General features: G+C 43.5%; 2 protein-coding genes and 1 long non-coding RNA gene across 4 annotated transcripts in view; 1 reads left to right on the top strand and 2 right to left on the bottom strand.

Moving 5' to 3' along the window:
* Positions 1-67129: 67129 nt before the first annotated feature.
* Positions 67130-137445, bottom strand: LOC309562541. Its single transcript, XR_014225638.1, has 3 exons — positions 137250-137445; positions 91755-91840; positions 67130-67373 (listed from the first exon to the last, which is right to left on the bottom strand). It is a non-coding gene; the product is annotated as an uncharacterized lncRNA (long non-coding RNA).
* A 258648-nt stretch (positions 137446-396093) lies between these two features.
* PLCE1 (phospholipase C epsilon 1) lies at positions 396094-1073471 on the top strand. 2 transcript variants are annotated; one of them, XM_082268058.1, is made up of 33 exons: positions 396094-397543; positions 590423-590684; positions 689050-689366; positions 822255-822400; positions 824076-824334; positions 851802-852010; positions 886770-887442; positions 890462-890644; positions 898745-898862; positions 904281-904443; positions 906372-906494; positions 920265-920401; positions 930899-931137; positions 937937-937998; positions 938085-938250; positions 943797-943904; positions 949717-949833; positions 949918-950076; positions 957404-957533; positions 957981-958022; positions 965073-965197; positions 970072-970189; positions 986540-986671; positions 993136-993426; positions 1002718-1002881; positions 1005366-1005627; positions 1005840-1005958; positions 1025805-1025933; positions 1038473-1038679; positions 1041246-1041413; positions 1045520-1045738; positions 1046280-1046492; positions 1072842-1073471. In XM_082268058.1, the coding sequence occupies exons 1-32, from the start codon at positions 396419-396421 to the stop codon at positions 1046457-1046459; spliced, it is 6852 nt and encodes a 2283-aa protein (XP_082124184.1). In that variant the 5' UTR covers positions 396094-396418; the 3' UTR covers positions 1046460-1046492; positions 1072842-1073471. The 2 variants fall into 2 exon arrangements, with proteins under 2 accessions (XP_082124184.1, XP_082124185.1); XM_082268059.1 differs by lacking the exon at positions 957981-958022.
* A 3980-nt stretch (positions 1073472-1077451) lies between these two features.
* NOC3L (NOC3 like DNA replication regulator) overlaps positions 1077452-1153433 on the bottom strand; it is a gene marked incomplete at its 3' end in the record, with an annotated part of 176208 nt that continues 100226 nt past the window's right edge. The window contains 7 exon segments of the mRNA XM_082268896.1: positions 1077452-1077525; positions 1077528-1077624; positions 1091266-1091350; positions 1092914-1093011; positions 1112469-1112597; positions 1132002-1132183; positions 1148570-1148641. Coding sequence (XP_082125022.1) covers positions 1077452-1077525; positions 1077528-1077624; positions 1091266-1091350; positions 1092914-1093011; positions 1112469-1112597; positions 1132002-1132183; positions 1148570-1148641 — 737 coding nt within the window.

Raw genomic sequence — 1153433 nt, 5'->3', positions numbered from 1 at the left:
CCGCGAAAGAGGAGACCGCAGCCGCAATCTCCTCCGCAGCAATAGGTTCTCAAGCGTCACCACCAGGATATCTTGCAAGTAAGAATCCAAATCCTCCCAAGAGTAGGTGGCTCTAGAAGAGTACAAAGACCTAAAGAAATCCAGAAAGGCTCCAGCGATCTCTGTACCCTCTGTGCATAAACGGCGCTGGTCATCATACACACCAGAAATGGCCGTGACCGGATGCTCAGAGTGAGAGAGATATGCCAATATCTTACTGTTTTTATCACCATATTCAAACACCCTTTGCCTCTGGTAGAGCAATTTTTTCTGAGTCTAGCACTATCCCTCCACAAGGAATAATTAGAGGAGGAGGGGTTTGTGATGTATTCCATTTCAGCTGCAGTCGCCTTCGATTGGAGAGACTCCACCCGCCATGCTCTATCCTCCCTAAGTTGTTTAATCACATCGGTGTAATGTTCCGGTACCTTTGGTACCCTAAATTACTCTTTTCACAAGTGTATGCGCCCCACCATTCTCTTTTGAAAAGGTGCGCATACACCTTTAAGACTGAAGCTGTCATCACTCAGCGCCGGACTAGATGGCTATTTAAATCGCCGGTTCTCACTCACATGTGTTCGTTCAAACACCCTTACCTGGATGCTAACTTGGCTTGAAGCTTTCGTGCTTGAAAGCATACCTCGCTGACGGAACCTCGCTGCGCTGATCCCTGCATCCCGCTTCCGGATCATCCGCTCCTCCTGAACCAACCTTCGGCTGTATTGCTATTAGTGCTAAGTACCCCGCAGGGGAACCCTCTATAAACTTATACTAAGCTTACACTATCTAGCTCTGCATAGTAAAGACTATTTATCACATCTGCATATCTAGATTGCTAGCTCTTAAGACTACTGCTACTTATTCCTGCACTGGGTTGATCTCTCTTGTATGTCCACCTGCTACTCTGTCATCTGCTACCATACATGATTGCTAAACCTACCTGCATCCATCTGCTACTGTCTTACCTTCAAGTGTCTGTCACCTACCACCTCCACTCAACCTGTCTCTTAAATCTTCATCACTGTGTTACTACATACATAAAGTCACTCTAGGAACCAGCTTGTTGAGTGTGTGTATTTACTAGCTGAATTAAGACCTTCCACACATGATGAGTCATTGAGGTTGGGAATGGTATCTCAGCATCTCTCTTACATGACTACTGAAGTGGAATATTTCTGCAGCTGAAAATCCACACCATACATGAAACGCAGGAGCATTACAGATTGAACGAACCCACAAATGGATTCAGCAGAAATAACCACTCAGGTGACACAATTAAAACAGCAAGTAACTGCATTAATACACGCACTTGCTGAATTAAAAGAAGACAATCAGGCTCTGTCGCAGCAGGTAATTAGACTGACACAACTTACCTCTGCTCAGTCCCCTGAATTTCGCGAATTTAAAAATGCATGTGAGTTACTTTTTTTGCTAAAACCTCGTACCTACCTTACTGATCACATTAAGGTTTGTACTATTATTTCTTACCTAACAGGCGATCCTTGAGCCTGGGCAGACTCTCTTTTTGAGAAAAACGACCAGCTTCTCAACTCCTATGCCTTGTTCCTAGCAGAACTCACTAGCCTATATGATGACCCCAATAGGCAGAGTACTGCCGATCTTCAATTAAGATCCTTGAAACAAGGAAGGAGGCCTGTAGAAGACTTTGTCGCGGAATTCAAGAGATGGACCCTTGATTCAGAATGGAATGATGCATCTCTGAAAACCCAATTTAGGCTTGGCCTATCAGAAGCCGTTAAGGACGAGCTCGCCCGAGCGGATCTACCAAAAACCCTGGATGCATTAATACAACTCAGTATTACCATAGATAGAAGACTACGAGAAAGAAAGGCTGAGAAAATGGGAATGCCATTATCCGTTTCCTCTCAGATTCCGGCCGTTAACCCTGTTCCTATGGAGGTAGGAACCATACGCCCACCGCTATCAACTATGGAAAAAGCCAAAAGACGATATGAAAATCTCTGCTTGTACTGTGCATCCCCGGATCACAAGATAAATGTCTGTCCCCTAGTCAACAAAAAGAAGCGTGAGTGTTCACATGTCCTCCTAGGGGGATTGACAACTTCATTCACTAACCCTTACATTTTTGTTTGTTTGACATTACAGTGGGACCAGAACAGGATTACTACTAAGGCCATGATTGACACAGGATCTTGTGGAAATTATATTGATATATGTTTTGCTGCTTCAAATAAAATTCCTATTATTTCTAAACTTAAACCTGTCTCAGTAAGTCTTATTACCGGTGTTCCGTTATCCTCTGGTCCGATCACCGATCAGACACAAGCACTTCTAGTCACTATTAACGAGTCTCATAGGGAGACTACTACCTTCGATTTAATACCTTCACCCCACTTTCCCATTGTGTTGGGACTTCCCTGGTTACACACACACCAACCAACCATAGATTGGAAGGAACGGTCCTTGGCCTTCCTCTCTTGCTATTGCGAGGATACGTGTAACCTCCCGTCTTCCGGGAAGATTCTGTCTATGGTGACAGATGAGATTGCACCACTATGTTATCAGGATCTTTCTGAGGTTTTTCTTGAGAAAAATGCTCAAGCATTACCTCCTCATCGAGACTATGATTGTAGCATTGATCTACTCCCAAATAGCAAACTGCCGTTCGGTCATGTTTATCCTCTTTCACAGGATGAACTTTCCCATCTCAAAACCTATTTGGATGAGAATTTGGAAAAAGGTTTTATTAGACCTTCCACTTCTTCCACAGCAGCATGACTCTTTTTTGTTCGCAATAAGGACTCAAGTCTCAGACCTATCATCGACTACAGGAAATTGAATGCCATCACAATAAAAGATCGCTATCCTCTATTGCTTATCCCTGAGCTCATTGAGCAGGTGCGTGGAGCTACCTATTTTTCAAAATTGGACCTGAAAGGAGCATACAATCTCATTCGAATCCGTGATGGACACGAGTGGAAGACTGCATTCAGAACCAGATGCGGATTGTTCGAATATCTTGTGATGCCATTTGGGCTATGTAACGCCCCTGCAGTTTTCCAACGATTTATAAACGATATTTTTAAAGACTTACTAGATGTCTGTGTTGTGGTATATCTGGACGATGTACTTATATATTCACGATCCCTGTCTGAACACATAAGACATGTAAGACTTGTACTATCGAGATTGCTTGCACATAACCTTTATGTGAAACTGAAGAAATGCTTGTTTCATAAAGACGAGGTACTCTTTCTAGGCTACATCATATCCAAAACAGGAATCGAGATGGACATGAGTAAAATATCCTGCATTCAGGATTGGCCTACACCAACCACACGCAAGGCGCTACAGCGATTCCTGGGATTTTCAAATTTCTACAGGAAGTTCATTAAAAACTTTTCTGCTATTGTGAGACCCCCTCACACAGCTCACTAGCATAAAAAAAACATTCAAATGGTCAGAAGAAGCCAATAAAGCTTTTAACTTGTTAAAGACAAGGTTTACTTCCGCTCCCATATTACGCCATCCAGACCCATCCCTCCAATACATTCTGGAGGTAGATGCGTCAAACATGGCAGTAGGAGCAATACTCTCCCAACGACCAACCCACACTTCACCACTTCATCCAGTCACCTTTTTTTCTAAATCCCTAAGCAGTCCCGAGATAAATTACCCCGTGGGTGAAAAGGAACTGCTTGCTATAAAATTGGCTCTGGAGAATTGGCGACATTTACTCGAAGGCACCCAATTACCAATAATTATATACACGGACCATAAAAACCTCCAATATCTTCAGACTAGCAAAACTCTCTCGCACCGACAGGTACGATGGTCACTATTCTTTCTAAGGTTTAACTTCCTAGTGACTTACACACCTGCAGATAAGAACAAAAAGGCGGATGCACTATCACGACTAACTGAAGAAAACTACTTTGAAATCCCTTCCGTTCCTATAATACCTCACAAACGCATTATTGGAGTTGTCCGTTCCTTGAAGGAAGAGGTTTTGCATGGTATAAGTTTGGATTCACCCCCACCACAACTAAATACTGATGCAGAAGGCTTCCTCTACTACAACGACAAACTTTACATACCACCTACCCTACGCACCAAGATCTTGGAATTATCTCATGATGTGCCTATGGCAGGACATATGGGTATGACAAAGACTCTTAATTTGATTTCCCGGCAATTCTGGTGGCCTGACATGAAAACATCTATACAAAAATTCGTCTCTTCATGCAATGTCTGTGCCAGGTCCAAAATTGACACTACGAGACCATCCGGTCTACTATGCAGTCTACCAATACCCCAAACTCCATGGGAAGTTTTGTCCTTGGACTTCATCGTAGAATTGCCTCTTTCCAAAGGATTTAATACCATCTTGGTGTCAGTGGACCATCTGACAAAGATGGCACATTTCATTGCTATTCGCAGACTACCTTCGTCCAAACAAACGACAGAACTCCTGATGAAACATGTCTTTAGATTACATGGTATCCCAAAAACTCTTCTGTCTGACCGTGGATCCCAATTTATTTCTAAGTTCTGGCAAGAACTATGTCACATACTACGGATCGAGCGGAAGCTCACTTCTCCTTACCATCCGCAGACCAACGGACAGACTGAAAGAGTCAACCAATGCATCGAGCAGTATTTACGTTGTTACACTTCTTACCAACAGGATGATTGGGTGGATCTTCTCCCTCTGGCAGAATTTGCCTACAACAACGCAACCCACAGTACAACCAAGCAGAGTCCGTTCTACTTGAACTATGGGTTTCATCCCTCTATTCTTCCACCACGCATCCTTCCTTCAAACAACCCAGTAGCCTCAGACTATCTTACCCAAATAAAGGATTCTCTGGGTTTATTAAATACTACCATTGCACACGCTCACAGTCAACAAAAGAAGTACTATGATCTTCGCAGAAGACCTTCTCCACAGTACACTATCGGGGACCTCGTTTGGCTCTCAACAAAAAATTTAAGACTGAAGATCCCTAGCAAAAAGCTTGGACCTCTGTTCTTGGGACCTTTCCCAATCAAAAAACTTATTGGAAAAGCTGCAGTACAGCTTACATTGCCAATAGACCTAAAAATCCATCCCATTTTCCATGTGTCGCTACTGAAGCCCCATGTTTCGGACCAAGGAATAAGGCCTAATATTCCACCTCCGCCTCCTGTACAAGTTGAAGGTGGAGAAGAATACGAGATAAAAGAGATTCTGGATTCTCGTATCTACAGAAGAAGACTTCAGTACTTGGTTAGATGGAAGAACTATGGGCCCCAAGACGACACCTGGCTAAACACCTCTGAAATACATGCCCCTAGATTAATCCGCAATTTTCATGCGAGATACCCAGACAAACCAGCTCCAGAGGCCTTCAGGAGCCGGCCTTAAGGGGGGGGTATTGTAATGTTCCGGTACCTTTGGTACCCTAAATTACTCTTTTCACAAGTGTATGCGCCCCACCATTCTCTTTTGGAAAGGTGCGCATACACCTTTAAGACTGAAGCTGTCATCACTCAGCGCCGGACTAGATGGCTATTTAAATCGCCGGTTCTCACTCACATGTGTTCGTTCAAACACCCTTACCTGGATGCTAACTTGGCTTGAAGCTTTCGTGCTTGCAAGCATACCTCGCTGACGGAACCTCGCTGCGCTGATCCCTGCATCCCGCTTCCGGATCATCCGCTCCTCCTGAACCAACCTTCGGCTGTATTGCTATTAGTGCTAAGTACCCCGCAGGGGAACCCTCTATAAACTTATACTAAGCTTACACTATCTAGCTCTGCATAGTAAAGACTATTTATCACATCTGCATATCTAGATTGCTAGCTCTTAAGACTACTGCTACTTATTCCTGCACTGGGTTGATCTCTCTTGTATGTCCACCTGTTACTCTGTCATCTGCTACCATACATGATTGCTAAACCTACCTGCATCCATCTGCTACTGTCTTACCTTCAAGTGTCTGTCACCTACCACCTCCACTCAACCTGTCTCTTAAATCTTCATCACTGTGTTACTACATACATAAAGTCACTCTAGGAACCAGCTTGTTGAGTGTGTGTATTTACTAGCTGAATTAAGACCTTCCACACATGATGAGTCATTGAGGTTGGGAATGGTATCTCAGCATCTCTCTTACATGACTACTGAAGTGGAATATTTCTGCAGCTGAAAATCCACACCATACATGAAACGCAGGAGCGTTACAACCGGCCACCGTGCCCCACATGGTAGCCTTAAAGGCATCCCATACAATAGCACCGGAGGCCGTCTCCTGATTGACCAGCCAGAAATGGGTCATCTCCTTTGCGGTAATGTTAAAGAAAATTTCCTCATTGAGCCACTGAGGGCAAAGGCGCCACAAGTTATAACCAACTGAGGAGGAAAGGCTAAGCTTAATCAGCATCGGAGAATGATCCGAGATGGCCCTGGGCAAGTAGGAGACAGACATTAATCTCGGGAGCAAATCAGGAGAGGCAAAACACATATCAATCCGGGAAAGCGTTTTATAGGAGGTAGAGTAGCAAGAGTACTCCCTACCAGTCGAGTTCCTCCACCTCCAGCAGTCCACCAGTTGGTATTTTTCCACCGAGGCCGCTAGAGAGGATGAAGCAGAGACATCCCCCGGATATCTATCCAGGGCGGGTGACATCACAGCATTAAAATCCCCCGCAATTAGTAGGGGGCCCTCTGCCACCTGCAGGAGTTGAGCCATCACCTTGTCCCAAAAGGCCAGAGTGAATGGAGGTGGGACATAAAGAGACAAAAAGGTATACACCACATTATCAATCTGCAGCAGAACAATGACATAGCGCCTATAGACATCAGTAACAACATGTTTCACCGAGCATTTAAGTGACCGATTAACCAGAATAGACACCCCCCTGGCATAATTAGAAAACATGGAATGGAAGCCATGCGCCACAAACGCCCTCCTCAGGGCCAGAACTTTGGACCCAGTCAAATGTGTCTCTTGCAAAAATATCACCTGGGGCTTATATTTGTTCAAGTAATTAAACACGAGGGCTCTTTTCACTTTGTCATTGAGGCCCCTGACATTCCAGGACAATACAGTTAAGGTGTCCATAGCCATAATAGTAGAAATACCAACACCAGTCCGACAAACTCTCCCAGGGACTGTCCAGCAGGAGGCAGTGCAGCAGTTGTAATTATAGATAGCACCATACAGTAGATATAAGGCATAGTAAGTACCTGTGAAGGGTGTGAAACAGTCCCCAACCAAAAAACAAAACCCCCCTCCCTGCCCGTAGCCCCAACCTGCCCGAGCTTGAACCCCAAACAAAACCAAGTGAGTAAAGGAAGTGGATAAACTGGCATAAGGGGTGTTCCTAGAAGGCCACCAAACACTCAAGCCATAGTAGTGTTGCCATCCAGGGTAGATGAACAGGAGAAGATATCCAACGGTCAATCGACACGGACCTCAGCACGAAGTCAGTATCCCCAGTAAGTTAACAGATCCACAATCCAGGGAAAAGAATAAAAAAAACACATGCTGCCCTCGGATTCCCTCACGCTCTGCCCAAGAAGTCCAGCCACTGATCAGCCTCCACAGGATCCAAAAAGAATTGCGTCTTGCCCCTACACACCACACGCAGTTTAGCAGGATATAACATGCTATATGGCAGCTGCCTTTCCCAGAGATGCCTCTTGATATGAACAAACGCAGCTCTCTGCTTTTGGGTGACCGCTGAGAAATCCGGGAAAATAGTAATGAATGCATTATTAAAGCGGAGGTCCGGCGACTCCATGGCCTTCCTCAATGGAGTAATGGAGGATTCCGTGCCAGTAAGGGCCTAGGCCTGGCTCCTGGGGCCAGGGCCTTAAACGGGACCCTATGAGCCCTTTCAATAGCAAAGAGTGGGGAAAAAGTATCAGGCCCCAGTTCCTGCTTCAGCCATATTTCCACAAATGCTTCAGGATTCCTACCCTCCGCACCTTCAGGGAAACCCAGAAAGCGGAGATTGTTGCGGCGCAGGCGGTCCTCCATGTCCCCTAACTTTGCCACCTAAGCTTTCTGCTCCGCCTGAATGTCTGTAATGGCCGCAGGGAGAGGGAAAACATCATCCTCCACTGCGCTAATGCGCTGTTCAGCAGTGGTAACCCGTTGCCGGACTTTATGGACGTCATCCTTAAGTAGGAAGAGGTCAACCCTGAGGGCGTCTATGTGAGAGGCAAGGGAAGTTTGGCAAGTCTTAATGGCATCCATAATTTGGGTCAAGGTAGGTTCTGATACCTGTGAGGTGCGGGGATCCTCAGGCTCCGATCCATTCTGGGCTGCTGGTGAAAGCGCCGGCCACTCCGCACTGTCCCCCAGCCAGGATGTCTGTGAGGCGCCAGAGAGCGTGCTGCTCGGGGAAGAGGATCCGGCGCCATCTTGGGCCTGCGCCGAGGGACCCGGATCGCGATCCGTGGGGGACACCGGGCTGTCTCTACCGTACTTCGTAAATAGGAGGTAAGTCAGACCCCGGATGGCTAAGGATTCTGTAACGGATCAATGTGCGGCAGCGGAGCTAGGAGAAAACGCTCCTCACATCCCGGAAGTCAGCCACGCCCCCCCCCCCAAATCTTTTTTTTAATCAGAAAATAGAACCCCTGCGGATTTTCACCAAGATTAACAGCATCTTTAGACACTTCATTTGGTGAAAGACAGCCCTCCGTATAAAAGCAAAAGTATTGCAATATCCCAAGGATGCTGGGGTCTTTGGATCTTATATTGAGAGTTAACAGCAAATCTTATATTGAGAGTTAACAGATTCCAAATGCAAATAGCACACTTGAAATGAACTCCGGACCTTTTATCTGCTCCTTGTAAATGGGATAATGAGGGAATAACACACACCTAGCCATGGAACAGCTGAGCAGCCTAATAAACTGTTGTAATTCCTACACATTTCACCTGATTTGGATGTAAATACCCTCAAATTAAAGCTGAAAGTCTGCAGTTAAAGCACATCTTGTTTGTTTCATTTCAAATCCATTGTGGTGGTGTATAGAGCCAAAAAGATTGGAATTGTGTCGATGTCCCAATATTTATAGACCTGACCTGTATATATATATATATATATATATACCGTGGGGATTGAAACTTTGGGCACCCCAGGTAAAAATTTGTATTAATGTGCATAAAGAAGCCAAGGAGAGATGGAAAAATCTCCAAAAGGCATCAAATTACAGATTAGACATTCTTATAATATGTCAACAAAAGTTAGATTTTATTTCCATCATTTACACTTTCAAAATAGCAGAAAACAAAAAAAATGGCGTCTGCAAAAGTTTGGGCACCCTGCAGAGTTAATATCTTGTACTGCCCCCTTTGCAAGTATCACAGCTTGTAAACGCTTTTTGTAGCCAGCCAAGAGTCTTTCAATTCTTGTTTGAGGTATCTGCTCATTCTTCCTTACAAAAGACTTCCAGTTCTTTGCGATTTCTGGGCTGTCTTTCACGCACTGCTCTTTTAAGGTCTATCCATAGATTTTCAATTATGTTGAGGTCAGGAGATTGTGAAGGCCATGGCAAAACCTTTAATTTACGCCTCTTGATGTAATCCCCCGTGGATTTTGAGGTGTGTTTAGGATCATTATCCATTTGTAGAAGCCATCCTCTCTTTAACTTCAGCTTTTTCACAGATAGTATCAAGTTACCATCCAAAATTTGCTGAAATTTTATTGAATCCATTTTTTCCTTCTACTCGTGAGATGTTCCCTATGCCACTGGCTGCAATACAACCCCAAAGCATGATTGATCCATCCCCATGCTTAACAGTTGGACAGAGGTTCTTTTCATTAAATTCTGTGCCCCTTCTTCTCCAAACGTACCGTTGCTCATTCCGACCAAAAAGTTCAATTTTAACATCGGTCCACAGAACTTGTTTCCAAAATGCATCAGGCTTGTCTATATGTTCATGCAAAGTTCAAACGTGGATTTTTTTTGGTGAGGACGTAGAAGAGGTTTTCTTCTGATGACTCTTCCATGAAGACCATATTTGTACAAGTATCTCTTTATAGTGGAATAGTGTACCACAACTCCAGTGTCTGCCAGATCTTTCTGAAGGGATCGTGCAGTCAAACGTGGGTTTTGAATTGTTTTTCTCACAATCCTGCGAGCTGTTCTGTCTGATATTTTTCTTGGTCTTCCTGATCTTGCTTTAACTTCCACTGTTCCTGATGACTGCCATTTCTTAATTACATTCCGAACAGAGGATATTGACATCTGAAAACGCTTTGCTATCTTCTTATAGCCTTCTCCAGCTTTGTGAGTGTCAACTATTTTCAGTTTTCTTGGCAACTGCTTAGAAGATGCCATGGTGCTGATTGTTGGGGCAAGGTCAGATGAGTCTGGGCATTTAAAACCTTTGAGATTGACATCACCTGGTCTTCCCAGACGATGATTGAGAACAATCCATGACACTGGCAGGTCTCAACCTTGCAAAGGGGGCAGTGCATGCTATAAATTCTGCAGGGTGCGCAAACTTTTGCAGACGCCATTTTTTTGTTTGCTGTAATTTTGAAAGTGTCAATGATGAAAATAATATCTAACTTTTGTTGACATATTATAAGAATGTCTAATCTGTAATTTGATGCCTTTTGGAGTTTTTTCCATCTTTCCTTGGCTTCTTTATGCACATTAATACAAATTTTTACCTTTGGTGCCCAAACTTTCGATCCGCACTGTATATATATATATATATCTATATATATATTTTTTTTTACACAAAATTGTCATATTAACAAGTTATTTCTCACACGCAGCATATGCCTACTTCCATTTTGGAAAGCAAACACCCTAACATATATTTTATGAGGAATTATGAGTCTTTTGAACATATCGTTTTTTTCTACATTTTTTTCCACAAGTTTTGGAAAACGTGGAAAGAAAATGAAAACTTTTTTTTTTTTTATTTTTACACAAATTTGTCCATTTTTACAATATTTCTAACACATAGCATATACATAGTAAACATTACACCCCAAAATACATTCTGCTACTCCTCCTGAGTATGGCAATACCACATGTGTGGGACTTTTACACAGCCTGGCCACATACAGAAGCCCAACATTCAAGTAGCACCTCTAGGTGTTCTAGGAGCATAAATTACACATCTAATTTCATGACGACCTATCACATTTTTGAAGGCCCTGAAGCACCAAGACAATGGAAACGCCCACAAAATGACCCCATTTTGGAAAGCAAACACCCCAACATATATTCTATGAGGAATTATGAGTCTTTTGATCGTGTCATCTTTTTCCACAAGTTTTTGGAAAATGTGGAAAGAAAATTAAAACTTTTTTTTTTTACACGAAGATGTCAATTTATACAATATTTCTAACACATAGCATGTACATAGCAAAAATTACACCCCAAAATACATTCTGCTACTCCTCCTGAGTATGGTGTTACCACATGTGTGAGACTTTTGCACAGCCTGACCATATACAGAGGCCCAACATCCAAGTAGTCACCTTCAGATGTTCTAGGTGCATGAATTATACATCTAATTTCCTGACAACCGATTGCATTTATGAAGGCCGTTCACATTTCTAACACATAGCATGTACATACCAATTACACCCCAAAATACATTCTGTTGAGCAAAGGGTAAACAAAAGATTACCTGTGATTTTAATAGTGCAGTGGTCCACAGAGGAGAGCATCCAGGTAGCAGGAAGGGATGGTGTCAGCGACAGCAAAGGCAATTGTCCAGGCAGCAGGCAGGAATACTGTCCATAGTCAGTACAGGCAGCAGGCAGCGATATGGTCAGCACAGCCAAAGTATTGGTCCAGAAAGAAGGAAGGACCATCAAGCTTAGGGCCTCTGTCAGGAAAAAATGGGGACAGGGGTAGAGGCCACCCAAAATTCTTTGAAGTCTCTGGACTCCAGACCCTTTTCTGGGAACACATAAAACAGAAAACTGGGTTGGGAGAGAGATTGGGGACAATGTTAACTAGTGTGTCTTCTAACTCTTCCTCTGCTGCACACATGACATTTCTTTTGGTGTCTTCTTCCTGGGGGGATGTTGTAGGGAAAATGTTGCTCATAAATTCAACTAACACAATCAGAGTGAATGCTTCCTGGAGCCGGTCCTTGCTGGTAAATTAGGGCAGTGGCAATGTCTTCAAAATATTTGAGGTAAGTGCTGGGTTGGTTTTCTGGTGACTTTTGATAGCAGACATACAAATTAAACATGGCCATATGAAAGAGATGAGTTAAAACGTTTTTATACCAATAACGGGACTTTCGGGTTTATAAATGTGGTTGTAGCATCTGGTCATTTAAATCCACTCCCCCCATAAACTGATTATATTTGTGGACACATTAAGGATTTACAATGGGGCAACGTCTTCAGTGAATCTCCACTAAGGTGTCCTTGTGGATGGTGGACATGATGTAAACATCTTTCTTTTCCCTCCACTTCATGGCCAACACTTCCTCATTCCTCAGAAATGCCAATTCCCCCCGTTGTAGCCTTTTTGTTACTAAATTTTGAGGGAAGCCCTTCCTATTTTTTCTAGAGGTACCACCGGCCAGGGTTTTTTCATGGTACAGGTGATGAAAAAGGGGCAAGCTGGTGTAGTTATTGTCCACATATATATGTATAGGAGGTATGGCAGGTCCCAGAAAATGTTCCCACTGGTTCCGATATACAGTGCCTTGCGAAAGTATTCGGCCCCCTTGAACTTTGCGACCTTTTGCCACATTTCAGGCTTCAAACATAAAGATATAAAACTGTAATTTTTTGTGAAGAATCAACAACAAGTGGGACACAATCATGAAGTGGAACGAAATGTATTGGATATTTCAAACTTTTTTAACAAAAAAAAACTGAAAAATTGGGCGTGCAAAATTATTCAGCCCCCTTAAGTTAATACTTTGTAGCGCCACCTTTTGCTGCGATTACACCTGTAAGTCGCTTGGGGTATGTCTCTATCAGTTTTGCACATCGAGAGACTGAAAATTTTGCGAATTCCTCCTTGCAAAACAGCTTGAGCTCAGTGAGGTTGGATGGAAAGCGTTTGTGAACAGCAGTTTTCAGTTCTTTTCACAGATTCTCGATTGGATTCAGGTCTGGACTTTGACTTGGCCATTCTAACACCTGGATATGTTTATTTGTGAACCATTCCATTGTAGATTTTGCTTTATGTTTTGGATCATTGTCTTGTTGGAAGACAAATCTCTTTCCCAGTCTCAGGTCTTTTGCAGACTCTATCAGGTTTTCTTCCAGAATGGTCCTGTATTTGGCTCCATCCATCTTCCTATAAATTTTAACCATCTTCCCTGTCCCTGCTGAAGAAAAGCAGGCTCAAACCATGATGCTGCCACCACCATGTTTGACAGTGGGGATGGTGTGTTCAGAGTAATGAGCTGTGTTGCTTTTACGCCAAACATAACGTTTTGCATTGTTGCCAAAAAGTTTGATTTTGGTTTCATCTGACCAGAGCACCTTCTTCCACATGTTTGGTGTGTCTCCCAGGTGGCTTGTGGCAAACTTTAAACAACACTTTTTATGGATATCTTTAAGAAATGGCTTTCTTCTTGCCACTCTTCCATAAAGGCCAGATTTGTGCAGTATACGATTGTTGTCCTATGGACAGAGTCTCCCACCTCAGCTGTATATCTCTGCAATTCATCCAGAGTGATCATGTGCCTCTTGGCTGCATCTCTGATCAGGTCTTCGTAGATTTGCAGTGGTCTGATACTCCTTCCATTTCAATATTATCGCTTGCACAGTGCTCCTTGGGATGTTTAAAGCTTGGGAAATCTTTTTGTATCCAAATCCGGCTTTAAACTTCTCCACAACAGTATCTCGGACCTGCCTGGTGTGTTCCTTGTTCTTCATGATGCTCTCTGCGCTTTAAACGGACCTCTGAGACTATCACAGTGCAGGTGCATTTATACGAAGACTTGATTACACACAGGTGGATTCTATTTATCATCATTAGTCGTTTGGGTCAACATTGGATCATTCAGAGATCCTCACTGAACTTCTGGAGAGAGTTTGCTGCACTGAAAGTAAAGGGGATGAATAATTTTGCACGCCCAATTTTTCAGTTTTTTTATTTGTTAACAAAGTTTGAAATATCCAATAAATTTCGTTCCACTTCATGATTGTGTCCCACTTGTTTTTGATTCTTCACAAAAAATTACAGTTTTATATCTTTATGTTTGAAGCCTGAAATGTGACAAAAGGTCGCAAAGTTCAAGGGGGCCGAATACTTTCGCAAGGCACTGTGTATGTTGGGCGCTCAGGGGGCTGGAGCTGGGAGTCTTTGCCTTCATACACCTGGAAGACATGTACATATCCAGTGGCTCTATCGCAAAGTTTATTCAGTTTCAACCCATACCTGGTCCTCTTACTGGGAATATACTGCTTGAAGTGCAGCCCGCCAGTAGAGTGAATAAGGGAATTAGGGGGCATATTTTATACAATTTATTGTGGTTGGGATGATCTTGGGGAGGGCACTGCGAGTTTTCATTAAAATGTAGGAAGCGCAAAATTATGTCATAGTTTGTCCTGGACATGACAGCAGAATAAATCGGCATGTGGTGAATGGGTTTGGTGGACCAGTAGGCATGCACATCATTTTTCTTTGTAAGCCCCATATTAAATGTAAGGCCCCAAAACAATTTGAATTAGTCTAGTGTGAGACAACGCCAATGGAACATATGGGCGTAAGACGCATTGGGGTTGGAGGCAATACATTTCTCTGCAAAGAGATTTGTTTGGCCCACCATATACTGCAGCAAATATTGTGGCAAAAACAAATATAAATAATCTAATAGCAAAAAATGTGTAGTGTTGGGCTGCACCCCTGGCTGTGTGGTGAAAGGGGGAATATAGCTGACCCTGAGCTGGCAGGTAGCCATAAGAGGTTTCCCAGGGCATAGAGAAGGTAGGTTTGGGCCCAAATTCTTCGGGTTTGGTTTGTTATTCCATTGCTGGTACTGGACTCCTCCTCCTGGGTTCTATCTTAGTTTGTGTTGGTGCCATTGGGGTGTATGGCACTGCTTGTGGTAGGCAGGACTTCTGATCTTGTTGTTCTCCTTATTCTTTTAGGAAGGACTGTTTCCACATCTTATTCAGTCTCTGATCCACTACTCTCTACTGGCTCGAATTCCGAACCAGAATCAGATGATGAGAGCTCCCCGCTGCTCTCATTATTTAACATAGTAAGGGTTGATAATGCCTCCTCAGATGTAAAAAATCATTTGAACACGATGGCGGTACTGATTGCCTGTTGGACAGGTCACTGATGGGGTACTGATGGCGGGCCTGTGTAACAGGTCACTGATGGCAGTACTAATGGCGGTATTGAATGCCTGTGTGACAGGTCACTGATGGCGGTACTGATGGCAGGCCTGTGTGAAAGGTCTCTGATGGCGGTGCTGTGTGACAGGTCACTGATGGCAGTACTGAAGGCCTGTGTGACAAGTCACTGATGGCAGGCCTGTGTGACAGGTCACTGATGGCAGTACAGATGGGGGTACTGAAGGCCTGTGTGACAGGTCACTGATGGCGGTACAGATGGGGGTACTGAAGATCTGTGTGACAGGTCACTGATGACTGTTCTGATGGCAGGACTGGAGGCCTGTGTGACAGGTCACTGATGGCAGTACTGATGGCAGCCTGTGTGACAGATCCAGATGGACTGTGTAACAGATGGCCTGTTTGACAGATCCAGATAGGTTGTATGACAGATGGGCTGTGTGACAGATTCATACCATTCCAGATGGGCTATGTGACAGATCCAGATGTGCTATGTGACAGATCCAGACAGATCCAGATGGGTGTGACAGATCCAGACAGATCCAGATGTGCTGTGACAGATCCAGATGGGTTGTTTGACAGATCCCTGTTTACAAGTTCTCTTTATGGGGTGCCGTGTGGTGCACGGTAAGGTGTAAAAATATAGCAGAATAGCAGCAACTCACAAGTCCTAGCTGGTAATAGCTTTTCTGTTTACATTTGTGACCAGCTGTGATTGGACATAGCTGATCACCTGGTATATAGTCAATTTCATTGACTCTTTACCCTGATCGGGAATCCGCTGTGTCCGAGGGACACGCGTCATCCCTGATCGCGCAGTGCATTAGCGGCACATCCTGCTGGACATCATATAACGCCCAGTCAGGATAATTTAACTACTTTGCGGCCGCCATTCTGTTATATTGCTAGCCGGAAGGTGTTAAATAGGCATGCCTGATGTTAATTGCCATTGACATTTTAGGCATAAATACAGCCTAATCAGGGTTGATAATATGTGTACTGTAATGACATTATTTAATCTATTGGCTGTATCTATCTGTATCTATCGGATTCATGGTATAGAGGGTCTTTAAATTTCTTAGGTATAACTTTTACAGTAGCCTCACCTATAGAATCTGGGAGCCAGCCCCCAGAGATGGTCTCATTAAAAGTGCTAAGAAGGGCTGGGAGCAACACTTCACTGTATTTTTTGTAAATCTCTGTCAGGAGACCATCTAACCCTGGAGCGTTAGAATTAGGGAAACTGGCTACTGCAGTTTCTAGTTTATGTAGATTAAGTGGAGCATTAAGAATTTCCCAGTCCGTCAATGAGAGAACCGGAAAACTAATAGTATCTAAGTAGGCAGACAGCTCATTTGAGGTGTAGTCAACCCTGGAGGTATATGGATCCTGATAGTAAAACTGAAACATTGATGCAATAGAGCTCGCCTGGGTGTTTATTTCTCACTCTCCTTTCTTAAGTGCTGAAACATGAGTATGATTAGATTGGGACCTCACTACCTGGGCCAACAACCTACCAGTTTCCTCCCCCTCAGGCCAAATCAGCCTCCTCTGAAAAAATTGTTTGTTCCTGGCTCTGACCTCCAGCAGCTCATTTAACCTTCTCTGAGTGGATAGCCATTCAAGTTGGTTGTCTAGAGTAGGGTCTAGAATATAATTGTCTTCTGCCGTAGCGGTCCCCACCTTTGCGAGCTCCAGTTCCCTATGAGAAGCAGTTTTGATGGCACTCATTTTTTGAATTAGCAAGCCCCGAAGGAAGGCCTTATAGGTATCCCATACCACCCCAGTGAAGTAGAACACACATTTAAAAAAAAAACCTCAGTGAATGAGGGCACTAGATCTTCCTTGGGGAAGAGATCCAGCCGAAAGGGATTCAATCACCATGGATTATTGATTTATGTGATTTAGAGTAGCATGTGTAGGCACAGTCATCAGGATGTAAAAATCTCCACATATCCTGCAGCCCCAGCTCCCCACAAAGTCTTCCTAATGGAGAAAGACTTTCAGTAGATTGAGGTCTAGGAGCTTGGCACCTATCACAGCCCAGATCCCTAATGTTATTAAAGTCCCCAAGCACCAAATGTGGTGCTATAGGAGAGACCCTGCAAAGGAAATAAGCTGATGAAGCACATATGCATTATAAGGGGGAGGTACAGTATATACACAGCACCAAGTATCAGTTCAAGATCTTAAGCCCCGTACACACGTACCGATCGTCGGCCGAACGATCGGCTGTCTTTTGTCCAGGGCTGTCGTGTCTGTTGAAAACTGCAAAAGACTGCACACGAATTTTGTCGGCCAACAACAGCCGACTGCAGAAGTGATGTCATGTGATGGTTAACTTTCCTTGTCTTTTTTCTTTTCTGAGCATGCCCAGTCTTGCAAATCTGCTGTCTGTCGGCCGAATTCTGTACTGACTGGCGAACAATCGGCCGTTCTGGTGTTGGCCAACAAAAATTTTAATGCTTGCACGACAGATTCTTTTCGGCCGAAAGTGCGCTGTCGGAAGCATCATACTAACAAGCCTACAATCGGCCGATCGGTCGTCGGCCGAATCTTTACGGCCGACATTCGGTACGTGTGTATGGGCCTTTAGAGCTTACAATGCAGGAAGACATATTTGCCATTCTCATCCACCAAGGTCCTACTGCAGGAAAACATGACACTCGTATAGACTAGAATAGAAACCAACACACCCATACATACACATTTCCTCCCCCTTATACCCCTTCTTCATGGATACCAAACGACCTCACAATATATGTTATAACCAATAGATTGACCATCCAGCCCTGTGCCTCTTTAGGGGACTCAAAAAATTGCTCCCGGCCATCCTGGACCACTCAAAGGCAAACAAGGTAAAGCATGGGTAAAGCATATAATATTTTAACCCCAAATGTTGCAACCATTTCTTAACTGTCTGAAAAATTTGCCCTGTGTTTCTGGACCTCAGGCAAAAAATCAGGAAAGCACATCATTTTAAATCCATTCAGTGCCCTTGCCCTCCTCAAAACAATCTTCTTGTCTCTATAGTTCAAAAGGCGAATAAGAAAGGGCCGTGGAGTATTTCCAGGAAGTAGGGGCCAAGTGGGAACCCTATGGGGACGCTCTACTGAAAACAATGAGGAGAAATGTTCCTTGCCAAATATGTTCATATCACTCATAAGCACATCACTCCGTTACAGTAAACCCCCCTCCATTGCGGGGGTTACGTTCCGGACCCAGCCGCGAAAAGTGAAATTCCGCGAAATAGAAAAACCCTATTAAAATGCATTGTAGGCATGTTTTTTTACTGTCACTGTACGTGTAGAAGCATTTTAAGGTCTTTAAACACACTTTTAAAACAATAGAAACTCATTTAAACACATAAAAGATACTTAGAGACAGAGCAAGAGCTATGAAAAACACAAAAATCTTTCATTTTTAATGATTTATATAGTAAAATAACATTACAAAAAAAACCGCGAATTACCGGGACCGCAAAAACTGAACCGCGATGTAGCGGGGGATTACTGTATATGGTTTTTATTAAGAGTTCTGATATCACTATTTTTTTGGCACTGGAGTCACCTTATATTTAACACTTTCAAGGATACCACTGTCACCTGTGTCCTTTCTAGCACTGCAAGTCACTTTATTTTTATAGCTCAGCGAATTTATTGTACCTAGTTTGAGTGTTTTTTCATACTTGCCTACTGGTACCTACCTTACCGGATCAGCGCAGCTTCATTAATCTACTATTCTTACCTCTTGTTGCTCTGGTTCTAAATAGGAGCTAAGTGATCTAGTGGAGCTTTCCTGTTGGGCAGCCATATCCCGAGCCTTCTCTGCCCTCGTGGGGGCTCTCTGTTGGGGGGCCACTGCACCAGCACCCTCTAGCTTGGCGGGGTCTGTTATGGCTGCAGCAGCTCCAGCTCCCTCCTTTCTCCGTGTCATCTCAGTGGAGCCGGCCGCCAACCACAGGCGCTCAGCGGCTTCAGAAAATCAGCCCCCCCAGCTTTCCAAAGGAGGGGAGTCCAAGGCGCTGCGACAGCAGCGAGGAGATGTGATGGTGGAGAGGCAGACGGCCAGACAGGCAGCAATAGAGGATCCGACAAGGGCCGGACAGGGGCCAGACAAATGAGCAGGTACAGGAGGCTGGTTGGCTGGATGTCACCCAGATATCCGTGACAGCAGACAGGCAATGATTAAAGGATCGTTCTGGGGTGGATGCCGGAGCTCAGCTGTCAACACACAAGCACGCACATGCCGCTTCCTTGTCACACTAAGTCTTGATTTGACTTGGATTTTTCTTCTATTCAGTTTGTTAATTGAAAAAATAAACTATTAACATTTCTATTTCTGAAAGTATTCTTAATTTACAGCATTTTTTTCACACCTCCCTAAAACGTTTGCACTGTATGTGCTATGGTCACGTAAAAAAACACATCTGTCCTTCTGCAGTGTCATTCATTGTGAATGGCACACCAACTCAATATACAGTAGAGACCAGTACAGCACAGTACTGTGCACCTACCTTGCATTTTCATGGCCTAGTAGGCTCCTTGGCCCAGGCGAGAGCAACCAGAACTCTATTAGGCCTCCTTTTGTTCTAAACACGGAAGGCCATTATTTTGAAGTGGAAATCACCAGTGGGACTATCTCTAGATTATTGGAGGTTTTTGGTTAATTCGGTGACCCCTTTATACAAAATTACATATCTTTCTCGGGGTTGTCCAAAGAAATGTAACAAAGTGTGGGACCTCTGGGTTAATTCCACTGACACCAAAGACTCTTATGTTAGGTCATGATTCTTTTTGTGTTTGTTGTTTTCTCTTCCTTAGTGAGTGTTACCCTGTTGCCCTATTCATCCTTATATAGACTCTGCTGAGACCATAGTGATATTTTGATTCGGATGAGCCACTTATTGTGTTGGGTACCCATCGGTTCTTCAGGGACCTCTGTGATTGTGCAATTCACTCCCTAACCCATTTATCCATTGTCATGATCACCAACAGTGTGGAATTGTTTCATTTTTTTTTTTTGCTATCTGTTACCAAAAGTTAATATTTTAGTGTAACTGCTTTCTTTTCTATTGTTATTGTTTTTCTGGCCTGGGAATGCCCTATAGGCATTGTTTGGTAACATATTTCATTAGTCTATGTTTCAATAAAGAGAAGTTTAAAAAAGTAGTGCAGTGCGAAAAGCAAAAAATTGCCTGGTCATGAAGGGGGTAAAACCTTCCAGAGGGCAAGTGGTTAATTGGTCTACTGAATTGTGTTCGCAAAGGACTGCATAGGTATAAATAGGTCCTTAAACTACACACCCAGAATAAATAGTTGTTTGTGTTCACCTTGCTTTAAGATCTATAAGAGGTGTGCTCTGTATATTTCTACCTTCTGCACCGAAGACTATTGCATTTCGCAACTAAACTGTATCTGAGCACTACAAATTAGAAAGGCTATTAAAATATTTTTTGATATTCAAAGTAAACTCACCCACCCATCCATGTCTCTATGCTTTATTTTCTTGAGAAATCACTTAGAAAAACATCCCCCTAGCATTTCTAGCTGCCGCCATCTTAAGTGAGGGCAGATCATCTATGTTGCATTTGCTTCCTGGAATTCATCTGCCCTCAGGAATATAGGCTGGAGAGTGTGCAAAGCTGAGAAAGCCCCTCCTCCCCTTCTCCAGATGAAAGAAAACAAATGCCCACAAAGACTCCTGGGATGTATGACATCACTTTAGCCTAGGTGAGAAACCAGGAAGCAACGGAAGAAATGTAAAAAAAAAAATGTTTAAAACAAGTAAACATAATATATCTTCCTATCTCCAGTATTTATTAATGCTAGCAAAATAAGAGCTTAAAAAATCGTTTATGTTGATTGAGAGAATTTAGTTACACTTAAACAAAGATAAATGTACCCATATAGATACTATTTTTTGAACTCCCTAAGCCTAGCTCACATTTTTAGAAAATCATACGAAAATTCGTATACATACGAATTTCGTATACATACGAAACACATACGTATTCAGAATGGTCATTCGTTTTTCTATTCGTTAGTATGCTGCTTGCGATAACCAATGTTGACTGTTCAAATTAAAATTTCCAAAGGGACATGTTGGTAATTTTTTCCTGCTAGTTAACAAAACAAATAATTTAGTTTAATTAGTGCAGTATTTGTCCTTAAAAAAATTTAATTAGCAAGACCATGAATGATCGGAAACAAAGTACGGCCTGGAAGAAAATGGAAACAAAAATAACTTTTGTAAACAGAAAATAATTATTGTATATAGGATAATTAAAGATTTTTTTAAGGAGATATCAACTGAAATTTCTCTGCTAGTGATAAGTGAATGGCAGGATACTGTTTACCATTCATTATCTCTTGGACCATAAATAAAGGGTTGTGATTAATAGTTATTGTTGTTGTTATTATTCTTATTATTACTATTACAATAATTGTTATCACTACTAGTTTCTATTTTACTCATTATTAATATTATTGTTATCGTGAATAATTTCTTTAATTATCTTTTTACGGAATTACATTTTCTATATAATATATAAATGTAAGTAGATTTTAATTAATTTATTTGCTAATAATTATAATACCCCTTATTGTCATTGTAATTATTATTAGTAGTATTAACAGCATTCATACATTGAAGCAATGAAATTAAAAGACCAAATAATCTTTTATTGAACACATTTTACCCAAAATGTTGTTATATCTGAGCACATAACCAAGAAACATATAACAGTTTCAAATACTGCTGTGGTGTTACAAAAGGTTTTCTTTAGAAGATTGTCATAGGGGGTTACATATCATTCTGTCAATCCACTACCCCTTGCCAAAAAAATAGTTCATAAAGGTAAAGTGGTCCCAAAGGCTGAAGGTTTTTTTGTAAAGTCTTGTGTTTCTTTTTTTTTCTAAAATAACAAACATGTTATACTTACCTCCTCTATGCAATTGATTTTGCACAAAGTGGCCTCTTTTTCCTGATTGGCTGACTGACTTTAATTGACAGCAATGGGAGCCAATCACTGCTGTCTTAGCCAATGAGGAGGGGAGTCCCGGGCAGCTGAGAAACTCCTGCAACAACGTTGGATAAAGATGGGCTCAGGTAAGTATTAGGGGAGCTGAGGGGGGCTGCTGCACATAGAAAGCATTTTTATCTTAATGCATAGAATGCACACAGAACATGGAAATGCAATTATTTTAGTAAATACAAACTGCTAAATATCTTTTCTCATCAGCAGTATATAGCAGTCTTGTGACTTCAGTGTCTGGTTAAAGCTTGTAGGAGTTTTCATTCTGCTCTGACTGCCTTTTAAGGCTGTAAGACCCCTGACCCTCTGTCTGGACAGTGCTGATTGGCCCTGTGCCGATCACAAGCACTCTCACAAGAAAAAAAAAAACTCTCTAGAAATACACACCAAACTGAGCATGTGCAGCTTGTCCTTAAGGCTCTGTTCTATCAGGAGATGGATTGGGGACAGTGGAAGAAGGGGAGTATTAGAGAAGACAGGATCAAACAACCTTTTTGCACAATGCGCAGGCTAAACCCTTTCGATTCCACAAGAAGTATAACAAGCATGCTTTACTGCATTTACAGACTGATTTTACTGTTGTGGGTTTAGTAACACTTTCATGCATTCTCTGCATTAAAGTAAAAAACCTTTGAGTCAGCTTGGGAGCGTGCAGGGGCGTTTTATGAAATCAGTGGGCCTGTGTGCAAGATCATAAGTTAGACCTCATTGCTTAATAAAAAAAAAAAAAAAAAAAGAAAATGTACACTGTGGCAAAGAGTAGGCATGCTTTTCTTTGTGACTGGGGAGTTGCTAGGATTGTAAAGATCTGGGGCTTGTTTTGGCACTTCAAGCGGGGTACTAATGCCGCACGCTACACGTGCTGTTGCAAATGGTGAGTGCGGCCAAATTGGGTTGCCAGTTAGAGGGGCTTAAAAAGGGGCATGGTTAACTAAAACAAAAGCCTTCCTGTACCCATAAATTCAGTATGTTTGCATTTCTATGCCACAAGCAAGAGTCTCACAGACATGCATAAACCTCAACACAATAATTAAAAAAATAAAACTCTCTCATTACATATGATTTTGTATACACTGAAATAGTCAAAAAGCCAACATTTTATCTGAGCCTACCTTAAAGAAGACCTTTGTTAAAATAGTCAAGGATTGCTTTAGACAATTAACACTTTGGTGAGAAGTATAGAATGTACAATATAGTGTAAATAGTGCAGCAGTGAGAATATCTGCACAGTCCTTCCCCCCATCCTCAGTCTTGATAGTCCACCCCATCCTCAGTCTGCTCAGTCCCCCATCCCCAGTCTTCACAGTCCCTCCTATCCTCAGTCCTCGCCTCCATCCCTGGTTTGTAAAGTCCCCCCATCTTCAGGGTTCACAGTCCCCCCACATCCTCAATCTTCACAGTTCCCCCACCATCCTTAGGCTTCCTAGTACCCCCCCATTCTCATGCTTCACAGGCCCAACATCCTGACTTCACAACCTCCCCATCCTCGGGTCTCACAACCTTCCCATCTTCAGGCTTCAGAGGCCTCCTATCCTCAGGCTTCACAGCCCCCCCCCCACATCCTCAGTCTTCACAGTGCTTCCACATCCTCAGACTCCACAGCTCCCCCCACCCACTTCCTCAGTCTCACAATCCCCCCATCCTCAAGCTTCACAGTCCCCCCCATCCACAGTCTTTCTAGTCCCCATTTTCAGTCTTTCCTGCCCCCCCCCACCATCCTCTTCCCAGCCCCTCCTCCAGCTCATCTGCACAGTCCTACCCTCCCCCTAAGTGTACAGACTTTACCAGTGTCAGGCAGATTTCTCACAGGCATAGGTGATTTCTTCCTTCTGGGCTTCAGTGAATTGCATCAGCCCCCCTCCAGAAGTACTACATGCCCCCAGACAGACACTCTCAGTTCCTACAAGAGAATCTGTGTGTGACTGAGAATTGAGTCACACAAATTCTCTATGCCAGGAGCCGAAGAGAGAGGGAAGTGGCAGGAGTGCAGCACCTCAAGCTTGTCTCGTCCATGGGTGCACAGTGGGTGAGAGCAAGGTGGGCCACATCCCCCTTGGGGCCCCTGTGAACTGCACAGTTTGCACTTATGGATGATGTGCCACTGGGAGCATATCTGCATTACTGGTCCAAAGCAAGTGCTTGCTACTGGGGGCACTCGGTGTGGGAGGGAAGCTAGAAGCGCTAGCGGGGGACAAGAGAAAAGGAGAATCTAAGCAAAAATTCTCTTCTACAGAGCAGGTAAGTATAACATTATTGTTATTTTAAAACAAAGGTTTGTATTCACTTTAAGTCTGCTTTGCTAAGCATTTTGGGTTGGCAACCTGGGATGGCAAATGTCAATGGGCATCAGCCCCTTAATGGGAGTATGACCTACCCTAGCATTGCTGAAAGTTTATCAGGCTTCTTCTCAAATGGCAAGCAAAGCTGAGATGTACTGGAACTGCTTGGCCACTTCCTTCCACTCCTCAGGGTTGGTCGGAAATTGAAAGGAAATAGAAGTTGGAGCGGATTCTTACCATAGTCCTTCACCCATCCCCCCCCCCCCGCTTAAAGGAAGGTGGGTTCTGCACATCGAGAGGGAAGATGGGCCTCCTGATGATGTGTTGCTAGGCCTGCCATCTCACCACTTTTCTGAATTAAATACTATGCCTCCTGGGATATGTGACCTGCATATCCCAGGAGACACAACGAGAACTGTGCACATCATTTGCCTAGGTGAGTGGCATGCATGAGTGGGCAGGCCAGAAAAAAAAAAAGATAGCGCTTTTCATGTACATGACAGAGGACGGGTGGAGAGGAGGGAGCTTTATTAGGAGGGCGAAGATCTGCTTTAAGTCTATTCATACTGTAATAGAACAGACATAGAAGTAAGTATTAGTTTGTTTTGTGTGTTTCCGTGCTATGGATGTAAATAATATATGTAGCTGCTGCCCCCGCTAAGACTAACTACCGTGATAGTGTCCGATAAATGAAGATGAAAGGGAGAGTGGGTATTGGTGCTGCTCTGTACTACCTCAGATTGTTAAACTGAATTTACAATAAATCATGTCTAAATAGATGAATATGTAATACAACATATCTAATTGGTTGAACATAAACCTATGCAAATACCAAAACTGCATATATTGTATAAATAGGGAAATAAGTGCAAACACAAGAAATTTTGGGCAAAAAAAGCAAGTGCCTCGTGAAAGAAGTCAATATTGCTAAAATTGCCAGTACCAAATAAAATCAATTAGTCTAAGCAAGTGCCCAGTGAAAATGTCAACATTAATATAAATGCAAACTCATAGTGTAATCAGTTGTGCCTAAAAAAGTATACATTTTAAGATATAAAGTGACCAATAACATATAAAGTGGGCAGTACTATCAAACACATATTCTTCCACAAAAAATTATATGTATAGTCCACTGCTCCACCCTTCATATTGTGACAGGAAGTCAGGTAAATCTGTGGATGTTGTCACAGACGGGAGATACATTTCTGCTTTGTTTAGACAATTCACCAATTACTATAGGGTGTCGGCTGCAGAGGTAGCCAGGAAGGTGTAAGGACGTTGAAAAGACTTCAGCTGTTCAGGATGAGGCAATTAAGGCCTCTATAAGTTATCCAGAGGATGATTACTGATCGCTGCCTCCTGAAGTGATGTGCGCTGAGGAGAGCAGTCAGTTGAAGACTTCTCAAGGTGAGGTCATGGATTTTTTCTGTGTGAAGAAAAACAAATGGACATTTTCTGTGTGAAGAGAAAATAAATGGACTATTGATTGTCTGCTGTATGATCAGCAGTGTCTGCCCAGCAGTAGGTTGGGACAGACTCCCTAGGTAGGTTCCTGTGTGTGAAGGTAGACGCCCACAGTGGCCAGGGTTTATTTTATTTTATGTTTGTTTTTGAATTATGCTGTTTTTGATGCTTGCACTTGTGTGAAGAAATTTGCAAGAATAAACCATAGACTGTTGTTTTCAACTACTCCTCGGCTATTTCTCTGTGTAACGAACCCCCCCAAGGGGTCATCCACACCCGCCACCGAGCTAATCCCTCACAATATGTAAGTATAGTAGATCCTTATCTGAGGGCAGGGGCTGGTGATGTTGCAGGATAGAATATCTCAGAAGCATGCACATTGCACGGTGTCTCAAACACGTGCCCCCCTCCTGTTGTCCAAAATAAAAGCTTTATTTTATGGTATCACGCTATGGAACTTGTCTCTTGACATTTGCATGTACATTTGCAACCGGTGTGGAGAGTAAGACACAAGGAGGAATACCCTGGGGGTGGCCCTGGTTGTCTCTATACAACCAGGTGGAATTGTGGAGGCTGGATACCCCCTTGAGGGGAGATATCTCTGGTGAATGAGGCAACAGGAGGGTTGGCACATATGGAGACACCGGGCAGGAAAGTTGTAGAAACAGCTGGCAGTAAAGTTAAATAAAGGTTACTGCGAGCCCCTCTGTTTTATCAAACCATCCTACACTGTGTAAATGCTGACGTAAGAGGTGGATCTCTGCCCCTCCAACCATAGCCCTTAGATCAGTGGAGGAGAGCGGCCAGAGGTCACTTGACCAGCCAGAGGTAATTCGACCGGCCAGAAAAGATCTGAGATAAGGTATTTAGAGGTATCGTTTTACACAAACATTTACGCTGTGTAGGATGGCTTGATAGAACAGACAAACTCCTAGTGTGAAATGTTGTTTTGACTTTACACCCACTTTACGTACATAGCATGCAACAATTTCTAACCATAGGCAAACTAACATAGGATTTTATGGGTACCACACAAAGAAATACAATAACAAATTGATCAACTTTTTAAACATTCTGTAAAAATTATATTAACAATAGGCTTATAGAGGTCCCCAAACAGCCCCGTATAGCGTTTTTAAATGAGCCAGTTTAGTACATACCCGGCTCTGAGCAACGACTAATATATTGGCGTCAAAGCCTACTGTAGCCTTTTCCTGAAAGACCTTTGTGTGGGTAGCAGGTGCCTTGCATCTCCCGCGCCATGCCAAGCTGACCGAGGCTCTCGCTAAGGGAGAAAGAGTCTGTCAGTGCCTGTGGGGGTCCCCCCCCCCCCTACTTCTCCTCATAAGACACTGACTCTGTGTTGTTCTGCTCCCTCCCACTGCATCCTCATTGGCAGGAAGAAGGGAGCCACTCAGCAGCAATGTACAAAGCATTCTGGGTCATGTGGTCTTCACCTGCAATGGCTCTATAAACTTATGTTATGACAGAACTACATTTACCAGAGTTCTCTGGAAAGAGGAGGAAAAGAGGCATCCATCTTAGCTGGAAGGAGATCAGTCCACATGAGGCAAGGGAAGAGACTGAATGCAGGAACAGGAGAGAGCTGCAATCTTTGCAGTCAACCCACCACTGTGTTTCAGACGCCTGGCCTGATTAAAGGGGAATCCTGGGTGCCTGTCCAGACGTACCTGCATCAGCTGAGTAAATTGCTCCAGGGTGAGGTGACCAGTTGGGTCACCTGAAGAGACTGTCTGTTCCTGAACGCTTGCTTGGGGTTTCACTGCAGGATTGGAGAGAGGGCACCTGCCCAAATCCCTCTTAAGATAGAACTCTGAACTGATGCCGTTATTCTACAACATTTGATCACAGGGAACCTGTATTGCTGATACATTCTGCTCAACAGTAATAGTGCTTGCCTGATTTAAATGAAGATCCCTCACACAATTCAAGCTCTTCTATTTATAAAGTCTTCTCTGAATGTACTCGGACCTTAATCAAAGAAGATCAGCAAGTGCACCACCTTGGGACTCTAGTTACTCTATGTATGGGTTAATTCAGTGCACTGGATAGGGTACTGGGTTCAGGTTGGTTATTTGGGGACTGTGATGCTGTAGTGAAGGGGGAAGAGTACTGACTTTGGAATAAGGTCATTCCTCTGCCCTCCTCCTGCCTGAACTCATTTAGCCCATTCTGAGTGGTTTATTATTCACTATTTAAAGTTGTTTGCTTATGTGAGTTTATCTCTGCTCTTGGGGTGTTTCACATAAAGGATTCCTCCGAGAGCAGACGGAGTTGATTTGAAGTAGTGATCGACCGATATTGGCCGATATTTTCGGACATTTAAAAAAAAAAATGTATTTTTATTTATTTTTTCACAGGTACTCTGGTGGAGGCATCTGGGGGTCTAAAAGACCCCAGCCTCTCCTCTGCACTTAAAAGCATTCAAAATGCCAGGTTTGTCTGTTTTGAATGCTCAATTTTTTTTTAATTTGCTGCCGAGTACCCAGAAGTGATGTCATGACATCACTTCCGGGTTTTTTACATGGAGCCGCATTCGGCTCTGATTGGGTCTTCTCTTCGGTGGCCATGCATATAGGATGCCTGGGTCTCCCAGTGGGACGGGAGACCCGGGCGAGCCGCGGAAGGCAGCGGGAGGGGGGAGACGTACCCTCCCGCTCCTTGTAATGACAGCCGAGCGGCTTCTCAGCCGCATTGGTTGTCATTACAAGACAGCCGACCATCGGCTATGGGCGCCGGTACCGGGGTGATGCCTCTAGCTGCAAGCATCACTCCGGTACAAGCACTTTCCCCAAATATCAGCAATATCGGTAACCTCAGGGGCTGATTCCGATATATCGGGGAAAGTGCATATCGGCCCCTGATATATCGGCATTGCCAATAATCAGTCGATCCCTAATTTGAAGCGTATTTGATAACTTTTATTTTTCTTAAAAAATACTTTTCCATATTGTGTTGCTATCATTCTTCTCTTTATAACTAATTTTTTTCCTCTTTAAGGGAGTTTAGTAAAAGTAATTTTTGTGTTCATTACAACCTGTTTCTATTTTCTTTTTTTGCTACACTCACATTTTTCCAGGTCTGCCAGAGGGGTTGAGTCTGTTCTTGGGGTTGAAAAGGCAGAGTGAGGTACCACTACACGTGTATGTCCCTATATATAGATGAAAGGTATCATATATTATGCTCAACTAACACATTTCCACTGTGGTTACTGACACTACTAAGCATTTGAAGCTGACTATGTACATGTGAATCTGTAGAGGATTTGACCGAGTTAAGTTCATCCCCTGGGAACTTTATTACTTCTTTTTCTCTCTGGGTTTCTATCTCTCTATTTTCCATTCCCCTTTGCTCTTTTTATTCCATTATTTTCTATCCTCGGTGATGTTCCTTATATATGAGATTTCTCCCCTTTTGATTTGTTAAAGTTGGAAATCGTGACACTCTTCTTGCGTGAACTTAGAATAGTGAGATGATTAGTTCTGTTCTAATACCCTCAATGCCAGTTGTGTAGAAATATTCCGTGATATCTCGTCCCACCTACGCATTGGACAGAAATAGTTCGAGGCTATTCAGTTTTTTTCTTTTTTTTTGTTACTTGTTTAAGACATGGAGATGTGTATGGAGATGTATATGGAGATGGAGATTCACTGTATTTGAAAGCCTGCGCCAAGGCTCTGGCTGTTATAACAGTTACGGTGATTTCTTTCTGTCTGACTCTAACTTTTTCAATAAAAATGATTGAAAGTAAAAATAGGCCTATAGTGCAGGACAACAAAGTCAAATAGATATAGTGTACTAGGTTTGGCATGTAGCAGATTACCACACAGACATTATGTAGCGATAGTACAGCAAAAAATAAAACATATTGCCCCCGATATAATCCATCATTGAATCCAATGCATGAAGTATCTTATATGCATTTCAAGGGATAAAGCCTGCTTCTTCAGGAAGAAATCACTGTCGGTTATCTGCTGTACATGCTGAATATATTTAAGAGCATGTATTGCATTGACAAATGCATCTTGTTTAACTGGACCCCTTAATGGTCTTCATCTGATTGCCAAAGAGACAGGATACACCCAGAGTAATTTGTTTGATTCTCCAGCAAAAGAGGGGAAAAAATAAAAAGGAGGCAAAACACCAAATGATAAAGTCCTCCCCAACAATTGTCTATTGTTCCTGACTCAGTATATTCCTGATTACAATATATTTTGTAATAAAGAGCGTCCATTATGATCCATACTAGCCTGAGAGGCAAAAACTGCATTTTTGCTGCGACACTTTCCAAGTGCACTGTCTATTTGCCTTTAGTCAATCTACCTGAATGTGTTCAAGGCTTTACACTTGTACTTGACTGTTACATTAAAGTGATTGCAAAGTCTTGTGGTTTTTTTTTTCTATTAAATAATAAATATGGTATACTTACCTCCTCGTTGCACTTGGTTTTTCACAGAGTGGCTTGGATCCTCCTCTTCTCGGGTCTCCCTTCGGCTCTCCTGGCCCTTCCCTCCTGTTGGGTGCCCCCACAGCAAACAGCTTGCTATGGGGGAACCCGAGCTGAGCTGCAGCTCCGTGTGTCCATTCAGACACAGAACTGCCGTTCGGCCCTCTCTCCCCCTAATTGGCTATCTGACTTTGATTGACAGCAGCGGGAGCCAATTGGCTCCACTGCTGTGTCTCAGCCAATCAGGAGAGAGAGTCCCAGATGACCGAGGGACTCGTGGACATAGCTGGAGAGGGATGGGCACAGGTAAGTATTAGGGGGTGCTGGGGCAGCTGCTACACACAGAAGGCTTTTTATCGTTATGCATAGAATGCATTAGGATAAAAAAAAACCTTCTGCCTTTACAACTCCTTTAGTGAAAAAACAAAGCAAGTGATTTTTATACAGCTGTTGCCTGTATTAGATTTCATTGGGTTAATGTCAAATGGGCAACTTTATTTAAATTTTGATTAGTGGAGCTCTTCCTTAAAGCAGAACTTCAGACAAAAAACTGAATTGACAGTTTAAATGCATGCACCTGAATTTATTTATCTGTGAAAAGATTCAAAAGGTAATTTACTGTACTTGAAGAAAATGCACTTAACATGAAAAAAAGAATATGCAGCCACCAACATTCTAGGACTGGTAAGCTTCAAAATATTACATTTTTGTTCTTGGGCTTAAATATTCCTTAACTACTGCATTGTTTTAAACATCAGTTGCTGAAAACATTTCTTGTGGTTAGTGCCAAAAAAGGAAGTGATTTTTTTTTTTTTTTTAACAATGACCATGATTTTGCCATTAGGATATGGCCTTGTTAAAAGCTGTATGTATGTTAAATAGGGCTATCTCTATTTATTATTATTATTAAACCTGGTCAGGTTTCCAAGGATTTCTGGTAGTACTTGCCTCTGCTGGGGGGCAGGGAGATAAAAGGAGGAAGCCATCTTGAGACTGGGTTGCTCCATGTGTGGGAACTGGATCAGGAGATTGCTGCACCATGTAACAAATTACTTTCCCTTTGTGTTTGCCCTTGGCGCGAACCCAGTCAGGGTTCCAGAATGTGGACTCATGGACTTTTACAATTGCTCTGTGGATTTCAAGAACTCTCTCTCTATAGTTAAAAGATATGACTACCTCAATGAGCAGGGGCACCAGTAGGCACTAGCTATCACGTGTGAAAGGAATGTGATATTTGTGAAGAAGCTAACTGTAACACTTATATTTAAACAACTTTAGTAAAGATAACTTTGCTGTTATCTTATCTTTGCCTGGTCTGAAGTCACTTGAGGATACATACCTAAAGGCATGTATGCAAAGGTTAACATACAGTATGTTTACAGCAGGGGACAAGATGATACAAGAGAAGATGCAGTACCAGTGTCTGAATGAATGGCCAAGTTAACCAGAGAAGTCTATATTACCATTTCCAATGACTAGTATCAGTGTCTATGTGCATATAGCAGCTAGCCGGTCAGGAGACTAGCTGGCTGTGATTTGGCATAGGTGAAAGATGGCCCCGGTACTGAAGGAACTCGTATGCTTGGGTTCCTTCCCTAGCAGTTGGCACCCCAGTTTGGGTCTGACTTGTGGTACAGGTTATCCTAAGGGCCCAGCCTGGATGTCACAGAAGATGGAGAGAGGCCTCTGGGAAATAGAAAGTGAGGGCTCTGTACAGGGTTGAGCTTCCTGGGGATTCAAATTTAATCACAAGTGGGGTAAAGAGTTAAACATAGAGATCAGTGTTACTGAGATGAGGTGACGGGTAACTGGGTTGGTGGTGTCACACGGCAACAGCTCAGAAATGCTGCATGGAGAGCGAGAGCAGTGGCATGGGAATCAATATCTGTCATATACAGTGCATAAAGCTAAAATAACTGCACCATGGAATCAAAGAATTCAACTACTGTCTGCATGGAAAAGTGTCGCTCATTATGGAAAGCTCTGCCTTAATGCCATGCCCATGTTTGAGGATAGGCCTTTGGCAGCTTGCTAGGGCATGAGTGCACATTCCTCCTCATCTGCCCCTGGGCACCGCCCACACACAAGTAGAAGTTTTGTTCAACAATTTTTATTTAAGTACTTTGTAAGACGTTCGTTTTTCTAATTATTAGTGGGGTTAAACTGACATTTATTTGAGACTGCAGTAACAAGAAAATTCAAAGGAGTAGGATGTAAAATTTTTCTTAAGTGTACAAATTTTTAATAGTGTATGTAGAATAGTGTATGTAGTTTTCATTCAGTAAAGTAATTTCAAACCAAAGTCAAATGTTAATTGCAAAGGAAATCTTTAACTACTTTCAAACGACATTCAAAACTTTTGAGAATTTTTCTATCATTTTTAGTTCAAAGTTCTACTAGTGTATACCCAACTTATTCTGACTCTGATTCATGACCTTAAGCTGGCTACACATTATACATATTTCTTGTACAATTTTCCTTTAGATTTACCAAAACCATATAATATGAGGTCAAACCTAAACACTTTCAAATTGTATGCAATCAGGCAGGCCCTTGCACTACATAGCTGAAGGTAAATCTAAGGCTCCGTTCACATGTAGGCGTTTTGGGGCGTTTTTGGGGCGTTTTTCTGCTCTAGGATCAGCTCTCAAAACGCCCAACAAGACAAATCCTATTCATTTCAATGGCCCCTGTTCACATCTGAGCGTTTTGAAGCTGTATACAAAACGCCCAACGCTCAAAAAAGTACATGAGCTTCTTTTTGGGCAGATTACAGGCGTTTTCCATTGATCTCTATTGAATCTAAAAACGCCTGCACAAAAATCGCGGTAAAAATCGCGGTAAAATCGCGGTAAAAATCGCCGCAAAAATCACGGTAAAATCGCGGTAAAAAAACGCTACGCTCAGGTGTGAATGTAGCCTAAAGGAAATTGAACAAAAAAAAATTGCATAATGTATAGCCAGCCTAAATCCAACTGAAGCTAATGTTGTATGCCATCTGGAACTATGGTTGACCCTATTAGGTGTCAGAGGTAAGTGTTTTAAGTGTTTTTATTACACTTAAAAGGAACAAAAAAGAAAAGGGTATGCCCCAGAATCCAGAAGAGAGACATTTCAAACAGCAAGTAGAAATACATATTGAATTTTCTCTTGAAGTGGACATTCACCCTCAGATATAAGTTCTCTCCTCTTCCCCACCTCTACTCAAAGAGCACACTTATTTTTTTGTTTACCTTTTTTAATAAAGAGAATAAAGACGCGCCCCATACACGTCATTCGCCTAAATAAATGACGTGCCTTATGCTTGCTGTGTCTTCTGGGATATGCACATAACATACTCCAGGAGCCATAGAGAAGGGGGTGGGGGAAGTAGCATGTCATTGTGAGGCCCCGCGGCTGAATCAGGAAGAGCCCAATGACATCATACAAGAAGATGTTGGCACAGGCCCAAGCAGGGGCAGAATTATGTGAGGACTCTGTAGGACAAAGCTTGATCCACTGAGTATCTGAAATGTTTAGAACCTGCAACAAGGTATGCAGGGGTTTGAAAAAAAATGGTTGAGGGGGTGGAGATCTGCTTTAAGTAGAACGTGCGGAAGTCATTGTCATCATAGTCTGTAAATGCCATGCACTAAAATAATTTGAGTCTTTGTCCTACCGCTAAATGAGTGGTTTTTGATATTTGTGTTAGACAGACAAGATATGTGTTTTGGTCTATTTGTCTTCGTTTTGGATAATATGTATGGTCATTTTCAAGATAAGTGTGTAATAATAATTATGTAATTTAAATTACAATGCTATACCAGCAACACATGAAAGAAAACACTTTTGAGTATTGGAATTTTCTTAGACTTCTCCTCCCGTTAGATTTCTTCCTATGTATCCACTGGAAGCAGAGCTACTGTATATACTGTATACCAGAGTCACCTGAATGCAAATTTCAGGGAAGTCCTTAAAAAGGAGCTTCAGTCTCGCCCAAAAAATGTGTATAGTACAAATACTGTAGCTGCTTACTTTTAATACACAGACACTTACCTGTCCAGGAATCCAGCGCTATCCTCACCCAAACTGATTCTTTAATTGGTTTTAGGTCCTGGCACCGGCATCTTAATTAGCCGGCTTCCCACTGTGTTTTATGAATGTTCCTGCAGTCTTCTGGGACCTGTAACGTGTCCCAGAAGGCTGTGGAGAAGGAGGGGGGTTGAACTTCCGCTTGGATCAGCGCAGTGATTTGACTGGAAGGGGGCGCGAGTAATTGTCAAAACCAGGTACCTGCTTATCCCCTCCCCCCCCCAAAAAAAAAGTGCCAATTGCTGAAGACAGGGGGGGGGGGATGCAAACAGGCCAAATTTCCCCCTTTCAGTGAAGTTCTGCTTTAAATATATTTTCTGTTTTACATATAGATTTATCTTATTCTTTTTTAAAGTGGACCAGAAATCAGAGTGATGATTTGTTTTGTTATAGGGCACATCTAGAACTGTTAATTGTGCCTAATCAGTATCCTAAAAATGTACCTCTATGTCTTTAAAGAGGAACTACACCACATCTGAGCACCATAAAACAGAAATGCAAATTAATTAATGTTTAATATTTAAAGCAAACTCACCCATTCATCTGTGTATCCATACTCTCATTGGCTAAGCAATGCAAAAACACACTCTAGAATTTATAGGTATGGCCATTTTGAGTAGGGGCGAATGATTCAGGCAGCATTTACTCCCTGCAATGCATCTGCCCTTAGCTCAGGCATGCAGGTAGAAAGGTAAGTACATAGATTTTTATCTCCAAAGTTTGGTACAATGAATGCCCTCTTACATTAAGAACACCAGACATACGAATAATTTATTATCTAATTACCAACCTAGAGAAGGCTTGTGGTTAGTCACAGCCGATATAACATCATTGTAAATGATTATACCTCATGATTTAGGCTTTTCGTCAGTGGCATAATATTTGGATCAGAAGTTGGAACTCCCTAAATGTCAGGGGGATTTTATAATTGAACTTTTTAAATTTGCGGCAATGCACAGTTCTTTCTGGTTTGAGAATACATTTATCTGCCACAATAAGGGAGTTGCCTGGGGGCTAAAAATGTCCTCAGTCTGGCAAATCTTTGATTTTTTTTCATTATCATGTTGATAACATGCTAATGTGGCTGAATTTTGCTCTGAGCCGCAAAATAGTTTACAGTGGTGCTATTCCTTTTTAAATGTGAAATTATATGCTATATGGCTAATATTCATGCCATATTTAATTTTAACCACTAGATGACACCTCATCCATGGTTTAATGGCCCTACAAGCTATTTTATTGGGCCTTCCAGTCCTCTTAGATCCCGCAATGTTTGTTTAACAAATTATCCTTGGACAGGACCCACACGGCCCATTTATCTGTGGACCCTGGAATTGGCCTTGATATTGGGTGCAGTCAGTCTATGTTTTTGCTTTGAGTCGCATGACTATTAAAATTAGGTGCCTGTCATGTTGAGGCTGGTTTTATTTCCTCAATAATTGCTTACCAGTCTTGAGTAGAAGAGACCGAGATTGAGGCTTGGTTATTGTTTAGAATGGCTAAGCCTGCAGCTCAGATTGAGACTTGGTCACATACTGTGTACATATACAGCGATGGCGCAGCATAGCGCTCGTGCCCCGGACAACATCACCTGTGATAAAATGCGTAGGGCGGAGCGACATGCTAATGTTATTGCGTGTCTCTGTTCCTGAAAGTGTGGGTTATATGCTGTATGTCGGCTGGCAAGGATTTCTTTTAAGGTGTATTTGCATTATATGGATGTAAGTGCTATTTTATACTTTTAATAAAGCTACTTAAAGGTTTTACAGTATGTGGAGCATTTATTCCATGTTTTTGGGTATGAACCTCTGGGGATGTTACAGAGACAATAACCACCACTCTAACATCTATCTCCAAAGGGACCCTATAGGAATATTGCTGAGAGACCCTGGCGGGATTGTTTGGCCACATGTTCTGTTGACCTTTCCTTATAGAAGGTCCTGCGAAGTTGGTAAGCCTCAGTTTTTTCACATTGAGATGGTGGTGTCACGGCCCAAATTCCACAATAATGATAGATGTTCAATATGCACATGGAATCCCTTGATTACATATGAAGAGGACTAATTTTCTCTCACCATAATCACACTTAGACTTTATTTGGAATGTTTATTTTTTGAGCACACTACATTTTTTAAGCACCTTGTTTATGATGGTCATTTCACTTTTATCCTTTAAATATATTCTTTCATTGTTTTTGGAGCGCAACTCTTTTCTATGCTAATCTGAGTCCCACTGTGCCAATATCTCACAGTACAGTTGCTTTTTTTATCACTTTAGGATATTATTTAAGTAAATTTTTGATTAATTAACTATTTTAAGCGCAGTTTCTTCTGTTTAATTATAAAAGGCAGGAAGGTGTGCCTAGCTGAGAAAAATCAACCTCCCTTCCTGGGATATATGACTTTATTTGTCAAGGCCTGGAAACCGAGAAGTAATTAGAGAAAAAAAAAAAAAGGCAAGATACAAGTAAATATGATATATCTAAAAGGTGCGTATATAAACTCAGGCCCATATATGCACTAGCAGCGCTAATACGCCCTTGCTTCCAAGAGCGGCGAATATATCAATAATTCAAATGAATGAATATAAAAGGTATGATCTTAATCAATCAGCATAATGTCCTGTTGGCTAGTCAGCATGCAACCAATGGTAATACAAGTCTCTTTTTCCAAGGCAATGCATGTTCTCTCCGTGTCTTCTTCCCCTTGCTCTGCTTTGTGTCCTGGCTGCCCCGGCAGGATGGTGTGGATGGAGCACAGTTCTCTGGAGTAACACGGACAGCCTGACAAGCTCTGCAGCGCTCTGAGGGGCAGCCAGGACACAAAGCAGAGCAAGGGGAAGAAGACACGGAGAGAACATGGGTTTCCTGTAAAAAGACACTATGGAAGAACTACAGCGCTGACCCTTGTTGACAAGCTAATGCCAGGACCTAGAGGTGGATCGCAATTGGATAGTGGAGGATCACTTGATTTGTTCTAAGTGCTTGATCTTTACAACAAGGGTACGTTTTTGATACCTAGGGGGAGCCCGGCGGTGTGGTGAAGGCTCTTGGTGGCATTTTTTGGTGAATTGAAGAAGATCTGTCTTGGGTCTACCCCGCACTATTTCAATTTTCCCATTGCCTTGGAAAAAGAGACTTGTATTACCATTGGTTGCATGCTGACTAGCCAACAGGACATTATGCTGATTGATTAAGATCATACCTTTTTATATTCATTCATTTGAATTATTGATATATTCGGCGCTCTTGGAAGCAAGGGCGTATTAGCGCTGCTAGTGCATATATGGGCCTGTGTTTATATACGCACCTTTTAGATATTATTTGATGGTATAGCAGCAGCTTTTTCAGAATATTATATATTGTTATCCATCTTTTTGCTCATCCACAAGTGGTGAGTTGCTATTTGTTTGCGATTGCATAGGACATAAGCGCTGAGTGGATGGGACAGGACTCTGGTCCTGATTTTACTCCTGTATTTTTTGGTAAATATGATATACTTTCCAATTTATTCCCTAATGCTAGCAGCATACAGATTAAAAATAGTCAATTTTGCTGGAGATTAAAGTTCCGCTTTACATAGTTACATAGTTGGTGAGGTTGAAAAAAGACACCAATCCATCCAGTTCAACCTATGATGTGTGTGTGTGTTTACGTCAAAAGTACATTGTATACCCCTGTATAATCTGGTTATTAAGGTGCCCGCCCAATAGTTTTTTTAAACTATCAATGCTCCCCGCTTATACCACTGCTTGTGGAAGAGAATTCCACATCCTTACCGCTCTGACAGTAAAGAACTCTACTCTCTTAAGGTTAAACTGCTTCTCTTCTAATTTTAGTGAATGGCCATGTGTCTTTTTAAATTCCCTTTCGCTGAATAGTTTGTTCCCTATGTTAGGGTCGCCAGTACGGTATTTATACATTGATATCATATCCCCTCTAATGTGTCTCCTCTCCAGAGAGAATAAGTTCAATGCTTGAAGTCTTTCCTCATAGCTGAAGTCCTCCAGTACCTTTATTAGCTTTGTTTTCCTTCTCTGGACTCTCTCCAGTTCCAGCACATTCTTCCTGAGTACTGGTGCCCAGAACAAGACAGCATACTCCAGATGCGGCTGGACCAAAGTCTTGTAGAGTGGGAGAATAATCGTTTTATCTCTGGAGTAAATCCCATTTTTATTACATGCCAGTGATCTGTTGGCTTTGCTTGCAGTAGCTTGGCATTGCATGCTATTGCTAAGCTTGTCCTCTACTAGGACCCCCGGGTCTTTTTCAATCCTAGATTCCCCAGAGGTTCTCCCCCTAGTGAGTAACTTGTGTTCCTATTTTTGGCACTCAAATGTATTACCTTATGGAAAAATGCAACCAAACGGAAATATTTGGTTGCAGTCTGTTACTGGTTTTTGAATCAATTTAATTATACTGTAGCATGTTTTCCAGGCCTGTGGCCTGATGTGGGTCTGCCATCAGTACCGGTTACCCCTCCAGCCCATGAGAGCTGCAACCCTGGGTGTGAGCACTGAGACAATGACAACTCTTTGTTTTGTTGTTTTATTGTATTTAATGGGATGGGAGAAGGGAATGAGTGGGATACTCCTTTAGGCTTAACTAAATAAATTATGGGACTTTGCTGGCAAAAAATGCCTGTTAGCACTGTCTTGGCGCCAGCCGACGCTAGCCAATGCTTCCTGATGCTTGAACACTGTGTATCACTGGAAACTGTGCTGAATTCTTGACTTTAGTCCCGAAGATCCAGGACTGTAGAACTACTTGACTTGTAACACTGCTATAGCTCAAAGTCACTGAATGGCTCCCTCCAGCACTGCACTGACTGAGAAAGCTCCTTATAAGTTCCTGTACTGCTGCAACTCTCAACTGGCACTTCAGGGCCCAAACCGCAGGCGTCCCCTTTACACTTTTAGCACTTCAGGGTTCACTGACTATATTTCCCCTCTGTCACTTCAGGGTCCTCAACCTAGGTACCCCCTTTCACCATTAGCTGGCAATGGATCCCCGAACCTCTTCCGGAGTGGTCCCCTCTTCCTTCAGGCAGACCCCCAGGGGCAATCCTCAGTACTCACGACCTGTGTAGGCTTTCCTGGGACTGGACCCCTCTGACTCTCCGCAGGTTCTCGGCACACTGGATGCCCTCAGCTTAGCTTAGCCCGAGATCCTCCTCCTCAGACAGGAGGAGAGACAGCCGTTCTCTCCCTCCTGGGACTCTGCTCCCGCCAAACACCTTGTGTCATGCGCCACCCCCTAACTTATACCCACTCCCAGAATCCTTTGCAGCACAATCTGCCTTCTAGGGTAGTTACAAGCCTGGATGTGTCCCCTGATTGGGTTTCCTCCACCGCCCTATGAGAAGCCTCTCACAGGAGCCAGTGGGGAGACTCCCCCTTCAGCAGGCGCACCTGGAAACCATGACACCCTGACTACTAAATCACGGCCCTGCTGTTAAGCAGACAAGGCCCACTATACCTTTACCTAGCACCTACCTGTAGGGTGCTACACTCACCCCACACCAAATGAGTCAGGTCCCACTGACTCTGAGGCAGCCGCCTCCTATCAAAACTCTGCCAAAAATCAGGAGTATCCCACAAACCTGGAGAAGGGGGAAAAGGGAAAAACGATTTAATACAAATAAATTAGCGTGAAAAAATATATCTTTACAATCTGCTGTACATGTATGATACACAGTTTAAGGTGCATGAAAACTGATGCACCCCCCACCAAATAAACTCACTTGGTGGGGAACAACAAGAAAAATACATTATAACATCCTGACTGTCTAACTCTAAGGTGGTCCCACCTGTACAAAGTCAATCTCTCTCAATTAGTCAATCTCTTCACATCACATAGAAATCACATCACATATCTAACTAGCTGAACAGCTGAATGGAAAGACCCTCCTTAAAAAAAAATACAAGGGAAACCTTTCCACTCCCTTCCTGACTGCCTCTGCCAACCAATGTCTTGATGCAACGGGGTCCTCCTTTAACTTGGAAGAGCTGATCCCCTCACACTAGCTATCTAGACGGGGTCCTCTTTCTTAAAGTGAAGAACAGCGCCCTCTGTTGTCCCTCCAAGTACTTCATTGAGGAACAGGGCAGGTCACAGTCTCTCATGACCTACAGTCCTGCTGAGTCAGGGAAACATCACAGGCGTCCAGCAGGGCACCCACACCAAAGTTCCTGGACACTCTCGAACTTTGTAGCAACATCTTTATCTGTACAGACGGGGATGAAGTCCCACACAGCCATTTGTAATCCACAGAAGGTCCTGGCCCAAAGACCCAAGGGACCTAGCACACAAATAACTTTCCAAAAGCCCCAGACCTGATGGTCCCCAAGGCATGACATCACAACACTTGACTTTGCAAAAAGTACCCTGGCCCGATGGCCCAAGGGGTCGGATTGAACTTTCAACATGTTACATTTGGATTCAGCATCATGTCATTTCACAAAAAAGGTTTCCTTGGTCAGTTGTGGTAGCCATCTGGCCACACATATTGTTTCTTGTTTTTTAGCTGCTCCTCAAACTCCTCCTGCTTTTAATGAAAGCTGACATACTCAGATGTAATACTCCGGGTGGAGCACTTGGACATACTCCCCTTGTTCATAGTTTACCCAGATGGACCAAGCATGTCTTGACCCGTCCGGGCGACTGACTTCCACTCTGTCTATGTAAATGAAAGGTCCTTAGTACCACTAAACTTTAACTTTAGTAAATTGTTCCTTTGACCCTTCCTCTGGAGAGTCCCGGTACAGCTTTGGGACAAAGAGGTATGTGGCAAACATCGCCACTTACAGAGTATTCTGTCAGGAATGATTGTCCAACTGTATTATGTGTGTATTGTATGTGCAAACGTAACCCGTGCAGAACCTGTAGGATTTTGTATTGTGTTAGCTGCTGGCTCATGAATGTGTATTGGAAACCCCTGCTGTCCCTCTGTGGAGACCCCGTGTGGCAAACACAGCCACTGGATATTGTCCTATTGTTTGTCTGGCAGAGTAAGGTATTATGGGATGTTCAGTTTTGTGTGTGGAATGTCTCGAAGAGGGAGGGGTTTTGGCTGAGTGTAATCCCTGTGTTTTTCAATAAACAAGGCAGTCTAGTGTTGACCTTCAAGCCATGTGTCTGCTGGTTATTATAGGGTTGTTAATATTATACGCTACCAGGATTATTGTATGCTCTGCCTGACTACCAGTGGAGATATCGTGGATCGTACGGCTACTCCGCTACAATTGGTGGCAAGCGACGGGATCTTTATCCACACAGCAAAGCAGCGTTCGGCAGTATTCATGCAAACAAAGAGAAAAGAAACCATTCAGATGAAACCGGAGTTCCGCAGTACGTAAAACTACACGAAAGGCTGGTGAATGGGAACGGATTATACACGGCTAAAGCGGCAGACATTGAAAGCATTGCTGGAGGCAAGAGGCAAGATAGCCAGCAACAAAACCAAGGCGACGCTGATCGAAGAACTCATGGAAGAAGACAGAGCAGCCATGGATGCAAGGCCAGAGGCAGAACGCAGCGAATTTGACAAGGAACTACAGAGCAGACTGGCCTACTACCCAGAGCCCCACTCAAGAGAAATACTGGACCGGCTGATGGCGGACGTACAGGAATACCTGGTGGTCAAACACCAAGCAAGTCAGCGACCCGGGGAGAGAGCTCCAACGCCTGTCCACATTACCCAGGGTAAACCCTAAATACCGTACCAGGCATTTAAAAACTTCACGGACACGGAGGGAGAAATAGATGGGTATTTGCAAGACTTCGAGAGGCTGTGCCAGTTACATAACATTGACCCAGAGGATCAGGTACAGATATTGGCTGGGAAATTGGCTGGCCGGGCGGCCGATGCGTATCGGGCAGTCCCTAATGCCGACATCCGGGACTACCAGAAAGTTAAGCAGGCGATTTTGACCAGGTATGCCATCACCTCCGAGGCATACCGACTCCAATTCCGGGATCTTAAAAAGCAGGACCAAGATTCCCACACTGAGTTTGCCCATCGTTTGCACAGGGCGGCCACCGGATGGTTAGATGCAACACAAGCCACTTCACGAGAGGATGTTTTGCAATTATTATTGTTGGTGCAGTTTTTCCGGAGACTACCTCAAGAAATGCAGCTCTGGGTAAGGGACCGTAAACCTTGCACCCTTCCAGAGGCTGCTAAATTAGCAGATGAGCACCAAGACACTAAACGGGAACAACGACCACCGCCTAGGGTAGTTGCCCAGCAACCCTATCACCGACCAGCAGTTACCGAACCAGCACACCCACGTTCAGGAGGAGGTAACAGTCAGTACCCCAGGTACCAACCAGGAGCCCATACCCGGTGCCATCTCTGCAACCAAATGGGGCACATACAGAAAGACTGTCCCCGAAATCGGCCTCGTCAGCCCTGGCCGAATCAGGGCTACGCACCAGCACCTCGAGCCGCTGTACACTGTTACCAAGCAGCCGCTGCATTACAACCCCCCACAGCAATCCAAATGGAGGAACCCCTGGGCACCCTACACGAGGTTAACCCCATCCAAGCGGCATCGGACAATCGACAAAACCACCGGCAAGCTGTTCACCTGGAGGGGAGACAACTAGAAGGGTTACGTGACTCTGGGGCTACCATCACATTGGTCCGGAATCACCTTATTGCATCCAGACAACTCACTGGGGATTCTGTAGCTGTGCGAGTAGCTGGGGGAGCCATTTTCAAAGTTCCCACTGCGAAAGTACACCTGAATTGGGGAGCTGGGTCAGGGAATGTGGAGGTGGGCATGATGCAGGATTTACCCGCAGACGTTATTTTGGGCAACAACCTGGGGGAGCTGACTTCAGCTTTTGTTCCCCAATCTACCATCCACGAAGCTTATTCGGTTGTTACCCAGCAGCAGGCTCGCACCACAGGACCACTACTACCACAGACGGGGCGAAACTCCTCCAAACACCAGACACCCAGATACCCGTCCTGCAGTGGGGTACAGTGCCACAGGTGCAAGCAGTTTGGGCACTATCGACGAGACTGTACCCATAGCAGGAACCAAGCTGCATGGATCCGACCAGGGTCACCCCCTTCAGCACGGACAACGGTCCCCTACTATCCCACAGAGGTTTCCCCAGTTGTACCCAGGTTCAAACACACAGAGGAGCAATGGGGTACCCTTCATGAAGCTAACCCGGTGCAAGCCTCCACGGAGAACCAACAGCATCATCTACAATCGGTCCAGTTAAATGGAATGCCCGCTCAAGGTCTCCGAGACACGGGAGCCACTCTCACCTTGGTCAAGCGACACCTGGTTCCAGATGCCGCCCAAACCGGAGGCTCAGCAGTGGTACGGATGGCAGGGGGAGCAGTACACCGACTACCCACTGCGAGGGTCCACTTGAATTGGGGTGCCGGGGCAGGTCTGATTGATGTGGGGCTGATATGGGAGCTCCCCACCGACATCTTACTGGGGAACGATCTAGGCCAGTTGCCCTCAGCGATCCTGCCAGTCCAGAGCCCCGGCCCATATCCCGGAGACCTAATGGCCTTCTGAGGTCCAGACGCTTCAATGTTTGGATTAAGAACAGTACTGAGCCCGGTTGTTGCACTGGAGTTTGGTGTTACAACCTTATGACTTTACTAGTCACTACCGCCCCGGAAAACAGAATGGCCATGCTGACGGGTTATCGCAACAAACTGAATTGGAAAAATGATCTGTGAGTACTCCCCGGACATCCCCAAGCCGATCCGTTGGGATCAGACTGTGTATGCCGGCTTGGTTCTGGGGGAGCATTGTGGCAAACATCGCCACTTACAGAGTATTCTGTCAGGAATGATTGTCCAACTGTATTATGTGTGTATTGTATGTGCAAACGTAACCCGTGCAGCACCTGTAGGATTTTGTATTGTGTTAGCTGCTGGCTCATGAATGTGTATTGGAAACCCCTGCTGTCCCTCTGTGCAAACACAGCCACTGGATATTGTCCTATTGTTTGTCTGGCAGAGTAAGGTATTATGGGATGTTCAGTTTTGTGTGTGGAATGTCTCGAAGAGGGAGGGGTTTTGGCTGAGTGTAATCCCTGTGTTTTTCAATAAACAAGGCAGTCTAGTGTTGACCTTCAAGCCATGTGTCTGCTGGTTATTATAGGGTTGTTAATATTATACGCTGCCAGGATTATTGTATGCTCTGCCTGACTACCAGTGGAGATATCGTGGATCGTACGGCTACTCCGCTACATGGTAGTCCCAGATAGTTTTATCGCACCACCAGTCTCTGAACTTTTCTAGTAGGAGCATGACTTTCCTGGGAGCATAAGGGTAGTCGTAGCCATACTCCAATGCCACCTTCTTTTGCATCCACGGCTGCATCCTAGATAACCTGGGGAGTGTTCTCCGGTTACCTCTCCCTGGTGGAGAAAATGGGGTGTATACTTTTTGAATCATCTCTTCATAGGCTGTGTTCTGGTCCCTGGTCCTAGCAATATTCCCCGGTGGGGTGAGGTCTGGGACCCTTGTGAGATAGGCATCACAGAACCCCAATTTCTGGGCCAGTTTCCCTCTTGCAATAGCCTCCTTAGCTTCCTGGTCTAGGGGTACAACAACTTCGGGACCTGGGTAGCTGCTTCCAGTCTCTGATCCCCATTTCCACTCGGTTTCCTCAATGGATCCCCAGTCATCCATACCTTCTTCCACGGATCCGTATTTCATGTAGAAGGATGGGGAATCCATTCTAACAGGGCATTTCTCACCCTCACTGCTGGTGCTGGAAGAAGACACCTGGGCAACTTCTGTCCTGACAGGCTGGGGAATACTTATAGGGGCGGATTCCATTATGGCCTTGACCGGCCATACCTCTGGCCAGGTTCCTACTGTTTGGGTGGACACGGATCCCCTCCCTATGGAGCTCTGCGACCGAACTCCCTTCCCGCAGACTGTAGGCCCACTGACTGCAGGCAGGGCCTCCATCTGCATCATCAGCCTGAATATGCCTCTTCCTGCTCCGCAGAGGAACTTCGACTTGTTCCCCGTCACTTCCTGAGTGAGGCCTTCTCCCACATAAGCTTCTTGGGATGGCCCTCGCTCTTCTCTGCCCTGAGCAGCAAATCACCACATTTCCCACATTGAACCCACGCCTGCACCCTCAGAGTAACAGTGGCACACTAGGGACATACCACTCCAGGCCGCCCAGATGACGTCTGTATGATGAAACGTGTAAGGCGGAGTTCTCGTGCGGCAACGTCACTTCCGTTTTTGAAGAGTTGAGCCGTGGAACGCGGAAGCAACCCAGTATATCGCACTGAATGTAATCAGCCTAAATTTTGAGCACCTAGATCGTGTGAACGTCTCCTGGAGGCCCACCTGAGCCCGTTTACTTCAGGCATAGAGTACCCCCCAGATTGCTCATTCCCCTTTTTTTGGAGATCACTAAACAGCAACAGCCAAAAAAAACCTGTATATAGGTGTTGCGAAGGGTGAGTGCAATACTTAGTGGGCATCACGGGTATAGGCACTAGACTCGCCAGCATCACTTACTAATTTAGCTTTTTGAACTTTTTCACTTGCACTATTCTTATCACCCTTAAAAGGGACGGATCTATTTATTTATTTTGAAATGTCATTTTTTTCTTATGCACATTGTCACTTTACAAAAAATGAGATGATAATTAACTGATTATTAATCACATTGGTATATTTATTTTCCTCACTGAATTAATCACCACTAGCACTGCGTAAGATAATACATTTTTATTACACTCTGTGCACCTTTGCTTTATTTATAGTGCATACAACAATAATTTTTGGGCACTGAGCACTTCTAAGCCTAATCAACGTTTTTTTCTGGCACATGCACTTTAATTACCACCAGCATACTATTTATTTATTTATTTAATTGCATGTTTGATCATTTTTATTATGATGGAGATATATTTTTAGAAATATTTTTGCACTATATATTCTTTTCCCATCTCTATTCTCCTCATAAACAGGTAGCGACTTTACCAACCTCTTTCCTTCTTTTTTCAATACCACTCCAAGGAACTCCTGACCTCCTCCGATGCATAACGTGAGTCCGCCGCCTGGCACCAGCCAGATACCGGTATCCCAAACTAACGGGGGATCGGGCAGGTGGATCTGCTCTCGGCTCTGCTCCGCAGGGTTTTCGCCCATTGTGGCAGCAATAGCGGGAACACTCTTCACTCCTCTCGTGAACAACATGCCTCCTTCTTCTACACGTGTCTCCTGCACGGCCGCGCCCGGAGGAGGGGGATATAAATAGGGTCCCCTGGATCACTCCTGATTGGCCAGATGCTCCCGCTATCTCCAACCTTTCGCCATATTGGGCGTTTACTCCTCCCACTGGGGAGTCCTGCACGTGGGGCGCTTTCCTGCGCTGTACTGTAACTCTTCCCCCGCCATGCTTCCTTGCTGCAAACCCTGGGGAAGTAGCTGCTAAGTGGATCATGTCACTTGCTAGACATGCATTCGCCCATCTCAATTGCACTAGGGCCACAACTGCACTTTTCTTCACTAAAGCCAGCCGTCCCTCCTTGCTTGGCAAGAGTAGCATCCCGCTGTCGGTCGCACGGCCGATACTTCCCTTCCTCCCCACACACGTGCAATCCATATCTTCCATACTGGCTCCGGGACTAGCCCCACTGCCCTTCTCAGCATGGCCAACTATGATCCCCACAGTATGTGTGCAATATCCTTCCACATAACGTGCACCACTACCAGGCCCCTGGCACCTCTCTTCCCGTGCCCCTGGCCTCCTTGTTCACGTCCACACTGGGACCTCCGGCATCCTCTTCTTTGTCCTCCCCAGGACTCCCGATGCCACCATCACTGCCCTCCCTGGGATTTCTTACTGTTAAGCAGTTGCAACATGCATACATCCGGACATATTTGCCTCCTGCTCTCCATTTCCTGATAGCAGAATACATTTCCCAGTCCATTTTAAAAGTCTTAATCACTTTACAACTTTTACTGGAACACTTCTGTTGCCACAAGCATCCCTCCATGTGGGCTTCCATCTTCAACCCGCTCCCCCTGTCTCTCGGCCGTTGCAGTCTCACACCCGGCCTGGCATTTAAATAGCAATTCCGGACACAAAAATTAACTTTTTGAACTTTTTCTTTTGCTGTTGCCAGGGGCAACTGGCCCAGTAACCAATGGCAAAATCCCAGATGAGCCCCCAAATGTAGCAGGTTTTCCAGGCCTGTGGCCTGATGTGGGTCTGCCATTGTGGCAGCAATAGCGGGAACACTCTTCACTCCTCTTGTGAACAACATGCCTCCTTCTCCTACACATGTCTCCCGCACGGCCCTGCCCGGAGAAGGGGGATATAAATAGGGTCCCCTGGATCACTCCTGATTGGCCAGATGCTCCCGCTATCTCCACCCTTTCGCCATATTGTGCGGTTACTCCTCCCACTGGGCAGTCCTGCACGTGGCGCGCTTTCCTGCACGGTACTGTAACTCTTCCCCCACCATGCTTCCTTGCTGCAAACCCTGGGGAAGTAGCTGCTAAGCGGATCATGTCACTTGCTAGACATGCATTCGCCCATCTCAATTGCACTAGGGCCACAACTGCACTTTTCTTCACTAAAGCCAGCCGTCCCTCCTTGCTCGGCAAGAGTAGTATCCCGCTGTAGGTCGCACGGCCGATACCTCCCTTCCTCCCCACACACGTGCAATCCATATCTTCCATACTGGCTCCGGGACTAGCCCCAATGCCTTTCTCAGCATGGCTGACTACGATCCCCACAGTATGTGTGCAGTAACTATAGAGAATGAATGTCCCGCTGTCAAATGCACGGTCAACAACCTTCCACATAGCGTGCACCACCACCAGGCCCCTGGCACCTCTCTTCTCGTGCCCCTGGCTTTCTTGTTCACTGTCCACACTGGGACCTCCGGCATCCTCTTCTTTGTCCTCCCCAGGACTCCCGATGCCACCATCACAGCCTTCCCTGGGACTTCTTACTGTTAAGCAGTTGCAACATTCATACATCCGGACATATTTGCCTCCTGCTCTCCATTTCCTGATAGCAGAATACATTTCCCAGTCCATTTTACAACTTTTACTGGAACACTTCTGTTGCCACAAGCATCCCTCCACGTGGGCTTCCATCTTCAACCCCCCCCCCCCGTCTCCCGGCCGTTGCAGTCTCACACCCGGCCTGGCATTTAAATAGCAATTCCGGACACAAAAATTGACTTTTTGGACTTTTTCTTTTGGCCCAGTAACCAATGGCAAAATCCCGGATGAGCCCCCAAATGTAGCAGGTTTTCCAGGCCTGTGGCCTGATGTGGGTCTGCCATCTGTACTGGTTACCCCTCCAGCCCATTGGAGCTGCGACCCTGCTTGTGAGCACTGAGACATTGACAACTCCGGAAAAATGTTTGTTTTGTTGTTTTATTGTATTTAATGGGATGGGAGAAGGGAATGAGGTGGATACTCCTTTAGGCTCAACTAAATACAATTATGGGACTTTTCTGGCAAAAATGCCTGTTAGCGCTGTCTTGGCACCAGCCGACGCTAGTCAACACTTCCTGACGCTTGAACACTGTGTATCACACCTGGAAACCACGACACCCTGACTACTAAATCACGGCCCTGCTGTTAAGCAGACAAGGCCCACTATACCTTTACCTAGCACCTACCTGTAGGGTGCTACACTACCAAAACATATATAAACACAAACCAATAACCAAACTTATACATCACCAACAGGGTTAGGTTTTAAGTGACACTATACTCTGGTTTTAAAATACATTCTATTCAAGTATGTATCCATTAATTTAAAAAAGTATCTTTAATGCTCTCCACCTATTCCAAAACTTCATTTTTTCCTGCCTACGTTCGTTGTCCATGGTCCCACCGTACGTAGGAACATAGTTACTCTCTCTTTCTCGCTCCCGAGATGGACTAAGAACTATGGCCTGTGGGATTTGAAATGTGCATAGAGCAGCAGTTGCATGACTGCAACTACCGTGCACTACCCATTCCAAACATATGGAAGTGAGGGGGGAATGGAGAGGTTAGGAGAGCTCACAGTGGACATTACAAGGAGGCAGGTAAACACTGAAAGAAACTATTTTTTTTTAAAAAAAAATCAATTAGAAGGCCATTAGGTAAAGGATGTGCATGGAATATTTTTGGAGAATAAGACTATTGTTTAGTGTCACTTTAGAGGGAAGGTCCATACCTTTGCCCGCACAGGTGTTCTGTGCATCCCTGTGTGGGCAGTTCTGCCTTTAATATCACCTTAGAGAGAACCCTGGCTGAAGGCTTTTAGGTTTACCCTACTGGAGACAACTGAAGTGTAGGCAGTCCAAAAGCTTTGACCAGGAGAGGCAGCATTCAGGCAACAGGCAAAGGAACTGTTTTTTTTTGTTTTTTTTAACATTAACATATATTTTGTTAGAAAATTGTAAATGTAAAATACACTGTTAGCCCAAGAGGTTAATCCCTGTATGATGGAAGCTCAAAGTTTCCACAAAAAAAAAAAAAAAAAAAATCTTGCGTAAAAGGGACATAATTTATTATTTATGTATTTTCAGTATTCATAAAGCACCAACATATCACACAGCGCTTTACAGAATACATCTAAGATCTATTCACATCAGTCACTGGAGTCAAAAATAATTGCTTTACAATCAGTCTCCACTAGTGAATCATTAAAATACCTGTCACTATTTCTTGATAAAAAAAAAAAAATCTTACACATAAGGAATATTATTCAGTTTAGGAAACTAAAGGGCAGCTATGAAAATGAAAAGTAATGAGCATTCCGAATAAGTTAGATTTAAAGTAATACAAATGGATACTGTAAATTAGGGAAAGTGTATAAACAGTGTCCAAATATTTGAATGTCGCATTGTCAACTGTTGTTTCAATGATCAGAAAGTGACAGCTGCAAATTGTAGAATAAAGTTTCAGAGAGATTAGGGGTAATTCTGAAAGAGCTAAAAGTCCTATGAGTCCTGAAACTAGAGTAAAGCCCCGTACACACGTACCGATCGTCGGCCGAACGATCGGCCGTCTTTTGTCCAGGGCTGTCGTGTTTGTTGAAAACTGCAAAAGACTGCACACAAATTTTGTCGGCCAACAACAGCCGACTGCAGAAGTGATGTCATGTCATGGTTAACTTTCCATGTGTTTTTTCTTCTCTGAGCATGCCCAGTCTTGCTAATCGGCTGTTTGTCGGCCAAATTCTGTACTGACTGGCGAACAATCGGCCGTTCTGGTGTTGGCCAACAAAAATTTTAATGCCTGCACACCCGATTCTGTTCTGCCGAAAATGCGCTGTCGGCTGTCGGAAGCATCATACTAACAAGCCTACAATCGGCCGATCGGTCGTGGGCCGAATATTTACGGCCGACAATCGATACGTGTGTACAGGGCTTAAAGGAGCACCAGTTAGCCATATCAAAAGATCGGTGTAACACTATGCGGGAAGATGGCAGAAAAGAAGCCATTACTTCAAATTACTGATGTAAAAACACCTAAGGAGCATTTTTAAAAGATATTCATATGAAGTTATCCAGTGATAGTGTATGCACTTTCTTTTTGTGTGAATGGGGCAAAAAAAACCAAATGTTATTAAGCTATATCCTGTAATGGTCGAATGATTATTATTTAAGTACTGCATTTGGCCTCTAGATGACGCAAAGGATTGATTTACTAAAACTGGAGAGTGCAAAATCTGGTGCAGCTGTGCATGGAAGCCAATAAGCTTCTCACTTCAGCTTGTTCAATTAAGTTTTGACAAGAAATCCTGGCAGCAGATTGGTTTCCAGGCAGAGCCAGATTTTGCACTCACCAGTTTTAGTAAATTAACAACAAAGTATCATAGGATCATCTAGGGGCCAAATCCAGTTATATCTATTTTAAATCAACAAAAAACATTTAACCAGCAGAGGAAATAGCCTAATAACATTTTTTTTTTTTTGCACCGTTCACACAGAACGCACATTCACACATTCACTTTCTGCTTTGTTGTTCAAATTTTTTATAATTGCACTTCCTAGAGTTTACCAAAACCATAATAGTGACTCCCGCAGAATGAGATTAGAGAAGAGGCGGTTTAACCTTAAGCTACGTAGGGGGTTTTTCACTGTCAGGGCGGTAAGAATGTGTAACTCTCTTCCACAATTGGTGGTATCAGCAGGGAGTATCAATACTTTTAAAAGACTCTTGGACGTGCATCTCAAAGAACACAATATTCAGGGATATGGGAAATGAATATCGTCACTGACACACACACACCTACACTATTTGAATTGGATGGACTGTTGTCTTTATTCAACCTTAACTACTATGTAACTATGTAACTTAGTTGGGATGTGGTAAAATATTCTGTTTCTTCCCTTACTATAGTTTAGTCGTAATCTAACACAGCCCATACCTCAAAAAAGCTCTATACATACAGCAACCTTTCTATGTGATTGCTTCTCTTCATTTCAGTTCAAACCTTTAGGCTGCTTTCACACTGAGGAAGCGCTTTTGCGTTAAAAAAAAGCACCAGAAAAGATCAAGAAATTCCCTTTAAATTCAATGTATGTTTTCGGATTGGGGCACTGCACTTCCGTTGAGGTGAAAAAATTCTTGCTTGCCGCATTTTTGGAACATGTTTTGGGGAATTAAAAAGAAATCACACCAAAAATGTACCTCCCCATTGAAATCAATGGAAAAACGCCTTCAATGCATTTTCCGTGCAGTTTTTGAGTCACATGCCCTTTAAAAAATGCACTGCAAACTCTGCAAAAAAGCATGTGCAATGTTTATACAGTAAATCAGTGTGAACGATGAAGAATATAGGGAAATACTGCAAGAAAATTAAATATATCAGCCTTCCAAAAACTGAATTGTGAGTAAAAGTTCATCTTTCAGCTGGGCAATGATCCCAAACAGTAATGCAAGTTCTCAGTGGAAATATATATATTCTGGAAAAACCAGGGAGAGTAAGCAGATAGAATCCCTAAAGCCCTGAGCCTAATCCTGGAGTACTCCCTGTTCTCTATGTACTGTAATGTAATGTCTATGATTAAGCAGAAGTATGTGTAAAAACATGTTGGAGATTCCAGCTGTTTGCCTCCCTGTTTTTTATGGAATGAAGATATGTGCACTGATAACTTGGAGTGCAGTCAGCCTGGTATTTGTCTTGTCCACATGTCTCAGTGTCAGGCTTGACTCACATGGGGGGTTTTGATCCGTGCCCCGTGCAGGGTCATGTTTACCCACATGGAATTGCACATGTGTCCTGCACATTCCCATGCGAGCAGTCCCATTTATGTCTATTGGGACACAGCTACATGGACACAGCCACTGCTCCCAATATGACATCTGTGTAAGTGCAGGTGTGTGTGGGTATGTGTCCTCAAACTCACCCTGGGCCATGCTCCCACACGGATGCCACAGAGTTTTATGGCTGTGTCTGTGCAGTTGCTGCATCCCAATAGACAGCCATGGGACTGCCCGCATGTGGAGGCACACAACACCTGTGCAACCCTGTCCTGGTAAAACACTGCCCTACTCAGGGCACAGATCAAAATGACCTGTGTTTATGAGGCCTTAGTAACTAGCTGTGTTTCAACTGTAGCACTCACCCCCCGCAGGGGCTGCTGAATAGATACCTGGGGTTCTTTCCCCAGTAATTGCCCCACAGGTAGGCACACAGTCACCGTCACTCCTTTGGCACAATGGACAGTCTAAGGGTATGCTTTTCTGATGCTATATTGCAGAACCTAACCACTTGCGCCCCGCCCACCGTACATTTACTGCGGCACTCTGCCACTGCTGGGCAAAGCGATGTAGCCCTATGTCACTCGCTCAGGAGACTGTAGGGGGGCGAGCGCGCGCTCCCGCCCAACTCATTACCTGGGGAGCCAGCGCGTGTGACCAGCGGCTCCGATGGCCGCCAGCCACTCGCGATCTCCTGCAGCAGAGAGAGAAGGACAGACGGCTGATGTAAACACAGGCATCTGTCATTCTCCCTGAAGTGATCACAGAGGCTATGTGATCCTGCTATATAGGATCGCATGTCTCTGTGATTACTTCACCAGACATGCCCCTCCACAGTTAGAATCACGCCCCTAGGGATACATTTAACCCCTTGATCACCAGTACAGTTACCCCTTCCCTGCCAGTGTCATTTTTACAATAACAGTGCATATTTTTAGCACTGATTACTGTAGTAATGTCACTGGTACCCCCAAAAGTGTAAAAAATGTCAGTTAGGGGTCCGATCTGTCCGCCGCAATGTCGCAGTCCCGCAAAAAAAATCGCAGATCGCCGCCATTACTAGTAAAAAAAAAACAATAAAAATGACATAAATCTTTCCCGTAGTTAGTAAAGGCAATAACTTTTGCACAAACCAATCAAAATTCGCTTAGGCTGGCCATACACTATACAATTTTCTTATTCAATTTCCTTTAGATTTACCTTAAACTATGTAGTGCAAGGGCCTGCCTGATTGCATATAAATTGAAAGTGTTTAGGTTTGACCTCATATTATATGGTTTTGGTAAATCTAAAGGGAAGTTGAACAAGAAAATTGTATAGTGTATGGCCAGCCTTACTAAGATTTTTTTTTATCAAAAATATGTAGCAGAAAACAAATTGGCCTAAAATGTCAAAAATTTTTGATTTTTACATTTTTTTTGAGAATTTCATATAAAAAATTTGAAAAATATTGTTATTTTTTCAAAATTGTCGCTCTTTTTTTATTTATAGCACAAAAAATAAAAATTGCACAGGTGATAAAATAGAAAAAGAAAGCTCCGTTTGTGGGAAAAAAGGACGTAAATTTTGTTTGGGTACAGCGTCACTTGACCACGCAATTGTCCGTTAAAATCATGCAGTGCCGATTCGCAAAATAGGGCCTGGTCATTGAGCAGCCAAATCCTTTGGGGCTAAAGTGGTTAAACTTGGATAGTTTCAGGGCAACAGTGGTATACTCCAGTAACTTTTAGTAGTGAACTTGAGGACACTAAACTTCCTCTTAATAAAGTGAGCAGGGGTCCTTGCTGGCAGCAAATATTGGACCAAGCATTTTAGGAACACTTTAGTAATGAATTCCCTTTAGGAAGAACTGATTTCAAGATATTTAGCAGAGCAATAGTGTGAACAAAGAGTCTTTGCTTGCAACAAATAGTGAACTGGGCTTTTCAAGACATAATCTTACCTTTATGCAAAACTGACTCTACCACTAGAGGAAAGGCAGTAACATACAACCTTAAGAATCTCTCACACCAGCCTGTTTTCACTAATGTTCTTGGATAGTTGTTTGCCTCCTTCCGATATCTTCAAGACACTTTTCCAGTAATACCAGACTTGACCCCCTGTCACGTACCTGGTGGAAGAGCCTGACGCGGTGAGGAAGGCCTCTCTTACACCTCTAACTCAGGGCCCCAGACAGGTAACGCATGAGTGCAGAGTGGCACGAGTGCCTATTGGTCTTGCTAGCAGCAGGACTGGATGGACTCTCAGGAACAAGCAGGGGAAGACTGTCAGTAGACTGCAGCGGAGCAAGACTGCCAGATGGACACTAGTGAGCAGCTGACAGAAGCAGGCTGAGACTGTTAGTAAACCACAGTGGAGCATGAGTCCCGGATGGACACGGGTGTAATATCGACAGAGGTTCGTAGCAGGCAGAAGCAGAGTCAGACGAATCAGGTCATACACAGGTAGATGGATCGGGTACAGGTGCATAGATAGGAGAAATGTCAGGATGCAGGCCGAGCCAGTAACAGATCAGTGGAGCAGCAGCAAGGGGAACAGGTAGAAGCGTGGTCAGAGGGAAGCCGGGATCAATGCAGGCAGAGTTTAGGAGTAGTCAAGACAAGCTGGGTCAATAATAGTAGAAAGATGCAGATTTACAGGTTGTGGGTATGCACAGGAACACTGTAGACAAGACAGCAATGAAGCATAGCACAGGCTTAGTTTAAATAGCCTGCTTGGCACCAACACAAGAAATAGATGCACGTGTGATCAACAGATGTACACGCATGCGCACTAATATGCACGCATGCACAAGCACATTTACAATTCCTACTAGCCTGAACAGGAATATGAATTGGCCTATGCCTATACACAAGACGCCATCTAGAAGAGCCACTCTATCTACTGGAATGTCCTTCCGGACACCCCCCAGACGAAAGGTCCTTCAATCATCTTTAGCAAATTTTCAGTAGAATAGGCCTCCAGCTAGCTTAACTGGGACCTCAATGAACTGCAGACACATGGCAGACTTGCCCATGGGACAAACAGCCCAATCCCATGCAATAAATAAACAAACTCCAAAAAAAACAGTGCTTTCTGTTTTATTGAAAATATAGCAAACAGTCTTTAAAAACAGTTACGCAATTAAAAAATATGTCACTTTAAGAGAAAGAGCCATCTATCCAATCAGCTTCAATATGTATCTGACCAGCCACAAACTAGTATACTTTCAAGGATTGCCAGCTGGAAGGTGTCAGTAACTGCAGAGTTCGTCCGCTGGAAGGCACTGGCAACAGCAGAGACCTGCAGCCAGAAAGGTGCTAGTGATATGACAATGTCCGTGAAGCTCTGCCTCTGACATGTTAGTCCAACAAGGACTTCCTCAGCTGTGAAAGTGTTCTTAAGTGCTGTTGACTAGATTTTCAATAAAACAGAGAGCACTTTTTTTGGCATTTGTATATTTATTGCATGTACGCTGGGAGTTGTGTTAGGATCTCTCCGGTTAACCCCTGATGTGCTGGTTCGATATGATGCCTGTATATGAAGTTGGAACACTGCCTGGGGCTTCAATAATGCACTATTAGACCTCCTATAACATTAGAGGTCTACAGAGGAGGTGAGCTTTTGGGCTGCCATTTGGTGGATGAACTGGCATGTTTTGGTTTGGGCATAATAATTTCTGTGAGAATATTTGAATGGATATGTATTTATGTGATTTGATTACAGTAATTTTATCTAAAATATTTACTTTATTCGTTGAATAGCACTGCACAATTTTTTGATTATACTGCAGTGATAACCCCTTGTATTTTTGCCAGTGACCACAATATAATCCCCAGCATTGGTGTCTGCGGATACAATAATTAAGGAAAAAAGATAGGGACTTTAAAAGAGGTGCATGAGAACAACTGGCCTTAAGTAAACCATACTGTTCTCACGCAACTCATTTAAAGTCCCAATCTTTTTTCCTTAATTTCCATCACAGGGATGGAGACGCAGAGTCATACCCGGCTTGTGTCTCATTCAAAGTCCCAAAACTGCCCATACTTAACATACAATCAGGGATGGAGGTGCATGCTCCTCAGCCGGTCATTCTTAGTTTCAACCCTGTGGCTATCACATAGCCATTGGATTGTATTTACTTGTGATTTTGCTATATACATTGAAGGCCAGTCATGGATGGGGGCAGGTTGGGGGAGCTTGGGCTATCTCCATGCCCACCTGTCCCTCATCTATTCATTAGCTAGCATGTGCTCCCACTGTGGAGACACTTATAAATTAGTAGTTTTAGGACTGCAAGTAATACAGGGTGCCGTGAAGGGGCCTTGCAGCTTACACATGCATTTGCAAATGTGTTAACTAAACCCCTGTTTTTAACCCATATTGTTAGACAGGTTGATTCCGTTTGTTAGCAGACTGGTCGGTGAGTATGGTTTACTTAAGGCTGGTTGTTCTCACGCACCTCATTTAAAGTCGCAATCTTTTTTCCTTAATTTCCATCACAGGGATGGAGACGCAGAGTCATACCCGGCTTGTGTCTCATTCAAAGCCCCAAAACTGCCCATACTTAACATGCGGATACAATAATAACCACCAGCAATGGCATCAGTGGGTGCAATAGAAAACCCCACCATTGGTGTCAGTGGACTCAGTAAACTCCTTCCGCCCTCCCTCCCAGCACTGGTGTCAGTGACCGCAATATTAACCCCCCACACTGGTGTCAGTGACTTCAATAATAACCCCCAGCACTGGTATTAGCTGCTGCAATAGTACCCCTAGCATTAGTGTTATAAACTGCAATAATGACTCCAGCATTGGTCAGTGACCGCAACAATAAGCCTCAACACTCATGTCAGTGGCAGTACTAATTCCTACTCCCAAATTGGTGGTCATTGGCAAAGTTGTCAATGACCTTCTTCACTGGTTCTTAGTAGCAGTGCTATTTAATCCCCCTGACATTTATGGTCAGTGTATTGTTTTTTAATCCCACTTGGTTACCAATGGCAGTGTTTTTTTTACACACACACACACACACTCAGATTGGTGGGCAAAGCAATTTTTTTTAAACCTCCCTTACATTGGTGGCTAGTGGCAGTGATTTTTTAACCTCCGCTGGGGTTTTACTCTTTCTATAATAGTGATCCAAACAGCATACTTAAATTTTTTAAGCACAAGACAATGTAGAAAAAAACAATTTTCTGTTTCAGCACTTCCAAGTAAAAGTAATCCAGAGAGCAAAATGTCAGTGCTAGATACGTCATTCTGCAAAATGAGATAACTGGTCAACACCATGAATACTTTAACAGTGCATGATGGGTTAGGAGGATCAACACCTTGACTCACTAACTCTTTTTTTTGAAAATAGGTGAATCTGAAAATTAAACAGAGCCTACCCAAGCTTCTGTATCAATAAAGAGTAGGCAATGCATTGATCAGTTTTGCTATTAGTTGCTCATCCTCCTGGGGTTGGTGTAGGATGCAATCTTTCTACCACTTTGTCCTCCTACTCAAAATGGCACATGCACTAAGCTCAGGATTGCCATAGTGAATACTGGACTTGAAAGGAAGAGAGAGAATGACTGGGCTTTTGAAGTGTATTTTTTTAATTTGGGGAAATGGAGGATCTTGGAGTCTAGAGATATGATGTAGTATTATGGTTCACACTAGGTTATGGACTGCATGTGAGCATTGAATTTGACCTGCATAAGAGCTACTTGGTAAGTGACAGCACAAGTGAAGGGTGTAGCATCATTTCTTCAGGCAGGGTATCACTAGTTCTTCTCACTGCTAACATCTGACAACTAAAATCTGGCTGTGTGTATGGACTGGAATCATCAAAAAAAGACCTTCTCTACTGAAGACATCTTTGCAGGAATAGTGTGATGACATAAGTACCCTTGACTGCCATCTCTCATGCTCATTAAGGGCTTTCACAAATGTTTTGCACAGAGAGGCTTTCAGTGACCATCAGCCATCGAAGACGTTACAAGAAGCTTTTCCAAGAAGAAGAATCCTTTCCAAGAATAATCCTACTATGTATTTTCACCAGGATGCCTACAGTATTTATCTCTGCTGAAAGTGGAAGCTGAAAAAAATGACTCAAATTTTTAGGAGTAGTCACTAAAGTATGTAAAGTAAAATGCCTCTGCATGTCGAGTGAAAATGGGTCTTCTAATGGTCTCTTGAGGGCAGCCATCAGAAGCTTTTTTATCTGAGCTTTTGCGGAGTGAATTGCCTGAGTTTTGCACTGCTTTTCTTAGGTTGTAAATACATGCAGCATGATAATAGTTAAATAACACTGTGAATTTTGTTCATCATTGATTCTATCAAACAGATAATAGGAGCCTATGATGTGAGAGTTGAGAGTGTGACTCTTGCTGTTCTGATTGACGGAAATGCATTGTCAGTTGTCATCATCCCAGACGTCAAGTACAAGCTGCTGATGAGGTGAATTTGTAACTGCAGTCGCACATGTGCAGCATTAATGATAAGCACCACATGCCCTCTACTAAGTGCCCTTCAGCAACAATCCTAAAAGTCTCCATCTTTATATGCGTGAGAAAAGCCAAACTATAGGCACATGAACTCTATAGTTTAACCTTTTTGTTTAGATGATGATACAGTACTTCTAGACATACAAAGACATGCAATTCTTGCTGTGCATGTAATAATAGTGTCTGCTACAAACAGCAATTGAAAGCCTTTTCTCTTTCAGTAAAAACAATACTGGAAGTGAAGTCCAACTCCTCAGACTGGAGATGTTCATTATCTGCTATTTTGGCCCAGACTACTTGACACGTGCAGGCTTTTTGTGGCTGAAAAACCCAAAACAGACTTTGTCATATAAAGTAAAGCCAATAATCATAACTAGAAGCAGTTTTACAATTTTGTGCTCATTTTTTGGAGACCCTTTTTTATTCTTGCTGGCATTACAAGTAAAACTCCAGCCAAAACTTTTTTGGTTCCTATCAGGTTTGTACTGCTGCCTGTACCTCATTTCAAAGATCTGCCCACACTATTGTTCTAATGACAAATGCCTCCATGGGGCAAAGGGGACACCTGTTCCAGTGTCAACTGTCAAAATGAGAATTCCCTTCATTTTGAGGACTTTACCACTTAGGAAATGAAAGGAGACCTCCTTTCCTTGTCTCAGTCTTAGTTGTGTTGTACAGGGAATAATACAGGTTCAACCCTGAAAATAAGGGGAAGAAACACAAGCGCCACTCTGAGTGCAGTAACTTGAGATTTATTTGCTAAAATCAATGGAACAAAGGGTACTCACAATATGGATAAAATAAAGGGCTCACGATAATCATTCCGGTCGGATCAGGATGAAGAAGGAGCGCATGCTCCAAGAATGCGTCGCCGGTGCCCTGACGTCATCACGCTACCGGAAGTGACGACGGTGTGGCTTCTGTGTGTCCCCGGAACCAGGAAGAGCGACTAGCTACCGCTCACAGCTTGGCAATCGTCACCGCTCGAGCCATCCCGATCCGGCCGGAATGATTATCATGAGCCCTTTATTTTATCCATATTGTGAGTACCCTTTGTTCCATTGATTTTAGCAAATAAATCTCAAGTTACTGCACTCAGAGTGGCGCTTGTGTTTCTTCCCCATTTGGCTCCAAGCATTCTTCTAACTTGTCACTTAAGCTGCCTCAAGAGTGTCCCTTGGGATTTTTTACGGACTCCCCTTTTTATGGACCTTTTATGGACTTTTCATAATTGGATTTATATATGGACTTATCTATTATTTCTTTAATTTACTAACAACCTTCTTGGTCATTGTGTATAGTGCTACTTGTGAATCCCTCGGTGAAACTTCATTACCCATTGTGCGCCAGCTGTTTTTGTTTTTTAACCCTGAAAATAAGAATATCTTTAAAAAGTTAATGTATTTCAGTAATTCAATTCAAAAAGTAAAACTCATATATTATATAAATTTATTACACACAAAGTGACATAGTGCAATTGTATCAAATAAAGTATTGAGACAAACCATTTACCACTGAAAGGGGTCATTTTTTCAATGATCAGCTTTGATTTATTCATGTAAAAGCTTTATCCCAAAAGAAAGAAAACTGTTGCTGTAACTGCGTGTGTAATTTCAGTGTGAGCCTAAGTTCGGCTTCAATTTATTAGTGTATCTAAATCTGCTAGTAGCTCTAAAACCTCCCTCCCCGTAGGCTGACAATGCTGGTGTCCAAAGGTGCCCCTGTGCTCCTTTTTCCAGAGTGGGGGAACTCTAATACAGGAGGTGTGTTACTGGCCAGATCACCAAGCGAAAACAAAGGGGAAAAAGCCTAAAAAAAGAAAATGAATGCAGCCACATCTAATAATTGGTAAGCTGCAATATACTACACTTTTAGTTTCAGGCTTTGAGTTGAAATTGTATACACTAGATTGTTCATTTTTATTTACTATATTTTTTTTACGAAAGCGGAATCACCCTTTACGATAAATGCAGGTAGTGACGACTTGTCCTAATATATGGACCTTTGTACAACAGATAACTTAGGATTTAAAGGATCACAAATGGCACTCAATATTGATGAACTTAACTCCTGAACAAGAAATCGCCATTTCTGAATTAAAAAATAATTCAGAGATTGTGATAAAACCCTTTGACAAAGGGGGCAATATTGTCATCATGACACATTTGCAATATCAGGCTATGTGCCTAAAGGTACTCAATAATGGGGAGTGGTACACTCCTATTACGGCTACCTTGATTGAAAAATTTACAGATGAACTTTGATCTTTGGTGGTTGGCGCCTTCCTTGAGGGTTTGAGAAACAAAGATACATTAGATTTTTTGAACAACAGATTTCCGAGATTGCCAACCTTTTACTGTTTACCTAAGGTCCATAAGAACCTTAATGATCCTCCAGGCAGGCCAATTGTCTTGGGGATCGGTTCTTCAACTGAGAACGCCAGTAGGTACATAGACTCGTTCTTACTTCCACATGTACTGCGGTTACCATTGTATATTAAGGACACCTCTGATTTCTTGAGACATCTCGAGGGGATTCATGTTCCTCCGGACGCCCTGCTCGTGACAGTAGATATCGAGGCACTTTACTCAAGTATCCCTCAGGGTTCCCAGCAGGGCGTCCGGATGACTGAATCCTTCTTGAAGGAACAAGACAGGCATACATGGCCCCTTATGACATTTGTGACACAACTATTACATTTCATACTTACCAGAAATTACTTCACATTTAATGATCAAATCTATCTTCAAGCCCAGGGGGTAGCTATGGGCCCTTGCTGCACACCATCTTATGCAAATTTATACTTAGGTGGCTGGAAAAGGTTTTCGGACGAAAGGATGGAGAAGTGGTTATCTCAGATATTATGTTGGTACAGGTATATTGATGACCTGTTCATCATTTGGACAGGAAGCTTACAAGAATTACATGTATGCTTAATAAGTCTAAATGCCAATGACATAAATTTGAAGTTTACACATTCCATCCATACTCAGTCAGTCTCCTTCCTAGACCTTGAGGTCAAAATACAAACAGATGGCACTATTGCCACCAACCTTTACAGAAAACCTAGTGCGGGTAACTCCATATTGTGTGCAGCAAGTGCCCACCCTGCCCCCTTGGTCAGAAGTATACCATATGCTCAGTACCTCAGGCTGCATAGAAACTGCTCTTCAGAGTTGGATTTCAAGGTCCAAGCAGATAAGTTACGGACCAGACTTCTGGAGCGAGGATATACACGCTCAACTTTAAGGAAAGCCTTTAACAGAGCCCACAATCATACCAGGGCTTCTCTACTCTATAAGAAACCAAATCTCAAAACAATGAACACAGTCAGAGTTATTACACAATATTCTGGGAATGAAAGAGATCTACGCAACCTTTTACAAAAACATGGGCATCTTTTAACAAGTGATCACACACTTAGGAAATACATCAGGGAAACACCGGAAATAACGTTCAGAAGAGCGACATCTTTATGTGATCAACTAACAGCTAGTTATTACACTTCTGAATATACCATCAACAATCAACCTAGAGGCACATTTAAATGTGAAGCTTGTTCACGCTTCCCTTGGGTGAGACAAGCCAAGGGTATACGTCTACCCAATGGGGAATGGCATGATTCAAAACATTTTGCAAACTGCACAACACAGGGTGTCATCTATTTGATGACTTGCCGCTGTGGAGCCATTTATGTAGGTAAGACAATCAGACAGTTTGGCCAAAGGATTGGTGACCACCTATATTATGCTGGAGGGGGAAAAATACTTACCAGTGTAACTAGACACATCGGGTTACACCATCAATATGACAACACTGTTGGATCTTTTTTTGTTTTGGAAGTAATTCCCCAAGACCCATGTGGAGGTGACTGGGATAGACGTATCCTACAAAAAGAGGCATTGTGGATTGAACAAACCGTGGGTAAATAGATAAATGAATAAAAATAAATGAAAAATATATAAAACAGCACTCTTAAAGTCCCAAACAGTCCAATTTTAAGGTGGCATATGCTGAGACAAATATTAAGGATCTACATTCTGTTATAGACACGTCTTACTGAAATCATTCCATGTTGCTTGGTGTGCAAACCCGCGTCTTCATTCACTGCTGACCAGCTATCAACCTTTCTGGACATTTCTTAAGGTACGGCAAATAATGCATCTGCCACACCTAAAAAACACAACTTGATCCAAAACGGTCCATCTGGGGGAGATCGAGTAATAGAAGCAAGTCTGGCCCAGGGAAGATTCTAAATCTATAAGTGGATCAAAGAAGCATCCCACTCCATACCGGACTGAAGTCTTTTTGACCAACATGCAGTATTGCTACAGGTCCTGGCAGTCTGGTAAGTGGCAGTATCCATAGGGAATGGATCCACACAAGATTGCACTTTATTTTGGCACGGATTGGCACTGATCTGCATAATATGGAGCACAAAAGCACATTGCACTTTCACTGGCTACTTGCTTAAAATTGGACTGTTTGGGACTTTAAGAGTGCTGTTTTATATATTTTTTATTCATTTATCTATTTACCCACGGTTTGGTTTTATGCATATACACTTATGAATTATGAAGAATTATTTTGCACTTTATTTGCTAATTAGCACTGTTGTTGCACCTTAATGAGATTCATTTATTTGAGGTTGTTGGTGCAATATTAGATTGCATATAAGCTGTACATAATTTGCACATTCTTTGCACTTTACCCACCCATTTTGTAATTTGCACACTAATTTTGCACTTTATTTAGTATACCTGTTTTGCGCTGTGTACCATTTTATTGATCTTCACGAAATCACTAGATTTTTGAGCAGTGGCATTTTAGGTTATTTTTTCAATCCATAGCGCAGGAACCACTTTACTTTTTCATTGTGGATTGAATGCCTCAATGCCACTTCCCCCCAGGCATAAATGAAATGCTCACATATAAACACTTCTTATGAATTCCTATGTCTTCCCTGATTCTGTTAAGAGGATATTAGATCCCTTTGTTCAAATATCAAATTAGATGGTGAGGCGTTTTCCCTTCATGGTCTTCCAATATATAGTTGAGTTTTTTAGAGGGTTTCTCTTCAGGGGCCCGTGTTTTTGATGTTGCAACAGATGTGATGCGATACAGGATTGGATTAACAGGGGTATGTACGGATACTTCTCTATCCAATACTACATGAATCGTTACATTTTTTCTTTTTATTGTTTAAATTTTTTGTTGTATAATATATCATTATGTCGTTGTGAATTTGTATGCATGTATTGTCTTGTATTGTCTAGCTTTGATGATGCTGGATTTGTTTTACTAATTTTAATGTTAATGTTGCGGGCATTTGCGCCCCTGCAGTTCCCAGCTTCTCCACTAGAGGAAGGACCCAGCCGATCCAGCCCCATTGGCTGATGTGCGCTGTCTGAAGGGGTGGCGGCGGATGTGGGGAGTGTCTTCTTCGCTTCCTTCCGCCGCCTCCCCTGGCCCATCTGGTTCCGGAGACAATCTCTCTGTGATCCGGATGATGTCCATTGCGTTTGCGCGGGATTCGCACGTGCGCTCTCAGACAGCGGGTCCGGCTCGCCAATTCCGTGCTCTGGGATTGGCTGCGGTCCTGATTGTGACGCCTTATTGGACACCACCCACTCGGTGGCAAACACAGGCGGCCAGGACGGCGTGGTGTCTCCAGACAAGGTCATTCACAGAGATGTAAGTTATGGAAATCACTTTAGGGAGTCCTTTCTGTGATAAAGATATTTCTTTTCATCAAATCGGCACTTATCCACCCCCTCTTTATGATCTTATTTATTTCACAGTCTAAGCTTTGGATGAACCAAGACACCTAATGACCCCCATTATTAGCTGACACATCATGGGACTATAACATTCTCTACACAGCGATCATTCAGGAATCTATGTTGGCTCAGTTCCCTTCCATACCTCGATCCTGGAGACTGCACCTGACCTGCTGTTGTTTCCCATCCATTTATCTGATACTTGTCCTGAACTTTTCAGGGTAGGAATTATCTATACTTGTTTGGAAGTATTTGCCTATCCATGCTATCATAGATGTTTAAATCTACTTCCTCACCCTAGGAACCAAAACTGTCAACACGGCTAAGCTCAGAAATGGATGTTGGTTTTAATAAGCGATTCTGAGTATCAGTTCATATACTGATCCTGGGATTCATTATACATATTCTGCCCACTTCCAAACGCTAATACAGGTGGGATTGTATTTATATATATTATTCACTTATTATGTTTTTTCCCTTTTTCTCCCTATTTTTTCATCTTTACATAACTGAGTGGCGGTTCCCCCCTAGGCGACACCACATCCGATATGATGTGGTTGGGCTGCCCCTCCTTTCCTATTACGATCTGGTGGTGGTGGCACTGTGTGGGCATCGCACTGTCGGCAACAAATTTGGAATGGACGCTGAAATGTTTAAATACATATATATTCTGTTATTGATTTTTTGTTTGGTGTTGTTTATTCATTGCAGTTTATGTTTAAAATAGGAACTTCTGAAGAAGCGGTTGAGAACCGTGAAACATGTCAATTCTCTGGGTGGACATGGACCGCTTATCTACAGAAAACAAAGAATATCTGGACTACTGCTCATTAGTCCATGGTCCACCTTTATATTAATGTATTGTTATTGATGCTTTTGATGCACAACCTATATATGGCATATGTATTATGGATGATACTCATAGAATCTTTTGTTGATTGAATGTTCCTCTTTTTGAATAAAATTTATATTTTTTAACCAATATAATATCTATATGCTTTTGTTGTAAGTCTAATTTTTATGGCACAATTAAAATCCTTTGCCCCTCCTTTTCCTTCCATGGAACTCAGCGGTGCATTCATGATGGCCTAGTTAGCAGAAGTGTCATTTTGGCATCTTTCACCCTTGGCTCATTGGCCCCTTTCATGCCTACCCCGCTGAATACTTCAGGGATCATTTTTTATCTCTATCTTGATGAAGGTGCCCATATTATCTCTCTACTACATAGCCCGGTGCATCAGTAATTTCATACCACTGACAGGAGTCATTTTTTCAATGATCAACTTTGATTTATTCATGTAAAACCTTTATCCCAAAAGAAAAAAAAACTGTTGCTGTAACTGCTTGTGTAATTGCAGTGTGAGCCTGAGTTCGGCTTCAATTTATTAGTGTATCTAAATCTGCTAGTAGCTCTAAAACCTCCCTCCCCGTAGACTGACAATGCTGGTGTCCAAAAGTGCCCCCGTGCTTCTTTTTCCACAGTGGGGGAACTCTAATACAGGAGGTGTGTTACTGGCCACATCACCAGACGAAAACAAAGGGGAAAAAGCCTAAAACAAGAAAACGAATGCAGCCACAACATCTAATAATTGGTAAGCTGCAATATACTACATTTTTAGTTTCAAACTTTGTGTAGAAATTGTATATACTAGATTGTTCATTTTTATTTACTATATATTTTTTTTTTCACGAAAGTGCAATCACCCTTTATGATAAATGCAGGTACTGACAGCAGTTGCATTTTAAATAATAATTAGATTTAGATATAGCTGTAATTATTTAGTTTTTCTCTTACATCTGTCTGGAGTTCAGTATTACAGCACCCCTGTGAGGGTCAAGCCACAAATGAGCGGAATGCTTGATTTGTTGCAGACTTAACTTTATACTGTATGTTTAATGCCAGGTTTATACATTCGGATCAAGAGTCAACTTTCTGGATTGTGTAGCTGCAATAGAAGAAAACACTGGTCTCCCTTTAACCAAAGAAAAACAAGCAATATCTTCATAATTATTTTCTGAACAGCAGAGAAATATTTGCGGTTAATAGGTGTTTCAGCACAGGAATGCAAAGTGTTTACCCAAGGTACAGAGATTATTGTCGCCCTTTCATTTGCAGAGGTCAGCGCTGCTTTTTACAGATTTGCAGCTGGTGATGTCACTATGCCCATCTGTAGTGAATAGGTTACACTTCATTCCACAGATGAAAGAGACTCAGTTTGTGCTCATTCATCATCTCCTACAATGATAGAAAACAGAAAAACAGCACATTGAACTGAATAAAGCCTGCATGATGTCATTCTCAAAGTACAGGCATCGGTATTCTTTTTTTTTTTTATATGGAAAAAAATGAACTTCTACTTGGGATTTTCATTCAAGCTGATAAACTGTAGCGTTTCCTCGTCTTCTGTTAAACAGCTAAACGTAGAGACACAAAGCTCAAATATAGAGGTGGCATTACAAAGCTGCATCTTTTTATACCAATAATTCATTTTGATTTATTACTCTTAAAGCTTTGAACCAATTAAAGTGGAGTTCCACCCAAAAGTACTCCTGACCCCCTGACATGGCACATTTGGCATGTCATTTTTTTTTTGGGGGGGGGGGGAGCGGGTACCTAGTTTTGACAGTAAGTTATCCCCTCCCCCTCCCTCCCTGCAACCATCTGGGACACGTCAGAAATCCCAGAAGATTGCCCGGCCATTCAGGATGCACAGCGCAACACGCGCATGTGCAGTGCACACCCGGCTGTGAAGCCGCAATCTGTGACAGCCGGCTGCCTACACTAGTGATGCAGGCACCCGCGAGAAGAGAGTGAGAGGATCGAGGCTTTGGGCGGCCACATCGCTGGATCCTGGTACAGGTGAGTGTGTGTTTATTAAAAATCAGCAGCTACTTTAATAAACACAGAAAGGGTTGGAACTCTGCTTCAATTGCTACTCTTTTCTTCTAATTATTCAAAGTTTTTTTTTTGCCTCACATTGGCATCATCAACTGGTCCCCGCTGGGGTCCCTCTAAACCTCTTGAGATCCAACAAAGGCTCAGAGTGGGTCCTCTAACTAGCATTTTTTTCTCCCCCTGTTCACACATACTGGGCAACAGAGATTTAAGAAGTGGAATGTTGCATGACTGTCCTGATAGAGCTGCAGCATGAAGAACAAATATTCAGGATTTTGGGATCTAGTACCCATTTTAGGTAGCTTGCATCTTCATGTGACTTGGTTCTCTCCTAAGAACAAGGGCTAGTTGTAAAATTGCAAGCCTGCATACTACCAATACCATAAAGATACCATTACATAAGCCACTGCAATATAATATGTAAAAGTGCCTGCTTCTACCTGCAGCAGCCTCCAAAAGCATCCTGCCATGGTAGAGTCATATTCATTTGACACTCAAGTGCCAAAACTTGCCATTTCCTTCCTACTGTCACAGTTGTACATGTACATTTATCCGGCGTCGGGTTTTACCTCCTGTTCGTGCTGCTCAGGCTCCTGCCAATACCCCCTGAACCTAGGCGTTATTAAAGCCTTTGCACCTCGGGCTTAATGTTCGAACAATGTGTCTCCATGCTGAAGCTGCCCCTCCTGTTCCTCTGGCTTTTGCTGTTTCTGGGTATTCCCTTATTATGTATGTTGCTTGATCCTGTCTTTGTTCTCAGTGTTCCCTCTGGCTGTGCAGTTATAGTCCATTTTGGTTTCTGTTAGTCGATCCCTTTATTTCCTGCTGCTACATGTGTCTCCCATGTCCTTCCAGCGTGCTATTTGGTTGCACTGTTCCCGCATTGGTGCTATAGAGCCACAACCTGGGGGCTGCCTTGCAGCACAACATCCACACCTACAGTGGCTGTGATGAAGACTAGGTGGCTCCTTAGACACAGCAACTCTGACCTACCTCCATATGTGTGCGGTCACACTGCTCCTTAAGCTGTGAGGATCTGTCCCAGGTACACCTGGTAAGTTGCCCATTGGTCCGCTAGCTCTTGAGTTACAGTCCCAGGTGGTCTTACCCTCTGATCATGACAGCTACATGAAAGTTTTAGAGCTTTGCTGGACAGAACGGCCTGAGTTTCAGCCCTGACAGGGTCTCTACTTTTATTTAAAAAAAAAAAAATGTCTCTATGTAAGGGCCCTTTCATACAACATTTGTTGAGCTGGGCTGTTCAAGGCAGGCCCAAAGCAATAATAAGCTGAAATCCATTGTTTCCAATAGGCTGACTTCGCACCAATGCATTGCATAGGTGTGAACTGGGTAAAAATGTAAGATGTTGCAATTAAGCACAGCATAATGCGCTGCATTGTGTTAAGTAGCATCACAGTGTACTGCAATGCGCATTCGGGAAAGAAAAATAATATATTTTGATTCTGAGTGTAAAAAAAAGGCACACCCATGCAAAGTGTAAAAAAAAAATGCATGTCATTGCAATGGAATCCATGAAAAAAATGCATGTTAATGCATGTCAACTGAAATGCATTTCTGCGTCAACGATGTCACTGCAGACCTCTTGAGTTTTGAAGCAACTAGCATGTGGATTCAATTAACTTGATTCATCCTGCGTACTAAGTGGAAGGGTCTGCCTACAGCCGTCACAAGCACTGTTCAGTATTGTCAAGAACAACTCTGAAAAATGCAGATGACAATTCTAGGCAAATTCTTTTTTGTACAGTATAAACATTTTATTTGTTATTTCTGTAGCATATTAAGACAATACACATTGTTATGCAGGAAAAAAAGCATTCCTATATAACTATTACATGTGAGCTTCTATACTGATATCTCCTTCCCCCCACCCCTTCCCCCCCAAAAAAAAAAAACAATAATTTCCCCTCCTTCCTTTCCATTCTAACCTTATTCTCAATCATACTCTTTCTCTCTTGTACATCATAGTTCCCATCCTTGATGCTGACCTAAGCTATCACCAATATTAGTCTCCTACACCCAGCATTTTCACATAGTCCTCAGTTTTTTAAAACTCCAGCCAGTCTCCCCATACATCTAGATATTTTGCGCGGGAGTCCTCCACTGTAGACATCAATTCCTCCATGGACCTTACTTAATCCACCCTTATGACCCAGTCCCTCATACTCGGGGCTTCTAGCGAAGCCAAAATACCGGTATCAAACTTTTAGCTGCGTTCAATAAGTGAGGCACAAGCGCATTCTTATAAACAGTCGCCTTTTTCTCTGTGTTGTGAAACAGGCAACTCCAAGGTAAGGCTTGGATACCATCTCCTGTTATCTGGTGGATTGACCTAATCAGTTCCACCACCTTTGACTCAAGTTCTCGGCTCCCCGCTCACCACTATCACTTGTAAACACAGAAGCCTGGTTTCTGTGTTTACAAGTGATAGCTTGTCTCCCAACAGCTCCCATAGATCTGATCTCCTGAGCAGATCCTACTGAGTGCAGGAAGAGGACAAGGGAGACGCAGGTGCCCAGGGTGCAGTGTAGTCATGGGCGAGAGGAGAGAATTGCATGGTAGACTGATACTCTGATCTCCATCTTTCCCTGGTGCCATTATGCAGACACCCCTGCAAATGAGAGAGGTGGAACCACCTACAGTGTGTGTGGGTGTGTGGGGGGCAGTGTTGGAAGTAACTGCGTTTAAGTAAACGGCGTTACTTAACGCAGTTACTTTTCAGGGTAACGAGTAATCTATCAGATTACTCGTTCACTCCCTGTAACGCCGTTGCCGCTACTTCCGGCTGCATTACCGCAATTACATCTACCGCCACCAGATGGCAGTAGATGTAATTGTATTCCCCCTCTCCTCTATGACCGCTGTCCGCGGTACTGGAGAGAGAAGAGGAGGAGACTCATCGAGTGAGTCACGTCACGCGGCGCCAGGACGGGACTCGGAGTGGGACAGTCACAGCCTCATGCTCACACAACAGCAGCAGAACAGCGCGCCAGGAGGACAGGGGAGAGGGCATAGAGTCCGGCGATCCGACCCAGCCATTGCCGCCCACAGTGAGTGCCAGTCTGCCAGTGCCTGCCACCACACACTAGTAGTAGACACAGTGTCAGTATATAACTTGTGTTGTGTGACTACTGACTTTAGCAGCAGAACAGCGCGCCAGGAGGACAGGGGAGAGCCCAGCCATTGCCGCCCACAGTGCCAGTCTTCTGCCAGTGCCACCCACCACACTAGGCACTGCAGTATGTAACTTGTGTGACTGACTAGTGACTACTGACTTACTTAATTTTTGCCTGGCAAAATATAATATAAATATTCTAACAAGTCAACCAGTGGCAGTTACTTTACTTACAGTTACAATTACTAAACAATATAGTCCAGGCCAGGAGGACACTCCACCACCAGTCCACCACCACCACCAGCCAGGCAGCCGCCCACCACCAGTGTGCCGCCCACGTCACCACCAGTGTGCCAAGCGCCCACGCCACCACCAGTGTGCCACGCCACCACCAGCCAGGCAGCCACCCACCACCAGTGTGCCACACCCACGTCACCACAAGTGTGCCATGCCCACGTCACCACCAGTCCAGTGTGCCACGCCACCACCAGTGTGCCACGTCACCACCAGTGTGCCAAGCGCCCACGCCACCACCAGCCAGGCAGCCAACCACCACCAGTGTGCCACACCCACGTCACCACCAGTGTGCCACGCCCACGTCACCACCAGTCCAGTGTGCCACGCCACCACCAGTGTGCCACGTCACCACCAGTGTGCCAAGCGCCCACGCCACCACCAGCCAGGCAGCCAACCACCACCAGTGTGCCACACCCACGTCACCACCAGTGTTGCAAGCAACCACGCCACCACCAGTGTGCCACTCCACCACCAGCCAGGCAGCCGCAGAACGTAATTGCATTATAGAATATTAAAAAAAAAGTCACAGTTACTTTGCTGAGTAACTAATTACTTTTTCAATGTGGTAACTGAGTCAGTAACACCAGCAACACTGGTGGGGGGGGGGGGTTACTAGAGCAGGCTGGGTGCTTTATCTTTATAGGGCAACAAAAGTAGGACATGTGCAAGATGGCAGAGCTTTTTAGGGGGGGGCGGAAAATGGAGCAGTGGAGGGGGAGGGGGATTGTGTGTTGAGGTCAGAGCTAAAGAGGGGTGAAATTGAGATGTGGATGGGGAATGCAGAGGTAAGCGCTGTGGAAGGGGGCTGAATCATGCACTCTGTGTGTAACAACCCTGAACTCTGCACTCATGATTGAGTTCCTGCACCTATTCTCTGAGAAAAAAAGCCCTGGACCTAATAATCCCTTCCCCAAAAACATGTATCTTTGGACACTCCCACCACAAATGGGCAAAAGTTCTGGGGAATCCCACATCCCCACCAACAAGTTGGGAATAACTCTGCACGAACTAACCTCTGAGCCCTCTGCGGGGTGAGATACCATCTGGCAAGAAGCTTGTAACGCATCTCTGTTGTCCTTAAATCAACTGATGAACAAGCTAATCTCAAAACGTTCTTTCTTTCTTCCTCATCCCAAAGGGGTCCTAATTCCTGTTCCCATTTCCCTAGGTAAGGTGGGTATGGAAGGTATGTTTCCCCATTTCTATGTGAATTCTGTACACATGCTGTGCATATCACTCCTGTTGCCATGTTGGAAGCAACATTTGATTTTTTTTAGCAGTTGTAGATCATTGTAGCTGGCTGCCAGATAAAATGGAAAGGTTGTTTTAATAACTTTAAAATTGAAAATGGCTTTTGTGGCAATAATATAGTGCATGTAATATATTTTTTAACAAAACTGGAGTTACCCTTTATGTCAATGTAAATAAAGATAATTCAGATGCATTGGTATGTGTTACTGCACATCCTACATTGTTTTATTCTTATTGAATAAGTCTGTATGAATGCCTATGATGTACATAACACTTTTGGGACTGCTCACTTAAACTGCCTGGCATTGCACACGATTAGATGACAAAGCACATTGTGCAAGTCACCATGAATACCTGTCCTGGCAGCACAGAAGAGTTAAGGAGCCTGGCTGAGATTTATGTCTACTGAAACGTGCCTGGAGTGTAAATCTGCTATTGATTAGCAAAGAAACATGATAGTTTCTATTAAAACTAGTTTAAAGAGGCAGCATTAAATGTGATCTACCTCTGAGGAATAATGTCATAATGTAACAAACATAGTGCAGCTAGAAAAAGCGAATTGAATCTGTAAATGTCATCAGTGCAGGAAATGTGAGAAGATGATGTACTGGTAAGTCAAGCATGAAATATGAGTAAAAAATGAAAAATAAATAAGAATAACTGGTTAGACGATGGAAAAGAAAAATACATAATAAGATATGGGATGGAAAGAATTTAGAGTAATAGCCTTGGAATCTATATAAAATTATAAGGTGGTAGAATTCTGCCCAAGGTATTTAATGTCCAGGGAGATATTTTATTAAAATAAATTAAATGAGTAAATATAAAAAATAGAAGTCTTGCACATGGGGGTCTTTCTTAAGGGGAACATTTCTCATTTTATATTTACTTTTTTTAATAATGATGTTAAAATTATTCCTAGAATTTGTTTTCAAAAAAATGTTTTTTTTTCTCAAAGCATTTAAACTAATATACAAATTTCATAATATAAGAGACAGTATAGGTTACTGGCCTTATCTTCCCCCCATCCTCTTACCAAATGTACTTCCAATTCTGCTGCTGTAACAGGTAGAGGGATTGGCTGAATCATTTCCTATCTTACCCTAATTTTCTTTTCCTGAGGAACTTCATGGTAGCATACGTATGGGTTAACCCTGCCTCCTCTCCTACCCTTTAGGACCCCACTCCCATAAATCTTTGCTCTGAACCAACAGCCACGCTCCGTAACTAGTCACCTCAAGACAAAGGGAGGGGACTCCTGCTGCCATGGAGTCCATCAGGAATGGAAAATGACGGTAAGTATTTGATGTACACATCCGGATAGGAAAATGCTGAGCAAAAAAAAGTTTAATTAACACCATCAACCGACAGGATCTGTAAACCGAAATTAACTGAAGACAAAGAGACCAGCCTCAACACAGTAGTGAGCCATAAACGTGTTGATTGGAGACGTCGAGACACTTCTGGTCGAGTGTGCGCTCACCCCCTCCGGTGGTTCCAAAACCTTTGCTATATAGGCCCACTGAATAGACTGGACCATCCACGCAGCAATGGGTCTAGATGTGCAGTAGAAAAGAACAAACATGTATTCGGATTGACGAAAGGGAGCCCTGGCTTTCAGGTATTGCCTCAAGGTTTCTCCCACATCTAGCTGATGGATGTCAGAATCATCAGTTGACCTGAAGGTCGGTAGAACAATCTCCTGATTCTCGTGAAAGATGAAAGTAACCTTAGGGTTTGATCCTCCTAGGGATTAGAACCACTTGGTCAGGGAAAAAGGTTAGAAATGGTTATTTCCATCCCAGGGCTTGGAGTTAAGAGATCCTCTTCACCGATGTGACGGCCACTAGAAGGCAGTCTTGAGGGAAGGCTTCTTAACAGAGAGCTGCTTTTCCGGCTCCAGCCTGAGACCTGAAAGGAAGTCGAGGATGAGTGGGAGGCGCCACTTGGGGAATCTTGGTTTCCTCTGGGGCCTGAGTCTCACTGCTCTTTTGAAGAACTGACAGACAAGAGGATGGCTAGCCAACAAAACTCCTGTAAAGGCTGGTATGGCTGATACCTGTACTCAGAGAGAGCTAACTGACAAGGCCAAATCTAAACCAATTGTAGGAAACTCAGGATATCCTGGACTCAACGGTGCAGTAAGAACTGGCCCTGGTGGATGTATGCTCCTTAAATGTAGCCCAAATTCTCTCGTAGACTTTGTTAGTGCTTTTTCTTCTGGCATTTAATAGTGTAGAGATGACACTCTCAGAGCAGCCTAGGGTCTCCAGCTTTCCCCTCTCAAGAACCAGACCCTCAACTGCAGGTGAGCTGGACAGTTTTTGAGCTGGCAGCCCCCTGAGTCAAAAGGTCCTGCCTGAGATGCAGAGGAACCGGATCCCGGGAACTGAGCTGCATTAAGAGGGGAAACAAAGGCCTGTTTGGCCAAGAGGGGATTATCGCCACTAACTCCACCTCTTCTGTCCTGAGTCTCCTCAGAAATTGAAAGATGACCGGCACTGGAGGAAACGCATAGGCCCTGCGAAACCTCCACTGATCCAAAAGGGCATCTATCCCGCAGGTCTGGGTATCTCGGAATCTCAAGTAGTATTTCTCCAGTTTGTTGTTGAAAGACTCCCAGGGTCAGGACCCACTGAAATACCTCCGCACGGAGAGCCTACTCGTTGTCCAGTCGAACACTGGACAGGAAATCCGCTTGAATGTTCTGGACTCCGGGGACATAGACTGCGGATATGCTGGATAGATTCCTCCGAGCCCAGATCATAATTGGCTCCACTTATCGTAGAAGGGATCGGCTGCGGGTACCCCCCGCTTTCTTATTTCGGCCACTGCAGTTAGGTGACGAAAGGCTTGTAATGCGCAAAACGCTGCCTGGAACATCAGAATATTTGAGACTATCCCTTGAGAAGGGAAGTCCCATCTTCCCAGTGAGCGCCCCAACCCGCATTGCTGGTGTCTGTCCTTATGGTGACCCGGGGGGGGGGGGGGTGGAGAGACAGCTGAGCAGATTCTTTTGTTGTAACCACCAAGGAAGGCTCTCCCTCATGGATGGAGTTATGTAGATATGTTGGTCTTTGCTCCCCGACTTCAAATGCTGGAGGAACCCCCTCTGGAAGGTCCAAATTCTCCACTGCACCCATTTCACTATGGTTGTCTTGGTTACTATGGTGCCGATAATCCTCAAATACTGTAAGGCTTGGAGATGAGAGGAAGAAAGCGCTGGCCGAATTCTGTCCCGGATCACAGGAATTTTCTCCAAGGGCTGAGAGATTGTGACCTTTATCGTGTTGAATTTGGCCCCCCGAGGAACAAAAGGGTCTGCATGGGCACCAAGTGTTTCTTCTCCAAGTCAAACAGCCATCCGAACTTCTGTAGCGTGGAGATTACTTGATCTCTGTGTTTCAGTAGCTGTTCCCTGTCTGGAGACAGCACCAGAATATCGTCAAGATAATGATGCAGATGAATACCGCTGGTTCTTATCATGGCAATGACAGCCAATAAGAGTTTTGAAAATACACACAGAGATGTCGAAAGCCCGAACTGGAGACAGGTAAACTGTAGATGTGTCTGACCTATGGCAAATCGGAGAAACTTTTGGAAATCTTCTGCCACAGGAATATGGAAGTAGGCGTCCTTTAAATCTATGGACACAAGCCAGTCGCCTATCTGGACCGACTGCTGGATTGTGGATAGTGTTTTCATTTTCAACCTTTCCTTCTTGATGGAGAGGTTCAGATAAGTGAGATCTATGATGGGTCTCCACATGCCATTCTTCTTCTGAACCATGAAGAGGGACGAGTAAACCCCTTGGCCTCTCTCATTGTCTGAAACAAGGATGACAGCGCCCTGTGCTAGCAGAGAGTCTACCCAAGATAGGAGCGTTTGCCTCTTTCCTTCTGAATGCAGTAGGGTGGTGGACATGAACCTGATCCTGGGGGGACTGCTGAACATCCAAGCGTGACCCGAGGAGTTCGTTTTGACAATCCAAATAGTCCTGGATTGAGGCCGCCCAGACATGCCAAAAGAGGAGGAGGCATGCACCCACCTTACATGCCTGAGTGGGCCTAATCTCAAAAAGACTTAATGGCCTTCCGGCCGGCAGCTGAACCGCCCTTAGAAGACTTCTGGAATTCTGACTGGCTTATCTTATAGTTTCCTCCAAATTCACGGCCAGGCCTGTAGCTACATGGATCCCTAGCATGATCTGGATTTTGCTTCCTAATTCATCTTCTGGTCCTGGGGGAGAAAACCTGACTTACCCCCTCGTAGCCCGGGCTATGGCATTGTCCAATTTATTGTCAATGAGCGAGGGGCCCTCAAAGGGGATTCTACACCACACCTGGATGCAGGATCGGCTAACCACGGGCGTAGCCACAAGGCATGTTTAGCAGTGACAAAGGAAAGCATAACCCGAGCCACCAGGCGGATAATGTCAATGGAGGCCTCCTCCAGAAAAGCCAACACCAGCTTCAGCTCCTGAATGGCTAAACCACTTGGCAATTCTTCAGAGACACATTTCAGGGACTCATCAACACTATCCGTCCAAACCTCCATTGCTTTACACAAAGCAGCAAGGGCCAGAGCCAGCTTGCAGGCTATATCTGCCGTTTAGGATCAGTATCGATCTGCCTTTCCAGACTGTCCTTGAAGGACACTGTGTCTTCCAGTGGAACGGTAACCTACTTCACCAACCTTGTCACAGCTGCATCCACTAGAGGAGCGGACTCCAAGTGTTTAACCCCATCAGCCTTGAAAGGATATAGTTTCGCCATTTTAGACAACATGGAGTTCTTCTTCTCCACTTTGCCCAATTCATCCATGATGATTTATTCCAGTTCCCCTAGGAACGGAAAATTCAGGTATTCTGTATTCAGCTGCTTGAAGAATTTCCTCTGCTTAGGTGGGGGAATACCTCCGGTTCCTCCTAGTTCAGAGCTTCTCTGAATGCCCTTACCAAGGGGGAAACTAGGGAAAAATCAAAGCCCACTCAGGGATCCTCTACTTCTGATTCGCTATCAGAAATTGCGACCGAAGGGTATCTCGGCAGTGACGCTTCCAGCGTGTCCTGGCATTGAATGTCCCCGGATGGGAGCATGTGGGCCCAAAGAGGGGGGGGGAGGGGGGGCTGCATGTGTAGCTAGTGCCTTTTTCCTTCAGGGATTCTTTAAGAACTTGTCTGACCAGGGACTCAATTTGCTGGTCTTTACTGCCTCTTTCGTCTGCAACCTTGGCAAATCAGGGCTCACAGAAGGATTTTCCTTCTGGGACCTGGGAACCACATCCCCAGCAGGCCCCTCTGCCTGAGCGACCAGGATGATGAGAGGATCTGGGTGAAGGACCTGAGTCTCTACTGTGGCGCCTTGATCTGGAAGGTGACTTGTGGCACCCAGACCTGGAAAAGGAATGTCGGTGCTGCGATTTTGGAGGGTCTCCTTCCTTGTGTGCGCTGCGTTGAGGATCCTACCTAGAAGGGCTGAAAAGGAGAGAAAGAGAAAGGATTCAATACAAGAACACGCCATTGCCCCCCACTCCCGCAACACCTATATGTACCTGCTGTGAGAGGGCTGGCCTAAGGGAGGCAGTGACGTGTCCATAATAAGAGATACAGAGCCTGGGGGGAAGACTGCAAGGCAAACAGACCTCAGGTCACCAGGAGGAGGGAGAGAGAAGAGAAAAAAAAAAAGATATTTAGGCAACAAGGAGAGTGTACTTCATCCACCTCCACCACCACAGCTAGGTGTAAAGGTAAGTCGCCGCACGGCCCGCGAGCATTCATGAGGACTGAATAGCTCTGCATTTTTTTTTTATTCCCCCCTTCCTCTCAGAAGCAAAAGCACCAGGGAAGAAGGGGAAAAAGAGAAAACAAACAAACAAAAAGGAAGGTATCACACAGTGTAAACAAAAACTGCTGCCATAGAGAGAATCTTACCACCTCTGCCACAATCGCACCTGGACTCCACAATGCACAGATCTGGGGCAACGAAAGGCCGCATGGTATTAGCTGGGCACTTTTCTAAAATGCCGCTGCCTGCCAGGGGGCTAGGCCAGCTCTTCAAGGTGCTTCTTCCATTGCCCACCCCATTCCCCACTAATAGTCAGGTCTTATTGGAGTATCGCGACCTGTCTCCATATTCATCGGTTGTCACTTGCCAGGCCTTGATTGTGGGTGTCTAAACAGGCAGGAACTCCAAACATCTTGGTCCTTCGGAGGAGGACAAAAAAGGAACGTGCCGCTGGATCAGAGCAAAGATTTTCGGGAGTGGGGTCCTATATTGTAGGAGAGGAGGCGGGGTGACCCCATATGTATGCTGCCATGGAGTCTGTCAGGAAAACTTTTTTTCATTTTGGATAGAGTAAGGGGGTTATAACCCCTGTCAGGTTTTTTTTTTATCTGTGTCCCATTGAGGGGATTTACCTTCACTTCCTGTCTCTTAACCAAAACAGGAAATGAGAGGTAATCCCTGCAAATTTAGTGAATCTCCTGGGTCCTCCCAGGTCTCCAAAACAACTGACTGCATTGGACAATTTCTCTTTATTTATTTTTCTAGGGACAACCCAAAATTTGGAATTTTCTTTTACTTTCACTTTCAACGATAATGGTAGAATTTGAGAGGCTGAAAATCCCTAATGGAGGCACAATAAAAACGGTTAAAAGTTTTGCTTTTAGTCAACTTTAAAGTGGTTGTAACCCTAAAAAAAGATATCCTGTTCCCTTATAGCAGGTTAGACAGCACAGTGCTTGTAAGGGTATTTACAGACTTTGTTTTTAGCAAACACTTACACTGTGCATTATGACTGCATAAAAAAGAGGAGCTGGCAGTGACACTTTTTTAAAGATTACAAACACTTTAACTTGAACTTTACAGATGCAGAGTAGAATTAACAATGCAAAAAGGGTGAAAATGTCAAAAGGGTGTGCAATAGTACAGAACAATGATAACATTTGTTATGAAGCTGTACAAACAGGTGCTCTAGAGAACAATGTCTTTGCCAATTAACGGAGACACTACGTGACAGTACAGTGGTAGCATCCTTTACAGTGAAGTCCAGGATAGTCCTGGGTACACAGGTGAACAGCTAGAAGGATCTCTGGGTTGGCACCACATGAGAGCGGCTGAAGGAGTCCCAGGAATGCTGCTGTCAGTTGTACCTTTTGTTGTTGTATGGACTATTTTACCTAATAAAGGTGTTTGCATTGGAGTGCGGCCATCCAGATTCTTCTATTTCTACAGTTTGCATGCAGAGCCAGCACCCTCATTGAATGGTAGAGGTGCGATTGAAGGACTGACACCTGGAGTGCTTATCACTCTTAGTCTCAGGAATGGTACCACAGGAAGGCGGCTGGAAACTAAGAGCTTCCCTGCAGTGGCTGGGTCTTCTGTAGATGCTGTGTGCTATTGGGCTTCTACCTGGCTGCCTGCACACTGGGACTACACCTGCCTTCAAATCCCATGCTCAGCTTCATCTGCCTCATCAGGTGTGGTCTCTCTGAGCTGCAGAGATCAGGAAACATTGTCTAGAAGTCTAGGGCTTGTGGGAACACAAGCAATTGTGGCATCCAACCATAGTAAGCCAAGGGGCACTCCACTACACTATTCTGTTTTCCTTACTCTACCAGTGGTGTTTTTGCTTCTTAGGCCAGCCATAGATGAACGGAATCTTGGCAGGTTCAGGGACCAGCTGAAAATCAATACAGGGTACAACCAGCCTGTCAGATTTTTAGCATGCGATTTTTGGTAGTGGCTATAGTTGCTAGCAGTAATCAGTGTGTTCTTCTGACAGGGATGGTTTCCTGCACCCCCCCCCCCTCACTGGGTGAGCACGATTCCCCCATCAACATTGACTGTGTTGATGAGGTAATCAAGTGATTTTCTTTCCTGAAACCTGTGGTTTCAGGAAAGAAAATAGCATAATCTATGGATTGCTTTATTATTTTTTAGTAAAACATTAACAACATAACCATCCTACCACTAAGCCCAAATGTACCATAGCCATCCGCCATGAAAATGCCATGAAAATCGGTTAAAATCCATGATTCTTGTATAATGAATCTGAACCAACATTGTTCTAATATTGTTTTGAATTGTGTGTTTCAATCAAGTGCTCTATAAAAACCTATTGAATCAGAAATAGACAACTACCACTTTTATAGAGGTGAATGGGGTGGATCCTCCAACTCCTCCACAAAAATTGTGGAATGCAAATAATGAACATGGATTTCCCAAATGTAATTTTCAATAGATAAAAAAAATAGTTGGGTGGAGGAGCTGTAGAAATGGACAAAGGTCTAGTTTTCGACCTTTTTCCCCCCTGGGCCAACTGTCTTGTGCCATTCCCTTCTTACCTTACCAGGGCTTAGGGGCAACTAATGTGGTAGCAGTTTGGTTCTAAGTTTACAGCTGCAGAGCTGGAAAATGGGTACATAGTTGTATTGTTCTATGGAGTAATGTTCTATGGGTACATAGAACATTACTCCAAAGATAAAAATGTACAGGCTGTTCAGGTGGCGGCAAAAAAAGATTTTGTGTTTTCAATTATTTATAGTAGATAAAGGGTTCAATCTGACTGGTAATTATAGCTGAAAGAATTGTTTCTTCATGCTAAAATAGATAAGGCACATTGTTTTTTCAAGAAAGCTTAGAGTCTATTGAGTTCAATAAGAAAGAAAAACACCTTGCATCCTTAGAACTCTAAACCCGCAGTTGAAGCAAAAGGCAACAAACCCTGATACAGCATGATGTTTGCCCTAACAGGGAAAATCTTCCTGATTCACAAAGGCAATTGAATATTCCCTGAGTAAACATTGTACTGTGTTTTTTTTTTTTTGTTAATAAATTATAATAGCAGTTTATATTTTGATCATTTTTAAACAGATACTGCCTTTCTCTGTTTTTTTTTTTTTAACACACAGCTAAGTGGGGGATCTGCCTTTATTATTATCTCAGTGTTATAATATTAAAAGCAGCTAATTCTGCATCTTTTAGGCATCCAAAAGTCGTGTAATATATCTCACCAAAAATGAAACTCTAATTCCAAGAGATGCTCATAATTTGTTTTTAAAGTAACTCTGTCAGACCTTTCCCCCACCAAAATCTCTCTGGTGCTCCAAAGTCTCAGAGATCTCATGAATCTCAGAAATTATCAGAGACATATGGAAGGTCTTAAAAACACTACAAGGAACCTCATGGGAAGACTTGGTTTCATTGGCACTGATTCACATTTTTGGATTTTTGCCTGTTTACGGAGTGATGGGATTTTTTTTTTCTCTTGCTTGACACCCATTAATGCTTCACATACTGCTTGTTGATAATTATCCATTAATTGATCAAATAGGTCCGAACACAGAGTCCTCCATCCTTTGCTCTATCCACCCTTCCCAATGTTCTTCCTACCTCCCCATCCTCCTCCTTCTTCCCTCTCCCCTTTCTCTCCTCTTCCTTTGCCTTTTTCCCCCCTCTCCCTTTAAATTATTTTCCATGCACCCTCCTCCTTCCAAACCATCCCGCTATCCCCCTCCTCACCCCCTTTCACCACACCCTATCTCCACACAAGTTCCTCCAGGAATCCTTAAGATAAATAATTTGAACACACTTCCTCCTGTACTGTTTTCAATAACCCTTCAGTCACCTAATGAGGAAATCATTCATCCTTTGAGTGCAGATGTGTTGACTAAATGGATCTGTTCTATTAAGGCTGCTTTCTCACTGAGGAGGATTTCAAGTGCTTTTGCGTTAAATAAAAAGAGCCTGAAAAGTAAAAAAAAAAATAAAGATTCCAAATCAATAAATGTGTACACATTGGGGCGGTGTGCTTCCATTGCAGTGAAAAAAATCCTGCTTGCAGCATTTTTGGACCATGTTTGGGGAGTTAAAAAAAAAAAAAAAACACACCAAAAACACACCTTCCTATTGAAAACAATGGAAAATTTGCTAAAAATCTGACACACTAAATCGCGGCAAAAATGTACCCGTGATGCGTTTTTGGTGCGGGTTTTAAGTCACGTGTCCTTTAAAAACCGCACCGCAAACATGGTAAAACTCACGGTAAAATGACGACAAAATCGTGACAAAAAGGCATGTGCATTTTTGCAATTTCTTTTAGTGGATCAGTGTGAACGTAGTCCAATGCCTGGTAAACACAATGAGATTATTGGACTAATGGTCGTCCGTTCTTTTTTTTACATGCTAGTCTACTAAAATTATGAAAATTCTCATACAATAGAATAAAAGTTTGGAAGTGATGTAGTGTGTTGTAATGTATTTGTATTATATTTTTGAATGACAACTGTACTGATTAAACGAAAATCGTATGATCCGGGATCGTACGAGAAAAATTTTTGTGTTCGTCCCTTCAGATAATTTTGCATGAATTGTCGTGATCAGGTCTCCAAAGCCGTGTACTAATGATGAGATTATTGTACGATCGCTGTATTTTTCATACGATTTTCTGATTGTGTGTACGGTCCAGAAGTCTGAATAACATACTGTTTTAACACCTGACTAGGGATGATCGAATGGTTCGGGTCCACCATCGGTAAGGCCCGAACATTGAATGTTCGAGGTTCGGCCGAATTTAGAACTTTTTGCCCAAAAAGTTCGGAATTCGGCAACCAGAACCGACCATAATGCAATGGTTCAGGAAATGGGCTTTAAAAGCCCGTGATTGGACCAGAACCATTAGCAAAAGCCAATTGAGGGGGCAGAAGAATGCTAGGAATGTGATTGGAGTGACTAGGGGGTCCCTAGACCAATCATTAGTGAATACGCCCCCCAGTATATAAGATAGCCCCCGCCAAATTCCTAGTATTGTTATACTGGACATGGAAGAGAGTGGAAGCAGTTCTGTTAATTTTACTTTAAAAGTGTCATTTAGCATTTATTAGTATGAGGAAAGGGATATCTAGTGTAGTTAGAGTGCTCCTTTACACTTTAGTTAGCTTCAAAAATTTAGTTTCTGTAGGGAAAGTATGAAGTGTCAGGGTGACCGTAATGTAGTGTAGGGTTAACTGACAGTGACTGCTATGGCAAGGTGACCAAACCCTTCCATAGCAGGGTGACCGCAATAGAGAAAAGCTATTTTCTCTTAGCTGACTTTCGTTTCTGTAATATGGCTTCGCCACCGCCAGCATTTTTGGCTGCAGGCGTTGCTAGTGCTTTTTTGAGCACATGTTTGGAGTCAGACATGACATCTGAACATGTGTATAGGGGGTATATATACACACCCATGTCTGTATATATACACCTGCACATATATAGGTGTGAAAGGAGCAGAAAAAACTACTTGCGCTAATGAAATAATTAACACCAATATATTTCTGCTCCTATCACACCTATATAAGTATGTGTGTATATACACCACTATACACAAGTTCAGATGTTTTGCCTGCCTCCAAAGAACCCAAAAAAATGCCCAAAAAACGCTAGCATAAAAAAAAAAAAAACGCCCAGGTGTGTTGTTGCATTTTTTTGGGGTTTTTGGAGGCAGGCAAAACATCTGAACTTGTGTATAGTGTACCTGTGAAGTTTCAGCTCTGTAGCATGTCCAGAACCAGAAAAAAAGATAATTTTTCATTAGAGCAGGGAACTTGGGACCCCACTTTTACACTTATATGATTTTTTTGGGGGGTTCTGGACATGCTACAGAGCTGAAACTTCACAGGTACACCTTTTAGACCCCCCAGACACTAAATCACACAAAAAAAGTTCTTAAAAATTGTCATTTTTGATAGATTTTTGATAGAGAGCCAATTATTGAAAAAATAAAAAAATTTAAAAAAATGAAAAAATGTCTTTGGATTTAGTATCTGGGGGGTCTAAAAAGTGTACTTGTGAAGTTTCAGCTCTGTAGCATGTCCAGAACCATAAAAAAGAAGATTGTTTGTATTTGTGCAATTATAGATCTGGAATATGGCTTCTCGCTTTTCACACCTTGCCGGTTTAATAGCAGGCATTTTTTTTGGGCAATTTTGGGTTCTTTTGAGGCAGGAAAAACATCTGAACTTGTGTATAGTGCTATATATACCACTACACACAAGTTCAGATGTTTTGCCTGCCTCCAAAGAACCCAAAAAACTGCCCAAAAAAAACGCTAGCGCCCAAAAAAAAACGCCCAGGTGTGTTGTTGCAGGTATTTTTGGGGAGTTTTTGGAGGCAGGCAAAACATCTGAACTTGTGTATACAGTACCACTATACACAAGTTCAGATGTTTTTCCTGACTCCAAAGAACCCAAAAAAATGCCCAAAAAAAAAACGCCTGCTATTAAACCGGCAAGGTGTGAAAAGCGAGAAGCCATATTCCAGATCTATAATTGCACAAATACAAATGATCTTCTTTTTTTATGGTTCTGGACATGCTACAGAGCTGAAACTTCACAGGTACACTTTTTAGACCCCCCAGATACTAAATCCAAAGAAATTTTTATTTATTTATTTTTTTTTCAATAATTGGCTCTCTATCAAAAATCTATCAAAAATGACAATTTTTAACCACTTAAGCCCCGGAGGATTTGGCTGCTAAACGACCAGAGGGCATTTTGCGATTCGGCACTGCGTGACTTTAACGGACAATTGCGCGGTCGTGCGACGCTGTACCGAAACGAATTTGGCGTCCTTTTTTTCCCACAAACAGAGCTTTCTTTTGGTGGTATTTGATCACCTGTGCGATTTTTTGATCACGCGCTATAAACAAAAAAAGAGCGTAAATTTTGCAAAAATAGCAATATTTTTCCCTTTTTTTTATATGAAATTCCCCCAAAAAAAAATGTAAAAATCAAAATTTTTTAATATTTTCGGCCAATTTGTTTTATGCTACCTATGTTTGGTAAAAAAAATCGCAAAAAGCGTATTTTGATTGGTTTGCGCAAAAGTTATTGCGTTTACTAACAAAGGGAAAGATTTTTGTCATTTTTGTTGTTTTTTTTTTTAACGCGTAATGGCGGCGATCTGCGATTTTTTTTGCGGTACTGCGACATTGCGGCGGACAGATCGGACCCTTGACTGACATTTTTGACACTTTTGGGGTTACCAGTGACATTTCTACAGTAATCAGTGCTATACATATGCACTGTTACTGTAAAAATGCACTGGTAGTGAAGGGGTTAACTTTATTTGAGAGGGAGGGGCTGTGTGTGTCCCTAGGGGCGTGATTCTAACTGTGATTGGCTGTGGCTTCAACTGTATGAGGAGTGATCAATGGATCTACATAGTAGATCCATGTGATCAGCTCTCATACAGAGAGGAGAATGACAGGCAGCTTGTTTACACAAGCTGCCTGACTATCTCCCTCTCCCCCGCCGATCGCAGAGTGGCCGGCGGCGATCGGGTCCGCCGGTCACGCGCGCGGGGGGGTCCGTGACCACGCGGGAGCGTGAGCGCGCCTCCGGCGGCGCGCGCTCGCTCCCTAAACCCTCACAGGCGAGCGACGTAGACCTACGTCACTTTGCCTGTGAGGGGCTGACCGCCCACGTAGATAGTCGTGCAGCGGTCGGCAAGTGGTTAAGAACTTTTTTTTTGTGTGATTTTGTGTCTTAGGGGTCTAAAAGGTGTACCTGTGAAGTTTCAGCTCTGTAGCATGTGCAGAACCCCCCAAAAAAAATCATATAGGTGTAAAAGTGGGGTCCCAAGTTCCCTGCTCTAATGAAAAATTATCTTTTTTTATGGTTCTGGACATGCTACAGAGCTGAAACTTTACAGGTACACGTTTTAGACCCCCAGATACTAAATCCAGTCAAAATTAGAAAATCTCTTTTTTTTTTTTTTTTAATTTTTTCAATAATTGGCTTTTTTATCAAAAATGACAATTTTTAAGAACTTTTTTTGTGTGATTAATAGTCCCTGGGGCATGACCCAGAACCCTAGCACTTTTTAGGGGCATTTATTTGGTTTTAGGGCTTTAAAATTGTGTTTTTTGATTACCGAAGTTCAGGTCCATTGATTTCAATGGGGTTCTGAAATCCGGGCCGAACTTTCGGGTAGTTCGGATTTTCTGGCCGAACCGAACTTTTCAAAAGTTCGATCATCCCTGACTAGTATTTTCTCATGAATCCTTTATTCATGTGTACTCAGGATAACTTTTTGCCCATGTTTTTAAATTAATAGAGCAATGTAGAAATGTAGAAACGATACATAAAATGAATCTCAGTAATAGTGGAGACAGGAATATACCGTAAGTCCGTGCAATGCCCGCGGTGAAACGGTGTCACACACTTTCTGGTTTGGAAGACAGGTGCTCTTTGTGTTCTCACATCCACCCCCAAGTGAAATGGCCCCTCACCTTAAACCTACTTGTAACCAGCATGTAACTCCAGCAATCAGGAAACAATCCTCCCCTCTGGGTGGAAGGTTGATTGGGTCAGCTTCACTCTTGCACTCCACAACTTAAAGGTCTCACATAGATCCCAAGTAGGCTTGAACCAGCAGATCCCCTCATAGCCATGAAAAAGGGAATAAGACACCGGGCAAACCCATAGCGTGATACTGACATATACTTTATTAAACATGCAAAATAAAGACAGCCTCTTACTTGTTAAAAAGATAAAACAGCAGCAATAATCCGGTAATGCCGGCGGGTCCTGCAGGTACCTCGCTGGACTTCCAGACAGCAGTGGGCGACGTCTGATAGCTCCCCCTTCCCCCCGGACGCGTGTTGTCCCCCAATGGGTGGAGACTTCTTCAGCGGTTTGTGAAGGCTATAGCATGACATCGCCCCTTAAGTATAACGCACTGTCCACTGATTGGACAGGCTGTACAAATCCTCGGATACGCTGGCCTCAGTTGCCTAGAAACCAGACGCCGCCGCTCTTGTGCAGGGCGGAAGCATGGATGTCCAGTGACAAGAGACCGCCCCTTTGCCGCTCCCCGATAGGGCGAGCGGTCCGGGTCATCTGATAGGCTGATCTCCGTCGTTATGGCACCGTCGCACGCCGCCGCTCTCCCCAGAGCGGAAGCGCAATTACCTAATGCCGGGAGACCGCCCCTTTGCCTATCCCTCATTGGCCAAAAGGAGTACAGACCGGACTAGGTAAACAAAAACTTGGTGATCATGGCTACATCACCATTGTAAACCCGTGACTGGCAAGGAATATAAAATGGTAATCTTATACTCGGAATCTGCTCCTAAATCAGAGAAAAGAACTAAACTCATATAATACAAGAATTTATAATAATATTTTGGAAACTATTAAGAGTATAAATATATTTTTATAATATTTTATAATAAGAGTATACCCATGTTTCTTGCTTGTTTTCTCCTCATAAATCCTTCTCTGTGTCAATAATTTTTAAAATTCTAAATGTGGAATAAAAAAAAAATAGTTACCATCTCACTTGAAATGCTAGTGGTGTAGAGTTGGAGCTTTCCCACTCCTTCACATTCCAATTGGATTATCTCTTTGATGGCCAGATTTCTTGGCCTATAGGAATGAGCGTAAAGCAGGACAAAGTGGTCACGCTCCATCTCTACAGGGAAGTACCAGAGTGTTGCTTGTTTACCTTCAGCATCTTTCTTCATTTTTAAGTCATTTAAAAGCTCTTTGCAGACTTTTGGGTAAAAAAAAAAGAAAAAAATAGTCTATAGGCTGCCACATTGCTAGGAAGTAATATTCGTCAGATTTAGAAAATTTAAGAAAGTTTATTGTGTTTTAATTTTTTTTTTTCTAAACAAACTGAAATTGCAAAAAGGTATATACACCTGCTTCTACTATGGAGGCTCCCAGAAATCTACAAGAGTTAATAAACATATATTTAAAAAAATAAATATGCTTACAAGAGTTAGGACTGCAGATAATGAGGTGCCTTTGATGATGGTGCTTGCAGCTTTTGCATGTATTTGCAAATGCGTGCTAACTAAACCCCTGTTTTTAACGCAGACTGTTAGACAGAATATTTTGGTTGGTTGCAGACTAGCTGGCGAATTGAGCTGGGAATTTTCTTTGGTTTTGTTTTGAATGCGTTTCTCTTCTATGTGCTCCTTGCCGTAAAGGCCTGTTATAGTTGGGGACAGTGGCCAGTTGTTTGTTACTGATGTAATATTTGCTGCCATCAGGGCATAGATAAGGGGGGGGGGTTCAGGGGGGTCCAAACCCGCCCCAGAGCATCAGTCAATTTCACTGCAGCTAGGCTAGTGTAGCCGCGCTGCCACTGGGAAGTCCACCTGACTCATCCATGAGGCTGACAGGCAGGGCCCGGCTGGAACGCTGGATACCAGATGAAAATACATTTGTTCCCGATGTGCCCGCATTGTAAAACAAGATGTCGATACTTGGGAAGTCCCGTATAATGTCAGGGGGGAGGGAGGAAGGCACTTCTCATGAGCTTCAGCTAGCTATTGGCTGAGAAGGCAGCAGGGGGCATTGCTGCTATCTCCTCAGCCAATAGGTACACAAAGTGCATTGTCCTTTCCTTCAAATTCATCCTGCGGCCTTCCTGTCTTGGTGTGGGAAGAAGCAACTCGAATGTGAGGAGATGCATGAACAGAAGCTGCAGAACTGCATGCAATGAATGAACTTCTTGCAGTGATCGAGGTGAGGGAGGAGAAAAGTTACTTTCACTTTCTCCTGCTACGTCGGCATATTTTACCCCCAGCTTTAATTCCCTTCCCTCTGTGTACTACATGGCTCCACACATTACTTTCTGCTCTCCACATACATAAATCTGCACTGAACAAGTCCTGCAGCCTCCAGTCTCAGATGTGGGCATTACACACTAGGAGTCTACACACTGACTGTCTGCCTGACCCCGTTTCCACCCAAGCCTACTTCCAACTGTTCTGCAGCCTAATACATTCTTTGCAGTCCTTTAAGAATACTTTTTTTTTCTTCCAGCCAACAGGCTAGTATAGTACTAGAATGGGACACAGGCTGCAGTGTTTGCTATACTGTTACTACTTTTGGCAGGAGTATTAATTCTTTACAGTGCAAACACTGTATGCAACCATGAATGGTACAGCCACAGCACCTGTGATCATCATTATCATGCTGATGATCACACTGTACAACCTATATACAGTACAGTCACATGATGTACTGTACAGTGTGGTCAACAGCATGATAATGATGATCACAGGTGCTGTGGTTGTATCGTTCATGGCTGCAGACAGTATTGCACTGTATATTTTTGCTCAGGGCTTTTTTTTAGCAGAAATATGGCACACTGGGACCCTGCACTCTGTTCGTAGCTCATCCTGGACCCTGCACTCTGTGCATAGTACACCCTGGACCCCGCACTCTGTGCGTAGCACATCCTGGATACTGCAATCTGTGTGTAGCACACCCTGAATTTTGCACTCTGCATGTAGTACACCCTGAACTCTGTATTTAGCTTTCTCCTGCACTCTGCACACTGTATGTAGCGCACTCCTGAACTCAACTCTCCTTGCGCAACTCCTTCCTGAACTGTGCACACGGTACATAGCTCACTCCTGAACTCGGCATTAATTACGTAACTCATTCCTGAACCCTGCACTCTGTACATAACACACAGTAACCCTGAACCCTGCAGAAAACACAATTAAAGAAAATACTTAGCAATCGTAAGAGTGTGTGTATACATATGTACTATATATATTCTGCGTGTGTGTGTGTTTATATACACAACCATGTGTGTTTGAGCTTTGGGGGTGCACACTCTAATGCAATAGGCTGTGCACACCTATGGTTACTAGGCTGGACATCTGCACTCCAGTAACTACCTCTAATATAATAAAAGTTTAATCACAATGAAAGTAGGGGAAAAAAAAGTTGATAAGTTTCATGCTGAACTAACGTTTACTCATAACGCAATGTGTTATGGATGCATTATGAGTAAGCGTTAGTTCAGCATAAAATGTATCTGCAGTTTTTCCCCTACTTTCATTGTGATTGCTAGGTCAGTGGCCAAGGTGCAGTAAAACTGGGGCTTAGCCGCAGTCTGTACTGGGCCCCATGATTTCTAATGGTGGCCCTGCTGATAGAACAGTGAAGAAAATAGCTCATTCACTGCATCGACTGCTTGATTTGGCCCCACACAGTGGCAAAGAGACAGTGCAGGGGGAGGTATTTTGGGAAAGTAGAACTTATTGGTGGGACCCACGAGCAGGAGCATGAAGAGAGAGCCAGCAGGGACTGGGCAGAAAGCGGCCTGCAGAACAAGAGAAGATGGGTGGAGACAGAGGACTGCAGCAGAGAGTGCTGTGTACAAAATTAGATGAGACATGAGATGTGCAAGCCAGGGCTGAGAGTATCTGTGCAGGGAAAACCATCTCGAAAAAATGGGAAAGCCTGGGGACACACGGAGGCAAAGCAGCTCTCTCTGTACTTGGTTAGGACACCCCAATTATCCAGAAGCTCAGCCATAAATACAAAAAAGAGCCCCTCTATAAACAGCCTTGCAGACTGACCTCTTTAGAAACCAGACATTGAAGCCATGTTTACTATTTGCTTCACTAACAGACGTGCCTGCTGGGGGCACTGTATATACTGTATATATACACACCACAATTTCTCACAGCATGGCAGGGGTGCTAATTATTGTTCTCTGGGTACTCAAGGCTGAACCCCCCCCCCCCCAGGAAAAAAAATTATCTATGGCCCCGGCTGCCATTGTGCTATGTGCTGCATGTCCAGTGTGCCCCTGGATGGAAGAAGCCCCCTGAAATTGGTGGGATTATGTGGGCCCAAAAAGTACAAAATGAGTAGCGAAACATAAATGTAAAAAATAGTATTACAAATTCTATTGTTACAACAAATGTAAAAGAATTAAAAAAACTGGTTGGTGTAGCTGCTAAAACCCCAACAGGGCATAAAAACCAGATACAGAGAATTCCATATACATTGTTGGCCTCATAATTGATGAGACATGACCACTACATACGCAGGACCCCAAAGCGTTTCAGAATGAATAATTCCTTCTTCAGGGAGTTAGTAGCCGTTAGGTAAGTATCTATTGTATAAACAAAAGAACATATAAGTGCAACAGGTACATAGAAAATAAATCCAAGAAAACCACAAATACAGAGAAGAGAGCTTATCCTCTCCATATATATGCATAATACTATGCACTTACATGTCCCTATAAGGCGAAGACATCTAAACAACAGCCAAGTAGAATAAAAACCAGCAGTGACATCCATCACAGCAGCAGGAAGGCAGCTAGTACAAAATGGCAAAAGAAAGAGGGAAATTGAGCACAGCTAAAGGCAGTATGATACATGTAACTATTACATATAAAATAAAAATGTAAGGAGCCTGCATGTTCTGTCCCATATCTAATACTGGGGAGTAACATACAAAGTATCATGGCAGGTGCATAAAAAAGTGTATCCAAAAGGTATATAAATGTAGAAAAAGGAATAATAACCGCGCTAAAGGAACAGGTAAATTGGGACAGCAGCAACTTCAAGTGTGACCACACCCTAATAGATATTGTATATATAAGTCGCGCTAAATATATTAGATGGAGATGTGAAGTCCATAAAAAGTCCAAAAATTTATTGTTGATAAATTCCAGGATCAAGCTCCCTTAAGGGTATGTTGTTACCAGATGAAGGTAAGGAAAAGGCAGTCTCGCTGCGTGGAAACTTGTCACCTTGACAGTAGATCCAGGCCTCTATGATCGGTCAACTCAGTGGATGTTGGATCATGAAAAGCAAAGATACCGCAATAGCGTAAAACCCAACATACAATTTTAATTGTGACTATCACCACAGGTGTGGGTGAATAAGGGTTGTGTTGTGAAATAACCTCCACCAAAATGGAAATGAAATATGTTAAGTGGAAACTAAACCATGCAAAAAATAAGGGAATTTAAGATAAATACCCCTTACCAGATAGGTTAAGGGTTAACACCTTAAATGATTGAAATATATCTCGGCTGGAGTCGCCTCTTACCAAACAGAAAAGTAATGACACAGTGAAGAAAACGCTGAAAAGAAATAATCGTGCTAAATCACCACCAGCTGGATTCGCCTCTTACCCTGGATAGATAAAGGTTAGCCAAAGTGTGCTATACAAAGTCATTTGGACTGATCTGGTGTTCAGTTACTGTACATCTCTGGTCGGATTCCCTGGATATTCGTATACCATACAGGCTTGGATCACATGCAATTTGGGGTCGGTCTTTGGCCACTTGGTTTACCCTACAGGCTTGATTCAATTTCCATGTGGTAAGAGGCAACTCTCACAGGTGTGATATTGCGGGCTCCTGAGTGGTTCACTGGATTTGTATAGCACACTTTGGCTAACCTTTATCTATCCAGGGTAAGGGGCTGAGACCGAAAAAGCCCGTGGTGTACGTGCCCCTGGGGTGGCAGCCCAGGGGTGCCTCAATTTCACTGGTGAGGGGCAGCTCACCTGAGTTTTTGTGGCACCTTGGTCACTGCACCATCACACTTTTTCAAGCACCTGCCTCTTGGGGTGGGCCTTTTGGCCAACACCAGAGGAATTTTTTATTCCTGGCCGGGGGGCCTGCCAAGGTCTTGCACTTTGGCACTACCCTGCACTTCTCCACTTCCCTTTTCCCCACTGTGTTTTTTCTTTGTTGTGTGTCACGTTTGTCCCTTTTGGTTGAGCACTTTGCACGACTTTGATGGCGTAGGTCCTCGGGCCTGCCCTGTAAGTCTTGCGAGGGGGTGGATATGGCCTTTTGGCTTAGTTCGTCCTCTCCCATGGGGTCTCCCTTCGGGCTGTTTCGGCAGTCCCCCTGAAGAATGGGGTCTGCCCGGCTTCAGCTGGGTGGACCAAAGTGAGTACCTCAGTCCCTGTCAGGAGCTTCGCGCCCCGGGGGATCAGGGTCAGGGCCCTTCCTCTTCGGAGGAGGGCCATGTGTACGCCTTGTGCACTTTTTGTGTGTCCACGTTTGCGTGTGTGCACTTTTTTATGCACCGGGTGTTAAGTCTTTTGAGTGTGTTTCACACACCACGTGCTTTAAAAAAAAAAAAAAAGCGGTTTTAAAGGGACAGTACCCTTTTATTGCATTGTTATTTTCACCTTGGGCAATGGAATCTAAGGACAGCAAATTCCCTCCAGCCCTGGTGGGGGACCCCAGTCCTGCTGTGGCTCCTGTTATGCCTGATTTGGCCGCTGTAATGGCGTCTTTAGTGTCCAAAATGGAGGTGCTGATGGCTGAACGTGTTGCTAGGAAGAGGCCCAGATTGTCTCTCTCCTCTGATTCAGATGGTGATATGGCTGCTGCGGTGGGCGTGCCCTTTTCAGGGTCTCGCTCATCCTTAGACCCGCTGAGGGGGAGGCGGAGGTGGAGGGGGTTGATGTTTCTCCCCCGGGGTCGCCTGAAGAACGCGCGACCATGGATGAGTTGATTGTTTCTGTAAAAGAAAAACTTCATTTGGAGGATGAGCCCAGTCCTCCGGGCATTGTGTCCTCTTTTGGTACACACAGGACCGCAAGGTTTTTCCCTGCCCCGCTGAGTTTCATTACACTGTAAATGAACTGTGGCGCACATTAAAACGTCCATTCATGGTACCTAGTGGGTTTAAGTTACTTTATCCCTTTGCACCGGCTACGGAATCGCGATGGTGTGTGCCTCCACAGGTGGATCACACTGTGGCAGTATTGAACAAGGCTACCTTGATTCCTACTGAGGAGACCCCGGTTTTTCGGGATCCCATGGACGGGAGGTTGGAGTCTCTGGCCCGCCATTCCTACACGGTGGCGGGTTCCTTGCTCAAACCTGTTTTTGCGTCCGTTCTGGTGGCTCAGGCGGTGGCTGATTGGACTAAGGTGCTTAGGAGCAACCTCGTGTCTGATTCCGTCCCACCTGCCAGGCTGGCTATGGGGGATCAAATTCACCAAGGAGTTATGTATTTGTGCGATGTGGCCTTAAATGAGGCCCCTTTGGTAGCACGTCTATCTAGTGTCGCGGTGCTTAACCGTCTACTGATCTGGCTGAAGAGCTGGTCAGCTGACCAGACATCACGGTAAACTGTTTCTGATTTTCCCTATGCTGGTTCTCGCCTTTTTGGCGAGGCGTTGGATACCTTGGTAAAGGGCGTCACGGGGGGCAAGAGCACCATGCTGCCTCAGAACCCGAAGAACAAGTCCTTTCGTGGCAAGCGGGGTTCCGCCTCTCGACCCAACCAGGGGTCCTTTCGTGCCTTTCGGTATCAAACCAAGGGCAAGCCCTTCAAGGGCCAAGGTAGCCAGAAGAAGCCCTGGACAGGCAAACAGAAGTCCGGCAGTCCTGGTGCGGAGCGTCAATCCGCCTCTGCCTGAAGGGGCGCCCTCACCCGTTTCAGGGGTGGGGGGACGTTTGCGCGGTTTCCTCCAACCTTGGCTGCTCCGAATTCCGGACAGGTGGGTTCAGGAAATCATTCGATCAGGGTACAAGATCGAATTCCTTTCCCGGCCGGCGGACAGATTTTTTCTCTCAAATCTTCATTTGACCCCAGGGCGCCTGCAGGACCTGCATCAAGCGGTGCAGGACCTCCTTGCCCAGGGGGTGATTGTCCCGGTGCCTCATCGGGATAGGTTTCGGGGGTTTTATTCCAATCTGTTCACTGTGCCCAGAAAGGAGGGCAAGGTGCGTCCTATTCTGGACCTGAAAGCACTGAACCGCTTTGTGCGCGTTCGAAAGTTCCGTATGGAATCTCTCCGTTCGGTGGTGGCCTCCCTGAGTCTGGGGGAATTCCTGGCCTCTATAGACCTGAAGGATGCGTACCTACACATCCCCATTTTCGAGGGTCACCAGAGGTATCTCCGGTTCGCAATAGCGGAGGACCACTATCAGTTTGTGGCGTTACCTTTCGGTCTCGCCTCGGCTCCAAAGGTCTTTACCAAAGTGTTGGCGCCTGTTCTGGGCCTGCTACGGGCACAAGGCACTGCGGTCTTGGGATATCTGGACGATCTACTGTTAAGATCGAGTGTCAGCCAGGACCTATTGCGTGATCTGTCCACCATGGTATAGACGCTTCAGGAGTTCGGATGGACCATCAACGTACAGAAGTTGACATTGTGTCCTTCGGTTCGTCTTCCCTATCTGGGAATGGTTCTGGACTCTGCTCAAGCAAAGGTGTTTTTGCCGTGGGGACAAAGCGTTTTGCTAAGTTCCACACACGGTCTCTTCAAGCGGAGATCCTGGCCAGGTGGGACAGACTACCTCAGTCCTTGGGTCTGAGTGTCTCATTGAGTTGCCGGACCAGAATGGATCTTCTGTGGTGGCTCCAGTCCCCGGCTGTGTCAGAAGGAAAATCCTTCCGTCCGTTGCTGTGGACGGTGATTACCACGGATGCCAGCCTGTCGGGCTGGGGTGGAGTCCTGGGCACCCTGTCTGCCCAGGGCACTTGGTCGGGGGAGGAATCCTCCCTCCCGATCAACATATTGGAATTGAGAGCGATCAAACTCTGTCTCTTCCAGTGGTCGGATCGACTTCGGGGCCGTCCGGTTCGGGTACAGATGGACAATGCTTACATCAACCACCAAGGGGGCACCAGGAGTGCCTGGGCGGCCCGGGAGGTGACCGACATTCTGTCTCATGTCCCGGCAATCTCAGCTGTTCACATTCCGGGTGGGGAGAATTGGCAGGCCAACTATCTGAGCCGCCAGACCCTGGACCAGGGAATGGTCCTTACACCCGGAGGTCTTCCAAAGGCTTTGTGCGCAGTGGGGATCCCCGGACGTGGATCTGTTCGCGTCTCGGCTAAACCACAAGGTGGAAAGGTTCGGGCAGACGCCTCGGATGTGTTGGTGGCCCCTTGGCATCAGTATCGTCTGATGTATGCCTTTCCTCCGATTCAGTTGTTGTCCAGGTTTCTGCGCAGGTTAGCCTCGGAACCGCACCTGGTGATTCTGGTGGCGCCGGACTGGCCACGCCGGTCCTGGTACGCTGACATTGTTCACCTGGCAGTGGCGCCTCCTTGGCGGCGGCCAATGCGGGAAGATCTACTGTCTCAGGGACCGATCTTCCATCCTGCTTTACAGTCGCTGGCTTTAACGGCCTGGCTGTTGAGACCCAGGTCCTGAGAGACAGGGGTCTCTCCCCTGAGGTCTTTCCTACCCTGATCAAGGCTAGGAAAACCTCCTCTGGTAAAATTTATTTTCGTACCTGGAAAGCTTATTTCGACTGGTGTGAGTCCAGGGGGTTCTCCCCTCGCTCATACTCGGTGTCGAGAGTGTTGGCTTTCCTCCAGTCGGGGGTGGACCAGCACCTGGCGCTGGCCACAATAAAGGGCCAGGTGTCTGCACTGGCTATTCTTTTCCAACGCCCTGTGGCGTCTCATTCCTTAATTCGCACCTTCATTCAAGGTGTGCGATATTTGGCTCCTCCCAGGAGGGACCCTTTACCTCCATGGGACTTGAACTTGGTTCTGTCCGTGTTACAGCGTTCTCCCTTTGAGAACATCCGGGAGATATCGTTGCCTCTGCTGTCTAAGAAGGTTGCCTTTTTAGTGGCGATCACTTCGGCTCGCAGAGTATCGGAGCTGGCGGCGCTGTCTTGCCGATCTCCTTACTTTGTAATTCACAAGGATAAGGTGGTCTTGCCGCCACACCCGTCTTTTCTTCCTAAGGTGGTCTCTGAGTTCCACCTTAATGAGGACATTGTCCTGCCTTCGCTTTGTACGAAGCCTAAGCATCCCAAGGAGGTTGCATTGCATTCATTGGATGTTGTCAGGGCAATCAGGGTTTACCTGTCATCCACGGAATCCTTTCGGAAGACGGATTCCCTCTTTGTCCTTCCTGAGGGACCTCGGAAGGGCATGGCTGGGTCTGCAGTGACCATTGCCAAATGGATCAGACAGACCATTGAACAGGCCTAGGCTTTGAAGGAACGGGTTCCACCCTTCCCTGTTAAGGCGCACTCTACCAGATCTTTGAGTGCGTCCTGGGCCTACTGGCATCGTGCCTCGGTGGCCCAGGTGTGCAAGGCTGCGACTTGGTCGTCGGTGCACACCTTTTCCAAATTCTATGAGGTAGATGTTCTGGCATCAGCTGATGCCTCCTTTGGCCGCAAAGTTCTCAGTGCGGCAGTGTCATGAGGGACCCTTGTTTTGTGGTGGGTCCCTGACTGTTGGGGTTGTTTATCCCCTGGGTTATTTGCTTTCCTGGGCTGTTGCTCCTGTTGAGCCTTTTTTCTGTTGCCCAGAAGGTTCTCTTACTGTGCGTATAAGGTTCCTTTCTCTGATGTGGGTACTGCGTTGCCTTTTCTACGGTTGTGTCTCCCACCCCTCATGTCTACACGGCTTTGGGACATCCCAATAGTGATGACTTAGAGGTGGCTGCGACTGTTGGAGGACGTAAGAGAAAACAGAATTTTTGTAAAATCTTACCTGTAAAATTCCTTTCTCTGAGTCCTCCGACAGTCGCCGCCCCCGCCCCTCTTTTGGGGTTTTTTCTTGTACACTTACTGCTATGCTACCAAACTGAGTTGGGAGTGTTCACTGCAGGGGGTATTGACCAGTGGGACAGCCCCTATGGGTGTGTATATGCAAATGTCTTTGTTATTTTGACTAAGTCTTATGCCTAGCTACTCCTGCGGAGTGGAAGTCAATACCCAATAGTGATGACTTAGAGGTGGCGGCGACTGTCGGAGGACTCAGAGAAAGGAATTTTACAGGTAAGATTTTACAAACATTCCATTTTTTTCAGCAAAAGTACAGTTTTCCTTTAACCGGCCCTGCATGAAACAGTAATACTAATAAGTATACACTCTAACATTTTTCTGTCTGTTTTCTTTGTCATTTCTATGCTAAGTATAGCCTGGTTAGCTGCAAGGTGCGATGATCTCTGATATTCCTGACATGCTCCAATATTCAACTGTGGAGAGAAGAATAGGGGGATTCAGGGAGTAATCCTGCAATAAATAAATCAGCTTGAGAAATAAAATACACATTCCTTTATTTTTCTGAGATGACATGCTCCAGCATGGAGCCACCTGGGGGAGTTTTATATTGGCAATCCATCCACCTGGGATTTATAAACTGAAATACTTTTTTTTTTCTGCAAGCTAATAAACTATCTGATACTGTTTAGAAGCATGCTGTGTTGTCACAGGATCAAAATCTTTTGATATTAACTGCACTCGGGTGTTCTTCAAAAAACAAGTGACCTTTCATTTGAGAAAATCATTACAGTATTAAGAAATCATTTCCATCTGCCCTGTCTACAACTGGAAAGCAATTCCATTTCATCAAGCGGAAGCAACTTCCAGGTAAAAGTATGGCAGTTTACATCAAGGAACAGTGGAGCTTGTTAGATAGCTATTTTGGAAACAAGTTACAGTGTGCGAAAGGATAAAAAAAAAAAAAAACGCACAATGCCTGTAAACATCCCATTTTCTGACAAAAACACGTATGGATTAAAATTGAAGTCCAGCCAGAAGTTTACTTTCTGGTAGAGTTAGTAGGGATAGAGCCTCTTTTTGTGTTCCTGTGCCCCTATTGAAGAGATTACCTCATACTTCCTGTTCCAGAAAAGAAAGTGATTGTAAATGTAAAATGTTACATGCAATATTGCTAAGGGGTCCTGGCAGTCTGGTTAGTGGAAGTATCCACGGGGAGTGGACCCCCTCACCATTGCACCTTATCGTTTTGGCACGGATTGTCACCAGTTTTTACAATAAAGAGCACTTAAGCACATTGCACCTTCACTGGCTACTTGCTTAAGGACTTTTTTGGGACTTTTATGGAACTTTATTTATTTATTTATTCATATTTAAATTATTTATGCACCATTGTATGGTATATTGATTTGCCTTCTATCACGCACATGTATTTGCATTTGATTTCACAGCACTGTATGATTCACATTAGGATGAATTATTTAATTTATTAATTTACTATTAATTTATTTATTTGCAATATTGCACAGTTTTCACCCACCTACACAAGAATTTTGGCACCAGTCACTTTATATATTCTGATTTGCGCTGTGTGTCCTTTTTTGTAATTTTTTAATTACTTTTGAACAGCAGAATTTTGGATTGAGGGTAAACATCATACATCCATAGCGCAGTATTAGTACATATTTTTAATATGCTGTAGTTGCTGTTGCTGCATCCAAAGTTCTGTAAGGCATTCCTTCTAGGGATTATATGATTAGGATATGGACTCCACTGAATAAAAATGCTTAGACTCCACCTAAAGCATCAAGAGATATACACCATGTCTAGGTCTTAAAGGCATTATAAACCTTCATACCTACAACTTTAGTTTTTTACCTACATAAGATGTGCATTGATCATGTAGTTTTTTGGGTGTTATTTTTTGCTCTGTACACACAGTCTATAGTAGTGTAGATCTTCACATTCCTGTGTCAGCATTTTCTGTTTTTGTTAAAATATGAGGCGTATGGAATGGCACTGTACAGATTAAGTTATGACCTCTGTCTGAAGTACGATAACTGACACTTCCTGTGAAGAAACTATATATCCCATAGTCCCTGTGTAAGGGATACCAAATGCAGGTATCAAGCGGCAGGGGTGACCAGATCTGTGTAGGTTCACCTAGGAAACTGAAACCAGACTGTATGATTAGAATGAAGTATATTAATGCACTCAACACCAATCCAACACCAAAAGACCACAAGCAAAGTAAAAGTGAAAAATAAACGTGACAGTGAAGCAAAAGCAAACCAACAATCTAACTGTATACACTATATATAAGTGGAGGGAACCTGACATACAAGGCATGAGCAGTGGAGGGACTTGGAACAAAGAGAGCAGAGATGGGGCAACTGTGCCACCAGCACACAGTCAATAGCATTACACTATGCGCATGCACACTGGGCATGTATTCTAATATGCACAAATGAAATCTACCTTATGTGAGTATCTTTGGCTACAATAAACCAGAGGTTTGAAATAGTGCTATGCTGTGTGTTTTTTCCTTCTAATTTCACGGTCCCCATTTAATGTTTAGAGATTGACATTGAAGCAAATTTCCTAGAAGCTCTGAATAAAGTCCCATGTGGTTCCTGTATTCTACCTGTGTGTGTTGAAAGTGCTTGATGACTTCCATTAATAAGGGGTGAGACCAAATGGTAAGGAGTCTGACTATCTGTTTGTGGTGGTGAATGATTTTTCACTCGGTGTGCTGACACTAGTTTTAAGAAGATGCATTTCTTTGGAGTGTGATGCATAATGCACAGGATGTGATGGGAACTGATTTATTTATTTTTGATATTATTATCATTATTATTATGATACAGAATTTATACAGAGCCAACAGTTTGTGCAGCCCTTTACAATATAAAGGGAGGCAATATAGCAACAATAAAATTCAATACAAGAGGGTTAAGAGGGCCCTGATAGGGAGGGGCTGGTGAAACAAAAGGTAATAACTATGAAGGGATGAACTGATGGGAGAAAAAGAAGATTCAGTTATTAGCTAAAGGCAGGGTAGGCTTTCTGAAGAGATGAGTTTTCAGGGACTGCCCAAAAGTGGACAGAGTAGAAGATAGGCTGACAGATTAAGATAGGGAGTTTCAGAGGATGGGAGAGGCTCTGGAGAAGTCCTGGAGACGAGCATGAGAGGAGGGGACATGTGAGCTAGAGAGCAAGAAGTCCTGGGAGGAGCAGAGAGGACGGTTTGGGTGATATTTAAAGACAGGATTGGTGATGTAGCTTGGGGCAGAGTTGTAAATGGCTTTGTATGTTTTTGATAATGTTCTGAATTTTATTCATTGGGCAATAGGAAGCCAGTGGAGAGATTGGCAGAGAGGGGTGGCGGACACTAAACAGTTGGTAAGGTGGAGGAGTCTGGCAGCAGCATTCATGATAGATAGAAGATTGGATAGCCTGTGAAGAGAGGCCAATAAGGAGGGAGTTACAATAGTGAAGGTGAGAAATAACAAGTGAGTAGATAAGTTGCTTAGTGGTTTCAATGGTTAAAAAGGGGCATATTTTGGAGATGCTTCAGAGGTTAATTCTACAAGATTTGGACAGTGAGGGCTGAAAGGACAGGTCAGAGTACAGGATTACACCTAGCAAGCTGGCATGAGGGAATGGTCTGATAGTTGCAGTGGCGTATCGTGGGGGGTGCAGGGGGGACCTGCCGCACCAGGCGCAACATCTGGGGGGGCATCTCGCAGCTCTCTCTGCCCCTGGCTCACTCTCACTGGTGGCTGTGCGGCCGAATCCAATCCAGCCAGAGCCGGCATCGCCCACTGTGGAGCGGTGGGGGGGGGGGGGAGACAGGCCAGGCGTGCGGTGTGGAGAGGGACTATCTGGGGGAGGGACTAACCCATGCAGCGGCCGCCCAGCGCAGCGCGGGAGAGAACCACCAGGCCAGGCAGCCGCAGCAGCAGAAGAACCCGGCAGGTGAGAGGCCAGAGAGCCAGTGGTGACAGTGGTGCTGCAGCCTGCAGGAGGAAAACCTAGCCTGTGATCGGGAGTCGGGACACAGGTGAAAAAAAGGTAGGACTGGAGTAGTACTGGCTGTACTAGTCTAGTGACTGACTGTCTGACTGACTGTGTGAGAACACTGAGAAGACTATGTAAAGGGGATCTATTTTATGAGGAACCTGGCCTGCTGTAAGGGGGGAGATCTAAATGGGGGATGGGACCTCACCTCACCCTTGCCTGCTGTAAGGGGGGATCTATATGGGGGACATGATCCCCCATATAGATCCCCCCTTACAGTAGGCCAGGGTGAAGTGAGGTCCCCCATATAGATCCCTCCTACAGCAGGCCAGGGTGAGGTTAGGTCACTCTGGGGTCCCCCATATAGATCCCCCCTAGAGCAGGCCAGGGTCCGGACCTCACCTCACCCTGTCCTGCTGTAAGGGGGGAGATCTATATGGGGGACGGGACCTCACCTCACCCTGTCCTGCTGTAAGGGGGAGATCTATATGGGGGGTGGGACCTCACCTCACCCTGGCCTGCTGTAAGGGGGATCTATATTGGGGACTTGGGATCTATATGGGGGACCTCACCCTGGTCTGCTGTAAGGGGGGATCTATATGGGGGACCTCGGACCTCACCTCACCCTGGCCTGCTGTAAAGGGGGATCTATATGGGAGACGGGACCTCACCTCACCCTGGCCTGCTGTAAGGGGGGGAGATCTATATGGGGGATGGGGGCCTACTGTAAAGGGGGTGATCTATATGGGGGACGGGACCTCACCTCACCCTGGCCTGCTGTAAGGGGGATCTATATGGGAGACCTCACCTCACCCTTGCCTGCTGTAAGGGGGGATCTATATGGGGGACCTCACCCTGGCCTTCTGTAAGGGGGGATCTATATGAGGGACCTCACTTCACCCTGGCCTGCTGTAAAGGAGGATCTATGGGGGACCTGACCTGGCCTGCTCTAAAGAGGGATCTATAGGGACCCTGCTCTAAAGGGGATCTATGCCATAGATCCCTCCTTTAGAGCAGGATCCTCATAGATCCCCTTTAGAGCAGGCCAGGGTCCCCATAGATCCCCTTTAGAGCAGGCCAGGGTCCCCATAGATCCCCCTTTAGAGCAGGGTCCCCATAGATTCCCCACTTTAGAGAAATGTCCCCATAGATTATATGGGGACCATTCTCTAAAGGAGGATCTATGGGGACCCTGCTCTAAAAGGTGATCTATGGGGACCCTTCTCTAAAGGAGGTTCTATGGGGGACCCTGCTCTAGAGGGGGATCTATGGGGACCCTGGCCTGCTCTATAGGGGGGTCTATGGGGGACCCTGCTCTAAAGGTGGATCTTTGGGGACCCTGCTTTAAAGGGGGATCTATGGGGACCCTGCTCTAAATGGGATCTATGGTATACATTGATAATTGTTTATTCATATATATATATATATATATATATATATATACACACACACGCTCATGTGTTTGAGGTGCACACCCTAATGCCATAGGCTGCGCACGCCTATGCACTCTGTCTGACTCTGACATAACAGTTCGCTCAGTCAGTTTAGCAGCGAGTGAGCAGAGTCAGCAGCCTGGCGCTGTCACAGATTTCGCAAAAATTTCACTATTGTTACACGGATCCTCCTCCTAGCCAATCAGGAAGCGGGATCCTCATTGGCACGCTGGTCATTCTGCATTGAAAGGGGGCACGCTGGACACTTAGCAGGGCATAGGCAGGATCACTAAACTCATCACATGCATTCGACATGTAGGTGCATGTAGATGCATTTTACTTTAATTACATCGGTATTTTCATAACAAACAATACATGTGCTTAGGGGGTAAGGATTTCTTTAACTAATCCAGTGGAAGAGACTTAAGGGCTAAAATCCCGCGGGTAAGGGGGCGCAAATTACTTGCCTTGCCCCGGGTGCTGACAACCCACGCTACGCCACTGGATAGTTGTATTTTTGATCTTGATGGAAAAGTCAGGGGAGGGGACATGGGCAGGAGGGAATATTAGGAGCTCAGTTTTAGAAAAATTTAGTTTGAGGAAGCGGTGTGAAATCCACGTTGATAAGTCAGTAAGTAAGTTAGTAATGCAAGAGGAGACTGAAGGAGCGAGGTGGAGTAGAGAGATAGATTATGAATTTATCACTAATGTATAATTGTGTGTGATGTTCAAAGGGTTAATGGTATAATCAATATACTGTTTATTTTTCTGCACTTAAAGGGATAGCATTTCACATGAATGGTGTATACAGTGGTGATCGAAAGTTTGGGCACCCCAGGTAAAAATTTGTATTAATGTGCATAAAGAAGCCAAGAAAAGATGGAAAAATCTCCAAAAGGCATCAATTTACAGATTAGACATTCTTAAAATATGTCAAAAAAAGTTAGATTTTATTTCCATCACTGACACTTTCAAAATTACAGAAAACAAAAAAAATGGTGTCTGCAAAAGTTTGGGCACTCTTCAGAATTTATGCACTGCCCCCTTTGCAAGGCTGAGACTTGCCAGTGTTATGGATTGTTCTCAATCATCGTCTGGGAAGACCAGGTGATGTCAATCTTAAAGGTTTTCAATGCCCAGACTCATCTGACCTTGCCCCAACAATCAGCACCATGGGATCTTCTAAGCAGTTGAAACTAGAAAATTGAAACTGAAAATAGTTGATGCTCACAAAGCTGGAGAAGGCTATAAGAAAATAGCAAAGCGTTTTCAGATGTCAATATCCTCTGTTCAGAATATAATTAAGAAATGGCAGACATCAGGAACAGTGGAAGTTAAAGCAAGATCTGGAAGACCAAGAAAAATATCAGACAGAACAGCTCGCAGGATTGTGAGAAAAACAATTCAAAACCCACGTTTGACTGCACGATCCCTCCAGAAAGATCTGGCAGACACTGGAGTTGTGGTACACTATTCCACTTTAAAGAAATACATGTACAAATATGGTCTTCATGGAAGAGACGTAAGAAGAAAATGTCTTCTACGTCCTCACCACAAAAATCAGCGTTTGAACTTTGCAAATGAACATATAGACAAGCCTGATGCATTTTGGAAACAAGTTCTGTGGACCGATGAGGTTAAAATTTAACTTTTTGGCCGGAATGAGCAAAGGTACGTTTGGAGAAAAAGGGGCGCACAATTTAATGAAAAGAACCTCTGTCCAACTGTTAAGCATGGGAGTGGATCAATCATGCTTTGGGGTTGTATTGCAGCCAGTGGCACAGGGAACATCTCACGAGTAGAAGGAAAAATGGATTCAATAAAATTTCAACAAATTTTGGATGGTAACTTGATGCCATCTGTGGAAAAGCTGAAGTTAAGGAGAGGATGGCTTCTACAAATGGATAATGATCCTAAACACACCTCGAAATCCACAGGGATTACATCAAGAGGCGTAAACTGAAGCTTTTGCCATGGCCTTAACAATCTCCTGACCTCAACATAATTGAAAATCTATGGATAGACCTTAAAAGAGCAGTGCGTGACAGACAGCCCAGAAATCTCAAAGATCTGGAAGACTTTTGTAAAGAAGAATGGGCAAAGATACCTCAAACAAGAATTGAAAGACTCTTGGCTGGCTACAAAAAGCGTTTACAAGCTGTGATACTTGCCAAAGGGGGCAGTACAAGATATTAACTCTGCAGGGTGCCCAAACTTTTGCAGACACCTGTAATTTGATGCCTTTTGGAGATTTGTCCATCTTTCCTTGGCTTCTTTATGCACATTAATACAAATTTTTACCGGGGGTGCCCAAGCTTTCGATCACCACTGTAAATCCTGGCATGAGTCCTGACACCCTGGGTCTCTCAGGCTGGTGGTCTGCAGGGGAGAGCTACACAGTAATCAGGTCTGACACAGGTGGAAGCAGGCAAAGCAATTAATAAAGAGATCACCATGCAGTGTTTCATCACACAAAGGAAATGGTGAAGCATGGATTGTGCACCCTGTGACCTGGAAAATGAGAAGTTGCCTGTCCCTTTGGAGTACAGAGACAAACAAACTGAATTAGTACATGGACATAGGGGAAATGATCAACCATGACATCACAAACTGCAACTACAACATGTGAGCCCATCTTTACAAGGTAAGGCAAACAAACATTACAGGGAATATAACTACAGCGATATCTAATTAAAACAGCAAAAACATTGTAAAACGCTTTAAATGTCACTGCCAGTTCTACTGTTCTACATATTTGCTCATTACATACAAAGGCTCTGCTTTCCACTTTGCTACACAATGATGTATATTTACCAAAAAAGTGTGAACACTGCATAGGTGACCAAGAAGGGTGTTGGAGGATCACATGCTTCAGTTCAGTTATGTATCTGCCCAAGTGGAAATATTTTTTTGGAGCTGAAGAAAAACAAAAAGTGACAGAGCTGTGTCTTTGTTAGATTAACTGCAGTGTATTGGTCAAGGACAGTCCCCACTGAGCCGGAACCCAGGGTCAGTGAGTAAGCTGTGAGACAACATGGAGCAGTATCCTTTACAAGGTAATGGGACCCCACGCTATGATGTGTGTTTTTTTAGCTGACTGCACTAAGACTGCCCTGGAAAGGGTTAATCTAATATTGCTGTTACCAATTATGTGTAGCGCTAATTTCAAAAGTGCACAAAGTGATCCAATCCAAATATTTATTTTTTTGCGCCACCACCTGGAGAGATTTTGGGGGTGATACTACCATGTATTCCATTACCTGTTCACTGAGGCATTGCGCTGCCAGTAATATTACATTACATTTCTTTCACTGCACACCATTGTGGGTTGTAGCCGCAGCAGTCCAATTTATTAATTTTAGACTTTATTTATTTATTTATATTGTTCAGTGTTATTTCCTGGTGCAAGTGTTTTTTTACCATCAAATCAGAGGAGACCCAAGAATTCATCACACAGCAAGCCCTACTGGGACAGCGCTACATTTGGGGCCATCTTCCGGGATTTACCTCTGAGTTACAGCAGTGGTTGCTCCCAGCAACGACTTGATATATACCCAAAAACGCCATGTCTTCTCAAGGAAAGTGCTGGAGTGTCAGTGAAGAAAGGATGTGCTGTACTGTGGAAGAAAGTAATGTCTGCTTTACAGTGATCAGTGCAAGTGTGCTTTCAAGTTATGGTCGAGGAAGCAGTGACACGGGACACGGATCGGCACGTCGAGGTTGTATCGGTACATGTGCTGTATAAGGAAATGTCTGCCGTGGAATTGGCAACAGCAGGACAATTTTCAACAGCGGTTGGCTTATGGCTTATGAAAGAGAGAGTGCAACCTGAGCTCAAGTCAAGATAGAAGAGGCAGATGTATGTGTATCTGTGGCGGGGAGCACAATCTGCATTGCAGTACCATTTGTGCAGGCTGAGCAGCGTTATGGTGGCAGTGAGGGGGTTACTGCACCGTGCGGGAGAGAGACCGCGCCAAAGAAATCTGCAAAGCTGGAGGAGCCACCAAGTAGTCGCCAATACGAATGGAAGAAGAGAGCTGAGACGTCACTTCTGCCATCTGGTGTAGCTGAGGAGCAGACATGTGTGGAGGAGCAAGATGGCGGATGCTGGAGTGAGCCGGAGCACAGGGGCTATCCCACGTGTTGGCAAGGAACCTGCAGAGCAGACTGAATCACAGAATCTGACCCTGTTGGACACAGGGGCTCGATTGATGCCCAAGGGATATCTGGCACTGTGCAGCAGAGGGGACACACAGCATCTTGAACTGGTATGTGGCAGATGCCTGAATGTGTCTGTTCGACTGCGAGCGTGGGGCCAGTGTGGGCACTGCAGTGATATGTTGCTGAAGTTGGAGCAGAGTTGTTGCTAGCCCATAAGATTATATGTAAACTGGGAGGTTGGAACCACCTCTGAATTACTGACACCAGTAGTGGCTATTCCTTTTGGGAGAGGACAGGGTGTGCCAAGAACACCATTGGGGTGGGGACCAGTGGTGCAGACCTGCACAACCATCTGCCAAACCAGAGAGACTCACATTTCAGAGGTGCAATGCACACAAGTTGTAAGGGGTGAAACAGCGGTCACAGGGTGCATTGGTTGCGGTCACAGCAACAAAAAGTCCAGCTCTTAAAGAGGCAGAGGGGCGTCAATGGGCTCAGAAGTTGAAGTCCTCCAGTTCGTCCAATGAGGGGGAGGCAGGGGCCATTGACGTGGGGTTTCCCATCTTTGAGTATTGTGACGGTACTCGCCGTCACTGAGACTTAAAAAACTATGTGACAGATAAATTGATGGTTTGGACTGCTTCAGTTGATCAGACTTGTAACAGATGCATGCCATCAGCTCAAACACCTGTCTTCCATGGATTGTAAATCATGTTGATTTGTTCATCTATTGTTTACTGTGGGTTCTCAGTATTTACACTATAATATGTGTATTTGTATCTTGTTTTACTTTTGGTGCCGGCAGTCTGGGCTTCCAGGCTGACTTAAGTACGCTGAGCTAATTAGCATGTGTATGATAACCTTGTCTAGATGGGATTAGCCATGAGTCAGCTGTACCTCGTTATCTATTCATTATGTGATGCTTTTATGTAAATATTCAGGTCATTGTTCATGTAGTGACTGTCATGCTTCTCAAGTGTATAAAAGTCTACTGCTTGTTTTAATAAAAGAGTTAGTTGCTTTCAGAGACATACAAGCTGAGTTCAGGCTAGTTTTTGTATGGGGGGCGGCTGGAATATCTCTATATGTCCAGACTGGAGGAAGCCTTATACTGACAGAAGACCACAAGCACGGTGTGGGTCGACGGTTCCGTCACATTGGTGGCAAGCGGTGGGATGCTTCCTGCAGTCTGGGACATCCAAACCTCCACTGGGATCCAAGGTCTGGGGAGTGGAAGAGGAGATGTACAGATATCAGCCGCCATGGAAGAGGAATTCGGAAAGAGGTTGCGAGAGATGCGGATACAGCACAGGGGGCCAGTGTCAGAGAAGGTCCTGCTAAGATGGCATGATGTGATCCGCTGGGAACTCTGGAAAGAAGCGCTAGCTCGTGAGCAGTGACACCAGGGAAAAATCCTCCCCTCCTTCCAGGAAAGGTACTGGTCGCAGTACGAAGTGCGAATGGTGTTTTTGGGGAGACAACCGCATAAGGAATGGAAAGCTGAGTTAAGCAGGCTGGTCCAGGCAGAGATGCGGTTGGATGAGAGCTACAGAGCCCTCCGCTGGTATGTAACCCAAGTGTGCCCATGGACAGCAGATGACAGCCCAACGGAAGGTTTTTGCTACGGCGGCCTGGGGCTGTTATTAGAGAGGCTGTCTGAGGACCCTGACTTTGGGAGCGATTTGGAGTGGCGTTTAGAGGAAATCTTGGAATACAGAGAACAGATGCTGAATGTCTTGGAAGTGCACTGGGCACTGGAAGAGTTGGAATTTCTGGCCAATCAGGAATGGGACCTGGAGATCGCCTACAGACGGCTGCTAGACTCTGCTCAGCACTGGGCCTGGGCTCCCCTTGCCTGGGAATACCCAGAAGTACCAGCTGACAGTCCAGAAATCCTGACTGAAGAGTCGGCAATGTGGCACAGTAATAGTGTGCTTTGCACACCTGCACCCACGGTTTTGGATGCGGAGGTCTTATGGCGGATGCAGCAAGTGCTGACTCACCTTGACCAACCTGTTTCTGCACAGGACGAGCTTGGATGGAGGAATGCATCTGATCAGCTGTTGGATAAAGGTATGGGAGAAGAGGAAGCCATCTTCATTCCCCAAACACAGATCACAGATTTAATTAACTTTCCATCAGAGGATGATATGGAAGATAATTCACCCGCCAAAGTGTTGCCACTGGGCCCAAGTGCCACCAGCCCCTGCCCTGGACTTTCAGCAATTCCAGAAACTGGGGATTTAATAGACTTTTCTGCTGAGGAGGAACCTCCCAGTGAGCCTGCAGCGGAAGAGCGGGCATCCGGGCACAGCTTGGCTGACCTCTGCCTGCAACAATTGGTGACCCAGCAAGATGTGTGCAAGGCCACTGACTTTTCAGTGTATGTTCCTGCAGAAAAGCTGGCATCAGGGCCTAACATTACTGAGCTCTGCCCAACACCAACAGCAGCTTCAGCCTCCCAGAGAGAAGAGGCAGCTGACCTTTCTGCTACACCACTGACAGGGACACGGGATTTCAGGCCAGCAGCATCTGTGGAGTTACAAGAAACTTCTACAGCAGAAGCGCTGACAACTGGACAGAGGGTCCAAGACCTCTGCCCCACACCTGCAGCAGTCCCGGAGGCCCAGGGTGGCCCAGCAGCAGATCAGGATCCAGGAGGAGAAGAGACAAGAGGTTGCCGGAGCAGATTACATGGAGACCCCAGCAGAAGTGCTGGCAACAGAGCAGAGTGCGGCTGGCCTCTGCCCTCAATGTACAAAAGATGGAGTTTCTGTGATAGTGGATGGGACTGCGGTCTCCACCTCTATATCCCAGGGATGCTGGGCAGTCGGCCCAGGTCCCCAACAGCATGAGGGAGTGAGTCCAGCCACCCTGTCTTCTCTCCAGCAGCTGAAAGGACTCCAGGGAGAAGGGCCAGTCCACGCTTCTTCCCTACAGCGGGTATGTTCTGCGAGAGAGGCAGAGGTTGGCTGGGTGAGTAATGCTCCCTTTGGGACAATTTGCTTGGGGTACTGTGTGGGTATAGACAGTGGGGGGCTGGAACTACAGACTACCTTCAAAGTCAACCCATTTGGGGTCCCCTCCTGTGTTAGTCTCCTTCCAGAAGCAGAGAGATGTGACGGTAGTCACTTTGGTTGGGGGGCCCTTGGAACACAGCTTACCTTAGAGAGGTTGGGAAATACCTCTTTCAACCCCCTAGGCACTTCTTATGTCTAAATCACCCTGTGTCTTTTAGGAACACAGGGTGACCAAAAAGCCCAGTCTGGCCTGCCCAAACCAGACTTCCACAGACTGATTGGCTACGAGAGCTCCATGCTCCTTGCCAGGACAAACTTACAAGCTATGTGGAACTTTGTCAAGGAAGCTGCCCTGATGGATTGACTCTTTGGGACTTGTTACCCGACGAACTCAGGCACAGACCAGTTGGGGGTCTGGTACCTGGTTCGTCAACCTTTGGGGGGAAGATATGTGACGGTACTCGCCGTCACTGAGGCTTAAAAAACTATGTGACAGATAAATTGATGGTTTGGACTGCTTCAGTTGATCAGACTTGTAACAGATGCATGCCATCAGCTCAAACACCTGTCTTCCATGGATTGTAAATCATGTTGATTTGTTCATCTATTGTTTACTGTGGGTTCTCAGTATTTACACTATAATATGTGTATTTGTATCTTGTTTTACTTTTGGTGCCGGCAGTCTGGGCTTCCAGGCTGACTTAAGTACACTGAGCTAATTAGCATGTGAATGATAACCTTGTCTAGATGGGATTAGCCATGAGTCAGCTGTACCTCGTTATCTATTCATTATGTGATGCTTTTATGTAAATATTCAGGTCATTGTTCATGTAGTGACTGTCATGCTTCTCAAGTGTATAAAAGTCTACTGCTTGTTTTAATAAAAGAGTTAGTTGCTTTCAGAGACATACAAGCTAAGTTCAGGCTAGTTTTTGTATGGGGGGGCGGCTGGAATATCTCTATATGTCCAGACTGGAGGAAGCCTTATACTGACGGAAGACCACAAGCACGGTGTGGGTCGACGGTTCCGTCACAAGTATCAATATGGATCCCTGAAAGATGGAATCGATGACTGGGGATCAGAAGTAGAGGCTGTGTGGGACTGGGGAACTGCAGGTAGAAGAAGTCCTGCAAGTTCCAGTTCACACAGTGAAGAAACTAAAGTAGCTTTTGTTCAGATGAGGTGTGCAAGGAATCTTGGGTTTTGTGAGGCATATGCCACAAGGGTCCCAGAACTATCCCCACCCTGCACCTATGATCCAGCACAGAACGATGCTTACTCCAAACTGATCGCATAAGTGGAGACCCCTTACGCTCCACCTGGGAGAGGAGACAGGCAGAAACTTCCCAGGTTCTCTTGGTTTCAGGGACTTGTCCAAAGGAAGGTGGCCATGGAATATGGATATGATTATCCATATGCACCCCGGGAGATAATGGAGGAAATTGAGATCAAGAGGGGGTCTTGGTGTGAGGAAGCTATTTGGGACTTTCTTTTTGTCCCCAAGCCACATTGGAACCTGTCTAGGCCTCAGCTGAATGACACCTTTCTATCCATCAAGGAGAACTGGAATCTGGGGCAGTCGATATACACTGATCGTGTGAAGGTCAACCGCCCAGATGGAAAAGGCCAAGCCTGGGCCATCAGTATCCTGAGTCCTGAAAGCAAGATCTTCTGCAGACCTTATCCTGACCACTACTCCTGAGATATCAAGTTAAAGATAAAAAAACTGTGCTATAAAAAACAATCCAGAGCAGCAACTCAAATATGAGATAGATACAAATAAAACAATATAAACAAGTGAAATTTTGCTGTGCTAAAAATCGATTCTCAAAAAGTTATTATGTGCAACAATGACATTGACTGTAGAAAAAACTTTAAACAAAATTGTGATAAATAAAAAAAAACAAAATATAGTCCGTTCAGACTCATAATTAAACACCATTGCAAATACATGAAGGAATAATGTCCAACGCAATATTCAAATTGAATCTTCCCTTTGACAATGTGTCCTTCCACCACCAAATGTGGCATCCTCCACCAAGACAGGGTGGCCTGTTTACGAGAGATATAGACCTCAACAGATCAACAGCGCTTTGGGCTTTACCCAGTCAAGGCCTCGTGTCTTCAGAAGAGATAATAGACTGGTAGACTCTCCTATATATATCTCCGACCAATGGTCTAACTTCACAGCCTCTCAAAAGGTGACGCTCCCTATAGAATGCAATAAAAAATTTGCCATAGTGTAAAAACGTTCCATGTTTTATTAGTAGATAAAAAAGAATGTACTTACAACAACCAGGTATGTATCCACATTGTTGCCATATGGAGTTTAGGCGTAATTTCCCTTACCGTGTTGTGAGGATGAGGAGTTATGCATAAATCTCCTATAATAATTGTAAATAGATGGATGTAAATATTTATTTTTCAAGATATTGAGTATTGATTTCAAATGGATAAGTATGTTTTAAATGCATGCCTGGGAAACCTAGGAGGGGTCTGCTATTTACACTGATAAACAAACGGTAGTACAGCCCGTAATTATGTTCCTTTTCCCCAGACATTACGGGGCCAGAAAATAATTGATAATCTTCCATGACAGGTCATTCCTTTATATAGCCCTCTATTTCAAAGACTGTGTCTTTAGATATGTAATGAAGTTGGTTGGCTGTCCAAGGATGGACAATTTGGCCCAGGAGATGACCTAACATGATTAATCCCCACCCAGAGAGGAGGGCTATCGAGAGGCTGAGTTATGCTAAATATAGGGTACACCAATCAGAATGGCTCTGAGCAAGGCGAGATGGGTCTATATTAATATAGCTGAGGAGAGAAATCACTCTCTGGCAAGCAGACTAGGATGAAGATACTGGGGATGGTAAATATAGACTATACCTCTCACACTTAGAATGTATACATGCTTTTTCTCTTTAGTGTTTGAATACACACTGCAGGCACCATGCCTGAAGTGAAAAGGTAACTTAACTCCATGCTCAATACGTACATGGTAATGTAAATAGGGCTATTGTGGGTAATTTGTTAAAAACCTTGAAAGCCAGGAGATGTGTACTAACAATGTGTTGTAAATACTGTTTAGTGTGTAATTTGTATATATGTATATATATATTATGTAACCCATTCAATAAATGTGTATTGCTGATTGAACTACCTCTTTTGTGTAAAGAGCTCTCTGCATCTAGATGTGTATAGGTGCATGCTACGAAAATAATTGGGGTGTATGCACAGGTACACAGAACAAAAGGCAACACACATAAATACCATAACTGGCCAGCTGTAGCAATTCACCCATCCTTCCGAGCAGGCCCGGATTGGCCAATCGGGAGAACCGGGAGAATTCCCGGTGGGCTGGTCGGGTTGAGGGCCGGTGACACCCGTGTTCTAAAATTTAGAACACAGCTGACAGAGAGGAGGCAGGACTGGTTGCTTAGCAGAGAGGAGGCGGCACGGATAGAATACATCCTCGGGTCTGAGAGGAGGCGGGGCTGAGGCGGGACAAACTGCTTAGCTGGGAGGAGACGGGACGGAGGTAGAGAAAAAATGTAATCAGCAAGCTCTGCATTATTACAATTATGCTCGACCTCCGTCCCGCCTCCTCCTAGCTAAGCAGTTCGTCCCGCCTCCGCCCCGCCTCCTCTCAGACCCGAGGATGTCTTCTCTCCCTCCCACCTCCTCCCAGCTAAGCACTTCGTCCCTCCTCCGCCCGCCTCCTGTCTCAGCTAAGTAATCTGTCCCGCCTCCTCTGCCAGCAGTGACCTAATGACGCCGGGGGGGGGGCGCCATTTTTAAATCGAAAGAAAAAAACTGCAGTGGCCCAGCAGTGGCGCTCGCCTCTCATCACGGCCAGGTAAGACCCCTTCACAGCCTCTGACCATCTCTCCCTGTACCATGCCCACAGCCTCTGACCATCTCTCCCTGTACCATGCCCACAGCCTCTAACCATCTCCCCCTGTACCATGCCCACAGCCTCTGACCATCTCTCCCTGTACCATGCCCACAGCCTCTGACCATCTCTCCCTGTACCATGCCCACAGCCTCTAACCATCTCCCCCTGTACCATGCCCACAGCCTCTGACCATCTCTCCCTGTACCATGCCCACAGCCTCTAACCATCTCCCCTTGTACCATGCCCACACCCTTTAACCATCTCCCCTTGTACCATGCCCACAGCCTCTGACCATCTCCCCTTGTACCATGCCCACAGCCTCTGACCATCTCTCCTTGTACCATGCCCACAGCCTCTAACCATCTCCCCTTGTACCATGCCCACAGCCTCTGACCATCTCCCCTTGTACCATGCCCACAGCCTCTAACCATCTCCCCTTGTACCATGCCCACAGCCTCTGACCATCTCCCCTTGTACCATGCCCACGGCCTCTGACCATCTCTCCTTGTACCATGCCCACAGCCTCTGACCATCTCTCCTTGTACCATGCCCACAGCCTCTGACCATCTCTCCTTGTACCATGCCCACAGCCTCTGACCATCTCCCCTTGTACCATGCCCACAGCCTCTAACCATCTCCCCTTGTACCATGCCCACAGCCTCTGACCATCTCCCCTTGTACCATGCCCACAGCCTCTGACCATCTCTCCTTGTACCATGCCCACAGCCTCTGACCATCTCTCCTTGTACCATGCCCACAGCCTCTGACCATCTCTCCTTGTACCATGCCCACAGCCTCTGACCATCTCCCCTTGTACCATGCCCACAGCCTCTAACCATCTCCCCTTGTACCATGCCCACAGCCTCTAACCATCTCCCCTTGTACCATGCCCACAGCCTCTGACCATCTCCCCTTGTACCATGCCCACAGCCTCTGACCATCTCCCCTTGTACCATGCCCACAGCCTCTGACCATCTCTCCTTGTACCATGCCCACAGCCTCTGACCATCTCTCCTTGTACCATGCCCACAGCCTCTGACCATCTCTCCTTGTACCATGCCCACAGCCTCTGACCATCTCCCCTTGTACCATGCCCACAGCCTCTGACCATCTCTCCTTGTACCATGCCCACAGCCTCTGACCATCTCTCCTTGTACCATGCCCACAGCCTCTGACCATCTCTCCTTGTACCATGCCCACAGCCTCTGACCATCTCTCCCTGTACCATGCCCACAGCCTCTAACCATCTCTCCCTGTACCATGTCCACAGCCTCTGACCATCTCCCCTTGTACCATGCCCACAGCCTCTGACCATCTCCCCTTGTACCGTGCCCACAGTCTATGACCATCTCTCCCTGTACCATGCCCACAGCCTCTGACCATCTCCCCTTGTACCATGTCCACAGCCTCTGACCATCTCCCCTTGTACCATGCCCACAGCCTCTGACCATCTCCCCTTGTACCGTGCCCACAGCCTCTGACCATCTCTCCCTGTACCATGCCCACAGCCTCTGACCATCTCCCCTTGTACCATGTCCACAGCCTCTAACCATCTCCCCTTGTACCGTGCCCACAGCCTCTGACCATCTCTCCCTGTACCATGCCCACAGCCTCTGACCATCTCTCCCTGTACCATGCCCACAGCCTCTGACCATCTCTCCCTGTACCATGCCCACAGCCTCTGACCATCTCTCCCTGTACCATGCCCACAGCCTCTGACCATCTCTCCCTGTACCATGCCCACAGCCTCTGACCATCTCTCCCTGTACCATGCCCACAGCCTCTAACCATCTCTCCCTGTACCATGCCCACAGCCTCTGACCATCTCTCCCTGTACCATGCCCACAGCCTCTAACCATCTCTCCCTGTACCATGCCCACAGCCTCTGACCATCTCCCCTTGTACCATGCCCACAGCCTCTAACCATCTCCCCTTGTACCTCTGACCATCTCTCCCTGTACCGTGCCCGCAGCCTCTGACCATCTCCCCTTGTACCATGCCCACAGCCTTTGACCATCTCCCCTTGTACCATGCCCACAGCCTCTAACCATCTCCCCTGTACCATGCCCACAGCCTCTAACCATCTCCCCTTGTACAGTGCCCACAGCCTCTAACCATCTCTCCCTGTACCATGCTCACAGCCTCTAACCATCTCTCCCTGTACCATGTCCACAGCCTCTAACCATCTCCCCCTGTACCCCATAGACATGCATTATGTCCGTATATCATCCGCAAACGGATAGGATGATATGCAGACATACGGACCGGATGACACAAGTGTCATCCGTGTCCGAAAAAAAAAAAAAAAAAGTGCCACAGCGGACAAAAAAACCGGAGCGGCCGTGTGAAAGAGGCCTTATGCCCCGTACACACGTGCAGATTATCTGCAGACTTACCAAAACCATATAATATGAGGTCAAACCTAAACACTTTCAATTTGTATGCAATCCGGCAGGCCCTTGCACTACATAGAAAAGGTAAGTCTGCAGACAAAAGTCTGCAGATAATCTGCACGTGTGTACGGGGCATTAGGCTACTGAATTTGCACTGAATTGTAAATATTTTTTGAAAAATACAATGAATTACAAGGCTGTAGAGAATAGAGAACAGTGCACCTTTGCAAACTTATATTCTGAGGTTTTAATTACATTATTTTAATATAGTCATTCATGAACTAAAGTGGGCCGGTCTAAGTCATGAAACTCCAGGGCTGAAAATGAGTCCCACTCCGGCCCTGCTTCCGAGAACTCTAAGCGAAGTGAGGTTAGCGTGTCGATGAAACCGGCGTGTTTCATCACAAATGGCTTCGTCCTGGGGCACGTTTTTTTTAATGTTTGGATGCTGAAATAATGTTTGGATACTGAATGTTGTTGTAAGCTCTTTCTAATGTTACTAATATGTTCATTGAGTCTAACCTGTAGGGGGCGTTTAGCCCTGCCCACAGGGTTATTTGTACTATAGTTAGTCAGACAGATTTTTGTTTGACAGCGGGTGCATTGATATAATGCACCTGGTGGAATCCCCGGTGTAAATTTGTACATTTTGTACAGCAGATGTTTATATTTTTTCATGTAAATTATTGCATTCACTGGCCATATATGGGGTATGACCCATGGCCCTGTACATATGTTATTTTCCCTTTTTACCCCTTTGCAGGTTTGTAGGATACACCTTGTAAATTTTTGTACAGGTATTTTTGTAGGAGCGGATACCCATAACCAGTGAGGGCATGGCTTAGATTGGCAGGGTGTAGATGTAGCACCCTCCTAGGTAGTTGCTAGAAGAGAGAGTATAGTTTTGGGTCTTACTGCTTACCAGAGAGATTGCCAGGAAAATATTATATTGCTCTCTGCCTACCAGAGAACAGGATCTGTTAGTGAGGTCTGCTCATGGTTCTCAGGTGCAGCTCAGCTTGTCTGAAATGTTTCACACTGGTCCAATAGGGAGGCATATTGGACAATAAGAGGAAACCTGATAAATGAGTGCACGGGCATTACAGCCCTGGTGATTGGCAGAGAAAAGTACATCGATGCATGATGGGATACTGTATAAATGCCAAGTGCACATGTGCTCGGGGTCTTTTAGCTGGAGAGAGGGGTTGCCGCTCCTCTGTGGAAGTGGCCATGTGGCTTCAGGTGATCATCCCGAGGACCTGGGAACCAGAAAAAAGCCAAACCCAGAGGTCCTGCAGAACTGACTGGAAGGGAGACACTGGAAATGTTCTGATCTGTGTCATTAGACCTGTCCTGTGAGGGCCACCCCTTCTGCTAGAAGATTCAGTGAACGGGTGTTAGTCAAGGGGATGCTAGTGAGTGTTCTGAAGATAACGTAGTTGCAGTAAGTCTGCTGCTATAGAGAGCAAGAGGACTTAATTCTTCCATATAAGTGGCAGTATAGTCAAAACAGTGTGTCTGCTTCCACAAATAAGCTGGTGAGGCCAAGTGAGAGTTGTCCTAATGTCCTTATCTACTGTGAATAGTTCAAGTTGGAGTATCCCAATATTCCCTTCTCCCATCCAAGTTCCACAATACATATAAAAACCAAGTACCCTGCCTATTTAATCACCTTTTGCACATCACTGCTGCTGATCTATTTCTGTCTCATTTCAGCCACTACAGCTAACCACTTCTCCCAACTCCGTCATATGATGGCCTGGACTTTGAGTGGAGATATCTGAATGATGCCTGCAGCTGCAGGCATCATTCAGCTACAGTATCTTTTTTTTCTGCCAGCGATTCCCTGCAAAATAAAAACAATCATAGTGGCTCTTCAGCCGCTAGATTGTGTTTACAGGTGGCAGGAGGGGATGTCCCCCTTCTAGTGCCCTTCGGTGCTTATACCAGCTCGACCATGTGATCGATGAGCCGGAGGATGAATCGGACAGCTAACCACTTCCCACCCAACTCCGTCATATGATGGCCTGGACTTTGAGTGGAGATATCTGAATGATGCCTGCAGCTGCAGGCATCATTCAGATACAGTATCTTTTTTTTCTGCCATCGATTCCCTGCAAAATAAAAACAATCATAGTGGCTCTTCAGCCGCTAGATTGTGTTTACAGGTGGCAGGAGGGGATGTCCCCCTCCTAGTGCCCTTCGGTGCTTATACCAGCTCGACCATGTGATCAATGAGCCGGAGGATGAATCGGCCAGCAGTGGCGGTTTACCATAGGGCTAACCGAGGATCAGATGTCCCCAGCCATCTCTATGACCTTCAGAGACCGGGTGTGACGTTATGACGTCACTTCCGGCCTAGGCAGATGTAAACACTGCTGTGTTTTAAGCTGGAAAAGCTGAGATCTTTTTTTTTATCTCCAGATTTTTACCCTAGAGAAGAGATGGGGGCCCCAGATCTCTCTGTAAAGAGCACCTGTCATGCACTATTTCTATTACAAGGGATGTTTACATTCCTTGTAATAGGAGTAAAAGTGATCAGAAAAAAAAATTTAAAGGAAAAGTGTAAAAATAAAATAAATAATGAAAAATACATTTTTCCCCGCATGCTTACGCGCAGAAGCGAACGCATACGTACATCATGCCGCATGTGTAAACGGCATTCAAAACACACATGTGAGGTATCGCCACAAATGTTAGAGCCAGAGCAACAATTCTAGCCCAAGACTTCCTCTGTAGCTCTAAACAGGTAAGCTGTAAACATTTTTAAACCGTCGCCTATAGAGATTTATAGAGAATGTGTGCGCAATTTTAAAGCATGACATGTTAGGTATTTATTTACTCTGCATAACATCATCTTTCACAATATATAAAATAAAATTGGGCTAACTTTAGTGTTTTTTCATGAGTTTTCCCCAAAAAACTTGTTTGAAAAATTGCTGCCCAAATATGTGACATAAAAAGTTGCAACGACCACCATTTTCTCTGCTAAAAAAAACATGTACAGGTATGTCTCAAAAAATGAGAATATCATTAAAAAGTTAATTTATTTCAGTAATTCAACTTAAAAAGTAAAATACATACATTTTATATAGATGCGTTACACACAGAGTGATATATTTCAAGCATTTCTTTCTTTTAATTTTGATGATTATAGCTTACAGCTAGTGAAAACCCAAAATTCAGTATCTCAGAAAATTAGAATATTACATAAGACCAATAAAAGAAAAGGATTTTTAATATAGAATTGTTGACTTACTGAAAGTATGTCCATGTACAGTATAGTATGCACTCAATACTTGGTCTGGGCTCCTTTTGCATGAAGTGATGAAAACTGCGTTTTGGCATGAAGGCGATTACCTCACTGCTGAGGTGTTATGGAAGTCCAGGTTGCTTTAATAGTGGCTTTCAGCTTGTCTGCATTGTTGGGTCTGGTATCTTTCATCTTCCTCTTGACAATACCCCACATATTTTCTATGGGGTGTAGGTCAGGCAAGTTTGCTGGCCAATCAAGCACAGTGATACTATGATCATGAAACCAGGTATTGGTACTTTTGTCAGTGTGGGCAGGTGCAAAGTCCTGCTGGAAAAAGAAATCAGCATCTTCATAAAGCTAGTCAGCAGATTCATTGTTAAATTCTATATGATGTCAGTCCCCAACTTCTTGGCTTCCAGGAAGGAGGGGTCTAAAGGAACATGAGGATCTCGCAGGCTAGATTCATCCCCTCGGCCTATGAGAGAGGACATGTGGGATTTCCCCCCTTGGCTGTCAGTTACTATTAACACTGCATGAGCTAGATTGCAATATATACTTACACTCCCCTCCTCCTGGCGTGCGTCTTTGCAGGTCTTGTTGGACCATATTTGAGGAGATGTCTCTTCTTTCTCCCTGGCAATGGGATAGCCATCATTGACTGTTTTTAAATTTACTTGGCTGATGTATGTAACTTTTATCTGCTGACATCATTGATCCATTCTACTACTGTATACACCCCTGAGGAAAGGATAATTTCTGAATCGCGTTGGGTATCCTCCTTGTATGCTATGCCACAGGTATCTGCATCTTGGAAGCCTCAATATGCAGAATTGTATCCATTGTTGGGACTTGCTTTATATTGGCTTTACTTTAAACCAGCATTTAACTGCCTTTTAATGATTTTGTAAATAACATGTATACTTGAGACTTTTATATACTTTTCCTGCATGGCAATGTAAACCCTATTTTGATGTGTAAGTCTACTATATGCCTTTAAAGTTCCACTAGGGGGTTGTCCTTCTTGTACACCAGATAGTGGGTCCTCTCCTCACTTCCTCCTCTGTTGATAAAACTTCCCTAGCTGGGAGGACTCAAAAGAACTCTCAGAATAAAGGAAAGAATCTCCAATAGTGCAGTATAATGGTTAAAATGCATAAGAGAATACCAGTCAAGTATAAGGAAATGCGCTCACATTTTACTCTGTTTAAAACAAGAAATATGATATAACAGGTTAACAGTGTCTCACAGCATCCAGATCAAGTAATAATACAGGCTGGTATTCTCTTATGCATTTTAACCACAAGGGTTCTGTGGAGTCATCCCAAATGGAAAAGTTCTATCATCAGAGGAGGAAGTGATCAGAGGACCCACTATCTGGTGTACAGGATTGATTACCATTATGCTGTGTTGGCTTGTCCTGAGATGGGCGAGTATTTCACCTGGTGATGGAGCACTCTTGTTACATGGTGAAGCACATATTGAAATATGAAGATGCATTAGAGCACTTTATGTGTGGACTGTTGGGACTTTATTTATTTACCTAATATGTGTTTATTTTTTTTCTCAATGTATCAGTGTTTATAGTAATTTTATAGCACGGGAGTATATTGTTATCCATTATTTATGGAAGTCACTTTTCTTTTGTTTTTTCAATTGATTGAATTATTGATTGTTCACTATTGGGCAGCGCTATCACAACCTTTTTCTTTAAAAAAATAAACTTACTGTAGGAAATTTTAGGATTATAGAGAGAAACTTCAATTTAGCTTTAAGGTGTTAGGCCTCCCTGGCATATTATGAAAAGGCTTTGTGCCTTCAAAGTTTGAAATGATTTCCATTACAGTTTGCTATTAAACGTGTTACTAAAGCTGCATTTGCTTTTTTGATCCATAAAAGTAAACTCTTTAATAATTAATTTTAAAGCTAACATGGTAAAAAAAAAAAAATGTAAATTTTAATCAAAAAGGGGCTGTGCATTATGAGACAACATCAATCCATTTAAGCAATTAGAGTACTTCAAATGAGTTTATTCTTGACACAACGTGAAGCCAAAAAAACACACTAAAGGCACAACATGGTATCTTTAGGGGTAACGATAAAGTAATTAAGTTATTAAAGAGGGAAACATAATTATTAAAAACATAAGCGATAAAAAAGAAAAGCAAACTAAAAATAATCTCCACATAACAATATTCTGATTATTTGGGATGGTTCTGCTGACAGAATTTCTACTTTATAGCTTCAACAATCCTATTAATATCTCATCCATATTTTATACCTCAATAACAAACAAAATGGCCCCTGTCCCCACCTATAACGGGCCTTCACAGCAAGGAGCACATGGAAGGCCAACGCATTTAAGACAAAACCAATAAAAGTTCCCAGATCAACTCACCAATCAGTTTTTTTACCAACCAAATTAACCTGTCTAACAGTAAGCGTTAAAAACAGGGGTTTAGTTAGCACACATTTGCAAACGCATGCGTAAGCTGCAGAGCCAGTTCACGGCACCCTGTATTACCTGCAGTCCTAACTCCTGTAAATTTATGAGAGTCTCCACAGTGAGAGCACATGCATTCTAATGGATAGGTAGGGGGCAGGTGGGCCTGGAGGTGGCCCAACCCTCCTCAAAGGCACAGGGGCACAATGGACGCCCAGCACACAGCACAATGGCAGCAAAGGCGTCCAGTGTGTCCCCTCACCAGTATATAATATTTTATACCTGATTGTATTTTTTTGGGCTTGGAATGATTCACTGATGATGAAGGTTCCACTCTATTAAAAAATAATTTAAAATCCTGGAAGGAAAATTATGTTTGCATGCAAAGTAATCATCTACCCTGTACCTATGGAGAAGCTACATTGCTTTTCACAGTAGGACAGGAGGTCTTCTAGAACTGAACAACACACTCCTGCGCTAGAGTCAGCTCATTGTATAGTGTTACAGGTGCCTGGATAATCCTATAGATGCCTTGCTGCCCTCTAGGACTGGGATCATCCTGATAGTGCTGTGAGAATAGAAAAAGAAAAGAGGGTGCACTGGTCTAGTGCATCATTCAACAGATTTATTAAAAGATATGAAAAAAATCATAAAGATGTCTACTCACAAACCTAAGTTAAAAGCATGCTCGTCGGGCCATTTGTGTGGCTATCTCTCACCGATTGCTCGAATTACCAAACTTGGGATCCTGGATGAGACCCCTCAGGCTGATGCATTTAGAAGAACTGGCCTTCTTCTTCTTTTTTCATTATATTCCTGCACACACCCGCCCTCCCCATGCCAGTAGACTGTGCTAGTTTAGATGCTGGTGCTTCTTATGACGAGCATCCTCCATCAGATTTGTGGCATGAGGAAGAAAGGGGATGTGTCTGACTAGATCTGGTACATTATGAAGTGCACTGGGCAACGTAGGCAAAGTCCAATCTAGGGGGGTGCTGGGGTGGACTGTGCCCCCAGATTTTGGTCTTGCCCCCCCCCCCCAGGACCAGTAGCATTAGTAGTGCAGACTAAATAATGAGGCACTGAAGCCCAACCCAACCACTGTGGTGCACATAGACACAAGGATAACATGAAAGTGTGTTACTACTTTGCACACCCAGATCAGACAGGCTAGATCTGTCCATGAACTAAACAGTCATATTTAGACACTTCTCAACTGCTATAATAGGAAAGTGGGAATTATGAAAAAAGAGGTTGTTCATGCAGTGCTTATCTTCCTATATAGTTATTTTGTTGACTTTAGTAGGGATTTTCATCACAGAAACACTGCTATGATGATACTCAAGGTGCCCTCGTAACATGATAGTGAGGAATCTAGGACAGTCCATCTTTGGTTTTCCTTCTAAACCAACAGATTTACCCATTTCTGAGAAAAAAAAAAACATTTAAGTCATGCCGTGAATGATAGTTGTCACAATTGCCAGTTCACTTAAGTTAGCCTTCAATCAAACTGTTAAACGAACAAATGGCTGATGAAATGGCAACTGCAAATCAAACAGAGTCTAAGATGGCTGCCTTCTTGGATGTAAAGGACTGTTATCCTCACCAGGGCCACACCATGGAACTAGCAGATACAAACACTACTAAACATTGGAGCCCATTATGGGTGTGCTTAGTTGTTTCGTTCTGGTATAACACTCTCCTTCTGGCTGTTTACATTATTTCATGGTTTTATATTAAATGTTTTCTCTTGATCTTTTCATTTGGTAATATTAATAAATAGTTGAAACATCTTTTGATGTCTGTGTCCTGCCTTGATTCTATTTTTTTTTTTTTTTTTGCTGATGTAGTTCTCAAAGTTGCACTCAAGACAAACAGGTTAAAAAATATATCCTTATAGTTTTACTTGTCAAAAGATTTGCAGCCATGTTTTTCAACATGGCTGTTGCAATAGATTTAATGGGAAATACAAACTTTTTTTTTTTAATGCAAAAGGTTGAAAATCTCAGAAATGAAGATATACAGTACCTCCATAAATAAAGTAACATGAGAGAGATACAGTACCTTGTGGGAATTTGAGTGCAGGTGGAAGCTGAACAATTGACCTCCTAGGATCAGGAGCGGAAAAGGGAAGATGGGGAGAAGAGGAGGATTGGGGATGGGAGGAATAGCAAGGATTTAGCTCCATAACAGTTTAGCTGCAATTTGCCATGATAGGAAATATTCAGAGTGATTGTGAGAAGACATGGGGAGTGGAAGTGGTATTGTGAACCTGTTGTTTGGATGTTAAGGTACAAAAAAGGGGATGAAAAAAAGAGAAGAATGACAGTTGAAAGGGAAAGTGATTCGGCAAGTGGGGAAGAAGAAAACGACTAACAAGAGTGGCACAGGTGCCCCCCATCCCATGATGGGTTACTTATGAGCACCTTCTTTTCAGGCCTGTATATGGCATAGGTGTTGATAACATGGATAGCGCAGATAGAGGCACCTGGGATTAACCTCTGTGAATCTAGATTGATGGAGAAAAGAAAACTAAAAGCTGGAATAAGTACCTTGAGCACTATTTGACCTTATTATTTTAAAGAGGCCGCACATTTCCGGTGAGTGCATAGTGTGTGTTTTTGGCTCACAAGGTGAGAGTTTATGTGCGTTTACAGTGGAGGATTGAAAGAAAAACATTTTTGTAAAAGACACAGTTGTTCAATAAGGCAGGTGGAAATATTGGATGTGATAACTGTACTGGTGCTTTTTCACTTTGTTTTGGGACTTCTTATTATTTTGTCATCAGGAGAGTATGATTGTTAGTTCTGCCTGTTACATGTGTCCGGGGTGTGATTCATTAAGTCTGAGGGAGTGTCCCCACTGTATCCAATATGGGAGCCTGTTGGGCAGTGGAGGAAACCTAGCCAATGACACACAAGCTTTTGTGCAGTCCCAGTGGGAGGGCACAACAGCAGTGCATCCTGAGATTTGACATAAAAGCCAAGGGCACATCAGACGGAGGGTGATGGCTGTCTCTCCTCCTGTCAGCAAGGAAAGTGGCCACAGGCAGTTGGCCTTATGAGCCAGGGTGTGGTGCTGAGCCAAGAGGTCCAGGATACTGACAGGGGAGTTGAAGGCAGAGCTACCTGAGGAAAAACAGTGTCTGTGAGTACCAGGGAGCCTGCCAGGGGTCTGTCCAGGAAGGGAAACACTCCAGTAGGGTCAGAGGACAAGGGCTAGCACACACAGTCAGTGAGAAAGGGGGTGCCAAGTAGGACCCTGAAGAGTAATTCACAGAATAGTTCACCCTTCATATCTTCACTTCAGTGGCAAGGTGAAGCAGCAGCCTTGTCACACTCAATCCAGTGAGAAGTCCTCAAAATATGTGCAAAGTTGTCAAGTTGGAGTATGCCACTCATCCCTTCTATCCAACTTCCTAAATAAATAAAAAAAATCAAATCCCCTGGACTGTTCATTGACTGAGCCGAGTGTTAAAGCGCCAAGATTTAACAGACTGTTGCTATGGGTAACCCAGGGGAATCCAATCTAAGCAGCTCCCATGGGGGCAGTGCTATATATCTATATAAAAATATATAAATGTATAGGTTTTTTCACACTATGGTTGGTATAAATTATAGCGCGTCCCTTTGTTTTTTACTTTACTTTAGTACAATGTAAAGTAGTGAGTGTACAGCTTGTATAACAGTGTAAATTTGCTGTCCTCTCAAAATAACTCAACACACAGGCATTATGTCTAAACCCCTGGCAACAAAAGTGAGAACACCTCTATATGAAAATGTCCAAATGGGGCTCCATTGGCCATTTTCCCTCCCCGGTGTCATGTTACTCGTTAGTGCTTCAAGGTCTCGGGTGTGAATGGGGAGCAGGTGTGTTATATTTGGTGGTATCGCTCTCACTCTCTCATATTGGTCACTGAAAGTTCAACATGGCGACTCATGGCAAAGAACTCTCTGAGGATCTGAATAAAAGAATTGTTGCTCTAAATAAAGATGGCCTAGGCTATAAGAAGATTCCCAAGACCCTGAATATGAGCTGAATCTGAGCTCGGTAGTCCCTGTAGAAATATGTGTGTGTGGACAGCCCTTTAGCATGTATTCCAGGCTAAATCAACCTAGAGGAGTTCAAGAAGGGAGGAGGGGAATAAGGCGGACTGCAGTTTATTCCAAAAAAATATACTTTATTAGTAACAAAATTCAAAAACAACATCAAAATAGCAGACTATGGGGAGTGGGGAGCAGGTGTGTTATATTTGGAGGTATCGCTCTCACTCTCTCATATTGGTCACTGAAAGTTCAACATGGTACTTCATGGCAAAGAACTCTCTGAGGATCTGAATAGAAGAATTGTTGCTCAAGATAAAGATGGCCTAGGCTATAAGAAGATTGCCAAGACCCTGAATCTGAGCTGCAGCATGGTGGCCAAGACCATAAAGCGGTTTAAAAGGCCTCGCCATGGTCGACCAAAGAATTCGAGTGCATGTGCTCAGAGTCATAGCCAGAGGTTGTCTTTGGGAAATAGACATATGAGTGCTGCCAGCATTGCTGCAAAGTTTGAAGGGGTGGGTGGGTCAGCCTGTCAAGGCTCAGACCATACACCGCACACTGCATCAAATTGGCCTTCATGGCTGTCGTCCAAGAAGGAATCCTCTTATAAAGATGATGCACAAGAAAGCCCACAAACAGTTTGCTGAAGACAAGCAGACTAAGGACATGGATTACTGGAACCATGTCCTGGGGTCTAATGAGACCAAGATAAACTTATTTGGTTCAGATGGTGTCAAGCGTGTGTGGTGGTAACCAGGTGATAAGTACAAAGACAAGTGTGTCTTGTCTACAGTCAAGCAAGGTGGTGGGAGTGTCATGGTCTGGGGCTGCATGAGTGCTGCCGGCCCTGGGGAGCTACAGTTCATTAAGGGAAACATGAATGCCAACATGTACTGTGACATACTAAGGCAGAGCATGATCCCCTCCCTTCTGAGACTGGGCCGCAGGACAGTATTCCAACATGATAATGACTCCAAACATACCTCCAAGACGACGACTGCCTTGCTAAAGAAGCTGAGGGTAAAGGTGATGGACTGGCCAAGCATGTCTCCAGACCTAAACCCTATTGAGCATCTGTGGGGCATCCTCAAATGGAAGGTGGAGGAGCGTAAGGTCTCTAACATCCACCAGCTCCGTGATATCGTCATTGAGGAGTGGAAGAGGACTACAGTGGCAACCCGTGATGCTCTGGTGAACCTCATGCCCAAGAGGGTTAACACAGTGCTAAAAAAATATGGTGGCCACACAAAATATTGACACTTTTGGCCCAATTTGGACATTTTCTCTTAGGGGTGTACTCACTTTAGTTGCCAACTGTTTCGACATTAATGACTGTGTATTGAGTTATTTTGAGGGAACAGCAAATTTACACAGTTATACAAGCTGTACTCTCACTATTTACATTGTAGCAAAGTGTCATTTCTTGTCAAATGAAAAGATATCATAAAATATTTACAAAAATGTGAGGGGTGTACTCACTTTTGTAAGATACTGTATATGGGCACAGCAGTAGCTATATGTCTACAATAGCATCTTTATGGGCACAATAGCATCTTTACGCTTTTGTGCCCACATAGCTTTTACTGTTCTTTATTATGCCCACTGACCTTAAAGCGGAGTTCCGGGCATGAAAACGTTTTTTCAATAAACATACCCCCGGGACAGTCAGGGCTAGTACATTCCACAATGGCTAGCCTCTGATCTGTCCCGGTTCGCACTTACCTGCAAGAAGAAATACTCACTTATAAAATTTCTTCTCCAGCGTTGCCATCTCTGTTGTGGGCAGCTGAAGCCAGCGCGATCCTCTTCTGCGTCCTCTTCCGTGTCTTCTTCTCCCAGAATGCGCCTGCACCGGCCCCTCTCGTCACTTCCGGTGCGGCGCATTCCTCCACAGCTTGTGGGCATGCCCAGAAGCTGTTTAGCAGGGAATGCGGCGTCGCCCCGGAAGTGACGAGCGGGGCCGGTGCCGTCGCATTGATTCCTGGGAGCGATGACGTTCAGCTCCCAGGAATCATCGCAAGACAGGAAGTGACGGCGGAGCCGTGGCACAGAGGGAGGAAGTGGAGAATAGGTGAGTATTTTCTATCTACAATTACAAGGTGAGTAAAAAAAAAAAATATACCTAACTATCCAATTCCTTTTCAGGTGAAGAAGATCCAGCGGATGGGCACAAAATCGATTAGGTCAATTTTGTGCCCGGAACTCCGCTTTAATTTCTTCCAGCCGCTGTGGACCTAGCTACCAAGAATGAGAGGCAGAATGCTATTGGTATCACTCTGCCTGACATTGCAGCTAGAACTATAGGCGAGGCATTGACTCGTGAGGCAAGCTGATGCCTCCGCGACCACCTGCTCCCTCCTGCCCTGTTGCTCTCCTTCCGTGGCCAGCTGCCGCCTTTATCCACGCTCAGTGACAGCAGATCTTCAAGCCCAGGACCGATCTACTAGTCACCTGGATGCGATCGACTGATATATTGTGGCCCATGGGCTGTGGACCAGGGCTGTAGACAGACCTCAAAGCCACACCCTTAAGGGGTAAATTACAAAAATTATATAGGCGTTCCGGAGCCCGTAGCACAAAACTATGGCTAGAAACCACTCCAAAAAAAATATCTACTTTGTAGGGCTGCCACGAAAGTTCAAATATATAAAAGAAAAAAGGATGAAATGAGAGGAAGACTGATGTCTGACTGGTGTTGTTGGTATTCCAACTTCTTTAGAGAAAACCCCCCTTTCTCCCATTTGATCCTGTGGTGGTACTACCTATATCTCTCTATGTTGGATGTACCTTTGCTTTTATACCTGGAATTAAATATTTACAACTTGAAGCTTCATTAGAGTGAGGTGACTTATATGTTTCTCCCTTCTATGGTCATCTGCTTAATGGGCTCCTAGCAATATGGATGACATTCAAGCTATACATACAGTATATGGTCCCGGTGGTCCCTATAGAAATGTGTGTTTGGACATTTTTGTACCAATTATTACAGGTTAAATCCACCTGGAGACCTGAGGATACTGTGCAAATTATATATATATATATATATATATATATATATATATATATTTATATATATGTGTGCTTTCTCGGTAGTCCCTGTAGAAATATGTGTGTGTGGACAGCCCTTTAGCATGTATTACAGGCTAAGTCAACCTAGAGGAGTTCTAGAAGGGAGGAGGGGAATAAGGCAGACTGCAGTTTATCCCAAAAAAATATACTTTATTAGTAACAAAATTCAGAATCAAAAACAACATCAAAATAGCAGACTACATGTAAAGAATTAAAAAATAGGACAACGTTGCTACTAAAAACACACACCCGGGGTTCACCAACACACCGTATGTACACAGTGAGCAATTAAGCATGTCATTGTATAGAAATAAGGCTAGAGATCAGGTAGTCAGGGCCAGACTGGGAATAAAATTCAGCCTTGGTATTAATTTCATACCAGCCCCATAGCATTATTATATCAGCTTAACAGCATAACGTCATTATTTTTTTATTCATAAAAGGGAAAACTATGCATTTTAAAGCACATTTGAACAGTATTTTATATATATATATATATATATATATATATATATATATATATATATATATATATATGTGTATTATATATAAATAAGACATATATGAAGACACATAGAGCTTTATATAAATAAGAGCAAATTCTGGTTAAAAGAGGAAAAAGTGCGGACATGGTACAGGACCCCTGTTCTAAGACATATGTCACATGTGTGCTGTTGCAGGTAATTAATTCTTTAATTTTTTATTATTTGCCTGTGGTTGTGGATCTAAAAGAATCTCTATTTCTGCTCATCTGTTGGCTGGTTCTGCATGGTAGGTATTTTTTACATTTAAAGAATCCCTTTAGGTGGAAAACATCCTAATTTATTTTGGAGAGTACAGTGTGTTATGGACAAGTTTGTTTCTTACGGTGGGAGCGCTCCTGTGAATAAAAGAGGATTGTTATGGGAGAATTGTTTTCAATATTTTGTCTGATTTTAGAATTGCCCAATGTTTCCTCACGACTTTTTCTATTGTTTTATATTGTCTGTTGAAGCCTGTGAGGAAATCCATTTTCAATATTTTTGTTCTCCCTTTTCTTCTTCATAGTCAGCATGGTTTCTCTATTTATGTTTTTTACCTCATTCCTGAGTGCTTCAAGTTTTTTTTTTGTATCCTTTCTCTATAAATCTGTGGATTAGCACTTTGGATTGATTTTCATAATACCTTTGGTCACTCGTGTTTCTGTATATTCTCATGAATTGCCCCTTAGGCGTATTTCCTATCCATTTGGGGTGGTGGTAGCTTTTTGTGGGTATATACCCATTACGATCTGTTGTTTTAAATAGGTTTTAGTGTTTACTTTTCCATTCTCTTTATAGATTTGTAGATTAAGGTAATCTATACCTGGTTTGCTCCAATTCCCTGAAAAGGAAATTCCGTATATGTTCTGATTTCTTTCATCAAAGAATTCTTGTACCGATTCTTCCGTGCCTTTTCAGATTATTATGATATTATCAATGTATCTTCGGTAAAATTTTAGGCTCAGTCTTTCTATGCTGTAAACTTTTTCTTCCTCCCACCTATTCATAAATATATTTGCCACACTTGGCACATATTTAGCTCCCATTTCCACTTCTTTCATTTGTATGTAATATCCGACCTTTCACCAAAAGTAGTTGTTACTCATAGCCATCTCCTGGCCCTCCAGTATGTAATTTATTTGTTCTTGTTTCATATCAGTATGTTTCTGTAGTGCCCTTTCCACACTGCTTAGACCATCATTTTGTATATTTGTATACAATGAATTGACATCTATTGTGACCAGGAGTTCTCCCTCCTACTCTATAAGATGTTTAAATTCTGAGATCAGTTGCCTGCTATCTTTTGAATATGATCTTCCCTCTGAGACCAGTGGTTGTAGGTACTGGTCTAGGTATTCCCCTAATCTTGAGAAAAGGGAATCTATCCCACTGATAGTGGTTTTACCAAGTGTTTTTTCCTGGTTTTTGTGGACTTTCATGACATAATAAATTACAGGTGTTTTTACTGCCTCAGGTGTGAAAAATCTGGCCTCTTTTCTATTAAGGATTCCTCTATCCTTCCCTTTCTTTAAATATGTTTTCAGATTCCTTTTTATATTCACTTTTTGGATTTGTTGTAAGTTTTTTGCATGTGCCCTTCATTTTCAACAAATTTCCCATTCCCAATTCATAGTCCTTTTTGTTCAGGATCACCAGATTTCCTCCATTTTCTGCTAGACGGATGACCACTTCTTTCTTCTTTTCTATAATTTTAATTGTTTTCCAGATATTGCCTTCTCTAGTTTTTTGCAGTTTGAGTTTCTTGAGGTCTTCCTCCACCATCTTTTTGAAAACCTCTAGGCTATCATTATTCAGGGTTTTTGGATTAACTGTGGAGTTATTTCCTTAGTGATGTATGTTTAAATTGCATTCTTTTAGATCTTACTTGTTCTCCCTTTTTCAGTATGAAGATTTTTTTGACATTCAATTTTCTTATAAATTTTTGTAAATCTATATAAACTTTGAATTTATCCAATTCTTTGCATAACGCATATTTTAGTCCTAAGTCTATTGAGGGCCTGGCGATGGCTAGGAGTATCCAATACTTTTGGTGCAAGGGCGAATATTAGGTACAAACAAAAGGAGTGTCAATAGGAGCTAAATATGCGCCAATCGCTGTGAATATATTTATGAATAGGTGGGAGGAAGAACACGTTTACAGCACAGAAAGACAGAACCTACAATTTTACCGAAGATACATTGATATCATAATAATCTGGAAAGGCACAGAAGAATCTCTACAAGAATTATTTGATGAAATTAATCAGACTATATAGGGGAAATTCCTTTTCTGGGAAATGGAGCAACCGAAGTATAGATTACCATCTACAAAACTATAAAGAGAACGGAAAATGAAATGCTAGAACCTATTTGAAACAAACAGATCGTAATGGGTATATACCCACGAAAAGTTGCCACCACCCCAAATGGATAGGAAATACACCCAAGGGGCAATTCATGAGAATATACAGAAACGGCAGTGACCAAAGGGATTATGAAAACCAATCCAAAGTGCTAATGCACAGATTTGTGGAGAAAGGATACAAAAAAGAAAAACTTGAAGCACTCAGGAATGAAGTAAAAAAAAGATAAATAGAGAAACTATGCTGACTACAGAGAAGAAAAAGGAGAATAACAATATGGAAATGGGCTTCCTCATGGGCTTCAACAGATAATATAAAACAATAGAGAAAGTTGTGAAGGAAACACTGGCCAAATCTAAAATCGGACAGAAAATTGAAAACAATTCTCCCACAACAACCCTCTTATATTTACAGGAGAGCTCCCACCCTAAGAAACACACTCATCCATAACACACTGGACCCTTCAAAGCGAATTAGGATGTTTTCCAACCTAAAGGGATTCTTTAAATGTTAAAAATGCCTACCATGCAGAACCAGCCAACAGACAAACAAGAAGAGAGAGTCTTTTAGATCTACAACCACAGGCAAAGAAAACAAAATTAAAGAATTTAATATCTGCAACAGCATACATGTGACATATGTCTTAGAATGTCCATGTCGGCTAAAATACATTTGGAGGACCAACAGGCCACTATATTTTAGAATCTGGGAGCACTTTAATACCATCAGAAAAGGATTCATGAAGCATAGACATTTCACGTATCAAGACATTTCAGGGAATCCCATCAGAAAGATCCATCAGTCATGACCTTCTATGGAATAGATAAAATCAGAGTACATTGGAGAGGGGATAACAAAAAAAGAAAATTTCACAGAATGAGATGGATAACCTTACTAAATACTTTCCGACTGAAGGCATGAATATAGATATACATTTAAAACTGCTTCATTACAAATTAAAAAAAAAAAATGTCTTTTGTTATATTGCCAACCCCCCAATATATATTAAAAACATAATACAATAAATTAAATTGAGCTAGCGAAATAACATCCAACTTTGAGGAGATAGAGAATCCTGTTCGCCCCTTTTTTCCAATTTTTTTCTCCATAGTTTTTTTCAAAAATTTCTCATTTTCAATAAATCTGAGGGTAAAGGTGATGGACTGGCCAAGCATGTCTCCAGACCTAAATTCTATTGAGCATCTGTGGGGCATCCTTAAATGGAAGGTGGAGGAGTGCAAGGTCTCTAACATCCCCCATCCTTTGGTAAACTCCATGCCCAAGAGGGTTAAGGCAGTGCTGGAAAACAATGGTGACAACACAAAATTGTTGACACTTTGGGTCCAATATGGACATTTTTACTTAGGGGTGTACCTTTGTTGCCAGCGGCTTAGACAATAATGGCTGTGTGTTGAGTTATTTTGAGGGGACAGCAAATTTACGCTGTTATACAAGCTGTACATGCACTACTTTACATTGTAGCAAAGTGTAATTTCTTCAGTGTTGTCAGATGAAAAGTTATAATAAAATATTTACAAAAATGTGAGGGGTGTACTCACTTTTGTGAGATATAGTACATAGTTAGTCTGGTTGAAAAAAGACACAAATCAATCTAGTTCAACCAATAAAAGGGAAAAAAACATTTTTTTTTTACAATCCTATATACACAATCCCATACCCAAAAACCACCCAGCAAAGCTTCATCCAATTGGCTCCAGCAGGGAAAAAAATTCCTTTCTGATCCCCCAAGAGGTATTCAGATATTCCCTGGATCAAAATCAGTTTGCCAGTGAACACTATTGATTGTCCTTTATTTTATTGAGCTCAAAATCTGGAAAACCATTGGGGATTGATAGCCTAACTGAGTGCCTTTCCTTCATTGATTGCATCCATCTAGTTGATCTGTATATAGAGTGTTTTATGCAATTTTGACCTTAGTAGTAGGGGACAAATTGCCATGTGAAAGCACATCTTTGGGGCATTCGGTGGAGGATTGCTCGCACCTATTTACAGCACATTCTTATATTGCTTTTTAACACTGGCTCACGTTTGGACTTTTGTGTTTTTTGGATTCTGAGCACATCACTGTATGTTCTTTATTATTTTAATATTGTTAATAGTTACTATTTTCATGCACTTTGTAATATTGACACTTACAGTAGGTACATTTTTATTTGGCACCATGAACACTTTGTTCATGGATTTTGAACATATCACTACTCACTACATTGTTTGTACACTGCTATTATTGTCAGTGTCATGTAGAGTTATTTATATTTATTTTATATTATTGTTGTGTTTGTTCATTTGATAGTATTAATTTTACTTTGTATTACCTGTATACTGTACCTGTATACGTTTATATTTATTTTGATTTTGTAGCATCAGTGTGCTAGCAGCTACTTGTATTTCCACAGTTATTTTGAAAGAGTACCACCACTATTCCTACGTGATCATTATATCTTTGCTGTTTATACTCAATATGTTTATTATGAGCAGGTTTATACACATATAAATATTTTAGGATGTATTTACATATTTTCTCACCAAAAAGGATAATTTTGAGTGGAATTTTGTTTTTAATATGTATACCTTAGTTTTTAAACTGTGTTTTGTGTCTTTATAATTTTATAATAAAATATGTTTGTTAAGAAGTTGGTTGCAAAAGATATATATATATATATATATATATATATATATATATATATATATATATATATATATATATGCTGTATATCTTTTTTTCTTTGTTTTTCATATATTTGAACTTCAACAGCAGCCCTACAAAATAAGTATTATTATAGGGGTGATTTTGAGAATTCTAGTCAGTATTTTGTCAATGAAAGAAGCATCAGCACATCTTTTCATCCTGTTAAATTGCCTTGGCTATGTTTTTTAGGAACTGCAGTAGTTAAAGCGTTACTAAACCTACAACAGAAAAATCAGTCTGTATATGTAGGAAAGCATGCTTCTTTTACTCACTGCACAAGCTTAGTTTGGTGTGTATTGCTAGAGAGTTTTTTTTTTTTTCTTGGGAGAGTGCATGTGATCAGCACAGAGTCAATCAGCACTGTCCAGACAGAGGGTCAGGGGTCCTGCAGCCTCACAGGAGAATCACAAGAGAATCAAAATTCCTCCTACAAGCTTTAACATGACATTGATAGAAGGCAAAAAATGCTATCAACTGCTGATGAGAAAAGGTATTTAGGAGTTTATATTAACTAAAATAATTGCATTTCCATGTTCTGTGTACTGTGGGAGACCACATAAAGTGAATGCAGGGTCCGGGGTTTAGTCAAACTTTAAAGATAATTAGACATTTGAATTGCCAAAATACAGTAAAGGCTAAATAGCACTGTATTCATGTCTTGTGGCCTTTCCAGCACTTGAAAAGTAAATTTGACAGGTGCATGAAAATGGTATCTCAAATAAAGGGAGAACTAAGCCAGAGGGAAGTGAAGATATTGTCCAATGATTGGTATTTTGAAACCGAAGGAGCCACTTAGGAATATATTAGGATGAATTTAGTCTATATGCTCTAGCTAGACCATGTTTGTAAAGAGGGTTCCGTGCGATCAATGGAGTTGATTTAACAAAGACAAAAAGCCTGTTTACTTTGCAAAGGAATTTTCCCCAGAGCTTAGCGAATGTGGTGAAATTTCACTTTGCAAAGAATACTAAGCTACTGTATGTGCAAGTAATAAAAAAATACAGCATTTTTGCTTGCCTTAGGTTAGATGATAAAAGTCAGTAGGGTTTCACTTCATTCAATAAACTCTGAGGAAAGTTACCTTGCAAAGTTAGCAGCTTATTTGCCTTAAGCAAATCAACCCTGTTTTGTTCACCGTTCTTTCCATATGCATAACATCATTGTGGATTCTCATTCCAAGATGGAAGTTCTGGTGACATCTAACATCTGGAAATAGACATACAGACTGCTGAATGACAAAATCAGTTTTGGTAAGCTTTTTGGTGCTCCTTAACATAGATAACAACACTATTCTATGGGTTCCCGGGATCACTATGTGCTGCAACCTGCTGTATGCCACCTTCTCGGCCATTATTTTAATTTTTTTATGAACTGCCTTCAATATAACAATCTGCTGGTACAATAATTTCCCATTACAACTTTCTGTGTTACACTGCTGAGATGATCTATTTTACTTTTTTTTTGTAATCTGGTTAAATTACTGTCACACCACTGAACAGAGTAAGTCAGAACTTTAAATCTGCATATGTATTTTAGTTCTGTACTGAAGCCAGTGAATTAGCATGATAGACAGGCAAGTAAGATTTTAAGAAGTCGGTTAGTAATGGCTGCCTCCATATTTCTCTCAGTACAAATTTTTCTCTCACAGTAGTCATTCAAAAAAGATTGCAATACAAGATGCATAACATAGTCATTAGAGGGGAATATTTACAGATCTTTTTTTTTAATAAAAAAAAAATCACACATTAAGCTGATACAAAATAGAAATCTTCTAAAGCTGTATTCAGAAAAATGTACCAATAACAGCCTGAAAAAAAAGTACTTTCTGAAAATAGTTTGCCGTTAACAGTAAAATAGTTCATGATACAATTCTTTCCTATCTGCTGCTTTGCTAGAAGTGGTGCTCAATTCTCATAATGTTATTTTCATGTCATACCCTATGCAGGCACTTGTTATCCATCTGCATAAAGTGCAGCACAACCTTGCCGACGTTGGATTAAAATGTACAGAGAGAAAAGGATGGAAAGCCCAAGGTGGAACTTTGTTCTGTACAGGGTTGATAGAACTGCAATCCTATTAATGCAAAAGTCAGAACTCTTCAAGAAATACATCAGAGCAGCAGCCATTCATTGCTGAAAGGCAACCTAAACATCTCCACAAGTTACTGCACGAAAATCAATGTGGAAAAGGAAAGAGATGTATGACAACACTTTCAGGGATGCCAAGAAACTGTTGCCCTCTGACAGCATCTTGGCACATTACAGTCTAAACAAACCACTCAATCTTACATTTGATATATTTCCCTTATACAATAAGTGCTGTTTAGAGCAACACATTTAATGGAAGGTTAAGAAGCTCAAACTGTATACCATTCAAGTGCTTATTATTCAAGGACTGTGCATGCCATGAAAAAGAATTAAACCCAAATGTTTGGACTACTTAAATAGAAGAAAGGCCAGTACTATAATGGATCATATGGCATTATTTAGATTGTTCAGATGCAATTGGCTGGCTTCCCAAATATTCTCATTACACATGAATGGATGAACTCATTACACACAAGTGAACAGGCTCATTTTAAATGTTGATGAATGAAAACATAAGTGCTTTCGTAAAAGGGAATCAGTGATACTTGTCTTAAAGAGAACCTGTGAGTACTAAATTATCAGAGCCACCCTTGATGATTTTAATGTGACTTTCTTGCTTTCAAAAAAAAAAAAAAAATGATCAAAGCAGTACCTGTAAAAATAAACAGATAATACCTCCTTGTCCCATTGCCTGTGCCGCCAATTTTTACTGTGCTGCAAAGCTGCCGGAAGAGTGTTTTACATGCTTGATCCCTTTGTGCTCTGTGGTTTCTTCCACTAATCCCTACACCACTACAGAATACAGTAATGACAAAAAAGCTGGTGGCTGGAACCACATTGCTCATTGTGGGAGCAGGTATACGACACAACCAGAAGTGTGTCAGATGTAGAAAATTAATTGTCAGTGAAAGAGAACGAAAGCAGCAGAACAGGTACATATAAAATAGTGTACTTTTACAGGAACTGCTTTGTTTCAGTTTCAGAATCACTTTATAGGTGCAGGCTGATGATTTCCAACCCGTCGGTTATTTGCCAAGATCAGGGATCCTCAAACTACGGCCCTCCAGCTGTTGCGGAACTACACATCCCATGAGGCATTGTAAAACTCCGACATTCACAGGCATGACTAGGCATGATGGGATTTGTAGTTCCTGAATAACTGGAGGGCCATAGTTTGATGACCCCTGGCCTGGATGCAAAATGAAATTTCACATTTTCCAGGCTTTACAGCTGAATCTTTCTTCTAGATCAGCGACTCACTAGGTACTGAATCCAGCATCTAGGTGACATAACTAGAAGCTACACCTTTAAAACATGTTAAAGCAGTAGTAAACAAATAAAAAACATGGGCCCTGAGTGGTTTAAAACAGAAGTCCACCTAATAGGGGAAGTTCCGCTTTAACCACTTTAAGACTGGAAGAATTTGCCCCCTTAATGACCAGGCCACCTTTTTAAACTTGGCATTGCGTGATTTAACTGACAATTGCGCCGTTGTGCGACGCTGTACCCAAACAAAATTTACATCCTTTTTTTCCCACAAATAAAGCTTTCTTTTGGTGGTATTTGATCACCTCTGCGATTTTTATTTTTTGCGCTATACACAAAAAAAAAAAGAGCGACAATTCTGAAAAAAAAAATCAATTTTTTCACATTCACATTCAAATTGCAATAAGCATATTTTGTTTGGTTTGCGCAAAATTTATTGCGTCTACTAACTACGGGAAAGATTTATGTCATTATTGTTGATTTTTTTTTTTTACTAGTAATGGCGGAGATTCGCGTTTTTTTGTGGGACTGCGACATTGCGGAGGAGATATCGGACACCTAACTGACATTTTTGACACTTTTGGGGGTACCAGTGACATTACCACAGTAATCAGTGCTATAAAATATGCACTGTTACTGTAATAATGCTATTGGCAGGGAAGGGGTTAACCCTGTGGGTGATCAAGGGGTTAAATGTGAGCCTAGGGGAGTGATTCTAATTGTGGGGGGGAGTGGCTTCTGAAATGAACATAGAGGCATGTGATCCTATATAGAAGGTTCACATGGGCTCTATGATCATTCCAGGGAGAAGAACAGTCGGCTGTGTTTACAACAGCTGACCGTCCCTCTCTCTCAGCGGGGAACGATAGCGGGTGTCAGGCGGCAATCGGAGCCACCTGCCCGCTGCATCGGCTTCCCCGCTGACGAGCCTCCTGTGAGCAAGCGCCGTAAAGTTAAGGCCTTCCCCTCCTCTTTCCAGAATGGCAATTTTGGGGAGGGGGGGCAGGTACCAGATTTTGACAGGTACCCATTCCCACTTCTGCTCCCACTGCCTAGGCCAGTGGTTCTCAACTCCGGTCCTCGGGACCCACCAACAGGCCAGGTTTGCAAGATAACTAAATTACATCACAGGTGATCTCATTTGCTGCTCAGTGATTGCAGTATTGTAGTCTGCATCCCCCAAGGTAATACTTAAAATCTGGCCTGTTAGTGGGTCCCGAGGACCGGAATTGAGAACCACTGGCCTAGGCGATCAGACCTGAAGTTCTCCTCCCCCCTCCCTCCTCACAATTACAATCTGGGACAATTCACAATCTGCAGCACGGCTCGCGCATGTGCTGTGGGCACCCGGCTGTGATGCCAAAATCTGTCGGCATTGGGAATCTGAAGGCTAGTGAAGAACTAGCCAGGCTGATGACATCACTGGATTGTGGGACAGGTGAGTGGCTGTTTATTAAAGGCAGCAACTACAGTTTTTGTAGCTACTGACATTTACTTTTTACACAGGAGACTTAAGCTCCACTTGAAGGCATAATGTGCTAGTATGCACCACATACTAGCACATTATGTCATACGTATCTTACAACGAAGCCCTCTAGCGGCGTGCTGTCACCGCTGACAGGGCTTCCATCTTCAACCTTTCTTCTGGGTTTACAGACTGCGGTAGCTTGAATGGCTGACCCGTGATGACATCACTCCTGCGTGGGGGGTCATGGCCACAGCACAGAGCTCTGAAGGGATGGCATTAGTATGCCCTTCAGAGCTTATGCGCTGGTGAAGGCTGCATCCTGTGTGACTATCTCCTAAATACTGCAGGTTTAAGAAGCATTCACTGTACCTACAGGTAAGCCTTATTATAAGCCTACCTGCAGGTACAAGTTCAAAAGCGGAGTTTACTACCGCTTGAACAAATGTCATATCCCAGATTTTTATCATGACAGGTTGACTTTGAAGTAATAGCTTTTCATTCTTTATACTTTCCTTGTTAGTTGATCTATCACATATACCATAGCCCTGTTTTTTCTAGTGGGAAATACTCGCATCTAATTGTCATGCCTATAAAAATCTCTTCTCCATTTGTTAACCTATTCCTGAATTTTTTATGTTGCATAATGATTGTTAAAAAAAATATATACAGCAATAAATCCTTTGTGCACCCGAAAAAAATACAGCAGTAAAGGATTGTATATTATGTCGTGAGTACCTATTCATTAGTGACCCGTTTAAGCTAAAACTCCCATTATGCTTTGCACTTGTTGAATGTTGAAGGACACACGGGGGTTGCGAAATAAGTTTTTCATGTGGGCAGAGAATTACTTTTTTACTGGCGAGTCAGAAGAGGGCAGCGCCTTGGGAGATGGAAATGTTTCTTATGTTACTTTTTCACAAACTGGCAACAGCATATACGTTTGGATGTTTCAATCTGGTTTAATGGCTTTCAATAACAGAATAACAGCTTGCAAATTCTAAAAATTTTTTTTTTTTTTTTTTCCACTGCTCTGGTTTGCCTGTTTTAAGACTGCTCAGAAACAACAAGGAGAGTCTTTACCATTTCTGTGTGGCATGTAGCATTTCTGTGGGATGCAGTTCAACAAAATGTTTTCTGCAGGTTTTCAGTAAACGCAAATCTAGGGGTCTACCTACTGTATAAAGGATTTGCTGTCTAATTTGCACAGCAAACATTTGCTGCACATTTTCCCATCTATATGTTATAGAATTCACCCATTATTTTCAAATATTATTCATCCATGTTATTTAACTAGATTCACATATCAAAAGTTGGATACAACATAATAGAAAGATGCCAATAAAAACAAGATTCACCCATCAGCAGCTGCATACAGCAAAATAGAAAGATTAGTATAGCAAATAAGATTCCCTCATCCTTCTTGAAAATGGTGGCCACATAGGTGAATCTTAGTTGTCACTAAAATCTTTCTGTTATGTTGTATGTGACTGCTAATGGGTGAATCTTGTTACATGCCATTATTGAATCCCTTTTTGAAAATGATCAACAAATAGGTAAATAATCCAATATTGATGGATGAATTATGTAAAACACAGACAAATTAAAGCGGAAGTTCAGCCTAATACCTTAAATTCTCCCCTGCAATCATTAATGTGAGCTGAGTTCAGCCTTATGTGTCAAAATGAGCAAACCTCAGTTTTTCTACCTTTATTTTGCAGTATTCAGTGCTGTCACATGACTTCAATCCCTCTTCCTGCTGAGTCTAAGAGCAGAAAGCGGGTGTGGTTACAAAAAAGAGGGGATTTCTGTGCTAAAAATAATATTGTGATACGTGGAAATTACTAGAATATATACAGCTGCAAGAAAAAGTATGTGAACCGATTGGAATGATATGGATTTCTGCACAAATTGGTCATAAAATGTGATCTGATCATCATCTAAGTCACAACAATAGACAATCACAGTCTGCTTCAACTAATAACACACAAAGAATGAAATGTTGCCATGTTTTTTTGAACACACCATGTAAACATTCACAGTGCAGGTGGAAAAAGTATGTGAACCCCTAGACTAATGACATCTCCAAGAGCTAATTGGAGTGAGATGTCAGCCAACTGGAGTCCAACCAATGAGATGAGATTGGAGGTGTTGGTTACAGCTGCCCTGCCCTATAAAAAACACACACCAGTTCTGGATTTGCTTTTCACAAGAAGCATTGTCTGATGTGAATGATGCCTCGCACAAAAGAGCTCTCAGAAGACCTACGATTAAGAATTGTTGACTTGCATAAAGCTGGAAAGGGTTATAAAAGTATCTCCAAAAGCCTTGCTGTTCATCAGTCCACAGTAAGACAAATTGTCTATAAATGGAGAAAGTTCAGCACTGCTGCTACTCTCCCTAGGTGTGGCCGTCCTGTAAAGATGACTGCAAGAGCACAGCGCAGACTGCTCAATGAGGTGAAGAAGAATCCTAGAGTGTCAGCTAAAGACTTACAAAAGTCACTGGCAAATGCTAACATCCCTGTTAGCGAATCTACAATAAGTAAAACCCTAAACAAGAATGGATTTCATGGGAGGATACCACAGAGGAAGCCACTGCTGTCCAAACAAAACATTTTTGCACGTTTACAGTTTGCACGAGAGCACCTGGATGTTCCACAGCAGTACTGGCAAAATATTCTGTGGACAGATGAAACCAAAGTTGAGTTGTTTGGAAGAAAAAGGTGAAAAAGAGGCACAGCACACCAACATCAAAACCTCATCCCAACTGTGAAGTATGGTGGTGGGGGCATCATGGTTTGGGGCTGCTTTGCTGCGTCAGGGCCTGGACGGATTGCCATCATCGAAGGAAAAATTAATTCCCAAGACATTTTGCAGGAGAACTTAAGGCCATCTGTCTACCAGCTGAAGCTCAACAGAAGATGAGTGTTGCAACAGGACAATGACCCAAAGCATGTAAGTAAATCAACAACAGAATGGCTTAAACAGAAGAAAAGACGCCTTCTGAAGTGGCCCAGTCAGAGTCCTGACCTCAACCAGATTGAGATACTGTGGCATGAACTCAAGAAAGCGATTCACACCAGACATCCCAAGAATATTGCTGAACTGAAACAGTTCTGTAAAGAGGAATGGTCAATAATTAGTGCAGGCATCTTTTCAAAGTCGCTGATTTTCAAAGTGGCATAGATGGGAACGGGTGCCATTGAAATCAGTGGGCTGTGACTTGTCAAGCGACTTTATGTGTCCGAAGCCACATGACACTAGTGGAAACGGGGCTAAAAACTCACTACTCACATGTAATGAGCAATAGAAGTTGATCTGTATCCTTCTAAGCTTTCAAAAATGTTCCTTTGTACCTTATTTCTTTTATATATTGCGCCATTCACGTGACCCTCCTCTCTCTCTCTCTCTCTCTCTCTCTCTCAGGAGAAGCTGCTAGCCTAAACGAGGCTATGAAGATAGGAGATTATGTTCTGTGAAGGATGGAAGGGATGGGGGCAGGGCTCGGCAGGTCTAGGCATGCCTGTCTAAGAAAGACCGACAACCTTTTCAGGAAGTGAAAGACAGCTTAGCAAATTCAGATAAAGGGAGAAGCTGATTGTCCAGCTTAGATATGACTTTCTAAGCTACACAAGAAGCTAGCAAGAAAATGAATAATATCAAAGATGAAGGTATTTAACATACTTTTTACTCTGAAAAATGTCATTTTTGACTGGAGTATCCCTTTAACCACTTAAGCCCCGGAAGATTTTACCCCCATTCCGACCAGGGTTTTTTTTGCGATTCGGCACTGCGTGACTTTAACGGACAATTGCGCGGTCGTGCGACGCTGTACCTAAACGAATTTGACGTCCTTTTTTTCCCACAAACAGAGCTTTCTTTTGGTGGTATTTGATCATCTGTGCGATTTCTTGATCATGCGCTATAAACAAAAAAATGCGTCAATTTTGCAAAAATAACAATATATTTCAAATTTTTTTATATGAAATTCCCCCAAAAAAATGTAAAAATCAAAATTTTTTAACATTTTTGGCCAATTTGTTTTATGTTACATATGTTTGGTAAAAAAAATCGCAAAAAGCGTATTTTGATTGGTTTGCGCAAAAGTTATCGCGTTTACTAACAAAGGGAAAGATTTTTGTCATTTTTGTTGTTTTTTTATTAACGCGTAATGGCGGCGATCTGCGATTTTTTTTGCGGTACTGCAACATTGAGGCAGACAGATCAGACCCTTGACTGACATTTTTGACACTTTTGGGGTTACCAGTGACATTTCTACAGTAATCAGTGCTATACATATGCACTGTTACTGTAAAATTACACTGGCAGTGAAGGGGTTAACTTTTTTTGAGAGGGAGGGGCTATGTGTGTCCCTAGGGGCGTGATTCTAACTGTGATTGGCTGTGGCTTGAGATGTATGAACAGTGAACACCAGTTCTACATAGTAGAACCGTATGATCACCATTCATACACCGGGGAGAATGACAGGCGGCTTGTTTACATTAGCCGCCTGCCTTTCTCACTCTCCACCGACGATCGCGAGGGGGGGGGGTCCGTGACCACTCGGGAGCGGGAGCGCGTGTCTGTCTCCTCTCCGTCTCCCTGGTGCTAAATGGTATGCTTTTGAATTGAATCATATATCAGTTTTCCTTATCACACAATGTTCCTCCTTGTAGAGAGCATGTTACTATAAAATACATGCCAGGATGCAGTCCTTTAGCCAACACTAAAACTTTGAACAAATTCAGCAGAACTTCCATGGAATCAAAAAGAAGATACTTATTATTTAAAGTCCTCTCTTGCAGCGATTTCTCCAGATGGTCTTCCACTCATGAGGTATATCTTTGGTGTAGCACAAGCATTATGCCCATCAAGGGAGTCAGTAGTAGGAAAATGCCCAGAGCCTTACTGGTTTTGCCAGCATCTCGGCTGCTTTAGATGCCCCTTACTAATCTGTTCAAACTGTTCTGTTACATACCTTATTGAACTCATTTGCCCAGAGTACTTTTCTTTTTCCAAATGCTACACTACAAAGTACCACCTGGTTTCTTTTCGATCCTACACTCCTTGATCCTATGATATGTGTGCAATCTGAAAGACCCCAGGTTCTTCCGTACTGTCCTTACCCAATTAAAACACAATGGGGGTCGGGCACTACCAAGACCAGCAAAAGTATTACTTGGCTGTGTTATTGAATAGCCTATCTGACTGGAAACATTACTAAATTATAGGTTCAACTGGCTCATTAATTAAGTGGTGCCACTTTATCCACTTTACCTTGGATGCCTAGATAGTTCCAGGATCTTTGGGAGCTCGCCTCACCCCCTTACCATTTCTACTCTCACAGTCTGGGATTATATTCATACAAAATATGGCTGGTCATATGACTCCCCACTAATGACTAATACCCTTAGTAGGCCATACCTTCTTTGCATCTGGAGTTGTTGACCCACAATTCCACACCTGGCTCTTACACCACCCTCCTCTGCTTCAGCATGTTGTGAATAAACATGAGACAGTGCCCTTATCTACTCTTACTGCACCCTCATCAACCCCCTTTATGGATCATTGACAATACACTCAGCTGTCCAGGTTCATCAAAGCTCTCCCTAAGCCTTTGCATACCTTTTTTCAACCCAGAGGAGAGCTTTTTTTTTTTCGACTACGCAGCCTCCAAAGAAAACCTTTTCACAATTTTACAAATTACTTCTTTCTCTAGTCTGTGGCATTCCCCAAATATTTGGAAGCTTGGAAGCGTGATCTTCAGTGTACATTATCTGATAACCAACACTCCACCATACTGCAAATGACTCATACCTCCTCTATCTTATCCAAGGCAGCAGAAGTCAACTTTAATCTCCTTTCATGGTGGCATTGCACACCTGCCCCCCTTCATATAATATTTCTTGAAGTATCAAACACCTGTTGGAGGGGATGTGGGGCAGTTGCCACCCACACTCGCATATGGTGGGAATAAGCCCCTTCTGGTCTGAAATCATACATTGGATAGAAGTCATTCAAGGGTCTGCTGCCCCTAACAGACCATGGACTGTACTCTTTCATTGTACAAGTGAACCAATATAAACGCTCTATCACACCTCATCTTCTATACGCAGCAAAATCCCTTATCCCGCTATACTGGAAACAGTCTGCCTTCCCACAATGGCTTTGTGTTGTTGACCACATATATTATATGGAAGAACTTACCTGTGAATCTCGCAATATGACCACTAAATCACACAAAATAGGGGCCTGTTTGCTTATACTTACTCTTCTGTCTATTCGGAGGTCATGTACTATATAAAGTTGATTGATACAGTTTCATTACCTTTTTTTTTTTCTACTCTGGTAATGCAGGACATATTTTTTGTTATTTGTGTTTTTTGTTATTGAGAAATGTGTGTACCAAGACCAAGCTCTTTTCCTGCCCTACTCCCCTTCCCTCTTCTTGTTCCCTAGGTTCCATTCCTTTTCATAATGTTGGTGTCCACCTTATCTAATCGGGTGTTTGTATGTGTCATCTGTCCTTTTTATATAGTTGTCTATTGTTAGAGTTCTAATGCCCATCTGTTTCCCTTCCTGGGCGTACTGTTTTGTAACTTTTCTTATTGTTACCTCAGTAAAAATGTATTAAACAAAAACAATATCCACATTTCCTTTTCCTTAAGGCTCCGTTCACATGTAGGCGTTTTGGGGCGTTTTTGGGGAGTTTTTCTGCTCTAGGATCAGCTCTCAAAACGCCCAACAAGACAAATCCTATTCATTTCAATGGCCTCTGTTCACATCTGAGCGTTTTGTTGCTGTTAGCAAAACGCCCAACGCTCAAAAAAGTACATGAGCTTCTTTTTGGGCAGATTACAGGCGTTTTCCATTGGTCTCTATTCAATCTAAAAACGCCTGCACAAAAAACGCCTGTAAAAACGCCTAAAAAACGCCTGTAATTAGCAACGCCAAGATGTGAACGTAGCCTAAAGGATAAGTCCAGGTAAAACCTTATTGACACTACACTTGCTCTGTTTCACATTCTAAACCTAATTTATCGGAACCCTGTAAACAAAAATATCACTGTACTTACCTTTTCTACAGCCGATCCAGTCCAGACCCATGCTGAGCTGTCAGCAGCGGTTTCAGCGTGGAGGCGGTTGCAGGAGAGGCCCTTGACAACGGAAGCCCTATAGTAAGTCTATGGGTGTTGTCACTTCCCATTCATTTCACAGCCGTTTTTGGTCCTTTTCTGCACAGAGTTTCTGTCGCTGGAGACCGGACCGGATCGGGTGCAGAAAAGGTAAGTACAGCGATTTTTGCTTTACAGGGTTAGATAGATTAGGTTTAGAATGTGATACAGAGCAGTTAGTTAGGTTTTGCCTGGACTTATGCTTTAAATATAAACACTTATAATAACTAATCATATTCATTTCTAAAAAATGTATACATATCTTTCCTCCCCATCCTATTTAAATATTGGTATTTAAATATTACTAATATAAATGTATTCATTTTATTGTAAGCCCTTATAAAATCTCAAAAGAAAAAAAAGAAAGACATAAAGACAGTAGAAAAGTCAGACCCTGTATCACTAAAAAACAGGAGGCATATTTTGTTTTACCAACCTAACCAAACTTACTAATTAGAGGAGTTCCTAAAATGATCTATTACAATATATAAGATTAAGAGGGTTCACCTTAAGCAAAAGACCTCATATCTATCATGTGGTTATGCAGACAATTTCTTATGCTATCCACCTTCCCTTCAGACATGTGTCTTATTCTCCTTAAAGGAATTTTTAGCTTTCATGATAGCTTTCTTGTATCCTTTTTTAAAAACCTCTAAAAATGTAAAATTTAAGAATACAAGTTTGTACTGTTATTATATGTTTTCACACAATAACTCACTTTGAAAAAATGTCCTGACTTTGCTGAAATTTCTTCTACTTATTAGGTAGGAAATTTTGGCTCGGCACAACATAATGTATTTTCTTTCATCTATTCTGCTAGTCGTAGATCTATCATCCCACACAGACCTGTAATGAATTACTGGGAATGACTAATAAGGTTTTAGAGAAGCTGTCATGAGTGATGAGGTTGGATAAGGTAACATGCTCTGGCATCTGAGGCTACTGATAATAATACCATATTATGACCCCACTGTGATTTACATATTATTAAGATTCTGTCATTTAGAAAAAGTAATGTTAGGCAATGAGAGTGTTGCTTCCGATTAGAGAGTCTTCAAACAAGACCTTTAAGATGAGCTAGTGGGGTTGATTTACTAAAACTGGAGAGTGCAAAATCTTGTGCAGCTGTGCAAAACCAATCAGCTTCTAACTTAAGCTTGTTTATTAGGCTTTGACATGTGGTTAAATTAATGGGAATGGGTATCAGGTGTATACCTTTTGAACTGTTTGGTTTATGTGAAAAGATCCAGCAATTACTCAAGTCACCCCTTATGCCTGCCAGCTATTTGTACAGGTGGTTTTCTTCTATAGCCTTGACTGCTAGAATCAAGCAAAGGCATAGCAGCAATCTTTTAAGAGTGGCTGTACATTCTTGCAATGGCTGGCATGTATTCACGTCTGTTTTCCTTCCAACATTACAGCTGTGGCAGTTGTCAAGGGCACTTGGTAGGGTCCTTCAAACTTTGGTCCCAAGGATACTTTCACATGTTCTTTCACCAGGACCCAATCACCTGGCTGTAAGTCATGTGTTCCAGTTACTTGATCTGGAACTGGAATAGAATCAAAAACAAGCTTGTGCGTCATATTTAGTTGCTTGTGCAATCTTGTGCAGTCTAAAGTGGAAAATACAATCCTGTCTTAGGTAGGCCCCCAAACAAAATCTCATGAGAACTCAAATTCTCTGTCTTATAGGTAGGGTTAGTCCTGATGCTGTAAAGAATAGTTCTGGCCACTGTTTCTTTACTGACCCTTCCTCTCTTTCCTGCATTAGTTTAGCTAGCCTGTTATTATTAATCCCATTGTATTTTTCTACCTTTCCTGACCTCTGAGGATAAGGGGTATGAAAGGCCTGCTCAATTCCCAAGTCTTTGCATATAATTTGCATGACCTGTCCAATAAGATGTGTTCATCGGTCGCTCTCTATGGTTTCAGGGACTCCAAAACAGCATATAACTTCAGAAAGGAGCTGTTGTCTTGGCATTTGCTTTAGTTACTGGCCAGACTTCCACCCATCCTGAAAACATGTCTACACACACCAAAGCATATTGGTATTGGCCTGATTTAGGTAATTGGATGTAGTCAATCTGAAGTCTTCGAAAAGGGAATAGTGGCTTGACCTTGAAAAGTGTCTTTGTGTCACTCTAGTTTGCTTTCATGGTTTATTTTTAGCACAAATTATGCATCCCTCAACAAAGTATTGACATGCATTTCTGGAGTATTGAATAAACCATCCAGCCTTCTTAATCATGCTCTCCATTGCTGTAGAGCTTACATGACCTGGGCCATGGGCTAATTGCATGATAATTTTCTCTGTTTGGGGTGGGACACATATTCCATTTTCCTTGCACAAGAGTCCATCCTGGAATTTCCTTGCTCCATCTCTTTCCATGATTTCATACCAGTTATCGGGTGCAGATTCTTGCAGTTTCCTGATTAGTTCTTTCGTCTTCTGTATTCATTCTCTACTTTCCTCCAATCTTTTACAAGCTTCTTTTTCATTTGAAAAATCAGTGGCTAGGGTCATAATTTTCTCCATTTGTGTTTCAGCGGTCTTCCTGATATTATAATCAGTCAACTGTTTTTTTTTTCTTCCATGGTTTGTCCACCACTAAGTGCCTTGACCTTCAGGATAGCAACTTCCATTGTCTCACATATGACACCATCCCAATGAATTCCCTGAGTTGCTTGTGGTTTTTCGGCTTAGGCATTTTAATTATTGTCCATTTTCATTCAATGTCAATGTGCTTGGTTCCAGGGCCTAGACAGTGACCGAGGAATTTCACATGAGGTCGACACCATTGTACCTTTTCCTTTGACACCCTACAATTCTGTATACTGAGATATTTCATCAGAGAAAGAGAGTCTTGTTCATAATGTTGTTTTATGTCTGCCCATCAATGTAAACTTTAATCACTGTGCCTTTATGGGCTGGTTGCCATTGGTTCAGGATTGTCATCATAGCCTTTGAGAATTCACTTGGGGAGGAAACCATTTCTTGTGGAATGCTTGTCCAGGTGTACATTTCTCCCTCAAACTGGAAAGCAAAGAGTTTCTGGCTTTCTTCATCCAGGGGGACACTAAAGAAAGCACTGGCTAAGTCTATTGTACACCCTTGTTCCTGTAGGTATATCATTGAGCAAAGTACTAGTATTTGAGACAACAGGAGTGTCTTCCTCGATGATCTGATTTATACCCCTTAAATCATGTACCATTCAATATACTAGCTTCTCTACCTTTTTGACCATTTTCTTTATAGGAAACAATGGCGTTTGTGCTCTACTCTCTGTTTTGTTTTGTTTTTTATAATATCTGCTTCAAATAGTTCTTTTATTTGTATTTGTATACTGGTGAGTTGATCTACTGATAGTGGGTATTGTGGTATGTGTGGGATTTGGGCTCCTGCTTTTATTTTAACTTTTACTGGAGGGACTTTTAGAAGCCCCACATCATACTTTCCATTGGACCAGAGAGTATTGAGTATTTGGGCAACAATTTCAGGTGGAATATTGCCTTCAATCTCTTCCTCTAGTTCAATTGCTGTCAATCCACATATAATTTCCTCATCTAATTTTCCAACATGTACTTCTACTCCATTGGGTGTGTACTGTATGCAGGCTTGTAAGGGATTCAGTAAGTCTCTTCCCAGTAGAATACATGGTACAGTGTCAGAGACAAGCAGCTTATGAAACATATTGTGATTTCCAATCCCTATTTCTATGGGGGGCGTTTCCTTGAGGTGTGGACTTTCCTCCCACTCCAATTGCTAGTGGCCCAGATGTAAGGGGGATGTTTTTTGGTAGGCAGGGCTTTTGAATTATAGTCTGGGCAGAATCCAGAATCAACTAAGCATGAAATTTCCTAGTCTGCTATTTGTGGAAAGCGTAATGTTACAAAAGCATCCTTACCATCTGTCTCAGAAGTGCACAAGTTAACCTCTGTCCTCTCAGATAATTTGTAATGCTTTGCTAGTCATTCATCACCTTCCCCCCTCCTTCTTCTGCTTACGTTTATGAGGCAGTCTGCACCTTCTAGCAAGATGCCCAATCCTACCACAATTAAAGCACTTCCTGGTTTCTCTTTGAAAATTTTTAGCTCCTTGAGCCTGATCATGGGCTACAAAAGCATGAAACCTCTTCTCTTTCCTCTCTTCTTCTTGGACCTCAATACTGCTGCACACTTCCCTCAGCAAAGCCCATTCATATCCCTTACACTCTGGTTTTGCTGCCATTCATTGTTTCTTTGTTGATTCCTTAAGTCCCATCAAAACAGAATTCTTACAACCTATGGCAGTAATGTTAGTATGATCGGTTACATCTATCCCCACTGTTTCTGCAATGGTCTTGACACATTCAAAATAATAATAAACATCTTCAGTCTTTTCCTGTCTCACATCTAGCAAGCCACCGGATTTGTTCTGCGAGGGCCACTCATTTGTAATTTTACAACTTTCTGTCCACTTTCTCTCTAACTCTCCTGTTGTCATATCTTCAGCTCGAAATGGGAAGTTTCCCTTGCCTGTAGGGCATATTGTGACATTAGCATCGTTATCTGCACTTTTCTGTGTGACCTTGTTTATAACAGTGGATCCAAGGACTATTCCCAGCAATTGAGTTATGTCTGCCCAACATAAATCCTGAGTTTCTTTTAATTTGTTAATTTCCTGCATAAGACAGCTTTGTCTTTTGAGGGATGTGGGATATCCTTTGTAAGTGCATGCATTTCCCATGGGGAAAAGGGCTGGTAACTGGTACTTGTTGCAACTATCGGTTGACCATCTAGTCCTTGTTTTGTATTGGCAATTACACGAACAGGAAATGCATTCAATTTTAAGCCAAGTACAGCTTAATTTTCTTCCTGGGCAGCTATACTCTCTAAGTCTCGTATAACTTCCCTGTATGGAGGTTCTTGGTGTGCCTGATAACTTGGAGGATAAGGAAGATGTGGACCTGGGTGAAAGGGTGCTGTAGGAGACATGGATATCGAAGGGTGTACTCGGGATGACTTTTTGAATGAAAGAGGATCTTTATCTAATTTTGGCTATCATCACTTTCCTCATCCTCGCTAGCCCCATTCTCTGCTTTAACTGTCTCATTCTCTGCTTTTTTCTTTTTATTTTTGCCTCTTTTACTACTGCCTATACCTTACATTTAAAAAAATGGTGTTAAGCATCACCAATCCCGCGCAGTGGGCTGTAGTGTAAATAAGTGATATATACTTTGAAAACAAATAAATGATAATTATTGAAAACAAATAAATTATAATTATATACATTTTGGGAGCTCCAACGTGAACGTCAAAACGTGACAAATGACAAAATTATATAGTAAAATATAATAGTTGCGCTCAACCAAAATATAAATTGTGATTAAATTGTGAATAATAAACAAATGTGCAATAACAAAATAGGTAAATGGATGGGTTTACACTAGCCCAATTTGTGTTGGTTAATAATAATATATTGATAATAATCCACCAGCATAAACTCAAATCAAATACAGTGACAAATTGATTTGTGTATTTTCAGTCCCAGCAAAACCACATCAGACAGTCCAAAATGAAAAATGCAGGCAGGAAAATCCTATATATGTGCTTCTTCTGATAGTATAGCCTCCACCAAAACCAGGGTCACCCAGTGATACAGGCTGCTTACCAGATGGGGTGGACCCCTAAGTTATAAAATGTCAGAGAAGCCTTTGATCATGAATAAATACCAGGATCAGATGGCTTTCCTCAAAAATCATCCAGCCAAATAATCAATGGACCACCATTAGATATATACTTTTCAAATAGTTCCAATCAATCATGTAAAGATGAGAAAGCTCCAAAGTGAAGTATATTGAAACAGGGAATGTTTATTAATATAATAAAATTTACAAACATCTTCTTGTAGCAGAGCGTGCAGATACAAACATAAATGCCGAACGCCGGGTGAACGCGCTTCCGCATTCCACTATGCGTTCCACCCGGAAGTGGGGTGATGCGATCAGACGTCCCGACGCATTTCGTCAGCACGCAGCTGACATTCTCAAGGGTCATTTATACCTTACATTGTCCAACGATAATTGTAACTTATCAACTCTCTGACAGGTTTTGTTCACCTATCTTTCCATTTCTTAAACATTTAGATAACACTTGCATTGCCTTGTCTAAATCTTTCTTACTGGGCCCATCAGTGATATGTGTTAGAAAACTCTTAACAGGTTCATAACTAGGAAAAATTCCATCACGTTGCATACTTTCAAAAATCCAAAATTGTACACATTTAATTCCCTTGTCCAACTCTGCCAGTTTGCCATGATAATTAACATACACAGAGATCCAAGTTGCTACATCATAAACTCCTTCTTTTGGGATTGGAACTGGTCTGTTTTTAGTCCAACCTATAATAGTCTTGGTGTCATTCCTTTACTACTGTCTGTATCTCATCAATACGTATGTATATAAGTATATGTATGACTATTTGCACTTTTTCTAAAGCCGAATGTCAGTATTGAAGTTATGTGGTGCTGGCTAAGAATACTATGTCAGGTATTGGCTATATGATCCGCCGATGATCCAGATTTGGATTGTGTGGTCTGTATGTGCGTGCAGATCTAGATCCGAGTGGTGAAAGCGGTGACGCCTGTTGAGGGCGGAAGTGCAGTATACACGATGAGCCTTGAGAAAAGGGCGGAAGTGGGAGGGAGACGACCTTCCCATGTGATCGGCTAATCACCGTCTCCACCCATTACCATGCATGTAAATAGAGGTGATTACGTTACGTGGCCACGCCCTCGGTAGAAGTCACTTGCTGACGAAACGCGTCAGGGCGTGGTCACGTAATCACGCAAGAAGCCCTCGTCACACGCTGATCCCTCGAGGCTCGTAGCCAGGTACCGGGCTGCGGGCGCACAGGACGGGCGATAGCGGTAGGACTGTCGGCTCTCATGCTGTCATGTTGATATGATTTCTTGTTTTTGTAAGTGCAACTGTTGAAGGGTGATTGTTTGGGAATAAAGGCGTACATATTTTATACTGGATTACGCTATGTTGCTTTATTACTATTCCCTATGCAAACGGTCCATATGCTGGTGAGATGTTTCCATCTGCTATCTGGCGGCGGTCCCTTTCAAACTTAATACGGAGGTTGAAGGAGAGTAAGGCGATCCCACTGGCTGATTTGTTTGGCACATATGCAGATTTGATCTGGTAAGTGTTCCCACTTAAGGTTGCACACAGCGGTGTGGTGAAGGTCTTTTTGGGCTCTCTGCAAGGATACACCTATTTCAGCAAACTTCCTTTTGGGACTACATGTCTGGACTTTCCTTTCATTCATTGATTGAGATTATGTATTGATTCATGTTCACTCATGGACCACAGCGCTGCTAGTGTGTGAAGGAGTCTCTGAGCCCTCGGGCTGTTTGGATCTTTTGTGCACCATATTGATGTTTATCCACTATTATAGCAGCAGCTTGATTTTATTTTTATTTTATTTATTTGAATTTTAGGACCTTTTAGCGCCGGGTGAGCAAAGTCATATTGTTGGTTCTTGGGTTTCATTCTTTGCTCCCTTTGTGTACTGTCTGTATCTATTCGTCATTTCATTTCTGCCAAAGGATTCAATTTACTTTTATAATTTTTTACCTCTCTCGTCATTGAGAGGTCTATGTGATTTCCTGCTGTCCCATGTCTAGAGTCCTCCCCTTTGAGTCTCTACTACAATTTGGGTTGTCACCAAAATTGCCTCTCTGGGCCACACACAGTAGCCATCAAATGGCACTTTATCACACTTGCCACACAGGCTTACACATGCCACACAGGCTCTTTATACCACTACAGTCCTCTGGTCTCACAAATCTAATGACACCCCAACCATAAAAACAGAACATTAACAATTAACCAATAGGTTTTATTATTTCTGCAACAAGTAAAGTAGAGGAGTTATTTGGGTCAGACTGCGTAGCATTAACAATATTCTGGCTTACATTCATTATACAGTATCTCACCATCTCATCAACAGCATAAGACTCCTCCAGCCAGCAGAGCATAGTTCGTGCCAATCCTCAAGATCCAACTCCACTTGCAGGCCCTGTTCCCATTTTAGCATATACAGCTATTGGAAAAAGCTGACAATAGCATAGAGTAAATTTATCAAACCATGCTGTTTATCACATGATCTACATACATTTTTAAAAGTGGTCTGGCTAGTGATATCCCTAGTTGTTGTATTGACTGTAAAAAATTAATGCATCTATCATTATACACAGTTGTGTATAATGAAAGACTTCCATGTCAAGGAGTTGATGCCTCTACCGTAATAATTGGAGCAAAAGAACCTCCCCCCCCCCCCACACAGAAGTCCGCTATGCACTGAAATCCCTTATTCTTCCACCATTTGAAGGACACAGGGCTGAGACCCGGGGTGAACAACAGGTTAGACAAGATAGGAGCTAGGGGGCTATGGGCTGAATGAAGATGAAGGGATTTATTGAGTCTGTCCCATAGGCCTAATAAAAAGGAGAGGGTGGGCAGAGAAGAGTCAGTCTTGCTTTTACGGTAACGACATCAGGTGGCTAGGAGGCTTGTGAGTTTTCTATGGACATCCAGGGCATCAAAAATTAAATAAAAGCGAGTCAGTTTGGCCAGTTGTGCAGCTTGGAAGTATTTTCGAAGATCTGGGACCCCTAGGCCACCTCTCGTTTTAGGGGTGAAGAGTGTCTATCTATTCACCCTGGATCTCTTGTCCCTCAAAATGATGATGTCAAGTAAATACCCAAATAAGGTAAAGCATCTTCCTTTTATGTAAATTCTATGTTTCCTTTCATGTCCTCTAAAGTCCGACTACTCAAAGACAAATTCTTGGCCTAGGATTTTAATTGATTAATAATTGGGCCCGAAATATCAGAAGAACGCTGAAGAGTGACAAGCAGATTGGGAATAATCATCAGGATATCATCAGCAAATAATGCACATTTATGTTCTTGATCCCTGCGCTGGATGCCTCTGATATCTGGGTTTGTCCGTATTTTTATGGCCAAGGGCTCAATGGCTAAGATAAAAAGAATGGGGGATAATGAGCACCCCTGACGCGTCCCTCGGTATATACTAAAGCGTGGGATTTATATCCTTTCACTGTTAGAGATGCCATGGGGTTTTCATAAAGTATTTGCAAAATCATCAAGAAATTTGGACCAAAACTATATGCACACAGAGTAAAAAATAGGTATGCCCAGGAGAGAGAATCAAATGTTTCTTGTAAATCTAATGCAAGTTTTTTATTTTTTATTTTTTTTTTAATACCTATACTTACATATATAGTATAGTGACATCATGGGTCCTTTCTATTCCCAGAGGCGTGGGTGGGGGGCTTCCTCCTGGACTGGGCAGCACTTATGTATAAACATGTATTAAGGGCTTTGCTCTGTTTCAGCTTATTGGCTGAGGGTTAGATGATCAGGATAAAGTCTCACCGCTACCAAAAAATATTTTGTGCTTAAGCTTGCAGGCCAGCCACGTGCCGAAACTCAGGCACTTGCCCTCGCTCCACATTGCAATTCAGTTCAAGAAAACAGGCCCCATGATGCCTTAGAAATCCAATTGTTTTTTTTGAGCAAGTAAGTAGCTTCCAGTACATAATGCAAGGCATCCCCATCTAGCTATACCTGGCTGAAGGGCTTACAGTGGTTGTAAAGGTAGAAGGTTTTTTATCCTAATGCATTCTATGCATTAGGATAAAAAGCCTTCTGTGTGCAGCAGTCCCCCTCAGCCCATCTAATACTTACCTGAGGTCCATCAAGATCCAGTGATGTTACAGTAATGAGGAGAGAAAGGGGCCGGGTCCAGGGCGAAGCTTTGTGTCTGAATGGAGGGCACTCAACAGGCAGGAGGGGCCAGGAGCACCAATGAGGTACCTGGGCAGAGGAGGATCTGTGTTGCTCTGTGCAAAACCAACTGCACAAAGCAGGTAAGTATAACATGTTTGTTATTTTTAAAGTGATTGTAAAGCCAGTCTCTCCAATCCCCTCTGTCAGATAATGCTATATTCCCCAGTGTGTGTGATTATTTTTTTAAAAAGCCCCTGTGTACCCTTTTCCATAACGCAGATTGGTGCTCACATGACCGCCCAGCTCTCTTCTCTCCCAGTCTGACAGCTACACTGAGAGGGGCCAAGAACTCCAGCTTACTTCAGTGGGAAGCAGGAGAGGAGAAAAGAACTGGGTGGTCATGTGAGCACGGACTGGTGCTATGGAATAAGGTACACGGCGGCTTTTTTTTTAACAAATCACACACACTGGCATTCAGGACCTTTTATTTTTTTTAGGGTTACAAACACTTTAACTAAAAAAAAAAACAAGACTTTAGAATTACTTTAACCCTTTCCTGACAGATACATCATCAGGCTAATAAAACATATGAAATCTAATTTACTCAATTACACAAATCATATTGATCAGTCTCCAGAAGTATCAATTAATTTATAAACAAATGGCATATGACTCCATGATTTCATGGCAAGAAATTACTACATATCACGCATTTTTCCACTGTTCCACATCTCTCACACATTGTGTGTATATTAGTAGGTACTGGCATCCCCACTTTCAATTTTCTAGATTTTTCCACTGTGATTTGGAATTAAATATAATTTTTCGGTAGGAAAGTATAAAAAAGTTATCTGTACTGAATTTCTACACGCATAAACCCATTTTATCACCTGTATACAAATTTGCAAAAAGTAAAGACTAAAATACAAGGGTATGGGAGAAGGTCTGTGATGTCATTCTCATGTCACTTGCATTCCACACACACACACACACACACACACACACATACATAGCCTACAATATCTATTGCTTGTTGATGACAGTAAGCAATAGAACACTCTATAGATCACTATAAAATGCAGGTGACTCCCCTCTTCCCACACTTAATATCTATTGCTTGCTGACTACAAGCTCTTGTCCTTTACCTTAACACACACACACTCTGCCTCCAATATCTATTGCTTGCTGGTGACAGCAAGCAATAGATCACTATAAAATGCATATGTGCATGGTGCATCATCTAACCGGATGCAGTGACCTTAAACCACCCCCCTAATCAGCTACAAATATAAAAATTAAAATCAGTAAGAAGAATGAAACGTACCCCCCGCAACTCTTTATCTCCTATTGTCCCAATGAACACATTGTTAATGTTTGCATTTATTGGAAGAGGCTCAAATGCACATTCAAGGTTTCTAAGATAAACAGGCTCCTTATCTAAGTGCTCATCTTTGATAATTTAAGAAAGCAGATTATTTTTATCCATGTGAATCATGATATAATGTTGAAAAGGAGTAATAAAGCTTTAGTAAATTGAAAGGGGAACTTTGACTTTGGGCTTTACCACTCCACTGTGTCATATAAAATCACATTTATCTGGTATCCTCAAGAGGCTTTGATGATTACATTTTGTAATAAATGTCTGGGGTTGAGCTAATTAAGTTAAAGTAGCATTAGGAGAAATTTCTAGGAAATGAATTCATAAAATAAAAATAAAAGCTTTGGAATAGCTACCACATTAGATCTGTCTCTTCTTAAGAAAAAAAAAAAAAAAAATTAACCACTTATGAACCGCCCGCCGCAGTTTTACGCCGCTACTATAGCTGCCATAACCCAGGTATTTTTTACAGGGCAGGCGGTGCTCTTTCACATAAAAGTCCTCCCGCGCTTCCCGGTCCTTTCCCCTCGTAGGTAGGAAGTCGAGTTAGGGCAAGCTGGTCCCCATTCGACTCTATGGCCTTGGAGGACCAGAGCGATGTCATACATCATACTTTCTCCCAACGGCCTTAAAGAGACCATTTTTTTCAGGTTTTTCTTTTTTTTTTTTGCTTTTTAGTGTAGATGTGAGATCTGAGGGTTTTTTTTACCCCAGAGCTCACATTAAAGAGGACCTTTCCTGCTTATTTCTTTTACAAGGGATGTTTTTAAGGGTTTTTTGTAAAGGGACATTGTAAAAACAAAAAGTAAAAGGTAAAATAAATAAAAATTTTTTTTTTAAAGCACCCTGTCCCTCCAAGCTCACAAGCAGAAGCAAATGCATACGCAAGTCGCGCCCACATATGTTCACAGTGTTCAAATCACACATGTGAGTTATCCCTGCGATCGTTAGAGCGAAAGCAATGATTCTTGCCCTTAACCTCCTCTGTAACTCTAAACTGCTAACCTGTAGACATTTTTAAATTGTCGGCTATGGAGATTTTTAAGTACCAAAATTTGTCGCCATTCCACGAGTGTGTGCAATTTTGAAGCATGAGATGTTGGGTATCTATTTACTTGGCGTAACAATATCTTTCGCATTAGAAGACAAAAATTGGGCTAGCTTTATTTTTCTTATTTTCAAATTCAAAAAAGTGTATTTTTTTCCCAAAAAATTGCATTTGTAAGACAGCTGCACAAATACGGTGTGACATAAAGTATTGCAACATTTTTTTCTCTAGGGTCTCTGCTAAAAATATATATATATATATATATATATATACTAGATATTCAGCCCATTAAATTAACGGGCGCTAGATATATGTGGTCAAACATTTGTAAAAACAGACTTGTTCCAGTAAGGTGTGCTTTGCTACTAAAGTCAGTTTGCTTATAAATTTCCCTTTAATAGTGTGTCTATGTTCTGCGTTTTTTTTTTTTTTTTTTTTACAGTAATGCACTTACAGTGGTAGATTTCAATCAGGCAATGTCCCTTTAACAGCGTTTCTACAGTCGCAGATTTGCTTTGCTGATTGTGACAGGTTTTTTCCTCTGTTTAAATGATCCTTTTCCTGATAGCAACAGCTTTTTTCCTTTAAAAATTAATCATGGCTCTATTCGCTTTTTTCACCACAATAATTACAGTCAAAGGGTTTGCCAAGTATAAGTTTCCTCATGCAATTCCAAGTATAAGTTTCCTCATACAATGTCCTTTTAATATCTTTAAGTCTCTCCCTCATCAGCCTCCTTGTCCGACCTGTCAAGCACTGTGCACTGCGTCCCTGTCGCTCTAGCAATCTAGCAATTCAATGTAGTGTCCCCATCTGAGTGCCTTCTTATATCAGTGTCCCCATCGGAGTGCTCCCTTACATTAGTGTCCCCATCGGAGTGCCTCCTTACATCAGTGTCCCCATCGGAGTGCCTCCTTACATCAGTGTCCCCATCGGAATGCCTCCAAACATCAGTGTCCCCATCGGAGTGCCTCCTTACATCAGTGTCCCCATTGGAGTGCTCCCTTACATCAGTGTCCCCATCCGAGTGCCTTCTTACATAAGTGTCCCCATCGGAGTGCCCCCTACATTAGTGTCCCCATCAGAGTGCCTCCTTACATCAGTGTCCCCATCGGAGTGCCTCCTTACATCAGTGTCCCCACTGAAGAGTGCTCCCTTACATCAGTGTCCCCACTGGAGAGTGCTCCCTTACATCAGTGTCCCCATCGGAGTGCTCCCTTACATCAGTGTCCCCATCGGAGTGCTCCCTTACATCACTGTCCCCATCGGAGTGCTCCCTTACATCAGTGTCCCCATCGGAGTGCCTCCTTACATCAGTGTCCCCATTGGAGTGCTCCCTTACATCAGTGTCCCCATCGGAGTGCCTCCTTACATCAGTGTCCCCATCGGAGTGCCTCCTTACATCAGTGTCCCCATCGGAGTGCTCCCTTACATTAGTGTCCCTTTATGTGTCCGGGTCAGAGTTCCCCTGTATGAGCCCCGGTTAAAGTGCCCCTGGTCAGAGTCCCCCTTTAATAATGCGTCAGAGTCCCCCTTAATGATGCGGTCAGAGTCCCCCTTAATAATGCGGTCAGAGTCCCCCTTAATAATGTGGTCAGAGTCCCCCTTAATAATGCCGTCAGAGTCCCCTTTAATAATGCCATCAGAGTCCCCCTTAATATTGCCTTTAGAGTCCCCCTTAATATTGCCCTCAGAGTCCCCCTTAATATTGTAGTCAGAGTCCCCCTTAATATTACAGTCAGAGTCCCCCTTAATATTGCAGTCCAAGTCCCCCTTAATATTGCAGTCTGAGTCCCCCTTAATAATGCCATCAGAGTCCCCTTTTAATGTGCCCCGATAAGAGCTGTGTTTGTGTTCTCTAATCAGACAATATTCCCATATATATATATATATATATATATATATATATATATATATATATATATATATATATATATACACAGTGGGTACGGAAAGTATTCAGACCCCCTTAAATTTTTCACTCTTTGTTATATTGCAGCCATTTGCTAAAATCATTTAAGTTCATTCTTCTTCCTCATGCATGTACACATAGCACCCCATACTGACAGAAAAACACAGAATTGTTGACATTGTTGCAGATTTATTAAAAAAGAAAAACTGAAATATCACATGGTCCTAAGTATTCAGACCCTTTGCTGTGACACTCATATATTTAACTCAGGTGCTTTCCATTTCTTCTGATCATCCTTGAGATGGTTCTACACCTTCATTTGAGTCCAGCTGTGTTTGATTATACTGATTGGACTTGATTAGGAAAGCCACACACCTGTCTATATAAGACCTTCCAGATCACAATGCATGTCAGAGCAAATCAGAATCATGAGGTCAAAGGAACTGCCTGAAGAGCTCAGAGACAGAATTGTGGCAAGGCACAGATCTGGCCAAGGTTACAAAAAGATTTCTGCTGCACTTAAGGTTCCTAAGAGCACAGTGGCCTCCATAATCCTCAAATGGAAGACGTTTGGGATGACCAGAACCCTTCCTAGAGCTGGCCGTCCGGCCAAACTGAGCTATCGGGGGAGAAGAGCCTTGGTGAGAGAGGTAAAGAAGAACCCAAAGATCACTGTGGCTGAGCTCCAGAGATGCAGTCAGGAGATGGGAGAAAGTTGTAGAAAGTCAACCATCACTGCAGCCCTCCACCAGTCGGGGCTTTATGGCAGAGTGGCCCGACGGAAGCCTCTCCTCAGTGTAAGACACATGAAAGCCCGCATGGAGTTTGCTAAAAAACACCTGAAGGACTCCAAGATGGTGAGAAATAAGATTCTCTGGTCTGATGAGACCAAAATAGAACTTTTTGGCCTTAATTCTAAGCGGTATGTGTGGAGAAAACCAGGCACTGCTCATCACCTGTCCAATACAGTCCCAACAGTGAAGCATGGTGGTGGCAGCATCATGCTGTGGGGGTGTTTTTCAGCTGCAGGGACAGGACAACTGGTTGCAATCGAGGGAAAGATGAATGCGGCCAAGTACAGGGATATCCTGGACAAAAACCTTCTCCAGAGTGCTCTGGACCTCAGACTGGGCCGAAGGTTAACCTTCCAACAAGACAATGACCCTAAGCACACAGCTAAAATAACGAAGGAGTGGCTTCACAACAACTCCGTGACTGTTCTTGAATGGCCCAGCCAGAGCCCTGACTTAAACCCAATTGAGCATCTCTGGAGAGACCTAAAAATGGCTGTCCACCAACGTTTACCATCCAACCTGACAGAACTGGAGAGGATCTGCAAGGAGGAATGGCAGAGGATCCCCAAATCCAGGTGTGAAAGACTTGTTGCGTCTTTTCCAAAAAGACTCCTGGCTGTATTAGATCAAAAGGGGGCTTCTACTAAATACTGAGCTTCTTGGCCTTTTGGCTAAGATCAAGTGTAGTATCTGTTCTTATCAGTGTTGGAATGGAACCTGAAGGTTAGTATCGGTGGTGGCCGAAGTTAACCGGGGCGCTCTGGGCGTAACTGGAGGACCGGAGTAGGCCAAACCAGAGAAAGCCGGATGGTTCCAATGCCTTCCTGATTTGAATGGGTCCGCCCCTACCAGTTTGAAGGGAGCGAGAAAACTGGATCTGCGGCCAGTTAGTACTGCTCCTGGATGTGATTGGTAAGGAACGGCGGTGGCGGTGGGGGAGCCTTTCCTCCTGGGTTGAATCTGGCCTTGCAAAAGGCTTGTCCCCAGTTGAAGGCAGGTTCTCCCTAAGCTGTCCAAAGTTCTGATGCCTCCTGGTAGGATAGGGCTACACTCGGTCTGGCCTTTGGGCCGGGGTAGAGAAAGCCCGTAGTGTATGTGCCCCTGGGGTGGCAGCCCAGGGGTGCCTTAATTCTCACTGGTGAGGGGCAGCTCGCCTTGAGTTTTTCGGCACCATGGTCACTGCACCTACGCACACTTTTTTAAGCACCTGCCTCTTGGGCAAGGCCTTTTGGCTTCGACCAGAGGAATTTTTATTCCGGCCGGAAGGCCTGCCTTTGTTTTTCACTTAGGCACTAATTCACCTCTCCACTTCCCCTCCCCCACCTTTTTGTTTGTGTGTGCCTTTTCTTTGTAGTTTGTCACTTTTCTATCACCTTTTTTCACTTGCACGACTTGTAGGGTGTGGGTCCTCGGGCCCTACCTTGAGTCTTGGGAGGGGGTGGATATGGCCTTTTGGCTTGGTCTGCCCTCTCTCATGGGATCTCCCTTCGGGGGAGCCCCACTTAGTACTCGGTGGGGGCTGTTTCGGCAGTCCCCCTGAAGAACGGGGTCAGTCTGGTTTCGGCCAGACAGACCATGAGTACCTTAAATCCCTGTCAGGAGTCTTGCGCCCCGGGGGATCGAGGTTCGGGTCCTACCTCTTCGGAGGGAAGACCATTTGTTTGCACACCCTGTGCACTTTTTGTGTTCCTCACGTTTGTGTGTGTGCACTTTTTTATGCACCGGGTGAAGTCTTTTGAGTGTGTTTCACACGCTACGGGCTTAAAAAAAAAAAAAAAAAAGGAATTCTGCCCTAACTGACTGAAGTAGGACGGGGCGAAGTCTCTGGGCTCCCAATGGCTATCCGTGGGGCACATGCGCAGTAGTGCAATCCCACGGACACTGGACGCAGAGACACGTGGATTTTATTATTATAGATAATATTTGGGGGTTCTAAGTAATTTTCTAGCAAAAAAATACTGATTTTAACTTGTAAACAAGTGTCAGAAATAGGCCTGGTCCGCCGGTCTCCTGCTGGAGAGGGAGAAAGGCAGGCGGCTGATGTAAACAAAGCCGCCTGTCATTCTCCCTGATGTAAGAACAGAGATCATACGATCCATATCTCTGTGGTTACATCACAAGCCACGCCCCTTTACAGTTAGAATCACGCCCCTAGGGACACACTTAACCCCTTGATCACTAATAAAGTTAACCCCTTCCCTGCCAGTGTCATTTTTACAGTAACAGTGCATATGTATAGCACTGATTACTCTAGTAATTCCACTGGTACCCCCAAAAGTGTCAAAAATGTTAATCAGGGGTCCGATCTGTCCGCCGCAATGTCACAGTCCCGCAAAAAAAATCGCAGATCATCGCCATTACTAGTTAAAAAAAAAAACAATAAAAATGACATAAATCTTTCCCTTAGTTAGTAAACGCAATAACTTTTTGCGCAAACCAAAAAAATACGCTTATTGCTATTTTTTTACCGAAAATTTGTAACAGTCATTTTTGGTGTTTTTTTTTTTTAACGAGTAATGGCGGCGATCTGCGATTTTTTTTGCGGGACTGCGACATTGCGATGGACAGATCGGACCCTTGACTGACATTTTTGACACTTTTGGGGGTACCAGTGACATTACTGCAGTAATCAGTGCTATAAATATGCACTGTTACTGTAAAAATGACACTGGCAGGGAAGAGGTTAATTTTATTGGAGAGGGAGGGGTTAATGTATGCCTAGTGCTTACTAACGTGTGTGGGGGGAGGTGACTGAGTGACACAGGGACAGATCGCATGTTCAGCTATGCTGAACCCTGCAATCTGTCACTGTCTGTCACTTAGGAGATCCACCCGATTTGTTTACACAAGCGGGCGGATCTCCAAACTCGATTCCCCGACGATCGGGGAAGAGCAGCGGCGATCACAAGGGGAGGAGTCCAGCGACGTAGGTCTACGTCGCTGGACGGGAACTAACCACTTTGCCGCAGTAGAGCTCGATTGAGCGGTCGGCAAGCGGTTAATACACTACAGAGGTCTAAGCTTCCTTGGTTTTTACCGCAATAACCTTTAACCAGTTGCCGACCGCCCCATAGTAAATATACTCCTGCAGGGAAGCCGCTGTGGGCAGAATCATGTATATATATATATATATAGATATATATATATATATCTATATATATCTATATATAGATATATATATATATATCTATATATATATATATATATATATATAGATATATATATATATATCTATATATATATATATAGATATATATATATATATCTATATATATGATTCTGCACTTCCGGGTAGGGGTTGCACCGCTTTTTCTGTGATTAGCCAGAGTAGAAGCCGATCAGCGGGTGCCGGCCAGTGGATGACCACAGACACCTGTTGATCAGCAAGGAGAAAGACAGGATGGATCTCTGCCTATGTAAACAAAGAAGGGCTCTGTCCTGTCAGCTGGGATGTGCAGGATTTTGTTTCCCTACAAAGCAGGGTAAAATCAGGCACATTCCTTAGTAAAGGCAGCACACTGTACACACAATAACTCTGGTTAAGCACACATTTGATTGCTTTAGATGTTTAACCCCTTTCCTGCCAGTGTTATTAGTACAGTGACAGTGAATATTTTTAGCACTGATTGCTGTATTAGTGTCATTGGTTCCCACAGTGACAAAAGTGTCAGTTAGTGTCACATTGTACACCGCAATATCACAGTCCCACTATAAGTAGCTGATCGCTGCCATTACTAGTAAAAAATAAATAAATAATTAAATAAAAATTCCAGTATATATACCATAGTTTCACCATAGTTATACTATATACCATAGTTTGTAGACGCTCTAACTTTTGCACAAATCAATCAATATATGACCAGTGGGATTCTTTTTACCAAAAATATGTAGCAGAATACATACTGGCCTAAATTTATGAAGAAATTCAATTTTTTTATTTTATTTTTTTTTTTATTTTGGACATGTTTTATAGCAGAAAGTAAAACATATTGGATTTTTTTTCAAAATTGTCTTTCTTTTTTTGTTTATAAGCACAAAAAAAAAAAAAAAAAGCCCAGTGGTGATCAAATAGGAAGCTCTATTTGTGGAAAAAAATGACATAAATTTAGTTTTTCTACAGCGTTACATGACTGCGCAATTGTCAGTTAAAATAATGCAGTACTGTATAGCAAAAAATGACCTGGTCATCAAGGGTGGGTTAATCCTTTGGAGGTCAAGTGATTAACAGACACCAAGCAAAACGGGGGGGTAGTGAAAGCACCCTAAGACTGGCTTCAGTCACACAGTACTGAAGGAAAACCTGCAATGGCTGCAGCACTGATCAGTGTATTCTGACAGGGGATGGAGTCCTCGCTGTCAGAATACTATAGCATAGCAAGGGAGATTCCTGTATTCACACCGCTTGCATGGATGAGGGAATCTGTAAGGTTCTTTTCATTCAGCCTGCTGGTTGAAGGAAAAAATAACTCTCAGTGTGTACCCAGCTTTAGCCTGTGACTGTCAAGACATTATCTAGTTCATGTGGTGATTGTAAGGGAACAAGTATTTTGCAGACTTGTGAAATGCTTTTGGTAAGTAATAAACACTGACAATTCCGAAAAATAGGGAATCGTTTTTAGTTATAGCACAGCTTTGGTAGAAAAACAAAACTTCTGACACAAACGTTGGTATTATTTTGCAGTCTGACTACATCTGAAAAGTAAAAAAGCAATGTATTTTTTATTTCTTCTAAATAAAAACACTGGGTCTGCGCAGGGAAAAAAGTATAATAATTCACTGCTGCTCGCTGTGAGAATACTTGGTGTGAGTGATAAAAACTTAGACTTAGAAAAGCAACATTGATATTTGAGAACTAGATCTTTACAATTACAATTGGGTGAAATCATGATTTTTATCCTAGCAGAAAACCATTATATTTGTATCACTTAAAAACTATAATGTTTTCAGCTATCAACACTTTAGGAGTAAAACATATGTGTTGTGAATTTTATCCCTTGTGTTGGAAAAAGTGCAAAAAAGAGAATACTGTGCAACTCCAGGAAAAAACAGTCAATACGAGTAATTTTCAGGTGACAGACAAAAAAACTTTTTTTTTTTTTTTTTTGCTTGATTGGGATTATAAATATTCGCAATACAGCACATAGTCTTCCACCTTCACCTACAAGGAACACAAGTGTTTGATACAGGAGGACTTTAAATTACAAAAAACAATTACTAAAATATTAGTATTAGCCTTAACATGTTAATGTAATTTCAAAAGCCATTTATTGTCAATCATTTTAAATCTGCAACTTTAAGTAAAATAATACCTGATCCTGCCATCAAGGTTCTCGTGTAGATGCCATCTTTTATATTGTGACAACACTACGTTCCTGTCTCCCAATTATTCTCTCACATTCTCAAAGCTCCTAGCTCTGCCCCCTGTTCTGTGGGTGGGGGTTGCGTATTTTGGCATCTTCGCCCTGGGCACTATATTACCTTGTCCCGATACTGATTGGATTTCAATTCTTTCAATCATGGATGCTCAACATCTATTGCGAGCATTACTTAAGACAGCCTACATGCAAGTACAGTCTGCCTACCAATGCCCAGTCCCATTCCTCCCATTATATTTTAATAACTCCTCCCAGCACACCAATTGTATTAGGCCTGAGGGCTTTTAGGATGATTTCCCAGGCAGGGTGCTGTTAAATTTCTAGGAAGCTATTTACAGCACCTTGTCAGCCCCTCTTACCATCCATGATCCACCTGCATTGCAGAGAGAAGGACAGAGACCCAGTGATGACATTGCTGAGTCTAAAATAAGCCATGTAATGAAAATGGAATGGTTTAATTTAGTTAGCATGATGATGAAGGTGGAGGGAGGAACCAGGAAGGCAAAATATAAGCAGATTAAACTTCAATTTAGCAATAAGAATGGTATTTGTGTTAAAGTGTTAGTAAACCCTGGAGCCTGCATGCACTATATCTTGTCTTCCACAGTACACAGAACATGGAAATGCAATCTCATCAGCAGTTAGAGCAGTCTTGTGACTTATATCTGTGCATGGTTAAAGCTTGTAGGAGGAATTTTCATTCTCCCCTGATTGTCCTATGAGGCTGCAGGACCCCTGACCCTCTGTGCGGACAGTGCTAATTGGCCCTGTGCTGATCACATGCACCCTCTCCCCCCCCCCCACCCCCAAAAAAAAAATAAAAACTCTCTAGCAATACACACCAAGCTGAGCATGAGAAGCTTGTCCCCTAGCCTCTGTTCTATCAGGAGATGGTTTGGGAACAGTGGAAGTAGGGGAGGATCAGAGGAGATGGGATAAAACTGCCTTTTTTACACAATTCAGAAGATTAACCCCTTAGGTTCCACAGTAAGTATAACAAGAATGCTTTACTGCATATACAGACTGATTTTACTGTTGTGGGTTTTATAACGCTTTAAGTGTAGCACTGCCCTCTAGAGGACTGCTGGTGATTGACACTTTTGGATTCCCCTGGGTTACCCGCAGCAACTGCATGCAGAATTATTACCACTTTACGTTCTTGGCTCAGTCAATAATCAGTCTAGGGGTAGATGTTTTTGTTGTTTTTATTTTATATTGGGATGGGAGAAGGGATAAGTGAGATACTCCAGCCTTGAACTATTCACAAATTCTGAGGACTCTGACTTGAGTTCAGACTTCATCCTGCCACTTGGATGAAGCTGAAGTAAATGTTCCTGTTTGTATTTCTCTTCAGGGTACTCCCCCAGTATCCTCTTTCTCTGTACTAGCCGACACCCGTCCACTGACTGCTCTACCTGGAGTGGTCCCCTTCCTGGGCAGAACCCTGGGTAAGATCCTCTGTACTCACGATACTGCTTTCCAGATTCTCGCAGTGCCCCAACTCCTCAGTCAGCTCTCCTGGACCTCTGGGTTCAGCTCCACACTGTAGGTTCACCAGGCCGACTGGCTGTGACCATCACCAACTGCTGCAGAAGAGGAGGCAGCCACCACCCTCCTTCTGGGACTTTTCTTCCCGCCAAAGACCTGTACCTAACGTGCCTCTTGCTTTTTATATCCTGCCCCACAATGCACCGAGACAAACAGTCTGTGCCAATCCCACGGGCTGTATCAAAAGCCTGTGTGTCATTGGCCAGGTTTCCTCCACTATCCAATGTGCCTCCCCATTGGACACAGTGAGGACACTCCCTCAGACCAGATGAATCACACACTGGCCACCCTGAGCAGACCTAACTCACAGATCCTGCTCCCTGATAAGCAGAGTGCAATATAGAATTTACCTGCTGCTCCTGTGATAGGCAGACAGAGCCAAAACTATACTCACTCTCTAGCACCTACCTAGGAGGGTGCTACATAAGCAAAAACATATATGATCTAAAATAACTGTCACCGCTGAATTTCTACTCACCATTCTATCTGCAGCACAGCTCCACAATAGATTCACGAAGCTTGTGTGTCCTGCTATTGTAATGTAATGTAGGCAAATGTCACACTGGGAGATTTTGTAAATTCTTTTAAGCCTAACTGGCAGGAAATTACTTTACTGTTGCCAAAATATTTAATAGAAACATAAGTTCCATATGACTGGCAACAGATTCCCCATGTATAATTATCTGTTTGGTTTGTTAATCGTTTCCTACAGAGTCTTACTATACAAAGAACAATCTCTGTATATGACAACAGATTCATAATTTCTTTCTAAAGTTGTGACATGAACAAATCTCCTTTTTCTCTCGTGCTTACTTCTTGTTTCCTAGGCAACAACCGACTGTTCTATTTAGTGGGAGGTGTTTCATTTTCTCATTTTCTAAGTTCTTTTTTTAGCTGTTCTCCTCAAACTTTAGGTGGCCAAAATAAAGCAATGAATATTCATCATATAATGATGTTATTCTTCAGCAAGAAAAACACAAATTCTGGGAAAAAGTTCAGATACCACTTGTAGTAAAAAGTATGTAAAGGTGTTACTAAACCCAGGAGCCTGCATTCACTATATTTGGTCTCCCACAGTACGCATAACATGGAAATGCAATTATTTTAGTAAATATAAGACTGCTAAATACCTTTTCTCATCGGCAGTATATAGCAGTCTTGTGACTTCTATCAGTGTCTGGATAAAACTTGTAGGAGGGGGGTTTTATCTACTTCAGTCTACTCTGACTGTCCTATGAGGCTGCAGGACCCCTGCCCCTCTGTCTTGACAGTGCTGATTGGCTCTGTGCTGATCACATGCACCCCAAAACTTCTCTAGCAATACACACCAAAGTGTAGATTGACTCCAAAGGTTCTGTACTATCAGGAGAAGGATTAGGGACAGTGGAAGAAGTGGAGGATCAGAGAAGACAGGATCAAACAGCCTTTTTACACAATGCGAAGGAAAAACCCCTTAGGTTCCACAGTGAGTATAACAAGCATGCTTTACTGCATATACAGAGCGATTTTAAATTCATGTAAGTGTATAAATGGTGATATATCTTTGCAGGCTCAACGCAGGCTCAACACAAGGACACTAAGAAAACAATTGTTTTCTGTGTGCCCTTGTCACACCAATGCAAGAACATTGCATAAAAAGGCAGAAAGCCTGAATATTTATGCAACACAAAGAAAAAAAATTACAACACATGGCAAGGCATCTCCAATGAGTTAAATGTAGCGTTTTTTTCATAACTTCAAAGTTAAAAAACAGAAAACCATGTAAAGACTGGCATGATATGGGCCCACTCATGTAAACAGGTTCTAAATTCTCTTTTTAAAATCTGGACATTATTGCTAAAGAATATGGTGTAACTAAACTTTTGTATGGAATCTGTAAAATCAACTTCACAGCAGCAGATCTAATGATGTAGCTGTCTAACATGGCCAAACTAAAAAAAAAAAAAACTCTTCTCAGTTGTGTTAGCTTTGAGTCTATGGCAGGGGTCTCCAAACCTTCTAAACAAAGGGCCAGTTTACTGCCCTTTAGACCTTCTGGGGGTCAGACTGTGGTCAATGGGAGTAGAAAATAGAATTAAGAATAATAGAATAATGGCCCATTGATGGCCTCGGTGAGAAGAAAAATGTCCCATCTTTGGTGTTAGTGGAGGAATAGTTCCTCATCCTTGCTGTCAGTTGGAGAAATAGTGTCCCAAGGGCCGGATAAAGGTAAGAAAGGGCCACATCCAGCCCCCGGGTCGTAGTTTGGAGATCACTGAATGATGGCATCAATGTAGAAAAGGCAAATAAGCTGTTCATTTCCCCAGAACTTAGTGAATAAGGTGAAGCTCTGTGCAAGCAAAATTGCTTTTTTTCCTCATTTTCTTTGCACTTTATTTGGTATTTTTTGACCACATTCATTAAGCTAAGGGAAAATTCCTGTGGAAAATGAGCAGCCTATTTGCCTTTAGTAAATCCACCCCTATGACTAGAACTGTCAAACTACTCATTGAAAAACAAATCTTTTGATCGTATACATGCAGCAAAATTCAATAAGAAAGAATAAAAGAGTTCTCCAAGTCTTCCTAAGTTAATTATTTTGATTTGATTGCTAACAATTGATTTTTAATTATTGATATTTTAAAGATACAATGATGGTAATAAATGGAGCTTAACATCAAATATTTGGCTGGTGACACAGTGGTCTTACCCTCATCGCTAAGCTGGTGACTTTAAAACCATGGACTGTACCTCTATATAACCCCAGCAAAATTATCAAATGAAGAGCAGGGCAGACAGACATTTATTTAATACAACATGCGCTGTCCGGCGAGCAGGCTGCATCATATGGACTTTTCTATAATTGCATATTTTTGAATTTTATAAATTTTATTGTGATTGCTTTTTATGCCTTTGCTTTACACACTATATTGATTTCTGATTTAGCGCTGCACATCTATTGTTTGTATTTATCACAAGGGTTTGTATAGTCACCTTGCGTGCCAGCTGCTAAAGTTATTGGTGCACTTACTATACACACTGTTACTACAACCATTAAATATGAAGGAGACTGTCAAATTAAAAAAAAAAAAAAAAACACTATAACAGTGTAAATTTGCGCTCCCCTCAAAATAACTCAACACACAGCTATTATCATCTAAACCACTGGCAACATAGGTGAGTATGCCCCTAAGTGAAAATTTCCCAATGAGCCATTTTCCTCCCTGGTGTCATGTGACTCGTTAGTGTTACAAGGTGTTACAAGGTCTCAGGTGTGAATGGGGAGCAGGTGTGTTAGATTTGGTGTTTTCGCTCTCACTCTCTCATATTGGTCACTGGAAGTTCAACATGGCACCTCATGGCAAAGAACTCTCTGAGAATCTGAAAAAAGGAATTGTTGCTTTACATAAAGATGGCCTAGGCTGCAAGAAGATTGCCAAGACCCTGAACCAGGACAGGTTCCACTCAGAACAGGCCTCGCAATGGTCGACTAAAGAAGTCGAGTGCACGGGCTCAGCGTTATATCAAGAGGTTGTCTTTGGGAAATAGACGTATGAGTGCTGCCAGGAGTGCTACAGAGGTTGAAGGGGTGGGGGGTCAGCCTGTCAGTGCTCAGACACACACTGCATCAAATTGGTCTGCATGGCTGTTGTCCCAGAAGGAAGCCTCTTCTAAAGATGATGCAAAAGAAAGTCCACAAACAGTTTGCAGAAGACAAGCAGACTAAGGACATGGGTTACTGGAACCATGTCCTGTGGTCTGATGAGACCAAGATAAACTTATTTGGTTCAGATGGTGTCAAGAGACTGGGCCACAAGGCAGTATTCCAACATAATAACGACCCCAAACACACCTCCAAGAAGACCACTGCCTTGCTAAAGAAGCTGAGGGTAAAGGTAATGGACTGGCCAAGCATGCCTCCAGTCCTAAACCCTATTGAGCATCTGTGGGGCATCCTCAAACGGAAGGTGGAGGAGCGCAAGGTCTCTAACATCTACCAGCTCCATGATTTTGTCATGGAGGAGTGGAAGAGGACTCCAGTGGCAACCTGTGAAGCTCTGGTGAACTCCATGCCCAAGAGGGTTAAGGCAGCGCTGAAAAATAATGGTGGCCAAACAAAATATTGACACTTTGGGCCCAATTTGGACATTTCCACTTAGGGGTGTACTCACTTTTGTTTCCAGCGGTTTAGACATTAATGGCTGTATGTTGAGTACTTTTAAGGGGACAGCAAATTCACACTGTTATACAAGCTGTACACTCACTACTTTACATTGTAGCAAAGTGTCATTTCTTCAGTGTTGTCACATGAAAAGATGTAATAAAATATTTATAAAAAATGTGAGGGGTGTACTCACTTTTGTGAGATACTGTGTATATGTATATATAGGGGATTTAAGTGTCTTTGAATGTGGCATGGTTGCTGGTGCCAGATGGGTGGGTCTTAGTATTTTAAAAGCTGCTTTGCTATTTGGATTTTTTTGCACAACCATCTCTAGGGTTTACAGAAAAAAGAGAAAATATCCAATGACTTGTTGATGTCAGAGATCAGAGGAGAGTGATAAAAACGCAACAGTAACTCAAATAACCACTCGTTACAACCAATGCAGAATACTAGCTTTGAACACACAACGCATCGAACCTGGAGGCAGATGGGCTACAGAAGGAGAAGACCACACTGGGTGCCACTCTTGTCAGCTAAGAACAGGAAACTGAGGCTACAATTCACACAGGCTCACCAAAATTGGACCATAGAAGATTGGAAAAACGTTGCCTGGTCTGATGAGTCTTCATTTCAGCTGCGACATTCAGATGGTAGGGTCAGAATTTGACACAAACCACATGAAAGCATGAATCTATCATGCCATGTATCAACGGTTCAGGCTGGTGGTGGTGGTGTAACGGTGTGGGGAATATTTTCTTGGCATAAGTTGGGCCCTTTTGTACGGTGAGGGCAGGAGGAGTAGTAATTGGTTGTGTCTGAGGGTGTCATGTGCCTAGTCTGTTTGGCAAGCTGGTTGACCTTGCAGTTTAGTAAAAGTGATGTATTTTGTTTTTTCAATTATTAATAAAAAGAGTTTAAAAAGAGCAGAAACTTTTTGAAGAACCCTCGTATATGTTAATCAATAGAACGTTTGGGTCAATAGAAAGTACAGGTCAAGACAAGGCTACCATATATTTTCACTTTTATATTTCTTTGAATGGATAACATTCCTCACATTGTCAATGGTATTTATTAAAAAGAAGAAAGACCAGCTCTGAATTTTTCACAGGTAATTATGGTTTCCAGGTTCATATTCCTTATTTAATAAATGGTACTGCGGAAACATCTAATCAGGTTCTGTTGAGCACTTCTCATTAAGGTCTCTTGAACACAGGCTAATAGATAATAAATGATTCTTTAACAGATGTATCTTCTCATCTCTACGCTAAGCACAAACTGTAATGCACAAATAACACAGGTCACAGGAGCAGGACATTTCATCAGCTTCTCTGTCTAAAGAAATGTCTGTAGGAAATGTTCATATAAACCTGTGTTCAAGGGCCCTTAGTATTGGCCAAAATAATTATTCTGTTGTTATAGTCCAGGTTCAAGACTTGTTTTGCTGATTATTGATAACCCATGATCAAAAGCAAAAAATTTGTAATGGCTCCTTTCCAATGAGCTTTCTAGTACGGTTCGGTTCGGTACGGTACTCTATTTATGCCGTTTCCATTATGAATGGTACCCGAATTCCGAACCGTACCGTACCACTTTTTGGTACCCTTTCGTTGGGGTACCAAGCACATTATTACCGCACCAGCAGGGTGGAGCTACACTCTGCAGAACTTTGATTGGTTGACAGAGAATCGTTTATCACAGCTTTCCTGCTACACCACGCCTATCATGAAAGGGTACTATTGGCAGTGGAAACGCAATGTGTACCGCTCCGAACCGTACCATACTGAACCGAACCGTACCGTACCACTCAGTAGAAACGAGATGTTCTGGATTGTTACTATTAAGTAAAATGGGATTGGCTTGGATTTTGTGGAATTATTGTTCTAGTGACACTTCTTTGGAAATTAGGCTTGACGGGTAAGAAAGAATTAAACAATGGCTACAATTAATCTTTTTTTTTTAGAGCCGTGTATTTAAAAAAAAAAGTTTTTGTTGCAAAATAAATGCATTTTCCAGCAAAGCACACCTTCCATGTAAAATGCATGTAAGCATACCTAAAATGCATTACACTGCAACTGCAACACATGTACCCTACAATTATTTTTTTTTTTTTTAATCTGAACCTATTAAAGATGTGTTCATGACAATGTCAAGTTTTATGCCTTATGTTGTCACTTTAAAGCATTGGTAATAAAAATAGAGGGCCTCAAGTGTGACTAATCAGGACAGTCACACAAAAAGTTTGTTTTGTAAAATTGATGGCAGCCCGGGTCTACAGTAAGTAGTTTGGGTGATGCTTGCCATCATTCAACCTGAAAGATGAGCAGCGCTAGACCTTGGAACAGTAAGTTCCAAGAGGCAGCATCAGGGATAAGGCAAGCTTTACCTTTTTTTACTTTTAAAAGTGCAAGGTTGCGTATAAATATACCAGTTGCAGCAGCTGCGTTTCCCGCATAGATTCCTTGTGTAGGTTTTGCATAATAATTGTTGTATTTTATTGTTAGACATATGGTAGTAATAAACTGGGAAAAGGGGGGGGGGGCAAAAATATCAACATTTGCATATTTTCAAAACTGCTTGTGTTGGTATCTATTTAACCACTTAAGCCCCAGCCCTATTTCGGACAATTTTTGTTCACAAGTTAAAACCAGTATTCTTTCCTAGAAAACTACTTAGAACCCCCAAACATTATATATATATATATATATATATATATATATTTTTTTTTTTTTTTTTAGCAAAGACTCTGGAGAATAAAATGTCGAAAATTGCAATATTTTTTGCCACGCGGTATTTGCGCAGCAGTCTTTAAAATGCCATTTTTTTGGAAAAATTTAGAAAAATCACATTTCACTGCATTTAAAAAATAATAAACAGTAAAGTTAGCCCATTTTTTTTTGTATATTGTGAAAGATGATGTCACGCCAAGTAAATAGATACCCAACATGTTACGGTTTAAAATTGCGCCCCCCTGTGGGATGGCGACAAACTATGGTCAATAGAGATCTCAATAGGCGACGCTTTAAATTTATTTAACGGTTACCAGAGTGTAGCTCTTTTTTTTAATTATTGCCCACGCTCTGGCGATCGCGGCGATACCTCACATGTGTGATTTGAACAGCGATTTTATTCACGGCTCGACTTCCGTATACGTTTTTTTTTGTGCGCGAGCTAACGGTGACTGGGGCGGCTAAATTTTTTTTTTCCCCCCATTTATTTTATTTATTTTTTTAACTTTATTACAGTTTTAAAAAAAAATCTGATCACTTTTATTGCTGTCACAAGCAATGTAAACATCCCTTGTGACAGCAATATGCAGTGACAGGTACTGTTTATGGAGGGATCGAGGGTCTAAAAGACCCTAGACCCCTCCACTACACTTCCCTGTATGCAAAACGCCGAAAACGGCGTTTTTGCATACAGCCGTTTTTCAAATTTGTCGCCTTTTGCAGCACAGTAACCCGGAAGTGACGTCATGGACGCCGCCTCCGGGTTACGTCATCGGAGACCCGATCAAAGCTGTTTCCGGCATTGATCGGGACTCCATCCAGCCGGCGGACGTGCCGGCTGGGTGCTCAGGGCTCCCGGTGGGACGGGACCCCCGTTAAAAGCCACGGAAGGCGGCGGGAGGGGGGGCGTCCCCTCCCGCTCACCCGGGTAACGATCGAGCGGCTCCCGAGCCGCATCGGTCACTACCGACGGAAAGCCAACCGTCGGCTCTAAACCACGGTACCAGGATGATGCCTCTAGCTAGAGGCATCATCCCGGTACACTACAGCAAAGTTTACCGACGTAGATCTACGTTAGTATGTGGTAAGTGGTTACATTTATTAAGCTGCTACGTTGGATCTTTTTTTATTCTGTAAAATATCTCAAATAACAATTTATACCAAATCATGGCCAAAAGCATTGAAAATGGCATCGCATTTTTTAAAAATGTATTTTAAAACTGTGCCTGTATTTTACATTTTTTTTTCAGCTCTGTTTTCTGGAGATAAACAGACCTATTTACACCTGGTGTGAGGATCCAGATCTTAACCTGGAACCTCTGTTGTTTCTGACTGTGTTTCTTCTCACTGTGTTACCTGAGATGCTGGACAGCACCTTGTCTGATTTCTTGGACAACCTTGCTTTATGTCTTGTTTTTGCTAAATCTTGAAACCTTTGCTCCTCCCATGAACTTCCTGATTTAACCCACAACAGTAAAATCAGTCTGTATATGCAGTAAAGCATACATGTTATACTCACTGTGGAATCTAAGGGGTTAATCCTGTGCATTGTGTAAAAAGGCTGTTTGATCATGTCTTTTCTGATCCTCCCCTTCTTCCACAGTCTTCAATCAACCCCCTGATAGTACAGAGCTTTGAGGGCACTCTGCTCATGCTCATTTTGGTGTGTATTGCTAGAAAGGGTGAATGTGAACAGCACAGGGCCAATCAGTACTGTCCAGACAGAGGGTTAGGGGTCATGCAGCCTCATAGGACAGTCAGAGGAGAATGAAAACTCCTCCTACAAGTTTTAAACAGTGCTCGGCCAGACACTGATAGAAGTCACAAAGCTGCTATCTACTGCTGATAAAAAAAGTTATTGAGCAGTTTATATTTACTAAAATAATTGCATTTCTATGTTCTATGTACTTTGGGAGACCAGATATAATGAATGCAAGGCCCTGGGTTCAGTAACGCTTTAAGCCATGTCTCTGCAATTCCTGTTTGCCAGATTATTGTGCTCCTCTCCATCCAATATTTTGCTCCTTTGACATCCTTATCTTCACAACTATTTGTTATCAATAGCTTGTTTCTCTACTACACTTCCACTTGATCCTAACCTGCAAACACTTGTTACTGGCCTTAGCTTCTTTATTGACTATGCTTCTGCTTGATCCCTACCTGCTCCATTTGCTACTGCTGAAATTGACAAACTCACATATTTTATGGATTATGGCACATGAAATATACTTGGTTAAAAAAAATTAATTTTATTTTACAAACATGGTAGACCTAATTTACCCCTTTCTGAAGAAATACCTTCATTTATTTTGCAATGCTTATTACTTTTTCCCTAGAGTATAACCTTACTTCCTGTTTTCCTTCCTTCAATTCAAGTGTTCAATTTGCTTTTTTTTTTTTTTTCATATTATAGAACTAGATGCATCTGATGCACAGGTGACATCTACAGGAAACATTGCTTAGTGCAGCCGGCTCTAAGAAATGAAAGAAATACATTTATGCTCTGTCTTTTTCAGCTTTCCTTGTTCAAGCCTATTCAGCGCTGTATGTTTTGGAGATGTAGAGAACAAACCTAAAGGGGTGGATTCTCTTGTACTTGTTGTCCAACAGCCTTAGTAGTGGTGGCAGAGGATGTGAGAACACAGAGGGTCATTGCTGCAGGTAGCATTGGCTGTCAGATGTGAGGGATGTGATTGTAGACCACTGGGTAAGGGTCAAATACAGGAACTTGGCAGCACCTGATTATAAGGCAAGAGAATAGTCAGGACACAAGTGAGAAGAAATAAAATAACCCTGTGGGTATTAGGACTTTGAAGGCAGCCACTGTTCATCCCAAAAGGAAATAATCAGTACCTCAAATGTAAAAAACATACAAAATGTATTTTGACAACATGATAGAAATGTTCATTAAAACCATAGCATTAATGATATGCATGAAGGTGCTATACAGCATACTCCTTTAGCAAGAGAACCCATAAGTTGCCCGATGTGTGCCAGGGTCTGGTGTCTGTAAATCATAGAAACGAATGACCTCCCGTGTCCGGGCCAATATGGATTCTAGTATGTAGGTACCAATGGATCGCTACGTGTTTCGCTATGCAGTTTCCTCAGGAGATCCTTTTGGTGCTAGGAGACATTAGCAAAATTATCATGAAGTTTGTGGTACAGAAAATTATTCTTCACAACAACAATATGCTATACTTCATTATTAATTCAATATATAACAAATATACCATTCAAAAAGATATAATTCATTCCAAATTTAACTTAATAGTACTGATATATCTGCCCCAGGTTCAAAGGGAGTACACAAGGCACCAAAACCAGAACAAGATGGGGCTGAAAGAGAAAGGGGTGAGGGCACCCGCAGAACACATCAAGGGAGCATACACACATGGTTCAACAGCCATATTAAAGGAGATTCACCCAGGGGCCATATGGATCTAACCATGCACAAATAGCATGGGTACATATAACCATACATCAATATGTAATTGTATTTTTCTCCCAGCATGGGTCTACCTCCAAGTACAATGGGGGACTTGACTATGCCCATATTTCGTAATTAGACTTTGAGATTACAGGAGAAACATATTGTTTATCTACAGATAAACAATAATGACATCCATTGTTATATTTATTATTATATAAACTCATAAAACCAAGCATTGACTCACTTTGGATGATAACCATGGAGCACCCAATGTCTTCTCAATTTTGGTATATAGGATAATGATGATAACAGGATTTTTCCTGTATTAGAAATGTCCACTTATATAAGGGTTTCCTTAAAAGTATAGAGAGTTAGAAGATAAACACGAGTCCCCAAATATACAAATAATTGGAATAATAAGTCCCCATTTATCTAGTATGTAAACTGACCTTCCTTTTCTGGAGCAACGGCTCCTCCAAATGCTGATCCAGCCTGTGGGAATCTCTCCCCCATATATATACATGGGGAGAAAATGGCCATCCAAGGGTGTCTTCGCCCCCACGCCTGCCATGCTGCATCTGTCAGGGCGGAGGCGTGGGCAAGTATGTCTCAGGGCATGCAGGGCATGACAAAAGGCCGCGCATGTGCGGAAATAGTGGGGCGGAAAACCACCCCTGACGTAACTTCCGGTAGGATCAGCCGATCCCCGGAGTTGTGCGTGCATAGTTGCGTACACATCCCACCAGCCTAATCACAAGCAGGGGTCCCAGGGGTGCAATATCAACCCTGCCCTGCCAAGAACCACACTCCACCCCTCCATATATGCACCAGGACACACATCAATCCATACAACCCTAAAATAATGCCACCCAAAAAAAAAAAAAGGGAGAAGGAGGAATATGATAGAAAAAAAAATTTGATTGAAATGGAAATGACACCACTAATGGATCAATAGTAGGGGTGACAGTGGATAAACAGTGAACAATAAACAGTGAATGTAGACATAAGTGTGTAATTAATACAGAAAATAAGTGAAAGATGTGCAGAAATGTGCGTGTGTAAGAAAAACAAAAACAACAATATCTAGAATCAATCCACACAGAGGGGGGGGGGGGGGTAGGTGGTCCTCATACCCTATGGCTGAAAAAAAATGTAAAAATATAAAAAAGAACATTAACACCCGGTGTTGTCCCTGTCAATGACCCACAACCCCCCCCCCCCCCCACATACATCCTCCCCGATTCTCCACCAAGTCCTGAAGTGTCCTATAATCCACTCTCCTGTCTGAAGCAAGGGCCATACCAGCAACCTCAAATATGGTATATTGGAATTTGCTCCTCTAATAAATTACAATATAACAATTAAATGTATATTAGCATACTTTACAGCAAAGCAGACAGCACAGAACTAGACATCAAAACAAGCACACCCATTAGTGCAACATAGAAAAAGCTGTGGCCTAGTGGGGGTGTATCTCTCTGTAACCCCACTCCTCCTCTTAAATCCAAGAGAGCCTGACTTAAAGGTTTTGGCACCCATGGATTCCAAGGGGAAGGTTAAACATAGAATATCCTATATGATATTATAAATTCTAGATCTAGCTATTCTAGAAAAGGTTTATAACTAACACATTTATTTAACCCCGGGGCTCTGGTGGCTTGTAAGGTAACTATCCATTTGGTTTCCAATTTCAAGAGCTGAGGGTCAATATTTCCCCCCTCTCTTTTCTGATGCAGGGACATGTTCAATGCGAAAAATGTCATGACTGATAGGTCAAAATTACAGTAGAGTCCCACGTGTCTGCTAATGGCTGATTCAAGTTTTCAATTTCTAAGCAGATACACGTTGTCCCCAATTCTCTTCCAAAAGGGTCTACGAGTTTTTCCAATGTAAAATGTATTGCATTTACATGTCATGATTTAAACTACCAATGCCAATTGTTTGCCAATTTACACAGGACAAAGAGGGTCCATGTGATGCCATTAGGTAGGGTAATGTGTCTATCTGATTTTACCCATAATTCACAAAATTCACATTTACTGCATTGGAAGGTGCCCCTATTGTTGGACTTAGCATTCAGTGCAGTAGGGTTTTTAGGGAGATTACTTCTCTTTTTATACGTGACTGTGGGTTTTTTACTGACATTTTTGGCCACAATGGTATCCTCGGTGAGGAGATGCCAGTGTTGTGTCAAAATATTACGTATATGTGAATGTTGTTTGAATATTTTGTGATCAATCTTGTATGTTGAGAATGAGTATCATGTCTCTTTAAATGTATCAAGACCTGTCTATCTTTTTGTCTCGCTCTGTTAAAAGATTTCTTAAGACATGTCTTTGTATAGCATCCTTCTAACAGTCTTAGTTTTAATTCCCTCACCAGTGTCAAAAAATCTTCCTCTCTGGTGCAATTTTTCCCCAACCTGAGATATTGTCAGTATGGGATACTCTGCACTAAAGGTTTGGGATGGGCACTTGTGGCGTGTAGAATTGTGTTGGCTGATGATGGTTTCCTATATAAATTGGAGACACATCCTTGTTCATCCACTCCTATCTGCACATCCAAGAACATAACCCTTTCCTGAATATATTCCATGGTAAATTTAAGATTATATGTATTGATTCCAATGGAGTTAATGAAGGCATTCAGTTCCGTCTCGGTGCCATGGTTATCATCCAAAGTGAGTCCATGCTTGGTTGTATGAGTTCATATAATAATAAATATAACAATAGATGTCATTAATGTTTATCTGTAGACACTCCTGTAATCTCATAGTCTAATTACAAAATATGGGCATAGTCAATTTCCCCATTGTACCTGGAGGTAGACCCATGCTGGGAGAAAAATACAATTACATATATATATATATATATATATATATATATATATATATATATATACTGTATATATATATATATATTTACCCATACTATTTGTGTGTGGTTGGATCCCAATGGCCCCTGGGTCCTTTAATATGGCTGTTGAACCATGTGTGTATGCTCCCTTGATGTGTTCTGCGGGTGCCCTCCCCCCTTTCTCTCTGAGCCCCATCTTGTTCTGGTTTTGGTGCCTTGTGTACTCCCTTTGAACCTGGGGCAGATATATCAGTACTCAGTAAAATTTGGAATGAGTTATATATTTTTGAATGGTACATTTGTTATATATTGAATTATTAATGAAGTATAGCATATTGTTTTTATGAAGTTTAATTTTCTGTACCACAAACTTTATGATAATTGTGCTATGTCTCCTAGCACCAATAGGATCTCCTAAGGAAGCTGCATAGTGAAATGGTACCTACATACTAGAATCCATCTTGGCTCGGACACGGGAGGTCGTTAGTTTCTGTGATTCACAGACACCAGACCCTGGCACACGTCGGGCAACCTATGGGATCTCTTGCTATAGGAGTATGCTGTATAGCACACTTATGCTATGGTTTTAATGAACATTTCTATCATGTTGTCAAAATAAATTTTGTTTGTTTTTTACATTTGAGTACTGATTATTTCCTTTTGGGATTAACAGTGACTGCCTTCAAAGTCCTAATACCCACAAGGGTTTTTTTCTCTTTCTTCCGATTTGTATCAATTGGATGTGGTGCCACAATATACAGGCTCATGTCTCAATTTTGTATATAGTCAGGACACAAGCCAGAGGTCAATAACAGCTGGTCTTTAAGATACCAAATCAGAAGGCAGGGACAGCATCAGGATACAGGCCAAGGTCAGAAACAAGCAGGTAGTGAGTACAGGAACCTAAGACAGAGACAGTGTCAGGATACAAGGGAGGTCAGTTAATAACCAGGCAAATAGGTATCAAAACAGAAGTCAGAAAGCAGAGACCAAAATACAAGCCAAGGTCACAATGGTTAGACAAGGATCCAAAGACAGGTCAAAGGCAAGCAGGGTTGTACATAGGAAGCAGGCCAGCTCATAGACTTATACGGAACTAGCTGAAGATGTAACGTAAACCCATGCACACTCTGCTTAGTGGGCATTATAATACATGCATGCATGATCTCTAATGCAAGGCCAGCAGTGATCCTATACACAGGACCAGGCACAGCTGGGCATTACAGTTTTGTAGTTAACATATTTATTAAAAATTTTATTTGTATGTAAATGTGTACTTTCCAGAGATAGTAAGGGTGCTGTTGAATGGGTTTAAAGATCCGAGACAACATTGCTTCACTGACTTTGACAGCTTTCAGTAGCAGCCCGCAGACCTATGTTAATATCTATGGTAAATGCAGGGGACAACAAAGCAAGGTTTGTTTGCATGGCTCAATGAATACAATTGCAATTTTGGTCCCCTGATGTGTGAACTGTGCTAACATGCGTTGTACTCTGCAGTAACCTCTGTTTATTGTAGCCATGAACAGATGTCTGCAGACAACCGCTGACAGCTGTCACAGTGTGTGCAAGACATTGAGACTGATGATCCCCAAAGGGCACCCTAAAGCTGTTAGGAGGACAGGTTGAAGTGGAGAAGTTGCTGATAAATCTGATAGAGGCCTGTTTTTAATTTCTAAACGGGTTTAGGTGCATAGAAAGGCCACAATGATCCATGCCAACATGGTATGATTTATCTTTCTTATTGGTCATTTGCAAGGATTAAACTATAAGCAGTTATAATTTTTGTAATAGAAAATAAACTTCATTTTGTAGGAGAAGAGTGATTATGTGCAAAAGGTATTTGATGACTGTCTGAAAAGGGTACCTATCTCGGTAACAACTGTAAAAGATGGAGTTTCCTCTAATTTTTGGAAGGTTTCCACTTGCATTCTGTTGTGTCTTTTAGAACAGGAAATAAGGAGAAATCCCCACAGCGGGGACACAGACAACCTTCTCTATCCAAGACTAGAACAAAATAGTGACTGTATTCCTATTGTAAGCAACTTTTAATTAATACAGAGCTGAATAATTAGCCCAGCCCTTCTCCTTTCTCAGTTTAGGGCAGCTATGGCTAATGGTTCAGGACAGCCTTTTTATACGGTGAGAAAAATGCTCCTTACATTGGTAGTCAGTAGGAAGAATGCTGCCTTACAGACAGCTAAAAAGGTAATTGGTGCCATGGTGCTGGCTTTGCTAAGTGGAGTAAGCCCTGCAACTGTGCAGTCATGATCAAAGGGAGGCAGTCAGCCATAGCTCAAGGATTCCCTAGCCCTGGTGTTCCACAAAACCTTGATTGGGAATAGATGGTCTAGGGCCATTTTTGTCTGATGCCTGGTAACGTACCATTACGTTATTGGTCTATGGATCTACGAGTAAAGAACAAAATAGCCAGAGTCGACCCATTTAAAAAGCATTGGGAGAACATTCAACCTTCATTTAGATAGTATGCCAAGTGAAGATCAAACCCAGGACCCTAGTGATAGAAGGCAAAAATGTTAACCACTCAGCTGCTGTGCCAATCCTACTGATTATTCCTCTATCCTGCAAATATGTCTCTCTTCAGACTATCTTAGGAATAAGGTAGCTGTGGCAGTTGTCTTAGGCTGTATAGGTTCCAAGACCCTGTCAGAGACTTCCTCCACTCATTTTACATTAATGTTAGGTGCTGGAATTATGCACTTTTTAAAATAAGTATTATACATTTACTGACACCAGATGCTGGTTATACCCTTCTTTTTACTAGCATCAGAGGTTGGCAAGAACATCTAATTTCCAAGTCTGCCTTAGGCGCCACATTTTGCTGAGTCTGCCCTGTCCCCTTATGTCCACTCAGGATACTGGTATGTGATCGGTTGTCAGCTTCTGGCAATTTATATTTATCATTATGCTTGCATTATTACAGTGCTTTTATAGATTCAACCATTTCAGTTCAGAGCCATTTAATTACTGACAAAATGTATAACTCATGCAATTATAATAACCTTGACATTGAGCTCTGCATTATTTCCTGTGAAGCTAGAACTGAAAAGGTTATTAAAAATATTGAACTGTTAGTCAATGCATAATTGACCACTATTTCACTTAAGAAAAGTGTGGATTTTTTTACCCCTTCTTTAAGGGGGACTGTAAGTCAGGGGGCTATAGCCTGCACTTCCCGACCACCTGCCACCTATTTACTGCGGCAAGGTGGCTCTCCTGCACGAACCGACGTAGACCTACGTCGGTCGCACGCGGGAAGCTAGGGACCGAGCGGCACGCTCCCACCAGCTTTCAGCAGCGAGGAAGCAGATGCAGCGGGCAGGTGGCTCCGATTGCCGCCTGACACCCGTGATCACTCCCCGCTAAGAGAGAAGGAACGGTGGGCTGTTGTAAACACAGCGACCGTTCTTCTCCCTGAAAATGAGTACAGAGCTCATGTGATCCTTCTATATAGGATCACATGTCTCTATGGTCATTTCACAAGCCATGCCCCCCCCCCCACAGTTAGAATCACTCCCCTAGGCTTACATTGAACCCATTGATCACCCATAGGGTTAACCCCTTCCCTGCCAGTGTCATTATTACAGTAACAGTGCATTTTTTTAGCACTGATTACTGTAGTAATGTCACTGGTACCCCCAAAAGTGTCAAAAATGTCAGTTAGGGGTCTGATCTGTCCGCCGCAATGTCGCAGTCCCACAAAAAATCACAGATCGCTGCCATTACTACTAAAAAAAAAAAAAACAATTTAAAATGACATATGACATATTAGTGCTATCCCGTAGTTAGTAAACGCGATAACGTTTGTGCAAACCAATGAAAATGCGCTTATTGCGATTTTTTTTTTTTTTACCAAAAATATGTAGCAGAAAACAAATTGGCCTAAAATGTTAAAACATTTTGATTTTTAAATTTTTATTTTTTTTGAGAATGTCATATAGCAGAATGTGAAAAATATTGTTTTTTTTTTCAAAATTGTCGCTTATAGCACAAAAAATAAAAATCGCACAGGTGATCAAATACCACCAAAAGAAAGCTCTATTTGTGGGAAAAAAAGGACAAAAATGTCAGTTAGGGGTCCAATCTGGCTGCCGCAATGCCGCAGTCCCGCTAAAAATCGCAGATCACCGCCATTACTAGTAAAAAAAAAAAATCAATAAAAATGACATAAATCTTTTCCGTAATTAGTAGACGCGATAACTTTTGTGCAATTGCGATTTTTTTTACCAAAAAATATGTAGCAGAAAACAAATTGGCCTAAAATGTGAAAAAAATTTGGTTTTCATTTTTTTTTTTATTGGGGAATGTTATATAGCAGAAAATTAAAAATATATATATTTTTTTCAGAATTGTCGCTATTTTTATGTTTATAGCGCAAAAAATAAAAATCGCAGGGGTGATCAAATACCACCAAAAGAAAGCTCTATTTGTGGATAAAAAAGGACATCAATTTTATTTGGGTACAGCGTCGCACGACTGCGCAATTGTCTTTTATAGTAAAGCAGTGCCGAATCGTAAAATAGGGCCTGGTCATTAAGGGGGCAAATCCTTCCGGTCTTAAAGTGGTTAAATAAAGTAGAGGATTATTAAAATCCCTATCAGGTTACAAGTGTTCCCATGGGAAGATTTTCCTTTACCTCTTTCCCTGGTAGCTACTTAAAAGGAAAGTACAGGCAAAGCTTGTTTGGCTGTAATTCTCCTGTGAATCACAGGAGTGCAGTACGTTCTGCACTCCTGTGACCCATTTTCAGCAGACAGCGGGCTGAACCCTGCTGATGTCACAGAGCTGATGTCACAGAGCTGGTCCAGGCTCAGAAAAGATTGTAACCATATGGCCTGGATCTGCCTACATGCCTGGACCGTCGCCCTGCTCAGCCTCTCAGGGAGCCGCTAAGAGCCTGAGCCGGCTGCTCCCGCCCCTTCCACAGCCCAGTGCTCCGGTGAGCACTGGAGGGGCAGAGCAGGCAGTCACCAGCTCTCTTCTCAGGGAGCTCTGAGAACCTAAAAATCTGTGGTGTTTAATCACTCAGTTCTCAGTGTTAGAGTCGGACGGATTCTGCATCCACCTAGGTAAGTATGATTCTGCGATTAAAAAAAGAAATATTATACTTCTCTTTTTCTTTGGAAAATACCGCATTCCGCCACTAGATGGGGAAAGGATAGAAATTTGCCAAATGTGGTATTTTCAATTTGAAATCAATAAAACACATTGACCAGAACAGGAAATAGCCTAATAACATTAATTTCTGATTCCTATTCTCACAGAATGAATGTACATGCATTTTCATAGGATGAATTGCTATGCATTTTTTTTATATATTTTTTTTAATTTTAATTTTTATAAATAGTGTATGAAGGAAAACAGGGATTTTCCTAACTGCCCCTTTGGTTAGAATTGTGGCCCAAACTATTTTTTTTTTAGCAACCAGGATTGATCTTTATTGAGAAATTGGCATGGTGCAATAACATCAATTTGCATGTCAATGTAAAGCAAGATAGTGAGGCAGTAACAAAGGAACAAAATCCACTTTGAGTTCAAAACAGGTAGCTTACACAGGTTCAAAAACAAAAAAAAAAAGCACGCTGGATACTACAAAAACATGTGTATAATAAAAAGCTGCTGACCCAATACACCAATACAAGGCATACAAACAAATAAATACAAAATGTTCAGCATTCAAAAATGTGAAGAAAAACGGAAATAAAATATTAGTGCTATACAGTGCAAAAAGGAAAAGTTCATGCAGGAAATCCAAATTAACAATTTTATGCGTGAACAAAAAATTGTGTGTAAAGTCCTGTACATAGGCAAAAATCTAAGTGGCTGGTGATTAGTATTGTAGAGGTATATCACAGAAAAGAAAAGGCTCCTAAGATCCCATGCTGAGTGCCGCTAAGTTGAATCACCCTGGTGAATGCAAAGTGTAGGCTTACCAGATATCAATGACCCTCATTAAAGAGAAGTCACACGGCTTTGATGAATATATGATGGCTCCACAGGATCTCCAATCTCCTCACTGGCAAAGCGATGTATGTCACAACATATTACAGCATGACTGGGCAATAAAGCTGAATTACAGGTATTAAAGCCATCGGATAGATGGAATAAGGCCAAAGAGAATAAGCATTTCAAGGGTTCAGTGGTCAAATATCCCAAAAAGATGAATATAATCATCCATATATGTGGGCCACAAAAACAGACGAAGACTGGAGTCTTCAAATCAAAGTACACAGGTAACCAACAAGAAATGTAAAACATAATGAATAAGGGAGACCCTCACAGTAGACAATTTACCAGAAATATTAGGTTGGCCCAGCCAGGAACTGTGATAGAAAAATACTCATTGCGTAGTCCAAGGCTGCCAAACCTTATCATATTTCCTAGGGCATCCCCTGTTGATATACGTCAATTTTTACATAGGTATCACAGCATTAATGGAAGATTTCCATTAGGCCAGGCCCAAATAAATTGACATGGTTTTATAAAAACACTGTGGGGGTTAATAAAAATGTCTAAAACAAACTTTGCCTCAAGTGGAGTTCAACCAATCAGTTTTTAAATTTTCATTTTCTAAGCTCTGTGGAAAAACTGAAAGATAGGAGCTAATTAGTTGTTATGGGCAGTGGCACCAATTGAGACAGAACACTTTTTATTAATGTCCCCCAATGTCTTTCAGCTCGTAGAAAAGTTGTCAGAAGACTCCATGAGGGAAATTAAGAAAATGTTTCTGAGACAAATTCTATATCAACTGGTGCCATTGCTTATAACTTCTACCTTTCATGTGTTCCACAAAGCTTAGAAAATCCAATTCCTTCAATGGCATCAGGCCCTTATTAAGCCCTGTGGGCCAGGAAACAGCTGCATGTCCTGTGCCTGGTGTAGTTTTACTTGAAGGACAACTGTGGAATATAAGAAACCCAAACAGTGATTTTCAGGAGATCCCTGAAGTTTAAGCAGTATATCCCAAATAAATAAATATAACACCCTGGGAACAGACAATATGACAATTGTTTTTAATTATTGGGTTTCCATAAGCCCTAGCTTTGCCTTAGGTCCCTTTCGCATTTGTGCAACTTGTCCTGCGACTTGGGACTGCAACGTTGCATGACAAGTCGTACTCCATGACTTCCCATGAGTACCGTTCATATCTGTGGGACTTAAAAGTTGTCCCTGCACTACTTTAGACCTCAAGATTACACAGGCATTTCTTCAAGTCCAGTAAAAATCGCATCAAGATTGCGGCGAAGTCAAGTGACTTTTAGGTTGCACAAGCGTGAAAGGGGCCTCTAATTGCCATCAGATCCTGTGTGTAAAGCCACCAAAAAAAACAAATAGACAACCACAGCTTACCGCAGACAAGCAATGAGAAGAACCAAGTTTAAACATTCCAACCTCCCACCCTAGGACACCCCTGCTACCCCATCAAACCAAACTTTCCCCCACACTGTATAGAAAGAATCCTTGAAGGTGTTCAGATTGCCCTTAGTTACATAGTTACATAGTTAGTGAGGTTGAAAAAAGACAACAGTCCATCCAGTTCAACCTATGATGTGTGTGTGTTTGCTTTTAACCGTACATTGTATACCCCTGTATGTTGTGGTCTCTAAGGTGACCATCTAACAGTTTTTTGAAACTATCAATGCTCCCTGCTGATACGACTGCTTGTGGAAGAGAATTCCACATCCTTACCGCTCTTACATTGAAGAACTTCTTACGCATTTTAAGGTTAAACCGCCTTTCCTCTAGTTTTAGTGAGTGGCCACGCGTCTTATTGTATTCCCTTACTCTGAATAGTTTGTTCCTTATGCCAGGGTCGCCAGTACAGTATTTGTACATTGATATCATATCCCCCCTCAATCTTCTCTTCTCCAGAGAGAATAGGTTCAGTGCTTGCTTGTAGCCTTTCCTCATAGCTGATGTCCTCCATTCCCCTAATTATTTTTGTTGCCCTTCTCTGGACTCTTTCCAATTCCAGCACATCCTTCCTGAGGACCGGTGCCCAGAACTGGACAGCATACTCCAGATGTGGCCGGACCAGAGTCTTGTAGAGAGGGAGAATAATCTCTTTATTTCTGGAGTGAATCCCCTTTTTTATACATCCCAGTATTCTGTTGGCTTTACTTGCAGCGGCTTGGCATTGCATGCCACTGCCAAGCCTGTTGTCTACCAGTACCCCCAAGTCTTTTTCCATCTTAGACTCACCCAGAGGTTCCCCCCCTAGTGAGTAGCTTGCTTTCTGGTTTTTGGCCCCCAAGTGCATTAATTTACATTTTTCAACATTAAACCTCATCTGCCATGTAGTTGCCCACCCCGTTATTTTGTTCAGGTCTGCTTGTAAGGTTTCCACATCCTGCATAGAAGATATTGGCATGCCTAGTTTAGTATCATCTGCAAATACCGAGATTGTACTAGATATCCCCTCCTCTAGATCATTTATGAATAAATTAAACAGGATTGGTCCCAGGACCGAACCCTGGGGGACCCCACTTTCCACACCCGCCCAATCCGAGTACTCCCCATTAATCATCACCCTCTGGACTCTCCCCTGGAGCCAGTTCTCTATCCAGGTACTCACCTTATGGTCCATACCTACCTTCCTTAGTTTGTACAGTAAGCGTTTGTGGGGAACGGTGTCAAAGGCCTTTGCAAAGTCCAGATACACCACATCCACCAGCTTACCTTTATCTAGGTGGCAGCTCACTTCATCATAGAAGGTTAATAGATTGGTTTGGCAAGAATGATTTTTCATAAATCCATGCTGATTGCTACTAATAATACAGTTTTCATTACTAAAGTCTTGTATATGGTCCCTTAATATCCCCTCCAAAATCTTGCAGACTACAGATGTTAGGCTGACCGGCCTATAGTTCCCCGAGATACACCTCGGCCCCTTTTTAAATATTGGTACCACGTTGGCTTTTTTCCAATCAGCTGGCACCATACCCATCTGTAAACTATCCTTAAAGATCAAGAATAAGGGTCTGGCAATCACCTGGCTGAGCTCTTTAAGAACCCTCAGGTGCAAGCCATCCGGTCACGGTGATTTATTTATGTTAAGTTTCTCTAGTTTAGTTCTAAGTCTATCTTCTGTTAGCCATGGCGGCACTTCCTGAGGTGTGTTGTTTAGTTCGGCCTTACAAGCTAGGTTCGTGTAGCCCCCCGATTCTTTTGTGAAGACTGAAGAGAAGAAATGATTTAACACTTCCGCCTTTTCTTTGTCCTCAGTGGTCATATTACCTTTGTCATCTTTTATGGGGCCAATGTTTTCTGGCCTCACTTTCTTACTGTTTATATACTTAAAGAACTTCTTGGGGTTCTTTTTACTCTCCTCCGCTATATGTCTCTCGTGTTCTATTTTAGCCGCCCTGATTTCATCTTTACATTTCTTATTACACTCTTTGTAATGCTTAAATGCTGCCAATGACCCCTCAGTCTTGTATTTTTTGAAGACAAGAGGGAAGACAGCGCAGCGCCTTCTAAGTGCAGCAAGACATTTATTGAAGTATGTGCAGCAGTATTACACTCACATTTAGTCGGTGAATAAGATGCAGTTTGTCAAGTAATGTTGATCATCAGGAGCATCACTGGAGCAGGTCCTGGTGGTGGAGGCAGTGGATCCCGGTGAGAGCGGCAGGGGGTTCCTCCGTGTGTACAGGGATGGCCTCGGTGGTGTCCGTGGGCTCCTCGTCAACTGGTGGAACGCTGGCACTCGTGGGTCCTGGGATCCTGGAGTCACTCCTGGCGGTGATGCGGGATGCTACGGCGACGCGTTATCGTAGCATCCCGCATCACCCCTCTGCTTCCTATAACTGTAATTAATACTGAAACTTATTGACCTATGGTCACTGTTTCCTAAGTTGTCTCGTATTTCTATATCCGTGATCAGGTCTGAATTGTTGGTAATCAGTAGGTCAAGTACCGCATCTTTTCTCGTCGGTGCATTCACCATCTGACCCATGAAATTGTCCTGCAAAACATTTAGGAACTGCCTAGCCTTGGCTGAGTGTGCGGTTCCTTCTGCCCAGTCTATATCTGGATAATTAAAGTCCCCCATTATAATGACGTTTCCCGTCCTTGCTGCCAATCCTATCTGTAAAATGAGGTCCGCCTCCCCCTCCTCCCTCAGGTTGGGGGGCCTATAGCATACACCTAATATTACCCTCCCCACCGTGCCTTCCCTTTGAAGCTCTGGTCTACACATTATTTATTAATTCAGCCCTGAATCTGTCTTTATATTTTGTATAGAAAGAATTGCATCACACAAGGCAGTCTCTCTGTTACATGTTAGTCTAACAGTAAGGACCCACTAGCAGGAATTTTTAATGCAGGCAATCTTCCTGAAAGACAGTCTCGCCAACACCATGGCCACTCTCTTCTACCCTATCTTATCAAATTCACAATGCATTGATTTATTTTCCATGATTTTTATATTTTATCTGACAGAAATTATGCATACACACTTCTGTTAAGCTGGCCATATACTGTTAGATTTAGCAATTTATTCCATCCATACTATAAAGGGCCGATGGACAAATCTCCCGCTGTGCCTATTAGTGCAGGTAGCTGTCAGAATATTCAGAACATTCTGATAGGATGCAGCAGCTTTTGGGCCAAAAATATTGTCTTTCATCTCAGATTTTTTGATTGAAGGATGTCAGGAGGGAGGGGAAAGACAGGGCCACCCAGGTAACAAATTTTGACCAGTTCATTAGGAACCGTCCAAATTTTTCTTAGTGTATAGCCAGCTTTATTCACTAAAAAGACACTGTAACACATAGGTGTGTGCAGGGGGTGTGTCGGTTGTGCCTGGGAACACCCTAATCACTTTGTGCAGTGCCTCTCCCCCATGTTGCCTCCCATGCCCCACAGTTCTGCTGGCTTCCCTCCCCTCCTCTCCCCCCCAGCTGCTGCAGGGGATGTCTCAAGATGTCTCAAGTTATCTTTTCTTACTGAACACAGTAAACACACTCACTCACTGTGTTTATTTATAACTGACACATATTAAACCGTGTTAAAATTACTAATTGAGCCCAATTTGGACATGTTCATTTAGAGGTTTACTCATTTTTGTTGCCAGCGGTTTAAACATTAATGGCTGTCTGTTGAGTTCTTTTGAGGGGACAGCAAATTTACACTGTCATACAAGCTGTACACTCAATGCTTTACATTGTAGCAAAGTGTAATTTCTTCAGTGTTGTCACATGAAAAGATATAATAAAATATTTACAAAAATGTGAGGGGTGTACTTACTTTTGTAAGATACTGTATCTCCACATCAAGAAAGACCATATGCTGTTGGTCATGTTTCCATGGCAACACTATGTTTTTATCATTACGATTTATCCTGCCCATGAAGGAGAAGAGGCTATCCTCTCCCCCCGTCCATATCATGAACAGGTCATCAATGAACCTATTATAACACCAGTTCCACTGGTCTATTGAGAAATACAACCTGAGACTCCTAATCAGCCACAAATAAACTGGCCACACTGGGAGCAAATCTAGCTCCCATGGCTACTCCGATTGTTTGTAGGAAATATATATTGTCGTACCAGAAATAATTGTGAAGGAGTCCAAACTCAAGGCATTCCAACAAATATTTCCAATGTTTCCTACCCAGAGAGGAACTATCTAATGCCCATTTTACAGATTTTTTTTGCTTCAGAGTGTTCTATAATGATAGATAAGAAGCTAACATCTGCTGTTACCAAATATTAGGGAGAGTCATCCAAGGAGATACTGTCCAATATTTGTAATAAATGTTTTGTATCCTTAAGATACGCTGGAGGTGATACAACCAAGGGTTGTAAAAAATTATCCAAGTATTGACCCAGCCTGGAAGACAGAGAGTCAACCCCGTTGAAAAACGTTTTTTCGGAGGGTTGTTAATACCCTTACAGATTTTGGGTAAAAAATATATGCAATAAGGTATTTAGTAGTAGATATTTACAATTATGTAGCGGAGAGATGGAGAGATCTCCCGCTTTTGGTATAGAGTGTTATTAAGGGTAATGTATATACAAAAAAATTGAGTGTTTTTATATGAGGTTTTTTAGTATTTGAGATTATTATTATAATTGTGTACTTATACGTTTGTAAGATGTAAAGTTTTAGAATGTATCTGAGCGCTCACCCCGGTGGCCAGGAATGAGTTAAATTGTTGTTAGCCCAGTGGGGAATGTGGGGAAACGAGTGATCTTTGCAGTGGGTAGGGAAAACATCACAGCTACAATTGAATGCCTCCTTCCATAGTCTACAGTAAGTGGGCTGGACTTTGTGACTCTAGGCTGCCGTTGTGAAGCTCAGGAGGTTACCATGACAATGTTTAGCATATCATTGTCCCCTCAACATAACTCAACACACAGCCATTAATGTCTAAGCCACTGGCAACAAAAGTGAGTACACCCCTAAGTGAAATGTCCAAATTGGGCCCAAAGTGTCAATATTTTTTGTGGCCACAACTATTTTCCAGCACTACCTTAACCTTCTTGCCCATGGATTTCACCAGAGCTTTGCAGGTTGCCACTGGAGTCCTCTTACACTCCTCCATGACGACATCACAGGGCTGGTGGATGTTAGAGACCTTGCCCGTTTGAGGATGCCCCACAGATGCTCAATAGGGTTTAGGTCTGGAGACATGCTTGGCCAGTTCATCACCTTTACCCTCAGTTTCTTTAGCAAAGCAGTGGTCGTCTTGGATGTGTGTTTGGGGTCGTTATCATATTGGAATACTGCCCTGTGGCCCAGTCTCTAAAGGGAGGGAATCATGGTCTGCTTCAGTATGTCACAGTACATGTTGGAAATCATGGTTCCCTCAATGAACTGTAGCTTCCCAGTGGCGGCAGCACTCATGCAGCCTCAGTCCATGACACTCCCACCACCATGCTTGACTGTAGGCAAGACACACTGGTGTTTGTACTCCTCACCTGGATGCCGTCACACACGCTTGACACCATCTGAACCAAATACGTTTATCTTGGTCTCATCAGACCACAGGACATGGTTCCAGTAATCCATGTCCTTAGTCTGCTTGTCTTCTGCAAACTGTTTTTGGACTTTCTTGTGCATCATCTTTAGAAGAGGCTTCCTTCTGGAATGACAACCATGCAGACCAATTTGATGCAGTGTGCAGCGTATGGTCTGAGCACTGAAAGGCTGACCCCATCACCCCTTCAACCTCTGCAGCAATGCTGGCAGCACTCATATGTCTATTTTCCAAAGACAACCTCTGGATATGACGCTGAGCACGTGCACTCAACTTCTTTGGTTGACCATGGCGAGGCCTGTTTTGTGGAACCTATCCTGTTAAATTGCTGTAGGGTCTTGGTCACCGTGCTGCAGCTCAGTTTCAGGGATTAGGCAATCTTCTTATAGCCCAGGCCATTTTTATGTAGAGCAACAATTCTTTTTTTCAGATCCTCAGAGAGTTCTTTGCCTTGAGGTGCCATGTTAAACTTCCAGTGACCAGTATAAGAGAGTGAGAGCGATAACACCAAATTTAACACACCTGCTCCCCATTCACACCTTAGACCTTCTAACACACATGACACCGGGGAGGGAAAATGACTAATTGAGCCCAATTTGGACATGTTCATTTAGGGGTGTACTCATTTTTGTTGCCAGCAGTTTAGACATTAATGGCTGTCTGTTGAGTTATTTTGAGGGGACAGCAAATTTACACTGTTATACAAGCTGTACACTCACTACTTTACATTGTAGCAAAATGTCATTTCTTCAGTGTTGTCACATGAAAAGATATAATAAAATATTTACAAAAAATGTGAGGGGTGTACTCACTTTTGTGAGATGCTGTAAATATTGAGGGAAGAGATATTTATGCCAGAAATTATTGTAAACCTACAGATAGAAATGCCTATATTGCGATGGACAGCTGCCATCACAAAAATTGGCTTCTTAAAATACCAAGGGACAGTATATAACATTAAGGAGGAACTGCACTACTGAGAGAGAATATAGAGAAAAAGCATCTTCATTTGAAAAGAAATTCATACAGAAAGAATATGAGAGTTTTGTTTATTAAAAAGGAGATAGAAACAGTAAGAAATATAGAAAGAAATTAGTTATTGGTAACAAAAAAAAGGGAGGAGGTCAAACAAAAGAAGGGGATGAGTTTAGGATTTTATTAGGTTACCCCATCTCACAAGCTTTTATACACATACTAGGACACTAGGACCAATTTTGAGCCAGTAAACCTACTAGCATGTAATTGTAATGCGGGGGAAACCCTGGAGAAAGCCCTCACAAGTACAGAAAGAACATGCAAACTAAATGCAGGCAGTGCTGTGGCTGGGTGTCAGGGACATTCCGGCAATAGGCAGATGCGCATGCGGGTGTGCAGGAATGCTTGCGTGCTTACAAAGTTTCACCAAATGCGAACGCCTATGCACATGCCTGTGCATTAGCCGTTTTAGCATTGGCGCCTAAATGTCATATATAAGAGCAGCAGCTGCACTTGTGCAGTGCTGTCTGATCTGCAGCTTTTCCTGAGTTCTGTTCCTGTGCCTGTATTTGATTCCTGTATTGACCCGGCATGTCTGACCACGTTTGCTTATCTCCAGTCCTGAACCCGGCTTGCCTAGATTCTGCCAAACCTGCTTTTCTGCCTGATATCCGGCTGCCAACCTTTGCCTGTACCCTGACTATTTTCTGCCTGCTGCTTATACCATATCTCATTATCTGTTACCGATCCGGCTTATCTGACCCTGCTCCAGTCTTTTGCCTATCCTGCTCTATCCAATGCCTGGTGACACTGTCCTGCATTCGCTGTGCATCCACACCGCTGTACTTGCTTCTACCTGCTGCTCAGCAATTCAATCCTGTCCAGTGACTCATTGGGTACTCATCTTGGCTGCCAATGGAAGACCAGCGCAAGCACTGTTACCCCACTGTGCTCTCGCATCCACTGTTGAAACTCCAGTGGCGCTTGAGCCAGGGCTGTACGAGAGGTTTCCCTCTGCATGTCAGGCTCTGCTACAAGGTATGTGACACTGGGATTCAAACCAATGTCCCAAGTCCTGCAAGACAAAAGTGCTAAACGCTAAGCCACTGTGCTGACATTTTGAGAAGGGAAAGTGTGTAGCTGAGTGCCCCCTTGTCCATCTTGCTTAGCAGCTGTCTCAGGGTCCTTTAACTCTGCTCCCCAGAATTCCATCATCACTCTGACCTTGGACATGCCTAAGGGATATACATTCCACCTCTTCCCATACTCAGGCACTCCAAGAGACAAATTCTGATGGGACAGAAGTGACTAGGCGTGAGTTTTGTCACCAGGGGGTAGATTTACAAAAGCTGGTGCACTCAGAATCTGGTGCAGCTGTGCATGGTAGCTTCTAACCTCAGCTTGTTCAATTAAAAGAGAAATGTGGGAAAGGGTTTTTTCCAGAATCATACTTACCTAGGTTCTATGCTGCATCTGTCCCTTGCTGGCTCTAAGACTAATAATGGAGCGTTCAAACATGGCCAATTGCTTGGTTCTCATAGCTCCCTGATCAGAGAGATAGTGGCTGTCAGTCACTGGCTGTCTGGTCTGGTCTGCTCTGCCCCCCCCCCCCCCACACGCTCACTGGAGCGCTGAGCTGTGGAGGGGGGTGGGAGCAGCCGGCTCAGGCTCTCAGCAGCCCGCTGAGAGACTGAGCCTGATGCTGGTCTAGGCATGTGGGCAGAACCCCACCACATGGCCGCAATCCGTCCCCAGCCTGGACCAGCTCTGTGGCATCAGCTAACAGCAGGCTTCAGCCCACTGTCTGCTGAAAATGGGTCACAGGAATGCAGAACGAACTGCACTCCTGTGATCCACAGGAGAAGTACACCAAACAAGCTGCAAGCTGATTGGCTTCTATGCAGATGTGAGCCTGATTTTACACTCTCCAGCTATAGTAAATAAACGCCCAGATGTCTGGTCCTCCAATACAAATCTCAGCATGTAGGCAGCCAGATGACAGCAGAATAGCACTCAGCTGTCATGGAAGACCCAGTCACAATGGAGTTTTCTGTGCCTCTGAGCTCTGGAATACTGTGTTTACAATGGGGTGCCACAGCTCCTATGGAGGTATTCCTGCATGTCCACTCCTAGAATACTTCAGTCTGTTGTCTTGTGCCTGGGATGCCTGCAACACCTACATGGGTTGCCAGTCCAACCTTACTCTGGGGCAGAGAGAGAGTGATGTTGCTGTTTCCAGGAACCAACTGCATTTGTATCCAAATATACTGTACTGTACTGTTCCTATAGTAATCTGTACTATGCCACCCAGCACCCTTGGTTTGAAACTACTGATAAGCAGCCCCTGTTATTATAATAGTTACATTGCCTTTTATTTTTTTGTTTTGTGCTTATTACATACCCCTATACAATTTTGCTCGCAATGTCAATTTATCCTGCATTCATTTTGTAAACATACCTCAAAATAACCAGTGTATAGTAGATAAATAAAACAACCTTGCAATTCATAATTCTGTAATTGCTGGGTTACTAGGACATCACAAAGAATAAGGAATAAACCAAAATCAGGAAATCAAATTTACCTTAAAGATTAGGTCAGACAGAGACTGGCAAACTGAAAAGTTATTTTGTATTTTAAAAGTATTTGCAGATAGATTTTCAATATCCACTGAAGCTTCTATGTTTTACATGGTTAATTTACACCACAAATGTGCCCTCCAAACCCCCCACAGAAGCATCTGGAGTCCCTAGTAGGCTGTACCCAACCAAAAACCAGGAAAACCACTATTACTGGACTACTATGGACATTCAACAATAGATAATACAAAAACAAAAAATATATATAAGACCAGCCATGTCCCTTCAAAGAACATTTAAACCTATCCTCATTAAAACTTTCCTCTCATCAGAAATATCTCAATTTTAAACACTCCCAACAGTGGTACCTGAAAATTTGTTTTTAAGCGTTTATTAGACATTGTGTTACCAATGTTTGGTTTTAATGAAGATAAGTGCACCTGTATGATTTTTATTTTTGTACAATAAATGTTCTTGAAGGGACATCACAGGTGTTATAATTTTGTCTTTGTATTTTCTATTTGATTTGAATATGTATGGTTGTCCAGTAATAATAGTTTTTCTTGTTTTTTACGTGGTTACATGTGTTCTTTTTCCTATGCCATTTTTGTACATCCCTCCCTGAAATTATAATTGGGCATATGTATTCTGTACATATAGACTGCTGTGCTTAAAATGTCAGGACTATTTTAGTGCTGTCCTGCACATCTTTTCCAAGCATCCTAACCACTATAATCAACATCCTTGCACACACGCCACTTAGTTTATCTACCTTACCTTGCAAAGAAATTGCCATATCTTGAAGTTATTGTAGAAAATATAAACTTCAATTCTATCTGCTCTTTCATATCTATGATCAGCTACTAGAAGGAAACAGCCATCAAAATAATGGAACATGTAACTTCTGAATAATATTATTTTCAGGTCTAATCTCATGCATTTCACATCTAAATTACAGATTTCTGTGCAGAAGCACATTTACAATTACCTTGAAGGATTCTTATCTATCTCCAGCAATAATACGGAGGGATAAATGCATTAACAAGTCTAGACACAAGATGGCAGCATAGTAAACATCTTATGCTAGGTTAAACTCTACTTACATCAAGAGACAAAAATGCAATTTTCTTTCTATAGCTATTTTATTATTTTTTGTGCAAATCAATGAATGGTCTGCATTGCCAAATCGTGTTTTACTAGTTGCTCCGCAAATTGGCCTGTAGCCATCATGCCTGTATGTATTTGTCGCATTTTGGAAGTTTGAACAGTTCCTACAGTCCTAGACTAAAATTTCAAGCACCAGCTGCTGCATTAGGTAGTCAGGTAAGGTTTATAAACATCTATCCAACAAGAAAAAAAATGAACAGTATGAGCTTTGTAGATTAAATATAAAAAATGGGGGTATACTGTATATTGTAAGAATCAAATGAATTTGAAGATACGTTCAAATGTAGCGCTTTGACATAAAAGTATAAACATTTTAAAAATTCACATCCAAAGTGCTATGTCCACAAGTGTTCAGTTCATGGATCTCTAACACTGTGTTTAAGCACTGCATGCCATGATAATCAGCCATTTCTTTGTCCAGAAAGAATTCTCTCCTTTACCACACCCAAAGTGTAGAGTGCTCCGCCGCCTCCCAAAAACAGCCACTCATTGCAGCATCATGCCTTTCTGATAACAGAAAGGCTTATAGCACTTGAAACCAAAATGATTCCTGCTGTCCCTTTAGACAATCTTGTATTAAGATGTCCTTCTGGTTCTCCACAAGGATCAGCCATTAGTAACATCCATAGAGAATAAAGAAATGCTCCAATGGTGTAGTACTATAGAACAAGTAATTTATTAAGCAAAAAAGCCACTCACAAAGACTCAAATAACAGCGTCTGCGAAACAAAAGCTCCCAATAGTGTCTCCTCACCACGCCAGCCCAATCCCAAAGTCATTTCTCGTAACTGCTAAGCCCCATTGCCACACGTTTCGCAATTTTAGAATTTATCAAGGGGATGGCTGAGCAGTGCTGACTCCTGAAAAAGATCCCCTTTCCCCACAGCGAGTTAACCCTTCTTCACCAAAACAGACCAGCCACATGAATAACAAGGAAGAGGGCATCCATATAAAAGGCAATACAATGAAACCATTTACTTTAAAATAAAAAACAAATAAAACAAAGTACATTTAGGTGACACATAATATATAAGCACATGTCTGGTAAATTGTAGACTAAACTCTTACTGTAGCCAATTCCAGATATTAAAGACCCCCATTACGCTCATCAGTGCCTATGTAACATTTAATAGACAAAATTTGCTACAGTAAATTGAATATAATATGTATAATAGATGCTAAAACCGTTAAAACATACAATAAAGGATAAAATATAAATAAAACAGGAATCCCCCAGAATCTTCTCAAATAAATTGAAATAACCAGTAAATGTTGATCTTATGTGCCCCAGTGGATCAATAATTACTAATGAAGCAGTTTAGATCTACTTCAATATTAAAAGCTTGCTATGGTGGGCACTTGGTGGAAGGGAGAAGCCAGGAGCACCGGTGGGGGGCCTGAAGACAGGAGGATTGGGTCTGCTCTGTGCAAAGCCATTGCACAGAAAAGGGAAGTATTAGATGTTTGTTATTAAAAAAAATGGTTTTACAATCACTTTAATGGTCTCCCTACTCCATTGATAACCAATCTAATGTTATATTCAGTCCAGACATTAATTCATGAAAACTCTCCTCAGTATCCTCCCAAATAAACAAAAGTTCATCAATAAATCTACAGTTATCTTCTTTTCTGATTTAACACACATGTATCCTCCCACTCAAACATAAATACATTTGCTAAACTGGGCACAAACTTTGCACTCATAGCAACTCCAGCCTTCTGAATATAGAACTCCCATTGATACCAAAAATAACTATGATTGAGACAAAAATCCAATGCTTTTCTTAGAAATACTTTTTGAGCTGTGGGAATATCGTCTCTACTGCTTAATCGGGGTTCCAATCGGGTAAGGAACCTCTCTAAAAGAGAGACTAAATGGATATACACTATGAAATCTTTGAGTCCTAGTGGATTTAATATTGAAGTAGATCTAAACTGCTTTATTGGTGATTATTGACTCATTGGGGCATATAAGGTCGACATTCACTGGTTCTTTCAATTTATTCAAAAAGATTCTCAAAGATTCATGTTTTATTTATATTTTGCTCTTTATTTTTATTTATATTTTATTTCGATTTTTTTAGCATCTATTATAATTAATATATTCATTTTACTATAGCCTGTTTTGTGTATCAAAATTTACACCTGTTAGGCACTAGTGTGGGTAATGAGAGACTTTCAACACTGTGTATGTGTTAATAATTGTGCCATTTTGGAGAACCATTTGTTTATCCATGAATTTCTGGATTGTTAGATTGTATGGTGGGGGGTCTTTCATATTTGGAATTGGCTATGGTGAGAGTTTAGCCTCCTATTTACCAGGCAAGTATTGTAATAAGTAAGCTGAAAAAGAAGAGAAAACTGAATCATCCAGCAAGATTAAAGTCTTTAGACAACAATTTTATAACTATCATTCACTAGCAACACTAATTATGAGGCCCAGGGGAAAAACAGCAGTATAACTTTGCAAAGATTTATCTACAACAGGAACAGGTCAGCTCTGAAGATGGGAAACCAGGGTTCGAGTCCTGCAGGAACGCATGGGAACGACGCTCCTGTACTTTTTCCACAGCAGGAACAGAATCCTGGCGCCACCTTCTGCTCTGGGATGGCGGGTCCGTAAGCCCAGATTTCTGGTTCCCGACCCGCCATCAACGAGCATCAGTGTGAAGGAACTGAGCTGGCACTAGAGGAAGCGGAGCTGATGCTTCCTGTATAGCCCCGACTCCTGTCACAAGCTGAGTGATACCAAATGTACTCTGCCTGTGACAGGGCACAGGAGAGATACAGGAAGCAGTGGCTCTGCTCTCTACTGCAGATGCCATACCTGCCAGCAGTACCCACCAACAGTAGTCACCAGCAGTACCACCCAGTAGTACCCACCAACAGTACCCACCAGCAGTACCCACCAGCAGTACCAGCCAGCAGTATCCATCAACAGTACCTGCCAGCAGTACAAGCCAGCAGTACCTGCTAGCAAGTCCCACCAGCAATATCTGCCAGCAGTACCCACCAGCAGTACCAGTCAGCAGTACAAGCCAGCAGTACCCACCAGCAGTACCCACTAGCAGTAGCCACCAGCAGTAGCCACCAGCAGTACCAGCCAATAGTACCCGTCAGCAGCATCAGCCAGCAGTACCAGCTAACAGTACCTGCCAGCAGTACCCACCAGCAGTACCAGCCAGCAGTACCAGTCAGCAGCACCAGTCAGCAATTCCCACCAGCAGTATCAGCCAGCAGTACCCACCAGCAGTACCTGCCAACAGTACCCACCAACAGTACCCCCCAGTAGTACAAGCCAGCAGTACCCACCAACAGTACCTGCCAGCAGTACCAGCTAGCAGTACCCACCAGCAGTATCCATCAGCAGTACCAGCCAGTAGTACCCACCAGCAGTACCCACCAGCAGTACCAGATAACACTACCTGCCAACAGTACCCACCACCAGTACCTCGCAGCAGTACCCACTAGCAGCCCCAGCCAGCAGTACCCACCAGCAGTACCTGCCAGAAGTACCAGCCAGTAGTACCAGCCAGCAGTTCCCCCACCAGCTGAACCAGCCAGCAGTACCCACCAGCAGTATCCACCAGTAGTACCAGCCAGCAGTACCAATCAGTAGTAGATTGGAGGCCCATAGACTAGAGTGGGCTGTGGCTTTGCCTGCCCTGCATATGTGGACATGGACCTGTCGTCTTCCCACTCTGCTCATTGTGGCCCGCGAATGGTTACCAAGTCGCTAAAGTAGCCCTCGCTCCTCAAAAGCTATATATATATATATATATATATATATATATATATATATATATATACACACACTTTTTTTATTTTTGAGGTGGGGGATCCTAGGTGAGTTCCCACACTTTTTTTTTCCTAGGACTTGACCCCTGTGGGAAACTGTAACAATGTTGTCTGTGTATAGCAGAAGTTCTCAACTGGGGGTATCCATGCTCTTTGGGTGTATGGTAACCAAGTGATGAAGACATGGGAGAGCATCGCTAAATTTTTTTCTTTTCAATCAAACAGGATTTCCTGAATTTTTTAACCCAACAGCAACAGCGAAGTGAAGAAAACTACTTGATGTGTCAGATGAAATCTGAGTCCCATTTTACCTTTGATGAGAATAGGACTGGGAACTATTGGCCTGGATAGGTAACAAGTCCAACTAAACTTTTTATGGTAGGGACAGACATTTTTTTAGGGTTTAAAAAAAAAGGCGTTTCATGTAAAGTGAGTAATTTTGCCTAAATGATAGGCGGCAGGCATGGTGGAAGGTGTGTGTCTAATAGATGTGCTTTATAATTACACATATTTTCACATCTTGCAGTATGTTCTTTTTGCAGCTTGTGGAATTTGGTCACATGACATCCCAGAGCCTCGGAGGAAGTTGGTGCTGGTAGACATCCCTCTGAAAGAACACTTAGAGCACAGCTCTACATTGGGAGCAAGTAGCTGTAAAATACCCAGCACATGTAACTGATTGTATTTCCTGCTTCAATCAATGTCTGAATGATAGAGGACACCAGCCCAATATATCTTATTTATACTGGCAGGGGGCACATACCCTTTTACCCAATGAGGCAGTCATTCTCTGACCCTGACATCATTTGTATTTGCAAAAAAAACAACAGTAAAAATCTTACTAATTTTTTAGCTTGTGAATTTGTAATTTGACATTTTTTGAAAGCATAAGGTTCCTTCTGGAACTGGCAGTGATCTTTAGACTAGCCATTCTCATCCAGGATTCTGTGAAACCCTAGGGTTCCTCCAGATGCTGCTAGGGGTTGCATGAGCAGTGGCTAAATTACCTGGGACCTTCAAAAAAAATTTAATGGTTCCTCTGGGGTAAAAAAAAAAGTAGAGATAGATTGGGATAGACAGTTTTACAAAAGAGGTATAGGGACATATTAGGCAACCCATGGAGTTCTAAAGAAACAAGGTTAAGAATCTGTGCTAAACCGGATCAGAAAAAGACAAATTAGAAAACATTTTTATCAGCATGTTAACCTTACCAAAGCTCTAGCTTTATCTAATGGTGTAATTGTAGCCTTTTGTTCAGAAAGAATGTAGGACTGTCCATCATGCAGTTTTAATGGCCAGCTATACAGTGCTTATTGGGTTTCACTGAAATTGGCTATTTTGTTGCAACAAGTTTAATTGAGATAGAGCAACTGTTAGGCAGACCAACCTTTCCAGCAAAGCCCAACATTGTCAGACTGACAGCCCGAACCTGCTTGTTATACTAGAAGTGATGTATTTTATCTCACTATAGCAGTTTTAAAAGATACATGAGGTTGACCTGCTCCAAGCAGGTGTAATAGGTATGAAACATGGAATACTAAGATTTTAAGATTTAGTAAAAGAATATAGCTGGGAGCAAATATGAAGATGAGAATGCAGGGGAGGAAACCTCCAGATAGCAGTTCTCATACATAACATTACTTGACTGAGCAATAACCTTGGAGCTTCAGGTATAATGTAATGAAACAGAGAAGCAGAGAACATGGAATCTGCCTACAGAGAACAGAAAGTGCCTACAAATTCATCAGAAAACAGTTTTGTTGTTTTAGAAGTTTGAAAATACACTCGGTATTACTCCAGAATGGTACATAGATCAACCTTGAATAATCCAAGCTTGTATTATCATAACAAAAATATATGATTTATCTTTCCTCTTTTGTTTTCCACAGGGCCGCCCAGGGCACACGGTGGGCTTTATTAGTGCATGCATTTTGTAAAAATCCGTTGGAGGATTATCAGATGCACCTTAGGGAACGCATATAAAGATTACATAAAAGCAGACTACATAAAGCCACACTGCTTTTACTTAAACTTGAAGGCAGGATTTCTTGAACGGTGCATTAAATACACAAAATAGAAAGTTTTTCTCCTGCTGTAAAATTATCATTGAAGGTGCCAATAATTATTACCCTTTTGCAAACTTTGTGAGAATGTTGCCTGCTGTGCAGTGGTAAAATCATTATTATTATGAGGAAATGGTTGCTAAGAGGTAACTAAGCTTGGCTGAAATGATGTTAGTGGTTCCTATAGGAACGTCATCAAAGTGTAACTCCAAACTAATGCCAAGACAAAAAAAAAAAATACACACATTTAAAAAAAAGAGGATGAGGCCCCTATACAGTGCCTTGCGAAAGTATTCGGCCCCCTTGAACTTTGCGACCTTTTGCCACATTTCAGGCTTCAAACATAAAGATATAAAACTGTAATTTTTTTGTGAAGAATCAACAACAAGTGGGACACAATCATGAAGTGGAACGAAATTTATTGGATATTTCAAACTTTTTTAACAAATAAAAAAAAATTGGGTGTGCAAAATTATTCAGCCCCCTTAAGTTAATACTTTGTAGCGCCACCTTTTGCTGCGATTCAGTTTTCAGTTCTTTCCACAGATTCTCGATTGGATTCAGGTCTGGACTTTGACTTGGCCATTCTAACACCTGGATATGTTTATTTGTGAACCATTTCATTATAGATTTTGCTTTATGTTTTGGATCATTGTCTTGTTGGAAGACAAATCTCTGTCCCAGTCTCAGGTCTTTTGCAGACTCCATCAGGTTTTCTTCCAGAATGGTCCTGTATTTGGCTCCATCCATCTTCCCATCAATTTTAACCATCTTCCCTGTCCCTGCTGAAGAAAAGCAGGCCCAAACCATGATGCTGCCATCACCATGTTTGACAGTGGGGATGGTGTGTTCAGGGTGATGAGCTGTGTTGCTTTTACGCCAAACATAACGTTTTGCATTGTTGCCAAAAAGTTAGATTTTGGTTTCATCTGACCAGAGCACCTTCTTTCACATGTTTGGTGCGTTTCCCAGGTGGCTCGTGGCAAACTTTAAACAACACTTTTAATGGATATCTTTAAGAAATGGCTTTCTTCTTGCCACTCTTCCATAAAGGCCAGATTTGTGCATTATACGACTGATTGTTGTCCTATGGACAGAGTCTCCCACCTCAGCTGTAGATCTCTGCAGTTCATCCAGAGTGATCATGGGCCTCTTTGCTGCATCTCTGATCAGTCTTCTCCTTGTTTGAGCTGAAAGTTTAGAGGGACGGCCAGGTCTTCGTAGATTTGCAGTGGTCTGATACTCCTTCCATTTCAATATTCTCGTTTGCACAGTGCTCCTTGGGATGTTTAAAGCTTGGGAAATCTTTTTGTATCCAAATCCGGCTTTAAACTTCTCCACAACAGTATCTTGGACCTGCCTGGTGTGTTCCTTGTTCTTCATGATGCTCTCTACGCTTTAAACGGACCTCTGAGACTATCACAGTGCAGGTGCATTTATACGAAGACTTTATTACACACAGATGGATTCTATTTATCATCATTAGTCATTTAGGTCAACATTGGATCATTCAGAGATCCTCACTGAACTTCTGGAGAGAGTTTGCTGCACTGAAAGTAAAGGGGCTGAATAATTTTGCACGCCCAATTTTTCAGTTTTTTATTTGTTAACAAAGTTTGAAATATCCAATAAATTTCGTTCCACTTCATGATTGTGTCCCCCTTGTAGTTGATTCTTCACAAAAAATTACAGTTTTATATCTTTATGTTTGAAAAAGTTCGCAAAGTTCAAGGGGGCCGAATACTTTCGCAAGGCACTGTATACACTGATTTATGAAATGCTGTACTATTAATTTGCATGCTGTGCATGGTAATGCGTTGCATTTAAAAAGGGTTATGTCCACTGAAGGCAAAACCCTCTCTATTTATTCTGGTGACAATTATCACTGAAAGTGAAAGTGGAAGAAAATCACAAATTTTGAGTTGTCACCAGTTATTAAAATAAAGGGGAAATCTTCCAATGGGGACACAGGGTTCTAGTGACTAGCAGTGATTTCTCTCACTTTGGAAGAATTTCTCCTCACTTCCTGTTGTTAATGGGGAACAAATCTGCCAAACAGGTGTAGCAATATTTCCAGGTCTTGGGCCTGAGGTGGGTCTGCCATTAGTACCGGTAACACTTCCAACACATTTAGGTTGTGAAACCAGGTGTGAGAATCGAGACAATGACCATTCCGGCATCTTTGGTTTGTTTTGTTGTGATTGTATTTAGGGGATGGGAGGAGGGAATGAGTGGGCTAATCCTCTGGCTCAACTGGGTACACTTTGGGACACTTGAAGAACAATGCTTGTTGGCGCTGCCTTGACGTCAGCTGAATGTCGACCATCGCTTTCTGACACCTATAGATGCTGTAGTACTGAAAATGTGCTGGAATCTCGACTTTAATTCAGAAGATCCAGGACTGTAAAACACTTGACTCCTGACACTGCTTTGGCTCAAAAGTCACTGAACAGCTCCCTCCAGCCCTGCACTGGCTGAGGTAGCTCTGTGTAGATAATTTTGCTGCTGCAACTCTTAACTTGTACACTTCCCACTGTACACTTACTCTTCAGGGCCCAAACTACAGGCGCCCCCTTTCACACTTCAGGGTCCTCTACCTAGGTACCCCATCTAATACTTCAGGGTCCTCTGACTAGGCACCCCCTTTAACCACTAGCTGACTCCTGGATACCTAGAACCTTCTCTGGAGTGGTCCCCTCTGACACTAGGCAGACCCCAGGGGCAGTCCACAGTACTCACGACCTTTGTAGGCTTTCCTGGAACTGGACCCGTCTCTCTCTCTGCTGGTTCTCGGCACACCGGATCCCCTCTGTAGCTCAACTTCACACTCTTTGGATTCCCAGGCCGCTTCCTCTGACAGGTGGAGAGACAGCCAGACTCTCCCTCCTGGGACTCTGCTTCCCACCAAAGACGCTAAATCATGCATTCCCTTCAAACTTATACCCACTCCCAGAATCCTCTGTGGCAGAATCTGCCTGCTGGGGTAGATACAGGCCTGACTGAGCCACTGATTGGGTTTCCTCCACTGCCCTATGAGAATCCTCTCACAGAGCCAGTGGGGAGACTCCCCACTCAGTAACCTCACCTGGGAGACATGACAGTCCAGCTGAAATCATGGCCCTGCTGTTAAGCAGCCAAGGCCCACTATACTTTACCTAGCACCTACCTGTAGGGTGTTACACAGGACAAACAGGATGGCAAAAAAAAAAAAAAGAAAACCTGACAGAGTTAGGCTCCTTTCACACGAACGATCCAATCAGATCCACCTGTCAGTTTTTTAGGCGGATCTGATCGAATCCTCCATGCATCCCTATGGGGCAGCGGATGTCAACGGAGACATGTCCGCTGACACCCGCTGCCATCCGTATCCGATCCTGTCTGTGAAATCCAGACGAATGGAAACCCTATTTTCCATCCGTCCAGGGAATCGGATCGGATGGGATGGGATGAGAGTAGACAGGCGGTCCGCTCTCATCCGATTCCCCCATAGAGAGCAGCGGGGCTCTGACACCTCCCTATCCGCACACAGTGCGGAGACGGAGCTGTCATCCGTCTGCTCAGCGGGGATCGGTGGATCGATCCCTGCTGAGCAGAGAACGGAGCTCATTGGAAGGCGGATCATGTGAAAGGACCCTTCGTGTATCCAAAATAAAAAAAAATAAAAAGTTTTGCCTGTAATTCAACCTTAAGGTTAAGTGAACTACCAGTAAATAGGATGCCTCAAAGAAGCACACCTTAAAGTGGCAATTAACCTTTGAAATCTGAAACCCACATTTTACATTACTACAAAATAGAAACCCATGAATTATCATTGTGCCTAGTTAATATTCTGGCCATACTCCTGTTTCCCCCAGTCTGCATGTGATTCTCCTGGCTACTCTCAGCTGCGCCAGGTGATCCATGGTGTTGCTCTGCCCCCCTCCCCCCCTTTATTTTCATTGACAGCAAAAGTGAAACGTAACCATTGGAGCACAGTGAACTCATTTTCATGTTCAAGAAACCAGTGTTGAGATAATTTGAGCTTTGTGACCTGGTGCATTATCCTGCTGGAAGGAGCCATCGGAATATGGGTACACTGTAGCCATAAAGGGATAGACATGCTCAGCAACAATACTCAGGTAGGCCGTGGCATTTAAATGATGCTCAATTAGTGCTAAGGCGCCCAAATTGTGGCAAGAAAATATCCCGCACACCATTACACCGCCACCACCAGCCTTAACCATTGATACAAGGCAGGATGATCCAAGCTTTCATGTTGTTTAGAAATTCTGACCCTACCATCTGAGTGTTGCAGTTGAAATCGAGACTCGTCAGACCAGGCAACTTTTTTCCCATCTTCTATTGCCCAATTTTGGTATTACTGCGTAAACTTGCACAAATACTAGGGGTTATTACTGCGTAAACTGGCACAAATACTAGGGGTTATTACTGCATAAACTGGCACCCATACTAGGGGCTTTAATTGTATAAACTGGCACCAATACTAGGTGTTATTACTGCGTAAACTGGCACCATTACTAGGGGGGTATTACTGCATAAACTGGCACAAATACTAGGGGCTATTACTGCATAAACTGGCACCAATACTAGGGGCTATTACTGCATAAACTGGCACCAATACTAGGGGTTATTACTGCGTAAACTGGCACCAATACTAGGTGTTATTACTGTGTAAACTGGCACCAATACTAGGAGCTATTACTGTGTAAACTGACACCAATACTAGGGGTTATTATTGTGTAAACTGGCACCAATGTTAGGGGCTATTACTGCATAAACTGGCACCAATACTAGGGGCTAATACTGCGTAAACTTGCGTCAATTCTAGGGGCTATTACTGCATAAAATGGCACCAATACTAGGGGCTATTACTGCGTAAACTGACTGTTTGCTGAAATTGCTTTGAGCTATAAAGAAAAACTTTTAAGAGTTTTCCTTTTTCTCAGGTCTGAAGCAATACCTGGGGAAGAAAGGAAAACTCTTGGAAGTTTGTCTTTTGAGTGTTGGGTTAGTACAATATAAAAGGTATCATTGCATACTGCAATACTCTCGTATTTTGTAACCTTATCTATATTTATACTTATTTAATTTTTTTCAGTGGTATGATATAGTGGTGAACATTATGAGTGCCCCCCCCCCCCCAGTTTTGACTGCGGTATCTCATGTGCCCCCCTGCCCCCCCCCCTATAAATTGTTTCTAAAGTCGCCACTGCTCCTCTGACAATAGCAAGGTATTTTCGTCCACACAATTGCTGCTCTATTGATATATCTTCTTTTTTGGACCATTCTCTGTAAACCCTAGAGATGGCTGTGCATGAAAAACACAATAGATCAGACCAGCCTGTCTGACAACAACAACCATGCCACATTTAAAGTCACTTAAATATCCTTTCTTCCCCATTTTGATGCTCGGTTTGAACTTCAGCAAGTCGTCTTCACCATGTCTAGATGCCGCAATGCATTGAGTTGCTGCCTTTGATTAGCTGATTAGCAATTTGTGTTACCAAACAATTTAACAGGTGTACCTAATAAAGTGACCAGTGAGTCTAGAGCATTGTACGATGATGTCACTCTTTCTCTCTCTGGAACTACAACTTTTAAGGGAACCTGGACTGTGCTGTTTTAACCAATTTCATACTATTCATACACTGCCTGGCCAAAAAAATGTTGCCACAAAAAAAAAAAGGTCACACACTCTAATATTTAGATGGTTTTGATTACGGCACGCATTCGCTGTGGCATTGTTTCGATAAGCTTCTGCAATGTCACAAGGTTTATTTTCGTCCAGTGTTGCATTAATTTCTCACCAAGATCTTATATTAATGGTGGGAGAGTCAGACCACTGCGCAAAGCCTTCTCCAGCACATGCCAAAGATTCTCAATAGGGTTAAGTTCTGGACTCTGTGGTGGCCAATCCATGTGGGAAAATGATGTCTCATGCTCCCTGAACCACTCTTTAACAATTTGAGCCCGATGAATCCTGGCATTGTCATCTTGGAATATGCCGTGCCATTAGGGAAGAAAAAATCCATTGATGGAAAGACCTGGTCATTCAGTATATTCAGGTAGTCAGCTGACCTCATTCTTTGGGCACATGCATTAATTATCCAATAGGATAGTTACTGCATGCTTAGTTTAGTTAGTTGCTTAGTTAATTCCAGGTGGTGACTTTTTGGCCAGACAGTGTAGCATTCACTCTCTTCTGACTCCCAGCTCTCATAGATTCTCTTCCAAATTATTACTCTCTCTCTTTTTTGGTCTTCCTGTTAAAGATTTGAATCAAATCGTCTTTTGGAATTATTGTTTCAATCATTGTCACAATTTCCAGCCAGCTAAGATTCTGGGTTTTTACATTTGTTACTATAGCAGAATGGTAATAGCTCTTGCATAGTTACCGTATTTATCGGCGTATATCACGCACCTCAATTTTAGGATGGAAATTTTAGGAAAAAAGCTTAAATTGGAAATAAAACAGCTTTGAACTGCGAACTTTTTTTTTTTTTTTAATCAAATGCAGCCTCACCAGTGCCCATGAATGCAGCCTCATCAGCGCAGTGTCTAGCAATGCAGCCTCGCCAGTGCAGTGTCCTGTATTGCCTCGCCAGCGCCATTGCACAGAGCGGGGCGGGCCAGGCTGAGGAGAAGGGAGGACGAGCAGCCGCTGTAATCTGAAGTCCCAGCGCCTATGATAGACGTCACACGTCCTGGTATTGAGCCACTGTGCTATCTTTCCTATGACAGCGACCGCTCGTCCTTCCTTCTTCTCGGCCCGGCCCGCCCCCCTCTGACTCTCAGCGCTGCCTGGCCTTTTTTTTTTTTAATATATCAGTGTAAATACAGTATTCGTTTTACTCTTTCTACAATTGCAACAATTAGTCTGCTGGCTATACTGTTTCTTTCTTAAAGGATAACTTGAAGTTGCCCATTAAATGTTTCCTCCCATCCCCCTCAGCATAAGCCATACAACCAAATACTGCATATCAGCCCGCTCTGGAGACCTTTAGTGTGTTGCCCTACCTAACACTTTAAAGCATTTGCACGAAAAAGTCCCAGTCATGTTCTGAACCTATTTTACATGTGTGCTGCTAGTCCTAATTATGCCCTACTTGTCTGGATGGCAGAAGCTGCCATGAGTATGGCCCAAGCCATAGCAATGAATACAGCAAGCAGCTCATATGTGCGGTAGGTGCAGGATGCATGGAACAGGGCTGCACAATAAAGTTTGGGCTAAAGGTAAGTATTCAATTGTTTGGCTTACCTTTGTATGGAGTAATCTTTAAAAGACAATTTTTCTAAAAGTAAGGTCGTCTTTTAAGGTCTCGTTCATACCAGCCCAGTCTGCCACAATGTTTTAAAATGTGCACTCGCTAAACCGTGTTTCGCTTGGCATTACAGTACTTTGCTTTAGGACAGCCCAATGGATTACCTAACACTCCACAAAAGAACAAAATTACTGCATGCAATGTTTTTAGCAGTGCAGTTCAGTGTCTCGTTATTTAGAGAAGCCAGGAAAACAATGCAAACCAGAGGAAACTGTCGAGAGGAACAGGGCACAATGTTACACATATTTTGGACTTGTCCCAAAATAAGAGGATTTTGGGAGGAAACCAGAAGAATAATGCAGACATTTACGGAGGTAGAGATCCCATTGGACCCTGCATTCTTTTTGTTACAACTATCAACAATATAAACTAAAAAATACAAAAATTAAATTATAAGTCACTTAACAAATGCAGCAAGAATATTACCCTTTAGGGTGGAAAAAGAATATTCCACTCTCTATAAGGGATTGGATAGAGAAAGTGGAGGAAATAAACAAGATGGAAGACTTGACTTTAACAGCATATTATAATAGAGAGAAATATAGGAAGATATGGGAAGGATGGAATGCATTTGTCCTCTCTGAGGAGGGGAAGGCTCTCAGGGAATAAAGTAGCAGTAAAGTTCGAGAATATCAGTGAAGTTTGAAAGGAAGGCCATTGGTTTTGAGAAGAGGGGGGGGGAGGTAGGAGGGTTGGGGGTTGTTTTTTTTTTCTCTTCTCCCTCGGTAGAGGGGGGAAGTATATGGGGCGAGGGGAAGGGAAAGGAGGGGAAGTGAAAAGGGGAAAAAAGAAGTGAGGAGGATGGAATGGGATGATTATAAAAAAAAAAAAAAAAGACACTCCCTAAAGAAAGGGAGACATTATGTTGCCTCAGTTAGGAAGTAGAAGGGGGAAGGAAATATTTCTCCTCTTAATATGTATTTTTATTTGTGTAATAGTTTTCCTGACTGATATAATGTGAAATGTAAACCCATTTTGCCTCTAATAAAAATTAAATTTGAAAAAAGAAAAAGGTGTTGTGCACAGATATAATCTTTAAATGGTGGTGCTTAAATAAATCAGATTGCCAGAGTTTTTATACAATTAATAATCCATTAGAAACCAAAAAATAAATAAAAGTCCATATAATCTTCTAAATTCAAACAAAACAGTTTTTCACAGTGCTTCAGTGTTAAAGACACATGGTGATGTCCCAATAAACAATCCTGTATCCTCTAATACACCTCTGTACTGCGTGAGTCCTGGTGCTCTTCAGTGTATAACCACCTCTAGGTGTGCATACCGTTCACCTTATTCCTGAAAATAATACGCTTTTGTATTATTTCCAGCATGATTGCTCCTCTTTTTGCACTTTTTGGAACATAAATATAAGTGTAGCCATGACCGGACTACCATGTTTGAGTATGCAGAGTTATCTTTATTATGTGATTGTTATTTTGCAGAGACTGGAAGAGTGGCATTGTGGAAACTGTAGTCTTTGTCAGGGTGGTGATCATATGTCTGGATTACTAAAGTAACTACCTTCACAGAAAGCAAAGGGGGAGTGAAGCATCTTGGGAGGAGCTATAAAACTATGTGGCTAACAGGTTGGAACTCTCTTGCTTCTGGGACCCATCGTGCGCACATCTGTCTGTTAAGTGGTGTGTGAAGCAGCAGATTGCAGCCTACTGCACGTGCCTGACCCACTCGCAGACTCAGCCTCAATGGAATGGATGCCTATCTCTACACTGCAGACATTTTTGCAGTATCGCTGAAAGAGTGGATGTCAGCCGGTTACCCTGAAGCAGCAGAGCACAGCCAGCTTCTGGAGCGGAGAGTGTGGAAGACTGCATCGCCTGTTCCCCAGGGCCCTCACAGACGGACATCAGGAATTGGTGAGAGGGTGCCTGTCCTTGGTCCAGATTGCAAGTATCATACTTTTGCACTACACTGAACACAGACATTGAAGCAGATATCTGATTCTTTAGGATTACAATCTATCATCCTGACTCCCTTATTATATCAAGCCACATTGGAAATTACTTTTACATGAGCTCCAACTGCCGGTGAAGCTCTGGGGTGCTCTTCTGCGAGAAATATTTCCTTCCTGGGACCTTCCATAGTGTTGTTCCAATGGCCACAAATTTTCGAAAGGCCTCTGAGTCCACCAGTTTATATGGCAGTAGTTGGCAGGCTATCAGTTCCGACAAGCTGGCGGTCAACCGTTGGGCAAGAGGGTTATCCGACGTCTTAATTTTTTTACGCTCGAACATTTGGGCCATGGAAGCCTACCTTTTTCTAGAAAAACGTGAGGACGGCATGATGGAAGGTGGAGTGGAGGACATTTGTGAGGAGAGAGGAGAAGGAGAAGAGGCTGGACGGTGAGAGCCTGGAGTGTGGCTTTGCGGGTTCTCACGGCGTTGCTCCCACTGGGCTTGGTGATGGGAGTTCAGGTACCTTCTTAGGCCCCTTTCATACAGGTGAACCGTTCAGATCCGCCTTCTCCGTTTTTTTGGTGGATCTGAACGGTCCCCCCATGCATGTCTATGGGGCATCGGATGTCAGCGGAGACATCTGATCCATCAAATCTGGACAGATGGAAACCCTATTTTCCATCCGTCCAGCGGATCATCCCTAGGTGAGTGTTGGGCTTACCGTGATTTATGCGTTGACTGCAAAGGCTCCAGCATCAGGTAACGCATAGACCGACAGGTGTCCAACTACATCAGGTTAACGGCCGATGTGGAAGTGATGAACCCCTGGACTACTGGGTGGGCAGGCTTGACCTCTGGCCAGAGCTTGCACAATTTGCAATGGAACTGTTGGCTTGCCCTCATCCAGTGTCCTGTCCGAAAGTACGTTCAGCGCAGCAGGGGGGATCCTGACCGATAAGCTCACTCGCCTAGCTCATGACAGTGTTGACTACCTCGCATTTCTAAAAATGAATGAGGCATGGATCCCGGAGGAATTCAACACATGTGACCAGTAGACCATGTTTGATTCAAATTCCTCATGACAGGCCACAAATATCTGCCACCACCCATAACAATTCATGGTCCCTGTCTTAGGTAAATACAGCGGTATAAAAGGCCTTTTATGTCCGTTGAATGCCTAATTGCTACAGTCTGTCCCAGCTCCACACAGCAACCTCTCCCTAGACTGACAAAAGACTTTTCTGGACCTATTATCTAGTGACATGTGTCACTATACAGTCTGTCCCTGCTCCACACAGCAACCTCCAGCCACAGAATACAATGCCTGTGGGCTGATTTTTGGGGCCTGTACTGGCCAACACTTACTTCTGTATCCTGTGAATGCTTAATGTACCTCCAGCCACAGAATACAAAGTTCTTTGCTGTCAGGTGAACGCCTGTTGGCTAATTTTTTGGGGCCTGTACTGGCCGACACTTACTTCTGTATCCTGTCAATGCCTAATGTACCTCAAGTTACAGAATACAAAGTTCTTTGCTGTCAGGTGAATGCCTGTGGGCTAATTTTTGGGGCCTGTAATGGCCGACACTTACTTCTGTATCCTGTGAATGCCTAATGTACCTCCAGCCACAGAATACAAAGTTCTTTGCTGTCAGGTGAACGCCTGTTGGCTAAATTTTGGGGCCTGTACTGGCCGACACTTACTTCTTTATCCTGTGAATGCCTAATTTTTCAGACTGGCATTGAAAATCAATGGGTCTGTAAACATTCTGCTAAATTGTGGAACCGATACGGACCCATTTTACAGACGTTTGAATGGACCCTATATGTATTTGACATGTATTTACCGGCTGCTGTCAGTTCTGGCTGATTTAGAAAAAAAAGTAAAAATTTGGGCTGAAAAAAAACAAAAATGTTTTATGGCAACTTTTCCAATAGCAATACTTCTGGTATGTCAGTGTCCATGTTGTGGGACTATGTGTGCACAGCTAGTAAGTATTTTGTGGCTGCAAATATGACCTGGAGGTTTTTAATGTTCGCCTTCCATTAAAGTGAATGGGGTCCGCCATGAACTTGCGGTTTGCAAACATTTGAGAAAGTTTGCGGATCACGTTCGCGAACCGTCCCATCTCGTCCGATGTTCGTCCATCACTAGTTATTTGTCCTACTCTTTTTACAATTGCAACGGTTAGTCTGCTGGATATATTGTTTCTTTCTTAAAGAATAACTTGAAGTTGCCCTTTAAAGGTTCCCCATCTCCCTCAGCATAAGCCAATTTACGCAGGCTCACTATGAAGCCAACTACTTTGATTCAGAAGATGGAGAATACAGTGACAGGAAGGATATGCACAATACAGTTCTCCCCCCAGTACAGATCTATCACACAGTATAGATCTACCCCCCCAGTGTAGATTTTTTCCCCAGTACATATTCCCCCCCAACAGTACACGCACTAGAAGTAGCACCCATAGCACCTGGCATCTAAAGGAGGAAGGAACGGCCTTTAATATTATTTTAAAGTTGAACAAAATGCATATGAACCAACACTTCAACCCACTAAGCTTTTACTGCAATGCAATATAAAAAAGTTTTTTTTCCATGGCCTTTGGAGACAAACTTTGTATATCCCCTAATGAATTCACGTGACCGCGATGACGCATGTAGGGTGAGTCAGGTGACACTGCTGTACACAGGAGTGATGTGTGAATCTTTGTATCCTGCTGTCCATTACAAGAGCTGTGTGTTTTTTAAACTTAAACGTAAGTTACTACCTTTAAATAAATACCTACTTAGAAGGTACTACACCATGAGGACCCCTTTTTTTGCATGAATATTTATATGGAGGAAAAAGCGCGGTTCTAAAGGGCCACACACCCCACTAAAGAAAGGGTATCTGGATATACAGTGGAACAAATGAGGAGGAGGAGGAGCACGCAAGAGGAGCCCACTGTGCATACCTCAGCATATAGGGGAAGGCGAAAATTGACCTAGTAAGAGAGGTCAAACATAGAGGTAAATGCATTCATTGAGAGGCGATGGGGATCACTGCAGCACCAGCACTTTTCTGATTACGGATTATTATGTACTCACTTATGAATTGTATATAGATGTTGTACTCTTACACTGCAATATTGTGATTTTGTATTTTTTCACATTACACATTGTATTTCATATTTATTTGCACTGTTTTAGAGCATAGCTAGGAACCAGGGTTTGAATAAATGATATCGATTTATATTTGTGTATTCACCAATATTATTAATAATGGACACTGAGGAGGAAAGTTTCAGACTTCGGTTGCACTTGTTTTTGGTAATAATATTGATTCACTTATAAATTGCATACACATGTTGCATTTTAAAGAGTTTATTTTTTTTATGCGATTACATTGCAATATTGTGATTTTGCGATCATACCATTCAGTTGCGATTTTATTTATTTATTTTTTCAGTACATATTTGTGTTTCAAATTTATGATCACTGTATTCAAGTTTACCTAGGAACCAGTGTTTGATTTTATGATATCGATGTTTTATATATGACCCACTTACTATTTGCCAAGGACACTAAGGAGGAAGACTTTTAGACTTTATTTGCACCTTAAAACACAATTATTTTACTGACACTACTAAGGGCATTAGCACAACAACACACACTCTCAATATTTGATTCAATTACAATTGATTTTGTATGCGGCCACCCATCACAAGACAAGCCATATATTATTACCTATAAGGTATCACGGAATATCCCATACTTTCTGTCTGAACATGTATTATGCAAGGCCTCTTTCTCTTTGCCTTTTCTTCCATACCTCTCCATTCTCAATGTTACAGAAAGTGGTGCCAATGTCATAACAAAAGTGCCACTGAAGCATTGTACTGTATGTTGTTGATGATGTTGGGCATCAACCGTGATTGGGTCCATGACTTTCTGGGCTCACAGGTAATGGGTTAAATGATGCTTCCAATTTTTTCAAAGCTGGAGGAGAACAAGTGTTGGATCATGGTTTAGTGAGTCTTTGGTGGACAGGACCCAAGAGATGGGTTAGTGCTGGAGGCAGAGATACTTTTTTTTTTAAGAAAGTACTAGAATATAGTAATATTAATACTTTTAGTCAATAACCCTGAACAAATAGATAAGACATTACTTTTCTTTGGTTTCTTTGATCAGTATGTTTGTTCTAGGTCTGGGCAACTAGCATTTTTAAAAGGTGTTTAGCAATGGCAGCCCCCAAAGCCCTTTAAAGTTTTATATTAATCCCCAAGTCTGTGAAGCAGCCTCTGTCTATGGCTTTTTCTTCTGCACAGCTCTTTGGCTTTAAAGAAAAAAAAAACATTTGTGAGTTGTATATTAATTTATGGGTTACAAGCAACACAGTGAATTTGTCATTTACTTGTCCTGTCAGCAGTTTTCATCCTGAATATTTCAAATTTATGGTAATGATTTTATATTATACAGGTATTAAGGACAAATGAGTCTTACACAATGACAGCTGTGAAAGCAATTAAATGTCCTTATCAGCTCCTCCTTATCAAACATTCATCATTTGTTTGTAGCTGTCATGTGTCCTGATCATGTGGAAATAAATACCCACACTGAAATCAATTTAAAAAAAGTGCTGATTCTGCAAAGAGGTTTAAATTGTTGAAGGGTCTACAGAAATGCCCAACAAGGGCAAAAGCATGATTTATACCGTGCCATTTCATCAAAATGGCATATCCTTTTTTGCATTGTATGTATATAAGATGACATGGACATAGGCCTGGCAAAACTGCCAGCTTTTAATTGGTAGGGACTATCCTATTCTCCAGACCTGTAAATGCATGTTTGTTTAAAAGTGGACAGATCCAAATGGGGTTCGGGCATACCCAGAGTGAAGTTTAGCATGTTGCATTTTTTATTTAAAAATGCATGTTTATCAATGGTATACTTTGCAGTTCTGATGAGCTTGGGTTTGGGCTTTGGTTCACTCTGCAAGTTAGTTGACATTGCTAGGTCTAAGAGCTGCACCCTGTAGTAGATGTAAATAACAGTATTGCTGCTCTAAAAACATGAGATAAAATTAACATCAAAAGCAGAAAGCAGCCACACAAATCCGGAATAATATACAGATCCAAAGAAGATAATGTAAATAATGCGGCGCTAGTCCTATATGAAAAGTCCCAAATTAACTGGACAAAGCAGTCCTTCAGTGTCCACTCCAAATGGAAGAAAATGTGGGAAACCGCAGCCCGGAGAACCGCCACCAAGCACACTAATCACACCGCCTCTTACCAAATGAAAGTGACCTCCATTACAGAGATCCGATATGGCCAAATGTGTATGGGGCAAAGAGCAATCCTCCTTCCAATGATACAGGGCTCACAGGTTCAACCGTATAAAGGATATAAAATAGAAAGCGAGACACTCTCATAGCGTAGACTGCATAAAGCTTTTATTTGCACGCATGGTTAAGAACACTTACAATATAATGGAATATAAAGGTCACTTTCATTTGGTAAGAGGCGGTGTGATTAGTGTGCTTGGTGGCGGTTCTCCGGACCTGCGGTTTCCCACATTTTCTTCCGTTTGGAGAGGACACTGAAGGACTGCTTTGTTCAGTTAATTTGGGACTTTTCATATAGGACTAGCGCCGCATTATTTACATTATCTGCAGTAGATGTACACAAAGAAATGGGGATGCTCATGACATAACTGAGCTAATATGGGTACATGGCCATATTAGGCCAATGTCATTGGCTCATCTCTGGATCAGGGCTGCATGATATTCATTTGTATCCTGTAACCTTACCCAAGTTGTTGTTCACGACTTGCTTTTGGACTCTCACAGGTCTACCCTTGCCTCAGATTCTTGCTACACTGGTAATCAACTGTTTCTTGATCTTGCCCCTCCTGCTTACTGTATACTTTACTTACTGTAATGTACTGGCTTCTGGCCATGTGTTTGTTTGCATGTTCCTGACATTCACTAAAACTTTAAAACTTAAAAATCTACTTAAATAAATGGCAAAAATCGTCAACATTACAGAATAATTCCTATTGAATGTGACTATTACTAATAGCAAATGCCTCCAGTTTGGTACCTTGTTAATCACTTTTTAGCTATGCCATACATTTGCTTTGAGAGTTTCCAGCTACTTTCTCTGGTCTACATTCCTTTGCCATTAGTGTAGCACTTGCAGCCTTCACGCCACCTAGTTCATATGGTTCCTGAGCCTCCAGTAGAGACTCCTGTCACTTTAATGTGCTCACTCGACCTGTCATCCTATCCTATCCAATGATGCTTGCACTATAGCCACCCTTATCATCTCATTCTTTATCAGATACATAGCACTTCTATACATGTGGTTGGAATGCAGCACCATATAATTATTTAATAAATATTTATCTAAAAACCTACCTGTTCTAGTATATCTCCTAATAATTCCCATTCAGTGAAACCAGAAGCTTTGGCAGCACCTAAAAGATAAAAGCACCGTTGTTCACAAACTGTCTGCAGGGGTTTGATTTTTCAATATAATCTCCCTATATTTCTTCCCTGTGAAATCAGGACTGGTGTTGCTAAATAATATCTAAAATAACTGGCACTTAGGTCATTATCTTCTTCAAGTCTGTCTCTAGCAATAAAGTAGGCCTGAGTCATTCTGCATATAACTAAGTTTTTCTTGTAGATATATATACATACAGTATCTCACAAAAGTTACATAGTTACATAGTTACATAGTAGGTGAGGTTGAATAAAGACAATAGTCCATCCAGTTCAACCTGTGTAGGTGTGTGTGGCTGTAATCATCTCACATACCCCTGAATGTTCTGATCCTTGAGATGTAAGTCTAAGAGTCTTTTGAAAGCCACCATACTACCCGCAGAAACCACCTCTTGTGGTAGAGAATTCCACAATCTTGTAGCCCTAACAGTAAAGAACCCCCCACGTTGCCTGAGGTTAAAACGCTTCTCCTCTAATCGCATTGTATGCCCTCGAGTCCTCATGCAATCCCTTCGAATGAACAGCTTTTTTTCTAAGCTGGGATCCCCATTAAGATATTTATAAATTGCTATCATGTCCCCCCTCAGACGTCTCTTCTCCAGGGAGAATAAATCGAGCGATTGTAGACGCTCTTCATAGTCAAGGTCCTCCAATCCCCTAATTAGTTTAGTTGCCCTTCTCTGGACTCTCTCCAGCTCCAACACATCCCTCCTGAGGACTGGCGACCAGAACTGGACAGAATACTCCAGATGCGGTCGGACCAGAGTTTTATAAAGTGGAAGGATTATAGTCTTATCTCTGGAATACATCCCTTTCTTTATGCATGCTAATATTCTGCTGGCTTTGGCAGCTGCCGCTTGACATTGCATGCTGTTGCCTAATCTATCATCAACCAAGACTCCCAGATCCTTCTCCATTTTTGATTCCCCCAAGGGTTCCCCTCCTAACGTGTATTGTGCTTTTATGTTTTTAGTCCCCAAGTGCAAAACCTTACACTTCTCCACGTTAAACCTCATTTGCCATGTCGTTGCCCACTCTGTAATTTTGTCCAGGTCATTCTGTAGGATATCTGCTTCATGCTGTGCAGTTATTGCTCTGGCCAATTTTGTGTCATCTGCAAAAACTGATATCGAACTACTGATCCCGACCTCAATGTTGTTTATGAATAAATTGAACAAGGTTGGTCCCAGGACTGAGCCCTGGGGCACCCCGCTTACTACCTCAGACCAGTCTGAGTATGCGCTGTTTATTACCACTCTTTGGACACGCCCTTTAAGCCAATTCTGTATCCAAGAGCAAACCCTGCTGTCGATACCTGCAGACCTTATTTTATAAATTAAGCGCTTGTGGGGAACTGTATCAAACGCCTTAGCGAAATCCAGGTACACCACATCCACTGGTCTCCCCCTATCTAGCTCACAGCTCACCTCCTCGTAGAATGTTAATAGATTGGTTTGACAAGAACGCCCATTTGTAAACCCGTGCTGATTACTGCTGATGATGTTGTTGTCTTTAGCAAACTCTACGATATAGTCCCTTATCATCCCCTCCAGAAGTTTACATACTATTGATGTCAAACTGACAGGCCTATAATTTCCCAGGATATGCCTCTGGCCCTTTTTGAATATCGGAATCACGTTAGCTTTCTTCCAATCCCCTGGTACATCTCCTGTCCTAATACTGTCAGCAAAGATCAGGAACAGTGGTCTGGATATAACCTTACTGAGTTCCTTGAGTACTCTCGGATGTACGCCATCCGGGCCTGGTGATATGTTTGTGTTGAGTTTATCCAGCCTTTCCCTGATTTCACCCTCTGTTAGCCATAGTGGCAAGTCCTGTGTATTACTACTAACCAAACAGTCATGGTCAGTGTACCCCTCCGTTTCCTGTGTAAAGACTGACGAGAAAAAAGCATTCAGCACAGTTGCTTTTTCAGTGTCCTCTGTAACCATCCTCCCATCATTGTTAATTATGTGTGCAATATGCTCTGCCCTAGTTTTTTTGCTGTTGATATATTTAAAGAATTTCTTTGGGTTTTTTTTACTATCCTCCGCTATTTGTCTCTCAAAGTTGATTTTAGCCATCTTGATTTCCTGTTTACTTTTCTTATTTGCCTCCTTGTATTGCTCGAAAGTCGATACTGTGCCCTCTGATTTATACTTCTTGAAGGCCAATTTTTTTCCCCTAATAAGTTTTTTGACGCTATGGTTTAACCAGCCAGGTTTGGCTTTGTCTCTTCTAAATTTATTTCCCATAGGAATGCACTGCAAGATGCCTTTGCCCAATATGTTCCTAAAGCATTCCCATTTTTCCTCTGTGGTCAGGGATCCCAGGGTTTGGTCCCAGTTTACCCTTTCCATCAATGAGTACAATTTTGGAAAGTTTGCCCTTCTGAAGTTTAGGGTTCTTATGTTCCCCACTTGCCTTGTTATATTGTTATTTATACTAAATGTGATCATCCTGTGATCGCTAGAGCCCAGGTTGTCCTGGACTCCTACCTGCGAGATTAGGTCTGGGTCATTAGTGATCAATAGATCCAGGACTGCATTTTCTCTAGTCGGAGAATCCACCAACTGTGACGTGTAATTATCCAGTAAGGTTTCCGTGAATAGGCGGGCCTTCTGTGAGTGTGTAGTCCCCTCGTCCCAGTCAATGTTGGGATAATTGAAGTCCCCCAATATGACGACTGATCCCAATTTTGCCACTTTACTCATTAGTGCTAAGAATTCCAGCTCTACCTCCTCCCCTTGGTTAGGTGGCCTATAGCAAACCCCCACAATTACTTTCCCCTTTTCTCCTTCCCTATGGAGTTCAACCCACACAGATTCTAAATCCATGCTCATCCCATCCGTAATGTCACTCCTTTCTATCACCTTTATATTGTTCTTGACATAGAGACATACCCCTCCCCCTCTTTTTCCTACCCTGTCCTTCCGGTACACCGAATACCCTTGGATATTGGCCAGCCAGTCATGTGAGGGGTCGAACCAAGTCTCTGTTATTCCCACAAGGTCTATGTCCTCCTCATGTACCAATATTTCCAACTCATCCATTTTATTAGCTAGGCTCCTGGCATTAGCATATACCCCTCTTAGTTTTACGGAAGTTAAGCGCAATTGGCGGTTATGTTTACCCCTCACATTTTTGCTAATATTTTATTATATTTTGTCATGTGACAACACTGAAGAAATGACACTTTGCTACAATGTAAAGTAGTGAGTGTACAGTTTGTATAACAGTGTAATTTTGCTGTCCCCTCAAAATAACTCAACACACAGCCATTAATGTCTAAATTGCTGGCAACAAAAGTGAACCCCTAAGTTAAAATGTCCAAATTGGACCCAATTAGCCATTTTCCCCTCCCCAGTGTCATGTGACTTGTTAGTGTTACAAGGTCTCAGGTGTGAATGGGGAGCAGGTGTGTTAAATTTGGTGTTATCGCTCTTACTCTCTCATACTGGTCACTGGAAGTTCAACATGGCACCTCATGATAAAGAACTCTCTGAAGATCTGAAAAAAAGAATTGTTGCTCTACATAAAAATGGAGTAGGCTATAAGAAGATTGCCAAGTCCCTGAAACTGAGCTGCGGCATGGTGGCCAAGACCATACAGCAGTTTAACAGGATAGGTTCCACTCAGAATAGGCCTCGCCATGGTCGACCAAAGAAGTTGACTGCACATACTCAGCGTCATATCCAGAGGTTTTCTTTGGAAAATAGATGTACAAGTGCTACCAGCATTGCTACAGAGTTTGAAGGGGTGGGGGATCAGCATGTCAGTGCTCAGACCATACGCCACACACTGCATCAAATTGGTCTGCATGGCTGTCGTCCCAGAAGCAAGCTTCTTCTAAAGATGATGCACAAGAAAGCCTACAAACCGTTTTCTGAAGACAAGCAGACTAAGGACATGGATTACTGGAACCATGTCCTTTGGTCTGATGAGACCAAGATAAACTTATTTGGTTCAGATGGTGTCAAGCGTGTTTGGTGGCAGCCAGGTGAGGAGTACAACAGTCAAGCAGGGTGGTGGGAGTGTAATGGATTGGGCTGCATGAGTGCTGCCAGCACTGGGGAGCTATAGTTCATTGAGGGAACCATGAATGCCAGAATGCCAACATGCGCTGTGACATACTAAAGCAGAGCATGATCCCCTCCCATTTAGAGACTGGGCCACAGGGCAGTATTCTAACTTGATAACGACCTCAAACACACCTCCAAGATGACCACTGCCTTGCTAAAGTAGCTGAGGGTAAACGTGATGGACTGGCCAAGCATGTCTCCAGACCTAAACCCTAATGAGCATCTGTGCGGCATCCTCAAATGGAAGGTGGAGGAGCGCAAGGTCTCTAACATCCACCAGCTCTGTGATGTCGTCATAGAGGAGTGGAAGAGGACTCCAGTGGCAATCTGTGAAGCTCTGGTGAACTCCATGCCCAAGAGGGTTAAGGCAGTACTGGAAATTAATGGTGGCCCCACTAAATATTAACACTTTGGGCCCAGTTTGGACATTTTAACTTAGGGGTGTACTCACTTTTGTTTCCACCGGTTTAGACATGAATGCCTATGTGTTGAGTTATTTTGAGGGGACAGTAAGTGTACACTGTTATACAAGCTGTACACTCACTACTTTACAATGTAGCAAAGTGTAATTTCTTCAGTGTTGTCACATGAAAAGATATAATAAAATATTTACAAAAACATGAGGGGTGTACTCAATTTCGTGAGATACTGTATATATAAACACTCTAGCACTTTCTATAGGGAAAACAGACAACTGCCTCTGTAATTTTCACTAGTCATCAGGGTGTCCAAACACAACCCTTTCTTCTAGCTCCGGGGATTGTGAGAAGATTCCTTGGTTGAAAGCATTTAATTCTCAAGCCTTTATTGATCTAAACATGCTTGGACACTGTATGCCTGAAAATAATCAAAAGCATTTAGTTCTCAGCTGGACAGACAACATGGCACATGTGTCCCGTGTCTGATACCTTTTAAATGCCAAGTACAAAAAGACAGCAAACCATTAAGCCTCTGTGGTCCTATTGTCAGGTTGACTTCTTGCAAAAAATGTAAAGCCTCATGTGTATGATGTAGCTTGACAAAGCGATAACGGAGTCCTCCTATACAGCTTGCTATTTATAGTTTTAGCTTTTATAGTTATCACTAAATTAAGAGCTCAGGTCTTATTTTTTTTCTGTGCAACTGTTTTTTCAGGTTTACCCTTTCTTCTAACACAAAACATGCCTGGATTGTATTACCTTTTGGTTTGACTTTTTTTTTTTTTTTTTGTAATTCCTTTGTTTGTGTACCGAAATTTGCACAGTACAACCAAGGCAGGCATAAGCATAAAGGGGTAGAAAGATAACCAGAATTCAGTTTGATGGGTAGACATTAGGGTCCAATTAGCAAAAATATACATACAAAAGAACAAAAGTAAAACAAATGTCAAATCAGTGAGCAGCCAACATGTCTTGGAAAACAAGCAAACTTTAAATCTGTTGTCAGCCGACAAGACAGATATCCCATCTAGAGGCGACAGAAAACACCTCCAACTCATGGGAAAAAAAGACATCCATATATAGTGAGGAATGATAAAAAATCCTGGGGTCACATAAAGAGCCCCAGGGGCCAGGAAAATATCTTCAGAGATGAATCACCAAAAGATCAAATGTACAAGTAGGATTTGGTTTGACTTTTTAACACTTCTCTGGGTTTTATCAGAATAGCAGTGATGAAATTGTTATTCCCCCTTTTGTTAGGTGTAATCACCATGATTCTTTTATAAATGGAACATTGGATCATCACATATGGTGCTTGATTAGTGTGTTTATTGCCATCCTAAGACCTGTAGCATAATTAAAGCAGTAATTAATACTCTACCTACTGTGCACTGTCATCTATATACATACTTGATATAAGAAGGGGATCTACTTCTGGTAGAATTCTGAGGAACATCAGAAATATAGGAAGCCATGGCAGTTCGATATCTAGAACTAGATGCCATTCATGCTATCAACATATTTTCTTTTATCTTTTAAATGCACCCCCTGACACAGATGGCTTTTAAGATATGTTTACAACTGGTAAACCATTACAATACTTTTCTATAGTATCCTCAGTATCTCTTTTAAATTCATCAAATGTGAAGGTGAAAGCTCTTTTCCATATCTGGTTATCATACTGTAGCATGTTAAAATCAAACTCAAAATACTCACTTAGCTAGCTGCTAGGTTAAGGTAATCAAAAATTACGATGCTTACAAATGCAACATTTTCCATTTTCTCAGATATGCTTTTTCTCTACATTTATTTTGATATTAAATGCCATTTTGGAGCACCAGCAAAAATGATTTCTTTAACAGTATTACCCAAGCAATATTATGAAATTTCAGTGGAGCCATATAAAACAGTCAAGTAGATTCACTGAGAAATGGCATGAACATTTTTAAATCTTAAATGTTATGAATTCTGACTTTCACTGCCGTTTTTGTGAAAAAAGTGCAGTTTAATTAACTGGCTGGAGACCTGGAAAACTCTGAATAAAACTACAAGTGAATATGTTCCCATATTCAATCGCACCTAATCAGCTATTCAGGACACTGTAAAAACAATATGACTTGGAAGCAGGCCTGAAGGTATTATCCCAGCAGCTTCTGGGAGGCTTTCAAAACATTGTACAGTAAACGAGATAATGTGTTTCGCAGAAAAGACGAACGAGACTTGAATCAAAGAACAACCTTTGCAATAAACTGGACTAAACTGACTTCATGGAACAGTAATGTATGTGGCTTGTAGCAATTCCAACCAAGAGGTCATAACTGTTTCGCAGGAAATTTCAGCACTCTGCATGTCAGAATTCTTTCAAATAAATATTTTCTAATAATACTAAGATTCACAACATAACAAATGCACTGAAGTATGAAAGGTACTGTAGTTAGAAAATTCAATAAGAGCTCCGATAACCCAAGCCTGGAGCTTGTGAAGAGCACAACTGTGAGCGTGTTCACTAAATGTTGACAGATCTGTGTGTTCAACATGGGTCCCACCCCTCTGACCCTGAGGAAGTGGCCACTCACCCTGCCACATGTTTCTGTCTATAACACAGCATCAACCCCCCTTCATAAAAGGTTTCCTCTACATGCAGCTAAGTAACTGTGTCAGGACTTGGATCACCTGCTGGTGACACTATGGTTCCCCAAACCTAAGGGCGCAGTTTCAGTGGCCACCAACTGGTGTCACCCAGTAGAAAGCAGATCCCAGTAATTAGGCTCCACCTGAAGCTGGCTGCTGGGAAGGTATATAATCCCTCCCTTGACTTTTCATCAGTACTTCAGTGTTTTGCCTGGTTTCTATGTCCCTGCTTGCTGATTATCCTCAACCCTGTCTTATCCTGTATCTTGTTACCCATCTCTTATCCCCTTGTTCCCAGTCCTAGTAATGCCACTGTTATGTCAGCTTCCCTCCATTTGTATATAATGTATTATACAGTGCCTTGCAAAAGTATTCGGCCCCCTTGAACTTTGTGACCTTTTGCCACTTTTTAGGCTTCAAACATAAAGATATAAAACTGTAATTTTTTGTGAAGAATCAACAACAAGTGGGACACAATCATGAAGTGGAACGAAATTTATTGGATATTTCAAACTTTTTTAACAAATAAAAACTGAAAAATTGGGCGTGCAAAATTATTCAGCCGCTTTACTTTCAGTGCAGCAAACTCTCTCCAGAAGTTCAGTGAGGATCTCTGAATGATCCAATGTTGATAAATAGAATCCACCTGTGTGTAATCAAGTCTCTGTATAAATACACCTGCACTGTGATAGTCTCAGAGGTCCGTTTAAAGCGCAGAGAGCATCATGAAGAACAAGGAACACACCAGGCAGGTCCGAAAAACTGTTGTGGAGAAGTTTAAAGCCAGATTTGGATACAAAAAGATTTCCCAAGCTTTAAATATCCCAAGGAGCACTGTGCAAGCGATAATATTGAAATGGAAGGAGTATCAGACCACTGCAAATCTACGAAGACCTGGCCATCCCTCTAAACTTTCAGCTCATACAAGGAGAAGACTGATCAGAGATGCAGCCAAGAGGCCCATGATCACTCTGGATGAACTGCAGAGATGTACAGCTGAGGTGGGAGACTCTGTCCATAGGACAACAATCGTATACTGCACAAATCTGGCCTTTATGGAAGAGTGGCAAGAAGAAAGGCATTTCTTAAAGATATCCATAAAAAGTGTTGGTTAAAGTTTGCCACAAGCCACCTGGGAGACACACCAAACATGTGGAAGAAGGTGCTCTGGTCAGTTGAAACCAAAATCAAACTTCATGGCAACAATGCAAAACGTTATGTTTGGCGTAAAAGCAACACAGCTCATCACCCTGAACACACCATCCCCACTGTCAAACATGGTGGTGGCAGCATCATGGTTTGGGACTGCTTTTCTTCAGCAGGGACAGGGAAGATGGTTAAAATTGATGGGAAGATGGATGGAGCCAAATACAGGACCCTTCTGGAAGAAAACCTGATGGAGTCTGCAAAAGACCTGAGACTGGGACGGAGATTTGTCTTCCAACAAGACAATGATCCAAAACATAAAGCAAAATCTACAATGGAATGGTTCACAAATAAACATATCCAGGTGTTAGAATGGCCAAGTCAAAGTCCAGACCTGAATCCAATCGAGAATCTGTGGAAAGAACTGAAAACTGCAGGTTCACAAACGCTCTCCATCCAACCTCACTGAGCTCGAGCTGTTTTGCAAGGAGGAATGGGCAAAAATTCCAGTCTCTCGATGTGCAAAACTGATACATACGTATGAGACATACCCCAAGTGACTTACAGCTGTAATCGCAGCAAAAGATGGTGCAACAAAGTATTAAATTAAGGGGGCTGAATAATTTTGCACGCCCAATTTTTCAGTTTTTTATTTGTTAAAAAAGTTTGAAATATCCAATAAATTTCGTTCCACTTCATAATTGTGTCCCACTTGCTGTTGATTCTTCACAAAAAATTACAGTTTTATATCTTTATGTTTGAAGCCTAAAAAGGGGGCCGAATACTTTTGCAAGGCACTGTAGTTAGGTTGTTGGTTTGGTTTTGCTTCATTGTCGCATTTATTTTTTTCACTTTTGCTTTGTTTATGAGCTGTTGGTGTCGGATTGGTGTTGTGTACATTAATAAACTTAATTTTAATCATACACAGTCTGATTCCAGTTTCCTAGGTACGGCTACACTGAACTGCATACCTGCAATTGGTATCCCTTACAAAATGCCTTCCCTCCTCTCTCCTTTTTTCTGTTTGTTTCTGGTGTTGCTTTTCCCCTTATCCTTTTCGCTTTATTTCTTCAATTTCCCCTCCTTTAGTTGGTTTTCTAGTACATTATTTTCATATCAGTTGCATGTTTCTCACATGCACATATGGATTGGTTCCTTATATTTCTTCATGTTTGACATTCGTATGGTATTTCTGGTATTTATTTATGTTCTTTTGCAAATTGCACTGTACACCCTATGACACTATGCACTTTTTGAATCCATGTTCGTTGCTGCTTTATCAATACAAATGGTTCCTGGACCCAAAATATTATTCCCTTAATGAAAGTGTGTACAGTACCAGATTACCAAATAGGCAGAGTAGGCACCGGCCTATGACAAAGGATAAACGTTATATTGGTTTGATCTTAAAATAAATTACAACGAAGCTGTCTTAAATTGTTTACAAAAGATAGAAAAAATTGATCAATTTAAAGGAACAACAAACTTTACATTAAAGACTCCATAGAGATAAACCAGTGTTAAACACTTACTAACCTGCCATATATACATATACTGTGGTGGGGCGGCATGTGCCGGCACAATCACATACATGTATATCATGTGCCTGATACTGCCCCCACCCCACCTTCGCAACTGTGGATTCCACAGTGGATTGTGGATCCCAGGACTCGGGACCCGATGATCACATGATCACAATGTCAACAAAGCTGTTATGAATTAATTCATTAATTCATGATCTTTATTGTAACAGCAAACCAAGGGTATAAAAAAGCAATCCTTGATCACCCCCAGAGTAGTACAGTGTTACTATGGTGAGATTGAACTACTCTGATGAAAGTACGTAAAAAAAAGTAAAAAAAATGTAAAAAATAAAAATGGAGTTAAATACTATTATTATTTTTTTTAACATACTGTCACCAGGCAGTGTCTCTGATCACCGCCACATCAGTCATATGATGATTCTGTACTGCACTGGTGACAGTATGTAAAAAAAATTGTGAAAAAATAAAACGTTTATTAAATTTTTTCATTTTCAAGCAAAATTGTGAAAAAAATGACAACTTTAAAAAACTCTACTTTCCAAAAATGGTTAATTGGGGGGAATTTGTACTGTCCTAGCATTATAGGACCTCAAGAAATGAGAGGCTGTCAGTTCATCAGAATTGATCAATTTTCAAATATATACATTAGGGATGCAGTAATACAATTTTTTCTTACAACGAATACGAGTACCGATACTTTTTTTTTAGTACTCACCGATATCAATCACCAATACCTACCCCAACTGTTTTGTTTACACTTCAGCTATCAACAATGGTACAAAGCATTGAAAAGTTATTTACAAATAAAATAAAAGTATATATATATTTTTTTTTTTTACATTTTGAGCTTTTTTCAATGTAAAGCATGTAAATATATATTAAAGGTGTCAAATAATTAACAAGCAAAGCAAAAAAAAAAAAAGTTTTGATTATTAATAGTTTATAAAATAGAAGTGAACAAAAAAACATCAGCAGGAAAATAATAATTCAATGGAGGAGAATATCTAGAAATTAAGGGTTGTTAAGGGGTTAAACAGATGCACATTTAATAAAAAACACACTGACAGGCTGCTTTAACCACTTAAGGACCAGAGGATTTGGCTGCTCAATGATCAGGCCCTATTTTGCGATTCGGCACTGCGTTACTTTAACGGACAATTGCGTGGTCGTGCGGCGCTGTACCCAAACGAAATTGACGTCCTTTTTTTCCCACAAATAGAGCTTTCTTTTGGTGGTATTTCTGCGATTTTTATTTGTTGCGCTATAAACAAAAAAAGAGCAACAATTTTGAAAAAATTACAATATTTTTCACATTCTTTTATATGAAATTCTAAAAAAAAAAAAAATTTAAAAATCAAATATTTTATTAACATTTTAGGCCAATTTGTTTTCTGCTACATATTTTTGGTAAAAAAAAATCGCAATAAGCGTATTTTGATTGGTTTGCGCAAGTTATTGTGTTTACTAACTACGGGAATTGTTAAATTGTTATTGTTTTTTTTTTTTTTACTAGTAATGGCAGCGATCTGCGATTTTTTTTTTTGTGGGACTGCAACATTGCGGCGGACAGATTGGACCCCTAACTGACATTTTTGACACTTTTGGGGGTACCAGTGACATTACTACATTAATCAGTGCTAAAAATATGCACTGTTACTGTAAAAATGACACTGGCAGGGAAAGGGTTAACATTACTGATGATCAGTGGGTTAAGTGTATCCCTAGGGGCATGATTCTAACTGTCAGGGGGCGTGGCTTGTGAAGTAATCACAGAGACATGCGATCCTACATAGCAGGATCACATAGCCTCTGTGATTACTTCAGGGAGAATGACAGATGGCTGTGTTTACATCAGGAACGTGCCGCCGTCAGCGTGCGCTCGCCCCCTAGAGTCTCCTGAGCGAGCAACGTAACATAACGTCGCTTTGCCAGTGAGCGGCTGCTTGCCGCAGTAAAACTGCGGTGGGCGGTCATTATGTGTGTCATGGATTTGCAATAGTGTTTGGCAGCTTACCTGTTCCTTCATGTCTATATTAGAGGTCAGACTTCACTTCTGGTTCCTTTTTATCACCTCTTCTTCCTGTTCCTGCTCCACCCAGGTCATCACAGGAAGTCTATATTAACCAGTGCACTGCAGGTCTGCTTTGCTGTTCAACAGTGTTTGTTTCCTGTTTGCCGTGTGCTTGACCTACCTTTCTGTGTACCGACTTTGGCTTGTCTCTGACTATTCCTGTTTGCCGGTTACCCTGACCTTTGGCCTGTCCCTTTGTTACCGTCGTCTGCCTGTTACCCCAACCTCGGCTTACCCATCACCATTCTGTGTGTCCTGAGTGGCTGCTTCCCTTCTCTCCCTACGGAGTGTGATCCGGGGGACCCCAGGGGCCGCGAACTGGGCCCAGCTGCAGCCAAATCCATCCTCACCACTAGAGGCTCTGGTAAACACCAGCTGGGTCTTAGATTCCGCGCCCTGGGGAATCTTGGGCTCACGTTCCGGTCCATCCACAGCAGTCTGCTATCGGGTTCACTACCTTGCACTGCACCCCTGCCTCCAACAGGGTGCAGTCGTCAACTGGCCACAGGTGACCTGACAATGTGGTTAAACTGACTTCATCTGCAGATCAAAATGCATCCCTTTGATCTGTAGATGAAGAAACAGAAAGATACAAAAGAAACAATGTTTATTTTTATCTTAATGTTTCAGGGGCTAATCAATGTCATTGATATAGATTTCCCTGCATTTTTTTTTTTTTTTGACAGCTCCAATTACCAGACTTCTTTAACACTTCAGCTATCAACAGAGGAACCACAATGACAGCTGAATAAATCATCAGTTGTTAATGACACGGTGGCCCCGCTGCTTATAGTGATTATAACAATCACCTTGAGAAACAACCCATTCAGTTTAAAATAGAAATAAAAGGCAAAACATTTTTGTATCAATGTAAAAAACATTAGAAATATCTTTTTTCCCTTTTTTATAAGTTATCGCATTCCCTGTGTTCTCAGCTGCATAAGAGCTTGGGGGGAGAAGCAGCAGCACACTGAGCTTTCCAGTGAATGGTTGTGCAGCAGGGGCGTATCAGGACAAGCCTGATCATTGGAGGAGAGCCCACTGAGTTCCCAGCATAGCTAGAGAACTGACCATGGTGTGCTCTCCTTAGTGTGGTCAGTTTTTAATAGGAAAGCCAGAGGACTAGCAGGGACACCAGGGATTTCACAGAATGCAAGAAATACAAAGAGAAGAGGATACTTTATCATACAAGTACATGCTACAGCAGCCACATATCAGGAATATGAAGTGTTGGGGTAACAAATGCTTTAACAACCGATAATTGCCAGGTTTTTTTTTTTTTTTTTTTTTTTTTACATTTCAGCTTACAGTGGGGAAATTGTGCTAATAGCTGAAAGATCCAAGCCTGAAAGTATCCATTTCAGGTATCAGTGCAACCCTAATATACATCATAATTTGTAGACGTTATAACTTTCACACAAACCAATTATTATACACTTATTGGGATTTTTTTAGCAGTGGCATGTAGCAGAATACATTTAGGTCTAAATGTATTTGTTTTATGACAGAAAGTAGAACATTTCAGAGTTTTTTTCTAACTTTTTGGTATTTGTTTGTTTATATCGCAAAAAAAAAAAAAAAAAACAGTGGTGTTTAAATACCCCAAAAGAAAGCTCTATTTGTATAAAAAAAAAATTGATAAAAATGTAATTTCAGTACAGTAATACATGACTGTGCAATGCCAGTTAAAGTAATGCAGTGCTGAATAGAAAAAAATGCCCTGGTCATGAAGGGGTAAAACCTTCCAGAGATCAAGTGGTAATGTAATGTACCCAATAACAACTTAAAGTATATAAACCATGGACATCAAATTCACAATACAGTTTGTCTCTTAGAAGCTCATCTTCTTTCAGCTGCCAGTTTCTAATGAACTTTGGTGCAACCTACATACGTGTAATGTAGAGTATATCTAGCAGCTAATGTGCACAATAATAAGTTCTATGTTCTACCACTAGAGTGCACCAGAAACCTGCAAGGGGGGTTCCCAAAGGTTTCGAATACCTAGGGGCCTCCACAGAGTTTATTCCTGAGTGTGTATTAATATCACTACTTTATCTCTATGTAGTTTGTAGTGATATTGCTAACCAATAAAAATTGGAAAATTAAATATAAAGACTCTTGTGTCAATAAAGACCACTGTTTTGGAAGGTTTTAGTACCTTCTGAGTTGACACACCCTCCCAATTTTTACCTGTGTTAGTTATTTGTTTATATCTTGCTATTTCACCTACACCTATTTCACCTACACCTACCAACTGAACACCTTCAACAAAGGCACCATGTGAACCATGAAACAACAAGTAAGTGGGTCAGTCACTTGCCTGCCATGTAAACCTTGTACTTAACCAGAAGACCCATCTGGAGATGAAGCCTTGTTGCATACATTTGTTTGGGAGCATTGACTGACATCTCCCTACCTTTTTTTTTCAAGAAAGAGATTCAGTATAGTAACCCCTGATGAACCTTATTTGTGCATCTATCAGGGGCCAATGAACAGCTCATATGCTAGAAGAGTGTATATAAGCAATCATATTTGGGTTCTGCAGCACTGTCAGTCTAAATAATGTAGGGCAAAACATATGTTGTGATAATTGGTGATTCTGCCTTGCGATCCTCTTAATTTCCAATGACACCCTAATCACAGCGCGATTTTGCCACGATTGTCGACCAACAACTTGCGCAAACAGGATCCCGGGTCAAGAGCGACAGGCGCGATCAAAAACATCTAGATGTGAATGAAGCTAGAGTGTTAAAGCAGAAAAGACAGTACTTAGGAAAAAGAACTAGATGAAGCCTTTTTTTCTTTACGTAAAATGGTCCAGCACAAAAATTCAAGGCAAAAATCACTTGTGTCACCATTCTAATATCTGTAGAAAGCATTGGACAAATCTGGTCTGAAAAAGATTGTTATATTTTCTTAATGCGGAGGTAAACTGCTGCATCTTTTTTTTTTCTCACCTGCAAGGCAAAGGCATAATGTGCTAGTATGCATCACTAAAGACAGCGTCCATCTCTACCCGGTCTTCCTTCTGGTTTCGCGGCTCCAGCTCTGCGACTGGCCCGAGCGGGAGCTGTCAGTCATGGCACACTGCTCTGAAGAACCGGCACGGGTGGCCATTCCTTCAGAGCGCATGTGCCAGTGACGTGACTGGCTGCTAGCTCAGTAAATATCTCCTAAACGGTGCATGTTTAGGAGATATTTACACTACCTATAGGTAAGACTTAATATAGGCATACCTATAGGTAAAACTTAAAGATGGAAGTTTACTTCCTCTTTAACAGAGATGCCAAATGTGTATTAGTCAGTGCTTTTAATATAATATTATTTACACAAATTAGTAGCCAAACGAGTGCAGTTGGTGTTAAGACCTGTAGCCTGTTTCCTAATTGTAGAAAATGTTTACATATCTTACGAAACATCAAGCTTTACTACAGTAAAAAAAACTGTATAGAACACCAAGGACATGAACTATGATACAAATACATCCCCTTTAGTACATCAGCAAAAAAAAATAGTAGTAATTCTGAAGATTGGCCAAGTGTGAATGCCTTATTTTATTAAATTATCAGAAAGGCCGTGGATGAATATTTAAAGGTAATAAAGTCTAAGAAATTACACACTTCATGTTACATACAGTAAAAGCTAGCAACAAAATATTGTATATTCAGCTTTTTGAAATAATTTTAAGTGTGTTCAATTATACTCCAGAATACTACACATATATAATGCATTTTCAAGTATGTTCAAGAGTACTTTGACCAGTCTGGCAGTCTTGTAAAGATGTGTAGGTTAGAGTCTATTAAGAAGAAAAAAACACAATGAAAGAAGCTCATAAATGGTTGTCAGTAAAAACACAGAAGAATCAAATATTTAAATGCTTGCTTACAATGTCAGTGGAGGTTCTGACTTATTTATCTAGGTCATGGTATATTTCAACTGGACCTACTTTGTAATTTTAAATGCATTTTGTAACTTATCCAATCCACTTCTTTGGTTCCAATGAGTGCCAGGAAAAATATCCCAGTATTTATACCCACACAGATTGAACCAACACCTTCATCCAGTCCTCATGGAAAAGCAGGGTGTTATTGTCCAAGCTCAACTGGGAGGTGTGTAAATTATGGAACCACTCTGTTGTAGTTCTATAATCCCATCCTCTGTGTCAGGAAGGCTTCATAGACATTAATCATTTGATTTACATGGTTGAATGTGTGAATTGTTGTCAAAACACTGGAGAAGAGATGTTAAAATGGCATTCAGGGACAGGCTACTTTTGTTACTAACCTGCTGAGGGCTCTGACTCCTTATCTGGTGGAACAGGTTATTTGTGGAGGAGATACTAACCTTACCCTTGACTTAAGTTTAGACAAATCCAAGCCATCGCATGCTATTCTGAAGAGACCCCCGAAATCTGGTCTGTGTGTAGCTAAGCTGTTAAATACTCTTAATTTGAGTGCTGCATGGTGCAAATGTAATTCTTCTGTTCATGATTACACCTTTTATTTTGCCCCCTATGCGACCTATTCCCACGTTGATTACATTTTCGTCTCAAGTGCCCTGATTCCCAGTATTGGTAAAGCTGTTGTCAAAGCCGTGGCATGGTTGAACCATTCACTGGTGTCTGTTTATCCTCGCGTCTCTCTCGGTCCCCTCTTAGATGTTTCAGTAGAGGCTCAATGAGTGAACAGACTATGTCTCCCCTGTGTAAGTTCGGGCTGCACATAAGACGACCAGCCATGGTAAGACCATCCAGACATCCTCTCAATGTAATAAAGCTTGGCAAGAACGTATTCATACTCTCGATCGCAAATTGCAGTTATTGCTCCGAGTTAACCAACAGTGACCATCTCCCTCTGTCCTCCGACAGATAGATTAGACGAGGTTGGAGCCGAATTTGGAGCTGACTACACAAGCTGAAAAAAGTGTAGGTTGGGCCTCCACCCGTTTCCATTTGTACAAAGATAGAATCTCGCTCATAATTGGAACCCATAAATGCACAACAGAATCGTACCTAAACTGGTTTGTCCAGACAGTTCAAAATCCTCGTAAGGTGTTAGAGATCTTCAGCAGTTATTACTCAACCTTATACAAAGCTCCGGAAAGGGGAGGAAGCTCAATTTTGTGAAACTTACCTGGGACATCTTCCCCGCCCTAAGCTTTCCAATGCACGTAGGTCAAAAATGGAGGCCACTGTTACTCCCCAGGAAGTTTTGCTAGCGTTAAAAACTACAAAGGTAGGCTCTGCGCCAAGTCCGTATGGCTTTCCAGCCCTCTATTATCACAAGCTTCAAGATTTGCTAGTTCCCCATATGGTTTGTTTCTTTAATGCTTTTCGGGATGGTGCTCCACTGGATCCCCCTTCACATATGGCCCACATATCAATGGTGCCAAAACCTCCTAAAGACCCTAGTGAGGTGGGAAACTATCGTCCTATCTCCCTTATAGACAATGGCGTCAAGCTATTCCATAAAGTACTAGCTAATCGTTTTATCCCATTTTATGTGCATAGGGACCAGTTGGGCTTCATCCCTGGTAGGCAAGGGTTGGACCTAATGGGAAGAGCCATCAATCTTATCTCCCTAATGCAGACTAATTGGGCAGAAGGCACTTCCCAAGAAAGGTTATTATTATCGTTAGACTTGCAGAAAGCCTTCGATTTGGTCTCCTGGACCTTTGTTTAAGGTTTTAGATGCTTGTGTATTTGGGCCACGAGTCTTGGGTACTTTAAATTCACACCCACAGACGAAGGCTAGGTTGGCAGGATATTATTCAGAATCAGATCCCATCACAAATTGTTAGGGTACTCGCCAGGGGTGGCCTTTTTCCCCTCTACTCTTTGCTATTGCGATAGAGACACTAGCAGTTTCCCTCCGGGATAATCCAGATATAAAAGGGGTGCGGATATAAAAGCGTGCTTTTTTGAGGACTACATTATTTTGTTTGTTACTTCTACCCTCACTTCTCTTCCTGTTTTGATGAGGACGCTTAGAGAATTTGGGGCGATTTCCGGATTCAAGGTCAATGAGACTAAGTCTTTGGCTCCTAATATTACTATCTCTGAACATTACTTTCGCGTATCCATGAAGCTTTCCAGCTCCAGTGACAAGATGGAGCTTTACCATAACTGGGGATCTCCCTCACCGCATCTTACTCTTACCCTTCTTTCGTTGTTTAAATGAGCTCCTCTGAAGTTGATTATTACATGACTTCTCGTGGATAGGGAAAATCTCTGTGGTAAAAATGACCCTGCTGCCCAAACTGCTTTAACTGTTTCGCTCTCTACCAGTCTCCCTTAACAGGTTGGATTTAGCACAACTCCAATCAAAAATTATTGAATTTATTTGGGGACCTAAGAGTCGTAGACTACCCTGCGTCACCCTTTATGCACCCAAATTCAAAAGGAGGTTAGGGGTACTGGACCTTTTTACATATTACCGCAGCGCAACTTATTGAACTATTAGTGGTATACTCCTGACGGGAACACCCTGGCTGGGTGTCTATAAAAAGACTAGCCATCCCATCCCACACTATCGATTTTCTCCTTTGGCATGCTTCTAAAAGTAGGCCCCCCCCCATCTTGGCACTTATGCTGTCACACTCCTTTGTGCTCTAGGACCACATTCGTAACAATTCAGAGTTGGTGTCTGAGTACGCTCCTCTAGATCACTTATTTCATAACCTTGCCTTCCCTCTGGGTATGGAAATCAGAGCCTTTACATGGTGGACAGATAAAGGCCTCTACCACGTAGGACATTTTTTTACACACAGGGGACCTTTTACTCACATTGCCTCCCTCTGAACAATTTCGGTTTTTCAAGATTGCTCACTATTTGTCAACCCTTCGTATGTCCCCAGACCCTCCCTCCTTAACAGTGTACGAACAATGGTGTACTAAAAATTTGGGTTCTAGGGGTGGCATTTCCATGGCTTATCAGACTTTACTTGCCTCTTCCCTTAAACATCTGTACATGCTGGCATGGGAGAGAAATTCTGACCTTTTGATAGAGCCTGAGACCCGATATTCCAGGCTGCAGGCCTCTTTTAGTAGTATACTAAATGTCTCTCTGATTGAGATGAGTATTAAAGTGTTCATGTGGTGGTATTTGGTCCCTTCTTGCCTAACCAGGATGAACATGTCAGCTTCTGCAGATTGCTTTAGAGGATGCTCCCTACGGGGCACTATGCCCCATGTATGGTGGGAATGCCCACGTATTAGGACCTACTGGGGTAGGTTTTTTCTATGATTCGCAAAATAACTGGAATTGCAGTAGCTCAACATCCTTCTATAGCTCTGCTGAATGATCTTCTGGAAGGCATACCACGCCCTGTGAAAAGATTGATGCACTTTATGTTGCTAGTGGCTAGGATCACTTTAGTAGGCGTGTGGAAATCACCCACTGTCTTTATTTATCACATGAAGCATAAAGTGTCCTGGATCATTATACAGGAGAAGGTCTCTAGCACAATAAATGATAAACAGGCCCATTTTAAACAAAGATGGGAACCACTGGCGAAATATGTGCAGGTACCTCTTGCTCCCACACTTTGATAAATATGAAGTCTGATGACGTCTTTGAGTCCTAGGTCTCCTCTTTCTTCTTTCCTCTTTCCTTTTCCATTTTGTTTCCTATCTTTTATTTCCCCCTTTTTATTCTCTTCTGGGTAATCTCTCCCTGCAGCTCGTTCTCGAGCTAGGTTCTTTTTGAATTCTTTAAAGATTATTAGCTATACTGGGGCTATTTTTGTATACTGATGGCTGAATATTTTCTTTATTAAGATTTATATGCAATAAGAATCGTTATGGGCTGATGGGCTCCTATGGATTCCTGCATTAACTCCTTACCCTTTAAATATGCTATCATTGATAACTGCTTGTTTTCGGTTTATGTTGACTGAACCATACTGCACTTTTACTTGTATTAAACTGTAATGTTTATACTTTTATTTTGAAAACAGAATAAAAAGATTGAATCCGAAAACTGATCAACCCTGATGTACTGACGGCTCTTGAGTCCCCGAAAATGCTAGGACAGTACAAATACCACCTAAATGACCCCTTTTTGGAAAGAAGACTGTCCAAAGCATTTAGTAGGAGGCATGGTGAGTTTTTTGAAGTTGTCATTTTTTTTTCACAATTTTTTGGAAAATTAAGAAATGAAAAAATATTTTTATCACAATTTTTTTTTTTTTTTACATATTGTCACCAGTACAATACAGCATTATCATAAAACATGTATGGCAATGATCAGAAAACTGACTGGTGACAGTATGTAAAAAAAAAAAAAAATCATTTCTTTAACATTTATTTTTTTTACGTACAGTGGCCACAGCAATACAGTGTTACCATTGTGACACTGTACTACTCTGGGGAGGTGATCAGGATTTCTTTTTACACACTATGATTGCTTATATTAGTGAATATTACTGTTATAAGCAACCATTTTTTATAAATGACATCTATTCATCCAGTGTGTACTATTGTGAAGCTGTGATTGGCCACAGCTATCACATGGTAGAGATGCACTGTGATTGGCCCTGTCTGTATCATGTAATCACTGTGACCAATCACAGAAATCAACACAATCCTACACAATGGATGGCTAAGAAAGGAAGCCATTCACTGTGTACAATTGCCATGTGATCTGCTGTGATTGGTCACATTGATCATATGATACGAGCAGAAGCCTGGTACATCGATCTGTCATCCGCTGTGCCCACTGGGTGACAGATCGCCCCGCAGTGAGGCCTATGGGGTGTGCGCAAGGTGTGATCCTACACAATGGATGGCTATGAAAGGAAGCCATTCACTGTGTACAATTGCCATGTGATCTGCTGTGATTGGTCACATTGATTATATGATGTTTTGCTTGCGTTTCTAGCAAGGGTTACTTTGCGGTACAACCAAGGAAACTTAGACCTTTGTGGTGTATAAATGTGCTTTTACTATGCAAAAAACAATCTGTACATACAAAACTATTACAATATTTAGGAGCATAATACAAGACTAGCAGATACAGATAAAGATAAAGCAAATATACTTAACTAAAAGAAGATTGCAGCCATGGAGTCCTGTTTGCTTTCAAGCACATGGCACAGAGAAAAGTCAGCAGTCATCGCTTCATGGATGTTTCGTTTGAGACTGAAGACTTTCTTGCAGCTTTGGCCAGAAGTATTTAGAATATACCATCCCCCCAAACCAACACCCTTTTTCATGAGGACAAAAGGGCTGTTTATCCTATGTACAGTGACTTTGAAAGGGGGGGGGGGGGAAGGTTAGGCTTGGCCAAACTGCCTTCCAAATCTTCAAGAAAGGTATGACCTTATTAGTGAGCCACTGTTAAATATGCAATTTCCACAACATATGATACGAGCAGAAGCCTGGTACACCGATCTGTCATCCGCTGTGTCCACTGGGTGACAGATCGCCCCGCAGCATGGCCTATGGGGTGTGCGCAAGGTGTGTTCCTGTGATGACATCATATGACATCCACTCCAGAAAGAAGCACTTCCGCTCAGCCATCATATTACCATAGACTGGGCAGAAATCAGATAAAGGCTGTGAAATAAAGCTATTCATTAAATTATATGTAAAACCCATTCCTAAAATCTTAGATAAACTTTAATATGTTAATGCAACTTCAAAAGAATTTTTTAATGATTTTCAATTTGCAGCTCTCATAAAAAAAGTGTTTCTGGCATCAAGGTCCACGTTCAGGCATTTCCAATGGAGACTACAAGTGGCCATGGCAAAACATAATATGCAGGCATGCTTCACTGTTGTCAGCCCTGGAAACACAGAATTCTATTTTCTCTAAATGCAGCTAATCTGAATGCAACTAGGTGCATGTACTATGAGTCTAGGTTCACATCGATGCAGGCTGCTCTTGATGTGGTTTTCCAGCTCATTTTGTGGTGCATTTTGAGTTTTTAATCCCTTGTTTTTTATGTATTTTTGCAAGCACTTTTAATGCATTTTATGTTTTGTTTTATGTTTTTTTCCCCTTTAAAAAAAAACTGTATTTAGCTAGTTGCTAAGGAGCAGGCTGGAAAGCCGGCCGCTGCACCTTTAATAACTGATGAGTCATCGGCTGTCAGCAGGGTTCCCCGCTGATAGCTGAATGTAAAAAAAAATAATTCCGGCAAAACAATTTGTGAAAAAAATGGCATGGGCCCCCCCCCAAACCATTCCAGGCCCTTTGGGTCTGGTATAAATTTGGAGTGGAACCCCACACCAAAATTTTAAAAACAATGGCATGGGGTCCCCCCCCCGAAATCCATACCAGACCCTTATGCAAGCCTGCAGCCCAGCAGGTCAGGAAAGGGAGGGGACGAGCGAGCAAACGCCCCCTCCTGAACTATACCAGACCACATGCCCTTAACATGGGGGGGAGCTTTGGGGTGGGAGGGGCTCTGCCCTTCCTGCCCCAAAGCACCTTGTCCCCATGTAATGCTATAACATAAATATCTACATTTTTTTTTTTTTCAAATATAAATTTTATTCAGGAATTTTCAGAGCAGAAAAAAAAAAAAAAAAAAAAATACATACATTTGCATTCCAAGTGAAATTTACATCTCTTTTTAATACTTGATTTAATCTTCATCTTCCATTTTTTACCTCTTATATTCCTTCTCTTTTCTTCCCCCCTCCCTTCTCTTTTCCCTCCCTACCCTCCCTCCTCCCCAAAAAAAAAAAAAAAAAAATTAAAAATTTTCTTGCCCTCTTATCCACATCGAACGATCGGAGCCATCAACTCATTCCTCCAGACTATTTTTATCCTATTATGAGTTGCTTCCCTTCTTCAGAGACTATAAACTGGTCCCATGCATTCCATACTTTCTTGTGTTTTCCCTGTCTATTCTGAGAGGTTGCAATCAACTCTTCCATTCTCCTTGTTTCCTCTACTCTGTTTACCCATTCTCTTATCAGGGGGGGTTGTACTTTTTTCCAATTACTCGGGATACATGCCTTAGCTGCATTTACCAGATATGGGACAATCGAGTTTTCATATCTCTTTATCGGGATATCCGAAAGATGCAGCAAAAAAAAGGCTGGTTTTTCTTCTATTCTACTTTCTGTAAATTTCTGGATTATATCTTTTACTCTTCCCCAAAAGGGTTTTACTTCTGTACAGGTCCAGAGGATATGGATCAGCGTACCTATTTCTTTTTTACATCTCCAGCATTCACTGGATTCTCTTGCATACCAATTCTGTAATTTCTCGGGTGTGATATACCATCTCGTTATGTACTTGTAGTTCATCTCTTGAGTCTTAGTACATCTCGCTGGTTTAAAAGCTAATCTTATTATCCTCTGTATCTGTACATCTGTAAGTTTACACTCCAAGTCTCTCTCCCATTTTCCCACCCACGGGGGTTTAAACTCTTCCTCTGGATTTATCAGCAAATTGTAAGAGATTGACAATGTATGTGATAAGTTTCCTGGTTCTATACAGTACTTTTCAAATTTTGTTAATGCTCTACTATACCTTTCTGAATTCTGTATTGAATCCAGGAAATGATGTATTTGCACTGCTTGCCAAAAGGGCAAGCCATATGGACCATTTCTCTCCAAGAGTTCACTAATTGAAGGCCAATTATTTTGTATGAGGAACGATGAAGCTTGTTCCTGTTTCTTTACTCTCGATGATATGAACCTTCTGGCATCTAAACCCGGAGATAACTGCGGATTCCCTAATATTGGGAATAGAGGTGATTCTTTCTTTGTTAATTTACTATATATGTTTGGGCGCGAACATATTCATAGTGTATTTCCTATTATTGGATGATGTTTCAATTCCTTGGGTAACCACTGAAAGACCCATATCGCCCTCTTTAAGTCTATCTCTGTTTGAGACTGTTCAATTTGTATCCACAGTTTACTTTCCGAGTGATGCCACCAATCCAATATCCTACTCACATGGGCTGCATGATAATAAGCTCTTATATCCGGTAAGGCTAAGCCTCCGTTTTTTTTTTGGTAGAGTTAAAGTTCTATGTGCTATGCGGGGTCTTTTGTGGGCCCATATATATTTCACGAAAATAGAATGCATTGCCTTAAAAAAAACACTCGGTATCTTAACCGGGAGTGCCCGGACCAAATACAGAAATTTTGGCAACACTATCATTTTCAATAAATTACATTTACCGAACCAAGAATGTAGTCCACCGTGCCATTGTTTAAGTAATTTCCTAGTCAGTGCCAATAGAGGTAGGAAGTTCAGATCAAAAACCTGTATTAACTTCGCTGGTATATAGGTCCCCAGGTATTTCACTGCATCATCTTTCCATCTGAAGCCAAAACTAGTTTTCAACAAATTCACTTGGGCCGTGGATAGTCCCACGCCCATTGCCTCTGATTTTCCATAATTGATTTTTAAGTAAGACATGGCATTAAATATTTTAAATTCTTGTAATAGATTTGGCAGTGAGATACCTGGTTTGGTCAGTGAAAATAACAAATCATCTGCATAAGCAGCTACTTTATACTGCTTCTCTTTTACCTCTATACCTTCAATATCCTGGTTCAATCTAATTCTGCACAGGAAAGGTTCCACCGTCAGGGCGAACAAAAGGGGTGACAGGGGGCAACCCTGTCTAGTACCATTCCTTATTGGGAATGCTTCAGACAATAGACCATTGGCCTTCACCCTAGCTATTGGCTCCGTATATACCCTAATGATCTTCTCTAACATATTTTTTCCCAATCCAATATGTCTGAGTACGGAAAACAGAAACGGCCATCCCACCCTATCAAATGCCTTCTCTGCGTCCGTACTCAGGACTACATAAGGGTTCTTTTTTTCTTTTGCTATTTGCATCAAGTTAAGGATTCTCATGGTGTTGTCTTTTGCCTAGATGACATAAAACCTACTTGATCCAGATGTATTAGGTTTGGGAGGAATTCTGCCAATCTATTTGCTAGAATTTTAGTCAGTATTTTTAGATCTACATTTAATAGGGAAATTGGTCTATAGCTGCCACATGCAGCTGGGTCTTTACCCTCTTTTAGTATCAGTGAGATATGGGCTGTAAGTGTATCTCTCGTCAATTTCCCTTCCGAGCCTGTTGCATTATATAGCTTTACCATGTACGGTCCCAAGATTTGGAACAATAACGGGTAATATTGTACCGTTAGGCCATCTGGGCCAGGAGCTTTCCCAGGTTTCATTACTTTAACTGCCTGTTTTATTTCTTCTAAAGTAATCTCCGCCTCCAAACATTCTCGATCCTCCTCCGAGAGTCTAGGTAGCTGTGATTGAACTAAATATTGATCCATATCTTGCTGTTGGGGAGGTGTCTCCTGTAAATTATATAAAGAAGTATAATAAGTCTCAAATTCTTTTAGTATTTGTGTTGGTAGAGTTTTTTTGACTCCTTCTCTTGAGATAATATATGGTATATACGATCTCATCCTCTGTTCTCGGACAGTTCTAGCTAATACTTTTCCGCATTTATTACCCGCCTCATAATTTAACTTACGGCACTTTTGTAAGGCAGCTTTTGCTCTATATTGCAACAGGTCTGTTATCTGTTTCCTGACTAACTTCAACTCAATCAAGGTTACATCTATCGGTCTTTGTTTATGTTCTGTCTCTAGCTCCCTAAGTTTTCCTAGAAGTTGTGACAGTTGCTCATTTCTTTCTTTTTTGATACGTGCTCCATGTTTTATAAGTAATCCTCTCACCACTACCTTATGCGTCTCCCATAATATTCCCACCTTACAATCCGGTTGCTTGTTTATTTCAAAAAAGCTTTTCATTTCTGTCTCCACTTCCCTTAATATCTCTTCTCTTTGTCATAGACTTTCATTTAGCCTCCAAAAGCTCCTCCCCTGTGCAGAATTTGTTGTTAATTTATACGATAGAGATATAGGTGCATGGTCTGACCATGTAATACTGCCTATATTTGTATTTTGAACTGATTGTAATTGGGCATGCGGTACAACAAAAAAATCAATTCTAGAGTAGTTCTTATGCGGTGTAGAAAAAAATGTGTATTCTCTCTCAGAGGGATGTTGTAGCCGCCATACATCTATAAGTTGAGCATTATATAGGGTTTTTAAGATCTTTTTATTCCTTCCTGCTGGGAGAGTTGAAGTCCCTATTGATGTATCCACCACCGGAGTTAGCGGACAATTAAAATCTCCCCCCATGATTAACTGTCCCTCTGAGAAAGTCATAAGTTTCTCTATTACCCTAGAAATAAATCTGTCTTGCCTATTATTAGGTGCATACATTGTTGCTATTGTTATTTGTATTTCTCCTATTTTCCCCTTAACAAACAGAAATCTTCCTTCCGGATCCTGTATATTGTCCTGAAAAGTCCATGGGACAGAGTTTGCAATAAGTATGGAAACGCCTCTGGCTTTTGCTTGTGTATAAGTAGAATGGTATACATATGGGAAATTTCTGTTTTTAAGGAAAGGTAGTTTATCTGTCCTGAAGTGTGTTTCCTGTATCAGCGCTATGCTAGTATGTAGCTGCTTCAGGTCAGATAACAACATGTGTCTTTTTTCTGGGACATTTAGTCCCTTGACATTATAAGAGACCACCTTTACATCTTCCATCATTCGTTTGTGGACAAGAGGGCAAAAGAGAACAAAACCCCCCCCCCCCCTCTTCCCCTTCCTACGGGTTCGAGAGGGCCGGTCCCTACGAGAGATCGGTCCTCCCCCCCGCAGTTGCGGATAATAAAAAACTTATCCTTATTTCACACGGCCACTCTCGTGCCACTTGTGTGACTATTGGTAGAGTCGTGCCCCGAAGTGATTCACTGTGGATTCTCCCCCACTTCCTCCCGCCACTTTTTATGAACATATTTTCACTACGCCTTATTCTAAGGTCTACCAGGGTTTCTCTCTTTCCCTTCATGGGCTACAGCTTCCCTTAATAGACAGTCATGTTCACATTTCCTTCCTCCCACAATTGCCAAAAAAGACATCAAAATACTAGGTAATAACCCAGAGGGTTGGTGGGGGGGGGATGCGGGGGGTGTATCTCCCCTGCCCACACTCCCCCATCTATCCCCTTCCCCACCAGCTCAAACCCTACTCATCAGAATTTAAACATCACAACATCTCTATATTCAATCCTCCCCTTATTCCCCTTCTCATTCTCCTTCTTCTCCCCTTTTTTCTCCCCTAGTGGGGGGAGGGGAGGTTCCTGGCCTCTAAGTCCCTTCTTATTCTACCAAGTTTAATTATAAGTTAACCTTTATATACTTCATAGGTACAAAAAGAATTAATAAATAACAGATAATAACATCCATAATAAATTTCCCAAACTGTGTAAAAAAAAAAAAAAAAAAAAAAAAACCCACCCTTAAATTGGTGACAAGAGGAATTACTTCCATCATAGATTTCAAAAAAAAAAAAAAAAAAACCCAAAAAACAACCCCTCCCCTCTCTTAGAATTAGTGACAAGAGGAATTACTTCCATCGCAAAATTCAAAACTGTGTCAAAAAAAAAAAAAAAAAAAAAAACCCCTCCCCTCTCTTAAAGTTAGTGACAAGAGGAATTACTTCCATTGTAGATTTCAAAACTGTGTCAAAAAAGAAAAAAAAAAAAGGGGGGGGAGAAAGGTATATATCAAGCCACGCCGAAATGGCGATAGATAACCCACAATTCCCATAGGGGGATCTCACTACAATCTCTCAATAGTTAGTTCTTCTTTAACTCATCTCTTCTCTTGGTGATGTCTCTAATCTTTTCTCGCGTTGTTGGTGGTATACCGATGGAATTTCATTGGGCAGTCGGTTCAGCCAATTCGCTATTTGAATGGGGTCTGTCTCAATGAACAGGAAAAATGCCTTTCTATCTTGGTATGTCCTAAGAATAAAAAATTGTCAGTTCCTGCGGTATGTTACGGAGAATGGGTATCCCCATCTGTATGTGCATCCTGCTTTTCTTGCCAGGTCTAAAAATGGTTTCAGGAGAGCTCTTCTCCTCAATGTACCTCTGGCGATGTCTGCATATATCTTGACTGATACACCTTCCACCTTTATATCCTGAGTTTCCCATGCCATCCTTAGGATAGCCTCTTTATGCACATAATGAAATAGCCTGCAGATCACATCTCTCGGTCTTTTCTCATCCTTACTTCTAGGGCCAAGGGTTATATGTATTCTTTCTATCTCCAGCTGTTCCGGATATTTATCCTTCATAATTTGCTTAAAGATCTCTTCTGCAACTTCTGTTAGCTTTTCCTTCCCTACTGTTTCAGGTATACCACGTATACGTAGATTGTTACGTCTATTTCTGTTTTCTATTTCCTCCAGCTGTAATTGTGTCAGCTCATCTATCTCTCTCTGTATGTCTCTTGTTGATTCTAATGATGTTACCCTTTTTTCCACACTTTTTCTAGCTGTTGTTTCTTCCGCTAAACATGTTGTGATATTTCGTATGTCTTTCCTTATCTCCTGTATTTCTCTTTGATGTGCCTCTTCTATTTTACTGATCATCTGTTCTATGTCCAATTTGGTTGGGAGAGCCTGTAGCATAGCTTTAAGCTCATCATTGTGGGATATACTCTGTGCATGCATACAAGGTGAATCGTTCTCCCTTTGTCCTGTCTCCGGGCTTTCGAGATAATTTTCTGATATTAGGGAGGTGGTCAAGGAACTAGGCGCATCTCCTGACTCTGGGCTTGTTACTGCACTGTTTCCACATCTTGCCATTTTTACTTCTCTTGGTGTTATATGGTTATTAGAGAAGTATCTGTCTATTTCTCCTTCTGGTCTACCTGCCTTAGGTTTTGTCCCATTTTTCTTTCCTTTACGTTTTTTAGTTAACGTCATCTTTCTCCAACCAAGTTTTTAATAACACCTCTAGAGTATTCTCTCAAGTTAATCAGAAATACAGTCCTTTTTCCTCTTATATGATTTATAATAGATTGCCAATACCACCTCCTCCACCCCTTGTTTAGCAGTTACTGATATAGCAGTCAATAATCACAAGACATATAATGGAGGTAGGCAGCAGCACGGAAAGAAAAATATGTCATCTCACCCACATTTATGTCTAATTCCTTTCAGCAAAGTTACTGTCCTCTTCCAAAAAGATTGTAAATATAGAGGGATACCTGGATAAGTAAATTAACAAGGTCTCTCCGAAGGATTACCTCATCTGCTTCTCTTAGGTAGCCTGTGAATCACCAGCTTCTTACTACGTCCAGGTATCGCACTCTACCAAGTATACTGGGTACCTTGTCTGATAGAACTTCGATTTCCAGCCCTGGTATTCAGTCTCTATCTCCTTCCATTCCACTCTCTGCCCCCTGCAGTCGGCAATCCAGTCTGTATGTTCCTATGGTATGTCACTCTTCAGAGTTGCCGCTGCCTCGGGGCTACCAAGCAGGTTGAGCCGTCCTCCGATATCCTGCTTCTCCTCTGAAGCCCGGTCGCTTCCTTCCCTTACCCGCACCGCAGGCTCCCTGGAGTTCCGTGGCTGTATCTCGGCCCGCCAGTTCCGCTGTCCCTCCACGTCCTCCCGGCGTCTCTACAGGACCCTGAAAGGGGAGACGTCCCGACAGGGGAGTCCGAGGTAAAGGACCGCCGTTGCCTCCGGACCGCCAAACAAAGTGAACGGTCCGACGGATACACTTTTCCTCTTCTAGAGCCTGGCCGCTTCCTCTCCTACACCCGTAGCGCGGGTTCACGGTGGGTCGGTGGCTGGTTCTCGGCTTGCTATCCGTCCTCTCGGCGTCTCTAAGCACTCCGGCGGGAGATGTGTTCAGCGGGGAGTCTCACCGCTCACGCTCACATGATCACTTCCGGGCACGCCTCAAATATCTACATTTTTACATCCAGCTGCCAGCTTCCTAATAGAAATTATTTTTCTACTAGAAATAACTTCTAGCTACATGTACATGTAACTTTTTCCTTTGCTCAAAGTCAGAATTTACATTCGATTTGCAGGGCATTAGGCGGTAAGCTGTTATTCTGCTCTAGGAGGAAATATGATTACCTCCAATCAGGGTTTGTCTTTTTGCACCAGGAGTTTTTTTTCTTATTCTGCTTAGACGTTGTCAATGTCTTTGTCAAAGTGACTCCTTTTAAAGATATTCACGCCTATATTTTTGCACTTTTTTTTGTGCATTTCTTATTTCTTATGCATATAACTAATGATAGTAACAAAAAAAAAGCTTTTGGAGCTCTCAAACACCTTATTCAAGTATTATTACAAATGAAATATGAAGAAGAACCTTGAGTGATCAGAAAGCTTGTATTTTTTAAATATGTTTAGAAAGACACTAAAAGGTATAATTTTGACAAATGCTTTGCCTTCTTTTGCTCTGTATTTATTCCTGGCTAACACAGTACATCATCTTTTATGCTTGCTTTCACTCCCTTTAAAACCCTGCAAGGCAGAATCCAGCATGAATACCAATTCTAGTTTACATTTTATATTGCTGTGATAGTTTTGTTTAAGCAGTAACACTCTTTGTCTAACAGCATAGTATGTGGTAGATACATGTGAAATGTTATGTAAGACATAGATTTAGAAAACCAGGGTGCTTCTCCCAGCTCAAGGTAGCTGACAAATGAAGCAGAAGCAATAAAAAGGTGTGAAATTTCACACCAATGGGAAATCATACCCAATCAATGCTATAAAGAAACTCAGTACTATGTGTGATCTTCAAACAAATGTGTTAATTGTTAAAACCTTTTCCACAAAGTTTCCTAAAGGTGATTATTTTGCATGGAAAGTAAAAAAGGCCAACAGATACAAAAACTTCTGTTCTAAAATTCGATTTGACTGTGAAGAAAAATATACGTGCTATAAGAAATATCATAAAACAGTACTAACGGCAGCATAACAAAGTAAGACCATTATTATTTTGCCAGCTGCCCTTGTTCAATACTGAAATTGGTGATCACTTCTGTCAATAAAATTGATGAAAAGAGCACTACATTGTTCACACATTTTAATGCTTTGTTAAAAAACAATACTTTACTATAAATCACAAATTGTTAAGAGAAAAAAAAAAATCACATGATTAAAAGCTCCAAAGGAACTTAGTTTAGGTTTTACATGACTATGTTATTTCCATTATTGATTATCATTTTGTCTGGTTTTCAGAAGTATACTTACATCATCTATGCTACATCATCATACTATACTTACATCATCATGGGTTGAAGCTAATGAGATGAGTTGTACACTCACTATACATACTTGACTCTACTCTGCACAATGGAGTCACGCTAATCTTGCTGTAACAGAGTGTTATGTAATTAATAATATAAACTGAGTGAGCCATCCAACAGGTAAGTCAGAAGTCCTTAAAAAAAGTTATTACATGGGGACAGATATGGGAATAAGGTGTGTAGGGATCTTGTTGCTAGAGTATCCAAGAGAAGTTATAAGTCAGTGCTTTGTTAGGAACATTGGCCAATACCCCAAACAGAATTTTTTTGGGTAACCTCTACCTATTTTTTGTGGTTTTGTTTTATTTTTTGTCTAATAGTTTATTGCATTTCTCTAACCTACTCTTTCATGTCCTGTGTCAACTGTTGGGTTTATTGGGCCCTCCTAGACTTTTCATAGTTGATCTGGCCTACATCTGCCCCAAACCATTCACGGACCTAATAGTGGCGACTGAATAACAGACATACACTCTGCCAATTTTCTTTTGCAAAGTTTATTTACTCAATGTCCATGAGAGAAAGGGTTTAGTAGTATCTTTGCCTCTGTCACAGGTTAATGTAGAACTAGGTAGGCCAGACAGACATCTACCTTGAAATATCTTCAGCCCCTCTCACAGGCTATTTGTGGACCTTTAATCCAAGACTGTCAATCTATAACTATGGATTTGTAAGCTTAGACAGTCAAAGAACTGAGCTGAACACCTCCCTGTATTAATTGGTCCTAGCATAGGCCAATTTTTAATACTTGGGTCTTGGCTCTGGAAAATGTAACCTTACTAGGCATTAGGCTTAGGGGGCTAAGAATCTCTGGATTCTTCTCCCCTTCCCTAGGCAGAAGGCCTACAATATTGTATCTTCTCACTCAATCCACTGGAGAACAATCCCCAGTAGCAAACAAAAGCAAATAATGTTCTGGGCTTAGGGAAAACCAAGAAAACCTAGACAACAAAAACAATAGGAGCTCAGATTAGCTAAAGCCTAGATGCCAACACCAAATTTAGACTGGGGACGCTCTGGCTAATAGTAGGGTCTCGTCACCTGTCTGTGTTCATTTACCCCCTTGTGCTGGTCTGGGGTTTCAATTCCGTAATTCCTCCACTGTACGATCTGATGAATATCTTCCTTTACTACAGTATATCATATTTAATTGCCTGCCTGTTTTTAGGGTAGCTCATGACTTCCATGTGTTCACTTAACTTTTTCCAAAGTGGATTATATAAACATTGTGGAAGGGTGACCAGACTTTCTAACGCCCCTTTCACACAGGCGAACCATTCAGATCCGCCTGTCAGTTTTTTTGGCGGAACTGAACGGTCACCCCATGTATCTCTCTGGGGCATCGGATGTCAGCGGAGACATGTCCGCTGACATCCGATCCGTCAAATCTGGACGGATGGAAACCCTATTTTCCATCTGTCCAGCGGATCGGAATGGATGAGAACGGACAGACGGTCCGTTCACATCCAATTCCCCCCTAGAGATGCATTAGGACCTGACAGCTCTGTCTCTGCACACAGCGCGGAGACACAGCTGTCATCCTCCTGCTCAGCGGGGGATCGGCGGATCGATCCCCCACTGAGAAAAAACGGAGTCCGTCTGACGGACTCCAAGTGTGAAGGGGCCCTTAGAAGCAAGAACACTAATGGCACAGATGTGTACTGGCTTCATTTGAGAGCCAGAGGTAGATCTCAGAGCCCCATCCACCTGAGGAGGTCAGTGTGTAAAGGGAGCCGTGGGAGGTGCTACTATGCATCATGCTGTCCAGGTTGGGGCAGACCAAGGCCCGAGTCTGAGAGAGAGTCCAGGAGGGACAGAGCAGCTAGGGAGCTGTGAGGAAAGACGCAGAGCTGAGATATACAGTAGTGTCTGTGCACAAACACTGGGACATGTTTGGCGGTCAGAAGGACCACTGGGGTAATAATCAGGGCAGAAAAGCTGTCACAAGAGAGTCAGGAGGCTGAATGTTATGCTTTTTGCATTGATTGTGAGAACCCCCTGCGTGAGAAGACATACAGTACCTGTATGAACTTTGACTTTCTTTTATATAAAAGTGGTCAGGAAAGCCCTTAAAACTATACCTGGAGTGGAGTAAACTCACTGTTTTGGCACTACCATTGAGCTAAGAAACCTTGATGTGTCACACCATGAAGAAAAATATATTTACCTTTATAGGGAGACACTGGGTGCCATGTTTTATGCAGATTTTTTTTTTCACTTTTCTGAATCCTAGATCTGTTTGACCCATTTGGACGTATTCATCTTCTAGGTTTGGGGTCTTCGTAATTGGTTGCCCAAGTGTGAGTTATTTCATCCCAGCACCATGCTAAATTTATGCTTATGTAGCTCCATGTACAAACTAAAGCAGTCTGCAGAGGATTTACATAGAATGACTCTGCAATAAAAAAGAAAAAACGTTTCCCCTAGAAAATTTTTGCATAAAGTTCCACATTAAAAATCAGTTAGGTTTTACCACAGATAGGGTTGGTATTTTTCTAATACTGTTGTGGGATTTTGTTAAGGGACTATTTAGAAATAATCACTGCTTCCTGGGGCCAAAAGTGAGAATAGTTCTCCTTTTTGTAAAGGTGACTCAAATTCACCAGACTCCGCACATTAGCTGCCAAGCCCCATGTGTTTTTCCGCATATGCGTCATATTCTTTGTTGCTGGCTGCAGATCACATGTTACAGATCAGCTTATTCTAAAGTAATTCGGGTTATCTTGAGGCGTCAGCTTATAATTAAATTTAGGAATGCAATTTAAAAAGAGGTTTCAGAGATAAGTAACAGAAAAAGAGATATGACCTCGGATAAATTTGACTACAATTATTAAGCCTTTTATTTTGTTATTTACAAATTACACTTAAAATGCATGGAAAGGTCTGTTTGCATATTTTCAGTGACATTATGTTACTAATGTGTTTTTATATAGTCTCTGTGTTTCCTTTACAACCTCATTCACACAGGGCTTACTAAAACATACACCTATGGAGGGCCATGTTTACCCGCACAGGGATTCACAGGTGTTCTGTGCATCCCCTTGCAGGAAGTCCTGTTGATGTCAATTGGGACATAATGGCTGCACGGATACAGCTGCTGCTCCCAATTTAACATCCGTGTGGCTGCCCTTGTTGGCAGCACCGCTGCTCTTCCTACCAAACCCTCTAACTGTGTTGTCCTGCTCTACTGGTTACCTTGGCTCTCCTAGCCTTTAGTTGTAGCGCCCTGCTGCACAGCCCAATCCTGGCCTCTGGATAGGGCTTCACCTGACACCTCGATAGGAGCCCACCTGATTCCTGGAATGAGACCTCCTGTTTCCTGGGTGGGGCACCTTTGACCCCTGGGTGAGACCCTCTGTCTCTTGACTCCTGGCTGGTGTACCTCTGACCCCTGGGTGAGACCTCCTGTCTCTTGGCTGGAGTACTTCTGACCCCTGGGTGAGACCCTCTGTCTCTTGACTCCTGGCTGGGGTACCTCTGACCCCTGGGTGAGACCTCCTGTCTCTTGGCTGGAGTACTTCTGACCCCTGGGTGAGACCCTCTGTCTCTTGACTCCTGGCTGGGGTACCTCTGACCCATTGGGTGAGCCACACTGTCTCCTGACTCCTGGCTCCTGGCTGGGGCACCTCTGACCACTAGATGCAATCTCCTGTATCTTGGCTGCTGTCTGGGGCTACTCTGACCCCTGGGTGAGACCTTCTGTCTTCCACACTGGGAGCTGTCTCCAAACTGGGAATTCTAAGCTATTCAGCTTCTGCTATAACCAACCAAATGCAAAGTAAGCCTGAGTCTTTTTTTTTTGGCTATGAGATGTTTAAAGGTTAAGTTCACCTTCTGAACATGTTACACCCATATTTAGGGTATAACTTGCAACATGTTCAGAAACCTCCCCCTGCACACCCAACACCCTCCTCCACCTGCTGTCACATTTTAAAATTGCCACAGCTGTGTGGGGCTCTGCCTGCATAGCCGTGTCATTTTATTTCATTGCGACTTGCATTTTTACTTCTGTTAAGTGAAGTTGCAAGCCACAGAAAACTGCACTGATTGAGGCGATTTCAAAGCCACACTGGTGTGAACCAGGGCTTAAAGGTGAAATTAGGCGTTATTCTGTGCTTTTTTTTTGTACTTGTCTGTCAGAAAGGAACTTGCATTGGGTGTGTTTAAAAATTGTTCTTCTGTATCACAAGCAGAGATTTTTTTTTAATCACCAGATTACTGATTAAAAGGGAGTTGGTATACTACACCCAGCCTTGCTGAAATGGGACCTTGTGCTTAAACCACTTGGCACCCGCGCTATAGCCGAACGACGGCTACAGCGTGAGCTTAAGAAGCGGGGAGGGTGTATATAGACGTCCCCCCATTCTGGTGCAGCCTGCAGGCCCCCTGCAGAGCGCGGGCGGCACGCTCTATGATCGCCGAGTCCTTGGGACTCGTTTGTTCACAGATCGGGTTAAAGGCCAATCACAGTAAACAGAAGCCATAAACCGACTTCTGTTAGAGGGACATCCATCCCACACAGTGCACATAAGACCCCTACTGACGAAGTCATGATGTGCAAGCATATTTCGCCACGAGTATAGCGGGCGGAGACTCCGACCACGAGCGGCGACTACACAGCACGGCTCCTCACAGCTCATTTGAAACTGCCTGTATGGTCCGCACAAGCCTGATTGTGCTTTGTATGTGAGTGATTTTTTTTTTAAAGGGTTATGTAGCAGTGAACACTTAGATCTATTGCATTTTTTTCCATGTCTTACCTGCATACTGAGCCAAAGAGAATATCAGTCCAGCAAGTGGTATCTATTGATCCGGATTCACCTATATTGAGGATTCATTGCCTCTTTATTATCTTATTGAGGTGAGAGGCCATCTAGTGGCTAGTCGGTTATTGATTTGTTGAATGCACTGTATGGACACTATTTATATGCACTTTTAAGATATATGTTGTATATTTTATATATCTTAATAAGCACATTGTCACTTTATTGTTTACGAAGCACCTTTATGATTATTTTATATAGCGCTGTATTTTTTACATCTTTTACCAGTGCACATAAGTGCCCATCAGTACTACTAATCAGTGCCCACCAGTGCCACCTATTAGTGCCCATCAATGCTGCCAATCAGGGCCCTTTGGTGCCTCATCAGTGTCACTTATCAGTGCTGCCTATCAGTGCCATCTATTAGTGTCCATCAGTGCCACCTATCAGTGCCCATCAGTACCACCTATCAGTACAACCTATCAGTACCACCTCTTTGTGCACCTGTCAGTGCCCATTAGTGCCACCTATCAGTGCAGCCTCATCAGTGCCTCCTGATTAGTGCCCACCAGTGCCTCCTCATCAGTGCACATCAGTTCCACCTATCAGTGACCATCAGTGCCGCCTCATCAGTGCCTATCAGTGCTGCCTCATCAGTGCAAGGAGAAAAAGTACCTGTTTGCAAAAAATTTTAACAAATAATGGAAAACTTTTTTTGTTTTTCCAAAATTTTTGGCCTTTTTTTGTTTGTTTAGCAAAAATTTTAAAACCCAGTGGTGATTATAAACCACCAAAAGAAAGTTCTATTTATGTGAAAAAAAAGTGCCGCACCATGCAATTGTCATTCAAAGTGTGACAGAGCTGAAAGATGAAAATTGGCCTGCGCAGGAAGTAGAGGGGCTGGCAAGAAAATAAGTTATTTCACACAAAGGAAACAATACAAAGAGAACAGGATACTTTATAGTAGTACATGGTACAGCAGGCACATATCAGGAAAATTATATTTTTAAATGTAAAAAATAATTAAAGTTACATCTGGGCAGGTGTGTTGGACTGTAACCAATCTTTAAATTTATTTAATATCTTGTGAAATTATATTATTTATTTATTATGGATACTTATACAGCACAATTCAATTTACACAACACTTTCATGTACAGTATATTATACATGCACATCAGTTTTTGCCCTCAAGGAGCTTACAATCTAAGGGTCCTAACTCATAGAGCCAATTTAGACAGGAGCCAATTAATCCACCAACGTGTGCTTGGAGTGTGGGAGGAAAATGGAGTACCCAGAGGAAACCCCCATAGGCACAGGGAAAACATGCAAATTCCATGCAGGTAGTTCTGTGGTTGGGATTTGAACTGACAACTGTAGCGCTGCTAGGTAGAGGTTCTAATCACTTAGCCACTGTGCTGTCAACATTTAATGCATACATTTGTGTACTGTGAATGGACATGAGGGAGAGAAGGTGGATAAACAGCAACTCTCTGTATCGCTCTTTGCGGAGATAACTTTTTCACAACTAAGTATTAATAAAGGTATGATTGTGCCTGGAATTCTGCTTTAATGAATATTTAAAGCCAAAACATTTTTTTTATGTTAGATAGAGCATTGGAGGGTTAAAACTAGGTTGTTTTTTTTTTTTTTTTTGCCATATGTACAGTATCCCACAAAAGTGAGTACACCCCTCACATTTTTGCAAATATTTTATTATATCTTTTCATGTGACAACACTGAAGAAATTACACTTTGCTACAATGTAAAGTAGTGAGTGTACAGCTTGTATAACAGTGTAAATTTGCTGTCCCCTAAAAATAAACTAACCACACAGCCATTAATGTCTAAACTGCTAACAACAAAAGTGTAATGTACCTGATCTGAGGCCGAGATGCAGAGAGGGCTCCCCTTTGCGACTGAGTGCGGCACACCCCTGGGGTTGAGACAGAGGGTGTAGTGCCCACAGAAGCACTGGTTGCCGGCAGGGTCCCTGATGGTAGGCAGGCGGTCTCTAGCAGAGTGTTGGGCAGGAATACACAGGACAGTCCAAGGAGGAATCAGGAACAACCAGGCAGTAGGTGTAAGACCGGCTGGGGGTCAAACACAGGGCTCGGCAGGAAGCAGCAACAGGTGCAAGCCAAAGGTATAGAAGGAAGTCCAGGAGCAGACAAGTCCATGGGAAAGCCGAGATCAGGTACTGGAGGGCAGGTAGACAGGAAGCAAGTCCGTGGGCCAAGCCGAAATCAGATAACAGGAGAGCCAAACTGGAGCAGGGATGGTCAGATGAAGCCAAGGGTCAAAGCCAGGAGAGAGAGCAGACAGGTCAGGAACAAGTTGGGTCAAACTGGAATCCAGGAAATAGCAAACACTCAGGACACAGGAGGAGCTGAAGACAATCCAGCAATCTGATGGGCTGAGCAGAGTCCTTTTATAGGCCAGTGAATGAGTCTATTTACAATTTGGGCAATGTTGGGACTTTAGGTGAGACACTGGCGAGCACTGCTCAGCGTCTCCATCCCTGTGTATAACAAAACTTAAGAGAAAAAGGGGATTATAGAAGTGTGTGTGTGTGGAAACCAACCGGCCCTTAGTTTGCTATCCTTACCCACCAGTCTGCTAACAAACCAAATGTACCTGTCTAAAATAATAGGTCAAAAACAGGGGTGTAGTTAACACACATTTGCAAACGCATGTATAAGCTGCAGGCCACATCACGACACCCTGTGTATCCTGCAGTCCTAACACTTCCTTACACTACTTGGTCTGAGTGTCTCCTGAGTGTCTCCAACATGGAAGTACATGAATGCTGATGGATGGATGGATGGGAAACAGCTGAGCATGGAGATGGCCCAATCCTCCCCCAACCTGCTCCCATCCATGACTGGTATTGAAAAACTAGCCATGTGATGGCCATAGGGTGCAAACTAAAAATTGACCAGCTGGAAAACACACACCCCCATCCCAGTAGTAAAGACAAATTGGGAATTTATATGAGACACCAGCCTGTAAAGCAAGCTTCTCCATCCCTGTTAACATATACAATTTGGGCAATGTTGGGACTTTAGATGAGACACTGGCGAGCACTGCTCAGCATCTCCATCCCTGTGTATAACAAAACTTAAGAGAAAAAGGGGATTATAGAAGGTGTGTGTGTGGAAACCAACCGGCCCTTCGTTTGCTATACTTACCCACCAGTCTGCTAACACACCAAATGTACCTGTCTAACATAATAGGTTAAAAACAGGGGATTCCACACACACACACCTTCTATAATCCCCTTTTTCTCTTCAGTTTAGTGAAGGAGTCTATGTCTTGAGTCCATTGTGTCCATTGGAAGTACTGGCGGAGTTGCCAGTTGCAGCACAGCCATTTCTCTGACAAAAAGTGAGAAATGTCCAATTAGCCATTTTCCCTCCCCGGTGTCATGTGACTCGTTAGTGTTACAGGGTCTCAGGTGTGAATGGAGAGCAGGTGTGTTAAATTTGGTGTTATCGCTCTCACTCTCTCATACTGGTCACTGGAAGTTCAACATGGCACCTCATGGCAAAGAACTTTCTGAGGATCTGAAAAAAAGAATTGTAGCTCTACATAAAGATGGCCTAGGCCATAAGAAGATTGCCAAGACCCTGAAACTAAGATGCAGCACGGTGGCCAAGGCCATGTATCGGTTTACCAGGACAGGTAGGTTCCACTCAGAACAGGCCTCGCCATGGTCGACCAAAGAAGTTGAGTGCATGAGCTCAGCATCATATCCAGAGGTTGTCTTTGGGAACTAGAGGTATGAGTGCTGCCAGCATTGCTGCAGAGGTTGAAGGGTGGAGGGTGGGGGGGGGATCAGCCTGTCAGTGCTCAGGCCATACGCCGCACACTGCATCAAATTGGTCTGCATGGCTGTCATCCCAGAAGGAAGCCTCTTCTAAAGATAATGCACAAGAAAATCGGAGTCAGAGATAAACCAATATTGTTCAGATGATGTCGAGCGCTTGTGGCGGCAACCAGGTGAGAAGTACAAAGACAGGTGTGTCTTGCCTACAGTCAAGCATGGTGGTGGGAGTGTCATGGGGCTGCATGAGTGCTGCCGGCACTGGGGAACTGCAGTTCATTGAGGGAACCATGAATGCCAACATGTACTGTGACAAACTGAAGCAGAGAATGATCCCCCTTCCTTTGGATACTGGGCCGCAGGGCAGTATTACAACACAATAACTACCCCAAACACACCTCCAAGATGACCACTGCCTTGTTAAAGAAGCTGAAGGTAAAGGTGATGGACTGGCCAAGCATGTGAAAATAGGGGTGGGGGGAGGGGGGCTCTGTAATAAAAAGGGTTGCAGTTCCTAAAATTTGTACTTGATATTTATGTTCAACCCCTTGAATTTAAGCTGAAAGTCTGCACTTCAAATTCATTTGGATTGTTTCATTTTATTCTGGTGGCATACAGAGCCAAAAGTATAAAAATGTTGCCTGTGTCCAAATATACATGAACCTAACTGTATATGTGCTAAAAAAGTAGGTTGGGTGGCTACATTCCTACGTACAATGGGACCGGACCATGGAGAATGAGCCCCCCTCTAACAGTATGTTGGATCACAGCAGCAAAGAAAAAAATAAAAAAGGTACTTTTGTGTAAAGAATACATACTTGAATAGATTTTTTTGGAAACCAGAAATTAGTGTCACTTTTTTAATTTATTTTGATTGTAGTGTAGCTTTCAAGTTAAAAGCCTTTTGTTTTGTGACAAGCTTGCCCGTGGCCATAGCAAGGTGGCCAGAGACCGGGCCCCTATCCACTGTCCTGGCTGTACCGCTTCACCCCTCACTCCCATGGGTTTCCAGACACTGGCCCTCTGCTTTTCAGGCTGGACAGCCCGGTTGACACTGGCAATACCTCTGGTACTCTCTCCAAGACTGACTGTGATTTTTAGCCAAATTCACACCGACACTGAGATGAAGTTTACCCCTCTTTCCTAGAGTAATTTAAACTATAATGTAAATATAAAGATCCAGGACCCCCGCATGGTTCTTTGCACAAACACATAAAAGGTAGGTAATCTAGGCCTTGTTGGAGGCTGCTCACTGCTGGTTTAATAGTTGATTCATCCTGCACTCCCTGCAGCTTCTCTCCTCCTCATCTCCACATCGATCTTCCCAAATGGGGGGGGGGGGGACCAAAGGGCAATCCAAACCCAGAGGCCTCACTGCAGCTCTGAAATCCATAGCTTGGCTTTCTCTATCTCTACTCTAGGGTTCCATGTAGGGGCTCTGAAGGACCCCCTGTCCTCCCCCTGCAAAGGGGAGAGCAGGAGCACAGCAGCTTGCTCCTGTTTCTTCACCTTCCTCTCTCTCGTAACTTCCCTCCCCTCACTAGCCATTATAATAGCTCCCAGCCTTCTCCCAGGGGGAGGAGGAACATTAAAGGGGACCTACTCACCCCAACCTGCCTAAGATAATTATTTATTTAGATAATGTTTATTTAAAAGGGTAAAAGGGCTCTGGTTTCATCCCACACTCTGAAGACATGCTTGTAGGTTAATTGGCTCCCATCTAAATTGCAAATCCCTAGTAGTATGTATGACTGTTATGCATGTTATGTCATGGTAAGAATGAGTTAGGGACCTTAGATTGTAAGCTCTTTGAGGGCAGGGAATGATGTAAATGTATATCATATATATAAAGCACTGCGTACATTGACAGTGCTATATAAGTACCTGTAATAAAAAAAATAAATATACAGAAAAACAAACCTGCCCACCCACCTTACCTTGGCACGTGTTTATTTCTAATGCTAAATCTGACCAGGCATTCCTCCTTTTCAATTTTCCACAAAAAGGGGCTGTTTTAAAAAACAAAGTTTAGGTTTAGTCATAATTTATTAATGAGCTGTATACCATAGGGCTCAGTTCACACTGGGGCAACTTGTCAGGTGACCTAGTCACACTCCATTCAGTGCAATAGAACCATTCTAATCGCTCCGTCACTCCGACTTAGAAAAAGGTTTCTGCACTACTTGGGGTGACTTTGGAGCAGCTTGTATTGACTTCTATTAACCACTTAAGCCCCGGAAGATTTTACCCCCTTCCTGACTAGGCCCTATTTTGCGATTCGGCACTGCGTGACTTTAATGGACAATTGCGTGGTCGTGCAAAGCTGTACCTAAACTAATTTGACGTCCTTTTTTCCCCACAAACAGAGCTTTCTTTTGGTGGTATTTGATCACCTGTGCGATTTTTTGATCATGCGCTATAAACAAAAAAAGAGCGACAATTTTGCAAAAATAACAATATTTTTGCACATTTTTTTATATGAAATTCCCCCAAAAAAAATTTAAAAATCAAAATTTTTTAACATTTTTGGCCAATTTGTTTTCTGCTACATATGTTTCGTAAAAAAAATCGCAATAAGCGTATTTTGATTGGTTTTCGCAAAAGTTATTGCATTTGCTAACTAAGGGAAAGATTTTTGTAATTTTTTTTTTTCTTTTAACGAGTAATGGCGGCTATCTGCGATTTTTTTTTGCGGGACTGCGACATTGTGGCGGACAGATCGGACCCTTGACTGACATTTTTGACACTTTTGGGGGTACCAGTGACATTACTACAGTAATCAGTCCTATACATATGCACTGTTATTGTAAAAATTACACTGGCAGGGAAGGGGTTAACTTTATTGGAGATTGAGGGGTTAAGTGTGTCCCTAGGCGCATGCTTCTAACTGTAAAGGGATGTGGCTTGTGGTGTAACAACAGAGAAATACGATCCTGCATAGAAGGACCGTATGATCTCTGCACTTACACAGGGGAGAATGACAGGCGGCTTTGTTTACATTAGCCACCTGCCTTTCTCCCTCTGTAACAGATGATCGCGAGTGACCGGCGGACATCGGGTCCGCCGGGCACACGCGCGGGGGTGTCCGTGAACGAGCGGGGGCGGTAGCGCGCCTCCGGCGGCGTGCGCTCGCCCTCTATTGGCTCACAGGCGAGTGACGTACCCATACGTCACTTTGCCTGCACGGGGCTGACCGCCGCAGTATATGTACTTGCGGTGGTCGGCAAGTGATTAAAGAAGTAGTATGCAAACCCTGCTGAAGACGCGCTGTACCAGGCGACTTTGAAGCCGCCCAGTGTGAACCAAGTGTAAGGGCTATATGCTCTAAACATTTAGCATGAACAAAATATAATTATAAATAAAAAAATGTTATTTGGGGCGACTGAGCATTAATCATGTACTTCCTTTCAGCATTCACAGCAGAAGTGTTTGTACTGTACTGATCCACAGCTGCTGCTTTCCGGTCATACAGATGGATGTTTTTGGATGAAGATGATTTTGGCAGGAACACTACAGGATGATTTAAGGTTTATTTTTGTATATACTTATTTAAATATATTAGGAGGCTTGCTGTTTGCACTTTTGGTTTAAAATTCTCACCCACACCCTTTTACTATTTATTCCTTAATATTAAAAAGTAAAATATAAATATGAAAACTTGTTATATCAGCCAAAATTTTGCATGATTACTATACTAATAACATTTTGACATCTTAATTTTCTTATCTGGAGATCTATTAGAAAGACACCCAGGGTCAGCCTGTCCAATGCAAATTTTTGAATTAGGGATCCTGGTGGCTTGAACGATTTACTGATGTCCCAGGACTTTCAAAGAATCCAGTGATCAAATATGCTGGCCACTGCACCCCCCGCCAGTCATGGACTCTCACTGCACTTATTGCAGCAAGTGTAATCTAATTTCTATCACAGATGCACATTAAGGCTAACTGCATTCATAAAGCATGTGCTTTAACTAGCCTTGCCCATGCACACTGAAAAAAAAATCAATTGTCATTGCTTACCATTCTGGCCAGGACTGATGTATATACCCATCACTGCCTGGAGTGACCCTAGTATGTTTCCATCTTCATTTGCTATGTGTGAAGCATCTGTCATCTCTTCATGGGAGATGGGTTACTAATTTATATTGATGAAGAGTCTGTACTCTGTAGATCAAATGCATGTGTTTAACATAACGTAAGCAATGCTATGTTATCCCTAAATGTAAGTCTTGCCATTTGATTGGTTTTCAGTATGTCGGATTAAAGCAGTATTTAATGCAAAAACAAAAAGTGTACTGCAGTTTACCAATCCCTAAATGTCGTATCTACGTTGGTTTTCTTTTTAAAGCTTTATTTCTTTATTTTCTTTCACAATATTTTGATTGAATAAAGTCAAAATCATAAAACAGTGAATAGACGCCAAGGCCAGTGGCGGGCGGCAATTTGAAGAAGGTTACATACATACCACAGACAAGTAGGCCTCTTATATAGCATATCTTATAGCCTTATTCCTTTATTTTCACCTGGTGATTCAGCCAGTAACATACTTCTTAGGGTAGTGATGGCGAACCTTGGCACCCCAGATGTTAGGTTCGCCATCACTGTCTTATGCCCAGTACACACGATCCGAAAATTGGACGACGTTCCGTCCGTTTTTGTTTGGTTGCTAGGAACTCTCAATTATATTCGCAAATGGGAGAGGTTACTTACGATACGAATTTTCTCGGACGATGATTTAAAAGCTTCCGGTATGCGTAACCATGCTGTAGTGTGTGAGGGGAAATGATGTCTACTGCTCATGCGCTGTCTACTGCTCACCATTTTTTTCGGACGAACAACATACTGATAATACGATTATCGTACGATGTGTTATAATACGATCAAAATTTTTATGCTTGCACGACCGGATATATCGGGCGAACTGTCGTGATCGCCTCTCGTAAGCTGTGTACTAACGATCAGATTATCGTCGGATCTTTTCACAATCGTTATTTATCGTCCGATTTTCAGATCGTGTGTATGGGCCATTAGGATGTCTCAACTGTGGATGGAGGGGAAACAGAGACACCCTTGAATAGTAGCATCTATCTAGGTGTAGCGACTTATAAGAAAAAAAAACAATAAAAGACAAAAAAAAATGCACTCACTAGATAAAGTGGATTAAGGCTTGTTATAAACCCATATAGACCTCCATAGGATCACTGTGAGGCTGCAGAGCTCTGCAGGAGTGACGCTTTGAAGCAGAGTTCTTGATGGAAGTACAGCTGTCAGGCTTCAGGCTGGAACGTAAGCATCAGCAGCTTCCAATAGTAGAAACATGGCTGCGGCTCCAAACAGCACCTCTTTTGGCTGGGTGATGACAGGAAGTGGAAGGGATGTGGCTACATTTTTCAGGGCAGTCAGGAACACCCCTTTATCAAACCATAGGAAGCTGCATCCACTTCAACCTGTGTTCTTACCACTCTCCTGGCCCTCCAATGTGCCCCATTAAGTGAAGGCTGGATTCCAGTCAGCGCAATAGCTTATTCCTTTTCTTTGGTATAAATCCCAATGTGCCATAGTGATAAATTCTTCACCAAAAGGCAAACAATGGCCACTCACCTTGTGATTTAGACCTTTAAATTATAAAAAGGTAATATAGTGTGTGTTTCCCTTTAGGCAGAGATCAGTTCTGAGCACTTGGCTAAATGTTGTCAGCTTTTCCTCCAAATGGCCCTAGGAATAATATATTTATATACAGCCCATAAAAAGATACAAGGAAATGAGGAAATAGTGCTCTCCATGTAAAAATATAATGCACTTTATTAGGATGATAAAAACACATGCATAACAAAAACTAGACCATGAAGCTAAACATCAATATTCGGAGGTAGTTGTCTCCAGCGGTTCACCAATCTCTGTGGAGTCTCGCTGGCAGTTCTCGTACACAGACAGGTTAGGCTGCAGCTTGTATACAGGGAATCCTTGGCTCTTGTTGTGTTCCTCGGTAGGCTCCACCCCATGCATTACGTTTATACTGACTTCTTCAAAGGGTCTCTATTAAGTGATGGGAAATTCAAAATATTAGAGTTGTCACCAGAACACAAGGTAAGGGAATATTTTAATAGGGACACCAGTTCTGATCTTGATTGGCACCGCACTTTGATTGTGCTTTATGGTCTATCTCACAATGCAAGTCTGAAAACAATGCACTCAATACATTGCTAATACCTTACCCCAACTGTTGTTGCACTGAGCCACTAGGACCCCATGAAAACTGGGCATTTAGCCCCCGGCCATAGGTCTCTGGCATTAAGCTAACAGTGGAGGGCACAGAGGTCCCATCCAGCCCCGGCATAAGAAGCCTGTAAAGCCTCGTACACATGCACCGATTGTTGGCCGACCGATCGGCCGTCTTTTGTCCAGTGTTGTTGTGTTGGTTGAAATGTGCTCTAGACTGCACGCAAATTTTGTCGGCCAACAACAACCAACTGCAGAAGTGATGTCATGTTCTGGTCTACTTTCCGTGTGTTTTTTCTTCTCTGAGCATGCCCAGTCTTGCTCATCTGACTTTTGTCGGCCGAAATCTGTACTGACTGATGAACAATCGGCCGTTCTGGTGACAGCCAACAAAAATTTTATAGCATGCACACCAGATTTTGTTCGGCCGAAAAGTCGCAGTCGGTTGTCGGAAGCATCATACTAACAAGCCGACAATCGGCTGATCGGATGTTGGCTGAAAATTTACGGCCAACAATCGGTGCGTGTGTACGGGGCTTAAATCTCTATGAGAGGCTGACATCTCAAGGCTGGATGGTGCACCTAGCAGCATAAATGTTTAGGGCAGTATGCAGCCAGGGAGTCCAGATTGAAAGAAGTTTACCTTATGAATATTTATCCCTGGGCGCATACTGCCCTAAATTTAGTACCTTTAGGTGCACTCTTCAGCCCTATCAAGCAGCAGCTGCCAGCCACTCATAGAGTTTGACAGGCTGCTGGCAGTGTTCTGGATGAGACACCTGTGCCTCCCACCAACGGCTAAAAGCCAAAGACCCATTCACAAGGGCTAAGTGACCAGTGTGCATGGAATGGCTAATCCTAATCTGAAAATCTCTATAATTAATACAATAAAATATGGAAGAGTAGGGATGCAAAAATGTGTGATTTATTAAAATTTACTTTGGATTAATACAATAAAAACTCAACATAAGTTCTCACTAAAAATACAATAAACCTTTCCTTTAACATTGCATATTGGAGTCTACAGTGCAGAAGTCTCCATGGAAAGTCTGCAGCATACACTGCACACATCATGCAGGGAACAGTATTTCTCCCAGTAGATAATAGCTGGCAGCAGTACACAGTACAGAGGTTGTGTGCTCCACTTATGAATTGACTCATTGTTTGTCAGGACTTCTTGCATTTTTCCTGGACAGCGTGAATCAGAGTGTAAAACAGCCACCTTGTATGTTCTGCCACTTTGGCTTTCAGCAAAGGAGTTAAAAAAATAACAGTCTAAGAGCACACACTGAGCCTGTTAGAAGGGAGAAGGCTCACAGCTTTATGGACTGACATCATCCAAATTAAATTTTATTATTATTTCTTAATATTTGCTGCTGCTGTTCTCATTATATGTGTATTTAATCGCTTATGCCATGCTAATAGGAATGCAATTATATAATTATATATGAAGGATTAAATGTTATTGGCTGAAGTTAAGGCTTATTCAGCTTCTTCTAGGGCGCAGCTATTTATTTAATAAGGTACAAAACTAGTCAAAACTTTTTTTTTTTTATTTTGAATAGATTGAGGGAAGGATCAAAAACTTTCCAAGGTTAATATATTGCAGTGCTCCTTTTGGGAAGATTTTCCCTCGCTTCCTGTGATGGCGACCACTGTCTCTGGGAAAAAAAGTGAATGGAATCTGTCTAACAAGACGGGTAAAAAAAATCTGCAGGGGCCCAATATTCTACAAGGGTAAAAACATTTGATGATTGCGCCCAACTTTTCTATTAGATTCAGATAGAGTGCAGAAGGATTAGAACCCATGTTCATTTTTGTATTGCTGTCTGCATTCCTACTGGGTAAATTCACCCCTCTATTTGTACTGATGACCACTGTCATTGAAACAAAAAGTAAGGGTAAATCCCAAAGTTTAGTGTTGTCATAAAAACAAGAAGTAAAAGCAATCTTCCTGTAGGGACAAATGTTCTGGTGATAAGTATTATAGAGAATGGAACCCCCCCCTTGCTTAGGAAGGATTTGATCCCAAATAGCAAAGATAACTTGCCACAAATTTGTGGCAGTGTTGAATTGTAAGTCTGGTAATTGACTGCACATTTTCAATGACAAGTTGTACACTTGCAGAGCACTTGAAGCACAAGTCTCTAGCAAGAGCAAAGTTGCAGTGGTGAGTCTACAGCAAGAGCTTTGCAAGTCTACAGCCTGAAAATTCAGCCACAGTGACCCCTGTGGTGGGATGACTATAGCACAACATAACTGAACAAGAACTCGCAGCAGATTTGCAGAATGTTTGCAAAGAATGTTGATCTGGAGTCATGCAATGTGGACTTGCTCAATTGTGCAACAAACTTGTGAAGCCAGGCAAGTCTAGCAATAGCTTAGCAAGTCATTTTCAAACTTGCAGCACAATTGCTTCCTATCTGGGATCTCCCTTTCTGATGTGATTTCATGGTATAAAGTGAAATCTCCCAGCAAGATGCAGACAATGAAAAAAAAAAAGCCTGTTATAGGTCGACTCTTATCCCTTCCCTGCTTATATCAAAAACTTTAAAAACTGGCAATATATACTGTACACTTTCATGTCATTTACACAAGGATATATTAAATCATGTTTTGGTTGTTTGGCAATGTACAATAAAGTGTAACTATGCACAAAATAAAAAAATACATATATATTGGTGTCTGTCAGTAACATTAACGTAACAGTTTTCGTTTTTACCAGTATAACTTTGACAAAGTTTTATACTTGTTGAACCCCCCAGTAAGTCTGTTAACATTTTCAACTAGCAGACAAAACAGTCCAGGCAAAAGTGGCTGTTAAGCCTCGTACACACGCAGCGATTGTTGGCCGTGAATTTTCGGCCAACGTCCGATCGGCCGATTGTCGGCTTGTTAGTATGATGATTCCGACAACCCACTGCGACTTTTCGGGCGAACAAAATCTGGTGTGCATGCTATAAAATTTTTGTTGGCCGTCACCACAACGGCCGATTTTTCGTCAGTCAGTACAGATTTCGGCAGACAAACATCAGATGAGCAAGACTGGGCTTGCTCAGAGAAGAAAAAACACACGGAAAGTTAACCAGCACATGACATCACTTCTGAAGTTGGTTGTTGTTGGCCGAGAAAATTCGTGTGCAGTCTAGAGCACATTTCAACCAACACAACAACACTGAACAAAAGACGGCTGATCGGTCGGCCAACAATCTATGCGTGTGTACGAGGCTTTAGAGACACCATCCAACACTACCCTATCCACAGATTGACAATGCTGCTGTCCAAGAGTGGCTATGTTGTTCCTCCATAGATACAGGAGGAGTTGAATGTGTTACTGGCCAGATTACTAGGAGAAAATAAAGAACAAAAAGTCTATAAAAGAAAACTAATGCAGCCACCACGTCTAAGGATTGGCAGGCTGCAATAACATTTTTTTGTTTTTGGGTTTAGATAGCTTTAAGATCACAGCCAGTGGAGGTCTGAATATGCTGCTACCATCAGATTCCCAATATTGTTGCTGTAAATAGATTCTGTTGAATTCTGTTGATTTTGTATTGTCAATTAACAAATCTTACTTACATTAGTTGCAGTAATTTCATAAAGATTAATAAGATATGGACAGGACTTGGCCTGACGTATGCTATGATTCTGACAGAAGGTTATAAGGAATAAGGTGCAGAGGGGACATCTATGACTTCCAACCCATTCCCTTTTCACCCCCTGTGACAGTATTGAGCTAAGGACCAGTGTTGTCACAAGGAGGGATTCACATGTTTCTCCATACTGGGAAATAATGGGTATCTTCTCTGCTATCTGTGGCTTGACAGACTAGTAGGACAACAAAAAAAAAAATAAGTACTGTATATGCTGCTAGGAAAAGGGGATTTAAATCAAACCTGTTGCTTTTCCTTTGTATGATTTTTCATATTTTTTTGAAAAAAACAAATACTTGCCCTAATGATCTCTTCCCTATGAATAGCATTGGCAACAAGTCAGCTTTTCTTGGCTAGTCTAATAAAATACTTACTGACACAGTTGCAACCCTAGTTCTAGGTCAGTGATGTATTGAAGCAAGTGGGTCAGTATGAAGTACAGTGGCGGCTGGTGCTCAAAATTTTTGGGGGGGTGCAAACAGAAAAATGTAATAGGCATTGCTTTGCGGCAAAAAACGCTGTAAAAAATTGCGTGACTTTGAGGTCGCAAAAGTGTGAAAGGGGCCTTCAGTAATTAAGGTATAGTGTGCCCCCTTTCAATGCAGAGAGACCAGCGTGCCCCCTTTCAATGCACAGTGACCAGCGTGCCCCCTTTCAATGCACAGTGACCAGCGTGCCCCCTTTCAATGCACAGTGACAAGCGTGCCCCCTTTCAATGCACAGTGACCAGCGTGCCCCCTTCAAAACACTGACCAGCGTGCCCCCTTCAATGCAGAGACCGGCATACATGCCCCCTTCAATGCAGAGACCAGCGTACATGCCCCCTTCAATGTAGTGACCAGCGTACATACCCCCTTCAATGTAGTGACCAGCATACATGCCCCCTTCAATGTAGTGACCAGCGTACATGCCCCCTTCAATTTAGTGGCCAGAATACATGCCCCCTTCAATGTAGTGAACAGCGTACATGCCCCCTTCAATGTAGTGACCAGCGTACATGCCCCCTTCAATGTAGTGACCACTGAACATGCCCCCTTCAATGTAGTGACTAGCATACATGCCCCCTTCAATGTAGTGTCCAGCGTACATGCCCCCTTGAATGCAGTGACCAGCGTACATGCCCCCTTCAATGCAGTGACCAGCGTACATGCCCCCTTCAATGCAGTGACCAGCATACATGCCCCCTTCAATGTAGTGACCAGCATACATGCACCCTTCAATGTAGTGACCAGCATACATGCCCCCTTCAATGTAGTGACCAGCGTACATGCCCCCTTCAATGTAGTGACCAGCGTACATGCCCCCTTCAATGCAGTGACCAGCGTACATGCCCCCTTCAATGCAGTGACCAGCGTACATGCCCCCTTCAATGCAGTGAGCAGCGTACATGCCCCCTTCAATGTAGTGACCAGCATACATGCCCCCTTCAATGTAGTGACCAGCGTACATGCCCCCTTCAATGTAGTGACCAGCGTACATGCCCCCTTCAATGCAGTGACCAGCATACATGCCCCCTTCAATGCAGTGACCAGCATACATGCCCCCTTAAATGTAGCGACCAGCATACATGCCCCCTTCAATGCAGAGACCAGCGTGCGTGCCCCCTTCAATCCAGTGCACTTACCTGGATCATCTCAGCAGCAGCGGCGGCGGCGCGGCTTCTCCTCAGTCCCCCGGCGCGTCTCCTTGGGTCCACCCACTCCCGCCTCCTCCTCGGCCAATGGCATGGGGTTTGCCTTGTGACCAATCAGGAATCAGGTATTTGACCCGCTCCCTGATTGGCCGGGAGGAGGATCCGTGTGACAATAGCAAATTTTCATTCGCTATTGTCACACAATGGGTGGAGTCGGGGCACACTACTCTGTGCCCCGGGCCCACCCTTTGCATCGCCCTATTAGAGCCTCTGGCTCTAATCAGGTGATGCAAAAAAAAAAAGCCCCATTGAACTCCATGCGTCCGGCATGCAGATTAGGGGCCTGACGCATGGATGGGGGGGCGGTGCCCCTGCGCCCCCAACACACCGACCGCCACTGAGAAGTAGCTGGCAAGTATCAAGTAGCTGGCAATGCTTGTCCCCATGTTTGTCTCATACCAGGCTTTTTTTCAAGTACATTGTCAAATGTCTATTATTTTACACAAAACAATAATGTGTATTAAATCACAGTGCAATTACATTAAAATCCAATGCGTTTCAGGGGGCAAAACAATACCACTTCATTAAGGCTTAAAAAACTAAATAAGGACTTTGTTTGACTCAAAGAAATAAGTAACCAAGCAGATCTGTAATAATTCCGACGTAAAGCCCTCTAATAGACAATTGCTGCACCATTATATTCAGTATGCGTTAAAACATTCAATAATTTAAATGATAATGTTTGCAATGGCTTGTACATAGATTAGTCACAAGTTGTTATGTGTATGGTCACCATTTAGTGCATATTAAAATGGGTGTATTAAAGTACTCCAATATATGCTAAAAGTGTAAAAAATGTGAATGATTATTTGTGTTTATGCGCTCTTGCATTTGAATGGCTTAATAGAGATAAGCGTGTAAACTCATTCTATTAGCTAAAATATTAATTTATTGTAGCCACTAGACTGAATTCACAGCCGTGCATGTACGTTTATATGCGTTTATGTGCATATGCATGTGAATTATGCCAGTTAGCTCCTCTCTGAACACAGGCTTGAGGCCTTTTAAAGCCTTTGAACATTGCTCTAAAATATGAATCTAATTGTCACAAAATTCTTGAAGGGCCATACACACTATAAGATTTTCTGAAGACTTTTTCCTTCAGATTTACCTTTTCTATGTAGTGCAAGGGCCTGCCAGATTGCATACAAATTGAAAGTGTTTAGGTTTGACCTCATATTATATGGTTTTGGTAAGTCTAAAGGAAAAAGTCTTCAGAAAATCTTATAGTGTGTATGGCCCTTTAGGGCCCTTTCACACATGCTGTCCGTTTGTCCGTTTTTCATCCATCCGTTGACGGATGAAAAACGGACATCAATGTATCTCTATGTAAAAACGGATGACAACGGATGATCATCAGTTAACATCCGTTTTCATCCGCTTCCGTCAATGTCCGTTTTTTTGAACGTATGAATGCTCTATTTTTCATCCGTCAAAAAAACGGATCGGACGAAAAACGGATGACAACAGATGAAAAACAGATAACTGGACGAAAAACGGATGAAGAACGGATAACAACTGACGAAAAACGGATGACAGCTGATGAAAAACGGATGAAAAATGGATGAAAAACAGATAACAACTGACGAAAAACGGATGATAACTGATGAAAAACGAATGAAAAACGGATGATAACTGATGAAAAACGGATGAAAAATGGATGAAAAATGGATGGAAAACTGATACATTTTGACGTGACTGAACTGAACGGACCGTATGTGTGAAAGGGGCCTTAGACACACTGGGGTCGATTTACTAAAAATCAGAGAGTGCAAAATCTGGTGCAGCTGTGCATGGTAGCCAATCAGCTTCTAACTTGAGCTTATTAAAAAAAAAAAAAAAAAAAAAAAACAGAAGCTAATTGATGTCTATGCAGAGCTGCACCAGATTTTGCAATCAGTCAATCAATCAATCCCACTGGCTGAAACAGAGCTGCATTCAGAGGTACAGTAATCCCCCGCTCCATCGCGGTTCAGTTTTTGCGGTCCCGGTAATTCGCGGTTTTTTTTGTAATGTTATTTTACTATATAAATCATTAAAAATGAAATATTTTTGTGTTTTTCATAGCTCTTGCTCTGTCTCTTAGTATCTTTTATGTGTTTAAATTAGTTTCTATTGTTTTAAAAGTGTGTTTAAAGACCTTAAAATGCTTTTACACGTACAGTGACAGTAAAAAAACATGCCTACAATGCATTTTAATAGGGTTTTTCTATTTCGCGGAATTTCACTTTTCGCGGCTGGGTCCGGAACGTAACCCCCGCAATGGAGGGGGGTTTACTGTATAACAAAAAAGACAGCAATATGCTTCTAACAGCAGCATTTTTTCTGCCTGTTTGCATAAGACCTTATTCTTTATTGAATTAGACTGCAACCATGGAATGTGATAAGAGGCTAAAGGTCATCATGAAACCTGCACAAGGAGATATTTATTTTGGGGAAGGAAACCAGTATGCAGGCAGTTCATCTGTAAGAACTTATTAAGGATCTGTCTGGCTGCACATCAATAAAAATGATCCTAAAATTCTGGATGTAGGTGTCCTTTATGAGTGGCTTGGTTGCACTTTAACAAAGATTGATTCAGTCTACAGAACAGATGTTTCCATTGAATGCTGTCAGCATTGGGAGTGACAAGGACATGAAAACTTATGGCACTTTTCCACTGCAAGTACCGGCTAGTACCGGCTCGGCTCTACTCGGCCCTGCTTGGCCCGGTTTGCTTTTCCACTGCGGTACCGCATGGTATAGTGTCGGAACGGTTCGGTACGGTACGGTATAGGTTTGCTTTTCCACTAAAGTAGTACTAAAGTTAAGTGGGTGGGATAACAACGGGGTGGGTGTGATTCTCTGACCAATCAGTGGCTAGTAGTGACTGCATGCAAAGGATTGTGGGGTATGGTACCAGTTTGGTACCTGTTGGAACCACAATCGAGTAGGTACTGTTTTTTCAGAGCCGTACCGTACCGTACCATTCGGTTCCATGCAGTGGAAAAGCAAACCTATACCGTACCGTACCGAACCGTTCCGACCCTATACCATGCGGTACCGCAGTGGAAAAGCACAAAAGCGTGCCGAACCGGTACGGTTCCATGCAGTGGAAAAGCGCCATTATATAAACATCAATTCCCATAATTATTTGCATTATTGTCTCAAAAGTTCCTCCAGTAACATTTTCATGCAGAATATTCCTTGTAAATGACAGGCTTACTGTTGTCTCCAGGACAAGAAACAAATACATACTATCCATGCTATGAGTTAGTAATAAAGAAATGGTTGGCTTTCTGTTTTCTGAACTTCTAGATAGCTACTAATAATATAAATCAATACTGGATTCTTTTACAATGTAAAAACTTCCAACGCAATCATTTTTGTCAGGGTCTCTGAACTCTCATCATTGAGTTCCCCCACCTGGTAATGTTTTCAGGATTTCCTTATTCATATACAGCTGAACTCATCTATTTGAGCAGCTCTATATCCCATCACTTCCTGTAGTGGAACATTGTAAAGGAACAGTATACTTTTTTTTGTTAGCTTTTTCCATTATAAATGCTTACACAGCTGAAACAAACTATGTATACTTCACACATTACAAGTTGCCTAGATTACCTTCACAGCCCATGCAAATACACTAAATTCATATTTTTCAACTTAAATTTTGGCTGTGCAGAATTTTCTACTTTAAAAACGTCTTAGATAACAATACTAAATAAATAATTATAATAATAATAATAAAAAATTTAACCTAATTATATTAACATACTGATAAACTTATAGTGCTTTCTGTTTTTTTTTTTTTTTTTGTACTGTGATTTCTACTGATTTTGTGGTTACAGTATACTTTTATTAAGGAGACATTTACTTGTAAAATATTTCCATATATGTTTGGGTACTTGAAAAAAAATTCTCATTTGCTTATCCCTAGATTTTGCCCTTCCCCACTGGATCAAAGCAAAAAAAAAAAAAAAACAACTTTTGGCTTGCAGGTTATTGATCGTTGCCTGTGGAGAATAGTGCTGAAAGCAATACAAATGCAGCAGAAATGTAAGCACTGCGTGGAATATATATCAGATATTTTCCAAATGTCTGGATGAACGAGATCAAATTATATTAATAAAAATAATGTATAACCATAGGGACACTAGTTTTCTGCTATGGTCAGATTCCAATATTATTAATGGTAAATTCTAGGTAGGCAAAAATAAAAAAGGAAAAAAAGTGATACATTCATTAACAAAAATGTATATCTATATCTATATATATATAGATATATACACATACGACATGTATATGCAACCAGTCAAATTGTTTTGTCATCAGCCTCTTGTAACCCCCTTTACAGTAGTCCTTAAACTGAAGGAGGTTGGGAAATACTCCAAGCCAATCAGGCTGTGTTGAATGCACATATGTTGACTAGGAACATGCCAAATGTAGGATAGAGGTCAGCGATTGTCGCAACAGTCTGCTGCTGCTCCATCAATCTACAGTCGCATGCTGGAGACAGTGAGCTGACCTTGTTTTATTGCCTAACTGCAATAGGGAAAACCTAAGTAACTTATCTGGCTCTACATGGATGTATAAATCTCAGGACCTAAAAGTGGTATTCAACCAAAACCCAAAAATGTTATAAATAGCAGCATTGTCCGTCTGGGGGAGGGGAGTGTTACATGGACTAGCAGATTTAAAACAGTAACAAACTGAAGCCAAACTTTAGATAATACTGTAAAAATCCGTTAGGATTCATTCACACATTTGTTTGACTCCAAAGTTGGGCCGACTTTGGAGTGCAACTCTGACGCTACTTTGAATGGGTGCAACTTGTATACGACTTTGGCTTTCACCAGTGATAATGGACAACTGTTGCATTGTATAGCATTCAGGTACAAAATTCATGCAACTTTTAAGGGTTAACATTAAAATCTATGTCTATGAAGTCTAACCAAAGTATTGCATGAACTACTTTGAAGTTGCTGCAACTTTAAGCCGCACATACTGTATAGGATGGTTATCATTGGAAATCATGGGGAACAACTTATTATGCGACTTTGATGCTCAAAGTCACATGACAAGTAGCACAAGTGTGAATGGAGCCTTGCAGCAAACAGTTTCTTTCCTTTTTGGATAAAGGTTTTACATAAGTAAACAAAAGCAAATCATTTCAAGCACCCCTGCCAGTGTTAAATGGTCTGTCCTATCCCTGTAACTGCAAGAGGGCTTTTCAACAGACTTACTGGCTGGATCGCCAGGTGAAAATAGAAGAAAGAAAGCTTAAAGAACAAAAAGTGTGTCTGGACATCCACACCCCAATGCAAATATTTATTGAAAAGAGAATAAAATGCCACAGCATACAGAGGTACGGATCAAAGACAGTTGACGCGTTTCACACTACTAACAGTGCCTAATTATAGCTATATCAAATATATTTGTTCGATTAGGCCTGCACATTGAGGTTGCACCTGTGCTGTTACTGTGAGGATTTTGAAGGCATTTCCACCTGGAGAGATATGTTGTTTTTAAAGAAAGATTAAAGTGGAGCTCCAGGTCCCCCACCCTCTGAAAAAAAAAAAAAAAGTCAGTAGCTACAAATATTGTAGCTACTAACTTTTAGTATAAGGACACTTACCTGCCCCCTGGATTTCTAAATCCACTTTGGGTGCAGGCTTCAGCATCTGAGGTAAGGAAAACAGGAAGTGAAGTTTTGTGGTTTCACAGCCTGTTTCCTAATACGCATGCGTGAGACGCACTTCGCCTTATGAATAGTCATGTAGTCTTCTGGGACCTGCAATGTGTCCCAGACTGCAGGGGAAGGGGCCAAACTTCGGGCTGAGTTCGCCATGGGGATCTGAGCCAGAAGTGGGAGTGGGTACCTGTCAAACCTACGTACCTGCTCACCCCCCCCCCCCCCCCAAAGAGTGCCAAATGTGGCAGTGGAGTAGAGAGTGCAAATAAGCGGAGCTTTCTAATTTGGGTGGAGCTCCACTTTAAAATAGGAAACAAATACAGTGATTATGTCTACGGATTGGTAAACTGCAATAAAAAATAAAACAATTTTTGCTTTTGGGTTTAATACTGTGTAGCGCCCTACAGGTAAGTGCTAGGTAAATGTATATTGGGCCTTGTCTGCCTAACAGCAGGGCTGGGATTTATTTATCTAGGGTGTCAGGGCTTCCAGATGTGCCTGCTGAGGGGAGAAGTCTCCCCACTGGCTCCTGTGAGAGGCTTCTCATAGGGCAGTGTGGGAAGCCCAATCAGGGGACACATCCCAGCTTGTAACTACCCCAGAAGGCAGATTAGGCTGCAAAGGATTCTGGGAGTGGGTATAAGTTTGGGGGGGAAGTGTGTGGCACGGTGTCTTTGGCGGAAGCAGAGTCACAGGAAGGAGAGTGTGGCTGTCTCTCCTCCTGTCTGAGGAAGGTGGATGTCTCGGGGTGTCGCCTGAGTGTCCAGAGAGAGTGCTGAATTGAGCTGAGGGGGATCCGGTGTGCCGAGAGCCTGCGGAGGGCGAGAGAGGGATCCAGTCCCAGGAAAGCCTACACAGGTCGTGAGTACTGAGGATTGCCCCTGAGGGGGTCTGCCTGAAGTTAGAGGGGACCACTCCGGAAGAGGTTCTGGGATCCAGTGTCAGCTAGCTGTAAAGGGGGTACCTAGGTTGAGGACCCTGAAGCTACAGAGGGTACCTAGTCAGTGGACCCTGAAGAGTTTGAGGTCAAAGGGGGCACCTGCAGTTTGGGCCCTGAATTGTATAGTTACAGAGACAGCTATACAGAGTTCTACTACATACTACCTCAAGCTGTCCCAGGCGTGGGGAAAGTATTCAGTGACTTGCACAGTACAACAGTGTCAGGAGTTCTACAGTTCTCAGTCTTGGATCTTCTGGACTATAAGTTGAGGATTCAGCACTTCTTCTGTTCTACAGAGTGTTCTTAGTGTCAGTGAGCGTTGGCTGGCGCTGGCTGGCGTCAAGAAGCGCCAGCGGGCATTTCAGAAGTAAAGTCCAAATTGTAATTAGTTCAAGCCTCAAGGAGTATCCCAATTATTCCCTTCTCCCATCCCCTTTATTCCAATAAAAACCACAAACAAAGATGCCGGAGTTGTCGCTGCTTCAGTTGTCACACCCAGGGTCACAGCTCACATGGGCTGGAGAGATTACCGGTACTAATGGCAGACCCACATCAGGCCACAGGCCTGGAAACCTTGCTACAACTGCTTAAAGTTCTACTTTAATAAAAGTGTATTTGAGAAGCCCTAAATACATCAAACACTTCAAATATGATTTATAAACCTCCATGTATGCAAACCATTTGCCATACACAGACTAATATTTGAAATCAAGGAAACTCAAGCAGAGGTCATAAGCTACATGGTGATGAGAAGCCATTCCAAATATTAACGGAGTTCACTAATAAATAAACAGATTTTTCTAAATGCTGCAAAATATCTTCCCTGGTTCCTTCTTTCCTTTTTTCAACCTGCCTATAACATTTTTTTTTAAATAAAACCTTTCATTTTCATTACATACTTGTTTTTAGACCCAGTGACATTATCCTGTGTTTCTGTGCTTTTTTACCCTATTCAGATGACAGGTTGGTGAAAGGGGCCAGCAGGGTGCTGCAGCTTCCTGAAAACATCACAGCGCCCTGCCTCAGCACTCTTCTCTCAAGAGCCCTAATTTCTGCGGCAAGCAGTAGGCTGGTTCTTGGGTGAAGTTTTGCAAATATCAAAATGCCTTGATGGGTGGATGTCAGTCTGGAAGTTCCTATGTGGGTCGCATTTGCATGCAGAATGCCCTAGGTAACACTCACATGTGATGTTAAACTGATTGTAAGGGATTTTTTTTTTTAAATAAAAACCATCGCTGTATTTATCTGCTCTGTGCAATGGATTTGCACAGAGCAACCCTGAACTAGTGATCGTCCGATATCGTTTTTTGTTCATCGGATATCGGTATCGGCCGATATTTTTGGACATGTAAAAAACATTTTTTTTTTCTAAAGGCACTCCTTGTGGAGGGATCTGGGGGTCTAAAAGATGCCAAACCCCTCCTCGGCACTGAAAAGCATTTAAAACGCCAATTTGGCTGTTTTGAATGCTGTCAGTTTTTTTAATTTGGCGCCAAGTACTTGGAAGTGATGTCATGACATCACTTCCGGGTTTTTACATGGAGACAGGTGCATGCGCACTTGCGGCAGGGATACCGGCTTTCACAAGGACACATCTTCATGCTACACCGGGTCTTCTCTTTGACGGCGGCAGTGGAGGTAGTGGGACCTGTGGGACGAGAGACCCGGGTGAGCCGTGGAAGGCGGCGGGAGGGGGAGGACTTCCCCTTCCGCTACCTTGTAATGACAGCCGAGCGGCTTCTCGGCTATGGACACCGGTACCAGGGTTATGCCTCTAGCTGCAGGCATTACCCCAGGACATGCACTTTCCCTAAATATCGGCAATATCGGTAACCTCAGGGGGCGATTCCGATATATCCGGGAAAGTGCATATCGGCTCCCGATATATTGGTATTCAAGAAGGAATATACAGTGTTCATGGTATATATAGTAACTTAAATGGGTCAGGGCCCATAGCTCAAGGAAGGAAATGGGAAGAAAGAAGAAAGAGGTATCCCAGAATGGGAAGAAAAATGATAGAGGTTAAAATGAGAACTAAGTTGAGGGCTAGTTGGAAATTTTTAAATGGGACCGTACCATAGATTATAGATCAACACATAAACGTTTGTTAAAAGTATCTATCAAAATGTATTAATACAGAAAAAACATTTTTTTTTAAAAACGTGAAAAAGACATGACAAATATCACACAATTATACATAGCATCATCACCTGCAGGCACTCTTGCGAGGTGGACATGAAACAAGATTTATCTACCACTCGGTCTGGAACAATCTGGGTTCAAACAAGGGAATATTGTGGTACATACTCTTATAACCAGTACATACTCTTATAACCAGTTGTATGAGTTGTATAAGTTTGAGGAATGATATATATGCTTCCCCTTTGGGAATCTTTTCTACACCCTTTCTCTGCAATTGGAAGTAATAGTGACTATTTTCCCATTGGCCGGGGTTATACCAATTTGAGGCATAACTAGAGAACTGATCAAAATCTTCATGCTACTCATACCAAGTGCCATATCAGGATATTACCATAGTACTAGGAGAGCTAAGACAATATCCTTACGCTACACAGTATACACCCCTGAAGAAGCAGTCTGTATAACCGCAAAACATGTCGGGTTAATCTCCGGTTTAATATCGGATTTTTTTGGAATATGTTACCTCTATGATACTATGTATAATTGTGTGATATTTGTCATGTCTTTTTCATGTTGTTTTTAAAAAACATTCTTTTTTCTGTATTAATAAATTTTGATAGATACTTTTAACTAATGTTTATGTGTTGATCTATAATCTATGGTACGGTACCATTTAAAAATCCCTACTAGCCCTCAACCTAGTTCTCATTTTCACCTCTATAATTTTTCTTCCCATTCTGGTATACCTCTTTCTTCTTTCTTCCCATTTCCTTCCTTGAGCTATGGACCCTGACACCTAGAGCCCATACCCTCCCTTTTCAGTCATTTTGGGTATTTCCCAACACTAATGATATATCGGTGTTGCTGATAATCAGTCTATCTCTACCCTGAACCTTCTCTTCTTGGGTCCTCCACTGGTGCTCCTGGCTCCTCCACGGGAAGCTGCTTCCCATGGGGGGCACTCATGCTCACTCCCGAGCACCGCTGCTGCATCCATTCACACAATCAGCAGGACTCGACCCTGCGACCAATGTCTCCCGGAGCCCCAGCAAAACCAGTGAGACAAGGAAGTGAGTGGAGATAAGAGATGCAAACGTGCACAGCACTAGATCAAATGAGGGCTCAGGTAAGTAAAAGGGGCGGGGGTGAGGGGCTGCAGAATTAAAAAAAAACTGTGAAACTTGTAAGACAATGGCATAATGTGCTAGTATGCATTGCATACTAGCACATTATGACATACTTACCTAACGAAGCCCTTCAAGTGGCGCACAATCACCGTTGAGAGGGCTGACATCATCCCCCCAGCCTTTTTTCCGTGTTTGCAGGCTCCACCGCTGTGAGTGGCCAGAGCTGCAAAGACGTCACTCCCGCACATGTGTTTGGGAGCCCTCAGTTTCCAGCAAATTGTTCTCAAGGTCCGGCATGGTATGCCAGACCTTCAGAGCGCATGCACTGAAGACGTCAGTGGCTGCATGCAGGGTGAATATCTCCTAAACCATGCATGTTTAGGAGATATTTATTTTACCTACAGGTAAGCCTTATTATAGGCTTACCTGTAGGTAAAAATAACAAAGCAGTCTTTACCACCGCTTTAAGCCTCTATGATTGAAAGAAATGAACTCCAATAAAATAAAGAGGCAGGCCAGGGACATGCTGGGGGAAAAGGACTAGATACTGGATTGTCTCCAGGCAGGAAATTAGGCAGGCTCCATTTGACTTGCTGCATCTTCTTATGCACACTGTGAGAAGCTCAGAGTGTGCAGTGAAATTAGTGTAAGCAATTTCAGTACAAGAAAGGAGGATGTACAACCGTGCAAGACAGCAGGCAATGGAGTTCAGATTTATGCCACTTCTGTTCATCAAATGAATGGTCTTAAAGGTCCTAGTGTCACATCTTTCAATTAAGGAGAGGTACATCTTTTACCACCTGATAGACATTTTAATGTGTATGACCAGCCTATTTACTGGATGGACACTGGACAAAGCCAAGGCAAACAGTACAATCTAGCTACTGGCGGAGCAACCCAGGAAAAATAGGGAACGCCCTTCCCCAGGAACTGACAAATTTCAAAAACTTCTAGATGTCCGCCTTGATGAGCATAATAGCACAATATACAGGTATATGAATACTTTTAGTAAACATAGTACTTGTTTACTTTACAAGGGAAGCTTTACTTTGGGTGGGCATTTTCTCTAAAGCTTAGTGAATGAGGTGACACTCTGCTGGCTTCCATCACCCAATCATGTTCAAGCAAAGGTCCTTTTTTATTTTCTTGCACATGATTGGGTATTTTTTGCAAAGCGACATTTCATGGGCAAACTCCCGTGCAAAGTCCAACTTCTTTTTTAAAGCAAAAAGCCTATTAGTAAATCAACCAAAATCTCTACATCTTTGCAGGCTGCAGTGAGAAGCTTTGACAAAGGGACCTGTGAAGTGCCCTTGACTTATGTGGTGGGTTACGAGGCTCATTACACTGCTTCATCTGTTGTTATTGGAGCATACTTGGAAATAATAAATCTTTTCAGTGTGGTGTGCACGTAATTATTTTGCTGGCGCCCTCCTCCTTCGCAGTGCTGGATTTCTGCACTGTTTAGCCTTCTCCCCCAAGATGTAATTATCTGCACCACTGTCCACATGGCTTGGCTCTCTGTGATCACTAGTGAGTGCTCTGGTAGCAGGGTTAGCTCAGACATTCCAATGTTGTGAGACAGCACTGTCAGGGTTGGTCACCCAGCCCAGCAATTACAGAGGCAGCAACACACTATCCCCAGCTACACTGATCTCTCATTCACAGCACACGGCGGAGTATTATGGCTTCTGACCAACACTCTCCATTGCAGAAATGTGAGGATGCCTCCACCCCAAAATTACACTGCACACACAGGCAAGGTTCTCTGTGCGGCCCCAGGGTAAGAGACACTTGTGCCTATATTGCAGAATAATCTGTCCTTATAAATGGCCTTGACCAGGATCAACTGCACAATCAGTTTTATATTGACAGCTCAGATCTGCTATGTAAAATGCCTACAAATAATTTAAGAGGTTTTTCAGTGTGTACAAAACTCCATCAAACTTAGATTTTGGTACTTGGGTTGAGAGCCTTTTTATTATCAAGCCAGTTTGCTTTGGCATTGAAAGCTTTTACTGAAAAATGCCAAGATAAGCTAAAGAGCGGCAATAGGACCGATCTAATTGCATGCTTGTTATGTAACTTGGCTGAATGAATCTACAGTACAAAATTATTGTGTAGTGCAGAATTCCCAGAGGTAGCAACAAGTTATGTTTACTATACATCCAAGTAGAAGCCAATTGTGAACTTGTCATTTTAAAGATGAAAACTTATTTTACATGTGAGATTGTGTCTCCAAGGTTATACAAGCCCTGTGTTGCCTAAGGGCGCCTTCACATATACTGCAGTGACCTGCACTGGATGAACACAGGACAGAGATAGAGCACATAGAATACTAGTGTGATGTGCAGTGCGGAAAAGTGCAGATCTGATAGTTATTAAAAAATAAACAGTGCCCTGCATTGTAAAATGCAAGTACTAAAAATAAATGGCAACACGTCCTCCCTGCGCTAAATAAATATCTAACACTTCACACTTCAAAAAACTGCTGCTGCTGTTCATCACTCAGTTACTCAAAAATAAATAGCAATAACTCAGCGCAAAAAACAGTGCAATAAACAAATAAGTGCAATATATATATATATATGTGTGTGTGTGTGTTGCTAAGAATGACCACTGGGAGGGGCAAACTGCGTAAACGTAGATTCCGGCCCTTCAGCAACGTCACTTCCAGGTCAGTGGAACGCATGACGAAGTGTAGTGACACGCACGCCGATGTTGTTCGCATCGCTACCGAGTTTAACTGCCTTCAGGATCTCCACCAGTATGATTTTGCAACTGATATATTGTGAGTGTAATTCCTCTTATATACTAAATAAAGCTTGAACGTATTACACTATTGGGCTTTTTCTGTCTTCCATTTCGAGTGTTGGACAATAGGAGAATCCGGGAAGTCATATCCCTTATACTTACCAGCCAAAGCTTTCTAGACCCCTATGCAGTATTGCCAAGGGGTCCACATTGTCTGGTAAGTGAATTCACTGTGGGGGGTGTGAAACACAGCTTGGCACGGGCTGTTACTTGTTCATGGTTTTGAATATTTTTTTAACTGATTTTTACAATTGTATTTTCTTTTTATATAGATATATGGGAAAATGGACTCTATATTAGTATTTATTTACGGGTTGTTTATTTATATTTATTTTTGTCACCCATGGTGTGCTTGATAGGATATATGTGTTAGCAACATAAATATATTACACTTATATTGCGCTGTTTTTTACGGGCCTGGGGTCCTGGGTCTCGCCAGCCCCTTCAGCTTCCTTCCTGCTCCCTCCCTCCCTCCTTTCCTCCTTCCCTCTTTTACTTTTTCCTCTTCACCCTGTGATTCCAGCTCCTTTCCTCTCACTCTCCCGCCTGTGCATGTCTGCACTTTCTCCCCACGACTGGGGTCTTCTGTAGCTTCTATCGCTACCAGTGCCGGGACAAGGTCATCCAGCGCCCGGGGCAAGGATGCCAAACTGCGCCCCCCTTCCCTTAGGGTTAGGGTCAAGGCGCCCCCCCATTCCCTGCAATAAACCATTGCGCCCAGGGCAACCTCCCCTTCTGCCCATCCCTTGTCCCGGCCCTGACCCCTACTACTTGTTCATTCCCTGACTGACTCCCTGGTTTGGAGTTATTGTTTCCTGTTCCTGCTCTGTACAGGAGCCGTCCGTCTGTACTACCCTGGTACCTGACACCCATACGTTTTCTATAATTGAGGTTGTTTACTTGTTACTCAATCTGACAATCTTTGCAACATTTGATATATCTGCTACTTCGCACTCCCAGGAGGGGACTGATCCCACCTTTCTGTTCCATTTGGCTGTACCTATTTCACCGCTACTGTATCCTTTGGTGGAGCGCTATTTATGGCGCTGTTGTCAGATTGTACTGTTTCATTTTTACCTGATGTGCCTTAACTCTGTTTGTATTGCAACCTCTTACTAAATAAAGAAATTGAAAAAAAAATGCAAGTACTGTTCTTCAGGGCCAGGGCAATGGGTGGGCAGGAGGAGCGGCTGCCCTGGGCGCAATGGTTTATTGCAGGAATGTTGGCGTCTTGTCCCTAAGGGAAGGGGGTGCAGTTTGGCATCTTTGCCCTGGGCACTGGATGGCACGTCTAATCAGGAATCTGGCAACCTGAACCAAGAAGAGACGGTCATATCCCAAGGACTGAAAAGAGGGAAAGGGTGGCACAGGACACGGCACACAGCAATCAAGGGGCAGCTCATAATGAATCAACGCTGGATTTACTGGTCATGTAAGTATGTGACTTATGGATAACCCAGCAAACCATGTAAGAGGGTTTTTTAAAATATATATCAGTGGGGTGAAGTTCCTCTTTAAGCTTCATTCACACCAGATGTGGTGGGACTGCATTGGATGTCTATTCCAGCTAAGTCCCATTGCATGACAAGGAAAAATGCCCTGTCTCCCGTGTGCCTGATTCACTCCACTGCGTTGTGGTGGTGTGCGGGTGAGATACCTTGAAAAAGAGTAGTGTATGCACTTCTCTTTTTTTCAGCACAGTGTGTGGAACTAGCTTGCATTGTGCAACAGCCAATTTAACTTTATCAAATGTCTGTGTGACATGTCAATAAAGTTTATTAAGAAAAAAAAAAAGGGGCGGTGAAATGCAGGGTGGTGATTCTCACCAGACCACACCAGCTGCTGTCTTATAAAGCGCTGAGTGGTGTAAATGGACCATTAAAGTGATTGTGATCGATCACCTTGTAAAACAATCCATTCCGTTTTATAGATATAAAAATACATTATAAATACCTTTTTGTTTCCCCTTTTTTACAAATGATCACAGATCCTCTGTTCTCAGCTGCATAAGAGCTTGGGAGTAGGAGAAGCAGGAGCACACTGAGCTTCCCAGTGAATGGCTGTGCAGCAGGCGCATGTGAGGACAAGTCTGATCATTGGAGGAGAGCAGGCTGAGATCCCAGCATAGCTAGAGAACTGAACATGCTGTGCTCTCCTGCTTAGTGTGGTAATTTTTTTTTTTTTAGGAAAGCAGAGGGACTGGCAGAAAAACCAGGGATTCAACATAAAGGAAGCAATACAAAGAGAACAGGATACTTTCCCCATACAAGTGCATGGTACAGCAGCCACATATCAGGAATATGAAGCGTTGGGATAACAAACAATTTAATGTTCCTTTTTTGGTTTATGCATAAAAAAGGAGGGACTGGCCAAATTTTGTTCCATGTATGGGCACTGTGGTTGCACAGAAGTAATTCTACTGATCAACTTCTGTACAACCTCCATGTCAAACTTTTCCTGCTCGATCAGCACTGAAGACTATAGCCTGCAACGCTAATCAGTGTATTCTGATGGCGGAAACTCTCCCCTCTGTCACAATACAATGGCTCGGGGGGGGGGGGGGAGTACTCTATCTACTTCGAATCTCTAGATGGTTGAATCGGGTCAGTTTTTTTTTGGCTGAATTGGTGGAAGGAAAGAAAAACTCATCCACCTATGGCCTACCATATACTACAGTAATCTTTCATCCAACTTTCATTCAACCTCTAATTGTCTGCTTTTGTAATATGCAATTTTGCAATTTAAAGTAAAACAGAGGTAAAAATAGCACTTTGGGCTTAACCGAATCGTTTTTTTAGTCATTAATTCTTTGCAGTCTACATAACTGGAGGTGTGACAGGGATGTGTCCTTCGACTACATAGTTTGTGGTGAAAGGCGTCCCTCTTTCTCATCTCAGGTTGTCATGTATGTTTGTTTGATAGCGTGTTAGAGCAGCCTTTTTCAACCAGGGTGCCCAGCCACCATGGTGTGCCTTAATGTTCCTTCAGGGGTGCCTTGGCAAAATGCCTAAAAATTGCCCAAAAATTGTACATGAGCCAGCGTGTGGATGAAGTTACTCTAAGTTACCGGTTTGCATCATCAGTTGATAAGGAGGATGTCAGTCACCTGTATAGCATCCTTGTCCCCTGCCCCTCTCCATCAGCGTTGGCGTCACATTAGCTGAGTGATGGAGAAAAACTGGGGAGAACAAACATTGGTATACTAGTCAGTACCAGTTTGCATAAGTATATTTGCTTTGGAAGAATAAATCACCTCTAAAGTTGAGTGTCCTACTTGGACTTGTGGCTATTGCTGCATTATGTAAAACTATTAGAAAAGCTTTTACATTTTAGAATGGGGCGCCTCTAGACTGTCCATAATTTTTAAAGGGTGCCTTGAGATTGTCCAAAGTTTTTAAAGGGTGCCTTGACTGAAAAAAGGTTGAGAAACACTGTGTTAGAGGATATAATGTGTTACAATGTAAGACAAAAATGGAAAAAAATTGTGTTTTATTACATGTAAAATAGGTGGATTAGGAGTGTGCATCTCACCTAATGTAAGTGCTAGACTACATGGGCAATTTAAATATTTCTGCAGAACCATTGAACCTCTTATTGCTAATACTTGTTTATATTATATTGATTGCAGTGTGCTGCAAATAAAGTGATTACTGACAAGTGGTTGATCTGTTAGGCAGAACGATATGAAAATCCTCTTCGTTGTTTAGTCCTAACAGTTCTGCAGTATGTAGGAAACTAGAGGAAAGAAAATTGTTAGTTCATCAATAAATGATGTTTGCCTCCATATTCAGATCTGTAGTAGGAAATTTACAGTTGCATTTCTGTTTGCTGTTCTTTTACTGTGATAAAATATCACTTTTATTTAGTTGTTTTTGTGTGAATTATATGATTTGATATGTGGAATGTATGTATGTATGTGTGAGAGGTAAAAAGGGAGTTGCATGGACACACCCTGCTTGTACTGGACTTTGATAGCATCACATGAGACAAGGACAAACTTCATAAAACTCTGACTTTTATTTACAATATGATAAAATTCAAGAAATTGTAAAGTACATGAACAGTATAAAAACATCAAACAATATGCTTAGATATGATACATTTCACAGTCTAACACCTTCTAAGATACTTATTTGACGTAGAAATAAGCTTAAGGTGTACAAGTTGTTCAATCCTCCAAGGGTCAACGTGTTTCGCTAATTGCGTAGCTTCTTCAAGACCCATAGGTTAGATATTAACCTAGGTTAGGTACAAAACGCGTTGACCCTTGGAAAATTTAACAACTTGTACACCTTAAGCTTATTTCTACATCAAATATGTATCTTAGAAGGGGTTAGATGGTCAAATATATCATATCTAAGCATATTATTTGATATTTTATACTGTTCATGTACTTTACAATTTATTGAATTTGAAAATGTTGTAAATAAAAGTCAGAATTTTATGAAATTTGTCCTTGTCTCATGTGATGCCATTAAAGTCCAGTACAACGAGGGTGTGTCCCTGCAACCCCCTTCCTTCCTAATAGAATTTTGGATGTGGCATGGGTAGAGGGCTTCCTTTGTAATGGAAATTGGGTGGAGAGTGAATATCTGTCTATAAAATACTGACACAATCCCCTGAAAATTGAGTAAGTCTAAGAATAAACCAAGTTTGACAGGGCAAATACCAGCAGATAAGGAAAATGTGGGTTTTAATGTGCCGAAAATATGAAAGAAAAACAGATCATAAAAAAATATACAAATTTTGTTGGAAACAAAGTAATGGAATCAACACATAAAAGTACAGCATATCAGTGGTGTATCACATACCTTAACACATCCTACAATGCGGTGGATCGACACATTTCGCCCACAACCTGGGCTTCTTCAGGATCAAGATGTGTTATAGAATTTTCAAAAATAAACACCCTGAATAAAAGCAAAACAATATCTCAAACACCATGCATGATTGGTCTAGGCAGGAAAGAGGGATGTGAAATACCCTAATGAGAGTCTTTACCCTTGAAGGCATAAATGCAGTCATATATTAAGCACAGATAAACCCAGACATCAAAAACATATGTTTTTAAGCGCCACCTGGACCCAAGGTCCGTATCCAGTAAAGAAAATAAATCCCGTGTCAGAAGACAATCACACCTCCATTCGCCCCTGCAGCAACAAACTGGCCCAATCCTTAGGATCGGGACTTGGGACTGTCTATAGGCTAATTCTGACCTAAGCGCAAGTACTGTATATATTGTCAATATAAATAACAAGCGGTGCTAAACCTAATAGTGCAATCATGAATAATGGTATGGTAAATAATGTGCCTTAAAAACAGCTAAACATGCAGTGAAAAAATTATGAGCAAAAAATATAATTGAAAAAAATCAATCATATTAAAGTGATATAAGGAAATAGGTGCAAAATCCAGTGTTAGGTGAACATAAAGTCCTTTCATGGAAAAAGTCCTTTTAAATATTAAACAAGAGTGTCCATAAAGTGCAAAAAAGTGTATAAGTAATGTTGATTGATGAAATTCACCACCAAGCACCAAAACTTAGCATACGCTTCTTACCTGAAAGCATGGACAATAAATTATAATGGTCATAAAAGCACAAAATAATGCAGCATCCGAGATAGGTGGTGGCTGCTTAGCAGCATCTTCAAATGGATCGGTAATAAAAAAAATGAACAAGCATAGTGAAGCCTGCTAACATTTAAGTCCTTTTATTTACAATATATAAGAAGTACCTTCCATGAGTTGTAAACAGGCACAAACAAGTTAAAAACCAGAAGACTGTCAGCTCATGAGAAAGGAACGCCATGAGTAACGGTTAAGCAAGTGTGATGTCCTCAGTAACAGCCAAATCCCAACGCGTTTCATCATTAGTGACGTCATCCCAGGGCAGGCCGAACGTCAGATGATATATTGTGGTTTCTTTCATATTTTTAAGAACAACATTATTATAAAAAAAAGAACTTTGGATTAGTCCCTCTCATCCTACACATCAAAATTATACCGTATATTCCCTATAGAACTTAAAAACAGTCAGTTCAAAATCCATTCTTATTGTCCTTTACATGAGAGAGCTTTGCTCCATTCAGCAAGGAACCTAAGAGCAGATCCCCCAAAGAATCAGAGCAGAATGGGAAGGCTGGTACTTTTGTGACATCTGTGCCCATGCAGTTTTTGGTCTGCATTTTGACAGAGGACTGTGGTGGACCCTTGTTGATATATGGGCTGCCGGTAATAAACCAGGTCGCCTCACAGGTCGCCCTAGTGTGAACCGGGACTTAACCACCAAATGAAAGCCCAATTTGTCCTGGAAAAAACAAACAAACAAACAAACAAGATATAATCAACCTGGATGCACAAAGTAGTTGTGATGATATGTATGGATTCACTAATACATGTCAAAGTTGCAAAATTGGGCTTAGGCATTAAAGTGGTTGTAAACCCACTCTTATAATTTTTACCTATAGATAAGCCTTTAATAACTTGCACCGTTTAGGAGATATTTACATTTCATGCAGCCGATGTCATCATCGGCACATGCACTCTGAAGGAACGGCCACCCGTGCCGTTCCTTCAGAGCCCTGTCCTGTGGACGGCAGTTCCCGCGCCCATACGTGGGAGTGATGTCATCGCGCTTCCAGCCAATCAGGTGGCTGGAGGACGCAGACCAGAAAGCAAGATGGCCGAACATGTCGGGCGTGTCACCGGTGAGCGGGTGGCATTGCGTGGGCTTCGTTCTAAGGTAAGTATTTCATAATGAGCTAGTATGCCTTTGTCTGCTTTGGGGGGGGGGGGGGTTTACAACCTCTTAAAGATTTGTTTTACCCTTAGGCACGAAGGGGTTAAACTGACCATATACTGATCGAAATTTGACTTGTTCAGTAGGGACTGGCCAAAGTTCAATCAGTTTGTTTCATTCACTGCTTGACAGAAGTCGATCGTTTAATTGAGTACGGTGGAAGGGAAATATTGGAAACTCCTGTTGTGTGTTTGGAATAGGAAGTAAAGGAAGACAAAAAGCAAAAAAAAAAAAAAACTATCAAAGCTTTCAACCATCTTATAATCTATATAAAACTTAAAAGAAAAAACTTTGGACTGTAGATACTTGCGAAGATATACTTATTAAAAATGTATTAGTTTCCCTTTATAACAGAAGCCGCATCAGTCAAACATCAACCTTGGGTCTCACTCTATGTGCTTATGTACTGTAGTCGCACCTATTTGATATTGTACTGCCATGCGGACAGAAACAGCACATCACTTGAGTATGAAGGGTGGAAAGTTTCCCCAAAGTTCAGGCCAGCCTCTAGAGTTTCTTTGGCTTTGATGAAAATACTGTCTGTGCTTCTGCTGCTTTTCACATTACAGAGAAGACTTATGTACAGAATATTTGAGTAGTGACTGGGGGAAAGTGCTGTTAAGTCTAGTTTCGGTATTTTCAAATCAAAAGATAAAGATGACAAACATTCCCAATTACTGAGTACAAGGTCAAGGTTATGTAAGCAATCAGTGGCACATCATCTTGTTGTTGTAAGCAGTTTGTTGACCCTATGGCTATCAAATGTACTTTGGTACTCTACCATGTGGATGTAATAAAGCTGCACACTGACTTTGGAGGGGCGTTGAACAGGCATGTAAGATCTGACCATCCTGAGAGCAAAATATGTTTGTAGAGCACTCCAGAAACATGCTGACATTGCTGGTGTATGTCAGTTTAGAGGGGAGGGAGGAGCACACGGAGTATGACAGCATGGCTTATCTAGAGGAGAGCAGTAACAATCAGAACAAGGCATATGATTATATATCCCCGGTATGGGGACCATGTCATCAAGCAAATAACTAGGTCAGCCCCGAGAATTTCGAAAAAATGATCTGTCAATGCTCCTATATATCTGTTTATAAACAAGTTTGTATGTATATGCATCAATGTAATGTCACATATGCTCTCTACAATAGTTTTTATTTATTTCTGTCATTTTTCTGTCAATAGTTTTTATTTAGTTATTTCTGTCAATACGCATGGTTGCAGCATATTAATAATTTGATAAAGGGGGCCTCTGCATTCTAGAAATGATGGTGAATGTATCTATGCTTTATATAAGTAAGGAAGATAATAATTTCTGGATAACTGGCCTACTTTATAGAGCACTAAGGGTTCATCAAAGACTTAGCGAATGGGGGGGGGGGGGGGGCAGCAAAAACGACTACTACCCCCCTCCTTAAACTGTAAAGGCAGATGGATGTAGCATAGCTTTGCTTTATGGCTGTGGGAAAAAATGATCCTTCCTATTGGGTTTGGCAAATAGGTCTTTCCTATTTAAAGTGGAGTTCCACCCTAAAATGATACTTACCTCCATCTTCTCGCTCCGGGTCACCTGAAAAATAAATGGATAATCGCATTTTTTTTTTTACTTACCTCGTAGAGAAGAAAATACTTACCTTACTTCCTTCTTCCTCCCCCTCGGTGGCCACGGCCCATCGTCACTTCCTGGCTTTGCAATGATTCCTGGGAGCTGAACGCCATCGCTCCCAGGAATCATTGCGCCTGCACCGGCCCCGACGTCAGTTCCGGGGCGCGCGCGTCATTCCCTTCTAAACAGCTTCTGGGCATGCCCAGAAGCTGTGGAGGGATGACGCGCGCGCACCGGAAGTGATGGCGGGGCCGGTGCAGTGCATCGTGGGACCGAAGAAGAAGGAAGAGGACGCCGAAGAGGATCGCGCTGGCTTCAAGCTGCCCACACCTGAGATGGCAGTGCTGGACAATACCTTTTGGGACAAATACTTACCTTGAAAAAGTAAGTGCAACCCGGGACAGATCAGAGGCTAGCCATTGTGGAATGTACTAGCCCTGACTGTACCGGGGGTATTTTTATTAAAAATAAGTATTCCAGGGTGGAACTCCGCTTTAAGCAAATAGGTCTTTGTTAAAATTGCTCTGCAACCACGTGTAATTAGGACCCACTGTATCATGGCGCACAGAGACAGACAAAGTGCCTGTCTCTGTACATAGTGTAGCACATGGGTGCTCAAACTGTGGCCCTCTAGCTGTTGCAGAACTACAAGTCCCTTCATGCCTCTGCCGTTGGGAGTCATGCTTGTTTAAAGCGGAGTTCCACCCAAAAGTGGAACTTCCGCTCTTTTAATTCCCCCCCCTCCGGTGCCACATTTGGCACCTTTTAGGGGGGAGGGGGAAAGGATACCTGTTTTTGACAGGTAACCTTCCCCAGTTCCGGGAGACGGCGCCTCGGCGCTCTCACTCAGAGGTTTGTCCCACTCCTCCTTCCCCCGCCGCCGAGCCAATCCGAATGAGCAGCGCTTCGTGCATGCGCAGTAGGGACCCACTTGTGAAGCTGCAAGGCTCCCTTACCAGCAATAGTGGCAGCAGCACCCGACAGCCGATGGAAACATCGGCTGCGGTGCCGACATCGCTGGACTACAGGACAGGTAAGTGTCCTAATATTAACAGTCAGCAGCTACAGTATATGTAGCTGCTAACTTTGAATTTTTGGAGGGGGTGGAGGGGGAGTCGGAACTCCGCTTTAACTATCAGCTTTGCAATGCCTCGTGGGACTTTTAGTTCCTCAAAATCTGGAGGACCACAGGTTGAACACCCCTGGTGTAGCAGGTGGCGAATTTGCTACCTTCCCCTCTCCCCACCTTTCACTGGTTGTTAAGGATGCTGTTAACTATATAGCTGGCAGTCTCCTAGCAACCAGTGATGCTGACAGTGGGTGGAGCTTGTGGGGAAGCTGAGCCACTAGTTTCCATCACGTCCGCTCTCTCCATCCATCCCCATCAGGCTCCGCCCATTTAGCTTTATAAATCCTCAGTCGATCTTCTGTCTGACAGCTGCAGTGTCAGGAGGAAGCTCAGCTTCACTGAGGATGGAGTATTTTTATAGACCTTCCATTCTCAGTGTGCCTCTGCATGCAAACCTATAAGGAAGTGACGAGGTCACATGACGAAATGCGTCAAAGGCGGCATTCATGATCTCATCACACCCTGGAAGTCCAGTAGTGGCCATTTTACATGCTGTTTCCATAGAAGTTTATCCTTAGGGGGGAACTTAGTTTATATATTTAAAGAGGCATTTTATCTTGTGTTTTGGAGATTTCAATGCACTTGCTTTGTGAGTAGTTTTTATTCTTTGGGTTTAACAAAGTATTGGGTGGTTATATACTATACCATGAGCGTTTTCATGCTTTCTCCCACTTGCTATATGGGCTGAACCCTGAGTTCCAGGATGGATTGATGATCTGCCAGACTCTGTGTGGAAGAATACCTCATGATTAATACCCAGCGTCTGGGAAAGTGTGAGAGACCTTACCTTCGTGATGGTCTATTTGGGAGGTAGGAGGCTGCAGTGATAGGTGGTGGAGCATTTTTCATTTGTAAATCAAGTGGATCACATATGAATGATATACATATGAACATCATAGATTGAACATTATCAAACACATTGTTTTATTTTTATATGGACTTTTTATTGATTATTGGATATATTGGTATTTTTCCTTTTGAATTATTCAATTAACATTTATTAACATTGTTGCGCTGCAGTTTGGATGTTTTATACTTTGAGGTGTGGGAACACACTACAGCTGCTGGAGGCAACACATATACACTAGTTTATATATAAGTATATTTTCTTTATACACATGGTTTTGGCAAGCATGGAGGTTTCTCTTTCTATTTAATTCTACTGCTGTATATGATGTGATTTGTCCTTGTCAGGTAAGTTTAATGGGAGGTGTAATTGTGGATCAGGGAGATGTATGGTCATCTCAGGTAAGTCTATGTGGAATGACTGTGGATCAGGGAAACGTCCTCTCAGGAAAGTGTATACAGTATGGATTAATTTTCGGATCAGGGAGAAGTCCTCCCAGGTAAGTGTATGTGGATCAGGGGTAAGTCCTCCCAGGTAGGTGTATGTGGATCAGGGGTAAGTCCTCCCAGGTAGGTGTATGTGGATCAGGGGTAAGTCCTCCCAGGTAAGTGTATGTGGATCAGGGGTAAGTCCTCCCAGGTAAGTGTATGTGGATCAGGGGTAAGTCCTCCCAGGTAGGTGTATGTGGATCAGGGGTAAGTCCTCCCAGGTAAGTGTATGTGGATCAGGGGTAAGTCCTCCCAGGTAGGTGTATGTGGATCAGGGGTAAGTCCTCCAAGGTAAGTGTATGTGGTTCAGGGGTAAGTCCTCCCAGGTAGGTGTATGTGGATCAGGGGTAAGTCCTCTCAGGTAAGTGTATGTGGATCAGGGGTAAGTCCTCCCAGGTAGGTGTATGTGGATCAGGGGTAAGTCCTCTCAGGTAAGTGTATGTGGATCAGGGGTAAGTCCTCCCAGGTAAGTGTATGTGGATCAGGGGTAAGTCCTCCCAGGTAAGTGTATGTGGATCAGGGGTAAGCCCTCCCAGGTAAGTGTATGTGGTTCAGGGGTAAGTCCTCCCAGGTAGGTGTATGTGGATCAGGGGTAAGCCCTCCCAGGTAAGTGTATGTGGTTCAGGGGTAAGTCCTCCCAGGTAGGTGTATGTGGATCAGGGGTAAGTCCTCTCAGGTAAGTATCTGTGGAATGTGAATGTGTGGATTGCTGTGTGAAGATCTGTAGCAGGGCGGCTCTGTGCTGTGAGGGGGGAGAAGCGCGCCAGCCAGCTCAGTGCAGACACCCAGCCCCGGGCTCTCCCCCTCTGCCGGCCGAGCACGTGACCTGTCCGGAGTGCGGGCGGCGCGGAGCCGGTGCATAGAGCCTGCCGTGTGAGCTGAGGGGACACCGACCGACCGACCGACCGACCGCTGGGTGAGTGCAGAGCCGAGGGAATTTCTCATCCCCCCATGTCTCTTTATTATCCGGGCTGAGTGTACTTTTCTTGTAGCCGGACACTCACTATCTCACCAGAGTGAGACTTCTTATGCTTCGCTGTCCAGGGACAGGGCTGCGGGGTGAGGACCTCCGTCTGGTCCCATCCAGGCAGAATGACTGCATTGTCCTCCTGGGCTCACTTGTGAAATGTTACTTTCAGCTAATTTCAGCCTAAAAAGAAAGTTGTATGAAGGTGGGGTGCCCTCAGTAGCCTGGGTTTTTGAACTTTGTGTAATTAAAAGATGCTAAAACATGGTTACCCTGCTTTGGGAATGACCAGCATGAGGACTGGCAGAGGAGTAGAGGCTGGTGATGGTCAGATTTGGACCCCTTATATGAGATAAGGCTTTCTGATGGTAATCTCTTGCACTGCACATATATATATATATACTGGGTGGGGGAACCCACTGGAAGAATTGCCGATCACCATGTCCACCACAGGGACCCCCTTCCACACAGGGTACCCCTCCCAAACAGGGTCCCCCACCCATACTCCCTCTCACACATGGACCCCCTCCTGCACCCCTCTTCCACACAGGGTCCCTCTCGTACCCTCCTCCCACACAAGGACTCCTTCCTGCACCCCTCTTCCACACAGGGACCCCCTCCTGCACCATCCTCTCACACATGGTTCCCCTCCTATACTCCCCTCTCACACATGGACTCCCTTCTGTACCCTCTTTCCACACAGGGTTCCCCTCCCATACCCCCTCCCACACAAGGACCCCCTCCCATACCCCCTCCCCCTCCAGGTACCCCTCCCACACAGGGTCCCCCACTCGTTATACCCTACCACACAGGGTCCCCCGCCCGTACCCCGTTTCACACAGGGTCCCCCACCCATACCCCCCCTCTCACACATGGACCCCCTCCTGCACCTCTCTTGTACCCTCCTCTAACACAGGGACTCCCTCCAACACAGAGACCCCTTCCTGCACCCCTCTTCCACACAGGGACCCCCCCTCCTTCACCACCCTCTCACACAGGGTTCCCCTCCCATACTCCCCTCTCACACATGGACTCCCTTCTGTATCCCCCTCCCACACAGGGTTTCTCTCCCATACCCCCTCCCACACAAGGACCCCCCCACACAGGGACCCCCTCCTGCACCCCCCCTCCCACACATAGTCCATCTCAGGCACAAAAGGACTCTCTCCCATAACTCCCTCTTGCACCCCCCTCCCACACAGGGTCCCCCTCCTGCAGCCCCCCTCCCACACAGGGCCCCCCTCCAGGTATCCCTCCTACACAGGCTTCCCCACTCGTTATGCTCTTCCACACAGGGTCCCCTCCCGTACCCCCTTTCACACAGGGTCCCCCACCCATACCCCCCTCACACATGGACCCCCTCCTGCACCCCTCTTCCACACAGGGTCCCTCTCTTGTACCCTCCTCCCACACAGAGACTCTCTCCAACACAGGGATCCCTTCCTGCACCCCTCTTCCACACAGGGACCCATTCTTGCACCCCCTCCTGCACCACCCTTTCACACAGGGTTCCCCTCCCATACTCCCCTCTTACACATGGACTCCCTTCTGTACTCCCCTCCCACACAGGCTTCCCCTCCCACATAGGGTCCCCCTCCCACACAGGGTCCCCCTCCGGCACAAAAGGACTCTCTCCCATAACCCCCTCTTGCACCCTTCCTCCCACACAGGGTACCCCTCCCTTACCCTCCTCCCGCACAGGGTCCCCCTCCTGTGCCCCCTCCCACACAGGGTCCCCCTTCCGTAGCTCTTCCCACATAGGGTCCCCCTTCTGTTCAACCCTCCCACACAGGGTCCCCCTCCTGTACCCCCCCTCCCACACAGGGTCCCCCTCCCGTACCCCCCTCCCACACAGAGACCCCCTCCTGAACCCCCCCTCCCACACTGGGAGCTTGCACCAAATTCAGGTACACAATTTTGGCGCACACTGAGCCACTTTTAGGACATGTGAGACATTTTCTCAAAAATCTGCGCTAATCCTTATAAATTCCAGGGACAGTGTGGGTTTTTTTTTCTTTGGAGAGGACTCTGCCCCACATCTTAAAACTTCAGAATTTTTTAGTGTAACCTGCAAACTCTGTTCTAAAAAAAAAATGTTTTTAGGTATGTTCTTAGCTCCAAAAGTGACCTTCTATTGCTCTTCACCGCCTTTTTTAATGCTGTGATCCAACTTCCTGTCAGAGAGTGGCTACGTTTGTTCTCCATGGTCTCACTGTATGTAGGAATGTAGCCACCCTATATTGCTCGCTCTCAAGGTGGACTGTGGGATTTGTAGTATTCATAGAGCAGTGCACATGATTGAGGCTATCGTGCACTGCTTGTTCTAAACAAACAGTGGTGAGAGGGAAAAGGTCCAAAAACACACAGAGAACATTGCAAGGAGGCAGAAAAAAAAACACAATAAGAAACAATTGCATGAAAAATAGAGTAAAGGGTAATTAGAGGATGCACATGGATTCTTTTTGGAGAATAGGGATATTGTTTGGTATCACAACCACAGCAAAACACAACTAACAAAGCTCTTTGACCAAAAATATATATAGTATCATGTTCTATAAAAGTCACTTTTCATTTAGAACTTTTCTGGCCTGCCTCTATTACATCCCCCCACATACACTAAAGCCCTCCATAGATGGATCGAATTTCTGCTGGTTCAGCAGGGACTAGCCAAGATTCAAATAATCTATAGGCAGTCTAATTGTACCGAAGACTTGCGTACTACCAACTTGTCAGATTTTTTTATTTGCGATTACTGTCAGTGGCTGTAGCCGCTAGCAATAATCACTGTGTTCTGGCGGTCAGGAGTTCTACCCACCAGCAGAACACAATAGTACTGCAGGAGGGATTCCCCCCATCAATGCTGAATGTGTTGATGGGGGAATAGAATCATCTTTGGCTTGCCTTAACCTATTTGTGTATATTTTTAGAGTTAGCCCTTGTTCACACTTTGTAGCTAGGTGATTCAGAGTTTGTTTTTTTTTCTGTACATTTGTATGTGCAACTTGTGGTATAGGAGCAGAATTGCACATTTTTGTCACCAAGGAAGCCCAAATACTTTTTAATGCTTCTTGCAACAAAAAAGCTCTGGTGCAAACGGGTCCATTGAGAATAAGGGTGCAGTGGCACCTGTGAATACACGCTTCCTACTATTAGATACATGAACGCCAGTGGGAGTTTCCAACAATTAGCTGCAAGAGGCAGCCCCACTGAAAGCCATGGGAGGGTGCAAGCTTCTGTGCAGCAACCACATGTGAGTAATTGGCCCTGGATGTAGACTAATGCCTCGTACACATGCAACGATTATCGGCCGACCGATCGTCCGACTTTTGTCCAGAGTGGTGTTTTGTTGGTTGGAATGTGCCTAGACTGCACACAAATTTTCTCGGCCAACAAAAATCTACTTCATAAGTGATGTCATGTGCTGGTTAACTTTCCGTGTGTTTTTTCTTCTCTGAGCATGCCCAGTCTTGCTCATCTGATTTTTGTCTGACGAAATCTGTACTGACTGACGGAAAATTGGCCGTTGTGTTGACGGCCAACAAAAATTTTATAGCCTGCACACCAAATTTTTTTCGCCCAAAAAGTCGGAGTCGGTTGTCGGAAGCATCATACTAACAAGCCGAAAATCGGCCGATCGGACGTTGGCCGAAAATTAATGGCCAATAATCGATGCGTGTGTACTAGACATATGCCGGTTTTCGGTAATTCGATATATCGCGGTATTGCATAGCCACGGTATTGTTATTGTGGCATTTTTAAAATACCGAGTTTCTCTGCTCCTGGGTCTGACTTGTGAATTGATACATTTCAGTGAGCTGGATGACTCATTCACTCACACAGCTCTCCCAGTAACTATAAACAAAAATGTTTACATTTGTATCTTGTACAAGTTTAAGTTTAACCTCTTAGACCCGGTTCACACTGATGCGAGTGCCGGGTTCGCATGTAATGTCGGAGCGCACTGCTCCGACATTACATGCGATCAGCTGTGCGGTGCGAGTTTAGCCATACAGTTTGTATGGCTAAATTCGCATCGCACCCGGTGCAAACACGCACAGGAGGCATTTTTGCAGCCGCATCAGGATCGGATCGCACAGCGGTTCACACTTGTGCGATCCCATCCTGTGCGAACTGCACGATCGCACTGCGATATGCGATCAAACTGGGGGTGTCGTTAAGATTACATTGACACCCCCAGCGTATCGCATATGGCAGTGTGAACTGCCGGGGGTGCGTGTGCGATGCGGGAAAAGGCTGCGAATTCGCAGCCTTCCCGCATCGCAATAGTGTGACCCGGCTCTTAAAGACTGGACCTTTCTCTGACACTTGTTGCTTGCAAGTTAAAATCAGTTTTTTTTTTGCTAGAAAAGTACTTAGAACCCCAAACATTTTATATATATTTTTTAGCAGAGACCCTACAGAAAAAAAATGGCGATTGTTGTAATATTTTATGTCACACTGTATTTGCGCAGCAGTCTTTCAAACGCAATTAATAGACTTTAATGAATAAAAAAAAAAAAAAAAACGTAACAGTAAAGTTATCCCAATTTCTTTTTTTGTTACACAGAGAATCGTGATCTTTATTCCAAGCTAAAAAATCGTGATTCTCATTTTGGCCAGAATCGTGCAGCTCTAATATATATATATATATATATATATACACACACACACACACGCATAGCAGCCCACATTACATTATTATATAGCCATCAAGCAGTGTCTGGCCAACCTGGTGATGACTGGTCCTGGTGCTCTGATCCGATGGCCTGGTCTTTAAAGGGGCAAATCCTTGCGATCCAGAAGTGGTTAAACCTGCAGGAGGACCGGTGTTTTTATCTATTAATGACTTTACTATTGCTTTAGGCCTGGTTCACATGTATGCGGGTTGGCGGTTCACATGTATGCGGGTTGGCGGTTCACATGTATGCGGGTTGGCGGCCCACATTTGCACAGGCATAGCAGACCATTGATTTGAATGGGCTGCTATGCCCTCATTTTCCGCAGAAAAAAGGTGCATGCAGCATTTTTTTAAAATTCAGTGGCCTTGAAATCCATCCTGCTTTTGCACCATGCGACTAACCTGCAGTTCCTGCTCTGGCAAGCTTTCTGCATTTTTTGTATACGTGGGCACGGCATTTAAAAACAGTTTGCGTGTGCAGCAAAGGCAGGCAAGTCGCATGGTGCAAAAGATGGATGGATTTCATGGCCACTGCATTTTTTTTAAATTCTGCATGCACCTTTTTTCAGCTGAAAACGCAGGCATAGCAGCTCAAGCCCATTCAAATCAATGGGCTGCTATGCCTGTGCAAATGTGGGCCGCCAACCCGCATACATGTGAACCGCCAACCCGCATACATGTGAACCAGGCCTAAAGCGATAGTAAAGTAATTTATAAACAACACCTCCTTCAGGTTTAACCACTTCTTGACCACAAGGATTTGCCCTCTTAATGACCAGGCCATCGGATCGGAGCCGAGCGACAGGACCAGTTATCACCAGTTAGGCCAGACACTGCTTGATGACCTATTTTAGGCCTGGTTCACAGAGTCTGTACTGACTGACTATATAATAATGTGCATAATAATGTGCATAAGTGAACCAAAGCCCCTAAATTCAGCAATGAAATTGAAGTGAGGTGGAAATTTAATAATTTAAATTTAATAATAGAATACCGTGATAATACCGTATACCGTGGCAAAACCTTAATCAATTAATCGCAGCATGAAAATCTGATACCGTCACAAGCCTAGTGTGTACGAGGCATAAGCATTGTCACTATATTTGAATCTGAATCAGGCTGACATTAAAGTGTTACTTAACCCCCTATATTTAAAAAAAAAAAAAAATGACTACAACAGCTAAGATCTGCACTTGCAGTGTTTGATGTTTGCCTAATGTTTTCCACTTGTCATCTTTCTGCATTTTCAGAAAGAAATTTCCCTATCCTCTTTCTCTATTTTTAGGGAGGCTGAGTTGACTTACAGGGTTCCTTGGAGCCCCACTATGACTGGTCTTCTGCTGGAATTCCAGCCTAACGTGGTCTTCTGCCTAATTCCAGCCTAAATGCTCTGTGGGCACTGGGCGAACACACACACACAGGCAGCTCGAAACCCAATAAACGTCGTACTCCCCGATCCTCCACCAGGGATTGAATGGCAGGTGGAGAGAACGGCTACAATTTTTTACGCTGTGACGTTGGCAACATCAGATGCTTTCTAAAGCATCTGATTTGTATTTAAATTAGACAGCTAGAAGTCTGCTAACCAATCCTGGGATGAATAGCTGATTTGTGACAAAGCACTGAAATAATTCAGGTTGGTTCTCCTAAGGGCTTGTTTTTAGACTTGTGCTTGGGGGGGGGGGGGGGGGGGGCATTAAAAGCATGCAGTTGAGCTGCATTTTTAGCACTGTTTCCCCTTAAGCTGCAAAGGCAACGAACAGGGGATTTTACATGCCACAGTTAAGATGATTTGCTTCACAACGTGACCAAAACGATCGCTTATGAATGTTACCCATTCAAGTGAATAGGGAAGCTACGCATTTGCAGCGTTTTGGTGCAGCAATTATGGGGGAAAACCAGTGCCGAGGAGGTGTCACATCACCACCTCCCCACCTGTTAAACACCTCTGAAAAGTGATCCAAACCCAGCCTCAGTGGTTTAGACACAAGTCTAAAGGTAGCCTTACCATGCACTTTGTGGATGAATTGCTCCACAGTACATGCAGCTTCAGTGGTCAGGGCTTCTTTTAAAGCTCATTTACAGATTATGTACAATATGCAAATACTTGTTGATATCCTGACCTCACAATTACAGGTGGCTATTGAAGCTCACAGGAGGGGATGATGTCAGAGCACTTTTACTTGAAATTCCAATGCGGGGAAAAAAAGTGTTGCACTGGGATTCAGCTCCTGGAATTAGTGCCTAAAGCAGCATTAAACCCCAAAACCTAAATGTATTAAATTGCAGCTCAGCAGCAACTCTTAGATGTGGTGGCTGCATTCATTTTCCTTTTTTAGGCATTTTACTTTATTTTCACCTGAGGATCCAGACAGTACGTTTGTTTTTTCTCAGCTTTCTTTAACAGACTAAAGCCCCGTACACACGTACCGATTGTCGGCCGAAAATGTTCGGCCGCCGAACGATCGGCCGATTTTCGGCTTGTTAGTATGATGCTTCCGACAGCCGACAGCGCACTTTCGGCTGAACAGAATCTGTCGTGCAAGCATTAAAATTTTTGTATGCCGACACCAGAACGGCCGATTGTTCGCCAGCCAGTACAGAATTCGGCCGACAGACAGCAGATTTGCAAGACTGGGCATGCTCAGAAAAGAAAAAACACAGGGAAAGTTAACCATCACATGACATCACTTCTGCAGTCGGCGGACAAAATTTGTATGCAGTCTTTTGCACTTTTCAGCGGACAGGACAGCCCGGGGACAAAAGACGGCCGATCGGTCGGCCGACGATCGGTACGTGTGTACGGGGCTTTAGCTGTCCAGATAAATTAGCAGTTTACAGTTGAGATAAACCACTGAATGCTGACAGGGGTGGTTACATTGGTCATCTTTTTGTATATTAGTGAAAAACATTTATCCCAAAAGGAAAAAAAAAATGGTTTGCTGTTACTGCCTAATAAGTGTCAGCTGGAGTTCAGCTTCAATGGGGTAATCAAGCCCATCTAGATCTGTTAGGCTGGCCATACACTATACAATTTTCTTATTCAATTTCCTTTAGATTTACCTTAAACTATGTAGTGCATGGGCCTGCCTGACTGCATACAAATTGAAAGTGTTTAGGTTTGACCCTATATTACATGGTTTTGGTAAATCTAAAGGAAAGTTGAACAAGAAAATTGTATAGTGTATGGCCAGCCTTAGTCTGACTTGATCCAGACTGACAGTGCTGCTCTCAAAAGGTGCCTGGTTTACTACTTCATCCAGAATGCAGAAAAAAAAATTTATGCAGCCAACAGAATTGGTAAGCTGCAGTATATAAAAGCAGGGCTCCACCCAAATGGGAATGCTCTGCTTATCTGACCCCCCCCCCCCTCTGCTGCCACATTTGGCACCTTTCGGGGGGAGCGGGTAGTGGTGAGCCATTCACAAAGTGCAACGCAATGGGAAACCAGCTGTGAATCTGGAAAAGCTTAATTGCCGGTGTCCTTTAGCCGAGATGGCGATGCAGCACCTGAGAAAATTTCCTCGGTTGAAGACTCTGCTGGATTCGTGGACAGGTAGGTGTCCTAATATTAAGGCTCCATTCACACCTGGGCGTTTTTGAGTGTTTTTCAGCTCCAAAATGCTCAAAAAAAAAACGTTCCAAAACGCCCAACAAAAAAAAACCCCATTCATTTAAATGGCCCCTGTTCACATATGAGCGTTTTGCAAAACGCCTGTAGCTGAAAAAAGTACATGAGCTTCTTTTTGGGCTGATTACCAGCGTTTTTGATAGATGTCAATGCCTGCCTCCAAAAACGCCTGAAAAAAACGCCTGAAAATCGTGGTAAAAAAACGCGGTAAAACGCTACGCTCAAGTGTGAATGCAGCCTAAGGCCGGAGGCGTGCTCCCGCGCGGTCACGACCCCCCCCCCCCGCGCGGGAGCACGCCTCCGGCGGCGTGCGCTCGCTCCCTAGACCCTCACAGGCTATCGACGTAGTACTACGTCGCTTTGCCTGTGAGGGGCTGACCGCAAATAGTTGTGCGGCGGTCGGCAAGTTGTTAAAGTGGTATCCATGTTTAATTGGTTAAAGTACAGTATATCCTAAGCCCAAACTTTTTTTAGTTTTGCGTCTCAGGAGGTGATTACAATACTGACATTTCTTTCTTTTTCCCATGGGATAGATTCTCCTTCACTTGCTGTCTTGAGACACAGCAGGTAGTTGGAGAAAATCTCCCCATAATATGGTAAATCCTATTGTGCACTCCCTAGTGGAAGATCTCCCTTCTATTACTGTTCACATGACAACTCAAAATTTTACATTTACCCTCACTTAGTGCCGGTGTAACGTTAGAAAACCATACCTCGTTAGAATTCCAAACCCTCGTCACTTCCTGTCCGAAACAGCTGAGCAGCGTAGGAGTGCGCATGCTCAGAGCCCCGGATACATCATTGAACAGCAGAGAAGTTGACAAGTGCGCATGCTCGGAGGGAATGAAATTATTACGGTAGTGTAAGTAATGTTACACTTGCGGCGGTTACATCAAACAGGTCGGCTGCAAAATGAGTCATCTCCGCTCCTATCCCTGTCACTTCCCTGATGTCGGCTAATAAATATAAAAGCTTTTATATTTATTAGCCGAGATTAGGGGAGTGACAGGGATAGGAGCGGAGATGACTCATATTGCAGAGGAGCTGTTTTAATGTAACCGCGGCAAGTGAAATGTTAAACACACTACTGTGAGAAATCCATACCCTCCGTAGGTGCACCGGAAGTGACGAGGGTATGGTTTTCTCACGGGTATGGTTTTTTCACGGAACACCGGTTCACACATATGCGATGTGAGACATCACATGCGATCCACACCGCAGTGCTATGCAAATCACATTCACAAATCAGATTGCATGGCTGAATTCGCATCGCTTTCAGACCAAAGTCGCGCAGGACCCTTTTTTGGTTTGCACCAGAATCGGGTCGCATGGGTGTTTACACCGATGGGATCCGATTCCTGTCTGAACTGACAGTTCGCACTGCGATATGCAGACTAATTTGGGGGTGTCGTTAACTTTGTATTGACACTCCAAGCGGTTTGCATATGGCAGTGTGAACTGCCTGCGAGTCTGGTGCATTGCGGCATTGTTTTTGCAGGGCTCCCGCATCGCATCAATGTGAACCAGCAGTTACAGTCCCAGTCGCAAGGGTAACCAGGATGACTAGAGAGGGTGAATGTCCCCAATAGGGACACTCGGGAATAAAAACCTAACAAAGGTTTAACTACCACACTCTATCCAAAAATGGGATTTTGGGAAACCTTGTTCTGAGAGAAAAAAAAATGTAGGCTGCCACTACCATCCTTAAAAAAAAGCCAGTTGTCTGGTTTTTATGGTAATACCCCCAACAGTTTTTGGGTCATTGCCCTAGAATAATTTTGTACATGAGTTTTTCTGACTTCACTTGCTGCATAATTGCTTGGAGTCCATGACTTAACGGTTTAAGCTATTGGGCAACTGTATGTGTCTTTTTGTTTTGATATTCCTTTAACATAAAAAAAAAAAGATCAAAGAGGGAGATCTGCAGAATCTGGAATTGTTGCTGGGAATCCTCTATGCATACACATAAGATTCAGCCTCTGCTACAAGAGCTTCAAAGATGAGGAGGGACAATGGGTCTGATTTATGAAGTCTTGATTCAGAATGCAGCTGTTCTATTTAGCAACCAATTCTGGCAACTTTTTACTTGGTTCTGTTTCTTTGCTCCAGTTTTTACAGATTGTCACCAAATGACATTCGTTTTCTAGGCCAAAGCTGCTACATATAGTCAGAGTGATTTTGTTGCTGCTTTTCTTTCTAAAATATAGAACATACAGTAGCATTGTATGTCTCTAAGCTTCTAAAATAGCTTCTTATTTAGGCTGGCCATACATGGATCGAAGATCAGCAGGGACCGATTTAATTTTGATCCATGTGTGGGCAGGCTGGTTGTGCACAACTCCATCTATAGCTGGTGGTGCTAATGGACAGATAATTTCCCAACAGGCTGGTTGTACAGAAGTAGATCTATCGCCGCCGCTGATGAGTGTATTCTGACGACACTGTCAGGGATTCCCATCTACATCAAGTGTGTGGATGGGAAAAACTAGTCATTTTCTTTCGTTCAGCCAGTGGGTTGAACAAAAGAACATGACTTGTGTAATGTGTATGGCCAGCCTTATTTGTCTTCAGCAATTTAATAATTTGCCAATTTTCTATGTAATACATTTCTTCAGTGATTGTTATATTGCAGAGCCCTTGTCTTATATATTCCTATGAATATATACAATGTAACTGCATTTCTTTGTCAGCATTGACATTGTTACTTTATGTACATTTCAATACTGATAAAAACTCTTTTGGATTAAAAAAAAAATGTACCATATTGCTTTCTGTGGTCCTGTAAGATTTTCTGTTCCAAATGTCTTGTGTATACTGCACAGGAGCCACTGTGGCGGTTCATTAAAACTGATTTATTATCAAAAACATCTGTTTATTTTTATTTTTTTTTTGTTTGTTGTTGTTAAGTAGTGTGTTTTTGTCTTTTAACAAGCATTTTAGGGCAGAAGTCAATGTTGTGAACACTTTCATTTTTAGGCTACATTCACACCTGAGCGTAGCGTTTTTCGCGCGTTTTTTTACCGCGATTTTAGCGGCGTTTTTTTACCGCGATTTTACCGCGATTTTTACCGCGATTTTTGTGCAGGCGTTTTTAGATTGAATAGAGATCAATGGAAAACGCCTGTAATCTGCCCAAAAAGAAGCTCATGTACTTTTTTGAGCGTTGGGCGTTTTGTATACAGCGTCAAAACGCTCAGATGTGAACAGGGGCCATTGAAATGAATAGGAATTGTCTTGTTGGGCGTTTTGAGAGCTGATCCTAGAGCAGAAAAACGCCCCAAAAACGCCCCAAAACGCCTAGATGTGAACGGAGCCTTAGGCCACAATGTACACTGGGCGTTTTGCCATCTCTCCTAGACACCTTTCCTCCTGGCAGCAGCAGCATTTTTTGTAAACAAAAATAAAGTGATGCGTGTAACGCCTTTAGGCTCCGTTCACATGTGAGCGTATGGATCACGGGCAGAACCGCCGCGGTTCCGCCCGCGATCCGGAGATTTATTGCAAATCGCGGGACGCCTAGCATTGCCCGTTGATTTGCAATAGCCCCCCAAACGCCGAGCGATGTTGCCGCGATTTCCGCCTGCCGAATCGCGGCAACATCGCGCAAACAAAATCGCGGGACGCAATACGCTCCAAAGAAGCTCTTGTACTTCTTTGGAGCGTATTGCGTCCCGCGATTTTGTTTGCGCGATGTTGCCGCGATTCGGCAGGCGGAAATCGCGGCAACATCGCTCGGCGTTTGGGGGGCTATTGCAAATCAACGGGCAACGCTAGGCGTCCTGCGATTTGCAATAAATCTCCGGATCGCGGGCGGAACCGCGGCGGTTCTGCCCGCAATCCATACGCTCACATGTGAACGGAGCCTTAGGGCCAGTTCATACCATAGAAACGCATTCCAGATGCTTTTCTGGATGTGTGCGTTCCAGTGCGTTTTTGATGCGTCCAGTGCATTTCGCCCCTCCTTTTTTCCCTAATCTTAAATAAGGACATGTGTGTTCCAGTGCATTTAGGTGTTTTCCGGTATGTTTTTGATGCATTTTACCACATTCCAGTACAGTCCAGTGCAGAAAAAACGCAGCATGTTCTACCTTTTTTTTTTTTGGAACTGAAACATATTGGAACTGACTGCACTGGTATAAACTATGCTATTAAAAACCATATAACCTACTATTCATGCTTTTTTGATGCAGAAAGAAAATGCACTGGATTGCATGTGGTGTGAACTGGCCCTTAGGCACGTCAAGCGGTTAGGAGGAATTTATTTAATTGGCCAGAATAATAATTTATTCTGGCCGTTGAAATTAATTAACACTGCTAAACACGCCTAGCGTCTAGACATGTTACAGGTGTCAAGCATTTTTTTCTGCCCACATGACACTGCTCCTGGATGCACTGGCTGTAATTTTTTTTGTCTCCCTCTAAACGCCCCTGCCTCTAAGCTCCTGTAAACCCCTATAAGTGCGTGGACACATGGACTAACATGCAGGGGCATTTACATTTTAAAGCGGAGTTCCGGGCACAAAAACAAACTTTTTTTTTTGTGCCCATACGCTTGGTCTCCCTCACCTGAAAAGGAATTGGATAGTTAGGCATTTTTTTTTTTTTTTCACTCACCTTGTAATTGGAGATTGAATATACTCACCTATTCTCTACTTCCTCCCTCGGTGCCGCGGCTCCGACGTCACTTCCTGTCTTGCAATGATTCCTGGGAGCTGAACGTCATCGCTCCCAGGAATCAATGCGACGGCACCGGCCCTGCTCGTCACTTCCGGGGCGACGCCGCATTCCCCGCTAAACAGCTTCTGGGCATGCCCAGAAGCTGTGGAGGAATGCGGCAGCGCACTGGAAGTGATGAGAGGGGCCGGTGCAGGTGCATTCTGGGACAAGAAGACGCGGAACAGGATGCCGAAGAGGATCGCGCTGGCTTCAGCTGCCCACAACAGAGATGGCAACGCTGGAGAAGAAGTTTTAAAAGTGAGTATTTCTTCTAAAATGTAAGTGCGAACTGGGACAGATCAGAGGCTAGCCATTGTGGAATGTACTAGCCCTGACTGACCCGGGGGTATGTTTGTTGAAAATTGGTTTCTGTGCCCGGAACTCCGCTTTAAAGGAGGAAAATCTAGAAAAAAAAGTCTTCTCCCCGGGATTCGGGGGGCGGAGCTTTGGCGGATCAATTCTTCTGCCCATTAATCACGGGCATCAAATCAAGTAGGAGCGGGGCGGAGCAGAGCACGGACAGCACACAGTAAACATTGGCCAGAGGAGGCGGAACGTATGGAGCAGGAGGGGCAGACGTGCGGACATTTTAGGGCAGCATAGATTGATACAATGCCCGGGAGATAGGCACAGAAGCGGCCCAATTGTGCCCACACTGCCCAACAAGGAGTGAGACTGCCCGGGGAGACATGAGGAGGCACAGCCCGCACTGATGGAAATGTAAGCTCAGCAGAGCATTGACATGGTGCCCGGGCAGCACGTGGTTAGACTGTCGGGAGGGGGGGACAAGGAGGGAGAGGGGAAAAAAAAGCATAAAAAGAGGACTGCGAGCAAGCACCACACAAAGTTAGGGGCAGTTTTAATGCAGGCAAAATGTGTATTTGTCATATAAGACGCACCAACTTTTCCCCCCCAGTTTTGGGGAAGAAAAAGTGCGTCTTATACTGCGAAAAATACAGTATAGGCAGAAAAAAGAAACGCTAAGAACAGTATTAAATAGTCCACTGTGCATGAAGCCTTATTTTTGTGCTAATTCTTTCAGGTTACTATAATTGGTTGAACAAGCTCAGCAGGTATATTATCACATGCATAGCTATATGAATGGATATCCCATGGCTGTAATTTTGTGATATTCTGTCATATTTTTCTGGCAGATACCCATTTGATATGGACATTGTGTATAAATGTATCCACTTTGGTTGCCTTTTTGTGCCGTTTACTGATTCTAGTTTCATCATGCATTTGAGCATTAGTGTAACATATTAGACTTGCTGTCTGACAGAAAACTTGTACAGTTGTTTTTGTCTTCTCCTTAGGTCACTTAAACTGGCCGTACGTGCATCTAAATTCTTGCCAATCCAAGCTGAATTGGCCAACATTTGCTCTGTGGGTGGCCCTGTCGGCAACACCAAGATAGACAGAAGACAATTTTTCTTTGAACTTTTGTCAAAACTGCTTGGTGGTAAAATTGTTGGCTGAACGGAGGCTGCATCCAATTAGAAGTTATGACTGTTCAGCACTGCTGGCTGTCAGAAAGCAATAGCCTGCAGTGGGAGATTCGTCCATCTGTGTTGTTAGCATGGATGGAGTAATCTGTTAAGCTGGCAATACATGACTCAGCCTTTTTTGTTCAGCCAGCAGGCTGCTAGTTGCTCTGGTCCATGTTCACCTTCCTGATGCTGTCGCCGCACCATACACTCCCAGAGTATACACACATGTAGCGGAAGTGACTGCTGATGATGTCTTTCTGAGTCACTTGCTGATTTCCCAGTGCATCCTGAGATATCTCTTGGGAGAAGGTGCCTACCAAAACTAGGTATCTCCCGAAAAAAGAAAAAATGCCCCCGAGTGTTAGAGGAGGCGGGGGAGGAAGAGGACATAAAGCAGAACTTTTAGGGTGTCCTACATCCCAGGAGTGTTTTTGCATATTTTTTATTCTTTTATCTGCAGAAGTGGTGGGGTTTTTTTTTAGCTTAGCACACCCTCCTGTCTGTATGCCTGAACTAAGGGCTGATGGAATCCAGGCGGTAAATGCTACATGAATCATCTGCCCTTAAGACAGCCGCAGCTAATCATGTTAGGAAGGTGTTTTCAATGAGATTTTTCACCAAAATAAAGCATGAAGACGTGGATGGGTGGATGAGTTTGCATTGAAAAGCTCTTTCAATTTGTGGTGCTCAGATACAGTTAGTTCTGCTTCAATTGTACCAACTTTTTTTTTTTTTTGTAAATGTGTAGAATTTACAATGGGTGATGTGACTAACTGGTCTGGTATTGTAGCAGTGATAGCTTCTAGCTGCTCACAGCAGTTTGTAGAAATTGCTGACAGTCAGTACTGTGAGTACGTACATTAAGGCATAGTTATAGACAGAAAGGGAGTTGTCTGATGTATTTTATGAACTCTAAAAAACATAGGTACGCAGATAGTGGCATTCTTCTATCTATTTTCCAGATTTATTGTTCTTATTCTGGTAATGCTAATGACTAACTTAAATGGGATGCACACTAAATGCAGCCATTCTAAGCTAGTGTTCATGTCAGGATGTACAGAATGGCACGACCTTTTCCTTTCTGAAAGCATCATAATTTAGGTGTGTGATCGGTGAGATTTATGTGTTGTGTGTATTTGCAAGTATGTGATGTTAACCTATTTGACCATCTTAAATTGAATCTATAGGTCTTTTTTATTTGTTATATTTTTAGTAAAATGTAAAAATATATTTTAGTCATAGAGATAGGCCCCGTTCACACTGGGGCGATCCGACTTCCCGGGGCGACCTCCGAGGTCGCGGTGCGAGCAGCGCGCCGCGACATTGGAGAGGCCGGCACGGACTTCGTAACATTGAAGTCTATGACGGTCGCTCCGGGTCGCCCCAAAGAAGCTCCGGACCCTTTTTCTAAGTCGGAGCGACTTGTGTCGCTCCTATTAGAACGGGTCCGCAGCTTCCCTATGGAAGGCGACCTACGGCGACCTGTGAGGCGACCAGGTCGCCTCACAGGTCGCCCCAGTGTGAACGGGGACTAAAAGACACAAGCTGGATATTTGTAGACTTTGGGTTATGAATATTAAGTAGCATTATACCCAAAAACAAAAATATATTGTATTTCAGCTCACCAGATGGGGTGGCTGCATTTTTTTTTGTCTTTTTCCATATTCAATTTCCTTTTAACATACCAAAGTAGTAGTTAGAGGGTTGAGATAAACCATTTATGACTGACAGGTGCGTACAATGGTCATCTTTTATTCATTCATGTAAAAATCCTTATCCCAAAAAGGGAAAATAAAACTTTTACTGTAACTGCTTATAAAGTTTTAGTTGGCGTTCAACTTCAATTTGGTAGCCAAATCCATATAGTCTAGCCCAAGGCAGCCCATAGATGAGTCAGTTTTTTTACATTCAACAAACAGGTTAAATGCAAAAAAGGACCTGATTGGAATCCTCCCTGCTGAGCTATTGTATTCTGACAGCAAGTAGACTTCCCCCACTGTCAGAATACACAGATCAGCATCACTGGCTATAGCCTTCAACTCTGATCAAGTGGTTAAAATCCGACAAGGTGACTGTACAGAAGTAAATCGGCAGATGAACTGCTGTTCAACCACAGTGCTCATACATGTATCAAAATGTGTCCGTTTCCTGCGGAACTGGTCGAATTTGGATCCATGTATGGCAAGCCTACCAGTACCCTCCCCCCCAGACTGACAATGCTGCTGTGCAAAGGTGTCTGCTTTACTACTTCATACAGAATAAAAACCCTGTAAGACAGGAAGTGTGTTACTCGCTGGATCACCAGGTGAACAAAAAAGGCCTAAAAAAGAAAACTAATGAACCCACCATGTCTAAGGATTGGAAAACTGCAATATATTACATTTTTGTTTGGGGGTTTACTACGGCTTTGTCTCCTACTTGCTATAGGGCTACAGTAACAGTCCAATATCAGGATGAACTGGTCTTACCTTTCCACATTGTTGGTCCCTGTATAGGTCTAGACTTCACCTGTCAGTGAGCAACTGGTCCATGGACCAGGGCCCTGAACCTTTATAGCAGCTAACTACTATGTATATTTAGGGATGGAGGTGTGTCACTGGCAGTACCAAACCTGTTTTAATATTATTTATATCATGTACAAAGGTAAAATTGTCATTTGTAAAACATAAACATGTATGCACAAACCACTCCCCTATGGGGAGGAGGTATTTTTCCTGTAATGTGCTACTAGATAGCATTCCTCTATGATCACAAAAATCTGCGAGCCGGAGAAAACATTTGTTTGTCCACCACTCAAACGTGGCGGGATGAAGACCCAGAGGGAACGTTGAATTGCCCAGCAAAGGGGCCATTGGGGCATGGGGAGATTGAAATCTGTGTCTTTTGGCCAATCTGTCCCATAGTCCCAAAGAAAATGACAACATCAGGCATAGTATACCCAGTCTGTCTATGGCTTTCATCCACATCAGGTGACTAATTAGAGTAGAGGGGAGGTGGGAGGATTCCAGCTGTATCCATACCGAGTTAACTAGCTGGAAATTGAAGAGGATCAATCACGCCAGTTGTGCTGCATAATAATATTTACTCAAACCTGGGACCCCCAGACCTCCCCTCTGTTTAGGGGTAAATAGCTTACGCCTGTTCACTCTAGTTCTCTTGTCCTCCCCAAATGAATTTCAGAACCTTCTGCTGAAAAATGCGCAAATCAGGCATGTTAATTATTATCAGTAAGGTACAAAATAAGTATAGAATTCTAGGTAGAATGTTCACCTTTACAGAGCTCAGCCTACCAAATCATGAGGGGGGGGGGGGGGGGTTAGACGGCCATCTGGTGAGGTCCTCTTATAATTTATTATATAGGGGGGGGATAGTTTTTATGATATAAGGAATCTATAGAGGGGGTGAGAAGAATGCCCATCTGTGCATACATCTCCCATTTGCAGTCGCCTGCCATTTGAAGGGGACATTTTGTTGGAGAGAGTTTACTGTGCCGTTGTCTAAAATTAAGTTTAGTGCCTGAAACTGTGTGGTTTCAGTCCAGATATTGTAGCAAATATCTATTTATTTTTTACACACACTTTTTTTTTTTTTCCTCTCTGCAAGGAAAGAGAAAGATTCATTGTATCTTTCCTCTCTATTCACAGAAACACAGGGACAGGCTTCATAGTGACTGATCGGGAGTTCCAGATCCTGATCATTAGGGCTGCGGAATATCGAAAGATCGATGCATCGCGATTCGACCCTTCGCGATTCTGCATCGATGCGGGTTGCCGGCATAATCGATTAGGAAATGACGTAATCAGCCGCGGCCACGCCCTATCGCGCAAGGGAGAAAAAATCACAAAATCGGCAGCTGATTGGTGGGTTAGTGGCGGGAGATTAATAAAAAGGCTCCGCCCCCTCCCCTTCCGTCTCTTTGACCCGGGCCGAGGCGCAGCAAGACATCCCCCGCGTGTATCGGTGTCCCACCTGCGGCCTTGCAGCCAAGAAGCCAGCCAGCCAAGCCACAAGCCAGTCCACACTCCACACACAGGAGCCCCAAGTGCGTCCCCATCGCAGCCAGCCAGCGCCGCCAGCCTCACCGTAGCCGACCGTCCCAGGCCCAGCCGCCACGCCACTGCCAGTGACGCCAGCCGCCCGCCACAGAGCCCAGAGAGCAGCACAGCACCTGTCCTCCTCTGCAATGCAGTGCACAACAACCCACACAGTCACACAGCAGGTATGTAGTCCGAACAAATAATTGTGTAATCATTCACGGGGGTCTTGTTTGTATCTCTGGGGGCCTGGGACAGGGGACGGTCGGTTGGGGCCCGGGGGTACTGTTCTGCTGTGGCAGTCTGACAGCCAGGGGGGCTCTCTCTGAGTGTCAGTGGGGGCCTGGGGGTCTCTGTCAGTGTCAGCTGTGGGGGTCTGGGCAAGGGGGGGACTCACTCTCAGTGTTTGTCAGTGCTGTGGGGGATTGGGGAAGGTGTGGGACAGTGGGACATCTAGGTCTCTGTCAGTGTCAGCTGTGGGGGTCTGGGCAAGGGGGGGACTCACTCTGTGTTTGTCAGTGCTGTGGGGGATTGGGGAAGGTGTGGGACATCCAGGTCTCTGTCAGTGTGTCAGGCTGTCAGCTCAGCTGTGGGGGGAGGGGGGTCTCTGTCAGTGTCACTGTCACAGGCAGCTGTGGGGTAAGGGGGGGGGGGGCCGGGGGTTTTGGCTCAGTGCATGCATAAGAGGGAGTCTGACAGACAGACAGACAGTCATATTTTATGAAAGATGTTGCTTGGTTGACTTGTTGCGGCTTAGTTTACAAGTGGTATTTTTTTTTTTTTAAACACTGACAGAGTTTGGCAACTTACGTCATCCGTCTCCGTCACATACGTGGTAGTATGGTAATGGCAGAAAGAGAAAAAGATTGAGAGATAAAAAATGCACCTAGCGTTTTAAGAGCAAACATCTGGGCACATTTCGGATTTTACGAACACACAGGGAAGCGTGAGTTGGACAAGACACACGCCGTATGTAAAGCCTGTCACACAAAAATTAAATACCTAGGGAATACTATGAACTTGAGAAACCATGTTAGCCGTTTTCACTCTGAGTTAGTAACACCTGTCGCCACCAGCAGTGCCACCACTGCCAAGGAAAGACTGCTAGACCCAGATCAGCCAAGAATTGATGCCATACTGTCAACTTATCCTTCCAACTCAGAAAAAGGGAAGAAAGTAACCAAAGCTGTGGCAGCTTTCATCGCCAAGGACCTACGGCCTTACTCAGTTGTGGACAACGCTGGGTTTCGCTACCTTGTGAAGACGCTAGAGCCACGTTATAAGATCCCATCTTGCAGTCACTTTACAGAAAACGTTATACCTGCACTCTACCACGACACCAAAGCTCAGGTACTTGCGTCAATGAACCAAGCCAGTCGAGTCGCAATAACGTGTGATTCATGGACTTCAGTCACAACGGAGTCCTATGTTACAATAACAGCACATTACGTTACTAAGGACTGGCAGGTCTTGTCACATGTGTTGCAAACAAGAGCCATTTATGAGTCTCACACAGGTGCTCATCTGGCAGAGCTACTGTCTCATGTCGTGGAAGAATGGCAGCTGTCTGATAAATCTGTAGTGCTTGTGACCGACAATGCGGTGAACATGATAGTTGCAGCTCAAGTTGGTAAATTTCCTCATGTTAAATGTTTTGCCCATACACTCAATCTTGCATGTCAGCGGGCACTGAAAGGGGCCACGCTCTCCAGGCTTCTCGCCAGAGTGCGACGAATATCCACATTCTTCCATCGCAGCACTAGAGCAAGCCATTGTCTAAAAGAGAAACAGAAATGTCTGGGCCTGAAGAATCATAAGCTAATAACTGATGTGCCAACAAGATGGAACAGCGCATATGACATGGTCGAGAGGTTCTTAGAACAACAACCTGCAGTTTGTGCCACCTTGCTGTCTCCAGAAGTCAGAAAAGTAGAGTCTGATCTCTGCACTATAAATGAAACAGATGTGACAAATGCAGAGGACGCTGTGAGTGCATTAAAGCCAATGAAGGATGCAACCTTGCTGATGTCAGAAGAGCGCAACCCAACAGTGTCTCTCATTGCCCCTCTAAATGCACAACTGCTCCAGAGCATGACAGACACCATGTAAGACACAGCCATGACCCAAGAGATCAAGAATGCCATCAAAACGGATCCCCTGAAGAGGTACAGCAGTGAGGCAGAGAAGAAGATCCTTCATACAGCCTCTGCACTGGATCCTCACTTTAAAGGACTGCCTTTTATTCTCACAGAGGAGGAGAGATCGGAGATATACAGAGGAGTGACTGAGGAGGCTGCATCTTTGGAGGTAATTAGAATTTCATCATGTTTCCTCCCAGACAGCTAGAAGCTCAGCTACATTGTGTTGTGTAATAACATGCCCTGATTCACTGATGCGGTGTGGGAAGTGGAACTGTATGGTATGGATTACCGTGCAGTTTCTCACACCTCATCAATGAATCACACTCTTAGTCAGTTCAGCTCTTCTTATACTATTATCTTTTGTTCAAACACACAGATTACATCTAATAGAAGGACAAATGTGGATGAAGTGCCTAGGGAAAAAGCAACTGTGGAAGAAGAAACACCCATTGAGGACAGCCATTCTCCTCCCAAAAAAAAGGCCACAACATCGCTGCTCATGACTTTGCTGGGGCAGTCTTTCACTGATGGAACCTAAGACCCCCCCTATGCCAAGGCAGAAGATGAAATGGAAAAATATTGTAAAGCCCCACCTCTGCCTCTCACTGAGGACCCTTTGAAATGGTGGCGTGAGCATGAGGTCATATTCCCCCTCCTCTCTCAGCTGTCAAAGCAATACTTGTGTATCCCCAGACAAAAAAATGATAGAGAAAGATGGGGCTTTACAGGCCAGTGGGAGTAGAAGGATCAGACGCAAAACCAGTTTATAAAACCAAAAAACATTTTATTAGTGTATAAAGGATAAAAAGGCATGGACTACCATGCATGCTAAGTGCACGCAGACTGACATACAATGATAAAATCAAACAATAGAGTCACTAGCAACATGGAAATACATCCCATGAGGGAAATATAACCAAAAAAGCCTGTGTAGGATGGAGGGTAGGTCTCAAGCTGGATTCGGTCAATGTAGGTCCCCAGCAAGCCAACGCGTTTCGCTCAAGGCTTCCTCAGGGCCTGAGAGACCATAACAGACCGGTATTTCCTGATTGATAGTGACTCATAGTAGACGACAGGGTTGTAGTGACAACAGATGCTGCTTAGAAATCACTGCTTCTGTATTCACGGTATAATTTCTCTGTAATTGACGTAGGTAAACTTATTGCGCTGGATCCTCTATTTTAGACCCCCCATGTACCACAGAGGCAAGGCTTCTAGTTTCCACTGACGGTAGTCTCCTAAAGGATCACACCCAACCGGGCCCTCTCTCTGGTATATTCACAATTATATATATATTCACCATTCAGTGTGATGGGTCTATTATTTTATAGGAGTAGCTTAAACAGGGCGGTCACGGGAGGTAACATATTCCAGACCTAGAAATCCTGGGTGGTAACAGCAGATGACCTATCTTCAGTACAGAGAAGGCTCCAGGCAGGAAAGGGGTACATATATGTTGATATTTTGATAGAGGGGACAATAGGTCCCGGGCTCCACAAGCCCTCCGTGGTTATAGTTCGCTAGTTGGTTTTATAAATTGGTTTTGCGTCTGATCCTTCTACTCCCACTGGCCTGTAAAGCCCCATCTTTCTCTATCATTTTTTTGTCTGGTTTCCTCATAGGGGTAAGGGCCTAAACTACACGGAAATATTTGTATAAACTTGTGTATCCCCAGGTACAAGTGTATCTGCAGAGCGGGTTTTCTCTACTGCAGGAGATGTTATAACAGCGAAAAGAAGCAGTCTGAAACCTGAGCATGTGGATCATCTAGTGTTCTTACAGAAAAACCTACATGTTCCCAAATGCTAAGCACTGAAATAATTACTAATTCATGTTTTTAATGAATTAGTAATTACTAATTCAGTCTGCCGCCAGTCACCAGTCAGTCACACCACCAGTCTTGTTTTATAGCTTTATAGCACTGATCGTTTGTTTTTGAAGATTGTCCTGTCCAATGTGTCCATTTCCAATCCATAATCCGTTCCGTTGCTTCACACTAAAAGTGTCTAGGCAAGGCAAGTAGGCAGGGGTTCATTTAACCCTCAACCAAATAAATAATATTAAAGTGTATTTTCTTCTAGACAACTGACTGACACCAAGCCAGCCACGGTGCAGCATTATAGGAAGGAAAATCATTGAGAGAAATAACTTGTACATTTGAAGCTTAACCTCGAGTAAATCTTATCTTATTGGATCCCAAATAAATACACCAATTGTGGATTCTTGTGTAATATACTATATTTGTGAGTTTGTGAATGTGACCCCCATAGGATTTCCTCAAGGTTAAGCTTCAGTTTACAATTTATTCTCTCAAGGATTTTCCTTCCTCTAATGGTGGCTTGTTGGCTAGCTTGTCTTCAGTTACAGATGTAATCGACATGGTAGAGTGCTGCTCAGTGCAGTGCAGGTAAAGTTATCTTTCTGTAACGTGACTGACTTACTGACTGTCGTGACAACTCAAGAGCTTATAACGCAGCTCTAGCATTAACTCAACACACGCGCACACACACAGTGTTGATGCTGAGGCTGCGTATAAGCTTTTGAGTTGTCACGAGTCACGACACACACACACACACTGTGTTTAGTTGACTGGCAATGGCAGAGGCAAACACAATCGCAGTGAACCTGGAACATTTTATATTTTTTACAGCTTTTCTGGCACTGGAGAAATGGAGAATGGCTTGTTTTCAAAATTGGTCCATTCACATAAGTGAATTGATATTTAAGCTTAAGCTTATATTTGTATAACTCCCCTCTAGCAGCCATCAACTCACTTCACTTGAGTTGACTGGCAGTTGGAGGGGGAAACAAACATCACGGTGAACATGGAAGTTATGCAGCAGTGCACTATTGCCAGGTTCACCCTTGATGTTTGCTACTAGTCAGGAAGTGCTCTGTTTTGTAGAGGACAGGTTATGGCACACACCTGGAATTTATTGCAACGCGTGTCTGTCTGCTGGTGTCTGTTGTACTCTGTAGCAATAGCAAGTGTAGGGGGTTCCCTCAACCAAACAAATACTAAAGGTAAAAGTGTATCTAGACAACTGAAGGCAAGCCGGCAGCCACGGTACAGGAAAGGACATCCTTGAAAGATTAAATCAATCATACATTGAAGCGTAAAACCTTGATTAAATCTTTACTGGATCACAAATACACACAAACCTGACCTAACCTATATGCCTTGAGTTGTACCAGTGTGCCAATGCCAAACCTTTCTTCGGTTCTCATGATTCTGATGCAGACTGTTGTGTGTTTTTTTGTGATCCCATGAAGATTTACTCAAGGTTTAAGCTTCAGTTGGTGATTTACTCTGTCAAGGGTTTTCCTTCCTCTAATGGTGGCTTTGGCTTGGCTTCAGTTGGGTTTAATCGTGGTAGAGACAGAGACTGTCTGCAGGACAGGTAACGTTTTCTGTAAAGTAAGTGACATAAAAGTGACATAAGTGAATTGATAAGCTTAAAGCTTATATTTGTAACTCCCCTCTAGCAGCCATCAACTCACTTGAGTTGACTTGCAGTTGCAGAGGGAAGCAAACATCACGGTGAACATGGAAGTTATGCAGCAGTGCACTATTGCCAGGTTCACCCTTGATGTTTGCTACTAGTCAGGAAGTGCTCTGTTTTGTAGAGGACAGGTTATGGCACACCTGGAATTTATTGCAATGCATATTCACATAAAAGGATTTATATATAATATTTTGTGGGAATTTATGATGACCATTTTCACAAGAATATTAGCTTGGCTGGCTGGCTTCTTCTATCTTGGCTTGCCTTTAAAGTACAACTATAGGCAAAACTTTATCCAAAATCAAAAAAGTTTTGCCTTTAGTTGTATTTTAAATGGTGGTAGACCTGCTGGCTTATATTAATATTTTCTTTTATGAAGCAGTAAACTGCACTGCTACAGTTTTTTACTAATTTTACTGTTACTTCTAGTAAAATACTAGTGTTGTTGTCTGTCTCTGCTATGCTGTTTGCATTTTCAGACAGGGTCCAGGAAAGTGTCCTTTGAAGCAAATGAAAATAAAAAGAATTCTTTTATTTGTGACTGCTTGATTGTTTGTTTTTTTGGATAAAGTTTTGAAAACCATTGGGCAGTGGGCTGGGCATGGGCATTGGGCAGTAATTGTGATGCATCACGGAATCGAATCGTATCGAATCGCGACCCTAATAATCGTAATCGCATCGAATCGTGAGGTAAGTGAAGATGCGCAGCCCTACTGATCATTAGTATGGTGCCCGGGGCTCTCGGTGAGACCCCAGTCTCTATGCTGGGAGTGTGCTCTGTGGCGCGCTCCCAGCACAATGGGAGATACACATATATGCGGTCCCAGTGCAGTGGGGCGTCATATATGTTATCCTGGCAGGAAGGGGTTAAAGAGGATCAGGGCTGCCATTGGGGGGGTACAGCCCATACAGATGTAGGGGCTCTGGTCCCGAGGGGCACAGAAATTAGTGTCCCCCCCGGGAAACCCAAGGTTCCATCCACCTCCCCCTCCTTTGATGGCGGTCTGTCCTCCTGACTATCCCTGGTCTCAGTGTGCAGTGACAGGCGGCTTGGAAGGTGCGGCTGTCCTGGGAGGAGGGGATCCCCGCTCTGCTTCGTCCCCTCCAGCATGCCTGAGCTTCTTACACAAATCCCTTCTCCCACCCCTCTCTCTCTGCCCCTGTGCTGCTGCCTCTATGAAGAGGATGTGGGGACGGGAAGATTAAACAAACTGACCATCCAAGTGAATGAGCACTGTAACCAGACTCTGCCCTCCCTCTCTCTCTATCTTTACATGCCCCCCTCTCTCTCTGTATCCCTTCCTGCCCTCCTTTCTTTCTCTGCCCCCCTTCTCTCTCTCCCTGCCCTCTCTCTCTCTCGCTGCCCCCCTCTCTCTTTCCCTCTGCCCCCTCCCTTTATATACTTAAAGTGGTATTAAACTCCAAAGAACATTTTTATTATATTGGAGCTTACCCATTCTTAGACGTGGTGGACGCATTAGTTTTCTTTCTTTTTTTCACCTGCTGATCCTGCTAGTAAGTCTCTTGTTTTTCAAAAGAATGAGCTGTCTTGCAGATGTAGCAGTTAGAGGGTTGGGACAAACCATTTAACACTAGCAGAGGTGCTTACGATGATCAGCTTCTATTTATTTATGTAAAACCTTTATCCCAAAAGAAAAAAAAAATGTTTTCTGTAACTGATTATAAAGTGTGAGCCGGAGTTTGGCTACAATTATTTTTTGACAATAAAAGTACATGTAGTTCACATCAGATATCAATTCAGCATACCAGTATTGTAGTTCACATCACAGGAATGCTTTAGGCACCCTTTAGGCCCCTTTCTCACTTGTGCGACTTGTCTTGCAACTTGGGACTGCAAAGTTGCATGACAAGTTGCACCCCATGATTTCCAATGAGTACCGTTCCTATCTGTCCAACTTCAAATTGCAGGGACTTCAAAGTAGTCCCTGGATTACTTTGGTCTGATTTTGATGCGGTTACACTTCAAGTCACTTCAAGGCTGTATCTAGGGTGTAGGCTGTATCAAGGCTGTGCACAACCAGGACACTAGGGCCACCATAAAGCAGGTAGACAAGCATTTAACATTTGGAAAGAAAGGGCATGCACATTTCAGCCATAGCATTATCAGCTAAATTAAACATATCAATTTTTGAGATGTATTTCACAACAATAACCTGTCCATTACTAAATCAGCTGGGGCCAAACCAGGAGAAGCCAACCAACTACCCATACCTTCTCAAATGCTGATATATCCGCTTTTCTAACCTCTTTGCTGTCCATCTGTGCAAGCCACATTTGAGGCGAAGAGGGGAGTACTGGAAGTTCAATTAAGTAAAATGAGCCTGTGAGCCTAAAACAATGCTCTGGATGCGGCCTCTCTAACCACTTGCCGACAAGCCGCTGTCCGTTTCCATCAGATGCCATCCAATCTGATTCACCGGAAGGATGGAAAATAGAACAACCATCTGTCTGTTTTTAGAGAACAGGGTCGGAGGGCGGCAGGTTGCTACTCCATAGAGGAGAATGAATCAGGTCCGCCTGAAAAACTGACAGGTGGACCTGATCAGACAGCCTGTGTGAAAGTGGCCTTTGGCTGTCTGGCTGTGACATGGTAGGGCAGGGCAGGGAGATGATGAAAAATAAAAATTAAAAAAAAAAATGTGAAAAAAAATAAACACACTCCCTTTCCACTTAAAGAGGAAGTAAACCCTCCTCAGGAAGTTGTACCTATAGGTAAGCCTATATTAAGGCTTACCTATAGGTACTGTAAATATCTCCTAAACATGCACCGTTTAGGAGATATTTACCTTTAATGCAGCCAGTGACGTCACTGGCGCATGCGCTCTGAAGGAACGGCAGATCGTGCCGTTCCTTCAGAGCCCCGTGCCGTGACCGTCGGCTCCCGCGCGCGTGCGCGGGACTGACGTCACCGCGGCTCCGGCCAATCAGATGGCCGGATGCCGCGATCCCGGAAGACGGGCGACTATACATGTCGCCCGTCATACAGGTAAGCGGACGGCACGGCGGGGGCTCGTTCTAAGGTAAGTATTTCATAATGAGCTACTATGCGATGCATACTAGCTCATTATGTGTTTCTCTTTCAGGATGTAAAGAAGAGAAAAAATTTTTTTCTCGGTTTACAACCTCTTTAACTTTTAAGCAAAGGGCGCCAGATAAAGCCTGCAAAAACTTCTGTCTCTTATCCTCTTGGGAAGGAGATGAGCGGGTATTGAGAACAGGCTGGGGAAACAGCGCCGTTAGTGACTACTTGTCAAACTCCCGGCCACCACAAGAGGGCGCCAGTTCCCCATTGGAAGCGTCTCACTGAAGAAGGCCGAAAAGCCACGACCTCAATTATCGGACTGCGCGGTAGTCCGCGCACTCACGGGGGGGGGGTCTGGGGGGCGCAAAGGGACAGGACACCTCCTGCAGTGCACCCCAGGCGCCAGGTCACAATGCGACCTGGCACCCGGGGTTTGTCGAGCCCTGACCTAGGGTCACACACACTTAACCCTTTGATCGCCCCTGGTGTTAACCCCTTCCCTACTAGTGTCAGTACAGTAACAGTGCATATTTCTCTTACGTCCTCCGACAGTCGCCGCCGCCTCTAAGTCATCACTATTGGGTATTGACTTCCGCTCCGCAGGAGTAGCTAGGCATAAGACTTAGTCAAAAAGAACAAAGGCATTTGCATATACACACCCCTGGGGGCTGTCCCACTAGGTCAATACCCCCCTGCAGTGACCACTCCCAACTCAGTTTCTTTCTGCCTAGCCTCAGGAGTAGTTAGGCTTCCCTGTGCTGGGGCTACAGTCTCAGCCTATCTAATCTTTTTTCTTTGACTTTCTTTAAAAATGTCAGTTTTTTCTTACTTTACTAGCTGTTTTGTCAGCTTAGTTTTTAGTAGACTCTTCGGAAGAAGATGGATTCATGCGGTGCTGGCATTCGGACTGACCGCCCTGGTTCTCCAGGGCAGAGGGTCAGATGGACCCCCAGCCCGCCATCGAGTGTTCAGCCGTGGTTCGCCCTGGCATTATGAACGACCCATCCCTGCTCGCAGCAGGGATGCAGCCGTGAGGTGGCTACCTCACTGGACACATCTGCGATGCTGCAGTGTAATGTCCCTGGCTAACGACATTCCCTGTCAGATGAGGACAGCGGCTTTCCATTCTGAGAGGCTCCCCACGCCGTCTGGTACAGATAATTACTTCTGTGTGGGGCGGCAGTCCTGTGTTGCTGTGTGTTCCCCATGTCTGTGCCTCTGTGGCCCCCTGATGCGATCCCTGCGGGGATCGCTTGTACATGCGCTGCGGGCTGTGTGCTTTTGGGGGCCCCCTTCTCCTGTGTCACTTCGGTGTTTTGTGGGGGTACAGACTGTGTGTGTGGCGACCGCAGCGGGGTAAAACCGCGCGGTCCGCCATTTTAGGTATGGGCAAGCATGTTTGGCTTCACTATGGGCATTACTACATGCTGTTTTGGCGCCATCCGACGCCATCTTGCGTTGGCAGAACGATCGTTCCGACCGCATGTTCGGCGGCCATTTTGCCGGAGCCTTCCATTCAGTCCTATGGAGCAGCTTAGGAGTTTGCAGCTTATAATTCAGCCTTTTCTGATTTCCTCTGAGGCAGCGACATCGGTGGTAACACTCTGCGGGGCTCTGCAGACTATCTCTCTCACCCCTCTGTATTGTCATTTCTGGCTCCGTTTTTTCCTCTCCTGTTTGGGGGTCTTTTGTCACTGTACCTGTAGCGGTGGGCTGCGCACTCCGCATCGGTTTTAAAGGGGCAGTACCAAATTTATTGCACTGTTGTTTCATCTTGTGCAATGGATTCTCAGGACAGCAAAATTCCCCCCAGCTTTGGTGAGGGGCCCCGGTTCTCCTGTGGCCCCTCTAAAACCTGATTTGGCCGCTGTAGTGGCGACCTTGGTGTCCAATATGGAGGTGCTGATGGCTGAACGTGCTGCTAGGAAGAGGCCCAGATTGTCTCTCTCCTCTGATTCAGATGGTGATATGGCTGCTGCGGCGAGCGTGCCCTTTTCAGGGTCTCGCTCATCCTTAGACCCGCTGGGGTCTGAGGGGGAGGCGGAGGTGGAGGGAGATGATACTTCCTCCCCGGGGTCGCCTGCAGAGCACGCGACCATGGATGAATTGATTGTTTCTGTAAAGGAAACACTACATTTGGAGGATGAGCCCAGTCCTCTGGCCATTGTGTCCTCGTTTGGGACACACAGGACCCGCATGTCGGCGCAGGTTTTTCCCTGTCCCGCTGAGTTTCATTACACTGTTAATGAACTGTGGCGCACCTTAAAATGTCCATTCCTGGTACCTAGTCGGTTCAAATTGCTTTATCCTTTTGAGCCGGCTACGGAATCACGATGGTGTGTGCCTCCGCAGGTGGATCACACTGTGGCCATATTAAACAAGGCTACCTTGGTTCCTTCAGAGGATACCCCGGTTTTTCGGGATCCCACGGACCGGCGGTTGGAGTCTCGTTGCTCAAACCCATTTTCGCATCCGTTTTGGTGGCTCAGGCGGTGGCTGATTGGACTAAGGTGCTTAGGAGCAACCTCGTGTCTGATGCTGTTCCACCTGCCCGGCTGGATATGGTGGATCAAATTCACCAAGGAATCATGTATTTGTGTGATGCGGCCTTAAATGAGGCCCCTTTGGCAGCCCGCCTATATAGTGTCTCATGGCAGCCCGCCTATATAGTGTCTCAGTGCTTAACCGTCGACTGATCTGGCTGAAGAGCTGGTCGGCTGACCAGTCCTCGCGGAAAACAGTTGCTGATTTTCCCTATGCTGGTTCTCGCCTTTTTGGCGACGCGTTGGATACCCTAGTAAAAGGCGTCACAGGGGGCAAGAGCACTTTGCTGCCCCAGAACCCGAAGAACATGTCCTTTCGTGGCAAGCGGGTTCTGCGTCTCGATCCACTCAGGGGTCCTTTCGTGCCTTTCGAAACCAATCGAAGGGCAAGCCCTTCAAGGGCCAGGGTAACCAGAAGAAGCCCTGGGCGGGCAAGCAGAAGTCATGCAATGCCGGCTCGGCGGGTCAATCCGCCTCCGCCTGAAGGGGCGCCCTCACCCAATTCCGGGGTGGAGGGACGTTTGCGCGGTTTCCTCCAACCTTGGCTGCTCCGGATTTTCGGACAGGTGGGTTCAGGAAATCGTTCGATCAGGGTACAAGATCGAATTCCTATCCCGGCCAGGGAACAGATTTTTTGCCTCAAATCTTCATTTGCCTCCTGGGCGTCTGCAGGACCTGCACCAAGCGGTGCAGGACCTTCTTACTCAGGGGGTGATTGTCCCGGTACCTCATCGGAACAGGTTTCGAGGATTTTATTCAAATCTGTTTACTGTGCCCAGGAAGGAGGGCAAAGTACGTCCTATTCTGGACCTGAAAGCGCGAAAGTTCCGTATGGAGTCTCTCTGATCGGTGGTGGCCTCCCTAAATCCAGGGGAATTCCTGGCCTCGATAGATCTGAAGGATGCGTATCTGCACATCCCCATTTTCGAGGGTCACCAGAGGTACCTTCGGTTTGCTATCGCAGAGAACCACTATCAGTTTGTGGCGTTACCTTTCGGTCTCGCTTCGGCTCCAAGGGTTTTTACCAAGGTGCTGGCGCCGGTTCTGGGCCTGTTGAGGGCACAGGGCATTGCGGTCTTGGGGTACCTAGACAATCTTCTTCTGAAATCGAGTGTCAGCCAGAACTTACTGCGCGATCTGTCCACCACGGTGCAGACGCTACAGAAGTTCGGATGGACAATCAACGTTCAGAAATCGACGTCTCCATCGGTTCGCCTTCCCTATCTGGGAATGATTCTGGACTCTGCTCTGGCAAAGGTGTTCTTGCCGGAGGACAAGCTCCGGACCTTGCAGGCCGAGGTCAAGTCCCTCAGGGACAATCCATCCTAGTCACTCAGGACCTGTATGCGGGGCCTGGGATTGATGGTTTCGGCCTTCAAGGCGATACCCTTTCACACGCGGGCTCTCCAGGCGGAGATCCTGGCCAGGTGGGACAGACTTCCTCAGTCCCTGGATCTGAGTGTCTCATTGAGTCGTCAGACCAGATTGGCTCTTCTGTGGTGGCTCCAGTCCCCGGCGGTGTCGGAGGGCAAGTCCTTCCTTCCGTTTTTGTGGATGGTGATTACCACGGATGCCAGCCTGTCGGGCTGGGGTGGAGTCCTGGGCAACCTGTCTGCCCAGGGCACTTGGTCGGGGGAGGAGTCCTCCCTCCCGATAAATGTGCTGGAATTGAGAGCGATAAAACTCTGTCTCTTCCAGTGGTCGGACCGACTTTGGGGCTGTCCTGTTTGGGTACAGACGGACAATGCTACCGCGATGGCTTACATCAACCACCAAGGGGGCACCAGGAGTGCCCGGGCGGCCCGAGAGGTGACCGACATTTTGTCTTGGGCCGAAACTCATGTCCCGGCGATTTCAGCAGTTCACATTCCGGGTGTGGAGAATTGGCAGGCCAACTATCTGAGCCGTCAGACTCTGGACCAGGGAGAATGGTCCCTACACCCTGAGGTCTTCCAAATGCTGTGTGCGAAGTGGGGATCCCCGGACGTGGATCTGTTCGCATCTAGTCTAAACCACAAGGTGGAAAGGTTTGTGGCAAGAATGCGCGATCCTCTGGCAGACGCCTCGGATGCGTTAGTGGCCCCTTGGCATCAGTATCGTCTGATGTATGCCTTTCCTCCCGATTCAGTTGCTGTCCAGGTTCCTCCACAGGTTGGCCTCGGAACCGCACCTGGTGATTCTGGTGGCGCCTGACTGGCCACGCCGGTCCTGGTACGCCAACGTTGTTCACCTGGCAGTGGCGCCTCCGTGGCGGCTGCCAATGCGGGAAGATCTCCTGTCACAGGGTCCGATCTTCCATCCTGCTTTACAGTCGCTGGCTTTAACGGCCTGGCTGTTGAGACCCAGGTCTTAAGGGATAGGGGTCTCTCCCCTGAGGTCATCACTACCCTTGTATAGGCTAGGAAAACCTCTTCTGGTAAGATCTATTACCGTACCTGGAAGGCTTATTTCGCCTGGTGTGAGTCCACTCGGTGTCGAGAGTGCTGGCCTTCCTCCAGTCTGGGGTAGACCAGCGCCTGGCTCTGGCCACAATCAAGGGCCAGGTGTCCGCACTGGCTATTCTTTTCAATGCCCTGTGGCGTCTCATTCCTTGGTTCGCACCTTCATTCAAGGTGTGCGACATTTGGCTCCTCCCAGGAAGGAGCCCTTGCCTCCATGGGACTTGAACTTGGTTCTGTCCGTGTTACAGCATGCTCCGTTTGAAAACATACGGAAGATATCGTTGCCTCTGCTGTCCAAGAAGGTTGCCTTTTTGGTGGCAATCACTTCGGCTCGCAGAGTGTCAGAACTGGCGGCGTTGTCTTGCTGTTCCCGTACTTGGTGATTCACGAGGATAAGGTGGTCTTGCGTCCACGCCCCTCCTTTCTTCCTAAGGTGATCTCTGAGTTCCACCTTAATGAGGACATTGTCCTGCCTTCGCTTTGTACGAAGCTTAAGCATCCTAAGGAGATTGCTCTGCATTCCTTGGATGTTGTCAGGGCGATCAGGGTTTATCTGTCATCTATGGAATCCTTTCGGAAGACGGATTCCCTCTTTGTCCTTCCTGAGGGACGTAGGAAGGGCATGGCTGCGTCCGCAGCGACTATTGCCAAATGGATCAGACAGACCATTGAACAGGCTTATGCCTTGAAGGAACGGGTTCCACCCTTCCCTGTTAAGGCGCACTCTACCAGATCTGTGAGTGCGTCCTGGGCCTATTGACATCGTGCCTCGGTGGCCCAGGTGTGCAAAGCTGCAACTTGGTCGTCGGTGCACACTTTTTCAAAATTCTACAAGGTAGATGTTCTGGCATCAGCTGATGCCTCCTTTGGCCGCAAAGTTCTCAGTGTGGCAGTGCCATAAAGGACCCTTGTTTTTTTATGGGTCTCTGGCTGTTGGTATTTGCTTTCCTTGGCTGTTGCTCCTGTTGAGCATTGTTTTCTGTTGCCCAGAAGGTTCTCTTACTGTACGTGTAAGGTTCCTTTCTTTGATGTGGGTACTGCGTTGCCTTTTCTAAGGTTGCGTCTCCCACCGCTCATGTCTACACTGCTTTGGGACAACCCAATAGTGATGACTTGGAGGCAGCGGCGACTGTCGGAGGATGTAAGAGAAAGTGGAATTTTTGTAAAATCTTACCTGTAAAATTCCTTTCTCTGAGTCCTCCGACAGTCGCCCCCCCCTCGCCCCTCTTTTGGGGTTGTTGTCTTATTACCTACTGCTATGCTACCAAACTGAGTTGGGAGTGGTCACTGCAGGGGGGTATTGACCTAGTGGGACAGCCCCCATGGGTGTGTATATGCAAATGCCTTTGTTCTTTTTGACTAAGTCTTATGCCTAGCTACTCCTGCGGAGCGGAAGTCAATACCCAAAAGTGATGACTTAGAGGCGGCGGCGACTGTCGGAGGACTCAGAGAAAGGAATTTTACAGGTAAGATTTTTCAAAAATTCTGTTTTTTAGCACTACTGTAGTAATGTCACTGGGCCCCTCAAAAGTGTCAGATAGGTGTCCGATCTGTCCACCATAATGTCGCAGTTCCACTAAAAATCGCTGATCACCGCCATTACTAGTAAAAAATAAATAAAATAAAAATGATATAAATCTATTCCCAAGTTTGTAGACGCGATAAAAATAGTGCAAAAAACACCAAAGCAATTGCGCACAGGATAAAGGTCAAGATAGAAAATTGATAAATACGTGAATTAATTGGTGAAATTAAAAGGTAAAATTAATAAATTGTAAATATATGTGATTTCATGAAAATATACAAAAGTACAACTTAAAACATGCTGAGCAGCTTGTCTAAACAGCAAATGTGCTTTAAATAATAAAAATAGAAGGGAGACCGCGCTCAAACTATAAGCATATAAATCAAATCGATCGGAAAAAAGTCAGTGTTAAACATATGAATAATAAGTCGAATGTGAATAATATGTGTCTGTGTCCAAAAAAAAAAAAGGTTCCCTTGTGTCTCGTTTCCACTAGCAAGTGTGCTAAGTTTGCAATTTCTCCACAGCCACTATTCATTCATAATTGTGGGAATGTGCTCTCCTCCACCAGCACCACATGCACAGCCCACTTACCAGATACCCTTGAGATATAGCACTAAATTGTAAATCCCCCAATAGTCCACTCAATTTCAGGCAAGGACCAGGACCCGATCATATGCAGGGAAAGGATGAAGAGAAGTTTTAGTTCATTACAACCAGCCGGAGAATTCGGATCCGAAACGCTGTTCCGTGTTCCAACTGCGCTCCAAGGATCGGAAGTGACGTACCCGCGTGCTCTAGATTTGACGCGTTTCATCAGTAAGAACGTCTGACGTCGTCAGGAGTCACCTGGTCAGCTACATCAGTTCCTTATTTATATGCACATTGAAATAGCGGCTTATCCAATCCAGTTCCTTTAGCTTACCAAAGGGATTCAATGAGCAAATACCACAGCCGTGATGGGTTCACTGCTATAATTAGTATCACACAAAAATAATAATAATGCCATCTAGTGGTCATTAAGCATATCGCCAGTAAACTGGATTGGATTGAAAGTTTAAATAACATTATAGTTGCAAAAATACCATAAATGCCAAAAAACTTTAACTTTTGCGCAAATCAATATACACTTTTTGGAATTTTTTTTCTACCAAAAATATGTAGCAGAATACATATTGGCCTAAATTGATGAAAAAATTAGACTTTTCATTTTTTTTTTTTTTTTTTTATTGGCTGTGTTTTATAGCAGAAAGTAAAAAAAAGGTTTTTTTTTTTTTCAGAATTCTCTCTTTTTTTGTTTATAGCATAAAAAATAAAAATCGCAGAGGTGATCAAATAGCAGAAAGCTGTATTTGTGAGAGAAAAGGAAATCACTTTTATTTGGTACAGCATTGCACGACCACGCAATTGTCGGTTAAAATAACGCAGTGCCGTATCGCAAAAAATGGCCTGGTCATTAAGGAGTAAAACATTTTGTTCCAGGAGTGATTAACATACCTACTGTGCCTTACAAAAGTATTCACCCCCTTGGCATTTTTCATGTTTTGTTGCCTCACAACCTGGAATTAACATAGATTGTTTGAGGATTTGCATCATTTAATTTACAGAACATGCCCACAACTTTGAAGGGTTTTTTTTTTTTTTATTGTGAAGCAAACCACAAATAGGACAAAATAAAAAAAAAAAGTCAATGTGTACAACTATTCACCTGCATAAGGTCAATACTTTGTAGAGCCACCTTTTGCAGCAATCACAACTCCAAGTCGCTTTGGATAAGTCTCTATGAGCTTGCCACATCTTACCATGGGGATTTTTGCCCATTCCTCCTTGCGCTTGTGAACAGCACTCTTTAAGTCTGACCACAGATTTTCTATTTGATTAAGATCTGGGCTTTGACTAGGCCATTCCAACACATTTACATGTTTCCCCTTAAACCATTCAAGTGTTGCTTTAGCAGTGTGTTTGGGGTCATTGTCCTGCTGGAAGGTGAACCTCCGTCCTAGCCTCAAATCACGCACAGAGTGCTACAGGTTTTGCTCAAGAATATCCCTGTATTTAGCACCATCCATCTTCCCCTCAACTCTGACCAGTTTCCCAGTCCTGGCTGCTGAAAAACATCTCCACAGCATGATACTGCCACCACCATGTTTTACTGTGGGGATGGTGTTCTTTGGGTGATGTGATGTGTTGGGTTTGTGCCAGACATAGCGTTTTCTTTGATGGCTGAAAAGTTTAATTTTAGTCTCACCAGATCAGAGCACTTTCCTCCATACATTTTGGGAGTCTCCCACATGCCTTTTTGCAAACTCAAAACATGCCATTTTGTTTTTTGCTGAAAGCAATGGCTTTCTTCTGGCCACTCTGCAATAAAGCCCAACTCTATGGAGCGTACGGCTTATTGTTGTCCTATGTACAGATACTTCAGTCTCTGCTGTGGAACTCTGCAGCTCATCCAGGGTTACCTTAGGTGTCTGTGCTGCCTCTCTGATTATTGCCCTCCTTACCCGGTCTGTGAGTTTTGGTGGGCGTCCGTCACCTTGGCAGGTTTGCTGTTGTGCCATGTTCTTTCTATTTGGTTATAATAGATTTGATGGTGCTCCTGGAGATCATTTGGTTATTTTTTTTTATAACCTAACCCTGACTTCTACTTCTCAACAACATTGTCCCTTACTTGTTTGGAGAGTTTCTTGGTCTTCATGGCAGTGTTTGGTTAGTGGTGCCCCTTGCTTAGATGTTGCATCCTCTCGGGCCTTTCAAAAAAGGTGTGTATATGTAATGACAGATCATGTGACACTTAGATTGCACACAGGTGGACATCATTTCACTAATTATGTGACTTCTGAAGGTAATTGTTAGCAGCAGAGCTTTTTATGGGCTTCATAACAAAGGGGGTGAATACATACGCACATGCCAATTTTCTGTTTTCTAAAAAAATAGTTTTATGTATACATTTTTTTCATTTCACTTCACAACTTATATTATTGTGTCCTGATCCATCACATAAAGAAAAAACAGAGCGCGCATGCCCACTTGAAAAAAGAGCGCGCATGCCCACTAAGAGCCGTGCGTGAGCTCTGAAACGCGTCGTGTCATCCACTGGCCCCAGTGACATCACGCAGCGTGCTTCGTTCCAGCGAGGTCCTACGGTGATTATCCCTAGCCGGAACTCGGAAGACGGAGGATCCCCAGCGCGGTGTCCGCCCGCCTATCTGATCGGGAATTGGAGTCTCACCTTACAGGACCGCTGTGATTGATACCATCTTCGGCACATCACTGGCACCTACAAGCCTTTCTACATCTAGTGAGTTGTTAACTGTTTTTTTGTGATTTATTCTACAATAAACTGCTGCACTTAGAGGCGCTCTGTTTTTTCTTTGTGTATATGTATCCACAGCATTGGCTTCATCTGTGTTTCGGAGCTAGCCCTTAAGCAGCAACTTCCACTTATTGACATTTACTATTTCCCCTATTGGACTTGGATCTCTATAGGACTTTTATGGACTTTCACATAACAATATATGTTGATATTCGGTCTTGACTCCTTATATTATAGCCATAGTCCATTTGTATTGTCTCAATTTTTTATCCTCTTCCAATATGCATGTTTTAGTATTGCCACTATCCCACCGAACCTAAACCAGAGCGCTTGTTCTCCTTTCTTGTGATCCATCACATAAGATTCAGATTAACAAAACATTGAATTTAAGGCTGTAATGTAACAAAATAGGTAAAAAGTCAAGGGGGTGAATACTTTTGCAAGGCACTGTATCTGGTATTACAGCATCAAGCAAAGCTAGTATACAGTGTTTAGGAACCATGTCCATGGAGATCTGAAATGCAGAGTTCACAGTAGTAACCACAGCATTCCAGTGGCTACAATTTTAGTGTACCTAAATCGGCTAGTACATCTAACACGCAACTACTTCCAGGTAGATCACACCCTGTATTTTAAGGACAAATTGGGCCTTCATCTGGTGGCAAATGGTAATGGATATCTCCTGATTTTTGTTTTATTATGAAATGAAGCTGTATATTTTTATGGCTTTACCATGACTCAGCACCAAAAAACCTGCAAAAAAAATTCTCATACTCCTGATGATCCCACATATGTGTGCATTATTCGTTCTTTGTATCGGTAGTAGTGCCAAGAATACTGCACATTTTTTTTTTCCCTACCTAAACACACTGACTCTTTCACTGACACTAAATCTAAAACCTTTATTTTCTTACTTAAAACACACTAACCCTAACCCTGCTATTACCAGACACTGAGACCCAGTTCACACTGACATTAGAAACTGGGGTATGAGGTAAGGTTTTTTTCCCCCAGTAAAGCAGCCTGTAATGGACAGCTGACTTTGGTTCAAGTTAGTGTCAGCGTTCATTATTTTTGCAAGTGTGAACTTAGTCTCAGCCTAACACTGCCACTATTTTACACTAGGAATGATGTCAACTAACACACTGCCACTAACTGCAATGCTACTAACTGCGTTTTTGACTGCATTCCAGCTGCATAGACAGTCCAAAATCCAGATTATCCTAAGGGCATAGTTCACACCATTACAGTGCATTTTCCCACACCGCAAATTAACAAAAACGCACAAAAGCAACAAAACACAACGCAGTGCAAATAAAAGCCCTGCAATCTTCTGGGACACATCACAGGACCCAGAAGATTGCCCGGCCATTCAAGATACGCACGCGGCTGTGAAGCCAAAAGCTGTCACAGCCAGGTGCCCACACTAGTGATGCCAGGGAGAGCCCAGGGAGAGAACCAAGACTTTCGGGCGGCTGGATTGTGGGACAGGTGAGTGAGTGTGTATTTATTAAAAGTCAGCAGCTACACTTTTTGTAGCTGCTGACTTTTAATAAACACAGAAACGGCTGGAACTCCGCTTTAAAGCCCACTTCCTGGACGCAGTGACAGTGGGTGAAACAGTAAATGAGGAAAATCTCCCAATGGGGGTCACAGACAGAAATAAACATAAGTTGTCATTTCCAATTTATCAAAATACTAAAAAAAGATGACTTCAATGCGTTCTGGTTCCCTAGACAATTCTTTTGTGGTTTAAACTACAAAGATAAAATAAAAGTCGGAGGATAGGTAAACGTATTAAATAAAGTTCACAGAAAGCAATGTAAAGAATGTATCCCAAGTAAAAAATTATTGGATGTGAAGATAAATGAAAAATAATTTCTCGAGCTTTATCATGAATAGTGAATTGGGTGAGACTTTCTAGACTACCAGAACTCACAGTGATTTACTGTAGGCAAATAATGTTCAATTTGAAAGGGAAGTTGCACTTTACAAGGGAATTTGCCCCAGAGCTTTGTAAATATAGCGAAGCTGTGCTGACTTCTATCATCTCATCACGTGTAAGCAAAAATGCATTTTCTCTTACGTCCTCCGACAGTCGCCGCCTCCTCTAAGTCATCACAATTGGGTATTGTCCACCTGTCCGTAGGACCAGCTAGGCATATAGACTTAGTCAAAAGACAAAAAGCATTAGCATATACACACCCACGGGGGCTGTCCCATCTGGTCAATACCCCCCCTGCATCACCACTCCCAACTCAGTTTTAATCTGTCTAGCATCAGGACTAGTTAGGCTTTCCTTGTGCTGGGGCTTTAGTCTCAGCCTTCCTGATCTTTTTATTTGATTTTCTTTGAAAATGTCAGTTTTTTTCTCTCACTTTACTAGCTGTTTATTTTGTCAGCTTTAGTGTTAGTTTATTCTTCAGATGAAGATGGATCATGCGGTGCTGGGATTCGGACTGGCCGCCCTGGTTCTCCAGGGCACTGAGGGTCAGATGGACCCCCAGCCCGCCATCGAGCGTTCAGCTATGGTTCGCCCTGGCACTAAGAACGACCCATCCCTGTTCGATGCAGGGATGCAGCCGTGAGGTGGCTACCTCACAGGACTCGTCTGCGGTGCTGCAGCGTCATGTCCCTGGCTCACGGCACTCCCTGTCAGATGAGGACAGAGGTTTATCCGTGCATAGAGGCTCCCCCACGCCATCGGGTACAGGTAAGTACTTTTCTGTTTGGGGCCTCTGTCTGGGGTGGCAGTCTGTGTTGCTGTGTGTCCCCATGTCTGTGCCTGTGTGACTCCCTGTGCGATCCCTGCGGGGTTCGTTTTTGTACAGATATGTCTGTATGCTGGGGGTCCCTGTCCCTGTGTCACCTTAGGTGCATGTTTGGGGGTACAGCCGTGTTTCTGGTGCGGCGACCGATGCGGACAAAAATTTGCGCGGTCCACCATGTTTTTTGCTATGCACACTGTGTGGCCCCTCTGGGGCGAGTATACCGCTCGTTTTTGGCGCCATCCGCCGCCATTTTAGGGGCAGGAGAACGATCGGTTCGGCCGCATGTCGGCGGCCATTTTAGTGAAGCCTCCTATGCTTCCCTATGGGGCAGCCATTTTCCCTGAGGTCTGGCTTGTAGCCAGCCCCTCCCAACAGCATTTCCTTTCTCTCTGCGACAGCACAGGTAGCAACGATCTGCGGGCTCTGCAGTGTATCCCTCTCAGTCTTCTTCTGCATGCTGCTTCTGGCTCAGTTTTTCTTTCTCCTTTGGGGGTCTTCATTGCTGTGACAGTAGCGGTGGGCTGCGCACTCCGCAGCGCTATTTAAGAGGACAGTACACTAATTTTTTGCACGGTAATTTTTTACTGTATTGAGCCATGGGTTCTCAGGAAAGCAAGTTTCCTCCAGCTTTGGTGGGGGGCCCCAGTTCTCCTGTGGCCCCGCTGCGACCTGATCTGGCTGCTGTAGTTGCGACTTTAGTGGCAAATATGGAAATGCTGATGTCTGAACGGGCTGCGAGAAAACGGCCCAGGCTGTCTCTCTCTTCTGATTCAGATGGGGATATGGCTGCTGCTGCGAGCGTGCCCTTTTCAGGGTCCCGCTCATCCCTGGACCCCCCGGGGTCTGAGGGGGAGGCTGAGATTGAGGGTGTTGACACATCCTCCCCAGGGTCCCCTGATGAACGGGCGGCCATGGATGAGTTAATTGTTTTCTGTAAAAGAAACTTTGCGTTTAGAGGATGAGCCCGATCCTCCGGGCATTGTGTCCTCTTTTGGGACGCACAGAACCCGCAAGTCTGCGCAGGTTTTTCCCTGCCCAGCTGCTTTTCATTACACTGTTAATGAAATATGGCGCACGTTACAACGTCCGTTCGTGGTGCCTAGTCGGTTCAAATTGCTTTGTCCTTTTGCGCCGGCTATGGACTCGCGATGGTGTGTGCCTCCACAGGTAGATCACACTGTGGCCGTGCTGAACAAGGCTACCTTGGTTCCTACTGAGGATACTCCGGTTTTCCGGGATCCCACGGAACGGCGGTTGGAGTCTCTAGCCCGCCATTCCTATACGGTGGCGGGTTCGTTGCTCAAACCTGTTTTCGCGTCCGTTATGGTGGCTCAGGCGGTAGCTGATTGGATCAAGGTGCGTCGTAGCAACCTGGTGTCTGATGACGTGCCGCATGCCCGACTGGAAATGGTGGATCAGATCCACCATGGAGTCATGTATCTGTGTGATGCAGCCTTAAATGAGGACCCCTTGGTGGCTCGCCTCTCAAATGTCGCGGTGCTTAACCGGCGACTGATATGGCTGAAGAGCTGGTCGGCCGACCAGTCCTCACGGTAAACTGTTGCTGATTTTCCCTATGTTGGCTCTCGTCTTTTTGGCGAGGCGTTGAAATACCCTGGTAAAAGGTGTCACGGGGGGCAAGAGCACTATGCTGCCCCAGAACCCGAAGAACGAGTCCTTCCGAGGCAAGCGGGGTTCTGCGCCTAGGTCTAATCAGGGGTCCTTTCGTGCCTTTCGGAACCAATCCAAGGGCAAGCCTTTCAAGGCCCAGGGCAACCAGAAGAAGCCCTGGGCGGGTAAGCAGAAGGCCGGCAATGCCGGCTCGGCAGGACACTCCGCCTCCGCCTGAAGGGGCGCCCTCACCCCTTTCTGGGGTGGGGGGACGTTTGCGCAGTTTCCTCCAAACCTTGGCTGCTCCGGATATCGGACAGGTGGGTCCAGGAAATCGTTCGATCAGGATACATGATCGAATTCCTTTCAAGGCCGGCAGACAGATTCTTTCCCTCCAATCTCCATCTGCTTCCGGGGCGTCTGCAGGATTTGCATCGGGCGGTGCAGGACCTGCTTGCTCAGGGAGTGGTTGTCCCGGTGCCTCATCAGGACAGGTTTCGGGGTTTTTATTTGAATCTGTTCACTGTGCCCAGGAAGGAGGGCAAAGTGCGTCCTATTCTGGACCTGAAAGCACTGAACCGCTTCGTGCGTGTTCGAAGGTTTCGAATGGAGTCTCTCCGTTCGGTTGTGGCCTCCTTGAGGCCGGGAGAATTCCTGGCTTCGATAGATCTGAAGGATGCGTACCTGCACGTCCCCATTTTCGAGGGTCATCAGCGGTACCTTCGGTTTGCTATTGCAGAGGACCACTACCAGTTTGTGGCGTTACCTTTCGGTCTCGCTTCGGCGCCAAGGGTGTTTACCAAGGTGTTGGCACCGGTCCTGGGCCTGCTACGGGCCCAGGGCATTGCGGTCCTGGGGTACCTGGAAGATCTGCTTCTGAGATCGAGAGCCAGCCAGGACCTTGTGCGCGATCTGTCCATCACAGTACAGACGCTCCAGGAGTTCGGATGGACCATCAACGTTCGGAAATCTGCGTTGTCTCCGTCGCTTCGCCTTCCCTATCTGGGAATGGTTCTGGACTCTGCTCAGGCAAAGGTGTTCTTGCCAGAGGACAAGCTCCGGACTTTGCAGGACGAACTCAGGTCCCGCAGGGACAATCCGTCCTCGTCACTCAGGACCTGCCTGCATGCGGGGCCTGGGGTTGATGGTGTCGGCCTTCGAGGCGATTCCCTTTGCCCAGTTCCACACGCGGGCTCTCCAGACGGAGATCCTGGCCAGGTGGGACAGACTTCCTCAGTCCTTGGATCTGGATGTCTCCTTGAGTCGCCAGACCAGATTGGCTCTTCTGTGGTGGATCCAGTCCTCGGCGGTGGCGGAAGGCAAGTCCTTCCGCCCTGTGGTGTGGACAGTGGTTACCACGGACGCCAGCCTGTCGGGCTGGGGTGGAGTCCTGGGCAACCTATCTGCCCAGGGCACTTGGTCGGAGGAGGAATCCTCCCTCCCGATAAATGTACTGGAACTAAGAGCGATACATTCCGGGTGTGAAAAATTGGCAGGCCGACTATCTGAGCCGCCAGACCCTGGACCAGGGGGAATGGTCCCTTCACTCGGAGGTCTTTCAGATGCTGTGTGCGAATTGGGGATCCCCAGATGTGGATCTGTTCGCATCCCGGCTTAACCTGAAAGGTGGAAAGCTTTGTGGCAAGACCGCGCGATCCGTTGGCGGACGCCTCGGATGCGTTGGTGGCCCCTTGGCATCAGTATCGTCTGCTGTGCGCCTTTCCTCCGATTCAGTTGCTATCCCGGTTCCTTCGCAGATTGGCCTCGGAACCGCACATGGTGATTCTGGTGGCACCGGACTGGCCTCGCCGGTCCTGGTACTCCGACGTTGTTCGCCTGGCAGTGGCACCTTCGTGGCGCCTGCCTCTGCGGGAAGATCTCCTGTCTCAAGGTCCGATCTTCCATCCTGCTTTACAGTCGCTGGCTTTAACGGCCTGGCTGTTGGGACCCAGGTCTTGAAGGACAAGGGTCTATCCTCTGAGGTTATCCCTACCTTGATCAAGGCTAGGAAATCTTCCTCTGGTAAGATCTATTACCGTACCTGGAAGGCCTACTTCACCTGGTGTGAGTCCAGGGGGTTTTCCCCTCGTTCTTACTCGGTGTCGAGAATCTTGGCTTTCCTCCAGTCTGGAGTGGATCAGCGCCTGGCGCTGGCCACAATAAGGGTCCAGGTGTCAGCACTGGCGGTCCTTTTCCAACGCCCTGTGGCGTCTCATTCCTTGGTGCGCACATTCATTCAAGGTGTGCGACATTTGGCTCCTCCCAGAAGGAAGCCTTTACCTCCATGGGACCTGAACTTGGTCCTGTCCGCGTTGCAGTGGGCTCCCTTTGAATATATCAGGGAGATATCGTTGCCTCTGCTGTCGAAGAAAGTTGCTTTTCTTGTGGCGATCACTTCGGCTCGCAGAGTGTCGGAGCTGGCGGCGTTGTCTTGCCGCTCCCCTTACTTGATAATTCACAGGGATAAGGTGGTTTTTGCGACCACCCCCATCCTTCCTTCTCAAGGTGATCTCGGATTATCACCTTAATGAGGACATTGTCCTGCCTTCGCTTTGTTCGAAGCCAATACATCCAAAGGAGATTGCCTTGCATTCCTTGGCTGTTGTCAGAGCGATCAGGGTTTACCTGTCGTCTACGGAGTCCTTTCGGAAGACGGATTCCCTCTTTGTCCTTCCTGAGGGACCTCGGAAGGGCATGGCTGCGTCCGCAGCGACTATTGCCAAATGGATCAGACAGACCATTGAACAGGCTTATGCCACGTTTTCCAAGTTCTACAAAGTAGACGTTCTGGCATCAGCTGATGCTTCTTTTGGCCGCAAAGTTCTCAGTGTGGCTGTGCCATGATTGACCCTTGAGTTTTTTTCTCTGGGTCCCTGGCTGTTGGCATTTGCTTTCCTGGGCTGTTGCTCCTGTTGAGCATGTTTTTTTCTCTGTTGCCCAGTTGGTTCTTACAGTGAATGTAAGATTCCTTTCTCTGATGTGGGTACTGCGTTGCCTTTTCTACGGTTGCGTCTCCCACCCCTCATGTTTATACTGCTTTGGGACATCCCAATTGTGATGACTTAGAGGAGGCGGCGACTGTCGGAGGACGTAAGAGAAAACGGAATTTTTGTAAAATCTTACCTGTAAAATTCCTTTCTCTGAGTCCTCCGACAGTCGCCGCCCCCGCCCCTCTTTTGTGGGATTCTTATTACCTACTGCTATGCTACCAAACTGAGTTGGGAGTGGTGATGCAGGGGGGGTATTGACCAGATGGGACAGCCCCCGTGGGTGTGTATATGCTAATGCTTTTTGTCTTTTGACTAAGTCTATATGCCTAGCTGGTCCTACGGACAGGTGGACAATACCCAATTGTGATGACTTAGAGGAGGCGGCGACTGTCGGAGGACTCCGAGAAAGGAATTTTACAGGTAAGATTTTACAAAAATTCTGTTTTTTTTTCTTTTATACTACTTGCATGTGACTGGGTATTCCTTGCACAGTGAAATTTCACCATATTCACAATGGCTCTGTTCATGGCAATTCAGGTGCAATGAAGTGTGTACACTATTTAATGTTACGCTTATGGCGGGGCATTTATTATTATTATATTTTTTTTTTTAATGGGCTGTCCCGTGCATGGTCCTTTTTAAAAATTGCAACTCACCAAAACGCATGGTACTCTGTGCGCATGTGTGGGTTACTATTAATAATGAATGGCACTACCGCACACCTGCAGAAGGCCTGTGTACTGTGGGAATGCACATGATTTTTGGAATGGAACTTTTTTTAAAGGCTAAATTCACCTTTCATCAAAAAATATTAAATGCAAATTGTTTGTGCTTTTACTATTTTTTGTTTTAAGAGCCTTTAAAAGCATTGCACCAGCAATCAGCAGATCACTGGAGCCATGCAGCTTTCATGCAGACTCAGGGTAAGCTGTATGCCTGTACATCACAGCTTTACACTGGCAGTAAGAATCAATGAACTACCACAGTGCTCAACAAAGCCATGGTAGCTCATTGAGAACAACAAGCCAACAGTCGCAAATGGGGTACTTGTAGTCCATTGATTTACAGGGATTAGTAAATCCATGACAGCCGTTTGACCGCGCTCTCTTTGAATTGTGGCAGTGAGTGCGGGGAGAGGATAGGATCCCTGGCTTGCTGCCTCAAGGGGGGATGGGGGAGAGGGTTCTGATGCTAAATATATTACATGTTACACCCTAAATATGGGCGTAACATGTTCAGAAAGGTGAATTTACCGTTTAATCCTAAAGCACTGTTTATATAATTGTGTGTTTTTTCTTTAACTAGTTGCAGACTCTGGGCATACTAGACACGTCCAGTTTGTCTGCCCTGCTCCCGGGATCATTCCCTGTCCCAGTACCTGGCAATTCAGCTCTGTTTAATCACAGCTGCATTGCTGCATACACAGGGAAGGTTGGCAGCAGGAGCTGTAAAAAAAAAAGCAGTCTGGCAAAGTTTTTCAACAACATTGCTCAGACAGGAATATAGAAAGTTACATTGAAACATTGTATCAATTGTAACTTTCTATTTTTTTTATCTACAGATCAAAGGGATGAACTTTGATCTGCAGATGAAGCAAGTTAAAGCAACCTTGACAAGTAAAAAAAACATTTTTTTTTTTCTAATTAAATATTCCTGTGTGTTTACAAACCCCTTAGTTTACTCTAACCAGCACTAATTAACTCCATATTCTCCTTCTCCATTCAATTGTAATTTATTTATTTTATTAACTAATAGTTACATTTTTTTTTCTGTTTTTGTTTGCTTTCTCTATTAATATTTTTACACTTTTACATATATTTACACATGTCACACTGAAAAAAGGGCAAATCTTGAAAAAACCCACTGTAATTCATTTGTAAATAACTTTGCAATGCTTTGTACCAAAATCATAATTTTAGTGTTGTTTTAAACAGGACAAATTACAGAATAAAATGCACACTTTTTATGTGCAGTAACGCTATTTATGTTTACACTAACACTGCTCCAAAAAAAACCCCAAAAACCTTGTGTTTAGTTTTATTACATATAAGTAGTGATGGGCCGAACACTCCCCTGTTCAGTTTGCTCCATAACACCAAGTTATTGCCCAAAAAAAGTGTATGGGGGTCCGGGTACTGCCCTGGGGGACATGTACTAATGCAAACATTTTTTTTTTTAAAACAATAATTTTTAAAGGAGCAGTGATTTTAACCACTTGCCGACCGCCGCACGACTATCTACGTCGGCGGTCAGCCCCTCACAGGCAAAGTGACGTAGGTCTACGTCGCTTGCTTGTGAGGGTCTAGGGAGCGAGCGCGCCCCCGCGTGGTCACGGACCCCCCCGCGTGTGTGACCGGCGGACCCGATGTCCGCCGGCCACTCTGCGATCGGCGGGGGAGAGGGAGAAAGTCAGGCGGCTTGTGTAAACAAGCCACCTGTCATTCTCCTCGGTGTAAAAACACTGATCACACGGATCTACTATGTAGATCCGTTGATCAGTGTCCTTACAGCTCAAGCCACAGCCAATCACAGTAGAAATCACGCCCCTAGGGACACATACAGCCCCTCCCTCTCAAATAAAGTTAACCCCTTCACTACCAGTGTATTTTTACAGTAACAGTTCATATGTATAGCACTGATTACTGCAGTAATGTCACTGGTAACCCCAAAAGTGTCAAAAATGTCAGTCAAGGGTCCGATCTGTCCGCCACAATGTCGCAGTACCGCAAAAAAAATCGCAGATCGCCGCCATTACGCGTTAAAAAAAAAAAAACAACAAAAATGACAAAAATCTTTCCCTTTGTTAGTAAACGCGATAACTTTTACGCAAACCAATCAAAATACGCTTTTTGCGATTTTTTTTTTTTTACCAAACATAGGTAGCATAAAACAAATTGGCCGAAAATGTTAAAAAATTTTGATTTTTACATTTTTTGGGGGGAATTTCATATAAAAAAAAGTGAAAAATATTGCTATTTTTGCAAAATGTACGCTCTTTTTTTGTTTATAGCGCATGATCAAAAAATCGCACAGGTGATCAAATACCACCAAAAGAAAGCTCTGTTTGTGGGAAAAAAAGGACGCCAAATTTGTTTAGGTACAGCGTCGCACGACCGCGCAATTGTCCGTTAAAGTAACGCAGTGCCGAATCGCAAAATACCCCCTGGTCAGGAAGGGGGTAAAATCTTCCGGGGCTTAAGTGGTTAATGATGCTTAAAGTGAAACAATAAAAGTGAAAAATTCCTTTCAATATCATGCCAGGGGGGTCCCCTTGATGTGCCTATAAAGTGCCACATTTGTGGGATGTATGTAGCCTGCTGCAGCAGTACTGACATTTCTAAAGGAAAAAATGTACGGTAATTTAAACTTGCTTGCGGCTGTAATGTATTGTCGGCTCCCGGCAATACAGATAAAAAAACATGAAAAAAAACGGCATTGGGTCTGGTATTGATTTGGATCTGGTACGCCAAATTTAAAAAAAAAACACAAAAAAAACGTTTAGGTGCAAGGCACAGCAAGGAGCCCTGCTGTTAAAAATTACACACAAAATTGAAATTGCATGTACTTGTCATACAGGTGCAGAAAAATTTGGCCTTGGGTGTTGGTGGTGCCTGAACAATGCAACCCTTTGCAGTTACTCTTGCTGGGCGCAGGAAGGGGCCCTGCTGTTAACCACTTAAGCCCCGGAAGATTTTACCCCCTTCCTGACTAGGGCCTATTTTGCGATTCGGCACTGCGTGACTTTAACAGACAATTGCGCGGTTGTGCAACGCTGTACCCAAACGAATTTGACGTCCTTTTTTTCCCACAAACAGAACTTTCTTTTGGTGGTATTTGATCACCTGTGCGATTTCTTTGATCATGCGCTATAAACAAAAAAAGAGCGTCAATTTTGCAAAAATAACAATATTTTTCACATTTTTTTTATATGAAATTCCCCCAAAAAAATGTAAAAATCAAATTTTTTTAACATTTTCGGCCAATTTGTTTTATGCTACATATGTTTGGTAAAAAAAATCGCATAAAGTCTATTTTGATTGGTTTGCGCAAAAGTTATCGCGTTTACTAACAAAGGGAAAGATTTTTGTAATTTTTGTTGTTTTTTTTTTTTTTTTAACGCGTAATGGTGGCGATCTGCGATTTTTTTTTTTTTTTGCGGTACTGCGACATTGGGGCGGACAGATCGGACCCTTGACTGACATTTTTGACACTTTTGGGGTTACCAGTGACATTTCTACAGTAATCAGTGCTATACATATGCACTGTTACTGTAAAATTACACTGGCAGTGAAGGGGTTAACTTTTTTGAGACGGAGGGGCTATGTGTGTCCCTAGGGGCGTGATTCTAACTTTGATTGGATGTGGCTAGTGGTGTATGAACAGTGATCAACGGTCCTACATAGTAGAACTGTATGATCATCATTCATACACAGGGGAGAATGACAGGCGGCTTGTTTACATTAGCCGCCTGACTTTCTCCCTCTGCACCGACGATCGCCGAGTGACCGGCGGACATCGGGTCCGCCGGTCACACGCGCGGGGGGGGGGGTTGGGGTCTGTGACCACGCGGGAGCGTGCGCTCGCTCCCTAGACCCTCACAGGCTAGCGACGTAGTACTAGGTCGCTCTGCCTGTGAGGGGCTGACCGCTGCAGTAAATAGTCGTGCGGCGGTCGGCAAGTGGTTAAAAATGACATACAGAATTGAAATTGCATGTACTTGTCATACAATTGCAGAAAAATTGGGCCTTGGGTTCTGGTGGTGCCGGAACAATGCATCCCCTTGCAGTTACTCTTGCTGGGTGCAGGAACAGGCCCTGCTGTTCAAAATTCCATACAAAATTCAAATTGCATATATTTGTCATACAGGTGCAGAAAAATTGGGCCTTGGGTGTTGGTGGTGCCTGAACACCGCAACCGATTGCGGTTACTCTTGCTGGGCGCAGGAAGGGGGCCCTGATGTTCAAAATTCCATACAAAATTTAAATCACATGTACTCGTCATACAGGTGCAGAAAAATTGGGCCTTGGGTGTTGGTGGTGCCTGAACGACGCAACCCCTAGCAGTTACTCTTGCTGAGCGCAGGAACGGGCCCTGCTGTTAAAAATGCGATACAAAATTTAAATCGCATGTACTTGTCATACAGCTTCAATTTGAAAGGAGGCCTCCGCAGGTGCTTCTGTTTTCTTATTCTGCCTCATCTGTCTACTCCACCCTCTCCTCTTTTGCTGAATTTTCCTCTGAACCAGCAGTGCTCCCTAGGTGTTCAAAGGGCTACGCAAGCAGTCAGGCTAAAAGATGCTATACAGTGCTTCAGTTGGACTGTCTAGGGCAGTGCTCCCCAACCTTTTTATCGCCGCGGACCGGTCAACGTTTGATAATTTTTCCGTGGCCCGCTGAGGGGGGGGGGGGGGGGGGCATCAATGCAGAGTGACCAGCGTGCCCCCATCAATGCAGAATGCCACAGCGTGCCCCCATCAATGCAGAATGCCACAGCGTGCCCCCATCAATGCACAGTGACCACAGCATGTCCCCAATCAATGCATAGTGCCACAGCATGCCCCCAATCAATGCGGAGTGCCACAGCATGCCCCCAATCAATGCGGAGTGCCACAGCATGCCCCCAATCAATGCGGAGTGCCACAGCATGCCCCCAATCAATGCGGAGTGCCACAGCATGCCCCCAATCAATGCTGAGTGCCACAGCATGCCCCCAATCAATGCTGAGTGCCACAGCATGCCCCCAATCAATGCAGAGTGCCCGCAGCATGCCCCCAATCAATGCAGAGTGCCCGCAGCATGCCCCCAATCAATGCAGAGTGCCCGCAGCATGCCCCCAATCAATGCAGAGTGCCCGCAGCATGCCCCCAATCAATGCAGAGTGCCCGCAGCATGCCCCCAATCAATGCAGAGTGCCCGCAGCATGCCCCCAATCAATGCAGAGTGCCCGCAGCATGCCCCCAATCAATGCAGAGTGCCCGCAGCATGCCCCCAATCAATGCACAGTGACCACAGCATGCCCCCAATCAATGCACAGTGACCACAGCATGCCCCCAATCAATGCACAGTGCCACAGCATGCCCCCAATCAATGCACAGTGACCACAGCATGCCCCCAATCAATGCAGAGTGCCGCAGCATGCCCCCAATCAATGCACAGTGACCAGTGCACTTGCCTGATTTGCATCGGCGGCTTCTCCTATGTCTCCCCGCGTCTCCTCGAGTCTTTCCACCTCCTCCTTGGCCAATGGCATGGGTTCGCCTTTCGGCCAATCAGGAAACGAGTCTCGGACCCGCTTCCTGATTGGCCAGGAGGAGGATACGTGTGACAATAGCGAATATTCATTCGCTATTGTCACACAAATGGGTGGGCTCAGGGCGCACTGCTCTGTGCCTCGGGTCCACCCTTATCTGAAAAAAATGTTTTTTTTCTAAAATGGAAATAATGTAATGTTTTTTGGGCGGACCGGTACCGTTTGATCCATGGGGGTTTGGGAACACTGGTCTAGGGGACAGGAGCCACACTGGGCCAAAGATTCTGTCAGCTCTGCAGGGGCAGGCTGAGAGGTGGTTGATGCCACGGCAGCTTGAGCCAGGAATGGTTGTATGTGACAAAGGCACCAACCTTCTCTCCGCTCTCCGACAGGGACACTTGACACATGTTCCATGCTTGGCACATGTCCTGAATCTGGTGGTGAAGTGTTTCTTAAAGCGGAGTTCCACCCAAAAGTGGAACTTCCGCTTTAGGGAGTCCTGACCCCCCGACATGCCACATTTGGCATGTCATTTTTTGGGGGGGGGGGAGCGGGTACCTAGTTTTGACAGGTACCCGCTCCCACTTCCGCTCGGAGCGCCGCGGCGCCCTGAGCGGAAGTTCTCCTCTCCCCCTCCCTCCCTGCAATCTTCTGGGACACGTCAGAGGTCCCAGAAGATTGCCGGCCAATCATGGCGCGCAGCGCGACTCGCGCATGCGCAGTGGGTACCCGGCTGTGAAGCCGCAAACTGTAACAGCCGGGTGCCCACAGCAGTGATGCCGAGGGAGAGGATCGAGGCTTCCGGCGGCCGCATCGCTGGACCGTTGGACAGGTGAGTAAATGGCTGGAACTCCGCTTTAAACAGGTACCCGGGCTTACAAGATCTTCTGAGGCAGGCCAGCAAAGTCTGTGGCCATTTCCACCGGTCATTCAATGCCAGTGCTCGGCTATCCGACATTCAACGGTAATTCAACCTGCCCACTAACCACCTAATTTGTGACATGCCCACCAGGTGGAACTTAACATTGGCAATGCTGCAGTGGCTGCACATTCAGCAGAGGGCCATCAATGAGTACCTGTCTGAGGATGGCACAAGGACAGGCTCAGGGGAGCTTGGCTTCTTTTTGCCACACCAATGGCTGCTGATAAAGGATGCATGCACTGTCCTGTCACCATTTGAGGAGGCCACAAGGATGGTGAGCTGCGATGATGCATGCATCAGTGACACCATCCCTCTAGTCTTCCTACTGGAGCACACACTTCGTGGAATCATGGACAGGCCACTTGAGACAGAACAGCGGGAGGAAGAGGAGGCCTTCCTTTCCTCACAAGGCTCCCTTTATGCAGATATCATCCCAGGCCTGTGGGTTCAATTGGTGGTTTCCTAAAATGTATAAATAGTAAATGGAGTTAAAAACTCTACCCCCCACTTTCTTCTCTCAGATTAACCAAAAACTGACCAACGACAGTCAATTTGCAGAATGCTCTCAAACAGCTCATGTACCAGGCAGTAGTTGTGCAAGTATTTTTACAAGATAGGTGCTTTTACTTAAATATCGTCACTGTACCAAAGCCCAGCATGGATATTCATCCTATTCTCAACCTAAAATCCCTTAACAAATACCTTCAAATTCTAATATTTCGCTAAGGTCAATTATTTCCTCAGAGACAGGGGGAATACCTGGCATATGTAGACATCCAAGATGCCTATCTGCATATTCTCATTTATCAGCCTAATAATCGCTTTCTTAACCTTGCAGTGGCAGACAGCCATTAGCAGTTTTTTCGCACTGCCCTTCAGCCTATCTTCTCCTGCCGAAATATTCACAAAGGTCCTAGCACCTCTTCCTGGGAATCCAGGTTACAGGTTATCTAGACCAGTGGTTCTCAAATCCGGTCCTCGGGACCCACCAACAGGCCAGGTTTGCAATATAACTAAATTACATCACAGGTGATCTCATTTGCTGCTCAGTGATTGCAGTATTCTAGTCTGCATCTTCTCAAGGTAATACTTAAAATCTGGCCTGTTGGTGGGTCCCGAGGACCGGATTTGAGAACCACTGATCTAGACAACTATTCACCTGAAGGACTCATCTGTCTTACAGCTGTCTGCAAACATCCACAGGACTATTCAGATGCTTTCAGACCTTCGGTTGTGTAATCCACTCCCAAAATTCTGCTCACTAACTAACTCACCTTCTATTCGCAAAAAATACTTGGGTCTGGTTCTGGACACATCTCAAGCAATGTTTTTCCTACCAAAAAAGGAAATTCTTTCTCCCAGAGCCCACACTCGAGATTTGAGATCAAGGAGAGCTCTCACATTGAGATTCTCAATGAGAGTTCCTGGCCTCATGGTAGCCTCCTTTGGCTGTACTATTTGCCTAACTTAATCTGAGACCTCTCCAACACCACAGCTTGTGGTAACAAACATGCTCCTTTTCTTGACCTACCAATGCTTCTGTTCAGCCAAGCAAGGAATTCCCTAACTTGGTGGATCTCCAGCCCAGCTTTAAGGAGGTAGTAAACTCTAAAAAACATTTTTTATAATGGCATCCTGCAGGTTCTAGCTTGCCACTCTCCAGCCATTTCAATGGCCAGGCTGCAATGACCTCAGTCTTGTTTATGGGAGCACCATCATGGCACAGCGCTCTTTGCAATCACGGCTCGCTCTGTGCTCTGAATGCAGAGCTTACTGAACAAGAGCCAGTGATGTAATTTGCTGGAGCTGAAGTGAATGTCTACTAAACAGTGCAGTTTAGGAGGTATTCAAGGTATCTACAGATAAGCTTACCTGTAGGGCACAGGTTAAAATCCAAGTTTAATACCATTTAACCGCTTGCGGCGGTCAGCCCCGTGCAGGCAAAGTGACGTATGGGTACGTCACTCGCCTGCGAGCCAATAGGGGGTGAACGTGGGCCGCCGGAGGCGCGCTTCCGCCCCCGCTCGCTCACTGTGATTCCCGCGCGTGTGACCGGCGGACCCGATGTCCGCTGGTCACTCGTGATCGTCCGTTACAGAGGGAGAAAGGCAGGCGGCTAATGTAAACAAAGCCGCCTGTCATTCTCCCTTGTGTAACAGCAGAGATCATACGGTCCTGCTATGTAGGATCGTAGATCTCTGCTGTTACATGAAAAGCCACATCCCTGCACTTTAAGAATCACGCCCCTAGGGACACACTTAACCCCTCCTTCTCCAATAAAGTTAACCCCTTCCCTGCCAGTGTCATTTTTACAGTAACAGTGCATATGTATAGCACTGATTACTGTAGTAATGTCACTGGTACCCCCAAAAGTGTCAAAAATGTCAGTCAAGGGTCCGAACTGTCCGCCGCAATGTCGCAGTCCCGCAAAAAAAATCGCAGATCACCGCCATTACTCGTTAAAAAAAAAAACAATAAATATGACAAAAATCTTTCCCTTAGTTAGTAAACGCAATAACTTTTGCGCAAACCAATCAAAATACGCTTATTGCGATTTTTTTTTTTTTTTTACCAAACATATGTAGCAGAAAACAAATTGGCCTAAAATGTTAAAAAATTTTGATTTTTACATTTTTTTGGGGGAATTTCATATAACAAAATGTGAAAAATATTATCTTTGCAAAATTGTCGCTCTTTTTTTGTTTAGAGCGCATGATCAAAAAATCGCACAGGTGATCAAATACCACCAAAAGAAAGCTCTGTTTGTGGGAAAAAAAAGGACGTCAATTTCATTTGGGTACAGTGTCGCACGACCGCGCAATTGTCCATTAAAGTCACGCAGTGCCGAATTGCAAAATACCCCCTGGTCAGGAAGGGGGTAAAATCTACCGGGGCTTAAGTGGTTAAGGGCTGGGAAGAGCTTTAGTTCCTTATCACTGGAAAGTGATAACAGATGCTAGTCTCTCAGGCTGTGTTCCCTTCAGTCCCTCTTGGTCCAGAGAACATGGTCGCCTGTAGAATCCAAGCACCCAATCAACATCCTGGAGCCCAAAACAATATGGATGGTCCTGTAGCACTGGACCCCACTTCTGCAAGAACACTCAATGAGGGTGCAGGCAGACAGTGCTACAGCTGTAGCCTACATTAAAGGAGATGTACAGCCAAAGCTCGTTTATCTGTACATCTCCTATGGATCACAGGAGTGCAGTTCGTTCTGCACTCCTGTGATCCATTTTCAGCAGAGAGCAGGCTGAAGTCTGCTCTCTGCTGACGTCACAGATGTCGGTCCAGGCACCACGTCGTCATGACCACGGAGTCTGGATCTGCCAGGTGCCTGGATTGACACTCGGCTCAGCCTCTCGGCTCCCTGCCCCTCTACAGCCCAGCACCCCAATGAACAAGGAGAGGGCAGATGCGCTAAAATTCACTGGTGTCACAAATCAGGAAAAGGTGTGACACTATAATGAGTGTCCCCCATATACCTGTGATGTGTTTCCAAAATTGATGTGCACTCCAGGGTGTATAGTATTTACTGTACACCCGTTTAAGTGCACATCAATTTTGGAAACACATCACAGGTATATGGGGGGCACTCATTATAGTGTCACACCTTTTCCTGATTTGTGACACCAGTGAATTTTAGCGCACCTTCTTTTCTACACATTTTTATCACCATTTGGTTCGAAGGTTGCAGCTATTCACATTACTGATCCTGCGCACTTATTTAATTTTATACACAAGGAGAGAGCAGAGCCTGACTGACAGGCAGCAGCTCTCTGCTCTGGGAGCTGTCAGAACCGAGTGATCAGTGGTGCTTGCTTGCTTGGTTCTTAGTGTAGAGGCGCCGGGGGACAGATGCAGCATCGGACCAATTCTACATTTACCTAGGTAAGTATGAATTGGGGGAAAAAGCCAAACCCCATACTTCTCTTTTAACCACTTTACCACCGCCCACAGTAATATTACTGCGGCAGAGTGGCTCGTTATCGTCTGACGACGTAGTACTACGTCGTCAGACACTCCCCCTTCTGGGCGGCGCTTGCACGCCGCCGGAGGCTCGTTACCGCTGTTTTCAGTCACAGCGGGAGTCGGGCCAGGGGAGGAGCAGCGGCGATCGCCGCCGCTCTTCCCCCGATCGTCGGGGATCTAGTGTGGAGATCCGCCCGCCTGTGTAAACACAAGCGGGCGGATCTCCATAGTGACAGGGAGTGACAGATCGGACTGTTCAGCATAGCTGGACATCCGATCTGTCCATGACTCACTCAGTCCCCTCCCCCCACACACGTCAGTAAGCACCAGGCATACATTAACCCCCTCCCTCTCCAATAAAATTAACCCCTTCCCTGCCAGTGTAATTTTTACAGTAACAGTGCATATATATAGCACTGATTACTGCAGGAATGTCACTGGTACCCCCAAAAGTGTCAAAAATGTCAGTCAAGGGTCCGATCTGTCCGCCGCAATGTCGCAGTCCCGCAAAAAAAATCGCAGATCGCCGCCATTACGCGTTAAAAAAAAAAAACACCAAAAATGACAGAAATAGGTAGCAGAAAACAAATTGGCCAAAAATTTTTAAAAAAATTGGTTTTTACATTTTTTTGGGGGGGAATTTCATATAAAAAAATGTTAAAAATATTGTTATTTTTTCAAAATAAACGCTCTTTTTTTGTTTATAGCACAAAAAGTAAAAATCACACAGGTGATCAAATACCACCAAAAGAAAGCTCTGTTTGTGGGAAAAAAAGGACGTAAATTTTGTTTGGGTACGGCGTCGCACGACCGCGCAATTGTCAGTTAAAGTCGCACAGCGCTGAATCGCAAAAAGTGGCCTGGACGGAAGACAGCAAAATCCTCCGGTGGTAAAGTGGTTAACCATCAAGGGGATATCAGGAGTCATGCAGCTTTGAAGGAAGACAGCCAGATAATCTCATGGACAGAAATGCACTGTCTAGCTTTCTCTGCAGTCCACATCCCAGTAGTGGGCAATGAGGCAGCAGACTACCTCAGCTTTCACCGCCTGGATCAAGGGGAATGGGCCCTTCACTAAGAACATTTTCAGTCTGATATGTCAGAAATGAAGGTTTGCGGACGTAGACATCCTAGCCTACAGATTCAATAACAAACTACCTCTTTTTGGCTAGGACCAAGGATCCTTTAGCGCTAGCTTTGGATGCCCTATGCTAATCTATGCCTTTGCCCCAGTGCAAATTATGCCTTGGTTTGTCTTGACATGCTCAGATTTGTAGCAGATGACCTTGGGCCTCTTTCCAAACATGCCACATCTGCTGTCTCAGGGCCTTCTATTCCATCCTGCTTCTCAGTCTGACTGTTGAAGCCCAGGCTCTCAAAAATAGAGGGGGCTCTATATTTGGTATTACCACCTTGTTTTAAGCAAGAAAAGCCACCTGCAGAAAGATCTACTATCGCATTCTACTTTGCCTGTTGTAAACACAGGTAATTAAATCCCAGAATGTGCAGGGTTTTTCTTGCTTAAAGCAAGGTGGATAATTAACAACACAGGGGTGCGTTCCCCAATACACTTAAAGGAGTTGTAAAGGCAGAAGGTTACCTTTTTAGCTTAATGCTTTTATGCATTAAGCTAAAAAGCCTTCTGTGTGTAGTAGCCACCCCAGCACCCCCTAATACCTAACTGAGCCCCATCTTTGTCCAGCAATGTCCACAAGTCCCTCTCCCTTCAGATTGGCTCCCGCTGCTGTCAATCAAAGTCCTTTAGCCAATCAGGAGAGAGAGGGGGTGGGGCCAAATGGCAGCTCAGCTCCGATGCCCCAAAAGCAACCTAGCTCAAAATACTGTATGCTGGTTATATTTAGATCACACTCCCTATATCACTAAATATACTAGACCACGACAGGGGCCTGTCCAGATGTAGAGTGAGCAGGACGTGTGCTGCGAGAGCTCGGGAGAATCCTGTGCCATCCTTGCTCATCATCCTTATTACAGCTGTGGGTTTTGCTTCCCTGGGGGCTAATCCCTCTTTGGACATCCCTGGGCCCGTTTTGGCATGCCGGCCAAACACAAATCCTCTACTGCAGCCATGAAGAAGAAACCGGATCCCCCAACGCCATCTTGGAGCGGCTCCGCACGCTGCTGGACAATATGGAGATGTCTGCGGCTCGCTCCGCTTCCCAGTCCTCCTCTCCTTCGGTTCAGACAAGTGACACCGCTATGATCCTGTCTGCGATTGAGCATAGTAAGACCTCCCTCCTGGCTCGCATAGACCACCTGGAGGAATAATGTTAGGGTGCTGAGCCTTCTGGAGGGGGCTGAAGGGGATCATCCTGCAGAGTTTGCTGAGACATTCTTTAAGACTCTGCTTAACATTGCTGATGTCTCCCCAACGTATGTGGTGGAGAGGGCTCATAGGTTCCCCACAGGCCGCGGAGTGCCAGGGGCCCTTCCTAGGCCGTTTCTGGTGAGGTTCCTGAATTACAGGGATAGGGACCGTATCCTTAGTGAAGCCTGCAAGCACCCTACCCTCCCATATGACAACACACGCATTTCTAATGCATCTCTACCCTGACTTCTCTGCAGAGTTGCAAAAGAAGAGGAGAACCTTCACAGATGTCCGACGCAGGCTCAGGGAACGTGAAATTAAATATTCCATGCTCTATCCTAGCCCGTCTCCGGTGCAACAAAGGGGCTCTGTGAAATTTTTTGACACGCCAGAAGACGCGGATGCCTGGATCCTTAATCTGCCCTAACTCTTATCTCCTTGCTCCTGCTCACGGGTCTGTTTACAGCTTGCTGCCAGCACCGGCCAAAATGATGGCACTCTCTTGGCATCCCCCCCAAAAAAAATAAACCTGCAAAAATCCAATAAAAGAAAATAAATTCACCAGAGAAACGAAAAAAGGAAAAAATATATGCTGCGTAGGTCAAGAAAAACTGTAAAAAAAATAGAGTAGAAGAATGAAAAAAAAAAATAAATCTATCCTCTTTGAAATGTTTGCTAGATACTTGGGATGTTCCCCAAATCTTCTGGATGGGTCGTATCCACGCCATCAAAATTTCCTTCCTTCCCAAAATGCTATACTCAATGAGGGTTCTTCCTATCCCTGTTCCCCCTCATAGCTTTCGTATCTTGCAGTGCTGTATCTTGAAATTTTTCTGGGGAATAACTAGACCACAGCCTAATATATCCCTTTTGTACACCCCGAAAGTCAGGAGGGTTGGGAGTCCCCAATATTGCCCACTATTATAAAGCTTCCCAGATCGCTCCCATTGTCCAATTACATGCGGGTAATTCAGCACCCCTGTGCACTCTTATAGATGTCTTGGATGTCGACCCAATCCCTCTTTCTTCCGTACCATGGATCCCAAGAATAGAGCCCCTTCAAAAGCCAGGGTCCATAGTCGGTAGGCAAGAGGCTACCCTGCAGTCCCCTCCAAAAGTCCCTGTCCTGTTTGGGTCTGTCGCATGCTGGAAAAACAGCTTCAATCTAAGGAGACCCCACTTCGCAACTTACAAGATTTGCTACTGATGGCTTGGTGTCAGATACCACAGCATACCTTCAGTTATAGCGGAGTCCATGCTCCAATGGATCATGGCTGTTTTAGTGGCAAAAGGGGGTCATATTTTTATGGTTGATCGGTGGTATATACATACATAAGCTCTGTGACAGCGCTGCCCAATGTCCCTTTCTGCATGCATTATGACAGCACATGTTTTTATGCATCTAGGGGACTATGGGAGGTCCACTGTATCAGTGAACAGGGATACACGCAGAACCATGTTGGCTGCCATCGCACTGACTTGTAGGACCCCTTCATTTTCATTGCATTAATATGCAAAATCCCTCTTGGTGCCACTGCACAGACACGCACAATGCCACTCACTGCCACTGCACTGGCACATGCTTTGGCACCCATCTCCCTTGCAGCAGTGACATTTGCAACAAAACCCCAGAAGCACTTCATAGGAAACCGTGTGACTTTTGCTGGGACTAGGCTACCTCAGAAGCAGTGTTGCACTGTTTTTTTGTTTTTATTTTAAATGAAAAATGTGATTTGCTTATGTTTACATGTACATGTTGATTCATTTTTCAGCATGAATTGTAGTGATCGGTACAATTAAAATTAAAGTATTCCTGATCAAATTTGTTTTCACATTTGGTTGTTATGGTAACTAAAATGACAGAAAAGCAGGTATTTTTGGTGCAAGGAAATGGTTTAAAGATTTACTTACTGAAGGTATAAACAAGGTTTCTTCACATGCCAAAATATTATGCATCGTTAATGCTTACAGAAGAAAGTAATATTGGAGGCGCTAAAACTCTAGGAGAGAATAGTTGTCAGTTTGCTGCATTTTTTCTAATTTGTTAAAACCTTTATTATTTAAAACTTTAAAACAGATCTGCCAACATATTGAACTGACAGAGCACATATTTTCTGAAAGGCCTTTGTATATTCTGTCTCTTGCCATTGTATATGGTAAAGCTTGCCTTTTTACCTATTGTAACCTCTGTAATCCTTTACTAGTCAATGTATGATGTACAGTAAAAAAGGTCTCAAATGTACTTGTTTAGTTGATTACTCATATAATGTTAAATTTAACTTCCAATGTGTCAGCATTTTGGCTTGCACACATAACAGGTGGTTTTTGCTCTTTTTCTATATCTTCAGTAAGTTTTTTTGTAGTTTAACCCCTTGGCGCTGGCTCCCATAAGCCATGCTCTAGTGCAGGGCGGGGCTTATGGCCATGTGACTGCCGTTATTAGCTGTCATGGCGGCTACATGATCCAAAAACTCCTGATCGCAAGCAGCATTTGGAAGCTTTCCATTAGCCACTGGTCACTGCAGAGAGTGCGCAGGACCCACGCTATCGGTGCACCTCTGTTGGCACTATCGCATGCAAATATGCGGCCGCTCTGTGCCAAATCCCAGCTACCCAAAGGCTGCATACTTGCATGCGCTTGGCACCAACAAGGTAAGGTCGTTGCAAATGTAGCAGGTTTTCTTTTTTACCCTAATACATTATTTGCGTTAAGAAAAAAAAAAATTCTGTGCATTCTTGGTGTTTCTACCTTAGGACAAGAAGTTTATTACTGGCAGAATTATGACAGAAATAAAAATCTGAAATTGGAAAACAAATACAGCCACCAAATTTAAGGACTGGTAAGATGAAATATATTTTGTTTCTTATACTGGTCCTTTAAAGCGAGCCTGCACCAGCAGATTATACCCACCTTTTGTACTCCTGCTAAATTGGAGAGGACCTCTATGTAAGCTTCAAGTCAGTCCAAGTTGAAGCTTAAATTTGTTGTAAAGTGTGCATAATTAATGGAATCACCTCTGTTATAGCAAGCTATGTTGCACAGTGTATGTGTTTGTTTGAAATGAATTAGTTAAATAATTTATTTCAGAATGCCGCTGTACAGTCACGTGACCTCCCACTGCTCTCCATCTCCTATCGGAGGACTGCAGTGGGATGGGCTGAGATTCCCCTCTGATGTCAGCCAGAAAGAGAGGAGGAGAGCGGCAGGAGCTCATGTGACTGCACAGCGGTGCTCTGAAATAAGGTGTTTAGCTGCATAATTTTAAGAAGTGTTGCAGTGATTTGTCTGAGGTGGGGGATGCTGGACAGGTTTGTCTCCTGGACCACGGATCCCCAGGCATTTGCAATGAATACTTAAGTGACTCTTTGGAATCAGTTTTCCATGATCTTTGCCTTTCTTCCACTTTAGCTTCTGCCTCATCTGTTGTGATACAGGATAAACATGGAGAGCATTCCATAGTTATTATTGCACTTGCTTGGCCAAGAAGAAGGTTTTTTGCAGACATCATAAATCTCTTGGCAGAAGAGCCGTGGTTTCTTCCAAGGCAACTAGACTTGCTTTCACAGGGTCTAATCTTACATCCTGTATTTATTGTCGCTGGCTTTGACAGCATGGCTGTTGTAGCCCCAGGCTTGAGTGTTAGGGGTGTTTAATTCTGTAATTCCTAGACTTCTCTGGGCAAGAAGGTCATCCTCTAGCAAGGTGTACCATTGTATATGGAAGGCTTATTTCACTTGGTGTGAGGCTCATCTCCGACGGTATGTGGTCGCACGCATTTTGCTTTTTTTGTCTTGTGCGGGGATGCTTCTGGTCTTAAGTACCATCAGGGGCAGATCTCAGCTTTGATGATTTTGTTTCAGATAGGGCTGTAACTAACGATTATGTTCATAATCGATTAGTTGGCCGATTATTGTTTCGATTAATCGACTAATCGGATAAAAACTTAAAAAAAAAAAAAAAAAGGTTGGTGTATAATTTAGTTAATAATTTTGAATATATGCAGTGGTAAATATAAATATCCAGCTACATAGTTGGATATTTAATCCATTCTGAGACAGATACATGTATTTTTAGAGGTTTAAATGTGGTACATATCTGACTCAGAGATCAATATTTTTAAAAGACCTAAAACACGGTTTTGCTAATTTTCTGAATGGATTGGTATACAATATTCATGATAGACTCCCTTATTAATTAATTAATTGATAAAAGCTCCCTGTGCCTGTCACTTATGCTGGCCATACACAAACTAATTTTTTTTAGAAAATTTTTAAAAACATTCATCCAATTTTTCTAACCATTAGTGGGGTCTATTCGGTGTTCCTTGTCAACCACACTGAAAGGTAAATTTGAAGGAGCAGAACAGAAAATTTCTCGATCAAATGAATCTTCAAATAGTGTATGTGGTTTTTGCTCAGAATTTATATTCATTTTAAAATTCAATGTTAAAAGCAAGTGACATTTTCACACAACACTCGCCCATTCAATGAATATACAAATAATTTTTGTACAAATATAGATGCAAATATTTTTGTCCAAAAATCCAATACATGTATGGGCAGCTTTAGTAGCAGCAGCATGCTTTTTTTTTATCACCCGTCATGATGGGGTTGAAAAAAAATAAAAAATAGCCCTTTATAGTAAAAAAAATAGCAGATATCGCTACTGTAATATAATTATAATTGCTACTGTGAAACCGTGAAAGCATTATATCGTGTATCATGTGTAGACATATGCCGGTTTTTGGTAATTCGATATATCGCGGTATTGCATACCCACAGTATTGTTATTGTGGCATTTTTAAAATACCGAGTTTCTCTGCTCCTCAGTCTGACTTGTGAATTGATACATTTGGATGACTCATTCCTCACTCAGCAGTTCACTCACTCAATAGAAAACAGCTCTGGTAATATGATCCTAGAGTGAGAGACTTAGCTCCTCCCTGTAACCAATCAGACAGCTCCCACTCAGCACACACCCACATGCTTCCTTCCCGGGCTCAGAGAGACAGAGTGCCTGCCTTCTACAAGTGTCTGCAAGTACTTTTACCATACACTGTCACTAGATAGACAGATAGATGGAGAGATAGATATACAGATAGATGGAGAGATAGATATACAGATAGATATACAGATAGATGGAGATATAGATGGAGATAGAGATATAGATAGATAGAAATACATACACGGGCATAGCAGCATATATATATATATATATAGATGCACAGGCATAGCAACCCACATTACATTATTATATAGCCATCAAGCAGTGTCTGGCCTACCTGGTGATGACTGGTCCTGGCGCTCCGATCCGATGGCCTGGTCATTAAGGGGGCAAATCCTTGTGGCCCAGAAGTGGTTAAACCTGCAGGAGGAGCGGTGTTTTTATTTGTAAATTACTTTACTATTGCTTTAGGCCTGGTTCACATGTATGCAAGTTAGCGGTTCACATGTATGTGGGTTGGCAGTTCACATGTATGCGGGTTAGCGGTTCACATGTATGTGGGTTGGCGGCCCATATTTGCACAGGGATAGCAGCCCATTGATTTGAATGGGGTTGGGCTGCTATGCCTGCGTTTTCAGCTGAAAAAAGCCGCATGCAGAATTTTAAAAAATGCAGTGGCGGTGAACCCCATCCTGCTTTTGCACCATGCGACTTACTTGCAGTTCCTGCACACGCAAACTGTTTTTAAATGCTGGGCCCATGTATTTAAAAACGCAGAAAGCTTGCCAGAGCAGGAACTGCAGGTAAGTCGCATGGTGCAGAAGTAGGATGGATTTAAAGGCCACTGCATTTTTTTAAAATGCTGCATGCACCTTTTTTCTGCGTAAAATGAGGGCATAGCAGCCCATTCAAATCAATGGGCTGCTATGCCTGTGCAAATGTGGGCCGCCAACCCGCATACATGTGAACCGCCAACCCGCATACATGTGAACTAGGCCTAAAGCATGTGAAAAGTAATTTACAAATAAAAACACCGCTCCTCCTGCAGGTTTAACCACTTCTGGGCCGCAAGGATTTAGCCCCCAATGACCAGGCCATCGGATCAGAGCACCAGGACCAGTCATCACCAGGTAGGCCAGACACTGCTTGATGGCTTATTTTAGGCCTGGTTCACAGAGTCTGTACTGACTGACTATATAATTATGTGCAAAAGTGAACCAAAGTCCCTAAATTCAGCAATGAAATTGAAGTGAGGTAGAAATTTAATAATTTAAGTTTAATAATTGAATACCGTGATAATGCCGTATACAGTGACAAAACCCTAATCAATTAATCGCAGCATGGAAATCTGATATCGTCACATGCCTAATCATGTGTATATATACGAAAAAAAATATGCCCAGAAATCGGATATACAGGATATTTTAACTGGGAGACAGACATGAAGCTATATGAAGGGTGGAGGGGGGAAAATAACATTTTTATATTAGAGTAGTACTAAAAGCTGAGACTTTTTTTTTCATGGATATAATAATTTTAAATATAATGCACAATACTATTAAACTTTTACTTTAAATGTAATTGTAATGCCTTATATCACCTCTAGTCTATCGGCCTCCAACTTCTCTGGGTTCAGATGCTCATCTTCCCAGCACAGAGCGCTTATAGTGATTTTTAACATTGGATTTTTTATTTTTAACAACAATCTTGTCATACTTATCCTCTCTGTGTAATGATTTTGCACAGAGCAGCACTGATTCTCCTCTTCTGTCCCCCCCCCCCACGGGAACTTCTGGCCCCTCCTCCCTTCAAAGTGCCCCTATAGGAAGCAGCAAAGTATAGTACTGTATAGAGTGTCCCTATAGCAAGGTAAAAGAACCTCTGACTTTAGAATCAATTGGTTCCTACTCTTGCCCAGGACTACATGTACCCATGAGGCATTGCTCCTCACACATTCACAAGTTCTCTGCCATCTACATACATGTATGGATGGTGTACTGAGCTGTATGTGCGTTTCACTGTTGTTTCTGATATGTAAACAAATAATGCATTCTGTATGCAGGACAACTAATCGGCTGACCGATTAATCGATTACGAAAATAGTTAACAACTATTTTCATAATCGATTAGATGTCGATTGTCGATTAATCGATTATTTGTTTCAGCCCTAGTTTCAGACACCTATCACATCTCATTTATAAACATCTTTGTGTAGGGTGTACACAGATTGATTCATCTGTGTACTCCCTTTGTCGCCGCTGTACCTTAATTGGGTATGGTCAGTTTTACATACGTCTCTGTTTCAGCATACCGATATATTCCCTTTCCCCTTTCCACTCCTTATATTCAAGGGTGTCTTTTTGAATGCCATTACTTCAGCTTATAGGGTCTCAGAGTTGGCTGCAGTTTCCTGCAAGGAGCTTTTCTTGGTGTTGAGGACTCCTTCCATCTGAATCAGGACTTTGCATTGCTATCTCTTTTGTCCCAATTCTTTTTTTTTTTTTTTTAATCTTTTTATTAAAGTTTTAACAAAAACAACTCAACAAGACACAACCAGGACAAACAAGGTGTGAGAAGTCCACGTCAAGGAGGGTACGTAGCAATAACATTCAATAGCGTGCTGCCCAGGCAGGATCGGGTCCAGCAGAAAGAGCTAGCATTGTAACACAGAAACATAACATGCAACTAGGAACTTCAACAGTTTAGAGCGCATCACCAGCAAGGGGCATACAAAGCAGCACAATTAACTTGGGGGTTGTGATCCAGTGAGACCGTGAGTCAGGGGCCCAGTAGCTGTTAGTTCAACAAAGCAGAGGAAGAATCCTCAAGCCAGCGCGTCCACACCCTATCGTGCTTCCTGGGGCAACCTCTATGACAGTAAGTATCTCGGTATAGCGGGATAGCCGCGTCCACCAGGCCCCTCCACTGTAGAAGTGTGGGGGGAGCCCGCTGGCGCCAATGAAGGGCTATATTTTTCCTAGCATAAAAGAGCAAAAGGCCCAGTAAAGTGCGATCTGCCACCCTAGGGACGATGTCATCCAGGAGACCCAATAGACCCAGTCTGGGAGACGGGATCACCGAGACCTGCAGGACAGCGGAAGACACCTCGAACAACCTGGACCAGTATGACGAGCTCGGGACACGTCCAAAAGATGTGAATAAATTCTCCCGGAACTTGTCCGCAGAGCCAACACTCCGGGGAGTGAGAGGCATGGATCTTATGCATACGGTGCGGGGTGAGGTAAGCCCTGTGGACAGTCTTGTATTGGACCAGCCGGTCCCTGAGGGAGACTAGAATAGCGAAGGGAGACTCCCAGATATGCAACCAGTCCACCGAGTCCAGGTCCGGGACATCTCGGGCCCAACGAGCGTGGAGGCCAGAGAGCTACGGAGACGAGACACGGAGGAGATGGGCATGTAGCACCGACATAGCTCGCTCGGAGCAATCGTGACGCAACACTCGCTCCAGATCAGACTGTACCAACTGGGAGCCCGGGCCAGGGAATTGAGCTCCAAAGGCGTGGGATATTTGTAAATAATGAAAAAATAGGAGGATGGGAGGTTGTGATCAGAGGCCAATTGTGCAAAGGAGGGAAGGGAGAGGTCAACAGTGAGATCCGAAATCCTTTTAATGTTGCGTTTAGTCCAAAGGACTGGGTCAGGTAAATTAAAAAGTGGCAGGGATGGGTTAATCCATAGAGTAGCATTGGGGGAGACCGCGGAGCTCGGATATGCCTCCCAACGACAGCCCCTGCCGCCAGGCGCGGAGTGTCGTCTTCATGGAGGTAGTAAGGTCGTAAGGAGCCCGGGGACCTCTAAACAGCAAATGAGTCAGGGCCTCCACCGATCCCAGCACCGCGGCCTCCACCACAACAGCAGAATTGGACGCCTCTGGGGCCAACCACCACACCGCAGTAACCAGTTGTGATACCAGAAAAAATTTGTGGCAGTCAGGAAACGCCAGTCCCCCCTGAGACAGGGGGCGCATAAGCGTGGCAAACTTGCACCGAGGGGGACTAGCACCCCAAAGAAAGGCACCCCGAGGTTTTGTCCCAATTCTAAGCATCCTAATAAGATGTGCCCTATGATGAACTCCAAAGAAAGGATTTTACAGGTAACCAAAAATCCAGTCTGTGCCTAAACATAGATTGAAATTCCAACAGTTCAGCAGGGACCAGCCAAATTTCTATCCATATAAGGGCTGGGAGGTTGTACAGAAGTCAATATACAGGTGGACTTCTGTACAACTGCCCTGTCAGATTTTGAACTGCACGATTAGCCCTGCAGGCTAGAGCCTGCATTGCTGATCAATGTATTCTGATGGCAGGGAAATCTTGCAGCTGTCAGAATACTATGACACAGCGGGGAAGATTCCCCCATCTACATTGAGTGTGTGGATGGGGGGAATTGAGTCCGTTTTTTTTTTTTTTTGTTCAACCTACTGGTCGAACATAGGAATGACCCATCTATGGGCTGCTTTATGGGTGTTCCCTTAGGAGATTATGATGCTGTGGATTTATAGTGGTCATAGAAGTTGGGCAAAGCTGAGGATTCTGCCCATGTCACAACTAGAGGCCCTAGACTAGACTAGAGCACAACTAGAGCACACGCTTACCTGCAAATGAAGCCTGCGTCGCCCCTGCTGGAGGCCGTATTCATCTTCACCCATCTTCCTTCAGGGTCTGCGGACTCTGGCTGTACTACTGGCCAGAACCACATGACGTCACTCCCACGCATGAGAGCTGGAACCACTGGCCATAGCACAGGGCTCTGAAGAAATGGCACGGGCGGCTGTTCCTTCAGAGCACATGCACCGATTATGTCATCGGCTGAATGCAATGTAAATATCTCCTAAACAGTGCGAGATTAGGTGATATTTACAGTACCTATAGGTAAGCCTTATAATAGTTTTCAGTTAGCTCCTTTTGCCAGTGGGAGTTTGTAATTCACAGTATTTGTTTCCCATTCTTGAGGCATATGGATTAAAAAGGAGACTATTGCACTTGAGAAACAAGATGTAGCTGACCTGGCAAGTACATTAGGCTGAAATTATGTTTCCTTTTTTCAGTATTCTCATCCAAGATGCACAAAAAACAGAAGGTTTCAGAAAATGAGTTTTGTCAGTGAGGGCAGAAGCACCTTATTAAGTTCTTATTTTAGCCATTGCTGTAGCTTTGATCTCATCATACAAATGCTTGTACAAATAGATGTGATGTCTGTGAAATACTTTTTGAATGATAAGATTTTGAACATCTGCTGTTCCTGAAAAAATAATATTCAATCAAATGATTCTGTTTTTGTTTCGGTTGTGTTTTTTTTTTTAATATTAATGTGTGATATTATTTTCATAATAAAAACAATAATTTGTTATAATTATTAGCCATGCTAAAGTGTTGCTATGCACAGTTGCAATGGCTTCTCATAATATCCTCTTAAAGCAGAACTCCAGACAAACAGTTACTTTAAATACACAGTTGAAATATGTAAACTGTATTCTACTAGAGGATTTATAATTCTGTTTAGACCCTTTTGGGATTCATACATGCTGCTAAACTGTAAAGTCATAAAGGTGACACTTTACTCTGTTAGATCTGAGAGATACAATAGTGTTTTCTTCCCGCCCACAGCCTCCTGATTGGACAGTGAGTGAGTCAAAGTAATTTGGTAGCTCTTGTTAATTTACTAGTATTATCCTTCCCTCTCCCAGCCTCAATCCTGCTATGCAGGGTAACAGGGTGCTAATATGGCAAATTAAGTTACTTATATTAGTATGTAAAAATGCAATTTATTGTTTTAAAGGATTAGGCACCTGCGTTCAGTGTTAATTTTGTTAACGAAAATATTTTCGTTGACTAAATTAACATTATTTTAGTCAATTAAACTATGACTAAAACCAAGACAAAAACTAAAATGCCATTTTAGTCAAGACTATGACTAAAACTACATTAAAATTTAATGTCAAAATTGATACTGCACCACCACATAAGAATAAGTAGGGAGCATCTACTAAGCTGCTGAAAGAAAACAAAATTAGGAAAAAGGATTTTCTTATTTTTTTTTCTTAATATTCAGTGTTGGTTATATACAATATTTAGGTAAATAGTGCAATGGCATTTCAGACAGTAGAGTTTACAGTGCTTTTCATTTTTTATATAATTTAAGTTGCACTTCTGTTTGTCAGATAGCAATATTTTTGTTTGTTTATGAAACATGGTTTTATTTATAAAGACAGTATATATCACAACAGCTAAATGTGTGTCTCTAGTGCATGTTCAAACCCTAATACCATAACTAAATACCATGTTATTAGATTTTTACTCCAGGAGTATATAATGAGTTTGGCAATTCTAGAGAAATGCTTAAATTACAATTTAACTAAACCCGTTAGATTTTAGTCAACTATAATGTACTGGAGATTTTAGTTGACTAAAATACGACAAAAACAAAGCAGATGACTAAAATACGACTAAAACTAAAATGGCATTTTAGTCAAAAGCCTATGACTAAAACTAAATTTGAAATTTGATGTAAAAATAACACTGCCTGCGTTAAGGCTGACTGCAGTTTTTGAAGCACTTTTGTGTTAAAAAGAAACGTGCAAGAAAAGCTCAAGAAAATCGCATCCCTTTTAAATCATTGTATGTCTTCACATTGATCTGTTGCACTTCTATTGCATTGTTAAAAATCCTGCTTTCCGTATTTTTTGTTTATATTTGGTCAGTTAAAAAAAAGTGCACGATAAAATGCACCTCTCCATTGAAATGTATTAGAAACGTGGCAAAAATGCATCAAAAATGTTTTTTGAGTCACATGACCTGTGAAAACCATACCGTAGTCACGGCAAAAACACATATGCATTTTTACCGTGTTTTTTTTTGCAACAGATCAGTGTGAAATTATTCTTTTAATTACGCTTTTTTAGCTCCGCCTGGAATTCGGATGTAAATGACTTTTTTTGGATAATCAGGGTGAATAGTAAATGAATCTTATTTTATCAGCTCATACTATAATGACTAGACAGCAGTCTGAAGCTCTCTGGCCTGGAAATGATAGACGCAATTGATGCAGTGTGGAAAGAAAATGGTTTTATGATAAAACTTGTTATGATAACAATTAGTCACAGTTTTACTTGTGGAAATTTAACTTTTCCCCATCCAAAAACGGAAATAACTGCCTGAGCCATGGAGCTGCAGAATGAGACAGAACCTCTTTTCCTCCTTGTGTTGTTTTTGGCACTCAGAAGGGTGATCAGAGGAGTCTCTTCCTCTTTCCTCTAGGCAGTGTCTGGGTTTAAATTTGCTGCAGCTGCAAAGGTGTTTTCATGTACACCTTGTGGTAATGTTTTTTTTTCACAGGGCTTCTGCTAGTCAAAGTAGATGTGAACCCTAATTGACATTAACTTTGTTACAGTACTGTGAATCATGAACAATTGCTAATACTCTATCTTTTTTATAATTTGCTGAATCTCTGTTCTGCTCATCTCCTGTAGTCTCTTATTATCCACTTCCTGTCTACATGCATGCATTCCATTGATGGCTGCATGGCACATCTCTGGGCGAGTTTCCATGAATTGACAACTGTGAACCATGCCTGCCTTATGTGTGTTGAAACGGCTTTTTGTAGTCTCCATCAAAAGCCTCTATAACAGGCTGACATTGCAGGAGAACAATTGGGAGACAGAGGCATAGCTTTTGTACCCTGTAACAGCAAGTACTTGGACAAGGGTGTTCATGACAGGATTGCAAAGTGTTATTTTATTGAAAGCTGCGGATATAAATGATTGAAAATGACTTTTGAAATTACATTAACATGTTACATTTTACATGAGAATTTTGTTAGTGGGTTCACATATACTTTAAAGCATTATTAACCCCAAAACCAAAAATGTAATACATAGGCGTAACTAGAACCTTCAGGGCCCCGGGGCAAGAAACCATGAAGGGCCCCCGAACCCCTGGCCGGGGCCCTTCCCTTCAAGCTTGGGACTCTTCCCACTGATCCTGGGGCCCTTTACTCCCGTTGCGGGGCCCTTTCACAAGTTCTGCAGTGGGCCCCCTTCCTTCCATCTTGGGGCCTCCCCACGGTAGTAGTATGTCGGGCTGGTCGCAATTGTGACCTTTGTGATCCTGGAAGTTCACCCACTGGTGTCAGTAGTTTTTATTTTTTGGTATTTTAATTGTATTATTTTTTATCATTTTATGTTATTGTTTTACAATGTCACTGACTATGACTCTGTCCATTCAGAAAAGGAAGGAGCTGGTAAATTACATATTTACTGACCCCTTCCTGGTTCTCTATTGTGACTCATACCCTGCAGCAGCCGGCAGGAGAGGGGAGGGAGGAAGTTGGCAGCACAGTGGGGGGGGGTTACCAGGGGAGCACACAGGGCCCCAGAGACAGCAGAACACAAGTGAACTAGATGGGAGGAGCGGCGGGAGCAGCACACAGAGAAATCAATCTCCTCCAATTTCTTCCTGCAGCTATAGGAGGAAAAAGGAGGACAGTGATTTCTCTACATCCTGCCCCTGCCGCCCCTCCTACAGGGCCCTCTGGAGCATGGGGCCTGGTTGCAATTGTGACCCCTGCAACCCCTAATGTAATATATTGCAGCTTACCAATTGTCATTAGTGGTGGCTGCATTCATTTTTTATTTTTAGGCTTTTCCCCTCTGCTTTTACCTGGTGATGTGGCCAGTAACACACCACATGTATTAGAGTGCCCCCACTTTGGATGAATTAGCCCCGGGCACCTTTGGACACTATTGTTAATCTGGGGGGAGGGGAGTGTTAGATGCACTAGCAGGTTTAAATATGCTAACAAATTAAAGCTGAACTCCAGCTTACGCTTTATAAACCATTACAGCAAAAATTTTTTTTCCTTTTAGGAAAAAGCTTTTACATAAATAAAAACTAATCATTGTAAGCACCACTGTCAGTGGTAAATGGTTTGTCTCGACCCTGTAACTGCTACATCAGCGGGACAGCTTATTCTTTTAAAAAATGTAATTTAATTTCATTGAAATTTAATTTCAGCATGTTCACCGGTTAAACGGCTTCTTCTCTTTTCATAAATTGCTGCCACTTCACTAAAAACACGCTCACTTGGTACTGAGGAAGGAGGAGCAGAAGGGTATCTTCTAGCATGGGAAGCAAGTCTTTTGTAGCATGCCTCATTTTCTTTCCACCACTGCAGAGGATCACTTCTTCTTTCAATTACTGGTTCCTTCAAATAGAGATGAAGTTCATCATCCAGGCTCATTATTGCCGACTCTGATGAATCCTCTGCATGAGGCCCCAATAAAATGCTGAACATTGCATCCATTTGACCATGAGGAGTTTTCTCTTCTGTCCATTGTCTTTTGGGACATTTTTCTCCTGCATCCTGCTCTTCCACATCAGAAACCTTCTCTTCTTGTCCTTGACTTTCTTTTCCTCAGGAGGAACCTCCTGCACCTTCTGTTGAATATCTTCTGTCATCCATTGCTTTGCCTTGGCCAATACATCATCAGAAGAGAAAGGATGGTTCTTGTATCGAGGATCCAAAAGACACGCAAGCACAACAGTTTTATTCTCTTCATGCTTCTCAAACCTTTTGGTGAGGCTATCCCTCATGGCCTGCCTACATGCGTGTGTTGGGTCCTTCATTCTGTTGAAGAAGCATCTTCAGGACTCTCACACATGGGATCACAGAGTAAACAGATAAGTCGTAATGACTCACCTCCAGTGTCACTTCCTCAATGGGTACGAGCGTCTCTATAATGTTGGCTACTATGTCACACTGGATCTGCAGTAGGGCAAAGATGTTCTCCAAGTACATATTCACCAGAATATATAGTGAGAGCTCGCTTCTGCTCCAGAATCCTTTGTAACATGTGTAGCGTTGAGTTCAATCGTGTTGGAACAGCCTGCATCAGGTTGTTTTTGGGTAGGCCAAGGTCTTCCTGAATGAACCTCAGTCGCTGCTTGGCAAGAACAGAATGGGGGAAATGGCCTTCGCACTTCTTCAGCATGGTGATAATGTCCAGCAAAGCTTTCTGGTTTGACAGACCATCATTTACCACCATTTTGTCATGGTCTTACCTTCTTGCTGTTCTCCTTCGTTTGACATGTGCTGGCGGCCATCTTGGTTTCTGGGTTTCTTGTAGCCTCCCACCCTGCGGCTCCTCCTTCCCACTGGGAGGAGCTGGATGCCTAGCTCATATATATAGGAGGTCTGTGGCTTCAGTTCCCTGCTTGGTCCTCCTGTGTTCACATGCTTCTAAGACTGCTGCTGCTTCTGGTTCCTGTTCCTGGCTTCGTCTGACTACCCTGCTGGTTCCTGATCCTGGCTTCGTCTGACTACCCTGCTGGTTCCTGATCCCGGATTCGTCTGACTACCCTCCTGGTTCCTGACCCCTGGCCTCGCAAAGACTCTGTATCGGTTTCGCCATCCGTTTGGACTTTTGCTTTATAGCTTGTTTTTCAATAAAGCTTTCTTATTTTCACTTATCTGTTGTTGTACGTCTGGTTCATGGTTCCGTGACATTAGGACCAAGCCATGAATTCTGACGGTACAGGGCCATCCTCGCTACCCACGCTGGTTGCCAGACTTGATCAGCAGGATCACCTGTTGGGTCGGTTCGCCGTGGCGTTGCAAACCCTGCTTGAACGCACGGTACCACAGGCCATGAATTCTAACGGTACAGGGACATCCTCACTACCCACGCTGGTTGCCAGACTTGATCAGCAGGATCACCTGTTGGGTCAGTTCGCCGTGGCGTTGCAAACCCTGCTTGAACGCACGGCTCATTTCGCTCCCGTTGCCGATGGGTCAGTTGTCGCTCCTGGGCCCGCTCCTACTGCCGCTCCGGTTGTTGCGCCAGAGTCTACCCCGACACCTGTTGTTGCGCCTGCGGTGTTTCGGGGTATGTCCGGTTCTGCCCCCCTTCCACAGCGCTTTGGGGGAGAGCCAACTCAGTGCCGAGGTTTCCTTAACCAGGTGGGCATTTATTTCGAGTTGCTGCCACATGCCTTTCCTACTTAGAGATCAAAGGTGGGCTTCTTAATCTCGCTGCTCTCGGACAAGGCCTTGGTCTGGGCCAGCCCTTTATGGGAGAACAACAATCCGGTGGTTGCCGAGTTTTCCGGTTTTGTTGCTTCTCTTCGGAAGGTATTCGATGTGCCGGCTCGTGCTGCCTCTGCTGCGAAGCTCCTTATGTCCATCAGACAGGGTTCACGATCCGTAGCTGAATACGCCATTGAGTTTCGTACCCTGGCAGCAGAGGTGGGCTGGAATAATGAGGCTCTGGTCGCTGCTTTCTCTCATGGTCTCTCGGATGCCTTGAAGGATGAGGTTGCAGCTAAGGACCTACCAGTGGAGCTCGAGTCTCTTATTTCTTTCCTGATTTTGATTGACACCAGACTCAGGGAGAGACCTTCCTTTAAGGAGAGTCTGCGGAGGCCTCCTAACAGATTGGCGCCTACCTTTGCTGTCCCACCCGTGCCTCCCTCTCCTCCCATGCCTCCTGGGGATGACTTGTCTGGGGGTGAACCCATGCAGCTGGGGTTTGCTCGCCTGTCCGAGGGGGAGAGGGTACTCCGGAGACGCGAGGGCCGATGCATGTACTGTGGTCTCGGTGGGCATTTTTGGTTGGCATGTCCGAACCGTCCGGGAAACGCTCGCACCTGAGATCCTGTCGGGGGCAGATCTTGGGTGGAGTCTCCTCGTCCCCGGTTTCCCGTGTTGACAAACCACTGATCACTGTTGTCCTCTCCTGGGTCGGGGGCTCGGTGACGACCCAGGCGTTGGTGGACTCTGGTGCTGGTGGTTTGTTCATTGATAGTGTGTTCGCTGCCGCCAATTCCATTCCTCTGCAGGCTCGAGGTTCTCCTCTGGCTCTTGAGGCGATAGACGGCAGACCCCTTCTGCCGCCACACGTGACTCATGAGACCCTTCCAGTGGGGTTAGCCATTGGTGCCGTCCACAGAGAGTCGGTCTGCTTCCAGGTTATTTCGTCTCCACACTACTCGGTGGTCTTGGGGTACCCCTGGCTCCAGAATCATAATCCGATTTTCGATTGGAGATCGGCCGAGATCCTCTCGTGGTCACCGCAGTGTGGGGCTAGTTGCATCCATGGGCCTGTCAAGTTGCTGTGTACTTCCTCGGACTCTCTGTTGCCCCCTGAATACGAGGAGTACCAGGATGTATTCGATAAGGTGCGTGCGGTTGCCCTACCTCCGCACCGCCCATACGATTGTGCCATCGAGTTACAATCTGGTGCCGTTCCTCCTCGTGGCAAAGTCTATCCACTGTCGGTAGCGGAGAATGAGGCCATGGAGGAGTACGTGAGGGAGGCGCTTCCACGCGGACACATTCGCAAATCCTCGTCCCCGGCAGGGGCTGGATTTTTCTTTGTGAAAAAGAAGGGCGGTGAGTTGAGGCCTTGCATCGATTACAGGGGTCTCAATCACATCACGATCAAGAACGCTTACCCGATACCCTTGATTTCCGAGCTGTTCGATCGCCTTAAAGGGGCCACGGTCTTTACCAAACTCGACCTGAGGGCGGCATATAACCTCGTAAGGATCAAGGCGGGCGATGAGTGGAAGACCGCGTTTAACACCAGGACCGGTCATTATGAATCCTTGGTTATGCCCTTTGGGCTGTGCAATGCGCCCGCAGTCTTTCAGGAATTCATCAACGATGTTTTCCGTGACCTGTTGCAGCAGTGTGTGGTGGTCTATTTGGATGACATCTTGGTATATTCTGAGTCCATGGAGACCCACATTCTGGATGTCAAACGAGTGTTGCAACGGTTACGAGAGAACAAGCTGTTCGGTAAGCTTGAGAAATGCGAATTTCACCGATCCCAGGTAACCTTCTTAGGTTACATAATTTCCGCTGAGGGGTTCTCCATGGATCCTGAGAAGGTTTCGGCTGTCTTACAGTGGCCCCAGCCCAGTGGTCTTCGCTCCCTGCAGCGCTTTTTGGGCTTCGCCAATTATTATCGGAAGTTCATCAGGGACTTTTCCATGCTAGCCAAGCCTCTCACGGATCTGACCAGGAAGGGCAGTAATTCCCAGGTCTGGCCGCCCGAGGCCATCCGAGCTTTTGAGGCTCTAAAGTCCGCCTTTGTGTCGGCTCCGATTCTGTCGCATCCCAACCCTGGGTTGCCCTTTGTCCTCGAGGTGGACGCCTCTGAGACGGGAGTAGGCGCCCTTCTGTCTCAGCGTAGAACACCAGAGGGTCCTCTGCTTCCTTGTGGGTTTTACTCCCGGAAACTGTCTTCCGCGGAGTGCAACTACCAGATTGGTGACAGGGAGTTATTGGCCATCGTGCAGGCTCTTAAAGAATGGAGGCACTTGCTCGAGGGTTCGGTGGTTCCGGTCCTCATCCTGACGGACCACAAGAATCTGACCTACCTCTCTGAGGCCAAGAGATTGACACCACGTCAGGCCAGATGGGCTCTGTTCTTGTCACGTTTTAATTACGTGGTCTCCTACCTACCCGGTTCCAAGAACATCAGGGCGGATGCCTTATCACGGCAGTACTCCGACCTGTCCAGGGAGGAGTCGATTCCGACTTCGGTCATACCTCCGAATCAGATCCTGGCCGCCATTCGCACCAGCCTGACCTCTCCCCTGGGTGAGCAGATTTTGGCGGCTCAATCTGGTGGTCCCTCTGGGAGACCCAACGGCAGATGTTTTGTGCCTGAGGAGTTGCGCACTCGGTTGTTGCGAACCTACCATAACTCCAAGACCGCGGGACATCCTGGAAAGAATCAGCTGTCCTGGGCTGTTTCACGTCTGTTCTGGTGGCCTTCCCTACGTTCCGACATCGCCGCATATGTAGCGGCATGCTCCGTTTGTGCCCAGAGTAAGTCCCCTCGGCACCTTCCGTTGGGCCTTCTGCAACCCTTAGCCACCGGGGAGCGCCCATGGTCACACCTGGGGATGGATTTCATTGTGGACCTCCCTGCATCCCGAGGCCATACGGTCATTCTCATGATTGTGGATCGGTTTTCCAAAATGTGCCACTGTGTTCCTCTCAAGAAGTTACCCTCTGCACAGGAGTTGGCCACGATTTTTGCCAGGGAGGTCTTCCGGTTGCACGGTTTGCCCAAGGAGATTGTGTCGGATCGGGGGAGTCAGTTTGTGTCCAGGTTCTGGTGCGCCTTTTGCTCCCAGTTGGGGATTCATCTCTCCTTCTCCTCGGCCTACCACCCTCAGTCCAATGGGGCCGCAGAACGATCCAATCAGGCCTTGGAGCAATTCCTTCGTTGCTATGTCTCCGATCACCAAGACAATTGGGTTGACCTCCTGCCTTGGGCTGAGTTTGCCAGGAACACGGCGGTGAACTCTTCCTCTGGGACGTCTCCCTTCATGGCCAACTATGGGTTCCAACCTGCTGTGTTACCGGAGGTATTCTCTCCCCAGGATATTCCGGCTGTGGAGGATCACCTTTCCGTCCTACGTGCTTCTTGGGTACAGATCCAGAAGTCCCTTGAGGTCTCTGCGCAGCGCCTGAGACTCCAGGCTGATCGCAGACGAGCGCCTGCTCCTTCCTACCAGGCCGGAGACCGTGTATGGTTGTCCACCCGCAACCTCAACCTTCGAGTGCCCACTCCCAAGCTGGCGCCTCGCTTTGTTGGTCCCTTCCGAGTGCTTCGCAGGGTAAACCCGGTAGCCTATGCCCTTGCGCTTCCTCCTGGCATGCGGATCTCCAACGTGTTTCATGTCTCCCTGTTGAAGCCACTGGTGTGTAATCATTTCACTTCCTCGGTTCCTCGGCCTCGTCCGGTCCGAGTGGGCAATCGTGAGGAGTATGAGGTGAGCAATATCCTGGACTCACGCCTGGTCCGCGGTCGGGTGCAGTTTTTGGTTCATTGGCGTGGTTATGGTCCAGAGGAGCGTTCCTGGGTTCCCTCCGCAGATGTCCATGCTCCTGCCTTGCTCCGAGCCTTCCACGCACGCTTCCCTCAGAAACCGTTCTTTACTCCGCGGAGGAGGGGCCCTTGAGGGGGAGGTACTGTCATGGTCTTACCTTCTTGCTGTTCTCCTTCGTTTGACATGTGCTGGCGGCCATCTTGGTTTCTGGGTTTCTTGTAGCCTCCCACCCTGCGGCTCCTCCTTCCCACTGGGAGGAGCTGGATGCCTAGCTCATATATATAGGAGGTCTGTGGCTTCAGTTCCCTGCTTGAAGGGGAAGAAGTATCAATAAAGAAAAGAGTACGGCTCCAGAAACCATAAAAATATTTAACCTATCCTCACATATCCTGTCTCAATCAGAAACTTCATTACTTCACAGAGGTCTCAATTTTGCCCCATCGGCCACCCCCAACCCATTCACGTTATTCAAAGACCTTAATAGTTTTATCCGTTTACTTACCTTAAGACGGCATTTCCAAATTCAAGCCAATAAAAATAGTCCTGTCCAATCACTTTCAACCAATTTAGAGACGGAACCGGAGCCTTCATTTGATCCGATAGGTCTCAAACTCCTAGAGGAACTATATGTTAGTGATGATGACGAAGATCTCATCTATTTCACTCAGCACCCTTCCACGTCCCCACCAATAGAACACACTAATTTTCGGTCAAAATCCTCTTTTAACCCTGTACGTTCTAAAGGTCCGTATGTACAGACTTTCTACCAGGTGGTGTTCTCTGAGATCAAAAAGATGTGTAGTCAGAATAAGTTAGAAAATAATAACTCCAATTTGAATCGTGGTGAGAGGCAGGCCCTTATTGAGTTGTACAAAAACCACAACCTGATCATCAAAAATGCAGACAAAGGAGGGGGTATAGTTATCCAAGATCGAGAGGACTACCTTAGGGAAGCCCATCGCCTTTTGGCAGATACTGCTACATACCGCAAACTCCCTATAGACCCCCAACCTAGTTATATTAGTGAGGCAGCAGGGCTTCTAAAACCAGCTAAGGAAGCAGGAATTATTAATAAATCAGAATACTCCTTTTTCAATAGAGATTTCTTTTCCACGCCTTATTTCTATCATATCCCAAAAGTACATAAGAATCCGGAGAACCCACCAGGTAGGCCAATAGTTGCGGCCATGGATAGTATTACAAACCCTTTTTCTCAGTATGTGGATCAATTTTTACAACCCCTGGCCCAAAATCTAGTATCCTACATCCGAGATGGAGTCCACCTTTTGGAACTACTTTCACCATACAAATGGGAACCCACTTATCTATGGGCGTCCTTGGATGTAGAATCTTTATATACTTCCATCCCCCACTCCATAGGGCTTGAAGCAGTGGCCTGTGCCCTCACGAATCATCCCACCATCAATCCCTCACAAGCTGAGTTTGTGGTGGAGGCAACCAGATTTTGCCTCACCCACAATTATTTCCTTTTTGAGGATGACTACTACCTGCAAGTCAATGGCACAGCTATGGGGGCAAATTTTGCCCCCAGCTATGCGAATCTGACCATGGGCATGTGGGAGGACAATTATGTCTGGACTAACAATCCTTATACCTCCCATATTGTCTTTTATGGGAGGTATATAGATGACATAATTGTAATCTGGGATGGCACGGCCACTTTGCTTTCAGAGTTTGTCAGTCACTGCAATTCAAATGATTATAGTCTATCATTTACGTCAGTCCATCACTCTGTTGAGTTGGCTTTTCTGGATCTCCTTCTCTATCATCACGAGGGCAAAATAGAAGCAAAGAATTATACTAAACCTACAGCAGGCAATTCTTTTTTGCACTTTAAGAGTTGCCACCACCCCAGGTGGATCAATAATATTCCCAAGAGCCAATTCTGCAGACTTCGCAGAAATTGTACCAATGATGCAGACTACGAGGAGCAAAGTATTATGCTAAAAAGGAAATTTACAGATAAGGCCTTCCCAGAACCTATGTTAAATCTTGCCCAAGACGCATACAAGACCGGTTATGTACGACATGAAAGTAAGACTCCTAACACCGAGATTGGTATACCGAGATTTATCACTCAATTTCACACTAAATTTAAAAAGATGGAACAGGTTCTAGTGAAACATTGGCCAATTCTATTGGAGGATCCCCATCTTAAGGATAATTTGCCATCGAAACCTAGGGTAACTTATCGAAAGGCTAGAAATATTAAGAGTATGGTTGCTCCCAGTAAATTGAGGAAACCACCCACACCCTCTCAAGCACGACTGTGCCTCATCCCGCTCATGGGCATGTATCAATGCCGAAAAGCATTATGCCTAACATGCAAGCATGTAACTCATGGGCAAAAAAGTTTTGAGGTTAAGAACAAAACATATCCCATCACTAAATTCTACAACTGTTCCACGGACTATGTCATCTATTGTTTGACATGTCCTTGTGGACAGTTTTATGTGGGAAGAACCATTCGTCCCCTGAGGAAGAGATTTGGGGAACATCGCAGATTTGTAGAAGGAGGGGAGGACAAACATAGTGTTCCACGTCACTTCCTGTTGTCTCATGATCAATCATCCCTTGGCTTGAGAGTATGGATCATAGAGTCCATACCTGCCACCTTTGCACCAGCCGAGCGATTCAAGCGTCTGTGCCAAAGGGAGGCGTATTGGATCTACACCCTGGATACGCTAGTGCCGGGTGGCTTGAATGAGGAGATTGAAACTAATTCCCTCATATAGTCTGCCTTGAATAGTTTTTTGATTTTCCTTGCTGATATCCCCCTTTTTAATTTTCCTTGCTGACATCCCTATTATAGACTACTATAAGAGAAAGTATATATGTATATATATTTTTTATGTAGCTTTTTATAGCTGTTTTTAGAATATTCTTTAAAATTTTTAGTATAATATATATATATATATATATATATATATTTATATGTATATATATATATTTTTATTCATCTATTATCCATGGGGTTTTTATGCACAATTTCATGCACAGTTTATGTACATGAAGATTATTTTGAGCATATATATTAACGCTATATATTATTTCTATTTTTATTATCATTATTTTTATTTTTATTTTTATCTTTATTTTCATCATTATTATTTTTATTTTTATTTTCATTTTCATTTTCATTTTTTATTTTCATCCTTTCTTTTTCTTTTTCTTTTCTTTTTCATTTATCTTTTTATTTTCTTCTTTATTAGCATTGATTCATTATTTTTGATTATAACAACTTCCACTAGTTTTTTTTTTTATTATATTTTTTTTATGGTCCACGACATTGTTCACTGCAAGCATGTTGTGCTGTATTGTATTGTATTTTAATGTTGTACTTTGACAGCTGTAACCACTGCTAAAACATTTCTATTACCATTCTGTATATACAAAAAGCATTCTAGCCATGTTCAGATGCTGTCACACGTATCATAATGGAAAAACCCGCCGTAATATTTGAACTCCAGGTGGACACTAGGACCCGGCAGATCCTGGCTCCCTCTCTACTTAAGCCCATATCCAAGATGGCGCGCTATCGGCCTGAAGAAGGAGCGCATGCTCCGAGAACGCGTCGCCGGCGCCATGACGTAACCACGCTTGCGGAAGTGACGACGCAAGGTCTTCTGAGTGTCCCCGGGACGAGGAAGTGCGGTAGCTACCGCTACAGCCTGTCTACCTGTCACCGCTCGAGCCATCCTGATTCATACCGGAGTGTGTTTATGAGCTGTTCTTAATCATCCCCTTTGTGAGTACCCCCCTATATAGGGGTTTATTCCAATTAAAGTTTCAAGTTACTGCACTTAGAGTGGCGCCTGTGTTTTCTTCCAGTTGACTCCAAGCGTATCTTCTACTTGTCACTAGAGCTGCCTCAGAAGTGCACCTTGAGCTTTTCATAGACTTTTTATGGACCTTTCTATGGACATTGCCAAATATGGATTTTTATTTTTATTTTCCAATCTGCCCTTTCCATTGATTGTCACCTATTGTTATTTAACTGGTTAGTTGTATGTCCGGTGACATTGGTATAGCCCCTGGTGATATATATTCCTCGTTGTGCGCCAGTTATTTATTTTTGGTTAGTTCCCTGCTTGGTCCTCCTGTGTTCACATGCTTCTAAGACTGCTGCTGCTTCTGGTTCCTGATCCTGGCTTCGTCTGACTACCCTGCTGGTTCCTGATCCTGGCTTCGTCTGACTACCCTGCTGGTTCCTGATCCTGGCTTCGTCTGACTACCTTGCTGGTTCCTGATCCCGGCTTCGTCTGACTACCCTCCTGGTTCCTGACCCCTGGCCTCGCAAAGACTCTGTATCGGTTTCGCCATCCGTTTGGACTTTTGCTTTATAGCTTGTTTTTCAATAAAGCTTTCTTATTTTCACTATTTTCTGTTGTTGTACGTCTGGTTCATGGTTCCGTGACACATTTGGAGGATGTGTGCCATGCAACTGAGCTCTGACACTTCAGCAAGTCTCATACCTTTAACTATGTTCGCTCCACTGTCTCGCAGCACAAGCATCACTCAGTCTTTGCTGATTCCCATTTCTTCTAGCATGCCTAGAAACTTTTTTTAATGTACCCCCCAGTGTAGGATCCTTGCATCACTTTTGTATTCAACACCAAATGCCTTCTTGTCCATCTGCTGGCATGTAAGACTCATTAGTGATTCTGTTTGTCCTGACCAGCAGTCCATCGTGAATGAGAGTGGGTTGCCAGCATTCTCTGGTTGCAGCATAGTCTTTACTTTGTCAACGACCTTTTGGTGAATCTTTTGCAGCATTTCAGTTCGATAAAACTTGTCACTCTTCAGTGTGTACCTTGGCTCAACTATGGACATCAACCGCTTAAATCCAGAGTCAGACACTATTGTAAATGGCTGGTTATCAGTCACCGTCATCTCTGTGATTACTCTGTCTAGCAGTTGGGATCTTCCATCAGATTTTGGCCAACTGTTTTTTTTTCAGAAACATATATGTTATTGTTTCCTGGGATAGGGATGATTCACCTTGTGATTCATTGTGTTTTTTCTGTGCTGCATTATATAATTCAAGATGATGAACTCTTAGATGGGCCCAAAGATTAGACGTATTTTTTGTTTTTTGCAGTTATTGATCCCGTGCTCACATTGTTTTTGCAAGTGTTGCACAGTGCTGTTGATTTTCCAGGAGATGGAGAAAAGAAATACTCCAAGACCACACTTTAAATTTTTCTATCTCCATCCATCTATATCGAAAGAAGATAGAGTCAGACGCTAATATAAGTTTACACAAAATGGCTGGCTGGCACCCTGTGGTGGGTGGCTGGCTGTCTGGCTGGCATCCTGTGGTGGGTGTCTGGCTGGCACCTTGTGGTGGGTGGGTGGCTGGCTGGTACCCTTTGGTGGGTGGCTGGCTGGCACCCTGTGGTGGGTGGCTGGCTGGCACCCTGTGGTGGGTGGCTGCCTGGCTTGCACCCTGTGGTGGGTGGGTGGCTGGCTGGCACCCTGTGGTGGGTGGGTGGCTAGCTTGCACCCTGTGGTGGGTGGCTGTCTGGCACCCTGTGGTGGGTGGCTGTCTGGCTGACACCCTGTGGTGGGTGGCTGGGTTACTGGCACCCTGTGGTGGGTGGCTGGCACCCTGTGGTGGCTGGCTGGCACTCTGTGGTGGGTGGCTGTCTAGCTGGCACCCTGTAGTGGTTGGGTGGCTGGCTGGCACCAGGTGGGTGGGTGGCACCCTGGCTGGCTGGTACCCTTTTGTGGCTGGCTGGCACATTTTGGCTGTCATCAACCTTTGGTGGCTGGCTGGTACCCTTTGGTGGCTGGCTGACTGGCAGGCAGGCACCCTTTTGTGGCTGGCACCCTGTGTGGTGGCTGGCCTGGCACGTACAGGCCCAGGGCCTGTGGCTGGCTAGCTGGTATAGTCAGGACTCAGGCAGGGCCTTTGGCTGGCTGGCTGGTACACGCTACACAGGGGATTGTGTGGGACTGGGTTGCTGGCTGGCACCGAGCAGCTGTGGGTGGTGAATGTAAAATAGTGTTGCGCAAAATAAAAACCTATTAAAAGAGAATATAAAAATGGGGATATTGCTGCGCTAAAATGTAAAGATAAAAACATACATGAATAAAAAGTCAACAGACCAAATGAAAGCAGCCAGCACCTGATCTAGAATCAGAAATACCAGATCTAAATAGCAATATAGAATGGGATTGGTGCAGCGCTAACACAATTGAATCCACAGTCCATACAAATGTTCAAATGGATCAAATACAAAAGTGCAGTAAACTAAAGTTCATCAGAGAGTGCTCCAATAAAGAAGGGAAACTGTCCACCACTTCAAACTTGGAAAAAGCCCCGAGTGCAGGAACCGCCACCAAGATAATAAATGGCCTCTTACCAAATTGCAATGACCCCCATTACAAGGATCAAAGACAGCCTGTGTGATCAAATCAGTGCCCAGATCGACATGTATCGATTCCCAGTGTTCCCTCAGCAGCTCCGACCGGAACAAGTGAACATAAGGAAAAGAGGGACAACTCCAATAGTGAAGTACGTTCACAGGTTTATTCAGTAAAAGCAGAGTGGCAACTCACGTTTGCATGAAGAAATCACAGCATGTCTCGGAGCTATACTCTCAGAACCTTTGTTTCCAACCAATAAAATGGCCGCCGTGTCTCCTTGCTGGCCTCAGCACGACGAACCGCAGGCTCCTCCTCCGACCGGTTTCATCAACACGTGACTTCGTCAGGGGGTGTGGCCTATGGCAGAACGTCTTTCCTTATATGCTGGGTGAGACAGGGCGGAACTCGCTGGGTCCAATCCGGAGCCAGCAGGAAGTGGTCATCCCAAACCATCAACAGGAAGGAGACCAACGACCCGGAACAGGATGTGTGACCTTTGAATGTCAACATCCGGAGCTAAACCCGGGATTGGAGACCGCAAACAGCGATAAACCGATCAAATATTAACATGATTGCACAAGAGATATATGTGCCTTATATTTCAAAGGACTTCTAGTGCATATTTGATCTTAAGAAAGAAACCTTATTTAAAAGAGCTTCAAAACGGGGGAAACCTATAGGTAACCAGGGGAACAGTGCTCTACTCTAGCCGTGCTAGACTTTGCAGGGAAACACCGCCATCTAGCGGCCAGAAACAAAAATTCCCGAGAGTGCTCCATTACATAACTTACATTGACATGAAGGGAAAATTATAAATGTAACTAAAAATGTGAACTAAATATGATACACAATATGACAGTTTAATAGCATCACAAAAAATATAGAATAAAAACATTTAAAACTATCCCACAAATAAAAACAAAATAAAATTATGATAACCAACAGTGCAGAACATACTGAAAACCCCTTCATCAGGCATTATTGATAAAGGAATTAATATCCCAATCAATATTTAACCCGTGAGGGGCGTAGGTCTTCAACCGATAAATCCAGCTGGTCTCTAGTTGTGAGACACCTCTGGTACGGTTACTACCCCTCCAACTGCCTGAAAATTTATCAATGCCTAAAAAGACAGTGCCTTTGGGGTCATTCCCATGACATTCATCATAGTGTCTAGAGACACTATGTTTTGGGAATGCCTTCAGTATATTCGCCACATGTTCCTGCAACCGCACGTGTAACTTTCGTATCGTCCTACCCACATATTCACGGCCACAAGGGCAACGTAGTAGGTAGACAACGTGCCGTGTGGAACATGTGATGAACGGCTTGATTTTAACATTACGTTGTGTGGCATTGGAAAAGAACGTCTCAACCCTCCTAGACCTACAAGCATTAACCTTGCAGATGGCACAACCTCTACATGGATAAAAACCACCCCTCTCCTGAAAAAAAGAGATGGTCTTAGGTGGATCCACAATGTTGGGGGCCACTCTAAGCCTCAGCGGAGGCACACCCCTAAAAATGACTTTAGGAGCTTCAGGTAGTACAGGGCCCAGGAGGCTGTCGTTCTTTAGGATGTGCCAATGCTTCCTGATCAATTTTTTAACAGAGAAATGCTGAACGGAGTATGATGAAAAAAAGGCAAACTGAAAATCATCATTACTCTCACGTTCTCGTGGTACCAACAGGTCAGCCCTATTATGGGAATCTGCCTGCATAAGGGCTTTTTCAAGATCCTGTTCTTTATACCCCTTCTCCAAAAACTTGGACTTCAAGGAGCTAGCCTCCCGCAGGAAGTCCGCTCTATTGGAACAGTTCCTCTTGAGTCTGAGGAACTGACTGACAGGAACGGATCTAAGCCACGACACATGGTGGCAACTAGATGTGTCAATAAATCCGTTCCTGTCAGTCTCCTTGAAGAAAGTAGAGGTTTCAAGGGAACTACCAACCACTTTAATTTTAAGATCTAGAAAATGAATTTCAGATCTACTGCATTCGTGCACCAATCTAATTCCTCTGTCATTGTCATTCAGTGCAGAGATGAATGATTCAAGGGACTCAGAGTCACCATCCCATAGGAGGAGGATGTCATCGATGTACCTCCGCCAGAGAACTATCTCTGGTCTCGGAACGTCACCGATGACATCCTCCTCCCAAAAGAGAATATATGAGTGATAAAATATGTGAATGAAATATTATATACTGGGTCCTATTTAAAATCAGATAAATCTCTGTGCTCAAATGAATAAAATAAATACCTATAATTCCTCAAAAGTGTTCAATAAATTTTTCATAAAACCAAAGTCCTTATTCAAACGTGGCAGTGAATAAATAGTGAATCATAAAACAATGTAATAATGATAATAAATGTACAATGTCACCAGTAAAATTATTTGTGCAAATGGTAAGCAATATACCATTGATAGTACAATATCACCAATAAAAATATGTGCAAATAGCAAATAATATCATAAGCGAATATATATAAATAAATTAGTAGTGTCCAATAAATTCCGTGATATAAAGTGCCACTAAACAGTCCACTATATGTGCTCAAGCCACCAGGTATGTGGCTGTGCTCCCGAAAACCAAGTGAGTGACCAGGGTGTCACAGCTGTTTCCTAATTGTGCACCGCCTTGTGATTGGGCGCTCACCTTGTGTATAAAGTAAATGCGCTCAAATGCTGAATGCTTGACGACTCCAGATGATCTATTCCCATAGATTAGCCAATCTCCTCTTTAGCAATCTCGTATCGGCAGTGGCGTAGCGTGGGGGGTGCAGGGGGGGCCGGCCGCACTGGGCGCAACATCTGGGGGGGCGCATTCAGTGTCACTCTGTCTGTCTGACTCTGACATACACAGCTCACACACTGTCTGCGGCTGCCTCCATCTTTAGGCTGGGAGATGTCCAGCACGGCCGACCTATGGCTGAAAATGGCGGGTCGGGGAGGGGCTGGACTGTGCCTCAGCTGTCCATTGTTGTAGGGTGGGGTGGCGTTGCAAGCCAAGCCCCGCCTATGCCGCCTCTCTTCACTGCTCAGTCAGTTTAGCAGCACGTGAGTCAGCAGCCTGGCGCTGTCACAGAGTGGGTTTTTTTTTTAATCACCTGATTAGAGCCAGAGGCTCTAATAGGCTTCAAAAAAGGGTGGACCCGGGGCGCCCCGAGCCCACCCATTGTGTGACAATAGCGAATGAAAATTTGCTATTGTCACACGGATTCTCCTCCTGGCCAATCAGGAAGCAGGTCAGAGACCCGCTCCCTAATTGGCCGAAAGGCGAACGCATGCCATTAGCTGAAGAGGAGGCGGGAGGACTCGAGGAGATGCAAGGAACTGAGGAGAAGCCACCGCTGCAGGTAAGTCTCTCTGCATTGAAGGGAGCACACTGGTCTGTCTGCATTGAAAGGGGGCATCATGATCTCTCTGCATTGAAGGGGGTCACACTGGTCATTCTGCATTGAAAGGGGGCACGCTGGTCTCTCTGCATTGAAAGGGGACACGCTGGTCATTCTGCATTGAAAGGGGGAACGCTGGTCTCTCTGCATTAAAAGGGGGCACGCTGGTCATTCTGCATTGAAAGGGGGCACACTGGTCTCTCTGCATTGAAAGGGGGCACACTGGTCTCTCTGCATTGAAAGGGGGCACACTGGTCTCTCTGCATTGAAAGGGGGCATGCTGGTCATTCTGCATTGAAAGGGGGCACGCTGGTCTCTCTGTATTGAAAGGGGGCACGCTGGTCTCTCTGCATTGAATGGGGGCACGCTGGTCATTCTGCATTGAAAGGGGGCACGCTGGTCTCTCTGCATTGAAAGGGGGCACGCTGGTCTCTCTGCATTGAAAGGGGGCACGCTGGTCATTCTGCATTGAAAGGGGGCACGCTGTTCATTCTGCATTGAAAGGGGGCACGCTGGTTATTCTACATTGAAAGGGGGCACGCTGGTCTCTCTGCATTGAATGGGGGCACGCTGGTCTCTCTGCATTGAATGGGGGCACGCTGGTCATTCTGCATTGAAAGGGGGCACGCTGATCATTATGCATTGAAAGGGGGCACGCTGATCATTCTGCATTGAAAGGGGGCACGCTGGTTATTCTACATTGAAAGGGGGCACGCTGGTCTCTCTGCATTGAATGGGATCACGCTGGTCTCTCTGCATTGAATGGGGGCATGCTGGTCATTCTGCATTGAAAGGGGGTACGCTGGTCTCTCTGCATTGAAAGGGGGCACGCTGGTCATTCTGCATTGAAAGGGGGCACACTGGTCTCTCTGCATTGAAAGGGGGCACACTGGTCTCTCTGCATTGAAAGGGGGCACGCTGGTCATTCTGCATTGAAAGGGGGCACGCTGGTCATTCTGCATTGAAAGGGGGCACGCTGGTCTCTCTGCATTGAAAGGGGGCACGCTGGTCTCTCTGCATTGAATGGGGGCACGCTGGTCATTCTGCTTTGAAAGGGGACACGCTGGTCTCTCTGCATTGAAAGGGGGCACGCTGGTCTCTCTGCATTGAAAGGGGGCACGCTGGTCATTCTGCATTGAATGGGGGCACGCTGGTCATTCTGCATTGAAAGGGGGCAGGCTGGTCTCTCTGCATTGAAAGGGGGACGCTGGTCATTCTGCATTGAAAGGGGGAACGCTGGTCATTCTGCATTGAAAGGGGGCACGCTGGTCATTCTGCATTGAAAGGGGGCACGCTGGTCATTCTGCATTGAAAGGGGGCACGCTGGTCTCTCTGCATTGAAAGGGGGCATGCTGGTCATTCTGCATTGAAAGAGGGCACGCTGCTCATTCTGCATTGAAAGGGGGCACGCTGATCATTCTGCATTGAAAGGGGGCGCGCTGGTCATTCTACATTGAAAGGGGGCACGCTGGTCATTCTGCATTGAAAGGGGGTACGCTGGTCTCTCTGCATTGAAAGGGGGCATGCTGGTCATTCTGCATTGAAAGGGGGCACACTGGTCTCTCTGCATTGAAAGGGGGCACACTGGTCTCTCTGCATTGAAAGGGGGCACGCTGGTCATTCTACATTGAAAGGGGGCACGCTGGTCTCTCTGCATTGAATGGGGGCATGCTGGTCTCTCTGCATTGAATGGGGGCATGCTGGTCTCTCTGCATTGAATGGGGGCACGCTGGTCATTCTGCATTGAAAGGGGGCAGGCTGGTCTCTCTGCATTGAAAGGGGGACGCTGGTCATTCTGCATTGAAAGGGGGAACGCTGGTCATTCTGCATTGAAAGGGGGCACGCTGGTCATTCTGCATTGAAAGGGGGCACGCTGGTCATTCTGCATTGAAAGGGGGCACGCTGGTCTCTCTGCATTGAAAGGGGGCATGCTGGTCATTCTGCATTGAAAGGGGGCACGCTGCTCATTCTGCATTGAAAGGGGGCACGCTGATCATTCTGCATTGAAAGGGGGCACGCTGGTCATTCTACATTGAAAGGGGGCACGCTGGTCTCTCTGCATTGAATGGGGGCACGCTGGTCTCTCTGCATTGAATGGGGGCACGCTGGTCATTCTGCAATGAAAGGGGGTACGCTGGTCTCCCTGCATTGAAAGGGGGCGCGCTGGTCCTTCTGCATGGAAAGGGGCACGCTGGTCATTCAAACTTGTATTTAAATGCATTTTACTTTAATTACATCAGTATTTTCATAACAAACAATACATGTGCTTAGGGGGTAAGGGTTTCTTTAACTAACCTAGTGGAAGAGACTCGAGTGCTAAAATCCCGCGGGTTAGGGGGCGCAAATTACTTGCCTTGCCCCGGGTGCTGACAACCCACGCTACGCCACTGCGTATCGGATGTAATTGGGTATAAATGCTAGATATCCGGCAGATCCCGGTAATCTTATCCCCTTAGATAAACCATTTATCCTCACAGTGATCCGTATAAATTGAATAGAAAAAGCTCACAATAGTGCTAATATCATTTTAAAACCTTCTTTATTCCATTAAAAAAGCGGTTATACACTCGCATTTAACGGTGCATCCATGCACCTTTAGATAGCCCTTTAGATGATAATCCTCTTTACAATGCCGTTGTGGTATAGTGGGAGACGCCGCAGCTTAGCCCTTATCCCCTGCAGTGCTTATCGCTAACAGCCCGACAGTCTCACAACCAAGTTCCGTGAAGCGATCCGTCGGTCCTTGCCCCTCCCCCACGGAGCGCTTCACGGAACTTGGTTGTGAGACTGTCGGGCTGTTAGCGATATCCACTGCAGGGGATAAGGGCTCAACTGCGGCGTCTCCCACTATACCACAATGGCATTGTAAAGAGGATTATCATCTAAAGGGCTATCTAAAGGTGCATGGATGCACCGTTAAATGTGAGTGTATCACCACTTTTTTAATGGAATAAAGAAGGTTTTAAAATGATATAAGCACTATTGTGAGCTTTTTCTATTCCATGTATACGGATCACTGTGAGGATAAATGGTTTATCTAAGTGGATAAGATTACCGGGATCTGCCGGATATCTAGCATTTATACCCAATTACATCTGATACGAGATTGCTAAAGAGGAGATTGGCTAATCTATGGGAATAGATCATCTGGAGTCATCAGGCATTAAGCATTTGAGCGTATTTACTTTATACACAAGGTGAGCGCCCAATCACAAAGGGATGCACAATTAGGAAACAGCTGTGACACCCTGGTCACTCACTTGGTTTTCGGGAGCACAGCCACATACCTGGTGGCTTGAGCACATATAGTGGACTGTTTATTGGCACTTTATATTACGGAATTTATTGCACACTACTAATTTATTTATATATATTCGCTTATGATATTATTTGCTATTTGCACATATTTTTATTGGTGATATTGTACTATCAATGGTATATTGCTTACCATTTGCACAAATATTTTTACTGGTGACATTGTACATTTATTATCATTATTACATTGTTTTATGATTCACTATTTACTCACTGCCACGTTTGAATAAGGACTTTGGTTTTATGAAAAATTTATTGAACACTTTGAGGAATTATAGGTATTTATTTTATTCATTTGAGCACAGAGATTTATCTGATTTTAAATAGGACCCAGTATATAATATTTCATTCACATATTTTATCACTAATATATTCTCTTTTAATAGGTTTTTATTTTGCGCAACACTATTTTACATTTAATAGCTCAATTGCACCTGTTTATGAGAAGTGAAGTGTCTGCAGCATTTTAAAAAATCTACCACAAAAAAAGTTGCTCGTAGGAATTCTTATAATTTTAATAGCTGTGGGTGGTGGGTGGCCGCGGCGGCTGTGTTACGGAACGGAAAAGATACAGACCGTGTGTCAGACTGTTGGCCACTGCACTCACTACTAGATGTAGAAGAACTCTGTCTCGACTCCAGACCGGCCGCCTTTGCCGCATGCAGACTCCTGTGTGGCCGCGGTGGGTAAAAGACACTGTAGGCAGAGGGAGGTAGCCTAAGAGCTCTCCAGTGCGTGGAGGCGCATGGCGCAACATACGTGATAACGTCACAAAATATCGGTAAATCCAAAGGCCGATAGTCCGATACAGATATTTCGGGGAAAGTGCATATCGGCCCCCGATATATTGGTGTTGCCGATAATCGGTCGATCTCTAGTCCCCCCCCCCCCCCATGTTTGACACTGCTTTGGGACATCCCACATAGTCAAGAAGATGAGGAGCTGTGTCGGTCAATGAATGAAAGAGAAAATGGGATTTTTGACTTACCGTAAAATCCATTTCTCTGATGTTCATTGACGGACACAGCACCCACCTCTCTATGGAGTTGGGTTTTTTCTTCTGACACCACTTGTATCAAAACTGAGTACCTAAAGCAGAGAGTGGGAGTATACCCTGGGACTGCCACATGGGCGTAGTCAAGTTCTTTTCTGCCTAGTGTCCTATTCCTGTAGGGAATAACCCACATAGTCAAGAAGATAAGGAGCTGTGTCCGTTAATGAACATCAGAGAAATGGATTTTACAGTAAGTCAAAAATCACATTTTCATTTATTCCCATTAAGTACTACATATAACCCTGTAGACAGAATGTCTTGTTATGCTATGCTGCTTATACTAGTACTTTTTTTCCAAAATGTTTAACATTTCAATTATAAAAAGAGTAGACATTTAACCCTTACTATGTGATGTTGCATGAATATATATTGTGTTAAATTTCACTGTAGCCAATCTCTGTTGGTAGAAGGATGACTAATACATGAGTCAATCTTTACTCTACTTTGCTTTCTCAAAGTGCTTATTTGCTTTCAGTGCTTCTGTATTTATTTTGGTGCAAGAAGGGGGTTGAGATATTGTACAATGTGTCCTGTTTGCAGCCACAAATTAGCATGATTCAAAGCATATCAATGTTGTAATAATATGCCTTTTTGTAAGAGTGCTGAATATAGAATAATTTATTCATGTTCTGCTTATTGTTATCAAGGCAGTTTGTAATTTAATGTATACATTGCCGTTTTAAACAGTATACCAAATAGAGGCAGATGAATGACTAATAATACATCCAATTTGATCTAAAGCTCTTTACCACAAGCACTGTTAGACCCTAAAACATTCAGACATTGTTTAAATTAAACCTATGCTGAGAAAATGTGTAAGCTGCCATTGTAACTTTTACCAGGTAAGTGAATCGGAGAGTTTTGAAGTCAAAGTCAACCAGATGTTATACGTACCTGCTCTGTGCAACGTTACCACTTCTTTGGTTGTCCCCCGCTGGCATTGCTTGCACCACCTGTCTTGCGAGTGCCCCTATAGCATGCCTTGTGCTATGGGTGCTCCCGTGAAAGTGTGCTGGGCTGAGCGCATCTATAAACACAAAAGCACCCCATTTATTGCTGTATTTGGTGTTTATATTTATTGCTGTGTTTATGTCATAGTTACCTAGTTAATTTGGTTGAAAAAAGTCCATCCAGTTCAACCAACAGAAAAAACTCCAAATAAACTATCCTATACCCGCAGTTGAACCAGAGGAGGAATGTTGCACATCATGTTGTTTTTGTAATCCCTTGCTGTTGCCACCTTTGGACCCTTTAAATACTGTAGGTGCTAACACTGGGAGGCTGTGTGGTGGCCCAGAACCTCGGAGCCAAAAATACATATATGTCTGGTGGCTAGGCATTAAGGCCCATCACCCCTGCTGCCGCAAATATGCGTTACAGCAGCGGGAAGAGGTTTTCTTGTAGTTTTGAGTCTGGTGCTCTCTGTGCTGATCCACATACATGGTTATGCTGCTGTGCAGGATACTAGCATGTTGTGTCCCAACACTTTCATACTTGGGGTTGAAGATACTTTCTTCATCCTCAAATAAAAACTCTTGTGTCTGAGCAGTCAAATTTCTAAGCACCAACACTGTAATGTGGAAGGAAGGAATTTGAGTCAGTATGTGGCTTGTTCACTTTTTTTCTTTTTGGTCTCAATATATGAGGGATGTGGTGTTAATGGTTGGCCATGGTACCTCGCTGCACATCATCTAAAACTTTTTGTTTGAGTCAGTATGTATTTTCTTCACACTCAGTTGCTGAATAGAGCGGCTGGGTAGTAAGAGAAGGTGAGCTAGTGCTACTGGTGTGTGTTCAGGATTACCGTGAACCTGTTGCTTTGCTATGCATTTTTAGAGGAGGTTGATCTTATACTTTAATTTCATCCAGTCAAAAATGACTCTATGTGGTTGATGTTTTATTAATAGCTGGGAGCTGTATTGAGCTATTTGTCTGGCATGCATCAAATTCTGCCTTTACTCCTAAAACTAGAGCTCAGTATATCAAATTGTCTAACACTAAAAGTTTATTTGGTAATTTTATACAACAGTGCAAAATCTATGTGTTACTATATATGAAGAAAACTGGTGACCAGAATCCAATGAAATCTAGATCTGTTTTGAAATGTTTTTTTTTTTTTTTGTCTTTTCATGAGTTCATAGAGAAGCCTACAGTTTACAGGCAGAGTGACAATACGGGCACAAAAATAATGATCTTAAAAAGATCACATGAAGGATGTGTTATTCACTAGGGTGGCATAGGTATAGTGCTTTTGCATTTGAGTTTTAAAGGGGATTTCCAATTTCAACAAAAATCTGGAAATCCCCTTTCATGCCCAATTAATGAGCCTGAATAGAGATCCCCTCCTCCCCAGATAATTAGTTTGGTTGTTCATTGTTGCTCCGCAGCCTCTCAGCCTTATAGTGAGTATATCTGAAGCTTTGCCTTTGGATATATATTTCTCTGCTTGCAACTGTTCTGTTATTTTATCCCGATGGAGTGAAATGTGAGCACTGCCAATGGTATTGGCCACTCTGACATATAGGGTATTTAGAAGAAAATGCTTAACCATAGTTTGGCCCTATGTTTGAGAATATAAAATTTTGGAGTTCTTATTTATTCCCCAAACCTTCTTTTACAAATCAATTACATGGCAGCCATCATTTTTAATGCCTCCTCCACCACAAAGCAGCCACATATATAGTTGCCTTACCTCTATATCCCAATAGTTAAATGTATAGTTTTGTTCAACCCACTCCCCTCCCATAGTAGCCACATATAAAGCTGTCACCCCACTCATAATCTCTAGTATCAACATATGTGGTATAGTGTTTAAAGTGACTGTTAATAAAATCAAAGTGGAAATAAGAGGTCGTTCTGTAAAGATAGTAAATACAAACCTTTCCGATGGCCTGTGCTGCTGAATACCGATGTAATGCTAAGAAATAATTGCCTAAAGACACTTCAGAAATCTGCATTTTTAGATGTGTGGATCTTCTAGTCCACCAATGAGCTCAGTGCTTCTTTCTGCTAACCCCTATGTCACTTTTGTGTCCTGAGTGATGTAGGATTGGTAGAAGGAATCATTCAGCACAGTGGGGAACCAGAAAAGACAATGCTCTCAAAATTGTTGGTTTTTGACGAGATTTCAGAAGATGATTTCCTCTCAATACAGTGGCATTGATATGGCCAACAGAAGAGGTAAATATTTGCAATCTTTTTTTTGGTTACACTTTGATTTTACCTACAGAGCTACATTACTTTTTTTTTCACTTTGTTACTTTAGTCGTTAACTCCATGCCTGGTCACAATAAGGAAGAGAGTTTATTTATTAAAAACGTCCCCTTTCAGACCTACCTGTGTCAGGCGAGAGACCTACAAACCTGTCTACACTGTTGGGAAGCTGACCTGGCTGTCTCTGAGCTTTGTTTAATTTGACAGAAAAGTCATTATCCCTGGTTTAATGTAGTAGGTTACCCAGCTGTCAAGATCTGTGTGAGGGGGAACGTAGGGGAAGGTTGTTCTGTCACCTGTTATCTGTCATCTGTCCTTTTTGTAAATTATTTTTTTAAGAGAACAAGTAGCAAGATTCTGGGCCACATTTTTCATTTTTTGTCAGGTAGGGGGTTTGTTTTAAGACAGGGTAAGTAGGAAGGGTGAGTGGAATGTATAGGGAAGGGTATTCTGGGGCATTAGGGTAGGCACTGGAGAAAAGGGAATGGAAAATGGTGGAAGGTGTGGGGAGGCAGTTGTGTGGGAAAAACACCTGGGGACTTTTGTTTTTGCTTTTGGTGACTAATGCCCCATACACACGTGCAGATTATCTGCAGACTTTTGTCTGCAGACGTACCTTTTTTATGTAGTGCAAGGGCCTGCCGGATTGCATACAAATTGAAAGTGTTTAGGTTTGACCTCATATTATATGGTTTTGGTAAGTCTGCAGACAAAAGTCTGCAGATAATCTGCACGTGTGTATGGGGCATTAGATTTGTCCGGTTGTGAATTTAGGTTAAGACCTCATGCACACTGCATCTATCAAATGCCTGTTTTACAGGAGTTTTACTTTTTTTTTTTTTTCCTGCCCTTAAATGCCCCTGTATTTTAGCCTATGTAATAGTATGTATCCATGCACAGATGTTTGCAAGCATTTAGGGGTACCGCCCCTCGTTTAGGGGAAGAAATCTGAATGCACCAAAATCTCATTCAAAAGAGGAGCTTTTGGACAGAAAAAAAGCTTGACCTGTGTAAATACGCCTAAATGATAGGCACATTTGGTGCTTGAGCATTCATTCAATTTAATGGGCAGAATAAATTAGTATGGTGGCGAATAAATGAATGAACACCCAAATTCTTGATGTGTCTAAACACGTTTGAAAAACATGCCCTTAGGCACATTTTTGTGGGTTGATTTAGTAAAGCTGGAGAGTGCAAAATCTGGTGTAGCTCTGCATATCAACCAATCAGCTTCCAGGATTTTGTCAAAGCAAGTTAAGCACTGATTGGCTACCATCAGGGGAGGGCTGGCAGCCTTAGGCCTGAGGGCAAGTCCAGTCAGGTGTCCCATTGAGCCACTGAATCAGCTCACCATCCATGCCCACTTGGTTTTACATGATACAATGTGATAACATAATTTAATGTTAATAGCAACAAAGGAGCTTTAACAAAAATAATGCATCAATGCAGGCTAGCCCATGCCGATCAATGCAGCCTCACCAGTGCCCATCAGTTCAGGCTCACCAGTGCAGATTCCTTTCAATCTTCCACCATGTGAACACACTCCTTCAAAAATACAAAGTGCAAATTCTTCTGAATAGCAGTGATGGGGACACCTTCCGTGCTGGGAAAGATGGCAGAAATGCACACTCACCGGATGTTGTTGACCCCTCTTACCATATGGCAAGTAGAGGTCCAGATAAGCCTGTAAGATCTCCTTGATCTAAATGGGATGCTTTGTGTATCCTCCCTGAGGGTCCTTTCCATACACTGGCTGCTTTTAGACACGTATCTCAGGAACCAAGGACATAAAAAAAGATATTCTCCTCATGGTGTAGTATTTACAATTTTGGCAGTTATTATAGAATAAACAGGCTTACAAATGGACTTGCAAGCTTAAAAAGAACTCCCGTGCAGCTTCCCACACTGCACAGGGGAGTTGCGCCGCACCTGGAAGAGCCTAAATCAGCATGCGTTCCAGGCTGAAGCGCATAAACGTAACGACGTGCGTGTCAGCTTGACGCGTTTCATCATAGAACTGATGTCATCGGAAGCTGGCCAAATTTCAGTCCATGTGTAGTTACTGCGTTGAACAGAAGTCAATCCAACAATTGATATTTGTTCAACCGTTCTGTCGGATAAAAGCCACTCGATCAGTCGCTGCAGCTCTGATCTTGGTATTTAGATAGTGGAGGATTCTTTCCGCTGTCAGAATACAATAGCACAGCAAAGATGATTCCTGCATCCACCTCTAAAGTGTGGATAAGGTAATCGGTTCAGTGTTTTTTGTTCAGACTGCTAGCTAAACGAAAAAATCTGAACTGCATATATGGCCAGCTTTATAATACAGGAAACAATAAAAGTTCATTCCTATGTGTATTTATACGTTTCTGATGGTTGCTTTTGCTACTTTATTTTAATTGCATGCAAAAGCAAAAAGCAAGCAATGTATTTATGATGTTTTGTGAACTCTATCACAGTATCATATTTGAAATATACTGCTCATGAAAAGTTCACATTTTTTGTCTGACTGTACATTGCTCAAAGACCGAACATCACTTACACAATAGACTGGAAAATATATCACATACAAAGGCTTGTATTTCTCAAAATTATTTGCAAAAGTAGTGTCACATTATTATTCCTCATTCACACGGGCAGAACAAATGCTGCTGTTAGAGGTGTCTGCTATTTTTTATGCCCCTGAAAGCAGTTATAGGTTATCTAATTTGAATATCCACATTGTGTTGATTACAGGCGTATTTTAGAGCAGCATTCAGGAGCATAAACAAAATGAGCTAAGCCTTTGTTCAGAGAGCAGTTTTCCAGCATAATTTACGTCCGGACGCACGTAAACATGTTTTAAGCGCACATAAACACACCTAAACATGGGCATATGCCCTTTAATTTATTCTAATGGAAAAAATAAATGAATATTCCAGCAAGTAGAATGTGTTTTCAAACGCGCATGTACGCTCTTAAATGCGCAAAAAAACACAACACAAGAGGCCTTTTTTTTTCTGCCAAGTCCTTTTTTTTCTGCCAAAAAAACATTCTGTGTGCATGAGACCTTACAATAACCCTGAATGTATCAGCCCAGATAATTAAAGGTACCATTACAGTAATATGAATTAACACAATCTATTGTAGGCACCTGCCTACAAGTTTTACCTTCCCATACGCTAACTAAAGTCAAAACTATTTATTTATTTTTTTAAATTTTGGATATAGTGGAGAGATTATTTCTGCAGTCTGTGCCCGCTAGGGAAATTCTCCCTTTCTACTTGTCCTGTTTACCATTCTGATGTAAAAGTAAAATAAAATCCCAAATTTCCGGTTTACAGCAGAACAGTAATAGAGGGGAAATCCTCCAATTGGGACACTTGTTTGGGTGACCCCCCCCCCCCCCATCATTTTGGAGGAATTTTCTCGTAATTCCTGCTTTGGCTATGGGGCAGGAAGTAAAGGGAAATTATGGGACACAGATGGCAAAACATTTACATTATGCATATTAATACAACATTTTGAAGATGATTACCTTTGTGTTGATCCCTGTTAAATACAATACTTGTCTTATCAGAGTAGTAAGCTAGGCAGCATTTTATTTTTTTGTTTTTAATTACCGTAATATTTACTTATTGTTTTTATTTGTGTTTGCAGAAATGTTGTATTGTGGAGAATTTTTCAGCCCTGGACACTCCTGGAATGAAACTAGATTTCATGTGTTTGTTATCAGAAATGAATCCACTAAGCTGTGTTCATGCATCTCTGGAGTAAACAGCTGGATGGAAATACCCTTAAAAATGCATGATTTGTGACAAAGAGAATCTGATTCAAGACAAAGGAAAAGCAATTCACATCTGCTGCAAAACAAAATAAATGTTTTCATGGTATTGATATTTTTATTGAAAGAATATGAGCTTGCAATAAGGCACAGTGCATTGTGTACCTGATCTGTGGTTGCAGAAAGCTGAAGTCCTGAGAGTTAGTATGACCTCCGAGGATATTGCAGTCTCTCTTGTTTTACCATCAGGAGAGGCGAATGTGATACCTTCTCAGTCAACTGGAGATGAAAATTCTAAGAATAGTTTGGATACTAGCGTTATAAAAAGACATAGCATGGAGACTGTGCCAGGCTTAACAAAGTTAAAAGGGCATAGAGCTCAGAATTCTGTGACCAAGCCTTTTTTAATAGAAAGCAAAGGTGAAAGCGGAAAAAACCTTAACGACAAAGGTATTGCACAAGGGAACCTCTGCACCTCCCATGCCAGTGATTATTTCAATAGCAAACTGTTTGAGCGAGCCTACAAGTCCAGTCTAGGTTTTAATCAGTTCTGCAAGTCGTACAATCCTCTTAAACAGAACAATGTTTGTACAGACTCCCAGATTCCTGCTGTGCTGACAGAAATTAATTTTAAAGCAGACACATCATCTGTGGAAGGGCAGGCATTAAAGGGTCACTTAATAGTGAATGATCACTGCACAGATGCTGCCACTCACATTCCAACATTACACAAAAGTAATTCCAATCAGAAGAGTGGTTTATATTCCAGTTCCACAAATAACCAGTGTATTTTGAGCAGCCATTTACAGACATTGAGGAGAAATTGCTGCAATAGTTGTATACCCTGCTCTTGCAGTTTTGAGAGTTGTGGAAGTAGCCATGAACACATTGGTCACCCTGTGAATTACCAATCAAATTTGTGCCCAGAGACAATGCCAGAATTTCTGGTAGACAATGCAGATGGACAGAAGTTACCCTGTATTCTTTCATCACAGCCATTTCAAATTCAAGACTCTGATGAACAATACGAAGAGGAAATAGAAAATGATTTCTCAAGGATCCGAAAAGATCGTTCAACGCTGCTGATCAGAAGGTTTTGTAAAAATTACAAAGAAGTGAAAAAGTCTGTCTATACAGGAACCAGTGCAGTTTTTAAGTCTTTGCCTTCTGGCCATATTGGAACCAAAGCATTTAGCTTTGTCAAGAGAAATCAAGCAAACACAAAAGAACTGAGCTTTTTTTGGCTAACAGCTAAAAGCTTGACTTTTGCCCAAGGTTCTGAGAGAAGAGACCAATTTATTTCCTTTTTGGAGACAATGACTGCCTGTCAGGTAAGTGTCCTGTGGTTTTGTTGTGTGTGTGTGTGTGTATGTGTGTATATATATATATATATATATATATATATATATATATATATTATGTGAGGGATTAGCTCGGTAGCGGGTGTGGATAACCCCTTTTGGGGGGGTTCGTCACACAGGGAGATAGCCGAGGAGTGGTTGAAAACAACAGTTTATGGTTTATTCGTCCAATTTCTTCAAAACAGTGCATGCAGCAAAAACATCAAAATAAAACAAAACACAAAATAAATCCTGGCCACTGTGGGCGTCTACCTTCTCACACACCGGAACCTATCTAAGGAGTCTTCCCAACCTACTCTTTGGGCAGACCCTGCTGGTTCTACAGCAGACACTCAAATGTCCATTTGTGTTTTCTTTACACAGAAAAAAATTCAACACCTCACCTTTAGAAGTCTCTCATCTGACTGCTCTCCCCAGCTTACACAGCCTCAGGAGACAGCAATCAATAGACTCCCTTTGGACAAGTTATAGAGATCCTAATTGCCTCATTCTGAACAGCTGAAAGTGTTCTCAACTTCCGTACACCTTCCTGCCTACCTCTGCAGCCGACACCTGATAGCAATTAGTGAATTGTCTAAACCAAGCAGAAATATATCTCCCGTCAGTGACAACACCCATAGATTTTCCTGACTTCCTGTCACATACCCCCCCCTCTTGTTTCAACCCTAGGGTTGGGACACAGGTTGACAGGCACGCATGTGCACGGGACAAACCATCTGCATTCCCCATTTGAACACCGGGGCGATGCGTTACCACAAAACTAAATTCCTGAAGGGCCAGAAACCACCTATTTATTCTCCTATTGGTCTCCTTGTTCTGTGCCATCCACTTCAATGGGGCGTGATCCGTCACCAGTTCAAACTGTCTACCCAGGAGGTAGTATCGGAGAGAATCCAAGGCCCATTTCACCGCCAAACACTCTTTCTCAATGGTGGCATAATTCTCTTCATGGGCCTTCAACTTTCGGCTGAGGTACATAACAGGGTGTTCTTCCCCATTGATAATCTGGGACAGTACAGCTCCTAAACCCACATTTGATGCATCTGTCTGGACCACAAAGTCTCGTGAAAAATCAGGCGACTTTAAAACTGGCTGGCTACATAAGGCCTGTTTTAAAGCCTGAAAAGCTGTTTCTGCCTCGGGAGTCCATTTGATCATGACAGACTCCTTCCCTTTGGTCAGATTGGTCAGGGAGGCAGCCTGTGAGGCAAAATGGGGAATAAAACGGCGATAATAACCTGCAATCCCCAAAAATGCACGAACCTGTTTCTTGCTGGTGGGACGTGGCCAATCCTTAATAGCTTCAACTTTGTTTATTTGGGGCTTGATTAGACCTCTACCAATGGTATACCCCAGATACTTCGCCTCTTCTAGCCCAATGGTACATTTTTTTGGATTGGCTGTAAACCCAGCTTTCCAGATGGAATCCAACACAGCCTGAACTTTTGGTAAGTGTGAGTCCCAATCCTCACTGTGAATGACCACGTCATCGAGGTATGCAGCAGCATAGGCTAGATGAGGCCGAAGGGTCTTATCCATGGTGCGTTGGAATGTGGCAGGAGCATTCTGTAACCCAAAAGGCATCCTCCGATATTGGAAAGATCCGTCTGGAGTTACAAATGCTGTTTTTTCCCTGGCCGACCCCGAGAGAGGAATTTGCCAATAACCCTTGGTAAGGTCTAACGTGGTCATGTACCGGGCAGTGCCTAGGCGATCAATTAGTTCATCTATGCGGGGCATAGGATAGGTGTCAAACTTAGTGATTTTATTCAGGCGGCGAAAATCATTACAAAACCGCCAACTTCCATCTGGTTTGGGCACTAAGACAATGGGACTGGACCAATCACTATTTGACTCTTCTATCACCCCCAACTCAAGCATTTTTTTTACTTCCTGGCGAATGGCATCTCGCCGGGCTTCTGGAATTCTATAAGGCTTTAACTTGACCTTATCCCCTGGGGTGGTGATAATGTCATGTTTAACTCCCGAGACCCAACCTGGCAGGTCTGAAAACTTCTCCCTATTACGGAGCACAAATTCTTTAACCTCCTGTTTCTGAAGTTTGGACAGAGTCTCTGCTATCCCAACTTCAGGGACAGCCAGGTGAACTGGAGCAGAAACTCGGGTAGTCTCAGCGACCAAGGACTCTCTATCCTTCCATGGTTTTAACAAGTTCACGTGATAGAGCTGCTCAGGTTTTCGTCTTCCTGGTTGGCTAATTTTATAATTCACCATCCCTATTTTCTCCAATACTTCATAGGGCCCCTGCCATTTGGCTAGGAATTTACTTTCGACCGTGGGGACCAACACCAACACCCTATCACCAGGTGCAAAAGAACGGACCTGGGCCCCACGATTGTAAATCCTTTGTTGAGCCAACTGGGCTTGGGCTAAATGTGCCTTCACAATCGGCATCACTTGGGCAATTCTATCTTGCATTTGGGCAACATGCTCAATCATACTTCGATGAGGGGAACTCTCACTCTCCCATGTTTCCCTGGCAATGTCAAGTAGGCCCCGGGGGTGCCTCCCATACAGCAACTCAAACGGAGAGAACCCTGTGGATGATTGGGGAACCTCTCTTATGGCAAACATCAGATAAGGGAGCAGATAATCCCAATTCTTTCCGTCTTTATCCACCACCTTCCTCAACATTTGTTTTAACGTTTTATTAAACCTCTCCACTAACCCATCTGTTTGAGGGTGATATACTGAGGTACGTAACTGGGTCACTTTCAGGAGTTTACAAAGTTCTCTTGTCACCCTGGACATAAACGGGGTGCCCTGGTCAGTTAGGATTTCCTTAGGTAGACCCACCCGGGTGACAACTTGAAATAACTCCTTGGCTATGGTTTTAGCAGAGGTATTTCGGAGAGGAATCGCTTCTGGGTAACGGGTGGCATAATCCATTATCACCAAGATGTGCTGGTGCCCTCTTGTGGACTTCAGTAAGGGCCCAACCAAATCCATGGCGATCCTCTCAAAAGGAACCTCGATAATGGGCAGGGGTACCAAAGGACTACGGAAATGGGGCATGGGTGCATTAATCTGACACACTGGACAGGAAGAGCAGTACAATTCCACTTCCTTAGTGATCCCAGGCCAATAAAACCTCTGGGTGATTCTCTCCCGGGTTTTTTCTGCTCCCAAATGTCCCCCAAGAATGTGCCCATGGGCCAGTTCCAAAACCATCTTGCGGTACGGTTTAGGCACTACCAGTTGCTCAACAGTGTCCTCTATCCTCTGTGACACTCGATATAAGAGGTCCCTCTCAATAATGAAGTAAGGGAGGGCAATCCTCTCGTCAGGGTTAACTAGCTCCCCATCTATCTTCACTACATTCTCCCGGGCTCTTAGCAATGTGGGGTCCCTCAATTGCTCAGTGATAAAATTTTCTCGGTGCACTTTAAGGTCATCCAACCCTAACGGCCGCTGTTCCTCTTCTGAGGTAGCAGGCTCCTCCCTAGGGACTGGTGTTTCCCCGGCTAAGACTGAGCACGGAAACTCAGGATAATCCTCACAGTTAGAGGATTCTGGAGTAGATGGTTCAGGCTCAGAAGAACCACCTACTGGGGAATCTGGGCAATCCCAGAGTTCCCAGAATTTTGGGAAATCCCTTCCCACAATGGCGTCATGTGGCAGTTTGGGAACTAAACCCACTTGGTGACACAAGTTACCGAGGGAGGTTTCAAAGGAAACTGTAGTCACCGGATATTCTCGAGTGTCCCCATGTACACAAACTACCGCCATTTTCCTAGGATGTACGTTTTTTTTCACCACTAGATCACTTCTCACTAAGGTAACCAGGCTACCTGAATCCAACAATACCACAACATCTTTACCATCTAAACACATTCTATATAAAGGTTTCTCATTCCCCTTTACTGCAGTGTATGTGGTTGCAAAAAAGGACTGTCGTCTCTCTGTCAGAAAGTCACAATGCATGGGTTCATCATCCACTGGGCAAACCGCTGGGCAAACTGCTGCTACATGTCCCTCTTCCCGGCAACGGTAACAAATCAACCTTCCAGTCCTCTCCTGTGGGATGGGTCTTCCAGGTCGCTCTCGCCAAACATTAGTAGTAGTCCTACTAACACCTCGAGTTGCTCTTTGGATCCTCTCTCCACCCCCATCCCCTGACGCAGTCTTACTTATAGGTGGGGAGGGTCTGGTCTTGGGGTGAAAAGTCTGTGCATTTCTGGAAAAAGAGGTCAAATTCTCAGTTGTTAGGTACCTTTCGACCAGGTCTACTAATTTGTCTGCGGTTTCCGGACCACCATGGCTTACCCATTTCTGCAGGGTGTTAGGAAGAGACCTAAGAAATTTGTCCATGACTACTCGCTCCAAAATTTCTGGTCCGGACAGAATTTCTGGCTGCAGCCATTTCTTAGCCAAATGGATGAGGTCATACATCTGCGACCGGGGTGGTTTCTTCAGCTGATAACTCCAATTGTGGACCCGCTGAGCACGGACATCCAAGGTTACCCCAAAACGTGCCAATATTTCCACTTTTAATCGATCATAGTTTTTTGCATCTGCAAGTTCCAAGTCAAAATATGCCTTTTGGGCTTCTCCAGCTAATAGGGGGGCCACTAGTCCAGCCCACTGTTCTTTAGGCCAACTCTCTTTCTCCGCTGTTCTTTCAAACGTGGTCAGAAACATCTCAGGGTCCTCATCTGTAGTCATCTTTGGCAAAAAGTGGTTTACCCGAAAAGTCGGTATGTTACTGGCCTGACTCCCAACCTCGGTCTGCTGTCTCTGAAGCTGTTTCACAATGGCCTCCATTTGCTGCTGGTGTCTCTGTTCCACGCCTTCAATGGCCTCTCGGTGAGCTTGTTGTTGAGCTGCAAAGCTCCGCTGAAAATCCGCATTTGCCTGCTGTTGAGCTGCATTTGCCTGCTGTTGGGCTGCATTCGATATAATCAGTTGTTTCAGTATTTCCTCCATTTTTTGGGGTTTACTTTAACTGCCCGCATCCTCCACCATATGTGAGGGATTAGCTCGGTAGCGGGTGTGGATAACCCCTTTTGGGGGGGTTCGTCACACAGGGAGATAGCCGAGGAGTGGTTGAAAACAACAGTTTATGGTTTATTCGTCCAATTTCTTCAAAACAGTGCATGCAGCAAAAACATCAAAATAAAACAAAACACAAAATAAATCCTGGCCACTGTGGGCGTCTACCTTCTCACACACCGGAACCTATCTAAGGAGTCTTCCCAACCTACTCTTTGGGCAGACCCTGCTGGTTCTACAGCAGACACTCAAATGTCCATTTGTGTTTTCTTTACACAGAAAAAAATTCAACACCTCACCTTTAGAAGTCTCTCATCTGACTGCTCTCCCCAGCTTACACAGCCTCAGGAGACAGCAATCAATAGACTCCCTTTGGACAAGTTATAGAGATCCTAATTGCCTCATTCTGAACAGCTGAAAGTGTTCTCAACTTCCGTACACCTTCCTGCCTACCTCTGCAGCCGACACCTGATAGCAATTAGTGAATTGTCTAAACCAAGCAGAAATATATCTCCCGTCAGTGACAACACCCATAGATTTTCCTGACTTCCTGTCACAATATATATATATATATATATATATATAATCGTACATATAGACAGAATATTGTACTGTTTCATTTAAAGCTTGTATTGGATGATCATGCTTGGCTTACCATGGGGGACAAGATTAGTATGTTTGAATAATCTGTTAATAAATCTATGTGCGGGGGTCAGCAACCCATAGATTGCAATCTACCAGTAGAACGCGGACAGGTGACGGGTAAATCGCCGTCTGGGCTTGCTGAGCCGCCATCTCAGAGCATCAGACAGACAGAGTGCAATGCAGAGGGACTACTTGTAAAGTGGGAGTTGTAGTAGGGAGCAAGAACCACATGCCTCCTCTGTAGTGCTGGCTCCTGTCCCATGCAGAGTGATACCAAGTGCACTCCACCTCTTATCCCGGCTAGCAGTCTCCAGAGTGCTGCCAGCAGCAGGAAAGGGAGATCTCCAGGTCAGTGTGAAGCAATACACTGGGCATAATAGTATAGGGCTGCTTTCACACTGATGTCCTGCAGTTTACCCACACCACAGCTGCAGTGTACCTGCAGCTTTCCTGCGGGTTAGCTGTGCTTAGCCATAGACTTCATTTATATCCTGCGGGTGTGATGCACTTTCTGAATGCAGGAGTTTTGGTGCATAAAGTGCAGAAAACCACACCTGTAGGATATAATAGAAGTCTATGGCAAAGCACCACTAACCTAGGTAAGTTGTAGATGCACTGCAGTGCAGGTAAACTGCAGAATATCAGTGTGGAAGCAGCCCTATATGGGGCTTAGAACAGTAAGGGTTCATATACATTTGTAGTTTAGGGGGGAAGTAAAATACCATGGTTAAGACCTGTTTTTACCACCCATGTCCCAACCGCACCCCCTTTAGCTGCAGTGGTCAGGGGTGTACACATGTTGCAGCCACAGCACGAGTTATATGTCCTGTGACTGTTGGTGGGTGTAGCACCTGCTAAGCATGACCCATTCAAGTGAATGAGGCCGCTCCGCAAATTCCCATGCAGCCTTGTACAGTACAGCAAACAAGGGGTTAAAGCAAGCAGCATTGTGTTGCTTTCTCACCACCTGTTTAACCCCCTTGGACCCCACAGAGGCCTGCAGTTGCAAGGCGCTTGCAAGTGGTCCCATTTACTTAAATGGGTCACGATTGGCAGGCAGTAGCATCCACAAAAAGCAGCAGGGGGTTTAATTCCTGCTGCGGCATGTATACACCTTTGGCTGTTGCCTCAGCAGCTAAAGGGGGGTGGGGATTAGGGATTGTTAAAATGGCAACTCAAGAGCAGGGTTTTACCACCATCCAACTTTGTGTGAAGGTGCCCTAAGGGTGCCGCTGCCACATTCAACTAAGGGCTCATTCACAAGTGCAGCAGACACTGCTGCTCCTCTGGAAAGCAATCCCAGTGTGACAGGTGGTGAGGAGGCAATATGTTGCAACCCCCCACCTGATTTAAACCCATATTTGCCATGCAATGCACGAGATTGAGACATGATAGTATGGCATTTAAAGGTTTGAATCAGGTGTGAGGAGGCAACACTGTGAACCATGGTCTTTGACTTCTCTCATGTTGTTGTTCAGGTAGATCTCCACCTCTTTAAGGTTGCCTACCCCTGATCTATGTGCATTACAAGGAAAAGCAAGCTGAATTAAAACTTGAGAAACTCTACTTTCACTACTGCTTGCAGGAGGGATGAGTTACAGATTTCAAAAATAATTGCAATTATTGCATACGGTTATCAGCTGTTTTATGGGTTATTTGGACCAACAGTGCATGAAAAAAATGATAAAGTGATTACCAAGTTTGATAATTTTTTAAACAGCAATGACTTTTAAACCAAAAAAAACATTTGTGAGTAGCAGTAAAAAACTTCCCTAGGGTAGATAATAATCACATTTTGGGAAATACAGTGTCTGTGGGGGCAATGTTTTCTTTATCACTTTAGGTAGATATCATAAGTTGATATTGATGATAAAGTTAGCTACAGCAATGATTGGCATAAATATCAGTGAACAGTAGGATGCAGACGGTGAGGTTGTATTACTAAGGGCAAACAAACTTCATTTTGCAATGGCATTTTCCCCAGAGCTTGGTTTAATAAGGTGAAGTTCTGCTGACTTCTCTAATCCAATCACGTGCAAGCAAAAATAATGCTTTTGTTTTGTTTTTGTTTTTTTTTCCTTGGGTGTTCTTTGCAAAAATAAATTTCCCCACATTCAGTGCCGGTTCACACTTGTGCGATTTTACTGCGAATGCGATGCGTTATGAAAAGTCTAGATTCGCATGTATTCCCAAAATACATTGTATTCGCGACGGTCGTTCACATCCATGCGTTGCGATTCAGATGCGAATATAATGCGATGATGAAAAGGGTCTTGTGCGAGTTTACAGCGTTGTGTTGCGAATTTAGTCTCCATAGACATCAATGTAAATCGGTCTGGACTCGCATTATCAGTTCAGATATGTGCGAATTATTATGTGCGAATTCTTATTTTTTGTTTTCCCCTCAGCTCCACCCCTCCTGAGCTTAATTAACATAATCAACGCAATCAAATTTTCATTACAATCGCGCTGGTACTATTGAAAAACACAAGGTAAACTCGCACTGCAAATTCGCATGGCAATCACATCCGTTCGCAATCGCACAAGTGTGAACCGGCACTCACTGAGCTCTGGGGAGAAGTCCATTGCTCACTACAGGTTCCCTTGTAAAGTGTTTTTACATATTTACTTTAGTATTTTTGGATCTGTTTAGGCTATAGAGCAGAGAAGGCAACATACGGATTCACAAGACACAAAAAATCTGGTACCAGCTTATCTCGGAGCAAATAATAGCAATCAGACAGGTTTTTCTACCCTATCTATCCCTTTAAATTGGCCAAACACAAGATTTCCTAACAATCATTTTGTACAAACATTTGTACAAAAATGTTTAAGTACATTTGAATGTTGTTAAAAATGTTGTCTTCTAGCATGCGATTTTTAACCACTTAAGCCCCGGAAGATTTTACCCCCTTCCTGACCAGACCCCTTTTTTCAACTTGGCACTTCGTGAATTTAACTGACAATTGCGCGGTCATGCAATGCTGTACCCAAACAAAATTTACGTCCTTTTTTTCCCACAAACAGAGCTTTCTTTTGGTGGTATTTGATTACCTCTACGCTTTTTATTTTTTGCGCTATTAAAAAAAAAGAGTGAAAATTTTGCGAAAAAATTACATTTTCAACTTTGTCTTTTTAAAAATATCCAATATACTCAATTTATGTCATATTTCAAAATGTATTTAGCTACATGTCTTTGACAAAAAAATTTCAATGAGCGTATTTTTATTGGTTTGCGCAAAAGTTATAGCGTCTACAAACTATGGTGTAAATACTGAAATTTACGCAGCTTTAATTTCTGACTGCCTATCTCATTTCATGAAGTGCTAAAATGGCAGGGCAGTACAAACCCCCCCCCCAAACTACCACTTTTTGGAAAGTAGACCTCCTAAGGAATGTTCTGAGAGGCATGTTGAGCTCATTGAATATTTCATTTTTTTGTCACAGGTGTTTGAAAAAGGACTAAAAAAAAATGTTTTTCGTTTTTACACAAAGTTGTCATTGAAATGATATATTGCTCACACATGCCATGGGTATATGTGTAATTACATCCCAAAATATATTCTGCTGCTTCTCCTGAGTACAGGGATACCACATATGTGAGACTTTTTGGGAGCCTAGCAGTGTACGGGAGCCTGAAAACAAATCACCACCATCAAAATTTCAAAGGGCGTACATTTTTCATTGCATTTTCTCACTACCTATAACGGTTTAAGAGGCCCTGAAATGTTAAGATATCACAACCCCCCCCAAATTACCCCATTTTGGAAAGTAGACACCCCAAGCTGTTAGCTGAGAGGCATGGTGAGTCCATGGAATATTTTATATTTTGCCACAAGTTTTGGGAAAATTACAATTTTTTTTTTATTTTTTTTTTTACACAACGTTGTCACTAAAAGATAAATTTCTCACACATGACACGGGTATATGTGAAATTACACCCCAAAATACATTCTGCCGCTTCTCCTGAGTATGGGGATACCCCATGTGTGAGACTTTTTGGGAGCATAGCTGTGTACGGGACCCCGAAAATCAATCACCATCTTCAGGTTTTCTAATGGCGTAAATTTTTGATTTTACTCCTCACTACCCATCACAGTTTCAGAGGCCCTGAAATTTCAAGATAGCACAAACCCCCCCCCCCCAAATGACCCCATTTTGGAAAGTGGACACCCCAAGCTATTTGCTGAGAGGCATGGTGAGTCCATGGAATATTTTATATTTTGCCATAAGTTTCGGGAAAATTACATTTCTCTTACGTCCTCCGACAGTCGCCGCCACTTCATATTCATCACTAATGGGGTTATTGACCTTTGCTCCGCAGGAGTAGCTAGGCAACAAAATAGTTAATATCAAAGCTTTTAGCATATCCCACCCCTAGGGGGTGGTCCCCTCAGTCAATACCTCCCTGCTTCCTGCATTCCCAACTCAGTTTCTAATGCCTAGCTTAGGAGTAGGCTGGCTGTTCCTGTGCTGGGGCTCTCAGCCTCAGCTTCTTTTCTCTTTTTGATTTTATTTGGAGTTTTTTTTCTCTTTCTTTTACTTAGCTGTCTATTTTCAGCATTAGTTAGCTTCTTCTGATGAAGATGATCGTGCAGGGCTGGGTCTCGGACTGGCCACCCTGGATCCCAGGGCTCAGGGCCTTCCCAGCCTGCCATCGAGCGTTCAGCACAGGTTTCCCTGGCACATTGAACGACCCATCCCTGTTCGCTGCAGGGATGCTATCTGTGAGGTGGCTACCTCACTGGACGCCATTGCGGTTTCGCACCGCAGTTCATTGCATCACAGCTGCGACACTCCCTGTCCTCAGTACAGCGGTTTGGTCGCTGGAGCAGGCTCCCCACGCCATCCGGACTGGTAAGTGTATCTCTATGTGGGGACCTGTCTATTGGGTGTCAGTCTGGGACTGTGTGACCCTGCATGTCTCTGTGGCTGCTGAGCTCCCTGTCAGTTCCTTTGTGGAATTACTGCCTGTGTGTGGGCTGTGAGGGGGGGGGGGCTCTCCTGCTCTGCTGAGTGCATACATGAAGCAGTCTGGTTTTGGACATGCTGTGCGGCGATCGCTGCGGCGATCCGCCATTTTTTTGCGGCAGAATGATGGCGGCCGGTCCTGTGTGGTAAGGCGCAGCGTTTTGGTGCGGCGATCGATCAGGCCACATGTCGGCGCCATTTTCGATTTGCCTATGAAGTCCTCAGCCGGGCGGCCATGTTTGTGTAGCCTTACATAGGCTTTACAGGGGCGGTCAGTCATTGCATCACTTCCTTTTGCTCTGGGACAGCGATCGGTGGCAGCAGCCTGTGTGATCTCTCCAGGTTTTTACCTTTCCATTTTCCTGTATTCCTTGCCTAGTGTTCTTATCCCTGTGGGGGTCGGTGTATTCAGTGGGTGCGGTGGGCTACGCTCGCCGCGATCTTAAAGGGGCAGTACTCCTTTTTTCCTAATACTACTGGGGCATGGATTCTCAGGATTGCAAGTTTCCTCCCGCCTTGGTGGGGGGCCAAGGGGCTGCTGCTTCCACCGAGGGGGCTGATCTGGCTACTATTGTGGCAAATTTGGCTGCTCAGGTGCAGATGCTGGTGGCTGATCAATCCACAAAACGGCCCAGAGTGTCTATTTCCTCTGATTCAGAGGGCGATGGGGCTGCTATGGCTGGAGTGCCCTTCTCAGGGTCTCACTCATCTCTAGACCTTGTGGGGTCTGAGGGGGAGGCTGAGGTGGAAGGGGTTGATAATTCTCCCCCTGGCTCGTCTGAAGAGCTTGCACTCATGGATGAGTTGGTTGCTTCTATCAAGCAAAAGCTGCATTTGCAGGATGAACCGTGTCCTCCTGTTTTGATGTCCTCTTATGGGACGCAAAGGAAACGCAAAACATCGCAGGTTTTTCCTTGCTCTACGGAATTTCAGTGCGCGGTTGATGAGCAATGGCGCAATTTAAAAAAGCCTTTTGCTGTGCCGAGTAGGTTCAAGCTGCGTTATCCATTTACACCCGCCACTGATGAGCGCTGGTGTGTGCCGGCTCAGGTGGATCATGCAGTGGCGATTTTAAATAAATCCACTGCGATCCCTGCTGAGGATACCCCGGTGTTCCGGGACCCTACGGACAGGAGATTGGAGTCTCTGGCCCGTCATTCTTATACGGTTGCTGGCTCTATGCTGAAGCCGATTTTTGCTTCCATTATGGCAGCCCAGGCTATTGCGGATTGGAGGCAGGTGCTCAGGCGCACCCTGGTGGCTGACTCTGCCCCGCCGACAACTTTGGCTATGGTGGATCAGATTCATCAGGGTGTCATGTATTTGTGTGATGCGGACTTAGATTTGGTCCCTTTGGCTGCGCGTCTTTCAAGTGTGGCGGTATTGAACCGTTGCCTGATATGGCTGAAATGTTGGTCTGTTGACCAATCTTCTCACAAGACTTTAGCTAATTTGCCCTACGCGGCTTTTTGGCGAATCTTTGGATACTCTGATAAAGGGTATTTCTGGGGGTAAGAGCACTCTCTTGCCCCAGACTCACAAGAATAAGTTTGTTCGTGGTAAGAAGAATGCCTCGTTTAGACCCTCTCAGGGGTCCTTTCGTGCCTTACGGTCGCACTATAAGGGCAAGCCCTTCAAGGGCCAAGGCTCCCAGAAGAAGCCGTGGACGGATAAGCAGAAGTCCGGCCAGTCCGGGTCCGCTGCCCATAACAATACGGCCTGAAGGGATGCCCTCACCCAGTTCTGGGGTGGGGGGACGTTTGCTCGGTTTTCTTCAACCCTGGCTGGACCGCATTCGGGACAGGTGGGTTCAGGAAATCGTTCCATCTGGTTACAAGATCGAGTTTCTCTCTCGGCCGGCCGGCAGATTTTTCCCCTCAAACCTTCAGCTGACTCTGGAGCGCTTGCGGGATCTGCACCTGGCGGTGCGGGACCTGCGGGCCCAGGGAGTGGTTGTTCCGGTGCCTCATCGGGACAGATTTTGGGGGTTCTATTCCAATCTGTTCACTGTGCCCAGAAAGGAGGGCAAGGTACGTCTGATTCTGGACTTGAAAGCTCTGAACCACTTTGTGCGGGTTCGCAAGTTTCACATGGAATCCCTGCGCTCGGTGGTGGCTGCCCTGGTTCCGGGGGAATTCATGGCCTCCATCGATTTGAAGGATGCGTATCTTCACATTCCAATTTTCGAGGGTCACCAGAGGTACCTTCGATTCGCCATTGCGGAGGATCACTACCAATTTGTGGCGTTTCGGTCTCGCTTCGGCTCCGCGGGTTTTCACCAAGGTGCTTGCGCCGGTCCTGGCTTTACTGAGAGCCCAGGGCATCTCTGTCTTGGGGTATCTGGACGATATCTTGATTCGGTCTGCGACCAGTCAGGGCCTGGTGAACGACCTGTCCATCACGATGCAGACTTTGCAGGAGTTCGGTTGGACGATAAATTTCCCAAAGTCAACGTTGTGTACGTCCGTTCGTCTTCCCTACCTGGGAATGATACTGGACTCTGTTCAAGCGAAGGTCTTCCTGCCGGAAGACAAGCTCCGGACACTTTAGGACGAGGTCAGGTCCCTCAGGAACAATCAGTGCTCGTCCCTCCGGACGTGTATGAGGTGTCTGGGATTGATGGTCTCGGCTTTCAAAGGCGATTCCCTTCGCCCAGTTTCACACACGGGATCTTCAGGCGGAGGTCCTGGCCAAGTGGGACGGGCGTCCGCAATCTCTGGATCTGCGGATTTCGTTGAGCCGCCTCTCCCGAAGGGGTCTTTTGTGGTGGCTCCAGTCCCCGGCGGTGTCGGGGGGCAAGTCTTATCGTCCTTTGTCATGGACGGTGATCACCACGGATGCCAGCCTGTCGGGCTGGGGTGGTGTCCTGGGCGTTCTGTCCGCCCAGGGAACTTGGTCGGGGGAGGAATCATCCCTTCCGATCAACATTCTGGAATTGCGAGCAATACATCTCTGCCTTCTGCGTTGGACGGACAGGCTTCAAGGCTGTCCGGTTCGGGTGCAGACGGACAATGCCACAGCGGTGGCCTACATCAACCACCAAGGGGGCACCAGGAGTGCCCGCGCGGCTCGGGAAGTGGCCAACATTCTGTCTTGGGCCGAGACGCACGTCCCGGCGATAACGGCGGTTCACATTCCGGGAGTGTAGAACTGGCAGGCGGATTATCTGAGTCGCCAGACCCTGGACCAGGGAGAATGGTCCCTTCACCCGGATGTCTTTCAGATGCTGTGCGCGAAGTGGGGGTCCCCAGATGTGGACCTGTTCGCGTCTCGTCTAAACCACAAGGTGGAAAGGTTCGTAGCAAGGATGCGCGATCCTCGGGCAGACGCCTGAGACGCGTTAGTGACGTCCTGGAGACAGTATCGTCTGATGTATGCCTTTCCGCCGATTCAGCTGCTGTCCAGGTTCCTTCGCAGGTTGGCCTCGGAACCGCGCACGGTGATTCTGGTGGCACCGGACTGGCCTCGCCGGTCTTGGTACGCAGACCTCGTGAATCTGGCGGTCGACGCTCTGTGGCGTCTGCCTCTTCGAGAAGATCTCCTGTCTCAAGGACCGATCTTCCATCCTGCTTTACAGTCGCTGGCTTTAACGGCCTGGCTGTTGAAAGCCAGGTCCTGAAGGATAGGGGTCTCTCCCCTGAGGTCATTCCCACTTTGATCAAGGCTAGAAAAGCCTCTTTGGGGAAGATTTACTACCGTACTTGGAAGGCGTATTTTGCCTGGTGTGAGTCCAGGGGGTATTCCCCTCGCTCGTACTCGGTATCGAGAGTGTTGGCTTTCCTCCAAACTGGAGTGGACCAGCGTTTGGCGTTGGCCACGATTAAGGGTCAGATTTCTGCGCTGGCCGTTCTTTTTCAATGCCCTGTGGCGTCTAATTCTTTGGTTAGCACCTTTGTTCAAGGGGTGCGTCACTTGGCTCCTCCTCGGAGGAATCCTTTACCTCCATGGGACTTGAACCTTGTTCTGTCCGTATTGCAACATGCTCCCTTTGAGAAGCTCAGGGAGATCTCGTTGTCTCTCTTGTCTAAGAAGGTTGCCTTTTTGGTGGCAATCACTTCGGCTCGCAGGGTATCGGAGCTGGCGGCCTTGTCCTGCAGCTCTCCCTACTTGGTGATTCACCTGGATAAGGTGGTCTTACGACCTAACCCTTCTTTTCTTCCGAAGAGGATCTCGGAATTTCACCTCAATGAGGACATTGTCTTGCCTTCGCTTTGCGTGAAACCTAAGCATCCACGGGAGGTGGCTTTGCATTCCTTGGATGTTGTTAGGGCGATCAGGGTTTACCTGTCATCGACAAAATCCTTTCGCAAGTCGGATTCTCTTTTTGTTCTTCCAGAGGGTCCTCGGAAGGGCATGGCAGCGTCAGCTGCGACCATCGCCAAATGGATCAGACAGACCATTGTGCAGGCCTATGCTTTGAAGGGGAAGGTTCCCCCTTTCCCTGTGAAGGCGCACTCTACCAGGTCTCTGAGTACGTCTTGGGCCTATCATCATCAGGCTTCTGTGGCCCAGGTGTGTAAGGCGGCGACTTGGTCGTCAGTTCACACCTTCTCAAAATTCTACAAGGTGGATGTTCAGGCATCGGCGGATGCTTCCTTTGGCCAAAAGGTTCTTAGTGCGGCAGTGCCTTAGGGCCCCTTGTTTTGGGTCCTTGGCTGTTGGGATGTCTTTATCCCTAGGTTACTTTTTTTCCTGGGTTGTTGCTCCTGTTGAGCACGTTTTTTTCCTGTTGCCCAGTTGGTTCTCTTACCTTGGTAAGGTTCTTTTCTCTGATGTGGGTACTGCGTTGCTTTAGGCGCGGCTGCTTTTTTTCCCACCCCTCATGTCATGTCTACACTGCTATGGGATGTCCCCATTAGTGATGAATATGAAGTGGCGGCGACTGTCGGAGGACGTAAGAGAAAACTGAATTTTTGTAAGATCTTACCTGTAAAATTCCTTTCTCTGAGTCCTCCGACAGTCGCTGCCCCCGCCCCTCTTTTGGGGTTTGTTTATGTACTCTACTGCTATGCTACTGAAACTGAGTTGGGAATGCAGGAAGCAGGGAGGTATTGACTGAGGGGACCACCCCCTAGGGGTGGGATATGCTAAAAGCTTTGATATTAACTATTTTGTTGCCTAGCTACTCCTGCAGAGCAAAGGTCAATAACCCCAATAGTGATGAATATGAAGTGGCGGCGACTGTCCGAGGACTCAGAGAAAGGAATTTTACAGGTAAGATCTTACAAAAATTCCGTTATTTTTTTTATATTTTTTTTAACACAAAGTTGTCACTAAATGATAAATTGCTCACACATGCCATGGGTATATGTGGAATGACACCCCAAAATACATTCTACTGCTTCCCCTGAGTACAGGGATACCCCATGTGTGTGACTTTTTGGGAGCCTAGCTGTGTACAGGACCGTGAAAACCAATCAACACTCTCAGGTTTTCTAATGGCGTAAATTATCCATGTCACCTCTGCACTACCTGTCTCAGTTTTGGAGGCCCTAAAATTCCAAGATGGCACAAAACCCCCCCAAATGACCCCATTTTGGAAAGTAGACACCCCAAGCTATTTGCTGAGAGGCATGGTGAGTCCATGGAATATTCTATATTTTGCCACAAGTTACGGGAAATATATATATAATGTATATTTTTTTTTACACAAAGTTGTCAGTAAATGATATATTGCTCACACATGCCATGGGTATATGTGAAATGACACCCCAAAATACATTCTGCTGCTTCTCCAGAGTACAGGGATACCACAGGACCCCGAAAACGAATCCCTACTTTCAGGCTTTCCAAGGGCGTAAATTGTTGATTTCACTCCTGACTACCTATCACAATTTTGGAGGCCATGAAATGCCAAGACAGCACAAACCCCCCCCCCCTCTCTGAAAGTAGAGACCCTAAGCTATTTGCAGAGAGGCATGTTGAGTGTTTTGCAGATCTCACTTTTTGTCACAAAGTTTTGGAATTTGAAAAAAGAGGAAAGAAAATGCATTTTCCTGTTTTTTTTTTTCATTTTCCAAAAAAAATGAGAGCTGCAAAATACTTACCATGCCTCTCAGCAAATGGATTGGAGTGTCTACTTTGCAAAATGGGGTCATTTGGGGGGGGGGGGGGTTTGTGCTTGGCATTTCATGGACTTCAAAAGTGTGATAGGTAGTAAGGAGTGAGATCAACAATTTATGCCCTTAGAAAGCCAGAAGGTGCGGATTGGTTTTCCGGGTCCTGTACGCGGCTAGACTGCCAAAAAGTCTCACACATGGGTTATCCCTGTACTCAGGAGAAGCAGCAAAATGTATTTTGGGGTGTCATTTCAAATATACCCATGGCATCTGTGAGCATTATATCATTTACTGACAACTTTGTGTAAAAAAAAAAATAATAATTTTCCCGAAACTTGTGGCAAAATATAAAATATTCCATGGACTCACCATGCCTCTCAGCAAATAGCTTAGAGTGTCTTCTTTGCAAAATTGGGTCATTTTGGGGGGGTTTTGTGCTATCTTAAAATTTCAGGGCCTCTGAAACTATGACAGGTAGTGCAGTGGTAAAATCAGCAATTTACACCATTAGAAAACCTGAAGATGGGGATTGGTTTTCGGGGTCGCGTACACAGCTAGGGTCCCAAAAAGTCTCACACATTTGGTATCCCTGTACTCAGGAGAAGCAACAGAATGTATTTTGGGGTGTCATTTCACATATTTCCATGGCAAAAAAAACAAAAAAAAAAACAAATTGTCATCTTCCCGAAACTTATGGCAAAATATAAAATACTCTATGGACTCAATATGCCTATCAGCAAATAGCTTTGGGTGTCTACTTTTTAAAAAGGGGTAATTTGGGGAGTGTTTGAACTGTCCCGGCATTATATGCTCAATCTTATCCACACATCACCCACTCCTCTAACCACTTGAAAACCAAGCCTTTTCTGTGACTTTTTGTTTACATGAAAAAATATATTTTTTTTACTAGAAAATTACTTTGAACCCCCAAACATTATATATTTCTTTAAAGCAGAGGCCCTTTAGAATAAAATGGTGGATGTTGCAAATTTTTTTGTCACACGGTATTTGCGCACAGATTTTCCAAACGCAATTTCTGCAAAAAAAATACATTTTTTTAAAATTATTGCACAAATACACTATATAATTCCAATTTTTTTGGTAAAATTTAAAAGATGATCTTATGCCGAGTACATAGATACCAAACATGACATGCTTTAAAAATTGCGCACGCCTGTGCAGCGGCAACAAACTACGTACATTTTTAAAAGCCTTTAAAAGGGCCCTTTCACACGGGCGCTCCGTATGTCCGCAAATCATCCTATTTTTTTGCGGATGATTTGCGGACATAATGTAAGTCTATGGCATTGCGGATGTCAGCGGAATACCATCCGCTGACATCCGATTTTCTTCCTGTCAGTTCTGTTCTGTTTTTTTGAACTGAACAAAACCCTATTTTTTTTCCGTTCAAAAAACGGAAAGGAAGGAAAATCAGATGTCAGCGGTGTCATCCGCTGACATCCGCAAACCCCCATAGACTTACATTATGTCCGCATTTCATCCGCAAACGGATGGGATGATATGCGGGCATACGGAGCAGATGACAGAAATGTCATCCGCTCCGTGGAAAAAAAAAAAAAAAAAGGACCGCAGCGGAGCTCTCACATGGAGCGGCCGTGTGAAAGAGCCCAAAGTCTTTACAGGTTACCACTTTAGACTTACAGAGGAGGTCTACTGCAAGAATTATTGCACTCAACCTGGCGTTCGCGGCGATACCTCACATGCATGCTGCAATTGCGGTTTACATATGACACTAGACCAACGCTTGCGTGCGCCATTGCGCGCAAGCACGGGGGGACAGGGGGGGCTTGGTTTTTTTATTTTTTTTTTATTTTGCTTTTTTATGTTATTTTGACACCTTTCCTTTCATTTTTTTTTTTAATCATTTTTATCACAGTGAATTTAAATATCCCCTATGATAGCAATCTGTAGTGACAGGTACTCTTTTTTTTTTTTTTTTTTTTTAAATTGGGGTCTTTTAGACTCTAGATTTCTCCTCTGACCTTAACGCATCTGACCACACCAAAATTGGTGTGATAAAATACTTTCCCAATTTCCCAATGGCCCTGTTTATTTCTGGCAGAACAGAAGTCATGAAATGCTCGTAGCTTCCGGTATCTTAGGCCATAGAGATGATTGGAGCTATTCTCATTTCCAATTAGCTCTATGGTTAGATAATTGAACCACCGGCTGCACTCTCGGTTTAACCGTTGGGACAGGAGAGCCCGAGAAAAACCACGGAAGGCGGCGGTGGGGGGCAGTGTCCCCTCCCACTGCATGTAAAAGCAGTCTAGCGGCCAATTATCCGCTAGGATTGCTTTTACATGTAAGCCGACCGCTGGCTGTAAAAAACGATACCAAAATGATGCCTAAATCTGCAGGCATCGTTCTGGTATAACCACTCAAAGTCCAGCAACGTACCAGTACATTGCTGGTCCTTGTTTGGCATATAGTGTAGGTTTTTTTTTTTTTTCATGCAGCCTGCGGGCTGAACGAAAAAAAAGAGAACCTATCAGAAATCAGCACAGGAATATTGTGTAGTATTACCCATCACTAACCGCCCAAACATCCACCCACTTAATTTAATTAAGGGTATACACGACACTATTCCACGTATACCTAAATAGTATTTTAACTGCAGTGCTGAAATCAGAAAATTACCACAGCTGCTGCCAGCAAAGGTATCCATATATTGTGAGCGCAAACGCTGTTTGTGTCAGAATATATAAAATCAATGTGGCAGCCGACGAGTACCTGCAAGAGAAACGGGTTCACAAAAGAATGAAAAACAAACAAAGTGCAGTAAAAGTACAGTAGGAAGAGTAGAAGAACATAAAAAATGACTGACACAACAACTGTTTTTGGATTCTTTTCTTTTTTTCGAACTGTTTTTTTCTTTGAACTGCGATTTTCCAGCTTGGGTCTCTCAAAATGTCGATAGCCATCGAACATCTTTTGAGACTGTGTTTGTGTGCCCTACACTTAGTCGTGCTGTACCCTACACTAAAACTCCACTAGTGTATGGTAGCGCTCGAAACATTCCCCGATGCAGAGACCAGGTTGGTCAGGACATCTGGGACAATAAAAGCGGGTGTCACGCCTAAATCCGCGCCTGCTACAGACACGATATCTTCTTTGGGGGTGTCTTTGGATAAGGGTACGCGGGAGGTCACGTGGAAAATGTCTCTCATGCAGCCGGCTCACTGCATCTGGAAAGGGAAGTTGGGCAGGCATGCCTCCTGGGTACAGGTAGGCAAGGATGATCTCTTCCTGGATCCAGTTCGTCCTGACGCCCTGTATAGGACAAAGGCGTTCAGCATAGCCAATTGGAATAAATAAACATACACTTTTTTGTACCAGCGTCTGGCTTTACGGGCAGCTAAATACGGCGCCAAAAGCTGGTCGTTAAGGTCCACCCCTCCCATATTAAGGTTATATTCGTGGACACAGAGGGGTTTCTCCATAACGCCAGTTGCCGTAGGAATTTGGATCGTCGTGTCTGCGTGAAGAGAGGACAGAACATAAACATCCCGTGTATCCCTCCACTACACCGCAAGCAATTTGTCTGTTTTCAAGCAGGCTCTCACCCCCCGACTAAGACGGGAATTTACAAGCCATTGGGGGAAGCCCCGGCGATTAGGTCGCACGGTGCCACATGCGCCAATTTGTAATTCGAGCAGGTGATTAAATAGTGGCACGCTTGTGTAGAAGTTGTCCATGTACAAATGGTACCCCTTTCCGGATAAGGGTGACACCAAGTCCCAAACTATCTTGCCGTTTCTCCCTATGTAGTCTGGGCAGTTCAGGGGCTCCACAGTGCTATCTTTTCCCTCATAGACCCGGAAACTAACTGTATAGCCTGTGTCCCTGTCACACAGTTTATACAGCTTGACCCCGTACTTGGCATGCTTGCTGGGGAGGTACTGTTTCATAGCAAGGCGGCCAGTAAATTTAATCAGGGACTCGTCAATGCAGACAACTTGTTCGGGGGTGATCAAGGCTGCAAACCGCTGATTGAAGTGGTCTATGAGGGGCCGAATTTTGTGGAGCCGATCATATGCAGGGTCTCCCCGAGGACGACAGATTTAATTGTCGCTGAAATGCAAAAATCGCAGAATTTGCTCGTATCTCGCCCTGGACATGGAGGAAGAGTACATGCGCATATGGTGAAGTGGGCTAGTGGACCAATATAGCCGCAATTCACTCTGTTTGGTTATGCCCATGTTCAGGGAAAGGCCCAGAAAGATTTTAAAATCGGAAACCGTTATTGATTTCCATCCGAATGGTCTGACAAGGGACGAATTTGGGTTGGCGGCGATAAATTGTTGTGTGTATAAATTTGATTGATCCACAATAGATCTGAAAAGATCTTCCGTGAAGAACAGCTTATAAAAGTTCAGGGGCGTAAAACCAGCTGTCTCCACGTGGATTCCAGGTTGGGCAGTGAATGGGGGAAGTACTGGCGCTGTAGAATCGGTGGGTTGCCAATTGGGATATGCCAGCGCATCAGGGAGGGCACTATGGGCTCTACGGGCCTGTCTTCGAATACGCGGTGGCTGCAGGCCACTACTCGTGCTAGCCACAGCACCAGCTTCAACTGCACTTATGGGAGTCGCCACGTCACCAAGTGTTACTGCAGTGCTGGTTGTACTAGGTCCAGGGTGTACTAGGCCGCTGGTGCTTGCCAGGTCACCAGAAGGATGAGCGGCCGTAGTAACGACACTCTGCTCCATACGAGCACCCTGCGATTCCTGCATCTCAACAACTCCAGAATGGGGTCAGGTACGCCTGGGTCTAACAGGGACCCATCCGTCGTCGGAGCTATCTATCAGGGAGCCGCTGCTGTCATCAGGTTCGTATACTGACACTAATTCTGCCAGTGTAGCTTCCCCATCACTATCATCTGACACGGCCAGTATACTATAAGCCTCTTCACCACTGTACAAACGTTTGGACATTTTGGTAACTAAATTTACCTGTACAGTAGTGTTGACTCACAGGTAATAAAAGCACCTGGTTGTCAAGGACAATTTCAAGCTCTACCAAAAAAAAACTGCTAATGCTAGCAGGGATCAGGCCTGACTCTGCTAACACAGCGGTTTTGTGTGTTGTGTTTTTTTGTAAGTGACAGTAATCTATTGATTACTACACTTGCCTGAGTGGGGTGGGCTGAGCAGAGGGGTTAAACGCAGGCGCTGGCAGGAATCAGTGCTGACCGTGCAAACACCGCTTTTTGGGAACCCTAAACTATGGGGACGCTAGTATAGTTCTGATCAGATCAGATATTGATCTGTTCAAACACTATACTAGTAATGGAAGTGTATGTGTGCATGTGTATGTGTGTGCGTGTGTGCGTGTGGTAATCAAACTAACTCGCTAGCGCAAACTCAAATCACAATCGCACTAATGCAAAATACAGTAAAAACAGTATATTACATGTGTATTAGTGTGCAATGTGACAGGGGGAAGGGGTTAACTGGATGTGATCGGGGGGGATCAGGGGGTTAAATCTTTATTGGGAGGGGGTGGTGGGTATCCTGAGGATAAAAGGAAAGGCGGCAAGCGCTAAACCTGGTCACAAGTCACGCTTATACGGGTATATAGAAAATGCTATATACTGTATACAATGTGTGTTGTGCCAGGGGGTGTAGGGGTGATGAGGGGGGATCAGGGGGTTAAATCTTTATTGGGGGGTGGCGGGGACCCTAAACCTCCTTGGGACAGAAACTAACTTGCTAGCGCTAATTCAGGGCACAAACGCACTAATACAAAATACAGAAAAAACAGTATATTACGTTTGTATTAGTGTGCAATGTGACAGGGGGGAAGGGGTTAACTGTGGGTGATCGAGGGGGGATCAGGGGGTTAAATCTTTATTGGGGGGGTGGCGGGTATTTTAATTGAAAAGGAGGGCCGCAAGCGCTACACCTGGTCACAAATCACACTTATACAGGTATATAGGAAAATGTTATATACTGTATACAGTGTGTGTTGTGACAGGGGGTGTAGGGGGGATCAGGGGGTTAAATCTTTATTGGGGGTGGCGGGGACCCTAAACCTCCTAGGGACAGAAACGAACTTGCTAGCGCTAATTCAGATCACAATCACACTAATACAAAACACAGAAAAACAGTATATTACGTTTGTATTAGTGTTCAATGTGACAGGGGGGAAGGGGTTAACTGGGGGTGATCAGGGGGGGTCAGGGGGTTAAATCTTTATGGGGGGGGTGGCGGGTATTTTAAGTGAAAAGGGGGGGTTCGCAAGCGCTACACCTGGTCACAAATCACACTTATACAGGTATATAGGAAAATGCTATATGCTGTATACAGTGTCTGTTGTGACAGGGGGTGTAGGGGTTAATTTGGGGGGGGCGATCTGGGGTTAAATGTGCCTATCTAAGTGTAAAAGTGTGTGCTTGGTGCAGTACTTACGGTTAGATGTGCTCTCCTCTGGAGATGAATCCAAAAAGGATCTTGGGAGAGGAGGGCACATCTTTTCTGAGCCTGTGTTTACATTTCACAGGCTCAGCATGGATTCTGATTGGGCAGGACCAATATACAGGTCCAGGCCAAAAATCATTGGCCTGGACCTGATGACTGATCGGTTCTGAACCCAATCAAGCCATCTGTGTTGGGGGGGCGCGCGGGAGCGCGCACAGGACCAGCGGGAAGTAGCGACGTAGTACTACGTCACTTTGCCTGGCCGGGGCTGACCGCCGCAGTAAATAGTCGTGCGGCGGTCGGCAAGTGGTTAAGTGAATTTACTTTCCTGAGCGAAAACCACATTCTCTGTTTCAAATTAGTTCCACGCTGTGCCTTCGCATTTTCCCATCACTGCGATCTAAAGCAAACGTCGATAATGATTCAAAAAATCGAATGACTAGTTCTGAAACAAATGTTTTTGAACAAAATTCTTCTAGTGTATAGCCAGCTAAAGAATGGTTGTTGGTTATGCAGGGCTTCTGGAAAGTGCCCATGGGCAACAGATTGCAGTCTGATCTGGCCTGTTTCAAAGTGATTCTAAAGCCTAAAGCCTAAACATTTTTACCTAATGTGTTCCCTGAATTAAGGTAACATTATTACTCCCCCCCTAACCTCCCTTATACTTACCTGAGTCCTCACTCAATGATTCAGTGCTGTGCCTGTCTGCAGGGGCTCACTTCTCTCACTTCGCAGTCTCAAAGGCTTTGCTTTGCAAATCTTGTGACGAGAGAGAAAGGGGGTGGGACCAAGCCGCACTGTCTGTGCCTATGGAGGCAGGCAGTGTGGCTCAGGAGTGAGCCCACAGATGTGCCCCCATAGCAAGCGGTTTGCTATGGAGGCTTACCAAAAAGAGGAGGGGTCAGGAACGCTAGTGGGGAACCCAAAAAGAGGAGGTTTGGGGCCGCTCTGGGCGATTTCTTTGCACAAAGCAGGTAAGTGTAAACCTGTTTGGTTTGATTAAAAAATTACTTTACAATCCCAATCTTACTAGACACAATTGAAAGGCAATACACTGTTCGAAGTTTGGCCAATTCCTCTGAATTGGGCTGACATTCTAACAGTGGGTGGTTTTGCAACCTGTAAAAAAGTTCATAACTCAATCCACTCCATCGTAATTACTTACATACAGTTGTGTTCAAAATTATTCAACCCCCCCACTGAAATTGATTGTTTTGGCCAGTTTGACATTGATTTTGATCATTCAGTTATCCTGCTTACAATTAAATCAAAGAGGCACGTGTAGGTCAGACAAATATAACATAACATTTATAATGAAATAACCACAAATGTCTTTTCTGTGCTCACATCATTATCAGTTTTATTCAACCCCCAAGTGACATTCAATCTTAGTACAACATCCTTTTACAGTTATAACCCCTTTTAAACGTGAAGCATAGCTTGACACAAGTGTCTTGCAGCGATCTACGGGTATCTTTGCCCATTCGTCATGGGCAAAAGCCTCGAGTTCAGTCACATTCTTAGGCTTGTGCACTGCAACTGCTTTCTTTAAGTCCCACCAGAGGTTCTCAATCGGATTTTAGTCTGGTGACTGTGATGGCCACTCCAAAATTTTCCAGCCTTTAATCTGCAACCATGCTCTAGTGGACTTGGAGGTATGCTTGGGATCATTGTCCTGTTGAAAGGTCCAACGTCTCCCAAGGCTCAGGTTTGTGAAGGACTGCATCACATTGTCATCCAATATCTCCTGGTACTGAAGAGAATTCATGGTACCTTGCACACGCTGAAGCTTCCCTGTACCTGCAGAAGCAAAACAGCCCCAAAGCATGATTGTCCCCCGCCATGCTTCACAGTAGGCAAAGTGTTCTTTTCTTCATAGGCCTCCTCCAAACATAGCGTTGATCCATGGGCCCAAACAGTTCTAATTTTGTTTCATCAGTCCACAGAACACTATCCCAAAACTTCTGTGGTTTGTCCACATGACTTTTGGCATACTGCAGTCGACTCTTCTTATTCTTTGGAGACAGCAAGGGGGTGCGCCTGGGAGTTCTGGCATGGAGGCCTTCATTACGCAGTGTGCGCCATATTGTCTGAGCTGAAACTTCAGTACCCACATCTGACAAATCTTTTCGCAGTTCCTCAGCAGTCACACTGGGACTTTTATCCACTCTACACTTCAGGTAGCGCACAGCAGTCAAAGTCAGCATCTTCTTTCTGCCACGACCAGGTAGCGTTTCAACAGTGCCCTTTGCCTTGAATTTGCGAATGATGCTTCCTATGGTGTCTCTTGGTATGTTTAACATCTTTGCAATCTTCTTATAGCCATTGCCCTTCCTGTGAAGAGTAATCACCTCTTCTCTTGTCTTCCTGGACCATTCTCTTGACTTTACCATGTTTGTAACCACACCAGTAAATGTCTAGAAGGAGCTGAGTATCTCAGTCATTTTAAAGCTGCCTAATTGGTGCTTATTAGGCTTTATTGCTGCTCCCTGACATCCACAGGTGTTTTCAATACCTGATTGAAAACACTTCAATGAACCTCTGTTCTTCAGAGTGGTAGTCTTTAAGGGGTTGAGCAATTGTGTCAATGAAGAATTCACAAAAGAAACATTTACTACTGTATTACAAAACCAATCAATGTCATTTTAGTTGCATATGGTTCTTTAAGAAGTCCTTGTAGGATTTCATTCTGAATACAATTACAAATGTACACTAAAATCCCTAAAACCCTTTACAGCATTGGGGGTTGAATAATTTTGAACACAACTGTATATTTTCATTGAGGCAAACTGCCATATCTGTCAGGACAAAGAAGGTGTCAGCAGTTTCATGTTTTTTTTCAGCAATTTTTTTCCCTTTATTATACATGCATGTGAGATGTACAGTGAATATAAAAGGTCTATACACCCCCAGTAAATGTCAGGTTTCTGTAAAGTAAAAAAATGAGACAAAGATAAATAATTTCAGACCTTTTTCCAACTTTTAATGTGACCTATAAACTGTACAACATAGTTGAACAACAAACTGAAATCTTTTAGGTGGAGGGAAGTAAAAATAAAAAAACTAAAATAATATGGTTGCATAAGTGTGCACACCCTCCTATAACTGGGGATGTAGCTGTGGTCAGAATTAAGCAATCACATACATACTCATGTTGAATAAGAGTCAGTACACACCTGCCATTATTTAAAGGGCCTCTGAATAAGCCCAAATAAAGTTCAGCTGTTCTAGTAGGTCTTTCCTGACATTTTCATAGTTGCATCCTACAGCAAAAGCCATGGTCCGCAGAGAGCGTACAAAGCATCAGAGGGATCTCATTGTTGAAAGGTATCAGTCATCAGGAGAAGAGTACAACATTTCCAAGGCAATAGATTTACCATGGAACACAGTGAAGACAGTTTTCATCAAGTGGAGAAAATATGGCACAACAGTGACATTACCAAAAACTGGACGTTCCTCCAAAATTGATGAAAAGACAAGAAGAAAACTGGTCAGGGAGGCTGCCAAGAGGCATACAGCAACATTAAAGGAGCTGCAGGAATATCTGGCAAGTACTGGCTGTGTGGTACATGTGACAACAATCTCCCGTATTCTTCATATGTCTGGGCTATGGGGTAGAGTGGCAAGGCGGAAGCCTTTTCTTACGAAGCCAAGCCTGGCAAAAAACACATCTGAAGTCTCCCAAAAGCATGTGGAAAAATGTTTTATGGTCTGATGAAAGCAAGGTTGAACTTTTTGGCCATAATTCCAAAAGCTATTTTTGGCGCAAGAACAACACCGCTCATCCCCAAAAGAAAGCCATACCCACAGTGAAGCATGGTGGTGGCAGCATCATACTTTGGGGCTGTTTTTCTTCAGCTGGAACAGGGGCCTTAGTCAAGGTAGAGGGAATTCTGAACAGTTCCACATACCAGTCCATATTGGCACAAAACTTTCAGGCTTCGGCTAGAAAGCTGAACATGAAGAGGAATTTCATCTTTTAGCATGACAGCGACCCAAAGGAATGGCTTCACCAGAAGAAGATTAAAGTTTTAGAATGGCCCAGCCAGAGCCCTGACCTGAATCCGATTGAAAATCTGTGGGGTGATCTGAATAGGGCTGCGCACAGGAGATTGTAAACTGACAGATTTGGAGTGTTTTTGCAAAGAAGAGTGGGCAAATATTGCCAAGTCAAGATGTGCCATGCTGATAGACTCATACCCTAAAAGACTGAGTGCTGTAATAAAATCAAAAGGTGCTTCAACAAAGTATTAGTTTAAGGGTGTGCACACTTATGCAACCATATTATTTTAGGTTTTTTTTTACTTCTCTCCATCTAAACTATTTTAGTTTGTTATTCAACTGAGTTGTACAGTTTATATGTCACATGACAGGTGGAAAAAGATCTAGAATGATTTATCTTTGTTTCATTCTTTACATCACAGAAACCTGACATTTAACAGGAGTGTGTAGACGGATGGATGAAAAATGAGAGACAAAATGCTCATGTGATAGGACCCTTAGGTGTACAGCATGTATTGGTATTTACACACACAGGTGGGGCAAATTTAACATCCATATTACAGTGAAGCATGTTAATAGAAAAAGTGCAAGTAACAGCATTAAAGTGGTTCTAAAAGCAGAAGATTTGTGTCTTAATTCATTCTAACCTTCTGTGTTCAGCAGCCCCCCTCAACCCCCTCAGCTCCATCTCGATCAATCGATGTTCCATGAAAGCCTTCGCTGTCCAGGATTCTCCCTCCTCATTGGCTGAGACAGCAGCGAGCGCCAATGAGGAGAGAGAGAGGGGGTGGGACTAAGCCACGGCTTAGTGTCTGAATGGCTGCTTGCTGTGGGAACACTTGGCAGATGGGAGGGGCCAGAAGCACCAATGAGGGACTTGAAATGATGAGGATCTGGGCTGCTTTGTAAAAACCCACTGCACAGAGCAGTTAAGTATAACATGTTTGTTATTTTTAAACAAAAAAAAAAAAAAGACTTTAACCACTTAAGCCCCGGAAGATTTTACCCCCATTCCGACCAGGGGGTATTTTGCGATTCGGCACTGCGTGAATTTAACGCACAATTGCGCGGTCGTGCGACGCTGTACCTAAACGAATTTGACGTCCTTTTTTTCCCACAAACAGAGCTTTCTTTTGGTGGTATTTGATCACCTGTGCGATTTTTTGATCACGCGCTATAAACAAAAAAAGAGCGTCAATTTTGCAAAAATAGCAATATTTTTCACATTTTTTTATATGAAATTCCCCCAAAAAAAAATGTAAAAATCAAAATTTTTAAAAATTTTCAGCCAATTTGTTTTATGCTACCTATGTTTGGTAAAAAAAATCGCAAAAAGCGTATTTTGATTGGTTTGCGCAAAAGTTATCGCGTTTACTAACAAAGGGAAAGATTTTTGTAATTTTTGTTGTTTTTTTTTTTAACGCGTAATGGCGGCGATCTGCGATTTTTTTTTTGCGGTACTGCGACATTGCGGCGGACAGATCGGACCCTTGACTGACATTTTTGACACTTTTGGGGTTACCAGTGACATTTCTACAGTAATCAGTGCTATACATATGCACTGTTACTGTAAAAATACACTGGTAGTGAAGGGGTTAACTTTATTTGGAAGGGAGGGGCTGTGTGTGTCCCTAGGGGCGTGGTTTCTACTGTGATTGGCTGTGGCTCTAGCTGTAAGGACACTGATCAACGGATCTACATACCAGATCCGTTTTATCAGTGTCTTTGCAGCGAGGAGAATGACAGGCAGTTTGTTTACACAAGCTGCCTGACATTCTCCCTCTCCCCCGCCGATCGCCGAGTGACCGGCGGACATCGGGTCCGCTGGTCACACGCGCGGGGGGGTCCGTGACCACGCGGGAGCGGGAGCGCGCCCCCGGGGGCGCGCGCTCGCTCCCTAGACCCTCACAAGCAAGCAACGTAGCCCTACGTTAGTTTGCCTGTGAGGGGCTGACCGCCGACGTAGATAGTCGTGCGGCGGTCGGCAAGTGGTTAATATAATTTTAAGCTGACAAACCAGGCAATGGAGAATATAATCTGCAGGAACATGCCTATGTGTTGATACAAAGAGGAGCAGACTACGGGAGCTAGTACTGCAGAAGTAGGATTTTCACTTTAGCATGTTAAAGTAAATTCAAAAGTTTTTTTAACCCTTTTCTTTCTGCTAAAGCTGAACACTAGGCAAAAAGCTAAATACATGGAAGTTTTTTTCCCTGCCAAAAGACTTGTTTTTCTGTTTATCCGCTTTTGTGATTTGCACAGCTCTGCCATACAGCACAACTTTCTCTGTCAGTGCAGGAAACCTGATTTTTCTTTACAAACTCCCTTCCCACCTTCATCTAATATCTAGAAAGTGAAAGGAGAAGTAGCAGAAGGATTACTGTACCTCCTCTCTTCCTCACTTTGCTCTTTTCTTCTGTTAGCTTGCTCGTTTCACTCCTCCATTTGAGCTCAGCTCAACAGGGACTGTCAATTTAATTGCTTGCATTAAAAAATAAACTGCATTGAAAGTGATATTAAGGGTTCACATTTTATTTTTCTAAAATAAACTTGCACAGAGCAGTCCCAAGCCTCCTCTTCTTGGGTTCCCTCGCCGGTCTTTTTGGCTCCTTCCCTCTTCGAATAGCCATCCTAGCAAGCTACTGTTTAGGGGGATACTCGTGCAGGCTCAATCCCAAGCCAGACTGTGTGCGGCTATTGACACACTCCTCACTGGATTTGATTGACAGCAGTGGGAGCTAATGGCTCTTGCTGCTCTTACACAGTCCAGTGAGAAGGGAGAGAGAGAGCACCGCTCTCGTGTACAGGTGCTGGATCGAGATCAGGCTCAGATAAGTATTAAGGGGGGCAGGTGCAGCTGAAAGGTTTTTTACCTTAATGCAGAAAATGCATTTAGGTAAAAAAAAGAAATCTTAGAACATAGCTGCATCAATTTGTGTTTTTCTCTTTCTTTCACTGACGGACACAGCTCCATGTCTTCTAGACCCTTGGGCTTATGCTGCTCCCTCTTCAGGAGTAGGACTAGGCGGAAACTATTTTGGCTACGCCCCTGAGGCAGTCCCAGGGTGTATACCATCACTTCCTGCTATAGGACTTCAGTTTTTTCTGCCTAGTTAGGAGTAAGGACCTGGCTCCCTGCTGGGATCTGCAGTCCTGGCATTTCTTTTCTTTTTTAAATGGAATTTTTTTTCTTTCTGTTTGTTATTTTCTGTTCCTGTGTAAACTACAATCAACCTGTTCCTATGTGAACTACAATCAACAGCTGGACTGGGCGACACACTGGATATCCTAGATTCTTAAGCCCCGTACACACGTACCGATTGTCGGCCGTAAATATTTGGCCGACGACCAATCGGCCGATTGTAGGCTTGTTAGTATGATGCTTCCGACAGCCGACAGCGCATTTTCGGCCGAACAGAATCTGTCGTGCAGGCATTAAAATTTTTGTTGGCCGACACCAGAACGGCCGATTGTTCGCCAGTCAGTACAGATTTTGGCCGACAGACAGCAGATTAGCAAGACTGGGCATGCTCAGAAAAGAATAAAGACAAGGAAAGTTAACCATCACATGACATCACTTCTGCAGTCGGCTGTTGTTGGCCGACAAAATTCGTGTGCAGTCTTTTGCAGTTTTCAACAGACAGGACAGCCCTGGACAAAAGACGGCCGATCGTTCTGCCGACGATCAGTACGTGTGTACGGGGCTTTATGGTCTTCCCAGTCTGGCCTGCAAGCGCAACCCAACTGGACAGGGGCTGGCCAGCGAGCGAAACTCCTCGCAAAGTCGCATAGCCCTGGTCAAAACAGCAGTCGCGATCAAAGTCGCAGCGTAACTCTGACTGCAGAACCCCCATTCCAAGAGGGTGCGGTGGATAGCTGGGATTGGTACCCGCCTAATGCCAAGGTGTGGTGAGTATTGTCTTTTCTCTGGGAATTGCTGGGGTGGTTGTGGGCCCTCCCTGGGGATGGTAGCCCCCCCCCCTGTGTCTTTCTTCCCCTCACGTTCCCCCCTCCCCCCCAGCGAGGTTTCCTCGCATTGGTCGTCCTCACCTCTCCCCTCCCCTAGTCCCCTTTCCGGGTGCTCAGGCAGTTTTTTGGGGTGGGGGGTGCCTGCATTCTTTGTATTGTGGGGGGAGGGTCCCTGGGGGGCTCTCCCCTAGTGGACTATTATTTCCCTTGGGTCCAATGGTGTCCCAGGGTCCACGTGTCACCGCCATTTTGCCGTGTATGGTTTTCCCTGTCTTCAGCGGCCATGTTTGTGTAGTCCGGTGGCCATGTTTTTGGTTTCCCTGGTTTTCCTTGTGTAATTGATAACGGCGGCCATTTCTTGTAATCGGGTGTGGTGACGTGCAGCGGGGGCCTCTAGTGTCAGTGTTGGCGCTTCCTCTTTTATTGCAATTTGGCAGGCTGTTTGGCACTCTCCAGCTGGGGTGGTGTGTCTCTGTGGGTATACAATCTTTCCTCTGCTATATAAAGCGCTGCAAGTGCACTGCTACTTGTGGTGCTCCAAACGGCGTTTGAAAAAAAATAAAAAAAACGTTTTATGGTTTTGTGCACAGTGCGGCTCCGATTTAACCATGGAGCCCCTGGAACACGTATCGCCACCTGACCCACTCCTTGAAGCTGCTGGACTCTCTGGGTCTCAGTCTTCCCTGCCGGCCATGACGGCAGCCCTGCAGTCACTTGTGTCAAAGGTTGATATGGCCCTGCAAAGGCGGCCTAGCAAGAAGCGCCCCCCGCCTTCACCTGTATCCTCTGCCTCCTCAGAGTCTGAGGTGGATTTGACCACCGCAAATGCGAGTTAGCCCACTGAGTTTGTGTCCACGCACCCTGAGTGCTCTAACAGTGAGGATGAATCCTCCTCCTCTGCAGTCGCACATGAAAAAGCGCTGATGGAGGCATTCATTGTGTCAGTGCGGGAAACTTTAAAGTTGGAGGACTCAGCTGATGCTTTTTGTGCAGGCTCAAAAATTTCAGATGGAATCCATACACACGGTAGTGGCTTTCCTTCATCAGGGGTATTTTATGGCTTCTATTGATCTCAAGGACGCTTACCTTAATATTACAATATATGTCAGGCACCAGCATTTTCTTCGTTTTCAAGTGGACGAGGAGCATTATCAATTCATGGCATTACCCTTTGGTCTCGCTTCAGCTTCTCGGGTGTTCAAAATGGTCTTGGCCCTGGTGTTGGCCTTGCTTAGGCAGAAGAGGATCGCGATACTAGGTTACCTGGTTGATCTGCTTCTGCGTGCAGAGTCTTTTTCAGCTCTAGAAGTCGACTTGGACAATACTGTGCGAACACTATAGGAGTTCGGCTGGACACTGAATTTTCAAAAATAAGCTTTGACTGTGTCCACCAAGCTGGACTACTTGGGTCTGATGCTGGATTCAGCGTCGGCCTGGGTGTTTCTTCCACAGGTGAAACTTATGAAGTTGCAGGATTCGACTCCTGTTGTCCAACCGTTGGTCATCGCTCAGGACTTGAACGCAAGTGCTAGGTAGGTCTCTAATATGTTGACTTCGTTCCCCGGCGCTTCGCTTGAGAAAATCCTTTCTTCCCCTGTATTTGACAGTGATTTTCATGGATGCCAGTCTGTTCAGATTGAGAGGTGTCTTGGGAGTATAGTCGGCTCAGGGTGTTTGGACTCGAGAGTCTGCCAATCAACCAACATACTGGAGATTTGGGCGATCAGACTTTGTCTGTCTCAGTGGACCGATCGTCTGCAGGGATGCCCAGTGAGGATATACAATTGGACAATGCTACGGCGGTGGCATATGTCAATCATCAAGGGGGCACACGATGTGCCCTGGCCTCCTGGGAAGTAGCCGGCATTCTGAAGTGGCCGGAACTATATGTGCACATTCCGGGGGTAGAGAATTGGCAAGCGGATTATCTCAGTCGGCAGACGTTGGATCAGGGAGAATGGTTTCTTCACCCGGAGGTGTTTCATCAGCTGTGTCTCTGGTGGGGGACCCCAGATGTGGATCTGTTGGCCTCCCGTCTCAGCAGGAAGGTGCAGAGGTCCGTGTCAAGGTATTGGGATCCTCTGACTGACGCCGCAGATACCCTGGTGGCCCCTTGGGGTCAATATCGTCTGATTTACGCTTTTCCTCCAATACAACTTCTGTCGAGACTGCTACGCAGAATCGAGGTAGAAGACATTCCAATTATTCTGGTGGGACCAGACTGGTCTCACTGTTCTTGGTACGCAGGCCTGGCAAGGCTGGTAGCAGACGTCCCTCGGAGACATCCTCTCAGGGAAGATCGGTCTCCGGGACCAATCTTCCATCCTTCTTTACAGTCGCTGGCTTTAACGGCTTGGCTATTGAAAGCCAAGTGCTGAAGAACAGAGGGCTGTCAGAGTCAGGGATTCCTACTCTGTTAAAAGCTAGGAAATCTACTTCCAGGAAGGTTTATTATCAAGTTTGGAAGGCGTATATTACTTGGTGTGAGTCTCTGGGGGTTTCCCTCTGTTCCTCCTCTGTGTCCCGCCTGTTTAGAGTTTCTACAACTAGGTGTAGATCAGCGTTTGGCTCTGGGCACCATCAAGGGCCAAATTTCTGATTTGGCCATATTTTTCCAAAAGGCCGTTGGAGCCGAAGTCCTTGATTCACACTTTTGTGCAGGGAGTTCGCCATCTGGCTCCTCTGGTGCGATCCCTGGTACCTCCGTGGGATCTCAATTTGGTACTGTCTGTACTTCTTTTGAAAATATTTGTGAATTTCCTTTGCTCACTCTGTCACAGACGTAGGTCGTCTGTACCCACATTCACAAAGTTTTATGAGGTGGATGTACTTGCATGTTCCGATGATGCTCTTGGCCGCAAAATGTTGCAGGCTGCAGTTGCAGAGGCTCCCGCCTCTTAAGGGTGAAGTTTCTTTCTGGTGGTGAACTTCAGTTGTTCCTGGTTGAGCTCCTGTTTTTACCTGGTTGGCTATGTTTAGCCTTGTTGGGAATTAGATGTATTGCTGTGTTTTACCACCCCTCATGATGATACTGTTTTGGGACATCCCAAGGGTCTAGAAGACATGGAGCTGTGTCCGTCAGTGAACGAAAGAGAAAACTGGATTTTTGTCTTACCGTAAAATCCTTTTCTCTGAGGTTCACTGACGGACACAGCACCCGCCACTCTGTTGGGTTAAGTTATGTATTCTTCTGACACTGCTTGTTACAAACTAAAGTCCTACAGCAGGAAGTGATGGTATACCCCCTGGGACTACCTCAGGGGCCTAGCCAAAATTGTTTCCACCTAGTCTTACTCCTGAAAAGAGAGCAGCGTAAGCCCAAGGGTCTAGAAGACATGGAGCTGTGTCCGTCAGTGAACCTCAGAGTAAAGGAATTTTACAGTAAGACAAAAATCCATTTTTATTTTAATCTGCATAAAGTTCAGCTTTAAAAAATAACTGCTAATACTCTTGTGAATGTCCTTGTTCATACGCTTGTTACATGGTGACAATCCTTTTTCCATAACTGCACGTTGTTCTCATGCATTGTCATCCCATGTCATGCTGTCCCAATAGGGAAAAGAAGTGGTTCTGCCGACACACATTACGCAGTCATGTTCCACTGTGGTCACCATTAGGAGACCCTCCCTGAGAATGATGCTAGCGTGCATGCAGACAGGAAGTAATCATAAAGAGACTTTGGAAAATCGGTTGGCTAATATGCTATAGAATATATATAAAAAAAAAAAGTAATTGGGTGCCGATGGGTTGGCGATGCCAATCACTACTCTATCGTGACCGCCCATTTTGCCGCCCCTTGTCTACTAACCCTCACGATTTGCTGTAGTTACAGGTCATGCTTTGTTACCGAGCTTTGTTTACACTACTTCGCATTATTCTGAGTGTCACACGTTGTTCCTTACTTGCATTATTCAATAAAATACTTGAAACAGAAAAAAAAAGTAAAAACTGTATTTTCTTAAAAAAAACATGTCACTTGTTTATGAATTTCAGAAATTTAGCAAACAAAATAATATCACTACAAATCTTGCTGGGCATACAGTTTTGTTTTTTTATATCTTTATTACTGTGCGTTTTCTCCCAGTAGTTTGCGAATACGCACTCACTGCAAGTAGCATTGCTTTTACTAATTCCCTGTATCCTGGATTCTCAATCTTGATACAATATGGTGTGGCAAGAAACACGCTGAAAGTTATTCATCTTGAAGATTCTAGCAGTGAGGTTAGCTGGCTATGGATCATTGAATGAAATTATGCCTTCAGTTAACATGTAGAATTATGCCAAAGTGTTACATCAGACTGCTATTGCTGTAAGTTTTCTCATTACTTTGAGCTTGTGTTGAATGATTCTGTATTGTTTTCATTTATATTTCCCACTATTTGGAAATGTTACAAGTCACGTTATTTAATACTGCACATCATTATTTCTGATGTGTTCCATTTCGCTGATATTTTTCAGTGCATATTTCTGTTGTAAGGATAGAATTGTATTGTAAAATGGCTTTGATATTTCTCACATGACGTCTGTGTTTAGTAACACTGAATTATTAAAACTGTCTAAGCTTTCAGTTGTGTAAAGTAAGATTACTTTCTGATTAGCAGCAGAGACCATAAATAATTTACTGAGAAACCTGTACTAAATTTATGCGCGTCATGTAAAGGTTGGCATGGTGTGCGTTTATGTTTTTGTGAACTCTGATATTGTGTGTAGTGTATTTTTTTAAAACAAAATTTGTTTTAAAGTGTTCCAGTGTTTCAAACATACACTATATTACTAAAAGTATTGGGGCTGCCTTTATACGCACATGAACTTTAATGGCATCCCATTCTTAGTCTGTAGGGTTCAATATTGAGTTTGCCCACCCTTTACAGCTATAACAGCTTTGACTCTTCTGGGAAGGCTGTCCACAAGGTTTAGGAGTGTGTCTATGGGAATATTTGACCATTCTTCCAGAAAAATATTTGTAAGGTCAGGCACTGATATTGGATGAGAAGGCCTGGCTTGCAGTCTCCGCTCTAATTCATTCCAAGGCTGTTCTATCGGGTTGAGGCCAGTTATCTGTGCAGGCCAGTCAAGTTCCTCCACACCAAACTCCCTCATCCATGTCTTTATGAACCTTGCTTTGTGCACTGGTGTGCAGTCATGTTGGAACAGGAAGGGGCCATCCCCAAACTGTTCCTACAAAGTTGGGAGCATGAAATTGTCCAAAATGTCTTGGTATGAAAAACAAAGCAAGAAATAGTGGAAGCCTCTATAATTCTCTTTAAGCTGAACTCTGGGCAGATATAATAGGTACAGATAATGCAGCTCTGCAATCATGTAATATGCCATTTGCTTGATTTTTTTAATGCAAGCAATGTAGGTGCCTGAATCTGACTTGCTGTCAGCTCCTTGCAGTCTGCTGTACAGAGCCAAAAGAAGGGAAGGGAGACACAAGGAACCAATCAGGTTCTGGAACAGGTGCTGATGGTTGGAGAAAGCAAAGTGACAGAGACTTAGGGCTCTTTCACACGGGCGATCTGATCAGATCCGCCTGTCAGTTTTTTAGGCAGATCTGATCGGATCCTCCATGCAGCTCTATGGGGCAGCGGATGTCAGCGGAGACACCTCCGCTGACACCCGCTGCCATCCGTATCCGATCCTGTCCGTGAAATCTGGACGGATGGAAACCCTATTTCTCTTACGTCCTCCGACAGTCGCCGCCTCTTCATATTCGTCACATATGGGTATTAGACTTTGCTCCGAAGGAGTAGCTAGGCAACAGAATATGTTAACAATAAAGCTTTAACATATCCCACCCTCAAGGGGTGGTCCCCTCAGTCAATACCCTCCTACTTCCTGCAACCATATCTCAGTTTTAATGTCTAGCTTGTCAGGAGTGGCTGGCTCTCTCTGTGCTGGGACTTTCTGTCCCAGACTCTTTCTTCTTTTTAATATTTTGTTTGAGTTTTTCTCTCTACCTTTTATTAGCTGTTATTTTGTCAGCGTTAGTTAGTTCTTCGGACGAAGAGGATCATGCGGACTGGGTCTCGGGCTGATCCCCCTGGTCGCAGGTCGTGGGTCAGTGGCTTCCCAGTCTGCCATCGAGCGTTCAGCCAGGTAACGCTCCTGGCATAGTGAACGACCCATCCCTGTTCGGTGCAGGGATGATTGGTGAGGTGGCTACCTCACTGGACGCTGTGCGGTTTCTTAACCCCCATTTTTGTGCGTCTTGAATTGCGACTCTCCCTGCCTCATGTGCAGCGGCTTGTTCGCCTGTGCGGGTCCCCCACGCCATGTGAGGTAAGTGTATTTATGTGGGGACCTGTCTGTCTGGGGGGGTGTCAGTCTGGGACTGTGTAACCTGCCTCTATTCACACTGCTTGTCTCCCTATCTCTCGGCTGCATGCTGTGGGCTGCAAGGGGGGGGGGGAGCTGTATGACACTGTGTGTGTCAGGCTGGGCAGTGTGAGAGCTGTGTGCTGTGGGGCATGTTTTTTCTTGGCATGTTTGGGCATATACAGCGATCGCTGCGGCGATCTAACATGTATCCTTATATTGGATTGTAATGTGTGTTTTAATGCACTGTGGAGCGGCGTTTTCGGCGCCAAACGACGCCATTTTGCCTGCACCCGCTCCGGCCGCATGGTTTACATGCATGGCGGCCATTTTCTTGTAGCCTCCATAGGCTTACATAGAGCGCCCTGGCAGCATCACTTCCTCTTTCCAGGAACACCGATCGAGGCAGCAGCAGCGGCGAGGGTCTCCTCAGGTTTTATCCTTCTGTTCTTGATATCCATTGCCTGTGTTCAGTTTGCATATTCCCTGTGGGGGTCTCATTGTGCTTGAGTGTGGTGCGGTGGGCTGCGCTTGCCGCGCTTGCTAAAAAGGGGCAGTTAACCCTTGGTTGTCTGGCGTTACAGGGGCAATGGATTCTCAGGAGGGCAAATTTCCTACAGTATTGGTGGAAAGCCAGGGGACCGCTGTTTCCCCCCCAGGGGGGGATTTAGCCACTATTGTGGCTGGCCTTGCTGCTCAGGTGCAAATGCTGGTGGCTGCTCAATCTACTAAACGGCCCAGAGTTGCTCTGTCCTCTGATTCTGAGGGTGAAGGTGATGGGGCTGTTCTGGCAGGGACCTCCTTATCGGGGTCCCGCTCCTCTCTTGATCTAGTGGGGTCTGAGGTGGAGGCTGAAGTTGAGGGGGTCGATAATTCTCCCCCTGGCTCGCCTGAAGAGCTTGCAATCATGGATGAGTTGATTGCTTCCATTAAGCAAACGCTGCGTTTGCAGGACGAAGTGTGTCCCCCCGCTGCCTTGGCGGCTTATGGGACGCAGAGAAAACGCAGGACGCCGCAGGTTTTTCCCTGCAATGCTGATTTTCAGCGCGCTGTTAAGGATCAATGGCGCGATCTGCGCAAACCTTTTGCGGTACCAAGTAAATTCAAGCTGCGTTATCCTTTTTCGCCTGCCACTGATGAACGGTGGTGTGTGCCTCCACCAGTGGATCATGCAATTGCGGTTTTGAACAAAGCCACTGCGATTCCTGCAGAGGGTTCCCCTGTTTTCCGTGATGCCACGGATAGGAGACTGGAGTCTCTTGCCCGTCATACTTATTCTGTTACGGGTTCTATGCTTAAGGCTCTGTTTGCTTCTCTCATGGCGGCCCAGGCGATCGCAAGTTGGACGCAGATGCTTAGGCGCGTCCTAGTGGCCGATTCGGCCTCGGCGGCGACCCTGGATATGGTGGATCAGATCCACCAGGGTGTCATGTATCTGTGTGATGCGGACCTGGACTTGATTCCGTTGGCTGCACGTGTGCACAGCGTGGCGGTGTTGTCTCGCCGCCTGGTTTGGTTAAAATGTTGGTCGGTGGACCAATCTTCACGTAAGACCTTAGCCAATCTGCCTTATGATGGGTCTCGCCTTTTTGGGGAGTCCCTGGATGTGTTGATTAAGGGGATCACCGGGGGTAAGAGCACTCTCTTGCCCCATTTCCCCAAGGCTAAGGGGGCTTCTGGGAAGAAGCATGCAAATTTTCGGCCCCCTCAGGGGTCCTTTCGTGCCTTTCGGCCGCACTACAAGGGCAAACCGTTCAAAGGTCAAGGCTCTCAGAAGAAGCCCTGGTCTGGGAAACAGAAGTCCGGCCAATCCGGACCTGCAGCCCATAACAGTTCGGCCTGAAGGGGCGCCCTCACCCAGTTTTGGGGTGGGGGAACGCTTGCTCGGTTTTCTTCAGCCCTGGTTGGCCCGCGTGCGGGACAGATGGGTTCTGGAAATCGTTCGATCTGGTTACAAGATCGAGTTTCTCTCTCGGCCGGAGAGCAGATTTTTTCCCTCAAATCTTCAACTGTCTCCAGAGCGCCTGCGGGACCTGCACCTGGCGGTGCGGGACCTGAGGGCTCGGGGAGTGGTGGTCCCGGTGCCTCATCGGGACAGGTTTCGGGGGTTTTATTCCAATCTGTTCACCGTGCCCAGAAAGGAGGGCAAGGTTCGTCCGATTCTGGACTTGAAGGCTCTGAACCGCTCTGTGCGGGTTCGCAAGTTCCGCATGGAATCCCTGCGGTCGGTGGTGGCTGCCCTGGTTCCGGGGGAATTCATGGCCTCCATCGATTTGAAGGATGCGTACCTTCACATCCCCATATTCGAGGGTCATCAGAGGTACCTTCGATTTGCCATTGCGGAGGATCACTACCAGTTCGTGGCGTTGCCCTTTGGTCTCGCCTCGGCTCCGCGGGTCTTCACCAAGGTGCTTGCACCAGTTCTGGCATTATTGAGGGCCCAGGGCATTTCTGTCCTGGGGTATCTGGACGACATTCTGGTTCGGTCTGCGACCAGACAGGGTCTGGAGGAGGACCTGTCTGTCACAATGCAAACTCTGCAGGAGTTTGGTTGGACGATAAATTTTCCAAAGTCGACACTGAGTCCGTCGGTTCGTCTCCCCTATCTGGGAATGATACTGGACTCGGTGCAGGCGAAGGTCTTCCTGCCGGAAGACAAACTCAGGACTCTCCGGGAGGAAGTCAGGTCCCTCAGGGACGTTCCGAACTCGTCTCTGCGGACGTGTATGAGATGTCTGGGATTGATGGTCTCGGCCTTCGAGGCGATTCCTTTCGCACAGTTTCACACGCGGGGTCTCCAAGCGGAGATCCTGTCCAGGTGGGACGGGCGACCTCAATCTCTGGATCTTCAAATCTCGTTGAGTCTTCGCACCAGGGAAAACCTTCTGTGGTGGCTCCAGTTCCCGTTGGTGTCCGGGGGCAAGTCGTTTCGTCCGATCTCGTGGACGGTGATCACCACGGATGCCAGCCTGTCGGGCTGGGGTGGAGTTCTGGGCGTTCTGTCCGCTCAGGGGACTTGGTCGGAGGGGGAGTCTTCCCTTCCGATCAACATTCTGGAATTGCGTGCGATAAGGCTCTGTCTTCATCGCTGGACGGACCGGCTGCAGGGTTGCCCGGTTCGGGTGCAGACGGACAATGCCACGGCGGTGGCCTACATCAACCACCAAGGGGGCACCAGGAGTGCCCGAGCGGCTCGAGAAGTGGCCGACATTCTGTCTTGGGCCGAGACTCATGTCCCGGCGATAACGGCGGTTCACATTCCGGGAGTGGAAAACTGGCAGGCGGACTATCTGAGTCGCCAGACCCTGGATCAGGGGGAATGGTCTCTCCATCCGGCTGTCTTCCAGACGTTGTGCGCGAAGTGGGGTCTTCCAGAAGTGGACCTGTTCGCGTCTCGCCTCAACAACAAGGTGAAGAGGTTCGTGGCAAGGACGCGCGACCCTCGGGCAGACGCGTCGGACGCGTTAGTGGCCCCGTGGCATCAGTACAGGCTGATGTACGCGTTTCCACCGATTCAGTTGCTGTCCAGGTTCCTTCGCGGGTTACACTCGGAACGCAAGACGGTGATTCTTGTGGCACCGGACTGGCCTCGCCGGTCCTGGTACGCAGACCTCGTGAATCTGGCGGTCGACGCCCCGTGGCGTCTGCCTCTTCGAGACGATCTACTGTCTCAAGGACCGATATACCATCCTGCTTTACAGTCGCTGGCTTTGACGGCCTGGCTGTTGAAACCGAGGTCCTGAAGGAGAGGGGTCTCTCTCCGGAGGTCGTTCATACTTTAATCAACGCGAGGAAGTCTTCCTCGGGGAAGGTTTATTACCGTACTTGGAAGGCCTATTTTGCCTGGTGTGAGTCCAGGGGGTTCTCACCCCGCACGTACTCGGTGTCCCGTGTGCTGTCTTTCCTTCAAACGGGTGTTGATCAGCGTTTGGCGCTGGCTACGATAAAGGGTCAGGTGTCTGCTCTGGCCGTTCTGTTTCAACGTCCCGTGGCTTCCAATCCTTTGGTTGGCACCTTTGTTCAGGGTGTGCGGCATCTGGTTCCCCCGAGGCGGGATCCTCTGCCCCCTTGGGACTTGAATCTCGTTCTCTCTGTGTTACAACGTGCTCCTTTTGAACAGATCAGGGAGATCTCGTTGTCTATGTTGTCCAAAAAGGTCGCCTTTTTGGTGGCGATCACTTCGGCTCGCAGAGTGTCGGAACTGGCGGCTTTGTCCTGCAAGTCTCCGTGCCTGGTTATTCATTTGGATAAGGTGGTCTTGCGACCTAATCCTTCTTTTCTGCCGAAACGAATTTCGGAATTCCATCTTAATGAGGATATTGTCTTGCCTTCGTTGTGCACGAAGCCTAAACATCCAAAGGAGGTGAGATTGCACTCTCTGGATGTTGTTCGGGCGATAAGGGTTTACCTTAAATCGACTGAGTCTTTTCGAAAGACGGACTCCTTGTTTGTTCTTCCAGAGGGTCCTCGGAAGGGCATGGCGGCTTCGGCCTCTACCATCGCCAAATGGATCAGGCAGACCATTGAACAAGCCTATGCTTTGCAGGGGAAGGTTCCCCCTGTGCCTGTGAAGGCGCACTCTACTAGATCTCTGAGTACGTCTTGGGCCTGTCGTCATGGGGCTTCTGTAGCCCAGGTGTGTAAGGCGGCGACTTGGTTGACCGTGCACACTTTCACAAAATTCTACAAAGTAGATGTTCAGGCATCGGCGGATGCTTCCTTTGGCCGCAAGGTTCTTAGTGCGGCTGTTCCCTAGGGTCCCTTGTTGGGGACTCCTGGCTGTTGGGATAAGTTTTGTATCCCCTGGTTTTTTTGTCTTTTCCTGGGTTGTTGCTCCTGTTGAGCACTTATTTTTGCTGTTGCCCAGCTGGTTTCCTTCCTTTGGTAAGGTTCCTTTCTTTGATGTGGAGACTGCGTTGCCTTTCGGCGCGGATGCGTTTCCCACCCCTCATGTTTGCACTGCTTTGGGACGTCCCCATATGTGACGAATATGAAGAGGCGGCGACTGTCGGAGGACGTAAGAGAAAACGGAATTTTTGTAAAATCTTACCTGTAAAATTCCTTTCTCTGAGTCCTCCGACAGTCGCCGCCCCCGCCCCTCTTTTGGGGTTTGATTGTATACTCTACTGCTATTCCACTAAAACTGAGATATGGTTGCAGGAAGTAGGAGGGTATTGACTGAGGGGACCACCCCTTGAGGGTGGGATATGTTAAAGCTTTATTGTTAACATATTCTGTTGCCTAGCTACTCCTTCGGAGCAAAGTCTAATACCCATATGTGACGAATATGAAGAGGCGGCGACTGTCGGAGGACTCAGAGAAAGGAATTTTACAGGTAAGATTTTACAAAAATTCCGTTTTTTCCATCCGTTCAGGGATCGGATCGGATGAGAGCGGACAGGCGGTCCGCTCTCATCCGATCCCCCATAGAGAGCAGCGGGAGCTGTGACATCTCCCTCTCCGCACTGCAAGTGGAGGCGGAGCTGTCATCCACCGGCTCAGCGGGGATGGGCGGATCGATCCCCGTTGAGCAGCATGGATCCGCCTACGGAGGCGGACCATGTGAAAGAGCCCTTAGGGGGAGATTTACTAAACTGGACAGTGCAAAATCTGATGCAGCTCTGCATAGAAACCAATTCGCCAAAGCTTAATTGAACAAGCTGAAGTTAGAAGCTAAAATACAACAATCCTGAGAGCCACTAATAATTAAAAAAAGGTCATAGCAGCTGGTATTGCTCACAATCTCATAGATGTGCTAAATAAATAAACAAAGATAACGAATACCGCGCTAACAGGCCCACTGTGAAAACTTAAATAGTGTAAAAAAAGTTGAAAATCTAAACCAATAAAAGTCATCTGTCAAACATTGCATTTGTGTATACTAACAATTAAAACAATCACATAAGCGTGAATAATTATATAAAGTGAAAAACAACCAAACAAAAAAAAGTCCATGTACAAATGTGAATGCTGGATCACAGATTGAATAAACAGCCTGTTAGTGCCACACATAGTGCTCCAGACTCCCAATTGGTGTAGATAACTACAAACAGGTGCTTCACTCCTCACTGGTGATCAGGTGCCCTCCCCCTCCTCCCGGAATAATCTCACCTGAAGTAGTGTGAGCTCTACAATAAAGTGGGATCAATAAAAGCCTTTTTGCCTCCCTGAGCTGCGAACAATATGGCTCCGACCTCCTTGCAGCTTTCGGCTCAGAGATATGTAAATGTAACCATATTGCTACACTTTAGAGGCTCCTCTCTTCTTTTTTATACATGACGCTACTTGTATATCAAGTCAAAATTTATTTTAAAAATGTGCTTGTCTTGCAAAGCATTCTCAAACCAAGTTACTCGCAAACCAAAGTTTTACTGTACATATAGGAAACCACTATAGTGCTTATATCCTCCAAAAATGATTTTAATAGGTAAAATACAGGTTACTCACACTTTTCCGGTGCTTCCAGCACATAACACGGCATAAAAAATATACTGCATACTCTGTGTTTTAGAACGCCACTCTCTTCACACAAGTCTTGCACAACAATCCGGCTACCAGCTCCATGCTAGTGTACAGATGTCGTCACCGTCCTCGCCCTTCCCCTACGCGTGTCGACACAGGGTCACGTGTCTTCTTCAGGGGGATTTCTATTTGACGTGTGAGCTAATGACAAGTATATATTGTGGTGGGTGCCATTTTCATGTAGTTCACAATCTGCGCCATTTTGTCATTGTCTATCGGCAAACATATGCAAGCATTGCAGATGTCAGCATTGCTACTATAACAGATTGATAATACTGTCTAATGGCAATAGTAGAACCATGTATCGGCTTATTTGGACCTTAGCCAATACATCTTAGAATAGAAACCACTATGCTTTAACTACATCCCACCTTCCCACCATCAATTTGACAGCGAAACAGTGCGGCTATTTTTCTGGGATGTCGTCATATGATGGCGCACCGGAACAACCTCTCTCGTGCGCCCGCGGGGGCACACAGAGCGCCGATCGTGGCCACGCCGTGTTGCTAGGACACGGCCCGATCCCAATCTTGGTAAAGAGCCAATGACTTTGCGCTTTACACATGTGAACGGCTGTGTCCAATCACAGCCGGTCACATGTAAATGAGGTAGTGCCGTTTATCGGCTCTCCTCGCCTCACACAGTCAGAGTGTGTGGGGAGGAGAGCCTATCAGCGGCTCCTCCCTAAAGGGGAACACAGAAAAGGTAATAAGGGCACTGATCATTAGTGCCCTGATTACATAAAAGCTCAAAAAGTGCCCGCCATCAGTGCCCAAAGTGTTGCTAGTCAGTGCCTGCTCATCTGTGCTGCCCATCAGTGCCACCTATCAGTGCCGATAAGTGCGGCATATTAGTACCTCCTCATCAGTGCCCAAAATGTGCCGCCTATCAGTGCACATCAGTGAAGGAGAAAAATTACTTAATTTCAAAATTTACTGACAAAAAATAAGAAAAACTTTTTTTTTTAACCAAAATTTTCTGTCTTTTTTTAGTAAGAAATAAAAAACCCAGCAGTGATTAAATACCACCAAAAGAAAGCTCTATTTGTGTGAAGAAAATTATAAAAATTTAATTTGAGTACAGTGTAGCATGACCGCGCAATTGTCATTCAAAGTGTGACAGTGCTGAAAGCTAAAAATTGGCTTGGGCAGGAAGGGGGTGAAAGTGTATTGAAGTGGTTTAAGTAATAACATTATTTTAAACAGGCAGTGCGTATAGGCTTGTATGTATCCTCGAATTTATCGAGAACATGGTAACAATACAATTAAAATAAAAAAAATAATAACATAAAAATGGAGAGACAAAGGTCCACTGTCCCAATAAACACAGTATTGCAATAGACCCTGAAAACCCATCGGCTTTTGTGGTAGGATTTTTGGTGGTGCTTTATGTCCTCTTATTGTCCATTGATGGTGGGGCAATTTAGACATTTGAGGATATTGGGGTATGTTTTAGGTTTTCAGGGTCTATTGCCATATACTGTGTTTAATGGGGCCCTGGACCTTTGTCTCTCCATTTTTATGTTATTATTTTCTAATCTTTTTTAATTTTAATTGTATTATTACTGTGTTCTAGGTGACCACAGATACACACAAACCTATACACACTTCCATGTTTAAAATACATTTATTATTACTTTGAAGCATAGTGGATTCTATTCTAAGATGTATTGGCTAAGGTCCAAATAAGCCGATACATGGTTCTCCTATTGCAATTAGACAGTATTATCAATCTGTTATATTAGCAATGCTGATGTCTGCAATGCTTGCTTATATTTGCCGATAGAGAATGGCAAAATGGCGCCGATTATGAACTACATAAAAATGGCACCCACCGCTATATATATATATATACACACACACTTGTCATTAGCCCGTCTGTCCAAGAGAAATCCCGCTGAGGAAGACACGTGACCCTGTGTCGACACGCGTAGGATAGGGGCCAGTATGATGACATCTGTACACTAGCTTGGAGCTGGTAGCCGGATTGTTGTGCAAGGCTTGTGTGAACAGAGTGGCATTCTAAAATACTGAGTATATATTTTTTATGCTTGTCAGAGTCTGGTGCCCTGGAAGCACTAGAAAAGTGAGTAACCTGTATTTTACCTGCATTTTTGGAGGATATAAACACTATAGTGGTTTATTTTTTTATACACTAAACATCATGGGCAATCTCTGAGAGGAAAGCTGCACGGAGGTCAGAGCCATATTGTTTGCAGCCCAGGGAGGCAAAAAGGCTTTTATTGATCTCACTTTATTGTAGAGATCACACTACTTCAGGTGAGATTATTCCGGGAGGAGGGGGGGGGGCACCTGATCACCAGTGAGGAATGGAGCACCCATTTGTGTTTATCTACACCAGTAGGGAGCCTGGAGCACTGTGTGTGGCACTAACAGCTTGAGAGGCTGTTTTTTTAAATCTTTGATCCGCATTCACATTTGTGCATGGACTTTTATTTGTTTTTCACTTTATATAATTATTCACGGTTATGTGATTGTTTGTTTTAATCATTAGTATAAACATATGCAATGTTAGACAGATGAAAATTTTTATTAGTTTGGATTTTCAGCTTTTTTACACTATTTAATTTTTACAGTGGGCTTCTTAGCGCGGATTTAGTTATCTTTGTGAAGTTAGAAGCTCATCGGCTGCCATCCACAGCTGCACCAGATTGTAAATGGTCCAGATTTAGTAGATCTCCCCCTATAAGCTCATCAGTAAGTTGCTTCTCTTGTCACTGAGCAGTCACAGAGTGAAGAGGGTGAGACCTGTAAATACAGTGCCTTGAAAAAGTATCCATATCCCTCGAAATTTTCTACACTTTGTCATGTTACAACCAAATACGTAAATTTATTTTATTGGGACTTTATTTGATAGACCAACACAAAGTGGCACATAATTGTGAAGTGGAAGGAAAATGACAAATGGTTTTCAATTTTTTTTACAAATATCTGAAAAGTGTGGTGTCCATTTGTATTCAGCCCCCTTTAGGCCCTTTTCACACTTGTGCGACCTTAAAGTCACGCAATTTTGTTGCAACTTTTTGCTGCGATTTTGACCGGACTTGAAGCAATGCAGAGGTCTATGGACCTGAGGTCTATGGACCTTAAAACGCATCAAAGTTGCTGCAACTTGAAGTCACACAGATATGTACGGTACTCATTGGAAATCATGGACTACGACTTGTCATGTGACTTTCCAGTTCCAAGTCGCAGGACAAGTCGCACAAGTGTGAAAGGGGCCTTAATCTGATACCCCTAACTAAAATCTAGTGGAACCGATTGCCTTCAGAAGTAACCCAGTTAGTAAATAGAGTCCACCTGTGTGTAATATAATCCCTGTATAAATACAGCTGTTCTGTAAAGCCTTCAGAGATTTGTTAGAGAACCTTAGTGATCAAACAGCATCATGAAGGCCAAGGAACACACCAGGCAGATCAGCTGTAATGTTGTGGAGAAGATTAAAGCAAGGTTAGGTTATAAAAAAAATATCCCAAGCTTTGAACATCTCACGTAGCACTGTTCAATCCATCATCCGAAAATGGAAAGAGTATGGCACAACTGCAAACCTACCCAGGCATGGCCGCCCACCTAAACTGACAGGCTGGGCAAGGAGAGCAATAAACAGAAAAGCAGCCAAGAGGCCCATGTTAGCTCTGGAGAAGCTGCAAAGATCCACAACTCAGGTGGGAGAATCTGTTCACAGGACAACTATTAGTCGTGCACTCCACAAATCTGGCCTTTATGGAAGAGTGGCAGGAAGAAAGCCATTGTTCAATTGTTCAAAGAAAGACTCGAGTGGTAGTGTTTGACCATCCACCTGGGCATACATTTTAAACATCTTACTGTGGAAACATAGCGCCACTTACTCTTATGGTTTTGATGAGTATAGAAATTGATCTTCATCCACTCCCTATACCTGGAGTCGGTCTCGCAGCCCAGGGTTGGGGCTCTCTGATCTGTCTGTCCGCACCTGTGCAATTTGTCTATCTGTACCAGAGGGGAATATGTGTGTACTACTTGGATGCTCCTGAGATAACCTGGTTTTCACACTGATCTTTTTCTTACCATGCGCCCTGAACCCTTGAAGAAGCCGAAAGGCGAAATGCGTTGGATTGAGTCATCCTCCCTGTTCGGATGCGTGTTTCATTATAGCATTGATATGGATATGATATTAATATATGCATGTATGGTATACACATAGGGAAAGGACCTCTATCTTCAGGGGTGCACTGGTTGGAGCATTATGTGTGGATAACATTTCTTGATTGTATTAAGATTACATTCCCCAATTTGTCTTTTTTAATATTTTATTTGTAATAAAAATTATTTTTATCCCTATATCTGTATTGGTATTGATTCTGAGAGGGGGTTTACAGCACTTATGAAGTCCCACTTTCAGACTTGTTTTTTTGCAGTTTACATACGGATGTGGTGCTGATATTTTTGGCCAGGCTCATGTTCTTATATTTTACCTCTCTTAACCATTTCTGGACCGTAAGATTTTACCCCCTTAATGACCAGGTCATTTTTTGCGATAGGGCACTGCGTTACTTTAACTGACAATTGTGCGGCAGTGCGACGCTGTACCCAAATAAAACCGTTGTCCTTTTTTTACCTCAAATAGAGCTTTTTTTGGTTGTACAGTAAAACTTTGGTTTGCGAGTAACTTGGTTTGAGAACGCTTTGCAAGACAAGCACATTTTTAAAATAAATTTTGACTTGATATACAAGTAGCGTCATGTATAAAAAAGAAGAGAGGAGCCTCTAAAGTGTAGCAATATGGTTACTTTTAATGAAGGTTCAATATTTAGCAACTCACATGGTTGATGATTAAAACAGGCACATCTAAGTATGAAGGCCTCTGGGGTAAAGCTGTCCACATAGACCATCCTCCGCACCGCCGTCTTCATCATCCCTTCCCCGCTGCACTCCACGAGTGATTCAAAGCCTCACTTTCAGATCACTCTACTGCAGGCTTTTCTTCCTGGTCACGATTGCAGACTGACAGTGGTGAGAGCCGGTGGTTCAGAAGATGGTCTATGTGGACAGCTTTACCCCGGATGCCTGCATACTTAGATGTGCCTATTTTAATCATCAACCATGTGAGTTGCTAAATGTTGTACCTTCATTTAATGTAACCATATCGCTACACTTAGAGGCGCCTCTCATCTCTCTTATATTCTGTAGCTCTGCTGGATTTTGCTTCTAATCCCCTTGGGAAGGCTGCATATTGTGGATGGACATTTTATGGTTACACAACCTATCACATTGCTATAATCTTTGTATATAGACTATAAACTGAAGGATTTTTGGAACGAATCATCTGAGTTTCCATTATTTCTCATGGGGAAATTCTCTTTCATATAAGAGTGCTTTGGATTACAAGCATGTTTCCAGAACGAATTATGCTTGCAATCCAAGGTTTTACTGTATTTGATCACCTCTGCGATTTTTATTTTTGCGCTATAAACAAAAAAAGAGCGACAATTCTGAAAAAAAAAAAAATAATAAATAATATTTTTTACTTTCTGCTATATAACATTCCCAATAAAAAAAAAAAAAAAAACAAAATCAAAATTTCTCATCATTTTACACCAATATGTATTCTGCTACATATTTCTGGTAAAAAAAAATCCCAATAAGTGTATATTGATTGGTTTGTGCAAAAGTTATCACGTCTACAACACTAGGGGTAAGATTTATGTCATTTTTATTTTTTACTAGTAATGGCGGCGATCAGAGATTTTTAGCGGGATTGCGGCAGACAGAACGGACACCTAACTGACATTTGACACTTTTAATACAGTAATCGGTGCTAAAAGTATGCACTGTTACTGTACTAATGACACTGGCATGGAAGGGGTTAACACCAGGGGTGATCAAAGGGTTAAATGTGTCCCTAGGGGGTGCTTTCTAACTGTGTGTGAGATGGGCTTACTGCATTAGCACAGAGACCTGTGTTCCTAAATAAGAGGCACACAGGATCCCTGTGTTCATTACTGACAGAACAGCGGTCTGCTATGTTAACAGCGGCAGACCGGTGTTCTGTCTCCATGGGGAGCGATCGCAGGTGCCCAGTGGGCATCACGTCCGCTACACCCGCTAAATGGCTCCCCCTGTGACCAATCAGCATGTGTGCATGCCCCCACTATTGGTCTTGTGAAGCGACGTACTAGTACGTCATTTCGTGGGACAGAGCTGACCTGCCACAGTAAAACTACGGCAGCTGGCCGGCAAGCGGTTGAATGTATTTTATTCAATTCGATTTCAGCATTAGATACAAGTTTAACACATTTGATAAACAAAAATAACTAATACCGCCAATCCATCTATCAAACATTACATATGTATATAATATCAATTAAAACAATCATTTAACCATGAATATTTATACTGGGGGGAAAAAAAACAAACAAATCAAATAAAAGTCCATGCACAAATGTGAATGCTGGGTCAAAGGTTGGAAAAAAACAGCCTCTCAAGCTGTTACGTGCCACACACACTGCTTCTGACTTCCAATTGGTGTTGATAAAAACAAACAGGTGCTCTACTCCTCACTGGTGATCAGGTGCTCCCCCCTCCAGGAATATCTCACCTGAAGTGGTGTGATCTCTACAATGAAGTGGGATCTATTTAGGCCTTTTTGCCTCCCTGGGATGTGAACAATATGGCTCCAATCTCCTTGCAGCTTTCCTCTCAAACATAGCCTATGATGTTTAGTATATAAAAAGGAAACCGTTATAGTGCTTAAATCCTCCAAAAGCAATTTTATTGAGGTAAAATACAGGTTACTCACTTTTTTACTGGGGCTTCCAGCGTACCAGATTCTAACAGGCATAAAAATGCTCCATGTTTTAGAATGCCACTCTCTCCATACAAGCCTCACACAACAATCCGGCTACCAGCTCCACGCTAGTATATAAGCACTATAGCTGTTTCCTTTTTATATACTGAATACCATGGGCTATATTTGAGAGGAAAGCTGCAAGGAGGTCCGAGCCATATTGTTCACATCCCAGGGAGGCTAAAAGGCTTATATTGATCCCATTTCATTGTAGAGATCACGCCACTTCAGGTTAGATATTCCTGGAGGGGGGAGCACCTGATCACCAGTTAGGAGTGGAGCACCTGTTTGTTTTTATCAACACAAATTTGGAGTCAGAAGCACTGTGTGGCACTGTAACAGCTTGAGAGGCTGTTTTTTTTTTTCAATCTTTGATCCAGCATTCACATTTGTGCATGGACTTTTATTTGAAATGTCAGTTTTTCACCCAGTATAAAAATTCACGGTTATGTGATTGTTTTAATTGATATTATATTAATATCCAATGTTTGATAGATGAATATAAGTTTGGATTTTTAACGCTTTTTACACAATTTAATTTTCACAGTGGGCTTTTAGCGTGGTATTAGTTATTTTTGTTTATCAATTTAGGACAGCTATGAGATTGTGAGCAATAACAGCTGCTTAGACTTTTTCTAATTTTAGTGGCTTGCAGGATTGTTGTATTTCAGGTTTAACATATTTATATGTATTTATTATAGGATTGGCTTGTTATTTTGTTAACCTATTCTGTCCTATTTACCTACTTAATGGAATGCAGTTCTAATATAGTTTTGAGCCTTTGGTAGTCCTCCATATTGATTTCTTTTTTTTTTTTTTGTTACAACTTTTTTTTTCAGCTATATTTGTCATTTATAGTAAAATACAAATCTTGCATTCATTTTATTGACCAAAGCTTGGCTATAGTCTATAATTACTAGATTGCTACTAGAAATGGCAGTTTGAATATCATTATCGGGTTTTCCTTGAGTTCTGTAGTTCAGCACTAGCTGGGTCAGAAAAAAAATGTAATTTTATGTCCAGGGATTCAGAAAATGCTGTAAGAATAGGTAGTTCTTTCATCTACTGTTATTATTGATGGGTGATCAACCTGCCCTAAAGCCAAACTCCAGGCAAAAAAACACCACCTATCTCTACCTCCCAAATTCTCTAGCTGATCTCTGGAATGTAAAAAGAAAAACCTAAATACTTTTTTTACTTACCTAAACCCACCATTGCACGATTTTCAAGTCCCAATTCTCTACTCTTCTTCTGTTTTCTTCCAAGGGAAGGGGGTGGGTGGGTGAAGGGAAGGAAGTCTTTAGGTGTCCACATCCCTGCATGCTTGAGAAGAGGCATGACGTCATTACAAGGGGACTGAGATGGGGAAGAGTAACCTTCACATATGGATTGGCGGTCCCTGCAGCAGTGATCTGCGCTGGTGAGGGATAGGGAGAGCAGACTTAAGTGAGTATATCTTTCTTCACAGGGGATGAGGAAATGTTCATTTTTGTCTAGAGTTTGGCTTTAAGGTCAAACTCTTGAAAGGATTGTTTTAAACTCAAATAACCAATGGTCTTCCCTGACTTTGTCTGTAAAATGCAGAAAATATATCAAAATGTACTAAGGTGTTTGGGTAATCACAGAGATGACCTGTCAGTGAATTGGTGCCAAGCCAAATATAGAAAGAGAGGCAGCTGGTTCATGATATCATCTGTTGACTCATACGTGAAGTGAGGTCTACTGTAAACCAGTGCATGGCTCCCTCTCCTGAGAGGAAGCCATTGTCACCAGCAGGAGATAGGGGCCAGCACCTGCAGCTCAGCATCATAAAAAAAGTATACTGCAGTCTTATTCACATTCCTTATACTATTAGTGCAATGAACTCCACTTTGGCTAAAACTTTAATATATATTATTGCTAAACACACTTTTTTTGTTCTTTTAAAGGGAATATATATATTTTAACTGAATCTACTGATCTGCTGTCTCTTTGAAGGCACTTCTTGTCTGTATACAGTGATGGCAGCATGGTGGTTTCCTGATGGTGATACCAGTAGAATACACATGCACAATGTGTGTGTTGAAATGGCCATAGTCTCCATTGGAAGCCCATGTGACAGAATGACAGTGTAAGGCATAATTAAGAGACAGGGACAAAGTGTTGTCACCCTACATCAAGAAGTGACTGAACAAAGATCTTCATAGCAGAATCAAAAGATATTATTTTATATTTCAACTTGTTTCTATTTTACGGCCATGCTGTTCAGTCATTATAGGTCAGCCATGACAGTCTTGCAGAACAGTTACACATTGCCGCAGTGATTACCCCTTCCCTCCTCCTCTAATTCATGGAATGCATAGGTTTTACACTTCAAAAGAACTGTTATCTCAACTCGGAGACATCAGAAACCAGTATTTAGGCCTGTGCAGAGCTGTAAACCACTAATTGAGCCCCGCCTGGATGTTTGTTTCTGCTGTCCAGGCCTATCGTAAAACTATGACCAAATCCATTAAGGATACCCAGAACTAATGGGGATTGTAAAAGACAATCAGAGAGCTCTGCCCGATTCAAAACGTAACAAATCCACACACAGTTTATAAACTCAGACAGAAACATGACACAATAAGTATATATTTGGATGAGAAATGTCATACTGAATATATTAAGGTCATACATGACCACACTAGCACATATAGAAGGGAAGATAGTTGTCAGATATTCCCTTGGTGACAGGTTTATTTGAGCTACTCTGGATTTAGTATCCCTGGATGTGAAATTAAATGTTAAACAATAATCCATTTCAAGAAAGCAACCGGTACATATTCGAAGATATGAATAGTGGTATAAAACTGTCTATAAGGGAGGGATCTGATATTGTCCTAACCCCAGGACAGCCTATGGCTGCTAGGTTTTATTGGTCAGGGGCATCTGTCAACACCTCTTTGATCCCAGAGAAAAAGGGAGATCCCTAACCAGTTGGAATTTCTCCTTTACCATCAAACCAGGAAGGAACATCTCTCAAGTTTGAGAACCGATAACACCTAGCTTATCAACTGAACTCTGATCGCACCCAGGACATTGACTGCAAGTATTCTTCCTCCACAATCCTACCATATTTTTCTTTTGCTAAATTATGTCTCTATTTCTCTTACGTCCTCTGACAGTCGCCGCCCACTCATACAGTCTGCATTTCTGGGTATTGGTCTTATACACAGAGTAAGCTAGGCATAAGATTTTGTTAGAAAACATTCACAAAACCTTTGTATAGACACACCTACAGGGGGCTGTCCCTCTGGTCCAATACCCCCAGCTAGCAGCATTCCCAAATCAGTTTGTCTTTGCCTAGCATAGGAGTAGGCTGGATTTTCCCTGGCTGGGGCTGCAGTCTCATCCTTTTTACTTCTTATTATTTTTTCTCTCTGAGAAAGTGATTTTTCTTTACAATAATAGCTTTTTATTTGTTCCTGCGATTAGTTAGTCGGACTTCGGAAGACTACAGCGTTTGGGGGCTGGGAATCGCACTGGTTATCCTAGGGCCTTATGGAATCCCAGCCTGCCATTGAGCGTTAGCAGGCTATGCGTACGCCCAGGCCTCGCAAACGACCATGTCCCTGTCCTCAGGGATGAGCCTGCGAAGTGGCTATTTTGCTTGGATGTCTCAACTGCGGTACGTCTGGTGTTGCTAGCGTCCTTTTCGGCTGACGGCACCACCACCCAGAGTGGGAGGCTTCCTGTCACAGAGCGGTACCCACATTTCGCTGGACCGGTGAGTACCATGCTACCCCTCTGTCTATGGCATTGTCTGTCAGGGTGTGTATGTGGGCCCTCTGTTTATGGGGATGGCAGTGCACATGGATCTGTAATATCCCCCTCATGTCTGTCAGTAGGGTCCCTGTGTGTCCCTTCCCGGTCCCTGTAGGGGCGGTGTGGCGGTTCTACCGCTGTGTGGGGGGTTGCGGGGGTCCCTGAGGTGCTTCGGCAATGTTTTGGGGGTGTAGACATGGTGTGTGGGGGCCGCAATCGGTGCAAAACCGCTGGGCCGCCATTTTAGGTGTGGGCAGGTTGTTTGGCCTTTTTGTGAGGGCAGCAGCCATTTTCTGCAATTCTGTTGGCGCCCTTCGGCGCCATATTTAGTGTGGGCACTATGTTCTTTATATGAACAACGGCCATTTTCCCAGAGCCTTCTCCATAGACTTGTATTGGCAACCATTTTCTTGTGGCTCAGAACTGTGTTCTGCCTCTAGTGGCGTGAGGTCACTTCCTTCTTCTCACATGCAGATCGAGCTGACAGCGTGTGGCAAGGTATAGGCACACTTTTAGGGGATTTTATGGTGTTTCCTGGGCTGCATTCCTGCTGGCATTCATTTTTTTGCAGTTTTTAGTAGCACAGGCTTAGTTCCTCATTGCAGTGCATTTGCGGTGGGAACCGCTGTAATCGCTGATTTAAAGGGCCAGCGCCATGTAAATTCTGAAGTGCTATGATGGAGTCCCAGGATAGCAAATTCCCCCCTGCTCTGGTGGACGGTTCAGGTACCCCTGAATCCTCTGCTATAGTCTCACTTACTGCTGCGCTTGCGACTTTAGCGTCAAAAGTGGATTTGTTAATGTCTGACCGGGCTTCTAGGAAAAGGCCCAGGCTTACTCATTCTTCTGATTCAGAGCCAGATATGGTTGCCACGGACAGTGTACCCCCTGAGGGGTCTCAGTCCTCTCGGTCGGATGTGGAGGAGGATTCCACCTCCGGTTCAGCAAGAGAACGCGCTGCAATGTCTGCGCTTATTGGCTCTATGAAAGACACGCTAAATTTAGATGATGAGCCCCACCTGTCGGGTAAGCGGTCTTCCTTTGGGACCCGCAAAGCCCAGAAGTCGGGTCAGGTTTTTCCCTGCCCCGCTGAGTTTCACGATACCGTGAATGACCACTGGCGCAATTTAAAGCGCAATTTTGTGGTGCCCAAGCGATTTCAGTACCGTTATCCCTTTGCGGCTCTGGTGGATTTGCGGTGGACTTTGGCTCCTAAGGTGGACCACACTGTGTCCAGGTTAAATAAAGCCACTTTAATGCCGCGGAGGATTCTCCGGTGTTTAAAGACCCGGTGGAGAGGCGGGTGGAAACTTTTACCCGCCACATCTACATGGTAGCGGGTTCCTTAATGAAACCCGTGTTCGCTTCTGTAATGGTCTCTCAGGCTGTCGTGGAGTGGGCCAAGGTGCTTAAACGCACCCTTATTGCTGACTCCGCCCCTCCTGCTACTCTGGAGATGGTGGATTAAATTATTCAGGCTGTTTTATACCTGTGTGACGCGGCCTTGGATGAGGCCCCTTTAGTCTCACGCCTTCCTGCAGTTGCAGCAACGATTCGTCGCATCCTTTGGTTGAAAAGCTGGTCGGCCCTTATGCAGGGAGTCGTCTTTTTGGGGACTCTCTGGATGAACTGGTGAAGGGGGTCACTGGGGATAAGAGCATGCTGCTGCCCCAGGTGTCCAGGGGAATATCCTTCTGCGGTAAGCGGGGCCCTTCATTTAAACCTAACCAGAGGTCCTTTCCTGCCTTTAAGGCACAAGACAAGGGTAAGTCCTTCAAGGCCTCTGGTGGCCAGAAGAAGCCTTGGGCGGGCAAGCCTAAAGCTGCCCACACGGCCGCCCAAAATGTCTGCACTGTTTTCCCGAACCTTGGCTGGCCAAGATTCAGGACAGGTGGGTTCAAGAACTCATTCAGTCAGGGTACAAGATCGAGTTTCGATCACGCCCAGCAGACAGATTCTTTCCCTCAAATCTTCATTTGACCCCAGATCGTTTCTGAGATCTCCATCGGGCGGTTCAAGATCTCCTCGCCCAGGGGGTGTTTGTCCCGGTGCCACATCGGGACAGGTTTCGGGGTTTTTACTCAAATCTGTTCACAGTGCCCAGAAAAGAGGGCAAGGTGCGTCCAATTCTGGACTTAAAGTTTCTGAACCGCTTTGTGTTGGTCCAGAAATTCCAGATGGAGTCCCTCGGGTCGGTGGTGGCATCCCTGAGTCCAGGGGATTTCCTGGCTTCCATCAACCTCAAGGATGCGTATCTACACAACCCTATATACGAGGGTCATCAGAGGTACCTCTGATTCGCAATTGCAGAGGAGCACTATCAGTTCGTGGCATTGCCTTTCGGCCTCGCTTCGGCTCCAAGGGTTTTTTACCACAGTGTTGGCTCCTGTTCTTGCCTTGTTGCGGGTACAGGAGGTTGCCATCCTGGGGTACCTGGATGATCTCCTTTTAAGGTCGAGTTCCAGTGCCACTCTGTTGCGCAATCTGTCAACCACGGTTCAGACGCTCCAGGAGTTCGGGTGGACCATCAATTTTCAGAAGTCGACATTGTCCCCTTCTGTTCGTCTCCCTTACCTGGGGATAATTCTGGACTCCGCCCAGGCGACGGTCTTTCTTCCAGAGGGGACAACGAGTTCTCTTCGCTCCGAACCTGCATGCGGTCCCTGGGTTTGATGGTGTCGGCTTTCGAGGCGGTACCATTTCCACAGTTCCACACACGATCTCTGAAAGCCGAGATTCTGACCAGGTGGGACAGGCATCCTCACTCCTTGGAAGGAGGATCTCTTTGAGCCCCCAAGTCAGATCAGATCTTCTGTGGTGGCTCCAGTCCCCGGCTCTAAAGGAAGGAAAATCCTTTCGACCATTGCTATGGACTGTGGTAACCACGGACGCCAGCCTGTCGGGCTGGGGTGGCGTTCTGGGCAATTTTTTGCCCAGGACACTTGTTTGGATGGGGAGTCCTCCCTTCCGATAAATTTCTTGGAACTGCCAGCAATCAGGCTCTGTTTGCTCCGTTGGTCGGAACGTCTTCAGGGCCGCCCTGTGCGTGTGCAGACGGACAACGCAACTGCGGTGGCTTACATCAATCACCAAGGGGGCACCAGGAGTGCCCGGGCGGCCAAGGAAGTGGCCGAGATTCTGTCTTGGGCCGAGACACAGGTCCCGGCGATTTCGGCAGTTCACATTCCAGGTGTGGAGAACTGGCAGGCGGACTAGCTGAGTCGCCAGACCCTGGACCTTGGGGAATGGTCCCTACACCTGGAGGTGTTTCAGATGCTGTGTGCGCTAGTGGGGATCCCCGGATGTGGATCTGTTCGCGTCTCGGCTAAACAACAAGGTGGTAAGGTTCGCTTCTGGCGGACGCCTCGGATGCGTTGGTAGTGCCTTGGAATCAGTATCGCCTGATTTATGCCTTTCCCCCGATTCAGTTGTTGTCCAGTTTCCTTCACAGGTTAGTCTTTGACCTGAGGTTGGTGATTCTAGTGGCCCCAGACTAGCCGCGCCGGTCTTGGTACGCAGACATCATGCAACTGGTCCTCGAGCCTCCCTGGCGGCTCCCACTATGAGACGATCTTCTGTCTTAGGGGCCGATCTTCCATCCTGCTTTACAGTCGCTGGCTTTGACGGTGTGGCTGTTGAAAGCCAGGTCTTGAGAGACAGGGGTCTCTCGTCGGCGGTCATTCCTACCTTACTCAAGGCTAGGAAGGCCTCGTCAGGTAAGATTTATTATCGTACCTGGAAGGCTTATTTTGCCTGGTGTGGATCCCAGGGGTTCCATCCCCGCTCCTTTTCAGTGGCGAGGGTGTTGGCTTTCCTGCAAACTGGTGTGGAGCAGTGTCTGGCGCTGACCACTATTAAGGGCCAGTTATCTGCGCTGGCCATTCTTTTTCAATGCCCTCTGGCGTTGAATTCCTTGATCCGCACTTTCATTCAAGGGGTGCATCATCTGGCTCCCCCTAGGAGGGCACCCTTGTCTCCTTGGGACCTGAATTTGGTTTTGTCCGTTTTGCAACGTCCTCCCTTTGAGAACATCCGGGAGATTCTTCTGCTGGTGCTGTCACGGAAAGTTGCCTTTCTGGTGGCGATCACATCTGCTCGCAGAGTGTCGGAGTTGGCGGCTCTGTCGTGCCGCTCTCCCTATCTGGTTGTTCATAGGGACAAAGTGGTCTTGCGACCTCATCAGTCCTTTTTTCCAAAAGTGGTTTCGGATTTCCATCTCAACGAGGACATTGTCTTGCCTTCGCTTTGTGCGAAGCCTAAGCATCCTAAGGAGTTTGCCTTGCATTCCTTGGATGTGGTGAGGGCGATCAGGGTTTACCTGTCGTCTACTGAATCCTTCAAAAAGTCGGATTCTCTTTTTGTCCTTCCTGAGGGACCTCGGAAAGGTACGGCTGCGTCTGCGGCTACCATTTCCAAATGGATCAGACAGACGATTGTACAGGCCTATTCAATTAGGGATCAAGTTCCACCTTTCCCTGTCACGGCGCACTCTACCAGAGCGGTTAGTGGGTCTTGGGCCTTCCGCCAACAGGCGTCGGTGTCCCAGGTGTGCAAAGCGGCGACCTGGTCTTCCTGGCATACCTTTACTAAATTTTACAAACTTGATGTTCTGGCCTCGGCAGATGCCTCTTTTGGCCGCAAAGTTCTGAGTGCGGCAGTGCCTTAGGGGAGACATGGCGGTTTTTAGCCTGTCTCCTCCTATTGGGGCTTTTCCCCCTTGGTTATTTTGCTTTCCTGGGTTTGTTCACTCCTGTTGAGCTTTCCTGTTACCCAGTGTTTACCTTTCTGGTTCAGAAAAGGTTCTTTTCTCTGACCTGGGTGCTGCGTTGCCTTTTTGAGGGTTACGTTTCCCACCCCTCACATTTACACTGCTTTGGGACGTCCCAGAAGTGCAGACTGTATGAGTGGGCGGCGACTGTTAGGACGTAACCGAAAATATAATTTTTTGTAAGAACTTACCGTAAAATTATTTTCTCTGAGTCCTCTGACAGTCACCGCCCCCCCCCCACCCCTCTTTTGGGGTTCATGGATCTCTATACTGCTTGCTACCAAACTGATTTGGGAATGCTGCTAGCTGGGGGTATTGGACCAGAGGGACAGCCCCCTGTAGGTGTGTCTATACAAAGGTTTTGTGAATGTTTTCTAACAAAATCTTATGCCTAGCTTACTCCTGTGGATAAGACCAATACCCAGAAGTGCAGACTGTATGAGTGGGTGGCAACTGTCAGAGGACTCAGAGAAAAGAATTTTACGGTAAGTTCTTACAAAAAATTCTATTTTCTTTAATTACCTTTTTTTCTGTAAATATTTTATTTGCACCAACCTTGACCTTTTCATTATTAAAACCTTATTTTGAAAAGTATTAACCTTGTCCCTAAACCCCTAATGCAAGCTAAAAAGCAACCTGTCTCTTGAAGAGTGCTACTGTATAGAATAAATCCTATGAACAAACCTGTCTGTGGTGACAGTGTGTGTTACAGACGATTATTCTAAAACCATAATTGGTATTGCTAGAATTATGAGCTTCCTTCTGCTCGTACCAAATGTAGGTGGTGGCACTTAAGGGTTAATTGCTTAATTAGCCCAGTGACAATCGCTCTTAGCCTGCTGGCACCTAGATTGTGGTCCCGCGATCTGGAAAATCTGTGTGCAGGGTGCAGCTGAGAGTGGCATTGTTACGCAAGTGACAGCGTGGTGTAAGATTGGCTGGTCCTTTTTCACGAGTTAGTGAGGAGGGCAGGGATCTGACACCCGCATCCGTCACAACATCTAGTGGCAAAAGCCCTACTACAGTGCCTTGCGAATTTATTCGGCCCCCTTGAACTTTGCGACCTTTTGCCACATTTCAGGCTTCAAACATAAAGATATAAAACTGTAATTTTTTGTGAAGAATCAACAAGTGGGACACAGTCATGAAGTGGAACGAAATTTATTGGATATTTCAAACTTTTTTAACAAAGAAAAAACTGAAAAATTGGGCGTGCAAAATTATTCAGCCCCTTTACTTTCAGTGCAGCAAACTCTATCCAGAAGTTTAGTGAGGATCTCTGAATGATCCAATGTTGACCTAAATGACTAATGATGATAAATAGAATCCACCTGTGTGTAATTAAGTCTCCATATAAATGCACCTGCACTGTGATAGTCTCAGAGGTCCGTTTAAAGAGCATCATGAAGATCAAGGAACACACCAGGCAGGTCCGAGATACTGTTGTGGAGAAGTTTAAAGCCGGATTTGGATACAAAAAGATTTCCCAAGCTTTAATTATCCCAAGGAGCACTGTGCAAGCGATAATATTGAAATGGAAGGAGTATGAGACCACTGCAAATCTACGAAGACCTGGCTGTCCCTCTAAACTTTCAGCTCATACAAGGAGAAGACTGATCAGAGATGCAGCCAAGAGGCCCATGATCACTCTGGATAAACTGCAGAGATCTACAGCTGAGGTGGGAGACTCTGTCCATAGGACAACAATCAGTCGTATACTGCACAAATCTGGCCTTTATGGAAGAGTGGCAAGAAGAAAGCCATTTCTTAAAGCTATCCATAAAAAGTGTTGTTTAAAGTTTGCCACAAGCCGCCTGGGAGACACACCAAACATGTGGAAGAAGGTGCTCTGGTCAGATGAAACCAAAATCGAACATTTTGGCAACAATGCAAAACGTTATGTTTGGCGTAAAAGCAACACAGCTCATCACCCTGAACACACCATCCCCACTGTCAAACATGGTGGTGGCAGCATCATGGTTTGGGCCTGATTTTCTTCAGCAGGGACAGGGAAGATGGTTAAAATTGATGGGAAGATGGATGGAGCCAAATACAGGACCATTCTGGAAAAAAACCTAATGGGAGTCTGCAAAAGACCTGAGACTCTCCATCCAACCTCATTGAGCTCGAGCTGTTTTGCAAGGAGGAATGGGCAAACATTTCAGTCTCTCAATGTGCAAAACTGATAGAGACATACCCCAAGCGACAAAAGGTGGCGCTACAAATTATTAACTTAAGGGGGCTAAATAATTTTGCACGCCCAATTTTTCCGTTTTTTTATTTGTTAAAAAAGTTTGAAATATCCAATAAATTTCGTTCCACTTCATGATTGTGTCCCACTTGTTGTTGATTCTTCACAAAAAATTACAGTTTTATATCTCTGTTTGAAGCCTGAAATGTGGCAAAAGGTCGCAAAGTTCAAGGGGGCCGAATACTTTCGCAAGGCACTGTATATGGAAAAAAACAAACAGTCAAAAAGAACAGAATGACCATTGAATCCACCCAATCTGCTGCATAATAATAAACACTATGCAATATTTTGCTTCCACCCTGTTTAACTCTAACATATTTTCCCACATAAATATGTATATCTACTTAAAATCAGTATTAAGAAAGTATATTACTGCACATTCCTTATTATGCCCAACTAGCATATACTGTATGTCAAATCATCCTTGCCTAAAAGACCAACGGCACAAAAAATAAAAAGTATGAAAGTAAAAAAAAAACAAAAACACAAGTGTCAGCAACAAACTTCTGGTCAACCATCTAACCCCAGTAGATTGCATATTGGCAAAAAATATATTTTTTTACTGCAAACATATCTTGATCTTTGTGTAACAAATATTAGTTCAAAAATAATTGTGCAATTTATAAATGAACTTAAAATGTATTAAAACATGTATTTATTTTTCATACTGTCACCAGTCAGTATCCCTAATCACTTCCACACCAGTCATATGATGACACTGTACTGCATTGGTGACAGTATGTAAAAAATAAAACTGTGGAAAAAAATATATTTAAATTTTTATTTTCCCAAGAAACTCCAAAAATACTGCTATGCCTCTTACTAAATCCATTGGACTGCCTACTTTAAAAAAAAGGTTTTATTTGGGGGGTATTTTTACTGTCCTGACATTTTAGAGCCTCAAGAAATGACATAGGTCATCAGCACATCAGGACTGATCAATTTTCAATACAGTATAAACACCATAGTTTGTAGGCTATATCATTTTCTCACAGACTAAATATTATACACTGATTCGTTTTTATTTTTGCTAAAGGAATGTAGCAGACTACATTTTGGCCTAAATATATGAAAAAAGATTTACATTTTATTACAGAAAAACATATATATATATATATATATATATATATATATATATATATATATATATATATATATTTATTTTATTTTCCCTAATTGTTCATTTATATAGCAAAAAAAAAAACAGTGGTGAAAAGAAAGTTATTTTTGTGTGAAAAAAAATGTATAGATTTAATTTGTGTGTTGTGTTGCATGATGGAGAAATTGCCAGTCAAGTAACACAGTGCTGAATAACAAAAAATGCCCTGGTCATGAAGGGAGTAAAACCTTTCATAAGTCAAGTGGTTAAAAGCATTATAATGTTAGACCACATCACAAAAAACCCAGGGAAGCCTATTGACGCATTTCATGCCTCCGGGGCGCTTAATCAAAACAAATTTCAACCATACAATATGAATGTCTATATAGACAAGCAATTAAAGTGTTACTAAACCCACTAAATTCACTATATCTGGTCTCCCACAGTACACAGAACATGGAAATGCAATTATTTTAGTGAACATAAACTACTAAACACCTTTTCTCATTAGCATTATATAGCAGTCTTGAGACTTCTATCAGTGTCTTGTTCTAGCTTGTAGGAAGAGTTTTCATTCTTTTTTTTTTTTTTTCAAAAAGTAAACAAATTTATTGAGAAAAAACAAAATACAGTGCTAAACATTGTACATACAGTAGCAAGTGCGTACATAACAAAAGAAAATTCTTTTCCTTCTCCTTTGTTAACAACCAATATTGTACAGAAAGTAAGGCAGTACAATGTGCAAATAACATTCCATAAAGCAATCAAATAAGCAACCCACTGTCCAATCCTGAATTAAGTGCTAGCGGGCAATCGAGAACACTCCACCGCCCACCATACAACGTAACGTAAGATTGAGAAGTACCCCCCCAGGAAGCAGGAAAAAAAGGACTTGTAAACAGTACTGTGGGAGGCACTTAGGGACCCTAACTGGGCAGGAGTACCTTTAGAAAGATTGGCACCAAGTGAAATCATTGAAGTAGAAGGGGGAAACAAGGTAGGGAGGAGGAAGAAAAGGGAAGAGGAAAAAAAGAAAAGGGGGGGGGGGGAGAGCCTCACCGAGCAGTAGCTTTCAAACATTCTTGAGGTGTGAACCAACTTAACCCATTAGAAGCCTGTGCATGACTAGTTGTGGGGGAGCCAGGGCCGGATCATCCAACCAGGGCTGCCACAGCGACAGGAATTTCTTATGTGCTTTTCTGTGTTGATAGGTCAGTTTTTCTCTAATAAGAGAGCTGTTAACCTGTGCAATCCATTGCTGCACTGTCGGGACTCTGGAGGAAATCCAGTACCTGGCAATTAACTTACGAGCCATATAAAGTAGCCTAAGAACAGCTACGTGTGCATTAGGAGTCAGGGATTCAATCTCCAGGGCCCCAAGAAGACAGATCAAAGGATCCCGCAATAGCTGAAAATTATATACTTTGGATATCGTTTCTATAACCGTAGACCAATATCTAAAGAGTTTGGGGCAGCGCCACAGCATGTGCATCAGTGTACCCAGTTCCCGATCACACTTTGGACAGAGAGGGGTAGGTCTGTGACCCCCATCTATGAAGCTTAACAGGTGTTCTATACGCCCTATGGAACAGCATGAGGTGCGAGATCTTGTGAGAGGCCGAGACCGAGACTAAGGGAATGGAGGCCAGACATAGCTCCCACGTTTCACCGTCAATGGGACCAAGGTCCTCCTCCCACGCCGTTCTGGCAGGGAGGGTGGCCAGGTCTTGAAACGAGCCTAACAGAGCGGCATACAGCTCAGATGTCATGCCCTTCTTGTCGGAGGCCCGGAGTACCTCCCCCAGAAATCTGTGGGTGGTAAGCCGTAGGGGAGAAAACCTGGCCTGAGCCAAGAGCGCATGTCGGAGTTGCAAATACCTGAAAAAATGCTGTCTAGGTACCCCGAACTCCTCCTCCAGGTCCCGGGAAGATTTAAGAACCTGCGTCCTATACAATTGTGTCATAAGACGGGCAAGTTCTCTATAGTTCCGGTTGTCCCAGATCGGGGTCTCCGGTAGGAAGCCCTCAACCCGAAACATTTCCTTCACACATCGCCACACTAAACGGAGCAGGGTCACCGTCGGCAAATTGGCCGGCAGATGCGCAAATCCCGCCTCCAGATGGACAAGAACCGGGGTGTCAGAGTCCAGAGGAGTCAAGAGGGCCCCAATGGAATCCTGTGGGTCCACAATCCCCCAGCCGCCCATGTGCTGGACCTGGGAGGCCAGGAAATACACCCGGGGGTTGGGGACTGCCAAACCTCCACCGTCCTTAGCCATCTGGAGAGTAGCAAGTTTAATCCTGGCCACTTTCTTACACCAAATAAGTTCCCGAAACTGTGACTCGATTCTGAGAAACCACCTTCTAGGTATCCATATGGGGGTATTGTGGAATACATATAGCAGCTGGGGAGCCCAAACCATCTTGATAAGATTGACACGGCCAGCAACAGATAGCGGCAATTTGCACCAGCTCGTGCATTTAGACCGAATTTTCTGCAGCAAAGGTACCAAGTTCAATTCCAAATAGTCAGTCGGGTCGGGGGACACATCAATACCCAGGTATTTAAACCTATCCACCACCCGAACCGCGGCTGCCCTGGCAGGGAGAGGAGCAGAAAGAGGATCTAAGGGTAGCAGGACCGACTTATCCCAGTTTATAGAAAAGCCCGAGAGGGAACCAAAGTAGTCAATGAGGGACATAACGGCATCTAAAGAGGCCTGGGTGTCGCCTAGGTATAACAAAGTGTCATCCGCATACAAAGAAACAATGTCCTCACGAGCACCACGTCTGAACCCCACTATCTCGGAGGAGGCCCGGATCCGCTCCGCCAAGGGCTCCAGAGCCATTGCAAACAGGAGAGGAGACAGCGGGCAACCCTGACGGGTACCCCTATGGAGACAGAAGGGCTCAGACAGCTCCCCGTTAAACCGCAGCCTAGCTGTAGGACCCGAATAGAGCAATTGCACCCAGTTAAAGAATGATTCCCCAACTCCAAAACGGCGAAGTACTTCCCAGAGGTAGGACCACTCGACACTGTCAAAAGCTTTAGCTGCGTCTAAAGAAAAGATAGCTCTATTACCCGGGTTGTCGATGGGTATCTGCAAGTTAAGGATAGACGATGGAGGTTGAGAGCCGTAGAGCGAGCAGGGATAAAGCCAGATTGGTCCTGATGAATGAGTTTGTGGACAACCTGGGACAAATGCGTTGCCAGGACTTTAGCCAGGATCTTAATATCAGCAGTAAGCAAAGATATAGGGCGGTAGGAGTCAGGCAGGGCAGGGTCTTTGTCAGGTTTCAGTATAAGGACCACAACAGCCTCGGACATAGATGGAGGTAGCCTACGCTCTCGCAGGGCCGAATTCTAGACCCGAAGCAGACGGGGCACCAACTGTTCTGCATACCTAACATAGACCTCCGTAGGGATACCATCGGCTCCCGGAGACTTGCCATTCTGTGAAGATTTCAAGGCAGTATAGATTTCAGCCTCCGTCAGGGGGGCGCTGAGCACAGCCGCGTCCGAGGCCGAGAGGACAGGAAGATCACAACCCTCCAGGAAATGCGTAATCTCCCGGGGGGTGGCAGTAATCTTAGAAGAGTAGAGATCAACATAGAAATCTCTCAGCACTCTCCCCACATCAGACGCAGCGTGCCAACGGACCCCCTGAGGGTCGGAAATAATAGGAATAAACGTCGTCTGTTGTGCTCGTATTGTCATAGCCAACATATGTCCAGTAGATTCACCCTCCTCAAAGTATCTCTGCTGCAGGAAGAAACGTTCGTTTTCCACTCTCTGGAGCGAGACCGTACCCGCCGTCGAGACGGGAGGGCCAGGCGAACCCAGAGCGGGGAATGGTCGGAGACCAGACGCGGCTCATAGCCCGCAGCCACCACCAGTGGCAGCAGGCGGTCATTGCCCAGCCCCATATCCAGGCGGGAGAGGCCGGAGTGGGAAGCAGAGAAACAGGAGTACTGTTGGGCCTCCAGATGACCCATTCGCCATACATCTGTTAAGCTGAGCTCCCCCACCAACCGCGCAAAGGGCGTAGGCCCCCGGGTCAGCACAGGAGCAGCGGTGCTCGGCACAAACCTGTCAAGGGAAACATCTAACACAGTATTAAAATCACCCAGAATTAACAGTGGTACCTCCGGCAGCCCAGCCACCCTCTCCATGACCAGCCGAAAGACTCCCACCGAGTAAGGGGGGGGACATAGACCGCAGCAATGGCACAGGTCAGACCCGCCACCTGACACAGCAGGACCACAAAGCGCCCCTCAGGGTCAATGACACATTGCATGCAGGTAAACTGGACTCCCCGTCTAATAAGTATACTAACCCCCCTAGAATAGTTAGAAAAGACCGAATGATATTGGTGACTAAACAAACTGGGGGCCAAGGTCGGCTGAGTAGGCCCAGCCATATGAGTCTCCTGGAGACATATGATGTCAGCTTGCAGTCTCTTCACACATCTAAACACAGCAGTTTTCTTGACAGGGTTACTGAAACCCCTGATATTCCAAGTGAGCACACAAACGGTATCAGCCATTAGGAGAGCAGAGCATGAGTTCCATAGGGCAAGGAGGGAAGCCGCCCACAGTCCAAGTCCGAGCACATGAGCGAACCAGTGTGAAAAGCAACATCAGGGTCCACGAGAGTGGCACAGCCCAGCGAGGGCAGACATGAGAACCAGTCCACGGGTCAGCAGAGGCAAAGCACAGCAGCGAAGAAGTCCACACACAGGCAGTAAGGAAAAGTTCCCAGGAGCAGCTTTCGGTGAGGTCAGGATGCAGGATATAGAGGAAAGTAATGGCTCTTGAAAGATGGAAGGAAATCACAGGAAGGGGGGTGGGGGGGAGACATCAGGGTGCGTCCAACCAGGACTACTAGGGGGAATCCATGGAGGGATCACAGCTGGCACAGTGATCTCCTCATGAGCAGCACGAAGTGCAAGTTCCAGACACATCACTATAGATAGAACAGGGTAGCAACCGCCTAATAAGGAGACCAAAACATCTTCCAGACTTCAAGTGTCCCAGGTAAACAAAAAAAAAAAAGGAAAAACCCAAACCAAAGTGATGTGCAGCCGTCCAGGAACGTTAGTCTTCAGGGTCACGGGGATCCTCGTCTCGGGGAGGGGGGGCGCTCTCAAGGCCCTGCCATTGGCGTCCAGCCATTGTGCCGCAACCGTGGGTTTATCAAAGAACAGGACCTCTTCACCAGCAACAACCCGGAGCTTGGATGGGTAGAGCATTGCATTTTGTAGGTTCAAGTCTCTGAGTCGTCTCTTAACATCGCCAAACTTGGCTCTCTGTTTCTGTACCTCCGCAGAATAGTCTGGAAACAAAGAGATCTTTGCATTGTCGACCACCAACTTCCCCTGCATGCCTCTAGCCTTAGTGAGAATGATGTCTCTATCCTTGTAGTTCAGAAGTTTAAAGATAAAGGTGCGAGGGGGGGCCCCTGGAGGAAGGGGGCGCATGGGCACTCTATGGGCCCGTTCCACGGAGAACATTGGAGTGAAGGATTCCTGGCCAAATGTGGCAGTGAGCCAGTGCTCGATAAAGTTAACAGGATTCTTACCCTCCGCTCTTTCGGGGATGCCAATGGCCCGAATGTTACTCCTTCTCATCCTGTTTTCCAAGTCATCCAAACGAGCAGCCTGTTGTGCAGCTAACTGGGAAGTGTGCTTCACCTCCCTCTGCAGGGGGACCATGTCGTCCCCCAGAGAGCTCACCCTCACCTCCACAGCCGATGTTCTCTCCCTGAGCTTCTGCATGTCGTGCCTGATAAAGGATATCTCAGCTTTCACTCCCCTGAGCTCTGCAGTCAGAGCAGTAATAGAAGTATTGCATGTATTAACAGCAGACATAACATCCCTAAGAGTGGGCTCAGGGTCAGGAGAAGGGGTGGAGTGCAGCCCAGCCCGGTCCGTGCAGGCCGGATCCCGGTCCTGGAGCTGTCCTGAGAGGTCCCCCAGCGGCACTGTATCATCCGCCTCAGTCGGAGGAGAGGGAGATGTACTGGGCGACAGTCCGGAGGATACAGGGGGGTCCCTGGGAGCCGGCTTGGCGAATAATTTCTGAGCTGCCTCCATGTACTTCTCCTTCTGGGAGGCATCTTGGGCCTGCGCCCCCGCGGCGGATTTTCCTGCTTTCGCCGCCTTGGACATCGCGGAGGGGGAAGAGAGGACTCACCGAGGCAGCAGCAGCGTCCAGGGAGGCTCCGGAGTTGATCGGGAGCTGAAGAACCGGCAGGTAAGTCAAGAATCAGGATATTTGAGCGGAGTCTCGGCGGAGCTAGCGGTGCCTGCGACCGTTCACATCAGCAGCTTGGCCACGCCCCCAAGACTTTTCATTCTACTCTGACTGTCCTATGCGGCTTCTGGAAATGTCCAATAACATACCTATTTATTATATCAACCCAAAAGAAAAACTACAAATATCACATCCCTACAATTGGGAAAATAAAATGTGCAGATCAAGCAGGTCAACTATCTCAGCTAACAAAGATAAAGCCTGCATTGACAAGTTAAAACATTTGCAGTGCTGCAGTGCTTGGTGATGTGACCAACGTGGATGTCAGACCCCTGCACTTCTCACCAACTCGTGACAAAGGACTGCCAATCACATACTGTGCTGTTTACATAACAATGTCACTCTCAGCCTCACCGGGCACAAAGATTTTCCAGCTCGCGGGACCACAATCTAAGTGCCAACCGAGAGAGCGATTGTCACTGGGTTAAGCTAACTAAGCATTTAACCATTTAAACTGTCACCACCACCTTTTTACCGAGAAGGAAACTCACAATCTTAGTAATCTTAATAATGAAAAGGTCAAAATGGAGCAACTAAAAGTATTTACAAAACAAAAAGTATTAGCAAGAAACAATAAGAGCCCATTCACATTAGCACGACTTGTCAGGCGACTTGGTCGCGTTCCATTCATTAGCACAGGACCCGTTCTAATAGGAGCGACACAAGTCACTCCAACTTAGAAAAAGGGTCCTGTACTACTTTGGGGCGACCTCGGAGTGACTTGCATAGACTTCCATTATGTGAAGTCTCTGCAAGTCGCGCCAAAGTCGCGGTGCACAGCGGTGCACGCGACTTCACAGGTCGCCCCCCAAAGTCGTGTTGCGCTAGTCTGAATGGGCTCTTTGACAACAATGCAACAGAGAAGAAATAAAAGAGTTGAAAATGAAAAATACTTGCAAGTCCTGTTGCAGCAGATTTCAGTCAATGAGCAAGATGTTAAATTGTCTCTCATAACTTGACAGGTCTTCAGTTGCTTGATGGTACACGAGATGATGTCAAAATGTTTTAACATTCCCCTTTTCTCTGGTATCAAAGGGGTGTTGACAGAGACCATCTGACCAATTAAGCGTCTAAGGAGCAGCCATGGGGGGGGGGGGTGAGTTTATGACTGTATCATGGCTCTGTCTTGCATGCAGTTTTATACCATTATCAATATCTTAAAATATGTACAGGTGGTATTCTGGAAACTGGTAGATTATTGTTCAGCATTCGATTTTATGTCCAGTGATGCCAAACACAGAGTATATCAGATGGGCCTGTCACCCAGGAGGTAGGAGATTATCACCCCTTCTGTATGCTCTAGCTTAGTCATGAATGACCTAGATTTGTTTGGTATGATATTCCCCATTTAAATATATACTTTACAGTAATGTGTAGGGATGCACCGAAATGAAAATTCTGGACCGAAACCGAAAATGCAGGATGCCCTTGGCCAAAAACCGAAAATGACTTTTTCCCCAAAAATGTTTTAAAATAGATAGAAGAGGGGCATACACCAAAAACAGGCAGCGACGTACACCTGTCGCTGCCACCCTGTCACAGTATATGTACTGTGATGGGTTGGCAAGAAGTTAATTTAATTACCAATGGTATTTGTATTATGCAGCATGAGGGGGTTAATGTATTGCCACTGCTGGTCACTCATCTATTAGTGACCGACCAGTGGCAGTTAATTAACCCCTTTGTGCTGCATTAGTGCAACCAGTATCAGTGTTAATTAACACTGGTTGCACTGATACTGGTTGCACTAATGCAGCACAAAGGGGTTAATTAACTGCCACTGGTCGGTCACTAATGCATCAGTGACCAGCAGTGACAATACATTAACCCCTCATGCTGCATAATACCAATGGTAAGCTCGCCTCAGCTCCCCCCCCCCCCCCCACTGCCTCAGCATCCCTCCCCATCCCAACGATTCAATCTCCTTACTGTCACTCTGCTGAGTGCTCCTCCGGTGTCCTTCATTCAAAAGAAGCGCCTCTGGCCGGCGGCCCGCCTCCCGGTGATGTCACTACTACTACGTTATGTGTATGAATGAAGTGACACACCGGGCGGGAGGGCGGGCAAGCGGCCGCTAATAGATATAACTATGTGAGCCTTCACTTCACTGTTAGCGGGACTGTGTGTGAATATACTGACCTGACACCGGGCGGGGGGAGCGGTCGCTAGTAGCTGTATCTATGTGAGCTTCACCTCCCTGTCAGCGGAGATACATGCCTGACAGGGAAGTGAAGGCTCACATAGTTACAGCTATTAGCGGCCGCTCCCCCTGCCCTCCCGTCCGGTGTCAGGTCAGTTCATTCACACACAGTCCCGCTGACAGTTAAGTGAAGGCTCACATAGTTATATCTATTAGCGGCCGCTCCCCCCGCCCTCCCGCCCGGCATGACACTTCGTTCATGAACAGATCGTAGTAGTAGGGACGTCATTGAGAGGCGGGCTGCCGGCCAGAGGCGGGACTTTTAAAACCTGCGCTGCTCCCTCCTCCTTCCTCACGGCGGCCATTCATTTCGGCATTGTTAACCCATTATCGTCCGAAAGGGGATAGGCTCATTTTCGGCCGATAATTTCGCTGCATCCATATTAATGTGTTATGGTCCTGTCTTATTTTATAAATTAAGGTTGGATTCTGTTAAATTGTGAATTGGGCAGAGGTCTCCGAAAGGGTTGCTTCAAGCCTGACTGTTTTTTTACGATATCCATTAGTTTTGTATTCCTAATGGATTTGATTGCCCTACAAACCATGAGTGACAGAACTGAAGGATTTTGTTATATTTTTATGATAGGTCACTTTCAATCCCTTAAGGAAAGTGATAAGCTGTATGAGTTAATTGCTAGCAGACACTGCCATATTCCCGACCTCAGAGGAGATAACAGGTTCTTTGAAATGTGAGCTAAAAGGCTATGGATGTGCATGCCTAGGTATTTGCTGCTGCAATGTGTAACTGTTCTATAAAACCTTCATGGCCGACCTATGTTTCTTGGACAGCAGGGCCGTCAGATACCGTTTTTTCACGTGCCCAGCACGTGATATCAATAAATGAGCCACAGCCAGCGAAAATATAGCGCTAGCAGTTAGCGCAGTGCTTTATAACATGAGGGCAGACAGTATAGTTACAATACAATTCAATATAGGAAGAATCAGAGGGCCATGCTCTTTCAACTCAAAAACCTGCACATAAGGGACCAACACTCAGACACCTGATACATAATAATACACGATATCTACCACACAAAATTACACAAATAATGGTAGATCTAATCCCATATAAATATATAAATAAATATATATCTTTATTGTTTTGCAGTAGGAACCAAGGTAATAAGTTCATTTATCCAAAATGTCTCATTTTAGAGATCTCCCTGGTTAGTCTACCACCCCTGCAATGTCTAACTATTCTGTGCACTGTATAAAATGTAAGGCTTTAGGGATCCCTTTTACAAAAGTGTCTAAGATGTAAAGATAGACTATGTGCTTTAAAACCTTTGGAAATGTTGTTATGTTCACTCTACCTCACCTTTGATTTCTGAGTGGTACTACCCACGTATTGTTTGCAACATGGGCATTCTAACAAATAAGTGACATGAGTAGTGTCACAGGAGATGATTTTATCTCATATTCGCCTTCATGAGATTTTGACACAAACCTATAGTGCTTCCTCCTCTGTTGCGAATTGTTCAAACAGGCTTGGCATCTGCTCTATCCAGTCTGCTCTATCCAGAATGATAATTCTTCTACTCAGTGGATTATTTTGGTGTGTTTTGGTTAGACAGATTCAACATTTGGAGAAATTCTGTGCTCATTGGTATACAACATTACAAATTTCCTGCATGTGTAATTGGCTCACTGCTTTTCTACCAAGGAATTTCAATTTTAAATTTCAGGCAACTTCGCAGTAGGAGTCTCTGTTTTGGGGAGAAAGGGCTCATGCACACAGGGCTTAAAGAGGAAGTAAACACTGCCTCTTTTTTTTTTTTTGGTGACCTGTAAAGTAAAAGCATAATGTGCTAGTATGCATCGCTTACTAGCATATAATGTGAAACTTACCTGCAAACGAAACCCTCATTGTCCCCGCTGAAGGCCACATCCATCTTCACCCGTCTTCTTTTCGGGTCTTTGTGACTGGCCTGAGCCGCATGATGTGACCGCCACGGATGCGTGCGGTAGCTGCCGGTCACGGCACAGGGCTCTAAAGAAATGGCATAGGCGGCAGTTCCTCCAGAGCGCATGCGCCAATGAAGTCATCAGGCACAGTATACAGTAAACATCTCCTAAATGGCGCATGTTTAGGAGATATTTACAGTACCTATAGGTAAGCCTTATCATAGGCTTGACTATAGTGTACACACATTTGAGGGAAGTTTACTTCCTCTTTAAACAATGACTATTTTACAGGTGTTTGATTTTTTTCTTTCAGCCTGATAAGCACCTCTGTTAGCCTTTGTGTCCATGCTCCCATAGTTGTTTACAGGCATATTAGAAGAGGAGCGTTTACAAGCTGAAAAAAAAACCCATCACCAGCGCGTTCAGGAGAGGAACTTTTGGGCAGAAAACACACTTGATGTGCCTAAATGCTAGACACATTTAACGCTCCAGTTGCCAGAATAAATTAAGCTGCTTTTTCCTGCCAGGAGTAAAAGGCAAGAAATTCAAACGCCTACTGTGTATAAGCCCAGACTCTTTAGGTTTTCTTTTCTAAAGGAATAGTAATACTGCAGCTTTTCCCATTACACACTTAGACTGCACCACTGACCCTCTCATTCAGAATGTAAAGAAAAAGGGGTTTGAATAAGCCCCTTTTTCTAGATGGGATAGTGACAGGCTAGGTAGCTGTAAGAATCCATCTTAAGAGGGTTTTTTAGTGAAGGTAGTTGTTGCTAGGCAGAATAAGTAAGGGAGCCCACGTTTGGTCAGAATAAGCCCCAATCTGAATGGGGCTTATTCTGTAGCTAGGGAGATTAGGCAGATAACTAGTTTTTTCCTGTTTTTCCCGCCTTCAGAGCCTGCCCGTGGGATATTTAAGGGGGCTCAGGACAAGAAGATTCCACTCACCTCAAGAAGGACTTCGCGTCAAGATCCCAGCTTTTGTTCCCCTCCCTCCCTCGCCTTTGTTTGTCGCGGCCAGTTTATACTTGTTGGGTCACCTTTGCGTAGTGCAAAGGGGGACGATGTGTTGATATTGTTTATTTGTTTCAAGAGATGAATATGTGATGGATAATTTTTGGTGGTTATATAATTTTATTGGTTAACCTGGATCGTAGTGGTCGGGTTAATTTTATGTTTACTGAATGTTAATTTATTATACAAGTATTAAAACGGCCGCGGCCTTTTAAATTCCAGATTGGTGTACAGTGTCATTATTTTAGGATAAGTTGCTAAGTATTAGAATAAGTCCTGTCTGCTATCCCATTCATTTTTCAAACAGACATGGTGAAACAACCATCTCTTCAGAATGGAGAAAAGTAAAAATCTGCAAAAATGCTTTGTTAAAAAACTTGCAGTTTACAGTTAACCTGTGAAGGGGATTATTTACTTGTTTTTCAGGTTGCATAATTTTTAATATCCTGTTTTCTCTAACATGCTATTTGTCGTTCATGTGGTATATTTTGGTTATGACAAGTGTAACAGAAAAAAAATAAAAAATTGCCACAATTCGTGTTTTCTATCATTTCTGTTAAATAAAAGAGGGAATTAAAGCTGAACTCCAGGCAGATATAAAAGGAACAAATGAATATAACTATGTATTTAAAAATATGTTCTTAAAATGTAACTAAAGGCAAAACCTTTTTTTTTTTATAGAGTAAGATAAGGGAAGGTTTTAGCCCCCTGTCAGCCTTTTTTTTTTTTTGTCTGTGACCCATTGGGGAAATCTCCCTTTACTTCCTGTCCTATAAATAAAATGGGCAATAAGGGGAAATCCCTCCAAGGTAAGGGTATTTTTTGGTGTGCCATCAGAGTCATCAGAACTAGTGTCCCTTTTGGAAGATTTATTTTTTGTTAATGTTCTGATGTCAACCAAAAATGTGCGATTTTCTTTTACTTTCACTTTCGATGATAATGGTAAACAGGACATATAGAGAGGGTGAATCTCCCTACTGGAGGTACATATACCAATAAAAACTGACAGGTGTTTTGCCTTTAGATACACTTTAACCACTTTTGGACTTTCGCAATGTACTGCCCAAACAGGCACAGCGACATACTAACTGGTACTATGTTTTGGGTGTGCCTCCAACACCCGCTTTGATTGTACACTGCGGGAGTTTGTCAGCAGGTCCTAACCAAGGACTCATGGCCGAGACCCGCTGATCGGCTGTGTTCTATCACAGCCCAGAGCCTTGAGTTGACAACAACACAGAGCTCTGTACAGCGGGAACAATCTCTCTGTTCTCCTTGCAGGGATAAGAAACAAAGAAATCTTTAGTAAAAAGCAGCACACAATAAAACAAATTAACACTTCTTAGGCACACATTTAACCCTTTGATTACCCCAGATGTTAAACCCTTCCCAGCTAGTGTCATTAGCACAGTGACAGTATACATTATCACTGATCACTGTATTAGTGTCACTGGTGATGTTAGTGTCAGATTGCCCGCTGTACTATCACAGTCCCACTATAAGTCGATCACCGTTATTAGGTCTCATGCACACTAGAAGTTTTTACAGCTGCTGTTTTTGGCGTGAGACGTTTTTTTTCTACAGACAGTAAACTCCCCATCATGTTATCCTGTGTGCCTATGCACACATAGGGCTGTTATCAGCAGTTTTTGGCAGGGGCGTTTTCTGGCTGGAAAAAACCCCAGAACTAGTGGGTTATGAGAGGAGTTTTTTCAGCTGTAAAAACGCTCTAACTCTAATAAAAGCTGAAAAACTAAAAAAAAAAAAAAAAAACCTCCAAAAAAATGCGGAAAAACGTGGCTAAAAGCGTTTATCAGCGTTTTTGAGCCATAAGCTTTTGTGGAAATATAGTTTTGCTAAAAAACGCTACAGCTGAAAATAGCAAAAGAAACGGCAAAAAAAGCTGAAACACTCCTACAGCTACAGCTTTCTGCTGGCGTTTTGATAAGGTCCAGTGTGCATGAGGCCTTAGTAGTTTAAAAATAAATAAGTAAAAATTCCAGTATACTATATATACCATTGTTTGTATATGCTATAACATTCATGCAAACCAATATATAATTATTGGGATTTTTTTGTTTACCTTTTTTGTTTACCAAGGACATGTAGCAGAATACATTTAGCAATTTGATTGTTTTGGGTTTTTTTTATTTGATTTTTTTTTATATCAGAAAGTAGAAAATATTGTTTTTTTTTTTTTTCAAAATTTGCAGACTTTATATATTAAAAACAAAACCCAGCAGTTATTAGATACCACCAAAAGAAGGCTTTATATGTGCAAAAACAATTATATACAGTTTGTTTGGGTACACCCCCTTGCATGACTGCGCAATACTAAAAAATAATAAAAAAGATAAAACTGTCCAGAGCTCAAGTAGTTAAATGTGTTTTTTTTTTTTTTTGTTTTTTTTTTTTTTAATATGCAAGCTGTTTTAATGCCCTAAAATATAACTAAACAGAAGAACAAAAATGTAACATATTGTAGCTTACCAGTCCTTAGATATGGTGGCTGCATTCGTTTTCTTTCTTTTTTTTTTCAATTTAAGAACATTTTCAGCAAGTGAGATGAACTGGAAGCAAAAACAATTGTATTTTTGTATATATACTACTAATTCCATAACCTCCCATGTATTGGAAATAAACAAGGCAGATGAATCTGAAATTAAGCCTGGGTGGCAGCCCTGGTTCCCTCCATAGATACAGTGGTGTGAGCGCAGCCACTCAGGGACAGGAAGTGTGTTATTTACAGGTGAAACAAGTGAAAATGAAGGAATAAAACTAATGCAACCACCAATTCTAAAGAATGGTAAGCTGCAATTTGTTACATGGTTGGTTTTGGTGTTGGATATGCTGTCATTTTGTTTGTTATCCTCTTGCAGCCCCTGTACAGCAGACCTCAGGGAGGGGGAGGGAGAAGCAGCCCAAAAAGCCAATTAGGTGGATTGAAGTATAGAGAGTATGATGATAAAAGTAGATTACAAAAGTGAAACAGAGATGAGCTCATCAGTGCTTTCTTCTTTTGCTGTCTATCATATGGTAGGAAAAATAACCTATAAGCAAAAGTCTCCTCCCCTTCTGACAGGACAGTGCTCTGTGTCACAGCTTTGTAAATCTCAGGCCTGGCTAGACAGAAATACAGATTATTTTAGCTGGTAAAACTGCTCTGGTATATACAGTACATTGAATCTATATATGTTGATGTTTGCCTACAGTTCTCTGTTAATTTGTCTATTTTTTTTCTTGATTTTTGAATACTAGAAGTCTTTTGCTTGTTTAGTAAATGCTGTTGCACATGAGTCCTAATAAAAAAAATGTATTGTAATGACCCTGTTCATACAACTGTTATGTATTAGTGACATCTAGTGGTATGGTTGTGTGTGGTCCTGTCTTTCTGTTATGCTTTTTCAAAGCGTAACTTCAAGAATATATGTATTATATGTATAAACAGATAAAACTAGTATTCATGAACTGTATGTGCTTTGGTGGTGTACTGATCTGAAGTAAAGGTTACCCAACCAAGCTACAGTAAAAACTCAACCGAGCCTGTGCTCAATGAACCTCTTTTCAATCAAATATTTTTGTGAGAAATTGTCATGACCTCCCCCTTGAGATTGCTTCCCTGTGAGAATCTGTTCATTATGGTGCTGCACTAGTTACAGCAGAACAGCAATACTGTATAGTTAAATACTGCCTACCCCAATCTTTTCATAAAAATATCAAAAGGTATGAAGTATTTTACCTTTCAGGCTCCATTCACACTACCGCGACTTGTCAGGCGACTTGTCAGCCTGACAAGTCGCGGTCCCTCGCGGTCCATGCAGTGCTACAGGACCCGTTCTAATAGGAGCGACACAAGTCGCTCCGACTTAGAAAAAAGGTACTGTACTACTTCGGGGCGACCTCAGAGCGACTTGCATAGACATTCATTATATGAAGTCCGTGCAAGTCGCGCCAAAGTCGTGGTGCACGGGACTTCACAGGTCGCCCCCGAAGTCGTGCAGAAGTCGTGCCGCTGCAGTGTGAATGCTGTCTTATACCAAAACTGCTGTGGTAGTTTAGCACATGACCAGGTCTATAATGTTTTCTGCTAATTAGCCTACTCTGCTGATATCACATGCCCAAATGCCTAGGCACTCATCATAATAGTCAGCTGCCCTGAGATCATGGAGAAGAGGTTTTTGGTGCATAAGTAAAATGTCACTTTTGCAGAAATATTGACAAAAATTTAACAAGCAAGACATATTTTGTTATTAGAAAATAGACTTTCTGTTGTAGCCAGCTAAGATTTTAAAATACTGCCAGGAAATTCAAATATCACTTTATATCTAGAAATCTGATGTCAATGACAGTATGCTCTAGGTATGCACTATATAAGTGTATTTAATAGCAAAACCAGTGATCATTTATGTGATCTCTCAATTTTTGAGGAATAATTTGTCTGTTTTTATGTCGCCAATTGTTTTAAAGCTTTCATATGCTTTTTTTTTTTTTTTATATATGTTTATTGAAACCAAGACAGAAACATAGAATACAATCCTTGAAAACTAACAAGGTAGAAGTCCATAAACGACAATTAGGTAAACACATTAACACATTTCAATCATAGTTATATTGCAAATGAAGAAGAGTAGCAAGCAGGGTGTTTACATAACAGACATAACAAGTAGCGGTCTTGTGCTTTGTTTTAACAACTCTGTCTTACAAGGTACGTTCTCATTAACTGTATAAGAATATGGTTTTGTACAGAAATATCTTTTTTCCAGACTCCAAAAACCACCTTTGATGCTTGCCATGTCTCATTCATCAAAATCCTGAATAATAGCACCAGTCCAGTTTCTTTCAGAACTACATTATCAGCTCTTGATAATTGTATTAAAGGGGAGGGGGAGGAAAAAAAGGGGGGAAAGGGGAAACAAATTAGGAAAAATGGGGAAAAACGTCGGGAGTCAGCCGAACCCCCAAATAGGGAAGCGCCCGCGAACACCACTGAAAGGGGAATGAAACCCGCAAAGCCTCTACAGTCACGACCTCCAGGTTAATATTCAAAGCTTCTGACTTGAGTTGATTGACCCTGAGGCCAGACACCCCTTCAAATCGCGATAAGAGCGCAAACAGGTTGGGCAAGGTGGTGAAGGGATCCGTGATAAACAGCAATAAATCATCGGCAAACAATCCACACTTATGATGCCGACCAGAACTTTCCACCCCATGGATATTAGGATCAGATCTGATAGCTATCGCCAACATCTCAATAGCAACAACAAAGAGAAGAGGCGATAGAGGGCAGCCTTGCCTGGTTCCCCTCGCTATCTTCAACGGACCCGAAACACCACCATGCCCAACTATATTAGCCGACGGACCAGAATACAACGCCTCCAAAACAGGGAGAAAAGACGGACCACAATTCCACCACGAAAGGACCCGAAAAAGAAATGTCCAGGATAAAGAGTCAAAGGCCTTAGGGGGGGCCCCCGTCCCAACTGGATCGCAACACCGTGATCAAATCCACCGCTCGTCTAAACTGGTCCGCCGCCTGTCTCCCGGGCACAAAACCCACCCGATCAATATGAATATATTGTGCCAAAAAAGTATTAAACCTATTAGCATAAATTTTCGTTAAAAACTTAAGATCAGTATTGATCAGGGAGATGGGCCTATAATTAGTCACGTCAGTATGATCCTTGCCCGGTTTAGGTATAAGACAGATATTCGCTCTGTTGGCTTCCGCGTCGAGAGGCGTTCCCTCTCGCAATGCTTGGAAAAAGGTAAGTAAGTGCGGGGCCAAGTGGGCTGCAAATTTTTTATAATAAGCGGCCGAAAAGCCGTCCGGGCCTGGGGTCTTAGAGGGCTTCGCCTGCTTAATCACCTGCAAGACCTCCGCCACCGTAACGTCCCCTTCCAGGAGCTCCCTGTGGGAATCCGAGAGGGAGGGAAGGCGGACATCCTGCAGGAAGTCATCTACAGCTTCCACTGTCACATTTCTCTGAGCAATTTCCAACAAAGAGGAATAGTACTTATGGAATATAGACATGATCGTCTGAGGATTTTGGGTGAGCGTACCGTTCGCCCTCCGCAACTTGGGGGGGCGCCACCCGATGCAAGCGGGGAGTCAGCTTACGAGCCAGCATCGTCCCCGGTTTATCCTTTAAAGTATAAAACCGAACCGAACCGCATCAATCTAGTCTCTAAGGTCCAAGTGTGGATGTTGTTTGTGGACATCATGTATTTATTAATATATAAAAATGGCAGTTGACATCATTGTACAAATACAATACAACAGCAGTAAACAGACATAAAAGGTGTATATATATATATATATATATATATATATATAAAATCTAATAAAACCATACACAATGTTTAAGGACAATGAGAGAGGGTTTTCCAAGTGATAATGATGAAGCTGAATGAAGAAGAAGTATATGCATGATACAGCTTGTAAATAGATTGTTTTGCCTCGTAAGCTCGACGCGTTTTGTGAAATACATTTTCACTTCCTCAGGAGCAGGCATGATCATAATATCTAAAAAATATATACATAGATCATATTGCATCCAATGAAGGGATACATTTTATAATTATTGCGTAAGAGAAATAACTTGAAATAACACATGAATATTAACTGTCAATGAGGTTGTAAAATCGCCCGGAAACAAGTCCAAGGTGGGAACTGAGACAGCGTAGTCCCCGCACAGGGTCAAAGCGCAAGGTCCAAATGTCTAATAGAGATATAAGTAGAAGGTCTTAAAGGGCTCAGCTTGGTAGTCGCATAAAGCTGTACAAAAAATATATTCTCTATCAAGCCGGTAGTATATATGAGAAGATCCTAAAGTTATATTAGTAAAGTGAGTGATTATTTACATCATCATTTGTAAACTGGCCACATATTTCATATAAAGTCCCAAACATTTTCTGAACACCATGTGTTCTACATTTTAAGCTCTTGATAATTATTTGAATGCTAGCAGTCAGTGGTCTCTTTTCTCAGATAATAGGTGTGCTTAAGCTAGCCATAAACGTATCAAATTTTCAATTGATCGACTTCAGTAAAGCCAGCCTGTCTAATTTTTTTCACATGATCACTGCTGCTGGCTATAGCCACAAGCAGTGATCATTGTATTCTGATGGCTGGGAAACCTCCCACTGTCAGAATACAATAGCTTCAAGGGAGGGATTCCCCCATCAAAACTGAATGTGTTGATAGGTGAATCAAGCAATTATTTTTTTCTTTCTTTCAACCCACTGTTAAAGGAGGAAAATTGGTTTATAGGTGGCCTGCCATAGACTCAAACTCTTAAAAAAATCAGACCACTGATATTATCAATGTTGCTATTTGGTAAAGGACAGAATAAGTTCTCTTTTCTGAATGTCAGATGTGATTGCTAGCAGGATTTTTTTAAGACTTGAACTTTTTCATTACTCAATTCGGCTTTCAAGTTTGAGAAATTATTATTTTCTAATTCCCTTATCCCATGTATAACCCCCCCCCCCCCAAACCCCACTTCCTAATCCCCTAAACTATCCTAGGCGGCTTCTTAAACTGCATTAAATACATTCTGGCTGGCAAAATCTTGTGCAGGACTGCATGAAACAGGGCTCATACATATGAGCTGCATAATCTTGACTCCCAACTAGCCGTTAGACAGAGTAAACTTTTGAACCTTAAAGCCTAGTACACACTATTCATTTTTTTTTCGTTCAACCCTGCGGGCTAAATGAAAAAAAAAAAAAAAAAAAACTGAGGAGTTCAGGAGCAGCCGTTGTAATAACTATACGATGTTAAAACAGCGATCTCCCCTGTTGCGCTATTGTGTTCTGATGGGGGATGGACCCTCCGCCAGAACACGCCAGTCGGTGCTTTCAGCCATTGGCTAAGAGCGCTGATTGGATGCCAGTCGGCAGACCTTTTTTGGTCATGCCCCTTCGACAGAAGCCGGCCAAACAGCCAGCATCTTTCGGTCCAGCTGCTTTACACACGGGCAGACTGTGTGCCTGTCTCTATTGAAGCGGCTGATGCAGCCCGATAAACAGCCTGTGTGTACAGCCCTTAAACCACAAAGAGGATACAGTTCACTAAAACAAAGAAACAGCAAATGCACTGAGGCTCATGTCATAAAAGCATTATATTGATTGTACAGGACACAGGACTTGTATGCTTTAGCCAGCCAAAGATGGAGTAAATTTCCATCCTGCAACCACTTGGATACAGTCAGCTTGCCCATACATGGTTCGAATCTTAGCATGTCCCTGCTTAACTTGCTGAGATTAGACCCTTCTATGACCGAGTTTAGACCATAGATTATATGCAGCTACCTTTAAGTGATTGAAAACTGGCATTGGTAAAAAAACTCGCTAGGACTGCCCTCAGACCACACAAATTTCTATAAAGAGTAATAACTACTTACTGCTCTTGGCTATCTATCCGTTTTCCTGGATCAGTTATCCTTGGGGTGTGGGGCTAGGCTGTAGTGTTTGCTTTGAATACTGGATCCTGCGTCAGAGGCTTACCTTGGCTCACAGTGAATTGTGTGCAATTGAGGATCAGGTCCATGGTTTCTTCTGGATCCCAGACCCTAAAGACCCTTTCTGAGATATGCTCACTCAGTCATTATTTTCATCTCTTTTCCAGGCATAGTCTCAAGAGAATAAGGCAACTGCATAACACCTCCTGGATGATGCCTTACTGTCTGCTTTGTCCACCAAAAAGTACACAGCATGTTGCTGCTCTCCTGCTCCATCTTTTCCAAACATGCAAAGCCCCATTCATTCTGCGCTCCATAACTGTGAGTGCCCAACTGGAGATCTCCTCACACGTGAGTGAAGGATCTTCTCACCTGGCAGTGGCAGATCACAAGCACAGGGAAGCTGGGGAAAAAACATGCATTTTGGAGACAGCCTACAGCAGCCCTCAAATTTTCTACTCGCATTTTGCGAGTGGAAAATTATTTAGGGCGAGCGTGGGGCTGCTCCGACCGGGTGCCGCTCAGGGGAAGAGGATGGACGGGATTACTATAGAGCAGGGATCGTGCCCGTCAATGCACTTACCAGTGCAGGGGAAGAGAGAGGAGAGGAAATCTGGCCGGATAATCACAAAGCACGATCGTTCCGCTGTAAAAGCTTTAATTGTAATTGCCAGGCGCTCGCCGACACACACAGTCCCGCCTCCTAGCCCGGCTTCTTTGATAGACAGAACACCTGGCCAACCGGGACGTGTGACGTCTATCAAAGGAGTCGGGCTAGGAGGCGGGACTGTGTGTGTCTGCGAGCGCCCTGAACTGGTAAGTGCATTGACGGGCACAAGTGAAGCTGCATTACTGAGCCCAATTAAAGCTGCATTGATGGCACAGTTAAAGCTGCATTGATGGCATAGTTAAAGCTGCATTGATGGGCACAGGGGAGGCTGCCTTGATGGGCGCTTGTGAGCCTGCATTGATTGGCACTGGTAAGGCTGCATTGATGGGCACTGGTGAGGCTGCATTGATGGGCACTGGTGAGGCTGCACTGATGAGCACTGGTGAGGTTTCACTGATGGGCACTGATCAGGCCGTACAGATAAGCTTCATTGATGCTGCTGCACTGATGGGCACTGGTAGGCTGCATTGATGGGCACTGATAATGTTGTTGTTAATAGTTATTTTTATAACTTCTGCAATAATGCAAAAACATTTAACAGTGTCATTCTATGAGATAATTTATCAAGGCGTGTTTAGGGATTAGGGGCGGGGCAGGGTAGGAGTTGGGTGGGGCAACTGGTGGCGAGTAACACTTAAGGCCTGGCTAGTAGCTCAGGACTTAAAATTTTGAGCCCTGGCCTACAGGACACTCTAACCACCTCTTAGGGTGATAACTCTTCCTTTCTCCTAGAGTGATATCCTATTATGACACTGCTCCCATGTGCACTAAGAGATTGGCAAATACTTCTCTTACATTCATTGAAGGACACAGCCTGACAATATTATTGACTGTAGGGTTATAGCGCCACCTTCAGGAGTATGACACTAGGCTGAAAAAAAATTAGAGGCAGTCCTTACTGGAGGATAAACCCCAACCTGCTATAGGCATCTCAGGATTTAGCCTAAAGTCTAGGAGTGAGGACCTAAGCTCCCTGCTGGAAATCTTAGTCCCCTTTTTTCTGCAGGGAGCTCATTTTCTTTTTTCCTTCAAGATCTTTAACCAACAGCTGAGCTGGGAAAAAGATCCAGTAGTCACCCCAGTTCAGCTTATGAGTACCTGCTGTTCCTTACAGGGTGCACATATGACCAATCGATTTGCCTGGTTTATCACAGTATACCCCCAGGTGGACAGCACCCTTGTTTAGAGTAAGGGGTGTCCTATCAGGGAAGGTACCCCTGTCTTCTTCAGGATGAGTGGACCTACCCTCCTCTTCTTCCATATCTTCTAGGGTGGCTAGGTAAGGTGCCCCCCTGCTGCACTTCTGCCCGCATGTGGCACTGGAGCTGGGGGTGGCTGTGTTTTAGTCCACCTCCTGTTCTTGGCTGGGCGGGTTTGTGGGGGTGGATGCTAGCAAGATGACATAGTGCCCATGTCTTCCCACCTTTGCAGCATGGATCAGTTACTGGGGGTGGAGGGGTCTCTGTCGGCTGTGGTGTGCGCTCCTCTGATGTTGTCAGAAAGTGCTGGTATCCTGTGAAAACAGGCGTTGACCATAAATTTGTGGACATGCACAGATAACACCAGGCGCAAATGTGATATAAAAATATGATTTGTTAAGGACAATGCCAGTAACACAACACTATAAATACACATCCAAGATACCAAAACCACATGAACCTAAATCAGTGAAATCTAATGAGTGAGAGTGAATATAATAAACTACCTAAACCAACTAGCTAAGCTAACTTGATACAGATGTCAAGGTAGGGCTAAGTGGAGTAGTCAGTATCGGAACCAGGGTCATACACGGAAGCTGCAGGGAACAAGCCAGGACAGGGAAAGGGAACACTAGAGCAAGAACAAGCAAGCTGACTAAGGAACAGGGTGGCAAGTCATTAGGCACGCAGCAGAACACCAAGGCAAGATGGAGTAGTAGAGGAGGGACCTAAATATGATCTCAGGTGATCACTAATTGCTAGGAACGTCTGGCTGCTGTGAGATACCCTCTGGTGGATACTGGAAGTACGATCTGCAAACCTCTTTAGAACACACAGCCTCACCTTATAGCACCCAAGTGAAAAGTAGTTTTTTTTCCCCCCTTGAGATTAGCTTAAAAAAAAATTAATATGAAAACTATTATTGTTGACCTCCTCCTGAAAATGCTATCTGCCTAGCTGCCATCCTAATGGTTTGAATACTTTTTGAGTCACTGACCTGAAACAAGCATCTCGGAAAATATTAGAACCAGAGACAGCCAAGGAACAAGTGCTTCTAGAAAGAAGTCAGCTATGGCAATCTCCATATTTCTCTCAGTACAGCTTTCCTTTAAAACCCAGTTGTTAGAGGGTAAATATATGGTAGGCAAAAAAAATATACAATTCAGGAAGTAAAAAATCAACATTTACTTCTCACATTGAAGTAAGAAAAGCTGTTAGGAAAATTGGAAGTGGGAAAATATGGCTCGGAAATGCTTATGAAAAAGCATAGTAAATAATTAATTTTTTGTATGATTCAGAGGCTTCTCTCTTAATAGATATATTTTTACATATACAATATATATATATATATACATCCCAGGACAACAATGGGTTAAGCTGCCTTTGGGTGATTGGACAATTGCAAATTGATGCTGTACATACAGCCTAGTTTAACTCTTCCCACCCCCAGAATGTCTTCAGTTTTTTGCCGTTCTCTTTAAGTGACCTCTTAAAGAATCTTGTTCTTTTTTTGTTTGTCATGTGATTTCTTCTAGCATATCTATCTGGTATATTGACAGTGTGGCATCTCTCAGCAGCTTTTCCGATCACTTGACTTGCATTGTGTTGAGTTTGCAGCAGGGTGCTATACAGGTCCGTGGCTGTAGTTTATTTGGTGATGGAACCCTGTCCCTAAAGTGGGTCTGTTAGGGGTCATCTGGAGCGCTTCCTGCAACCGTTTTAGTTCATTAAATGGAGAAGATTACCACGCTAATAATTGTGCAAAAGCTGCTAGCACCACAATTGACAATTATTGTGTAAAGTAAAAAGAGTTTATAAAATGCTGTGCTAGATAGACCTTAATAAACGCGATCATACATATATGCATAAGTCATGATCCAAATTAAAGCTAACTGAAAATGGAAACAAAAGTGAATATCCTAAAAACTTAATGTGAAAAAAGTTCAAAACATAAAATTCCACAGCGGGCCACCAATGATATACCCATAAAGATTCAAAGTTCACAAGGGGGCTTGAAATGATGATCCAAAGACAAATGACAGCCATCAGCATGACAATCCTATCACCATGGATAATGACGATACCCTTACAAGAAAGGGTGGACCCAAATACCTTACGGTAGTGAGTCACACAAGCAGGGTTAACCACTTCCTTACCGAGTCATGTAAAATGACGTCGGCAAGGTGGTTGTCTAGATCCGGGCCGCCGTCATATGACGTCGGCCCGTTCTAGCTGCTACTGCGCGCCCCCGGCGGCGCGCAGCGGCGCGATCAGGGATGAGGCTCGTCCCTCGGACATAGCCCATCACTGATCAAGGTAAACAGCCAATAGAAATTGGCTGTTTACCACGTGATCGGCTGTGTCAATCACAGCCGATCACATGAGCGGCTCCAGCACGAGCCGCTCGTTCTCTCTGCAATGCGCGCCCCCGGGGGCGCGCAGAGCAGCGATCGGGGACGAGGCTCGTCCCTCGGACAGAGTCGATCCCCGATCTAGGTAAAGAGCCAATGAAATTGGCTCTTTACCACGTGACCGGCTGTGTCCAATCACAGCCGGTCACAAATGTCAACAGAGAACACGGTAACTAGCTGTCACCGTGTTCTCCTCCTCACACACTGATCCTGTGTGAGGAGGAGATTGTGGTAACAGCTAGTTACCAACTACAGTGCACCCCAACCACACTGATTGCCCCCCCCCAATAAAGAGCACCTGTCACTAGCCCATCAAAGTACCCGAGTACCTGTCATCAGGTACTCAGATGACAGGTACTCGGGTACTCTGATGGGCTGGTGACAGGTATTCGGGTACTCTGATGACAGGTACTCGGGTACTCTGATGACGGATACTCTGATGACAGGTACTCGGGTACTCTGATGACGGGTACTCGGGTACTCTGATGACGGGTACTCGGGTACTCTGATGACAGGTACTCGGGTACTCTGATGACAGGTACTCGGGTACTCTGATGACAGGTACTCGGGTACTCTGATGACAGGTACTCGAGTACTCTGATGACGGGTACTCGGGTACTCTGATGACGGGTACTCGGGTACTCTGACAGGTACTCGGGTACTCTGATGACAGGTACTCGGGTACTCTGATGACGGGTACTCGGGTACTCTGATGACGGGTACTCGGGTACTCTGATGACAGGTACTCGGGTACTCTGATGACAGGTACTCGGGTACTTTGAGTACCTGTCAACGGAGTACCCGTCATCAGAGTACCTGAGTACCTGTCACCTACCCATCAGAGTACCCGAGTACCTTCCACCTGCTCATCAGAGTACCTGACGCCTGAAGTACCCAAGTACTTGCCGCCTGCTCATCAGTACCCATCACTACTCATCAGTACCTATCACGTATCAGTACTGATCATCAGTACCCATCAGTACAGTATCACCTATCACCTATCAGTCAGTGAGTACTACTCATCAGTACCTATCACCTGCCTGTCACCTGCCCATCAGAGTACCCGAGTACCTGTCACCTGCCTATCGGAGTACCCGAGTACCTGCCACCTGCTCATCAGTACCAGAGTACCTGTCACCTGCCCAACAAAGTACCCGAGTACCTGTCACCCTTCATACAGCCACCATGTCCAAGTCCAAAAAGGCTTATATACGTCGTCCGTTTAAACCTAAATACCGGTGTTATGGTAGCAGATAGCTGCCATAACCCTGGTATTTTTTTAAACGGTGGACGGTTGGCTTTCCGATAAGGGTGGTCCCAGCGGCGGATTCGCCGTGGGATCACCCTTCCGGGATGGCGGAAGAGGCCCCCCCCCCCTCCCGACGCGTTCCGGTCCTTTTCCCCGCTTACCGGACCCGCCGGCAGCGGGGAAAACGATCCGGTCCCGAATCCTCACAGACAGGATGTCGAGTGAGGGCAAGCTTGCCCTCACTTGACTCTATGGTCTTGGAGGACCGGAGCTACGGAAAATGTTGTTGCCTAGCAACCAGTTTAAAGGTCCATTTTTTTTTTTTTTCATTTTATATTATAATTATTATTTTTTTTTTTTTTTTTCTATCTTTTAGTGTACTTGTGAGATCTGAGGACTTTTTGACCCCAGATCTCACAAAAAAGAGGTCCTGTCGTGCCTATTTCTATTACGAGGAATATTTACATTTCTTTTAATAGAAATAAAAATGATCAATTTTTTTTTTTTTTTTTAAACGGTGTAAAAATAAAAAATAATAAATAAAATAAATAGTAAAAAAAAAAAAAAAATTAAAGCGCCCTGTCCCCGTTAGCTCGCGCGCAGAAGCGAATGCATACAGAAACCCCGCCCACATATGTAAACGGTGTTCAAACCACACATGTGAGGTATCGCCGCGATCGTTAGAGCAAGGGGAATAATTTGAGCCCTAGACCTCCTCTGTAACTCAAAGATGGCAACCTGTAGAAATTTTTAAATTGTCGCCTATGGGGATTTTTAAGTACCAAAGTTTGTCACCATTCCGTGAGCGTGCGCAATTTTGAAACATGACATGTTGGGTATCTATTTACTCGGCGTAACATTATCTTTCACATTATGGAAAAAAATTGGGCTAACTTTACTGGTTTCTTATTTTTTAATTAAAAAAAGTGAATTTTTTCCAAAAAAACTGCGTTTGGAAGACCGCTACGCAAATACGGTGTGATAAAAAATAGTGCAATAATCTCCATTTTATTCCCTAGGGTCTCTGCTAAAAAAAATATATATAATGTTTGGGGGTTCTAAGCAGTTTTCTAGCAAAACAACTGATTTTAGCTTGTAAACACCAAATGTCAAAAATAGGCCTAGGCAAGTGGCTAGGATGCATGATGATGCTCCTTGGATGTTCGGCCCCTCTATATGGCTAGGCTGTGAAAAAGTCTCACACATGTGGTATTGCCATACTCAGGAGGAGTGGCAGAATGTATTTTGGGGTGTCATTTTTGCTGTGTACATGCTATGTGTTAGGAATATCCTATAAATTGACAACTTTGTGTAAAAAAAAAAAGTTTTCATTTTTTTCCCACATTTTCCAAAAACCTGTGGAAAAAAATGATATGTTCAAACGACCCACAATGCCTCATAGAATATACGTTGGAGTGTTTGCTTTCCAAAATGGGGTCATTTTGTCGACTTTTCCATTGTATTGGTGCTCTAGGGCCTTGAAAAGTGTGATAGGTAGTAAGAAAGTTTTATGTGTATTTATGCTCCTAGAACGCCTGAATGTGCTTCTTGGACGTGGAGTCTCTTTTTGTGGCCAGGCTGTGTAAAAGTCTCACACATGTGGTATCGCCATACTCGGAAGGAGTAGCAGAATGTATTTTTGGGTGTAATTTTTGCTGTGTACATGCTATGTGTTAGAAATAGCTTATAAATTGACAACTTTGTGGGAAAAAAAAGAAAAAAAAATTTTTTTCTTCATTTTCCCAAGAATTGTGGGAAAAAATTACAACTTCAAAAAACTCACCATGCCTCTTACTAAATACCTTGGACTGTCTACTTTACAAAAAGGGGTCATTTGGTCGGTATTTGTACTGTCCTGACATTTCAGGGCCTCAAGAAAGGAGATAGGCAGTCAGTACATCTGGTGTGATCAATTTTCAGTAATTGGTACCATAGCTTCTAGACTCAATAACTTTCACACAGACTAAATAATATACACTAATTTGGGTTAATTTTACCAGAGACATGTAGCAGTATACATTTTGGCCCAAATGTATGAAGAAAAATTTATTTTTTGCAAAATTTCATAATTGAAACTAAAAAAAAGTGTTTTTTTTTCAAAATTTTTGCTCTTTTTTTGCATATATCACGAAAAAAAAAAACCCCAGTTGTGATCAAATACCACCAAAAGAAAGCTCTATTTGTGTGAAAAAAATGATAAAAATTTTGTTTGGTTATAGTGTAGCATGACTGAGCAATTGTCATTCAAAGTGTGAGAGTGCTGAAAGCTGAAAATTGGTCTGGGCAGGAAGGGTGTCTAACTGCTCTGTATGGAAGCGGTTAAATAGACATCAACCAGGGAAGCCAAATCACTTAGGTGTCTCTGATGGATAGATCTCCCAATTCCCCACAGCTCTGGTGTAGATGGACTCCAACATGGAGGCTTCATGATCATTGGCTTTAATGGTTTGTCTGTTAAGGCCCAGATCTTGAGGACAAAATCCTGTTGGATTTGGTCATCCCTGCGCTTCTGGTTTTGAAGAAGCACAATGTCTGGTTGAAACACGTCACCTTCCTGCCTGTCTGTGTCCTTGTCCTGGTGGTAGTCCTGTACACTCTCAATAAACCTGTTGGATGGGAATTGGGGTGCAGTCAATTACTTTTTTGTTTATCTTCTCTAATTGTTTGATCAATTACTTTTTCTTCCACTGATTAAAAGCCAGCAATACAAAGGCTGAAAGAAAAAAAATCCAGAAGATTCCCTTATCCGCTGTGGCTATTATATTCTCACTAGACATTAAGCTTGTTAAATTAACGGGCGCTAGAACATATGTGGTCAAACATTTGTAAAAACAGACTTGTTCCAGTACAAAAAAAGGTGGACAACCATGCAGTTGATTTCTATCTTATCGTATTTATTCTTTAGAAATGTTAAAGAAGAATAATGTGAAAAATTTCACTTTTCTAATTTTTTTTTTTTTTGATGTAGTAAACAAAAACAATTAAGGTATGGTAAATGTTGCTTAAGTGCAAACCTTTTCAAACAATTGTAAATATACAAAATCAGTAGAGTTTTTTTTTTTTTTTATATTTGTTCTTGTTTTTTTGGGGGGGTATTTTGAATTTTTATAAAATTTCTTTATAGACAACATTACTTGTGCAGTAAGTCCACGTGAGCGCGTGCCCGCGCGCACCCGCCGCTTCAACAGTTTCGCCCCGCCGCTGTTCTATCAAATTTCCCTACCCCATCAGATTTTCCTACCTACATAATTTCCGGTTGAGATCAGCTGTGGATTCGTCATGCAGCAGCTTGTAGCGGCGTCACACATGCTATTGGGCATGCGCAGAATAGGTAGGGAATTATGATAGCATCATAAGGGGTGAGACAAAACTCCTAGTGTGCATGCGCACCAACGTGTCGGGCAGCGGGATCTCTTATAGCAAACATCCATCCAATCTCCATGGCACACGCTGACCCGACACTGCACCGACCCGACAATCCGATCTCCATGCCCCACACTGCGCCGACCCGACAGTGGGCGTGCACGTGTGGGTAGGGAATAGGATTGTCGGATTGGCGCAGTGTGTGCCATGGAGATCGGATGTATATTTGTTATAAGAGATGCCGCAGCCCGATCCGTTGGTGCGCATGCGCAGGCTCATGCGCAGTAGGACTTGTGCCTCACCTCTTACGATGTTATCAAAATTCCCTACCTATTCTGCGCATGCGCAGTAAGACGTGACGTGGCTACAGCTGGTGCATGACGAACCTGCACCGGAAATGATGTAGGTAGGGAAATCTGATGGGGTAGGGTTTTCTGACAGAACACCGCCCGAAGACTCTGCGCTCCAAGTCCCAACAGCTGTCCGTGGGGCATATGCGCAGTAGCGCAATCCCACGGACACAAGGACTGGATGCAGAGACACTTGTACTTTATATGTATAGATACAGAGGTCAGACGTATATAGCCAAGGGGAGTCAGGAAGAACAATACTTGATTCTTTGAGCATGCAAGTAAGAGAATTGCGCTAACCCAGCACATAAAAAAAAAAGCTAATGTTAAAAAATGTACTATAGGGGGGTCGCAGTTCCTCTTTAAGGAATATCTATTTGGTCCTAAAGTAAAGCCTAACCATAACAAATTAATAGCAGTAAGGTTAAAAAAAAACCACTCCAGTAAAGTTACCATCCCCCCCTTCACCAGTTACCCGCTGTCCTTGTTACTGATGCTGGGTTCCTCATGCTGCACCCGAACTTCCTGGTTGTAAGATGAGACAGTGTGTCTTGCTGAGGTTGCCTGTTTGAATGGATGCACACAGCCCCGGTCAGGAGCATACATAGGTTTCCTCAGCAGATGTTTAGCTAAAGGAGACCCCTGCAAAGAGTGGGGGGAACAGCCCAGAGGAAAATAAGGCACACTTTAAAGGAAGCAGACGTTACAAATGATTTAAGCCTGGACTTCCTCAACTGAACTGCAAAAATAAATAAATAGGGTTTAGTATCACTTTAGTCACCAGCAGAGTGCTGTGGACCATGGCATGTGTACAACCTGAAGTTGCATTTCCGTGTTTAGGTGTGTGATTGGGGGTGGAAAAACCACAGCTCAGCTGTCAGCTTTTTCCGCCCCTGGCTGCCCATGTGAATGAGACCTTAGACATTTTCTGTAAAATCTGCAAATGTAAATCTCTATTTTTATCCTCTTGTACATGACCTTTCTGGTGATGGATGGATGCTGGGATTGCTGTCTGCATGGCCGAGCTAAACAAAGTGCATTCTTTAGGAAGCCTGTCGCACGTAGTTCCGCTGGCTGCCTGTAGATGGTGATAGTGAGCTCCGTTTATACGTGTGCAGGTATAAGCCGTTATCTGTAATACACAATGACATTGTATAGTTCGGTGCTGTTCAGTCACATTCACATTCCCTCTATATATCGTGAGGGAGGAGCCTGTTCCTGGAACCAATTAAAGAGCTGAGGGAAGGTCGTTCCTAGAACTAATAGAAGGCGGGGCTGTGTGGAGTCATTTGAATACAATACCCACAATGCAGCAGTAACTCGAACAGTATCTCTTACATATAGATAGTTATAGATGATCGGTGTGTATGAAATGTGTACACGTGTTATTTATAACATGAGATGTTTATATCACCAGTAAGATGGAAAATAGATGGATAGAAAAGCGTTTGTGTGCGACTCCCCCTGAGCTGAGTGCGATGTTCCTGTGAGAGGTTGCTCAGTGTTCCCATCTATTGGTAGTTTTGCGCAGTGGCAGTATCATAGCCAATGAGGTTTATCCGAGGCACAATGACGGCTTGCAATATAGCCGCCACTCTGTGCTCCAAGTCCCAACGGCTGTCCGTGGGGCACATGCGCAGTAGCGCAATCCCATGGACACAGGGACTGGACGCTGAGACACTTGGACTTTATTATTATAGATAGGCGGCACCTTGGCTTAAATGTTGGGTGGTGGGTGCAGTTACAGTTGGAATGATTGCTTAAATTTCCCTCTATTAGGCTGGTGTTGGAAGTGTCTGGCAGTGGCTGTTAGTCCTCTCTTTCGCAGCCAGCTGGGTAGGGGTGATAAAAACAAACAGTGGAGCTACAGTTTACCTGCACACCTAAGATTGACAAACAAGCATAGGGGGCTATGCACATGTTACGGATGCAGTGCAAATCTAACAGGGCATGTTGAGTTGACAGGTGGCACTACCTGTCAAACTCAGCCATCCAAGTTCATGGAGCCTCATCCGAACCACGAGCCAAACATTTAGCTCATGGCACATTCATCTAATTTAAAATAGCCTTTTGGCAAGAAACAAAAACAGACATTCAGCAAAAGGCAAGATTGTCTCCTCAACATGTGACAGTGGCTGGTTTGTCGCACCCTAAAAAGTTATTCACTGCAAATCCTTCTTCAGTAAATGAGCTAGTGTGAATCTTGCCATACTCCTATCTTCAGTGACACAAAACTGAATGCATGACTTAGTCAAGCATGTGTTTATGTGACAATGAGTTATTTTATTTATATGGAAAATACTCCAGCAGCAGTCATTAAGCTTTATCAGTCTTTACAGCCTTTACAGGAACTTTATATTCCATTGCTGTAGCACCAACCAGGTTAACTTAATATTGAGTAATGTTTAAAAGTGTCTGTCTACTTTATTATCGCTCTCATATACAGAATTATTATGTTTATACTTACAGTATTTGGAAGAGGTAATGCTTTGGTGTCTGAGCTATGGCAAGGAATATAATTATTCTATACTTTGGAAACTGGCAAATATTTTTAAAATCTGTTTATAACCTCAAATGTACAGACTTCCCAGGAAAACTGGAAAATACTTGACCATTGTCATGAATACTGAGATAATTTTAACCACTTGCCGACCGCCGCAAGTACATATACTGCGGCAGTCAGCCCCTCACAGGCAAAGTGACATATGGGTACGCCACTAGCCTGTGAGGCTCTGGGGAGCGAGCGCCGCCGGAGGCGCACTCCCGCGCGGTCACGGACCCCCCCGCGCATGTGACCGGCGGACCCGATGTCCGCTGGTCACTCGCGATCGTCGGGGGTAGAGGGAGAAAGGCAGGCGGCTGATGTAAACAAGCATTCTCCCCTGTGTAAGAAAAGTTCTACTATGTAGGACCGTTGATCACTGTTCCTACAGCTCAAGCCACAGCCAATCACAGTTAGAATCACGCCCCTAGGGACACACACCACCCCTCCCTCTCAAAAAAAAGTTAACCCCTTCACTACCAGTGTCATTTTACCATAACAGTGCATATGTATAGCACTGATTACTGTAGAAATGTCACTGGTAACCCCAAAAGTGTCAAAAATGTCAGTCATGGGTCCGATCTGTCCGCCCCAATGTCGCAGTCCCGCAAAAAAAATCGCAGATTGCCGCCATTACGCGTTAAAAAAAACAACAAAAATTACAAAAATCTTTCCCTTTGTTAGTAAAAGCAATAACTTTTGCACAAACCAATCAAAATACGCTTTTTGCGATTTTTTTTTTTTTTTTTACCAAACATATGTAGCATAAAACAAATTGGCCAAAAATGTTAAAAAATTTTGATTTTTACATTTTTTTTTTTTGGGAATTTCATATAAAATAATTTGAAAAATATTGTTATTTTTGCAAAATTTACGCTCTTTTTTTGTTTATAGCGCATGATCAAAAAATCGCACAGGTGATCAAATACCACCAAAAGAAAGCTCTGTTTGTGGGAAAAAAAGGACGTCAAATTTGTTTAGGTACAGCGTCGCATGACTGCGCAATTATTGTCCATTAAAGTCACGCAGTGCCGAATCGTAAAATACCCCCTGGTCAGGAAGGGGGTAAAATCTTCCGGGGCTTATGTACAAATAGACAATGTACATTGACGATTTGTTTTCAATATATTTATTTTTTAAACTATATATATATATATAACACATTATTGAAAAAAAAATAATCTTTATTACTAAATATTATGAAGTGACAAAAATCCAGGGCATTTTAAACTTTACTAACTTTTTAAAATATAATGTATTGTTATACTGTATATGTACTAGTTTTTGGCATATTTTGTGTGTCTCTGCAGCTGCAGTGTAATGTGTTTTCAGGATGAGTCCTCCTGACCGTGGCGATATCATTATATGTAACCTTTATATTAATATACTGTACATTTTCAGTAAGACATGTGAAAGTAGAACAGTAGGGGGAGTTGTAGCACTAAGATATTGCATTTTAAGAAATTAACTATGCTGTATTTTTCACCTAGTCTTAATATTATTTAGCCTTATGGACACAAGTAATTGATAGCAAGTGTAAAACAAACACAACCTTTGTAAAATGATTGGTGAGCAGGATGGTAACACTATAAAACATAAAGAAAGTATAAAAAAGGAAGAATTGCCATCAGTTTTTTTTCCCTAGTTGCTGTATCTTGAGTGGTTTTAGTAGTTTGAAAAAAAATAATGGTTTTGTACAAAAATAAATCTTTTAGAATGTTTACCTTTGTGTGTGTGTATACAGGTGCATCTTATAAATTAGAATATCATCAAAAAGTTAATTTATTTCAGTAATTCAATTAAAAAAAGTGAAACTTTATATAGAGACGTTACAGAGTGATATATTTCAATAATTTATTTCTTTTATTTTGATGATTATGGCTTACAGGTAGTGAAAACCCCAAATTCAGTATTTTAGAAAATATAATACATAAGACCAAAAATAAAAAAAAAATGAAAAGGATTTCTCTTTCTTTCATTGACGAACACAGCTTCTGGCATTCTTAATCGTTGGGTTATACTGCCCCCTACAGAAGCACTAGGCAGAAAAAATTCTGTCTACACACATGGTCCCAGGTGGTATACTCCCTCTCTCTGCTATAGCCACTCTGCTTAGTCAGGAGTAAGGACCTAGTTCCTTGCTGGAATCTTCGAGTCTGACAATTTTTTCCTTTTTAAATGGAATTGTTTCCTATCTTTGGTATTTTGTTCCTGTGAGAATCTGCAATCAACTGTTGGACTGGGCTATTTTTTTCAAAATCCAGAGGTTCCCCCCCGTTTGGCCAGGTAGGTCGGCCGCCACAAAGCCCCACTGGATGGGGGCTAGCCTGCGAGTTAAATGTCTTGCGAGGGTGCATACGACCTGGCCTCGGCCTGAGTCGCAGCGTTCCTCCTTGCCGACAACCCCCCATTCTAATGGAGAGGTGATCTGTCCTGTTTCCATGGTATGGTAAGTAGCTGTCCCTCTTCTTCCCCTTGAGGGTTTTGGGGTGGATGTGGGCTCCTCCCTGGGATGGTGGGACCCCTGGGTTCCCCTCCTTCCCCCCAGCCCCTCTAAATTTTGGTGGTCACTGTGGGTCTGCCGGCCCCCCCTTCCCTGCCCCCTCCCTGGGTGAGGTTATGAGTTGGCTTTTTCCCACATGCTCTTAGGGGGGGCGTGTTGGGGTTGCTGCTGGCCGGGTTTTCTCCTGGTGCGCAATGGGTGATTGAGCATGGTTCCCTGCCACACTGGGGTAACTATGGCAGGGATGTCCTCTGGGCTCCCTGCTGCAGTTGTTGGGCTGGGCTGGGGGAGTGGATGGCTTTGCACCCGCGCCCGGATCGGCCAAAAATTTGAGCCATGGCTTTGCGGCCTACTGGTCGGTAAATGTTTTTACACTTATCCGTGGGTCCCCCTGGTGACTAATGGTAAGGGTGATTCCTCCACGTCTGCAACCGCGCACGAAAAGGCGCTGGTGGACGCACTGATTGTATTTGTGCGTGAGCCTCTAAGGATGGGGACGCAGCTGCGATTGCGACAGGGGTGCAGGTTCCCTTTGGCACTCAACCACCCAGAGCAGCTAAAGGTATTCCCCTTTCTCCTCCTAATTTGACAGAATTGTTGCGAAAGTGTGAAGACGACCGAAGCGTCTCCTTGGGGTTCCTAACTTTGCTAGGCAATACCCCTATGAAGAGTCCCTTTTCAAAAAGTGGTCTGTTCCACTGTGGAGGGGACTGGGATACATGTAAGGAGGACCTGGGATGCAGGGGGGGGGGGCCTGTGAATGGGGACTGGGATACATGGAAGGAGGGCCTAGGTTGCAGGGGGTGAGGGACTGTGGAAGAGCCTGGGATACATGGAAGGAGGGCCTGGGATGCAGGGGGGGGGCTGTGGAGGGGACTGGGATACATAGGAGGGCCTGGGATGTGGGGGTGAATGGGATACATGGAAGGAGGGTCTGGAATGCAGGGGCGGGGGGGGCTGTGGAGGAGAATGGGATACATTGCATGAGGGCCTGGGATGCAGGGGAGGGAGTGCAGAGGGGACTGGGATACAAGGAGGGGGCTGTGGAGGTAACTGAGATACACAGAAGGAGGGGCTGGAATACAAGCAGGGGGGTTGTAAACGGGACTGGGATACAAGGAGTGGGACTTTGCAGGATTCTGGGGTGCAAGTAAGGGGGGGGCTGTAAAAGGAGCTGGGGTACAAGTAAAGGGGGATTGTAAAGGGGACTGGGGTACAAGAGGGGCTGTGAAGGGGACTAAGGTGCAAAGAAAGGGGGATGTGAAGGGGACTTGGATGCAAAGAAGGGGGGCTGAGGACACCGATGTAAAGGTTCTGTAATGAAGGGGGAAAGAGGACATTGGTGTAAAGGGGGCTGAGATGTAAATTAGAGGACTTGGATGCAAGGAGGTCTGTGATGTAAAGTAGGCACTGTATTGTTAAGGGGCTGTTGTATTGCGCAGGTGTGGGTCTGCTGACCACGACTAAAAAAATAGATGGAGAGGCGCCACACAAATCTCCACTGTATACATGAGCAGGACAAGAGGGTGGGGTCAGGGGTGGATCCAGGGGCAGCAAAATGAGGTTTCATCTAGGGTGTCAAAAATTCTTGCACCAGCCCTGCCCTGATTGGCTTGTAGCCAAGGCAGCCGTATATTCAACAAACTGTGATGAATTATGTGCTCGGACACCTTTCTATAAGAATCAGCATTACCTTTTTCAACAATTTAAGTTCTAGTAGTTCTTCTGTTAGATCAGACAACAGGGCCATTATTCTCTCCCCATGTGCATCAATGACCCCTGGTTGTCCATGGCCCTGTTGCCGGTATGACAGTTTTCCTTCTTTGGACCACCTTTGGTAGGTCCCTGCCTAAGGCTTTTTTTCCCCAGAGAATAGGTGCATGTGTGTATGTGACAGTGAGTTACTTTATTTATATGGAAATATTGCATCAAATGGTGGATGTGGCCGAATTGCATGCAGTGGGAGGATCCTAAAGGGGTTTTAAATAGCAGGCATGCATTACGTACAAAGTGCAGAGTTCAGAAGTGTGCTCCATGCAGAGTGCAGAGTTCAGGGATGCATTACCACAAGGTGCATAGGTCAGAGATGTGCAGAGTTTAGGAATGCATTTACTTACAGATTGCAGAGTTAAGGGAAGCATTATGTAAAGAGTTCAGAGCTTAAGACTGCAGAGTTCAGGGATGACCTAAGTTCACTAATTAAAGTAGAACTATAGGCAAGTTGTTTTTTGTTTTTTTTTCAACTTGGATAAAGTAAGGGAGGGTTAACCCTTGTCAGGTTTTTTTTTTGCCATCTGTGTTACATTGTGGAGATTTACCTTAACCTCCTGTCCCATAGCCAAACAGGAAGTGAGTAAACATACCTGCAAATTAGGGGAAATCTTTGGGGACCCCCAGGTCACCTGAACTAGTGTCCCCATTGGAAGATTTTCCCTCTATTACTTTCCTGGGGACAACCCAAATTTTGGGGTTTTCTTTTATTTTCGCTTTTAATGATAATGGAAAACAGGAGAAATAGAGAGGGTGAAACTCCTTAATGGAGGCACAGACAGCAATAAAAACTGGCAAGCGTTCTAATTCCTCTCCACTCTATTCAAAATTTAAAAAAAAGTTTTGCCTTTAGTTATATTTTAAGTTTGTTCGTTGCAAAATCTAAAACAACTAACTTATAATTACTACACAAAATTAAACCTTTAGCTATAGAGACATTTATTAAAGAAAATTATGCAATTAAAAGACAATTTTAAATGTGTAGTTAAAATGTATAGTATTCTGTTTATGCATTGTATTTATCACCCATTTGTTTTCTTTTCGATCAGGAAAATATGAAGCATTGAAAATGGCAAGTGTGTGGTTGGTTTCAGAAATCCACTTTACTATTATGTGGTGTAAATGACCTGTATTGTAAATAGATTAACAGCATATCATATAACAAACAGCTGCATGTGTTTGTTGCCCCTCACATTTAGTCTTCTGCTAGTAGTGCCCTAGAAGATTACCTATTTTGTTTTTCTATATTCTGGAGCTGTCAACAAGTGCAAAACTGTATTTGTGAGCTTTATTTTTAGAGAGTAGAGAGCAGAAACACAGTAATATGAAAGAGCACATCAATGTCAAACTGATGATATGTAGTAGGCAGGCTATGTTTTTGGACCAAGGTACAGACTGTGTAGCAGTCTGTTTCAGCCTTTAAACCAGGATTCTTTGTTCTCCAGATTCCTGAGCCACCACTCTTCCCCTTTCCACGCCCTTCATGTAAGGGTACACCCTACCTGCTCCATTCTGAATTTCTTTTTTATACAGTGGGTATAGAAAAGAATCACCCCCCTTTAAAATAATCATGTTTTGTTGCATTTCAGCCTGAAATGAAGACAGACACATTTTTTGTTTTCTCCAACAGTATTTACTTTGCAACTTATAACATCAAAATGAAAAATATAACACCAACATGTCAGAAAAAAAGTCAAAAATTAAAAAACAGAATTGCTGAGTTGGAAAAATGATCACGCCACTCAGGTGTAACGAATCCCCTTCTCAATGGCACACAAAGCCATTTGACTTTCCACTGTGATCAGCTGATTAGCCCAATCATTTTGATTAGCCCAATAAAATACCTTTCCTGGAGCATTTCAGTCTCTGGTAGTGCAACTGAAGCAAACATTTAACTATGGGTGGCATGGCACTGTCAAAAGATCTGCAGGATAACGTTTTGGAGAGGCACAAGTCAGGAGATGGATACATAAAAATGTCAAAAGCTTTATCAATGCACAGTAAAGTCTATGATTAAGAAGTGGAAGGTATTTGGTACAACACAGACCCTCCCTGGATCAGAACGTCAGTCCAAACTGGATGAAAGAGCCAGGAAGAAACTCCTCAGAGAGGCTACCAAAAGACCTACAGCAACTCTGAAGCAGTTGCAGGAATTTATGACAAAGAATGCTCCTTGTGTGCATGTGACAACAATATCACAAATTCTCCACAAATGTGGCTTGTATGGGAGGGTTGCAAGGAAAAAGCCACTCCTCAAGAAAGACCACATGCAGTCACGACTGAGCTTTGCCAAAATTCACCTTGAAGATTCTGAGGCCACATGGAAAAAAGGAGTTATGGTCAGATGAGACTTAAATGTAATTATTTAGCCTCAATACCAATGATATATCTGGTGGAATACTAATACAGCTTACCTTACAAATAACACAATTTCTACAGTAAAGCATGGAGGTGGTAATATCCTGTTATGGGGATGTTTTTCTGCAGCAGGGACTGAAGCACTTGTCAGGATAGAAGGAAAAATGGATGGGGCAAAATACTATCAAATTCCTGTGGAAAATATGCTACCCTCTTCCAGAAAGTTGTCAATGGGAAGAAAGTTTACCTTCCAACATAATGACCCAAAACACACAGCCAAAATGACCACACAGTGGTTGAAGGAGAAAAAGGTGAATGTCCTTGCATGGCTTAGTCAGAGCCCAGACCTAAATCCTATTAAAAATCTGTAGAATAATCTGAAGACTGCAGTCCACAAACGGTCACCATCAAATTTAACTGAACTTGAGCAGTTCTGCAAAGAAGAGTGGGCAAATATTGCAAAGTCTAAATGTGCAAGGTTAGTAGAGACATATCCCAGCAAACTAAAGGCTGTAATTAAAGCAAAAGGTGGTTCAACAAAATACTGACATAAGGGAGTGATCCTTTTTCCAACTCAATGATTCTGTTTTTGATTTTTTTTTTCTTTTTTGACATGTTGGTGTTACATTTTTCACTTGGATGTTATAAGTTGCACTGAGTAAATACTGCTGGATGAAACAAAAACTGTATCTGTTTTTATTTTAGGCTGCAAAGCAACAAAATATGATCTTACTCTATCTTTTAGTCAGGAAATAAATCAGAAATGACTCCTGAACGCAGACAGGAGACAGAGAGAAATCACACTCAGTGCTTTGGATTGAGACAAGTACTCAGTATAGAAGGGTATATTATGTCCATATTTCATATCAGAGGTTTACAACCACTTTAATACAAATAGTTAAAAAGTAAAATGAAAATGACAAAAAACAATTATAGATTACCCTTTAATGTAGTCACGTATTTAGGGCAAAAAAGACATAAGGCCACTCATCAGATGTGGATTGTGCTGCTGTCTGCAGTCCTGTGTGGGAGATGGCTGGACTTGGCTGAACTTGCGATGCACCAAACAGTGTAGAGAACAACATGTAGATCAGGATTAAGAGTGACAAGGAAAGAATTTGTAGAAATAACGTTATTGGTTCAGTGGTGGCAGCCACAAATTTTGATTTCCACTCTGCACGACATTGAAGCTATCTCTGAAGAAATAGATTACGGACTGCTGGAAGAAGATATCACCTTCTTAAACTTGGCTTTGCCCAGGGGGATTTTTAGACAAGTGTTTTTGGTAAGCTAAAGAGCAATCCCTGTTTTTCTTTTCTTCTGTGCTCTCAATCTATATCTGCGGACATGTTGCACATTACACAGTCAAAGGCATACTGCAGTGCAGAGTTTGTGAATTTGCAAAAAAGGCTGTTTACTCTTCTGATAACAGCTACCCTATAGCACAGGAAAGAAAAGGGCATAGGTAAAGATGATATATTTGCAAAGGTAACTGTTGCCCTGGGTATGTTAAAAGTAAGTCCTACTCAAAATTGAAAATTAGGGGTTAATTTACTCAAACTGGAGAGTGCAAAATTTGGTGCAGCTATGCATGATAGCCAATCACCTTATAACTTCAGCTTGTTCAGTGAAGCTTTGACAAAAAAAAAAAACCTGGAAGCTAATTGGTTTCTATTCAGAGCTGCACTAGATTTTGCACTGCCCACTTTTAGTAAATCAACCTCTGCATGTCTATCAATTTTTTTTTCTTGGTTTTAGAGAGAACATGGAAGGGTTAGAATACCTGTCAGTTTTTTTCTGCTATCTGGAGCTTTGCTAAAGTGATTTATTGTCACTTTGTGGTCTGGGTGGTCTGTGTGGTGACACAGACAAAAAAAAAATACTTTTCTTGAGTAGAATAAGGGAAAAGCTATTCCTGTATGTGTTGCTGTTTCAGGTTTTCCTTCACTTCTTGGCTCGTGAAACTTTTATTAGCATGAAAGGAAGCGAGGGCAAATCTCTCTAACCGAGCCCCCGATAGCAGTGAAAACCCAACAGTGGTTCTAATCCTTTGATCCACAAACTAGTAAAAGATTTTGGGCTTGACATACACTTTGAGGCCTAAATCCATGTTTACTTTAACTTTAAATAGTTTATTTGGGCCAAGGTGACCCTAATGAACATTTTCCTTTAAAAATTGATGTGCCTGCAGGCAACGCTTTATAAACTGAACGTAACACCTGCTATATCCGCTTGCCCTCTGGAAGATTTACCCCCCTTCATGTTCAGGCCATGTTTTGCGACATGGCACTGCGTTACTTTAACTGACAATTGCATGGCCGTGTCACGCTGTACCCAAACAAAATGTATGTCATTCTTTCCCACAAATAGAGCTTTCTTTTGTTGGTATTTGATTATCACTGCGGTTAAGACTGACAATTTAAAAATATATATATATATATATTTTTTAATACTTTCTGCTGTAAAACCTATCCAATAATAAAAATCTTCATCAATTTAGGCGAATATGTATTCTGCTACACATTTTTTGGTAAAAAAAAAATACCAATAAGCGTATATTGATTGGTTTGCGCAAAAGTTATAGCGTCTACAAATTATGGGATATTTTTATTACATTTTTTTTTCATTTTTTTTTTACTAGTAATGGTGGCGATCAATGACTTAAAGTGGGACTTTGATATTGCAGTGGGCAGTCGGGACACTAACTGACAGTGACAACAATACAGTGATCAGTGCTAAAAATATGCACTGTCACTGTACTATTGACACTGGCTGGGAAAGGGTGAAACAGCAGGGGCAATCAAAGGGTTAACTGTGTGCCTAGCCAGTGTTTTCTAACTCTGTGGGAGGTGCTTTTACTAGGGCAAGGCATTGATTCATGTTCCTGCTTTGCAGAGCGGCAATCTGCCTTGTTTACATAGGCAGATCGCTGTTCTGCCTGTGTACCAAACAATCAGCGGGAGCCAGCGGACATCATGTCCACAGGACCCACTGATCGGCTTCCGCTGTATAGAAACACAGCATAGCGAGCCGCTGGCAGTGCACACTCGATACCGGGAAGTGCAGGATCACAAACATATGCATGATCCTGTGCAGCGTGCCCACCCTGTAGCAGTAAAACTGCCATAGAGTGGTCGGCAAGTGGATATACAATATACAGCGCTGTGTTCCAGGAGCGGTACAGAGACTTACTGTATAGTGCCGGAATAAAATCAGCCATTCACATGAAGTCTTGTATTGTTTTCAACAAATGCATGTCTTCCCTTGATTGCTGTAATTGCTGAGCTGAAGTTTGTGACATCATCTGCCCGCCTCTCCACCTCATGCAATCAAAGATAGCCTTGTATTTGTTGATAAAGATGCAAGGTTTCATAGATTGGCCAAAACAAACTTTGCGGTTATGTGAAGGAAGAAAATAAAGGTATTGACATATTGTTTTGTGTTTAATTATGTGCAGCGCTTTGGAGGATGGCAGCATTTAAAAGGTGAATTTTCAATAGCCTGAACTTTTACTTAATGATTTTTATGCTGTCTTTTTTGTAGTGCACTTGTCCTTCCTACGGTTGATATTTTGGGAGCCACTTGTGCTTACCCTTATGTAGTGCAGGACAGATATTTGCAAAAACACCTCCTGTATAAGAAAATTAGTTCTAAGATGTTTCTCATATTCACCAACTAAATATAAAACTGCCATGAACATTCAAATGTGATTGGTGATCTAGAAATAGGAGAGGAAATTCACACAGGTTTCTAGAAGTAAGCTCCCAGTGACTGGAATTTGGCCATGGTGGATTTTAGCACATTTGCAGCATTTCTGGATTTCATTAGTAGCTCATTGACTGGTTACACTTGTTACCTGAAATGTATCTCTAAAAAAGCGAATGTTTTTTTAAAGTACACCTGTTCTTTAACTTTCCAAAAAGACAACCCACTATTATGTGTTTTAAGAGAGCAGGATTCTTCAATGGACCCATTTTCCTCCTTTGGTCAGGTAAATAAAGATCACTGTCATGGGTCAGGGGATGCCATGTGTGCCTAAAGTGATTTATGTGAATATTTGTGAGGAGGAAGTTCTATGTTTATTATACCAAAGAATATTAAAAGGAGAGAAATAACAAGAAAACAACATTTTTTTGTAAAATGCAAAGGGATAAAGGGTTGACCAACAATAATATTGTTGCAAGGCCAAGATGCCATTAAAATGATTGATTATATGAAAATAGGGGACTAGTTTAGGATCTTAAATGAATGTAACTGTTCCATGTTATGCTTCTTCTGTATTGGCCGTTACCTGCCACATGAATGCAGTGGAATGCATCTATAGCTGCCAGATCAGTACTTTTTGTTTTCTCCAGGAGCACCCTGAGAGTCCTCAAATTCCACACATAGAAATGCTATCTAGAGTTCTAACCTACCCCTCGTGCCTCACATGCCATGAGAATTGTTTTAGCCATCCATTACATTTGGGGCTTGTTCAGATCGGCCCTGGTTTCAAAAGGCTATTCCAAGTGCTTTTCCACTGGAGGATGGGCAGGCATGGCCCAAGCATTGCTTGCCAGGGTACACAGGACAAGACTAATGTCCCAGTAGGTACTAAAGCTGTTTCATAGCTGTTTCATAAATGTATCTTTCTCTTACGTCCTCCGACAGTCGCCACCCCTTCATATCTTCACCAATGGGTAATTGACCTTTGCTCCGCAGGAGTAGCTAGGCAACAAGATTTGTTAATATCAAAGCTTTTAGCATATCACACCCCTAGGGGGCGGTCCCCTCAGTCAATACCTCCCTGCTTCCAGCATTCTCAACTCAGTTTTCAATTGCCTAGCTTAGGAGTAGCTGGCTGTTCCTGTGCTGGGGCTTTCAGTCTCAGCCTTCTATCCTTTTTTTGATTTTATTTCAAGTATTTGTCTCTTTCTTTTACTTAGCTGTTTTTTTCTCAGCATTGGTTTAGTTTTCTTCGGATGAAGATGATCATGCGGAGCTGGGTCTCGGACTGGCCACCCTGGATCCCAGGGCTGAGAGCCAAGGGTTTCCCCAGCCTGCCATCGAGCATTCAGCTCAGGTTTCCCTGGCATATTGAACGACCCATCCCTGTTCGCTGCAGGGATGCTGCCTGTGAGGTGGCTACCTCACAGGACGCCATTTGCGGTTTCGCACCGCAGTCCACTGCGTCCTGGCTGCGACACTCCCTGTCCTCAGTACAGTGGTTTGGTCGCTAGGGAAGGCTCCCCACGCCATCCGGAATGGTAAGTAAATTTCTATGTGGGGACCTGTCTGTTTGGGTGTCAGTCTGTGACTGTGTGACCCGCATGGCTGAGCTGCCTGTCAGATTCCTGTGTTAGCATGCCTTTCTGTGGGCTGGGGGGGGGGGGGCTCTCCCGCTCTGCTGTGTGAGATGTATGGGGCAGACTGGGCTCAGACATGCTGTACGGCGACCGCTGATGCGGCCCGCCATTTTTTTCGGCAAACTGTGGTGACCGGCCCTGTGTGGTACAGCGCGGGGTTTTGGCGCCAAACGCCGCCATTTTGGCGGCAATCGCTCCTGCAAGCACATGTCGGCGCCATTTTCTTATTGCCTAGATCCCCTCAGCCGAGCGGCCATGTTTGTAAAGCCTTCATAGGCTATATAGGGCGGTCAGTCATTGCATCACTTCCTTTTTCACTGGAACAGCGATCGGTGGCAGCAGCTGTGTGCTCTCTCCAGGTTTTTACCTTCCTTATCCTGTATTTCCTTGCTCAGTGCTCCTTATCCCTGCGGGGGTTGATACATACAGTAGTGTGCGGTGGGCTGCGCTCGCCGCGGTCTTAAAGGGGCAGTCCTTTATTTCAGTTGATACTGGGGCATGGATTCTCAGGATTGCAAGTTTCCTCCCACCCTGGTGGGGGGCCAAGGGGCTGCTGCATCCCCCGAGGGGGCTGATCTGGCTGCTGTTGTAGCGAACTTGGCTTCTCAGGTGCAGATGCTAATGGCTGATCGATCCGCAAAACGGCCCAGGTTATCTATTTCCTCTGATTCAGAGGGCGATGGGGCTGCTATGGCTGGAGTGCCCTTCTCAGGGTCTCGTTCATCTCTGGACCTTGTGGGGTCTGAGGGGGAGGTTGAGGTAGAAGGAGTTGATACTTCTCCCCCTGGCTCGCCTGAAGAGCTTGCACTCATGGATGAGTTGATTACTTCTATCAAGGAAACACTGCATCTGCAGGATGAACCGTGTCCTCCTGCTTTGATGTCCTCTTATGGGACGAAAAGGAAACGCAAATCAGCGCAGGTTTTTCCCTGCCCTGCGGAATTTCAGCGCGCTGTTGATGAGCAATGGCGCAATTTGAAGAAGCCCTTTACTGTGCCAAGTAAGTTCAAGCTGCGTTATCCATTTACACCCGCCACTGATGAGCGTTGGTGTGTGCCGCCTCAGGTGGATCACGCGGTGGCAGTTTTGAATAAATCTACTGCGATACCTGCTGAGGATACCCCGGTGTTCCGGGACCCTACGGACAGGAGATTGGAGTCTCTGGCCCGTCATGCTTATACGGTTTCTGGTTCTATGCTGAAGCCTATTTTTGCTTCCATTATGGCAGCCCAAGCTATTGCGGATTGGACGCAGGTGCTCAGGCGCACCCTGGTGGCTGACTCTGCTCCGCCGACAACATTGGCTATGGTAGATCAAATTCATCAGGGTGTCATGTATTTGTGCGATGCGGACTTGGATTTAGTCCCTTTGGCTGCACGCCTCTCCAGTGTAGCGGTGTTGAACCGTCGCCTGATATGGCTGAAATGTTGGTCGGTTGACCAATCCTCTCGCAAGACCCTAGCTAATCTTCCCTACGCGGGATCTCGCCTTTTTGGCGAGTCTTTGGATACTCTGATAAAGGGAATTTCCGGGGGTAAGAGCACTCTCTTACCCCACACTCACAAGAATAAGTTTGTTCGCGGTAAGAAGAATACCTCGTTTAGGCCCTCTCAGGGGTCCTTTCGTGCCTTTCGGTCGCAATACAAGGGCAAGCCCTTCAAGGGCCAAGGCTCCCAGAAGAAGCCGTGGGCAGGTAAGCAGAAGTCCGGCCAGTCCGGGTCCGCTGCCCATGCCAATTCGGCCTGAAGGGGCGCCTTCATCCGATTCTGGGGTGGGGGGACGTTTGCTCGGTTTTCTTCAACCCTGGCTGGCCCGCATTCGGGACAGGTGGGTTCAGGAAATCGTTCGATCTGGATACAAGATTGAGTTTCTCTCTCGGCCCGCGAGCAGCTTTTTTCCCTCAAATCTTCAGCTGTCTCCGGAGCGTTTGCAGGATCTGCACCTGGCGGTGCGGGACCTGCGGGCCCAGGGAGTGGTGGTTCCGGTGCCTCATCGGGACAGATTTCGGGGGTTCTACTCCAATCCCATTTTCGAGGGTCACCGGAGGTACCTTCGATTCGCCATTGTGGAGGATCATTACCAATTCGTGGCGTTACCCTTCGGTCTCGCTTCGGCTCCGCGGGTTTTCACCAAGGTGCTTGCGCCGGTCCTGGCTTTGAGAGCCCAGGGCGTCTCTGTCTTGGGATATCTGGACGATATCTTGCTTCGGTCTGCGACCAGTCAGGGCCTGGTGAACGACCTGTCCACCACGATGCAGACTCTGCAGGAGTTTGGTTGGACGAAAAATTTTCCAAAATCAACGTTGTGTCCATCTGTTCGTCTTCCCTACCTGGGGATGATCCTGGACTCTGCTCAAGCGAAGGTCTTCCTGCCGGAAGACAAGCTCCGGACACTTCAAGACGAGGTCAGGTCCCTCAGGGACACTCAGTGCTCGTCCCTCCGGACATGTATGAGATGTCTAGGTCTAATGGTCTCGGCTTTCGAGGCGATTCCCTTCGCCCAGTTTCACACGTGGGGTCTTCAGGCGGAGATCCTGGCCAAGTGGGACGGGCGTCCGCAATCTCTGGAGGAGGAATCCTCCCTTCCGATCAACATTCTGGAATTGAGGGCAGTAAAACTTTGCCTTCTGCATTGGTCGGAACGGCTTCAGGGCCGTCCGGTTCGGGTTCAGACGGACAATGACACAGCGAGGGCCTACATCATCCATCAAGGGGGCACCAGGAGTGCCCGTGCTGCTCGGGAAGTAAACGGCATTCTGTCGTGGGCCGAGACGCACGTCCCAGCGATAACGGCTGTGCACATTCCGGGGGTGGAGAACTGGCAGGCAGACTATCTGAGTCGCCAGACCCTGGACCAGGGGGAGTGGTCCCTTCACCCGGATGTCTTCCAGAAGTTGTGCGCGAAGTGGGGTCTTCCGGATGTGGACCTGTTCGTGTCTCGTCTGAACAACAAGGTGGAAAGGTTCGTGGCAAGGACGCGCGATCCTCAGGCAGACGCCTCAGACGCGTTAGTGGCGCCCTGGCATCAGTATCGTCTGATGTATGCCTTTCCACCGATTCAGCTGCTGTCCAGGCTGCTTCGCAGATTGGCCTCGGAACCGCACGCGGTGATTCTGGTGGCACCGGACTGGCCTCGCCGGTCTTGGTACGCAGACCTCGTAAATCTGGCAGTCGACGCTCCGTGGCGCCTGCCGCTTCGGGAAGACCTTCTGTCTCAAGGGCCGATATTCCATCCTGCTTTACAGTCGCTGGCTTTAACGGCCTGGCTGTTAAAAGCCAGGTCCTGAAGGATAGGGGTCTCTCCCCTGAGGTCATTCCCACTTTGATCAAGGCTAGAAAAGCCTCTTCGGGAAAAATTTACTACCGTACTTGGAAAGCGTACTTTGCCTGGTGTGAGTCCAGGGGGTATTCCCCTCGCTCATACTAGGTGTCGAGAGTGTTGACTTTCCTCCAAACTGGAGTGGACCAGCGTTTGGCGCTGGCCACAATTAAGGGTCAGATTTCTGCGCTGGCCGTTCTTTTTCAACGCCCTGTGGCATCTAATTTATTGGTTAGCACCTTTGTTCAGGGGGTGCGACATTTGGCCCCTCCTAGGAGGGAACCTTTGCCTCCATGGGACTTGAACTTGGTTCTGCCCGTGTTACAACAGGCTCCCTTTGAAAAGATCAGGGAGATCTCGTTGTCTCTGTTGTCCAAAAAGGTTGCCTTTTTGGTGGCAATCACTTCGGCTCGCAGGGTGTCGGAGCTGGCGGCTTTGTCCTACAGCTCTCCCTACCTGGTGATTCACAAGGATAAGGTGGTCTTGCGACCTAACCCATCTTTTCTTACGAAAAGGATCTCGGAGTTTCACCTGAATGGGGACATTGTCTTGCCTTCGCTTTGCACGAAGCCTAAGCATCCGAAGGAGGTGGCTTTGCATGCCTTGGATGTTGTTCGGGCGATCAGGGTTTACCTGTCATCGACTAAGTCCTTTCGCAAGTCGGATTCCCTATTCGTTCTTCCAGAGGGACCTCGGAAGGGCATGGCGGCGTCGGCTGCTACCATCGCCACATGGATCAGACAGACGATTGTGCAAGCCTATGCTTTGAGGGGGAAGGTTCCTCCTTTCCCTGTGAAGGCGCACTCTACCAGATCTCTGAGTACGTCTTGGGCCTTTCGTCATCAGGCTTCTGTGGCCCAGGTGTGTAAGGCGGCGACTTGGTCGTCCGTTCACACCTTCTCCAAATTTTACAAGGTGGATGTTCAGGCATCGGCAGATGCTTCCTTTGGCCGTAAAGTTCTTAGTGCGGCAGTGCCTTAGGGTCCCTTGTTTGGGCCCTTGGCTGTTGGGGTGTTTTTACCCCTGGGTTACTTGTTCTTCCTGGGTTGTTGCTCCTGTTGAGCATGTTTTCCTGTTGCCAGGTTGGTTCTCTTACCTTGGTAAGGTTCCTTTCTCTGATGTGGGTACTGCGTTGCTTTATGCGCGGCTGCGTTTTTTTCCCACCCCTCATGTCTACACTGCTCTGGGACGTCCCATTGGTGAAGATTATGAAGGGGCGGCGACTGTCGGAGGACGTAAGAGAAAACTGAATTTTTGTAAAATCTTACCGTAAAATTCCTTTCTCTGAGTCCTCCGACAGTCGCCGCCCCCACCCCTCTTTTGGGGTTTGTTTATGTACTCTACTGCTATGCTACCAAAACTGAGTTGAGAATGCTGGAAGCAGGGAGGTATTGACTGAGGTGACCGCCCCCTAGGGGTGTGATATGCTAAAAGCTTTGATATTAACAAATCTTGTTGCCTAGCTACTCCTGCGGAGCAAAGGTCAATTACCCATTGGTGAAGATTATGAAGGGGCGGCGACTGTCGGAGGACTCAGAGAAAGGAATTTTACGGTAAGATTTTATAAAAATTCAGTTTTCCAATACCAGGACCTGTAAATGCACTGACATTATCATGGTAAATAGTAGGGTGGTGCTTAGAAACCAACTTAACATTTTGGGCAGACATTGAGAGCCTATGTACAGCTTGGGTCTGAAATCCAGGAGCTGTAGTTATGTGCCTGTCTGACAGTATTCTTTTTTTTTTTTTTCATTTATTTTAGCCAGACTGTTAGATCTCACAGGTCCATTTATAAATCGCCACAAGTTCAGTTTAGGAAGGCTGTCATTTGCCTTCTTATCTTAATGCCTGAAATTAAATTTTTCACTTCCACAAAGTTGAGGGTGGGAAATATTTAGACCTGGGCAAGAATGGAGTCCTCAATGCAGAATGAGAGATATATTCTGTAGAATAGTTGGTTAAGCATTAGACAACATGGATAACTACAGGGACAGAAATATCTAAGGGACAAATCTTCAGAGCCAAGGACAAGTCCTGGGTGTAGGGAATGATTTCCAGTATTATTTACCTCGCTTTGTCCTAGCGGTTTGTTTTAGCGTTCAATTGTGTAATAGTTGTAGTTAGTCCAAGATCAAAACTGCATAGAGATATTCTATATATGTGTCATGTTTGTTTTTACAAACTGATACGTCTGTCTGCATATCTTGTTTCCATTTTATTACTTTTCAATTAAAAGTGATTTTACTCTCCCTTTACAGCACCTCCCTCCTGCAGTCATCCATATGTCTTTGCTGATATTCCCAGTTTAGTGATGCCTGACATCACTTTTATTTTTCTAATGTAAACTTAACTTACAGCACTAATTTGTGCTGACTGAAAATGACAAATGCCAGATAAGTTTAAGAGTCTTTTTTCTTTTATCAAGCAGGATTTTTTTCCTTTCTTCTGGCTAGCTGAAGAGAAGAAGTTTCACATAAACTTAAGAGGTGAGGCAGCGTGATGTGAAATTCAGCAGAGGGATTCTGACTTGGCTTGAGACATCATTTCTTTTGTGTTCTTAATGCCTTTGTGGGAGAACGAAACTATGATCTATGCTGGAAACCCTTGAGACCCTGTACAGATTGTGTACTGTATGTAAACGGATTGATTTGTGAGGAATCAGCACGGAAACAATAAAGGTACATTAATCTCTAGCCGGGCTAGATGCAGTGGTAGTTTGGGAAGTGTTACTACACTGCATACAGATAGAAAAATCTCAGCTTTCAGCTGGTTAGAGCGTTAATGTAGTTCTTCTACATCTGTGGAATGATTTTGTTTTCAGTTTGTATTGTGCCTGAGTTTTCTGGTCTATTGTCTCTTTGGGTATTTTCTTTGGAGTACAGTCCTCTATATTATTTATGTATGTGCTGACACTCTACATGACATTGTGTGCATGTCCACCACTGTGCTTTTTGTGCAGTCATCTGTACTTTTAAGTAATCCTGATTGTGTTTACAAATAGCAAAATGTTTGTAGGTAAAATGTTTTGTAAACATTGCAGTGCTGGTAATGAACATTAATGAATGGAAGATAGCATTGTTTAGGAGCTCAGGCATTTAGGTCTTGCTTTGTCTAACCCAAACCAGATACTATGTAACCAATGGAAGTTTAAACCTATACTTAGAGAAGTTGATGCAAAGTGTCAGTGTTCGCATATAATCTGATTATTTACTGTCATCTAGTCCTGGTACTCTCTCTGAGTTATCTTGTTTGTGTTGAAGACCACGCTGGACTGACTGGATCAGTCACTCGTCATGGGTGGCTGATTGTGTGGGTAAGGAAATGTCCCTCCAGTAGGTTGTGCTCAATGGTGGATACTGGAGGTGAACCCTCTAAGGGCCTGGGCTGCTGCCTTTCTGGTATGGTCTTAAGGGTGATTCTACATGTAGACTTAGAAAAATAGGAAAGAAAGCACACCCAATGTCCAAAACAATGCAAGGTTGATGGTAAACTAAGAGGCATTTATTGGGAAAAGTGTCAGGTCTATCAAACCAATGGGTTTCGGGGGAAAAAAAGGCTTTCCCTTCTTCAGAGCTATCGAACAAGAATGAAAAATATAATGAAATTAGATCAATAGGAAAAAGAACATAATACTGGATGTATTATGAAGGCAAAAATACAAACAGGTAATACTAAGATGATAAATGTTATATAAGATAATATATGTTCTATATAGTATGATCACTATAAAAAAAATAATCACAAAAAAATATAAAACAATATGGTAAAGGTAATAGTAATTATTGAGCCAAGAAAAGTCTGCGTTAGAGATGTGTACAAATTTAGGCAAAAAAACTCTGCCTTAGAAATCTGTGTACAAATAATCACATTAAGCCCCCGTTCACACAGGGGCGACCTGTCAGGCGTAGGTCGCCTGGCATAGAGAAGCTGTGGACCCGTTCTAATAGGAGCAACACAAGTCGCTCCGACTTAGAAAAAGGGTCCAGAGCTTCTTTGGGGCGACCTGCATTGACTTCAATGTTATGAAGTCCGTGCCGGCCGCTCCGAGGTCGCGGTGCGAGCTGCACGCCGCGACCTGTGAGGTCGCCCCGGGAAGTCGGATCGACCCAGTGTGAACGGGGCCTAAAAATGATCACAAAAATAAATAAGTAAATGAAAATACTGTCAATAAAACTCTGCGTTAAAATTGTGTACTAAATAATCATAATAAAGATGATAATAATGATACTGACAATAATAATTGTGATCATCCAGCCAGAAACAACTGGGAAATGTGTACAGATTGAGCAAATAGGTTAGGTCCTAATGGGTATATATAATTGTGTAAATATATATATCTGTGACGGATATTTGTTTGTACTCAAATTTTTTTAATTTTTAAAACCTTGTTGCTATAAAAATATACCCAGCAAAGGAACACCTGTAAAAGAAGACAGTGTTCAGAGTTCAGTGGCTCGTGAAGCAGGAAAGGTAATAACTGAAGTCTTGAACAGCTATATCTTTGCTGAGTCTGTTTTGTATTGCAACAGGGTCACTTTAAATGCACTTGGTTGGTTGAAATGATAACCCCTTGTCGCCACTGTCCCCTAGTCCTTTAAGAGGATCTAAATGTCAAATGAGGTTTTTCCGATCATGCGTCCACAGTGATTGGCTGTCACATCGGTCACGTGATCGGAATCTCCCAAACACAGGTATGCATTAGGAGCTTCTCATGACAGCTCAGTTACTTTGCTGAGAGTGCACTGTCAGCACAAAAAAAGCTGTACCTATAGATGCATATATTCGGCTGCTCGGTGTAAAGCAAACCTGCCCAGCAGCTGCATACATGCGTGTGGCCAACGGGAGCAGGCTAAAGCTGAGCACAAGACAAACCACTAAACACACAGTTAAACGTCATGTATGTGGCCTTCTTTCAAATGGACAAAAGGATTTGTAATCCTGTTATCAGGGCACACCTGTCAGAAAGCATTGCCAGGTTCTGGACCTCCCTGAATACTACATTGCAGCTAAACAAAACCTTTTTTTTTTGGGCTTCTATAGATATGTGGGTGGCATTTTGGTTTATAATGCATTATTACAATACAGTGCAATGGTACATGCCATTCATTCATTTTGAAAGGCACTAATTCAGTGCACCTCCAATGCACCAAAGTTGCAATGAATGGTAACACATACAGTATACTGTGCACTGGGTTGCATTGTATCTGGGGAAAAAAGGTGCAAGTCAGACTCCGTTGCTTAGGCACCACAGTACAGTGCATAGATTTAAATGGGCCCACATACAAAAACAGGTGCTCACTGATGACCTACATCTCATTATGCTGGTTGCATGACTGTTGGGCTGGCCCTCTGGCATCACTACTGTCTTAGCCACTAAACCGTAATAAATATGCATATCAGTAAAATCAGAGTAAGGTCAAACATCTTAACTGCATACTTAGTATTTTACTCATTTTAAAAGCTTGGTCTAAAACCCACCCTTTGCTTGTGACTGGACAGTGAAGGGGCAGCAGTGCACCTATAACTTCATTCTTCTACTCCTCCTTCAGGCATGCTAATACTGTTATGCTCTGAATCCTAACAGAACATGAATGCTGACCCTCTCCCACATATAGTCTGAGTCCTGCTGTTCAAGGACAGGGGCTTAAATCAAGAATAATTCAGGGACCTATGCTAACTAGGGCTGTGCATCTTCACTTACCTCACGATTCGATGCGATTACGATTATTAGGGTCGCGATTCGATACGATTCGATTCCGCGATGCATCACGATTACTGCCCAATGCCCATGCCCAGCCCACTGCCCAATGGTTTTCAAAACATCAAAAAAAACAAACAATCAAGCAGTCACAAATAAAAGAATCCTTTTTATTTTCATTTGCTTCAAAGGACACTTTCCTGGACCCTGTCATGGCCTGCAAGCCCTGCATACTTTAGTGCACTTGCACTGCAAACATATAGGAAGGTCTAAAAATGCAAACAGCATAGCAGAGACAGACAACAACACTAGTATTTTACTAGAAGTAACAGTAAAATTTGTAAAAAAAACTGTAGTAGTGCAGTTTACTGCTTCATAAAAGAAAATATTAATATAAGCCAGGCCTACCACCATTTAAAGTACAACTAAAGGCAAAAATTTTTGGATTTTGGATAAAGTTTGGCCTATAGTTGTACTTTAAGGCAAGCCAAGATAGAAGAAGCCAGCCAGCCAGCCAGCCAGCCAAGCTAATATTCTTGTGAAAATGGTCATCATAAATTCCCACAAAACATTATATATAAATCCTTTTATGTGAATATGCATTGCAATAAATTCCAGGTGTGCCATAACCTGTCCTCTACAAAACAGAGCACTTCCTGACTAGTAGCAAACATCAAGGGTGAACCTGGCAATAGTGCACTGCTGCATAACTTCCATGTTCACCGTGATGTTTGTTTCCCTCTGCAACTGCCAGTCAACTCAAGTGAGTTGATGGATTGGCTGCTAGAGGGGAGTTATACAAATATAAGCTTAAGCTTAAATAATTATCAATTCACTTATGTGAATGGACCATTTTTGAAAACAAGCCATTCTCCATCTCTCCAGTGCCAGAAAAGCTGTAAAAAATATAAAATGTTCCAGGTTCACTGCGATTGTGTTTGCCCCTGCCATTGCCAGTCAACTAAACACAGTGTGTGTGTGTGTCATGACTCGTGACAACTCAAAAGCTTATACGCAGCCTCAGCATCAACTCAACACACACACACACTATGTGTGTGTGTGTGTTGAGTTAATGCTAGAGCTGCGTTATAAGCCCTTGAGTTGTCACGACAGTCAGTCAGTCACGTTACAGAAAGAAAACTTTACCTGCACTGCACTGAGCAGCACTCTACCATGTCGATTACATCTGTAACTGAAGCCAAGCTAGCCAACAAGCCACCATTAGAGGAAGGAAAATCCTTGAGAGAATAAATTGTAAACTGAAGCTTAACCTTGAGGAAATCCTATGGGGGTCACATTCACAAACTCACAAATATAGTATATTACACAAGAAGCCTGTGACAGTGACACTGACAGAGACCCCCCTCCCCCCACAGCTGAGCTGACTGCAGCCTGACACACTGACAGAGACCTGGGTGGATGTCCCACACCTTCCCCAATCCCCCACAGCACTGACAAACACTGAGAGTGAGTGAGTCCCCCCCCCCTGCCCTGACCCCCACACTGACAGAGACCTGGAAGTCCCACACCTTCCCCAATCCCCCACAGCACTGACAAACACTGAGAGTGAGTCCCCCCCCCTTGCCCAGACCCCCACACTGACAGAGACCTGGATGTCCCCTACACCTTCCCCAATCCCCCACAGCACTGACAAACACTGAGTGAGTCCCCCCCTTGCCCAGACCCCCATAGCTGACTGACACTGACAGAGACCCCCAGGCCCCCACTGACACTGACCCCCCTGGCTGCCAGACTGCCACAGCAGAACAGTACCCCGGGCCCCGACCGACCGTCCCCTGTCCCAGGCCCCCCCCCCATCACAGACATCCCCCAGAGATACAGACGAGAGACCCCCATGAATGATTACACAATTATTTGCTCGGACATACCTGCTGTGTGACTGTGTGGGTTGTTCTGCACTGCATTGCAGAGGAGGACAGGTGCTGTGCTGCTCTCTGGGCTCTGTGGCAGGCGGCTGGCATCACTGGAAGTGGCGTGGCGGCTGGGCCTCCAGGGCCTGTCGGCTACGGTGAGGTGAGGTGAGGCTGGCGGCGCTGGCTGGCTGCGATGGGGACGCACTTGGGGCTCCTCGCTCCTGTGTGTGGACTCACTGGACTGGCTTCTGGCTTGGATGGCTGGCTGGCTGGCTTCTTGGCTGCAAGGCCGCAGGTGGGACGCCGATACACGCGGGGGATGTCTTGCTGCGCCTCGGCCCGGGTCAAAGAGACGGACGGGGAGGGGCGGAGCCTTTTTATTAAGCTCCCGCCAGTGGCCGCCACTAACCCACCAATCAGCTGCCGATCTTGCGATCTTGTGATTTTTTTTTTCCCTTGCACGATAGGGTGTGGCCGCGGCTGATGACGTCATTTCGTATAATCGATTATGCCGGCAGCCCGCATCGATGCAGAATCGCGAAGGGTCGAATCGCGATGCATCGATCTTTCGATTATATTCCCCAGCCCTAATGCTAACCATATGTAAAAATGCATTTAATAAATATATATCTGGACTAAATTGTGTTTTAATTCTTGACTTGAAACCCAGAACCACTGGTTTCATGCAATGTGCTGAAAATGGCAAACTAGCCTGACACAACTCTATGCAGTTAAGAATACGTGCCTCTGTAATAACATTGAATAGTACCTATGCTAAGCCAGTAAGTCTCAATCATTGTGTGCTTTGTGCTGAGCTGAATTTCTAACTGAAAAAATTAACATAGAGCTGTTGCCTAGGGCAGCTCATCAGAGTTAATCTTTTTCAGGTAAAATAATACCGAGATGAAGAGGATCCAGGCTGCTCTGTGCAAAACCACTACACAGAGCATGTAAATATAACATGTTGGGTATTTAGGAAAAAAAACAAGGCTTTAGTATTACTTTAAATAACAATAAAAATTGAGATTTATAAACACCATGTGTGAAAATTATGAAATATAATGGTGACTTTATGTAGTTTTACATACAGGATGTAATCATAATTTATACATTGTTAGTGTAGTATAAGAAAACTCCCAGAGAAAAATAAGTCTCATGGAAGAATGACTTTTTTTATTTTTCCCTTGGGGAATGAGGCGAGTTTAGTTCAAGTTTTTCTTTTGGTCAAATGCCAGATGGTCTAAATTAGAAAGTAACAAATAAACTACATTTTAGTGAAATGGAAAAAGATACGATTGGCATACAATAAGGAGAACTAATCTGCATATTAATAATCTTAATTTTCTGTTCTTGACTTAAATTATTATAACAGTGAATCATATCTCTTAGAAAATACTTGATATTTCATTATTTACTTGAATTTTCTTCCTGTCAGAGCAGAAGTGTCGGGCTGAGTGCTAGGCTATCCTGTCTTCTCTCTCAGCTCAGTGCAGATAAACATTCAGAAAACTGTTATATAATAAAGGTGCTGTTAGGATTTCATGAAAGAAAAGAAAGGCTTTGCTATTGACCGCTTTACCCTCCTCCAGCAACCCAGAGATTGTTTCAGTTGTCATCTCTGACCTCAGATATGAGACAGATAAGCCTCCTTGGGGCTGTTCAGGTCAACACCGTGCTACAATTTCTGTTTTTTCTGACAGGAAAAGAAAAATGAACAACACACACAGCTGTTGCTTATGTGGGACTGTGCTATTAGGCCCGGTTCACACTGCTGAGACATACACTCTGACTTTGGAAGCACGTTGCATGACGTGTATAGATCAGTGGTTCCCTATGAGAGCCGTCTTAACTGGTCCAATTCAAGTCGGTCTGGCTTTGAAAAAGGCTCCTGCACTACTTTGATCCAACTTTGGTCTGACTTCAGTCCACTCAGTATCATTGAAGTCGGATCAAGGTCGGATCATCATCCTAACTGATCCGACTTTAGCATACGTCTTGTGCTCTGAGGATCTTGAAGAGAAACCCCACGCCAAAATTAAAAAAAAAAAATGTCATGGCCCCCCCCCCATATCATATCAGACGCTTTGGGTCTGCTATGAATCTTCAGGGGAACCCCCACCACGAAGCACCTTGCCCCATGTTGATTTGGGACAAGGGCCTCTTCCCGACAACTCTGGGTGGTGGTTGTGGGGATCTGCGGGCAGGAGGCTTATCGGAATCTGGAAGCCCCTTGTAACAAGGGGAAACAAAGATCCTGCCCCCCCATGTGAATTAGTATGGGGTAAATTGTACCCCTACTCATTCACCCAAAAAAGTGTCAAAAATAAATAAAAACAGATTTTTGACAAAGGCCTTCATTAAAGTAGCTCTTACGTGTCTTCTTACTCCAGTGATGTCTTCTCCCTCTGGCTCTCCCTTTGCTGTCTTCTTCCTCTAGTTCTTCCTCTGGTAGTTCTCCCTCCACTGTCTTCTTTCTCTTCTGGCTGTTCTCCCTCCTGTGATGTGCTCTCCTGACGCTAGCTCCCGCTGTTGTGTTGGCTCCTGCTGTCTTATATAGCCATGGGGTGTGGCCACCCGGTGATGTCACTTGGAGACCCCGTCCCTTATGACATCACTGCCTGGGGCATGATCGGCCGGTGATATCACAAAAGGGCAGGATCTTCAGATGATGTCCCTGGATGGCCACCCTTCATGGTTATATAAGCAATGGCCGTCAGCGGTAGCCGACACAACAGTGGAAGCTAGCAATCGGGAGAAGAAATCACCAGAGGGAAACCGACAGAGATAGAAGACAGCGGAGGGAAAAGAACTGGAGAAAGAAGACCGCAAATGGAGAAGAACCAGAGGAAGAACCAGAAGAAAAGACAGCGAAAAGGAAAAGAACCGGAGGTAGAAAACATCACTGGAGAAAGAAGACACGTTGACCACGTTGTAAAGACTACTTTAATGAAGGACTTTGTCAAAATCCTGTGTACTGTTTTTATTTAATTTTGACCCTTTTTTTGTCTGAAGGAATAGGGGCACAATGTACCCCATACTCATTTACATGGGGGGATCGGGATCTCTGGGCCCCCTTGTTAAAGGGGACTTCCAGAATCTGATAAGCCCCCTGACTGCAGACCCCCCTACAACCACCACCCAGGGTTGTAACGAAGAGGCCCTTGCCCCCATCAACATGGGGGCAAGGTGCTTTGGGGTGAGGGGCACAGGGCCCCCCCACCCCAAAACAACCAGCACCCCATGTTGAGAGGATGGGGCTTGGTATGATCCAGGGGGTGCTTGCACATCCTCCCTTTCCTAACCTGCAGGCTGCATGCTCAGGTAAATGTCTGGTATGGATTTGGGGGGGCCATGCTATTTTCTTTTTGGCACTTGGTTTACCCTTCAAGATCCATACCATGGAGATATAGGCTAACATAGATGTGCTTTTACAGACTGAATAAAAACTGTCAAACACCTGTAAAAGGCCTTATAACTATGTAAGATCAGGGATCCTACAACTTTGTGTAAAATATACGTAATATTCCTCCTGGTTTAGTCTGTTTTCATTTTGGTTTTTGCATAGCTGCTGGAACAAATCCTGCCACTGTACATTGATCAGGTCCTCAACCATTTTAGAATGTGCCACATTGTATAAACATCCCAGGGAACTTCACTTATATTTTCAAAATGTTTATACACCTATAAGCTATCCCCTACTATATTGGTGTACACTTGTTTCAGGCCTAGATATCAACCTAAAGTCCAAAACTAGGGAAGAGCTAGAACCTTTTGATTGCTTTTGGTATTCCTCACTGGGGAGATTTTCTTTCATTCTCTATCCTGGTAGAATAGGAAGTAGGCAAAAGGACAGCTGCATTTAAAACTTAATTTAGATTCTGCAGTTTTCCCACTCTATTGAAAAGGGGGAGTTAGCTAATAGCCAAAATTCTGCTTTGCAAATAGGAGCCTGTCAAAGCAGCTCTTACTTAAGTGATCATTCACATATGAGCGAGATGGGAGCATCACGTTTTTCATGTTGTGATTTTGGACTGACACCATTCACTTGAATGGGCTGCTTTTTGCTCCAAAAATATGCCGAAGTAGCGTCTGTACCCTTCTTTTGGGCCGCTTTGGTGCTTTTTTGTCGTGCAACAAAAAGCCTGTTTTTTTAGATTATTGGGATGAAATTCAGAACGAATGCCACCCAAAAGCATTTCGGCACATTGTAGCACATTCTGGAATCTCAGGCAGAATCAATTCTGCTACATTCATATGTGAACGGAGTTTAAAAATTGTTAGCAAGTTACAATGTTGTAGCACCTTTCACTGCAGATGGCAGGCTGATTGATTTGATTCTTAAAGGATATGCAATAGGCTGTTTGCTATCTTTTGCAACATTTGAATGTGAACATTCTTTTTCATGTTTGCTCATTTTGCACAACATATAGGGAAAATATTATTTCTCTTACGTCCTCCGACAGTCGCCGCCTCTTCATATTCGTCACTAATGGGGTTATTGACCTTTGCTCCGTAGGAGTGCTAGGCAACAGAATATATTAATATCAAAGCTTTTAGCATATCCCACCCCCAGGGGGTGGTCCCCTCAGTCAATACCTCCTTGCTTCCTGCATACCAACTCAGTTTCATATGCCTAGCTCAGGAGTGTAGGCTGTTCCTGTGCTGGGGCTCTTAGTCTCAGCCACTTTTCTCTTTTTTTTTATTTTATTTGAAGTTTTTTCTCTTTCTTTTACTTAGCTGTTTATTTCCAGCGTTAGTTCTTCTGATGAAGATGATCGTGCGGAGCTGGGTCTCAGTCTGGCCACCCTGGATCCCAGGGCTCAGGGCCAGGGGCTTCCCAGCCTGCCATCGAGCGTTCAGCTTAGGTTTTGCCCTGGCACATTGAACGACCCATCCCTGTTCGCTGCAGGGATGCTATCGGTGAGGTGGCTACCTCACTGGACGCCATTGCGGTTTCGCACCGCAACTCCACTGCGTCATGCTTGCGACACTCCCTGTCCTCAGTACTGCGGTTTGGTCGCTGGAGCAGGCTCCCCACGCCATCCGGACTGGTAAGTGTATCTCTATGTGGGGACCTGTCTTTTTTGGGTGTCAGTCTGGGACTGTGTGACCCTGCGTGTCTGTGTGGCTGCTGTGCTCCCTGTCAGCTCCTGTGTGCACTTGCTGACTGTGTGTGTGGGCTGTGAGGGGGGGGCTCTCCCGCTCTGCTGGGTGCCATATGAAGCAGCAGGATTTTAGACATGCTGTGCGGCGATCCGCCATTTTTCTGGGGCAAAAATTATGGTGGCAGGTCCTGTGAGGTACTGCAGACGTTTTTGGTGCCAAACGCCGCCATTTTGGGCGGCGATCGATCCCACATGTCAGCGCCATGTTCTCTTTGCCCAGGGTTTTGTCCTCAGCCGAGCGGCCATGTTTGTGTAGCCTTACAGAGGCTTCATAGGGGCGGTCAGTCTTGCATCACTTCCTTTTCCTCTGGTACAGCGATCGGTGCAGCAACCTGTGTGAGCTCTCCAGGTTATATATCTCCTTTTTTTCCTTGCCCAGTTTCTTATCCCTGTGGGGGTCAGTGTGTTCAGTGGGTGCGGTGGGCAGCGCTCGCCGCGATCTTAAAGGGGCAGTACCCTTTATTAATTAATTTGCTGGGGCATGGACTCTCAGGATTGCAAGTTTCCTCCCACCTTGGTGGGGGGCCAAGGGGCTGCTGCTTCCTCCGAGGGGGCTGATCTGGCCACTATTGTGGCAAACTTAGCTGCTCAGGTGCAGATGCTGGTGGCTGATCGATCCACAAAACGGCCCAGGGTGTCTATTTCCTCTGATTCAGAGGGCGATGGGGCAGCTATGGCTGGAGTGCCCTTCTCAGGGTCTCACTCATCCCTAGACCTTGTGGGGTCTGACGGGGAGGCTGAGGTGGAAGGGGTTGATAATTCTCCCCCTGGCTCGTCTGAAGAGCTTGCACTCATGGATGAGTTGGTTGCTTCTATCAAGCAAACGCTGCATTTGCAGGATGAACCATGTCCTCCTGCTTTGATGTCCTCTTATGGGACGCAGAGTAAACGCAAAACTTCGCAGGTTTTTCCTTGCTCTACGGAATTTCAGCGCGCGGTTGATGAGCAATGGCGCAATATAAAGAAGCCTTTTGCTGTGCCGAGTAGGTTCAAGCTGCGTTATCCCTTTACAACGGCTACTGATGAGCGCTGGTGTGTACCGCCTCAGGTGGCTCACGCGGTGGCGATTTTGAATAAATCAACTGCGATCCCTGCTGAGGATACCCCGGTGTTTTGGGACCCGACGGACAGGAGATTGGAATCTCTGGCCTGTCATGCTTATACGGTTGCTGGCTCTATGCTTAAGCCTATTTTTGCTTCCATAATGGCAGCCCAGGCTATTGCGGATTGGACGCAGGTGCTCAAGCGCACTCTGGTGGCTGACTCTGCCCCGCCGACAACTTTGGCTATGGTGGATCAGATTCATCAGGGTGTCATGTATTTGTGTGATGCGGACTTGGATTTAGTCCCTTTGGCGGCGCGCCTTTCTAGTGTGGCGGTCTTGAACCGACGCCTGATATGGTTGAAATGTTGGTCGGTTGACCAATCTTCTCGCAAGACTCTGGCGAATTTGCCCTATGCGGGATCTCGCCTTTTTGGCGAATCTTTGGATACTCTGATAAAGGGTATTTCTGGGGGTAAGAGCACTCTCTTGCCCCAATCTCACAAGAATAAGTTTGTTCGTGGTAAGAAGAATGCTTCATTTAGGCCCTCTCAGGGGTCCTTTCGTGCCTTTCGGTCGCACTATAAGGGCAAGCCCTTCAAAGGCCAAGGCTCCCAGAAGATGCCGTGGGCGGGTAAGCAGAAGTCCGGCCAGTCCGGATCTGCTGCCCATAACAATGCGGCCTGAAGGGGCGCCCTCACCCGTTTCTGGGCTGGGGGGACGTTTGCTCGGTTTTCTTCAACCCTGGCTGGACCGCATTCGGGACAGGTGGGTTCAGGAAATCGTTCGATCTGGATACAAGATCGAGTTTCTCTCTCGGCCGGCGGGCAGATTTTTCCCCTCCAACCTTCAGCTGACTCCGGAGCGCTTGCAGGATCTGCACCTGGCGGTGCGGGACCTGCGGGCCCAGGGAGTGGTGGTTCCGGTGCCTCATCGGGACAGATTTCGGGGGTTCTATTCCAATCTGTTCACTGTGCCCAGAAAGGAGGGCAAAGTACGTCCGATTCTGGACTTAAAAGCTCTGAACCGCTTTGTGCGGGTTCGCAAGTTCCGCATGGAATCCCTACGCTCGGTGGTGGCTGCCCTGGTTCCGGGGGAATTCATGGCCTCCATCGACTTGAAGGATGCGTACCTACACATCCCCATTTTCGAGGGTCACCAGAGGTACCTTCGATTTGCCATTGCGGAGGATCATTATCAATTCGTGGCGTTACCCTTCGGTCTCGCTTCGGCTCCGCGGGTTTTTCACCAAGGTGCTCGCGCCGGTTCTGGCCTTACTGAGAGCCCAGGGCATCTCTGTCTTGGGGTATCTGGACGATATCCTGATTCGGTCCGCGACCAGTCAGGGTCTGGTGAACGACCTGTCCATCACGATGCAGACTCTGCAGGAATTCGGCTGGACGATCAATTTTCCAAAATTGACGTTGTGTCCGTCGGTTCGTCTTCCCTACCTGGGGATGATTCTGGACTCTGTTCAGGCGAAGGTCTTCCTGCCGGAAGACAAGCTTCGGACACTTCAATGCGAAGTCAGATCCCTCAGGGACAATCAGTGCTCATCCCTCCGGACGTGTATGAGGTGTCTGGGATTGATGGTTTCGGCCTTCGAGGCGATTCCCTTCGCCCAGTTTCACACACGGGAGCTTCAGGCGGAGGTTCTGGCCGTGTGGGACGGGCGTCCGCAATCTCTGGATCTGCGGATTTCGTTGAACCGCCACACCCGAAGGGGTCTTTTGTGGTGGCTCCAGTCCCCGGCGGTGTCGGGGGGCAAGTCTTTTTGTCCCTTGTCATGGACGGTGATCACCACGGATGCCAGCCTGTCGGGCTGGGGTGGTGTTCTGGGCGTTTTGTCCGCCCAGGGTACTTGGTCGGAGGAGGAATCCTCCCTTCCGATCAACATTCTGGACTTGCGAGCGATAAATCTCTGCCTTCTGCGTTGGACGGACAGGCTTCAGGGCCGTCCAGTTCGGGTGCAGATGGACAATGCCACAGCAGTGGCCTACATCAACCATCAAGGGGGCACCAGGAGTGCCCGGGCGGCTCGGGAAGTAGCCGACATTCTGTCTTGGGCCGAGACGCACGTCCCGGCGATTTCTGCAGTTCACATTCTGGGGGTGGAAAACTGGCAGGCGGATTATCTGAGCCGCCAGACCCTGGACCAGGGGGAATGGTCCCTTCACCCGGATGTCTTCCAGATGTTGTGCGCGAAGTGGGGGTCCCCAGATGTGGACCTGTTCGCGTTTCTCATCTAAACCACAAGGTGGAAAGGTTCGTGGCAAGGACGCGCGATCCTCGGGCAGACGCCTCGGACGCGTTAGTGACGTCCTGGCATCAGTATCGCCTGATGTATGCCTTTCCACCGATTCAGCTGCTGTCCAGGTTCCTTCGCAGGTTGGCCTCGGAACCGAAAACGGTGATTCTGGTGGCACCGGACTGGCCTCGCCGGTCTTGGTACGCAGACCTCGTGAATCTGGCGGTCGACGCTCTGTGGCGTCTGCCACTTCGAGAAGATCTCCTGTCTCAAGGACCGATATTCCATCCTGCTTTACAGTCGCTGGCTTTAACGGCCTGGCTGTTGAAAGCCAGGTCCTGAAGGATAGGGGTCTCTCCCCTGAGGTCATTCCCACTTTGATCAAGGCCAGGAAGGCCTCTTCAGGGAAGATTTACTACCGTACTTGGAAGGCGTATTTTGCCTGGTGTGAGTCCAGGGGGTTTTCCCCTCGCTCATACTCGGTATCGAGAGTGTTGGCTTTCCTTCAAACGGGCGTGGACCAGCGTTTGGCGTTGGCCACGATTAACCGGTTGCCGACCGCCGCACGACTATATACTGCGGCGGTCAGCCCCGGCCAGGCAGAGTGACGTATCGGTACGTCACTCGCCTGTCACTGACTTGCGAGCCTATCGCGGGCGGGCGCGCGCCCGCCGAGGCGCGCGCCCGCCGCGGCTCGTTCACAGGCAAGTCAGTGCGTGTGACCGGCGGACTCGATGTCCGCCAGTCACACTGCGATCGCTCCTGTGAAGGGAGAAAGACAGAGCGGCTTGTGTAAACAAGCTGCCTGTCAGTTCTCCCTGTGTAAAAGTGAAGATCTGTCTGTTCTACTATGTAGAACGGTTGATCTTTGCTTTTACACCAATAGGAATGTCCCTACACAGTTAGAATCACGCCCCTAGGACACACTTAACCCCTCCCTGTCCAATAAAGTTAACCCCTTCCCTGCCAGTGTCATTTTTGCAGTAACAGTGCATATGTATAGCACTGATTACTGCAGTAATGTCACTGGTAACCCCAAAAGTGTCAAAAATGTCAGTCAAGGGTCCGATCTGTCCGCCGCAATGTCGCAGTACCGAAAAAAAATCGCAGATCGCCGCCATTACGCGTTAAAAAAAAAACACCAAAAATGACAGAAATCTTTCCCTTTGTTAGTAAACGCGATAACTTTTGCGCAAACCAATCAAAATACGCTTTTTGCGATTTTTTTTTACCAAACATAGGTAGCATAAAACAAATTGGCCGAAAAATGTTAAAAAATTTTGATTTTTACTTTTTTTTTTTGGGGGAATTTCATATAAAAAAATGTGAAAAATATTGTTATTTTTGCAAAATTTACGCTCTTTTTTTGTTTATAGCGCGTGATCAAAAAATCGCACAGGTGATCAAATACCACCAAAAGAAAGCTCTGTTTGTGGGAAAAAAAGGACGTCAAATTCGTTTAGGTACAGCGTCGCACGACCGCGCAATTGTCCATTAAAGTCACGCAGTAAAAAATCGCAAAAAAACCCCTGGTCCTTTAGCAGCCAAATCCTCCGGGGCTTAAGTGGTTAAGGGTCAGATTTCTGCGCTGGCCGTTCTTTTTCAACGTCCTGTGGCGTCTAACTCTTTGGTTAGCACCTTTGTTCAAGGGGTGCGATATTTGGTCCCTCCTAGGAGGGAGCCTTTGCCTCCATGGGATTTGAACCTTGTTCTGTCCGTGTTGTAACATGCTCCTTTTGAAAATATCAGGGAGATTTCGTTGTCTTTGTTGTCCAAGAAGGTTGCCTTCTTAGTAGCGATCACTTCGGCTCGCAGGGTGTCGGAGCTGGCGACCTTGTCCTGTAAGTCTCCGTATTTGGTGATTCACTTGGATAAGGTGGTCTTGCGACCTAACCCATCTTTTCTTCCAAAAAGAATTTCTGATTTTCACCTCAATGAGGACATTGTCTTGCCTTCGCTTTGCGCGAAGCCTAAGCATCCGAAGGAGGTGGCTTTACATTCCTTGGATGTTGTTAGGGCGATCAGGGTTTACCTGTCATCGACAAAATCCTTTCGCAAGTCGGATTCTCTCTTTGTCCTTCCTGAGGGACCTCGGAAGGGCATGGCGGCGTCGGCTTCTACCATCGCCGAATGGATCAGACAGACCATTGAGCAGGCCTATGCTTTGAGGGGGAAGGTTCCTCCCGTGCCTGTGAAGGCGCACTCTACCAGATCTCTGAGTAAGTCTTGGGCCTGTCATCATCGGGCTTCTGTGGCCCAGGTGTGTATGGCGGCGACTTGGACATCCGTTCACACCTTCTCCAAATTTTACAAAGTGGATGTTCAGGCATCAGCAGATGCTTCTTTTGGCCGTAAAGTCCTTAGTGCGGCGGTGCCTTAGGGTCCCTTATTTGGGCCCTTGGCTGTTGGGGTGTTTTTACCCCTAGGTTACTTGTTTTTTCCTGGGTTGTTGCTCCTGTTGAGCACGTTTTTTCCTGTTGCCCAGTTGGTTCTCTTACTTTGGTAAGGTTCCTTTCTCTGATGTGGGTATTGCGTTGCTTTAGGCGCGGCTGCTTTTTTCCCACCCCTCATGTCTACACTGCTTTGGGACGTCCCCATTAGTGACGAATATGAAGAGGCGGCGACTGTCGGAGGACGTAAGAGAAAAAGGAATTTTTGTAAAATCTTACCTGTAAAATTCCTTTCTCTGAGTCCTCCGACAGTCGCCGCCCTCGCCCCTCTTTTGGGGTTTGTTTGTATACTCTACTGCTATTCTACTGAAACTGAGTTGGTATGCAGGAAGCAAGGAGGTATTGACTGAGGGGACCACCCCCTGGGGGTGGGATATGCTAAAAGCTTTGATATTAATATATTCTGTTGCCTAGCACTCCTACGGAGCAAAGGTCAATAACCCCATTAATGACAAATATGAAGAGGCGGCGACTGTCGGAGGACTCAGAGAAAGGAATTTTACAGGTAAGATTTTACAAAAATTCCGTTATTTATAAATGCAATTCATTCAAAAATAATTTATCAGGGAAATTATGTTAGTGTTATACGTGAGGCAAATAAAAATAGGTCTAAAAAGAACTTGCAATTTATAGCTAGGCTAACTCGAATTTTGATCCATGTGTGGCCACTGTAGATGAACAGAAGTCAACCAGCCGCCCTGTTGGATAAAAGACGATCAGTGGCTCTGATCCAGCGCTGATCTGTGTATTCTGACAGCATGGGAGTCTCCCTACTGTTAGAATTCATTCGCGCATTGGAGAGAATTCCCCCATCTACCTTGAATGTGCGGATGAGGTAATCTGTTCAGTTTCCTTTTTTATAATGAAAAAAATGAAACCACGTTTGACCAGCTTAATTTTTTTTTCCTATTTTTTCATAATTCTAAGAAAAGAATACATACAAAAAAAAATACATATACGCTTTGATACATATACACTTTGGTACAATAAATATTGCAAAGTTATTGGCAGATGAATTATAACTTTAGCCAAAAAAAAATCACTAGTCCCGAAGTGGTTAAATATAGATTTGGTAAACACATGATTGCTGTAGGAGACTACCCATGTTTACTTCTCTCACACAGCACATGAACAATCTGACCTTTCTGTCATCGCTTTGCGTATGCAATATTTTATAAGACGAAAATATGCAGTATGCTTTGGGCTGTCATTACAGTAGATAAAACATTTAAAAAAGTGAGTTCAGTAAAAATGTGTAAGCTCTTGTCTGCCTTTTAAAATATCAAGCAAGTTCAGGTCTAATGGAGTGTTAGAATGCCCTATTGCAATTTTTCAGCCACTCAACCACTCTTAGAAGTGTTTGTTCTCCGTTCAGAATCCAGGGACATGATTACCTTTGTCTGCATGACAAATATTTAAAAATGCAATTCATTTTAAAATAATTTATCAGGGAAATTATGTTAGTGTCATACCTGAAGCAAATAAAAATAGGTCTAAAAAGAACATTTATATTTGTCAACTTTTATCAGATGTTTTTTGCATTAAAATCAATAGTGCTGTAATAAAATGTATGTAAATGCGCCTTATGATGCTGGTTGACATGCAATGCAAAATGGGTTGAAACTCTCTTTAATATGCTTCTGTAAATGGGCTCTCAACAAAAAAAAAGATGATATAAAAGACAGGATTAGGCTACGTGGAGTTTGAGATACTTTGAAAACCTAGCATTCCTGTTCTCTTCCACCTCTTCTCTGTATTATTAGATCATGCCTGGTCAAAACCTGCATGCCTTGCCTTTCTTCTGCTGTGAATCAGCTGTGCTTCATCCCTTTAGCCACCAACTAGGCTTTGATGTACCAAGTTTAGGTGTGTTCATAAGTTAAGGTGCCCTTGGCAGATTTTTTATCCCTTCACAAATGGGGTTGATTTACTAAAGTGAAATAGGCTGTTCATTTTGCAAGGGAATTTTCAATTAGCTTAGTGAATGTGGTAAGAATTTACTTTGCAGATAAAACCCAATCATGTGCAATCAAAAAACAAACTTTGTTTTTGCTCGTACGTGTTTAGAAGATGAAAGTCAGCAGAGCTTTACCTCATTCACTTCAATCACTAAGCAAAGGAAGTATTCCCTTGCAAAGTGAACATTCCCTTGAACATCCTACTTGCCTTTGGTAAATTAACCCTATACATCTTCCCCAATAGGGCATAACAATCAGAACTTTTAATGGAAGTTTAATATTTATTTAAAAAAAATGGAAAAACCTCCAATATATTTAAACCGCAAAAAAAAAAAAAAAATTAGACCAAACACATTTCTTTTATTTTTAATGTGATTTAAACTTACAACAGAACTCTCTCAATCAACAATGACTATTTTCAATCCTTATGCTGCTAGCATTAGTAAATAAATAGTAAAGTATATTGTATTTACTTGTTTTAAACTTTTTTTTTTTTTAATTTCATCTATTACTTCCTGGTTTCAATGCCTAGACAACATATCTACCAGCAGTCTTCAGGAGGGGAGGAGGGGTTTTCTTGCTATTTTTATTTATTTTTTTAAATTCTTTTATTCAGCAAAGGTCAGGCAAGTTACACTGCCTGTCAGAATACCAAAATCTACAATAAAAAAAAAAAACAAAGCCAAAACTGAGCATCATCAAATAGTGCAGTGCTGGAGAGAATCCAAAAACAATCACTAATAATATGTCCAATAAGATGAAATACAATGGAAAACATTAATATATGGTCCACAACAGTTATTCTAAAAACTAGATTGAGTGATGCTATGGGGGGGGGGGGTTCAGAGAGGAAAAAGGGGGAGTCAAGAATGGATAATGAGAGACAAAAGAGAAGGATGGACCTGCAGGGGAGGGACCAAGTTGTCTCCTGAGAGACGAGGAGGGGTTGGGAAAGCAGAGAGGAAAAGAGGGCTAAGGCGAGTGTGAGGTTAGGTGGAAGAAGAGGATGAAGGAAAAAGAGAAACCGGAGGGAAACCTGGGAGGGAAGCTGGGGGTTGTGGGGAATCACAGAGAGGCAGACAGCTCATTGAAATAGGCATATAGGCATCAGTGTATACAAAATAATGCCGGGGTCTCCAGGTTTCGGTGAACAATTCCTCCTTGTTACACAGCGTGAGGTCTTCCATGTGTCAGAGTTTATTTACTTTTGCATACCACAGAGCTTTCGTCGCCAGGATAACATCTCTCCAACAGAGGGGAATACAGGCCTTAGCAGCATTTAGAAGTGGAATAGTAAGGGAAGCTTTGCATTCTTTGACCAGTCTCTCTGTTAAGTGCAGCAGGAAAGCCGCCGGGTTATCATGCAGTAGTTAATTGTTTAATGGTATCGCTTGCCAAAATTGCTGGACTTTCAGACAGCTCCAGAAAATGAGGAGCATAGAGTCACCCTCTGCGCCGCAGCACCAACATGAGCTAGGGACTTTGGAAGAGATACAGTGGAGCATGGTGGGGACCTTGTACCATGTTCTTTCTTTACTTAGCTATGAGTTATAAGCCTAAATCAGATTCCCATTTGGTGAAGGACGGCACAAAGATTTCCTGGGTGGATCAAGTAAGCATAAATCCAAGAGAGGGAATGACGTACAGGATCCCCCTTATGACACAAGGTCTTGAATCCTGAGAAACGCCTGGAGAGAGAGAACGCGGGCGAAGAAAGCAGTGCAGATTAAGCACCCCCCGGAAGTGTAAGGGAGAGTCGGCCTGACAGGTAAGGTCTGTAGATATTCAGGCACCCTCCGAGGTTAGAAAGTCCATCAGGCGGGTGAAGCCTTGGGTTTCCAGGCGATGGAATTGCGTATTGTGAAGATCCAGTGTAAATTCAGAGTTCCCCAAAATGGGGATTATAGGTGAGGGTTGTGGAGATACTAAGGAGTTGCAGGATGTTTCCGTGAAACCTGGAGAGTGCAGCGGAGAGTAGTATGTGCACTAAGATCCTTGGGCAGAGGAGAGGCAATCTATAGGAGAGGTTTTAGTTAAGCACACCCTCCTGCCTGCATGCCTGGGCTAAGGGCAGAGGGATTCCAGGAGGTAAATGCTACATGAATAATTTGCCCTTACTCAAGATGGCCACGGCCAGAAATACTAGGGGGTGATTTCTTAGCAAAATAAAACAAGGAGACATGGATGGATGGGTGAGTTTGAATAGTAAAAACGAATTAAACAGCGTTTTTGGTTTGTGGTGCTTGGATGCAGTGTAGTTTCACTTAACCCACTTTAGGTCCGCCCTATAGCAGTTTTACTGCTACAGGGTGGCACCTGTACGTGGGATCCACATGCTCAATAGGGTTTAGGTCAGGAGACATGCTTGGCCAGTCCATCAGCTTTACCCTCACCTTCTTTAGCAAAGCAGTGGTCATCTTGAAGGTGTGTTTGGGGTCGTTATTATGTTGGAATACTGCCTTGCGGCCCAGTCTCTGAAGGGAGGGGATCATGCTCTGCTTCTGTATGTCACAGTACATGTTGACATTCATTGTTGCCTCAATGAACTGTAGATCCCCAGTGCCGGCAGCACTCATGCAGCCCCAGACCTTGACACTACCACACCATGCTTGACTGTAAGTAAGACACACTTGTCTTTGTACTCCTCACCTGGTTGCCACCACACACGCTTGACACCATCTGAACCAAATACATTTTTTTTTATCTCATCAGACCACAGGACATGATTCCAGTAATTCATGTCCTTAGTCTGCTTGTCTTTAGCAAACTGTTTGCAGGCTTTCTTGTGCATCATCTTTAGAAGAGGCTTCCTTCTGGGATGACAGCCATGCAGACCAATTTGATGTAATGTGCGGCGTATGGTCTAAGCACTGACAGGCTGACCCCCCACACCTTCAACCTCTGCAGCAATGCTGGCAGCACTTGTACATTTATTTCCCAAAGACAACCTCTGGATATGAAGCTGAGCACGTGCACTCAACTTCTTTGGTCGACCATGGCGAGGCCTGTTCTGAGTGGAATCTGTCCTGTTAAACCGCTGTATGGTCTTGGCCACTGTGCTGCAGCTCAGTTTTAGGGTCTTGGCAATCTTCTTATAGCCTAGGCCATCTTTATGTAGAGCAACAATTCTTTTTTTAAGATCCTCAGAGAGTTATTTGCCATGTTTAACTTCCAGTGACCAGTATGAGTGAGTTAGAGTGATAACATCCAATTTAACAAACCTGCTCCCCATTCACACATGAGACGGCATAACACTAACGAGTCACATGACACCTGGGAGGGAAAATAGCTAATTGGGCCCAATTTGGACATTTTTACTTCGGGGTGTACTCCCTTTTTTTCCAGTGGTTTAGACATTAATGGCTGTGTGTTGAGTTATTTTGAGGGGACAGCAAATTTACTCTGTTATACAAGCTGTACACTCACTACTTTTTGGCAAAGTGTCATTTCTTCAGTGTTGTCACATGAAAGGATATAATAAAATATTTACTAAAATGTGAGGGGTGTACTCACTTTTGGGAGATACTGTATAAACGTGATTAAACACTTCCAGGTAGGGGGTGCACATACGCCCTGTCGGCGGCTTGCTTCTGTTGTGATTACACACAGCGGAAGCCGTTTGGTGAGTGCAGGGTACCCTGATGTCCTCTGGCACCTGCCAATCATCAGGCAGAAAGACAGAACTGCAATTTGCCTATGGCAGATCGCTGTTCTGACAGGAGGGAAGGGAATGGAGTTTGTGTCCCTGCAAAGTACAGAATCAATTCCCAGCCGGTGTCATTAGTACAGTGACAGTGCATATTCTTAGCACTGATCACTGTATTTGTGTCAGTGTTCCCCAAAAAAGTGTCAGAGTCAGAATGTCTGCCGCAATATCGCAGTCCCACTACAAGTTGCTTATCACCGCCAGTACTAGTAAAAAAATTAAATACAATACTTTGCGCAAATTTTGCGCAAACTGATCAATATTCAGTACGTTTGTTGGGATTTTTTTTTTTAACCAAAAATATGTAGCAGAATACATATTGGCCTAAATGTATGAAGAATTTTTTTTTGTTTTAAATTTATTGGATGTGCTTAAGGCTCCATTCTCACCTGAGCGTATAATTTTTAGGCGTCATATTGGGCTTTTTTCAGACTTTTTTGGACTTTTTTGAAGCATTTTTTTTTGGCTTTTTTCAGGCGTTTTTTGGGGCTTTTTCCAGGCGTTTTTTTCTGGCTTTTTTCGCAGGTGTTTGGAGGCAGACATTGATATCTAACAAAATTATTAATCTGCCAATAAAGAAGCTCATGTACTTTTTTTAGCTTCAGGCCTTTTGCTTCTGGTGATAAAATGTTCAGATGTGAACAGGGGCCATTGAAATGAATGGGATTTGGCTTGTTGGGTGTTTTGAGAGTTCAGAGACGAGCGTTTTACGAGCTGAAATATGATAAGGTGTGAACAGGGCTTTATAGCAGAAAGTAAAGAATATTGTTTTTTATTTTCAAAATTATCAGTCTTTTTTGTTTACAGCGCAAAAAATGAAAAACATAGAGATGATCAAATACCACCCAAATAAATCTCTTTTTTGTGGGACAAAAGGAACATCAGTTTTATTGGGGTACAGTGTTGCTTCATCATGCAATTGTCAGTTAAAGTAACGCAGTGCCGTATTGCAAAAAATGGTCTGGTCATCAAGTGGGGTAAATCTTCCAGAGGTCAAGTGGTTAAAAGAGATTTTATAGTCACAGTTTACACTTTCATTTTATAACATCAGCATTGTTATAACAATACAAACAAAAGTTATTTTTGACAATCCAATGTAAACTAACGTGAAAATCTCACTTTTTGTTGTGAATGTTGCCTTTCTGCTGACCAGATATTTCCTCAACTTCCTGGATTCCCAGCATGCGTTGAAGCATCTCTTCTGCTGTTTACTTTCAATTTCTAAGGACTACATATCCCATTGTACCTTGCGGTCTGTAAGCAGTGATTCCTAACCTGACTCCATAGTTCAGAAGGCAGGCTCTGTGAAATGTGTGACACAGTAATGCCTACTACAGGGCATAGTGAATACTTGTCACAAACTTCAAGATCACTCAGACTAATAGGAGTAGGCTAGAAATAAACAGGATACAATGTGGAAATTAATATATGACGTAACATTTTGACCATAGATCTACTTTAACTATTGGGTATCACAGAATATTACAAATAATGAACATTTCATAGAAGTAAAGGAACGCAATAAAATGGTCCTGTTCAAAAGTTTGCATAACAGTTTCTAATATTGTGTATCACCCCATTTAGAATCAGTGTTGGCTCACCCAATCTTCTTGGCAAAAAAGCCTCCAGGTCCTATTGGGATGTCTAACATGAGAACTGCATGTTTGAGCTATCCTCAAAGTGGCTAAATAATGCTGAGTTCCGAAGATTGTTGGCAGCTCCAGGACCTTTATTTTCATCTTATTTAGTCATTTATCTCAACTTAAATTTATGTTTCAGGTCATTGTCATGTTGGAATGTCCAAGTGTGCCCCATATGCAGCTTCTGTGCTTCTCATATAATTTCCGATATGCTGCATTGATCTTGACATTAATTTTGACTACATTTCCTGTGCTGCAGTAGCTCACATTCCCCGAAACAGCACGACCTTTATTCTTCATAAGCCTTGTTTGACTCTTTGTCAAACATATATGAAGAGGATGTATTTTCTTCTAGAAATGGTAGTTTCTTGGCTCTCTCTGGCTTCTGTAATTTCTTGTAAACAAATAAAGTAAGGCTCTACTGCTATTTTTGCAAAAAAATAAACTTGATATAGTGCGAAACAAAAAAATATTTCTAAGTGTATGATATTAAACCCATTCCACAACAAACTTTCATTTAAATGTGCAATCAAAATGTATAGTGTGCGCCACAATTATTATATAGCATATAAAATTATACACCAAAAAATGTATGTTAACCACTTGACGACTGCCCGCCGCAGATTAACTGCGACAGGCAGCTGCTCCTGGGCAAACCGACGTAGTATTACGTCGCTCGTTCTCAGGAGGCTAGGGGGCGAGGGCGCGCCGCCGGGGGTGCGCTCCCGCCCCCGCTCGTCAGGCGGGGAGACAGTGCGTGTGTCAGGCGGCTCCGATTGCCGCCTGACACCGGCGATCGCTCCCCACTGACAGAGAACGACGGACGGCTGATGTAAACACAGCCGTCTGTCCTCCCTCGGATGATCACAGAGGCTATGTGATCCTGCTATATAGGATCGCATGTCTCTGTGATCATCTCACAAGCCCAACCCCCCCCACAGTTAGAATCACTCCCCTAGGCTTACATTTAACCCCTTGATCACCAATCGTATCAACCCCTTCCATGCCGAGAGCATTATTACAGTAATAGTGCATATTTTTAGCACTGATTACTGTAGTAATGTCAGTGGTACCCCCAAAAATGTCAGGGGTCCGATTTGTCCATCGCAGTCCCGCAAAAAAATCGCGGATCTCCGCCATTACTAGTAGAAAAATAAAAAAAAAACAATACAAATGACATAAATCTTTCCCGTAGTTAGTAGAAGCAATAACTTTTGCGCAAACCAATCAAAATACGCTTATTGCGATTTTTTTTTTTTTTTTTACTAAAAATATATAGCAGAAAACAAATTGGCCTAAAATGTTAAAAAATTTAGATTTTCAAATTTTTTTTTGGGGGGGATGTTATATAACAGAATGGGAAAAATATTGTTTTTTTTTTTTTTTTTTTCAAAATTGTAGCTTTTTTTTGTTTATAGCGCAAAAAAAAAATAAATAAATCGCACAGGTGACCAAATACCACAAAAAAAAAGATCTATTTGTGGGAAAAAAGGATGTCAATTTTATTTGGGTAAAGCGTCGCATGACCACGCAATTGTCAGTTAAAGTAATGCAGTGTGGAATCGCAAAATAGGGCCTGATCGTTGAGCAGGAAAATCTTCTGGTCTTAACGTTCTTAGTGGTATTCCCGAGTGTGGCTCCGGGTTTCAGAGCCAAAAGCGGTAACCCCGAGCCACACTCGGGGTACCGCCAGAAGCATCGCTGGATCCTGTAAGCAGGGTTACTTACCTTGTCACCGGGATCCAGCGATGTGTCTAGCGGCGGTTCTTCCTCCTGATCCTCTCTGTGCCCCGGCTTCCATCTCCTGCGACGTGACGTTCGCAGGGGGGTGGACCCAGCAGCAAATTCAAATGTAAAACACACCAAACACACTGATACAGTTCAAAATCAAAAATTAGTTTGCCCCTCACTGCAGTTTTACTGTACTTTTTATGTATATATATATATATATATATATATATATATATATAGTGTGCCTTGCGAAAGTATTCGGCCCCCTTGAACTTTTCAACTTTTTGCCACATTTCAGGCTTCAAACATAAAGATATAAAACTGTAATTTTTTGTGAAGAATCAACAACAAGTGGGACACAATCATGAAGTGGAACAAAATTTATTGGATATTTCAAACTTTAACAAATAAAAAACTGAAAAATTGGGCGTGCAAAATTATTCAGCCCCTTTACTTTCAGTGCAGCAAACTCTCTCCAGAAGTTAAGTGAGGATCTCTGAATGATCCAATGTTGACCTAAATGACTAATGATGATAAATAGAATCCACCTGTGTGTAATCAAGTCTCCGTATAAATGCACCTGCACTGTGATAGTCTCAGAGGTCCGTTTAAAGCACAGAGAGCATCATGAAGAACAAGGAACACACCAGGCAGGTCCGAGATACTGTTGTGGAGAAGTTTAAAGCTGGATTTGGATACAAAAAGATTTCCCAAGCTTTAAACATCCCAAGGAGCACTGTGCAAGCGATAATATTGAAATGGAAGGAGTATCAGACCACTGCAAATCTAAGAAGACCAGGCCATCCTTCTAAATTTTCAGCTCATACAAGGAGAAGACTGATCAGAGATGCAGCCAAGAGGCCCATGATCACTCTGGATGAACTGCAGAGATCTACAGCTGAGGTGGGAGACTCTGTCCATAGGACAAAAATCAGTCGTATAATGCACAAATCTGACCTTTATGGAAGAGTGGCAAGAAGAAAGCCATTTCTTAAAGATATCCATAAAAAGTGTTGTTTAAAGTTTGCCACAAGCCACCTGGGAGACACACCAAACATGTGGAAGAAGGTGCTCTGGTCAGATGAAACCAAATCGAACTTTTTGGCAAGAATGCAAAACGTTATGTTTGGCGTAAAAGCAACACAGCTCATCACCCTGAACACACCATCCCTACTGTCAAACATGGTGGTGGCAGCATCATGGTTTGGGCCTGCTTTTCTTCAGCAGGGACAGGGAAGATGGTTAAAATTGATGGGAAGATGGATGGAGCCAAATACAGGACCATTCTGGGAGAAAACCTGATGGAGTCTGCAAAAGACCTGAGACTGGGACGGAGATGTGTCTTCCAACAAGACAATGATCTAAAACATAAAGCAAAATCTACAATGGAATGTTTCACAAATAAACATATCCAGGTGTTAGAATGGCCAAGTCAAAGTCTAGACCTGAATCCAATCGAGAATCTGTGGAAAGAACTGAAAACTGCTGTTCACAAACGCTCTCCATCCAACCTCACTGAGCTCGATCTGTTTTGCAAGGAGGAATGGGCAAAAATTTCAGTCTCTCGATGAGCAAAACTGATAGAGACATACCCCAAGCGACTTACAGCTGTAATCGCAGCAAAAGGTGGCGCTACAAAGTATTACCTTAAGGGGGCTGAATAATTTTGCACACCCAATTTTTCAGTTTTTTATTTGTTAAAAAAGTTTGAAATATCCAATAAATTTCGTTCCACTTCATGATTATGTCCCACTTGTTGTTGATTCTTCACAACAAATTACAGTTTTATATCTTTGTTTGAAGCCTGAAATGTGGCAAAAGGTCCAAAAGTTCAAGGGGGCCGAATACTTTCGCGAGGCACTGTATATACATGTGTGTGTATATATATATATATTAGGGATGCCTATCCCATTTCGGCCGAAAATGGGTTAAAAATGCCGAAATTAATGGCCGCCGCGAGGAAGGAGGAGGGCGCATCGCAGGTTTGAAAAGTCCCGCCTCTGGCCGGCCGCCCGCCTCTCAATGATGTCCCTACTACTACAATCTGTCCATGAATGAACTAACAGACCGGGCGGGAGGGCGGGCGAGCGGCCGCTAATAGCTGTAAGTATGTGAGAGCTTCACTTCACTTCCCTGTCAGCGGACGATGTGCATGAATGAACTGAACTGACACACCGGGCGGGGGGAGCGGCCGCTAATAACTGTAACTATGTGAGAGCTTCACTTCCCTATCAGGCGGGTATCTCCTCTGACAGGGAAGTGAAGGCTCACATAGTTATAGTTATTAGCGGCCGCTCCCCCCGCCCTCCTGCCCGGTGTATCAGTTCAGTTCATTCATGCACATCGTCCGCTGACAGGGAAGTGAAGTGAAGCTCTCACATACTTGCAGCTATTAGCGGCCGCTTGCCCGCCCGCCCTCCCGCCCGGTGTGTTAGTTCATTCATGGACAGATCGTAGTAGTGACATCACCGGGAGGTGGGCCGCCGGCCAGAGGCGCGTCTTTTGAATGAAGGACACCGGAGGAGCACAGTGAGTAGGAGAGGACCCTGAGGCGGGGGGGAGGGTGTACTGACGAGAGGGACGCTGAGGCAGGGGGGAGGGGGGAGCTGAGGCAGATTACCAATGGTATTAGTATTAATTATGCAGCATGAGGGGGTTCAGGTATTGTCACTGCTGGTCACTGATGCATTAGTGTCCAACCAGTGGCAGTTAACCGCTTTGCGCTGCATTAGTGCAACCAGTATCAGTGCAACCAGTGTTAATTAACACTGATACTGGTTTCACTAATGCAGCACAAAGGGGTTAATTAACTGCCACTGGTCGGTCACTAATGCATCAGTGACCAGCAGTGACAATACATTAACCCCCTCAGGCTGCATAATACTAATACCATTGGTAATTAAATTAACCACTTGCCAACCCATCACAGTACATATACTGTGACAGGGTGGCAGCGACAGGTGTACGTCGCTGCCTGTTTTTGGTGTATGCCCCTCTTCTATCTATTTTAAAATTATTTGGGGGAAAAAGTCATTTTCAGTTTCGGTTTTCGGCCAAGAGTATCCTGCATTTTCGGTTTCGGTTTTGGTGCATCCCTAATGCAGACAGGTACGCAAGTACACTGATCGGCTTCAGAAAGGTACTCGGGTACTCTGATGAGCTTCAGAGAGGTACTTGGGTATTCTAATGGGCTAGAGACAGGTACTCAGGAAATCTGATGGGGTGCAGATAGGTACTCGGGCACTCTGGGCTGGAGACAGGTACTCAGGTACTCTGATGACAGGTACTCCGATGACAGGTACTCTGGTACTCAGGTCCTCCGATGACAGGTACTCTGGTACTCAGGTCCTCCGATGACAGGTACTCAAAGTACCCGAGTACCTGTCATCAGAGTACCCGAGTACATGTCACCAGCCCATCAGAGTACCCAAGTACCTGTCACCAGCCCATCAGAGTACCCGAATACCTGTCATCAGAGTACCTGATGGGCTGGTGACAGTTACTCGGGTACTCTGATGACAGGTACCTCAGGTACTCTGATGACAGATACTCGGGTACTCCGATGACAGGTACTCAAAGTACCCGAGTACCTGTCATCAAAGTACCCGAGTACTTGTCATCAGAGTACCCGAGGTACCTGTCAGAGTACCCGAGTACCTGTCACCAGCCCAACAGAGTACCCGAATACCTGTCACCAGTCCATCAGAGTACCCGAGTACCTGTCATCAGAGTACCTGATGGGCTGGTGACAGGTTCTCGGGTACTCTGATGGGCTGGTGACATGTACTTTGATGGGCTAGTGACAGGTACTTTGATGGGCTAGTGACAGGTCCTCTTTATTGGGGGGGCAATCAGTGTGTTTTGGGGTGCACTATGATCGGTAACTAGCTGTTACCACAATCTCCTCCTCACACAGGATCAGTGTGTGAGGAGGAGAACACGGTAACAGCTAGTTTTCTAGTGTTCTCCAGTGACGTGGTAAAAAGCCAATTTCATTGACGCTTTACCTGGATCGGGATTGGGCTCTGTCCGAGGGACGAGCCTCGTCCTCGATCTCCGCGCTGCGCGCCCCCGGGGTTAATAGCCATTCAAACTCTGTTGTGTCAACTTGTGTGCATGTTATCAGGCCAAAAACACCAGGGTATGTAAACTTTTGATCAGGGTCATTTGGGTAGTTTCTGTTGTCATTATGATTTTAAAAAGAGTAAACACAATTGATTGATAAATGTTCCCGAAAAAATGGCCAAGAAATCATGTTCTGCCAGGGTATTAACTTATGAGCACAACTGTAAGCATTGACAATAAAACCTAGAAGCTGATTTGTTACTATGCACAGCTGCACCAGATTCTGTGTGCACCAGTTTTAGAAAATGTGCACCATGGTATGTTTGAGTTGGGGGGGCTGAGAACAAGTTTGAAAATCACTTCTTAATTTTGCATTTGCTGCATTTTTTTTTATCATGCATTTACGTAAGGATCTTCACACAGCACCCAAATGGCAACTCACATTGCAAAAACATAAGTCTCCTTGCATTTTGTTTGATTATGTCTGTTATGCTACGGTTTTAGGAAACCCGTTCATCTGATTTGTAAGGAACTATGCAAGGCAATGTGCAAAAGTGCTGCCTGTGGAATTTTTGACCAACTTGCTCCAATTTAATGCAAGGTTTGACATATATTTTCTATAGAAAGTACAATTTTCTTGTCTCTCCTAAAGGCTTAAACACGGTGAATAAAAAGTCATCTGCTGAGATGACAAAGCTGTGAAAACATTATGAATAAAGGGTATATCATTTACAGAACATATTTTTTTACACCATGCAAAAGGCATATATAAATAAAATAGAGCACAATAGAATCAGGAGCAAAGTTCAAGTGGTTCTAAAGGCTTAAGGTTTTTTTTACCTTCATGCATTCTATGCATGAAGGTTAAAAAACTTTTTGTGTGCAGCACCTAAACCCCACCCCCCACCTCTCAGCCCCTGCCCCAATACTTACCTGCGTCCGATCTCGATTCGGCGATGGGCATGAGTGCAGCTGCTCTCCCAGCTCTCTACCTCCTCATTGGACCAGTGACCATTGTCTCCCACTGCTGTTAATCAGTGAGGAGGGACTGAGCTCAGGAGTGACCATGCACTAGTGCCCCCATAGCAAGTGGCTTGCTATGAGGCACTCAGAAGGGGCAGGGGACCCCAGGAGAGGAGGATCAGGGCTGATATGTGCAAAACCATTGCACAGAGCAGGTAAGTATAACGTGTTTTTTTTTTTTGTTTTTTTTTTTTAAAGTTACCTTTTAATATCACTTTCCCTAAATGAATTAAAAACCAAGCCGAGTTTAAGCTTTTCAAAAACCAGTGAAAAAAAAATCATATTTGACGTCAATGGCTTGAAACATTGAAAGGAGATTTTAAAAAATTACCTTTAGAGCTTTTCTAGGTATCAATTTGCACATTCTCACTTAGAAACACAAATCCAATATTTGTTCATTGTACCTTGTTATCTGTAAGACAGTCACAGCTTGGTTCCTGCCATGATTGGGGAAAAGGGGAAGATTTGGCTCTGTCTGCTAGGAACTAGTCAGAAAAGACAATCAAGCACATCAGAGCTAAATTAACTGAATTCTGGTCAGGCAGCATATTACATATGCATGTAATATTTACAGATAAGTGTCAAAATCCATTGCTACTGCATTTGTGATGACTGTATGACTTGCAGAACAAAATGACTACAAGAAGGTGTTAAAGACTACATTCACATATAGCAGTTATATAGCTTATTTCTATTCAGGTTTACTCTGTTGGTGCTTGGTATTTTGTACGTGCATATCTCTGTAAAAAAAAAAAAAATGCTTCTGGTCTAATGCTGAATTTTTCAACCTCTTCATCTTGAACCTGTAACTGTTTGTCATTGCAAAAAAAATGCAGCTAAACCACACATTTTTACCACTCCCTCAGCCACAAGTGTAATGGACTTATACATAAGACTAAGCCCCCCATTCTGACATAAGTGTTTTTCTGCTCATTTCCCGATGCCTTACCAAACCTGACTATACAGAATCTCATTCTTTCTAATTGTACTGGTTCTCACTTGTACACTTGTTGTCCTACACTCTAAGCTAAAAAAAAGTACAGTACATAAGCCTTTTTGTTGGAGCATTTTTTAACCCATAAACTTCAATAGGATTGCCTGTTAACATGGGGTATGCACATTTTTGCACCTGTAGAATTCCTTTCCTCCTATAGAACAGCTGTCCTCCCCTTGCCCAACCCAGAAAACAATCTCCTGAGGTTTGATACATGCCTATAATACACCTGAAAAACACAAAAAGAAAAAAAAAACTGCTTCAGAATCATCTGGAATACACTCTACTCAGGTGTGAGTTACATAGTTGGTAAGGATAGTTAAAGACATCAGAATTAGGATGTGAGCTGGCCTGTATCGTAGCTGTGGGCACTGGATCCTGTGTGGGCAGGTTGGAACGTGGTGCATTGCAGTGAGTGAATCCCCATCAGGAGTGTGAGGACCTGGATAGGATTTTGTGTAATACATCCTGTACTTTGCTGATAGGAAGATGTGTTGCAATAAGTAGGGTTTTTGCACTTTATCTGTTGCCCAGGGCCCTGTTGCTCTAGTCCCTTCTGGGGGTTTACTATGGAGCATAGGTGTGATGGACGCAGGTATCAGATCCTTGTCCTTCTCACTAACTCGTGACAAAGGACCAGCCAATCTCACACCATGCTGTCACTTACGTAACAATACCACTCTCAGCTGCACCCTGCACAAAGGTTTTCTAGTTCACGGGACCACAATCTAGGTGCCAGCAGGCTGAGAGCGATTGTCACTGGGCTAATTAAGCAATTAACCCTCTAACTGCCACCACCTCCATTTGGTCAGAGCGGGAGGAAGCTCGTAATTTTAGAAATACCAATTATGATTTTAGAATAATCGTCTGTAACACAATCTATCACCACAGACCGGTATGTTCATAGGATTTATCCTATATAGTAGCACTCTTCAAGAGACAGGTTCTTTGTTAGCTTGCATTGAGAGCTTTGGGACAAGGTTAACACTTTTCAAAATAAAGTTTTAATAATGAAAAGGTCAAAGTTGGTGCAAAAAAAATATTTACAGAAAAAAGGTGTTTCAAAGAAATAGAGACATAATTCAGCAATGGAAAAGGAAGATAGAATTGAGGTGGAAGAATACTTGCAGTCAATGTCCTGGGTATTATCAGAATTCAGTAGATGAGCCAGGTGTGATCGGTTCTCAAACTTGATAGATGTTCTTGCTTTGTTGTTATCATGGGAACTGTCCACTCGTTAGGGGGTCTCCCTTTTTCTCTGGGATCAAAGGGGCGTTGACAGATGTATCTGACCAAAAAAACAGAGTGACCATGGGCTGTTCTGAGTTCTGAAAATATCAGGTCGTTCCTCTTTGGACAGTTTTATACCACTATTCATATCCTCCAATATGTATCGGTTACATTCTTTAAACTCATAGTTTATCGTTCAGCATGTAATTTTACATCCAGGGATACTAAACATGGGATTTCAGAAAAACTTGCCACCCAGGGAATATCTGACAGCTATCTTCCCTCCTGTATGTGCTAGTGTGGTCATGTATGACATCTATTCGTTAAGTATAACATTTCTCATCCAAATATATACTGATTGTTAATGTGTCATGTCCCTGTCTGAGTTTATGAATTGTGTGAGTATTTGTTAAGTTTTGAATTGGGCAGGGCTCTATGATTGTTTTTTATGATCCCCATTAGTTCTGGTTATCCTTAATGGAATTGGTCAAAGTTTTGGAAGAGCCTAGATGGAAGAAACCGATATCCTGCCAGGACTCAATTAGCGGTTTACAGCTCTCCACAGGCCTAAGTGCTGGGTTTGAAGTCTCTGAGTTGAGATAACGGCTCCTTTGAAGTGTAAAACCTATGCATTACATGAATTAAAGGAAGTGGGGAGGGTGATAATATTGCTGCGTGTATAACTGTTCTGCATGACTGTCATGGCTGACTTATAGTGACTGAACAACATGGCCGGTTGCTACATCTTTTCATGTGTCCAGTACGGGATATCATTACAATAGGCTGTGGCAGTTTAAAAACTATGTTGCAGCTATGGATTGGGAGCACCTGTACCTTCTGTCAAATCTTTTGTATTTGGCTCCCTTGTCTTTTCAAACTGTGGTTCCTGGGTTCCTGACCAGGGACACCATTGTGCCTTCTTTCTGGAGTTTACTGAGCTTGCATGTGCCGTTTATCTTTCTCAGCATGCATCAGCATGTTGAAGCCCAGATACTGAGAGACCGAAGCATTTCAGCTTTGTTCATGCCCACATTTCGGAAAGCTAGGAGGTTGAGTTCTCACAAAGTCTACCATTGCACCTAAAAAGCTTACTTTACATGGTGCAAGGCTAGGAAGTACTCCCTGGGATAAATCCTGTCCATCCGCTGGTCTAGTGTGGATGTGTGTGGATGTGTGTTTGGCATTGAGAACAATCAAAAGGCAAATCTCAGCCCTGGCTATCCTTTTATAGACCACTTCACCTCCCTTCCTGACCAGACCATTTATTGCGATACCATACTGCGTTTCTTTAACTGACAGTTTCTGCTCCAAAACACATCCATTAAAAAAATGTAAAAAATTAAATTTCTTCATCAATTTAGGCCAATATGTATTCTGATACATATTTTTGGTAAAAAAAAAAAAATCCAACAAGCAGTATTGCGGTGGACAAATCGGACACCTGACACTTTTGACACTTTTTTGGGGACCAATGACATTATTACAGTGATAAGTGCTAAAAATATGCACTGTCACTTTACTAATGACACTGGCAGGGAAGAGGTTAACATCAGGGGCGATCAAAGGGTTAACTGTGTGCCTAGCTAATCTTTCATTTTGGGAGGGGGTGGGGGTGATTTAACTAGTGGAAAACAAGGATCGGTTTTTCTGGATCCATGTCTTCTGTATTGACTGACAATCTGCCTTGTTTACTTAGGCAGACTGGCATTCTGTCAGTGTACTAAACAATAAGCGGGTGCCAGCGGACATCGGTTTCACGTGTCCCGCTGATCAGCTTCCATGGTGTAAAATCTCAGCGGAAGCGAGCCGCCGGCTGTGTGCACTCGCGTCCAAAACCCAGAAGTGCAGCGCCGCTGCCCTGTAGAAGTAAATCTGCTATGGGGCAGTCGGCAAGTGGTTAAAGATCTTTCTCTCCTATCCAACTTCACTTGCAAGGTGACCTTCCTTGTTGCGGTCACCTCTATGACACAGGTCACTGTGTTCACTGCTGCCTTTCCTAGTGTTGCATAGAAATAAGGGTGTCCTGAGTTTTATTGCAAGCTCCATAGACACACACAGCTTGGCCCTGCCCCCTCTCCCTTCTTACAGGATTTGGCTGACAGCAGCAGTAGCCAATGGCGCCCAATGCCCTCAATTAAGCCAGTGAATGCAGGAAGAGTGTGGATGCTGACAGGGACAGCGCTGGATCAAGACTGGTGTTAGATACTGTAAGAGGCCTTACAATTTGGGAATGGTTGATTTAAACCACTGAAATATTAACCCTTTCGCAGCCAGGTCCGTATGGCGTATGGACCTTCAGAACTGGTTCCAGCTGGCCTTTCCTTCTTCTGCTATAAGCTTATAGTCACTTTAGTGACCATGAACTTATAGCAAAAATGTTCAGCAGACTCTACAGTGCAACTGAGGCTGCAGAGAAATGGACTGTCTTCAATGCATCCCTATGCAGGCAGTCCCATTGATGTCATTTGGAATGTAGAAACTGCACAAAACAGCGGTTGCTCACAATTTTACATCCATGTTTGGTCCGGGTGCACTTCCTTGAGCTCCCATGCTCATGCACCCACATGGATGGCAGATTGAGAGCAGCAGCTATGCCTGTGCAGCCGTTGCATCCCAATTAACATGAATTGGACTGCCTCATGTGAACGCGGCTTTAGTAGCAATTTAGCAGGAATTTTGTAAGTTATGTTGTGTTTGTGTCTGCTAATAATTCTTTTGAGGTATATTAAGTGAAAACATTTGCCTAAAAAAATCAGTAGTTTTTTTTTTTTTTATTCTATATGTCATGTGCTTTCAGAAAATATGTGATTTAGGGGGTCTTTTACAAATTATGAAATCTGTAAGTGAAAATGATAACCTCAGATTTTTTAGTAAATTGTTTTTATTTACAGTTTAGCACACTTTCAGTTGTCAACATTTCACAAAATGTACAAATATTTGTTATTTATTAACTCAATACGGTTTTAGCTTTTATATTTAGTAGGAAATGAGTAGGAATGTTGCCATTTATGTATCCAGTAATAATGATTTTAGTGTATTTTTTGTGAAAATAGAGAATTGATAAACATTTGCACAACTGTTGCAGGGGCCAAAGAAAAAAAAAAATCTGTAGCACAATTGTTATTCTACAGGTCATGTGCTTTCAGAAAATATATGTTTTTTGGGGGGGCCCTTTTACAAACTCTGAAAGTTTAAGTGAAAAACGGTAACCTGCAGATAGATTTTAAGAAATTTATTCTACAGTTTTGCATACCTTCAGTTTTCACCATTTCTCAAAATGGCGCAATCTTAAATGTACAAATATTGGTTATTTATTATTTCAATACAGTTCTTGCTTTTGTGAGTTTTGCCATGTATGTATCCACTAATAATGATTTTAGTGTATTTCTAGCGAAAAAAATGAACTGATAAATGGTTGCACAGATATCACAGGGTCAAAAAAAAAAAAAATCAGGAGTATCTTCTTTGTTTTTTTTCTACTGGGCATGTGCTTTCAGAAAATGTATGGTTTGGGGGATATTTTACAAACTCAAGGGAAAAATAAAAAACAATGGAAAAAAAATTCAAAAATTGTCTGGCCACCTGAGTTTAAAATGGAGTTCCACCCAAAGGTGGAAGTTCCGCTTTTAGCACTCCTTACCACTTTTATGCCACATTTGGTATGTCATTTTTTTGGGGGGGAGCAGGTACCTAGTTTTGACAGGTGCCTGTTCCCACTTCCACTCGGGTCACTTATGCAACTCGAGCGGAAGTTCTCCTTTTCCTCTTCCTCCCTGCAGTCTTCTGCAACAATTCACAGGTCCCAGAAGATTGCCCGGCCATTTAGGAGGCGCAGAGCGACTCGCACCCGGCTGTTTACTGTATGCACAAGAGTTAACAAATGCCCTTATGTCAAGATATTAAATTAAAGTGGTTGTAATGGCAATTTTTAAAACATTATAATAAACATGTTATACTTACTTGCTCTGTGCAACGGTATTGCCAAAAGCAGTCTCATTCCTCCTCTCCTGGGGTTCTCCGGTGCTGTCTTTTCTTACTCCTCTGCGTGTGCCCCCCTTGCAAGCTCCATAGACACACACAGCTTGGCCCTGCCCCCCTCTCCCTTCTTACAGGATTTGGCTGACAGCAGCAGTAGCCAATGGCGCCCAATGCCCTCAATTAAGCCAGTGAATGCAGGAAGACTGTGGATGCTGACAGGGACAGCGCTGGATCAAGACTGGTGTTAGATACTGTAAGTGTTAATGGAGATCCCATAGTAAATGGTAAAATATTTTTTACCTTAATGCAGGGCATGCATTAAAGGCTAATAAAGTACAGCTTTCCTATGTACCAATATACCATTAATGTACCTCTGTTTCAGAAAAATATTTCCCTATATTTTATGGTAGGCCTCATTTCAGCCTTCAATTTCTTCTATACAAAACTCCTCCATGACTTCCAGGTTTACGTCCTCAGGACAGGGAAATCGTTAGAAGAGTGAGCAAGTTTTTCAGCAGCCGATCTCATTAAAACATTCCTTGCACCTGCCCTTCTCCTCCAGGGGATTGCTCTCGCCCACCTCTGTATTTACACAGAGGAGAGGGAAAATAAGTGACCCAGCTTCTTAAAGGGGAAGATGCGGTGTTTGACCTATTCTATTTTATATGTCTCATAAAGAAGGTGAGCATGTGGTATTTATGGTGGTGATCGTTACACGAGTAGAAGTTTACGTATTGAAAAGAAGTGGAGTTGTGGAGCACAAAAATAACACACAAGAGCCTGCATTATAGGAAAAAAAAGGATTTTTTTATTTTATCTATTTTTTAAGTTTGTATATTTGTTTATTATATTTGTTTATTTATGTAATCTTTTGAGTTGGTGCTATACTATTTTGGCTTATAAACTGTAAAAGAGACCAACCCCAATGGGCCATAGAGGCAATACCAGAATGGGAAACAAAATAAGCATGAGCCAGCTCACACCACAAAAAAAGGAAAAACAAAGCCAAAACATTCCTTGCTCTATAAGCGATAACTCTGCCCGTACACAGCCGGACCCAAAAACGGAAGCCTAAACAAAAACTGTGGAGAGTCATAGCTGGAAGAGCTTGCACGGAGAGAGCTGGAGGTGGGGAAAACCGGTAACCAAAGACCTACGTGACATTGATGAAAGGAATTGGGAACACTGGAAAAGTACAATGCAGCACACAAAGAGATGGTTTTTCTAATAGCAACCTATAAATCCATGGCAGAAGAGCTCTGGCTGTCAAGAAGTCAGTTTCAAGGATCTTTGTAAGCATTCATATGCTGTGGTACCCAACAGTATGGTATGAAGCATAAGCGGTGACAGCTAAAAACAGGAGAAACAAACAATGTTTTGTAGGGAACCAGGGGATAATGATACTTGTTATACGTTGGTATGCATCAGCATGGGAGAGTCACAAGAAAAAGAGGGTGGGTGAGAATTGATATTATTGAGTGTCAAGCTAGGCTGCAGCAGTGTCTGGAGTGTCGGTAAAGCAGACCGTGTCTCCATCTTGGGGCCTTAACTTGCTGGAGTACAATAAGCTGTACTTTAGGCTTTTGTCCCTCAGGCACTTCTGTAAAGGATTGTTGGTGCTGCTGAATCTCTGGAGAGTAGTCAGGGAAAAGAGAGATTTTAGCATTTTCAAAGGAGAGATCCTGGTGGTTTCTGGCAACAGCAAGCCAGCATGTCACAATCTCTGTAATTAAGCAGCCTTAAGAGAATTGGTTGTGGGGGCACTCCAGGAAACGAGGAAGTAGGAGGGACTCAAAATGCCTGTTCCACCATAAATATGGGTGGTTGAACAGATAGTCAAAACAGTTTCTGCAAATTCTGCTGGCCCAGACCTTCCAACATGATATGCCACAATCATAATGATAAATTCTGTAATCGATGCCAATGATGAGGCACTATTCCTCCCACTGACACCACTGATAAGGCACTGTTCCTCCCATTTACACCAATAATGGGACACTATTCCTACAACTGACACCAGTGATGGGGCACTATTCCTCCAACTAACACAAATGATGGGGCACTATTCCTCCAACTGACACCAATAATGGGGCACTGTTCCTCCAACTGACACCAATGATGGGGCACTGTTCCTCCTACTGACACCAATTATGAGGCACTATTCCTCTAACTGACACCAATGATGGGGCGCTCTTCCTCCTTCTGACACCAACAATGGGGCACTATTCCTTTCCCTAATACATCTTTTACATATATTAGGGGGAGGAATTATTTATATTGTTTTCTCCCACTGCCAGGACAATTTCTGCTCCCCCTGGCCACAGTCCGGCCCCCTAAAGTCTGAAGGACACTAAACTTGCCCTTTGTTTAGAAAGTTTGGAGACCCCTGGTCTAATGATTAGAAAATTAAAACAAAGGTTCTTAAAATAAAAGCACTTCAAAAGAACTTCTACAAGTATGTGGCCAGCTTGAGACGATGGCTGAAAACTGCCATTTTGTGAAATCAGCCACATGCAGACATAGAGCTGTCACTGAAATGATGCTCTGCTTTAAGGGCAGGTTCACACCAGATGCAGTCCAGTGGTTTTTTAACAACTTCAATACCGAGCACATTCATTCCTTTTCTGCCCAGGCTATTTTTCAGCTTTCAGCGCTGTCACAAATTAAAATTGTGCAGTCATGTAACACTGTACCCATATGACATTTTTATTATTTTTATTTTCACACAAATAGAGCTTTCTTTTGGTGGTATTTTATCACCAATGGGTGTTTTATTTTTTGCTAAATACGTGGAAAAAGACAGAAAATTTGGAAAAGAAAAATGCGCTTTTCTTTGTTTCTTTTTTAAAATTTTGCAAATGATCTTTTTTCGTAAATGTAGGCCAACATGTATTCTACTACATTTCACTGGTGAAAATAACCCAAATCAGTGTTTATTATTTAAACTGTAGAACCGTTTTAGAGTCTCATTTCTTGAGGCCCAAAAATGTCCAGACAGTACAACTATCCCCCAAATGACCCCTTCTTGGAAATTAGACAGTCCAAGGTATTTAGGAAGAGGCATGGCAAGTTTTTTGAATTTGTTATTTTTTGTCATAATTTTTTGGAAAATAAAGAAATTTAAAAATGTATTTTTTTCACAATGTATTTATTTTATTTTTACATACTGTCATCAGTGCAGTACAAGGTTATCATATAACTGGTGGCAGTGTTCAAGGACATTGACTGGTAAAAGTATGTTAAAAAAAAGCCCTGTGACTAGAGCAATACAGAGTTGCCATGGTAACATTGTGCTACTCTGGGGAAGTGATTATGATTTTTTTTAACATATTATGATTTCTTATACCAGTAAATTTCAGCAGTACAATCAACCATTTTTAATGAATGAAACTGATTCATTCAGTATGTATTGTTGTGATTTTCTGTGATTGGACACAGCTAATCACATGGTACAGATGGACTGTGATTGTCTGTACCATGTGAACACTGTGACCAATCACAGCTAGCAATACAATTGAATACAATAAATGGCATGAAAGGAAGTCATTCATTGTTTTATTGCCATTGTCATGTAATCTGCTGTGACACAGTACAGTGATGAGTAATTGGCCGTGTCCAGCCGGATGTCATATGGCGTCCACCCAGAACAACGAAAGTCCCTCCTGGCTGTCGTTTTACAATAGGCCGGGCGGGAAGTGGTTAATCTGCATCAAAAGTTATTTCACAGTGTTTTCCATGCCTCCAACCCTAGTTCACACCAGTGCAGTAAAAAAAAAAAAAAAATAGAATATGCTGCATTTTTTCTGTATTGAACGCATGAACAGCTTCTCATTAGCTGATGATGGGGAGAGAGGTTGATAATATGAGCTCACACACAGCTAAGTATTGCCAGCAGTGACATCTCCTCCAATCTGCACATGTTACAGTAATCTCCAGCTTTGTTTACATTTTTATGCAATAATGACTTTGTTCCAACTGGCACTTCTTTTTAATTACCTAATGAGTGCACATATAATAAATTGCTGATCTTGGTAAAATGTAATGTTTGCTAAGAAGTAACTGTGCAGTATCCTGCTGTCTGCCAACATAACAGGAAGGGCAAGAGCACAGACAGGAATTGACACTTCCAGTGGTTAGATTCCTATTTAAGTTAATCTTGCCATACACAAGTACAATTTAGTTAGGATTTTTTAGTTTTATAAAAGTGAATTCAATTTTCTAATCATTGGTGGGGTTAAAACTGCGTTTATTTTTGACTATAGCGACAGGAAAATTCAAAGGAGCAGGATGGAAAATTCTTTATCAAACAATGAATTTCTAATTATATATGTGGTTCTCGTTCAGGAAATTACATTTATTCCAAAATCAAATGGTAAAAGCAAAAACAATTTGGAAGTACTTTGGAACAAACTTGTCAAATCTTTAAATGTACTGAGAATTTTTATATGAATATATAGTTGCATAGTTAGTCAGGTTGAAAAAAGACACAAGTCCATCTGGTTCAACCAAAAAAAAAACCAAAAAACAGTATTGAAAACCCAAACATACAATCCCCTATACACAATCCTATACCCGTTGTTGATCCAGAGGAAGGTGAAAATAAACCCCAGCAAAGCATGATCCAATTTGCTACAGCAGGGGAAAAAAATTCCTTCTTGATCCCCCGAGAGGCAATCGAATATTCCCTGGATCAACTTTACCTAAAAAAAATGTTAATACCCATTTATATTATGTGCACCTAGGAAAGAATCCAGACCTTTTTTAAAGCAATCTAGTGAGCTAGCCAGAACCACCTCTGGAGGGAGTCTACAGTATTCCACATTTTCACAGCTCTTACGGGGAAGAAACCTTTCCGTATTTGGAGACCAAATCTGTTGTCCTCTAGAAGTAAAGAGTGCCCCCTTGTCCTCTGTGTTGACCTTATAGTGAACAACTCAACTTCAAGTTCACTATATAAGGTAAAGAAGAGGGGTAATAATATACCCCACAATTTCTGCGCTTGCAACTAAAATGTGTAAATGTGAAATGGTGATTAAATTTCAAAAATATATTACGATACCATGAAATTATATAAAACCCGCATGCACCATAGACACTAATACAGTATGTACCAAAGCAGGCTCTGAAAGGAATAATGATATAAATAGTCCTTATTATAGATAACAGTTATTAGTGTCCATGAAGATCAGTCTATGCTGGGTGTAATAGTACACAATGCAGGGATGTAAATCCAAGGTAGGAGCCCAAACAACAAATCCAAGTAGAGTAGTGCTTGAAATGGAAAGAGGCGAGGGACCACCGCTGTGCTCGGGGGGGGGGGGGGGGGGGGTGTCAGAAAAACTCACCAGAAAGGTTGGATTTCCTCCTACCTAACGGAAGGGGGATCATTCAGGCTTAGAGAAAGCTTATTCCTTCTCCCAGTGCATTCGCGGTGCTGCTGGTCCTCCCGCGGTTCCTGATTATGGGTTCTCCTATGTATCCCTGTATATAGACTCTGTGGATATCCGATATCAAAAAATAGGAAGCCAGAAAGGTTGGATCCCCTCCTACCTTATGGCAGGGGAATCATTCAGGCTTAGAGAAAGCTTATTCCTCCTCCCAGTGCATTTGCGGTGCTGCTGGTCCTCCCGCAGTTCCTGATTATGGGTTCTCCTATGTATCCCTTTATATGGACTCCGTGGATATATAGGAGAACCCATACGCCACCCCCCGATCACAGCGGTGGTCCCTCGCCTCTTTCCATTTCAAGCACTACTCTACTTGGATTTGTTGTTTGGGCTCCTACCTTGGATTTACATCCCTGCATTGTGTACTATTACATCTAGCATAGACTGATCTTTATGGACACTAATAGCTGTTATCTATAATAAGGACTATTTATATCATCATTCCTTTCAGAACCTGCTTTGGTACATACTGTATTCGTCTCTATGGTGCATGCGGGTTTTATATAATTTCATGGTATTGTTATATATTTTTGAAATTGAATCACTATTTCACATTTACACATTTTAGTTGCAAGCGCAGAAAACGTGGGGTATATTATTACCCCTATTTTTTTACCTTATATTCTATCTCCGTGGCAGGAGGAGTTTTTTGCGGCTGCACATCTTTTTTACATATTTTGCACATTTATAGTTGTTTATTATTTATAAATTCCTATAGAAATTTTGTGGTGCACATATTTAATAATTTTTTATTTTTGAGGTGACCCATAGGCGCAGGTGTACAAACCCCCTTTTTTCAAGTTCACTATATGGTCCCCTTATGTATTTATACATGTTGATCATATCCCCCCTTAATCTACTCTTCTCAACAGAGAATAAATTCAGTTCCTCTAATCTTTTCTCATAGCTGAGGTCCTCCATGCCTCTTATCAGTTTGGTTGCCCTTCTCTGCACTTTCTCCAGTTCCCCGATATCCTTTTTAAGAACTGGTGCCCAAAACTGAACTGCATATTCCAGATGAGGTCTTACTAATGATTTGTACAGGGGCAAAATTATATCTCTCTCTCCGGAGTCCATGCCTCTGTTAATACAAGAAAGGACTTTGCTTGCTTTGGAAACCACAGCTTTGCATTGCATGCTATTATTAAGCTTAGGATCTACCAGAACACCCAGATCCTTCTCCGCTATGGATTCCCCCACTTCTACTCCACCTAGTATGTATGATGCATGCATATTCTTAGCCCCCAAGTGCATAACATTCCATTCATCAACATTAAACCTCATTTGCCACATAGTTGCCCAATAAAACAGTGCACTGAGGTCAGCTTGTAAGTTGGAGACATCCTGTAAAGAAGTTATTCCACTGCAAAGCTTGGTGTCATCTGCAAACACTGAAATGCTACTTTTAATCCCAGACCCTATATCATTTATAAAGATATTAAAAAGTTAGGGTCCCAACACTTAACCTTGGGGTACACCACTGATAACTTTAGACCATTCAGAGTAAGAATCATTAACCACTACTCTCTGAATTCTATCTATTAGCCAATTTTCTATCCAATTACAAACTGATCTTTCCAAGCCATTAGACTTTACCTTACACATTAGCCGTGTGTGGGGAACTGTGTCAAACGCTTTTGAAAAATCCAAGTATACTATGTCCACAGCCACCCCTCTGTCCAAGGTTTTACTTACCTCCTCATATAGAGGGATCCAACAAGAGAACAACAATGTTTAGAAAGTGGTGAAACTTGCAGGTGCTTATCCTTCGCTGCTTCAAGATTTTCGTTTAAAAATGGGGTCTAGTGACAGTTTCTTGAAATAACCACAAAAGCTTTGGTCATGTGACTTCTGAATAACCACTTGCTGGTTATTCACACACGTTAAAATCAGCATTTTTACTTAGAACCTCTTATCATTTTGGGGGGATTCAATAAAGCTGCTGTGCCATTTTTCTGGCATTAGCCCATCTTGGTAATGTATTGCGCCAAATTTATGAAGCATCTGAAACGCTTTTTTGGTTCTGTCAGCAACTCGTGCATCAAATTCAGATAGTTCTTATTTGCTCAACTTCTACATTGTGGCACAACGCCTGACCAAATTCAAAACAAAATACTGACAGTTTGTAGCTATTTAAGATCAATTCCGTACGGTTTTGGCATACGGAGAGGGAAACTGGCACAAAAAAGATTTTGTGAAAGGGTCTAGCGTGCATTTTAAAAGTGGCGCAGAATGCAGTAAATTTAAATACAAGTTGTAGACATGAATTTGGCGCATGCTGCACCACTTTTAGAATGTAAGAGGGACACTTTCACAACATCTTCGCCAGTCTTTAGAAATTCCAGGCTATATATTTTCTAAAGGCAGAGACTGCAGAATAAAATGGTGGCTTTTGGAATTTTTTATGGCACATCCCGCAAACGCAGAGTTGCAGGAAAACATACACTCAAATGAGTTGGCCGACTACTGCTTCTACGGTCCTCAATGTTGCCAGATTAGTGGTGTCCTCAATGCTGAAAACTACAGGCAGATACTTTTCCATCATGCCATACCATCAAGGAGGCGTGTGATTGGCCGCAAATTTATTTTACAGCAGGACAACGACCCCAAACATGCAGCCATAGTCATTAAGAACTATCTTCAGCATAAAGAAGAACAGGGAGTCCTGGAAGTGATGGTTTGGCCCCCACAAAGCCATGATCTCAAAATCATCAAGTCTGTTTGGGATTGCAGAAGGATTTGAGGCAGCGTACATCCACAGACAATCTGTGGTTAGTTCACCAAGATGTTTAGAGCAACCTACCTGCCAAGTTCCTTCAAAAACTGTGTGCAAGTGTACCTAAAAAAATTGATGCTGTTTGGCAGGCAAAGGGTGGTCACACCAAATATTGACTTGATTTGGATTTCTCTTCTGTTCATTTACTTTCCATTTTATTAATTGATAAATATAAAATATTAACATTTCTATTTCTGAAAGCATTCTTAAAGCAGTGGTAAAATCTTGAATAAAACAAAAAACAAACCTCTGAAAGTTAATGTGATAACATGCCTTGTTGCACAGCATAATAGCACATTGTGAAAGGCTTACCCTCAAACTAAGCCCTCCAGCAGGGTGCTAACACTGCTGCTGGGGCTTCCATCTTCACCCGGTCTTCTTTCGAGGTCCACGGGGTCTTGGTGCTTGAATGACTGAGCCGTGATAATGTCACGCCCTTGCATGCGCACGGGGGCCACGATCACAGCACAGTGCTCTGAAGGGATGGCACATTCAGCATGCCCTCACTTTAAAACCCATTGCACGGGGGGGGGGGATGGTTTGCTGGGAACCTGGATGGACACGCAGTGAACTAGCTCCCGCTTCCACTTGGCTCTAAGCAACTACTACTGCGCATCCAGCCACACTGACCACCTGTCTCTCACCCGTGCAGCATCCCCGCAGGCTGTGGACCATGACCCGCAAGCGTAAAGATGCCTCCAAGCCGCAGAAACTTATGGCCGCCTTCTCACAGAGGCTGCTGGCATCCAGCCAAGATGGCGCCGGTGCCTCTCCATGAGCGCCCGCTGCTTCTCCGAGTACCTCCTCCAGCAACAACTCTCCTCACCGCAGCGACGGATCAGGCAAGTCTCCCCCCGCATATAATTCTACCCTCATGTCCAGGAGTCCGGCTAAGACAAGATTCAGGCTGGCAGACAATTATGAGAGAGGGGTAGGGAGCCCAGGCGGCAGAGCAGAGGAGGATACCAGAGACCTCCCAGACTCCATTGAGGAGTTCCCTACCACCAACAGGCCAGTTGTTGACACGGTCCTGAAAGAAATGCTAGTGTCACTCCGCAGCTCCCTCCAGGCTGACATGACCTCACACATGCATAAAATTGGTAATGACTTACAAGCTGTCACAGGGAGGGTGGACCATGTAGAAGAAAAAAATGGGAGAATTTGACACCAGTATAAACGACCTGATAGATGCACATGAGAAACAGGAGGAAGACATGGAGTGGGTCAAGGCAAAACTGGCGCATATAGAAGATCGCTCACGGAGGAACAATTTGAAAATTTCTCATAATCTGCTGATCTTGACCTCATAATAGACCGCATGCACCGCCTGCCCAAACCCACCTTCCTGCCTGACAATGTTCCCCGTGATGTGATCCTACGGTTGCATTTCTTTTCTTATTAAAGATCACATTATGTAACTTTCTCGTAATCTTCCGCAACTTGATCCCCAATTTGCTGGACTGCAACTCTGCAGATATATCGCAGCATACCCTGCAGAAAAGGCATAGTTTGAATACAATTACCAAACACCTCCGCAACCACGACATCACCTACCCGTCTAGACGACTGGTGATCACACATGAGGGTCGCACGTATGTCATAGACTGCATGGAAAAGGGTCTAGACCTCCTCAGGGATTGGAGGATCCTTCCTGCTTCTCCTGCTGTCAACCCTAGTGCTACTTCCCCGCGTCACCTGGACCTGATGTGGCAAGTGGTCATGGCCAAGAACTCTCGCAAACACATGTGATGGCTGCCTGTCATTCTTTTTCTCAAAAATTAGCCTCTGGAAGTGGAGATTCCTCGTGACTTACTTTTTCCTCCCCCACCCCCCCCAACCTGAGCAGCGCTTAGCTGCACTGTAATTTTTTTTGTATGCCTTTCCATCCCTGATGATGGACTATGTTGCTTTGCTGTTTTCTTGTTCCCACATTGTTTTCTCCCTTTTACCCTCCCTCCTGCAGTCACGATGATCGAGAGACCTCCTCCAAGCCGCACATGTATCGTATGAATACACAGAAAAAGAAAAAAGCTGCTAAATGGCCATATAAATCTATATGTAAAAAGAACATCTTCATCCCAATCAAATGAATAAATGTTTCAAAGGCTATCCCTGAAGCGGATGCAAAAATGCCCGACTCTAGTGATGGAAGACACCAATGCCACCCTATATTTAGCAGGCCATCACAGCCGTGACACGGGGAGCCAGAGAAATAAAGAGAAGAGGGGGGGGGCGCAAGGCGGGATTTTGATGGTGTTTACCACAATTTGTAAAAAAAGACAATGTATGTAAAAAAAGAAGAGTTTATTTTATTACATCAAAAGACAACATTAATTTAAAATGTGCAAGAAGACAGAATGGGTACATTCAAACATATAAATGCATTATGGTAGGTAGGACATGGAAAAGTGGAAGCTTTTTCAAAAAAAACCAGAGCATCCGGTACATTGATAACAGGAAAACTCCATGTCCATCCACAGAACTTTACATGTTTCGCGGTATTGGAACCGCTTCTTCAGAAGTATTTTTGTATAAACAGGTACATATGCTATAATTACAATGAGACAAAATGACAGCATCAGTGACATAGTACATGTACATAAATGATCAAAAAACAGCTCTTTGGTTGCGTCCCAAAAGCAAACACCGGTGCGTTTCCCCCCATGCCTAGCCCAAGAAAGAGTGGGCACAGATGGAAATTGATTGGTATTAGACCCACAACCACATCAAAGGTCTCCCGGGCAGGTGCTGTGGCATGCAAAACCAAGACTAACCCGAAAATGAAGACAGTGGAATCAATTGTTTTACTGAGGGATAAAGAGTAGATAGACAAGACGCACCTGATGACGTCAGCTCTGACGAAACGCGTCATGCGCGATTACGTCACTTCCGCCCTACTGCAACGCAGATCCGGCCGCTGAACCGCACAGCGTCCCGGAAGCGGCCACTAACGAGGAACTCGCGGCCCCTACTGCTTGGATGCCTATTGTTTTTACTAGTTATGTGAGTACCTGACTTATTTCTGATCTAATAAAGCACTTTATATTACGGTACATCACTATATCGGCACTTCTTTCTTTTATTACCATCGTACACATCCAAGAGGAGTCTTCTACTACCCGGTCAAAAGTGGGGGTATCCCCTCCCCCCGTCCTTCCATAGGAGCTATACAGACTACACTGCAACAAGGTCCATTACCCCTGTAGGGGTACTTACCTCCCGTGAGTGCGGGAGGAATAAGAGGGGTGCACCTGCGTGTCTTTGCCCACCACCCACCCCACTCCCTAAAAGAGCACTACAAACACTTTATTTTCACTTGAACATTTATTGGTGATCAACTTTATATATTTTAGTCACGGATTCACTCAACAAGTTATCAATTGTTGGACTGTTTTTATTTGGTTCACTGCACGAGCACTTTTTAAAATTGTTTGTATTTAATATTGTGAATGCACTATGTTTATATATTTGCAGCTCATACTATAAGAATCACTGTTTTTATTTATATTTATAATTTGGATTTCAATCAATATTATATATATTTTTTTGCACATTGCACTTTACCACTTCAGAGACACTCTCACTAATATATTTATTTAATTTGATACTTCTAAGACATTTTATTAACTAGCACCTTTGCACGCAAATCAACCGCATTTACTGTAATTTTATACCACCAGGCAGCGCCACTTTACCTCACCATACCTACATGCAGTCTAAAAATGACAGCGGGGGAGATACCCCATATCAGATTGCCATGGTATGTTCCATAACATTGCAGACCTAGAGAAGGGAAATTCATATTGAAATATATCACATTGATATTTTATGAAATTGATGGAAAATTACATATGACCAATATGATTATACCAAGATGTGGTCCTTTATGAGGAAAGCACAGTCAGCCAAAGTGTGCGGTCAACAGGCTTTATGGTCTGAGATATAAGACCTCTTGATCTGGCCCATAACAAATATAATCACCAGAGAAATCCCCAGTGTATATGTATTGGCTTGTATCTGGGTCAGAGGTGTTCAAAAAGCCAAGGAACTAAAATAATGGTAAAAGATAATAGATATTGGAGTAATACGGCTTGAGTGTAAATACCATCAAGAAAGAATTCTTATAGTAAAGATAAAGGAAGGAGTTCAATACCTTATGCCTTGACCGCAAAGCAACATGGCTGACTGGGACCATTAACACGCTGGGATAGCGTCTTAAATTTGCGTCACAATCCGGGCATCATCCAATCCAAAGGGACCAGAAGTGACGCACCGGATCCGCTGTCAAAGTGCGCACTCGCGGAGGGCTCACGCGCACTGCAGACCGGAAGCCGCAAGGAGTGGAGCTCCACAGCCTGATCTGCCAAGGGAGGCGGGGATCGCAGGCTGAACTTGTCCGCCGGGGACCCTGTCCCCCCCTCCTGACAGCGCACCCGCCGATAGGACCGCAGCACGATCGTGGGACACGCAAAAGAGAGAGCGCAACTAGGGATACTGCCAAATGGGAGAGCAAACCAAAGGCTGCAAATGACAAAGAACAAATTACAATACATTGCATATGGCGTACAAAAAAACACACAAGAGCAATACAATATATTACAAAAACAGCCACTAATCGGGTGTATGTAATAGACAGAGAGTACCGTAAATTTGAACATTTCAATTGTGCTTCCTCTCCTCACTCCGCACATACCCAAAAAAACTGCAGAAACGGCTCAAAAGGTAGTATACGCACAAAAGCATCTGCCATGGACAAACGGGTAAAAGGACAAAAGAATATATTAGAAAGTCAGGAACCCAAAAGTCACACAGGCGAGCAAAGTGAATTGCTGAATGGACATCAAGAGGCCCCCCAGGGTCATTGGGAATAAAATCACTAATATTAAAGAAAATACTTATACGTCAACATCTCACTGATCCCCGGAGGGGAAGTGGCATTAAGGCGCTCAATCCATAATGTCTATTTTTGTAGGATTCGTCTATCCCAGTCACCACCACGGGGGTCCTGGGGGACGACTTCCAGCACAAAAAAAGACACAACTTCATTTTTATATCTATGATGTAAACCAATATGTCTGGTGACACTGGTCACAGTCTTACCACCTCCCGCACAATTTAGGTGGTCGCCTATGCGTTGGCCAAATTGTCTGATAGTTTTGCCAACGTAAAAGGCCTTGCAACGGCAAGTCATGAGATATATAACTCCACGTGTCGTGCAATCTGCAAAGGATTTACAATTATGCCATTCTCCATTTGGCAAACATATACCCTTAGCTTCCTTAACCCAAGGGCAACGTGTACAAGATCCACATCTAAAAGTGCCTCTTGGGGTTCTCAAAGTGGAAGGTTCTTCCATGTAATGACTTTTAATAAATTGGTCTCTTAGAGAAGGAGCCCGTCTAAACGTAATTTGAGGGATATCTTGAATATACTTTCTAAGTGTAGGGTCACTAGTTAATAAGTGCCAGTGTTTTTTAAGGAGATGGCGTAAAGCCCCTTCATTACCGGAGAATTGTGTAATAAGCCTGACCATGTCGGGAGGTGTTGAATACACAGCGAGGTAACCCTGCTGATGAACCACAGACCTGCCGCTGTTCCTCTTTGTAATTCGGGGCACTTCACACCATTTAGCGTACACTACCTGTTTCGCCATGGGGATTAAATTTTTATCTCTGAACACTAAGGGGCTGAATCATCCAGCTAAATGAAGAGCGCTCTGCCAAGAAGCTGTATCCCATAAATGCAATGTACTTTTTGTTCAGGAGACACACTTTTCTGCAGCAAGTCCCCCCCCGAAGCACCCATCCTAGCTTCCCATATGCGTTTTTCGCCAGTGCTAATGCTAAAAATAGAGGGGTTATGACTAGGGATGATCGAACTTTTGAAAAGTTCGGTTCGACCAGAACACCCGAATTTCGGAAAAGTTTGGTTCGGATTCCAGAACCCCATTGAAATCAATGGGACCCGAACTTCTGGAATCAAAAAACACCATTTTGAAGCCCTAAAACCCAATAAATGCCCCTAAAAAGTGCCTAGGGTTCTGGGTCATGCCCCAGGGACTATTAATCACACAAAAAAAAGTTCTTAAAAATTGTCGTTTTTGATAGAGAGCCAATTATTGAAAAAATTAAAAAAAAAAAAAAGAGAGATTTTTTTGGATTTAGTGTCTGGTGGGTCTAAAAGGTGTACCTGTGAAGTTTCAGCTCTGTAGCATGTCCAGAACCAGAATTATAGCATACCAAACCTTCAAAAATGACTTTTTTGCTTAACCGCACCTTTCTTTTGCTCCTAATCAACGGCACAGCCAATGTGTATGATGGGGACATAATGCAGTGCATTGGGAACAAGATTCGAGTTTTTTTTGGAAAAGGGTGCTGTCTCTTTAAATGTGCATATAATTAACGGGTGTATTTCCACAATGGGGCTATTATTACCAAATGTTTTCAAGAAGTCCAAAGATGTATGGAATTGCACTTTATTTCATGTAAAATGGTGTTTGGTGCACTTTAACTTGAATTCTCACAAGAAACAGACATATATGCACGGATACATTTAGGGTTAGGGGTAGGGGCCACAATGTAGTGCAGAGTGAACAAGATTAGAGATGTTTTGGATGAATACTGTTGTCTCTTGACTTTGAATAGAAGTAAAGGATGCTTAAAAATTGGGCCTTTGGTGGTGCGGACGATGCCTTGACACCATATCCCTATGAAAGTGCTGGTAATGAAGGCAATAATTGCCTTTGTAAGGAAAAAAATTACAATGATATGCATCTGTGTGACAGGTGCGCAAAAATTGTTGTTTGGGTGTTGGTGGAGCCATACCACTGTAAGCCCAAAGAGCTGGTGTTGAAGAAGGCGTAAAAATTATGAAGGTGTGCACATGTGGAACAGGTGCGCAAACATGGTAGTTTTGGTGTTGGCGGAGCCTCCCCACCATAACCCCAAAGAGCTGGCTTTGAAGGAGGCCCAAAAATTGTAAAGGTGTGCACCTGTGGAACAGGTTCGCAAACATGGTAGTTTTTGTTTAGCATAGCCTCCCCACCTTAACCCCAAAGAGCTGGTGTTGAAGGAGGCCCAAGAATTGTAAAGGTGTGCACCTGTGGAAGAGGTTCGCAAACATGGTAGTTTTTGTTTAGCATAGCCTCCCCACCTTAACCCCAAAGAGCTGGTGTTGAAGGAGGCCCAAAAATTGTAAAGGTGTGCACCTGTGGAACAGGTGCGCAAACATGCTAGTTTTTGTTTTAGCATAGCCTCCCTACCTTAACCCCAAAGAGCTGGTGTTGAAGGAGGCCCAAAAATTGTAAAGGTGTGCACCTGTGGAACAGGTGCTCAAACATGCTAGTTTTTGTTTTAGCATAGCCTCCCCACCTTAACCCCAAAGAGCTGGTGTTGAAGGAGGCCCAAAAATTGTAAAGGTGTGCACCTGTGGAACAGGTGCGCAAACATGCTAGTTTTTGTTGTAACCAAAGTGAGGTTCTGTGAACGTAAAGAGAATGAGAGGAGGATTTGAGGGTGGCACCATGGTCCAGGCTAAAACTGAGGCTCAGCTGCCACATCACAACGATAGCCTGGTCTACAAGGTCTGCATCAGGTGCATCAAAGCTTGATATCCACGACTGATTCATTTTAATGAATGTCAAACGGTCGACTGAGTCGGTGGAGAGTCTCGTTCGATGGTCTGTGACGAATCCTCCTGCTGCGCTGAATGCCCGTTCCAATAGGACACTGGAAGCAGGGCAGGCCAACAACTCCATGGCATGGATATATAAAAAGACTGCGCTACCCTGGTAATTTTCTGTGACAGTAAAAAATAAAATATAAATGTGCAAGTGCAATCTTGTAAACAATGCTCATGTAATGCCTATTTGCTAAATGTTCAAATAATAAAGCAATAAATCAATAAATAATTACTGTGGGATACCGTGATGACTCTAAAAGTGCACGTGCTTGAGTAATAAATAAATAAACTATATGAAATTGCTTTCCATACATAAATGTACCACACAAAAATTAAAATATATAATAAATATGGGTGAAAGTCCAGTAAAAATAAGTCCATAAAGTGAAATACAAAATGGTATGTGCAAAAACGTGCTCAAAAACTCTCGGTGTGGGGATAAAGTGCTGCGTGCCGGTGATCCTTGGGCTCTTAGTCAGCAGCTGGACCGCACGCCGAGATTCCGACTTTCGGGTTCGGCGCGAGTTAGCGGGCACAGCCAGCGTCCTATGTGTTACCCCAGCTGCGAGGCACCATAGGAGCTCTAAGAGCGGCTTCAATATTACATTGACCCTGCAGTCATTTTTGGGTCGAACTTGTTTTTTTGCTGTGTCACCTACGTTTCTATCTGGAGTGTTTTTACCACATTTGGAGTGTTTTTAAAGTCTGCAGTACCGATCGGGGGTTTTTATGGATTTGTTCTTTGGATGTTGTATATGAAGATTGATGTGATTTTATGAAGTTGAAGTTTAATAAAAGGAAAAACCTTTTTACACTATGAGGAGCTTCTACCTTCTTTCTTCCATGCTGAATGCTCATCCATATCCATAAGGAGATCGTCCACCCACCTATCCATACACAGGAGCAGCAGACAAAGCGTTTCCGATTCCTTTTGGCGTACGCCATTGGAATCCACACCTTCTGGTAAGTGTGCTACCTTACCCCTGGGCACAGAGTGTGAGAACCCAAGGATCACCGGCACGCAGCACCGAGAGTTTTTGAGCACGTTTTTGCACATACCATTTTGTATTTCACTTTATGGACTTATTTTTACTGGACTTTCACCCATATTTATTATATATTTTAATTTTTGTGTGGTACATTTATATATGGAAAGCAATTTCATATAGTTTATTTATTTATTTATTACTCAAGCACGTGCACTTTTAGAGTCATCATGGTATCCCACAGTAATTATTTATTGATTATTTATTGCTTTATTATTTGAACATTCAGCAAATAGGCATTACATGAGCATTGTTTACAAGATTGCACTTGCACATTTATATTTTATTTTTTACTGTCACAGAAAATTACCAGGGTAGCGCAGTCTTTTTATATATCCATTACTTACCCATGAGATCACTATTATAGTAGTGTTCTTGAATTACTTGCTGCTTCCCAATATACTTTATCAAAATTCCTAGGCGCGAGTACATCACCGTTCTTCAACTCCATGGCATACTGGGCCAGTTCTGGCCAGTGGTCTAATCTTAAGACCCAGTATGCCAGTGGATTGGCATCGTCACATGAAAAGCCCTCTGTATCACTTTGTGCCCTCACGTAATCGTCCACCATGTGATGCAGACGCTGTCGATGCGATGTGGCAGCTGAGAGGCCTGGGCGGTGAGGACTAAAAAAAGACCGAAAGGCATCCGTCAACCGCACACCTTCTCCAACGCTCCTCTCGTGACCACCAGTAGAATCCATGGTAGGTTGTCCCCGCCCCTGCACCCTACGGGAGTCGGGGAACGTGTTCACCAGAATCCTCTTGAGACTGTCCTCAAGGGATTTGATCCTGTGGACTCTCTGGGTGGATGGGAAAAGCTCTGAGACTTTAGACTTGTACCGGGGGTCAAGTAGGGTGGCCAACCAATAGTGGTTAGTCTCTTTAATGGCCTTGATTCTGGGGTCCTTTCGCAGGCTCTGAAGCATGATGTTTCCCATGCGTCGCAAATTAGCGAAGGCCTGAGAAGCTGACTCCTCGGGGTCACTCATAACGACATTATCTTCAGCGGGCTCCTCCTCCTCCCAGCCACGCACTACTCCAAAGTGTCCCGAGGGAGTCAAACTAGGCCTTGCAGATTGCCGCATGTCTTCCTCCTCCTCCTCCTCCTCCTCCTCAAACCCTGCAAAAGTTCCCGCAGAATCGTCGTCCTCCTCTTCCTCTTCCACCCCTGGATCCTGCTCGGGCCTCTGGGAGCTAGGCATAATGGGGTCAGGATTCTCAGGGTAAAGGGGGCCTTGAGAGGCAAGGAAGTCCTCCTCTTCCTCCTGCTGCTCTGCCTCCAGTGCCCTGTCCATAATGCCACGCAGAGTGTGCTCCAACAAAAACAGTACCGGTAGGGTGTCACTGATGCATGCGCTGTCCCGGCTGACCATCCTTGTGGCCTCCTCAAATGGCGAGAGGACAGCGCATGCATCCTTAATCAAAAGCCACTGCCGTGGTGAAAAGAAGCCCAGGCGCGCAGAGCCAGTGCTGGTGCCGTACTCGCATAGGTATTCATTGAGGGCCCTCTGCTGCGTGTACAGGCGCTGCAGCATAGCCAAGGTGGAGTTCCAGCGGGTGGGCATGTCACAGATGAGGCGGTGTACCGGCAGATGAAACTCGCGCTGCACTTCGGCCAAACGTGCAGTGGCACTGTACGACCGCCTGAAGTGACTGCACACCCTTCTTGCCATCCTTAGCACATCCTGCATTCCCGGGTACGAGTTCAAAAACCGCTGTACCACGAGATTCAGGACATGCGCCAGGCATGGCACATGGGTTAACTTTCCCTGACGAAGGGCGGCCAGGAGGTTTGACCCATTATCAGTAACCACCATCCCTGGCTGCAGCTGGCGTGGTGTCAACCACCTCTGGGCCTGTGCCTGCAGAGCCCCAAGAATCTGAGGGGCAGTGTGCTGCCTGTCCCCTAGACACACAAGCTGCAGCACTGCGTGACTCCTTTTGGCCTGAGACATAGAATAGCCCTTTGAACGTTTACGTGGTACCTCATCATGTTCAAAGGACCATTCTGCAGAGGAGGGCATGGAGGAGGTAGAGGAGGAGGAGCAGGAGGGGGTAGAATTGATCGATCTACCCGGATCAGCGACACCACCAGCTGTTTGCAGACGTGGGGGCAACACTGGCTGCAGCACCGAGCCCTGGCTACAATCCCTTCCGCTGGCAAGCAGTGTCACCCAGTGAGCAGTGACAGAAATGTACCGTCCCTGCCCATGTTTGCTTGACCAAGTGTCAGCCGTCAAGTGTATCTTACGGCTGACTGACTTGGCCAGGGACGACACTACATTGCCTTCCACATGTTGGTATAGGGATGGCAGGGCCTTACGGGAAAAGTAATGCCGACTTGGCACCTGCCACTGTGGAACTGCACATTTTGCGAAGTCACGGAAGGGAGCAGAGCCAGTAGTTTAGCCAAACTACTGTTTAGACGCTGGGCATGTGGGTGGCGGGGAATATACAGTTTTTTTCATTCCAGCATGTGTGGAATCGAAATTTGGCGTCTAGATGTTACAGCTGGTGGTGTGCTGGAGGTAGATGCGACACTGCCTGCTATATCATCATCCCTGTCAGTGGAGGCTGCCAACAGGTGACGAGTGACTATAGCAGGGCCAGGAACAGACTGATGTGCAGGTGGAGCAGGTGGAGCATGAGGAGGAGCGCGAGGAGGACTAGGAGGCCGACTGACCAATCTTTGGCCCTTTTGTGGGTTCTTTAAATGCTCCTGCCAACGGGCCGAGTGGTGGGTTGTCAAATGCCTGTTTAGGCAGCTTGTACCCAGGTGGTTGACATTTCTGCCACGTTTTATACCCTTCTTACAAATCTTGCAGATCGCAACTGTTTTGTCTGCATGGGATGTCTCAAAAAAGTCCCAGCAAGATGAGGTGTGTATAGTGGCCCGGGAGACAACAGGTGCAGCCTTAGATGGAGCGGACCGTCTGCTCTCCCCTCATGCTTACTCTGCCTCCTCCTCAACCTCAGACCCAACATCTGACTCCATCAAAGACTGAGCATCAGGCCTGGCCTGGGAGACAACAGGTGTGGCCTTAGATGGAGCGGGCCGTCTACTCTCCCCTCTTGTTTGCTCTGCCTCCTCCTCAACCTCAGACCCAACATCTGACTCCATCAAAGACTGAGCATCAGGCCTGGCCCGGGAGACAACAGGTGCGGCCTTAGATGGAGTGGGCCGTCTGCTCTCCTTTCTTGCTTGCTCTGCCTCCTCCTCAACCTCAGACCCAACCTCAGACCCAACATCTGACTCCATCAAAGACTGAGCATCAGGCCTGGCCCGGGAGACAACAGGTGCGGCCTTAGATGGAGCGGGCCGTCTGCTCTCCCCTCTTGTTTGCTCTGCCTCCTCCTCAAACTCAGACCCAACATCAGACTCCATAAAGGACTGAGCATCAGGCTGGATTAGATGGCCGACACTGTGGTCAAACAGCTCAGCTGACTCCTCTGTCATGTCTGAAGTTGGGTCTAAGGGAGGACGTGAGGTGGACATGGACTCATCTGTATTTGTTCTGCCAACTGCAGAAGACTGACCACTTTTCTCTGCCTGGGTCACTGTAGTTGCAGATGATGCCGATGATGAGGGTTTGGTCATATAGTCCACCACCTCCTGTACATACTGTGGACGTATAGCTTGGCCACTGCCGGAGAACAATCCAAATGGTGGCCTGGCTGAGGACTGACCACCACGTCCACCCCTGCCTCTAGACACCCTAGAAGCTGTGCCCCTTTCCGCAGCAGGGCCACGTATGCCTTTTCTTGGTCTACCAGGCATATTTGTCCCTGAGGCGTTGGCAACTGTGTGCGGTGAAAAACGCACACTGCTATGCGACCCACAGTTGTCGCTGGATACAGCACAGCAGATGTGTCACGCACAGTAGCAAAGCCTTTTGCACAGTGGACCTAACGCTTTGAACAACAGGCGTTAAGTTGTCACTGATGCGTTGGCAACTGTGTGCGGTGAAAAATGCACACTGCTATGCGACCCACAGTTGTCGCTGGATACAGCACAGCAGATGCGTGTCACGCACAGTTGCAAAGGCTTTTGCACAGTGGACCTAACGCTTTGAACAACAGGCGTTAGGTTGTCACTGATGCGTTGTCAACTGTGTGTGGTGAAAAACGCACACTGCTATGCGACCCACAGTTGTTGCTGGATACAGCACAGCAGATGCGTGTCACGCACAGTTGCAAAGGCTTTTGCACAGTGGACCTAACGCTTTAAACAACAGGCATTAGGTTGTCACTGATGCGTTGTCAACTGTGTGCGGTGAAAAACGCACACTGCTATGCGACCCACAGTTGTCGCTGGATACAGCACAGCAGATGCGTGTCACGCACAGTTGCAAAGCCTTTTGCACAGTGGACCTAACGCTTTGAACAACAGGCGTTAGGTTGTCACTGATGCGTTGGCAACTGTGTGCGGTGAAAAACGCACACTGCTATGCGACCCACAGTTGTCGCTGGATACAGCACAGCAGATGCGTGTCACGCACAGTTGCAAAGGCTTTTGTACAGTGCACCTAACGCTTTGAACAACAGGCGTTAAGTTGTCACTGTATTTTGCTGCCTAGCAAGCACGTACACCTGCTGTGATACAGCAGCACTGTGCCACGTGCTCTCTAAACAGAACCCTCACACTTTCCCTACAGAAACTAAATTTTTAAATATAACTAATGTAGTACAAAGTTCCCTAACTACACTTGATATCCCTTTCCACTAAATAGAAAGCTCCATACAGCAGAAGACTGACACTGTCCCTTAAGTTTTTTTTTTTTTTTGTAACTCTAAGAACCAGCACAATCGCTGTATCTAACTACACTGGCTGTAAGCTAAATACAATTCTGCTATATGGAGCTTTAGAACCACTCGATATGTAGGAAATGTAGTGTAGCAAAGCAGGAGTCAGAGAACTGCTTCAACTCTCTTCAACAGGATCTGGATAACTGTGCTAGGGGTTAGGCGGGGCCATCTTATATAGTGTGGGGCGTATTCACTCCTGATTGGCCTCTGGTCCCCGTAGTCACTCCAATCACGTTCCTAGGAGACTCCTGCCCCCTCATTGGCTTTTGCAGACGTTTCTGGGCCAATCACAGGCTTTTAAAGACCAGTTCCTGTCCCAGTGCATTTTGGGCGGTTCTGGTGGCCGAAATACCGAACTTTTGCCGCAAAAAGTTCGGTATTCGGCCGAATATCGAACATCCAATGTTCTGGTCGAACCGATGGTCGACCCGAACCGTTCGATCATCCCTAGTTATGACGGCCATTAGGGATACTGTCTCCTTCAAACTCATTAAGAAAATTGGGGACCCAAGGGGACAATATCTCGTTCTGATCTGTGAGCTGAATTCGATTCTGTACACCTTAGTTAGCGCATATGCCCCTAACTCTCACCAGCTCCACTTCTTCAATAAATTAGAGAGAGAATAGAAGGGCTCACATTTACTCACATTTACTCTCAGGAGACTTCAACCTCATGCCAGACTTTAAGATGGACTCTACCTCCACAAGTAGAAGCCTCCGGATTTGAAACCGCTTATTATGCAGTATGGTCTTTTCGATGCCTGGAGGTGTCTGAACGCCAGTGCCCATGATTATAGTTTTTTTTCAGCCCCCCCATGGTTGTTCTAGTAGAATTGACCTATTTTTGCTAGATCATGCCTTATTGATGAGGGTCTCATCCTCTGGGATTGGCGATATTGCATGGTCTGACCATGCTCCGGTCTCGCTGGTCCTGGAGGACCCGCTCTCTGCCAACACTGCATGTGTCTGGAGACTGAATGCCAGGCTCCTTCAAAACCATGTTCTACGGAAGTCGAGGATTCCCTCCACAATTATTTTACTGATAACGCTTCCTCTGCTGGCGATCCTTTTCTCCTGTGGAATGCGCACAATGCCGTCATCAGAGGAACCTTTATCAAATTAGGAGCCAGGGAGAGGAGGCAGCGCACAAAAGGTATAGATGATATCATCTCACAAATCCATATCCTCGAGACCCGAAACAAAACTCTCCCCACGCCCTCTTTGACAAAGAACTTGTCAGGCATGAACTTCGTTCTCTCCTCCTGGATGGGTTTGAGTACACATCCAGGAGACTTAAAATGACCCAGTATGCCTTAGGTAATAGGGCAGGGAAATTACTGGCTAGGCGCCCGAAGGGGGCGAGACAAAAGATGAGGCCTCCGTACCTCATTCACCCCGATACCAAACAAAAGGTTTTTCACCCACAGGCCATAGCCAATGCTTTTGGAGATTATTACCGTTCTTTGTATAATCTGAACGAGGACGCCAATACTGTCCAATCGGCCCCTGAATCTATTTCTACTTTCCTCACCAACCTCCAAATACCCAAACTAACTAACTAACTAAACCCTTTCCGTTCTCAATGCCTCCTCACGGCTGCGGAGGTAACTAAGGTGATTAATGCCCTGCCCTCAAACAAATCTCCAGGACCGGATGGCTATCTGGGGAATATTATCACCACTTCAATAATACCCTAACGCCCCATTTAGTGAAGCTTTACAATGTTGCAGCTGCCTCCTCGACCTTCCCCTCAGAAATGCTCAGGGCCACGGTGGTGACATTCCCCAAACCTGGGAAAGAACCAACGGTGCCTCAAAACTATCGCCCCATCTCATTATTACATTATGACCTTAAAGTATACGCAAAATCGATCGCTGTGAGAGTGGGAGAAATGGCGCCCTACCTAATACAACCTGACCAATCAGGCTTTATTAAGTCACGCCAAACCTCGGATGCGACCCGCAGAATGATAAATATCCTACATATTGCTAAACAGTCCAAAACGCCTTCTCTGCTCCTCATTTTGGATGCAGAGAGGGCGTTTGATAGGATCAATTGGTCCTACCTGGCCCACACCCTGTCTGCCTTTGGCTTTCAGGGCCCCATACATTCTGCGATCATGGCGCTCTATACATCCCCCTCGGCACAAGTCTTCACCGCAGGGGTGCTGTCAGACCCGTTTCCCATATCTAATGGTACAAGGCAAGGGTGTCCTCTCTCGTCGCTCATCTTTGATTTTCTCATGGAACCTTTTGCTATTTATGTCCGTTCTCATCCTGACATCGCAGGCCTTTCTATCCAGGGTCTCTCGCGCATGATAAGTCTGTTTGCGGACGAAGTAATACTCATACTCACCGATGGGGAAAGATCTCTTCCTGCAGTTCATGCCGCCCTTTCGTTTAATGGTGTGTCTTACTATAAGGTGAATGATACTAAATCAAACATAATGCCTCTGGGTGTTCCCTCGCCTGTGCGGCATATACTACAAGCGTCCTTTCCTTACCACTGGAAAGATGAGGGTGTGCAATACCTAGATATTACTCTGACCCCCTCAGAACTTATATCTGCCCAACTATGTCCCATTTTCAGCTACCATGAACTCCACACTCCAAAGCATGGCGAAAACGGAGCTCACCTGGTCAGGTAGGATGGCGTAATTTAAGATGATGCTTCTCCCTCAGCTACCTTATCTATTTCGCACTTTACTAATCCATGTCCCTACCCTTTTCTTTCGTAAAGCCCAGTCGCTCCTTTATACCTACCTTTGGCAGGGAAAGAAAGCAAGATGCACTTTCAGCAAGCTTCTCCTGCATAGAAGGGCAGGGGGGTGGGACACGTCCTCTTAAGGGATTACTATACAGCTGCCCTCTTAGCTCAAACGAGAGCCTGCATGCGTACGGAGCTGGACAACCATTGGGTGCAACTAGAGACCGCGCAGATACCGGGAGGGAATCTTAAGACTTTTCTCCTGGCATCAAAATATCTTGTCCATTCTCCATCTTACCTACTTCCGACAATGTTGGCCACAACTGCGGCTTGGAAAGTCCTGGAACCGCATAAAGGGGACCCCCAAACGCCCTTTCCTCTCTCCATTGATGCTCTAACTATCATTATCCCTGACCTCAACTTATCCTCTTGGAAACATAAGGGCATCCTACTCCTTAATGATCTCACAGTTGGACCAACGATGAAAACATTTCGATCCCGCCCCTGGGAGCACTACCAATATCTACAAATTTGCCACTTTCTACAGTCCGTTTTAATATAGCACATTGACGGTTCCCTGGCAGGTTGCTCAATACTTTACCTCTCCTTCCCCTAAAACTAAAGGTATATCCCTATTTTATAATCTTCTTAACTATAGGACCACCTTCACTAAATCTGCCCCTTACGTCCAATGGGAACCGGACTTTGGGAAGTCCTTTCTAGCCTCAGAGTGACAGAGGGCCCTCTCCACCACATTTAATGCCACCAGATGCTCGAATCTTTGGGAAATTACCCATAAACTGAACCGCAGATGGTATCTAACACCGACGAGAATATCGAGATTCGCCCCACGGCAGTCCCCTCTTTGCTGGAGAAGATGTGGGCACGCTGGCTCATTGGTCCATATGCTGTGGGACTGCCCAAAATTCACCTCGTACTGGAAAGACGTATCCACACTTATTAATCAAATATTGGGACCCCCTTTCCCACTCTCTTCAGCTATGGCATTATGCTCCCTAGGAATAGAGAAAGTACATCATCGCTTTAGGACGGTTCTAGTCCACATCTTGTTGGCAGCCCGCTTAACAATCCTGCGCCATTGGAAAGAAATTGACCCTCCTAGGTTAAGCAAAACTGTTCAGATCATTCACACGCATGCTTCCTATGAGCTAATGTTTGCCTCCTCCGCGAACAGACTTAATTCGTGTGCCAAACTTTGGGAACCCTGGACCTCTTGGTACACCTGTAAATAGTCGTGACTGTGTACTCCCCTTATCTCCCCTCCTTCTCCCCCCTCTGTTCGCAGCGACAGTTCAAAGTCGGCGACCTCATGTGAATCTATACATGGCTTAGATGTATGTTGTGGGGGTGCCTGTATGGGCCATAAGCAGCAAGAGGCAAAGAGGTTGATTTAATTAAAAACAAATAGGCTGTTCTGTGAATGTGATGAAAATTCACTTTGCAAAATATACCCAATCACATACAAGGGTACTTTTGCTTGCACATGATTGGATGATGTCAGCAGAGCTTTGTCTCACTTTCTAATCTAAGGGAAAATTCTCTGAGATTGAACAACCTATTTGCTTTTAATAAATAAGCCCCTGATTATTTTCCTTTCTTTCTGCAGAAAAGTTGCTTGCACATCCTTGCTTAACCACTTCTGGACCGACCACCGTGTATTTATGTCGCTACTTTGACATTAAATACCGAAGTTATGGCAGCAGAGAGTTGCCATAACACTGGTATTTTTCACATAAAAGTGGTCCCAGCGGTGGATTCGCCTCGGGATCATTTTTATTGGCAGCAGGAGAGGTGCCCATGCTGGTTTTCCCTGCTTACCGGAGCCGTCTGTAGTGGAGAAAATTGTCCGGTCCTCTGAGGTGCTGGGCAGGAAGTCGAGTGAGGGCAAGATGGCCCCCACTCAACTCTATGGCCTTGGAGAACTTGAGTGACGTCGGATGTCGCTTCAGCCCAACGGCCTTAAAGAGCAGCCTTTTTTTTTTCTTTTTTGTATTGCTTTTAGGTGTAGATGTGTGAGATCTGAGGTCTTTTTTAACCCGGATCTCACATTAAAGAGGACCAGTCCTGCTTATTCCTATTACAAGGGATGTTTACATTCCTTGTAAAAGAAATAAAGGTGAAAAAAAATAATCTTTAGTGGACAGACACCGCTCCTAATATCCATAACTATTGGGTTATACTGCCCCCTACAGGGGTAGGACACTAGGCAGAAAATAATTCGGGCTACACCCATGAGCAGTCACAGGGGGGAGTCCCTCTCTCTGCTATAGCCACTATTTTTTTTATTCTGCCTAGTCAGGAGTAAGGACCTAGTTCCTTGCTGGGATCTTTGGTCCTGGCAATTTTTTCTTTTTAGATAGAAATTTTGTTCTCCTGGATTTTTCCTGTAAGATCTACAATGAACTGCCGTACTGGGCGATGGGCTGGATAAACTAGATCCAGTGGTCACCCCAGTCTGGCTAGCAAGCACATGCAGACCTCAGCTCCGCGCTAGGTTTGCCTGGACATAGCCCCACTGGACAGGGGCTGGCCTGCGAGTTAAACACCTGGTCCCGAGTCGCAGCATTCTTCCTGACCGGCAGCCCCTTCATTTTGATGGAGAGGGGTTCTGTCTGGAGTGATGCCTGCCTGGTTCCTGGTATGGTGAGTAGGTGTCCCCCCTCTTCCTCTGGAGGCTTTTGGGGTGGAGGTGGGCCCCTCCTTGGGACAATGGGACCCCCGAGTTCCCCTCCTTCTTGCAGGCACCCACCCCTTGCCAAGTCCCTCATCCTGCCCCCCCACCACGCTGGGGCCGTTTGGGTGGTCTGGCTACTTTCCTGGGAGGGGGCAAGGCGCTAACTGGCGATGGGGGCCGGGGGGGGGGGGGTTGCGCCGCCTGTGACCGAAAGATCGACTGTGCGGGGGGGAAGTTTTACCTGGTGGGGGCTCCTGCCAGGGCCTTGCGTCCTGCCTGGATCTGTCCTTGAGACCTGGTCTCCCTCCTGGGTTCCTGTAAGCCTCATGATGCCGTGCAGGGCCATCATTATCTTATAGCCTGTGTTTCTTTACACGGTGGCCATGTTTACGTAGTCTGGTGGCCATTTTGTTATGGTTTGCTATTGAAAATAGCTGTGGCCATGAGAGTGGAGCCCTGTGGGTGGCGTTTTCGGTGATGGGAGCCCCTCCTCATCCCCTGGCGCTGACTCCTGGACTATTTTACTTCCTGATTGCCGCACGTGTAATGCAGATTCCCCTGGTGGCTGCAGCTGCCTGTTTCTGTGGGTGGTGAGTCTTGTGGGGTCCTCTCCCTCTCTTGGTGCTTTGTGCCTGGTGACCGGTTGGTCCTGCCAGCGCGGTAGGAGTTGTCCCTTGCTGCGGCAGACGTGGGTCACCCTGCTGGGTCTGCAACCATGCGCCTTGAATCCTCTGATAGTTAGGATGATTCCTCCACGTCTGCGACCGTGCACAATAAGGCACTGGTGGATGCACTGATTGTATCTTTGCATGAGACCATGAAGATGGAGGACACAGCCTAAGTTGTGACAGAGGCGCAGGTGCCCTTTGGCACTTACAAGCCATCCAAAGTGGCAAAGTTGTTTCCTTTCCCCACCTATTGTGACAGAATTGTTGCTAAAGAATGGGCTAAGCTCCTGCACCGTGACCCTCGAGGGGGAACAGCTCCCCCATCTTTGCCGTGCTGGCGGACCAGCTGGTTCAGGGGCTGCAGTTTACCTGTGATACCTCTTTGGAGGCGGCTCCTCTGATGGCTCCCCACTCTGTTTTGGCAGTGGTCCTTTGGTGTGCCTTTTGGCTCAAGTGCTGGTCTGCAGATCAGACTTCAAAAAAGATTTTGTCTGATCTTCCTTTTCAAGGAGAGCGCTTGTTTGGAGCTACCTCATTAAAGGTCTCACAGGCTACTAAGGGCAAGGAACCTCATTGTAGACATGCCTTCCTTCTCAGCTCATAAGAAATTATTTCGTACCTCAGGGTCGACTGACAAGGACTCAAAGCCTTTCAGGGCCTCTTCTAGATGATCCAAACTAACCTAGTCTGGCAAGCCAGGATCGGGCTTCTCCAGACCCGTAGACAAGGCTCCTTCTGCATGAAGGTGCTCCCTCACCCGTATCAGGGGTGGGGGGACATCTTCGCTGGTTTCCGGACCCGTGGACTTCCCAGGTGAAAGACAAGTGGGTCCACAAAGCCATTAGGTCTGGCTACAAGATTGAGTCTCGCTCTTGTCCCCCTGCAAGGTTTTTTTCCTTCCAACTTATAGGGCCTGTTTGAGGCGGTACAAGACCTGTTCCTTCAAGGGGTGATTGTCCCGATTCCGACCTCTGAACTTTTTCAGGGTTTTTTACTCAATTCTGTTCGCAGTTCCCAGGAAGGAAGACAAAGTGTGTCAAATCCTGGACCTCAAGGCGCTAAACTGCTTTGTGCGGGTACAGAAGTTCAGAATGGAGTCCATTCGAACTGTGGTGGCATCCCTGCATCAGGGGGATTTCCTCGCCTCTAACGATATCCAGGATGCCTACCTTCACATTCCAATACATGGCAGTCACCAGTGTTTTCTTCACTTTGCTGTGGGAGGGGAGCATAATCAGTTTGTGGCGTTACCCTTTGGTCTCACATCTGCTCTTCGGGTTTTCACAAAAGTGTTAGCCCTGGTGCTAGCTTTGCTACGCCAACAGGGAATCGTGGTACTGGGCTACTTGGACTATCTCCTTCTGCGAGCGGAGTCTCCCTCTGCTCTGGTGGGGAACCTGGAGATCACAATAGGAACTCTGTGGGAGTTCGGCTGGATTCTGAATTTTCAGAAGTCTGCTGTGGTTCCGTCCACAAAGCTAGACTATCTGGGCCTGACTCTGGACTTGGCCTTTGCCAGAGTGCTCCTTCCTCTAGACAAACTCCAGAAATTCCTGTCTGAAATTCGCCTCCTGCTGTCCAACAAATGGTCATCCCTCCGGACTTGCATGCGTGTGCTGGGCCTGATGGTGTCTACCTTTGGGGCGGTTCCATTTGCACAGTTCAATATGCGGTCCCTGCAACAGAAACTTGGCTCAACAGAAAGGTGCAGCGTTTTTGGGGCTCGGTCAAGGGATCTTCTGGTGCATGTCACAGACGCGCTGGTGACCCTGTGGGGTCAGTATAGTCTGATTTACGCCTTCCCTCCTCTCAAACTTGTGCCTAGACTTCTACGCAGGATTGAGACAGAAGGGATTCCAGTCATCTTAGTGGCTCCGGACTGGCCTTTCCAGGCTTGGTATGCCGATCTGTTGCGGCTGGTCGCCGACGTTCTTGGCAGCTTCCTCTCAGGGAGGATCTGCTGTCCCAAGGAATGATCTTCTATCCTGCTTGATAGTGGCTGGCTTTGACTGTTGAACCCCAGGTGCTGAAGGATAGGGGTTTTTCTGAGTCAGTGATTCCTACACTGTTGAAAGCTAGGAAATCTACCTCTAGGAAGATCTACTATCGTACGTGGAAGACGTACATTGCGTGGTGGGAGTCTCTTGGGGTTCTTCCTTGCTCCTTCTCGGTGGCTCAGATCTTGACGTTCCTTTAATGGGGGGTTGAACAGAAATTGGCCTTGAGTATCATCAAGGGCCAGGTGTCTGCTTTGGCGGTCTTCTTCCAATGACCTTTGGCCACACACTCCCTTGTGTGTACCTTTCTTCAGGGTGTCCGACATTTAGTTCCTCCAGTGCGGGCTCTGTTGCCGCCCTGGGATCTTAAAGCGGAGTTCTGGCCTCAGAAATGGTTTGTAGATAAAAATACCCCCGGGACAGTCAGGGCTTGTGCATTCCAGAATGGATAGCCTCTGAACTGTCCCAGGTCGCACTTACATTTTAAAATAAATATTTACCTTGAAAATTTCTTGTCCAGCGCTGCCATCTTAGGTGTGGGCAGCTGAAGCCAGGGCGTCCTCTTCCAGGGTAGGTGCGTCATCCCTGCACAGCTTCTGGGCATGCCCAGAAGCTGTTTAGCAGGGAATGACGCGCCTGCACCGGGACTGACGAGCGGGGCCGGTGCAGGTGCATTGACTCCTGGGACGTTCAGCTCCCGTAGAGGGAGGAAGTACAAGGAAGGTAAGTATACTTTCTTCAAAAACAAGGTAAGTAAAAAAAATAAAAAAATCGGCACTATCCATTTGTTTTTTAGGGGATTTAAAGCAAGCGGATGGCCCAAAGGTGTTTTTGAGGCAGGAACTCCGCTTTAATTTGGTGCTTTCAGCTCTATAGAAGCCCCCCTTTGCAAATATTTGGGAGATTCCACTGCTTACGCTCTCCCAGAAGGTGACCTTTTTAGTGGCTATCACCTCTTCGTGCAGGGTGTTGTAACTGGTGGCATTCTCCTGTCGTTCACCTTATCTGGTAAGGGATAAGGTGGTTCTTCGCCCATGTCCGTCGTTCCTTCCAAAGGTTGTCTCTAATTTTCATTTGAATGAAGACATTGTGTTGCTGTCCCTGTGTCCCAGGCCTAAACATCCAAAGGATATTGCCTTGCATGCCTTTGATTTGGTCCGGGCAATTAGGGTGTACCTGGCAGCTACCGAGTCTTTCAGGAAGTCAGACTCACTCTTTGTGCTCACGGATAGACCTCAAAAAGGGTTGTCCGCTTCCTCTACGACCATTTCCAGATGGATCAGACAGACGGTGGTTCAGGCCTATTCTATCAGGGGTCAGGTTCCTCCTTTCCCTGTCGAGGCGCACTCTACTAGGGCACTTAGTGCCTCCTTGGCTTTCCGCCATCAAGCGTCAATGAGGTAGGTTTGCAAGGCGACCACATGGTCGTCGGTGCACAGTTTTACAAAGTTTTATAAAGTGGATGTGTTAGCATCTGCGGATGCTTCTTTTGGCCACAGGGTTTGGCTGCTTTTTAAGAGGACCTGATCCTATTTGAGGGTGTGTTCTTTTTTTCAGGTGGGCTCCAGTTGTTTGGTTGAGCTCCTGTTGCCTGGTTGGCTAATGTTTAGCCTTGGGAATTTTTTTTGTTGTTCCCACCCCTCATGTTTAACACTGCTTTTGGATGTCAATGGTTATGGATATCAGGAGCTGTGTCCGTCAATGAACGAAAGAGAAAATGGGATTTTTGACTTACTGTAAAACCTATTTCTCTGATGTTCATTGACGCACCCGCCCCTCTGTGGAGTTATAATTCTGACACTGCTTCTAACAAAACTGTGTGGCTATAGCCGAGAGAGGGAGTATACCCATTGGGACTGCCCATGGGTGTAGCCAGAATTCTTTTTTGCCTAGTGTCCTTCTCCTGTAGGGAGCAGTATAACCCAATGGTTATGGATATCAGGAGCTGTGTCCGTCAATGAACATCAGAGAAATGGATTTTATGGTAAGTCAAAATCCCATTTTTTAAAGGGACAGTGTAAAAATAAAATAAATAAGAAAAAAAAATGTAAAGCACCCTGTCCCTCCGAGCTCACGTGCAGAAGCGAACGCATAGGCAAATCGAGCCCTCGTATGTAAACGGTGTTCAAACCACACATGTGAGGTATACTTGTGCTCGTTAGAGCAAGAGGATTAATTCTAGCACCAGTCCTTCTCTGTAATTCTAAACAGGTAACCTGTAAAATTTTTAAAGCGTCGCCTATGGAGATTTTTAAGTACCAATGTTTGTCACTATTCCACGAGCATTTGCAATTTTGAAGCATGACAAAAAAATGGGCTAACTTTACTGTTTTCTTATTTGTTTATTCAAAAAAGTGTATTTAAAAAAAAAACATTGTGTTTGTAAGACCCCGTTCACACTGGGGCGACGCTACTTGCCGGGACGACCTCACAGGTCACGGTGCGCAGTTCGCACCTCGACCTCGGAGCGGCCGGCACGGACTTCATAACATTGAAGTCAATGCAGGTCGCTCCGGGTCGCCCCAAAGAAGCTCCGGACCCTTTTTCTAAGTCGGAGCGACTTGTGTCGCTCCTATTAGAACGAGTCCACAGCTTCTCTATGGCAGGCGACCTACGGCGACCTGTCAGGCGACCAGGTCGCCTGACAGGTCGCCCCAGTGTGAACGGGGTCTTAGACTGCTGCGCAAATACAGTGTGATAAAGTATTGCAACAATCTCCATTTTATTCTGTAGGGTCTCTGCTAAAAAAAAATATATAAGGTTTGGGGGTTCTCAGTAATTTTACAGCAAAAAATACTGATTTTACCTTGTAAACAACAAATGTCAGAAACAGGCATGGTTCAGTTTTGTCTGGCAGTCACTTGGATTGTGAAGTTTTCATTTGCCTTTGTTTTAAATGGGAGATAGCTGTTGATATTTTTGTGAATAAATCCTCTGTGTGTAAAGGAAGAATGGTCTTTCAAGTATTTTAAGCCACCAACCTGAGTCTTTTCAACGCATGTTCTTTTCGCTGTTCTGATGTTGCATTTTACTGGTCTCAACAGCTGAATATTTTGTGGTTGGAGATGTCTGTGATATCTGTTTTCAAAACCATTACAGACAGACGAGTCTGATATTTCCACATTTAAAGTACAGCTATAAACACCTTCCTAAATCTTATGAAAAAAATTCAATTTAAAAATAATCATTCATCTTGGTCTCTCTAAGCATTCCAAGTATTCACCCTGTCATGAGCTTATCAATGGCTGGAATCTTTGTTCAGGACACTGTGAACTTACATGTACTTGGAAAATGTTATTAATCTGGTGTTTATAAACATTTTAATGTACAGTATTATTCTTTTTTGCTAGATTGTATATGGAAATATACATTCTCCCCCCGGTCGGCCAATATAAAGGTTATTGTTTTTTTTTTTTTTTATTTAACATTTTCATCAACAGAAGTGCTAAAAAGTAAAAGTTCATCTAAAATTGATAGTTCAGACAGACCCCTTTTTTAGTGTCACTTCATATGTACAGTGCCTTGAGAAAGTATTCGGCCCCCTTGAACTTTGCGACCTTTTGCCACATTTCAGGCTTCAAAAATAAAGATATAAAACTGTAATTTTTTTGTGAAGAATCAACAACAAGTGGGACACAATCATGAAGTGGAACGAAATTTATTGGATATTTCAAACTTTTTAAACAAATAAAAAAACTGAAAAATTGGGCATGCAGAATTATTCAGCCCCCTTGTAGCGCCACCTTTTGATGCAATTACAGCTGTGAGTCGCTTGGGGTATGTCTCTATTAGTTTTGCACATCGAGAGACTGAAATTTTTGCCCATTCCTCCTTGCAAAACAGCTCGAGCTCAGTGAGGTTGGATGGAGAGCGTTTGTGAACAGCAGTTTTCAGTTCTTTCCACAGATTCTCAATTGGATTCAGGTCTGGACTTTGACTTGGCCATTCTAGCACCTGGATATGTTTATTTGTGAACCATTCCATTGTAGATTTTGCTTTATGTTTTGGATCATTGTCTTGTTGGAAGACAAATCTCTGTGCCAGTTTCAGGTCTTTTCTTCCAGAATGGTCCTGTGTTTGGCTCCATCCATCTTCCCATCAATTTTAACCATCTTCCCTGTCCCTGCTGAAGAAAAGCAGGCCCAAACCATGATGCTGCCACCACCATGTTTGACAGTGGGGATGGTGTGTTTAGGGTGATGAGCTGTGTTGCTTTTACGCCAAACATAACTTTTTGCATTGTTGCCAAAAAGTTTGATTTTGGTTTCATCTGACCAGAGCACCTTCTTCCACGTTTGGTGTGTCTCCCAGGTGGCTTGTGGCAAACTTTAAACGACACTTTTTATGGATTTCTTTAAGAAATGGCTTTCTTCTTGCCACTCTTCCATAACGGCCAGATTTGTGCAGTATACGACTGATTGTTGTCCTATGGACAGAATCTCGCACCTCAGCTGTAGATCTCTGCAGTTCATCCAGAGTGATCATGGGCCTCTTGGCTGCATCTCTGATCAGTCTTCTCCTTGTATGAGCTGAAAGTTTAGAGGGACGGCCAGGTCTTCGTAGATTTGCAGTGGTCTGATACTCCTTCCATTTCAATATTATCGCTTGCACAGTGCTCCTTGGGATGTTTAAAGCTTGGGAAATCTTTTTGTATCCAAATCCGGCTTTAAACTTCTCCACAACAGTATCTCGGACCTGCCTGGTGTGTTCCTTGTTCTTCATGATGCTCTCTGCGCTTTAAACGGACCTCTGAGACTATCACAGTGCAGGTGCATTTATACGGAGACTTGATTACACACAGGTGGATTCTATTTATCATCATTAGTCATTTAGGTCAACATTGGATCATTCAGAGATCCTCACTGAACTTCTGGAGAGAGTTTGCTGCACTGAAAGTAAAGGGGCTGAATAATTTTGCACGCCCAATTTTTCAGTTTTTTATTTGTTAACAAAGTTTGAAATATCCAATAAATTTCGTTCCACTTCATGATTGTGTCCCACTTGTTGATTCTTCACAAAAAATTACAGTTTTATATCTTTACGTTTGAAGCCTGAAATGTGGCAAAAGGTCGCTAAGTTCAAGGGGGCCGAATACTTTCGCAAGGCACTGTATTTACATAGCAGCACTAGATTTGAAAATCTTAAAGCAGTATTAAACACAAAAGCAAACATTTATTATAATGCAGTTTACCAATTATTAGATGGCTGCATTAATATTTTTTCTTAGGCTTTCTTTTTTCTATTTTCATCTGGTGATCTAGCCAGTAAGTCTGGTATTTTTCAAAAGAACAAGCAGTCTTGCAGATGTAGCAGTTTCAGGGAAGAGACAAACCATTTACCACTGATAGGAGTGCTTACAGCGATCAACTCTATTTTTTTTATCTAAAACCTTTAACCCAAAAGGAGAAAAAAAAAGCTCTATGTTGTAACTGCTTATGAGGTATTATCTGGAGTTTGGCTTTGGTTTGTTAGTGTATTTTAAGCTGCCAGTACATCTAACACTCCCCTCACCCCAGACTGACAATGCTGCTGTCCACATGTTCCCCCCGTGCTCATTCAGAACTGGGGCACTCTAATTCAGAAGGTGTTCTACTGGCCAGATCACCAGGTGAAAACAGAGGGACAAATTCAGCCAGCCACCGCCATTACTAGTATAAAAAAAATAATAATTCCAGTATATATTGAATAGTTTGTAGGCGCTTTAACTTTTGTGCAGACCAATAAATATTCTATTATTGGGATTTTTTTTTTTTTTTTACCAAAAATATGTAGCAGACTTCATATTGGCCTTATTATTATTCAATTTATCATTCATTATGAAGAAATTCGATTTTTTTTATTTTTTTATTGAATAGGTTTTATAGCAGAAAGTAAAAAATATTGATTTTTTTTATTCTAAATTGTCAGTCTTTTTTTGTTTATATTAATAATAAATAAAAAACGCATTGGTGACCAAATACCACCAAAAGAAAGATCTATTTGTGGGAAAAAAACAATATAAATCATTTTAAAACTCTACACACAGAAGATTTTTATTACCCTTATTTGCAATACAGCTAAACCCTAGGTATAATTTTGTTATATATGTAGCACCCTACAAGGTAGGTGCTAGGCAAAGTATAGTGGGCCTTGGCTGCCTAACAGCAGGGCCATGATTTTCAGCTGGGCTGTCATGCCTCCCAGGTGTTGCTATTGAGACTGGGGAGTCTCCCCACTGACTCCATAAGAAGGATTCTCATTAGGCAGTGGAGGAACCCAATCAGTGGCACATTCAGGCCTGTATCTACCCCAGAAAGGCAGATTCTGCCGCACAGGATTCTGGGAGTGGGTATAAGTTTGAGGGGAGCAGATGATGCAGCATCTTTGGCGGGAAGCAGAGTCCTAGGAGGTAGAGTACGGCTGTCTCTCCTCCTGTCAGCAGGATTGGGTGTCCCGGGCGGCTTTCCTGAGGTGACAGAAAGCTGAGCTGCAGAGGGGATCCGGTGTGCTGAGGACCAGCAGAGTTGAGGGGGTTTAGTTCCAGGAAAGCATTCTCAGTTAGTGAGTACTGTAACTGCCCCTGGGGGTCTGCCTAGCTGAGAGGAGACCACTCCGGTGAAGGTCCAAGGGATCCAGAAGCAAGCTAGCGGTAAAGGGGGTACCAGTCTTGACCCTGGAGTGTAGAGGGGGTGCGTAGTGAGAGGACCCTGAATTGTAGAGGGGGTGCCTAGTGAAAGGACCCTGAAGTGTAAAGGGGGTGCCAGCGGTTGGGCCCTGAAGAGCTAAAGTGTACAGTGTGCAGTGTACAGAGTTAAGAGTTTCAGCAGCACAAGCAGTTACAAAGAGCTACCTCAGTCAGTGAAGGGCTGGTGGGAGTTGTTTGCAGGACTTTTGAGCTAACCAGAGTGTCAAGAGTCAAGTCTCACTACAGTCCAGGATCTTATGAAGTCAACCAAAGTGTTAAGGTCAATATCTAGCACAGTTCAGCAAAACAGTATATTTCAAGCGCCAGTAAGCGTTGGTCGGCATCCAGCTGGGTTCAAGACAGCATTAACAGGCATTTTTCCGCAAAGTGTCCTAATTGTACCTAGTTGAACCAGAGGAGTATCCCACTCATTCCCTGGAACAGTACAAAGGAACAATGTCTCATAGTACTCACAAAACCTCAGAGGAGCCTGCAGATGTAGGTGGGTCTGCAGGATGTTTGCAACAGAGGTGGGGAAAATGTCAATATTCATTGAAAGTCTGATCTTGACTTTGGACTCTCCTTGTATTAGGTTGCTTTAAAGTAAACCTATACTGTCACAAACGACAAATGCCAATAAGTATAGAACGATAAAATATGTAAGCGGGTTACCTTTAATGAAAACATCAAAATGATCAGCAGATCCAGGGAACAAAAACTACAATGTATGTGTAAATCTCAACTAATCTTGTACTGTAAATAACATGAGTTTTATCTCCTAAATATCCTTACTAGATAGTGATGTTGCCCATCACAATGAAGGATCGGTTTGGGGTCTTTGGGGAAGGGGGTGGAGCCAAACTTGTTTTCATGTCAGCTTTAGTATATTAGAATTGCAGACCTATAGCCAGAAATATTAAAGTGGTTGTAAACCTCAGACCTGAAATATAGACAAAGCATATCCCTCTGAAGTGTGTACTTGTCTCAACCCAGAGCACTAAGTGTCATTTCTGTCCACTGCCTCATTCCTCTGCTATCTGTATGAGCCACTTCTGATATGTTTTACTCACACCAAGTGCAAAATGGTGACAGTGGAGGGATCTCCAGATTGGCAGCCTCAGCTCTGTTCCTGTGTGCTGTTTGAAAAGGGGCTAACCAGCTCTCAGAGCCACTCAGTGTAACTTTTGCTCTCCGCCCTCTGTATTTCAGAGCAGAGATATCCTGTGTAACGTCTATGCTTGAATGGGTGTAAGGGACAGATGGCTATAGACAGACAGATACCGCCTATGTTGGAGGATTCGTTTCATCTGTGTATCACCTCATACCGGTCACTTCACTAGGTATATCATATGTAAGGGTTTACAATCACTTTAAGTTCTGTGTATGCATTCTGATTAATGTAACACTTGGAAGTATGTTTTACCTCCCAGTTGTAGCTGAATTAGGGGACTTGTTCAGTACTCTTGTGTTATACCTCACAAAGTGATGACAGTACTTCTGCAAATGCCCTTGTTTATTTTATACTCCGGAAATCCATGACACAAACATGTAAATCCTACTGTCTGTGCAGTAGCTTTAATGTTCTTGGCTGTGTGTACACATACAGTATTTACCAGCCCCTTACTTCAGACTCTCACCTTATAAATTTACAGTATGAGTGATCATTGGAGGAGAGACTGTGGAAATGCTTCTCCTGTCTGCAGCAGGCTGAGAGAATGATATTTCCCAGACACATTTACTTGCACTCTTTTTTTAAAGTTTGTAGTCGTACAGTGTGACTTGTTAGAAAATACCGTAAAATGATAAGAGTGACTGCTTACCACTCTCTACCTTATCAATTAGAAGTGCGCCGAACCGAAAAATGCAGGATGCACTTGGCAGAAAATCGAAAATTACAGTTTTTAAAAATATATATATATTTTTACATATAATTGTATTATATTCGACTTTTTAATTCATATCATGCATTTAAATGAATATGAATGTATGTTTGGCCGTTATTGGTCCGTTGCACTTCCATTGTGGTGTTAAAAATCCTGCTTGGTGCATCTTTGGTCAGTTAAAAAAATGCACCTCCCTTTTTTCGGTGCCATTATTACCTCTTTTTTCTCTCTTATCGGCAAAATGCAGATAACAGCATTTTAGGCTGCCCACATTTTTGTGCATTTCTTTTTATCATATGAGCTTGAAACACTTGGGGCCCATTAATATTGCATGCTGTGGTAAAGTGCAAGCTATCACAATTTGTAGTAATGCACGTTTTGTTAGTTGGTTTGCCTTGCTGCCATAAATTGGACAGCAAAGGACTACATTATATTGTGAGGGTCTATTGTGAGGGTCTGCATTAACAATACGTTTGGGAGCTCATTCAGGTAAATGAGCCACTTTTACACAACACTCACTAACTTTCATCATAATGTGCATTAAAAGCACTGCAACAGATCACTTCATGTACAGTAGTTACAATTTCAATTACCAATATGTTTTGCGTTTAAATATTTAAAAAAAATAAATTAAAAAAGTATTATAGGAACAAACCTTTGTTCTGTAGAGAAGAACAGTGCAACTGTGCAAGAGTAAGACAACAGTAACTGGACATCGTTTCAGTAGTCTGTTGAAAAAGTAAATATTTTGAAGTGACTACCAAAAAAGGTAGTTTATATTTATTTATATAATGCCACACTCAAACACTGACTGTAAATTTTAAAGAATAAATAATTCAGTGCAAGAACAGTCTCCTATGAAAAGGAACAGAATTGGAAAATGTTCTACAACGAACAGATATTCTGGCGACAGTCTTGAAGACACTTTACACATGTTAGATTAACACCATTATTTCATGTATAATCCGTCCAAGGAAACACTGTCTCCTTTTTTGTCAACAAGGCATTTTTTCCTGTAGCTGTTAAAAGAAACACTAATTTACTGTAGACATCAAGTCTTGCTTCTTTCGCCACATCTCACTTTTTCTGAATGCTTTTTCTCAAATGTATGTCATTGTTAGTCTGAAAGTTGTAAGCTAGTTATTTTAAATTGTTTAGGAACATTTTATTTATAAATCACTAACTATATTGATCTTTTTAATGTGTGTATAAATGATGTTTTTTTTTTTTTTTGTCTAAAAATGTCCATCTATTTTGTTTGCTCCCTTCACCAGGGCTGCAATATGTGCAAAAAAATATTACTTGTAAGGAAAATAGATATTAAATACACTTGCCTTTCCCCTGCTTCCAGCCGTGGCACTTAGGTACAGGTGGTAAGTACCTTAGGTCTTGTATGAAGGCACTTCTTCACTGTGCTGTAGCTTTGCCTTATGAAATTTGGGCTGCTCAGCATTCTGTGGGATCTTGTCGGAAGCAGCTTGTTGTTACCCCCTGCAGTATGGAAGCTGGAGGAAAGCTAAGTATATTAATTGATATTCCTGACATTTCTTTACTAACTCTGCCTTCTGAAACTCCTCCCAGCACCTCTGTAGTTCAGAAGCCAGGCTCTGTGAAATGTGTCACACAGTACCTACTCACAAGTGAATATGTACTGTATAATTGAACTCAAGGTAGCAAATGTATAGGAGACTTCAAGATTATTAGGAGTAGGCTAGAATAAACTGAAATACAATGTGGAAATGTATATATGATTATACATTTTGAGCATAGATGGGCTTTTAACTGGACTATTTTTTTGTAATTTTTTTATTGTTTTATGCATAGCACAAAAACAAAACACAAGTAACAAAATGTCAAACGTAATGTGTGACACGTAACTCAACAGTACCAAAATACAGTTGAAAACAATCCAAAATCCCCCTCCGTCCAGGCTCACCACCTTGCAGGCAACTCGACCTTCCCAAATGTAAGGAGTAACAAAGTCTAATCATATGCAGAAGGAATTGCAATCCCTGAAGTATTAAGGCATATAATCACATATTTTTATACAAATTATGCAGCAGTCTGGCTTAAAGCAGACCCCAAGGTTAAGAAAAAGGCTCCAGAGAAAGGTGTACCCATATCCTCCACCATCCAGAAAAGGGGTGATGCCTTAGCATTAATGCCATGATAACTTTATGCGACAGAAACAGGACTAACCAGATCTTCCAGATGTTTTCAGTCTTCCTAGGGCAACCCCTGCTCAGGTGCATGGCTATTTAGAACGGAATCAATTTATTCACAAGCCCCTTGCAGTAAGACAGGGAGGGTGTCATGGGTTTTTTCCAATAGAGGATTAGCACTTTGTGAGCATAAAATCGTATCAGGCTAAGCAAAGAGCGCTGAGCCCTAGTAGACACCAGGCCCACCACTTTACCAAGTAGGCAAATTGCCACAGTCATAGGCATAGGCAAAGAGGTGATCTCCACTATGAAGCTCACCACAGCAAACCAGTACTCCTGAACCACAGAACAATGCCAAAGATGGGACCAAAGTTTGCCAGAGAATGTGAGCAGCGCCAACACTCTGCTGATGCCTCGGGGTACATCCTAGATAGCTTTGAGGGAGTATAATATATCCTATGTAGGAATTTAAAGTAAATTAATTGGTGCCTTGCTGATACTAAGTGAGTGAAAGGGATTCTCAATATATTATCCCAGTCTTCCATTCTGAAGTCCAGAACCTCCTCAAATCATTGTTCTCTACACCTGGTTACCAAGGGGGGAGGGACAGGGAAAAGTTCTTTAAACAATTCTGATAATGGCTTTTTCATGGACTCATCCAGTAGGACATTTTCCAAACTTGAGGACTTAATTTCCACTCTCGTGGAGCCAAATTGGTATATAAATGCATGTCACAATTGGAGGTAGCGGAAGAGAGAAGGTTCAGGAAGGTTAAACCTCTGTTTTAGGTCTGCAAACTGACATAATTTGCCCCCTCTGGTTTAACTGGACTGTATATAAAGAAAATTTAAGGGAGATAAAATAACCTAGTGTATATAATGTATAAAAATAGTTCATTTAGAAAATTCAGTAAAAAATTGTTCACAAACAAAATGTGAGGGTACAATTGTGGAAAAAGAGATTTAACCTTTCCCTACATTTTTTTTTTTTTTTTTTTTTTTGGAACGGTTAGAGCTGTTAAAATGTTTTACTGTGAACTGGAGGTTCCTGCAGTCCTAGTAGATTTTTTTTTTTAGGGAAAAAAAAAGATTGGATGTGTTTTAAAAAACATAACATACATTACTGCTAAGATTGGTAGAATATTTGAGCCAGGGTGTTTCTGATTGTCTTTGAGGATCATGAAGGGACTTTTTGTTTCACAGTAAGCGCAAATTGGATGACATAGAGGGCTTTTTTGCCATCCCTTGGATGAACTGTGGCTTTGGGTTTCTAACAATTTAAAATAGTATGGCTTTCTGAAAAAAAAAAAAATATATATACTCACCTAGGTGGATGCAGCATCGATCCAATGCTGCGTCAGTCCCCCGCCTGCTCTGCATTGAGAACTGAATGATCAAATACTGCTGATTGCTCAGTTCTCCCCTCCGCTCTGAGCAGAGAGCCATGACTGTCAGTCTCCGGCTCTCTGCTATCCCCTCCAGTGCTCACTGAAGTGCTGGGTTGTGTAGGGGTGGGAGGGGCTGGCTAAGGCTCTCAGCAGATCGCTGAGAGGCTAAGCCAGGTGCCAATCCAGGCTTCTGGGTCTATCCTGACCATATGGTTGTGATCTTTTTAGAGCCTGGACCAACTCTGTGATGTCACAACTAACTCCACTCCTGTGACCATAGGAGAAGAATAGCCAAAAAAATCTTTGGCTATACTTCTCCTTTAACCGGTTGCCGACCGCCGCATGACTATATACTGCGGAGGTCAGCCCCGGCCAGGCAGAGCTATGTACCGATACGTCACTTGCCTGTCACTTCCTTGTGAGCCAATAGCGAGCGAGCGCGCGCTCGCGGAGTCGCGCGCCCGCCGCGGCTCGTTCACAGGGAAGTTAGTGCATGTGACCGGCGGACCCGATGTCCGCCGGTCGCTCGCCGATCGTCGGTACAGAGGGAGAAAGTCAGGTGGCTGATGTAAACAAGTCGCCTGTCATTCTCCCCTGTGTAGAAACAGTGTTCAGACGGTTCTACTATGTAGGACCGTTGATCACTGTTCCTACACTAGTAGCCACAGCCAATCACAGTAGAAAGCACACCCCTAGGGACACACTTAACCCCTCCCTCCCCAATAAAGTTAACCCCTTCCCTGCCAGTGTCATTTTGCAGTAACAGTGCATATGTATAGCACTGATTACTGCAGTAATGTCACTGGTAACCCCAAAAGTGTCAAAAATGTCAGTCAAGGGTCCGATCTGTCCGCCGCAATGTCGCAGTACCGCAAAAAAAATCGCAGATCGCCGACATTACGCGTTAAAAAAAAACACCAAAAATGACAGAAATCTTTCCCTTAGTAAACGCAATAACTTTTGCGCAAACCAATCAAAATACGCTTTTTGCGATTTTTTTTTTTTTTTACCAAACATATGTAGCAGAAAATGAATTGGCCAAAAATGTTAAAAAATTTAGATTTTTACATTTTTTTGGGGGGGAATTTCATATAAAAAAATGTGAAAAATATTGTTGTTTTTGCAAAATTTACGCTCTTTTTTTGTTTATAGCGCAAAAAGTAAAAATCGCACAGGTGATCAAATACCACCAAAAGAAAGCTCTTTGTGGGAAAAAAAGGACGTCAAATTCGTTTAGGTACAGCATTGCTCGACTGCGCAATTGTCCGTTAAAATCACGCAGTAAAAAATCGCAAAAAAAAAACCCTGGTCGGAATGGGGGTAAAATCTTCCGGGGCTTAAGTGGTTAAGGGTATGTAATTTTGTATTTTTTTTTTGTTTTTGTTTTATACAAAGGGATAAAGAGGGCATTAGAATGGTATGGTATGAGCAGCACTTTATTGAGCTGCAAGGTGGCCTGTGTTAGATACCTCATATGGTGGCAGATTTGCAGATGAGGTCATATAGTCATGGCTGTACAGCATGGTGCAAAGCTATACGCTGCTTATTTCACTCATTGGCATAAAGTAAACGCCCAGCTGTTTTTAAGCTGGTTATTCTGGCATGTAGGTCTTACTCAAACAACTTGTTCAAGAACCGCTCCCAGAGGCTGCCGAGCCCAGTAAAAATTATGCATAACTTATGAATTGGTGTATCTGTATGTATCTGTCTATGTACATTTGTCCACAAATCTAGTAACCCATGTATTTATAATTTACAGTGACTTTAAACACGCATTGCTGTTTACTTTCCGAGAGCAAAAAAACATAAAGTACATAGCGTCAAACAAGGTTTAGGCATTTACTAAATTCAGTACTGATTTTGTTGTTGGAAAAATGTACTTTGCTTATATATAAAAAACAAATATTTTATCAGGGTACATTCTACACTGTAAAGTGACGCAGCACATGAATACACATGCAACAACAATCCAATCACACAAATAAATTGCATTCACTCAGCTGTTTGTTGCCTAATGTGCAGCACAGAGCAAGGCGTTCCCTGGTCCATCACGTCATGTATGACACCACTTTACCTGATAAACACTTAGGTACCACTGAAATACCTAGTGGCACAATGTCTAACGTGCAGTGCCTGAGTTGGGACTCCTGCCCTGCATGTCCTACATAGTACTGCTACAAAACAAAACTGTATTCAGTAATGATTTTCTACTAGTTTAGGAGATATTCAGGTTTCTGATATCTGTAATAGCTCAACAGTGTTCTCCAGTTCAGTGTTTAGAGGGTGTATGGGGCACTTGTGGTGGGTCTTAGAAATGTATAATGTGTGTAACTTGGAAAAAGGATCAAGGTTTGCATTTGTAGAAAAAAACACTGTGAGAAAAAAAATGGCATCAGATTACTAATGTAATATAATATTTTATTTTACAGGCAAATAGTAAATAATATTTTTTTCTTTTACAGAATTGCAGCTTCTCCAATGGAGACGATGACAGTGATGACCTTTCTGTGTGCCTGCTTGAAAAACATTTGATCTCTCTGCTTGCCAATGTCACTGATCTGCCTGTGAAACAAAATGACTGTTCTGGATTTTTTGCAACTTTGCATAGAACAACCATATCTCAGTTCATAAGTGGGGCGCTGCTGGAAGCAACTGCATTGTTAGGTGCAAGAAGCGGTCTTCCCAGTTTAAACTGTGGCTCCATTGGGAGAACAATGCTAAAAGGTAACTGTGAAATTTTTTTGTAAAACAAAATTGTAAAAAGAAAAAAAAAAGGTAAAAGTAAAAAGTTTACTATACCTGGTTAAAGCTGAACTCCAGGAATGATCTGTGTTATATGCTTACATTGGTCAGCTTGGCACAATATAGGTATGCCCATCTCCTACCTGACGGTCACTGGGGAAGTTGGAAATGACTGTAGTAGTCAAGGCTACTACGCTTATAGCTGCAATCTTCTCGGTCCTGCTCAGGTTCTGTGCAAGCGGTTCCCCCTCTGCATAAAGGTTTTCCCTCACTTGACACTGTCATTTGTCACTTGTCAATGTCATTTGACATTTTATAGAGTTTCTTGTATTTTTTTTTAAATGCATACAAGTCATTCTCTGTTTGGATGTGGAGGCAAGGTGACCACACTGCTCTCACTATGCAGAAAACATCTTTGGTGCTGAGCTTGCTGCTGTTGTTTGTTTGTTTTTTTTTGTTGCTATAAAATCATTCGTCATACTGTGATAAATTGTGAACGGAGAGGTCCTACTACATGACTCGGCACACCTATTCTTCTTCCCAGGAACTGCTTTGTGTCCATTACAATGCGGTCATCTAAGTTGCATATGTTTAGCCTGCCTCCTCCTAAACTTTTCTGACAGAGGGTAATCATTAATTAGAGATAGGATGCGGGTTCACAATATCTCTTCTGGTCTTTAAGTTCCCTGGGCATACTGGGAAGATAGGGATGCTCAGAAATAGAACATGTCCTTTATTCATTTTTTGGCACTGATGAGGAGAAACTTGATTGCACATTTGGTATTTACACAGAAACAGTCTAGTGCTAAGTGGTGCTATTATTTATCCAATGGATTGTAAATATACTAAAAGGGGAACTTGAAGTCAGCAGTAGGGTGTTTTCTCGGGCTCCTATACATGGAACCACCTGGAGAGGTGGAACTTGGAAACCTTACTAAAACAACATGGAGATCTCTTGTGGAGTTAATATATGACTACAGTATTTAATGGGGTTACAATTCTAGACTTGCATATATTTGTACCAAGTTACATTTATTCTCTTAGGGTGACCTCTGTGCCCTGAGTTGGTGTTGTTTTAACATCATTGGTCTTGCAGTCGGAGGGCAGGACAGCAACTGGGGATTGACAGTTATTATACTGATAGGAGCCAGAACAAATTACAGTTGTGCCTGTTACCTGGCCAGGTAGGTAGGAAACCTAATAGGGTAGTGTATGTGTTCAGTGTTGGCCATAGAAGCACCCCAAAGTGGCAGTGCCCAAGGAACCCATCCCCAAAGGTATGTCTCTCCTTCCACGCTTGTTAAAAATAAATAAATGGAGTTGGGATCACCAAACCCAACAGCAAGCTCAATTTATTATGTCAGGAGACATTATTCACTTCCCAGCTATGACACTTGGGTCATTTTCTCTTTTCCAAAAGTCCAAAACATTTTCTGGCATCCCATTAGGACAAAGGTTTGTCCATGCTTTCCTGCGTTTGCACATTTTGTATTTTTAGCTCTGAATTTGGTTAGTATTGTCTTAAGCAAAACATTTCATTTGCATCTGTAGTAAACCAGCAAATGATCTTGTAGTTAAAATGGTTTCTGTGGATTTGTAATCCCTATTTCTCTTACGTCTCCGACAGTCGCCGCCTCCTCTAAGTCATCACAATTGGGTATTGTCCTCCTATCCGTAGGAATAGCTAGGCATATAGACTTAGTCAAAAGACAAAAGGCATTAGCATGTACACACCCACGGGGGCTGTCCCATCTGGTCAATACCCCCCTGCATCACCACTCCCAACTCAGTTTTAGTTTGCCTAGCTTTCAGGAATAGTCAGGCTCCCTTGTGCTGGGGCTTCAGTCTCAGCCTTCCTATATCTTTCATTTGATTTTCTTTGAAAAATGTCAGTTTTTTTCTCTCACTTTACTAGCTGTTTATTTTGTCAGCTTTAGTGTTTATTCTTCGGATGAAGATGGATCATGCGGTGCTGGGATTCGGACTGGCCGCCCTGGTTCTCCAGGGCACAGAGGGTCAGATGGACCCCCAGCCCGCCATCGAGCGTTCAGCTATGTTTCGCCCTGGCATTAAGAACGACCCATCCCTGTTCGCTGCAGGGATGCAGCCGTGAGATGGCTACCTCACAGGACTCGTCTGCGCTGCTGCAGCGTCATATCCCTGGCTCACGGCACTCCCTGTCAGGAGAGGACAGAGGTTTATCCGTGCATAGAGGCTCCCCCACGCCATCGGGTACAGGTAAGTACTTTTCTGTGTGGGGCCTCTGTCTGGGGTGGCGGTCTGTGCTGCTGTGTGTCCCCATGTCTGTGCCTGTGTGACTCCCTGTGCGATCCCTGCGGGGTTCGTTTTTGTACAAATTTGTATGCATAAAAGGAGCAAGAAAGAAAAAATAATTCCTTATCCCACCCACTCAGCGCTTATGTGTATGCAATACTCCCAGGATATATCTAGCAATTCCGCAAGATGTATGTTCTCATCTGCCTGTATTACCAATAAAGCAGCCGCTATACTCAGATCATAACAAAAAAAAAAGGTGCGTATAAGAGCCTCAGCCCACATAAACACTAGCAGCGCTAAAGACAGCCTCTGACGAGGTTGAGGGTATATGGCAAAATCAAATCAGCCTATCAGAACAGTGAGTTGTTATAAAGCCATAAAGTTCATAAGTCCATGATAATCTCAGGGTGAAGTCACACGAAAGATTGGGTGCATAGAAAAATCGTTGTGTAGTGAAAACACAAGACTTCTTTGCTGATCACTCTGCTACCACCATATCCTTCACCTCACCGCTGTGCTCCCCCCCTGAGAGTGAACACGTACCCTTAACGCTAGGGTGTAGCGCTTTATTCAACAGATAATCCTCCACTTCCGGATGGCGATCCCCTCAGGGTTCCACTCCAACTAGTAGGGATATGGACAGCACCTCCTCCTCTCCTCTCACATAAAGGGGGAACAATAAGGACCAATAACAATAAGGACCCATAGCGTAATATGTACGAACAAGGCTTTATTGAAAAGTTAAAATCACACTTAAAATCACACTCACATGGAATCGGATGTAGTTAGGCACAACAACATATCCAAGGCACAGAACCCGGTCCTCCTGCTGCTAACGTTGTCCCCACTGAGTCGCACGTTACGGGTGATCCAGCCACCCGATCGCGATGTTACCCGGACTCAATTGACTCAATGAGGCCCTCAGTAGAAGTCCAGTGCCGACGAAACACGTCAGGGCGTGAGCACGCGGCCATTCTGTTTACACCAAGGACATCCCAGAGGATCCCCAGCCATAACGCCAATTGAGTCCGGGTAACATCGTGATCGGGTGGCTGGATCACCCGTAACGTGCGGCTCAGTGGGGACAACGTTAGCAGCGGGAGGACCGGGTTCTGTGCCTTGGATATGTTGTTGTGCCTAACTACATCCGATTCCATGTGAGTGTGATTTTAACTTTTCAATAAAGCCTTGTTCGTACAAATTTGTATGTTTTTTACTGGGGGTCCCTGTCCCTGTGTCACCTTAGGTGCATGTTGGGGGTACAGACGTGAGTGTTGTGCGGCGACCGCTGCGGGGGTATGTTCGCGCGGTCCGCCATGTTTTTTACTGCGCATGGATATGGCCCCTCTGGGGCAAGTATATAGATCGTTTTGGCGCCCTCCGCCGCCATTTTGTGGGCTGTAGAACGATCGGTTCGGCCGCATGTCGGCGGCCATCTTAGTGTAGCCTCCAATGCATTTCCTATGGACAACCATTTTCCCTGAGGACTGGCTTATAGCCAGCCCCTTCCAGCAGCATTTCCTTTTCCTCTCAGGCAGCAAAGGACACAGGTAGCAATGATCTGCGGGCTCTGCACTGCATCTCTCTGTCTTCCTCTGTATACTGCTTCTGGCTCAGTTTTTCTTCTCCTTTTGGGGGTCTTCATAGCTGTGACAGTAGCGGTGGGCTGCGCACTCCGCAGCGCTATTTAAGGGGACAGTACATCGTTTTTTGCACTGTAATTTTTTCTTGTCTTGAGCCATGGATTCTCAGGAAAGCAAGTTTCCTCCAGCTTTAGTGGAGGGCCCCAGTTCTCCTGTGGCTCCGCTGCGACCTGATTTGGCTGCTGCAGTTGCGACTTTAGTGGCAAATATGGAAATGCTGATGTCTGAACGGGCCGCGAGAAAACGGCCCAGGCTGTCTCTCTCTTCTGATTCAGATGGGGATGTGGCTGCTGCTGCAAGCGTGCCCTTTTTCAGGGTCCTATCCTTGGACCCCCTGGGGTCTGAGGGGGAGGCGGAAATTGAGGGTGTTGACACATCCTCCCCAGGGTCACCTGAAGAACGGGCGACCATGGATGAGTTGATTGTTTCTGTAAAAGAAACCTTGCATTTAGAGGATGAGCCCAATCCTCCGGGCGTTGTGTCTTCATTTGGGACGCACAGGGCCTGCAAGTCTGCGCAGGTTTTTCCCTGCCCAGCTGAATTTCATTACACTGTTAATGAAATGTGGCACACGTTGAAACGTCCATTCGTGGTGCCTAGTCGGTTCAAATTGCTTTATCCTTTTGCGCCGGCTACAGAATCGCGATGGTGTGTGCCTCCACAGGTAGATCACACTGTGGCCGTACTGAACAAGGCTACCTTGGTTCCTACTGAGGATACTCCGGTTTTCCGGGATCCCACAGACCGGCGGTTGGAGTCTCTAGCCCGCCATTCCTATACGGTGGCGGGTTCGTTGCTCAAACCCGTTTTCGCGTCCGTTATGGTGGCTCAGGCGGTAGCTGATTGGATCAAGGTGCTTAGAAGCAACCTAGTGTCTGATGACGTGCCGCCTGCCCGACTGGAAATGGTGGACCAGATCCACCAAGGAGTCATGTATTTGTGTGATGCAGCCTTAAATGAGGCCCCCTTGGTGGCGCGCCTCTCGAGTGTCGCGGTGCTTAACCGGCGACTGATATGGCTGAAGAGCTGGTCGGCCGACCAGTCCTCACGGAAAACAGTTGCTGATTTTCCCTATGCTGGCTCTCGCCTTTTTGGCGAGGCGTTGGATACCCTGGTGAAAGGCGTCACGGGGGGCAAGAGCACTATGCTACCCCCGAACCCGAAGAACAAGTCTTTCTGAGGCAAGCGGGGTTCTGCGCCTAGGTCTAATCAGGGGTCCTTTCGTGCCTTTCGGAACCAATCCAAGGGCAAGCCCTTCAAGGCCCAGAGCAACCAGAAGAAGCCCTGGGTGGGGAAGCAGAAGACCGGCAACGCCGGCTCGGCCGGACAATCCGCCTCTGCCTGAAGGGGCGCCCTCACCCATTTCAGGGGTGGGGGGACGTTTGCGCGGTTTCCTTCAACCTTGGCTGCTCCGGTTATCGGACAGGTGGGTCCAGGAAATCGTTCGATCAGGTTACAAGATCGAATTCCTTTCCAGGCCAGCGGACAGATTCTTTCCCTCCAATCTTCATCTGCTTCCGGGGCGTCTGCAGGATTTGCATCAGGCGGTGCAGGACCTGCTTGCTCAGGGAGTGATTGTCCCAGTGCCTCACCGGGACAGGTTTCGGGGGTTTTATTCGAATCTGTTCACTGTGCCCAGGAAGGAGGGCAAAGTGCGTCCTATTCTGGACCTGAAAGCGCTGAACCGCTTCGTGCGTGTTCGAAAGTTTCAAATGGAGTCTCTCCGTTCGGTTGTGGCCTCCTTGAGTCCGGGAGAATTCCTGGCTTCGATAGATCTGAAGGATGCGTACCTGCACATCCCCATTTTCGAGGGTCATCAGTGGTACCTTCGGTTTGCTATCGCAGAGGACCACTACCAGTTTGTGGTGTTACCTTTCGGTCTCGCTTCGGCTCCAAGGGTCTTCACCAAGGTGTTGGCACCGGTCCTGGGCCTGCTACGGGCCCAGGGCATTGCGGTTCTGGGGTACCTGGACGATCTGCTTCTGAGATCGAGGGCAAGCCAGGACCTTGTGCGCGACCTGTCCATCACGGTACAGACGCTCCAGGAGTTCGGATGGACCATCAACGTTCAGAAATCAGCGTTGTCTCCGTCGCTTCGCCTTCCCTATCTGGGTATGGTTCTGGACTCTGCTCAGGCAAAGGTTTTCTTGCCGGAGGACAAGCTCCGGACTTTGCGGGGCGAACTCAGGTCCCTCGGGAACAATCCGTCTTCGTCACTCAGGACCTGCATGCGGGGCCTGGGGTTGATGGTGTCGGCCTTCGAGGCGATTCCCTTTGCCCAGTTCCACACGCGGGCTCTCCAGACGGAGATCCTGGCCAGGTGGGACAGACTTCCTCAGTCCTTGGATCTGGATGTCTCCTTGAGTCGCCAGACCAGATTGGCTCTTCTGTGGTGGATCCAGTCCCCGGCGGTGGCGGAAGGCAAGTCCTTCCGCCCGGTGGTGTGGACAGTGGTTACCACGGACGCCAGCCTGTCGGGCTGGGGTGGAGTCCTGGGCAACCTGTCTGCCCAGGGCACTTGGTCGGAGGAGGAATCCTCCCTCCCGATAAATGTGCTGGAACTAAGAGCAATAAAACTGTCTCTTCCAGTGGTCGGACCGTCTCCAGGGCCTGCCTGTTCGTGTACAGACGGACAATGCTACCGCGGTGGCTTACATCAATCACCAAGGGGGCACCAGGAGTGTTCGAGCGGCCCGGGAGGTGACCGACATTCTGTCTTGGGCCGAGACTCATGTCCCGGCGATCTCGGCAGTTCACATTCCGGGTGTGGAAAATTGGCAGGCCGACTATCTGAGCCGCCAGACCCTGGACCAGGGGGAATGGTCCCTGCACCCGGAGGTCTTTCAGATGCTGTGTGCGAAGTGGGGATCCCCAGATGTGGATCTGTTCGCATCCCGGCTAAACCGGAAGGTGGAAAGATTCGTGGCAAGAACGCGCGATCCGTTGGCGGACGCCTCGGATGCGTTGGTGGCCCCTTGGCATCAGTATCGTCTGATGTACGCCTTTCCTCCGATTCAGTTACTATCCTGGTTCCTTCGCAGATTGGCCTCGGAACCGCACATGGTGATTCTGGTGGCACCGGACTGGCCTCGCCGGTCCTGGTACGCCGACGTTGTTCACCTGGCAGTGGCACCTTCGTGCCGCCTGCCTCCGCGGGAAGATCTTCTGTCTCAAGGTCCGATCTTTCACCCTGCTTTAGGGTCGCTGGCTTTAACGGCCTGGCTGTTGAGACCCAGGTCTTGAAGGACAAGGGTCTATCTCCTGAGGTTATTCCTACCCTGATCAAGGCTAGGAAATCTTCCTCTGGTAAGATCTATTACCGTACCTGGAAGGCCTACTTCACCTGGTGTGAGTCCAGGGGGTTTTCCCCGCGTTCTTACTCGGTGTCGAGGATCTTGGCTTTCCTCCAGTCTGGAGTGGATCAGCGCCTGGCGCTGGCCACAATAAAGGGCCAGGTGTCAGCACTGGCGGTCCTTTTCCAACGCCCTGTGGCGTCTCATTCCTTGGTGCGCACCTTCATTCAAGGTGTGCGACATTTGGCTCCTCCCAGAAAGGAGCCTTTACCTCCATGGGACTTGAATTTGGTCCTGTCCGCTTTGCATCGTGCTCCCTTCGAGAATATCAGGGAGATATCGTTGCCTCTGCTGTCGAAAATGGTTGCTTTTCTTGTGGCGATCACTTCGGCTCGCTGAGTGTCGGAGCTGGCGGCGTTGTCTTGCCGCTCCCCTTACTTGATAATTCACAGGGATAAGGTGGTTTTGCGACCACCCCCTTCCTTCCTTCCCAAGGTGATCTCTGATATCACCTTAATGAGGACATTGTCCTGCCTTCGCTTTGTACGAAGCCTAAACATCCAAAGGAGATTGCCTTGCATTCCTTGGATGTTGTTAGGGTGATCAGGGTTTACCTGAAGTCTACGGAATCCTTTCGGAAGACGGATGCCCTCTTTGTCTTTCCTGAGGGTCCTCGGAAGGGCATGGCGTATTGCCAAATGGATCAGACAGACCATTGAGCAGGCTTACTCCTTGAAGGAACGGGTACCGCCCTTCCCTGTTAAGGCGCACTCTACCAGGTCTTTGAGTACTTCCTGGGCCTATTGGCATCGGGCCTCGGTGGCCCAGGTGTGCAAGGCGGCGACTTGGTCGTCGGTGCACACCTTTTCCAAGTTCTACAAAGTAGACGTTCTGGCATCAGCTGATGCTTCTTTTGGCCGCAAAGTTCTCAGTGCGGCTGTGCCATGATGGACCCTTGATTTTTTCTCTGGGTCCCTGGCTGTTGGCATTTGCTTTCCTGGGCTGTTGCTCCTGTTGAGCTTTGTTTTTTTGCTGTTGCCCAGTTGGTTCTTACAGTGCATGTAAGATTCCTTTCTCTGATGTGGGTACTGCGTTGCCTTTTCTACGGTTGCGTCTCCCACCCCTCATGTCTATACTGCTTTGGGACATCCCAATTGTGATGACTTAGAGGAGGCGGCGACTGTCGGAGGACGTAATTTTTGTAAAATCTTACCTGTAAAATTCGTTTCTCTGAGTCCTCCGACAGTCGCCGCCCCGCCCCTCTTTTTGGGGTTCTTATTACCTACTGCTATGCTACCAAACTGAGTTGGGAGTGGTGATGCAGGGGGGTATTGACCAGATGGGACAGCCCCCGTGGGTGTGTACATGCTAATGCCTTTTGTCTTTTGACTAAGTCTATATGCCTAGCTATTCCTACGGATAGGTGAACAATACCCAATAGTGATGACTTAGAGGAGGCGGCGACTGTCGGAGGACTCAGAGAAAGGAATTTTACAGGTAAGATTTTACAAAAATTCAGTTTTTTATTTTTTTGCTGTGGAAGGAATAGGAAATTAGACCTTCTGTGAGGGTTTTTTTTGTATCTGTGTCCCTTTTTCTGAGCCAGGGCTTTCTTTTTCAAGGACAGGTGAAAGGTGAGAGTGAAATGGTTTAGTCTGGAACAGTTAGCAAATAAAATCTGTAGAACAGAGTGCACATGATATTGTTGACAGTCCACATCTTGACACAGCCGGACTGGAAAAGAAGGTCCGGGCAAAAAAATTGGCGACAGAATTTTTAAAATGGTATTAGGTCTGCTGTGGTTGCTTGTTTAGCAACTAAACAAACTTTCAGAATTCACAGCAGCTTCCAAGGATTGATAGTGTTTTTTTTGTGTTCTATATTTAATGTTATTGTACATCTGTCATGACTGATATTGCTACCTTAGTTTGAATCCATCAAATTGCTGCATTAAACAATGACTAAGGCTCAATTAAAAAAAAAAAAATGTTCTGCGCTTGCGGTGCCATTCATTGTTAATTGTACCCCAAATGTGGTAAAACAGACATGCAATTTTGGCATGGAAAAAAAAAACGTGCAGTTAAAAACTGTGTGACACCTGAAGCCCAAAAGGTTTATGAACCACTTTGCCATACGTTGGGCAGCCAATTGGATTGAATGGGCTGCCCAATGCACATAGTGGGACAATGCACAAAAACGTGCCTATGTTTGGCATGTTTTTGCGTGCACAATGCGCAAATGACATCTTTTATGTATATTACATACTGTATATAAAAGAAAAAAGCTGTGCTTACCCTACCAACCTACAAAATCTAATACAATACACATGTAAAAGTGCATAAATCCTCCTTGCAGTCCACAAATGAATGCTATAAACAATCAAAATTAAAGTGCCGTAGTGCTGAGAAAAGAGCCAAAATATACAGTACCTAATACTATAACAGTCCAAATTAAAGTGCTAGTGTGACGAATATAAGTGCAAGAAACTCTTGTGCAATTTTTCTTAAAGAACTATGTGCTGTGTGCTCCATGCAACTTCACTTCAATCTCCACTCCAAGTGTCCACCTATGGGGTGCAAACTCAGCAGAAGTTATTGACCCCCTAAGCTTATACCCAGGGAGGTCAATGAGAGCTTAAAAAACAGCCCGCTGTGTGTTACACGATCAACCACGCTGGGTGTTATATCTTCATGATGATTCCCAAATCTGAATCATACAGAGAGGAAACCAAGAGAGAGATCTCATAGGGTAATACTGTTTAATTTTAAAATAACTGAAAATATAAAATATTACACTCACGATGTGCGGTGTCCGTCTCCGCACCTGGAATATTCTGCCAATGTTCTGTACATAGACGCCACCATTCCAACACGCATAGGACCTGGCATGTGTTCCAATAGGTGGAAGTGGCATAATCCGGAAGTCCTGCCCCTACACGTATCGTCACATCCGGGACGTCATCAGGAGACATATTGCATTAATCCTGATTTTACCTACACCATTGCTGGGTATTTTTTTAATCTTATACTGTATATTCATCTGTACATTTTTTTTCCTTTCTTTTTTCGTTAATATAACAGTAATATGGATTATTTTTATGTTGTATCCATGATGTAATGTTTAGTTAGGTCTTATTAAGGACAGTATATTTGCTTTGCGTTATCTAAAGCAATTTACAAAGATGTTTTGTTGTGTGTTCCAAATGTTGTATTAGCATAGTTTCCAAGATAAGCTTTGATAATCCTGTTCTGTAGGTCACATTTTACGGATTTGTCTGAAGGTTTTGGAAGGTTGAAGTGTTTAGTAAACCAGTAAACTAGTGAATGTACAAAAATTGCAATCTAAACCTGTATTGATGCTCTGATTCTGAATTGGTACACGTACTCAAAATGATCTGAGCAGCCTATTCTGTCAGTGTGTATGAGTTCCAAATACCCAAGTCACTTCTAAATAGTAAGACATTTTCATCAAGCACAGAAGAAACATCAAGGTAGATGTGTAAAGATGCAAGTCCCTACCTTTGATATAAAGACTTGCACAAAGTGTCATAAGACAATTTACGCATGTCATGTCCCTGTGAAGGGCTTTCATAACAGAACCACTGTCTTTTGACACATTGAAAATGTTGTTTCCTATTATGCAGTCAGGGCAATTCTGAGACCTGCCCCTTTTATTTTTATAGAGTTATATAGTTAGTTGGATGAAATACAGTATACTGCCTGGTCCTGACATTTATATAACACAATTGAAGATTGCTTGCCTTTCTCCTATTTATATAAATGCTCTAGAAATGTTATTGTGAGCCTTCTCAGTTAACCTACATAATAACCTGACTCTGTCCTGGATTCAGAGGCTATGTGTGTATTTGTCTAAATAATAATAATGTCTAAAGACTTTCTAAATACAGTGCCTTAAAAAGTATTCATATCTGTTGAAATTTTCCACATTGTGTCATGTTACAACCAAAAACGTAAATTTATTTTATTGGGATTTTATGTGATAGACCAATACAAATTGTGAAGTGGAAATAAAATGATAAATGGTTTTCCAAATAGTTTTTTACAAATAAATATCTGAAAAGTGTGGCATGCATTTATATTCAGCCCCCTTTACTCTGATACCCCAAACTAAAATCTAGTGCTGTGTTTCTCAACCTTTTTACCATCTAGTGTGATTAGCGAGCTGTGATATAACAACAACTATTTTAAGAAATAGCATTAAATAATAGAAATAAATATAAAAAAATTACCTATTTTATGTGAAACGTGAGCTGTTTTTCTTCTGAACAGATGCTCAATTCTGGGTTTAACTTGAGATAAACTGTGTACAGGGGCACAGCAGGACATAGCACAGGAGGTCAGGACACAATACAGGGGGACAGCAAGACACATTATTGAGCACACCAAGGCACATTACAGGGAAGACACAGTAGAGCACAGCAGGGCACATTACAGGAGGGGGGGGGGCACAGTAGAGCGCAACAGGGCACATTATGGGGCACACAGCAGAACATGGGGCACATCATAAGGCACACATAGCAGAACATGAGGCACTCAACAGGTCATAGGGCACACAGCAGAACATGGCACAGCATGCGGCACACCATGGGGTACATCATGAGGTAAACCGCAGAACATGGGGCACACAGCAGGGCATAGCACGAGGCACACAGCAGGGCATGGGGTGAACAGCATGGTACAGGACACACAGCATGGTACACAACATGGTACAGGGCACATAACATGGTACAGGACACACAGCCTGAAACAGGATGCACAGCAGGAAACGGGGTGCACAGCATGAAACAGGGCACACAGCATGGTACAGGGTGCACAGCACAGCATAGCCAACAACATGGTACAGGGCGCAGCAGGGCACATAGGGTACAGGGCACACAACGTGGTACAGGGCACAGAGCAATTATATGGGCACACAACAGGGTGCACAACATGGTACAGGGCAACTAGCAGGGTAGAGGGCACACAACATGGTGCAGGGCACATAGGGTACAGGGCACACAATATGATACAGGACACACAACATTATACAGGGCACACAGCATGGTACTGGGCACACAACATTGTACAGGGCACACAACATGGTACAGGCCACAGCAGGGCACATAGCAGGGCACAGGGCACACAACATGGTAGTGCAGGGCACATAGCATGGTACAGGGCACAGAGCATTTTGCACAACATGGTGCAGGGCACACAGCTTGGTACAGGGCACATAGCAGGATACAGGGCACATAGCAGGATACAGGGCACATCGCATGGTACAGGGAACACAGCAGGGTTCACAACATGGTACATAGCACAGCAGGGCATACAATATAGTACAGGGCAGACAAAATAAAACAGGACACACAGCCTAGTATAGGGCACACAACAAGGTACAGGGCACACAGCATGGTACAGGGCGGTACCGGCCACACAACATGTTACAGGGCACACAACATGAAACAGGCCACACAGAATGGTACAGGGCACACAACATGGTATAGGGTAGTTCAGGACACATAGCATGGTGCAAGGCACACAGCATGGTACAGGACGGTGCAGGGTATGGGGCACACAACATGGTGCAAAGCATGGGGCACACAACATGGTACATGGTGGTGCAGGGCATAGGGCACACAGCAAGGCATGGGGCACACAACAGGGTACAGGGCGGTGTAGGGCATGGGGCACACCGGGTACAGGGTGGCACTGGGCACACAGCAGGGTTCCGGGGTGGTGCAGGGCAGGGGGAACAGAGCAGGTTACAGCAGTTTCTTTAAATGCAGAGTATCACGGCAAGCGTCTGTAATAAGACCTCTCTCTTGGCGTGATCCTTCCTGCCGGCCCCTCCTTTCCTCCCTACCACCCTAGGTGCTTGTATGTGACATTGGGTGGACGGTAGGAAAGGAGGGGTCCTTTTCCTACCGTCGTATTTTTTTTGACGCTAGCGGTTTTTTGGCATTTTTTTGGGTTCTTTTGAGGCAGGCAAAACATCTGAACTTGTGTATAGTGGTATATATACACACATACATATATTTATATACACACCTAGACATATATAGGTGTGATAGTAGCAGAAATATATTACTGTAAATGATTTCATTAGCGCAAGCATTTATTTCTGCTACTATCACACCTATATATGTCTAGGGGTATATATTCAGACATATATGTCTATATATACCCCCTATACACATGTTCAGATGTCATGTCTGACATCAAACATGTCCTCAAAAAAGCACTGGCAGTGGCAGCCCCTGCAGCATAAAAAATGCTTGGCTGGTGAGAAGCCATATGGGTGTGCCGAAGCAATTCAGAGAAATGATCATTTCTCTATAGCGGTCACCCTGCTATGGAAGGGTTTTGTCACCCTGCCATAGCAGTCACTGCCAGTTAACCCTACACTACACTACGGTCCCCTTACACTTAACACTTTCCCTACAGAAACTAAATTTTTGAAGCTAACTTAAGTGTAAAGGAGCACTCTAACTACACTAGATATCCCTTTCCTCACACTAAAAATAGCTAAATGACACTTTTAAAGTAAAATTAACAGAACTGCTTCCACTCTCTTCCATGTCCAGTATGACAATGCTAGGAATATGGCGGGGCGATCTTATATACTGGGGGGCGTATTCACTAATGATTGGTCTAGGGACCCCCTAGACACTCCAATCACATTCCTAGCATTCTCCTGCCCCCTCAATTGGCTTTTGCTAATGGTTCTGGTCCAATCACGGGCTTTTAAAGCCAATTTCCTGAAGCATTGCATTTTGGGCGGTTCTGGTTGCCGAATTCCAAACTTTTTGGGCAAAAAGTTCTAAATTTGGCCAAACCTCGAACACCCAATGTTCGGGCCGAACCGATGGTCGACCCGAACCGTTCGATCATCCCTACTCCTCACTACCCTATTTAACCTTGGCAATGTGCCCCCTACATTTGCAGTTGAACGGGCACACAGAGTCCCTCCTGCACCTCCTATTCCGGGTGCCCCTCCGCGACCCTTCCCCTTTCGCTTCCTAAACTTCAGAGACAGGGACCGGATTCTTGCTGCAGATCGGGCGACTCCAGAGATGATGTACGAAAATACAAAACTCCTCATATTCCCTGATTATTCGCAGGAGGTCCAGCAGCGCTGGAGATCCTACACAGATGTCCACTGGAGACTGAGAGAAAAAGGCATCAGGTTCAGCCTGTTGTACCCGAGCAGGCTGCAGATCATGGTTGGCGAACGTACCCGCTTCTTTGACACCCCTGAAGCAGATTCTATATGGCTGGATACGCGCTGACACTGTGCTTGACGTCTCACCTTATCCGTGGCCCAGCCTCTGCTATGATGCCTTTTCTCAGATAAGTGACAGTCCTGAGGGTCTCCTTCCTCTCTCCATCTCTTCTCCCTATCTCCGCTTACTGGGATTCCACCTATTTGACCTCCTGCCCGTGCCTTGGTTGTGCTTTTTCATATAGGTTCCTGTTTTTGGGCTTTGGCCACTACTCCCACCATCTCCCTTTCTTTCCTTTTACACTGTGGTATTTTTTTTTACAATTACCCCATGCTTGCTCTGATCTGTGCGGCAAGGCTCCAGCCGCTACAAGAACTTACCCCTCACCTAAACTGTCAGAGACTTAGCAGGTGTATGCAGTCAAGGTTTCCCACGCCTTTTTTTTTTTGGATTTACCTTGGCCGCAAACCCCCCCCCCCCCCCCACAAAGCACTGATCTAACCAGTGTTTACCGGGACTTAGTTTTTCACTATCCCTGGTTGTTATTTTCTTTGTTATGGGTATTAGGCCTTGGGTCTTGCCATTCCTAGTTCTTTTGGATGGCCAGGCTCAAGGGCAGGGTGTGCACTTCGGTGATCAATGGGTACTGTATTTATTGTTCTTGCTTTTGTTTTTTGTTTTGATGCATGCCTCTATTTATCAATATTATATTTTACAGAGTTTGACTCCTCTGAGATGCCGCTCCGACCTCCTAATCGCCTGCCTTTGCCTCCCCTCATTAAATATAAATTATGGCTACACGTGATGCTCCACCCCTCACGATCCTCTCATGGAATGTTTGTGGGTTAAATTCTAAATTTAAAAGAGAATTACTCTTTTGATATTTGAAATCTGAATCCCCCAATTTAATTATCCTTCAGGAGACGCAACTCATGGGGAGCAAACTTTTGGCGCTGAAAAAAACCGTGGATACAAAAAGCCTTTCATGCCACATATTCCACGTATGCAAGGGGGGTCTCGGTGTTGATTCACAAGATGCTGCCCTGTACAGTTGCTGAGATTTACACGGATCCCCAAGGTAAATACGTTATTCTAGTTCTCAACCTTTGGACCGTGAAGTATGTTGTAGTAGCCTTGTATATTCCTCCACCCTTCTCCTCTTCGTTATTATATTCGATTTTGGAGAAGGTTGCCCCTTATTGCCCGGCAAAGCTGTTGTTTATTGGTGATTTTAATGCCACCTGATCTAGATAGGCCTACCCCTCCAAAATACCACTCCTCTGATCTATCTGACTGAGCCTTATCAGCGGGACTGACTGAAATATGGCAAAGGGTGACATCCCTCTACTAGAGCCTAGTCATGTTACTCCAGTCATGTTACTAGCTTTTTTTTTTTTTTTGAGAGTTCTTGCAAGGCACTCTGGGAAGAGGAAGGGGCAGTCTTCAGTCTCCTGGACACAGAATCAGAGCTGTTTCTTCATGTGTCTCTTCTAAAACTCCACCATCTGTGTAACAGCATATCTGATGTACTGCACCATGAGAGTCTCCTTTTTGTCCCACCCATGTTTGTCACCTGATCCGAGCTACACTATAAGGGCTTGATGCTGGATTACCCACTGTGTAACAGAGGAGCTGAGGATCGTGTGTACTGAGTGGAGATATTGCCTATGTGACCCCCTATAATTAAGGGGTCATATATTTCCGGTAAGGAGTACCTTACTAGATCACTGGGTGAAGTGTGGAGGTGAAGGTTAATCTGCACTAACATCAAGTCTCTGCTAATTTGTGTGACACCAAAGAGATGTGGACTGTTTGATGCTGCATATGGACTGTTTGCACTTTACAATGTTGAGCACAGATTGATTGATTTTTTAGATTGTCACCTATCATGAATTTTTAATTTTTGAATTAAGGTTTAATTATCTGCACAAGCACTTTTATGTTTGAGCGCGACACTACCCTCCTTTTAAACAAATGTTACTCCACCTCATATAAAACAGCCTGGAGGCAATTTACCTACCTATTGGACTATCGGACCATAGCCCCCTGGCGATTAAACTTACTTCTTCTGCCATCCGGAACGCGTCGTTGTGGCGCCTTGGTCCCCAATGGGTTACTCACCCCCGATTTAACATCCAAAATCCCTTCTCTACTGACTGAATATTGAGAGCACAACGCTGGTTCTTCCTCTTCAGACATACTATGGGATGCCTTTAAGACTTACACGAGGGGTCAATACATTTCTTCCATTGCGGCGGTCAAGCAGAATCTTCCGGACACCACACGTTCCCTGCAGTGATCAACCACACAACAGACGGAAAACTACAATGCTGACCCTACCCCACTGAACTTTGATTTGTTAGTTCAGAGAGAACTTAGCTGAGGTTATTAGGCTTGAAGTATATAATACAAAACAATGTTTCTCTTACGTCCTCTGACAGTCGCAGCCCGTTCAGATGTTCTTCACTATTGTGTAATGCGCTCTCTCTGCAGGAGCAGGCTAGGTAGTGAAAATTTGACAAAAAAAAGAGTTAAACAAAGACACACCTCTAGGGGGCTGTCCCTCTCGACATTACCCTCAGTCATTCAGTGCTGCTCTTCAGTTTCTTGCTGCCTAGTGTTAGGAGTAGGACTAGGTTTCCCAGCTGGGACTCCTGTCTGTTTTTATTTTCCTCACTCACTATCGCTAGTTAGTCAGGGGTATCCTCCTGGAGAACTACAAGCAACAGCCGGGCTGGGCCACGCACTGGATAATCTAGATCCCTATGGTGTCCCAGCCTGACCAACGAGCATGCGCAGGCCTCACCATGACGGGACCCTTGTTGATGGGGAGGAGGCTGCAGAGAGCTTTCTTCTCCGGGACGTCTCAACGGGAATGCCCTGTGTTGCAGCGTCCCCCCTTGGCTGACAGCACCCCCACTCAGTGTGGGAGGTGGTCCGTATCGGAGCCCGCGGTCCATGGTATGGTGAGTGATGCTACCCCCCATGTCCTAGGACAGTTACCTGAGGGGGAGTTTTATGGGCCCACTCCTTGGGGATGTCAGAACATGTTGTCTCTTTAGTGTCCCCCCTGGCCGGTTTGGACGGTCCCTACCTCTATGCCCCCTTTGGGGGGGCGCTCTGCGGTAAACGCTGCATGTGGGGGGTATTGTTACCTTGTCCTTGGGGTCTTCCTGGTAGATTCCTGCAGTGGCCTGGTCCTGGGTTCCTGACAAATTGGCGCCGTTTGTTTCGGCTGCCATTTTCGGCCATCTTGGATGTGGGCAGCTGCCTAGTAAGCCTGCCTAGTAAGGGCGGCGGCCATTTTCCCTGTGCTTTTTTCCCCATTGACTTGTATTGGCATCCAATTTTTGTGTGGCTCAGGGCACTGTCGGCCTCTAGTGGATGATGTCACTTCCTTCATCCATCTTCAGTTACTGCAGGGTTGAGAGTTTTTCACTTTCATATGTCTCTGTCATTTGGGGGTTTTTAATGCATTTTGGGTGTCTTTTTCCTAAAATTCACTGCTCCCTCAGTTAATCTATCAATGTAAAGGGGAACTCCAGTGACAGTTGCGGGACGAACTTGCCGATTTAAAGGACCAGTGTCCCTTTTTTTTGTATTACTGCCAAAATGAGTCCTAGGTTAACCCTTCCCCCGCTGATCTATTTTTTGCACTTCCGGAACATGCGGAGCACCTTTCCCCAGCACCTCTATCTGCAGCCATTGCTACAAATGTTGTCACAGTGTACGGGTCAGTACCGGCCAGTGCCCTCTCAGTTATCTTCTTCAGACCCTGATGTGGTTGCCATGGACTGCGTCCCCCTGAGGGGTTCCAGTCTGCACACTTAGTAGGGGAGGTGGAAGGGTCCTCCTCCGCCACAGCGTGGGAACGCTCTATGGTTGCTTATTCGCTCTGTCAGAAAAATGTTCACAATTTTAAATTTCAATTTTGCATGATGAGCCCAGTCAGGTTAGCGGGTTTCCTTCGGGTCCCGCACAGCCCAGAAGTCAGGTCAGGTTTTCCCCTGTCCTGAGGAGTTTCAGAACATTGTGAACGTACAGTGGCGCCGCGTTAAGCTCAAGCTAAGTGGTTTTTCAACGCCGCTATCCTTTTGCAGACGCTGTCACCTGGGGAGCACCACACTGTTTCCGGATTAAATAACTCCACGGTGGTGCCCATGGAGGACTCCCCAGTGTTTAATGACCAGATCATTATTGGCCAGATCACCAGGTGAAGTATAATAAAGTTTGTGGTTTATTACCACTTTAAAAAAATGTTGTGGGTGCATTTTGTAAACATGGAAAATCTGTAGATGGTTAAACAGTAAAATATATTTGCTGGTCATCACACCAGATGAGTCTAGGTGTCTAATGTTCACTACTTGCAACCAAGAACTAAAATTATGCTCATTACCCCAGTTTCCTTATTATCAGAGTATTTCCCTGTCTGAATACTTGCCTTTTAAGTTCTTGTCTAGACTTTCTCTAAACTATTTCTTCTACAGTTCAGTGATGGCCCAAAATTCATAGCTGCCCTTTCATTTTTTTTCCTTTATCCAGTGGAATTTCTGGTAAAGCTTTTAAATTTGATACAACAGACTTGTGTAGCTTGATCACTAGTTATGTGCAGATTCTAGATAAATAAACATAATCAAACTTCCACCACCACTTTTTTTCTGCTTTGTCGTGGAAAAGTGTGGCAATAGGGTACAGGGGGAACTGTTTTGTAAAGAAGTGCAGGTGATGGGAAGATCCCATAAAACATCCAATGCCTTCATTCTACTTATTTCCGGCTGCTGCAGATTGGCATTGACTATTTATAAAGCAACAAAGTTCCCATGTTGCTCGATATTGATGTAGTTAAATTGCATGACAATTTTTAGACCCCCTTGAAAATGTACATGCAGTGGAAATGACTGTATCACCAGTTAATAGTTCTGAATGGTCATTTATACATTGAGACATGTTTAATAATATTTTTAGTTGTATTTACCTAAAGTTTTATAAGTACTGTGGTATAAGTAAGCACATTTTTGGTTCATTTACTGAAAAGAGAGTTTTGGATACTTGAAAAATTCTACTCAATATGAACACATGCAAAAAAGTAATTCCTGAGTTAGGTTATTTTTTAAGATTCATTTATTTTTCTATTCAAATACTAGAGGACCTAATGGGATCCTTCCAGGAATTGGTGTTGCCTTCCTATTGGCTTTATCAAACCCTGTGGGGGTTTCCTCCCCCTCCTCTAAGCCCCCCTTAATATTATTATTATTTGTGTATTTCTATCTTTTTTTTTTTTTCTGCCCCTCCTCTCCCTTTCTGATCTCTCTCCACTCGTGTATATTGTTCTGTTTTATCTCCATTCTAATATGTTGCCATGTTTGGCCTGGGACATGCTCTTTATCTGTGACAATCCAATGTTACTATCTAGCCCTTGCTATGTTATTTCTTTTTTCTACTTGTATAACGTGCTCAAGTTTCTAGTTTGTATCCTGATAAATTTTGGAATGCGATTTGCTTTCCTATTTCATGCAATTGATCGTTGGCTTATTTGTGCTGTTTGTACCTATGATATGTACTGCCTGCATATGCCGAAACAGATATATAAGCGCTACTTTTACATGTTCTTACTCCATTGGTACATTACAATGTTTGTCTAAGGTGTATGTTTATTAAACTGAGAAGTTTTCTCTCAGTTCAGTTCTCGGAAGTTCTCAGAGAACAATTCTCTCCTCTGCAACCTGTTTTGAATCTGAGAACTTCTGTTCTTAGAGGGAGAACAGAGGATAAGTTTTTCCTCTGAAAATGGCAGAGATCCAAGTAAAAGGGGGTGGGCTGCATGTAATCTTTAAAAATGGGTGTACCTGCTCGCTGCTATGTTGTGCTATTGAGTGCTATAAGACTAGACTTACGAAGCAGATCGCTTACTCCTATACACACTCTCTAAATGTGTATCAATGCGCAAAGTTATGTTCAAAACTGGTGCCACGCTCCCAAATTTTAATGTGCTAGTATCCCTTTAAATCTGTTAACGATTATAATTTGCTATGTTACTGCATAGCAATTTTCAGAATTAGCATATCGTATCAAACCATATATAACATTAACAAAAACAAAACAAACAATGCATCAGTCCATAAAGTGCTCTTTGGCAAGAATTAGCTTGCATATGCTCAATCTTTCATAAAAAACAGGCTTGTGTTCACATATCCAAACTAATCAAATATCCATGGTCTGTATGCGCTTTTGTCCCTCTCTGGGAATCTGTTTTATGCGGTTTAACTCCGTTGGTGAAAATCTTGAGTTTAGAATCCTTTTTATACACTTATCTCTATACGCCCAAATCATAAAGAGAGAAAAGCTGTACATAGTGCTTTATCTTTTAAAACAACTGATTTATTAAACACTAAATATAAAAACACTCACATTTTCCCAGTGCTTAGAATGCACCAAACTGTAAAAAGCATTCAGTCCTCACAGTGCAGGTATAAGACAATCAGACAGTATTACCACGGTTTTCTCACAATGCGCGCCTCAGCGTGTCGACATATTGGCCCCTCCCCAAAGGTCTGTACCTTTATCAGAGAAATAGCCCGAAAGCATAATGTTTCCACCTTTTTGCGCTTGACTGTAGGAATGGTGTTCTTCAGGTCAAAATCAACATTTCTCTTTCGTTCACTGACAGACACAGCTTCAAGTTTTCAAACCATTGGGCTTTATGCTGTCTCTCTTTTGGAGTAAGACTAGGCGGAAACCTTTTTGGTTATGCCCCTAGGGCAGTCCCAGAGGGAATACCATCACTTCCTCCTGTAGGACTCCAGTTTTTTCTGCCTAGTCAGGAGTAAGGACCGGGCTCTCTGCTGGGATCTGCGGTCTTGGCATTTTTTCCTATTTTAATGGAATTTTTTTACTTTTTCTTTTATTATTTTTGTTCCTGTGTGAGCTACAATCAACTGTTCCTTTGTGAACTACAATCAACGGCGGGACTGGGCGACGCACTGGATATTCTAGATTCTTTTGGCCTTCCCAGTCTGGCCTGCGAGCGCGACCCAACTATTAGCTCCACGCTAGGTTGGCTGCAACATAGCCCCACTGGACTGGGGCTGGCCAGCGAGATCGCATAGCCCTGGTCACGACATCAGTCACGACACGACATCAGTCACCATTTTCTTGTAGTTTGATGCAGTGCTGAGGCTGTGGGGGCAACTAGTGTCAGGTCAGCGTTTTCTCTTCCTCTTTCCAGCAGTGTGGCAGACCGTTTTGGCTCTCTCCAGCTCGGGTGGGCGAGTCTCTGGGGGTACTCCTTCCTCTGCTGTATACAGTGTCGCAGGTGCCCTGATTTTTATGGTGCCCCAGCGGTGCACAGAGGGGAGGGGCCTCCTGTTTTTTTTTTTATGTTTTCTGAGCAGCATGGTTCCGATTAACCCTTTAGGGTCATGGAGCCCATGGAGCGCGTTTCACCACCCAATCCACTCCTGAAAGCTGCGGGACCCTCTGGGTCTGTCTGCCCTGGCACCCATGACGGCAGCCCTGCGGTCGCTAGTAGACAAAGTAGATAAGGCCCTGCAAAGGAGGCCAGGCAATAAGCACCCCCCGCCTTCACCTGTATCCTCTGCTTCCCCAGAATCTGAGGTGGATTTGGCCGCTGCAGATAGGAGTCAGCCCACTGGATCTGCGTCCACGCATGCAGAGTGCTCGAATAGTAAGGATGAGTCCTCTTCCTCTGCAGCCACGCATGAAAAAGTGCTGGTGGAGGCTCTCATTGTGTCAATGCTGGAAACTTTCAAAATTGAATTGCCCTTGGCCAGCAGGGTTTCGGGGACGGCGGTGATCCTTCGCCGCATGATCTGGTTGAAGTACTGGTTGGCTGACCAGGCTTCTAAAAAGGTGCTGACTGATGTTCCTTTTTTAGGTGACCATTTGTTCTGTGTCTCTATGGAAGAGATTATTAAGGACCTTACGGGAGGCAAGAGTACATTACTTCCACAGACAGCCAAGGGCAAGGAACCTAGCTGTAAGCGGGTCCCTTCTTTTCGGCTCACAAGCGGCCCTTTTGTCCATCTGGATCGCAGGAAAAGGGCTCGAGATCCACCCGTAACTTTGGGGGAGGCTCCAAGAGTCCCTGGAATGGTAAGTCCAAAGCGAGCACTTCTGATTCCGTGGACAAGCCTTCCCCAGCTTGAAGGGGTGCCCTCACCTGCGTCTTATGTGGGGGGACGTATTCGTTTCTTTCCGGATCCGTGGTCCTTGCTCATTCAGGAAAAATGGGTCCATGAACTTATTCGGTTACAAGATTGAGTCGGTCCTTGCCTCCGGCAATGTTCTTTTCTTCCAACTTGCGCCTGTCTCCAGAGCAGCTACAGGGTCTCTATGGAGCAGTGCAGAACCTGTTAGCACAAAGAGTTACTGTGCTGGTTCCAGAGTCGGAATGTTTCCAAGGTTTTTATTCAAATATGTTTACCATTCCCAGGAAGAAAGGCAAGGTTCGTCCGATCTTGGATCTCAAGGCTCTGAACCACTTTGTGCGGGTTCAGAAATTTCGGATGGAGTCCATCCGCACAGTAGTAGCTTTAATTTCACCAAGGAGATCTGCTGGCTTCCATTGATCTCAAGGACGCTTACCTTCATTTTCCAATATATGTAGAGCATCAGCGTTTTCTTCGTTTTGCCGTGGGCGAGAAGCATTTTCAATTTGGGGCATGACCTTTTGGTCTCGCCTCAGCTTTTCGGTTGTTCACAAAGGTATTGGCTCCAGTGTTGGCCTTGTTACGGCAGATGGAGATTGCAGTACTAGGTTACCTGCACGTTCTGCTTCTGCATGCAGAGTCTTCCCTCGGCTCTAGAAGCTGACTTGGATGTTATGGTGCGAACTCTGCAGGAGTTAGTGTGGACACTGAATTTTCAGAAATCGACATTGTCTCCTTCCACAAAGCTGGACTACTTGGGTCTGCTGCTGGACTCGTTGTCAGCCCAGATGTTTCTTCCTCAGACAAAACTTCTGTAATTACAGGATGTTGTTCGGCTCCTGCTGTCCAACCATCGATCATAACTCAGGACTTGCATGCAAGTGCTGGGTCTGATGGTCTCCACCTTCGAGGTGGTTCCGTTTGTGCAGTTTCACACCAGACCCTTGCAAAGGGAGATTCTGATCAAATGGAAAAAGGATCCACTGTCATTGGAAAATCTGATCCTGTTCAGTCGGGGTTCGAGGGAGTCTCTCATATGGTGGCTCTGCTCCCCGGCCCTACGTCTGGGAAAATCTTTTCTTACCCTGTATTGGATTTTAATCACCATGGATGCCAGTGTCCGGATGGGGAGGTGTCTTGGGAGTGTGTTCGGGCCAAGGTGTCTGGACTCGGGAGGAGTTCAGGCTGCTGATCAACATCCTGGAAATTCAGACGATCAGACTTTGTCTGTCTCTACAGGGACACCCTGTGCAAATACAATCGGACAATGCTACGGCTGTGGAATATGTCAATTATCAAGGGGGCACAAAAAGTGCCCTGGCGGCCCAGGAAGTGGCCGGCATCTTGAGGTGGGCAGAACGATATGTTCCAGGCCCTCTCTGCTGTGCACAATTTGGGGGTAATTCATCAACTGTGCCTTCGGTGGGGGGCCACCAATGTGGACCTGTTGGCTTCCCGCTTCAACAGGAAGGTGCAGAGGTTCGTGTCAATGTCTCAGGATCCTCTGGAAGATGCCGTAGGTCCCTTGGGATCAGTATCGTTTGATTTACGTCTTTTCTCCAATACAACTTCTGTCAAGACTGCTATGCAGAATTGAGGTAGAAGGAATTCCAGTCATTCTGGCGGCACCAGACTGGCCTCGCCGGTCTTGGTACACAGGCTTGGTAAGGCTGGTAGCAGACGCCCCCTGGAAACTTCCTCGCAGGAAAGATCTTCTCTCTCAGGTTCATGTTCTCTGCTCCTCATCTCAGCTACATAAACCGGTACACACGAGAGATCAGCCATGATCTTGAGGATCTCTGCTTTTCTCTGTTGCATAAACAGACACTGTATTGTCATATTTGAAAAATGTAAAACAGATTAAACTGAATATTAGATGTCCTCACAGTGAGCTAGTAACGGAATATAATTAAGTGTCTGTAATATATACATTTGTTTAACCACTTCCCGCCTGCCATATAGCGGAATGACGGCTGCAAAGTGGTTAAGTTATCCTGACTGAGCATCATATGACTTCCAGCAGGATAAGCCGCGCCTGCAAGGGCATGCAGAGTGGCGATTGGTGGTCCAGTGTGTCGCTCTGACACACCGCATCTCCAATCTCGGCAAAAAGCCTTTGATGTAGGCTCTTTACCATGTGATCAGCTGTGTCCAATCACAGCTGGTCACTTCATAACCAGGAAGTGCCATTTATCGGCTTTCCTCAATTCGTGCTGACAAGGCGTGAGTAGAGGAGAGCCAATCGGCGGTTCTCCTGACAAGGGGGGGGGGGAGGCTGCGCTGATTAATTACCGCTGCAGACCCATCAAGGATGCCCACTAGAGCCGACCAGGGATGCCAACCCATGCTCATCAGAAATGCCAAATAGTGCTCTTCAAAGATGCCAATAAGTGCCTATTAAGGATGCCAATCAGTGCCCATTAGTGATGCCTGTCAGTGCCTCCTCATCATTGCTGTCTATCAGTGCCATTTGTCAGTGCTGCCCCATCAGTGCTGCCTATAAGTGCCCCATTAGTGTCACCTATCAATGCCGCCTATGGGTGCCCATCAATGCTGCATATCAGTGCCACCTATCAGTGCACATCAGTGCTGCATATTAGTGCCGCCTATCAGTGCTGCACGTTAGTGCCTCATAATCAGTGCCGCCTCAGTGCTCGTCAGTGCAGGAGAAAACTTATATACTAAATTGTATAACCTAAAAGAAGAAAACCTTTTTTTTTTTTTTTTTCGGTCTTTTTTTTTTTTTTTTTTTTTATTTGTTTAGCAAAAAAGAAAAAACTCAGTGGTGATCAAATACCACCAAGAGAAACCTCTATTATAACAATTTTGTTTGGGTGCAGTGTTGTAAGACCACGCAATTGTCATTCAAAATGCGACCGCACTAAAAGCTGAATATTGGCCTGGGCACAAAGGGGGTAAAAGTGCCCTGTATCGAAGTGGTTAATTTATTCTAAATATGGGATCTTTCATTGGTGGCTTTATATTTAGTAGCTTCTGAGCTTTTAACCCGATCTTAGCTTTAGCGTATAGTGCGTTATTGAACTAGAGCAAATTTGAAGAATGAGAGCTCATATTTCTTGACCTAATTGGCTGCATGCTATTTCCAGATTGATTACTCTCTAGAGCCACAGTTAGGATGACAGACCTGCACCTTTAACATAACTTTAGCTCCGGAAGGTTTTACCCCCTTAATGACCAGGCCATTTTTTGCGATTCGGCACTGCGTTACTTTAACTAAAAATTCGAAAAGAAAGGGTTCCCCTAATTGGGACTTTTAAGGCACATTAACAATAGAAGATTGAAATATTGTAAAGATAGTGACTTAAATAAATTTTATTAGATACAAACGAAAATAGATATAAAAACAAGTGCAAGCATAGATTTGTACAGAAAGACCATAACTCATAACACTATAACTGAAAACCCGACATGCTTCAAAGCGAATTAGTTGCTCCTTGTTCAGGGGTGATACAGCAGCGGCACTCTAATAATATAAAGATGGATATATGAAAACCATGAGTTATACAATCTGCATGTTACTCAGTGATTTTGCAGTTTATATAGTGTAAAAAACATATAGCATGAGTACTTACAGAGTTAAGTCAGAACTGGATTTTCAATGCAAGCACGGAATTAAAAACATCTGACTGGTGTGGGTCCACTCAGCGGCATATATGGCAGTATAGATTAAATTTTAAGCAGATAGCTGTAACCCCATGGAATGCAGTTAGGGAGGTGCCACACAACAATCTGGACATCTGAAGTCCTAAAAGGGAGGAGCCAGGAGCAATCACAAATGATGTGGTTGTGATGACCAGGGATACTGCCGATCTGTGGGGATAGGCAAATATCCATAGTTAAAAGCAGGTTCTGTCCCAGTTGGAAAATGAATGAAAAAGGCTATGGATCATTTTAGATGTACATAGATAAAGCCTCTAATAGAGGTCAGATATGAAAAATAAGTGGGTTCAGCACCTATACTATAAGTATACTCCACATACCTTGAAATGGCCGATGGAAGATATGTGTCCTCTCCACACAGCAACCAGCAAACAAATGTGCTGGCTGTGTGTGAGGAGGAACACACTAAATATGGTTTGCCATCAATGTGATTCAAGGCAGCTGGCGTCCAGGAAGGGCTTCCTGGAGCGCCGGTGCCGGGACCGCCCACCAATCACGTACATAGCACGACGTAGCATGACGTGGTGTGGGCGGGACCGGCATCTGCGTTCCACCGGCACGGTGTGTGGAATCGGAAGTGCGGGTGCACTCCGGTTTCCAATTGGTGGACGCTGAGCCAATGGGGAAACAGCGTGGATGGAGACAACCAAGGAGACACATTGCATAGCGCAATATGTGTCTCACCGTGCCGGGATGGACAGATAGCGGGGGCAACAGACTGCACTGACGGCCAGTCAAGGATGTAACCTCGGTGGCAGCAATGGGGCGTAAAAATAAAAATATCTAAATATGAGTTATCAGAAGCAGAACTCTCTGTACTACAAAAAGGTCTAAATTTCTGTCCAACATCTAACATGAACAAATTTGAAAATATTAAGGATCTCCATTTGTTTGCTCGCAAATTTAATTTCAAACACATTTACCACAAAGATAATAAAAAAACAGACAAACCCGATCCAATTTTGGACACCCTAATCTCTCTTCTCGAAGAGAACAAGGATCTCATTGATCGAGTGGACCTCACTTCTCTATTGGCTGGCATCCCCTCTGATCCTGTAGAGCACAAGACAGCAGATACTGACCTTCGCAAAAAATCAGACGCCTACCCTCCAATCCAAAATGCAAATATCAATGCATTTTTGAAAGTTGTATCCAAGGACATTGAAAAGTTGAACTCACGTACTACCTTCCAATCAAATATCTCCCAAGTACAAAGAGAGGCCATTAACAAATTAGCCACCAATAAATCCATTACCATCAAGCAGGCAGATAAAGGTGGGAACATTGTTATAATGGACAACACCCAGTATATACGAATGTGTACTAACATCTTAAAAAATGCCAACTGGTATAGGCGGATAACACCAGATATAGTCACCAAATATAATTTGGAGTTCTATCAACTGGTTGACACTGCCTATTTAAACAATGTTTTTTCCAAAGAGACCTGGGAATTCATTCGTATAAAATTCCCTATAACTCCAACATTCTACGGGCTCCCTAAGGTGCATAAAAGCACGAGTGATCCACCTGGAAGACCTATCATTTCAGGTCGCGGTTCAATTACAGATAATGCGAGCAAACTTGTGGACGCATACCTTCAACCTTTAGTCCACAGGCTGCCCTCGTTTACTAAAGACACGATCCAGTTTTTAAACAAAATTGAGAACATGTGGGTTCCCCCCACAGCCTCCTTGGTCACTATTGATGTTGAGGCTCTTTATAGCTCAATACCCCATTCCAGGGGTATTGCAGCTATTAAACATTCTATATCTTGTCACGGCTCACTTGATGCTTATGCGGAGTTTATTTTAGATCTTCTCCATCACATCCTTACCCACAATGTGTTCACGTTCAACGGCTCCCACTACCTCCAGGTGCAGGGGTAGCGATGGGCACTTGTTGTGCCCCATCCTACGCCAATCTGTACCTGGGGGAGTGGGAGCAATCATTGTTGAATGATGACACATTAGTGGCATATACCAACCATATAAACTTTTGGACGAGATACATCGATGATGTATTCCTAATTTGGGATGGCCCCCTAGAGGCACTTGAAGCATTCCTGGCTCGAATAAACAAGAATGACTTTAATCTTTCATTCACCATGAATGCCAACCCCAATCACATCACCTTCTTGGATGTTGAAATTATACGAAGTGGGAGTAATACTCTCCATAGCAATCTCTACCGTAAGCCCACTGCAGGAAACACCATCCTGCATGGATCAAGTTTCCATCCAACATCTCTACTTCGGTCCATCCCTATTAGCCAATACCTCAGGCTCAGACGCAACTGCTCTGACTTACAGTCATTTCGTGCGGCAGCAGACGAGCTTCAAAAGCGACTACTACGTAGAGGCTATTCTAAGAAGTCCTTGAAACAAGCCTTTCAACGAGCCCTACTCAGTGATAGGACAAAACTTCTGGCTCCATCAGTAGCCACAATTTCTGACAACAGTGACAAACTTAGAACTGTTATGTCTTTCATGCAACAACATCATAAGGTAAGACAGATTGTGTCCAGGCACTGGCATCTGTTGGTTTCAGATCCAGTGCTTGGCCAATATCTGTGTGAGTCACCTAATTTCACTTTCAGGAGAGCCCCTGCTTTAAAAAAAAAAATAGTCCATAGTGAATTCATTGATAGTTCCCTACCTTCCTGCTGCAAATACAAGGGGACTTTCATGTGTGGTAGCTGCAAGTACTGCGGCTACATGTTCACCCAAAAGAACCCGGTATTGCCCAATGGAACCATCCATAAAGCTAAACATTTTGCCAATTGTCGAACCATTGGTGTAGTCTACCTTCTCTTATGTAGCTGCAGATGTTTCTACATTGGCAAAACAAAACAGGAATTTTGGCAACGGGCCTACCGCCATATCCTAAGTATGAGGAAATCTGATCCAGACCTCCCTCTTGGGAGACATGTAGCCGCAGTACATGCTGGCAAAATGCCCAGGATCAAATTTTTGATCCTGGATCGCATACACCCGGGCTCAAGAGGAGGAGACTGGAACAAAGTTCTCCTCCAACTTGAGCTTAGGTGGATTTTCCTCCTCAAGGCCACCGAACCCCCAGGTTTAAATGGGACTATATCATTTAAGCCTTTTCTTGAGGGATTTACCTCTGGGGGGATGGAAACATAGACGCAAGTCGCAGTTTGATCCATCATCCCCCTTAGTTACGTACTCCAAAAAGAGTCTTTTGCTTTTCATTATGTCCTTTTCTCTGATTTCATGCTGTCCATCTATCTATGGCTTACCCACATGGTTATGTTATTTCCATATATCTGCAATTGATGTATCTGCATTATGTATATTATTGCCTATTTGAATTATTACATTCCACTCTGTCTCCCCTTCCCCTTTTCATTGACCAGTGTCATTGTTCTCTATATTCACAGTGATTGTAATTAACCTCTATCTGATTGGCTGATCCCCCAGCGGCATATGGCTGTGTTTCAAATCTTGCATTTCAGATCCCTTTTTGATTTCTTTAATAATATAAATGCTAGAATCTATTTTTATTTTTACGCCCCATTGCTGCCACCGAGGTTACATCCTTGACTGGCCGTCAGTGCAGTCTGTTGCCCCCGCTATCTGTCCATCCCGGCACGGTGAGACACATATTGCGCTATGCAATGTGTCTCCTTGGTTGTCTCCACCCACGCTGTTTCCCCATTGGCTCAGCGTCCACCAATTGGAAACCGGAGTGCACCCGCACTTCCGGTTCCACACACCGTGCCGGTGGAACGCAGATGCCGGTCCCGCCCACACCACGTCATGCTACGTCGTGCTATGTACGTGATTGGTGGGCGGCACCGGCGCTCCAGGAAGCCCTTCCTGGACGCCAGCTGCCTTCAATCACATTGATGGCAAACCATATTTAGTGTGTTCCTCCTCACACACAGCCAGCGCATTTGTTTGCTGGTTGCTGTGTGGAGAGGACACAAATCTTCCATCGGCCATTTCAAGGTATGTGGAGTATACTTATAGTATAGGTGCTGAACCCACTTATTTTTCATATCTGACCTCTATTAGAGGCTTTATCTATGTACATCTAAAATGATCCATAGCCTTTTTCATTCATTTTCCAACTGGGACAGAACCTGCTTTTAACTATGGATATTTGCCTATCCCCACAGATCGGCAGTATCCCTGGTCATCACAACCACATAATTTGTGATTGCTCCTGGCTCCTCCCTTTTAGGACTTCAGATGTCCAGATTGTTGTGTGGCACCTCCCTAACTGCATTCCATGGGGTTACAGCTATCTGCTTAAAATTTAATCTATACTGCCATATATGCCGCTGAGTGGACCCACACCAGTCAGATGTTTTTAATTCCGTGCTTGCATTGAAAATCCAGTTCTGACTTAACTCTGTAAGTACTCATGCTATATGTTTTTTACACTATATAAACTGCAAAATCACTGTGTAACATGCAGATTGTATAACTCATGGTTTTCATATATCCATCTTTATATTATTAGAGTACCGCTGCTGTATCACCCCTGAAGAAGGAGCAACTAATTTGCTTCGAAACATGTCAGGTTTTCAGTTATAGCGTTATGAGTTATGGTCTTTCTGTACAAATCTATGCTTGCACTTGTTTTTATATCTATTTTCGTTTGTATCTAATAAAATTTATTTAAGTCACTATCTTTACAATATTTCAATCTTCTATTGTTCATGTGCCTTAAAAGTCCCAATTAGGGGAACCCCTTCTTTTCGCATTTTCACTAGGGATGTGGCACAATCTAACCTAGATCTTAGCACCCTTTACTTTAACTAAAAATTGCGCGGTTGTGCGACGCTGTACCCAAATACAATTGATGTCCTTTTTTACCACAAATAGAGCTTTCTTTTGTCCGTATTTGATCACAGCTGCTGTTTTTAGATTTTGCGCTATAAACAAAAAAAGAGCGACAATTTTGAAAAAACGCCATATTTTTTACTTTCTGCTAAAAAACATTCCCAATAAAAAAATTTAAACATCTTATTTTTTTTTTTTATATCAGTTTATGCCAATTTGTATTCTACTACATATTTTTGGTAAAAAATAATCCCACAAAGCATATTTTAATTGGTTTGCACAAAAGTTCTAGCGTTTACAAACTATGGGATAGGTTTTTGGAATTTTTATTTATTTTTTTTTGTTTTTATTAGTAATGGAGGCGATCAGCATTTTTTAGTGAGACTGCGACATTGCGGCGGACAGATCGGGCCCCTAACTGACGTTTTTGACACTTTTTGGGTACCAGTGACATTAATACTGTAATCAGTGCTAAATATTAGGCACTGTTACTGTATAAATTACACTGGCAGTGAAGGGGTTAACACTGGGGGTGATCAAAGGGGTTAATGTGTGCCTAAATATGCTTGCTGTGTGGGGGAAGGGCTCTGTGACAGGCACAGAGAGATCGGGGTTTCAGCTTAGCTGAAACTCCTGATCTCTCCCTGCCTGTCTGACAGAAGACTCGCCTGCTTTGCTTACATAAGCAGACGGGTATTCTTTCAGTTTATCTGATGATCGTGGGAGACCAAAGGCAATCGCCGCTGCTCCTCCCTCAGCCCACCTCCAGCTGTGTCTAACGAGACCTCGTGCGGGAGAATCACGTAGTACTATGAGATTTTTGCGCAGCCGAGCCGCCCTGCCGCAGTAATACTACGGTGGGTGGTCGGCAAGAGGTTAAAACAAGTGAACGCTGGTAACTACCTTATTTCTATACTTAAAGGGGTTATATGGGTAAAAAGTCTCTACATTAAGGTAAAAAAAAAAAAAAAACACATTTAAAATGCTGCTCCCCTTCCAGCCCCCCCTTAAACACTGAGCCCGATCTTGATCCAGTACGGTGCCTGTTTACAGCAGCTCCTCTCTCTCTCTCTCTTTTCACAGGAGACTGGGCAGCTGGAGGCATTGGCTTCTGCTGCAGTCAATCAAAGCCTGTAAGAAGGGAGTGGGGGGGCAGGGTCGACCTGCGTTATCTGTGCCTATAGACACAAGCAGCCCGGCTTTGGATCTAACCTGTAGATGTAGACAAAGAATAAACAGCGCCAGCGGAGGACCACAGAAGCAGTGTTAATTTCGTCGACTAAAACCGACTAAAACGTTTTCGTCGACTAACACAATTCAGATGACTAAAATACGACTAAAACTAAAATGGCATTTTAGTCTTAAGACTAAAATACGACTAAAACTAAAATGGCATTTTAGTCAAAAGACTATAACTAAAACTAAATCGAAATTTGCTGCCAAAAATTAACACTGGTGCATGCTCAAAGCATAAATAATAACATATTAGATTTTTCACTCCAGGACCAGCAGTAGTATATAATGAGTTTGGAAATTGTAGAGAAATGCTTAAATAATGCATTACAAATTACAATTGAACTACACCCATTTGATTATAGATGACTAAAATGAGTTTTAGTCGACTAAAATGTAGGGCGTTTTAGTCGACTAAAATATACTGGAGTTTTAGTCGACTAAATACGACTAAAACTAAAACACTTGCAGAAGATTAAAATAGGACTAAAACTAAAATGCCATTTTAGTCCTAAGACTAAGACTAAAACTAAATTGAAATTTGCTGCCAAAATTAACACTGCACAGAAGAGGAGGTTCAAGGCCCCTCTGTGCAAAACCATTGTACATAGCAGGTTAGCGTGACATGTTTGCTATTTAAAAAAAAAATGAAAATTTACAATCACTTTAACTGCTTCCCACCTGGCCAATGTACATAAACTGCCAGGAAGATGCTGTTAAGATCTTACCTTGTCTTTCTGTTGACAGCCATCTTGGACATGTATATATATATATATATACAGTGGTTACGGAAAGTATTCAGACCCCCTTAAATTTTTCACTCTTTGTTATATTGCAGCCATTTGCTAAAATCATTTAAGTTCATTCTTCTTCCTCATGAATGTACACATAGCACCCCATACTGACAGAAAAACACAGAATTGTTGACATTGTTGCAGATTTATTAAAAAAGAAAAACTGAAATATCACATGGTCCTAAGTATTCAGACCCTTTGCTGTGACACTTATATATTTAACTCAGGTGCTTTCCATTTCTTCTGATCATCCTTGAGATGGTTCCACACCTTCATTTGAGTCCAGCTGTGTTTGATTATACTGATTGGACTTGATTAGGAAAGCCACACACCTGTCTATATAAGACCTTCCAGATCACAATGCATGTCAGAGCAAATGAGAATCATGAGGTCAAAGGAACTGCCTGAAGAGCTCAGAGACAGAATTGTGGCAAGGCACAGATCTGGCCAAGGTTATAAAAAGATTTCTGCTGCACTTAAGGTTCCTAAGAACACAGTGGCCTCCATAATCCTCAAATGGAAGATGTTTGGGATGACCAGAACCCTTCCTAGAGCTGGCCGTCCGGCCAAACTGAGCTATCGGGGGAGAAGAGCCTTGGTGAGAGAGGTAAAGAAGAACCCAAAGATCACTGTGGCTGAGCTCCAGAGATGCAGTCAGGAGATGGGAGAAAGTTGTAGAAAGTCAACCATCACTGCAGCCCTCCACCAGTCGGGGCTTTATGGCAGAGTGGCCCGACGGAAGCCTCTCCTCAGTGTAAGACACATGAAAGCCTGCATGGAGTTTGCTAAAAAACACCTGAAGGACTCCAAGATGGTGAGAAATAAGATTCTCTGGTCTGATGAGACCAAAATAGAACTTTTTGGCCTTAATTCTAAGCGGTATGTGTGGAGAAAACCAGGCACTGCTCATCACCTGTCCAATACAGTCCCAACAGTGAAGCATGGTGGTGGCAGCATCATGCTGTGGGGGTGTTTTTCAGCTGCAGGGACAGGACGACTGGTTGCAATCGAAGGAAAGATGAATGCGGCCAAGTACAGGGATATCCTGGACAAAAACCTTCTCCAGAGTGCTCTGGACCTCAGACTGGGCCGAAGGTTTACCTTCCAACAAGACAATGACCCTAAGCACACAGCTAAAATAACGAAGGAGTGGCTTCACAACAACTCCGTGACTGTTCTTGAATGGCCCAGCCAGAGCCCTGACTTAAACCCAATTGAGCATCTCTGGAGAGACCTAAAAATGGCTGTCCACCAACATTTACCATCCAACCTGACAGAACTGGAGAGGATCTGCAAGGAGGAATGGCAGAGGATCCCCAAATCCAGGTGTGAAAGACTTGTTGCATCTTTCCCCAAAAGACTCCTGGCTGTATTAGATCAAAAGGGGGTTTCTACTAAATACTGAGCAAAGGGTCTGAATACTTAGGACCATGTGATATTTCAGTTTTTCTTTTTTAATAAATCTGCAACAATGTCAACAATTCTGTGTTTTTCTGTCAGTATGGGGTGCTATGTGTACATTCATGAGGAAGAAGAATGAACTTACATGATTTTAGCAAATGGCTGCAATATAACAAAGAGTGAAAAATTTAAGGGGGTCTGAATACTTTCCGTACCCACTGTATATATATGATGACACGGCATCGGCAGACTACCCGCCTCTGGACTCGACCCGGCTTGGATGACTACCCTCTTCTAGAATTAATCCCGGCTTTGATTACTACCTGCTTCTGGACTTGACATTGGATGTTCCTGATTTCGCTCCTCACACTTGCTGTGCATTTATTATTGTTGCTGTAATAAACTGCTTTATTGTACTTGCATATTCATGTTGTCTGGTTTCCTGGCATCCTGACAGGTGCACAATCATCCTGGAGAGATGTACAGGTATGTCCCCTCATTCGTGAGCCTAGTCATCCTGTGACCACGGATCACGGTGCTCGGTACTGGTCTGCTGTTTCTGGCACAGGTACCATGTGATCACATCTTACCAGTCAGGATCACAAGTAACAAGGGTTGCTTACTATTGTGATCACTGTGATTGGTCACAGTGAACACTTGGTACACGGCCAATTATAGCAGCCCTGTCCCATGTGATAGCTGTAGGCAATCACAATAGTACACTATGAGTCATGAATGGAAGCCATTTATCACAGTTAAAACAATTGCTTTTACAGTGATCAGTGATCAGCACTGTACAAGCAATCATAGTGCAACAAAAAAAATCCTGATCACCATCGCAGAGTGGTACAATGTCACTGGTGACAGTATGTACAAAAAGAAAAATTGCAAAAACCCTTTTGTTCTTCCTTTCTTTAGCCTCCTGTACTTCATGGTCAGGGAACATGGTATCCCTAGAGTCAGCCACATACCAGTTGGCTAGGCTTGCTTGGCTTATAGGAATTGGGACTGCTATAGGTGACACTACATTAATCTATATTCCCTATTCACTCATATAGAGACGACCATTACAGTACAATGCTTTTGAAACGATCGGTTGCTTTGTGTGATACACAAGATACAATGTCTTGTACATAATCAGTCCAGGCACTGAAAAATTCTCACATGTGGTATCGCCATACTCAGAAGCAGTAGCAGAATGTGTTTGGGGTATCTAATTCTAAGTAGGCCCATGCTGTACGTGAGAAACATCCTATTAAATTGACAACTTTGTGTAAAAAATATTTTTTATTTTAATTCCACATTTTCCAAAAATCTGGCAAAAAAATGAAGTCTTCAAAAGACTCACATGCCTCTTAGAAAATTCCTTGGGGAGTTTGATTTCCAAAATCTGGTCATTTTATGGGTATTTCCAAAAAATGTGATAGGTAGACAGGAAATTAGATGAAATTGTATGCCCTTAGAAAGCCTGAAGGTGCTACTGGGATTATGGGCTCCTCTGTGTGGGTAGATGGTAATGAAGTCTCATACATGCGGTATCCCCATGCTTGGGAGGAGTAGCAGAATTTGTTTGGGGGTGAAAATCTAAGTATATCGATGTGTGTTAGAAATATCTTATTTATTGACAGCTTAGTGTAAAATAAATACACTTTCTATTTTCTTTCCTGTATTTTCCAAAATCTTGTGGCAAAAAAATTACAATTTCAAAAGACTCTTTATGCCTGTTTGAAAAATACCTTTGAGTGTTTCCTTTCCAAAATGGGGTAATGTAAAAACATTTTTTTATTTAATTTCTTCATTTTCTAATTGTGGGAAAAAAATGGCTAGGCTAGTGGGCTAGGCTTGCTTGGCTTATAGGAATTGGGACTGCTACGGGTGACACAACAACTTAAAAAAACTTGCCATGCCTCTTACTGAATACATTGGACTGTCTACTTTCCAAAAACGGGTCATTTGGGGGGTATTTGCACTGTCCTTGCACTTTAGGGCCTCACAAAATGAGATAGGCAGTGAGTACATCAGTATTGATCAATTTATATATATATATATATATATATATATATATATATACCACCATAGTTTGTAGACTAAACTCTCACACAGTATAAATAATATATACTGATTTGGGTTATTTTTAACCAAAGAAATGTAGCAGATATTTCAGCCTAAATTAATGAAGAAAGATCATTTATTTGCAAAATTTTATAACAGAAACTAAGAAAAACTTTTTTTTTTTTTTTTCAAAAGTTTCAGTGTTGTTTTCACTTATATGGCAAAAAATGAAAACCCAGTGGTGATTAAATACCACCAAAAGAAAGATCTATCTGCCCCCCCCCAAAAAAAAAATGTCATTAGGGTACAGTGTTGCATGACTCAGTAATTGTCATTCAAAGTGTGACAGCGCTGGAAATTTAGAAATGGCCTTGGCAGTGAGGGGGTGAAAGTGACAGTTGGCTAAAGTAGTTAAAGCGAAACTCCAGGAATTATCTTTTCCTGCAAAGTTGTAAAAACCAGTGTCTGGCCCAGGTCTTAAAGGACATAGGTGTCTCTGAGTCTGTCATTCCTACTAAGCTAAAAGCAAGAAAAAACACTTCAAGAAAATCTACTATCATACCTGGAATTCCTCATTTGCCTGGTGTGAACACAGGCACTTCGATCCCTGGCCTAGACTTCTGGTCTTCGTACAATCAGGACTTGACCAGAGCTGGTCCTTTAGCACTTTAAGGCTCCATGTACATGGGACGTTGTTAAAAGTCCCTTTGAATGCTGGAATTTTTAGGACGTTTGAAACGTCCGTTCAGTCGCGTTTGTACCCGCGTTTAGCGGGCGTTTAGCAGCGTTTGCGGGCGTTTGCGTTTAGAAGCGTTCCTAGAGGTCAAAAAAATTATTCCCCTTTAAAATGGAAAAACGCGAACGCTAAACGCGGGTCGTCGCGTTCGGACGCGTTCAGACGCGTTTGTGCGTTTGAAACGCCAGGAAACACGCGTTCAAACGCAAATAATTGCGTTCTAAAAACAGTCCCTGAACGCAACTGCCTGCAAATGACTGTAAACGACCTGGTGTACATGGACAGATAAGATAAAATGTAGATGGGTTCAGGGGCTTCTGAAAAAAACGTCCAACTGCTCCTAAACGGCCATTTCCAGTGTCCCGTGTACATGGAGCCTTAAAGGAAAGGCTTTTTTCAAAAACCTCTGGCCTCGCTCTTCTTGTCAAAATCATTATTCAAGTTCTGTATTGGATATGGACCCCCTTACAGTATCCTGTGCTTCCTTGGAACCTCAATAAGGTTCTTTCTGCACTGCACAACCCCCTGAAGGTGTACCCAGTCAGGGTTCAGCCAGATAATGCCATGGTGGTTGACTACATCAACAATCAAGGTGGCCCCAGAAGTTTGGTTGCCTTGAAGGAAGCTAAATTGAACAGAAACTCACTGTCTAGCATTCTCTGTGGTCCACATCCCAGTAGTGGACAACTGGAAAGCAAATTATCTTAGCTCACATTACCTAGATCAAAGGGAAATGGGCCCTTCATCTAGATGTCTTCAATCTGATCTGCCAAAAATGGGGAATTCCAGACGTAGACACCCCAGTCTCCAGAGTCAACAACAAACTGCGTCTGTCTGTTTCCAGAAGCAGGGGTCCTTCAGCTCTAGCTTCAGATGCCTTGATAATCCCCTGTTCTCAGTTCAGGCTAATTTACAACTTCTATTCAGTGTAAATCCTACCTTGTCTGCTCAAGAAAATAGAGTGAGAGAGGAAAGCGGTGATTCTTATTGCACTAAATTGGCCCAGAAGATCTTAGTACACAGACATACTCAAACTTTTACCAGGCAACCCCTGGCCTCTTCCCAACAGACTTGATCTGCTATCTCAAGGCACTCTATTCTGGTTTCTCAGTCTCGGCTTTAACAGCATAGCTGTTGAAACTCAAATGTTAAAGGATAAAATGTATTTTAGTTACTGTGAATCCTACCTTGCTAAAAGCAAGTAATGTCTCTTCCAGGCACCTGGAATTTTCTTTTTCCCTGGTGTGAACATAGGCTCTTGAGTCCCAGATTCTTCTCTGTACCTTGCTTTTGGCTGCAGTGGCTGTAGTGTTGTTTCAGTGGCTCTGTAAATGTGGGTCTTTTCTACCCTTGTTGTTGGCCCTTTGACACAGTTCTGTTTGCCTATTTGTTCCCCACCCTTCATTGCCTATGGACATAGTATGGTGTATGGATATTCTGCCTGTGTCCTGTATCATTAGGATTAGAGGATTTTTGACCTAACTGTAAATTATCTTAGAGTACAGTACAGGACACAGACCATCCTTCCTTCCTTGGTTTACTCTCCATTGCTTGTTTCAAAATTGAGTAATCACAGAGTGGGGTAGGGCTATAGGGAAGGCATCCATGGGGCTTGTCCTCTAAAGTTTTGCCAGTGTCCAGTCACCTTACAGTAGACTGGATCTGGTATGTATAAATATTCGGTTTGTGCCCTGCACTGTACTCCAAGATATGGAATTACCATGCAAGGCAAAATTCCCCTTTTTGACTTGCCTGTAAACTCCATAGCTTGGAGTACAGTACAGGGCACCGGTCCCTTCTTTTCCTGGGTTACCCTGCATTGGTTACTACTAAACGGAGGATTCATGGAGTGTGGCAGGGTTAATGGGGGGGGGGGAGGTGCTGGTGCAAGGGAGCTTGTCCTCAAAAGATTGCCAGTGTACAGTCACCAGGTGCTATAACCCAGGGTTTATGGATACACACCAATGTCTTGTCCTGTACTGTACTGCAAAATATGGAATTTACAAGTAAGTTGAAATTCACTACAGCTAGACTCCTGTATGACAGTTTAAACAAGTCTCAAATCCAGTTATTATAGGATGCTTAGGCCTCTCAAAGTAAAAAAATAACCTGCCTTCACCTTCCCTGATTGAGCCAAATCCTCCATTTGTTTCTCACAAGCTCATCATCCCAGACACTGTATCTTACAGTTGAAGGGTAGACAGCAGAGGCAGAGAAGAAAGCAGCAGGCAGTACTAAATGTCCCCAGGTGCTGAGAGACCAGATATGTTTTTCATCTATATATAGAGTAAGCAGGCACACCCTACATGAATGTGGCAGCTTTGATTTGAATTTAGGAGCAGTGCCTCATATTTGCAACCCCCTCATATGAAGCTACATTAATTAGACTTCACTGGGAGGATCAACAGGTATTTGTGGGACTTTGTATGGGTGTAAAATGAAGCTGTAAGCGCAGATGCACATCTTTTTGTAGTGGAATGCCATAGTACTACTTTAAAGGCTAAGTTTACCTTTTGTGACATGGTACACGCCACACCCATAGTTCAAGTGTAACATGCTCCAGACCTGCCCCCTGCACCCCCTAAATGATCACCCCCGCCGCCCCCCCAACCCCGTCACCCAACCCCGTGATAGTGGGTGGGGACCTCCCCCTGCACCTGCTTTCACATTTTGAAAATAGAGTGGCCATGCAGGGCTCCGCCCACAAGTCCGCATTCTTCATTGACAGCTATCTGTGAATGAGAGAGCTACAAGAACCATCATACATTGCAGCTGACGTCTTGTGGTACTCGACAGACTGTGAGGCGCAGATGATCGCTCTCATAGTTCATTTACAAGTCCTGCAGCTTGTGAACAGTTGGTACTGAAAGTTGCAGGGCTTGTCTGCAGGATCCTGACATTGCACCCCTGATCTACTGATCACAGACTTTGCAGACTCCTAAAGGGAAAAAATAATAAATGCTAATTGTTTTTATAGATGTAGCACTGCCCATGGGAGCTGCTTAAATTGGATTCCCCTGGGTTACCCATAGCAACAGACGATTGAACTTATAGCTTTAAGTCCTCGGCTCAGTCAATAAACGGTCCAGAGGATTTGTTTTTTTGTATCTTATTTTGAAACTGGCATGGGAGAAGGGATGAGTGTGATACTCCAACTAGCATTTATGCACAACTTGAGGACATCTATCTGTGGTGTGTGCGGCAAGGCCGCTGCTTCACTTTGCCACTGAGGGGAAGATTTTAAATGATGAACAGTACTTTTAAGTTTCTCTTCAGGGTCTATCTTGGCACCCCCTTTCCGACCCACTGTGTGTGCTGGCCTTTATCCACTGACTCTCCCTGGAGTGGTCCCCTTCGTGGGCAGAACCCTGGCAAGCTCCCTGGTACTCACGGACACTGGTTTTCGCAGGAATCTCTGCCACTGCTCCACTGTCAGTTTCCACAGGACCTTACAGCTCAGCCCCACATGCATGGTCCACTAGGCTGACTGCCTGCGACCACTTCCTTTCCGACAGGACGAAAGACAGCCATCACCCTCCTCCTGGGACTCTGCTTCCTGCCAAAGACGCCCTGTCACATGTGTCCTTGGATTTTATGAACAATCCTAGGATGCACTGCGGTTGTGCCCTCCCACTGGGACTGTTTGGATATATTGGATATAGTGGGGACACTCCCTCAGACCAAGTGAATCACACCTGGACACATGTAACAGCCAAAACTAGAAATCCTTCTCCCTGATAAGCAGAAGAGCACACAAATGCCTTTACCTAGCACCTGACTAGGAGGGTGCTACATAATAAAAATGGAAGAATCCTGGGCTGTGTGTTTATAAAAACTAGGTTTGAGGCAGCTGACACATAAGGAGTATACAGTACACAACTTACAACCAAAATAATAAACAAAAGTGAGCGCCTGATGAAAATAAAACTAAATGCAAGCATTAAAATATTGTTAACACAAACAAAAAATGTGTTCATAGACTACAACGACAGTCCATATTTATTGTGTGGAAGAGCCAGTTCCTATATGCGATCAATGGTCTAGGATAAGATTACCAATCCAACGAGCAGGTAGTTATGCAGTGGTATCCAGACAGAGGTACCGCCACCAATGGAAAGAATGCAAACTCACCAGATCAAGCGGCTGCTATTACAGCATTGAACAGGCCTCAAAACACATATGGAAGTCCCTCTGGAAATCACACAGTGGATGATGTCCTCAATCATTCAAATTGGGATCTTACTGAGAACAAAAGCTCGCCCAGAGGTATTTTCATAGTGTAGCAAGGTTTATTCCATAGGTAAAATACACAACAAATGCAAAATGGCATTGACGTCCCGCTGCTGAGCAATTCCGGGTCGCCAGCAGCAACATATGTGAGTTTTATGTTTTTGCACTTGTGTATCTTACCTATGGAATAAACCATGCTACACTATGAAAATACCTCTAGACTCTGTTAGACTCTGTGTGAGCTTTTTTTTCTCAGTGAGATCCCAATTCGAATGATTGGTGACATCATCCACTGTGCGATTTCCAGCATGGACTTCCATATGTGTTTTGAGGCTTGTTCACTGCTGTAATGGCAGCCGCTTGATCCGGTGAGTTTTCAAAATTCTAAAGATAAAAATTATAAAAAAAACTCTCTTTTTCTACACTAAACATGCAAAAAAAGGAGAAACAAATAGCCTTTTCTGTACAAATTTTTGTTATTTATAAATGTATTAATTTTATTAGTGCAACTGTTCCTTATACACGATTAATTAAAAGGCACTGCAGATGAACCTTATAGTTCTGTCAGTGGAGCCTTCAGCCTGCCTGTGCTCACTGTGTCAGAGCTAACTAAGTAATCACATGATTGGGAACCACTCTGGTTTTTGACTGTCATAGTGGACCCCAGTTACAACTGACAGCTGGATGCAAGAGCCAGCAACTACAGCAAGTGTCATATCCTGGCTCTCAAAGGGAAAAACATGCCAGAATATGTTAAAGCGGAGTTCCACCCTAAATTTACACTTAACCTCCATCTTCTCGCTCCGGGTCACCTGAAAAACAAATGGATAATCGCAATTTTTTTTTTCCTAACTTGTAGAGAAAATATACTTACCTTACTTCCTTCTTCCTCCCCTCGGCGGCCACGGCGATTCGTCACTTCCTGGCTTTTGCAATGATTCCTGGGAGCTGAACGTCATCGCTCCCAGGAATCATTGCGCCTGCACCGGCCCGACGTCACTTCCGGGGCGCGCGCAACATTCCCTTCTAAACAGCTTCTGGGCATGCCGGAAGTGACGTCGGGGTCGGGGCAGTGCATCGTGGGACCGAAGAAGAAGGAAGAGGACGCGGAAGAGGATCGCGCTGGCTTCAAGCTGCCCACACCTGAGATGGCAGCGCTGGACAAGACATTTTCAAGGTAAGTATTTCTCCCAAAAGGTAAGTGCAACCCGGGACAGATCAGAGGCTAGCCATTGTGGAATGTGCTAGCCCTGACTGTCCCGGGTATATTTTTATTAAAAAATGTATAACCAGGGTGGAACTCCGCTTTAATATACAGATTGATGGGGGGAAGGACTTAAATATGTTTCTTTGTGGAAAAATTGGTGCCATTCCTAATATTTTTAAGATTGAGCCTTTTTTCATGCTTTTTCTTTGCTTCAAATTCTGCTCTTTTTATGTACTGTATTTCATAGATAAGAGCTGTACAGTGATTACATATATTTTCAAATACATAGGCTGCTCTGCATGCTTATCCAGTCTATTTAGAGCAGCAGTCATTAAATGGAGGCCCACGGCCTGAACAGGGACCCGAGAACCGCTCCTGTCTGGACCGTCAGGTCCAGTGTACAGTGCCACATCCCCATTTTGCCGCTCAGCAGTCATAGGTTGCTGGGACCGTGGGCATCCCTGCAACCAATGACTCTATGTGTGCACCCCGCCCCCTGCTGCTTACTATCTCATGGCTCACGGCTCTCACTAGGCTGGCCGACCACAAGGTATGATGTGATATGCGCGCCCCGCCCCATTCAGCAAGACTCCTGGCACAGCTCTCGCCCCCTGCAGCTTGTTACCTCTACTGGCTCCCGCTCCCTGCCTGCCTACCTCAAGGTATGTGGGGTGCGATACAGTATATACAGGGCCCACGATGCTGGGCACATTTGCATTTGCTCATAAGGAGCACACTGATGGGCACATTTTTTTTTGTAAGGTTCACTCTGATGGACACAACAAAATGTGTCCATCATCGTACCCCTTAAAGCGGAGTTCCGGGCACAAAAACGATATTTTTTTTTGTGCCCCTCCGCTAGGTATGCCTCACCTGAAAAGGAATTGGATAGTTATTTTTTTTTTTTTTGTTTACTTACCTTGCAATTGAAGATCGAAGATACTCACCTCAGAGTACTTCCTCCCTCGGAGCCGCGGCTCACCCCGTCACTTCCTGCCTCGCTATGATTCCTGGGAGCTGAACGTCACAGCTCCCAGAAATCAATGCGCCGCACCGGCCCCGCTCGTCATTTCCGGGCGCCGCGCCGGAAGTGACGAGAGGGGCCGGTGCGGCGCATTCTGGGACAAAAAGACGCGGAAGAAGACACAGAAGAGGACCGCGCGGCGGCTTCAGCTGCCCACAAGAGAGATGGAAACGCTGCGGAAGAAATTTTCTAAGTAAGTTTTTCTTCTAAAAGGTAAGTGCGAACCGGGACAGATCAGAGGCTAGCCATTGTGGAATGTGCTAGCCCTGACTGTCCCGGGGGTATGTTTATTAAAAAATTACAACTCCGCTTTAACATAAAATAAGGGACATTCTGATGGGCACTTTTTATGTTAAGGGGCACTTTGATGGGCATATTTTATTTTAAGGTTCACGGTGATGGGCACATCAGAGTGCCCCTTAATTTAAAATGTGCCCATCAGCATGCCCTTTAACATAAAATGTGCCCATCAGCATGCCCCTTATTTTATGGTAGGGGGCACACTGATGGACACATCAAAATGTGCCCATCAGCATGCCCCTTAACATAAAATAAGGGGCATGCTTATGGGCCCATTTTATGTTAAGGGGGCACACTGATGAGCACATGTTAGTGAGGGTATGCTGATGGGGACGCTTGATATGTAAAGGAGCACTCTGATGGGCACACCTGATGTGATGGTAACACCTGATGTAAGGTGGCACTGTGATGGGGACACATGATGTAAGAGGGCACTCTAATGGGGACAAATGATGTAAGGGGGCACACTGATGGGAGACACCAGATGTAAGGGGGGCCTGCTTATGAAGAAACCTGATGTAAGTGGGCACTCTCATGGGATTACCTGATGTAGGGGGCACTCTGATGGGGACACGTGATATAAGGGGGTACCCTGGCGGCGGCAACCGATTTATGGGGGTTTATGGGGGTCGTCTGATGGGGGCAACCAATGTCATGAATTAGGGGCACCTGATGTAAGGGGCAGCACTATTGAGAACATTTACATTTTACAGTAGTATTACCAGTCTGTGGATGAAACAGTAGGAAAATCGCCCGAGAGCGCAGGTTGTGCCAAAAAAAGGAAAAGATGCATACAATTTTTTATGGCACAGACTTATGACTCAGACCTCGGCCAGAATTTTTTTTTTTTTTTTAGTGACTGCAATTTTAATTCAATTGCCCTGATTTAGAGAAATTTGTCATCCTCGGGTCATCACATCCATTGTCTAGAAATTCTCTACCCAATTTTCCAAATAATGTAATCATAATATTTGCTTTCACTGTATTTTGGAGGTAAATGGTTTCAGTCTCGGTTCACACTAGTGTGATGCGGGAACCAGCGTGATTCCTGTGTGGGTTCCCGCATCCCATCCCACTCGCAGACAGTTCACACTGCCCTCTGAGAACCACTGCAGGTGTCAATGTATAGTTAATGACACCCCCAAATCGGTACGCAGATCGCAGTGCAAACTGGGAAACTGGACAGTAATCGGATTGCATGTGTGTAAACACCCATGTGATCTGATTCCAGTGCAGACCAAAAAAAAGGATCCTGCCCTTTTTTGTTGTGAATGCAATGCATTTCAGCCATATGGTTTCTCTGGCTGAATTCTCATCGCACAGACATCACATGTGATCTGCACAGCAATGCGTCCAGCTCCAAAAACATTTCACTTTCAGCTTTTACCTACAAGGCTGCCACCACGCAGTATCTTTCCCTCTCTCTCACTCACTCTCTCTCCCTGCAGGTTGTGTCTCCCCTAATGCAAGAAGTTGGTTACTCTCATAAAAGATAACACAGCAGTAGCATGAGGGTGACAGCATCTCAGGGACAGTTTTTTTTTTTTTTTTTTATAGCTAAATTTGTTTTCCCAGTGCTTCTTTAGCAATGTATTATGTCACATAATTTCTTTTTCACGCTAGCCTGATGGGTTAAACAAGTAGGGGGTGATACTACATTACATAGATGTTCTCCTTATGTTGGCATCACACCATCCAATCTTTCAAACTGGTTCACCTGACTTGAGCATCTGTTGAAGGAATCGGGCTGTGTAATATTACCTTAAAGTGTTTCCAAACAGGCAAGTGACATTTTGTAAGTTCTGTCTGTGAGCAGTTGCTGTTTGTTGCTTTGTGTATCTGTGTGTGTCATATCCATTCATATTCTTTACACAGAAGATTGCGGTGAGTCACAGTGACACAGATACAGAGAACAGGCAGAAGCCCTGCCGTCTGTCCTCCTTTCTAAGATATCTGTTTGTGGCCAGCCTCATTTATTTTGAAAAAATTATATTGATGTGTGAGTAGGAAATGATGCTAAAATTAGATTTTATGAGATTATAAAATTAGTGTAACTTTTAGTGCCATATCAGTGAACACACCTTGGGTACCCATTAATGTCTTTTAAAATCATAGTACATAAAACACAAAGGGGCATTGTTAGTTAAGGTTGTGAAGATTTTTACCATGAGTCAGAAAACTCAGTGCTCGATAGATGACAATTGATGATAAATTCATGTTTTTGAGCACAAACCCCCTAATACAGCCAAAAGATGACCTTAAACAGAGTAATGTAATTGAATGTATTTGATAATGTTAGGGTAAGTATTTGCAGACAGCTATCTGTTGCACATTTCAGGTGTTTTCCACTTCAGATTTAGAATAGATTCTTGCTAGAAAATCCGCTATAGCTACTGTACTGCTGGAAAGAACTACAAAGGTGCCCACTGAAATATAAAACATGGAATTATCTTAAAGAGTATCTATGGTGGAAATGTAAAATTATATATTCATTTCCACATTGTATTTCAATTATTTCTAGCCTACTGCTATTACTGTGAATGATCTAAGTTTTTAAACTTACTTTGTGAAGATCTCATACCATTTACTTGGAAATTCTGTGATGCATTCACTATGCCTTGTTGATAGGCGTTGCTGTGTCACAGAATTAACAGAGCCTGCCTTCTGAACTACAAAGGTGCTGGAGGGGGGGGGGGGTAATATTCAGTACAGGAATCACTGCTTAGAGGCAGCAAGTTACATGGTATATAAAAACCTTAGAAACTAACGGTAAATGGCAGAGGGGAAGCTACAAAGCATGTAGGGAATGCAGGAAATTGTGGAAAGAGATGGCCAGCAGACAGGCAGTACTCACACCATGAAAGGAGATTTTTCAAGTACAAGTATATTGCAGCAGTCTCAAATCCATGGCCCAGGGGCCAGATGTGGCCCTTTGTCTGCCTTTATCTGGCCCTCAGGGTTCCAATCCTCCCATTGACACTAACAGTGGGGCTCTATCTGTCCCCCTAATGAAAAAGATTGGGCATCGTTTACCACCACAAATGCCAGGACAATTTCCACTCCCACTGGCCGCAGCCTGGCCCCCTCTAAAACCTGAACACAGTAAATTTATTCTTTGTTTAAAAAGTTTGGAGACCCCTGGTATATTGGATTGTCAGTATAAGTATTGTTTGAATACCTATTACAGTGCTCGTGATATAAAGTATAAGTGTGTGCTGTGACCATAGATCTCCTAATATGTTGTAAATATTTTTTTTTCTACAAGCCTTAACTGCTTGCCGACCCCCGCAAGTAGATATACTGCGGCGGTCAGCCCCTCACAGGCAAAGTGACGTATATATACGTCACTAGCCTGTGAGGCTCTGGGGAGCGAGCGCGCGCCGAAGCGCTTCCGCGCGGTCACGGACCCCCCCGCGCGTGTGACCGGCGGACCCGATGTCCGCCGCTCACTCTGCGATCGTCGGGGGAGAGGGAGAAAGGCAGGCAGCTTGTGTAAACAAGCTGCCTGTCATTCTCCCCTGTGTAGAAACACTGATCATACGGTTCTACTATGTAGGACCGTTGATCAGTGTTCCTACAGCTCAAGCCACAGCCAATCACAGTTAGAATCACGCCCCTAGGGACACACACAGCCCCTCCCTCTCAAATAAAGTTAACCCCTTCACTGCCAGTGTAATTTTACACATATCTACATATATATATAGCACTTATAACTGTAGAAATGTCACTGGTAACCCCAAAAGTGTCAAAAATGTCAGTCAAGGGTGCGATCTGTCCGCCCCAATGTCGCAGTACCGCAAAAAAATAGCAGATCGCCGCCATTACGCGTTAAAAAAAAAACAACAAAAATGGCAAAAATCTTTCCCTTTGTTAGTGAACGCGATAACTTTTGCGCAAACCAATCAAAATACACTGTTTGCAATTTTTTTTACCAAACATATGTAGCAGAAAACAAATTTTACTTTTTTTTGGGGAATTTCATATAAAAAAATTTGAAAAATATTGTTATTTTTGCAAAATTGACGCTCTTTTTTTGTTTATAGTGCGTGATCAAAAAATCGCACAGGTGATAAAATACCACCAAAAGAAAGCTCTGTTTGTGGGAAAAAAAGGACGTCAAATTCGTTTAGGTACAGCGTCGCACGACCGCGCAATTGTCCGTTAAAGTCACAGTGCCGAATCGCAAAATACCCCCTGGTCTTTTAGCAGCCAAATCCTCTAGGGATTAAGTGGTTAAACAAATGAGGCTTTTAATAGTATAATTTCTTAGTTTATTTCATTTTGATTAGAACATAAAACATGGTGGGTTTGGTAACATATGGGTGTTTAGGTATAAGTTTATCTGCATATTTAGGCATGTGTTACCTTCTTTCTCTTAGTTCAAAAAGTATTGTGTGACACAGTTAACATCAGTACTGACATTGAGTACATTCTCCAGCAGTGACAGTTGTATTCCAAGTATAAAGTGATGACATCACTATTTGCCACAACTATGGATTTTCTTTACATGAACCTTTATATCTGGTTGATGAAAGTGGTATTGTGACCCGATTACTGTATGAGATACTTTTTTTTTTTATGTGCGTATACTGCTTTTGTTTGCATAAAGAGATGACATCTAAGTCTCCCAGGGTAATTTTTCTCAAAGTATGGAGAGTACGTTGCTATTTTAGGATCAGCCATCTGTGTTGCTTGAGTTGTTTCTTGGATGTGTTCTCTAAGTTTGTTACAGCATGTATTTTGACGGTTGTTTCAGAGCACAACTAACCTAAATTCACTGACCTTCCCCTGAATGTATTAACAATATGTGTTTTCATTTTCTTAGCAGTCACCACCTTGTGATTGCAGCAGAATTTGGCATCTTGCGTCAATGTTTGTGATTACAGTGTTGCATTTATATTAGGTAGTACCCATTGAAACTTTTCAGACACTGTATACAAATATTAAGAGCACTTATTACATAACCACTTGAAATCATATGTACCTTATGTTAATGTTGTAGAAATGCTACACTGTGGGGTTGCATATAGGTTTTTCACTTTGCAAAGGGATTTTTACATTTGCATGGGACTTTTTCCTTCGCTTAGTAAATGTGGTGCAAAGAATACCCAATGGTGTGCAAGTGAAAAGATATAATTATTGTTTGCCTATGACTGGATGATCAATGTCAGCGGCGTTCACCTTGTTCACTAAGTTACAGGAAAATTCCTGTGCACAGCAAACAGCCGATTTGCCTTTAGGAAACCACCCCCTATATCTGTGGGCTACCTATCTAAAGCCCATAAATTGCAAGTAATATCATTGCTCACAAGCGTCTTTTGGTTGGTACAGCATGCTTGTTCGTTAACTGTAGGTTCAATTTTACCACCAGTGATTTCACATGTACCCCAACATTAATGTATATATCCCCCCCAAAAAAAAGGTTACTTATTGATCCTTTACATTTATTTAACCCTTAAAGCTGAACTCCATGTAAACTAAAACTCCACTCCTTCAATAGGGTTGAGCCCACACTGCAAGGGGTAACTGGGTTAATATTTAGGTCTTGGGGATTTGGAAAAGCAGTTTTTACTTACCAGATCCTCTGTTTCTGCAGGCTCCACAGCATTGCTAGACCAGTCCCTGCAGCCCCTTCTCTCCTGCACTCTGGCAGTCTCGGGTCCTCTGATGGCATCAAGACTGATGCAGGGTCCCGTTCACTTTTGAGTAGCATGCACCTTTTTTGAAGCTGACAGAGATTGATAAAATAACAAACATGTCATACTTACCTGCTCTGTGCATTGGTTTTCTGCAGAGCAGCCCCGATCCTCCTCTTCTTGGGTCCCCCGCCGGCACTCCTGGCACCTGCACGTCGGCAAGTGCCCCCATAGAAAGCCGGTTTCTATGGGGGCACTCCTGTGGACTTTCTTGTTAGCTGCTCTGTCTGCATCTGTTGACACAGTGCTGCTCAGCCCTACTCCCTCATCATGATTTGATGATTTTATTGATGATTTAAATCTGTCCTGTTAGGAAAGAGAGTGAACGGAGAGAGCCGCAGTGGGTTTGATAATGTATCTATTTTTTATTTTTTTTTATTTATAGCATAGTATGAATACAATGTAGTCACTGAAAAAATAAATAATTTTAAAATCTCTATAGTAATATATATATATATATACATATATATCAAAAATGATAATGTAAAACCCTCTTCGAGATTTACAAAATTGTTAAACTTCTGTGTTTATTTAAATACAAAATCCTATTGCCTTCCGTCTGGAAGGGTCTAAGTGTCTGTGCAGTGTTGATGCTGCACTTCCTCCTCTGAATCACAGAACTGACTTTTATTGGGGGAGGTGGGTAATTCGACCTTGTCACTAGCGAGCCAAATGCATTTCTTCTTCTGGCTTACACAAAGCATGCTAGTTATGCATTTGGCCATAGTTTGCAGCCTTAATCTGAGCAGCTGCTGCCTGACAGTAAGCGTGGACAAGTGCAGTGTGCTATCATTTGGAGACTTTCAAATTGCAGTACCTGTTCACCCAGGATTTTAGAGAGATATGATTGTTCAGTGGAAAGTTCACTAACAGGTAAGACATAGCATCTTATTTTTTTCCTTTCTGCTAAACCTAGAATATGTTAAGGATTTTCTTATATTCAACAATTTTGTTTAATATGTTGATCCTACTTAAGCTGACACTTTGAACATTGCATACAGTATTCATTGCTTCATTTTTTACTACTACTGGTATTTTAAATGTCTGTGCTGCTTTATAGTTTTAACTGTATAAGGAAAAGAAAGTTGTTAATGTATACATGCACGTGTATGTGCTTTTATGACCATTGCGTTCAGATTGTGTAAGTGCAGATATTAGGTACAATTCTTTTCTGTACTAAAACATTGTTTTAAACGTAATCTTGTCCTTGTGCAGCATACGTTTACACTTTCCTAGGCAGATTTAGGAAAGCTGAACCAAAGATAAGTAGAGCTAGAGTAACCTTTCAGAATATTGTTTTTTGATTTTTTCTGAGATTGTGAATGCTCAGCCTACTTGGTAAAGTGTAGTATACAGTTATATATATATATATATATATATATATATATATATATATCAGAATCACAATGTGTGTGTTAGTATAGGAAAATCTGAAATCCATTAGTAATTGGCATGATGCTGTATGTAATATCAAGGAAAGCAGTGTTTCAGCTATAATCACTACAAAGTCATTTCTATGTATGTATTGATTGTATTTCAATTCTTCCAAAAACTGAAACACCTATATGTGTTTTTTTGCTTATAGATAAGCATTGCAGGTTTCATTTAGGTTGGTAAATGTTGAAATGCGTGTCTGGAAATGAAAAATATCGGTTTCATTTTGTGACCTTCTGTATCTCATAACGTTGGAGATAAAGCAGTTCATGAAAAAAAAATAGACACCTGCTTATAGCATCACAGCTTCAATAGATGTTTGAACTTATACTTTTTGTGTTTGTTTTCCTATGTGTTTACTAAACATTATTGTTTTGTAGAAAAACGGGTAATGACAGCTTGAGCAATTAACATTTTTTCTTGCAATCTTATTGTTTATGGTTCGCAGTGGTACAGCTCAAGTAGATAGCTTTATCATTCAGCTTTCAGCGAAGCCAGACTGTACAGTGCCTTTCAGAGACAATGCTTATTATGATTGTTTATGAAGTGCCAACATTTTTCATGGATTCCATCACAGCTTTGGCCTCACACATGCTGTTGTATTATTTTTGGAGCTTAGAAAAGATGCTCAAAAATTGCATGAACACTTCATAGCATGCTGCTTACTAACTTAATCCAGGTGTCCTCATGAATTTAATTTATACCTGGAAGGGCCATTTTCTGTTTGTAACTCAGTGAGCACGCTGATTGCTGATTTACTTGTGCCAGTAACATATGAATAGATCACTCATTGTCTTCCTTATAAAATACAATGTTGTCTTTTTGAATTGAGCCATGAGCTTGGTCTAGTAGAATCACTGAAATTCTGAAGATTTTTTTTTCTAGATTAGAGTACGCATTTATTTTTATGTGGCTCTTTGAGCTATTGATTTATTTTTCCATAAGTTTATTTCAACTGTTACAAAATGGTGGATTTCTTTTGGCAAAAAAGGATGGTGTTCAATACATGACCTAAGTTTAAACTTTGGAGTTGATATGCTAAAGGCAAATAGGCTGCACCTGCACTACAGGAGTACTATTACTTATCCAATCCTCTGCTCCTGCAGGCTCCTCTGCACTTCTAGACCAGTCCCTGCAGTCTTTTCTCCCCTATGCTTCAGCAGATCCTCTGTCATCAAGGCCAATGCAGGGACCATAAGAACAATCCGCCGGAGCATGGGGGAGCCCCTTCTGCTGGGGGGGGGGGGGGTATTTAGGATCAGGTAGGTAAAATTGCTTTTAAGTCCCCTAGATAGAAATGAGCAGTTAACCCTTACAGTGGGGGTACAGCCCTACTTCGATTGCTTGGAGTTGTGCTTTCAAAGATGTGATAGCGGTAATGTTTAAGAGGAGAACAATTTGTGCATACAGTATATCCTGTATTATAATTTAGAAGGCTATAGTACCTTTGTGGAAATTAGGTATTAGGCTTGAATCACAGCTGTGTCTAGTTTGTTGTACTGAATCAAACTGCACAAAGAATACAGAAAGCAGGACCTTTTAATTTTAACACACTAGCAGTGTACATAAAAAAAACACGTGAGAAAAGGACCCAGTCATTTATGGTATATAAATCTGCAATCCATTCAGTGCTGCCCCCTGGCAGCTGATGTAGGCTTAGCATAATTTGGCCTTCACGAAAGCTCCTGAAGGCGGAGATAGGCCAGAGTCCCTAATGATCCTGGTTTACTTTGCTGCAAACGGTCACCAGGGTGCAGCCCTCAGGATCGCCTCATCAAGGGGTTAGCATTAGGTAGATATTGTGCACTAGGCAGCAAGAAGGAGAATATTCAGGTCCAGGCAAGGCAGGCAGCAAATAAGAGAGTATTCGGGTCCAAGCAGGGGTCAAAGGCAGGTGGAAATCAAGAGAGTAGCTGGGTCAGTCCAAGTCAGCAGTGGTCAGGTATTCTCACAGGTACGGTATCTAACAAAAGTAAGTACACCACTCAAATTTTTGTAAATATTTTATTATACCTTTTCATGTGACAACACTGAAAAAACATGGCACCTCATGGCAAAGAACTGGGGATCTCAAAATAAAATATTGTTGCTCTACATAAAGATGACCTAGTCTATAAGAAGATTGCCAAGACCCTGAAACTGAGCTTCAGCACGGTGGCCAAGACCATATTGCGGTTTAACAGGACAGGTTCCACTCAGAACAGGCCTCGCCATGGTCGACCAAAGAAGTTGAATGCACGTGTTCAGCATCATATCTAGTGGTTGTCTTTGGGAAATAGATGTATGAGTGCTGCCAGCATTGCTGCAGAGGTTGAAGGGGTTGGGGATCAGCCTTTCAGTGCTCAGACCATACACTGCATCAAATTGGTCTGCATGGCTGTCATCCCAGAAGGAAGCATCTTCTAAAGATAATGCACAAGAAAGCCTGCAAACAGTTTGCTGAAGACAAGCAGACTAAGGACATGGATTACTGGAACCATGTCCTGTGGTCTGATGGGACCAAGATAAACTTATTTGGTGCAGATTGTGTCAAGCGTGTGTGTCGTGGCAACCAGGTGAGGAGTGAAAAGGCAAGTTTGTCCTGCCTACAGTCAAGCATCGTGATCTGGGGCTGCATGAGTGCTGCCGACACTGGGGAGCTACAGTTCCTTGAGGGAACCATGAATGCCAACGTGTAATGTGACATACTGAAAGCTAAATAATGGTGCTGCATCTTTTTTTGGGATTATGGTGTAGCCAGTCTATAATTGTTTTGTATATTTCTGTAAGCATTCTACTAGGGCTTGCATAACATGCTTTCTGCCTAATGGTCTCCAGTTCATTCTTAAGATGGAAAATATGCCAGTGGTAACCAGTTAACTCCTAACTGAACTCTCATCTTTGCAGAGCCATGCCAGCAGTGGAGAGCAATCTTTCTGGCTGGGTTTTCAAACAGTATTGAAGACCTAGTAAACTCCTCTTTGTGGGGTATAAAAATCTTTCCAGCTTGATTCTCTCCTTTATTCTTTCTCATAGACCCTGCAATTATTTGTCGACTGAATGGGGCTGGCACAGGTCACTGATGTGCTGGGCTTTTTCTTTAAATGCTATCAAACATATAAATATATAGTTCTGCAAAAAGTGATAAGGATCATTGGACTGCTAACATGCATTGCTGTAGGAAACATTAGCACAGTGCAGTCCACCAATTTACCCTAATCTATTTTATGTGTAATCCCAGAGAGCACCTCAATGTCACAGGGAGTGTATTTTCTGAAGCCTGTCGTGCGTAATGTCCTTTTTCTCTGATTCATCAGAATCCATGTCAGGCTTCTAGGATATGTTGAATCTGGTTGGTAGCGGTTGGTGAGAGAAGCCACTAAGGTGGACTGGTTGATTAATTCACTGGCTGAAACACAGGTTCACAGGTTGAAAAACAACAATGCTGAGAAGGCAGGCTTCTTTCTGTTCATATTTCTATTGGGTTTATTTTACTTTTTAACTTAAATGTGTCTGTGTTATTGTATAAGGCCACATTAAATCATTTTCAGTGTAATGTTTTGTGAGAAGAAAATTAGGCATATACAGTGCATTGCGAAAGTATTCGGCCCCCTTGAACTTTTCGACCTTTTGCCACATTTTAGGCTTCAAACATAAAGATATAAAACTGTAATTTTTTATTTTTTTTGAAGAATCAACAACAAGTGGGACACAATCATGAAGTGGAAAGAAATGTATTGGATATTTTAAACTTTGTTAACAAATAAAAAACTGAAAAATTGGGCGTGCAAAATTATTCAGCCCCTTTACTTTCAGTGCAGCAAACTCTCTCCAGAAGTTCAGTGAGGATCTCTGAATCATCCAATGTTGACCTGAATGACTAATGATGATAAATAGAATCCACCTGTGTGTAATCCAGTCTCCGTATAAATGCACCTGCACTGTGATAGTCTGTGATAGGTCCGTTTAAAGTGCAGAGAGCATCATGAAGAACAAGGAACACACCAGGCAGGTCCGAGATACTGTTGGGGAGAAGTTTAAAGCCGGATTTGGATACAAAAAGATTTCCCAAGCTTTAAACATCCCAAGGAGCACTGTACAAGCGATAATATTAAAATGGAAGGAGTATCAGACCACTGCAAATCTACAAAGACCTGGCCGTCCCTCTAAACTTTCAGCTCATTCAAGGAGAAGACTGATCAGAGATGCAGCCAAGAGGCCCATGATCACTCTGGATGAATTGCAGAGATCTACAGCTGAGGTGGGAGACTCTGTCCATAGGACAACAATCAGTCGTATACTGCACAAATCTGGCCTTTATGGAAGAGTGGCAAGAAGAAAGCCATTTCTTAAAGATATCCAAAAAAGGGTCGTTTAAAGTTTGCCACAAGCCACCTGGGAGACACACCAAACATGTGGAAGAAGGGGCTCTGGTCAGATAAAACCAAAATCAAAATTTTTGGCAACAATGCAAAACGTTATGTTTGGCGTAAAAGCAACACAGCTCATCACCCTGAACACACCATCCCCACTGTCAAACATGGTGGTGGCAGCATCATGGTTTGGGCCTGCTTTTCTTCAGCAGGGACAGGGAAGATGGTTAAAATTGATGAGAAGATGGATGGAGCCAAATACAGGACCATTCTGGAAGAAAACCTGATGGAGTCTGCAAAAGACCTGAGACTGGGACGGAGATTTGTCTTCCAACGAGACAATGATCCAAAACGTAAAGCAAAATCTACAATGGAATCTTTCACAAATAAACATATCCAGGTGTTAGAATGGCCAAGTCAAAGTCCAGACCTGAATCCAATCGAGAATCTGTGTAAAGAACTGAAAACTGCTGTTCACAAATGCTCTCCATCCAACCTCACTGAGCTCAAGCTGTTTTGCAAGGAGGAATGGGCAAAAATTTCAGTCTCTCAATGTGCAAAACTGATAGAAACATACCCCAAGCGACTTAAAGCTGTAATTGCAGCAAAAGGTGGCGCTACAAAGTATTAACTTAAGGGGGCTGAATAATTTTGCACGCCCAATTTTTCAGTTTTTTATTTGTTAAAAAAGTTTGAAATATCCAATAAATTTAGTTCCACTTCATGATTGTGTCCCACTTGTTGTTGATTCTTCAAAAAAAATTACAGTTTTATATCTTTATGTTTGAAGCCTGAAATGTGGCAAAAGGTCGAAAAGTTCAAGGGGGCCGAATACTTTCGCAATGCACTGTATAATTGTGTCGTCTTTCCACATATTCACAGTATGAGTGGAGACCTTTAGTACTTTTCTTGTGGATAGTAAGCTAAATTATTGTTTACAGTATGCCAAGCCACAGTCATTATACCTTTTCCACTGCAATAACTATTTGACAGTTAACCATGCTTTTGTCTTTTAAAATATTTGAAATGCCCAGCTGTGGTTTATTTAAATATGTTTAGCAAAAACAAAGATTTGCCTGAATAGTTTGGCTTTTGCTACTGGGTATTTCTCAGATATGGAAAATCAACAAGGGTGTATGCCAAAATGCAAAGTGCCAAAACTATTTATGTAATTATGCTGTAAAAGATTATTCAGGGGAAAAGCCTTTTTTTTTTTTTTTTTTTGTTCAATTGATTATCCGCCACGAACAAAGCTCTCCCTTTGGTATAGTGGTACCAATACACCAGCACACTACACCAGCGACCCTGTTGCTATAAAATAAATTTATACAATTTAAGCTAGCCATTCATGGATTAAAGTATGGCCGGTTAAGAAGGGAGCACCCGCAAGTCGATCCATGTAAGGTCAGTCTGATTGTACAACCAGCCTGTCTGATTTTTCTACATAAAATTACTGCCAGTGGCTATAGCGCCCCATGCCCAACCTCCCCCCCCCCCCACAGCTAACAGAGTACATGTCCCTGGGACTTGCTTTCCTCACCGACAACTACAGTTGTGTTCAAAATTATTCAACCCCCACTGAAATTGATTGTTTTGGCCAGTTTGACATTGATTTTGATCATTCAGTCATCCTGCTTACAATTAAATCAAAGAGGCACGTGTAGGTCACACAAATATAACATAACATTTATAATGAAATAACCACAAATGTCTTTTCTGTGCTCACATCATTATCAGTTTTATTCAACCCCCAAGTGACATTCAATCTTAGTACTTAGTACAACATCCTTTTACACCAGAGGTTCTCAATCGGATTTAAGTCTGGTGACTGTGATGGCCACTCCAAAATGTTCCAGCCTTTAATCTGCAACCATGTGGACTTGGAGGTATGCTTGGGATCATTGTCCTGTTGAAAGGTCCAACGTCTCCCTAGCCTCAGGTTTGTGATGGACTGCATCACATTGTCATCCAATATCTCCTGGTACTGAAGAGAATTCATGGTACCTTGCACACACTGAAGCTTCCCTGTACCTGCAGAAGCAAAACAGCCCCAAAGCATGATTGATCCCCCGCCATGCTTCACAGTAGGCAAGATGTTCTTTTCTTCATAGGCCTTGTTCTTCCTCCTCCAAACATAGCGTTGATCCATGGGCCCAAACAGTTCTAATTTTGTTTCATCAGTCCACAGAACACTATCCCAAAACGTCTGTGGTTTGTCCACATGACTTTTGGCATACTGCAAACGACTCTTCTTATTCTTTGGAGACAGCAAGGGGGTGCGCCTGGGAGTTCTGGCATGGAGGCATTCATTACGCAGTGTGCGCCGTATTGTCTGAGCAGAAACTTCAGTACCCACATCTGACAAATCTTTTCTCAGTTCCTCAGCAGTCACATGGGGACTTTTCTCCACTACGCTTCAGGTAGCGCACAGCAGTCAAAGTCAGCATCTTCTTTCTGCCACGACCAGGTAGCGTTTCAACAGTGCCCTTTGCCTTGAATTTGTGAATGATGCTTCCTATGGTGTCTCTTGGTATGTTTAACATCTTTGCAATCTTCTTATAGCCATTGCCCTTCCTGTGAAGAGTAATCACCTCTTCTCTTGTCTTCCTGGACCATTCTCTTGACTTCACCATGTTTGTAACCACACCAGTAAATGTCTAGAAGGAGCTGAGTATCACAGTCATTTTAAAGCTGCCTAATTGGTGCTTATTAGGCTTTATTGCTGCTCCCTCACATCCACAGGTGTTTTCACTACCTGATTGAAAACACTTCAATGAACCTCTGTTCTTCAGAGTGGTAGTCTTTAAGGGGTTGAATAATTGTGTCAATGAAGAATTCACAAAATAAACATTTACTACTGTATTACAAAACCAATTGATGTCATTTTAGTTGCATATGGTTCTTTAAGAAGTCCTTGTAGGATTTCATTCTGAATACAATTACAAATGTACACTAAATTCCCTAAAACACTTTACAGCATTGGGGGTTGAATAATTTTGAACACAACTGTAGCTGTTTGCTGTCACAAGCAGCTCTTCCGATGGATGGCTTCCATTCAATGTGACATGGTTGCAGATATGTTCTTTGATTTTATATTGCAGTGAGTTTGCATTTGGCATTTTAATTGAAAAACCCATTGATGCTGCACTTAGCTGGCGCCCCTGTGTTTCTTTTGTGATTTCAGAAATTTGATCCTGTCCCAGGTAGAGCTGCCTACTGAAGTACAACACTCTTCCTTTGGGATTTTTCTGAACTCCTTCTAAACATTTTATGAACCACCTATGCTATACAAGTGTATATTCCAATTTATCTGGGGGGGGGGGGGGGGGGTAGAGGCTAACTCATGTGGATGGTGCATTAGCATTTGTTTGCGCCAATTGTTGTTTGTCAGTGTGTATCTGTCTGCCCATATGAGGTACAAGCAGATACACTGACATGTTTTCAGGAGTCCTGTATTGCACCCGGAATCTGCTGATTCAGGATGTAATGCTTTACAGGCGCCAAGTAAAAAAATAAAAATAATAAATGCACATTTTTGTTTACCTGCAAAAAAAAATGCATTTATCATTATTTTTTTTAAAAAGGTGCTATACCCCTCCCAATATTTGTATTATACACATATATATATATATACATATAAGTGGCTGTTAATGAATCATCACATGCTCATTCCCTTACCTTTCTCCCTTTCTTTTTATACCATATATTGTGTGTATTCCTTTTCTGTTTTTTTTTTCTGATTTTTTTGTTCTTTTATTTCCTGTATGTTAAAATTAATACACTCAAACTAGGAAAATATATATATATAATTCCAGATAAATTGTAAGCCACTTCATTATATTTAATTCCTAATTTACTATATGTCCTTTTCTGCTATGGAGGAAGAGGCCACATTTTACAGAGCTATTGTTTACTCTCAATTTGGAAATGCAAGTTTGAAGAACATCCAATTCAGCAAATGCAGTATTTGCAAAGCATTTAACAAGTTTTGTGCAGCTGTCTTAAAGCCTTTAAAATAGTTTTTGTCTGAGAGTACAGAACAGAGATCCTAATTAGAGGATTGACTATGGCTATAAACTAGCTTGAAACAAGCTTTTATCCAGTTTTGGAATAAAAAAAATGTTTTTTTTTTTTTTTTAAAGTTAGATACAATCACCATTAAGATCTGTATTCAACACTCCTCAATTATTTCTGGTTGAAGCATTCATGACTAACAAATTAGTGCGAAAAAAAATATTAATTGCTTTGCTGTTGCTCAAAAAACCGCTTTACAGCAGACTCAGATTAATGCACTAAAATTTAACAATACTTTTGTATGTACGAAACAAGTTTTTATCAAGTTTCAGAATAGAAAAGGAGTTTGATTGAAGCTACTGTCACTCCCATTAAAATCTGCATTCAACAGTTCTAAATTAGCGCTGAAGGGTTTTTTTTATTGGCTTTAAGGGCTCATGCACAAGCAACCTAAAACTCCACTGCTACAGACATTGAGGGTTTTTTCTTCATCCAGTAAAACCACCTTTCTCTAGCGCTCATCGACAGACGTAGTCCTCGGTGATACACCACCTTCGGGTTATGTTACCTCCGCAGGAGCAGGACTAGACAGGAAATTAAAAAGCTCTGGCCACACCCTAGGGGCAGTCCCAGAGGGTATATCCTCTCTCTCTCTGCCTCAGCAAATCAGTTATTTTCTGTCTAGTTAGGAGTAAGGACCTAGATACCTTGCTGGGATCTTAGGTCCTGGCAAGAATTTTTTTCTTAAAGGATTTTTAGACAGCTTTTTTTCTCCAGTGTTCCTGTGAGATCTTCAAGCAAGAAAGCTGAACTGGGCGACGGGCTGGATGTTGAGATCCGGTGGTCACCCCAGTTCAGCCTACGAGCGCGTGCAGGCCATAGCTCCGCGCTGGGTCGGCCGCGACAAAGTCCCATTAAAAGGACTGAACCCGCGAGTTAAACGTCTCGCTGAAACGCCAAAGACCATGAGTCACGGCGTTCGTATCGGTCGACAGCCCTCCCGCCCCGGTGGAGAGGGGTACTGTCAGGAGTTGGTGCCCGCCTGGTTCCGGTATGGTGAGTAGTATGTTCCCCCTTTTTCCCTGACGGGTTTTGTGGTGAACGCGGGCCCCTCTCTGTATGGTAAGAAAGAGTCCTTTCTATCCTATAACATGTCACAGATCCTCCTACTTTGAGTGTGATTTTTTGTGTACAAAAAGCCAGGAGGCTTGGTTTGGGAGCTAACAATCTATTGTATACATGTTTAAAAAGATGTAATCTGTGGCATTCTGGGAATCTTATGGGTTAAGTATAAGCTACCTACCAGTCAGAAGCCACGGACATGTAGACTGCCTTCCAAATCAGATCTCCAGCTATTAGCAGGCCTCCCGAACGGCCATGCGGTCCGCCAGGGCCGATACCGCCAACCACGCCATATCCCCAGACAGTGTTGTGTGCCCTGCAGCACACCGCCATTCAGCAGGCCGCCGCCATTTTTTCTTGCAGGATCGCACGAGCCGCCATTTTGGCGTAGCCTCGTGTCTCCAGCATGGGGGCGGCCATGTTTGAGGTGATCCTACACCTCGTGGAGCTTGGGGGAGGCGCCGGAAGGCGTGCAGAGGGGCGGAGCCGCCTCCTTTCTTCCTGGGCAGCCAGCCAAAAGACTTCCTGTTTGTCAAGACAGCGCTGTAAGCTGTTGCAGTTTAACTCTGAGCATCAAGTGGTGAGCCTGGGGGTCTATCTCTCTCTCTCTTGATCGATAGCTAGCAGGTAACACTAAGGGGCTTTTTGTGGCGCTGGGGGTCAGAAAAAAAAAAAAAAGTTTTTTTCTTTACTTTTGAATTATATTATCCAGGAAGTAACTGGAGTTATCATGGACCCTGCCACACATATTCCCCACCTGTTTCCCTCGAGGGGGCCTCGGGACCCGCCGGTGCACAGAGTATAGAGTCATTTACAGCAATTTTGGAGTCTATGGTGGCTCGGGTGGAGGCGGCCTGTCAGGGACGGGGGTCAAGGAAGCGACCCCCGCCTACCCCTATACTATCTGACACCTCTGACTCAGATTCAGAGATGGTCACGGCAGTTGCAGGTTCCTCTGCAAGGGCTGCTATCCCAGGTAAAGCCCCCTCAGAAAGTGAGGAGGACGCTTCTTCTCTTGCTATTATTCAGGAAGAAGCATTGGTGGACGCACTAGTTGTGGCAGTGCAAGAAACCTTAAAACTTGAGGCTTTACCGGCAGAGGCAACTGAAACAGAGATGCCTTTTGGTACTAATAAGCCCATCAAGACGGCGAAGGCTTTTCCTGTACCTAAATGTTTTGGTAATCAGATTAAAGGAGAATGGGAGCATTCTACTCGTACCTTTACTATTTCCAAGCGTATTGCTAGACGCTATCCGTTTGAGGAATCCATCATTAAGAAATGGACGGTACCACCAATCGTGGATCCGCCTATTTCCAGGCTGAATAAAGCCACGGTTATTCCAGTGGAGGACACTTCGTCCTTTAAGGATCCGGTGGATCGAAAGATAGAAGCAGAGTCCCGCACTATCTTTTCTCTGATAGGGTCAGCATTTAGACCAGTAATCGTTATTGGTCTAGTTTCCCAGACACTTACGGAATGGGCGAAAATGGTACGCCAAGATCTTAGGGGAAAAGATATTCCCCAGGAGACATCTGATTTGATGGAACAGATCATACTAGGGCTACGGTTTATCTGTGACGCAGCCTTGGACACTACTCCCCTATTAGGGCATGCATCTAAGTTAGCAGTGATCCTCAGACGTGTGCTGTGGTTAAAATGCTGGTCAGCTGACCTAGGTTCCAAAAAGACCTTGACCAATCTCCCTTTTCAAGGGAATCGTCTATTTGGGGCCAACCTAGATGAAATCATTAAGGATGCCACTGGGGGCAAGAGCACTTTTTTGCCACAGGCTGCAAAAGCTAAGGGACCTCGCAACAAGCGAGGACCTTTCTTTACCTTTTTCTAAGATTAGTCCCGATACCTCACAGGAATCGGATCTGGTTGACCAGATAGGCCAAGTAGCCTCTAGTCGGGTGACTTCGGTCCCTGAGGTTCAACCAGAAAAGATCACCTTTCCTGATAACTATCAGGTATCTGATAAATGTGTGGCAACAGAAAACGACCAGACTTTCTCGGATGGTCGGGGCCAGATAGCTCTAGGGACGCCTGGTTCAGATCCAATCAGCGCCAGTGGTCCTAGAAATTCTAGGCTGGCCTCCTCAAGCCGGCCTGGCCGACTTGGACATGTTAGTCGCAGACGTTCCGTGGGAACTTCGTCTCAGGGAGTGGCTGTGGTCTCAAGGACCAATTTACCTTCGTGCTTTACAGTCGCTGGTTTTAATGGCCTGGCCATTGAGACCCAAGTACTGAAGGACAGAGGTTTGTCTACTTCAGTCATTCCTACCCTTATTAGAGCTAGGAAAGCAACTTCCAGCAAAGTCTATTATCACACATGGAAGACTTATATTGCGTGGTGCGAATCTTTAGGATTTCCTCCACGTACCTATTCGGTAACTCGAATATTGGCCTTTTTGCAACAAGGGGTTGAGCAGAAGCTAGCCTTGAGCACCATCAAGGGTCAAGTTTCAGCATTAGCAATCTTCTTTCAGAAGCCTTTAGCTACCAAATCCTTGGTGCGGAATTTCATCCAAGGGGTGCGGCACCTGGCTCCTCCAGTCCGCGCGCCCTTACCGCCCTGGGATCTTAATTTGGTTTTGTCGGTTCTACAGAAACCTCCCTTTGAAAACATCAGGGAGATTCCCTTGCTTACTTTATCCCAGAAGGTGGCCTTCTTGGTGGCTATTACTTCTGCTCGCAGGGTGTCAGAACTGGCTGCATTATCATGCCAGTCACCATACCTAGTGATTCATAGGGATAAGGTAGTACTTCATCCTAAACCATCTTTTCTTCCCAAGGTGGTTTCAGATTTTCATCTGAATGAAGATATTGTACTACCTTCCTTGTGTCCTCAGCCCAAGCATCATCGGGAACATGCGTTGCATTCCTTAGATGTGGTTCGGGCAATCAGGGTATACCTGAAAGCTACGGAATCATTCCGTAAGACGGATTCATTTTTTGTGATCACGGATGGCCCCAGAAAGGGTTTGCCTGCATCTGCCGCGACCATTGCCAAATGGATTAGACAAACGGTGGTACAGGCTTATTCTATTAAGGGTCAGAGTCCTCCGTTCCCTGTTAGGGCGCACTCCACTCGAGCGCTCAGTACTTCCTGGGCCTTTCGCCATCAGGCGTCAGTGGTCCAGGTATGTAAGGCGGCCACCTGGTCGTCGGTACATACCTTCACAAAATTCTATAAAATTGATGTGACGGCATCGGCGGATGCCTCATTTGGCCGCAAGGTTTTGCAGGCCGCAATTTGAGGAGACCGGTGGTCTACCTCGAGGGTTTTTTTCTGTTTGAAAATTTTTTTGTTGAGTCTCATCATTAAGGATGAGCATTGTAAACTTCTAGTTGGCACCGGTTGGGCCTTCTAGATTGGGATTTGATTTCCATTTTCCCACCCCTCAGTTGTGATACTGCTCTGGGACGTCCCGAAGGTGGTGTATCACCGAGGACTACGTCTGTCGATGAGCGCTAGAGAAAAATGGATTTTTGTAAAATCTTACCGTAAAATCCTTTTCTCTTAGCTCATCGACAGACGTAGTCCCCGCCCCTCTGTTTTGGAGTTGGGTTGGGTTAAATTCTCTAAGCACTGCTTTTTCACATAACTGATTTGCTGAGGCAGAGAGAGAGAGGATATACCCTCTGGGACTGCCCCTAGGGTGTGGCCAGAGCTTTTTAATTTCCTGTCTAGTCCTGCTCCTGCGGAGGTAACATAACCCGAAGGTGGTGTATCACCGAGGACTACGTCTGTCGATGAGCTAAGAGAAAAGGATTTTACGGTAAGATTTTACAAAAATCCATTTTTATGTAAGTCTATGTATCCACACAGGCAAATTAGAAGAGGAGCGTTTACAAGCAAAAAAAAAAACAAAACACCAAAGCGTGTTCAGAAGTTTAGCCAAAAAGCAGAAAGAATGCCTAAAAGTATGACTAAATGTGTCCTAAATGCACAAACCTTTGTGTTTGAGAATTAATGCATTTCAGGGGGCAGAATAAATTATTATCTGGCCAATATAATTTATTAACACTGAAAAGCTAGATATGCCTAAATGTGTGTGCAACACTTGGCTTTTAGTGTGTTTTGTTAGCAGCATTTTCCTGCCAGGGATTCTAGCATTCAGAGGGGCTTTTAGGCCCCATTCACACCTAGTGATTTGGAATTGCGGGCAGAATTGGCGCGTTTCTGCCCGTGATTCCAAAATCGCCTGGCAATCGATGCAAAATGTGCAACTTGCATTCATTCTAAATGGCACACTAAATGTGCTGTGATTATGCCGTGCTTGTTGGTGCAACAGAATCATGCTGCAATCATGGAAAAATGCAAGCTTAACCTCCTCTTACCCGGCCACTGCATACAAACGGCCGGGTGGGAGTTTCCTCCTTCTGAGTGGATGTTCCTGAATTTCCTTCAGAAGGAGGGAGATTGTGCAGCCGCATGCCCGCACAGCTGCATGCTCCCGGTGTGCCTGTGTCCCCAGGACACAGCGCAACACCGCTTAGCAGGAGGGGTCTGTGATTGCTCCTCCTGATCACATGATGGCTGTGTCCGTGATCATCTGGCGCACATCATCTGCCAGTAATCATGTGCCACACCTGTCTGTAATTATCTGCCACATCTGTCCATGATCATCTGGCGCACATGACCTGCCAGTGAACATCTGCCACACCTGTCTTTAGTCATCTGCCACGTCTGTCCGTGATCACCTGCTGCACATCATATGCCACATCTGTCCATGATCATCTGCCACATCTGTCCATTATCATCTGCCACATCTGTCTATGATCATCTGCCACATCTGTCTATGATCATCTGCCACATCTGTCTATGATCTGCCACATCTGTCCATGATCTACTGGCGCACATCATCTTCCACCCCTATCTGTAATCATCTGCCACCCCTGTCTGTAATCATCTGCCACCCCTGTCTGTAATCATCTGCCACATCTGTCTGTAATCATCTGCCACATCTGTCTGTGGTCATCTGACGCACATCTTTTGCCACATATGCCAGTGATCATCTGCCACACCTCTTTGTAATCATCTGCCACATCTGTCTGTGATCTTCTGGCGCACATCTGCCACATCTGTTCGTGATCATTTGCTACATCTGTCTATGATCATCTGCCACATGCGTCCATGATCTGCTACATCTGTCCCAGTCAACGTCTGCCACATCCCAGTGATCAACATTTGTCTCAGGGCCTTCAAAAATGTGATAGGTACTCAGGAAATGAAATTTCACCTGACAGTGCTACTTGAATGTTGGGCCTCTCTGTGGCCAGGCTGTGGAAGTCTCACACATGTGGTAATGGTGGGGGGGGAGTACCTTGCTTCAAGGGTGGTAGATGTGTCGTAGAGTAAGCTCTTAAATATTCAATAAATATATGCTGATAAATAATGTTTTGGTGGGTGTTGTGGTCCTGTGCTCTTCCTGTGTGTAGAGCGTCTGCTGAGGCTGTGTAGTCGGTGTTTCAGGCAGTGTCTCCGGCTGTAGGAAGGAAGGGAGAGCTGTCTGTACACTTCCCATATCTGGAAGGAGAGAAGGGGCAGAGGAATAGTCGGAGAGGCCCGGACGCAGCACTTTTGGACGGCTGGAGAGGGCAGATATGAGGGAGAGGAAAGGTGATACCGGTGTACAAGGATCTGAGGTACCCCTGGAGCACTTTTTTTTCTATTGTTGATCAATCTATTCTGATACATTATATGAAAGTGGAATGATGACACCATAAGTTATTTTTTGGCACTTGGAAGAATCGCTATTATTGGCACTAAGGCTAATAGATATTATTGGTACTATTGCACAATCCCACAATATTCTGAATTATAAGCACCTTTTTATTTATTTATAAGGGACATTTTTGCACTTTATATTTATTGAGGATATAGGATTTGTCACATATAAATCACGGTACACATTATAATTTTAATCAAGTTGCGCACATCATTTATTGATATATATATATATATATATATATATATATATATATATACACTTTTACAGTCTAAATCTTATTAATTGAGTGTTATTTATTTTTATATTAGTACATTATCAGCATATATTCATTGAACATTTTAGAGCTTACATTATTTATCAGCATATATTTATTGGATATTTAAGAGCTTACTCTACGACACATCTACCACCCTTAAAGCGTGGTACTCCCCCACCATTGCTTAACTAAACTGTTGTAGGTACCAGTTATTGTACGAGCAGCATCAGGGGTAGAAAAACACAGAGCGTTCCCACGACAGCGCAAGAATACATTTTTTCAAAATAGACTCACACATGTGGTATCGCCATACTCAGTATCAGAATGTATTTTGAGGTGTAATTCTTGCTGTGTGCTTGCTATGTTGGAAATAAATTATAAATTGACAACTTTGTGTAAAAAAAAAAAAAAGATACGTTTTCATTTTCTTTCCACATTTTCCAAAAACTTGTAGAAAAAATGACATGTTCAAAAGACTCATTATGCCTCATAGAATATACATTGGGGTGTTAAAATTGGGTCATTTTGTGGGTAATTCCATAGTCCTGGTGCTCCAGTGCCTTCAAAAATGTGATAGGTAATGAAATGTGTAATTTATGCCTTTAGAACACCTGACCGTGCTACTTGGATGTTGGGCCTCCGTATGTGGCTGGGCTGTGGAAAAGTCTCATGTGGTATTACCATACTCAGGAGGAGTATCAGAATATATTTTGGGGTGTAATTGCAAGTTTTTCTATGCCTTCTGTAAAAAATAACTTTGGTAATATGACAATTTTGTGGGTGGGGGGAGTCTTTATTACCCAAACTATTGTGATCAAAAAATTGCAACTTAAAAAAACTCACTATGCTTCTTACTAAATACCTTGGGGTATTTGTACTGTCCTGACATCTTAGGGCCTCAAGAAATGAGATAGGTAGTCAGTACATCCGGATTGATACATTTTCAATGATACGTAGCCTAGCTTTTAGATGCTATAACTTTCACACAAACCTATTATCATACACTCATCAGGATTTTTTTTTACCAAAGACATGTAGCAGGATACATTCTGGTCTAAATCTATGACAAAATTAGGTTTTATTGGATTTCTTTTGAAACAGAAAGTAGAAAATATTGTTTTTTTTTCCCAAAATATTTGCTCTTTTTTCGCTTATATCCCCGAAAAAAAAAAAACAGTGGCGAATAAATGCCACAAAAAACACCTCTAAGTGTGTGAATAAAATTATAAAAATTTGATTTAAGTACAGTTTACCATGACTAATGAGTAATTGTCATTCAAAGTGCGAGAGCACTGAAAGCTGAAAATTGGTCTGGGAAGGAAGGGGGTGAAAGTCCCCAGTATTGAGGTGGTTAAAAATCGTGTAAAGCTCAAAAAGGAGCAGGAACTTTTTTTGAGTGACAAACGTGCACATGGAATCGCATGTGTGTGAGTTCCCGCTACGAGAAGTGTGAATGGGAATTTACAAACTCCTGTGTGCATGAGGCCTAACAAATTGCTTAAAACTCATAGAGGGAATTTACTAAAACTTGAGCAGACAGAATCTAGAGCAGCTGTGCATAGTATCCAATCTACTTCCTGCCTCAGCTTGTTCAGTTAAACTTTAAAAATGTAATCTAAAAGCTGATTGATTGCTATGCACTTCTACTCCAGATCCTGGCTGCTCCAAGTTTGGTAAATTCTCCTCATTAAAGAATATGTAAACCCAACATTTTATATTCCAGACATGTGCTTGCTGTACTTCTGAAAATGTCGCTATATTTACTCCTGCACTGTGCGCTCAACATGTCTCAACATGGTGCCAATCTCCTTTCTTGACATATTACTGCGTGTGGATAATGTGCTCCTCGCTGCTCTCAAAAGACTGGGGACGTCCAATATGACTTCAAAGCGGAGTTCCGGCCACAAAATCGACATAATCGATTTTGTGGCCATCCGCTTGCTTTTCCTCACCTGAAAAGGAAATGGTTATTTACGATTTTTTTTGTTTTACTTGTTATTGTAGAAAAATATACTCACCTTTCTTCCACTTCCTCCCTCGGCGGCCGCGGCCCGCGCCGTCACTTCCGGTTTGCAATGATTCCTGGGAGCTTAACGTCATCGCTCCCAGGAATCAATGCGCCTGCACCGGCCCCTCTCGTCACTTCCGGTGCAGAGGCTAGTCATTGTGGAATGTACTAGCCCTGACTGTCCCGGGGGGATTTTCATTGAAAACATTTTTTTGTGGCCGGAACTGCACTTTAAGTATAGGAAACAAAGGAGCAGGGGCCTAGCGCATTATCCTTAAAACATGTTTTATTAAATGGTATAAAACAGAGGTAAATGTACTCCCAAACCAATGCTTGCATCATAGCTCGTAGACACATCGACGAACGCGTTTCAAGGTTATCCTCTTCTTCAGAGCCTGATAAGAGAAGGACACCCCTGGACTGACTGCCTAGAGCACTTTCGACACCTGCTTGCTGTACCATGTACTGGTATTGAAAAATATCCTGTTCTCTTTGTATTTCTTCCTTTGTGTGAAATATCTGGCGTTCCTGCCAGTCCCTTTGCTTTCCTAAAATTGACCACACTAGGCATAAGAGCACAACTTCAGCCTGCTCACTTCCAAAAAAGGTATTTATAATATTTTATATACAGTATCTCACAAAAGTGAGTACACCCCTCGCTTTTTTGTAAAAATAATTTTATTATATCTTGACGACACTGAAGAAAAGACACTTTGCTACAATGTAAAGTTGTGAGTGTAAAGCTTGTATAACAGTGTAAATTTACTGTCCCCACAAAATAAATCAACACACAGCCATTAATGTCTAAACCGCATTATTGGGCATTTTTTCTTTTTTTTAATTAATAGTGCAAAAAAAAAAAAAATAAATAAATAATAATTTAAAAAAAATAAATAAATTTAAAGCGCTCCGTCCCTCCGTGCTCCTGCGCAAATGCGAACGCATATGCAAGTCACACCCGCCCGCATATGTAAACGGTGTTCAAACCACACTTGTGAGGTATCACTGCGATCGAGAGCAATAATTCTAGCACAAGACCTCCTCTGTAACTCTAAATAGGTAACCGTTAAAATTTTTTAAAGCATCACCTATGGAGATTTTTTTAAGTACTGAAGTTTGTCGCCATTCCATGAGTGTGCGCAGTTTTAAAACATGACATGTTAGGTATCTATTGTAACATCATCTTTCACATTATACAAAAAAGTTGGGCTAACTTTACTGTTTTGTTTTTTTTTTTCTTGAAAGTCTATTTCTTCCCAAAAAATTGCATTTGAAAGACCGCTGCACAAATACAGTGTGACATAAAATATTGTAACAGTCGCCATTTATTGTCTAGGATCTCTGCCTAAAAAGTATATATAATGTTTAGGGGTTCCGAGTAATTTTCTAGCAAAAAATACTGATTTTAACTTGTAAGCAGCATGTGTCAGAAAAAGGCTTAGTCTCCAAGGGGTTAAGTAGAAACCGTGTAAAGCAGCTGATCCGACAGGAGGCGACTGTTCGGCCAGCTTCTGTCAAAGGGGCATGAACGAAAAAAGGTCTGCCGATCGGCATTCAATCAGCGCTGTCAGCCAATTGCTGTGTGTTCTGGTGAGGGGGCATCCCCCGGTCAGAACACAATAGTTAAAGGGGAAGATCGCTTTACTAACATGTGAATACAGTGGCTCCTCCCGAGCTCAGATACAGCCCCTCCTAACTGTCATCAGGGGAAAACAAAAGTTTCTCTACAGGGTGATCTGCTGAAATCTGTTGCACTCCATGGACATCCCAATTAGACAATGAACATCAAATTCCTTAACCACTTGCCGCCCGCCCACCGTCAAATGCGGGCAGAATCACAGTGATTCTGCCCTGATCCGCTACGCCCACATGTGAACGTAGCCTAAAGTGCACCTGTCACCAGAGACTGCCATCAGTACCGCTGTACACCATCGCCTGTCACCTGTCACCCATCGGTGACCATCGCCCGTCACCTGTCACCCCATCAGTCATCGTCACCTGTCACCCAATCAATCATCGTCACCTGTCACCCCATCAGTGATCGTCACTTGTCAGCCCATCAATCATTGTCACTTGTCACCCCATGAGTGATCGTCATCTGTCACCCCATCAATCATTGTCACCTGGCTGTCACCCCATCAGTGATCGTCATTTGTCACCCCATCAATCATCGTCATCTGTCACCCCATCAATCATCGTCATCTGTCACCCCATCAATCGTCACCTGTCACCCCATCAATCATCGTCACCTGTCACCCCATCAGTCATTGTCATCTGTCACCCCATCAGTCATCGTCACCTGTCACCCCCATCAGTCATCGTCATCTGTCACCCCATCAGTCATCGTCACCTGTCACCCCACCACTCATCGTCATCTGTCAACCCATCAGTCATCGTGATCTGTCACCCCATCAGTGACCGTCACCTGCCACCTATCAGTCACCTGCCACCCATCAGTGATCATCTGCAGTCAACTGTCACCCGTCGCAACGCCCTTCAGGTCCTCTCCATGACTGATGAGAGCACCGGGGAGCTCTCATCAGTATCCGAATCAAATCCCGAATCCGATTCGGAATTTGAAATCGCTAATAGTAGCGGATCGGAGATGGACTCGGACTATTCCTCTACACTTTCTTTTATACAATGTATTTTGGGGTGCAATTTTTGCTATATACATGCAACAACTTACCGACCGCCTAACGACTATATACGTCGGCCATTAAAAGCTAAATACTGGGGTTATGGCAGCAGATAGCTGCCATAACCCCAGTATTTTTTTAAACGGCGAGCGGTCGGCTTTCAGATAAGGGTGGTCCCAGTGGCGGATTCGCCGCGAAATTACCCTTACGGTGCAGGGGAAGAGGTGCCCCCACCTCCCGCCGCGTCCCAGACGTTTTCCCAGCTTGCCGGACCCGCTGGCAGCGGGGAAAGCTATCCGGTCCCGAATCCTCAGAGACAGGAAGTTGAGTGAGGGCAAGATGGCCACTTTTTTTTTTTTTTTCATTTTCAACAATTTTTTTTTTTTTTCCCTTTTTTAGTGTAGTGAGGTGTGAGGTCTTTTTGACCCCAGATCTCACAATAAAGAGGACCTGTCATGCCTATTTGTATTACAAGGGATGTTTACATTCCTTGTAATAGGAATAAAAATTATCAAAACATTTTTTTTTTAAAACTGTGTAAAAATAAAAAAATAATAAATAAAATAAATAGGAAAAAGAAAAAATTAAAGTGCCCTGTTCCCGTTAGCTCGTGCGCAGAAGCGAACGCATATGCAAGTCCCGCCCATATATGTAAACGGTGTTCAAACCACACATGTGAGGTATCGCCGCGATCGTTAGAGCGAGAGCAATAATTTGAGCCCTAGACCTCCTCTGTAACTCTAAGCTGGTAACCTGTAGAAATTTTTAAATTGTTGCCTATGACGATTTTTAGGTACCAATGTTTGGCGCCATTCTGTGAGTGTGTGCGCAATTTTGAAGCAGGACATGTTGGGTATCTAATTACTCGGCGTTACATTATCTTTCACATTATGGAAAAAAATTGGGATAAATTTACTGTTTTCTTATTTTTTAATTAAAAAAAGTGAATTTTTTTCAAAAAAATTGCATTTGGAAGACTGCTGCGCAGATATGGTGTGATAAAAATATTGCAACGATCTTCATTTTATTCTCTAGGGTCTCTGCTAAAAAAATATATATAATGTTTGGGAGTTCTAAGTAGTTTTCTAGCAAAAAAAAATATTTTAGCTTGTAAACACCAAGTGTCAAAAATAGGCCCAGTCTTAAAGTGGATAAATGGACAACTTTGTGTAAAGTGCTACTTGGATGTTAGGCCTCTGTATGTGGCTAGGCTGTGTAAAAGTGTTACACATGTGGTATCGCCATACTCAGGAGGAATAGCAGAATGTATTTTGGGGTGCAATTTTTGCTATGTACATGCTATGTGTTGGAAATATTTCATAAATGGACAACTTTGTGTAAAAAAAAAAAAAATGCATTTTCATTTTCTTTCCACAGTTTCCAAAAACTTGTGGAAAAAATGACACGTTCAAAAGACTCATTATGCCTCAAAAATTATACGTTGGGGTGTTTGCTTTCCAAAATGGGGTCATTTTCCATTGTCCTGGTGCTCCAGGGCCTTCAAAAGTGTGATAGGTTGTCAGGAAATTATATGTGTAATTTATGCTCCTAGAATGCCGGACGGTGCTACTTGGATGTTAGGCCTCTGTATATGGCCAGGCTGTGAAAAAGTCTCACACATGTGCTATCGCCATACTCAGGAGGAGTAGTAGAATGTGTTTTGGGGTGTAGTTGCAAGTATACATATGCTGTGTGAGAGAAATAACCTGTTAATACGTCAATTTGTAAAAAAAATCAAAAAAAAATCTTCATTTTGCAAAGAATTGTGGGAAAAAATTACAACTTCAAAAAACTCACCATGCCCCTTATTTAATACATTGGAATGTCTACTTTCCAAAAAGGGGTCATTTGGGGGGTATTTGTACTTTCCTGACTTTTTAGTGTCTCAAGAAATGAGACCTTCAGTACATCAGGTGTGATCAAGTAAGGTCAATTTTCAATGATTAGCGCCATAACTTGTGGACTCTAGAACTTTCACAAAGACCAAATAATATACACTTATTTGGGTTATTTTTACCAAAGATAAGTAGCAGTATAAATTTTGGCCAAAATTTGTGAAGAAAAATGACTAATTTGCAAAATTTTATGACAGAAACAAAGAAAAATGTGTTTTTTTCACAATATTTTCAGTCTTTTTTTATTTATAGCACAAAAAGTAAAAAACCCAGTAGTGATTAAATACCATCAAAAGAAAGCTCTATTTGTGTGAAAAAAAGGACACAAATTTTTTATGGGTACAGTGTTGCTTGACTGAGTAATTGTCATTCAAAGTGTGAGAGCGCTGAAAGCTGAAAATCCGTCTGGGCAGGAAGGGGTGAAAGTGCACTGTAGGCAAGTGGTTAAAGTGGTTGTAAAGATAAAGGTTTTTTATTAAGGTAAAAAAAAAATTTACGTGCAGCTCCCCCCGGCCCCCCTAAACACTCACCTGAGCCAAATCCCAGTCCAGCACTCAGTACGTCTACAGCAGCTTTCTTCCCTCTCCCCTGTCTTACAGGCTTGGCTGAGGGCAGCATGAGCCATTAGCTCCTGCTCCTGTCAGTCAAAACCTGTGAGTCGGGGCCAAGCCACTCTGTGTGTCTGAATAGATACAGGAAGTTCACACAGCCTGCATAGCAAGTATGACATGGTTATTATTTTAATGAAAAAAGGGAGGCTTTACAGTTCCTTTAAGGTAAACATCCTGAGGAAGAGATGAATCAAATCAGGTTATGTTGTGCTTTAACCCCCCCCCCCCCCCATGCCTCCTTTCATCATTAAAGCATTATTAGGTGCTTAGACAAAAGCGGATTTGGAGTAAAACATTATCAGATTGTTCTATAGCTTCATGTAGGCTAATGAAGAATGAAATAGAAGCAAATATTATAAACACTCCTATTTCAGCTGTAGACTATACAATGCTGTTTATTTTTAGAAAGTTACACTTTCTGTGATGCATAATTCATGATAAAGCCACAGTTTAAAAAAAAAAAAAATGTACTCCTTTTTATTATTGGTCTCTGTGTATAGTGCCAGAAGAATTTAGTTATATATTTTTTCTGTGATGTAACCAGTTCTAATAGTCACATAGACTGTGTTTACAATAACAAAGTACAACGTTCAGATTCTCAACAAGAAAAAAAAAATGCAAGTTTTTATTTTTTTATTGTGGCTAGATTTTGAAAGCCAGAAAAGCAATCTCTTGATTCTAATCAGTTGTGTTTTGTTTACTAACCTGCAATAAAACATTAAAGCTGGTACCTGATTCGTTGCTATGCCCGACAAATTATTGTCTATTTTACAGCCTTTTTAAGCTGGCCACATTTTGGTGCACTTGAAAAACTACTACGATTCACAAAGAAACAAATTATTTTTTGCAACACTTTAAAGAGTAGCTCTACTTTTTATTCAGAAAAAGAAAACATTCCCCTCTGGGTGATCTATGTTCATTGCAAAGATTTTAACACCTTTTGTTTTTCTGAAGAAAAAGCTGATTGTGTGTGTCCATGTGCAAAAGGAATGTTAATGGGGGTGAATTTATAATTATCAGCTTTCAGTGTTCGAATGAGGAAAGTGACAGGGTCTGCCTCCCTTTAAACATGATTTTTCTTTGTTAGTATCTAAACAAAATTTTAATTTTTGTTGCATGGGATGCCCAATGTCTGACTTGTATCTTAGGCCCCTTTCACACAGGAGTCCATAGCGCACTCTGTTTTTGTCAGCGGGGGGGGCGATCCAGGGGAGGGCTGGCAGCCTTAGGCCTGGGGGGCAAGTCTCGTCAAGTGGCCCGTTGAACCACCGAATCAGCTCACCATCCATGCCCATCTGGTTTTTATAGCAGGTATTGATGTTGTTATGAAACAAGACCAATATGACCCCGATCTCGTTAAAGAGCCGATGCCGCAGCTCATTGCACATGTGATTGGCTGTGTCCAATCACAGTGGATCATGTGTAAAATGTGGAGAGCCAGATCAGTGGCATCTCCTCGCAGGGGAGACCTGTACAGATAATCAGAGCACAGCATTACAGTGCAGCCTCAGCAATGCCCAGCAAGTGACGCCAATCAGTGCTACCTTTCAGTGCTTGCTCATCAGTGCAGCCCATCATTGCATCAGTGCCACCTATTAGTGCCCCATATTAGTGTCTCCACATCAGTGCCACCTAGAAAAATGTTTTAACCACTTCTGGAGCGGACGATTTTCCCCCTTAATGACCAGGCCATTTTTTGTGATTCGGCACTGCGTTATTTTAATGGACAATTGCGCGGTCGTGCGATGCTGTAACCAAATAAAATTGATATCCTTTTTTTTCCTCACAAATAGAGCTTTCTTTTGGTGGTATATGATCACCTGTGCGATTTTTTTTTTTTTGTGCTATAAACAAAAATAGTGACAATTCTGAAAAAAACAATATTTTTCACATTCTGCTATATAACATTCACAATAATAATAAAAAAAATTAAAAATCAAACTTTTTTATAATTTTAGGCCAATTTGTATTCTGCTACATATTTTTGGTAAAAAATAAATCCCAATAAGTGTATATTGATTGGTTTGCGCAAAAGGTATCGTGTCTACAAACTAGGGGAAAGATTTATGTCATGTTTATTCTTTACTAGTATTGGCAATTTGGCAGCGATAAGCGATTTTTTGCAGGACTGCAACATTGCGGCGGACAGATCGGACACCTAACTGACATTGTAGACACGATAACTTTTGCGCAAACCAATCAAAATACGCTTATTGGGATTTATTATTTACCAAAAATATGTAGCAGAATACAAATTGGCCTAAAATTATGAAAAAGTTTGATTTTTAATTTTTTTTTAATTATTATTGTGAAAGTTATATAGCAAAAAGTGAAAAATGTTTTTTTTTTTTTTTTTCAGAATTGTCGCTCTTTTGTTTGTTTATAGTGCAAAAAAATAAAAATCGCAGAGGTGATCAAATACCACCAACAGAAAGCTCTGTTTGTGGGGAAAAAGGACATCAATTGTATTTGGGTACAGTGTTGCCCCAACCGCGCAATTGTCAGTTAAAATAACGCAGTGCCGAATCGCAAAAAATGGCTTGGTCATTAAGGGGGGGAATCCTTCCGGTCCAGAAGTGGTTTTAAAGGACATACAGCGAGGACCGTACATCCAGTGGAGATCTAAATACTGGGCTCCATACATAAAAGTGAAAAGGAAAAAACAGCACATGTCCCATAGTAATCAGAGTGTCCATTGTAGAAGTCCAGGAGAATGAAGGCCATGTTAGACCAGCAATCCTCTACAACTCACCAGTAACAAACCACTTACCTTTTCCTATGGAGTGGCTCCCTCACTTGATCAGTGAAATGTCGCTCTTTGCTTCCAAGTAAGTGAGTGAACTTCTACAGCATTTACACCCAGCAAAGGAGCACTTCTATAAGTGGTTTGTCTTGGGATTTGTCATTAGTAGCAGAAACACTCATTTGACATGGGGCTAAAGAGGAGCAGGAAAGTCTGACTGGTTTCTATGGCCAACAAGAACAGTTCTTTGTGAGCTGGGTACTAAGACTTAAGAAACACCACTCAAAGCCAGGAAAACAACTCTCAGTTGCAGACTGCCTAACACAAACTCATCCAAAAGCATGCATATGCAGGATTAGAAAAGCACTGTGCACTCCCGACTAGACAACTTTAAACTTACCCGCCCACACTCGAGACAGCCCGTGTGATGTGAAGAGAATGTGTGGGCGGGCACAGGAAGAGAGGGGCGGGAGGAGGCAGAGCAGATCTGTTCTCTCATTTCTACAGAGGAGGGGGGGAGGGCTTTGCTCCGTATGAATGGAACACAAACACTCTCAGTCCTGTGTGACAGGTACAGCTAACATCCCTGTCACAGGACATATCGCCGGCTCGCAGCTGCAGTGGAAGATAGAGACATTCTTTCACTGCTCCTCCACTCTGTAACCCTGCCAGAGCCGCCCGAGCAGCAGCACTCGGTCAGCTCCGGCACATGCACAGTCCTGAGCTGCCTGTACAGCGGCCCATTTTACAGGGAATCAGAGCGGCCTGGGGGGAAATTGCCACTTTGCCCCCTGGCCCAGCCCGCCCCTGGGGCGATCCCACGTTGAGCAGGCGGATGGCAGCTCTGTCTCTGCTCTGTGTGCAGAGACAGAGCTGTCAGGTCCCTGCTGTTCTCTATGGGTGAATCAGATGAGAACGGACCGTCTGTCCATTCTCATCCGATCCGATTTGCTGGACGGATGGAAAATAGGGTTGTTTGTTGTTATATGGTATATCATGTTTGTTACTTTTTTATTACTTGTTACATAAAGAGCAACTAGGTACTGCAAGGCATTACAGAGCAGTTTTGATGATGCCTCGGTTATAATGACAAGGTTTGCCAGAAGACATTTTGAAAAATTAGACTATAGTGGTTCCTCATATGATATACCTGTATGTGCAAGTAATGAGACACAGATAACCATTGTACAAAAAGTCATGACAAAGTAATTAAAAGACATTGGCATGTTGCCTTTCCTAATTTCTACAAACAGCTGGATCTTTACAGCTATTTGTTGTGTTAAAAAAAAAAAAACCCCACTAAAACAGAGGCTCTAGCCACTAAACATTCTGCAATGTACCCTACTTTATTTAACCCTTACTCCTAGAAAGATAAAGCACTAAATTATCTGGGGATAAAGCGGACACCTACCTATAATACTTTGTATAAAGGAAACTTTCTCAGTCTTTATAACTACAATAATAAACTGTTGTCCCATTGGAAATCAATTCCTATCTCTTTCTTTGGCCACATTGCGACCATTAAAATGTCTGTCTTGCTATCTCTACAAAACCTTACCAATCCGACTCCTCGCTTTAGGACTCTCCAAAACAATTTGCTTAACCGCTTAAGGACCTTAGCACGTACATGTACTGTGGCAGGGTGGCCCTTAAGCGCAAAATCACGTACTTGTATGTGATTCAGATCCTCGGGTCTGGGGCATGCGTGCGTGCTGCCCAGAGCCCCGCTCCCGCTGTAAAACAAAGCAGACCGCCGTTCTGTGAGGGAGAAAAATGGAGATCTTGTGTTTCTGCTAAGCAGAAACACTGATCCCTGTTTTCCTCCAGTCACAGCATTCCCCACACAGTTAGAAAGCACTCCCTAGGAGCACACTAAACCCTTTGATCGCCCCTGATGTTAACCCCTTCCCTGCCAGTGTCATTTATATAGTGACAGTGCATTTTTTTTAGCATTGATCACTGTATTGGTATCACTGGTCCCCAAAAAGTGTAAATTAGTGTCAGATTTATCTGCCGCAATGTTGCAGTCCTGCTAAAAATCACTGATCACCACCATTACTAGTAAATAATATTTAAAAAGTCCTTATATCTATCCCATAGTTTTTAGATGCTATAACTTTTACGCAAAGCAATCATTATATGCTTATTGGGATTTGTTTTTACCAATAACATGTAGCAGAGAACATATTGGCTTAAATTGATAAAGAAATAATATTTTTTACATTTTTTTATTGGATGTGTTTTATAGCAGAAAGTAAAAAATATTGTTTTTTTTTTTTTTTTTTTTTTTTTTTTTTCAAAAGTGTCTCTCTTTTGTTGTTTATAGAGCAAAAATAAAAACCACAGAGGTGATCAAATACCACCAAACGAAACTTCTATTTTCCAGTTAAAGCAATGCAGTGCCATATAGCAAAAAGTGGCCTGGTCAGGAAGGGGGTAAAACCTTCCAGAGCAGAAGTGGTTAAAGTGGAACTTTACCTATAACAACTTGCTTCTTGCTGGAGGCTGCCATTTTGCTGAAGCCCAGAGCCCCCAAACAGCAGTAACTTATGAAGTGGAATCAAACCGATTGATTTAATGGTTTTAAAAAACATGTTACATTCCTGAATTGCAAGGATTGCTAACACTTGCTTGTGTCCTCAAACTGTCAAACCATTAAATGGCTGGTGTCATAACTGATCAGCACCATGGCAGTTGCAGTTTAACCACTTCCCACAAACTGATGTACCTGTACATTGGCTTGAAGAAGTGGTTGTACCAAGGTGATGTCTGCAGCTAGAGGCATCACCCCAGTACTGTTTTTTAGAGCCGGCAGTTGGCTTTCTTGTGATAACAACCGATGTGGCTCAGGGGAGTGTGCGCAATTTTAAACTGTAACATGTTAGGTATCTATTTACTCAACGTGACATCATCTTTCACAATATACCAAAAAAAATGGGCTAACTATTCTGTTTATTTTTTTTTTAATTCAGTGAAGTGTATTTTTTCCAAAAATATTGCATTTGAAAGACCGCTGCGTAAATACCCTGTGACATAAAATATTGTAACAACCGCCATATTATTCTCCAGAGTCTTTGCTAAAAATATATATATATATATATATATATATATATATATATATATATATATATATATATATATAATGTTTGGGGGTTCTAAGTAATTTTCTAGCAAAAAATACTGATTTTTAACTTGTAAACAATGTGTCCGAAATAGGCTTGGTCCTTAAGTGGTTAAACAGAATCAGCATCCTTGGCTGTAAAGGATAGAAGGGTTTAATTCTGCTTTAAGGCTGTCAGCAGGACATAAAAGGTTCCTGACTGTGTGCTCATTTACACTACCATCTTAGAGGCTGCATGTTTGTTTTAATGTATGTATTATAGCTTTGATTATTTTCATCCCCTAATAGGAACTTACATCCTGGGATGGTGGAATTGCCTGTAGGGTGGTGAACCTGGTTGGGGAGGAAATGGGAGTTTTGGGGGGGGGGGGGATTTTGAAGTTTTTATGTTTTTGCATACTCCGCTCTGCGTGGTGAGGTGTTTTTGTTTTGTGTTGCATTAAACAATCAAACCATAACAAAAAGAAATTGACAAAAAAAAAGGCTGTCAGCAGATTGACTTCTACAAATTCAGCAGTGCCTAAAATGGGAGAGCAACTAAGCATGTGCCGAGCAGGGTGAAACAGTGTATTACTGGATTTTAACCAGTACAGGCACCTATATATACCTGGATAGCCTCTTGAGCAAACAGTGAATCTCACACAAATTTAAGGCCCTCTTCCCCACGCCCTCCCCATCTTTCCCTAAGCATTCATATATACTAAAGTGGAAACAAATATTAGGGAAGCAGTTACCCTTAGAGACCTGGCAAATTATATAGTCTCAAGCTGTCAAAAGCTCAATATGCATCTTACATGCACCTTAGGTTCATAACTACATGCATGAGCGAGTTTGGGGTAGAGGGACTTGACTGGCCTGCACAGAGTCATGACCTCAACCCAATAGAAATGTTTGGGAGGAATTAGTGTGGAGACTGGGAGCCAGGCCTTCTTGTCCACATCATTGCCTGATCTCACAAATGTGCTTCTGGAAGAATGGTCAAACATTCCCATAAACACACTTCTAAACCTTGCGGACAGCTTTCCCAGAAGAGTTGAAGCTGTTATAGCTGCAAAGGGCGGGCCAACTCAATATTGATCCCTGCGGACTAAGACTGGGATTCCATTAAAGTTCATGTGCGTGTAAAGGCAGACAGCCCAATACTTTTGGTAATATAGTGTATATACCATAGTTTGTGGACCGTACACACGATAAGAAGATTGGAAGAAAAATGTCATATGACGAACGATTGGCCAATTATCTGATCATTGGTATAGTGGCGATCCCGACTTTTCAGGCTACAAAACCTGAAAGTGCAGGCTAGAATTTTTTTTTTTTTTGTAAGTAAACACAATATCCGATTTTCATTTAATTAGTAAAGTTTTCATCGTAAGAGCAAGACTATACGTGCTCGGAAACGAGAAAATACATTACAAAACAATTCAACACTTTACATCACTCCCAAAGTTGTGTTCTGTCCTACAAGAATTTTCGTAAGTTGAGTAACCCTTTTCTTTCGATATGAGACTAGCAAGCAAAAAAGAATGGACTATTATTGGTCCGATAATTTTATTGTGTGTACCAGGCCTAACTTACACACAGACTAAATAATATACACTGGTTTGGGTTATTTTCATCAGAAAAAATGTAGCAGAATACATTTTGACATACATTTATGAAGAAAGAAAATGTATTTGCGAAAAATAAAAAATCCAGTGGTGATTAAATACCACCAAAAGAAAGCTCTATTACATTGTTGCATGACCACGCAATTGTCATTCAAAGTGTGACAGCGCTGAAAGCTGAAAATTGGTCTGGGCAGGAAGGGGGTGAAAGTGCCCAGTATTGAAGTGATTAAAAATTAATTAGCATTTTTGGTTTGTGGTGTTTATATGCAGTGTAGTTTAGCTACAGAAAAATATTGAAGAAGATGAAAACACTATAATAGATCATCCAAGACTGCTGGTTTGTTGCAGAAGATTGTCAGAGCCTGCAGAAACGTTATAGTAGTAGTTGCAGACAGAGGACATATTACAAAACTCCTAAAGCTCAAAATCAGTACTTCCTTCAGTCATTTTAAAATGCTGCAGCCAAGTGCTTTTTCACACCATGTCTGTTGAGCTGCATTTTGCTGCACACCTCTACACATGTATGGTGTGAACAGGGAACATACAACCCCAATTCCAAAAAAAGATGGGCACAGGGCAACAAAAAGCTGGCAAAGTAAGGGGTACTAACAAGAAAAAGCTGGAAGAACCTTTTGCAACTAATTAGGTTAATTGGCAACAGGTCAGTAACATGATTGGGTATAAAAAGAGAATCTTAGAGAGTCAGAGTGTCTCGGAAGTAAAGACGGGCAGAGATTCACCAATCTAAGAAAAGCTCTTATTTAAAAATTGTCGAACGGGGAGTGTGGCCTGGTCAGCTCACCCAGTACAGCTCTGTCGGGGACCCAGACCCGCCATAGGAGACAGCCGACACTTTCTCTCCTGCGACTGATGGCTTTCCTCGATCCATCCTGTCCTGCTGAGGGACGGCACCACCTGGAAAATTTTCTATACATCACGTCACTTCAGCCTTTTAAGTCTGGCTTTTTGTGAGTTGCCATTATTTGTCTTTTAGATTCTTATTAAAGCAGTCTGCACTTAGAGCGCTTTTCTGTTGTTCTCTCAGGACATTGACAGACCAAGAGATGTCATCTGTAAACTCCAAAGATACTCCGTGAAGGAGGCAATCATGCAAGCAGTGCGAAGCAAACCCTCAATGACTTTAATGGGGCTCAGCTCTCCTTATTTTACGATTTATTGCTGCGTACTCTTATGCAACGTCGAGCTGTACGCCCTCTTCTTGAGGGCCTGCACAGGGTGGATGTCAACTACAGCTGGGGTTTTCCTTTTTGCCTGACAGCTACCCAGAACGTGAAGACTGCTGTCCTTTGCAGCAAAGATGACCTGTGGCACTTTGAGGAAACATTGGACCTCCTTCCGACTGATTTTCCGGATTGGACGCCCTGAGAGATGGCACCAGGCTCCCTTCAGGTCTTGCTGCAAGAATCGACATGATATTCGCAACCTAAGTTCAGCATCCTCTCCACCCCCGACCATTCACCAGACTGCAAGTTGTATGAGTTTCTTGCTTGTGTCAGACTGGTATGAGGGCAGGGGCCACCAAGTCGTTTCCCTCGGATATTGCCTTATCCCCTATCTTGTTTAAGACTCATCTTACTTTTCAATCTAGGGCTTCATCAGGGACTTCCTGCCACCTTGTTATTTTGACCATCTCAACATTTATTTTTAACTTTCTGCTGTTATGTTATGGACACACAAGGTATGGATAAGCATGGTGGACACTGCTCTATCTGTTTATTGCTGCCATACTTGCATTTAATATGTTTTGCTTTTGTAATTTTGCCCGGGGTATAAGTGCTTTATTCATGCTCTCAGTCACTTCCCTCCATTTGGTAGGTCCCCTGGAGAGAGACTTTCTGATCTGAACAGTTGCAGATGGGACGATGGCCCTGGGATGCGATATTTCTTTCCCCCCGGGACCGCCCTCCCCTTAGTGGGTTTGTTCTTCCAACGGAGATACTATGTTCTTTTTCATTTTTTTCTAGGTTTATATGTCATATATGTTTGTTCCTTCTTTCAATTTTTTGGGTGCATACATGGGTACTGTTTTGTGTAGGGGTGAGGCCCCTTTAAGGCAGCCTCCCTTCGAAGCTGTAGGGTGCATTGGATACCTCATCGGGTAAAACCTTCTTATCTTTTAGGGCTCTTAAACACGTTAGGTAACTACTACGTGCCCTACACCTAATGGACAGCTGGGGTGTAAGGCATATTAGAGACAAGTATTACAGCTACTATTCCAAAACCTTTGACACCTATTCCCGCCTAGATGTATTGCTGGTTGGCCAATTTTATATAAACAATGTCTTCTGGTATAGATAATTATATTCTGTCTCCAAGACTGCAACTCTTACCCTTGGCCCTACTATTCTGTGTGGACACCATGGAGAATGCGATTGGGTAAATCCCCAGAGTGGTCTTACTTTCTGTACATATACACAGAATTATATGGCTTAGAGCTTGATTGGCTGACCCTGCACAGGAAATGTGCCTTTTACGCATGCCCTTTGAAGATGAGCTCCTGTTTGGGAAATCAATTGAGAAATACAATGAAGCAATTATGGAGGATTCCTGCCTCACTATCCACAGTCATAACTCTGTATTAAATTGTCATCTGTATGATCTGTTCATCCCCCTCATCATGTATTGCAGGTCCATCATTTTGTGGTAGACTCTTCACCCTTTGCTCCAGTTTAGTAAAATTAACCTTCGGTATAAGTTGTAAAAATATTAATACCCCCTACACGTACAGGCTATGCAAACTTGCCACACCTTTAGGTTGTTTTACAATATATACTGTATATATACTATACTATCCCCCTACTTTCATTTAAAGAAAGTGAATGAGATTATTATATTGTGGTGTCCAGTAAGAGAAATAAGCTGAAAGGAATTCTAGTAAGCATGGTGGTATTGGCTGAAATTCAGAGTGCTGTGTGTGAGGCCACAGCTGGATGCCTTTTTTGGAATTTCATATCTATGAAATACTGCACACATTTAAGATCCCTTGCAGTTAGTTGTCAGGGGAACAGTGATTAATCCATGTGCACTGCTAATTGTTATAGCCAGTTTGCTACAATTTTTCACACAGACTTCTGTACGAATATTCAAATTTTGTTTGTGTTGTGATTTCGAAAAGGGATCTCATTGCTGAATCATGAAGCCTTGCTACACTTTTTCACAATAGCCTAACTCCTTTTAAGCATAAATATATTTTGGATCAAGTGTAAAATGTAAACGCTCTCTGCATTTCTCACCGCCCAGCTGCTTTCGTTCCACCAGACATGGTGAACGAAAGGCATCATTTGTTTAATTTAATCTATAAAGGAAACTTCATGCCTGCAAGCTCCAGTTGCTAGTGCAATCATGGGCAAACAGACCCATGTTAATTTAGGTAATAGTACCAAATCACATTTAAATGAATGAATGGGAAAAAAATGTTTTCTGAATTAGTCTTAGCATGGCTGTTTACATTCTCTATTGTCATTTTTTCTTAATATTTGTAAATCCAAATAAATATACACCAACACACTTTTTCATAACAAAATTCAAATTTTCTCCATGCTTTTCATTGAGCCTGGTAACATGGAAATGTACCTTGTTAGCATGCAATGCATACATTTGGTTATTGTTCCAAAGCTATCAAGAGCTTGAACAAGTAATATTAATAATGATCATAAACCATTGGTTATCACTCCCACCCAGAGGCAAGAGGGGGGATGTAAAAAACACACAGTCTTCCCCGCTGGCTCCTCTTCATGGAGTGCTATGGCTCTATATATTCCTATAGGTTCGATATTTTCCACAGGAAAGCAGCGGGGTGTGTGTGCAGGAAGAAAAGGAGTTGGGTATATTGCTGGATGAAAGATTATGCAGCACTGAGCAGAGTAACACTTGAAGATTGCTGTAAAGGGGAAAAAGTTAAGTATTTAATACAGCAAATCAAATCTATAGTGACAATCAGCGCTACCTCAACTCAACTATCTCAAAATAAGTGAAATAAATGTATACAAAATATATATCAAATAGGTCTTCAAAAACTGTTGCTAGCTGAACACTCAGTGATCTCACAACACCAAAAATCAATAAACTATACCTACTTAGTGCAGCGCAACTAAATGTGCATATAATGAATCATTATGAAAATTAACCACTTGCCTATAGGGCACTTAATCCCCCTTGCTGCCTAGGCCAATTTTCAGCTTTCAGCGCTGTCGCACTTTGAATGACAATTGCGCGGTCATGCAAAACTGTACCCAAATTACATTTTTATCATTTTTCTCAAACAAATAGAGCTTCCTTTTGGTGGTATTTAATCAGTACTGGGGTTTTTATTTTTTGCTGAACAAATAAAAAAAGACAGAAAATTTTGAAAAAAAAACAAAACTGTTTTTATAGTTTGTTATATAATTTTGCAAACAGGTAATTTTTCTTCATTGATGTGCGCTGGTGAGGCGGCACTGATGGGCCCTGATAGGAACTGGTAGTCTGCACTGATGGGCACTCATAGGCTGCACTGTTGGGCACTGATAGGCTGCACTGGTGGCCACTGATAGGCAACACTGATGGGTGGCACTGATGGGCGGCACTGAAGGGCACTGGTAGGTGACGCTGAAGGGCACAAATAGGCGGCACTCATGGGCACTGATCTGCACTAAAAGGTGGCACTTATGGCCAATGATAGCACTGGTAGGTGACACTTATGGGGCACTGATAGGTGGCACTGGTGAGCACTGGTAGGTGGCGCTGGTGGCCACTGGTAGGTGGCACTAGCGGGCACTGGCAGATGGCACTGGTAGGTGGCACTGGTGAGCAATGGTAGGTGGCACTGGTGGGTGACACTTGTGAGCACTGGTAGGTGGCACTGGAGGCACAAAAATTACCTTTACTCTTCGGGACCGATGTCCCTCTGACTGCAGTTGGCAATCGTTTTTTTTTCTCCTCACACTGACAGTGTAAGGAAAAAAACAGCTGATCGCCAGCTGATGTTTACTTTACATGATCAGCTGTCATTGGCTGACAGCTGATTACGTGGTAAGGGAGCATTACTGCCCCCTTACTCCAATCTGTGATCAGGCAAGTCTCATGGACTCGCTGATCGCAGAGCAAGCCAGGCGCGCTCCGCAGGGAGCGTGCAGGCCGCTCATGCATGGGAGGATGTCAGTATATGCCCTCTCAGCAATTTAGGTCCTCTCTGTAGCCGTCTTTCAGCTATATTGCGGGTGGCAACTACCGTAGTTAAACATACATATGATATATCATTCTATCAAACAGTGGTTGACAACAAAATATCTGAAGATATTATTCCTTCCCCCTTTAAAGCCTGTGCTCCCAACACCAGGTGAAAAACCTGCTCATCTCAAAAAAGAAAAATCAGGCCTGTTTGTCAAAAAATCAATCTGCTCCTTTCTCTTGGATCCTGGTATACTCTCACCCTTGTTTTCAAATCAGACCATGTGAAACAAAGAGGCAGATACATAGTGCTTTCCCGTTTCAATTTTTATTAAAACCCTCACTAAAATACCTACTTCCTCAGTATGTCTTGATAATGCCCAATGAGAGGGCGCTATGTGTCTAGGAGGGAGGAGCTGAGTCTGTGACCTCACACTACCACCACTATGTATGAGGAGAGTGGTAAGCCAGCTGATGTGATATCTTTGCAAGCTCTTTTTACTTTTTATCCTGTTCGTGTATTTTAGTGGTGGTTTTATTAAAAATTGAAATGGGAAAGCACTATGTATCTGTCTCTTTGTTTCACACACTCTGGTTGGAGATCAAGGGTGAAAGTATACCAGGATCCAAGAGGAAGGAGAGATGTTTACCCCAGAAGCAGAGTGATTTGTGACAAACTGGCCTGATTGTTTTTTTTTAAGGTGAGCAGGTTTTTCACCTGGTGTTGAGAACACATGCAGTAAAGGAGGAAGAAATAATCACAGGTGAGCACTGTTGGTGGAAGACGTTATTTAATTGAACATTATTATTTTGCGTTTATAGGACTGTCTTCAGATATTTTGTATTCAACCACTATTTGATGGAATGATATATTATATGTATGTTTAATTGTCATAAGGATTCACTATATGCACATTTAGTTGCACTGCGCAAGTTAGGCTTCTTTTACACGGTACGCCTCCATAGACGGATCCATGGTGCTCAGCAGGGGATCGATACACAGATCCCCGCTGAGCAGGCAGGTGACAGCTCCCTCTCCTCTCTGTGTGCGGAGAGGGAGGTGTCAGAGCCCCATGCATCTCTATGGGGGAATCGGATGAGAGCGGACCGCCTGTCTGCTCTCATCCAATCCCATCCGAACCGATCCCCTGGACTGATGTAAAATAGGGTTTCCATTCATCCGGATTTCACGGATAGGATAGGATGCGGATGGCAGCGGGTGTCAGCGGAGATGCTAACATCCGCTGCCCCATAGGGATATATGGGGGATCCGATCAGATGCGCCTAAAAAACTGACAGGCAGATCTGATCATGTCGCTCGTGTGAAAGGACCCTTAGGTGTAGCTTTTTTAATACAGCAGGCTACCCTCAGAGGAGTGTGGGATTTATTAAAGGGCAAGCTCACTAAATGTAAACTTATCCTTTAAAGTAGAACTAAACCATTAAAAAAGAATCTCTATGGGCTTATTTAAAAAACAAGACAAAAAAAGGGCGTGGGTCACTTTGGCAACGCCCGATGCCACGCTGCAGACTCCAACCAGCTCAGGTACCGAGCGGTCGGCGTTCGTTTGAGCAGCGTAGGACCAACGGTTTTTATCTGCAACGCTTTTATTGTCCTGAAACTTTGTGAGTAGCATTTCATTGGGAAGGGGGAATTCTTTTATTGTGTGATTTGCATTAATAAAATACAGAATTACGCTTCTATGTCTACTTACATGCTACTACTATTATGAGTGACCTATGACTGGAGACACTGGAGTTGTACTGCAGCCGTTACTCTTTTGAGGTGGATGAACATATATCCTGTTCTATAGGCGCAGATTGATCATACTTGTGGTGAGTGTCCTGTCTGACGGGTGGCTGCACTGGTTAATGGTGGAGGCACACGGGTGTATAAGAGGACTCTTTATTTTCCATTGTGGATTTGAAGGACTTATATCTTGAATATTTATGTCCATCTGGTGGTTATTATCGGACTATTCGTTTACTTTTACATTAGTGCATGCTATACCAATCCCGTGCTCACCTTTCTTTGTCACTTATTATTTCTAATATGTCATATATATTTTTATATTGATAACTTAGCGCTGCTAGTGTCACTGATACTTTACTGGTAAATTGAATCAGTCACACCCTTTTTGTTATTAATTTATATTTACAGTATAGAGCACAGTGGGTGTGTTTACACTTGCATTGGGCACCATTAGCTTTGAACTCTTAAAGCCAGTAGAGAGAAAAATATGTGAAAAAGAGAAAAAATAAAAAAAATAAAAAGCTCAGAGGAGAGTCACATGACCCATACGTCATACAATCAGCTTTCCTCTCTCTCTGTGGTCTCTCTCATTGCAGAGCTTTGGTATCAATTCCTGCTACTGCAAAACCCTCAAGTGGGAACTCAGGCAGCAGTAAACATCTGAAAGAGGTTTAGACCTACACCCTGGAATGCTTGAAGAATTTATGCTTAAGTTATCATATAATCACAGATGTTACTGTCTCGTGACAATTAGTGCCTTACTGACAAAAAAAAACACTCTTATTGGACAATGATTAGCAGGTAGGTAGGACTCAACATCAGGAGTTGGGACTTAGGTCTAAAGTTGAGGAGGGCAAGGTTAGAAAGAAATCTCAGTGTCAATTCAGAATTTTATGACACATTACCCCAGGCAAGTTAATGTGTGTTATTTAGATTGCCATTTTGAAAATCACAAGGTTTTAATGGACCTGCAGCACACCCTATTGATCATAAAGCACACATCATTACGACTTTATATGTGTTCTGGTACTCTAGCTAGTGCATTGGGTTGCCAATGAAAATACAGTGCTTTGCGAAAGTATTCGACCCCCTTGAACTTTGCGACCTTTTGCCACATTTCAGGTTTTGCCAGGTTTGCCACAAGCCACCTGGGAGACACACCAAACATGTGGAAGAAGGTGTCTGGTCAGATGAAACCAAACCAAAATCAAACTTTTTGGCAACAATGCAAAACGTTATGTTTGGCGTAAAAGCAACACAGCTCATCACACTGAATACACCATCCCCACTGTCAAAGATGGTGGTGGCAACATCATGGTTTGGGCCTGCTTTTCTTCAGCAGGGACAGGGAAGATGGTTAAAATTGATGGGAAGCTGGCTGGAGCCAAATACAGGACCATCCTGGAAGAAAACCTGATGGGAGTCTGCAAAAGACCTGAGACTGGGACAGAGATTTGTCTTCGAACAAGGCAATGATCCAAAACATAAAGCAAAATCTACAATGGAATCTTTCACAAATAAACATATCCAGGTGTTAGAATGGCCAAGTCAAAGTCCAGACCTGAATCCAATCGAGAATCTGTGGAAACAACTGAAAACTGCTGTTCACAAACGCTCTCCATCCAACCTCACTGAGCTCGAGCTGTTTTGCAAGGAGGAATGGGCAAAAATTTCAGTCTCTCGATGTGCAAAACTGATAGAGACATACTCCAAGCGACTTACAGCTGTAATCGCAGAAAAATGTGGCGCTACAAAGTATTAACTTAGGGGGGCTGAATAATTTTGCACGCCCAATTTTTCAGTTTTTTATTTAACAAAGTTTGAAATATCCAATAAATTTCGTTCCTCTTCATAAATGTGTCCCACTTGTTCATTCTTCACAAAAAATTACAGTTTTATATCTTTACGTTTGAAGCCTGAAATGTGGCAAAAGTTCACAAAGTTCAAGGGGGCCGAATACTTTTGCAAGGCATTGTAAATGGTTCTACAATGCACCAACATATGTTTAATGTGTTACAGTACATCGTGGTTGACTTGAATAAGGCCTAACAGGGCACTGAAGAGTTTGTTCTGATTATGAGCAGCGGTTTTTGTTTTTTGGATTTTAAAGTTGACAGACCCACTTTAACTTCAATAAAGCTGCTTGACACCATTTGTAAATGGTTGTTCAATGTGATAGTTCTCATTTAAAAGGCAAGATAATGAATGCTCATGTGTGATAGTTGTCCCTTATCAGTAACTTTTTTTCATACTGTATTAATTTGTTTTTTTTACTTTTGTTGTCTCACACACTAAAACAGTTAGGTTGGTTTGTCATGTTTCAAAGCTTGCTCTTAGGTTTAATTACATATTATTTTTTTTTCTTAATTAGAAAAGTAATATTTTAAAATTCAAAGGGCAGAGGAAATTGAATTAAGCCTACTGGTTGGGTTGTTATGGGATTTGTTTATTTCATACCATAGTGACACAAAAGCAGCTTTACTGGTAAGCTTCAGCTTATATGGATTTGAATGTAATATTTAAAAGATCTCCTGTTTTGCTTAATTAACATCTACAGCCTTATTAATGAGCAAGATTTTTGTACTAACAATTAACTCTTGGTGCTGTTCTGTGTTTTAATCTGCTATTGCTTGGAGAGTTCAGCTTCCTCTGACTACTCCGGGGACACAAGTAAATGAATATGTTCACAGCTTTTGGCTCACAATTATCAGTAGCTTAGATGGCACATTTAAAAATATTTAAAGCATTGTTGTGTTCAGAAGTTTTGCTGCCTTGTCTGATTTTTGCTTTTGCGGTTACAGTATATTTTTTGTAGGTAGACTACTAACAGATTTGCAAAGTACTTTATTTGTACCTCCTGCATTGCATTCAAGGACACGAATGAGAGTCCAACAAACTAAACCAAATACTGGCAAGTTTTCATTGCTCCATTTCCCGGGTTTGCTTTCCCCTTCCATGGATCTCCTGCAGCTGACAAATGAAATTTCCACCTGGGAGGGCTACTCTTGTATTGCCTATGGCACTTGAGTGGAGTTGGAAACCTAAGTGAAGCAATCTCATCAATGGAGTCCATGTAGTGTCTGCCATACATGGCTTGAGTTTAGTCTGTGGGATGCCTTGTCAGCACCACCCAGTTCAACAGACATCCGTAGATGTCGGAGTACAATAGGTGGAAGAGAAGTTTTTTTCATCCACACTGTTTAGCGTAGATAGAGAAATCTATGCATATTTGCTTATCCAAAGATATAAAAACCTGGCAGATTCTGCACGCTGCCCTATGTAGCATAAAGTTTTATTCAGTTGATGCTGGTTGGCTGTGTTACATAAATAATATAAAATATATTTTCATAATTAAAAGGTATTAAACACATATTAAACCAACACTTCCGGGATCACACGCAGGTGGTAGCAGCTGGAAGGGGCAAATCTGATCCTGGAAGGGTTGCTTGTCAGGCTATGCCAGGACAGGGGCTGAGTGGTACTGAGTGTATGAGGGTGATGGGGCAGAGGAACTAAGGAGGAAGGAGAGACCGATAATCCTTGGATCTGGGACCAGTTTACAGTCAGTGTGCGCTTTAAACACCGGTGGGGAGAGCTTTCTGGTGAGTGCAGTAAAAAAGGGGAAGCACGAGTGGAGACACCGGCACACCGCATGATTTTGTGGAAATGTGCATGGATGTTGAAGCACTTTACTTAGCACTATATCATGGACTCATATTTTTAGCACTTGTCATCACTTTTCTGTTAAAATATTTGTTTATGAAATCATTATACTGCTGGGATTAAATCTATACCAAAGTACTATTTTGGATTTATATTTTGCACTTCTTTTGCACTTGTTTTTTAATTTATTATATTGTTGGAATTATGTTTACACTGAATAATATTGTTATACTGTATGAATACTTTTTTTTAATGTCACATCTTTAGGGAATACCATTGCACATACAGTGGGTACGGAAAGTATTCAGACCCCCTTAAATTTTTCACTCTTTGTTATATTGCAGCCATTTGCTAAAATCATTTAAGTTCATTCTTCTTCCTCATGAATGTACACATAGCTCCCCATATTGACGGAAAAACACAGAATTGTTGACATTGTTGCAGATTTATTAAAAAAAAAAACTGAAATATCACATGGTCCTAAGTATTCAGACCCTTTGCTCAGTATTTAGTAGAAGCCCCCTTTTGATCTAATACAGCCAGGAGTCTTTTTGGAAAAGGGGCAACAAGTCTTTCACACCTGGATTTGGGGATCCTCTGCCATTCCTCCTTGCAGATCCTCTCCAGTTCTGTCAGGTTGGATGGTAAACGTTGGTGGACAGCCATTTTTAGGTCTCTCCAGAGATGCTCAATTGGGTTTAAGTCAGGGCTCTGGCTGGGCCATTCAAGAACAGTCACGGAGTTGTTGTGAAGCAACTCCTTCGTTATTTTAGCTGTGTGCTTAGGGTCATTGTCTTGTTGGAAGGTAAACCTTCGGCCCAGTCTGAGGTCCAGAGCACTCTGGAGAAGGTTTTTGTCCAGGATATCCCTGTACTTGGCCGCATTCATCTTTCCCTCGATTGCAACCAGTCGTCCTGTCCCTGCAGCTGAAAAACACCCCCACAGCATGATGCTGCCACCACCATGCTTCACTGTTGGGACTGTATTGGACAGGTGATGAGCAGTGCCTGGTTTTCTCCACACATACCGCTTAGAATTAAGGCCAAAAAGTTCTATTTTGGTCTCATCAGACCAGAGAATCTTATTTCTCACCATCTTGAAGTCCTTCAGGTGTTTTTTAGCAAATTCCATGCGGGCTTTCATGTGTCTTACACTGAGGAGAGGCTTCCGTCGGGCCACTCTGCCATAAAGCCCCGACTGGTGGAGGGCTGCAGTGATGGTTGACTTTCTACAACTTTCTCCCATCTCCTGACTGCATCTCCGGAGCTCAGCCACAGTGATCTTTGGGTTCTTCTTTACCTCTCTCACCAAGGTTCTTCTCCCCCGATAGCTCAGTTTGGCCGGACGGCCAGCTCTAGGAAGGTTTCTGGTCGTCCCAAACGTCTTCCATTTGAGGATTATGGAGGCCACTGTGCTCTTAGGAACCTTAAGTGCAGCAGAAATCTTTTTGTAACCTTGGCCAGATCTGTGCCTTGCCACAATTCTGTCTCTGAGCTCTTCAGGCAGTTCCTTTGACCTCATGATTCTCATTTGCTCTGACATGCATTGTGATCTGGAAGGTCTTATATAGACAGGTGTGTGGCTTTCCTAATCAAGTCCAATCAGTATAATCAAACACAGCTGGACTCAAATGAAGGTGTAGAACCATCACAAGGATGATCAGAAGAAATGGAAAGCACCTGAGTTAAATATATGAGTATCACAGCAAAGGGTCTGAATACTTAGGACCATGTGATATTTCAGTTTTTCTTTTTTAATAAATCTGCAACAATGTCAACAATTCTGTGTTTTTCTGTCAGTATGGGGTGCTATGTGTACATTCATGAGGAAGAAGAATGAACTTAAATGATTTTAGCAAATGGCTGCAATATAAAAAAGAGTGAAAAATTTAAGGGTGTCTGAATACTTTCCGTACCCACTGTATATAAATTATAACCTGTGATTCGAGCTATTAATTGGTAAATATTGCACTTGCCACTTTTTTGTGTACTTAGCACTTTAAATTGGGTGCCTTTATAGAGGTACAAACAAGCACCCTCAGATTATTTAACACATCTTTAATTAATTATGTTCACTTTAACCCCAGAAGTAACAGGCTTCTATCTAATAAAGCAGTGCCACAGCCACTTTCTATCCCCCTATTCAATTGTGATAGTTGTTCAAGTGGAGGCAGCAGCTTTGAGTATATATATATGTATATTTCATCTAATCTAATCTATTTTAATTAACCATAGCATGGAACTACTTTTCTTTATTGTATTAAACACATACTGTAACACTTGTTGCAAGATGGAGATTGCATAGTAATGTAAACTTGTATTGTTTGCAATACTAGCCAAGGGAGGCCTATAGAAATGAGCTTTATTGCTTGTCTATTAATTTTTATGTAATACTCTAGATCAGGGGTACTGAATTAAAATTCATGGAGGTCCGCTTAGTAAAATCTTCTTCTAGCGGAGGTCCGAATCATGTTTGTGATTTGATTCAGATCCTTTACATTACAGCACCCTCTCCTAGGCGGTCCCATCTCTGCAGCTGGGGAATGCAGGTGAAACTGCACATGTTCCCGGCCCGCAGAGGAACACGCCACACTTCAGCACAGCTTGGTACTGCGCAATTTAAAAAAAGGGTCAGGGACTTGTTTTCCTGCATTTCACATGGGTAGTGCAGCCCATTAAAATGAATGGGCTGACCTACCTGTGACACTGAGCCCCATATTACAATCCCATCCTTACATCTATTCCACATTGTCCACTGCACATCACAGTTCCCTTCCCTTCACCAAGATCCCCTTTGTGTTATCATACCGCCTTAACATCAACACCCTTCTTATCCCCTCATTACAGAACCCCACTCCCCTACATTACTATCCTCAGCCCCTCATCACAGTAATCAGCTCCCCCACATTGTCCTCAGTTCCCCATTACAGTATTCACCCCCCCCCCCGACATTAGAGTACTCAGCCTTAACCCCCATTCCCCCCACATCAGAGTCCTCAGCCCCCACACATATCAGCGTCCTCAGCCCCCACACATAGAGTCCTCAGCCCCCCACACATAGAGTCCTCAGCCCCCCACACATATCAGAGTCCTCAGCCCCCAACATAGACTCCTCAGCCCCCACACATAGAGTCCTCAGCCCCCCACACATATCAGAGTCCTCAGCCCCACACACATATCAGAGTCCTGAGCCCCCACACACATATATCAGAGTCCTCAGCCCCCACACACATATCAGAGCCCTCAGCCCCCAAACACATATATCAGAGTCCTCAGCCCCCAAACACATATATCAGAGTCCTCAGCCCCCCACACATATCAGAGTCCTCAGCCCCACACACATATATCAGAGTCCACAGCCCCCCACACACATATATCAGAGTCCTCAGCCCCCACACACATATATCAGAGTCCTCAGCCCCCACACACATATATCAGAGTCCACAGCCCCCACACACATATATCAGAGTCCACAGCCCCCCACACACACATATCAGAGTCCTCAGCCCCACACACATATATCAGAGTCCACAGCCCCCCACACATATCAGAGTCCTCAGCCCCACACACATATCAGAGTCCTCAGCCCCACACACATATATCAGAGTCCACAGCCCCCCACACACATATATCAGAGTCCTGAGCCCCCACACACATATATCAGAGTCCTCAGCCCCCACACACATATATCAGAGTCCACAGCCCCCACACACATATATCAGAGTCCACAGCCCCCCACACACACATATCAGAGTCCTCAGCCCCACACACATATCAGAGTCCTCAGCCCCACACACATATCAGAGTCCTCAGCCCCACACACATATATCAGAGTCCTCAGCCCCCACACACATATATCAGAGTCCTCAGCCCCCACACACACATATCAGAGTCCTCAGCCCCCACACACATATATCAGAGTCCTCAGCCCCCACACACATATATCAGAGTCCACAGCCCCCCACACATATATCAGAGTCCACAGCCCCACACACACATATCAGAGTCCACAGCCCCACACACACATATCAGAGTCCTCAGCCCCACACACATATCAGAGTCCTCCGCCCCACACACATATCAGAGTCCTCAGCCCCACACACATATATCAGAGTCCTCAGCCCCACACACATATCAGAGTCCTCAGCCCCACACACATATCAGAGTCCTCAGCCCCCACACACATATCAGAGTCCTCAGCCCCCACACACATATATCAGAGTCCACAGCCCCCCACACACATATATCAGAGTCCTCAGCCCCCACACACATATATCAGAGTCCACAGCCCCCCACACATATATCAGAGTCCTCAGCCCCCACACACATATCAGAGTCCTCAGCCCCCACACACATATCAGAGTCCTCAGCCCCACACACATATCAGAGTCCTCAGCCCCACACACATATCAGAGTCCTCAGCCCCCACACACATATATCAGAGTCCTCAGCCCCCACACACATATCAGAGTCCTCAGCCCCCACACACATATATCAGAGTCCTCAGCCCCCACACACATATATCAGAGTCCTCAGCCCCCACACACATATATCAGAGTCCACAGCCCCCACACACATATATCAGAGTCCACAGCCCCCACACACATATATCAGAGTCCACAGCCCCCACACACATATATCAGAGTCCACAGCCCCCACACACATATATCAGAGTCCACAGCCCCCACACACATATATCAGAGTCCTCAGCCCCCACACACATATATCAGAGTCCTCAGCCCCCACACACATATATCAGAGTCCTCAGCCCCCACACACATATCAGAGTCCTCAGCCCCACACACATATCAGAGTCCTCAGCCCCACACACATATCAGAGTCCTCAGCCCCACACACATATATCAGAGTCCTCAGCCCACACACATATATCAGAGTCCTCAGCCCCCACACACATATATCAGAGTCCTCAGCCCCCACACACACATATCAGAGTCCTCAGCCCCCACACACATATATCAGAGTCCTCAGCCCCCACACACATATCAGAGTCCTCAGCCCCACACACATATATCAGAGTCCTCAGCCCCCACACACATATCAGAGTCCTCAGCCCCACACACATATCAGAGTCCTCAGCCCCACACACATATATCAGAGTCCTCAGCCCCCACACACACATATCAGAGTCCTCAGCCCCCACACACATATATCAGAGTCCTCAGCCCCCACACACATATATATCAGAGTCCACAGCCCTCGCACACATTAGAGTACATAGCCCCCCCACACATTAGAGTACATAGCCCCCATACACATTAGAGTACATAGCCCCCATACACATTAGAGTACATAGCCCCCATACACATTAGAGTACTCTTCTTTGCTGTACTCAGTGTCTCTCCCCCTTCCTACATTATGTCTCCCCTACCTTACACAGCCAGGAGAACTCGAGGCATAGCAGGTCTGGAGGAAGGAAGCTGCAAGATGGTGATTGGTTGCTTAGACTGCCATTCATCTTGGCAACCAATCACTGGCTGTTTACCTCGGGCAGTTCCCGCCCTCCCTTCAGAGCTGTCCTGCCTCACGCTGTCGGCTCTGCAAAGAAATCATCACAGCTGAAAGGAGAGCAGGCTGATAAATGGCGAGACAGCTGCGGTCCGGGAGGGGGAAGGAGGGGGGCCGGAAACGGACCGCGGGCCGCCATTTAGTGATGCCTGCTCTAGATAAAATGTGGTCACATACAGTTTGGGTCCTAAATTTTATTTAGGGCTGTAAATCTACCTAATGACCAGGGCCATGTTTCTGTATAGCCAAGTGGGGTGGCAAGGCTGACAGGGATTGCACACCGCATTAAAAATCATAATGCTGACTGTTAATGCATTCTGGTGTAAAATAATTGGTGTTCTTCCTGCCTTTGCAGTCCAGCTAGGTCCTCAGTGATGCTGTCTCTGCAAAGTTTGTGTTTTTGTTGGTATACGGTGCACTTTACAGTTTACACACTCTGGGCCTGTAGACCCAGGTAGAAACTGGTAGAATGATAGGTGACAGTGTGAACTACTTTTCTAGTAACTAGATGTTCTGACTTTGTGTGGGCGATTTGTCTTTTTCTGCCTCTTTACCCCCGATCTTGTATTCCTTGTTGACTTAGATTTTTAATCTTGTTAGTTGCATACTTAAATTAACTAGTCACCTGGGGTAGGAGGCAGACAAAAGAAATCTGTAGGTCTATGGGGTCCGAAAGTATACATTGAACCATGCTAATGATGTTCTTGTCTTGGCTTGTGATATACAGAAACAATTTGTATTCATTTACCAAATCCCTGAGCCATGTTGATTTAAATTATTATATTGGTTAATATGTTATATTCTGCATAATCACTGTGTTTAATAATGTTATAATGCTGCTTGCTAAAATCCACTGTTGCCGACATGTTGAAAGAAGTCATATCACATCTAAATGTTGTCTTTTTTTTTTTTTTTTTAGATCGCCAGCCGTGCTCAGCAATGGCAGCATCAAACTCTCAGACAGCTAGTGCTGCTGGACTGAGTAAAGAATTGGTGGAACTGCAACACCTTATTCAGTTTCCGGAAGAGATTGCAACTATTCTTACTGATCAAGAACAGGAGATTTATCGCAAAGTTTTGCCCATTGATTACCTTTATTTCTTAACAAAAGATCTTGGCAATTTTGAATGTGAGACCAGTTTTCCTGATATAAAAACATCTCTGTCTGCATCGCTGTTGAAACTGAAAAATAGGGAACACAATACTGTAGAAGAACTAGTAGCAAGGTTTAATGAGGCAAGTGAAATTATCTCTATTTTCATAATTCAGTTTTTGGCTTCATTATTTAGCCTTAAAATGTACATAACAATTGATTGGTGTGTCTTTTAAAATTAACAAGGATTTTTTTGAACTTCAGCTGTGCGCATTTGTGTCTACGTATGTATATGCTGGTTTAATACTGTAATTTAAAAAACAATCATTAATTATATGTTTAAATATATATATATTTATAAGCACACAAAGCTGTATGTCAGCTTCCAGAAATTCCCTACACAGTAGGGCTCATTCAGGCAGAGGAAAGGCCAGAACTTGAGAACTTTGGGCAGTGCTCAGTAATGTAAATCTCCAACATTGGGAGCTTCGTGGCAGGAAAATAGATGGAGGTGAGCACGGTGATGACCTTATCAGTGTGATGACCTTATCAGTATGATGACGTTGCTTTGATGTCTAGTCCTCGGGCTGGGGATTAGCCATTTGACTAAATTGTACTTCATAACTGCAATGTAGGTAATTGAACAAAATATGCTGTATAACAGGTGCCAGGATCACAAGAGGAAAATAAGGCCAAGTGTACATAGACCTTTTGAGTTTGCTTTTTTGCTTATGCATCAGCTTGTGGTACATTTTAATGTATGTGGAATGAAGCATTTACATTGTATTTTACAGAACAGTGTAAACTTAAACTGACCTCAAAAACCAAAGTAGACTAACCTTTAAAATAATTTGAAAGGCAAAAGTTAGCAAATAGTATGTGTATTTTAACTGTGCAGTTAGATTTTCTTTCCCCTGTGATTAGCTATATAAATCTCAGAAAAGTGAGCACCTAATAGCAGATCAAGACTAGATCAAAGCCTATCATGTATCAAAGGATAGATGTACTTTAGTGCAGTTATCATTTAAATTCTATTCCCTTGCATCCAACTCAATCCATATTTCTCTTCCGTTCATTGACGGACACAGCTCCTGATTCTTCTTAACCATTGGGTTATACTGCCCCCTACAGGAGTAGGAAACTAGGCAGGAAAAATCTTGACTACGTCCCAGGGGGTATACACTCAGCTATAGGCACCCTTTTTTTTTTTTTTTTTCTGCCTAGTCAGGAGTAAGGACCAAGAGATCTTGCTGGGATCTCTGGTCCTGGCAATTTTTTTCCTTTTAAATAGATTTTTTCTTATCTTTGCTATTTTGTTCCTGTGAGAATCTACTGTCAACTGCCAGACTGGGCGACGGACTGGATAATCTAGATCTGCGGATGCTTGTTTTGGCCACAAGTTTTTGCAGACTGCTGTTTAGAGAACCTGGTCCTCTTTGAGGGTGTATTTTTTTTTTCAGATGCGCTCCTGTTGTTTTGGTTGAGCTCCATATTACCTGCTTGGCTATGGCTAGCCATGGGAATTTTTTTCTGCTGTTTTCCCACCCCTCATGTTTAACACTGCTTTGGGACGTCCCAATGGTTAAGAAGAATCAGGAGCTGTGTCCGTCAATGAACAAAAGAGAAAATGGGATTTTTGACCGTAAAATCCATTCCTCTGATGTTCATTGACGGACACAGCACCCACCCCTCTGTGGAGTTGGCTTTCTTCTGACACTGCTTGTACTGAGTGCCTTTAGCTGAGTTTGGGTATATACCCTCTGAGACTGCCCATAGGCGTAGTCAAGATTTTTCCTGCCTAGTTTCCTACTCCTGTAAGGGGCAGTATACCCCAATGGTTAAGAAGAATCAGGAGCTGTGTCTGTCAATGAACATCAGAGAAATTAATTTTATGGTAAGTCAAAAATCCCATTACTTATGTAGCCTTCCTGGGAGTTGCATGGCTTTGTTCATGAAAAGTCTGCCAGTTGGACTTCTTTCCCTGCTATAATTACTGTTTAAAGACATATCTGTTGGAATGAATAACAGTTGGCATTTCAAATGGAATGAATAGAGATTCAAATTTTGGCATAACACAATATTTCAAAAATGTGTGACAATGGCAAAACACTCCTCTCTACTAATTTTTCAGTCCCAAATGCATTGGAAAATGATAATACAGTTTTAACCTGGGTGCCATTTTACTGATGGTAGAGAGAAAGAGAAATAGAGCAGAGAGTGTTACAGAGAGTTAGCTATCTGTGTTTCCAGGCTGTGTTCATGGGTCCTATCATAAATACATAGTTAATCTGGTTAAAAAAAGACACAGGTCATGTAGTTCAATCATGCACAAAATCGATGAAGCAATCATCCCTTGATCTCTTGCTGGTTAACCTTGAGATACATGCATTTACCTCACTTACAAGAAAAAAGGTGTGGCATGGTATTTTTCTTCTGTGGGAGGTAAAAAGTACACATCCTGCTGAGGGGCGTGTGAATTTGCCCCATACACAAAAAAATTTACTAGAAGAAAGAAAGCAGACACAACAACAAGAATTGTATGTGTGTGTTTTTTTTTTTTTTTTTGGAGGGGAAATAAACAAATTTCCAAAAAGGGACAAAAACCTTTGGAAATACATTTCCCAAAAAGGGCAAAAAAAATTAGGCCATTTAAAAAATAAAGTGGGATGTGAGATGACTCACATTTACAGATGGACCTCAAAGCAGCTGTGGCCAGCCAGGGAGAGCACGCATCCATACACTGCAGAATAAAAAGGAAATTACTCTGGGAACTTCCTGTACAGACAGGATTTTTCTGGATTCTAATAAATGTTCATATCATATTGTTGCAGTGTCCAGTAAGGTACATTAACACTCGTAAACACCAGGCGCACCTAAACGCTGATAGCCACATTTAGGTGCATTAATGTGTTTTTACTGCTGAACCACTCCTCTCCTAAATGGCCCTGAGGGGGGGGGGGGGGGTTCTGCCTTTAAATGCCTGTAAATGCCTATGTGTGCATTACCACATAGGCTAACATTATGGGGCATTTAGAGGCAGAAAAACAAAAAAACGAAATGTCCCTAATAGTACCATTTAGAACAACCAGTGTGCATGGGCCCTAAATGTAGCCCTGTCCCCTTAAATGTAGCCCTGTCCCCTTGAGGACTGCTGGATAATACACTCTCTGTTCCCCCTGGTTTACTGTTAGCAACACTGGCATTCACAGATTAATACTTTACTTCTTGGCTCAGTCAATGGGGGTATGTAGTTATTTTTGGTGTTTTATTTTAAATAGGGATAAGAGAAGGGAAGAGTGGGATATTCCAAATTAAACTATTCATAAATAAATTTGGGTTAAGTCTTTTTACAGATGACTCAGTTGGGTAGATTATCTTCAGGATGCCTGCTTAGTATCCACTTTCACTCCGCAGACTGACACCCATCCTCTGACTATCCTACACCAGGATGGCCCCTCTCAGGTCAGACCCCTAGACACGATCCCCTGTACTCACGATACTTTTTTTTCGAGGGTCTTCAGTGTCTCTACTCCTCCAGTCAGTTCTCCTGGACGTCTGGGTTCAGATCCTTTCCTCTGGTCTCCAAGCCGACTGCCTGTGACCACGTAACACTGCTACAGAGAAGGAGGCAGCTGCTACCCTCCCTCCAGGACTCTGCTCATTAGCCAAAGACCCCGCAGCACATGTGAGCTTGGCTTTTATACAGTATCCCATAGTGCACCGAGACTGCCAGTCTCCACACCCCCCCCCCCCCCTGCTTTTAGAACTGAGGAGAAATCCTTTCCTTATGTTTTCAGAAAGATCTACAGAAGAAATGACTGCAGACACACAGCTACAACTTATGTAGGAGGGTTTTTTTTTAATTTCTTTGTATCACCTAATGCTAGTCACTTCACTGGGTACATGTGAGGGGTTATAACCACTTGAACCTTGCTCATGTGAGAGTGACCAATTTGGTAGGATGAGGTTTGGGGGTATTCGGCCTGGAGTAGTGGGTATGGGATTGACGCTCCGGGGTCCTAGACTACAACACTGACCTTAATAATATTGCATTATATTGGTACTAGACAAAGAATGCTGTTTGCTTTGTCGAAACCACCTAATTCAGTGCAAAATACCATATATCTAATCAGGCCATTTTAAATCTGTGATTGATTTTGAGAAACCATTGATTCTAAAATTATTTTTACAAGAGTTATTTTCTTGTCCTTAGCCCTCTTGTAGATTTCTCACATTTTTTTTTAAAGAGGTTCCAAAGTCAAAATGTTTGGAACCTTAAACAATTGAAGACCACGGCTTTTTCTGACATTTGTTGCGTACAAGTAAAATCAGTATTTTTTGCTAGAAAATTACATACAGTATTCCCAATAAGTGTATATTGATTGGTTTGGGCAAAAGTTATAGCATCTGCAAACTATGGGATATTTAATATTTTTTTACTAGTAATGGCGATCAGCGACTTATAGCGGGACTGCAATATTGTGGTGGACAAATCGGACACCTAACTGACACTTTTGACGCTTTTTAGAAGACCAGTGACATTAGTACAGTGATCAGTTCTAAAAATAGGCAATGTCACTGTACTAATGGCACTGGCAGGGAAGGGGTTAATAGGGGCGATAAAAGGGCTAACTGTGTGCCTAGCTAATCTTTTAGTGTAGGGGGGGGGTGTGCTTTCACTAGTAGAAGACATGAATCAGTGTTTCTAGTTTACAGAAACAATCACACACACACACACATATATACAGTGCCTTGCGAAAGTATTCGGCCCCCTTGAACTTTTCATAGTTACATAGTAGGTGAGGTTGAATAAAGACAATAGTCCATCCAGTTCAACCTGTGTAGGTGTGTGTGGCTGTAATCATCTCACATAGCCATGAATGTCCTGATCCTTGAGATGTACGTCTAAGAGTCTTTTGAAAGCCACCATACTTCCCGCAGAAACCACCTCTTGTGGTAGAGAATTCCACAATCTTGTAGCCCTAACAGTAAAGAACCCCCCACGTTGCCTGAGGTTAAAACGCTTCTCCTCTAATCACATTGTATGCCCTCTTGTCCTCATGCAATCCCTTCGACTGAACAGCTTTTTTTCTAAGCTGAGATCCCCTTTGAGATATTTATAAATTGCTATCATGTCCCCCCTCAGGCGTCTCTTCTCCAGGGAGAATAAATCGAGCGATTGCAGACGCTCTTCATAATTAAGGTCCTCCAATCCCCTAATCAGTTTAGTTGCCCTTCTCTGGACTCTCTCCAGCTCCAACACATCCCTCCTGAGGACTGGCGACCAGAACTGGACAGAATACTCCAGATGCGGTCGGACCAGAGTTTTATAAAGTGGAAGGATTATAGTTTTATCTCTGGAATACATCCCTTTCTTTATGCATGCTAATATTCTGCTGGCTTTGGCAGCTGCTGCTTGACATTGCATGCTGTTGCCTAATCTATCATCAACCAAGACTCCCAGATCCTTCTCCATTTTTGATTCCCCCAAGGGTTCCCCTCCTAACGTGTATTGTGTTTTTATGTTTTTAGTCCCCAAGTGCAAAACCTTACACTTCTCCACATTAAACCTCATTTGCCATGTCGTTGCCCACTCCATTATTTTGTCCAGGTCATTCTGTAGGTTATCTGCTTCATGCTGTGCAGTTATTGCCCTGGCCAATTTTGTGTCATCTGCAAAAACTGATAACGAACTACTGATCCCGACATCAATGCTGTTTATGAATAAATTGAACAAGGTTGGTCCCAGGACTGAGCCCTGGGGCACCCCGCTTGCTACCTCAGACCAGTCTGAGTATGCGCTGTTTATTACCACCCTTTGGACACGCCCTTTTAGCCAGTTCCGTATCCAACAGCAAACCCTGCTGTCGATACCTGCAGACCTTATTTTATAAATTAAGCGCTTGTGGGGAACTGTATCAAACGCCTTAGCGAAATCCAAGTACACCACATCTACTGGTCTGCCCCTATCTAGCTCACAGCTCACCTCCTCGTAGAATGTTAGGAGATCGGTTTGACAAGAACGCCCATTTGTGAACCCGTGCTAATTACTGCTGATGATGTTGTTGTCTTTAGCAAACTCAACGATATAGTCCCTTATCATCCCCTCCAGAAGTTTACATACTATTGATGTCAAACTGACAGGCCTATAATTTCCCGGGATATGCCTCTGCCCCTTTTTGAATATCGGAATCACGTTAGCTTTCCTCCAATCCCCTGGTACATTTCCTGTCCTAATATTGTCAGCAAAGATCAGGAACAGTGGTCTAGATATAACCTTACTGAGTTCCTTGAGTACTCTCGGATGTACGCCATCCGAGCCTGGTGATTTGTTTGTGTTAAGTTTATCCAGCCTTTCCCTGATTTCACCCTCTGTTAGCCATAGTGGCAAGTCCTGTGTATTACAACTAACCATACAGTCATGGTCAGTGTACCCCTCCATTTCCTGTGTAAAGACTGACGAGAAAAAAGCATTCAACACGGTTGCTTTTTCAGTGTCCTCTGTAACCATCCTCCCATCATCGTTAATTATGTGTGCAATATGCTCAGCCCTAGTTTTTTTGCTGTTGATATATTTAAAGAATTTCTTTTGTTTTTTTTTTACTATCCTCCGCTATTTGTCTCTCAAAGTTGATTTTAGCCATCTTGATTTCATGTTTACTTTTCTTATTTGCCTCCTTGTATTGCTCGAAAGCCGATACTGTGCCCTCTGATTTATATTTCTTGAAGGCCAATTTTTTTCCCCTAATACGTTTTTTAACGCTACAGTTTAGCCAGCCAGGTTTGGCTTTGTCTCTTCTAAATGTATTTCCCATAGGAATGCACTGCAAGATGCATTTGCTTAATATGTTCCTAAAGCATTCCCATTTTTCCTCTGTGGTCAGTGATCCCAAGGTTTGGTCCCAGTTTACCCTTTCCATCAATGAGTACAATTTTGGAAAGTTTGCCCTTCTGAAGTTTAGGGTTCTTATGTTCCCCACTTGCTTTGTTATATTGTTATTTACATTAAATGTGATCATCCTGTGATCGCTACAGCCAAGGTAGTCCTGGACTCCTACCTCCGAGATTATGTCTGGGTCATTAGTGATCAATAGATCCAGGACTGCGTTTTCTCTAGTCGGAGAGTCCACCAACTGTGACATGTAATTATCCTGTAATTTTCGACCTTTTGCCACATTTCAGGCTTCAAACATAAAGATATAAAACTGTACTTTTTTGTGAAGAATCAACAAGTGGGACACAATCATGAAGTGGAACGAAATTTATTGGATATTTCAAACTTTGTTACCAAATAAAAAACTGAAAAATTGGGCGTGCAAAATTATTCAGCCCCTTTACTTTCAGTGCAGCAAACTCTCTCCAGAAGTTCAGTGAGGATCTCTGAATGATCCAATGTTGACCTAAATGACTAATAATGATAAATAGAATCCACCTGTGTGTAATCAAGTCTCCGTATAAATGCATCTGCACTGTGATAGTCTCAGAGGTCCGTTTAAAGCGCAGAGAGCATCATGAAGATCAAGGAACACTCCAGGCAGGTCCAAGATACTGTTGTGGAGAAGTTTAAAGCCAGATTTGGATACAAAAAGATTTCCCAAGCTTTAAACATCCCAAGGAGCACCGTGCAAGCGATAATATTGAAATGGAAGGAGTATCAGACCACTGCAAATCTACGAAGACCTGGTTGTCCCTCTAAACTTTCAGCTCATACAAGGAGAAGACTGATCAGAGATGCAGCCAAGAGGCCCATGATCACTCTGGATGAACTGCAGAGATCTACAGCTGAGGTGGGAGACTCTGTCCATAGGACAACAATCAGTCGTATACTGCACAAATCTGGCCTTTATGGAAGAGTGGCAAGAAGAAAGCCATTTCTTAAAGATATCCATAAAAAGTGTCGAGGAAAGTTTGCCACAAGCCACCTGGGAGACACACCAAACATGTGGAAGAAGGTGCTCTGGTCAGATGAAACCAAAATCGAACTTTTTGGCAACAATGCAAAACGTTATGTTTGGTGTAAAAGCAACACAGCTCATCACACTGAACACACCATCCCTACTGTCAAACATGGTGGTGGCAGCATCATGGTTTGGGCCTGCTTTTCTTCAGCAGGGACAGGGAAGATGGTTAAAATTGATGGGAAGATGGCTGGAGCCAAATGCAGGACCATCCTGGAAGAAAACCCGATGGGAGTCTGCAAAAGACCTGAGACTGGGACGGAGATTTGTCTTCGAACAAGACAATGATCCAAAACATAAACCAAAATCTACAATGGAATGGTTCACAAATAAACATATCCAGGTGTTAGAATGGCCAAGTCAAAGTCCAGACCTGAATCCAATCGGGAATCTGTGGAAAGAACTGAAAACTGCTGTTCACAAACGCTCTCCATCCAACCTCACTGAGTTCGAGCTGTTTTGCAAGGAGGAATGGGCAAAAATTTCAGTCTCTCGATGTGCAAAACTGATAGAGACATACCCCAAGCGACTTACAGCTGTAATCGCAGCAAAAGGTGGCGCTACAAAGTATTAACTTAACCACTTGCCGACCGCCGCACGACTATCTACGTCGGCGGTCAGCCCCTCACAGGCAAAGTGACGTAGGGCTACGTCACTAGCTTGTGAGGGTCTAGGGAGCGAGCGCGCGCCCCCGCTCCCGAGTGGTCACGGACCCCCCCGCGCGTGTGACCGGCGGACCCGATGTCCGCCGGCCACTCTGCGATCGGCGGGGGAGAGGGAGAATGTCAGGCAGCTTGTGTAAACAAGCTGCCTGTCATTCTCCTCGCTGTATGAGAGCTGATCATCTGGATCTACTATGTAGATCCGTTGATCAGTCTGCATACAGCTGAAGCCCCAGCCAATCACAGTTAGAATCACGCCCCTAGGGACACACACAGCCCCTCCCTCTCAAATAAAGTTAACCCCTTCACTACCAGTGTATTTTTACAGTAACAGTGCATATATATAGCACTGATTACTGTAGAAATGTCACTGGTAACCCCAAAAGTGTCAAAAATGTCAGTCAAGGGTCCGATCTGTCCGCCGCAATGTCGCAGTACCGCAAAAAAAATCGCAGATCGCCGCCATTACGCGTTAAAAAAAAAAACAACAAAAATGACAAAAATCTTTCCCTTAGTTAGTAAACACAATAACTTTTGCGCAAACCAATCAAAATACGCTTTTTGCGATTTTTTTTACCAAACATATGTAGCATAAAACAAATTGGCCGAAAATTTTAAAAAATTTTGATTTTTACATTTTTTTTGGGGGAATTTCATATAAAAAAAAGGGAAAAATATTGCTATTTTTGCAAAATGGACGCTCTTTTTTTGTTTATAGCGCGTGATCAAAAAATCGCACAGGTGATCAAATACCGCCAAAAGAAAGCTCTGTTTGTGGGAAAAAAAGGACGCCAAATTCCTTTAGGTACAGCGTCGCACGACCGCGTAATTCTCCGTTAAAGTCACGCAGTGCCGAATCGCAAAATACCCCCTGGTCGGAATGGGGGTAAAATCTTCCGGGGCTTAAGTGGTTAAGGGGGCTGAATAATTTTGCACGCCCAATTTTTTAGTTTTTTATTTGTTAAAAAATTACAGTTTTATATCTTTGTTTGAAGCCTGAAATGTGGCAAAAGGTCGAAAAGTTCAAGGGGGCCGAATACTTTCGCAAGGCAATGTGTGTGTGTGTATATATATATATATATATATATATATATATATATATATGTATATACATATATATATATACTCTATGTAATTCTGCACAGCGCAGCAGCCCTGTAGCAGTAAATCTGCTATGGGGCGTTCAGCAAGTGGTTAAAGTGGCAATAAAGTAAAGATTTATTATATTGCAGCTTACCAATTCTTAGATATGTTGGCTACATTCATTTTCATTTTTAGGCTTTCTTTCTTTTTTCATCTGGCGATCCTTCTGGTGATCCAACCAGCATGTCTGTTTTTTCTCAAAAGCACAATCTCTCTAGCAGAATGTATCAGATTTCATGGATGAGACTGACCATTTAACACCGACATGGGTGCTTAAATGATCAGGCTTTTGTTCATTCATGTAAAACCTTTATCCTAAAAGGCAAAAACTGTTTGCTGTTAGTGATAATGTGAGCTGGAGTTTAGTTACAATTGGTATCTAAATCCGCTAATACATTTAGCACTACCTCCGCCCCCATCTGAAAATGCTGCTGTCTGCAATGCCTCCTGTGCTCATTCATCAAGAGTGGAATCACTCTAATACAGGATGTGGTTATTGTTCAGATCACCGGGTGAAAATAGAGGGGGGAAAAGCCAATGAAAGAAAACTGATGCAGCCATCACATTTAATGATTGGTACACTGCAATATAATACATTTTGGGTTTTGGGTTTCCTACCGCTTTAAGAGTAAGGGGTCTTTTCCAAACTAAATATTTTGTAGTTTTGGTAAAATGTACCTGGCAGGTTTGGCAGTTATTAACATAATTTAAAACTTCAGTATGAGGTGGAAGGCTACACCCTTTTGATAAATTCTAAATAAATAAATGACTTGACTGTAAACAGCAGAGTGGCTTATGTATAGTTTGCTCTATACAGATGGTAATGATTTTTAAATTTAGTAAACATTTTAAAGTTTCAGCAGGACATCTTATAATGCAGGGGAATTGCGAAAGTGCATACTTTTCCTTTTGTTTCTGTAAAATTGAGTTGCCTCCTAGGTGGCATTTTTAAATGCAGCCTTTACAATTTGCTGACCTGAGTAGCTAGAGAAGTTCTTCCTTGAAGGTTACAAGAACACTATCCCTCATAAAAAGACAAGCTGCCAGTAAGGACCATACAAGGTTCTAGATGTTTAAAAAGGGTGGCTGAAACTGTTAGATAAAGTAGGATTTTGTTGTTGTTTGACTCCTCAGTGGTTGCCTGTAAAAGGTGAAAAAAGGAAGATAATTATTATGTGTTTACTTAGCTAGTTAGCTTTCTCCATACTATGCAGCCAATTAAAATGGTGCTGACTTTGATGGAAAAAAAATGGTGCTGTCAATGTGATAAAATTTTTTGTCTATGGCACTACATTTTGTTAGAATCTTATTTCTTATACCAATGTAGAAACAACCTTTTTTTAAAAAAAAAAACTATTTTATTTTAACAGGAAGCAGAAAGCTAAAACCTGTTCTCTTATGCAGGGTATTGCCAAGGTAGAGGACTTTATTAGTTTCTGTGTGGTCTTCACCAAACTCCCACCAGTTAGAGCTGTGCATAATTTGGTTATAATGTAATCATCGAGAGATGAGAACAGATGCTCGCCACCTGTGTATTATGTGTGCTGGTTAGCATAAACTTATGACTTCATAATATATAATGTTTGTACAGTGAGTGCAAGTTATAATTATATAACTAAGCATATATAGGGTCTAATATTTCTTGAAAAATAATCTGTATTAGAAGACATTATACGATATTAAAACTCTTAAAAAATCTGATGCAGTCTTATCTTTAGTATGCTGTCCAGTTCTGGTCGCTATTCCTTAGAAAAGATGTGCTTGAGCTGGAGAAAGTCCAGAGAAGGGCAACAAAGCTAATAAGGCGGCAGGAGGTACTCGGTTTTGAGAAACAACTACAAACAATAAACATATTCTTCCTAGAGCAGAGACGCATAAGAGGAGATGTGATCGCAATATACAAATATCTACTGTAAATGGTAAAAAAATATGATAAACAAAGGTACAAATATCAATAAAACACAGTACTGAGATTTAATTATTATTAATGTAACAATTTATGTCCCCAAGTGCTGAATTTCTTGAGATCAATTAGAGTTTCCCTCTGGGAGATTGTCCTGCAGAGATTGCTTCCCCACCAATGCAGATAATACGTTTCCATTCCAATCAATTGTAGGGAAGAGGGATTTTTATTCTGATGTAAAAGGTAGTGTTTTGATTATGTCCCTAAATCCCTTCCCAATATTGGCAAGATTCAGTGCCTGTGTGGTACACCCAACATACTGGAAACCACACTGGCACTGAGGAAGGGTAAACAACACCACGAGTGGAGCAAGTAATACGTTTCTGCATTCCATACTCCTTTAGATGTAGTACTAGAGGAAAAAGATGTGTTGCAAATAGTTTTACAACTTTTGCACACATTACATCTCTTGTAAAGGAAAAGTCCTTTTAAAATTGCTAAACATGGTTAAGCTAGGACGTTTGTCCACCAAATTAGGAGCAATCGCATTCCTATGTGTATGTGATTTTTTGGAAAATTACACTGGGATGCTCAGGAAGAGCTGGTCCCAAACTTATATTGATTTTTTTAAAACATTCCTTCGTTTTTCCAACACCTTTTTAACCCAATGATACTGACTAGAAAAAGTGTTCAGAAAAGACTATTCATGCCTATTAGATTCTAAACTGGTTATAACCCTAGAAGTTGTCAGAGAATTTTGTTCGATGTTAGCAACAGTATGAATGTCTTGTTTCAACAAGTGCTCCTGGTACCTTTTCTGAAGAAATCTTTCTTTCAGGGTACTCGTCTGAGCTACAAAGTCTTATATTTTGAAAAAATTCCGCCCAATTTGTTGGAACTGTTCCTTGGGGATAGCCTTTAGCCAAGAAGGGTGGTGACAACTTCCCACCGGGATAAATCAATTTTGATTGGTGGCCTTAAAAAAAGTTCTGATGAGGAGTCGATCATGTTTCCTAAAGATAACTAAATCAATTCATTAAAAAAAATTTAATACCTTCCACATCGCCTTTACACAGGAAGAAGGCATCATCTCTATAGCACCTCCAGACTATCAGGTCCTGAGAAAATTCTTACATAGTCTCCTCCCCCCACACCATAAATAAATTGACGAGATTAGGAGAAAATTTAGCTTCCATGGCAACACCTGTATGTTGTAAGTAGTAATTACCTCCATAGTAAAAATAATAAGGCTCCTTAGCAAATCGTAACAGTTTCAACATTAACCCTTTCTGATCAGAGGATATAAACTCGTTGGAACTGAAAAAATGATTAGCAGCTTCAAAGTCTTTACAGTGGGGAATGATCAAGCAAAGGGAGGAGACATCAGCCATGACTAATAACATTTCACCTGCAATACGCAACTCATTTAACCGCTTCTGGACCGGCCGCCGCCTTTTTACTGCGTCAGTGCGGCCCTCCTGCGCGAACCAAAGTAGACCTACATCGGTCGCGCGCAAGCAGCTAGGGGGCGAGCGTGTGCCAGCCCCCACTCAGCAGCAGGGAAGCCGATGCACAGGGTAGGCGGCTCCGATTGCTGCCTGACACCCGCGATCGCTCCCCGCTGAGAGATAGACACAGCAGGCTGTTCTTCTCCCTGGAATGATCATAGAGTACCCGTGATCCTTCTATATAGGATCACAGGTCTCTATGATCATTTCACAAGCCACACACCCCCACAGTAAGAATCACTCCCCTAGGCTCACATATAACCCCTTGATCACCCACAATGTTAACCCCTTCCCTGCCAGTGTAATTATTACAGTAAGTGCATATTTTTAGCACTGGTTACTGTAGTAATGTCACTGGTCCCCCCAAAAGTGTAAAATATGTCAGTTAGGGGTCCGATCTGTCCGCCGCAATGTCGCAGTCCCGCTAAACATCGCAGATTGCCACCATTACTAGTAAAAAAAAAAAACATAAAAATGACATAAATCGTTCCCATAGTTAGGAGACGCGATAACTTTTACACAAACCAATCAAAATATGTAGCAGAAAACAAATTGGCCTAAAATGTAAAAAAAAATCAGATTTTTACATTTTTTTTTTTGAGAATGTTATATAGCAGAATGTGAAAAATAATATATATTTTTTCAGAATTGTCGCTCTCTTTTTGTTTATAGTGCAAAAAATAAAAATCCCAAAGGTGATCAAATACCACCAAAAGAAAGCTCTATTTGTGGGGAAAAAAAGGACATCAATATGTTTATTTGTAAATTTATTTGGGTACAGCGTCACACGACAGCGCACTTGTCCGTTAAAGTAACTCAGTGCCAAATCGTAAAATATGGCCTGGTCATTAAGGGGGAACATATTCCGGTCCAGAAGTGGTTAACTCATTTATAAAATGCATTGTGCCTTTAAGGAAAACAGTGGTTTGATTCACTTGCATCTACAGTTGTGTTCAAAATGATTCAATCCCCCACTGAAATTGATTGTTTTGGCCAGTTTGACATTGATTTTGATCATTCAGTCATCCTGCTTACAATTAAATCAAAGAGGCACGTGTAGGTCAGACAAATATAATATAACATTTATAATGAAATAACCACAAATGTCTTTTCTGTGCTCACATCATTATCAGTTTTATTCAACCCCCAAGTGATATTCAATCTTAGTACTTAGTACAACATCCTTTTACAGTTATAACCGCTTTTAAACGTGAAGCATAGCTTGACACAAGTGTCTTGCAGCGATCTATGGGTATCTTCGCCCATTCGTCATGGGCAAAAGCCTCCAGATCAGTCACATTCTTAGGCTTGTGCACTGCAACTGCTTTCTTTAAGTCCCACCAGAGGTTCTCAATCGGATTTAAGTCTGATGACTGTGATGGCCACTCCAAAATGTTCCAGCCTTTAATCTGCAACCATGCTCTAGTGGACTTGGAGGTATGCTTGGGATCATTGTCCTGTTGAAAGGTCCAATGTCTCCCAAGCCTCAGGTTTGTGACAGACTGCATCACATTGTCATCCAATATCTCCTGGTACTGAAGAGAATTCATGGTACCTTGCACACGCTGAAGCTTCCCTGTACCTGCAGAAGCAAAACAGCCCCAAAGCATGATTGACCCCGCCATGCTTCACAGTAGGCAAGGTGTTCTTTTCTTCATAGGCCTTGTTCTTCCTCCTCCAAACATAGCGTTGATCCATGGGCCCAAACAGTTCTAATTTTGTTTCATCAGTCCACAGAACACTATCCCAAAACTTCTGTGGTTTGTCCACATGACTTTTGGCATACTGCAGTCGACTCTTCTTATTCTTTGGAGACAGCAAAGGGGTGCGCCTGGGAGTTCTGGCATGGAGGCCTTCATTACGCAGTGTGCGCCGTATTGTCTGAGCAGAAACTTCAGTACCCACATCTGACAAATCTTTTCTCAGTTCCTCAGCAGTCACACGGGGACTTTTCTCCACTCTACGCTTCAGGTAGCGCACAGCAGTCGAAGTCAGCATCTTCTTTCTGCCACGACCAGGTAGCGTTTCAACAGTGCCCTTTGCCTTGAATTTGCGAATGATGCTTCCTATTGTATCTCTTGGTATGTTTAACATCTTTGCAATCTTCTTATAGCCATTGCCCTTCCTGTGAAGAGTAATCACCTCTTCTCTTGTCTTCCTGGACCATTCTCTTGACTTCACCATGTTTGTAACCACACCAGTAAATGTCTAGAAGGAGCTGAGTATCACAGTCATTTTAAAGCTGCCTAATTGGTGCTTATTAGGCTTTATTGCTGCTCCCTGACATCCACAGGTGTTTTCAATACCTGATTGAAAACATTTCAATGAACCTCTGTTCTTCAGAGTGGTAGTCTTTAAGGGGTTGAATAATTGTGTCAATGAAGAATTCACAAAATAAACATTTACTACTGTATTTCAAAACTAATTGATGTAATTTTAGTTGCATATGGTTCTTTAAGAAGTCCTTGTAGGATTTCATTCTGAATACAATTACAAATGTACACTAAATTCCCTAAAACCCTTTACAGCATTGGGGGTTGAATAATTTTGAACACAACTGTATAACACTTACTATAAGCTGTTCCTGTGGCTTATTAAGATTCCTATGTACTTTTTGTATTTAGTACTGTACAGTATCTCACAAAAGTGAGTAATTTTTATAAATATTTTATTATACCTTTTCATGTGACAACACTTAAGAAATAACACTTTGCTACAATGTAAAGTAGTGAGTGTACAGCTTGTATAACAGTGTAAATTTGCTGTCCCCTCAAAATAACTCAACACACAGCCATTACTTTTAAACAGCTGGCAACAAAAGTGAGTACACCCCTAAGTGAAAATGTCAAAATTTAGCCCAATTAGCCATTTTACCTCCTCGGTGTCATGTGACTCGTTAGTGTTACAAAGTCTCAGGTTTGAATGAGGAGCAGGTGTGTCAAATTTGGTGTTATCGCTCTCACTCTCTCATACTGGTCACTGGAAGTTCAACATGGCACCTCCTATCAAAGAACTCTCTGAGGATCTGAAAAAAAGAATTGTTGCTCTACATAAAGATGGCATAGGCTACAAGAAGATTACCAAGACCCTGAAACTGAGCTGCAGCATGGTGGCCAAGACCATACAGTGGTTTAACAGGACAGGTTCCACTCAGAACAGGCCTCACCATGGTCGACCAAAGAAGTTGAGTGCACGTGCTCAGCATCATATCCAGAGGTTGTCTTTGGAAAATAGACATATGAGTGCTACCAGCATTGCTGCAGAGGTTGAAGGGTGGGGGGGGGGGGGGGGTCAGCCTGTCAGTGCTCAGACCATGCATGGTCTCTAAGTAAGGTCTCTAGTAAGGTCTCTAACCTCCACCAGCTCCGTGATGTCGTCATGGAGGGGTGGAAAAGGACTCCAGTGGCAATCTGTGAAGCTCTGATGAACTCCATGCCCAAGAGGGCTAAAGGCGGTGCTGGAAAATAATGGTGGCCACACAAAATATTGACACTTTGGGCCCAATTTGGACGTTTTCACTTAGGGGTGTACTCACTTTTGTTGCCAGCGGTTTAGACATTAATGGCTGTGTGTTGAGGTATTTTGAGGGTACAGCAAATTTACTCTGTTATACAAGCTTTACACTAGCTATTTTACACTGTAGCAAAGTGTCATTTCTTCAGTGTTGTCACATGAAAAGGTATAATAAAATATTTACAAAAATGTGAGGGGTGTACTCACTTTTGTAAGATACTGTACCTTAAATATATTGAAGACATTGTCACTGCCCTGATTTACCAGCAAGGACCCGCCCCAGGAAGCATTCGCTCTGATTGTGTGAGTCGACTTCATGAGCAGCATTTTCCCTATAACATTCCCCCCACAGAATCCGGAATAAGACGCCAAAAGAAATGTTGTGTGTGCAGCAGAGGAGGAGTTAGAAGAGACATCATTGTCCCCAATGTCCCTCCAAACCTGGCCTATGCATGGAAGAATGCTTCAGAATTTCACACACACATCCAAAAGGTATTAGTTCCCCTTTTTAACAGACTGACATTTACCCGTTTCAAATACCTGTGCGGATCATTTGCCTGCTACCACGTTTCTACCTTCCATGTTAACTGACCCTGGCCTGTTTACCGACGATGCATTTGCATGTTGTTTTAACCGGTTGCCGTCCGCCACAAGTACATATACTGCAGCGGTCAGCCCCTGCCAGGCAAAGTGACGTATATATACGTCACTAGCCTGTCATTTGCTTGTGAGCCAATAGCGGGCGAGTGCGCGCCCGCCCCGGCTCGTTCCCCGGGAAGTCCGTGCGTGTGACCGGCGGACCCGATGTCCGCAGGTCACTCGCGATCGTCCGCCGTGAAGGGAGAAAGGCAGGCGGCTGATGTAAACAAGCCGCCTGTCATTCTCCCCTGTGTATGAATAGTGATCATACGGTTCTACTATGTAGGACCGTTGATCACTGTTCCTACACTAGTAGCCATGTCCAATCACAGTAAGAAGCATGCCCCTAGGGACACACTTAACCCCTCCTTCCCCAATAAAGTTAACCCCTTCCCTGCCAGTGTCATTTTGCAGTAACAGTGCATATGTATTGCACTGATTACTGCAGTAATGTCACTGGTAACCCCAAAAGTGTCAAAAATGTCAGTCAAGGGTCAATGACATAAATCTTTCCCATAGTTAGTAAACGCAATACCTTTTGCGCAAGCCAATCAAAATACGCTTCTTGCAATTTTTTTTTTTTTTACCAAACATATGTAGCAGAAAACAAATTGGCCAAAAATGTTAAAAAATTTAGATTTTTACATTTTTTTGGGGAATTTCATATAAAAAAATTTGAAAAATATTGTTATTTTTGCAAAATTGACGCTCTTTTTTTTGTTTATAGCGCAAAAAGTAAAAATCGCACAGGTGATCAAATACCACCAAACGAAAGCTCTGTTTGTGGGAAAAAAAGGGCGTCAAATTTGTTTAGGTACAGCGTCGCACGACCGCACAATTGTCCATTAAAGTCACGCTGTACCGAATCGCAAAAACGGCCCTGGTCAGGAAGGGGGGTAAAGTCTTCCGGGGCTTAAGTGGTTAAACCACGTTTCTGACTTCCATGTGCACTGACCTCAGCTTTTTAATCTACCACGTTTTTGCCTGCCACTTGAACTGATCTTTTGCCCTTCTACTTTGATAGACAGGGCTCTCACTTATGTGAGGGACTTCAGAAAAGTGTTCTGAGTAGAGAAAATCAGTTTTTGGTTTTCTGTGTTCCCAGAACCAGGTCTGGAGTCCTGGAGGCTTCAAAGAGATTTGTATGGGAGAAGCCTCTACCCCTGTCCCCATTCTTTCCTGACAGAGGCCTTAAGCTTGATGGTCCTTCCTGCTGACTGGACCAATACTTTACCTGACCATATTGCTGCCTGTAATGTCACAAGACTTTATGGACCACATCTCTGCCTGCTACCTGGACCAATGCTTTGGCTGTGCTGATAGTATCTCTGCCTGCTGCCTGTACTGACTATGGACAGTATTCCTGCCTGCTGCCTGGACAAATGCTTTTGCTGTCATTGACCACATTCCTTCCTGCAACCTTGATGCTCTCCTCTGTGGACCACTGCACAACTAAAACCACAGGAAATCTTTTGTTTAACCTTTGCTCAGCAGAATGTATTTTCTGGTGTAATTGGGATGTACATGCTACATATGTTTTTATTTTCCTTCCACTAGGGATGCACCGAAATTTCGGCCACCGAAATTTTCTGCCGAAAATGGGTTAAAAATGCCGAAATTAATGGCCCGCCGTGAGGAAGGAGGAGGGCGCAGCGCAGGTTTGAAAAGTCCCGCCTCTGGCTGGCCGCCTCTCAATGATGTCCCTACTACGATCTGTGCATGAATGAACTTACCCACCAGGCGGGAGGGCAGGAGGGCGGGCGAACGGCCGCTAATAGCTATAACTAAGTAAGCGCTTCACTTCCCTGTCATGCGGGTATCTCCTCTGACAGGGAAGTGAAGCGCTCACATAGCTATTAACAGCCGCTCGCCCGCCCTCCCGCCCGGTGTGTCAGTTCATTCATGCACAGATCATAGTAGTAGTGACATCACAGGGAGGCGGGCCTTGAAGGACACCTGAGGAGCAGAGTGACAGTAAGGAGATTGCATCCTTGGGACGGGGAGGGACGCTCAGGCATTAAATATGGAGATAATCCATAAATAAAAATGGGGATTTAGTCCCACCATATGGCCATATCGTGCTCAAGCCCACCACTGCGTCAAAGTACCCCATTATCAGTGGGTCCTACACTATCCATAAAAAAGGGGTGAATCCAGCCTCTCCAACCCTTGGAGACAACACTCCTTGCTGGGATGGATGTGCTAATGCACTACAAAGGACTCCTCCTATATCTACTTGATGGTGGACTCTGATAGAGTACAGGTGTGTGTGGGGGGATGCTCAACCTCAGAAGTCTGGTCAGACCGAATACATAATCCCCTCATGCTGCATAATACAAATACCATTGGTAATTAAATTAACCTCTTGCCAACCCGTCACAGTACATACACTGTGACAGGGTGGCAGCAACAGGTGTACGTCGCTGCCTGTTTTTGGTGTATGCCTCTCTTCTATCTATTTTAAAATTATTTGGGGGAAAAAGTCATTTTCAGTTTCGGTTTTCGGCCAAGGACATCCTGCATTTTCGGTTTCAGCCCAGAATTTTAATTTCGGTGCATCCCTACTTTCCACGTTTTCCAAAAACTTGTGTGAAAAAATGACTTGTTCAAAAGACTCACAATGCCTCTTAGAATATACGTTGGGGTGTTTGCTTTCCAAAATGGGGTCATTTTGTGGGTGTTTCCATTGTCCTGGTGCTCCAGGTTCTTCAAAAATGCCATAGGTTGTCAGGAAATTAGATGTATAATTTATGCTCCTAGAATGTCAGAAGGTGACTACTTGGATGTTGGGCCTCTGTATGTGGCTAGGCTGTGTAAAAGTCTCACACATGTGGTATCCCCATACTCAGGAGGAGTAGCAGAGAGTATTTTGGGGTATAATGTTTGCTAGTTAGAAATATTGTATAAATTAACTTTTCTCTATCGCTCATTGACAGACGTAGTCTTCTTGATTCTCAAGAGCTGGGTTATGTTGTCTCCGCAGGAGTAGGACTAGGCAGAAAGACAAAACGTTCTGGCTCCACCTTAGGGGCAGTCCCTGAGGGTATATCCTCCCTCTCTCTGCTACAGGGAATCAGTTTTTTTCTGTCTAGTCAGGAGTAAGGACCTAAGTTCCTTGCTGGGATCTTTTGGTCCTGGCAAGACTTTTTTCTTTAAGAAAAAGACATTTTTTATGTAGTTTTCTCCAGTGTTTTTCCTGTGAGATCTTCAAGCAAAAATGCCGGACTGGGCGACACTTGTGGTCACCCCAGCCGGCCTACGAGCGCGCGCAGACCATGGCATTGCGCTTGGTCGGCCGCGACACATTCAAGTAAGTATGCGGGGCCGGGCGACGGGCTGGATGTTGAGATCCAGTGGTCACCCCGGTTTTCTGCCTACGAGCGCGTGCAGACCAGAGCTCCGCGCTGGGTCGGCCGCGACGGAGTCCCAGTGGAGGGACTGACCTTGCGAGTTAAAAGTCTCGCTTGGACGCCAGGAACCAGAGAATCGAGGCGTCCGGAGTGGTCCACAAACCCCCACCCCGGTGGAGAGGGTATTGTGAAGAGAGGGTGCCTGTCGGTTCGGTATGGTGAGTAAACGTTCCCTTTTTTCCTCGTTATGAGGCAGTATGTATTATGGGCCCCTCCATATATGGTCAGTATATATCTGATACCTACAAGTCCCCCTTGTAATACAGCATGTGTTTGTGGGAAGTGGACTTGGTTTAAGAGCTAACACTCTACCCAGCAGACTGTAACATTACAGAAGACATAGGAGGTATAATCCTACCTTATGTGTAGTGTATCTCCTGTAGATCCATATATCGCCTCTTAGCAGAGATGCAGGTGGATGTGCTGGGAAAACGATTTCGGCGGTCCGCCGTAGACCAAATGCATGTATGTCCTCAGGTCACGCCGGCCGCCATGTTTTTGGAGTCTTATGTCTCTTCTATGGGGGCGGCCATGTTTTGTGAGCCCAGCTACCTCGTGGAGAGCTGGGAACGCCGGAAGGCGTACACAGGGGGCGGAGCCACGTCCTTCTACCCGGGAAAAGCAAACAGCTCCTTCCAGTCTGTGTAAGACAGACGCTGACTGCAGTTGGTTGGAAACTGCACTGCATCGGTTGGTGAGCCTTGGGGGTCCCTCTCTCTCTCTCTGGGATCGAGAAGCAGGTACTCTGAGGGGCGCTATTGCGCTAGGGGGAGACACACAAAAAAAAAAAAAGAAGAAAAAGTTTTTTTGTTTTGCTGGCAAAGGTGTCCTGAATTAACATGGACCCTGCCACTCATGTATCTCCTCCGGATCCCCTCGAGGGGTCTGCGGGATCCTCCAGCACCCCATTGACAATTGAATCATTGTCAGCTATTATGGAAACTTTTGTGTCCCGGGTGGAAGTGGCTTGTCAGGGACAGGGCGCAAGAAAGCGACCCCCGCCTAACCCCATATTATCTGAAACCTCGGATTCAGACTCTCAGCCCATTTGTGCAGTTGCAGGTACTTCATCTGGGATTGGTGTCTCGGGTCCTGTCTCTTCAGACAGTGAGGAGGATGTTTCGGCATCCGCCATAGCCTGAGAGGAAGCGTTGGTAAACGCACTCATTGTATCTGTTCAAGAGACCTTAAGGTTACAGGGTATTCCATCGGAAATAGCTGAAACTGAAATCCCTTTTGGGACTAAAAAACGCATCAAAGTGGCGAAGGTTTTTCCATTGCCCAAATGTTTTGGCAATCCAATCGAAGAAGAATGGCGTCTGCCAAAACGCACTTTTACTATTTCTAAACGCATTGACAGGCGTTATCCGTTTGAGGAAACCCTTATTAAGAAATGGACAGAACCACCTGTGGTGGATTCACCAATTGCTAGATTGAATAAAGCCACGGTTATTCCTTTAGAAGACGCTCCGTCTTTTAAAGATCCAGTGGATCGCAAGATAGAAGCTATGTCTCGCACCATGTTTTCCTTGATTGGATCAGCTTTCAGACCTATAATAGCTATTGGTCTGGTTTCGCAGGCTGTAACTGAATGGACCAAGTGGTTACGCCGGGACTTAGAAGAGGTCCCTCAGGCGGTATCAGATTTGTTGGAACAAATGATACAGGGGTTACAGTTTGTGTGTGATGCGGCGTTAGACGCCACTCCATTATTGGCGCGAGCATCAGTCTCAGCAGTGGTTCTCAGGCGTACACTGTGGCTAAAAGGTTGGTTAGCCGACCAAGGTTCCAAAAAAGCATTGGCTAATATCCCCTTTTCAGGAGAGCGTCTATTTGGAGCCAACTTAGATGAGATCATTAAAGATCTCACGGGTGGAAAGAGCACCTTTTTACCGCAAAATTTTAAAGGTAGAGGAACTCGTCAAAGACGAGGGCCTTCTTTTTCTGCTCACAAGAGGTTTTTTCGTCCCGCGGGTGAAAAAACTAAGACCTCCAAAGCTCCTGCAGGAGGCGTCAGGGGTCGTTGGTCGGGCAAGCAAAAGCCCGCCCCCTCCAGACCTGAAGATAAACCATCCAAAGCCTGAAGGTGCGCCCCCACCCATAACTGGGGTGGGGGGACATCTTCGCCGGTTCCCGGATCCATGGCTTTCCAGAATCCCGGACAAATGGGTTTGCGAAGTCATAAGGTCAGGGTACAAGATCGAGTTTCGATCTCTCCCACCGGCGCGATTCTTCCCTTCCAATATCCGACTATCCTCAGATCGTTTAGAAGATCTGCGGAGAGCAGTCACAGATTTACTACAACAAGGAGTGGTAGTCCACGTTCCTTGGACAGAACGGTTTCAAGGGTTTTATTCAAACCTATTTACAATACCCAGGAAAGAGGGCAAAGTGCGTCCAATTCTGGACTTAAGAGCACTCAATTCTTTTGTCAACATAAGAAGATTCAGAATGGAGTCCATTCGCACGGTAGCAGCCTTCCTGCATCCAGGGGATGTCCTAGCGTCCATAGACATCAAGGACGCCTATCTTCACATTCCCATTTTCGCAGGACATCAGCGGTTTCTACGCTTTTCCGTAGAAGAGAACCACTATCAGTTTGTGGCGTTACCTTTCGGTCTCGCCACGGCTCCGCGGGTCTTCACAAAGGTGTTGGCCCCAATGTTGGCACTTCTGCGCCAAAGAGGCATATCGATCCTTGGTTACCTAGACGATCTTCTGCTTCATGCAGAGTCTCCTCAGACCTTGCTACAAAACATAGAAATTACTATGATTTCTTTACAGGAATTCGGGTGGCTGGTGAACCAGCAAAAGTCATTTCTGGTTCCCACCCAGAGGCTCGAATATCTTGGTCTAATTCTAGACACAGTCAGGACAAGAGTTTTTCTTCCGGTAGGGAAACTCCGAAAGATTCAATCAGCAGTCCAGTTGTTACTGTCCAACAGCTGGTCTTCCCTTCGGACTTGCATGAGGGTTCTGGGGATGATGGTGGTTTCGTTCGAAGCAGTCCCATTTGCCCAGTCCCATACCCGAATTCTTCAGCAAGAGATTCTTCTCAGATGGAATCGGAATCCGGAATCCCTGGACAATCAGATCCGATTGAGCAAACAGACCAGAGAGTCTCTGGTCTGGTGGCTTCGGTCTCCGATGCTCAGCCAGGGAAAGTCATTTCTGCCAATATATTGGACGATAGTGACCACGGATGCCAGTCTATCCGGATGGGGAGGAATTCTCGGTCAGTTATCTGTCTAGGGACTTTGGTCCCCGGAAGAATCCAGGTTACCGATAAATGTATTGGAACTGAGAGCGATCAGACTTTGTCTGATTCACTGGACCGAGCAGCTCCAGGGCAGCCCGGTTCGGATCCAGTCGGACAATGCCACGGCCGTGGCTTATGTCAATCACCAGGGGGGCACCAAGAGTGTCCGAGCGGCCAAAGAAGTGGCTTGCATTCTTCACTGGGCGGAACGATTCGTTCCAGCAATCTCTGCGGTGTTCATTCCGGGGGTGGAGAATTGGCAGGCAGATTATCTCAGCCGTCAGACCCTGGATCAGGGGGAATGGTCCCTCCATCCAGACGTTTTCCACCAGTTGTGCCTACGGTGGGGCACCCCGGATGTGGATCTGTTGGCATCACGATTCAACAGGAAAGTTCAGAGATTCGTGGCTCGCTCCCGCAAACCTCTAGCAGAAACCGCAGACGCACTGATCGCCCCGTGGGGGCAATACCAGCTAATATATGCCTTCCCTCCTCTCGCGTTACTGCCAAGACTTCTTCGCAGGATAGAGGAGGAAGGAATTCCAGTAATCCTGGTAGCTCCGGACTGGCCTCGTCGAGCTTGGTACGCCGACATGGTCAGACTGGTGGCGGACGTCCCGTGGAGACTTCCTTTCAGGGAGGATCTACTGTCTCAGGGACCGATCTTCCATCCTGCTTTACGATCGCTGGCTTTAACGGCCTGGCTATTGAGACCCAGGTGCTGAAGGACAAAGGTTTGTCAGCTTCAGTTATTCCTACTCTAGTTGAAGCAAGGAAAGCGACTTCCAGAAAGATTTATCATCGCACATGGAAGTCCTACATTGCATGGTGTGAACCTTTGGGGTTCCGTCCTCGGTCTTATTCGATTAGTCGAATATTGGCTTTTCTGCAACAAGGGGTTGAGCAGAAACTGGCCTTGAGTACTATCAAGGGTCAGGTCTCAGCATTAGCCATCTTCTTTCAGAAGCCTTTGGCTACTCATTCCTTGGTGCGTAATTTCATCCAGGGGGTGCTACATCTGGCTCCGCCAGTGCACGCGCCGTTACCCCCCTGGGATCTTAATTTAGTGTTGTCGGTTCTTCAGAAACCTCCCTTTGAAGATATTAGGGAGATTCCTCTACCTACGCTGTCCCAGAAGGTGGCCTTCTTGTTGGCTATTACTTCTGCACGCAGGGTGTCAGAACTGGCCGCATTATCTTGTCGTTCCCCATATCTGGTGGTTCATAGAGATAAGGTGGTTCTTCGTCCGAATCCATCCTTCCTACCAAAAGTGGTTTCAGAATTTCATCTGAATGAAGAAATTGTATTACCTTCCCTGTGTCCTAAGCCCAGTCATCCTCGGGAGTTTGTTTACACTCCTTGGATGTGGTCCGGGCGGTCAGGGTATACTTGAAAACGACAGATTCGTTTCGCAAGACGGATTCACTTTTTGTGATCCCAGATGGACCCAAAAAGGGGTTGCCTGCATCTGCCGCGACCATTTCCAGATGGATCAGACAGACGGTAGTACAGGCTTATTCTATTAAGGGTCGGGAGCCCCCGTTCCCTGTTAAGGCGCATTCCACTCGGGCACTTAGTGCGTCATGGGCCTTTCGCCATCAGGCGTCAGTGGTCCAGGTGTGCAAGGCGGCTACCTGGTCGTCGGTGCATACCTTTACTAAACATTATAAAGTTGATGTAATGGCATCGTCTGATGCCTCGTTTGGCCGCAAGGTTTTGCAGGCCGCAATTTGAGGAGACCAGTGGTCTACCTCGAGGGTTTTTTCCGTTGGAAAATTTTTTCTTTAGTCTCATTCTTTGTTTATAATGAGCCTTTAAAACTTCTAGTTTGGCACCGGTTGGGCCTTCTAGATTGGATTTGATTTGTCAATCCCACCCCTCATTTGTGGCACTGCTTCTGGATGTCCCAGCTCTTGAGAATCAAGAAGACTACGTCTGTCAATGAGCGATAGAGAAAAATGGATTTTTGTAAGATCTTACCGTAAAATCCTTTTCTCTTAAGCTCATTGACAGACGTAGTACCCGCCCCTCTATCATTGAGTTGGGTTGGGTTAAATTCTCTGTACTGCTTTAAAACAGAACTGATTCCCTGTAGCAGAGAGAGGGAGGATATACCCTCAGGGACTGCCCCTAAGGTGGAGCCAGAACGTTTTGTCTTTCTGCCTAGTCCTACTCCTGCGGAGACAACATAACCCAGCTCTTGAGAATCAAGAAGACTACGTCTGTCAATGAGCTTAAGAGAAAAGGATTTTACGGTAAGATCTTACAAAAATCCATTTTTTCCAAAACCTTGTGTAGAAAAATAACATGCTCAAATAACTCATAATGCCTCGTAGAATATATGTTGGGGTATTTTCTTTCCAAAATGGGGTAATTTTATGGGCTTTTTCATTGTCCTGGTGCTCCAGGGCCTTCAAAAGTATGATAGGTAGGAATGAAATTAGATGTGTAATTCATGCTCCTAGAACACCTGGAAGGTGCTATTCTGGTGTTGGGTCACTGTATGTGGCCAGGCTATGTAAAAGTCTCACACGTGGTATCGCCATACTCCGAAGGAGTAGCAGATTATATTTTGGGGTGTAATTGCAAGTATGCATATGCTTTGTGTGAGAAATAACTTGTTAATATGATGATTTTGTGTAAAAAAAATGTTCATTTTCCTAAGAATTGTGGTAAAAAAATGACAACTTTAAAAAACTCACCATGCCTCTTACTAAAAAAGGCGTCATTTGGGGGTATTTGTACTGTCCTGGCTTGTTAGTGTCTCAAGAAATGAGACAGTACATCAGGTGTGATCAATTTTCATTAATTGGCACCATGGCTTGTAGACTCTATAACTTTCTCGCAGACTAAATATTATACACTAATTTGGGTATTTTTACCAAAGATATGTAGCAGTATAAATTTTTGCCCAAATTTATAGAGGAAAATTACTTATTGGCACAATTTTGTAAAATAAACTTAAAAAAAAGTGTTTTTGTTTTTACTTTTTTTCACTCATAAAAAAAATAAATAAAAAACAGTGGTGGTTAAATACCAAAAGAAAGCTCTATTTGTGTGAAAAAAATGTTAAAAAACGTTGTTTGGGTGCAGTGTATCATGACTATTATGATGAGTATTTGTCATTCAAATTGTGAGAGCACTGAAAGCTGAAAATCGGTCTGGGCAGGAACGGGGTATAAGTGCCCTGTATTGAAGTGGTTAATAAAACAAATGTCACTGTAAAAATATAGACTTGGCCTACAATAAATGTTTGCTTCTGCCACAAACCCAGCATTCACTATCATCCACAATTTTCTCATGTCTGGGGAGTAATTGGTAACCCCCACAAATATGATGTAGGCGTGCATCATGAGGGCACAATATCTGGTACCTCAGGTTGATTTGCTTGACTAGTTTAAGGCCTGGCTGGCCTCAATGCCAGCCTTGCTCTCTGCTCTAAAATATGGCCAGTGTAAGTATGTAGGGCAGTGTCCAGGGGTCAGTAGTAAATAGGACAGTGTACAAGGGGGTCAGGATGGCACAGTACTGGGGAGTCAGGAGGGCATACTACAGGGGGCTCAGGAGGGCACAGTTCTGGACAGTCAGGTGGGCATATACAGCGGGCTCAGGTGGGTACAGTACTGAGGGGTTTGGAGGGCATATATACAGGGGACTCAGGAGTGTAGAGTACTTGGGGGTTAGGAGGGCATATTACAAGGGGCTCAGGAGGGCATACTACAGGGGGGTTAGGAGGGCACACTACAGGAAGGCACACCACAGTGGGCTCAGGATGGAACAGAAGCTGTTTCCTGATGCAGGTGCTGTGGGAGATCTACCTGTGCTGGTGTACTGATAACTGCTGGCTTTCCTCTCTTGTCCATCCCACATGATGTCACCCACAAGCACCTTGGATTGACTGGAGAGGGGGGCCGGTGAGGATCTGCACACTGCCCAGGGGATGAGCTCAGGAATGTTCGGACAAGAGCCTGAACCTGCCTGAGCTATCCCAACTAAAAGCTGTCAACGACGACAGTGAATCATAGGAAGCAGAGGCATTCCCCACTTTGGCTTGACAAAGAGACAGAGACCTCGAAATGTTGCTGTGGAGACCCAGTGACCCTTCACTCCTGATACACATCGTGGTAAGATCCTGAGAGTTGCAATATGTCACTTCCAGTTTTCTGGAGTAAGTGCTTCTCTATATAACAGACTTTTAATAAAGAAGTTTTCATGTTCTATCCTATGGACTAATGTTTTGATTGCTGGCTTGCCCATTGAGAATTTTATTGATGCTTTATTGGTCCCTGTTTCTGAGGTACATATCTGGGAGTTACATCTTTGTAAGCACAGATATTGATGTAGAGACAGTCTCCTTGTTTATTATTGAATGGCTTGGTGTGACTATGGTATAGATACAGCCTAGCAACCTTGTCCCACTACACTGAGTGTGCTTTATCCCCCCCCCTTTTTTTTTATTTGCCCATTCCACCAGACACTCCCTGGTTTTATGAAACAATACCTGCACAGTTTGGGACATTTTGAGATTTAGCTCTACTGTTTGTATTTATCATTTTATTCATTATTTTTTTAATCATAACCATTTTACTATTTTTGGTGCCATCATATCATTTTTTTGTATTCTTTGCCCAGCTGCCATGTGTAAGCAAGGGGCATGCTGCAGGGTTGGGAATGTCTTCACCACCTAGAACTGGCTTTGACAGCTTCCTGGCCTGAGAGCTAAGGTGACGAACACACCTGAGCTCATCGGTTCCAGCACTTGAGGGTTGGCAAGGCAGCGATATGAGCATGATCTACCTGTCATCTGCCACAGATAGACCACGATCGATGGGTTGCTAACCCTCTTCCTAGATTGTGCTTTTTATACAGGGTGTGTGCAGTGGTGCTTTAAAATGTTTTTCAAATTATTTTTTAAACTGTCCAAGGTTCTTGAGAAAGGAGGCTCATACACCCCTAAAACATTGGGTTTTTCCCTCCTCCTCTCTCTTTTCAACAGGGTCTGGCTCAGCTGTCCTTCTCATTATTCCATTTTAGGTACTTATTTCCTGTATGTACTGTATTTCTGAACATCATCTGCTTTATGAGTTAAGTGGTGCTCATTGTACCTATACATGCATGTACTGTATTTTTCTTGGTTGGATTTTAACAGTGGGGCAAAAACCAATGCTGTATTGTGCTTGATGTGATATGACATACTTAGATATTTGTACCTATTGTATATTTGAATGTATATACCTTATACAACTTTATTGCTAAAGCATTTTTCTTATGCTGTATGCTAAACCTGTATATTTAAAACCTGCAGTAAACTCCATCAGATTAGTTGGGGTATCCTGGGCATTCTATCATTGAGTGTCTGTTGCTTTTCTTTGTAAGGCTGCCGCCTGGTCTTCAGTTCACACATTCACCCTTTTCTGCTTTGTTGGGCCTATTGGCATGGTTATGTTTGCCTTGTTGTTGCCCACCCTTCTGATTCATTGCTTCAGAATGTCCCAGGATCTAGGAATATCCAGCCTGTGGCTTGTACTGATTAAGATAAGAGGGATTTTTACTTACCAATTTGCCAGTGTCCATTCACCTGAAGGTAGCAGCCTAAAACACAGGGCCTATGAACACCCAACCTGTGTCCTGTCATGTACTCCAAGATACAGTATTTACAAAATAAATCAAAATTCCTTGTTTTTACCTAACATTTTCAAAACCACCTAAACATATATTTTCTTAAAGCAAATGACCTGTCAAATAAAATGGTAGCCACAATATTTTATGCCACATATTTGTGAAAATGTTGACCATATGTGTTTTCAGTAAAATAAAAAAAAAAACATTACATTGATTTTAGTGCAAACTAACAAAATATAATCTGCTTATTTTTTGCAAAATATACAAGTTAAGCCTGTGCTGAGTAGCTGAGTAGCTACCAAATATGTCAGGTCTCAAAAATGCATTCTTATGTGAAACAGTGACAAACTATGAAATCAAAATATAAATTTTTAACTTATCTATTTTGCTATCAATAGGTGGCTGACAAACACTCAATGTGACAACTCTGGGCAGGTAACAGGTCATCCTTATGGAGATATCAGGAATTTATTAGAGTTATAATGCCTCTCCTGCAGTGTACCTAAGCAGATTCTACAGTCCAGATCTGTTTTCCAGATCACAGATGGCTGGAATATGACTGCTGTGAACCTGGAAATGTGGATTTACAGTATTGATAAATGGTTGAGGAAGTAACTGGGACTCCCTGGGCATCCCTCTCTCATCTCGGCACCCCTTAAACCTCACCCTGGGTTATTATTATTATTTCAGGTACTTATATAGCGCTGTCAATTTACGCAGCACTTTACATATACATTGCACATTCACATCAGTCCCTGCCCTCAAGGAGCTTACAATCTAAGGTCCCTAACTCACATACATACACAGTAGGGCCAATTTTTTTATACAGGATCCAATTAACCTACCAGCATGTCTATGGAGTGTGGGAGGAAACCGGAGTGCCCGGAGGAAACCCACGCAGGCACAGGGAGAACATGCAAACTTCAGGCAGGTAGTGTCGTGGTTGGGATTCAAACCAGCGACCCTCTTGCTGCTAGGTGAAAATGCTAACCACTACACCACTGTGCCGGTTCCAAGAAGGTGGGCGGCACCTCGCGGGCTCCTCCGCTGTCACCGGGGAATCTGCGCTCCTCTAAAATCTCCAGGAGCTCCAGCCGTCCCCCGAGTCCCGTGGCGGCCATCTTGGACACGCAGCCTCCTCACTTCACCATGTCTGCCGGCACTCAGACTGAAGCGGGCCCAGGGGGCTCATTGGATCCGTCTCCTTCCGATATCCTAGAAGCCATCAAAGCCTGTAAGGACATCCTGACAGTCAAGATCGACTACCTGGCCACTGACATCAGCCTTATCCGACATGATCTTGACAAATTTCGGTCCAGAATGACGGAGGCGGAAGATCGCATCTCCCATCTGGAAGACTCCACAAGGGCGGACTCCAGAGAATTACATGCCCTCCAGCTGCAAGTCAAGATACTCCAGGACTGGGCGATTAATACTGAAAATCGCCTCTGGTGCAACAACATCCGCATACTGGGGCTGCCGGAGCAGGTGGAGGGCCCCAGGCCTGCGGAGTTTGCAGAGACATTCCTAACCACTCTCCTGAATCTTCCCGCCATGCCCCCCACCTTCGTGGTGGAGAGGGCACACAGGGTACCCCTGGCCCCCCCAGTCCCGGGGGCGCCGCCCCGACCATTTCTCCTCAAGCTCCATCACTACCGGGACCGCATCATTGCGCCGGCGCGGGCCAAACCGGACCTCAGCTTTGAGAATGCCAAGATCATGCTTTTCCCAGACTACTCAGCAGAGGTACATCGGAAACGACGCCTTTTCACTGAGACAAAGGCATCAAGTTTAGTTTCCTCTATCCCAGCAGGCTCCGGGTGATCAATGGCGACCGTACCCGCTTCTTTGACACTCCGGAATCGGCAGCCTCCTGGTTGGCAGTTCCTTAACCCCCTACCTACTCCTGAATGTCCTCCCGCCTGACCTCACCGCTGACAAGAATACTGCAAGTATATGGGCATGGCCCCCATTCTCCCCCCCCCCCTTGTGTGACTATCTCTTGTAGTTAGTCCGCATCCTTCATGCCTTCAGCTATCCGCTTCCTCCCTTTCCCCCTGTCCATGGCTAAGGGCCTTCTCTCATGTCCTGGGAGGCTAGTGTCCCATGTCCTGTCCCCCCTCCCCCTCATAGTTGCCAAGGTGGCTTCCATGACTGTCCTGATTTCCCCACCTTCACCCCCTCCCCCCAGTTTGTTTGGCGATCAGTTTCAGCTTCATACATCGGATGCCCGCTACTTCGGAGACGAGCCATGTTCCCTTGTCCTTACTTGGATCCCCCCCCCCCACCCACTCTTTTTTCCCCACTTTTTTTTTCTAGTTTTTTTTTTTTTTGGGACTGTTATTATTTTTTGCTGTTGTACTGACCATCGCCAGTTGGGCTGCCGGCTCGGGCGTCAGTTCCTAGCCTTCACACTGAAAAAGAACTATGGCTGTTTGTCAGCAGACAGTAGTAGCGACGGCCAGCCCTGTAGGCTGAGCTGCGTGCTTTTTTTTCCTTCACGGTTTTGGGTATAGACCGTTCCCTGGCCTCCCCCATGTCATTTTGGGGAACACCAGGAAATGGTAGGGTAAGCACCACGTGCTTGGGGTGTTCTGTTCAGTCATGATTGACTATGTTTTTTTGTTTTATGTGTTCAAGTGTTTGGTGCACGGGTTCCTGCTTCGTTGCTGTCCACCGGATGCCACTGTCGTGCCCCATAATTGCTGGAGTAGACCTCTCTTTATTCCCGCACTATGGCATCACGTAACCAGCGCACTTTCTCTGTGATCTCCTGGAATGTGCACGGCCTGAACTCTAAATTTAAACGGGCGCTTCTCTTTCAGTATGTTAAATCCTATAACCCCTCTATCCTGATCCTACAGGAGACGCATCTGGTGGGCAGCAAGCTGCAATTCCTGAAAAAACAAAATATTTCATGCCTCATACTCTACTTATGCTAGAGGTGTATCGATTTTACTGCATAAGTCCCTACCGGGAGTGGTGGATGCGGTCCATACTGACCTCTCAGGTAGATACGTCATCCTGGTACTTTCCCTGTGGCAGCAGAGGTATATTGTGGTGGGTGTCTACATCCCCCCGCCTTTTAAATCTTAGGTCCTCTATACCATCCTGAAGAAGATATCCGCTTATTGTCCCGCTAAGATACTTCTGCTGGGGGACTTCAACGCCATCCTTTCCCCAGACCTGGACAGACCTACGCCACCTAAGGACTTCTCGAGGGAGCTCCTTAATTGGATGCTGGTGGCGGGTGTCCAGGGGGTTTGGAGGTGGAAGAACCCCTTTGCAGAAAACCTATTCCTGCTTCTCTGCCACTTACAAAATGTCCTCCAGAATTGATTATGCTTTTGCCAACCCGGTCATGCTAACTGATGTGGAGGAGGTTGGGTACCTGCCCAGTGGTCTGTCCGATCACAGCCCCATATTGGTCAAGTTGCGCTCTGGTAGCGACCTCAGTGGCTCTATGTGGTGCCTAGGTGCCCAGTGAACTGACCAACCGGACTTCTCGGCACAGACCCTACCAGTCCTGCGGGAGTACTGGGACACTAACACTGGCTCATCTTCTCCTGGAGTGGTCAGGGACGCATTTAAGGCATTCATGAGGGCCACTATATGTCCGCTATCAAAGCAGTTACGCTGCAGCAGTCTGCCACTGTGTCCAACCTGGATCCGGTGGTCTCAGAGATCAGGGCCACACTGAAGGAATGGGAGAATCTCCCTCTCTCACTCCTAGGTCATATTAATTTGGTCAGAATGAAAGTTCTCCCTAAACTTACCTACCTAACCTCAACAAACTTTTTTCCTCCTTTCTGTGGGACTCCTGCCCCCCTCGATATAAGTTTTCCACCCTCCTGCCCCCCCTCTCCCAAGGAGGCCTGGTGTTTCCAGACTGCTATAGGTATTTTCTGGCATCCCAACTGGTCACTGCTGCCTGGTGGTTGGCCCCTGACACTTCAAACACTGCAGTTGTGGTGGAGACTGCGGTGATGGGGTCTGTGGAGGCGTTGACAAACCTGCTCTTTAGGGGCCCCAAGGCTCCTCACACCCTGACTATCTCCATGACAATGACCCTTTGGGCATGGAGACAGGGTCTAGTACTGGAGGCATTCCCAGGCACCACGGTCTCCCCCAACGCTCCCCTGTGGATCAACCCCTCCCTGCCGCACCTGTTTCAGCTTTCCGATCCTGCGCCTTGGACTAAGCACAATGTCAAAAAGATCTCGGATTTAACTTTGGATCTTTCCCCCCCTTTGAGCAGCTGGCTGCCCACAACAATGTCCCGCCCTCCTACTTTTTTTCGATATCTGCAGTTGACCCATGCCTTCAGAGCCCAATTCCCCACCGGGGTTTCACAATTAGTACAAATGGACCTGGAACCTGTTTTTTTCTTAAATTTTTCTTGAACTTCATAATCTACTGCCAATTGCTTTTTATACCCATATTTGAATCCTTCAACACACTCCCGATCCACTCCCGATCCATGTGGTTGTTATATCTTTTTCTATTTTTTATTGTTAAAACTCCATGTGGATGGAACCAATTTTAATATCTTCTTATTTGATATATATAATTTATATATATCATATGTCACTCCAATATTACCACTATTTTTTTCTAATTCCATTTTTATATTTACATTTTTTCTCAACACCATTTCGCTACATATCCACTAGAGGGGGCTGTTTTACCTCCCTTCTTTACCTTTCGTTTCCAGATATACAGCGTCCCCCCAAGCTTTTGGCACATACAGTGCCTTGCAAAAGTATTTGGCCCCCTTGAACTTTGCGACCTTTTGCCACATTTCAGGCTTCAAACAAAGATATAAAACTGTAATTTTTTGTGAAGAATCAACAACAAGTGGGACACAATCATGAAGTGGAACGAAATTTATTGGAGATTTCAAACTTTAACAAATAAAAAACTGAAAAATTGGGCGTGCAAAATTATTCAGCCCCCTTAAGTTAATACTTTGTAGCGCCACCTTTTGCTGCGATTACAGCTGTAAGTTGCTTGGGGTATGTCTCTATCATTTAAAACCTACCTTTATCCAAGGATTTATGAAAAACACCGAAAGATCCCTGAAAGAAGGCTTTTGTGCAATATACATTTCAGGCACAAACAATCTGGCATTGTGGTGAGTGGGGAACCAAGAGGGGTCACCTATCACCTTGGAGCACTTCTGAATATTTCTGCACTTGAGCACTTTATTTGGATCACTTCACAAGGACTTTTTTAATCAATTGTATTATCTATATTTATTATATCACATTTAACACATTTGTTTTTATGCTAGCGCTGCTTAAATTTGGTTTTAAATATTTTTCCCAAGATTTACTTAGATTTGCAGCAGCTGCATATTTCTGTTTTAATTCATTTTTACTCACTATTTATACACAATCCATGTTTATTTATATACACTTGGTTTTAAGGAAACTATTTATTCACGGTTGCCAGCAATTTTGATATATTTATTTGATCTACTAGCGCGGGAATTAATATAGTTTTTTCACATATGTCTCTATCAGTTTTGCACATCGAGAGACTGATATTTTTGCCCATTCCTCCTTGCAAAACAGCTCGAGCTCAGTGAGGTTGGATGGAGAGCGTTTGTGAACAGCAGTTTTCAGTTCTTTCCACAGATTCTCGATTGGATTCAGGTCTGGACTTTGACTTGGCCATTCTAACACCTGGATATGTTTATTTGTGAACCATTCCATTGTAGATTTTGCTTTATGTTTTAGATCATATTCTTGTTGGAAGACCAATCTCCGTCCCAGTCTCAGGTCTTTTGCAGACTCCATCAGGTTTTCTTCCAGAATGGTCCTGTATTTGGCTCCATCCATCTTCCCATCAATTTTAACCATCTTCCCTGTCCCTGCTGAAGAAAAGCAGGCCTAAACCATGATGCTGCCACCACCATGTTTGACAGTGGGGATGGTGTGTTCAGGGTGATGAGCTGTGTTGCTTTTACGCCAAACATAACGTTTTGAGATGTTGCCAAAAAGTTTGATTTTGGTTTCATCTGACCAGAGCACCTTCTTCCACATGTTTGGTGTGTCTCCCAGGTGGCTTGTGGCAAACTTTAAACAACACTTTTTATGGATATCTTTAAGAAATGGTTTTCTTCTTGCCACTCTTCCATAATGGCCAGATTTGTGCAGTATACGACTGATTGTTGTCCTATGGGAAAAGTCTCCCACCTGAGCTGTAGATCTCTGCAGTTCATCCAGAGTGATCATGGGCCTCTTGGCTGAATCTCTGATCAGTCTTCTCCTTGTATGAGCTGAAAGTTTAGAGGGACAGCCAGGTCTTCATAGATTTGCAGTGGTCTGATACTCCTTCCATTTCAATATTATCGCTTGCACAGTACTCCTTGGGATGTATCCATACCGGCTTTAAACTTCTCCACAACAGTATCTCGGACCTGCCTGGTGTGTTCCTTGTTCTTCATGATGCTCTCTGCGCTTTAAACGGACATAGTTACATAGTTACATAGTTACATTACATAGTTACATAGTAGGTGAGGTTGAATAAAGACAATAGTCCATCCAGTTCAACCTGTGTAGGTGTGTGTGGCTTTAATCTCACATAGCCCTTAATGTCCTGATCCTTGAGATGTAAGTCTAAGAGTCTTTTGAAAGCCACCATACTTCCCGCAGAAACCACCTCTTGTAGTAGAGAATTCCACAATCTTGTAGCCCTAACAGTAAAGAACCCCCCTCGTTGCCTGAGGTTAAAACGCTTCTCCTCTGAGACTATCACAGTGCAGGTGCATTTATACAGAGTCTTGATTACACACAGGTGGATTCTATTTATCATCATTAGTCATTTAGGTCAACATTGGATCATTCAGAGATCCTCACTGAACTTCTGGAGAGAGTTTGCTGCACTGAAAGTAAAGGGGCTGAATAATTTTGCACGCCCAATTTTTCAGTTTTTTATTTGTTAACAAAGTTTGAAATATCCAATAAATTTCATTCCACTTCATGATTGTGTCCCACTTGTTGATTCTTCACAAAAAATTACAGTTTTATATCTTTATGTTTGAAGCCTGAAATGTGGCAAAAGGTCGCAAAGTTCAAGGGGGCCGAATACTTTCGCAAGGCACTGTGTATGTATATGTATATATATATATATATATATATATATATATATATATATATAAAACTTTTCTATATTTATCCAACATAGTGTCATGTGGTCATTTTACTACCTGTATTGTTGTGTTTAATAGCTGCAGTGCATTTAGTCCACCATAAATGAGTTCAAATTATGAAAATGTTTTTACTCTGCTGCTATCTTATATACTGGCTTTTTACTTGATGGCATAAATGTCCATTTTTAAGCAATATATGACCATGATTGCCCTTTATGCTCATATTCTCGGCCGCTACTGTATGGACAATATAGCCTTTACCACCATGTTGGTTGTGGGCAGTTTCCGGGCGGGATGGGAATTAGCATAAAGACTCACGGAGAACACAGCCAATGAGAGCGTTGAAAGGCCTATATCCACCGATGTGACCCAGTGCTGAACACTTCCTGATGACGCTTGAGTAGCGAAATGCATTGAGGTCCAGCACAGCACATGTGACTTCCGGTTTGCGGTAAACAGTAGCGTGGAGTGCGGAAGTAGGGAACGGTCCTCAGCGATTCCCTGTCTTTGTGTACACTGCCTATTTCCAAATGCCTGAGAGGCGCCATAAAATGTGAGTTGCTTTCTTGCTTTTTATTATTTGTTTTAATAACAAATACTGCACCATGAGTTCCTCTCACTGTATTTCTTGAGCCACCTGGAACTGAGCCATCCACCTAGGAGCCTTTTTGAGCCATCCAGTTAGGAGAACCCCACCCCTATCTTTTACCTAGAAGGAAAGAAGAAAAGATCTGGTTTTCTACCTGCACTATAGGTCCTTTGAGGCCTGGGTGCATCTGGTAAGTGACCTCAACTCACTGGGTGACGGACCGTATACTCCCCACGTCACTTTGGCACCCACTGAGAAAATAAGCACTTTAAGGAACTACGCAATATATTATCACCCGTTTTGGAATTTTTTACTATGGACTTTGTTTTTTTGTTTTCATTTTTCTAATTTGTTTTCATTTTTCTAATTACCTTACTTTAGACGGTGTGTCACTTTGGTTTTTTATATCATTTGTGTTTACTACGCATTCACATTTATTTGATGTACATCTGCATTCCTTCATTGGAGTAGGTTTCTTTTATGTTTTGTTGCATGAAGCAAACCCCCCTATATTATTTATCAGTTTTAGTGCACTCATTTACAACACACCTATAGTTTACCTAAGAAGGATATAGCACTTGCACTTTATTTCTGTCCACCATCTGGTCAAGTTTACAAGTTTGCACTATCGCCTTTATTTGAATCGTTCGTTTTGCTCATTTGCACACAATTATTTATGCACTTTTTGGTGATTTCATATTTATTGAGGTTGTGTTTTTATGATTTATGATTGATTGCACCTGTGTATTAGCGCCTCATTACTCCCTTCTGGTCTTGCGGTATGACTGCTTTGAAAGCGCTACCTTGGTTCTCCATGCCCATCTCCTTCAGGTCTCCTCTCCGGAGCTGTCTGGTCTCCACTCTTGTTGGGCCCGAGATGTTCCGGACTTGGACTCGGAGGACTGGCAGAATAATATGGGATTTCCCCTTTAAGATTTTGGTTTTCCTCAGGGACCGTCTAGTTCAGGGATTCCCAAACTACAGCCCTATAGCTGTTGGAGAACTACACATCCCATGAGGCATTGTAAAACTCTACATTCACATACATGACTAGGCATGATGGGGAATTGTAGTTCCTGAACAACTGTAGGGCCGTAGTTTGGGAATCTCTGGTCTAGTTCAATATAAAATTGCTCAAAGGGCCTATCTCACCCCCCACTGCCTGCATAAAATCCATGCCTCTCACTTGCTTAAGATGCGGTCGAGCCCCAGGTGATTTTATCCACATCTTCTGGACGTGCCCAGAGCTCTTCGCTTACTGGTCCCAGGTATTCTCTGTGGTCACTACCATCCTACAGATTTTGACAGATCCATCTCTTAGACTTTGTCTATTGGGCCTGTTGGATGACCTGTGCCCAGGGTAGCAGAACAAACTCTCCTGGGCCTTTTACTCATTTATGCCAGGAAAAAACAATGCACTTCACTGGTGGCAGCGGGCTCCCCCTACAGTCCTGCAGTGTAGGGCACTGGGGCACTGGTGGACTCGGTGATACCCCTGTTTCCGGCACTTACACTTCCGGCACGACACTTACACTCAGGCTGCCCGCAGAAACGCGATAGGGTCTGGGCCAGGTGGCTGGCGGACTCTTCCGCGGCATTGTCTACCTAGTTGGTGATTGTGCCTTTTTGACCCTGGATCTGATACAGTGAACGTCCTTGATACTCGCAGCTTGTTCTGATACCCCTCATGCATTCCCTACACTGATGGTCGTTATTCCTTTGCCTATTGCCCTGAATCTGAGTTACACTTCTTTTATCGCCCCTGCGTGGGCGACTTGTTGCTTGTCATGCTGGTTTAATTTACTGTTTTGTTAACCCAATGCATCTGTTTGTTGTTTGTGTTTGAAACTAATAAAAAGATTTAAAAAAAAAAAATATTCATTGGTGTCCAAGGTAATGCACTAGGCGTTTGCGATTTGGAGTTTCCCTGCTCAAGGAGAGCAGCATCGCTGGAAATACCATAAAGTATCAGAGTGAGCACTGAGGTTTGATTGATTTAGCAGATGAATTTAACCTATTTATAACCATGAATTCACACTTCCACACCAGTGAGGCACTTTACTAATACAAAAGTGAAGCAAATATCAGTAATACTAATACACATTATTATAGTGAATATTGAAAGGACCTACAGTAGCCTTTCTCAACCAGGGTTTCTCCAGAGGTTTCTGGGGGGTACCTTGAACTGTGGCTGATTGAGGTTTCATCTGATCGTGCCAACATAGTTCCGTGGTCAAAGCCACTTAGCAGAGCCACCTGCATGATGCCAATGTTTTCTTTTTTAGTTGTCTGTAAGGGTGACATTCTGGCCACCATTGTAAAGGAAACATTCTTCCCACTAACTACCAATGTAAGGCTGGCCGTATATTATACAATTTTCTTGTACAACTTTCCTTTAGATTTACCAAAACCATATAATATGAGGTCAAATCTAAACACTTTTAATTTGTATGTCAGGCAGGCCCTTGCACTGCATAGTTGAAGGTACATCCAAAGGAAACAGTTTTTTGTATGGCCAGCTTAAGGGGCATTTTTGACCAGCATTAATTGGCTTTAGCAGGGGTTCCCCGAGACCTGAAAAAAAAAAAATCAAGAGTTCCTTTGGGGTATAAGGCTCCATTCACACCTGGGCGTTTTTGAGTGTTTTTCAGCTCCAAAAACGTTCCAAAACGCCCAACAAGTAAAACCCCATTCATTTAAATGGCCCCTGTTTTGCAAAACGCCTGTAGCTGAAAAAAGTACATGAGCTTCTTTTCATGCCTGCCTCCAAAAACGCCTGAAAATCGCGGTAAAATCGCTGTAAAAATGCGGTAAAACGCTACGCTCAAGTGTGAATGCAGCCTAAAGGTTGAGAATGACTGACTCTCAGTATATTTCTGTTCCTGTATGTTTCCCAGCTCATAGTCTAGGTAGTCTAGAACAAAAAGTCAATGCCTAACAATAATTTCTGAAGAGAGCCTAATATTTTGAATCAGCATTGAGACAAGAGGATCAAAAAGCTGACTCTTGTGTATATAGATAATTACTAACTATATACAGGTGCATCTCAGGAAATTAGAATATCATTAAAAAGTTAATTTATTTCAGTAATTCTATTTAAAAAGTGAAACTCATATATTATATAGATTCATTACACACAGAGTGATATATTTCAAGCATTTCTTCCTTTTAATGTTGATTATGGCACAGAGCTAGCGAAAACCCAAATTCAGTATCTTAGAAAATTATAATATTGTGAAAAATTTCAATATTGTAGACTCATGGTTTTACACTCTAATCAGCTAATTAACTCTAAACACCTGTAAAGGTTTCCTGTGCCTTTAAATGGTCTCTCAGTCAGGTTCAGTAGGCTACACAATCATTGGCAAGACTGCTGACTTGACAGTTGTCCAGAAGACAGTCATTGACACCCTCCACACTGAGGTTAAGTCACAAAAGGTCATTGCTAAAGAAGCTGGCTGTTCAGAGTGCTGTATCCAAGCATATTATTGGAAAGTTGAGTGAAAGGAAAAGGTGTGGTAAAAAAGGTGCTCAAGCAACAGGGATAACTGCAGCCTTGAGAGGATTTTGAAGCAAAAGTCATTCAAGAATTTGGGGGAAATTCACAAGGAGTGGACTACGGCTGGTGTCAGTGCATGAGCGACCACACACAGGCCTATCCAGGACATGGCTACAACAGTTGCGTTCCATTTGTCAAGTCACTCCTGAGTCAGAGATAACATCAGAAGCATCTTACCTGGGCTAAGGAGAAAAAAGGAGAGGACTGTTGCTCAGTGGTCCAAAGCCTTATTTTCGGATTAAAGAAATGTTTGCATTTTTTTGGGGGAAATCAAGGTCCCAGAGTCTGGAGGAAGAATGGAAAGGCGCAGAATCCAAGCTGCATGAGATCCAGTGTGAAGTTTCCACAATCAGTGATGATTAGGGAAGCCATGTCATCTGCTGGTGTTGGTCCACTGTGTTTTATCAAGTCCAAAGTCAGCACAGCCCTCTACCAGGAAATTCCAGAGCACTTCATGTTTCTCTCTGCTTACCAGCTTTATGGAGATGCTGTTTTCCAGCAGAACTTGGCACCTGCTCACACTGCCAAAAGCACCAATACCTGTTTAATGATCACGATATCACTGTGTTTGATTGGCCAGCAAATTCGCCTGACCAAAACCCCATAGAGAATCTGTGTGATATTGTCAAGTGGAAGATGAGAGACACCAGACTCAACAATGCAGGCTAGCTGAAGGCTGCTATCAAGAAAACTGAACTTCCTTAACACCTCAGCAGTGCCACAGGGTGATCGCCTCCATGCCACGCGCATTGATGCAGTAATTCATGCAAAAGGAGCCCCGACCAAGTATTGAGTGCATACTATACTGTACATGGACATACTTTTCAGTAAGCCAACATCTCTGTATTAAAAAAATGTTTTTCTTATTGGTTTTATGTAATATTCCAATTTTCTGAGATACTGAATTTTGTGTTTTCCCTAGCTGTATATCATGAAAATTAAAAGAAAAAAATGCTTGAAATATATCACTGTGTGTAATGAATCTATATAATATGAGTTTTACTTTTTAAATTGAATTACTGAAATAAATTAACTTTTTGATGATATCTAAATTTTTTGAGCTGCACCAGTTTATATATATATATATATATATTGGATTGTCCTTTTCGGGGTTTATACATCTCCCAGGTTCCTCTCTTAGGCCTCTTTCACACGGTCCGCATTCCGCTGCGGACCGTGCTCTGCTCAGCGGGGATCGATCCGCCGATCCCCGCTGAGCCGGCGGATGACAGCTCCGTCTCCGCACACAGTGCAGAGAGGGAGGTGTCAGAGCCCCGCTGCTCTCTATGGGGAATTGGATAAGAGCGGACCACCTGTCCGCTCTCATCCGATCCCATCCGATCCGATCCCCATGATGGATGGAAAATAGGGTTTCCATCCGTCCGGATTTCACGGACAGGATCGGATGAGGATGGCAGCGGGTGTCAGCAGACATGTCACCGCTGACATCCGCTGCTCCATAGGGCTGAATGGGGCATCTGATCAAATCCTCCTAAAAATCTGACAGGCGAATCTGATCGGACCGCCCGTGTGAAAGAGCCCTTACACATTTAGGGTTGTCTAATCCACAATCCAGTTCAGGTCTTGGTCCTCTCCCCCAGGACAATTTAAGCTCACCTGTGACAGACAGCCAGTGATCTCATCCTGGGAAATCAAACACCTTCTGTCTGGGAGAGCAAGAGGTTGTTAAAAACTATATAAGTTGTTTATGTTGAAGCTGACTAGCTGTAGGCTTGCTCAACCTGGTAGATAGGACCTGAAAAATATTGCATAGTTAGTGCCGAGATTTTTGTTAATGTTTGTTTTTTCTAAAGACACTGTACAGCATTTGTATATAGACTTGCAAATATCACAAATAAGCACCACACTTTTTGTCACTACCTCGCTGGATTTGGTATCTGTGCCTCAGAGACTGCTCATCCCATGCAGCTTTGTACCTGCTACCTGTTCCTCAGCTTACTATATATATGTGTATATATATATATATATATATATATATATATATATATATATATATATATATATAGTGGGTACGGAAAGTATTCAGACCCCCTTAAATTTTTCACTCTTTGTTATATTGCAGCCATTTGCTAAAATCATTTAGGTTCATTCTTCTTCCTCATGAATGTACACACAGCTCCCCATATTGACGTAAAAACACAGAATTGTTGACATTGTTGCAGATTTATTAAAAAAGAAAAACTGAAATATCACATGGTCCTAAGTATTCAGACCCTTTGCTGTGACACTCATATATTTAACTCAGGTGCTTTCCATTTCTTCTGATCATCCTTGAGATGGTTCTACACCTTCATTTGAGTCCAGCTGTGTTTGATTATACTGATTGGACTTGATTAGGAAAGCCACACACCTGTCTATATAAGACCTTCCAGATCACAATGCATGTCAGAGCAAATGAGAATCATGAGGTCAAAGGAACTGCCTGAAGAGCTCAGAGACAGAATTGTGGCAAGGCACAGATCTGGCCAAGGTTACAAAAAGATTTCTGCTGCACTTAAGGTTCCTAAGAGCACAGTGGCCTCCATAATCCTCAAATGGAAGACGTTTGGGACGACCAGAACCCTTCCTAGAGCTGGCCGTCCGGCCAAACTGAGCTATCGGGGGAGAAGAGCCTTGGTGAGAGAGGTAAAGAAGAACCCAAAGATCACTGTGGCTGAGCTCCAGAGATGCAGTCAGGAGATGGGAGAAAGTTGTAGAAAGTCAACCATCACTGCAGCCCTCCACCAGTCGGGGCTTTATGGCAGAGTGGCCCGCAGGAAGCCTCTCCTCAGTGTAAGACACATGAAAGCCCGCATGGAGTTTGCTAAAAAACACCTGAAGGACTCCAAGATGGTGAGAAATAAGATTCTCTGGTCTGATGAGACCAAAATAGAACTTTTTGGCCTTAATTCTAAGCGGTATGTGTGGAGAAAACCAGGCACTGCTCATCACCTGTCCAATACAGTCCCAACAGTGAAGCATGGTGGTGGCAGCATCATGCTGTGGGGGTGTTTTTCAGCTGCAGGGACAGGACGACTGGTTGCAATCGAGGGAAAGATGAATGCGGCCAAGTACAGGGATATCCTGGACAAAAACCTTCTCCAGAGTGCTCTGGACCTCAGACTGGGCCGAAGGTTTACCTTCCAACAAGACAATGACCCTAAGCACACAGCTAAAATAACGAAGGAGTGGCTTCACAACAACTCCGTGACTGTTCTTGAATGGCCCAGCCAGAGCCCTGACTTAAACCCAATTGAGCATCTCTGGAGAGACTTAAAAATGGCTGTCCACCAACGTTTACCATCCAACCTGACAGAACTGGAGAGGATCTGCGAGGAATGGCAGAGGATCCCCAAATCCAGGTGTGAAAGACTTGTTGCATCTTTCCCAAAAAGACTCCTGGCTGTATTAGATCAAAAGGGGGCTTCTACTAAATACTGAGCAAAGGGTCTGAATACTTAGGACCATGTGATATTTCAGTTTTTCTTTTTTAATAAATCTGCAACAATGTCAACAATTCTGTGTTTTTCTGTCAGTATGGGGTGCTATGTGTACATTCATGAGGAAGAAGAATGAACCTAAATGATTTTAGCAAATGGCTGCAATATAACAAAGAATGAAAAATTTAAGGGGGTCTGAATACTTTCCGTACCCACTGTATATATATATATATATATATATATATATACACTGTATGTATATACACACTATATTACCATAAGTATTGGGATACCTGCCTTTACACGCACATGAACTTTAATGGCATCCCAGTCTTAGTCTGTAGGATTCAATATTAAGTTGGTCCACCCTTTGCAGCTATAATAGCTTCTACTCTTCTAAGAAGGCTGTCCACAAGGTTTAGGAGTGTGTCAAAGGGAATTTTTGACCATTTTTCCAGAAGCGCATTTGTGAGGTCAGGCACTGATGTTGGAGAGAATGCCTAGCTCGCAGTCTCCGCTCTAATTTATCCCAATGGTGTTAAACATAAAAGGAGAATTTTCAAGTGAGCTTATGTATATTGGATTGTCCAAAAAGATATATATTTATTTATTATTTGTATTGCTATTACAATGATGATATTTGAAATGAAAATGTATGCTGTGACTATAGAACTGTTTATTTAATTACTTGAGCGCCAAAAGGTTTTGCCCCCTTCATGACCAGGCCATTTTTTTTGCTGTTCAGCACTGCGCTACTTTAACTGGCACTTGGACGGTCATGCAACACTGTAGGAAAATTACATTTACATGATTTTTTCACACAAATAGAGCTTTCTTTTGGCGGTATTTGATCACTGGGTTTTTTATTGTTTGCTGTATAAACAAAAAAAAAACCCGAAAATTTTGATTGTGATCTGTGATTGGCTAAGCCTGTGGTACAGGTAGCCAGGTACCAAGTGATTGCTTTGGGCCAGTCACAGATCACAGCAGTAAGCAAGCTGTTTATAAATGAAAAGCCATTCATGACAGGTTGTTTACATTGGGATCATGTGATTACATGATACCTGGTTACCGCTTCCTCCTCACTGAATTTGACAATGGCTCCACTGCTGCCTGTCAGTCCCTGTGTGAAGAGGGCAAGAGGAGAGAAGACTGCAGCCGGGCAAGGCACTGGATCGTGAGATAAATGTTTACCAGGGGACATACCAAGTCCTAAAACGTTTTTGACCCTAATGCAGGGAATGCATTAAAGTAAAAAATGATTTAGCTTTAGAACCACTTAAAATAAATTGGAGTTCCAGGAATTCAGCTTTTTTGTAAATAGTGAAGGCACTCTATGAGTTGCAGAAGGGGATTATTTATATCTGAGAGGTTTATAGCACTCCTATAAGATGGCTGTCCCTGTATTTCTGGGAGCCCGATGGTGTTCCTTCTGATCTCTGCATTTTCAACAGTATATTTTCTGCAGCTGCAATGGCCGCCCCTCCTGCCCAATTACATAAGCCTTGGTATTATGTGAACACATAGGGGGTGGGCATAGCTGCTCTCAGATCCCTGAGTGTCTCTCCAGCAGAGCAAAAAACCTGTCAAATGTAAATAATAAAGATAAGTCCAGGAGGTGTCATGCACCTAGTTGGACTTAACACATAGCGTGCCTTCACTTTTTACAAAGTAGTTGAATTCCTAGGATTTTGCTTTACATTTTTTTCTGTGTTCAAATTTGCAATACATATAAACTGAGTCTATTAAATATGTTTCTAAATAGGTGACTGTTTACATTTGAGGACTACTTTTGGATGCTAAAATATTTTCTCTAGGCTTTGAACATACAGTTGTGCTCATAAGTTTTTCATACCCTGGCAAAATTTTGATTTCCTGGCCATTTTTCAGAGAACATGAAAGATAACACAAAAAAATTTCTTTCACTCATGGTTAGTGTTTGGCTGAAGCCATTTATTATCAATCAACTGTGTTTACTCTTTTTAAATCATATTGACAACAGAAACTACCCAAATGAACCTGATCAAAAGTTTACATACCCTGGTGATTTTGGCTTGATAACATGCACACAAGTTGAGACAAAGGGGTTGAATAGCTATTAAAGGTAACCATCCTCACCTGTGATCTGTTTGCTTGAAATTAGTGTGTGTGTATAAAAGGGCAATGAGTTTCTGGACTCCTGACAGACCCTTGCATCTTTCATCCAGTGCTGCACTGACGTTTCTGGATTCTGAGTCATGGGGGAAGCAAAATAATTGTCAAAGGATCTGCGGGAAATTGTAGTTGAACTGTATAAAAAAGGAAAGGGATATAAAAAGATATCCAAGGAATTGAGAATGCCAATCAGCAGTGTTCAAACTCTAATCAAGAAGTGGGAAATAAGGGGTTCTGTTGAAACCAAACCACGATCAGGTAGACCAACTGAAATTTCAGCCACAACTGCCAGGAAAATTGTTTGGGATGCAAAGAAAACCCCACAAATATTTTCAGGTGAAAAACAAGACTCTCTGAAAACCTGTGGTGTGGCTGTTTCAAGATTCACAATAAGGAGGCACTTGAAGAAATATGTGTATAGAAAAGGGGGGATAACCACACTATGCAAATAATAAATGGAGCGGCAGCTTAAAGTGTGACATACACCCAAGAGAAATAATAAAAAATAATAAGCTGGGCTACTCAATTGAAAAGTGCTATAACCACACCATATCAAAATATATTGAAATTCCGAAAAAGTCCTTAATTCTCTGTTTGAAACTCCAAAGGAAATAAATTCATAAAGTCCGCTGGGTATGAACGAACATCCAATAGTGGTACAAACTGCTTACCGAAGTGCATCAAAAATTGTGTCCAATGTAGGGGTTTATACACCCAAGATCTCCAGACGGATATCCTACAACCAGATCAGATTCCACTGTGTTTCGGGTCTTGTACCATAAGATGACTCAGCAGGCATTTAGACCACGTACATAGAAAAGAAGATGGTATAGGATCCCATAGCGTAAAACTGATAAATGTTGTATGACTAATATACAATAAACGTGGAATATATCCCACAAAACCGTGAAAATTGAGTGAAATAATTCCAGGTATAATATCAACACCGAATGTACGGTGACCACCACCAAGTGTACAATCTGCTTACCAGATAGATATAATAAAGATTCCAATTAAAGTGTATTAGGACACCCAACTCTCTCCAGAGGACAATACCACCACCAATAGTGCTATCTGCTTACCAGACAGAAAATGTATTATTGCCAGTGAAAAGAAATGAAGGATGATGTAGATAGATACAGAACTCCATACAGGAACAGTGACCGCCACCCCAATCCACAAACTGCTTACCAGATGGATTATAAGGTAACGCCAGGCATAGGAATCAAATCCATCAAGGTCTCATGTACTCCAAATGTCAACTCAAATACCTCCAAATTAAGTGGAAATTCGTATCTCCCAGTAGGGGCATCGGTCGCAGGGTCACATAAATGAAAATAAAATACCCCATAGTGTAAAACTGTATATTTTAATATAAAAACAGCAGAAAGCAACTTACAAACATCGGATTGAGAACGCTCTGAAAAGAATAGTGATAAGCCGCCGGCCGGACGGCTTTTCCACCCATCCTCCGTCTCACTCTGATGACGTCAGCACGCCGCAACCGACGTACTTTTCGTCAAAAATTACGTTTTCAAGGTACGGGCGGCGTGCTGACGACACTGCTTATATACACAGCAAGGATCCACCAATGTGACTTTCGGGATCTACATACACAGCCATATTTGAATGGGTACAACACAGGATTGCGCCCATATAACTTCCCATAATAATGCCCGTTACTAATAATTAAAAAAAAAATCAAAAATTAATAAATATATTGAAATTAGACTATTCCCTATCAATCACTAGAAATGTTGATACCTCTTGGGGCAAAAAGCTATAAACATGACAATGTAGAACATACATTCTATTATGTAAAGCCAGAGGTTGCCATATCGAGCTAAAACATAAATTGGCATCCATATATATCAACCAAAGCGATCAAAAAGTCGCCGATCAATATTAAATATCCTATTAATTCACATGGTATCCCGCCAATATCAATACACAGATCGTATTGACAAAGCCAGATATTATAAAGGAGAAAAAACAACTGCGCTAATTCAAAAAAGCAAAGCAGCAGCTTCAAGTGCGACTGACACCCCAAGAAGAAAATATATACATAAAGCTGCGCTAACAAATGAAACAGTCCATGTGAATGTCCATAAATGAGAGGGAAAAATGATGACCCTTGTGCAGGTACCGCTTACCAGATTCCAATCATTAAAGAGCCAAGAAATTTAAAGGCAGAGTCTTCAAATGTGGAACACAGCAAGCTTCATAGGGCTCCGATGTAAATCTCCTCAGTGGTATATGAATAGAAGGAGAAAAACAACACCATAGTGTAAACCAGTAACAAAAATGGAAAAAATTGCGTTGTAACTTGTGCGGGTACCGCTTACCAGAAGTAGCAGATACTGTAGCCAAAATAATGGGAACCGAATCCACAGACCTCAGAAGGCAGCAACCCGTACCGTGGTGATGCAGGTGTCCAGGGATACGTTTAAATGAGGGAAAAAAAGGCAAACGCCATAGCGTAAAACCACAAAACAAACGATGATAACACCCAAATAGTGATAACTAAAAATCCAATAGTGGTGAATAATGACAGCCACCACCGAAGAGGGTAGGTTCCCTTATAGACTGTACCAAGAAGTTTAAGCAGGTAGTGAGATAAACCGCTTACCAGATAGACTAGAAGGTAGAGGTATAATAAAACCTAGAGGGCACCAGTGAGAATGGGTACTCTTACCAGCTCCAGATATTAATTGAGCGGGGGTTCAAAGTGACGCTGGACAACACTCCTGATAGCGCTCGTCAACCAGACTCAGGGAGGGATGCAGGTTACCCAAGAAATGAGGAGGGGAGAGCCATAGCATAAAATCCAACGACTATTTATTGACACAAAATGTATTGCACTTACAAAATATCAGACGACAAGGAACGTGGATGAGAGGGGTTGGAGGGAGGTAACAGCCGCCGGCCGGACGGCTCCGCTCGCCCGTCCTTCACAACAAGTAGGTGGGTGTGACGTCAGCACGCCGTGACCTGACTAGTTTCATCAAAGATGATTTTTTCAAACTACCTTCTAGTCTATCTGGTAAGCGGTTTATCTCACTACCTGCTTAAACTTCTTGGTACAGTCTATAAGGGAACCTACCCTCTTCGGTGGTGGCTGTCATTATTCACCACTATTGGATTTTTAGTTATCACTATTTGGGTGTTATCATCGTTTGTTTTGTGGTTTTACGCTATGGCGTTTGCCTTTTTTTCCCTCATTTAAACGTATCCCTGGACACCTGCATCACCACGGTACGGGTTGCTGCCTTCTGAGGTCTGTGGATTCGGTTCCCATTATTTTGGCTACAGTATCTGCTACTTCTGGTAAGCGGTACCCGCACAAGTTACAACGCAATTTTTTCCATTTTTGTTACTGGTTTACACTATGGTGTTGTTTTTCTCCTTCTATTCATATACCACTGAGGAGATTTACATCGGAGCCCTATGAAGCTTGCTGTGTTCCACATTTGAAGACTCTGCCTTTAAATTTCTTGGCTCTTTAATGATTGGAATCTGGTAAGCGGTACCTGCACAAGGGTCATCATTTTTCCCTCTCATTTATGGACATTCACATGGACTGTTTCATTTGTTAGCGCAGCTTTATGTATATATAAAGCCAGATATTACCATGTCAAACTCGAACATAATCAGATTGGCTAATTCTCACAAATGTGATTAATGAATAATCACTGGATAACCTCCAATGGCTATACCCAAATATTTGAATGATTTAGTGGAGTAGACAATATCTTATGAAATTAAAAATCTGAAAATAACAGACTTTATAATATTAAACATAGTTCCCACAAGTCACATCAGGTGTTGACCTCAATTGATCATATACTTTACAATATCAAAATGAATATACAATATTAAAATTAAATTAAAATATCTCATATAGTAAATGTATCACAAAAAAGCGATATAATAGCAATACAAGATAACAGCAATGTGATATACACACCCACAATACTCGATTGCCTATTACTATGGATAGAATAAACCTCCCATTGAATCCATCCACTCCTACTATGCAATATTCATAAGTATAACAGGCTTTCGTCATTGGGCCAATCAAAGGTGTCCCATGACGATCCTATAAACCAACAACCCACACAGATGTAAATATGATGTAGAAAAAAATGTAAAAAACTTGGGAACTTGACCACTAATGCCAAATGGTCAAATCAATGGACAGGGACATCTACACGTTATCAATAAACGCATTGATGTCGATTTCCACATTAAGTCCAAATGGCATATAGGTCTTTACCCTATAAATCCAAGCCATCTCCATTTTTGATAAACCTTGATAAACCTCTCACCAAGGGTTCCCCCCGCCATTTCGGAGAGAATTTATCTACTTGAAGAATAATGGGCTACATGGTCGAGTCGCCAGAAGAAAGCCATTACTGCGCAAATGCCACAACGTATCCTAAACACAAAGCAAAGCCAACCTGTCATTGGCTACAGCAGAATAAAGTGAAGGTTCTGGAGTGGCCATCTCAGTCTCCTGGCCTCAATATCATTGAGCCACTCTGGGGAGTTCATGCAAGACAGTCCAAGAATTTACATAAACTGGAGGCTTTTTGCCATGAAGAATGGGCAGCTTTACCATCTGAGAAGATAAAGAACATCATCCACAAATACCACAAAAGACTTTAAGCTGTCATTGATGTTAAAGGGGGCAATACACGGTATTAAGAACTGGGGTATGTAAACTTTTGATCAGGGTCATTTGGGTAGTTTTTGTTGTTATTATGATTTAAAAAGAGTAAACACAGTTGGTTGATAATAAATGGCTTCAGCCAAACACTAACCATGAGTGAAAGAAAGGTTTTCTCTGAAAAATGGCCAAGAAATCATAAATTCTGCCAGGGTATGTAAACTTATGAGCACAACTGTATAGGGGTTGATTTAACAAAAAACTGGACAGTGCAAAATCTGGCGCAGCTGTGCATGGTAGCCAATTAGCTTCTAACGTCAGCTTGTTCAATTAGGCTTTGACAAAAAAAAACCTGGAAGCTGATTACTTTCTATGCAGAGCCGCACCAGATTTTACATTCTCTAGTTTTAGTAAATCAACCCCATAGTCTGTGGTGTACTTTATATATATATATATATATATATATATATATATATATATAATGTATTTGTTTATTTGTTTGAAGCTTCAATTCGCAATCTCCGTGTATGTTCATGTTTATGTTCATTGTGTTTTTTTATTCAGGAGAGATTCAGGGATGACTTGCGGTAACTTCCTCACTCACCTAATAAATCATTGCACAACGTACTGCATTTTCCTGTACTATTAGGAAACTTTTTTTTATGTAGTGAGGAAAATTTTCCTTTTCTTATATTCAGAAAACATTTATTATTTTCCATTCCTATATGATATTAATTTAGGTGTACAACATGCAAAGACTCTGTTTTATGTAACCCAAGAATAGTGTGTATATCAGTGGGTACTTCCTTTTCAGAAGAATAGCATTTCTAAATGTTCCTGTTTATATACTTGCAAGAGAATTCTTAAACATAGAGTCATGCTATTGTTGGCCACAGCTTGTGAGTGCTTGATGATTTTCTGGCTATTTTCACAAAAAAAAAAAAAAAAAAATCTAAACTGTATTTAGATTGAGGGAGCCGAAGTAAATTTTGGGATGACAGAATTCAGATACAGAATCAGAGGTGTGGATAGTTAACTTGGTCTTTCATCTTGGAAAAAAAAGCTGAACTGCCTTCCTAAAAGAAAATTTTGAGTTCTAGAATTGTACAGGATTGAGGGAGGGGGTGAATTAGATTATAATGGGGCAGACAGGTCAGACAGGGGTCAGCCCCTATTGGTGGGTGGATTGGGGAAAGATGGGGGGGGAGCTATGACGGAGGATAAGAAGTTTCCCACGATACAAACAACCATTGGAAATTGTACTATCTTTACCAAAATAATAAATATGCAAAATAAGTGTGCAAAATGTAATAATGAATTAAAGTGTTTGTTCACCAATGCCAGAAGTTTGCCAAGCAAAATAGTTGAGTTGGAAGCGCTGGTGCACGAGGAGAACTATGATTTAATTGGTATTGCTAAATCTTTGCTACATTCTTCACATGACTTGGCTATTAATATTCCTGGCTATGCTCTCTTTTGGAAAGAGAGGATAAAACGGAGGGGTGGTGGTGTCTGTCTCTATGTGAGAAGTGATCTCAAAGTGAGTGTGAAAGAGGACCTAGTTGATGGAGAGTGTGATGAGTCTAAAGCAGTATGGGTGGAAATATACATGGGTGGGTGTAATACAAAGATTATTATTGGAGTTTTTTATAGACCTCCCAGTATTAATGAGGAGGTGGAGACTCTGCTCCTTGCAAAGACAGAAAGGGCTGCAAGGGCTGGGACAGTGATAATAATGGGGATTTTAACTATCCAGGCATTGACTAGAGTAATGGCACTGCTGGAACAGCTAAAGGGCAAACATTTATAAATCTATTACAAGACAATTTTATGATGCAGTTTATTGAGGCCTCGACTAGAAATGGTGCTCCGCTGGACCTGGTGATCTCAAACCACGCAGAGCTTATTACTAATCTTCATATAAAAGAATATCTGGGTAGCAGTGACCATAATATGGTTTCATTTAATATTAGCTGTAAGCAAGAAACGCATACAGGAAATATAAAAGCACTTAACTTTAAGAGAGCAAATTTTCCAAGGATGAGAGCTGCTCTCCAAGACTTAGACAAGGAGGGAATATTGGCATCGATGAACACAGAACAAAAATGGGAATTCTTCAAAAAGACTGTGTGTGAACTCACTACAAAGTATATTCCCATGGGCAATAAGTTTGAAAGGCTGGAAAAAACCTATGTGGCTCATGGCCAAAGTTAAAAAAGCTATAAATAATAACAAAAAAGGTTTTAAAAAATATAAAAATGAAGGAACACTATCATAGTTTAATTGTTACAAAGATTATAACAGAACATGTAGAAAGAAAATCAAGGACGCAAAAATTCAAAATGAACAACAGATTGCAATAGAGAGTAGGACAAACCGCAAAAAAATTCTTCAAATCTACTAATAGTAAAAAGGTCAGGTCTGAACATGTAGGTCCTTTACAAAATAATCTGGAGTGGGTGACTGGGAACAAAGAGAAAGCTAATTTATTAAACCCTTTCTTCAGCTCTGTGTATACAAAGGAGCATGGGGGAGCTCATTACCATAATGCGGATGGTATTGACACAGCCCCAAATGATCCACAATGGCTCAAAAGTGATATGGTGCAGAAATATTTAGACAAAATTAAGGTGGATAAAGCACCTGGACTAGATGGCATCCACCCACGTATCCTAAAATAATTGAGCTCTGTCATTTCAAAGCCTTTGCTTCTAATTTTTAGGGACTCGTTAAGGACTGGAATAGTACCACTAGATTGGCGTAGAGCCAATGTGGTGCCTATATTTAAAAAGGGATCAAAGTCTTTGCCATGTAACTATAGACCTGTTAGTTTAACTTCTGTAGTTGGGAAGATACTGGAGAGTTTTTTTTAAAAGACCACAAGGATGAGTTCTTGCTGGAAACAAATATTTTAAGCAACAAACAGCATGGATTAATGAAAGACAGAAGTTGTCAAACAAACCTGATTTCTTTTTATGAGGAGGTAAGTAAAACCTTGGAGAGATGGGTGGCTGTGGACGTAATATACTTGGATTTTGCAAAAGCCTTTGATACAGTTCCCCACTCACGGCTAATGTGTAAGGTAAAGTCTACAGGCTTGGAAAGATCAGTTTGTAAATGGATAGAAAACTGGCTAAAAGATAGATAGAATTCAGATAGTAGTGGTTGATGGTTTTTACTCTGAATGGTCTAAGGTTATCAGTGGTGTACCCCAAGGCTCAGTGTTAGGGACCCTTACTTTTTATTATCTTTATAAATTATATAGGGTCTGGGATTAGAAGCACCATTTCAGTCTTTGCAGACAACACCAAGCTTTGCTGTGGAAAAACTTCCTTACAGGATGTCTCCAACTTACAAACCAACCCTCAATGCACTGTTTCTTTGGGCAACTATGTGGCAAATGAGGTTTAATGTTGATAAATGTAAAGTTATGCACTTGGAGGCTAAGAATATGCATACATCATACATACTGGGGGGAGTAGAATTGGGGGAATCCATAGTGAAGTAGGATCTGGGTGTTCTGGTAGATCATAAGATTAATAATAGCATGCAATGCCAAGCTGTGGTTTCCAAAGCAAGCAAAGTCCTTTCTTGTAATACCAGAGGCATGGACTCCAGAGAGAGAGATATATCTTTGCCCCTGTATAAATCATTAGTAAGACCTCATCTGCAATATGCAGTTCAGTTTTGGGCACCAGTTCTCAAAAAAGGATATCAGGGAACTGGAGAAAGTGCAGAGAAGGGCAACCAAACTGATAAGAGACATGGATGCGCTCAGCTATGAGGAAAGATTAGAGAAACTGAATTTATTCTCCCTTGAGAAGAGGAGATTAAGGTGGGAAATGATCAACATGTATAAATACATAAGGGGTCCATATAGTAAACTTGCTTTTGAGTTATTCACTTTAAGGTCATCACAGAGGACAATGGGACACTCTTTATGTCTAGAGGAAAACAGATTTAGTCTCCAAATACAGAAAGGTTTCTTTATAGTAAGAGCTGTGAAAATTTGGAATAGACTCCCTTCAGAGGTGGTTCTGGCCAGCTCAGTAGATTGCTTTAAAAAAGGCCTGGATTTTTTCCTAGGTGTACATAATATAACTGGGTACTAATATTTTAAAGGTAAAGTTGATCCAGGGAAAATCCGATTCCCTCTCGGGATAAGGAAGGAATTTTTTCCCCTGCTTTAGCAAATTGGATCATGCTTTGCTGGGGGTTTTCGCCTTCCTCTGGATAAACTGCAGGTATAGGATTGTGTATATAGGATTGTATGGTTATGTTTTCTTTACTGTTTTTTGTTTTTTATTGGTTAAGCCAGATGGATGTCTTTTTCAACTGGACTAACTATGTACACCAGAAACCTTGGTTCCTTTATTATCATTTGAAATTGTATTTTTTTTATATAGCCTAATTTAAATTTGATATGTCAGCATTTTTTTTTTACATTCACAAAAAAACTGAGAAAGGTATAGGCTACTAATGACAGCAGTATTGATTGAAATGTCACATGTTGGCTTGTTTCAGCTTAGTTCGAAAGCTTAGCTTGGGATCTACCATGGAGGCATAGGCTCAGGAGCTTGCAAAATTAGTTATTTCAACTTTATTTCTGTAAAAATTAAGAAAAGAATGGCACAGCATTGTGGACTAAAGTTGACGAAGAACCATGGTGTAGTTTAATTTTTTGTATTTTTTACTTATGGTTTGGCACCAAACTGGGGTAATTTTAGTTCTGAGAGTTCATATGGTCATTTAATTTATTTTACCATGTTTTTATTAGAGATTTTCAAAAACAAATTAAAAAAAAACAAACAAAAACGAACCATAGGATAAAGCATCATCCATTTTCAGTAACAAGAACATTGGTGAACAATCCAGCATTATCAGTAAAGACAGTACAGAAAGAGAAAAATAGAACATTATAAAAAACAATAAGTAGGAGGAACTTTTCCAATTGTGCCCCCGGGGGAAACGGACACCTCTTATTGGGAGCTAACTTTGTCCGGATGGGGGCAAGACCACTCGGATACATAAGCGGAAGGACTTTATAAAGGGTGATCTAAAATAGGTAGAGTTTCTCTCCGACAAAGTGTAGTATTAGACAAAAAAAAGGGGGGGGGGTGAATTAGAGAGAGAAAAGGAGGCAGAAAGCAAAAGAGAGGGAAGCTACCTCTGCCCTAGGGATTCGCCATGATAATGAGTTACAGTTCGAGAAATCTGGTCGGTGGTTGTGCTAACGGAAAGTAGTCTAGCCAGGGTCGCCAAGTGTGTAAAAATTTATCATGTGTATCTGTTAATATTGCCGTCAGTTTCTCATTTACCAATGTGCCATGCATCCTGCTTTTAACCTCATCGAAGTTGAGAGTCGGTGTCTTCCACTCCTTTGCGATTGTCTGCTTTGTGGCTGAGAAGATATGAGTCACTAATGCGCACTCACGTGTAGTGACGCCATCTATCAGTTTGTGTAAGAGCGCCTCCCAGGGATCTTTTTGCAGATTTATATGTGGCACCGAATTGACCATATTATAGACCATATTCCAAAGGTGCCTGACCTAAGGGCATGTCCACAATATATGCTTCATATAACCTAGGTCTGAGCAACCTCTAAAACATGTACGGGGATAAGAAGGAAGGCATTTTGCAGTTCTAGCTGGGGTAAAATACCACGAGAAAGGACTTTAAAGGAATTTTCCAATGCCATAATATTACGAGATGAACGAAATAATGCGTCCTAGATTTTTTCCCATGTCTCTGGGGTTTGTGTGGCGCCAAGGTCCCTTTCCTAATGGGAACAGTAAGATGGGATATGTCAATTAGTATTACTTAGAATGGAAGAATATAGTAAGTAGATGAGACTTTGAGTGGTGGGCAGTGCCCTGCATCTGTTTTTAAATGCTGTCGTGGTCATAGACCAATCATGGTTTTTTGTCAAGGTTTGTAATAGGTGACGAATTTGGAGGTAATGGAATGTTTCAGAGTCCGGAATGTGGTATGCTTCTTTGAGGTATTGAAAGGAGACTATGTCTCTGGCAGAGAGAAGAGACCGAACTGTCATTAGGCCCTTACTGTACCACCACTGATAACTCAGTAAACTTTCGAGGCCGGGGGGAATAAGGGATAGTTAAATATTTCTAGAAGAGGGAGATGCGGTGAGATCAATTGAACTAAATATGTTATAGAGTTCCATACCGCAAGTGTGTGGGTTAATACAGGATTTAAAGGTTTAGGGCGAAGTTACGGTTGTAGCCAAGGTAAGGAAGAGAGCGGGACCAAGTCTGCATCTACTACAACAATAAAGGTCCAAAGTGGTGCTGCCTTTCCTGCAAACAATTGGGCCAAAGGTGCTATTTGGGCTGCCTTGTAGTAATAAGTGATGTTCGGCATCCCAAGCCCTCCCTGAAACTTGGACTTGTAGAGTAATTGTCTGTTCAGCTTTGGTTTGGTCAAGCCCAAGACAAATTTAAGAGGAGGCGCTGCAAGGACCGTAAAACATGTGGGGGGACCAGAACGGGTAAAACCCTGAATTGACATAACAGCTTGGGCAAAAGTGTCATCTTTATCGCAAATATCCAGCCTAACCAAGAAATATGCGTTTTATTCCAAAACTCCCAACAGACGGGTCAGTCCCTTTACAAGGGAAGGATAGTTGGTACTATATAGAGCTGAATATGTCTGTGTAAGTTTGATTCCAAGGTAGGGGATGGAATCGGACCATTGAAAAGAAAAATGATCTTGTGCCGACCGAAGAGCGTCATCTGCTAAAGAAATGTTCAACGCACGAGACTTGGCCTGAGTTAAATGAGTACCTGAGAGAGAGGAAAAGTTGTAGAAAAGAGATACCAAATTAATGAGTGTAGTATGTGGAGAGGTGATCTACAACAAAATATCATCGGCAAGCTTGTGATGTATACCGGCCAATTCAATGCCTTTGATGGGTCATTTAATTTCTAAATAATCTAAATGATTAAAGATCTCTTAAGTTTTTGGATTTGGTTAGAAGCTATTGTATATTATGCACGCTCTTCATCGTGTGTTCACAAATATGCTTGCCCCCATGTTTCACAGTAAAGATATGGTAATATTAATGGATAAGTTCACCTTTGGGAACATGTTACATGTTCCACCTGTTTTTAGGGTGGAACATGTACAATGTTCCATCTCCTGCAGCCTCAGGGATCTTCTCCCCACACCCACTGTCATAATTTGAAAAGGCTGTGTGGGGATCCGCCCACACGGCCGTGTCATTCATTCACAGATGAATCCTTTATGCCTTCATTCTATGGGACAAATTGCAACTTGGATTGCTGATTGCTGACTCTGCAGAGGCCATAAGTGTATTTCCACTCCTGTTTCTTTATAAACTCCTCTGAGCATTCGGCCACACCAGTTTTGTGGGATGAAGAGTCTCAGGAATCCTTAATTGATTATGTTGTCCCTAAGGAATTGCAGGCTGCTGCCATTAATTCCAGACATAGACTGTTTTGGCTCCTTTTGACATGCTTTACATATTGAAAATTTGAAGATCAGCCAACAGCTTCTCTCGGTTTGGCTACCTGTTTAGAATCCCTTTGAGACCCTAAAACTACAAAGACCTTTAAGATGCACCCACTTATCCCAAACATGTATGGGGACAGGTTGACTTCTGAAAAGTTGTTCACACCTTCCGAACATTTAGAAACCCTATACCCTTTAACAAAGCACTGATGATCCCTTTGAAGGATGTACCTGTTTTTAAGGATCCCATCAAAAAATGCTTGGAGATCCTTTCCAAATCCTTGCTTTCTCTGGCTGGCCCTGTATTCACCATGATGTCTGTCACGCTTTAGGGAAATTGACTTGAGCCATAAAAAGTGATCCTGGTTCACTACAAACTGATCCCCTGTTGGTGGACTGTTAAGAGTTTGTGCTGGCTGCCATCAGCTACTGCATGAATGGGTTAGTGGATGTCACCTGTCGTATTGTTATCAGAAACTACTGACAGTGAACATGGGAAGTAATCTGTGGCTAAAATAGAGAGCTGCAGAGCAGGCATGCAAAAAGCAATTGCTGTGCGTGTCCTTCAAGGGACAACTTCTCTTTCGAGCTGTCTTGGACACCCTTATCAAGGATGTCAGTGTGAAGTGAGAGTTTTCATCTGCCCTAGCAGTAGAAACCTAGGCAGGCTCAGGCAGAAAAGAGTTGCACACTCCAGGGGATAAGAAGAGTTCCTTTAATTGCTCCCAGGCCCAAGCCTAAAAAAACAGACCCAAGACAGTTACTTAGAAGCAAGACTTGGGCTTCCAAATACCCCTAAACTACTGGCAAATCACTTTTGGCATAAAGGGCATTTTGAAAAGTGGGAGGTGTCTGTTAGCTTTTGAGTCACCTGTTTAGACAGTATCTCAAAAGTGTTGGTGCAGGATGTGGTTTCTGGGGACTACAAAATAAAGTTCTGCTGACTCCCCTCTCTTTGTCTGTAATTTTTCTAATCTGCCCATGTCATTACACAGATTATCAGATTTCCAGTTCCAATGGCAGGGTTTCTACTACAATTTTTTCACAGTCCCTACACCAAGAGGGAGTATCTGTTCCATCTTGAATCTCATGGCCTTAAAATATCTAAATTTTTGTCCAAAAATCCAAGTCAAAGGCATCCCCTTTGTGGGATAATTGGATGATCTTCTGTTGACGGATTAGTTGGCATGTGTTCAGGCTGACAATGTGATGCACACAGTTCCAACCTTGAAAAGATTAGGTTGGATTCTATACCATCAGAAGTCCGCATTAGAGTTGACTCACAGCTTGGAGTATTTGGGTCTTATCCTAGTCACAGCTTAAGCCAGAGGTTTCATCAAGAGAGACTTCAAACTCTCCACTCCCAGACTTGGATTGTTTAGTTCAGGAATCGCGCAACTTTTTGTTTCTGCATGGCAGTTATAAGACTGATAGTATCCTCCTTCAGGGCAGTCCTGTTTGTCCAGTCTCACCCCAAACCCTACAAATAGCATAATCTCTTTGACAGACAAATTCATTCTACAGTATCTCTGGATAAACTGATTCACTTGACAAACGGGACCAGGCTGTCTGTGGCCTGGTATCTCAGGAATCAAGCTCTAGAGTTAGGGAAATCCTTACTCCCAATCTCTCGGAAGATCTTCATAACAGATACCAGCCTGATGGGTTGGAGAGCAGTCCTAGACAAATGGTTGATGCAGGGAAATTAGTCTCCTGAGGTATTTAATCTCTAGACCAACATTTTGAAGCTCCAAATGGTTTAATTGTTCTTACAGTGCTGGACATCCAGACTGAAGGACTATCCGATCAAGCTCCTGTCAAACAACGACACAGCAGTGGCATATGCTAACCATCAGGGGGGAACAGAAAGGTAGAAAGGATTCCGTTGTGAGCAGAACATCACAGTCCAACCTTGTCTGCTGTTTACATCCCAAGGATGGACAGGCAGGCAGACATCCTTAACCATCAGCACCCAGTTCTGGGATAATGGACCCTGAATTGGACGTGTGTCAGAACCTGTATCCCAGGTGGAGAATGCTACATGTGGACATCCTGGCCTCAGATTCAACAACAAATTGGACAGGTTTTTGTATAGGCATAGAGATCCTCTGGCAGAGGCAGTGGATGCTCTAGTGGCTCTGTGGGATCAATAGAAGCTGATCTACAACCTAAATTCCCTTCCTTTTCTGCTTCACATGATCTGCTGGTACTTATAGCTCAGTTAGATGTGGTACTTTGACCTGACCATATTCCTAGCAGGTGCTCAATAGATTCTCTCAGATATTCAGGATCTTCTGTCCCAAGTGCAATTTTAATATCTTGCTTCACGTTCCCTGGATTTAACTGTGTGGCTGTTGAAGCGCAGGTCTTGAGGGACAGGAACTCTTCAAATTAGGGATTTCTATTATGTTAAAAGCCAGCAAATCCACTTCCTGTAAGGTGCACAATCACACATGGAAGGCATACTTCACTTGGTGTAAGGAAAGAATTTTCCATTACGGGTGATACTATTGGGAAGAATGCTGACCTTTTTGCAATCCAGCTTGGATCATTTTGATCATTTTATAAAGGAAACTAAGAAAAACATGTTTTTTGTTTTTAAAATAGTTTTTTTGTTTATATGGCAAAAAAATAAAAAACCCAGTGGTGCCTAAATGCCACCAAAAGAAAGCTCTATCAAAAATAAAACTGTATTAATTTAATTTTGGGCACAGTGCTGCATGTCGAGTAATTGTCAAAGTGTGACTGCGCTGAAACATGGTCTGGGCAGGAAGAGGGTGAAACAGCCTGGTCTTGAGTTGAAAAGAAAACATGCTTATTTAAAGTTTTCACTTGTGTCTTTAAAGATGCTTTTTGTTTCTTTTTTGTTTTATTTTTCTTTGCCTGTACAACCCTTAACCTAGGTATAATCTATTTTTTACAGCTAATGTACACTATATATTTTGGGAGTTAAGAAATTCCAAATATTTTTAGAATGTGGCCTATAAACTAATACTAAATGAATTTCAATATATACAGTATTAATTTTAGTAAATGAACAGAGTCGTTTTTTGGAATCTCTAGTGAGTTTCCACATTCTAATTGGTAATTCACTTTATTTAGTTGCAAACAACGTGGTTACAAAAACATCATTGCTGTCCAAATGTAATCTAACTGAAAGATTAAATTATTGATGACAGCGTGGTAACAGGATTGAACTTCCAGAACCCTGCTCTCTGTTACTTAAATTAATTTAGTTTAAAAGTAAAAACAAATACATTTGTTTTAATAAAAAGCCCTTCCTCCATTAATCTACTGTCCAATGTCACTGAAGTTCTGGCTTTTGACAGCTATGTTACAGATTGCAGATATCCTCCACTACATGAATTGTAGATTGTCATCCACTACATGAATTAGAGTGGACAGGTGCACCTACATGGCATGATCTGCTAACAACAAAGGCATCTGGAAGATTGCGAGGGCCACCAGTATTTGCTATTCTGTCCTTCAGTGTGCTTTCCACATAAAATATCTCTTTTTAAACTCTGCAGAAAAGTAGAGATAATAGTATTCTAGGGGTAAGATTTGATATAGTGAAAGCACTGCTGTATATAAAGTAACCCCACTTCTATTGTGGTCAATATCATTTAGGAAATGTACTTGTTTAAAGACAATAAATGCTTCCTAAAGGGAGTACATGGCTGACGAAAGAAAAAGGATGCTGGCCCTTTTATGCATTAAGTTAGTTTGTTATTTTGAGGTGGAGGGGCTTTGTGTGGTATGATACAGGTTTATTACGATTACTTTTTTTTTTCACTGCATGCATGCTTGCAAAGTGTAAAAATTACTGAAAGTATGTTGCAAGCTTAGAAAGCTAAATGCTTGCTTTCTGACAGGAACAAGAAGTATATCATTTTATGCTATGGCTTTTTAGAGGCCTGCTAAAGCTCTGGCATTTCAGTTCAGCAGAGTAGGAACCTCAGCATAACATTACAAATACTTGCCACGGCGATACCAGGAAATATTGTATTTCATTTTTTTTTTCCATTTCATTTATGATATGTAAAGGCAATACAAGGTACCTAGAAACAGAGAAAATATTCAGCGCAGATATTCTAAAAGAATAATCAAAATTATGAATTGCTAGCTGAATACTACAAGGTCAATGCACAACACCTCGATCAATATAAAATGCAAAATCAGTGCATCGCAAAAACATTTAATAATAAACAATTTAAAAGTCCATTAAGAAAATAGATCATAATAAATCTGAATGTCTGCAACTGTGAGGGTAAGTGTCAAGACATGCAAGTGTCCGAGTGAGTCCAGCCCATCCACCAAAGACATCAGCAGCATCTCACCTCCTTAAAGTGATTGTAAAGTTTTGTGTTTTTTTTTAATAAACCTGTCATACTTACCTTCTCTGTGCAATTGGTTTTGCACAGAGCAGCCCAGATCCTCCTCTTCTCAGGTCCCTCTTTGCTGGTCCTGGCCCCTCCCTCCTGTCGAGTGCCCCTACAGCAAGCAGGTTGCTATGGGGGCACCCAAACGAGCTGCAGCTCTGTGCGTCCATTCAGACACAGAGCTGCCATTTGTCCCCGCCCCCTCTCGCTCCTGATTGGCTAACTGACTTTGATTGACAGCAGCGGGAGCTAATGGTGCCGCTGCTGTCTCTCAGCCAATCAGAAGGGAGAATCCCGAACGGCCAAGGGACTCGTGAACATTGCTGGATAGAGATGGGGCTCAGGTAAGTATTAGAGGGTTCTGGGGCAGGTGCTACACACAGAAGGCTTTTTATTTTAATAATGTATATAGTGTCTCAGGTTGGTTAGTGAGATTGATTCCTAGGTATTTCAGGGAGGATTTTGACCAGGAAAATGAGAAAGCCTATTGCAAATTATTAGTTAAGTCGGGGTTAGGGTATTAGGCAACACTTCAGATTTATTGTAATTTATCTTTAAATTCGAGACTGAGCCAAATTATTGATGTTCCCTCATCAAGTTAAGCAGCGAGATCATGGGGTGCGTAAGGTGGAAAAGGATTTCTTCTGCATAGGCTGAAAGCTTATGCTCCATTGTACCTATTGTCACACCTTTTAATGTTCGGATTCACTCAAATGGTCCTGAGAAAGGGTTCCAGGGCCAAAGCGAACAAAAGGGTCGAGAGCGGGCACCCCTGTCTCCTGCCATTTCTAATAGGGAGCCTCTGGGAAAGTTTACCATTAACCTTGACCTGAGCACTAGGGGAAGTATATAAAGCAGAGATCCAACTCTGCATGTTCGGGCCCAGTCCCATAGACTCCAGTACCGTGATCCAGTTCCCCTTTTCTCCCAAGTTTTATAATATTAAAGCATATCTACTGTCAGAATGTACAATCATATATCTATTTCTGCATTATGTTTCAATTATTTCTAGCCTACTCAAAATATTGAGCATGATCTTGAAGTTTGTAAACTTACTTTTTGAAGATCCACACACATTTACTTTCTTGAATTCTTGATTTTTACTTGTAAGCAACAAATGTCAGCAATAGGCCTGGTCTTGAAATGGTTAAAGGGAAGCATTTTTCTTTAGCTTTTCAGGTGCTTTTCTTTTTTTTTTTTTTTAACGCAAGAGCACTTGAAAAACTCCTCAGTGTGAAAGCAGCCTAAATGTATGTGGATCTTTAAAAGATAAGTTTACAAACTTTAAGATCATTCAGAATATTTTTAGTAGGCTAGAAATAATTGAAATACAATGTGGAAATACATATATGATTATCTCCATTACACTGAGAGGAGTTATGTCGATCACTGAAGATACCTGAGAAAGCTGATAACATTGTTTGAGAAGTCCTTTCAGTGCACAAGAAGTTACAATGTACTGCAGGCGAGCGGCCACTGTAGGCTAAGCGATGTACCTGTACGTTGCTGTCTACTTCTGAGTTTAGGATGCTCGCCCCTGCTCAGCTCCCACTGTGTACAATCAGTGTCAGCAAGTCCCGGCCAATGATTGCTGGTAAACAACACAGAACTTTTTACGAAGGCAAGATCTGTCAGTTTCTCATCCAAACTGAAAGATCATTTAGTAAAAGCAGCACACTTTACACACATTACACATTGTTAGGCACGTATTTAACCCCTTAATCACCCTAGATGTTAACCCCTTCCCAGCCAGTGTAATTAGTACAATGACAGTGTATAGTATTATCACTGATCACTGTATTAATGTCACTGGTGAGATCAGTGGCAGTTAGTCAGTTCCTCTCAAGCGTCAGTGTCAGATTATCCGTCGCAATATTGCAGTCCCTATATAGGTAGTTAATCCCTGCCATGGAAGAGTTTGGTCACCCTGGTATGGCAGCCTCAGGCAGAGTCAGCTAAACTACACTATGGTCACTCTGACATGGCAGAGTCAGGTCACCTAAACTACACTACAGTCACCCTGACACTTAAAGGTATCCCTACAGAAACTAGATTATTGAATCGAACTATAGTGGTATATAGTACCCTAACTACACTACATATCCCTTTCCTCACACTAAAAGAACAGCCCCATACAGCAGGAGTAACACAAATGCTTCCACTCTCTTCCACAGCCCCTGTATTACAGTGCTTTAGGTTTGGCGGGGCTAAGTTATATACTGGGGGGCGTATTCACTCCTGATTGGCCTCTGGACCCCGTAGTCACTCCAATCACATTTTACTGATGTTTCTGGGCCAATCACGGGCTTTTAAAGCCCAGTTCCTGTCCCATTGCATTTTGGGCGGTTCTGGTGGCCGAATTCTGAACTTTTACCGCAAAAAGTTCGGAATTCGGACGAATTTCAAACAGCCAATGTTCGGGTCGAACCGATGGTCGACCCGAACTGTTCGATTATCCCTAGTGATCAAGTACCACCAAAAGACAGCTCTATCATTTAGAAGAAAATGCTATATATTTTTGTTTGGCTACAGCAATAAATGACAATGCAATTGTTAAAGTAGCACAGTGCCAAATAGAAAACCATGGGCTAGTCATTAAGGGAGTAAACTCTTCCAGAGCTTAAGTGGATAATACATTTTTTTTAATTATTCGTACCTAATTTGGACAGCTAAATCTCTAGAGCAGCTTTTCTCAACCAGGCTTCTGTGGAACTCTAGGGTTCCTCAAGAGATTGCAATGGGTTCCTTGAGAACTGGTGGATTAAATTCCCACCTAAAGGTGCCTGCATAGTTCTGGCACCAGTGCCACTTGGCAGAGCCAGTGGCATGGATCCAATGAAGTACCTTACTTTCTTCTGTTAAGTAGCCATTGGCAACATTCTGACATTGCTTATTGAACCTGCTGGCTCTTAAATTTTACCTTGATGGGTTCACCCCTGAACAAAGAATTTATTGTACCTACAGGTCGTATCATTTTGTTGTTGTGCATATTTTGTGTATTCTGTGTCTTTGTCTTTTAAGATGGTTTCCTTTTTCAAATGTACTACAGTAAACCCCCCTCCATTGCGGGGGTTACGTTCCGGACCCAGCCGCGAAAAGTGAAAATCTGCGAAATAGAAAAACCCTATTAAAATGCAATGTAGGCATGTTTTTTTTACTGTCACTGTACGTGTAAAAGCATTTTAAGGTCTTTAAACACATTTTTAAAACAATAGAAACTCATTTAAACACATAAAAGATACTGAGAGACATAGCAAGAGCTATGGAAAACACAAAAATATTTCATTTTTAATGATTTATATAGTAAAATAACATTACAATAAAAAAACACAATATACCGGGACCGCAAAAACTGAACCGCGATGGAGCGGGGGTTTACTGTACTAGGATTTAAATTTCAATTGAAATGTATCTATGGGAAAAATATTTAAAATCACATATTGATTTCCACCTTATATTTGAGTTATTTCTACCCTACTCCTATTCATTTGAACAATTGTGAAGTTTATAAATGTATTTTGTTAAGAACCCCATGCATTTACTTTTTTAACCTCTTAAGGACGACCCCGTGCAGATATACTGCGGCAAGGCAGGCCTCCTGTGCCAAATCACGTACCTGTACGTGATTTTGTGCACAGGGTCTGGGGCGCGTGGGCCCCGCTGCTGGCCTGCTCCCACTGTGATTGGACACAGCAGGAGCAAATCAGCGGGACCCACTGATTGTTCACAGGAGAGGCAGAACGGCGGTCTGCCTATGTACATAAGGCAGACCAACATTCTGTCAGTGAGGAAGATGGAGATCTTGTGTTTCTGCTAAGCAGAAACACGAATCCCTGTCTTCCTCCAGTTAAGCTTCCCCCAACACAGTTAGAAAGTACTCTCTAGGAGCACACTTAACCCTTTGATAGCTCCTGATGTTAACCCCTTCCCTGCCAGTTTCAGTACAGTGGCAGTGCATTTTTTAGCACTGATCACTGTATTAGTGTCACTGGTCTCCAAAAAAGTGTCTAAAGTGTTAGGTATCCAATTTGTCTGCCGCAATGTCGCAGTCACACTACAAATCGCTGATCGCTGCCATTACTATTAAAAAAAAAAAAACTTCCATAAATATATACCATGGTTTGTAGATGCTATAACTTTTGCAATTAAAGTAACGCAGTGCTGTATCGCAAAAAATGGCCTGGTCATGAAGGGGGTACACCTTCTGGGGTTGAAGTGATTAACCACTTCAATTCAGGGCACTTTCACCCCCTTCCTGCCCAGGCCAATTTTCAGCTTTTAGCGCTGTTGCATTTTGAATGACAATTGCGCGGTCATGCAACACTGTACCTAAACCAAATTTATGTCATTTTTTTCCCACAAAAAGAGCTTTCTTTTGGTGGTATTTCATCACCTCAAGGTTTCTTTTTTGCTAAACAAATAAAAAAAGACCGAAAAGTTTGAAAAAAAAAAAGTTTTTTGTTTGTTATACAATTTTGTAAATAGATACGTTTTTCCTGCACTGATGAGGCCGCACTGACAGGCACTGATGAGGAGGCACTGATGGGGTGGCACTAATAGGCAGCACTGATGGGTACTGATAGGTGGCACTGATGGGCACTGATAGGTGGCACTGATCAGCACTAATAGGCAGCACTGGTGGGAAATAATGGGCACTGGTGGGCGGCACTGATAAATGGCAATGATGGGCACTAATATGCGGCACTGATAGGCAGCACTGATGGGTACTGATATGTGGAACTGATAGGTAGCACTGATATGCAGCATGGTGGGCACTGATAGGCGGCATTGATGGGCACTGATAGGTGGCACTGATGGGCACTGGTAGGCGGCACTGATCGGCACTAATGGGCACTGATAGGCAGCACTGGTGGGCAATAATGGGCACTGGTGGGCGGCACTGATAAATGGCAATGATGGGCACTGGTGGGCAGCACTGATGGGGAGGGCACTGGCAGGCTCCCTGAGCCCTGATTGCCATCCCTGGTGGCCATGGTGGGCATCCCTGGGGTCATGGGTGGGCATCCTTGGTGGTTCTAGTGGCACCCCCCAAAGTGTCTGCTCTGGTAATCAGTGCTCTGATTACCAGTGCAGACCCCCCCCCCCCCCCGTCAGGAGAGCCGCAGATCGGCTCTCCTCTACTAAGGAAGGCCGATCAACGGCTCTTCCTGTGTACTATGTGATCAGCTGTGGTTGGACACAGCTGGTCACATGGTAAAGAGCCTACGTCAGTCGGAGATGCGGTGTGTCAAGTGACCACCGCATCACAGATCGCCTCTCTACGCGGCCCCCGGGGGCGCGCTGAGCGCATTATCCTGCCGCCGTCATATGACGTCCGGTCAGGATAATGCAACCAGCTTCCCGCTGTCATTTGCCTATAGGGTGGGCGGGAAGTGGTTAAAATATTTGACACATATTCACTTTGCTCTCTGTATATGCTTATAAACTGCATTCTGAACTACAGACGTGCTGAAACGAGGGGTTTCAGGAGGTGCAATCTGTTCAAGGATCACACCACAGCATCACTTATTGCAGGCAGCAAGGTACCATGGTATTCAACCCCCCAATGCTGTAAAGGGTTTTAGGGAATTTAGTGTACATTTGTAATTGTATTCAGAATGAAATCCTACAAGGACTTCTTAAAGAACCATATGCAACTAAAATTACATCAATTGGTTTTGTAATACAGTAGTAAATGTTTATTTTGTGAATTCTTCATTGACACAATTATTCAACCCCTTAAAGGCTACCACTCTGAAGAACAGAGGTTCATTGAAATGTTTTCAATCAGGTATTGAAAACACCTGTGGATGTCAGGGAGCAGCAATAAAGCCTAATAAGCTTCAATTAGGCAGCTTTAAAATGACTGTGATACTCAGTTCCTTCTAGACATTTACTGGTGTGGTTACAAACATGGTGAAGTCAAGAGAATGGTCCAGGAAGACAAGAGAAGAGGTGCTTACTCTTCACAGGAAGGGCAATGGCTATAAGAAGATTGCAAAGATGTTAAACATGCCAAGAGATACCATAGGAAGCATCATTCGCAAATTCAAGGCAAAGGGCACTGTTGAAACGCTACCTGGCAGAAAGAAGATGCTGACTTCGACTGCTGTGCACTACCTGAAGCGTAGAGTGGAGAAAAGTCCCTGTGTGACTGCTGAGGAACTGAGAAAAGATTTGTCAGATGTGGGTACTGAAGTTTCTGCTCAGACAATACGGCGCACACTGCGTAATGAAGGCCTCCATGCCAGAACTCCCAGGCGCACCCCCTTTCTGTCTCCAAAGAATAAGATAAGTCGACTGCAGTATGCCAAAAGTCATGTGGACAAACCACAGAAGTTTTGGGATGGTGTTCTGTGGACTGATGAAACAAAATTAGAACTGTTTGGGCCCATGGATCAACGCTATGTTTGGAGGATGGAGGAGGAAGAACAATGCCTATGAAGAAAAGAACACCTTGCCTACTGTGAAGCATGGCGGGGGGTCAATCATGCTTTAGGACTGTTTTGCTTCTGCAGGTACAGGGAAGCTTCAGCGTGTGCAAGGTACCATGAATTCTCTTCAGTACCAGGAGATATTGGATGACAATGTGATGCAGTTTGTCACAAACCTAGAGGCTTGGGAGACGTTGGACCTTTCAACAGGACAATGATCCCAAGCATACCTCCAAGTCCACTAAAGCATGGTTGCAGATTAAAGGCTGGAACATTTTGGAGTGGCCATCACAGTCACCAGACTTAAATCCGATTGAGAACCTCTGGTGGGACTTAAAGAAAGCAGTTGCAGTGCACAAGCCTAAGAATGTGACTGAACTGGAGGCTTTTGCCCATGACGAATGGGCGAAGATACCCGTAGATCGCTGCAAGACACTTGTGTCAAGCTATGCTTCACGTTTAAAAGCGGTTATAACTGTAAAAGGATGTTGTACTAAGATTGAATATCACTTGGGGGTTGAATAAAACTGATAATGATGGGAGCACAGAAAAGACATTTGTGGTTATTTCATTATAAATGTTATGTTATATTTGTCTGACCTACACGTGCCTCTTTGATTTAATTGTAAGCAGAATGACTGAATGATCAAAATCAATGTCAAACTGGTCAAAACAATCAATTTCAGTGGGGGGTTGAATAATTTTGAATACAACTGTATGTAGTCCTTGGAATTTGAAAGTAAATGAAAGGAATGAGTAGAGAAGCTGCAAAGCATGCAGGGAACCTATTATTTTTGGGGGATAGAGTCAGGAGACAGGAATCACTGCGTGCAGGCTGCATAGTTCCAAGGGATATGTAATCCCTAGAAGTGGAAAGTAAACAGCAGAGGAGAGGCTGAAAAGCATGCAGGGAATCCAGGAGGTTGTTTAACCACTTGCCTACAGTGCACTTTCACCCCCTTCCTGCCCAGGCCAATTTTCAGCGCTCTCACTCTTTGAATGACAATTGCGCGGTCATGCTACACTGTACCCATATGAAATGTTTATCATTTTTTTCTCACAAATAGAGCTTCCTTTTGGTGGTATTTAATCACCTCTGGGTTTTTTTATTTCTTACAAAGAAAAAAGACAGAAAATTTTGAAAAAAAAAGTTTTCCTTTTTTTCTGTGAGTACATTTTGAAAATAAATAAATTTTTCTCCTTCACTGATGTGCTCTGATGAGGTGGCACTGATGGGCACTGATAGGCTGCACTGATGGGCGCTGATGAGGTGGCACTTATGGGCACTGATGAGGTGGCACTTATGGGCACTGATGAGGTGGCACTGATGAGGAGGTACTAATATGCCGCACTGATAGGCGGCACTGATGAGCACTGATAGGCGGCACTGAGAGGTGGCACTGCTTGGCACTGAGAGGTGGCACTGATGAGGAGGTACTAATATGCCGCACTGATATGTGGCACTGATAGGTGGCACTGATGAGCACTGATAGGCGGCACTGATGAGCACTGATAGGTAGCACTGATGGGCACTGAGAGGTGGCACTGATGGGCACCGAGAGGCGACACTGACGGTCGGCACTAATGGGCACTGAGAGGCAGCACTGATGGACACTGATGGGCGGCACTGATGGGCAGCACCATCAGTGCCCATAGTGCTGCCAGTCAGTGCCCATCAGTGCCTAGATCAGCAGGCACTGATGGGCACTGACTGGCAGCACTATGGGCACTGATGGCAGGCACTGTGGGCACTGATGGTGGGCAGTTATGGCATTTTATTTCACTCTTGTGTAATCAGGGCACTGGTGATCAGTGCCCTGATTATGTTTCCCTGTGTCTTCTATGAGGAGGAGCCGCTGATCGGCTCTCCTCGCCTCACACACTGACAGTGTGAGCCGAGGAGAGACGAATAACGGCACTTCCTCATTTACATGTGACCGGCTGTGATTGGACACAGCCGATCACATGGGTAAAGAGTCATGTCATTGACTCTTTAACAAGATCGGGATTGCGCCGTGTCCTAGCAACACAGCGCGGTCACGACCGCCGCTCCGCTCGCCCCCGGGGGCACGCCAGAGAGGCTGTTCTGTTGCGTCATCATATGACGCCGTCCCAGGATAATCATTTGACGGCAGGTGGGTAGTAAGTGGTAAAGAGATGGCCAACAAATAGGCAGACTCAACAGTAAAGGAGATTTTTCAAGTAAGCCTATAATGAATTGTCAAAAATAGCTATTGCATTTATGATGTTATACAATTAAAGTGTATGTTATGACTATAGATTTCCTTTGATTTTGGAATAAATATCAATCTAAAATTGCGGACTTATTAACATTGAAATATTTTTTTTAAAACTGTCATAATATTTTGAAATATATTCTAAATATAACAAGTTTATCCCATTCTTGAAATCTTTACAGCATAATACTATTTGGTCTGTTCTATTTCTATGTGCAAAGAATACATTCTCTTGCTAATTAGAGATTCTGTCTGCAACATCTCAGTACAAGCTGTACCCAGAGGATACAGCTAAATTTCATTGCTTCTAATTCGGCAAAAGATTTGCAACAGAGTGTTTCAGTCTGCAGACAATGGCCAGATTAAAATGTTTTGAAAAACGTAACATTTTAATTATATTTTGTTTTTTTATATGCGCTTGCATTGGTTATGTGCTTTACTTTTGCTGCTTTTTTTCTAGTTTTGTCTATGCATTTCTACTTCTTTTTGTAAACCTCTTGTGGCTAGACACAAAATACCATAAAGACTTGCACAAGGATATATAGATAAGTACTCTTTAAGTGTACTCATCCTTTTTCTAACCCTGTTTGGCAACAGTCATAATAAACTGTGCTTACTCAACAACCTGGATCTTCGATGTTTAGCTTCCCAGCGCTGTACATCCACTACCCAAATTCTGAATAAATCTTTATGGCTACAGCTGTATATGGACACCGTGGTTGCAATTTACTGCGAGAGGAATTTTCTTTCAACATTGTCAGACTGTAGTGGAGCATACGACTGAAGTTAGTAAAGGCCATCACATGTATGAATGCTGTGAAACTTTCAGCCAGATGTACAGTGCCAGATAAGCCATTTTCGTAATATTGTAGAGTTGTGGGATTGTAACAAAGCATAAACCATTATGAATGTGATTGTGAAGGGGAAGGGAGTAACACAAAATAATATGTAGTTTTTAAAGGGGAACTAGTCACATTTATTAAACCGTTTGTTACCCCAAAAAAATAAAAGAAAGATTGTTCCTTTAAAGCATGTTATACAGCACAGTACTTGTGCTGTGTAATTTGGCACCCACCATGTCATCTGAAATACCTGGCTGATCCTGCCAGTTTTTGCCCTCCCCTCTGTAAACTGACCACAGTTTATCATGGCTGCTGAGCCCTGACACTGTGGTCAGTTTACATGTCTCCGTCATCCGCAGTTCTCCTCTCTGTCTCTTTTGTCCTCCTCCCCTCCCCTCCCCTCCATGTCTGACAATTAGTGACAGTGCCCCTCCTGCTGCTTAAATAACTTTGAAAATCTTATATAATCCTCTGTGTCTCGTTATGCTAGGTTCTTCTGACTTTGTGATTTATAAAATAAAATGCAGTTTATACCTGTGTTCAGAGCATCGATCGGCGCTCACATGAACGGCCTGCTCTCTCCTCTTCTCATCCCGATTGACCTCAGTGGGGTAATCTTGGCTCCACCCGCTGCAGCTGTCAGACGGGGAGAGGAGAGAGGCAGTGGGTCATGTGAGCTCCGATCAGCGCTCTGAAAACAGGTATGAACTGCATTTCTTTTATAAATCACAGAGAAAGGAGAACCTAGCATAACAAGAGACACAGAGGATTATCTAAAGTTATCAGAGTGGATTAACAACCACTTTAAAACAGGGCAAGGAATTAGCACATCACAAAATTATGTCACAAATTTCTAGGCTGCCCAGAAGCAAATGTGTCTCGGATGAAAAACTCTAGGTGCGCTGGATTTTATACAGTTAAAGTGGTTGTTAACCATCTCAAATACCCAGTAAGGTGAACAGCCTCAGATGATACAGAGATTAAACTAATCCTCCTACATAAGCTTTACTTATTTATCTGCAGTCTTCTCTTCCCTACACCCCTTCAAAAGGGCAGAATTGTGTTAAAATCCTCCTTCATCTGTCAGGAGCACAGAGGAAGGGGTGGAGAGCTACAGTAACAGTGTGTGAGAGCTGATTGGAGGAAAGGAGCACACCCTCCCTCCCCCCTTCAAACAGCATGCAGGAGCGAAGGAAGGATACAAAGGTATGTTGTGAATTGACAAGCTAAACGCTAAACTCCCTCCTCATCACAAATTTATCTCATATGTTGGAAAACTTGCTGATAACAGAGGAACAAAGCACCAGAGAGAAACAACACTTAGAGCTTTGGGGAGAGATAAGTAAACTACAGATATATGTGTTCAGATTTCATTTTTAAGATTTGATTTTTTTCTTTTTCAAAACAAAGGCCCCCTAAGGGTCCATTTATATGTAAGTATTGTGGTGACATGCAGCATTGTAAAGCATACTAAACTACAATCTTCAGTACATTGCTGTGCCATTCATTTTAAAAAGAAACCCAATGTATCATTAGAGTAGACAACCTACCAGCACTGCAGCGCACCGCAACATACATGCCTAGGATGCACTTAATTAAAAATAAAAGGATCGGGTATGTTTTCAATTTAGGGTGTGCTGCCAACAAATTTAGGATAAATGGGTTTCCTTAACCTAGTGCAAAAAGTTGCAGTGATGCTTTAATGAGATGCCTATTATGAATAAGTTCCAGTAATCAGCAACATAAGGAGCCTGCTTTTACATTTATTTTTTTCAAAAAGCAAAATAGGTGTATAAGTGGGCCAGGAGTGCCCACTTACCATCTCATTGTTCAGTAACAGAGTTAATATGTATATATAAACTCAAGAACAGAGATGTAATATATCTTGATGCGGTGACTGCATTTGTTTTTGTTTTTTTTTTTGCAGGCTTAGATGTTAGGCAAGTACAAAAAATACATTTTGACCTGGCTAGAAAGGTAATGTCCTTGTTACTTTCTGGGAGCTAGACTGAAAGCACAATGTTATTTTGCTTCCAAGATTTTTTTGTTCTCTAAATGGTGGGTCCCAAACCCATGGGCTGCAAACAGGTGCCATAAATTTACCTGCTCAGATGCCGTAGCGATGAGAAGAAGCTGCCAGAATCCGTATAACTAAGTATTTCTCTGTAGCATTCGCAGGCGACGTTGCAAGTGATAAGGTGCATCTGGTGGCAGGTGACATGGCAAATGAGAATCCACATCTGGTGGCAGGCAACAGTGGCAAGTGATGGTGGTATATGACAATCCACATCTGGTGGCAGGCGATGGTGGTAAGTGACATGCTGCATCTGGTGGCAAGCAATGTAACAAGTGGGTGGGGGTTTTTGATCTCGAGGTAGTAGGAGTAGGTTTTTGCCTCCGTCCCTATATCTAGAAAAGAGGGGTTTTTTTTGGTGTCTCAAGCCAAAGTGGTGGGACTTTGTTGGCAAGTAATGATATTTAGGTCAAGAAGGTAAAAAATAATAATTTTGGATTTATTCCATTAATACATATAAAAATAAACATACATATCGATAATGTGAAAGTTGGTGTTTGGGTATAGGCCCAATGTGATAAAGATTGGTGAAGGAAAGATTCTAGTGAATCTGTGACATATGTGGTAACTTGTGACAAAGATATGGATATTGTCTCTGTGTTTCCTGTAGAAATTCCAGGAAAGAGTGGTTCACAGAGTTCATCCGTATACTGACGCGTTTCGGCTGTTTATAGCCTTTTTCAAAGATTTTTGTCACCCAGCTGTAATGTATAAGCAATAACATTTCCGTTATTGGAAATATACATGCAATTTGAGTTACAAATAAATAATAATATAAGGTATTTGTACATACATAGTTTATCTTTGTTTCTGCAAAAACTTTTTCTCTCTGTGTCCTCAAAAACTGCAGCAAGGAACCGTAGTGTGCCTTGGTCTGGAAGGATATATATTGAAAGCAAGTTTAAGTAACATATATAGGCGTTTATACCATGTGATTTATCAGGCGCCTCAATGCCACAAAATACCCAGGTCTAAATGAAACTGAAAGTTTCAGACCATTTCTTGAGGGTTTCGCCTCAGGTAAAACGGATTAAACAAATAATATAATGTATGGTCGCTACATTGAAACCCACAACTCCTAAGGAATAGATTAGGGAATATCCCATCCATTCACAAAAAACCTTGGTTACCAAGCAGTACCCACTAATAGTGGCAATAAATAGATAGTACTGTTTTTTAAAAAGAACAAAGTAACCTATAAGAGCACCGAAAATTCAATAAATAAAACACAATAAGAGACATCCCATCCATCCATCCATCCAAAAGCTTGACCAGCACATAAACCTCCATAAGAAAAAGAAAAAACAAAAAGGATCTAGTTAGGCTCCATAATGAGGTAATAAACCGAATGTCCTTAAAGAACTCCCGACAAAACATCTCTGGTATACCTGACTACTGGGTATACCTACAACATCCCCCATGAGAGCATATACCTTGGGCAATCATCGTATTATAACTGCTGTTAAAACTACGATTATATGTCATAAATTGTTTTATTAATATTTATATGAATTGCAAACATTTCTGTTTATACAGCACTAAATGTATGCTTTGTTTCAAATGGCAAACATCTCTGTCCCCAGAAATCTGCACCCGGCACGGGTTATCCACAATGACAGGGGCTGAAAAAGAGACCTGAAAGGGTTAACAGACATCTCCCCCTCTGACTGCGGTCAGATGATTTCAAGTCTCCCATTCTGTGTCGGCAGCCGAAAGTCAGACTGACTCGTACTGCGCGCGCATCACCCAGGTGCATGCGCAGTACGGAGATACCACGTCACTGACAAGAAAAGCTGAGTACGTGCAGCGCCGTCTGCGTGTGCGCGAACAGCTTTAAAAGGCCGGGGAGCCGACGTCTCTCCTCACTTCCCTCCAGGCGAGGGAACAGGACGGACACGGACCTGCAGCGCTGGAAGAACCACCTTCTCCCCTCCTCTTTAAACACCTGGCAAAAAGTAAGTTACAATGGACCTTGAAGATCCATGTAAAAATACTAAAAAGTCACCTAATAAATACTGCAAACTCACCATTATTCAATGTAAAAGCACTGAAACAAAAACATCCATATGATCTCCCTAGAACGGTCCACCTAAACAGTGCTGCAATTTACCTGCTGCGCTGGAAGAACCACCTTCCTCCCTTTTATTCCCCCTACAATACTTGGCAAACGTAAGTTACAATGGGCATTAAGATCCATTTAAAAGTCACTAATATTGTTGATTTCACTAAATTGATGTAATAAGCATCTAAACAAATATCTATATGATCTCCCTAGAATGGATCATTCAGGATAGTGCTGCAACTTACCTGGTTACCCATACATGAACGTTTACACCCAATTTATTTGTGAGTAAATGAAAATAACCAAAATCGCATGGTATAAACGCCTATATATGTTACTTAAACTTGCATACAATATATATCCTTCCAGACCAAGGCACACTACGGTTCCTTGCTGCAGTTTTTGAGGACACAGAGAGAAAAAGTTTTTGCAGAAACAAAGATAAACTATGTATGTACAAATACCTTATATTATTATTTATTTGTAACTCAAATTGCATGTATATTTCCAATAACGGAAATGTTATTGCTTATACATTACAACTGGGTGACAAAAATCTTTGAAAAAGGCTATAAACAGCCGAAACGCGTCAGTATACGGATGAACTCTGTGAACCACTCTTTCCTGGAATTTCTACAGGAAACACAGAGACAATATCCATATCTTTGTCACAAGTTACCACATATGTCACAGATTCACTAGAATCTTTCCTTCACCAATCTTTATTACATTGGGCCTATACCCAAACACCAACTTTCACATTATCGATATGTATGTTTATTTTTATATGTATTAATGGAATAAATCCAAAATTATTATTTTTTACCTTCTTGACCTAAATATCATTACTTGCCCACAAAGTCCCACCACTTAGGCTTGAGACACCAAAAAAAACCCCTCTTTTCTAGCAATGTGACAAGTGACAGGCTGCATCTGAAGGTAGACGACGTTGGCAAGTGACAATTCACATCTGGTGGCAGGCCATGGTGGCAAGTGACGGTGGTAAGTGATCAGCTGCATCTGGTGGCAGGCTATGTGGCAAGTGATCAGCTGCATCTGGTGGCAGGCTCTGTGGCAAGTGACAAGCTGCATCTGGTGGCAGGCGACGGTGGTTAGTGACAAGCTGCATCTGGTGGCAGGCGACGGTGGTTAGTGACAAGCTGCATCTGGTGGCAGGGGATGGTGGTTAGTGACAAGCTGCATCTGGTGGCAAATGACAAGCTGCATCTGAGGACAGGTGATGGTGGCAAGTGACATCAGCAGGCGACATGGCAGGTTACAATCCCCATCTGGTGGCAGGCCACGTGGCAAGTGACAAGCTGCATCTGAAGGCAGGCGACGGTGGCAAATGACAATCCGCATCTGGTGGCAGGCGACGTGTCAAGCTGCATCTGAAGGCAGGGGACGTGACAAGCTGCATCTGGTAGCGGGTGACGTCGCAAGTGACAAGCTGCATCTGATGGCAGGGGACTAGATTAGCTAACTCAACCCCGTCCTGGTAATGGTGGCGAGGAGTGGAGAACATGTTTGTAGCCTAATCAGTACAGTGTGGATCCAAAGAAGTGGAGAAGTAAGTGTTCATACCCAGGCGGCAATACTTTAAATTAAATGTATTTATTTTTTCTTTGTTTTTGAGTTTAGATACACTTTAACAGCATTTTGTTGAGTAGTAAGATGACAGGTGGCTTGGCCTTAGTTTTAAGGTCTGTACTTATCTTCCAGATAGGATAGCCTATTCTTCCGTAACCAAAGAGGCTTCAGAATTTTGGAACTTTAAAAAAGCTGACAAATTCACTTTAAGGTGAATTAGCAAACTTTTGAGACTACTGTGTACTTTTCTTATTCGTGGCTGACCTAAGCAGTTCTTTGGCTGATAATAAGCAGTAGTCAGTATATGGTCACTGGTTGACTGCTCTTACTGCTACAGCTTATCCTGTTACTGCCCCTTATGTATATTTTTCTCACTGCTGGTCCCCTATTGCCAGCATACTATTCTTTCTGTGACAGACTGTCCCAGCAGGGTTAGAATGACAAATGACAGAACTGCTTTTTGGGATTTTTTTGAAGGCTCACAGATATCTGACACTTTTTTGAGTATGCACACAATTTATTGTGTAAAAAATTGTATGTAGGCAGAGTCCAAAATTTGAAGTGGGCTCAGTGGGGATGACCTACTAAAGAATACCCAATCACAAGCAAGGAAAATGTAAAGACCAGCATTTGTGCTTGAACATAATTGGATGATGGAAATCAGCTTTACCTCCTTCTCTAAGCTATGAGAAAATGCTCTTGTACAGTAAAAAAAATCACTTTGCTAAATGAACAGCCTATTTGTGTTGGGCAAATCAACCAATCCGTCTTCATATTTGATGGAATGAGGTTTAATGTGGTCCACACTAGTCATTTACAGCTGACTATGACCTTGGGATACCTACTTTATTCATCCAGGTCTGCTATTAACTGAAATTTTTGAGTCCTCTTTGAGGAGTGCATAATTCATATACAGTATCTCATAAAAGTGAGTACACCCCTCACATTTTTGTAAATATTTTATTATGTCTTTTCATGTGACAACACTGAAGACATTACACTTTGCTACAATGTAATGTAGTGAGTGTACAGCCTATATAACATTGTAAATTTGCTGTCCCCTCAAAATAACTCTGCATGTAGTCATTAATGTCTAAACTGCTGGCAACAAAAGTGAGTACACCCCCTGAGTGAAAATGTCTAAACTGAGGCCCAATTAGCCATTTTCCCTCCCTGGTGTCATGTGACTTGTTAGTGTTACGAGGTCTTAGGTGTGAATGGGGAGCAGGTGTGTTAAATTTAGTGTTATCGCTCTCACTCTCTCATACTGGTAACTGGAAGTTCAACATGGCACCTAATGGCAAAGACCCTGAAACTGAGCTGCAGCACGGTGACCGTTACCATACAGTGGTTTAACAGGACAGGTTCCACTCAGAACTGACCTCGCCGTGGTCGACCAAAGAAGTTAAGTGCGTGTGCTCAGCGTCATATCAAGAGGTTGTCTTTGAGAAATAGAAGTATGAATGCTGCCAGCATTGCTGCAGAGGTTGAAGGGGTGGGGTGGTCAGCCTGTGAGTGCTCAGACCATACGCCGCACACTGCATCAAATTGGTCTGCATGGCTGTTGTTCCAGAAGGAAGCCTCTTCTAAAGATGATGCACAAGAAAGCCCACAAACAGTTTGCTGAAGACAAGCAGACTAAGGTCATGGATTACTGGAACCATGTCCTGTGGTCTGATGAGACCAAGATAAACGTATTTGGTTCACATGGTGTCAAGCGTGTGTGGCGGCAACCAGGTGAGGAGAACTAAGATAAGTGTGTCTTGCCTACAGTCAAGCATGATGATGGGAGTGTCATGGTCTGGGGCGGCATGAGTGCTGCCGACACTAGGGAACTACAGTTCATTGAGGGAACCATGAAAGCCAACATGTACTGTGACATACTGAAGCAGAGCATGATTCCCTCCCTTCGGAGGCTGGGCTGCAGGGCAGTACTCCAACATGATAAAGACCCCAAACACACCTCCAAGACAACCTCTGTCTAAAGAAGCTGAGGGTAAAGGTGATGGAGTGGCCAAGCATGTTTCCAGACCTAAACCCTATTGAGCATCTGTGGGGCATCCTCAAATGGAAGGTGGAGCAGCGCAAGGTCTCTAACATCCACTAGCTCTGTGATGTCGTCATGGAGGAGTGGTAGAGGACTCCAGCGGCAACCTGTGAAGCTCTGGTGAACTCCATGCCGAAGAGGGTTAAGGCAATGCTGGAATATAATGGTGGCACTTTGACACTTTGTTTGACAGTGTGGGCCCAATTTTTAAATTTTCACTTAGGGGTGCACTCACTTTGGTTGCCAGCGGTTTAGACATTAATGGCTGTGTGTTGAGTTATTTTGAGGTGACAGCAAATTTACACTGTTATACAAGCTGTACACTCACTACTTAACTTTGTAGCAAAGTGTCATTTCTTCAGTGTTGTCACATGAAAAGCTATAATAAAATATTTTTAAAAGTGTGAGGGGGTGTACTCACTTTTGTGAGATACTGTACATATTCACAGTGGGGAAAATAATTATTTAATCCCTTGCAGATTTTGTAGGTTTGCCCACTCACTTACAAAGAAATGAAGGGTCTATCATTTTTATCATAGGTGTTTTTGAAATGATAGAAACTGAATATCAACCAAAAATCCAGAAAGAACACAATACAAATGTTATAAATTTAGCTGTAGTGCAGTGAGTAAAATAGGTATTTGATCCCCAAGTGAAACATGACTTAGCACTTGGTGGAGAAACCCTTGTTGCCAAGCACGGAGATAAGACATTTCTTGTAGTTAGTGACCGGATTTGCACATATCTCAGGAGGGATTTTGGTTGACACTTTTTTTATAGATCTTTTTTAATTCCTTAAGGTTTCTTGGTTGTCGCTTGTTAACTTCAAGTTTTAGCTCCCTCCATAAATTTTTTGTAGGATTAAGGTCTGGAAAATGTTGGACTCTCCATGCCCTTAATGTGCTTCTGCTTGAGCCACTTCTTTGTTGCATTTGCTGTATGTTTTTCATCACTCTCATGCTGAAATTCCCATCCATGACCTATTTTCAGTGTTCTGGTTGAGGGAATAAAGTTCTCATCCAAGATTTTACAATACATGGCCTCATCTATTGGCCCCTCAATGCGACAAAGTCGGTCTGTACCTTTAGCAGAGAAACAGCCTCAAAGCATAATGATTCCACCTCCGTGCTTGACTGTAGGGATGTGTTCTTAAGGTCAAAGTCAGCATTTTTCTTCCTCCAAACACAGTGAGTCCCCCTCCTCAAGAAGACACATGTACAGTCACGCCAATGAACGTCTAAGTGATTCAGAAAAGGGTTTGGAGAAAGTGCTGTGGTCAGATGAGACCAAAATTTGGCTCTTTGGCATTAACTCGCCGTGTTTGGAGGAAGAAAAATGCTGACTATGATCCTAAGAACGCCATCCCTACAGTCAAGCACAGAGGTAGAAACCTTATGCTCTGAGGTTATTTCTCTGCTAAAGGTACAGGCCGACTTTGACGCATTAGGGGGCCAATGGACGGGCCACTTATTGTGAAATCTTGGCTGGGAACCTTCTTCCTCCAGCCAGAACACTGAATATTGGTCGTCGATGGTCGTCCAGCATGACAATGAACCAAAACATACCACCAAGGCCACAAAGGAGTGGCTCAAGAAGAAGAACATTAAGGTCATGGAGTGATTAATAGAAGTAGAGGACTGCACTCCGACTTGAAAATTGTAGAAATGTATTGAAAATTCCAAAAATCCTTGATAAACAAAATGATCAGAGACAGGAGACAAGGCATAGTTGACGCTTTCATGAAATTAAATTCGCTTAATCATAACTATGAACATGCATGCGGAGAGGCTGGATAAATAGTGAACAACAGCCAAAAGACATTATCGTTAATTGCACACAAGGATGCTAATTATCAAGCACTAATTACCTACAATGGTGTTGATTAAAGAAATGCAATTTTCTGTAGTAGAAAAACTCCACATGACTAAAGATAAAGAAAGCAGAAAAAGAAGGAAAAAAAATAAGAAAAGAAAAAAAGAAAGCAACAAGAAAAAAGAAAGGAAAAAGAAGCAGAAAGAAAAAAAACCCTCCACCTCAAATATATACGTGTAAATATAAAAAGTAATGAATAAACAAATGGTACAAAAAATAAAATCTCAATAGTGTACTAAAAACGTATATATAATTTATGCACATATCACTTCAGAAAATATTACTTCCATAAAAAATGGGGGAAAAATTAAAAATCAAAAAGTGATATGATTTTTGGATTTTTATTTTATTTTTAGATTTTCTTTTTTGTACCATTTGTTTATTAATTACTTTTTATATTTACACGTATATATTTGAGGTGGAGGGTTTTTTCCTTTCTGCTTCTTTTTCTTTTTCCTTTTTTCTTCCCTTTTTCTTATACCTTTCTTTTTTTTTTTCTTTTCTTCTTTTTTTTTTCCTCCTTTTTCTGCTTTCCTTCTCTTTAGTCATGTGAAGTTTTTCGACTACTGAAAATTGCATTTCTTTAATCAACACCATTGTAGGTAATTAGAGCTTGATAATTAGCATCCTTGTGTGCAATTAACTATAATGTCTTTTGGCTGCTGTTCACTATTTATCCAGCCTCTCCGCATGCATGTTCATAGTTATGATAAAGCAAATTTAATTTTGTGAAACGCGTCTCAACTATGCCTTGTCTCCTGTCTCTAATCATTTTGTCTATCATGGATTTTTGGATTTTTCAATACATTTCTACAATTTTCAAGTCGGATTGCAGTCCTCTACTTCTATTAACCGCTTGCCGACCGCCGCACGACTATATACTGCGGCGGTCAGCCCCTCACAGGCAGAGTGACGTATTGGTACGTCACTAGCCTGGGAGGGTCTGGGGAGCGAGCGAGCGCGCGGTCACGGACCCCGCCGCGCGTGTGACCGGCGGACCCGATGTCCGCCGGCCACTCTGCGATCGGCGGGGGAGAGGGAGAAAGTCAGGCAGCTTGTGTAAACAAGCTGCCTGTCATTCTCCTCGGTGTAAAGACACTGATCACACGGATCTACTATGTAGATCCGTTGATCAGTGTCCTTACAGCTCAAGCCACAGCCAATCACAGTAGAAAGCACGCCCCTAAAGACACACACAGCCCCTCCCTCCCAAATAAAGTTAACCCCTTCACTACCAGTGTATTTTTACAGTAACAGTGCATATGTATAGCACTGATTACTGTAGAAATGTCACTGGTAACCCCAAAAGTGTCAAAAATGTCAGTCAACGGTCCGATCTGTCCGCCCCAATGTCGCAGTCCCGCAAAAAAATCGCAGATCGCCGCCATTATGCGTTAAAAAAAAAACAACAAAAATGACAAAAATCTTTCCCTTTGTTAGTAAACGCGATAACTTTTGCGCAAACCATCAAAATACGCTTTTTGCGATTTTTTTTTACCAAACATAGGTAGCATAAAACAAATTGGCCGAAAATGTTAAAAAATTTTGATTTTTACATTTTTTTGGGGGGGAATTTCATATAAAAAAATGTGAAAAATATTGCTATTTTTGCAAAATTGACGCTCTTTTTTTGTTTATAGCGCATGATCAAAAAATCGCACAGGTGATCAAATACCACCAAAAGAAAGCTCTGTTTGTGGGGAAAAAAAGGATGCCAAATTCGTTTAGGTACAGCATCGCACGACCGCGCAATTGTCCGTTAAAGTCACGCAGTGCCGAATCGCAAAATACCCCCTGGTCGTTTAGCAGCCAAATCCTCCGGGGCTTAAGTGGTTAATCATAGCTGCCGGGATTGCGGATCCTACGTGCACCCGACTTGGATGTTTGGGCGTTTTACACCTGAGCGGTTTTCCATGTGTGTGTGTGTGCTCATCAAGGTCATGGAGTGGCCTAGTCAATCTCCAGACCTTAATCCTATAGAAAATGTATGGAGGGAGCTGAAACTTCGAGTTGCAAGTGACAGCCAAGAAACGTAAGAATTTAGAGGAGATCTGTAAAGAAGAGTGGGCCAAAATCCTTCCTAAGATGTGTGCAAACCTAGTCATCAACTACAAGAAATGTCTTACCTCTCTGCTTGCCAACAAGGATTTCTCCACTAAGTACTAAGTTATGTTTTCCTTTGGAATCAAATACTTATTTTACTCACTGAACTGCAACTTCATGTATAGCATTTATTTTATATGTTTTTTTTCTGGATTTTTGGTTGATATTCTGTCTCATTTAAAAAACACCTATGATAAACATTATAGACCCTTAATTTCTTTGTAATTGGGCAAACTTTCACAATTTGCAGGGGATCAAATAATTATTTCCCCACTGTATATATACAGTGCAGCTTGATGAAGGACATGTGTATGTCCGAAACTGTGCAGTCGCTTGCTTGTAAATGCATGTTTGCTTGTAAATACATGAAGATATGAAGTAAAGAAAGAAACTTGCAAATATTGAGATTGCATCTCCAATTTTTTGATGTGTGTATATATGTGTATATATATATATATATATATATATATATATACACACAAATGTTACATAGTTAGTGAGGTTGAAAAAAGACATAAGTCCATCCAGTTCAACCTATGATGTGTGTGTGTGTTTGCTTTTAACCGTACATTGTATACCCCTGTATGTTGTGGTCTTTAAGGTGTCCATCCAATAGGTTTTTGAAACTATCAATGCTCCCCGCTGATACGACTGCTTGTGGAAGAGAATTCCACATCCTTACCGCTCTTACAGTGAAGAACCCCTTACGCACTTTAAGGTTAAACCGCCTTTCCTCAAGTTTTAGTGAGTGGCCACGTGTCTTATTGTATCTCCTTTCTCTGAATAGTTTGTTCCTTATGCTAGGGTCGCCAGTACAGTATTTGAACATTAATATCATATCCCCCCTCAATCGTCTCTTCTCCAGAGAGAATAGGTTCAGTGCTTGTAGTCTTTCCTCATAGCTGATGTCCTCCATTCCCCTAATTATTTTTGTTGCCCTTCTCTGGACTTTCTCCAGTTCCAGCAAATCCTTCCTGAGGACCGGTGCCCAGAACTGGACAGCATACTCCAGATGTGGCCGGACCAGAGTCTTGTAGAGTGGAAGAATAATCTCTTTATTTCTGGAGTGAATCCCCTTTTTTTATACAACCCAGTATTCTGTTGGCTTTGCTTGCGGCGGCTTGGCATTGCATGCCACTGCCAAGCCTGTTGTCTACCAGTACCCCCAGGTCCCTTTCCATCCTAGACTCACCCAGAGGTCCCCCCCCCTAGTGAGTAGCTTGCTTTCTGGTTTCTGGCCCCCAAGTGCATTACTTTACATTTTTCTACATTAAATCTCATCTGCCATGTAGTTGCCCACCCCGTTATTTTGTTCAGGTCTGCTTGCAAGATTTCCACATCCTGCATAGAAGATATTGGCATGCCTAATTTAGTATCATCTGCAAATACTGAGATTTTACTAGATATCCCCTCCTCTAGATCATTTATGAATAAATTAAACAGGATTGGTCCCAGGACAGAACCCTGGGGGACCCCACTTTCCACACCCGCCCAATCCGAGTACTCCCCATTAATCACCACCCTCTGTACTCTCCCCTGGAGCCAGTTCTCTATCCAGGTACTCACCTTATGGTCCATACCTACCTTCCTTAGTTTGTACAGTAAGCGTTTGTGGGGAACGGTGTCAAAGGCCTTTGCAAAGTCCAGATACACCACATCCACAGGCTTACCTTTATCTAAGTGGCAGCTCACTTCATCGTAGAAGGTTAATAGATTGGTTCGGCACGAACGATTTTTCATGAATCCATGCTGATTACTACTTATAATACCGTTTTCATTACTAAAGTCTTGTATGTGGTCCCTTATCATCCCCTCCAAAATTTTGCAGACTACTGATGTTAGGCTGACCGGCCTATAGTTACCCGGGATATATCTCGGCCCCTTTTTAAATATTGGTACCACGTTGGCTTTTTTCCAATCAGCTGGCACCATACCCGTCTGTAAACTATCCTTAAAGATCAAGAATAATGGTCTGGCAATCACCTGGCTGAGCTCATTAAGAACCCTTGGGTGCAAGCCATCCGGTCCCGGGGATTTATTTATGTTAAGTTTCTCTAGTTTAGCTCTAAGTCTATCCTCTGTTAGCCATGGTGGCACTTCCTGAGGTGTATTATTTAGTTCGGCCTTACAAGCGGGGTTCGTGTAGCCCCCCGATTCCTTTGTGAAGACTGAAGAAAATAAATTATTTAACACTTCCGCCTTTTCTCTGTCCTCTGTGGCCATTTTTCCTTTATCATCTTTTATGGGGCCAATGTGCTCTGGCCTCGCTTTCCTACTGTTTATATACTTAAAGAACTTCTTGGGGTTCTTTTTACTCTCCTCCGCTATATGTCTCTCGTGTTCTATTTTAGCCGCCCTGATTTCGTCTTTACATTTCTTATTACACTCTTTGTAGTGCTTAAATGCTGCCAATGACCCCTCAGTCTTGTATTTTTTGAAGGCCTTTTCTTTAGCTCTAATATACATTTTTATGTTGGAGTTTAGCCACCCAGGGTTTAGTTTTGCTCTTTTAAATTTATTTCCCTGTGGAATGCACTGGCCCACCCCCTTGTTAAGTATGCTCTTGAAGCACTCCCATTTTTCCTCCGTGTTATTTGTTCCCAGGGTTCTATCCCATTTGATATTTTCTAGCAGCGAGCGCAGTTTAGGGAAATTGGCTCTTTTGAAATTCAGTGTCCTTATATTACCCTTGTGTTTCCTATTACTGTAATTAATACTGAAACCAATTGACCTATGGTCACTGTTCCCTAAGTTGTCCCGTATTTCTATATCCGTGAGCAGGTCTGTATTGTTGGTAATCAGTAGGTCAAGTACCGCATTGTTTCTTGTCGGTGCATTCACCATCTGACCCATGAAATTGTCCTGCAAAACATTTAGGAACTGCCGAGCCTTGGCTGAATGCGCGGTTCCTTCTGCCCAGTCTATATCAGGATAATTAAAGTCCCCCATTATAATGACATTTCCCATCCTTGCTGCCAATCCTATCTGTAACATGAGGTCCGCCTCACCCTCCTCCCTCTGGTTGGGGGGCCTATAGCATACGCCCAATATTACCTTCCCCACCGTGCCTTTCCTTTGAAGCTCTACCCATAGGGATTCTGCCTCGTCCATAGCTCCATTATTAATATCATCCCTCATATTTACCTGTATACTGTTCTTAATATACAAACATACCCCTCCCCCTTTTTTACCCTCTCTATCTCTGCGATAAAGGGAATACCCCTGAATGGTCGCCATCCAGTCATGAGAGCTGTCAAACCAAGTCTCAGTTATCCCCACAAAATCTAAGTCCTCCTCAAACATCAGCAGCTCCAGCTCTCCCATCTTGTTGGCCAGGCTTCTGGCATTGGTATACAAGCCTCGTAATTTTGATCGGTTACATTTATCCTCATTTGATGTTTTTAGGCTGCTCTCTCGATTTTTCCCCGTACCCACCCTGGGTATAGGAGCTCCGAACACCCTACCGCTAATGCCCCCATTTCTGCCCTCTGAAACTTTCTTTCCACTGGCTAATTCTACATCTGTACCCTCCCCCCCATTCCCTAGTTTAAAAGCCCCTCTAACTTTTTGGCCATCCTCTCACCCAGTACGGCTGCACCCACCCCATTTAGGTGCAATCCGTCCCTACCAAAGAGCCGGTGACCGACTGAGAGGTTCTGCCTTTCACTTCTTTATTAAACTGAATGGATTTTTTTACAATGTGAGGGTTTACATTAAGGAAAAACGTTTCTGATCCCCTGCTGATTTTGTTTGTTTGCCTACTGACAAAGAAATGATCAGTCTAAAATTTTAATGGTAGGTTTATTTTAACAGTGAAAGACACAATAACAACATAAAAAACCAGACAAATGCATTTAAGAAAATGTATGAATTTATTTGCATTTTAATGAGTGAAATAACTATTTGATCCCCTATCAGTCAGCAAGATTTCTGGCTTCCAGGTGTCTTCTCTCCTAAAGGTAGTGCTCCTGACCTCAGCTCGTTACCTGTAAAAGACACCTGTCCACAGAAGTAATCAATCAGATTCTCTCCACCATAGCCAAGATGAAAGGGCTGCCCAAGGATGCCAGGGACAAGATTGTAGACCTAACACATAGCTGAAATGGGCTACAAGACCATTGCCAAGCAGCTTGGTGAGATGGTGACAACAGTTGGTGAGATTATTCGCAAATGGAAGTGTAGCACTGTCCCTGTAGGGCTTGATGTGTGATGACTTGCTGGGCCTCCTCTGATTACCTGCAGACAGTCACTTAGGGACAGTTCACACATTCATCCTTGCTCCCAATGGCTTGTTACTCAACAAACAATTCAGGATTTTGGGTTTTTTGGTATTTATTGAGGAACTCGGATAGGAGAAGGGAATAGTGGGATACTCCAACTTGAACTATCTACAGTTGATAAGGACAACTCTCACTTGGCCTCACCAGGTTACTTGTGGAAGCAGTCACACTGCTTTAACCATACTTTCATGTGTATGGAAAGGGTTAAGTCTTCTTGCTCTCTTTCCAGCAACAGACTTGGTGAACTACATTATTTTTTGGACACTCTCTAGCATCGCCTTTACTGACACCTGTCCACTGACTCTTCTAGCTGAAGAGATGGCCCCCCTCAGGACAGGTCCCTTGACACAGATCTGTACTCACTTTATGCAGAATCAGATCCTTTCCAGTGTCTACCTTCCAGTCAACTCTGTAGTACCTCTGGGTTCAGTTTCTCTCTAACTCTCAGGCCCTCAGGTCAACCACCTGAGGCCGCGTGGCAACTTCTACAGGGGAGAAGGCAGCCGTCCTTCCCTCTGGGACTCCGCTGTCCAGCCAAAAGACCCCGAGCACATGTGACCTTGGCATTTATACAGTATCCCAGCATGCACCAAGGCCTTTTCCTCTGCCAATCACCAGGGCTGTACTAAATGCCTGTGCACTCGTTTGTCAGGTTTCCTCCCACTGTTCAATATGCCTCCCTATCGGACCAGTATGAAACACTTCAGACAAACTGAGCTGCAACTGAGCACCATGAGCAGACCTTACTAGCAGATCCTGCTCTCTGGTAGGCAGAGAACAATATAGATTTACCTGGCAATCTTTCTGATAAGCAGAAAAGATCCAAAACTATACTGTCTCTCTCTAGCACCTACCTAGGAGGGTGCTACAGAAGAAACACAAAATAACTGTCAATCTCCCTCGGTCTGGGGCTCCATGCAAGACCTCACCTCGTGGAGTTTCAATGATCATGAGAACGGTGAGGAATCAGCCCAGAACTACACGGGAGAATCATAATCACCAAGAAAACAATTGATAACACACTACGCCATGAAGAACTTAAATCCTGCAGTGCCCACAAGGTCCTCCTGCTCAAGAATGCCATGTACAGGCCTGTCTGAAGTTTGATAATGAACATCTGAATGATTTAGAGGAGAACTGGGTGAACGTTTTGTGGTCAGATGAGACCAAAATCAAGTTTTTTGGCATCAACTCAACTCGCCATGTTTGAAGGAGGAGGAATGCTGCCTATGACCCCAAGAACACCATCCCCACCATTAAACATGGAGGTGGAAACATTACGCTTTGTGGGTGTTTTTCTGCTAAGGGGACAGGACAACTTCACCGCATTCAAGCTACAATGGACGGGCCCATGTATCGTCAAATCGTGGGTGAGAACCTCCTTCCCTCAGCAAAGGCATTGCAAATGCGTTGTGGATGGGTATTTCAGCATGACAATGACCCAAAGCACATGGCCAGATCTTAATCCCACAAAAAATATGTGGAGGGAGCTGAAGGTTCTTTACCAATTGTCAGCCTCAAAACCTTAATGAGCTGGAGAGGATTTGCAAAGAGGAGTGGGATAAAATCCCTCCTGAGATGTGTGCAAACCTGGTGGCCAAGTACAAGAAATGTCTGAACTCTGTGATTGCCGACAAGGGTTTTGCAATCAAGTACTAAGTCATTTTTTAAGACTGGGTCAAATACTTATTTCACTTATTAAAATGCAAATCAGTTTAGAACTCTTTTGAAATGCGTTTTTCTGGATTTTTTTGTTGTTATTTTGTGTCTCACAATTAAAATAAACCTACCATTAAAATTATAGACTAATCATTTCTTTGTCAGTGGGCAAACGTACAAAATCAGCAAGAGATCAAATACTTTTTTCCCTCACGGTACATATACTTCAATATAAGTCAGTATTAAATATATCAAACATATTTGCTAAAACCTGCAAAGTAAAAAAAAAATACAGATACAAAAATAAATGCAGATACTGTTTGAACAAAATGAAATTTAGTGTCAGTTATCTTTGACTCTGCCTTCACCATATTAATGCACAAAAAATACACATTTGATGTTCAAGAAAGATTCATAAGAAGCTGTAAAACAGGTTTCTGATATTTATAATTTAATTTGAATTGCTCCTCTAAAACCATTTTTTTTTTTTTTTTAGTCAAGTGAGCAGCACAGCACCAATAAAGGCTGTGCAGACACAGACTCATACTGTAGAGAGCATGTTGTACATCAGCAGAGTAATTAAAGCCCCTTGCAAGTATTTTTCGCTGCAGATGCCAAAGAACAGGGAAAGATCATGTGACCACACAACAGTGCTGCAGTAATAAGGTACCTAGAGGATTTAAGGTATAACTAAAGGCAAAACCTTTTTTTTTTTTTTTTTTTTTTGGGATAGAGTGGAGAGGAAATAGAACTCTTGTCAGTTTTTATTGCTGTCTGTGCCCCTGTTAAGGAGATTCACCCTTTCTATTTGTACTGTTAACCATTTTCAATGAAAGTGAAAGTAAAAGAAAATCCCAAATTTTGGGTTGTCCCTAGAAAAATAAGGAAGGGGAAATGTTCCAATGGGGACACTAGTTCTGGTGACCTGAGGGTCCCTAATTCCCTTAATTTGCAGGGATTTAGTCTAACTTCCTGTTTGGCTATGGGACAGGACGTGAAGGGAAATCTCTGAAATGGGACACAGATGGTGAAAAGAAAAAATTGGACAGGGGTTATCACCTTCCTTTGCCCTATCCAAAATGAAAAAAATAAGTTTTGCCTGCTCCTTCATTACATGCGATCGGCTGTGCGGTGCGAGTTTAGCCATACAGTTTGTATGGCTAAATTCGCACCGCAGCAAACACGCACAGGGACCCTTTTTGGAAGCCGCATCAGGATCGGATCGCACAGCGGTTCACACTTGTGCGATCCGATCCTGTGCGAACTGCACGATCGCACTGCGATATGCGATCAAACTGGGGTTGTCGTTAAGATTACATTGACACCCCCAGCGTATCGCATATGGCAGTGTGAACTCCCGGGGGTGCGTGTGCGATGCGGGAACAGGCTGCGGATTCGCAGCCTTCCCGCATCGCATAAATGTGAACCGGACCTTATGTATAAGAATTATGGCAATTAACACTTCTCTGTTTAGTATATTTTTATCTAGTAATGTTATGCATTGGTGACCATTATCACCAGGATAGAAAGTTTGGGAGAGATTCAAAATTTTTCAATTGTCATCAAAACACAAGGCAAGAGGGAAATCGTCCAAAAGGGAACACCATAATCAGCAAAGATGCACCCCAGAAGCTATAGGCTCTGTAAAAAAAATATATATAAATAAAAAAAAGGTGTTTTTGATAGCTCTTTACCTATGGTTTTTGGTTTACACATATAGCCCAACAAGTTCTTTAACAGATCGATATAGTCATGGCTTCTAAAAGGTTTAAAGTTAACCTGACTGGTTTTGGGCAGCTGTGTTCTGTCTTTTCATACAAATCAGTTCTACAGTACTAGTGAATTGATACAGTTTGTGATCTTATAACATATTGGATGTAGTGCAGTAAATATTATTGTAAATATATAAATATGTATTCATTGTAAAGCTAGGTTTACCTCTGAGCAGGTGCGAGAAGGCATGTATTAGCAAGCCTTCCCACACCCGTGGAGAAAAACATGCTCCTGCCTCGGAGATGTGTGGAGGTACCATTAATCTTAAGGGCCCTGCCACGCACTTGAAACTGCAGCATGATTTCCTGTACTGGGAGCCGTACTGCACTATGCAGTTTCCCTGCACCTGTTTTTGAAAAAGGTGCAGGGACCTTTTTCCCATGCTTTCAGGCAGTACAGTCGCCAATTCAAATGAATGGGATGCTGTGCCCAAGCAAACACAGCCACCAGAAACCACATAGATGTGAACCCGGGGGTAAATATTTATTGTAATACAGTTTTGCCATACAAACTACCCACAGCAAGTCAGGAACCATAAGACTGTAATAGCCTGCCTCCATTGTCTGGTAACGTTTCTACAATTGCTTCAATTCCAGAAATGAAATTACGTAATGCATATTAGGTAGGAGAAATTTGATTTTCTCCTTGCAGGGAAGATCCTGGAAGTAGATTTGATTACTATGGTGTTTTACGCATATTTATGTTGTCATATCATTAATATCCTGTCCTCTCCATATAAATTCTCCGTCTGGTTTATTATTGGGATTAAAGTCCTAAATGGAACTGACACAGATTACAGCATCTGAGCATTGTGAAGATAATCAAGTTTGTATTTCAACATTACACGTGTGAGTCTGTTTGGAGAGATTTATCTGGATTTCATTCATGAAAGAACTTGTTGAAAATGGTGGAAAGCAAAGTGTACAGCTAATTGGCAGCATTTAGCAGTTTTGTATAGGCATACTGTCAAACAGTGTACTGCACTTTTTCTTTGGAATATTGCACACCATTGCTTTTTGCACATTGATATTAATGGTAACTTCCATTTTTACTCTACAGATTATGAAAATTAAAACGCATACAGAATTTCATGTGCAGTATTTCCTAATGGGTATTATGTATAGTGCAATTGTTTCTTGCTTTTATTATTTATAGAGTATGATTACCCACATTGCATACCTCTTGCAAGTAAAATAATGTAAATGTCATGTTGTTTAGTGATTCAGCGTGCTACACACCCACAATAATTTACAATAAATACACAAGAATCCATTTGTTTACATACAAGACCCTTCTAGCAATCCATCATTCCAAATAGGTGTTTGTGCAGTGTTTCTAGTAAGGAGCTAGTAAGGTATGCCATGTGTTAAGAACTTCGAAATGGTACATGATCAGAGCGTTAGTGTGGGTCAGCTATTGTAAAAAAAAAAATCCCAATAAGCATATATTTATTGGTTTGCGCAAGTTATAGCGTCTACAAACTGTGGGATATATTTATGGAATTTCTATTTTTACTAGTATTGGCAGTGATCAGCAACTTATAGTGGAACTGGGATATTGTTGCGGACAAATGGGACACTAACTGACATTCTTAACACTTTTTTAGGAACCAGTGACACTAATCAGTGCTAAAAATATGCACCGTCACTGTATTAATGACACTGGCTGGGAAAGGGAAACATAAGGGGCGATCAAAGGGTTAAATGTGTCCCTAGCCAGTGTTTGCGCACTGTGTGGGAGGTGCTTTTACTAAGGGATGACATGGATCCATGTCCCTGCTTTGCAGGAACAAAGGATCAATGCCTCCTGTACTAACAGAAAGCAGTTAATATTTCACTAAATGGTTTACTGTAGGGTGCCTGCTTATGTGTCTTTACATGAAAATTTGTTCTCTTATTAAGAATTTTTACCATACTAATAAGAGAATTGTTAGTTGTATATTGCTTATCTTCTCAAGTTTATGCTAGTTATGTTGTTTGTAATTATGGTGCTCTGTCATCCCAAGATGGGGCTATAATCATAATAATCATCCAGATTATAATTAACACACAGTTTCTTTTTTTTTTTTTTTTATATATAACATTTTATTGAAGTTCAACGCATTACAGCAGAAGTACATTACAACCAAACAATGAACCAGTAATGTGGGTACATAGTAGATAGCAATCGGTCATGAAACAAAAATATGCGAATTTGCGTGAGAACTCCAGAGATAATATAACAATCTCTGTGACCAAAAGGATCAATAACAAATAACAAATAATGCTATTTTCTATTTTCTGGGGTTAGAAAGGGAAGTGGCAGGGTCAAAGGAGGGGGGTAGGAGAGGGGGAGGGGGTGGGTAGCCAGACATATGCGTGTAAACCAGATATGTACGGTATAGAGGGGCCAATGCCCCCTAGATGTGCTCCTAGGGGGAGCACGATTATAAGGCAATGTTGAGTGTCAACATCGGGCACCGTCTCAATTGCTCTCTGTACATATAAAACAGTAGAATGTAGCTAGAACTACACAGCTAGACAGCAACTATAAAAAATATTATCCCCAACAAACAGTATGGCTTGCCTTGATACCGCATAGTGATAGATCGAGCCTGTACTGAAGACAGTTAGGAATGAAGCGGCACCAGGGTGTGAAGAGAGGAGGTCAATCAGTTCTTGTACATCCGTTAACGATCAAGTGTCCAGACTAGGTCTACTATGAGAGTCCCCTGCCGCTGTGGAGAAGAGATGCCATTTCCTGGTGAATCGTAATGCGTTGGCAGAGGGGGTGTGCTGCAGGCCTGTAGATTCTCGGTCTCGTAGCGTTAATAGGTCAGCATGAAGGTCTTTGATTGTGGGAGGAGAAGGCTCCAACCACCGCTTGAGGATCAGCCTGCGAGCTATCATGAGGCAGGAGAGTATCCAGGGCTTGTTATTGAACAAGAGACTCCGAGAGTGTTTGGTTTTGTGAAAGCTAGGCAAAGAGGGATCACCAAACAACATTAGGTAGATGTCCTTTGGTAGTATTAGTCCCGTGTATTTCGATATATACCTTAGAACCTTGTCCCAAAAGGAGGCGATTGGGGGGCACATCCAGAGTTTATGGAGCAGAGAAGGGAATTGGCATCTACACAGCGTGCAAAAGTGATGGGAAACATCTGCGGACCACCGTACGTGTGGAAAATAAGCTCTATGCATAATTTTAAACTGTTGTTCCCTCCAGAACTCGTTTGTGATGAAGCGGCGGGTGGTGAGATACCCGGATAGGATGCGTTGGTGTGCTGTATCAGAGTGGAGTATAGCATTCCATGGTTTTGCCACTTGGTTAGAGACGGTTTGGGAGAGTGCAGTAAGTAAGGGCTTGTATAGGTGGGAAATCTTATGTTTGCCCTGCTGTAGCCACGTATCCAGTAGTGAGGTGGCAAAGCGGTTTTGGGGCGTACGGCAGATTGAGTCCACGAAACTGAGACATTGTCTATAGTATAAGTAGTGACCCTTCGGCAGATTGAATCGAGTAGAAAAAGTGTCGAACGGGAGAGGCATACCTGAACATTCATCAAACAATTGAGCAAACCTAGTAACACCTCGCCTTGACCAGTCCCCATAAGCAGAGCACTGCTGGGCCTGCGGAAACATGGGATGATTACAAATAGGCAAGCACCTGGAGAGGCGCTGAGGCAACTTACAACATCTCCTCAAGTCCCTCCAAGCCATCACAGTATCCCTGAGCAGCAAATTGCCGCGCAGTGACACCGGAAGATCCGCCGTTCCACAGTGCAGCGCCGCCAGGTTCCAGGGAGCGGCTAATTCTGAGTCCAAGGCATAATTAGTATATCTGGATTCACGACTCAACCAGTCCATACAGTTCCTCACAAGGCAGACCACATTATACAAGCGAGTATTGGGGAGATCCACGCCCCCTTCCCGTTTATTTAAGTGTAACTTGGCCAATGATATTCTAGAGCGTTTCCCGTTCCATAGGAATGAGGAGACGGCTTTGTGCAGCCTGGTGACATCTACATGTTTCAGGAGAAGTGGTAAAGTTTGGAGAGGATAAAGGAGTTTGGGGAAGGTGGTCATTTTGTATAGGTGACACCTACCGATAAAGAAGAGTGGTAAATTCGCCCATGTCTTAAGTTCTGCGCACATTTTATCGATAACCGGTGTAAAATTTAGACGGTATAAGGAGGAGAATCGTCCTATTTTTATGCCCAGATAGGTGATATGACTGGTGTTAACCCGAAGGAGGGAAGAGGAAGCCCATTGCGGAGTATGAACTGTATTAAGCGGGAGGATTTCACTTTTGGTGAAGTTTATACGCAGGCCGGAACATAGTCTATATTCCGCAAACATGTCCTGTATAAGTGGTAGATCATCTGGACAATGGTTCCAGGGCCAGATTAAATAGCAGGGGCGACAGAGGGCACCCCTGTCTGGTACCCTTGTACAATTTAAAAGGTTGCGAGATTTGACCCGCTATGACCACCTGAGCCTCGGGGGATGCGTACATAGTCCTGATCATGTGTAAAAAAGCGCCGGAGAAGCCAAAGCGTATCTGTACTTTGTCTAGCCACTGTATATTGACATTATCGAAGGCCTTTTCGGCGTCTAAAGTGATGATTGCTGCTGTGTTGTCAGGGTTTGTTTTGGTAACTTCCAGGGCAGTTATGACTTTTCTAATGTTGGCGGCTGCTGAACGTCCTTTGACAAATCCTGCTTGGGCTGGGTGTATAAGGGATGGGAGTATGGATGCTAATCTGTCCGCTATAATTTTGGAGAGCAACTTCGAATCTACATTCAATAATGAGATGGGCCTATATGAACCCGGGTCTGTCGGGTCCTTCCCCTTTTTATAAATCAGCTTAATGTGTGCCCGGTAGCCAGTCGGCATATATGGGTGGCCTGACATAATGTGGTTGAAAGCGCGTTGTAGGGTGGGAGCTAGGTGGTCTATGGCCAATTTATAGAACTCCGGGGTGTAACCGTCGGGGCCAGGCGATTTCCCTGGTGACAGTCCTAGAACGGTTTTCCACACTTCCTCAATGGTTATAGGAGAATTAAGGGCGTCTAATTGGGTCGGGGATACCGTAGGGAGTTCCACAGATGACAACCACCGCGTAGCCGTAGCGTCATCGCATGGTTCGAATCCGTACAGTGACTTATAAAAGTCCGCAAATACCGTGTTGACTTCGGTGGGAGACTCTACAAGCCGCCCATCTGCACCCCTGAGGGAAGACACAAGTGTAGGTTCAAAGGGTCCACGGCACAAAGAGGCCATCAGCTTCCCGGGTTTATTCCCAAAGGAGTGGAACTTCCAGTCCAGGTGGGATTTGTAGAGCCTCTCCCTATTGTCAGCCCATGTATCGAATTCTGCCTTTGCCTTGCGCCACCTGTCCCTGTTAGGCGGGGAATTGACCAGGTTAAGATCGGCCTGTGCTTTTCTAAGGGAAGCGCTGGCATCTGTGTATGCTTTGGCCACATTCTTTTTATATGCTGATGCGTACGCTATGATGCGCCCTCTCAGGACTGCTTTGCCTGATTCCCATAGAAGTGTCGGGGAAGTGGAAGGAGTGTCATTTATGTTGACAAAATCAGCCCATACTTCTCCCAAAAGGGTGGCAATCCCGGGGTCTTTGGCCAAGTAGAAGGGAAATCTCCAGTTTTTGAAAGATGGGGCGGTTACATGTATGGAGATTTTGATGGATATGGGAACGTGGTCTGAAATAGCTATATTGTGGATTTTCGGTGAGCTAGTGTACGGGAGCAGTTTGGTGTTGGCGAATGCGTAATCTATCCTCGTGAGGGTGTTGTGGGGGTGTGAATAAAACGTAAATTCTCTGCCGGTGGGGTTCGACAAGCGCCACGTGTCAGTAAGATGTAAGCTTTCTGCCAAGTTAAGCAATAAAGGGGAATGATATGTGTTCTTAGAGAATGTGGACCCCGTGGCCCGTGATCTGTCTTCAGAGGGTTGCATGAGCTGGTTAAAGTCACCGGTCACTAGTAATGGTAAATGAAGGAAAGGCGCTAGGGTACTGGCCAGTGCTTGGAAAAAAGAAACAGAGGGGGCGGTGGGCGCGTATACACCCGCCACCACCCACTCCTGCACCCCATCAATGAGATGCAGTATGGCGATGCGTCCCTCCCCGTCAAAGTGTTTGGCGTGGACCGTGGCTTTGTAATTCTTGTGGATCAAAATCAGAACTCCCGATTTTCCTTTCACTGCTGGTGAACCAAAAACCTGTCCCACCCAGAGCTTTTGCATTCTGTGGAAATCTTTCTCCTCTAAATGGGATTCCTGCAGTATTGCAATGTCCGCCCGCAGACGTTTCAGGTGTCTGAGGACGGCCATTCGCTTGTGTGGTGACCTAAGTCCTTTGACGTTCCACGAGACAATGGTCATGGGGGATCGTGAAAGCTGGATTGAGCCGTGAAGCCTTTGAGAGCAGTATGAGGACTGAGACGGTGCCTAGTAGAAATCAGCCTATGGATAACAAAAAATAGCAGGTAGCCAGGTAAGGGCAGCACATCTGGCAAGGCAAGGGAGGGGGGCAGGGCAACTAGTAGCCTACCAGAGGCTAGGGTCAGGAGAAAGGACAGGGGGTAAAAACATCTTAGTAACTTCGCTTTTTTCCTCATGCAATAGAGCACGTGGACGGACAGCGTTACCGGGTTTCTATGGTCAGCGTCCGAATTAGGTAATGAGATCGCTGTAAAAGTCGACTCCACACGGCCCTAAAGGGACACCGAGCCCAGAAACCAGGATTAAGGCCGTGGCCCATGTCACATTGACGCTGTGAACACATAGTAACATGTAAACGGTAAAACAGTAATCCATAACATGAACAATACCATCAGAAGGCAGATGAATAGAAGCAATAATCACACAACCTATTCTATTACCTATACCTTCAGGGCAGTGAAAGTGCTCAGAACCATGAGAGGGGGCAGCCAGGCCGCCGAGGTCCGGGATAGAGTTCCATATTTCTTAGGGCCTTAGGAGCAGCTTATCAATCAGTCACTGGCCAGATGTGGAAAAGGGTAGATGTCATTGGAGTGTGGTGACACCAGAGCAGAAGTCTCCTCCTGGAGAAAAAGAGAAAAGAGCGGCCTGCACCAGCAGGTGCGTGGGGTCACTCAACGATTTCTGCGTCCGGACGACGGTCCATTAGTGCGTTGCCTCTTCGTCGGATCCTTCCGTGGACTCCGTTGTTCTCTTGCCCCCTGGGGGCGCTGGGGAGATGGGGTCGCTGGTGGCTCCACCTGGATATTGAAGTGGCGGTCAAGAAAGTGCATGGCTTCCTCAGGGTGTGTGAAAGACTTTTGTTCCCCTGATAAGTCGGTTAAGCGTAAAGTAGCAGGATAAGCTAAGGTGAACTTAATAGCTTTGCGGTAAAGAGCTTGGCATAATGGCTGAAAGGCCTTTCTGCGTTTGGTAACCTCCTGCGAGTAGTCTGCAAAGACCAACAGCTTGTGGCCATCAACTTGGAATGATTTAGAGTTCCTAAATGATTTGAGGATATTTTGTCGGTCCATGTAATTTAAGTACCGCACTATGACAGGGCGGGGTGTTTTTCTGTCATTTGATGGGGCCCCCAGGCGATGGGCTCTCTCAGCAATGCACGTTGTATGGATCCCCAGTGCCAGGGGGATGCGGGTAGTGGTCAGGTCCATTAGCGTTTCTGCTCCATACGATTCAGGGAGGCCTATGATCCGGAGGTTATTCCTCCGAGATCGGTTCTCTAGTTCGTCCAGCTTGTCCAATAGGTAGCACTGGGTCTGCCTGGCTTGCTGATCCATTGAGAATGAGCCCTGAAGCTCATCCTCCACATCCGAGAGTCTATGTTCCAGCTCCTGCAGTCTGCGTGTGTGGTCTCCCAGTTCCCTCTGCAGCTGGGCCATCCCCAGGGCTATCGCCTTATCCACTGCCTCTGTGATGGTGGGCGAAACCAAGCTGGCCACTGCCTGGGCTAGAGAGGTGATTTGGGCCTCAGGCATGGGCGAGGGGGACTGACCTTGTTGAGTCGGTTGAGATAAGTGAGCAGCGTCCGCCATGATGGCCTCCGTGTAGGCCGCAGATGAAGCCGCGGGCTCGATTTGCGGCGGTGCGGCTGACCCGTTTGGGCGAAGGAACTTGTCCATCCCGCTAGGTCCTCCGATGGTGTGGGGTCGGACCGTGGGGTCGGATGGCTTGTGCGGACTGATTAGATCGGTTTTTTAAGCTGGTCTGCCCGGAGCCGATGTCCCACACAGCCTCTCACATGGGCGCCGAAACCGGAAGTAACACACAGTTTCTAACCAAATGCTCATTATTCAAGAAGGATGCACTCACAGCAGGGGAGGATTATCCAAAGCCTACTTCAAATGTTTTCGGCCTAACTAGAACCTTCAGAGCCCCGGTGTAAGAAACCATGAAGGGCCCCCTTGACCCCTGGCCAGGGCCCTTTCCACTAATCCAGGGGCCGTTTACCCCTGTCATGGGTCTCTTTATTACAGTTCGTTGTGCCATCTAAAAATGCAAGTTAAAGGTCTATCATGCAAAGAAGAAGCCATAGCTTAACATGATCCAGGAATGCTTCCCACCATCTTCTCTGAGCCAAAGCTCATTTAAAATGGTTTGTTGCAAAGTGGAAAACTGTTCTTTGTTCAAACAAATCAATATTTGACATTCTCTTTTCGCAATCATGAGTGCCGCTGAACTAAAGAGGAAATGGATCTTCCAGCTTGTTATTGGTACTCCGTTCAAAAGCCTCCATCTCTGGTGGTAAGGGGTGCATTAGTGCGTATAGTAGGGACAACTTGCACATCTGGAAATGCACCATCAATGCTGCAAGATATATCCAGGTTTTAGAGCAGCATATACTCTGGCAAGAATAGGACAACATCCCTCTCAAAACTCCAGCAACTGTTCTCAGTTCCCAACGTTTTTAGAGTGTTGTTAAAAGACGAGGCCACAAGTAATTCTTCACTGTGGTAAGCATGGCCCTGTCCCACATTTTTTGGAATTTGGCTTGTACTTTGCCAGCTTTTTTGAGACCTATTGCTGCCATTAATTTCAAAATTACTTACCTTAAACAAGACCATAGCATGTGTTCTATGGTGTCTTCTCAGTCAATTTGCATACAAGTAGTTAGGGGTGCGCATCTTCACTGGTCTCAAGATTCTATACGATTATCCTATCAATGATTCAATTTAAATCCGCAAACATCACGATGCATCATGATTAATGCCCACTGTTTTTATCCAAAAATTCAAACAGTCAGAAGAACTCCTATTTGGTGAGGGTAAATTCTCATAACCATCCCAAAAGAGGGCTACAAGTTTTTCACTTTCAGTTCATTACAGAGAACAAAGGGGCATTCTTTACATCTAGAGGAAAAACAGAAAGGCTTCTTTGCCGTAAGAGTTGTGAAAATGTGAAAAAGACTGACTCTATCTCAAACTAGTTCTGGGCTGCACAGTAGATTGTTTTAACAAAGACCTGAAATGCGTTCCTATCCCAAATGCACAAAATATAATTGGCACTGACAGAGGGATGGTGGTGCTGGGGATGGGATCAGGCAGAGGGATGGTGGTGGGGGGATGGGATCAGGCAGAGGGATGGTGGTGGGGGGGATGGAATCAGGCAGAAGGATGGTGGTGCGGAGATAGGATCAGGCAGAGGGATGGTGGTGAAGGAATAGGATCAGGCAGAGGGATGGTGGTGAAGGAATAGGATCAGGCAGAGGGATAGTGGTGAAGGAATGGGATCAGGCAGAGGGATGGTGGTGAAGGAATGGGATCAGGCAGAGGAATGGTAGTGGAGGAATGGGATCAGGCAGAGGGATGGTGGTGAAGGAATGGGATCAGGTAAAGGGATGGTGGTGGCGGAATGGGATCAGGTAGAGGAACGTTGGTGAAGGAATGGGATCAGGCAGAAGGATGCTGGTGGAGGGATGATATCACGCACAGGGATGGTGGTGGAGGAATGAGATCAGGCACAGGGATTGTTGGTGGAGGAATGGGATCAGGCAGAGGGATGAGATCAGGCAAGAGGGGTGGTGGTGAAGGAATGGGATCAGGCAGAGGGATGGTGGTGGAGAGATGGAATCAGGCAGAGGGATGGTGGTGGAGAGATGGGATCAGACAGAGGGATGGTGGTGGAGAGATAGGATTAGGCAGAGGGGTGGTGGTGGAGAGATGGGATCAGGCAGAGGGATGGTAGTGGAGGGATGGGATCAGTGGCTCAGGCACTCACCTGCTTTCAGTGTCATTTGATTCCGACTCCTCCATGCTCAGTGTCTCTCCAGGGATGCTTCTGCTGACGTGGGGTCTCCTCAAGCCCCCCCCCCCCTTCACTCTACTGCCTGTCAGCTCATCCGCTGACTTTCTGCTCCAGTGTCCATCTTGAAAGGGAGGGGGCTTTAGTCACCAGGCAGGCTCTACCTCTGTGTTTCTCCAGGAAAGGCAGAGCACCATGCGGAGCACCAGGTGACGTAATCGGCGATCGATTCGTCCGACTCTCAGCATTGATGCAGAATCATGAACATCCGAATCGTGATGCGTCAATCAGCGATTATTTTCAACAATCCTAATAGTATTTGTGGAGTTTGGCTAATCTTAACTCACTTTGTACTTTCATAGATTTTGCAGTTATTGAGCCTTGTCAAAGTCTCAGATAAGAACGAGGTGATGCCTCTGCATGTAGACACTGGTATTTCCTGTGGATTTAGACATGACCCGTATTCTGGCTAGGATTCAGTATTTGGCACGGTGTACTTTGCGCTTAGAGATGTCTCATGTCTTCTATGTAGAGGAAGGGGTTCAGTAACACCATAGATATTTTGTGACATCTGTTCTTTATGCATTTGCATTTCTTCTCTTCTCAACTGTTCTGGCCCCAGAGTTTAGTCATCTTCACATCTATTGATAGAATTATTGTGATCCTTACAAGAAAAATGTTATGTCGGGTCTGCAATCAACTGATAAATATAGAAGGTTACACTGCATCTTTCAGAGGTTTTTGTGTGGTATATGGTTTATTAAATTATTTTAAATCCACTAGCACATGTTTAAAAGTATGACTTTTCAGAGTACAGGATGAATTTTGATGTATTGAACCCATTGTTTGCTGAGCTGCAGGGGCGAGACAACAGATAGATATGTATTGTACATCAGATTATTTACAGATGCATCTAAAAAAAATAGATCATTAAGAAGTTAATTTATTTCAGTAATTAAATTCAAAAAGTTAATTTTGATGATTATGGCTTACAGCTAGTGAAAACCCAAAATTCTGTATCTCAGAAAACTACAATACTGCATAGGACCAATACAACAAAGAATTGTTAATGCAGAAATGTTGGCTTACTGAAAAGTATGTCCATGTACAGTATAGCATGCACTCAATACTTGGTCATGGCTTCTTTTGCATGAATTACTGCATCAATGCAACATGGCATTAAATGGCCTATTTTCCCAGATTATCTGTGCAACCCTTCCCCAAAATTATTTTTATTTTAAGACACTTCCACCATATGTGATACATTGTTCACTGTGCATTGCATCCGGGTCAACCTAACTATGATTTCTTTGATTGATAATTATACTCTCTATTAGATGTAATATACCATTTTGCTAGACACTTAAACTGTAATTTCATTATATTTACAACTTGAGGGGGGGCATATGCCAATTATAGTTTTCTTTTCTGTTGTTAGTTTAAAACTGTTCCAATTTCTCTTTCCTATTTTTCTATATATGGTGGTGATTTTGGCCCTTCCAATTCATGAAGAATTTTATAAATCTGAGAAATACAGAAATACAGTGAGTTGGAGCTATCTGAGCACTAAGCAATTTCCCAAAAGGAAATAGATTTTCTCCTGCCCATAACGGCTGGGGCAGTGATGTTACAAATTGTCTTAGTTGTCAGGACCTTAACTCAATCAAAGCAAAAGAGCCCCATCTATACCTTAGTTTTTGACTTGTGCATAATCCCACCAGCCCCCCCCCCCTTCATACAATTCTTTAATTGTAATTATTCATTCTTCACCCATGCTAAAAAATGCTTTTCATTCTTTGGTTAAAAAAAATAATTTGTGCCAATCAATGGTAATGAAGGGGAATTACACTCCCACTTATATTGTCTGGGAATTGTATCCCATATCCTAAGTGCATTTATTCCTAATGGACATGTGTTTTTGGTGAGTAATCGATACTGTGGCAGAATCCAAATCACTCTTTCTAATGATACCTTACTCTGTGATCCATTTACTTTTAACCCAGCTTCTCCCTTGTAACCCAAAAAAGGATTCTACCATTCAAGCCAGAACTATCGCTTTGTAGTATCTCTTGGGATCTGGTACTGCCAAACCACTTTTCTCTTTAGTAGCACATTCTATTCTTGGGCTCTTATCTTGCCAAATTAATTTTAAAAAGAGAGATCTTAACCAATACAGCTCCAGAAGGTTTAACTCCCTTAATGACCAGGCCATTTTTTGCGATACGGCACTGCGTTGCTTTAACTGACAAATGTGTGATTGTGCGACACTGTACTCAAATAAAATTGATGTCTTTTTTTCCAAGAACCACAATTTTAAAAAAAAAAAAAAAAAACAATAATATTTTTTACTTTCTGCTATAAAACATTCCCAAACAAAAAAACATTTTAAAAATCATTTTTTTCCCCACCAATTTAGGCCAATATGTATTCTGCTACATATTTTTGGTTAAAAAATCCAAATAGGCGTGTATCAATTGGTTTGCGCAAAAGTTATAGCGTCCACAAACTGTGTTACATTTATGGACTTTTTAATTTTTTTATTGTTTTTACTAGTAATGGCAGCGATCTGCGATTTTTAACTGGACTGCGACATTGTGGCTGACAAATCTGACACGAAGTGACACTTTTTGGGTACCAGTGACACCAATACAATGATTAGTGCTAGTAAAATTACACTGGCAGGGAAGGGGTTAACACCAGGGGCGATCAAGGGGTTAAGTGTACTCCTAGGGAATGCATTCTAACTTTTACTCCCTGACAGAACAGTGGTCTGCCTTGTTTACAGACCGCCGTTCTGTCATTCCTCTGAACGATCAGTGGGTCCTGGCGGCCATTGCAGCTAGCCGACTCTTTGCTTGACTCTCGCTCTTTCCAATCACAACGCCCCCTACATCTAATTCACAAATTTACGTACATGTACATGATTTTGCGCAGCCAGGCTGCCCTGCCACAGTATATATGCGGTGGGTGGCCCGGAACTGGTTAAGTGCATTTACTGTAAATACAGCAAAAGAAAGGGGTTCCCCTAAGGGGTTGGGACTTTTTAGGCACTTAGGTTAGTATGAAACAAGTATAGATAGTAAGGTTTGTTAAAAAAATATCAAAGTTTTTATTAAACAACCATGAAAAGTCTAAAAACAGCAAAATATTACATGTACATAGAAAATAAGCAGACAGAAAATACAATACAGTACAGCCACAGAGACGTGCAATATGATTCACAACCAAATACCCAACGCGTTTCGAAGCTGTTCGCTTCTTCTTCAGGGATAGTGTAAAGTAATGCACATAAATTTCTATAATAGAAACATAGAAGTATGTTAGAGACAATACAATGTATAATAAGGCTCAACATATTTCTTCAGAGACTTCGTATAGCTTTTACATAATACTAGAGGGAAGGTTCTGAGTGAATACATACTTGTAAGGTCTCTGTCTGTATAAGAAGAAATTCTGCATGCATAGATTTAAAATCAGTTCGGCAGGCTCAGCATTCTCCTCGTATGTCCACTAGGGGGTGTACATCATAGACAGATGCCTACAAGGTCAGGAAGACCTGTATCTAGGGGGGTAAGCCCCTTTCAAGTTTTGTGTAGGGCTCACATAAACCCATCCATGGGAAGCTGTGTGCGGCTGGAGTCCAAATCAAAGAGCAGGCTCAGGTGTGAGAGCGAGATAATGATGATGGAATTATTGTAAAAAAGCAGAATTTTTGGCCAGAACAGTGAAATCATATAAGAGTGAGGTGATGTGAAAGGCCAAGTAATCTGGTGCAAAGTTATGATTGTATAGGTTGTGAAACCTAGACCAAAAAAGAAGAAACTAGGGTGCTAGTGATGTGATGAAAATGTGGTCAGGGACAATGTGTCCGAATGGAGATGAGGACAAGAGTGGGTAGCAGTGTTGGAAAATAGACTGAACAAGCCAAAGGTATTATGGTGGTAGGAACAAGCTGATCCTAATTGGGACATCAGCCAAAGGGAAAACAGCAACATGCATAGAAGAAAGGTCAGAGAAAATTGATTGCAGCATCCTACTTACAGTTTGTCAGAGGATCTAAGGCAAAGCCAGACCGAGGTGTGACCGTGACGGAAGCACGGTAGAATGAGATGAACAGAGGAAGTGTGTGCTAATATATAGCTAGTTAGGCTAAGACAAATGGTAAACAGCTGAGCGCTGTGAGGAGGAGCTGGAGATCATATGAATGAGCGTACCTGAGCCTATTAGGGCTCCCTGGGAGGTTGGGGCTCGGCGCCGCCTCCCCCTCCACATGACGTAGAGGGGCGGGGTCCGTCTCCCCTTCACTCGAGGCGGAGGGGCGGGACCGCCACGAAGCCGCGGCCAGCCCACATCCTCCCACCGGCATGGGGATCCTCCCTCCACTGTACGGAGGACATGGAGGGAGGGAAGCGTGTGCCAGTACGAGGGCTACGAGTGCCCAAGATGGACAGAATACCTGGCATACGCTGAGACAGCACTCTAGATAGAGACGGTCTGGCCCGTGCCGGGTCGCATACAGCAGCCAGGGGACGGACAGTGTGAATGCTGTATAAAGCAGCATGCGGTGTGAGCAAACATTAGCTTAAATGACACTAAGTGTCTGTGATAAAATAAAACAGGATATGCCTGATTATCTGGGACATATAGAGGAGAAATGCATGGCCATAAAACTGATGTACAAAGTTTAACAAAAACAACTGAGGCACATAATACATTGGTCTGTAGATGTAAAACACACAGAGGGAATTCAAAGGACAAAAAATGGGACAACGGCAAAGATGGTTATCAGTGGCCATAGAGAAAACATATCAAGAAATATATACAGTCTGAGTAAGAAATATACCATATCCTATCAGGGTTTTAGACAAGACCATTTTATGCCACACTGGAAGTGCATGTGAATGAGTGCAAATGGGAGCAGAAAAAGGGAAGGGAGGGGAGATAACGAGGAGAGAGGGGAGGGGAGAGAGGATTGAAGAATGAAAAAAATGAATAAAAATGAAAATGAAAATAAATATAAAAATAGAAATAAATATAAAAATAAAATAAAAAAATTAATATAAATGAAAATGAAAAAAAAAAAATTAAAAAAAAAAAAGTGCATTTACTGTATATTCCTCTTTCCTTTATGCAGCTATGCCAGCAACCTAGCAATATTTAGTTGTAAGCCATAATATCCAGTAATAAACCAGTGGTAATACCACCAAATCTGCACTGGTAATACCTCATGACACTTGACTGGTTATGTGTAAATCATTGCATTTTTCTTTTATACAAGGATAGGTAAATATTGCAAGTTCTGCACAATAGTTGACATCTGTGCCATAGACAGACCGCTTCTTGCATTTTTCCTCTCTTTTCAAATGCATATTGCAAAACAAGACAGATTTACCTAAAATATCAGATGAATAGGTTTTCATTTATTTTTTTGTGTGTGATGTAAATGCAGCAGTGCTCAGTCCTTAGTACTGTAAAAATGTTCATAAGGGAGCATACATAATATAACATTGTGTGTACTGCAGACATGTTGGAAAGGGAACAAAGAGGGGATCAGGAGGTTCTCTGGTTTATAAAATCCTGTTTGCAAAGAACCTCATTATATTCTAGTTGCAGTTTCCTTCCAGAATAATAGTCATAAACGTCTGTGCCTGCTTTTAAAATTGAACTTAGGCATTAGCATTCCTTAAAAGGGTAAAATTATTATTCTGTAAGAATGCTGGCCTTACTAAACATCCAGAGAGTGTTTTGGTATTTCTCCTGTTAAAAAAAGAAAGAGTAAATAATGGCACTGAAATAAGGTTTCCCTTTGTTTGTGCTTGCTCTGGTAACATTGCAGCTTTTTCTTGTAACTTTTTCTGCATGTTATTAACAGATTCCTCTCTCTTTTGTTATTTTATATAATATTCAAATAGTGCCAAAAATTCTCAAGAATACTTTATTCTTTAGCAATATTAGAGCTATTTTCAGAACATTTCCAACTCTAAATTTTGTAGTTGTAGTTTATGAAGCTAGGCTTTATACTTTCCCATTGCATCACGTCTTAAAGAGGACCTGTTTTCCATACACTGCAGCATAATAAAGGGTTTGTGAAACTGTACTGAAAACAGTAAAAAAAAAGGGAGGCAAACATTATTTGAGACTTGTACCGTTTTTTACTTAACATCCAGGCAAAATTGTGGGTTGTGACTTTCCTTCCCACTGATCATTTTCCAGATTCTGATCATACTGACTGAAATTTTTTCTCATTGATCACACCATTATACATTCTTGCTGCACTTTCACAACACATGCAAAATGCACAGACTTGACAAAAATGGCATTGTTTCCAAAGGAACCATTACCACCATCAAGCTGTGTCATTTGTTGGAAAAAAAAGACCCGCTTCCTGCATTCTGTTTACATGAAGAGAGTCACAGTTTTGCAGTTTACCTTTCTAATGAAATGCGTTATTATATATACACTTTTCCTTTTAGCTTTTAGATTTCATTATCAAAAGTTGTTTATTTTTTTGTCACCTCTATATGGTGCAAATGTTTGCCAATGTTCTGTGTGTGTGAGTGTGTGTATATATATATATAATCTGTGTATATTTTAAAAGCGTTTGTTACCCCAACACTTCATATTCCTGAAATGTGCCTGCTGTATTATGCACTTGAATGAGAAAGCATCCTGCTCTCTTTGTATTGCTTCTTTTATGTGAAATCCTTGGTGTCCCTGCTAGTCCCTCTGCTTTCCTATTAAAAACTGACCACACTAAGCAGGAGAGCAAAATGTGGTCAGTCCTCTATGCTGGGAACTCAGTATACTCTTTTCCAATGATCAGACTTGGCCTGACACCCCCCCCGCGGCACAACCATTCAGTGAGAAGCTCAGTGTACTGCTGCTTCTCCTCCCCCCTGCTCTTATGCAGCTGAGAACAGAGGGAATGTAATCACTTATAAAAAAATTAAAAAAGGTGTTTATAATATTTTTTGGATCTATACAAAAATGTTTTGCCTTTCATTTCTATTTTAAACTGAATAAGTAATTTTACAAGGTGATTGTTTACAATCACTTTAAGTCTGTGTGAATGGTATAGAGTCCACAAACTATGATATAGATATATATATATATATATATATATATATATATATATATATATATATTTAAAAATTGATCAGTCCTGATGTACTGACTGCCCCACTTACTGCCTGATCTCATTTCTTGAGGCCCTAAAATGCCAGAACAGTACAAATACCCCTCAAATGATCCCTTAAAAGTAGACAGTCCAAGACATTTAATAAGAGGCATGGTAAGTTTTTGACATTCTCATTTTTTTCCCCACTTTTTTTGCCATTTTAACCAGTTATTTCTGACACACAGCATGGGTATTTTTTCAACCCAAAACATGAAAAAGATCAGAACATAGTGGGGGAGTGGCCTGAGCATGGCGCATGTAGGAGGTGCAGGCTAGTAGCTCTGAGAGGTGCCTGCCAGATGAACGACTAGGAGCTTTCCCCCAGGCTGTCCCCACGTGCTGAACGGCTGGCAGTAGAGGAGGACGGCATAGCGGTGGACGAAGGACCGCCCTATTGCACGAGGTGACTCTCCACCAGCGGGAACCTGGAGCCCAGGTGAAGATAGCAGGTGCAGAGAGTGAGTGGTGAGGAGAGAGCCAGTCTGGGTACTTGGCAGTTGCAGTGGGCTGGATGGATAGAAAGGAGGGTTGACGAGGCAGGGGACATGAGGGGGGGGGGGAGAGCAGCAGAGCCAGCTATGGGGCTAGGCTGGGCTCTTTTCGGGAGCAAGATGCAGTGAGAAAAAGACACAAAAGAATCATACTATGGACTTGCAGCACTGCAGCTCTTAACCTGGCAGTAATATATCCCCACGTTTCCACAGCTTCGCAGCTCTTCAGCCCTTAAAGTGGAGTAAGCTAAGTGCTCGGGACGGACCCGACTATAGAAGCACAGCAGAATAATCTATAGCTTGGCAGCCAGATAGCTGTGCACACCTCTAGCTCCACAGACCCAGGTTAGGGTTTCTGTGACTATACAGTATCTCGCAAAAGTGAGTACACCCCTGACATTTTTGTAAATATTTTATATATCTTTTCATATGGCAACACTGAAGAAATTACACTTTGCTACAGTGTAAAGTAGTGAGTGTACAGCTTGAAGCAGATGCAGGAGGAGGTGGAGAGAAAGGGGAATAAAGTGGAATAGAAACTTAGTATGAACAAAATTAAGCTTCTAACATATAATGTGAAAGGTCTAAACACCCCGACTAAAAGACATAAGATTCTTAATGAAATTTAGCATTACACAGCAGGAATAGTTTTTTTTACAAAAAAACATATCTGTCACTTGACTCAAAAATGTAATTATATTAAAAAAAAAAAAAATTCCAGTTTGGTATTATGCAGATTCAACATTGAGCAGGGAAAAAGGGGTAGCAGTAGGTTTTGCAGATGATGTAAGGTTCTAGATAAGAGAAAGAAAAATAGACCCAGATGGAAGAGTTATGTTTTTAAAAGGTTAATTATTTGATTTGAAAGTGACGCTGGCAAATATATACTATCCTAACAAGAATCTCACACACTACCTAAGACAGACCTTGGGTAAACCTAATGAATTTAAAGATAGTAAGGTAATAGTCGCAGGAGTCTTTAATTTTGCTATGGATCCACAGATCGATGTTTCGTCCCATGCGGGGAGGAGTAGGGCGGACCACCTTAAAGTAATCAAAAAAACACTGCATCAACATCAAGTAATAGATAAATGGAGAATCCAACATCCTAGAGACAGAGACTACTTGTTTTACTCCTCCTTGCATGGAACGTACTAGAGGCTAGATTATATATTGGTGGAACACGGATTGCTTGAGGTAATGGGTAAAACAATTGAAGCAATAACTTTGTTGGACCATGCCCCCCCTAACGGTGGAAATAAAGGGGACAGAGATAGTGGACAGGGTAAATAATTGGAGACTAAATGATTACTTAATGCAAGAACAGGAAATTGAAGGGAGAATTAAGAAAAAAAAAGGATTTATTTTAAGATAAATATGACGCAGGATGTATCAATGGCCACGGTATGGAAAGCACATAAGGGCTTTATCAGGGGGGGTTCTAATATCAATTGGGACTCAAAAAAAAGAGTGACTGAACAACATAAATAAAATATTAAAGGAGCTGTTTGAGTTAGAAAACAGGCATAAGAAAGGAATTAAAAAAGAAATACAACAGCTGTTAGCGAGATGAATTACAATAAACAGAAGTTTACAAAAAAAAAAAAAGAATTTAAATACATTAAGGGGCAGGAAATTAGGAGAACCTTCAAGAGAGTGAATAAAGAGAGATATCAATTGGAAAAAAAGCCAGGGAAAAATTTGGCATGTATAATAAGGAAGAGAAAATCTATGGGGTACTTAAAGAGAAGTAAAAACAGGACGGGAGACCTAGTACATTCAACAACAGACATAGCTAAAGTATTCCGAAAGTTTTATAGTGCGCTATATGCAGTACGATCCCCAGGGGAACAGTTAAATGATCTCAAAAGAAAGGGAAAGATACAAGCGTATCTAAAAGAAGCTAAGCTCCCTAACTTAAAAGAAGGAAAATTGTTAGAATTATAAAGAGATACATCTCCGAGAGAAATTTTTAAAGCCTTGAAAGAATTAGCTATAGGAAAGAGCCTGGGGCCAGATGGGTTTTCGGCAACTTACTATAAAAAATTTAAAGAGATACTTGTTACCAAATTAGATATATACTGGAATTCATTGAAGGATGGACAGGAGATAAGAAAGGAATCAGCGCAGCTTACATCACAATAATACCTATGGAAGATAAGAGTAACTTGGTTTGAGAGAGCTTTGCAAGACAAGCAAATCTTTTTTTATAAATTTTGACTTGATATACAAGCGATGCCTTGATATACTAGTAGCGTCACGTCACAACTGAGTATAAAAGAGAAGAGCGGCGCCTCTAAGTGTAGTAATATGGTTACATTTAATGAAGGAACAACATTTAGCAACTCACATGGTTGATGATTAAAACAGGCACATCTAAGTATGCAGGTATCCAGGGTAAAGCTGTTCACATAGACTGTTCTCTGCACTGTCCTCAATGTCATCCCTTCCACACTGCGCTCCACGAGCGCTTTAAGCCTCGCTTTCAGATCGCTCTACCGCAGGGTAGTCTTCCCGGTCACGACTGCAGACTAACAGTGGTAAGAGCCGGCGGTGCAGAGGATGATCTATGTGGACACCTTTACCCCTGATGCCTGCATACTTAGATGTGCCTGTTTTAATCGTCAACCATGTGAGTTGCTAAATGTTGAATCTTCATTAAATGTAACCATATTGCTGCACTTAGAGGCGCCTCTCTTCTCTTTTATACTCTGTAGCTCCTGCTCGATTTTGCTTCTAATCTCCTTGTGGAGGCGCCATTTGTAGATGGACATTTTATGGTTACACAGCCTATCACATTGACTTATGAATAAATGGTTGTGGAACGAATCATCTGAGTTTCCATTATTTCTTATGGGGAAATTTGCTTTGATATAAGAGTGCTTTGGATTAAAAGTATGTTTCCGGAACTAATTATGCTCGCTTTACTGTATATGCAAAAATACTCGCCACCAGGTTGAAGGGTCCAATGTCAGAATGGATACATATAGATCAAGTGGGGTTTGTGCCAGGGACAGAAGGAAGAGACAATGGGTTAAGATCTCTGCTACTCTTAAAAAAAGCAAAAAAAGAAGGCTCTCCAGCTCTACTTTTGTCAGTGGACACAGAGAAAGCGTTTGATAGAGTGGACAGGAGATTTATGACAGCAACATTAGAGGAGCTAGGTATTGGGCCAAGAATGATTCAATAAATTACAATGCTATATAAAAAAACAATGGCAGCAGTTAAGATAAATGGGACATTGTCACAAGCTTTTGAGCTGAAAAATAACATGAGGCAGGGGTGTCCCATGTTATGACACTGGAGCCTTTACTGGCAACTATCAGGAACTGTACAGATATTAAGGGATTGAGAATTGGTGGGGAAGAACACAAAGTGGCAGCATATGCTGATGATATATTTTTTTATGTCTCTAGTAGGGTTGAGCGAACCCGGACTGTATTGTTCGGGATCGTACCGGACTTTTGGGTATTCGGTACACGGACCCGAACATTTCACTGTATGTTCGGGTACTGTCCGTTGTTCGGTAATGTTATTTGATGTTTTGGCACGGTTTTAATGCAGTGTTTCAACAGGTGCAAGGCAGCCAATCAGCAAGCGTTTAACTAGTGTGCCCTTAGAAGCCATCAAAGCCATGCCTACTAATGGCATGGCTGTGATTGGCCAGTGCAGCATGTGACCCACAGTCTATATAAGCTGGAGTCATATAGCGCCACGCATCACTCTGTTTATACTATACCAGGGAGAGGTTCCTGATGCTGCTGAAGGAGAGATAGGGAGATTAGTGTAGGGTCAGGCTGGAGATTGCTTTGAGGGAAAGCATAGGAAGAATCTTCTTTAATCAGACAGCGATCTACATTGATTGTATTGTGTGGGGGTGTAGTGCACAATCTTTATGCCCTGACCTGAGGAGAAAGGAGAAAAAACGTTTATCAGTCTGTTAGGTGGGCGGCGTGCGGTGCTGCACATTTAATGCAAGCTCAGTGCATATGTGTCTGCTTAATCTGCATTTAAAAAAGAAAAAAACTTTTTTCCTTCATATTTTACTTTGACATACAGTGTTTAGACAGACACTGCTTTTCTAACCTGCTCTTCAAAAAGCACCAAATTGTAAGGGGAAAATATTTATTTTTCAGTATTTAGGGAAATTTTTTTTTTTCAGTTTTTCATTCAAATGGGTTTTTTTTTAATTCAATAGCGGGAATAGAACAACAACAGTATCCAACCTGTTAGGCGTGCGGTGTGTAGCGGCCATTTCATGCAAGCTGAGTGCCTATGTGTCTGCTTAATCTGCATTTAAAAAAATAATAATAATTTCCTTCATATTTTACTTTGACATACATTGTTTAGACAGACACTGCTTTTCTAACCTACTCTTCAAAAAGCACCAATGTAAGGGGAAAATAATTATTTTTCAGTATTTAGGGAAAATAATAATTTTTCAGTTTTTCATTCAAATGGGTTTTTTTTTTATTCAATAGTGGAATAGAACAACAACAGTATCCAACCTGTAAGGCGTGCGGTGTGTAGCGGCCATTTCATGCAAGCTGAGTGCATATGTGTCTGCCTAATCTGCATTTAAAGAAGAAAAAAACGTTTTTCCTTCATATTTTACTATGACTTACAGCGTTTAGACACTGCATTTAAAAGCACCAATTAAGGGGACAATTATTTTTCAGATTTTCATTTATACGTTACAGTGCGATACACCCATTGCATACTGTTGTTGTATTCTGCTTTGCAATAAAAACCCATTTAGGGAAAATGAATAAATTACAGCCTAGTCTGCATATGGTACAGTGAGATACACCCACTGCATACTGTTGTATTCCGCTTTGCAATAAAAACCCATTTAGGGGATGAAAAGTTAATTGCGGCCTAGTCTGCATATGGTACAGTGAAATACACCTATTGCATACTGTTGTATTCCGCTTTGCAATAAAAATCCATTTAGGGGATAAAAAGGTAATTGCGGCCTAGTCTGCATATGTTACTGTGAGATACACCCGTTAGATACTGTTGTTCTATTCCGCTATTCAATAAACACCCACTTAGGGAAAATATATTAAATTGCAGCCTAGTCTGTATCTGTACGTGTGAGATACACCCGTTGTATACTGTTGTTCTATTCCGCTATTCAATAAACACCCATTTAGGGAAAAAATATTAAATTGCAGCCTAGTCTATATCTGTACGTGTGAGATACACCCGTTGTATACTGTTGTTCTATTCCGCTATTCAATAAACACCCATTTAGGGAAAAAATATTAAATTGCGGCCTAGTCTGTATCTGTACTTGTGAGATACACCCGTTGTATACTGTTCTATTCCGCTATTCAATAAACACTCATTTAGGGGAAAAATATTAAATTGCGGCCTAGTCTGTATCTGAACGTGTGAGATACACCTGTTGTATACTGTTCTATTCCGCTATTCAATAAACACCCTTTTAGGGAAAAAAAATTAAATTTCGGCCTAGTCTGTATCTGTGCGTGTGAGATACACCCGTTGGATACTGTTGTTCTATTCCGCTATTCAATAAACACCCATGTAGGGGAAAGAAAGATATTAAATTGCGGCTTAGTCTGTATGTGTAAGATACACCCTTTGTATACTGTTGTTCTATTCAGCTATTCAATAAACACCCATATAGGGAAAAAATAATAAATTGCGGCCTAGTCTGCATATGTTACTGTGAGATACACCCTTTGGATACTGTTGTTCTATTCTGCTATTCAATAAACACCCATTTAGGGGACAGAAAGATATTAAATTGCGGCTTAGTCTGTATCTGTATGTGTGAGATACACCCTTTGGATACTGTTGTTCTATTCTGCTATTCAATAAACACCCATTTAGGGGAAAATTAATAATTTTGCAGCGTATGCTGATTATGTTACTGTGAGATACACCCTTTAAATTTGTTTGGCGCATCTCCTTCCACCACCGAGGATTGCAGGGTGCTTCCATTTGCCTCCTGTTGCTAACTCCTCCTACTCCTCTTCATCCGTATCCGGAGCAGTGATCATTTCCAAGGCTTTCAGGGCAGTCATTCACAAGTGTCTCCGAGGGTGGGTTCCTGCACCCACAAACGCCAGGTACACAATTGTCCAGCAAGGGCACAGTTCTGGAGGATGACAAGGTTGAGGAGGAGCTGGAGGAGGAGGAACCATGTTCACAGCAGGGTGGCACCCAGATAACTGATAACAGATACTACACTTGATCTTAGCCAAAAGGTCGAGAAGCAATGCTGGTGGCATTCCCATCTGACAGCGGGGACACAGTGTAAGCACAAGGCGAAGGCAGAGGAGGAGGAGGAGGTCGCCAACGCAGCCAGGGCACCACCAGCACCTCATAAGGTAGGGTTAGCATGTATGAAATGTGGAAAAGCTTTGTCGGCACGCCACAACAACCAGGACCACCAGCTGTTTTTTTTTTAAGCCTGTGGTGTGTGAACACACTCAGACTATCACCCGGTGGGTGCATAAAAAAGTGCACACCAAAAAAGTCAAACGCAAAAAGTGCACAGGGTGTACACATGGTCCTTGACCCTGATCCCCCGGGGTGCAAGGCTCCTGACAGGGACTGGGGTACTTACACTGGCTAACCTGGCCGAAACCAGGCAGCCCCGGTTCTTTAAGAGGTCTGCTGAAACAGACCACCCCAAGTACTAGGTGTGGCTCTCCTGAAGAGAGACCCCATGAGAGAGGGCGAACCAAGTCAGAAGGCCATATCCACCCCCTCCCAAGACTTTCAGGGACAGGCCCAAGGACCTACACCCTACTAATCACGCTGTGCAAAATAAAGTGTACCGCCACAATAAAAAACACAAAACGTGAGACACACAACACATAAAAGTGGGGAAAGGGATAGTGGAGAAGTGCAAGGTTAGTGCCACGTTGCAATACTATGGCAGGCCCTTCGGCCAGTAATAAAAAATTCCTCTGGTCCTGACTCCTGACCAAAAGGCCCGGCCCTAGAGGCAGGTGTGAAAAACGTGTGTAGGAAGTGCAGTGTCCTTGGTGCCATACTCATATTGTTGCCATCCAACGTGAATTATGGCACCCCTGGACTGCCACTCCAGGGGCACATACACCACAGGCTTTTCAGAATCCCGATCCCTTACAAGACCAGTGCAGCCCCGTCCCTACCAGAAGGCCTCAGAACTTAGACAGCTTTGGGAGAGCCCGGCCCACAACCAGGGACACATACCTTTTTCAAGGCCAGACTCAACCCAGAAGAGGGAAAAAGCCCCCCCCCCCCCGCCGCCATCACTGTTCCTTACCATATACCATATACAGTTCCTTACCGTTCCTTACGTACTATACACGTACTGAATGACGGGTCTGCCTCCTTCAACTTCTGGGTCTCCAAATTGGGCACATGGCCTGTGCTTGCCCTTTACGCCTTGGAGGTGCTGGCCTGCCCTGCAGCCAGTGTATTACCTGAACGTGTATTTAGCACGGCTGGGGACGTTATCACAGACAAGCACAGCCGCCTGACCAGAGCCAATGTGGACAAGCTCACTTTCATTAAAATGAATATGGGATGGATCCCACAGGACTTGTACGTACCTTGTGCAGAATAGACATGTATACCAGCCTTACCCAGCCATTGTTGTATTTTTGATCTTTCTCACTCTTTTGGGGTTACCCTAATTTAAAAAGAAATAAAATTAAAAACAAAAACCAGTGTTGGCTACCTCGTCCTCCTCCACTGCGGCTTACACCATCACATCCACCGCCACCTCAACCTCCTACTCCATATGGGCCTCGTCCTCCTCCTCCGCCGCCGCTTCCACCTACACCGCCATATCCTCCGCCACCTCAACCTCCTATTCCATATGGGCCTCATCCTCAGGAACATTTAGGATACTTAGGGGTAAACTTAACAGCAAAATGGAAAGATTTATATCAAATAAATTACATACCGTTATTTAATGATATCAAAGTAGAATTAAGCAAAATCTCTAATAAACCATTATCCTGGATAGGACGTATTAATATGATTAAAATGGAGATTTTACCAAAAGTACTGTATAAATTCCATATGATCCCGATACAAATACCACAGAGCTACTTTAACACACTAAAGAAAATGAAATGTGGGTTTACCTGGCAGTATAAAAAACCAAGAATAAAATATGCAGTGCTAGATAAAAACACAAGGAGAGTTAGTGGCTCCTGACTTTAAAGGATTAGTTTTATTAACCAGAATTATAGATTGGACATTTAATGCACAAGGGAAAATTTAATGACACTTTTCCAAAAATATTAGTACATTGACACAGGAAGAGATTAAGGAAACTTTCACCTTTATATGTACCATGCACTATATAAGCACTTTTCTATCAATAAAGTTTATAAAACACTGGTACAGCTAGTTTTATTTATTTTTTTGCACTTCTCAGCACTTCACACAGATATTATATGCACTTTTATTCTGGTCCAAAGCACAGTGCACTTTATATTCACTTTATCTGTATGCTCTCTTGAAATACACTAGTCATAAGTGTATACATTTACTTCTATTGGTAACTAATACTAAACATAGCAATTTTCAGTGCATCCAATGTCAGTTTGAAAAGGCAGCGCCACATACCAACAACACCCATCACTCATTTTTGACCCCTGGTCCTCCAGGGGTAGGATGGTGGCAGCTTACGCCAAACGGTTATAACCCATAGCGCTGGTCATTTTGAGTTTTTATATAAGGAATTGGATTTACTACACAGACCAAGGAAATTGGACTTTAACTCACCACTAATACCATTGGCAGGAACTGATTATTTTTTACCTGGGAATGAGACATATTTTGGTGGATTGAAAAAAGGTAAAAACCCAAAGTTAAAGTATATTACAAAAAGAGGGGAGATATGCACAATGGAGGAAATGAGACACAAAAAAATTATTTTGTTGATAGATGACTGGAGATACCATCAATTAAAACATTTTATAAAAATTATGCCTCAACCAATGAGATCAGGGTAAAACTTCACGCCTTTGGAAAAAATGTTAAGCTCAAAATTTGCGCCAAAGCACTGTACATCCCAGATATATAAGATCCTTACGAGAATGGCAGGCCCTGTTATTCCAAAATTCTTGGGAAAATGGGAAGCAGAACTCGACGCAAAATGGAGCGAGGATGAAAAGGAGAAAATAATGAGTTTAGCGGATGGGACATCAATAGATTTAAAAACAAGGGAAATTAATTATAAATGTTTGTCAAGATGGTGCATAACACCTAGTAAAGCATATAAATATCGACCCGAAAAATTGTCACTTGTGTGGGGTGAGGGGAAATATGACTCATATCTGGTGGGAGTGCCCAATCATACAGAAATTCGGAGAGGAAATAATACAATTTATCTAGGAAATAACAAGAGTTAAAATGCCCAAAATCCCCGAAACATAGTTATTTCACAGCACTAAACTCACAATAAAGCAATACAAAATGACTATGACACCCAATTTAATAAATGCTGCAAAACACCTAATTCCAAAGTTCTGGCAGGTACCAGAAAGTCCAATGGTAAGGGACTGGGATAGAAGGGTAGAAAATATCTATAATTTGGAAGAATTGTATTATATGGGAAAAAATAAAATAAAATAGAAAGAAAGAAAATAAAATATGGAAAGATTGGAAAGAGTTTAAAGGTAGAGAGAGGTTTGCAGCATTAGTAGGTGTATAAATGGGGAATAGAGGGAAGAATCAAAGAATAGACTGAGGAAAAGTGTGGATTGGGATGGGTTGGGGAGGGGGGTAATTATTTGTTATGCTTAAAAGATTTTTCTTTTTTTTTGGATTTAGGAATAATGTGTGTAATAAGTAAAATGTCAAAATCAATAAAATGTATATATTAAAAAAAAAAAAAAAGAATTTCAACCCAAAACACATTCTGCTCTGCCTCTCAAGTATAGGGATACCACATGTGTGAGACTTTTTTACAGCCTACCCAAATGGTTGGACCAAAAATCCAAGGAGCACCTTTAAGCATTTTAGGGACATAGAACTAATTTCCTGAATACCTATCACATTTTTGGAGGCCCTGAAGCACAAGGACACTGGAAACATCCAAATAATGATCACATTTTGGAAAGCAAACACTCAAAAGTATTTTCCAAGAAGCATAGTAAGTCTTTTGAAGACTTAATTTTTTTGCCACAAGTTTTTGGAAAATGCAGAAAGAAAATGAACACCTCAATGTGTTCACCAAAATGTACACCTCAAAACAAATTCTGCTTTTTCTCCTGAGCATGGCAACACCACATGTTTGAGTATTTTTCACTGTCTGCACTGATTATATCCCAGCCAGTGTATCTTGTGTAGAACACAAATCAACAACCATCAAAACCAATGTACTGTAATGGTCACCTCTATACAAGTGATCAGGGAATATAGCTTAGTGCAGAGTCACCTATAGCAATCTCAGTTCCTATAAATCAAGCAAGCCTAGCCTACTGGTACATGGCTGCCCCCAGGAATGTCATGTTCACTGGCCGGGAAGTACAGGAGGCTAAAGAAATGAAGAACAAACAAGTTCCTGTTTTTCAGTTGTCTGCCTGGGGGATAGCTAGGACTAGTGTCTTTCAGAAACCTAGTCAGTGAGATGTGCAGATGGGTCAGTTCAGGCACAGGCAGAAACCTGGTCAATAAACAGGCGAGGGTTAGTACAGGCAACAGTCAGGGACACCAACTGTGACTGATTGCACTATTACGGTTCACATGTGGTCAGGAGGGGGATAAAACCTTGTGGTTAAGCTGTGGTTTTACCGCCCCTCTACTGCTACCCCCCTTTAGCTGCAGAGGCAGTGACCGGGGGTGTACGCATGCCATGACTGCAAAACTTTGCTTCACAGCTGTTATATCTCCTATATGCCCACTGATCGTGACCCAATCAAGTGAATGAGGTTGCTTGTGTGGGGTCCAAAGTAGTGATCGACCGATATAGTTTTTTCGTTGCCAATATTGGCCAATAGTTTCACACGTAAAATTTTCCCAAAAAAACACAAATTTCGACACAAATCTCTTAACAAACATGTTATTCTTTATTTATTAACATTTTTAACATTAAGTGCTCATTCTTCACACCTTAACTGAATAAAAACTGATAGGAAAACTTAAATTGCACGGAGTTGGACATTAGCATTTCACATCATCTGATTGTGCATTAATGTATAATAAAGTGCTGCAGTAGTGGACTCACTCACTTGCAGTATAAAAATGTTAATTCACTACTACAGTGCAGTCAGCGCAAAACTGCTAGGAAAAAAACTAGGCAACAACAACAGCTACACAAAAAAATACACATACACACTGCACAACTGCTATAAAAAGAGCAAGGCAACAGCTACACATGTCACAGTAGATTGGACTGGATTCTGAGTCAGTGGAGGACTACCTCTGTGTGCAGTATGGCACTCACTGCAACTACTGCAGTGCAGTCAGTGCAATACTGCTAGAAGAAAAGCAAGGCAAGTAGGCAACAGCTACACATGTCACAGTGGATTGGTCTGGAGTCAGTGTAGGACTATCTGCACTGCAGTATGGCACTCACTGCAGCAACTTCAGTCAGTGCAATACTGCTAGAAGAAAAACAAGGCAACAGCTACACATGTTACAATGGATTGGACTGGAGTCAGTGGAGGACTCACTGCAACTACTGCAGTTAGTGCAATTCTGCTAGAAGAAAATCAAGGCAACAGCTACACAGTGGATTGGACTGTGTACTACCGCTGCAGTAGGGCACTCACTCACTGGAATAATTTTAAATCACTAATGCATTACTGCAGTAGTGGTTTAAAATTATTGCAGTAGTGAGTGGCGTTCTACTGCAGCAGTAGTCTACTGGCACTGACTCCTATCCACTGTCTATGTCTATTTTTTTTCTATCGCTTTTGCACTGACTGCAGCGTAGCGCAGTCAGTGCAAAACTGTTAGAAAAAGATAGATAGACACAAGCTAGAGAGTGGATTGGACAGACTCAGTGGACTGGTGGACAGACACTACTATAGACTAGCTACACTTTCAAATCAATACTCCCAGTTAAGTAGAACAATATTATAGTGACGAAAGCATAACATTTCAGCATGTTCACCAGTTAAACGGCTTCTTTTCTTTTCATAAATTGCTGCCACTTCACTAAAAACACGCTCACTTGGTACTGAGAAAGGAGGAGCAGAAAGGTATCGTCTAGCATGAGAAGCAAGTCTTTTGTAGCGTGCCTCATTTTATTTTCACCACTGAAGAGGATCACTTCTTCTGTCAACTTCTGGTTCCTTCAAATAGAGATGAAGTTCATCATCCAGGCTCATTATTGCAGATTCTTATTAATCCTCTGCATGAGGCCCCAATAAAACGCTGAACATTGCATCTATTTGACCACGATGAGTTTTCTCTTCTGTCCGTTGTCTTTTGGGACATTTTTCTCCTGCATCCTGCTCTTCCACATCAGAAACCTCTGATGTGGAAGGTTTCTTCCTTCCACATAAGAGTCCTTGATGTGGATGTGTCCTCTTGTCCTTGACTTTTCTTTTTGTCAGGAGGAACCTCCTGCACCTTCTGTTGAATATCTTCTGTCAGCCATTGCTTTGCCTTGGCCAATACATCATCAGAAGAGAAAGGATGGTTCTTGTATTGAGGATCCAAAAGACATGCAAGCGAAACAGTTTTATTCTCCTCATGCTTCTCAAACCTTTCCTGTCTGTTTAAGAAGCATCTTCAGGACTCTCACACATGGGATCACAGAGGAAACATATGAGTCGTAATGACTCGCCTCCAGTGTCACTTCCTCAATGGGTACGAGCTTCTCTATAATGTTGGTTACTATGTCCCAATGATCTGCAGTAAGGCAAGAATGTCCTCCAAGTCCATTTTCACCAGAATATATAGTGAGAGCTCGCTCCTCTGTAACATGTGTAGTGTTGAGTTCCATCGTGTTGGAACAGCCTGTATCAGGTTGTTTTTGGGTAGGCCAAGGTCATCCTGAATGCATGTCAGTCGCTGCTTGGCAAGAGCAGAATGGTGGAAATGGCCTGCGCACTTCTTCAGCATGGTAATAATGTCCAGCAAACCTTTCTGGTGTGACAGACCATCATTTACCACCAGTTGGAGGGTGTGTGCCATGCAACTGAGGTCTGACAGTCTCATACCTTTAACCATGTTCGCTCCACTGTCTCGCAGCACAAGCATCACTCTGTCTTTGCTGATTCTCCATTCTTCTAGCATGCCTAGAAACTTTTCTTTAATGTACTCCCCAGTGTGGGATCCTTGCATCACTTTTGTATTCAACAGTCAGTGTGTCTAGCAAAACTGGCGAGGTTTCTCTTTCTTTCCTCCCAATTCACAGCATCCTCAGGAGCCCCCCAGGTTCCTTCAAATTTACTAGACCACAAGAATCTTATACAATTGCACCAAACCAACCATGCCTGATGCGGATGGCAAATTATTTTGTTCTCATTATCAAGACAAATATGGGCATGTGGCTTGTATACTTTAGCTGGTGTCTATCTCGTTTTGCAACAGTCTGTGTCATATGGTGCACAGCTTTGTGACCTGTAAAGATCCTTGGTGAGGGGGCTATGGTTGCCTATTGGGAAGGGCTTAATACAGAACAAAAAAATAATTTATAGCTATGGTGGACTTATGTTATGGTATATTCAAGTATATGGAAATATGTAAGCCTTTCCTTGGAGTCTTACAGCATTGTCTACCTATATAAATAAAAATCTCTTGCAATTAGAAGCCTTATTGAGGCTGAAGTCTGGGACTTGTTTTGCTAATCCTTTAGTCTTCTATGTGCAATAATGTGGATAAAGAAAACGTGTGATATGTGGTCTGGTTTGATTCCAATTCGGGACTTCCTTTGATAAACTCCCTAATTTCTAGATGTATTGGAAACGGATATATGAGAGTTTCATGTCCCTCCTTTTTATGTTGGTTTAAAAACAATCTTGGTGGGGCAATAAGGAGTTGCTCAGGATATACAATTGATATAAAAAGTCTACACGTCTCTTAAAATGTCAGGTTCCTGTGATGTATAAAAATTAGACAAAGACAAATCATTTCAGATCTTTTTCCACCTTTAATGTGACCTATGAACTGTAAAACTCAATTGAAAAACAAACTGAAATCTTTTAGAGGGGGAAGTAAAAATAAAAAAATAAAATAATGTGGATGCATAAGTGTGCACGCCCTCTTATAACTGGGGATGTAGCAGTGTTCAGAATTAGGCAATAACATTCAAACTCATGTTAAATAGGAGACAGTACACACCTGCCATCATTTAAAGTGCTTCTGATTTAACCCAAATAAAGTTCAGCTGTTCTAGTAGGTCTTTCCCGACATTTTCTTAGTCGTATCCTACAGCAAAAGCCTTGGACCGCAGAGAGCTTCCAAAGCATCAGAGGGATCTCATTGTTAAAAGGTAACAGTCAGGAAATGGGTTCCAAAATAATTCCCAAGGCATTAGATATACCATGGAACACAGTGAAGGCAGTCATCATCAAGTGGAGAAAATATGGCAGAACAGTGACATTACCAAGAACTAGACGTTACCCCAAAATTGACGAAAAGACGAGAAGAAAACTGGTCAGAGAGGCTGCCATGAGGGCTACAGCAACATTAAAAGAGGTGCAGGAATATCTGGCAAGTACTGGCTGTGTGGTACATGTGACAAAAATCTCCTGTATTCTTCTTATGTCTGGGCTATGGAGTAGAGTGGCAAGACGGAAGTCTTTTCTTATGAAGAAAAACATCCAAGCCCAGCTAAATTTTGCAAAAAAACATCTGAAGACTCCCAAAAGCATGTGGGAAAATGTGTTATGGTCTAATGAAACCAAGGATGAACTGTATGGCCAAAATTCCAAAAGATATGTTTGGCACAAAAACAACACTGCACATTGCCAAAAAAAACACCATGCCCACAGTGAAGCATGGTGGTGGCAGCATCATGCTTTGGGGCTGTTGTTCTTCAGCTGGAAAAGGGGCCTTAGTCAAGGTAGAGGGAATTATGAACAGTTCCAAAAACCAGTCAATATTGTCACAAACCCTTCAGGCTTCTGCTAGAAAGCTGAACATGAAGAGAAATTTCATCTTTCAGCAAGACAACGACCCAAAGCACACTTTCAAATCAACAAAGGAATCACAAAGGAATCAAAAACAGAGGGAAAGTAGAGATCCTGTTCCCCCGAAGCACGGTCTCCTATTATAGGGGAAAAAGGGGGACTAAATATGATTAGGACTTTCTCTGTACCTCAGATATGGTAAATGTGCAAACCAAAAATTATAAGAAGTACAGAATTTATTGAGTATACAATATGGTTAAAATTCATGAAGAGCCCACAAAAAAACACAAAAAAGTAAAACATTGATTTATAGAAATATAGGATTCATGTTAATACAAGGCTGAGTTAGACCAGGCATTGGTCAGTACTTATTGCACTTGAAATGGAATGTGCTGAACCCATTGGGATATTTGTTCCTCAACATGTTTTGTAGCTAAAATCTGCTTCTTATTATAGTATATACACATAGGATTATAGTATATACACATTCTAAGGATGTAAAGATATATAATAGGAGCTATGTTCAAAACAAAATATAAACAATTTCAACAAATACATGAGAAAAATGAAATATGTAGGATATGTGGAACAATAAAGGAAAAGGGGGAGCGGGAAAAAAGGGCAAAGAAATATTGCGGCTCACCAAAAAAAGACACATCAGACACTCTAACCAGATAACTCTCAGCTACATACCCTCCCCCCCCCCCCCCGGCGGACACGGTGGGCTGTAAGTGACATAAAATAAAAATATATATGTATGTATATACAGGTATTGTAAGATAGGAAACTGTCATGGTCTTACCTTCTTGCTGTTCTCCTTCGTTTGACATGTGCTGGCGGCCATCTTGGTTTCTGGGTTTCTTGTAGCCTCCCACTCTGCGGCTCCTCCTTCCCACTGGGAGGAGCTGGATGCCTAGCTCATATATATAGGAGGTCTGTGGCTTCAGTTCCTTGCTTGGTCCTCCTGTGTTCACATGCTTCTAAGACTGCTGCTGCTTCTGGTTCCTGATCCTGGCTTCGTCTGATTACCCTGCTGGTTCCTGATCCTGGCTTCGTCTGACTACCCTGCTGGTTCCTGATCCTGGCTTCGTCTGACTACCCTGCTGGTTCCTGATCCCGGCTTCGTCTGACTACTCTCCTGGCTCCTGACCTCTGGCTTCGCAAAGACTCTGCTTCGGTTTTGCCATCCGTTTGGACTTTTGCTTTACAGCTTGATTTTCAATAAAGCCTTCTTATTTTCACTTATCTGTTGTTGTACGTCTGGTTCATGGTTCCGTGACATTAGGACCAAGCCATGAATTCTGACGGTACAGGGCCATCCTCGCTACCCACGCTGGTTGCCAGACTTGATCAGTAGGATCACCTGTTGGGTCAGTTCGCCGTGGCGTTGCAAATCCTGCTTGAACGCACGGCTCATTTCGCTCCCGTTGCCGATGGGTCAGTTGTCGCTCCTGGGCCCGCTCCTACTGCCGCTCCGGTTGTTGCGCCAGAGTCTACCCCGACACCTGTTGTTGCGCCTGCGGTGTTTCGGGGTATGACCGGTTCTGCCCCCCTTCCACAGCGCTTTGGGGGAGAGCCAACTCAGTGCCGAGGTTTCCTTAACCAGGTGGGCATTTATTTCGAGTTGCTGCCACATGCCTTTCCTACTGAGAGATCAAAGGTGGGCTTCTTAATTTCGCTGCTCTCGGACAAGGCCTTGGCCTGGGCCAGCCCTTTATGGGAGAACAACAATCCGGTGGTTGCCGAGTTTTCCGGTTTTGTTGCTTCTCTTCGGAGGGTATTCGATGTGCCGGCTCGTGCTGCCTCTGCTGCGAAGCTCCTTATGTCCATCAGACAGGGTTCACGATCCGTAGCTGAATACGCCATTGAGTTTCGTACCCTGGCAGCAGAGGTGGGCTGGAATAATGCGGCTCTGGTCGCTGCTTTCTCTCATGGTCTCTCGGATGCCTTGAAGGATGAGGTTGCAGCTAAGGACCTACCAGTGGAGCTCGAGTCTCTTATTTCTTTCCTGATTTTGATTGACACCAGACTCAGGGAGAGACCTTCCTTTAAGGAGAGTCTGCGGAGGCCTCCTAACAGATTGGCGCCTACCTTTGCTGTCCCACCCGTGCCTCCCTCTCCTCCCACGCCTCCTGGGGATGACTTGGCTGGGGATGAACCCATGCAGCTGGGCTTTGCTCGCCTGTCCGAGGGAGAGAGGGTACTCCGGAGACGCGAGGGCCGATGCATGTACTGTGGTCTCGGTGGGCATTTTCGGTTGGCATGTCCGAAGCGTCCGGGAAACGCTCGCACCTGAGATCCTGTCTGGGGCAGATCTTGGGTGGAGTCTCCTCGTCCCCGGTTTCCCGTGTTGACAAACCACTGATCACTGTTGTCCTCTCCTGGGTCGGGGGCTCAGTGACGACCCAGGCGTTGGTGGACTCTGGTGCTGGGGGTTTGTTCATTGATAGTGTGTTCGCTGCCGCCAATTCCATTCCTCTGCAGGCCCGAGGTTCTCCACTGGCTCTTGAGGCGATAGACGGCAGACCCCTTCTGCCGCCACACGTGACTCATGAGACCCTTCCAGTGGGGATAGCCATTGGTGCCGTTCACAGAGAGTCGGTCTGCTTCCAGGTTATTTCGTCTCCACACTACTCGGTGGTCTTGGGGTACCCCTGGCTCCAGAAGCATAATCCGACTTTCGATTGGAGATCGGCCGAGATCCTCTCGTGGTCACCACAGTGTGGGGCTAGTTGCATCCATGGGCCTGTCAAGTTGCTGTGTACTTCCTCGGACTCTCTGTTGCCTCCTGAATACGAGGAGTACCGGGATGTATTCGATAAGGTGTGCGCGGTTGCCCTACCTCCGCACCGCCCATACGATTGTGCCATCGAGTTACAACCTGGTGCCGTTCCTCCTCGTGGCAAGGTCTATCCACTGTCGGTAGCGGAGAATGAGGTCATGGAGGAGTACGTGAAGGAGGCGCTTTCACGCGGACACATTCGCAAATCCTCGTCCCCGGCAGGGGCTGGATTTTTCTTTGTGAAAAAGAAGGGCGGTGAGTTGAGGCCTTGCATCGATTACAGGGGTCTCAATCGCATCACGATCAAGAACGCTTACCCGATACCCTTGATTTCCGAGCTGTTCGATCGCCTTAAAGGGGCCACGGTCTTTACCAAACTCGACCTGAGGGCGGCATATAACCTCGTAAGGATCAAGGCGGGCGATGAGTGGAAGACCGCGTTTAACACCAGGACCGGTCATTATGAATCCTTGGTTATGCCCTTTGGGTTGTGCAATGCGCCCGCAGTCTTTCAGGAATTCATCAACGATGTTTTCCGTGACCTGTTGCAGCAGTGTGTGGTGGTCTATTTGGATGACATCTTGGTATATTCTGAATCCATGGAGACCCACATTCTGGATGTCAGACGAGTGTTGTAACGGTTACGAGAGAACAAGCTGTTCGGTAAGCTTGAGAAATGCGAATTTCACCGATCCCAGGTAACCTTCTTAGGTTACATCATTTCCGCTGAGGGGTTCTCCATGGATCCTGAGAAGGTTTCGGCTGTCTTACAGTGGCCCCAGCCCAGTGGTCTTCGCTCCCTGCAGCGCTTTTTGGGCTTCGCCAATTATTATCGGAAGTTCATCAGGGACTTTTCCTTGCTAGCCAAGCCTCTCACGGATCTGACCAGGAAGGGCAGTAATTCCCAGGTCTGGCCGCTCGAGGCCATCCGAGCTTTTGAGGCTCTAAAGTCCGCCTTTGTGTCGGCTCCGATTCTGTCGCATCCCAACCCTGGGTTGCCCTTTGTCCTCGAGGTGGACGCGTCTGAGACGGGAGTAGGCGCCCTTCTGTCTCAGCGTAGAACACCAGAGGGTCCTCTGCTTCCTTGTGGGTTTTACTCCCGGAAACTGTCTTCCGCGGAGTGCAACTATCAGATTGGTGACAGGGAGTTATTGGCCATCGTGCAGGCTCTTAAAAAATGGAGGCACTTGCTCGAGGGTTCGGTGGTTCCGGTCCTCATCCTGACGGACCACAAGAATATGACCTACCTTTCTGAGGCCAAGAGATTGACACCACGTCAGGCCAGATGGGCTCTGTTCTTGTCACGTTTTAATTACGTGGTCTCCTACCTTCCCGGTTCCAAGAACATCAGGGCGGATGCCTTATCACGGCAGTACTCCGACCTGTCCAGGGAGGAGTCGATTCCGACTTCGGTCATACCTCCGAATCAGATCCTGGCCACCATTCGCACCAGCCTGACCTCTCCCCTGGGTGAGCAGATTTTGGCGGCTCAATCTGGTGCTCCCTCTGGGAGACCCAACGGCAGATGTTTTGTGCCTGAGGAGTTGCGCACTCGGTTGTTGCGAACCTACCATAACTCCAAGACCGCGGGGCATCCTGGAAAGAATCAGCTGTCCTGGGCTGTTTCACGTCTGTTCTGGTGGCCTTCCCTACGTTCCGACATCGCCGCATATGTAGCGGCATGCTCCGTTTGTGCCCAGAGTAAGTCCCCTCGGCACCTTCCGTTGGGCCTTCTGCAACCCATAGCCACCGGGGAGCGCCCATGGTCACACCTGGGGATGGATTTCATTGTGGACCTCCCTGCATCCCGAGGCCATACGGTCATTCTCATGATTGTGGATCGGTTTTCCAAAATGTGCCACTGTGTTCCTCTCAAGAAGTTACCCTCTGCACAGGAGTTGGCCACGATTTTTGCCAGGGAGGTTTTCCGGTTGCACGGTTTGCCCAAGGAGATTGTGTCGGATCGGGGGAGTCAGTTTGTGTCCAGGTTCTGGCGCGCCTTTTGCTCCCAGTTGGGGATTCATCTCTCCTTCTCCTCGGCCTACCACCCTCAGTCCAATGGGGCCGCAGAACGATCCAATCAGGCCTTGGAGCAATTCCTTCGTTGCTATGTCTCCGATCACCAAGACAATTGGGTTGACCTCCTGCTTTGGGCTGAGTTTGCCAGGAACACGGCGGTGAACTCTTCCTCTGGGACGTCTCCCTTCATGGCCAATTATGGGTTCCAACCTGCCGTGTTACCGGAGGTATTCTCTCCCCAGGATATTCCGGCTGTGGAGGATCACCTTTCCGTCCTACGTGCTTCTTGGGTACAGATCCAGAAGTCCCTTGAGGTCTCTGCGCAGCGCCAGAGACTCCAGGCTGATCGCAGATGAGCGCCTGCTCCTTCCTACCAGGCCGGAGACCGTGTATGGTTGTCCACCCGCAACCTCAACCTTCGAGTGCCCACTCCCAAGCTGGCGCCTCGCTTTGTTGGTCCCTTCCGAGTGCTTTGCAGGGTAAACCCGGTAGCCTATGCCCTTGCGCTTCCTCCTAGCATGCGGATCTCCAATGTGTTTCATGTCTCCCTGTTGAAGCCACTGGTGTGTAATCGTTTCACTTCCTCGGTTCCTCGGCCTCGTCCGGTCCAAGTGGGCAATCGTGAGGAGTATGAGGTGAGCAATATCCTGGACTCACGCCTGGTCCGCGGTCGGGTGCAGTTTTTGGTTCATTGGCGTGGTTATGGTCCAGAGGAGCGTTCCTGGGTTCCCTCCGCAGATGTCCATGCTCCTGCCTTGCTCCGTGCCTTCCACGCACGCTTCCCTCAGAAACCGTTCTTTACTCCGCGGAGGAGGGGCCCTTGAGGGGGAGGTACTGTCATGGTCTTACCTTCTTGCTGTTCTCCTTCGTTTGACATGTGCTGGCGGCCATCTTGGTTTCTGGGTTTCTTGTAGCCTCCCACTCTGCGGCTCCTCCTTCCCACTGGGAGGAGCTGGATGCCTAGCTCATATATATAGGAGGTCTGTGGCTTCAGTTCCTTGCTTGGTCCTCCTGTGTTCACATGCTTCTAAGACTGCTGCTGCTTCTGGTTCCTGATCCTGGCTTCGTCTGATTACCCTGCTGGTTCCTGATCCTGGCTTCGTCTGACTACCCTGCTGGTTCCTGATCCTGGCTTCGTCTGACTACCCTGCTGGTTCCTGATCCCGGCTTCGTCTGACTACTCTCCTGGCTCCTGACCTCTGGCTTCGCAAAGACTCTGCTTCGGTTTTGCCATCCGTTTGGACTTTTGCTTTACAGCTTGATTTTCAATAAAGCCTTCTTATTTTCACTTATCTGTTGTTGTACGTCTGGTTCATGGTTCCGTGACAGAAACGTGAAGATCTAATAAAAAGAGGAAATGGTGAAGAGGGAGGAAAGAGAGAGATAGAGGGGAAAAAGGGGGCAAAAGAGGGAAGGAAGGGATGGGAAGGAGGGGCGGGGAGGAGAAGGGAGGAAAAAGGGGGGAGAAAAGAAAAATGGTGGAGGAAGATGGGGGAAGGAGGGGAAAAGGGGGGGGAAGGAGGGGAAAAGGGGGGGGAGGGAGGGGGAGGAAAAAGGGGGAAGGGAAAGGGGAGGGGCAGAAAAGGGGGGAGGAGGAGGGAATGGGTAGTCAGCTCAGGTTTTGCCTGATCAGATGGTTCTTTCAACTTACGTAACATTTTATGTTATTATATTTGCTTTACCCTTCATTCCCTGAAAAGGTATAACCGCCTTTTGGTTGTTCCTGAAGTAATTTCTACTGGTTGCATATTCCATAAAGTTACCATTTCATTTGTATCTGTATCACACCTTTAAAATAAAAAAAAAGTATATGTTTATATAAAAATATGGTGCTGAGTTTTCTCCCAGAGCCCGTAGGCTTCAATACATAGTTCTTGGAGGATTTTTATAATTAGGTGAGTGAAAGTAAAGCCTTATTCAGGTTTTTAATATTCATTTCTATATGGTCAACATGACTGCTTTGGTGGGGATCAGTGACACTGTAACTGGTGTGGCAATGATCAGGTACACTGGGACTGGTGTGGCTATGATCAAGGGAACTGTACTAGGTGTGGCAGTGATTAGGAATAATATAACTGGTGAGGCAGGGATTATGGACAATATGATTGGTGTGGCGGCGATCAGGGACACTGGGATCGGTGTGGCGGTGATCATGAGCACTGTAACTGGTGTAGCAGTGATCAGGGACAGTATGACTGGTGCGGTGGTAATCAGGGACAATATGACTGATTCGGCGGTGATAAGGGACAATGGGCTCCATTTACAAAAGCAGATTGCTTGCAGTATTTAGGTGATCTGACACATTTTTCCCAAAGATGCGAAGATGCTAAAAATGTCAATGCACTATTCCTTTATACGGTATTTACCTCAAAAATCAAAAATGCTCGGGAAATACCTCATAAAACGTTAAAGTCAATTCACTAAAGGAAATAAATAAATGCATGTGCTAAATAAGTAGTGGTCCAGGCATGCAATATTTAAGGAATGTAAAAACATATTTTAAGTAGTCTCTACCTTTTTGGATCGATAAAACTTTGACAATAAAACCTAGAAGATGATTTGTTACTATGCACAGTTGCACCAGATCCTGTTTGCTGCAATTTTAGTAAATCCCCCAAGTTTCAAAAAAGGTATGTATACTGATTTCTTCTTTACAGGGTTAAATAGGTTAGTGTTAGATCGTGGATGCCTATAGATGCAGGGAGTGGTTGTTCAGTAAACAATTCCAGATCTCATACAAGCTATTTGTCGTCTAGTCTTGTATGTTATGCTATAATATCTGATATCTATGTTCAGATTGGAGGAAGCAATATATTGACGGAAGCACTCAAGCGGAGTGTGGGATAGTTCCGTCACACGGGGATTTTAGTTTTAGGGTGGAGCTACACTTTAAAGTAACCAGGTTTATGTTTTCCTATTCAGAAAAAAAACAGATTAAAATGTGTCAGTTTTGTCTTTTTAAATATTAAAAAAGTACCCTTGATGCCATACTTCGAAATTTAATAAAAGCTAAAAAAAAAAGTGGTTTTATTACCAGTGATTGTTTTCTTTTTCCATCAGGGAATAGACAAATGGAATCTGGAATCTAAATAGCCTCCAAAAATGATGCAGTTTGCTTATGGTTTCATAAAACAGTAGCTTTAAAGATTGATCTTAATAATATGAGAACTGTTAAACCTCTTTTTCGAGTTTTACCAGGTTAATTATTTTTTAATTCTCTTTTCTCAGGTTAGTTCTTGGGTAACCTGGCTGATTCTTGCTGCGGGGTCCATGGAGGAGAAACGGGAAGTCTTTTCTCACTTGGTGCACATAGCAAAGTGCTGCTGGAACATGGGCAATTACAATGCTGTGATGGAATTCCTGGCAGGGCTCAGGTACGACTTAATTGAGGAGAGGCGAAAGCAGCTGTTATAAACATCAGTTGGAACTATGTCAGATAGTTTTAAATAGCCATACAACTACAAACTTTTGTGAACTGTTTGGAAATAATCTGAAGAGGTCATAATGTTTACATGCTTAAGGCAGTCATGTTTAATCTTTTAAAATATTAAGTGTAGTTAAAGTAAATTTTAATGTTGGTGAAGTAGCTGAAAGAATGGAAAACATTAATGATGCATTTTAGTGTTTGCAGAGCTAGATAACACTCAGTCTGAGAGACATAATCAACATTCAAAGTATTTTCATTCTATACATTTTACAGCCTTTTATGTTGGCATGAAACATCCTGAAACGCTTGCAAACAGTCTTAACAAGTGTTTTTGTAGTTCTTGTAAGATCTCAAGTGTTTCCACTCTTGAGACTTGTTCTAGATGTTTGCATTTAACCTACAGTAGACAGTAAAGCTAGATATATTTCTGAACTTGTCACAGTCTAGGTATATGAAACACTAGTGTGTCTTGATGGTCCAGAACTTGAAGTTGCCTCTAATATAGAAATGTCTGTGTTTTCCTAACAATCAGGTTTTACTTGCCTATCCTAACCTTTTCTGCCTTTGAAGACTTGGGTTTAAAATCTTTCTTTCTGGAAGAAATAGGTTAGCTATAACACTGTATGCAATAATGATATCAGGACCAATATTCAAACATATTACAGAAAATTGCAACTTGCTATTGGATGCTGCTGTATTAAAAATAATCACACTCAACCCACTAACAACACTGAGTGCTAGCTTTTACGTGGCCCAAGATGCACACATTTTGCAGTAAATAAGAATCTTTGACATATTTTAAAACCTCTGATTGAGCACAGATGGCTATTTATAAATGATTACAGAGAAACAGGAACACATTTTTCAGTGTGTGCATTGTTAGAGTCAATGGATGTGCAGAGGGTTTTGAGGGTCCAAAGAACAGGGTGACCTTTCACCTGTTTTTCTCCTTAAGAATCTGTGTGTGTCTTTGGCCAGTGCTGGCCACAACTGCCACATGGAGGTTCTATACAGACAGTGAAGCCTAAAATGAGTTACAACTTATCACATACCATATTAAAGCATAGCCACAGTAAAAAAAAATATATATATAAATTAAATTTTGGATAGAGTGGAAAGAGCTTGGAACACTTCAGATTTTTCATTGCTGTCTATGCCCCCGGTGGTTAGATTCACCCTATTTGTCCTGTTTACTGTTGAAATCGTAAGTGAAAGTAAAAGAAAATCCCCATGTTTGAGTTGTCCCCAGAAAAGTAATAGAGGGGGGGATAACTTACATTGGTTACACTAGTTTTGGAGACAACCAGAGATTTTTTCACTATCACTTTCTATTTTGGCAATAGGACAGGAAGTGAAGGGAAATCTCCCCAATGGAACACAGATAGTTAAAAAAACTGACAGGGATTAAAAACCCTCCCTTACTCTATCTAAAATGTAAAAAAAAGGCTTTGCCTTTAGTTCTACTATAAAATTATTTCTGCAGTGTTCCTTAGTGGTAAATTCTGTATGCAATTGTAAAAAAGAAATGTTAATATATTGTATGAATTGTTTGAAAGCATGTATGCATTACAATAGATACTGCTTGGTAGCCGCAAAAAATAATTTTTGCACTTCTTTACCAGGTCACGGAAAGTGCTGAAAATGTGGCAATTCATGGATCAAAATGATATTGAAACTATGAGAAGCTTGAAAGATGCCATGGCGCAGCACGAATCATCATCTGAGTACAGAAAAGTGGTGAACAGAGCACTGAATATACCTGGTTGTAAAGTGGTTCCTTTTTGTGGGGTGTTCTTGAAAGAACTGTGTGAAGTTCTTGATGGAGCAGCAAGTCTGATCAGACTTTGTCCTCGCTACAATTCCCAGAATGAAATACTGGAGGTAAATGCACATTAATACTCTTTTCTTCTTACCGCTTGTTAGGAGTCTAGACTTTTACATCTTTTTTATTTATTTTTTTTCTAGTTTTATTTTTTTGTAAAAAATGTATAGTGACTACCATTGCTGTCTTCCCTCTAAAAATGCTGCTTGCATAGCTGTTATGTTGACTCACTGCCTTCCGTACACTAGACGACTGACACATTTTGCTGTCTTACAAGCTCTGGAAAATGCAGTTAGGTGTGACAGTGTCCTAACACTGGAATAAAGTAAAATTAATTGGTGAAGAATTAGTCCTGAAAATTACAGGCAAACCAGCTTGATTGTTAACAGGAAAGATCCTGCTGGGGATGAAGGTCCAAGTTCAGAGAATGTGTTTGTGAGTCTCCTGTACTTTAAGCCAAACAACAAAAATGGGGATAAAGTATATATCAAATTAACTTACCAGTATATCCAAACCACTATCGTGGTGTCCTGCTATAAACCAAAAAGACATAATGTACAAGAAATTAGTAAACCAAGGAATGAAGGTACATTCCTTGGTAACCAAGCGGCTAATAAGCAGTAACAAAGACTTGCTGGTAATTAATCATATATATTTTATTAAGTGATCAAAAAAATGATAAAATGTTACCAAAAAGATTGTGTGCCACATGCACTGAAGCAAGTAACCCCTTCCCACCCATAAAACACATGCCAACAATAGTATGTCTGGATCAATGTAGGCTAAGGAACCCGTGTGGCTGCTTAGTAATGAATCTCAGACAAGGAGCTGAAAGGATTGAACACAGCTAAAATAGTCCCAAGAACTGACTGGATAGTAGGATATTCTACTTCTGGGTCCCAGATTGCTAAATTGCACCTCTAAAAGAATTGAATAGTGGGAATATATCTCTCTTTTTTTTGTTGTTGTTCAATAAGTTTTTATTGGAAAGAACCAGCAAAAAATATAAAATATAACAGATCCAATGCTCAAAAAGTGGTACAACAAAGATAGTAAGCATGAGGATCAGTTAAACAAATAATGCATAAACAATCATGGAGAGAAAAGTGATTCCAGTTCTTTAACTTTATAGGTACTGGCAGGCAGATGTAGTGGACATAGAGCGAGAGAGTGTGGAATTTAAATCAAAAGCAAAGAAGAGAGGAAGATGGGAAATAAGTGAGGAAGGGAAAGGAAAGGGAGTAGATAAAGAGAAGGGAAAATAAGGGGGGAAAAGAGTCAAAAGGGGAAGGGAAAGAAAGGGGGGAAAAGAGTCAAAAGGGGAAGGCGAGAGGGGTAAGCCTGGCGTCGTGGTTAGGTTGTAATCTGCAAAATCAGAAGGCAAAGTACATAAGTATATAATCCAAGGTAAACAAAGTGAGCAGAGGCTCTTCAGGAGGTCAGCAGTGTAGAAGAACTAGCAGTGTGGGGGGGTCCTAAGAGTTCCGTGTAGAGGGGTGAGTCTTTAAACTGAATCCATGTGGCCAAAATCTTGTAGCCCTGGTCAATTTTCCCTTTGAAAATATAAGTCAGATCCTCAATAAGGGCGATGGAGTCAACTTTGCATAGCCATTGACGGATGGTGGGTGGTTCAGAGTGGCCCCATCAAGCCGGAATTAGGGCTTTAGCAGCGTTTAAAAGATGAGGAACTATTGAGCGCTTGTAGGTTCCCACTGATTCTAGAGTGCAGTGGAATAGGACTGTCCATGGATCAAAGGGGATAGTGAGACCAGTGATCTGATCGATAATGTGAAGTATAGATCTCCAGTATGACTGTATGATGGGGCAGGACCACCAGACGTGTGCCTGTGTAGCAACATGTCCACAATTACGCCAACAAAGGGGGGAGTGTGATGGGAACATTGCGTGCAACTTAGACAGTGTATAGTGCCATCTAGTTAGAAGTTTGTAATTGACTTCCGCCGTTCTAGTGGATAAGGAAGAAGGTAACCCTAACTGTAGGATCACAGGCTTCTGGGATTCAGTGAGTTTTGCAGCCAAGTCATTTTCCCATTTGAGCAAGTAACCTGGGTTATCCAGATATTGTAAGTCCAAGAGAGCTTTATAGAACTTGGAGATGGCATGAGCAACAGGCCGCTGGGAGAGAAGTATGGATTCAATAGGATTAAGGTCAGGCCGCGTAGAGGTTGAGGAAGGGTTCTCAGGAAGTCCGCCATTTGCCTGTATCTCCACTCATCCAGGTGAGAAGGTTGACGCGGGTGCATAATGTCACGAAGATGTCTTAGTTGACCGTCTTTGAAATCATGATGGAGAAGTAGCACAGAGTTGTGTTTCCACATTTTAAATCCTTGATCTATTGAACAAGGAGGGAAGAACGCATGATCCATAAGGGACATAAGAGGTGAGTTGTAGTTCCAGGAGAATTTTTTATGTAAGGAATCCCAAATGTCTAGACTAGAGATGGTGAGAGGAGAGCTCAAAGGTGATAAGAGTCTGTATTTGCGGGGGATCCAGGGAGACCTAGACAGATGCGTGCCACTCAGGTGGTGTTCAAGCTGCACCCACAGCTTAGCATTGCTCATACATTTCAAATCAGTGATTCTTGACAAGGCTACAGCGTGATAGTACAATTTTACCTGTGGGAGAGCCAGGCCACCCAGTGCTTTAGGGCGGGGAAGGACCGACCTGGCGACCCTGGGGTGCCTCCCCCTCCAAATGAACCTGGACAATAAACCCTGTAGTATAAAGAAGAACCCTATTGGCACCCCCAGCGGCAGCATCTGGAACAGAAATAAGATGTGGGGAAGTATGGACATCTTATTCACATTAATTTTCCCCAACCATGAGTTCAGAATCGTTGACCACCGATGGAAGAGAGCCTTAATGTTAATAAGTAGCGGGATATAGTTAAAGCGGAAGAGCATATGAGTCTTGGGAGTAAGGTGGATACCAAGATATTGTAGGCTATGTGTTTGCCATCGGAAAGGGAAAGAGGAGCGCAGGGTAGATGCCATGGGGCGAGGAATATTAATGTTCATAATTTCAGACTTGGTCATATTTATTTTAAAGTTGGAAAGGGACTGATATGTGTTAAGAACAGAAAGTAAATTGGGTAGTGAGACATGAGGATTTTGTATGTAAAAAAGAACGTCATCTGCATATGCGGCATATTATGCATGGTTTGGCCTACCTGAACACCATGAATGTCAGGGTTATCTCTAACGGAGGCTAAGAAGGGTTCAAGGGATAGGTCAAATAATATAGGCGAGAGGGGGCACCCTTGCCCGGTTCCATGATGCAAAGAGAAGGAATCACTAAAGGAGCCGTTAATTTTAATGCGGGCGGTGGGGGCGGAATATAGGGAGAACATCCAGGCAAGCATTTTGGGGCCTAAGCCAAAGTGTTTGAGCGTGGCATGGAGGTAGTCCCAGTCCACCCTATCAAACGCTTTTTCAGCATCTGGAAAGGAGAAGGGTGGGCTGGGACTGATGTCTCACAAAGTGTATCAAGGAAATAGAGCATAGCGAGTTATCTCGTGCCTCACGACCTGGAACGAATCCGGTCTGGTCAGGAGATATCCATTTGGGAATTAATGGCATAAGACGGGTGGCCAAAACTTTAGCTAGTAACTTAACATCTACATTTAAAAGTGAAATAGGACGGTAGCTGGCGCAACAGGAGGAAGACTTCGGTAGAACAGAGATATGCGCTACAAGGGATTTGGGTCGAAGTGGGGTGTGTGGGGAGACTGAATTAGTGTACACAGTTAGACGAGTTAGAAGGATTGGGTTTAAGGTCTTATAATAGTGGACAGTAAACCCATCAGGGCCTGGGACCTTCCCAGTGGGGGTAGATTTCAGTGCCGCCTGAAATTCTCCCAACGTAAAATATTTTTCTAAAGCAGCAAACAGTCAGGAAGTTCTGGTAGTTTAACAGATTTGAGGTAAGAGTTTATCCTGTCACGCTTAACCTCAAAAGGGAGGTTGGAAAGATCGCCCTGGACATGGTAAAGTTCAGAATAATATTCCCAAAAAACTTTAGCAATGTCTGGGGTAGAGTGTACCATAGAACCAACTTGATTCTTGATCTTGGATATAAAGGAGGCGGATTGTTTAGACTGCAATGAGTGGGCCAGTTGCCTACCAGGTTTATCCCCCCATTCATAAATGCCCTGGGAGAGCTTATGGGCACGTCTCTTAACATCCAGGTCAAGAAGCGATTTCAATTCCTCCCTCTTGCGTTCAAGTGCTTCTAGGTGCTGAGTGTGGAGGGAGAGTTTATGCGCACGTTCTAGTGCAGCGATCTGAATTCAATCAGCGCCCCACGCATGGTGGCTTTATGGGCCTCCCATACCAATCAAGGTGCCGTGTCAGGAGTGGCATTCTCAGTAAAATATTGCTCAAGGACCGAGGATATGGAGACCTTATCCAAGGGGTTTGCCAATAGAGAGTCATTCAGACACCACTGGGGGGACGGCTGGGGAGAGAGGGCATTGTCAGAGAGATCAAGACCGGAGCATGATCAGATATTGAAAAATGACCAATGGAGGCCGAGCCGAGCCGACCCGACCCGAGGGAGGTAATGATGGTTAATGAAAATGGCATCTATCTGTGAGTAGGAGTTATGTGTCTTCGAGAAATATGAATAATCTCGAGCCTTAGGATGTAAGAGACGCCAGACATCCATGAACTGGAGGTCAAGCAGTTTCTTCCTAATGAAGGCTAGTCGTTTAAAAGGGACAGTATATCGGCCTTGGGAAGTGTCTATAACCAGATCCAGAGGCATATTAATGTCGCCAAATGTCGCAAAGTCTGTCAATTTAGAAAGTACTTGGGACAGGAAAGAGGGCTGGTGTACATTAGGGCAATATATGTTCACAAAAGTGCAGGTGGAAGGCCGATAGAGGCCTTCTGAAATAAATACCTACCGCAGTCATCAGCTAACATTTCATCAAGTTGGAAAGGTACATCCTTGCTGAAACCAATGGTGACCCCTTTCACCCTATTAGTAATTGAAAGGCCATAGTACCAGGTAGGGAATGAGTTAGAGAAAAGTTTCACTGTAACATTGTGCGTGAGATGGGTCTCTTGCAGAAAAGCCACAGAACACTGTGACTTCTTAAGTTCCCTCAGGACCAGGTGTCGCTTAGTGGCGAAATTCAAACCCCTAACGTTGTACAAAAGGACTGTCAGGGAAGCCATGGTATCAGCAGAGAATATAACATGTCAGACATTAGAGAACCGACCCCGATGCCAAGGGGGACAGGGGGACAAGAAGAGGGAAAGAGAGAGAGAAAAGAAGAACTATGCCAAAAATCTGGAAAAGCATAGTAGATAGTGGGAGAACTCAAAAATACACACATATACCAGAACATGCAGTGTTCCCAGCGGAGGGACCAGGCCAAAGCACCGACCAAATCCACATGGTACAGCAAGTGTGGAAGAGGAAGGGAAGGCGCATCGGCCCAGCCGACCCCGCAAGGGTGAGGGCGGGAAGCCTTAGCATGTAAGTCAAGCAATAAGTGCAGACAAATTACCGCGCAGCACGGGGCCACAAGTAATACAGTGCAAAAACATGAAATGAACGAGCAATGCTAGTGGTGTGTGAGCGTTAAAGCAAAAAATAGGATATCAAACCTCAGTGGGGCTATCAATAAGCAGGAATATATCTCTTGAATAGTATCAAAGAAGAGTCCAATATATCCAATGGTTTAAAAAGGTCACACCAAAAAGGAAGCCTGCGTACCCCGTTCTAGATGTCCATCTAGTATCCACTTATAGTGGACTGGTTACCTCCGTTTCCATTCCAAATGTATCTTCGGGGTATCTTCCCGCTCCAGCATCCATCCATGTATGGGTGACCAATTCATCAAGGGGCAGGGATCCAAAGCGTATAAAATGCCGCTACAGCTGGCCCGTCATATACAGTGCCTTGCGAAAGTATTTGGCCCCCTTGAACTTTGCGACCTTTTGTCACATTTCAGGCTTCAAACATAAAGATATAAAACTGTAATTTTTTGTGAAGAAGCAACAACAAGTGGGACAATCATGAAATGGAACGAAATTTATTGGATATTTCAAACTTTTTTAACAAATAAAAAAACTGAAAAATTGGGCGTGCAAAATTATTCAGCCCCCTTAAGTTAATACTTTGTAGCGCCACCTTTTGCGGCGATTACAGCTGTAAGTCGCTTGGGGTATGTCTCTATCGGTTTTGCACATGGAGAGACTGAAATTTTTGCCCATTCATCCTTGCAAAACAGCTCAAGCTCAGTGAGGTTTGATGGAGAGCGTTTGTGAACAGCAGTTTTCAGTTCTTTCCACAGATTCTGGATTGGATTCAGGTCTGAAATTTGACTTGGCCATTCTAACACCTGGATATGTTTATTTGTGAACCATTCCATTGTAGATTTTGCTTTATGTTTTGGATCATTGTCTTGTTGGAAGACAAATCTCCGTCCCAGTCTCAGGTCTTTTGCAGACTGAATCAGGTTTTCTTCCAGAATGGTCCTGTATTTGGCTCCATCCATCTTCCCATCAGTTTTAACCATCTTCCCTGTCCCTGCTGAAGAAAAGCAGGCCCAAACCATGATGCTGCCATCACCATGTTTTGACAGTGGGGATGGTGTGTTCAGGGTGATGAGCTGTGTTGCTTTTACGCCAAACATAACGTTTTGCATTTTTGCCAAAAAGTTCGATTTTGGTTTCATCTGACCAGAGCACCTTCTTCCACATGTTTGGTGTGTCTCCCAGGTGGCTTGTGGCAAACTTTAAATGACACTTTTTATGGATATCTTTAAGAAATGGCTTTCTTCTTGCCACTCCTCCATAAAGGCCAGATTTGTGCAGTATACGACTGATTGTTGTCTTATGGACAGAGTCTCCCACCTCAGCTGTAGATCTCTGCAGTTCATCCAGAGTGATCATGGGCCTCTTGGCTGCATCTCTGATCAGTCTTCTCCTTGTATGAACTGAAAGTTTAGAGGGACGGCCAGGTCTTCGTAGATTTGCTGTGGTCTGATACTCCTTCCATTTCAATATTATTGCTTGCACAGTGCTCCTTGGGATGTTTAAAGCTTGGAAAATCTTTTTGTATCCAAATCCGGCTTTAAACTTCTCCACAACAGTATCTCAGACCTACCTGGTGTGTTTCTTGTTCTTCATGATGCTCTCTGTGCTTTAAACGGACCTCTGAGACTATCACAGTGCAGGTGCATTTATACTGAGACTTTATTACACACAGGTGTATTCTATTTATCATCATTAGTCATTTAGGTCAACATTGGATCATTCAGAGATCCTCACTGAACTTCTGGAGAGAGTTTGCTGCACTGAAAGTATAGGGGCTGAATAATTTTGCACGCCCAATTTTTTAGTTTTTTATTTGTTAACAAAGTTTGAAATATCCAATAAATTTCGTTCCACTTCATGATTGTGTCCCACTTCATAATTGTGTCCCACTTGTTGATTCTTCACAAAAAAGTACAGTTTTATATCTTTATGTTTGAAGCCTGAAATGTGGCAAAAGGTCTCAAAGTTCAAGGGGGCCGAATACTTTCGCAAGGCACTGTATTTCCTGAGAAAGGGTTTCATGCATCTCGCTGGTTCCTTGTCAGATTGGACACATTGTCCTTCCTGTGCTCAGCGAGATGTCTCCTCCGGGTCAGAGAACCGCTTATTCTAGACGTGGCTGTGACGTCTCTACATTTTGCTACGTCAAGCATAGCTTCGTCAGGAGTATAGTGACTGCCATTGCTGACTTCCCTCTGAAAATGCTACTTGCATAGCTGTTATGTTGACTCACTGCCTTCCATACGCTAGGTGACTGACACATTTTGCTGTCCTACAAGCTCTGGGAAATGCAGTTTGAGTCCTTACACTGGAATAAAGTAATAGGTGAAGAATTAGTCCTGAAAAATACATGCATACCAGCTTGATTGTTGACAGGAAAGATGGAGATGAAGGTGCAAGTTCAGGGAGTGTGTTTGTGAGTCTCCTGTACTTCAAGAACTGTTAATACTAATATATCAGTTGATGTGAACCTGTCAAGCCTAAAAACTGGCTAAGCTACAAAGGTGACTACCGCAGAGTCCATGGACTCTTTACTTTTGCCAGCACTAGGCCCTGCCCCTCTTGCTAGATTGCCTCCCCCATTTAACAGTCCAATGACAGAGCCACTACTGGACCTTAAAGTGGAACTTACACTCTCAGTCAACATTGACTATTTGTAATTCTTATGCTATTAGCATTAGCAAATAGATAAGACAATATATCAGAGTTACTTGTCTTTAAACCATTTTTCTCTTACGTCCTCCGACAGTCGCCACCCCTCATACAGTCTTCACCAATGGGTATTGACTTCCTCTCCACAGGAGTAGCTAGGCATAAGACTTGTTAAAAACAAAAGCATTTAATATAAACACACCCATGGGGGCTGTCCCACTGGTCAATACCCCCCTGAAGTAGCCATCCCAACTCAGTTTGTCTTCTGCCTAGCGTTAGGAGTAGATAGGCTTCCCTGTGCTGGGGCTACAGTCTCAGCCTTCTAATCTTTTTCTTATGATTTTTATTTGCAAAAATGTCAGTTTTTTCTTTGCTTTACTAGCTGTTTATTTTGTCAGCTTTAGTTTAGTCAGATCTTCAGGTGAAGATGGATTTTGCGGAGCTGGGAATCGGACTGACCGCCCTGGCTCTCCAGGGCAGAGGGTCAGATGGATCCCCAGCCCGCCATCGAGCGTTCAGCTATGTGTTCGCCCTGGCACTAAGAACGACCAATCCCTGTTCGCAGCAGGGATGCAGCCTGTGAGGTGGCTACCTCACTGGACACATCTGTGGTTCAGTGCTGCAGTGTCCTGCGTTTTGGCTGACGGCATTCCCTGTCATCGGAGGACAGAGGCTTTCCATTTAATAGAGGCACCCCACGCCATCCGGTACAGGTAAGTACTTTCTGTGTGGGGCCTCTGTCTGGGGTGGCAGTCCTGTGTGCTGTGTGTCCCCTCATGTCTGTGAGTTTGTGGGGCTCCCTGATGCGATCCCTGCGGGGGTCTTTTTTATTGCACTGCTGGCGCTGTGTGGGTTTGGGGGCCCCTCTCCTGTGTCACTTCTGTGTTTTGGAGGTGCAGACTATGTGTGCGGCGGCCGCTGCGGGTAAAAACCATGCGGTCCGCCATTTTGGGTGTGGGCAGCATGTCTGGCTTCACTGTGGGCTTTTTTAACAGCTTGCTATGTAGGGGTTTTGGCGCCATCCGGCGCCATCTTGTGTGTGGCAGAACGATCGTTCCGAGCACATGTCGGCGGCCATCTTGCCAAAGCCTCCCATTATTTCCTATGGGCAGCCATTTTCCCTTAGCCTTGCAGCATATAGTTCAGCCTCTGGTGACCTCACTTCCTTTTCCTCTGGAGCAGCGATCGGTGTGGTAACACTCTGTGGGGCTCTGCAGACTGTCCTTTCCTTATTTACTCTGTTTTATCCTTTCTGGCTCAGTTTTGTCCCTTTTGGGGGTCTGTGTACACAGTATATATAGCAATGGGCTGCGTGATCCACAGCGCTCTTAAAGGGCCAGTACTTTTCACATTGTGTTTTTTCTGCAATGCAATCTCAGGACAGAAAATTCACCCCAGTTCTGCTGAACCTTCCGTTCTACCTAATTTGGCCGCTGTGGTGGCGAGTTTAGTGTCCAAAATGGAGGTGCTGATGGCTGAACAGGCTGCTAGAAAAAGGCCTAGGATATCTTTCTCTTCTGATGATCAAAGTGACAAATCACAATATGCGTGACTATAAACATATACAATGAGTATATACAAAAAATAGTGAACCAGTGTTGTCCAAGTGCAATAACATCCACAAATACAAAATTACACCAAGTGTCTCATGAAATGTGAACGGGGATGATTAGGAGTGACGTCACAGCCGGGAGATCGGAGTGATGGTTAGGGGAAATAGGAACCAATAGTAGGAGTGGGATACTACCATTGGCAATCGACCCACTGTAAGAGCATCGACTACTGGATTCATTCTGTGCTTGGTATACCCACCGTTTGGTAAGAGGCCATTTATACCATACCACTGGGTGGCTATTTTAAAGATATCTCCTCCTTGTCATTTAGCAATCAGAGTCTTTTCTGCGCTCCACCTTATTATCTTTGGTAAGGAGGAAAGCTAGTTGGTGGCGGGATCTTTAGTCACAGAGCACTGGATTTATCACCTTCAGTTTATATTGCTTTTGCAGCACCTGGTGAAGATCACCATTGGACTTTGTTGTTTCATTTATACTTTGGGACTAACAAATATTTTGTTATCACTTCACATTTCATGAGACACTTGGTGTAATTTTGTATTTGTGGATGTTATTGCACTTGGACAACACTGGTTCACTATTTTTTGTATATACTCATTGTATATGTTTATAGTCACGCATATTGTGATTTGTCACTTTGATCATCATTTAGCGCACCTTATTTTCATCAATTAATCACTATACACAGTTCAGGTAGCAGCTTTGATTTATCAGCGCACCCTTAATTTACAACATTTATCTTTCTCTTCTGATTCAGATGGTGATGTGGCTGCTGTGGGCGGCGTGCCCTTTTCAGGGTCTTGCTCGTCCCTGGAACCGCCGGGGTCTGAGGTGGAGGTGGAGGGGGTAGATGATTCTCCCCCGGGGTCGCCTGAAGAACGCGCAGCTATGGATGCGTTGATTTCTTCTGTAAAAGAAACACTACATTTGGAGGATGAGCCCAATCCTCCGGGCATTGTGTCCTCTTTTGGTACACATAGGACCCGCAAGTCGGCGCAGGTTTTTCCCTGCCCCGCTGAGTTTCATCACACAGTGAATGAACAATGGTGCAGTTTGAAACACCCCTTCAAGGTGCCTAAACGGTTTCAACTGCTCTACCCCTTTGCGCCTTCTACGGATTCGCGCTGGTGTGTGGCTCCCCAGGTGGATCACACTGTGGCCGTGTTAAGCAAGGCTACTTTGGTTCCCACTGAGGATACCCTGGTGTTCCGGGATCCTACGGACAGGAGGTTGGAGTCTCTTGCCCGCCATGCCTACATGGTGGCGGGTTCCATACTCAGACCTATTTTCGCTTCTGTCATGTTGGCTCAGGCGGTGGCGGATTGGACTAAGGTGCTTAGACGCACACTAGTGTCTGAGTCGGCCCCACCTACTACGCTGGACATGGTGGACCAAATTCATCAAGGGGTCATGTATTTGTGCGATGCGGCCTTGAATGAGGCCCCTTTGGCTGCACGCCTGTCTAGTGTCGCGGTACTTAACCGTCGACTGATCTGGCTGAAGAGCTGGTCGGCTGACCAGACGTCACGGAAAACGGTTGCTGATTTTCCCTATGCAGGGTCTCGCCTTTTTGGCGAGGCTTTAGATACTTTGGTGAAAGGAGTCACTGGGGGCAAAAGCACTCTGCTGCCCCAGAATCCGAAGAACAAGCCTTTTCGTGGCAATCGGGGTCCCGCCTTTAGACCCAATCAGGGGTCCTTTCGTGCCTTCAAGACACAAAACAAGGGCAAGCCCTTCGAGGGCCAAGGTGGCCAGCAAAAGTCCGGCAATACTGGTGCGGCGGCTCAATCCGCCTCTGCCTGAAGGGACGCCCTCACCTGTTTCAGGGGTGGGGGGACGTTTGCGCGGTTTCCTCCAACCTTGGCTGCTCCGAATTCCGGACAGGTGGGTTCAGGAAATCATTCGATCAGGATACAAGATCGAATTCCTTTCGCGGCCGCGGACAGATTCTTTCCCTCAAATCTTCATTTGACCCCAGGGCGCCTACAGGACCTGCATCAAGCGGTGCAGGATCTCCTTGCCCAGGGGGTGATTGTCCCGGTGTCTCATCGGGACAGGTTTTGGGGGTTTTACTCGAATCTGTAAACTGTGCCCAGAAAGGAGGGCAAGGTACGTCCGATCCTGGACTTGAAAGCTCTGAACCGCTTCGTGCGAGTTCGAAAGTTCCGCATGGAATCCCTCCGCTCGGTGGTGGCCTCCCTGAGTCCAGGGGAATTCCTAGCCTCTATCGACCTAAAGGATGTGTACCTGCACATCCCCATTTTCGAGGGTCATCAGAGGTACCTCCGATTCGCCATAGCGGAGGACCACTATCAGTTCGTAGCGTTACCTTTTGGTCTCGCTTCGGCTCCAAAGGTCTTTGCCAAAGTCCTGGCGCCTGTTCTGGGCCTGTTGAGGGCACAGGGCATTGCGGTCTTGGGATATCTGGACGATCTCCTGTTAAGATCGAGTGCCAGTCAGAGCCTGTTGCGCGATCTGTCGACTACGGTACAGACGCTCCAGGAGTTCGGTTGGACTATCAACGTTCAGAAGTCGACTTTGTCTCCTTCGGTTCGTCTTCCCTATTTGGGAATGGTTCTGGACTCTGCTCAAGCAAAGGTATTTCTGCCGGAGGACAAGCTCCGGACCCTTCAGAACGAGATCAGGTCCCCAGGGACAACGAATCCTCGTCACTCAGGGCCTGTATGCGGTGCCTGGGGTTGATGGTGTCAGCCTTCGAGGCGATACCATTTGCTCAGTTTCACACACGGTCTCTCCAAGCGGAGATCCTGGCCAGGTGGGACAGACTACCTCAGTCCTTGGATCTGAGTATCTCTTTGAGTCGCCGGACCAGAATGGATCTTCTGTGGTGGCTTCAGTCCCCGGCTGTGTCGGAAGGAAAATCCTTCCGTCCGTTGCTGTGGACAGTGATTACCACGGATGCCAGCCTGTCGGGCTGGGGTGGAGTCCTGGGCAACCTGTCTGCCCAGGGCACTTGGTCGGAGGAGGAGTCCCCCCTTCCAATCAACATCTTGGAATTGAGAGCGATCAAACTGTGTCTCTTCCAGTGGTCGGAACGACTTTGGGGCCGTCCTGTACGGGTACAGATGGACAATGCTACCGCGGTGGCTTACATCAACCACCAAGGGGGCACCAGGAGTGCCCGGGAGGTGACCGACATTCTGTCTTGGGCCGAGGCTCATGTCCCGGCGATTTCGGCAGTTCACATTTCGGGTGTGGAGAATTGGCAGGCAGATTATCTGACCCGCCAGACCCTGGATCAGGGGGAATACGACAAAAGCTGAATGTGCAGGCTAAATTTTTTTTATATGATATGGACGAGAAGGCTGGTCTTGCGGTCTCTGATCTAATTCATCCCAAAGGTGTTCTGTTGGGTTGAGGGGCAGGCCAGTCAAGTTCCTATATACTCACTCATCTATGTCTTTATGGACCTTGCTTTATGCACTGGTGCACAGTCATGTTGGAAAAGGAAGGGACCATCCCCAAACTGTACCCACAAAGTTGGAAGCATGAAAATGTTCAAAATGTCTTGGTATGCTGACGCCTTAGGAGTTCCCTTCACTGCAACTAAGGGGCCAAGCCCAACCCCTGAAAAACATCCCCACACCATAATCCCCCCTCCACACCAAAAGATTTGGACAAATGCACAAAGCAAGGTCCATAAAGACATGGATGAGCGAGTTTGGGGTGGAGGAACTTGACTGGCTTGCACAGTCCTAAACTCAACCCGATAGAACACCTTTGGGATAAATAAGGGACTGTGAGCCAGGTTTTCTCATCCAACATCAGTGCCTGACCTCAAAAATGCACTTTTGTAAGAATGGTCAAACATTCCCATAGACACACTCCTAAACCTTGTGGACAACCTTTCCATAAGAGTTGAAGCGGTTATAGTTGCAAAGGTTGGGCCAACTCAATATTGAACCCTACGGACTAAGACTGGGATGCTGTTAAATTTAATGTGCGTGCAAAGGCAGGCGTCCCAATACTTTTGATAATATGTATGTGTATGGGACCAACACGTGCGTTCACCTTTGTGCATGAACACAGTAGGATAGGAGAGCTCTAACTTTTTTCTATCGTTATTTAATTAGATTTGTTTTTTCCCACACTAACTTTTTTTTAAATCACTTATATTGCTATGTTGTTCATCCCTGGTGATAGCATGGGCGCTGACAGGTCATCTTTATAAAGAGATCTAGGGTCTATTACATCCCATAGCTCTCTCCTTTGCTCTCAAAGCATCAGATCAAATCAATATCAGTTTGATCTGATGCTTGTACAAGCTGGTAATGGCTTGTTTACATGAGACCAAAACCGTGACAAAATCTTTGTCGCTTCTAGTTTCTGAGATCACACAGTGGGAAGACATCTGTTCCTCTCACTGTGTCCCAAGAACCGGATCCCACCAGTCACATTCTTGCTGGGCTCCCCAATCGCTTAGGAGGGCACGGTAAAGATGGGGGACCACCTTTAACAGTGACCCAGCAGCTCTTTAGCCACTCAGATTACTTTTACCAGCTTCAGAATCGTCGTCTGAAAATAAATTATGTCTTGGTCATCCAGATATCTCACCCCTTCAATCCAGCAATGTATGGGTAATCTCTGGTCAGCAAGTGGTTAAGCAGTTCTAAACGTGCTGCATGAGAAATATAGCAGGTATGGTATAACCTTGGCTTGCTACATCTGCATTATGTGGCAGGTATAAATGAAAACTTCAGTAAATGAAGCACTTGTAGTATCACAGCAATTGAACAGTTTTAAACCATTCACATTAATGAACTTCCATATGTATGATATATATATATATATATATATATATATATATATATATATATATATATATATATATATATATATATATAATCTCCATCTTATAAAATTTGAATATCATCAAAAAGTTAATTTATTTCAGTAATTCAATTCAAAAAGTGAAACTCATATTTTTATATAGATTCATTACACGCAGAGTGATATATTTCAATATTTTAATTTTGATGGTAATGGCTTACAGCTAGTGAAAACCCAAAACTCAGCATCTCAGAAAATTTGAATATTACATAAGACCAATTGAAAAAGGATTTTTAATACAGAAATTTTAGCATACTGAAAAATATGTCCAAGTACAGTATAGTATGCATTCAATACTTTGTCAGGGCTCTTTTTGTATGAATTATGGCATTGATGCAGCGTGGCATGGAGGCGATCAGCCTTGGGCACTGCTGAGGTAATATGTAAGCCCAGACATCTTTGATAGCGGCTTTCAACTCATCTGCATTGTTGGGTCTGGTGTATCTCATCTTCTTGACAATAGCCCACAGCTTCTCTATGGGGTTTGTCAGGTAAGTTTGCTGGCCAATCAAGCACAGTGATACTATGGTCATTAAACCAGGTATTGGTACTTTTGGCAGTGTGGGCAGGTGCCAAGCCCTGCTGAAAAATGAAATCAACATCTATATAAAGCTGATCAGCAGAGGGAAGCATGAAGTGCTCTAGAATTTTTCTGGTAGAGGGCTGCGCTGACCTTGGACTTGATAAAACACAGTGGACCAACACCAGCAGATGACATGGCTCCCTAAATCATCACTGACTGTGGAAACTTCACATTGGACCTCATGCAACTTGGATTCTGTGTCTCTCCACTCTTCCACCAGACTCTGGGACCTTGATTTCCAAATAAATGCAACATTTTCTACAGTCCATGATAATTTGGGGAGCCATGTCATCTGCTGGTGTTGGTCCACTGTGTTTTATCAAGTCCAAAGTCAGCGCAGCCCTCTACCAGGAAATTCTAGAACCGTTCATGCTTCCCTCTGCTGACTAGCTTTATAGAAATACTGATTTCATTTTCCAGCAGGACTTAGCACCTGCCCACACTGCCAAAAGTACCAATGCTAATAGAATAGTACCAATAGAATCTGTTGGTATTATCAAGAGGAAAATGAGAGACACCAGACCCAACAATGCAGACGAGCTAAAAGCCGCTATTAAAGGAACCTGGGCTTTCCATAACACCTCAGCCCTGCCACAGGCTGATCGCCTCCATGCCACACCGCTTTGATGCAGTAATTCAGGCAAGAGGAGCCCCAACCACGTATTAAGTGCATACTATACTGTACATGGACATACTTTTCAGTAAGTCAACAATTTTCTGAGATACAGAATTTTGGCTTTTCACTAGCTGTAAGCCATAATCATCAAACTTAGACAAAAAATGCTTGAAATATATCTCTCTGTATTACTGAAATAAATTAACTTTTTCATGATATTCTAATTTTATGAGATGCACCTGTATACATTAATAACTGTTCTGGTCTCTGATAAAAAAAATGTCCTTCAAATGAAAAATGAAATACTTCTTTTGTTATAACGTCACACGAGCATTATATTCACTGTTAACACTTCTATTTGAGTATATGCAAAGTGAAATGCGGACAGGAGGGATTATTTCTGTGTAACAGTCATTCACATATTTAGATATAGAATGAAAGTTATCTTTGAAAGAAATATGACTCCAGTATTCGCTGAATTTTTGTGGTGCCAGTACAAATATATCATGCGTAACCTTTTGTTGAACTATAGGCTCAGCATAAAGCAAACTTTAAATGAACCCTCAGATTTAATAGCCACAATGCAGTGATATAAGTCACAGTCTATATATTTTGGTGTGAATGTAGTTGTACATATTATACATATCAAGACCTGAGTGAGTTGAGACTTGTCTCTTTAATATACAGCATCCACCTGCCTGTGAGTGTGAATGTCAACATAGTCAAGAGATGACTTAAAGATGTTTGAATGGCTGCTTGGAAGTCACGCCAGTGTTTCCATTCTAACTGTTCTGCTTCTCATTGGCATACATGTGACATCTTTTCCAGCAGAGACTTAATATGGCATACATTAATGATTTAATAAATACCCAAACTCCAAGTGTTACTGACCTAAGGTGTGGGTTAGTAATGATGATATCTAAAAATAAGTTTACTTAGAAATCACACTTTACACAAATCAATAGGTATGTTGGCAGATAACATTTTTGAGTAAAAAAAATACTCCTCAAAATATATCAAGAAGCAATGGCTGCATATACAGGGAACAAATACGACTGCATTCAGTATATAATCCCAAGCTATACATAAAGAAAGTTTTTTTTTTTTTTTTTTTTTTACATTAACCACGTTAGAGTATTTATGTTTATCAACTATTTTTTAATTTCCAAAATAGATACAATTTCAAAGGCTGTAGTTCCTTGAGAAGTGTTGAAAATAACTAACATTTACAATCGCCTAGATGGCTACAGCATCAATCCAATGCTGCAGCTTTCCCCCGCTGGCTCTATACCTGAGAACTGAGTGATCAAAGACCGATAATCGGTCAGTTCTTGGGTCCACTCTGGGCACAGAGCAGTGGCTGTCAGTCAGTGCTCAGTGCTCTGCAACTCCAGCGCTCACTGAAGCGCTGAGCTGTGAAGAGGAGAGAGCGGCTGGCTCTAGCTCTCAACAGCACACTCAGAGGCTGAGCCAGCTGCGTGTCAAGCATCTGGGCGAATCCTGACATAATTGACAGGATCTATGGAGAGCTTGGAACAGCCCTGGGATATCTAAAGTCTGCTCTCGGCTGATTCTGGGTCACAGGAGTGCAGAACTAAGTGCATTCCTGTGCCGATGACATGTGAACACAGAAGTATTGTTTATCGGCTCTCCATTGTCTCACGCTGATCAAACAAATCAGCTGCATCTCCTCGCAGGGGAGACTGTACAGTGCAGATTGCAGTACCCTACAAGTGATGCCAGTCTGTGCCTGTGAGTGACACCAATCAGTGCCAATCAGTGACCCCAATCATTGCTGCCTTTCAGTGCTCATCAGTGCGAACCATCAGTGACACCTATCAGTTCCGCCTATCAGTGCCACATATCAGTGTCACCTATCAGTGCCCATCAGTGCGGCATATGTGCCTCCACATCATTGTCACCTAATCAGTGCCCATCAGTGCAGCCAATCAGTGCCTCCTCATCAGCGCACATCAGTAAGGAGAAAAATTACTTATTTACAAAATTTTCTGACAAAAACTAAGGAAAGCTTTTTTTCTATTTCGTTCATTGATGGATCTTTGGTCCTGGCAACATTTTTTAGATAGAAAATGTTTTCCTCCTAGATTTTTCCAGTGAGATCTACAATCAACTGCGGGACTGGGCGACGGGCTGGAAAATCTAGATCCAGTGGTCACCCCTGTCTAACCAGCGAGTGCGCTTAAGCCTCAGCTCCACGTTAGTTCGGCCGCGACATAGCCCCACTGGACTAGGGCTGGCCCTGTGAGTTAAACGTCTCACGAGGTTGCATACGACCTGGCTTTGGCCTGAGTCTCAGCGTTCCTCCTGGCCGACAGCCCCCATTTCGATGGAGAGGAGGATCTGTCTGGAGTGGTTTCCACCTGGTTCCTGGTAAGGGGAGTAGCTGTACCCCCTCTACCCCTGGAGGATTTTGGGGTGGATTTTGGCCCCTCCTTGGGACGGTCAGACCCCCGGGTTCTCCTCCTTCCTGCAGGCACCCCCCTTTCCAAGTTCTTCATCCTGCCCCTCCCTCCACATATGCTGGGGATGTATTTTTTTGGGGTGGTCTGACCACTTTCCTGGGGTGGAGGCAGGGCTCTAACTGGCGATGGGGGCGGGGGAGGGTGTTCTGCCGGCGACCGGACGATCGACTGGCAGGGGGTTGTATCTTGTGGGGGCTCCTGCCAGAGCCCCCTGTCCTGCCTGAATAACACCAAATTGAACACACCTGCTCCCCAGTCACACTTGAGATCTTGTAACAATGAGTCGCATGACACTGGGGAGGGAAAATGTCTAATTGGGCCCAATTTAAACATGTTCACTTAGGAGTGTACTCACTTTTGTTGCCAGCGGTTTAGACATTAATGGCTTTGTGTTGAGTTATTTTGAAGGGACAGCAAATTTACACTGTTATACAAGCTGTACACTCACTACTTTACATTGTAGCAAAGTGTAATTTCTTCAGTGTTGTCACATGAAAAGATATAATATAATATTTATAAAAATGTGAGAGATGTACTCACTTTTGTGAGATACTGTATAAGGACCGTGTATATTTACAAAGACAAGATCGTGTGAGCAAATGCAAAGAGTATAGGTCAGTGCATTGAAAGCATATTGCTAAATGAAACACTGAAATAAAAACCTGATTTATTCTCAACCACCTAGCACAGCAGAGTACTGTATGAATGTATATACAAAACGATACTCTCTAGGCTACAGAAAATTGATCTTTAATAACTTCAAAAAAATCTCAAGAAAAAGAGTCTGTGTTGCAAATATTAAAATGGTACCAAAACATACATACCACACACCTAAAACATACACTCAACCACTCCTAGCACTCCATATATCCATATGGGCCCATATTAATAAGGTATGTAAAGTAAACAGGGAAAAAAAATGTTAACAAAAATTCAATGGATTGGTGATGGTATACCCATATAGGGAAAATGACCTAGGATAAAGGAAGGAACTTGATATTGATGAAAAACAAACTAATTTGCTGTTCAGTAAATGTGATGGAAAGTATCCCTAGTATTGATAGCCTTTTGTTATAGAAAGATGAGGATATGACCTTGGTTAGTTCATAATTGATGAATATATCACATCTGTTGTCAAGGAAAGATCTGCATGTGGTCCAGAGGAGGTATATTGTTCGCCAAAGAGCAATGTCACTAATTAGACCGGAGCATCTGATATGTAAATTCAAAGTAAGCTTTGTGAACAGGAAGCCTCCCTTGCATATGCAGGTATATTAATCTATTAGGTATCATCCAAACGATCAACGAAAGGATCCTTAGGTCACACAGTTAGATGGCTCAATAGTGTGATAGAAAAATAAGAGTATACTCATCCATCCAGTGAGGTTCATAAAGACGTTGAAGTTTATCAAAAGTTTCTCTGCAATTATCTCTCCCATCACTCAGCTAACCAGACAAGGTACACGGTTCCTGTGGACTCCTGAGGCGCAGACCGCATTTTAAACTCTAAAGGCTTTCTTCACCTCTGCACCGGTCCTTCGACACCCAGATCCTGGCCTGCCTTACGTCCTAGAAGTGGACGCATCTGAGTCGGCTGTAGGAGCAGTATTGTCGCAGCGGCAAGGAGCCAAAGCTCTGTTACACCCCGTTGCCTTCTTTTCACGCAAGTTATCTCCGGCAGAGAGGAATTATGACGTCGGTGATCGAGAGCTCTTGGCAATTAAGGCAGCCCTGGAAGAGTGGAGATACCTCTTAGAAGGGGCAGCCCATCCAATCCTAGTGTACACAGATCACAAGAATCTAGAATACTTGCGAGCAGCTAAACGCTTGAAACCTCGCCAGGCCAGGTGGGCTCTCTTTTTCTCCAGATTTTCCTTTCATGTCACGTAGAGGCCGGGATCAAAGAACACAAAACCGGATGGATTGTCCCGTATGTTTTCTGATGCTGAGAGATCTGCAGTCCCAGATACAATTCTGTCATCAGGAAACTTCCTGTTACTGCAAGAAGACTTACTGCTACAGCTCAAACAGGCCTCTGAGGATATTTCCCCACTTCCCGGAGTGTCCTTACAAGTTAAGGACGGATTTTTGTGGCATAATGACAAAATATTCATACCTGAAAGATTGCGGGTCCCTGTCCTGGGTCTCTGCCATGACCATTCCCTTGCAGGTCATTTTGGAGTCCATAAGACCTCTGAATTGCTTCAACGTACCTTTTGGTGGCCTGATCTACAGAAGGACTGTAAAAAATATATTGAAACTTGTGTTACATGTATCCGGAACAAGACCCCCAGGTCCAAGTCTTGGGGCTTGCTTAAACCCATACCACTCCCTGACAGAGCATGGAAAATGATTTCGATGGACTTCATCTTTGAACTCCCGCCATCTGAAGGCTACACTGCCATCTTCGTGGTGGTAGACCGGCTATCCAAGATGGCGCATTTTTTGCCCATGAAGGGCACTACCTCGGCCATGGCTACAGCTAAGTTGTTCATCAAAGAGATTGTGAGACTGCATGGAGTTCCTGCCAACATAGTATCCGACCGTGGAGTTCAGTTCACCTCCAGATTTTGGAAATCCCTTTGTGAGAGATTGGATATTGAACTGTTCTTCTCTTCAGCGTACGACCCACAGACCAGTGGTCAAACGGAAAGGACCAATCAGACACTGGAACAGTATCTATGCTGTTTCTCGTCCTTTTTCCAGGATTATTGGGTGACGCTATTGCCACTAGCGGAGTTCGCATACAACAACTCTGAACATTCGGCTACCAAGCAGACTCCATTTTTTGCCAATTAGGGTTACCACCCTTCCTTTCTGATCACCACAATACCTGAATCCCCTGTCCCTGCTGTCCAGGACACAGTAAACTTTTTTGCATCCAACACTGAGTTACTTCGGGAAACCATGGCTAAAGCTCAGGAAAATAATAAAAAATTCTTTGACAGGAAAAGAAAGGGAGAGCTGATATTGGAACCTGGTGATCAGGTATGGTTGGCCACAACCAATTTGAAACCTACCTGTCCCTCAAGAAAACTTGGACCTAAATTTGTGGGTCCCTTTCCTATTAAAAGAAGAATCAATGACGTCTCTTATGAATTGGTACTACCTGATTCTTTCAAAATCCAACCTGTTTTCCACGTGTCTCTGTTAAAACCTGCATTACCGAACCCCTTTCCTGAAAGGGACAATGGTCCCCCTGAACCTGTGGTAGTCAACGGTGAAGAGGAGTTTGAGGTTGAAGCCATTGTTGATTGCAGAAGAAGGTCTAATCAAATTCAATATTTGATTAAATGGAAGGGTTATGGACCTGAGGAGAACTCTTGGGAGCCAGTGGACAATATCCATGCAAAAGACTTAATCCAGGCTTTCAAGCGTAATCACCCAGAGAGGTTGGCCGGTTGGGCATCCGGAGGCTGCCCATTGGGGGGGCAATGTAAGAGAACGTTTGCTGTGCAAAGACGTGTTCCTGTCAGAAACCTGACAATGGCTAATGTGCATGCGTGAACTCGCGCAACCGTGCACGCACGTTCGCGTGTACGCGAACGTGCGTTAGACATTGGCGCCAAAGGGACTATTTAAACCCAGCCATTAAACTGCTCTAGTGCTGCTTTGTCTTCAGCCTTGGATACCTGTTACCTGTTTACCTGCATCTTGTTCCTAGTTCCAGACCCGGCTTGTCCTGACGATTCTCTGCTCTCCACCTGCACCGACCTTGGCATGTCCCGTGACCTCTCTTCCTGTCTGCTCCTACTGGCTTCTACATTCCCGATTGGCTCCTGACCCGGCTTGTCTTACCACGCTTCTTTCATTCCCAGATCCGTCCATCCTGCCCAGGAGGCTCCTCCTGTTACCCAGGAACCCCTGCTTCCAGCACCTGCTGCCTGCTCAACACCCTGCTCATTGGACTTCTCTGGCGACCTTCACCAGTGGCCATCGTCCGCTTCAAGCAAACCTCCAGGCACTCGTGCTACTCTACACTCCCGTGTCCCCTGTCTGCACTATCAGGGGTCCCGAGTCAGAGGCGCAAGGGAGGCCTTCCTCACAGTGTCAGGCTCATCTCCAGGTACGTGATAGTTGCATTGCCCACTCATCAGGAGTATGTGTATAAGGGCATATCTGAAAATATAGTAAATGTTGTTAGTCAACATGCAGAGTGAATGACTGATAGAGCATTGATAGTCAATAAATGTAGAACCCAAGTGGGGAGACACCATTCTCACATACGAAGTCATGTCGTCTTGTTTGAAAACAATACTGCCATGTGATGGCAGGCAATGTGTCCAAAAAGGGAGCTGAAGGAGCAGAGGCCCAAAGGAATGCTATACCGGACCAGGGATGAGGATGTGCCTTACTGTGTAGAAATTGTTTGAATATCTCAAAATACCTCTCTGAAATAAAATTAAATGTATATATGTATAAGTATAAATAAGTATGCAATTATATCATCCTAGATGATAGCTGACAAGTAACAAGTATGAACATATGTTCCACATATAGAGACATTGATATGGATCCAAAGATGGAAGCATGTTTAGGAGTGTGGACAGGCAGGATAAAATAAAATAAAATAAATGAAATAAAAAGCGCTTAGAAGGGAGGTGTATGATCATAAACCTCCATGGAAGCAGTGAAAAGAATGTGGGTAGGAACAGTGCTGGATATAAGCCAGAAAACTAAAGTGTGGGGGAAAGGAAACAGGTAAAATGAAAAAGGACATAAGTAAAAGCAGTGAATAGGTATCAATGCGACATGGCTGTGTACCCACCATATGACAGCTGAGAAATCGTGCCCGGTATCCACTTATTGAGTCCTCCTCATTTAAAGTCCCACTGGGCTCTCTTTCCTTGTCTGTCATACAGAACGTACCAGAGGTGCATGACTTAAGTAGAAAGAGGTGACAAAAATAGTCAAGTTAGATAATAACCAGAAAAAAAAAAAAACATTTCTATGGGGGCAACTTCTTCACTGAGAAGTGCGTTAAAAGATAGGACCATAAGAGTAATACTTCTCAAAGTTACGGCAATGGAGGTAAAAAAAAAAGAAAAAAGAAGGCGGGGGTTAGTGTCTATGTTCAGAGTCCCTAGAGCAAGTTCATGTGGTGGTGACTACCACAAGGGGTCATGAAGGGACCATATTCAGAAGTGGATGCTGTAAGCAAACAGTCAGGAACAACTGGAGATCCTGGATTACTGGGGTCATCTTCATGTGCAGGACAAAGTTCTGAGAAACAGGTAAGGTTCCATAGTGGCTGGTGCCCATTCAGTATAGTCACCTGGGGTCTGAGAAAAAAACTGCAAAGGCACGATCGAGAGTATTCAAAGATCATTCCGGTGCAGAAATGGTCAAGCAAGGTGGGAAATCATAAAAAAATTGGACACGACCATTGTCTTCCACTGACAGGCAAGTCGGATACAGCATGGCGTATTTCAGATGATGATTGCGCAGGCGCTGTTTAACATCTTGAAACCGGGATCTTTGGACTTCATTAGAGAAGTCAGGAAAGTCAGCCACATGAACATTATTAAAAGGTAAATTGCCTTTTTCTCTGGTTAGATGAGTATTTTATCACAATCTTTGAAGTTAAGAAACTTGGCAATAAACGTGCGAGATGGAGCAACTTGTGGAGAAGGCCGTGCAGGAATGCAATGTGCTCTTTTCACTGCATACATAACAGAGAAGGCCTCTCTGCCATAGGTGGTAATAGGAAGCTTCTCCAGAAATCCTGTCGAATCAGACTCTTCTGCTTTTTCCAGGGGGTCGATGAATCTGAGGTTGCATCTACAAATGTGTTTTTACATATCTTCTTGTTTGGAGCTTAGCTGTTGTAGTTGGAGCTGCACGTTGTCTGTGGTATGCTGTAGGGGATGTAAAATGTCCTCTGCTCTGCTTATACGGGCCTCAGTCTCGGCACACGATCCCTGAGCTTAGACATGTCCTGTCTTATGAGGGAGATATCGATCTTCACCTCATCTTTTTTTTAGCTGTAAGCTTGTTTTGGCAGTTGGAGATGGCCTCTAACACCTTAGCTGTATCAGCCGCGCATTGCTCCGTGTCTGAGGATGCGCCATCTTCGGCCTGCTGGTCTTTGTCCTGCCGCTGGAATCTAGCAGGCTGGCTGCCAGGTGAGGGGCTTTCTTCGGTGGGGACATGGTCCGTAAGGGTACAGATGTCCACAGGAACCAGGTAGGTATGCATTGATCGATGAGCAGGATAAGGTATATAGGATTAGTTGCAAGCAGAGCTCCCACTACCAGCGTCCTATCCCATCGTGCTCCAGGCCACGCCCCCATGATAATTCTATTTGACACAAAATATAATGGACTAAATTTGGACCTTGGTTTTCTAAATCATTATCCAACAGTTTTACGTACCCGCCCCCCCCCCCTTTCTGCTCCCCACCTCTGTGACGGTTACCCCCCCTCCCTTATCTCACTAACTACGCAAGTTGAATTACTATTGCTGTGTATGTTTGCTTTTGTGTGCATGTGTGTGTGTGTTTTTTTTCCCTCCTTTTTATTTTTTTTCAGAGATTGTCTTACTTAGCATTCTGCTAAAACTTTGTATATAAGTACTGCTTGAACCTTGAAGAAGGGGCACACCCCAAAAGTGTGCCCTAAATATTTGGATGTTAGTGCAAATAAAAAAAAAAAAAAATTATCACAGACAGTACTCAATTGTTCTTGTCAGCTGCTGAATACCTGGACAGTGTTAGCATCTGATCGGATGCAAGCAAAGTTCGGCTAAGAATTTTTGGACCAGCTCTTTGGGCAAAATTTTATATAAAATTAACTGTTTAAAGTGTGGGGGTACGAGTTGCCAACAGGGCCATTCACAACTCGAATTTTAGCTGATGCAGCAAGAGGCGGCCATATTTTGAGCAGTGTAAAGCCAGCTTAAGTCCCTCAGTTCTCAGTAAAGCAGCAGATCTGGTCTGACACAAACTATACCCTCCCTTTCCCAGCTATTTAAGTCTGTTTTAAGATGCTTGTGCTGAAGGGTGTTGCTGTTGTTCTTCTCTTCCAGTACAGGGCGCATCGATACTTTCAAAAAACTATTAGATGGACACCTTAACCACTTGCTGACCACCGCACGACTATTTACGGCAGCGGTCAGCACCTCACAGGCAAAGCGACGTAGGGCTACGTCGCTAGCCTGTGAGGCTCTGGGGAGCGAGCGCGCGCCGCCGGAGGCGCGCTCCCACTCGGTCACGGACCCCCCCCCTCGCGTGTGCCCGGCGGACCCGATGTCTGCCGGGCACTCGCGATCGTCCGTTACAGCGGGAGAAAGGCAGACGGCTAGTGTAAACAAAGCCGCCTGTCATTCTCCCCTGTGTAAGAATAGTGATCATACGGTTCTGCTATGTAGGACCGTTGATCTCTGTTCTTACACCTCAAGCCACAACCAATCACAGTTAGAAACATGCCCCTAGGGACACACTTAACCCCTCCCTGTCAAAAAAAGTTAACCCCTTCTCTGCCAGTGTCATTTTTACAGTAACAGTGCATATGTATAGCACTGATTACTGTAGTAATGTCACTGGTAACCCCAAAAGTGTCAAAAATGTCAGTCAGGGGTCCGATCTGTCCGCCGCAATGTCGCAGTCCCGCAAAAAAAACGCAGATCGCCGCCATTACTCGTTAAAAAAAAAAACAACAAAAATGACAAAAATCTTTCCCTTAGTTAGTAAACGCAATAACTTTTGCGCAAACCAATCAAAATACGCTTTTTGCAATTTTTTTTTACCAAAAATATGTAGCATAAAACAAATTGGCCTAAAATGTTAATAAATTTTGATTTTTACATTTTTTGGGGGAATTTCATATAAAAAATGCGAAAAGTATTGTTATTTTTGCAAAATTGACGCTTTTTTTGTTTATAGCGCATGATCAAAAAATCGCACAGGTGATCAAATACCACCAAAAGAAAGCTCTGTTTGTAGGAAAAAAAAGACATCAAATTAGTTTAGGTACAGCATCGCACGACCGCGCAATTGTCCGTTAAAGTCACGCAGTGCCAAATCGCAAAATAGGCCCTGGTCAGAAAGGGGGTAAAATCTTCCGGGGCTTAAGTGGTTAAAGACCACAACATACAGGGGTATACAATGTACGGTTAACAGAAAACACACACACATATCATAGGTTGAACTGGATGGACTGATGTCTTTTTTTCAACCTCACAACCTATGTTACTATGTAAGGGCACTGCAGTGTGCAAGCAGGAAGCAGTATTTTTACAAAGGGACGATTGCTATCATTGCATTTTAGTAAAGTGTGTCCTTCCAAAACAAACAATAAGACAATGGTGCAACACAGTGTCATTCATTCTAAATGACACTGCATCGACCCAGTGTGTGTTACCATGCACTTCAGAATAGCAGTTCAACAAACATGCCAACCAATGTGTATTGCTGTGCTGTAAAAGGCACTAATAGAAAAAGGTATTTCAAAGTGTGTGTCAGGGTAAAAAAATTAAAAATACACCTTACCCTTCCCTTCCTCTATCTAAGACAAAATAAAAATGATGTGTGCAGCACATACTTGGCAGCCAAAGATTTAACATAAATCAGTGTTAGGGCAATGTGTGCTGTCATTCCTTAAAATGCTAGTTGCTAGGCTGTCATGCTGATCCAAGGGCTTCAAAGCTTTCAGTCACTGATCCAGTACAAGAATGCAGAGTCAGAACAAGTGTCCAGGCTTTGCTAAGTGTGTTCTCCAGGTCAATGACTTGGGCTTGCCATACTTGATTCTTTGCATTTTAGCCAGCGGGTTGAACAAAAAAAAATGAATTGATTCCCATATCCACTTTGATCCAATTTGATATAGATGGGGGGAATCGCTCCCACTGAGCTATTGTAGTCTGCTGACTGGGAGCTTTCCCCGCTGGCAGCATACAAGGATCAGTGTTGACAGCTATAGCCGACGGCACTGATCATGCAGGAAAAACCCTACAGGCTTGGGTGTACACGAGTTGATCAGTAGATTGTCTTGTGTACAACCATCTAGCTCATACATGGATTGAAATTTGACCATTCCCTGCTGAACTGCATGAATTTTAATCCAGCGTCAAAATCAGAGACAACTAGTATTTTCAACTGAAATTTCTTATTTTTGTAAATACAAAATGTTTCCAATTACTGGCATGCTTTCCGAGTGTGTACTTTTAAAACCATTAACAAAGCTGTAATATATTCACAGTTTGTGTCTGACTACAAAGGACAAGACAACTTTTCACAGCGAATAGGGAAGAATGGATTGAACAATGCAGAAAAGGAGTCGACTGTGAATAATATTATGCAGACTATTCGCAGTTGCAACCGCAGTTTAGAATCTGAGGAGGGCGAAGATAATGTCAGTGAAAGCAGTATCTTCAGAAAAAACTCTGTGATGGACCGAAGCCGATTCCAGTAAGTATAATACCGGAGCTTCTTTGCTGTAAATATGTGTTATTTGAATTGTAAATTATTGCCTATTTCACATTGTTTTCATATACAGAGGTACAAGCAAGTCCTATTTTATCTGCAAGCTCACAAAGAGATTATTTGGCTCTATGTTTTTTTCTTCCATACAAAAGCTTTGCTTTGAATTTTGTTTGTTGAAATACTTGTAAAAGAAATATAATGGAAACCTGTAGTAAGAGTACCATAGACGATACTTGGCTTTCATGCTGACCCAAAACTTTCATACTCTCTTAGTACACATTTGAAAGTTTGCTCCGAGTTTACGGGTCTGCATACTTGTTTTAAGGTCAGCCATAGATGGGTAGAATTTTGAATGAAAAATTCAATGTTCTAAGTAAGTTTGTTCATTTTTCTAATCAATATGTGTCAAATCAACTGCAGTGACGAGAAAATTTTGAGCAAACAAAATCTTTTCGAACAACATTCGAATGTTCCTGAGACATTTTGTAAAAATGTTAAGACTTTTCCTAGAAATTTTTATTCAAATTACTATCCATCTATGGCCAGCTTAAGATCACTAGCTTATAACATTATTGTAGCTATACCAGGTACAGCTAGTCAGTTAGCATTTTCCACTGGAGTTGAGCAATGGCAGACTCTATGCTTTTATCTTGATAGTTTTTTTTTGCTAAAACAAAATATGAAATAAAAGGTTACCTTATATAGTACAGCACTGAGGGAACCTTTTACTTCATATTTTGTTTTTTGGTTGGTAATTTAAGTATGGCTTCTGTTTCACATAGATATAGATTATATTTTTGGTTTTTGTGCACTGAAGTGTGTTTTCAAAATTGTATTTGTGGAGGAGTTTATTATTATTTTGTTCTTTAGCTTACATATTTTTTTGGTTCACAAACATTCACCTTTTATAGACTAGCACAAAGGGTTTGCATTATTAGATTTTCTTTGTTCTTACAGCACACATTTAAGCCTGGTACACACGGGCTGAATATCGGCCGATATTGGTCAGTTCAACAGAAACAGGTTGACATTTGGCCTGTCTGTATATCAGCCTTTCCAACAGAAACTTTTAAATACATAAAGGGAATCAACTCGGTAAAGGAGGAGAGCATATTTAAAAGAAGAAAAACTAGCACAAGAGGACACAGTTTTAAATTAGAGGGGCAAAGGTTTAAAAGTAATATGAGGAAGTATTACTTTACTGAGAGAGTAGTGGATGCATGGAATAACCTTCCTGCAGAAGTGGTAGCTGCAAATACAGTGAAGGAGTTTAACCACTTAAGCCCCGGAAGATTTTACCCCCTTCCTGACCAGGGGGTATTTTGCGATTCGGCACTGCGTGAATTTAACGGACAATTGCGCGGTCGTGCGACGCTGTATCTAAACGAATTTGGCGTCCTTTTTTTCCCACAAACAGAGCTTTCTTTTGGTGGTATTTGATCACCTGTGCGATTTTTTGATCATGCGCTATAAACAAAAAAAGAGCGTAAATTTTGCAAAAATAGCAATATTTTTCACATTTTTTTATATGAAATTCCCCCCCAAAAAAATGTAAAAATCTACATTTTTTAACATTTTCGGCCAATTTGTTTTATGCTACCTATGTTTGGTAAAAAAAATTGCAAAAAGCGTATTTTGATTGGTTTGCGCAAAAGTTATCGCGTTTACTAACAAAGGGAAAGATTTTTGTCATTTTTGTTGTTTTTTTTTAACGCGTAATGGCGGCGATCTGCGATTTTTTTGCGGTACTGCGACATTGCGGCGGACAGATCGGACCCTTGACTGACATTTTTGACACTTTTGGGGTTACCAGTGACATTTCTACAGTAATCAGTGCTATACATATGCACTGTTACTGTAAAAATACACTGGCAGTGAAGGGGTTAACTTTTTTTTTGAAAGGGAGGGGCTATGTGTGTCCCTAGGGGCGTGCTTTCTACTGTGATTGGCTGTGGCTTCAGATGTATGAACGGTGATCAACGGTTCTACATAGTAGAACCGTATGATTATCATTCATACACAGGGGAGAATGACAGGCAGCTTGTTTACACAAGCCGCCTGACTTTCTCCCTCTCCCCCGCCGATCGCAGAGTGACTGGCGGACATCGGGTCCGCCGGTCACACGCGCGGGGGGGTCCGTGACCACGCGGGAGCGCGCCTCCGGGGGCGCTCGCTCTCTAGACCCTCACAAGCAAGCGACGTAGACCTACGTCAGTTTGCCTGTGAGGGGCTGACCGCCGACGTAGATAGTCGTGCGGCGGTCGGCAAGTGGTTAAGCATGCATGGGATAGGCATAAGGCTATCCTTCATATAAGATAGGGCCAGGGACTATTCATAGGATTCAGATATATTGGGCAGACTAGATGGGCCAAATGGTTCTTATCTGCCGACACATTCTATGTTTCTATGTTTCTATGATGGCTGCCTTCTGATGAATGTGCATGCTGAAAAACCAGCAGCCAATCAGCATCCAGTCAGCACTAGCAGTCAATGGCTGCGAGCGCTGACTGCTTTTTTCTGGTGGGGGGCAGTCCTCCTATCAGAACACAATAGCTCAGCAGGGGGATCGCTGCACTAAAATTGCATAATTAGTACAGCAAGCTCATCCCAAGCTCTGAAGTTTATTTCCATTTCATCCCGCTGAGCTGTAAGAAAAAAACCTCACTGCGTGTACCAGGTTTTATAGTGGCTTTGCTTTCATAGCTTACCAACTTTCTTAGTTGGACAATTTCAGGGGTACCCCAGTAAACTCAAAGTCTTCTATGCCAACATTAGTCATACACAATAATCATCTGTAGAGTAAAATACATTTTCTATGTGGTCACAGATTCTGAGCAGTTCTTCTTTCCTCTACATCTTTGTGGACATAGCTGCCCCTTTGACAGGATTAATTCACTTTTGTAGGTGAACCGAACTGCTGTACAGTACAGGCATAGAATTCGATCTCCAGAAAGTTCACAGACTTGTTTCCATGTGCTTTTTATTATCTATCCTAGGTTCACCGTTGTTTTATCTGAATGACATCACTCTTCTTCTAAAGAGAAGAACAGAGCCTTTAACCAGTGTAGCACTCACCATAAAGCTGTAGAGGAAGTGCTAGATAGTGGGCTGTGTCTGTTAGATGCAGTGCACTGCTTATCATTCAACACATGTAGTGTCCCTGAATTGTAACTGAAAGAACCATCAGGCAGGTGAGGTCAGACCACCAGAAGATAAGAGAAGGATAAGCTGTTTATCAATCGCATCATGCAAATGGTTGTTGAGTAAACATCTGCAGCAGTATAGGTGTTATAAATATGAATTCACAGTTTTAAATTTAACTTTTGTGGTTCTTCATAAAATAATGGTTATGCAACTTTTGCCTACCTTAAATTCCACTGTGCACAGGCCACCGTTTTAATGACATATGTATGTCAGTAACTGTCACAGAAAACAGTCAGCAGGAGTGATATTTCCCATTTTTTTTAAAGATCATTAAACCAGCTTTGCCAACTATAACAACACTTATTTGATGTTAGATTTAAAATTTGATTTTGCAGTCATAATATGGGTCACGCCACCTTCTAGACAAAAAAATTGAGAAAAACATTGTGTACTTTAGCTATAATCTTCAAAGATACATAACACATTAAGTTTGGTTTATATTGTAATATTGTCAGTGAATTATTTTTGAGATTACATTGCATTGTCAAGGAGGTTTGGGGTCTTAGCCTACAGTTTCCTGCACAAGTCTGCCTATTTCATTTTCCTAAAAATCTGAATCTCGTGTTAGTCTAATAACTTGTTTTGCTAAATAATTATCCTAATACTATTAAAGCATCTGGCAGAAGATATGGTTGAAATGTCCCAAAACTGATGCTAAGATAGACTTTCTAACCAACTGTGTTGTACATTTTAATTCGATGTTCAGTATTGGAGTTTAGTAATATTTAAATAGCAGACAGTGAAAAATGTTACCATGCAGAGATATGTCTTTTTTTTTTTTTTTTTTTTTTTTTTTACCATTAGCTTTTTAATAAAATTAGCATGAAAGAAAATACAAACATGGTATACAATGCTTCAAGTAGTACAAGCCAAGCACACAAAGTTCTAGTTGAAGAACAACTAAAATATTCAAATGAGATAAAGGTCCAAATTACATATAAAGAAAAAAACTGCTGAGCAAGATGCAGTTGCAAGGTAAGGTAAACTGTCATATCTCAACAATTACAGTATGCCAGCATATGAAGGTCAAAAAGAGGGATGATATAAGACTTATATTACAGAAAATAGTATGGGTGTGCAGGATGATTTTCCCTATTTTTATGCTGCTAAGTGGTTTGGCAAAGGAGCCTGAGGATGAAATTGCTTTTTGCATTTTGCAAAAATAGTAAAGACCCTAAAATTTTATCTCTTGATTTTCTATATGAAAATAATTGACCTTATAGTGTACCATTAGATTTAAACTAAAATGTCTATTAGACTGATCAATTGTAATGTTTTGGCCAAGTATTTCTTATATTTCTAGAATTGTTGCTGCAGGCATAGCATTTTATGATGAAAAATACTTTGTCTCACAGTGGCCAGGCATATCCTCAAACCCACTTTTGATCAGAGCAGTAACCTGTGAAACCCAGCATACTTGCCCTGTGTCATCTATCAGGAATGTAGCATAATACAGCAAAGTAGCTTCCTGCTTCCTGGAAGATGACTGAGTGCAGCAGATCACCTGAGCTTCAGGATAGGACATCTTGGTCACCAGATAACTTTTTCCAGTTGTCCTGGTGATCATGATTTGTCCAAGTCTACACCATACATACCTTGTAAACTTCTATATGACATATTACTATGTGCTGTGTACTAGGGATCGACCAATTATCGGCATGGCCGATATATCGAGGGCCGATTTGCACTTTCCTCAATATATCGGAATTGGCCCCTAAGGTTACCGATATTGTCGTGACGTATTGTAGTGCCTCCGTGCACTACTGGGATATCTTCTGCCTTCTTAGGCCGCCTCCCTCAGGCTCGTCTGGACGCTGGAGTCGGGGAGTCTCGGCCCGACAGTGAGTGTACACACAGTGTGTTTAACACAGCTGCCATACATACACCCACCCACAGCTGCCCGGTACCAGCCAGCCACCCACACACACACAGGCCTGTACCAGCCAGCCAGCCACAGGCCCTGCCTGTACCAGCTAGCCAGCCACAGGCACTGGGCCTGTACCAGCCAGCCACCCACCATACAGGGTGCCAGACAGCCACCCACCACAGGGCGCCAGCCACCCACCACAGGGTGCCAGCAAACCACCCACCACAGGGTGCCAGCCAACCACCCACCACAGGGTGCCAGCCACCCACCAAAGCATGCCTGCCAGCCAGCCACCCACCACAAGGTGCCAACCAGCCAGCCACACACCAGAGGGTGCCAGCCAGTCACCCACCAAAGGGTGCCAGCCAGCCACCGACCACAGGGTGCCATCCAGCCACCGACCACAGGGTGCCAGCCACCCACCAAAGGGTGCCAGCCAGCCACCTGGCAAAGGGTGCCAGCCAGCCACCTGGCAAAGGGTGCCAGCCAGCCACCCACCACAGGGTGCCAGCAAGCCACCCACCAAAGGGTGCCAGCCAGCCACCAAAGCGTGCCAGCCAGCCATCCGCCACATGGTGCCAGCCACCCACCCACCACAGGGTGCCAGCCAGCCACCCACCACAGGGTGCCAGCAAGCCACCCACCAAAGCATGCCAGCCACCAAAGCGTGCCAGCCATCCACCACAGGGTGCCAACCAGCCACCAAAGGGTGCCAGCCAGCCACCAACCCACCAAAAGGTGCCAGCCACCCACCACAGGGTGCCAGCCACCCACCACAGGGTGCCAGCCACCCACCACAGGATGCCAGTCAGCCACCCACCAAAGGGTGCCAACCAGCCAGCCACACACCAAAGGGTGCCAGCCAGTCAGCCACCAAAGGGTGCCAGCCACCACAAGGTGCCAGCCAGCCACCGACCACAGGGTGCCAGCCAGCCACCCACCAAAGGGTGCCAGCCAGCCACCCACCAAAGGGTGCCAACCAGCCAGCCACCCACCAAAGGGTGCCAGCCAGCCACCCACCACAGGGTGCCATCCAGCCATCAAAGCGTGCCAGCCAACCATCCACCACAGGGTGCCAGCCAGCCAACCAGCCACCAAAGGGTGCCAGCCTGCCACCCACCCACCAAAAGGTGCCAGCCATCCACCAAAGGGTGTCAGCCAGCCACCCACCAAAGGGTGCCAGACAGCCACCCACCACAGGGTGCCAGCCAGCCACCACAGGGTGCCAGCCACCCACCAAAGGGTGCCAACCAGCCATCCACCCACCAAAGGGTGCCAGCCACCCACCACAGGGTGCCAGCCAGCCACCCACCAAAGGGTGCCAGCCAGCCACCCACCACAGGGTGACACCAAGCCAGCCACCCACAACAGGGTGACACCAAGCCAGCCACTCACCACAGTTTTCCAGCAAGCCAGCCACCCACAACAGGGTGACACCAAGCCAGCCACCCACCACAGTGTTCAGCAAGCCAGCCACCCCCAACAGGGTGACACCAAGCCAGCCACCCACCACAGTGTTCGAGCAAGCCAGCCACCTACAACAGGGTGACACCAAGCCAGCCACCCACCACAGTGTTCAGGCATGCCAGCCACCCACAACAGGATGACACCAAGCCAGCCACCCACCACAGTGTTCCAGCAAGCCAGCCACCCACAACAGGGTGACACCAAGCCAGCCACCCACGAAGGGTGCCAGCAAGCCAGCCACCCACAACAGGGTGACACCAAGCCAGCCACCCACAAAGGGTGCCAGCAAGCCACCCTCACTGCTAGGCATCAGCCACCGACCCCCAACAGGGTGCCAGCAAGCCACCCACACTGCCAGGCGTCAGCCACCGACCCACAGCAGGGCAGGGTGCCAGCAGCCAGTTTTTTTAACCTTATTGTCTCTTTCAAATTGCAATGGAGATGGATGAAGGCAGAAAAAGTAAAAGTGTGGTCTGGGACTATTTCTCGTCTCAACCATCTCCAGGAAAAGCAGCAGTGTGCAACACATGCACAAACAATATAAGCATGGGGTCAGTAACTGCAAATAACAAAAATATGTCAAATCTTTGGGCCCATCTAAGAGTTCATCATATTGAATTATATAATGCAGCACAGAAAAAACAAAATGAATATCAATGTGATTTTGAAAATACCTCCTCCACTATCCCAGGCAACAATAATAGATATGTTTCAGAAAAAAACAGGTGTCACAGTCTAGATTCAGATGGAAGATCCCAACTGCTGGACAGAGTAATCACAGAGATGATGGTCATTGATAACCAGCCATTTACAATGGTGTCTGACTCAGGATTTAAGTGGTTGGTGTCCATACTTGAGCCAAGATACACACTGAAGAGTGAGAAGTATTATCGAACCGAAATGCTGGGAAAGATTCACCAAAAGGTCGTTGAGAAAGTAAAGGCTATGCTTCAACCAGAGAATGCTGGCAACTCACTCTCATTCACGACTGACTGCTGGTCAGGACAAACAGAAATTGACAGAAGAAAATGGAAAGAAAATGAGGTACGCCACAAAAGACTTACTTTCCATGCTAGAAGATACTTCTCTCTCTCTGCTCCTCTGTCCTCCTCTCCTCCTGTACCAAGTGAGCATGTTAATGAAGTGTAAAAAAACAGAAGCCCTTTCACAGGTGAACATGAACATGCTGAAATGTTCTGCTTTCTGCAGTAAAATATTGTTCTTTACTGGGAGTATTGAAAAGTGTAGTAGTACCAGTGTCCACTCCAATCCACTGTTAAGCTTTTGTCTAGCAGTTTTGCACTGACTGCAGTAGTGATTAAAATCATTGCAGTAAGTGCACTATTGCAGCAGTAGTCCACTGTCTGTCTGTTGTCTAAGGGCTCTTTCACACGGCGATCTGATCAGATCCGCCTGTCAGTTTTTTAGGCGGATCTGATCGGATCCTCCATGCAGCTCTATGGGGCAGCGGAGACACCTCCGCTGACACCGCTGCCATCCGTATCCGATCCTGTCCGTGAAATCTGGACGGATGGAAACCCTATTTCTCTTACATCCTCCGACAGTCGCCGCCCCTTCATATTCGTCACAATAGGGTTATTGACCTTTTCTCCGTAGGAGTGGCTAGACAACAGAATATGTTAATATCAAAGCTTTTAGCATACCCCACCCCCAGGGGGTGGTCCCCTCAGTCAATACCCTCCTGCTTCCTGCATTCCTACCCCAGTTTCATTTGTCTAGCTCAGGAGTAGGTTAGACGTTTCCTGTGCTGGGGCTTTTCAGTCTCAGCTTCTTTTCTCTTTTTGATTTTATTTTGAGTTTTTTTCTCTTTCTTTACTTAGCTGTTTATTTTCAGCTCTAGTTAGGTCTTCTGATGAAGATGATCGTGCGGTGCTGGGTCTCGGGCTGGCCTCCCTGGTTATCCGGGGTTCAGGGCCAGTGGCTTCCCAGCCTGCCATCGAGCGTTCAGCTAGGTTTCCCTGGCAAATATGAACGACCCATCCCTGTCCGCTGCGGGGATGCTGCGGTGGACGCCATGCGGTTTCGCACCGCAATTCCACTGCGTCCTGGCTGCGACTCTCCCTGTCCTTAGTGCAGCGGTTTGATCGCTTGTGCAGGCTCCCCACGCCATCCGGATGGTAAGTGTATTTCTGTGTGGGGACCTGTCTGTCTTGGGTGTCAGTCTGGGACTGTGGGACCCTGCATGTCTGTGCATAATGTTGAGCTCCCTGTAAGTATAGCTGCTCTCTGTGGGCTGCAGGGGGGGGGGGCTCTCCTGCTCTGCTCTGTGTAACAGGCTGTGTGACATGCTGTGTGCTGTGAAGGACATGATTGTGAGACATGTTGTGGGCATACTGTTCGGCGACCGCTGCTGCGGTCCGACATTTTTTTGTGACAGTTTTGTGGTGGCCGATCCTGTGTGGTGAGAGCGACGTTTTGGCGCCAGACGCCGCCATTTTGGCGGCGATCGCGCGGGCCACATGTCAGTGTTTTCTGCCTCTACAGCCTTGCGGCCATGTTTGTGTAGCCCTACCTGGCTTTATGGGGGCGGTCAGTCTCGCATCACTTCCTTTTGCTCTGAGATCATCGATCGTTGAAGCAGCAGCCTGTGTGACCTCTCCAGGTTTTACCTTCCATTACTGTATTCCTTGCCTTTGTATTCCTAGCCCGGTGGGTCAGTGTGTTTTGTGAGTGCGGTGGGCTGTGATCGCCGCGACCTTAAAGGGGCAGTACTCCTTTTTTTATTTTTCCCTAAGTTACTGGGGCATGGATGCTCAGGAAAGCAAGTTTCCTCCCTCCTTGGTAGGGGGCCAGGGGGCTGCTGCTGCTTCCCCCGAGGGGGCTGATCTGGCTACTATTGTGGCTAACCTTGTTGCTCAGGTGCAGATGCTGGTGGCTGATCGATCCACAAAAAGGCCCAGGGTGTCCATTTCCTCTGATTCAGAGGGCGATGGGGATGCTATGGCTGGAGTGCCCTTTTCAGGGTCTCGTTCTTCTCTAGACCTTGCGGGGTCTGAAGGGGAGGCTGAGGTGGAAGGGGTTGATAATTCTCCCCCTGGCTCGTCTGAAGAGCTTGCACTCATGGATGAGTTGGTTGCTTCTATCAAACAAACGCTGCATTTGGAGGATGAACCATCTCCTCCTGCTTTGATGTCCTCTTATGGGACGCAGAGAAAACGCAAACGTCGCAGGTTTTTCCTTGCTCTACGGAATTTCAGCGCGCTGTTGAGGAGCAATGGCGCAACATAAAGAAGCCTTTTGCTGTGCCGAGTAGGTTCAAGCTGCGTTATCCTTTTACACCAGCTACTGATGAGCGTTGGTGTGTGCCGCCTCAGGTGGATCACGCGGTGGCGATTTTGAATAAATCCACTGCGATTCCTGCTGAGGATACCCCGGTGTTCCGGGACCCTACGGACAGGAGATTGGAGTCTCTGGCCCGTCACTCTTATACGGTTGCGGGCTCTATGCTGAAGCCTATTTTTGCTTCCATTATGGCAGCCCAGGCTATTGCCGATTGGACGCAGGTGCTCAGGCGCACTCTGGTGGCTGACTATGCTTCGCGGTCGACATTGGCTATGGTGGATCAGATTCATCAGGGTGTCATGTATTTGTGTGATGCGGACCTAGATCTGGTCCCTTTGGCTGCGCGTCTGCAGAGTGTGGCGGTGTTGAACCGTCGCCTGATCTGGCTGAAATGTTGGTCTGTTGACCAATCTTCTCGCAAGACTTTGGCTAATTTGCCTTACGCGGGTTCTCGCCTTTTTGGCGAATCCTTGGATACTCTGATCAAGGGTGTTTCTGGGGGTAAGAGTACTCTTTTGCCCCAGACTCACAAGTCTGCGTTTGTTCGCGGTAAGAAGAATGCTTCGTTTAGACCCTCTCAGGGGTCCTTTCGTGCCTTTCGTTCGCACTATAAGGGTAAGCCCTTCAAGGGACAAGGCTCCCAGAAAAAGCCGTGGGCAGGTAAGCAGAAGTCCGGCCAGTCCGGGACCGCTGCCCATAACAATGCGGCCTGAAGGGGCGCCCTCACCCAGTTCTGGGGTGGGGGGACGTTTGCTCGGTTTTCTTCAACCCTGGCTGGCCCGCGTTCGGGACAGGTGGGTTCAGGAAATCGTTCGATCTGGATACAAGATCGAGTTTCTCTCTCGGCCGGCGGGCAGATTTTTTCCCTCAAATCTTCAGCTGTCTCCGGAGCGCTTGCGGGATCTGCACCTGGCGGTGCGGGACCTGCGGGCTCAGGGAGTGGTGATTCCGGTGCCTCACCGGGACAGATTTCGGGGATTCTATTCAAATCTGTTCACTGTGCCCAGAAAGGAGGGCAAGGTACGTCTGATTCTGGACTTGAAAGCTCTGAACCGCTTTGTGCGGGTTCGCAAGTTCCGCATGGAATCCCTGCGCTCGGTGGTGGCTGCCCTGGTTCCGGGGGAATTCATGGCCTCCATCGACTTGAAGGATGCGTACCTTCACATCCCCATTTTCGAAGGTCACCAGCAGTACCTTCGATTCGCCATTGCGGAGGATCACTACCAATTCGCGGCGTTGCCCTTTGGTCTCGCCTCGGCTCCGCGGGTTTTCACCAAGGTGCTTGCGCCGGTTCTGGCTTTGTTGAGAGCCCAGGGCATCTCGATCCTGGGGTATCTGGACAACATTCTGGTTCAGTCTGCGACCAGTCAGGGCCTGGTGAACGACCGGTCCGTCACGATGCAGACTCTGCAAGAGTTCGGTTGGACGATAAATTTTCCAATGTCGACGCTGTGTCCGTCGGTTCATCTTCCTTACCTGGGAATGATCCTGGACTCTGTTCAGGCGAAGGTCTTCCTGCCGGAAGACAAGCTCCGGAAGCTTCAAGAAGAAGTCGGGTCCCTCAGGGACGTTCAGTGCTCGTCCCTCCGGACGTGCATGAGGTGTCTGGGACTGATGGTCTCGGCTTTCGAGGCGATACCCTTTGCCCAGTTTCACACGCGGGGTCTCCAAAGGGAGATTCTGGCCAGGTGGGACGGACAACCGCATTCTCTGGATCTCCAGATTTCGTTGAGTCATCGCACCAGAAGGGACCTTCTGTGGTGGCTCCAGTCCCCGGCGGTGTCGGGGGGCAAGTCCTTTCGTCCTTTGTCGTGGACGGTGATCACCACGGATGCCAGCCTGTCGGGCTGGGGTGGTGTTCTGGGCGTTCTGTCTGCCCAGGGACCTTGGTCGGAGGAGGAGTCCTCCCTTCCGATCAACATTCTGGAATTGCGAGCAATAAATCTCTGCCTTCGGCGTTGGTCGGACAGGCTGCAGGGCCGTCCGGTTCGGGTGCAGAAGGACAATGCCACAGCGGTGGCCTACATCAACCACCAAGGGGGCACCAGGAGTGCCCGAGCGGCTCGGGAAGTGGCCGACATTCTGTCTTGGGCCGAGACGCACGTCCCGGCGATATCTGCTGTTCACATTCCGGGGGTGGAAAAATGGTAGGCGGATTACATGAGCCGCCAGACCCTGGACCAGGGAGAATGGTCCCTTTACCCGGATGTCTTTCTGATGTTGTGCGAGAAGTGGGGGTCCCCAGCTGTGGACCTGTTCGCGTCTCGTCTGAACAACAAGGTGGAAAGGTTCGTGGCAAGAACGCGCGATCCTCGGGCAGACGCCTCAGACGCGTTGGTGGCGCCCTGGCATCGGTATCGTCTGATGTATGCCTTTCCACCAATTCAGCTGCTGTCCAGGTTCCTTCGGAGGTTGGCTTCGGAACCGAAAACGGTGATTCTGGTGGCACCAGACTGGCCTCGCCGGTCTTGGTATGCAGACCTCGTGAATCTGGCGGTCGACGCTCCATGGCGTCTGCCTCTTCGAGACGATCTCCTGTCTCAAGGGCCGATATTTCATCCTGCTTTACAGTCGCTGGCTTTGACGGCCTGGCTGTTGAAACCCAGATCCTGAAGGATAGGGGTCTCTCCCCTGAGGTCATTCACACTTTGATTAAGGCTAGAAAGTCCTCTTCGGGGAAGGTTTACTACCGTACTTAGAAGGCCTATTTTGCCTGGTGTGAGTCCAGGGGGTATTCCCCTCGTTCATACTCGTTATCAAGGGTGTTGGCTTTTCTTCAAACGGGCGTGGACCAGCGTTTGGCGTTGGCCACGATTAAGGGTCAGATTTCTGCTCTGGCCGTTCTCTTTCAGCGCCCTGTGGCGTCTGATTCTTTAGTTGGCACTTTTGTTCAAGGGGTGCGGCATCTGGTCCCTCCTAGGAGGGAGCCTTTGCCTCCATGGGACTTGAATCTTGTTCTGTCCGTGTTGCAACATTCTCCCTTTGAAAAAATCAGGGAGATCTCATTGTCTATGTTGTCCGAGAAGGTTGCCTTTTTGGTGGCAATCACCTCGGCTCGCAGGGTGTCGGAGCTGGCTGCCTTGTCCTGCAGATCTCCGTATTTAGTGGTTCACTTGGATAAGGTGGTCTTGCGTCCTACTCCGTCTTTCCTTCCGAAAAGGATTTCGGAATTTCACCTCAATGAGGACATTGTCTTGCCTTCGCTTTGCGCAAAGCCTAAACATCCAAAGGAAGTGGCTTTGCATTCCTTGGATGTTGTTCGGGCGATCAGGGTTTACCTGTCATCGACTGAATCCTTTCGCAAGACGGATTCTCTCTTTGTCCTTCCAGAGGGACCTCGGAAGGGCATGGCGGCGTCGGCCTCTACCATCGCCAAATGGATCAGGCAGGTCATTGAACAGGCCTATGCTTTGAGGGGGAAAGTTCCTCCCATGCCTGTGAAGGTGCACTTTACAAGATCTCTGAGTACGTCTTGGGCCTGTCATCATCGGGCTTCTGTGGCCCAGGTGTGTAAGGCGGCGACTTGGTCATCCGTTCACACCTTCTCAAAATTCTACAAGGTGGATGTTCAGGCATCGGCAGATGCTTCCTTTGGCCGTAAAGTTCTTAGTGCGGCAGTGCCTTAGGGTCCTTTGTTTGGGTCCTTGGCTGTTGGGGTATTTTTACCCCTAGGTTACTTGTTCTTTCCTGGGTTGTTGCTCCTGTTGAGCAAGTTTTTTTCATGTTGCCCAGTTGGTTTCCTTCCTTTGGTAAGGTTCTTTTCTCTGATGTGGGTATTGCGTTGCCTTAGGCGCGGCTGCTTTTTTTCCCACCCCTCATGTCTACACTGCTTTGGGACGTCCCTATTGTGACGAATATGAAGGGGCGGCGACTGTCGGAGGACGTAAGAGAAAACGGAATTTTTGTAAAATCTTACCTGTAAAATTCCTTTCTCTGAGTCCTCCGACAGTCGCCGCCCCCGCCCCTCTTTTGGGGTTTTGTTTATGTACTCTACTGCTATGCTACTGAAACTGAGGTAGGAATGCAGGAAGCAGGAGGGTATTGACTGAGGGGACCACCCCCTGGGGGTGGGGTATGCTAAAAGCTTTGATATTAACATATTCTGTTGTCTAGCCACTCCTACGGAGCAAAGGTCAATAACCCTATTGTGACGAATATGAAGGGGCGGCGACTGTCGGAGGACTCAGAGAAAGGAATTTTACAGGTAAGATTTTATAAAAATTCAGTTTTTTCCATCCGTTCAGGGATCGGATCGGATGAGAGCGGACAGGCGGTCTGCTCTCATCCGATCCCCCATAGAGAGCAGTGGGAGCTGTGACACCTCCCTCTCCGCACTGCAAGCGGAGACAGAGCTGTCATCCGCTGGCTCAGCGGAGATCGGCGGATCGATCCCCGCTGAGCAGCACGGATCCGCCTACGGAGGCGGACCGTGTGAAAGAGCCCTAACTTGTTTCTAGCAGTTTTGCTGCCACTGACTGCACTGCTGCAGTAGTGATGTAAAATTATTGCAGTGAGTGCGTGCACTACTGCAGCAGTTTATGCATCATTCACAATCAGATGATGTGAAACTGATAACTAATGTCCCTGCAAATGCAGTTTTCCTATCAGCTTTCATGCAGTTAAGGTGTGAAGAACGAGCCCTTAACCCCTGTTCTGTCTCAGCATCGATTGTACACGCAGCTTTAACTGTCTAGCAGTTGTTATTACATGTTATGTTATGCTATGTGTTTGGTATCTTCCTAGCACCCCTGCTGTTTCTGGCTAGATGGTTTCTCCCATCTCCATTTTCCTGCTGTAACTGCCATTTTGTTTAGTTGTTATGAGGAGACTGCAGAGTGTGGAAGCTGTGTAACTTCATTGTAAATTTACTGTTCTGTCTCAGCATCGATTGTACCTGTGACCCTCTTGTAGATACCCAGTCTGTAAGTGTGTGCAGCAGGTTGAATGATGACTTTAACAGATAGTTTACTCAATGAATAAAGACTCCAGAGGTGTTCTCCAATGCTTCTTTATGCTTCAAGTTAGCAAAGGCATAAACATAGAGGCTTTTCCATAGGTAAATTTACAATGAAGTTACACAGCTTCCACACTCTGCAGTCTCCTCATAACAACTAAACAAAATGGCAGTTACAGCAGGAAAATGGAGATGGGAGAAACCATCTAGCCAGAAACAGCAGGGGTGCTAGGAAGATACCAATAACATAGCATAACATAACATGTAATAACAACTGCTAGACAGTTAAAGCTGCGTGGCAGCACACTCCCCGCCTGGTATCGTGAGGTACCACTACACAATTATTTTCCATAAACATACAATTAACATTGCATACAGTAGAATGCTGTGTAGCCCTCTTCTCTAAGCTAACTATGCTAGAGGTCTAAGTGACTCCTACACATAACACTGAATCAGAATTTTTGGAAGCAGGCATAATTAGGACTGTCTCAGTGACTGGTCTCAGGAAGGTTTTTGGGCTCCCGTCCTTTACAATCCTGACTTCCACACTGCGGACCTTTTCCATCATCACTAGCAATGGCCTTTGTAATAACTCCAACTGGCCACTGGATCCGATTGGTTTGCTTTTCTTTTAGAAGAACCAGGTCCCCTTCCTTTAAGTTAGGCTTCTGGGTTTGCCACTTTTTACGTCCATGAAGAAGTGTGAGGTATTCCCTCCTCCATCTGTTCCAGAAACAATCTGCAAGGTATTGAGAATATCTCCATTGACGTTTATATATGTCCTTTTCATCAAAGATGCTCTTTGGCGCTGGGATCTGTCCAATGTTCCGGCTCAATAATGCAGCTGGAGTTAAAACAGTTGGACATTCTGGGTCTGTGGATACAGCTGTCAGCGGTCTTGAGTTGATTATTGCTGCAACCTCAGCAAGGAATGTAGTAAGTACTTCATGGGTAAGACGTGAAGAACTCACATCAAGCAACATAGAATCCAGTATGCGCCTTGCCATCCCAATCATACGTTCCCATGCTCCGCCCATGTGTGAAGCGTGTGGTGGGTTGAATTTCCACTGGTTTGCAGTGGCGGAGAAGGTGGCCCTTGGAGGTGGCTCTGTCTGAGAAGCTCGCTCCCGCAGGGGTTTGTTAATGCTCTGGGACGCTCTCTCGCTATAATTGAACTGGTTGGTCAGTTTTCTCTCCTTCTTGTTCCTGGATGGTATTTCCTCACCTTCTGTCCATTCTTCACTAGCCTGAGCGTCAGACTTCCCATCTGTATCTTTGTCTCCCGGCTCTGTGGAGTCGTTGGTCTGAGTCTCTTCAATGACTCCCAACTTCGCCATCTGTCGCCGCGCTTTATCAGAGTCTTCGTTTAACATGTTTCCATCCAGGGAGAAGTGTACGGCCAGCTGGTCCACGATGCTAATGGGTTTGTAGGCCAGTTCCTTAAAACTGTACCTCACAATGTTCTGGGGGGCATGAGGGTTGTTTGCAGTCAGGATACGAGTGAATTCCTCCTCAAGTTCAGCGTCGCTGAGTTCCAGCTGGTCCGGAGGCTTAACCAGAGTCTTGGCCTGCATCCATTCATCAGCTCCATCCCCCATATCTGTGGAGTCATCTTCATCCTCCAAATTTCTTCTTGAGCAGATGTTGGAACTCAATGCTACAACTTCAGGCCGGATTTCCGGATCAGTATCTGGATCCTCCAGGTGGAAATTGATAATTTCTTCTGAGTTTGTAGAAGACTGGTCCATTAAAAACTTGGGTCTGTTGGAATTGTCCTTGAAGAACTCTTCATCCATAATCTTGATGAACTCCTTGTCTTCGACTGAAGGGGCAATCTTGTTGTCATCACATGTAGTCTGGTACACTGAATCACCAAAGTCATTTTGAGAAGTGAGTTTACAGTTAATACTTTGAAGTGCTTGATATGGAACTTCGTTTTTGAAATCAAGTCTTTCCTTCACATAATAATGCGATGGACATTTCATCAATTGACAGGTAACATTAGTTTTGTAGGAAGCTACATCCAAGAGCTTGTGAGATTGGTCTAAACAGACTTCTCCTATTATCACCCATCCAAAATCAAGTTTCTGGGCCTGAGGAGCATCGTCTGGACCGTTACATAACTCTCTTATTTTATGAACTCTAGGAATGTCTCTCCCTAGTAGAATCAAAATCTTAACATCCTTGTTAAGTGGTGGAATGCAGTTAGCAATGTGACTCAAATGAGGGTGATGACGTGCAACCTCTGGTGTGGGGATTTCTTCTCTGTTGTTCGGTAGCTGATCACATTCAATTAGAGTTGGAAGAGGAAACTCTGTGTCCTCATATTCTGATGCAACTACGAAGCCATGGGCTCTTCTTCCAGAAGTATTGACCTTTCCTGCACATGTCTGCAAGGTATAGGACCAGGTCTCACCTTGAATGTTGAATAGGTCAAAGAATTCTGTACTGGCCAATGAGCGATTGCTCTGATCATCGAGTATGGCATACATTTTTATGGATTTTTGTGGACATCCTTCAGGAAAAACTCTTACAAGACATATCTTGCTACAAGACTTGCTATGAATCCCTTCTCCACATACCTCTGTACACCTTGTGGTTACGGGGTCGGCATATTGCTCAGTTCTCTCCCCGCCATCATCTGATGTAGTCTTGGGGTTGCTGCCGGGTGAAGGTTTCCTTTTGAACAGGTCTGAATGAAGAGCGTCCACATGTTTGGCACTGTTGCAGAGAGAACATCTGATGGCGATCTTACAGTCTCTAGCTAAATGATCGGAGGATGCACAACACTTAAAACAGATATTATGCTCTTTGAGAAATGACTTGCGTTCTTCAATCGGCTTGTCCTTAAATGCACGACATTTGGAGAGAGAGTGTGGCGCATTATGAATAGGACACTGTTGATTAAGATTGCTAGCTTTGATGTCTGTAGCTAAGACGTTGGATGCTATCGCGGTCTTCCCCACTGCAATAGGATGCCTTAAATCCTTGAATTTACCGTTGGTGGCAATACCCCTTGAAGTACTTAAAGGAATGGTGGTTGTATCTGGATAGAAGAAGCTTGGGTCATTCTTGGATCTTGCAACCTTCCGCACGAACTCTGAAAAATAAGAAAAGGGAGGGAAGGAAACACAATGCTCATACTTATACTTTGATCCTACACTAGTCCACTTTCCCTGAAGATGACTGGGCAACTTTGCTACAATAGGATTTACGCCCTGAGCAGTGTCTAAATAGCTAAGACCTGGTAAACTAGGATCTAACTTAGCAATTTCAAGTTCATGAAGGAGGTCACCTAACTCTCTAAGCTTATGATTGTCCTTAACAGAGATTTTAGGAAAGTCGTTTAGTCTCTGGAATAAGGCAGATTCAATTACTTCGGGGCTCCCATAGTCTTGTTCTAGACGTTCCCAGGCAGCATCAAGGCCTGCTTTAAAGTTATAAATGTAGACAGATTTAAGTCTCTTTACTTGTTCTGAAGATTGACGCCCCAACCACTTTATTAGTAAGTCAAGTTCTGCTTGAGGTTCAATGTCCAAGTTCTTGGTTACCGCCTTAAATGTAGATCTCCAACTCCTGTAGTTTTCTGGGCGGTCATCAAATCCAGACAGTCCAGTTGTAATCAACTCTCGTCGAATCATATACTTGCTGAACTCTGCAATGTCAGTGCTTTCAGTTTTTATAGCCACAGGGTCTACTGATGGTGCGCCGTCTTGGACCATGGTTGGTATCTGATGTTGGCTGGTAGGTAGAGAGAAAGGTGTTGCAGATGGGTTTAATTTAGGTAAGGGTCTGTCGACTAAAGGTCTCTGAGCATTTGAAGTCAAAGAGAGCTGTATCAAAGGGGGTATAGAGTTCATTCTGTAGTCTTCTGCTGTGCCCTTGTAATCTCTATGCACATAGGGTTGTGGTGGCACATGAGCTGCGTAGGTTGATTCACTTGATTTTGTGACGTGCGGTAGTTGTGGAGGGTCTCTGTTAGTAGGTGCGTCTAGTTGACCAGCTTGCTTTGGCGACACATTGCCTTCTGATCCACTTGCTGGATGATTATGAGAAGAATCTCCAACTGTAGGTGGGACTGTATTGTCGTGGTTCTGAGTTAGGACAAACTGTAGGGTCCTTTCAACAGGGTCTTGACAAGCAGCTAAGCTGGTACAAGCTGCTCCTTCTTCTTCCAATAGGGCTTGTTCCAAGACAGATAACTCTGCTAAAGCTACTTCCTTTTCTCTGTTCTTCTGAAGAATTTCTAGCTGAGCCTCTGTTTCTGCTTGTATTCTTGCTTCCTTGCATTTAGCTTCTGCCTTGAAGGCTGCTTCTTTTTCAGAGCAGGCGGCTTGAACCTGGGCTACTGCAACCTTTTGGCGAGCTTTGAGTATTTGGTCGCTCAGTATTGACCTTATAGAGCAGGACCGCAATGACTTAGAAGAAGATTTATGATATGAGCGGGCAGACCTAGAAGATTTTCCTGAGTGTCTGGAAGAAGCAGAGTTACAGGATATAGTCTCATGTATCTGTGCCAATCTGCCTTCTATCTGTGCCTTTGCTTCAAGATATGTACTATGCCTCTGCTGGTCATTAGAAGTAAAGTCCTTTAATTCCAATGCAGCTTCCTCTATGTTGGAATGTGACAATAGGGAATAGTACTTCTCAGAAAGTCTTTTATAATTCTCAAATGCCTTCTTAACCCTTGAGAGAGCAGTGTTCAATTGCTCAGAATTGTTGCTAGTTTCATTAGTGGCTGTTATACAACTTAAAGTCTTTTCCCATAATGCAGTCAGGTTACTAGATGTTTCTTCCTTACTTGCTTCATAAACCTCCCTTGCCTTCAAGGATGGATGAGGGGCTCTGACAGGACGAGCAGAATGAAGTAAGGAGTCTGCTTTATCTTGACTAAATGCAGGTAACTCTGTGAGATCTCTGTCAGACATAATAAGTACTGTATTTCTGGTGTCTTGTTAGAAATCTGCCAGAGCTCAGCTCTGTAAGTAGTAACTTCTGTTAGTAAGCAGGCTGGGCTGAGGTATTTGTTGTTACAATAGCTAGCTAGGGCTGGAACTAGTTCAAACTGGATCACCTCAGAAGGCTGTAACAGTAATGAAGCAGTAATAGGTGGCTGGTTTCATATGCAGAGTAATGCTTCTGGTGACTCACAGACAAGTGTGGTACTTACTGTTCTGAAGCTGCAGGCTGCAGAGATACCTGTGATGGATTCTTCATGGAAATGTATTCTCTGAAGCTGTGTATTCCTTTAAATTTACTTCAAGTACTTCTTGGAAATTTACTGCTGAAGCTGCAGAGATAACTGTGTGATGGATAATTGTAAATTTACTGTTCTGTCTCAGCATCGATTGTACCTGTGACCCTCTTGTAGATACCCAGTCTGTAAGTGTGTGCAGCAGGTTGAATGATGACTTTAACAGATAGTTTACTCAATGAATAAAGACTCCAGAGGTGTTCTCCAATGCTTCTTTATGCTTCAAGTTAGCAAAGGCATAAACATAGAGGCTTTTCCATAGGTAAATTTACAATGAAGTTACACAGCTTCCACACTCTGCAGTCTCCTCATAACAACTAAACAAAATGGCAGTTACAGCAGGAAAATGGAGATGGGAGAAACCATCTAGCCAGAAACAGCAGGGGTGCTAGGAAGATACCAATAACATAGCATAACATAACATGTAATAACAACTGCTAGACAGTTAAAGCTGCGTGGCAGCACAACCCCCTTAGCGGTAACCCCGAGCGTGACTCGGGGTGTTTTTTTCATGCTAGGATTGGTATCCCCGAGTCACGCTCGGGGTAGATTTGCAGAGCCTGCAGCGGGGTTCCTTACCTTCTCCTGGCGATCCAGCGATGATCTCCCATTGCTGTGATCACCACCAAGATCCCTGCCGCGCCGTCCGTCGCTCTGATGACTTGGATCCGTTCCTTGCAGCAGCAATGGTGCATGGGAGCGGAACTGGGAGGGAAATTCAAATGTTGCACAAACACATAAAAAGGAGGTGATACAATGTAATCTGAGAGGATATCAGAAACCTTTATTAACCTGATAAATAAGAATAATAATATTAATAATATATATATATATATATATATATATATATATATAATGTTATAATATATAATATAATATAATTATATATAATATAATATTATATAATATAATAATATTAATAATAATAATAATAATAATAAATAATAACCTGTATAAATACCTGTATTATAATAAAAATTATAATTCATGCGTTTGTGTTTCAAATTTATCACATCTGGGATGTCTACTAGAGTCTTGTTTTGGTCAGGTTTAAGTAAGTAATTACTAAGAGTTGTAGGCCTACAATACATAACGCCAAATTTACATGCAAAAAATTGTACCACTTTTGGTACATAATCCCTGACATAATCATAACGCCAGGGAGGCTAATGTTAAAAAAGTTAATAAACATTAGCATGTTTAGTAACAGATTTGTGTCGAAATTTGTGTTATTTTGCAAAACTTTAAATGTACTAAATATTGGCCCATATCGGCCGATATGCGATGGCCAAAATATCGGCATCGGTAATGAAAAACCGATATCAGTCGATCCCTACTGTGTACAATATCTTTTAACTCCTATACCATGGTTTAATAGGTTATTTTTTGCAAAAAGACCATTTTTAATAAGTGTTTTCAAAATATTGAGTATTTTAATATGTAGCAATGTTGTCAAATTTGTTCCAGAACTATAAAATCATTAAAAGGCTTAACAGTTCAATGCAATGAAAAATGCTCTGAGCTTTTAGAAAGTGATTAGCATACACTGTGTTATGGTATCTTAGTTGTCAAAAGATCAACTGTCCTCACATTATTTAACCACTTGCCGACTGCCGCACGACTATGTACTGCGAGAGTCAGCCTCTCCTGGGCAAAGTGACGTATGGGTACGTCACTCGCCCACGAGCCTATAGGGGGCAAGCGCGCCATCAGCGGCAGCGCGCTCCTGCTCGTTCCCTGCCTTCCCCGCGCATGTGACTGGCAGCTCCGATGTCCGCCAGCCACTCGCCATCTTGCTCAGGAGAGGGAGAAAGACAGACGGCTGATGTAAACACAGCCGTCTGTCATTCTCCCTTAGATCATCACTGAGGCTATACAATCCTGCCATGTAGGATCGTATGTCTCTGTGATGATCTAACAAGCCATTCCCCCTGATAGTTAGAATCACGCCCCTAGGGACACACTTAACCCCTTGATCACCAATAAAGTTAACCCCTTCCCTGCCAGTGTAATTTCTACAGTAACAGTGCATATTTATAGCACTTATTTCTGTAGTAATGTCACTGGTACCCCCAAAAGTGTCAAAAATGTCAGTCAAGGGTCCGATCTGTCCACAGCAATGTCGCAGTCCTCTTAAAAAAAATCGCAGATTGCCGCCATGGCATAAATCATTCCTGTAGTTAGTAAACACAATAACTTTTGTGCAAACCAATCAATATATGCTTATTGCGATTTTTTTATACCAAAAATATGTAGCAGAAAACAAATTGGCCTAAAATGTTAAAAAATTTTGATTTTTACATTTTTTTTGAGAATTTCATATAAAAAAATGTAAAATATATTGTTATTTTTTTCAAAATTGTCGCTCTTTTTTTCTTTATAGCGCAAAAAGTAAAAATCGCACAGGTGATCATATACTACCAAATGAAAGCTCTGTTTGGGTACAGCGTCGCAGGACCGCGCAATTCTCCATTACAGTCACGCAGTGCCGAATCGCAAAATAGGGCCTGGTCTTTGAGCAGCCAAATCCTCCGGGGCTTAAGTGGTTAACCACTTTACCGCTGAGTACCGTAGTACTACTGCGGCAAAGTGGCTCTTGTAGGTCTGACGACGTAGACCTACGTCGCCAGACTCCTCCCCCTGTTGGCGGCGCTCGCGCGCCGCCGGAGGCGCGCTCCCGCTGTTTTCAGTCACAGCGGGAGTCGGGCCAGGAGAGGAGCGGCGGCGATCGCCGCTGCTCTGCCCCGATCGTCGGGGAATCCAGTTTGGAGATCCGCCCGCCTGTGTAAACAGAGCAGGCGGATCTCCTAAGTGACAGGGAGTGACAGATCGGAGTGTTCAGCATAGCTGAACATCCGATCTGTCCCTAGCTCACTCAGTCACCTCCCCCCCACACGTTAGTAAGCACCAGGCATACATTAACCCCTCCCTCTCCAATAAAATTAACCCCTTCCCTGCCAGTGTCATTTTTACAGTAACAGTGCATATTTATAGCACTGATTACTGCAGTAATGTCACTGGTACCCCCAAAACTGTCAAAAATGTCAGTCAAGGGTCCGATCTGTCCGCCGCAATGTCGCAGTCCCGCAAAAAAAATCGCAGATCGCCGCCAGTACTCGTTAAAAAAAAAAAACACCAAAAATGACATAAATCTTTCCCTTAGTTAGTAAACGCAATAACTTTTGCGCAAACCAATCAAAATACGCTTATTGCGATTTTTTTTACCAAACATGGGTAGCAGAAAACAAATTGGCCAAAAATTTAAAAAAAAATTGGTTTTTACATCTTTTTTGGGGGGAATTTCATATAAAAAAATGTTAAAAATATTGTTATTTTTTCAAAATAAACGCTCTTTTTTTGTTTATAGCGCAAAAAGTAAAAATCGCACAGGTGATCAAACACCACCAAAAGAAAGCTCTGTTTGTGGGAAAAAAAGGACATAATTTCGTTTGGGTACGGCGTCGCATGACCGCGCAATTGTCAGTTAAATTCGCACAGCGCCGAATCGCAAAAAGTGGCCCAGACGTAAGACAGCAAAATGCTCTAGTGGTAAAGTGGTTAAACAAGTTCACCTTTCCCAAAGACTTGTCTATGCAGTCAAGGGTAGATATAGTAGATATTAAAAAAAATACTGTGCAGCTTTTGTAAAATGTTCATTTATTTTATTGTTTTACCTGAAGGCAGAAAAACTCCCAGTTAGCAACCCCTACATTCATGGCTAATTTCTGAAAAAAGAGAGAGCCGTTAAGGGAGAATACTTTCCATATTATTTTGGTCAGGGTCTGCCGAGGTGTGCAAACTGATTATCTGGTCTTTGGACATCTAGGATACCATGACAGAGTGACGTTGATTTACCAAGGCTCCATTGACACTTCTTGATTTGATGTGAACAGAGTCTAAAGGCAAATAGACTGTGCACTTTGCAAGTGCAGTTGCTCCAGAATCCAGTAAATAAAATAAAGCTTCAATTTACAAAGAATACTCTGTCACATGCAAGAAAAATAAAAAAAGGCATTTTACATCATGCACATGATTGGATGATGGAAATGAGCACTGCTTTACCACATTTACTAAGTTCTGGGGAAATTGAGTGTAACTACACTTGCAAAGTACACAGTCTATTTTCCTTTAGTAAATCCACCCAAAAGTATGAAGATCACTTTAGAACGGCTCAGAACATTTTTCATTGTATTGAACCTATATACAGTACAACCTCTTTACTGGATCAATTAAAACAAACACTTAGTGGAAGCCATTATTCATGGGAATAAATAGTTATTACTTTAGATTTAATACATATTACATTGGCTGTATACATCCTATTATAAACATACATTATTTATTGGTAACACACTTGACTGAAGTAACAAGGTTGGATTAACAGTTTGCTTCTGAAAGCAGAACTAAACCCTCTCATCACTTACAACCAAGGAATCTGCCACCTTAGCCTTTCTTTGATCTGCAGTTGCCGTGGTGCTGCACATATAATCAGTTATGACACTATCTATTTGATGGCTTGACAGTTTGGTTGAGAGGAGATGCATCTGACCGTTTTCATCAGAACATGCCTTGATAATAACAACTTTGAAAAACCAAATTTATTGGTTTTAGTTCTGCTTAACTTGAGCTGCTTGCTTAAAAATTATAATGAAAACAATAACCAAAATAATTTTTTAAAATAGAAATCAAGCAATAGCATATTTACAAGCCATATATGGGCGTTGTCCTGTGCTGTCAGCTACTCTTTTGATTCATATATCCCTTCTATTCTGCTTAGCTAAAGTTGAGGCACCACAGTTTACTGTTAAAATGCAAAAGCTTCCTCTATTTCCTTTCTGCTATTCGTTTTGCTCCTAGTGTCAGATTTATAGCATTGTGCAGTGCAATAGAGCGATTGGCTCATACCGCACAACTTGTCACGCATATCTTCATTTGTTCTGTGCAAGAGATTGTGGGGAATATAATATGAATACAGATTTGAGCCTGGTCTTGCAGTATTTAAAGGATGTTCACATTTGTACAAAAAAATAATAAATGCAGGTAAAAAAATGTGCATGTATTATTTTTTGTATTAGGAGCCTGTAATGGATTGCACCAGCGATCAGGAGATCACTGATGTCATGCAGGTCTCCTGGACACGGTCAGTTTATTGGCTTACCTGTACATCCTGTACGGGTAAGCCGATACTCACTGACAGGAAGACTCAATGAACTACCACAGCGTCATGGTAATTCATTGAGAACTACAAGCTAACAGCCGCTAAGGAAGTCAGGACTTGTAGTTCAGTCACACACAGAGCTGTGTGTATGAATGGCACGGTCGTGTGTGCTAAGCCCCACTGCTTTCAAAAACTGGCAGCTAGTATAGGGAAATTCTCCCCGCACTGTTGCCACGGGGGCCCAGCAAGGGGCGCCTGCAGCACTGGGAACTTGTTACATGTTCCACCCTAAAATTGGGTGGAACATGTAACATGTTCCCAAAGGTGAACCTATCCTTTAAGATACATGTAATGTTTTCATCCAAAAGAAACCTGGACTAAAGGTCTTTTTTATATTTGGCTGCAGTTTTGCTTCAAAGATGCAGTCCAGCAAAAAAAAAAAAAAAAAAATGTTCAACTCATAGGTGAAGTTCGGTGAGCAAAGTTTTCATCTATCATCTTATATCTCTTGGCATCTCCAGTGCATAATTTCCCTGTAGTAGTACCTGGTTCTGTTCCTACCCACCTTTTGGAAATTCCCAACGCTTTTCTGGATTCAGGTGAAGCATTAGAGATGTTAGACATTGTTGTGTGACAAATATCAGTTTTAGGCAAACTGACCTTTACTGTAATAATATTTTTAACAAAATACACTGACTAACCAACATGTCTTTAACTGATCTTCTAAATTTAGCTCAAAGAAAAGTCATGAGTCGAACCGAGTTTTGTAAGTTAATTTTACATTTGTGGTTTTTTAATTTCTTTTTTATTAACAATAATTTAATTTAGAAATAAGGCTTTTAAGTATGTTTTCCATGTGTTCAGCAGTAACTAAAGCTCTGCATCATTTTGCAACTATTGGTGGTAAATTTATAAAGCACTGACAATAACATTCACCAAACATTCACTGCAAATGAATTGATCACTGTACATTAAAAAAACTTGCATCAGTCTACAGTCCCTCTAGACTTAGTACAGCATAAAAAAAATTGGATCATGAAAAATGATCTGATGTTGAGCATTTTACATAACACACAAAAACATTGACCAAATTTTGAAGCCTGTGGATCCAGTTCAATGCTGTTGGATAGTTTTCATTGTTTGCTGTCTGCTATGGAGATATCTGTTCACTTTCCCTTCCTCCCCTTTTCGTTTTTCTTCTTTTGAAGCGCTTTTAGTTGGCATGGGGTTGTCTCCCATGCCCGCCTTCCTGGGAAGTATTGGTTGGCTGTAAAAAAAAGTTCCTGGACTATAGTTTTATTTTTAATCTGTGCTAATTGGCATATTTTGTATGTATACAAATAGAACAGGGTAAAGCATGGCCAATCAAAAGAAACATCACTTAAAGCTTGTATTAACATAACTACGCAACCAGTGGTTCATATACATAGAATTTAAGCATAAAAAACAAATCCATTTACCTGGGCAACCTAAATAGGTTTCATACCTTTTTTTGTAGAGTTACAAATACAGCAATAAAGATATCTAGAGTAATGGTAACTGTCCATACTGTAGTGGAATTTGATATAATTTAGTCCATGAAGTGTAAAGATGGGGAATCTAACATTAACGCCATGGTGACCATATAGTAGGAGGTAATCTTTAAAGGGGTTAAGGTTTGGGACTGCTTTGGAGTAGTTCACTTGCACCTGTAAAGATGTAGGGCCTGGTGTATTCTTGCCTGACTGCACAGAGCATGGCAGATAGTCATGGATATGAAGGAATATAGAGGAATACAGAGATGAGAATGAGAGAGAAAGAAGGAAAAAGGGGGAGATGCAGGGTATAGGATATGCAATATGAATGGGCCCTCACACCATCTCCAGGTCATCCACAATAGTAGCAGGGACACAAGTCAGAATATGTCAGCACTCAATACAAAAGGAGGACCAATCTATTGAAATATTTAAAAAATTCTGAGGCAAATCGAAAGTAGTTCAACCCAGACCACGTGATCCTGTTAGTTTCTGATTTGTCATTTTCCCAGGAGACCATTTGTTCCAGATGGCTCAAGAAGTCCACCTTGCAAGCCCAGTCAATAAGTGCCTGGTCTGCACCAATTCCTGGATATACCAGTGTGAGCTGCTATGCGAAAGTGGCAAAGTAAGCCTTTTTTATTCTGTTCATATGAGCAAGGCAACATGGACAGAATCGTGATCAGAGGAGCACTGAGAATCCAATCCCCTACCACTTTATAATACAGTTGAAGAATTTTGTCCCAAAACAGGGAGATTAGAGGGCATATGGTTAATTGTGCTCAAACTATTCAAACATCTCCAGCAAGCATTTGGTATCGAAGTATCAATGTTATGCAGAACTGAAGTCAACTATACCATCTGACCAAGATTTGATAATTGCGTTCCTGTCCACTAGTAGATATAGAGGCTTTGTGAGTAAACGCTAGTGTCTTATTTTGTCTTCAGCGAGGTTAAGCTCCTCTTGCCATTTAAAAAAGAAGTGCGGGTTTGATAGGTAAACTCATATGAAAAATTTGTACACAATAGATAGTACGTGTCTAGATTTGTCAGATTGAAGGAGCAAAGATTCAAAATCTGTAGGTGGTCTAAGGAGTGAATCGTGAGGTTGAAAGATATTAAGATATTCATGTAATTGGGAGCATTCCAGCCAGACTGTTGAGGGGTTGTGACAGTGGGGCAGGAGTCTGGATAAAGTTATTTGAGAACCTTGTGACATAGTGTGGGAGATGTTAGAAGTCTTAGACCAGGAAAAGAAACATGAAATATGCAAGATGTTTCCAGGGCCCCTATGTTTGGAGAGACCTTATGGGTCATTTTCCAAATGTCTATCCAGTCTTCGAGTGTGAGGTCCAAGTCCAGGTCAGAAGTCCACTTGGCTACATAGGCCGGGGAGGGGGTGGGGGTTTTGGAGTAGTTAGCAACATGACATAGAGTGTACATATAACTCCTTTTGCATGCAGGTCTAATGAGCATAATCGTTCATATGTGGACATGACACCCAGGCCCATGTTGGATGTGTATCTAGTGATATAGAAGTGTTTTTTTTTTTTAAGATATCTAAAAATCTCAGAATTGTGGAGCTTATATTGGGCTTGCAGAGTCGGGAAGTATTAAAAAAACCCTGGATGTCTCAAGATGGTGGAGTCGAGTTAGCCACAATCGAGTCCAATAATAAAACATGGTTGGTGAGGCCATAGCTGGGTAGAAAGTCTGATTATGAAGAAAAGATGGTAGAGGTCAATCAGATGTGATAAGACTAGCTTTGTCTTTCACTCTGTCCCAGATACATAAGGAGTGACGGGTGAGGGGATTGAGGGAAGGGCCTCGCTCACGTGGAGTAATCCAAAGCAAGTTATCTATGGAGTATGGGTCTGCATCCAGGGCCTCAATGCCAACTCAAAGAGGGGCTTAATCGGTAGCATGGTACTTGAGCCAATTGGGCTGCCTAGTAATATTTGGAGAAGTGAGGAATGCCCAAACCCCAGCCCGTTTAGAGCGTAAAAAGGATAGATCTCGAAAAGCGAGGTCAAGTGGATCCCCAAATGAACTGGGTAACCTTATGCTGAAGGCAGTATGTCCATTTTGATAATATTCATGCACCCAAACCAGAAAAAATATGGTTTGTTATAGAATTAAGGGAGAGCCCTAAAGAATTAAATGTAATTGTGGTACCCACATTCCATAATAATATGGAAAGAAAGGAAAGAAGGGAAAGGGTGTTGAACCAACAACCATATCCCCAGCTAAATATTGGGTCGGGACTTTTTAGGGTACAGAAACCATGTATGACCAGAAAATATATAAAAGTATACATTTTATTAAACATACAGAGACATTATTTTTGTTTAAAAAGGATATTTGTTACAAAAATATTAATCTGTACAATATTAAAGACAGAAGAAAAAAAACATTTTGGGACAATCGCCCAACTGGAGTTAACAAACCAAAATGTTGTATACAGTCATTCGAAAGAACATGATGACAAAGTCTTCCAGAATTTTTTGAGTACTGTCAATCCTCTACATGTTTCGCAGGGCGCAGCCTGCTTCTTTGGTAGGGTAATTGTTACAGTTACTCAAAAACACATCCAAGGTCCATACGGCAGACACAAACTCCCACCAGGTATACAGTTTCCCCCCCAGGCGGACACGGGGGAGGTAGAGTATGGATAGCCTTAAGAAAGCCCCAGATGATCAGTCCAGGTAGAGCGGGGGTAAAGCCACAAAAGATGGGGTTCAAACAGGTAAAATCTTATCAATAATGGAGAATAGAAGGTGATCGTGGTATATATTTCCAAATTTAGGGAGCATAAGGGCAAGGTCCGTAATCTAGATTCTTAGTCCTATAGCTTAAGTGTGGCAACCCAACCATCCCGCTCCATCCAGGAGTACATCTGAAAATGTTTTGTTAACCCCAGTTAGGGTGATTGTCCCAAAAATTTTTTTTTCTTCTGTCTTTGAATTTGTACAGATGGATATTTTTGTAACAAATATCCTTTTTAAACAAAAATAATGTCTCTGTATGTTTAATAAGATGTATACTTTTATATATTTTCTGGTCATACATGGTTTCTGTACCCTAAAAAGTCCCGACCCAATATTTAGCCGGGGATATGGTTGTTGGTTCAACATCCTTTCCCTTGTTTCCTTCCTTTCCATGGTTTGTTATAGGATTGTAAGCAATTGTGAATCGTACAGAGAAAGGGTGTGTAGCTCATGTCTGCAAGGGCTGTCTATGAGGTTGATAGATAAGCATCTAAGTAGTTAATGGCTTGTTGTTGCCATTTAAAAGAAAAGTTCAATTGGATACGAGAGACTTCTTGAGATGACAGTGATATGTTTAAGACTTCGGTTTTATCATATTGTACTTTAAAGTTACTCAGTTGTCCAAATACCTCAAATTATAGAAAAAAGGGATATGTGTGGGGTCATGACATAGAGGGGAAGGTCATCAGCATAAATCAGCAGTGTGTATTGACAGGGGCCTACTGTGATTCCTTTAATTGTGGACTTGTTTTGAATTGCTAATATTAAATGTTCCATTGTTAGGATATATAGTAATGGGTAGAGGGGACAGCCCTGGGGGTGCCATTAAAAAATATCCAAAGAGCGATAAAGAAGGCCAGGAGATCAGACGTGGGCTGATAGGTTGTGATTGAGGGCCAAAATTTTTGTCCGATTTTCTGAAGGTTGGCCCTAAGTAACTCCCAGTTTACTCGGTTGAATGCCTTTTTGGCATCAACAGATATTAAACACACTGGTATTTTATTTTTACAGAATACTATACAGAATACTTTATTAATCCCAAAGGAAAATTGGGAAATTGTTCTGGGCATATTCCATCAGGGAGATGGTTTTAAGAGTATTATTTCTGGCTTCCCAGTCTGGGGTGAATCCCACTTGGTCAAGAACAATAAAATCCGCAATGTATGAGGTAAGCCAACATCTTAGAATATAGGTGGATATCAGTGTTTGTGGGCGTTATGGGGAAATAGCTACTACACAAATCTATGTCTTTCCCTGGCTTAGGCAGAACTTCTATATGGACCTTTAGGGCCTGAGATGGAAAACCAACCCCAGGTGATATGGCATTGTAAAATTTTGTGAGGAATGGAGCCAGGGAGTCACTAACGAGCCTATAAAAGTCAGGAGTAAAGCCTTCGGGTCCAGGGCTTTTATTGGGTTAAATCAAGGAGATTGCCCCTTTATAGTTCCTCCTCTACAAAAGGTTGTTCTAAACTGTATATGTCAGTCACCGGTAAGTTGGGGAGAGTGGTCTGAGTATTGTACTCTCTAATTTTAGTAGATAGAGCATGGTTATGTTTATGTTTCTCTGTCGTGGCAGTAAAAATGTTATAAAGAGATTTGTAGAACATATAGAATGCTTCATTGGGATGGTGTGCATTGTGACCATCAGGCCGTTTGGGAATGGAGATTGTATCGTTTTTAGCATGAAGTGCTATAAGAGCCTACCTGGAGCCCTAGTTTTGAGTGAGGGATACTATTGATAACATTGAGTTTCCCGGACAGGCAGTTGTGCATCCCTCAAAACAAAAATTCTCCTGCACTCGGGTGGTATGTAATGAAGGATGAGAGTTCTTATATGGTCTTGGTATGCAACACTCTAGGTCTTGCTGCCCCCTCAGGACCAAGGGTATCCAAAATGTACTGAAAGACAACAACAAAAGAAGGGTGCACCAACCTCATGCATTACCACTAAAAAAGGTTTATTGTAATCCAAAGACAATAAACGTTATACTCACAAACGAGTGACGATCTAGCACATAAAAGATAATGGAACTTGTCTTCTCCAAAATAACAAGGGGACCCCTGTACTGGATGATGTGCTGGTGTCAGCAACTATATGACTGGGCTGACCCGTTTCGAGGGAGGACCCTCTTCCTCAGTACCAGTAGCACCTTTTTAATCCGCATGATGATGCCTTCATGGGCAAAGCTGTAATCACAAATTTCAGAACATAGACTTCCCCCCAGAACAACCTCGCTGACACATTTCACCTATGTGTCCGTCCAACAGCAACTACCACAGGTAATCACTGGTTGTGTGGAGAGCCACAAATTGATGTAGCCACTGGTGACCTGGCATTATAGCAAATGGGGCTGGCAGCCACACCTAGTCGCTCACAGCTGCAGTGAGAATTGTAGAGGCAGAAATCAGAAGACTCCTGCCTCTGCAATTCTCACTGGCCTAAGATACCACTGTGAATGTAGCCCTAATGCAAAATGATTTATTTAGTAGAGCTTGCAAGCTTAATGCAGCATTAAAAAGGAAATGAAAACATAGAAAGATGACACAGAGTACCCATTGTTGTAATTTAAATAGTGATATAGCATAACCAAAATGACAAAAAAAAAAGAGCAAACTTCCACACAACCTTACACACATGCTCCACCTTATCCCCCGGGTACACTTAACGAACAAAGAAGCACATAAACCAGTACCCGAAGAAGTAAAATTCAAGGACAGTGCCCCAGATTAAGAGGTCATACATGATTTCCAACCATTAATTCAAAATTGTATTGAGTTTTTTGGGACATGCTCTGCCACCATATATTATTTTGTACTTCCATAGTTCTGTATCGATCATATAAAAAACTTAAGGATGGGGGACTGCTTGAAAAAGTATCAACTGGTGCGTTATGCGTTAATGAGCCAGCAGGACAAACTCATTCAGGATACCAAATAAGCACACTTCTGATTTTCTAGGGCCAAAACTGGTGTTGGTTTCTAATTTGGTGTCATATGTGGCTTCTTAGTAAAAAAGCTGTTTTGGGCTTTCTAGCTCCCTGCACTAGACATGTGAAACAGTGGACAAAATTATGATATCTGTTTGTTGTTACTCATTGGTAATGACTTTAGTACAGCTATTGTACTGGACTCTCAGCAGCATCATTGACAGAGGCATCTTTGAGAATGTTGAACGTGACACAAGTCTTTGTCATTTTACATTGCAAGTATAGCCAAAACTATTTTTATGTTCAAGCGTGGGGATGGGTTAAGACCCCTGTAAGGTATTTGCTCTTATTTGGGGCTCTATTAAAAAGACATACCTTCACATCCTGTCCTGCTGACAGTTTCTAGACAGGAAGGGATGACAACAGCAACACAAAGTACAAATGCATACATAGAAAAAAAAGAAAACTAGAAAACTGGGTTCCAGGCACTGATAACTGTGAATCCAAAACTTTTATATGAAATTGGAACAGGAGGACACAATAATGGATTTAGAACTTAACTGTGCAGCTGTCAGATCACATTAGAATAATGTGGAATGGTTAGGAACAACAAAGTTAGACTGTGCTCTGTAGCTCAATTGTGAGAATTCGCACAAGCCATGAGATATGTTAACTAAAATATGTCCACAGTGAGTGATTATTTAAAACACTTGTAGTTTATTAGTAATAAAAAGGAAGGATGTGCGATATTACAAACGTTACCATGCTGACTTGAGCACCGATGGGTCACTGTGTCCTAGGCAAGGAGAAGGCATGGGAAGGCACCAACCACCATGTCCACGGAGATGGAATGGGCTGCAGGGTACAAGCTGGACCTCGCCAACGTGAGCAGGTGACGTCACTCAAGCGGCTGGGCGGAAGCATATTACCCGGAAGAAGAAAGCCACAAAGAACCAGCGTGGAGTGCATGAGCACGAAACATGTCGTCACGGCAAACAGGGGCGCATGCGCTCCACGCTGGCTCTATGTGGCTTCCTTTGTCAAGTTACGGAGGAGACGGAAATCCGAGGTTTTAAGCCCAATGTGGGGGCTGGGAGTGGGCATAGCTGAAGGGAGAACTACAGATTAACCCATGAGTGCCCTTATATGATTAAATAGCATCTTAGTAACACCAAGTATTAAAATTAAAGAACGTGTAGTAAATAATCAACAAATATATCAAATACATATTTTAGCTATCAATTCTAATGGCTTGCTAATTCTCATAATTGAGTTACAGAGCGCTGTCTAACTTTGTTGTTCTTAACAAAGTACAAATGATTTTCTTTAGTAGAGTAGGGGAAGGCTCTATCTCTTGTCAGATTATTATTTCTGGCTGAGTCCCAGTTTCAGATTTTCCCTCACTTTCTGTCTGGTGAAACCATTGGCAGCAAGACAGAAAGTCAGGGTAATTCTCTCTATGAGAGCCGCAGATAGTAATAGGAACCTGACAGGCATTCTAATCCCTTCCTAGTCTCTTTAAAACTAGAAAACAAGTTTTTGACTTCACATACACTTAAATAATATAAGTGTCTTACTGAAGTATGTTTTACTAAAATACATTGGATGCAAAATATCTCTCTAACAGTACATGCACGTTCCTTTTTTATTATTGTTTCTTGTATGTTTTGCTCAAAGTATAATGGAGCATCCCACCCAATATGTTCTTAATAGCAACATTTCTTCTTGTTTTGCCCATACTTCATGAAATAAAAATGAATGCATGCCTTTTAGTTTTACAAGCATTATGAAGTTAAAGTGTATGTAAACCCCATCAATGAGCTCTTATTTGACTTATTTTGGTTTGTTAAATATACCATTGAAATCTCTTTATTATATCTGTTTAATAAGTGCAAAAATACCTATTGATTATTTCAGAAATCCAGAGCTGTCCTGTTCACATTTCCTGTTTTATCCCAAGGAATATAATAATCTTTCCTACTTCCTATTTTAGGACTACAGTATTATTAGTGTCTATTTTGTGGAGATGAGAGAGTGGATACATTTGAGAAGTTTAGCAAAAGAAACTGGGAAGGACTGACACCACTCAGTCTTCAAGAATGGTTTGTGTTGTCATCCCACAACAGGCTTTAGGAGCTCTGTACGTTTCTGAGTGATCAACAGATATTTTCTGTATAAACAGGGTTTTTAAAGATAAATGCATGCATTGCAGAGCGTACAGTATATGATTTTTTATTCTTCCCAAATATATTTTCTGATGCATTAAATGTGTAAAATCTGGCAGAATGAAAGCACTAATGTGACATCTTTATTTTAAATCTATAGATTTATTATGGGAGATCTATCTGATTCTGAAAGCGATATTTTTGAGCAGTCCAAAGACTTTGATTTGCATGGGTCTGATGAGCAGCAGGAAGCATTTAACCATGGTACCGAACTGATTCCATGGTATGTGTTGTCGATAAGAGCTGACGTCTACCAATTCCTTCAACAAGGAGTAACAGTCATCCGCTATGACCAGGAAACACACATTTCTGTTCGCTGTTTTCTTCAGCTCCAACCAGACAATAGCACATTGACTTGGACAAAACCATCCACAACCTGTCTTGCAAACACTAAAAATAAATTAGGTGCCCCAGGAAGCACTGCAGAGACAAAATTTCAGTTTCTTGCCAATGCTGGAATGAGTGGACTTTTAGAGGGTTTCTTAGACTTATTCTCAGTGAAGGCAGTTTACATGGGGCATCAGGGCATTGATATGCACGCTGTGTGCGTTCAAAATAAACTTTATAATATGAACATGGAAGAAAATGGTGTCACACTGCTTTATGGACTACACACTACTGAGAACAAGTTGTTGCACTTTGTAGCTCCAAAATACACAGCTAAAATGATATATGATGGATTGGTGGAATTAACCAAAGCCGTATGGAAGATCAAAAAGTTCCCAGATCAGAGGCTGCAGTGGCTGAGGAAGCAGTACGTTAGTCTCTACCAGGTATCATGTAGTATTCACTATCTTTTTGTATTACTTTTTTTTTCAATAATGTATTCTTTTAGTGTCTAAAAACCTAAGACTTTACCAAATCGTTTTGTTTGTAATTGAAAAAACACTGTGGCTAGAAATGAATTAATCAGCTCCTGAGCAAATCTCTAGTGCGTTATCTGTGAACATAAACTTTCCTCCAGGCTGTCCCCCTAGACTCAGTTAAAGTTGGGCACTGCCATCTAACCTGATGCACAGCTTAGATAGGATGAAACAAGTCACGTCAATTACACCTCCACTATTCTGTGAAAGTCACTCATCACTGCTCTCTGCAAGGCAGTAGCAAATATTAGTAGTTCAGGGAAGTGAATGGAGATGAGGGTTTTTTATATTCACCTTTGGGGAAGAAATGGCTGGATAGAAAAATGTATTTGAAGTAGTTGATGGAACAGAGAATAGAAACCTTAACTTCCTTTTAGAAATCTGCAGTATTGCAACATTTTTTTTTTTTTTCATTTCAAACTCTAAACCAAAAATTAAAGACAAGCACTACCTAGTAGTTTTAGCTTAGGCTGTAAATGCAAAAACTATTATTTTGAATTGCGGATTAGTTAGACCAAGAGGCTTCAGCTTAAGAAGCATGACTATGATTGTGGGATTGTAATGTTTCCTGTCAACCAAATTTAGGTCCAGTCTGTGTTCTCTAAAGTTTTGCCCAGGTCTAGATGCCACTTCTGGGAGAGGGTGAATTCTCTGCTGGGGCTTTCTGCGTGCTATATAAAAGTGTAATCATGCTGAGGGAATGCAGGTCTTGCATTCATTTGTGCTCAACCAATGTTGAGGTTGGAATGTCATCTGGTAAATGCATCTTTCGAGTGATAACATTTTCAAATGGGAGGAACGAAATACCTGAGCATTATAGAAACAACCCGAAAGATTTTACTTCAATCCTATTTATTAAATTATCCACTTAAGCCCCGGAAGATTTTACCCCCATTCCGACCAGGGGGTATTTTGCGATTCGGCACTGCGTGACTTTAACGGACAATTGCGCGGTCGTGCGACGCTGTACCTAAACGAATTTGGCGTCCTTTTTTTCCCCACAAACAGAGCTTTCTTTTGGTGGTATTTGATCACCTGTGCGATTTTTTGATCACGCGCTATAAACAAAAAAAGAGCGTCAATTTTGCAAAAATAACAATATTTTTCACATTTTTTTAAATGAAATTCCCCGAAAAAAAATGTAAAAATCACAATTTTTTTAAATTTTCGGCCAATTTGTTTTATGCTACCTATGTTTGGTAAAAAAAAAGCGCAAAAAGCGTATTTTGATTGGTTTGCGCAAAAGTTATCACGTTTACTAACAAAGGGAAAGATTTTTGTCATTTTTGTTGTTTTTTTTTTTAACGCGTAATGGCGGCGATCTGCGATTTTTTTTGCGGTACTGCGACATTGCGGCGGACAGATCGGACCCTTGACTGACATTTTTGACACTTTTGGGGTTACCAGTGACATTTCTACAGTAATCAGTGCTATATATATGCACTGTTACTGTAAAAATACACTGGTAGTGAAGGGGTTAACTTTATTTGGGAGGGAGGGGCTGTGTGTGTCCCTAGGGGCGTGCTTTCTACTGTGATTGGCTGTGGCTTCAGCTGTAAGGACACTGATCAACGGATCTACATAGTAGATCCATGTGATCAGTGTCTTTGCAGCGAGGAGAATGACAGGCAGCTTGTTTACACAAGCTGCCTGACATTCTCCCTCTCCCCCGCCGATCGCCGGGTGGCCGGCGGACATCGGGTCCGCTGGTCACACGCGCGGGGGGGTCCGTGACCACGCGGGAGCGCGCCTCCGGGGGCGCGCGCTCGCTCCCTAGACCCTCACAAGCAAGCAACGTAGCCCTACGTTAGTTTGCCTGTGAGGGGCTGACCGCCGACGTAGATAGTCGTGCGGCGGTCGGCAAGTGGTTAAAGTTATACATAGCACCTAGTTTGGTCCATTTTTTAAAGGCAACAGGGGTTTCTATTTCAAAACATATAAGTGTCGCGCTTCATTCCCATTAATGATACAGTTTGGAGCACCTAATTGTATTAAGGACATTGATCACGATTATATCAAAATAATCACTGCATATGGGAATTTATAAACTATGGACTACACTATACCTATATTGCATGTTTGAAACATTTAACATAGGATACTGTACACAATATATTTTGTTTAATTTTTTGTTGTTTATGTCTAACATATTAATGGGAATGAAGCGCGACACTTATATATTTTGAATTTGAGCTAGCACATTTAATGGGAGGGTGATCAGTGTCTGCAGCTGGTTCCACAACTCACAATCAAATTTGTAGTGGTGAACACGCATGGTAGCTCGCGAAACTCTTTCTGCCTAATTCTAACAGGGGTTTCTATGCCCTGGGGAAATATTGGGTTGCATAAACATGACATGAGAGGTTTGTGCGGGGTACAAAGGCCACCTGAGTATTTACCATTGTCCCATACACTGAGAGTTTGCCAGTATTCAGATTCAGAAAAAACATCCTGTCTTTGGAATGGAGTCTTTGTTTTGTTTTTTCGTTAACTTTATTGTCAGAGTATAAATATATGTTTGTCCAAAGCATATTTGAAGCCATTTACTGCTGACTGTCTCACTACCTCTGCTGGTAGTTTATTCCAAGCATGAACTACCCTTTCAGTAAAATAATACTTTCTAAGATTAGTTTTGAACTGTCCTCCAGTTAGTTTAAGGCCATGTCCCGTGTTCTTGATTTTGGCTTCATATTGAAAAAAAAGCCCTCCTAAACAATATTTACCCCCTTGAGGTATTTAAAGGTTTCAATCATGTCTCCTCGTGATGATGGCGCCAGGGGTGGGGGGTGTCAGGAGAGGGGGGGCAGAGCCAGCTGGGAGGTGGACTGAAGTTCCACATTTAATACACTGTATTGTTTTTTATTTTTCTTATGTTGTATCTTTCCTCTGATATGTTGCCTGTTTTCATTTTCATGGATGCTGCATGTAGGAGGATAACAGATTTGAAGGACCAACACTAGCACAGGCTGTTGAGCTTTTCGGGGGAAGGCGGTGGAGCACTAGAAATACAAGCACGGGAACATTAACCAAAAGCACTGAAAAACCAAATGTGCAGCGTAACAATACTCTGGGGATAAACACAGCCAAGAAAAAGAAGAAAGTACTTATGAGGGTATATTTTTTTTGCTTTTCTTGATTCACTTTGTTAGTATTCATGTAAAAATATGTAAGACGTTATCCTATAATGTTCCATTTCTTTATCATCAACTGATATTTTTTTTTTAATTTTTGGAATTTGTATAGAACCGAGACATCATATTTTTTAAAGATGATCTATACCTCCAGTAATTGAATAACCAGTGTATTTATATATCTAAAAAAATGTAATGCTTGTTTTGTACCTTTGTATTTAAAGCTATACACTTAAAAACAGTGTAGCACACCCTCTAAGGGGCCACAAGGGATCCCCCACCCTGCTCAGCAGGGCACACCAAATCTTCACAGGCACACGAGTCAAAGAACAGTCCGTGATTTATTGTTTTTTTGTTTTATTGAGGGTCAGTAACTTGGATAGGGATGGGAGATTATGGGATGTCCACTTTAGAACAAATGTCAGGGACAACTCTTCCTATATACATTCTCTATATACAGCTCCTCTTCTTCCTCTAGCATTTACTTGCTTACAGAACCCAGCCAGAACACTGAATTATCCAACAGTCACTCAGTCAGATGAATCAATGGCCCATTACAGGCAGGAACCTGAGGACCCTTATATGTGTAGCAGAATTTCAGTGTTCAGCTTGCATCTTTCCGGTGGCTACTGATCCCAGCAGCACCACCTCTTCAGGCACTGCCAACCCTATCTGGTTGCAGCTGCCCCTTTCACTAGCCCTCCAGGCTAACTTCTCCCACAGTCCTCCAGACTGACACTCACCAGCCCACCTGGCTGTTTCTCAGGAGATGTCACAGACATGTTGACCTGCTCCTGCTGTCCTCTCTGCTTGCTCCAGTGCCTCTAGGAAGGGTTTTCTTGTCTTTTGGAAGGAATCTTCCAGCACTTGAGCCCCAGGCCTCAGATAACCCCCCCTTCCCAGACTAGGGAGCACCCTCAAGGGCCACCGATAGGCTCCTCAGCACTCCATCTCATCTTCCACCCGACTGCCCTGCTGGTATGACTCATGTCTATTTAGGAGATGGCCTGTCCCTTTCCAGACCCTTTTTGGTGGGCATTGGTTGAGGACCTCGTAAATATGCATGGCAGGACCTCCCTACTTCCACCCTCCAGCTCTGGAAGTTTCTACTAACTTCCAGACCAGAGTGCCAGAGAAAGCTGCCTGATGAGTCATCCAGCCCATGTGTCACTGAACCCTGACCCAGATTCACAGCCCAAGCTTGGCCCCCAGCCAAGCTAAACCTTCCCTACACTAAGAACTACATTAACATTACTTCTAGCACACACTAGAGGGTGCTATGACAGCTTTTGCTTTACTTCTGTAGTCAAGTGTATTAGAGTGGACCTTACCTAATTGTTAACCTAAACCCATCTTAACAGTCTTGTGTGAGTAAACAGAGAATACCCAGGTATGTATACTGATATTTCATGGAGAAAATGATGCTCCTTGTGTGAATATCTTGGTACTGGGTTGTGTAATCTCTGGGGAAGAGGAGGATCAAAGTTCAGATTGGCTGGTTCTCCCTTTCAGTAGAGAAGATGTGACAAAGCCTACGCAATCATATATGTGCCCAGAGCTATAGAGACCTTCAAGTAGCATTTTTTCCAGGAAGAGTTGGGTAGTTTACTCTCAATATAGTCTTATGATAACATTCAAAAATAGGGATGCTGGCACAGAATTTAAACTGAAGGCTTTTTTTTAACTTAATGCATTCTATGCATTTTGGTACAAACGTTCTGTGTCACAGGTCCCCCCACATACTTTTATACTTACCTAAGCCCATTCTCGATCCAGCGCTGTGCATGGGGAAGAGATTTCTGCTTTATCCCTTCCAAATTCTGTGGCAAGGGAGCAAAGGGTGGAGCCGAGCCACCTTGTCTGTGTCAATAGAGCAAGCTTGCACGAGTACCCTCATAGAAAGCAGCTTTCTCTATCGCTCATTGACAGACGTAGTCTTCTTGATTCTCAAGAGCTGGGTTATGTTGTCTCCGCAGGAGTAGGACTAGGCAGAATGACAAAACGTTCTGGCTCCACCCTAGGGGGCAGTCCCTGAGGGTATATCCTCCCTCTCTCCGCTACAGGGAATCAGTTTTTTTCTGTCTAGTCAGGAGTAAGGACCTAAGTTCCTTGCTTGGATCTTTTGGTCCTGGCAAGACTTTTTTTCTTTAAGAAAAAGACATTTTTTAGGTAGTTTTCTCCAGTGTTTTTTTCCTGTGAGATCTTCAAGCAAAAATGCCGGACTGGGCGACACTTGTGGTCACCCCAGCCGGCCTACGAGCGCGTGCAGACCATGGCATTGCGCTTGGTCGGCCGCGACATATTCAAGTAAGTATGCGGGGCCGGGCGACGGGCTGGATGTTGAGATCCAGTGGTCACCCCGGTTTCTGCCTAAAAGCGCGTGCAGACCAGTGCGCTGAGTCGGCCGCGACGGAGTCCCAGTAAAGGGACTGACTTTGCGAGTTAAAAGCTCGCTTGGACGCCAGGACCAGAGAGTCGAGGCGTCCACAAACCCCCACCCCGGTGGAGAGGGTATTGTGAAGAGAGGGTGCCTGTCGGTTCGGTATGGTGAGTAAACGTTCCCTTTTTTCCTCATTTATGAGGCAGTATATATTATGGGCCCCTCCATATATGGTCAGTATATATCTGATATTTACAAGTCCCCCTTGTAATACAGCATGTGTTTGTGGGAAGTGGACTTGGTTCAAGAGCTAACACTCTACCCAGCAGACTGTAACATTACAGCAGACATAGGAGGTATAATCCTACCTTATGTGCAGTGTATCTCTGTAGATCCATATGTCACCTCTCAGCAGAGTGCAGGTGGATGTGCTGGGAAGACGATATCGGCGGTCCGCCGCCATTTTGCCGTAGACCGAATGCATATATGTCCTCAGGTCACGCCGGCCGCCATGTTTTTGGAGTCTTATGTCTCTTCTATGGGGGCGGCCATGTTTTGTGAGCCCAGCTTCCTCGTGGAGGGCTGGGAACGCCGGAAGGCGTACACAGGGGGCGGAGCCACGCCTTCTGCCCGGGAAAAAGCAAACAGCTCCTTCCAGTCTGTGTAAGACAGACGCTGGCTGCAGTTTGTTGGAAACTGCACTGCATCGGTTGGTGAGCCTTGGGGGTCCCTCTCTCTCTCTCTGGGATCGAGAAGCAGGTACTCTGAGGGGCGCTATTGCGCTAGGGGGAGACACACAAAAAAAAAAAAAAAAGAAAAAGTTTTTTGTTTTGCTGGCAAAAGTGTCCTGTATTAACATGGACCCTGCCACTCATGTATCTCCTCCGGATCCCCTCGAGGGGTCTGCGGGATCCTCCAGCACCCCATTGACAATTGAATCTTTGTCAGCTATTATGGAAACTTTTGTGTCCCGGGTGGAAGTGGCTTGTCAGGGACAGGGCGCAAGAAAGCGACCCCCGCCTAACCCCTTATTATCTGAAACCTCGGATTCAGACTCTGAGCCTATTTCTGCAGTTGCAGGTACTTCATCTGGTATTGGTGTCTCGGGTCCTGTCTCTTCAGACAGTGAGGAGGATGTTTCGGCATCCGCCATAGCCCGAGAGGAAGCGTTGGTAAACGCACTCATTGTATCTGTTCAAGAGACTTTAAGGTTACAGGGTATTCCATCAGAAACAGCTGAAACTGAGATCCCCTTTGGGACTAAAAAGCGCATCAAAGTAGCAAAGGTTTTTCCATTGCCCAAATGTTTTGGCAATCCAATCGATGAAGAATGGCGTCTGCCAAAACGCACTTTTAATATTTCTAAACGCATTGACAGGCGTTATCCGTTTGAGGAAACCCTTATTAAGAAATGGACAGAACCACCTGTGGTGGATTCACCTATTGCTAGATTGAATAAAGCCACGGTTATTCCTTTAGAAGACGCTCCGTCTTTTAAAGATCCAGTGGATCGCAAGATAGAAGCTATGTCTCGCACCATGTTTTCCTTGATTGGATCAGCTTTCAGGCCAATAATTGCTATTGGTCTGGTTTCGCAGGCTGTAACTGAATGGACCAAGTGGTTACGCCGGGACTTAGAAGAAGTCCCTCAGGCGGTATCAGACTTGTTGGAACAAATGATACAGGGGTTACAGTTTGTATGTGATGCGGCGTTAGACGCCACTCCATTAATGGCGCGAGCATCAGTCTCAGCAGTGGTTCTCAGGCGTACACTGTGGCTAAAAGGTTGGTTAGCCGACCAAGGTTCCAAAAAAGCATTGGCTAATATCCCCTTTTCAGGAGAGCGTCTATTTGGAGCCAACTTAGATGAGATCATTAAGGATCTCACCGGTGGAAAAAGCACCTTTTTACCGCAAAATTTTAAAGGTAGAGGAACTCGTCAAAGACGAGGGCCTTCTTTTTCTGCTCACAAGAGGTTTTTTCGTCCAGCGGGTGAAAAAACTAAGTCCTCCAAAGCTCCTGCAGGAGGCGTCAGGGGTCGTTGGTCGGGCAAGCAAAAGCCCGCCCCCTCCAGACCTGAAGATAAACCATCCAAAGCCTGAAGGTGCGCCCCCACCCATAACTGGGGTGGGGGGACGTCTTCGCCGGTTCCCGGATCCATGGCTTTCCAGAATCCCGGACAAATGGGTTTGCGAAGTCATAAGGTCAGGGTACAAGATCAAGTTTCGATCTCTCCCACCGGCGCGATTCTTCCCTTCCAATATCCGACTATCTCCGGATCGTCTAGAAGATCTGCGGAGAGCAGTCACAGATCTACTACAACAAGGAGTGGTAGTCCACGTTCCTTGGACAGAACGGTTTCAAGGGTTTTATTCAAACCTGTTTACAATACCCAGGAAAGAGGGCAAAGTGCGTCCAATTCTGGACTTAAGAGCGCTCAATTCTTTCGTCAACATAAGAAGATTCAGAATGGAGTCCATTCGCACGGTAGCAGCCTTCCTGCATCCAGGGGATGTCCTAGCGTCCATAGACATCAAGGACGCATATCTTCACATTCCCATTTTCGCAGGACATCAGCGTTTTCTACGCTTTTCCGTAGAGGAGAACCACTATCAGTTTGTGGCGTTACCTTTCGGTCTCGCCATGGCTCCGCGGGTCTTCACAAAGGTGTTGGCCCCAATGTTGGCACTTCTGCGCCAAAGAGGTATATCGATTCTAGGTTACCTAGACGATCTTCTGCTTCATGCAGAGTCTCCTCAGACCTTGCTACAAAACATAGAAATTACTATGATTTCTTTACAGGATTTCGGGTGGCTGGTGAACCAGCAAAAGTCATTTCTGGTTCCCACCCAGAGGCTCGAATGGGTCTAATTCTAGACACAGTCAGGACAAGAGTTTTCCTTCCGGTAGGGAAACTCCGAAAGATTCAATCAGCAGTCCAGTTGTTACTGTCCAACAGCTGGTCTTCCCTTCGGACTTGCATGAGGGTTCTGGGGTTGATGGTGGCTTCATTCGAAGCAGTCCCATTTGCCCAGTCCCATACCCGAATTCTTCAGCAAGAGATTCTTCTCAGATGGAATCGGAATCCGGAATCCCTGGACAATCAGATCCGATTGAGCAAACAGACCAGAGAGTCTCTGGTTTGGTGGCTTCGGTCTCCAATGCTCAGCCAGGGAAAGTCATTTCTGCCAATATATTGGACGATAGTGACCACGGATGCCAGTCTATCCGGATGGGGAGGAATTCTCGGTCAGTTATCTGTCCAGGGACTTTGGTCCCCGGAAGAATCCAGATTACCGATAAATGTATTGGAACTGAGAGCGATCAGACTTTGTCTGATTCACTGGACCGAGCAGCTCCAGGGCAGCCCGGTTCGGATCCAGTCGGACAATGCCACGGCCGTGGCTTATGTCAATCATCAGGGGGGCACCAAGAGTGTCCGAGCGGCCAAAGAAGTGGCTTGCATTCTTCGCTGGGCGGAACGATTTGTTCCAGCAATCTCTGCGGTGTTCATTCCGGGGGTGGAGAATTGGCAGGCAGATTATCTCAGCCGTCAGACCCTGGATCAGGGGGAATGGTCCCTCCATCCAGACGTTTTCCACCAGTTGTGCCTACGGTGGGGCACCCCGGATGTGGATCTGTTGGCATCACGATTCAACAGGAAAGTTCAGAGATTCGTGGCTCGCTCCCGCGATCCTCTAGCAGAAACCGCAGACGCACTGATCGCCCCGTGGGGGCAATACCAGCTAATATATGCCTTCCCTCCTCTCGCGTTACTGCCAAGACTTCTTCGCAGGGTAGAGGAGGAAGGAATCCCAGTAATCCTGGTAGCTCCGGACTGGCCTCGTCGAGCTTGGTACGCCGACATGGTCAGACTGGTGGCGGACGTCCCATGGAGACTTCCTCTCAGGGAGGATCTACTGTCTCAGGGACCGATCTTCCATCCTGCTTTACGATCGCTGGCTTTAACGGCCTGGCTATTGAGACCCAGGTGCTGAAGGACAAAGGTTTGTCAGCTTCAGTTATTCCTACTCTAGTTGAAGCAAGGAAAGCGACTTCCAGAAAGATTTATCATCGCACATGGAAGTCCTACATTGCATGGTGTGAACCTTTGGGGTTCCGTCCTCGGTCTTATTCGATTAGTCGAATATTGGCTTTTCTGCAACAAGGGGTTGAGCAGAAACTGGCCTTGAGTACTATCAAGGGTCAGGTCTCAGCATTAGCCATCTTCTTTCAGAAGCCTTTGGCTACTCATTCCTTGGTGCGGAATTTCATCCAGGGGGTGCGACATCTGGCTCCGCCAGTGCACGCGCCGTTACCCCCCTGGGATCTTAATTTAGTGTTGTCAGTTCTTCAGAAACCTCCCTTTGAAGATATTAGGGAGATTCCTCTACCCACGTTGTCCCAGAAGGTGGCCTTCTTGGTGGCTATTACTTCTGCACGCAGGGTGTCAGAACTGGCCGCATTATCTTGTCGTTCACCATATCTGGTGGTTCATAGAGATAAGGTGGTTCTTCGTCCGAATCCATCCTTCCTACCAAAAGTGGTTTCAGAATTTCATCTGAATGAAGAGATTGTATTACCTTCCCTGTGTCCTAAGCCCAGTCATCCTCGGGAGTTTGCGTTACACTCCTTGGATGTGGTCCGGGCGATCAGGGTATACTTGAAAACGACAGACTCGTTTCGCAAGACGGATTCACTTTTTGTGATCCCAGATGGACCCAAAAAGGGGTTGCCTGCATCTGCCGCGACCATTTCCAGATGGATCAGACAGACGGTAGTACAGGCTTATTCTATTAAGGGTCGGGAGCCCCCGTTCCCTGTTAAGGCGCACTCCACTCGGGCACTTAGTGCGTCATGGGCCTTTCGCCATCAGGCGTCAGTGGTCCAGGTGTGCAAGGCGGCTACCTGGTCGTCGGTGCATACCTTCTCTAAACATTATAAAGTTGATGTAATGGCATCGTCTGATGCCTCATTTGGCCGCAAGGTTTTGCAGGCCGCAATTTGAGGAGACCAGTGGTCTACCTCGAGGGTTTTTTTCCGTTGGAAAATTTTTTCTTTTAGTCTCATTCTTTGTTTATAATGAGCCTTTAAAACTTCTAGTTTGGCACCGGTTGGGCCTACTAGATTGGATTTGATTTTGTCAATCCCACCCCTCATTTGTGGCACTGCTTCTGGATGTCCCAGCTCTTGAGAATCAAGAAGACTACGTCTGTCAATGAGCGATAGAGAAAAATGGATTTTTGTAAGAACTTACCGTAAAATCCTTTTCTCTTAAGCTCATTGACAGACGTAGTACCCGCCCCTCTATCATTGAGTTGGGTTGGGTTAAATTCTCTGTACTGCTTTAAACAGAACTGATTCCCTGTAGCGGAGAGAGGGAGGATATACCCTCAGGGACTGCCCCCTAGGGTGGAGCCAGAACGTTTTGTCATTCTGCCTAGTCCTACTCCTGCGGAGACAACATAACCCAGCTCTTGAGAATCAAGAAGACTACGTCTGTCAATGAGCTTAAGAGAAAAGGATTTTACGGTAAGTTCTTACAAAAATCCATTTTTATATGGGGGCACTCTCCAAAGAGCATCAGTGGGGGACACCAGAAGAGGAATATCAGGGCTGCTCTGTGCAAAATAATCTCTCCTGAAAATAGCCTACACTGTAAACTAATGTGAGTGCAATAATCTATGTATTATATTACCAGGGAGAAAGTGGAGATGCCGCTGATGATGAGATGGCAACAAGGAAAAGCAGAAGCTACAAAGAAAGTCGCAGCAGGAGCGGCTCTGATCCTCCTGAAATTGATGAACAAGAAGAACAAGGTCTGACATGAGGAATTAAAACTTGTCACAGTCTGATACTTTGTTACAGTTTCTATTTTAGGGATTTAATATGTGGAGGTGACAAATAAAGACAACAATGTTTTTTGAACTCAGTGTGTGTACATCAATAAATGTGCATTCTACATTTAAAGCTCAAGCATCCATAAATGGTGGGCTGCGGTGGCATTTCCATCCAGACCGCTGCGGTTTAGCCACTTAGGAGCCTGGTCTCTTTCTTTCTTGCCTGGCCGCCCTGTAAGTCTGGCTTCTGCCTTTTCTATGCAGCTGCTGCACTGTTATCCTTGCAGCATGGCAGAGGAATAAAGGCCGCAGGTCTGTAAGGAGGTAAGGAGCTGCAAGCAGGTGATTGATTGCTAGGGCACGGCGCAGTCCTAGCCCAATCAATGGCTTGGTAACCAGAAAAGTCAGCTCCCAGCCTCTGTCCAGACCTGCCCTGTGCAAGGTAGGACTGCGTAAAGCTGTAACCTTCCCTACAGTTAAAAATCAACTCAATTTAAGAAAAGCAGACATTTTATTTTCCATTGACTCAATCTATGGAAGTTAAAATGTCTGTTTTTTTATGAAATTGTGATGAGAGTTTCCTGTAGGGAAGGTTACAGCACCATAAAAATCCAGTTTATCCTTTTGATTCTTTGTTTACAAGGCTGCAAACACTGCTGTGAAAGTGAAGAGGGTGTGGAAACTGCTGTTAAGAGGCAGTGAGGACAGCTCTATGAAGAGGGAAGGTGAAGGGGGCTAAGGACAGTGCTATGAGGGGGGGGGGGGGTGAATAGGGCTGAGGACAGTGCTATAAAGGTGAGTGAATGGGGCGGAGGTCAGTGCATTGAAGGGGAGTGAATAGGGCTGAGAACAGCGCTATGAAGTGGGAGGGGGGGTTAGAGGCTGAAGACACTGCTATGAAAGGAGGAGTGAAGGGGGCTGAGGGCACTGCTACAAAGAGGGGCTGAGGACAGTGCTATGAGGGGGAGGGGTGAAGGGGAATGTGGACATTGAGATGAAGGAGGGCAAGGTGACTGCTATGAAGGGGGGTCTAAGGGGGGCAGGGGACATGATGTAAAGGAGTAACTGTAACATAAGAGGAGATAAATTATTGTGTAAAGGGGGGGGGGCTTTGACTTAAAGACTGTGATGTGAAGAGGGGGAACTGAGAACACTAATGTAAAGGGGAGACTGTAATGTGCAGGGGGGGGGGGGGGCTGAGGACAACAATGTAAGGAAGGGACTGTGATATAAAGCAGGTAAAATAAGTATTGAACACATCACCACTTTTCTAGGTAAATCTATTTCCAAATGTGCTGTTTACATGAAATGTTCACCACATGTCGGTAACAACGCATGCAATCCATACATACAAAGAAACCAACACAAATACATTCAGAAATTAAGTTATATGTAATAAAATGGAATGAGACAGAGAAAAAGTATTGAACATGTGCAAAATGGCATGGAAATCCACGACACCAGCTATCTATCAGTAATTAGAAAGCAATCCTGCCCCTTGTCAGTGCAAATTAATATTCGCTAGTTCAGTCTCAACTGATGGCTTATAAAAAGGTGTCTCATTACCAAGGTGTCACACAAGAAACATTTCATGATGGGTAAAAGCGTAGAGCTCTCTCAAGATCTTTGGAACCTTATTGTTGCAAAACATACTGATGCTATTGGTTACAGCAGGATTTCTACACTTCTAAATGTTCCAGTGAGCATTGTTGGGGCCATAATACAGAATTGGAAAGAACATCATTTCACCATAACCCAGCCACGACCAGGTACTCCTCGCAAGATTTCTGACAGAGGAGTGAAAATAATTATCAGAAGAGTTGTCCAAGAGGCAAGGACCACTTTTGGAGAGCTTCAGAAAGACCTGAAATTAGCAGGTACAATTGTTTCAAATAAAAGAATAAGTAATGCATTCAACCACCATGGCCTGTATGCACGCTCACCACGCAAGACTTCATTGCTGAAGAAAAAGCATGTTGAAGCTCGTTTAAAGATTGCTGCACAACATTTAGACAAGCCTGTGAAATAGTGAGAAAATAGTCTGGTCAGATGAGACCAAAATTGAACTCTTTGGATGCCATAATACACACCATATTTGGAGGTCAAATGGCACTCACGTCACCCCAAAAACACTATACCAACTGTGAAATTTTGGTGTGGAAACATCATGGTGCTGGGCTATTTTTTTTAATATACAGTACTGGCAAACTTCATATCTTTGAAGGAAGGATTTATGAAAAAATGTACCAAGGCATTCTTGACATTCTTGATAAAAATCTGATGCCATCTACCAGGATGATGAAGATGAAACGAGGGTGGACATTTCAGCAAGACAATGATGCCAAACACAAAGCCAAGGAAACTCTCAAATGGTTTCAAAGAAACAAAATAAAGCTGCTAGAATTACCCAGCCAATCACCTGACTTAAATCCAATAGAAAATCTATGGAAAGAACTTTAGAGTTTATAGAAGAGGCCCACAGAACCTTTAAGATTTAAAGACTGTGTGGAAGAATGGGCCAAAATCACACCTGAGCAATGCAAGTGACTGGTTTCTACAGGAGGCATCTTGAAGTTTTCATTACCAACAAATTATTTTGTACAAAGTATTAAATACATTTCAGTTAGTGTGTTTGATACTTGTTCCCTGTTCCATTCCATTTTATTACACATAACTTAATTTTTGAACTCATTTGTTTTTGTTTCTTTGTATGTATTGGTTGCATGGGTATTTACTGACGTGTTGAAAATTTCATGTCAATAGCACCTTTAGAAATATATTTACCTAGAAAAATGGTGATGTGTTCAATACTTACTCTACTCGCTGTAAATGTGGAGGCTGTGATGTAAAGAAGTATATTGCACAAAAATGCGATTTGTACCTCTGGTAGAACAAAATTTGTAATGACCATACCTCCCTGAATTTTAATTTAGAAACCCTGCTATTGATCCTGTTAAATAACAAATTGCTGAAAAGTGTGGCGTTTCCAAAAAATAAAGTGGATGTGGAAAAATGCAGACAACTTTATACAACGTTACATAGTAGGTGGGTTGAATAAAGACAATAGTCCATCCAGTTCAACCTGTGTAGGTGTGTGTGGCCGTAATCATCTTGTATACCCCTGAATGTTATGATTCTTGAGATGTACATCTAAGAGTCTTTTGAAAGCCACCATACTTCCCGCAGAAACCACCTCTTGTGGTAGAGAATTCCACAATCTTGTAGCCCTAACAGTAAAGAACCCCCCTCGTTGCCTGAGGTTAAAACGCTTCTCCTCCAGTCGCATTGTATACCCTCTAGTCCTCATGCAATCCTTCCGACTGAATACCTTTTTTTCTATGCTGAGATCACCATTGAGATATTTATAAATTGCTATCATGTCCCCTCTCAGACGTCTCTTCCCCAGGGAGAATAAATCAAGCGATTGCAGATGCTCTTCATAATTAATGTCCTCCAATCCCCTAATTAGTTTAGTTGCCCTTCTCTGGACCTTCTCCAGCTCCAACACATCCCACCTGAGGACCAGCGACCAGAACTGGACAGAATACTCCAGATGTGGTCGGACCAGAGTTTTATAAAGTGGAAGGATTATAGTTTTATCTCTGGAATACATCCCTTTCTTTATGCATGCTAATATTCTGCCGGCTTTGGCAGCTGCCGCTTGACATTGCATGCTATTGCTTAGTCTATCCTCTACCAGGACTCCCAGATCTTTCTCCATTTTTGATTCCCCCAAAGGTTTTCCCCCCCTAAATTGTATTGTGCTTTTATGCTTTTAGTCCCAAGTGCAAAACCTTACACTTCTCCACATTAAACCTCCATTTCATTGGCCATGTTGTTGCTCACTCCGTTATTTTGTCCAGGTCATTCTGTAGGATATCTGCTTCATGCTGTGCAGTTATTGCCCTGCCCAATTTTGTGTCGTCTTCAAAAACTGATATAGAGCTACTGATCCCGTCCTCAATGCTATTTATGAATAAATTGAACAGGGTTGGTCCCAGGACTGAGCCTTGGGGGACCCCACTTACCACCTCAGACCAGTCTGAGTATGCGCTATTTATTACCACCCTGTGGGCACACCCTTTTAGCCAGTTCCATATCCAAGAGCCGACCTTGCGGTCGATGCCTGCAGACCTTATTTTATAAATTAAGCGCTTATGGGGAACTGTATCAAACGCCTTAGCGAAATCCAGGTACACCACATCCACTGGTCTCCCCCTATCGTTAAAAGCTTCAATGATCAGAGCACCATTTACTTGCTGATCACAAGAATATTTACAGTATCCATTAGAATAAGAGTTAACAGCACCTCCAAAACAGTCTGGTCTATTATCACTTAAAATGTTTATTAGCCATTAACAAAAAAAAAAACAGATCCTGTTTCCTTAAAGCACGTTATACAGCATAGTGCTTGTGCTGTGTAATTTGTCCCCCTGTATCACCTGAAAATCCTGGCTGATCCTTCCAGTTTCTACCCTCCCCTCTCTGTAAACTGACCACAGTATATCAAGGCTGCTGAGCCCTGACACCATAGTGCCTCAGTCATCTGCAGCCCTGCATTTTCCTCTCTGTCCTCCTTCCTTGCCTGTCTGCTCGTGTCAGTGCCCGCCCCCTACCCTCTTGCTGCTTATATTAAATTTAAATTTGTCCCATCCCTCTGTAATATAGCAATAAATGTCCCTGTGCCTGTGGTATAGAAAAGATATGCCGATCTGTACCTAAATCAGAGCGGCTCCCGGCGCTGAACTGAATCCTCCTCTCCTCTCTTCCCTTCCTCCCTCTCAACAGCAGTGGTCGACCCTGCCCACTGGAGCTGTCAGCCGGGCAGAGAATTGAGCCGAGGAGTCAGCTGAGCGCCGGTAGTCGCTCTGATTTAGGTACAGATCGCCATATTTTTTCTATAACACAGGCACAGGGACACATATTGTTATACAGTATGACAGAGGGGATGGCAGGATTTTATATAAGTGGCCTAACAACCACTTTAACACCATGGGCAACAATATAGATCAGTTCAGGTTTTTTATCCTGCCCAGTGGATGTTGCCATCCAAGAGTGATTAATCAGAGTGACTCCCTCATAGATATGAGATCATCATCTGAATGGAAGACCGCTGGATTGGGCAATAGTAATTTCTTATGCATGGCTTTACTAGCATCCTTGGTCCTAGCAAATGTATACAAATACAAGGAATAGGGATACATCTGCAAGTAAAAGCTACTGTATAAGGAAGAGGCAGAGTACAGCCAGGGAAGAACATGTTTTCTCTGTCCTTCTGTGACACTTTTACACTTCAATGTATAACATTATGCAATAAAAAATAACTTTGTAATAAATAATAATTATTAATACTATTAATATTAATAACATCAATTATTTGATTTTCTTCTTTGACAGACCAGAATACAGTTCCTGGATGTTCTACATCTAATACTATTCCATCACGGAGAGTTCACTCAGCATCTGTCTCTGGCTCTACAAATGTAATACCAGGGACAAACACACCTATCCGGCCAGCATCCTCACCAGTCCTGTCCAGCTCCAACAAACCTCCAACTGCGTAAGTTATTCAAGACTGATAAAACTTTATGCTATACTAATTGAAATAAAAGTGGATATGGGGCTACTGCAGTGGTATCCAACAACTAAATAATTACCTGCTGAGTGCAAAAAAAGTCCAAACGGTGAACCGATGCCTCCATTAGTGCTACCCCTACAGGTCTGCACTCACCAGGAGGTTGTACCCTCACAGGGAGTAGAAAGCATCCAGATATTACTGAGCAGTTCCCTCTGTTTGGATGTTGTACCCTTTTCTCCAAGTTCTTCTCTCTCTGTATACTCATGCAGGAGGTAAACAGGAAATGGACAAACCCTATAGTGTAAATCTGTAAAAATATTTTCTTTAAAACAAGCTAAAAATCCACTTACATTTGACAAGAAGTATTCAGGCATGTATAGTAATATGTCCGGGACGCGAAGCATTCCACGGGCCAGAACTGGAACTGATGCCAGATGCTCCTCCCTACGTGTTTCGCCAGATTGATGTAATCAGAAGCCACTCCTATGCCTATGTCCGTTATCCTCCTGCATGAGTGTACATATAGAGAAAACTTGGAGAAAAGGGTACCACATCCAAACAGAGGAGACTGCTCAGTAGTATCTGGATGCTTTCTAACACCTGTAAGGGTAGAACCTTCTGGTAAGTGCAGACCTGAAGGGGATCACTAGTGGAGGCACCGGTTCACTGTTTGGTTATTATGAGCACTGGTCACATGTCCACCATAGGACTGTGCACATTTATGGACTTTTAAATTGCAATATGATTTGAGTTCTTGTACTTCTAAGTATTTAATTCACACAGTATTTTTAGACTTTGTATGCACTCAGCACTTTGTATCAAAGTATTTATGATTATGGAATTAAGTTTTTTGTACTTTAGCACATAGCACCTTATGTTGCATAATTTTGTTTTTAAAGTTTCATTCATTTTCATGATATGGAGTTTTTGAACGTATATTACTTTTAAGGTAGTATTCATTTATTTACACTGCTGGTGTGTTATATTTATATTTTGACACGTTAAAGGGACAGTCACACTATTAACTCATCACAGTATTATTTGAAGTATAATTAGCACTCTTTCACCCCAGAGTTTTTGAAAACTGCTAAGGGTATTGAGACGTCTCTATCATAATTGTCTCACCTGATTTTGGTAATTATTTAGTTGTTAAAAACCACTGCAGCAACGCCATATTCACTTTTATTCCTTTTATTATACTTCACTCTATCTTAGGCTAGAAGCTTGAGTGGAGACGGCAGCACTTCTGGATTTTCTTTTTCCATAGCGCAGACCCATTTTTTTATACTTTGCTATAGAGGCAGCACTGTGACCTAGTGGTTAGTACTTGGGACATCAGCTTGAATCCTAACTATGACACTACCTGCATGGAGTTAGCATGCTCTCCCTGTGCTTGCATTGTATGCCTTTGGAAACTCTCACACTCCAAAGACTTGCTGGTAGATTAATTTTCTCCTGTCTAAATTGGCCTTAGTCTGTGTATATATGCATGTAAGGTAGGGACCTTAGATTGTAAGCTCCCTGATGTCAAGAAATGGTGTGAATGTACAATATATACAAAGCGCTGTGTACATTGTCAGTGCAGTATAAAAACCTGTAATAAATGAATAACTGAATTTCTGTTGACTTTTCCTTGTTTAAAATGTTTTAAATCCATTACAGTTTTGCTGTGACTATAAAATCATTGTAGGATTTTCTCTAAGTCTCTTCCTGGCAGTACATTGTTCTGCCTTCCATATTTTTACAGATATTGCCAAGAGCCTTAAAATGATTGTATATTTTATTCAATAAATCAAAGAATTAAACGGTATTACAATTATTTGATTTAGTGGAGAAAGGCACACCACAAATGCACAAACTGGCACACATTGTTCTGCAATAAAACACTTGTAAAATCTTCTTTTTTCCAGCACATGGAGTAGTTCAAGTTGGCATGGAAGAATTAAGGGTGGAATGAAAGGATTTCAGTCATTTATGGTTTCTGATAGCAGCATGAACTTTGTGGAGTTTGTAGAGCTCTTCAAATCTTTCAGGTAATTTTACATTGGGGTTATTAAAGAAAGTTTATTTTCTAAGCATTATTTGCATCTGCACTTTTCATTACATCACATGTATACTTAATGCAGTAATAAAAACAACCTCCTTTAATGTTATGGTGTCCTAATTTTAAGAACTAAGTACCTGCGCTGCTTAAACAAAAACCATTAACATCAATTAATAAATATGATCATAAAGTGCCCGTGCAAATAAATGTTCATAAATACCTGTGCAACTTGTGCATATAAATATAGTGTTACCACATTAAAAATTGTGAATAATCAATAAATATCAGCAAAAATATGTACCAAAATCAGTCATATATGTGTGACATTTTATACATAAAAAATACATGGGTGAAAAAAATATAAATAGATTCAAAGTTCATAACATATGTAATCTTCCAATACTGAATAAAGTGCAAGTCTCTTGTGCTCCTATAAGTGCTCCGTGCTCAAAAATATATAAATAAAGTGCCGGTGCTCAGTCCTAGTGAGTTGGTGCTCCCCTCTCGGTACCCCACTCACCAGAAACTGAGAGAAATATCGCCTTAGCACTGATCTTTTGAGGTAGACACCTCTATGGATCGCCAACAGATTCAAGATGCAGATCTCCTGTGCCACTATATCCAGGTATTATCCAGGTAATGCTCCCCAATATCATAAAAAGAAGAGAGCCATCATCGCGCAGTATGTTCCAAAAAGTTTATTTTACACGCATTAACAAGATACACTTACAAAATGAAGGAAGTCAATCCGCCTTTAGCTAACCCACGGGACGCCAAACGAATGGCCGTGCGTTCCACCCGTGTAACCGGAAGCCGGAAGAGGTTGCAGTCGGAAATGACGTACTATGTATTCGGACGGCTTGACGCGTTTCGCTCCGCCAATCAGAGCGTTATCAAAAAGGCTTTTTGATAACGCTCTGATTGGCGTCTCGTGGGTTAGCTAAAGGCGGATTGACTTCCTTCATTTTGTAAGTGTATCTTGTTAATGCGTGTAAAATAAACTTTTTGGAACATACTGCACGATGATGGCTCTCTTCTTTTTATGATATTGGGGAGCATTACCTGGATAATACCTGGATATAGTGGCACAGGAGATCTGCATCTTGAATCTGTTGGCGATCCATACAGGTGTCTACCTCAAAAGATCAGTGCTAAGGCGATATTTCTCTCAGTTTCTGGTGAGTGGGGTACCGAGAGGGGAGCACCAACTCACTAGGACTGAGCACCGGCACTTTATTTATATATTTTTGAGCACGGAGCACTTATAGGAGCACAAGAGACTTGCACTTTATTCAGTATTGGAAGATTACATATGTTATGAACTTTGAATCTATTTATATTTTTTTCACCCATGTATTTTTTATGTATAAAATGTCACACATATATGACTGATTTTGGTACATATTTATGCTGATATTTATTGATTATTCACAATTTTTAATGTGGTAACACTATATTTATATGCACAAGTTGCACAGTTATTTATGAACATTTATTTGCACAGGCACTTTATGATCATATTTATTAATTGATGTTAATGGTTTCGGTTTAAGCAGCGCAGGTACTTAGTTCTTAACATTGTCTGAAAGGTATCACCTTTTATACCAGCAGCAGCTTATTTATTTATTGATTAATTAATGAGTTTTTAGACATATTTGTATTGTTTTCACTTATATTCACCGAACCAAGGTATCCTAAGCGCAAGCCCCTTACATTTCATGGTGTCCTAATGCTTTCAGCAATCACAAACAAATGAAAGAGTTTAGATAACTAGGGAATTGTGTATAGCGATTCTTGGCATGTCATGGCTGTGAATGGCAGCAGCATGCACAAAGCACAAGTCCAAACAATCTTAAAGTGGTATTAAACTCTAAACCAAAAATGTAATATAGTGCAGCTTACCAATCCTTAAATGTGGTGGGTGTGTTAGTTTTCTTTTCTTAGTCTCTTTCCCTCTGTTTTCTCCTGGTGATCTAGCCAGTAACACCCTACTGTATTAGCATGCCCCCACTCTGGATGAAGCAGCACAGAGACATCTTTGTAAAACCTCATTGTCAACTTTGAGGAAGGGGAATGTTAGATGTACTAGCAGATTTAGATACACCTACAAATTGAAGCCAAACTCCAGTTAAGCAGATACAGCAACAGTTTCTTCTCATTTTCTCTTTCGTTTTTTGAAGGCACAGCTCTTCCATAATAGTTGAATGTAGGGCTATAGCGTTACCTTCAGGAGTAGGACACTAGAGAGAAAAAAAAAACAGAGCACTGCCTATGAGCAGTCCTAATAACAAGCAGCTCAGTCTTTTCTGCCTAGTGTTAAAGTGGGGACCTAGCTTGCAGCTGGGACCTGTAGTTCCATAGCATTTGTTTCTCTTTTTCCTTTTTCCTGTGATGATTTTCAACCAACAGCTGGGCTGGGAAAAAGGCGGGATAATCTAGATCCAGCAGCAACCCTAGCCCGACCAGTGAGTGAATGCAGATCCTACACGCTGGGTAGGCTGTGACAGCCCCATCCTGCAATCGTCTCATGAGGACATACAGTATCTCACAAAAGTGAGTACACCTCTCACATTTTTGTAAATATTTTATTATATCTTTTCATGTGACAATGCTGAAGAAATGATACTTTGCTACAATGTAAAGTAGTGAGTGTACAGCTTGTATAACAGTGTAAATTTGCTCTCCCCTGAAAATAACTCAACACACAGCCGATAATGTCTAAACTACTGGCAACAAAAGTGAGTACACCCCTAACTGAAAATGTCCAATTGGGCCCAAAGTGTCAATATTTTGTGTGGCCGCCATTATTTTTCAGCACTGCCTTAACCCTCTTGGGCCTGGAGTTCCCCAGAGCTTCACAGTTTGCCACTGGAGTCCTCTTCCACTTCTCAATGATGACATCAGAGAGCTGGTAGATGTTCGTGACCTTGTGCTGCTCTACATTCCATTTGAGGATGCCCCACAGATGCTCAATAGGGTTTAGGTCTAGAGACATGCTTGGCCAGTCCATCACCTTTACCCTCAGCTTCTTTAGCAAGGCAGTGGTCGTCTTGGAGGTTTGTTTGGGGTTGTTATCATGTTGGAATACTGCCCTGCGGCCCAGTCTCCTTAGGGAGGGGATCATGCTCTGTTTCAGTATGTCACAGTACATGTTGGCATTCCTGGTTCCCTCAATAAACTGTAGCTCCCCAGTGCCGACAGCACTCATGCAGCCCCAGACCATGATACTCCCACTATCATGCCTGACTGTAGGCAAGACACACTTGTCTTTGTACTCCTCACCTGGTTGCTGCCACACACACTTGACACGATCTGAACCAAATAAGTTTATCTTGGTCTCATCAGACCACAGGACATGGTTCCAGTAATCCATGTCTTTAGTCTGCTTGTCTTCAGCAAACTGTTTGCGGGCTTTCTTGTGCATCATCTTTAGAAGAGGCTTGCTTCTGGGACGACAACCATGCAGACCAATTTAATGCAGTGCGTGGCATATGGTCTGAGCACTGACAGGCTGACCCTCACCCCTTCAACCTCTGCAGCAATGCATATGACGCTGAGCACGTGCATTCAACTTCTTTGGTTGACCATGGCGAAGCCTGTTCTGAGTGGAACCTATCCTGTTAAAACGCTGTATGGTCTTGGCCACCTTGCTGCAGCTCAGTTTCAGAGTATTGGCAATCTTCTTATAGCCTAGGCCATCTTCATGTAGAGCAACAATTCTTTTTTTCAGATCCCCAGAGAGTTCTTTGCCATGAGGTGCCATAGTGAACTTCCAGTGACCAGTATGAGAGAATGAGAGCAATAACACCAAATTTAACACACTTGCTCCCCGTTCACACTAGATACCTTGTAACACGAATGGATCACATTAAATAAAGAGAAATTGTCAAAGCACTGTCAATTGCAAACCACCTCCATCCCAAATTTTCATAGGAAAGCAAAAAAGAACGCCCAGTGGGACTTTGAGTGAGGTGGATGCAAAGAATGATTGAGGAGCATAAGTATACAATAACAACTTTATTTAGTACATATATTACATATCAAAATGCATATTAACAACATACATCAATACATAGCATAAAAGCGTAATGGCATAAATAGCATGAATAAAAGTGAACAGCATGCATAAACTCATAATTGGAGTGTAAGCTCGACGCGTTTCGTGGGTCCTAGTTGCCCACTCATCAGGAGCATGAGATAGTATGCCTGTACAAAAATAAGAAACTGGAATGAGTCTAATGTAGATATGCATGGAATTAGCCAGCAGTTGTGAGACTACAACATAAATATGTATACCCCAAGTGGGGGAGTCGCACTTACATGCGGCTGGGTAAAAAATGAAAAATAGTGGATGAACGCTGTCCCAGGGTGGAAAATCGAGTCTGATCCGGGAGCTGACGGGACATGGATGCATGGCAACAGAATGGAGGGCCAGGTGAGAAATCGTAAGTGATGGGTACCACATCCTGCTTGATGGTATAGCAATTACTGGAAAAATATAAATATATATGTGTATGAGTATCAGAATATCGCGTAAATATATGAAAATCCATATGCGATAGTAATATGAATGAATCTATGCCAGTAAGGGCAGAAAGTACAAGCAGGGAGAGGAAAACCGTGAACCCAAAAAGGGGTGCTAAGGTGTGCAAACCATGAAACAAAAATGGGAAAAGAAGGTGAAGTGGAAGAAGCAGAGAGTGACATGACACCAGGGAGGAAAAATGGCTAATTGGGCTCAATTTGGACATTTTTACTTAGGGATGTACTCGCTTTTGTTGCCAGCAGTTTAGACATTAATGGCTGTGTGTTGAGTTATTTTGAGGGGGCAGCAAATTTACACTGTTATACAAGCTGTGCACTCACTACTTTATATTGTAGCAAAGTGTAATTTCTTCAGTGTTGTCATATGAAAAGGTATAATAAAATATTTACAAAAATGTGAGGGGTGTACTCACTTTTGTGAGATACTGTATATATGACTGGGCACCTGTCATCTGTGTCACAGTGTTTCCGTACCTGACAGCCCCCCCACTTTTTGGGATAAAGGTTTTACATAACTAAATACAAAAATATATACACAAAAGAAAAAACTAGGAGATGCGCTAATTAACAGTTTAGTATAACCCTCCAGCTGGCTATTGATGATAATTAGACAATTCAAAGGGTGCTTCTGCTCTCTATGGATCCTCTGGACACATCTAGACAAAAACATCTGGACCATGCTCATTAGGATCTGCACGTCCAGCATGGTGGTGGATAGCCTTGGATGTGCTGCCAGAATCCAGGCAGCTAGGTTGAACATCCACAGCTCCCCCCTCCCCTGTTGGGATCTTGAGGTGGTTTAGGAATGCGGCCACAATGGAATCCTTATGCTGTATCTTTACACAATGTGGGTTTGACCATTTTAGTATTTTTAACTTCACCATATTAAAAAGAGTTACACTAGGGTGGCTTTGTGCTCTCTTTTGTTGATTGTTGTAAGCACCCCTGTCAGTGGTAAATGGTAATGTCTCAACCAACCCCCTACCTGCTACATTTCCTGGACAACTGGTTCTGTTGAAAAATAACAGTCCATCTCATCTAAAAATTGATAAGCTGCAATATAATGAATGTTTTCAATTCTAAATAGTACCGCACTAATATATTTAAAGTGATAGAACCATAAAAAATGTTATAATAACCACTTCCGGACCGCCCGCCGCAGCTAATTTGCATTAAATACCGTGGTTATGGCAACAGATAGCTGCCATAACCCTGGTATTTTTTTAAACAGCGGGTGGTCCGCTTTGACAAAAAAGTGGTTACTTTTATGGGCGGCGGGACAGGTGCCCCCTCCTGCCGCTCCCCGGTTGTTTTCCCCGCTTACCGGACCAGTCATTTCCTCTCCTAGGCAGGAAGTCAAGTGAGGGCAAGCTGGCCCCCACTCGACTCTATGGCCTTGGAGGACCAGAGCGACGTCAAACGTCACTTCCTCCCAATGGCCTTGAAGGGCCCATTTTTTTCATGATAAAAAAAATGAAATTTTCTCTTACGTCCTCCGACAGTCGCCGCCACTTCCTAATCTTCACTAATGGGGTAATTGACCTTTGCTCCGCAGGAGTAGCTAGGCAACAAGATTTGTTAATATCAAAGCTTTTAGCATATCACACCCCTAGGGGGCGGTCCCCTCAGTCAATACCTCCCTGCTTCCAGCATTCTCAACTCAGTTTTCAATTGCCTAGCTTAGGAGTAGCTGGCTGTTCCTGTGCTGGGGCTTTCAGTCTCAGCCTTCTATCCTCTTTTTGATTTTATTTCAAGTGTTTTTCTCTTTCTTTTACTTAGCTGTTTTTTTCTCAGCATTAGTTTAGTTTTCTTCGGATGAAGATGATCATGCGGAGCTGGGTCTCGGTCTGGCCACCCTGGATCCCAGGGCTGAGAGCCAGGGGTTTCCCCAGCCTGCCATCGAGCGTTCAGCTCAGGTTTCCCTGACATATTGAACGACCCATCCCTGTTCGCTGCAGGGATGCTGCCTGTGAGGTGGCTACCTCACCGGACGCCATTTGCGGTTTCGCACCGCAGTCCACTGCGTCCTGGCTGCGTCACTCCCTGTCCTCAGTACAGCGGTTTGGTCGCTAGAGAAGGCTCCCCACGCCATACGGACTGGTAAGTAAATTTCTATGTGGGGACCTGTCTGTTTGGGTGTCAGTCTGTGACTGTGTGATCCTGCATGTCTGTGTAAGTGCTTAGCTCCCTGTCAGATTCCTGTGTGGAATAGCTGCCTTTCTGTGAGCTGCGGGGGGAGGGGGGCTCTCCCGCTCTGCTGTGTGAGATGTATGGGGCAGACTGGGCTCAGACATGCTATGCGGCGACCGCTGATGCGGCCCGCCATTTTTCTCGGCAAACTGTGGTGACCGGCCCTGTGTGTTACAGCGCGGTGTTTTGGCGCCAAACGCGCCATTTTGGCGGCGATCGCTCCTGCAAGCACATGTCGGCGCCATTTTCTTATTGCCTTGATTCCCTCAGCCGAGCGGCCATGTTTGTGAAGCCTTCATAGGCTATATAGGGCGGTCAGTCATTGCATCACTTCCTTTTTCACTGGAACAGCGATCGGTGGCAGCAGCTGTGTGCTCTCTCCAGGTTTTTGCCTTCCTTATCCTGTATTTCCTTGCTCAGTGCTCCTTATCCCTGCGGGGGTCGGTACATACAGTAGTGTGCGGTGGGCTGCGCTCGCCGCGGTCTTAAAGGGGCAGTACTTTATTTTCAGTTGATACTGGGGCATGGATTCTCAGGATTGCAAGTTTCCTCCCACCTTGGTGGGGGGCCAAGGGGCTGCTGCATCCCCCGAGGGGGCTGATCTGGCTGCTGTTGTAGCGAACTTGGCTTCTCAGGTGCAGATACTAATGGCTGATCGATCCGCAAAACGGCCCAGGTTATCTATTTCCTCTGATTCAGAGGGCGATGGGGCTGCTATGGCTGGAGTGCCCTTCTCAGGGTCTCGTTCATCTCTGGACCTTGTGGGGTCTGAGGGGGAGGCTGAGGTAGAAGGAGTTGATACTTCTCCCCCCGGCTCGCCTGAAGAGCTTGCACTCATGGATGAGTTGATTACTTCTATCAAGGAAACACTGCATCTGCAGGATGAACCGTGTCCTCCTGCTTTGATGTCCTCTTATGGGACGAAAAGGAAACGCAAATCAGCGCAGGTTTTTCCCTGCCCTGCGGAATTTCAGCGCGCTGTTGATGAGCAATGGCGCAATTTAAAGAAGCCTTTTACTGTGCCAAGTAAGTTCAAGCTGCGTTATCCATTTACACCCACCACTGATGAGCGTTGGTGTGTGCCGCCTCAGGTGGATCACACGGTGGCAGTTTTGAATAAATCTACTGCGATTCCTGCTGAGGATACCCCGGTGTTCCGGGACCCTACGGACAGGAGATTGGAGTCTCTGGCCCATCATACTTATACGGTTGCTGGTTCTATGCTGAAGCCTATTTTTGCTTCCATTATGGCAGCCCATGCTATTGCAGATTGGACGCAGGTGCTCAGGCGCACCCTGGTGGCTGACTCAGCCAACGTTGTCGGCGGAGCAATGGTAAATCAAATTCATCAGGGTGTCATGTATTTGTGCGATGCGGACTTGGATTTAGTCCCTTTGGCTGCGCGCCTCTCCAGTGTAGCGGTGTTGAACCATCGCCTGATATGGCTGAAATGTTGGTCGGTTGACCAATCTTCTCGCAAGACTCTAGCTAATCTTCCCTACGCGGGATCTCGCCTTTTTGGCGAGTCTTTGGATTCTCTGATAAAGGGAATTTCCGGGGGTAAGAGCACTCTCTTACCCCAAACTCACAAGAATAAGTTTGTTCGCGGTAAGAAGAATACCTCGTTTAGGCCCTCTCAGGGGTCCTTTTGTGCCTTTCGGTCGCAATACAAGGGCAAGCCCTTCAAGGGCCAAGGCTCCCAGAGGAAGCCGTGGGCAGGTAAGCGGAAGTCCGGCCAGTCCGGGTCCGCTGCCCATAACCAATTCGGCCTGAAGGGGCGCCCTCACCCGGTTCTGGGGAGGGGGGACGTTTGCTCGGTTTTCTTCAACCATGGCTGTCCCACATTCGGGACAGGTGGGTTCAGGAAATCGTTCGATCTGGATACAAGATCGAGTTTCTCTCTCGGCCGGCGAGCGGATTTTTTCCCTCAAATCTTCAGCTGTCTCCGGAGCGTTTGCAGGATCTGCACCTGGCGGTGCGGGATCTGCGGGCCCAGGGAGTGGTGGTTCCGGTGCCTCATCGGGACAGGTTTCGGGGGTTCTACTCCAATCTGTTCACTGTGCCCAGAAAGGAGGGCAAAGTGCGTCCGATTCTGGATTTGAAAGCTCTGAACCGCTTTGTGCGGGTTCGCAAGTTCCGCATGGAATCTCTGCGCTCAGTGGTGGCTGGCCTGAGTCCGGGGGAATTCATGGCCTCCATCGATCTGAAGGATGCGTACCTTCACATCCCCATTTTCGAGGGTCACCAGAGGTACCTTCGATTCGCCATTGCGGAGGATCATTACCAATTCGTGGCGTTACCCTTCGGTCTCGCTTCGGCTCTGCGGGTTTTCACCAAGGTGCTTGCGCCGGTCCTGGCTTTATTGAGAGCCCAGGGCGTCTCTGTCTTGGGATATCTGGACGATATCTTGCTTCGGTCTGCGACCAGTCAGGGCCTGGTGAACGACCTGTCCACCACGATGCAGACTCTGCAGGAGTTTGGTTGGACGATAAATTTTCCAAAATCGACGTTGTGTCCGTCGGTACGTCTTCCCTACCTGGGGATGATCCTGGACTCTGCTCAAGCGAAGGTCTTCCTGCCGGAAGACAAGCTCCGGACACTTCAGGACGAGGTCAGGTCCCTCAGGGACATGTATGAGATGCCTAGGTCTAATGGTCTCGACTTTCGAGGCGATTCCCTTCGCCCAGTTTCACACGCGGGGTCTTCAGGCGGAGATCTTGGCCAAGTGGGACGGGCGTCCACAATCTCTGGATCGGCAGCTTTCGTTGAGCCGCCACACCCGAAGGGGTCTTTTGTGGTGGCTCCAGTCCCCGGCGGTGTCGGGGGGCAAGTCCTTTCGTCCCTTGTCGTGGACGGTGATCACCTCGGATGCCAGCCTGTCGGGCTGGGGTGGTGTTCTGGGCGTTCTCTCCGCCCAGGGAACTTGGTCGGAGGAGGAATCCTCCCTTCCGATCAACATTCTGGAATTGCGAGCGATAAAACTTTGCCTTCTGCATTGGTCGGAACGGCTTCAAGGCCGTCCGGTTCGGGTTCAGACGGACAATGCCACAGCGGTGGCCTACATCAACCATCAAGGGGGCACCAGGAGTGCCCGTGCTGCTCGGGAAGTAAACAGCATTCTGTCGTGGGCCGAGACGCACGTCCCGGCGATAATGGCTGTACACATTCCTGGGGGTGGAGAACTGGCAGGCGGACTATCTGAGTCGCCAGACCCTGGACCAGGGGGAATGGTCCCTTCACCCGGATGTCTTCCAGATGTTGTGCGAGAAGTGGGGTCTTCCGGATGTGGACCTGTTCGCGTCTCGTCTGAACAACAAGGTGGAAAGGTTCGTGGCAAGGACGCGCGATCCTCGGGCAGACGCCTCAGACGCGTTAGTGGCGCCCTGGCATCAGTATCGTCTGATGTATGCCTTTTCACCGATTCAGCTGCTGTCCAGGCTGCTTCGCAGATTGGCCTCGGAACCGCACACGGTGATTCTGGTGGAACCGGACTGGCCTCGCCGGTCTTGGTACGCAGACCTCGTAAATCTGGCAGTCGACGCTCCGTGGCGTCTGCCGCTTCGGGACGACCTTCTGTCTCAAGGGCCGATATTCCATACTGCTTTACAGTCGCTGGCTTTAACGCCCTGGCTGTTGAAAGCCAGGTCCTGAAGGATAGGGGTCTCTCCCCTGAGGTCATTCCCACTTTGATCAAGGCTAGAAAAGCCTCTTCGGGAAAAATTTACTACCGTACTTGGAAAGCGTACTTTGCCTGGTGTGAGTCCAGGGGGTATTCCCCTTGCTCATACTCGGTGTCGAGAGTATTGGCTTTCCTCCAAACTGGAGTGGACCAGCGTTTGGTGCTGGCCACAATTAAGGGTCAGATTTCTGCGCTGGCCGTTCTTTTTCAGAGCCCAGTGGCGTCTAATTCATTGATTAGCACCTTTTTTCAGGGGGTGCGACATTTGGCCCCTCCTAGGAGGGAATCTTTGCCTCCATGGGACTTGAACTTGGTTCTGTCCGTGTTACAACGGGCTCCCTTTGAAAAGATCAGGGAGATCTCGTTGTCTCTGTTGTCCAAAAAGGTTGCCTTTTTGGTGGCGATCACTTCGGCTCGCAGGGTGTCGGAGCTGGCGGCTTTGTCCTGCAGCTCTCCCTACTTGGTGATTCACTTGGATAAGGTGGTCTTGCGACCTAACCCATCTTTTCTTCCGAAACGGATCTCGGAGTTTCACCTGAATGAGGACATAGTCTTGCCTTCGCTTTGCGCGAAGCCTAAGCATCCGAAGGAGGTGGCTTTGCATGCCTTGGATGTTGTTCGGGCGATCAGGGTTTACCTGTCATCGACTAAGTCCTTTCGCAAGTCGGATTCCCTATTCGTCCTTCCAGAGGGACCTCGGAAGGGCCTGGCGGCGTCGGCTGCTACCATCGCCAAATGGATCAGACAGACGATTGTGCAAGCCTATGCTTTGAGGGGGAAGGTTCCTCCTTTCCCTGTGAATGCGCACTCTACCAGATCTCTGAGTACGTCTTGGGCCTATCGTCATCAGGCTTCTGTGGCCCAGGTGTGTAAGGCGGCGACTTGGTCGTCCGTTCACACCTTCTCAAAATTTTACAAAGTGGATGTTCAGGCATTGGCAGATGCTTCCTTTGGCCGTAAAGTTCTTAGTGCGGCAGTGCCTTAGGGTCCCTTGTTTGGGCCCTTGGCTGTTGGGGTGTTTTTACCCCCGGGTTACTTGTTCTTCCTGGGTTGTTGCTCCTGTTGAGCACGTTTTCCTGTTGCCAGGTTGGTTCTCTTACTTTGGTAAGGTTCCTTTCTCTGATGTGGGTACTGCATTGCTTTATGCGCGGCTGCGTTTTTTCCCACCCCTCATGTCTACACTGCTTTGGGACGTCCCCATTAGTGAAGATTATGAAGTGGCGGCGACTGTCGGAGGACGTAAGAGAAAACTGAATTTTTGTAAAATCTTACCGTAAAATTCCTTTCTCTGAGTCCTCCGACAGTCGCCGCCCCCGCCCCTCTTTTGGGGTTTGTTTATGTACTCTACTGCTATGCTACCAAACTGAGTTGAGAATGCTGGAAGCAGGGAGGTATTGACTGAGGGGACCGCCCCCTAGGGGTGTGATATGCTAAAAGCTTTGATATTAACAAATCTTGTTGCCTAGCTACTCCTGCGGAGAAAAGGTCAATTACCCCATTAGTGAAGATTATGAAGTGGCGGCGACTGTCGGAGGACTCAGAGAAAGGAATTTTACGGTAAGATTTTACAAAAATTCAGTTTTTTTTTTTTGCTTTTTAGTGTAGATGTGAGATCTGAGATCTTTTTTTACCCCAGATCTCATATTAAAGAGGACCTGTTCTGCTTATTTATATTACAAGGGATGTTTACATTCCTTGTAATAGGAATAAAAGTGATCAAAAAAAATAAAAATGTAATGCCTCCCAGAACTCGCGAGCAGAAGCGAATGCATATGCGCCCACATATGTAAACATATCTATCTATGGAGATCTTTAAGTACCAATTAAAGTACCAATGTTATTAGCCATTCCACAAGCGTGTGTAATTTTGATGCATAACATGTTGTTGGGTATCTTTAACATTATAGAAAAAAACTGGGCTAACTTTACTGTTTTCTTATTTTTTAATTTAAAAAAGTGTATTTTTAAAAAAAAAATTGTGTTTGTAAAACTGCTGCGCAAATACAGCGACATAAAGTATTGCAACGATCCCATTTTTATTTCCTAGGGTCTCTGCTAAAAAAATATATATAATGTTTGGGGGTTCTAAGTCATTTTTCAGCAAAAAATACTGTTTTTAACTTATAAACAACAAGTGTCAGAAATCGGCCTTGTCCTTAAGTGGTTAATAAACCACAATGCTCAATACACAAAAATTAACATGGATTAAATCCAATAACAGTGCAACAAAGAAAATGTAATTTACATCTGTGCAAAGCAATAGTCCGTGCAATAAAAATAGGTAAAGTGATAATAAACAGATGTAAATGCAATCTCCTATTAACAGCTGCTGTATCCAACCAGTGCTTCTCACTCCCAACTGGTGTTCAGAATGAGTGTTCCACTTTTCATTAGTACCCAGAATCCTCCTCCTCACTGGGAACTCTGCAGCCTAATGGGCAACACCAGGCATTTCCAAGCATACTTCCGGGAAAAGGCATGCATTGATCTAATTTAAATGTAGAGATCCCACTCCCACAGGGGAGAATATTCCTAGAGTGGGGAGCACTTGGCGGTGACATGGTGATTGATTTTGGACACTAATGAAAAGTGGAACACTCGTTCTAAGCACCAGTGGGTAGCAAGAAGCACTGCTTGGATACAGCAGCTGTTAATGGGAGATTGCAATTGCATCTGTTTATTATCACTTTACCAATTATTTTTGCACAGATTTAAATTACATTTTATTTTATTTTTTGCACTGTTATTGGATTTAATCCATGTTGATTTTTGTGTATTGAGCACTATTGTTTATTAATATAATTTTTTTTCCCATCACTTTAAATATCTTAGCGCAGTATTATTTAGAATTGAATTTATATGACACACTATGAGAGTGTGGGCAGTATCAGTGGCTTCGTTGAACTCACCCTTTGGGACAACATTGTTCATTTAGGTGGGGTAAGTAGTTTACAAAAAAAGATAAGATTTCATTTTCTGTGACAAGAGCACTGTGTTTTTGGCAACGGCAACAGGTATTGTGTCTGCACTTGTTGAGAATGTTCTAATCCTGAAAATGTAAAATGACGGCAGCTGCCACATCTAAGGTCTGGCAATTTGTAATATGTTTAATTTTTATTCTTGGGTTTAGTTAAACTAATCGGCATTGGAACAGCAAGGAAACAGGTCCTAGCACAAAAGAGAGACTTAGCCCAGAAGTAAAATAAAGATAATTATAGCCAGCTTATGGACTCTTTTTAGCACTTCTACTTCAGAGATGAAAATTATTAGAACGTTAACTGTTGATAAAACATTTTATGTGACTGATGTAATTTATTTCACCATATCTTTTTTTCTTATTTGTAGTGTAAGAAGCCGGAAAGATCTTAAAGATATTTTTGACGTATATGCTGTTGCCTGCAACCGTTTGGGTTCAACATCCATCCCTCTGTACACAAATTTGACAATTGATGAGAATGTCAGTGGAGTCCAGCCAGACCTAGGTTTGTAACATACTAACATGCATCAACATTGTCATTACTCACTAATTTAAAAAAAATAATAATAGAACAGAGCAAAACAAATCTCTTAAGTCAAGCTATCAAACCACATTAAAAATGTTGCCAAAGGTCATGTTTCATAACTCCTTGAAACTCTCTTTTGGCTCTTACATTGGACTGAATAATTCTTCAATTTGGCAAGAAATATCTCCACCTCTGTAATAAAGTATAGACTCATCTGATTTGTTTCACACTATCCTTAGATCAAACTTTTCAAGGTTCTATGTCAACTTCTTTTTTATACAGGAACCTGTCTCATGTCACTCCTCTTTTTTCAAAATACTTGGGGCAGCTAAGGTACAAGAACAAGTACACATAGGGGTTGATTTTACTAAAGGCAAACAGACTGTGCACTTTGCAAGGGCATTTGCACTCTGCGAGGCCATTTGCTACATAGCTTAGTAAATGAGTAATTAATCATCCTATCAAATTTTCTTAGATACTGAATTTTGGGTTTTCATTAGCTGTAAGCCATAATCATGAAAATTAAAAGAAAAAAATGCTTGAAATATATCACTGTGTGTAAAGCATCTAAACAAAGATTCACTGTTTGAATTGAATTACTGAAATAAATTAAATTTTTGATGATATTATCATTTTTTTTAGATACACCTGTATGTATGGTACTGTGCAAATGCTTTAGGCAGGTGTAAAAACCGACGCCATCCACGGGTCCCCCTGTGTCTCCCGCCCCACCCAAAGGCCCGGGCAACCAGCCTGCACGGCCGCCGAAGACCCGATCAAAGCCGCATTCAGCTCTGATCGGGTCTCCATGCAAAAACCCAGAAGTGAGGTCATGAGTGACATCACGTCCGGGTACTGTCTGGCACCAAATTCGAAAAAAATGACAGCATTAAAAACAGCCAAACTTGGCGTTTTGAATGCTTTTAAGTGCAGAGGAGGGGGTTTGGGGTCTTTTAGACCCCCAGATCCCTCCACAAAAGTACCTGTCAAAAAATTAAATGTACAAAAATATTGGCCAATATCGGCCGATACCGATATGCATCGGCCAAAATATCGGTATCAGCAACGAAAAACCGATATCGTTCAATCACTACACTGTAACCCCTCACAGTTACTCTTGCTGGGCGCAAGAACGGGCCCTGCTGTTAAAAATTAGGAACAACAAGGATGTGATACAGGTGCAGAAAAAATTGGCCTTGGGTGTTGGTGGTGCCGTAAACCAAAAACATTGTTGGAAGCTAGCATATTCAAGATTCAGGAATATAATAGGCAGCATAGGCAGTCTTCAAGGAATCCCAGATCCCTAGCAAATCAATCAGTTACATCAGCATCAGGGGCTTTGATAGCTGCTGTTGATCCAGGACTGATTCATTTTGATAAATGTCAGCCGGTCAACGGAGTCTGTGGACAGACACACTCTTTTATCCATTACAAATCCTCCAGCAGCACTAAATGTCCGTTCGGAAAGCACGCTCGAAGCAGGACAGGCCAGCAGCTCGATTGCATTTTAAGCAAGTTCTGGCCAATGGTCCATCTTCAAGAACCAGTAACCCACTGGATGCTCAGTAGGATAGGTCTCCAAGTCTGCACTTGCCCCTAGATAATCCTGTACCATATGCTGCAGAAGCTACCGATGGTTGATTAAACCTAACAGCCCTGGGCGCTGAGGACTAAAGAATTGTTCAAAGTCATTGGTCACCCGGCTGCCTTCTCCACCACTGCTCCTTTTACCGAACGAAGCCTTGGAAACACATTATCCGGGAAATGGTAACTTCCCAGCTTCTGGAAAGGTGTTACACAAATATTTTTTTCAAGCCGTCCTCAAGATGTTTCATTCTCTGCTTCCTCTGAGAAGGCAGGATGAGCTCTGCAACTTTACCCTTGTAACGTAGATCAAGAAGGGTTGCCAACCAATAATAATCCCTCTCCTTGATACCACAAATCCTCTTGTACTTTTGCATACTTTTCAGCATCAGGGAGCCCATGCTGCGTACGTTTGAGTCCTCTGGGTCACTAAGGATGACATTGTCAGGAGCAACCTCTCCCCAGCCACATAAAACTCCTGGGGTTTCTGGGGAATGAAAACCATCCCTTGAAGACTGCTGTATGCTATCCCCGACATCCATGCTGCCACAATCCTCCTTCTCCTCTTGCTCCTGTGTGTTTTGTGGCCCTGCAGGATTGACTGCATAAAGGGGGCCTTGTGAAGAAAGGAAGTCCTCCTCTTCCTCCCGCTGTTCTGCCTCAAATGCCCTGTCCATGATTCCACAAAGCATGTGCTCCAGCAGGAAGTCTAGAGGGACAGTATCACTGATGCATGCATTGCGCCGCTCAGCATCCTTGTAGCCTCCTCATATGGTGACATGACAGTGCATGCATCCTTTATCAGCAGCCACTGGCATGGCAAAAAGTAGCCAAGCTCCCCTGAGCCTGTCCTTGTGCCATACTCACACAGGTATTCATTGATGGCCCTCTGCTGCCTGTGCAGCTGCTGCAGCATTGCCAATGTTGAGTTCCACCAGGAGGGCATGTCACAAATGAGGCGGCTGGTGGGCAGGTTGAATTCCCGTTTAATGTCAGCCAACCATTGTAGGACCACCGGAAATGGCCACAGACTTTTCTGGCGTGCCTCAGAAGATCTTGTAAGCCCAGGTACCTGTTCAAGAAACGCTGCACCACCAAATTCAGCACATGTGCCAAGCCTGGAACACGTGTCAAGTGTCCCTGTCGGAGGGTGGAGAGAACGTTGATGCATTGTCACATACAACCATTCCTGGCTCAAGCTGCTGTGGTGTCAACCACCTCTGAGCCTGCCCCTGCAGAGCTGACAGAAGGAAGAAGAAGAGGAGGGGGTGGAGCAGACAGATGTGGCAGAATCATCACCAATGTTTTGGAGGCGTGGTGGCGTAACAAACTCCAGCACTGAATCCTGTTCTGCATCCTTCCCAGCTGCCAGCAGGGTTACCCAGTGCGCCGTTAAGGAAATGTAACGTCCCTGACCATGCCTGCTGGACCATGAGTCAGCAGTAATGTGAACCTTCCTGCTGACCGCTCTGTCTAACGAGGCCACAACATTGCCTTCCACATGATGGTACAGATCTGGAATGGCCTTGCGTGAAAATAAATTTATTTTTGGAACCTTCCACTGTGAAAAGGCAGCAGTTGTAGTGCTAGCAATTTGGCCAGGCTAGCATTTAGACGCTGAGCATGTGGATGGCTGGGGCAGTATTTTTTTTTTTTTTTTTTTTACAGTTCAGCAACTGGGGTAGAAAAATTTGCCTGCTGGTGAAATCAACAGGTGGTGTACTACTAGCAGATTGGGTGCAAGTACCTGTGGTTCCCATTTCTATACCATCGTCCCTCTCAGTGCAGGTTTTTGAGAGGACTTGAGGTATAGTAGGGGTAGAGATCCCAGGTGAGGAGTAAGGAGAAGTCTGCATTTTATTATGATGTGGCTCTTTCAGGTGCTTTTGCCAACAGACTGCATGGCAGGTTGTCATATGTCTTGTCAAGTATGTGGTGCCCATGCGGCTGGTGTTCTGGCCACGCTTGATCCGCTTCAGACAGAGATTGCAAACAGTAACGCTGTGGTCTGCTGCACATGTGTTGAAAAAAGCCCACACCAATGAACTTTTGGGATTTAGCAGTGCCCTACACCTGTGGAGCTCTGTGATGTGATGCAATAGGGTGGCTGCCCTTAAGCTGGCCCCTGAAGGACATCCTGCCTCATTGGAGTTGTTCCGCCTCCTCACTTTCCCGCTCTATTCTCTCAGGCACCCAAGTACGGTCAGTGACCTCATCACCCCCTCCCTCCTCATCACTGGAGGAAACTTGGAAGTATGCTGCAGCTTTTGGAACATGACTGCTAGTTTCTTGTCAGTCATTGTCACCCCCTCTCTCTAGGCTTACGTATTCCCTTCCTCAACCTGGGAACCAACATCAGAGCGTTGAAATCGCTGCGCATCCTCCAGCATCATATAACTGACACTATGATCGAATAACTCTCGACTCCGAGCATGATGGTGAGGCTACAGAAGGAGTAGCTGTGGACAAGGAGCCTGTGGAATAGGCCGCTTTGGTAGCTGCAGTGGAAGGCAAACTAGTATGAGCCTGGGTGACTGAGGATGGCTTAGTTATCCACTCCACCAACTCTTCTGCATGTTGTGGCTTAATACCATGGCCAGCACCGGAAAAAAAGGACAAGCATGCCCCGCCTGCAGAGGATGCACCATGTCGGCGACCACCACTTTTCACTGTGGACACAGAGGCTGCTTGCCCTCTTTTAGTGGCCTGTGAGCGTCTGCCTCTCCTTGTTGGCCTTTCGGACATGATGGGGATTTTTTTTTGTTGGGGGGGGGTTTATAACTCCTTATTATACAATATGGGATGGGAATATGATCCAATACTTTTGTGCTTGGTGCGTTATAAACCGTTTTATTATTCTTTTTTATTTTTTGGGGAGGATTTTTTTTACTTTTCATTATAGAGTGTGGGAAGGGAATATGGTGCTTGGGTGCAATACTTTTGTACTTGGTGCACTATAAACCATTTTATTATAGTTTTTTTTTTTTTTTAATAAAAAAAAAACGTAATAAAGCCAAAAAAAGAAAACCCCTGCTTGATGCAGAAGGAATAGCACCTGCGATGCAGAAGGCGGGACAGCAATTATGCCCTAAATATTATTCATGCTGCTGTGCCAAAAAAAAACAAAAAAAAAAACACTGCTGACGTAGAAGGAATAGCACCTACGACACAAAAGGGGGGACAGCAATTATGCCCTTAATAAAATTAGGGCTGCTGCGCTCCAAAAAAAAAATAAATCACTGATGACGCAGAAGTAATAGCACCTGCGGTGCAGAAAGGGGGACAGAAATTATGTCCTAAATATTATTCATGCTGCTGTGCCACAAAAAAAACAAAAATAAAAAAAAAACACTGCTGACTTAGAAGGAATAGCACCTACGACACGAAAGGGGGGACAGCAATTATGCCCTTAATAAAATTAGGGCTGCTGCGCTCCAAAAAAAATAAATAAATCACTGCTGACGCAGAAGTAATAGCACCTGTGATGCAAAAGGGGGGGCAGTAATTATGCCCTAAATACTATTAGTCCTGCTGTGCCAAGAAAAAAAAAACACTGCTCACACAGAAGGAATAGCACCTACAACACAAAAGGGGTAGCAGCAATTATGCCCTAAATAAAATGAATACTGCTGTGCCACAAAAAATAATCACTGCTGACGCAGAAATAATAGCACCTGCGACAAACAAGGGGAAGTACTAATATTGCAGCAACAGAACCTGATGCTGCAAAAAAAAAAAAAAAAAAAGGGATCTGTGGGGTGACACAGACATGTTGTATACACCAACACTTCAGTGGCACCACTACACTGTGTTACACAAGAATCACAGCATAGTATTACTTACTAAACTGACTGCAGTACACTGTGTTACACAAGAATCAGCACAGCACTACACACTAAACTGACTGCAGTACACTGTGTTACACAAGAATCAGCACAGCACTACAGTACACTGACAGCACTACACTGTGTTACACAAGATGAATCGGCCCTACCTTGCACTGCACTGACTGCATTAAACATCAAAGCACAATCCATTAACTACCCTGCCTAATCTCCACTCCTAACACACTACACATGGCTGCTGTATAAGCAGCCTTATATAATGTGGGGCGTGGACTTAGCCCCTGAGCAATGATTGGCTAAAGGCACCCTGCCTTTGGCCAATCTTGGCTCTGACAGGACATTGTACTGTGATGGGCCAAAGCATACAGGTCAGGTGCATGTTTGGGCCAATCACAAGCAGCAGTTAATGCACTGCAATCACGCACTGCATTATGGGGCGCTCATCGGCAGGCGAACTTCCGGCCGAGTGCCCCATTTGTTTGTGTGTTCGGCGAACACACGAACACCCGATGTTCGACTCAAACTTTAAGCCCATCACTAAGCAGGATGTGTCTTTCATCTGCTGCATTAGGTTGGCTGAACACTGCATCTACTGTCCTCAATGTTGTCTGATCAGTGGTGTGAAATACAGGCAGATACTTATCCATCATGACATACTGTCAGGAAGGCGTGTGATTGGCCCCAAACTTTTCTGCAGCAGGACAATGACCCCAAAAAATTTAGCCAATGTCATTAAGCACTATCTTTAGCGTAAAGAAGAATAAGGAGTCCTAGAAGTAATGTCCCCCACTGATCTCAACATTGTTGAGTCTGTCTGGGATTACATGAAGGGAAAGAAGGATTTGAGGCAGCCTACATACACAGAAGATCTGTAGTTAGTTCCCCAATATGTTTAGAACAAACTACCAGCCAAGTTCCTTCAAAAACTGTGTGTAATTGTACCTAGAATAATTGATGCTAGTTTGAAGCCAAAGGGTAGTCAGATTAAATTTTGATTTGATATAGATTTTTCTTCTGTTTGGTCACTTTGTAAATTGATAAAAATAAAAATATGTATTCTGTATTTTTGAAAGCATTCCTACTCTACAGCATCTCTTCACACCTGCCTAAAACGTTTGCACAGCACTGTACAGTAAACCCCCCGTCATCGCTGGGGTTAGGTTCCAGACCCACCCGCAATAAGTCTGCGAAATAGAAATACCCTATTTAAATACACCCTAGGCATGTTTTTTAACTTTCACTGTACTTTTAAAAGCATTTTAACCACTTAAGCCCCGGAGGATTTGGCTGTTAAAAGACCAGGGGGTATTTTGCGATTCGGCACTGCGTGACTTTAACGGACAATTGTGCGGTCGTGCAATGCTGTACCTAAACGAATTTGACGTCCTTTTTTTCCCACAAACAGAGTTTTCTTTTGGTGGTATTTGATCACCTGTGCGATTTTTTGATCATGCGCTATAAACAAAAAAAGAGCGTCAATTTTTCACATTTTTTATATGAAATTCCCCAAAAAAAAAAAGTAAAAATCAAAATTTTTTAACATTTTCAGCCAATTTGTTTTATGCTACATATGTTTGGTAAAAAAAAGTGCAAAAAGCGTATTTTGATTGTTTTGCGCAAAAGTTATCGCGTTTACTAACAAAGGGAAAGATTTTTGTCATTTTTGTTGTTTTTTTTTTAACGCGTAATGGCGGCGATCTGTGATTTTTTTGCGGTACTGCGACATTGGGGCGGACAGATCGGACCCTTGACTGACATTTTTGACACTTTTGGGGTTACCAGTGACATTTCTACAGTAATCAGTGCTATATATATGCACTGTTACTGTAAAATGACACTGGCAGTGAAGGGGTTAACTTTATTTGAGAGGGAGGGGCTGTGTGTGTCCCTAGGGGCGTGATTCTAACTGTGATTGGCTGTGGCTTGAGCTGTAGGAACAATGATCAACGGTCCTACATAGTAGAACCGTATGATCATTGTTTCTACACAGGGGAGAATGACAGGCGGCTTGTTTACACTAGCCGCCTGCCTTTCTCCCTCTCCCCCGACGATCGCAGAGTGACCGACGGACATCGGGTCCGCTGGTCACACTCGCTGCCCAGAGCCTCACAGGCTAGTGACGTACCGATACGTCACTCTGCCTGTGAGGGGCTGACCGCCGCAGTATATGTACTTGCGGCAGTCGGCAAGCGGTTAAGGTCTTTAAACACACTTTTAAAACAATGGAAACACATAAAAGATACTGAGAGACAGAGCAAGAGCAATGGAAAACACAAAAATATTGAATTAACAATGATTTAATTAATAAAACAATAGTAATAGGTCTTACAGAAAGAAATGCAAAATACCGAGACCGCGAAAACTAAACCGTGATATAACGGGGGTTTATTGTATATACATTGTTAGAATGTAAAAAAATATATATATATTTTTTAAAAGTATTCAAAGTATATCCACTTCTATGTGTAAGGCAGTGTTGCAACAATCATAGTAGATGGGATCTCTTATTAGCTCAAAACTATTTAGGCCTTGGCTTGAAAGAATATTCATGTCCTGCCCTAATTAGAGAAAAAAATAACTAATTCCTAATTCGCAAGGTTTTTTACATGGATTTACAAACTGAATTTGTATAAATCAGTGCACATTGTTTTCATATTTATCATTGCCCCTAAAAAATAATTGCAAAGGGTCTTTCTTCTGCTTTCAAGAGAGTGCAAAATCTGGTGCAGCTGTGGATGATAGCCAACCAGCTGCTATCTTCAGCTTGTTCAATTAAATTGGTTCTAAAGGCAGAAGGTTGTTTACCCTAATGCATTCTATTGCATAAACCTTCTGGGTGCAGCTCCCCCCCCCCCCAGACACTCCTTATAGTTACCTGAGCCCCACCTGGATCCTGTGATGTGCATGAGAGCAGCAGCTCTCCCAGGTCTCTCCCTCCTCATATAGCAGCCAAGGAGGACAGAGTGGGGGGAGAGGGGGTTGGACCGAGCCGTGCTCTGTATGTGAATGGACAATGTCCATTCACAGGAGTGTGGCTCACGAATGAGCCTGCTCAAGTTTACCTGTAGCAAAAAGCTGGCTATTGGGGGCCCATCGAGGAGGGGACAGGACTGCTGACAGTGGACCCAAAAAGAAGAGGATTGGGGCTGTTCTTTGCAAAACCAAATGTAACATGTTTTTTGTTTTTTAAATGACAACCTTTAGAATCTTCAATCTTTGACAAAAAAAAGCCTGAAGCTGGTTTCTATGCAGAGCTGCACCAGGTGTTGCACTCCCTAGTTTTAGTAAATAAACCCTTAAGTCAGTGGTTCTCACCCTTCCTAATGCCGCGATCCTTTAATACAGTTCCTCATGTTGTGTTGACCCCCAACCATAAAATTATTTTTGTTGCTATTTCATAACTATGAATCGAACTGTAAATATCTGATATGCAGGATGTATTTTCATTGTTACAAATTGATGCAGGGGCTGCGGTCATTGTACATGAGATGCTGAGGCTGCGGGCATGGTGCAGGAGATGCAGAGGCTGTGGGCATGGTGCAGGAGATGCAGGGGCTGTGGGCACGGTGCAGGAGATGCATGGGCTGCAGGCATTGTACGGGAGATGCAGGGGCTGCAGGCATGGTGCAGGAGATGCAGAGGCTGCGGGCATGATGCAGGGGCTGCGGGCATGGTGCAAGAGATGCAGGGGCCGTGGGCATGGGGCAGGAGATGCAGGGGCTGCAGGCATGGTGCAGGAGATGCAGGGGCTGCGGGCATGGTGTAGGAGATGCAGGGGCTGTGGGCATGGTGTAGGAGATGCAGGGGCTGTGGGCATGGTGCAGGAGATTCAGGGGCTGCAGGCATTGTACAGGAGATTCAGGGGCTGCAGGCATTGTACAGGAGATGCAGGGGCTGCAGGCATGGTGCAGGAGATGCGGAGGCTGGGGGCATAATGCAGGGGCTGCGGGCATGCTGCAGGAGATGCAGGAGATTCATGATGCATGGTGTAGGAGATTCAGGGGCTGCGGGCATGGTGCAGGAGATGCAGGGGCTGCGGGCATGGTGTAGAGCTGCTGGCATGGTACATGCAGAGCTGTGGGCATGGTACAGGAATGGCAGTGCTACGGGCATAGTACAGAAGATGCAATGCTGCGGGCATGGTACAGGAGATTCTGGACTCCTGGAGAATCTTCTGTAGCATTCCCGCAGTACTGCATCTCCTGAGGAGATGCATAGGCTGCGGAGGGGTCTCACTTACCGTTTGGTGAGGCGCCTTGGCTTTGCATTTAACCGCGCATTCGCCGTCTGCCCGAGAATAGCCGAGCGTGTACGTGCTTTCCTGAGCAGCGGCAGCGCATGTGCAGTGTACCTGTCGGGCCGGCCGCAGCCATTTTTTTTTTTTTTGCGGTGCATTTCCTGCCTAAGACCATCGGAAATATGTTTTCCGTTGGTCTTAGGCGACCCCAGTTAAAGGGTCGTTCGATCCCCAAAGGGGTCGCGACCCACAGGTTGAGAACCGCTGCAAAGTGATCCTGAGATTTAGACTATGCTGTATAGCAAAACGTAGTCCTATTTGTGTGGACAAACTTAAATCAGCATTCGCTATACTGTGTAAATGCACTTAAGCATAATTGTGTGGACAAGCTGGTAAATCAGAATTGTCCTGCTGTGTCCCTGTATATTAAATCTAGAAGTAGAATGGCCTGGCTTGTGGAAAAGGGGTGCGTTCACCTGTTTTGAAATGGATGTCTACTCTTTCTGGAAAAAAAGTGTATAATTTTCTTACATTTATTATTTTTTACAGAACTGAAGAACATAAAATTAAATGTGACACACCAATAGTTTACATGCTTAGAACAGGTTCCAGGATGGCCTACTCTGTTAGTATTATGGAGATGGGGTGGTGTATAACCAAGAATAGGGATGCATGATTGTGTTTGAACTTTCAGATTTGTGGTATAAAACAGATAACACCATTTGTTTAATATACTGTACAGCACAGCAGCCCCAAAGTAAGACAAGAGATATTAGCTGAAATCTGATTATATCTTGTTTTGTGTTGTAGATTTATTGACCAGGAATGTGTCCGACTTGGGTCTATTCATTCGCAGCAAACAACAGTTGTCAGAAAACCAGAGACAAATATCTGATGCTATTGCTGCTGCAAGTATTGTTACCAATGGCACTGGAGTAGAAAGTACCTCACTTGGTGTATTTGGATTGGGAATACAGCAGTTTAATGATTTCTTGGTCAATTGTCAAGGCGAACACTATACTTATGATGAAGTCCTCAGCATTATTCAGGTCAGACTTTCTCTCATTTATCTATACACATTTTTCGACTATGATTTAAAGAGAAATTAGATATGATTAGTAAGTGCATTCCTTTCGGGCAAATTTAACTCCCAGTCATAAAAAAAAAAAACCTTCTGCAGTTCATCATGCTTACTGTTGCTGGAATTTTACATCATGTGTATAGTGTCATGAGTATATGTAGTCAAAGAAACTAAATGTGTATGTTTTACAAATCTTTTATTATTCAAAATCATTAGTAATGTATCTTTGTTGCAGAAGCTGAAAGGATGAAAATGTTCCTTTAACAAACAGTTGTATTCTGACTCCACTATGCCAAAAACATGACAAATGTCGGTGTTACTCCTGGAAGGGCTTCATAGCACGGCTCTCGCTCTTACTTTCAATAGTCAGTGGATTCTTTAATATAGATAAATTGATGATGGCTAAGCAGTTAGCACTATTGCCTTACAATGCCTGGGTTCTGATTATTGTCCCTGTTTTTGTACAGATTAACATTCTCAGTACAAAGACATACTGGTAGTTCAGTCTGCTTCTATCCAGATTAGTGTGTGTATTAATGCCTTTACAACTCTGGTAGGTAACAATACTTGGAGAAGAGAACCACGCATGACTGGTCTAATTCAAGAATCTGAATAGCCATTCCTAAATTGTTATAAAAGTGCAGCCCTATTTATGAAAGTTATATATTTGACCCTTATTTAAAGGAAAAGTATTGGAAAAGCTCTTTTGGACATACTTCCCCTGAGGATTATAGTTATGCACTGACGTATACATAATAATATTGGAACCCATCAATGTCGGGACCCAGATCCCTGACTGGCAGCTGCCTCAGCCTCTCAGCATGCTGCTGAGAGCCTGAGCCAGCAGCTCTGGCCCCTTCCACAATCCAGTACTTCAGTTAGCGCTGGAGGGGCCAGAGTAAAGAGACAAGACTGACAGTATTCTCTCTGTGCTTAGAGCAGGCCCAAGAACTGAGAAATCGGTGGTCTTTGATCACTGCAGCATCGATCAACTAAAATAAATTCACAAACTTCTCTTTAACTTTTTAGATTCTGACACTTAAAGTGGAATTCTTCGATCAAACTAAGCTTAAACCTGCTCCCATCCCCTCCTAACTCTTATAATAACTACCCTGTGGAAGAAAGATGCTTATACTTACCTATTCTGAGGGCACTCTGATCCGGTCACGTGATCTCCCAGGTGGCCAGCTTCAGGGAAGAGTAGAGAGATGCAACAACAGCTGGAATGCCTGGACGGTGACATCCCCCATAAGCTCGCTATTGGGCATCCATCGTCGACTGTCAGTCCTCTTCCCTGTAGCCAACTGCTGGGAACCAATCATGTGACCGGACCATAGTGTCTGCTGAATAGGTACGTATGAGCAGCTTCATCTGCAGGATAGTTACTATAGAATTTAGAAGAGGAGTAGTTTTGAAGAGGAACTTCAACCATACAACTTGATAAAAAAAAATGTTCTTTAGCAAGGAACATACATTCCACAAAATGTGCTGTAAATTGCCTCCATCATTACTCCTGTTTGTTCTTGCTGGAGGCTGCTATTTTGCTGAAGTCCAGAGCCGATCAGAAGTAAATCTTAAAGCAGAACTAAACCCATCTATTTACCAGTTTCAAAAAACAGTTACATTCCTGGAATGCCAGGATTTCTCCCTGTACATTTGCCTGCCCCCCCCCCCCCCAACCAAACTGTCAAATCCTCAAATGGTTGGTGTCATAACTGATCACATGTGCAACACCATGGCAGTTGCAGATCAAACAGAAGCAGCTTGTAAAGCTTGTCTGTAAAGGGTGGGAGGAGTTACAGTGCCTTGCAAAAGTATTCGGCCCCCTTGAACTTTTCGACCTTTTGCCACATTTCAGGCTTCAAACATAAAGATATAAAACTGTAATGTTTTGTGAAGAATCAACAACAAGTGGGACACAATCATGAAGTGGAACGAAATTTATTGGATATTTTAAACTTTTTTAACAAATAAAAAACTGAAAAATTGGGCGTGCAAAATTATTCAGCCCCTTTACTTTCAGTGCAGCAAACACTCTCCAGAAGTTCAATGAGGATCTCTGAATGATCCAATGTTGAACTAAATGACTAATGATGATAAATAGAATCCACCTGTGTGTAATCAAGTCTCCATATAAATGCACCTGCACTGTGATAGTCTCAGAGGTCCGTTTAAAGCGCAGAGAGCATCATGAAGAACAAGGAACACACCAGGCAGGTCTGAGATACTGTTGTGGAGAAGTTTAAAGCCGGATTTGGATACAAAAAGGTTTCCCAAGCTTTAAACATCCCAAGGAGCACTGTGCAAGCGATAATATTGAAATAGGAGTTTCAGACCACTGCAAATCTACGAAGACCTGGCCGTCCCTCTAAACTTTCAGCTCATACAAGGAGAAGACTGATCAGAGATGCAACCAAGAGGCCCATTATTACTCTGGATGAACTGCAGAGATCTACAGCTGAGGTGGGAGACTGTCCATAGGACAACAATCAGACGTATACTGCACAAATCTGGCCTTTATGGAAGAGTGGCAAGAAGAAAGCCATTTCTTAAAGATATCCATAAAAAGTGTTGTTTAAAGTTTGCCACAAGCCACCTGGGAGACACACCAATGATGTGGAAGAAGGTGCTCTGGTCAGATGAAACCAAAATCGAACTTTTTGCAATAATGGAAAACGTTATGTTTGGCGTAAAAGCAACACAGCTCATCACCCTGAACACACCATCCCCACTGTCAAACATGGTGGTGGCAGCATCATGGTTTGGGCCTGCTTTTCTTCAGCAGGGACAGGGAATATGGTTAAAATTGATGGGAAGATGGATGGAGCCAAATACAGGACCATTCTGGAAGAAAACCTGATGGAGTCTGCAAAAGACCTGAGACTGGGACGGACATTTGTCTTCCAACAAGACAATGATCCAAAACATAATGCAAAATCTACAATGGAATGGTTCACAAATAAACATATCCAGGTGTTAAAATGGCCAAGTCAAAGTCCAGACCTGAATCCAATAGGGAATCTGTGGAAAGAACTGAAAACTGCTGTTCACAAATGTTCTCTATCCAACCTCACTGAGCTCGACCTGTTTTGCAAGGAGGAATGGGCAAAGATTTCAGTCTCTCGATGTGCAAAACTGATAGAGACATACCCCAAGCGACTTACAGCTGTAATCACAGCAAAAGGTGGCGCTACAAAGTATTAAATTAAGGGGGCTGAATAATTTTGCACGCCCAATTTTTCAGTTTTTTATTTGTTAAAAAATTTTGAAATATCCAATAAATTTCGTTCCACTTCATGATTGTGTCCCACTTCTTGTTGATTCTTCACAAAAAATGACAGTTTTATATCTTTGTTTGAAGCCTGAAATGTGGCAAAAGGTCGAAAAGTTCAAGGGGGCCGAATACTTTCGCAAGGCACTGTAATTCTACTTTAGTGCTTTCAGCAGATCGGCAGAAATGACAGTGCCTAAAAATGGAGAGCAACTGAGCATGTGCAGAACAGAGCGAGATAGTGTATTACTGGATTTTAAGCCGCACAGGCACTTATTTTTAATGTTTACGTAGCTCTACCTGCAAAAGGGGCCAGCCTGAAGTGATCTAGCACAGTTAGTAAACACTCCCTAGGAACCTGCCTAACCCTTTTATCACCCCTGATGTTAACCCCTTCCTTATCAGTCATTAGTACAGTAACTGCATATTGTTAGCACTGATCACTGTATTGGTGTCACTGGTTCTTCAAAAAAGTGTCACTTAGTGTCCTATTTGTCCATCGCAATGTCACAGTCCCGCTATAAGTCCCTAATCATCGCTGCCATTACTAGTAAAGATAAATAAATAAATAAAAATATCCCATAGATTGTAGACGCTATAACTTTTGCGCAAACCAATCAATATACGCTTATTGGGATTTTTTTTACCAAATATATGTAGCAGAATATATTTTGGCCTAAATTGATGAAGAAATTAGATTTTTTACATTTTTTTATTGAATGTGTTTTATAGCAGAAAGTAAAAAATATATATTTTTTTTTTTCAAAATTTTCGGTCTTTTTTGTTTAGAGCGCAAAATAAAAACCGTAGAGGTGATCAAATACCACCAAAAGAAAACCCTATTTAACCACTTAAGCCCCAGAAGATTTTACCCCCATTCCTACAAGGGCCTATTTTGCGATTCGGCACTGCGTGATTTTAACGGACAATTGCGTGCGACGCTGTACCTAAACGAATTTGACGTCCTTTTTTTCCCACAAACAGAGCTTTCTTTTGGTGGTATTTGATCACCTGTGCAATTTTTTGATCGTGCGCTATAAACAAAAAAAGAGCAACAATTTTGCAAAAATAACAATATTTTTCAAATTTTTTTATACGAAACCCCCCCCCCCCCCAAAAAAAAATGTAAAAATCAAAATTTTTTAACATTTTCGGCCAATTTGTTTTATGCTACATATGTTTGGTAAAAAAAATCGCAAAAAGCGTATTTTGATTGGTTTGCGCAAAAGTTATCGCGTTTACTAACAAAGGGAAAGATTTTTGTTGTTGTTTTTTTTAACGCGTAATGGTGGCGATCTGCGATTTTTTTGCGGTACTGCGACATTGCGGCGGACAGATCGGACCCTTGACTGACATTTTTGACACTTTTGGGGTTACCAGTGACATTTCTACAGTAATCAGTGCTATACATATGCACTGTTACTGTAAAATTACACTGGCAGTGAAGGGGTTAACTTTTTTTGAGAGGGAGGGGTTATGTGTGTCCCTAGGGGCGTGATTCTAACTGCGATTGGCTGTGGCTTGAGGTGTAGGAACAGTGATTAATGGTCCTACATAGTAGAACCGTATAATCTTAATAAAAGTTTTGCGAAGGCGCCTAGCCCTTTAAAAAAGATGTTAAAACCTGCTGCCCTTTTAATTGTTTTAAAACAATAAATAGGTGTATATAATTGGCAAAAAGGCGCTGGTAATCTTTTATAGTGCTAAATACAAATACTAAATTATTTTCATAAAAATCCAATCAGGAAAAGTGCTTCTTTGGATGCACTATGAAGCACTTTTCCTGATTTGCAATAATCTTTGCACAAGTAAAGGTTAGCACTTGCACCTTAATTTACTAAGTTGATGCACTAGTAAGCACTTTGATTTGCAATAATTTTTTTTTTTGCACCAAGTACAGTACAGCACGTGCACTTTTACTATAATATTGATTATATAATTTTATTGGATTTTTTGAAAATAATTTAGAATTTGTATTTAGCACTATAAAAGATTACCAGCGCCTTTTTACCAATTATATAGAACCGTATAATCACTGTTTCTACACCGGGGAGAATGACAGGCGGCTTGTTTACATCAGCCGTCTGCCTTTCTCCCTCTCCACCGACGATCGCCGAGTGACCGGTCACACGCGCGGGGGGGGTCCGTGACCGCGCGGGAGCAGGAGCGCGCCTCCGGCGGCGCGCGCTCGCTCGCTCCCCAGAGCCCTCACAGGCTAGCGGCGTAGTACTACGTCGTTCTGCCTGTGAGGGGCTGACTGCCGCAGTAAATATACTGTGAGCAGTCGGCAAGTGGTTACGTGGAAAAACTACATACATTTTTTTGGGTACAGTGTCGCACAACTGAGCATTTGTCAGTTAAAGTAATACAGTGCCGTATCAATAAAAATAACCTGGTCGTGAAGGGGGTAAACCTTCCGGAGCTGAAGTGGTTAAGCTTAGTTAGATGGATCCTGGAATTTCACTTTAACTTGAATGTCTGGGTCAAAGACCACTTGGAGTCTGACATTTCCTGTTCCGTCAACTACTTGACTTCACACATGCCTTCCAACTAATGAAATTGTGAAGCAAAAAAATATTTCATAGGATCAGTTGCAACTGGTTTTCTGTAAAGTTTCCTGAGCCATTAACCCATTTTTCTAATGTGAATCTGTCAGAAAAAATTACAAATCTGTCTTAGCTATATAAATAAATGGTTAACATTTTGAACTTAGGGGTCAGGCAGTTGACAGGTAGGAACTGTCGAACAAACTTCAGATGAACTTTGACCCTGACATTTAAACAAAATGTGCCATTTGAGCAACTTAAAGAGGAGCTCTAGGCTTTCAGCAGACACAAACACTGTAACTGCTGACTTTTAATATTAGGACATTTACCTGTCCAGGAATCTAGCAGTGTCTTCACCCCAGCCGATTTTTCAATCGGCTCTCAGGTGCTACCACTGCCATTTCTTATTAGGGAAACTGTCAGTGAAGCCATTTTTGAATGGCCTGGCGGCGGGGGGTGGGGGCTTGAACTTCCGGGTGACTTTGCCGTGGTGAAACCAGGTACCCACTCCCCCTAAAAGTTGCCAAATGTGGCAGCGGAGGGGGGGGGGGAGGCAAACAAGCAGAGCTCCCCCTTTTTAAGTGTAGCTAAATAAGGGAAAAATCTATATTTAATAACAATGCCTGAACAGCTATAATAATTTTTGAATACATTGTTTCATAGGGCCTGTTGTGGCTGTTTTTTGTAAGGTTCCAAGAGCCATTAACTAATATGAATTTTTGCTAATGTGAGCTATAGAAATAAACATAGTCATGTCTTTTTATGAAAGCTATCTTCTGCATATAGAAATTTAACAGCCAATGTTAATGGTATCAGTGCTTTCTCTACAATATATTGACATGCAAAGCTGATATGTAGATTTAAACTAACTGACAAGCAGAACACCAAAGTTACACTATAATTTTATTTTATTTTTCTAATTGTTTTTACCTTTTTTTTTAATTGTAAAGAAATTTGAGCCGAGCATTAGTATGCGCCTGCAAGGACTGATGTCGTTTGAAGGCTTTGCAAGGTAGTCACCCATTCTTCATTCAATACTTATTAAGATATAGCAACATTCATATTGTATCCTTTGCTAATGTTCCTCTATATTTTTAGGTTTCTGATGGATAAAGATAATTTTGCTTCTAGAAATGATGAGTCTCAGATAAATGTAGATGATCTGCACTTCCCCCTTTCATATTATTTTATTGAATCTTCTCACAATACCTACCTTACTGGACACCAGCTGAAAGGGGAGTCCTCTGTAGAGCTATACAGTCAGGTAGGAAATGTAATTAATGCAGGATGGTTGTGAATTATATACTATATTCTAAAAATATTAGAATACACAAATGAAATTGTAACTGTTCACATTTTCCTAATATTTTAGCAAAATAAGTTGTGTTTAGTGTATTCTTCTGCTATTAGAAAAAAAAAAAAAACCTCTTTTGTACAAAACATTCCATAAGTGAATAGCATTAATTTCAGTTGTAAGGTGCCTACAGACATCAAATGCAGGTCATGCATGCTACCCAATGAAAGACCAATACACAAACATTTACATTCATGTTAGGCAAATGTACATGTTTTATCCCTTAAAAGAGTGTGTTCTAGATAATCCCTCTCTGACAACTTTCCTCAGGAAAACAGCAGTAAATTGGTCTTTCAAAATCCATCCTGGCTTAAAGACTTTTGCTCCCTGTAAAGGCATTGGGCAGGGAATGCTTGTTGCTTTCTGAGAGGGCCTGCAGACAAACAGTCCTCTATCTGACCATAATCATTTGAAAATTATCTGATGACTGTAGGCTTCCTTAGGCTGGCCATAGAGGGGCAGATATTTCCCTAAAATGACAGGTAGGGAGATATTTCCCTTTTTTTACATGAGTTGTTCCAGCGTTTAGACAGGCCCTTGATTCCAGTGTATAGAAAAAACTCAATGTAAACTAATAAATGCCTCCAGCTGCTTGAAGCACTCATCATCACTCTCAAATCCTATCCAGCAATTACACCAAAAAAATCCCACCCTTTACTGCAAGAGTTAAATTCTTGTTAAGCCTAAAGATAGAGGTGTAGCACCCTCCTAGAGAAAGTATAGTTTTGAGTCCTGTCTTCTTACCAGAAGGACTGCAGGTAAATCTATGTTGTTCTCTGCCTACCATAGAGCAGGATCTGTTAGTGTAATGCAACTGGTTCTGTCTGTTTTACACTGGTCCAATACGGAGTGGGAGGAAATCTTACAAATGAGTGCACAGACGTTTTATACAGCCCTGGTGTTTCAGTGCATGCTGGGATACTGTATAAAAGCCAAGGGCACATGTGCTGGGGGTCTTTCGGCTGGATAGCGGAGTCCTGAAGGGAGGGGGGTGGCTGCCTCCCCCTCTGTAGAGGTGTCATGCAGCCTCAGGTAATTAAACTGAGGACCTGGAAAGTGCTAGTGAGGAACTGAACCCAGAGGTCAGATGAAGCTGACTGAAAGGGGAGACACTGGAGGATTTGATTCTGCAGTACAGTGAGTACAGGTCTATGTCAAGGGGTCAGACCTGAGGGGGCCACCCCTGCAGCTAGAAGAGTCAGTAGATGTGTGTCAGTAAAGGGAATGCTAGTGAGTGTCCTGAAGAGAATATAGTTAGCCCTTTCAACACATGTGGCAGTAGGGATTAAGCAGGGCAGATGCTTCCACAAACAACCTGGTGAGATCAAGTTAGAGTTGTCCCTATCCATTGTGAATAGTTACAGTTGGAGTATCCCACTATTCCCTTCTCCCATCCAAGTTCCAAAATAAACACTGAAAACCAATACCCCTGGACTGTTTTTTTTGAGTGACGAGCCATCGGGAGTAAGGGGGATGTGTGAACTGCTCCCTAAGCGACTGTGTGCTGGTAATCAGAGGAGGCCCAACAAGTCATCATACAGAAAGCCCTATGAGGACAGTGTTACGGAGGAATAAGCTGTAATATTTTACTTATGCCCTGCTTTAAATGCTCTCCTTTTCTCTCCAGTGCTTTGGGTTGGGGCGGGCCCTCGCCATCCTCACATAAAAAGCAAGGCTTTTGGTCCAGCATTGTACTTGACAACATCAGCATGTAACAACCAGCCAGAGCATCTTAGAGAAGAGGCTTCAGGGTACCAGTGGCAGAGCATTGAAGAAGTCCACCTGAGCAAGGAATGCAAGTTTTACACCTCATTCACCCGTCCCAAAACTTAAAGTGTTACCAAACCCGGAAAATGGAAATGCAATTAGTTTAGTAAATATAAACTGCTAAATACCTTTTCTCATCAACATCATAGAACAGCCATGTGACTTATGAGTGTCTGGCCGAGCACTGGTTAAAGCTTGTACAGGCGGCACAGTGGTGCAGGGGTTAGCACTTTCACCTAGCAGCAAGAGGGTCGTTGGTTCGAATCCCAACCACGACACTACCTGCCTGGAGTTTGCATGTTCTCCCTGTGCCTGCGTGGGTTTCCTCTGGGTACTCCGGTTTCCTCCCACACTCCAAAGACATGCTGGTAGGTTAATTGGATCCTGTATAAAAAAAATTGGCCCTACTATGTAAGTATGAATGTGAGTTAGGGACCTTAGATTGTAAGCTCCTTGAGGGCAGGGACTGATGTGAATGTGCAATGTATATGTAAAGCGCTGCGTAAATTGACAGCGCTATATAAGAACCTGAAATAATAAATAATAGGAGTTTTCATACTCATCTGGCTGTCCTATAAGGCTACATGACCCCTGACCCTCTGTCTGGACATTGTTAAATGGCCCTGTGCAGATCAGATGCACCCTCCAACACTCTAGCTATACACACCAGACTGAGCATGTGCAGAGTTCCCCCAAGGCTCTGAACTATCAGGAGATGGTTTGGGGACTGTGGAAGAAGGGGAGGATCAGGAAAGACAAGATCAAATCATTTACACAATGATTAACCCCTTGGATTCCACAGTGACTGGCACAGCATATACAGACTGATTTTACTGTTATGGGTTTAGTAACATTTTTATTGGCATTTAACCCTTGCAGTGTGCGGGGGGGGGTGGGGTTGGGGGGGGGGTGGGATCCCCCACTGCAAGGGTTTTGTTGTGTAACACCCAGAGTTCAGCTTTAAGCCAAAATTGTATTTAGCTTTGGATCTGGAGTGCAGAAAGGTTGAAACTGTTTGCATTTTCTCTTCTCTTCCTTCTCTGCCTGACTCCCTTTATCTGAAAAGGAAGTAAAGGAAAGTTTCAAAAATAGGAAATTTTCCTTCATGTCCTTTCTATCTAATTAAGAAAATATCTCCTAAATAAAAAAGTCACACCATGCACAGACTCTCCATCCTTCTCTGCTCTATCTAGAACTTAAAAAAATAGATTGGGCTATAGTGGGGCTTTAAACCCTTGCCATCGACCGCATTTGCGTGAATTGCGGTCAGTACCTCTGTGCCGATAGCGTGCGCCCCTGGCGTTACCAGCGCCTAACTGAAAGCTTCCGATCGCTGCTTGCGATTGGGAGTTTTCAGATTATGTGACCGCCGTGACAGCAAATCATGGCAGTCACAGGATCTTAAACCCCACACTGCCTCCCCGCAACCTAAATCTCCTAAAGGGCCAGGAGGCACCGGTGCAAAGACATTTTAACCTTAATGATTTCTATGCATTAAAAATGCTCCACTTTCCCCCCATCCATCCATTCCTAAACATGTACTTGCGCCCTTTTATGATTCAGCGATGCCCCTGGCTGTAGCAGCATTGCTGTTTCTGCCTGGTCTCATAGGAGACTCTAAGAGCAACGGGATCTATAGGCTCCTACTGCTGTCATTCAAACTCCTGTGAGGAGTGTGAAGGGGCAGGACTTACTAGTATTGTATGTGTCAATGGATGCACACAGATGTGGAGCGCACTAGCATGGGTATCTCCTCAGTACATGGCTTGCTGAGCAGGAAGCCACAGGAAAGGATTAGAGGATGGGGCCAACGGGGACTCCAGGAGCGGAGGGAGAGGCCTCTGTGTGCAATATCACTTCACAGAGCAGGTAAGTGTAGCATATTTTTTATTTTATTTTAAGTAAAAGCAATTTCCTGTTACAATCAAGTTACAGGCAAATGAAACACCCTGATAAATGCAAGTGATGCTCATTTTTGTTGAGCATTTTATGGGCATCATTACAAGCCTGCAGCCAAAATCTATTTTGTAGTTTAGCTTAAAGGTTTATCATTTCTAAATCTAGGTTCCAAATATCTGTCTGTTTACACTTTTTCTTGTTCTGTATCCTTGCAGTTTACTCTTGCCCAAGTGCCAAATATTTCTTTCTTGATATAGATATTGCCCAGTCATGTACTTCTGTCCTAGGGTAGCTTAAGCAGTCCAAACAAATGGCAACCACCCCCACCTATAACTGGCCTTTGCAGCAAGGAGCATATGGAAGGGCGACACATGTCAAAAAATATCAAATAAAATTCCCAGCTCACTTACCAGCCAGCCTACAACAAACTGAATTGACCCTATGTAACAGTTCACATTTAAACAAGGGGGTTTAGTTTGCGCACATTTGCAAATACATGTGTAAGCAGTTTAACTATTCCCCTGGGAAGAAAAGTCACCCAGTGTTTTGTATGAGTATCTAAATGGGTCTATTTACAATGCATAGTGATTGTTGCACAAATTAAATGTAAAGATTTGGCTATGACCTGGGGGAAAGCATTAATAAAAACGTGTTATGCTTTCAATTTCTGATTAAAATTTTGTTCATTAGTTCAGCTTGCACAGCCTTCGCCCCTTAGTGTTACCTCATTACTTTGCTATTAGTTTCCACTGCTATTCAGTGTTTATGATAACTCCTAAATTGTGTGTTACCCTAAAAAAAAATATATATATATATATATATATATATATATATATATATATATATATATATATATATATATTGATCCGGTTCCTTTAAAGCATGTTACATAGCAGTGCTTGTGCTGTGTAATTTGGCCCTTTCTATCACCTAAAATCCCTAGCTGATCCTGCCTGGTTCTGCCCTCTCCCCTGTAAACTGACCACGGTTTATCATGGCTGCTAAGACCCTGACACCATCATCACAGCTCTCCTCTGTCCTCCTCTCTCCTCCTCCTCCCTGCCTGTCAGCTCGGGACAGTGCCCGCCCCTCCCCTCCTGCTGCTAAAATATCTTTGTAAAAAAAATATGCAGATTTCTACATTATTTTATAGTGCTACTTGCCGATCTCCTCCCCTCCTCCTGACTGACGTCAGCAGGGGATTCTCAGCCCTTTCCTCTGTAGCTGTCAGATCGGGAGAGGGAGCAGCAAGCAGTCACATGAGTGCCGAGCGGCACTATGAAATAAGGTAGAAATGGTCATATTTTTTAAAAGCACAGACACTGGGGCATAGAACGTTTTCTAAATGGTGGGATTGCATGTACTTTACCAAGTACCACTTTAACTCACCACCACCCTGCTCATTCACATCATCATTTTATTTATATACAGATAACATTTTTATTTGGCATATCTTTAGAATATTGTTTTCTACAGTTTGATGAGGTAGCTGGGAAATGTAATGCACTGGAAAGCATCCAGAATAGACCGAAAAGGGAAAATGATTTTCTATTCTATACTGAAGCTTTGTTTATGGCAAAAAATGATTCCGCCTAGAATATTGTTTTGACACACTCTGACTGACCCATTCTTCTAAATTTAAAGTTTCCCACAGGAAACACTTTTCTGAAATGGCAGCTATATTGTAAAGTTGAAAAAAATACAATGATGTGTATACAATAAAGCACTTGCTGTTAATAGAATTCCGTGTCTTCATTTTATTTGAACAAAAGATGTACTTGTTCTTTTAGGTTCTCTTACAAGGCTGCAGGAGTGTGGAATTGGACTGCTGGGATGGGGATGATGGCATGCCGATTATATATCATGGACACACACTAACAACTAAAATTCCCTTTAAGGTAAAGGACTTGTCATGCAGCAATACATATAACCACCGAAATGCATTTTAAAGAAATTCCTCATGTAAGGTTTACAGTAAAGATATTGAACCATAACATCATATAAAAACATTGCTTGCATCAAACTTAGCGACACTTATGTAAGATTTAAGCGGGGCTGGAACTCCAGGATCGTATTGAATAACACCATTCAATCTAGTTATATGTTAATGAGAAAAACTTTAAATGCGTTTTTGCATACAGCTAGCAAATAATATATGCCTGAATCTGTCTTGATCTCAGCCACATATAATCCTCTGCACACCACCTCACAGACTGGGAAAGGGAGGATCAGCAGTTAGGTTCATTTGGAGGTTTACAGAGTTGCACAATATGTGTATGCTTAAGGTAGCCCGTAGAATATTCCATTTTTTTTTTGTTCCCCCATTCACACATTCTGGGGGGGGAAGGAGGCAGTCCTCCCTGCTGAGTGATTATATTCTGACAGTGGGGAGACCTCACAGCTGTCAGAATACACTGATCAGCATTGCAGGCTATAGCTTGCAGCCCTGATCGAGTGGGGAAAATTCAACAGGGAGGTAGATGGACAGATGGACTTCTGTACAGTCACATTGTCCATACATGGATCAAAATTTGGTCAGTCCTTGATGAACCAGCCAAATTTTGATCCTAGCATGGCCGGCATAGCACTGTATACGATTGCGAGGGGAAGGAAGGGGTGGGAACAAGGTTAACCTCTTTCAGTGACCAAAAACATACTAGGAGAGGAGCATATAAAGTGCCTTGAAAAAGTATTCACACCCCTTGAAATTTTCCACATTTTCTCATGTTACAACCAAAATTGTAAATGTATTTTATTGGGATTTTATGTGATAGACCGACACAAAGTGGCACATAATTGTGAAGTTGGAAGAAAAATGATAAATGTTTTTCAAAATGTTTTACAAATAAATCTGTGAAAAGTGTGGCGTGCATTTGTATTCACCCCCCCCCCCCCCCCCACTTTTTAGAACCACCTTTCCCTGCAATTACAGCTGCAAGTCTTTTTGGGTATGTCTCCACCAGCTTTGCACATCTAGAGAGTGATATTATTGCCCATTCATCTTTGCAAAATAGCTCAAGCTCTGTCAGATTGGATGAAGAGCGTCCGTGAACAGCAATTTTCAAGTCTTCAGATTCTCAATTGGTTTTAGGTCTGGACTTTGACTGGACCATTCTAACACATGAATATGCTTTTATCTAAACCAGTGGTCTTCAAACTATGGCCCTCCAGTTGTTCAGGAACTACAATTCCCATCATGCCTAGTCCTGTCTGTGCATGTCAGAGTTTGACAATGCCTCATGGGATGTGTAGTTCCGCAACAGCTGGCGGGCCATAGTTTGAGGATCCTTGAACCATTCCATTGTAGCTCTTGCTGTATTTTTAGGGTCGTTGTCCTGCTGGAAGATAACCTCCGCCCCAGTCTCAAGTTTTTAGCAGACTCTAACAGGTTTTCTTCTAAGATTGCCCTGTATTTGGCTCGATCCATCTTCTCATCAACTCTGACCAGCTTCCCTGTCCCTGCTGAAGAAAAGCATGCTCACAACATGCTGCTGCCACCACCATATTTCACGGTGGGGATGGTGTGTTCAGGGTGATGTGCATTGTTAGTTTTCTGCCACATATAGCGTTTTGCATTGAGACCAAAAAAGTTCAATTTTGGTCTCATCTGACCAGAGCACCTTCTTCCACATGTTTGTTGTGCCCCCCCACATGGCTTCTCACAAACTGCAAACAGGACTTTTTATTGCTTACCTTCAACAATGGCTTTCTTCTTTCCACTCTTCCATAAAGGCCAGATTTTTGGAGTGCATGACTAATAGTTGTCCTTTGGACAGATTCTCCACCTGAGCTGTGGATCTTTGCAGCTCCTCCAGAGTTACCATGGACCTCCTGGCTGCTTCTCTGATAAATGCTCTCTTATTTTTTCGGTTGTAACATGACAAAATGTTGAAAATGTCAAGGGGTGTGAATACTTTTTTAAGGCACTGTAGTGGTTAACAGGACTGGTTGAAACCCGTCAAGCTTCTTCTTTTTTTTGCAGTCTCTGTCCCAATGGCAAGATTTTCTTTATTAATGTCGTGCTTCAAAACAAGAAACTAGAGAGGAGATATCTCAAAAGTGAAAGAATTCCTTTCATAGACAGTTGTCACCTGAACAAGTGTCATCATGGAAGATTTCCTCTATTCCTGTTCCAATGATTAGTTAATATTTTCCCTCACTTTCAATCTTGGTGACAGTGGTCACTAGGACAAATAGAGAGGGTGCATCACCCCTGAAACTTGACAGATGTTCTAACCCTTACATACTCTTTTGCATCTAAAACATGCTTGAGGTCATTGTAGCCGTATTAGTGCACTTGCGACAGAGACAGTTGAGTACTGTCCGTGATACTTTTTTTATTTGCACTAACATACAATTTTTCAGGACAAGCTTTTGGGGAATGCCCCCTTCTTCAAGATCCAAGCAGTACTGATTCACAAAATGTTTAGCAGAATGGTAAAAAAACACAAAATCTCTAAGCCAAATGAAAAAAAAGAGAAAACCAAACAAACAAACAAATTTAACTGGCAATGGTAATAAAACTAGCATAGTTAGTGAGATAATACAGAGGGAGAGCTGAAGACAGGGGGGAAGGTGGGGGGGATAGTCACAGAGAGGGTCGTAAAACTGTGGGATAATGAGTAAGGAAACCCATATCTAAATTTAAGCCGTTATTTTTTGTGTCAAAAAGAAGTATCATTCTTAATTCAAAAGTTTTCCTTTCCTGGATAGTTCTGAAATTCCCTTTAAGAACTAAAACATTGAGGTCTTCTATAGTGTGGTCCGGTTGTGAAAAATGATGTCCCACAGGTGTGCAGAAACTATCTTCTTTATGTTCCTTGATGGTATGTCTGTGCAAATTCATCCTCGCTTGCAACTTCTGTCCTGATTTGCCTACATAAGATCCTTTGCTACATCTTTTGCATTGGATGAGGTACACAACATTACTGGAGGTGCAGTTGTATGATCCTGTTATACTGAATGTCCCATTTGTGTGTGTGACACTTTTAGACAGATTGATCTGGTTGCACAGTTTGCAGCGTTTTTATGGCAGGGTTTGCTCCCATTATTTGTGACTTCATAATCAGAATGAAGTTTTCTGCTGATTAGTTTATGTCTGAGGTTGGGTGGTTGTCTGAAAGCCAGTATTGGAGGTTGTTGGAATATTCCTTTCAGAGTTTCATCTTCTGTTATGATGGGCTGTAAATCTGTGATTATCTTTCTTATCCCTTCTAGTGCTGGATTGTATGTGGTGACAAGAGGTACACGGTTATTTGTTTTTTTCTCTTTGTATTGGAGAAGATTTTCTCTTTGCGTTTTCAAGGCTGTGTTTATGCTGGTGTTGATGGTTTTGTTTTTGTAACCTTTCTTACGGAATGAGTTTGCTAGTGTTCTGAGATGTTTATCTCTGTCTTTTGGGTCTGAACATATTCGGTGGTATCTGATGGCCTGGCTGTGTATGATGGCCCGTTTAGTGTGTTGGGGGTGAAAACTGGAACTGTGGAGCTAGCTGCATCGGTCAGTCGGTTTCCTGTATATCGAAGTAAGAAGCTTGTCATCCCTGATGTATACTATGGTGTCTAGGAAGTTGACATGCCTGTTAGAATAATCCATTTTAAGTTTGATAGATGGGTGAAAGGTGTTGATCAATGAAAAAAATTGTTTGAGATTTTCCTCACCTTCTGTCCATATGATGAAAATATCATCAATATAGCGATAATATCTGTATGGCTTATGTTGTATGCTGTTCAGGAATTTGTCCTCCAGATCAGCCATAAATAAGTTTGCATACTGGGGTACCATTTTACTTCCCATAGCAGTACCCATACACTGGAGATAGATGTCGTTATTGAAAGTGAAGTAGTTGTGTGTAAGAATTAATTTGATGAGCTGTGTAACATCCTCAGCACTGTATTTGTGGTTTGGTGAGGATGATAAGAATCCGTGACATGCAGCCAATCCATCCTTGTGAGGGATGTTACTATACTGCGATTGTACATCCATAGTGACTACAAGTGTATTTGGTGGTAACTGTTGTATATTGTTAAGCTTGTGAAGAAAGTTAGTTGTGTCTTGAAGGAAACTCGCAGTATTCATGACTAATGGTTTTAAAATATTTTCTACAAGGCCTGTCCTGGCTTGTGAATCTTGGGTAGCATGTAGAAGTCCCCAATTTCTGGATAATCCGGAATAGCATTGATAAGTTCTGAATGTAGGTGGGTTGGTGTAGTTTTAATGAGACCTTTTAATTGCTTAGTAAAATCCTGGGTTGGATCATAATCCAGTTTTTTATAGTAAGTAGTATTTGCCAGCTGCATCTGGCCTTCTTGTATATATTTGTTTGTATCCATCACAACGACTGCTCCCCTTTTATCTGCTGGTTTGATGGTGATGGCCTGATTATTGCGCAAATTGTGTATAGCTCTTTGCTCCAGTGGTGAAAGGTTGTATAAAATTTTCTTTTGCTGGGTGGATAAGGAAAGGAAAACTTTTAAATTAAGAATGATACTTCTTTTTGACACAAAAAATAATGGCTTAAATTTAGATATGGGATTCCTTACTCATTATCCCACAGTTTTACGACCCCCTCTGTGACTATCCCACCCCCCCCCCCCTGTCTTCAGCTCTCCCTCTGTCTTATCTCACTATCTATGCTAGTTTTATTACCATTGGCAGTTAAATTTGTTTATGTTTGTTTGGTTTTCTCTTTTTTTTCCTTTGGCTTAGAGATTTTGTGTTTTTTTTTACCATTCTGCTAAACATTTTGCGAATCAGTACTGCTTGGATCTTGAAGAAGGGGGCATTCCCCGAAAGCTTGTCCTGAAAAATTGTATGTTAGTGCAAATAAAAAAAGTATCACGGACAGTACTTAATTGCATCTAAAACAACAACAAAAATACACCATTAGTCAAGCACAAATTTTCTTGGATTATGGTGCATGAACATATGTCCGCAATGCTAAATGATAAAATTAAGAGGTTTAAGAAAGTATGTGAGCCATGGCTCAGATATCTAACTGGTGACTCTTAGCTTTGTGGCCGACGGCCTGGGTTCTGGGACTGTGGGGTACGGAGTGTAGGGTCTGGTCCAATTCTTTCTCTCTCTCTTCTTAAATCTTTACTCTTTTCGTTTTCTTTTTTCTCTACTCTAAAACTTAGAGGTTTTCATTACTGGGTTTTCCCAATTGTCAAGCTTGCACGAGGAAGTGATGCCTGTCTTTAGGGATGCGGTCATGACAAGAATTGATATAATTTTGTTTTCTTGTTCAGCAACTAAAGTTTTGTGTGCCTTATTGCATTTTTTACGAACGTAAACATTTAGCCCACAAGGTTGGAATGTTCTGTACAGTTTGGGAAGATTTTCATTGTCTCAAGAAGATTTCTTGGCATAAACTGGTGGGCTTGCAATTTTTGATATATGTTGGACAATTGGAGAAGGCATGTTCTTTTTATTATCTCATTGTATTTTCTTAGTTATTGTGAAATACTTTAATAAAAACATTGAAACAGAAAAAAACACCATTAGATACACTTTCAATTGGTGAGTATCTTTAAAATGATTTTGATGGGAGTAGAAAAGGGGGTGTTGAATTGTGAATATAATAGATAAAAGATTGGACCTATACATATGGAACAGATAACAGAGATCCTTAGATTATTATATTTAATTGAAAGTTTGCTGTAGAGATTTGTGTTGTGATTTCGATGTTTCAATATTTTCTTTTAACAGGATGTAATAGAAGCCATTGACCGCAATGCATTCATTAATTCTGACATGCCAATTATACTCTCTATTGAGAATCATTGCTCCTTACCCCAGCAACGAAAGATGGCTGACATTTTTAAGGTAAATCCGTGCTGCTTTTGTCGTTTTCCTGTTTGTGTTTATAAAGTACATTGTTACACTTTATATCATTCTTTTCTCTTTTAGTCTGTGTTTGGCGAGAAATTGGTGACAAAATTTCTTTTTGAGAGTGATTTCTCTGATGACCCCATGCTTCCTTCTCCTTGGCAATTAAGGAAAAAAGTGCTACTGAAAAACAAGAAACTCAAAGCACACCAAACTCCTGTGGACATTTTGAAGCAGAAGGTCAGTTTGTGAGACATTGGTGTTTAAGACTGATGTACATATCCATGGGCACTACAAGGCTTAAGATAAATATAAATTAGCATGGTGTAGCACAGTGTGTCTTTTTTTTTCAAGCTAAAAGCAATTGTATTAACAGAACGCTAGCTCAGTACACACCTGTGGCTGCAGGGAAGGAGAAATGGATGGTATTTTGCCTTCAGGTAGCCAATGTTTTACCTAGGAGTGCTTGCAAGTTAATTAATAAACTTTTGATGTGGCCTTACAATGTCCTAGAAAAAAGGACAGTTGCACCATTTAGTATGGAGGTAGTGTTGTGTTCTCTTTTTAGCACATCTGTGTATACTATACAATTGAGCACAATACACAATGTTGTAATGAGGAATCTTCATCACATATGATTTAGTGCTGGCAATAAATGAAAATGTTTTTTTCCATTCAACAGAGATTTTTTAATAAGGTTGTTTGCTCCTTCCATTTGATACTACCAAATCCATACCATAAATTGATAGCAATTACATTTCATTTAATAAGTGGATAAATAAAATTTGGTCAATTGCCCTATGCACTGTCAAATAAGAACCATTCAACACGTGCAGATTGCAATCACAAATCAAAAAGTATTGTATTAACACACATTTAAATTTTCTGAGATAATAACAAAAATCCCCCCCCCCCCCATGAGTTCAATATTTCTTTCTATTCAATTGGTACTTCTTACTATACTGTATTGAATAAAATGCTGCTCTTTTCACTGCACTTATTAAATGATGAGATAAACAAAATTGAAATGTTTTTTTCCCTCAAAAAAAGTGCTCATAATGTCCATAATAATGGTGCTCTGAATGTCCACAATTTGTACAACTGGGCCTGGATATCCATCCATGTATAAATATTCTCCATTAATCACTATGTGACTTCAGTGGAAAAACCACTCCCCACAGGTCAAACACTCACCCCTATGCCTCTCAAATATATGATCACCGCTCAAAAAGAAAGTTCAGCATTGAACGCTTTAATATACAAATAATTTAATACCTCTTCTGTCACATCAAGCTTCCAAGTCTTCCTTCCAATATGTAGATCCATAAAAATCCAAAGATGGGAGAACAATCCTGTATAGTGTAATAATGTACAAACAGCTTTATTTAAATATAACTAAAAGCTACTTGCAAAAATATAAAAAACAGGGTCTCATAGTAGTCCCAATGAAGTGAAAAATGTGTCTCCAGACCCGCTGTAACCCATGTAAGGGCTGAGTAGGCCATGTCTCACCGGCCCTCAAGCGTATCTTTTCCAGATTAGTGTCTGACATCACTTCCAGTTGCCATGTAGCCACACCCTGACATGTTTTCCTGTGACGAAGTTGTAAGGACAAAATGTGTCTGGGCGTGGCTACGCGGCAACCAGAAGTGGCACCAGATGCCAATCCAAAAGTGACGCATTTGAAGTGACGCTGTTGAGGACCCGGTGGGACGTGGTCTGCTTTGCCCTTATACGGTTTACAGCGGATCTGTTTACAGTACCAATGCCCAAAGGGGGCGTTTATACTATTCTGAACCTAAAATCTCTTATCAGATACCTTCACATTCTAAAATTTGGCATGGAAACCGCAAGGACAGTTATTGTCTCTCTGAGACCAGGGCAAAAACAAAAAACATAGCATCTGTAGACATCAAAGATGCCTAACTGCCTATCCTCATTTATCATCCTTTTCAGCGCTTTCTGCACTTCACAGTGGCAGTGACAATCACTTCTGGGTTGGCACACTGCCTTTTGTCCTATCCTCTGCTCAAAAGTATTTATAAAGGTAACTTAGATCCTGGAACCCTGTTATTACAGTATACAGTGATTAACATCAGATTTTTCTATAGCTCTGCCATGCAAGGCTGAGACCTCCTTTGTGCCCATAAGGTCCCTTATGTGCATATTGGATTTTTTGTCTGTCTGTGCACAATTAATGGTACAGTATACTTGCAGAGTCTCTAGCTCCATTCTAGTGGTAAATACAGCTAATTCTAATTCTGACCTCACTGGGCCTCCATCTCTATGTGTGCCTGAGGCTTCTATTTACATCTCTTGATTTCTCAAAGTCTGCTCTTTAATAACAAAGTTCATATGACTCAGATTTTGAAGAAGTTGTTTTTAAGATGATTATGCAATATGTTCTATCCTGCAAATGAAGGAACAGCCTGCTCTTCCAGTCTCAGTGTCTTTTAGAGCTCTTACTAATGCAAAGACTTTCTCAATATACTCATATTTAGAACATTCCTTTATGAATAATAAAAAGAACCTATGGAATCATGGGCCCCTCCTGACATTGTAAAGGGACTTTTCCCTTTGAAAGGGAATTTATTGCTAAAGGGTGCATACCAATTGTTGGCATGTACATCTTAACAAACATGCCACCTAGTATATTCTTATGGAGAGACATTTGAACTCCCTACTTAGGTTTAGTTTGATTCGACTGGAGTGACTCTCTATCCTTTGTTGGTGGTGACTTTGATTTGTAAAACTTTATCACAGTGGGTCAAATACACATGTCATACCTTAATGGAGACCCCCCAACACATGCTCAAACCCTTGCATTCTGGAACTTTTAGAACAAATGTCTGGAGTCCTGCCCTACAGCTGTGATGGCCTTCACCCAACAACTAAGCTTGGATCTCGCATGGGGGTGATGTCTGTTCATAAGCATAGGGCAGGTCAGCTGCATGAATGTGACATAAGGAGCATCTGATTCACCTGCTCTTTAAAGGAAGGCATCTCTTTAGTCTGTACTGCTTACTTCCCCAGTAAAGATTTGATTCTTCAGTAGAAAATCTGATTCTTAAGTCCTTCAGCAGTTCTGGCCCCTACTTACTACACTGACCCTCATGTGCGCACTAGTACCTTTTCCTGGAATCCCCATTGTGCAACACTCAAGAGACTTTCCCTGAAGAGAATTTGTTTCATAGTTTGTCCAGTGCTGAGGGTCCTATCATCTGCAATCCTTGTCTAGATACTATTGACTAGTGCTGGTACTCTTTGGTCATTTGAAAGTGGATCAGGCCTGCTTAACTGGTCACTAAGGCTGGCCATACCTTATATAGTTTTCCTTTAGATTTGCCAAAACCATATAATATGAAGTCAAACCCGAACACTTTCAATTCATATGCAATCAGGCAGGCCCTTTCACTACATACAGCTGCGAGAAAAAGTATGTGAACCCTTTGGAATGATATAGATTTCTGCACAAATTGGTCATAAAATGTGATCTGATCATCATCTAAGTCACAACAATAGACAATCACAGTCTGCTTAAACTAATAACACACAAAGAATGAAATGTTGCCATATTTTTATTGAACACACTATGTAAACATTCCCAGTGCAGGTGGAAAAAGTATGTGAACCCCTAGACTAATGACATCTCCAAGAGCTAATTGGAGTGAGATGTCAGCCAACTGGAGTCCAATCAATGAGATGAGATTGGAGGTGTTGGTTACAGCTGCCCTGCCCTATAAAAAACACACACCAGTTCTGGGTTTGCTTTTCACAAGAAGCATTGCCTGATGTGAATGATGCCTCGCACAAAAGAGTTCTCAGAAGACCTACGATTAAGAATAAAGCTGGAAGGGGTTATAAAAGTATCTCCAAAAGCCTTGCTGTTCATCAGTCCACGGTAAGACAAATTGTCTATGGATGGAGAAAGTTCAGCACTGCTGCTACTCTCCCTAGGAGTGGCCGTCCTGTAAAGATGACTGCAATAGCACAGCGCAGACTGCTCAATGAGGTGAAGAAGAATCCTGGAGTGTCAGCTAAAGACTTACAAAAGTCACTGGCAAATGCTAACATCCCTGTTAGTGAATCTACAATATGTAAAACACTAAACAAGAATTGATTTCATGGGAGGATACCACAGAGGAAGCCACTGCTGTCCAAACAAAACATTGCTGCACGTTTACAGTTTGCACAAAAGCACCTGGATGTTCCACAGCAGTACTGACAAATTATTCTGTGGACAGATGAAACCAAAGTTGAGTTGTTTGGAAGAAACACACAACACTATGTTTGGCGAAAAAGAGGCACAGCACACCAACATCAAAGCCTCACCCCAACTGTGAAGTATGGTGGTGGGGGCATCATGGTTTGGGGCTGCTTTGCTGCGTCAGGGCCTTGACGGATTGCTATCATCGAAGGAAAAATGAATTCCCAAGTTTATCAAGACATTTTGCAGGAGAACTTAAGGCCATCTGTCTACCAGCTGAAGCTCAACAGGAGATGGGTGTTGCAACAGGACAATGACCCAAAGCATAGAAGTAAATCAACAACAGTATGGCTTAAACAGAACAAAATACGCCTTCTGAAGTGGCCCAGTCAGAGTCCTGACCTCAACCTGATTGAGATGCTGTGGCATGACCTCAAGAAAGCGTTTCACACCAGACATCCCAAGAATATTGCTGAACTGAAACAGTTCTGTAAAGAGGAATGGTCAATAATTACTCCTGACCGTTGTGCACGTCTGATCTGCAACTACAGGAAACGTTTGGTTGAAGTTATTGCTGGCAAAGGAGATTCAACCAGTTATTAAATCCAAGGGTTCACATACTTTTTCCACCTGCACTGTGAATGTTTACATGGTGTGTTCGATAAAAACATGGCAACATTTCATTCTTTGTGTGTTATTAGTTTAAGCAGACTGTGATTGTCTATTAGAGTGTGAGGGGCTTGCGCTTAGGAAACCTCGGTTCGGTGAATATAAATAAAAATAATAATAATAATAATAACTAGGTAATAAATTAATAAATTAAATACATAAGCTGCTACTAGGTAGAGAAGGTGATACCTTTCAAACAATGCTAAAAAACTGAGTACCTGCGCTGCTTAAACCGAAACCATAAACATATATCAGTTGTGCTAATAAATAAATAACATCATAAAGTGCTCGTGCGAATAACTGTGCAACTGTGTATATAAATATAATAAATATAACAGCATAAATATTATAAATAAACTCATATGTGTGACATATCATATATCAAAAGTAATTTTAAATATAAAGTTCATAACAGTAAATATCTTCCAAACTGAATAAAGTGCAAGTCTCTTGTGCTACTATAAGTGCTCCGTGCTCAAGGTATATGGATAAAGTGCCGGTGCTCAGTCCTTGTGAGTTAGTGCTCCCCTCTCGGTCCCACACTCACCAGAAGCAGAGAGTAATATCGCCTTAAAAACTGGTTGTATAAGGTAACCGCCTCTTATGGATCACCAACAGATATAAGCTGTAGATCTCCTGTGCCTCTATATCCAGGTAAATATCCAGGTGATGCTCCCCAATGTCATGAAAAGAAAAGGGCCATCATCGTGCAGTATATTCTAAAAGGTTTATTTTTCACGCAATAAAAAGATACACTTACAAAACAAAAAGAATCAATCCGCCTTTAGCAAACCCACGGGACGCCAAACGAATGGCCGTGCGTTCCACCCGTGTAACCGGAAGCCGGAAGCCGGAAGAGGTTGCAGCCGGAAATGACGTACTACGTGTTCGGACGGCTTGACGCGTTTCGCTCCGCCAATCAGAGCGTTCTCAAAAGCCATCATATACCTTGAGCACGGAGCACTTATAGTAGCACAAGAGACTTGCACTTTATTCAGTTTGGAAGATATTTACTGTTATGAACTTTATATTTAAAATTACTTTTGATATATGATATGTCACACATATGAGTTTATTTATAATATTTATGCTGTTATATTTATTATATTTATATACACAGTTGCACAGTTATTCGCACGAGCACTTTATGATGTTATTTATTTATTAGCACAACTGATATATGTTTATGGTTTCGGTTTAAGCAGCGCAGGTACTCAGTGATTGTCTATTGTTGTGACTTAGATGATGATCAGATCACATTGTATGACCAATTTGTGCAGAAATCCATATCATTCCAAAGGGTTTACATACTTTTTATTGCAGCTGTAGAAGGTAAATCTAGTGGAAATTGAATAAGAAAATTGTATTCTGTATGGCCAACCTAACACTCACTCCCTCGGGACCTTTGTCCTTTTTCAGGTGTAGTAGAATTTTTACTGTTCACACCTTTAGGCCATTTAGGATTGTTAGGGAATTCCCTTTTAGTTGCTGTTTTTTTCTCATATTGGACTTAGCATGAACTTTATCCAATAAGTATATATATATATATATATATATATATATATATATATATATTTTTTTTTTTTTTTCCATTTATTTATTTTTATTGACCACATGGTTGTTGGTCTAGGTTTCTTCTGATCTCTTGGTATGCTGTTCTACCTATTTTATTTTGGTGGGTGGTTTGTTGTTCCTCTGTTTGTTGATTGAGACCCATAGCCCTTTCAGGTAGCACCTTTTTTCCCTGAGTGGTGATTATCCTGATCTCGAGCACCAGGTTGATCGTCAGTGTCCTCCCCACGTTGTGGCAATTTCCATATTTGATTGACCCCTCTTTATCTAGTTTTCATTCAGGGACTGATTTCTTTTAGATATATTTAGTGGTATATTCTCCGCATTTGATGAATCTCTTAAGCTCGGTACACACGTACCAAAATTCGGCCAGTTCAGCAAAAACTAACCAAATTTCCGTCAATGTGTACTGCTGTCTGTTCAACAGAAGCTGGTCTAATAACAAGTTTCTGTCAAGCAGTCATGCTTAAAAACATGCATTCGATCAGTGCGTGCAGTCAGTGGCCACAAGCGCTGATCAGTGTGGGGTGTCCCCTGTCATAATACAATAAAGCAGCAGCAGAGATAGTTTGTGTTAATCTGTCAGTTTTTTTTTTCTTTCAACCCTGTGATTGAACAAAAATAAACAAAAACTATGTACATATACCCAGCTTTAGTGGCTATTGCCCACCTCTTCAGTTGGACCGCTTTTGAATGTACCAACTGTTCAAGACAAGCGTTTCTAACATTCCAGTGTCCCTCAATGGTGAATAAATAAGATTGTTGTACATACTGTAAAATGTTTGTCTTTAAGTCCCTTGAGGGACATAGGTCCTGCCCCTCACTGTTATTAGCTCTAGTACTGCATGCTTATAAAACTGAAACATGGCAGTTAGAGGCAGGATCATACAGGGGTTAACTTATCTCTTTATGTGCCAGTATCCCAACATCCTGTAGACGGCATTATAACCGACTGTTCAAGGATTCCTAACATTCCTGTGTCCCTCAACGGACTTCAGGAAAAAGATTGTACAGTTAGAACAAAAGCTTTATTCTATTGTAGAAACCTGAGACATTATTAAATAACAATGTTTTATAAAATACAACAATAATTATTTTGCACTTTTTAAATCATTGTAGGCTCATCAGCTTGCCAACATGCAAGCACAGGCCAGCAATGGTACCCAGGTATTGAATACCAGCACTACAAATGAAGAAGAAGAGGATGATGAAGATGATTATGACTATGACTATGAATCCCTTTCAGATGGTATGCAGCTTTATTTACAAAGGCTTATTTTGTGCAAAGTGACTTGATGGTATATCTTAGTAGTGGAACTAACCTGTTTAGTGAAGCCTCCTTTATATTATGTATGTATTATGTAAAAGAAATGTGTGTGTCCCCTGGTTAAGAACAATATTTTATTTAGTAGCAAAATCACATTTGATTTCTGAATGTGTTATTGGCACTTAAAAGGCAATGATAAAAACACATTATGTATTTTAATACTAATATACTAATGGCACTGCATGAACCACAGCTTGTACTGTATTCTCATAGAGATCTATTCTATGATATCTATACATATGTAACAGATAACAGCTTCTAGCCATCATTTTTTCCTTTATCCTGTCAATTACTGAATCATAATGACTTGTATTGCCTATTTATTCAACATTTCCTTCTCTGATTGCTTGTTTGACTCTTTTCCTGTAGCTGATGTCCTTAATGCTTCCCCTGCGCCTAACAGCCAGGAAGGTAAAAGCCATTTCAATGGATGTTCTAACTGCATGGATTTATACCACTCATCTCCTGTTAATTAAGTGCTCTGTTCACAGAAATACACTTGTTGACTTGTGTGTATATGCTTACATTTCTGGTGTATATTAATATTGTTTTGATACTTAGGCTATAGCATCACTTTTCATTTTTTTTACTGCATTTCACGGCTCAGGAAACAGTGATAAATGTAAAACCAGCAATTGGATGGTGCACCATTGCTTGGTTATATGATGAATGCCAGGTCTGTATTGCTGAACTGGTTGTTAAGCAGGAGAAATGTTAGATTATTACATATTATGAGGAGAATTTGTGTTGGAAGTATTAGTGTTTTCCATTGTGTTCCTCATGTTCTGATAGCAGTACATGCTTTCTGTTATTGGTGCATAATCCAAAATTGCTCATGGAGCTCTGAAATTGTTAAAGGATAAGTTCACATGAAAAATAATAAATGCACATATTTTTGCAGAAAAAAAAATAGCATTTATTATTTTAGCCCTGCAGGGGGTCTACAAAGCATTGAACCTATGATTAGTGGATCACAGGTGCAATGTCAGGCTTCTGCAGTCATGTCCTTTCTGCCTGTACCTCTGTACGGGCTGTCTAGTTAGAAAGCTGGAGGACTTGTGAATGGACTGCAAGTGTGCTGATCAGCCTACTCAAAGCCCATTGAGAACTACAAACTGTCTGCCATGGTGGTAGAAGGGATTTGTAGTTGTTTCATTTACAAATTGCTGTGGACGAATGACATGGCGAAACTCCGCACAGTCACAACTATTTCATATGTGACAGCAGCTGTGTGCGAGAAGAACCCCCGCCCACTGTCATGGAAGGGGGGATTACAGGGGGTGGGGGGTTGCTGGAACATGTTACACCATAAATGCAGGTGTAACAATTTCCAAAGATGAACTTCGCCTTTAATAGTATATCTGTGGTGCTGGTGCTACCACAAAATATGGACAATTGTTGCAAGTGAATAATAATTATATACAGTAGACTGTTTTGGCTTTATCTAATTTGTATTGTTTTTGCATCTGATTGCAATTCTTGTATGGTGTAAAAACAGGTTGCATTTGTCTGCTGGCTCTATGGCATTAGCTACTGACATTGCAATTGCTCTTCCCAATGCATAGACCTATTCCTTTGGCTTGATTATGTCCCTAGCTGGCAGTGGCTTGTTGACAGCTTTAGCCCCCGTTCACATTGACTGAGGTTTTGAAATTGTGCAACTTCATTTGAAACTGCACAGTTTCAAAGCTGCATCTCAATGACTCAAGACATCTGTGTGGCTTCATGTACAGATGTTTATTCAAGTCGCACTTGAAATTGCCAAAAGTAGTGCATGTACTACTTTTTCAAATCGGTGCGGCACCGTAAAGTCAACATTGCATTGATTTTAACAGTACGATTGCCAGCAATAGGATGCGACTTGTAATGCGATTTGACCCGTTAAATTGCATGACAAGTCGCTCTTATGTGAATAGGGGGTAAGTAATAAGCATAGCCATTGGAGAAGTGTACTAAAAGTAATCATGGATTTTAAAGTAAATAGGATGTGCATTAAGCTGTAACGTTAATGGAACATTTACTTGAAATTCATTTTTGATTCAAATTTTCACATTTACATTATGCCCTTGCTATTTAATATTTTAAAAACTTAATTTCAGACTTAGAAAAGTTTATTTTGATTTTTTTTCTGTATATCATGACTGCATTGAGTAAAAAAAGAATGACGCACATTGGTGGTGCAGCACTACAAAGCTGAGAAAATATGGATGCCCCTATGTACATAAATATTCATAAAGACTTACAAAAAAAAAAAAAACATGGCACTTGAATCATAAGCATTCATTGACAAGATTATTTACATTGAGCTAATTTCATTCACAAATACTGCTAACAAAACTGTTAAAAGGTCATATAGGTCATAGTTTCTTTTTACAAAATTTGTAAAGTTTTGTAATTGGTTTGTCCACAGAAAACCATTGTTGCTGACCGCCACACTAATGTTTTTTAGCCCCATATGCTTTTGTGCAGTGCAGAACCCTTACTATTGCTTTAGACAACATAGCTCATATATTCAAAAATAGGTCTGTGATATCTTAACCTCCAGGAATTTTGTACCAAAAGCGGTACAATTTTTTGCATGGAAATTTGGCGTTATGTATTGTAGGCCTACAATTCTTAGTAATTACTTACTTAAACCTGACCAAAACAAGACTCTAGTAGACATCCCAGATGTGATAAATTTGAAACACAAACACATGAATTATAATCTAATCAATAATATAATTTTATTCAATAATGCAATGAAAAATAATGAAATTTGTCAAACAAAGAAATTCAATACACATCCTGAGTGTGAAACAGTTTGAAGCATGGAACTAGACAAAGTCCGACGTTGCAATCAGGACAATAGTACCTTGTTTCTTTTCGGACTTTTTTTCCATTGCCATCTCTCTTGGAACAGCAAATGATGCACATCCTGGTAGGCGCTAACTTTCTTGCGGTTGGCGGTACGAAGTCTACAAAATGACGACCTGTCAGGCGTTCTGGATTGCCAACGTCAACAGCGCGTCGTCCGGGTCTGTTAGCAGATACTGATGGCGTTGGGTGGTTGACAAAAATCTGCTCAGCCACCTTCCAGATAAAGTCAGAATGAACAAGAGGTATGTTAGTGTTGCTTTATAAAGGATATAGGCGTTCCAAAGGCATTGTTCAAGAAGATGCCTGAAAATCTTTTTGTAATACTTCTGTGGTTTCCGCATCGCCGGGTAAAATGTCATTGCCTGATCGGCTCGGTCGACACCTCCCATTGTGTGATTATAGTCGATCACGACTTGCGGCTTCAGCACATCTTTTCCGTGTTTTGTGCGGACCATGGCAGTGGAGGTGCTGTGCACGGTGCTCATGAGACACACGTCCTTTTTGTCTCGCCATCGCATTGCCATCATTTTACCCTTTTGAAAGGCAACCATCTCTCCTTTTTTTAGTTTTTTCCTGCCAAACATTGATGGCATGTCACGCTGGTTTGGCCTAACGGTACCATACCCATCAGTTTTGTTTAGGAGCAAAACCTCATAAAGTTCCGGAGATGTGTAAAAATTGTCCGTTGTCACGCAATATCCCTGGTTCAGCAATGGGTCCAGCAGTGAAAGGACAGATGATGTGGCCATCCCATAGCCGCTGTACCTGGGATTGAACTTGGTACCTTTACCGGTGTACATGACCGCATTCCAGATATATCCAGTGGATGATTCACAGAGCATATAAAATTTGATGCCAAACCGCGCTCTTTTGGATGCAATAAACTGTATCCAGCTCAGGCGTCCCTTGCAGGCCATCAGACTTTCGTCCACACTGACATCCCTTTCTGGCACGTAGGTCCGCTGGAAGTTGGTGAAAATCATTTGGCACACCTCCCAGATTTTTTTGAGTTTGGGCACAGGATGCGTGGCCTCATCAAACTCTTCGTTGTTGGCGAAGTGCAAATTCTTCATGATGAGTGAAAAACGGTATTCGTACATCACAGTGCCAAAAAATGGAGTGGCCAGTATCTTATTGGTGGTCCAATACCATTTCTGGAGCGGTTCCCCACCACCCCCTGAAGGATGATGAGTCCCAGAAACTGCCAGATGTCCTCTTTAGTGACCGGTTCCCATTTTCTGGATCTGGAAAATCTGGCACGCAGCGTAGCGGATTGCTGCTCATGGTAGCGGTTGGTTTCTGTGACGATTTTTAAAATTACCTCCTCAGTAAGAAATCATTTCAGGTACGCTAGAGGGTTGTCACTCTCCACATCAACCTTCATCCCAGGAGATCCAGTGAATCGGAATCTCGGGGGCGCTGCCTGGTCCGCATCGCTGTTTAAGAGGGCACCAAGTGCGCACATCGCTTAGGTCAGGTGCGGGATCATCGGCGTTGTCACTTTCTGGATCAGTGTCGGTGTCAGAGTCAGATGACAAATCTCCCCACGACTCACTGTCGCTCTGTTCTCCGAGCACCTCTGTGTCGCTGCCGCTGTCGCAGTCGCTCAGCTGATTCAAAAGCACATTTGTAGGACAGCGCTTTTTTGATGCCATTTTCAAAGGGTTTTATTTGTCACAAATGACAATGGCAAGGGGCACTGAAAGGGCACTGTGTCTGATACAAAGGTGATACAGTGCAATCCTCTCAGATTACATTATATCACCTCCTTTTTATGTGTTTATGTTTGTGCAACATTTGAATTTCCCTCCCAGTTCCACTCCCATGCACCATTGCTGCTGCAGGGAACGGAACCAGGAAGTCATCAGAGCAACGGACGGCGCGGAGGGGATCTAGGCAGTGATCACAGCAATGGGAGATCATCGCTGGATCGCCAGGAGAAGGTAAGGAACTTGTCTCTGCAAATCTACCCCGAGCGTGACTCGGGGATACCGATCCTAGCATGAAAAAACCACCCCGAGTCACGCTCGGGGTTACCGCTAAGGGGGTTAAAGACATCTTGGTATCTACTTGATCCTCCCAATTTTGCCACCTTTGACTGATAATTTAACATTTGACATTTGCTTTCTGTGACTAAAGCCTGGTACATACAGTACCTTGAAAAAGTATTCAAACCCCTTGAAATTTTCCACATTTTGTCATGTTACAACCAAAAACGTAATTGTATTGTATTTATTTGTATTATGTATTTGATAGACCAACACAAAGTTGCACATAATTGGGAAGTGAAAGGAAAATGATAAATGTTTTTTACATTTTTTTACAAATAAAAATCTGAAAAGTGTGGTGGCGCATTTGTATTCAGCCCTTCTGAGTCAGTACTTTGAAGAACCACCTTTCGCTACAATTACAGCTGAAAGTCTTTTTGGGTATGTCTCTACCAGCTTTGCACATCTAGAGAGTAAAGATTTTGTCCAATCTTCTTTGCAAAATAGCTCAAGCTCTTTCAGATTGTATGGAGAACATCTGTGAACAGCAATTTTTAAGTCTTGCCACAGATTGGATTTAGGTCTGGATTTTGACTGGATCATTCTAACACATGAATATGCTTTGACCTACACTATTCCATTGTAGCTCTGGCTCTATGTTTAGGGTCATTGTCCTGCTGGAAGGTGAACCTCTGCCCCAGTCTCAAGTCTTTTGCAGACAGGTTTTCTTCTAAAGTTACCCTGTATTTTCCATCCTCCCATTAACTCTGACCAACTTCCCTGTCCTTGCTGAAGAAAGGCATCCCCAAACATGATGCTGCCACCACTATGTTTCACAGTGTGTTCATGATGATGTGCATTGTTAGTTTTCCACCACACATAGCGTTTTGCTTTTAAGCCGAAAAGTTAAATTTTTGGCTCATCTGACCAGGGCACCTTCTTCCACATGTTTGCTGTGTTCCCCACTTAGCTTCTGGCAAACTGCAAACCTTATGGCTTTCTTTCAACAATGGCTTTCTTCTTGCCATTGTTCCATAAAGACCATATTGTGGAGCGCACAACTAATAGTTGTCCTGTGGACAGATTTTCCCACCTGAGCTGTGGATCTCTGCAGCTCCTCCAGAGTTACCATGGGCCTCTTGGCTGCTTCTCTGATTAATACTCTCCTTGCCTGGCCTGTCAGTTTAGGTGGACGGCCATGTCTTGGTAGGTTTACAGTTGTGCCATACTCTTTTTCTGATTTTTGGATAATGGATTGAACAGTGCTCTGTGAGATGTTCAAAGCTTGGGATATTTTTTTTTATAGCCAAACCCTGCTTTAAACTTCTCTGCAACTTTATCCCTGACCTGTCTGGTGTGTTCCTTGGCCTTCACGATGTTTGTTCACTAAGGTTCTCTAACAAACCTCCGAGGGCTTCACAGAACAGCTGTATTTATACTGAGATTAAATTACACACAGTTGGACTCTATATTTACTAATTAGGTGACTTCTAAAGGAAATAGGTTCCACTAAAGTTTAGTTAGGGGTATCAGAGTAAAAGGGGCTGAATACAAATGCACACCACACTTTTCAGATATTTATTTGGAAAACATTTTGAAAACCGTTAATCATTTTCCTTCCAATTGACTATTATGTGCCACTTTGTGCTGGTCTATCACATAAAATCCCAATAAAAATACATTTACGTTTTTGATTTTAACATGACAAAATGTGGAAAATTTCAAGGGGTGTGAATACTTTTTCAAGACACTGTACTTACAGAAATTTGGCTGATTCAGGAGGAAGCAGTGGGATTTTGGTCAGCGTGTACTGCTCGTGCACTGCTGTCTGTTTAACAGATGTCAGTTTAATGACCAACTTCTGTCAGTCGTGTTGGAAAACTAGCATGTGATCAGCGCTGATCAGTGAATTCTGTCAGGGGGGAGTTCAGAATACAGAATACAATAGAACAGCGATCCCTGCATCTATATTGTTTGTGTTAATGTGGGGACCTGTCAGTTTTTTGATTGAACGAAAAAAAAAAAAACAATGTGTGTCTACCCAGCTTAATACACCTAACTTGTGCAAACCTAGGATAACTGGAGTGGACTAGCTCCATCTCATAAATGTCTGCTGTGCTGTTGAGTGGCTTTCATTATCTTTGTATGCGTGCTGCTTTCATGCAATCCTTTCAGTTTTTACATGCATGCTACATTTGGCACCTGTACTGTGCTAGGTATCTGTTATCTGTCAAACCCAGTCATCGCAAGGGATGGACAGATCTGTTGTAGGTCATGTTGTATACTGCTGAAAATTAAAAAAGTGTCAGGCACCCAGATTTGTTTATGGTCAGGTTTAATATCATAACAAAGATTGAAATTATTTCTGTATGTGCCCCAAAATTAGGCTCTGACCATCATTAGTCTGTCTTTATTGTAGTTCTCTAATATACAAAGGAAAATATATTTTACATTACATTTCTGGCCTTTTTATGACCAGTGTTCAAAAAAATTAAATTGTAACAGTGTCTGGACATTTTGTTTTTAAACCTAGACAACTAATTATACTGTATGTGCTCTGTTTTGATCAGTCAAGAGAATTGCTGTTCTTATCTGTTCATTCATGTAATTACAGATAATATTCTGGATGACCGTCCTGAAAGCAAACCATGCGGTGACAAACTACAATTTGAGTATAACGAGGAAGGATCCAAGCGGATCAAGAAGACTGATGGCAACAGTGTTATAAACAAAGGAAAGGTAGCTATTTGTTAGATGAATAAATAACAGTTATGTGCTGCATTTTAGTTAAAGCGTTCTAAGGAAAATATTCTCTCCAAACCTTTAAACCAGTTCTGTGAATTATGTGAGTGTAAAGTTCATTTTTTAAAATAGCGAACTTGTCATACGTACCTGCTCTTTGCAATGGTGTTTCATATAGCAGTCCTGATCCTCCTCTTCTGGAGTCCCCTGCCGACTCTCTGTGTTCCTCCTCTTCTCCTTGTGCCACCACAGGAAACTCCTTTTTTGGTGGCACACATGCGGGCTCGATCCTGAGCCACACTTTGCTCTTTAGACACACAGAGTGCAACACTGGATTTGATTGACAGTAGCAGAAGGCAATGGTTCCCTCAGCTCTCATTGAGTTCAGTAAGGAGTGCGAGAACAATGATGGATCTACAGTCAGGTCCATAAATATTGGGACATCGACACAATTCTAATCTTTTTGGCTCTATACACCACCACAAAAGATTTGAAATGAAACAGACAAGTTGTGCTTTAACTGCAGACTTTCAGCTTTAATTTGAGGGTATTTACATCCAAATCAGGTGAAAGGTGTAGGAATTACAACAGTTTGTATATGTGGCTCCCACTTTTTAAGGGACCAAAAGTAATGAGACAATTGGCTGCTCAGCTGTTCCATGGCCAGATGTGTGTTATTCCCTCGTTATCCCATTTACAAGGAGAAGATAAAAGGTCCAGAGTTCATTTCAAGTCTGCTATTTGCATTTGGAATCTGTTGCTGTCAACTCTCAATATGAGATCCAAAGAGCTGTCACTATCAGTGAAGCAAGCCATCATTAGGCTGAAAAAAACAAAACAAACCCATCAGAGAGATAGCAAAAACATTAGGTGTGGCCAAATCAACTGTTTGAAACATCCTTAAATTGAAAGAATGCACCGGTGAGCTCAGCAACACCAAAAGACCCGGAAGACAACTGTGGTGGATGACCGAATAATTCTTTCCCTGGTGAAGAAAACACCCTTCACAACAGTTGGCCAGATCAAAAACACTCTCCAGGAGGTAGGTGTATGTGTGTCAAAGTCAACAATCAAGAGAAGACTTCACCAGAATGAATACAGAGGGTTCACCACAAGATGTAAACCATTGGTGAGCCTCAAAAACAGGAAGGTCAGATTAGAGTTTGCCAAACAACATCTAAAAAAGCCTTCACAGTTCTGGAACAGCATCCTATGGACAGATGAGACCAAGATCAACTTGTACCAGAGAGATGGGAAGAGAAGAGTATGGAGAAGGAAAGGAACTGCTCATGATCCAAAGCATACCACCTCATCAGTGAAGCATGGTGGTGGTAGTGTCATGGCGTGGGCATGTATGGCTGTCAATGAAACTGGTTCTCTTGTATTTATTGATGATGTGACTGCTGACTAAAGCAGCAGAATGAATTCTGAAGTGTTTCGGGCAATATTATCTGCTCATATTCAGCCAAATGCTTCAGAACTCATTGGACGGTGCTTCACAGTGCAGATGGACAATGACCCGAAGCATACTGCCAAAGCAACCAAAGATTTTTTTAAGCGAAAGAAGTGGAATGTTATGCAATGGCCAAGTCAATCACCTGACCTGAATCCGATTGAGCATGCATTTCACTTGCTGAAGACAAAACTGAACGGAATATGCTCCAAGAACAAGCAGGAACTGAAGACTGTTGCAGTAGAGACCTGGCAGAGCATCACCAGGGATGAAACCCAGTGTCTGGTGATGTCTATGCTTTCCTGACTTCAGGCTGTAATTGACTGCAAAGGATTTGCAACCAAGTATTAAAAAGTGAAAGTTTGATTTATGATTGTTAATCTGTCCCATTACTTTTGTTCCCTTAAAAAGTGGGAGGCACGTATACAAACTGTTGTAATTCCTACACCTTTCACCTGATTGGATGTAAATACCCTCAAATTAAAGCTGAAAGTCTGCAGTTAAAGAACATCTTGTTTGTTTCATGTCAAATCCATTGTGGTGGTGTATAGAGCCAAAAAGATTAGAATTGTGTCGATGTCCCAATATTTATGGACCTGACTGTAAACCAGGCTAAGGGAAGGATTTGGTGGGCTAATAATAGAATGCTTTTTTCACCTTAAAGTTGAAAATTATTTAAGGTAGAAAAAACCCTCAGCTTTTACAACCAGTTTAAAGTTTATCTCATGGTAAACCCCCCCCCCCCCCCCAGAAAACCTAAAACATGCAGTACATCTTTGTAATACATTGCCCGTGTCTTATCCCTTTAAGGACCCTACAAGAACAGAAAATACCTGTTGATCTGCCAGAAATGCAATTTATGTGGACCAGTGACAGAACCACCACCATAGCCACCCATGTATCTGCTATGGGGCCTGGACCGCAGGGGGCCTGATTGAGTCTGCAGGTATAAGGGGCAGTGGACACCTCTGCAGTTATATTGAGCACCCAGAGCTTTGTTTGCATGCTGTGGCAGCTCACGTGATGGCTGCTGTAATTTCTAAACATAGAGCTGGCAGAAGAAATCATCTACTACACACTTGCTGCGTGGCTCTAACAGATGCATCATCTGACGCAGAGCATTGCAGAGGACATAAATAGCAGAATACTTTCTCTGCCGGCTCTGTGTTGATAAGTGACAGCGGCATTTGGGTGAACTGTCACAGCAGATTCTGCTGAAGGGAGTTGGATTTTTTTATTCGCATTTGGCCTGCAGGCAACATCAAGAGAGGTGGACAGAGGACAGAGCAGGGCACTGAGCAGCAGAAGGCTGCAAAATAACTGCTAGTGCACAAAATGTGTTTACCTTCTCTGCACTGACTCTGCTGTAAATTTCCTGTTTCGTGTTGCTTCAATCAGTATGCCAAACTGTACATTCCCAAACATCTCATTCTGTATACCATACTGTATGTTTACTTTTCCGCAATGCCTCAGTCCATATTCTCCCTATTCCGCAGCACCTTACTCCATATCTGTAGGTTCCTTATTCCACAGCACCTCATTCTATATACCATGCTGTACATTCCCTATTCTACATCGCCTCATTCTCTACACCATACTGTGCATTTCCTGTTCTGCACTGCCTAAGTTTGGATGCCATATTGTACATTCCCTGTATTCCATGCTGTTTATCCCACCCCAGCTCATTTTGAATGCTATGCTGTACATTCCTTATTTAGCTCTGACTCACATGTTGTGCTATGGGTTCAGTATTTCAAACTGTCAAATTTGATATGCTGTTGTGTATATTTAATATCCCTTGATGACCCATTCTGTACACTGGGATGTACATTTCTTATTTCAATTTACCCCTTTCTGTGCACTGTGCTGTACATCTTATATTCCATTGCTATAAAATGAAGGTTAAAAGTTAACCCAATTGTCTGCCAAGGTACATTTACAAACATCCTAGTATTCAAGGGGCTAAAGTAAGCTCACAGCTGTTACTGCAGCTGTGAACTTGGTATGGATTTTTATAGCTGGTGATGGACTTTCAGGTAAAGGTGATCCAATCACTTTTATGGGACTCTGAAAGTGATTCCCTGTACATCTGTTCCCCAATCCCACAACTAATGAACCCAGAAGCAACATGTATTACGTCACTTCTGGATATCTAATAGAATCCTGATGTCTCCATAAAGACTTGCCACCTGCCCAAGATATCTTATAAGGGTCTGGTTAGCCCACGTATGACTGCAATTAAGTTAATGAAAGAAATAAAATAAAAAAAAGTTAATTATAATAGGTAAAAAAAAATAAAAAAAAAAGTTTAAAGCATCCCTGTACACACATCAACTTAATATTTATTGCATTTAAACATAAATTGTTCCACACTTGTGGCATACTGCCGAAAATGTTGGTGTGAGAGCCATAATTCTAGGGCCATAATTTATAGTAATCCCTAAACTGAAATCCTGTAAAGGTAAATCGCTCCGATGTGAACAAGGGCTCAGGCAACACTTTTTGCTGCAGGCGGTCCCCAGTTTTTCCTGTTATTTAGTCTGGTCTATTTGCATTTTGAAGGAAAAACAAACAGGCCTCATCCTTCTGATGTAATGGCCTACTCTTGGTACTACTTGCTACAAAACTGAGGCTTATTGGGAGTGGTCATACACGGCTGGTCACTGTTTTTGTTTGCCAGTTTCCAAATCCTCCTAAAGGTGGCAGTATAATCCAATTGTCTCTGAACCCCATGTCCCTCAATGAAGTCTCAAGAAAATGATTTTACGGTGAGTACAAAAATCTAATTGTTTTAGCTGTTGAGACGCAGAGTGAGGCAATGGGTATCTGTTTATATCTTCACTTTAAATAAAGGGGCCAAGAAAGACAAAACCTTGTTCTATTCATCTCCCTGCCCTTTATTTGTGACTTTGGCTGTAACAGCTCTGTTCCATTTAAATAATGCTTCCAGAATAGCTGTTAGGGTGTACATGCACAAGGTTGATAATTTATGGTCATCGCATATGATGGCATTAACAGGTACATTTGTGTACACTATGCCCCAACCAAACCTCCTCAGAGGTTACATTTTCAACTTCATGGAATTATTAATTGAGGTAAAAACACACCACTTATGTTGCAAAGCGAAGGAATATCACTAGAGCTAGATAACGTAGTCAAGCTTCTCTAGACAGACCTTACTCATTTAGGACATACATTTGCTGCCTCTTTTGATGCTATGAAGCCAACTGATAAGCCTGTAGTTTTAGTTGGGCTTGAAGAAAGGGACTGAGAAATGCCTCTGCAAAAATTAGAAAAATACATTGGGGAAGTTTCCCTCATAGTCAATGAAGCTTGCATGAAATATTTTTTTCCTCAGTGGATATACACTAAATGAGTGAGTCCATCACCAGACATGTATGTTTTATTGCATGTATAGGTCTATGATATGGAACTGGATGAAGAGTTTTATCTCCCTCAAAACAAGAAAGAAAGTAGACAAATTGCACCAGAACTATCAGACCTTATCATCTATTGCCAAGCTGTAAAGTTTCCTGGTAAGTAGAATCATCTATCTTGTCATTCTCTGGCAGCCTTCTCAATGTTGACTGGAGAGTGCGCTATGTCTGGCTGCATGCCAGATCAATAAATACTTGCTCTGAACATCTTTTGAAGTGGAAGAAAGTTTAGATTAGATTCACATTTTGGTAAGGGCACTTTTTATTAGCATTCTGTATAAATAAACTGCTACAAGACAACACCAAGACAAACAAAAGGACAATTAATGTCCAAAGCAACTATTCAAAATAAAAATACACAAAGAGGGCATTCAGATGCACAGATCTTGTAGTAACATGGGAAAAACTGCTGGACATAATATCATGTTAATAGTCATACTTTTTGTATCAGTCATTAGTATAAATAATAAACACATTTGAACAATGTTTATGGCAAGTCCAAATAAATCCCAGTATTCACTCTTGAATGAATGGCGTCATTGTTTGTTTTTTGCTGTTACTTTTTTTTGTAATAAAAATATAACCAGAGAGAAGTTAATTTCTCACTCTGTGGTTTGTATCTCAAAAAGAATATAAAATGTGTGGAAGTCTGTCATTGTCTCATGTCTTGCACTGATTATTTTTTAAGCTTAAAACAGTTTTCTCTATCGTCCATTGACAGACGCAGCCTCCATCTTCATTAGTTGAATGGGTAATGTTGCCCCCTGCAGGAGTAGGCCGTCCCCACATGCATATCCCACATGCCCTCGGCTCAGCAAATTTGTTTGTTTCTGCCTAGAGAAGGAGTAGGACCTAGGTTTCCTGCTGGGACTTCGGTCTCAGTTTTTATTATGTTTCAGAATATTTTGTTTTACTTTTCTTTACTCACTTCGCTAGGGGGATCCTCCTGGTGATAATCTAAATCCTTATGGTCCCCCCAGCCTGGCCTACGAGCGTGAGCAGGTTATAGTCCTGCACTAGGCCTTGCCACAACAGGGGACGAGCCTGCAAGCGGATGCCTCACCGGGACACAACGATCTGGAACACCCGGAGTTACAGAGTACCCCTCGGCTGGCAGCACCCCCACTCCAGGTGGGAGGAGGTCTGCCCGGATCGGAGCCCACCCGGTCCATGGTATGGTGAGTAAATGTGACACCCCCCTTGCCCCTGGTCGCCTTGGGGGGATGTGGGGCCCTCTCCGGGGGATAATAGGATTTGTACCTCCTAAAAGATCCCCCTGGCCTGTCAGGTACCCAGCCTCTGCACCCTGTCTCCCTTTACCGCCCCCACAGAGGGGTTATGTCACTGGGGTGCCTGGTGTCCTGAGGGGGGTGGCAATAGTACCTTGCTCTTGCTGGGTCTTGTCTTAGATCCTTGAGGCCATTTTCCCTGAGCTTCCCATTAAAATGCATTGGCACCCATTTTTGTGTAGTTTTGTTGTACTGCACTAGCAGCGTGACCTTTTACATCCAGGCCGAGGTCACTTCTTGTGATTGTTCTCCTGCGGCAGGCCATTTAGGAGGGTTCTCTCTGGAGTTGGTACAGTAATGGGGGTCTCTGCGGGCATATCCATACACACTCTGCTGTTAGTGCATATTTAAGGGGGACTCTGCAGACCGCTGCGATGGGCGATGGGAACCACGATCTGCGCTTCTTAAAGTGACAGTACTCTGTTTTTCTACAACTTTGAATATGGAGTCCCAGGGTATAATTTCATCCTCAGACCCACTCTGTGCGACTCCCGGACAGTCCAGATCGCAGTCGCTGACCGCGATTTCAGCAGCTCTGGAAAGCCTGGCGACAAAAGTTGATTTTGTTATGAAAAAGGTTAATAATCGTAAACGGCCACTGCCCTCTCCATCCTTGGTGGAGTCCTCTGATTCAGAGGCTAAATTGGTCGCCACAGACACCCCCCTACCTGAAGGGTCGCTGTCCTCGCAGTCAGATGGTGAAGAGGACCTGTCTTGTTCAGCTGCAGCATGGGAACACGCTTTGGTGGAAGCCCTGATTGTTTCAGTGAGGGAAACTTTGAAATTGGCTGATGAGCCCACGCCGGCAGGGACATGGGTTGCCTTTGGCTCCCGCAAGACCCAAAAGTCTGGCTAGGTTTTTCCCTGTCCCAAGACTTTTCATGATATTGTGAATGACCAATGGCGGCACTTAGGCACGTGCTAGTTGTGCCAAAACGCTTTAGACGCTGGTATCCTTTTGCTGATACTGTATCCAACCGCTGGACGGTGCCACCTAAGGTGGACCACCCTCTTTCCAGGTTGAACAAATCTACCATTGTGCCTGTGGAAGATGTGGCATTACCCTTTGGTCTCGCCTGTGCTCTCAGAGTTTTTACCAAGGTTCTGGCCCCTGTGCTTCAAGAAATCTGCTCTGATGCCATCCATACCGGTCACCTATCTAGGGCTGACTCTCGACTCCGCTCTAGCGAGTGTCTTTCTCCCCTTGGAAATGTTTCAGAGCTTTCAAAGGGTGATCAGGTTGCTGATGGAAACCGATCAGTCTTCCCTGTGGGCCTGCATGAGGGCCCTGGGTCTGATGGTGTCAACCTTCAAAGGGGTCCCGTTTGTTCAGTCTTATTCCAGGTCTCTGCAGAAAGAGATTCTGGCAAAATGGAACAGGGACCCTCGGTCATTGGACCGGAAGATTTGTTTGAGTCATCTTACGAAGTCAACCCTATCCTGGTGGATACAGCCTCCTGCTCTGTGTCAGGGCAAGTACTTCCTGCCGCTGTTCTAGACAGTGGTCACCATGGATGCCAGTCTGTCCAGCTGGGGTGGAGTGCTGGGGAAACTCTGTGCCCAGGGGACTTGGGTGTCAGAGGAGTCCGCCTTGCCGATCAACATTCTGGAGCTCAGAGCGATCAAGCTTTGCCTGTTCCACTGGTTGAGCTGGCTACACAGTTCTCCGGTTCGGATACAGTCGGACAATGCCACGGCTGTGGCCTACATCAATCATCAAGGGGGCACCAAGAGTGCCCTGGCAGCCAAGGAGGTGGCCTAGATTCTGGTTTGGGCAGAAGCCAATTTTCCAACTCTTTCCTCTGTCCACATCCCGGGTGTGGAGAATTGGCAAGCGGATTACCTGAGTCGTCAGGTGTTGGGTCCCTTCATCCGGAGGTGTTTCATCTCCTATGTGCTCGGTGGGGGACTCCGGAGGTGGATCTGTTTGCGTCTTGTCTCAACAGGAAAGCCCGGAGGTTTGTGGCCAGGTCTTGGGATCCTCTGGCTGACGCCACAGACGCTCTGGAGGCTCCTTGGAGCCAGTATCGACAGATTTATGCCTTCCCCCCGCTCGTACTTCTGCCGAGGTTCCTTCGCTGGGTGGAAGGCATTCCAGTCGTTCTGGTGGCACTAGACTGGCCTTGCCGGTCTTGGTACGCAGACCTGGTAAGTGGTCGTAGATACTCCATGGAGACTTCCGCTGCGGGAAGATCTACTGTCCTGCTTTACGGTCGCTGGCTTTAACGGCTTGGCTGTTGAAAACAAGGTGTTAAGGGATAGAGGCCTTCCTGACTCTGTGATTCCTACCCCTTTGAAGGCCAGAAAGTTGACGTCTAGGAAGATCTATCTTCGTACGTGGAAATCATACATTTCATGGTGTGAATCGCTGCAACTGCACGCTCGCTTGTTTTCTGTAGCTAGGGTTTTAGCCTTTTTACAAAAAGGGGTTGAACAGCATTTGGCATTGGGTACTATCAAGGGGCAGGTGGCGGCCTTGGCTATTTACTTCCAATGTCCGTTGGCTACTAATAGCTTGATTCGCACTTTTATTCAGGGGGTGAATCATCTGGCTCCTCCAAGGAGATCTCTGTTACCTCCGTGGGATCTCAATCTGGTTTTGTCTGTTCTTCAAAAACCTCCTTTTGAGACTATTAGGGAGATTTCTCTGTTTTCCTTGTCGTAGAAGGTTGTCTTCCTGGTGGCTTTTACTAATGCTCGCAGAGTATCTAAAATGGCGGCGCTGCCCTGTCGTTCACCTTGTTTGGGACGTCCCATTCAGCTAATGAAGATGGAGGCTGCGTCTGTCAGTGGATGATAGAGAAAATAAGATTTTTGTAAGATCTTACTGTAAAATCTTTTTCTCTGAAGTCCATTGACAGACGCAGCACCCGCCCCTCTGATGTCGAGATGGTTATTCCTTCACTGCTTACAACTAAACTGGTTTACTGAGCAGAGGGTGTGTGGGTTATGCATGTGGGGCCCCGTAGGCGTGTACATGTAAAGTTTTTCCTGCCTAGACTACTCCTGCAGGGGGCAGCATAACCCATTCAGCTAATGAAGATGGAGGCTGTGTCTGTCAATAGACTTCAGAGAAAAAGACTTTAGGGTAAGTACTTACAAAAATCCTATTTTTTCTTTTCGTACATCACGGGACACAGAGCCATAAATCATAACATATGGTTATATAGCCACCTATAGGTGAAGGACACTGGCAACCAATCAGAATTGATGACCCCCTATATAACCCCTCCCACACAGGAAGTACCTCAGTTTTATCGCCAGTGTCTAAAAGGTGAAGGTCGCTGTGGAGAGGTGCTCCACATGTTTGATATGTTTCAAAGAAGAAGAAAGAAGATTATGCTATCATACCCCAAACAAAGATCACTGGATCTAAGGGATTATCAGATCCATCTAAAACAGTCAATGGACTAAAAATATGGTACCCGGGCCTCGGGAAGCAGATATGAGGTTTTGCCTGTAACGCTGTCCTTTTTAGGCGCTGGACCCTGGCATCCGGAAACTTGGAATACCAAACCCCAATGGCACGCCGTGCTAGGTGCTCTACAGCTCCAAGGCCGTGGCTTCTCTTACATAGGGGACCCTTGAAGGTCTCTAAGACAATGCTCACTGTGAAGGGTGAAGATTGGATTCTTGCTTATAGCAGTTTCCTGCGGCAGGACTAGTGAGTCCATTTTAAATATTTACACAGCAAATAAAAACTTTAAAAGGCTAAAAATTGCAAAATTGCAAATATTTTATGCACTGTTCCCTTTAATAAGATTACAGAGACTTGTGCCAAGTGTGTTTCTGCTTGTATTTACATTATAGCAGGTTTATGCAATGTATGTTTAAGGTATGTTTAAAGCATATTGTTACACTGTTTCTTACCCTTAGCTGATCACCTGAAAGGTATCAGCTGTGACAAACAAGATTCAGCCTAAACTGCTCTCACCCCCATTTCTTTGTTGTGTTCGTCTTGGCACATAAGCATTTGCATGTTCGCCTCTGCTGGATCGTCTATGGCATAGGCCTATTCGTGCACGCACGGGAAGTTTCGCATTTAAGTACAGACGTACGCCGCGTGGTGGGCGTGTTATAACGCGATTTGTCATGCAAGTGGATGCCACGTACCACTCCGCACATACATAAAAGGGCACGTTCTGCAAGGAACTGTTTCCAATGCACTATCCTCTGTCACAGGCTGAAAAGGGACACCGAGCAGCAGCTGGGTTGCGTGAGTCACTGTGGGTGTATGTTACTTCCACGATTAGGTCCTGTATCTTGGGCAATCAGTGTTGTGTGCATTAGACTGTATAAGCTTGGCACAGACCTTGAGTACACTTTAAAGGTAGTACCTCAAGTTTGTCTTGCTATAAAGCAATGTCTGCTCGAAAGAGGGCTGGAGGGAGCACAGTTGAAAAGAGCACTATGATGCCACCGTAAAGCCCTGAAGGTCCTAGTCATGTTTCTACTGTGTCTACTCCTCCTGATAAGCCAGAGGCAATTATGCAATCTGAGCCATTATGGTTGTCAGGCATAGTAGCTACTCTGTGTACTTCTGCCACAGCCTATGTTACCAAGGACGATTTGGCATCGGCCATAGCCAGCCTAGAGGGTAGGATTACTGACATGATTGCAGCAAGCGGGTTAAATCCCCCTCTCCTGAGCTGCCCCCTGAATCAGTTCAGCATTGGGCAGAGGATGGGTAAGATGTAGCTAAGGGTGACCCTATAGAAGGGCAAGCTGAAATTTCCACTTCCGGGGAGTCAGAGGAATCTCTATAAGCCTCTCAATCCCAAAGATTGTTTATTCAGTCTCTTGCTGAGATGCTCCGGGCTGAGTTTAAGCTCCTGCCCTTAGAGAGAACTGAAACCTCTTTTTCCTCCCTAGGCTAATTGTGCCCCCCCAGAGAGTCCTCGGTCATTTCCCATGCATTCACTCTTGGAGCAAGAAGTGTATAATGACGGGGATCACCCGGATAGGATGTTTGTTTCTCCTAAAAGGTTTTCATTGTTATATCCTATGGAGGATACGTTTTCTAAGAGATGGAAAATTCCTACTGTGGATGCAGCCATTTCTTTGGTTAACAAGAATTTAACCTGTCCTGTGGATAATGCCCAGGTTTTTAAAGATCCAGCGGATAAAAAGTTGGAATCTTTATTGAAAGCCTCCTTTGCAGTTGCAGGTTCTGCAGTACAATCAGCAGTAGCAGCCATAGGTGTGTGTCAGTCTTTGAAAGACCGCATAAAGCAAGTGGCCAAGACAGTTCCTTCTCAAGGAGAGTCTGTGGAAGATCTGTCAGATCTACCTCGCACTTTGAGTTTTGCAGTTGATGCTCTTACGGACTCCATAAGGCAAATGTCATGGTTTGCTCTGATGACAGTGTATATGCGCAGAATCCTTTGGTTAAAGAGCTGGTCTGTGGAATTACCATTTTAAAAATTACTGGCTAGCTTCCTCTTTCAGGGAGAATGCTTTTTTGGTGATGATCTGGATAAATATATCCGAAAGATCTCTGGGGGGGGGGGGGAGAGTATGTTGCTACCTGTAAAGAAGAAGAACAGGCATCCTTCCTTTAAGATCCCCAGCACTCATAATACCAATTCCAGGCAGGCAATTCCAATTCAACCGTCCAGACCCAAGCCTTCGGGGCAAGGTCAGAAAAAACCCTGGGCCCAGAGATCAGCCAAGTCTTCCTCTAAGCCCTCTCAGTGAAGGGGTGCCCCCACTCGCCTGGATGGGGGGATGGCTCCTGCAGTTCTCAGGGGCATAGGTGGAGTTAATTCAAGACAACTGGGTTGTCTCCACCATTTCACAGGGATACAAGGTGGAATTTTGGGTGTTCCCCATACTCAGTTTGTGAGGTCAAGTATACCAACAGATCCCCTAAAACAGGGCTCGACAAACCCCGGGCGCCTGGTCGCATTGTCGACTAGAATTAGCGACCTGGCACCTGCAGTGCCCTGCAGGAGGTGTCCTGTCCCTTTTGCGCCCCCCCCCCCCACCTCCTCCCCGAGTGCACGGACTACCGCGCCGCCCGAAAATTGAGCACCCTGGCTTTTTGGCCTTCTTCTGTGAGATGAGAGAGGCTTCCAACGGGGAACTGGCTGCCTCTTGTGGTGGCCGGGAGTTTCACAAGCAGTCACTAATGACTATTTCCACTGCCTGTTCTCAATGCCTGCCCATCTGCTTCCCAAGAGGAGATGAGATGGAAGTTTTTGCAGGCTTCATCTCCCTGTCCACTTACCTTTGCTTAAAGGTAAGTGGACAGGGAGTGTGGTTATTATTATTATTTATTTATTTATTTATTGTTTAAATTATTTAAATAATAATAATAATAATTTTTCTTTTTTTTTTTCAATTATTGAAAAATATATATATATATATATATATATTTTTATTATCATCTCCCTGCCATGCCACAGCCACACAGCTGAAGGCCCCTTTCACACAGGCTGTCTGATAAGGTCCACCTGTCAGTTTCTCAGGCAGACCGGATCAGACCCTTCAGTCTCCTCTATGGAGCGGTAATCTGCCGCCATCTGATCCTGTCCGCCAAAAACAGATGGTGGTTCTATTTTCTATCCATCCCGTGGATCGGATCAGATGGCATCGGATAGAAACAGACAGACGGTCTGTTTCCATCCGATTGCCCTATAGAGGAGAGCGGGGTTCTAGTCGTATTTATGTGTAAATTTAGTATCAGTTTTTTTTTTTTTAAATAAAGCTTGGTTGTTAGTTTAAAAAAAAAAAAAAAAAACTGGCTCCTAACTTTTTTTTAGCTGGCTCCTAGATTTCAGGCAAATTTGTCAAGCCCTGCCCTAAAAGAAAGATCTCTTTTTCAGGCATTGGACCAGCTGAGAGCTCAGAGGGTGATAACCAAGGTTTCAGAAAACAAAAGGTTCTCAAACCAAACGGGGATGTGAGACCTATGTGAGACCTATTTTGGATCTTAAGGCGCTGAATCATTTTCTGAACATTTGTTCTTTCCGCATGGAATAAATTTGTTCAGTCGTAGCCTCCCGGCAGGGGGAGGAGTTTCTAGCATCCATCGACAACAAGGATGCATAACTTCATGTGCCTATATTTCAGACCCATCAAAGGTTCCTTCATTTTGCGATTGGAAACCATAATTTCCAGTTTGTGGCCCTGCCCTTCAGGTTGGCCACAGCTCCAAGAGTGTTCACAAAGATCCTGGCTCCAGTATTGGCTGTTCGAAGGTCCCGAGAGATATCTGTAGTAGGATATCTGGACGATCTATTACTAATAGATCGATCTGCGTCGGCTCTAAGCCGAAATATCATTCAGACGGTACATTTTTTGGAACATCTGGGTTGGATACTGAGCTTAGCAAAGTCAGCATTACAGCCAGACCAGCGTCCTGGAATACCTGGGGCTTCTTGTCAACATGGTGCAGACAAAGATCTGAAGGGTCAGGTTCGGTCTATAGTAAGACTGAGATATCCATCTATACGGTTTTGCATGATGTTACTGGGAAAGATGGTGTCCACATTCGAGGCAATTCCCTATGCTCAATTCCATGCCAGACACTTGCAGAACAACATTCTGTCTGCGTGGAATGGAAAAATTCAGTCCTCAGACCAGATCATATCGCTGCTACAAAGAGTATGACAGAGTCTGAATTGGTGGCTGTTGACCAGAAATCTAAAAAAGGGGATATCCTTTCTCCCAGTGACCTGGAAGGTGGTGACTACAAATGTCAGTCTCTCCAGCTTGGGAGCGGTTCTGGAGGAACAATCAATATTTTGGAAATTCATGCAGTCAGTCGGGCAGTATTTTTTTGGTGTCCCCCCTCCCCTCAGATGCATTGCTTTGGGACGTCCCATATGTTATGATTTATGGCTCTGTGCCCCGTAATGTACGAAAAGAAAAATGGATTTTTAATTCATACTTACCTGTAAAATCCATTTCTTGAAGTACATCACGGGACACAGAGGTCCCTCCCCTCTTCTATGGGGTCTTTTATTGCTTGCTACAAAACTGAGGTACGTCCTGTGTGGGAGGGGTTATATAGGGGGTCATCAATTTTGATTGGTTGCCAGTGTCCTTCACCTATAGGTGGCTATATATCCCATATGTTATGATTATGGCTCTGTGTCCCGTGATGTACTTCAAGAAATTGATTTTACAGGTAAGTATGAATTAAAAATCCATTTATTTTAGTTGTGTATGTATATACTGTATAGCTTTTGGAGTTGTTGTAGCTGTATCTCCCCAGTCATGATTCCTTAAAGTAGAAGTCCAGGCAAAATCTAACGCTAAACCTGCTCTGTGCCACATTCTAAACCTAATCTATCTAATCTAATCTATCTATCTAATCTAATCTATCTATCTATCTAATCTATCTATCACATCTAAGATTTTTTAATTGTCAGTACAATAAATGTTTGCTTTTGGCTTTAATACCACTTTAGGCTATGAGACTTTTTTATTGTTAATGCATTGAAGATATGTGCATGCCTTCTATATTGTAATTTATTTAAACATAGGTTCTTATTTTATTCCTTAAAGCCATTATAACTCAACCAAAATTACTGATTTAAGTGGTACTAAATCCAAAACCAAAAATATATTATATTGCAGCTTGCCAATCATTCGATTTGGTGGCTGCATCAGTTTTCTATTCTTTCACTTTTTTCCCTCTGTTTTCACCTGGTGATCTGGCCAGTAACACACCTTCTGTATTAGTGAGACACTACTTTGGATGAATAAGCACAGGAGACACAGTAGACAGCAGCATAGTTAGTCTGGGATATGGTTAGTATTAAATATAATGGCAGATTTAAACACACTAACAAATTGAAGCCAAACTCCAGCTCACACTTTATAATCAGTAACATCAAACAGTGTTTTTCCTTTTGGGATAAAGGTTTCACATACAGTATCTCACAAAAGTGAATACACCACTCACATTTTTGTAAATATTTTATTATATCTTTTTATGTGACAACACGGAAGAAATTACACTTTGCTACAATGTAAAGTAGTGAGTGTACACCTTGTATAACAGTGTAAATTTGCTGTCCCCCTCAAAATTACACACAAATAATGTCTAAACCACTGGCAACAAAAGTGAGTACACCACTAAGTGAACATGTCCACATTGGGCCCAATTAGCCATTTTCCTCCCTGATGTCATGTGACTCATTAGTGTTACAAGGTCTCAGGTGTGAATGAGGAGCAGGTGTGTTAAATTTGGTGTTATCGCTCTCACTCTCATACTGGTCACTGGAAGTTCAACATGGCGCCTCATGTCAAAGAACTTTCTGAGGACTTTCTGAGGAACCTGAAACTGAGCTGCAGCTCGGTGGCCAAGATCATACAGCAGTTTAATAGTGTGAGTGCACGTGCTCTGCGTCAAATCCAGAGGTTGTCTTTGAGAAATAGACGTATGAGTGCTGCCAGCAATGCTGCAGAGGTTGAAGGGGTGGGGAGTCAGCCTGTCAGTGCTCAGACCATACTCCGCTTACTGCATCAAATTGGTCTGCATGGCTGTTGTCCCAGAAGGAAGCCTCTTCTACAGATAATGCACAAGAAAGCCCTCAAACAATTTGCTGAAGACAAGCAGACTAAGGACATGGATTACTGGAACCATGTCCTGTGGTCTGATGAGACCAAGATAAACTTATTTGGTTCAGATGGTGTCAAGCGTGTGTCGCGGCAACCAGGGGAGGAGTACAAATACAAGTGTGTTTTGCCTACAGTCAAGCATGGGGGTGAGAGTGTCATGGCCTGGGGCTGCATGAGTGCTGCCGGCACTGGGGAGCTACAGTTCATTGAAGGATCCATAAATGCCAACATGTACTGTGACATACTGAAGCAGAGCATGATCCCCTCCCTTCGGAGGGTAGTCTTCCAACATGATAACGACCCCAAACACATCTCCAAGATGACCACTGCCTTGCTAAAGAAGCTGAGGGTAAAGATGATGGACTGGCCAAGCATGTCTCCAGACCTAAACCCTATTGAGCATCTGTGGGGCATCCTCAAACAGAAGGTGGAGGAGTGCAAGGTCTCTAACATCCACCAGCTTTGTGATGTCGTCATGGAGGAGTGGACGAGGACTGCAGTGGCAACCTGTGAACCTCTGGTGAACTCCATGCCCAAGAGGGTTAAAGCAGGGCTGGAAAATAATGGTGGCCACACAAAATATTGACTTTGGGCCCAATTTGGACATTTTCACTTAGGGGTGTACTCACTTTTGTTGCCAGCAGTTTAGACATTAATGGCTGTGTGTTGAGTTATTTTTAGGGTACAGCAAATTTACACTGTTATACAAGTTGTACACTCACTCCTTTACATTGTAGCGAATGTAATTTCTTCAGTATTGTCACATGAAAAGATATAATAAAATATTTTAAAAAAATGTGAGGGGTGTACTCACTTTTTTGAGATACTGTAAATAAATAAAAGCTGATCATTTTAATCACCCCTGTCAGTGTTAAATGGTTTGTCTCATTAATATAAACTGATACATTCTGCTGGAGAGCTTGTGTTTTTTTAAACATAACGGACTTGCTACCTGGATCAACAGATAAAAGTAGAGGAAATAAAACCTAAAAAAGGAAATTCAGACATTGTTCACCAGTCCTGTTGTTTGGAAAGCTTTCTTATTTGTTCAACTTGAAGAAGGCCTTCAAGTGCTCCCAGTCTCCAATTCTACCTGTTATTTTTTTAAGTAATCATGACACACATTATGGCTCTGGTGAACCTCAGACACTGACAGCCCAGGCTTATTTGGGGAAATAGTTATTGGATACATTTGAAAACCTTTTCTGATAGTTATCTTCCATCAGAGATATCTGCAGTTTACCAGTTGCAGTGATCCCTTTGGGTTCAACATTATAAGCCAGTTGTTTTTAGGGATGTGCTGCCTGACACACATCAAGTCTGTATGTTTGAAGGCCCTATGCTACCCATGGTCAGCTTTAGTTATCATGTTATTTACCTCAATACCCTGGTAATGGCCTACCTAATGGCACTCAGTTATTAGTTATGGAATTAAAAAGTAGAGCCCACTTGTAATCATTTATAAGGTATAATGTTAATAAGACGATAAGCTTGTTTTCTTCTCAATCCGAGAAAAATTAAAATGCTTGAAGGTTTGGCTTTGTTTAAACAGTTACAGTGGGGAAAATAATTATTTGATCACCTCCAGATTTTGTAAGTTTGACCACTTACAAAGAAGTTAAGGGTCTGTAATTTTTTATCATAGATGTATTTTAAAGGATAGAGACAGATTATAAACCAAAAATCCTGAAAAAAACATGATACAAAATGTTATAAATTGAGTTGCAGTTCAGTGAGTAAAATGAGTATTTGATCCCCAAGCAAAATTTAGCTTAGTACTTGGTGGAGAAACCCTTGTTGGGAAGACGTTTCTAGTAGTTGGTTACCAGGTTTGCACACATCTCAGGAGGGATTTTGGTCCACTCTTCTTTACAGATCTTCTCTAAATCCTTAAGGTTTCTTGGCTGTCTCTTAGCAATTTGAAGTTTCAGCTCCCTCAATACATTTTCTATAGGATTACAGTCAGGTCCATAAATATTGGGACATCAACACAATTCTAATCTATTTGGCTCTATACACCACCACAATGGATTTGAAATGAAACAAACAAATCCTTTGCAGTAAATTACAGCCTGAAGTCTGGAACACATAGACATCACTAGACACTGGGTTTTATCCCATGTGATGCTCTGCCAGGCCTCTACTGCAACTGTCTTCAGTTCCTGCTTGTTCTTGGGGCATTTTCCCTTCAGTTTTGTCTTCAGCAAGTGAAATGCATGCTCAATCGGATTCCGGTCAGGTGATTGACTTGGCCATTGCATAACATTCCACTTCTTTCCCTTAAAAAACTCTTTGGTTGCTTTCGCAGTATGCATTCTTATTCTGGTCATTGTCCATCTGCACTGTGAAGCGCTGTCCAATGAGTTCTGAAGCATTTGGCTGAATATGAGCAGATAATATTGCCTGAAACATTTCAGAATTCATCCTGCTGCTTTTGTCAGCAGTTACATCATCAATAAATACAAAAGAACCAGTTCCATTGGCAGCCATACATGCCCACGCCATGACCCTACCACCAGCATGCTTCACTGATGAGGTGGTATGCTTTGGATCATGAGCAGTTCCTTTCCTTCTCCATACTCTTCTCTTCCCATCTCTCTGGTACAAGTTGATCTTGGTCTCATCTGCCCATAGGATGTTGTTCCAGAACTGTGAAGGCTTTTTTAGATGTTGTTTGGCAAACTCTAATCGGACCTTCCTGTTTTTGAGGCTCACCAATGGTTTACATCTTGTGGTGAACCCTCTGTATTCACTCTGGTGAAGTCTTCTCTTGATTGTTGACTTTGACACACATGCACCTACCTCCTGGAGAGTGTTCTTGATCTGGTCAACTGTTGTGAAGGGTGTTTTCTTCACCAGGGAAAGAATTCTTCGGTCATCCACCACAGTTGTTTTCCGTGGTCTTCCAGGTCTTTTGGTGTTGCTGAGATCACCGGTGCATTCTTTCTTTTTAAAGGTGTTCCAAACAGTTGATTTGGCCACACCTAATGTTTTTTCTATCTCTCTGATGGGTTTGTTTTGTTTTTTTCAGCCTAATGATGGCTTGCTTCACTGATAGTGACAGACTGATAGTGGCAGCTCTTTGGATCTCATATTGAGAGTTGACAGCAACAGATTCCAAATGCAAATAGCACACTTAAAATTAACTCTGGACCTTTTATCTGCTCCTTGTAAATGGGATAATGAGGGAATAACACACAACTGGCCATGAAACAGCTGAGCAGCCTATTGTCCTATTACTTTTGGTCCCTTAAAAAGTGGGAGGCACATATACAAACTGTTGTAATTCCTACACCTTTCACCTGATTTGGATGTAAATACCCTCAAATTACCCTCAAATTTGTTTCATTTCAAATCCGTTGTGGTGGTGTATAGAGCCAAAAAGATTAGAATTGTGTTGATGTCCAAATATTTATGGACCTGACTGTAGGTCTGGAGACTGTGCTTCTTCTTGAACCACTCCTTTGTTGCCTTGGTGGTTCATTTTTGGGTCATTGTCATGATGGAAGACCCATCCACGACCCATCTTCAGTGTTTTGGCTGAGGGAAGAAGGTTCTCATCCAAGATTTTACAATACATGGCCCCGTCCATTGGCCCCTCAATGCAGCAAAGTCAGCCTGTACCTTTAGCAGAGCAAAAGCCCAAAAGCATAATGTTTCCACCTCTGTGCTTGACTGTAGGGATGGTGTTCTTAGGGTCATAGTCAGCATTTTTCTTCCTCCAAACACGGCAAGTCGTGTTAATGGCAAAAAGCTAAATTATGGTCTCATCTGACCACAGCACTTTCTCCCAATCCTTCTCTGAATCATTTTGATATTTATTGGCAAACTACAGACGGGCCTTTACATGTGCCTTCCTGAGGGGGGACCTTGTGGGCACTGTAGGATTTCAATCCATGCTGGCATACCGTGTTACCGATGGTTTGTTTGGTAACTGTGGTGCCAAGTGCCTTGAGATCGTTCACAAGCTCCTCCTATGTAGTTCTGGGCTGATCACTCACTTTTTTCATGAGCATCCTTACCCCATGAGGCGAAACCTTGCATGGAGCTCCAGACCAAGGGCAATTGATGGTTATTTTGTATTTCCATTTGTGAAGAATTGCTCCAACAGTGTCTCCTTCTCACCAATCATCTTGCTAATGATCTTGTAGCCCTTTCCAGTCCTATGTCAGTCTACAATCTTGTCCCTAAAGTCTTTTGACAGCTCTTTGGTCTTGCCCGTGATAGTGAGATTTGAATGGAAGAAAGAGATTGTCTTTTATACACATAATGAGTTGTTGTTAGGAGCACCTTTTTAAATTGACAGGACTAATTTGTGTACCACATGAGCACATACTGTAGCCAGTCTGTGGGAGCCAGGATTATTATTGGTTGGTAGGGGATCAAATACCTAATTTACTCACTGAACTGCAACTAAATTTTTAGCATTTGTATCATGTATTTTTTCTGGGTTTTTGGTTGATATTCTTTCGCTATCATTTAAAATACAGCTATGATAAAAATTATAGACCCTTCATTTCTTTGTAAGTAGGAAAACTTAAAGAATCTGCAGTGGATCAAATTATTATTTTCCTCACTGTAGGTGCCATTAACCCTGGCGACAAAACTGCCTGTATAATTTTAACAACATTTTAATGATAGAGTAAAAAAACTTTTTTTTAAACATGCCTTTGGTTGGTACTTGTTGGTGATGACAGCCCTTTGTATTGTTGTGTACTGTAATACAAGCCATAACTGGACTGCTCTGATTATTAGTTAAAATGTGGTGTCAGGATACATGAGGAACTGATCTCATGTTGATTAGGATATCAGTTCTGTGATTCTGTGCCTAAACTACAAATTCTAGGGTGTTTATAAGATGAAGACATGTAGGGGAAGAAAAAAAATGGCTTACACCTTGCTTTTAACAGCCTCTGCTCCTGCAAACAATAATGAATGGGGTTAGGTGATGCTAAGTATTGATCAATAAACCTTCAGTATGAACATGAACTAGTGCAGTTATGATAGTGAGAGGGTGGAGCCTAATGCTAGTGTATGGCATAAGAAGCGTGTTTCAGCTGGGTAATATATTTTTGGATACATTTAAGGAAGTAAAAGCAAAGAGACTGATACAGGAAATGGATGATCAAAGTGCATCTGATTAAATATCTGTAACCCTTGAATGTGTACATCCCTTGAAATTAAAATGTTTTAAAATGGAGAAAGAATTTAGTTTAGTGTTGTTAGGTATGTAATACAAAATATGTTAAATAAATTAAATATGTTGAGCCTGTGTGAGAATGTACTCTCCCCCCAAATGTTCAATTCTCTGAACGTTTATTGATCTGGGGTCCCAAATCTCAGCTATATTATAGTTATTACAGCATGTTTCCCTTGCTCAGTGTATTCATGTATCAAGTTAGTATTTTTCTTGGACTGGTGAAGAAGTAAACTTCATGAAGAAGATATGGGTGGGAGATTAGTTATGTAGTGTTGCACAGGACAGGCTGGTTCAGTTCCATAAAACATCATCTAAAAAGGCTACGGAAAATGTCATGCCCTCTTGGTCTGCTTGTTTGGTTCATTAGTCTTAATTTTATGGGAACAGGCCTTACGACGTTAAATCCTTGTGGATCTGGCAGAGGAAAGGAAAGAAAAAGCAGGAAGTCCATTTTTGGCAACAATCCTGGTAGAACAAGCCCCGGGGAAACAACAACACTGGCCAAAACATCTGGAAGAGGTAATTGCTGTATATTCCATTTTTGCTCTAATATTGGGGAAGTGGCTGTATTCCATGACGCATTATATGCCTTTTTGATGTTATATTCCATTACAACATGGGTTTAATAAAATAGGTTTTTCACTAAGCTTAAATACAGTGCATTGAAAAAGTATTCATACCCCTTGAAATTTTCCACATTTTGTCCTGTAACAGCCGAAAATGTAAATGTATTTTATTGGGATTTTATGTGATAAACCGACACAAAGTGGCACACAATTGTGAAGTAGAAAGGAAAAAAAAGTGGTGTGCATTTGTATTCAGCCTCTTTACTCTGATAACCCTAACTAAAATCTAGTGGAACCCATTGCCTTCAGAAGTCACCTAATTAGTAAATAGAGTGCACCTGTGTGTATATTTAATCTCAGTATAAATACAGTTGTTCTGTGAAGCCCTCACAGGATTGTTAGAGAACCTTAGTGAACAAACAGCATCATGAAGGCCAAGGACCACACCAGACAGGTCAGGGGTAAAGTTGTCTAGAAGCGGGGTTAGGTTATAAAAAAATATCCCAAGCTTTGAACATCTTGTGGAGCACTGTTTAATCCATCATCCAAAAATGGAAAGAGTATGGCATAACTGCAAACCTCCCAAGACATGGCCGTCCACTTACACTGACAGGCCGGCCAAGGAGAGTATTAATTAGAAAAGCAGCCAAGAGGCCCATAGTAACTCTGGAGGAGCTGCAGAGATCCACAGCTCAGGTGGGAGAATCTGTCCACAGGACAACTATTAGTCCTGCAGTCCCCAAATCTGGCCTTTATGGAAGAGTGGCAAGAAGAAAGTCATTGTTGAAAGAGAGCCATAAGAAGTCCATTTGCAGTTTGCAAGAAGCCATGTGGGGGACACAGCAAACATGTGGAAGAAGGTGCTCTAGTTAGAGGCGACCAAAATTGAACTTTTTTGGCCTTTAGGCAAAACATTATGTGTGGCGGAAAACTAACACTACACATCACCCTGAACACACCATCCTCACTGTGAAACATGGTGGGACCAGCATTAAGCTGATTTGAGTTGATGGGAAGATGGGTGGAGCCAAATACAGGGCAATCTTAGAAGAAAACCTGCTAGAGTCTGCAAAAGACTAGACTGGGGCAGAGGTTCACCTTCCAGCAGGACAGCGACCCTAAACATACAGCCAGAGCTACAATGGAATGGTATAGATCAAAGAATATTCATGTGTTAGAATGTTCCAGTCAAAGTCCAGACCTAAATCCAATTGAGAACCTGTGGCAAGACTTGAAAATTGTTGTTCATAGATACTCTCTATCCAGTCTGACAGAGCTTGAGCTATTTTTGCAAAGAATGGGCAAAACATTCTCTCTCTAGATTTGCAAAGCTGGTAGAGACATACCCAAAAATACTTGCAGCTGTAATTGCTGGGAAAGGTGGTTCTACAAAGTATTGACTCAGAGGGGCTGAATACAAATGCATGCCACGCTTTTCAGATATTTACTGTAATACATTTTGAAAACCATTTATCATTTTCCTTTCACTTCCCAATTATGTGCCACTTTGTGTTGGTCTATCATATAAAATCCCAATAAAACAGAAAATTTTTTACTTACCTGATGGTAATTTTCCTTTCCTGATGCATAAGCATGACAGCATATACATATGGGTATAGGCTCCGCCCCTCACCCAATAAGGAGTGGTTATACTATATAAATGAGTCGCCTCCCCAAGGCGGCATTCTCATAACTGTTCTCGAATGCGAAGCCCCCAAGGGTGGGACCTGTATGCTGTCATGCTTATGCATAAGGAAAGGATACACCCCTGATATCTGCCCAGGATGCTACCAGGCTCCTCGTTGAGTGAGCTCTGACACTGGTTGGAGGTTCCAATGCTCTTGCCTCATAAGCCCTCTTGATGGTCTTGATCTGCCACAACGCCAGTGTTCTGGTAGATGCTGCAAGCCCTTTTCTTGTCCCACCTGAGATGACTAACAAGTTTTCTGTTCTTCTGAAAGAGGCCATTCTCTGTATGTATAATTCCAGGATAGATCCAACATCTAACTTGTGCGTCTGATTAGATGCATCCCTCTGCATTGTTTGGAGAACAATGTCCTGTTCTATCTGGTAAGTGGCAACTATATGGAGGTTTGTATCCTAATTCCTGAATATCCGATATTCTTCTTCCTGATGTAATGGCAGTGAGGAAAACTGATTTTCATGGTATTCCACAATGAGGTTGCTTGATCCCCTAAAAAAGGAGGTTGGGACAACATCTGTAGTACTACCTGCAAGTCCCACGGAGGAACAAATGACGTCTTTTAAGGGTGAACTGTACTGCAAGCCTTCAAAAATCGACAGCTGAATGCATCTACTGCTTCCGCCTGTGGGAACTTCACCCTCGCTAGAAAATGTCTGCATTTCCTGTTGGCTGGGGATGCCATTAAGTCAAGGTCTGGATGACCCCACTGACTGCAAATCTTTTGGAAGACTGACTGGTTCAGTGCCCATTCATTGTTGTCCAACGCTTTGCACCTCAGTGCATCTGCTAAGTACTTCTGTGGGTCTGGAATGTAAATGGCTGATAGACTTGACACATTCTGTTGAGCCCAATTCAGAATGGGCGCCACATCCGCTAGGAGTGCTCGAGTCCGCGTTCCCTCTTGGCGGCGTACAGAGGCGGCTGCTGCCTTGTTGTCCATCTGGAGTATTACACTGGCCCCTTTGACTTGGTCTTGGAATGCTTTTAGAGCTTGGAAGGCTGCCTTCAGCTCTAATACATACAATACTTACATTGGAGACTTCCTTCTTTCTGCTCCTCCACTGACCTTGGGCTAGATACCCATTGCAATGTGCTCCCCAGCCTACTACTGATGCATCCAATGTAATCACTACTGGTGTCAGGGGATTGAGTTGGTAGCAACTCGAAAAATTGGTTGTTTTTTTCCACCACCAATCGAGGGAACGCCTCATCGCTGGTGATAGTCTGATCCATTAATGCGTGGAGCGGCTCTTCCATTGTCTCAGGAATTCCACCTGAAAGGTCCTCATCCACCAGTGGGCCCACTTTACTAAGGGTATTGTGGCCGCTAGTGACCCCAACAGCCTGAGGCATTAGGAGGCCGTGAGGTATGAGAGTGTCAATATCTTTTCCAGTTGAGAGACAAGAGCCGTTGCCTTCTCTGAAGGGAGTTCTACCGTGTTCCTGCAGGTATCCAGGATTGCCTCCAGAAATCGCATTCTCTGCATGAGCACTGGTTGACTTCTTTGCCAGTTGATTATCCACTCTAGGCTCGGTAGGGTCTGGACCAAAAGTTTCCGATGTTCCACTAGGAGAATATCCTCGGAGACGTTGACAGAAAATGGTATTCCATTATCGCAAAGCGTAAGTATTTTTTACATTGTTGATGGACTAGGACACCCACTCCCCTTGTCTGATAGTTTGTATGACCGACTGCAGCATTTTTTTCTCGAAAGCTTTGCATTTGGATGTACTTGTTCAACTTCCGAAAGTCTAATACTGGTCTTAAACCGCCTGTTTTTTTTTTTTCTGTATTTAGAAAAAATAGGAGAATAGAATCCTTGATGTCTTTCATGCATGGGGACTGGTTTTATGGCTCTTTTTTGTAAGAGCGATAGGACACATTCGAAGATTATTTGTATCTTCTGTTGACACTGAGGGAGCTTTGTGCGGGTAAAGTGGGGCACCTCCGAGGGGGACTCAAATTCCCAGTGATGACCTTCCCGGATTTCCTTTATGACCCAAGGGTCCTCAATTTGCTCCGGCCAGACTGGTGCAATTTGGCGTAGTCGGGTACCAACTGGGCCAGTCTGGATGGAGAGACCTTCAAAAGGGTTTCTGCACTGTGCCCTGTCTTGATTTTGTCAACTGAGCCACAGACATCTGGGGGTTCTTCCACCCTTTTCTTGGATCTTTGTTTGTTCTAAAGATCCTTGTGTCCCTTAGCTTACTCATAAATTGTCTCCTTGCTGGCTGGCGCTGGTGTCTGGGCCTCAAGTCTTGTGGAATCAACCCTGACTTGCCCCCTGTCACCTTCGAGATAGCGGTCTCCAATTTACTGCCAAAATAGGCTGCTCCGTCCAATGGGATACAACAGCAGTTGGATTTTGATGATCCGTCTGCCATCCATGGCTTGAGCCATAATGCTCTTCTTGCCATCACTGATGATAGCATCACCCTGGCCGAACACCACAGTGTGTCGATCACCGCTTCACCCACAAATTCTCCTGTCAGTTTGATCTTGTTCAGTATTTTTAGTACTGAGGCACTTCCTGTCTCTGTGGAAAACTCCACTTCAGCGCTCCCTGCCCACGTTGTTATTGCCTAGGCTACTGATGTCAGCACCAATAATGGCTTGCAGGCACTTCCCGCCGTGGTATACATTTTCTTTAGCTCTATATCTAGCTTTCTTCCTGAAACATCTTTGAAGGAAACTACATTTTCCATAGGTAATGTGACATGCCTTGCTAATCTAATGACAGCTGAAGCCACTAGTGGGGTTACCTCCAATGCGTGGACCTCATCTTCTCAAATCTGTTGAACATGGACAGTTTCCTGTCCGTCTACTTCCATTCGTCATATATAATATCCTTCACCTCCTGGATCAACGTGAATGAGAGTACGGACCTTTTTAACTGCGGATACTATTTTCTAGTCTTTACGGGTTGTGTAATTTCCTCCTCTCATTCAAAAGCTTCTCTTATTGCTCTTACTAGGGGTTGCACTAAGGCGAAATCAAATCTGGCAAAAAACTCTTCTTCTACCAGGGACTCATCTCATGAGCCTGACACTGGTGACGGTTCCCTTAGAGAACTTTTCTGAGATATAGTGGTGGGCTAGCCCCAGTTGTCTCTGGTTGGCTGGCTGGCTTTGACCACCATTTCTTGTAGGGAATCTTTAACTGTTTGTATAATTAGGGAGATCATATCTGCCTTCTCTGCTTCCTTATCTGTTGTTGCCTCTAGCTTACCTAGCTTCCTAGGTAATGCCTTTAGGGCGCATCCTAAACATTGATCCTCTGCCCCTTCCTCAGCCCGTGTCTCTTCCATTGACTGCTGGCCTTTGGTGGCCTTTTGAATGGATTGTAGCCATAGTAGAGCTTCTGTCTGCACGTTTTGAGGCCCTCTGCTGGTGTTGAGGGCTAGAAAGCTTTACATTTCATTAGCCATGCACTCTTTTTTAGATGAACCTAATACCTACTTACCTAACCCTCACCTTGTATTGTGTGGCTGGTCTCTGGGAGAGCTCATGGTATGTCTTTAAGATTCTGCTACAAAAGGTTGTTCTAAACATACTATCTCCACTCCTGAGTGTAATGAATGGAGCATGTCTTACCTCCACAGGAGCCCTGAACAGGAACGGCACAAGACAGGCACAATCTGTTCAAACAAGGGAGATTTCTTACAACCTGTATACCACACATTCCATCCTACCCAGCAACCCTGGATCCTCTCCTCTTACCTGGCTTCGGCTGCTTGCACCTTCTCCTGCCTTGTACACCTGGCTTCTATCATACTCTCTAATATAAAGGTGGGGGGGGACCTGCCCACTCTCCAGGTGTCCCCCAATTGCTGCCTGAGCATCTCACCTAGCTTGCCGGCTGCCTACAGCAAACCGTAAGTCACCCAGCACCATCTTGGTCCACCTGCAATGCCAGGAAGTCCGTTGGGTGCCATATTGGATAGGGCAGCCTGCAGTATCTTCGCCACAAATCACGAGATGATGTTTTGGAAATGAGCAGCCGCCCTGCCGGCCATGTCCCTGCTCTCTGCCTGTTATTCTACCCTCAAAGAGCGCATCCACGTTCCCCAGCAGCATGAGGGAACCTTAAAGCAATGGGGAGCCAGAGGGAAAGAGAGCGAGAGACCCATGTCACCAGTGGAGTATCTTACCTGTCCCCAGAGACCGGTATCCTACCCTCAGTGCCAGGACCTGGGGGAGGCTTCCCTCGTATACACCCCGGTTTACACTCGAGCAAAGAGAACTTCGTCACAGGAGAGGCTGAACCTGTGCGGCTGGCCAGATGAATCCAGCAAGGTAAGGGCAAAAACAAAAACCTTCTTTCCATAGTTATAGCTGGTTGAGCATTTGAGGAACAAAAACAGAATGCCGCCTTGGTGGAGGCGACTCATTTATATAGTATAACCGGTCCTGATTGGGGAGGGGGGGAGCCTATACCCATACGTGTATGCTGTCATGCTTATGTCAGGAAAATACATTTACATTTTTGGTTGTAACATGACAAAATGTGGAACATTTCAAGTAATATTAATACTTTTTCAAGACACTGTATTCGTCTAACATATCCTTAGGAAGCAGTTTGTTACATGCCCTTGAACAGTATATATGCAGAGATAGCCAAAGGCTATTTTTTGTTTGTGTTTCTGTGGCAATTGTTGTGGGTAAAGGGATAAGCCTTAGTTCACCTTCTGAAATTAAACCTTTGCTTGCAGGCATAGCTGACACAAGGCAGAGTTGGGAGGAGCCATGCTCACCTCCATTCAATCCAAGTACATCACTGAGTGCCATTATCCGGACTCCTAGGTGCTACCACATCTCATCACTGAATGAAAATGCTGCTAAGCGTCTGTGTAGACGTTATTCACAGAAGTTGATTCAACACACTGCTTATCAACTATTAAGAACATATCCAGCTGCTACACGCATTGACTCTTCAAATCCACATCCTCTTATATTTTGGCTTCATGGAGTTCAATTGGTTGCCCTAAACTACCAAACAGATGGTAAGCAAGCCATTGCATGATCAATTGTAAGATTGCATTTATTCAAGTTAAAAATAAATCTTTTAGGTAGTATTTGCAAGAAATGCTTTAAAACAGGAGATTGAACAGCCAGAGGAAGCATTGTTTATTTACTCTTTAACTCTGAGGCAACATGTTTAGCTATGTTTGCTTCATCTGTTGTACTCACAGAAGGTACAGCCAGTTAGGGAATATCCTATAAAAATCAGGTTATGTAAGAGTTTACAAGGAAGTGGTTGAAAGCATGCAAAATGCTTACTATTGCAAAGGCAATAGCAATTGCCCCATTCAGAAATGTGCAGGTCCCAGTCATCCAGCAATCTAAATGGGCAAAGGCACATATCTAACTAGCCGTTGCTCTCACTGGGAGATCTGTCCAACTACCTCAAGTCCTAAACTGTGTAAAATCGAATGCTGCCTTGTGCCTTAAGTTTGGCATAGCCTGCGGAGTCAAAGAAATAACAGATTTGTACATAATTGCAAGTGGTTACATTGGGCAGTTATAAATGTTATGTGCATCAACAAAGTATGACTTTGTACAGGGAAACCATGATCCCTTTGTGTGATTATTTTAACCTTTTAAAGGTTAATGTTTTTTCATGTTCTAATATTTTTCTTTAGACCTATTTCCACTATGTTTTGCATAATGGAAAGTAGGTTTTAAGGCAGCCCATTCATAAACCTCTGCTGATTTCGCTTTTGAGGACTGTTGTGAAAAATCTCCCTGCTTCAGGCTCTTTCTACTTAGACGAGACTAAACTAGAGTTTTTGAGTGTTAACATCCCTGTTGCATTCAACATAATATAAAATGAAAGAAAAATTGTGATGAGAAAAACATGAAGGCTGTCATTGCTGAGCTCTACCTAAAATGCTGGTTGCCTGGCTGTCATGCTGCTCCAATGGCTGCAGTCCTTTGAATCTTTGACCTTGAATAAGCATGCAGGTCAATAATTCTGATATCACCATAACTTCTTCACTCTGTGCTTTTCCCATTTCAGTCTTTAGGAATGCATTGAAGTTGGGGAGTATTGGAGGACTTAGATAATATCACTGCCTGCAAAAAAGCAGTTTCAGGATCAGGTTAGCAATGGAAGCCCCCAGGTTTATTTCAGGACCGTTTTCCTTTAACCACTTTACCACTAGAGCATTTTGCTGTCTTACATCTGGGCCACTTTTTGCGATTCAGCGCTGTGCGAATTTAACTGACAATTGCGCGGTTATGCGACGACATACCCAAACAAAATTTACGTCCTTTTTTTTCCCACAAACAGAGCTTTCTTTTGGTGGTATTTGATCACCTGTGTGATTTTTACTTTTTGCGCTATAAACAAAAAAATAGCGTTTATTTTGAAAAAATAACAATATTTTTAACATTTTTTTATATGAAATTCCCCCCAAAAAAAGATGTAAAAACCAATTTTTTTTAAAATTTTTGGCCAATTTGTTTTCTGTTACCCATGTTTGGTAAAAAAAAATCGCAATAAGCGTATTTTGATTGGTTTGCGCAAAAGTTATTGCGTTTACTAACTAAGGGAAAGATTTCTGTCATTTTTGGTGTTTTTTTTTTTTTTAACGAGTAATAGCGGTGATCTGTGATTTTTTTTGCGGAACTGCGACATTGCGGTGGACAGATCGGACCCTTGACTGACATTTTTGACAGTTTTGGGGGTACCAGTGACATTACTGCAGTAATCAGTGCTATAAATATGCACTGTTACTGTAAAAATGACACTGGCAGGGAAGGGGTTAATTTTATTGGAGAGGGAGGGGTTAATGTATGCCTGGTGCTTACTAACGTGTGGGGGGTGGGGGAGGTGACTGAGTGAGCCAGGGACAGATCGGATGTTCAGCTATGCTGAACACTCCGATCTGTCACTCCCTGTCACTTAGGAGATCCGCCCGCTCTGTTTACACAGGCGGGCGGATCTCCAAACTGGATTCCCCGACGATCGGGGCAGAGCAGCGGCGATCGCCGCCGCTCCTCCCCTGGCCCGACTCCCGCTGTGAATGAAAACAGCGGGAGCGCGCCTCCGGCGGCGCGCGAGCGCCGCCTACAGGGGGAGGAGTCCAGCGACGTAGGTCTACGTCGCTGGACGATAACGAACCACTGTGCCGCAGTAGCAGCACAGTGGCTAGTGGTAAAGTGGTTAAGAACCAGGGAAAGTGGAACTTCTTATGAAACAGCTATAGGAATACAGACCTGGGGGGCTGGAAAACGAAAATGAGTTACATTTATCAAATCTTTTTTTCCAAAACATTGATAATTTGCAAAACTCCTCTCGTGGTGATTTAGAGACCACATTGTCTCTGCCTTGTGAGAAGCATTCTGGTCCAACACTAGGTTCTAAGGGCTCAACAGTAATTACATGACGAGCCTAAGAACACCTAAGAGAGGTGGGGGGATGTTTATAGAAATGTTTACCAATGTCTACTCATTTAATGTTTACTCAGCTTACTAATCGGGAGGGGGGGGGGGTTGCTGGTAGCAAAACCAATTTGACAGAAAGGAAATAATAATGGAAACTTTTTTACTGGCAAAGTGGATAAACGTAGGCATCTGTCAGTGATTGAGGGGGAAAAAGGGGGCCAAAAACAAGACAATTATACCAATAAATGTGTGTTGTATATATACTGAATTTATCATGGAACCCTCACAAGTAAAGGTAAAGGCAAAACTTTTTTTTCATTTTAGATAGAGTAAGGGAGGTTTATAACCCCTGTCAGTTTTTTTTTTTTTGCCACCTTTGTTTTATAGGGTAGACTTCCCTTTGCTTCCTGTCCAAAGCCAAAGAAGGAAGTGAGAAGAAAATTCTCCAAAGAGAGGTTGTCACCATAAATAGTTTCCCCTCTGTTCCTGTTCTGGTGACAACCCAAGATTTTCTTTCACCTTCGATATTAACAGTATTAATGGTAAACAGGAGAAATAGAGAGGGTGAAGTTCCCTAATAGGGGAACAGACAGCAATACAATTGCTGATTCATCCTATCCAAAACAAAAAAGCTTTTGGCTTTAGTTGTAGTAAGGTAAAGTGGACTTTGCAATAAAATGCAAGCACCCCCTACTCTTACACACACACACACTAATAAATAACAGCTTTAAATCCCCCCTCCAGGAAAAAAAAAATGTCCCCCTCCATCTAAATTCCCCTTTTTACTTGCCCTAAAGGCATAGTTCACTTTCAGCAAAAAAATATTTTTTAATGTACAGATGTCCCTTACCAGCGTAGGCAGTTTTTTGGTAAAGGTGAACTAACCTTTTAACCCCTTCATGCCAAAGAGTTAAAAAATGTTAATGCCAAAGCACAATTTTGCTTTTTGACATGTGTTAAACGTAAAACTGTACATATCGTCACACTTTTTTACACGTTGGTTTGTTTACATTTTCCTCTCCTGCAAGAAGAGGAAGATACAATGTATCTTTCTCTACATTCAGAAGAGGAAGTAAACACAGGGATGAGCTTACAGTGACTGATCACTGTAAAAGCCAGTCAGAGGCTATCACAGCGATCAGGTGTCCCGGTGGTTAGTACAAAGCCCGTGGCTCTCAGCTGGGAGCGCACTGTGCAGCACGCTCCCAGCACAAATGGAGATATGCATATATGCAGCCCCAGAGAGTAAAGCCCACTTCTTCGAGGCTGCATATATGTGTGCAGTCTGCAGGATGGAGTTAAGCAGCATTCAGGTGACACTTCAGTCCTGGGTCTTCTGCTCGTCTGTTTACTTACTGCTTGGGGTCCTTCTTTGGGTGTCTATGTCACTGACTGCGTGATGTGGACACTTTCTATTGTATGACCGCTGGAGCAGAATTCTCTTAGGAGAGAAAAGAAGGCTGAAATCACAGGGGTATGGTAGGGGACAGATGGTCTTGGGGCACCATCACAGTGCTGCATTAGTAGTCCTCCCATACCAAAATCAGTGGCACAAGGGATCTAAATGGAGACTTAAGTTTGAATTAATGGTTTCACCAGGCAAGGGAAAAAAAAGATTATCAGCATAGGCTGGAGTGGTGGTAAAGAGTTTGTTTTATTCTGAAGTGGGGTTCTAAGGTTGAAAAAAAACTGTTGGGAAAAATTTAGCACATTTAGTCTTGCACTTGGCTACTATAGAATGTAATATCATGTAATATCATGTTTCTTCAGCAAGATCCTGGAGAAAGCTTAAATACTCAATATCTCTCCAGAAGATGCTTTAGATACTCAGCATTCTCTAGGATCTCACTGTAAGGATTGTGACGTCAGTTATGGCTAGGCACTGCAGGCGGAAGGTGGGGGGTAAGATGTCCTTACCTCAAACAAGGGAAGGTGGGGGGTATGTTATTTAAAGTGGTTGTAAAGGCTGAAGGTTTTTAATGCATTCTTCATTAAGGTAAACAAATATATGCAGCTCCCTCCCAGCCCCCCTAAACGCTTACCTGAGCCCGATCTTTCCAGCGCTGTACCTGAGAGCAGCAGCATTGCTCTATCTCTCCTCACAGGATGCAGTGATAGTAACAAGAGCCGAGCCATGCTGTGTGTCAATAGATGCACACAGCCTAACTCGAGATTGCGGCCGCACATGTGCCACCATAGGAAGCAGCTTCCTACTGTGGCTCACAGAGAAATGGAGGATTGGGGCTGCTTGGTTCCAAACTATTGCACAGAGCAGGTAAGTAAAAAAAGAAACCTTTACAGTCACTTTAATAACTTTTTTCCTTGCTTTTTTTTTTTTTTTTCTTTAAAACTGCTATTTATGTTGGGTAGAATATCCTGATATATTAAACAGACCCTGCTTTTTTACTGCTTTAAACTTTTTGGGAGGTCTTTTGCTTTCAGGTCTTCACAGTACTAATGTGTTAGTTCTAATGGCTTTGTAACCATAACATATCCTTTTGCCAGATTTCAGAATTATTTGTGTCATTGGAGAAAACCCCATGAACTGCAGAGTACCTACAAACTTTGTCAAACAATTTTCTTGCACCATTTTGTTCTTTTAAATGTAAACCAGGTGTCTGCTAAATGTTTCTTTTTAATCTGCGTTTGTTGTAAAATAAATGACACACAGAATAGATGTTTTAATAGTCTTTAAAATTCACACAGTTGTATCCAGTCAACTGGAATGCCAGACAGATATCTTGATATGACATTATAGGAGGCGCTGGAGGTGCCATTAACAATGTGAATGTGTATTCTAATAGAAAAGTTAAACCTTATAAATTGGGAATTCTCACAATTATGGTGTGATTTATATTGAAGTCAGAATCTCAGTTTGAGGTGGAGTTGTTGCTTTTTTCCCAGGATTTAGTCATTTATGCATGAATTCATGACATGTGCTCTAAGTTCTTGTTACAGAATATAGCTAACCTCTGTATATGTCCACATCTGGCTTGACTGTGTGAACTCAGAATGTTAGCTTTGATCCTCATTCCTGACATTCCCTGTATTCTAAGATTGTTCTCACTACTGTTTTACTTTAAAATTATTTTACTATGCTTTTTTCCCCTTACTGTAGTATATTAACAGATAAACTAAGAGTGCCCTAATTTCCTTTACACGTCTGCAGTACTAAATTTAAACAATTATATACTTACTTGTGTTTTTATGTCAAACTACATTTTTTGACAACAAATCTGATAACCATATTGTGCAAGTTTTACTGCATTACCTAGTAAAGTAAGACCCATGACTTTTAAGGAAATGCTGCACATCATTTTTGGATGAGATGTTATTTTAGATCATTCTTTCAGGGATTCCCAGTGTTAATAAAGTCTTGGGTAAAGACATAGCTTTGATTTTACTGTGAGTTTAAAACTATAAAGCCCTGTGTCAAAAGGCCTCCAAGCCCTCATTTAGTTCATTGGGTGCTAAGGTGTTTAGAGAAAATATCTAGAAGGTCTCTTTAAAGCACTATATCTGGAATCCAAAGATGAGCACTTGGATATGTGATGTGAGGTCAGATGTACCGTGTCCCCGCCTCAACAGCCGCCCGCATCATCATCAGGAAGTAGCTTCCTGATCTGTCCACTTCCTCATGATGCTGTGGGTGGCGAAATGCGTTTAGGCAGGGATACAATAAAATTTGAGTGGGCATTTTTATACTTTTTATGGATGAAAAATTAAATAAAATGGGTTGCACTATGATCCTGCTGTTTCTGGTTTACTCTTATCTATGAGGATTCATTGAGGCAGACAGCAGAAAATCGGTCTCATTACTACCAATGCTTAAGACTCCCAACTAGTGTTACTAAACCCAATTTACTTTGGGTCTAGGGATCTGGTGAGTCAAAACTGCACAGGAGGATGGGGTGTGTGCACACACGGAGAAGCACTGAGTGGAGACAGGCAGTCTCATCTGCATGGAGTGTGTGGAGCACGTTGGAAAAAGTTTTTTGCATATGGACTTTGGCACTATTGATGGACTCTTCATTATCATTATTATTATTAATATTATTATCAACAAAGTACTGAAAATGTAATAGTATCACCACCATTATATCTCAATCACCCAGCGCTTAGGAACACATAAAACAAAGCAATAAAATGACCACTCATAAATAATGCATATAAAGCATCAATACGATGCAGCTGCTGCCTTATAGAGATAAATGCAAAGAAAATGTATTAAACTCCTCCTATAGAGTTCTATTCCTCATATAGAGTAAAACACATAAGCAGCACTAAGAAAAGTCTTATAAGTCCCAATAGAGATATGTAGTGAATGAGTGCAATCTCTTGACACAATCCCTTAATAATGTCCAGAGGATGGATAACCGATAACCACGAAGTGTAGTAATCAAGTCATGCACCTTGTTAGCTGGTGAGTGAGCACTGCCAAGGGTGGGGGCACGAGGTGCGGTGAAGGTGCATGACTTGATTACTACACTTTGTGGTGAATGGTTATCCATCCTCTGGACATTATCAAGGGATTGTGTCAAGAGACTGTGCACTCACTCACTACATATCCCTAATGGGACTTATAAGACTTTTCTTAGCGCTGCTTATGTATTATTAATATTATTGTTATTATTTTACAAGATTTGTATAGCGCCAACAGTTTGCGCAGAGCTTTACAATGTAGAGGGGGGACAGTACAATTATAATACAGTTCAACACGGGCCCTGCTCATGGAGCTTACAGTCTAAATGGAGGGGGGTGTACTTTAATTGATGGATTTATTATAGTTAATGCACTTTAATTAATATTAGTCTCACTTGGGATTACGTTGATCATTGCACATTTGTATAAGAGTAATATACAATTTATATTGTCAAGGTTTTTTTTAATTGTGGATTTATTTTTAGTTTTTTTTTATAGCACCTAACACTTATCTTGAGTTGTTTGATTATTTGCACTGTGGAATCACAGTGTAAAGAGCAGCAAGGGTGACATCACAAGGATTAACATTTATAGAGGAATCTGTGGCACAGTATACACATTTGATAGATTTGCATTATCCCATTTGGTGGGAAAGAGATCCTGAGGATATCTAGAGCTTCCAAATCCTTGTCATCCCATATGAAGGAAGTACTGTCTAGATTGGAAGCACCTTTAGTGGTCCTAGGGTTAATATTATTTTTATGTTATAAAATCGTTTAATGGTAAGACTGCCTACAAACCTATTCAGATTTTTAAACAAAGTAAAGGCATTCAGGAAGTAAGGGCAAAATTAAGTCCCTTCTAAAGTAACACATTTTCATTTATAGAAAGAGGATTGGATGAAAGATTAAATATGTTTACTGTGTCAGTGGTTACCCTATTATTTTCTTTTTTTTTTCTTTGACTTTCTTCCTCTTCTTTTTCCTCTCCTATTTTTTCCTTGGATCAATTTTGTGGGTAAACCCAACAAAGCACTGGAAACCCTCAGGAGTGTTCATGGTTTCCACATTATCAATGGTAGTACAGGTATTGACCTGGCCATTGGTGATATTTGAAAGGTTAAATGCTGTAATGGAGTTCATGGGGCTCTTCACTGGGGTTCCAGGGGGAATGTAAATTGTTTCATATGGTGATGTGAGGAACTTAAGTGAAATCTGGTGATTTTCCTTAGCAGTAGATTCTACAATATTATAATCTGTGTTAAATGCTTGTTACTCCCAATAAAGGCATATAATGCTGCACATAGTTGTGCCCTCTGTGTCTTTTTATGTCCTTTGTAGTTGAATAGTGACCTGTCTTCTGAAGAGCTGCAGTTTAGGCAGAGTTTGTATGCCTGCCTCCCGTTTAGGATGAGTCTGCTTTTGTAGAAGAAATTGTTTGCTAATTGCTGGAACCTATTTGAGGTTATTTCTGTATTTTTTTTTGATCCCATTGTTGATAGGCATTGTTTCCAGTTTTCCAGTTCTGCTAATGATATTGTTATCCCTGTTCATGGGAAGTTTTGTGTTGTGTGTTTAAACATACATCATACTGTATTGATTTGGATCCCTTAAGGAAACCGCCACAAAAGTTTGCAAAACCTGGTGTTTTGGCTTGAATACAAAGCCACAGATGAATACAAATACTTTATTCAGTTTGATTGAGCCACCAACCTCTTTCTCCTGGATCGTCGGCTGGGAGAGGCTCTTGAGATTTATATTACATTATACTCCCTTTATTTTCTACTAACCTTCTTACTTTTCCTTCTGTTTATATTATAAAACTCCGCACACCTCTGTAAGATTTGCTGTATAATGTTAAAACACCTCATGTTGTTATATATGTGCAGGGTTGACCTAATGGTAAACCTTTTATCCTATTCTTAAATGCATATGTTTATAACTGAGCTTCTTTGTTTGTATGGTAACCCTTTTTAGTTACAAATAAAATAATCAAAAAAAAATGGAGCCCCACCAAGTTTTAAATTATTTGTTTGGAATTGGAATATATCCTCTGCAAGGTGCTTAATGTGTCACCATTAAGGACATTTGAGTGAGGGAAAGTGGGGACCTCACAGTTTTGACCCCTCTGGTTGGTTTTCACTGAAATTATTTTACCTTTACTTTGCCCCAGTTTTCATACAAACATTTGAAATCTCCAAAGCATTTATTGCACTGATACCTATATGGAATATTTTAATGATACTTCAAGGGTTATTCAGAGCTATCAAACGTTTAATTGCTTTTAGGCATATAGTCTTTAGATCATGACAGCAAGTTTTAACAACCATGCTGCTAGATAACCATGAATACAATTGACAGTATTATGTATGGTTATTGCAGAATGTATTATATTGATGTTATTTTTACTGCTTTTATATGTTAAACTGCTTTCCAACATTATGATCAAGATCACAGACAAAGAGATCTCTCTTTCTTTTTCAGATCTCCCTATGCATTTAAATGCTGCCATGTTTGAATCCAATGGTGGTTGTGGATATGTGTTAAAGCCACCAGTGCTATGGGATAAGGGCTGTCCAATGTACCAGTTATTCTCCCCCCTGGACCGAGATTTAGAGAGCATGGAACCAGCAATATATTCCTTATCTGTAAGAAAAATAGCTATTTTTAAGACAATTAAAGATGTGAAAAGTACTGTATTTAACACTAGTGTATCACTGCTGAAATTGTTGTTATGCTTCTGACAACACATCTGTAACTAAAAACTCTGTATTCCAACCACTTCACGCATAACCTAGTCTACTGAAATCGCTTCTATAAATGCTTTAAGTTAAAGTGTTACTAAACCCACAACAGTAAATCAGTCTGTATATGCATAAAGCATGCTTGTTAAACTCAGTGTGGAACCTAAGCGGTTAATCCTGCGCATGCCTTGGAGGGACTCTGCACATGCTCAGTTAGTGTGTATTGCTAGATTGGGAGGGTGCAAGTGATCAGTACAGGGCCAATCAGCACAGTCCAGACAAAGGGTCAGGGGGGTCATGAAGCCTCATAGGACAGTCAGAAGAGAATGAAAACTCCTCCTACAATCTGTGACCAGTGCTTTGCCAGACACTGATAGCAGTAATAAGACTGCTATTTACTGCTGATGAGAGACGATATTTAGCAGTTTATATTTACTAAGATAATTGCATTTCCATGTTCTGTGTACTGTGGGAGACCGGATATAGTGAATGCAGGGTCCTTGGTTTATTAACACTTTAATCTATACATTGCTTAGAACAAGAATAGTTTTGGGCAAGAAATGCCATTTGATTTTGTACTATATGAATACATCAACACCCTCTCTAGAGGTGTACATAGAGTAGATACCAGAACCACTATTGTTTTTTTTTTTTTTTTTTTTTATTGCTGTTTTTTTAACTTGATGTGTGATCATTGACAGAAGGCTAGAGCAGAAATTCTCCCTATTAAGTTTGTGTCCATGTTGGGACAATGCTCTGTGCTTTTTGCATAGTCATTTGCACAGCAAGTGAGGGGATATCTCCCTAAATGTGATGCAGACTGTGCTTTAAAAAATACACTATATTGGGACACCTGCCTTTACATGCACATGAACTTTAATGGCATCCCAGTCTTAGTCCGTAGGGTTCAATAGTGAGTTGGGCCACTCTTTGCAACTATAACAGCTTCAACTCTTCTGGGAAGGCTGTACACAATGTTTAGGAGTTTGTCTATGGGAATGTTTGACCATTCTTCCAGAAGCGCATTTGTGAGGTCAGGCACTGATGTGGATGAAAAGACCTGGCTCACAGTCTCCGCTCTCATTCATCCCAAAGGTGTTCTATCGGGTTGAGGTCGGGACTCTGTGCAGGCAAGTCAAGTTGCTTCCCTTGCTCATCCATGTCTATATGGACCTTTCTTTCTGCACTGGTGCGCAGTCATGTTGGAACAGGAAGGGGCCGTTCCCACAAGGTTGGGAGCATAAAATTGTCCAAGATGTCTTGGTATGCTGACACCTTAAGAGTTCCCTTTGCTGGAGCGAAGGGACCAAGCTCAACCCCTGAAAAACATCCCCTCACCATAATCTCCCCTCCACCAAATGATTTGGACCAGTGCACAAAGCAAGGTTCATAAAGACATGGATGAGCAAGATTGGGGTGGTGGAACTTGACTGGCCTTCACAGAGTCCTGGCCTCAACCGGTTGCTATACCTTTAGGATAAATTAGAGCGGAGACTGCAAGCCAGGCCTTCTCACCAACATCATTGCCTGACCTCAAATGCGCTTCTGGAAAAATGTTCAAACCTTCCCATGGATACACTCCTAAACCTTGTGGACAGCCATCCCAGAAGAGATAGAGCCAGGTTCTGGGCGCTACTAGCTGTGAGTCCTTGATGTAAAAAAGCACTTGCACACAAAATGCATTGTCACGGCAACAGAGACGCATGCCTTCCATGCTAGTTCCATTCTTGGAACTGCTTCTTTCTTCGGGGTACCGCTCTCCCGCCGAGGTGCTCGATTGACGTCATCCACTTGTGACGGCGAGATCCAGCTTGGATCTGCTCACAGCCCTTTCCACCTTTCCAATTTGTATTGTTGTTTGTGACCCCATTAGGAGATTCACCCTCTTTATTTATCCTGTTTACCATTATCACATAGAGTAAAATAAAGTCCCTAAATCTGAGTTGTCACCAGAACAGGGATAAAGGGGAAATCGTTTAGTGGATATACTAGTTCTGGTGAAAACCAGGGATTTCCCTACTTTGGAGGGATTTTCTACCACTTCCTGTTTTGACTATGGATCTATGGGACATGATGTGAAGGGAAATCTCCCAAATGGCACACCAGGGGAAAAAAAAGCCTGACAGGGGTTATAAGCCTCCCTTACCCTTTCCAAAATGAAAAAAATAGTTGCCTTTAGTTTCACTCTAAATGGGTCCTTTTATAAAGTGAAATAAAAGATTTGATTTTTTTAAACCAAAATCAATCAAAGTGAATTATAATGAATTGCATACTAACTATGAAATATGGGTCTATGACAATCACAAATCATTGTAGAGAAACTTACTTTCTGGATTGTGTAAATTACCCTCAGTGTACTTTAAATCTAAAAGTGTACTTGTCTTTCAGGTTGTCTCAGGACAGAATGTCTGTCCAAGCAACAGTACAGGAAGTCCTTGTATTGAGATTGACGTGCTTGGTATGCCTGTAGACAGTTGTCATTTCCGAACTAAACCCATCCATCGCAATACTTTAAACCCTATGTGGAATGAACAATTTATGTTCCGTGTTTACTTTGAAGATCTTGTGTTTTTGCGGTTTGCCGTAGTTGAGAATAACAGTTCTGCTGTAACTGCCCAGAGAATTATTCCTCTTAAAGTGTTAAAAAGAGGTAATTTCTTTATAATGATTGTTTTGTTTTTATTTTTAACACGACAAGAATTATCAGTATTCTTACAGATTAATATGCGTGCTTGAGGTTTTTTTTCTTTTTATTAATAATGATGATAGCCATAGAAGACCTATGTTGATGATGTAGCCACAGAAGACCGATGTTATTGTTGTAAATGTTTTTGTTTGTCTTTATATTGCATGTGACTGAAGGATACAGACACTTACAGCTCCATAATCTACACAATGAGACTTTGGAAATCTCTACCTTATTTATTAACAGCAGGAGAATGGAAGAAATTCCTACTGGCAGTGCTTTGCCTGCCTCATTGGTGAGTGATCCTAAACATTTACAGAGGATAGCTGAGATACACAATTGTTAAATAACAAAATGTGTACTTTGTCTTATTTTTGCTATATATTAAATATTGAAGCTGAACGTTGTTCCTGTTAAAAGTTATAAATACACAGTAAGTAAGAGCATATACTGTACTTGAATTTATGTTTGATAGTGAATTTTAAATCAATATAATGGTTGCACAAATATTGTCTCTCTGTATTAAAACGGTTCTCAACTCTGTTTACCGTGAGCTCTGGAATATTCTATTTAGATCAAATCAGCTTTAGGCCAACCCTCACCCATCATTTTGCAGGATCACCATTCTTAATGGGTCTAACAGGATTTACTTACAGATTCATTCTCTTTCATCTGATTTACTAAGAAAGCAGGGCCAATGATAGGGGTGTCAATTCATGATCTATTGGATTCTCACAAAATCTAAAGTAAGCTTCTCACAAACCTAGGTAATTAAAACTAAACATTGTATATTTAAAATGCAAAAAACAAAAAGTAAATTCAGTGGTTGATTAAGTAGGGTTGGTTCATAGAGTCCCCTTCTGCTTGTCAGAAGTAGCACTGTGCCCTTGTAAAATGTACCTCTGAGAGGCATTCATGTATTCAGAAGGGGTGGGGGATTAGAGCTTTAAAGTAGTGGTTAGGTTTAACATTAACCACTTAAGCCCCGGAGGATTTGGCTGCTAAAGGACCAGGGGTTTTTTTGCGATTTTTTACTGCGTAACTTTAACGGACAATTGCGCGGTCGTGCGACGCTGTACCTAAACGAATTTGACGTCCTTTTTTTCCCACAAACAGAGCTTTCTTTTGGTGGTATTTGATCACCTGTGCGATTTTTTGATCACGCGCTATAAACAAAAAAAGAGCGTAAATTTTGCAAAAATAACAATATTTTTCACATTTTTTTATATGAAATTCCCCCCAAAAAAAAGTAAAAATCAAAATTTTTTAACATTTTTCGGCCAATTTGTTTTATGCTACCTATGTTTGGTAAAAAAAATCGCAAAAAGCGTATTTTGATTGGTTTGCGCAAAAGTTATCGCGTTTACTAACAAAGGGAAAGATTTTTGTCATTTTTGGCGTTTTTTTTTTTAACGCGTAATGGCGGCGATCTGCGATTTTTTTTTCGGTACTGCGACATTGCGGCGGACAGATCGGACCCTTGACTGACATTTTTGACACTTTTGGGGGTACCAGTGACATTACTGCAGTAATCAGTGCTATACATATGCACTGTTACTGCAAAAATGACACTGGCAGGGAAGGGGTTAACTTTATTGGACAGGGAGGGGTTAAGTGTGTCCTAGGGGCGTGCTTTCTACTGTGCAGGAACATTCCTATTGGTGTAAAAGCAAAGATCAACCGTTCTACATAGTAGAACGGTCAGATCTTCACTTTTACACAGGGAGAACTGACAGGCAGCTTGTTTACACAAGCTGCTCTGTCTTTCTCCCTTCACAGGAGCGATCGCAGTGTGACTGGCGGACATCGAGTCCGCCGGTCACACGCACTGACTTGCCTGTGAACGAGCCGCGGCGGGCGCGCGCCTCGGCGGGCGCGCGCCCGCCCGCGATAGGCTCGCAAGTCAGTGACAGGCGAGTGACGTACCGATACGTCACTCTGCCTGGCCGGGGCTGACCGCCGCAGTATATAGTCGTGCGGCGGTCGGCAACCGGTTAACTGTTCCTAAAAACATTCCTTTCCCTTGCTCCTACCTGTCATGCATGAAAACAAACCAAAAAAACCCAAAGTGTATAGTTACCCTTTTTTCTAATTCAGTTTGGTCAGATCACATGATTCAGCAGCCCAGCTTCCTTGTGTAAGGGAGCTGTGAATTCTGGGAGCTTTGACGTCACCTATAGGCACAATATTACCTAGCTGTTGTCAGTGCCATCTGCTTACTGACTTGACACAAGGTAGCCAGAGATGCAGAATCATGTGACCAGACAAGATTTAAAAAAAGTAAGTATACAGATCATTTTAATACTAGATAAGCAGGATAGGTAGGAGGAGGGGGAGGGAACTTTTCTAAGACTAGTTATAGTTAGGCTTTTCTTCCATTTTAAGTTAGCATGAAACTGTTAGTGTGGTGTAAAAAGAAAAAAACTTACAGTTTATGTAAATGTTTAGGCCTCAGCAGGTTCCTCTGGCCCATCCGCTGTTGGTTCGTTGAGTAGGACAGACAAAGGATTAAGCAAGAATGGCTGTGAGTCAATAGCCATGGCATGTTTGGCAGGGAGTTATTTTACAAGAGTATGAGCAAATTTCTCTGCGGCCGCATCTTTACATGTAAATTTCTTCTTCTCTAGCCTCACACAGTCACAACATACAGTGTCCTCCTAGGATTGCACCTCGTGTGCGCCCCATTGGCCACGCTGTAAAACGATCGGTCACCCACTGTGTCCACCAGATGACAGATCAGTGTACTGGGCCGCAGCCATGTGAACACTGTGACCAATCACAACAGATCACATGACAACTGCACGCAATGAATGCCTTCTATTCTTACCATCTATTGCGTACTATGGTGTTGATCTCTGTGATTGATCACAGTAATCACATGGCACAGACAAGGCCAATCACAGCCAATCTGTACCATGTAATTAGCTGTGGCCAATCACAACTAATTAAATAGTACACACTGAATGAATGGATTTAATTCAGAAAAAAACGGTTGCTTATAACAGTGATTATGAATGTTCTAAACAATCCTTGTGTAAACAAAAAAAAACCTGATAACCTCCTCTGAGTATTTATTATGGTAACACTGTATTGCAATGGTTACAATATATAAAAAAACAAAAAAAATATAATGTACATATTGTTACCAGTCAGTGTCCCTGATCCCAGCAACACCAGTTATATGATGATTCTGTACAGCACTGGTGACAGTATGTAAAAAAGAAAAACAAATTGTGTAAAAAAAATAAAAAATCCTTTACATTTTTTTAATTTTTTGTTTAAAATGTTGACAAAAAATTACAGCTTCAAAAAACTCACTATGCCTCTTACTAAATACCTTGGACTAATATCCAAAAACAGTTCATTTAGGGGGTATTTGTACTGTCCCGGCTTTTACAGGCCTCAAGAAATGAGATAGTCTGTCAGTACATCAGCATTTATCAATTTTCATATATATATATATATATATATATACTATCTCACAAAAGTGAGTACACCCCTCACCTTTTTGCCTTTTTGGAAATATTTTATTATAACTTTTCATGTGACAACACTGAAGGAATGACACTTTGCTACAAAATAAAGTAGTGAGTGTACAGCTTATATAACAGTGTAAATTTGCTGTCCCCTCAAAATAACCCAACACACAGCCATTAATGTCTAAACTGCTGGCAACAAAAGTGAGTACACCGCTAAGTTAAAATGTCCAAATTGGGCCCAAAGTGTTAATATTTTGTGTGTCCACCATTATTTTCCAGCACTGCCTTAACCTTGGGCATGGAGTTCAGCAGAGCTTCACAGGTTGCCACTGGAGTTCTCTTCCACTCCTCCAGGACGACATCACAGATCTGGTGGGTGTTAGAGACCTTGCGCTTCTCTACCTTCCATTTCAGGATGCCCCACAGATGCTCAATAGGGTTTAGGTCTGGATACATGCTTGGACAGTCCATCATCTTTACCCTTAGCTTCTTTAGCAAGGCAGTAGTCGTCTTGGAGGTGTGTTTGGGGGTCATTATTATCATGTTGGAATACTGCCCTGTGGCCCAGTCACCGAAGGGAGGAGATCATGCTCTGCTTCAGTATGTCACAGTACATGCTGGAATTCATGGTTCTCTCAATAAACTATAGCTCCCCAGTGCCGGCAGCACTCATGTAGCCCCTGACCATGACACTCCCACCACCATGCTTGACTGTAGGCAAGACACACTTGTCTTTTTACTCCTCACCTAGTTGCCGTCACACACGCTTGACACCATCTGAACCAAATACGTTTATCTTGGTCTCATCAGACCACAGGACATGGTTCCAGTAATCCATGTCCTTTGTCTGCTTGTCTTCAGCAAACTGTGGGCTTTCTTGTGCAACATCTTTAGAGGAGGTTTCCTTCTGGAACGACAGCCATGCAGACCAATTTGATGCAGTGTGGGGCGTATGGTCTGAGCACTGACAGGCTGACCCCCCACCTCTTCCACCTCTGCAGCAATGCTGGCAGCACTCATATGTCTATTTCCCAAAGGCAACCTCTGGATATGACGCTGAGCACATGCACTCAACTTCTTTGATCGACCATGACGAGGGCTGTTCTGAGTGGAACCTGTCCTGTTAAACCTCTATATGTTCTTGGCCATCATGCTGCAGATCAGTTTCAGAATCTTGGCAATCTTTTTATAGCCTAGGTCATCTTTATGTAGAGCAACAATTCTTTTTTTCAGATCCAAAGACTTCTTTGCCATGAGGTGCCATGTTGAACTTCCAGTGACCAGTATGAGAGAGTGAGAGCGATAACACCAAATTGACACACCTGCTCCCAATTCACACCTGAGACCTAGTAACACTAATGAGTCACATGACCATGGGTAGGGAAAATGGCTAATTGGGCCCAATTTTGACATTTTCACTTGATCTGTATATATCCATTCTGACATTAGACCCTTCAGCTTTGTGGCTAGTATTTTTGCATATAACTTTGTCTAAATTTAATAATGATATCAGTCTATAGCTAGAGCATTGCGTGGGGTCCTTATCATCCTTAGGTATTACTGTGATGTAGGCTAACGCTCCTTATTTTCCTATCTCCCTTCCATCCTTAAATGAGTTCCAATATATATCTAATTTGGAAACAAGTATTTCTTTAAATTTTTTTTATACTAAGTTGCCGAGAACCCATTCGGCCCCGTGCTCTTTCCTATGGCTAATTTTCTCTATCGCTCATTGACAGACGTAGTCCTCGGTGATTCAACACCCTCGGGTTATGCTGCCCTCTACAGGAGTAGGACTAGACAGGAAAGAAAACGTTCTGGACACACCCTAGGGGCAGTCCCAGAGGGTATATCCTCTCACTTCCTGCTCTAGCAAATCAGTTTTTTTCTGTCTAGTCAGGAGTAAGGACCTAGATACCTTGCTGGGATCTTCGGTCCTGGCAGGATTTTTTTCTTAGAAAAGATTTTTTAGACAGCTTTTTTTCTCCAGTGTTCCTGTGAGATCTTCAAGCAAGAAAGCTGAACTGGGCGACGGGCTGGATGTTGAGATCCAGTGGTCACCCCAGTTCAGCCTACGAGCGCGTGCAGGCCATAGCTCCGCGCTGGGTCGGCCGCGACATAGTCCCACTGGACGGGGACTGACCCTGCGAGTTAAACGTCTCGCTGAAACGCCAAAGACCATGAGTCACGGCGTCCGTATTGGTCGACAGCCCTCCTACCTCGGTGGAGAGGGGTACTGTCAGGAGTTGGCGCCCGCCTGGTTCCGGTATGGTGAGTAGTATGTTCCCCCTTTCCCCCTGACGGGTCTTGTGGTGAACGCGGGCCCCTCTCTGTAATGGTAAGGATGGGTTCCCCTCTATCCTATAACATGTCACAGATCCCCCTAATTGAGTGTGATTTTTGTGTACAAGAAGCCAGGAGGCTTGGTTTGGGAGCTGACAATCTAATTGTAAAAATGTGAAAATGATTGTAGTCAGTGGCAGTACTAGAACTTTACTGTGATAGTATAAGGTATCCTACCTGTCAGAAGCCACAGGGCGATGTCTATACATGTATACTGCATTCCAGATCATTCCTCCAGCTAAGCAGATGCCTCCCGACGGCCACGGACCGCATACGGCCCGCCAGGGTCCGGTACCGCCGACCACGCTGACCACCATGAGGGTGAAGGGTTGTGAGGCCAAGATCCTTCTGCAGACATGCCGCTATTCTGTGCAGGCCGCTGCCATTGTCTGGTAGATCGCACGAGGCCGCCGTTTTGGTGTAGCCTCGTGTCTCCAGCATGGGGGCGGCCATGTTTGAGGTGACTCAAACACCTCATGGAGCCAGGGGGAGGCGCCGGCAGGCGTGTTAAGGGGCGGAGCCGCCTCCTTTACCCAGGAAATAGGGCCAAAGACTTCCTGTCTGTAACAAGACAAGCACTGAGCAAGCTGATGAAAACTTCTGTGCATCAGGGATGAGCCTTGGGGTCTCTCTCTCTCTCTGTGGGGTCCAAAAAGGCAGGTAACACTGAGGGGCGCTGTTGCGACTGGGGGACACAAAAAAAAAAAAAAGTTTTTTACTTTGTCATTTTTTGTCGCTGGCAAGTGTCTTGTATAATCATTGACCCTGCCGCATAGGTATCCCCACCTGATCCCCTCAAGGTGGCCGCAGGACCCTCCAATACCCCACTTGTTTTTAATGCATTATCGGCAGTTTTGGAGTCTTTGGTATCCCGGGTGGAGGTGGCCTGTCAGGGACGGGGGTCAAGAAGCGACCCCCGCCTACCCCTATTGTTTATCAGATACTTCAGGGGCTGTTGTCTCAGGTAATATCTCCTCAGCAGTGAGGAGCACGTTTCTGCCTCCGCCATAGCACAAGAGTGGTGGATGCACTAGTTGTGTCCGTCCGGGAAACCTTTAGTCTTGAGGTTACACCGGCAGAGGTAGCTGAGACTGAGATTCCTTTTTGGTACTTGTTAGCCTACCAAAAGGGTGAAGGATTTTCCTTTACCCAAATGGGGTCGTTTTGAAACGAACCCCTGTTATTTCCAAACGCATGGCTAGGTGCTATTCGTTTGAGGAATTCCTCTTTAGAGGATAGACGGTACCACCTGCTGTCTTGCCACAGACTGTTAGGATAAAAGGACCTCGTAACTAACGAGGACCTTCCTTTTCTGCTCATAAAGAGTTGTTCTTTCCGCGAGGGCGGGCGATAAGGTGAAACCCTCCAAAGCCCCTTTAGAGGGGTTTCAAAGGGCGCTGGTCGGCTAAACAAAAAGTCCGGCTCAGCCAAGCCTGAAGATACAGCCTGATGCGCCCCTACCCATCTCTGGGGTGGGGGGGATGTCTTCACCGGTTTCTGGAGGACACAGGATCGAGTTTCGATCACTTCCACCGGTGCGATTCTTCCCTTCTAACATTGAACGGTTTCAGGGGTTCTATTCGAACCTATTCACAATGCCCAGGAAAGAGGGCAAGGTGCGTCCAAATCTGGACTTGGGAAGAAATAGAGTCCATCCGTACAGTGGTGGCCTCCCTGCATCAGGGGAATTTCCTGGCGTCCATAGACATTTAGGAGGCCTATCTTTATATCCCCATCATCGCAGGACATCAGCGTTTTTTCGCTTTCCCAAAGATCATCCCTGGTTCCCACCAGGAGACTGAACTATCTGGGCCTAAGGTTGGATACATCCTGGGCAAGAGAGTTTCTCCTTGCGGAGAAACTCCAGAAGGTTCAGTCAACGATTCGGATGTTGCTGTCCGTCAATTGGCTGGGACTGATGGTGGCCTTCTTAGAGGCAGTACCGTATACCCAGTCTCATACCCGAATTCTCCTGAAAGAGATTCTTTTTTAATGGAATCAGAATTCCGATTCCCTGGACAATCGGATCCGGTTGAGCGAGCGGACCAGGAAGTCTCCGATGCTCAACCAGGGGAAGTCATTTCTTCCGATAGTATCCAGATTACCAATAAGGGTATCGGAACTGAGAGCGATCAGATTTTGTCTGATTTACTGGATCGAGCAGCTCTAGAGCAGCCCGATTCGGATCCAATCGCATATGGCCTCTTCATCCAGAGGTTTTTCACTAGCTGTCCCTTCATTGGGACATCCCGGATGTGGATCTGTTGGCACCTTGGCTTAACAGGAAGGTGCGGAGGTTTGTAGCTCGCGCCGCGATCCTCTAGCGGACGCAGCAGAAATGCTGATCGCCCCGTGGGGGCAGTATCAGCTACGGCATGCCTTCCATCCTCTCTAGTTACTGCGGGAACTTCTTCGCAGGATAGAGGTGGAGGGAATTCCAGTTATTCTGGAAATTCCGGACTGACCTCGTCGAGCCTGGTACGCCGACTTGATGAGGCTAGTCGCGGACGCTCCTTGGAGACTTCCTCTCAGGGAGGATTTGCGGTCTCAGGGACCGATCTTCCATCTTGCTTTACAGTCGCTGGCTTAATGGCCTGGCCATTGAGACCCAGGTACTGAAGGACAAGGGAGTGTCAGCTTCAGTTATTCCTACCTTCAGTTAAAGCAAGGAAAGCGACTTCCAGCACATGGAAGTCTTATATTGCATGGTGTGAATCTATTGGATTTCCCCCACATACCTATTCGGTGACCCGAATTTTGGTCTGTCTGCAACAAGGGGTTGAGCAGAAACTATCCTTGAGCACGATCAAGGGTCAGGTTTTCGGCGTTAGCAATCTTCTTTCAAGAAACCTTTGGCTACTCATTCCTTGGTGCGGAATTTCATCCAGGGGGTACGACATCTGGCTCCGCCAGTGCGCGCACCCTTACCGCCTGGGATCTTAATTTAGTGTGGTCGGTTCTTCAGAAACTTCTCTTTGAAGATATTAGGGAGATTCCCTTGCTTACATTATCCCAGAAGGTGGCCTTCTTGGTGGCCATTACTTCTGCACGCAGGGTGTCAGAACTGGCCGCATTATCTTGTCGTTCCCCATATCTGGTGGTTCATAGGGATAAGGTGGTTCTTCTTCCGAATCCATCCTTCCTTCCTAAAGTGGTTTTCAGAGTTTTTCATCTGAATAAAAGTATTGTGTTACCTTCCCCGTGTCCTAAGACTAGCCATCCTTGGGAGTTTGCATTACACTCCTTGGATGGGGTTCAGAAGGATACACTTGACTACTACGAACTTGTTTTCGTAAGACGGACTCACTTTTTGTGATCACGGATAGCCCTTGAAGGGGGTTGCCTGTGTCTGCCGCGACCATATCTACATGGATCAGTCAGACGGTGGTACAGGCTTATTCTATTAAGGGTCGGAATCCTCCGTTCCCTGTTAGGGCGCACTTCACTCGAGCGCTCAGTACTTCCTGGGCCTAGCGCCATCAGGCGTCAGTGGTCCAGGTATGTAAGGCGGCCACCTGGTCGTCGGTACATACCTTTACAAAATTTTATAAGATTGATGTGATGGCATCGGCGGATGCCTCATTTGGCTGCAAGGTTTTGCAGGCCGCAATTTGAGGAGACCGGTGGTCTACCTCGGGGGTTTTTTTCTGTTGAAAAATTTCTGTTGAGTCTCATCATTGAGGATGAGCATTGTAAACTTCTAGTTGGCACCGGTTGGGCCTTCTAGATTGGATTTGATTTCCATTTTCCCACCCCACATTTGTGGTACTGCTTTGGGACGTCCCGAGGGTGTTGAATCACCGAGGACTACGTCTGTCAATGAGCGATAGAGAAAAATGGATTTTTGTAAAATCTTACCGTAAAATCCTTTTCTCTTAGCTCATTGACAGACGTAGTACCCGCCCCTCTGTTTTTGAGTTGGGTTGGGTTAAATTCTCTAAACACTGCTTTGTGACATAACTGATTTGCTAGAGCAGGAAGTGAGAGGATATACCCTCTGGGACTGCCCCAGGGTGTGGCCAGAACGTTTTCTTTCCTGTCTAGTCCTACTCCTGTAGAGGGCAGCATAACCCGAGGGTGTTGAATCACCGAGGACTACGTCTGTCAATGAGCTAAGAGAAAAGGATTTTACGGTAAGATTTTACAAAAATCCATTTTTTTCAAAGCTTTTAACATTTCTTCCTGAGAAATGTCTTTCTAGATTTCATAGTTTTCCTTCTTTTAATTTAGGAAGCTTGGCTTCTTTTAAATACGCCTGTATCTTTTTTTTTAACTTCAACCTTATTAGGTTTTCCAGTCATACATAACAAATACACAACATTCTTGACAGAAATCATCCCAGACACTGTTGGGAAATGAGGCAGCAGTAGAAAACGATAGATATAAATGATAAACGAGTGCTGAGTTGTAGTACAATAAAGTGTAATAGCACTATAGAAAATAGAGAAAAAGGGGAAAACAAAAATCAGAAAACAATCGGTCTATCGAATCAAAACGCACAGAGACATGGTCAAGTTCTGAATATCAAATAAAATTAAAAACTCACAAGTAGGTCATCATACCGAGGAATCTCCCATGCGGCATACGGCGCCAGAAATAGGTCCTCCGTGCTCACACGCCCCTCCGTCCGCACCAGGGGGAATTTAACCATCCTCTGCAGCACAAGTTTCAACCATATCCAAACCCATCTGCCCCAAATTTTGGTAAACTTCTCCAGGCAACCTCTAGCTTCATATGTCAATTTGTACAATGGTAGGACTTGATTGATCATATTTTTCCAAACATTCAGAGAGACTGTGTTGGTTCTGGTCCACTTCATCACAACCGTTTTCCTAGTGTAAAACAATAAAAGTCTAAGGCATTGTTTCTGACTAGAGCGAAGAACTATGTCTTCCAGGATTCCCAAGATGCACCATTTGGGGTTACACACATTAGGAAGATCGAATTGCGTGGAAACAAAGTGGGTAACCTGAGACCAGAAGGGCCTAATTTTATCACAACCCCATAACATGTGAAGTAAATCACCCGTCATTTTGCAGCATTTGTGGCACTCCGCATTGGTCCTATGTTCCATGAGGAACAGTCTATGGGGAGTATAATATGTTCGATGAAAGATCCGCAACTGGATCAGTCTATCCCTAGTGGATATTGCCGTTGTAAAGTATGTGTGGAGCAATTCCTCCCAGTCGTCCTCCAACAAATCCAGAATATCTCTCACCCACCCGGCTCTGGTGGAATCTAATCGAGACAAATCAGAACACTATAGTAAGAGCTGATTAGTTTAATGTGTACATTGCACAACAATTCCTTTTCCAACAAGGAGTTAGCAAGAGACACCGGGCCAGACCCAAATTGAGCCGCAGCCACATGCCGCAACTGTAGATAGCAACTGTAACCGCAAGTATAGATAATGCCAAGAGCCAGGCGTCTGAAAGTCCAGCTGAAACTGCCGAAACATTTTAAAGACTCCGTCGGAGAACTGGTGGGCATATTTGAGACCCCGCCCCGCCCATGCAGAAGCATCCTGAGAATCGTAAAAATCACAGTACTGCAAATCTTTGTGTGGATTGGGGATCAGAACTATGAGGGCTTCACGCAACAAGTCCAGTAATCAACCTGCATCATAGACAACTTTATAAAGGGCCAAGAGATGAGGCAACAATAGTTCCCCATGGTGCAAATACCATTCCGCCGGGAAACCATCAGGCCCCGAAGTCTTGTGTTTGGGGAAAGTTTTAGTTGCAAGCTCTATCTCCTCTACAGTGATCGGCTCATCCAGACTGGAACTTTGGGCGTAAGTAAGACTGCGGAATGGTATCGAGTCTACATACTCAAACAGTTTGGGAGGTGTATAGTGGGCTCTAGATGTGTAAAGGACAGCATAATACAGAAGGAAGGATTGGAGTATCTCCTCAGTAGAGGAGCCCGGCTGATTATGCCTATTAAAAATAAGGGGTATAGTGACCGGGTCTGGAATGGGCCTTGCCAAAAAAGCAAGAAGTCTTCCATTCCTGTCCCCAGATTCAAAGATGCGCTGAGATTGGTACAGAAGCCTCTTCTGGGTCTTTACCTGTCAGGGCAAGCTCATAGACTCTCTGGGAAGATCGCCATAACTGGTAATTCGCGGGGGGTAGGGTCCAGCACATAGGCCCGTTAAGATCTACTCAAAGCATCCGCCGCTTCCTCAATGTTTGCCGCAACAGCTTTCTTGAATCCCACAACACCCTTCATATAAGCCCCTCGCAGTACCACCTTAAAAGCATCCCATCGAACCAAATCCGAAATTTCCCCCACATTCTCCTACCAGAAGTGTGACATGGCATTTGTGCATTCCACTGACACCATGGGTTCCGCCACCAGTAGGAGCTCATGCGCCAGACCTCTTTTGTTGGTGGTCTGGCTACCAATAGGTCCAACTCCAGGGGGGAGTGATCAGAGATCGCACTAGGCAAATAACGCACAGCTGACATTTTAGGGAGTAGTTCCGAGGCCACGAAAAACGCCTGTATCTTCACCTTTCTTTTTAAATCATTAAACTGTTCCCCCGAGAGAGTGGCTTATTCCGCCTCCTTTTCCACCACGAACATCCAAAGCCCAATTTTTCAGCCACTGTTTAACCAGGGCATATAATTTACATTTTTGACAGCAAGGCCAATTCTTGCTTTCATCAAGAGTACCTCTATAGGGTTATGGTGTGAAGGCACCACCAACACCCAAAGCCCAATTTTTCCACGCCTGTTACTTCTATCCAAAGTCTGTCAAAGAGACACCAGAATTGAAATCCAAATACAAATAAACTTTAATCTTGTTCGGAGTGCACTAAATTGTGGCCTAATCATACAGCCTGGCTCCCCAAGTCTTTGTTTACAAAGTAAAGCTTGCAGGGAAAATGTCATTTTTTTTGCTTTATAAATGTCATTATTACTGCAGCAGGTTCTATACACAGTACAGATGTGCCACTTTGCAGGCAGACTAAAGGTACCCCCAGGTACTATATTGAAATAAATTTTTAATTTTTATTGTTATTTCTTATTTTTATGGTTTCACTTTAAGCATCAGTAAATCACTGCTCATTTAAAAACAATATTTTTTACAAACTTTGTGTTCATTGATACATGTCTCTCATGGCAGTACCCGGACCCCCATACCCTTTGTATGCCCAATTACTTACATATAAGCCTTCAAAAAGGGCACTTTAGATTTTTTCTAGGTCGGGTCCCATAGATTTCAATAGGGTTCGTTATTTGGTTCTGAATGTTTGCAAAGTTCGAATGTTATGCCACGAACTGAACCAGGGGGTCATTTGGCCCATGTGTAACAATGAGTTTTGTGAACACCATTGCCATAATTAGGGTTCCTAAGGCTGTAGTGAGAAAGAGGAAATGTGTTTAGTTGGTTAGCTGTTTGTAAAAGAAAGAGAAAAAAAACATCTCTTACAAGAACTAATCTCTGGTAATGGAAAACTGGGGCTAAGGGGATGACCTCAAGATATACAAAATATGTGATTTCATAGTGCATAGTTTGGGGAATATTTAAGAAAAGTCCAGCTTTGGTAAAAAGTCAGTCCAGCCAAAATAGATATTTAAGTTTGTTGTAGATGCTGGCGAGAGAAACCAGCTGGCAATTTCTTTCTTATATCTGTTGGTAAGATATGTCCATATTACATAACTATCAGAATTTCTTATTGGAATTTAAAATGGAAATAAACCACTTTCCCTGAAGGGTCAAACCACACATAGGTTTAAGGTCATCTTAATGGCAGGACAGTCCTGGGAAATGTAGAACTAATCACCACAGCAACCATGCACCTGTTAAAACAAGCTATAGACATAAACATGGTTCATAAGGTTTAAAACATAGCAATAATTATATAGCAAAGCAAGCCAGCCACAATTATGAGAAAACACGTGACGGATAAGACATAGAAGTTATTATTATTTTTGTGCAAAAAAGAGCTTTTTTATGTTATTTTTATTAAAAAAAAAACGAGACTTTACAATCACTTTGTGTATTCACACATATAAGCAGTTATTAGGTTTCCTTTCATTACTATATTTAGGTGGATATTTTCAACATCGAGGTTTCAATTTTGTTCTAAATGGTAGCAACTGTTATTTCTTCCTTCAATTTCCATTTTCTAAAGGGATAGGTGATCTATGGTAGGTATACATATAAGTAGAGGGGAAAGAAAACGTAAAGGGGGGGGGAATCAGCCAGATATGGAAGATTGAAAGGGGGGGAGATAGGAAATAACAGTAGGGAGAAAGAGAAAAAAGGTCTCCATGTCAACGTTTTGAGTCCTCCGCATCTTTGTCAAGTCAAGATGGGGCGCTACATCAGTTTCAATGAGGTCACTTTCAAGTCTAGTGTTTGTGCAGTCCAACCGTGGTCTTTCCTGGATTACTGCATTTTTCCATCCATACTTTTACCGTAAAGAAGACTTTGTTTTCAAACTTGCTGACTTCTACTCATTATTGTAAAAAAGGAAACAAACAGTTGTAACCTTAAGGGGTTGCAAAAAAGGGGATGCTCGAATCTGATAGGTCTAAAATAGAAAATATGCTTTATTGATAAAGATAATGGACACAAATTACATCTAGTGCACTTCCCGCCAAATGTGATAGTGACACCACTGAGAGACCAGACACAGAAAAATTCAAGACACAGAAAAATTCAAGACACAGACAGCATAAAACCAACACAGAGACAGAGACACATGTGCCTCATGCCTCACCATGTAGTCAGGGAAACTCAAAGGCAAAGAATTCAGGGAACAGCAGTGTTTAGTCCAGACAGACCATATTCACTGCCGCATTCACTGAATGCATGCCAGCATGCCGGAGTGACCAATGATATCATACAGTAATGATAATACTGGCAATAGCCAGTGTATGGACATTCATGCCAGGACACTTCTGGAAAATAGTGGTACTGCAGATATGTATAATCATGTGGGAATTGCCAGACATATACTTCCTTCAGTTGTCAAGTAGAATCATGGATAAGTCTCTAATTGGGAGATGAAGCACTTGTATTGCTTTGTCATTTAGATTACAGAGCTACTTTATCACATAGATTCAATGTTATTCCAGCAGATATGTGTATGTGTGGGTCCCCACAGATAATTTCATGGCAGAATTGATTTGGACAAAAGGATCCCCGAGCAGCCTGTAGATTTTGGTGGGTCACAGAGACCGATGAATATAAGGGTGACAGTTCCCCAATAGACTCTAACAGGATGCCTGATAGTCCGGAGCGGACGATGGGGGAGGGAGAGGGGGGGAGACCCAGCGGGGAAGAGGACCTTTACAGGAAACTGCACCCGGGAGTCCACAGTGCTGTAGCGGGGAGAGATGCTTTAAAGTATAGCAGTGGGGGCTCACATCAGGTAAGTCTCTATAGTGAAAAAGTCCAGGCACGGCCAGGTGATAATGGTGGGTATATCTTAGCATGTGAATTTTAGCAGATTGCTTACCGCTTCTCTGGTGAACTCCACCGCCCACGAATACCTATTGGTCATGGCCTGTTCTCCATCCCCTGCACTGGCTCAGAAGTTCCTCTCCCAGCAGTTTTCCTTTTCGGTCTGTTTCCAGAAGAGAATTCGTCCGTTCCCGCGGTCTCCAAATTGTCTCCCCATTGGTGCCGGGAATCCGGTTCGTCACATCCGCCGGAGGTGTTGCAACTGTGCCCAATCACTGCGGCCGCATAGGCATGTATATGGTTCCCGATGTGAGGCGGGCAGAGGCGCGTGACGTCAACACGTTTCGCATGCGTGACGCACGCTTCTTCAGGACGTCATTGCGTAGGCCGAGTTTTCTTTTTAAAGCATCATCTTGATTATTAATCATTCACCGCTGGAGCGGAAATAAAGGTATCTTAGCCTACTTCTGACGGAGCGCCATCTTGTGGTTATTTTGTAGTGTTAAAAACAAATTAATATAGGTTACATCTAATACATGTGAGTAGCCAGAGATCAGTACATAGATAGATATTCTTTAGTACTTTTTAAAAAAAAACCTTTTATAGAATTCTACTTCCTTAGAGTTCGGACATACATAAGTAGATTGAGACCAACAATTCATGCCATGATATATACATTTTCTAAATCACAGAGTGGTCATATAAATTTCTGCACAGGATAATTTACATAGAAGGGATAGGGGTAATTTTTTGCAGGTTTCAAGAAAGGGGGGGGGGGGAAGGGGACACCACTATTGTTACAGAGGTACCCCTCCGTTATTGTGTGAATTATAGAACTATAAATTCTAAAGTAACCCCCTAACTGCTAGATATTTAGTAGAGGCAGACAATGCCAAATATTTCCTCTACTGGAATATTTACCCCAGGGATATTGGAAGCGACCATTCCATCACTCAAAAGGAGGAAGGAGGGAGGTTTAAACATTGTAATAGTTGTTACTATTGTGTTAGTGCTATTACAGTTGTATGTAGGGGCAAGTGAGGGCATTATGAATTGAATATATTCATGCAGCATTATCCATGGGAGCCACCTAATTAATTTCTACCAAACAGGTATAAGTTAATAACTATTCTTGGAAATGAAATGGCTTTCTGTTATTTCTTCCTTCAATTTCCATTTTCTAAAGGGATAGGTGATCTATGGTAGGTATACATATAAGTAGAGAGGAAAGAAAAAAAAAGGGGGGGGAGGGAATCAGCCAGATATGGAAGATGGAAAGGGGGGGGGGGAGATAGGAAATAACAGTAGGGAGAAAGAGAAAAAAGGTCTCCATGTCAACGTTTTGAGGCCTCCGCCTCTTTGTCAAGTCAAGAGGGGGCGCTACATCAGTTCCAATGATGCCACTTTCAGGTCTAGTGTTTGTGCAGTCCAACCGTGGTCTTTCTTGGATTTCTGCATTTTTCCATCCATACTTTTACCGTAAAGAAGACTTTGTTTTCAAACTTGCTGACTTCTACTCATACCTTTATTAGCCCCTGCAGTATATACACATCTGAGAACAGTGTCACCGAGGTGGGATCATTTTGGCCACACTAGTTTAATACCTTCTGCTCTGCTGCCCTTTTGGAGCTTTCATTTACATATTGTATAACTTCTGGCACTTTAGTTGGATTTTATATATGGCATTAATCTGTACCATTCTGATTTGGTGTGACTATGTTTTTTGCACAGAAGAGCTACCTTGGAATTTGCCGCCAGACTGAGTGCACTTGTTCACTTTTCACTTTGTTCACATATTCGGTTTTATTCTCCAGGCACTCTTTGGTTTTTACCTAGCGACACTGGTACAGTTAAGACAACTCATAGTTATTGACCCCCCATCATTTTATTATCATCATTTGCATATTTTTATTGTTTACAGTATTTCTAGTTATTGTGTTGGTTTTTGGTGTCATTATACAGTTTGTGTTTTTTTTTTTTTTTAAATGAGATCCAAGAGCCGAGCCCACAGGTGAATTTTAAACAAGCTCATAGTTGCTATTAAGTTATTTTTTACTTTTTCGCTGCAAAATCGTCAGTGTAGAGTTAAAGAACATACACTAAATATTGTTGTAGTTATCTTTAATAATTCAGTGGATGTAAAAAGACTTGCAAAATACTGGACCTGCCACTGTGTACCCAATGTGACGTGTCTACCAGTTCACAGCAGTTATTTATAGAAAATAAAAAAAAACCTTGCCATAGAGACAGTCTGTTATGCTTTGTTGTCAGTAGTACCAGTGTGCCACCTGCATTTCATACTACTAGTAAGATTAGCATAAAAAGTTATTTTGATTTACTGCCATTTGAGTGCAATAGGTATTACCAGAAGTGTTGATAACCACATTTAATTAGATGAGTGTACCTAATATCCATACAGTACATTTACAAAAACTGGAGCTTACTGATCCAGTTTTTTAGATAGAGTGACCAGTCTGCGTGTTCGCTGTGGGCAAATTTTGTGTTTTTTAGTCTCCTTTTTTCCATACTATCCTTGATATTCATGGACACTCCCAAGTTTTGAATAAAGTTTATGAGGTAAATGTAGATGCTTGTTTGGTTGTGTTTATATACTAAAATTTCCAGTCATATCAGGCAAAAACAAAAGCATGCAATACAAAGTCTTTGCACAGAGATTTGTCCTTGGAAATTCCTACGTATGTATACATATTACCTTAGGGCTTTAAACATGTAGAATCTAAAATTCTCTTTAAAATGGCCTTAGTGATTTTGATTAAATGGGCTTTGTGCGTCTGATTAAAGTTTTATAAGAGGAATTTTAAAGTGAAGACAAAGCACCAGTGAGAGCCACAAGACTTGTTCTTCCTCTGTTGAAAAACCTGCTTTAAGACACAAATTTAGCTATGCTGTTAGTGTCCCCCCGCTATGGTGTGACTGCTAATTTTTATATAGACTGCTGCTAGGGTAGAAGGCATGATGTCCCTTTAAATATGCAATATGTCAAACCCAGCGCTGTCTCAGAACATATGATCTCCTATAGAAGGGCAAACAAACGATAATAAAGTTTATATGTCGATTCATCAGTAAAGTTCATAAATAAAGTGCATATTTGTGCTGTCTTCTAAGTGCAAGATATCAAATTATTCTTCTAAAATGCAATTCGAGCTCCAGTGTTCTTGTGAAAGTAAAGTGCAGATAAGGGCAATAAAGTGTCGTGCTCCCCTCCTCATGTGCCCTCACTCACCAACTCCTAGTGAATATTACACCTGTCGGTATGCAAACAATCCTGTGACAAATGGATCAAGCTCCTCCGCTCGTCTCAGCAGGATAATAGATTTCTCAATAGAGATGGCATGTAAGAAGAATCAGGCGATATCAATAGCATAATTCGATTCAATTAAAAGATATTAAAATACAGATGTAACACTCACAAGTAAACTCTTGGTAAATAGCATATAATGGCAGCTTGGAACACAACTCCGTAGCGTGCAGTCCGAACACCAGACGGAACGTCACCAGAAAGTTCCCACCTAATGCATTTTGCTTCTCCCCCAGAGTGTGTTGAGAGGTTGGGAATGTCGGTGATAAGTGGGTCTTTTACAGAAATGGCTTCTCCTACTACTTCCATTTGCCATCCCCCTATACCCTATTCCCTCTTCCGCTTGTCTGTGACTCCATAATGAGAAAACAGGCACAGGTGTTATCATTATCTTTCCCTGCAGTAATCCAACGTAGAATCTGATCGTGACTATACCATTTAACCCTTGCCACCCCACTGTTTGTTTGCAGTCACTTTTCCATTCATATATATTTAAGTACATGAGTGATTTCTACTCCTAACATAATGTTTTCTCAAATTCATAACGTGCACATAGAAGACGGCGCAAATGTGCACTTTACTGATGAATTGATATATGAACTTTATTATTGTTTTGAACTTAAGTTTAATTTTAAAAGAGTGGATTTATGAGTTTACCTTGTTTAATTGCCCTTGTATAGGGGATAATATTGTTCTGAGACAGCGCTGGGTTTGACACATTACAAATCCAGCTATGTATTTTTTTAACCATTAAATTTATTTTTACACCAAAATAGTACACATATCTTTGTCCTTGTTTTCACCCTGACATACAAAGAGTAAATCTGAACTCTCTTGCTCTGCACATTGCTGACTGTGAAATAAACATTGTTACAAGAAGGGAGGGGAATTACCTCATCAGTGTACTGCTGCTCCTTCATTGCCCAATCACAAGGAGGGATGGGACAGGCCCTGGACCTGACTAAATTGCTTAGATGAATTATAGTCTGTAGAAGGGTCCAGGATTTGCTGTTTGGCAGAAGAATACGGTTTACAATAGCAGTCCCCAACCTTTTTGACACCAGGGACCCGTTTCATGGAAGACAATTTTCCCATGGGTCGTAGAGGGGGACTGGGCTTGGGGGTTGGTGGGGGGGGGGGGTAGCAGCTGTTGGCCTAATTCACACAGTGTATTGCATTGTAAAAAGCCTGTCCCCACATGGACACACAAGAAACAATTGTTTTCATATGTGTCCCATGCACACTGCATTGTAGCCTTTGGCTGCGTTAAAATGCAGACGTGCTAAATTTAATCGCAGTGCACCATGCCGAATTGCATGCCAATATACAGCAACGCATTGTGCTGCTGTACATTGCAATGAATGAAGTGTACATTTTGTATTCTTCAAATAAAATTTATATTAAAATATATATCACACCCCTCACTGCCCCCTACCCTAGCTGGGAAAAGACAGCTGCCCTTATATGTACTATAACTGTATATTTAGTTGTTATGCTTCGAGATCAGCTTTACAGTTTTTTTATTCATTAATTTTTTGGAAAAAGAGTGCTAATTTATATATGTCCTTTTTTCTTTGAAGTTTTTTAGTTCAGAAGAAAGAAGAGCAATGTCAGTGTTTAAAGTTACTGTGCATGGTATTCCTGGACCAGAGCCTTTCACTGTGCTTAGCATTAACATTGGAACAACTGCAAAACATCTACTTGACCAAGTAAGTCATATTATTGCCTGTACAAATAACATTTGCATGGTTCATTATTATGGTTCATCATGGTTTATCACTTTATGCATGATGGCCATTCAGTCCTGGTGAATGGGATCTCTGCAATTGTGTGTGGGTTGAAGCACAGGTTGAACAGTGCACCAAGTGGTAGTAACGTTTAGGACGATGTACGCCAAGAAGTCTGTGCATTTTTGGCATTCGTCCCTGATCATGTACTGCCCAAAAGATTAGTACCATTAGATGCACCGTCTAGCCGCAGCAGCTTTCAGCCTCTTATTGTGTTTTACAGGCTGTGGGCAGCGGGGCTGGACAGAGTGCCTGTGCCTTCCGCCTGCACGAAAACAAGGGAATCTCATTGACGGGGGCTAAATGCCCAGTGTGCATGAGACCTTATAGAGCTGCTAACAACTCAATCCAATGGATTTCCTATTACTGAGTGGAATTAGGTCAGATTTAGGCTCATATTAGTTTACAACAAGAAAGAGAAGTGGGATACATGCATATACCGTAGTTTATACATTCTATTTCTTTATGGAATCCAGAAGATTCAAATTCAGAGGAAGGATAATGTAAAATCCGTATTACAGATTACTCACACATTTCCTGGAGCTGGTACTACTTGATCTGTTGAAGGGAATAGATTAATGGCTTGCACTTGTTTTTTATTTTTTTGCTTTGTTACTGATGTCATTTGCTTAAGTAAATTCTTCAAATGTTCATTTGGAAAATGCAGTAGAAGGCAAAGGACAAAAGCAATTTGCGTTGCTTATCCTCCAGTAGAATATTTTGAGAAATATATGGATAATTCACTTAGATTGATGAAAAACGTATTTTTGCTCTGATGCCATACAGCCTAGTTCAGCATACCAGAAATATAGGAAATGTTTCTGAAAAAGTTCTGCAAGGCAGTAAACACCCAGCAGGAATCATTGTCTACCATTGCTACCTTGAATGGTGACTTGTCTTTTGACCAGATTTGCTCATTATTATAGCATTTGAAAAGCATACTACACTTAAAAAAATGTTTTATCCAGTAGTACTGTATATACTTAATTGTGCTTGTGAGGTCTGCTAGCTTTTAGGCAGTGTTGAGTTTATGGTGAAAAACAGAGTTAGGAGATAAACTTCTACTGTTGAAATACTTTTTAACAATTGAGGATAATGAATGGGGCCCTTGGTTGAGTAGGTTGCTGGGAGAACAATTTGGCTCTGTGCAAGTAGAGGCATTCCAAAGTCACTTAATGGGTCTTTAAGGTTTACTTTACAGTTGTGTGTGTTTCTCGGTTACTGGAATCTGATTTTAGACTTAAAAGTATAGTAAGTAAAGACTGAAAACATCTGCTAGACAGGCCAGAGCTATGCATGTACTGCCAGTGGAGTTCACCTCTGTCCTCTAATATAGAGTAAAGGGATCTGTGGATTGTTTACACATCTTAAAATAAAATGAATACAGCGACAATAGGGTAACCTCTCTTATAAGGCTATAATTTCTTCTGCGGTAGTCAGCCAGGCAATTTGTTTGATTATTTTTATCTCTCTTTACCTTATTTGGCAATGCATTGCATTACACACTGTATGTGGCTTGCTACCCTTCTCTTTATCATGTTACACTTGTGGAAGGAGCTTCAGATTATGTTTATTTTATTTCTTGCAATGATTTATTATTATTGCACAAGTGAGTAATAATTATGTAATGAATATAAGAATAGTTAGAATAAGTATGAAAATAATTAAAGTAATCAGAGCAATATATTTGTGTCACAAGCAGGAAAATAAGTACTCATCAAAAGGTTATATTACACTCTTAATATAGTTTGTGTAGATGAGTATAATCGACAAGCTGTTGACTGACATTACAAGTAAGTCTAATAGCTATATTGTCAGTCAATGAGTTTATGCATTTTAAGAGAACCCCTTCCGTGTTTAATTATACCCATACACTTTTGTCAAATTGTCCTATATTTGTGACAAACTAAGAGGATATAAAAAAAAAGACATAACCACTACAAATCAATAAACACACACAAATAAAATTTAAAAGAATGCAAAAATTAATCAAAATAATTGCACAAAATACAAGCAGGGAAATTCATAAAGAATGTTGTAGACACTCTCTCACATCGAGTGGGGTGGCACTGAAGCTGGAGTGTCCATACCACAAACAGTGTCATCAGTGCATGTTGAGTCCCGTGCTATCTAAAACACTGTTCCCCAGCCCCATTACATGGTTACTTCACTATTAATTTTCAAAAAAAATCTCTATGCATTACAGCTTTCCCATTTTCTCTATTAACCACTTCAGCCTCGAAAGGTTTTACCCCCTTAATGACCACGCCATTTTTTGTGATTCGGCACTTTGTTTTTAACTGACAATTGCACAGTCGTGCAACGCCATACCCAAATACAATTAATGTCCTTTTTTTCCCAAAAATTTAGCTTTCTTTTGGTGGTATTTGATCACCTCTGTGAATTTTTAGTTTTTGCGCTATAAAAAAAAAAAAAGAGCGTCAGTTTTGAAAAAAAAAAAAAAAACACCAATATTTTCTCCTTTCTGCTCTAAAACATTCCCAATAAAAAAAATTTAAAATCTATTTTTCTTATCAGTTTAGGCCAATTTGTATTCTGCTACATATTTTTGGTTAAAAAAAAAAATCCCAAAAAGCAAATAATTAGTTTGCACAAAAATTATAGCGTTTACAAACTACAGGATAGATTTATGGACTTTTTTGTTTTTTTTGGTGGCGATCAGCAATTTTTATCAGGACTGCGACATTGTGGCGGACAAATCTGACACTAAGTGACACTTTTTGGTGGACCAGTGACATAAATTCAGTAATCAGTGCTAAATAATATGCACTGTTACTGTATAAATGACACTGGCAGGGAAGGGGTTAACACTGGGGGTGATCAAGGGGTTAAATGTGTTCCCTATTTGTGCTTACTAACTGTGGGGGGGGGTTGGATTTAACAGAGGTAGAGAGAGATCTGTGATTCAGCTTAGCTGAATCACACAATCTTTCCCTGCCTCTCTGACAGGAGAGCCATCTTGCATTGTTTACATTCTAGACGGCTCTCCTGTCAGTAGTGCCGACGATCGTGGGAGGCCAGCGTGCCCGTGTGCACATAATCATGTAGATCTACGTGATTATGCGCAGCTGAGCCGCCCTGCCACAGTAAATCTGCATGGGGCGGTCGGCAAGGGGTTAAAATAATTCTTACTTTTCATCATACATTTTCCATTGGGCTCCCCTTTCTGTCCTTCCTACCTTTGTACCATGCAAGCAGCTTGCAATGGGGACACCCTAGCAGGCATGCTCCCAAGCCGCTGCTCTGCGTGTCCATTCAGACACGGAGCCGTGGCTCGACTCCGCCCCTCTCTCTCCTCTTTGACTTACTGGCTGTGATTGACAGCAGCGGGAGCCAATGGCTTCTGCTGCTGTCTCAGCCAGTGAGGATTGAGAGTCCCAGGAGAGCCGATGATTTTGTGCACATCTCTGGATTGAGATGGGGCTCAGGTAAGTATTACAGGGGCTACTGCATTAAAGTTAAAAAAATCTTCAGCCTTTAAAACCAATTTAATGCAGTTATGCCTGTCCAGGGCTCTTAAACACCATGCTCCGTCCCCAGCTCCACCATCTCTATCTAAATCAGGTCCCAAAATGCCTGGCCTAAAAGTGGTCAATCCAGAAAACATTTTCTCTTCTCCAAAAATAATTCCAATGGAAAAATAGTTCTCAAAAAAGTGTTCTCTTCTGGTCTTGTCGTCTCAGTCTTAAACCTCTCACTTTACCAGTTGGGGATGTTTCTTTAATCCAAGATTCTGCAGATAGAATGTTTAGAACAACCTTAAAGGCTCTCTTTACACTTGCAGGTCAGGCTTTGCAACCAGCTATCTCTGTGATTTCTGCCTGTCAAACCTTAGCTAACTGGACTAGGGCATTAAACAACCAACACAATCTGGTTGAATGCTTTATTGGAGGATTACATGAATCTTTGTGTGGGTGGCCTAAAACAAGTAATAACACACATTTCTAGAAAGGCTCTAACCTCCATTCACATGCAAAGAATCTTGTAGCTCAAAACCTGATCAGCTGAAGCTGCCTGTAAAACGCCTCATCCTCATGGCCTTTAAGGGAGGGTTTCTCTTTGGCTTGACACTTGACATTTTTCATTAATGATGTCGCAAGAGGGAAAGTGGAAAATTAAAAAAAAAACCCTCTTTAGAAAACTATGCTTTTGCAAAATGCGGAGCACAACATTGCTCTACTCAGGCTTCAACTTCAAAAGCTAACTTCAGCCCTTCCTCTTTGGCTTAAGCCATGGCCCACTAAGCCTTCCCAAGGGTTTTTTCTCGCTCCTAGGAGTAGGGGATCATCTGGTACAGTTTGGTTCTCTGTGGGTCACAGACACACAGACATCCCAATCGATGGTTTCAGTGGGGTACAAAATAGAGTTCATTCTCTATTCCCTAACTGCTTTCTTCTCAGAAATCAACCAAAATCTGCCCAAAGACAGGCAGATTTGTAGAATGGCATGGGCAGTTATTACCTCTTTGAGACAAAAGGAATACTTGGCATTCAGTACACAACCAAGATGCCTATCTCCATATTCCCATTTATCCACCTCACTAGCACTTTCTACACTTTGAAGAAGGCGAAAATCACTGCCAGTTTGTTGAACTGTCTGTTGGCCTTTCCTCTACTCCCAGAGTATTCACAGAGGTCCTGGAACCTCTTCTTGTCCTTCTAAGAACCCCGGGCATTCAGGTCAAAGGGTACATAGACCACCTTCCCCTGAAGGATTAATCTCCCTTGCAGCTATCTGCAAACATCCACAGGACTCAAGGCTTTGGTTGGGTGATCAACTTCAAAAAATCTGCACTCCAGCTTTTTCTTACCTGAAATACTTGGGTCTGATCTTGGGCACATCCCAAATATAGGTTTATTCCATCCAGAGAATATGCTACTTTTTTGAGCATGTTGTCAAACAGACATTCCTCAGTGTCAAGATCAGGTTTAGAGGCCAGAACTAATAGCAGTGGAAGGGCTCACACAGAAACCAGCAGGACAAATACACAAGAAGTTTCTCCTGGTGGGTGACTCGGGCTCACCTGAGGCAGGCATTCTAAACAGTAACTGGTCTTCACCACAACTCCTCATGGTGGAGATGGGTTTCGCTGTGTTCTAGTGCAAGGTTGGGGTGCTCAGGGTCATTAACCAGGAGGTGAGCAAGCCAGGGTGTAGATGTAGAAGGGGTAGGGATTAAGCAGAAGTGTAGTCAGTAAACAAGCCAAAGATCAATACCAAGGTTTTGCAGGTTGGGACCAAGTACAAGCGTAGTTGAGGAACAAGCCAAAGGTTGGTAACAAATGGTTGCAGGTTGGGATCAAGTAGAAATGGAGTCAAGGAACAAGCCAAAAAGCGGTAATGAGGATAATTGAAAAGTGGGTCGTTATTATACCCCACTTTGAGAAGATTCAAGAATATCTTAGAAGTTATGGCCCCTGGGAAGTTCCAAGGGTGTTGGTAGGTGGGAAAAAAATCAGGGACTTAAGCCCGAAGGTAAATTTCATAACCTCTCCCACATTTTAAAGTAAATCCAGCCCAAGCTCCGCCCATGCCCCCCCTCACCCCTGCCAAATGACCCACCCCCTCACCCCTTCCCAATTCCCCATCATGCACAGTGCCCATCTATGCAGCCTCATCTGTACTAATCAGTGAAGCCTCATCAGTGCCCATCAGCTCAGTCTAATCAGTGCCTATCAGTGCCCATCATCTCAGCCTCACCAGTGCCCATCAGCTCAGCCTCACCAGTGCCCATAAATGCATCCTTACCAATGCCCAGAAATGCAGCATCACCACTGCCCATCAATGCAGCCTCACCAGTTCCCATCAGCTCAGCCTCACCTGTGCCCATCAATGCAACCTCATCAGTGCCCATTAATGCAGCCTGATCAGTGCCCATCAGCTTAGCCTTACCTGTGCCCATCAGTGTAGCATGATCAGTGCCCTTCAGCTTAGCCTCACCAGTGCCCATTAATGCAGCATCACCAGTGCCCATCAGCTCAACCTCATCAGTGCCCATCAATGCAGCCCCGTTAGTGCCCATCAGCTTAGCCTCACCAGTGTCCATCAATGCAACGTCATCAGTGCCCATCATCTCAGCCTCACCAATGCTCATCAATGCAGCCTCATCAGTGCACATCAATACAGCCTCATCAGTGCCTATAAAATCATCAATGCAGCCTGATTGATGCTTATCAATGCAGCCTGTTTAGTGCCCATCAGATCAGCCTTTACCTGTGCCCATTAACGCAGCCTGATCAGACAGTGCCCATCAGCTCAACCACATCAGTGCCCATCAACACAGCCTTGCTTGTGCCCATCAATGCATCCTTGTCAGTGCCCACCAGTGCAGCCTTGCCAGTGCCCATCAATGCAGCCTGATCAGACCGTGCCCTTCAGCTCAGCCTCACCCATGCCCATCAGCGCAGCCTCTGCAGTGGCCATCAGCGCAGCCTTGCCAGTGGCCCTCAGCGGAGCCTTGCCAGTGCCCATCAATGCAGCCTGATCAGTGCCCATCAGCTCAGCCTTACCTGTGCCCATCAATGCAGCCTGATCAGACAGTGCCCATCAGCTCAGCTTTACCAGTTCCCATCAGTGGAGCCTTGCCAGTGCCCATCAGCTCAGCCTTACTTGTGCCCATCAATGCAGCCTGATCAGACAGTGCCACTTAGCTCAACCTCACCAGTGCCCATCAGTGCAGTCTTGCCAGTGCCCATTAGCGCAGACTTGCCAGTGCCCATTAGCGCAGACTTGCCAGTGCCCATTAGCGCAGACTTGCCAGTGCCCATTAGCGCAGACTTGCCAGTGCCCATCAGCGCAGACTTGCCAGTGCCCATAAACGCAGCCTCGCCAGTGCCCATCAGCTCAGCCTTACCTGTTCCCATGAATGCAAGCTGATCAGACAGTGCCCATCCGCTCAGCCTCACCCATGCCCATCAGCACAGCTTTGCCAGTGCCCATCAACACAGCCTTGCCAGCGCATGGGGAGAGGAGAGCAGCCAGTTTACACAAAGCAGGGATCTTCTGCTTACCCAGCGACATGCAGTCATTGTCACACTAAGTCTCGCCTCCTGGACCGGCTCCTAAGATTGACATCACAGGTCCTGGCATTGGACCAGTGTGACATCCATCATAGGAGCTGGTCCAGGAGGCAGGATTTCGTATGACACTCGGCCGCGTCAAGTAAGTGGGAGATCCCCACTCTGTGTGAACCGGTGGCGCTCGCTCCCCCTTTCCCTTCAGAGGCAGCTCGGCATGCACCCGTGCAAAGCTGCCCCAGAGCAGGCAGCCAATCCCTGTTTTTCTGGCCAACCACAGGCCTTGGGACTTTGGGCTAATAATTCTCATTAAGTAATAGGCCACTCAGGGCTATAGCCCGGGTCAGCCCCTCTCCTGCCGACGCCACTGGGGAGTTCGCTTGATGCAGGATCATATATTCAGAATTGCTTTCATGGATAGACCCAGACAAAATCCATGATCAGGCATCAGCCTTACCATTCCTTGACCCAGGTAAAATTGAACCTGGAAAAGAAAAGCACCCAATGTGCTTGTCTAGAAGACTATCTCTTGGCAGAATAAATTAGTTCCAGTTTTTTTTTGATCAGTGAAAACAATTATAGGATAATTAGCCCCTTCCAGCAAATGCCTCCTTTCCTCAAAAACTTCTTTAATTGCCAGCATCTCTTCATTCCTATTGTTATAATTTTTTTTAGCTGAAGACATTAGTATTTTCTCTTTTTCGATGAGACAAGGATATTTCCCACGGCAGAATCTGAAGCATCTGCTTCTATGATAAAAGGTAGTTCAGGATTGGGATGTACCATTATTGTGGTACCAGTATGGTAAAACGAGTTGTTAGTTTACCAAAAGGCAGCCTGTGCCTCTGGTGACAAAACAAAGGGCAACCTTTCCTTGTTGGCTGTGCAATTGGTGCTATTATCTTAGAGAAGTTCATTATGATATTTTCTGGGAAACCTTTTATGTAATTTTCTCTAGTTCTGATGTTTGTTGTTCCAGTTCAGTGGACAGTTTTTTACTCTGCAGGATCTGATTTGTCTTCCAGGGGGAAAACATTGGGTGGTGAGACAGCCTCCCCAAAACCTAATGCTTGCTTTTGCTTGCACTTCCCTAGTGGACCTACAATTTTTTTTAATGTGCCTTCTATCGCTTTACCTATGACTGGTTCCCCCTGGAAAGCACATCTGTATATGATACTGTTGTAAAAGGGTTTTGCTCAGTATGGCAGGGATCTGCGGTCTTTTATGTTCCCATCCTCCTCCTCCCCATATGCCATTCCATTTCCATACTGCAACCCTCTCCTCTTTCCTTTTTTTTTTCTATCCGCCTAACCCTTTCGAACCTGCTCTCCCTCTTTTCACCCCCTTCCTTTTTCTTTCATTCCCTGGGGTGGTTCCCTCGGCAACAGTGTATTCAAGAGATCGATTAACATTGGGGGAGAGTGAGGCATCTGTGGGGTCCCTCAGAGGTTTGATGTTTCTGGGGTCAGGTACCCAGCTTGCTTTCATAGAATGCTTTTTAATCCTATGACTGCTGTTGTTCCTTGGTTTTATGTCCTTTTTATCCCACAATCAGAGCTTTCTTTTGGTGGTATTTGATCATCTCTGTGGTTCTTATTTTTTGCGCTATAAACAAAAAAAGACTGACTTTAAGAAGAAAAAAAAAAACAATACTTTCTCCTATAAAACATCCAATAAAAACATTTAAAAAATCTAATTTCTTCTTAAATTTAGGCCAAATATGTATTCTGCTACATACTTTTGGTAAAAAAAAAAAAAAAAAACTCCTGTAACTGTATGTTGATTGGTTTCCGTAAAAGCTGTAGTGTCCACAAACTATAGGATATATACTGGATTTATTATTTATTTATTTTATACTAGTAATGGCGGTGATCAGCGACTTATACCAGGACTGCGATATTGCGGCGGACAATCAGACACTGACACTTTGTGGGAATCAGTGACACTAATACAGTGATCAGTGCTACAAATATGCACTGTCACTGTACTAATAGTGGCTGGGAAGGTGTTAAACATCTAGGGTAATCAAAGGGTTAACTGTGTGCCTAACCAGTATTTGTGTGTACGGTGTGTGCTGCTTTTACTAAGGGAAGTGATAGATTTTATTCCCTTTGCAGGGACACAAAGCCATCCCTTCCCCCCTGTCAGAATGGAGATCTGCCTTGTTTACAAAGGCAAAGGTCCATCCTGTGTCTCTGCTGCTCAACGATCAGCTGAGTAATCACAGCAGACACAGCATGCCCCCCCCCCCCCAGGCAAAAGTGCAGAAGCACGCATATAAACGTAATTCTGCACAGAACAGTTGCCCTATAGCAGTAAAAAGTTGGGGAGTGATTACCACTTGCCGACAGCCAGCTGTACATATACTGCGGCAGGTCGGCTCTGTCCTGTGAAATGACATAACTGTATGTCGCTTTGCAGGACCACAGGTGGGGGGCACGCGCACTCATTTGCCGCAGTGGAAGCTGATCTGTGGGTCTGGCAGCCGTGATTGCTGCTGGGCGCTCGCAGTCATTGCCCATGGAGACAGAACAAGCTGTCTCCATGGCAGACCCATGTTCTGTCAGCAGTGAACACAGGGCTCCTGTGTTCCTCCTATTTAGGAACACAGGTCCCTCTGTTCATTCCATAACCCCATCCCCCAGAGAGCACCTCCTAGGGACACATTTATCCCTTTGATCGGGCCTGGTGTTAACCCCTTCTGTGCCAGTGCCATTAGTACAGTAACAGTGCATATTTATAGCACTGATTACTGTAGAAATGTCACTGGTCCCCCCAGAAATGGTGAAAATGTCAGGTGTCTCCCGCAATGTCACAGTCCCACTAAAAATCGCTGATCGCCGCCATTACTAGTAAAAAATAAATAAATAAAAATGACATAAATCTTTCCCCTAGTTTGTAGAAGCGATAACTTTTGTGCAAACCAATCAATACACTCTTATTGGGATTTTTTAACCAAAAATAATTAGCAGAATACATATTGGCCTAAAATGATTTTTAGGGTTTTTTTATTGGCAATGTTATATAGCAGAAAGTGAAAAATATTGTTTTTTTTTTTTTTTCAGAATTTTCGCTCGTTTTTTGTTTATAGCGCAAAAAAATAAAAATCGCACAGGTGATCAAATACCACCAAAAGAAAGAAAGAAAGAAAGAAAGAATATTTGTGTGGAAAAAAAAGGACATCAATTTTATTTGGGTACAACATCGCACGACCACGCAATTGTTAAAGTAACACAGTGTCGAATCACAAAAAATGGTCGGGTCATTAAGGGGGAAAACCTTCCAGTCCAGAAGTAGTTAAAAAACACATAGCAAATAGCTGGGCAGTGATTATTTAAAGAATACTCACAGTAAGGTTGGTTCACACATACAGGTGCGACCAAGCGCAGGCCCGTTTTTTTATACATCACATATAGGGCAGCCCATTCATTTCAATGAGCTGCCCCATGCACGAGCAACGCAAAAGTGTGCCACACCAAACCACAGGGTGCTGTAGCACCATGTAGGTTGGCGTGCATGTTTGCAGATGCATGGGGGTGCCAATAACAATGGCAGCTCACTTCTGTGCATGTTGGGAAAACATACAATTCTGTACGCATTCCCCACACACACAGATGTGAACTTCTCCTCCAGGCTCCTCTCATGTACATACTGCATGGAACAGCTTCCCTTTTATGTGTAAAGTGTGTCTTCACCATTTCTTTACTGTGTAGAATCATTGTTAACATAGTTAATGTCTGCTGTCTTCCTTTAAAATCTTGGGATCAATGTATGTGTTGACTGTTACTACCAGTGTTTTTTTGTTGATTTTGTTTCCCTTTAACCATAACAGCTCTCTTGCTATTAGATTAACAATATGCCTCTTGTAGTACCACGCCCATACTAAATGAATGCACGACCCTAACTAAAATATATTCTCCGCCTATAATAGCTTGCTGAATTCAGGTGTCCCTGGAAATTTTTATAAAATGTTAGCAACTATGGCATTAGCATTATCGTTCTGTGTGCAGGCAGGCAGATGAGAAACATCTCCCACCATTCAGCTCTTCCATAAGAGAACTGCTTCCGCACTTTTGTTTTACTGTGCAAGTGGGGAGATGATGAGGAAGAGTGTGTGTGTGATATATATATATATATATATATATATATATATATATATATAATATAATATAATATTTATAGCGTGGCTCACACATGCACAGTAGGAAACCAGCTGCCTCTTTCCCTGACTTGAGATGCCAGTGCCGGCATCCAAAGCCAATAAAAGAATCAGCTTGGGTGGGGACATCACTAGATCCCTGGACAGGTAAGTGTCCTTATATTAAAATTCCAGCAGCTAAAGTATTTGTTTCTCCAGAAAAGGTACACAGCAATAGGTATTTGCTAATTACTCCAGCTAAACTATTTATGAAGAGGGGTTATCTGAGAGGATATCTGATTGCTTTTACGATATCACTTACCCCTGGGTAAGACATTTTATTGCATGCCGTGTGTTACAGTTTCACGATGGATCAATCCCAGTTCCCTAAAAGGAAAATGATGATCTTCAGATGTTTATTGTTAGCAGACATTGAGATGATAAGCAAACCTTGACAGAAAGAAGTTTTTAATGCCAGACCTCCATTACATATTTACAGCTCTAGCAAATGCCTGTTTATTACTTATCTGCTAAGTAATTACCAGCAGAATGGTTTCTGCTGTTCCTGAGTTGAGATAGCAGGTCCTTTGAAATTCCAGACCCTTGTAGAAATGTGAGTTAAAGTGGTTGTAAACCCTTACCTATACCCAGTGAAGTGACTGGCCTCAGGTGATACACAGAAATTAAACAAATCCTCCTACCTGTCTACCCTCAGCCCTCTCTTCTCTACATCTGTCCAAACTGCTGAATTATAAAGCTTGTATGAGAGTTCAGAAAAAAATGGGGTGAAAACTGAAGTTACACTCTGCAGATCTCAGTGAGTAGAGCACTGTCTGAGAGCTGACTGGAAGAGAGGGACAAACCCCCTTCACACAGCTTACAGGAAGAGAGCTGAGGCTGTCAATTAGCTGGAGATCCCTCCCCTGTCACCATTTTACTCCTGGTGTCAGGAAAACTCTTCAGAAGTGATTTATGCTGATAGCAGAGGAACGAAGCAGCAGACAGAAATTACACTTATAGTGCTCTGGATTGAGACAAGTACACACTGTGAATGGATATTCTTTGTTCATATTTAATGTTTAAGGTTTACAACCACTTTAAGTTTAAGGCTATGGAGGTGCACGCCTGGGTTTATGGAAAGGAATTCACTGGTGATCTAGAACTTCTGGACAACATGATTTCCTGGTCCTGTCACGCAATCTTTTGGGGTGCATCATTTTTATACAACCCTGCTGGAAAGTATGAGCTTAATAAATACGCTTTGCTTTTGATTTTTTTTCCCTGCAGATTTTGTCATCCATAAAAAGACATGAAGCAAGCACTGACTATTTCTTGATGGAAGAAAAATGTTTTATATCAAAGGACAAAAATGAGTGTAAAAAACCTCCATTCCAAAGAGCGATTGGCCCCGAAGAAGACATCCTGCAAATTCTAAACAGTTGGTTCCCAGAAGAAGGCTATGTGGGAAGGATCATTCTTAAAACTCAAGAAGAAGTATGCCTAGTTCAATAACAGAAAAAATAACTTTATTTTCTTAAGCAATCTTTTGTCAGATGTGAAAAACATTAGATAATTCAGTTATAGAAACATAGAAAAGTGACGACAGAGAAAAGTCTGAGTAGTCCGAGTCTGCCCATTTTTTATTCTACATTTTGTATTTTTACAAAACATCCCAAACGTCTGTTTGTCCTAAGCATGTTTGGAGGCATTTACTGTTGACTGGTTATGCATTTATTGAGATTTGTATTGTATTGTATTTTTCCATACAACTAGTACTATTCTTGAATTTCTTGATTTTGGTTTATATTTGCTGCGTGTAATTCCCCTCATGTTGGTAGGTAGAGATATTATCAGCAGTCAGACAATCAGACAGGGTCGTATTGCTTTGCACAGTGCTGTTGGATCAATATGTGAACATGCTTGCATCCCTAAATAATTAGTCACAGACTGGGGTTACTGGGCTGTATTGTATAATTCCAGCATATTCTGTGGGGAGAATAATTACCTGGATGTGCTGCCTGGCAGGTTCTCTGATAGTTAAACAGAATTATAGATTTTTGACAGTTAAAACAGCTGCACTGTGTGTATTTAAAGTGTGGATTTAGCTAATTGAACAGTGTTCATAATGAAATAAAAGCAAGTGTCTGTATTGCCTTTTGCTTCCAGGCACATTTCTACGGCAGGATAGAAAAAATAAAGCAGATATTTGATTCTTAGGAAATGTGTATGAACATTAAAATAGTGTTTTTTTTTTCAATTCTTTATTTTAATTGTCAAGGAAATTGACACAACAATGCAAAACAATACCCTATTACATCAAATTGATTGAAGTGGACCACAGACACTATGCAGCTAACATAAACAGACTAATAAGTATATCAAATGTTATTAAAGTACAGGATAAGCGAAAGTTTTGATTGTCAGATTCCCAGAGGTTATTACCTATTTATATGTAAAGCAAAGGAGTCTAGATTGTAGACCAAGCAGAGGTGCTAGGTGTACTAGAAAGAACTGGGGCGACCTGTGAGGCGACCTGGTTGCCTCACAGATCGCCGTAGGTCGCCTTCCATGGTGAAGCTGCGGACCCGTTCTAATAGGAGCGACACAAGTCGCTCCGACTTAGAAAAAGGGTCCGGAACTTCTTTGGGGCGACCCGGAGCGACCGTCATAGACTTCAATGTTATGAAGTCCGTGCCGGCCGCTCCGACGTTGCGGCGCGCTGCTCGCACCGTTACATTGGAGGTCGCCCCCCCAAGTCGGATCGCCCCAGTGTGAACGGGGCCATAGAGGGATAGTGGAGGGGGGAGGTAGGGAGAAATCAGTGGCAGAGAAGTAAACAAGATGGGGATAGGGGGATAAAAAAAAAAAAAAATAACATGATGTACTCCATATCGAAGAGGTCACCCAAAGGACATACCGGACCTTCAGTCTCCTGGAAGATTTAAACAGTTTTTGCCAAAAATGCAGATTTAAAAATTTTTGGGCAAAAATTCCACTCCAAATTTTCATAGATACAGATTACATAGAAAATTATATGGTGACGCCAGTTACAAGAGCTGAAATGGTAAATGTCATGTTATAAAACAAGTTGTAAAAGGTATAGCAATGTATTCTATTAAACTGGGAAGAATATAAATTTACTATACTTCCACCAGCCACTGATCTGGTTCTGTCATGGGTTCCTACCATGGTCATTTTGTTTGATATCCTCTTCAGACACGTAGTGTGAAGCAAATTCTGATTTGCCAAATAGCACCTTGGATACTTAGCAGATGATGAGAGGGTTTTGGGTTTAGTATTCCCCTGGGATGTTATCTACTTGAAGCGCTGGCGTTCTTTCTGTTTTTGTGTAAATTTACCCCTGGTTAGAGGTTAAATTAAGCTTGCCATAGATAGATTGATTCTCGGCCAAGATTCAGTCCATCTATGGGCAGGCTGATTGTACCCAAGTCAATACATCGACCCACTTGGGTACAACCAGCATTAGCATGCCACTATTGCCAGCATCTATAGTCCTAGCAATAATCATTGTGTTCTCTTGGCAGGGATGGCTCCCCGGTCCCTCCCCCCCCCCCCCCCCCCAGGTGAAAGCAGTGTTGATGGGGGAATTGAGTGAGAATATATGGCCTGCCTTAGAGTCTGTCACTGTATGACTGTGGTGGAGACATTAAACTATAAATGCCTTTGAGATGGGGACATGTGAATGGTCTGTGTATACCATAATGCACCAAGTATTAGGTTTTCAATTTTTATTTGTTATTTTTGATATGGTAACTGAAGCTTGTGTCTTAGTGGTAAATATGCAATTGTTAATGAACAGTCTGAGATGCCATGAGGTAGATCTACAGTATATGTCTCATAAAAATGAAAACCGGTATTTCCTTAAGTTAATTACAGACTCCAAGTGATCTTCCCCTGACCCAGTCAGTTGTGATCAGACGAGTTTGTATGCACACAGCCACTGCTAAAGAGTGCACATATTTCACAAGTATGGTGTTTTTTCTTATGGCAGCTGACAGTAGTGCTGATGCTTTATTATGTTCTTGTACTCTTGCTTTAGAATCTGAATGAAAGAAATGTGATTGTGGAGGAAAAGGAAGAGAAGGAGCTGTCTGTCAGTTCTGATGATGAGAGTTTTTTTGTCCAGGTACATGATGTCTCTCCTGAACAGCCACGCACTGTTATACGAGCTTTAAGATTCAGCACAGCACAGGATGTTATTCAGCAGGTAATAGGACTGTTTCTTGCAGTTTCAGTGCTATACACACCCAGCTTTTCTTCTTTATTATAATTGTATTCAACATCTGCCAGCAGTTTATTAACATAAATAATCCTTCTGTGTACGTAATTTATTACCATTTGCCTGTCAGAAAGAGTTGAAGCGTATGTGAATAGCAATACTGCAGTGCTGTTAACTGCACCTGCACACTGTAAACCAGGAGCATTGGTTTAAATCATTGTAGACAAAGGTTTAGTTCAAATATCCACCATTACATGTGGTGTACTGTGAAAGAGCATGGCCAGATTAATGAATGCAGTGATTTGCCAGCACTGTATGTACATAGAATGCTGTGGTAGATGTCTATCTGGGACATCTTGCCACTAAACGCACATGTGTCTTTGTGTTTTCATTATAAAAATGTAAAAAACATGATTACAGGTGTCACTGGATTACTTAGTAGTTCAGGAAGCAGAATATGTTAGAGAAAGAAATGGCATATACTGTACATACACCTAATTGAGCAAGCTAAAAACTAAAGGAGTTGTAAAGTCAGAAGGCATTAGGATAAAACGCCTTCTGTGTGCAGCAGCCCCCCCCCTAACACTTACCTGAGGTCCCTCTCTGTCCAGCGATGTCCAAGAGTGTCTCAGCCTTCCTAGATTCTCCCTCCTGATTGGCTGGAACATAGCGACATCATTGGCTGCCGCTGCTGTCAATCAAAGTCAGCTAGCCAATCAAGAGAGAGAGGGGGTGGGCGGGGTCAGGGCCCCATGTCTGAATGGACACAGGGAGCTGTGACTCAGCTCGGGTGCCCCCATAGCAAGCTGCTTGCTCTGGGGGCACTGAACAGGATGGAGGGGCCAGGATCACATAAGAGGGACCCGAGAAGAGGAGGATCCGGGCTGATCTGTGCAAATCCACTGCAAAAGAGCAGGTAAGCATAACGTTTGTTATTTTTTTAGGAAAAAAATAATTAGACTTTACAATCACAATTGTTTGGGCACCAGTTGACAAAAAGGATATTATGGAACTGTTGTAAGTGCAGAGAAGGTCAACTAAACTTATTAGGGACACAGAAAACCTCAGCTTTGGGGAAAGAAACATATTCTCCCTTGAAAATTATCCTTTATAGGGAGATTTGCAACGATAGGAAGCAAATTCAAACAGTAATTTATATTCCAATGGAATGATTAAGGGAACAGCATAAACATTGCTAAGAAGAGGGAGTTACCCAGAACTAGTATACAATACAGTGAAAATGTGTCAGCATATTAAAGAAAAAACGATTTAAGTGTCCGAAGTGAAGCCGGCTCACACCTCCTGTTTATCACTCAAATCTAAATATGAATTTATAAATGTGCAGAACCACACTTAAATATACTGTACTTCCAGCCAATATTATGTGCCTAACTGTGTAAATGAACCAAAAACAGGTGTTAAAACACATAAAGTTCATCAAAATATCCCATTAGAAGTGCAGAAACACCTCTACCAAAGCACCACTGTGAAACATTGCATGTTGGGCTGCTCACCTCTGAAAGAACCTCCAGTATAAAAGAGGTCTAAATAGGCAATAACATATTATCCAGCCAGGGTAATCCTCTGCGTCTAAAGTCACATTTTACTTCATACCTCTCCTCCAAAAGCTTCCAAAGATATTTGCAATGAATGCAGCAATGTGTCTCAAGGCAATAAAATTATATAAAAGTATATCTAATGCTCTCCATTTAAACAATTCAGAATGAAAGCAACAGATACAGTGCCTTGCAAAAGTATTCACCCCTTTGACTTTTTACCTATTTTGTTACATTACAGCCTTAATTTCAATGTTTTGTTAATCTGAATTTTATGTGATGGATCAGAACACAATAGTCTAAGTTGGCTAAGTGAAATAACAAAAATATATACATAAAACTATTTTTTAGAAATAGAAAACAGAAAATTGTCATGTGCGTATGTATTCTCCCCCTTTGTTATGAAGCCCATAAAAAGCTCTGGTGCAACCAATTACCTTCAGAAGTCACATAATTAGTAAAATGATGTCCACCTGGGTGAAATCTAAGTGTCACATGACTCTGTCATTACATATACACACCTTTTTTTAAAGGCCCCAGAGGCTGCAACACCTAAGCAAGAGGCACCACTAACCAAACACTGCCATGAAGACCAAGGAACTCTCCAAACAAGTAAGGGACAATGTTGTTGAGAAGTTCAAGTCAGGGTTAGGTTATAAAAAAATATCCAAATATTTGATGATCCCCAGGAGCACCATCAAATCTATCATAACCAAATGGAAAGAACATGGCACAGCAGCAAACCAGCCAAGAGACGGCTGCCCAACAAAACTCACAGACCGGGCAAGGAGGGCATTAATGAGAGAGGCAGCACAGAGACCAAAGGTAACCTTGGAGGAACCCCAGAGTTCCACAGCAGAGACTGGAGTATCTGTACATAGGACGACAATAAGCCGTACGCTCCAAAGAGTTGGGCTTTATGGCAGAGTGGCCAGAAGAAAGCCATTACTTTCAGCAAAAAACAAAATGGCATGTTTTGAGTTTGCAAAAAGGCATGTGGGAGACTCCCAAAATGTATGGAGGCAGTTGCTCTGGTCTGATGAGACTAAAATTTAACTTTTCGCCCATCAAAGAAAACGCTATGTCTGGCGCAAACCCAACACATCACATCACTCAAAGAACACCATCCCCACAGTGAAACATGGTGGTGGCAGCATCATGCTGTAGGGATGTTTTTCAGCAGTTGGGACTGGGAAACTGGTCAGAATTGAGGGAAAGATGGATGGTGCTAAATACAGGGATATTCTTGAGCAAAACCTGTACCACTCTGTGCGTGATTTGAGGCTGGGACGGAGGTTCACCTTCCAGCAGGACAATGACCCCAAACACACTGCTAAAGCAACACTTGAGTGGTTTAAGGGGAAACATGTAAATGTGTTGGAATGGCCTTGTTAAAGCCCAGATCTCAATCCAATAGAAAATCTGTGGTCAGACTTAAAGATTGCCGTTCACAAGCGCAAACCATCCCACTTGAAGGAGCTGGAGCAAAGGAGGAATGGGCAAAAATCACTGTGGTAAGATGTGGCAAGCTCAGAGACTTATCCAAAGCAACTTGGAGCTGTGATTGCCGCAAAAGGTGGCTCTACAAAGTATTGACCTTAGGGGGGGGTGAATAGTTATGCACATTGACTTGTTCTGTTATTTTGTTCTATTTGTTGTATGCTTCACAATAAAAAAAAAACATCTTCAAAGTTGTGGGCATGTTTTGCAAATTAAATAATGCAAATCCTCAAACAATCCATGTTAATTCCAGGTTGTGAGGCATTAAAACACGAAAACTGCCAAGGGGGGTGAATACTTTTGCAAGGCACTGTAAACTCACAAAGGATAAAAAGTGATCATCATGTAATAACTATTCATCTCCCAGAGATCGGGATCACTGCCTCCTAAAATAAGGTATACTCTGCCTCAAATACCGAGCAGGGAATAGTGATGACATTACTAGGCTCCATCACGGGGGGGGGGAGGGAGACGGGGGGGGTTGATAGGATAGATTAAATGGAGATCAGAAAGTGAAAGGTTTGAATAATGGGGAGGTCTGGTATGAAAGCGGGTGCTGCCTGTTCCCTATTCCTATCCCCCTCCCAATTTTGGCAATTATAGGTGTTCCTCTGGATAAACTGTAGGTTTTGGGTTCTGTGCATGCAAGTTTTATCATTAGTTTTTTTCGGTTAAAGTAGAACTAAAGGCAAAATTGTTATTTTCTCTGGGATTCCCCAATTGTCTCCAGAACTAGTGTCCCCATTGGATGATTTCCCCTATTTTACTGTTCTGGGGACAACCCAAAATGTAGTTTTTGTTTTCACTTTCTGTGACAAATAGGGTAAATCTCCCTAATTGGGACACAGACAGGAATAAAAAACCTGAAAGGTGTTCCAATCCCTCACCACGTCATCCAAAATTAAAAAAAAATAAAATAAAAAAAAATAAAAGTTTTGCCTTTAGTTGTACTTTAAGCTCAATGGACATGTGTCATGTTTAATCCTAAACATGTACCTATGTAAAAATATGAATTTGTTGTCTGTTTCTGTGCTCTAGGCCCTCAGCAAAGCCAAATACTCATACAGCATTTTGAACAATCCAAACCCAAATGACTATGTACTGCTTGAGGAAGTGACAAAAGAAACGTCCAACAAAAAGTCATCAACTCCCAAAACATCTCAGAGGGTCCTCTTGGACCAGGAGTGTGTTTACCAGGCACAAAGCAAATGGAAAGGAGCTGGAAAATTCATTCTGAAATTAAAGGAGCAGGTTCAGGTATAGTAATCAGCTGCAGCGAATATGCATGACACTTTGTGGAAGTATGCGTACAAGAGACATCCTCTCCAGTGGCTTTAGCTGAGGCTTACTGGAATTTTAACACCTTCTTACATTTCACAGAGGATGTCTGTATCATTTCCGGTAGGTCATCTTTTATAGGATTATATGTCTGCTCTGCAGTCTAGTACATTTCACATGCAACCTGCCAAGCACCTGCTTTGCCTTGTCACAACCTTGTGTGTTATTTAAAGATTGTATTACTGTGTCAAATATAACTTCCTGAAGGTTGAATTGTTTACTGGTGCCCCCGGAAGACCAAAATAACTTGCTTACTTCACAGTATGGTAACTTTGTTTTGTCTTTCCCATTTTTAATTTTGAACAGCCTCAAATAGGAAGAACCACATATTCGAAATATTTGAACCATTTGTAAAAAAATAATCTCTTCTGAAAATGCACATTATGTTTCGTACCCCGCTGGAGCTGAGACACAGTAATTACAATCACTGAGAGTCTAACATACAGATGTTTCTTTGCAGGCAGCACGAGATGATAAGAAAAAAGGTATTTCAATTGCTAGTGAACTGAAGAAACTAGCAAAGTCAAGCCGACAGTCTCGGAACTTCACACTGTCACCTCAGATCGTGTCACCAGAAGGTACCCAGAATAAAGATGAAAAACCTGCATGCAGTTTGTCCTTCAATGACTTCAGTGAATAGCAACTATATATGTGTGCATCATATTCCTTGCAGGTATGGGTGTTTTATCTGTTCCTTTTCTAATTCCTTCTCTCCAGTTTGATTTTGTTACTTATTAATTTGACTGTATGGATGGGCTACTAACTATGGTGTCAGTTCACTAAAAGGTAACACAGTTTAACCCAGTTTGTCAAATGTTTCAATTAAAAATTACATTTCTTTCTTGTTCATTAAGGGACACAAAATTCAGTCATTCTGAAACAATTGGGTGATACCGCCACTTGCAGGATGAATTTGACATTGGCAAACAAAACAAAATGTTGGTCAGCAAGGTATACCCCACCCACTTCCAACATAACATGCTTCAGTCTTTTGCTAATGTCTTAGGATGAAAAAAGTTTAACCTTTTGTTTAACCATTTACTCTATATTGGGATTTATTTTCTTCTTTAATCGAGATTTCATTTACCTCCTGCTGAGCTGGGCTCTTTATGCAATTATTTAAATCATCTGTGGAGAACATACCTGGACCCCACTGGACCAAAAATTGCAGGGAATGTGACCTTTGGGCACTGGGCTCTGTTTTTGGCGCATTTCAGACCTCTGTGTGTACCATGTTATTTAGCCACAGAGTGCTTTCCAAGTCCAAACCGATGGCACAGCCTCTGCTGCCACAAAGTCTCTAAAGACTCTTCAATAGGTAGACAATGTGGTACTTACAGTGGGAGCTATTAGATTCATTGAAACTGCTAAGTGCCATTATTAACCCCTTTTTCCACTGGTTTCCATGGAAAGGATTAACATGCTGAGGAATTACATGCTGTGTGACTAGCCGCAGTGACATGTATGTCCACTTTACATTCTGGTACCGCATTTCAGGGATAGGTAGCACCTTCCAGTCATCACTCCTGTTTGCAAGAGACACACAGTTTTACCTTGGTTAGTACTTGCTGCTGCTACAGTGACCTTTAACCTCTAACCATTTGAACCTCTCCTGCTGTTAGCTCATTTGTGAGCACCCACGTTTTTTATTTGGTGCTCCCATTTAGGTTTCCTCTACTAAACAATGCAACATATCTGATCCCAAGTGCAAGGGTAGCAATCCCACTGCATCGGGCCTCTCTAGCTCATGATCCACTAACAGTTCTTAGGTGGCCTGCTGTATTCATCCTCGGGGATCTAACCCAGAAAACCTGGATTGTTGTTTCCTGCATACACTCTTTGGCATGCATACACTCCTCAAAGTCCTTCTTAGCATCCTATACCCACTTTCCAAGGAGATCGCCTGTTTGGAGCTACCCTGGGTGACATTATTGAAGGTCTCAAAGGGGGTAAGAGTACTTTTCTTCCGCAGGCTACTGAGGGCAAGGAACCTCGTCTTAGACGTGGGCCTTCCTTCTCAGCTCATAAGAAGTTTTTCCTCAGGGTCGACTGACAAGGGCTCGAAGCCTTTCAGGGTGTCTTCAGGAGGATCCAAACGAACCTGGTCTGGCAAGCCAAGAACAGGCTTCTCCGGTCCTGTGGACAAGGCTCCTTCAGCATGAAGATGCGCCCTCATCCGTACTCGGGGGTGGTTGGACGTCCTCCCTGGTTTCCAGGCCCGTGGACTTCCTTAGTGCAAGACAAGTGGGTCCACAAAGTCATTCGGTCCGGCCACAAGATCTAGTTTCGCTCTTGTCCCCCAGGAATGTTTTTTCCTTCCAACTTGCGCCTGTCCCCAGACTGCTTTTAGGGTCTGTTTGGGGAGGTAGAAGACCTGTTCCTTCAAGGGGTGTTTGTTCTAGTTCTGACTTTGGAATGTTTTCAGGGGTTTTACTCAAACCTGTTCACAGTCCCCAGGAAGGAAGGCAAAGTGCGTCCAATCCTGGACCTCACGGCTCTTAACTGCTTTGTGCAGGTACAGAAGTTTAGAATGGAGTCCATTTGCACGGTGGTGGCATCCCTGCGTCAGGGGGATTATCTCGCCTCTATCAATATCATGGATGCCTACCTTCACATTCCAATATGTGCCAGTCACCAGCGTTTTCTTCACTTTGCTGTGGGTGAGGAGCATCATCAGTTTATGGTGTTACCCTTTGGTCTCGCCTATGCTCCTCGGGTCTTCACAAAAGTGTTAGCCCCGGTGCTAGCCTTGTTCAACCCCCAACGGGGGGTTGAACAGAAATTGGCCTTGAGTACCATTAAGGGCCAGGTGTTGGCTTTGACGGTCTTCTTCCAACAACATTTGGCCACACACTCCCTGGTGCGTACTTTTCTTCAGGGTGTCTGACATTTGGTTCCTCCAATGCATGCTTTGTTGCCGCTTTGGGATCCTTTTTTGGTTCTTTTAGCTCTGCAGAAGCCTTCTTTTGAAAATATTCTGGAGATTCCCTTGCTTACATTGTCTCAGAAGGTGGCCTTTTTAGTGGCTATCACTTCTGCGTGCAGGGTGCTGGAACTGGTGGTGTTATCCTCTCATTCACCTTACCTGGTGATTCAAAGGGATAAGGTGGTTCTTCGCCCCTATCCGTCGTTCCTTCCAAAGGTGTCCACTGATTTTTATTTGAATTAAGACATTGTGTTGCCTTCCCTCTGTCCCAAGACTAAACATCTGAAGGAAATTGCCTTGCATGCCTTGGATGTTGTCCGGGCAATTAGGGTGTACCTGGCAGCTATGGAGTCTTTCAGGAAGTCAGACTCTCTTTTTGTGCCCACGGATGGACCTAGAAAAGGGTTGTCTGCTTCTTCTGCAACCATTTCCAGATGGATCAGACAGACGGTGGTTCAGGCCTATTCCATCAGGAGCCAGGTTCATCCTTTCCCTGTCAAGGCGCACTCCACTAGGGAGCTTAGTGCCTCCCGGGCCTTCCGTCATCAGGCGTCAGTGACACAGGTTTGCAAGGCGGCCACCTGGTTGTCGGTGCACACTTTTACAAAGTTTTATAAAGTGGATGTGTTGGCATCTGCAGATGTTTCCTTTGGCTGCAAGGTTTTGCAGGCTGCTGTTTAAGAGGACCTAAACCTCATTGAAGGTGTATTGTTTTTTTCAGGTGGGCTCCGGTTGTTTGGTTGAGCCCCTGTTGCCTGGTTGGCTAATGTTTAGCCATGGGAATTTTTTGGTTGTTCCCACCCTTCATGTTTAACACTGCTTTGGGACGTCCCAATTGTTATGAATACCAGGAGCTGTGTCTGTCAATGATCGAACGAGAAAATTGGATTTTTGATTTATAGTAAAACCAATGTCTCGGATGTTCATTGACGGACAGAGCACCCACCCCTCTGCAGAGTTATCATTCTGCTGACACTGCTTGTTACAAAATTGAGTGGTTATAGCAGAGAGAGGGAGTATACCCCATTGGGACTGCCCATGGATGTAGCCAGAATTTTTTTCTGCTTAGTGTCCTACTCCTGTAGGGGGGCAGTATAACCCAATAGTTATGAATACCAGGAGCTGTGTCCGTAAATAAACATCAGAGAAATGAATTTTACAGTAAGTCAACAACCCCATTTTTCACTAGCAGGTCCTGCTTTGCAACTATGTCATAGCCGTAATCTCACTCTGTCATAATTTAGGGGAATGACCCAAACCTAAATCACAGGATGCAGCTACAATTCATATTTTGAAGCACCTATGGCTTATGTCAGCCCCAAACTAATACGTACACGGTCAACATTGTGTATCTGATTTTTCTAAATAATTCTTCTATCTGTGAATCTGTGAAGAACTCATTGGCTGATATGGTATGTGAAACACCAATGTAAATAAAAAAAATCTTGCCTTTTAATTCTTGGCTCTTAACGCTTCCTACGCTCATAGATGAATTCACTGGGGGTAAAATTACTAATTTCCACAGCTAAAAAATCTTAAGCCAAAAACTGAGAAGACTTGGCCTCTGATGCCAAGAAGAGCATCATTTCATTACTCCCCAGCTTCAACCGCCAATGCCAAATCTAGTCTACTTCAATCACAAGTCCCTAAATCTCCCAGGTCTGCAGACATGTCCTCTTCAGCATGAAGAGGTGCCCCCATCTTCCAAAGTGGGGGAATTTCTTTTGGCCTTTGTGGATATCTGGTCAGAAAGCATCTCGGCCGCCTGGGTAAGAGGTGTGATTTCCAGGGGCTACAAGCCAGTGTTCTGATTTTTGCACCTTCCCCACTTCATGTTGTCCCACCTGCCTGTGTCTCTGCACAGACTCACAGACCTCAATGTTGCTTTTACAGATCTTCTTTGCCATTGTTTGCCACTAAAGAAGGTATTGCCATTGTTACAGCAAAAAAGGTTTAAAAATGTTTACTCCTACCTTTTCACTGTTCCAAAACCAAAAAGGGGGATTCGACCTGTTTTGGATCTAAAAGCTTTAAATGTGAGTCCTAAAATTTTGTCTGGAATCCACCAGTTCTGTCATAGCCCCCAACCATCAGGAAGACTTACTAGCCTCTGTGGACATATTTACATATCCCCATCTTTCCAGAACATCAATTGCTATCTCGGTTTGCTGTGGGAGAACAGCACTATCAGTTTGTAGCCCGACCATTTCACCTATGTTCCGCACCACGGGTGCTAACCAAGGCATTGGTACCCATGCTAGCTAGTCTTACTACACTCCTGGGGTATACCTAATGTGATACTTGGACAATCATATACTAAGGGAACAGTTGGCAAAAATACTGACAGCCAATGTGATGCAAACAGTCCAAACCTTAAAGAGATTCAGTTGGATCCTGAATCTTTAGAAGTCAATGTTGGAACCGACACATCGCTTGAAATATCTGGGTCTCATCCTAGACATAGGCAGAGAAAGCAGCAGTATGACATAAATTAACTGTCAAAAATCATCTCAGGGAAGCTCCTCTGCATGGTCATCATCCTCATCGTGGTCTCGACCTGACTGCAGTTCGTCGTCGTAACCAATTTGAGTGGGCAAATGCTGACATTCAATGGCGTCTGGCACTTTGGAGAGGTGTTCTCTTCACGGATGAATCCCGGTTTTCACTGTTAAGGGCAGATGGCAGACAGTGTGTATGGCATCAGGTAGCTTTGTGTCACCCACTGGCAATTTACCCTCTGTAGCGCTCATCATATCCACTACCTGTTTATCCTAGACAAAGCCCAAGCCAGAGTTTTTTCCTTCCCCAAGAAAAATTTCTGGATATTTGCTACCAGACTTGGATTCTACAGTACAGGAGCCATCCAGCTTTGCAATTCTGCATTAAAGTTCTAGACTTGTGGTAGCCTACTTCAAGACAGTTCCTCTCCAGACCCCTACAATGCAATATTATGTCATTGTGGAACATATCAGTTCAGTCTCTAGACAAACTAATTCTCCTGACACCAAAGGCCAGGTTATCTCTGGTCTGGTAGCTCAGAAATCCAGCTCTGGATTTGGTGGAATCCTTTATCCTCTTGTCTTGGAAGTTTCTAACAACGTATGCTAGCCTGAAGTGCAGGGGAGGAGCCTTAGACACATTGTTGGTGCAGAGGACTTAGTTGCTGAAAGTCTTTGTCTCTATCAACATTCTGGAGCTCCGAGTGATTTGGTTGTCCGTACAATGCACCCAGACTGGAGGGTTAGCCAATCAGGATCCAGTCAGACAATGATACAGCAGAGGTGCAGAACAATCAGGGGGGAACCAGGTGTTGCTGTGGTAAGAGTGGTTGTAAAATTCTAGCCTGGGCAGAACTGCATGTTCCAGGCATGAACAATTAGCAGACAGACTACCTCAGCCAGTAACACCTGGACTCAGGAGGATGATCCATATATGTGGAAGTGTTTCAGGACCTGTGTCACAGATGGGGAATGCAGGAAGTGGACCCCCTGGCCTTCAGATTGAACAACAAACTGGACAGGTTTATCTTCAGATGCAGTGACTCTATGATAGAAGTATCATCAAGAAGCAAATCTTGGACCTTGCAATCTTATTCCAAAAACTGATAGTCTCCCATTCATTGGCTTTTGGACAGGATTTCTCTCATGTAGTTTCCTCCTGCACAGGCACTTAAGACCCACGAATGGGATATGGATTTGGTTCCCTCGATTCCTCATCAAAGACCCCTTTTTCAAACCCATTCGGTATATCTTCCTTTCTACTCTCACCTGCAAAGTTTTTTTTCCAGATAGTTTTTATTACAGAATGTTTTCACATTTACAGAGAAAGGTACATAATAGGGTATGACAAGGTATGAGCCCTCTACAAAATTGAACAGTGCAATTATTGTACAATACGAATTTAGTGTGCCAAAATAAATGATAACAAATAAACAAAAGGTGAGACAGAGGGGGAGGAAGGAAAGGGGAAGTGTTAGCCTCGGTTCACACTAGGGCGACCTGTGAGGCGACCTGGTCGCCTCACAGGTCGCCTCCCATAGGGAAGCTGCGGACCCGTTCTAATAGGAGCGACACAAGTCGCTCCGACCTAGAAAAAGGGTCCGGAGCTTCTTTGGGGCGACCAGGAGGCGACCGCCATAAACTTCAATGTTATGAAGTCCGTGGCGGCCGCTCCGAGGTCGCGGCGCGCTGCTCGCACCGCGATCTCGGAGGTCGCCCGGGAAGTAGCGTCGCGGTAGTGTGAACCGGCGCTAAGGGAACAGAGAAAAACAGCCATGTACTCATATTAAACATCACCATATAACGTAATATGGAACACCAGGGTAATGACTTTTTCACTCTCAGAAATGATGGGTCCACAAGTATAAACAAGGCAAGGGATGCTTATAGAAATCAGTGAAAATAGGTGCAGGGCTCGACAAACCCCGGGCGCCAGGTCGCATTTGCGACTAGAATTAGCGACCTGGCACCTGGGGTCCCCTGCAGGAGGTGTCCTGTCCCTTTTGCGCCCCCCACCTCCTCCTGAGTGTACGGACTTCCCCGCCGTCCGAAAATTGAGGCCCTGGCTTTTCGGCCTTCTTCTGTGAGATGAGAGAGGCTTCCAATGGGGAACTGGCGCCCTCTTGTGGTGGCCGGGAGTTATGACTTTCCACTGCCTGTTCTCAATGCATTCTCATCTCCTTCCCAAGAGGAGATGAGAGGGAAGTTTTTGCAGGCTTCATCCCCCTGTCCAGTTACCTTTGCTTAAAGGAGAGTGGACAGGGAGTGTGGGTATTATTATTAATTTATTTTTTAAATTAAAAAAAAAAAAATAATCATTTTTTCTTTTTTTTTTTAATTATTAAAAAATAAAAATGTTCTTTTTTTTTCAATTATTATTATTAAAAAAAAATTATATATATATATATATATATAATCTTTTTTTTTCCTCATCGCCATGCCACAGCCGAAGGCCCCTTTCACACGGGCTGTCTGATCAGGTCCGCCTGTCAGTTTTTCAGGCAGACCTGATCGGACCCTTAATTCTCCTCTATGGAGCAGTAATCTGCCACCATCTGATCCTGTCCGACAAAAACCGACGGATGGTGGTTCTATTTTCTATCCATCCCGTGGATCGGATCAGATGGCATCGGATGGAAAGAGACAGACAGTCTGTTTCCATCCAATTGCGCTATAGAGGAGAGTGGGGTTCTAGTCGTATTTATGTGTAAATTTAGTATCCGTTTTATTAAATAAAGCTTGGTTGTTAGTTTAAAAAAAGAAAAAAAAACTGGCTCCTCACTTTTTTAGCTGGATCCTAGATTTCAGGCAAATTTGTCAAGCCCTGAATAGGTGCATTAGGATAAGAGTCTATCCTGTACCAGTTCCACTGGTGCTACAGTAGGTGTGTCCAGCCATGTTCCCTCCATTTTTTCAAATTTTTGTTGTCAGTCCCCTTGCTGATAAGTCTGTTTTTATAAACAGAAGGTGGAATTAACCTCCTTAATCCAAGATTCTGCTATCCTATCCAAGATGAGGGTGACGACCACGTCATGGCTATAAATAACACTCAGCTTATGGCAATAGTCAACAAGGTGTTCTCTCCTGGAAATTCCAGCCAACCCAAGATACAAGTGAGAGGGGTAATAGGAACGGAACACCAAAATAAGTCCACTGTGCCAGGCCAATACCAAAATAGCTTGGTACAACACCAAAGCATGTGCAGTAGGTCCCCCCTCGTCTCTACGGCCATATTGATGCGATCATACAAAAATTTGATATGTCCTAGGAAGAAAGTAGAGTTGTGGTAACCTTTTTTAAGTTAAAGAGATAGCAGAAATGGTTTGTAAGATAAAAACTCACCCACAAAGTCGCTTTCCTTGTTACCTTTACACCTGTGAGGTGTGTGTTTAACCACCTCAATATTGGGCACTTAAACCCCCTTCCTTCCCAGACCAATTTTCAGCTTTTAGCGCTGTTGAATTTTGAATGACAATTGCGCGGTCATGCAACACTGTACCTAAACCAAATTTATGTCATTTCTTCCCCACAAATAGAGCTTTCTTTTGGTGGTATTTGATCACCGCCAGGTTTTTTCTTTTTTGGTGCACAAATAAAAAAAGACCGAAAAGTTTGAAAAAAAAAAAAAAAGTTTTTTTGTTTAGGTTATAAAATTTTGTAAATAGATACGTTTTTTCCTGCACTGATGAGCACTAATGACGCCGCACTGACAGGCACCGATGAGGAGAGACTGATGGGGTGGCACTGATGGGGTGGCACAGATATGCAGCACTGATGGGCACTGATAGGTAGCACTGATATGCAGCACTGATGGGCACTGATATGTGGCACTGATATGCAGCATTGGTGGGCACTGATAGGCAGCGCTGATGGGCACTGATAGGCGGCACTGATAGGTGGCACTGATGGGGGGCACTGATGGGCACTGATAGGCAGCACTGGTGGGCAATAATGGGCGGGACTGATAGATGGCAATAACGGGCACTGGTGGGCAGCACTGATAGATGGCATTGGTGGGCAGCACTAATAGGGGGGCACCACTGGCAGGCTCTCTGAGCCCTGTTTGCCATCCCTGGTGGCCATGGTGGGCATCCCTGGTGGTCATGGGTGGGCATCCCTGGTGGCTCTAGTGGCACCCCCTCCCCCCAGGGCTGCACTGGTAATCAATCATCTGATTACCAGCACAGACCCCCCCCTGTGAACAGTGAGTAATTAGAAATACTCACTGATCACCCCGGCTGCAGAATCGATCCTCTGCTCTTCTCCTCACTGACAGGATCTGTCAGGAGGAGAAGAGATCAAAGCCGTTACAACGGCTGTATTGACATTACATGACGGCTGTGATTGGACACAGCCGTCATGTGATCAGGAGGGACAATCACAGGGCCCTCCTGCCGAGTCTTGTTGCTCTGTGTCCTAGGGACACAGGCACATCGAGATCGCGCCGCTGCGCGTGCCCGCGGCGGCGCGATCTCTCTCCTTCTGAAGGACGTTCCGGAACGTCCATTCAGAAGGACGAGACTCCCACCCGGCCGTATATGTACAATTGCCCGGGTGGGAGGTGGTTAAACTGGCAGCTTTGTCCGGTAAAGAACCCTATGTGACACTACACAGGAATAGGGAGGTGCTGAGGTCTAGAGTCATCTTTATTCCTATTTTCTTCTGTCTCTCTGTCTGGCTGCAGTACATCAAAAGGAAATTTTCCTTCAATGTCTAGAGTTAATTCATGCTGTGGGGTTTACATATTGGACCACTGCTTTAAATAAAAAGACTATTTCCTATAAAGGAGAACCAGTTTCTCACTCCACCATTTTACAGAGGTTTAGAAAGACATTGTACAAGCTTATTAACTGAGGGACAAGATTCCACCTTTTTCTGTCAAGGCACACTCCACTAAGTCTGCAAGTGCTTCTTGAGATTTTCAGCATCAGACAACTGTTCTCCAACATTGCAAGGCTGCCATCTAGCCTTCTGTTCACACGTTCTCTACACTTTTGTAGGTGGCTGTTCAGGGCTCAGGCCCCATCTAATACCAGCTTAAAGCAACTTTCTGAGCTTCAGGCAGCCCCCAGTTCTATTGCTTTTGTTATGTGGGCCTATTAATGTTTTTGGAAATCCCAGTTGTCTTAGAATAACCAACTCCCGTGTCCCTTCGTGAACTAGAAAGAAAGCAGGATTTTTGTACTTAATGTAAAATCTGCCTCTTGGAGTTCATTAAGGGACATGGGTGGAACCCCTCTTTGTTAGTAAACTACTCGCTACTCCTAATGCTGCTTTTCTACAAAACTAAATGGTGCATGCTAGGAGTTGGAGGGGCTTTATCTGGCTGGCAGTTTTTGTATGTAATCCAATTGTTTCAGAATATCTGAATCCTGCGTTTCTAAATTCCATGAAACAGATTTTAGGGTAAGTACAAAAATCCTGTTTTTCAGTACACAAAAGGTTTATTACATGGGGCACATTTCTTTACTTTGTCATAAGCCAGTTAACAGATGTGATCAAACAAGTTTTCACTAAAATATCAATTGATTTTAGCTAAGAGGTGTTTATGAAAAGAGCAGAAAATAGAGGCTGAAAGAGAGATAATGTGTAAAAAAAAATGACTGATAAGAAATAGGCATGTAAGAGTTTAATAAGCATTTGTATGTGAAGGATTAGTTACTCCACAAAATCAATATTTAGGTATGCAAACATAACCTACTGATTGGAAAATTGTTAATAACAAAATGGTTAAATTTTCTTTAAAGCAAAAATGAATTGACACCGGCATGAAATATTTTAATCTGCTAAAAAAATTAAAAAAAAACTTTACTGAGAGAATTATGGGTATTGTTCACATCTATATATTTTTGGAAAGGGCCAGGGACTTTTTTTTACTGGTTTTTGGTTCCATAGACTTCAATGGATCAAAACGTGTATTGAAAAATGCAAAAAGCACCCGGAATATGCAAACTGCAACTTGCAAAGGTGTGAATCAGGTCTTACTTGATGCTGCTAATTACATACAGTATCTCACAAAAGTGAGTACACCCCTCGCATTTTTGTAAATATTTTATTATATCTTTTAATGTGATAACACTGAAGTAGTAAGTGCACAGCTTGTATAACAGTGTGCATTTTCTGTCACCTTAAAAATAACTCAACACAGCCATTCATTTCTAAATCGCTGGCAACAAAAGTGAGTACACTCCTAAGTGAAAATTTCCAAATTGGGCCCAATTAGCCATTTTCCCTCCCCCAGTGTCATGTGACTCATTAGTGTTACAAGGTCTCAGGTGTGAATGGGGAGCAAATGTGTTAAATTTGGTGTTATCGCTCTCACTCTCTCATACTGGTCACTGGAGGTTCAACATGGCACTTCATGGCAAAGAACTCTCTGAGGATCTGAAAAAAAAAGAATTCTTGCTCTATATAAAGATGGCCTAGGCTATAAGAAGTTTGCCAAGACCCTGAAACTAAGCTGCAGCTTGGTGGCCAAGACCATACAGCGGTTTAACAGGACAGGTTCCACTCAGAACAGGCCTCACCATGGTCAACCAAAGAAGTTGAGTGCACGTGCTCAGTGTCATATCCAGAGGTTGTCTTTGGGAAATAAACGTATGAGTGCTGCCAGCATTGCTGCAGAGGTTGAAGGGGTGGGGGGGTCAGCCTGTCAGTGATCAGACCATATGCCACACACTGCATCAAATTGGTCTGCATGGCTGTCGTCCCAGAAGGAAGCCTCTTCTAAAGATGATGCACAAGAAAGCCTGCAAACAGTGACTAAGGACATGGATTACTGGAACCATGTCCTGTGGTCCGATGAGAACAAGATAAATTTATTTGGTTCAGATGGCGTCAAGGGTGTGCGACGGCAACCAGGTGAGGAGTACAAAGATGTGTGCCTTGCCTACAGTCAAGCATGGTGGTTGGAGTGTCATGGTCTGGGGCTGCATGAGTGCTGCCGGCACTAGGGAGCTACAGTTCATTGGGGAATCATTAATGCCAACATATACTGTGACATACTGAAGCAGCGCATGATCCCCTCCCTTCAGGGACTGGGCCACAGGGCATATTCCAATATGATAATGACCCCCAAACACACCTCCAAGACGACCACTGCCTTGCTAAAGAAGCTGAGGGTAAAGGTGATAGACTTGCCAAGCATGTCTCCAGACCTAAACCCTATTGAGCATTTGTAGGGCATCCTCAAACAGAAGGTGGAAGAGCGCAAGGTCTCTAACATCCACCAGCTCTGTGATGTCATCATGGAGGATTGGAAGAGGACTCCGGTGGCAACCTGTGAAGCTCTGGTGAACTCCATGCCCAAGAGGGTTAAGGCAGTGCTGGAAAATAATGGTGGCCACACAAAATATTGACAGTTTGGGCCCAATTTGGACATTTTTACTTAGGGGTGTACTCACTTTTGTTGAAAGCGGTTTAGACAATAATGGCTGTGTGTTGTTATTTTGAGGAAACAGCAATTTTACACGGTTATACAAGCTGTACACTCACTACTTTACATTGTAGCAAAGTGTCATTTCTTCAGTGTTGTCACATGAAAAGATATAATAAAATATTTACAAAAATGCGAGGGGGGTACTTTTGTGAGATACTGTAGGGTCAGACCTGGGCAGGTGATAGGTCACTTAGACACTGATAACTGCATTATGGAATTCAATATAGGGTGTGCCTGGTCTCCCCAAAACCCAGGAATTTTAAAGTATTCAGAGAGGCTATGGCAGGTTGGGTGGTTGATTTTTTTTTTTTTGTTACAAAATAGGCTTTGAGCCTGCACCTTATGGTGCATTATATTGTAATGTTTACCTTAATATTTTTAGTAAGGATATAGGTTTACTAGATCACTAAACTTACTAAAAATGCATTGTAAGTATCATGTGGAAGATCTTTCCACAACATTCATTAAATGTATGTAAAACACCCACACTAATAATATATTAGGATATTTGTTGTGCAGCCTGTTCTTGTGTAAACTGTCACTGTAAAGGCCCGTACACACGTGCAGATTGACGGCCGAAAAGCTTCGGCCGACGACCGATCGGCTGATTGTAGGCTTGTTAGTATGATGCTTCCGACAGCCGACAGCGCACTTTCGGCCGAAAAGAATCTGTTGTGCAAGCATTAAATTCTTTGTATGCCGACATCAGAGCGGCCAATTGTTCGCCAGTCAGTACAGATTTCGGCCGACAGACAGCAGATTTGCAAGACTGGGCATGCTCAGAAAAGAAAAAACACAGGGAAAGTTAACCTTCACATGACATCACTTCTGCAGTCGGCTGTAGTCGGCGGACAAAATTCTTGTGCAGTCTTTTGCACTTTTCAACAGACACGACAGCCCGGGGACAAAAGACGGCCGATCGTTCGGCCGACGATCTGAACGTGTGTACGGGGCATAAGCAACTGGATGGAAGGTCATTTTCTTCTGTGGGATTACAGTGCAGGAAGTGAGCTGTGCTGGAAAACTGTCTGTTCCACCTTGGTTTTACACATCTCTGATCATTTTTCAGATATTTACATATTCATAAATTCTTTGTAAAATTTTTCACAGTCCTTTATATCATTTTGTGTATAGTGGTCCTCCCAAGTTTGACTGTTGCTTAAATATACACTCCCTGGCCACTTTATTACGTACACCTGTTCAATTGCTTGCTAATCAGTCACTCACAAGACAGCAACTGCATTTAGGCATCTAGACGTGGTGAAGACAACTTGCTGAAGTTCAAAGTGAGCATCAGAATGGGGGAAAAAGGGATTTAAATTACTTTAAACGTGGCTTGGTTATTGGTGCCAGATGGGCTGGTCTGAGTATTTCAAAAACTGCTGATCTGCTTGGATTTTCACACACAACTATCTCTAGGGTTTACAGAGAATGGCCCAAAAAAGAGAGAATATCTAGTGAGCGGCTGTTGTGTGGACAAAAATGCCTTGTTGATGTCAGAGGAGAATTGGCAGACTGGTTCGAGATGATAGAAAGGCAAAAGTAACTCAAATACCACTCTTTACATCCAAGGTATGCAGAATACCGTCTCTGAACGTACGAACCTTGAAGCAAATGGGCTACAGCTGCAGAAGACCACACCAGTTGCCACTTCTGTCCGCTAAGAACAGAAAACTGAGGCTACAATTCACACAGGCTCACCAAAATTGGACAATAGGAGTTGCTTGGTCTCATGGGTCTCGATTTAAGCAGTGACATTCAGATGATTCGGTCAGAATTTTGGCATAGACAACATGAAAGCATGGATTCACCCTGCCTTGTATCAACGGTTACAGCTGGTGGTGGTGTAATGGTGTGGGGGATATTTTCTTGACACACTTTGGGCCCCTTAGTATCAATTGAGCATTGTTTAAACACGCAGGCCTACCTGAGTATTATTGCTGACCATGTCCATAATTTTATGACTACAGTGTACCCATCTTCTAATGGCTCCTTCCAGCAGGATAACGCACCATTTCACAAAGCTCAAATCATCTGAAACTGGTTTCTTGAACATGACAATGAGGTCACTGTGCTCCAGTGGCCTCCACAGTCACAAGAGGCATCATGGATGTGCAGCCGACAAATCTGGAGCAACTGCATGATGCTATCATGTGAATATGGACCAAAATCTCTGAGGAATATTTTGAACACCTTGTTAAATCTATGCCACAAAGAATTGAGGCAGTTCTGAAGGCAAAAGTGGGTCCAGCCCAGTACTAGAAAGGTGTATCTAATAAAGTGGCTGTAAGTGTATATGTAATAAATAAATAAATGTCTTCCACTCCACATTAACATTTTCACAGTTCATCCAACCTGAAGTTTGCGTCTCGGCAAAGTACTTCACAGGTCATAGGTACTATATATGTCCTACGTCCCAAAACAACACAGAAAATGCCTCTTCTTCCACTGCTCATAGTAAACACTTTGTCATTACTGTCAGTAATAAATGCAGTGTGTGGTCATACAGGCAATAGGACTCCAATTTAAAACAGCCAGTTGAAAACAATCATCTCATTCTAGAATGGTTTAGGAAGTAAAATTAATAAAGTGACTGTTCTGGTTACTCTGACTGATATTTTTCTACATGTTCTTTTCCCCCAAAATTTAGAAATAAGCATCCAAAGCACATTGCTTAATTTTCTAAGTGATAAAATCTGCCTAAAACATCTGCTATAATAATACTATGTCTGTGTTATTATGTGTAGTATTGTTGATTATGTTCCTGTCGTTTTCTTTTGTAATACCCCATCCCACCCTGAAACTCAGAATGTTATAACTGGACAAGGGTCCTAATTTTTACCCACTAGCTGAATGTGTATTTAATATTTGTCTCCCCCGGGAGATATTTTCCCTCACTTGTTTTGCCAATCTCAGAAGTCCTATATTTCAAAGGTGACCTAACCAGGGATACAGACAGAATCCCTACCAACTCTATTTGAAAATGCAATATAAACCATTACATTTCCCTATATCAGCTTGGCTGTGGTATAATGCAAGCATGTCCTTTTGACAAGGTGTTTTTTGGGCATGGTGGCTTTGCTGTTGCATGTGTTTTTATTGTATCTGGCTTTGTTACTTATTCTGTTATAACTACACTATTATTCATACTGGAAAAGAAATAGGGAAAGGTAAGAATCAGCGTGGCTATCTTATTAAAACTGAAGGATATATATATATATATATATATATATATATATACATACACAGCTTGTGCCTGTGCAAAGGCATAGATTTGGTACTGACAGTCTTAGGCTTGTAATGTACAGGGGCATATAGTATACATGTAGTAGTAGCAGCCTGTGAGGCATTGCACCAGATCACTAATGATTAGCAGATCACTAATGCCATGCAGGTCTCCTGCACACTGTACAGGTAAGGCGATACTCCACAGCGCCGTGGTTGTTCATTAAGAGCTTTAAGCCAGTAGCCGCTAAAGATGTCGGGGCTTGTAGTTTATTCAGACACACACAGCTATGTGCATGAATAATGTGGCCATGTGGACGGAGCCCCAGACAGTTGTTTTCAAACAGTGACAGCTAGTATGGGGAATCAGGTGGAACATGTTCCTAAAGGTGAACATATCCTTGAAGTTCTTCATAAAGAATTTTTGTTTAAACAAATCCAAAATTCAGGTAGATCATAGACCACTTTCAATGTAAAAATTCTTGAATATGGTTATATTATAAGATGACGTAGATTACTGCAACGTGTATGTGAAAATGTAATTCTATTTTTTACCAAAAGGGTGTACGCTTAATCAGCCCATTGCAAAGTGTCATATTAACGATATCCTTTCCTGTAAATACATGCTAAGCTGAGTCTAAGAATGAAAAGCAAACATCCAGTGGTGCCTGCACATACCTTCAGATGTCTCAGTAAGCAACCTGGGCAGCTAAAATTTTCATGGCAAATTTTGACATTTCTAGATACAGTGAGGGGGGGAAAGCATTTGATCCCCTGCTGATTTTGTACGTTTGCCCACTGACAAAGAAATGATCAGTCTATAATTTTAAGGGTAGGTTTATTTTAATAGTGAGACACAGAGTAACAACAAACATATCTAGAAAAAGGCATTTAAAAAAAAGTTATAAATTGATTTGCATTTTAATGAGTGAAATAAGTTATTGATCCCCTATCAATCAGCAAGATTTCTGGCTCGCAGGTGTCTTCTATACAGGTAATGAGCTGAAATTAGAAGCACTCTCTCAAAGGGAGTGCTCCTAATCTCTGCTTGTTTCCTGTATAAAAGACACCTGTCCACAGAAGCAATCAATCAGATTCCAATCTCTCCACCATGGCCAAGACCAAAGAGCGGTTCAAGGATGTCAGGGACAAGATTGTAGACCTACATATGGCTGGAATGGACTACAAGACCATCGCCAAGCAGCTTGGTGAGAGGGTGACAACAGTTGGTGCGATTATTCGCAAATGGAAGAAACACAAAATAACTGTCAATCTCCCTCGGTCTGGGGCTCCATGCAAGGTCTCACCTCACAAAGTTTCAAAGATTTTGAGAAGGGTGTGAAATCAGCCCAGAAGTACACGGGAGAACCTTGTCAATGATCTCAAGGCAGCTGGGACCATAGTCATCAAGAAAACAATTGGTAACACACTATGCTGTGGAGGACTGAAATCCTGCAGCGCCCGCAAGGTACCCCTGCTCAAGAAAGCACATGGATAGGCCCATCTGAAGTTTGCTAATGATTATCTGAATGATTCAGAGAACTGGGTGAAAGTTGTGGTCAGATGAGACCCAAATCGAGCTCTTTGGCCTTAACTTAACGTGTTTGCAGGAGGAGGAATGCTGCCTATGACCCCAAGAACACCATCCCCACCATCAAACATGGAGGTGGAAACATTATGCTTTAGAAATTTCTTTGCTGCTAAGGGGACAGGACAACTTCACTGCATCAAAAGGACGATGACCAGGGCCATGTACTGTCAGATCTTGGGTGAGAATCTCCTTCCCTCAGCCAGGGAATTTAAAATGGGTTGTGGATGTGTATTCCAGCATGACAATAACCCAATATACATGGGCAAGGCAACAATGGAGAGGTTCAAGAAGAAGCACATTAAGGTCCTGGAGTGGCCTAGCCAATCCCCAGACCTTAATCCAATAGAAAATATGTGAGGGGAGATGAAAATTTAAGTTACCAAACGCCAGCCTCGAAACCTTAATTACTTGGAAAGGATCTACAAAGAGCAATGGGACAAAATCCCTCCTGAGATGTGTGCAAACCTGGTGGCCAACTACACAAGAAACGTCTGTGATTGCCAACAAGTACTAAGTCATGTTCTGCAAAGGGGTCAAATACATACTTCACTCATTAAAATGCAAATCAATTTATAACTTTTTTGAAATGCAGTTTTCTGGATTTTTTAGTTGTTATTCTGTCTCTCTCTCACTGTTTACAGAAACCTACCAATCAAATATTAGACTGATCATTTCTTTGTCAGTGGGCAAACGTACAAAATCAGCAGGGGATCAAATACTTTTTTCCCCTCACTGCACAAAAATGGGCAATGGAGAGGTGTGAAGCAAGCCGGAGGATGAACCTAAAATCTGTGGAATCCTCTGGGATTCCATGCGCTTCAACTTATTGTTATGGCACACATTTCCTCATTGCAAAAATGCTGCTTACATTTTTGATTTCACTTTATTTAATGGCCAGCTAAACATATTAGTCTAAATCGCCTAGGTTTTCAATCCTCAGTTTTAATGTGATGTACTTTATCTAGGAAGGTAACATTGCTAAAGCAGACTCATTTGATTTGTTATATGCAAGAAGTTGAGTGTATAGAACATTACCATTTACACAGTATTAACCTGGCTTCTGCCAGAAATAACAAAATATTCAGAACCGATGGCTTAGAAAGGATCATAGTAATGCCACTTTGCAAGCTTTTAATGTTTTGTAAGAAGTCTTACTCATAAAAGTATCATTCAAGGCACTTCCAGGATGGTTTGATTGTCTGAAATTTCACCACTTTGTCAGTTTGTTGAAGCCACATGTTCGGGCATGCAATTTACACACTTGTAAAGTGATTCTTTAGATCTATTAGTGCTCATACAGCAGATACAGTTGAATCTAGTTTAGAGCTTTGCCTTAACAGATCTGTTTTTAGAACAAGTTTTTGACAAGCACACGTTTTCTCTGTCAAAAGCTGTGCTGATTCACAGAGGTTAACACAATGCTAGCACAAAACATTCCTTGTTACTGCACTAAGTTTGTCTGAATATGCACTTTACCTAAAACTCAGATCCTGTGTGTTCTTAATCACCTTGGTCTGCCTACCTCTCAGAGGCAGCTTGAAGAAAGCATTGGTACAGACAGTGCTAAATGACTTGTTAGAACTGCTATACCAAATGACTTCTCAGGCTGAAAAATGTGTACATTTCCCTATAAATGTTGGATAATAAACATTTGCTAAAGGAGTTCTAAAAAATTTGATTTTTTTTTTTACTTCCTTTGAGTACATCATAGGAGAGTTAATTTGTAGATTATTGGGTTACGCTCCACTTTCAGGGGATTGGACACAGGAAAATAGCAAAGCTTGACTCCTCCTAGCATTGCCTCAGTTTAGTCAGCAAGCATTAGCGGAGTGAAACCAGAGGGGCGGGATCTGTATCCTGTGATGTACTCCAAGAATGGGATTTTATAGGCAAGTCAACAATTCCATTTTCTTAAAATCGGACATCATAGAAGAGCTCTCATGTTGAGATGTCCAAAAGCAATCCCAGGTTCAACTAGAACAATCCTTGAAAAATGTGAGAAGTCTCCACTACTCTACCGTGCTGCCGCCCACTGAGGTATGAACACCTGGAAAAACTTAGTGAATATATGAGCAGAAGACCAGGTCCACCTTACAGACCTGGGAAACCAAAGCCAAATGTTGAAAAGCCCAAGAAGAATCAACACTTTTGGTGGAATGGACTTTCACAGAAAACAGAAGAACCTGACCTTTTAGGTCATACGCTTGAGAGATGATTTGTTAAATCCACCTAGCAGTTGTGAATCAAGAGGCAGCCTGTAGGTAACACAGAGATGCCAGATTCACAAATCGAAAATGTAGCTGTGAAATGGACTTATGCCTCGTACACACGCAACGATTATCGCCAACCGATCATCCGACTTTTGTCCAGAGTGGTGTTTTGTTGGTTGGAATGTGCCTAGACTGCACACGAATTTTCTCGCCCAACAAAAATCTACTTCAGAAGTGATATGTGCTGGTTTACTTTCCGTGTGTTTTTTCTTCTCTGAGCATGCCCAGTCTTGCTCATCAGATTTTTGTCTGCCGAAATCTTTACTGACTGACAGAAAATCGGCCGTTGTGTTGACAGCCAACAAAAATTTTATAGCCTGCACACCAGATTTTTTTCCGCCGAAAAGTCAGAGTCGGTTGTCGGAAGCATCATACTAACTAGGCGAAAATCGGCCGATCGGACGTTGGCCGAAAATTCATGGCCAATTATCGACGCGTGTGTATGGGGCTTTACACAACCTTAACCACATTCAGGCAGTGGAAACAGATTGCCTTTTGAAGTCTAAAGTATTTTTTTTTTTTGAGTCAAACAAAAGGAAAGCAGCATTATGTTACTGATTTAAATGATACACCAAGACCACCTTAGGCTAGAAGGGTTGGTTTGCTCTCTAAACAACCTTGTTCTTGCAAACTGCAATAAAAAGGTTCCTTACAGGATAAAGCCACAAGCTCATACACCGTCCTAACTAAAGTCGTAGCCATGAGACAACCTAGCATGAAAGGAGAGGGAAAGAAATATCCCAATTAGGTTCAAAATGGTGGCCTCTGAAGGAATGAATACACCAGATTGAAGGCCCACAGAGCTAACAAGTAGCATACTGGTGGAATAATGTAAGCCACCCTTTTGCACACAACCTCTAATCAAGGTGTGGGAAGCCAGTGGTCTTTGAAAGAATACTGCAAAGCCAAAAATCCTGACTTTTTGCAGCGCGCAGGGCTAGGGACTTGTCTACTCCAGGGGTTAAAATCCATGCCATACAGTATATCCTGGGGGAAAAAAAAGCCTTTCTTTTTTCACCAACGGAGTCTGCAAGACTCTGTTCTTCAGCACTTCAACTTTAACAGAAAAACTGTCAAAGCCAGCACCCATGGAATATGGGATCTTGAGTGTGGGGTCCAATAGAACCCACAGAGAGTCTGCCAGGAGTCCAACTACAGTGGGTATGGAAAGTATTCAGACCCCCTTAAATTTTTCACTCTTTGTTATATTGCAGCCATTTGCTAAAATCATTTAGGTTCATTCTTCTTCCTCATGAATGTACACATAGCACCCCATACTGACAGAAAAACACAGAATTGTTGACATTGTTGCAGATTTATTAAAAAAGAAAAACTGAAATATCACATGGTCCTAAGTATTCAGACCCTTGCTGTGACACTCATATTTAACTCAGGTGCTTTCCATTTCTTCTGATCATCCTTGAGATGGTTCTACACCTTCATTTGAGTCCAGCTGTGTTTGATTATACTGATTGGACTTGATTAGGAAAGCCACACACCTGTCTATATAAGACCTTCCAGATCACAATGCATGTCAGAGCAAATGAGAATCATGAGGTCAAAGGAACTGCCTGAAGAGCTCAGAGACAGAATTGTGGCAAGGCACAGATCTGGCCAAGGTTACAAAAAGATTTCTGCTGCACTTAAGGTTCCTAAGAGCACAGTGGCCTCCATAATCCTCAAATGGAAGACGTTTGGGACGACCAGAACCCTTCCTAGAGCTGGCCGTCCGGCCAAACTGAGCTATCGGGGGAGAAGAGCCTTGGTGAGAGAGGTAAAGAAGAACCCAAAGATCACTGTGGCTGAGCTCCAGAGATGCAGTCAGGAGATGGGAGAAAGTTGTAGAAAGTCAACCATCACTGCAGCCCTCCACCAGTCGGGGCTTTATGGCAGAGTGGCCCGACGGAAGCCTCTCCTCAGTGTAAGACACATGAAAGCCCGCATGGAGTTTGCTAAAAAAAAAAAAAAAAACACCTGAAGGACTCCAAGATGGTGAGAAATAAGATTCTCTGGTCTGATGAGACCAAAATAGAACTTTTTGGCCTTCATTCTAAGCGGTATGTGTGGAGAAAACCAGGCACTGCTCATGACCTGTCCAATACAGTCCCAACAGTGAAGCATGGTGGTGGCAGCATCATGCTGTGGGGGTGTTTTTCAGCTGCAGGGACAGGACGACTGGTTGCAATCGAGGGAAAGATGAATGCAGCCAAGTACAGGGATATCCTGGACAAAAACCTTCTCCAGAGTGCTCTGGACCTCAGACTGGGCCGAAGGTTTACCTTCCAACAAGACAATGACCCTAAGCACACAGCTAAAATAACGAAGGAGTGGCTTCACAACAACTCCGTGACTGTTCTTGAATGGCCCAGCCAGAGCCCTGACTTAAACAATTGAGCATCTCTGGAGAGACCTAAAAATGGCTGTCCACCAACGTTTACCATCCAACCTGACAGAACTGGAGAGGATCTGCAAGGAGGAATGGCAGAGGATCCCCCCAAATCCAGGTGTGAAAGAGTTGTTGCATCTTTCCCAAAAAGACTCCTGGCTGTATTAGATCAAAAGGGGCTTCTACTAAATACTGAGCAAAGGGTCTGAATACTTAGGACCATGTGATATTTCAGTTTTTCTTTTTTAATAAATCTGCAACAATGTCAACAATTCTGTGTTTTTCTGTCAGTATGGGGTGCTATGTGTACATTCATGAGGAAGAAGAATGAACCTAATCGATTTTAGCAAATGGCTGCAATATAACAAAGAGTGAAAAACTTAAGGGGGTCTGAATACTTTCCGTACCCACTGTATATCCAAAGTACCTGTCTCTTCTGGGCCAGTTTGCCTTCCACATCTATTCTCCAAAGTAGATGATGGAGGGGCTTGAGAAGGGGGAGCACATAAATCAGGTTGAACTGTTTCCACTGACTATGGCATCTACCCCAAAGGCCCGAGGATCCATGGACCTAGACGTAAGCCTGTCTAGTTTGTGGTCAAGCCTGGACACTCTGCGATCTATGTCTGGCATCTCCCCACCAAAGACAAAGTTGCTAAAACATCTCATGGTGATTGGACTACTCTCCAGGATCTAGCCTTCGGCAGCTTACCAATTTTCCATGCTGGGAATAAGCAGACAGACAGAACGGAAACATAATTCCACCCAAGTCAGAATTATGTCCAGGTTTGAAAAGCTGCCTGAATTCTGGTACCACCTGTATGTACACCACCGCTGTTGCATTTTTGGATTGGACCCTGACTGGCAGTCCACAAAGCAGGGGGTTCAGTCCTAAAGGGGCAAGTCAAATCTCTCCCCAGGATGTTTATTAGCTTCCTCTAACAACCACATTCTCTGAACTGGCAGGGAGTCCAGGACTAATCCCTGGCCTGACAGGCTAGCATCTGGTGTACCTTCCACACCATTCCAAAAGATAATCTGGATTTGGTGTTGAGATGCATGGAGCACTCTAAGGACAGATTCCTTTTGTTCAAAATGGTCAGGGTGTTAAGTTATAACAGACTTGAATAAAAATGTACAGGACTGCCTTGAAGAAGATCACCATTAACCCCAGAACCCTCACACAGAAGCGCATGGAGGGGTGTTCCAAGGCACTTAACATCTGCACCTTGGACCAAAGGGTCAGATGTTTTACCTGTGGAAAGAAAATTTTCAGCCAGGGTCATCTCAAAAACAAGGTCCAAATATTCCAGTCAGTGTGATGGCTCTTGGGTCGACTTCTTGAGATTGAGAACCCAGCCAAGGTCCTGTAGGTCTTTTACACCATCTGCTGCACATTGGCCATGAGGTCTTCTGATGGCTCCTTCAGGCATAGTTTGCCAGAATGGGGATTTCCCTGACTCACAGAATATTCAAAACAGGGGGCAGCACCTTTGTTTACACATCTGGTGCCTTAGCTAGGCAAAATTGCAGAGCCACAAAATGAAATGTTGTTCCTCAGTGCACAGGTAGCACCGATGGCATAAAAATATAGAGTTGGAGGAAGGCATGTTGGTGGCCCCTGAGGCCAGGAAATTCCCTAGATGGAGGGAAGCAACCAGTGATCCTACCCATTCCGTATGGAACTTTTTGAACATTAAATAATTTGTTCAAGTGCTTCACATTTACAATGGGCCCCATATCCCCATTTGGATCCAGCATCAAGAACAGGTTAGAATAGCAACTGTGAAAACTTTCTTGTTCTAGGATAGGAGCAATGATTCACTAACCGTGCAACTGGTCCATTACAAGGTTGTTCTTTTGTACAGTCGGCACATTTGATAGCATGAAGAAACATGCAAGAAGTAAGACACAAAAACTCCAGCTTGTAGACCCTGAACACCACATTTTGGAGCCATACATTGTAGATATCTCAGATCTATATGGCCGCAAAGGCTGCGAAGTGCAGCCCTTTCCCCTCTTCCCATTCTTGCAGAAGTTTGTTGGGAAAGTTTGTTGCCCATCTAGGCAGGCTTGGGGCTCCAAGACTTTCTCCAAAAGGAAGTTTTGCCCCACAGTTCTAAAAAATTAACAAAAGCAACGCTTCTTGATTGAAGATTGCTTCTACTCTGAAGGGCTCTGGCACCTCTTTTAAAGATAAAGGTGTTCCTGCCGAGATTTTTTTGGATAAACCTTTCCATAGCATTGCCAATGAGACTGTACCCTTCAAAAGGTTTTAAATTATTGTTGCAAACCAGCATTTATTTTAGCCACAGCACTCACTTTGTGCACTGACAACAGCCCCATATGAGAAAGGATTCTGTGTGGATTGGAGGTTCTCTTTCTGGCAACTAGCGCTTTAGGGAAGAGCTCCAAGTGTTGTCTGACAATGAAGTGGACCAAAAGGCTCCAGGAATTCACCATATGCTTTGCACATTTCGTCAAAGCCTGACAACCGCCTATGGATCAAATGATTGGTTAGTGCTGCCATATATAACCTAAGAAAAGTACTCAGAAAATTTATGTAGAGTGCTTATACACCAGCACATCATCCACCAAAGGGTTTTATTTAAGACCACGCAAGGATCTGCCCACATTTTAGAGAAACAATTGGGTATTGTTGCACAAACTGTTTTTGGGGGAGGGGTATAAATACCTAATCCTGATGGGCAAAACACATGTACCATTACATGCCCACAAAATCCTCTAGCAGCACCATCAGATAGGGTCTGCTTCTCTCACATGGACAGATGGAAAATCACTGCATTTGCCCTCGGTAACCTGAAGGCAGAAAAACAGCACCAAGGAACTGGCTAAATCTTTACCTGCTCTTGGACAGGCATACTCTGCAGGGGTCTTTAGAAACTCTGCTTTGCCACAACAGACCAGGGAACTGGACCTGTAAAGCACCCTACCTTAACTCACAGATGCCACCTGCCAAAGTGAGCGCCACATGTAGGATCCAGTGCCAACGCAGCTTAAAGGCCTTCAACCGGGATCTATTTACTGTCCCTCTGAGATAACTAGACATAGGGACTGATTTGTAAAACATCCACTGTTAGGACCAAAGCTCATTAAAGAAAGGCAGTTCAAGTAGAAAGGCATGCATTAACTATTTTTTAAATGTTAAAATCCGCATTTGTTTTACTAGAAATTTACTTAAAGCCCCCATACTTGATATATTTACTGAAAGTTGGGGCTCCAGCAAATAAAATACAAAAAAATGTGTAAAACTGTATTGTGGCGATACCTCACATGTGATGCAATTGCTGTTTACCTATGCTTGCCGATCTATGCATGCGATTGCGTGTGGTCACAGGGGCGCTTTTTTTTTTTTAAATACATTTAAATTAAAATAAATAAAAATTAAGTTTTTTTTTTCCATTTACCTTAATAGCCATTACAAGGGGGGAGCTAACAAGCCCACCTTGTAATAGCTTTAAGTAGGTGACTGGTACTTTTTATGGAGACCTGAAGTCTTGCTTGCCCTCCAAAGCAGCTAACCAAGCACAAATTGTGCTTATCCACAGAGTAGTAATAGTGAGTTTAGAGGGAACACAGTCACTCTCCACCACCAATGTGCCGGGAATAGTGTAGATGAATTGGAGACTCACGAGATCCCCATGCCTACCCACTCTCATGGATTAGGCATAAATAGCATATCACCATCAATACACCTCATCCAGTAGGGATCAGCACTTGTCCAGCAGTAGTTCCTCCAAATCTTTGAAATTCCTACAGTTCACCTCGAGGAGGAGCTTCTTAACACCATCAAGGAGGTTTCTCCAGCGCTCTCCTCAAAATCTCTTCCAGGAGCCGCCTTTTCTCTGCGTGACATCATCACCCCACAACGCTGCTGAGAGCAAGTGGTTAAAGCAGAAAAGGCTCTCTCAGAAGAGACAGACCAGTCTATTGCCTATGGACACTAGCAAAAACAGAGGCAATGCTGGTCTTTGCTGTTTGCCAGTGTACAGATACTTGGAAGTGGAGCATACCCGAATAGTCTAAGTATTACCTCTTCTGTGTCCTGTGATTTACTATTAGTAAAAAGTATCTGAAAGTTTAGTCTACACATCACTCAACAAATAAGTGGCCATCAATAGAAAGGGGCAGCAGTATTGTCAGCATAGCACATCATTTTTGAAGTTGGCAAGCCAGAAATAAACATCACAGGGCCCCCAGACTGTTGTACAAAGATCCTCTGCATCTCTCTTATTCCTGGTGAGTAATCTGCACATCAGAAGCCATTTGTATTACTCCTACCACCTGAAGCCTGTCATTAAGAGGTAGAAATTATTACAAGTATCAAAAGATTTGGGGTAGAAAGAAAAGCCTATCTAAGGGTATGAATAATTGATTGGGATTCTGTAGTTTTCGATATTCCTTAACTATTTAAAGGAGAAACTCCAGCTCAAAATGTTTTTGGTTTGAGTAGCGAACATTGCTGTGTGGATTTATTGCTGCCTGTGTACCCCACTTGGAAGATTTTTTTTTCTCTTCCTGCTGTCAAATCTCCTTTATAGGGGACACAGTGCACAATAAATCTGACTGAGTTTGGTTTAAATTCTAAGAAAAAAAATTGTTTTTAAATATAAATCCTGTATAATAACATGCCACATGTTCAATATGTATGTCAATATATATTGCAGGTGACTGTATGTGCTGTGGAATGCAGAGCAGGAAAGAAGACCTTGATTCAGCAGATAACAGAGATGTCCACAGACACCAATCATGCTGTAGGAAGCCAAACGCAACATGGTACTATAAGCTACTTAAAAACTGGAAACTGCCAAAATGATGCAAGTGCCGGTTCTTCTGGATTTCACATGAAGTTACTTCTGAAAAAGGGGATCACAGTGGATTTCCTTTGATGTGATCTGGATAGTGGCTGATTTTCGGTGGGCCTAGTTAATGCAGAGAGTAAAGGTGGTAGGCTTCCTAGTCTTGTGGCTGAAATGTTTGTTAAGGAGAGACAATGGACAGGTTTGCAGACTGCAATAGGTTTCTTCACTCTGCTACAATGTCATGTACAGGCACAGCCTTAGATGATGTTTTTTTGCTTCTTACACTGAAATGAACCCCAGTGATATGTGAGGTTACTGGTGGAAATGGCAGGAGCAGCACGGTACCCTGATGTCTTACCTATACAAACTGCAGGAGTTTCACTCGTTTTCACTTTTCTTTTGTAAAGCTATAAAATAGCACATGCTGCGACATAAAACACTGACGATATGAACAGATTATGATGCTTGTAAACAGAATGTGTGTGATTTCAGCAGCTCTCATTCAGTGTGGTAAGTAACCTATTCTTTGAGTTTTGTGGAATGTGTGTTTATATTTATTGAAGCATTGTAATTGTCACTTCTAAACCACTGACACCCAACATGCTTTTATGACTGCTGTTTGGTCCTGAAGTGTTTACTGGTTTAGAATCATTTCATTTGTTTAGCATTGAGATTTTACCGATTCATGTTACTCTTATTTTGATACCTAGCACCTTATTCCGTTAGTACATAAAAGCATTGAACACTTTTTTTTTTTTAATTGTAAAAGATGTATAATGAAGGTACACATTAATTGTTTACGGTGATAAGAATGTAGTTCATTTAATTCCCCTAAATGTACATTGTTAATCTTTTTAAAACTTTAGGGATTTTGTCCATGTGAAGGGCCTACATACAGTTACTTTATGTACATCTATCATAGTCCATAAACCTTGTGTTTTCCTGCCATGGACTACATCTGCCTATATGGGGATGAAGAATAGAATTTTTATATGTAAGTTATGGCATGATTTGTCAATAATCTGATCTTTAACTTAGTCACACACAACTGTGTAACTAAATATATTTGAAAAAAATATAAATTGTAGACAACTGACTGTTCAGGTTTCACTCACTAGTTAACGTATAACCAAAATACTCCGCCTATAATCACACTGCTTTCTATGACCACAAATAACCATAATTTTTCTGTATTATAAATGTAATTTTATTCCATACTTTTATTTAAACTGCAGTCCTGGAGGAGGGAATGTGTACATTTTTTTTCTTTCTCTGCTTGTTAAAGGGAATTAGTGATTGAGCAGCTTATCAAAATAGCTTTTATTTCCCCTTTGTATTGCCACTGCAGTGCTAAGGTAGCTGTGAAGATGTTTAACTTCCAAGTCCCTCTACATCTTCATTAGTGTTTACTGTAAAGAAGTGGATAGAGGAGATATTAGATGCTTCGGGTGATCCTGTATTATCAATACTGTAAAGAGCTTCAGGATGCGTGTGAAGTAATTGTGACCAGCGTATTTGTTGCGATCATGCTACCTTTTGAGGTAAACAGTTGTTACTTTAATTTGCGAATACTATTAAAGTATACATTTTAGCTGTCATCAGATTTTATAACTATTTATATTTATTTTTTACTGAACATAAAACAAGGCATGTCTGCCTATTATTAACCTAAACATTTCAAGTAAAGGTTATACAGTTGAAATGATAAACTATTTAGTATGCTGAGTGTTTTCATCCTATTTAAGAGCTATCTAGCCATTCATTTGTTTATTATGGCTTAGCCATTCCAGAGAGCGTGGACAGACCAGGCTTATTGGATGGCATGCAGTGTTTGATCATGGGCCTTTCTACATTCTGTGTTTTTATTTTTCATTATGCCTAATTTGTACTTTGATAGTAAAGTTGTCTTAACAGTTTTGAACAAGGTTACTGACCAACGGCATGAAGTTTAGTTCTGTTTTTAGTGAAGTTTAAGAGAACCTTTATTTTTGTTGAATTTTTGTCACAGGACAAAAAAGTGAAACGTAGGGATTGAGTTTAGTGGCCTCCTGGCATCAACCCCTGAGCAGTCAGACTGACTTTGGCTGCTGGGTTTTCTTTCACTTGTTTGTAACTGTAGTTCACTATTAAAGCCATTACCACAGAAGCATTGGACTGTGGTAGTAAGCATTTTGGATGTGAGAGTTAAATGGTTTTTATTCAGATTTTTAGTCTGAGTGTCAAAATTATCCAAAAGGCATGTTTGTGTTTTGCACGGTATACTCCTGGATGAGGAATTTTAATAGACTTCTACATTGTCTGCTGTATTTAGGGGCTATTTATACAACAGGTGGCAAATTGCAGCCAATTAAAAAGAAAAAAAAAAAAAACTTTTTTCAATCTTGTGATAATTTCATTCTCCAGTTTACCTCCTTAAGGGTTAATAGGGTAAATGAAAATTTTACTCAATTTATAAATGGAAAAAATCAACAGAATATGATTGCACTTTTTTTTTGACTGTCAGTAGTGCTGAAAGTGCAATTTATATTGTCAGGAATTGGAACATAAGAACTTTTTATAGGGGTAAAACAGGTACAGCAAAACTTGTAGGAAACCTGTACTGAGAGAAACTTGCAAGGCTGAACTCACAAGGTAGCTGGAGGTATGCTGAAAATGCAAGGTAGCTGGCTGACACTGTACTGACCCCAGAGCAAGCATGCAGCAAGTGAAGTACTAAATTCAAAAGCGGCAATAGCAGCTTTCATTGTTCTCTCATTACAAGCTCCTGTATCATGATTTATTCCAACACAAATCTTTTATTTTTAGGTGGAGGCTTTAGGGTAAATTGTATTTTTTTTTTTTTTACTAATTTTTACTCACTCACTTCGCCTAGCTCTGCCCATGTGGTCAGTGAATGGGAGTTGCAAAAGTAACAAAAATAAAGTATGAATTGCTTTTGAGGTGAGAGGTCTTCATGTTGTCCCTCCACATCACACCTTTCAGACTTCAGGGCAATTAGTGACCTTCATCTACTATAAATGTTAATGTCTTTGAATCACTGATATCACAAGCAATTGGAGCTTATCCACAATAGCACTGCTTAAACCAGATATCAGCTATTCCAGTGTTCCTAGTAATTGTATTTTTCTGTCATGGCATCTGGTGCATGTTTTGAAGTGATTGGAGTATATATTTTGACTTTCTGTGCCAGTTAGCAATGTGTTGGTTTTTGTAAATTGATTGTTTGACTACTTTTATGTATACAGACTTGAAAATTGTATTTGTATATGTTGAAAATAAAAATGTTTGCTTCATCAACAGATATGCTTGATTTGGAATTAATGGCTCTGTAGTAAAAAATTACCAGTTGAAAAAACAAAAACACAAATGAGCTAAAAAATACAGAATATTTATTGAAATTGCTCACCTCTGCAGTTATGTTCAGTGGATACAAAAAGTCTACAACCCCGGTTAAAATGTCAGTTTTTGGGATGTAAAAAAAATGAGACAAAGATAAAAAATTTCAGAACTTTTTACACCTTTAGGGCCCTTTCACACAGGCTTTCCGATCAGGTCAGTTTTTCAGGCGAACCTGACTGGATGCCCCATGCACCCCTATGGAGCAGCGGATGTCAGCGGTGACATGTCCACTGACACCCGCTGCGATCCGATCCTGTCTGTGAATTATGAACAGTTCCAAATACCAGTTAATATTAGAACGAAAGCCGAACATGAAGAGGCACTTCATCTTTCAGCATGACAACCACCCAAAGCATACATCCAAATCAACAAAGGAATGGCTTCACCAGAACAAGATTAAAGTTTTGGAATGGCCCAGCCAGACCTGAATCTGATTGAAAATCTGTGGGGTGATCCAAAGAGGGCTGTGCACAGGAGATGCCCTTTACAGTCTGACAGACTTGAGTGTTTTTGCAAAGAGTGGGCAAATATTGCCAAGTCAAGATGTGCCATGCTGATAGACTCATACCCAAAAAGACTGAGTACTGTAATAAAATCAAACGGTGCTTCAACAAAGTATTAGTTTGAGGGTGTGCATACTTATGCAACCATATTTCGTTTTTTACTTCCCTCCACCTAAAAGCTTTCAGTTTCTTGTTCAACTGAGTTGTACAGTTTATAGGTCACATTAAAGGTGGAAAAAGTTCTGAAATTATTGATCTTGGTCTCATTTGTTTTTACTTCACAGAAACTTGACATTTTAACAGGAGTGTGTAGACTTTTTATATCCACTGTATGTACAAACGAAAGCCACAATCGAAAACAACATTTTTTAATGGTTGATAAATATCTAAGTTCTTGCAGTGCCAAATCATAGTCTACCTAAAATGTTTAAGATATAGCAGGAAATTCTCATTCTGTTTGCAAAGTTCTTGTGTGTTAAAAATTGCTGAATGAGCGTACGCCCGAGAGTTCTGACTAAGATCTTATTACTACTGAAGAACTGTCGATGGAAGATCCAACTCAGCAGCATGTATTTACAACAATGGGTGGTCTAGGAATTTCTTTTCAGCTTCACATTTATGACCAATCATGTGCTCTGATTTTTTACTACAGGCACATAATTCAGCTGTACTGAAGATGCTTTGCTAAGATGCTTCTCAATTAGTTCCTGTAGGTCCTTGTTCAGCTCATACGTTCTACTTTTACCCTGCAACATTAAAACCACAAAAAAATTAGACATTTCCTTTATGAAAAAAAGGAGAAGGCACTTTCCAAATGTTATGGTTAGAGCATACAGATTTCCACTGCCTGAAGAGCTTCTCAAACAATCCAAGGCGAATTCCAGGAATGTCATCTGTACATCCATTCAACAAATTACTACACAGAAAAAATCTATTTCTTGTAACATTTTTAGAAAGTGGCAAAATGCTCATCATGCAATGTGAGACTAGCTTATATATACTTTTGGCAGTAATATTCAAGCACATTAAAAAGAACCTGATTTTTTTTTATTGCACTTTTTATTTACACTTCTGAATTGATATTAAAATATCCGCTTTGGGTTTGCAATGAATGTGCCACAATGAAGATAAGTGGGGAAGAAGGTAAGAATGTTACTAGATGAGCTGCACTCACTGTGCATGTGATTATTTGACCCCTTGCTGTGCAGGGCAATTTTTTTTAGCATGTAAAAATCTGCATTTTTTGCTAGAAAATTTAGAAATCCCAAACATTATACATTTTCTGAAAGCAGAGGCCCTAGAGGAGTGATGGCAAACCTTGGCCCCCCAGATGTTTTGGAACTACATTTCCCATGATGCTCATCTACACTGCAGAGTGCATGAGCATCATGGGAAATGTAGTTCAAAAACATCTGGGGTGCCAAGGTTCAGGATCACTGCCCTAGAGAATATAATGGTGGCTGAATTTGTCATGTCACATGATATTTTCACAGCTATTTATCAAAAGCAAATAAAATAAAAAAAACACACTAAAATCAATTTTAGTGCACACATGCACAAAATACCCAATTTTTGGTCAAATATAAAGATGATGTTGATTCAAGTAATGGCAATAATTTAAAATTATGAATGCATGTGAAATGGCAACAAATTACAATTCCTAAAATTGTCCCTAGGTCATGGTTAGAAGCATTTACAGGTTATCAGTTCAGAGTTGTGAATCATAGCTCTAGAATTGTTACTTTTACTCTGACATTTGCGGCACAACCTCACGTGTGGTGCAATCACTGTTTGCATATGCGTGTCAGACCTATGTACGTTTGAATTTGTGTATGTGCGGGACAATAAGGGTGTTTTTTTTTTTTTTTTACCACTTGCACTATTACTGCAGCAGGGTGGCTCGGCTGCGCTCAGTCACGTAGTACTACATGACTTTGTGCATGTGGTTTTGGCGCCACACTGGGAGGAGAGGTGGCGATTGCTGCTGCCCTCCCGCAATCGTCGGGGGGAAACCGAGAGAAGACCCGCCTGCTTATGTAAACAAAGCAGGTGGCTCTTCTGTGAGACAGTCAGGGAGAGATCAGCAGTTTCATCTAAGCTCAAACTGTGATCTCTCTCTGTGCCTGGCACAGAGCCTTCCCTCCACACAGTGAGCAAGCACTTTAGGCATTTATTTAACCCCTTTGATCACCCCGAGTATTAACCCCTTCCCTGCCAGTGTCATTTATACAGTAACAGTGCATATCATTTAGCACTGATTACTGTATTAGTATCACTGGTCCCCAAAAATGTCAGTTAGGGGTCCGATCTATCCGCTGAAATGTCGCAGTCCCGCTAAAAATCGCTGATCGCCACCATGACTAATAATAATAATAATAAAAAAAAAACAAATAAATAAAAAGTCTAAAAATCTATCCCTTAGTTTGTAAGCGCTATAACTTTTACGCAAACCAATTAAAATACCTTTTTTGGATTTTCTTTACCAAAAATATGTAGCAGAATACAAATTGGCTTAAACTGATAAAAAAAATATATTTTTTAAAACATTTTATTGGGAATGTTTTATAGCAGAAAGTAAAAAATATGGCGTTTTTTTCAAAATTGACACTTTTTTTGTTTATAGCGCAAAATCTAAAAACCACAGAAGTGATCAAATACAACCAAAAGAAAGCTCTATTTGTGGGGAAAAAAGGACATCAATTGTATTTGGGTACAGCGTCGCAAGACCGCGCAATTTTCCGTTAAAGTAAAACAGTACCGAATCGCAAAAAATGGCCTGGTCATTAAGGGGGTAAAACCGTCCGGGGCTGAAGTAGTTAAGTAACTCCTATTAAAATGTATTTTTTTTTTTTACACTTATTTTTCATTTAGCTTTTTTGTTATCACAAGGGGGTTAAGAAGCCCCCATATGATAGCTTTGGGTAGGCGAGAAGTACTCTTTAGGTTCATTTGTCACAGAGGAATGGATGTTCCTCCATTTGAAGGGATTCTGGCTGTTTACTGCAATGCTGGGCTTCCTAGAGGAATGAGACAGCCTGGGAACCACTGTAGAAGTGATTAAGCAGCTGAAAAGCCACCTGGATTACTTTTACAAAACAGCTGATCACCGACTTAAAAAAAAAAAAACCCTGTACCAAGGATCGTGGCTGCAGTCACAATCTTGTAAAAAAACACTTGCTGACAGGACGTTTATATGTATGTTGGTCAGCAAGTGGTTAAAGATCCCCCCATTTTACTGATCTGTCAAGAAGCAGCCGAGGTATTACAGTGTACAACAGAGTGGGAACAATAATTCTGGGCCATCATTCTCAAAAAAATTATTTTATTGATAAGAATTCAAAAAGGATTGCCTATGCACAATTTTAAAACTTTACAGGTTTGGTATCCATTTACTCAATGGAACCCCATTTTATATTTTACAAAAAAATTTGTATTGTGTTTGTGTGCATTAAAATTTATTTTAGTGTATTTTTTTGTGGAAAATATCCATTTCATAAGCAGTTGCACAAATCTGAAACTTCAAAAAAACTGCAGCCCTTTTTTTCTACAGGGCCTTTGCTTTCAGAAAATATATACTTGTTTAGGAGTTTTAAATAATTTTCTATCACAAAATGCAATTTTAACGTGTGAGAAATTACAAATTGTCCTGGATGCTAATTGGTCAATAGCATTCCAAAACACATTGTAGCGCTGCGCTGGCAATCTCACACATTTCAATTGATGTACCCAAAAGGGGTGCGTCCCCCAAAATGCGTCAGTTGCAATGTCATGATGTATCCATTTGGCTATATGTTTTATTTTATACAATAAACGGTGGGTAATGCACTAAGAGTGTGCGCTCTCCTTGTGTACGCATTGCTGTACACGGTAGGATAATATCCTGCAGCTCCTAACATTCTTTGCAACCTATTTTCAAACAATACTCTTGGAATAAATGCATATCCACTGGTTGACATCACAAGTTATTGTATGAACTATGTAAAATGTTTAATTTACAGCTGGCCATACAACGTTTTTCAGCTTCACATTCTATCCAAAACCTAAAATAAATAAAAATGTTAACTTTGAAAATGTTTTGTAAAGCAGTAAAATCGCACACACTAGCTCCTGAGATAAAAGGAATGCTGTCAAAGGTACATCACATGTATATTATAGTACCTGATGCTTTGAGTTTAAAAGTTGGACCTCAGTTTCCCATTACTGTAAATACCAGGGAGTACAGTAGAAGCCAGAACGAGGGACATAGTGCAATTAGGCTGAAGAGAAATATATAGCAATGTAGACACATCAATGGGGCGTATTTAATGTGCATGCAGCCCTTGGCCAATTTTGTTCTAGCAGTTCCAGGCTTTGCATATAAACAAAGATCTAAAGAAGGGGGGGGGGGGGCCTTCGAATCCGAAGGTGCTCTCATGTGTGTATTATGATTAAAAGCAGGAATTTATTATCTTTCCCCATACAGTACCTTGAGCATAATGAGCAACTTGATATTAATGATTAGGCATGGGAATGTGGAACGACCAGTGGCTTTCTACTAGCATATATCACTGAGCCTTGGGTTTCCAAGTCCCCAAAGATATTGAAGGAGACATTGTGAGGTATTCTAGTAAATAGAAAGCAAAAGCACCTGAATGCCTCCTAATATTAGCTATTATCTACACAGCAGCAGTCACACAGGCAAGACTACTTACTGCACCGTATTGGCCATCTAACACTAGAAGCTTACTAGCAAGAGGTTAAACAATCTCATCAGTGTGTTGCAGATCCTTCAGTATCCAATCAAAGGATTGGCATAGATCAATGTGTAGGGATGTCAGGACCTGGCTGTCTGGTAGGGATGCCTGGGGCACAAAACTGCAGAGTCAAGCCTAATATAGAATACATACAATTTTTATTAAAGCAGTTGGATCAATTCCTAATAACCTTTTTTTCCTCAGTCAGGGGGCGCCCCTTTTAATGAGGGTGGGCTTTGGACTGTGGGAACAAGTGGTGAGGGTTGTTACAATGTGCTTAGGCAGTTGGTTGTAGCAGCCACAAAGACTTGTTTAACAGAATTACAAATCCATTAAAAGAGAATATAGTTTACGTTTAAATACTTGTATCTACCTGGTGATCTGCTTTCAATATAATTGGTGCAGTAATATACTAATAGCAGCTCTAATGGCATTTTCCCCTGAAATTAGGCAAAAGCATAATTGAAGCAAAAGAACCTTATAGAAATGTATCATCATTCAGTTGATCATTCTATCAATTCAGCTCAACATGTCGGATATGTAGAATATAACAGCAGCTGGACTGTCTACGTGTCATTTTATAACCATGGTTTGCTTTTGTCCTATAGCCATACATTCTTTTATACTTCTTCATCAAAAGTATCTCAAATAACTGTTTCCACAGCAATCAGATTTAAAAAATGGGACACAGCACTCCATAAATCATAACTAGTGGGTTATATTGCCTCCATCAGAAGTAGGCCCAGGCAGAACAAAAAACACCTGGCTACGATAGAGGGGTTGGTGCTGTGTCTGTCGATGAACTCCAAGAAATGGATTTTACAGTAAGTACAAAAATCCCATTTTCTTTCGTTTATCGACGGACACAGTTCTCCATAAATCATAACTAGTGGGAAGTCCAAAAGCAGTGCCAAAAGGAAAATGAGGGGTGGGGAAAATAACCCAAGGCTAAACATAACCAGGACACAGGAGCCTCGTCTGCAAAATAAAGGTTTAACCACTTGCCGACCGCTCACTGGAGCTCTACTGCGGCAAAGTGGTTAGTTTCCGTCCAGCGACGTAGACCTAAGTCGCTGGACTCCTCCCCTTGTGGGCGGCGCACGCGCGCCGCCAGAGGCTCGCTCCCACTGTACTCAGTCACAGCAGGAGTCGGGCCAGGGGAGGAGCGGCGGTGATCACCGCCGCTCTTCCCCGGTCGGGGAATCGAGTTTGGAGATCCACCTGCTTGTGTAAAAGCGGGCGGATCTCCTAAGTGACAGACAGTGACAGATTGCAGGGTTCAGCATAGCTGAACATGCGATCTGTCCCTGTGTCACTCAGTCACCTCCCCCCACACACGTTAGTAAGCACCAGGCATACATTAACCCCTCCCTCTCCAATAAAATTAACCCCTTCCCTGCCAGTGTCATTTTTACAGTAACAGTGCATATTTATAGCACTGATTACTGTAGTAATGTCACTGGTACCCCCAAAAGTGTCAAAAATGTCAGTCATGGGTTCGATCTGTCTGCCGCAATGTCGCAGTCCCGCAAAAAAAAAAAAGAAAATTGCAGATCACCGCCATTACTCGTTAAAAAAAAAAAAAAACACCAAAAATGACAGAAATCTTTCCCTTAGTTAGTAAACGCAATAACTTTTGCGCAAACCAATCAAAATACGCTTATTGTGATTTTTTTTTTATCAAACATAGGTAGCAGAAAACCAATTGGCCAAAAATTAAGAAAAAAAAATTGATTTTTACATTTTTTGGGGGGGGGGGGGGGGGGATTTCATATAAAAAAAAATTTGAAAAATATTTTTTCAAAATTTACGCTCTTTTTTTGTTTATAGCGCAAAAAGTAAAAATTGCACAGGTGATCAAATACCACCCAAAAAAGCTCTGTTTGTGGGAAAAAAAAGTCGCACAGTGCAGAATCGCAAAAAGTGGCCTGGACGCAAGACAGCAAAATCCTCCGGTGGTAAAGTGGTTAAAGAAAAACACCCCTCAAGAGGGAACACCCCTCTTAGACAGCAGCCTGCAAAACTTTGCAACCAAAAGCAGCATCCGCAGATGTCAAAGTATCTACCTTATAGAATTTTGTGAAGGTATGCACAGACGACCAAGTGGCCACCTTGCAAACTTGTGATATTGAAGCTTGATGATGGAAGGCTCAAGAAGCAGTCAGTGCTCGAGTAAAATGCGCCGTGACAGGAAAAGGTGGAACCTGACCTTTAATTGAACAGGCCTGAGTCACCGTCTGTTTGATCCATCTGGAGATGGTAGCCGAAGAAGCAGCCAGCCCTTTTCTTGGTCCGTCCGTAAACACAAAAAGCAGTCTAATCTCCAAAAGGACTCAGTAGCTGCCAGATACACCCGAATCGCACAAACCACATACAAGGTATGCAAAGCAAATTCCTTAGGATGAGCCGGCTTGGGACACAAGGAAGGCAACACAATGTCCTCATTCAAATGGAAGTCAGAGACCACTTTGGGCAGGAATGATGGACAGGGACGAAGAACACCTTTATCCCTATGGACCACCAAATAGGAACTGTGACAGGATAATGCCACCAATTACGATACCCTGCGGGCTGAGGCAATAGCCACCAAGAATTTCACCTTCTGGGATAATGTAGGCAAGGGAATCTCCCGAATATTCTCAAATGGAGGTTTCTAGAGAACCAAAAGTACTAAATTTAAATCCCATGGTGGCAAAAGAGACCGTACAGGTGGAGCCACATGTCGAACCCCCTGAATGAAGGTACAACCTAAAGAGTGCGTGGCTAGGGGTCACTGAAAGAAGATTGCCAGGGCAGACACCTGGCCCTTGATGGTACTCAAGGCCAACTTCTGATCAACGCCTTGTGGAAGAAAGGTAAAGCTGGATACACTCTATACATCTTTCTTTAGATTTTTTTTCATTTAGACTTACCAAAACCATATAATATGAGGTCAGACCTAAACACTTTCAGTTTGTATGCAATCAGGCAGGCCCTTGCACTACATTGTTTAAGGTAAATCTAAAGGAAATCTACCAACAAAAGATGTATAGTGTGTATCCAGCTTTAAGATCCGAGCCACAGAAAAGGATCGAGGATGAGCGCCAATCGACTTACACCAAGTAAGAGAAGACCAGTTGTCCCAAGGGCTGATCTACCATCCTGCTTTACGGTCGCTGGTTTTAATGGCTTAGCTATTAAAAGCCAGGTACTGAGGGATAGAGGTCTGTCTGGATCAGTGATCCCTTCTATGGTGAAGGCGAAGAAGTTGTCTTCCAGCATATACAGGTCCCTTTCAAAAAATTAGCATATTGTGATAAAGTTCATTATTTTCTGTAATGTACTGATAAACATTAGACTTTCATATATTTTAGATTCATTACACACAACTGAAGTAGTGCAAGCCTTTTATTGTTTTAATATTGATGATATTGGCATACAGCTCATGAAAACCCAAAATTCCTATCTCAAAAAATTAGCATATCATGAAAAGGTTCTCTAAACGAGCTATTAACCTAATCATCTGAATCAACTAATTAACTCTAAACTGCTGCAAAAGATTCCTGAGGCTTTTAAAAACTCCCAGCCCGGTTCATTACTCAAAACCGCAATCATGGGTAAGACTGCCGACCTGACTGCTGTCCAGAAGGCCATCATTGACACCCTCAAGCAAGAGGGTAAGACACAGAAAGAAATTTCTGAACGAATAGGCTGTTCCCAGGGTGCTGTATCAAGGCACCTCAGTGGGAAGTCTGTGGGAAGGAAAAAGTGTGGCAGAAAACGCTGCACAACGAGAAGAGGTGACCGGACCCTCAGGAAGACTGGGGAGAGGGAAATGCCTGAAGTCCAGTGTCAAGTACCCACAGTCAATGATGGTCTGGGGTGCCATGTCAGCTGCTGGTGTTGGTCCACTGTGTTTTATCAAGGGCAGGGTCAATGCAGCTAGCCATCAGGAGATTTTGGAGCACTTCATGCTTCCATCTGCTGAAAAGCTTTATGGAGATGAAGATTTCATTTTTCAGCACGACCTGGCACCTGCTCACAGTGCCAAAACCACTGGTAAATGGTTTACTGACCATGGTATTACTGTGCTCAATTGGCCTGCCAACTCTCCTGACCTGAACCCCATAGAGAATCTGTGGGATGTTGTGAAGAGAAAGTTGAGAGACGCAAGACCCAACACTCTGGATGAGCTCAAGGCCGCTATCAAAGCATCCTGGGCCTCCATAACACTTCAGCAGTGCCACAGGCGGATTGCCTCCATGCCACGCCGCATTGAAGCAGTCATTTCTGCAAAAGGATTCCCGACCAAGTATTGAGTCATAATTTTTTGAAGGTTGACATTTTTTTGTATTAAAAACACTTTTCTTTTATTGGTCGGATGAAATATGCAAATTTTTTGAGATAGGAATTTGGGGTTTTCATGAGCTGTATGCCAAAATCATCAATATTAAAAAAATAAAAGCCTTGCACTACTTCAGTTGTGTGTAATGAATCTAAAATATATGAAAGTCTAATGTTTATCAGTACATTACAGAAAATAATGAACTTTATCACAATATGCTAATTTTTTGAGAGGGACCGGTATATGCTGGAAGACAACTTCTTCGCCTTCACCATAGAAGGGATCACTGATCCAGACAGACCTCTATCCCTCAGTACCTGGCTTTCAATAGCTAAGCCATTAAAACCAGCGACCGTAAAGCAGGATGGTAGATCAGCCCTTGGGACAACTGGTCTTCTCTGAGAGGAAGCCCCTCCAAGGGACGTTTACAGCCACCAGGATGATTGGAAGATCCTTGCTCTTGATTCCTCGCAGAACTGCAGAAGAAGCCTTAGCAGAGGATGATACTGGCCTTACCATGGCGCTTGACGCCTGCGGCGTCTGTCAGAGGACCCAGTGACCTCGTTATGAACTTCAGTATCCTCCTGTGAAGCCGAACCTGCTAAAAGGAGCTGGATGCAAGACTGTGCAAACAGAGCTGTCTTGAAGGTGGATACCACCAGACTCAGAACCTGTATGAAAAATGGAAGAGAGAATTATCTGTGTGACAGCAGCCAGGGATTCACAGCCTGTGGTCCCTGAAGTTTGTGCAGAGGAAGGACCACCCTTAAACAGAAAATAGAAATAGAGCTGGGCAGCCGATCGGCTGTCATTACAAGGAGCGGGAGGGGACGTCTCCCCACCCCCCCTCCCTCAGGTCTCCCATTCCACCGGGGGACCTGAGGGGGACCTGCCGGCTGGTCGAAGACCCAAACAAAGTTGAATTTGGCTCTGATTGGGTCTCCGATGTAAAAACCCAGAAGTGCTGTCACGACATCACTTCTGGGTACTGGAGCCGTAAAGTGCCAGATTTAACCGCTTCAGCCCCGCCCACGGTACATTTACTGCGGCACTCAGCCGCTGCTGGGCAAAGCGACGTAGCCCTACGTCGCTCGCTCAGGAGACTGTAGGGGACAAGCGCGCTCCCGGACCTTCTCACTACCTGGGGAGCCAGCTCGTATGACCGGCGGCTTCAATGGCCGCCGGCCACTCGCGATCTCCCGCAGCAGAGAGAGAAGGATAGACGGCTGATGTAAACACAGCCGTCTGTCATTCTTCCTGAAGTGATCACAGAGGCCATGTGATCCTGCTATATAGGATTGCATGTCTCTGTGATTACTTCACAAGCCACGCCCCTTCTTAGTTAGAATCATGCCCCTACGGATACATTTAACCCCTTTATCACCAGTAATGTTAACCCCTTCCCTGCCAGTGTCATTATTACAGTAACAGTGCATATTTTTAGCACTGATTACTGTAATAATGTCTCTGGTATCCCCAAAAGTGTCTAAAATGTCAGTTAGGGGTACGATCTGTCTGCCGCAATGTCGCAGTCCCACAAAAAAAAAAAAAAGCAGATTGCCCCCATTACTAGTGTAAAAATGTTTCCGTACTTAGTAAACGCAATAACTTTTGCGCAAACCGATCAAAATACACTTATTGCTATTTTTTTTACCAAAAATATGTAGCAGAAAACAAATTGTTCTAAAATGTTAAAAAATTTAGATTTTTACTTTTTATTTTGAGAATTTCATAAAAAAAATGTGAAAAAAAGGTTTTCAAAATTGTCACTCTTTTTTTGTTTATAGCGCAAAAAAAAAAAAAAAAAATCGCACAGGTGATCAAATACTATCAAAAGAAAGCTCTGTTTGTGGGAAAAAAGGACGTCAATTTCGTTTGGGTAAAGCATCGCACGACCGCGCAATTGTCCGTTAAAGTCACGCAGTGCCGAATCACAAAATAGGGCCTGGTCATTGAGCAGCCAAATTCTCCGGGGCTAAGGTGGTTAAAAAGACAGCATTTAGAACAGCCAAACTTGCCATTTTGAATGCTTTTAAGTGCAGAGGAGGGATTTGGGGTCTTTAAGACCCCAGATCCCTCCATAAATCCCTCCATAAAGAGCACTTGTCACTGCCCTTTACTGTCACAAGGAATGTTTGCCACCAGAAGACCTTGTAGACTATTTGGGACAAACGCAGATTGGAAGTAAAGAACCTTGCCGGAGGCAAGGACTGAAACTCGATCTTGTACCCGACCGAATGAACTTATGGACCCATTTGTCTTGAACCCAAGAGGTCCACGGATCTGGAAAAAAAGCAAAGAAGTCCCCCAACCCCAAATACGGGTGAGGGCGGTCCCAGAGGGGCCCGCTCTTGACTAAATCGGCAAGGACCTCTCGGAACACGCTGCGGGGTTACGGGTGGATTTTGATCCCTGGTCCTTAGATCCCGAAGGACGAAAGGACCACTTATGGGCTGAGAAGAAAGGGCCACGCTTGAGACGAGTCTCTTTACTCCTGGCAGACTGCGGAAGCAGAGTACACTTACCTTCTGTAAGACCCTTAATGATCTCCATGCAAGCTCTGAACAAGCGGTCTCCTACAAAAGGGAGGTCAATACCTTCTTGGAAGCCTGGTCCGCAGACCAATATTTCACCCATATCATGCGGCGCAGAATCATCACCATCACAGACACCCTGCAGGCTAAGGGGGCCGCATCCAGAGAGGCATCACAGATATACTGCAACACCTGGACCAACTGGTCCGCCAGGTCAGGAGGAGGCTGACCACCTTCCAAATCCTGGCGCAGGAGTTTAGCCCATTCCGTTAACGTCTGTGAAACCAAGGTTATGGCAAACCCTGGCTGCAGAATAGAACCGACCATGGTGAAAAGGTATCGTACCAGATATTCAGCTCTCTTGTCAAAGGGGTCCTTAAAGAACAGAGTCGTTCAACGGAAGGAGGGTGGCTTTATTCAACCTGGAAACCTGAGAGTCCACCTGTCAGTTTCTTAAGCAGGGACTTTTCAAACAGATACCTTCTAGCAAAGTGATTAGAGACCCCGACAGTGTGTTTGGGGGAACCCCACTGACTTGTGACAATGTTGTCGAATTAGGCGGGAAAGGGGAATACCTTTGCCGCCTTGGAAGTTCTGCGGGTACCAAACTGCACCATCCCAGCCGACGCAGTATTAGCGGAGTCCTCCAATTTTAAAGTTTTCCACACTGATACAATCAATGCATCCACCAGAGCCTTTTAATGCGTGACTGTAGTGGAAGAGGAATCATCCTCACTATCGGAACACTCAAGAGTGCGTGGATGCAGACCCAGTAGGGAGGCATCCACCTCAGAATCTTAGGAGGCAGAGGTGGAGGACACTTTTTACTCATCCTTTTGGAGGGCCAAATCTACTTTAGACAACAGTGACTGCAGGACCGCCGTCATAGCAGACAAGGCGGACTGGGACCTCGCAGGTCCTGCAGCCTCAGAGAAGGTCAGGTGGTGACACGTGCTCTAGGAACTCCATTAGTTAACCTGGAACCACCAGCAAAATGTGTAAAATTGCTGTGAAAAAAATAAAAATACCAACCCACAGAGCCAAATAACCCCGCAGGGACTCACCACTCCCTTCACAGATGCGAATGCAGAGTGTCAGACTGCACGCTGCGCGGTGATGAGAGGAAGAGGAAGTTCATATAACTGCCACTAGAGGCCTACCGACAAATCACCTCCCCATAGTCTACAAAAAAATGGCCGCCGATTGGTAGTAATTGGAAAACACAAGAAAATGGCCACCGGACTAGACAAACATGGCAACCAATAGATACAGCAGCCATCTACAACAAAATGGCAGACGCACGCGGGCCCATGCGGCTCCCAGGACCCTCTAAGGATCACCAGGTACAAATGGACAGCCCCGCTAGGGACCCCCACCAGGTGCTGCGGGCCAGAGGTACGCTGCCACTCAATTCATGACTAGGATCGTGACCAGGGCTATGCATCCTCGCGAGACGTTTAACCCGCCCTGTCCAGTGGGGCTATGTCGCGGCTAACCCAGCGCGGAACTAAGGTCGGGTCGGGCTTGCTGGCCAGACTGGGAAGACTGTAAGGATCTCAGATATCCAGTCCCTCGCCCAGTCCAGCAGTTGATTGTAGTTCTCGCAGGAAAAGAATTGATCGTAGTTCTCACAGGAACACAAAATAATAAAAAGAAAAAAAATTTGTTAAAAAAAGGAAAAAAATGCTGAGACCAGAGATCCCAACAAGGAACTAGGTCCTTACTCCTGACTAGGCAGAAAAAAAACTGAAGTCCTATAGCAGGAAGTGGGAGTATACCCCAAAAAAGATAAGTGCTATACAGCACCCCCCTCCTGCGCTCGGAAGCTGGTCCTCAGGCTGCCTCAATCCCGGAACTCGTGCTGGTATTTGGCATCCATTATGGCTAGGCTTTGCTGCCCCTTACGACCAGGGCGGTCGACCAAACACTGAAAATACAAAGCAAAGAAAAGGGCGCACCAGCCTAGCGCATTATCCTCAGCGAGTTTATTATATAAAAATTAAAATCAGCTACTCACAATCGTGAAATTCAGGCACATCAATTCCATAAATCTGCCTCATACCAGAGGACCAACGTCTTTACTGGAAGCAGAGGGCTGACGCGTTTCGAGGCCGTGCCTCTTAGAGCCTCTGAGGAAGAGGCACGGCCTCGAAACGCGTCAGCCCTCTGCTTCCAGTAAAGACGTTGGTCCTCTGGTATGAGGCAGATTTATGGAATTGATGTGCCTGAATTTCACGATTGTTTGTGAGTAGCTGATTTTAATTTTTATATAATAAACTCGCTGAGGATAATGCGCTAGGCTGGTGCGCCCTTTTCTTTGCTTTGTATTTTCAGTGGGAGTATACCCCCTGGGACTGCCCTACAGGCATGGTCAAAATTTTTTTCTGCCTAGTGTCCTATTCCTTTGGAGAGCAGCATAAACCTATCGGTCAAGAAGATATGGAGCTGAGTCCATCAATGAACGAAAGAGAAAAATATATATAAAGTTTGTGGGTTCTAATGAATTTTCTAGCAAAAAATACTGATTTTACCTTGTAAGCAACAAATGTCAGAAAAAGGCTTAGGCTCCAAGGGGTTAAGTACGATGTCATTGTATGGCCCTTTTGAAATGTGGGGGGCTGCACTTGTAGCCCTCTGTATTTACGAAGTTCACGACCACTGCTCTAGACAGTGATAAAAGGCTGTCCAAAGTGGTCGCTGCTAAGCCATAGTGTTTCACTATAACCACACATGCAGCGAATGGTGTACTATGAAAACAACATTAAAAGGTAATTACAGTCACTGTTAGACAAATACCTTTATCTTGGGCACCGATTCAGGAACTGGAGGATTGAAGGTCATAGCATTTATACTGTAATCATTAAATAGTTCTGTGGCAGACCTACAAAATATTAAGTACATATAAAAGTAAATACAAAAAAATGTATACAGGTGTTTTTGTGAAATAATGAGGCTACATCAATACTTAAAAACACAAGCTCTAATCTACAGGATTCCCTACTTGAAGTAACATGAAGTAACAAGTATGCAACATTGGCAACAGAAGAAAAGTCTGCAATTAGATGAGTTAAACCACTTCTATGCTAGGACCCCCACCCACATCATGCCGGAAAGTTTTATGGTCAGTTTCTGTTGCAGTTATCTTATTGGTTTAAAGAGGGGATAAGGGTCCTTTCACACATGCTTTCTGCCCGGCGGACTCCGGTTTGCTCAGCGGGTTCCCCGCTGAGCAGGCGGATGACAGGTCCATCTCTGCTCACTGTGCTTAGACAGACCTGTCAGATCCCCGCTCCCCTCTATAGGAGATCGTATGAAAAAGGACCACCTGTCCATTTCCATTCGATTCTCCAGACGGATGAAAAATAGGGTTTCCATCCGTCTGGATTTCACGGACAAGATCAGATTGGATAGCAGCGGGTGTCAGCGGACATGTCACCCCTAACATCCGCTGTTCCATAGGGGTGCTTGGAGCGTCAGATCAGGTCCGCCGGAAACACTGACAGGCGGATCTGATCGGAAAGCCCGTGTGAAAGGGGCCTAACCGTTCTGCCCACAGAGGGCCTACAACATCTGATAGAGATAACAGGTTTTTTGGTCTGTTTCACACCCACTAATGTTTTGCTTTTGTATTCAGTTCAAATGTACTGTACACATTTTGAAAGAGACCATTGGGATGTTTAGATGAGGCAGCAGAATGGTAAAGCTCAAATTAAAAGTTAGACATTCAGTTTAGAAAATCTTTTAACTTTAAATGTTACATTATAGTGCACACACGTTAAAATGTCAGTATATAGTGATGGTGTACAGACAGAAATTACTATGATGGGGCCAATTCTAGGTTCTTAAAAGACATTACGTAAGTGTGAGATTGGTGATCATTCAACTTATGCAAATGTCATCTAAAACATACAACATGCCCATGGGACCTGGGAACTTGATTTATTGTAGATTTACTATTTATCTTGCTGGAGAGAAGCCAACCCCTACCCCTTCATGAACCTGAAGCAACAGATTATAATACTGCTGAGATCTATACTGGCAGAGGTGGGCAGGGCAGAGATGGATAGGTTTGCACACTACTTCATTATTTTGTCATTTCAAAAGGCCAATAGAGGGATATTCTATTTTTATCAGGCTTTTACCAATTGGCAGCATGTGACAAAACTTCAAGTTGCATGCATTAATTCTGCAGGTCAGGCTACCCTCCCTAATCAGCTCCCCCCCCCCCCCCCCATACTTTTTTTTGGTGTTCTTTTAAGATCTTGTTTAACTCCTAGAGGTGACCGCCTAAAAATTACTCCACGCAATTCTAGAAATAAACTGAATCTGAAAACACTTGTTTCGATTAATCCATTTCTTACTAAAGGATGTCCACAGTTGTTTGTAGGCAGAACTGATGGTTAGAATTATAATGCTGAACCATTCCCAATGTAAGAAACCTTACCTTCGGCTATAGGATTGTCCCAGAGCTGCTGAACCTTCTGATGGAGCCCCGGCACAAAGGTGAGCTGCGAATATCCGAACAACAGGATGGAAATGCCTCTAAAAATTAAACGAAAATAATATGTTTAGTGTCAGCATATAAAAGTATATTTACTTATCTTCCATTAAGGCACACAGGAATTCTAAAATAGGTTATGCTGCCGCCCTTACAGGAGGTTGGAACACTGGCAAACAGGAGAAAACTCTTGTAGGCCATCCCCTGTAAAATCCCTCCTCTACTCATCATACCTCAGTTTTTTCTAGAGTCATAGGAGGCTGGACACCTTTTCTCAGCTTTGCAAAAAATAATAAAGGCTAACAGCCTTCTGTTTTTGTGTTTTTTTTTCTTCTTTAAACGACTGCCATCAAGATCCTTGCTACACCGCTGACAAAAAATGTTTCCTCAGTAACTTTATTCAGACTTCTACACAAATGCTTAAGCTGGTATCTACATAACTGCTATCCAAATCAGAGTATTTTCAGCAATAGCTTCGGATGCTGTACTCAGATGCCAAAGGACTGAAAGATTGTGGAGCTAACTGGATAGTGACATTCTGGCACTGGGGCTCTTCACTGGGACACTTCCCAGACCTTTGTGTATTGTGTTAGTTTGCCATGGATCTCTTTCCAGGTCCAGAGCTGTGGCACAGCCTTTGGCTTCACCCTGTCTATAAAGACTTGTATTGCAAGGCTGGTCAGGCAGAAGCAATGTTGGTTATCTCGCATTGTAACATTTTCTTAGTTTTCCAGCCACCGCCATTTTCACTGTGACTATCCACTTGCTGACTCCTCTATAGCAGTTTTACTACTACAGGGCGGTAGCTGTGCACTGGATCAAATTTCTTATATAGGATTATTCACAGCTAAAGCAGATCTGCAAGTGCCAAGCACTCAATGTCCACCAGCACCCGTCGATCGTCAGACAGACTCAGAACAGAGCTTTGCCTATGTAAACAAGGCAGAGTACCATTCTGACAGGGGGTAAGGGATGCATTTTGTGTTCCTGTAAAGAGGGGACTAGAATCCATCCCTTCCCCTAGTAAAAGCAGAAAACATTGTAAACACAAACATGAGCTAGGCACACAGTTAACCCTTTGACCGCTCTAATGTTTAACCCCTTCCCAGCATTGTACATTAGTACAGTGACCGCGCATATTTTTAGCGTCACTGGTTCCCGCAAAGTGTCAAAAGTGTAATTTAGTGTCGAATGTCTGCCACAATATCGCAGTCCTGCTATCAGTTGCTGACCGCTGCCATTACCAGTAAAACAAAAATAAAAATAACAAATCCAGTATTTTGTTATATATTGCTATAACATTCGCTTAAACCAATCAATATACTCTTACTGTGATTTTTTCCCCCCAAAAACATGTAGCAGAATATTGGCCAAATTTTATGAAGAAATTTGATTTTAAATTTTTTTATTGGATAGGTTTTATAGCAGAAAGTAAAAAATGTTTTCTTAAAAATCTTTTGTTTGTTTATAGCGCAACAAATAAAAAACCCCCACAGAGTTGATCAAATACCACTAAAAGAAATTATTATAATTATGGGGGGGGGGGGAATTACAAATTGTATTTGGGTACAGCATTGCATGACTGTGCAATTGTCAGTTAAAGTAACACGGTGCTGTATCACAAAGTGACCTGGTCATGAAGGGGGGTAAATCATCTGGAGGCCAACAGGTTAAGGCTGAGGGAACCAAAAGCTGGCATCATCTGTTAGATGGAGTGTTGTGTACACGCACTCTTTCCCCTGCCATTTCAACCTAGAGGAAACCACATGTCATGTACATCATCAAGTCTCTGGTATACTGCCTGCATACAGTGACTTGGTCACATCCCGCTGCCTACAAATCTTATTAGCACTAGTTGCTTGGGTATAGGAAAAACGTGAGGCCTTGCCTCATGCTCGGCCTAGTTTTCCGCTATACAATGCACAATGCTTTCTCAAAGACACACAGAAGTCTTGCTGCAGCTGGTGACCTCGGGACATACTCTCCTACTTGTTTAGGATCCAAGGAAAGTGGAAAAATAGCACTGGACCTGTAAGGGTAATTTATTGATACTGCTATCCTAAAGCATTTTTTTCGATGTAAGTAATCTGGATCCCAGGCAGACAGCTTCTACACCCCCAGAAGATCTGCACAGTCTCCTTTGCTTGTAGTGTAATGTAACAAAACTGCAAATTGAAGCACCACACCACTAAAAAGGTCCAGTTATTTCAATAAAATTTAGGAGGGGAACAATCTAAAAAGAGTATACAACACACTTTAGGGGTCCACAAACACCCACTTTATCATGGCTTGATTGCAAACAATGTAAATGAACTAGAAGTATTCTGGACCTTTAATGACATTTCCTCCAGAGTGATTACAAGCACATGCATGGTCATCAGCTGGTTAGGAATTTTTCGCGTGGTGCTTCAATCTAAACTTTTTTTTATTGATGTAAAAAAAAAAAAAAAAGCATCTGAACAAAGACAGAATGGTCAGTATAGATCATACATAATATGTATACAGAAGACAATGGTCGATCTGTGCCAGTAAGGTGCAAGGTAAAAGAGTGTAGCCAAAAAAACAAAACACTTCAAACCGAGCCCATAGTTAAGCAATCTAATCTATATGCACAATGCCATTTTTTCTGTTTTTCTTAGATTAACATATGAATTAACAAAATTAACATAGTGGACACAGGTGGGTAGGGCATTTTGACTCTCTTTACAGTAAAGCCGTATTAACTCAGATTTGTAAGACTCTGTCCATTACCAGCTGTGAAGGAGCGAGGCCATGAAAGTCCAGCCAGCTCTGCCATACAAGAGTAAATTTCTGTAACTTCGGTGACAGTAAGACAATTGTTCCCGGAGCAGAAGAGAACATATTCAACCCATTTGTTTCTAGAGGGTATTGTATGTGATATCCAGAACCTAGCAATTAGTTTCCTAGCCAAATACAACAATGTAGTTATCATAACGTATGTACCTGGTGGATACATTTCAGCATCCACAGCTCCAAGTAGGCACACCAGGGGGTTGAGAGGTACAGGCATCTGGGTGAGCATGGAGATGGTTTGTAGGACCTCGGTCCAATAGCGAGTGAGCTTTCGGCATTGCCATATCCTATGCATATTGCATTTAGAGCACAACAGCGTATCTCTCATTCCCCAGTCAAACAAATTAGCAGGTGTACAGTAAGCTCTACTGAGAATAAACTGCTGCAAGAGCTTGTGGGAGGCGGATAGGGAGGTAACCGGGATCGATTCTAAAGCCATATCCTACTGGTCACCATCAATGCCTCCTATATTGATCACCCAGCGAGCCCTGCATTTCATTCAAGCATGGTCATGGATAGAGAAATAATAATTCCAGATAAATACGGGAGAGCAAACCTCTACAGGTACTAGATTGTAAGATCTCAGTCACCAAAGCTGAACTAGATACCGGTAAATTAGGGGCCCATTGCTGGACTTGCAGTGCATGCCTAAACTGAAGATATTGATAGAATTGCCTAGGGGATAATGAGAGTTCAGTGCATAGAAGATTGTATGTCTTCAAAGTGGTACCACTAAAGACCTGATGAAAATGGTGCTTCAATTTACATTTTGTTGCACCACTGGTTCTGGGGCATTTACCCAGTCTCCCTTAAAAAACAGATGCCTGCCATCTAGAACCTGGGACTCCTATTATAAAATCACCCTTATTAATCACTTAAGGACCAGGTCTATTTCTGACATTTGTTGTTTACAAGTTAAATTTAGTATTTTTTGCTAGAGAATTACTTCGAACCTTCAAAACCGACCGTTAGACTTACCCATAACGGTGTTTCTATGATCCTTCCAGGACGGCAACACATGAGAGATGAGAGGCTCCACCCTACAGGAAACAATCAGTTCACAGCTGTTAAAGGCCCCAGCCATCCTCTTGTCCCTCAGTTGTAAAAAAGTAGTTCTCCAACCGATTCACAAGGGATATACAATCACTTAGGTACTTACCACCCATTGGTTACATTCTTTCCTCACCCTTTTAAAAGGGCGGGAAGTAGGCCTGCCGCCCTGGAAGGTTCGTAGAAACACTGTTAACGGTATGTATTACGGTTGGTTTTCTCCTCTCACCTAAACCTATAAACTCCCTGGTCCTCTAAATAAGTGAGGAGGCATCTCCTCACATCTAAATAATGAAATTTAATTTCCTAATTTCAATCTTAGGACTATCACAAAAGGATGGTAAGGTTATCTCTTGCGTCCTGTGAAAGGAAGATGCTACTTTGGGCAGATACAAAGGATCTGGCCTGAGGATAATCCTATCTGGGAAGATCAACAAACGGTTCTTTAATCGAAAGACCTTGTAAGTCCTCTACCCTTCTAGCTGTCGTGACAGCTAAAAGGAAGTCTAGTTTTAGGGTCAAAAACTTAAAGGAAACCTCTTCTATAGGTTCAAAAGGGTTTCTAGATAACTCCTCTAGAACCCTAGTCAGGTCTCAAGGAGGGAACCAGTGATAGGGGAGCTCTATCCCTGGCACTCAAAAATCTTGAAGGTTCTTTTGTAAGTCTTGCGTCTCGAAAAAGGGGAGCTGCTATCTGTACCCAAAGGGTGTTAACCGCAACACCCTTTTCTACCCCTTCTTGTAGGAAATCCAAGATTATGGAGACAGAGGCGGAAGAAATTTGCTTCTGCCTACGCCAGGAACAAAATGTCTTTCAAACTTAAGTATATTTTCCTCGTTACTGGTTTCCTGCTCAGGAGGAGGAGTGTGTCTATCACTCTCTCTTAGCAGCCCTTTAATCTAAGGATCTGGCGCTCACTAACCAGGCCGTCAACTGGAAGAACTCTGGCCTGGGGTGCAAAACTGGACCCTGCAATAGTAGGTATCCGAGGTTCAGAAGCATCCAAGGAGGCGCCACTGATAGTGCCACCAGGGTCACAAACAACGCCTTCCTTGGCCACCATGGTGCAATCAGGAGGAGGAGGCCTGGGAAACGACTGAGCTTCTGTAGAACTTGAGGGATTAGAGTTAGAGGGGGGAAGGCATGGGCTAACTCAAACTGCCATATCTGGGCTAGAGCATCCAGGCCCACCATTCCTCTTTCCCGTGAAAAGGAGAAGAATCTTCTTACCTTTCTCTTTTGTAGGCTGGCAAATAGGTCTATTTCTGGGCAGCCAAATTTCCGGAGTAGTGCCCGAAATACCTTCAGATTCAGCTCCCATTCCCCCTGTCTTATTGGATAGCGGCTGAGGAAATCTGCTTCCCAGTCGCTTTCCCATTTTATGTGAATGGCCGGCAGGGCGATCACCCTTTCTTCAGCCCAACCTTAGGATTTCCTTGGCTAGTTCCAACAGGGGTGGTACCTCCTTGGTGATTTAGGCAAGCTACTGTTGTAGCATTGTCAGAGCAGACCTGAATTTCAATGCCAAAAATTGAACTCTCGAAGGCTCTTAAGAGCTTCACCGACTGCTCTGAGTTCTCTGAAATTGGAAGAGGACTGGGCTACTTCCTTGCCCCAGGTGCCCTGGGCTTTGGCTTCCTCTGGATGAACCCCCCCACCCCCAGGTGCTTGCGTCTGTCGTGACTTTCATAGGGCTCCACTGACCCCAAGGTCTGACCTTCTCCAAATTGCTTGATATAGACCAACAATTCAGGAAGGCTTTTACCGAAGGGGTGAGAATCACACTTTCATCTAGGGACTCAACCTTTTTGTCCCAGGAGGAAAGGCAGAAGAATTTAAGGTCTCTAGCATGTAACTGCACCCAAACCACTGCTGGGATGCTGGCTGAGATGAGCCCCAGAACTCCCAGGCTCTCTCTCCTGGAGCACGAGGGGGTGAACATCAACCCTCTTACCGAAGAGACTACTTTTTCCACCTTTTCAGAACCTGGGCGGCTCCAGGGATGACTTTTCCATGCTGACCAACCAGCCTAGCATCTGTAGGACTGTCAACACCTTCTAGGGTGTTTGATCTCACCTGGTCTGCTGACGGACCAAAGATCATACAGGTAAGGAATCAAGGCTATTCCCTGGAGATAAAGATAGGCCACCACTTCTGCCAGGATCTTGGTAAAATTCTTTGACTGGCTGCTAGACCAAAAGGGAGTGCCCTGAACTGCCAATGCGCAATACCCTCTTTAGTAACCACCGCAAATCTCAGGAAGGCCTGGTGTTCCGGATGAATTGGAACATGTAGGCAGGCATCCCTGAGATACAGAGTAGTGAAACACATTTTTCAACAGTTTTTTGCGAAGTGCATAAATACCTTTCATAGAAAACCTCTTGTACTCTAGGAATTTGTTTAAGTTTCTGAGGTTTATGATCAGGAGGTATTTTCCCTGAGGGCTTGGGTACCACAAACCCCTGGGAATACAAGCCTTGGTAAAGCTGACTTTCTGACATGGGAACTATCACTAGTTGTTCAGCTAGTTCTTGAATCCCATTCAAAAGCACTCTCCTTTTTAGTACATCCTTTGATGTGTTAAAGTCAGTTCCAGCAGGGGTATGCATTAAAAATTCTAGGCGGTAGCCTTCCTGAATGAGGTGAGAAATGTATGGACTGACTGAAATTTCCTTCTATTGGTAAAGCAAATGAGATAATCTGCCCCCCACTTAGACTCTAGAGTCACTTAGTATCTTTTGTGCTTAACCATGGAGAGGGGAAGAGCAAATTACTTCTTTGCCTACCTCTACCAAAACCCCACTTCTTATTGGGTTATTTTTTGGCTCTTTGTTGACTTTGCCCCATGGGGCCACGAAAAAACTTCCTATATCTCTCCCTTTTGGGCTTGATAGGAAATTTCTTCCCCTACCCAGAGGACCTGGACAAAACGTTATCCAGGCCTGGGCCAAACAGCAAGGGCCCTTCAAAAGGTAAACCACACAGCTTCACCTTTGAAGTAAAGTCGCCTTCCCAAGCTTTAACCCAAATGGTTTTCCTAGCAGAATAAATGAGAACGCCGGTCTTAGCTGAGGCTATCACTGACTCAACCGCTGCATCAGCCAGGTAGGCGACAGCTTTCCCTATACCTGAAAGGGAATCCAACACTTTCTGAGACTTACTTCCCTGTTAAAGGTGTTTTGTAAGTTTCTCTATCCAGAAATCTGCATTCCTAGCTACGCAGGTTGCAGCCAGTGCTGGGGTCATAGTGGATGAGTTGGCATCCTAGGCTTTTAGCAGAGATTCTGACTTACGGTCCATGGCATCTCTGATATTCCCTGTGTCCTCATAGGAGAGGCCAGACCTCTTAGTCACCTGAGACAGGGAGGCATCCAATTTTGGACTCTTTAGGAATTTCTGCACCTCTTCCTCAAAGGCGAATTGCCTTTTCAACACCTTTTGTCTGACCAAACTCCTTTCAGGAACCTCCTATTCTTGAAGAATTAAATCTTTAAAAGATTGGTGAACAGTAAATATTTTGGACTGGTTTTTAACCAATCCTTTTACATCTTATCCTGTGCAGAGGTCTCCTTGGGGGGTCCCGGGATTTCTTCCATAGAATAAATAGCTTCAAGGAGTCCCTTCAGATTTTCCAGACCAAACAGATTTCTGTTTAACTTGGTCTCCTCTGCCTCACTATCTGGGTCCACATCAACCTCATCCCCAGAGCTAAGCTCAGACTTTGCCTGACTTTCTGCCTTTCCTAAGTCCTCCTCTTTCCTAAGCTTGAGTAGGGGGGAAGATCCTGAGAACCAGGCAGAAAAGCAGATGGCCCTGCCTTGGAAAGTAAACTCTCGTGAGAAAAAGGGCCCTCTTTAGGGGTTAGCTCATCCAGGTCTGTTACCTGGGCTGAAGCTAAAGAGGTGCAAAAGGACTGGATAGTGGCTAGCATTATCTCCTGAACAGATTTATGAAATCCTTCATTAACCCTGAGGCCCCTTTACCAGCCAGTTTGTTAATGCACCTGTAACAAAAGGGATAGGTGTGAAATCTGGGCAATCTCCCCCCACAATTACCACACTTCTTAGAGGAGTTAGCGCTAGCGGATTCAGGGGAATGGTTTATCAGAGGCCTCCTGGGTTTCACCTGGGGATACTGCAAGAGAAGAGGAGACAAATACAACATCAGTCTTCCTGCCCCACAATAAATTAGCCACAGGCCCCCAAGGGGGAGAGCATGGGAACTACCAGGGACTAAGCCTGACACTTGTATTACCCCACAATAAGGAAAAGGCACTTACCGGGTTCTGATTTTCTCTTGCCTGCAGCCACCTGCGCCGTCTTTCCCCCTCCTACTCTATGAGATGGGTTGCGGCGGGCTTCTCACTTCTGGCAGCTTTCTGGCTCCTGTTAGCTGGGGAATCTGCCACCTGACCGCCGCTATGTGTGTCTGGCGTCTCCTCTGCGCTTGACTACCTCTTCCGGGTTGCACTGTGCATGCTCCGCCTTTACCTTGTACAAACCGGAAGTTTTAGTTTCAAAACGAGGCTTGGAGCGTGGCGGATCCTCCAATGGCCGCCGCTATGTCCAGCGGCCAAACTTTCTGGTGTGGTGCCTGCCTGCAGGGGAGGACAGGAGGAGACCCCTGCTGTAGAGCGTGCAACAGGCGGAGGGACCACCACAGTTGTGACCAACTGCTTGTGGCACCGAGGCGACCTTTGAGAAGCCCAGAAAAGGCGTTCAGTAAGAGTGTGGCCTTCACCGGCTTTCCTGAACCTGCCTCACAGGAGGATCATCTGACTCAAAGTCTTCAGGTGAGAGAAAAAATAAATGTTTAGCTATAGGAGAAACACAATCAATACAGAGGGACAAGGGGAAGAGTGGGGCCTTTTAACAGCTGTGAACTGGTTGGGTTTCCTGTAGGGTGAAGCCTCTTATCTCTCATGTGTTGCCATCCTGGAAGGTAAGGGGAGAAGCTTTTTTTTAGCAGAGACCCTAGAGAATAAAATGGAGATTGTTGCAATATTTTATGTCACACCATATTTGCGCAGCTGTCTTACGCAATATAAAAAAACAAAATACACAAAAAAAGAAAAAACTGTAAAGTTAGCCCAATTTTTTGGTATAATGTGAAAGATGTTACGCCGAGTAAATACCCAACATGTCATGCTTTAAAATTGTGCACGCTTGTGGAATGGCGACAAACTAGAAGAAAGGTATGCACCAGGGAGTGAGTAGCCAAAACCTGGCCCTTGATGGTACTCAAGGCCAATTTCTGTTTAACCCCACGTTGAAGGAAGGTTAAGATCTGAGCCACCAAAAAGGAGCAAGGATGAACTCACACCACGCAATGTACGTCTTCCACGTACAATGGTAAATCTTCCTAGAAGTAGATTTCCTAGCTTCTAACAGTGTAGGAATCATCCAGTGGGGCTATGTCGCCACCAACTTAGCACAGAGCAGAGGTCTGCGCATTCGCTGGCCAGACTGGGATGACCACTGGATCTAGATTATCCAGCCTGTCACCCAGTCCGGCAGTTGATAGTAGATCTCACAGGAAAAATCCAGGAGGAAAACATTTTCTATTTAAAAATGGAGCTAGGTCCTTACTCCTGATTAGGCAGAAAAAAAAAAAAAACGTAGTGACTATAGCAGGAAGAGCGAGTATACCCTCTGGGACTGCCCATGGGTGTAGCCAGAAGTTTTTTTGCCTAGTGTCCTGATCCTGTAGGGGACAGCATAACCAAATGGTTAAGATTGAAAGAAGCTGTGTCTGTCAATGAACGAAAGAGAAAAGTAATTTTGCTTTAAGGAGATGAAAAAAAAAAAAAAAATCAACCCTTTAAGGCCGGAATGCGGAAGTGACATCGGATGTCACTCTGTTCCTCCAAGGCCATAGAGCGTGGGGGCTATTTTGCCCTCATTAGGCTTCCTGCCCAGCCACAAAGAGGATAAGATCGGCTCTGGGCTAACTGAACAGTCCAGAAAGCCTGGAGACGGGGGGGTTGGGGGGGGAATGTCACCTCTCCCACCGCCTCTAAAAGTGATCCCGTGGCGAATGCACCATTGGGATCACTTTTATGTGAAAGAGAATCGCCCACTGAAAAAAAAAGTGCAGTAAGCAGAAAGCTGGTGACTGTCAGTCACCACTATCTGCTCTGCCCCCCCCCCCCCCCCCAATGCTTACTGGAGCGCTGCGCTGTAGAGAAGGGCTGGCTCTGGCTCTCAGCGGCTTACTGAGGGTCTGAGCCAGGTGCTGATCCCTTCACATTACACCCCCCCCCCCACACACACACAGTGGTGTCCTCTCCCCCCCCCCTTCCCCTATAGCAGAAGTATCCTACCTGTGTACACAGCTGAGAGCAGGAGGCAGCACAGTTCTGGACGGCAGGAAAGGGAGCTAGCAGTGTGACTTTTCATATTAACAAGCTGGTGATTGGTTGCTCAGGACCACCCTGTGTCCTAGCAATCTATTCCCTGGAGGTTAACTTGAATAGGTAATTTGGCCAGCTCCTCCTCTCCCCCTCCATCCTGTGCTGCCTCCTGTTCTCAGCTGTTTACTGATGACAGCAGCAGAGGACGCTGGGGGAGCTGAGGTTAAGAGAAAACCGGCACCTAGAAGGCGTTGATGAGGAGCGGTACCTAGAGAGGACTGGCACCTAGAAGGCTTGGGGCAGCGGCACAGGGAGATCGTTGCAGTCTACCCGTCACCTGCCCGTGGTTGACAGGTAGACCTTGATCGACAGGTTGCCGACCCATGTACTAGAGCAATCTGCCCAGAGACTCTGCGCACAGAGACTGAGCACACTCTGATGCCATCCCAAGCAGAGTCTAGAGCGGACTCCTCTGTGTCAAACTCAAAGCATGCCAGAGGTCAAGTTTATCTTTTTCAGATTCTCCTTCTGTCCTTGTTTCATCTCCTGTTATTGTGCCACTTACAAATTACCCCAAAAACAAGGAGTCGTTTCAAACCAAGTTGATGGAACATGTTCTACCCTGCATTTAGAGGATCAACTTGTTTCAGGCCTGGGGTCTTTTATAGCTCTCTCAGCTGCAAAAAGGTTTCCATTGCACCCACTGTTTAACTCATTCCTCTATGAGGACTAGGAACAACCTGTAGGATCATGGGCCTTTTGAGAGGGAATTTTTTGACTAGATGGTCTCTCTCCACTGTAGATGCGCTAGTAATCCACCACAACAGGCATTCTACCAAACAGGTTGAAGCTGTACTCACCTTTCAGGATTTCGATAATAAGCAATTAGATTCCCTACTTGGCTCCAAGTTTAATTCAACCGCGACTATCCGCCCTGCGTTGGAAGTGACCTCTTATGAATTTGTGTCCCTTTCGGTTAAATCCCTTCAAGAACGCCAGGGTAGGTCCTCCTTTAACTGAACGTCTGAAGAAAATGTCTGTAGCATTGAGCTTTAGCTGTGATTGGCTGTTGCAAGCATCTAAGCTTGTTCTTGCATGGCATTAATGACTATTCACATGTGTAAGGCACTTTTGCTACATGTCAGGGATAAAGACCAGGGGGCCTCTGATTGTTATCCTTTGAAGGAAATCACCTCTTCAGACCTGTTCCTAGCACCATCATTAGTAATAACACTGTTGATCTAAGTGTGTGCCTGACTCAACACAAGAGTTCAGTGGGAGCGAGCAGAATGGCCCCCCTTTTCCTTTATCTTCTACAATGGTAGGCCTTCCTCCCACTTAAGCGAAAGGGCTTGAAGCCAGAGGCCCTCTAACCCCTCTGCTTACCCTTCTGCATGGAGGTATGCCCCACATCTGTTTGTTCATCCTGCTAGGTTCCTGGTATGTTCATTACACCTTCTAGCATTTCAATGCTCAAGTTACCCCTTGTGGCCTTCAGCCTACATCCTCAAATTGGGCATCCCTTTCAGTTGCTCCACTTCACCTTTCTGGTTTTACTGCTTTCTATTGTGCATCTTCCGAGCTTTGCGCAAGTTCTCGCCTTCTGGAGACCTTCAGATTCCTAACTTAGATATGAGTCCATCTATGGGAATTGTATCCCACAAACTTAACTGAATCCTTTTCCCCCAGGTGTGGTTACACCCTTAGTGCTGCCTGAAATTTCTGCTCCTGAGTGAACCATTACCCTACAGGGCCCACAGAGGTCAGATCCTACTGCTCTTTTTCCTGGTAAGGACATACCCTTCAGCATCTTCTGGCAGTGCTTGACCAGTACTCAAGCTTAGATATCCTAGTAATCTTTCCTGGCATCCCTATAATAGAATACTCAGGAGATTCTCCCTAAAATGGTAGTAAACCCTGTTTGCATTTTTACTTACAGTTAAGCTTATAATAAAGCTTACCTGCAAGTTAAATGAATATCTCTTAAACATGCACCATTTAGAAGATATTCTAGTTAGCAGCAGCCAGTGACGTCACAAGCGCAAGTGTCCTAAAGGAACGGCATACTCATGCCGTTCCTTCAGAGTTCCATGTTGCGGCTGTAACTGGTGTTGCTTCAAAGTAAGTCTTTCATAATGTGCTAGTATGTGCTGCATACTAGCACATTATCCCTTTACCTTGCAGGGAGAGTTTTTTTTTGTTCTACGTTTACTACCGCTTTAAAGTGGGTCAGTTTCCCGGATTCCTGCAGTCTACAAACCTTGCCTAAATATGCATTATCAAGTGTCTAGCACTGGTAGCCTGGAGCAGGTGTGTTATATTTGGGGTTATCGCTCTCACTCTCTCATACTGGTCACTGGAAGTTCAAAATGGCACCGCATGACAAAACTCTGAGGATCTGAATAAAAAGAATTGTTGCTCTACATAAAGATGGCCTAGGCTAAAGGAAGATTGCAAAGACCCGGAAACTGAGCTGCAGTACGGTGGCCAAGACCATACAGCGGTTTAACAGGACAGGTTCCATTCAGAACAGGGCTCGCCATGGTCAACCAAAAAAGTTGAGTGCACGTGCTCAGCATCATATCCAGAGGTTGTCTTTGGGAAATAGACATATGAGTGCTGCAAGCATTGATGTAGAGGTTGAAGGGGTGGGGGGGTCAGCCTTGTCAGTGCTCAGACCATTCACCGCACACTGCATAAAATTGGTCTGCATAGCTGTCTCAGAAGGAAGCCTCTTCTAAAGGATGATGCACAAAAAAAGCCTGCAAACAGTTTGCTGAAGACAAGCAGACTAAGGACATGGATTACTGGAACCATGTCATGTGGTATGATGAGACCCAGATAAACATATTTGGTTCAGATGGTGTCAAGCGAGTGTGGCGGCAACCAGGTGAGGAGTACAAATACAAGTGTGTCTTGCCTACAGTCAAGCATGGTGGTGGGAGTGTCATGATCTGGAGCTGCATGAGTGCTGCTGGCACTGGGGAGCTACAGTTCATTGAGGGAACCATGAATGCCAACATGTACTGTGACATACTGAAGCAGAGGATGATCCCCCTCCCTTCAGAGACCGGGCCACAGGGCAGTATTCCAACATGATAACAACCCCAAACAAACCTCCAAGACGACCACTGCCTTTCTAAAGAAGCGGAGGGTAAAGGTGATGGACTGGCCAAGCATGTCTCCAGACCTAAACCCTATTGAGCATCTGTGGGGCATCCTCAAACGGAAGGTGGAGGAGCGCAAGGTCTCCAACATCCACCAGCTCTGTGATGTCTTCTTGGAGGAGGAGTGGAAGAGGACTCCAGTGGCAACCTGTGAAGCTCTGGTAAAACCCATTCCCAAGAGGGTTAAGGCAGGGCTGTAAAAAAATAATGAACACACAAAATATTGACACTTTGGGCCCAATTTGGAATTTTTAACTTAGGGTTGTACTCACTTTTGTTGCCAGCGGTTTAGACATTAATGGCTGTGTGTGGAGTTATTTTGAGGGGACAGCACATTTGCACTGTTATACAAGCTGTACACTCACTACTTTACATTGTAGCAAAGTGTAATTTTTTCAGTGTTGTCACATGAAAGATATAATAAAATATTTACAAAAATGTGAGGGGTGTACTCACTTATGTGAGATACTGTATGTACATGTATACAGTGCCTTGAAAAAGTATTCATACTCCTTAACATTTTCCACATTTTGTCATGTTACAACCAAAAACGTAAATTTATTTTATTGGGGTTTTATGTGATAGACCAACACAAAGTGACACATAATTGTGAAGTGGAAGGAAAATGATTAATGGTTTTCAAACATTTTTACAAATAAATATCTGAAAAGTGTGGCGTGTATTTGTATTCAGCCCCCCTAGGTCAATACTTTGTAGAACCACCTTTCGCTGCAATTACAGCTGCAAGTCTTTTTGGGTATGTCTCTACCAGCTTTGCACATCTAGAGTGAATTTTTTGCCCATTCTTCTCTGCAAAATAGCTCAAGCTCTGTCAGATTGGATGGAGAGCATCTGAACAGCAATTTTCAAGTCTTGCCAAAGGTTCTCAATTGGATTTAGGTCTCGACTTTGACTGGGCCATTCTACACATGAATATGCTTTGATCTAAACCATTTCATTGCAGCTCTGGCTGTATGTTTAGGGTTGTTGCTCCGCTGGAAGGTGACCCCCCCCCCCACCCCACCCCAGTCTCAAGTCTTTTGCAGACTAACAGATTTTCTCCTAAGACTGCCCTGTATTTGGCTCCATCCATCTTCCAATCAACTCTGTCAAACTTCCCTGTCCCTGCTGAAGAAAAGCATCCCCACAACATGATGCTGCCACAACCATGTTTCACGGTGGGGATGGTGTTTACAGGATGATGTGCAGTGTTAGTTTTCAGCCACACATAGCATTTTGCTTTTAAGTCAAAAAGTAACATTTTGGTCTCATCTGAGCAGTGAGCACCTTCTTCCACATGTTGTCTGTGTCCCCCACATGGCTTATCGGATACTGCAAACGGGACTTCTTTTGGCTTTCTTTCAACAGTGGCTTTCTTCTTGCTACTCTTCTATAAAAGGCCAGATTTGTTGAGTGCCTAACTAATAGTTGTCCTGTGGACAGATTCTCCCACCTGAGTGATGGCTCTCTGCAGCTCCTCCAGAGTTACCATGGGCCTCTTGGCTGCTTCTCTGTCCTTGCCCAGCCTGTCAGTTTAGGTGGGCGACCATGTTTTGTTAGGTTTGCAGTAGGTGCCATAAGCTTTCCATTTTCGGATGATGGATTGAACAGGGCTCCATGAGATGTTCAAAGCTTAGGATATATTTTTATAACCTTACCCTGCTTTAGACTTCTCCACAACTTTATCACTGACCTGTCTGGTGTGTTCCTTGGCCTTCATGATGTGGTTTGTTCACAAAGCTTCTTTAACAATCCTTGGAGGATTTCACAGAACAGCTGTATTTATACTGAAATTAAATTACACACAGATGGACTCTATTTACTAATTAGGTGACTTCTGAAGGCAATTGGTTCCACTAGATTTTAGTTAGGAGTATTAGAGTAAAGGGGGCTGAATACAAATGCATGCCACACTGAGTATTTGTACAAATTGTTGAAAGCCATTTATCATTTTCCTTCCACTTCACAATTGTGCCACTTTGTGTTGGTCTATCACATAAAATCCCAATAAAGTGCACATACAATTTTGGTGGTAACGTGACAAAATGTGGAAAATGTCAAGGGGTATGAATACTTTTTCAAGGCACTAACAATATATCCATCAATTATTTTTTTATTCCATAAAATCTTTTATTCTTGAAGTCCATTGAAGGGCACAGGTCCTGCCCTCCTGTATTATTGGCCCTATGCACTGCTTGCTCACTAACATTAAGCCATAAAGGGTAATTATAGGGGGGGACTGGCTTGCAACGGTTTGTCAGTGTTTTAACCCCTTGAGGGCGGTATAACCCAACTGTGTTATAATTCCAGAGTTCCTGTTTCGCTAATTTGAACTTTAAAAAAAAAAAAAAAGTTCACATTAAATACAAAAATATAATAAAAATGCTCTTGCTCAGCTTCAAGCGACACTGAGTGTTCTGCATGTGTTGGCCCTAGAGAACGCTCCTGATCTGAATAAACATATCATTCTCACATAATAAATTTCTGTTATCTGAACACATTTGCTGTTCAATCTAAATCTGTAGGACATTAAATAAAAAAATGACTTTTTGGTAACGATTCTAGATCTTAGAAATTAATCTTTGTAGAGGTCATACTTTTCACACAAAGCTGACAGCTTCACATACCATTTCCCTTTTCTACTTCATTCAGAAGTCAAGAAGCAGCACAAAGTACAAATTAAACTCAAGGACGGGCGAGGATTTTACATTACCAGATATGTTTCTGCAGATCATCAGATAAGTCAGGTCCAACAAGAATACACTCACTGGCCCCTTTATTAGGTACACCTGTTCAATTGCTTGGTAACACAAATTACTAATCAGCCGATTACAGGGCAGCAATGCATTTAGGCATCTAGACGTGATGAAGAAGACTTGCTGAAGTTCAAACAGAGAATCAGAATGGGAAAGAAAGGGGAATTGACTGAACATGGAATGGTTGTTGGTGCCAGATGGGCTGGTCTGAGTATTTCAAAAACTGCTGATCTACTAGGATTTTTATGCACAACCATCTCTAGGGTTTACAGAGAATAGTTAGGGGGGGGGGGGGGGGAGAAAATATCCAGTGAGCGGCAGTTGTGGACGAAAATGCCTTATTGAAGTTAGCAAACCCAGGTTGGGGTTCCGAGTTCTCTGCTGCAGTTAGGTGTCCCATCCCAGCATCCATCTGGGCAGCGAAGCACCTAAAACATACTAATGAGGGTTGTCCCTGTGCTCACCCTGTTCTTTTCCTTCTGTCAGCACATATGCATGTAATACATTTGACAGGCTCTTAGTAACGTCCCTCCTAATTTGAGTTAGAATGGGGACTACAAATAAAAAAAATCAGTGATCAGCCAGAAGATTGAATTTAGTTTTTTAACACTGCAATTCTCTCAAAATGTGTTCAAATCACTGATCTGTATTGAATAAAATGGCATAGTACATGGCTGAGCTCAATGGCTCCCCTGGTTACAGCATTTTAATGCTTTGCAGTTAACCCTATGTGTTGCCTAAAATATCTATTTTTTTGCTAGTGGACCCAGCACAGTTCCCAGGACCATTAGATCAGGTAGTTTATGGTGATAACAGCAAAGCCTTTTAAGTACTATGCCCACAGACCTGACATTACGCTCTCCCAGGCAAAATTATGTTTTTAAGAGCACTTTTAGATTTGAGAAGTCTACACAAATTTGCATTATTTGCATTATTATTCACATAGCTTTATTGCTCTGCTTATGAGAAGTCTTGACTCTTCCATTGTCCAGGTACCATGGGCACAGAACTTCCCCAGCACCCCGCACCCTCCCAAAAGGCTGGCATCCGTGGTTACTACTGTCCAAAACATCATAAGGAAGGACTTGTCCTGGCATAGAGCTAGAGACTGAATCCACCACAACAGAGCAGACTTCGTGTTGTGGCTCAACGGAATCATAGAATCCAAGGACTTTGGATCCTTGTTCCATTTGACCAGAATTTCCCTTTGCAACAGTCGTGTGTGGAACTGAGCCAAGGGGACCACCTCGAAGGTTGATACCATTAGACCCAAGGCCAGCATGCAAACTCGCAGAGAGGACAGATTGTTGTCCAGCAACAACCGAATCGCCCCCTGCAACTTTTGTAGCTTGTCTGGAGGGAGAAAAACCTTTGCCAAGGCTGAATCCAGAGTCAAGTCTAGAAACTGCAGTCTCAAGACAGGAGTCAGTGCGGATTTCTTGAAATTGATGTTCCAACCAAACTCTTGTAGAGTCCAGACAGTGATTGCCAAATCCCCCAACAAGGCTGAGTGAGTCCGCTCTCAACAGGAGATCGTCAAGGTACCCTAGTACCTCAATCCCCCACTGGCGTAAAAATGCCAATATCGGGGCTAGAACCTTGGTAAACACTCTGGGAGCGGAGGGGAGACCAAAGGGTAATTCCACAAATTGATAATTTGCAGGTGAAATTCTGTCCTGGGATTTCATGTCACTGCAATAAAATTTTTGCGTGTATGTCCCTTTAAGACCGCGAAAACCGCAGTCCCACCATCACAGTGTGGGCTCTCAAATCCTGATAATATATATAATAGCAGAGCAGAAACAGAAACCCAAAGGAACCCCAGAAAAAAATGTTACCAGACCAGAGGGGAGCTGCCAGCACGATGTGCAAAAAAGAAACAAACTAACTGCACAGGAAGAGGAAGAGAAATCAGTCTCTATCTGTATAACACCATGCTGCATGCCTACCCAGCCCATGGACTTCAAGAAAATGGCCACTCCTACATTCTGACTGGGGAATAATAGAAAATGGCTGTCCATGCAATCTTAATAGGACACCCTAAAGGGGTCCCAAAACAATAGGCATCTAAAATTCCCTAACCAAGGACCCACACGGGACAATCCACCCCCCTGAAAAAGGCGTTATAACCACATTATTACCGCCCCCCCAAGGTGAAAACCTGCTGGGGGTAGGAGAATGCCAAGGGGTATCCAGATATGTCCAAGGTGCCAGGGAACCGAGGGAGCCCCTAAGGTCCGACCATTCCAGGGAGGGGCCCACGACCAGGTCGTGTGCATCCCAGCGAGACTGTCCACTCGCAGGCTCGTCCCCATCCATCGGGACACTGTCGTGGCGAGGCCTAGTTCTGGACTATAACCTGCTCACGCTCGATGGCCAGGCTGGGAGACCTTAAGGATCTAGATTATCCAGTGCAAAAACCATAGCTGGATGTTGCTTGTAGTTCCTCTGGATCTTGGTCCTAAGGAACTAATTAGTAAAAAAAAAAAAAAAAAAAAAAAAAAAAATCACAAACTTTCCCTGTTACAGCTAGGACTAAAGTCAAAGTCCCAGCAGGGCTAGGTCCTATTCCTAACACTAGGCAGAACAAACTGATTAATGATAGCAGAATGTGAGGGGTTATGCCTGCAGGGACAGCCCCCATAGGTTTGTTTAAGCTTTTTGCCTGCCTAGTGCCTATTCCTGATGGGAGGAGCATAACCCTATTAGTAATGAAGATGGATCTGCGTCTGTCGATGAATGATAGGGAGAAATATATTTATATATTTTTCAGAATTGTCGCTCTTTTTTGCTTATAGCGCAAAAAATAAAAACTGCACAGGTGATCAAAAGAAAAAGAAAAGAAATCGCTATTTGTGGGAAAAAAAGGAGATCAATTTTATTTAGGTACAGCGTCGCGCAATTGTCTGTTAAGGTAATGCAGTGCCGAATCGCAAAAATGGCCTGGTCATTAAGGGGGAAAATCCTTCCAGTCCAGAAGTGGTTAAACAGTAGATACTGGTTGTGTACAAAGTTAAATGCTCTCAGAATGCACCATGCAGTTTTTTTTTTTTTTGGCAATTCCTGAAAATGCTTGTTCATTGCCTGTTATGCTAACCCTCTGACCAGGTGCCGAAATGCAGATCAGGAAAACAGAACACTCAGAAATCTTAATTTGCATTACTGTTCCAGGACAGTGGCTCAAGGGTAATGATGTAAAAGGGTCAGCAATCAAATCATATGTTCAGATGAAAAGTCCAGCAATGGCAGCCTCCATATTTCTGTAAAGGCCAGCTGTAAGGATGGCGATACTGATAGCTCAATAATACATACATCTTTCGCATGCCAGAGTTATTGGCCAGATTGGAATTTACTGAATTACCTGTAAGTAGTGTAGCTCCCACATTGCCGTATTCTGTGCATTGCAATATTCTGGCTCATCGAGCTCTGGTAGATAAAGTCCACTTCCTTGAGATTCATTGTCTAACAGAATGTCAGTCTTTGGGAATGTCTGAATTTACAAATAAACATCATCAAAATAAGCACACAATAAATAAAGCAATATAGATATAATCTGCACATAGAAACACACAGCAATGTGACAAACTGTACACTCCTGGAGACTACAACCCCAATTTAAGGAAAAAAAAAAAAAGATGGGACGTGATATAAAATCTACAAAAACACAGAATGCAATCATTTACAAATCTCAAACACATTTTGTTCACAATAGAAAAAAAAGCGCTCAAATGTTTAAACTGAGAAAATATACCATTTTAAGAAAAAAATAAGGTCATTTTGAAATTGATGGCAGCAACACGTCTTAAAAGTTGGGAAAGGACAACAAAAAGCTGGAAAATTACAACCCCAATTCCAAAACATTTGGGACAGGGACATGTGTACCATGGCGAAGCATCCCCTCTTAACAACACTATGTAAACTTCTGGGAACCGAAACGAGCTGATGGATTTTTTTAGTAGAGGAATGTCGTCCCATTCTTGCCTGAGCGTATGCTGCTCTAAAACCTGGATATATGCTTTTAGCATTTGATGTGCAAGCTGCCCATTCCATACGCACTAACGCACTCCAATGCAATCAGAGATGTAGGCTTTTGAGTGCTAACAAGCCGGAAGGTCCCTTTCCTTCTTAGTCCTGAGGACGCAGTGCCCATGGTTGACAAAAAGAATGTCGATACAGACTACAGAAAAGTTTTCCACTTTGCAAAAGATCAATTTAAATGAGCTTAGGTCCAGAGAAGACCGTAGTGTTTCTGGATCATGTTCAGATATGGCTTATTCTTTGCATGATAGAGCTAGTTTACACCTTGCATTTTTGGATGGCATGACGAACTGTGCTCACACACTGATTTTTGGAAGTATTCCTAAATCCATGCAGTGATGTCCATCACACAATCGTTTGATATTATGGACTGTAGATATTGGGCCTTTATAGTATTTGCAATTTTACGTTGAGGATCATTATTCTGAAATAGCTTGACAATTTTCAGATGTAGCTTTTCACAGATTGGTGAACCTCTGCCCATAATTACTTCCGAGACTCAATGACTCTCCAAGATGCCCTTTTTATACCAAATCATGTTACTGACCTGTTGCCAATCACCCTAATTACCGTATATACTCGAGTATAAGCCGAGTTTTTCAGCATGTTTTTTCATGCTGAAAATGCACCCCTCGGCTTATACTCGAGTCACTGACTGGAGTGTCTTTTTAAAAATGGCGCCGCTCGGCGCCGACGTGTCACTGCGCATGTGCCGCATGCCCGGAAATAGCCGAACGTGTTCGGCTTTTCCCGAGCATCGGTGGCGCATTTGCGGTGACGTATGGCGGCGCCGGGTGGCGCAATTTTTAAATCGAAGACGGCGCCTCACCGACAGGTAAGTGAGATGCCTCCGCAGCCCCTGCATTTCCTCATGCAGTGCTGCGGGCATGGTACAGGACATTCTCCTGTACCATGCCCGCAGCACTGCATCTCCTGTGCCATGCCTGTAATTACTGTGCCATGTCTATACCTACTGTGCCATGCCTGTACCTACTGTGCCATGCCTGTACCTACTGTGCCATGCCTGTACATACTGTGCCATGCCTATACATACTGTGCCATGCCTATACATACTGTGCCATGCCTGTACATACTGTGCCATGCCTATACATACTGTGCCATGCCTGTACAGACTGTGCCATGCCTGTACAGACTGTGCCATGCCTGTACAGACTGTGCCATGCCTATACCATCACCTGTACTATGCCTATACCATGCCTGTACCATGACCTGTGCCATGCCTGTACCGTCACCTTTGCCATGCCTGTACCATGACCTGTAACATGCATGTACCATGACCTGTGCCATGCCTATACCTTCACCTGTGCCATGCCTGTACCATCACCTGTGCCCTGACCTGTGCCATGCCCTTACCATGACCTGTGCCATGCCTATACCTTCACCTGTGCCCTGACCTGTGCCATGCCCTTACCATGACCTGTGCCATGCCTGTACCATGACCTGTGCCATGCCCTTACCATGACCTGTGCAATGCCTGTACTATGACCTGCGCCATCTCCTGTACCATGCACGCAGCCCCTGTTTTGTGTCTCGTGGTGGTCCAGTAGCTGCAGCATTTCCCACCCTAGGCTTATACTCGAGTCAATAAGTTTTCCCACTTTTTTGTGGCAAAAGTAGGGGTCTCGGCTTATATTCGGGTCGGCTTATACTCGAGTATATACGGTAGTTGTAAAATGTTCTTCCTTGTTAGTAGCACTTTGCCAGTTTTTTGTTTCTTTTCCAACTTTGACGCACGTTGCGGCCATTAATTTCAAAATTAGCTTATTTTTTTTCTTAAAAGGGTACATTTTTTGTTCAAACATTTAATATATTTTCTATTGTGAATACAGATTTATGAGATGTCCAAATCATTGCATTCTGGTTTTATGTAAATTTTACACAGCGTCCCAACTTTATTTGGAATTGGGGTTGTACACAACAACTGTCACTGAAGAAACTGCTTTATCACCACTGTCTGAATAGGGGGGAAAAGTAAATCAAAAAAATTAATGTTTCTTCCATGCAGGTGGAATAGAAGGCATCTGGGAATTTCAAGATCTCAGCTATGTAGAACCCCTTAGCATCAAGGTCCAACGATAAAAGAATCCAGAGAAGATTTACAATTAGACAGATTGAGCAGTAATAACCATATAAAGTCCTCAAATCATCATACTAGGAACCAGACGGGCACCGCTCCCGACAGAACTCCTCACCATCGAAATGCGGGGTTGTCGGCCAGGAGGAATACTGCGACTTGGGCCGAGACCCAGTCGTATGCGACCTCGTGTGGTGTTTAACTCGCAGGCCAGCCACCGTCCAGTGAGGCTATGTCACGGCCGACCTAGCACGGAGCTGAGGTCTGCGCGTGCGAGCTGGTCAGACTGGGGCAACCACTGGATCTAGATTACCCATCCCATTTGCCCAGTACGGCAATTGATTGTAGATCTCACAGGAAAGAAAAAAAAAAATCAGGAGAAAAAAGCTCTATCTAAAAAGAAAAAAATTGCCAGGACCAGAGATCCCAGCAAGGAACTAGGTCCTTACTCCTGACTATAGCAGAGAGAGGGAGTATACCCCCTGGGATTGCCCAAAGGCATAGCCAGGTTTTTTTTCTGCCTAGTGTCCTACTCCTGTAGGGGCAGTATAACCCAATGGTTATGAAGATCAGGAGCTGTGTCCGTCAATGAATGAAAGCGAAAAAAGTTTTACAGATTTGTCCCAAGATTTTTTTTCTTCCAATATTTTTTTATTTGTATTTATTTATTTATAAAACAGCAGATTCCAACAACCTAAAACATTTCATTAAAATGGATAAAGTACACCCAAGGTACAATAGAGTTTTTTCTTCCAATACTTTTAAACCTATGCATTACCATCTATGCCCAGGTCAAGCAAGCATGGGCAGAGAAGGCAATGCAAACTGGTTCAAAGTTTTGGCAGCTAGAGGGATGCTGCAAGAGATACCCAACTGGATTTTGTTGGGATGCCACATATAGTGCAAGACTCATTCCAATTCCCCTTCAGTCCTCATTGGCCTTTCACCAAGTCTCCAGGGCCAAGATGTGACAGGCAGGCAGCTTCAAAAATTAGGCACACAATTCTACTGCCATAGGTTGCCCGCCCCTCCCCAGAGTTATGCCTTGAAGCTAAAAGCAACACTAGCCAACACCCACCCCAACATCTCTAGTAACACCTTTCCAATGCCAGGTTTTCCTTGCCCTAGAGTTGCTAGAACAGGAGGAAATAAATAGAATAATTGAACATTGTATTTACTGAGAAATCCTTTTCTTGGAGTCCAATGAGAGACACAGGAAGTCCTATAATTTCGGATTCACTGCCTCCTACAGGAGGATTGGACACTTGCAAACAAATATCTGTAGGCCAGCCCAGGATAACCCCTCTACTAAGCATGCTTAAGCAGTACTAAGAGCATAGAAAATAATACACAGGGGTGGGACCAATGTACCTCAGTAAACTCCAAGAAATGGATTTTACGATTAGTACCAAAAAATAATAATTCTGACTTATTTGTAAATTCCTCATCTTGGACTACAGTATGATACAGAAAATGTATTCAAAGACCATGGATTACATGAAGGCTACCTTCAGGTGACTGGAGCCTGGCAAAAAACTTGCTATGGCTATTGCTAAAGGACACTCAAATACCCTGACCACTCCATAAGACTCCAATTTTTTTAGCAAGCAATAATGATTGATTGAGACACAGGGGAGGAGCCTGTGTCCTGTACTGTACTCCAAGATCAGAAATGTACAGGTCAGTCACAATTCCTATTATCCTAATTGTAAAGTTCAATACTTTTTACATAGACCACAGGCAATAAACAACATAGCAAACAGAACTGTCAAAGGGACCACAAAACAACAAGAAATAAAGAACCCAAAAATACAAGTCTGAAGCGCTTTGCAGGTGAAGCTAGCATCAGCAGAAGCCTGCCTATCCACCTGGTAGAACGTGTTAACAGAGGACTAGGTGGAGGCCTTCTAGAACACAGTTGTTTGATGCTGAAAAGCCTAAGAGACACCAAAGCAATGGTGGAACGAGCTTTGATTGGAAGAGCCCTTTCCTTAACATGGACATTCACCCTAAACCTAATGTCCTCATAACCTGCCTCTCATTAAATTGTAATTTTATTTTATTTATTAAAACATCTATTGTGTTGCAAAGCAGCACTTCTGAATTTCTTGCCTAGGCAAGAATGGCTACCGAGCCCTCCCTGACCCTCTTCGGAGTTCCCTGTGTGAGAAATATTCTGCGCGGACGTGCTGAAGCACTCTTCCAAGACCCAACAGCTGGGCAAAGCACTTCAGCACATAGGTGCCCTACAGCCAAGTAGAACCTTGCGTAGGCATCATAATGACCGTACTACAGCAAAAAGACTGAAGTTCCTCTTTAAGGAAGTAGGTTCTGGAAGCAAGAAAAACTCTTTTCCAACAGAATCCTTGGCTGCTAGGTAGACCCCAACAGCCGACTACATCCATGCAGGGCAGAGCAAATTCCCTTGTTAGGTTTTGGAGCAGGACACAGGGAAGGAAGGACAATATACTCAAGGGGAAAGAAGAGACCACCTTAGGTAAAAAAATGGATTTTTGTAAAATCTTACCGTAAAATCCTTTTCTCTTAGCTCATTGACAGACGTAGTCCTCGGTGATACAGCACCTTCGGGTTATGTTGCCTCCACAGGAGTAGGACTAGACAGGAAATAAAATGCTCTGGCCACACCCTAGGGGCAGTCCCCGAGGGTATATCCTCTCTCTCTCTGCCACAGCAAATCAGTTATGTCACAAAAGCAGTGTTTAGAGAATTTAACCCAACCAAACTCAAAAACAGAGGGGCGGGTACTACGTCGGTCAATGAGCTAAGAGAAAAGGATTTTACGGTAAGATTTTACAAAAATCCATTTTTCTCTATCGCTCATTGACAGACGTAGTCCTCGGTGATACAGCACCTTCGGGACGTCCCAGAGCAGTATCACAAATGAGGGGTGGGAAAATGGAAATCAAATCCAAATCTAGAAGGCCCAACCGGTGCCAACTAGAAGTTTACAATGCTCATCCTTAATGATGAGACTCAACAAAAAAATTTTCAAACAGAAAAAAACCCTCGAGGTAGACCACCGGTCTCCTCAAATTGCGGCCTGCAAAACCTTGCGGCCAAATGAGGCATCCGCCGATGCCATCACATCAATTTTATAAAATTTTGTAAAGGTATGTACCGACGACCAGGTGGCCGCCTTACATACCTGGACCACTGACGCCTGATGGCGAAAGGCCCAGGAAGTACTTAGCGCGCGAGAGTGGAGTGCGCCCTAACAGGGAACGGAGGACTCCGACCCTTAATAGAATAAGCCTGTACCACCGTCTGTCTAATCCATTTGGCAATAGTTGCGGCAGATGCAGGCAACCCCTTTCTGGGGCCATCCGTGATCACAAAAAGTGAATCCGTCTTACGGAACGATTCCGTAGCCTTCAGGTATACCCTGATTGCCCGAACCACATCCAAGGAATGCAACGCATGTTCCCGATGATGATTGGGCTGAGGACACAAGGAAGGTAGTACAATATCTTCATTCAGATGAAAATCTGAAACCACCTTTGGAAGAAAGGATGGCTTAGGATGAAGTACTACCTTATCCCTATGAATCACCAAGTATGGGGACTGGCATGATAAAGCAGCCAGTTCTGACACCCTGCATGCAGAAGTGATAGCCACCAAGAAGGCCACCTTCTGGGATAAAGTAAGCAAGGGAATCTCCCTGATGTTTTCAAAAGGAGGTTTCTGTAGAACCGACAAAACCAAATTAAGATCCCAGGGCGGTAAGGGCGCGCGGACTGGTGGAGCCAGGTGCCGCACCCCCTGGATGAAATTCCGCACCAAGGACTTGGTAGCTAAAGGTTTCTGAAAGAAGATTGCTAATGCTGAAACTTGACCCTTGATGGTGCTCAAGGCTAGTTTCTGCTCAACCCCTTTTTGCAAAAAGGCCAATATTCGAGTCACCAAATAGGTACGTGGAGGAAATCCTAAAGATTCGCACCACGCGATATAAGTCTTCCATGTGTGATAATAGACTCTGCTGGAAGTCGCTTTCTTTGCTTTAATAAGGGTAGGAATGACTGAAGCTGACAACCCTCTGTCCTTCAGTACTTGGGTCTCAATGGCCAGGCCATTAAAACCAGCGACTGTAAAGCACAATGGTAGATTGGTCCTCGAGACCGCAGATACTCCCTGAGACGCAGTTCCCACGGAACGTCCGCGACTAGCAAGTCCAAGTCGGCCAGGCCGGCTTGACGAGGCCAGCCTAGAATTTCTAGGACCACTGGCACTGACGGGATTTGAACCAGGCGTCCCTAGAGCTATCTGGCCCCGACCATCCGAGAAAGTCTGGTCGTTTTCTGTTCCCACACATTTATCCGACACCTGATTCCTATCAGGAACGGTGATCTCTCCTGGTTGAATCTCAGGGACCGAAGTCACCCGGCTAGAGGCTTCTTGGTCTGTCTGGTCAACCAGATCCGATTCCTGTGGGGAATTGAGACTAATCTTAGGAAAAGGTAAAGAAAAAGATCTGTTCAGGGAACGGTGACTACCGCTCCCTGTAGTACTTAAATGTTGGAAGGGAAGAATCGCACCGGTAGTAGTAGTCGATGCTCGATCTAATGTCCTGAATACCGGTTAAAACGTCCCCCCACCCTCAACCCGGGTGGGGGCGCACCTTCAGGCTGTGTAATCCTTTGCTTCGGGTTTGGCTGAGTCGGTCCTCTGTTTGTCCGACCAGCCTTTCTTGAACCCTCCTGGAGGAGTCTTGCCTTTCCCGCTTGTTCCAGCCGGGCGTGCGAACCCTTTATGGGCGGTAAAGAAAGGTCCTCGCTTGTTGCGAGGTCCCTTAGCTTTAGCAGCCTGTGGCAAGAAAGTGCTCTTGGCCCCAGTGGCATCCTTAATGATTTCATCTAGGGTGGCCCCAAATAGGCGATTCCCCTGAAAAGGGAGATTCGTCAAGGTCTTTTTGGAACCTAGGTCAGCTGACCAGCATTTTAACCACAGCACACGTCTGAGGATTACCGCTGACATAGATGCATGCCCTAATAGGGGGGTAGCATCCAAGGCTGCGTCACAGACAAACTGTAGCCCTTGTATAATCTGTTCCATCAAATCAGATGTTCCCTGGGGAATATCTTTTCCCCTAAGGTCTTGGCGTACCAATCTCACTCATTCCGTTAGTGTCTGGGAAACTAGACCAATAACAATTACTGGTCTAAATGCTGACCCTATCAGGGAGAAGATAGTGCGGGACTCCGCTTCCATCTTTCGATCCACCGGATCCTTAAAGGACGAAGTGTCCTCCACTGGGATAACCGTGGCTTTATTCAGCCTGGAAATAGGTGGATCCACCACTGGTGGTACCATCCATTTCTTAATGAGGGATTCCTCAAACGGATAGCGTCTAGTAATACGCTTGGAAATAGTAAAAGGTACGCTTAGAATGCTCCCATTCTCCTTTAATTTTATTACCAAAACACTTGGGTACAGGAAAAACCTTCACCGTTTTGATGGGCTTGTTAGTACCAAAGGGAATCTCTGTTTCAGTTGCCTCTGCCGGTAAAACCTCAAGTCTTAAGGTTTCCCGCACCGCCACAACTAGTGCATCCACCAATGCTTCTTCCTGAATTATGGCGGAAGAATGAACGTCCTCCTCACTGTCTGAGGGAGCTTTACCTGAGATAACAGCCCTTGCAGAGGGACCTGCAGCTGCAGTGACCATCTCTGAATCTGAGTCAGAGGTGTCAGATGATACAGGGGTAGGCGGGGGTCGCTTTCTTGACCCCCGTCCCTGACAGGCCGCCTCCACCCGAGCCACCATAGACTCCAAAACTGCTGTAAATGCATCCATACTCTGTGCACCGGCGGGTCCCGTGGCCCCCTCGAGGGAAACAGGTGGGGGTACTTGTATGGCAGGGTCCATGATTATTCCAGTAACTACCCGGAAAATTCAATCCAAACAAAAAAAAACTTTTTTTTTCCAGACCCCCAGCGCCACAAAAGCCCCTCAGTGTTACCTGCTAGGGATCCCTATCGATCGAGAGAGAGATAGACCCCCAGGCTCACCACTTGATGCTCAGAGTTCACTGCAACAGGTTACAGCGCTGTGTCCACAAACAGGAAGTCTTTTGGCTGGCTGCCCGGGAAGAAAGGAGGTGGCTCCGCCCCTCTGCACACCTTCCGGCGCCTCCCCTAGCTCCACGAGGTGTTTGAGTCACCTCAAACATGGCCGCCCCCATGCTGCAGACACGAGGCTACGCCAAAATGGTGGCCTTCGTGCGATCTACGGCGGTCTGTTACAGCATAGCGGCGTCCTGCAGAGTAACTAGGCATCGCAAAATCTCTCTCTCATGGAGATCAGCTTGACCGTCGGTACCGAATCCTGGCGGAACCGCATGGCCATCGGGAGACCTGCTTCAGCTAGAGGAATGACCTGGCAAGCCGCATACCTGTCCTGTGGCTTCTGACAGGTAGGATACTTCTAGTAACACAGTAAGATTCCAGTGCTGCCACATATTACAATCATTTAAACATACTTTGTAATTAGATTGTCAGCTCCCAAACCAAGCCTGCTGGCTTTTTGTACACACAAATCACACTCAATTTAGGGGGATCTGTGCTATGTTATAGGATAGAGGGGAACCCATCCTTACCATTACAGAGAGGGGCCCGCGTTCACCACAAGACCCGTCAGGGGGAAAAGGGGAACATACTACTCACCATACCGGAACCAGGCGGGCGCCAACTCCTGACAGTACCCCTCTCCACCGAAGTTGGAGGGCTGTCGACCAATACGGACGCCGTGACTCATGGTCCTTGGCGTTTCAGCGAGACGTTTAACTCGCAGGGTCAGTCCCCTCCAGTGGGACTATGTCGTGGCCGACCCAGCGCGGAGCTATGGCCTGCACGCGCTCGTAGGCTGAACTGGGGTGACCACTGGATCTCAACATCCCGCCCGTCGCCCAGTTCAGCTTTCTTGCTTGAAGATCTCACAGGAACACTGGAGAAAAAAAGCTGTCTAAAAAACGGAATTTTTGTAAAATTCCTTTCTCTGAGTCCTCCGACAGTCGCCGCCTCTTCATATTCGTCACATATGGGGTATTAGACTTTGCTCCGAAGGAGTAGCTAGGCAACAGAATATGTTAACATTAAAGCTTTTAACATATCCCACCCTCAAGGGGTGGTCCCCTCAGTCAATACCCTCCTACTTCCTGCAACCATATCTCAGTTTCAGTGGGATAGCAGTAGAGTATACAACCAAACCCCAAAAGAGGGGCGGGGGCGGCGACTGTCGGAGGACTCAGAGAAAGGAATTTTACAGGTAAGATTTTACAAAAATTCCGTTTTCTCTTACATCCTCCGACAGTCGCCGCCTCTTCATATTCGTCACATATGGGGACGTCCCAAAGCAGTGCAAACATGAGGGGTGGGAAACGCATCCGCGCCGAAAGGCAACGCAGTCTCCGCATCAAAGAAAGGAACCTTACCAAAGGAAGGAAACCAGCTGGGCTACAGGAAAAACAAGTGCTCAACAGGAGCAACAACCCAGGAAAAGACAAATAACCAGGGGATAAAAAACTTATCCCAACAGCCAGAGGTCCCCAACAAGGGACCCTAGGGAACTGCCGCACTAAGAACCTTGCGGCCAAAGGAAGCATCCGCCGATGCCTGAACATCTACTTTGTAGAATTTTGTGAAAGTATGCACGGTCGACCAGGTCGCCGCCTTACACACCTGGGCTACAGAAGCCCCATGACGACAGGCCCAAGACGTACTCAAAGATCTAGTAGAGTGCGCCTTCACAGGCACAGGGGGAACCTTCCCCTGCAAAGCATAGGCCTGTTCAATGGTCTGCCTGATCCATTTGGCGATGGTAGAGGCCGACGCCGCCATGCCCTTCCGAGGACCCTCTGGAAGAACAAACAAGGAGTCCGTCTTTCGAAAAGACTCAGTCGATTTAAGGTAAACCCTTATCGCCCGAACAACATCCAAAGAATGCAATCTCACCTCCTTTGGATGTTTAGGCTTCGCGCACAGCGAAGGCAAGACAATATCCTCATTAAGATGGAATTCCGAAACTCGCTTCGGAAGAAAAGAAGGATTAGGTCGCAAAACCACCTTATCCAAATGAACAACCAGATACGGAGACTTGCAGGACAAAGCCGCCAGCTCCGACACTCTGCGAGCCGAAGTGATCGCAACCAAAAAGGCGACCTTTTTGGACAACATAGACAACGAGATCTCCCTGATCTGTTCAAAAGGAGCACGTTGTAACACAGATAGAACAAGATTCAAGTCCCAAGGGGGCAGAGGATCCCTCCTAGGAGGTACCAGATGCCGCACTCCCTGAACAAAAGTGCCAACCAAGGAGTTGGAAGCCACGGGACATTGAAACAGAACGGCCAGCGCAGGCACCTGACCCTTTATCGTAGCCAGCGCCAAACGCTGATCGACACCCATTTGAAGGAAGGACAGCACTCGGGAAACCGAGTACGTGCGGGGTGAAAACCCCCTGGACTCACACCAGGCAAAATAGGCCTTCCAAGTACGGTAATAAACCTTCCCCGAGGAAGACTTCCTCGCGTTGATCAAGGTATGAACGACCTCTGGGGAGAGACCCTTCTCCTTCAGGACCTCGGTCTCAACAGCCAGGCCGTCAAAGCCAGCGACTGTAAAGCAGGATGGTATATCGGTCCTTGAGACAGGAGATCGTCTCGAAGAGGCAGACGCCACGGGGCGTCGACCGCCAGATTCACGAGGTCTGCGTACCAGGACCGGCGAGGCCAGTCCGGTGCCACAAGAATCACCGTGCTGCGTTCCGAGTGTAACCTGCGAAGGAACCTGGACAGCAACTGAATCGGTGGAAACGCGTACATCAGCCTGTACTGATGCCACGGGGCCACTAACGCGTCCGACGCGTCTGCCTGAGGGTCGCGCGTCCTTGCCACGAACCTTCTCACCTTGTTGTTGAGACGAGACGCGAACAGGTCCACATCTGGAAGACCCCACTTCGCGCACAACATCTGGAAGACAGCCAGGTGGAGAGACCATTCCCCCTGATCCAGGGTCTGGCGACTCAGATAGTCCGCCTGCCAGTTCTCCACCCCCGGAATGTGAACCGCCGTTATCGCCGGGACATGAGTCTCGGCCCAAGACAGAATGTTGGCCACTTCTCGAGCCGCTCGGGCACTCCTGGTGCCCCCTTGGTGGTTGATGTAGGCCACCGCCGTGGCATTGTCCGTCTGCACCCGAACCGGGCAGCCCTGCAGCCGGTCCGTCCAGTGATGAAGACAGATTTATCGCACGCAATTCCAGAATGTTGATCGGAAGGGAGGACTCCCCCTCCGACCAAGTCCCCTGGGCGGACAGAACGCCCAGAACACCACCCCAGCCCGACAGGCTGGCATCCGTGGTGATCACCGTCCACGAGATAGGACGAAACGACTTGCCCCCGGACACCATCGGGGACTGGAGCCACCACAGAAGGTCTCTTCTGGTGCGATGACTCAACGAGATTCGAAGATCCAGAGATTGAGGTCGCCCGTCCCACATGGACAGGATCTCCGCTTGGAGACCCCGCGCGTGAAACTGGGCGAAGGGAATCGCCTCGAAGGCCGAGACCATCAATCCCAGACATCTCATGCACGTCCGCAGAGACGAGAGCGGAACGTCCCTGAGGGACCTGACTTCCTCCTGAAGAGTTCTGAGTTTGTCTTCCGGCAGGAAGACCTTCGCCTGCACCGAGTCCAGAATCATTCCCAGGTAGGGAAGGCGAACCGACGGACTCAGTGTCGACTGGAAAATTTATCGTCCAACCAAACTCCTGCAGAGTTTGCATCGTGACAGACAGGTCCATCTCCAGACCCTGGCTGGTCGCAGACCGAACCAGAATGTCGTCCAGATACCCCAGGACAGAAATGCCCTGGGCCCTCAATAATGCCAGAACCGGTGCAAGCACCTTGGTGAAGACCCGCGGAGCCGAGGCGAGGCCAAAAGGCAACGCCACGAACTGGTAGTGATCCTCCGCAATGGCAAATCGAAGGTACCTCTGGTGACCCTCGAAAATGGGGATGTGAAGATACGCATCCTTCAAATCGATGGAGGCCATGAATTCCCCCGGAACCAGGGCAGCCACCACCGACCGCAGGGATTCCATGCGGAACTTGCGAACCCGCACAGAGCGGTTCAGAGCCTTCAAGTCCAGAATTGGACGAACCTTGCCCTCCTTTCTGGGCACGGTGAACAGATTGGAATAAAACCCCCGAAATCTGTCCCGATGAGGCACCGGAACTACCACTCCCTGAGCCCTCAGGTCCCGCACCGCCAGGTGCAGGTCCCGTAAACGCTCTGGAGACAGTTGAAGATTTGAGGGAAAAAATCTGCTCTCCGGCCAAGAGAGAAACTCGATCTTGTAACCAGATCGAACGATCTCCTGAACCCATCTGTCCCGCACGCGGGCCAACCAGGGCTGAAGAAAACCGAGCAAGCGTCCCCCCACCCCAAAACTGGGTGAGGGCGCCCCTTCAGGCCGCACTGTTATGGGCTGCGGATCCGGATTGACCGGACTTCTGTTTACCAGACCAGGGCTTCTTCTGAGAGCCTTGACCTTTGAACGGTTTGCCCTTGTAGTGCGACCGAAAGGCACGAAAGGACCCCTGAGGGGGCCGAAAATTAGCATGCTTCTTCCCAGAAGCCCCCTTAGCCTTGGGGAAATGGGGCAAGAGAGTGCTCTTACCTCCGGTGATCCCCTTAATCAACACATCCAAGGACTCCCCAAAAAGGCGAGACCCATCATAAGGCAGATTGGCTAAGGTCTTACGTGAAGATTGGTCCACCGACCAACATTTCAACCAAACCAGGCGGCGAGACAACACCGCCACGCTGTGCACACGTGCAGCCAACGGGACTAGGTCCAAGTCCGCATCACACAGATACATGACACCCTGGTGGATTTGATCCACCATATCCAGGGTCGCCGGCGAGGCCGAATCGGCCACTAGGACGCGCCTAAGCATCTGCGTCCAACTTGCGACCGCCTGGGCCGCCATGAGAGAGGCAAACAGAACCTTAAGCATAGAACCCGTAACAGAATAAGTATGACGGGCAAGAGACTCCAATCTCCTATCCGTGGCATCACGGAACACAGGGGAATCCTCTGCAGGAATCGCAGTGGATTTGTTTAAAACCGCAATTGCGTGATCCACTGGGGGTGGCACACACCACCTTTCATCAGTGGAAGGCGAGAAAGGATAACGCAGCCTGAACCTACTTGGTACAGCAAAAGGTTTGCGCAGATTGCGCCATTGTTCCTTAACAGCGCGCTGAAAATCATCATTGCAGGGAAAAACCTGCGGCGTCCTGCATTTTCTCTGCGTCCCATAAGCCGCCAAGGCAGCGGGGGGACACACTTCATCCTGCAAACGCAGCGTTTGTTTTATGGAAGCAATCAATTCATCCATGATTGCAAGCTCTTCAGGCGAGCCAGGGGGAGAATTATCAACCCCTTCAACTTCAGCCTCCACCTCGGACCCCACTAGATCCAGGGAGGAGCGGGACCCCGATAAGGAGGCCCCCGCCATAACAGCCCCATCACCTTCACCCTCAGAATCAGAGGAAAGAGAAACTCTGGTCTTTTAGTAGATTGAGCAGCCACCAGCATCTGCACCTGAGCAGCAAGGCCAGCCACAATAGTGGCTAAATCCCCCCCTGGGGGGGAAACAGCGGTCCCCTGGCTTTCCACCAAGGCGGTAGGAAATTTGCCCTCCTGAGAATCCATTGCCCCTATTACAAATGCCGGATAATAAAGGGTTAACTGCCCCTTTAACAAGCGCGGCGAGCGCAGCCCACCGCACCACACACAAGCACAATGAGACCCCCACAGGGACAATAAAACTGACACAGGCAATGGATAAGAAGGATATAACCTGAGGAGACCCTCGCCGCTGCTGCTGCCTCGATCGGTGTTCCTGGAGAAGAGGAAGTGATGCTGCCAGGGCGCTCTATGAAAGCCTATGGGAGGCTACAAGAAAATGGCCGCCATGCATGTAGAACATGCGGCCGGAGCGAGTGTAGGCAAAATGGCGCCGTTTGGCGCCGAAACCGCCGCTCCACAGTACAGTAAAGCACACATGTCATCCATGTATAAAAAAACATGTCAGATCGCCGCAGCGATCGCTGTATAGTGCCCAAACATGCCCAAAACATGCCCCACAGCACACAGCTTCTCACACTGACAAGGCTGACACACAAAGTGTCACACAGCTCCCCCCCCCCCCCCCCTGCAGCCCACAGCATGCAGCCGAGTGATAGGGAGACAAACAGTGTGAACAGAGGCAGGTTACACAGTCCCAGACTGACACCCCCCCAGACAGACAGGTCCCCACATAGATACACTTACCTCACAATGGCGTGGGGGACCCGCAGAGGCGAACAAGCCGCTGCACATGAGGCAGGGAGAGTCGCATACAAGACGCACAGAATGAGGGTTAAGAAACCGCACAGCGTCCAGTGAGGTAGCCACCTCACCAATCATCCCTGCACCGAACAGGGATGGGTCGTTCACTGTGCCAGGAGCGTTACCTGGCTGAACGCTCGATGGCAGGCTGGGAAGCCACTGACCCACGACCTGCGACCAGGGGGATCAGCCCGAGACCCAGCCCGCATGATCCTCTTCATCCGAAGAACTAACTAACGCTGACAAAAAGAACAGCTAAGTAAAGGTAGAGAGAAAACTCAAACAAAAAATCAAAAAAGAAGAAAGAGTCTGGGGCACAAAGCCCCAGCACAGAGAGAGCCAGCCACTCCTGACAAGCTAGACATTGAAACTGAGATATGGTTGCAGGAAGTAGGAGGGTATTGACTGAGGGGACCACCCCTTGAGGGTGGGATATGTTAAAAGCTTTAATGTTAACATATTCTGTTGCCTAGCTACTCCTTCGGAGCAAAGTCTAATACCCATATGTGACGAATATGAAGAGGCGGCGACTGTCGGAGGAAGAGAAAAATCTTTTCTAAGAACAAATTCCTGCCAGGACCGAAGATCCCAACAAGGTATCTAGGTCCTTACTCCTGACTAGACAGAAAAAAACTGATTTGCTGTGGCAGAGAGAGAGAGGATATACCCTCGGGGACTGCCCCTAGGGTGTGGCCAGAGCATTTTATTTCCTGTCTAGTCCTACTCCTGTGGAGGCGACATAACCCGAAGGTGCTGTATCACCGAGGACTACGTCTGTCAATGAGCGATAGAGAAATGAGGATTTAGGTCTAATCACGACCTTCTCTCTCTGAAAGACAAAAAATATGACTCAATACAAGAACAATCAGCTAACCTGGAAACCCACCTAACTGTCATAATGGCAATTTAAAAAGGCACATAATGGGAGGTCTTTTACTAGAATGTTTGTACTCTGTTCAAACAGTAGTCTCTGAAGTACATAAAGCAGCAGGTTGAGATCCTAAGGTCTCACACTGGGGGATTTATGTGAGCAACTGCATGAAGAAAAGTCTTCATTGGGGATTGCGGGGTGAGAGGTGTCAACATGCAGGGAAACCCTGTCTTACCTTATCTATGATGCTGGGTCTACTGGAGGTTCAGGCTTTGCCCATCATGGTAGGAATACCCCCAAAGGATTTTTCAGGATCTGGAAACCATAGAAATGGACCATGGCGATTGACCTGTATAGCACCCTGCAGCTAACTACATACAATGTATTTTGCGTCAAGGTAAAAACCTTACTCAGGATCTAGTGCTCAAAGCAAATATTACAAGCCAGCTCTACACAGAAGGGTCTAGGTACAGTCCCGAAGTTACCACCAAGGGGTACCAATACAGAAACTGCTAGATAGCTCAGGGCAATAGTCCAATTTTGAGGGATCGATCAGAAAAAATAAAAAAATGGATAAAAATTACTTATCCAAAAGGGGGAATAGCCCAATCACCTAAGGACGCCAATGAAAAACTGGAGGTTGGAGAATTTTTTTTTTTTTTTTTCGCCAGTGTCCATTCACCTGAAGGTAGCCAAATGTCTATAAATATAAGTCCTGTGCTGTATAATTAAGATATTTTATCTCTTATTTATTAAGGGACACAAAGTGATACTGTCAGCACATCCAAAATCAGTTCGCATGAGGGATGGACAAAAGCAACAATTGCTAACAAGCCCAACTAACACAAACTGAACTCCAGCCCACTTGCTGCCCCAAAGAAGTCGGAAGGACCAACTCCCAAACTGGACACATTTAGATAAGGTACTCCGGAAAAGCTAGACTACCTACCAACCATTTCTTTTACAATGGTGTGTTAGTAAGGTGGTTAAACTTTTTATTCTAGTTGTACTTGGGAAACAATGATAATTTGTAAACTGTCCAAACATCTAACCCATTTTAAGAAAAAACTCAGCATTAAAGCAGACCTGACAGATCACACTTTGCAGGTGTAACTATTTAAATACGTTTTTTTGCATATAGTAAACCAGAAACCACTACCCTTATTGCAACAAACACATTAAAGGGAACCCACTTGGTCAAAAATATGGGGTCTGCCATTGCAGACTTGTGTCTTTAATGGTGTAAACCTTAAGGGTGCCATCCCCATCCTTTATGTACCGTTTTGTACTTCACTGACTTAGGACAAGCATGCAGCATTAAGGTTTCAGGTTTCAGGATATCCGATAGGCAGCTACTTGTACTGAGTCAGTGACTCTCCGTATACTGGAACCAGTATAATGTTAACAGCCCCTCAGAATGCACCTTTAAAGACAAGACAATGATGGCAGCTTCAATCTTCATAGGTTTGTTTTTAGATGACAGCTCTTAGCAAATGCCAAGGAAAAGCAAGCATTTCTGCCCTCTCTCTGAGGGGGGCACCGGCCCAACAACTACAAAATAGTCACCCACAACTGAGCAGCTGTAATGTAACCCCTTTTGGCACAGTGCGGGAGTTGTGAAGCATTTAGGGCTACAGGGTAATATAATTTAGCACCTATGGCTGCCATGTCAACGACATGCTTGTATACAGTGCATCCAGAAAGTATTCACAGCGCTTCACTTTTTCCATATTTTGTTATGTTACAGCCTTATTCCAAAATGGTTTAAATTGATTTTCCTCAAAACTCTACAAACAATACCTCATAATGACAACTTGAAAGAAGTTTGTTTGAAACCTTTGCAAATTTATTTAAAAAAAAAAATCACATATACATAAATATTCAGAGCCTTTGCTCAATACTTTGTTGAGGCACCTTCGGCACCAATTACAGCCTCAAGTCATTTTTGAGTATGATGCTACAAGCTTGGGCACACCTATTTTTTTGCAGTTTCTCCCATTCTTCTTTGCAGGACCTCTCAAGCTCCATTAGACTGTGCACAGTCAATTTCATATCTCTAGAGATGTTCAATCAGGTCTTGGATGTGTGCTTAGGGTCATTGTCCTGTTGGAAGATGAACCTTCGCCCCAGTCTGAGGTTCAGAGCGCTCTGGAGCAGGTTCTCATCAAAGATGTCTCTGTACACTGCTGAAGTACTCTTTCCCTCAATCCTGACTAGACGCCCAGTTCCTGCCTTTGAAAAACATCCACACAGCATGATGCTGCCACCACCATGCTTCACTGTAGGGATGGTATTGGCCATCTGATGAGCAGCGGCTGTTTTCCTTCAGACATGACACTTGTCATTCAGGTCAAAGTTCAATCTTCATCAGACCAGAGAATTTTGATTGTCATTATCTGAAAGTCCTTCAGGGGCCTTTTTCGCAAACCCCAGGCAGGCTTTCATGTGCTTTTTACTGAGGAGTGGCTTCCGTCTGGCAACTCTACCATACAGCCCTGATTGGTGGAGTGCTGCAGAGATGGTTGTTCTTCTGGAAGGTTCTCCTCTCTCCACAGAGAAATGATGTTGCTCGGTCAGAGTGACCATTGGGTTCTTAGTCACCTTCCTGACTATAGCCCTTTTCCCCTGATCGCTCAGTTTGTTCAGGTGGCCCGCTCTAGGAATTTATCTGTACCCTTCCCCAGATCTGTGCCTCGATACAATCCTGTCTCAGAGGTCTACAGACAATTCCTTGGACTTCATGGCTTGGTTTGTGCTCTGCCATGCACTTTTAACTGTGGGACCTTTATATAGACAGGTGTATATCTTTCCAAATCATGTTCAATCAACTGAATTTACCATAGGTGGACTCCAATCAAGTTGTAGAAACATCTCAATGATCAGTGAAAACAGGATGCACCTGAGCTCAATTTTGAGTGTCGTGGCAAAGGCTGTAAATATTTATGTACACTTATGACTTTTTCATTTAATTTTTATAAATTTGCAAAGATTTCAAACAAACTTCTTTCACGCTGTCATTATTGGGTATGGTTTATAGAACTTTGAGGAAAATAATTAATTTAATCCATTTTGGAATAAGGTAACATAACAAAATGAAAATTGAAAAAGTAAAGCGCTGTGAAGACTTTCCAGATGCACTGTAGTTTAAAAACAATAAGTCTGACAAATGTAATTATGGCCCCGAAATCAACACCACATACCTGATCATTTGACGATTTGCAGCACCTGTTTTGACTGAATTGGTTCACTGTTAGGTGGGAGTTCATGAGAATTATTATTTTTCAGGGTCTATACTTGCAGATTCATTCAAAGTAATTTTAGCTCCCTAAATAGTGACTCTTACAAACTCACATCTTCTGTCCTAGCTTCAGTGAGTGTTTTGTTTTTTTTCTTTATTTAATAGCTTTAGAAAGTCCCACTTATTCAAATGTACGATGGTAATGGTGGTGGTTATTAACATTGTTCATTAACTTACTTGCAGGAGCCCCCTGTTTGTAGATAGGATGCCAATAGAAGAATTGGGCAGTACATGCAGCGCCAGAGAAGAAAGTCTTTTTATAAAAGCCAAGGCTCTCTGAAGGGAAACTTGTTTCCTACGCTTTGTGAGCATCAGTTCCAGACATTGGAGAGCAATGAGTGTATCATCATTTGTAGAACCTGCAAATCAATGACTCCCTCAGTTAAAAAAATTAAACAATTCAGATATATTCAATAGTTGTGTAACATCAACAAATAGAGGTTTGGTATTACATTAACATGACAATTCACTTGAGCTGCTTACCATAGAATCACACACTGCATTTTATTATTGGGGAACCAGTACAAAGGCACTGCTTCCGGAATGATGATCAGTCAAAATGATTGGTAGTACAACCCTTTAAGTAGAGGAAAGCACAGTGGTAGATATACAATAACATACAGAGCCCCTGATCTGTATAATTGGAACACAGTAACCATCCTGGCAAAAGCCCCAGGCCCCAAATAATTATATTCAAAGCTAAAACCAATTCCTGCAGGGCTAAGTATTTATAACAAAAGACGTAACAGTTTTTCCGAATCCAAGATATTAAAGTAAGTTTTGTTTAGCCCCCCCCCCCAACATTCCAAAATCATCATTCGTTATTTTTGCTTGTCCCAGTCTAGGCAGATCAGATCAGAGGGCAGGTCGGGTGTAAACAGACAGAGTCTGTTCACTCCAAGGTGCCTCTGAAGCAGAGTCGGCTCTGTCCGTGTCCGCTCTGCATAAACTATGCTGACACAGACCTGTCACCCACGGATCAGCAGACAGATCCCCCTGCTGAGTTCACCCCATGTAAAAAAAAAAAAAAAATAAGGCAGATTTTTTTAAAGCAGAAGACCCCTCTCACATGAAGGGTTAGATCAGTTCCACCTAGCAGTTTTTCAGATGGACCTAATTAGACAAGTCCATTCCCCCCTACGGACTGGCAGGTGTAAAACTTGTGTCCATTTACACCCACCTACTTGTGGTCTGATCTGGGGGTTTATAAAAAAAAAAAAAATCTGTCCCCTTCCGTCTAGGCAGATCAGATCAGTGGGCAGTCGGGTGTAAACATACAGTAGAGTCTATTTACTCCCGGCTCTGTCCATGTCCACTCTGCATAAACTGAACGAACACAGAGGGCTCACCTGCCTGCTCTGCTCTGATGAGCAGGGGATCTGTCCGGAAATCACTTTTAATAGCAGGGAGAAGCAACATGCAAGGAAACAACTAGATATGCAAAACCGAACACTCTGGGTGCTAGAGAGTATTTTTACTTGAATGAGACTACAGACCTCTTTACGAATTTCTACTCGTCTTTACTCAGGGTCATTGTGCACAGCATTTAACTCAGGATCTTTCTGTAAACAAGATCCTGAGTATAAACATCAGTAAGGCAAGTTGCACATGGGTTTAATAGTTTACTGATGTTTATACTTGATCTTGACCGAAAGATTCTGAGTAAAATGTTCTGTAAAGACCTTGTGTAAACATGCATTTAGGCATGTAAAGTTGTGTAAGTATATAGAGCAGTAAAAATCTTTTTAATTTCCAGTGTTGTAAAATACTCGTTTAGGCCTGGTTCACACCTATGTGTTTTCCATTTTGCAGAAACACACTACAGTCCATTTACCATGGTTTACTATGGGTCACATTCACATCTGTGCATTTTATGGAAAGGACCAGGGACTTTTTTCTGGATTTTGGTTCCATAGGCTTCAAGGGGATCAAAAACGTCTACTGAAAAACGCAAAATGCACCTGGAGTATGCAAACTGCAACCTGCCTAGGTGTGAACCAGGCCTTATACTCACATACACATGCTTGGGCCTGTTGCACATTGCAGTAAAAAAAAAAAAAAAAAAAAAAGTCACGCTATTTTTACTGATTTGATTTTAGATGCATTGTTGCCTGTGAAAATGCACACAGCTGAGTAAAGATCAGTAATACAGCGATGAGTACAGAGCCGTAAAACAAAAATTAGAACATTTTGCATTTGTGTGCAGCAATTTACATGCAAACGTGTGTTTACGCGAGTATGAATGAGTATATTACAACACTGGCAATGAAGAGGATATTTACTCATCTATACACTTACACACCTCTACTCGCCTATACGCAAGGTTTTTACAGAACATTTTACTCAGGATCTCTTTGTCAACAGGATCCTAAGTATAAACATCAGTATATTATTACGCCCGAGCGCAACTGGCCTTATAGATGCGTAAACACGTGTATGCCCATAAATTACTGCACTCAAATGTAAAATTTTGTAAAGTGTTGTTTTACGGCTCTGTACTTACTGCTGCATTACGGATCATCTTTGCTCGGCTGTGTGCATTGTTCCATAGACAACAATGTATCTAATTTCAAATCAGTAAAAAATAAGGCTTTTTTACTCCGGTGCACAAAGGGCCTAAATTATGACATCTGTGTGCAAGAGGCCTAAGCAGCAAACTTTGGCTGAGACTATTTCACACAAGTTTCCTAATGTTATGCATTCTGTGTCTGACTCAAGAATGTAGACATGGAGCATATTCTATTCCAGAGGAACGAGACAAGGAGTGTAAAAAATGATACACTTTTCTTAGGCATGTTCATCATATAACTTGCACTGTCCAGTAACAACACCGATAAATACGAGAACATGTCCCAGTTCCTATACATTGTCTTATCAATGCACTTGAGTGTACTGTAAAGTGTAGTCTGTGACTTAGGACCAGTTCACAGCATTTATGTGTGACCTACAAGCAGAGTGGGGAGGATACAGCAACCACTTGTGGGATCTCTCTCAAGTAAAAGGTCATGAGAAATGGCTCTGCTATATTCCTCTGGCGTCCAAAGGATCTTAAACTGAGCAAATGGGAAATCCCTGCTAGATAGTGCCAAGGACATGTGCGTATATGTGTAACGCAATACACAAATGTGGAATTGTGTGTGTGCGCATAATTACTGCAGTATATGCTGATATGGCTGGACAGACCTTGTACTATAGGCAATGCCAAACTGAACAGTTTTTATGCCCTCTTTTCCTAGGCATAGTCCTCGGTCGTTAAAAAGTTGGCAATATCTAGGTGCTTGGTAAACTACTAAAACCATAAATTGGATTTTTGTCTTATCGTAAAATCCTGTTCTCCGAGTTCATTGACGGACGCAGTCTCTGATCTTCATATCAGTAGGGTTATACTGCCCCCTACAGGAGGAGGATACTGGGCAGAAAAAAGTTCTGGCTACGCCTATAGGAAGTCCCAGGGGGTATACCCTCTCTACCTGCTATAGGATGTCAGTTTTGTATCAAAGCAGTGTCAGAGAAAATAACACTAATCCAACTCAATAGTGGGGCGGGTACTGCGTCCGTCAACGAATTCAGAGAAAAGGATTTTATGGTAAGACAAAAATCCAATTTTCTCTATCGGTCATTGACGGATGCAGTCTCTGATCTTATCAGTAGTGACGTCCCAAAGCAGTGCCAATAAAATGAGGGGTGGGAACAGCAGAAGAATAATTCCCCAAGGCTAAACCATAGCCAACCAGGCAACATAGGACTCATCAGAACAAGATGAGACCCACCTAAAAAAAACATTAAACACTCTCAAGGGAGACTAAAACACCCTTAAACGGCAGCCTGCAAAACTTTGCGGCCAAAAGAGGCATCGGCCAGCACATACAGGTAGCCACCTTGCAAACCTGAAGCACAGATGCCCGATGTCGAAAAGCCCAGGAAGCACTAAGCGCCTGAGTAGAATGCGCCTTAAGAGGGAAAGGTGGAACCTAGCCCTTAATTTAATAAGCCTGCACAATTGTCTGTCTGATCCACTTGGAAATAGTCGCAGCAGACGCAGGTAAGCCCTTTCCTTGGAAAAAAATTATGTAACATATGAAATCAGTTACAAAAGTGCGCTTATAAAAACAAGAGAACAATAGCAAAATGTCTATATACGTGAAATCAAAATAAATCAATCTTTTGAAATAAAGTCTTTCATCCAAAGAAAGTGTTACCGAAGTGATAGTGTAGAAAACCAACTGATGGATGACTGGTGATGTGAAATGAGTGAATTAACCTCTTACCAAAAGGCAATCCATAACCATGACTTTAAACAAAATTACAATCTTGTGGTGACACCCAGTGATGTGAATGGACTCTTAGCACAATTGAGAGAGAATGGCGCATATACTGTGGTACCAAGGAATCCAATTGATCAGCCAAATAGAATGGAATCTCAAATGGGATGGATGGATCATCAGCTTCCTGTTTGGGGTGGGGGGGTCTGGAGGCTTCCAAGGATGGGATTGCCAGCAAGGAGACCACAATAAAAAGAAGGGACTGATAGTGCATTACCCACGGGTTTTATTGGTAAAACAGGGTAAAAAAACACTTACAAGATCCAGAAAGCTAAACAGCAAATATGGTCATGGTCGCCTGCAGTGCGATCCGGGACATCATGCAGCACAGCTGGCTCCCCTAGACGCGTTTCCACTAATAAGTCGGCTCCAGTCCCAGAAGTGTTTTTTTTACCCATTTTACCAATAAAACCTGTGGGTAAGGCACTATCAGTCCCTTCCTTTTATTGTGGTCTCCTTGCTGGCAATCCCATCCTTGGAAGCCTCCAGACCCCCCCCCCAACCAGGAAGCTGATGATCCATCCATCCCATTTGATATTCCATTCTATTTGGCTCAATCAATTGGATTCCTTGGTACCACAGTATATGCGCCATTCTCTCTCAATTGTGGTAAGAGTCTATTCACATCACTGGGTGTCACCACAAGATTGTAATTTTGTTTAAAGTCACGGTTATGGATTGCCTTTTGGCAAGGGGTTAATTCACTCATTTCACATCACCAGTCATCCATCAGTTGGCTTTCTACACTATCACTTCGGGAACACTTTCTTTGGATGAAAAGACTATTTCAAAAGATTGATTTATTTTGATTTCACGTATATGGACATTTTGCTATTGTTACTTTTGCGCACTTTTGTAACTGATTTCATATGTTACATAATTTTTTCTATCCACATTTATCACAGTGCTGCTTTTACACTTACTCACACAGGTTCGCACACCTTCTTTTCCATTCACATTGCAAGCCCTTTCTTTGGGCCATCCGTGAGGACAAAGAGCGAATCTGACTTTCGCAAAGACTCAGTTGCCAAGGACACCCTGAGTGCCCGAACCACATCCAAAGAATGTAATGCAATTTCCTTAGGATGTTTAGGCTTAGGACACAGAGGGTAACACGATGTTCTCATTTAAGTGAAAACTGGAAGCCACCTTCAAAAGGAAAGATGGATCTGGACGAAGTACGACTTTATCCCTGTGAACCACCAGATAGGAAGGACAGGACAAAGCCTCCAGTTCCAACACCCTGCGCGTATTAGTAATAGCCACAAAGAAGGCCACCTTCTGGGATAGAGTAAGCAGAGAAATCTCCCGAATACTTTCAAAACGAGGTTTCTGGAGAATCTACAGCACCAAATTAATATACCAACAGAGGTCGCACCGGAGGTGCCAAGTGTCGCACCCCCTGGATAAAGCTACGCACCGGGGAGTGGGCAGCCAGTGGCCTTTGGAAGAAAATTGCCAAGGCCGAAACCTGACCCTTGATAGTACTCAAGGCTATCTTTTGATCAACTCCCCGTTGAAGGAAAGCCAAGATCCTAGCAACCGAGTAAGAGCAAGGGGGAACCCCAAGAGACTCACACCACGCAATATATGACTTCCACGTATGATGCTAGATCTTCCTAGAAGTCACTTTCCTCGCTTTAACCAGAGTAGGAATCACTGAAGCAGACAAACCCCTGTCCTTCAGCACCTGCCTTTCAACAGCCAAGCAATCAAAGCCGGCAACTGTAAAGCAGGATGGAAGACTGGCCCTTGAGACAGTAGATCCTCCCTGAGAGAAAGTCCCCAAGGAGTGTCTGCGACTAGCCTGACCAGATCGGCGTACCAAGCTCGGTGAGGCCAGTCCGGAGCCACAAGAATGACCGGAATCCCTTCCGCCTCCATCCTGCGAAGAAGTCTTGGCAGCAACTTGAGAGGAGGAAAGGCATACATCAGCAAAGGCATACATCAGCAGATACTGACACCAACGGGGCCACCAGCGCATCTGTGGCGTCTGCCAGAGGGTCCCGGGAGCGGGCCAAAAACCTTTGCACTTTTTCTGTTGATCTGAGACGCCAACAGATCTACATCTTGAGTGCCCCAAGGAAGACAACTGCTGGACCACCTCTGGATGGAGAGACCACCCCCCTTGATGCAAGGTCTGTCGTCTGAGGAAATCCACCTGCCAATTTTCCACTTTTGAAACGTGAACAGTGGAGAGAGCTGGAACAAAGCGTTCTGCCCATCGGAGAATGCCGGCCACTTCCAAGGCCGCAGAGACACTTTTGGTGCCCCCTTGGTGATTGACATAAGCCACGGCCATGGCACTGTCCGATTGAATGGGCACTGGACATCTCCGAAGGTACTCGGTCCAGTGGACTAGACAAAGCCTGATCACTCTCAGCTCCAGTACATTTATCGGTAACCTGGATTCTTCCAGGGACCAGACTCCTTGAGCAGAAAACCTGCAGAGAACCCCTACCCACCTAGAAAGACTGGCATTCGTGGTGACAATCGTCCAATGTATAGGAAGAAAGGATTTCCCTTGTTTGAACATCGGGGACTGAAGCCACCAGATCAGGGACTCCCTGGTCATCTGGCTCAGCTGGATCTGATTGCCCAAGGAATTTGGAATTTTGTTCCATTTGAGAAGGATTTCCCTCTGGAGGATTCTCGTGTGGAATTGAGTGAAGGGGACTGACTCAAAGGACGACACCATCAGTCCCAGAACTCTCATACGGGTCCGAAGGGACTACCATTTGCTGGACAGCAACAGCTGAATCAGTCTGTAGTTTATGGAGTTTTTCTGGAGGAAGAAACACCCTGGCTGCAGATGAGTCCAAAGTCAGACTCAGATAGTCCAGTCTCATGGAAGGGACCAGGGACGACTTCTGAAGGTCCAGAATACACCCGAACTCCTCCAGAGTTCTCATGATGATCTCCAAATTTGTCACCAGCACCGTGGGAGACTCCGCACGGAGAAGCAGATTGTCTAGGTAGCCCAGGACAGATATCCCCCGCTGTCGTAACAGCGCCAGGACCGGAGCCAACACCTTTGTGAAGACCCGAGGAGCAGAGGTGAAACCAAAGGGTAACACCACAAACTGATAGTGATCCTCTCCCACGGCAAAACGCAGAAACCATTAATGTCCTGCACATATTTGGATGTGAAGGTAGGCATCTTTGATGTCTATGGAGGCCTGGAAATCTCCCAGATGTAGGGAAGCCACCACCGTACGAACCGATTCCATCTTGAATTTTTGAACTCGCACGAAGCAATTCAGTGCCTTCAGGTCCAGGATTGGACACGCCTTACATTCCTTCCTGGGGACTGTAAACAGGTTTGAATAAAAGCCTTGAAAAACGGGGAAGGGAAAAACCTTACCGGTGGAACGGATCGAAACTCGATCTTGTACCCACGACCGTATGACCTCGTGAACCCATTCGTCTTGTATCCAGAATAACCACAGTTCAGGGAACCTGCAAAGACGTCCCCCCACCCGAGATACGGGTGAGGGTGCACCTTCAGGCCAAAAGGGACTTGTCCTTCTGGTCTGGAGAAACTTGATTTTTGTTTGCCAGACCAGGGTTGCTTGGAACCACCTGAGGGGGCCTTGAAGGACTTTGCCTTATCAACTGACCCTGGGGGACTTATGTGCTGAAAAGGAGGGGCCCTGTCTTACCCTTGTTAGCCTGCGAGAGAAAAGTACTCTTACCCCCGTGAGAACCTTTGATAAAGTCATCCAGGGTAGCCCCATACAGGGAATCTCCTTGAAAAGGCAGATAAGTCAAGGCCATCTTTGAAGTCTGATCAGCCGACCAACACTTTAGCAAAAGTATACGCCGGAGGATCACTGCCGAAACTGACAGTCGGCCCAAAATGGGAGCAGGATCCAGAGCGGCATCGCAAAAAAGTTGCAGCCCCTGCACCAGCTGGTCCAACAGCTCCCCAAAGGCAGGAGGAAGATGTTTCCCCTCCAGGTCACGGCATAGTAACTTAGCCCATTCAGTCAATGTTTGCGAGACAAGGGCAACCGTAAACACTGGTCTTCGTGCAGACCCGGCTAGGGAGTACATATTGCGGGCCACAGACTCTGACTTTCTATTCGCCGGATCCTTAAAGGATGGGGAATCCTCCACTGGGATCATGGTAGCTTTATTCAGCTTTGAGACCAGAGGGTCCACCTCTTTATAAGAGACTCCTCAAAGGGGTAGATTCTAGCAATCCGCTTAGGCACCCCAGGGGAACACTTTGGGCGGTCCCATTCTTTTTTTAAGCATGTTGTCAAAATACGAGGTAAATGGAAAAACCTTTGCCGCTCTGGATGGCTTGTGAGTGCCAAATGTAACCTGCGCCTCATTCGCCGTCGCAGCTGCGTCCTCCATTTTTAGGGTCTCACACACAGATACAACCAGTGCGTCCACCAGCGCCTTTTTCTTGTGCAGTGGCGGAGGTAGAGATGTCATCCTCACTGTCAGAGGAGAAAGGGCGCAAGGTAGTAGACCCGGCAGGGAGACCCGCAGAATCTGACACATCAGATGAGGCAGGGGTAGGTGGAGGGCGCTTTTTGGCACTTCGCCCTTTAAAGGCCATCTCTACCCGGGACACAAACTATTCCAGGACCGCCAAAAGTGCATCTATGGGCAGCTGGGATCCAGAGGGCCCTGCGGCCTGCTTGGGGGGGTGGGCGTCAGGTGGAGACATGTTCTGCAGTGTCCAGGGGAACCCGCAACAAACAGTTTTCAAAACGTCCCACCTCGCTACAGCGCCCCCAAGAGGTCAGGCAGAGCGCATTGAAGACCCCACAGCAGAGAGAGAGAGACCCCCCCCCCCCAGACTCACCACCCTACACCAAAGATGCACCAGGAGGCCCAGAATGTCTGCACAGCAAGGGTCTGCAGCGATCTCCATCCAGAAAGGGAGATCTAAGGATAAGCACAAGGGTATAGGCAGGGGGTCCCCAAGGAAAAAAAACGCCTCCAGGAACTCCAAAAACATGGCCGCCAGTGATTCCTATTAGAAATCCACCACAAAATGGCCACCGGGTGTACCAATATGGCCACCAAATCTTGCAGAGCACATGGGCTAAAATAAAATGTTGGCTTGCGGAGATACTAAGGACCCTTGTGGGGACCCCCCAGCCTCCTGGACAGGATCGACAGAAAGGGGGCCCTGGGAGTGACAGGTAAAGCCCTCCCAGCCCCCGCACGATCGTTCGTCGCTGGTGGCGCATCCCCCCCACCCCCACCTGATGCTCAGTCCCAGCCCCCGGGAGTAGTTACAACCATCCCACAGCACCAGTACTGGGGGGGGGGGGGGTAGATGGGGGGTGCATGATAATAGGACAGAGGGGAACACGGGGTTGTGAGGGTCCGACCGTTCTAGGGAGGGGCCCACGTTCACCCCAAAATCCGCCAGGGGAAGAGGGGGGGGGGGGTACATTTGCTCAGCATACCAGGAACAAGAGGGCGCCATCTCCTGACAGAACCCCTCTCCGCTGAAGTGGGGGGCTGTCTGCCAATAAGAACACTGGGACTCTGGCCTAGACCTGGTCGTATGCGACCTGGCGAGACGTTTAACTCGTGGGGCCAGTCCCTGTCCAGTGGGACTATGTCGCGGCCGACCTAGAACGGAGCTGGGGTCTGCGCGCGATCGATGGCCGGCTAGGGCGACCACTGGATCTATATCATCCCGCCTGTTGCCCAGATCCAGCTTAGTTGCTTGAAGATTTCACAGGAAAAAATCCGGAGAAAAAGCTAACTAGAAAAAAAACTTTGCCAGGACCAGAGAACCCAGCAAGGAACCACATCCTTACTCCTGACTAGGCAGATTAAAACGGCCCCCCTTTAGCAGGGAGATAGAGAGTATACCCCCTGGGACTGCCCATAGGCGTAGCCAGAATTTTTTCTGCCTAGTGTCCTGCTACTGTAGGGGGCAGTATAACCCTACTGATATGAAGATCAGAGACGTCTGTCAATGAACGATAGAGAAATCAATATATCCGTGCACTAAATAGCTTATTGAAAAACAGTATAGACATAACATTCACCTGTCCTAATTCTCATTTAACAGATCCATACATTACATCCATACACTGAGCATAAACACATTATTATAGCATGTTGCTACCAAGAATAATTTAGGCTCCCTCTTTCCCAAACACAGTCCCTTAAATACTGCTCACCTGCAGACAGTTAGGTTGACCATACATTATACAATTTTCCTTTAGATTTACCAAAACCATGTAAGAGATCAAACCTAAACACTTTCAATTTGTATGCAATCAGGCAGGCCCTTGCACTATAAAGTTGAAGCTAAATCTAAAGGAAATTGAATACATTGTATATGTATGGCTTTTATTATATAATAAAAAGCCAGCACTGCTCCTAACATTCAAGGTAATCTACAGGTTCATCAAAAAACATCTGCACATTCCTCCAATACTATAAAGAGGTGTAATCCAGTTTAGACTATACCCTTTTGTAGTAATGTCCTAGCAAAGTAGAATATGGAAAATCCAGGCAACAAATGATAGCAATTTGCCAGCTATTAATGCCATTTTGTAAACACTAACTTATCTAAAAATCAGAAAGCATCAGAACACCTCTGAGGTGCTGGTGGAATGTTGCTTGGTTCCTTTAGGGTTCCTCTCTGCTTCTTACATCACCAAACACATTTACACTTCCATGGATGGTTTGAGTCGGATTAATGGCTGTATATAACTTAAGCCTTTTTTTTTTAATTAACCACCTTCCGCCCGCGCTATAGCCGAAAGACAGCTACAGCGCGGGCTCTAATTTCCGGGAGGCCGTCTTTATACGGCCTCATATTAACAGGCTCCCGCGAGCGCGCATCGGGGAAAATCTGTGTTGGCCGTGTCCCTTGGATACAGCCAATCACAGATAGTGGTGAATGGCCAATCACAGCGGACAGTGCAATGAGAGATGATCTCAAATGTAAACATATGAGATCATCTCTCATCGCCAGCTCTCCTTCCTCACACAGAGACTGCAGTGTGAGGAAGAGGAGAGCCGATCAGCGGTAAGGGGACACAGAGGAATGTAATCAAGGCACTGATCACCAGTGCCCTGATTACACAAGAGGGGGAAAAAATGCCATAACTGCCCACAGTGCCCACCATCAGTGCCCATAGCGCTGCCAGTCAGTTCCCATCAGTGCCTGCTCATCTAGGCACTGATGGGCACTGACTAGCAGCACTATGGGCACTGAGTGTGGGCACTGATGGTGCTGCCCAGCAGTGCCACCTCTCAGGGCCCAGCAGTGCCACCTCTCAGGGCCCAGCAGTGCCACCTCTCAGCGCCCAGCAGTGCCACCTCTCAGCGCCCAGCAGTGCCACCTCTCAGCGCCCAGCAGTGCCACCTCTCAGCGCCCAGCAGTGCGGCATTAGTACCTCCTCATCAGTGCCCATAAGTGCCACCTCATCAGTGCCCATCAGTGCAGCCTATCAGTGCCCATCAGTGCCGCCTCATCAGCGCACAAGTTTTTCTGTCTTTTTTTCTTTTTTTTGTAAGAAATAAAAAAACCCAGAGGTTATTAAATACCACCAAAAGAAAGATCTATTTGCGTGAAAAAAAATTATAAAAATTTCATATGGGTACAGTGTAGCATGATCGCGCAATTGTCAAAGTGTGAGCGCTGAAAGCTGAAAATTGGCCTGGGCAGGAAGGGGGTAAAAGTGCCCAGTAGGCAAGTGGTTAAACTGTGTATATGAGAGAAAAGTAGACTACAGTAAGTAAATTCAGCAAGTTTATCTTGTGCATCAAAAGTAGGGGGTTCTCATAATAAAAGAATACTGGTAAAAAGAACAGCACATACCAGCAATAGCTTTAAATTCACCCGCTCTACTTGAAGGCCAGGCTGTTCCGATCAGGCAGTCCCTGCTGGTGTCAAAGTTTGCCCACCCTCCTGCATCCCACAAATTCCTATTGACTGTTGAGGCAGCCTGTGAGAGATGGGCCACAGTCAGTAGGCATTTGGGCAGGACCGGGACAGTTGAAAGCTACTTCTAGTATGTACACCTCTAGAGGCCTAGAACTATCAGCAACAGGGTTACTATAAGAACACCACTTAAGGCCTTACAATCTGTTTTAGTCAAGGATGGCTAATAACCACATGATAACACACAACATGTACACCTGGGTCTATACAGGTAGAACAAATTGTATTTTGGTTTATAGAGCATCGTCATATGCATAACAATGGGGGTATGCCGCCACCTTCATGTGATTAGACAAAAAAAAAAAAAGACCAGTCATCTCCCAGGCATAATCTCTCCCTGCTAGGCAAGGCTTCAGTTTTTGTAGCAAGCCATGAACCACAAAAGGAAGAGGGGTTGGATCTGTGTGCAGTGATGTACTCAAAGAAAATAATTTTACAAGCAAATCTACTTTCTCTATTGTACGTTACAGGACACAGCGCATCTTCATATCCATAATAGGAATGTCCCAACACACTGAACATATGGGGACGGAAACAAGTCAACAGAAACTAAACAACCAAACCAAAATAGGTTAAAACCTTGAACAGCCTGAAAAAAGCCAAAACCAAAGAGAACATCCACTTGGGTAAACTTGGTAAAAGTATAGACTGAAGACCAGGCAGCAGCTTAGCTAGTCTCTTAGTGCTAATTTACACACGTTGAGTAGTAACACACATTAAGGTGCTCATTGCATTAACATCCATTTTTTATGTGTTTTTGATGCTTTTGTCATGCATTTTTGAAGTGCAAATGCCCTGTGTGTGATGGTTTTCTATTTTTCTTTTTTTTTTTTTTAAGGGGCTCAGTAGAACCCTGGTTCAATTACCCCCAAAATCAGTAATACACCCACTCAGCAGATCCCCAGCTCTGCGGATTCCTCACTCAGTAGTACCTACAGCTCTGCTGATTAGTAGTAACTCCCAGATCTGCTGAAACTCCAGTTTGCTGATCCTCCCTCTCTCTCTGGCCCCAGTGGGCTTTGGTGAAATATTATCATGAAAGACTTCCCTAAATAGCAGATCTCTCCAGCAGTGTGCAGTCACTACCGAGAGGGATTCTATCTTTGTCTGGTCTTCTCTCTGGGTTCTTGGGCTCTAGTCGTTTGGCCAAACTGCGATTATGTAATTCACACGCATGCGCGCAGGAGTCATTCTCAAAGCACAGCTCTCTCAATGGATATATATATATATATATATATATGTATGTATATATATATATATATATATATATATATATATACATATACATATATACACACACACATACATACACAGGCTGGGACAAGGAGTATAGGAAGAACTGCAAGGAGAGAAGTTACTGAAATAAACTCCCCTAGCAGAGCAAACAGAGCCAGCGCTGAGAGGGGGGCCCACACACAATTGTGTCTCTCTTCTTTTAGCAGCTGAAAGCAGGCAGGGGACCAGTGGCCCCCCTATCAGTTGCCCTGTGTGAGACATCTGCTAGTTTATCCTGCTCAGGTCCCCACAAAGCAAGCAAGGTCCAAAAAAACATGGATGAGTGAGTTTGGGATTACGGACCATGACTGGCCTGCACAGTGTCCTGACATATACCTAATAGAACACCTTTGGGATGAATTAGAGCGGAGACTGCGAGCCAAGCCTTCTCAAACATCAGTGCCTGACCTCACAAATGCACTTCTGGAAGAATAGTCAAACATTCCCAAAGACACACTCCTAAACCTTGTGGACAGCCTTCACAGAAGAGTTGAAGGTGTTATAGTTGCAAAGGATGGGCTAACCCAATATTGAATTCTAGGGACTAAGACTGGGATGCCATTAAAGTTTATGTGCATGTAAAGGCAGATTAGCTAAATTGAAATAAGCAATTATGAACAGCTGAAGGTGCTTTTAGGGAGAGCTATGATAGACCTCTCTGGAGGCTTTGAAGCACCAAGAAAGTGATACGTGGTATATATTCTTTTCAAATCACTCTCGAACAAGGTAATGTTGAATAGTGTCCTTTTGCCTATAGAGGCTCTGCTCCGGTAAGATACACCACATGAACATGCCTTCTGCTGTGTATAATGTTCTTTTATCTTGCACTCATTAGCAAATTATAGGAAGGCGCCTGGCTCTTTTTAAAGATATATCTGAACCTGCTGCCCTTTTAATTGTGAAAACAATATAAAATATGGGACGTAGATGAAAAAGGCACTGGTGATCTTTTATATTTACTGGAATAAAACTTGTTCAGGGTAGCACGTGTATTAAATATGTATTAGAAGTGCTTATTAGTGAATAAATTATTATAATTAAAGGTAATAGATATATTTTAAAGTGCACAACTCAAAATTAAAAAATATTTCTGTTGCTTATTGGTAAATAAATATATAAATAGTTATATATAAATAAATAAATAAATAAATATATTGTACATGCAACAAGCAAATCAATTATATAAATATATAATATTCCGTGCAGCAAGCAAATAAAAGTGCTTAATAGTGCGTGCATAAAAAACTCATCAAATATAAGCAGATATATTCGTGCTCTCCAGTGAAAAATAATTATATAGCAAGTGTCTCTGCAATTCGTGCAAAAAATATGCTCCTTAAAGTGCTTCAGGTGGTGGGGTGTGACACACGTGGCCTCTTACCAGCTTCCAATGAGTCACAATGACTCCCAACGCCTGTGATCCCTTTAATTGGGTGGATCAGACCTCTCCTCGATATCTTTTGGGATGGATATCTGCTCCTACATTAGGCATGTATGGACCATATAGTCCGCATAAAGATAAACAAAAAAAGCCTCCAATAGTGAAATATTGTATGCTTTATTTGAAAATTAATAAAAAGGTATACAGTTGGTCCCTTACTATTAGTTGTGCCCTCCTGGCACTGGGCAATTCGGCAGTACACAAAATCTTTCAGTAGTGGGGAATCGTATCCGAGGATCTGCAGCTTCCTCTTAGTTTTCCTCTCAGTTCTTAGGTGGTAGCAGGTATGCTTGTTCCGGTGTGCAGGTCTGCACTGGCTCTCTCGGGACCTCTCTCCTCTCTGCTCACTCTCACTCAGCCAGAGAGGAGAGAGGTCCCGAGAGAGCCAGTGCAGACCTACACACCGGAACAAGCATACCTGCTACCACCTAAGAACTGAGAGGAAAACTAAGAGGAAGCTGCAGATCCTCGGATACGATTCCCCACTACTGAAAGATTTTGTGTACTGCCGAATTGCCCAGTGCCAGGAGGGCACAACTAATAGTAAGGGACCAACTGTATACCTTTTTATTAATTTTCAAATAAAGCATACAATATTTCACTATTGGAGGCTTTTTTTGTTTATCTTTATGCGGACTATATGGTCCATACATGCCTAATGTAGGAGCAGATATCCATCCCAAAAGATATCGAGGAGAGGTCTGATCCACCCAATTAAAGGGATCACAGGCGTTGGGAGTCATTGTGACTCATTGGAAGCTGGTAAGAGGCCACGTGTGTCACACCCCACCACCTGAAGCACTTTAAGGAGCATATTTTTTGCACGAATTGCAGAGACACTTGCTATATAATTATTTTTCACTGGAGAGCACGAATATATCTGCTTATATTTGATGAGTTTTTTATGCACGCACTATTAAGCACTTTTATTTGCTTGCTGCACGGAATATTATATATTTATATAATTGATTTGCTTGTTGCATGTACAATATATTTATTTATTTATTTATTTATATATAACTATTTATATATTTATTTACCAATAAGCAACAGAAATATTTTTTAATTTTGAGTTGTGCACTTTAAAATATATCTTGCACTCATGCTGACCTCCCAGATTATGCTGCTAAATAGGTGTCTGATAACAAAGTACAGGCCCAAGAGACTAACTTTAATCTCCCTACCAGGTGGTATAGAGTAGGTACACCTTTTGCGGCTAAGTGATCCATCGTGAATATTTTTGACTATAGGGTGCACACTAAGCGCAGACATTTTATATTTATTTTGGTGTACAGTAGGTGCCCCACCCTTCTTCATTGTTTATATACCTTGATGTCAGCTCTGTGTTTGCATAGCCAAATTAGCCATGGTTTGCATGTGCATATTTGGTGGGCGTGCCTCCCTATTCACGGTTTTTGTAATCCGTTTCTTCGATTATATGCCACAATTACAGAAGCGACCATTCCAAATTCGCCACAGGTGGTTTTGTTGTCCAAATTATTAGGATTGATCAATCATATTAAGATAGCTATACTACGACACTCACCACCCCCTCCTTGAATAGGTCACAGAGTTGGACCATATTGAATTCATGGAATCATTTCTGGCAATAGAATTGGAACATGCAACAAACCTGGCTCCCTTTGAAGGTGTTCAGGGAGTCGCACAATTTATGAAATCATCCATTATCAAGCTGGATGTCCGCTTGTTGAGTTAGCAAACACTTGATTTTTGTTTTTGAAAAATACAAAAAAAACATCTTGGTTACCTGCATGGAGTCCAAACAGCGTCTTGTACAGGTGACTATAAAACTTCAGAGGGTCAATGTTGAGAACATCACCTTTTAATAGAAAAAAAAAAAAAATATCAAAAAGGTTCAAAGTATTAATACATTTCTTCTAGGAAAAAGCAACTGTTGCAGATTTGCTGACCGTGCAGAGAAAAAAAACAAAACAAAGCAAAAACAAAACTTGCTGTTTAAAGTGTTTGTAAAGGCTGAAGGTTTTTTTTTTATCTTAATGCATTCTATGCATTAAGATAAAAACTGAATTTTTGTAAAATCTTACCGTAAAATTCCTGAGTCCTCCGACAGTCGCTGCCCCTCAAATAGTCTTCACCAATGGGTATTGACTTCCGCTCCGCAAGAGTAGCTAGGCATAAGATTTGTTAGAAAAAAAGCTCTTAGCATAGAGACACCCATGGGGGCTGTCCCACTGGTCAATACCCCCCCCTGCATTAAGCCATCCCAACTCAGTTTGGTAGCATAGCAGTAAGTGTACAAGAAAAAACCCCAAAAGAGGGGCGGGGACAGCGAATGTCGGAGGACTCAGAGAAAGGAATTTTACGGTAAGATTTTACAAAAACTCAGTTTTCTCTTACGTCCTCCGGCAGTCGCCGCCCCTCAAATAGTCTTCACCAATGGGATGTCCCAAAGCAGTGTAGACATGAGGGGTGGGAGATGCAACCATAGAAAAGGCAACGCAGTACCCACATCAGAGAAAGGAACCTTACACGCACAGTAAGAGAACCTTCTGGGCAACAGAAAAGGCTCAACAGGAGAAACAACCCAGGAAAACAAATCACCCGGGGGATAAAAACCCCAACAGCCAGGGACCCACAAAAAAAAAAAAAAAAAAAAAAGAGGGTCCCCTATGGCAGTGGTCCTCAACTCCGATCCTCAGGGCCCACTAACAGGCCAGATTTTAAGTATTACCTTGGGGAGATGCAGACTAGAGTACTGCAATCACTGAGCAGCAAATTATATCACCTGTGATGTATTTCAGTTATCTTGAAAACCTGGCCTGTTAGTGGGCCCTGAGGACCAGGGTTGAGGACCACTGCCCTATGGCACTGCCGCACTGAGAACTTTGCAGCCAAAGGAGGCATCAGCTGATGCCAGAACATCAACCTTATAGAATTTGGAAAAGGTGTGCACCGACGATCAAGTCGCAGCCTTGCACACCTGGGTCACCGAAGCCTGATGACGGTAGGCCCGGGACGTACTCCTTGATCTGGTAGAGTGCGCCTTAACAGGGAAGGGCGGAACCCGTTCCTTCAAAGCATAGGCCTGGACAATCATCTGTCTGATCCATTTGGCAATGGTCACCGCAGACGCCGACATACCCTTCCGAGGTCCCTCAGGAAGGACAAAGAGGGAATCCAATTTCCGAAAGGATTCAGTGGACGACAGGTAAACACTGATCGCCCTGACAACATCCAAGGAATGCAACGCAACCTCCTTAAGATGCTTAGGCTTCGCACAGAGCGAAGGCAAAACAATGTCCTCATTAAGGTGAAAGTCAGACACCACCTTAGGGAGAAATGACGAATTAGGTCTCAAGACCACCTTATCATTATGAACCACCAGGTAAGGAGAGAGGCAAGACAAAGCCGCCAACTCTGACACCCTGCGAGCCGAAGTGATCGCCACTAAAAAGGCAACCTTCTTAGACAGCAGAGGCAACGATATCTCTCGATGTGTTCAAAGGGAGAACGCTGTAACGCGGACAGAACCAAGTTCAAGTCCCATGGAGGTAAAGGCTCCCTCCGGTGAGGGGCCAAATGTCGCACACCTTAAATGAAGGTGCGAATTAAGGAATGAGACGCCACAGGGCGTTGAGGCCCTTTATCGTGGCCAGCACCAGGCGCTGGTCCACACCAGTCTGGAGGACTGCCAACACTCTCGACACCGAGTGTGAGTGAGGAGAAAACCCCCTGGACTCACACCAGTCAAAATAAGCTTTCCAGGTAGGTAATAAATCTTACCAGACGAGGCTTTTCTAGCCTTGATCAAAGTAGGAATGACCTCCGAGGAAAGACCCCTGTCTCTCAGGACCTGGCTTTCAACAGCCAGGCCGTTAAAGCGAGCGACTGTAAAGCAGGATAGAAGATCGGTCCCTGAGACAGTAGATCTTTTCGCATCGGCAGTCACCAAGGATGCTCGACTGCTGGGTGAACGATGTCTGCGTACCAGGACCAGCGTGGCCAGTCCGGTGCCACTAGAATCACCAAGTTCGGTTCCGAGGCCAGCCTGCGAAGGAACCTGGATAACAACTGAATCGGAGGAAAGGCATACATCAGACAATACTGATGCCAAGGGGGCCACCAGCGCATCCAGGCGGACGTCCGCCCGAGGATCGCGTGTTCTTGCCACGAACCTTTCCACCTTGTGGTTTAGCCAAGACACGAACAGATCCACGTCTGGGGATCCCCACCTCGCACACATCAATTGGAAGACCTCCGGGTGTAGGGACCATTCCCCCTGATCCAGGGTCTGGCGGCTCAGATAATCGGCCTGCCAATTCTCCACACCCGGAATGTGAACTGCCGAAATCGCCGGGACATGAGTCTCGGCCCAAGACAGAATTTTGGTCACCTCCCGGGCCGCCCGGGCACTCCTGGTGCCCCCTTGGTGGTTTATGTAAGCCACCGCGGTCGCATTGTCCGTCTTTAACCGAACGGGACGGCCCCGAAGTCGATTTGACCCCTTGAAAGAGACAGAGTTTGATCACTTTCAATTCCAATATGTTGATCGGAAGGGAGGATTCCTCCTCCGACCAAGTGCCCTGGGCAGACAGGTTGCCGCCCAGTACTACACCCCAGCCCGACAGGCTGGCATCCGTGGTAATCACTGTCCACAGTAAGGGACGGAAGGATTTTCCTTCCGACACCGCCGGGGACTGAAGCCACCACAGAAGATCCCCTCTGGTCCGGCGACTCAATGAGACACTCAGATCCAAAAGACTGAGGTAGTCTGTCCCACCTGGCCAAGATCTCCGCTTGAAGAGACCGTGTGTGAAAGTAAGCAAAGGGTAACGCCAAAGGGTATCGCCTCGAAAGGCTGAGACCATCAACCCCAGGGACCGCATGCAGGTCCTGAGTGACGAGGATTGGTTGTCCCCGAGGGACCTGATCTCGTCGGAGCTTGCCCTCCTGCAGAAACACTTTTGCTTGCGCAGAGTCCAGAACCATTCCCAGATAGGGAAGACGAACCGAAGGAGACAAAGTCGACTTCTGTACGTTGATGGTCCATCCGAACTCCTGGAGTGTCTGTACCGTAGTGGACAGATCACGCAGCAGGCTCTGACTGGTACTCGATCTTAACAGGAGATCGTCCAGATATCCCAAGACTGCAGTGCCCTGTGCCCGCAAAAGGCGCCAGCACTTTGGTAAAGACCCTTGGAGCCGAAGCGAGACCGAAAGGTAACACTACGAACTGATAGTGGTCCTCCGCTATGGCGAATCGTAGGTACCTCTGATGACCCTCGAAAATGGGGATGTGCAGGTACGCATCCTTCAGGTCTATAGAGGCCAGGAATTCCCCTGGGCTCAGAGAGGCCACCACAGAGCGGAGGGATTCCATACGGAACTTGCGAACGCGCAAGAAGCGGTTCAGAGCTTTCAAGTCCAGGATAGGACGCACCTTGCCCTCCTTCCTGGGCACAGTGAACAGATTTGAGTAAAACCCCCGAAACCTGTCCCGATGAGGCACCCGGACAATCACCCCCTGGGTAAGGAGGTCCTGCACCGCTTGATGAAGGTCCTGTAGGCGCCCTGGGGTCAATTGAAGATTTGAGGGAAAGAATCTGTCCGCCGGCCATGAAAGAAATTCGATCTTGAATCCTGATCGAATGATTTCCTGAACCCACCTGTCCGGAATTCGGAGCAGCCAAGGTTGGAGGAAACCACGCAAAGGCCCCCTACCCCTGAAACGGGTGAGGGCGTCCCTTCAGGCAGAGGCGGATTGAGCTGCCGCCCTGGCATGGCTGGACTTTTGCTTGCCTGGCTTCTTCTGGCCACCTTGGCCCTTGTTTTGTGGCTTAAAGGCACGAAAGGACCCCTGATTGGGTCTAAAGGCGGGACCCCGCTTGCTGCGAAAAGGCTTGTTCTTCGGATTCTGGGGCAGCAGTGTGCTTTTGCCCCCAGTGACTCCTTTCACCAAGGTATCTAAAGCCTCGCCAAAAAGGCGAGACCCTGCATAGGGAAAATCAGCCACCGTTTTCCGTGACGTCTGGTCAGCCGACCAGCTCTTCAGCCAGATCAGTCGACGGTTAAGTACTGCGACACTAGACAGGCGTGCAGCCAAAGGGGCCTCATTCAAGGCCACATTGCACAAATACATGACCCCTAAGCGTCTAAGCACCTTAGTCCAATCTGCCACCGCCTGAGCCACCATGACAGAAGCGAAAATAGGTTTGAGCATGGAACCCGCCACCATGTAGGCATGGCGGGCCAGAGACTCCAACCTCCTGTCCGTAGGATCCCAGAACACCGGGGTATCCTCAGCGGGAACCAAAGTAGCCTTGTTTAACACGGCCACCGTGTGATCCACCTAGGGAGCCACACACCAGCGCAAATCCGTAGAAGGCGCAAAGGGGTAAAGCAGTTTAAACCTATTAGGCACCGTAAAAAAGGGCGTGTTCATTCACAGTGTGATGAAACTCAGCGGGGCAGGGAAAAACCTGCGCTGACTTGCGGGTCCTATGTGTACCAAAAGAGGACAATGCCCGGAGGAGTGGGCTCATCCTCCAAATGTAGCGTTTCCTTTACAGAAGAAATCAACGCATCCATAGCTGCGCTTTCTTCAGGCGACCCCGGTGGAGAATCATCTACCCCCTCCACCTCCCCCTCAG

The sequence above is a fragment of the Pelophylax lessonae genome, assembly GCF_965119305.1.
Source record: "Pelophylax lessonae genome assembly, chromosome: 9".
In the NCBI taxonomy this organism is placed as follows: domain Eukaryota; kingdom Metazoa; phylum Chordata; class Amphibia; order Anura; family Ranidae; genus Pelophylax; species Pelophylax lessonae.
Note: the sequence above shows the minus strand (reverse complement) of the source record. Positions and strands in the feature narration are given on the sequence as shown.

What these genes read in the sequence shown, in the direction of transcription:
- PLCE1 (XM_082268058.1), top strand. Translation starts at nt 396,419, where the DNA reads ATGACCTCCGAGGATATTGCAGTCTCTCTTGTTTTACCATCAGGAGAG. An exon ending in AGTACGTTAGTCTCTACCAG is followed by an intron (nt 887,443 to 890,461) that starts GTATCATGTAGT and finishes TGCTGCATGTAG; the next exon opens with GAGGATAACAGATTTGAAGG. An exon ending in CCAAGCTGTAAAGTTTCCTG is followed by an intron (nt 970,190 to 986,539) that starts GTAAGTAGAATC and finishes TTATGGGAACAG; the next exon opens with GCCTTACGACGTTAAATCCT.